The sequence below is a fragment of the Corvus cornix genome, chromosome 5 (genome assembly GCF_000738735.6).
Source record: "Corvus cornix cornix isolate S_Up_H32 chromosome 5, ASM73873v5, whole genome shotgun sequence".
NCBI classification, from domain to species: Eukaryota; Metazoa; Chordata; class Aves; order Passeriformes; family Corvidae; genus Corvus; species Corvus cornix.
The window spans coordinates 48,417,602-49,571,034 of NC_046335.1; the positions used below are offsets into that span (position 1 = coordinate 48,417,602).

Consider the following 1,153,433-nt stretch of genomic DNA (forward strand, 5'->3'; position numbering starts at 1 on the left):
CTGTGTGATCCAGGCAAGGAGATAAATGAGTGGAAAGGGAGACATGCAGAACAAGTGTTTTCTATTGTTTAGAAAGCATGCAGCCAAAACTGGAAATCAAACATCAAGAATTAAATCCATTCTGGATTTTAAAAGCCTTCAAACTGTTTTAACTTGGATTTTTGTATTTAGTGTAGCTATGTTTACCAGTGCAGTGTGAGATAGAGGTTGGGGGACATTTTACTTGCAGGAGGAGTGCAGCCCCCTGCTGAACTCCCAATCTCTTCATCCTCCTGCCCTTGGCCTGCAGAAGCTGTTCAGTGCTTGTTTTGCCTAAAATACTGGTCAAAAGCCTGGCTTAATATACCCAAGAGGAGAAGGATGGTTTTGCTCTGGTTGTGGCGAGTTGTCAGTAACTAAACAAGTTATGACAAGGTAACCCATACACCTAAAGAAGTAAAACAACTGAAAAAGGGATGGAATTTGCTCTGCTGGGGAGGAGTAAGTTAGTAATCAAAATGACAGCATTTATTTAAAGTTTGTTGGATAAGCCTACCAAGACAGGTATTCCAGGAAAGGGTGGAGTCTGTATCACAATTCCAGGAACGGAAAGGATTTTTATGAAGGGAGCAGACACAGATCACATGCACTGTGAGATAAACGCCCTGGACAGGTCTGAAGTGCATCACAGTTTGGGATGGGTTACAGCGACATGAGTTTTTGAAAGGGAGCATGAGGGAAGACAGCTATACAAGACTGTTCTAGCAGCAAAATTACTTGAAGGGATGATTCTTGGAAACTGTTTTTAGTCTGAAATGTATGGCAACAGTTTCCCTGTGCCAATAAAGCTTGTGTAAATAACATCTCTGCTAAAGAAAACATTTAATGCAGTATAAAATCCAGCAGCTGATGGTGAATGGATCAGGCTCCAGCCTTCAAAACCTCTCTAAAGGAAAACAGTAATTGCCAGGAGGGGTCAGACTGTTGTCCATTATCTCTGTGGGAGAAAATGGCTTATATTTAGGAGGGGGGAAAATCATACAAAACCATACAATTTCCAACTGGACAAAACTATCTGTTAGAAATTCTTATTTCTGTGTTGGTTAATGTCCTTTCACATGTTCAGAAGAATGATCCAGCAACTGAACTGGACTCAAAATAGAAGTGTCCAGTCCCTCTTCTTCTAAGCTCTTGTCATCAGGAAAAGAGCACAAGAAAATGTTTTATGGACTAATACTGTTTTGGGTTCTTGAGAAGTTGACAAGTAAGCAGCTGATAGGGGTAGATTCCTTCAAAGCCAGTTTTGCATGGAAAAATGCAGGTTTATCAGGAGAGAAATTTGTATTTCTTCAAAACTTTATGCAGCAGGGTCAGTGACTGCATCATTCCTGTCTTCCACAAAGGGTGAGGTGGATGCCAATGGCTCCTCTCAGCAGCTCTTTTTTCACCTGAAAAGATTCCACTTCACACATTTTACAAATCCAAATATAAGAGATGGACTTTTTGTCACATACTCATCTCAAACATAGGCAGAATGTTGGCATTTCCCAAGCGTGCTGAGAAAACACCAGATGGGGACTATCCAGCTGGTAGTTCCCTATGGACTTGGGAATATTGGTGGCACTTCCAGCTTTACCCTGCCTTAAAGGTTAGGATAGCAAGTTAGGGACTACCAACATGTTTGTATTGCAAAACGACGACTGTTTTTCCTCCAGCTGCCTTGTGCCTCCTCTCTGGCAGATTCACTGCTCTCGGGTCAAATAAGAAGGCAATTTTTGCCATCATTGAAATGAGGATTCATTGAGGTTGCATAAATGCACTGTTCCTCCAGGCCTGACTACCTCCTGCTGGAGCTGGTGAAAATACTGTTAGGGGGTGCAGTGGGAGCTGAGCCAGGCTTAGCACTCTCCTGGTTACACAAACTGCAGGATGAAGGTGGATGTCTCCCAGGAAACCAGCCTGCCACAGCAATTTGCTGCTAGATATCACACTGTGGCTTGAAATGAATGGTACTTAGGCTGTGAATAGAGAAGACAGTGGCCTAAAACAGCAGCTTTGCCATTACTTCACCAATGATGATCTGGTGATTTGTTTTCTGAGTCGCAGCTTCTGAACACATTGGATTATCCAGAAGTTTCTGGGTTTCTTTGTTACAAAAAGGAGCTTTTTAGCTCTTTATTTGAGGGGGCGAGGCTGGGAAGTGTGATCAGATTACAAAGCATCCTGGAAGTGGATAAAACCTGGTTTGTATGCACCTGGCACATAACTGATTTCATCTTGCAGCCTCTGAGCACTGCTGTGCCCTCTGCCAGATCCATGATGTTCACAGGTGTGGGACAGCCAAGCAGGAGTACACCCATGAATAAAACTTCTCCCTGCTGGCTCTTTGCTACCCTTGTTACCTAATTCCCTCAGCAGAGAGCCTTGGAAAAGACCATGTCCTGGGTGGGTAGTGCTACCAGTGTGTTCCCAAGAAGGATGGAGGGGCACCTATTTAGGGGTGATGTTTTAATTTTTCTGTGTTTCTCTATGGAGGAGTCAACAAAACGATTCATCATCTCCTTTCTCTGTTAAACACAAGGAAAGCTTAGGATAGTGGGGGTTTTTTTGTTTTGGTTGGTTTTTTTAGTCTGGGGGTTTTTTTGGGGTTTTTTGGGGTATGTTTTGGAGTTATTAGCTAACTAGGTTTGCCTCTAGTAGAGAAACCTCTGTTGGGGCCCTCCCCCTGCCATGTGGTCCTGGGAGAGGGGCCCTGAGGAGGAGACACGGGGTTTCCCTGCCCCTGGTCAGCCTCGTTCCCCAATGGTTGTTTTGCGTTCCCCTGCATGGGCAAGGACCCTCGGGTCCTTGAGCAGTTCCTCAGCAGAGCCCCGGCCATGGGGCTGGAGAAATAAACATCTCTGAAACATCTATCAAGAATCGGTCTGTAGATATTTCTTTTCCATGGGCCTCGCTGATTGATACACGTGTTGCAGTATCTGCACTGTAACAAATGGTAGAGATGCTGGGGAGACACAGATCCCTAAGGACAGAAAATTCATGAGTAAAAACCACTCTAGATCTCTCTCTTTTCGCCTTGGTTTGGATATTCTCTCTGGACTATGGAAGAATCATGGGAAATGTGGCTCTCTGAGTCACAGAAAGAAATGTGTCTAGAAATTAAAGGAATCCTTGAAAAACAAAACAAGAAAGTATTTGTTCCAGGAGATCTAGAACATTTTTTTAACTGGCTTTTCAAAAATTTCTTTTATATTTCTCGAGACTTACTTTTTGATATTAATCCTCCTGGAACTACTGGAATTAATCACGGGTGGTTTTGGTATGAGATCTGGGATGATGTAAGGGATCAAACAAAACATGCACTAGTGATAGAACCTCTCCGTGCATCCCTTGTAATCAGCGAAGCTCTTCAGGAGCATTTGTATGGTCCCATTACCCCTAAAGCAAAGGATGGCCATAATCCTATGCCCAAGACCGCGCAGCCGCCATCCCGGGAGTGCATGACTGCAGCTGTGCCAGTGGAGGTGCCTGCACTGGATGTGCCCGGCCCCTTCGGGAGCGCGCACCTTATCGCGGACCCCATCCCTGTCTCGGGGTCCCCGGCCACACGGCCGCGAGTGAGGGAGCGACGCCGCAGGCGCTGTGGGTGCCGTGGGCCACGTGCAGCAGAGAGCCGGCACCCATGAGCAGCCAGGAACCGGGGGTCGGCGTGGAAGCCCGCTCTGAGCACATGGCACAGAGAGCTCTGTGGAGGGAGAAGCGGCGGTTTCCACAGCGACACGAGAAGCCGCGCAGCACCGAAACGGGGCCGTTCTCAAGCAGTGTGGAGTTGGCAGAGCAGAACCGCTCACAGGGCACGGAGCCAGCGGCGATGGCAACGCGGGGCCCCGCAGAGCCCAGACACGCACTGGAGCAGCGCCGCTTGGAGAGCGCGGAGCAGCCGCAACGCGGGGGCCCGGCCGAGACGTCGGAGTCGGCGAGGCGGTGGCCACGTGGGACCAGCAGCCACGACAAACACGCAAGCACGTGATAGGAGGAGTTGAAGCAACGAAAATCACAGGAACTGTGAAATGGTACAATGTCAAAAACAACTATGGATTTATAACACGAGATGATACAGGGGAAGATTTATTCATCCATAGAACTGCCATTAAAAGGAATAACCCTAAAAATTACCTGCAAAGTGTAGGAGATGAGGAAGTTGTACAGTTTGATACAGTGCAAGGAAAGAAGGGTTTACAAGCAGCAAATGTTACTGGGCCTGGAGGTATTCCAGTCAAAGGCAGCCATTATGCACAAAATTATAAACAATATCCATCCCAGCAATTTCCCTACCCACAGCCTACTTTCCCCTTTTACCCTACACCCAATATGAACCCTTTCCTAAGTTTACCCTATCCCCAGTTTATTCCTAATCCATTTTTCACCCCATGGCTTCCGTATACAATTCCCTTTTCCTACAACTCCTCTCCGATACCGAGGGGGGATGAAAAGTGGAGAGAAGAAATTAAACCCTCTCCTGCCTCAGTTTCCCCACAAAGCATGCTCAGAGAGTCCTGTCTCCCTTCTGTCAGCCTTGAGATGTTCCAGAGAATCTGTTTGGACATTTAAAGACTCAGGAAGGTGGCTTGTTTTGTTTTGAAACTGTCCTGGTTATCTCATGTTTATCCAGTTGTTTTCAATGTTATGTTTTAAATTCATTTTGTTAAAAATAAACGGGTGAAATGCTGGGGTCCCTTCCCCCCTGCCATGTGGTCCTGGGAGAGGGGCCCTGGGGGGAGACACGGGGTTTCCCTGCCCCTGGTCAGCCTCGTTCCCCATTGGTTGTTTTGTGTTCCCCAGCACGGGCAAGGACCCTCGGGTCCCGGATTGTAACAGCTCCTCGGCAGAGCCCCGGCCATGGGGCTGGAGAAATAAACATCTCTCTGAAACATCTATCAAGAATCGGTCCATATATATTCTTTTCCACAGGCCTCGTTGATTGATACACGTGTTGCAGTATCCACACTGTAACAAACCTCCTCTATGCTGTTTATCAGGAGAAGATCAAGAGCAGAAAACATGTCCTGAGCTGCCATAAAAGCCCCATCATCTGTGATGTTACCCTCCAGTACACTGCTAGGGTTTAACAAGGTATACTGCATAGGGGAGCCATGCAAGGTCCCATTTGGCAGGTGTATAAATGCTACTGGTGGAGAAGAATTTCAGCTCTTGGGGTCTCAGCAGTTGCTCAGCTCAGGGTCCTCTAGGAAGGAGCCAAGGCAGATCAGACTGGGCCAGGTTTTTAGCATATCCTTCTTCACAGTGCAATGTCTTGATCCCAAATCTATCCACCTGTGTGCTCCTTCTCCATCTCAGGGCTCCCCACTTACCGTGGCAATGCTCCCCCTCTCACAGATCCATTCACTGCAATTTCATCTGCTTAGTTTTCCTTCTTTTCCACACTCAACTGCACAAAAATATGTTAAGGCAAGTTTCCCATACCTAATCAGCAATGTAAGGTCCTCATGTTTCAATGAACCCAGCCTAAACTCTCCTGAAGGTGGATTCTGGCAAGAGCAAAGCACCAGCCAGCCCAAACTACAGACCAGTTGAGATCTCCACCATGAGGAAACAGTATTTCCCTAGTACAGTCACAATCCTGCCCTTTAGTTCTTCACTATTTTGATAAACCCTTTTTTTTTCTCTTTATACTCTTAGTGTTGGTCTCACTAGTTGTCCTATATTTTTTTGGACCTCTAATGTGTTTATTCAAACAGCATTTGTTAAGATTTGAGCCTCATCTCCTCTGAGTGCTACTCCTGTCCCTTTTTGTCCACTTGTCACTCTGGGATTCTGTATGTTTTGTTACCTCTTCTTTTTACTAAGTACTCCTCTTAAAAATACTGCATTTGATTTTGCATAATGGTAGATCTTGCTCCTGGAACAACTCTGCCACCTTTCTTTGGCCAAATTACACATACATCAGTTATTAATGAAACATTATCTAACACGACACTAGGAGCTTTAAAAATCTATCCAAAAATCAACATTTAAGTACGTTAATTTTGCCATCACTCACCTGGCTATTGTGAAAAAGCATTACCCTCATTTTTAAATCACTGCAGGTGTTTTTGTGCAATAAAATGAAAACTGTACGTACTTGTCTTAAAAATCATCAGGGTTACTCATTATATTCTCTGCGTTATCACTAGAGATTTAAATGTACCGTGTGCTCTGCGGCCAATTAAAACACTTGCTCTGTGATTTCTATTCTAATTGCAGCAGTCAGATTGGAGTCTGGGTTTGGAGGAGTTTAGGAAGAACGGAGCAGGTGGGAAGCAGGATGGCAACAAGGGTCAAAACTTTGTTAATTCACATATGAAATACAGGAATATGTTTCAGTGAAATAGAAATTAAGCTTTAAGAAATCAAACCTTCTAGCCCAACCACATGGATAAATATCAAATGAGTCAGAACTTTATTATTGCTTTCATTGGTCTAGAAAGGCAGACAAAGCCGTCAAGGTTTTGGAAGTGCACCTGAGGATCTCAACTGGTAATTGTAAAGTCAATGCAATTTGCTCCCTTTATCTCAAAAGCAGGGTGGTTCTGAAGTGCTGCATTAGAAAGGTGTCAGATACAAGCTGTTCCAGTGACAACCACCCTGTTTGAGAAGTCCAGCTACTGTGAGAAGAGGAGCAATACAGAGATTTCTGTTTTCTCACTCCAGCATGATCAGCTGCCCCTTTACACACCCCTTAGCATCATGCAGGTATTGGTAAAACCTGCTGTGTTAAGCCTCACATGAGTTATATCTCAATGGGGTTGAAAAGGTGACTTTAGCTCCTTTAGGTGGGTGGCTTTGGAGAGGTGTCTCTGTTCCAAATAGACTTGTTATTTGTTGCCCCTTTTCTGCCTGTACCTCTTCCCTTGTAACCAGGGACTGCACGGGTTATCTCCACAGCCCTGTGTGAAGAGTCTAGAGTAGCAGCCTCATTTCTTGCTCAAGGTTAAGGTCTTCACAACAGGAGCAGAAGTGAGACTCCTCACACACCTCTTCGCCCAGAAACACAGCAGCACATGAGAAAATGTTGTCAGTGCCTCTGCTTGTCCTCCCCTCACTGCCTTTAGGCTTATCCCCCAAAACTGGGAGGTGAGATTGCAGTAAGACATGGTGCAACCTTACGCGTTTGTTGCTCTGCTCTCTTTTTCCAGGTGGATGCTCAGCGGTTTTGGGCGGCGTCGTGTCTGTGTGAGTCCATTGCAATGCAGATTTTGGAAAATGGCTCAAACGATCTTTTTTTTCCTTGAATGCCTGGATGCGGGGGATGCAGGGAGTGCGTCCGCACGGCTCCCATCCTCCTCCACCTTTGGCTGCCACACTGGCCGCTCCAGCAGCAGCCCAGCGGGGTCTGCGCTGGGGATGTTCATCCTTGCCGGGAGGAATTGCCTGGGCGCGCTCTGCGCTCCCGTTTGCCGCGGAGGAGCGGCGGGGACCCTGGGGAGGGTCTGTCCCCTCCCGGGGTGCGGGGGCGCGGCGGGGCCAGCAGAGGGAGCGCACACGACGCGGTGCTGTTGCGGCCCCGCTCCCGGCCCCGCTCCCGGCCCCGCCGGGGGTGTTCGGGGAAAAGGAAGGCATTTCGCAAACCGCCCCGTCTCGCCCTTTCCCCATCCCGGCGCGAATGCGATTTTTGCATCGTTTTACGTTGTAACGTGGTTTGGGCAGCTCCTGCTGCGGGGCTGACACTGCACCTAAGGGTTGTGAGTTTTGGCTTTGTCCTCCAGAGCATCTCTTGTCTAGCCACACTACCAAATCCGCAGATACCTTTCTAAGCAGACACCATATCTAGGAATGTCATCCTCAGTATGCTATTGAGGCTTTAAACGTGACCATCACCTCTGCAGTCCCCGTGAGCATCTCTGATTACAAGTGCTGGAGCTTTCAAAGTCACATGGGACATGCAGCCCAGAGTGACAACTGAGCTCTGTCCCAAACTCCAGTGGCCCTTGATGCAGAATTGGTTGGAATAAGTCTTTTGCATGAAAATGATCAAAATTTAAAAAGAAAACCAGGTCATACAAAGAAAAGAAAACTCTTGAAGAGACTTACTCATTTAAAAAAAAAAAATTATTTCTGCATCTGCCACTCAGAAAGGACCAGCTGCTTTATAGACAAAATCCACCCCAAAGAGCCTGTGACGTGAGACCCCAGACTCATAAACCAATGGGGAGCTCCTCCACCTTCACAGGAATCCATGGGTTTCAGGGGAGTCTGCACAAACCATTTTGCAGGAGTAGACCTGAAGCCAGTCTCACAGATGGGCAATGTGACATCGGTTTGTCCATTGCCCTTCATTATATTCTTAGCCCCCCCTCCCCGTGCCCTAGCTAATCTTTATTTTCCATGTACAATGAGGGAAAATGGCTACTCCAGATGTCTCTAAGCTCCTCTCAAAAGCCATTATCTGGCAGGTCTCTCTAGAGGACTGGGCTAACTGTGGGAGTGTTGCATAGTGGATAATTGTACCTATCCTCTATTTTCATGCTCCTAACAGTGAAAGATCTGGAGTTGTCTAATACATTTTCAAGCAAATCACTGAGACAAGCAATGGCAAGGATGATGGGGAAGGGGAAGAAAGCAAGTGTTGGAAGGACCTGGGGATTTTTGAGGCGGATTAAGACTAATCAAGCTTAGATCTGCAGAGCTTTTTTTCTTCTTCTTCTTTCCTTTCCTGACAAGCCTCAAATATTCAGGCAGTGCCCTCTGAATATTTCTGCTCTCTACTTTTGTGTTCTTACTGTCTTTCTCTGACCTCTCTAAGACTTGGCTTGCAGCTGCCAAAGTTCCCCTCCATCCAGGCTGTTTCACTCCCAAACTGTCTTCAACTGCACCTTCTGAATTTGGAGGGATTAGGCAGTCAAAAGGAGGTAAAGAGAATGGTTTCTGGCTTGCAGAAGTCCCAAGTGTTTAGTGAGGTGGCAATGCCTTCTAACACAGTGATTTCTTCTGCCACTTCTCATTTCTGAGTGCAGTCCCATCAGAAGAATATAGAGGGGAACCATGTGAAGGGGAAAGGAAGAAGCTTGTGTCGTTCCTCTCCTGTGCACTCTCAGAAACCTGGGGCTCCTTGGAGGCAGACACAAGGCAAACCTGAAACAGGCTCATCCTGGAGGAGTCTGTGATTGCCAGTACAAGTCCTGCTGCTGTGCCATCCTCTCTCTAATTCCCCTGGTGGTGCCAAAGCATTTCGTACCCTCTGCCAGGAGTCCCTGGTGGTCCCAGCTGCACTCACTCCATGCTGTGGGCCAGCAACACAAGAGGAATTGCAGGGATGGAAACTTGTTCCACTGAGCTGTATACATATTAATGTCCTGTCCAAATCCATCCAAAAGGCATAAATATGTATGCTGGGATTTCTGTACTAAGGCTGGAGGGTGGAAAAAAAACCTCTGAGACTAAGTCAAATCCATATGATTCTTCAGAGTTTGCCAGTAGACAGGGCTGTCTCAGGACACGAGGTGGGCAATTACTTTAAGCGAGGGACTGCTTGAGGCAGCAAACCAGCCTGCAGCCTGTTCACCTATTCCAGGGCACAGTGGCTGCTCTGGTCAAGGGTGGGATGCAGGAGTAGGCATCAAGGAAGAGCATTGCCCTGCAGAGGTAGGTAGCACTGTGTGCTTCTGGAATTGCTCCTTTTCCCATCAGGGAGCAGACTGTGTCAGTGTGTTTTGGCAGTGTCCATGGAGCAGCAAAAAGCAGTCTCACCTGCACTGACCAAGATCTTCCAGCTGGCTCTGCCCTAGGCTGTTGCTCAAATCAGGTAAGACGGTGAACCACATAAAATCAGATACTGAAGTAGCCACATAGATACATGCAGATATAAATAGATACCACCTATGCAGCAAACACAGAGAAAATAGCCTCCTCTTAGATGTATGTTTGAGCACTTCTGCTTTGATTATCGCACCAACAAATATCTTTGGAGGAAAACCTCTCAGCCTTTCTATCCTTTTACTAGAGAGGACATAGATTTACCTGTGCCTACGCATCCAAATAATACATATGCCAGATTTACCTTACCCTCTTCTAAAGATCCCGTGACTTAACAAGATGTAGAAATTTGTTATTCTGTTTGTAATGTCTTCAAGACACACAGCTTATTGTAGGCTGTAGTACTGGTGCCTTACCTAAGATTGGGTCTACAGCAGCTCAGGCAGGCTTTTCTTTTCTTGTTCCTGGTACAGGTCTTTTTAGTCCTATTGATATGTGACAAAAACTATGCACATGGCTGCAGCACTCTGATCCATGTTTGATACCAGGTTTGGAAGTGGTTGTGGCTAGTACATCAATCACAAGGGTAGCCAGAGGAGCCAAGCCATTGCCTTCAATTAGGTGGCCCACTTGGCTACGGGTGCTGCTGCTTGGTTCAATAACCTTTACAATATTTTTTCTAATCATCGCGTGCTTTTTCCTGTCTCTTACAAAACCAAATCCGTATTTTCTGTCTCCCTCAAGAAAGAAACTCAACCTTAACCACTAATAAATTCATTTGGGGGACCAGAGAACATTAATGAGAGGCAAATATGAGGCAAAGACGCAAAATTAGCCTGCATGCCACCCGTGTGATGAGGATCTATCCAGCTGTGGAGGGCTCTTATTTTACAGACAGTAGCATCCGCTGTGCTTAAAATACACCTCGAGGGCACAGCAGGGATTGTAACGTGTTAGAACCCTGTGCTGAATTGAGAGCCAGCCCCAGACCTTGCAAAAAGGGATGGTTGCTGCTCACAGCTTCAAGTGCAGCGCAGAAAGGACCTAAGAAAGAGGGGGAAAAAAGCAGGAAAGAGCTTATGCTTGGATGTCTAGGGCCATCTGCCACCGCAGAAGTACAATACTGGATTCTTGAAATGTAAAAATAGATCTCAAAAGAGACATGTTTTAATGAACTGAACACAAAGAAACATGGTCGAAATAAACTGAAAACAGAAGCAAGGTTCAAGGATCTGTTTGTTAAATGAACACCCAAAGCCAGAATATGTTTTTAGTGCTGGAGAATGCTGGCTGTCTGGTTTCTGCTAAAGCCTCCGGTCTCTCTTTGGGATGCATGTGGGAGAAGGAGGGGGTGAATGGCAGCCCTTGTTTGTCCTCTCTTGAGGAATCTAATTATGTATCAATTGATTTCAAAGCCTGGAATAGTAACTCTCTAGAAAACACTCGCTCAGAGACATTGTTCCAATTTTCGCCTGTTCATAATTTATTCACCTCCAGTTTCAATGAGAAGGGTGCTCCCTCATACTGATTCGCTCCCCACAAGTTGCACAGAAAATCACAAGTTTGTGGACTTTTAAAAAAACAAAACCAAACAAAACATGCACACACAGAGCAGCGCTGTGAGGCGAGGGGAAGGCGTCTGGGCAAGCAGGAGGGAACAAAACGCAGCTCCTGCATCGCAGGGCTCACCCACACCACTTTGGTGGGCAGCCCCCACCATGCCCAGCTGGGGCACAGCTCCTGCCCTTGCCCCTCGCTGCCAGCACAGCCTGGAATTACCCTGGGGGTCAAGGAGAGCTGTGCACCCCCAAAGGAGCATTGCCACTCACAGCACTGTGGTGCCCTGAGCATCGGGGGGGTGAGGTGCAGGCTGCTGCTGGTCCCCAGATGCTCAGTGGGCAGAAAAAACAAAGATGTTTGGTAGTCCACCCTGCAGCCCTGCTGCCACCCCACCTGCTCAGGGCAGCCGGCTCACGGCCATCCTGGGGGTTCCCTCTGCACTGTGGCTCTGTGGGACCCCACGAGCCTCCAGCCCCCATGGAGGACCCCATCCCTGGGTACCCACGGGTCACCCCCAGGCCATCCCCGGCACCCGGTATGGAGGGTGACCAACCAGGCCCATTGCCCTGTTAGCCCACAGGCTATGTGTGTGTGTGGGGGGGGGTGTTTGTGGTGGGAGGGGTCCCCCGAAACTACAGCTGTTTGCTCGCAGCGGGAGGCACCCGGTGCCCAGTGCCCAGCGCCGCTGCCTTGTGCCCACCCAGGGCAGGACCACGGCCTCCAGCCGGGCAACCCCTCCCCCAGGGGCTGGGCCCCCCCAAAACCCCGCAACGGCAGCGGGTCGGGCGGCTGGAATCCATCCCTCCCCCCTCCCCAGAGCAGCCGAGCCACGAGTCTCCTGTCATTCAGCCTTCTGCCCGGCTGATCACTGTGAAAAGAGCCGCCCCGGTGACAGAAACACATGAATATTGACTGCAAACAAACCCCGGGGGAGCGGCACCTGGGGGGCTGCGAGCGCCGGTCCCCCCTCAGCCCGCGGCGAGCGCGCTCACCTGCAGCGGGGCGCGGGCACACGCGCGGCCCCGCACACGCGCGCACCTACAGCCGCGCATCTACAGCCGTGCATGCTCACACACATGCACGTCCAGCTCTGCACAAGCCCCTGCTCGCCCATCCAGCCATGGTCGGCAGCCCCGGCCCGGCCCGGGCGGAGGGTCCGGCCGGCTGCAGCCCCCCGGGCCGCTCCTCCCCCGCGTACCTGCCGCGGGCCGGGGAGGCGGCAGCTGAGTCTATATAGCTGGTGGGTTATAATGGGGCTGTCCCCCGGGGGGGAGGACCATAAAAGAAACACGTTTCATTTACAAGTTTCCCCCAGCTGGCCCCCGACTTTAGTCCTTATTCCCTTTCTGGAGAGGGGGTGGGGGGAGATGGCTTCCCCCCTGCCCTCCCTTTTCATGTATCTACCCCAGGCCAAAATCTTTGCTTTCACTTCCAAATCCTCAAGCTTTCCCAGTTTAAAGGCAAGAGTCATGGGGGAAGGGGGGGTAGGAGATAAAAACTCTAACCCGCACAGTTTTCTACTTCTTTTTGGGCCATGGCATCCCTGATTATCCCTTTCCGCCTTATCATCTCCATTAAAAAAAAAAAAATTATTAATAATTGCTTTAGAAATCTACTTTGGAACAACCCTTTACCCCCCTCCCTTCGAATTAAATAAACAGCATCTGGAAGCTGATATATCACCAAATGCCCCCCTCTTTTTTTTATTTCTTCCCTATTGTTTAGGATTAGGGCTATAAATAACGTGTCGGGTGGGTTTTATGGACGAGCCACGTTTCTAAGGTGTCCCCCCGGTTATACCGTCGGCGCGGGCTGTAGGGTCGGGGGCGCAGGGGGCCGACTCCCCCCGCCAAGCCCCTATTAACCGCCTATTACTGCGGGTGGGGGCAGGGAAGGTGCAGATTTAAATGGCCTCTCCCCCCTCCCTTCAAACGCAGACAATTTTGATGAGTGGGTTTTTGTCCGGATGGTTTGTAATGGTGCCTGTTTTGGGGTGTCCCGGGGGGTCCGGGAAGCTTTAATTCGCTCACAAAGGCTCATTTGCAGGTCAATGCCATGGCACACTCGCCTCTCCCCTTTGCCTAAATCTCCTTTTGTTCCCCATCGCCTGCTCCTCATGCCAGATGGCCGCGGAAAATGCTAATTTTCTCTCTCCCCCCCCGCCCCCCGCCCCTTTTTTCTTTTTTTTTCTTTTTCTTCTCTTTTTTTTTGTTTTTTTTTTTCTTTTCTTTTTTTTTTTTCTTTTTTTTTTTTTTGCATTTAATTGCAGCCCTTTGCAGATGGGGGCTGCGGAGTGTGTGCTTCATTCAAATGAGATTTGCTTTTTGGTTTCCAGGCACGTTTCTAAAAGTCCGATCTGAGTCAGGCAGGGATTAGCTTGACAGGGAAGTGATCAGATTAAAATCCGTGCATGAGCTCGGCCTCCTCCCTCCCTCCCTTTAAAGCTCTCCTCCTTCCCCGCCGCTTTCCTCCCAGCAAAAAGGCAAATTCCTCTCTTTCCTGAGCTGGGGCAAGCGATTTAGGGCGAGAGGCAGAGTGGATTTTGCCTGAATCTAGGCAAGATTCCAGGGAAAATTCATCTTCTTGATTCCCATAGATAGCATCTTACCATCGGTGGGGTCATAAGGCTGGATTTGCTTTATGAATATAAATGTATATGAATGTTTATGAATGCAAATATAAATGCTGTGAAAATAAATGTTTTCCCTCTTTTTGAAACTTTCTTTCGAAAAGGCAAGCGTTGGTCTTGATGGGCGGTGGGCAGCGGGTGCCACCACAGGTCTGAGTGTGTGAGGGTGGGGACTGCAGGGTACACGAGGGCAGCCGCTGGCACCACAGCATTTAAAACCCTCTGGGGGAACCCGGCTACCTCCAAACGTGTGGTGGAGACGGGAGAGCCACCGAAATGGGTCGGCAAGAGATGCTGAGAGAGGTGTGCCCTCTTCTTCGGAGGTGTCACTCAGTTTCAGCAGGATGAACTTGTCCTCGAATGGGGTCCGTCACCTTTGAAATGCCTTAAAAATGGTCGCGCTTAAATACTTGCTCTCAATGAGCAAAACAATGCCAAAAGAGCAAAAGTGGGTTTTTTTTCTCACTTTAAAGACAGGTACACAGTGCTCGCAGCAACTGCACAAGATGAAACCCAAAGCCCTTCTCACGTCCTTTTTATCACGACGCAAGTTATCGTGTCCCACTGCATGGTCGCAGCCGGCTGCTGCAGCACGGGGTAAGCCCTGGGCTTGGGCTTCTCCTTTTTGTGGGTATTTAAACGCCCTACTCACGGCTTTGTAACCTGGGGGGAAAGAGAGGAGGTTGTGCTGCTCTTGTTCACCCAATGGCAGGGTGATTTTGCCCCTGGGGTGGGTTTGGCTCCTGAATTTTCAGCTAGAAGGAGCCTTGTTCAAGGCAGGTCAGCCAGACAAGAATTTTAAGGCACTTCTGCATTTTGGGTGGCACTGGGTTTGGAACTGTGCTCTGTAGCAAATCCCTCAGCAGTAGGAAAGGCCCAAGGATCTGCCCATTTGCTGGTGGGGTTGGATGTGGTTTAAGGCACCACCAAGATTTTCAGATGGACCAAGGCTGGGGGTGTGCAGAGGCAGAGCTGTGGGATGGCTCATAGTGAAATCAAAGGTGGCACCTTCACAGAGCTGTAGTAGCTTGGCAGGTGAGCGTTGCAATCTGGGCTCACAAAGGTACATGGTGGAAAAAGGAAATTAATGTCTGAAAAGCTTTAAAACTATTTAGTTGTGCAGAGAGGCAAGCTTAACAGACAGCTTATCATTTTCTGTGCAGTCACAAACCTTGATTTTTCCCATATGATTTGTTTTGTTATAGCAAGATGCTGACGTTTACTTGCTGATGTTGGATCATGTTAATCAACTGCATTGCTTGAGTTCTCCTTAGATTTCTGGCTTAATTAAAGCCAGCCTGCACACACTGATCCAGGTGTTATCCATGGCTTGCAAATGGCTGGCACAGACACCTGGATCTGTGTGTGCAGGCTGGGGGAACAGCCCTGCAGCAGCAGTTGGCTGTCAGTACAAATTTATATATATATACACACACTTTGAATATTTGGGTTTTGAATGACCTGCCTATTGTGATTTTTGGACCTTAAGAAAAACACCCTTTAAAAAAAAATCATTATCATCTGTGACTGACTGTGTCCCAAGAGAAAAACCACAGCTTCAGCTTTGGGACTTTTAGGTGTGAAGGAATTAAGCAGTGCCTTTGCCTACCAGGTAGGACTCTGAAGAAAGGTGGGGAGTGTGCATGCCCTCTGCTTTTTGCCTCTCTCAGTGCTGGGAAATCACAATTGGACTGTTAAAAATGAATTATTGCATTGTTCTAATATTTATTTATTATATTGCATTACCCTAATTATTCTATTATTTCTGATATTGCATTACACTAGTTACTATTAATAGATCATTGTGAATATGTGGAAGCAGCCATTCTCTTTGGATTAACTAGCAAAAATAAAAGCAAAATTACAGTAGAAAAAAGATTTAACCCTAGTATCCCTTAAATCTTTAGTAATTATTTCTTTCTCTCTCTCTCTCTCTCTCTCTCTCTTAAATTTGTGTTGGGAGGGGCAAATCCCATATATTCTGGATTTTTGTTTAAGTTAGGTTTGTTTCTCTAAGAATTCAAGAACATTTATTTGCTTAAAGGCTTGCCAGTAAAAAGGCCCCAGGTCTAATCCCCTTTCTGCTACACACCAATGAAACTTAGGAAACTCTTTGACTATTGACTTTTTCACGTGGAAACCGATCTGCTCAAAGTGAAAAGAAACCATTTCTTGGAGGGGGGAAGAAAAAACTCTGTGAAACTCTGTTTTGAAGAAGTCGCCGTCCTTGGCCTGTGGAGTAGCAGCAGAAGCAAAGGCTTTTTGATCCTCAGATTTGTAAACTTGTAGACATAATAATGCCATTTCTCTAGTGTTAGCAGGTGTCCTGTCTGGAAGTTGCTGCCTCAGCCTCCAGCAGAGCTGGGAATTAGAAAATTGTCTGTCTTTCCTGAACCGTGAAGTGCTGCTCTTAAATAAAGGCCAGGTCAGATGTTAAAGGGACATTCTTGTCTCCTGAAGCCGAAATAATCTACAGTCACGTCGAGAAATGAAGGCATCCTCCTCCCAAAATGGTCAATCTCTTTATCTCCCATTATAGTCCGCAGGGTCAAGAAAAAGCCCCTTCCGTGCCGAAATTTTGCAATATTTCTGCTAAATCTGTAATTATTCTGGTTCTGCACAGCTGAATTTCAGGGAAATATGATAATTGGGAAAGTTTTATTCTCTTCCTTTTTCTTTTCCTCCCCTCCGCCCCCACTCCCCGTTGTCCTTCCTCTGATAGAATAGTTCAGTGAACTTAGATCAAGCTTCATATATAAATCCTGTATTTTCTCTCTGCTTGTTAAGAGCCTTCAAGTGAAACTAGGATTATTATTTTTAATTTAGTATGGTTAAAGAGAACTTTTGCACCAAGTCCTCGAAATCCTGCAGACGGGCACAAAACCCAAACCAACAAGCACGTCTTTTAATTCGCAGCTAACTCCCTCTGATAAGGTGTCTTTGCCCGCTGTGTTTTATGGGTGTTTGCTAACAGCTATTGTTATGGAAATGATCCCCAAATCTCCTGTTGTATCCCCCTGCAGAGGTGACTGCTGCTGCTTGGGGCTGCGCTGCACACCCGAGAGCAAACACGGACGGCTGCTTTTATTTTATTTACGCAGCAGAAAGGCTGTGCCGGGCTGTTTCTCAGGGGAGCGCCCAGCCCTGCAGTTGTGCGGAGAAAGGGATCCCACTTCCAGCTTCGGTGTGTCCCGCCTTTCCCCCCTGCCCTGCCCTGCTCCACCGCTCATGGGCTGGGCGCTGCAGGGGGAACGTGCAATTTGTCAGGGGAGCAGATTTTGCGTCAGGCAGTCTTTTGCCATCTCAGCTCAAATTAAATGTGTGTTCCCCCGTAACATCCAGTAACCTGCTGCATTCCCCGGGTTCCTCCCCCGTACTGCATGGGGTGGTGTGGAAATCCTGTATGTTTTGGAGAGGAAGGGTGAGAGTCTAGGAAGGCAGAGGTGTGGGTACCACTGCACCCTCTCGTACAGCTCTCCAAGCAGAAAAGCCTGGTCATAGCAGCTCCTAAAGGTTTGTTCTTGGCACAAAAGACAGGCTTCTTCCTTTGGAGGGATATGTGTCTGGAGTCCCCCAGTCAGCGGGAAAAAGAAACAGGTTTTGCCTCCTGATGTGCAGAATAAAATAGAGAACCAGGTGCCAACACTCCCAGTCCTGCTCACTCATCTGGGTGAGAGAAAAACAAAAACAAACAATAGAAAAATCCAAAGCTTTTGGGATCACCAGTCAGAAGAAGGAGTGCTGTACAGCACCAGCAAAACTGAAGTGATGTTAACTAGATCCATGTTTGAAAACATCTTGACTGAAGATCCTAAGAAAAGCTGGCTTTGCTAAACCAATTACCAAATGTATGAAAACAACTTAATTCATGCTCATTGTTTTCCAGAGCAAAGTGCTCTAGATCTCAGTTCCCAGTATAAGGCTGCTTGATGTGACCCAAACAGGGACTTTTCCTCAGTACTTTCATGTAAAAACAGAGGCAGTGGTGGAGGTGTATTCTTGGGGAAGGGTGGTTTTGGTAACATTTGTTGGTTTTTGAGGTGGCTGGTTTGAACATTTATTGCCACCAGCCCCGGCAGAGAACAGCATGCAAGAGGAGCTGCGTACTCATGTTCCTCTAATCCAATATCACTCAAAACCAGCCCCAAACAAAGCATCTTCCTGCTCTGAAAAACTCTTCTCCTTCCCCCCACCTCTTAGCCAGGTGCAGAGGTGATTTCCGAGGCTTGCTGTGATGTCAACGATGGTGGAGACCACAGGCTGGGGCCAAGTGGCTGCACCTGCAGGAGTCTGGCAAACGGTCAGCAGGGTAAGGGTGGGACCAAGGGGTGACAGACAGGGATAAAAAGGTGAAAAGACTTGTCAAAGCTCAGGCAGTGATTTCTGTTAGTGCAGGGGCTTGGGGAAAAAAAAGTTGAATGTTTTTTAGATTCTTATTGTAGATTACATCCAAGAAATACTCTGGTGTGATTGATGCAGAGCAGGTGAGGATGAGGGAAGACAGGGCCTTGGCTCTGCCCCCTTGTGTCTGTGCATGATGATAAAATCTTTTAATTAAATGATCGCATTGAGTGCACAGAGTGAACGGTGCTCGCTTTAATGAGCAGTTGCTCAATTTTGTTTTTCTCGACGTTCAATGGACGGTGCTACATCTTATTAACTGGGCACTATTCAAACCCTGCTCAAAGACATTATTAATGTCCCCACCAGATTTATACAGTGCTGCTCATGGTAGTAACCCATCACTTTCCAAATATTAATGGATTAAAATATAAGTGATGAGTGATATTATCCCTGTTTAATGATGGGGAGGTAAATACCAAGAAATAGGAGCTAATAATTAATTTGGAGTGTTGGTCCAAGGTACCCCATGGCTGTTCCTTTTCAAAGCATGGGCTTCAGCTGGCCAAAACCACATGCAGAGCCAGGCACTCAGTGACCCTGGCTGCAGCTGTGGATGCTCAGCACTTTCAGAAGTCAGACCCCAGCAGCTAGTATTAGCTGCCCAACAAACCTGGGCACAATTAGTGGCTGCTCATGAAAACTTGAAGCACCTGGTCCTGAACTGCACAAAGCCTCTGTTGCAGGAACAGGTCAGGAGGAGCCAACTGTTCTCTGAAGAATAAAAGCCTGTATTCAAGTGTTGGCATTGGATTAAACATGAAGGTATCCTTTAAGCTCTTGCTTTACTTTCTCTGGCAGGAGTTTATCTGGAAGTTTCACCTTTGCCGCATGGCCCAGATTCATGTGGCAAGGTGAAGCATTGGGTGAATTGGGTACTGTGTGTATCCCCGGGGGAAGAAATGGTGTGCATGGCCGTGAAAATGCACTGGGAACAAAAGATCTGGGCTGAAATTGTACAGACAGCTTAGGCACCTCCAAACCTTGAGGGCCAAACCTCCTTCTCCGTGTAATACAAGTGTAATGTGTGTGACAGGGAGCATCAAGTAGGCTAAAGAAAATCTGGTAGGGGAGAGTGAGTAGTCGTGTGATGATGTGAATGAAACCTAGTGACTCCTCAGCAGGCCTGGGGCATTTTTAGATCCCATACTGACCTGGGACACAGGGACAAAAAGGAGGAGATTATTGTCAGCACCCATGTGTAGATGAGTTGAGGGGAGGGATGGGATGTTACTGGACGAGTGTCATGGGTGTTTGCTGATAGCAGAGATGTGTTGGGGCTAGGCAGCCTCTGGAGGAATGTACAGACTATAAATGTTGTGACCTGCTCCCTTCTCTCCTTCCCTTGGCGGAGTTTTGTGTCCTCTGCCCAGCCTCTTCCAGTGTACCCCAGCTGTGCTTCTGCTCCACCCATGCCTTGTTATCCCCACCCTAGGTGGTTTTTGGCACTGCCTCCTGATCCTCCTGTTCCCTCTCCCTGCAAAATGGCACCCACCCAACACCACAGATGTAGATGTGAAGCCACTGGTTTTCCTGGAGCAGAGGCTTGGCCATGTGGATTGTGGAAAGTGGCTCTGAAATTTAGTTAGTTCTGTGTTTAAAAGAGTTTGAGTCATTTCTTAATTCAGCAGGGCCTGTTTCAGGGCTATTTTTTGATTCAGCAGGGCCTGTTTCAGGGCTTTTACATTCTGTATAGCTCATCTAACTGTTTTACCATCTTTCATTCTCTCTTTTTCCCCAAAAAATCTGTCCCAACAAAGGTTTCGTGGAAACACATGCTTAAAAATCCCCCTTGGTTTAAAAAACAACTGAATAAACCAAAACACGAAGAACTTTCCATTGGGAATTTCACCACTGACACCAAAAAAGATTGTGTGGTCTTCAATATTAGATATTGTGTATATGTGGGGAAAATACTTAATTCTTTTCCATCCTCTGTGAGTCAGATATAATCCCATCCTTTGGTCTTAGGTGAAGACTTTTGGTTTGTGTTTTGACTCGCTCTGTTCCAAAAATGATTGTCAAGAGTAACATTTCTGAAAAGGTATAGGAGGGGAAGACATTGGAAAACCATTCTAATTTTATCCTGTAGTGATGGTTGACAATGTGGCTTGAAAAAAATCCTGTTCCCTGATGAATTATTTTATACTCTGTGAATAATTATTTCTTGTGTATATATATATTTGCATATATGCTACTACTCTTCATATCTGTTTCTTTGCTTAAAAATGGTCAATCCAATTTGCATCTCTCTTTGTGGATCCTTCACATGAATCTCCCTGTGCAGCCATCCTACCAAGCAATCACAACTCATTGCAAGTGATTTTTTTATTTCTGTATCAAAACATAAGAAATTATTCTTTAAAAATGATGGGTTTTTTTCCCCATCCTGTTACGTACACCTCCTGCTCATTAGTAACAAATATTTGCTGAAGAGCTGGAAAGCAGCTTTTTGTTTATTTTAAGTGATAATAGAACAAGTTTTGGCCCAGAAGGAAAAGTTGTGGCTAAGAAGGAGAATGATTCCCAGTGTCAACCATATGTTGCATTCATTTAACTGAAGTGGCTTAATTACTGGTAGATGTTGCTGAGCTCATAAAGATACCTTTTTGCCAAGATTGTTTGCTGATAATTGCATTCCCTAAAAAAAAAAAAAAAAAAGCTGAAAGACTTCCTCACGCCAAGTTTCCCTTCCAGGCTTCCTTCAGAGCCTTTTCCCTTTAGGCACCCACCACGGACTCATATCGAGAGATGCTTGTATGAAAAATTTCTGGAGGTCCAGCATTGTTAACGCCCCTCTCTAGGTCTCTCTTGGGGCAGAGAAGGAACTGCAGTAGCTGTGCTCCAAATGCACGGCCCTGCTCCTTGGGAGAGGGAGCGGTGGTGATTTTGGAGTAGATTATTCCTCTAATTGCGTAGCTGGTTTCAGTCTGGGATTAAGGCAGCTCAAATAATGACCTGACTTTTTGTAGCTGTAATGAGCAGCAAGCTCGGTCCTTCAAGACCCCTGATATTTTGAATCCTTTCCAAAAATATTCCTGTCGTCAAATCCAAAGTGGAATTTGGGATTTAGCGCTAAGGGGTAAGTGGGTTGGCGGTAACAACCAGCAGCCTCCCTCTGCTTCTGCCTATGCATTCTCATGATAAAGGGCACTTTAAAGCCCCTCTGACAATGAATGAGTCCTAGTTAAATATTTCAAGAACTTCTTTACATGGTTTCCTCTGATGCATGTACTGTTGAGACATCTGTCTTCCGTACTAATAAAGTAGTCTAGATTTAAAATGAACTTCATTGGATTGCTTTGAAACTATAGGCACATATGGTTCATAATTAGCTGGATATCTCTTATAGTTAAATGATTTTTTCTCTCTCTCTCTCTCTCTCTGTCGCCCATTCGCATCAATAATAGAAGCAAACAAAGTTCCAATTGTTCCCTGTTGCGGGACATTATGTGCCTGAATAAATGGATGTTGGCTGTGTCTACATGGATTTGCCATATGGCTACAAAGGCCGAAAGAATAGGGGCAGTGTGCTTTGTGCCGGGGCGAGCAGGGCCGGCCGGGCTGGGTGGGGCAGGGCGCGGGGGCGGCCGCACACCTTCCCGCACCCCCGGCCCTCCCGGGAGCCGGAGCCCAGGGGGCTGCGGGACGCGGTCCTCCCTGCTGCGGGCTGCCAACCCGACGGCTGCTCTAGGGCAGTGCCCATGAGCTGGAATTATTTGCTTTAGAGCCCCGTGCCTAAACTGTCCCCGCGGTGAGGGCTTTCCTCCTGAGCCAGGCTGGGCACACCTCGTGGCTCCTCCGGCCGAGGTATTTGGGAGCTCGGAGCAGGGATCTTTCATTGCAAAAAGTCCTATTATTAGTTGCGGGCTGGGACAATGGAGGTCCCAAAGGCACCTGCTTTCATGAAAGCGAGAGAAAAGCCCATAAATCCTGGAGGATCCAGCTGCCTCACTCCGGGTATTGTTGGCTTTCATAAGGAAAGGGAAAAGCTATTTTTCTTTTCAAAGCAGGGGAAAATCGTATTGAGTCAGCGGCCACTGATGCGGGCGTGTAAAATAATCCCGTTCTGATTAAGCGATCACGGAGCTGGAGGTAATCAATGTTACTTTTACAGCCAGGAGCGTTTGGCGGCCGTGACAGCGGGGGGAGAGGTTGGGGGATAAAGGGGGGCAGAGAGGAGCGCTGTGACAGGGGAAGACGATGTGGGTAAACCTTGAGCCTATTCACCCTGAGCCTTACTCTCTCAGTCTCCCTCCCCCCTCCGTGGAAGTGTATCATCTAGAGATCAGAAAGCCAGGAGTGACGCCCTCCTAGTCCCCCCCAGCTGCTGGGTCCAGTGTGGGGGTACAGCATTTCAGAGGTGCAAGGTTGAGAGGTGGAGTCGGAAAGACATAAATCAGTCCAGTCAGTCCCCACGGCTCTGGGAGCCTGGTCCTCCTCCCCAGCTGTACTCTCCAGCATCCCAGTACTGCAGCACCTGCAGCCAGCACCAGACCTGGTCTGTCCCCCTTTGCCGGGCAGCGCAGGGTTGGGGCCCAGAGCAGGGCGTGCGCCCCGGCCCCCGGGGGCTGCGTGCAGATCCCACGGCTTTAACCTGCCCTCAGGCCACGGGGAGGAGGTGATGTCGCCAACTGCTGCGGGTTCATGGTTGTGACAACACTGTCACCAAAGCACTGTCAAAACGCTGGCTATTTTGGCTGGTGGGAGGGTTCGTGTGTGTGTATTGTTTTGCTTTTTACGTCTTTTAGGGCGAGCTGAAACTGCTGCCTTTCCCAGAACTGTTGTTTGTCCTGTAAATCATTGCTGGGCAAGAGGTACCAGGAAGTGCTTCCCTGCAGTAGCCAGGGCTCTGGGCTCCAGGCTGGGGAGTGAGGGCCCGCGGCCGAAAGGGGGGGGAAGGGGGAAGGTCTGCACAGCCGAGACAGGGGCGTCCCCACCCGTGCCGACCCGCTGCACCAGTCAGCCCCCGAGGCCGTCCCCAAGAGAGGGAGGCAGCGGCCCCAGCCCCGATGTGGGGTGAGGAGGGGGCTCCTCGAGGGGGGCAGATACAGCCCTAGGAAGAAAGGTTACTAAAAGTAACCATTACAACGTGCCGAAAGGCCGAAGTCAGGGTGTGATGAAGGGCGTGTGCTCCCCTCAGGCGCAGTTAACTCCAGCAGCGCTCAGCAGTTTGAACTTGTTTTTAAGGGAAGATGCCCCCCTCTCCCCTCCGAACCCTACGCCAGCTTTTCGCGGCGGGGCGGTGGGAGAAGCGCCCTGCCCGTGGCGGGGGTCGTATTGCGGGGGTGCCCGTGGCCCCGCGGCGAGGGAGGACCCCCTCCACCGAGAGACGCAGAGCTGGGCTTGGCTCCCCCGCCCAAGCCGCCGGGGCTGTGCCTGCCACCCCCCACCCCCCGGACTTCCCCTCCAGCACACACCAAGCAGGCTTGCGGCCGTTTCCTGACTTTTGATTTTATTATTGAAGTTGTGGCATTATTTGCAATGGCAGTGGTACAGACCGGCTCAGGATCCATTGAAACAGATTTGTCTTCAAGTAAAGTCTAAAAAATATTTTGATTCGTAGCTACATCTTGTGAATGCAAAAAAAAAAAAAAAATTTCCACTATAAAAATAAATTTACATTTTGTGAATAACAAAAGCAAATATAGTGCCCTTTGGCTTAACCAAAAGAAAAAAAAAAAAGACTATTGGATGTCAAAGTTATCCACGTTTCTGACATAAATAGAAAATATAAGTTAGTATAACTCTTAAAAAAAGTTTTGTACAAATATACACTTGTTTTTTTAATTTTTCCTTTTTTTTTTTTTTTTTTTTTTTCACTGAGAGCTCAGCAGAGATTAAACATTTCTTATAAATGACTTTTAAAGCTTTACACTTCTGGCCAGTGTACTCACATTAGGCATAATACATTTCTATACAGAACGTCATACATTGCACTGTTGTACGATAACACTGCTCCGTGCGCGGCCGGCGCTGCGGCTCCGCTCCGGCTCCCGCTCCCAGGCCGGGCGGGCGCGGGGGGGTCCCGGCTCGCCGCGCCGCCCGCCCCGGCCCCCCGCGCCTCCGGGGCGTTGCGCCTCCCGAGGCGGCGCGCCTCTCCCGTGGGTGCAGTAGTGCAAAAGTCTGGGAAGAACAAAAAGGAGGAGGAGGAAAAAAAAATAAGCATGGGAAAAAAAAATTGGTCGTGGTATAGGAAATAACTAAGCGCCGCAGAAAGCGCCCAGATACTCTCGCCCGCTCCCGGGGCGCGTCTCACCTGGCTCACCGGAGCCGCTTGCGGGGGGTCTGCTCAGCCGGCACGGCGGCGGGGGGCGGCGGACAGCCGGCGGGGCGCTCCGCCGCTGCCTTGGGCTCCGCCGGCCTTTTTCTCCTCGCGAAGAAATCTGGATGGGGGACGGAGAGGAAAGAGGGGTCCGTCAGCCACTGCGGCGGCGGGACGCCCCCCGTCCCCCGCGCCCCCCGGCTCCCCACGCACCTGTGATGCGGGCGGTCGGGCCCCTCCGGCGGAGCCGCATGCCGCGGCGGCGGGGCGCGGCGCGGTTCTCCCGGCTCAGGCGGCCCCCGGGCCCCTTGCCGGCGGCGGGCGGCGGCGGCGGCGGGGAAGGGGGCGCCCGGAGGAGGGGGACGCGGCACCGTCCCACCTGCAGAGTCTCCCGGTAGAAAGCGGGCACGGCGCCGGCCTCCACCTCCTCCCAGCGCAGGCGGCCGGGCCCCGGCAGCGGCGTGTCGGTTTGGAAGTTGTAGTCCCAGCGGCGCTGGTCGTCCTCCCCCATCTCCCGCAGGCGATCCCGCAGCTCCCGGCCCAGCTCCTCGTGGTCCACCGGCCCGAAGAGACTCCTGCAGACGGGGCTGCGGCCGTGCCCGGCCAGGGCTCGCCGGGCAGAGAGGCGCTCCAGGGCGGCGGCGCCGGAGAGGTGCACGTTGGACATCGCCGCCAGGCAGGACGCGGCGGGCCGGGAAGGCGTCGGTGCCCCCCCGCCGCTCCTCTCCTGCCGTCCCGTCCGCTCGCCCGCTCGCGCTCACACCGGCCCTGCCTCCCGCCTTTGAGCCCCTGCCCCCCGGCCCTGCCTTTTAAACCCCGCTCCCCGCGAGTGCGAGCAAAACACCATTAGCATAATAGTGTTTCCCTGCCGCCAGCCCGCCGCGATTGGCGGGGCCCCCCCCGCCGCCCCCCGGCCCCCGGCGGCAGGGCTCCTGCCCGCGTCCTCCATTGGCTGCGCCGGGCAGCGCCGCGCCGCCGCCGGCCGCATTGGCCCGCACTGGCCGGGCCCGGCCCCGCCGGGGACCGGGGGCGGCCCCGGCGCTGGCCCGGCCCCGGGGGGCGGCCGCCGCGCTCCCCACCCGCTGCCGGGCCCGTTCCTTTTGTCTGCCGCCGGCCTCGGCTCCGCTGCCGCTTGGAACCCGGCCACTTTCTGGGTTGTTTCCCCCCCCCCCCCGCTCCGTGTTGCCTTTTCCGCGTTAAGGGTGCGTGTGGGAGTGTTTTTACTATTATTCTTACTATTATTTTGTTTGGTTGGGATTTTGTTTCTTCTCGAGGAGTGTCGCCAGGAGTTTCTCAGCATCCGTGGAGCGCGGGGGCTTGGGGCGGGGGAGATGATGCGTGTGGAGGAAAACGGGATCGTTTCTGGCTCGGGGATTTTTATTACACTGCTGCAAAACAAAGCGAGATGCTTGCAGATTTCAAAACAAGCTGAAGGCTATTTTTAAAAATAGGGCTTCTCAGCTGCATGGAAATAATAACTTGCAGCCTTAGTGAATAGAAGTACATGAAAACCACAGCATTTTCCTCTCCTAACTTTAAAACCCGCATAATACGTGTTTGTTCACTGCAGATGAACTAATCTCGCTATTGTCTTGCCAGGGATCAGCTGGCTTGTGCTTTACATTTTCTGCAGGTCACTGCAATCATTGCCTTTTGTTGTTTTGGGATGGAGGAGTATGAAAGGAAAAGAAGGGGGAGCATAACTGACACCATGCTAAAATTCGTCCCAGAACATCATCACACTGTTGATGCATGTCTCAGAGGGTCATCATGGCAATGATTTTTTCCTCTGCAGACAACAAGGGGAAAGATGAACCTCTTTCATGTAGTGTGTTTGGGAACCCCCTCATTCCTCGTGTCCCTATGGCTCTTGCCTTTGGGAACTTCAAACCCTTGAGCAAAGACAACTTGGATCATTTTATTCCCTAAAGGGAATAAAATTAATATTTATTCCTAGAATGTGCTGGCTCTGCAGAGACTGCCTCAGGTGCCAGCTTACTGTAGAGCTGGAGGGGTCACAGCTTTAGGCCCCACAGGTAGATCAGCTTCAAGAAGAGGAGCATTTGTCTTTGTATGCATGGAAAGGCCTTGCAAGGTGCACTAAAGTAAGTCTTTGAATGTGGTGTTTCCACATTCAGCCCATGTCTGTGACAGAGCAGCCCTCCGGCTGGGGACCCTCACTCCTGCACTTGCCATGCCAGTGAGGAGCCTGTGGCAGCTGGGACAGCTCCCGCCACCTCCCAGGTGCTGCACCTTCAGTGGTGCTTCCAAAGTCTGCCCACACCAGGAGGTACCAGCAGTGTCCGTGGGTTTGGACCCATGGACCCAGGGTTGGCTGCTGCTGGCAGGGAGAATGTTGGAGCCTGGCTCACTGCACAGGAAGGATCTATCCATGCTCAGGCTTCTGAGCAATGAGATGCCGTGACAGGTTTGATCTCCTGAAGTCATTTCCTGATGTTTGTGAGCACAGGTGGGGTGCTCAGTGGGAAGGGTCTGTAGCTTCGTGATTGAGAGAAGAAGAGGCAGCAAGTGCCTTCAGGGTGCAGATCCCCACTTGTTTCCTGGGCAGGCATGGCATCACACCTGGCAGAAGACTTTGCTGACCAGTGGTACAGACAGACCACTTTCATTTCACTAATGGTGGAAGCACTGGTGTTTTAGGAAATGTGAAGACTTTTTTCTTTCAAAGATGCCTGCTCAGATGTTATGTTCTCAACAGCCATTCTCAGTTTCCCAGGTGAGTTGGACAACCTACCCATGTGGCTGTTTTGGGTGGCTATTACCCCACTGTCCTTTCTGTCCCAAAATGGCCCTTGAAGGTAGCCATATGGGGGTCTCTTGGCCCCAAGGATATGATTTAGGGAGCAGGCCATGAAAAGGCTCTCTGAGTTCCTCATCACTAAGAGCACATCATCTTAAAAAGCAGGAGGTGAGCATCAGTTAGGCACAGGTTGAGCCAGGAGAGGTGGGTCTCACAAGTTGGGATGGTTGGAGAACGTGGTGAACATGGCACAGTGTTCACCTGGGGACTTCTCTCAGCAGCCATCAAACGCATCTCTCGGGATGTAGGTTGGGGTGGTTTTAGGAATAAATGTGCTATGCAGAGAAAATGCTTTGAGTTCCCCAAGAAACCTGCTGGAAAAGTGCCCTCTATTCAAGACTCGAGCCGAAAGGCAATGGCCAGGTCCCTGCAGACAGGGGCTCTTTGTGAGGAGTCCTCGCGAACCTGCTGCCGTTCTTCCCCCGTGCCGGCGAGGCCTTTCCTGTGTTCTGCCTCCTCCGTTTTAGACATTCCTGCCATGAAAGCTGAATGAGCAAGATCCCCTGCTATTTGCAAGATGTGGGCGTGCCCTCTGCAAAATCCAGGTCGTTGTCCTTCCAAACCCTTTCCAGAGGTGAGCCAATATTTACGCAGTGCTTGAGGGACGCAAGGAACGATGGTTCCAACGATCAGGGGTTGCTTTGTGTTTGAGGCCACTTCACTTCCAGCTCACCTGGGAGGTAAAGCAGATCAGGTTTGAGGTTACCAGCCCTGCTTTTTAGTTCAGCTTCCTCACTGTTAATTCTCCCTAGCGCTTTGACTAGGGTTTTTTTGTCCCAATATACGTTTAGGTTTTAGCTGGTGGGGACAGTCCTGGGTACTTTCTGCTCACAAGCTGCCAGTTCTAGCAGTGTCTGGTTTTTTGTGTGTGGAGATAGAGAACATCCAGCCCATTTGAGGAGGAAATACTGCATGCACAGAGAGATGTTTTTAATTTAGTGAATCTGTGAACTCTCAGGACAGAGGGGTAGGTTATGATCCTCTAAACCAGCAGTTTGCCTAACATGAGCTACAAAATCTTACCCAAGAGCTCCTACCACCAAGCCTATTAGCTTCTGTAGAAATTCCTGCTCCAGAACACTGAGCAGAGTAATTACTGCTATGGTTAGAACAATGCCCCATAAGAATGAAACATTTTTGCTCAAAACATCCAAGTCATATCTGCTTATGTCAGAAAACATAATGACTTTACCTATTGTGTATTCCTGCTGGCTGCTCTGTTTCAAAAGGGTGAGGGGAGGGAAAAGCAAACTCCTTTATGGCCTGTGCATCATTGCAAAGGGATTGCAATTTCAGGAAGTTTATTGCATTTGACTATTCCTGTTTGGAAAGGGTCCAGGTTGTCAGAGCCAGGGCTGAGTCTGATGGCTTGGCAGACAGGGGAAGAGAGGTCCTTGCGCTGCAAACTGAGCAAGGAGTAACCAAGGAGATTTGATAAGAAGTTATGGAGGTAACAAAAGAGAGATTCTCAGTGCTGTCATGCTGATGGGGCTGGCTGTTGTGCAGCTCCAGGTTAACTTATTCGGAGGAGAGGGTTTAGTGAGATGCTTATGTATAGAGGCAAACAGTGCCCATGACATGGTGCCGTGGAAGAGCACTCCTCTGTCTTTTGGCAAGTCTTGGAGTGAACTTCTCCTGCAGGGATTGTCCTTGGCATGCTGCCAGACAAGCAAACCTGTTGTTGGGCCCTTGAGGCTGGGAGGTTTGTGCTTTGCTCTCTTCTCTTTTCCTTTAGTATACAGTTGTCATCTATGCTAAGCAATGTTTAACTCGGGATTCTTCAAATGTTGTGTGATCCACACGTGATTGCTTCATTTCAGAACGTGTTATATCCCATAATTGCTTTAGCAGAGGCACAGACCAATAGACGTTGGTGCTTTATCTCCTTTGCACTTCTCTTTTACTATGCATATGATCATAAGCAATTTGCATTTATACCAGTGGCAATTTTGCTTGGTACTTTGGAATCCTGCTTAAATAAACTGATTACAATTAAGGTTCAAGTTAGGACAGACTACTCAAATCCTCACTGAGGCTTTTCTACCACCAAAGTGACAATTCAAATTATTCAAACTGGTATAGACTCAGAATTTTCCATTTCTTGACAAGGTCATAAAATGTCAAATTATTAGATTTGATAGCTAGGCAAAACCACACTAGATCAGGGGTTAAAATGGGGAAAGGCAATCTGAACAGAACCCTGAAAAATTCTGACAGTTTTAATTTGGTTTGAATTGCTTTTTGTTGTGTTCTCAAAAAACCAAAAAGCATAAGCTAATATCTCAGAAAAAAATTGCTTCTTTTCATTTAATTTTCTTTAATTTTCTTTTTTATTATTCTTTCTGTTCTTGGTTGTTAATAGAAGTGCCAGCCTTGCTGTCCAGCTGCTGTGCATCATTAGGGTAGCACAAAGGTAGCAGTGAATTTAGCCTAATCTATTGATGGACCTGCCAGAGCACCAGGGGCCATTGCATTCTCTCTTCACACCCCTCTTTTGCTCTTTCCATCATGTCGTTTTACTAGATGAACTGCACTCACCATCTGGCCCTTCATCCTGTCTGGAAGCCCAACTCATTTGCAGGATGCTGTGCTGTTAACTTGGAAAGCAGGTTGGGAATGGCAGGTACCAAGCAGCATTTTGAGCTCGCAGTACGTACCTGTGGAGGGTGGCTCTTCTTTGCTTACTGTCTGTGTAGTTACATTTGAGCAGTAGTTAAATACTCCGTTTATTTATATTCCCTGCTTTTCTGTTGGTGTAATTCCTGTCAAAGTCATGCTCTACGCTCACAGGTCCTGTTCATTGACACTCTTTGCATTAAACGAGAGGTTTGCATTTTGCTTGTTTTGACATTCTCCTCACCTTTCATCTTGATCCATGGTAATATTATTTTTGGAGTAGCTTTTCATAGGTTATTTCTACTTTATGTAGAGGGAGGTAGGGGTGAAGGGGCCATTACACAGGTTTTATTTTTGGTTTCATGTTTCTTAAGTAAACAGGTTTTTTACTGCTGGTAGTCTAGCACCAGTCCTGAAGCAGATCATTCATGGCCTGGCCTGTTGCAGAGGGGAGGCGCCTGGTCCAAAAGCAAGCCCGAGAGCAGCGGTAAGTGCACCAGAGGCATCTTCATATGGATCCTAGCACATGCCTAGAGGGAACAAAACCTAAAGTGTATGAAAAACTTCCCCAAAGCCCTATAAAAGCCTTGAAATCTGACTTTGAAAGCAACACACACTCGAGAAGTGGAGGGTGTCTGAAGAATCCTGACGATGAAGACCTTAAAAACAGTGTGAAGGGAGAGTAGCCAATCCAAGTTTTACTCGCCCCAGTCCGTGCGGCGCTGGCGGAAAGCCGACCGGGGCGATGAGCGCTGGGGCCGTGCCGGCACCTCGTCCCTCCCCGTCCCGCAGCTCTCTGTCCCTCGCCGCCAGCCGGAGCCCCTGTCCGGCCGCGGATGGATGCGGCGATGCGCGGGGCAATGGTGCCCTCTAATGTCGGCCGACCCGGAGCGCCGGGCGCTCGCCCGCCCCGCTCCCCCGCTCGCCCCGGGGAGCGCGGCCTCGCCCCGCCGCCGCCCCACCTTCCCCGCATCGGCAGCCCTTGTCTTCCCGCACCCCGCAGCCCCACTGGCTTGTCGGCGTGCTGTCCCGTCATCCAGTCCCCGGGGGTGGCTGCGGGTGACCCAGAGGCCTGAGATGCTCTTCACCGCGTAAGGGAGCTCCGGGCTGGGCTGTACTTGGTAACAGGCTCTCTGCTTCCCCACAGAGATCTCTCCAGGGCATAGTTTGCTGGGGACACTGCTCTCCGGGCCACCAGCCTGCAGACAGCCCCGGGAAGCTCAAGGGGGACCAGGTTATGGAAAGGTGCGGATTTTAAATCCATACGGTGTGCACAGTGCTTCTAGAGTAAGGAAATACATCACAGCTATAACCACCACCCTAGAGATTTTTCAAGTTGCTCCAAGTTTGTGTGATTCTTTGACAAGATTTATGAATAGAAGAATACACTCACTTTACTTTGTGAAAAATTAGGGTTGAGGTATCAACTTGGCTATCATTGAATCATAGAATGGCTTGCATGGCAAGGGACATTAAAGATTATCTTGTTCCAATCCCCCTGCCATGGGCAGGGACACCTTCCACTAGACCAGGTTGCTCAGAGCCCCATCCAGCCTGGCCTTGAACATTTCTGGGGATGGGGCATCCACAACTTCTCTGGGCAACCTGTGCCAGTGCCTCACCACCCTCACAGTAAAGAAATTATTCGTAATATCTATTCTAAATAGGTATTTTGGTTTAGAACCGTTAGCCCTCATTCTGTCACTACACTCCCTATAAAGAATCCCTTCCTATCTTTCCTTTAGGCCCTTTTTAGGTACTGGAAGGCTGTTCTAAGGTCCTAGCTGTTCTAACTGTCCCAGTGTGTCGCCATAGGAGAAGTGCTCCAGCCCTCTGATCATCTTCGTGGGCCTCCTCTGGACTCACTCCAACAAGTCCACGTCCTTATTTTGGGAGCCCCAGAGCTGGATGCAGCTCTCCAGGTGGGGTCTCATGGAAGTGGAATAGAGCAGCAGAATCCCATCCTTTGACCTGCTGCCCATGCTGCTCTTGATGCAGCCCAGGATGCTGCTGGCTTTTGGGCTGCAAGAGCACATGGTCAGGTCATGCTGAGCTTCTCATCTACCAATGCCCTCAAGTCCTTCTCCCCAGGGCTGCTCTCAATACGTTCTCTGCCCAGTCTGAATGTGTGCTTGGGATTGCCCTGACACACATGCAGGACCTGGCGCTTAGCCTTGTTGAACTTCAGGAGGTTCACACAGTCCCACCTCTCCAGCCTGTCGAGGTCCCTGTGAATGGCATCTGACATCATAAGGTATGGAATATCCCTTTGGTTAATTTGGGTCGGTGGCCTGGTTTTGTCCCCTCCCAGGACAGCGCTGATGCTGTGCCAGTGCTGCTCAGCAGTAGCCAAAACACTGGTGTGTTACCAACACTTTCTAGCCAAATTCCTTTTTCTCCTTTTCAGAAGTGAGCATTTTGTTTCCCCTTTTTCAGTCACCAGGAACTTTGCCAAACTGCCACTTCTCAAATATGACAGATAGTGACTTTGCTCAATGGCAGCTCTAATCCTGGCAGTCAAGACAAGCAGATACAGTTGTAGAGGATGCAGACCTTGAGACACTTGTCTGGCTTCATGGAGGCCTGGCACGTCTTGAGGAGTCCCAGGAGTTTTTTCTCTTGTACATTTTCCTGCGGCAGGTTCCCTCTCCGTGAGCGGTTGGCAAAGTAATACAGTGCTGTGGGATCTGGCTGTTCCTTCTCTTGCACCCCAAGCTGGATTCCCTCTTCTTATCTGCCTCTCCCTCAGGGCTTGCTCCCTCCATTCCCTTTGATGGGGTGTTGAGATATCCTGCAATGACGCAGCATGATGAGATAATCTTTCCTCCCTCCTCACCCCTCAGCTTCTTGTTTGTATTCTTTGATTAATTTATCTTCTCGCCTACAGCTTTAAATTTGCTTTTAGGGTAGTAACTTTCTGAAGACGCAGCACTAAAATTTTATTTTTTTCTTAACCTAGAAAAACAATCACCTTATAATCTCTCTGCTAGAATCATAGCATTAATTTTGCTGCAAGCATTGAATGTGGACCAAACATTGCCCAGCCAGTGGTGAAGCTGCAGAGGGAGTGGTTCAATGAGCTCCCTTGGGGAAGTCCATCACATTCATTTTACAGCAGTTTAACCATAATAGGGCTGCCATGCCCACAATCAGGTGGGGAGTTAATTGTACCTGGATCCAGCAGCGCACCACAAGCACGTTTATACAATGCAGAACAATTGGTGCTGTGACTCATTGCTGGGAGCTCAGCCTATGTTATACGTGGGGCAGCATCTAGGGATACGTATGTGCCATCCACAACAGCACTCAGTACACATCCCATTAGTCTTCAGCATCCCACAGATCCAAAGAGAAAACAATTGCCACGTCCCCTAACAGAGCAGAAGAGGTGGAAGACCACAGGTAACACTGGCCTAAAGGCTTTCTCTAATGATTTGCAGTACACCCACTGACACAGCTATTGCTTAATGAGACAGATCTTGAGTTTTGCACAGAGGCTGGAAGGACCTGTTTCCTGAGGTCATGGTTGGAAATGTTACTAAATACTCTGATTACATGTGGTTGTAATGTCCTTTGGTGGACGGTGGAGGCCAGGAGAAAGTCAAGTTTATTCCTGTGCTATGACCAGGTTGAAAAATCATCAAGTTATTCTGTGGCCTTAAAAGTTGCCCTTAGCAGTGGCTCTGAAACTTGTTTTAGGACCTATTGCTAAAACAAGTGTGTAGGGCACTGAGCTCCAGGTGCCTGGTTCTGTTTCAAGTAGGATGAATTTTAGACTTTAGGACAGGACAATCAGGCACAAAGAGATGAATTTGTACTTCATTCTCAATTAAACTTTAATTCCATAAAGGTGCAATTAAAGACACACCCTGATGCTGTGCAAGATAGTAGATATCTCGCTGCCCCCCAGTGAGCGTGCATGTGAAGGCATTTCAAAATTACATGGACCAAATTCTTCTAGTGTGAACCATGAGACACATTCTCAAACATAGTCATGACCACGTGGATCTGAAACAAATGTTTTCCTAACAGTAAAAGCAGAAGAGGAGCTGGATGAAAGACTTGAAAGTTAAATCCTGGCAGCATGGAAATCAGAGGCAAAATTCCCAGTGAACTGGGGTCAGGGTTTCAGTCTGAAGCCAAGTAATCCAGATTTTGTACTTCTCAAAGTAAAAGTGAGTCAGCTGGTCATCGTTGGTATTCAAAGAGAAAATAGAAACCAGGTGAAATCATTTAAGCTGACAGTGGCCAAATGGTTGTGAGTTTGCTCTGGAAGGAAAGAAATGTATCTGGAGGTGTTATGTTTACGGAATCTCATTGCTTTCTAAATCAAATGCACTTGCTTTGCAGATGGAAGAATGGTGCTCTTTTTTTTTCTTTCTTTCTTTTTTTCTTTTTTAACCACGAGGCTGCAAATTTAATCTAGAGTCTTTTCTTTTCATGCACCACAGCCATTAAGCAAGATTTGCCTCTGACCTGCCCCAGCAATCCTGCAGCTTCTGAGGGCACCTCCAGTGGATTTGTGGTGGTTGTTGCTTCACCTGCGCAGAGATGGCTGAATTTGGCAGCTTGATTGATGAGGCTCAGAAGGAACATAACCCACTACTCCCCTGGCTGTACTGGGCAATAAATAAAAGGAATAAATCCTTACTGTTTTGAAGTTAGTGAGGAGAGAGGCTGGGTAGACCTGCTGAGTAGATTGGTGTCAGTTTTAACAGGAGCCTTCAGGACCCAGTCAAGGTTGGAAGTTAGGGAATTACTTCCCAGCACCCTCCCTGGGGCAGTTTTACAGAGCTAATCTAAAAATTTGTAGAACTTCCTTGATTTCTGGGTTGTGAGCCTGTGGTCATCTTGGGATAAGCTTTAAAAGTATTTTGAAATAATTTTTAAAAACAAATAGCTCTTAGGGATTTTGTCTTGGGAAAATCTGTGTGTGCCACTCATGTCGTGATGCCAGGATTGGATCCTAACAGTGTGCAACGTTTGCTCTGATTCTTTACAAAGAGAGATAAATTTTAATTCACAGGTCCTGGTGTTGTTCCAAAATAATTCTGAAGAATTATTATGAGAAATGAGCTTTCAAGAGAGAACAATTGAGCAGGTTTGGTGTTTTCTTGTGTCAGACATACCTGCAACATTTTAGAAACACATCCTCATCCTTTGTTCTGAAGGAAGGCCATGCCTATAGAGGCTGAAATTGGAAAGAAGATAATTGAATGGTACCATGCATATTCTGGCTTCTTACAGCAAAATTTCAGATATATTTGAAGTGGGATTTAAGTATATGGTAGAGTAGGTTGAGCATAGGGATGTGTCTTCTAAACTTTTCCACTCTCATCTATCTGTCCATGCTAGAGTTGTATTCAGTGTTCAACATTGGTTTTGATGAATTACCTTGAAAATTTTCCCCAAACCACTGTGAAGATTCATCATATACCCCTCAAGAGCCTTTAGTGGGTTCCCCCTACAATCTCAGTGCTAAGGAGTCCATGAGGAATTCCCACTTTCAGCAAAGGTGGTTTGATTTCTTTTTGTCTCAGGTAAATTCAAGCAGAGGTTGGATGGGCAGGCCAGAAGGAAACAATGAAGCATCTCCAAAGCCTTTTGGTGGTTTGAACAAAAACCCCAGCTTTTGTAGGACTGTCATTGCTCTTGTATTCCTAACTAAAATCAAGATGGTAGTAGTTCTCCCCAAGTAGCCCTGGCTACAGCCTTTATTGCTTATGCAGGGGATGCAGACCACCTAGCTGGCAGAGAGGATACCTTCAGGGACTGGTGTCTTCCAGAGCTTTGAAAACTTTGGTTTTCCTGGTTCAGTTGACTGACAGGCAGGGGTGCATGCTCTGTTCCAACTTGCAACAGTGTGAACTCCAGGATTTGGTCTGACCTTACAAGACCATTCAAGCCTTCATCTGAAATGAGGTGTTTTGCTTAGGGGGAGAAGAATAAGGACCTTGGATGAGGCTTTTTAAGTCATTTAGAGCCCAGCTAGATCAGGGGTTGTGTATGTTTGCACATTTCACCACTTTCAAGCTGCTGACAAATCCAGCCATGCATGACCCTGGATACCTCTGTTTCTTCCAGCCATAGGCAGCAAATATCTGCAACACAGGTTTGTCCCCCACTCATGCAGGGGATGAAGCCATGGGGTCAGCTGTCCTCTTTCCACTACATGCTATGTTAGTTCCATGCAAGGCTGGGCAAGGATTTGTCTTACCCTTGTGTGCAGGGAAGCTGTATCTGGGATGTGCAAGGTTTTACAGACACATGCTTTGCCCTTTTCTAGTTGCTCTATACAGAAACATGCACTAGCAGGAACACTGGATACACATCCGTGTTTTGTTTGTGCTGTGTGTAGCTTTGTTGGAAGGCTGAATGACAGAGAGATTCTTGTTACATTGTGTTGCTGGTGGTCTCCTGAATGCTTGAGATTTATAAATCAGGCAATTGTTTGATTCTGACACAGGAAAATGTTTTGGTAAAGGCAGAAGCTTGAGACTAGCTGAAAATGTCTGGGACTCCCATTGTGTGCAGAATGTAATGTGTGCAGAGGAAATCTGCAGCATTCCTACAGCAAACCACAACAAGAAGCTCCATACAGCCCCAATCAGTCACAATTCTCATATAAATTATAACGGCCTAAATGTTATTTAAATGATAAACAGCTTTTGCATTCCAGACATTGCTGCAATTCCAGGAGGTGGCTGCGCAATACCAGCTGAATGAAATATTGCACGTTGCAGGCAAAGTATGAGGCTCTATTTGTGTGTGCATCCGGATTTGTCACTTCTAGCATATTCTTTGGCTGTGAACCTTGGACTCCCAATGCACTGTGTGTATCTTGGAGCCCAGGGCTCCATCCATTATCCAGCAGCGAGTTGTCTGAAGACTGGGCATGCCAACATGCCAGGAAGCTGAAGACACAACCACAGAGGCAGCAGAAGCATTCATTGATTCTGCGCTGTCACCACGGCTTATTAGTGTGTGGAGCTTTGCCTGGACCCTGCTCAGCAGCTGATGGAATAACCAGACCTTCATCACAGTTTCCTACACAGATGGACAGGTCACACTTCCTTAAAACAAGTGTGGCTTGTGGAAGAAGAATGTCAAGTCCGGGGGAGACAATCATTTGCCCAGCAGCGAGGTCATGCAGCAGACCTGGGCTTTCACTAAGGGTCATCTAATTCTTGCTGATTCTTCAATGTTCTGGCATAACAGACTGGAGGCATTTGCTGTTTTTTGATGTCCCTGCTTGAAGGAGAAGCAGCCCAGCAGCCCTTCTGCACTGCATGGCAACAGCTCATTGAAACTTGAGGGGTTTCTGTTTGCTCGGGAGATTCTGGGTAGGGAGATGATCCAGAGGTGAGTTCTCTGGCTGAGCTGAAATCATCCTACACAAGGTGGCACTCAGTGTGAGCAGGCACAGGAGACTCCTGCCCTGGTGAGGTCCTGCTGGAGCCCAGGAGACTGGATGGGTACAAAGAACTGAGTTTTTCTTCCTATTTGGTCATGTTATTTTTGGTGTAACTCTCCTGAATTCAGGCCACAGGATTTTTCCAAAACTCTTTTACAATTGACACAGTCTCTGTCTCATCTGCATGTTCTGTTGTCAAATTCCAATATTCAGAAATGTTCTCTTTTAATTTTTCCAGAATATTAGAAGAAACTGCCCTGTGGTTAAACAAGGGAACCAAAGGATGATTGAATCTGACTCCAGCCTCTTCCACAGACTTCCTCTGTTTTCAGGGAAGTCATTAAACCCCTCTGTCTGTTAGAATTCCATCTGCAAGACAAGGAGGATTTAATACTTTTCCCTCTTCTGAGTCTCAACCTCTTTTTGTGTTTACAGGGCACCAAACAGGGCCTCAATATTAGTTGGAGCTTTGGGAGTTTACCATTAAAAAGTTAATAATAACCAGCCATATTTCATAGAATCACAGAATGCTTTGTGTTGGAAGGGACCTTTCAGATGAAATGTGATTTGCAGTTTAATATGCTAAGTAACAAAGGCTTTACCAAGAGAATGAACAATAGGCTTTTCCATTTCACAAAATAATTTGCTAGGCATAATAAATACACCAGCATTTTTATAAAAACGAATTATAAATAATTGCTTTTTGCTATTTAATACACACATAGAAAAAGCCAAAAAAATACAGCAGCCACCAGGAATCTGATTTCATTGTCAATTTGGACTGTCTCTGCAGTTTTTATGAAAATCCCTGAAGACTGTGCTATTTTTTAAACTAAACATGGCTGGTTTGGTTGGGTTTTTTTTGCTGGCCATGTGAAGTCTTTTTCCATTCATTAGTGAGCTGCTTTTTTCATGGACACAATTAGACAAAGGAATAAATCAGTCAACAAACTTGGGATACAATTTTGGCAATACCAGGCCATCTATGCTCTTATTTGCTTAACTGTATAAATCTTTCACCAGAATACAAATGAGGCCCATTCCCTTGGTCTTGGGGTCGGGGAAAGAGAGGGATCAGGCCAGATCCTGCAGATTTGATGATTACCACCGACCATGGCTGGTGTTAAGCAGTTTCCCTCATTACAGCCGTTCAGCATTCCCACTATTGAGGAATCACTCTGAGATAATTCTTCCATTTCCTTTCTCATATTACAGAGTTTAAGAAACATCCCCAGGACAATGGCTCCCTGAGGACTGTGTCTCTGTGAAGGGCTGTTATGTCTCTCCTTGTCTGAATGTCTGCCTGCCTCACTGTTTTTGGTGAGGTGGCCTCTCAATGCTCTTCCAAAGAGAGGAAGGGTTATCTCTGCTGCTTCTTGGGCAGGGAGATGAGGTATGTTCATAATGATTCATCTCGTACCTCATGTCCCTCCTGGCACCCCCAGTACACAGCACACAGAGGTGCTGTTTCTCTTTGCAAGGAGAAATGAAGGTTTTGCTGGCAACAAGAGGCAGTGATTCCCTCCCTGGCATTCCCAGCCAGCTGTCATGCTTGCCATGGCTATGGATGCGTACCCACAAGGGCAGGGATTTGTGACTGATCTATGTTGGAGCAGGATTTGCTTTATCCCACTGATTTTTTGTGTAGCTGAAGAGACCGACCAGTTTAAATTTGTAGAGGATTGAGGCCTGAGAGATGCCCCTCGTTTCTGGGTAATACATTTGCATTTTCATCCCTCTTCAAGGTTCTTTTGAGGCTGTAAAGCTTGTTTTGACCCTCTGCAGACTCCCATCCAGGGGACCTTGTATTCCTCCAGATCATATCAGGCTCCCTCTCTGAAAAAATACAAGGTCAGCGAAGGATTTGAGATTTATTTCCCCCCAGTTTATCATTTTCCAACCAACATTTTCAACTTGCGCTATTGATGTGGGTGGATTTTCCTTCCCTATGCATGTGCTAGCCTTGCTTCCCATTCCAGTAATTTAAAAAAAAAAAATCTGCCCAAGTAACATAAACAGTGAGCCTTTATGATTTTAAAAGATGTTCTCAGGTTTCCTGCTCTATTTTTTTCAGAGATCACCAGATAAATAGGGCTCAGGAAAGATATACCAGGAAGGGCAACTATAAATACTCCAAAATTGCTGAGAATAAGTGTCCAGGCTTAATGCATAACTAATGGACTGATCTGCAATTTTACCACAAGATATTTATCTCCTTGCTTGTTTTCATGGTAGCCTCCCTGAAATATATGTCTATTCAAAGTTTATTTATCCTACCCAAGAAAATTCATTTCCTCTTCATAACCTTTCCTCCCCAGTTTCAAAATTAATTTTGTGTTTCAAAGATGGCTTGTCTGTGACTGAGTGCTACCCATGGTGTAGGCTATAACTGAGCCAGAAGGAGCCTTTAGATAAAAGGGCAGTGCCAGCTTATGCCATCTGTCATTAGTGGTGCATTATCACTACAGGTATAAATGAGCTGGCCCCGAGCTGCATGGCTGCAAACGTGATGTTCAGCAGAGCATAGCTGGGAACAGGGTTAATCTTCATCATACTTAGGCTCCTGCAGACATTTTCAGTCAGACTTCTCACTCAGGGGAGGAGGAGAATCTGCCTTGTGTCGTTCACACTGGCTATATTTCCATCAGTGCTCCTGCTGCCACATTCAGCCCTTAGACTGACTGATTCATGGGGCAAGAGTCTAAAAATCAGGTGCTGAAAGTCAGGGAAGTCCCAGTTCCTGTGCAGAAGACCTTGCAAGAGGATACTGAGATACTTTGAGGCTGCCAGCATCTTGGCCAGGTTTGGAGAATACAGCTCATCCCTGCATCCTTGGGGCCAGGGCAGCATGGACATGACCTGGCTCATGACTTGCAAAGATGGCTTAAAACTGCCACCTTCTTGCCTTTGTCCTGTGTGAGTCAAAGTGCTGGGATGGGGAGAGAAATTATCCTGCCCGAGGAGACTACGGCTAGAAGAGGATCACCTAGCTGGGCCCAGGGCACTTCCTTACTTGCAGCCTGATCTGGGATGCTAAGGTGCAGGCTTGGGTGCTGAGTCATCCAGGGGTGTACAGGAACTGACGATCAGAGCTTATTCTCCACGGACCTCTCCACACCAGGGACCAAGTTTAGCTTCCTGCTTTTCACAACTGTGCCTTTTGCCCCAGAGGCTGGAAATTAAACTCTGTGGTTTTTCACTCCACTTCCCTTGTCAATGCCAGTAAAAAGAAGCCAAATCCAAGGGAGAGCATGTGGCTGGCTAGCTGTTTGCACTGGCAGGACGAGGCTCCTATCTGGTGGAGAGTGGCTGCATCTGCAAGTCGTTGCTTCCCCAGTCACCTTGCTGGGATCTGTTTTCAGTTGCTGCTGAGACAAACTCACCAGTCAAAACAGTCCCAGGCAGGAAGGTTTCCTGTAAGCACTGTTTTACATTGCATTTGTATGAGTCTCTTTTTTGGTTGTTTTGAAACATCCATAAACAGAGTTCTGTCATTAATTTCACTCTTCTATTCAATGATAATTTGTGCACTGTGTCTATCCAGCACAAACCAGGGAGTGATGATATTGGTACTGTAGTGAAGGACATTCAAAGTGCAGGCGAATCCATTGTTTTGCTCTGAGATGAATCAAATGTTGAGCACTGATCCTTTGCTAAGCTGGGACACATGCTGGGTAATCGTCCTTGCTCAGTAACAAATACAGATTCTGGCATCTTGTGAGCTGGATCTGCTTGAGTGCCAGTATTGCTGTAGGAAAGTCATTTTTAAAGGTGCTTTTTTCACTCATGCTCTGCGTTTGTGAAGGGTTGTTTCTGTGCAATCTCCAGTGATATGGTACCCAACCCTTGTGAGAGATTTAACCTTTAGACTTCTCCTTCCTTTGCCAGGAGGTGGAGCCTGGCAGACTTCAGCAAATCCCAGAGCTCAGTGGTGATATGTTGAGCAAAAAGGTGTGCCCAGAGATCTTACAGTTCACTCTCCCCGGGCTTGGTTGGAATCCTAGAGCTCTGACAACCACTCCAGACCCAAGCCAGCAGACATCTGTGTGTGTCTCTGTGTTGATGTGTCTGTGTCAGCCTTCATGGCGAGTCAAGACTCTGTTTCTGAGCAGAGGTGTTACTAAATTAGGGGAACTGAATGACATGGTCAAGCTGCAGCGCAAGAAATTCAGATTGGGCAGTAGGAAAAACTTCTTTCCCAGATACTTAGAGAAGGGGCAAATCTCTTTTCTTGGAGATTTTCAAAGCTTGCCTAGAAAAAGCTACAGTTGAACTGATGTGTTCAAGCAGCAGGGTGGATGAGATCTCCAGTTCCCTTCCTTCCAAAAGTTCTATAATTGTACAAAGTCAGAGCATTGGAATCTCTGCCTTCTTTTTCTCTTCAAAATAAAGATAATCCTCAACCAGACTTCCAGGCTTCAACGAGTGAGAAAACAAACAAATAAACCCCCAAGCAAACAAGCAAGCAGACTAACAAATAAAACCCTAAGTAAACAAGCAAGCAAATAACAAAACTCCCAAAGGCCAAATAAGTCTTATTTATTTCACTCCCCAGTCGGCAGTCAGCCTCATGATTTGTGTGGATTTAATACCTTTTTTTTTTTTTTAATGTTTTGACCTTGGCTGGTAATCTGTAGTCTGAGTGGAGTCACATGTGAACATTTGCTAGCTCAGAATTACTATAAATTTGCAGCACCTGGTAAAGGATGGAAAATGGCTCAAGTAAAGGTGTTGGTGAGAGGGGGTCTGACTGCATATAAGACTTGTGTTTGTTCTGGGATCTGTATAAACCTTCTGGAATTGGAAATAGCTGTTCTGCTGTAAGCTTCACTTGCAACCTCCAAAAGTAAAAGCAAAGTGCCTTTAATAAAGAATTAAAACAGTCATCTCTCCTGAGCCACCAGAGGCAATAGAAGTGAAGGAAGTGAAACAGTTAAAAGAGTTGAAGAGCTTATCACGTGCTCTTGTTTGGGGCAATGTTCACTTTCACTTCCCTGGGACACTCCAGCTGATCTTTGTTGTGATGGTGCTTGGGGCAGTGAGCCCACCTGGGACAAGGCTGAAGAACCAGATCTGTGGTTTGATGCATGGTTATTTTTGATCCTGCCTAGCAAGTAAGCAAAGGGAAGAGGAGAAAAGACAGAAAGAAACATTAAATCCACGGCATGCTGGCTCAGCACCTTTCACACTGTAAGCTTTGAACTGTGCACACAACTCCTGCGCCTTATCTACGCTTCACATTCTCAGCTAGGAAGTGCCTTCGTGTCGTTTCCCAGCCTGTCCTACAACAAGTCATTGTGCTGTGAGCATTATGAATGCAAAAACCAGCTCTGAAGGTGAGGAAGAAGCCTCAGGAACGAGGAATGAGACCCTGGGGAAGAGTGGCTACTTAGGAGAGGCCAAGAGGGGACAAGTGATCCGTGTTGCCTATGTGATTGCAGCCCTAGACCTGACCTTTCTCTTCATGCAGATGGGAGTCATGCCTGTGAGTATGGGTTCTCTTGCTTCACAGCACATCTCCTTCAATGCCAGGCTCTGTAGTTTTCCAGCAAAGTCAGAAGATAGCTTCTAGCAGGAAAGAGGAATGGTATTCTTGAAGCGGAAAGGAATACTCGGTATCCTTACCGAGCAGGCAGGCTGTGTCTCTCTCCAGGGTACACCCAGGCCTTAAAAGCTGCTTTATTACATGGGCTGTAGTAGCACCAAGAGCCCTTTCCTGGCCTGAGGGCTCTGGGTGAAGCTGATATAATTTGTGTCTTCTTGCTTGGACTGTGAGAGTGACCCAACCAGCAGCTATCAGGAAGCAGAGGTTTCAGATCAAAGGTGGGTTTTTCTGAGTGTGTAATTAACCAGCTCAGTGGGATTCATTGCTTCTCACTTACTGGACTCTTCTGTCTGATTTTATAGAATCAGTGAGGACTTTTAGTTGGAAAAGACCCTTAAGATCATTGAGTCCAATCAGAAACCTAACACTGTCCCTAAGTGCCACATCTACACATTTTATGATACCTCCAGTGATGGTGATTCCACCACTTCCCTGGGCACTGTGTTCCAGTGCTTGACAATCCCCTCACTGCAGAAACATTTTGCAATATCCAATCTAAACCATCCCTGGCACAGCTTGAGGTCATTTCCTCTTGTCCTATTGCTAGTTACTTGTGAGAAGAGACTGACCTGACCTGGCTACAAATCCCTTTCAGGTGGTTGTAGACAGAGATAAGGTCTCCCTGCACCTCCAGGCTAAACAAAAACATGACACAACAAAAGGATGAATCAGAAATAGCTGTCCCTTGAATATAAAGCATTTAAATTAAAAACTCCAAAGTATTGTGGCTCTTCAAGGTGTGCATCAGTGTTTTTTGCAATCTCAGGCTGTGGGTGTACCATCCAGTAAAGGCAATATTTGCTCATCTTGTATTGATTCTGGCTTGCTTGATTAAACAACAGCTCCAAGACTTTTCCATAGTCATCTCCCAAAGGATGCTTGGGCTGCTTCAGGTGCAGGGTCTGGAGGCAGGAAGGCACTTAAAACTTCCCTCATCCCCCTTAGCAGTTGCTGAATATGTGCAGCTGTGTTGAACTGCAAAGGTAAATGGTGATACAGACTTGTCACCTGGTGCAAAATTGATGGTTTTGATCACATCCCCCTGTCCTTCAGGGTATGGGACAGAGACATTTGGTCTTTATTAACCAACCAGTGTCTGGCCTGATGAAGATTTCATCTATAGGGGTGGGGAGCTGACGGAAGTCATTGTTTGGAGCTGTGATCTTCTCCACACAGACATTAATATGTTTATTCATAAATATAACATGCTTCTTTTCAATTTATTTGTTGGGTTTGGTTTTTGGGTTTGTTTGTTTGTTTTTTAGTACTTGGCAAAGAGCCTAGGTTTGGATTCAGTGGGGTTTGGCTACCTCCAGACAATCTTCGGTGTCCTCCAGCTCGTGGGAGGTTACATTTTTGGAAGGTAAGTGAGAATGTTTCTCATGACCCTTTACATAGCTGAAAAAGGCCAGGCATTTTTACACTTTCATAAAAATCATTTAGTTCTTGATTGTGGTTCTGTTGAAATGTTTGAGGATTTCATAATGAGCAAGGGAAAAATAAATGCTATTATTAGAAATACTGCAGCATAGAAGCAGCCTTTATATTAACTTAGCTACATTTTAATGACACACATTTAAGTGTAACAATATCCTGGGAATGGGCTTAAACCACCAGAACCCTCAGAGCCCAGGTCCTAACAGCTTAATCCTGCAACTATTTTACAGCCATTTGTAACCTTAGAAGTGTCTTGTGACTGGGAAACCAAAAAAAAGGAGGGTTTTTATTGATGTTAAGTAGAGCTGTCAATGAAAATAATTGAATGTTGTGTCATTTCTTCAGCTGAATCTGCATCCATGTTGAATATGAATTTAGACTTGCATGGACATTTAAGAACATCTAAGAATCTTTTAAGATTATCTATAAACTCAGCTATCAAAATAAGAAAAGAGTGGAAAAGACTAGGGTTTTCTGCCTCTTTACCCCATGGAACAGACTTTCCTGTTCCTAATGACATGTAAATAGCCCTAAAAAATTTGAGTGGTGGGAGAATGCATCCCTAAAGACCAGGAAAAATGAAACCCTGAAAAAGATGTGTAATTCAGTGACAGAAAACTAAAATGAGACTGAGCAAATCTAACTTCTCTTCTTAATCTTGCTACTGATTAACAAATTAATAAATGGATAGGGAGCTGGTGTGTGCTTCAGTTTTTGTGCATGGAATTGACTTTTCTGGCTGACGTAGATTGGGAGCTCTACAGGACCCTCTGGTACATGGGGTGTGGTGCTTTGAGCATCTGATCTCAGCCCTTGGACAAATTAAAAAAAAAAAAAACACCAACATTTAATTCTGCAGTACTGCTTGGAAGAAAATGTGTTCCTAAAAATGGAGATGGTGAAAAGGGCCCACTTTTAATGCTTTTTCTATTAATACACAAACCTAGAGTAGTATTTCTGTCCTGGATCTGGTGCCACCTGCAATCTGGTTCTCCTCTGTGCATGTCATTCGCTAATACCCAGAATCACTGCTGAAGGGAAGGAAAAAGGCAAACCAGAATCTGTCTGGGACTGAAGGTGTCTATTGCCAGATTAAAGCCAAAATTTGCAGTGTAGGTTTGAGATAAAAAGGATTTTTCTAGACATGAGACTGCTTTGATATCAGTGTAAGGGTAAATTAAATAGAAAATAGGAAGAAAGGGGAATTGGAGAGAATGTGTTGCTTAGCTCAGTCGTTTGGGTTCTTGCTTGATGCTGCTAAACCGACATGAGAACATAAAGCACTGTCTTTACCCTTAAATAACAAAAAAAAAAAAAAAATTCCCACACCAACAATGTAATGATTTGTGGTCTTTAGGTTATAAACAGCAAATGTAAACTTCCCTGGCTTACATGTAAACAGCAAAGTTTTGACCTGTACCTCTCCCTCAACACAAAACCTTTTAATTACTTAAGCTTAGCTCTGTTTGTAGAGCAAACATGGCATTTTTAGGGAGCTGTTCCTCTTAGTGTAAGCACAACTAATTGCTATGCAAGGTAATGTTCCTCTGCTAGCTGTAATACGTAGCTTCAGTCAAGTGAAGGAAGGAGGAATTACCCTGAGAAACTCTATCTAAGGCCTGTTTTATGGCCATCTTAGCCCCTGTTGCTCAGAGCCCTTTCTGTGGCACTCTCAGACTTTGTCCAACTTCAGCTTTTTAAGCATCTTGGACTTGAATTACAGCAAAGAGTTGGAGCTGGGTCAAAACCTGATCCAGCTGGGCTTTTTGCTTGTTTGTGTTTTGGGGCTTGGGGGGTTTGTTGTTGTTTGTTAGTCTGTTTAGATGTGGTGTTGTTTTTTCCCCTTAAATAGAAGCAAAACTGATACACTATTATGAAGTCTTTGGGGTTTTTTTAAACCTAAACAGAAACACGACAACCTTGTGCCATTTCTGTACCAGGTTTGCAGATCAATTTGGTGCCCGAGCAGCCTTAATCCTCTCCTGTGCATCTGGAAGTGTCTTCTTCCTGCTTATGTCCCTCTCCACCAGCATCCCCCTCCTCTTCCTCTCCAGGCTGCCAGGAGTGTTCATGCATGGGATCCCAGGTAAGGTCAGTCAGGGATGAGTAGCTTTCCAAATTGCTTTTACTGCCTGATTCCCCCGCTTCTTGCTTGTTTTAGTGGAAGTCAACAGTTCAACAGCATGAAGGAAGGCAGGAGATCTCAGGGTACTGGTCCTCAGGGATTAGATGGTGGGAACATGAAGCAGCAGGTGGATTGGCTATGGAAAGCAGTGCTTAGTAGTCTGTAGTTCCAGGCCCATCTTCCTATATAATCTTGAGGAAATTGTTTGGCCTTGACCATCCAGACATGGGTAAAAGTCACTTGCTGACAGCAGTGTTATCCCAGACTTCTCAGATGCCTTCAGGAAAGCTTTTTTTACAGGAAAGCTTTTCCCTTTCTCCTGGTAAAATGAGCATACTGGTAAAAGGTAAAACATTATTACAAAAATACCTTCCATTACCCACTAAGCTGTTCTGTTTTGGCTGGTTCTGTTTTCCTATATATTTCATGTAAAAGACATAAACTTCAGCTACTAGAAGTCCATGTAACTCATGCAAGAGGACTCAATAATGCTTCTTGCCACTTCTGAAGTGGTTTACTTGAGTGGTTTGAATGGTTCTGTTTCTCATGACTGATGGGCTGAACCAATTCCACTCAGTGATGTGCATGAGCATGTGCCCTGGGATTGAAAGGACCATTTTGTGGCAGGCACTCTTTCTGTGGCATAAAGATCTGTATAGAATGATTGGGTTGGAAAAGACCTTTAAGATCATCGAGTCCAACAGAAACCTGGTCTCTGTAACTCTCCCCCACGCCACCACCACCAGGTACTCCCAAAGGGATTTGTGTCTCCACATTAAACTGATGGAGTGTCCCAGTGTAGCTGATAATCTCTGCTGATCAGGCTGTTATGTTCAAAACTGATGGACTGTGGAGCTTCCAGAGGGGAGGGCCATTGTTTAGAGGTTCTCTTCCATGCAGAGTATGAAAATTATGAGCTGGGGAAACTGTCTGTGGCCAGAAACCAACCCAGAAAAGTTTTAATTGGGGAAAGAAACCCCCAAAAAACAACAACAACAAAAAGCTCTTAATGGCTTAGCAATAAAGCCATAGGAACTGCTGGAGCATCTGCTCAGACCCCGTGGCAAGCTTCTTTTAAGGGATATTTTTTCCCCCCTGCAGGTGCTCAGAAGGTTATTACAGATATGACCACTCCTTCCCAGCGTGCTGGTGCTTTGGGGAAGCTGGGCCTTTGCTTTGGAGTGGGCATCATTGCTGGTTCTGCCCTGGGAGGTGTTCTCTCCACCAAACTCGGGTGAGTGGCTCACCTGTTTGGTATTGATTTTGTTGCAACCATTGAGGGAGCTGGGTAAGAGATATTTTGCTGCCCTACAGCTTTTGGTATCTTACTCCTGGTGGCAGTAGAGGACCATACCAGAACTCAAAATTTTCCTTTCCATGCTGCTACAAAGAATGCTCCCACTGTTTTCAAGGAGATCTTGTTGAAAATCTCACCTTCTCCTATTTAAATATATTTTAAAACAAGCTGAATTGAGAGGTGGATTCTGTCCTTCTCCTGAATGTCTTATCTTCGGAGCGGAGTGTGGTGAAAAGCAGCACACAGGGCATAGCCTGCTTTTAAGAAATGGTGTTGTACAGCTGAGAAATGGAAATCAGGAGCACTGTGAAGCTTGTGGAGAAAATTGAGTCCTTGGGGGATGCTCAGTATAGGGCAAGATCTTGGGATACAAGAAGGCAAGCTTGGGGACAGTGGGGGAAGAGAGTGAAGAGGTCTAGCCCTGTCACAGCAAGATGAAGCACACACCTGACAATTCCATGTTACCCTTCCACAGCCTGGCACATCATAGCAGGCTGCTACCTTCTCTTATAATGTGCAATAGCAAAGAAATGCTCAAAAGGTACGGTGTGCCAGAGAATTTTGCAGGCAGTGAAGTGCATGTGGGTGTAATCTCCTTGGAGGATTCCCCAGCAGTGCTCTGGTGGGGGAAAAAAATCCCTTGTGAACTTTCAAACTTTTGTTTTGCTCTACTTCTTTTTATTATGGATACTTGCTTCTGCAGATTCAGGTTAAAATAACTCTACAGAATAGGATAGAGGGTAAAAATCCCTCTCATCCTTGTCCTAGTACCATAAGCTCTGTGGACTGTGTATGGTGACCCTGATCCCCTGGGTGTTTTGCACAGGGCACGCTGGATTATGATGTGGGGTGCCATGTGTTGCTCTCTAAACCCCATTGTGCATTCTGGTGCTGCAACAATGCTATTTTGTGTGTGAAATCCTTTCATAGGTTAATGGAGTAGAACACTTTAACCTTGCAGCCTTAGGGAGCAGCCCTGAAACCTGTTGGCTGCTGTACCTTGGCTGTGTTGGACAAGTGACACAAGGCTGGCCAGGAAGATTCATTTTGTAGTTACATGGTTACATAAAATTAAAATTGGAGGCATACATAACATTAACTGATCAGCATTTAAAAGTATTTGTAGACGTTGCTGGCTGAGTGCAGGTTTTAATACGTATTATTTTTTAATCAAATACAGTGATTGTAGACTTTTATGTGTTAACTGAAAGTAAAGGTTACCTCAGTTCTCAGCTTTGGTTATATGCCCATATTTAAACATCAACATAGAAGCAGCATTGTTATCTAGCAAAAATTTATGGGGTTTCAGTTTCAGCGTGTGCATCAGTCACAGGTTTATAGAAAACCGGCATTGGGAGGCAATCTCCTGTTTCATTTAATTAGTCAGAGGCATTTACTTGAAGGCAGCCTAGCTTTTGGGTGTTAGGGCTTGGTGCTGTCAGACAACAGGAGGCTCCCAGACTCCCCACTCCCTTTGAAAGCTTCTGGACCTTAAACTTTGTGCCTGCAGCGTAACGCAGAGAAAAGTGAACCTTGTCCGTAATTGTGGGAAAGTAAGGCAGCTGCAGGTGGAAAACGACCTAACTCTTTGCTTTCCCATGCAGGGGGTTGTTTCCTTTGCATCCTGCGGAGGGCAGCTCCGGCTCGCTGTTCCTGCCTGGCAGCCGAGCAGCCCGTCGCAGTGGATTTGGGGCTGCTCTTCAGTCCTACCTACGGCAGGACTGGGGAAAGCAGCCTGCCCGCCAGCAGCATCTGTTTCATTCCGTGAGGATCTGTGCATCCCCCTGGAAGGACGATAGACGTTTCTATTAGCAAGGGACGAGCTCTACCGTGCTGGCAGGGCCCGCCTGAGCACCCTGATGCACAGAGAGGGTTGATACAGTAGCTTCAGGCTGAGAAAGCCGCTCTGGTGTTTGGTAGCGACCTTTGCTGTAGCCAAACCCCACTGTGCTTAGCTCCTCTGCCCGATTTCAGTGGAAAGATTAGAGGAACAACCCACCTGGCTTTAGTGTTTTGGCTGATATCGGTGGAGAGCAGGAACTGAGCTGACAAAAGCTCTGTGCCACCAAACAGCCCCCAGAGCATCGCCATCGCCTCTGGCTGTGTCTGCGGCACCGACCTGGAGGGAAAGGAGTGGGTGTTGCATTATGGACACGCCCGAGGCTCCTTGGCCTTGCTGCTGTATCCCACAGCCTGGATGTTAATCCTCCCTCCCTGTTTCCCACATTTGTACAGGAAGGCTCCAGCTGTACTTAGAGCTGCGTAATCACTTCCATGTTTTTTCTTCCCCAGAAGAATGACCCAATCACCTTCCATTGAACAGAAGCGGTTCTGCTGTATCATGGAAGAGCAAAGCTGGAGATTTCTGTCCACTCTGTGTTCTTTGCTTTCCCTCACCACAAAGCTGGCCAGCGTTCCCTGTCTGTTGTTGGCAGCGTTATTCGTATGTTAGCAGTGCTTTGTATACAAGAGAGGGAGTAGAAATCAGTCTCAGTTGCTCAGCTGATGTAATTTTGGTATTATTCTTCTGTATTGTATTTACCATTGATGTATTTGACCTAAAGAGCTGGTCTGTTCTTGTTTTCATTGTTGGAATAATATTTGTCAACCCTTACTTATTAAGGGAGCCCTGGGGAAGTTGAATGTCCTGTTCTGATTTGCATAGGATTTTTTGGATGTTAGATCCTGACCTCTGCTGTTAAGCTGTAACCGCCAGCTCCAGCCCTTCCTCTTCTTCTCTCTAAAGTGCTACGTTTTCCCCCCGTGTTTTCCAAAACTTTAATGGTCAGGCAAATTTCACCACCTGAGGGTGAGGTATAAGCCAATTTATTAACACAAGCAGTTGTAATCTTAACCATTTGGAAAGTGTTTTCATGTTTGTATGCCTTTTTTTTTTTTTTTTTTTTAATTGATGTTTTCTGGTAATTGATCAGTTGGGTCAGGATTGTGGATATAAAATACCTATCTTGAAAAGAACTCCTGTAGTTCAGCTGAGGTCTACACAGGTTCTTGGAGAGTGCAAACTCCCTAACAGCTCATCCACAAAGGGTGACTGAGAAAAGGAGTTCTGTTTGCACTCTGCAGAGGTTCTCCCTCCCCGTACATTTTCTGCAAAGCCATTGTGGGGCCACTTGCTGCAGGTGGGTGCACCCCTGGAGAGAGGTGATTTGGTATTTGCAGCAGACTTTAGTGGCAGCCCTGTGGGTGAAAGGTGAAAGAAGGCAGCTGGATTAGTTTTCAGGTGGAAAGATGAGTCTAGGTAGCTAATTACAGAGATTTCATCCTTTCTTCTGGGACTATGATTAATTGCATTTGGCTGCTTTTTGCTTTCCTTCTAACAAGGTTGTAGAGAATCTCTGCTGCATGACCCAGGAATTGTTTGCTTTCTATGGACACGGAGATGTTTCTTCATTTTAGTGACTCAGCTGTAGGCTTAAATCTCTTGGAGCAATTATTCTTTTGATTACAGCAGGCTTTGGGGATAGTTTGCTGGGATTTTTTTTTTCCCCCGGCTGTGCTACTATCCTTCTTCCTCATGGGGAAAAGAAGGAACTTGTTTGCCTGGAGTAGGGAATTGCATTTTATTTTTTTAAAAACCCATTTGAACAATGTCCTCTGGCCGGGAATTTCTCATCGCTTCATGGCAGAGTGGAAAAACTGTGGGTGTTGAAAGGACTGAAGGTTGGGAGCTGGGAAGGCGGGTGGGAGCATGGCAAAGGGTGAGAGGGCTGTGCTCCCTTTCGGGACAAAGCAGGGCATTCTGCTTCTGGGAGCTGCTCCTGCTCCCTTCCAGCAAAAACTGTGATGTTTCTCTGCCTGGGATGATGCTGATCAGCCAAGCATCAAGGACTGGTGACGCTTGTACAGGCATTGCTTTGTCCTTTGTATCAAGGCACTTGGGAGAAAGAGAGATGGAGTCTGCTTGCTAGCAAGTCATCCGTGTTCTGCAGCATGGCCTGTCACTGCTGGTTGAGCTCTGTGGTGCCCTGGGAGAACTGGGGACAGAAGTGCAAATGGGCTGGTTTTTTCAAGGAGCTGATGGTTTGGGGAAGGTGCAGAGGGCCTCAGTTGTGGCCTTCTCTGAAAAAACAAGACAGAATCTAAAGGGTTTTTCTTATCACTTACTCTGTATGGCCGGTATCTTAATTTGGAAGCCATGGCCCCAAAGTTTATCTGTAAAGTCTGTGATAGAGGATCATGCATATCATCCCTCAACAACTTGCTGGTTCAGAAGTCAGGTCTAGGGCTTCTGTCGTCTATTCCTAGCACCAGAGTTTTCTCGTTCTGATGACTTGTTTAACCTATTCTTGAACCTAAGAAATGCCTCAGCGCAGTTTGGGTGGAGTTCACCTAATCTTAGACATCTACAGTGGAGATAGCTACATCTAAATTTGATGTTCAGTCTCTGTTGTTGGCAGAGAGGTACAGGTGCTTCTGCAGCATCGTTTACCTCCTCCTCATGAAGCTGTTCTGAAGTGGCTCAGGGTACAGTCTGCTTCCTAAGCTTTTTCTTGCTTGACGCCCAAGTCCCAGAACATTATTTCTGGCTATCAGCACATTGTACCTGTGGTCGGCGTCCTGGAGTTTGATGCTGGATTGTGAACTTACCAGAAGTCACCAGGATGCAGGCCCTGAGTAGTTTTCTATCTGTGCTGCATTCATATAACAGATAGGTCTGCACTAAGCTCTTTCCCAGCTCTTCCTTCCTGCAAGTCTCTAACCTGCCTCCTGCATCTAGGCCACCGATTTTTCGGTTTGGGTCCCCTGGCTTTCTGCTATGTACCCGCTGGGAGATGATACCACCACTGCAAAGGTGCCCTTTTTCCCCCTTAGCCCATCTTCAGCAAACCTGGTTCTTCTGTGCTCTCCCTACAACCCCTGGTCTGAACTCCAGTGGAGGGAGGTGATGATGGGGCCAAGAGCTCCTCCGTGGTCCTTCACCCGTAGGTGGGGCCCTTTCCCAAGGGAGGAAGAGTGGGATTTAGGACAGGAGCCAGCAGCTCGTGGGAGGGAGAGCCCGTGCCTTGTGGCTGCCCTCAAGGCTATGGGGTGTGGCTGAGGAGGGCTAGGCTTGGGTTGAGCTAGTGGGGGGCCTGTTGGCAGCCCCTTCCTCAGCCTTATCAGTTGTACTCTCCATTTTCCTTCAAAACCCTCATTCCCACGTATCCTTCTGCAGGGATTTTGGTGGGAGGGCTCAGAGTGTGACTGTGCTGGCTCACACGGGATGGCCACCTGCCCCTTCTCCTCAAAGCACCCTCCTTCCTCCTGGCATCTCTACCTTTAGGGGCTAGCTGCTTCATTTTCCCAAAGTAACTATGGTGAAAAGATATTTTAGAAAAAAAAAAAGTATCCAGAGCTTCCTCCTGTGACTGGCTTGTGCTGCTTACAGAGAGCTGAGGTTTGGAGGCTGCTGGGAATTGGCTTGCACCAGAGCCATGGGAAGAGGGACTCCTGGCAGGATTTGCCTGGTGTCCCTCCATGGACTGACAGCAGTTACCCAAGCAAACAGGCAGATAGAAAATAAAAGGCAGAGGGGGAAGGATATCTCCAGGGTAGCTAAGGAAATTTCCCTGCTGCCTTTTCCAGCTTTCATCATGCCTGTGCACTGGGGGAGGCTGCCCTGCCTTGCCACCCCATGCCTGGAGTCAGAAAGTGAGGGGGCGGTGGGTGAGCGAAACCCTGGTTTGTGTGCGTGGTTGCCAGATCACAATCAAAAGCGTGTGTGTTTGTGGAGTCAGCTCTGCTAAACAATTATGGATGTTTGAACGCTGCTCCCCTCTCCTGATGCTTTGAAAGCCCTGGGTTTCTGTGCAGCACAGGGCCCTGCCTGGTTTGTCCTTAGCTGAGTCCCTGCGAGGCTGTGCAGAGGTGGTGGCTGATTTTTCTTGTTAAACCTGGCTTAACAGCCCCAGGGAATAAGTAAAAAGTGGGGGGAAAAAATCCACAAAGAAACCAAGACTGGAATTCTATAAAAAGGCACAAGGTATTTTGGGTCCAGCCCTGCTAGCAGAGGTCGAGTTGGAGGGCTGAACGTGACCCTCACAGCGCAGGTTGCACAATGAGGCAGTGTCTGCTCGTGACTCACTAGAGCTTCATCTGCTCTTCCCACTCCTGGAATATTTCACAACTGGGCAGCAAATCCAGCAGTATCACTGGGGATTGAAATCCAGGAGAATACTGTTTTCTTTGTTAACAGAAAATAGAAAGCACAGAATAGCCTGTGGTTAGGTCCCTGAATTGGGATTTGGGACTTGGCTCTGCTGTGATTTTCCCGTGATGCGAGTAAGTTATCCCATCTTTCTGCACTGCTGTTCCTCATGCATAATACAGGGCAATGAGGTAGTGTTTCCTTCCCTCATCCAATACATTCACAATATTGCTATTTAGATTATACAGCCTTTGGGATGCAGACTTCCTCTATCACGATGTATGCTCATGCACATATCTACTACCTTGAGGGAATACATCCCACTTTTCCTGGATGTACGCTCTTTTTCATCCCCTGGTGTCCTAGGCAGGCAGAGTCTTTGTCAGCCCAATTACCATCCCATTCTGGGGGCCTCGTTTCTCTTTTTTTTTCCTTTTTTTTTTCTTAGTTGTTTGAAAAGAGCCAGTGCCAGCTTTTTTTTTTTTGTCATGGGAGAGTCCCAGGGGCTGTGGGCTGAAGCACAGGGCTGAGGCCAGCAAGACCTAGCAGAGGGACCTTCAGGGCAACCTGAGGTGGCCCTAACTTCCTCCCTTCGTGTTTGTACATATTCAAATGGGCAGCTCTCTCCTTTACTTCTCCTAATCCTTTTGATTCAAAGGGTCATGCTTATGTTTCATTCTGATCTGCTTCAGTGAACAAACCCAGCTTTGTGGCGAGGCTGGGGCAGGAAGGATGTGGTGCTTGTGTGGGAAGGGCTATCAGACAACGGAGGGAGGGAAGGTCAGGATGAACGGAAATGTGCGGATGTGGCATGTGAAGGGTGGACTGGGAGGAGTTAAGACTCCTGGAGTTAGGGAGATGAGGAGTGAAGCTCTGCAGGAAACAGATTCAGTGATTTTAGGTGTATTCTGTCACGTGGGGCAGTAAGATTAGGGCACCAAGGGGCTTGGGCTGCAAGGAAGGAATATTTCCAAAAGAGACCTTCATGTGCCACAGGGGGAGAAGGGAACAGCACACCCACTGCTGCTGCTTTGCCTGAAATATGACTGCTGTAAAGGATGGGTGGAAAAGCAGCCCTTTTGGAAGACTTTGGGCTTGGCTTTTAAGCCATTCCCAGTGCTTTTATTGGCTATTGCTGCTGGATTGGTGGCATGAGCAGGAGGTTGCTGGGTGGCTGGAGAGACGAAACACCCCATTGTCATGAGGTGCCAGTTCACTTGTGGGCCAAGGTGAAGGCCAGACTGCTTGAATGGGGTGTTTAGAATGAAATTAAATGGATGTGACCTTCTCATGACCTACACTAGCTTCTGTGGCCCCACCCAGGGTTTTTGTTTCCTCACAGTCTCCTTATGAAACCCTGCTCACAGCCACACCACCAGAGCCAAAGGTATGTGAAGCATCCGGGCAGTGAATGCGGTCAGAGGGCAAAGGAGTTGCTGAATGGCCGTCTCCAGGCTACCCCTGGCACTTGTTGGGGCTTGTCTCTTCCACCTGATAAACCATGGGATAGTGCAGCCCAGCAAGAAGGTATTTCCAGCATCAGAAACTTCTTGGTGCTCCTCAGAGTCCTCTCTGTCAGTGAGCAGCTGGAGTGCATGGAGCCAGTGTGTGGAGCTCTGCCTGGGGATGGATGAAGAGATGACCAAGAATTTATGGGTCAGGATTAAAGGGAGGACAGGACAAGTGACATTGTAGTCTGGGTCTGCTGTAGGCCATCCAACCAGGAAGACTGAGCAACTGACACCCTCTATTCAGATAGGAATGGCCTCATGTTCACAAGCTCTGGTCCTGGGAGGGACAGCATAGCTGGGCATAAGCAATGCAGGAGGAGAGAACTTCCTGCTCCAAGTAATACAGGAGCCAATGAGGAGGGGTGTTATGCTGGACCTTGTTTTCAGCGAGGAAAGGCTGGTGGGGAAGGTGAAGCTCAGGGACAGCCTTGGCTGCAGTAACCATGGAATGGTGGAGTTTGAGATGCTTAGTGCAGCAAGGAGGGTGCAGAGCAAGCTTTCTGCCCTGGACTTCAGGAGAAAAGACTTTGGTCACTTCAGGGATCTATTTGCTTGGTAAAGTACCATGGGATAAAGCCCTGGAGGGAAGAGGGGTCCAAGCAAGCTGGTTGATACTCAAGGTTCACCTTCTCCAAGCTTAGGAGAGGTGTGTCCCAACAAAGCTGTCAGGAAAAAATGCATGGAAGAACAAGCAGCTCCTGGAGAAACTCAAACAGAGGATGCCTCAGGGAAGCCTTCAGAGGGTAGAAGCAAGGACAGGTAACCTGGGAGGAATACAGAGAGATTGTCGAAGTAGCCAGGGATCAGCAAAAGCACTGATGGAATTAAATGTGACCAATGACAGTGAGGGCAACAAGAAAAGCTGCTTATAGGCATGTGGTTGATAACAGGATGATGGTGGAAAATGTGGATCCTCTCCAGAAGGAAACAGTAGACCTGCTTACATGGGATATGGAGAAGGCTGAGGCATCAATGATGTTTTTCCCTCCGTCTTCACTGGCAAGTGCCCCAGCCACACTGCCAAAGTCAGTGCCAAGAAGGCAAAAGCAGGAACTGGGAGAATGAATCTTCTGCTATAGAAGATGAAGCTCAACATGACCCAGCATGCTTGCAGCCCAAAAGGCCAACTGTGTCCTGGGCTGTATCAAGAGCAGTGTGGCCAGCATGTTGAGGGAGAGGATTCTGCCCCTCTATTCAACTCTCAGGACCACCTGGAGTGCTGCATCCAGCTCTGGAGGCCCAAGCATAAGAAGGATGTTGACCTGTTGGAGTGAATCCAGAGGAGGGCCACAAGGATGGTCAGAGGGCTGTAGCACCTCTCCTATGAACACACTTGAGAGAGTTGGTGGTTTTCAGCCTAGAGAAGAGGAGGCTCTGGGGACACCTTAGAGCATCTTCTAGTGCATAAAGGGGCTCTATAAGAAAGATGGAGAGGGACTTTTTACAAGGGCATGTAGTGACAGGACAAGAGGTAATGGCTTTAAACTCAAAGAGGGCAGGCTTAGATTAGATATTAGAAGTAAATTCTTTACTGTGAGAATGGTGAGACACTGGCACAGGTGTTGTGGGTGCCCCAACCCTGGGAGGTGTTCAAGGCCAGGTTGGATGGAGCTCTAAACAACCTGATCTAGTAGGATGTGTCCCTGCCCACGGCAGGGGGTTGGAACTAGGTGATCTTTAAGGTGCCTTCCAGCCCAAGTCATTCTGTGATTCTATCAAATGTTCTCTGTAGCATTCAGATTACACACTCCTGACTGCTTGGGCTGAGCCCTGTGCTATGCCAAGCGGTGCAGGAAATTACCATAAGCACTGCTGGCAAGCCAAGATGCTGATCCAAGAGGAGGGCAGTGCTCATGGTGGGATCTGAGAGGCCAGACACCATGGTGAGAGTCCATTAGTGCACAGGGCTCAGCAGTGTGTGTTGAGCTAGCAGTGTGTCTGTGCCACAGCACACGCTGGAACACTCCCAGTTTGCCCAGTCAGCATTTGCAGGTGGCAGGACAAGGTCTTATGGGGTTGTATCCCACTTGGGGGGATATGGAGCAGCAGATTTGGAAGAGTAGCATGTCTTGCTATTAACTATTGCTTGGGAGATGGCTTGGGTGGCCTGAGAGAGACAAAAGCCTTATATGTTCATTGGAATTATTTACTTTGCTTTATCATCATGTAAGGGGCTCAACTCTCCTCTTTAGCTGCCCTCTTATGCAGAAGCAGTCACCAGCCTTTCCAGAAATGACTGTGATTTTCTATGTCTCCCACTTGGGGATGTCTAATGTGGATTTTCAGCAGATAGGAATTTAGCACTTTTGGAAGTCTGATCCCTTCAAGGTAGTTCAGGATCTGAAAACTGTGAGAATTTTTGAGAATCAGAGATTTCCTTGTTTAGCTGTTATTACAGCAACTGTTGCTTCAATTTTAATTTATTTTTCTTTGAGGAGAGGGGGATTGTATGTCCAATTCATTGTGGTCTATAATATACTATATATGTGGTCTATAATATACTATAATATAATACTGCAGTATTAACTTTCTCAGTCTCACTAAATGTTCCTTTATTCCATGATATTCTCGGCTAAAACTTTTGGTCTAATTACTTCTTTACAAAACTTCACTGTGAATCCCTTTGAAATCTGCACCATTTTTATTTTTATGGGATTTGGTTCAATTCTCTTTTACCCCAGGGTATGTGATCTGAGACATATTGAAGTCATTGTAAGTGTTTCCTTTGAGTTTGGTTTTAAATCAAGCTCTGGGTAAAGAAATTTGTAGAGGAAGGAAGGAAAGCCCCAGAAACCTAAAAGATTCCTGCAGGATATTTCTTTAAAAGACCCTGAACAATTAGAAATCCCCTTGGAAAAGCCATCTGGGGAGCATCTGAGCAATGCTTACAGGAGGCCAGAGTCTTAAGTGCTGTTCTGAGACTTTTAAAAAAGGGGAGATGAAAGACAGTAATGGTTATTAAAGCTGAGGATGTTCATGCATCAGATGTTTAAACTTACTTCCTACAGAAGCTTGGAGAGGCTCTTTTCTGATATAAAGCTGTATAACAGATTCTGTGTTGTGTGTGATGGGTTTCTTTCCCTCCCCTTTCCAGCTGTCCAGACACAGTTGGATATGAGGCAGATGATAGATCAATTCTTCTGGCTAATGTTTTCCAGTGCACTCCTGGTGGTTTCCCAGTCTTTCAGGAATTACTTTTCATGACAGAAAGAGGCCATCTTCTCGAAGGACCTATTGATTAGAAAAGAAATTTTTAAAGCATTTGTTGAATGACTGCTTTTGGGTAACTGGAGGAGCCTGTGGTTGGTGACACCAGGCTCACACCTTGCAACACCCACATGTGTTCTCATTGCATGTGATTACACGGTCTGGGATGTGTAATTGCCTGATTGTAATCTGTACACCCTACCAAAAATTGCATCATTTTGATTTTGCCTGGGTGCTGTGTGGCAAGCACTTTGCAGACAGTCTCTTGGCCCTTGAAGGATTATGTAAATTTTTTCCTGTACTTTTGTATAAAGTCAGATTAGTATTTTTTTAAATTGTTTTATTTCTTGGAGATGAAGGTTCAGCTGTGGCAGGGAAGAATTTGTAATAGCTACACGAGTACATCCAAGGTGCAAAACTTTTCTGAATAGCAGTGCGGCTGAATTGTTTCAAGGTCTTTCAAAACACAAACTCTTCCTTGAATATTGCATCATCCAGTGTGAGCAAATCCCATTTGTTCTTCTCCAAAATCCCATTTGTTCTTCTCCAACTGTGCTGGTGAGAGGCCAGGTGCCCACTGGGAAAGCAATCCAGAGCCCTGTGCTGCATTAGTCACTTACCTCAGCCTAACAGGACCCAAGGTCAGATGGTGGAAAAATGAGTGACAAATACCTACCAAGAATAATCCAGCTGGGAGATAAGGCCTCACTTCTCTGCAGGGAGCTCAGTGGTGGCACCAAGTGAGGGGGAAAGCACAGGAATGCAAATGGCACGCTGTGACAGGGCAGTGAAGCCATGATGGCACACTCAGGCACTCTTTTACTGGGGAATGGGATCTATTTCTGGACTTTGGACATGAGCCATCCAAAAGTAAATGTTTAGTCAGCCTTGAAAGCTGTCTGAAATGCGTGACGTGCCTGTGACAGGGTGATTTTATGGGGATCAGGCTGACCTTTATTTGTCAAATGTGATTCTGCTATAAAGAAAATCTACAGTCAAAAGAGTTGCTAAGGTGTGGGAGAAGTTTAGTTTTCTGTTCTTGAAAGCTGAGCTGTAGGGGAGAAAAGGGAATCTGCTTCTTCTTCAAGCACTCATAAAGGGCATGGGGGGCTTTGCCTTGCATGGAGGTTGTACCCTTCAAAACAAGCCCTAAATCTGCAGATTTGGCACAAAACTGGGGGTTGCTGCCAATGTTTGTCTCACAGGCATGAGTGGAGCCACTTGGCTTTGAGTTAGGGCAGGCTTCTTGCTTTGACCAGGAGCTGTTGCCTGCGAGGGCAGGGAGAAGAGAGTGCAGTGAAAAGCTGGGCTTGGTCACAGTGCTGAGGATGCCATGGCTGCTGGAGCAAATGGGGATGCCAGGGAACAACAGCCAGCTCTTGAGTGGAGCAGAGTGGACCCACAACAGGGCACTGGGTGGTGTGGGGTGAGAGGAGCAAAGGGCACCAGCAGCTGAGCACAATGACTGGGCCAAAACCAGGCTGAAAGTAGAAACCCAGATCTCCAGACTTTGGCTGTTGGAAACCTGTAGCTCAAACTGTGGGCTGGGTTTGGGGCTGCATTTTACCTCATTTGGGAGAGGAGAGAGTTACAAAATGCGGATCTGGGTTCAGGTTACCGTTCTGCTCCCCTGGGCTATTCCAGGTGTTCAAATATGAACTTTTGGCCTAGGCCCATCTCTAATTAGGCATATTCTTTAAAAGTATTTTCCTTCCTTGGCTCCTGTGCTCTTGGCTTGCCTCCACTAGCCCTCTTTGCTATGCTAGAGCACGGTTTGCTGGATATATTAATTGAACTGTTTACACACCTGGTTTCCTGCAAGAATAGACACTTAGCTCCGTCTTTTGAAAAGACAAGCCCAGAGGCTGTAAACAGGAATTGTGCTATGTCTGGAAAAGCTGAACTGCTGCTTATCTGCACTCCCCCAGGCTGTGGGAGCAGCAGCTGCTGCAGACATGGGTCAGTTGAGCACGGAAACCAGCTTGTACATTCCTCCCGCCAGTCTTGTCCTGCCGCCCAGCTCAGGACCTCTAGCAGCTGAGGAGTCATCTTCTTTGCAGGGTTATTCCCTTTTATTGTGCCGGTGACAGGAGAGGCCCCACCTGGAATTTGGGTCAGCTGAGATGCATATTTTGTCTTGTGTGTGAAAGCTGGGGTGTCATCCTGCAGTTACGTCCTGTGCAGGATGGCTGAGGGGACCCTTCTTCTCTTTTTATGGCTTTATCTTCCAAAGTTCGTTTCTGTAGAAGCTCCCCAAAAGCAGTGGTGTGTTCATCACCCATTTTACTCTTCCAGTCATGGCCAAGGGACATCTTTCATAAGCCATCGGGTGGCTCAAAGAATGACTGTGGAAGACAAGGTTGGTACGGCTTGTGTGGTACCGAGCAGATGGAATCATCCCTCACAGTCTCTTTGGGTTTAAAAAGTAAAAGCATAAACATGGGCCATTGCAGAGTTTTGGTTTCAGAGTGTAAGAGGATGACCTTAAAATACATTGATTTCTCTGGTCTTGCTCTCTGCCTCTGAATCCTGCTTTGCAGCTCACTGAGTTTTACTTTGCTGCTTCATCTCTTTGCTGAATGTGACTTGCACTTCACCTGGAAGGTACCAGCTCCCTGCTGTGTAGGGCCATGAGCTGGGAAGGTTGGTGTGCTGCGCTGCTGGTGTTACATAGGCCATGGAGAGCGGTGCTGATGTTCTGGGCCTTGGAATCTTTAACTCCTTGCACTATTCAAGGTTTCCAAGTCTGATGTAGGCCTCTGGAGGAGTCCCCCCAAGGCAGACCCTTGGAAAGGGGCATGCAGATCAATGGGCTGGGAATAGGGAACAGGAAATCAGATGCACCTTAGGGTAAAATTTGATATCCAAATTCCAGTCCAGCTAGGAATGGAAAGTGCTGCTGTTCCCAAAGCACTGGGCTGGACTGGTATTACTCCAACAGCCTCCAGAGTGGACACAGTCATCCACTGGGGAATGCAAGAAGGCATGAGGGTAGCTTCTTGATGCTTGTGCTTGGGAGAACTCCAGCAACTTTGCCCAGGAGCAGCACAGCTCCTAATCACCCAGCAAGCAGTGACTTTGTCGTTGAACTTTATGTTGGCGTTGATCCCTGCCTGGCTGCTGAGTGTTGGTTACATGCCATGAGTGTTACAAGCTGCAAGGGCTGGGAAATGTCAGCTCTGGAAAAGGGGCCTGAAAGGACGACAGTGACAGGTACTTTTGTCCAGGCTTGCGTCAAAACCCCTCACAGAGGAAGAGAGGCTTATGCTATCACCCTGCTTACCTTCCCTCCTGCGCAATCAGGCCCCTCTGCCAAAAACAGGAATCAGGGCTTTTTCTGGAAGCCAGTGGCTACTTACAGCCACTGTAGTGTGGAGCGGCACAATCGCTCACGCTGCGCTCTGTGCTCCTGCTAATGGTATCAAATCAAGCAGGAAATTATTTTTGGAGCAGTGAAGCATGTTGAAACCCAGCAGAAGGCAGCTGTTTGCGTAACTGGAGTTGTGGGAGAACTGCCTCCCTTGTTGCCAAGCACTTGACTTCCTATACTGGTGAGAAACGGCTTCCCCGCTCCCGGCGGCGTGAGCGAATCCCCTTAGGCTTGGGAGGCTGGGCTTGGTCCAGCATCCATCCTTCCTGTAGTGCCTGCTTCACTGCACTGAAAGTCCCCAGACACTTTTATGGGGGGGTGGGAGGGGGATTCTTACTCCTTAGATCACTGCTGAGCCCTCTTCTTAAAAACAAGTTACCTCCAAAACAAAGGGTTTTCTCCAGAATTTCAAATGCGTTTCGGTTATCTCTCAGCAGAGGTCCATATCTGGCAAACAGCCCATGCTGGAAGTGAAACAATAGCTCTGCTTCAGTCTGATAATCTGCACCATGTGTTTACACCCTGGCTGGGTTTCCAGCACCAGTTTGGTGCCCTAGCGGCACACACAGTGCCTTCGCAAGGATGTGCCCTGGCATGCAGCTCCTCTGGCTGCACTTCAGCACCTCCTTTTCAGTGCAGCTCTTTCAGCAGCTCCCAAGTGTCTAACGGGGCTTGGGTTTTTTCTTTTTTTGGGGGGTGGGGTGGGCAGGGGCGTGATCTTGGTGTGCTGCTTCTTTTTCACTCTCTAGCAATACCATTTCCATCTTCTCTTTCTGCTCCATCACTGCACGCTGGTGTCCGGTCTCTGGCCTTGCCTTCACCTGTATGTTGATGTTTCTCTTACCCCAACAGGTCTCTCACCCTGGGCTCTGCCTGCCTCTTGTGCCCTCCTACCAGAGCAGAAATAAATCCCTTCAGTAGTCTAGTGATATGCTGTGCCCCATAAAATGGCATTGTTAATGTGAGTTGTAGGATTGCGTTAGCCAGAAAGAATGAGATAAAACCATGGCTACAGAGATGGGGCTTAAATTCCTGCCTCCAAAATGCGATGCTACTATACAGAAGGGAAGGACTAAGTGCAGAGAGGTTTTGAAAGCCACCATGTGGGTATAAAGCCTTTTTTGTTTGCGGAATTATTATGTCATCCCTCAGTCATGCAAATGTCGTCCCAGAAGAAGGACTTTTTCACATTGCTGCCCTGTTCTGGAGAAGTCCCTCCCTGATTATTCATGACCACTGACTCCTTCAGCCATGTGCCCCTTTCCTCAGGGCTGTAGGGGGGAAAGAAATTCCCTGACGTAGTGAAAGGCAGGAAACATCCAGTGTACACAAAATGACTCAGTCTGAAATATTAATGGCTTTTCAAAAGGGTAATTAAAATCTCATGCAGCCCAGTTATGGTCAAAAAAGGTGTCTGTCCTGTGTGAGGTTGAAGTTTGTAACAGTAACATGAATGTTTGTCAGCAATGAGAGCCCAGAGCTGGAATGATGGGCAGCGTGAGTTCCGTACTCTATCAAAGTCTTGGTGTGAAGTAAATTAAGTAATTATATTTAAAGACACTGTTGTTTCACTTTATTGCAACCTTTCAGCACAAGTGCTTGATAGTTTCTGTGTGGTTTGGTACTAGATGATGGAGCCTTTTAGTTCTGTCTGTTCCATCCATGTCTACATTTGCAGCTATCAAATGTTTTGCTGTTTAGTGCATGTTTTTAGTTGAAGATCCAAGTATTTTCCCCTTGCCGCTTAATTGCTCCCTGTGGCATCATTATGCCCTGTGCCTTTGGTTTTGCTTCGTTTGGTTTGTGACGGACAGCACAAGGTGGGAACACCCTTGGAGACCTCCCAGGTCCATCTTGAGTATGCTTCCTGCCTTGTCTTTTAGCTCTGCTTCTTTTCTTTGTCCCCTTCATTGGCCTGAAGGGATGAAAGAAAACCTTTGAAAATCTCCTGTTTGGTGGCTGCTTTAACTGGTCCCTCAGGCTTTGCCTGCTCTAAAGCCATCCTTGGTCTACAGTGCTTTAGCCCAAATTTCTTGGGATCTAAACTGAAGCATTTATTAAGATGTAATCCAAAAGGGAATCATGTTTCCTTACAATAAAATCCAACCCATGAAATGAGGTTAGTGTGAGCCTTAGAGGCAATGCAAAGAAAGGAACAGCTGCTGAGTGTGAGGAGCAGTACATTAAATCGATCAGCTTGAAACCTCTAAGGTCAGTCCTGTTTCCTCAGATGAATGCCATAGGCTCTGTCTCAATGGTGCCTCTATTTCTCTGCTGATATTTTACCAAAGTGTCGCTGTAGGGAAGGGTTTAATTTTATTTTGTCACCTTATCTCTGGGAACCACTTCAGCTCCATTTCCATGACGTTCCTGAGGAGCGTAAGACTAGAAAGGGATTTATTGTGTCTTTGAACTGCCTTTTGCGCCGAGGAATGAGGATATAATTGTAACATAGGAAGGACAAACAGAACATGTTCAGGCTTGTCCTGCCTGATCTTTCCCTGTTTCTTTTTTTTTTTCTTTTGCCCCTTGCAGCTAGCACTCATGACTGGGACTTTCCAGCCGATAAAGTCTTGGCTAGCCTCGGGGCTAATTTGCTCCTAGCAAAACCAGCTCTCTGGCCGTCTGGATGTGCGGTTTCTTTTGATGCCAGCAGGACCAGGATTTGCCACCAGAGCATCCATCTCTCACTGTTCACATCTGTGGGATGAGTACAGGGGGAGTCCAAGGCAGATGGCTTTCATATTCCCTCTGGGATAATTTTTTCCACACGGTTAGTGATCTTTGAATACTCTCTTCTCTTTTGGTTATGTTTGGATTTTACAAGAAGTAGGTCTGGGGAAGAAGTTAAAGGCATGTATTAACCAGATTTAAAAAAACCCACAAAGAACATCCCTAGAGCCTTCAAATTCCATGGTACTTTGCTTTTACGATATCACAGTGTAGTTGTAGGGTTTGTTGGCTATGTCTGTAAATACAATAAGTTGTGCTCAGTTTGTGTAATTTAATTTTTAAAAATTGCCTTTGTCGGAGACCACTGCTAGACTTGATCTGAAGCAGGGATTAAAGGTAAAGATGTTGGTACCAAGCTCATACCACCTATTTACTCAACTGCTGCTCTCTGATAATTTATTGAAGAGCAGTGAACTTCAAGTCCTTTCCTGCTGCTAATCCCTATCCTTGTGCTCTGGCTGGGATCTTTGGATTGGGTGCTGCCATTTTGATGGGGATTGGCAGCCATCGCATCTACACTGCTGATGTGGGGCATGATCTTAAACCATTTTCAGCTTTTACTGACTTTCATCTTTTCCATAGTGCCTGCAGTCGATCTTTTCCAGCCCCTTTTCCATTATACCTCCTGCTGCAGCCAGGATCACAGCTTTTCTTACTAATTTCTCAGGATCTGCATTGCTTGTTTTACTCTCATCCTGTGGTTTTTGCTCAGTCCTTCCTCAGACAAGTTTCCACTGACTCAAATTCGTGCTTAAATTGAGTCAGGGCTCTAGGATGTGTCCCCAGGGTGAAGCCTGTTCCTAGGGCAGCTGGTTCTCGTGGAGCTGGGCCAGCTGACACCCGTGTACAACGTCAAGGCTCCTGGGGAGGAATTCTTGAAACAGTAATAGGGATGTCCCACATTTCAAAAATCTACGTGTGTGTGCATCTCTCATCAGTGGTGGTGTAATATGTAGGTGCTGCTGTTGTGTTGTCAGGGTGCTGCAAGACACAGCAAGCTGCGGGTTCCCATTGCATCACTGTTATGGCTGGGGAAGAAAATGGCTTTTGGGAGATCCAGGGAAAAGAAAGAGAAGAGGAAAATCGTGGTACTCTGGTCTGAGCACTAAACTTACATGTGAGATACCTGATTTTTAAGGCTTTTTATTTTCCACCATGGTCTTTATGGGATCTTACTAGGGCACTCAGGTTTTCTGTGCTTCATTTCCCTGTGAGTACATCCGGGGTGTTTGCATCACCACTACCCACAGGGATGTTATGAAGATAAATTATTAGATTTAAAGTGTGAGGTTTTTCAGCTGCCCCTGCATTAGGTCTGTTTCTGCAGGTAAGAAAGGAAAACTTTGTAACAAGACTCTTACAAGGACTGATGCAGACACAGGTCTGGGGATTTGTGTACTTTGGACATCGCAGTATTTCCCTGGTGTGTACAGATGTATGTCCCACAGACTTGGCAGCACTCTGAAGTCCTTGTTTCCATGGCTTTGCCCTGCTGAAAATAAAATTGATGTGAAATGAAGATGTAATTTTTTCCCCTGTGCATTGAAAAGAAAAAAACCCGACAGTCTCAAGGTAACCAATTTCCTAATCAATAAGTTTGTCTAAGTGGATGTCTTTGGTGCACTGAAAGCAGCCAGCTTCTGCAAGGCTTCAGGATACCACAAATACCAGCCTAAAATTATCATTACTGCCGGCCACTAAATAACATGGCCCCTTGCTGCCTTCATAGCACCTGGAATACAGGTGTTCCCTAGGATGTCCTGCCAAAGAAGTGTGTGGCCTCTGGCTCTTGCACCACCAGATGGCTTGAAATGTAAATCTTCCAGCCACAGCAAACCCCAGAAGTGCAGCGGGCCAGCGCTTCTCCCCACACGGCTACAGCAATGGGTAATCGGAGGTTTCCAAACTCCTCTGCAGACAGCTGGCAGCTCACACCTTGCTCACCCCTCCTTATTTCCAACTGCTAATTTGCAATTAAATGCAACTAAAAATACAGTAAACATTCTGCTCACAGTTTTCCCTACAAGTCCATGGGGTAGCTTGCTGCTGCTGCCATTTGGTGGTGAGCAGAGCGGGCTTGTGCCGTAAGCGAGTGGCTGGGTGGAGAGCTGTCCGTGAGGCTGCCTAAGATGTGGTTCCCACTGAGAGCACCCACAAATACCAGTTCAGCATAATGCAGCTGATGCTAACTGGCATCCCTGTAGGTGGTCTCTGTAGTGGGGCCAAGATGAAATGTGGTGTGAAGAAAGAACTGAGTGCTTTCTCTCCCTAAGGGGAGTTCCTCCAACTGAGAGCAAAGGTGTGTGAGGCAGAGCTCAAGATGCAACTGCTGCAGCAGCTCTGTGGTTAAAGCATGCTCTTGTTCAGGGCTTTGGCAATGCTGGAGTCCACTGAAACATGCATAGGATGCATAGAAGCGTCTGCAATTATGTTTGACTGGTATGAAATCCATTAAATTTGCATTCAATTCATTGCTCCAAAACATGCAAGCAACTTTAGTTAATATTGAATTTGCTTTTTAACCCAAATAATTTTCTACTGTGCTAAACAAAGTAGTTGAGAATACGTCACTCAGTGCAAAGTTTCTTAGCCATTCCTTGGCTAGTGTTTCTCCTACTAACTTGTAGAGGAGAAAGCTACTACAATTTGCAAATGCGAAACACAGAGCAACCTCCTTTCTGAATATATTTAACATGCAGAAACCATTGTCATTATGGATGAGGGAAACAAAGTACTTAATTGGAGGAGTTCAGTAAATACAGCAGCAGTGAGACCACTCCTGGTTAGGGCATACGAAGCCTGCCCAAACAAGCAAACTGTGCACCTTCAATTAATGGTTTCGCCCATTATTGAAATGGAGTGACTCACTCATCTCATCCAGATGCCTCCTTCTGGGGTCAAACTCTTCAAGACATCAAATCAGCTGCCCCACAGCCCTCAGGCTCTGTCTTTGCTGGAGAAAGGATTGGTTTCAAGTGGCCTGTTGTGCAACCAGAGAGGTTGCAGTGGGATGCTGGAAAGTCTCCCACCTGACCCATGAAATGCCTTATTTGTGACTTTTGGGTATTAGTGTTTCAACACTGCTTCCCATACAAAATTAGTCTTAATGTGTCCTATTTCATTAAAAGGTCTTGCTAGACAAAAATGCTGGGGCCCTTCATTAAGCATGGCAACGTTTTTCACACCTTGAGGAAGGCGGTGTTGGCTGCCACTACTTGTTCTGAGGCAAGATCAGTCTGTGCCATACCTCTGGTAGGATGCTGCATTTACAGTTACTTACCTCAAGGTAAAGAATTAGCTTGTTTTGCCAGGGATTACGTAGCTTAAAAATGTCATTCACATGAGCACGGTCCTGGTAAGAGATGAATTTTAAGTGTCAGACTTGGCTAGCCAATGACTTCTCTACTTATTTACCTCAAAGCCTGTGGATGTGGGGTGCAGAGGGACTCCTTGCTTTTGTGTGACACAAGGGTCACTCTCAGGGGTCACTGCAGTAGCATAACCAGAGCCCGGCTTGCAAAAGGGACTGACAGAGGCAGAAGCTAGAGTCCTTCGGTGGGCTGATGCTGGGGCCCCTCCAAGTTTGGCAAAATAGGTTGTTACCTGCAGCATCAGACTATCTGCCTACAGTCCTGTTGTCTACTTGCCAGAGTGTTGAGAAGGCACAGTCTTTGCAGAAAGCCAGAGCATCTGGTGTCTGTGTCTGCTTTTGGATGGTGGGTGAGGTCCTCTTGGAAGTAGCAGTCACTGCCTCACTCCTTAGCGCCAGCAAAAAAGGCAGTGGCTTGCCAGAACTCTCTTAGTGCTTTCTTTGCCAGCCAAATCCTACCCCTTCCCCTCACAGGAACTACCCAGACCCCACCCCTCATCCTTGGGCAGCAAAATTCAGCTCTACCCACACACTGCTTTGAGCCAGCTTTGAGTGAGTGAGTGCATCATGATAGGTGAGAGGTAACAACTCCAACCGATGCCAAGCTTGCAGATCTTCCAAAGCCACTGCTGTGAGTCGAGACTTGATGTGCTGCGAGTGCAGCTCAGGTTACTATAGCAAATCCTTAACAGTTTCCTGCCTAGCTGAGTCTTCTGGAGTCTGAAGCATTGTAACCTCATAAAAGCTGGAAAAAGCTTGAACTCATTCAAAGATTATTTCACACCACCTACAGTACTCTATGAAGTCAGACATGCTGTAACATATAATTAACGATGTGTTTGGTGGTGAGTCACTGAGTAGTCTAGCAAGCTCACCTTCAACCAGTCTGTGTGTGGGAGTCCTTACCCAGCGACACACCCGAACTGAGCATTTTAATAATTTACCACATTCTGAGCTTGGAAGAGTAGTTTTTGTTGCTTAATTAAGCAATTAAAAGAAAATACTTAAAGGCTTTGCTACCTGTTAGGGAACAAAGCTCCACCATGAAGGAGAAGGTGGGGGAGAACCCCAAAAAACTATTAGTTTGTAATACAATTTTATATTACTTTCTTTGGTGTATCCAAGAAAAAGGTCAAGAGATGGGAGACTGCACCTTTGTGTTATATTAAACAGTCACTTGATAAGGTAGATGAACATTTCTTGGACTGAAATGTGGCATTACCCTTTCCCAACTGCATGTCCTCTCAAACATAAAGTTGAGAGCTCTCATTATTCTTATTTATTCTCTAGAATGTTTAAGGGTTGCAGAAAAAAAAGCAGCATTTTCCAGGGAATGAGCAAAATGTGCCTATCCGGCTTGTGACATGGTGGTGGGAGACACGGTTTTGATCCCCAGTGTAGAGAAGGAAATTGCATTTGCATCTCAATGTGATCTGGTATCCTTATCCCTTCTCTGACAAAAATCACAGTAAGAATCCTAGTGAAGAGCAAGAGTTGGACAAACTTGCATAATACTTCTCTGATTACTTTTCCAGCCTCCAACTATTTTCAGCTCAGGGGATTTCCTGACATGAATGAATGAATATGATTCATGATGCTTTAGCAACTTTCAGTGCATCATTCTTCTCAGTGCTTATCTAATCTCTCCTTGTACCTGTCCAAACCTTTTGCTTCCACAACAACATAAGCAACAAACTCCACTGACCCTCTACATGTTGCAAGAAGGATTAGGCCTTTCTCTTTCTTTTGAGTCAGTCTCTGACAGTTTTGTTTGGTGCTTCACAGTTTTTGTGGTGGAAATGACCATGTCACATCCTGCCTGCCTGCTCCAACTTTATTAGACGTCCCTTGATCATCTCCTTCCTGGGATGAAGGCTCTCAGCCTCCTCAGGCATAAAACCAGTTACCATGAATTGTCCTTGTTGCCATCCTCTGAGCCTGTCCTACTCCTTAGACACCTTTCTGAGGGGAGGGCACCAGGATTCCATGCACTACTCAAAGTACTGGTGAACCAGAGGGTTATGGAATGGTCTAATGAAGTTCTGTGTTCATTCGCTGTTTCTTTCATGGCAATCTCTAATGTTTGATTAGCTGATGGTTTTGTGGAATAGTCCATGATAGTCCAAAAGTCTCATGCCTGAGTAAAAACAAGCTGTTCAGAAACTGTAATTTCATGTATGAATTTAAGACTTGTTTAGCCTGCGAGCATCTAATCTAACTTTAAATCTAATCTGCATTGACTTTCAGCTGCCATGCTATTGCCCAATCCCTCAGCCCTGTGAGGGCCATATGCAATTCCCCACTGGCTGTTCTTTTCCCAGTACTCTTCTAGTAGCATATTCTCAGGAAAACATCATACTTCACTGCTGTGCCAGATTGTTCACAGATAGGTTGAAGAGCACATGTCCCAGCCTCACCAAGATGCCTCTGATGTGAGCACTGACCACCAACACGTACTTTCTGATGCCTATCTTGGCTTGTCCCAGCTCATCCAATATTAGCACTGCTGGGATCAAAGCCAGGTGTTGCAAGCCCCCATTCAGGGAGTGCAGATCATACTTGGTCCTTGTCTAGACTTCTCCATTTCTAGGCACACAGGGTGATACTGTGTATAAGTGTGAGGCAAGCAATGCCTAAGCTGGCTAAAATCTTTTGGAGAATGCATCTTATTCCCCCATTTGTTATAAATTCATGTAAATGTGCAGGTGTTCAGTGAACCGAGATGCCAGTGGGATTGTCTATGCCGTGCAATAGGGAAGAGCAATAATCACACATACAAGTGAAGCTTTGAATTACGAAAGTGCAGTATTTGGAAATAGGGTGTTTTACCAAAAAAAGAGCACGCAAGACTAAATGATACTTGAAATTAGCAGCAGATTATGGGCCAAGCATGCAAATCCGCCCACATCTTATTGAAGCGTAACTGATATCCCTCTTCCGGCAATTAGGCGAGTTCCGCAGAAGAGCTGTGCTGGATCAGGCAGCACAACAGTCTGGTACGGCCAGGCTGCTCCAGCTGCCTGGGAATTAGCATCCTGCCACAAGGATCTCCTTCGTGCTCCGGCAGCGGGAGCTGCCGTGCCTGAGCCGGGGCAGGGGCTGGCTCCTTCCAGCTGCTTTTCATTGCTGGGATTGTCTCTGCAGCAGGCACTCGGCAGGGACAGATCCCTTTGTTGCTGCAGAGCCCCTGATGGACAGCCAGCCTTATGCATTCACACAGAGCAGTGTGTACCTAGGGAGCTCTGCCAAAGGAGGATTTTCCCCATGGAAGAAGCCCAACTCTTTTTATTCAGTGCCCTGCGTTGACCTAGTGTTTTTTCTTCAAGGTTGAGTGTCAAGCCCCACCAGCAACCTTCCTTGGGCTGGGTCAGAGACACACACAGGAGTGAATGTCCTTTAAGGGAAGTTAACCCACAGGTGGCTCCAATGGCTTGGGATGGCTGTGAAGTCCTGTCCCTGCCCCATTTCTGATGTCCCCAGCACACGGCAGCTCTGATGTACTGCTGTGGTTGCACTCCTGGCTCTTTGCCCTGTTAATGCACCAGTACCAATCTTCAGCATCCCTCCCTCACTCAGTTCTGATGGAAGCAGGTCATGGAGGCTGCCCATACCCCTCTTCATATTTTTTTCCTTCCGCACCACACGAATTTTCCAGATGTGGCTGCCACTAGAAATAAGCAGTTGAATGAGCACTTGTCTGCGGGTGACTCATTCTCACCCTGTGAGGGGCTCTCTTGAGGGTGTGGATGTGAAGTCTCACTCCCTCCATGAGCAGCCTGCAATGATGTCAAGCTCATCATAGTGAAAAAAAGCCTCCTGCTCTGCCTGAAGCAGTGGCAGCCAACGTCTGCTGCTCCTCATCTAAAGCATATATGGCAAAAAGAACTCCCTTTTTGGTCATGGTTTCCAGTTCCATCAGGATGATGAACTCCCCCCTTTTCCTGGTGATGCATGGGAGGGGGTGGCTATCCACTCAAGTTTTTTGTTCTGTGTCAAGAGACAGAAGACACTTATCCATGTCTTTGTGTGATGTTTCTTTCCATGGGCACAGGAGTAGGAGCTGTAGAAAGGAAGACTTGGGGAAGTTTTGTTTGCCTCTCAAAGGCATGGATAATGTGATGGGTGGTCCTTCTTCCATAGTGCTGCCTTGAAGTCTGCTGAGCACTGGGTTGTCTGAGTTTATGTGTGTTATTGTGCTGTTTCTTGCCCTGGGCTGGGGAAGCCAGACTAGCTCTGTACATTGGCATGAACATCCTAGGAAATGTGGGAAAATTCTGTACGCTCAATAAGTCTTTTTTTGGTTGAGGCTTTTGTGGGTTTTGTTTTTTAAGAAGGCTTGGTGAAATTTTGTGCTTGGGTTTCTTAGGGGTGTTTTCAGTTGGTTTTTGGTTTTGGTTTTTTTGTCTTTAGGCAGAATCTCCACAGTATGGACCAGACCACAATGGGTCAGAGATGAAATGCATTCAGTAAGGCAGTAAAACAGAGTTCCTTGAACAAAACTATCACTAATTTACAATAAGTTATGCAGTAAGTTTATATATCACTAAGTTACCAGGAACACAGTGGTCATTGCTCAGTTTCTTACAGACCTAAAGCTGGTTACCAGAGCCCAGGGTTTGGCATAATGATTTCACCTGAACATTCTTTTTTTCACTTCAGTTTTTTGCTTTGCTTTACTTTTTAACTCACCAGCTTTTTTTCACCCATAGCTGCCCCTCTAAGGGTATGAGGGGATAGTGTGGCCAAACTGCAATCAAAGAAATATTTTGAGAGTCCTCTCAGAGCTGTTTAAGGAATCTGGGCCGACTATGAATGCCGGCTTTATGCAGCACAGTTTTGAAGTAGGAGTGAGTCACTAAAAAACAATCTGTGCTGTCTCCATGTTCAACTTTGACTTTATTAAGAAAAAGAGAAAGAAAACAAACACAATCCCATTCACTGCTGAAATACACATTGATCCTTTAATCCCCAGGGAATCACTGGGAGCTGCCTCCTTCTCGAAAGAATCGCCGTATTGACGCAACGTTTAATTGTGCAATTACACGCGTGTGTTCTTCTCCTGGGCTTTGCAGAGCTGGGCTCTGTGGCTGGAATGCTAATGGGGAAGCCACTGATACCATCTCGTGGCACATGCAGCCTGAATGCAGCCTCCTGGCTGGCAGCAACCCCTAGATACCGGCCTCCATGGTCTGTCCCAGGCTTTTCAGGCAGGAAATCAAAGATGGGAATTGCAGCTGGGCAAGAACTGGAATTTGGGCTGGAGCCCAAAACTGTGTCCCCTCTTGGTTTGTTGTAGCTGCCCTTGGTGGAAGCAGGAGATTCCAGTGCCCAATCCCTGCTCGGCGCTGCCTGAGGGTGGTGGCTGGCAGGTACCAGCTGGGATTCTGCTCAGGCTCCCTCTCTGTGAGCTGGGAACATGCCTGCAAATGCCTGGCCAGTGGCCTCTCTCCTGCTCCTGGTCCACTGCCTGATGCCCACATGCTGCACATGCCTTTGTGGCATTGAGTTTTTCATGGAAGTTTTGCTGAAAGCATTGCTTCAAAGCTACTGGGAAATGCTCTGCACATGTATTTGTACATATGTGTGTACCTATATACACCCACACATGCTCGTTTGGCCAGGCCCTGCTTTTCACGAGCTGCATTTGCTGTAAAGTTTGCCAGGTTATTCGGATGCTTCACATGTGCCACCTCTGACTTCAGGGGCATGTGACAGGAGCTGGAGAGCCTCTGTGAGCCCTTGCTGTGTTACTGTCATGTCTTGATTCAGAAATTGAACTCTGGTTGCATTCATTTGGCTCATACTAATTGACCCTGATGGGAGCAGGTTGTGAAGGAACATGGAGTAGCTCCTCACTTTGCTGCCCTTGGGAGGTGTAGTGAAGGTTGGGATTTACCTGCCAGTAAATACAGGGGCTGGCTAAGAGTTAGATGGGAAGAAATGCAACCCTCCTCCAGCTGGCTTTGGATCCTAGGATTTTTTGGGGGTTAATCTGTTTACCAGTACATTTCTATTAGTGGTTTCAGCATCAGTTCTGCTTTCCCACCAGCATTAAGGATGGAGTTTCCAGATGGGTAATCCTAGCTGTCAGCCTCTCGTCCGTTTTCCACGGCCACAGGCTACCAACATGCCTACATGCCACACCATGGGTCCTGTGGCACGTGGCCATCCCACTTTTTGAAACCATTTAGAACTCTTTAAAAGGATGCTTTTAATGCATCCACCACATTTTACCTATTGGCTTCAGGAAAGTGAAAAGGAGAGGCTTTTGTAGGTTGTGAAGCAGTGCTTGGCTGATGTTACGGATTCCTGGCCTCCAGGTCCCTCTGCTCACGTTCTCTTCCTGTTTCTCTGAAAGTTTTAAGTCAGGACAAGCTGCAGTTAGTCATGTTGGCAAAAACTAGTCCTCCTTGAGCCTAGTTCCTCCTAGTCCTAGATTCAAGTGTTTTCCCCCTACAGCCAAAATCTTTGCATCCTCCTGAAAGCAGGATCTTGGCACACATCAGTCCCATGCAGGATAGGAAAATGTGCTTTATTCCTCTGTTTCATGGCAAGACTGAAAACACAAAAAGAATAGTGGGCAGCTGTGGTCTTAGCTGACAGCTGAGAGGGGCTTTGCTAGCAGAAATCCCCAGGGAAGACCAAGGAGGCTGCTGACAAATGTCAGGAAGGGGCTCTCGCTACAGATTAAAAAGCAGAGGAATTATAAATAACATGCTGAAGTACACAGATAAAGTTACCCAAGTTATTCTGACCATAAAGCCCAGGACAGTAAAGGCCCTTAATCTCTCATTAATCAACAAGAAGCTGGAAGAGGCCATACAATGAACTCAGCTGCCAAAGCTGCTGTGCCCTTTTGCTCCCTTTAATTTAATTGTATTAGTCCTGCCCGCAGCCTTTGTTCTTCCGCCCTGCTCAGGAAATCTGCTGCTGGGTTTGGCAGGGCTCACTCTGGTTCCACATGGCTGCTTTGTGGACAGCCAGGAGGGATGAGGGGGAGAGCAGGAAGGTGAAGAGGATGGGAAAAGGTCCCACGGGAGCAATCTGCTTGATGTACTTCATTTATCTTAATAGTGCCATTGCATCCCTTCCTGGTGAAGCTTCCTCCTGATAAGCCAGACAGACAAAACTGAATGCAAAAGGATTCTGGCTGATATCAGCAGAGCTGGGAGTTCATGTCTGAATTTTAAAATAAAAAAACAGTCGAGTGACCACGAGCCAGCTCTTGTTCAGCAGGAGCTCCTAACCCAGCAAAGCATTTCTACCACCAGCTCCCTTGGTTTCACTTCATCTCTCTTCAATGAGCCAACAAAGAAATGCAAAAGGTGGTTTCCTGGACACAGGTGAGTTATGTCAAATTTCAGCATTCGGCCCTGCTGAAGGATGAGACAGCAGAGCAGCTACCTGGAGGCTGTACCTTCCTCACCTTTCCATCAAGGAACAACAGTGCTTAATGTGTGGAAAAAGATGGAGCACTTACAGAAAGATGTGCTTAGGAAGAGGGATTTTCAGATGACTTTGAATGCTTCAGGCTTGTCTGGGAAACACAGTTTTGAGCTCCATATTTTACTGGATTTCTCTGATTCCAGCAACTGGCAGTACAAAATTCCACAAAGCCATTTTATCAAGGCCAAGTTTTCCCAAATATGTAAATTGTCAAGGTTCTCCTCTCGCTTTCACAGCAGTGAATTAACGGTTCTATGCTTGCAGTGAAGTAAGCACAGGGCATTGTTTGCTTATAGTTTTGCAGAGGGATCCTTCCATCATTGCTTGCTGTAGTTCTTCTTGGATTTAAAGAGTAAAACATGTTTACATTTGTATGTGGGATTCTGGACTACCTCAGGAGAAAGTAGAACTGGAAAGGAAGTTTTTCTGGCTGATGAAAAATTTTGAGATGTGTTTTTTACATATCAGAATGAAAGCTTGAAATATAGAAGCTGCCAGGAAAAAAAAAACAACCAACCAAAAAAACAAAAAACAAACAAAAAAAAACCAAACCATAAAATCCCTGCACATTTAGCCAGCTGCAGCTACTTATTTTGGGTTATTTTATCCTTTTTATTTTCTTAATAAATTTACTTTATGTCACAAGGCAAAGCAGAAATTCTGGATGTCTCGGATAAAAATTTTTGTCCATAAATTTGATTTCAGTAGTTTGGGAACTGCTTGGCATATAATTTTAATTTAGAAAGTGGCAATCTGCTGCACTAAAAATGAAAAGTAATGATCCAGTAAATGACTAATTTTGTGGTCTGAGTTAATTAGTGAAGCAGCTTGGTGGATAGAAGGCAGCAGGTCTAAATTACTGTGCTAAGTCCTTTTGCAGTAAGATATTATCTGGCTTTGTTGTTTTAATAATAATTAATGAGAATTAAAATATTCAGCTGGGATTTTTGCTGTTACTGTTAGCAGGAATATGCGTGTGTGTGTATATATATATTTATATTTGTTCTTTGATGCTTTTCTTGCTTGTTTGCATCTCAATCCTTGACTGTCTTGCTCTGTGACTTAAATAATACTCCAGAAATTATTCAGACTGTGCCTTTGTCTAGCATGGAGGAAACTTGAGGCTTTTACAATTAGTGCTGCTGGTTATTCCATGAAAAACATACACCGTAGTCTGACAAGGAAATCAGCAGTAAAAAGTCAGAATATCAGCAGTCTCTCATCAGCAAGCTCACAGGGAGCATCAGCTGGGGGCTCGCAGCTCACTTTTACATCTTGTTTTTGGCAGCACAGGTTGCTGAAAATGCAGGGATGGCACAGTCACGTCCAAGTCTGCATGGACCTGCACAATTCCAAAGCCCTCTCTGGTGAAATCCAGGCATTACTTTTCTGAAGTCCAAAATGCTTAAATTTTGGTGCCTTCAAGGCACCATGGTGGTCACTTTGTTTTTTGCTCTCCATGACACCAGCCTTTGGTGTTTCTGCTGGGCATTCCCACCCCAAACTTGCTTGCTGTGGTTGGTTTTAAGCACATGTTTTAGGAAACCCTACAACTAACTGGGTTCTCATGATGGAGGAGACTTTTAATGAGCCGGTTTAGTGGATAATTGCTCTCACTGTTAAAACAAGCTTCTCTGTGTTTTCAGCTCGACTTTCCTCAGTTTCAGTCTTCCAGCGCTGGACTTTGCTCTACTGTGTTTGTCAAAATTAAAGCCCTGTAGAGTGGAATCTTCCCACATACCCTTAAAGACTAGGAGGAGTCATTTCTTAATCGCCTTTTTTAAGAGGATAGTGATAATTGAGGACTAATTACGGGCTCTATTGACTTTTTGTGTTTGTGTTTTTTAGATAAGTTGTAATTGTTCCATTTTATGATTGTACAACTATAGTTAATAGCTGCTGTTCACTGTGCCTACATCTAAGGATGTGGCCCCACTTCTGTCTGGGGCTCTGAGGGACAGTTGAAGGGGTATTGGTTTGGTTTTGGGCACCTGTGGAGAAAAGTAAGTGCATCAGTCAAAATGCTGTTTACCTTCTCAGAAAGTTTTGTAATCATGTTTTTTATTTTTAATGCCTCCTTTTCAAATGGTATCGTGTCTCTGATGGGTTTAGTTCTGCTTGTAGGCCGTATTCTACCATCTTTAATCATCTGGAGTACTTTCTTCACTTTCCCTAGCTTCATTTGATTTCACTGAGAAATTTCAAGGAGTGAGATGATTACTTAGATGAATGAAATTGGGGATTAGACGGGGATTAGATGGATTCTAATAAGCAGATGCTGTGCTTTCTGTGGGAAGATTTCTAAGCTTCATTAAACCAAAAGAGATCTTTTTCCCCGGACACTTAGGATTTAAGAACATTGTATAATACGCTATTATTAATAAAAATTATAAACTATCTTGATGGCAATATCCATCTTTTGGTGAAATTTCTTACTGTGGTCATATCCAAACCCTCCATGAAAGGATGTGAGTTCTTTTAATGCCTTATGTACTGTGACTTCAAGAGGAATTGTTCCTCATCCAAATGCCCAAGCCTTTGCAGGATGGAGGCATAAATATCTTGTTTATAGTATTTATCCAGTTACCTGTATTTTTTCTGTTTGCAGCATTTATTCTCCTGCATATGTTGGGCTGGTGGGAAGTCTCATCAACACCCTGATAGCAATGGTTTGGATCCCTTCGCAGACTAAACCAAAGTCAGACCATCATGTGCCAGAGAACAGTACGTATATGGTGGTTCTGATAAATAGTACGTGAAAAGGGACAGGGGATTGACATGCTGCAAGAACTGCTGAAGGACCTTGGGGCTACATTTAAGGACAAAAAGGTCCCAACCTCGAGATGCTGGCACTTCAATGTCTAAGCTGTGCTTACAGAAGAGTATTATTCCAAATATATAGATCACTCTGCCGTGTAGAATTGCAGTCCTCCAGCCCAGACTTGTGTCTCAGAAAAGGTGATTGTGGACCCCTTGCTGGGGGTTAGTTTGGTCTGACAGGGGAGGCAACCCCACTGTCTCAGAGGGTTCCTCCGCATGCAGATGTGGCACCAGCTCCCGGCCTCCTGAGATGTGGCTTTTGGGTGGTGAACCTGAGCAGAGTCTCTGAGTTTCTTGCTTTCTACCCTTAACCTGTATAAACAGAGTATAAACCCATATATCATCTTCTGCAGGAACATCTGGCAGCTTGTTTAGCATCAGAGAAATCCTGCGCCTGATGAAGTTTCCAGGAGTAATGGAAGTTTTCATAGTCAAGGTCTTTGCTGGACTTCCCATAGGTAAATCTCACCCATTACCCATGATTGCTGATGTATTTAAAATAGGATGACTTACACTGTAGACCAGGCTTGTCTCAAGTTACTGAAAGCACATTGCTTTTGATTACAGAGCAGTGAGGATTCACCTCCTAACTTCATGTTGGATATTTTCAGGTAGTCTCAGCTACAAGGGATCAAACCCCTGGGTCTTAATGTCAAACACACTACTTGTCATAGGCTGCATCTGGGAGTTTTGGCAAATCACTTAATCTCTCCATCCCCCTCACTGCAATCTTGTCTGTCACTACTCTTAGGGCTGTAAGCTCTTCAGAGCAGAAGAAAATCAATTGTCCTCTGCCAGAGGAACTGAGGTCCTTCCTGATTTTACTTAGTGACTTTAAGTTGTACGTGTATCCTAACCTTTTTCCCAACAACTAAAAATTATTGATGGATGAGAGGGTCGGGCTGCACCCAGGGGAGCCACAGCATGTTCCTTCCCTTGCACATTCATGGTGGTGCTTTTTCTTCTCTTCCTCATATGTTTTGCTGGGGTTTTTTGTGTCATGGTAGGAACCTGCTGCTACCTCAAACCCTTCCAAAACCCATCTGTTTCCCTGCTTCTTCTGAGTCAGTTGCTGTCCTGGCATGGTCCAGATCTCCCTATTTGCCTGACTACATATCCTTGGCCATAATTTAATAATCTTCAGTTTTGCCTACCCTCTAGCTTCTTTCCCCACATACTTGACTAGAGACAAGCTGCATGTCATCCTTGTCAGTGATGTGTAAGGACAAGGTGATGTTCCCTGCCCTTCCACACACAAAGCCTTCATGGCCCTTCTCCCAGTCAAACCCAAAAATGCAGTTTCTCTTGATGATGATTTCAAGAACTGAGTTTTGTGCACATCATAACACCTGTGTATCGTGCATCTGAACAAACTAAGACACTTCCCTTCCAAACAGGGATCCTAAGAGGGGACTTAAGGCACCCTAGCTTTTAGACTTTGCATCTTTTTCAATTCAGTTTTGTCTGGAGAAGCCCTTGAAGTTTAAATAACGTGAAGCATGATTTAAAAATCAAATTATAATTTGTCAACTTTGTAAATTCAGTTTAGAAATGAAAGTAAATTTGGCTATGGAGTGTGGCTGAGTCGGAAGGGGATGGCATTCCTGGGCTTGGTCAGGCTCATCTGTTATTCCTTGCTATGTCTCTGGGGGAACAAGTCCTACTGGAGTTGTAGAATAACATTCAGGGAAGTAAAGGATTTCTGATTTTTTGTTTTCCTTGTTGTGTGTAGGTGGTACTGGCAGAGATCACTAATGCCAGTTGGTCCTACCCCTGCCACTGGAGACAGGATTCAGTCTCAAACCACTGCTGGCTTGACCTAATAGTGCGATTTTTTTGGTTCTTAAGAAGATAAACTTTTAAAACTGTACTCCAAAAACTGTACTCTATAAAAGGACAGCATTTCACAGAATGGGAGAGATGTTTTAAGAGGGTTTTCTTTGCTGATTCTGGCTCATTTCTCAACTTAAAGCAGCATTCATTTCTCTGTTAAAAATGCCTGAGACTGGATCCATATGAGCTCTGCACAGTAATTTCCTGTGTGCTCTCTTTCTTCCAAAGGCCAGGCAAAATGCACTTTGCTTTAGTTATTCCTGCCGAAATGCAAATTCCTGCCTGTTACAGAATCCATTCTTTCTCTGTGCAAAGCAAAAATGCTCACCCAACCGAAAAAAACATCTCCTGCCCAAAACTGCAAGGCAATTCCTAGGCAAAGAGGATGGAGGCAGTAAAGCTGGGATTTAAGGCAGGCTAACAGTCTGTCACTGAATGCCTGGGAGTATTTCTGTAAGGGTAGGAGATGGTTCACTTGAGGCATTCCTGCTGTAGCACTCACACTACAGTGAGGAATGATTAAAATCCTACTGACTTCTCTTTACAGGCCTCTCTTCTCTTCAGATCGCTGACCAACTGATGGCAGCTGAAAGGGGTTCTGGCCATCACTAACTCTCTGCAGCTCACAGCTGGAGGCTGAGTTCCTCATGAGCTCATTTACCTTTCATCTCCAGGCTGCAACTGTATAATTAATTAGATTGCCCAAATTACAGACTGTTCTCTATTTACTTTGTAAACAAGTTTGTGATACACAGCAAAGAAAATCTTTTGTCCCTTATGGATCTCATTGTTGTCTAAAATTAGCTTGTTTGAGACTGAAAGAACCTCCCCAGGAGGGCTGCAGGGCTGGGAACCTCCTGCCTCTGTTGCACAAAAGCAGGGATGTGGGCTCTGTGCCTCTTGCAGGAAAGGAGCTGCCAGGGATTGGACAGGCAGCAGACAGCTCCAGCACAGCCGGGTTACCTTCTCAGCTGACCTGGGAAAACAGAGTCTCATTACTTTGTGGTAGATAAGGGACAGAAAGAAAAACAAGAAGATAAAAATATCAAACGTAACTCTCATTGACAAGAAATCACCAGGGCCTTGAAAACACTGAAAAATAGCTGCTTGTGTGAATCTTTGGCTGCCTAATCCCTTTGGAAAATCTGGTTTTGACATGATTGCTTTAGCACCTGCATCCCATTTTTTAAAGGATTTTCTTTCACATGTGGAGCAGGGTTTCGCAGTGAGCCTTACGGGTCTGCATCCCATCACGTTTCCAGTCCAGCGTAGGAGGGCTGGGATGAGCTCCCAGAGGCTGTGCTTGCCTTCTCACACCATCTTGCAGTAAGGATTGCTAAACTGGCCCTCCAAAACCACAGGCTGCTTTCAGACATGTCACATCGTGGTTTTTGGGTTTTTTTTAAATAGGGTTTGCACTCCTGATTCTCCTTGGTGCTTTTTCTCATCATTCCTGCATCTCACAAATCATTTCCCTGCCTTCTGATGCATAATCCTTGTTATTCATCCCACTGATGCCAGGTTTTCTAAAGAGTTCACTTCTTTCTTAGACCTCCTCAAAAAAGGCGAGGTTTCTGAGGGTATTTTATGCCATTTCCATTTTTTTTCATGCTGAGCCTCTCAGTGTAGACTGAGGGTTATCATTATTTATGTGGCTGCACTCAGCTGACCTGCAGCCTACTCAGCTGGGAACCTGCTGAGATCTTTGTAAGAAATGCTTGTTTCAATGAGTATAACATCTTTTTTAGTTCAGTCTGGGGCTTGCCTTGTGGGTTTCATCAAGAAATGTGTTACCAGTGGGAGAGACCCCCTTAGCTGCTGAAAGGAGAGGGTCAAAAGGGTCTCCCTCCTCCAGGTAGCTTTAAGAGACCATGCAGGCACAGGGATGACACCCATCTAAAAAGGAGAGCTTTGCATCTCCAGGGGAGCCATGCAATGTGTAACTCTAATTAAAGAGCAGAGCCTACTCCCCTGCTCTGAAAGCAAGCAGATTGTTTGGAGGAGAAAGATCCAAATCTGCCTTAACTTGATGAGGGACTTCAAAGGGGAGAGGAGCTGTAGAAGCTGGAGCGAAGTACCAGGAAGAAGCATCAGGTATGTAGGAAGGCTGAGCCCCTCCTAGGTGGTACCTGCAGTGGGGTGCAGGATGAAGGGCGAGCGCCTGCTTCGATCTAATCTTCCTACAAGTGAAACCAAGTGTGGTTTTTCTTTCATTTCATCACGTGTGTCTTTTATAAACATGTGCAACCGTGTTGCCTGATTTGGGTGTTGTGAGTAAATAACTGGTATTTGCATGTTACCTTAAGCTGGCTTGAGCTGAGAACGATTTCAAAGTAACTGGGTAACGACGGGTACTGTCCATGGAGGGGTGTGGGGAAGCCATAGATCTTCATGAGCCCCAGCTCCCAAGCACCTTCTCCACGTCCCTCTCTCCCAACTCCATCTGGCTGGGTTGCAGCTACTCCTGTTAAGGAGTAGGACATGTCTCCAGTAGGGTTCAGGAAGGCTTTGTGGCAGGTCCTGGATGGGAGGGCAGTGCTGCCTCCAGGAAAAGGCTTTAGGTGCTTGGAGGGAGGTTCTCCTTGCTGCAGGTGCTGCACTTGTAGTGCTGGGGTTGGGCTGCTGGATGCAGTGGAGTTGTGCTTGTTTGTTCAGGAGCGGGTCCCCTTCAGCATTTGAACCAGCAATCTGGAATCGCTCTCTTCATCCTTCCAGGAAAAGCTGGCAAACCCTTCCCATGCCATGTCACTTTGCCAGGCCATCAGTTGTCTTCTCAGTCCTCACACATTGCCTCTTGGATTCTGTATTTTTCAGGAAGGAGAGGAACGCGGCTCCCTTTTTACCCAGTCTTTGTAACTCAGAGGCTCTTACAAGGAAAGGCAGGACTGCTAAAGGTCATCTGGGCTCTTCTTCTGTCCCAGAAGGATCAGTGATCTCCAACAGGCGCATTGTGGGGTTCTTCACATGCAGAGAGCCCCAATTTCCTATTGTCTTGGTCCGTCTCAGGTGCACAAGACACTAGGGGAAGCAGCAGACTCTTACCCCACACCACAATTGAAGTGCAGTGTTTTGACACAATATTTTTAATTTGATGGCTCTCTGTGTAGGATGGGAGCATGTGTGAGCATGCCTGTATTTGTGTGTGTTTGACAGAGAGGGAAGTGCACACTATTGTATTTTCATTTGAGATTGAGTGGACGTTCTCTGTTACACTTTCCAAAAATTGCCTCAGTTGAAAAGCAGAGCTGGTCTGTGCTCTTTCTGTCCATACTTTCCTGACTGCTTGTGTTGACATTGCTATCAGTCCCCACAAGAGGTTTTTCATGTGCCACCGACATCATTGCTGAGGTGTGCAGCGAAACCACTGCACTTTGGCTGATGTCACTGGGCTGTTCCCCATGGTGAATATCTGAAGTCAGGCAAAAGGGGCGAGGAATCCAATCAGATTATTTTTATGGTTACAGTCTTGTCTGAACAAATGTTTTCTTGCCGTCTTAATGGTTAGCCTGGCTTTGGTGATACAAATATTTACCAGTTTATAATTAACAGCTGAAACTACAGCCTACATAGTCACATTATTTAAAGATGAAAGTAAGGGGGATAAAAAAGTTAACATTTAAAGATTAAATTACTACAATGACTTTGGATAGCATTCTGCTCGTGTTTATACCCAGTGCTGGCAAACCCAGGGAGAGCTGCTGACTTGGACTGGTGGTGACTGGGAGCAGGATTTGGGCTATTACAGGCAGTGCAAGTATATTGATGTATTCTTTGCATTAACCCTCCCTCCAGGTTTGTTCATGATTATGTTTTCCATCATCTCAATGGATTTCTTTGGCTTGGAAGCAGTGGAGTCTGGATATCTGATGTCATATTTTGGTGTCCTTCAAATGGTAAGTGAAGTGCAAGTCCCTCTCTTAGATTAGCTTGCCACACTGCTACATAGTTCACTACCTTTTGGACACATGCTCTTCCAAATCCAGGTGCATTGTTGACAGGCAAATCCTAGCTCTGCCATATGGCATTTGGCTTCAGAAAGAGAAGTGACTCCAAATTTATTCTGGTTTTGGAATGGGAAGAAATTGGGGCAAGGAATGTCCTGAAAGCTTTCTTCCCCTTTTCCCTCTTTGTGGATCTTTAAGCTGTAGAGCTAAAATTTCCTTGGACTGATATGTCCTGGGTGTTTTAACAAAACTTACATTGAAGCTAAAGTGCCTTCCTTGGCTGAGGTTTTGCCTGGTGCAGGTTAGTTGATTTACATTTATATAGTAGCACCCTGTACACTCAGGAAAGCAGACAATCTTACTGGTGTTTTCACAGATCCCTTCAGTGTAGAAGAACTTGTTTCTGCTGCATGGAAACAAGCACAGCAAGCTTGTGATTTCCAGAAAAGAAAAAAAAAAAACAAACAAAAAAACAACAAAGCACAGAAAGGTGGGTGATGGAACACAGTTAAGAGACTACCAAAATAGATAAAAGGGAAAAGTCAGCTGAACTAGGCAGTAACAGGGTCAAAAATGTCCAGGGATGTGTTATAGCAGAGTGTTCCTTTTGGAGGAAGAGGCTTAATGATTTTGCAGAAAGAGCAGCAGATGGTTATGACCAAGCCCCAAGGTAGGAATGCGAATTAAGCAATATCCTGAAAAGAGAGTGGTCTTGTTATTAAATCCTCTTCATTTCCTGGATATTGCTGCAGAGTTCCTGTGGGATCTGGAGGAGCTTCTCTTTTGGGGAATGGCAGCTTAAGTTGCTTCCCTTATGATTTGGATTTGGCATGGTGTTGTCAGTCACTTGGGCTCTGGCCTGGTCTCACCAAATCTGGGCATCTTGGTAGAGCGACTGTACATCAGCAACTGGATTCTGCAGAGTAAACTGGCTGGAGCTGAGGAGATGGTGCCTTTGCTATGTCCCTCCTGTGAGGGTGGCTTTGGACTTGGTCCTGTGAACATCTCCAACCAGCTGGATGCAGTCCCATTCAGCCTCATTGGAAAGAAGACCAGTTTGCCAGTCCACAGTATGGAAACAGTGTAAAAAGTGGGGAGATCAGCAGCTGCTTTCCAAAGCAAGCTTCTGACCCAAACTCCACTGCTTTCAGAGGCTTTCCCTATGTTAGCCTTGTATGCTGCCTGCTAGACCAGGGTCTGCAGGAATGACTCAGGTTTTAGAGGGACCAAGCCACTGTCTGATATCTTCTTCCCCATTTGAATGCAGAAGGACTCCCCACAGCTGGGCGTTTAACTTAAGAAACACCAGATAAACTCCTGTTACATATGTCTACACTGAAATAAAATTTGGAGTTGCAGCATGGCTGTGGTTGTTCAGAGTTGGGTAACATGGGCAGGAATAGCTCTTGTAAGGAGTGGCTTTGTGTTGCTAGATGGAGCCTGGATGCTGCTGTTAGGTCCAGGATATCTGTCTTGAGGACACTGCTGTTCTGTCTGGAATATCTGTCTGCCTTCACTGCTATTGTTCCCTGCGTTAGTTTGGTTGAAACTGCTGTAGATAAGGTTACCTCCTCTGCTGTGCTGGGGCACCCCACATGGAGACACAGCCCTGGAAGATACGGGAATTACAGCATCCACTCTGCTTCCTAATGGATAATCAGATGCCAGTGCTAACCAGGGACCTGACCCTTCCCAGAGTCAAAGAGTTGCATCCCACAGAAGCCAATCATGCCTATTGCCACAGTTCAACCCAGCAGGGGCCTGCAGTCTCAGGTGAAGTATCTACTCTTCTGGGGAGTCTTTGCCTTGGGACATTTGGCACAGAAACTGGCTTTTATCAGCCAGGCAGTTTTCTTTCATCTGTCCATGTAGTTTCTATCCATGTTGCTATTCCTATTCACAGTGCATGGCTGCGGACATCAGAAATACAGGAGTGAAATGGTCATAGGGTACAAACTTCTTCATGTTGGCACTTTGAGGTTTGCTATCAGAACCCCAAAATGGAAAGGGGAAAAAACGCTCAATTTTTTAAAAGCCCAGGAGACCTGATTTTTGGCAACAGCAAAGCCATCTCACCTGAGAGCTTGCAAAGCACTGTTTTCTGCTTTGTCACTTCTTCTCTCCCCTTTATCACTGCAGTTCTAAACTCTACTCTGGTTTATGCAGGACAAGATCCTCAAGTGGACCAAATTAAACTCTTCCTATTTAAATTATTTTAAAACATTAGAATTTGTGTCTTTACTTTCAGGTCTCCACCCACAGATATCTCTTGAGGATGGTGTCGGGGTTAACGTTTTATGGCTGCCTTCTGTTTGGGTTGCTGTAGCATGCAGGGAATAGAAGTGTGCTGGCTCTGTCCTGCTGAGCCCCAGAGCTGCTTGTGTGCCTTCCTGCTGCCTAAGCTGGCATTTCAGATGCATTTGTTTCTGCAGTACAGCGAATTGATACTGCTGAGATACAAATGCAGATTAAGGTGCAAGTGAATTCCACCAATCTGAGTAGGTGAATGATGATTAATATCTGCTGACTGGCTTCCCCACTTCACTGAGTAAATTATAGCTTTATTCATAAGGAATATAATATAATTTTCAAATTATTTCATCAACCAGATCCTCAGCTTTGATTTTTTTTTTTTTATTCCTTAGTTTGCCTTTCTGTAAATCATTGTAAGGATTTTCCCATCCTCTTGGACTTGCCCTGAGCCCTCCTGTTAGAGGAAACCTGTCCCCCATGTTTGTATCTCTTCTGGGACTTGAAAAAAGGTAGCATTTAAGGACTTTTATAGCTGGAAGGGGACATCAAAGAAATTAAGGGGAAAATTATTTCTTTGTGTTATTGTAGTTTTTATTTTTTAAATTAAATATTCTCAAAACTAACATATTCCTCTTACAGAAGGCAATGTTGCACTCCCTTTCCCAGCCCGATCAGCAATTCCAGGATGACTCAAACAGTGATGGTGTCTTCCTGCCTTCCTCTCCCACCCCAAGGATATTATGCTCCAATTGCTTAATGTAGTTTTTCAGCTTCCCAACCTCATTTGACCTGCTGTGGTGAGAAGTGGCCAATGCACTGTAAGAATCTGTTTCTTCTTATTCCTCTCATTCAAGCCAGCTGCAGAGTACCTAGAGAGGAGATTTTGAGAGGCTTTGAGTCAGTCCTCCTAATTTTAAGTAGGCAACTGAAGTCCTTTGTCATTGCTATCTCAAACAGCTCTTTGCATGGGGAATCAGCACAGAATCACAGACCCTGCAGGAGGTGAGGGGTTTTCCCTCTTTGCAGATGGAGGATGTTAGTTTAGGCACACCACTAATTCAGCCATCACCCAAGGGATCACATCCAGAGCTCCTCAGCCTCATCTCATCATGTGGTGAGCATCATCTAATAGCAGGGGATATGGGAAAGTGCAGTGAGGGTGGGAAGGAAGGTCTGGGTCAGGACAGAGCCAGGCAAGGTCAGAAAAGGGGAGGCAGTGGGACAGCATTGAGACAAAGAATTGTCTGATGAGGAAACAGAGTTGTGGCTTAGAAAATGGAATATGACCAAGGCTGGAACAGACTGATGGGGAAATGAAAATAGCACATGGGGGTTACTCAAGCAGTCCAGGTGTCTGCAGGGATTCTTGATGCACCCTGAAAGTGTGGGGCTGTCTGATGAGCTGGGACTGTGCCAGCTGAAGAGAAGTCATATGGGAGATAACAAAATGAGGAGAGGAAGGCAGACAGCAGGAGAGCTGCCTCTGCACCAGGCAGCCTGCACTGCAGAGATTCCCTTGCTCACGATGTGCTTGAAGCATCTTTATCTGATCACTGATAGGTCTCCAGGCAAGAGGTATGAGAGCCTGTCAGGGACACAATCCCTCTGTCCTCCAGGGCTGGGCTTCCAGAGTCCTCTCATCTGAGAAACCATGCGAATGAAATTTCCCTCATAGTGAATGCCTGGGAGTGTGAAATGCCATTCAATCTCCCTCCAGAGAAGAATGAATTTCATACTGGTTTAAAATAATTTAATCTCGTGTAATGGGCAGAAATGAGCCTAGATTCCTTTTGTTTTTTTGGAGTTTGCAAGTGTGATAGCATGGAGACCTTCCAGGTGTAGTATGTGGCTTGGAAAGTGCTGCTGGAGGATTAGGCAAGTGAAATACCTGGAGTCCCTGGCTGTATCTCAAGTCACATCTGATGCTTAGATTTCAAACCACAGTAGGGGGTGGGGGAAACTTTCCTTTAAGAACGTTTTCTCCAAAAAAAAAAAAACCCAAAGCAAAATGCACCAAACAAAACTCTGGGTGGGACAAAGGGCTAGATATTTATAACCCTGAGGATCAAGAAATCATAAGACATCTGTTCTATTTACTGCATTTAAATTTGTATTGTTATACAAACTCCACCTCTAGCTGTGCAGCTTCTGGAGGGACAAGTTGGTACGGAGTGATCCTGAAAAGATGAGAGAGATTCCTGGAGGAGAGATTTACATTGCGTATCATCTTATCACCAGTCTGTCCCTCTCGCTTTTTTTTCCCCTGCACAGCAAAAGAGATGATTAAAGAGCCAGGGTTTTAATTACAGCCAGGTATGCCTAGGGGGAAAACCCACTTTGTGAAAGGACCTTGCAACAACAAACAGAAAGTTCTCCAGTTTCCTTGCTTTGAAGGATTTATATCTGTGGAGGGGGGTGGGTTGGAGGGGGAAAGAAAGTGATTAGGCTGGAGTTTGCAAAACACACCATCCTCTTCCCCGTTTGGCAAAGTGCTGCCTTCAGCAGTTTGGTCCTCACCATCAGCCCTCCTTCCAGTCCCACCGCCCTCCTGCTCCTCCACAAGACCTGAAATCCTCAAGTGATTTCTGGCATCGCTGTGTCAGTAAAACAGCTCCCTTTTCCCCCAGCCAGGGCTTTGTACCACGTTCAGCCCGTGCAGAGAAGCCCTGTGGTTTGTGCTGACCCCCGTGCTCTGCCCCAGCCGGTGCCCACCCGCGTGTCCCTCCCCAGCCGGCGCTCGCCTGGGAACTGCCAGCCGGCACCATTTCAAAGGCGAGATACGGGTCCAGGGCGTGGGAGGCTGCTTCTGATGTGAATCATGCTATCTGTGCTAGGGATGGGGCCCTGCATCTTCTCTACGAGGCTGTACCAGCTTATCGAGCCTGCTGTGTCTGCCTTTCCGACCTTCTCACAGCTTTTCACTTCCAAGCTGTCGGGTGAAAGGGAACTTACTGTTGCTGGGCTCTGTCAAGCTTTCAATTGGTGCTGATGGAAGAATCTTTAGAAACAGTCCCGTGTCTCTGAGCGCAGAGGACCAGCTGAGTATCTGCATAACTCTTCTAACCTCCACAGGTGAGGCCAGCTTCTTGCAGGTCCCAGTCAGCTCAGCAGCAGCTCCGTGCAGTAAGGCTAGTACTTCAAAAGTCTTCTGAAAACTAGCCCCTTGGACCTTCAAACAGAAACAATCTTTTCCATCCTGTAAGGGGTTCCTCAAATTTGTTAGAGGTTAACAGTCAAATGGGTAATTGGCCTTTCTGAGCGAATGGGAGCTGCTGCTTTCCCAGAACCAAATGCAATGATAGAGGCAGAGAGTATCTTTCCATGTGATTTGCTGGACTAATGTAACAAATCCCCGGCTTGGTGAATCTAGAAAATGATGAATAGAGATTTGGCTGTCCTTACGCATTTATTGGGAGACTTATTTGCCTTTAAAGAAGGAGAGGGGGGAGAGAAAAAAGGATGAGTTGGTTTTTCCTGTGACATGTGTACACAGCCACAGGCAGTGCCTGTTATTTCACTTGCAAACAATTTCCTCTCTCTTTTGTTTATTGATGACAGAAGGCATTCCAGCCAGGTACACTGGCTCTTCCCCGACTTCAAAGGAGGTCGGGTTACAAAGGCAAGCACCATCCAGGCAAAATGAAATGCAAGAGGGGAAAGCCCATTGCAGTCGATCTCAAGGGGAGTTTATGTGCAAGGAAAAGCCCAGAACATACCAGTAAGAATAAAAATAAGGATAAATGCCATTTATCAGCTACCAGAGCTTGTCCATGGGAGCGGTGATGGCCAGGTCATCTGGGTTGTCCCTGCTACCTGCTGGTAAAGGCAGCACATGTCCAAAATCTTACATGGGAGAGTGCACATGAACCGCCTTTCACTTTCACCTTCCCACATGTGCCTGTGCAGGCGGTTGCTGCTCATGCAAACCCAGGGGCTCTGCACCCAGGGACAATTGCAGGCTGGAAGTAAATGGGTTTTCAGGTCTAAATTCAGACTGGAAAGTGAGGTCAGAGCTCCTGGTGACTGGAAACGTTATCCAGCGCCTAAATCAAGGCTCTGCGTCCAAAATCAGGATGATGGGCCTTGCCTGCCTGGGACTAATGGCTGGATCAGCAGTGCCTGTGCTGGGGAGGGAGGAAGGCAGGCAGCCCAGGTAGCCCATGGTGGGGAACTACCGACTGTACAACCCAAGGATTGCTGCCCAGACCCAAGGGGAAAGCAGGTGACTTGAGCTCATGCCTGTCCTTGGAAACAGTCTCCTTGCCAAGCTAGTTGATTCAGCAGTGATGTTTTACTTTGTGCTTTTATTGCCACAGCCCAAGCTATGGGAAAGCCCATGGGGAATGCCAGCATTGGCACAAGGACCATCCCTCTGCTCTGCTCGCTCAGGGGACAGCTCATCCTGCACATCTCCAGGTCCTGCCTGCTCAGAGCCTGCCTCTGCTGCAGTGGTGCTTGTTGCCTTCACGCAGGGGCTCGTGTGCAGTGACGGCAACATTTTTGGGAATGCCGCTCCCATGGCCATCGCACCAGGGATGTTGCTGATGATAAACCCTAATGACTCAAGGAAGGGCAGGGACAGGGCTGTGCCTGCACGGTGCATCCCAATTAACTACATCATTCAAGTCTGGGCAAATTGGGAAATGTTTCCTCTCCTCCAATGGCTCAGCAGAGCTGAACTGGGGTTCAGGTGATGCCACCCTTGAGTCAATCCATGCCCTGGGACAAGGCTCAGCCCCCATCCCATGTGACTCAGCACAGCCCCGGCTGGGGAGAGCCAGTAGGAGGGACTGGGGAGTTGCAAAAAGTTAATGACAATTCTCCCTTTTTGGAGCACTCAGCTTAATGAAGCGTTACTCAGCAGCTTCCCCACCCACCCCCAGAGTAGGAGCTGCTGGGGCTGGCATCAGCCTCCTCTCGTGGCCACAGCAGGGCTTTTGGTCAGGATGACGCAGGTCACCCGAGGCACTGTCCAAGCCTCGTGCCACAGCAAGTCCGCCAGTGTCCCAGAGGCCGCTTGGCAGGTGACATGACCTGGGAAGGACACACAGAGCCTGTGTGAGTGTCACGCCACAGCTGGGCACACGTCAGCCAAGATCTCAAGCCCTGGCCAGAGGCAGGGACAATGACAAAAAGGAGGCAGGAGCCAGAATGTCTTCCTGGTGTGACGTGCCCTCGTGCCAAAAATCCTTTGTGCTCTGAAGCAAAGGGAAGGGTTGAATTTTGATGGGTTTCCATTCAGTTGTATACTGTTGGAAATATTTTCATTCTGTAGCTATTGTTCTTTATGTCAACTTCATTTTCACTATCTTACTATTTGCTTTTTGGTTTGGGGTTTTTTTCTCTCTCTTTTTTTTTTTAATTTGCTTTAGTAATTAAATTGGGTTGTTTTTCCTGGACTGTTTATGATAGATTAACATTTCCTTTCTGCTTAATAACTTGCTTTCTCATTTATTTTGCACTCATTTCCTTTCAGCTGAGTTTGGGTTTCTGCCTCAGGATTAACACAGCAAGGCTGAGTGTAGTGTAATGTCATTCCCGGTCCAAGCAGACCACTGAAGTTTTCTCCAGGATGGACTGCCACAGAAACGAAGCCCACCAAAGACACCCAACAAAGCATTTTGAACTAGAGTTCTTCTTTCAAGTCAGAGAGGTTTTCATTTGGATCAAACAAACCCTTTCAAGGCAGGGAAAGCTCAGTAGATTCCTATCTGTCCCTTGCAGTCAGTCAGATTTTGTTTTTACCATGATCTCTTCCAGCCTCTCTCCTCCTGTGTCCACTTGGGCCAGCATCACCTGAAGTATGGGAGATGCTGAACAGATAAATAAAAGAGGGAATCCTTGCTCTGCAACGTGCTGGAAAAGTCAAATAATTTCTCGGATTTTAGTATTTTGCTCTTCCTTCCCTCCCCTTCCCCCCCAGTTTTTATTTAAAATCTGTAGAACCAGTTCCCCATCCTTTACATCTGCGTGTACTGCTGGGACTGGATATTAGCATCTCCGTCATACTTCTTTCCTGCCTAAAAATTATGAACCACCCAATTTGTATATTTATAGTTTAAAATAATGGCAAGAGAAGGTACAGACATTTTCCTCCTCTGCTCTACAAATGTACAGTTTTTCTTTGGGAGGACTTGCCAAGAATGAAGACCGTGGTATTAACTGTATTTCACAAACACATCATAGGTTAGAAAAGATCATTTGTATCTGCAAGCATTTTTAGAAAGTTTCAGTCACTGTTGCTGAGTAGGCAGTGATGGTAAACTCAGGCATACACACTAAGACTTCCAGCTGATGGGATGGAACTCTCTCTAGAAGGCAAAATGCTTGAAATAATGGATCACACCTTCCAATCATTTACTGTGGTAGTGAGGTCCTTTTTTGTCAAAAAAACCCTGATGGAAGAACCTGTTTCTTTGAAGAAAGTTCTCTTTTGAGTTTGTTTAAATGATGGTAAATATCAGGCTTATGGTGCTTATGTGCTTCTTTGCCAGGTTGTCCAGGGTTTGGTTGTTGGGAAACTCGCTAGTCACTGCACAGAGATGACCCTGCTCAGACTCAGCGTCCTCGTCTTTGCCGGCGTGGGCCTAGGCATGGTAAGGCGGGTGTGAAATCACCCACGAGGCCTTTAATAACGTCACAACCAGTGACATGAGGTCTGTGAGACCTGGCTGTGAGCTCTGCCCCTGGAAATTCCACCTCTGGCTCTCTCGGGTGGTCTTTGGGGCAGGGAAAACCAACTCTCCTGGGCCTCTGTGCAAACAGAGCTGCGCTCAACGTCAGCATTGCGCCAAACCGTGATAAAGAGCCGTGTGAGTAATAGTTATGGGGATTAAAAAATATATTAATCTTGCACAGAAACTCGCTAAGTCCCTCCTGAGTCACCGGATTTGCACAGAAATCCTGGCCTGGTCTTGTCAATGACCGCATTTCCTGAACTACCCAGAAAGTAAATGAAGATTACGGTGGGGAAAAATCATTGCCGTTGTATATTGCAGTGAGACAGCGGAGGTTGTGTGCTCTCCTTCTGGGGCTTTATTTTTGTCTAATCCCCCAACATAAGAGTATTTGGGGAAGGAGGTAGCAAGGCAATAATTTTGTTCCTCCATTTTGGGATAAGTGATGTTAGCTGTTGCTGGTTGTGTCCGCGTGGGCAACGGTTGATGCCAACCTCAAACAGTAATTGGAAAAGCGAGTGGATGTAGGCAGCTCTGCTGAGAACAGTGTTTGCTCAGATAAGCCATGTTCAGGGCACTGACAGCTCTGCCCAGGCCATGGGGATGGAGGAAAGGTGCTCACAGTCCCCAGTGGACCCAAAGGACAACTGAGCTGGATCAGCCTTTCAACATTCCCTGCAGGATTTGGCCTCGAGCCTTGCTGCCAAGACACTGGAGTTCCCACTGCTGCAAGTAGGATGAGTGCCATTCCCACTACCGCAGCCGTGGGGAGGTCAGGGCCAAGTCCTGGAGGGTGTTGAGGTTTGTGGTTCCCAGCTACATGGATGAGATGAGGCACCTACACACCTTAGCTAATCTGAGGCTAAATCGTGTCTGAGATGAGGCTGGGAAGGGAGGATGCATGCCAACCAAGGGTTGGCTCTGCAGATGGAGCGTGGTCCCTCTGCCTGGGATTTTGGAGGCTCACGGGGATTCTGTCAGGTGTAGAATGCTTGGGAAGGGTCTCTTCCAGTTGGTGGCATGCTGTTTTGGCTGAAATCAATATGCCCCCTTAACATGGGACATCTGCACAGAGCTTGATGCTTCTGAGCATGGCCTGGGAAGGACTTTAAAGGTCTCCCCACTGGTTTTGGGTCATTTGTGGGAGTAATTAGGTGGGACTAAGGTGGATCTGGCCCATCTGGAGAGCTGAGCACCCCTGACTGGTACAGGGCAGGGACTGAATCCTTGTGCTGAAGTCTGGTCCCATGGGAATCAGGCAAAGCAGCAAGATGAATTATATGTTTTCTGTGCACTGAGGTGTCACTGACCTCCAGGGAGGGCTGGAGTCAGGTGGAGGTAGGAGAGAAAGCCTTGATGGAAGTGGAGGGGCACACGGGGCAGCCCACATGTCCCAGGGCAGGAAGGCTCACATTGGCTGCACAGAAGGAGAACGAGGAGCCAGGAAGGGAAACCATCTTAGAGCTGGCAATTATGCCAAGCCCGGAGGGCTGTGGACATCCTGACAGCACGGGCCTGGGGACAAGGGTCAGCAGTGACTTCCCACAAGAACTATTCATAGGCAAATGCAGCTGCGATCCTCTTTGCCTGGGATGCCTTGTTAAAAATGCTCTGTCCAAGTGGCTGCCAGGAAAACATCCGCTTCTGGGGTGGCTTTCTGTCTCGGTGGGGAGGAGTGCTGTCACAGCAGCAGCCCCAAATGCAGAAGTTACTGGGTGAAGCTTTTAATCCTGCACAGCTGCTGGTGGAGGAGTATCCCACCTGCTGTGCCCTTGCAGCATGTGGCCTCCAAATGCAGCAGTTCCCCTCCCCGAAGGATAGAAGTGAGGAGAAAAGCTAGCTGTTAAGAAAAGACACTCCAGAACTCATCCTGATGTCACTGGGAGGGGAGGTGGGCTGAAGCGTTTTTGGAAGGCTGGCACAAGCAGCAGCAGACAGACAGCACTGCAGCTGGGAAGAGGCTGCAGGATAATCCCAGCAACAGGCAGCTGGAGAAGGGAAGGGGTGGGCTGGGAGCTCAGCAATAACACCTGGATGAGGAGAGGAGGGAAGAACCAGTGTCTGATCTGCAGATGTGAGCTGGGAGAGCGTAGGCAGGGCTGTAGGAGGGCTTGGCAGTTGTGATGGGGAAGTTTTTCCCTTTGTCTGAAGGCACGGCTGTGCCTCATCCTGCCTTGCTGCCTGCATTTCCCAGGCATTTGCTTTTTCAGTTGTCTGCTGAGGCTCCTGGTTCTGCCTCTCACCTAAAAAATGCTTTCAGATCTGCTCACCTCAAAAAAACTACTCACTACCCAGCAGCTGAGGAGAGGAAAGACTGGGCTCTGCCTGGCTCTGTTCTCCCTCAGCCCCAGGGAAGTGAGGAGCCATTTCCCCTTGTTTCACAGGAGACACAGACATGCCTCTGCTCTTTTCTGCTCGCTTGCTCCAGCCCATGAAGGAGTCTGTACAAATCAGGAGGGATTAAAACTTTAAAACTGATTTTTTCTATGAGCTCCACAATGTTGTCCTGCAATGACATTTGCCCTAGCAAGGAATTACTCTCCTTCCTTTTGTTTATGTACCAAATACCTGTTCCTATGTCTTTGTTCTCTGGTTCCTTAATCAGAAGTGCCTAGATCTTAACCAAAATCCAGGCGAGAGCCCCTTTGAGGAGAAAAACCTGGCTGTGTGTGACTCTAGAGGGGAACTAGTAATAAACCTCAACATTTCCAAGTCATTAGTGAGCAATGTCTCTGGGCTCCTCCATCTTCTGTAGCCAAGAGGCAGGGACCAGATCTTAGGACAGAGAACCCCAGAGAATGAAACTTCTGGCTAAACCAGTGACAGAAATGTTTTCCAGCCACAATAACTCACCTTGAGACATGGGTTAGGGCAGGAGACTTGCAATAAAGGGGAAATTTCCTTTCCATGCCCCAGAGAAATCCATTCATTTGACCAGCAGGGCTTGTGAATGAGCCGGGAGCTACTCCAGCCCTACAGCTTAGGGAGCCTCACCGCTTTTGTTTCAGCATTAAACAGCTGGAGGGATGTCTCTGCTAAGAATATGTGCAATAACAAAATCATTACTCTCCCTAATTATGCTCGCTAATGTGCACTCATGGCCAGAAGACCTATTCCAGATTACTGAATTCGGTGAATTTATTAGCAGGGAAGCAGCAGAACAGGATTAGAAATCCCAAAGGTACGGTGTTACATAATACACCGTGCTCATTTATTTTGACAGGCTCAGTTTAGTTTTAATTATTTATGATAATGAACCAAAAAGCCTTCTCTAGGCTGTTTTGTATAAGTAATGGAAGCTTCCTGAAGTACACCACACACATCTGCTGTTCAACATTTCCTCGGGAGTTGGACAGAAGACAGAGGGAAGGGTGCAGGGACGTCACTAATTCCCAGACACTAAAAATACCCCCAGCAGTGCCGGGGAAATGTGCTGCCAGATAGTAGGGTATCATTTGCTCCACATGCTTGGAATAATTCACTGCAGACAAATGGCAGGCTGTGAAAGACCCCGCAACGGCCAAAGCCGCACCGCCATGTATCATTTGTGGCTCCCACAGTTTACCCAAGTCATGGGCTTGACTCATGATTTTCTTCCAGGTGGTTTCTTGCCACAAAGTCACAGTTTGTGCCCTCTAATGATCTGTGGTCCGTTGTGTCCTGTCCCCTAGGCCCTGATGAGGACCGTGTGGCACTACTGCATCATTGCGGTGCCACTGGTGTTTGCCTTCAGCATGCTGGCCACCATCACCGACAGCATCCTCACCAAGGCTGTGCCCTCCTCTGACACAGGTAAGACTCACCAAAAACGATCAGACTGGCATTTTCTGAGTTTTGAGTCCATTGGGCACTTCCCAGCTCCCACCACAGCTGTGGAGCACTGGGGCACACTCCTGGTGCCCGCCCAGATCTGGCTGGGCATGCAGGGGGTGTCAGCAGAGCAGGTGAACACAGACTGGTGGGGCTAATACAGGATGGACTTGAACAACCTTGAGCAAGCATCCCACGATCCAGTGCTTCCAGTCCTGTGCTGCCTGCTGACCTTCACAGTGGTGGGCACCGAAAGGGAAGGCTTTCCCAAACTCTCTCTCCTTTCCATGGAAAGCCAAGGTATGTCAAAAAAACCAAAAAACACTGCTCTTCCACTGTGACAGTGACAGAGAGGGCTGCTTGTACAAACCTTTTAACATAGGCCATCAGGAGGGGATTCTGGATTACTCTTTGCACACATGCTTTGCCTGATGCAGTAATTGCCCCTCTCTCTCTGTTTTGGCCTTGTTTCAGTCAGAATTCCTGTGTTTCTCCATGCAAGACAGCAGTGGTAGACACTTAAATCTTTATACCCGGGGCTTTAGTTTTGTTGATGAAGGAAATATGCCTACATTATTGTCATGGGAGCCTGGCTGAGTTTGTGCCAGGATGGAGCTGGCTTAACCCAGTTTGATGTCTTTTGCTCAAGCCCTTTCAGGGTTTGCTCCCAGAGCAGGCACCCAAGAGTGTCTCTGCTTTAGCTGAGGCTGTCTGGGATGCCAGTCTGCACCCTTCATCTTCCGTAGCAGCTGCCTGAGGAGATACCTCTGTGCAGACCCTACCAAGAATGCGAGCTGTAGTTTGCACAACCCATTAGTGAAGTTTATAAAGCACTTTTGAGATGCTTCTGGGTGAAGAGCTTTTCTGAAAATCACTTCAGTAGTTTATTTGTAGAGGACCCACTGCATCTCCTACAAATGCTGGGAGCCTGTGATTTTTGAGTGGGATATTTCTACCTGGGAGAACCACTTAGCCCCAGTCTTCACCTCCCTGGGAAGAGTCTCAGCTCCTCTGCTCAGCCAGGAAGAAAATTTGCTGCTTCATGACTTGGAGCAATGTTCATGTGAGGGAGAACCAGGGGGGAAGGGCACCAAGCAGCTTTGGGACGCACAACCAAGCTGGAAATCATCCAGGCTCTTCTCAAAGGGATTTTGTGAGGAAAATCAGAGCATTAGCTTTTGGAGCCTGGAGGCAAGCTTTGGTCAGAGAGGAAAATGGGTTTAGTTGCCTCACCCTGCTCCCTGCTTGCATATGTTGTTGGGCCAGCCTGTGCCTCGGCAGGATGGAGGCAGTCTGCAGAGCTGTGCAGATGCTCAGGAGCAGGTTGCAGGTCATCAGGGGATGCCATGGGCTACCGAGGGCTTCCCCCTGCCCGTCCATCCCGGGCTGATGTCACGCCAAGTGCTACTACAAATGCAGAGTTACAGCTGGCTCAAAACTGGGCATACCACAGAGGGACGCTCTGGCACAGAGCACTGTGGCACTGGGGGAAAACCTTGTCTCTGCCACTCCTCCCTGGCCCTCACTTTTCAAACTGTGCTTTTTCCTTGCAACTTTTCTGGGGGAAGAGACATCTAATGGTCTTGTGCTTGTTTTGGATGTACCCGGGCAGGGGCCGGGGCGAAGGCAGGAATGCCTGACACAGCAGAGCCGGCAGGCAGCCTTTCCACAGCAGCTGCAGCAGTGATGGTGTGGGTGTCTCGCAGAGAAATGCAGCTATTAAAATGCCTGCCATCCATCCCTGGCCGTGGGTGGCACCCCGCAAAGGCTGCTCCACCCATACAGCAGCCTAAAGGCTGCTCCTTCCTCTGCGAGCCCGAGACCGGCTCTGCAAAGAGAGTTTTTAGGTGGCACATTAGAAACCCTCACTGTGAGCATGGAAATCTGGTTTCATGGAAAAGCTTTGCTGTCGCTGTGTCAAAAACCTTGGCACTCACTTGCAACAACTTTTAGTTGATGCAAGGAAATCACACATTGAGAATTTGCCTTTGGAAGGATCACTTTTGAGCCTTGCTGCTGTCTTTTCCTGATGTTTTTGTCAGCTTCCAGCCTGCAGAACCCGTGGAGGTTTTTCTTCCGGTCAGGAAAAGGCTTTCTGAAGGAGCTGGAGTTTGGGCTGAGCTCAGGTGTCCATCTCAGCACGGGGCTGGGATGAATGGGGCGTTGCAGGAGTGTAGCCTGTCCGCCCTTGCTAGACACTGAGTCACCTTGCATTTTAAATAGGCGTCTTGGAAAGCGAGCAGTGGGAGGTGGCAGAGCACCATCCCTTGCACCCATCAGCCTGCTTTAGATCCGATCCAAGGTCGCTTCCGTCCAAGTCTGATGAGTTTGGCGCTTGCTCTTTGTTTATGGCTCAGGCTTTGCGCAGAAGCAAAGGTAGCAGAAATGATTTAATTAGTTTCCGTTTGATTGGTTTTTTTCCTTCTCTTCATCTTCAAAGGCAGGAAGAGAAAATTCAGCCCCACATGTACGTGCTGTTCAGCTGGACGCGTGAGCTGGTGGGAGGGCAGCCCCGAGCCCAGGGGGAGTTGCATTCACAAAAGCACTCCTTGTCAACCCTGGTCCTTCCCCAAGAATGGAGGTCTTGTTCCTGCACAGATCCCCCCTGCTCCCGGGGGAGGGAGGCAGGAAGCCCAGCAGAGCCTCCATGCGTAACGGGCCCGTGTGTCCTGATTTTATTTGTGCGTCAGAACCTGGGGAGGAGAATTCGCAGCCAGGCGGGGCTCGGGGCACTGAACCCCTCAGCTTTGCTCGAGCTTTGCAGGTTCAAAGGCACCCGCTGGCGACAGTGACCTAATGGTTACACCCGATTGCCCCATGGGCGTGTGGCTGATCTGGGCCAGCACCATCATCTGAGCGAGGCAACAGGATGTGAGCTGGAAAGGAGTCGCCCGTCTTGGAGAGCTGCCAGCACCCAGCCCTGAAACCTGCGGGAGCAGAGGAGAGCTGGGGTGGGAGGGGAGGATGGGCTCCCAGCCGGCACAGGTCATGCCAGGTATGGGGAAAAGGAAGGGAAAAAAGCTGGAGAGGGAGAAAAAAGATCAGGGAAGATGCAGAAGGTGGGGTGGCTATGGCAAAGAAGGTGAGCATGTGCGTTGGCTGAGCTGCGCGAAGCAACGCAGGAAATTTTCTGCTGATGCGTTGACTTGTCCCAGTTAAAGGTCTTGCCTTAAATGAGATTCATCACATGTGCAGCTTTGCCACAGAGCCACGGCCATGATGCAGAGCTGAGATTTACAATGTCCCAAAGCCTGGGGGTGTCTGACACGAGGGATCTAATTTAAGCCCATTAAACAGAAATTATCGTTCTCAGCAACATGTTGGAGAAGTGCAGAGGGAGAGCCCGGCCTTTTAAGACGATGGATTTCGGTTCCAGAAAAAAAAAAAAGGAAAGGGAAAAAAGTGCCTCCTCAATCATAAGAGCCAGTTTGGCAATTGCACGTAGTAATTAGTTTAATTCAAATACCTAGAGGGGAAAAAATAATTGCAAAACCTGCCCAGAGAGTTTGGTGGTTGTGGGATGGTTCCCATTGGCAAAGGGTCAAGGCAAGGTCCCACCCATGGCCTTTGTGTTCCCATGCGCGGGAGGAGAGCTCGGCAGCGCTTCCCGGGAGATTTCCCTCTCCACATGGTTACACCCTTGGCTTGGGCTCATTGCACAAGTATTTTAAGCATGCTGATAAAAGCCCAGCAGTCGCTGCCCAGCATTACGCGAACACCTGGCTGCCTGTTCTCTCTGGGAGCTTGGGGATCATTTCCCCGTGGCTGCCCACGTTAAATATTGCATTCAGCTCCCTATCTTCTTGCATACAGGACAGCATTCTCCTCATCCTTCCCAGGTGCGTGGCGACAACACCTCAGCGTGTGTCTTAGTGGAAAACTGATGCCAGCAGCCCAAATAATCATGCTGATAGCAAAAAAATTATTGCAAACATCATTTCAGAGCTGGGCACAAGTTTATTGAATATGCTGCCAGCTTGCTGTTCCTCCAGTGTTGGGGGCTAATGATTTTCTGGCTGGCTGGGTGTTTTCTGCTCCTCTGAACATGACAGCTGTCCTGAACAAAGACTGCAGGACAAAAGAGCATACTGGGTGTGCGTGGGACAGCCTTGTGTCCCAGGGGATGTCCTGGCCATCCATCTGCACATGGAAAAAAACCTTGCCTTTGCCAAACTGGAGGTGCTTCCCCATCCACCGGGTTCCTGTTAAGGATGCAAATGTGAGGGCTGCTGGAGGGGGAACCGGCCCAGCCGGGCGAAGGGCTCGCATATCCATCCAAATGGAAATATCCGCTCTTTTTGCAAAGGGGGATGGGGGAATATCTCGAGGGGGTTCTGTCTTTATCTATAGTTTTATTTATTTATTCTTAAAGACCTAGTTAGCCTCAACCCTCTCACTCCTGCTAGAGAGCTGTTTCTCTATTTCACACTAGAGAATAAATGGCAGTAGTAGCTTGGGTGGAACAGGGCCCACTCAGGTAATTAGGAGATTGGAAGGATCTGTGTGATTTGCTAGGAAGGCTCAAACATGACCCTAAAAATCACCTCTCCATCCCTAATCCCATGCAGTAGTTACCAGCCCTGATGGGTGCGATGTGCAGCAGCATGCTCTGGTGCCAAAGGCATCCCTGGACGCTGGTGACAGCAGTGGTGAGCACCCACTTGCCTTTTGGGCAGTGCTGTGATTGCCCAGACCACTCAGGGAACAGCTGAGCTGGCTCGTGGTGGAAACTGATCCCCACGCCTGCAGGAGTCCCTAACCAGAACAAACCCTAATTGGACCGCTATAAATTAATGCAAGAAATTATTTGAAGTGATTTGCTACTACTGCAGGGGAGCAGCATCAGGGATGAAGGGGATCCCGTGTGCTCTTCTCTGCTTTTCCATGCCAGGACTTGCTCTCACCCTGTGTGTCTCTGCCATCTCTCCTAGGTGCCATGCTTGGGATTTGCGCCTCAGTGCAGCCCTTGACCCGGACGGTGGGTCCAACCATTGGTGGAGTTTTATATAAACAATTTGGAGTCTCCTCCTTCGGATATTTACAGCTAATGGTCAATTTAGGTTTGTTTGTTTACCTCTTAAGGAGTAAAATCCCACTGGGAGAGATGAAAAGCCAATAATACAGTTGCAAGAAAGTAACCCCCTTATTTTTTCCATAGAAATGAATTCTTGAATTTTATTTTTGATTCCGTAAACCTAGAATAAAATAATTTGAACAATCCTTGTATTTTGTCAACATTTCTATCTACAGTAAGGGACAGATCAGTTTGCAAAGGTCTTGGGAGCCACACTGGAGCAACTGGGGGCCATGGGACCCCTGGAGCTATCGGGTTCCCCCCAATTCCCCCCCCTGCAGCAGTGGCTGTCATGGCAGGCAACAGCCCCAGACCCTCAGCTGTTGTCAGGCAGCATTCCTGCTTGGATTCACTGAAACTGAAGGGATTAGGAGCCAGTGGCTTTGCTCTGGTTTGGCCTTTTATTTCACCGCCCTGAAATTGTACCAAGAAAAAATGGGGGTAAAACACATCTGCTTTTGAGCATTGTTTTGCTGCATTAAATGCACCTCCGGCATTCTCAGGTTAGAGGGGGCACGGAGGCCAAAGGCTTTCAGGTGCTGTGGCCAGAGGTTTGCTACATCCACAGCTCAGTCATGTGCAATCCTGCCTCTGCACAAGCTGCCAGCAACGAGCAAGGAGGATGCAAAGCCCCGACGCACCAGGCTGCAGTGCCAGAGCCTCCCTGCTGCCTCCAGAAACTGGGCCAACCCTCCTTCCAGGTTTTTTCCCCCTTCCTGTACTAAGTCTCTCTTGCTCTTACTACAGGCTTATGCAATTGCATACTTTCTAACTTCCTCTAGTGCAAAGTCTCCTGCAAGAATTGCGCTGATATTGGGAAGGGGAAATTACCTACTGGAAATGACCAAGTTTGGAGCAAGTATTTTGCCTGCTACACTCACAGTCCTGACTGCGGGAGTCGAGTCGTGTGCTGCAGCATTGCTCTTGAGGAAGCCCAGGTCAGTTAGTGAGAATTAAGCCTCACAAAAGAAAACTTCAGTACTTTGATCCAAAAAAATCAGCAGATTTTTTTCTCCACACTTCTTGGTCTGGGTGTTATAGGAAAAGAGCCTGCCTCCTTTTCTTCAGTTATCCTGGAGAAATTTAACTCTGGCTAGAGACTGGAGAGGTGAAGGAAGAGAGGAGAGCGAGTTCAGCTTGCTTTGCTACAAAGCTGAGGAATCCATGGAGCGTTGGCGCTCTTATTTCGAAACCAAGAATCCAGTTTTGTGCCTTAGCACACCACTAAGCTATGGGGGCTGGGGGAGGACGCAGGGCATTCGCAAAGGGCAGCATTTTCCTGTGGCAGGGAGCTCCTGCGCCTTCTGCAGCTGCCGTTACTCAATTTTACGGGAAAGAGCTTCTAGAGGAGCACTTAAGCAAGCTGTGGTAGGCTTTTCTATCTCCACCACTGACCAGAACTGAACCTCAACACCTCTTCCCTCCCTGGTCGGGAGACGAGGTCAAACACAAACAGGTTATCTGGGCTTTCTCCACCTCCCACTGCCCAGTCTAGGGCACCAAAAAGCCAAGCCTTACCCACTCTTTTTAAGCCACTTCACCACTGCCATGTCCACAGATATGCCTCAACAAAAGTTACTGCAGCCTAGAGTACAGTAATAAAAAGTGAACATTTCAAGTAATTTATTTGGAATGGACACATTAATGCAAAAGCAATATTAAGACCAGTAACTGCTGAAAGACATTCAACAAAATAAATACAAATATAGATACTACAAATAATTTAAACTGTGTTTAACACCACCAGTCAGTGTTGAATCTTCCTTGCATCTCATAAATAGAAGATAATAGTTCACAAAGCTGTGCCACTCAGAACACGTGGACGCTTTGCTAGAAGTCCTGTACGAAAGTCTTTGGTTTTTCTTTATGCATCTCAGGCAAAGCTCAGGGCTCTTTGCTCAGCAGCCACAACGGGCTTGGAGAAAACCAAGCTGCTTCCAGCTCTCTTCTTTGCTTTCCTTCATTGGTACCCTGTCCCATTTCAGTCCAAGACACTCGATCTGGTTTATCATCCAGTGGTATGCTCTAAAAGTACCAAGAGAAAGTGGGTTAGTTAAACAAGCAGGACAGAGAGGCACAGAAAAAAAATGGGGGGCTTTAAAGGGAGAGTAAGCATGAAGCATTTATTTTCACAGATTGTTTTTTAGCAGATTCTGTGAGGAAAGCACTGCCAAGTGCCATTTCTTATTCCCCGCCACCCCCACGCCGTCCTCTCAGCACACTGCAGAAGTCCGGCTGCCAGCAGAAATTCCGCGCGATGCATGGGAAAGGGGGCCAAAGCCGCTGCGATGGCTCGGGCCAAGGCAGCGCTCCCCGAAAGCCCCGCGCTGGCGCGGCCGGGCAGCACGGCCCGGCTTCGGGGCGCGGCCGGGGGTCCCTCCGGCCAGAACGGGGCCCGTCCGGCTGCCCGAAGCGGGCGCAGGGGAGTAAAATAATTTAAAAAGATCGAAGGAAAAGCCCACGAAGAGGCGCGGCAGCAGCGCCGAGGGGCCGGGCGGGCTCACCTGGGGCCGGGCCGGCCGGGCGGGCGGCGGCGCTCAGGGCGCCCGGGCCAGCCGCCGCTCCTGGGTGCCCGCCGCCTGCTCCATCTCCTGGCGGCTCTTGAAGTCCTGGATGGCCCGCTTGTTCTGGAAGTCGATGAGGGCCATGGTGATGGAGGCGTTCCAGCAGCTCTGGTCCGGACACCGAAAGTCAATCTCCTTGCGGTCTTTGGTGACGATGGTGAAGTAGATGTACTTGCCCGTGCGCTCCACGCAGTCCACCTTGAGGATGGAGCCGAAGCCCAGCTCCTTGCCCTTGGCCCGCTTGTGCCCGTCGGGGAAGAGACTGAGGCTGTCCTTGGTCAGCACCACCAGCTTCTTCTTCCACAGCTGGAAAAGGCTGTCGCTCCGCTTCTCCAGCTCGCCCTCGCGGATCACCTCGGCTTGCATCTTCATCCTCGCTTCCCGGCGGTGGCTCCGGCTGTTGCTCCGACTGCTGCTCGAGCGGCGATGACCGAGCCCAGGCGCGATGGGAACAATTTATTGCAATGAATCAGCGCCGGGCGCCTTCCGGTGCCTCCCCCGGGGAGCCCGGCCCGCCGCCCCCTCCCGCCCCGCCTCCCGCCCGCCCCCCGGCCCGCGCTCGCCGCCCGCTGCCGCCCGTGCCCGCGGGGCTGCGGGGATGGGGCCGGCGGGGGGGTCCCCCGGGAAACGTGGGGAGGGTTCTGGGGGCTGCCCCGGGTGGGCCGGGTGTGGGGAGGGGGTGCCTCCCCCAGGGATTGCCTCCTGGAGGGCCCCGTCTCCGCTGCTGCCGTGCGCAGGGGCACAGCGGCCACCGCATGGGGGGACCCCAATCCTGTCTGTCCACTGCCCTCCCCACCCATGTTTTCTCTGCTCGTCAGGGATACCCCTCGCCCACGGTGAGCATGGGGCCACTGTGATCTGAGACAGCCCTCATCTTGCCCCTCTGAGCACTCCCTGCCACTTCTCAGATCCCCACTGGGGTACACGATGCTCCCAAAACCCTGTTCCTAGGGGGCTGGATCTGGGCATCTTCACAGCATTGGATCTGCCCTGGCATCATCTCCACCTGGGGCAGAGGGGTCCAAGCCTCGCCTGTGGTGGGTTTCTGCCATCTCCCATGGGCATCCGGTCTGAGTCCAGCCCCTGGTCACCCCAAGAGACTCAGCCAGGGTCTGACCAAGCCCACCAGCTTCATTTGAGGCCCTGCCTCCTGCCAGCTCTGCACCATCACCATCAGCCCTTCCTTCGTCCTTTCCTCAGGGCAACCCACCTCTCCAGTTTTGCATTAACACTGTTCCCCCTTATTTTTATCCCCTGCCATCACTGGATTTATCCAATTTTCTTCCCCCTAGCCCATTCCCTCCTCCAGGGAAGGCACCACAGTTATAGCCTGGCCACTGACTGGCGCCATGGGGAAGTCAGTAAAGGCTGTGGCAGCTGGAGGTGATATTTAAGAGGCACGTGTGAGCCTGCAGACCGTTCCTCTTGGACACCTTTCATTTTGTCATTCCTTCACCACAGTTGACACAAGGCTGATCCAGCTTCCCAGCCATTGCTGTGCTTAATGCACTTGCTCACGCTGTCTCTCCAGCAGTATTTGCTCAGGTATGTACCATGTGCAGCATCACCCTTTGGACTTTGAGCCCTGTTCTCCTTCATCGCCTTCCCTGAATGACCGGCACCTCTATTAGGTGTTTGCAAGCCCAACCCCAGAGGTGAGCTTACAAAGCAAGGCCTGGCCCCTTTGAAGAGGCTGGCAGCGTTCCCAGGGACGTCGGCAGGGTCAGAAGCCCATTTCCCGGGAACAAATCAGAGCTAGAGCCAAACCCATTTCCGCTGCGAATCATTCATCCGCTGGAGTATGGGGCCACGCTTTGATAATTCACGGCAGCGTGCACATCTGTGGGGAGGGTCAGAAAATAGGTGGGGGCTGTGTGATGCTCCCGGGGTTGATGAATGAGGCAGGAATGGTTTGGCTGAGCTTTTCAGGGAGGGATGGGCTGGGAATTGCTCTGGGAAGACCATGGTGGCCGTCACTGCTTGTGGGGTAGGGGAGAGGCTGCAGAACATATGTGGAGCTGTGCCCTGGCATGTGAAGAGCTGCAGGCTTTTCCCTGGGAGCCAACACTGTATCTCACTTTTCAGTGTGATTTATTTAGTTTCAGTGAGGGGACCAGCCCAGACTGATTTACAATTAGGCTGCACATCTACATTTCCAGGGCAGATGCTGGTCTGCTCTGTTAAACAACTTTCTGACCAAAAGGCCCTGTAAGAATAAGGGAGCTGGAGCCAACAAGGAGCAGAGCTGGATGTTAAGCAGAAATCATTAGGATATTTTTAATTTGGCCCCAAAATGAAACAGGGAATGGTCTTTATGCACAGGAAATGGGACACCACTTCAAAAAGAACAAAAAAAAAAACAAAACAGGCAGCAAGTCAGGAGCATACAAGGAACATCTGGAAGAAGGCTCCTGGTGTGGAAAGGCTGCAGGACTTGGCATGTTTGTGCACACCTTGCTTCAAAAATTCCAGTAAAAGAACCTGAATTTCCTTTTAAATGAAACTTGTATTTGTAGATGCAGGGTCAGCAGCCCACTTTTTTCTCTGTTTTTCTGCTTTTGCTTTCATCTGAGTGATTTTTCTTGTGTATTTATCCATCATTTTGAAATATTTAAAGCCTCCCTCAGCTGTCACCTCAGTAAACTTGCTTTAATGCTGGCCAAATTAGAAAACTGCTAGGAAAAAAAAACAAAAGGAAAAAAAAAAGTGAAAATATTGCTCACAGTGGGGAAAGTTAGGTTCTAGCAGAACAGGAACCCTACTTTTGAACATACATCCATTGTACGAAGGCTCCACTTTTTTACCTAAGGTGGGTTAGTTAAGTGGATAAAAGAATAAAAAGGAAGTCCAGTACATTAAAGTACCATAATTTTAGGTCTCTGCCATTGTGACCATGCAGAAATTCTGTAAAGTAGATTTTAAAATTTAATTACACTCACTGAGACAGAAAGCAAAGGTGACTGTAACTGAATATAAAATGGGCAGCAGAGCCGAATCACGAGCAATCTCCTACAGGAACATTTCTCAGGAAAGAACAGAGAGCTGCAAGGAGCTCAGAGCAATCTGGTCCAGGAAACGTGGCAATTGCTTACAAGTAAGTAGCACAGCCCTAATCCTAATGCATGCCATGATAGCTGGTCACTGCTGATACAAGTATATAGCGTTAGTTTTGCCTGAGGAAAGAAAAAATATTTATATTGCCCTATTTTTTAAATAACAAGGGTTAATACCTTAGGTGAAGAGCTGACAGCAGGGTGCTGATTTCATCTCAGCACCTCCTGGGGAGAGGGGTAAGAGATTTGGTGCAGCCCTGCATCATACCCTGGCACCGAAGCTTGGGACAAGTGTCACAGGGTGGTGTGAGGATGTGTAGGTAGTGGAAGGCTTTGATCATTAAGGGCTGTGAGCAAGCTGCAGCTAATGGGAGCTCTGGGTGATTGCAGCTCAGGTGCTGCTGCTGTCTCTCTCCAAGCTGGGGCTGGCAGCTGGGAGGAATCTGTCACTCCCTTTGGTTTGGGTTTAGTTGTGTTACCAGTGAGAGAAAGAGAAGGGATTTTTTTCTTGCAGCCCAGCACATCACTGTGGCTGTGCCTTGACAGTGTGTGAGCTCCCAAACACAACCACCACGGCTGCCTTTGATATAAAATCATCAGGCACCGACCCTTCCTTTCCCCCCAAATACAAGACATCTTCAGGAATCTGAAAAATGTGGGGATTTGTCTCTGTTCGTAGAAAGAGGGGGGAAATAACGCAGTGGGGCATGTGAAGCAGGGGAAGGTGATGGGAAATGGGCTGACATTCAGTCACAGGAGCCTCGTCCCACATGGCCATGTCCCTCTTCCCACGCTCGCCAGGGGTGCTGCCGCCACCCCCTGCTTTGCCCCAAATCCATTTCCAATCTACTAGGGGCATTTTTAAAAGCCTACGTGGCAATTTGGCGTGGAGGTGTGGCTTCATGCCCCGCCCAGGAGAAGGGAACAGCACTGGCTGCTGAGGGGAATGTGTTTACATGTGTATGTGTGCTGTGTATAGGGATTTTTTTACAGGTGGAGGATGGGATGGCCACACTGAGCCTCGTGGATGGGCTGGTGGTGCCAGCTCTTGCAGGCTGCATCAATGGCTTTGCCATGACACATGTCTCTGAAGTGAGTGCCTGCTCCAGAGGAGGGATTTGATCATCATTTCCGAGGATGAGGCATCATGTACCCTGCTCCTGGCAACATCGGGTTGCCTTAGCTACGTGAGTCATGGTAACAAAGCACAGCAGCCATGCAGGCACTGCCAGCAGCAGCCCATGTTTTAAGGTCAAGGATAAGGATGGAGAGGGATCACACTAAGGAAAAACGCCAAAAAAATGGGTTTTTCTCAATTTAACTGTGCAGCAACTTTCCCCACATGCCCATTGGTGGGACCTGCTGGCCTTTTTGTGGGATTTAGCCGTGCATTTATCCTGCTGAGGTTTCCAGCTGGCCCCAACATTGCATCTCCCTCCCAAAAGATGCAGGAGCTCAAGCTGCAGCTATCAGCCATTGCAGGGTACTGGCATTCCTGCAGCTGTCTTGGGTTTATTCCCATTGTCCCTCTGTAATCCTGGAGCTGTGCATCTCCTCTCCCAGGGGTCTGTCCCTGGAGAAGAACGCCTAATTTTGCCAGCTTTAATGCAGGCTTCTCAGCAGCAGAGGGAAGTGGAGACTGAAGGCTGTAAAATTGCTTTTATTATAATGATTTCAACATGACATCTGTAGGGGAAAAAGCTGGTTTACAGGACTGACATTGTAATCCTGGCAGCTGAAGTCGATTAGTAACAGAGAAACATATGGTCTTGCATTGTAAATTGCTGCCCTCCATGTTTACCTTAGGGTGTAGCTGTATCCACAGGCACTTTTAGCTGGAGCTCACTATAGTGACCACTGGGTCTCCTAGGAAACTTCTACTCAAAAAACCCTAAATAGCTGTAAACTAAAAGTGAGGGTTGTTACTGGGGAAGGTCTGTGATGAGTGGAGATTTTTCATGTTTTTCCCATTTTATTCCATTTTTTCACATCTTTATACTCCTTAAAATGTTTGGGGTTTGGGTTTTTTTGGTTTTTTTTATTAGACTGTTCCAGAGTATATCTGGGAAGTTTTTGGTTATAGTTCCTTATTATTCCTTCAGAAATGTCTTGGGACAAACTGGTGCCATTGGGCCCCTCCAAACTCCTCTGGTGGGTGCCAGTCCCTCTGCAGGCAGCAGCTCCTGGAAGGGTGTGGAGCACATCAGGGCCAGCTGCCCATAATGGAGATGCCCCATGAGGGGGCTCAGTCTCCCTTGGGGGTGTTCAGGTCTTTCCATAAATGCAGAGGGAGCTCAGGTAAGTCGCTCCAAGATGGCAAAGCTCAGGTGAAGAAGCTCTTCTCTTAGGGGCAGTTCACTTGGAAAGGTCTCAGCCATGGGGAGGAAGGCCACCAAGGCTGTTTGTTAGGTGATTACAGTAAATGATATGCAGCAGGGATGGAGCTTCTGGGTTAATTTAAACAAGGGCAGCAGAGGAAGCCTCTTTGCTCAATCTGTGAGATTCTTTTTTTTTTGTACCATACACAATCCATGGATTAATCAGCAATAGCACGTAGCCCAGCTTGCTCAATTTACTAATATTTATATCTGACTAAGACTCTTTTTTCCTGAGAAGCTTGAAATGTCTCATCCCACTGACTCAGTGTGTTACCATTACATGTTGTAAACTGCTGCAGACAGTCATGGAGCAGTTGTGAGGGGCTGGGAAGAAAAGATGTCATTTCCCGTAAGCCAGTCCTTGGCTGTGCTCGGCAGCAGACAGCCAAATAAGGGTGGGAATGTGCCAAATCAAACCTGCTTAGGAGGACTCCAGGCCCTTAAGTTCTATACTGGGATTAAAAACTGGGGGGAGAGGGGCTGTTTTGCTCTCTCTTCCCAGCAGCCTGGGCATGACTGCGTGTGTCGTGTGTTCCCCACTCTGGGACAATGTGTACATGTCTAGTCTGGTTACTAAAAATAAAAATGAGAAAAGAAGTCTTGTGTTATCTGGTCTTTTGAGGTGTTTGTCCCCCTCCTAACACATGTATCTTTGAGCCTCTTGGTCCAATTTCAAGCCCATTTGGCAGAAGTACAACAGGTAGAGAGTTGCTGCAAGGTCCTTGTGTAGCTTGACCTGGCTTGGAGGAGCCTGGATGCATCTTCATGCAGGTGAGGAAGGTGTTGACCCCACAGGCTGGGTTTGGTCCAGGACTGCTGTTTAGATGCTGGTAGACCTCGATACAGCCGGTTCTCACAATCATCTTCACAAACCAGCTTGCTGAGCATCATGGTGGATCCATGAATACCCTGAGATGTCAGTGGGGAGGAGAGAGTCCCATAGCCTGGCTGCCGTGGGACCCACGGTGACTCAGTACTTCCACTTCTGCCAAGGGACTGGAAAGCCCAGCCAGTGGCTTGCCAAGCACTGCCCTGAACTATGAGGTAATTTACTGACCCCTCTGAATGCCATCAACATTTTCCCATGTCCAGTGAGCTCAGGAGATGGTTTACACTACAGCTCAGAATTTTAAAATGATGGGACATTCCCCCGCTGAAGCATTCAACTTCCCATACCAAGTCTGTTGGGACAAATATTTGGGATATCTTTATTTTTCAGCAGCAGTAACAAACGTCTGAGACCTCAGCCTGGGCTGACACTGATGAGCTCTTTGCATAGGAAGGCCCTGGTGGTTTCAGCTCATGCCATTCAGCCTGACATTGCCTGCCTGCTGCCAGCCAGATTTTATTACCCTGCTGTGCTACAGCAGTGGCTTTTAACAGAGATTGCAAAGGGCCAAGCCTTGCAGAAAATGCTGACATAGATACTGAAGGTCACTGCTCCACATTACCTGTCCTTTCGAAGTCTGCCAAGATCCGGGAAGTGACTGTTACCCGGCTTTGTCCCGTCTTTATGTGTGTGTGGAGGCTGTGGCAGGTCCAGCGCTGACAAGTGCCGGGATATCCTGTGGCACACAGGCGTCAGCGTGACCTGTGTCCTCACGTGGCTGTCCTGACAGCACAGGATTGAGCTCCCAGCTCGGCGCATCCTCCTGCCCCCACATTCGGATTTTTGTCTATTTTTTTTTTAAACTGTGTATAAACTTTTAGAGTAAACACTGAAAAGGATCACAGGACTGCCTAACCACAACATGAGCAAACTTTAGGGAGTTGGGGGGAATATAAGGTCATGGTACTGTCCAGCTCTGGGATGTTTCCTGTCTCCAGGAGGGCTGGGAAGCCATCACAAACTCCTCCAGTGCATCATTCCCAGCAGTGGCCAGGGCTGGGCTGTGGGAAGTAGCTGAAGGGGAAAGAGCATCCCTTCCCTCCTGGACAGCTGGGGTGTGTGTGGCAGACCAGGTGGTAGAGCTAATACTGTGTTTCACCTTGTGCTTTGGCTGCCAATTTTTCTTTCTGAAGCCAGGACGCTGCACTGTGGCAGGTGTGAAGGGAAGCGGATTGATGAGGGTTTAGGATTTTTTTCTGTCTGTCCTCTCCCGAGGCTTTTACCTCCTTGCCAGTGTTTCCACTGCTGTGATCTTTACCTGCTACCATTACCCTGCTGCTCCCCCACTAAACCTGTGCCCAGGGCCAGGTCTCTGCTGGTGCAGCCAGTGGGAGCTGAGGATGCCCTGTTGCCTGGCTGGCAGTGCTCAGGAAGGCTGGAGGAAATGGGTGTCTGATATGGTGGATTAAAATGCCAAAAATACTCTCTAGGCATCAGCTTCAGGTCTTTCAGTAAAATCTGAAAGCCATGGGAGATCCTAAAACCATGGGATAGAATGGGGAACAGGAATCAGCAATGTGTATATTTCCAGTTCTGACTGGTTTTCCCAGGTCTAACCTGTTGCTGATTTGTTTCCCCACTCCAACCACCAAATAAAAGGGTTTGGGGTGAGTTCAGCAGTCCTGAGCTGTGGACGTCAGTGCTTATAAACTCCATGTGCCTCCCAATTTGTACCTGTCCTTTTCCTCGTGGCTCATGCAGTGGGGGATAGCAGCAGTCTGCTTGCTCCTCAAGTTAGTATTTGCCAATGGGGCTAAAATGTAAAAGTCAAACTTTCTTCTTTCCTGCTGGTTACTCAGCCCACCTCATGCTCAAACACCTGGCCCCACCTGGGCAAATATTTGCAATGAGTAGCTCACGGCGTGTCCCACCATGCTGAGAGCTGGGGCTGGGGCTGGGCAAGCATCAGTGATGCTGTCATTCTCCTCCTGGTGGCCCCTGTGCCGCTTGGCTGAGCCGGGAGGTGTGAAAGGGAAATCCTAAGCCTTAAAAAGCTGAGGATTGGATATTTCTTTTCTGCTCTGTTAGAGAAACTACAATTTGGTGGCAGGGAGAAATGGGTTTGAAGAAACCTCCGTGTGTTTTGTGGAGGGAGCAAAAAGGCAGCGTTTTAGGAGATGGGTTTGAGCCTGGTGGCCTGGTGGCCCAGGGCAGTGTGGGAGCCCAGTGACTGCAGCCTTTACGAGTGGAAAAAAAGATGAAGCGAGAAAGTTTGTGATAAAGCAGGGAGGCAGTTAAGAGGAGGAAATGAGGGTGCTTGGCACTTAACCTTGGCCAGGCTCTGCTCCCAGGGACAAGCCAAAAATAGATTTCCCTGGAGGCAGGACAGCCAGCACCCAGGGTAAAGCTCCTGAATGATGAGCTAGGGGGAGGCAGTCATGGCACAGAGGATCAAGAGGGAGCAGGACAGAGATGTTATGCTCAGCCAAGAGCATTCTGCTGCTTTACTGTGGGCAGCTTTGTTCTCCATTCCCAGGGGTTTTCCCTGGAACCCGGATCCCATACTTTCTCCTTTGCACGTCCTCTGTCAGCTCAGTGGGGCTCTCCAGTGTCTGGTACAGCTGCAGGGGGGGAAGTTATTTGCATTGATCTGAAAACTCAGGACCTTTCTAATGCTGTGTGATAGCTTAAAACACAGAAACCCCTTTCCTGTGGGGTAATCACTGAGAGCTGGCTGGGGCAAATATCACAAAAGTTTAGCTTATTAATCCCAAATTACCGGTGTCCTTTAGAAGAGGGGTCTTTTCTTCCGCCAAGGACGGTGGCCTTGACTGCCGTTTACCACCCACGATGGGTTTATCTGAGCTTCTCTGGAGGTGTTGTAACCAGGGTTGCTACAGCAGGGATAAACTGCTTTAAATTCCTTGTTTCCTCAGTCCATTTATCGACTATCAGACATTTGAAGTGTGGAGCCATGCTCGCCTTTGGAGCCCGGAAATTACCTCCAAACGGAGCAAAACGAGTTAACAGGCTTGGCAGGCAGCCAGGATGACTAAGTCATTCTTCCAGCCTTACTGGAGCAGGAGTCAGGCATGGAACCGGACACATTTCCCATAATTGGAAAGCCTTGGTCAGAACTGCAGGATCCGTGGCTGCAGCAGAAGCCCTGGTGGGCTGTGAGTGGCCGGAGGGGCCACGGGCAGGGCAGCTCCAGAAGGGAGGTGCGTGGCCGTGACTGTGCCTGCTATGCAAGAGCAGTAAGCAAAGGACACAAATAGCAAATCACACATTTGGCCAAAATACTGGAAAACGAGGCTGGAGTTTCCAACACAGACACTGCCAGCCCCCTGTCATTGCCAAGGCCTTCTAAAAGCCTGTTTGGACTCCCACAGGCACATCTCCAGCCTTAACTTTCCTCATGAGACCTTGAAGTGAGAAGCTATGTGAGAGCAGGAGGAAAAATGTTTGATTTCAGTGAGTTCATCTCCTTTCTTCCTGTCATGAAGGACAGGACTTATCTGTGGCCACTCCAGCAATGTGTGACAACAGCCGAGCATGCTGTGGGAGCCGTGTGGGTGCTGCAGCACCCACAGCTCATTTAACCACCCATTTAACCACCCTGTCAGCGCCACCTGGCCCATGGCACCACTGAAACCCATCATCACCACTGGATGCTGCCGGGAAATGGGCACTGGAAGAAGAAAAGCAGCACCCCCTGGGCTGGTGCCCTGGGCGGAGGTGTCCATGGCACTGGGATTTTTGGCTCTGGCTGGCCTCTGAGCACACTTCTTTGCAGCACACTCAGCCTACAGCCTCTCCCACGGCTGATAAAGAGCTCGACCTTTATCTTTGGTGACTCACAGCTGCTCCTGTTTCACTTGCCTGTCAAGGGCTGGTTGCCTCCTCCATGGGCAAACTCTTTGAGTGTTGACCAGGGGCAGGGGAAGCACAACCACACCTGCACCCAGAAATCCCCTTTAGCCACAGCTATTCCACCACTTATGGCCCTTTGGTGCCTCACTCGCTGCATCTGCTGCTCCTCTCACGGTGTGAAGCCAGGCTGTAATGATGATGGCTGCTCACAGATGAGGATGAGGATGGCCTGCCCCAAGGGAAGGGCAGCTGCTCAGCGCTGCTGGCACCCAGCACCCTGTTCCCCAGCCTGAACTGCAGGAAGGCGGGTTTATTTTCATTCTCCACAAGCAGTTGCTGCATGTCATCTTGGATCAAGTGATTTCTCATCCAGCAGTAATGAGGGAAGAAAGGAGGAAAAGGCCTTCATCTCGTGAGAAAGCTGGGTACTGGGATGGAGAAGCAGCTGTCCCCGTGGGAGCAGACTGCATTTCTCTGGGAGATAACAGGTTGTGGGTCACTGTAAAAGAGTCCCCTCCACAAACCAGGCTGTGATGGATGATTGCTGGGCAATGAGCTTTTGTCAAGCGTCTGGGACCCCAGGGCAAAGGAAGTGGGAAGGCAGGGAGGAGGTTTGTGCTTGTAGGGGGCTGGCAGGGAGCCTGCAGCAGAATCTTAGCCCCTACCTTCAAAGGGAGGAGGCTGCTGGCTCAGTGCTGACTGTCCCAGCTCCCACCCGGGTGTTTAAAAGGGCAGGTTTAACTTCTCCCTGGGTAAAGGCGACCTTGTTCTCCCATCTGGCATGGGGCTAGGGCGGCTGGCCGGCAGCAGGGGTGACTCAGCCTGCCCACGCAGCAGCCGCCAGCCAGCTCCAGCTATATCTGCCAGCAGGTGAACTGATCCTTGCTCACAAGGCCCTTGGACCTTGCCCCCTTTCCCTTTTCTTCCCTTTTCTTTTGCCCTTGCCCTCCGTGGAGCCACACTCTGAGAAGTGGCCGTAGGGCAGCCCTGGCCACCTGCCTGCCTGCGGCCGCTGGTCTGTGGGCACCGATGGCCTCGGGCAGCCCGGCCATGCCCAGCCAGCAGCTCGGTGGTCCTGGGGCCACCTGGCCCTGCAAGCCAAGGGCAAGCCTGGCAGCAGTGGTTGGGGCAGAGGGAGCGCTGAGGGCGCAGTGCAGCCGCAGAGCCACCAGCTTTTTGTCTTAATGATTTTTTATCTCTGTCAAGAGGAAGTCATAAAGCGATTACGTTTTATTGAAACACGATGAGGAAGGACATCCCAGCACATGGAACCAAGTCAAGGCCAAAGCTCCGGCTTCCTGGCTGCCAGAGAGAGCAATAAAACAGAGAGACTCAGCTGGCATCTAGGGCCCTGCAATTATCCCTGCTTCCCAAGGCAGATTTCTACCATGTGCCTCCATTTTTCCCTCTCCAGTCATGCTTTAGGACAGACAGACAAGGTGGTGTCTACAGGAAAAATGAACACGTGAGCTGGGTGGGTCAGTCCCACCTTGGTGCTCACTGCGTGGGGTCATAGGGAAGGTGTTCCTATCACAGGGCAGCTGCCAACTGCTTGGCATAAAATAAAAAAATGAAATAAAATAAAATAAAATAAAATAAAATATAAAACCAGCTCCCAATTGTGGCTCTGCTTTAGCTTTCAGACACTCATCCCATCCCTGCAGCTCCTCCTGCCAACAAGCACCCACTACTATATCCAGGAGGCGTTTCTGGCTGGTGCAGTATGTGGGGAGGGCTTGGTTTGGCTTCGGAGGGCTTTTTGGGGTTGGGTTTTTGTTGGTTTTTTTTGTTTTGTTTTAAGCTATTTGCTGCCCCTTTGATCTGCTGGCTCTGACACAAAAGAAAAAAAAAAGAAAAATGAAAAAAAAAAAAAAAGAAAAGCTGATTGCAGCTTGCCTGGGGGTGCGGGGGCAAGATCTACAACTGCCAGCAGCATGGCTGGGAGGCATCTGGCTTCCATCTGCTCCCGCCAGTCAGCCCCCATGAAGACCTCCCAGCCCAGGGGGATGAGGGAGGAGCCCCCCGAAAACACTACTGCACCCCATACCCAGAGATCTCCCTTTGTGCCACTGACAAACTCGAAGGGGGTCGGTCCCCCCTCCCCTGCACCACCACCCCCTTTAATTAAAAATTGAAATCATGTAATTGCCTCTTCATTAAAGCCAATTAAAGCCCGGCTGACAAGGGAGGAGGCGGCACATTTTGCAACTTGCCGCGGAGATGAGAAAGCGCACACCGCAATTACGGTGTCTGTTTGCTCTGCCTTCCCCCAACGTCTTCATCAGGGCTGGCTTTGAAATCGGACCCGCAGTGGGATGGTGCTGGCGGGTGCCTCGCACCCAGCAAACCCCGCGTACTGGTCGGGCTGGGTGCCGGGAGAGGCTGCCGCACATCGCGGTGGGAAAGGGAGGTCGGGCTGCCTCCTCTCCTTCCTCTGTCTCCTCTGTCTCCTCCTGCCCGGCACCCGCAGAGGACGCCAGGTGTGGAGGAAGGAGATGCTCAGGGGGATGAGGGGTGGAGAACAAGACTGAGGGGCAGCATTCCTTGTGCCAAGCTGTGCCAGGGGCTTGCTGGAGCTGGATGACTACTGCAGCTCTGTATTTTGGTCTCCATGTCCCAGGGATGTTTCAAAGTCATGGCCGGCTCTTTGCCAGGGCCAGGAGCACCCACAAAGGTGATCCCCACTGCTGCTTGGTTTGGGAATGGTGCTGACCTCACGCTGCGAGGTGGGGTGAATGTTCAGAGTGCTGCTCCTTCGCTGTCCCCAGCCATAACAGCAATCAGTTCCCAGGGGTTCTGTCCCAGGGTATTTATTTGCAGCCTCTTCGGCCTCACTGGGGGAAAGGGACCGAAACACCTGTTCCCCAGAAGGCACAAGATAAAGCTGGGAGTGGAGGGAATGAGGGCTCTGTCCCCTCTTCTCCTTGGCTGGGAGATCCCAACACCAGCCAAACCATCTTTGTGACCGCAGGAGTTTCCAGCCAAAGCAGCTCCGCCAAGTCTCCGAGTGCAGAGCAGAACACCCGTGGAATGCTGCAGTGCTGCTGCTCCAGATGCCGGCTCCGTGATTTACCCTCGTGCTGCGCGCCTCTGAAACGCCTGAGCAAGCAGCCCTTGCAAACGCTTTGTTGCACACACGCACTTGCCTACGTTTTGACCTGAACTGTGCTTATTAACCTCTGTCTTTTTTTTTGGTGTAATAACAGTCCAGTGTTCTTTGTAGGCAATCTGTCTTCAAAGATCTCCTTTTTGATCTTTTCATAGGCTAAGCAACAATTCATCCTATATAAATCTCAGATTGAAAGTACATAATTTGTTTTTCCCTGCTTTTTTGAAGCGGTAAGAGATGAAACGGCTCAGGGGAATGTCAGCAGCAGTTATATCTTAATTGTTTTTTCTCTGCATCAAAACGCCTTGAACTATTCCCTTGTGTGCAGGAGCTCTGCATGACCTCTACAGCAAGTGCTGTAACTCCCCATGCAAGTTATATCCCATTGCCGACTTCAGCAGTTGGCTTTGGTAGGAGCTCCAATACTCACTTTTCACCCAACCTTCCTTCTCTCATGCTCTTTCCGTTCAGGCAAATCAAAGAGTTTGGAATGTGCCTTAAGTCAGGAGCATGAAAAGGAAAAAGGAAGACCAGATAGTTGGGTTAAGTAAAAAAAAGCAAAAAAAAAAAACCCAACCTCCTTCTGAGTGTGACCTTAACAGAGCTGATCAAATAGACATTAATGCTGCAAACACCTAAGCAAGTTCTCCTTTATCCCTAAAAGGTGGATTTGAAAACCAGAGTGAATTTACTTTGTAGAAAGATCAGTTTAACAGCTCACTATTTGTGAGTGCAAATTATTTGCATCAATGATAGACCAGACCATCCATTGCTGTTTGGTTTCTGCCCCAAACAGGGGCAAATTATTATTTTTTTTGTTCCACCCTTTGGGTCATGATGAATAATGAGTAAATTCATTTTCTTACTGTTTCCATTCTCTTCAGCCCTTTTTCTCAACCTGGGGTGGGTCTAGTATGGGTTATGTCCACCTTGCAGATGCTGGGGGCAAGCAGGGACGCAGGGGTGAGCCAGCAAGAGGCCACAGCATCAGTGGCGATGCTCTTTTGGGAAAGGAAGCTTTGCTGGGAGGGATCCTTTTTGCAGTGGGGGACTGTTACCAGGGAAGCTCACAGAAGGCAGGAGGCTGTGAGGAGCAGAGCTGGCAACTGCAGCACAGGCTCACTGGGTTGTATTAACCTGGTTTGGCATCCCCACACGGTGTCCAAATTCCCACGGTAAAATCCGGAGGGTAAGGCAGCTTGTGCAAGAGGCGAGCACTGCTGGGTGGAGCGAGCGTTTTCGCTTGTGTAATGGTGAGGTGAACAAGCAGAGAGGAAAGCCAGTCTGGAAACAAAAGCTGGCACTTGACAAACTGCTCAGTCTTCATTCACATGATGCCTCATTAACAGTGCACAGGCTTGTATTTTTTTTTTTTTTTTTTTTCCTTTTCTTTTTCTTGGATGCTTGTCAAAACCAGAGTGACTTAGGGCATCTATTGTTTAGGATTCATGGCCCTGGACTGTCAGAGGCTGGTGGTATTTAGGACAGCAATATGAGCAAATGGAAAAAAAAATCTTCCTGCTATTAGTGTGATGACTGTAAACCATTTGGGACAGGGAGAATGAAGGTTCTTCCATGCACAGGTCGCAGCTACTGCAACAGAGCTGTTTGCACACAGATTTGTAGTGAAAAACATGGAAAACAAAGGTAAAAACTGTGAAGACTTCAGCTCCAGGGGAGGAGTCCTGAACAGATATTGACACAGCTCCCCATGGACTGTAATTGGGGAATAATATAGGTATCTATCCTTGAGAGGAGGCAGAGGATAAAGAAGCATGAATGCAGCACTCTTTTCTTTTTTCTTTTTATACATTGCCATTTATCATAGACTCAGAATGGTTTGGGTTTGAAGGGACTTTAAGGACCATCTCATTCCAAGCCCCTGCCATGAGCACTAGACCAGGTTACTCAGAGCCCCATCCAACCAGGCCTTGAACACTGCCAGGGATGGGACATCCACAGTTTCTCTGGGCAACCTGTTGCAATGCCTCAGCACCCTCACAGTAAGGAATTTTCTCCTTATAGCTAATCTAAACCTGCTCTTTCAGTTTGAAGCCACTGTCCCTTGTTCTGAGTATATGTCTTGTAAATAGTCCCTCTGCATCTTTCCTGTAGGCTCAACTGGAAAGGCTGTTTGCTGAGCTAGAACTGTGTCCAGCAGGCTGGAGCAAAGATGCTTCAGAAAGAGGTGCACATTTCAAGCACAATTTCATGAGGTTGTGGTACCTCAGTGCAACGTCAGGCAGCCAGGCTGCGTGTCACATCTTGAACTCACCTCTGCATCACCGAGCTCACAGGGAGCAAGCAATTTCCTTGTGCTGAACTAGTCTGACCTCTTCTTACATGTCCCTCTGCAGTGTGGGGCTCCTCTGGACTGCGCTGTGCTGAGCTGGCTTCCCAGCAAGACCTCATTTGCTTGAGGAACTGCCGGCAAGGCAGCATTTAACTGAGCATGAATCTATTACAAGTCTCCTTTATTTTAAAACAGGAAAAGCTTGTTTAATGAGGAGAGTGGAAACATACAGAGACCATCTTAATTTTTCCACTTACCACAACTCCTAACCAAATAACAAACCCCAAATAACTGAACATACTGAAATTGAACTGAGAGCTGTTATCCCAAATACCAAACTTTCAGGAAGGTACTGATGCTGTGCTTGAAGACTCCTGAGAAACCACAGGCTATCCCTGAGTTTCAGCTGGCAGCAGACTATTTGCCATTTGTTCCTGTATCAGATAGGGCAGCAGGACAGTACCTCCAAGGCTCTCTTCCTAGACAACCCAGGCACTGAGAGGCTGTTAATCATGCTGCATCCTGAGCAGGCAACATGCCAGATGAATTTCTCTTGGAGTGTTTCCACCAGCTGCTTCAACTTTCAGGCCCAGAACTGGCATTTTTTCCTCCGTCAAATGAGAAGCCACCAACATGAAGGCTGCATCACCAAAGCATGTTCCCATGGACTGAACTTCAGGGTTTTTATCAGGGTGCTGAGATGGCAATCAGGCATGGATGCACATAGACTTTTCACTATCACTTCACCATTTAAAAAAATTCCCACTAGCTCTGCATGGGGAGTTCGTGTATTTGTCTCAAGGCCCAGTCTTCAAAACACACCAATATTAAAAAAAAAACCCCTTCCATTCAAACAATAACTTGTGGGTTTTTTGCACACCCACACTCCTTGTATTTACCATCCAGCCTGGATTTATCTGGCCATGACATTCTGCCCACCACCTCATCAGTTCTTCATACTCTGTTCTGTTAGAGGAAGGAGCTGTACAGGTACCAGTTTGTTTCCTGTAGACAAAGTCTGTAAGTGAAAACAGAGAAGTCTAAGAATTGCTCATCTCTGCCCTTATCAGTGAGATCTTCAAGGGGAAGAGCACGGCTGGGTTTTGACAAGATCTGTTTTCTGTTAGGCTGTGTCAACCAGCATTAACTCTGCTTGAATGAATCCCAGCTCAGTTTTCCCATCGCTTTCCCTAGGATGAACATCTTGCTAGGCAGCTTCATTACCCACCCATCTCATTTGGCTCCCTAGATGCTGGCACATTTGCTCCACATGTTCTGGAATTTCCCGTTTTCTCAAAATTAAAGTCAGCCTTTCAGGATTCATGCACATAAATTACTTTGGTGTGCTAATTTGCAGATGTTTATCTCCAGGTAGCAGCACTCCCCTTTAACCATATAGTGGAAAGTACTGCTTGAGGATGGGGAACTATTATTCAGTTTCTTCCAATATAAAGAGAAACAAACCAGGTCAAATCTCGCTATTTGAAGTCCCTGACACTGTGCTGAGCCAGTCTGTGCATGGGTAAGCTCCATTCGTTATTCCCGCCCTTGTAAGACATGTCTTCACACTGCTCTCCTTGCCTGCCATAGTCAGAGCAGCAGGTTACAAAATCTCATTTTTAAAATAAAGCCCAGAACCTATCCCTATTTCTGCCTTCTTTCCTCATTCCTGCCTTAACACTATGGCACCTGAGCATTAGTGTTACATTTTCTGACTCTGAGGTCAGATGTGGGAGTACCTTCCCATTCATAAACCTGTTTGGCCCCCAGCACCTCATTCAATCCCTGACCAAAGTGCACGGATCATGTGGAATCTTGTAATGATGCTGCCTCCCTAAAAACCCCAACTCCTACAAAAGATGCCAGACTGTTTGCTTGCAAATTGAGCAAGTTTGTTCTGATTTACATCAAAGAACTGTGCACTGCAGTATTTACAAGGGCTCCTGTTTTGGCTTTTGGCAAAGGCAGATGTTGAGCCAGGAGCTGTACGGCCAAACAGCTGGAATGTGCTGTGTTAAACACTCCACCATTCACAACGAGATGTGCATTTCTCCTGGGAAGCATTAGGGACCAGACAGGCACCACCAATCATGTTTCACAACTTTAATAGAATATTCTATCTATTCTGTACAAATTGAAAACACTGTATTAAGTTACAAATGTGTAAGGTAAGGCTGGAGCACTCTACATGCCTGGTCACAGTGTTGATACAGCTGCTATTCAACTGCTGCCAGAGGTTGGCAATGGATGCTGAAACTAGAAATGTGTACCTTAAGTGCCACACAACAACAAAAGGTAGTTTTGAAGACTTCAGAACTTTAAATAAAACAAATTGTGGAATGGAATAATTTCAGTGTTGCAAGTAAGACACCCAAACTTCAGATTTATTGAACTGATTCACTCTGATAAGTTTCCGTGTTCATAGTGAAAGGTCCTTTCATGCTGGACACTAAGCAATAAGACTACTGGAAATTGTCTGGTTCTTTGGCTGCAACCCACTTCCACCAACAGCAACAGTTTGGCCTTTGCACTTTGATCTTCATCCAGAAGAGTTGTCATTTTGATGTGAGTTTGTTTCTTCTGTCTAGACTACTACATTGAGACCACTTTGAATTACCTGTTTTACAAGTACCCATATTGTATGCAAAAGAGGAAGAAGATTTTTCAAGTATATTAAAAACTATTAAAAAGCACTAATTCTGTCAAAGTACTTACAAACATGAATAAATAAATAGTAAGATGAACAACTAAGTCTCAAATATGACACCCTCTTCAATGAAGTAAAATTACTTCAACTCAACTGGTTGTACTGAGATAATAAATATGACATTTAAAGCTGCTCAAGCACTAGTTCAATTTGTAGGTTGCGAGAAACATTAAAAAAGGGGGGAGGGAACTAGCAAAAAAGTCATATTGCTCTATCTGTTTCAGCTACCATACATGTAATCCATTTACTTTAGCTTCTCAGCACATTGCTATTCCACGATTTTCAATGTTTAACAAGAAAATGGATAATCCTCACATGGTAGTCTGGACTATTCCCCTATGCATAGGGCAAAAGGCTCTAAAGGCCTATTGACATACTGAGCTACAGTGTACCAACGGCTGTAGAGTGTGCTTTATTTAAACCTCAGATTTCCCAAATGCATTGAAGTTGCCACTGTACATGTTAAGCAATAAAGTTAGTGAAAATCATGCATTTTAAAACAAATTAATTTTAAGCATTGTTAATAAGATTGTGCTGCAGCAATAAAATATCCTGAACTGCAGGCCAGGTATCCAACTATTTGTTACAAGTTGTTCAAATATCACTTCCAAGTGGTATTTCCTTATTACTGTTGTTTGCATTCAGCAGGTTGGCTGGACTCTTTCTGTATAAAAGGAAAAAAAGAAAATAACCAGTTAAAAATCAAATTGGCATAAAAGAAAACACTCCAACAAATAAACAGAAACTGGCTATGCAGTTCTGAATTAACTAGGTATCACTAGCATGTACAAAAATGCTACATGCAAACTCAAGCTACATTATAAAGGTCCAACAGAGTCACCACATTTACTGGGTTTCCCCTTGCCCCCAGCTGCTTGGTACCCCATAATTTTTAATCTTCTTTTGTGCTGTTAACACTGCATCCTGTAGACCAAGGTTCACACAAACAAGAAAGCAAACCACCACCTACTCCCCCCAACCACAGGTTCTATTTGACTTCCAGCCCTCTTAAACAATTTTAACAACCAGCTGCCACCTCCTCCAGCTCTGAGGAGGGAGGAAGGCAGGCTGCTTATTCTGTAGCACGTCTGAGTTTTTCCTTAGGAGCCTTGCCCTTTCTGCTAAGGTGATAAAAATGTAATTAATGTGTTGATTTCTGCTAGGTTCTGCATCACCAGCAGGTAACTATTCAACAATTTAACACTGGGCAAGAACTCCATATGTTAATCTGAATATGTAAAAGTAGAAACACCTTCATTAGGTAGTAAAACAACTTCCCCTTTGGCAAAAGGAAGTGTATTTGGGAATGAGAACAAGTACTCAAACAGCTAAAAACTTCAGATTTACACTGCACTTCTTGCTTTTTTTTGCAATGTAAAACAGCATTCTTAGAAAGCAGAATTTATTCAGTGAATTTCCACTTTGCTTCTCCCCTTACCATTCTTAATATAGTTTATTATACACAAACAGCAGTAACAGAATCCTGCTGAACTCTAATAAAGAAAAATATAGGTATAAAACACAACACCCAGAACATCACTCATGCAAAGTAAGATGTTTCTTAGGTACTATCCTAAAGAGGAGGTTTATGTGTTATAAAAGATGTACTCATGCCAAAGTTCAGTATACATCAAGTAACCAAGAGCTAAGACAACTGACGCATTTTGCCTCTAGTGAGGAAGAATAGGTGCAACTAATTTAAACTTCCTTATCATGAAGTTTGCCCTTGATAATCTGCACTATATCCAGGATATTTTTCTGTTCCTCACCTAAACTGCTTTAGGGTCAGAGTGGTCACTATCATTCCCACTGCAAGTCAGGATTAAGGCCAAATGCACAGATGTGTCTGAGACCATTCAGATTTCCTCCTTGTGGTATTCCTCCCCCAGCAACCTGGCTAACTTTACCTTTGTTCTCTCTCATCTGCCTGAAGTTCCAAGTAACACTGATGTGAATTAAACTGCACTGATTGGGGACTAAATACAGGAAAAGGGATATGTTTGCACAGAACACAAAATTAGCATTCTTGCTCTTGAATTAAAATTTAACTGCCACTGGTAGTACATTGCATGCTATTCCTTTTTTTTAGGGGCAGGCAAAACCCAGCAGCATGTTACCAAAAGTTTTCTAAAGGTCTGTATTTTTCTTTTAACTGCTTGGTATTTAAACATGCCCAGAGCAGTGTGAAGCATCACTTCCTCTCCCTCCCTGCATTCTGGATAAGAGCCACGATAAAATAACAAACTATTTAAAATGCTATTTAAAATGCACTTAAAAATCTTTCCATCTCCCTCCTTCCTTCCTACTCACCCGGTATATTTAGATCAAGGCACACATAGGTTGACCACTGCAACCATTTCCACCAAATTTTAAAGATCAACCAAAACACTTGTTATATTTTCTAATAAACTTCATTATCTTTTCCTTCTTTCTGTAAACACTTAAAACATATTTATTGCATGTAACTGTTTATCCTGTAAAAACTGAGTCACAGAGATCACAAAGTTCCTTTTTAAGGACCTTTCAGTGTTGATTACTGCTCTCAGATAAAAAAAAAAATAAATACAGTTCGAGGGGTTCCCGGATCTGAGTCAGCTACTGGAGGATTTTGAGACAAATATGGCTATTTTATGCTATTTTTAGCTTACACTTGAGGGTGTATCTGTGTTGGCCAAACAAAATGTTTAAGCAGGCCCAAAGTATCAAGGCAGTATTTCAGACCCAGACTCCAACATAATCCATATTCTCCCACCATTCTAACACACAGCACAGCCCTTTCTGAGGAAGCCAGCACATGAGCTCCACGCTGCCTACAGCTACCTTCAGCCTCATGCAAAGCATCTCACAGCCTAATCCCAGAGGACACCAGCACAAAGAGACCACAACTCCCTTCCAGTTACAGCTGCTCCAGCAGGCACAATGCACACTGAAACTCATCTCTGGCCTCTGCTAGCTCTGGTATCAGGGGGCCAGACCCCAAGCTGTGAGTGTGATGGAGAACTGACATCCGCACTCCCTCAGGCTGGGCTTACAGCCTGAGCCTGATCTCCCTGCAGAGCCCAGACTTGGTGACACTGGGTCAGCCAATCACTATCACTGATCTGCCTTAGCCCCTGTGCCATTTATCACCCCATCCCAGCAAGATTTCCATTCATACTCTACTTCCCTAAATTAATTCCCCATGGTATCTTAGAAAGGTAGTGAAGTGCATCAGCCAGGCAATAAAGACCAAAGAGACTTCAACTGGCAAAGACAAGGAGGAATTGCATCTTATTTTAAAATAAATTTAACAGTAAACACACATACTGAAGATCACTACCAGGGCTACAGAGATGAGAATTCTTCTTGTTGTAAACAGATTCTCTACAGTAACCATAAACAGACTTAAGTTCATCTTAAAATTGGTAGAATTTTAAAATTTTTATAACTTTAAAGTATTTCATATTTACTTATTCTGTGCAAGGAGTTTAAACTACTCTGGGCCTTTAATTTCAGTTTGAGATGCCATTCTAGTGGATATGAACAAGCTGAGTGAGACTCCCCCTATTTTTTCTCTTTTGCTAACAAAAATCAATATAAAGCTTTTTGTTACTGCCACTCATTTATTGCATCACTTGCTCAGAATTAAAAATTTCCCCTAAAATTTGCAAGAACAGAGGGCTAAAACAGAAGAAAAACAGGTCTGAGTTAATACTGCTTTCATGACTTTCCTACACAAACCCCACCATGCCTACTCATCCAGTTAAACTGGTATCCTAGAGGATGGGGATGCAAGTCCAAAATACCAATACCACTTATTTTAGCAATTTTGTTTTTCAAAACAGAGCCTGCTGAAGAAAACACTGAATTTCTATTAGTATTCAGTGTTTATACACACTAGGCAAGATACATTCCTAGGTGATTCAAAGAGCAATCAAGTCTCTATCTCCTTACTTTTCCAATTCAGTTTTTGGGAAGCTTCCCATCTGCTAAAGTAGCCATGCAGGAACAGGCAGATCATCAAGATCTCATCTGACCCCCCAAGAACTCTGCTGCCAACAGCGGGAACAAAGCAGGCAGCAGGCACTAAACCTGATGTCCTTTCCAGTGGAGAAGGTAGAAAGCCTTTCTGAAACATCTTTAATGAAATAGTCCAATCATAGGACCTAAAGCTGAACCTTATCTTTATCTCCTATTCCATGTTACTGAATGAGAAAAAGCAAGGATATCAAATATATACACAGGATGTAAACCCAGAGCTAACTGGAGTTAAGGAAGCAACCCTAACCCTAACCTAAACTGCCTTCTTCCACAGCTGGTTCTGGAAATGAATTTGCTGCTGACAGGTCCTGCCACTATAACTCAGAAGACAAAGCTCCTTGAAGCCCATGCAGTCTCACACACAGCAGCTCTTTTGCTCATGATTCAAACCAGCACTCTGCATTACCCTGTCAGCTACTCCTCAATTTAAGCACAGCCTCAGTAAGGTGAAATAAAGGCAGCTAAAGGAATGTGACATGCAAGCACATAGAAAAATACAGTAGACAAAACAAACTACATTGTCCAGTTTTGTAGCAACTTCTGAAGCTACTTCAAATCATCTGACTGCTCAGTCATCCAAAGCCACAACTTATATATGGCACAAGTGCTTTGTGTAAGAGATGATAATGATCTGGTTGTATCTGAACAACTCAAATGTACTTAAAACTCACAGGAAGGAAGGAGGAAAAGTTAACAAAGCAGAAAGTGTTGACATGCAGCAAATGTACTACAACAATAAAGGAGGAGGTAGTATGGAAATGACTGAAAAGGAGAAACTGGATTTGAAAAGAAAACAGACCAAGTATTTTTGTGTACGTGAAAAAGAAAACTATTCTAGGTAAGAATAGCAGGGGGTGGGAACTAAAAGGCAAAGAAAGGCAAGGAACAAGGAGAAACAGCACCAGAAAATGGCATGAGCAGGAGAAAGAATAGAAAACAGGACTGGGGTATGAATGTCAAAGGACAAAATAAAAGAATTCCAAGTTGACTTGAAAAACTGGAGCCAGTGGCTGACAATTTTTAACCATAGGGAGGGAACACAGCTGTGTGAGAGACTGCAGCAGGACAACAGACAAGCCACTGTGACAAACGGATGTTCTGCTACTGCAGGTGAACCACCCGCACCAAAAACCAACACAGAAGCACAGCTCCATTTTGAGTTTAACAAAGGCAAAGAAGGGCATTATCTATGCAGAGGGAATGAGCTGGAAGGATTATAGCTTCTTCTAAATAATTAAAATAAAAGGACAGAAGCCTAAATGTGGGGGGGGTTGGGGGAAGGGCAGGTGGGGGAAAGAAGTATGGAGGCTGTTGCAGGCATTGTTCTCTGTGAGGAATGGGATGGAAGGTGAAAGATGACAGTATCCAACAAAGAACTTTTTCTTTCTTCTTTTAAATAAAGAGACAGATGAGCAGAAGAACAATATCTGTGCAGAATCATGAGATCAAGAAAAGGCTTCTAAGAGTGACTGCCTGCCTTTATCAGGCAGCATAAATAAGATGCTGGAAAAGTCATACTAAGTAAGCTGATGTTACAAGATTTTAAGAAGATCAGAGAAGATATTTAAGAAATAATTTGCAAGTGCATTAGAAACAGTAAAGAGATGCAACATCAAACCAGAAACAAGGAAAAATGAAGTCTGACAAGTCTCAGTATCTTTTATCATGTGTATATGAAATACAGTTTGATTGCTACAAAGGCAAAACAGAAAGTGTGCCAGGAAGGCAGAGTGTCATTCTGAAAAATCTACTTTAATTATATTATTTAAAGGCACTCATCTCTACACCCATTTCTTTCTATTTTTTACTAATAAAACCTAAACTCTGAAGTCACCATTCCCCCATTTCTTTTCCCCATACAAGGAAAAAAAAACAAAACAAAACAGAAAACCCTAGAAAACAAACCACATTGCATGACTACAAATGGGACTCTTGGAAGTTACGTATGAATGGAATTCCACCTTACCTAGAAATGTATGAATGATAAACAGACTTATATTACACCTAAATGGGAAAAAATTGAAAGGAACTGTCAGCATGGATGAAAAGTGAAATGTACAAAATAATACAGGAGGCAACAACCATAACCTTCCAAGATAACTTAAACTTTTTTTCCCTACAGAATACCAGATCCTCTAGAAGCATATTTGATACTTCACACAAACATATGTTGATATAGAACTAGCACTGTTTCTCAGCTGTCCAACTTTTTCCCATAACAGGTACACCACTGCATCTTGATCCTACAGAGCAGTCAGAATATTGATTTCTGCCCATCTAACCCTGTTTGATCGATCTTTGTACAAGACAGACTTTCTTTAGTATACAGAATTTATCATTAAAGAAAACCAAACTTGATGCTTGATAGTGACAAAAAGCATTTACTAATGATACGATGATGTGCATAAAACTACACCAGAAGAATGACATGTCAAGCTGCTGTTAAGACTTTCATCCAAAGATCAAGCAGTTTTGCATGCCTTTCATTTTTTCATCTGTCTTTATAAAAAATTGAAAGCTGATGTTTTAAGAACTAAATGAACACAAGTCTGTCATCACTATCCCAGCTTCACCAAATATAAGTGTTTACCATGACTGAAGAACTGAGAAATACCTGTCAGAAGGAACACTAACCCTTCAAGGCTGAATTTTAAGCCAGGTATCATAAAATTTAAAATTCAAAGTTGAGGACTGATTTTTTTTTTTTGATTTCTAACCAAGTACAGACGTGGAGTCTAACCTGCAGCCATCAGGACAACGATAAAGAACAATTCTAAGGAAAAGAAAATAAACAAACAAGCTAGTTGAGATTTGTCAGACTAATTCTAACTTGAAGTCCAGCCAAAGAACATATGAATATGACCTTTCTAAAGGAAAACTATATATCAGCACTACACAGAGATGCCATTAAGATGCAAAGGCACACAGTTTGGAAGTTATCTTAGTGCAGGTTGTTGGAAGTCAAAACCTACATTTTCTCAACTGACAGAAACATTAACTTCTTTTTTAAGAGCAATTTGAGTGCTGAAGATAATGAAAACACTGCAGAGTCAGAAGTTAGGGTGTTTTTGGGAGTTTCAAAATATTTATTGATCTCTTCACAAACTATTATACCCTTAGCTACACTGCTCATAATTATAGTCTGTGTTATGACTAAGCATACAAAGTCCTTACCTTAGGATCACTCTCTGCATCTTCCTCCTCTTCTCCCTCCTCTTCCCCCTCCAACTCCTATGACAAAATAGAGATAAACTAACAGAAATTAAAACAGGTTAAAAGTGCAACTTTTTGTAATGGATAAAAAGCAAAGTAGCAGATTAAGTTATCACTGTATTCCAGAGTGTTTCAGATGTCAACATCGGGCTGGTTTAAAAGAATTCGAAGTTTTAAATGCAAAATCTTCAAAAGATTATATAAAGGTTTCACTATGTCTTAAGGCAACCTTCCTATGTAAGCTGCTGCTGCAGTCCCACAGCAATTTTAAAACTTCTACCTAACAAATTATTTGGAACTTTATTCTGGTAATAGGTATATATGTCTGATTTTGTTCTTTGTTTCGGTCTCCCGCCAAAGAGTGTTTATTTAGATTACTGTGGACAGGCTATGCACTCCTGTGCAGGATTTTTGCACTCAGTTTTACACACAACCACATCCAAGTGATAACATCTGGCACTGGAGACTGATGAGAAATACACATACACACTTCTATCAATACCCAGCTTAAAAAATAAAAATATGAAAATGTTTAGCCACTTAACAGCCTAAGCACAGAGAAAAAAGAGACTGCATGCTGAAGGCTGCTAGCTCACATCAGATCAAGCAGCTTGACAACTTCTGATGTACTCTGGTGTGGTGAACCTGACAGCCAGGGCTGTACCTTTGACAAATTAGCGAGAACAGCACAGTAAAAGCAGTTAAGCAAAAAATGCAAAGGGTATTAGTTCATTTAAGTGTGGTAACATTTAGAGATTTTGTGCAAAGCCTTTCACAGTGTGTTTGTATTCATGCAACACTACTGCAAACAGACCAGAGCTCTTAGTATACGAGAAATTCCAGCCTAAATTGAGCTTTTATACTGAGCAGTTACACACTTCCCCTTTTTACTTTATATTTAGTAAGACCCAGTCTTCAAGCTTATGACAACTAAAAGCTGACAGCTGAATTCCACTACCACCTAAGGAACAGATACTTATCATGCAGCACTCTAGAAAAAAACCCTTGTCTATAATTTTTGACTCATCAGAAAGCAGCTTTCAAAATACTAGAAAAAACATGGATAAATGCTCTTGCAGAAAGTACTTTTCTGAAGAGGAAAAACCAGCCACACTTTTGCAAGTCATGAATGCTGAACTCTTTTGTAAAGAAGTACCATGCACAAGGGCATTTATGAACAACTGTTTTCTGCTCCATATAGGAACTATTCCTGGCGCTGGAATGGAATAGGTAATCAGTTATCTATAAAAAATACAGTGTGCATCTCACCTCCTCTTCACCTTCTTCATCTTCTTCAAACTGAAAAACAAACCCAAGGTTTAATTAGCTCTGCTGGTATTTGCATAAAAACTTCTGCAGTAATATGTGTAGCATGTTCAAACACTAACTGAAACAAAACCCCTTCCAGGTGTAGATTAACAACTTACAGCAAGTTGAATGGTTCTTTCCTGTCCCCAAGTAACAGGAATCTCTTCAGGGTTTTTTTTGTTATTCTCATGTTATTAATACTTCCCACTAGTCTAATCAGCAAAGGAGGAGAATTTTTCTGTCTATGTGCTGACTACTAAACAAAACGCTAATTGCATACATACGTTATCATCATCCTCTATAGCTTCCCCAGTGAAATACAACACAGCACGAGGGACTATCCTTTCACGGAAGAAGTGTCCAATTTCAAAATCTGCTGCTAAAGTGAATTCTGAGTCTTCATCCTGTAAGGCAAGTCAGTTTGAGTTTTCTATTGCAAATGTGATGTGCTACACAGAAGCAGATGAAAATATTTCAACCTAACAGGTTTGGGAAAACATCACCCTGTCATTATCAACCTTGAGGTCACAGGTACTTTCAGTATACTTAACTTTGTAACAATAAAATCTGAAGTCTAAATCTAGATTTGCAGAATTGAGATTTTCTGTACAAGTTTCCTACTTTCTATACACACATTACTGTCCTGCTCAGGCACCTTCTATTAAAAGCTCAAAGACTTGGCTGGCTCTGGCATCTGACATTACAGAACTGTTCAGAATGCTCCAGACTGATTTTTAAAGAAGTCAGGTACCAGCCATGCAGGAGTGCTGCGTGGGCAGGGAAAATAATGACCTTGTCAACAGCAACCACTGGAGATGTTTTGGATCAGCAAGTCGGCTAACAGTGAACTGTCAACGGATTACTTGGAGAAGTCGACAGTATCCTTTCACTTTATCAAGGTGAAGCCCAGTTTAGTCAAAAGCAAAAATAACAATAATAATACACAGTACTTGATAAAAGAACTCTATAGTCACTATACAGTGACTTGGCAAAAAGGATGTGGCAAAGCGCAATTGTGCCATTTCAAAAACTTACCAATGACTCTCCATCACCAGATACTGCAAAAAGAAAAGACAACAAATTTAAGAAAAGCCTGTATAGTATCACCCACCTCAACATTCAAGATGACAAAACACAGTATAAAGACCTTCTCATACCAGAAAACACTGAGGTTATAAAGGCTTCACAAGGTAACTATTAAAACTATAATGACAATTCAGATTAGTATTAAACCTAGAAACTGTACTTTTAAGAATTTCATATGTTGTAGTTAGAGCACCAAAGCTGCCATTTGTACATCAAAGATTTTTGCACAGGAAATACTCTTTCTACAAGGATGGGCTCAGAGGGCATGTGGATCAACATATTTAGTTTCTATATAAATACTGTAATTACAGTAACTTCATGTGGCTACAGCACTACAAATCATCTCCTCTCCCCCAAAACAGTTATTAGCACCAAGCAGATGAACATTTTGACAAGAATCTGCAAAGCATCGTTGAGAGGAGGCTCAGTACCGTAACCAGCATGGAACAGGGTGGGTGTTTTGTTTGTTTAAAGACAAAACCAACCAACTAACCAACAATAAAAAAAACAAATCAATGCAAAAAACCCCAACACAAATCAAAATGTATTTCCCTTCTCTACACTACCATGGGATCTACTGTAAAAGTGATCATTTGGTTTAGTCTGTTCTCAAGTTGAAAATGCAAGTGTCAACTGCCAGCAGATGTCAGTGTCTTATCTCATACAATTAATTCCGAAGTGTACCCTTTAAGTATTTAAAAGAACAATATAACAACAGGAGACAAATCTCCATCCCTTCCTCAAAGCACCAACAAAATTTAAAGGGTATTTCTGTACCAAACCACCTCCAACTTTGGAAATACATATCATCCTGTGTTTCTTACCCCATGTACATGAGGATTTGCAGTGGTAATTAGGAGGGACAGCTAGTTCATAACAGCCCACAACAGAATCAAGAACCACTCTGTTCAGTACAACTCTGGAATCACACAATGGTTTGGGCTGGAAGGGACCTTAAGGATGACTTAGTTTCAACCCCTCTGCCATGAGCAGGGAGATGTTTCATGAGACCAGGTTGCTGAAAACCCCATCCAGTCTTGAACACTTCCAAGAATGGGGTATACGTAACTTCTCTGGGCAAGCTGTTCCAGTGTCTCACCACTTCCACAGTCAAGAATTTCTTCCTATTATCTAACCTAAACCTGCCCTCTTTTGGGATAAAGCCATTCCTCTTGTCCTGTCACTACATGCCCTTGCAAAAAGTCCCTCACCACCTTTCTTGTAGGGCCCCTTTAGTCCACAAAATAAACTACTTCCTTCATCTATGTTCGCAGAAGAGGATGATGAAAGATGTACCAAGAAAAAAAAAAAATGGTTTTGGAATCCATCTGAATTGTTTAATATGTGAGTACACATCTAACATCAGACAAGGAAAATGACAAAATTCCATGTGGAGTATCAGGAAACCCTAATTGATCACAGAAGAAACTACAGGAAGTTCTGTCACTTGACACAGAGGTTTCGATCAAACTGCTATGCTGTAACTTGACCAACAGTGGAATACATTTCTTTTGCATGTTAGAAACTGATCAAACTGATGCATGGAGCCATCCTGTGGTAAAACGTGTTAACTTCTTTAAGAGAGTCTACATGAGACTCTTTTCATACTATGAATCCTGTTTACACTGCACACCTACTGGCCAAATTCTACAGAATAACATCAGAACAAAATAATCTGGATGGGCAAGAGTTTGCAATCCTCCTCTAGTAAGCAGACAGTTTACAAGGCAGCAGCATAAATAGTTTGAATGTTTAAGCCACATAAATACAAATACATATAAGCAAAACACAACCTATTTTAAGGATCCTAAATTCTTAATTTCTAAGCTTACCCTTTATTGGGCTGAAGAAGTTAAAAAATGAATCGTTAGGTACTTGTTTAGTAATTGTCCGAACTGTGCCTCGGCCCTTGTGTTTCTGTTTCTTCTTGATTGTTTTAACCGTGACATTTTTTCCTTTTTTCCAGTCAATAGTACACCTAGAGACAGCATGTAAGAAACAGCATTTTAACACAAGGCACCACGGAAAAGAAGGAACTGAGCAGCAGAGCAGCAACATCAAGGCCAAGATGGCTTATCACTCTCTAGATAAAGCTACTTGACAAGATATGAAGTGGATCATAGGCCTACAGATGATGGGTATTTGGACATATCAAATATTTCCCTAAATGAAAATGCTATACAAGTTTGTCTCGGCAGACTAATCACTGCCCCCACTCTACTCATAATTCAATACCTCTTTGGCCCAACAACTGGACTTCTGCCACCAAGGACAGGATTAAACTATTTCAGAAAAAATCACACCAGTCAGACCATTAGGAAACAACGCATTACATCCTCTCACTACAGGTCAAGGAAGTGTCCAGTTACCCTAAAAATGCGTGTCCAAAGAGTGGCCAGGGAGAGCAGTGTCTGAGCTCTCCAAAGAGCAGTGCTTAGATTGACTTGGCAGCCAAGCACATCAAGCTGAAAAGAGCCTAATCTCAGTTCCATTCTGCTGCTGTACAAACTGACACTCAATAAAAAGTCTGTCTCCATTCAACTAAGCTTTACCCAAAACTGCACATAGCAAAGAGTGAGGGGCAAACACAGCTAATTCACCTGTAATGGAAATAACAGTGTCACAGTAACCCTTAAGTGCCTCAAAAATATCTTGTCCTATAGACAGATGGCCAGCCACCAGTTTTACACTTAACCTGTGTAACAAGTCACAGAAACATTTTCCTGCTCTACTTGTACCATATCTAATACCTTCATCAGGAAACATCAACTGAAATCAAAGTTCTGACAAATCCGCAACCTAAGAAAGCATTCCTTTGTAATACTTTAACAGAAAATATTTTGCTATAATGAATTAAGTTTTCTTCAAAATGGAGTAGTCTGTTATTTAGGCACAACTTTCACTAAACATCCAAGCAGACTTTTTGCCTCACTGCAGGTGAATGCTCAATTCAATGTAGCACTAAAAGTCAAGAAGTTTTGAGGTTGTCAGCATGCATTCAAAAAACCAAGTATTTGGCATTTCTTAAGCGTGAGTTAGAAAACCCCCAAAAAACCCACCAAAACACATCCTTGAAGGAATAGAAAAAAAACCCCAAAACCCAAATAATCACCAACAGAAAAGAATACTTAGATGCTGAGAAAAATAGAGTACAAAAGCCATTTTTCATTTGTGCCAGCTCTGCTCTGGTGTGGCATTGAAATTTGGTTATAGAGCAAAGTTCACGGATGGGAAGAGAAAGGGTTAGATTAGATGGAATGATTCTTTCACTCCCAAAAAACTCTAATGTGGTGTTCAACTGAGACTTTCAGGACAGACACGAGAATTTACCATCCACAGCTGTTTTCTGAACATGTTTTGCAAGAACAGTAAAAATAAAATTCAAAAAATTTGCTGCATTAGCCACAGCTGCCAGAATCAAACTGCATGGTCTTTATGTTCCAGCCTCAAAACAAGCTGAAAGAGTACATGATACATATGACCTATTCCTGCCTGATAATAATAAATCAATTCCTGCTGGAATAAAAATTGCTGAGGAGATGATAAGAATCCAAGAGAGTCTAAGGCCACTTACTAAGGAGGGGAGTAGTCTGAAAAGTAATGACTAAAAATAATTTACCCAGTTATCTGGAAATAAAAGGTTTGTTACCTCAATTAGAGAGCTGTTAAATTTGAAAGGTGTCCAAATGTACACTATGTTAAAATACATCTCCATCTATGCATCTGTTACTTCTGCATGCTGAGGCTAACATCATCACTATCCCTACAAACATTCCCAGTTTTGAAGTCAGTAACAATTTTATCTTCACTAATTATTATCACAGTAAGCAAAAAAACCCCCCACATTTTTACTTCAGAAGCTTTTTTGAGTTTGAGTTTTCCTTACCCCTCACAATCAACTATTTCAGGTCCTTCAAATGAAAAGGGATCTGTCTTGTCTGGCTCCGACTTCATCTTGTATGTTTTCGTCAGGACTGAGTTAGAGAAGTAGTCATTGGGCCCAAAGTGGAACTCTAATGAGAAAGACTGGAAGAAATTTTATGTTACCACTAACTTTCATCTATGAAATAGTGCATCAGCATAATTATCATTAATCAAACTCTGAAAATACAAAAAAAAAAAAAAAAAAAAGGTAATTTGATGGCAAACACATTTCAAACTACAGCAGAAGCAGGAAATTAAGAATGTCAATGAATTTCAAATGCAGCAAGAAGCTACAACAACCTTGGCTTAGATTTAAACAGGTAATTAGTACATTTCATTCACCTTCACATATAGAACTGCTGTCTTAAAAGCAACCTTAGAAATAAGTATTTTGAGAGAAGTCTTGATTTCATTTCCTATGGAAGCCTCTCATCATCCTTGCACTAGGGATGAAGAAGTTGTTATTCTGAAGTCACTTTAACATCAGAACAATACCAAGTGGTTCCACTGCTCCCCCAAGTCTGATCAATACCATGATCTTAAGAGAGTGAATCAGATTTTATATCCAATTAAAGCACAATTTAGATTGCAGGAGTCTATTTAAATGGTACACTCCACCAGGAACCAGAGGGGTTTTTTCCATTTGATAATAGGAAATTCTGCAAAAGAACACTGACTTTATAAACTGAATCCTATAACCAACATGTCTCAACAGGTTACAGCCTGAAGCAGGTGTTTCTATTTATGTTTGAACTTCCTCTGGCACCCAAAAATTGTCTGCAGAGATTCAGTTTCTTACATGGAGAACAAAAGGCTCCAGTTACAGAAAACCACAGCATCCACAATGCATCAATTTTCAGATCTGTAAAGCTTTCTAAACTGCTTGCACCATGCTCTCTTTGCACTCAGGACCAACTGTGAACTTTTTAAAGTAAACCAAAACTCAAGCTGTCTTGGAACAGGGAAAACAATAAAGGATAAAGGTTTTTGGCAGCATTGATTTAGTGACTTGAAGGGGAAAAAGCCAGCGGGTCAGTTCAGCACACTGGAAGGACTGAAAGCCAAAGCTCCCAACATCACTGCCCAGCCACAGCATGTGTAACAGTTACCTTAAATATTTCATTTACTCCCCCAGTAATATGCCTCAAGAATTAGCCCTAATCTGCACACAAAACAGACTACATAGCTGCCAAAAGACTGGCCCTGAATATACTTCCCCAGGCATTCTTCACACTCAGGCCAGAAAACTGTCTGTTATCACCAAGGAGGATGCCTTGTCATCCTCTTTTTCAAGGCTATTCATGCGCAGACAAGATAAATAACTCGGGACAACAGCTTGTTCATCAAAGATATTTATCTCTCACTCATCTCCCAAAGGCCCCTTAATCTTCCTAAGACTCCATGAATCTCCTCACATGACTCAAATCTGCAAAGACAGTGGTCAAGGAGTGATGGAGACCAATGGCAACAGCAGCCTTCCCCACCCCCCGTGCTCGCTGTTTAAGGACAGGAAGCCACTGGCACCCAGCACTACACTGGAATATCTGTGTTTGACTTCATATTGCCTATTTCAGCTTTACTCCCCTTTAAAGCAATTCAAGACAGCTGCATGGTTTGGAGGCTGCCTTCAGCAAAGACTAATCTCTCTCTGGCAAACATGCTCAGGGGAAGAGCTACAAACTTAGCTTATCCACTACCAGTGACGAACACCATACCCAAATAATCCCATAAACCATCACTGGGGCTATAAATAACCAACCAGTGGCACTACTTCGCATGCAGGATCCCAAGGGCTAGCAAGACAAAAATATCTGCACAGACTGCATTTCAGCATTTCATTGTATACCTGCTAATTAAGAAACAAGAGGCTTCAAGCTTCACATAGTATTTGAAGTCTTGTAATGACCTTTCCAGCACTCTTTATTTGGACACCTCTGGGGTTTTTTTTTTTATCAGCTATGTTCTCAGGAAGTTCAAAAAAAGAAAACTTCTCTTTTTTAAGCTATTTAAGTTATACCCAGATGCACCATCCAGATCTGAATATGCTAGCTAAGAATCCTGATGTCCAAATACATACGTAAATAGAAATTATAATTATAAAATACATGTAAGTTTATCCATATGATTATAAATAAGTAAAAACAAATAGCAATGGAATCACTTATGCTTCACGCAGATAAAAGTTTCTATGTGCAGGCCATAACAAACAGGACTTTGAAGCACTTTAACTTAAGTCAGGTAAATCCACTTTTGGAGTACCATAACTACAGTTAATTGTTTTGGGTGAACAGTAAATCAGAAAATTCCTAATTATCATGTATTTCTTTAGCAGCAAAACCTAATTCCTAGCAGAATTAGTGCATCTGTGACACTCTGGTTATGTGAAGTTCTTACAGTACAAAGCTACCACTGCTGCCCCAATTTTCAACAGAGAATTGCAGATAAGACAGTCACACAGCTGCAGAACAGGTTTTACTCAAGCAGTTAGGAACACATCCTTTGTCTCCAAATACAGAAGGGACATGGAATTTGTCAGCCTTCCATTTCTGGATTTAATGTAGCACTGGAATGGAACCATTGACAGAAAAATGCTGTCAAAAGGTTACGAACAGTGCAAGACCAGATAAATCCCTTGTTTCAAGAGTTCTCCAACTTAAGGTACTGTAAAACAAAGCTGAATGAGAGCATAAAAATGATGTAGGCAAAAAAACCTATTCCCATCTCATCCAGATGCCACTGAATAGATATGCTTCAAGATAAAAACAGCCAGCTTCTTAGAATACCTTACTTTGTGCTTAGACAATTCATTTTCTTCATAAAACTCATATCCTCTCCTTAAGCCCCAGCAGTATTTAGAAACTTAATTCTCAGTTTTCCTCTGCCATACTACTTTCTTGCCTATTATCAGCTTGAGTTTCTGGACTAGTAGAAGAAAACAGTAAGGACTAAAAAACAAAACACAAAAAACCCCAAACCAACTTTTTATTAACCTTTAAAAGCTATTCTGAGAAAGTACTTCCATCTTTCTTATGGGACTGTTCAATGAAGCTTGTCTTGCATTTATATCAGACATTGTCAGAAGACCGTAACTCCATAAGGCAAAACAAAAAATACCAAATATAAGAAAAAAGCCACAATGATAAAATTTAAAGAAAGTATGTGTAGGCTCCAATTCCATCATTCTCCCTGCCTCCCCATCAAAGACAATTCAAGGAATAAGTATAGTCTGCATAAATTGAATAAGCAGCAGAACAACTTCTTTTCAACAACCACAGAGTCTGTTTCTGTACATTGAACTTAAACAAGAAAACAATTTCCAAAAATACAGTTGTACTTTAAGAAATACTCATTAGATACACTTTTAAAATTCTATCTATTTTCTATTCTTTTCAACAGGTATTCATAATAATTGTCTTTAATTAGTATTACCAAGTCACATCTCATTTGATAAAATATTTGATACCCAGAATTTTACCCACAATTCATTTTCAAATCAAAACCAGCGATGTAATTGTATTACTAAGAGCAGCTACACTTGAATTTGAGAGAGAAAAAGAAAGCAAAAAACTAGACAGAATTGGGCCAGAATTTTAATCTACAACCTACAGTAATGTCAGAGCTGTCCAGGCTAAGAATGAAAGAGCAAAGAGTCAGGAAAGCTGAAGATAAATCTTTACAAGGCAAAGCATGAAAATACTACCTTAGAAAGAAAGCTCACACACACAATACAGCCAAAGAGAGCTGAATGAATATTTTGGAATGCTGTTCACTTCATTACTACAATCTTCATGAGAAACAAGCCAAGAAAACTCACCATAGGCTGTCCTGGTTCAGAAAACTTAACTTTAATATCCTGCAGATGTTTCAAGATAGGTTCATCATATTCCTAAGCAAAAAAGAAGTAAAATCCAATTCAGCAGGCAATATTTAGAACAACAGCCTCTTACCAAGCAAAAACCAAAGTCTGTAACTAATTCAACAATTTCAGCTGAAGTAAAGATCTGGATCTAAATTTCTTAATCATAGCTGCAAACACTATGTGCCAAATTCTCAATCATTAGGCCTTGTCTTCAGTAAACAATGCTGCCAGGATGTATTACTGAAAATACAGTAACTTCATTCAGGGTATTTAATGCCAGTGAGATTCACAGGAAGACACACTCCAGGGAATTCCTCTTTAACAGCATTAAAAGCAATTAATACAAGTGCAGGCATAACTACCTAAGCTATTTAACATTAATTCAACCAATCCATGGGTATTCCTATAACATCCTTGCAAAAATAATCCGTTATGGACTAAACTAAAAATGCTTGTCCATCATTAGCCTTTCAAGCATCTTCAGGGATTCCAAAGACTCAGCAGATTTGGTGTATCACACATATTCCACGAGAATCGATTGACTACTAATGGGAAAAGCAGCAATTAATTTAACACAACAGAAGTTGCTCATTTCAGAGCAGAAACTTACTTGTACTAATTCACTTAGCATATCTACATTCCTAAAGATAGTAAACCAGAAGTCTGGAATTCCTTTGACATTTGTCTCTTCTGCTTTTTCGTCTATTACCACTGCATTTTTCAGGTCTCCCTGGGAAAGAAATACAGAAACAGCCAAGAAATTAAATTGTGACTTTTTAGTATATTCAATAAACAGAGACAGAAGTATAAAACAATTGCCATCTCTGAAACTGTGCTTAAGGAACATTTGAAATCTACTTTTTTTGCCTCTGTAAATCAAGTTAAGAGATACAAGATTTATTTACGCAACTAAACATATACACATTTAATTTGGATTTACTTTCAATTCATTTGAAATTCTTCTATATGAAGACTAAGTAGATCAAGTGTCTGCTTCACTGATTTGACAAACAAATAATTAAAACACTTTCTATCTTTCTATAAAGAGAAAAAAATATAAATGCCTATTTTTCTATTAATCGCCTTTCTGTAGCTCCAGAAGCCATCTACAGCATTTAATCTAAAAATTTAAAATTTAACACTGCCCTCTGAAATGCTGTTTCAGCTTCCCAATTTTGCAGAATACTTGTAAAGTTGTCTTTCATGGGTATTTTTCATTATTATGCTGAGTCCGATTATTACTCTTTTGGGAAATAGGATGCCCTCCACATAACTCATGTCAAATGTTATAAAACAGAAGAATGACTCAGTCATTTCTCAATCCCAAACAACCCTGGAAATTGGGAGTGTCAATTAGTTGTATTGCACCTTTCCTTTTACACCACTAGATAGCAGCAGATATTTAAGATGGTTTTGGCAGTTACTTGGGTTATGACGAGCCAAGAATATGAAGCTGCAGTTTACTTCCCATCCAGACATTTTTCTGGTTTTATTGTGTGGAATTTGGCCTGTCAATGCTGTATTTACACAGAGCCTAAGGAACGGTTTTTTCTCATGCACATGGAGTACTGTGTCATGCTAAATCTCAGGAGATCAGTAAAAACAAAGAGAACAATTCACTTTGAATACAGAACAGCATCCAAAAAAAAAAAAAAAAAAAACAAAAAAAACCAACACAAAAAACCAGAAGAAATCAGGCTAAGGAAAAAGCAAAGAAAACCTGACAGAATGGCAAACAGTTTTCTAAGTAGGTCGCTTTCCTGAGACAAAGCCTGAGCACACATCTCCAGAAATGATGCTGGGAAAGTAACAGGCAGCCTACAGACTATATTATGCCTCCTAAATCTAGACAGCTCCTACTCAATAGACAAGTAGGAATCCACCAGCCAGCACACATTATATTAGCTCTGTGACTGTGTGCCAAGTGTCTCACCTGTATTCATGAAAATGAAAGCTAATGATGTCCCCCAAAATAATGGGGACAGGCAGAGAAACAACCAGCCTTTTATTATCTTGGGGTTTCATGTAGCACTGGAATGGAACCCATTAGCAGGAAGATGCTGTTAACAGGTTACGAACAGTGCCAACAAAGGCAACTCCTCGATTCCCTCAAGCCACAGATTTTTTGAAAAAAGACTGAACTAAAAGTTTAGAAGCTTTCACTGGACATAACAGTGTCTTCATCACAAGAACGTATCACTGACACAAAAGTTAAGTCTTTCAATGGCAAGAACAGGAATTTAACTCTGACAACCTGATATATCCATAGTTTATGACCCAGCTTGTACTCACAGCCAGTTTTTCTTCTTCCTCATTTTCACTGTGCCATTCTGACTCTGCATCTGTGGGTTCAGCTTCCCCATTAATAAACTCTCTTCTCTGTGTTAAAAAAAACAAAGAATGTAATTGAAGATGCGAAACTATGTATATGCAACCAGAACTGACAGGAACAAAGAAAAATTATATACATAGTTTTCCCACCTTATCAAAAAGAGGTTGATAGAGTGCTGCATATTTTCTCTCTAAATCATGTACTTCTTCATAGAATTTAGCTTCTATATGGGCGCATTTCACCTGGAGCTTTTTCAAGGCATCAATTCTTCTTATCACTGCTTTTGGAAAACTAAAAACCAACATTATTTAAGGTTTAAAGTTAGTTGCCTCACCATTATTTCACATATTACTGCAAAATAAGCTGCTTACAACTATGTGCAATTTTTAAATAAAAGGCTTATGTCAAATATACATGTTTCTCCAAAACCTATTTCAAAAAGTTGAAAGAATCCTCTCCTACCCAAGTTGTTCTCAAAGGTGTTATCTTCTGTTCCATTTCCTGGGACCACTACCCTCCCCGTGTAGTTCAGAGATCAGAAATGAATACCTTTGTTTACACCTAAACTCTGAGACTAGATTTGTGTTGATCCATCTATGAAAACTAAGAACTGTGCATTCTACAGGGAAAGCTTTGAATCACAGGTCACACTCTGAAAGAACACACTGCCCATCTGCACTTTAGATTATCGAACACTTAGATGCAGTTATGTAAAAAGAACGCTTGATAGAACTTATGTTTTTTCTAAAAAGAGGTCTACAGCCAGCTATTCTCAGTCAAGAAATAAAAGCATAAGTATTTATTAAAGGCAATATTTAAGTCTACTTTACAGTCAATATAAAACTAAGCTTCAAACTAGGGATATACAGGTCCTGAACTTTCCATTACATCCTGGACAGCAATCTTACAGAAATCACCAATCAATGCAGCACATGCCCTGTCAGAGTAAGGGTCAGAGAGGGAAACAAAGGAGGGGAAGGGAGTTATTCCTATCCAAAACAATAATGGCCACAGAAAATACTGAACTGCACAAAATTTTGTTTGCAAGTTTGCATAAGCTAAAACTTCACTCTTCCTTCCAAAAGTAAGCCACTGTGAATCATGGGTTAAGTAAACCATTTTTCTTAGTGAATCATTTATTCTAATTTCCTACCTCAATTACACAGTAATAATATTCTATTATGCTTTCAGTCTTGCAAGAATTTTATCATGCTCAGTACTTACGTTTCAATGTAACTTGAAGGAGTAAGTGATGTGTTGTCAAGACGTTCCTGAAGAGCTGCAAGGACCTGTGGATTTTGCATCACTTGGTCTGCCAGCTTTTCTATGAAGACAGAAAACCACATTCAAACAAATTTGCATAGATTTATAGCACGTTTCTCATACTGTGTCTTACAGCAGTCACAGTAAAAATACTCATTATTTTCACACTTCAAATAACACCACTGTAGTTAACTAATAACACAAACAATTACTTCAGGACCAGATTTCAGGAATATAAAGTTGGATAATGATAGAAAAAGCATTTTTCTCTTTGCAAATCTATCTGTTGCCTTTACAAGCAAGTAGTACATTGCCAACACAAGCAAATTTCCTGTTTTCCCTTTATGTGAGAAAGTGCAAACCGGAGTTTCTCTATCCTCCCTCTATATTAGCTGTACCTTAAAACCCACATATAAATTTGCAAGAGGAGAACCACTGAATTCCACTTCCAAGACATGTCTTCCAGTTAGCGTGACTCCCGAAAACCCTGCCAGCTACTTTGTGTACTGGACAATAAAGCAGCATAGCACTGTAACCTTGGCAACTACTGATTTTTTACATCATTATGATTTTACAATCTGTAAGACTCCCCAGTCATCACAACACTTCACAGAAGACTATTTTTCAGGAGGTCAAATCTAAAATGCTTCTGGTTAGGAGTTAAAAAACCCTTACTAATAACCACACATGGTGTCATGGTGGGAAGACCTTTGCTTTCCACATCTTTCCCTTCTTTCTCAGTGCTCTTCTCCCCAGACATTAAGAGGCAGATAAATTGCATAGAACTAACATTGTGAAGCTTTTATATGCCTGTGTGTTGCTTTGTTTTTCTCATTTATTTGGGGTTTTGTTGTTGTTTTTTATCAATCCAACTTGACTGTAAGAAGTATTCAATGGTGCCTAACAGTTCTCATGTGATTTCCAATTGCCAGTTACAAAGCATTTCTTTAAAAAAATAGAAATAGGTAATGAAGGAGACCTAAAGAACATCCAGTGACCACATTTCGCTATAATTCACAAATTTGAGTATTTGGAGAAACAATGGAACTGTAGCTTTTCTGCACACAGAAGTATTAATTTGAAAAACACTATTCAACAGTCATCTGTAACCTTGCTACTGGAGAACAAAAACTTCCAAGAGGACATATTATAAAGATGCATTTTCTGAGAAACAAGACACTAAAAAACTAGCATCCAAAGAGAACAGTTCATTTTGATAATTATGACAAATACACATTGTTACAAGCCAGCCTTTGCAGGCCTTATTCCAACTGTCTAGTGGGACATTTTGTGCAATGGTAAAGCATCACAGTCACAACACATGCAAAAATACAGCCTTCACTCTGGTTTTGGCTGCAATAAATATGGAAAACATCAGAAAGTGAACAGCCTAAAAACCATTGTTTTGCTTACAGCTGTGAATAAATGTTCAGCTTTAACTGCAAAGGCTTATTCCACTTCTGTAACGTTACCTACTACTATGCATTTCTTACCTTTTTTGTTGCTTGCATTTTTAGCAGCCTCCAGGGAATCTGAAGCAGTATCTTCTGTTTTACTAAAAGAATTCAAAAGGTAACATATTAAAATAGCATCACATTACAAAAATGTTAACATTTAAGAAGAAGTTATTCTGAATTTTCAATTTACTACATACATGTTATATAGACAAGTATGCCAATAAAAGACATATTTATGTCTTCAACCTTGTGAAAACTCAAAGGTTTGGATATGAAACTAGATCTCCAAAGATGAATAGGATGCAATGGCAAGGAAAGGTAAGGCCAAAAAAAAAGAAACAAACCAACCTCAAAACAAAACATAACAAGCCCACAACAAAAACCTTTGAGAGATAAATTCATCTCATTAGGTCAATGGGTGGCCATTCATGTGTATGATTCAGTCTGTGAATCATGTGGCCATTCACTCTGCACAGGAAAATGTTATTATTCACAAATGAGAATATGAGACACTTTTAGTGTGACGAAGAAAAACCTAAGAAAGTACGCAGGTATGAAAGGAAGACGAACAAAGAGATAAAAGCTCTGTTTCCAACTTCTCTAACAAGCTGTTTTGATTAAAAAATTCTCTTCTACTCCAAAAGAGAGTAGAGATGTCCTCCCCATCTCCAGGCCACAACATCTTCCATCACACTTCATGTGCTGGAGGGAGAGGGCCCAGCATGAGTCAACAGCCAGCCAGCTTTCCCTGTGCTCCCTGCCAGTTTAGAGGTCACAAAATGAACACTGGATATTGCTGAAATTAACCCTAACTCACATACAAAACCAGAAGAGATATCACATATACAAATGGGTATTATCAGGTACCGGACAGACCAGCTTATCCAGCACTGCAAGACTCAGAAGAGCAGCAGCGCATACGGATTTGCAGCAGCTGCATAAAAATACTGTATGTTCAAAAAATACTACATAAACTAGAAAAAAAAGGTGCCTTTTGCATGCTTAAATTACACAGATTAGAGAAAGACTGAGGCTCTTCAGTTCTTTAGAGCATTTAGAAAAACATTACCATTTTATTCTTATCCAAGTTTAGTAAGCCACTCTTCACAGGTTAAAACAAAAACAAACAAAAACCTCTCCTGCAGAAGACCAGATATACAGCTGGCTCTAACTACCTTGATTTAATTTCAGGAAAACAGTCCAACATACCTGTTATCTGCCATCTGTGTGCCTGTATCCACCTGCAAGTTGAAAAGTAGTGTTTAAAAATACTTGAACAGTAATTTGTTTACCTCAACAGAAGATGAAAATAGAACAGGTCATTGTTTAAAACCTCAATACAAATTAACAGCTGCTGGTTTTGCTAAGAAATTCATTATGCATAATCCCTCACAGTAAACTAAATAGCTACCACAATACCCAACTCAAACTAAAAAGTTTTTGAACAGTCTGTCAGGTGGTTTAACCCTCCTAGAACTTATTTCTTCTGTTATATACTCCAGATACTAATGCATTTCTGCACAGTCGTGGGTCTTCGGTCTGAAGATAAGTGCCACAGTTTCCTAGATTAGCTCTGCATTCTATCAAAAAAATAAGCCAAAGAGGAAGACAGAAATGTATTATTTTCTAATTCCTTGACAGTATCACAGTAAATAATGAATTTTTCATCTCTGCCTATATAGCATACTTGAGCTATAAACAGTGGAAGTTCAAATGAATTACAATAACTTCCAAATGACTCTTTTATCACCGAAGCAGAAAAATATGTTTCACTTGTCTGTCTAATCAAGGTTATTTTTGTGAGTAGCTGCTTCTGATGCTCTACAATGTGCCTAAAACTGTTGCTAGATAAAGAGGAAAAAAAATATTGAAGAGAAGAAAATTATTCATCAAGAGAAGGGGTTTTGACAGTAGCTAGGAAGGCATAATCCCCTGTATAAAGATTTGCCTTGAATTTATTTATCAGGAGTCAGAAAGCCAAGAGGAAAGAGAGAAGTTAAAATCTCATTATTAACAATGATTGGAACCAAGTTTAGCACAGCTACCCCAACCCCCAGTATCTAAATTAGCTCTCCTGAGAAACCAGAGGGAGCCAGATTGTCTAACTTATTCTGCTGTTCTTTGTTTTCTGGGTTGAAACAGCCAAGCCCGTACATGTATTTGAGTAACACAAATTGGGGGTTTTTACCCCCATTTTAAACAGCTGATCACAAATTCCAATAATCACTCCCTACCATTCAGAAGCACAGGCAGTATTTTCCACTACCAAGCTTTCACGAAAGAAGTCGTTAGTCTGCAAGTCAAATTCAGAACAAAAAGTAGCTTCAATCACTTGTCAAGAGTTGACAGGTCTGATTTCTCTGGTTCTGTGAAGGCCAAACAGTCTGATCTCAGGCCCAGTTTCCAATAGAGGGCTACCAAAGAAGAACCTAAGTGCTAATGCCAACTTGAGCGGCAGCCCAGAGATCGCATGCACTCTCCCATCTGGAAAATGCTGAATCCTGCTCTAAGCTGCAAAAGCAACACTTTCACAACCATTTCAAACAGAGGTGAAAAGCTTTGGTAATTTTTGACAGCACTAACAGCGTACTTCAGGTTATTCCACAGGAAGTTGTTCACATCTCCCAAATAAGCCTAGGAGCCCACCCTACAGTTTAAGCCCAGGAACAAACAAAAGGGGCTTCTGGCAGAGTAGGTGTTCCACCAGCTCAGGCAGATTTACCTCCAAACTCTTCCTCTTGCCCTAAACATAATAAGAGAAAGTGGCAATGCCAGCAATCACCTGCTAGAGCAAAACAGAAGATTTTTACAATGTTACAGGTGAAGAAATAAAGGAGCACAAATGAATCTTTCCTTCCTTGGCAACAGAAGACAGGGGAAAAAAAGATACAATTAAAAAGGTAAAACAGAGCAAATTGGGCTAATATCAGAGCTCAGCCAACAAGTTACATGATCCTAGTCACTATTAGAGGAGGCAACAGCAAGCAACTAAAAATGAGGACTCGCATTACTTAAAAATTATCCTCAAAGACTTGTGGCTTCCAACCTAGGCCCAGAGACAGAGCTAATGGAAAAGACTCTGCTCCACATATAAATTTTTGTGCTCAGCTGGTTGTGCTGTATTTCCTGCAGGGAACTACTTCTCAAGCCTGCTGATGGAAGACAAGATCCTCGTTCGTGTTTGGAAAACATGGAATAATGTTTTAATAGCAGTTGAATTCATCTCCACTGGAACAGACATGAACTGGGCATGTTCTGACAAAAGCCATTCACCCAAGTAACAAGAAACAACAAAAAAAAGAAAAAAGAAAAAAAGACACCATTCCCTGATGCAAATACATACTTCAAGTCTTGTTTCACTCCCTAGAGTTGTGCCTTTGGCAACTGGAAAGTAAAAAGAAGTATATAAATAAAGAAATAGAAGAAACTTCCTTAGAAGACAGCTTGTGATTCCCAGTTGCATTCCAGCTGTCTTGCACTGACTTCAGTGCCACGGAGTCACCAACAAAACTGTTCAAGACAAGCTGGTGAGGGCAGCAGAGGGGAGACAAAGGTAATTTTAGAGATAAAGGGCACACCAGTTGAGGAAGAACAGTACCAAAGCACTGAGCCTTCCTGTCCATCATCTTCGTTACCTTCCAAGCAAGTGAGCTCAGTTTTCAGCCAATAAAGACATGAAAAAGCAACCAGAACCCAAGGAAATAACAGCAGAAGGCATCATTATTATTACCACCAGTAAGAGGACAAATTAGTGCCTCATTTCTTCTGGACAGTTCTCCGTTTTCAAATGACTCATGCAGATGAAGCTTTGGGGATAGAGGAGAGCAGATCAAACCCCTGTCCCGCTGCTGTTGTTGCTACTGCTGCAACTTGTCTGGCACAACTATCAGACACCATCGTCATTTAAAACTGCAGGAAACTGTAAACTCAATGCACACTAGGATAGAAAGAGTGCATTAAAAGGACGATATCCTGAAGAACACAAAGGAAAAATCTAGACACAGGCAAGATGTACTCAGAAGTGTACACAGAATAAATCTTCTCTGCCTTGCACAAACCTTCTAAACACAACTAAAATACAAAACAGGAAACTGAAAGGCTCCCGCCCACAGCTGTTAAGTGTTCTTCGTAACTACAACAAATCAGAAGGGAAAGTTGCAACTTCCGTTTCAGAGGCACTGGGATGTAACCCCGTGGGAAGCCACAAACGTAACAGTCTGATACTTTCTGTAATGATAGTAAGAAGGGATCATAACAAAATAGTTAAGGAAGAAGCTAATTAACCTGTTCGACAAGTCCCGAACATCAGCAATACTTAGGCTCACCTCGGAAGTTTTCTTATAGGAACACTATTTTGTTAAGAGAGGACCTCATAAAAATTTTCCTAGCGATTCTGTTTTCACCTGTAACTCCCACAATCGCTTCTCTACCTTTATATTTTGAAGCTTCGTGAGCAGATGTTACGGGAAGGGAGCCTAGCAAATCCTACGGGCACCAGTATTATGAGTAGTAAACAATCGCAGCAGCAGAGAAAATTTCAAACAAGCCCTCAACTGGGAGGCAAGGAACTCGAAACGCAAACCCGAGCCCCCCGACTCGCCCGCCACGCTGCGGGAACACAACACCGTGGCTGAGGCCAGGCAAACGCATCGCACCCTAGCCAAGCGACGAAAGCCTTGACTCAACCCGAGCACGGCGGCGTGAGAGCGCCGGGGGCACCGCTGGCCACCAAGAGCCCTCCCGCCCGCCTCCTCCCCCGCTCCCCCGGAGGGCGGGGACAGGGCGGGCGCGCTGCCAGGAAAGCGCGGCCATACATGCGGCCGGAACCCCCGCGTTCCCCGCCGCCAGGCATGGAGCAAAGCGGGACCCCTTCCGCGGGCCCGAACTTCTCGAACCGGCCTTAAAAAGGGGCCGCGGCGGGCCGCGCGCAAACCCCTTCGGTTGGGCGGCTGCGGCCGCCGCCGTGCTCCGCCCCTGAGCGGGCCCAGACAGAATCCCCAGTCCCGCGCCGCAGCGGCGGCGCCCGGTTCATTCCGTCCGCCGTCCCCGCCGGGTGCCGGGGACGCAGGGCCCAGAGCCCGGGGCCGCCCGCCCTCACCTGCCCGCGCCCCTCACGCCGCAGAGGCCGCAGCGCCGCCGGGCTCCTCGCAGCCTCCTCGCTCGGGCAGCGCCGCCGCCAACAAAGCCGCGTCCCATTGGCCGCGGCGCCGGCCCCTCCCTCAGCAAGGGCGCCTCTGATTGGCCCCGGCGGCGCCGCGGCCGCCACGCCGCACGCGGGCCATGTTGACTGTCCGGCGGCGCGGCGCTCGGCCAATCAGAGAGCGCGGGCGGGGGGCGCGCGGGGCCTCGAGCGCGCGCGGGGCGAGCTCGTGATGAGGGGCGGGGCGGGGCTGGGGGGGGGGGGGCGGCGCGTGCCCGCGTCCTTAAAGTGACAGCAACACCCCTTTCCTCCTTGGTCCTCCAACTTCCATCAAAAAGTTATCTTCAGTAATCTGCAGGAACTTCCTGGACTATGTGTGCCGGGCCGTGCTGTCCCTCCAACAAATATCAGGGTGGCTGGAGCCCCACAGGAGAACCAGGGCCTGTGACCACGAGGCTGTTTCCAGCTGCCTCATCAACCTCCTCCTCCTGGTCTGGGCGCCGGTCCCAAACACCCACAACAGTGTCACCGTATCCGCCCTTAATTCTCATCCTAAACTCTCAACTCATTCATCTCTCCCTGGGTAGAGCTCAAGCAACTCCACCACCTCGCCTCTCTGACCTGTCCTCGAAAGTACACAGCCATCCATGACAACATTCCAGCCATGTGGGCTATCCCATCGTATCTCAGCGATCACAATGAGATCCCTCCATGCCTCAGTAATTGCAATTTGTCATTAAGATTATTCATGCTGGGAGATTAGCCATGCAGTTTCTGAGGCACCGTGCCTGGCCTGTGAAACGTGGTGCTGCTTTACAGCTCCTCTGCAGCGAAGGTGGATGCGGCAGTGCCCATCTTCTGCTCGGACACAATTCCCTGTTAAAGCAAGCCAAGAAAATCCCACTGTCAGCCCACGTTGTGCGTGCATGGCAGTCTGCAAGCATTGGTGTGAGGAACTGGGCAATTTCAGCACCTGGAGCCACTTCCAGAGTTTCAGTCATCTTTCACTCAATAGGAAAAAAAATCTCTAACCCTTTTCTCCTGTCAGGGAATTCCCTTGTTCTAAAAAAAGGTTTTCTCCAGGTCTGCAGCTCGGATTTCTGTAACAACTAGTGTTTGGAAGCAATGAGAGCAACACTTTATAAATTAACGACTAGTCAATATATTAATGTTGGATTAAGTCATTTGTGATAGGAATTTAAGTTACAGGAATAACTAAGGAATCTTTGACTAAATAGATACCAATACTGTAATTAAAAATGAAACAATTTTGAAAGAACTGCAGGAATGTCATAGCCAGTTGCACAAACAAGCAGATTTCGTGGGCCAGAGGACATGTTCAGCGGAAGGTTCCCCTTTACTTTGCTTCCAGCTCCCTTTCCCTGTTTCTCCAACCCAGTCCTTTCTGTAACATCAGCAGGTTAACAGCCTTCTCATATTTCCATTAATCCTTAATTTTGGGGCAACTTTATTCATGGTAGTGGCTATGCCTGATTCTCAGTGTTCCAAAGAAGAGCATAATGAACTCTGAAAGAAGGGTTTATTTGAAGGTATTCCTACTCCACACTTTTGTGCTTGCTGCTGGCTCAGACCTATCAAGTATTTTTTAAGATTTTTCTGTCAATCACCATTTTGTTAAAAGCCACTCAGATGCTGAGTACAAACTCCAAACTTTGTCTCCTACAAAGATGTAAGAGAGGTTTTGCCTGACTGTGAGATCTAGCTGCACCTTTCTGTGTTTGTATATCAAGGTAAACACACATTTCAATTACCTTACACCTCTGGATTTTTAGTATCCCTCTCCAAAGGCATTAAATCTCCCATGATCAATGAAGGATTTTCGCTGACTGCTGTCTAACCTCTTGTAGCACAGTGTTACACTTCAGGACTGTGGATAAAGCACAACCTGTGGAGTCATCTTGCTGTCAGGTGCTGCTACCCTGCAGAGAGCTGCAAACAGATATCTGCTGAATCACCCTGGCTCGATTTAAGCACCCAGCCTCACATACAAGAGCTTGGAGAACCAAAACCGAGGAAAGGGATTGTGCCAGAGCTGCCAGACAGATGCACTTGACACTGGAGAGCAAGCTTAAGCTGAGATCTGTAACTAGCATTAAACTGTCTGTGTCTTCTGCCCTTGGGTGGGTATTAATGGAAACTGCTCTCACGGGGTGAAATGCCAGACATTCACACCCTAATGTGACATGTAAGACTTAGTCTGGCAATGACTTTTCCTGCAGGGGAGGAAGAAGTTTGATCATTGCTAAGCAGAGTCTTGGCACTAAATAGCTGATGTGCTTCTTAATTAATCTGTTCTGTCTCAAGGCACGTTAAGTACTATGCATGTGGTACATATAGAAATTGCCTTGTGAAATCACAGAGTGGAGTAAAATTCCTTCCCATATTTGTGTGGTAGAAGTTGTGTAATTAAAGAGGCAGCTAAAGTTGGCCCAACAACTACCACCAGCTGAAAATGCTTAAACTTACCTTCAACTTCTTTTTCTACATTTTAAGCTCTGTCCTGTATGTGGCAGGGAATTGCTTATTTGCATGCTTAAAATGCATCCGTGCCTTTGTGCAACAGCAGACAGCAAATAAAAATATTAGGATAAACAGGTCAAAGAGAGTATCACAAATGTAATCAGCACTCATCAGTTGAAAGTCTTCGAAAAGATTGGTGGCATCAAGTTCACAATGAACAAGTCACAGATTTTTCTACCAGGATCTGAACAAAATGAGTGATGGGAGGAGTTTGTTCTCTTGAGTGGCGCAGTATTCACATTTGACATTAATGGCAATATTCACATCAGAAAGGCTGAAAGGCACACTCTGAGCAAGAGACAATTAAAATTTGCTGCTGCCAAGTTTGGCCTTCAGCCAAGGGTACAATTAAAAACAGAAACACCACTCTTTTATCTTCCCTTGCCATCTCTGAATAAATTCTTTGATAGGTGGGAAATTAAAAGCTCCACATTGTATAAGCAAGATGAGGTCTCTGTTCCAGGAAACTAAAATATTTTAAAATTCTAAGATTTTGCTATGAGGATTTTCATTTTCATAATGCTTAGAAAATCCTATTTCAGGCTGGCTTCTCTGAGAGTGTGTATGCATATACGACCTTAAAAAAAACCAAACAAAACCAACAAAAAATTGAAATACTGTGTAGTCTGTCCCTTTTTCTGGCTGAGTGAGACAGATGACTAAGACACTGCAGACCATTGCTATTGCATTCCCTTCTCCTGCTTGCCAGGTCTCTCTCACAAAGCAAATGCAATGGAATTCACTTAAGTGGCACCTTGAGGGATTGCCAGGGAATAGGTATTGTCTGTGCAATTCAGTAATCCCACAGATCAATTGGCACACCCACACTGAAAAAGTCATCTTAAGCAGTGTGCATCCAAGCCTGGCTGCAGCATTCTTTGTTTGCTACCAAGTTTTCCTTCACCAGGATTTTATGCATACTGAATTTAAAAAAAATACTGAGGGAGGGAGGGGGAGAGGGAGGGAGGGAGGAAGCAGTGTGTGCATGTGGGAAGCATACAGAAAGACTGGAAAATAACCTTTGGAAAATGTGAGTCTGAAATGCTCCCAAGATCCATGCAAGGAGAGTTGTCCCAGAAAGAAAATGAAACATTTAGGAAGGAAAAAGGGCATTAAAAAAAATTCGTTTACATTGATATAGTAGGTAAGTAATGGAATTGGATTAGGTTCTACTAAAAACATAGCAGGAAGAGAAAGAAACAACATGGGGGGGCAAAAGGCAGGATGTTATCATGGAGATGCCATAAGCTACAGTCCAGGACAGCAATGGATCAACAGCATCTTCTCCATAGTTAAATACTAACTAACCTTAAGTAAGTGCTAACTCAGACCACCAAAAAGAATTTCTGTATGCAAATTCCTGTCACTATTTGACATTAGGTAGCAGCTTCAGAAGCAGCATAGGCACGTCCCAGCCTTTCAAAGATACCACGAATGCACATGCATCTTCAGGGAGCATGCTGGGAAGAAAATGATGAGCTGATAATTCTGAAGGGAGTTAGGATCTAAAATGCTGCAAAAAATGTAATTGAACCTTTTCTCTTCCCAAACCAAAGGATGAAGAAGTTGCCCTCATGGCTGTGGCTGGCTGCTTAAAGTATCATTGTGCAGTTTAAACATGCATTTACATAACTGATTAGAAATTAGCAGAATAATCAAATACTGAATGCAAAATTAATTGAATTAGTAATAGCAAGCTAAAGGAAAAGCTCTGTAAACCACATTTCAAAAAGATGATTGTGGAATAAAGAGAAGGTCAGTATTCTCCCCCACTGCAGAGAGTTCACATACAAATTGCACTTCACAACAGATTTTATTTTCTGCACACAAGATGCATGTGCTTTACTGACCTTAACATTATGTATGTTTTCAAAGGCAAATACAGGCAAATTAGAAAAAAAAAACCCTACTAGACCTTTCTGTTACTCCAAATAATGGGTTCATTCTTCAGAAGGAGGAATATAAATACAAAAATATGAAGGAAAAGCAAAGATGTTTTAACTCTTCATTAAGGAAAGGAACAGTCTGATGATTGTAGCAGGAACCTAAGAGTTGAGAGAGCAGAGGTGTCATTTCTGCAAGTCACCTTGAGAATATTCAATGAATATCATTCTGCAAATCAGACACTTGGTTGTTCTGGGCAGCTGCAAAGTAGGTGAGATATTTTTTAGGATTTCATGAACTTTAGTTCATCTAGTAGCTTCTGCCAGTGAAATGCATTGTTAGGCAACAAAGAGCTCTCCCTGCAGATATAATATTACCATACTACATTAGAAAGGTTATTATCTCAGGGTTAAATCATCATGTTAAAAACATCAGTCTTGAATACAGAGCCATGTCTAGCTGTATTCCCTAACTGCAACTAATCCACAACTGTATTTCAGTTGGAAACCCTCTGTTAATTCCCCATGGCTCTGAACTGGTAATTAGGTACGGAGTACTTTGGGTAATCAGGTACTTTGGCAGGGCTCCTGTTTCCTTGAAGGGATAGCTCCAAGAATACACCACCTCTGCCATCAGCCCTTCATGTCTTTCCCACCTGTTTGTTCAATACAGGTGCATTTGCCTTGTACTTACCCACTTGACTGCAACTGCAGGTTGATGATCTGTTCCCTTTTTCAACAAAGGGACTGTTAACTTCTACTATGCAAAGTGTTCTGGGTATACTTATGTGAGTTTTTAATAACAGCAGCTAGAATAAGTATCATAGTGGAACTACCCACTTTTCCTGCTTATGTAAAGATACTAAAGTCATCTGGAAAATACTGTTCTTACTGTGGGGCAAATTACTCAGCTCCCACTTAGCAGTAAATTTTTCTGACTGTAACACTGGCTCTTAGATAGAGATCAGTTCGCAGGACAAATTAACCAAAGCCTGGACAGCTAGAATGAACAGGAATCCTTATGTGGATTTGCTGACTGAGCAGCACCTTCACAAACAGAACTGGCAACCACTGTTGCTACTGTTGAGAAGAAACTTCTTACAGGTTGGCTTTTTTCTAATGATAGATTTTTATTGCATTTCCAGATGACATTATTAACCCACGTAAACAGGAATTTTGCTTTGCACGTAATAGAAAGTGTAAACAGAAATTTGAGCATCAGTATATGCTCACTTCTTCAATGGGAGCCCAGCACTCGCCTTCTAAATAAAAAGTCCCGTTGTTTTCAATTTGCACTTCCATTCTGAACCATTTGTAGATACTCCTTGTGTAGCTTTTCTTGGGTTTCATAAAGTTTCTTTAGCTTCTTAATTTGTCCTTTGCTAAGTTCTTTGCCTTCTGTATCATGGGTGGGAAATCCCTGAAATATTAAAAAAGAAAGAGTATTTAAGATAAATTCTTGGACTGCTTTTATTCTTTATGAAATCATGTTTTAATAAGAAAGGGAGATAATGTAATAATGACAGGCTGTCAGGAAGGGGTGTATCTTGGCTAATTTTAGTCACCTAGAAGTTTGACAGCTAACTTGGACTATTTCTGTGTGTTCCCTTCTTAGTTAAAGAAGGGGCATAAGGGTGTATTTATCTTCTGTCCTGTGCCATGTAAGGGAAGCTTAGACCACTAACTTCTAGATGGTTTTAGTTAAGAGAATAATGACTAATTCCTGAACAGATGGTTAAAATAATCTTTTAATCATACCAGCAGATTGAATTGAAGGCTTAAAGCAAAAGCAGTAAGAGATTTATGCTCTTGATGGAGAAAGTATGATCAGCATTTTTATGGACATTCTCTTTGGCTTGAAGGGGTATTTTCCAGTATTTATGCTCTCCATTCTGATTTGCCCCCAGGGCCTGAATTTGTGCAGGTGAAGGGGAGAGGCAGAAGCAGGATCAATGCCCCAAATCAGGTATTGAAGAAACAGTGCTTTTATGTTTTCCAAGTAACACTTTTATCTCCAAAGGGAGCAATCAAGAGCAAAGTTATGCATACAGCCCCTTCAGAAATCCTTTGCCAGGAGTGAGCAAAACAGTGGGCAGAAGTGAACAGGAAACACAGGACCTCTCCAAAAAACATCAGTTTTGGCAGAGTCGGGGAGTTTGTACTTGGAAATGAATACCCTGCCTTGCACCAGAGTAACAAATCTGTGAATGAACATCATTCACATTCCTACCCACAATATATATTTTGCTTTGCAATCAGAGGAGCCAAAGGAAGTGTACAATGAATGTACAAAGGAATGTAGAAAGAAAATACCCTTGAAATGATGGTTAACAGAGACCTTACTCCACAGTGCACAATAAAATTCATATATCACCTTTTCTTTCTCTCCTTCCCTCCTCTCGCCACATTAATAGCACTGCACTGGAGGTTTGGAACAAGATTGCTATAAATATATACAAATAAGTATGTACAACTGGGGAAGGAAAACCTCTTCCTATATGAAGAAAAGTCTCTTACATGTTCATCAAACATGGAGTATTTGTCAACTTCCAATTTAAACATTTCATGTGGTGAAATCTTCATTTTTTCCAGTTTTGCTGCCTGTAATATAAAACATGCATTAACATCACAGTTAATTACTGACAACCTGTCACATATGCAAAAGGAGAAATAGATTATAATTTCAAAATCAAAGAGCACTTAATTCATAATTGTTTATTATGTGAAAAGAAACTTGGAGTGAGGTGTTTCTCACTAGGAAGGAAGTTCCTCACTTCTTCTACTGAAGACTCAGTAGGTCTTAGCTGTGCTTGTCTGGGGGAAAAAATGGTTTAAACCTGTAGAGAACCACTTTATAAAATAGATACATTGCAGAAACTCAAAATAATTTGCTTGTATACTCCAAAAACTACATCTGATTCTTGCCAATTTGGTTCCTTAGTCGACACAAAGTGAATAGTTGCTACGAGTAAAGAATATTCAGCAATTAACTCACTGCAAAGGGAACTACCTTTATCAACCTTCCTGCTGGGAAGCAAAGGTTTCTATGCAGGTCACAGAAGAATCAGATGCAGTAACTGCACCGAAAATAAACTGAACTCTCCCTTATCTGTATACAAGCACATCTCAGAATCTTTTCCATGTAATTTTTGCCCAATGCAAGGGAATCACCTTTTTGAAAGAGTGAAAAAAGGTACTTGGAATTTGTGGATGATAAATGCTATTTATCTTGTTTTATCTCTGTACGTGGTGCTCTCTAAAAGCTTTCTTCCTCTTTTAACACAGGATGTATTTCCTGTACTGTTAAAGTCATCAGCATGGCAAACAATATTTTCTCTTATGAGTTTACCTCCTCTGTCTGCCTACTCCCCATCCGAAGCCCAAAACCTTTGAGCTATCTGAATTCCGACCATAGAAGTAAAACATTTCACTGCTCAATCATAAGGAACAGGGGATTTCTAACATAGAAAAAGAAAAAACAAAGGAGAAAAAGAAACCCTTTTACATATACCTATGATACTAGAAAGGGAATAAAATAATAAATGACACAAGCAAAATCTTCTCTAACGGTAACAAGCATGTAAGATATGACTTTGTCAATTAAGGAAGTAATACTGTTTATAGACTGAAATTAAGTGCTACAAGTTCTTCTGTAGTAAGTTATTGCAGGCTTTAGTTGTGTTTTCAAAAATGGTTTCTCTATAAGAATTGAAAGTCCAAATCTGAACTGCAAGCCAATGTCATTCTGAGCAGGAAATTGTACACAAAAAAAAGAAATGGAGACCTGGTTAAGGCTGGGCAGAGAGCCTGTGTTCTAACGTGTTCTTTCCTGCATGTGACTATTGCTACCTACCACCTTCCTTCAGAATGAGGCTACTTACTTCCTGCTGTTGTTTTTTCCTTGCTGCTTCTTCTTTCTTCCTTTTTTTCTCTTCTTCTATCTGTGAGAGGCAGTGTTAGTGAGTAAAAGGTAATGCACTATTTCATTTAGTTGTTTTCTACAAACCTGAGCCAGCTCCCCTGGATATCTAATTACAGACAGAACTGGCAGCATGACCTGCAGCAAACCCACCATGCCTTATAATTAGGATTGTCTGATACTTCCCACTGTATGACTTTGATTTCATTTGCTTTTATTCACAGCTAAACCAGTTTTAACTGTTCAGAATGCATTTTGCATGCAAAGTGGATACCTATAAAAGAATACCTAAAAGAAATTGTCCTGTCATTTTAGGGGGAAAAATGTTTTGCAAACGAGTTTTTAAAAAAGACTGTATTTCAGTGATATTTTAAGCTCTTGCCTCAAACTGTGAAGACATCACACTTTCTCAAGCAGCAGTTGTATCACTTGATGTTCCTAGGGAAACAACTATCCAAATTTAGCCAACTTGCTAAAAATCCCATCTTGCACTTGCCCAGGAGAGACCTGTCAGTTCTCCAAGGGTTCTGCCAGTGCTGAACATAACACTGTTTCCAGGGAAAAGGGACTCTGGCTGCAGGTCCTACCCAGCAGCTATAAGCAAACTGCCTTCAAATGTCATTCTGATGAAAACACCTGGAGTTAGCTAAAACAACTTTTTACTTCTCCCTTTTCTAAAAAACATCAACATGGAATGAGAAATGTTGGAAAATCTTCCAAGTGTTTCTAGTCATGATAGAATTTTACTATTTGGTAAAACTGAAGACAGACATATGAAGTGTTACTCTTAAATATCACAAAGTCAAACATTAATGCTAGGAAGTGCCAAAAGCAGGGCTTCTGTACAGACCTTGGACATGTGAATTAGAATTCACAAGCTTTTTATAGTAACATGAATTCTTTCCCCCACATCCTGAATGTCTCACTAATCCACACTATATTAATTAAGATTTAGCCAGTACATTTTTTCCTCACATATGAGATGAATACAAACTAGTTCTGTGGAAAATGTTGACTTCATTTGTACAAACAAAAGAAGTCTGTATTAGCTTCCCATTGGAATTGTTCTTCCAGAGAGAAAAGACAGTTTGAATGCAATACTTAACATCCCTTAATTATATACAGATCTTAAAAAGCAAACATAAAAAATCTTAGAGGTATTCTCTAGGTCCCATACAAAGTTTTCAAGAAGCTGTTTTGAAAAATTCTTTTTTTCAACACACTTAAATTTTTGTATCAATTCTCTTATGCCATTTTCCTTGTTGCTAGGCTGCTATTATTTTTCTTATGTATTATCAAAGAAATGTAGAAGTATCCATAGCTAACACATTACTCTTAATTTTAAAAATATAGGATGCTTAAAATAGTAACCTTTTTCTTTTCTTCTCTTTCTTTCAATAATGTGTCCTTATCCACTAATTTAACCACGGTTGGAAGTCCTAAAGAAAGCAAAATGAGATTGATTAGTTTCTTAATTAGTCAAAGGTAAATGTGTTCACCCTGTGATAATTGTTTGCTTTTTGCATGCTGAACGCAACTACCACTCAGTGACTACTCAAAAGTGACTAAGAAGTTAGGTGCTATATGAAAAGATGAAAAATATTGCAGTGCATGTTTTTTTATTCTGTACATGCATATATCCAGTTCTACATTATATATTCATACATATATACACCATTATATATGGTACATATTATGTGCCATTATATATAATATATATGAAATACATACATGGTGCACAGTTGATAGGCTACAGCTTTGCAGTCCTTAAATTTATTGAATTATTCCAGATTAGTTTTGACAGTTTGTTTTCCCACTTCTCAGGAAAACAGCAGGGTTATAAAAACAGCTGCTACAAAGTTTCAAGAGGTAACTGAGTACCTTCATGATCTTCAAGTCGAACTCCAAGTTCAGGCAGGATGTCATCCCGAAGAGCGTCACTCAACTGCAGCACTTCAGTTACTACAGAGCATGAAAAATGCTTTTAGGGAAGTCAGATGTCGCCGAGGTACACTTTTATGCAGCTACATAGTTACTTCAGTGCAATTAAGAAATTGCCACTCTCTCACACACAGAGAGAAAGGTCTTTAAAGTGATAACTAAAGTAAATCCTGCCTTATTTCAGCTACACAGAGAAGCAGCATGTTTCTTTGCAGGGACTTGAAAATCACAAATTTCTTCTAAGATATCCTCACTGTTCCTGAAGGGGAACAGAAAGAAAATCCAAGGCAATTCAGAAATGATGCAGAAGTTCTGCCAGGATATGGTGGAAGGGTACATGACTCAGGAAGATCCTAATGGTTGCTGTAGGATGTGCAATAAGAAAGGTTAAAAACCTAATTTTAGAAAAACCACAAATTAACATATCCTGTGCTAAACCTAACAGTGCCCTTTGAAGGACTATGACTTTGTTGATTTGATAACTACACACACATTTGTCAGAGGAACTGTAATCCCAACATCCTCTTTTTATTTCAAACAATCTAGTTGCAGCAGAATGGAGAATTTTGGTTTGCCTTTCTGCATGGTTATCAGGACATCATGGCTAATATTTTTTTCCCTTGCAAACTTATCAAAGAACCATTGAAGACAGCAAATGGTTAAGAACTTAAGATTTAGCTGAAATATATGCTATCAGCTCTTAAGGGGAAAACAAATCTTCATACAGGTAATTTTTTGGATGAGAAATTGTATCAGCTGAGAAGCAGCAGAACAGTTAAGAGGAACTAAATGCATCAAGGAGACCCAGAATGTTGTTGTGAATTCAGTGGCATTTTTTATAGGCAGTCTGATATTTGGGAGGAACACTTAACCAAGTGTGACAAGACAGATACTTGGGTTAGATGTGCTTGTAATAAACAAGTGTTCTCCCTTTCAGCAATTCTTAGCTGGTTAAACCTAAGAAGTACTCAGGGTCTCAAAGGTATTATTTCAGGCAGTGGAAGTTTCCATCCAGGCAGTTTCTTAACCACTGCACATTCTGCTAGATACAAGTACCATCCCTGAGCCTTCATCTCTTCCACAATTCTCAGAGAGCTGGAAGTGAACAGAGCACTGACTATCCTAAAAGTATAAAAAGGAACACCCTGTTTCAGTGCATGGTTGTGTTCTGTGGCTCTCTCTTTGCATAGGAAACCACTGCAGTGTACAGAACCTCTTTTGTCTGCCATAAAAAGAGTTGTTGTTTCTCCTGATCCAGAGCAGTTACACACAGTGAACCACAGTCATGTTTGATGCAACTCTAAATAAGCCATTAAGATAAACCAGGGGTAAGATTGCCTCACTGGCTGTTGACACTAAAAGGTGTTGGCTCTAACCTAGGCAAAGGAATTACACATATCATATCAAGACATATCATATCAGAAACACCTACTGCTTATTCACTAAAACAGCATCTGCACAATTACAGATGTTTATTTATCTAAAATCAAGAATAATTGGAAGCTGAAGAAGAAGAAATCCACCAATGAGAAATGTATAATGAAACATATTATTTATGAGAGGACACATCCTCTGATCAACCCTGTCATCCAAAGGAATCAGCATGGTGCTTCTTAAGGCTGAAATGTGCCTGCTCTTTGCATGTGGTACCTCCAGAGCAAAGATGTTTAGGATTGGGAAGGGTGTTGTTTATGGGCTGCCTCAAGACACTAGGAGGCTAGTCTCACTGAGGACAGTGACCAGGAAACCAGCAGGAAAATGCCTTATCACCAGTGCCCATGAACATCCCAGCAGATGGGCACTCCTTTGGCCTGTGACTATTTCCCAGACATCTCTTCATATATTCTGTGAATTTCAAGCCAAAGAGTATCAGATGTGAAACAGATGTTGAGATGTTGTGAATGGGAACACTGTGATGGGGAGGAAAAAGAGAGCTTGAAAAGCATCTGGAGAATGCTGAATGTAAAGACTGGCAGCAAAAGACAAGAGCAGGCAATGCTACAATGAGAGAGCTTGTCCCAATTCTGGCCAGCTAATGACATATTTGGAAGAGGGCAGAAGGTGCAGAGGGCACTGTGTCCTAGAAGCAGCTTAGAACAAGATGCCATATGCCACCAGCACCACTGGCAGGAAATGAAGATGCAGGCAGAGTTCAGACATGGACACCTTTACCATGGGGTAGTCAATTTAAGCAGGTCTCCTGAGGCTGGTAATCAAAACCTGAAGGACTTGCTCTTGTTTAAATATCTGAATAACAATATGTTGCTAATAAGAATTCTTCCCAAGCATTGGGAGCTGCACTGGGCCACAGATCATCTCCACTGTGCATCCTTGCAGAGACAAGTATACAGGAGTCTTTAGTTGGTCAGCTACCCAAGTGAAATGTCAGGATGTGCAAGACAGAGATGCTCTGACCAACCAGTCATTGACACATTTGGCAGAGGTTTTCTGCATTTCTTTCCCCTGTGCAGCCAGCACAGTGTTTTGCTTTGTCTGTTGACCATCATTGCTAGGTAGGTTCATAAATTAAGACTCAGATGCAAATGATCAGTGCAGATGTCCAGTTTGAAAAGTAATAACCTTATAAAATAGGCAATTTATTTTACTAATGTGTTTGAATGCTACCCATTCTGGATGATGGTAACATTTTTGCAGAGTATATATATTTTGATTCTTACTAAAAAACACAGCCTTAAAAATGGCTATTCTGTGAAATGTTTTGTAGGTACATTTTCAAAGTACATGTATATGGATGGGGACATTTGTAATACTCTGCAGGTTTTACAGAGCCACATACTTTTTATTTAACCTCTGAGAATACTTAAAGCAATACAGATTATTTTAACTAATATTTAACACAACCCTGCCAGCACAGGCTGTGATGGGGAAACTCCCTTTGCCTAGAGCCATGCAGAGGCAATATCCCCAGCCACTAATCAGAACAACTTTTACAGTAATTTAATGCTTCCTGCAGGCAAGAATTTAATGGGTAAAGGGAAACAAATCTGTAGCATGTCAGGGCAGGTCCTGCCAACCACCACTCAGCTTCCATATATCAAATAGTTTAAAAGAAACGTGCCTCCCTGGTCAAATTGCAGAGTGCTGTATGCCCCAATCAAGCAGCAACTAGATCCAGTTTAATTCTTACTGTCCAGTATATTCCAGGCAAAAAATCACTGCCTTCCAAGCAGGAAATTCAAGTGCCAGTAAACAGTCTAGAGCCAAGTGCATTCTAAAAAAGATCTACAAGAAGCCCCATGATATTTAAACCTTACCACTGCTAAAAGCAAGGATCAATTTAGCTCAACCATCAGAAAGCAAGGAAAAAAGAAGCTTCATATAAAACAAGTATTTATGTTAAATACCAAAAGACTAAAGCTCACATTTTTTGGCTGAGGATATATATACGAACCTCTTGAATTAATTCAAGTTACAGAAAATATTTACTTATTTACTAATAAGCCTATTTCTCAGCATCAATTAGGCCTATAAGAGTCTGACAATAATAGCAGAGTAGCCACATTAGGAAATACAGTTTTGTGCTTTTAATGTAAACTTATTAGCTTCAGGACTCCAAACAGTAGCAGAATGAGAGTCCAGAGTCTTTTCCAGCTGAATAGGTTACCAGACACTACAAGTAATTTTATGCATCTATGTAATATATGGGTTACTTATATGTAAAAAAATTTAAAATGCCCTGTTTTGCCTTCAAGTACAAATCCCAGTGTCAAAGTTTTAAGAAAACAAGAATTAAACACATATTGAAGACATGCAAAATTCCACAGGGAACAGCAAAAAAAACAGTGGAGCTCTTCCATTAGGAAATACCAGTAAAATCAAAGAAAGCTTAATGGAACAACCTTTTTAACACTCTATAGTTCTGCTGCCAACGCACACAGCATGATCAAAGCTTTTCAGAGGGATTAAAAAAAGCACCTGAAACAACTTCTAGCAAACTCCCAGATGAATTCTCCAAAGAGAGCACTCCAATTACCATCAGGGGAGCTACGATTCTAACTATGCTAACAAATAACAGTGAACATCTTGGGCTATTTAAACGCAGACACTATTATTGTGTAGCAATCTACACTTTTAAGAGAATGCAAACTCCCAGGGGAGGAGATCATGAGTACTTTCATATCTAGAAAGCAGGAGTGCCCTAACCTAGAAAAACAGCAGCTACACCTCGTCATTCCAGAACTTTTAGATTCTTTAGGAAATTAAAATTAGCTTAGTAGCCTGTAAAAGAGTCACAAATTAAAGAGGGAGGCAGCAGAGATCCAAAAATTCAAATTCAAAGATGCCTTACTTTTATTCCCTAAGCAAGGAGAGACTGTCAGCTGCCTCACACCCACACCTCCATCCTCTCCCCCAGTTTGGTTCCTATGACCTACAAGTCTCAGTACAGGAAAACAGTACAGGAAAAAGTGAACTCTCACCTTTCTTCTCTCTGGCGATTTGTCGCACTCCTTCTCTGAACTCAGAAAGAACTTGGAGGTATGGCATCACTGTAGACTCAATCTGCAGGATCATTATTTCCACAGTTAGCTAATCATCATTTAGATATAAAACATGTCCCTACCCACTTCATATTTATGTACTGTTGGATAGAACTTGACCCTCAGGGCAGATCTGTATCAATAAAAATTGTCATTGCTCTATTGATGTCAAAGGATAGACAATAATTTGCATTAGCTGTCAATTTTCCTTTTGTGCAGATAAAATCAGCTTGCAAAGTTCAGCCTCTCCCCATCCCTTTTTCACCTCTTTTCAGTTAGATCCATCATTTCCATAGGGTTATGCTACAGTCCAGCTAACTAACTATAATGCAGTGCAGGGATAAAAACAGCACTCAGATGAATTTGCTCCTTCATGTACTGTGTTGTCTTAGGCCCAGCTCTTTATAATAATAATACCATTATACCATGATAATAATACCAGGTGAAACTGATGTTAGGACACAGATCTGCTCTTGAGATTTCAGTTTATGCTAATTTCCTGTATTTCCAATACAGTGCAAATGTCTATAATCCTCACACAATTGCCTCTCCCACAAAAAGTGGGGAAAGATTACTGTTGAATTATTTCAGGTGTAAGTAAACACTGGTCATGAAATCTCAGAGAAAAAGTCCTGTGAATCTGGTCTCAATGGCAGTGAATAGCAGCAGCAAGCAGTTAGTGAACAGCTACAAAAACAACAGATCAGAGCCATCTGCCAACACTTCTCTGGAAACCCAAGAAGAAAAGCCAGGCCCTCAGGGGAAAGGCTAAATTAAAAGTTTCATTACTCTGGAGGGCGAGGGAGAGAAAAAAAGTTGCAAACTTTTCTCCTCTACAATTTCCGCGTCTTTCCTGTCTGTTAAATCTCCATGACAAATTTCTGTGCAATTAAGGGACAAGATAGTCTGTCATGCTCTAAAAGTGCCCCTATGAAAAGAACTGGGGAGGTCTGTTAAAACATTTTATAAATGTGAACACTGTGCAATCAGCTTCATAATCAGAAGCCGTGCTGACAAGTTTGGCCCAAGGAACAGACTCTGGAAAGCGAGGAACAGTCTCACCTCCACTCTCTCTCTGCACTGAAACTACCTCTTCATGCAAATAAAGTGGTGTTGGGAAAGCAGGCACTGTCATTGCTTTATCAGTCATTTCAAGATGAAAGGTTTTTATTTCCAGAATAACTAACTTGAGAGAAATGCTGAATTCATTTGGAAAATGATATTATGGAACTGAGGTTTTCTGACTTCAAATCTCTTATATCCACTTTTCAAGTAAATTACTGACCCATGGTAACTAAGCTAGTTGTTCTTTCAGAGCTTTTGAAAAGGATTATGCCTTTTTTGGCAATATTGACCCTATTGGTTCTTTCATCTCCAATCTAAAAAAAGAAACAACTGGCCTCACCCACAGCCTTCTGTAATGAGAAGTTTTTGAACCTTGGAAGTTCACCTCTTTTAATTTTTGCTAAGAAAAGTTAAGTATCTGCATGGAGGACTGAGAGACAGTATAATATTTAATGAAACAGCCAAAACACTTGTGATATTATGCATTTTTATATTATAATGCTTAACACCAGTAATGACCTGGATGATAAAAACAAAAGCATCTTCTGTGTAAGAGATGTTAGCACAAGATTCTTCTGACAACTGTGCTAACAGTGTTGCAAAACGTGGAATATGTAAAATTTCCTTCAGAAAGGATGTTCTTTAATGTTTGATCTTTGTATCCTTTCAAGCCTAATCAACAAGAAGGGAGATTTAATCCCTGAAACAGAGAGCAGCTAACAAGCAAGCTCTAAGTGATGCCCAGGTGGCAGAAAAACAAACTACTTGTTGGTAGAATTGCCTTGTTAAGGTTTAGGACTGGACATGCTACAATGATCTCAGACCTTAGGGGAGGCTAACAAAACTTGGGAAGAAGGATGGAACACTGACAGTGGACACTAAGAATGCCACAAAGAATTTATGGGCCACATGGACACTTGGCAGAACTCCCAAGATAAGGGAAAAACTCATAAAGCCAACTCATCAACTGTGCTGGAATCAGCTCCCACGGGGTAAAAGGTAATTCCAACCACCAGCTCAGGGACCACCAACCCAAGAAACCCACTGGCTCAAAAGAACAGAAAGACTGAGCATGCAGACTAATTAGCATGGGAAGCAAGAAAATTATTAACCAAGAGAGGATAGAATACTAATTAATAAGAGAATTATGTAACTCGTAGCCAATAAACACTAGTTCCTTTGTTTGCTAAAATGTTTAAGTAGTAAAAAGTTTTGATAGTTGGTGTGCTTGATTTGTGGAATACCACTGAGTACCCAGGCCTGCACAACTCTGAAACAAATAATCCATGTCTCTCTTGAGTGTGTAATCACTGGCTTGTTGCACATGGATAACAACTCCAATTTTTGTGGAGAACAACATGTGTTAGCACGGGATTTTTATTTTTTCTGCACAAAATTCTTCTCACTCCACCACCCTTGGCAGTGTTATTTTCGAGGAGTGAAAGGACTTCGCTTCAAGCTATCACCAATCCTTCCATAAAGCATATCTATTGGAAACACTGCTTGAAGTGCTAAATACAAATTTAATTTTCATTTTCCCTAAAAAGGTAAGTGTTAGAGTGCTTCCTTTCTTCTGAAATTCAAAATAATTCTGAGCCAAATTAAAAATCACTGTTGATGGGCTTTGTAGGCAATACTGAACATCTTCCTTATTATATAATTAATAAGAATTTCCACAGCACACTAATGTAAGTATTTGCATGGGCAATTATCAGATGAGTGTTCATTCCCATTCTTCAACCACAAGCAAGCTTGCCAATTCCTTTGATGAATAAAAAGTTGAGCTTTTTTGTTACACCAGAAACGTTTCATTTAGTCCTTTTAAGGAGGAGCAGAAAGGTGCATGGTCACACCTTTAAATGCAGAAAAATACTTGAAAAACACCACTGATGTGGCCACAAGAGATTTTTGGCACGAACAAAGTGTTGATGGCTTTCACATGGAGTTATTTCTCCTGCCTGCACCAGAAAATGTTCCAGTTATTCCAGAGCCCATCAGCACTTTCATCAGGTGCCTCTCAGGTATTTCCAGAAAAATTCTGCATCGCAGCAGAACTGCTGGGTGACTAAAGCAAAACAGCCTTTGAAAGCCACATAAAAACTGTGGCTGCAAATGAGAGCAGAAGAAGAGATTGAAATGTGGATAAAACTCCAGCTGCCTCCAGGCTGGTTTTTGGTGTACCACAAAGAAGTTTAATCTGTATAATTATATTTTTGAAACTACTTAGCATACAAATACTTGTAATGAGCCTTTAGACTGCAGCATGTGCTGCCTGTAGTTCACATGTGGTTTATGAAACAGACTCCTCATTCAGAAGACAAGATAATTCTTTTTCTGGTTGCTATACAATTTGTCTATCATTAAATCAAACAACCTACAAAAACCCCAACTCTTGTAAAAGAAAAATCCTGCTTCCTAAGCCAATTAATTACATCAGATTGAAAAGCTAAAAGCAAAAAGAACGTAATTCAGCTACATATCAGTAATGTCATCACTTTAACCTAAGCTTTCAAAGGACACAGTAATTTTGTGTAGTGTATTTTGTCCTTCACTTACATTTATGTTCTGACTATTCCCTCCAACAGGAAAACCAATTGCTTCATCACTTTCTATGGCACCGAAAATCTGGTCAGGTAAAAAGAAAAGATTGTATACATCAATTCTCAGGTATGTGAAAACTAAGTAAAATCACATAAACTAGGCCTTTGAATAGTTCTCATTTAAGCCAGAATTCACAACTCCAACAAGATGATGTTTTGATTTGTAATTGATACACCATACAAAGCATTGGCTTTCAGATTTATCTTTAATGCAGTCAGAATTCTCATTCTGACTTCATTTTTTTTCTACTATCTAATTTTCCTTGCATGTATCCTTAGGGGCTCTCCACTATTCAACGGAGCATTAGCTGAAAACATTAACGTAACATGGAGGACTCAAAATTGTTCCTGGTGCAGCACATGCTGCAGTTTGGGGTTGTTTTGGCTGGGGGATGTGTGGAAGATCTCTAGTCTCCTCTAAGATTTAAAGAAAGACTGTACAGATCCCTCCATCCTTGAAAATACAAGTTATAACTGCACAGTGCAATAACAGCATTACTCCTTGCTGTTACATACCTTTAGCATTTGAGTGAGATAGGAGCTGATGTTTTCTAAAAGCAGTCTGTTTGGTATCTGTCTGGAAGATTTCTTTGCAGCAATGTAGGAATTACTCTGGCTGACTAGCGAGCGCATTTCTTCTAAGACAGAGCGGGTGTCAATATTGTCACACAGTGCTTCATGAATTGCTTCCTTCTTCTCGTAAAAACTAAGAAGAAAAAGATTCTTTTTAACTACTCATGCCAAAAAACCTGAAACATACTCTGAAGAGTCCCTGTTAGAAGAGAAAGGGGATGTAAAAGTAAGGTAATTTTTTGTTGGTCATAGTTTATATTTGAAGGAAAAACAGATGAACAAGAAAAAAGGCATTATCGTGACACTGCTGTTTTGCTGCTATGGACAAAGGCAGGCAGGATAATGTAATTGGCAACAACTATCCAAACAAATTACATCAAACAGTTTTTCAGCAACTGGCCTTTTCATGCAAGTTTAGTTTTTAAAGCAGTATAAATTGCTTATTTAGTATCTTCTTGTGCTTAATTTTTTTTTTTTTTTTACAGTTTTGCACTCCTATCCCTGTGTACCAACCAAGCCCTCTGTTTAGTATCATTCCAGGAAGGAGCACCAATTAACTTACCACAACGTGAATTGTTATGAAGATATTACAAGTAGATAAAAGGAATAAAATCATGCAAACCTTTGTCATGTTAGTGACATGGCAGTAGGTATAATAAATAATACTGTATATTAGGTACCATTTCATCACACAAAGGCCTTCTGGTTTCAAGCAGTGTACTTTTTCCAAGAAAAAAGAAAGTGTAGAAGAAAGGAGACAAAACCAAATATCCACGAAGCATGTCTTCTATTCCTCCCACTTCTTTATCCCTCCCTTTTGACCTCTCTATTTCTTACTATTTCCCCCCTTTTTAAAAAAGGGGTTATGTTTACCAATCTCAAGTTGAAGATAAAATTTTCAGAGGATATCACTACACAGAAACATCTACACTTAGTCCTCCAATAGTAACATTCGTGACCACAATAGTGAACTGAACTTTAATACTGTAATGTAAGATGCTTCTATTTTAAATTTCAGAAAAAACAGAAGTCATATAGGAAGCTGTTTGCATTAAAAATAATAATGGTAGTTATAAAAGCAAAATTGATATCACTGTCTCAACAACACATTTTCAAACACTGGCAGTCTGATCCGTTGTGGTTTTAGTCAGGTCATTTAACTTCTGCTTGTCTCAGATTGCTCACTACACTTTGAAATGTGCAAAATTCTGTTTTTCCTGTTGTAACCACTGGGAATTATTGGTCACTTCTCAGAGAGAAGACAAGATTTCAAGTAGTGAAGAAAATGACAGCTATCTAACAGAAAAGTTCTCTTTCCTTTCACAAACATGGCAATGAGGCATGCCAGTGTACTTAACATAAACAAAAGGGAAATCAACCATTTCATCTATACCTCATAAAGCTGCCCCAAGATTAAACTGATTGCTTTTAAAGACTTGGGATATTAAGTGGAAATTCTACAGACATAAATATCACTATACACATTGTAAATGATTTTGTAAAGAAAAAAGAAATAAACATGGAGCTACACAATGGCTATTCAGAGAGAAGGAGGAATGCTCCACTCACTTTTTGTTCAGCTCTACCTCTTGGTTTTCCCATTTCTGAAACTGGCCTGTCACATCAGTGGGAGCTCGAAGAATATCCTTCACATTTAAAAAGAATTCCTGTAAAAGAAGAATAGAGCCAGAAATCAGTTTCAATTACACATAACCAATACTTACTATGAAAGGGCATTATTTCTTAATGAGACTCCTAAACTTTATGGGTTCAACAATGTTTCAGCCAGGATCTATTGAAAGTCTGTCAAGACAATAAAACCCACACATTTCGAATAACTTTGTAAATCACAGTTGGACTGCAATTCATTTTTATCTCTTGCTCTGTTACTACATAATACCCTACAATATTCTAACACCAAACTGCTCATACAAAAAAACCTCTTAAAAAAGTTTAGGCAACAGTTCTTATGGCAGATTTTAAAGTGTGTTGCTAGCAATGGAAGCTGAAGAATAAAATGGCTTTATAGCAAGCATCTGTTTTAAATGGGCATCCAACACAGTAAAAAGTCATTTTAACCTAATCTGCGGCCCAAACCAAACATTTTACATAAAAAGCAGAATAGCTTCAGTTGGAGAGACCAGTATCAACAATCTCAAAATGCTGTACAGTGTCCTTGTGGGAAATGTGAGTTTAAATTATGGCTCCAAACTAACCAGGGACAAGAACTCTGCCTGACCTCTCACATACCTGCAAGGCATAGAGGCAAATGCTCGATATTTGTGGTGAGGAGAGGAAGTGGGAACAATACTCATTCTTCCCCTTTGGCTACATTTGTGTAGAGTCTGACCTGGTAGAAATGTTACAAAGTCTCTGTTGAACTGAGTTCCATGAGCAAGTTCAACTGAGAAACTGATCTTGTGTGTAAGTGCCAAGCTACTCAGAGATGTCAAAACTTGGAGAGAACACCCAGCTGCAGAGAAATGTAACAGTCCACAGGATTTACAAGACTTGAGTGTTCAATGGTAGCTAAATAAACACTGTGACATCCCACCTGATGAATTCAGAAGGCAAGTACAGTCTGGGAATACGGTCTACATATCCTTGGAGTTCTATTCCTTGAAACATATATGGCAACACAAAGTTTAGAGAGCTGGAGAAGGAATGGAAAACTTACTTACATTCATAAACTTCTCATACTGAATAGCTGACTCCATGGTATTATTTGAATAATCCAGTGTATCCTTCCAAGAGTGCATGAGGAAAGCCAGCCGTAACTGTCGTGCTAGTAGGAATTTCAAAATAAAGAAGGAAAGTTATCATAAGCTAAAGCATTTTCATGGACTCCAATACTACAGTGGCTCAGAACATAATCTTTAAAGTTCTTACTATCAGTACATCTACCAAAAAAGCAAACCCACTATTATCCATACAGATAAATACCAACAAGGATCAAAAGAACAAGGAAGCTGTTCTAAAGTTATCGAAGAAGAAAGATGCCTGAAGTTACCCTGAATAAAAAAAATTATCACAGTCACCACTAAAAGTACATCAAAAGCATTCCTATTCCAAAATAATTTTTACCTGTATGTTTCTTCAGTGCATCTTTTATGGTAATGAAATTCTTCAAAGATTTGGACATTTTACAGCCAGCAATTGTTAAGTGACCAGTATGCAGAAAATACCGAACCCAGTGATCATTTTCAAAATACGCCTGCAGGAAAAAACCAAAACCCAAAGACCCAACACTGTTTACATCTGTATCATGAAGCAAGAAAACTTAGAGAATAAAATCCTGAAAACCAAAACTTGTGCTTACACAAAACACACATCAAGTTTTAAAAACTGAATTATGGACTTGCGTAAGTTGCAGTCAAAGCAAAGCATGTTGCTTTATCACTGCAGAAAGGTCACTTCATTCACCTCAGACTGTGCCAGTTCATTGTCATGGTGAGGAAACCGGAGATCAAAGCCTCCTCCATGAATGTCCATCGACTCTCCCAGAAGGGATCCAGCCATCGCAGAGCATTCAATGTGCCAACCTGGACGACCCTGTTAACAAAAAGGCATTACTTGGTTACTAGTAACTGTCTTCCTCTTCTGCCTCTGTCTCATGCCCTCAGTTACACACCTGAGGAAATGGGATATGCTGTTACTAGGAGAAAAAGATTCTCAGCCACAGCTTCCCAAAAGGAAAGTGTTGCATTTAAAAACCAGCCTGGCAATACATCTGTAATGTTGTGATTATCTTGCTTAATCTTCTTTTAAAAGCTACATTAATATTTTTGACCACAAGGGGAAAAAAAGGAAACAGAATTTACTGCAGATAAAGCCTGTCAATAAATAGAGGACAAACAACCAGTAACAGCCATGCTGAGCCTGCATGCAAACTTCTGCTTAAAAAGTATCAGACTGATAGACACATTCTAGATTATTAAATGAACATTACCCACAGAATCTTACGACTGAATACAGAATCTCCACAATTTATACATTGTTAAAATGACATGAGGCCAAAAAACTTGTGTAACTGTGCTATTTAAATAAGTGTAGAAAATCCAAATCCTGATTATAATGTCCTTACCTTTCCCCATGGAGAGTCCCATGAGGGCTCTCCTGGCTTGGAGGACTTCCATAAGGCAAAATCATTTGGAGAACGCTTCTCACTTAAGCGATCAGCTGAGATGCTCAGGTCACCTTTCAAAAGAGAAAATGTAAATGTATACATTTTACACCAGCATTACTGATTTGCCTTGCTGTATCTCACATAAAGAGAATCTTAAAAAAAAATATAAAAAAAAACCAAAACAAACAAACCACAAAAAAAAGTTAAAAAACCCCAAAACACAAACCCCCAAATCACTGAACCCACAAAAATCCTCATTATTAACCTTGATAATCCTTTGTGTTTTGGTTACTGCTTGGCTGACAAATATCTGACAAGTATCAGTTGCACTGCTTTCTAAATTTTGACATGAGATTCGTCTACATTCTCTCAGCAGGCACAACTCCAATATTGCAGTTACAGAAAAAGAAATACAGAAAGAAAAAGCCCCATACTCAGAGATAAGTAAGACTGCAGATTCAATTCCTTCCAAAGTTAGATGGATCTAAATTGAGACTATGATTGTCTTCATCTGCACACACAATCACAGTCTCATACAATATTTCTTCCCCTAATCTCAGTTGTCGCACAGAATGGTTGGTACTTGTTCAATAGCTACATTTACTGTTGTGTTACCATCAGAGATGTGCTATCATTATTTGCTGTTAGCTCCTCATGATAATTTAGGTGGCCCTTTTGTTGTAACATCTTGAAATACAAGGAATTTACCATTTCTGCACTACTGTCCAAGACGAAAAGTGGTCAACAATACTCCCTACAGCATAAAAATCCAAGACAAGACTGTCAAAGTTAAACTTCTCAATTAGTTCTGCTGTATAGGTTATTTGCAATCTCAACTGCCTAGAATATAGTACATTATACACTTTAAATCTAGATGTATTTTGCTTTTATGTACATTAATTGCAACTTTCAAAGCTTAGCATTTCTGCTGCTTGTAACAGTGAAAATTACATTATCTGTCAGAGTAACAAAAATCATCACAAATGAGTCAAAGGAGCGAAGCTGACCAAGCAATCACTTGGTACCTGCATACTCTTGGTTAGTTACATTAATCACTCAGCATCAGCTCCTGTTTGCAAAAGGACACAACTATTCAACAAAAGTGACTGGTAATGTGGTGGAAATTATATATTCATGTTCCACAAATATGGTAGTTTAAGCTAGCACCTTTTATTTCACATAGAAGATTTCAGCTATAAGAATTTGAATAAAGGAAAAAAAACCCATACCCATTTAAAGCACCATCTCTCAGATACTGCTAAATTCACCTACTGTATGAGTGTCCTGACTTCACCTGCTATGGGTATTATATTAAAACCTTTTAATATTCTTTTTATAGACTTTCTGCATGATGTGCTAAAATTGTACAACTCTAGGAGAAGATAACTAATGAATCTCATTTACTGAGCATTTTAAGTCAATCTTCTGCTATAGCTCAATTTAAAAAAATCTATATTTGGATTTAGTTCAACACAACAAGTTTACAAAGTAAAAAAAGAGTTCTCAGTATGGAAGAAGAACCCAAATATTTGTCATGAAATAACCCAGCCTGATGTGGAGAACTTTTGCCTGGCATGTGGAAGACCCAGCTTCAAGTCTTTGCTCTTACTTTGAGCCCGATGAAGGGGCAAAAAACTGAGCTATGGCCAAATGACTGAGCTATTCACAATTCTGACCCAAAAAACCCCACAAACAAATAAAGAGCAACCCAAAACCACCCTAGGATTAATAATATTTCTTCGTATTTTCCAATTTAAAACTTTCAGGAAAGTACTGGCTCAAGCTACAAAACTTTGGAAAAGAAATTGGTAAAGGAAGTGCAGCAGGTAAATCATTAAGCTCTGACTGTGACTGATCCAAACATCAGTGAAATCAATTGAAGAGACCAGCACATCATCAGTTTCTTCAGCAACTTAAGCCAATCTTTACCTTCACCCTCCTGAAGAGCCTTCTGATCACCTACAGCTTCAGGCACCAACTTAGCATAGGAGTGTTTTTCACTGGCATCAAACTTCATAGTATCAAAGTATACAGATCCATTGGACACATACCTGAAAAGTAAAAGATCATTATTTAGCTATTTTTCTTCCACAACTTAACTGAATTTTATCCCCAATATCACTGTCATAAGTTCTCTAGTAACTCCACTCACAGTATGGTACTGCTCAGTATTGTAAAGATGACTTTGGTGAGTCCAATTTTTAAGGCCTTACCATATGAAGACTTTGGAGAAATTATTAGAAGTTACAATAAAATTGATCAAAGAGAAAGCAACAGCTATTGTTAAGTTTTTAAGAGGTGAGATACCAGGTACAAGTCACAAGAATTACCATTTTTTAAAGTTTATGTTATTTACAACTGACTTCTAACTGTCAAGTGTCAATGTTTGACAATTTTTGATGAAGACCAGGAATCAAACACAGTTCAAGCAGATGGGACTTTGACTTTATTTTAATGAACAAGGATTTCACCCTACAGGACATCATAAGAAGCACATCAGGTGAGAAATAACAGCTCTTTTGCAAAGAAATCTGAAATGTCTTTATTTGATGAAAAACTGCTTCTAGCAAAGACTACTATCATATATGAAAACAGAGAAAACAGCTCCCAGTTAAGTGCTGAAAGCAATTATTCTGGCACCCAGCAGCAAACTTACCCATAACCATTATCCACAATCTTCTTCACAAAATCCACAATTTCTGGCACATATTCACTGACCCGTGTTAAAACATCTGGAGGTAAAACCTAGAGATAAAAAGTAGAATTATATATATACATATATGTATATATACACACATGCAAATATGCACTAAATATATGTGTTATTTATTGGTTACAGATTTGCTCAAAAGCAAGTGATAATAAAATCTAACACTCCTACCTCAAGCTTTCTGCTCTGAAACAATGTGCTGTGGCCACTTTTTCCTCAGCTTTTAAGGGGATGGCAGCACTTCTGACAGAAGAGGCAATAAGTCCCTCTGATTTGCAGGTAAATAAATCAACCTTCACTGACCTGAACCACTGCCTGTGACACAGCATTTCATCTGTAACAGACAAATCTCTTCTTGATGGTTATCATCACATAACTTCTTAGTGGCTGAAGCCTCTTAAGTAGTCAGACTAAATACTGAGGTTGGCAGGGATCTCTTGTGCAGCCAACAGACTCCAGCTCAAATTTCTGGATCAGTCTATGATTATTTGCCCATGTTACACCACGGGGATGGCATGGAGAGCACACATCAAACCTGATCACCAAGTAAGTGATGTGCAACAACCACAACGGATTTAAGATTGTGGGGATGAAAACAGAGCAGGTGCTAATTTAAGATCTACCTATTCAAATTAAAGGAAATACTTTATCAGTGAGGTTAAAATATGAGGTTCTTGAAAGCTATTAAGGAGCTAAATTGTATTCTGAGTACTGTAGGGCATAGAACATACATTTTTAGAACAGAAAACAGTTCATTTACTTACGTTGAGTGCTTCCATATCTTTATGAAATTCCCCTTCCCAGAATTTGGGGAGCTTTGAGAATATGGAATTGTCAGTCACCTGACTGCCAAATTTTGTGTCCAACCAGTCAGACAGCAAATCTTTGGCTTCTTCCAACAGTGTCTAGAAAACAATAATGATAAGAGCAACTGATCAAAGACTTGCCCTGTTTAAATTCTGCAGGAAGATCTTATTCTGAACAGAGAGAGGTCTGCTTAAGGAATAAGACCTTTGCAATGAGACACTTAGTTATGAGTACAGAGTACTCCATGTTTCTACCACATTTTCATCATACTGCCCTTCATAAATATAGATGAAAAAACCAGAGCAAGGAAGATAAACTGATATGTGATATCTGTTTTGATGCTGATCACTTAAACAGGCAGCTGGAACTTATGCTGTAAACATCAGACAGGACCTGCAGTTATATCACATCATCCGTTCCCCCACTGCTATTGGATAATCTAACAGAAGCCTTATTATGCACATTACTAAAAAGTGTCCTAAAGACTAATTTGAACATCAGCAAGGATACCTTTTAGTCTTATATTAAAAGATTACAATTTCTTACACTGAGATATAATGCAGAAGGTGTGATTGCTTAGAGTTTAGTTGTTTTTAAAATTCCATTAGGTCAGTATATACTCTCATAAAGGCACTTCTTACTAGAATAGATGGGCCTTTTAAAAAGACCCCATAATTTAGAGACAGAGTCTTCTCAAGAAGGGAGCACATACCCATGCATACCCCACAGTACTTACCACAAATAATCTGAAAGCAAGAGAAATGAAAATGGACATGGAAATCATTTACTAAAAGACACTAGTTACATTGACTGACTTGGTTACTGGGACAGAAGCAAAGCCCAATAAAGTCAACATGATTATTTGTCACTAAATGTAATTGTCTTTAATAAAAGTAATCCTGATCAAAACTTTGTGGGAGGTACTTTCTTCCCTGATCAGAGACAGAAACACTTGTGTAGAAAACTGCCATCAGTATTGGAGTGTTGGAAATGCATGCTCAGTAACCTATAATGAAACTAATTCCTCAAGACAAAAAAGTCAAAGAGAAAGTCTAAGTACATGCAAAAGCAAAATCCTCACTGGAAAGGTAAAAACTGAACAATTACCACAGTGGGAGGAAAAAAAGTAATTGCTAAAAACAGCATCCAAAAACTCTGTAGTTGAATTGAAGAATCAAATTTCCTGTACTGAATGTGAAGTACTAAAACATTCTCAGCTGCACTCTTCCTCTTTTTATGAATAAAAGGTTCCATAGTGTTTCAGGGAATCACTACAAGCTACATACTATCTTTAAACCTCCTAACAATTAAAAGCCAAATATAAAACATAAAGAGGAGCTCAAACATACCTCATGACATCTGTTGATCTCTTCAGCAGGGAGCTTTGCTTGCACAGCTTCTTGCAGAGGGTCAAAAGCAGACTTCACTGCATTTTGGATTCTTTCCAACATTTGCTTTTTATCTGGGTCTGTTGTTTCATTTAGTTTAGCTGAAAAGGGCTACAATTAAAAATAAAAAAATTAGAAAGCCAGCTGCAGTACAGTAGCACTATGCTCCATACACAGAATATTATCTTAGCCACACAGTACCTTGCTAGTGATGGATAAGACATTATGCCATAGAAAAAGCTTTGACTTCAACTACTGAAACATGAAACATGCTCCTCATCAGAAATAAAGGTGCAATCACAAGATTTTAGTTTGCATCCAAATTAATTTTTTCAGAAAGACTTCATAAATTACTACATTATCATCACAATTACTGTTGTTTTCATTTTCTGTGCAGCTGGTCACCTTAATTACACAGCTGATTACCATGAATTTGAAAAGGACAAGCTTTAATGTGAAACAGAGAGAGATTAAATGCAATGTTTAGAGACTATGTCAGGCAAAGATAGTTGGGCAAAATTTCCAGGCCTCCTATTCCCAGGCCTGTATTCAATTCATTAAAATGATAATCTCTTTGTGATATGTAGATCTAAAAATTACCAGAGAATCACCTTCCCTCACCTTCAGTCCTGAATACACAATTTATTAAATCCTTAAAGCTTTCGAGCCTTTTCTTTCCAAGGTCATCAATGGTACAAAAGGGAAACCTCCCAAGCTTTAAAAGATTATGGATATACCATTGTTTAAAAACTCTTATAAAGGATTATTTTTAAAGTTTGAATTCTAACACACAAACCTCCAAATGCTGTTTGAGCAATACATGCACTCACAAATAAGATCACAGAAATCAGGAATGTCTTTTAAAGAATTTGTCAATTCTAAAACAATGTAAAAATCAAAGTGATGTGCAGTTCAAATAACAATTCTAATGTGTGTGGCACCAAAACTAAAACAAGCAGAAAGTTTACAGAGGTAGCAAAATCTGAGGCATTTTTTAGATGCTTTTGTACATTATTGAATGAGAACCTAAAACATAAGCAGAGATTACCACACCCACCTCTGAGGCAGCTCTAACATCTTGAAGTAGCTGATCTGGGGTTGATTTGTTCTCTCTATATCTTTCAAAAAGGTAGTTTTGTCTTGCTCTCTTGATGATCTGCAAAACAGAAACAGGGAAATATTTTTGTGAAGTGACATGTAGTTATACAGAGAGCAGATAAAATCTATTATGTACAAAAGGCATTTCAGAATCTATAAATTCAACAAGCTACAAGAATTACATATAAGAAGACAAATTAAACACACCATACACAGTTGATCGACTGCCTCAACAGAGTCAATTAATTATCTCAACGGGCAAATAAAATAAATTATCTTTGTAAATACTTAGACTTCATTATTTGTGACAATATATATTAATATACAACAATATAGGGTTTGATACCATAGGAGTGCCAGAAAATTGAGAAAAACAATGCCTTTGTGTACAAAATGTACATCTCAGTTAATAAGTGTAAGATTTATCTTGGCTTATCAAGTGGCAATTACATGTGACTCTCTGACTTCCATTCTAAAAGTAGAGTATTTTAGATGGCAATTTAAAAAAACCTCTTACCTTATCATCAATATCTGTAATATTCATACAATAGAAAACGTCGTATTTAAAATAATCCCTCAAGATTCTTCTCAGGATATCAAATGAGATGTAGGACCTAAAACCAAAAAGATACAGGGGTGTTTTTAGTGAACACTTGTATCATATATCTGTATCAAATAATTTTAACCTCAGTCAGTAACTGTGCAGCAGTTTTACTTTGCCCCCATCTACTAGTTTTTAATCCCACAATGATAAAATATTATAACATGCTTTTAATCTTAAATTGCCAGCATTGAGTTGAAAGAGACCATTTTCTAGTAAAACACTCCTCTAAAGAATACCTTTTACTAATAGTCTTTTGCTTCCATTAGGCATTGTTATCACCTATGTCAAAGTAAGGAATGCAGTACCTGGCATGTCCCATGTGAGAAGCATCATAAACTGTTGGACCACAGCAATACCACAAGACCTTTCTTCCATTCTGAGGCTGAAATATCTCCTAAATTGAAAGGGAAGGTACAGTGGTCAGAAGAAATTAAAGACATGACCTTGGGCCAGTAACACCCCATTTGGAGATTAAAACATGAAAACATGGATTATAATTACAAAAAACAAATAATTCCATTCTCAATTTTACTGTAAGTAAAGACCACCACTAGCTTTATCCTGTAAGAGAGATAATGGGGTGTGGCTGCTTATGTTCTATGCATTCTTATCAATCAAGGTATCAGGTTACAAGGATTTGGACTAGGCAGGGCACTATTCAAACTGTTAGTAAAAGCTTTCTTTTGCACTGAAAAGGATTACACACTATAATCAGTTCACAGATACTTGAATACTACATCCCATGATACATTGATATTCTTAATATTTCCTCTTTCCCAAAGGACTTTCAAACAAGACCACAAGAAGTTTTACACTTTTTATATTTCAACTATAATTGGTGAGACTTTTTTTACACAGGCAATATCTGAATAAAGAAACTGTGATTTTATTCTGCTCACACTGCCAACACTTATGTGTATTACAGTTGAATGTCTGGCTATTTTGCATGACAACTTGAAACTGGGAACTGAATATTATGCAATATGCACAAAGAGTCACACATGTGTAGCGTACATGTACTTAGTTTACGTAGTATTACACCTGCCCAGCAAATGCACTTGACTGGCACAGAGTTTCCGCCCCTGCTTGTTAACATTCCACAGAATACAACCCAGAGACCTGACTATTGATAGGGCAAACACTTCAGAAACAAGCATTTGATGACTGCTCTATTTATGTTTCTAGGGAAATCTCCACTTTCATTTACTCACCTTACTGCGAGTCAGGCTGTTGTAGAGGCAGAGCCTAGAATGTTTTGTCCCCTCAGGGGGAGACCAGGGGGGCTGCACACGTTTGCCTTTACCTAGGAGAAAAAGTAGTTTAAAGAAAACTGAAAAGACACTTTCCACAAACATATTTGCAATATAGCATTTTCTCCTTATCACATCATTATTTCAGAAGAAAAAAACCCCACATCTAAATGGAGAAAGCAGCTTCAATCCTAGTAATCCAGCTACTCCTGTTAGAGCCTCCTACAAAGCCACCAAAACCAAAGTAAATTATTTCAATCTAGCTTATCTTCTACTCTCTAACTTGCCATTCCAATTAGCTTTTGATCCAAGTAGCAGTGAGGAAGAGGGTACAAAAGTAAGAGCATGCAATTCAGGCAAAGTATTACCAAGAGTTTTGAAATTCAATGAATCATTAATGAAGTGTTATGGCAGTCCTGGGCTTTCTGCAACGCCACTGATTTTACTGTGATGGCACATCACAGATCTCACACAGAATTTGCAAAATATCTCCAGAGTCCAGAGGTGGTGTCTACAGCCAATATTGACAGAGTATGTGCACTCAGTGTGAGAGGGAGAGGAGACAGAAAGGCTTAGAAACAACCTCAGCTTTTTATCATGCATTTTTACTACGTACACAAGGCATTTCTGAACACACTAGTTTACCACAAATATGCTCCACTTCAGCAAGAACCTACATTTTGCCATTAAGGAAAGTAGATAAAGCCCAGGGTAATATTAGTGACAACATTATTGCATTTGTTTTCTCCTAAATTTTTAAGAAGCAACACAGTTGTTAAACTCATGGGGTTTTTTCAAAGAGAAGTATGGGCATGAGTTGTAGTTTGCTGTGCACTGGGCTGCTTACAGCTGTAATGATGTTAAACCAATTATCACATTAACTAGGAATGAAAGCAAACCAGGACATTCAAAAATACAGCAAGTTTGCCAGCTTAATACACACAGCACTGTCTTTAGGAATTCTCATGGTATGCATTTTAACTGCAATTAAAAACTATACAAACTATTTGCTTTGACAAAAAAATTGCCTTTCTGATCCTGTGTCTCAGGGTGCTCTTCATTAACTCTGTTTCTCTCAATATCTTTATATGCATATTTTGGCTGAAAACCTTCAAGTAACGTAAACATTCACGGTATAAAAAAATTAATCTCTTCATCTTGCTTTTTTAAGTAACTGCCTAAATAAGAAAAAAATACATTAACTGTAGTACTCTGCCTCACAAAGGGACTGCATTTAATCTCCATGCTATGAAGCCATGGAAATATGTGTCCATTCTAAACATTTCATTGCATGAGGTACTCCTAAACAGAACACCTCAAGTTCAAGAGCAGTCTCTCCATAACAGGTCATACACCAAGGTATGGATTTGTTTACTCTTTGATTTACAAAGATTACTCTGGCATGCTTAATTGTGGCCAACGCTTCCCTCGGGGAAAGAAGCCTGTGTGGGTTAGTCTAATAAAAGATAAATCTGTAAAGCTTTCTTCAGTTACAACCACACGAACATAAGGAAAAACCCAGATACTGCATCCCATATTTCTCAGCTTCCAAGTTAGGTGTCACTTTTTATCCACTATACAGATGCCAAGGGCATAGTAAAAGGCTGGTAAAATATTGGTTAGTCTGTTCAAATACACCTCTGCCAGCCTACAGCCTTTTCCCTGGTTGAACTGAAGTTCATTTGCTCTAATCCACCATGGAGTTTTCTGGTACACCAAAAAGAACAACAATTAAGTATTCAAGGTCTAAGAAGTATGGCAGATTCGTGTGTTACTTTCATAGTGAACACTGCAGAACACCATTCCAGGACTCCTGAAACACAGGCACCAATCATGCAGATATAACCCTTCAGAAAGAGAGACTTAACAGTAAAGATTTCATGGTCAGGAAAATGGAAACCTTTTCTCTTATGGCTCCACCCTGATCCATGGAAATCTGCAGACAATCTGTAGTTAGTGGATAAATCTACTACAGAGCCAGGGGTGCAGCTGAGATCCCTTCTCTGCTGGAAGGAAATAATAACCAGCACTAACACTTGCAGGCACACACAACACACACAGGACCTACAGCAGTCTGATTTTAACTGCTGGTCTGTTAGGAACTGAGAACACAAATGGTAAGAAGTTGTGAGAAGATGGCATTGGAGTAATACTAGTCAACAACCATCAGCAAGAATGACAGACATGCATACATTTGTAAGTATTGCAAGCACTATACAACAGCTCTGTGTTGTTATTATTCATTATTTCATGACTCCCTGAGCAAGGATCTCACTGTAAAATTAGACTAGCTCATTGGGAAACACCTCAGGAGAGTGACACAGCTCCCAGAAATGCCTGCCCATGCTTACACAATGACCTAGATTAACCAGTTAATACTTCCTCAAATCATCAGCACGCCAAATTTATGAGGGTTAAAAAAGAACCTCAAATATTCTTTGTGAAGTTCAGGGTTAATAACAATCGTAAGAGGAAGTATTCAGTTTATTTTATGGTGAATTTGTATATTATACAACAACTATTTCGTTAACCTTGAAAGGCAAAAAGTGGACTGAGCAAATCTTGGTGTTTCCAGGAAAAAGCCTAAACCCACACTTTTTTTTACAAACCAGAAGAGAGCCAGCTTTTTAAAGAAAATACACATAATTGAATTCTGTACACTGAGGAATTTTAACATTAAAAAAAAATTGATAACAGCTTTTACATCCAAATAGGTCAGGATCTATCAATTACACAATAACTGTATGCAAGAATAATGTTATGACTTTGAATACAAATTGATACCGTAAATTTTAAGGCGTGCAAGAGAGTATGAAAGGGAACTTCTGGGAATTCTCAGCAATAAAAACCAATACAATGTCAGCTAGTCTATAACCTGCCCGCCAGTTTCATATTACTCACTTGTTTGAAGTTTACAAGGCTCATTTTTTTCACTGCTGCCATCATAGATTGCTTCTATGTGTCTGTACCACCGGACAACATGGATATACTGGTCCACAGGTGGCCCCGAAAACTTTCTGAACACCTCCACATCTGCATGTGAAAATGTGAACCCCTGGATATAACTACGAGTGCTCAGGTACTCGTTCAGAGCCTTCACCCTGGCTTCCTCTTCACTAATGCTCAGAATAAAACTGTAGCTGGAAGCTGTAAAGAGAGGCACAGGACATTTGGTCAGCATTAAAAGAAGGAGATCCCATGACCAAAATATATCCTTATAATATACATCTCCCCCTGTAAATTAGATCTGGCAACTGGTAAGAAATTTGAGAAAATTGTATTTAATACAACCTACCACATAACTATGTATTTCCTATTGACAGGATTATGTTCATGCTGCCATAAGTTTTTGAAGACATCTTTCAAAGAGTAATAAGGACAAGAACACAGGTCTTTTTCATGAGGAAATATAACCTACTATAATCGGAGAAAGCCCTTCACATAGAGCAAACCTAATCCGTCACTGTTTTCCATGCTGTTAAAACACTCATCCCGCCAATATTTAACTATGATTCATTTTATACACCGTGGAAAGGCTGTGAATTTGTCTACTGAACTTGAGCACGTAGTTACATCTTTGCAGGGCTGTTGCCTGCAAGCAGGCTCCCAGCACCATGCTTAGTTCCTCCTACTTGCTCTAGAAACTCAAAACTTCAGCTGCTGCTGTATATTCCCATACTTCTCCCATGCCCCTTTCTCTCCTCAGGCACACAAATAATATTTAAAATTAGTAAGATCTACAAACATGAACAGAAAGGATATCAGATCATGCTCCTCTCTCACAACTTTTTAATTCCATGATTTCTTTGGTATATAGGCAAGGCAGGTTCAGTTATGTCTCATCTTGACAAACATGGGGACACAGAGGAAGCACCAACAAGGCTCTGGGAGTTGGTGGGGATGTCCACAGTAAGAGCACGCCCTGTGCAAGCCAGTGGGTACAAAGCACTATGAGGTTATGGCACTGGGCTAGCACTGCATTAGGCAAAGTCAGCATTCACATTTTCCTACAATGATTCAATGTTTGTAGTTCCATTCATGTTCAAAGTACTGTAATAAACATGAACATGACATCCTGCTTAGGTAGTCAGCCAGCAAGGTAATTTGAGCCAAGGTCAGTAAAGTGAGAGAGGCAGCAGGAGAGCACCTGTCCCTGCTCCCAAACCCCAACAAGAGACCACAGCCAGAAGATTCACTTCTCACACTGGCATGAATATCTCCTGCACAAGGAGTTCCCAAAGCATGGAGGTGCTCACAGGACACTGCTTTTGGAAAGGCAGGAATGAAAGGAGATGAGGGAGTAAAGGCTAGGAGAGGATGTGAGGGACTGCACAATTGAAAAGGTTTTCCAAACATCATCAGTTAAAACTTTATGAGCCACTTTCTATATGTAAATCAATTATTAAAATATCCAACAGCAACTGAGGATGACAGGGAAGTGGCAGCTAGATATCAAGCATGTTTGTATTCAACTCTTTGGGGTATAAATGAGATAGAGTGGCACATCAGGAGAACTAATAAAAAAGTCAATGATTTAAAAAAAATTTAAAAAATCAAAGTTCACAAAAGATATTTAAATTTTATACACAAAAGCAAAGACAGATTCATGTAAAGTATAAATCCTTCTCAAGGCCTATCCATGTAATTGCTCAATACAAATAAGGGATACCAAGGAAATAATGGTTCATAACTTGACCTTACGGGCTTGCCTTACACAGCTGAATGGGATTCAGCTTCAGCCCACACAGTTCATTTTACTATAATCTTTTCAGGCTTCTAAATATTTACCGATGTTTATCATCACAGAACTTCACATGTTTATACACACAAAATAGTTTGAAATAGTTATGTTCATTAACTGTGGAAACCTAAGACATAAGTCTTCCTTGAATATGAATTTTGTATACATGAATCATATGAGGGAGAAGGAAAAAAAAAAAAGGTATTACCAGAATGATCTGGGCAGAAATGAAACTGTATCTCAAAGAAAAGATCTTTTGCAAGGAAAAGCAACCCTCAATTTGCAGAGTATTATTATGGTTATTATGACCATTATTCACACATCAGGCTGCTAATGGGAAGTAAGTCAGTGTATCTGAAACAATGTAAGTGCTTTCCAACCACATCTGCAAACCAATCTAAAAGGGAAGTTGGCCAAACTTACACACAAATACAATAAATATGACAGCACTCATACCAGCTAATTTTGGCAAGGAGAGATGGCAAACACCGCCTGTGAATGTCAGTGCCAGCTCAGTGCTGATTAGCTTAACAACCAAAAACTTTTTGAGCAATCTTGGCACGGACATTAATATCTGAAGTTGCAATGTTTGGCAGGCCCCATTCCCAGTGTCCCACATGGGGACTCAGCCTGTGCTGAGCAAATGACTATGACAACACTGTCTTTTGGAAGGCAGTGCAGCAATGCACCACTTTTTTTCAAGCAAAAAGAATCAGTGACAGCTATCTACATAAAAGTCTGCTCCAATTTAATGGATATCATGACTAAAAGAAGAATAGTAAATCTACAGAATCTAGCTTTCTGTGATTTCCATTCTGCATCCTCAGTTCATCCCCCTTCTTGAAATGCCTTCAATTTATTAAACACTCCCACTGAAATATTTCCTGGTACCTCCTAAGTGCTGCATCCCATCTTCCCATACACTTCAGTATCCCCATTTTCCTGCACAGCTCCAGCCCGTCTTTGCTCAGCCTGCCAATGGTCTGCAAGACACAGCTGCCCACTGTCAAATTAATTGATTAATTAATACCAGTCAATGGATTCAGAAAGTATTAAGGGAAAAGGGCCAATGGATTCAGAAAGTATTAAGGGAAAAGGGCCAATGGATATATGTACATCTGACCTGTTTCCCTTGTTGCTTTAGGAAAACAGGCTAAGGAATTGCCCTTCTCTCTGACTGCAATTTTTTTCCACTCCCAAACCAGAAAGACTACAGTTGTTCCTAATCAATTGCATTAGGAAGTGTCTCCTTGGCAGCAGAAACATGGGAGTACTACAGAGCTGTTGCATAACACTGAATTTTAACTCATGTGAACAGAATGATCCATAGATATCGTATCACACAAGAGGAAACACGCACTGAGCACGAGTATTGGAGAGGTAGCAAAGTAACCTTGGAAAACCAGAAGAATTAAAGTTAACAACGTAACATTAAAAAGTTGTTTCAAAAAAATTCCACTGTAGACATTAATTAATCCAGTTCTCTTACAATAACTGCTGGTGTACAATCTCTCTGGGTGATATAATTGTCACACATTCTTCTTTCCATGCACAGAGTGCTTCAGAGACTACTAAAGGACACTGGGAACTTGTCTGAGGGACTGCAGCAACACACAGACTCAAAGGCACAGGACTGCTTCTACCTTTTATTTGCACATAAAATAACTTTTGAAGTTTAATCAAGACACATAACCCCACAATATCAAATTTCATGGAAAATTTTCACTTTTATTAACTTGAAAATGAAAACCTCTGTTCCTTGAAGGTGTTGACAGCAAAGTAAGCACAGAAAAGCCATAAAGTAGGCAGTAAGCTAGCTGACACAAAACCAGGGAGTTACTTTGCTTCAGGGAAAAATTATATTTCCTGGGCTTCCCTGAACCTGCTAACCTTGTCAGTCATAATTAGATGACAATGTAAATGTTCTGGGAATTCTGCAGAGGCATTCTCCAAAAAGAAATCTTACCCATTTCTGAACATTTTGAAATGTAATTTCTCTTCCAACTTTGTTCTCACAAATTTAAGGCAACCCAGAAAACACAAATGTAACATTATTAATACAGCTCCAAACTGGCCATTTATCATCCTGGCTGGCCACTCTGGTACCTTTGAAAGGAATCCCAACTATCTGCTCAGCCAAGATGAATTCCCCTTTTCCATAAACACTTCACAAGAACCAAACCAATGCTGTGACTCCAGCTAATGCCAAACACTGCATCAGAGAAAGAGAAAAACAAAGGACTTATCAAGACTCACACATGAGGAGCAAGAAGCTTATTTAGATGAGCTGGGATTTTTAAGACTGGAGTATCCCACACCAAGGAAGAGCTTGTCAATCCTAGTGACTTGAGTCCTGAAAGTTTCACTTCCACTTTTCCTGAACCGAAACTAAATGTAACAACTGCAATTTCAGTAAAAAAAGCCCCACCCTAACAAAGAGTAACTAAAGAGTTTCTTAAAGTGCACCTGAACTGAGCCTTTGTTGGGTTTTTTCCCCCCAAGATACTGAAAAGACTTCTGAAAAAGCCAGTCCCTTGACAACAAGAAATGTTTCACTTTAGCGGGAATACTACTTGTGATGAATAAAGAGCAAAGTAACATTCGGTAACAAAAAAAGAGGGGAGCAAAAATATTTGTATTTACAGATCCTTAACTGGAATGACAGAAATTTCCAACCCTTTACATACCATAATGGTATTTCATACTTGCATGACTGGTATTCCAAGTTTCCATTTCCTACAGTAGTGCCAAAAATTATAGTGCTACCCCAGCCTTCCTTCCATATGGAAGCGAGCAGTACAACCCATCATTAAAACACGACCACAGAAAATGTCCGTAGAAGTCCAAAAGTTCAGGCATGAGTTCAGGGGAGAACACTGATGGCTTGGGAAGGCCAGTACGGGAGACACAGACACAGGTGAAAAGCACGGACAGCGCGCTGGGCAGAGCACGGACCGAGCGCACCCAGCCTCTCCCGGCACCCAGCGAGCCGGGGAACAGCTGTTCCCAGACTTGGTAACGAGCAGCTCCGAATTTTTTCCACAAATCGCCGAATGCCAACATCAGCCTTTCCACGCGCGGCACACCGCGAGCCGCATCCCGCGGGACGCGCACCCTCCGGGGCTCTGCGGCGCCGGGTCCCCCGGGCGCGCCCGAAGGATCCCAGGGGACGCTCAGAGGAGGCGAGCCGGGCCGCCCCCGCCCCGCTACCGCCGTGACAGCGGCGGGGCCGCGACCCCGGCCCCCGCCGAGCCGTGACAACCCCGGCCGTCCCCCGGCCCGGCCCCGTGGGGGGCCCGCGGCGCCGCTCGCCGACCTACCGTGCTCGGCGCTGGCGGCTGCTGCCATCCCGGTGCTGCTGCTGCCTCTGCCTGCCCTCGCTCCCGAGCTGATGCAACAGCGCGTCCGGAAGCCTCGCCCCGCCCGCTCTACGCTACTTCCGACGGGCCGCGTCACCCGGGCAACGGGCAGCGCCTCACGGCCCGGCCCGGCCGGGGCTGAGCGCCCGGAGCGCCGCGGCCGGCCCGGGACAGCAGCACCGTGCCAAGCAGGCCCGGCTCCCGGGGCCGCCGCTCGCCCGCCTTCCCTTACGCAGCTCCAAGGACGGAGACGCCGCCGCCGCCAGAACAAAGTCCCAGAGCCAGCTTCCGTCTCAATCACGCTTTTATTGCTGTGCTCCAAACATAACGGTGCTGAGCAGTCGGATACAAAACAAAATCGTTTCATAAACCAAAGCATAACAGTACTCTCAAAAACAGCAGTGGACTCTTGGTCCCCACCACCCAGGTTAGGACAGCATAGCACCGCCACACTAAGGGATGCACGGGCTCCTGGCTCCCAAGTGGGCATATAGCACCAGAGGTTAGTACTCCACAACTGAAAGGGAGGAAGGTCATGAGAACCTGTAAAAAACCCAGGCATTACAGCCCTTCTGGCTCTTTGCATGAAGTGAGGAGGGTGTCAACTCCATACATTCATTTAAAGGAAATTTGAAGACACATGTATGTAAACAGGAATATTTTTACAAAACCCCATAAACCCCATAAATATTAATCTTCAGCTTCTACTTAACTTATTATGTTATTACTTTTTAAAGTCTCTTGTACATTGTAATAAGCCTTGGCATCTATATGCTTCAACGCATCCAGTAAATTAATAATACATTGTTTCTTTGCCAGTGTGTTTTTCCAGATGAGAAGCATCTGATAGGATTGTTCTTCTCTGTTATCAGGAAATCTAGAAATAATTGTATCAATATCATTTTTCTGTAGACAAGTTTTCATAAGCCGCTTCCACTGATGTGGAGGTACTTCCTTTATGAAGACATCAAAGGTATCTCTCAGTTCTGCAAGAAGAAACACACGACACACATTAGCTTGGATGGGTTTCCATAGCTCACATACGTGCTTTCCCCTTAATTTTCAGCCAATACCTGCACAGACCAAACAGCAGCAGCAAGGCAGGGTTTGGCACCTAAGAAGCAGCAGGACAAACAAGTTTTCTACTAAGAGGTCTTGGAAGCAGCTAAAGGTATTGGTGCACATGTCTCAGAAGTGGTCTCCTAAGGCAAGACACCATCCAGCAAAGGTGGTTTTGAGGAAGGCTTCATTGGCTGGCACATTCCCTTGGCAGGGCTACTGAAGAGGAAGTTTTAACCACTTCACTATGCTGCTGGCATAGGTTTGCCACACCAAGACCACCACGAGCAAAACCCATCACTTGAACATCCAGCACAACAATTTGCTGAGTACAGGTGCACATATGGATGTTTGATGTGATCTTCCACATGAGGGGACATTTGACAGAGAGATCTCCCGCTCTGACCTACAGCTCACTCAGTAAAGCAGAGTACACTGCTGCAATGCAGACTTGTTTTAAAACATTTTTAAAAAAAATTGTACCATTCTTACTCTTGAAATCATGACTGCACTATACTCCCCATGCAGAAAAGTTATGCTCCAAAGTAGAACAGTTCACCACAGGGATTACAGCTTCTCTCAAATGCAGCAATAATCCTGATTTTACAATAAACTGAAAGCCTTTTAGCTCTAAGCAGTATTCCTTAGCCTCTTTTTACTGTTCCTTGAGTAGACTAAAGTCAACAGGAAAAAAAGCCACATTCCAAGTACTGCCAATTTATGGAACACTTACCCTTTTGAGAGATCTTTAACAATTATCTGACACTTTGGTTCTTGTACCTGTAATAAAAAGTTGGACCATTACTCCAACAAATCAGGGTGCTTCACTCACAACTATTTTTTACCTATTTGACAGCTTGCTTTTACAGCACACACACCAGAATGGGGAGGGGGGCAAATTTCAGAGCAGATCTCAAAGTATTTGAGTAAAGAAAATTGCATGGTAAGACAAACACACTACTGGCTCCAAGGCAACATTTGCTGCTATCATGAAAGAGTAGCTTCTGTCAGATGAAAGTGGCAGAGTAAATTAAATGAAGAATTGAAGTTTTTTTCCCCCCCAAGCTCTCAATTCCCATACTTTCTATTACATCTTTAAGGCAAAGTTTCCTCTATTGTTTTGCCTGAAAGCTCTAGAAATAGCTAAGAACTCAACTAAAGAGATAAGTATATTAGGGAAAATACAATTATAATTTCACACATTAACACTTATCTTACAATTTGCTGGAGTTCCACTCAGAACAGTAGGTGGGGCATTCTGCTGAAAAGCAGAATTCTGAACAGGTTTTGCTGGCAATGAGGACAAAATCCTCCTCAACCACACTGTCATAACAGCACTTCCAGCCCCTGCACAGGATGGTGCCCTGCTCAGAAACCACACTATTTTCCACTATTTTCTTCTGGAGGAAGAAAAGGAAATACTTGAAGTCACCAGATGTCAGAGAAATAAAAGGAGAACTGATAATTTGGCAAAGTTACAGCCTTTACAGAATTAGACTTGAAATGGTTTCAGAGCCTGGCTCTCCACCTCGCTGGCTGTTCTGCTCCCCCTGGACTGCAGGGCAAGGCTCACAAGTTACCTCCACAACAACTGCAGGAATCTTTTCCTTCTGTTCTCACTGATACAGATTACTGCTTGCTCCTCTCTAGGTACAGAAGATATGCACCCCTCCTAAGACAGCAGGGGATTAAATTGCCTTGCTGCACCTGAGCTGACTTAACAGCACCAGGGGCCCCAAGCCTATCACTGTATCAAGGCTGATGCTCTCAGAACTATTGCATGTCAGCTCCATGTAAATGCACTACCCTGGGCTTGCTTTGGCTGGATTGACTTTCCTGGCAGATTCACAAGCTATAATCAGTTGAAAGAAGCCCAAGAGTACCCACGTACATTGTATAGCTTTTGTGAGGGGACAAAGAGGGAAACCACTGAGGAAGGCTGCTTCATTTTTAACACTGTCAATTCATTATACAGGCATAGCCAGGGAGTACAGCACAACCTCAGCATGAACAGCACAAACACAAAGCAGAGTAGCATGTCTAGCTTAACAGCTAGTGCTACAGCTGGCAAGCTTTAGGAATATTTTTTTACATGTGGAAAATGAGGATGAGGAGCTACTGTTCTGCCCCTGAGACTTGTGTCATTTAAGGTACAGTGCCTTTGTAAGCATAAGCCAGCATACTTTCTGCTTGCACAGGGTCAGGGACCCACAGGTGACACCACCATGTGACCAACATGCATAAGCAGGGATGTGAGGGAGAGCCACCCCACATATCACACATGTAGTTGTACATCGTTCTCAGTGAGAACACTTTCTGTTTAAGGGTATAAACACATTAAAGAAGTTGATCTTATTTATACAGGATAATTCTTAAACAGGAAACCAAATGACTGAAAGAGCAGAGCATGGCTGACACGTTTTTTCAAAATCCAGCATCAGCTATTCAAGTGGGTTTTTCTTAGAAGAGTATGAATCATAGGTTCTTTGGAAGGGAAAGTGTGTTGGTGCCAAACTGTCCAGGCTCAGGACTGCATCAGGGTAACTCTCCTTAGCAATTAAGCTCTCACAGCAGCCTGAGCACTGCAAGCGCAGACTTTACACCTGCCTGTGACAGCTCTTACATGAGAGACAAGTGGTCTGTGCACCAATTTGTAACTGCATCATTCTACAACCATTTTATTCAAATTAAAGAGATGTTATATTTGCCTATTCCTATGCTACAGCATTTTGACCAGTTTTTTTGTCATTTTTCTTCATCAGCTTCTACAAATAGATGAAGTGCTGCAAAGCTGGCCAGGGCGTGAAGGGAGACACAACCCAACAAAAAAACTGGGGTGTTTCACATATTTGAGCCACTTATAGACCTTAAAAAAGATAAGAGCAGAGTTAGGGTGATACTTTGAACATATCTTTCAATTATGTTTCTTCGGTCTTCAAGTATTTTTGACATAATTAAAATGCATTTAATTACTCAAAATGTTTAATTAGTAACATTTGACAAGAGCTCACACACTGGGTGGGAAGTGCATTGGTGAGGGGCAAGAGAAGCTCCAGGGAGAAAAAAAGTGCTGTACACACATTGTAAGAACAGTCTGGATGTTACTCCTAGACCCTCATCAAGACAAACATTTGTTGTGTCATTAACTGTAAAACTAAGACTGAGCTCATTTTTGCCTCGCAGTGCTGGTAGGAGTGTAGCTTCTAATTAGAGAAGCTAAAGCCAGCTTGTATTTACCTCATCCAGTTTTATATTTCTCTTGCAAAATGCTAGACTAGCAATAGGTTTTTGTCAGACTCAAACAGAAAGGTTCTGAAATAGTGTTTGACTACAGGATGCCAGGGTATGCCCAGCTTTAAGGTGCAACATGTGCCAGCAGCCAGTCTCAGCTGGATAAGCCCTTTTTTAGGGATATACTTTGGAACTGGCACAGTCTGAGCCCCAAATCCCCATCTTACAGGACTGCTTAGGACCAAGAATTTAGACTGTCAGGTCCTGGTCTGTAGCTTGTGACATGAGCCCAAGGCCAGGAAGATTCAATCACAGGAGTAGTCTTATGAACAAATAATTTGTAATCAAAATGCAATGGGAGCTCAAACACCACTATGGAGGTAAACCATAGCTGACATCAGTTGGGGAATACACATGTGAAGCAGCAAAAAAGATATTAATTGGATCAAGGTACCACTTGGAGACAGTCTGAAGTGAAAGCTTGCCACTAGTCCAAGTTTTTTCCCCCACTTCCAAAGCATCCTGGTCACAGGCTCTGAAATGTTTCCAAGTATTGAAAAGGCCAACTGCAGCAGACACATGCAGCTATTGAATGCATCAGGCACTTGCTAATCAATATCTGACCTTGTATGAATCACAACTTGTTGCATCACAGGAACACATCCTAGCAGTGGTCTACAGTGAGACAAGCATTGAGGGCTGTGTATCAGGTACAATTAGGCTGTGAGCAATTAGACTGAGATGAAACACTTGATCTATCACATACTTACTAGACCTCCCTCTGCATCTTTATCAGTTGAGGCAGCTGAAAACCAAAATAAGTGTCTAAGAAACTTAAAGGAATTGCAGCAACTTAAACTTGGCTGAATTCACACAAGACTTATATGCAATAGAAACCTTTGGAGCAGAAGTCAAAGCTTTTACAAGCCATTTAGTTTCTTTGACCTGTAAAGATGAAATGTCATACATTTCACCACAATACTACCCTCTTTCACCATCAACAAAAAATGCTGTGCCTTCATAGAGAGGAGAGTGCTGCTTAGTAAAATGCAGACCATAGGATGCAGTTTGGTTTAAGTCACTCTTGCAACCTCCTCCACTCCAGCTTTTATGATTCTCAGCATTTTTGTGGGCTATCGCAATACAGAAAAAAGGCAGAAGTTGTCTTTACTGCACTACAATCAGTAAGACATGATTTAAACAAACTTAACATTTAAAACGCAGAATACTTTTCAGTATTATTTTAACTACACTAGTAACAAAAATACTTTGATACACAGTAGTGAAAATAGAGGTTTCCAAGGAAAACAGCTCAGTTTCCACTTAATAATAAATTCACACAGGACTTACCAACCTAACATTCACATTAAGAGGTTCAAATTACTGAAGTGCAACAATTTGTAGGGAAAAAAAATCTCCACAGCCAAACACAGTGAAAGTAATTAGTGATCTAATTAGTTGCTACTTTTTGCCCCATGCATCTGAACCCACACACAGGTTTTTCCTCTTTGCCAATACAAGGCAAGCAGATTGGAAAAGCAATTTTTAAGGACCTCATTATAATCTTGCTTTGAAGCAAAAGCATCTGTCAGCAAGATAAGAAAGCTCAAAGTTAAGGTTTACGCATTTTATTTACCAAACAAACTACTCTTCATTTTACTGGACTTGTTAAATTCAATTCCATACTAAATGAACTAGAACTTAAACAGGTTCCCCTGTAAGGCAGCACAAAACCCAGGGATAGCCCTAGTGCATGCTTTGCCTAGTTCTGGAAAGCAACTTTCATGAATAATAATCAAGCAGTTACCTTTATCACACTTCAGCTTTTTCAGAATGAAAGCCAGTAGCAAAACCAAACCAAATACCATGAGAATAACCAAAACAAGAGCTCTCTTCCCTGCAAAGGGAGGAAAAAAAAAAATAAAATTAGTACTGAAACAGTCCCCCAAAAAGATATTCCTTGCTGTCCTAGGGAAATACCTAAGCCCAGAACTAATATGACAACCCAGATAGCTTGTCCTGGAAAAGGCACTGGGACTCTCAGCTGCCCTGAACACAGGACTAACTTGTTTGCACTGCACATCGTTATCCCAAAGGCAGCAGGGAATTCTGCATAGAGCTGCAATACAACTTCTACAAGGTTTTCTGGAGAGACACTTAAGGGGAAACAAGCATGCAAAAGATGGTAGCAAGCTTTGGGTGCTGTAGCATGGAAAGTGTGAGTTCCCTCTTCCTCTGGCCTGGCAGAAGAGGAAGCTACTCCAGGCACAGCTTCTCATGCATAGAAAACATCTTTGCACTATCCATAACTTTCACCCGTGTCACCGTTGCAACTTTAAGAACCCTGGCAACACATGTATCTTTTCACCAAGTGAAAGTTAAGGTGGTTTGTCCCTTCAGAGCTTGTCTTTAGCAAGTAACTCCCAGATTAAAATGCAGCTGCTGTTAAATATGTTACAGCAGTTGAAACCAGTGTTTTACAAAGTGCTCTGGTATTATTAGCCCGAAGCCACAGATCCAACAAACCAAGATGAGTGGGATTTGCGTACCAGACCTTGGCTGGGTAATCCACATCCTGAGTCTGTAGTATCGCTGCAATTCGGTGTGATTTCTTCCCTGTCCGGATGCCTGAAGTAGATGGTAACACAAGGTTGTATCTAGATTTCCAGAGCAACATGTAGCTCTGTCCAGGGCTGATTCTTTTTCAGACAGAGCTTAGAGTCATAAATGGAACATGCATAAACTTGGATAGAAGTGCACCTTTAAGCCATCCAAGATAATACTACAAGATAAAATAAAAGCAAAGCAGATAAAATTTATGTATGCTAGCTTCTAAGTGGGGGAGGAAAAAAAAAACCCACAGAGTAGAAGCATTATTCATGCACAGTTAGTTCCTTCAACAGGCAGTTCTACATCCTAAAATTTTGAGCTGGGTGCTAGAAAGCTCATTCAAGTGTGTATCTGGGGAAATACCAACCTGAAGACACAAAATATGCAAGTTTATAGCCATAAGCAACAAGCCAAATGATACCCAAGTCCACATCTTTCTAGGTCTCAACTTTACAGATCTTGATACCTGAAATTTAAATGCACGAATAATGCCATTTGGCTTCAGAGCAATTATTTACAGCCTGATGGCATGCATGAGCTATTGGCACAGATTGGGCCACAGCTCTAACATTCCCTAGAAGGAAAACAGTCACTTATTCTCAAACTTACATTTGACTGTGTCTCCGACATATTTCACAGCCCTCATCAGCACAGAAATACCCTCGCTTGCACTGGCATTGAGCATTCTGTGTCAGAGTACAGGGTCTCACAATCATCTGACCTAAAAATAAAAGTTAGCAAGTGCAAAAGTTATACTCAGGCCATAAAGGCAATTTATTTTTAAGTTCAATATGCCCAGTGTGGACCAGGTTTTCCACATTAAAAAGGGGGAAATGGTTACGGTTTCATCAGAGTTGTGCTTGGTACCCTCTTTGCAGTGTCTGCAATGCAAGCATTCCTCCAAGCCATTCTCATGGGCAGTAAAACCTTCTCCTTCATTGCAAGAGTCACATTTTCCTCTCGAATGCGAAGCACTGCAGTGATTAGCGACAAAAGTACCTGTGGAAGAAGAGAACTGTCAGCAGCAGCAATCTCAGGGGAATTTTTAACAGACAAAGTGAATCAGGGGAGGGGGGAAAGCAGAGGTTAAATGATTTACTAAGAAGCTGTTTGTTAAAAACGACACATACAGTTTGCTCAACACTTATTATGCCTCCCAAAGCAGGATGAGAAGATAGAAAACTATTGATAAAGGGAAGGAATCTTGACCAAAGATCCTGTTTTCAAACCTAAAACTAACTTAAACCAGCCTTGAAGTTTGGACTTGGGCCAGAGATATAAAGAGCATGTACAGGGAAGCAAGGTGAAAAGTTCAGGAGGAAGACTCTTACTTTATCTGGGAGACCCCTGCAATGTGGATGTTACATAACTTTTGGGCTCATTGTAATACTAGGCAAGGCTGGGTAATGAATATGCATAGGCATATTGGGAAACCCAGTGAATATGGGGTTTGTAACCTGGTATGTACTAAATTGAAAGCAGCTGTTGGTATGCATGATTTTGGAGCAGCTGTGCATCCTAGTGCCGGAATAAACATACATACTTTACTACTTATTCCAGTAATGGGGTCTTTTCTGCATCCCATTTTGGCAAGCCAGCACCACATATCAAAAGGTCTAAAATAGGATATTACAACAAAAATTTCTGGGAAGAGTTCAACCCTTCCTTGCAAATCAATCCCATGCCACATGAACCAAACAGCACAGGAGAGTCAGGATGCACATTCACAATTTGCCACTCAGACAAGGAGTGGTGCAAAACAAGGCATCCAGCAAGGCCTCTGCTGGGACACACAGGCATGAGGATCACCCATTGCAGTCACTCAGGGAGGGAGCCACATGGATAGCACCATTGCTGAAGAAATTACTTCAATTCTCCCTGGCAAGCACAGGGAGGATTGCTTTCAATAAACTCTTTTCTCCTTTGAATTCCACCTAAATGCACCAATAAGCTTCTGATACTAAGGACAGGTTTCTTCTTGGTGCAAAACCTGTTAACTGCACACACTGAGCAAGGAGGGGAGAGCAAAACCAAACTGAAGTTTTGGCTATGGACACAGAAATATCAGAATTCCCCTAAGCCCATTCTTTATGTTAATTAAATCACTTGACTTCGAAGGTTTTTCTCCTGAACCACAAGCAGAGTCTTCTTGGCTTGATGCCAAATCTCAGTCATCACTTAAGCATTAAGGGGTTCTCACTTCAAAATGGAACCAAGTCTTTACAGCTCCAACCAGGCTTACACTTTCATGGATGCAATGTAAAAAAACAATAGCTATGAGCTGTAACTGCTCAAAGTCTTACCTGCTGGACAAAATACACAGCAGCGATCCTCATGCAAGTACTCTGTTTCCCCACAGTTCTCTGCTCGGGCTCTAGGCATTGTCAGTAGCGCCACCTACAGCAGAGGCAAGCAGGCATTTGAGGGATTCATCCGCCTAGGACACGATAATTATCTAGGGGAGATTAACTTGTGAAGACTTGGAAACACATTCTGAAGTTTACAGGAAGCCACAGAGGAAATCCAAACTAATTTCTGCTAAGTGCTGCTCACAGCAGTAATTGCCATCACAAAGCTGGGGTTAAGGCAGCACCGTGCAGCTGCTGATGGGTTTTAGGCAACTATTGCCGCACATCCTTGCCTCCATATAAACTTCTGTTTTCTTTCTGCTAGTTCACTGCAGTTGAACTGCAGACGACAAAGTTTCTGCGGTGTGCAAGGGATTCGTTTCTCCCTTCTCCCATCTTTTTAATTCATTGGAATCAGTGCTAGTCTTGCCCCTGCAAAATTGAGGAAATGCCCCACAGATTCATCCAGCATTTTTCACTGGCTCTAATCTTAAGCAGAAGACAAGCTGAGTCATCAGCAATGCTACAGAAGCATTGGGAATAGTTTTTTTGGGGTTTTTTTTTGGTTTTTTTGGTTTTTTTTTTTAAACAGGAAGAAACGTGCGGGCCGCGCACTCCGGGCAGGGCTCCCGCGTAGCCAGCACCGGTAGCTCAGGTGCTTCCACAGAGCCGAGCGCAGGCTCAGTCCCGGGACACCCAAGTCCATCCCTCACAAGACTCACACGGGAGAACAAAAGCAGGAGGAGTGGAAGGGACGGCCGCCGAGCTCCCCGTCACTAATTGCCACCAGCGGGCAACTTCTAAGCTAAAACCAAGAGGGTCCCGCTCTTTCAACTCTCTCCCCGGTGGACTGGAAGTCTTCCCCGTAACTACGGGGAGTTGAGAAAACTCCCAGCTTCACAGTTAAATGGCATGAGGACTATTAAAGAACTCACTTCTGACTTGTAATTTTTTTTTTTTCTTTTAGGGGAGAGAAAGAAGGGTGGCAGCGAGTGCGCTAGGAAGCGATTCGGGGACACGCTACTTGCTCTCATCCTGTCAGGTCGCTGCACTCACGCCCACGGCACCAAGTCCCTCGAAATATCAAACACGAACAAAAAGTTCGGACAAGTTACTAAAGACTCTGGAAGAAGAGAAGGGTAGAAAAACTCAAAGGGCTCTTTCACACTAGAGACGGAGGGAGACTTTTCCCCCCCTCAAAAGGTGGGGTTTGAGCTCTGGCTGCGGACAGCTGCCGGCTGCCACTCGCGGTGGGCAAGCCCGTACCTGCAGATGGCAGCCCCGGCCAGGGTCCCACCCAGCACTCACCAGCAGCAGCCCCGGCCAGTCCCCCCCGGCACTCACCAGCAGCAGCCCCGCCACTCGCCCGAGTCCCATGACGGCGCCCAGCTCCGCACCACTCACTCTACCCAGCGCTCCCGTCCCGCAGCTTTTTATAATGCTTGTGGGAGGGCGGGGCACGGGCGGTTTCCGGGATTTTTTACCAACCCTATCAGAAACCGCGTTAATAAATCAATCCCCCGATTCTCATCGTCAGTCAAACGTCGTATGCTGAAGGGCTGCCCGATCACAAAAAGCAGAGGGAAAGGATAGAAGGAGAATTTTTCTGACATTGTGCAAACGAAGTGCATAACTGGGTTTTCTAAAGCCCTAAAAGGGTCCTCAGCTTTCTCCTCAGCAGTTATTCCTCCCAGAGAAATAACATTTCTGGCCATGATTTTCCTCAAGAATACTTTTCATTTCCCATGCGCATGTAACTGGCATGTAGGAATATTCACCTCCAGATGTTGAAATTGGATTAGAATTAATACAAGGCTGTTCCTTTTTGGATTACTTTTTCATGCCCTGTGGCAGCAGCCCTAAATGTTGAAACTCTTCTCTGCTGATGCTTCATCATTTTGTGTAGCTTGACACAGTTTCTTTCACTGAACAGCTGCTCTTGTGGTAACTGTTTATTTTACTTACCAGCAGTAACAAGTCCCAGTGAAATACTTGTGGATGCATAGTTCGGTAAAACAGAAACAATCCGAACAATTTCAAGCACTCACATTCACACCTACTGAAGTCTTCCTGCTCAGCGCTGCTCCTCTTTGGTTCAGATGGGCTTGGGTTGTTTGGGTTTTTATCTGTTGTTTGGTAACCATTTCCCAAAGCCGGGATACACTTGCACACAAGGGATGTAAATAGCCCTACAGAAGTGGAGAGGCACCTATCCATAACTCACACACATGGTCCCAAAGCAGGGTAAGTGTGATGAGGAAGGCTGTGCTGACAGGCCAGAGATGTGCTGACTTGCTGAAGCATTCAAAGGAGATTGGTGGATGTGTTTGCACTACTTTAGGAGCAAACACTTTGAGGGTGCACACGGGACTTGGCACAGCCTGGCAGGCACAGGTGACCCCCTCTCACTAAGTTTTACACCACATGTGGCACAGGTCAGACTTCCTCAGACAGAGTGACTAGGGTGTTGTCCTTTAAAAAGGCACCCAATCTGGATCAATAATGTTCATATTCTTCAAGGACGTTTCCTCAAGGGTGAAGAACACTTTGTTTTTCTGGAGACTTTTGCTAATAAAACAGCTGTTTGTGATCAGTTTCCTGAATGCTGGCTTCCAGATGCCAGCTCTTGCCCTGCCTGTTCACATCAGAGAGCTGCGGTTCTCTCCATGGAACAATCTATTCACTATCATCAAGTCACCTCCTTGATATAAAGGTTTCCTAAGTCCAAGACAAGTTTGTACGTTTGCATGTACAACAGTGAAAATCAAGGGAACCATTTCTCCTTCTGAAGAAGTTACTGTAATTAGAAGACACAATTTCAGCCAGAGGGGTTTCAAAACTGCTATTGCTGTTCTATCTTATCGCCTGTGTCTGAGATTCTTGGAGGTCATTTCCTGTAGCTTTTCCCCTATAGAGTGATTTACTTGTAAAATACTATCAGACACAAACCCAAAAATAATTTTTCAGATAGACTGCCACTGAAAGTTGTGTGTAGTTTTATTTCAACATATCAAGCACAAACAGGTTTCCCCTAACTGGGGAATATGACAAGGAATGTACTTAAAAATTTGGAAACATTTACATTGAAAGATAGCCCAGACTGGCACCACCACTAAGTATTTTAAGGCTGTATATATAGCAGTACTTACCACTTGGAACTACTTCAGGCCAGAAAAGAAAGGCTTAGTATTATCTGCAGTCTACAGAAAATATTGCAAATCTTTAAAAAATGGTGTAAAATAGGAAGACTATTAACAGGGTTGAACAACGCAGTGGCAAAACCCTCCCTCTTTCCTGACCTTTGACAATAAACGTGCCTAAGACCGAACACACGTAGACCCACATCGCTCCCATCCTTCTCACCTATGCTGGGGCAGTGGATTTCTCTCTACAATGCTAGTGTGTGATATTATAAAACAGCCATATAGCAAATAATAACAGTAATAGTAAGTGACCAGGTTTTACAAACAGGCATGTCTGACATCACACTCGATGGGCCAGACCCAGGACGCCAGTCAGCTCCATAACCAAATGATGAGCTTTCACTGAATGCTTCCCATTTCCTAAAGAAGAACGGCTATAGGAAGTTGTGCATATTTACAGTTTCCGTGGAATGGAAAATAAAACACATCCTGAGGTCCCATTCTGACAAAACAGATCATGACTTAATATCCCAGAGCTAGATTTTTTGGACCAGCTGCTCTCCCTCATGTAATTAAAGGCAGCCGGACAGGCAACCGTGAACATCAGTTCCTCCCCAACTGCTCTCCCTTACTCCTGGAGTTATGACCCAGGCCACCATGACTTTTCCAAAATGTTGAGGTGATTACCATTTTGGGGTTACCAATACTGCTGGGTAATTATTAATTGCATCAGAAAATGACAAAACATAGGAAACAAATTGCACAATTAAAGCTACATTTGGCTTCAGCATTAAGGCCCATACAGGTTAAGAGGTCCTTGAAGATGTACATGTAAAAGGCAAAAATGACATAATCTGCAGGAACGAAGTTTTGCAGGTTCCTAGGTCCCTTTTTAACCTCGTTTTTCCACTTCCTTCCACCTCTGCCATGTTGGTTCTAAAGTGCTTTGGTGCCTCGCTGGGCTCCTTGCGCGAGTGGCCCCCTCCTGCAGCCAGTGATCATTATTGCTGCCAAACGTATTGTTTTTATTTGAAGACATAATTAATGAAGAGTTGACATGTAAGAAAGATGCAGAGGAGAAACCAAAAGCGAGAGTCCAGGAGGAAGCTTTCAGAAGAGGCCTTCCTGTGGAAGGACTTTTTGTTCAGAGCACTGAGGTTTCTGCAAAAGAAAGCAATGTGATTACTTGTGTGTTGGAGAGAGGTGTGCATTCACATGTGTGTGCATATCCAGAACTTCCAGACCAGGAGGGATCCCTGTACTTCAGTGACATCCTCATGGGTAGAGCAGTGTGCCCCCACAGACTCTACCTCCCTCTTTCTAACAGGAAGGCTAGTGCTTCTGGCTGCAGCTGGTTGGCATGGGAAGGGCACAAACTCCAAGAAATCTCTTCATCCAGCACTCACTCATAAACCTATGAGTTTAACCTATGCCCTAACCTTCCCAAATACAAGGGCCTGCCCTGGACACCCCCAGGAGCTGCAGTGAAGCTAAAACCAGTGACTCTGGCATCCAGAAACGGTGGGCCTCATATGTGATCCCACCTCACTGAAGACTTAGGACGGTTGGATAATACTCCTTACACAGAGAGGAATCAGCTGGGCTCCCTGGAGCAGGTGTAGCAGTTAATACCTACCCACAGGAGTCTGCAGAGCAAAGCCCTCTGTCAGCAGCAGGTGTGGTTGCTGCTTCCCTCAGATGGCAACAAGCAATTTATACAAAACAATGGAGTTTAGTGCTTTTCACCATGGAGCCCAGTTTTTCAGACCATACCCCTGCATCTCTACAGCAAACTGAGGAAGTTCCTGACATGCTCTACCAGAAGAGAGACCTCAAACGTTCTTGCCTGGCAGAGATTTATTCTTAGCCAGGACCTGGCCCAGCCCCTCTCAACTTCTACAGCTGTTTTTCAGTCAGGAGTACCTTGAATTGTGTAACATCCTGAGGTGATGCTTTTTGCCCACAAAGAGAGTCTTAAGAGGAAGAGATTTCCTCCTCACTGTTTCAAGTAGAGCATGGGTTTGTCTTTCTGGTGTGTTAAGTGGTTATTTTAACTGCAACAACTTGAACTGCAGCAACTCCTGAGCTCATAGAGACACTCCAAAGGGCACAGTGAGGAGTTAAATGCCACAAGTTATCTTTAGCCCATTAAAGTCACTGATTTCATGACAGAAAATGGTTACCTGTGTATGTCCTGCTGGGCTTTCTGTAGTGATAAGACAGCTGAGTGAATTTCTTTCAGGTGATTCATTTCTTTCCCACATTGAGCGCACAGGCTTTCAAACCCTGTGGAAAAGTATTGAAGAACAATTATGTTTTGCAACACCATTCCGACGGTGTGATGAAACACAACACAGCAAGTGGGTAGCTGTGATCTAATTGTCACTGCTGGGGGGACACTTTCAGAAGGAAACATGGGGAGGAGGAGACAGGGAACAAAATCTTCCATTCAGAAGACTCAGACCACTGTAACAGGTTCTTTGACTCTGGCTCAGGGTGCTTCTCAGTCAGCTCTAAGGAAACAATGCTTCCCAGCTGAGGGGAGGAGAGAAGAGTACTCACACCTGCCTCACTCTCTCAAACATTCAAGGTCACCTCGAACAAAGCCAGAAAAAAGAGAAAGAAACAAAGCCTGTTTCCTATCTGTTGACTGGAATGTCAGTGTATTTTTCCAATTTTGCCAGAAGCTGGGAAGTCCTTGTCTAAGGCAGAAGCAGAAGCAGCACATACAGAGAATAGAAAAGCAGAACATTCTCTGTGCTGCCTGTGGGCTGTTGGCCCATGCTATTAATTAGGCCGGGAAACGTCCCAGGGCTGGTTCAAGGAATAAAGTACCAAGGGAAGAACATTAAAGCCTGACCCAGTGATACCCAAATACTTGCCATCATCATCTGAGAGCTCCTGCACTGACTCTGGCGTTGAACAGCTGCTCTCAGTGTTCTGGCTGTGGTTGGACGGCTGGTCACTGGTTTTGCGGCGCCTGCAGTCTTTGGCAGATCTCTGTATAAAAGAGGGATTAAAAGAGACTCAGTCTCCATCAAATTGAAGACTCGTGTGTTTGCTTGAAACAAAACAATTCAGGGAAATATGTGCGAGATTGTGAAGTCTGATTGCTTTCTCAGCGACTCCTAGTAGCTGGACTCTGGCAGCTACTTAAAGATATTACACATGCTCCTCATACAGAAGCATTTCCTCAAATGAAAACATTCTTAAGACACCTATCCAAATTATTCTTCTTCTAGCTTTAACTGACACATACTGTGGATGAACCTTATAGTTCCTTTGCTGGGTTGCATACCCAGCTCAACCAGGTATGTAAGAGAAAGGTTGAAAAGAAGAAAGAATTAGAATCAAATTCCTCAGCGAAGATTTTTCAGTAGGTGAATGAAGGATCTAAACATCACAGAACTTTTATGCCTAATTTCTTGATGCACTTTGGAAAGTTTCTCCCTCCCTCTCAGCTGAGTAAACAAAACACAATGATTCAAACTTCTCACTAGAGGGTCTGAAAAGCAGTTACCAACCTCAACTGCCCCACTGAATCAGAGATGATCAGATATGGGGTATTATAAAAGAAAACTCTATGTACATAATAAGATGCAAGTTTTTCAGCATAATATAGGTTATTCTTAGCTAGTTTAGGAGCTCTGTATTTGCAAAATGTATTATGAATGCTATGTATCACTCTAAAGATGAAAGTAGTGAAATAGGGAAGTACCTCTGTTTAAGAGAAAGGATGGAAAGACATTTCTTGTCTGAGTGAGTGATAAAGGTTGAAACTGAAGTCATGGGATCTCAGTTGAGTACTCCAAAACCCATGGGAAGTTTTCTGCTTTGGAAACACTGAACAGTGAAGTTCAGCTCTGTCATGTGCAAAACTCAGTGTAAGAGTCTGCCACTAACATTAGGTGGAAGAAAAATGCCAAAATGGATAGAATACATCAATCGATAATTATAATTAATTGGATTTAATGATGGTATAATACTGCAGGTCTATGGACACAAGCTGTATTTGCCTAAAACAAACCTTTCAGCTGTGCTTACAGGAAAATGCTGTAGAAAAGGGCTGCAAACAAACAATCATGAAGAATACTATATTCCCCAAAACATGCTTTTTACCTTGTGCCGTGTAATTTGATTGTTTATGCATGTTGCTTTGTGGTTTGACATCCTCGTGGATAAGTGTCTTTCCATTGTCTGAAGTATTCCATCCTTCTCAAATTGGGCAATGTCGTTCAAAGGATCCCAAGGTCTTAGACTTTTGAGACCAAAGGAAAAAAATCATCAGAAAAGCAAGAATCCCACATTAGGTGTGTTAAGACCAATACAATAATTCCACATGCATCAATGTAGATACAAAAATGCTGCTAGCGAGGATTTTCTTGCTATTTTCTAAGTCCGTGAGAGACTTTTCTCTCTCACAGAAGAGGTAGCAGAGTATGTAAACAACCAAACACCTGCAACCTTGAAAAGTCTTGTTTGTGGTATAGTAGAAAATATTTTGACAATGGATGTTTTAGGATTTTAGCCAATCACCCCAAGGGGTGGCTGATCCTTTGTCCAATTAGACTATGGAGAAAAAAGTCTATAAAAGAGTTTGTAAAATAATTAAATAAATCAAACTTGCTGCACAATTCCTGCCTGCTGGATCTTCTCTCCTCCTCCTCCCTATGGCTGCGGGACATGGTGATATACCCTAGGGCCCAGGCCTGCGGTAATACTTGGTGCTGCCTGACGTGATTTGCACTCTCTGACGTGTCCTGCTGCTGCGAGCCAAGCCGAATTCCTGTAGAGGTACGCTGTTCCTTTTCCCCCCTAGGACCGGGAGGTCCGACAGGACTGAGAAATGGCAAACAGCGGCTCACAGAACGACGCTGTGGTACTGGTCTGGAAAGGTGTGTTTAGCATATTGCACACCTCCATTCCTGAAAACTCAGTTCGGGAATTATTAGACTGGACTACTTTAAAAGGGATTTCCATGGACAGAAATACTGCCCTGGACTTTGCCTTATGGCAGGAACTTGGCTGTGCTGTCCGACATGAGCTCCCGTCTGGGGACCCATCAGTGTTAGAATTATACCAAACCTGGCGTTCGTTATTTATTCTGCTGACCGACCTTGACTGTAGCAGCAGAGCTGGCTCACCTATTTTGGTGATAAGTGACGGAGGAATGTCCGAGGAGGACCCTGCTGACCGGGCTTCTGGGGCAAATGATGGTGGATTCGGAAAAACGCCCCCGGCTCCACAGGCAGAGCTTGCGCCGGCTCACCCTGCACAATCGCAGGACTCCGCGGCCCCCAGGGATCCCCTGCCGGCAGAGGCAGGGGTGTCGGGGCAGCAGGAGGGCATGCAGTATGCCTTGCTGCTCAGCTCGGCGGCGGCCACGGCTTTTCCAGGGCTGCGAATTAGTGGCTTAGTGAATTGGACCCCCAGAGCGGCTCCTAGCCCGGTTGCGTATGCACCTGGATCTAACTTCTTAGCCGGCGTAGCGCCAGGCGTGAGTGCGCCTGGGTGTGGTCCGCTGCCCTCCTTGGCGCTGGACTGTTCTGCATCGCTGCAGAACCGAGCCATCGACCTTTTAATACAGCACCTGCCTTTGCTGACAGTTACCGAACATATCCTGAAAGCTGGAGGACCTGCTCAGCTTGCTAGAGCAGCTGCTGCGGATGCCAGAGGCACCCTGCAGCGCAGGGTGCGCTGGACCCGCGCTGCCCGCACCGCCCGCGCCGCCCGCGGGAGACACAGCTCCAAACCAGGAAGCGGCGCGGCCAGCGGCGAACCCAGAAGTAGCACTACCGTGGGAAAACCTGGAAGCGGTGGCGGCGCCGAACGTGGCCGGGGAGCGAGAAACAGCAGCGGTTTCGGAAGCAGCGCCGAGCGTGGCCGCGGAGCAAGGGCCAGCGGCGGCGCTGGACGCGGCTGCAGCGCATGGGCCAGAGATGGCGCCGAACGCTGCCACAGAGCAAGAGACAAGCGCAGCGCCGGGCGCAGCTGTTGCCCCAGAGACGGCGGCAGCAGCTCCAGCACCGGTTCGGTCAGGACTGGCCGAGACAGCCTCCCGTAAAGAGGCTGCTGTTCAAAGTGCAGTGCAGCCAACTGCAGTCGGTGCTGTCTGTTCTGCCTCTAGCAAACTTGGCCAAAGCTCGGCCCCTCTCCGTCCATCTCTGTTCACTCCCAGCACCTCAAAGTTGCCTTTGCCTGATGACTCATCATCGGGAAGCGAGGCAGATGACGTTCTGGCCCCAGGTCGTCAGGCGGCTGTAGCCACGCAGCGAAGAAAAACGCTGCGCCGGGCTCGCCCTTGGACCTTTCAGGAGTGCACAGTAACAGTGCGTCCGACCCACGACAGTCGCTTCTTAGAGTCAGTTAAGATGCGAGTATTGGAGGAGGGTGACTGGAGGTTATTGGAAACACTTGGAATGCCAAATAGATATGAGGATTCTGGGCATAACCGGGAAGCTGTTAAACTTCATCCACAGGCTGTGCCAGAAGTTCAGGATGGTAGTGATTCCCCACAAGGGGAGATCCATGCTTTCCCAGTGTATAAGGCTCTGCCAAATTCAGGCGAGCGTGATAAGCATGAGGTAATTGCTTGGAAAGTTGCCCAGGACCTGCAATCCAAGATCGCACCATGTGGGCTAGGCTCTGCTGAGGTTATACAGATAAGAAGGGTGATAAATACTGATTTGCTTTCTCCATTTGATATCAGACACTTAGGTCAAATTCTATTTCAACCTGTACAATTTACAGTTTTTGAGAAAACCTGGAGAAAGCTGGCCGACAAGGCTGCATTAGGGAATATGCAGCTCCCTGCTGCTGATCCTAGACAGACAGCAGGAGTGGATGCTTTGATGGGGACTGGTCCCTTCTCTGATCCCAGCCTACAGGGTAACTTGCCCTCTAGCATCCTGCAGCAAGCACAACAGGTCAGCATGGCTGCCCTGTTGAAAACCATAGAGTTGTCTGCACCCAGAAAGCGATATACTGAAATAGTTCAAGGCAAATCAGAGTCATTCCTCCCTTTTGTAGAGAAAGTCGCTGCTTCTCTCGAGAAGCAGGTTGAGGATGACGAATTAAGACAGATGTTGTTAAGGCAGTTAGTGAGAGACAAAGCAAATGAGGAGTGCAGAAAAATCATAGATGCCTTACCAGGGGATCCTGAGGTAACAGACATGGTCGAAGCCTGCGCTAAGGTGGGATCTGGGAACCAGGGAAGGTCTGCTTTGGCTGCGTTCCTGCAGCCTGTTCACGCATCTTCTGGTCGTGAACCAAAGCAACCAAAACAGGCGAAAAAACGGAAGCGGCCTAAGCCAAACCAGAAAGAGAACCCACCAATCCCCCAGTGCAAGAGGTGTGGCAGGCCAGGGCATTGCACGAGCTACTGTAGATCCCGGACTCATGCCGATGGTCGGCCTTTGTCGGGAAACTTCCGCCAGGGTGCAAGGAGGGGGAATTGCTCTCCGATGCAGTCGCTCCCCCAGAGAGTGGCACAGGTACAGGCACAGGCCTACCCAGCCACCCTAGAGACAGCACCCAGGGATCAGACGGCACCCACGGATCAGACGGGTTTGACGTCCACACCGCAGCCGCAGTCGTCTTAGACTCTAGCGGTATTTATAAGGTTCCCTTGGATGCATATGGACCCTTAGCCCAGGGATCCAGTGCAATGCTGGTGGGAAAACCTGATGTTGCCCATCAAGGAATCTTAGTGCACCCAGGAGTTATTGACGCTGACTTTAAAGGTCAGATTTGCGCTATGGTCTCCATGCAAAAACCCCCTGTAACTATTCCTGAAAAGACCTGCCTTGCTAAATTGGTGCCTTTTAAGTCTTGTGTCCCCAGGATAGAACAACAAACCCACGAAGATAACGGCAGTGGATCTACGGGACTTCCGCAGGCCTTCTGGACTGCAGACATCTCTGACCAAAGGCCACAGATGACATGTACCCTGATCCTGCCGAACGCCCGTCTGCCCCGGATTCAGCTTCGAGGTTTGATTGATACGGGTGCTGATGTAACTATCATCTCCTTCTCTGCATGGCCTCCCGCATGGCCTTTAGCCCCAGTGGGATCGGCCATCGCAGGATTAGGAGGATCCACACAGAGCTATTTAAGTGAACGGCCTGTGGTGCTGAAGGACTCAGAGGGGCACCCAGCTACAATTATGCCTTATGTTGCTACCACTTCCCTTAACCTTTGGGGACGGGATGTGTTGGCAGCTTGGGGCATACGGATTGGGACAAATTTTTAGCAGGAGTCACTGTGCGTAGGGGCACACAGTATCCTACACTGCCTTTGAGGTGGTTGATTAACACACCAATCTGAGTCAGGCTCTGCTCAGTTAGTTGAATTAAGGGCTGTTATCTTGGCTTCTCAATGATTCTCACAGGAACCTTTCAATTTGGTTACCGACTAGCAAAAGCTTTGTATACAATTAATCACCTTACAGTACCACAAAATTCAAATAATCCTGTTATTCTGAATAATTTTCTCTCATTGCAGTCTGCAGGCGACAGACAACTGCCCCGGGTAAAAGTCTGGGTACGGAATTTACTCACTAACCAGTGGGAAGGCCCTCATGAGCTTATCGTTTGGGGTCGTGGGTATGCTTGCGTTTCCACAGATACTGGGGTACGGTGGCTGCCTTCAAAATGCGTTCGCCCTGACCTACGGCACCAGAGGCAGAACAGGCAACCTCCAAATGATGGCCAGAACGCCAACCATCCAAATGGTGACCAGAATGTAGATCATCAGCCTAATGACTCTTCTGATGATGACCAGGATGTCAACCATCAGGCAGATGGTCCTTCTACAAGCAGAGACTGGGATGATCCTTCCACAAGCAGAGACTGAACTTTAAATTTCTTGTTATGGAGTCAGATAGTTAAAGCCCTAAAGACATATTTAGAATTAATAACTGATGTAAATTTCTATTTAGGATTAATAGTAGAGTTGTTATCTTATCAAACAAAAAGGGGGAATTGTAGATGCAAAAATGCTGCTAGCGAGGATTTTCTTGCTATTTTCTAAGTCCGTGAGAGACTTTTCTCTCTCACAGAAGAGGTAGCAGTTATGTAAACAACCAAGCCACCTGCAACCTTGAAAAGTCTTGTTTATGGTATAGTAGAAAATATTTTGACAATGGATGTTTTAGGATTTTAGCCAATCACCTCAAGGGGTGGCTGATCCTTTGTCCAATTAGACTATGAAGAAAAAAGTCTATAAAAGAGTTTGTAAAATAATTAAATAAATCAAACTTGCTGCACAATTCCTGCCTGCTGGATCTTCTCTCCTCCTTCTCCCTATGGCTGCGGGGCACAGTGATATACCCTAGGGCCCAGGCCTTCGGTAATACATCAGGGTAGGCAATTGTCCCTGAGGGTAACCAGAGTTTCCAGATGCAGTGACAGGACTAACAGATACTTCCCTGCATATTCACAGTTCCTTGCAATAAGTAAGGGGGTTCAGTCTCCAGAGGCTTCAGCCTTCTTGCCCGGGGGAGGAGAGCACAGTTGTTAACTCTGAACAGTGCAGAAAATCACTTCTAAATGACTCCACACTTAATTGCAGCAATAGGGATTTACATCAACAGCACAGTGGATTTTCCATTGCCAAGCCATCGTTTCCAGCTGTTTCCAACTAGTATCATGAATATGTATTCTAGAGATGACATGGAGCTGGAAAGAGGGCAAGCTCCAGACATAGTTTTGGGGAACAGCAGGGCTCCAGTTACACATCTGTAGCCCTGCATGCATCCCTGGGGACTCAGGCAGCGAGGTCTGTTGGGAACCCCAAGCCCAGCACTCACTCCTCGTATTTGTAGCGCCATTCGTTGGTCCCAGCATCGTGCTGGAACAGCAGCGGTTTCCATTCCGTGCCGCTTTCCCTCCGCTCCCGGGCAGCATTCCTCTGCTCCTCTTCCAGCACAAACTTTTCCTGCGTCGCCTTGTGTTGGTCACCTTTGTTTATTGCACTGGTAACGTGCTGCCAAAGCCTAGGAATAAACCGGGAAGGAAGTTGAACTACATTAGAACCGACAGTATTTTGCCAGATGGAACTTTAGAGCAGAAACTTGTTGGGTCTGTGGAACTGTATCAGGATTGCTCAGCCTCTGTTTTAGCTTGTAAGTTAAACAAACTGAGAATGGCAACAGTGAATGCTGTATTAGTGACCTGCTGAAGTAATCTTCTCTTAGATAACATCACCCACAGTAATCATTCCTCGGTGCCGTCTGTGTGTGTCATAAGGAAGTTGTGTTCAACTCATTGAGATCTGTGGCCGCTTTAGAGGTGATTGATGGAGAATCTGTTCTGTTTCTCATCTTTTCAGGCATTTCTGTTTAGAAGCCTTTGTGTCAATGTCTATCCCCAAAACAAAGGCTTTATATTTAAAGTTCAGAAGCTCTGGAAAATGAATTCATGTGCACATCTTGCAATTTCACATACAATGTTGTACTCCTATGCAGGATTAGCAACCAGGTCTGTAGGAAGCGAATTCAATCCACAAGCAACAAGCATGTCCTCATGCTCACAAGCGGCAAGCACCAACACAGGTTTTCACTCGTATGTGTTTGCAGCTGCCAAAGGCTACCTGATCTGTCATGTAATCTACTCTCACTATCTGCCCTGGGGACAGGATCTGCCTTTATCCAGAGAAAAATCAATACCTTTTTTTTTACTGTAGCAAGCTGTGATCAGCCTCTCCATAGTTCCTCTAATCAGAGCACTTTAATCATCATTTCAGATTGGAAATACTTCTGAGACTAGCAGCTAGCCCTCCTAAAACATTACTGTATGCTTTAGTGCTTAGAATGTGCACAGGAGATCCAGGCTGTTCCAGTATTCCCAGCTCCTCAAAACACCCATCCGCGATTTAAAAGATGAATTAATTACTGCATTTAATTTGGAGCTTGCGGTGAAGCTCTTAATTTAAAAGTGATCCTGAAGCTTTCATTATATTTCTATCACCGTACATTAACATAGCACTTCCAAAAATGCAGCCTCTTAGATAATTCACTGAAGGGAAAGCAATGCCTTCCTTCCCTTTGATTTTTAACAAGTCACTCCTATATTTCTCAATATGAACCTTTTCTCCCAGAAACAAAGGAAGGAAACTCATTGATGGGGATGCAGGAGGGAGGAGCAAAATCATAGCCTCAGAAAACACCGTGGTGGTGTAAAGCCTGTCCTAAGGAATGCAGCGGTGTAGAGAGTGAGTCCTCTAATTCCCAGAACCTTAGAGGGACAGCACCGAACTGTCTGACAAGGGCAAATTACTCCATCAAGCGCTGCATGTGTCAGACAATGAGACCCTCTACAGTGAGCTGCATGATGGTATGAGCTTCAGAGATTCTCCAGCAATTGCAAAAATAGGTGATTTTCAGCACTGCAGGAAAGACTAAGCAATTCAGGCAGAATATAACCTGGATTAGATGGGAATTTATTCATGCAACTGTCAGCAGAACAAGGAGCTTGGAATGTCTGTTATGGATCTCTGTAACTCTCCCTTTCGCCTCCTTCCCTTGGATACATGTAGAATTATTTATCTCTGACAAATAGTGAGTCAGCAAAGTGAGTCAGCTCTGGTGGCTAACTCTGGTAAACACAGAACTGGAGATTCTTTGCCAACAAGACCAAGATTCTCCTTTAAAAGAATCTTCTTCTGTAGATGAATAGATAAACGCACTGTGGTCTGCCCTGCTCTGCAGAGTTAACAAATCTTCTCTGTAAATTACAAATACAGACTTTATTGCCCATAATGCCCACTGCTGTCCAGAACAAACTAAAGCTTCATGTGTTTTTATTATCATGCAATCTCTTTCTTTACCTTTATAAAAAGGGGAATCTTTTTAGTGCGATGTGATCCAACACCAAAATCAGATGTTCACGGAGAAGTGGACAATGTAATGCAGAGCCAGGCAGCAACTGCATGTGTTGGCTCAGGATGTCAGCTGGGGCTGGCTGAGTACAGTGCTGAGGAAGCACACCTAGGTTGTTTAACGCCACATCCACATAACTTTGCTCAAAACATAATGCTCTTGGTCAACAGTTGTTCAGTGTGCATTAATCATTCCTTTATTTTCCTAAATGTATTGGGTTTGCACAACCTGCTATTTGGCAACAGGGATGCTACGGAGGTAGTTTGCCATCAACGGTAATTGATGAGTATTTTCTCTCAGTCCTTAACTCACGAACCTTTCATTAAATTTTCTCTCCTCTGTCCAGCTGCAGAGGGGAATGAGTGAGCAACTTCCAAGGGTACCTGGTATCTGACCAGGGTCAAATCAGGACACTGAATCATGAGTCAGAACTACATTTCTGGTAACCTAGATCACTGTACAAAGCCCGGTGCAGACTTCATTGGAGATCTCAGCTGAGATTATGAGGCAGGGTTAAATATCTCTTTAATTACATTAATTCATAAAATCCTGTTATGTGGTTCAAAGTACTGCTCTGCAGATGCCAGGACTTCCCACAATTTCTACATCTACTTTAAGAGCTTGTGGTTGAAATAACCCTTCTTAACAAGATATCCAACCTCAGGATGACATCCTGCCCTTTCATGAAATACTCCAGCAGTTACAGTGATCTCTGGAGTCCAGGTGGAACTGTTATTTTAAGCAGATAAAATGTAGCCTCCACTATTTCTCAGCCCAGGTCTATTTCAGAGCTGTACTTCATGGCAATACTCCAGTCAATAGCCTGGAAAGAAACAGGTAAATGGCTGGGTAATATGTGCTGACAAAGCAGGTCACTGCCTTTCTAGGACTGTGCTGAGGAATTGGAGGAGCCCTGCTGATCAGAACCTTGCTCCCAGCAGAGAAGCAGCAGTGAGATGTTCCCCAAGCTCCCTACCTCTCTGACTCAAAGTCTGTCTGCTCCTCAAACAGCACAATGTGGCGCTTCAGTCTCTGCCTTCTCACTTCGCTGGTCGGGTTCCAGAACATTTCTGTGTTCCCATTTTTCAATTCATTTATATGCACTTCCCCATCCTGAGAAGGAAAATTAAATGGAAAGGTTAATGACAATCAGAAACCCAAGGCAGAAATTAATCCTGACAAATCAAAGCTGCTCCTGGATGTTGATAAGGGATACCCGTTGGTTAGGAGGCTTCTTTCCTCTATCCAATAAAATCTCACTGCCTGAAAGTTTCTGAAATGAATGAGGCAAGGCATTGCCAGAAACAGTGGCTGAATTGATCATTAATCAGAGTAGAAAGGGACCTGGTTCCTTCTGTTAAGTCTTGTCCCCAGACCTGAGTGCCCACAGAAGCCGTAAGATGCTCTTCGTCCACCACTGTTTCTCCCAGCTACCACCCAGCATATATAAACAAGATACCCAGATCCTTTTTCAATATTTCTTCTGTTCCTCAATGCTGAAATTTCACACAGAGCCTACTGAAATTCCATCTCCTAGAAAGGAAAGCTAAAGCTGAGATCTCTTCCAATTTTTTTTTTTTTTTTTGTGTGTATGTTTCAGGTTTTTCTATTCTTGCTCCCAAATTTCATTTAGCACTTCAAAATGCCAACGGTCTTCAATCCTTACTCCTTGCCAATTTAATTGGAAACCAACTACCAGCCGATCTGAGGCTGGCTAGACATTATTGCTGTGTCCCTGCTCTGCTAATCTGCTTCCCAGCCTTGCTCACAGAGCAGCAATGCCATGGAGCCAGAGAAGGAAGTTTACAGAGTGAAGAGCCTGACACTGACTGCGAGTGGAATGAATCTGATGGTCACAGCTGCTGAGCAGTGCATTGGTGCCATTCAGCTGCCTGGTCACCGTATGAGTATCAGGTAAGTCTTATTCAGGTCATGGCTATTGGCTTTGCCTGTAGCTGCCTAACTTCTTTGCATCCCATCGGCTCCATTTCTCCCCCTGCCCTGTTCCCTGAACTGTCGCTCAAAGTCATCACATCTTCAGCTGTGAAATGCCTTTAACCCTGAGAAACTCTCACTCCTCCTCAAAGTCTCCCTCAGGACTTCCTCTGTCATGTCCCAGTATGCTAGTTCTAGGACTGATCCCAGGTCCCCAAGAGACCCCCAGTGTGGATAGGACGAGGCAGGCAGGCATTATCAAGCACCACTACATGCATCTCAAAGAAGCATGTATACAAGCACTCAGCTGCTGTTGTGATCCTAGGACTGAAAAGCATTGTGATTTGCTTCCCTTCTTTATTCAGGTGGGTTTTCAGGTCCTGAGGCAGAGGATTTACCTTTCAGATGCAAGGATTTCTGTCAGGAAACTGGATGGTGTCAGAGAAAAGCCAGGAGAGCAGGCCAATACTCCCAGTGGGGACGGAAGAGAACCAACACCATCCTCCTTACTGCTGCATGGCAGCTCCTCTGTTCACAGCACACAGCTGCAAGCACTGACTTAGGGAGCCACCCTTCCAAAGCCATTTAGCTTCTTTTATACATCACTACAGTTTTGTGCACCACAAACAACCACGACAAAGAACCAGGGAGAAGTGTATAAGCAGAAGGCTGGGAGCTGAGCACACAAAATCATGTGGCTCAGCAGGGCCCCTGGATTAGGGGCTCTCATGAGTGGTGTTGGCAGGACCCACTGCAGACAAGGTACTCCACAGCCCAGCACAACTCACCACTGACAGGGCTCATCCTGCAGGACAGGGAGCTCAGAAAGGAGCAAATCCCTTGTACATGTAGAAAGGGCAAATCTCCCAATTTCAAAATGGTCATTAGCTTTTTATGTAAAATGACAGATTGCCTGATAGGATGAGTCCAGTAGAAAGGCTACACTGTGGTTAGGACTTCAGTATAGAAAGGGCTTTATCCAGGCACATTTCACGTGGCCTACTCTAAATACCTCCTTCAGGATGAGACAAACCTTGTCTCAGAAGTGGCAATTTCTATAGACTGGAAAGGGAGCACAGGCCAACTGTAATGATGGTGTAGACGTCCAAATGTTGCTGAGGGAAATGCCTAGGTGTCCAGCCCAAAGCTAGGGCTCACTGCTTTTGTTTCAGGTACCGGGAGTTCCAAACAAAATTAGACTACATCATTCACTGTGCAACTTTATTCTTGCTGGATTTTGGCTTGAGGGTGGCTTTGAGTGAATCGCTTGTGTATACTGGGTGCACAAAGGTGCCTGGTGCTCTGCTGGCTGTTCTGAGCTGCCCAGACAGACAGCACCCTCACCAAATCTCTGTCTCTGTCCTTCAACTGATGAACAGGGTAGCAACTGTCTTCTACCATAAAGGTTTGCTGTGAAAATAATGAATTCAAGACCCTCTAAGTTCTTCCCTGATCCTGATCTAACTGGGGAAATACTGAACACACCAGACAAAAGTAAGCCTCATGATCTTGGCAATCACACCTAATACACACTCTATCTCCTGCCATCAGTGCTTGTCCTAAGCCTCAGACCCTAAATACAGAACCATTGGCTTTGACGGAGACGTTCCTAATTCCCAGCTTCGCCGCAGGCTCTGGGAGTGCATCATTACTCATAGTGTACGATGGTTGTGACAGCTGAAGCATAAATGATGCGGGGAAGTACTTGAGAGGTGTGGCCCAGGCTGTCTCACCTGCATGCCCTGGGGCTGGCAGGACTGACTGAGCTGCCAGTCCTCCCCCAAACCCTGCAGCTATGGGCACAAAACCGGTCAGCAACTTCAATTAACAAATGTTACCCAGTGTCCAGTGAGACTCGCTAGCAGTTCTTCTCCACATTTAATCTTCCCCGAGATCTGATTAATGCTCGTGCTGCCACCGAAGAAGGGCTGCCAAGGGAGAAGAGAAAGAGAAAATGTAGTCAAACTGAGGACTGGAAGGGAGCCAAACAGTGATGCAATAGGAAGGAAGAAAGTGCTTGACTTCCACTATTTCTGTGGTTAAAGCACAACTGAACATGGATTTTAACTTTCACATTGTGTCCTCTTGTAATACCACAAACACTGTAGTTGCAGATAGAGAGATAAGCCTTGAGGTGTATTAACACTCAGGAGTGCAAGACCTCATCTTTATTAGAAATATCCTTATTTATTGTCAGCCAGACATCAGGATAAGTGTATGTGGGCAACTCCTTCCCACTGTCCAGAATCATATTACAGTTTGCAGCCTTGTCCCAAGAAAAGGAGCAGCACTAGTGGTGACTCTTCCTGCTTATGGGACAGCAAAAGCAGTGTGGCAGTGTGTGAAGAAGCTCTTGTTAGCAGCAAAAAACCCCCCACAAACCAGAGTCAAGGAAAAAGTCCCAGAACAATGGAAAATTCCACCCATCTCCTGGATGCCAAACACAGAAAACACCAGTGAGAATGTGAGCAGCTCTTCTATTCACAAGAACACATCTCTTCAGACATTTTAGCAGGCACTTTCCAATAACATTTGTGCAGAGAAACTTTTTGTGTGTGTGTGTGTGTATGTGTATCTGTGTATTAAATAACAATATAAACCCAAATTTCACACAACACCCATGGATAAAATAATTGCACTTATCTCAAGCATCAATCTGTGCAACCCAGCACAGATTGGTACATAGCCAAATTGTACTGATACATAGCCAAAATAAAAACAAAGTTACGGCGTTTACCTTCTCACAATTCTACTAAAAATAGCAAGGAAATGATGGAAGCAGAGTATGTAATTAAGTCATGGGGACTTGCTGAGACACATTTGTATGAAGTATACTGTTTTCAAGCCAAAAAGGAAGCACTTTAAGCTCTGAAGTGTTTGCAGGTTTGAGATGCAATTCCCCCAAATCAGGGAAATATCTCACTGGCCATAACCCAGTACACCAGGCCTATGGGAAGAACAGGTTTTAAAGACAAGCATGTGCAAACATCAGGGAAGTACATGGAGCAAGAGTTCCCTTTGTAAGGGCAAATAAAGACAGAAAAATATAACTGCCCTCAAAAAACTCACAGCTTGCAAAAGATTCCCCTAATTCCAGTGATCTCTCACATTTTTATTGGCTAAGGCTGCAGCTCTGAAGTCCTGCAGTCTCTTAGTTCTCGTTCTTTCATTTTATGCTCAGGCAAGAAACTGTTTGTTGGAGCAGAAGGGAAACGGATGCTCCTTAAAAAGCAACTTAACTGCCCAAGAAAAGTTACAAGTTGCCACTTTCCCTCCCAAATTTTAACACATCTAATAACAGGAATGCTCAAAGATGTCTCCCATTTTGTCTGCAGACCACAAACTTGCATCATCAGGCTTTCTAGGGGAGGGACCAGCTACATGAACAAGTCAGTGCAAGACTTGACAGTGTGACAGGCACTTAGAGTTACCTGCCTGACAATGGGCTCTCACCTTGCCATCAGGGCAAGGTCCTGTAGCCCTGAGAAACACAAGGTGCAGCTCACCATAACGCCTGCAAGGTAAGAGTACAGGTGTGATGGCTGCTGGAGAGCTACCCCAAAGACCCACGCCCTAACTTGTCTCAAAATACTTTGTACACTCACTGTATTTCACAAGCAAAACTAATGGTCCCTGCCTAAATAGAAGCCATGCAGTTGTTGCCAAAATTTTGGAACAAAATTAGGCCAGTAGCCACTGGTAGTGAAAAAGTCATGCAAAACTAAGGCTTTCTGAGGTCATTTTGAATTGCACAAGGCAGAACTGACTACAGGGTGATACCTTCTCTCCAGGCAGGTCCCACCCTGGTGCTGACATATATTGCTGGTATAGAACTGATCTGGTGTGTATGGTCAAACCCTGCCTGGGATGCAGGGTCAAGCCTGAGACCCACTCAAAATGGGGGCCACAATGTCTCTTACCTTTAGTTTGAATTCCAGTTCTGCCCTGTGGTTAGTTTTCTCACAGTCAATGGTAACTTTCCCTCCAAGCTCCATTGTCATGGTACCATATAAAAGTCCTGAAAGGGAAAAAACAGGCTTAAGAGAGGCCCCAATGGAAGCAACCTGCTGTCTCAAGTCAACCTGGGTCTTGCCAACACACTGTGAAATTCATTACTTGGCTTAAAGTTTTGAAAAGACAGAACTGGAGGTTTCTAGGAAATGGCTGTTTACTGTAAGCATGAAGGATCTCCCCCTCAGCCCATATTCCCCATTTATAACACCAGCTAGGAAATAGCTTGACTGACAGGTGCTGTTAGTGCACCTGTGGCAAGCTGAAAGCGGGCCAGGAAAGATAAGGAAAGTTGTGCCTAGCAACCTCATTCATACTAGTGCTTAAACAGACCCAGCCAGCTCTCTCAGGGTGACTGAAGAAGAGAGAAGCTGTAATAGATTCACCAGAATCTGGGAGACTAGAGGTCATGCAGGGGACTTCTCAGAGATGTTTACCATTTGCTGAAGAGGTCATTTGCAGAAAAAGAAAAATTTGTAAGAAAAAGATTTAAGCACAGGAATACTTCCCAGAGGGCATGATATTATGAGGTTACTGTTTTCAGGTACCCAGGCCCTTCTAAACATAAGCTTAGAAGTCAATGTGCCAAGTTAAAAAATATTTAAACCCCAAAATTGGATTCAACTGCTGATTTTATCTCTGTGGTGCAATGCTTCCTGAGGAGCAGTGAATCAGCAGCCATGCCTCAACCTCAGCACACACTGGCTCCACAGAGCAAAGCCACAAAGCAGCAGGTGTCAGCCTCACTGAGGCAGCTCATACACTGAGAAATACAATGATTAGAGTAACAAAGAAATGGCAAGAGAAGTCAGGAATTTCCTTTATTTTCAAAAAGCCAGAAAATGTATCAAACAATTTCAGTGTTAACACAAGAAAAACTTGTTATCCTCAGAAGCTCAGAAATGTAGTCTTATTCTTTCCATCTTCACTTTATCTGCAGTGCATGTACCCAGTATTTTTCTGTTTCTGCATAGCGTGAAAACTAACATTGATGGACATAATTCTCTCCTGGGCTACGCACAGATAAACCAGAAAGACTTCAGCGAGGATTATCCATCTCCTGCTGAGCGCTATGACTGGTGTGGAGTTCTCCAGAGTTACCAGTCCCTGTGGTGTCAGCTACTTGAGAGGGGAGAGCCAGTGCAAAGTTAGACAGAAAGACACCATTTTGTTACTCTTTCTGTTTGCTTCCTATTTGAAGAGTCCTACCTTACCTTTACAGTGGGCATATGGCATAGTGATTATATAGTCTTCCCCTCTGTTTAGAAACATAAGCTTTGCTTTCCCATCCAGCAGCGCAGAAAGTGAATTGCCTAGAATTTAAAAAAACAAATATATACACCTTAAAAAATGCACATTATACTTGGTCCCTCCTCCTACTTTAGAAAATGCATTTCCATTTAAATGTAGGTTGCTAATGAAAGAAGAGATGTGAAATGCTCGTAATTCAGGACCCTGCAAACCATGCACAGCTGGAGGCAGACAGTTGTAACAAACTCTTCTGTACTGCTCTTACTTGCTCTGGCACTTAGCCCCTCTTGCAGAAATAGCAGTAGATTAAACAGGTCATTAGTTGGGAGCTAAGCAATTTCTCAGGTCCTCCTGTTCTCACAACTTTTCTAGTTGTGGATGATCCCAAATAACAAATGAAATTGCCAGCAGGACAGCAAAGACTATCTAAAAGTGTGTCAGCAAACACTCTTAGCAGAGGATAGTAATTAAAAAATGTTTGTCTACACAAAAAACCTATTTCAAATAGCAACGCTGTTTCAGAGCCTGGAGTTGTGCTGTTTCCATTGATATCAAAAGAGTGGAGGGCATTTTGAAGCTCTGGGGTTCAACTCTCAAGAGTCTGGCAGCCAGATAAAGGCTTAAATGTATTCAGAGGCTTTTGCGTTTGTTGGCTGGGGTGTTCACAGAGCTATAAAGTGACTCATCCATGAGCCAGTGCTTACTTACAAGCCCACGCATTCTTATGAGCCTTTGCCTGATGAAAAACATATTTTTAAAGCTCTCAATCTTTCTATCTGATTTTTTATTTAACATCAGAGTGGTGTCACACTGAAATGGTGGAAATGGGGAAGACTCAGGAGAGCCAAGACAAGGAATCAGGCTATCCTGGCGATAGATTTGTCAACCATTTCTTTGTTCCTAACCCTCAATACACCCAGAAATGATTGAAAAGCAAACCAAAATGGATGCCACAACATTACCTGGCAGAGGCCTAGACTCAATGCCTTACCATAGAACTTGGACCTAGCTAGAATGCTGCCAGTAATGCAGAATCCATCCTTCCTATTGCTGACGTGAAAAGCTGACACTGGTGGGTGATGGGACACCTAGGATAAAAACAGGCAAAGGTCATTTAGAGCAGTCTGCACAGGCCAAGCAGAGGAGGGGGGTGCACACTAAAGGGGGGGAACATGATACATGACACCATTACGTATGAGAGCTTTATACATCTAATCTTTCTTCCCCACCCTGTATTTTCTTGAGCTTGTGCGTGTGAGATCACTTTTAGGGCAACAGGTAGAGTGTAAGGTTTTCAAGACAATACATGAACAGTGCAGAACTTTAGTGCAGCATTTGAATAACCTCCATGAAATGCATGCAGTGGTTGAAATAAAAATTTTACCAAAGCTAGAATTATCTGATTAAATAGGGCAAAATGTATGTGAAACAGGGAGTCCCTCTACAAAAGACAACACAGTTCTCAGATCCCTTTACTAACACTGTAAAACTCAAAACTGTAATTTGTCAGGCCAGTTAACTTATGAGCTCTGTCCTCTGTTTAATCACAAAGACATAGAGATAAGCCCTCTATTTACTCCTATTAAAATCATCATAGAAAGTTTAGCAATAAAAGATGGAAGGAATTTGTTGTATGTTTTATGCCCTTTTTGACAGAGGCAACACAACCCCCATTTATTAACAAGAAGAAAACAGTAGGGGAGAATCCCATGGAAAAGGTCTTTACTGAAGAAGCTGATATTGTATATGGGAGACCTGCTTTTATAGTCTTGAGTGCCCAGCAAACCTCACACAATTTCCGTGTATCTGAAAAGAAAAAAGATCAGCAGCCGTGCAGTTACCCCATGTTCTGCTCTGACTGTTTACACAGAGCTCCAGGTTCCTCTCCTAGGGTGAGACGAGTAGTGTGTTTCTATGCATAGAGGTGCAAGCAGGTTGGTGTTTGCAACACCTGAGCATCCAGAGCAACTTACCTGTTCTGCTATGTAAAATGTGTGACTGTTCGTCTGAGGGTGAAACCAACAGCAGCGAAATGTCTCTCCCAGAATAGGGTTGTATGGCTTTTTTATTCCCTGAAAAACCAAGTAATCAAAACCTGCTACAAATGAAGATTTGCAATCCAATGCTACAGATGGCCACAAAACAATATAATAATTTTTCCTCTAGTGTTTTAGACAAAGTCAATCACAAGAATAAAAACTGAAGAATTAGTCACATATCCTTCTAATCTAATCTAATCTAATCTAATCTAATTTTTAATCTGAGCCATGGATTAATCTGCTATTCTCACCAATTTAATATTTAACACTGCCCAGTCAAAGCCTAACAAGATGATTGAACTTTATTACTGCTGCTACTCTACATAGCATGTCTCCACATCAGTGCATACTGATGTGGGGACATGGCACAGTGGTGCTAATCGGCCTGAAAAGAGAAAGGAGACCTGCTCTCAGCAAAGGGAAGAATCTTGCATCCCAGGGCATGCTACTTGTTGATGACCAGTTTTGCTTTCTAACTATCCACTGCAAAGGCTCTGAGGTTGATTGCCACTATTTTGCATTCATTAAATAGGGAAAAAATAACCAAATGCTCTGAAACCAAATGCAACCCCAGTTTTAAAAGTAATGGTCAAAGTCTTCTGAGCAATAAAAGAGGTAAAGTCTCAAAGGAGAAGCAATAGAGTAGTTAAACAAAACCATAGCAGAAGATTTCAATGTCCATTACAATCCCAACTTCATGCTTCACTTTACCTTTGGCTTCTTATAGAAGCCGGACAGATACCACCTCAAAACTTGCTTCATTCGAGTGTAGGCATCATCTTCAAGGACGGCCCTGCAGAAGAGAGCATAAAATGTTCTTTATACTGGTCGCACATCACATTAATTTCTTACCAGTATAACACCAATTTCAATTGTATTTCCCCACAACTGAAGGGAAGTAACCTCTGTGCTGCTGCCAGTGAAAACGGTGTCTCCCAGTCACACAACACAAAATGTTAAAAAGTGGCACCCCTTGTCCCGCACTTCCACAAAAAGACTAATAAAATTACTGGAGTGTATCAGGTTTGATTGAACATTTGAGTGGGTTAATATGGGATTGCCACTCACACTAGCATTGTAGCACAGCTAGTAGAACAGTGAATCATAAAAACAAACTTATACCACCAAAATAAAATACTTTTTTTTTTCCTTGGTTTTTCTCTTTCATAAAAGGTCTTTAAAGCTGATGTGCTACATGAGCTCTATTGGTACTTTGAGATCGCATGCAATACTTCAGGTTGCAAGGGACTTCAAAAGGTCATCTCAGCCAGTTCCTCAAACAATGCTCAAAGATGAAGCAGGAAGTAAACAAAACCACAGGCAATTCCTGGTATTTCCAACCACTTACTCAGATCTAAAAATCAACTTTGGTAAGTTATTGCAAAATTCATTCAGAAGGATCATCCAAACCACAAATTGAACAAATTTTTCACAAAACCTCCAAACTTCTTGAAGTGTTCTTACATCTCAGCACTGAGAAGAACTATTTCTTTAACTTCAGATGGTATAAATACGACAAACAAGGCTTGAAAATACCATGATTCTGTAATTATCCAGAGAAAATGGAATAAAAATGAGGAACTAGTGCTGCTATTAGAATACACTGGTTTTACAATCCACCAGGCATATCTCATTGAGAAGGCAGGTCCTATCTGAAAGCGTAACATCTCCTATTTTCTACTCTGCTGCTCCCAGCAGGCATCTCTCATCAACGGTTTTAAAAGATGCTTTGTATTTCTTTATCAACCATCATAATTATATTGCTCTGGGGAGCAGAAGTGCTTGACAATTTTGGTTGCTCTCTGTCCTTTTCCCTGTGCACATGAGTACACCGGGAAGTGGCACAGCTCTGTCCTGCAAAACTCCAAGGCATTGGCTGAATTCCAATCAGTTCCAGCCAACAGTGACAAACATGTCCATGTGCAAAGGTGGGTTTGTCTGGAGTTTAACCTTTTCCTCCTTGGCCCTCACTGGCAGCAGTCTATCTGTAAAGAGTCACTGCAGCTGGTGCCTGGCTTAATCTGTGTTGAAGCCAGTGACCTCAGTATTATTTGGCAGCCTTTCTGGCACACAAAGAAATATTTTCACAAATATAAGGAAAGTGCCCAGGTGAGGCACACCCAGAGTGCTGCTTACTGGGAGAGCAGGTCGGCATGGTAGTAGTAGTCGGAGAGTTTGTTAAGGAATGAGCGTGGCTCCAGGATGAAGGTGGGCAGCACCACCCGTGACAGGTCCATGCCGGGCCGCAGCTGCTTCAGCAGGATCCACATCAGGCTCTTGTTCTCCTCAGAGACGGTTTCTGTCTGAGATGACTCCCCTGTCTACAGAGGCAAAGGGAACTTCAGGGCAGAAACAGGAAAACCATTCCTTGTGGGTGCATTTCTCTGGGGGGTCCGAGCTCACCCACACACGCCAGGCCCTGGCACAAGGGCGAATGCTCTCCTACACCACTGCAGAGAGACATCAGCGATGTCTCAGTAGGAATGAATCCCCAAAGCAATGAAGTGAGTGGTGCAGGAAGCCCCGCGTGTCTGTGAAAGTTGGCATGAGGCAGAGAGCACAGCTCTGTTGTGCTCCTTCCTGAGCCACTGCCTTGTGATGGGCCAACATGGACCAACACCAGCCAAGGGGACTTTGCTCTGCCGGCCCTCAGGAGGTGTGGACATGCCCAGGGCTGTTACAGCATCCCCATGGCCTGGTGGATGCACAGAAGTGTTGTGGTAACCCAGCCCACTGCGGAGCTGGGGCAGCGTGATGCCAATCAATCCCAGCCCATCCCCTGGATTGAGTTTCCCAAAGAGGCAGACTCAGAGGGTGGGTTGATTTTGATTGATTTTGTAGATAACCTGAGGCTTGTAGTGGAAAGACAAGTGGAAGATCCGAAAACAAGAGAGCATATTATAATGAAAATCACAAAAACTAATGCCAATGATGCTTGTAAAAGAGTGATTTTGGGTCTTCCATTCGAACCTCCACTGACCTTAAGTCAAATGACTCGTGCTTGCACAACACTGGTGCCAATTCATCAGCCAAATTTAAAAACAGGGAAAAACTTAATAGGAACAGCAGCCGCTGCAGATGCAACAGCATCTCAGGGCAATAGAGATGCTAACTGGGTGTGCCACAGGTGTGGCAAACCAGGGCACTTGGCCCAAAACTGCCAAGCCCCGGCTCCAATTAATCAGGGTTTCCAAGCTGTCTCCCCAGGGCAAATGTCATCACCTGCCACCGATGGGATGCAGCCAAAAAATTGACAGGACTGCATGGAGTGGCAGAGCCATGCTGGGGGAACAAATCATAAAACTGCCACCAGAAAAATGGTTACCACGACCACTGCAACCCAAATGGACTTGGTGACACCCCAGAGAATTGTCATGAGTTGCGAGAATCTGAGAGACTGTATATTATTTGTGTTAAAAGATGTTGTATATTCACCAGCTGACATTTGTGTTACCCCAGAAATTGTTCAAGTGGGGCCACAAGGGTTGTTTACTGTCAATATTCAGTGTGTTAACCCTCCCTATTTTCTTGCTGCTAACCAAGTTGTAGCCCAAGCTATTCTCATGCCCAGTAGTCCACCACAGGACTACAACCCCTCTGTCTTCTGGGCTGAAGTAGCTGGGAACGACAAACCCATGCTTAATTGCAGACTGTCTTGCCAAGGCTCAGACATCAGCCTGGCAGGAATGATGGACACAGGAGCAGACGTGACAGTCATTTCTTCCCACAATTGGCCGTCACACTGGGAGCTGCAGCTGGCAGAAGGTATCGTGACGGGTGTGGGTGGATCTGTATCTGCGCAGAGAAGCAGGGCAGTTGGCCAAATTGAGGATCCAGAGAGACAGATTGCATCAGTCCGTCCTTTTGTAATTGACTCTGGATTTACATTGTGGGGCAGAGATCTCATGTCCCAGTGAGGGGCTCAAGTTGAAATTCCATCTCAACCCCAAAATTTTTAGTAAAGGCCACTGCGGAGGGCCCCCTCCAGAAATTAAATTGGATCTCTGACAAACATATCTGGATGGATCAGTGGCCTTTGAAAAATGACAAATTAAAGGTGCTCACCGCACTTGTGGAGGAGCACTTGAAAAAAGGAAATATCGAACCATGTAACAGCCCTTGGAACTCCCCGGTATTTGTAATCAAAAAGCCAGGGAAAGACAAGTGGCACCTCCCATAGGACTTGCAGAAAATAAATGCAGTCACAGAGGACATGGGACCCCTGCAGCCTGGAATGCGTTCACCCTCCATGCTCCCCAGGCAGTGGAAGGTAGCAGTCATTGATATTAAAGACTGTTTCTTCCAGATCCCACTACACCCAGACGATGCACCCCAGTTTGCCTTCTCGGTCCCTTCCATCACCTGAAAGGTTCCCATGCAGCGCTACCAGTGGCGAGTTTTGCCGCAAGGCATGAAAAACTCCCCCACCATCTGCCAGTGGTATGTCACTCACATTCTGTCCCCTATCAGAAAGTTAGCAGCAAAGGCAATAGTGCTCCACTATGTGGACGATGTTTTGGTGTGTGCTCCTAACCAATCCTATTTAGACTGGACATTGGGGAAGGTAATCGAGGCCTTAGAGGAAAATGAATTTGAAATCCAGGCTGAAAAGGTCCAGAAAACCTCTCCATTTCAATACCATGGACTGAAAATCCATGAACAGACTGTGGTTCCCCAACAAGTCAAAATTAATGATAACCCTAAGACCTTGCAGGAACTCCATCAGCTCTGCGGGTCCATAAATTGGGCGAGGCCGCTCCTAGGGCTGACGACAGAAGATATCACTCCTCCGTTCAACCTTCTGCAAGGGAAAGATGACCTCACATCACCCGGGCATCTAACAGAGGAGGCGAGACAGTCCCTCTGTAAGGTACAGGAAGCACTGTCGTCCCGGCAGGCACACTGCTGCGCCCCAGGTCTGCCTTTTCAATTTATTGTGTTAGGGGAAATGCCATACCTTCAAGGGCTGGTATTTCAGTGGGATGAGGTGCAGAGTGATCCCCTGTTAATCATCGAGTGGGTTTTCCTCTCACACCAGCCGTCCAAAAGTATCACAACATCACAGGACCTCATGGCTCAGTTGGATGAAAGCTGGATCCCGCCTCCGCACCCTTGCAGGGTCTGACTTTACATGCATCTACCTACCACTGACAATCGATTCACTTGATAACCTCCTTCAAAACAACGAGCACCTCCAGTAGGCCCTAGACAGCTACACAGGCCAAATTTCTATACACCATCCAAAACACAGACTGTTTACTTTGGTCTTCAAACTGATTCCAAAAGAAATTCAAAGCAGAAAACTATTAAATGCCTTGACAATCTTTTCAGATGCCTCCGGTCGTTCCCGCAAGTCTGTCATCACATGGAAGTATCCCTGCACTCAGAAGTGGGAGTCTGATGTGCAGGTAGTTGAAGGATCCCCACGAGTGGCAGAACTTGCAGCCATGGTCAGAGCATTTGAGCAGTTCAGTGAATCATTTAATTTGATAACTGATTCGGCCTATGTAGCAGGTGTAGTTTCCAGTGCAGAGAGAACCTTACTAAAGGAGGTTGCAAACCCAAAAATTCACAATTTGCTTTCGAAATTGATTCAACTGATCTCCCACCGAAAGCACCCATTCTATGACATGCATATGAGATCACACACTGACCTGCCAGGATTTATTGCTGAAGGGAACAGGAGAGCAGATGCCCTAGCTATGCCCATCGAGTTAAGTGAATCTGCCTAACAGATTCCAGCAAGCCCAGTTGAGCCATGCAATGTTCCATCAGAATGCTCCAGCCCTCATTTGAATGTTCCACCTCACTAGAGACCAAGCGAAAGCCATTGTGGCCACATGCCCCAACTGCCAAAAACATCAGCTTCCATCATTAGGTGAAGTGGTTAACCCCCGAGGCCTAGGCAGTTGTGAGGTATGGCAAACAGATGTCACCCACTTCCCCCAATTTGGCTGCCAGAAATATATTCATGTTTCTGTGGATACCTTTTCTGGAGCAACCTTTGCCTCAGCCCACCGTGGGGAGAGGGCCAAAGATGTCATCAACCACCTAGTACAGGCTTTCGCTGTGTTGGGGACACCAAATAAAATAAAAACTGACAATGGCCCAGCGTACACCTCTGCAGAGTTAAAAACATTCATGAGTCAGTGGGGTGTGGATCACATCACTGGCATCCCTCACTTGCTCACAGGCCAAGCCATAGTAGAAAGAAAGCATCAAACACTAAAAAGACTGCTTGAACAACAAAAAGGCGGCAATGAGATCACTGCCCCCATCATAAGACTTTCCAAAGAGTTGTTCACTTTGAACTTTTTAAACTGTTCCTATGAGGAACCTGATCCTCCTATCCTGAGACACCTCACAAACTCTGCCAAACATAAACTCACTGAGAGACCTGAGGTCCTAATAAAAGACCCTGATACTTTACAAATACGTGGCCTGTACCCCCTAGTCACCCGGGGTAGAGGCTATGGATGTGTTTCCACCCCAGAGAGTCCAAGATGGATCCCTGGGAAGTGGATCAAACCCTTTTTGAGACCACCTGTGGATGCCAAGCAAACAAAAGAAGCTGCCACAGCCTGGAAAAGAAGAAAAACCAAGCCACCTGGAAAAAAGACTCCTCCTCCAGGCCTGAAAAACGAACCCTCCACCTCCCATTCTCCTTAAAATGTGTCTGCCTTCCCAAAATGACCCCTCAGATTTGTTTTGAAAGAGGGGGAGTCCAAGGGAGTAATTGTTATTTAAGTTAATTGTATTTGTATTCATTTTATTTGTGTTACACTTTTCCTAAAGTTACCACCCTTGACTGCATGATGACATCCTACCTGCTGCTGTCCCACCTGCTGCTGCAGCTCCTCCTGTGCACCGGGAGCTCCAGCAGCTGGATTCCTTCCATGATCAAGGACATTGTATGGGGTTTCTTTATGGAGTTGGTAATTTTATTAGCCCTTCCCATTTTTAAGTGTTTGGTTTTGAAATCCCTTAAGCCTTCCCCCTCATTTCAAGGTAATAAAAAAGGAGGAGATGTTGCAGTGACCCCTCCCACTGTGGGGCTGGGGCAGCGTGATGCCAATCAATCCCAGCCCATTCCCTGGATCAAGTTTCCCGAAGAGGCAGACTCAGAGGGTGGGTAGAGGGGCGGCTCAGAAGCCTAAGCTGCACCCCCCCAGGCGGTGCCCAGGTACAAGCCGCCTCCCCCGGTTCAAGAAAATTCTCGGTTACTCGGTTGTTCACTGGTTCTCTGGTATAACTCCTGCCTCTCGGTTTACCCCAGTGGTTCTTGTTAAATTGTATCCTCCCCCGGCGTGTAACTCATTGGTTGTTTTCCCCTTCCACCATGGTTTTCAAATTCCCTATAAAACTGAGGACAAGCCTCGGGGGAGGCTCCCATCACATGCCATCCCTTCGGAGCTTGTTCAGGTTGCGAAACTTCTAACAATGAACCTGTTAGGAGTCAGACCAGAACAGCCTCTCTCTTCCTTTGTCTCTGAGCTAACGTGAGCCAATACCATCTGCTCCTGCCGTGTTCCCTCTGCAAAGAAGCCAGCTAGCTAACTCAGCCAGCAGCCCTTTTCCTGATGCCGAAGTTGCTTCAGCGACGCGCAGAAGTAATGCAGCTGGACTCTCTCTGACCTGGGGCACGCCAGAGCTCGTGCCTTGAGCACAAGTACTGCGTTACAGAAGAAGCTCCTCTCAATCCCATTCTCTGCAAATGAGAGACTGTAAGATTCACTAGGATATATGCAAAAAAACGTAGGAGGTAAACAAGTAATCAACAGAGAATAGAAGCAGTCCTCCAAGTTCTAGACAACACAAACTGGTGTATCAATATGGCAAAGGCCCACTGCCAGGTGAGAGGCACAAAAACTCCAGCACCTGCCAGTGCTGCTCAGAGCCCTTTGCAGCAGAAGTGTAGGTAAAAAAAGCCAGGGATCATGCTGTGGGGTTTCAGCCCTGTGTAGTTCCTATGCATTCAATGGGTCCACGAGATGTGCAAGAGGGAGGAATGGGCCTTTCAAGCCACCAGAGAAGGTAAATTAAACTAAATTTTCAAATACAAATGCCATTTTAATGTATCCTAGGCTTCATAGTTTAACAGGGAAAGAGAATACTTAGACATTCTACTGATTTTAGGCAAGAGATTTCTATGAGAAAAAGGGCACAGATCCACTTTTGGAATGGACTTTGGTTTGGGAGAGGGCATAGCATATCACAACAGGATTTTCAGGTGGTGTAAATCACTAAACATTCATTTTCACCACCTGAGCATTGCCACCATGTTGGCTCCCAATCAGCCCTACAGTCACAGCGAATTTACCAGTCCTACAGGGCTTGCAGGCTGATGGAATTTCAAACTGAGGAACAAAAAAGCTCTGTTACTTTAATTGCTTTTCCATTTTTGTACCATTCTTCTTTTGACAGTCTGATGCAATAGACGCCTTGAACCTCCAAGGAGAAATGGAATACCACAGCATCAGCTAGGGCTTACAATGCACATGGGTCTGTCAGAACTCTCTTTATTTATCCAGGTTCTCAAGTGTGCATGTATTGTCAATATATATTAATGCCACGTTGAAATTGCTAGACAAAATGTTACTCAGAATGAATCACTGCACAAGGGATGAGCAAAAACAGGAAGAGAAGAAGGTGCAGGAAGATATGAACAACCTCAAATAATTTCAAATAACCCTTTTTATTGAATCACGGGGATGGGAAGCAGGAGAATTAGTTTGTCAGGAACAATGCATCCAGCTTGGTCAGCATACCAGGGCAGGAAGAAAAGATAAGAGACCTCTGATAAAACCAGGGGGAGTCTCAGACAGATATCCTACGAACTAGCTCAAACCAGTCTCAAAGGCCAGGGGTACAAAAGAGCATGTGCAGGAGAGAAAGGTGAAAAGCTCAGGACGAGGAAGACCTCCTGATTTCATCAAAAAGACCCTCGGAGACCCCTACCAAAAAACACCAAACAACACTTCGCAAGTGCAACGCGGATGCAAATGACTTTTGGGCTCATAATAACATGAGGTGAGGCTGGGCGGGGCTAGGTGATGAATATGTATAGGCGTGTTGGGAAACTTAATGAATATGGAACTTGTAACCCGATAAATACCGAGCTGAATGCAGCTGTCGGCACGCATGATTTTGGAGGAGCGATCCCCCGTGCGTCCCAGTGCTGGAATAAAACATACCTACTTTACTACTTCTTTAGTAGTGGAGTTCTTTCCGCTCTTCATTATAACTTGTTAAAACTAAAAGCTTGGAAAAAATGGGGGATTCTTCTGTTATCAATCTACCTACTTAAGTGTCTATTTTGTGTTTGTCCTGGGTTGCAGTGTATTCTATTACCATCCTCAGGAGCCGTTGAAACCAGGTGGGGCAGTGTTTCCTTGCCTCCTCCCCCCAGACTATCTTGCTGTTAATGGCCCATCATTGTCCTGCTGCATGACTCAGAGATAACTCCCTCCGGACTATCTTCTGTTAATGAGCCTAATCAACACTTGGCCTCATGACTCATTACCCCATTGTGAGATGCTCCACCCAGAGGGAGGAACCAAGCATCCCATCCTGGATATAATCTGGGACTCTGACCACCAGAGGCAATGCCTTTCCACTGGATTTCCAGAGGACAGGAGCTACACAGCTACCACTGGACCTTCTGAGGAGGAGCAGACCCTTTGTTTCTACAGGATCACCACTTCAGGAGGACTGCAGCCACCATTCTACCAGACTGCCACCACCACCCTGACTAACAGGGTGACAGGTTGTATCCTAACTCTGTCAGTTTAACCCAGTGTTATCCGCTTTTATTGTTTTTTTTTTCTTTCCCCCTCTTTTTATTTCCCTATTAAATTGTTATTCTGACTTGGTGTCTCCCACTAGTTTGTTTTCAAACTAGCACAGTGTTCTAGGCAACTTTGCAATCTCAAAGTTCTTCTGACACCCTTCTCTGCCTTCACATTCCAACCACAAACAAGGCAAAACTGCAACTGGCCAAATGCACAAACACCTTCCAAAACCACAGAGGTGCACCTACCCACGTGCATACCTTTCAGATGAGCCCTCAAAGCCAAGCTGAAAATTTAACAGTGCCAGCTAGTGATCGTTGTCCTGTGACACCCAAATTGCACACCCATGGGCAGTTTCAATTTAAGAGGACGACTGACAGACTGACATTACTATTGGCATGTGTTTACCTTGATACATGTCCACCCAGAGGAGCTACATCATTGCACAAAACCTCTTTTTATCTACATTCCTTTCACCAGTGAATTCAGACTCAAAAACCAGTCCTACCTGTATGGCCAGGTGATGATAGCCCCATCTCTTGAAGAAATCTTACAAAACACCTAACGGCCAAGGTGACATGGCAATTCTTTTTGGAAACCCATTGGATGCTACCAGTGCCTGAGCAGACACACTACAGAGAGCCTTATTTAATGCTACACATAGTGTCACTCTACAACAGAAATGCAGTCTTTTCCACTTGCTTTGTAGTGCATTTTTTTCTTATTTTAATGTAAAACTGCAGAGATCTCTCTCTTTCTCTCACACACACCCACATACACACATCAGTGTAGCCTGTAAGGTTTGTGTATCAGCCTGCCATACCAATGCTTCTAGGACAAGCTTTTCATGTGGAAAAAGGTCATTTCAGAATAAGTAGCTGATAAAAATTAAGTTTGCTTTCATTTTGCTGCTGCTTAGTTACACATTTATATTCAAAATCCCCCATTTGAACCCATTTATAATTTGCTGTGTGGCTGCAAGGGGATTTGAGAGGAAAAATGCACAAAAGAGAAGTTGGGTGTAATTAGGATATATTTGACTATATTTTTTTTGGTCAATATTAGTAGTACACTTTCAGGAAAACATTGAAAGAAGAGCATAAGAGGCTCGTGAAGGGTCTGGAGCACGAGTCCTGTGAGGAGCAGCTGAGGGAACTTAGGTGGTTTGGCCTGAAGAAAATGAGGCTGAGGGAAGACCTTATCACTCTAGAACTACCTCAAAGGAGGTTGCAGAGAGGTGAGCATTGGTGTCTTCTCAAGTGATAGGAGAAGAGGAAGTGGCCTCAAGTTACACCAGGGGAAGTTTAGATTGGATATTAGCAAAAATTTCTCCACTGAAAGAATCGTCAGGCATTGGAACTGGCCTGGAACAGATGGTGATGGAGTCACCATAACTGAAGGAACTTAAAAGCCATGTAGATGTAGAGGGACATGGTTTAGTGGTGGACTTGGCAGTGCTGGGTTAGTAGTTGAACGTGTTGATCTAAAGGGTCTTTTACAATCTAAATGATTCTGAGTCTGTGACTCTAAGAAAAAAAATAGCTTTCTAGCAGTGCATTTCTTTGAAGCAAAGACAAAACATCAGCTTCCTTGTTCAAAGCCATGGGCAAGTGAGTGCTCAGAGCAGAGTTCCTCTGCTGCCTGCTCAGACTGATTCTCACACAGCACACTTGGTTCCCCCAGCTCTCTATCACTGCCTTCCTCGGAGGTGTCACAGTGACATCCAGCTAACAAGGCTCTTATGTGGAACAGAAATGCATCCTCCTGCTGTTAAATGTCATGAGAAATGGCTTTCTGATAAGCAACCGACATTTAGCAATCAAGTGGCTCAAATGCTCCATTCAGACACAAAAAAAAGGATGTTCCATGCATAATAAAAAAAGGAAAGTGTCGTATTTTGTATCACACAAGGGCTGAGTACCCTAATTGTCCAGGACACATGCTCAGGATAATAATCCCCCCTCCCGCTGGCTCCACAAATGTGCCAGTGCTGTGCAGATCTTTAATGCAGTAACTGGTTAAAGCAATCACTGATGCTGGAAACACACCAAAGCACAGTAACAGAGCTGCTGTTCATAATGCAGAATTATTAAAGCACATGATAACACAATGTAATTTAGCAGAAAACTGTGCTTTGATTTATCTGTAAAACACCAGAACTCATGAAGTTGGCTGTTACCTGCCACACAGCTAAAAGGCTGAATGACAAATACTACGAACAGATACATTTTAACAGGAACGGGCAGCAATCAAGATTTTTTTTTCTTACCTCCCCAAATTCTTCATAGACCTGCTCAATATAAGTGGTCCCCTTCCTTCCTGGAGAGACCTCTCCCTGTATTTCTGACTGATCACTCTCGCTTTCATTTGTCTTCCGGCTGTTCTCATGTGCTTCATTCTCTGACTCCTCTATGTTGTCCCTCTCCGACTTGTCTGAAAAAGCATCATTTTCCAAATGGTGGTTGTTCTCCAGGGCTGATTCATTCAACCTGCAACAGACAGTTCATTACTTGCTTCAGTTTGATTTACAAAGCCACATTGCTTAAGGCTATTTAAACACAGTAAAAACACTCCCAGGACTCAGAATAGGGTGTGCAGCCCAGGACAGTCTCAGACATTGATTTCCTGAATAACAAGGGTTTTATCACAGAAAGAATGAGATATTTCCCATCAAAACCTTCCCCTCCAAACTGCACTTTTCAAAACATGCCACACAGCTCCACTCCATTTACCCACCCTTACACAGCACTGCTGCTGGCTCCGGATGGGAGCCCACAGACTGGAGGGATACAGAGCAAGGGCACTCCAACAACTCTACACTGCTGATTAGAGAACTGAAGTATCCATCAGGAGAGATTTTTCCCCTTACAGAAGCCAATCAGTGGATTGCAGCACATATGAAAAATATGACATTATGGGATACCTTTTCTTTTCAGTGCTATTGCTATTTTATTTCAACAGAGGATGGTCTTAAGTCAGCCCTACACTAGAAAAGACAAATTCAAAAATCAATAGAAGCAAGTCTTTTCACACACACATACCCCTCCATCATCCACCAGACTAACCTGGGGAATGTGCTTCCCCCAGATGATGCTGTGTGGAAGAACTGAGTTGAAAGCATGGACTGGACAATTACATTTAAGAAGAATGCCCAAGTTATACCAGCATCTAAGGGAAAGCATGGAAGGTGTAACAAGCTTCATGCTCAGTGACCCAGACTTTACAGAATGCCAAAAATTCTCTCTCAAGTAACCTATAGCATCTCCATTTGAAAAAGCAGATGTGATTCATTTGGCAGATGGCAAACATGATTACATGGGCCAGAGGTCAGGTGCTGAAAACTATTCATTAAATGCATTTTTTTCAAGTGATATTTATCACAGGAAACAGTTTTCTTTATACATACATGTCTGCACACACATCACCTCTTCCATGGGTGGCCTAACTCTCACTTGCTGAGCTTTTCAGCTTGTCTTTCCTCTGAAAATTTCTTAACTGAGACCTCCTGAAAAATCGCTCTTGGATAGAGCAATAAAAAAAGATTCCCACCTATACAAAGGGTTTCAGAGGATCTGACAGGCCCTGAGCCTTGAAGAGTTTTGTTACTTCCTGTAGTCCATCTTTCTCTCCAAGATTGCTCAGTCCATGGGAATATTCTCTCAAGGCTCTCCATGATGGGCATTTTGCCAGACCATTCTGGGCATGTTCCAATTTTTACTACAGATGAATGTGGAAAGTTCCCACCCTCATTATTCTCTATTTTTAAAAGATAATTAGGTATTGATAGGTAGAGCCAGATTAAGTTAAAAAAAAAAAAAACCTAACAGAAGAATCAGAACACAGGACTGGCATCAGCTTTTCAGAAGATCTCAAATTCCAACTATGCACTGAAATAAGCTCATGATTTTTAGCTTGCCAAGTAAACCAGATTGTGACAGCCACAGCTCAGTTTCTGGCAGAGCCCAGTTCCTAGAGTTCTTTTGGAAGTGTGATCTTACATCTTTCTGTGCTTTTAGAAAATCTTTCTTTTAATTCCATTTGTAAGTGTATGTATGTCTGTAGAAAATCTTTCTTTTAATTCCATTTGTAAATATATGTATGTCTGCATATGGGGGGTGTAGGGTATGCCCACTCACTGCTCTGGAGGGACATCTGCTGAAATAAGGAGATTGAGCAATCTCCCAGCAGAACTCCCCTGGAAAGGCAACCACTTTTTCAGTTACGGCAAGAAGAAGACAAACCCAGAATCCTCTGGGAGACCCTATGCAGATCCTTTGTAGCTCATTGGCCTTTACCCTCTGACACCCACCCCCTGTATCCCTATAAAGCTAGCCCCCTGCCCCTGCGAGGGCAAAGAGATGCTTGTCCCTGGCTCCCCTTCACCAACTAAAAAGCTGCCTTGTGCGGAACAGCTACACGAGCCTCTCGTCTCTCCCTGGTCTGGCCTGGAGGCTGCCCTGCAGAGCTGAGCTGAAATCACGAGCTGACAATCACTAAAGAGCTGACAGCTTCTGCACAGGCCCTCCTAGCCAGCAGCTGACAGAAGACACCGGGCCTCAGGAAGATGATCTCTTTTGGGACCATCTCTCCAGACCGGTCACAGCTTCCTCGGTCAGAGCTACTGACCCCACATCAGCTGCCGTAACTGGCACCTGAACAGCCATTGGATCCCGGACATCCAATGGACTCCTGGCCTGAGCTGCATCTTGACCACGCCAAGACAGAACCAGCCGTTCATGCGCTGCTCCTCTGAAAAAAGGACCTATGTTGTAGCAGGGCCATTTGTAAGAGGACAGTTTGAGACCCTCGCCTCTCATCTGGGACAGAAATCCCTGAGGATTGAACTGGCCGGACCACCCCCCCATCAGACTTTTTTTGGACTTCAACAGGAGACAGCCTCACCAGAAGACGGGATTTGTAAGTTTAGAATCGGGCTCTCCTCTCTTTCTTGCGCGCAATACTTTTAAGCACTTTTTGGGTTGTTTTTCTCTTTTCTCTGCTGAAGGAGGAACTTAAATGGGAAATAGGCAAGCTAAACCCAGCCTTTCCCAATCTGAGAGAGACCTATACCCCTTTCTTCTAACCCTTCTCTTAAAAGCCGACTTTAAATTCTCTAAAGGTGTTTTTTCTAAGAAAACTCTTAAATCTTTCACTAATGGGGTATCTCAAAATTTTCCTGATGCCACCAAAGACTCTGTCCTTTCTGATCCGTTCTGGGACAAAGTGGGGAAGAAGCTCTATTCATTTCAAGCGGCAGGAGACCTCTCTGTTTCATGACTCATTCCTTTATTTCGTTTAATGTTTAAAAGGTGTCGCACGACTAACCCACTTCAGCCAAACCCGACCTCTGCCCTTCCCCCCTCCCATTCCCCCTCTCCGCCTCCGGCACCAGTCAGTCAGAGTGCGGAGCCCGCCTGCCCCCCCAGCCCTGGCCAGGCTGGGGCGCCGGCCCCCCCACTACCCTACCCTGATCCCCTATTTCCAGCACTTCTCCCATACCCAAACCCCCCCGCTCGCCCCCTCGGTCCCGCTGCCACCCCCCAGGCAGCGCGCACGGGACCCATCCCAGACCCATCCCCCCTCCCTGGGATGGATGGCTCTGAGCCCCCCCCAGCTCAATCTCCCTGTGCCCCTGATATTTTGCAATCCTTTGCGAGCAACATCATCCCCCCCCTTGCACCGGGTGGCGGTGCCTCTGACCTCATCCCCCATCCTGCGGCATCCTTGCTCCCCACCATTGCCGCGTCCCTGCTCCCCGCGGCTTCGCCCTCCGCTCCACCCCAGCACCACCGCAGCGGCCCCATCTCAGCAAGCCGCCCCGCCGCCTCTGCCCCTCCCTGCACCCACGGAGCAGGAATCGTACAACACGCCACCACCCCCGCATGATCCTGCGCCCAGGGGCACGGAACAGGCGTCACGCCCCGCGCCAGAATCTGCCCCTACAGCCGCTGGCGGGACGCAGCTATTGTGCAAAAAGTATCCGTGCTGCCGCCCCAGGCTGCTGCCTGTGGAGCAGAATCTCCCTTCCCCCTCCCCCTGCCACCAATGGCTCTGCCACCCTGGCAAACGCCAGCAGACCCCCCCTCTCCCCCCCAGCTGCATTTTATACAATACCTGCTACTAATCCCTCCCTTCCTACACCCCTCCCTCTCCCTACCACAGGTTCTTGCGCAATCCTCATCTCCGCTCCTGTCCTAAAGCTCACTGCTCCCCCACACCCTCCTACAGCCCATGCCACCTCCGCACAGAATTGCGAAACCAGCACCACCTGCAACCTGACCCCCCCCCCCCCCAAATGACCTGCTGCTGCACAGCCTCTTCACCCCCATGCTGCCACAACAGATCCCATTCCCATCCCTCAAAACACCCTCCATCCCCCGCTACTCCTGCCCTGGCTAAAGCAAAGCTGGCATTTCAAAAATGTCACGCTATGTCCCCCTGTAGCCCAGCCCCGCCCTGCAACAGCCGACTCCTCATTTTCAGACGACAGTAGCAGCAGCTCTGATTCTGAATCTGAGGACCGCTGGGCACAGACACACAGGAAGGTGAACCGGGAGGGAGACTGGGAGGTAGTCCAGAAAATCTCAGCCCTCCCAGTCATTATAGGGAAAGAGAGGAGGGGTGGTCCATCAACTACAAAAACATGGGAACCTATCCCATACAAAGAAGTCAAAGAGCTTTGCAAGGCAGCAAAAGAACATGGGAGAGGGTCACATTTCTTTAGAAACTTACTGGAAGCCACCTTCTCCGCCTATACATTAGTACCACATGATATTAAAAGCATCATTAATTGCATCCTTTCCCCTGCTGAATATATGCTATGGCAAAGGCATTGGAAGAGACATTTAAAAACATTGTCTGATACTTATGCTAAAGATGCAAATCAGACAGATTGGACAATAGAACAACTGGCTGGAGAAGGTGACCTCCAAAAACCCTCAGATAAAGCTACAACCTTATCTGAAGTAGCATTACAAGACATAGCTATTGCAGCAAAGACATCGCTGCTCCTTACTCCGGATGATTCTGTTCCTACACAATATTTCTCTAACATCAAACAGTCAGTAAATGAAAGTTTCATTAAGTTTGTTGATCGTTTAAAAACTAGAGAAACAGATAGAGAGCCTGGATGGATGAAAAGAACTTTTGGGTAAACTTGCCATGGCAAATGCTAACGAACAATGTAAGAATATCTTGAGGGCCCTACCCATGGACACAGAACCAACAATAGAACAAATGATTGAGACCTGTTCCAGACTGTTGGGGTTTTAGGAGCTCTCCTGGTTTTTCTTCTGTTAAAGGAATTTTGCTCATACATGTTGCTAGGGGAGCAAATGGTTGGGTACTTCAGAAAAACAGAAGAGCTGGCTACTCTTTTGTTTTCACCTGAGTTTGTGGTGGCAGTTGGTCTCGGCGTTCGGACAGAGAGGGAGGCTGTTTTCTTCAGCTGCTTTTCCTTCTGCTGGAGAAGCCCCGGGATCCCAAAGCCCGCCTTCCCTGCCCCGCTAGGAGCCGGGCTGTGGCTGCCCTGCCCCACTGTTGCTTCAAGCCTTCGCTACATCAGCCGTGCTCATCCTGCCTGCCCAGACCTCCGGGGGGTCCCCCATTTGGATACATCTCGTCTGCCGCCGGGGATTTGTGCTCATCCCTGCTGTTCCAGCCTGCCGTTCCAGCCTGCTGTTCCCGAGGGTCCCGCCGGACACCGGGATCGGCTGCCCAGGGGTTTGTGAAGCTCCTTTGTTCCATCCCTTCCCGGGATCCCAGGGCACCGGTGCCGCGTGCTCCCCGAGCTCGCTCCGGAGCGCCCCCTGCAGCCGCGGGGGAACCATCGCACCTGCCCTGCTCACCGGGAGCCGCCAGCGCCCCTGCCGGCTGCGAGCGGAACTGCACCCGAGGGGAAAGGGCCCAACAGCCGAGAAGGCTGGCACTGGGTTTGTGATTGTTCGCTGTTACTGCCAGAGTTATTGTTGTTTGTTTGACTGGTTATACACATATAGATATATAATAGTAAAGAACTGTTATTCCTATTTTCCACATCTTTGCCTAAAAGCCCCTTGATTTCAAAATTATAATAACTCTAAGGGAAGGGGGGTTGCATCTGCCATTCCAAAGGGGGCTCCTGCCTTCCTTAGCAGATACCTGTCTTTCAAACCAAGACAGACCTTGGCGCCCAATATGGGGCTTGAGGGCATTAAGAGAGAGAGGTGAAAAAGGAATAATAGTTCCTGGATAACTTAATTTTTGTGTGCTGGATATTGGAACCTTGTTAGGCAGCACTATGTGGTCTAGTTTACCCTGGTTTGGGTGGCATGTGGCCGTGGCTATATTCTTCCCCTTTGTAGCTCCTTACTTGAATATGGGTCCTCTGACTAAGGCTGCCATTGCTGTTATCCAGTTTGCATTATGGGTCGAGAAGGTGAGGAATTCACGGGTTTTTAAACTTCCTCCATAATGTGGGTACATGGATAAAGGGCTATCACACACTGAGTGCATGTTTTTGGGGTTATGTTAAAAATGGTACCTTGTGTGAGGAAATGACACCAGGGGAAGTTTTCTCCCAACCCCTCAACCGGTTCTTTGGGCCCACCCCATCAATTTTCAAAGGGTTTAGATTCCCTCTGAGTAGTAACCAACTGGTGCTGGTAGGCCTACTCTATTTAGCACTCAGGGATAAGTTGAGATTGGCTTGGATAACTACCCAGACACCGGCCCCAGAGACTAGAGATCCTGCCCCAGAGCCTGATCCTGCCCCAGAGCCTGACACAGCCCCAGACACCACTAGAGATCCTGCCTCACAGCCTGACCCTGCCCCACAGCCTGATACCGCCCAACAGCCCACCTCAGAAATGGACTACTCGAACTGGATGGGGGTACTGGTGAAGGGGACGCAGGAGATGCGCCAGGAGATATGCCAAGTGCTAAGGGAATACACCTCCTCAGCTAGTGAAAAACCTTTTCCCTGCCCCAAAGAGGGTGAGCCCGATGGTGCAGCAGTGGAACCCATGGATGTTACAACCATCCAGGTTTCAGTTGAACCACAAGGACAACCACAGCCAACAGCAGGTCGCCCCTGTGCAAAGGAGGAAGTGTAAGACCAAATCAGTATGACCAGTTAATGATGATGGGCAACCAGGGCCCTCACAACCAGCAGGAGAGCCAGAGACAGAAATCATCACTGAGTCCCTGTCGCACGACAGTCTCCGTGCTATGCGAAACGACATTGTGCGAAGGGGGCATGAGCCTTATACCACCTGGCTGCTTCGGGTTTGGGACCTTATGGGCACAAGTGTGCAACTGGATAGTGGTGAGGCAAGGTATCTGGGATCGTTGACCCAGGACCCAGGTGTGGACCAGATATTTGTGAGGGAGCCAGGGCCCCTTTCTCTCTGGGAGCGGCTCTTAACGAGTGTGAGAGAAAGGTTCATTCACAAAGAAAGAATGCAGGAGTATCATCACAGAATGCAGTGGAAGACACTCGAGGAAGGGATCCAGCAGCTAAGAGAGGTGGCAGTATTAGAGGTACTTTCTGGGAGGGATGGACAGCATGATAATGACCCCGATAAGGTCAGGTGCACAGGACAGATGATGTGGAACCTGGCAAGGCTAGGGCCATCGCAATACACCACCTTCATTGCAACGATTGATGCTGACAATAACCGAGAAACAGTGGGCTCTGTTGCCAACAAGCTCAGGAATTATGACAGCATGGTCAATGATCCGCTGAAAGCTCATGTCTCTGCTGTGGTCCAGGACCTCAAAGAGGAGATGAGGAAGGAGATGAGGAAGGAGATGAGGGAGGAGATGAGGGAGGAGATGAGGAGGGTCAGTGTGGCACCAGTGCGAGTCACAGGCGCCCAAGTCAGAGCCCGTCATCCCCCAGCTAGAGAGAGAGGGTACACCCCACGAGCTGAGCTGTGGTTTTTCCTGTGTGAGCATGGGGAAGACATGAGAAGGTGGGATGGGAAACCCACCTCTGTCCTGGCAGCGCAGGGTGCATGAACTCAAGGAGGGAGGCACTAACCGAGGGGGTTCCGCTAAGGTGAAGGTAGCCTCAGCCTCCCGTGACCGAGCTGCCAGGTATTACAGAAGGGAGGATGATATGTCAGATCCCCTTGAAGGGACCTCGAGCATGTACGCCCAGGGAAAGAATGATAACCAGGGCTAGAGGGGCCCTGCCTCTAGCCAGGAAGAGGCACGGGAGAACCGGGTTTTCTGGACGGTGTGGATCCGATGGCCTGGCACATCAGAGCCACAAAAATATGATGCATTGGTTGATACTGGGGCACAGTGTACTTTAATGCCATCGGGACATGTGGGGGCAGAACCTGCATCCATCGCTGGGGTGACCGGGGGATCACAGCAGTTGACTCTTTTGGAAGCTGAGGTGACCCTGACTGGGAAGGAGTGGCAAAAGCATCTGATTGTGACCGGCCCAGAGGCCCCGTGTATTCTGGGCATAGACTTCCTCCGGAATGGCTATTACAAAGACCCAAAAGGACTCAGGTGGGCATTTGGGATTGCTGCTGTGGAGGCAGAGGGCATTAGGCAACTGAACACCCTGCCTGGACTATCAGAGAATCCTTCTGCAGTTGGGCTCCTGAAAGTGGAAGAGTAACGAGTGCCAATTGCCACCTCGACAGTGCACCATCATCCCAGGTGATCCCAGAACACATGAGAAGGATCCAACACATGGAGCGCTACCAATGGGAACCAGACATCAACTGGTAACGTCACTGCCACTTAACTTTATTGACAAGCGTTTTTATCGTATCCCTACAGGAAAGTACGGACCGCAGAATGGCCCATGGGACATTCTTATCCTAAGTGATACCCTCCATGGTCCAGAACAAATCTTTGTATTACCTGAGATACAAACAGTGCACCCTGGACAAGAGATTCTTGTCCAGCTTTGCTGTATGGATACACCTTTCTCTCTCCCACAGGGAACAATGATTGCACAAGCTTTTTTACTTCCATGGAACCGCCCAGAACAGATCCCTCTCAATCCAACAGCAATGTGGATAGAGATTGTGGGCTCAAACGAACTGACCATCAAGTGCAGCTTGTTCTGTAAAGGAGAAAGGATCTACCATCCAGGGATTCTGGACACCGGAGCAGACATGACCATCACTGCCTGCTCCAAGTGACCAGAGAATAGGGAACTGGAGCCAGTGGCAGGTATGATCTCTGGGATTGGTGGAGTCACAGTATCCATGAGAAGCAAATGAAATGTTGTCATCGAAGGACCTGAAGGCAAGATAGCGACCACCCGACCATTCGCGATAAGAGCCCCCATCACCTTATGGGGCAGAGACCTTCTATCCCAGTGGGGTGCCACCCTCACCATTCCCAGCCAGGATTTCTGACTGGGGCCACTGAGAAACGCGCGCTATCATCTACTCTCCTGCTCACCTGGAAGACTGACAACCCAAAATGGATAAGACAGTGGCCTCTTGAAGAAGAAAAACTCTGTGCGTTGGAAGCCCTGGTGAAAGAGCAACTTGCCAAAGGTCATATCACCAAGACTACGAGCCCCTGGAATTCCCCTGTCTTTGTGCTGAAAAAGCCCAGCAAAGACAAATGGAGACTACTCCAGGACCTACGAAAGATCAGTGAGGTCATTGAAGACACGGGCCCCCTCCAACCTGGCCTACCATCACCATCGATGCTGCCCCGAGACTGGATGCTGGCCATCATAGACATTAAAGACTGTTTCTTTAACATCCCGTTCCACCACCAGGATGCACCACGGTTCGCCTTCTCTGTCCCCTCTCTTAACAAACAAGCCCCACTCAGAAGATACCACTGGCTCGTCCTCCCACAAGGCATGAAGAACAGCCCGACCATCTGCCAGTGGTACATCGCTCATATTCTGTCCCCCATCAGGAGCCTGTTCCCAGAAGCAATCATCCACCACTATATGGATGACATCCTAATCTGTGCATCAGAAAAAACTTATTTGGACAGAACTCTTAAAAAGACAATTGAAGCCATAAAAGAAGCAGGGTTCAAGATTCGTGAGGACAAAGTGCAGCACTCCAGACCATGGACTTACCTCGGCCTCCAGATCCGTGAGAGAATCATCACACCCCAGCAACTCACCATCAGAGATGATCCCAAAACCCTAAGGGACTTACACAGCTTGTGCGGATCCATAAATTGGATACGCCCCTTACTAGGAGTCACAACAGATGACCTCACTCCCCTCTTCAACCTCCTCCGCGGCAGCGGAGACTTGGACTCTCCACGTGCCCTCACACCTGAAGCCCGAGATACCATCACCAAAGTCCAGGAAGCCCTGTCTTCACGCCAAGCCCATCATGTCGAACCCAGCCTGCCTCTCCAGTTTGCAGTTCTGGGTAAGGCTCCCCATTTCCACGGACTGATCTTCCAGTGGGACCCTCAACTCAGAGACCCTTTGCTGATACTTGAATGGGTCTTCACAAGCCATCAACCTACAAAGACATTAACCACCTTCCAAGAAGTAATGGCACATTTAATAAAAAAGGCCAGAACTCGTCTCCGCTCTCTTGCAGGGTGTGAGTTTGCATGCATATACTTGCCCTTGACCACTGGAGATCTGAAGCATTTGCTCCAGACCAATGAGAGCCTCCAGTTTGCCCTAGATATCTATACAGGCCAAATTTCCATCCACATGCCAAAACACAGACTTTTCTACCGCCATGCAGCCTTTAAATTGATTCCAAAATTAATCCAAAGTAGAAAACCTCTCAAAGCTCTGACCGTCTTTACAGGTGGGTCTGGTTCGTCCCATCGATCTGTCATGACTTTGAGGCAACCCAATACTCAAAAATGGGAGTCTGATATCCAAATAGTAGAGGGATCTCCACAGATTGCCGAGTTAGCAGCCGTTGTCAGAGCCTTTGAGAAATTTAAAGACGAACCTTTTAATTTGGTCACAGATTCGGCTTATGTCGCTGGCATAACTATGAGGGATGAACATGCTTTTCTCAAAGAGGTCTCCAATCAAAAATTATACCAATTGGTTTCTACATTAATTCATTTAATCTCCCACAGAAAACAACCTTACTACATTATGCATGTGAGGTCACACACTGACCTCCCTGGTCCCATTGCCGAAGGGAACAGGAGAGCAGATGCACTGGCCATGCCAGCAGAGACTGCAAACGTCCCTGACATCTTTGCCCAGGCAAAGTTGTCACATGCATTTTTTCACCGAAACATTCCTGCCCTCATCAGAATGTTCAAGCTTTCAAAAGATCAAGCCAAAGCTATCATTGCAACATGCCCAAACTGCCAGAACTACCAAATACCATCTATGGGTACCGGAGTCAACCCCCACAGTCTGAACAGCTGCCAGTTGTAGCAAACCGAGGTAGCCCACTTCCCATCCTTTGGGAGATCCAAATATGTGCACGTGTCAGTCGACACGTTCTCTGGGGCAGTGTTTGCGTCAGCCCACACAGGGGAAAATGCCGTCCACACCATCAAGCATTTTCTCCTTGCCTTTGCTACCCTGGGAGTCCCTGAAGAAATCAAAATGGATAATGGGCCTGCCTACACCTCTTGTAAGTTAGAAGATTTCTTCAACCAATGGGGGATAAAACATAGGACAGGCATACCTGGCAATCCCACAGGACAATCCATCGTGGAAAGGACCCACCAAACCCTCAAAACAGTCCTCAATCAGCAACGGAGAGAAACAGAAATTTTGTTTCCTGTTGAAAGACTGTAAGGCTCTCTATGTCATTAACTTCCTAAATGGTACCTCATCAGAGCCTGACCCCCCAGTACTCCACCACTTCTCAAATTCAACCCAAGCTAAGCTCACAGAGAAACCACCAGTGCTGGTGAAGGACCCAGAATCACACCAGGTCTCTGGGCCTTTCCAATTGATTACCCGGGGAGAGGCTACGCCTGTGTCCAGCTACCATCTGGCCCGAAGTAGGTCCCAGAAAAAAATATAAAACCATACCTAGGCCCTACAAACACTGCTCCCAAAAACATCAACAAGAACTCTCCTGAGTCAAATACAAGACCTCCCCAAAACCAGACCAGCTCTGCATGGAGATGAAGACGTCGCCGAATGCCCACCAACCAGAGAAAAGATTGTCCCACCACACGGCAGCAGACGAAACAGAAAGCTGAACGAGAAGCTACGGCAAAAGTCAAGCCGTAGGCCAGACACAGCCTGAAAAACTGATCCTTAGTTTATATGTTACCGCCCCTTTTTTACCCCAAAATATCCCCTTCCCTCAACCCTTGTCAAACCTCCTTAAACCCCAAAACCTCCCCTCTCACCACAAAGCTAACAAATCTCACTTAGATTCCCCCTCAGAAGCCCCATCCCTGTCCAAAGATGAAATTTATCTACGCTGATGCTGCCTCAATGCTCTTCGCTGTACCACATGCCTTCAGCTGGCTTGTCCCACAGCCTAGCCATAATGTTTGGGTGACCCTAGCAAAGACACTCAATCAAGACAATCTGTGCCTATCCATGGGCAGCGTAGACAAACCCACTCTCCACGTGTCTGGTAGGAATTCCTCTAGTAGCAGATGACTGGCCCATCACTAACTCAGAGCTCCTCTGCACCACAGGTAAGAGGCCCAACCTGGTAGACACCTGGGATGAGTGGACAAAGATTCTGCCAAATGCTCGAGATGAACCCCAAGAACTGAACCTGCTGGGGTCCTCCAAAGCAACATGTTACGTCAATTTTATTTTAGACTGCAAAGCCAACGCTAGCCAGGGATTGACCAAGCAAAAAATACATACAGAAAAGACCTATCACCATTTAACAAAGCCTATAATAGTCAGGATTGGTGCAATTACACCAGCCACATACTCTCTGTGTCCACTCTCCACCCCAAAGCATTACCCTGGGGGGTGTTTCTTGTCTGTGGTGACAGAGTATGGGCCGGGATCCCCTCACGCCTCCAAGGAGGCCCCTGTAGCCTTGGCAAGCTTTCTACCCTTACCCCAAATATCACATTATTACATAATTGGAGACAAACAAACACATCAACACGTCAAAAGAGATCCTTTGCTGAGTTTGATGAAAGTTGTGACAGTCGCATTTACAACTGGAATAAGGCAGGACAAGTTGCAGCTTCCGTGTTCACCCCTTGGTTAGCTGCACTCAAGGCCCTTGGGGATATCAATCACCTAGGGTGTTGGCTAAGCAAACAGGCCAATGCGACATCTGCCGCTTTGAGCGATCTTTTAAAAGATGAGGAGATTACCAGACACACAACCCTACTAAATCGAGCAGCAACGGACTACCTACAGCTTGCCCACGGACATGGCTGCCAAGACTTTGAAGGGACGTGCTGCTTCAATCTTTCTTCACACTCAACATCCATCCAGGCGAACATCCAGAAACTACAAAAACTAATAAAACACCTAAAAGTAGATAAGAGCCTAGACTGGGTCAATGACCTTTTTGGACGATGGCGAATAACGGGATGGATTGCATCTTCGATTAAGGAAGCTTTGTGGGTATTCATTGTAATTATTACTGTGTTACTTATGTTCTCATGCCTCCTATGTTGCTGCAGAAAGGCTGCCAGAAATGCCTTTTAATAAATACAGAAGGGGGAGTTGTAGGGTGTGCCCAGCCACTGCCCTGGAGCCTGTCTGCTGAAATAAGGAGATTGAGCAATCTCCCAGCAGAACTCCCCTGGAAAGGCAACCACTTTTTCAGTTACGGCAAGAAGAAGACAAACCCAGAATCCTCTGGGAGACCCTATGCAGATCCTTTGTAGCCCACTGGCCTTTACTCTCTGACACCCACCCCCTGTATCCCTATAAAGCTAGCCCTCTGCCCCTGCGAGGGCAGAGAGATGCTTGTCCCTGGCTCCCCTTCGCCAGACTAATAAAGCTGCCTTGTGCGGAACAGCTACACGAGCCTCTCGTCTCTCCCTGGTCCGGCCTGGAGGCTGCCCTGCAGAGCTGAGCTGAAATCACGAGCTGACAATCACTAAAGAGCTGACAGCTTCTGCACGGGCCCTCCTAGCCAGCAGCTGAGGGAAGATACCGGGCCTCAGGGACCATCTCTCCAGACCGGTCACAGCTTCCTCGGTCAGAGCTACTGACCCCTCACCGGCTGTCATACGGGGGGATATATATATATATACATATATATCTATATATATCGATATATACAGTGTTTATATATACAAACCACAAGGTTTTTTAATTTACAGTTATACTGTGCAATAAAACTAAGATCATAAATCAGAGTCAATGGCCAGCACTAATAATTTGCTATCAGACATTGTGTCTTCATTGTTCTAGTGCCAGGATGTTACTTCTCTTTTTCAGCCAGCAAGCAGCAAATATAATGACTGATAACCAAATACACTGGAGGCACAGATCACACATACATTAATTTAAAATAATAAAGCAGAAAAAAGATGAGGCGAGAGCTGTCTGGAGAGATTATCCCACAGTTCCTCACCACAGTTGTTCCCTGGATGGTAGATCCAGGAAAATATTAGTGTTGATCATTTAAATACCTCATCTATTTCTTAATTTTTCAATGGTCAGCTAAATATGTGAGTGTTGTCTGTGGTTGCTTTGCTCCCTTTACCTAGTAAAAGTCTTCTCCATCGGGTAAAAATGCTGGAAAGAACAGTTCATTGTAAGGCTTTTGGATCATGGCTGAGAAGCAGCACTTGTTTCTATTTCACATTTGTAAGAAGAGCAAGGGTTTTTCAGTGTCACCTGCCTCACATTTGGGAAATATTTGAAGTTTCAATTGAGTAAATGACTCTTTTCTTAGTTTTCTCTCAGCACCACCACCACCATCCTTCTGCCCCCACCAGTATTTTTTAAGGATTTCAGATTTAGTCCAAGAGGGAAACCAGATTCATTTCAAATTCCCATCAACTGCACACTGATTATCCACCACCAGAAATAAGACAAGATTTATTACATCCAGAGCCATGGAACCACTCTGGGGAACCAAAGGGAAAACAAGATGCTTCTCATTCTGAGGATCAAATATGAGATGCTGAAGTGCAGCCAGGCTCTTCCTCCAAAGAGAATCACCACTGTATACATATGATATGCTAAAAACAAAAGCCATGCCATGAGCTTGGCCAGCAAATCAATGTAAAGACTTCCCAGGGACTTCCAATGAGATTTGGACCAGACTCCAAAAGCTGGGGGGAAATAACTATGCCACAAGTCAACACTGGATTTCCACCATGAACATGGGTAACCTGGCATTTTTCATAACTGATTTACTGTTTCATCATGTTAAAGTTCTCTTACAGCAGTACTTTATTCCCTAAGTGGCATTCCTGGAAACATCAGTTGGTGACCAGGACTTCTTTGGGTGTGATACCACAAAGGGTTTGATACTCTTCTACACAAAGCGAAGAAGAAACTTTGGTTCTTGTCAAACAAGTAACCACCCAGATTCCTGGGGCTGCTGGAGATAAGACATGGAAGCCACAAGAAATACAACTGCATATTAAAAAGAAGAGTGCCTGGTGCCCTAAAAGTCTCTTGTCTAAAATCACTGATTTACACAGTACTTTAACCTTTGATTCACTCACACAGTTCTCTCTCTCATTTTTATATGCTGCTAAAGACATGGATTTTGAAATCACTGTATAATCTTGATTTGTTTCCCAGCAGGAAAGGAGCAAAGCAGCCAGCAGACAAATGCTCAACAGAAAATCCACCTTTGCAGCTCCCAAGGGGTTTTGTTCTCCCTATAATATCCATCATCTTCCCTTTCTTATTCTGTTCTTGACAGAGTAGTTTGGCTAATTTGAAGATAGAGTTAAATGTAATTAACTGGCCCCCTAACAACTGCATGCCAATTTAATTGGTAAGATTCCCCATAGGAAAACATTTAATTAGAATGATTGAATTCCTGTGAGGAAGCCACTGTCACTGGCAAACCAAAAATTCTTTGCTCAGCACTTGCACAGTTTGGGGTTTGCATTCTCCCTTATTTAAATATTCTTTATTCCTCCAGGGAGGACAGCAAGTCATCCTCCTGTCCTGCAACCCTCAAACTCCCCTGGGTTTTAAGCACTGGGGAGTTTGGGTACACATTCAGAACCATGGCAGGACTCAGAAAGGAGTCATCTGTCCAGATGTCCAGACGCTGAACGCCCAGCTTGAACCAGACCCAGCTTAAATTTGAGCCTGTAAGAAAAATCTGGTTGCATTTTTGGGTACTCGGTCCTGGTGAAAACTCTGCCATGTGTGCTACTACTGCTGAGCCCCATATTTCAAGGGGGCTTTTAATGCTGGACAACTAAGAGGCAAAATAGAGGCATCACTTAAGCATCATTCACGCATCATATTCTGAGGAAATACTTTACTATAGTTTTAACCCTATCTTCTGCATCACCTTACAGCAGCCATGAGTTTGCCTGAGTGTCCTCAGTGCCACAGGCTCCATTTTAATATTATGTATATTTCTGTATGCACATCCATCAGCCAAAAAACAAGTCCACTGCATTCTTAAATTCATTATCACACTGAGCTCCCAGGCATAAGGAAAGTATGAAACAAGCCCATGAGCAACAGATGCATTTGCACAAGTACTAGGGCACACGATGTGGTGAGATATTAGATTTCCTTCTCTTCCCCCACTGCTGTCTTGGGGTGACTTTATGATGTGTATCCCATATTGCTGCCCTATGCTCAGAAATTAAACTGAGCCTGAGAGAGGGAAAGAAAAATTGAGCAAAACGTTTTCAAAGCAGTTTGCAGCTTGTTCAAGGCCACACAGAGATAGTGACTTTTTTTTCCCAGCTACCGTGGGGGAGTGAGGAAGCACTTGGCTTGTGGTTTTTTTCCAGTCAGGTTTTTGGCAGGTTTTTCAGTTTCTTTTGGCCAGTTTTTCAGTTTCTTTTTCTCTGGAGAGAGACTGAGAGTTGAACTTTTTTCCTTCCCTAGAATTTTGGATTTTCTCCCTTTTCTGCTGGACTGCTTCAATATCCGGAACACATCGGGAGGACTTTCCACTGAGTACACAGGGCCTGGCCCTGGGCCAAGTCCCAGCTCCGAGGAGACCAAAGGGAGGACTCTAACACTTTCCCAGGTTTTTTCCCCATAGCGAAATTTTATTATTTAGCATTATGTACTAGTTTGAAAACAAACCAGTGGGAGGCACCAAGTCAGAATAACAATTTAATGGGGAAATTAAAGAAAAGGAAAAAAATAAAAGAAAACACTGGTTCAAACTGACACAGTCAAGATACAACCTGACTCCCTGTTAGTCCAGGTGGTGGTAGCAGTTTGGTAGAATGGTGGCTGCAGTCCTCTGAAGCAGTGATCCTGTAGAAAAGGGTCTGCTCTTCCTCAGAAGGTCCAGTGGTGGCTATGTAGCTCCCGTCCCCTGGAAATCCAGTGGAAGGGTTGTCTCTGGTGTTCAGAATCTCAGATTATATCCAGGATGGGATGCTTGGTTCCTCCCTCTGGGTGGAGCATCTCACAATGGGGTAATGACTCAAAAGGCCAAGTGTTGATTAGGCTCATTAACAGAAGATAGTCCGGAGGGAGTTATCTCTGAGTCATGCAGCAGGACAATGATGGGCAATTAACAGAAAGATAGTCTGGGGGCAGGAGGCAAGGAAACACTGACCCACCTGATTTCAACAGCTCATGAGGATGGTAATAGAATACACTGCAACCCAGGACATTATCCACCCCTTATTCTATTATCATCTACATCATCCCAAATCAATACCTTCCTTAAACTCTACACATACACACACACACATACATATATATGTACACTGAAACCCTACACACAGTTCTCACCTAAGATTAAGTCTCCTTATGGTACCCAACGTGTTTCCCCATCTTTCTGCATTACCCACCAAGTGCAACCAGGTCCTTGAGCAAAGACAATCCCACGGATGGGTTTGCCTTTGCCTGAGGTGGGATTAATCCAAACAGTCTTTCCTAAAATACCTCTCAGGTGTACCACAGGGACTCTATCTCCATCCACTGTGTGCAAGGGTTCAGACTCGGCAGGACCAGATCGACTGATGGACCCTTGGGTATTGACCATCCAGGTGGCCTTTGCCAAGTTCACTTCCCAATTTTTGAGGGTCCCCCCACCAAGTGCCTTTAGGGTGGTTTTAAGTAGTCCATTGCAGCGTTCAACTTTTCCGGCAGCTGGTGCATGATAAGGAATGCGATATATCCATTCGATACCGTGTTCTCTGGCCCAGGTGTTGATGAGGCTGTTCTTAAAATGAGTCCCGTTGTCTGACTCGATCCTGTCAGGGGTGCCATGTCTCCACAGGACTTGCTTTTCCAGGCCCAGGATGGTGTTCTGGGCTGTAGCATGAGGCACAGGGTAGGTCTCCAGCCATCCAGTGGTTGCTTCAACCATGGTCAACACGTAGTGCTTGCCTTGGCGGGTTTGGGGAAGGGTGATGTAGTCAACTTGCCAGGCTTCACCATACCTGTACTTTGACCATCGTCCACCATACCACAGAGGCTTCACCCGCTTGGCCTGTTTGATTGCAGCACAGGTCTCACAACTGTGGATGACCTGTGAGATGCTGTCCATGGTAAGGTCCACCCCTTGGTCACGGGCTCATTGGTATGTTGCATCTCTCCCCTGATAACCAGAGGCATCATGGGCCCAACGAGCTAGGAATAATTCTCCCTTGTGCTGCCAGTCCAGATCCACCTGAGATACTTTCACCTTGGCAGCTCGGTCCACCTGCTCGTTGTTGCGATGTTCTTCATTAGCCCGACTCTTGGGTACGTGCGCATCCACGTGTCGAACCTTCACGGTCAGCTTCTCTACTCGGGCGGCGATGTCCTGCCAAATCTCAGCGGCCCAGATGGGTTTCCCTCTGCGCTGCCAGTTGGCCTTTCTCCAGCGATCCAGCCATCCCCACAGAGCATTAGCTACCATCCACGAGTCGCTGTAGAGATAGAGCCTCGGCCACTTCTCTCGTTCAGCAATATCCAAAGCCAGCTGGATGGCTTTAAGCTCTGCAACCTGACTCGATCCACCTTGTCCCTCAGTAGCTTGAGCAACTTGTTGTGTGGGGCTCCATACTGCAGCTTTCCACTTCTGGTTAGCGCCTACAATTCGGCAGGAACCACCAGTGAAGAGGCCATAACGTCTTTCAGTCTCCGGTAGCTCATTATATGGTGGGGCTTCCTCAGCACGAGTCACTTGCTCTTCCTCTTCTTCAGAAAATAATCCAAAAGTCTCACCTTCAGGCCAGTTCATTATAATTTCCAGAACCCCAGGGCGATTTGGGTTTCCAATACGGGCATGCTGTGTGATGAGGGTGATCCATTTGCTCCATGTAGTGTCAGTGGCGTGATGCATGGAAGGAACCTTTCCCTTGAGCATCCAACCCAGCACCAGTAGTCAGGGTGCCAGAAGCAACTGTGCTTCAGTGCTGATTACCTCTGAGGCAGCTTGGACTCCTTCATAGGCTGCCAAGATTTCCTTCTCTGTGGGAGTGTAGTTGGCTTCAGACCCTCTGTAGCTTCAGCTCCAGAATCCCAGTGGTCAGCCCCAAGTCTCACCAGGCACCTTCTGCCAGAGGCTCCAGGACAGACCATTGTTCCTGGCTGCAGAGTAGAGCACGTTCTTCACCTCTGGTCCTATCCTGACTGGGCCAAGGGCTACTGCATGAGCGATTTCCTGCTTTATCTGGGGTGAAGGCTTGCTGCTGTTCAGGGCCCCAGTGGAAATCATTCTTCTTTCGGGTAACCAGGTAGAGAGGGCTCACGATCTGGCTGTACTCGGGAATGTGCATTCTCGAAAAACCTATGGCACCTAGGAAAGCTTGTGTTTCCTTCTTGCTGGTTGGTGGAGACATTGCTGTGATCTTATTGATGACCTCAGTGGGAATCTGATGTTGTCCATCTTGCCACTTTACTCCCAGGAATTGGATCACTCGGGCAGGTCCCTTGACTTTGCTCCTTTTGATGGCAAAGCCGGCTTCCAGGAGAATTTTCTCTCCTTTCTCAAATACTTCCTTTGCTGTGTTTCCCCACACGATGATGTTGTCGATGTATTGCAGATGTTCTGGAGCCTCACCCTTTTCCAGTGCAGTCTGGATCAGTCCATGGCAAATGGTGGGACTGTGCTTCCATCCCTGGGGCAGTCGGTTCCAGGTGTATTGCACACCCCTCCAGGTGAAAGCAAACTGGGGCCTGCATTCTGCTGCCAAAGGAATGGAGAAGAAGGCATTGGCAATGTCAATAGTGGAGTACCACTTCGCTGCTTTGGACTCCAGCTCGTACTGAAGTTCCAACATGTCCGGCACAGCGGCGCTCAATGGTGGCGTGACCTCATTCAGGCCACGGTAGTCCACCGTCAGCCTCCATTCTCCACTGGACTTACGCACTGGCCATATAGGGCTGTTGAAAGGTGAATGGGCCTTGCTGACCACCCCTTGGCTCTCCAGTTTGCGAATCATCTCATGGATGGGAACCACAGAGTCTCTGTCGGTGCGGTATTGCCGGCGGTGCACTGTTGCTGTGGCGATTGGCACCTGTTGTTCTGCAACTCTTAGCAGTCCCACGGCAGAGGGGTCATCTGAGAGGCCAGGCAATGTACTCAGTTGTCTGATATCTTCTGTCTCCACAGCAGCTATCCCAAAAGCCCAACGATGTCCTTTTGGGTCCTTGAAATATCCATTTCTGAGATAGTCTATGCCGAGAATGCACGGGGCCTCCGGGCCAGTCACGATGGGGTGTTTCTGCCACTCGTTCCCAGTTAAACTCACTTCAGCTTCCAGTACAGTCAGCTGCTGGGATCCTCCTGTCACCCCAGAAATAGAAATGGGTTCTGCTCCCACATACCTTGATGGCATCAGAGTGCATTAAGCACCGGTATCAACCAAAGCCATGTATTTTTGTGGGTCAGATGTGCCAGGCCATTGGGTCCACACAGCCCAAAAGACCCGATTATCCCTCTCCTCTACCTGGCTAGAGGCAGGGCCCCTCTATTCCTGGTCATGGTACATGTTGCTCCCTTCTGGTGAATAGGCTCCTGAAGTCCCTTCAAGAGGATCGGTCAGATTATCATTCCTATACCGTCTGGAGTTCTGTGCGAGAGAGACTGGAGCAGCGTTGACTCTAGATGAGCTTCTTGTGGTAGTTGTCCCTCTTTTTAGTCCACGTGCCCTGGCTGCTAAGGAGGCAGTGGGTTTTCCATCCCACTTACTCATGTCTTCTCCATGTTCCTGAAGGAAAAACCAGAGATTACCTCGTGGGGTGTATCCTCTGTCCCTGGTTGGGGGACACCTGCTCCTAATGGCAGAGACTCTTGTTGGTTCTGGTGAGATGTGGTAAATCTCTTCCTTAAGTTCCTTTTTCAGTTTCTGATGGCCTTCTTCAGTCAAGCTCCGGACTTGCTCAGCCAGCCTTGTTTCCACGGACGAGACATGGGTGTGAAACAGGGCTGTGACGGTGTCCTTGTAAATCCTCAGTTTGTTCACCAAGACGCCCACCCTGTCCTCGCCTTCCCTCCATTGCAGCGTTGCCAGGTAACGGGAGTACATCTCTGGTCCAAGGTGTGCAAACTCCAACCACATCTGTGAGGTGCACTGGACACCATCTGGGCTCTTAGGAAATCTCTCGTCTTCTGAGAAAATGGTCTCCAGCACAGCCAATTCCCTCAGGCACCGGATACCTCGTTCCATTGTGCTCCATTTTCCTTGGTGCACCTGGAGGTCTTCTTTACAAAGGTACCTGTCCCTTACACTTGTCAGCAGTCGCCGCCAGAGGCTGCAAGTTTCTTGGGTTCTCCCGATCCCCTGGTCAATGACCACATCCCGGGACAGAGATCCCAGTTGCCTGGCCTCACTTCCGTCCAGAATGGTGTCATTGGCTGCAGCGTCCCAGATGCGGAGCAGCCAGGTCAGGATAGACTCGTTCGTCTGGCGGGTGAATTCCCTCTGCAGGTTGCGCAGCTCACCCAGGGATAGCGACCGAGTGATGATCTCTGGCTCTGCCTCTTCTGCTGGGTGCGAAGGTCCTGCTGCATCCTCGTCAGTCACTATGCGGACTGATTTGCTTTTTGATTTCTTCTTCTGAACGGGGGCAACTGCAATTGGTTTAGGCTGTTCTGGTTCAGTGACGGTTTGTGTGGAGATGCTGACAGTGCCTTTGGTTCCTTTCTCCTCTGTGACAGTCTGTGTAGACATGGACCCTGTTGTTTTGCATTTGGTCTCTTTCTCCTCTGTGTCAGTCTGTGTAGAGATTGACACTTATTTTGTGTTTGGTTTCTTTCTTCTTTGTGACAGTCTGTGTAGACATGGTGTTTGTTGCTCTGCTCTTTTTCCCTCCCTCATCCTGAGGATGCTGTGCCATAGCTCTGATTCTAAGCATGGTGTACACAGTACAGGCTGTACAGAGAAGACAAAGCAGAACTAACAGCAAGTTTATGCCGTCTTTGACATCCAGAGGGAATTCAGTATTTTCAAAAACTGCTGTGTCAGGCCTGAAAGGCTGGAAAAAAAACATTCTTTAACCCTTCCCCAGGGGCTAGGTGTGATTGTTGAGGAGATCCCAGACATAGGAGCCCAGACTAGGACAGCCAAACAAGATTGAGTATATATTCCGAATGGTATTCATCGCCTCACAGGTTATTATGCTATAGAAATAATAAACCATTAAAGCAATTCTCATACCATTCCCTGGTTTTAACAGGAGTAATACAACAGGCAGGTAGCTCCCCATGTGAGGAAAAATATAGAGAGCAAGATACAGTACCCATGTAAACGAGCTGAGCACCACGGTGAATAGGTTTCTGTTAATACAAAGTTGTAATTCTGACTTTCTCTCAGAGCAAGCCTCACAATGGGTGCCAAAAATATGTACTAGTTTGAAAACAAACCAGTGGGAGGCACCAAGTCAGAATAACAATTTAATGGGGAAATTAAAGAAAAGGAAAAAATAAAAGAAAACACTGGTTCAAACTGACACAGTCAAGATACAACCTGACTCCCTGTTAGTCAGGGTGGTGGTAGCAGTTTGGTAGAATGGTGGCTGCAGTCCTCTGAAGCAGTGATCCTGTAGAAAAGGGTCTGCTCTTCCTCAGAAGGTCCAGTGGTGGCTATGTAGCTCCTGTCCCCTGGAAATCCAGTGGAAGGGTTGTCTCTGGTGTTCAGAATCTCAGATTATATCCAGGATGGGATGCTTGGTTCCTCCCTCTGGGTGGAGCATCTCACAATGGGGTAATGACTCAAAAGGCCAAGTGTTGATTAGGCTCATTAACAGAAGATAGTCCGGAGGGAGTTATCTCTGAGTCATGCAGCAGGACAATGATGGGCAATTAACAGAAAGATAGTTTGGGGGGAGGAGGCAAGGAAACACTGACCCACCTGATTTCAACAGCTCATGAGGATGGTAATAGAAGACACTGCAACCCAGGACACATTATTATCCTTTTCCCATGTGTTTGTTAAAGAAATAGTTTTTATCTCCTTCACTTTCCTTCGAGGGAAATTTATTTTTCCCAAACCTGGTGGGGGAGGGATAGTGACCTGCCTTCTCTCAGAGAATATATTTCTAAATTTGGCCAAACCAGAACAACTGCTCTTCAGTAAAGCTCTTCTTCAAACTCTACATATAAACCCGAACCGGTGTTCTTCTCCTGGACTGGAGAACACATGCTGGGAATACCAGAACCTATCAGGCCAAAGGGCAGATTGAAATGCTGCACCCCTTTGGTCCCATGGGGCCAGAGATACCTTCACACTCTGAAGAGGACTCAGACCCCAGCTGCTGTTACAACAGAGACCAAGAAAACCTCTTAATGGTGAGGTCCTGCTCTGCAAGGCATCATCTTTGCAGACTGCAAGAATTGCTACCCTAGAAACTGCATAACCGATGGTGCATTGCTGTGAACTCTAAAAGTCAAATTCCAATCAGCAGAACTAGAAATAGACAGTACCTCTCCCAGTTTTCACTCCAAAGGCCAAATGTCTACACCAGGAGGACATATGAAGTTGCTTATTCAGCTATAAGCAACAGAAAGGCCTGGGGCTGTTTAATGTGTAGAGAGCTTTGATGTTCCAAAATGCTGCAGTAACACCAGGAATATGAATAGAAAGGAGGCTGTGGGGACTTTTTCCCTTATGTAAAAATTGATCTGATTCATCAAGGAAGAAATTGGACGCCACTCAAAACCCCTATAGAGAAAGAAAGTAATTATAAACTAAGGATGCAGTGTATGCACTCTGCTGACTATGACACAGTATTACTGGGGAAGAGTACACATTATTAAAAAATACATCAGACTCAGAGCCATATGTGCTAGCAACACACAGACATTGTTAGTGACTGTATCTTTGTAACTGCAGCAGCTAGATCCTGCAATCTTTACTCAGGCAAGGCATTTTTCATGCTGGCATCGCCAGACACCATTTTGGCCCAAGCAGGGAACAGAAGAAAGTTCTTTATGTACAAATAAACACAGCTGAGATTTCCCCTAGCCCGTGTGTTCAAGCATTAGGTGGCAACACCAAGCCCATATATGAGTGAGGGATGCAGCAGCAGAACACACATGCTGGCTTTTAAACAGATTTCCTCAGCGGACTCTGGCTAGATTACGCTAAAGCTTGAGCCATAATTGACACCTCTCTCTGCATTAAGGAGTAATAGCCCCATCTTACTGGAAGAAATCCTGGTCTGACATAGCACTGGTGTGCAAGAGGTGGTTGAGCCCCACATGTGCAGAATCACTCGAGCAGTTCACGTCTCCATCCTTTCCCTGTTTGGAGGCAGTGAGCCGGAAGAGGCTGGAACAACGCAGGGCAAGCTCCAAAGCATCCAGCCAGCATCGGCCTGTGGAAACAAAAGGAATTATTTAAGCATAGCAGAGTAAATAACACAATTCATGCATTGCTTCTCAAAAGTTTCTTGCCTGGAGTAAAGCTCATTAGCATTATAATTCAGGAAGTCACTGTGCAGAATATATTTTTCCTATACATAATCTCTATTTTATCTTGCCAGGAATGGTGTGTTTTAGTGGCTGCATGAGTAATACATCTGCATGGGTGATACAATCAGAAGCTCACCCCAACTCCCTCTTCCCTAATAACATCTCCTCCTGATCTCCCACAACTTGTTCACATCCCATTGCCCCTTTCTGATTTAGTCTGAGATGCAGGGAATGTGTATGGGTACGGTGATTCCACACCACCCAGCATCTCATATCTGCAAGTAATGCACTCCCCAAAACACATTCAGCACTTGGCATTCCCACCTCACGCACTTCCCAATGGCAGGGAGATACCGGGGCACTGAGCCACACGGGAGAGGTCCCTGCTTACTTTGAGATCACTGAACCACAGCCTGCTCAGGGGTCCCTCGCTGGGTGTAGTGCTGCAGTAACCATCATTCCAATCAAGATCCAGGACGGTCAATATGTGACAGAGTGATTGAGAAGAGAAAGTTGCCAGGCTGTTCATTTTCCCTCTTTCTTGGCTTTTTTTTTTTTTTTTTTCCATTCCGTCTCTCTGCCTCGTCCATCAGATAATCTGGGTGGGGCATTATTTTTTCTTGCCACAAAAAAAATCTTTACCCGAAGGGTTGATTTTGCAGAAACTATAACCGTGGCACAGAGCCAAGATAAGCTGCAGTTCCTGTGCACAGCCACACTGGAATACATTATGGCCTGCACAGGGCCCACAGACAGACAGCAAATGAAAAGCACAGGAAACAAAACTGACCCTCGGCTCCTTTTGCAATAATCCAGACAAGGCTACAAAGCTGCGTGCAAAAGCCCAACCACCACAGTGCTGGAGCTGCTGTACTCCTGGAAACACCTGAAAATAGCCTGCTTCTGTAGTGTAGTCATTAATGAGGCCAGGGCACATGCAAATTGGCTGAACATTCGAGAATTGAAGTATCAAGGGAGTCATCCTCTAATTTCAAGCTTGTAAAACAGAGCTCTTCATTACACTTCTCAGAACACATTTTGCAATAATCAGAAGTGTGATTGAGAGGCAGTGAAGGAAACAAAGGATTTTGCTCTAGCAATGGCAAGTGCTACAAACAGGGTTTCCCTGGACTACATTCATTCCTGGACCCATTTGGCAAAATTTTCCAGTAGATTCTTTTCTATCACCTAGCATCAAGCACATGCATAAATTTCACTGGGTCCTGCTGCTCTCTTGGGCAGAATTCCCATCAACTTCAATATGACCAAAATTTGTCTCTATAAGATCAATGAGAGTTTACAAAAAAACCCCTAGAACATGTATATAAAGAAATATTTATATACAACTTGAGTGGCTTTCAGTGCTTGCTTTGATACAAAGCTTCAATCAGTGAAATAAAAATACCTCAGATCTTTGAAGAATTGCACTTGAACATTTAGCTACAAACACTGCAGAGTGCCAGTCATTTATTCTAATTTCATCCCACAAATTCCTTCAGCATCAGCTTATGATTTAATAATAACACCACAAATAATGGTTAATAAAAGATTAGAAAGGTTGAATGCTGTTGGAATTGATTTCGCACTATTTGGTATTTAACAAATATTCTTGCATTAAGGCTTTACAGACAGAGATTTATTCCCTTCTCTCTACGTGGAGGATTTGCATGGATAACCCATTTGAGTTAATGGCTGCACTGAGCAAAAATCCACCTCCTCCTACACATCCCTTCTCCCCCAAACCCACCACTATCCAAATCTGTTTCAGGCTGTGCCACGCAAGGGAGCACACTCCTGCTCAGGCTCCCTGACTTGACTCTCCTCTGCCTTTAAATTTGCTTTTCTCTTGCAGTTCCATGGAGTGAGAGCTGCATGATTTGACATTTGGAAATGCTGCATGTGTCAAGATATTTTTATATTAAATAGGCTGCTAAAATCAGGTGCTTTGACAGGTAGGTTGATTTGTAGCAGCATGAGCCCTTTGAGGCAGCACCGAGGTCATCTCCTCAGTGCTCTGCAGCTCTCACATACACTCATTATCCTACGACGGCTGAAGCAAGGGAGGCCCCAAGTCTCCCTCAGACATCCCCCTTACTGTTCCCCTGCAGCCCAGCCCTCCCTGGGGATGTAGGCAGAGCAGCCCATGCTGGCCATGACCCATGGGCAGCTCTTTACCTCCACCCCGCTGCCACGGATGTTCACCAGTACTGACACGATCTTACAGGCTTGGTCAAAACTTTGGGGTTCTCCACGTCACCAGAGGAAATTTCTACACAATATACCTAGGGTTTCCATCTCTTTAGATAACTCTCTGGGAGGTGGTATGAGAAACTTGATTCTTTTCTGAACACTTATTCAAGGAGCTTAAATTAAAAGACCCCAAAACATTAAATATTCATTTTAATAGTCCCAGGCTGATACATAAAGCATTAGAGGAACTATCTGTGCATCAGCAGTCAGCATTCCTTGTGCCCTGCAGCAAACAGAAATGGCATCAGTGTACACCCTTGTTTTAATTTCTAACAGAAATTGAGCCAAAGGAATGTAAACCAGAAATGGGCCTTCAGCCATCAGGCGGTGCTGTGAATCCAAACAAACATATGTCACTAATCCACATGTAAAATACGGGCTTCCCTCTGCAAATAAAAGGTTACATTCTCTGCAAGTCAATGGTGTGTTAATTGCAGCATAACACCATAAAATTACACCCTCTCCATTTCAGGGATTGCACACAAGATAAACCTGTTTCCTTGCTAAAGGCCTTTATGTAATGTTTTTATATCTGCGTGACCTTTCTATTGAGTTGTATTCTTCTGGATTGTGAAGATGATACAAAAATGCTAGCATTTGGATTACTTAATTGCTTACCTGACAAGTCTACTCAGTCCCTCAGGAACTGCAGAAGGGGAGAAACGAATATGGTCATGTAATTAAAGGCTGTCACCTACAGTCACGGTACTGCATGAAGGCTTCATGGCTAACTCAATTCTCACATGTTCTAATTTTGAGTGGGTGACTCAAGTAGGTTTTTTTGTATACAGGGTAATTAGATCAGGAAAGAATGTAAGATGTGGATTCCATCAGAGAGGAATGGCAGCCCAAAAGGGTGTATATGAAGGAAGCAAAAAAAAGGTTACAGTAATATTCTTTTAGAAGGTTTGAGATGTTTAAAGCTGCAATGCAAATAATGTAATCAGTTATAATTTTTCACACACTGTGGCTTAAACCAAGCATTTGTTTTAATTGTGAAGAGAAACCCAGAAATATATTGTCAGCCTGTGGCAGAATCTTCCCACAGGCTTTTAGGCTCTTCTCCAATCAAAATATATAAAACAGAGAATTGTTTATGTTTGAAAAGACCTCTAAGATCATCAAGTCCAGCTGTTAACCAAGGACTGCCAAGTCCACCACTAAACCATGTCCCTAAGTGTCACATCCACATGGTGACTCAGCCACTTCCCTGGACAGACTGTTCCAGTGCTCACCCACTAAGCAGGTCACCTTGTCATAGAAGGAGATCAGGTTCGCCAAGCAGGACCTGCCTTCCCCAAACCCACACTGGCTGGGCTCTTGGTTGTCCTGCACATGCTTTCAGATGGCTCCTGCAATACAGCCGTGCAAATGGGAATCACTATGGCTCCTTGCAGGACACTTCCTGGGTCAGCAGGACACATGCACCATGAAGAAACCTGGAGGCTGCAAGGCTGAATAGGAGCAGGCATGTGCTTGCACCAACTCCTTTTTTTTCACAGACAAAAGGAACTACTAAAACCAAGAGACAAAAATAATTTCTTCTCCATCTCGGAAAAAATAAATAATCAAAACAGAAGGTGCTTATCCTGCTAACCTAGGTTCAGTTCAAAGAAAAACTTGAGTCTGTCCTAGTCTTTGAAGAGATGTAAAATTAAAAAAATACCTCACAGGACAAAAACAGGCAGCACTGAAAACACTCAGCTATTCAGTTTTGAAATTCTTTGCACTCACCTAGAATAACTCATAATCTGATGTGCCAAGTCTATCTGCCACATTTTGCAGCAGCTGGTCATGGAGGACACAGCCAATGTTCTCTCAGCACTCCCCGGAAAGAAAAATCTGCTCTAGATGGAATCACACCATTACACACAGAAATATCAGTCTGGGACTATACTTCTTTTCGACTGCATTCCTGTAGCTACAGAACACCTGGGATGAATCTCTTGCCAATTAAGACTTCAAAAGGCTCATGCCGAGAAACCACACATTCCTCCCAGAGAGGCATCACTATGGGAATATTATTCTTCTTGAATTATTAGTCATTCAGCTTTGGCCTCATGCCTCACACTTACAAGATAGATGCTTTTAAAAATCAACCTGAAGTAGACTGTCACCTGGAAATGATGAATTCTTGCTCAAGTGCACACAAATCAGGAATCGTGAGGAAGAGGCTCATTTGGTTCAGCCAGTGAACATTAAGGTCATCGTGTTCAGCTGACTGCTTGTTTTGCTGTACCACTTGGGTGCCTGCGTGCATGATTTCTCACACTTTGGCTGTCAAGATGCAAGGATGTGAGCTCTCAATTAGCTTCAGGTGCAATTTATGCAGTGAACTTAATGAAATCTTGCTGCAAAAGCCTGGATTTTAAACTGCTGTGAAAGGTCTAAGGAATAAGAAACGCAGACATAAAGCTAAAAAGAAAACTTCTATTTTCTCCAGAGCTGCCAGGATCCAGAGATATATTTCATTATTAACTTGGTTTCAAATTGCAATCTTCCTTGTGGTTCTTTGCTTCTGTGCGTGACGCTTATTTCAGTAACCTAATTTCCTCCCCAGATGAGAGCATCAGTTTGGGGGGAAGGGCCAGATGCCTAGAAAAGAAACAACAACCCTGTAAGCCAGACCGTCAGGATTTCCACACAACTCCATCCATGTTAGGCAATGGAGCCTCCCCAGAGCATACCTGAAGGAGAGGACAGACATAGGGAGTAAAATGTAAATGTGCTTTACAATTCCACTGTTAAGCTTTTAACCCTTGGTAATCTACCACTTTGAATTCCGTTAGTTAGAATACGCCCTGCGGTAGCAGTGCCCATGGCAAAGTGGAGATCCTCACTGTGAGAGCTAAGCAGGTGACTTAAAATGCTTAGGATGCACCAATTAGATCTCAGGAGCAGCTCCAGAATGGTCTGGGCAGGAAGCTTGGGACAGATTGAAACTATTAATTCTGAGTCACTCCTCAGCATAAATCTGAAATGCACGCATAGCGACTGGTTTAGAAAAAGCAGTCTTCTTTTTTGAAACTGCTAAGAAAGAAAGTCCCTGCACTTGTACAGGTTGAGCCCTGTAGGCTGACATGACCTTTCCAGAGGTTGATGTTTAAAACACCTCAAAAAGCAGACTGCTGTTCTAGTCTGCGAATGTGAAATCTGCGGTAGCTGGGCAGTGGTTCTGCAGATTGTCCAGAAGTCAGGATCTTAAATCCTACCAGCAGTCTGTCACAGATGGTACAGCAGAGGGGCAAAAAGGGATTTTGAAATGCTGAGAGAAGAAGTAGGCCATGTAGCTGCTGATCATGATGTAGCTGCCTGGATGGCCGAACTGTACATCTAACATATGCTGCAACTCAATATTCCCCAGCAAGTCAGAGGCCTCCACGAGTTAGTTATATTTGCCAAATGCTTAGTTGTTCATTTTCCACTACTAACATGGGAGACTGTGTTAAAAAGAACACAGCAAGGACACCCCCTTTAGAGACGCTGTAGATTCACACAGTATTGCACTATGGGGAGATGTGAACACACTACAAATATATACACAAGGGCCCAGATTCCACCTGCCCCCTTTGTCTCAGCAGGCTTAGCTCATTTACCTCAATCTCCTATCTCTCTTGCATCCTCTAGGTTTGTCCAGCATGTTAAAAAAATGAAACAAACTCAGGCACACCCTCCTGGAGATGCATCTTCACAACAGGTGAAGCAATGTAACAGCCTACAACCATTTCAGTCGTGTCTTCCGAGCTTAAAATCAAGCTGTATTAACTGCAAAGTACAAGCCCTTGCTGCAGTTTATACAGAATTCTTTAAATGTAGAAGTTTCTATTCCTTGTGTCCTTGTTTGCATATGTTTACATGACCTAGTGACATACTATTTCTAAATCACTCATCTCCAAGTGTGACACCCATGTGTTTGGCCATTTGTCAGGACATGTGTTTGGGAGGGAGCTGTTCTTCCCTCTTGTCTGGAGATTCACATCCTGCCCTTCTTACACAAAGTATGACCACTTCCCACAGCTCACTAACCTGGGCTGTGAAGTCAAATACTTGCGTTCAGCTGAAAAGTACACCACTTTTCATGCTAATATTTTGGTGCAATACAGTATCAATTTTTTTTTGCAAAGTCCACTGCTAAATGGACAGATCCCAAAGCTTTGGCTGTCATGATCACCTCATCAGATTCAGAATCTACCAGGCATAATGTGGGCATTCCAAACCTGGGCAGGTGGCTCCAGGGCACTGCTGGTGCTGTTCAAGAGTTTATAACTTGTCTTGAACAAGAGGCACTAGTTACTTTATATATACACATTTAGGATATTTGATTGAGAGGCATCTCAGTAACTCCTTCCCTTGACCACATTAGCTTTCCATCTAGTATTAGGAGACGATTCTCTACTGGAGAGAAGCAGCAAAGTAAAGGAAAATCACACTAACCCCAAAGTAACTCTGTTTTGATCTGCTTGACCACTGCATGCTTCCCAGGAATCTTGGCCAACATCTTGGGTTTCAAAATGTGTTCACTTTTTAAGCTCTTATGACACCGCAGACATGTAATAATTAACTGGACAGAAAACCTCCCACAGGCATTTCAACACGTAAAATTCTCATGTGCCAGGTATGGTCCCTTTGGTGCTTTTCCAGCATGTGTTGTACAACCCAGACAGAGAGATCACAGCTAGAAAAGTCTTACCTCCTATGATCTCTTGGGACTATTGCTACCTTAGGAGCCTTTATGGGTAAGATTAGTTAGAACAAATCTAAATCTCTTCTACTCCATGTAACTGGCCTGTGGCAGACATTGTAAAAAGAGAGTAGAAGCTCAGCCACAGATCTCTTTCCCAGGCTGGCTCTATGGTTTAATAATTAATAATTAAATTAGTGCAAAGACAAGTGCATGGATCTCTAAAGAAATAAGATTTTATAAAACCTGGATTGACAGATGGTTGTTGAAGCTATTTGGTTGCCTAAGAACTCTGTGGGATTGTTCTGTATAGCTGTTCTGCAGGCTGTCTGTATAACTAGGGATTGAAATGCCTCTAATTTAGCAGCTCTATCCCACAGCACTTTTTTTTTCCCCAGAGGAGATCGTTGCATCAATCTATCCCTTTCTAGACAGGTGATATTTGGAGCCAGGTTAGAATACTGTATTCCTCTACACAAATAAGCTACAAAATCATAATATTTTAGGAAATAGATGTTTTTCTATGGGTCTATATAACTTCTGCTTATTTTCATATCATTTCACTACACTGATGTCCTGGGTTGCAGTGTATTCTATTACCATCCTCATGAGCTGTTGAAATCAGGTGGGGCAGTGTTCCCTTGCCTCCTCCCCCCAGACTATCTTTCTGTTAATGACCCATCATTGTCCTGCCACATGACTCAGAGATAACTCCCTCCGGACTATCTTCTGTTAATGAGCCTAATCAACACTTGGCCTCATGACTCATCATCCCATTGTGAGATGCTCCACCCAGAGGGAGGAACCAAGCATCCCATCCTGGATATAATCTGAGATTCTGAACACCAGAGACAACCCTTCCACTGGATTTCCAGAGGACAGGAGCTACATAGCCACCACTGGACCTTCTGAGGAAGAGCAGGCCCTTTCTGCAGGATCACTGCTTCGACAGAACCACATCCACCACTTCAGGAGGACTGCAGCCACCATTTTATTGGACTGGCACCACCACCCTGACTAACAGGGTGTCAGGTTGTATCCTGACTCTTGTCAGTTTGAACCAGTGTTTTCTGCCTTTATTTCTTTTTCTTTTATTTCCCTATGAAATTGTTATTCTGACTTGGTGCCTCCCACTAGTTTATTTTCAAACTAGTACATATTTTTGGCGCCCATTGTGGGGCTGGGTGCTGAGAAAAGTCAGAATCACAATTTTGTATTGTAGAAGCCACCTACTCACTATGATGCGCAACATGCTTACATGGGTCTTGTACCTAGCTCTCTATATTTTTCTGCACATGGGGAACTATCTGCCAATTGTAATGCTCCTGTGTAGACCAGGGTGTGGTATAAAATTTGCTTTATTAGTCTATTATGCCCCCTGCATGATAACCTCCGAGGCAATGACCATAATTCAGAATATATACTTGTGGAGGAATTCCTTGTGGAACAGGGGCATATGATACCTCAGGACAGTCTGGGCAGTTTGGGAAACCCAGGGGTGTTGCAGAAGTGCCCCTGACAGGGCCCCAGGTTGAAGATAGGCTTGCAAGACACCTGCTAGCCGGCAGCCTTGAACAGCCTTGGGAAAAGGTATACAGCAGTCCACTCCCCCACTGCTTAGAGGTTGTCTTGTGGGAATAGGGTGTGTATCTTTGCAAAGTATAAGTTGGTGTAAGAAAACAATAAATCAGAGCACAACGCTCAAATCGCATTGGTGTTCATGTCGTGACTCTGGCTGGTTCCCCTGCACCCGGGACCTCCCCCCGCCCCCGGCTAAACCTGGCGTCTGAACGGCAGGGACCCGAATGAGTTTTGCTACATGCAGGTTGGCTTAAACGCGGTAAGATTCTGAATTCATCGTATCGGTGCGGTGGATCCTGGGGAGTCAGAGCAGGTGGCCCCAAAGCCAAGTAAAGCCAGGGGCCCGGTCTCAAAGCCGAGTAAAAGGCCAGAGAATAAGCCCCAAAGCCGAGTAAAGCCGGGGGCTAAGCCTCAAAGCTGGAGTGGCCGGAGACCACAGTTCGCGCGGCCGAGCGAATGCCCACAGAGTGAGAAGCTATAGAAGTCGAGGCGGGGAATCAACTCCTGGCCAGTATTCTGTCTAAGAGAGGCCAGATTGTGAAAGACCGAGATCTTAACGCCCTCGTTACGTGGGCCCGGGAACATGGATTATTGAGATACACTTCGCTTTTGTTTTCAACTGAAGCGTGGTGGGAAGTTGGGAACGAATTGTGGCTGTCCACGATTGAGGGTGGAAAGGAAACTAAAGAAGCTAAAGCTCTTGGCTTAACCTGAAGAGCCGTAGCTAGCACTCTTGCAGGGATGAAAGCAGAGAGGACAGCGCCTGCGGCCACCATGCAAGCTTTAGGGGGTGGTGGTTCCGGGAAGGAAACAGATGGAGGTCTTACGAAGCGGTGTCCAGAGACCAGGGTGGAGTCCAGGGTTGCACGGTTCTTCGGGCTGACCGCGGGAAGACCGATTAAGGGCACAGCGGCACCCATACGTTCGTTGCGGGAGTTGCTGGACTCGGCGGGGAAGGAAGTTACCCCTCCAAAGTCTGAGGGAGAAATGGCTGTGAAGGCGGAAGTTCCAGCACCAGACCCAGGGGGCAGGGCACAGGCAGGCAATGGAGAAACGAGCGGTCCTGGCGCCTGGCCGAAAGCGGCGGCGCGGTGCGCCCCTCTGCCGGACAGCGGATCAGCGTCTGACAACGACGCAGCCTCTGCAGTTTCATCGCCTGTAGAGCCAGAGCCAGCCAGGGCTGCCGGGGGTCAGCCCCAAGAGGAAGAGAACCACCAAGAGATGATGCATGAAGTAATCAAAAAGCTTGCTGAATTATCTACACGGCAGGACGCACTGGAGTCCAAGGCCTGTGATACTACACCATCAGCACCCTGGCGTCCTTCGGCCCCACCAGTCAAGACAGCCATCAGAACTCCCACGTTCCCATCAGGAGAATCGGGCACAGTGCCTGCAGCCCTTCCCTTCTTGTGAGGGGAGGTGCAGCCATCATCTATATCAGCCCTGACGGGGAGGACTGATCCATTGCCAAGGAGATGGAATGGGGTTGTCCATGACGCAGTCATCGAGGGTGACTAGCACACAGTGGATGCCCTTGCCTGTCCTGTACTGATACAAGGGGACACTGCAAAGTGAGAACCCCATGACTGGAAGCTCTTGCAGCAAGCCAAGCAAACAGTCACCACATATGGCTTGCGGTCTGAAGCTGCCCGAAGCATTCTGCAGTTTATCTTTACAGCAGATGTCCTGTGTCCTAATGACTGCATCAGCATCGCACAGTTGTTGTTAACCCCTTCACAGTTCCTGCTCTGGGAGCGAACATGGAAGCAGCTAGCACAAGAAGAAGCTAGCAAACACCAAGGTGACACGCAAGACCCACTGTATGCGATCCAAGCTGACATGCTAACTGGGAGCGGGGCTTATGGAGCGATGGTGACACAGCTGACCATGCCCACAGTCATTCACCAGTTGTCACAGACTCCTGCTCACAAAGCCATGTTATCAGTACCTGATAAGAAGTCACCTCCGTTTGCAATGATCCGACAGGGGCTGTCTGAGCCATTTGGTCAGTTCATCGACCGTCTGTCAGCAGCCTTGAAGGATGCAACGGAGCTTTCTGAAGAGCTCCAAGAGCAAATGTTCCAGACCCTTGCTTTTGAAAATGCTAATAAGCAAACTAAGGTGATTCTTGCCACGCTGCCCCAGGGAGTAGGAGTAGCCGAGATGCTCGTGCGCACTAGTCGTGTGAAGCAGTCATCGCAAACAGCCGCTTTTACTGCAACACTGCAGGATGTCCTGCACAAACAGGGACAAGTCATCGCCGCAGCAATGACCAAAGGGGTGCAAGGACAGAAGGGGACGAAGGCTGCTGGCCCACCGCCTGGTCCCTGGATGGGCAGAGTAGCCTGTTTCCGATGCGGTGAAGAGGGGTACCTGAGGTGCACTTGCCAGAAACCAGTGTGGTGCCACCGCTGCAATTCTGGCAACCATGCCACCATAGCATGCCACCGTGCAGGAAATGGCCAGTGTAGCACAGTGGGGTCTCACGCCAAGACACAATTGAGCGCCCCAGAGAGCCACGAGTCAAGTGCAACCCTGGTGGTTTCCTTCACCAGAACCAGCCCGCCACCCGAGGGAACCTTGGCGTGGACGTGGCAACCTCAATAGAAGTCACGCTGATGGACCGCCAGGTCACCCTGATCCCGACCACAGCCAAGGGCCCCCTGTCATCAGACGGCCCTCGTTTGGGTGGCCTACTTGTGGGGCAGTCATCAACCAGCCGGCAGGGAGTAGTGGTGCTCCCTGCAGTCATCGATGCCGACTACACCAGCGAAATGAAGATCATAGCTTACACGCTGCAACCACCCGTAACTATCCCGCAGGGCAGTCGCATTGCCCAAATCGTCCCCATTCCCCTAATGACCAATGGGGGGACCAGCAACAATGTCCGCTGAGACCACGGTTTTGGGTCCTCTGGGTTCGACGTGTTTTGGACATTGAACCTGACCCAGAGACCTCAGCGGCAAGTAATCCTGCGAAGGGGGGCAGAAGCCATCAAAATACAGCCGCTTTTCGACACAGAGGCTGACGTTACCATAATTAACCAGGCGGTATGGCCACCTGGTTGGGGACTGGAAAAACCAGCAGCCACGCTGGTAGGGGTGGGAGGAACACAAATCCCCCATGTAAGTGCAACCCCAATTACCTTAGAGTTTGAGAACAATCAAGATATTGTGTGTCGCCCCTACGTTACGAAGTTGCCTCACACCCTACAAGGCCTGATTGGATGTGACATCCTTGCACAGCTAGGCCTTGTGCTCACCACGGACCAGCATTTATGCTGATGGCCGCTGCCAATCAGCCACCCATACAGGCTCTCACCTGGTTAACAGATGAGCCTGTTTGGGTTGAGCAGTGGCCGGTAACAGACAAAAGGCTGAAGACAGTAGAACAGCCTGTTGCAGAACAGCTAGCGGCAGGACACATCAAGCTGTCGGTCAGCCCATGGAACACCCCCATCGTTGTGATCCTGAAGAAGTCAGGAAAACGGCGCCTCCTTCATGACCTTCACCAAGTAAACACCCCCCACGGCATGCAAAACTATGGGGGGCGCTGCAACCTGGGCTACCGGCTTGCCTACATGATGCCCATGCGGGATGGCAAATCACTGCAATTGACTTAAAAGACTGTTTTTTTACAATCCCACTGCCTCCAAAGGACACAGAACGTTTTGCCTTTACAGTGCCCACTAAGAATCGCAGTGAGCCTACTAAGCACTACGAGTGGGTTGTTCTACCCCAGAGAATGAAAAATTCCCCCACGCTGTGTCAGCTATATGTTGACTGGGCACTACGTCCGATTCGACGACGCTACGCAGAAGCACTCATCTACCATTACATGGATGACATCCTGATAGCTACTGCTACAGGGTTCTCAGACCAAGAGATGCAATGGAGTTCAGGAAACCCTACATAAGATTGGATTAGAGATGCGCCCCCCAAGAAGATCCAGCAGACTGTGGTCACCATGGAGAGTTCACCTGGGCTGGCACAGTATCAGAACTCGCAAATGTAGGCCCAAAAGATCAAAGCTACACACAGAAATCCGTTCCACCCCTCCATGATGCACAACGGCTGTTAGGGAGATCTTGCAATGGGTTCGGGAAGGTCACTGGGAGATGCGACTCGAATGGCGACCTCACCCCCTTCCTGCCATGGCTTGCACGGACGAATGCTGCTGAACCTTTCGGCGAATGGCTCCCCGGAACCGAAGCAGCAGCTCTCGCCAAGGTCGCAGCTAAGCTGCGGCACACATGGGTATCGCACAGAGAAGAAGGAGTCCTACTCGCCATCCTCATCACCCTGGTCGGCGCAGCAGGTTCACATGCCATCATCCACCAATGGCAAAAGATAAAGGGGGAGGACATCCGGATTCTCGAATGGATCTTCCTGCCAACTCAGCCATGCTTCAGACTGCAGTCCAGGGTAGAGATGGTGGCGCTTTTAATCCGAAAGAGTCGTGACCAGAGGGAGGCAGAGGACATCAGTATACCAGTCCAGACAGGGGACTTGGAGTGGATACTGCGCCATGTGGAGGCACTGCAAGAAGCTCTGCTCGGATTCACCGGTGTGGTCCATAACAAGCACCCACAGGGAAGGCTGGCGCAGTTGCTGGGGCGCTGTGAGTGGCTGGACCGCCCGCTGAATGTAGAACGGCCAGTACTAGGGCGCACAGTGTTCACGGATGCGGGGAGGAAGACAAAGTGGGCTGCCTGTGCATGGAAAGAGAATGACCACTGGAAGACTCATGTCATAGTGGGAGAACCGGCCGACAGCTTGCAAACACTCGAACTGCACGCCGTGATATGGGCCTTGCAACAGTGGTCGAAGGAACCGGTGAATGTAGTCAGTGATTCCCTATATGTCGTTGGAGTAGCCCAACGGATCCATGATGAAGAAATCCGGCATACCAACAACGAACATCTGGGCAGACTGCTCATTACATTGTGGCACACCCTGCAACAACGGACACATCCCTACTGTATCCTGCACGTTCGAAGCCACCAGTGGAACATCGGGCTGGGAAAGGGCAATGCCCATGCAGACTAGGCGGTGAGCTGTGCCCCCATAGTGCATCCCCTGCCCGCGAGCACTTTTGAGCAAGCCAGATGTGGCCATGATTTGTTCCACCAAAACGCAAAATCCCTGCAGAGACAGTTTAGGATCCTGCTGATAGAAGCTAAAGGCATAGTACAGGCTTGTCCCCGCTGTAGCCATCACGGCCCGGGGTTGGGGGTGGGAGTTAACCCCAAGGGTCTGAAAGCCTTCGAACTCTGGCAAATGGACATCACTCATGTCCCTGAGTTCAGTCAACAGCGCTATGTCCATGTAACAATTGACTCTTTTTCACACTTCCTGTGGGCTACCACTCAAACAGGAGAGAAGGCACTGCATGTGGAGCGGCATCTGCTCTTGTGCTTTGCAGTAATGGGGGTACCCAAAAAGATCAAAACGGACAATGGGCCAGCATTCACTAGCAGTTGCCTAGAAAAATTTATGCAGCAGTGGGGGGTAGAACATATCACAGGGATCCCACACTCGCCCACCGGTCAGGCAGTGGTAGAGAGAGCCCATCGTACACTAAAAGAATATCTGAGCCGACAGAAAGGGGGAGAGATGGAACCAAGTAAGCGGTTAAGCAAGGTGCTGTTTACGTTGAACTTCCTCTCTCTGGCCGGGGATAGGGAGGAGCCTCCAGTGGTAATCCATCATCAGACAGTTCGTAGGGGAATCGAGCGGGCCCTTCCAGGAATAAGTGTGTCGTACCATAACGCTTGTATGGGTTTGTGGGAGGGTCCCAGCCCAGTGCTATTTAACGGTCCAGGATATATGTGTGTTTCCTCCCCAGAGGGACCGTTGTGGGTGCCCAGCAAGTGGTGCTGTGCGACGCATACAGGACCCCGAAGCAAGAAGGCGCAGTCAGCATCGGCTCCTGGGGAAAGTGATGCCACGACTTCATCAGCTGGAATTCTGGGATCCTCGTCCTGGGAAGCCTTGGGAGAGGCTGCAGCCGCGGCTGAGTGAGGGGGCTGAGAACTTGCCAAGATCCACCACTCTCTGTAGCAGGAGAAATAGCAAGACTCTGTGGCGAATGTAACAACTGCCCTGGGTGGTTGCTAGTGACTTGTGGTGGGTGTCGGGGAACCCTCTCCGAAGGTGGAGCCAAGAAGGGGAATTGTGTAAATTCTTGCATATAGCACCAGACTCAGAGGTAGAGTGGGGAAGTGTTTTTCACTGTCTTGAGACAAGGGCATTGGCGGACATCTTTGATCGGTTGTCTGCCCATTTAGATCAAGTGAAGGCAGTACAGAGTGTTGCAGTGTTAGGGTGAGCATTCTCATGTTCCGCTGCAGCATGTGGTGGCCCCCGAGCGCTGGGAAGTGACAAAGCAGGACTGGGCCCGCAAACATTCTGAGAGGTTTGCTTCTCATAAGCATCCTAACCGGGTCCCACACAATGTTGACAGCCATCCAAAAGAGACAAAACATGTTGGTCACCCTAGCTGAATTAACGGGGCAAGACTCCATGTGTTTGAGCCTGACCACACCAGGGGACCCATTTTGCACCTGTTTAATCGGGGTCCCATATTTTAACCCGCAAGACTTCCGAGGGATGCTAGACAACAGCTCCCTGATAGGGAATGCCACAAACAATGGCAAGTGTTCAGGGCTGATCGGACTCAAGCCTGTGCAGCAGCGTGCCTGCTGGCAATGTGCATTCTTGAAAAGCATCAGTGTCACCATGGGGACACCAGAAGAGTTAGATCTACTGGGTTCCACAAACCAGACTGGGGATGGTTACATGACATTTAAGCCTCCCACTACCAGTCAATTAAATGTTAATAAGCGCCTTTGGGCCACTGTTGACCCTCTTGCAGACTGGTTTCTGAGAAACCACGAGTCCGAAGTAATTTACCCCTGAATCAACCTCATGAGTCAAGCCCTGAAACACCTCCCCAGTGGTACGTTCTTAATATGCAGGGACCGTGCGTGGAATGGAGTTCCTGCCAGCCCACATGGGGGTTCATGCTACTTAGGGAAACTCACCCTGTTCCATCCAGGCCTGCATCAACTCTTAAATATCACCCACCGCACTAAAACCAGGGTGCGGCGTTCAATCCATGAGCTCAAATGTAAAAGAAATGAAGAGCCTGTCTTTTGGAGTCGTGCTATAATTTGGCTAGCATCTATGTTTTTACCTGGTCCTTCAGCAGCCAGGGCTCACCCAATTTTACATAAACGTGCTTGCTGGGCGAGGGATGAGTTAAACATAACTTCGCAGATGCTTGACAAGCTAAGTGCAGATGTTACTAGTGTTAGGCATGCAGTATTACAAAATCGGGCAGCCATTGATTTTCTACTATTAGCTCACGGCCACAACTGTGAAGAGTTCCAGGGTATGTGCTGTATGAATCTTTCTGACCATTCTGTCTCAATTCACAAGCACCTCTCGGACCTCCAGAGGGGCCTACACAACCTTCGGGAGACAGACGACCCTATTGGAGATTGGCTTAAGGGTCTGGGTATCACCAGATGGCTGCGTAGCTTGGTAGTAGAAGGCTGCCGATTGCTATTTGTAGTTATACTAGGCTTAATAATATTTCGGTGTATTTTTTCTTGCCTTAAAGCGGGGCTGCGAAAGATCATCAACCAGGCCTGGGTTGCCCAAAAAGAAATTGGGGGATGGGTAGAGGAATTCCTTGTGGAACAGGGGCATATGATACCTCAGGACAGTCTGGGCAGTTTGGGAAACCCAGGGTTGTTCAGAAGTGCCCCTGACAGGGCCCCAGGCTGAAGATAGGCTTGCAAGACACCTACTAGCTGGCAGCCTTGAACAGCCTTGGGAAAAGGTATACAGCGGTCGGCTCCCCCACTGCTTAGAGGCTGTCTCGTGGGAATAGGGCATGTATCTTTGCAAAGTATAAGTTGGTGTAAGAAAAACAATAAAGCGGAGCACAACGCTCAAATCGCATTGGTGTTCGTGTTGTGACTGTGGCTGGTTCCCCTGCACCCAGGACCTCCCCTGCTGCTAAATATACTTAACTTTGTCTGCTTGTCCTATTCTAGGCTGCTACATCTGGGGCCTCAACAATCACACTCAGCCACTGGGGGAGGATAAAAGAATGGGTTTTTTCCAGCCTTTCAGGCCTGACACAGCAGTTTGAAGATATTTTGCAGTTTTTGAAGATCTTGAGTTCTCTCTGGATGCCAAAGAAAGTATAGTCTTGCTGTTAGTTCTGCTTTGTCTTCTCTGTACAGCCTGCACCATGTACACCATGCTTTGAATCAGAGCTATGGCACAGCATCCTCAGGATGAGAGAGAAAAAAAGATCAGAACAACAAACACCATGTCTACACAGACTGTCACAGAGGAGAAAGGAACCAAAGGCGCTGTCAGCATCTCCACACAAACCGTCACTGAACCAGAACAGCCTAAACCGATTGCAGTTGCCCCCGTTCAGAAGAAGAAATCAAAAAGTAAATCAGCAACTGGGATCTCTGTCCCGGGATGTGGTCATTGACCAGGGGATCGGGAGAACCCAAGAAACCCTCAGCCTCTGGCAGCGACTGCTGACAAGTGTAAGGGACAGGTACCTTTGTAAAGAAGACCTCCAGGTGCACCAAGTAAAATGGAGCACAATGGAATGAGGTATCTGGTGCCTGAGGGAATTGGCTGTGCTGGAGACCATTTTCTCAGAAGACGAGAGATTTCCTAAGAGCCCAGATGGTGTCCAGTGCACCTCACAGATGTGGTTGGAGTTCGCACACCTTGGACCAGAGATGTACTCCTGTTACCTGGCAACACTGCAATGGAGGGAAGGCGAGGACAGGGTGGGCGTCTTGGTGAACAAACTGAGGATTTACAAGGACACCGTCACAGCCCTGTTTCACACCCATGTCTCGTCCGTGGAAACAAGGCTGGCTGAGCAAGTCCGGAGCTTGATTGAAGAAGGCCATCAGAAATTAAAAAAGTAACTGAAGGAAGAGATTTACCACATCTCACCAGAACCAACAAGAGTCTCTGCCATTAGGAGCAGGTGTCCCCCAACCAGGGACAGAGGATACACCCCACGAGGTAATCTCTGGTTTTTCCTTCAGGAACATGGAGAAGACATGAGTAAGTGGGATGGAAAACCCACTGCCTCCTTAGCAGCCAGGGTACCTGAACTAAAAAGAGGGACAACTACCACAAGAAGCTCATCTAGAGTCAACGCTGCTCCGGTCTCTCTCGCACAGAACTCCAGACGGTATAGGAATGATAGTCTGACCGATCCTCTTGAAGGGACTTCAGGAGCCTATTCACCGGATGGAAGCAACCTGAGATTCTGAACACCAGAGACAACCTTTCCACTGGATTTCCAGAGGACAGGAGCTACATAGCCACCACTGGACCTTCTGAGGAAGAGCAGGCCCTTTCTGCAGGATCACTGCTTCGACAGAACCACATCCACCGCTTCAGGAGGACTGCAGCCACCATTTTATCGGACTGGCACCACCACCCTGACTAACAGGGTGTCAGGTTGTATCCTGACTCTTGTCAGTTTGAACCAGTGTTTTCTGCCTTTATTTCTTTTTCTTTTATTTCCCTATGAAATTGTTATTCTGACTTGGTGCCTCCCACTAGTTTATTTTCAAACTAGTACAACTGACATCTGCGAGCAGTTTTCAGTGTCAAGATGGTGTCCCTCACCATGAACTGTCCTCTTTTCACAGCAGGAGGAAAACAGCACAGAAGTCTGTAATGAAAGAAGGTTCTCTCCTATTCTAAGTGTCATATCAAAGGTGCATTTGCATTGTCTCGTTTCCAGCCCTTAGGAAAATGTAAAACCTAATCACTGGACCAGAAGGACATTACTTTCAAAGCTCATTTTGCTCCATAAGAAGTCCTTGTGTCCCTACAGTTACTGTAGATGAGACCCAAAGGAGCATATGGGAATACACGAGCCTCCTTGGTGGGGTAGGTGAAAAATACCCATAAAATGAACAGCCTGGGTTAATTTGCTATGAAAAAAAAAATTAGTCTGAAGGTCAAATGGAATGAAAACATGTTTTTAATCTTCTTTTCTACTTATGAATCACTGATATTTTAGGTCTGCTAAAGTAACTTATAGAGATTCCCACATAGCAAGCTGGCGTGTCTGTTATATATTGACCTAAATTTACTTTCCATAATTTTGTGAATTCCCAGAACAGTATTTGACATGTGGAGTCACCAGCATCTGGGCCTGCTAGACTGAAAACCACAGCACAAATTGTTTACAGGAAAATTCAGATGGCTGAAAGACATGTACCGACAGCTCTTTAATATTGCCACACCACTTTCCTCCAACAGATCCCTCCCTAGTCTAAGATGTAGGCAGATAACACACTAAAGTCTCTGCTGAACTGAAGAAACAGTTAAGCACCCCTCTCACCGCAGTTTTGGGATCAGCTCCTTCCACCCTTTAGTTTATACTGACTTGGTGTTTTTCCTCAATCGGAAGCCTAAGTCCTTCTTCCATACATATGGCCAGAGAGGTGGCTGTTCAGTGAGGGCAGTGAAATCTGCCAGGAGTCTGCTTGACCTATTCTGATCATTGCTAAGAGCAGTATTTCAAGCTGGGCAAGCCACCATTTTTTTTTTTGCATCAACCTATCTTCTTAACTAGCAGAAAGTATGCTATCTGAAGAAAGCAAACAAACCCCAAAACTTACCATCTGATTCGGAGGCTGCTCTGAAAATCAAGTAGCTGCTGGGAAGAGGCTGAGTGATCGAACCAACATTTTCTCCCTTTGGTCCCTGGAAATGCACACAGACAGAAAGATGTAAGGCACGGAAGCTGCAATGGACTTTCAATGTCTTTCCACCCTTCCCAGGCAGAGTGTGCATGGTTGTGATAGGAAAGAAGGCAGGAGCACATGGAGTAATTTGGAGAGACTCATTAGTAATCATGATACTGCTGCTGCAGCTCCGAGGCAGTAATAAGCTCCTATGCAAATGGGGCTTGATCTAACCTATGCTCAGCCCAAAATCTACTATGTTTATTCAGATCTGCAGGAATGGAAGGATCTTATTGCTGTCACTTGGGACAAAATCAGTCAAACCTGTGAGCAACACCTGAAGGGACTGGTCCATGAGGTGCTCCTGGGGTCTGCCCACAGCCTGACACACTCACAATGAAACACCCTTCACACACCACCACAAAAGCAGCAGAGCCACACCTTGTGCTGTGATTGCCTCAAGCAGAGAGGCAACAGCAGCTCTCCTGGAAGGAATAAAAAAAGGGGAACCTTCATCCTGAGTCTGTGGGAAAGGTGAAGAAAGGGAAAACCACAGACTGAGGACCAAAGGTCCCCCAGCATGGGCACATGCTGCTGGGTTGCAGTCCTTCACCTTTAAATCCAGAGAACCCTTATGCCGTGGTGCCTGAGGTGACAGCCACTCCAGGCTTTGCTCATTTGCCTTTAGTTTAGAAACCGTGGCCAAAAAATAAGTGTCTTGTAAACATCCTGCCACCATCCTTTCAGCATGACCCTCCAGAAATGATGCCCAGGGAAGCAAAGTCCATCCTGGATGAGGCACTTCTTTGAGAAGAACCACAGGCTCCCTCCTTGATCTCCTCTCTGTTTCCTTCTCTTCTGAACTCCAGAAGATGCTAAGAAAAAGCAGTTCCTGTATGCAGTAAGCACAGCTTCATACTCTTCATGGTATGGATTTCATGCCATAACCTGACTGAAATAAATAGAAATCCCTCCTCCTCCATTGCATTTTCAAAGTGACTCAGCCTCCTCCAGCTCCTTCTCTTCCTCACTTTGTAACAAATAACACAAAAGCAGATCCTTTTTCAAATATGCAGACATTATGTCAGAAATAGAAGCAGGGCAGAAGACATCACCAATACTGGCATGACCACTATGTTGCCTGCAGGGGGGGAGCAAGCGGTTTTCTCCAGGATGCTCCAATACAAACTTCCTTGACTTTCTAGAGAATACCAGACAATGCTGAAAATCTGTAGGCAGATTTTTGCAGTTTGAGTATTAATTTCCTCCCTTATCCAATGTATCCAACCACATTCCTTGAAAGAAGGATTTCTCCCTCCCAGTTGATAAGCATGGAACTGTGACTGCCACTGAAAACTGCTCCAGTACGTAAGTGCCTCAAAGTTAAATAGTGATTTTATCTGGATTTTTAAGTTATACTCAGAAAACCAAAATTTGGACAGAATTAAGAGTACGGAAAGGATCAAATTGTATCTGAGTGTACGAAGACGCAGCATTGAGAAGACAACAGTCTCCAGTCAAGCTTCTTGCCTTCACATCTGCAGGGTTCCTCTGATGCCAGGAGAAACTGGGATCCTTGTTACTCACTTTCTTTTTCCTCTCCTCCCTCCCACAAGAGGTTCACAAAATTAAGACTGTTTACAGGCTTAATAGTCAGGACTGGCAAAGTTGAGATTTGATTAGCAAACCAGAGCAGAGCAGCTCAAGACATTACTAGTGACATTAATGCAATCAGGCATCATTCCCCATGGCATTTTTCCTTTCAGTATCTTGCAGCTGAGCAGGGTGTTGGAGAACTATTGATAACACCATTACTTGTGTTTTCAGTGCAGAGGTAGATATTTGCTCTGCTTGAGGAAAACCCCACAACCTAATGGCACAGACACAGAGCATTTTAAAAAAGGGGGGAGATGGGAAGAAGATTAACACAAGATTTTAACAGGCATTTAGCCATGTGGATAAACTCAAGAAGCAGCCAGGTCCCCCTGTCAAGGAAACATATTCAGTAGTAAGGCATGTTCACCCATGGAGGGGGCCATTTCCCACAGAAAAAAAAAAGGAAGTGGGCCATAAAAATAAAACCAACATCTGCACAGATCAAATGATGTTCTGTATCTGCACAGTACAATGCACTGTCTCCCAGCCTTTGAGCACCATGCCAATGACCATCTCTCACAAAAAGTGAGTGTTATCCTAGCTGCACCAGCACCCAGAGCCCAGCTGCAGCCCCTGTGCAGTACAACTAAGAAAGGATCACCTTTGGATTGTTCCTGTCTTTACAACTGATTTGAGACTCAAAAGGCATAATCAAACAGGGGGTGATTAGGTTTTGAAAAATGGAGAGGACTGACAGTTTTAGATAGTATCACATGACATCTTGGAGAGTCATAAACAAAGCTTAAATGGGGGGAAAAAATCTCACTAACAGTGTTGTGGATAACTGTAAGGATGAAGATGAAACAAACTGTGTTGTCTTCTGGAATGGAATAAACAACTGGAAAAGCCCAGAACAAGGACTTTTTCTTTAAAAGGAATGACTCAAAGTTCTTACAAACCAACAAAATTCAAATTATGTATTTTCCCAGATGCAGTGGGTCTGACCCCAACTTACTTATTGTTCTAAATAAATGTCAGAACAGGCTGCAGATAATGAAAGCCCTCCCACACCATGCTGTTCAGCCAGCTTCTGAGCAAGCTTGAAGGGAAATACGACCTATTCCAGGACACTTTTTGGGACAGGCAGGCAAACCCTGCCAGCTGATAGCCCTACACTCCCTCTGTGAAGCAAGAGGAAAGCCACCCATACCCTCACATGAATTAGTAGGTTGGCATTCCCCAGTCTCCTGCAGCCATCTTGGCAAAATGTCTATTCCCAGGAGCAGTGTGGGATCAGACTGCCTTTACACATTGGACAAAGTGCCTCTGCAGCAGCATTTGGGGCATGTGGGGGAAGCTTTTCTTACTGCTGCTTGCAGTTCTGGCTGATTTTGGGACCTTGACGGTTTTGGTCTTGGGTTTACAAGGGCCTGAATGGAACAAAGAGATAAAAGGTCTAATCCATGTACACTGCAAAGGAGTTTCAGGCTGAAAGTCTCAAAAAGCCAGGGAAGCAGTGTAGAATAAAGAACTCCTTCCCTCAGCAATATGCTTCTAAGATAGCTCTAGACCCCAGAGAGCTTTATAAGAAAAACAATACCCTGGTGCATGTATTTAGCTTTCAACTACAAGCCATGGCCTTACATCTTATCTTGAAAGGTGCCCCAAAATCTCACCCTGCTCTAACTGAAGTTAAATGCCTGCACATCAAATTTATTTGGCTACTACTACCACAAAGGCCTATGGCAGTGCCTGAACCACACATTTGTTCCAGGTCTGAACCCCAGAGTTAGCTCCAAACATCTGCTGGGCAGCCAGGCCAGTATGTACAAAGGTGTTCAGTAATTACCCTGAGTTAACTGCAAATCCACTGATGAGAGTGAAAACTGGACCACCAACTCTAGTTTGAATAACCCCTGAAAATTTCACAAGCCATTCTAGCCAAGAGGGAAAGGCGTTTATCCAGATCTTATTTCTATTGTGATGGACAGCAACTTGGGCTTTTTGCTTAAGCTCAGGTGAATATGTATTTCATGAGAAACAGACTTTCTTTGCCTAGTTATACACAACCAATGTAGATCAGTCAATTCTCCTCCAGTTGCTTTAAAAGGAGGCTGTGAAATGACATAAAATAAAACAGTATTTTTAGCAGCTTCAGCCTTAAACTGTTGACAGAGTGCAGACAGCCTCTTTGACATCAAGCAGCTCACTGGTGGATTTCTTCCTGATGTGTATGTTGGTGTTTACCTCATGGCTGAAAGCATTTATCACACACAACAATCCAGGCTGAACTCAGGTTTCAGGGACTATCCTACTATGCAGTTCAAATGTATCTTTCTAAGTATGTCTCAGGAGACTTAGAATATTACTTTGACTTTAAAATTTAAACCTCTTTGGACTTCCTCTAGTACACAAACATTTTCCCTTCACATTTAGTACACTAATTCTTATTTCTACCATATTTTTTCTCAAGAGACACAAGAACTAGATATACATATTTAAATACATACATATACTAATAAAACCTCCTCTTTCTTTGGGATGCCTCACATCAAAGGAAGGGCATCCTAATGCAACACTTCAGATCTGTCAGCAACTCTGCCTTTCAGTATCTGACTGCACTTTTGATTCTATTTTTCACTACCTCTTCTGACTGTGCTTCTCAGAAGAATTCAGCTGACCTGTCAAGTCACAAGGAATGTTTTTGTTGACAGACAGTAGATCATCAACAACATTCTTAGGTGCATGCTCTGAATTTAAAAGACCTCAAAACTGTCAAAACTGAATAACAAGCAAGGTAGCAATTAAACCTTTGGAACTTTAAGCAAAAGCAATGCATTTAGGCACAAATCAGAGCTGAGCTGTTGGCAAAAATCAGCAGCTCACACCCCTGGTTGCTGAGGTTAATTTTAATTCTCTCCTCCTACCTTATTAAAAATGGAAAGGCTTTTTATAGTGATTGTATAGCTGTGTTTAAAACTGTTCAATTAACTGCATGGAGGAGTGTGTCTACTTGATCTGCTCCCACAGGGCTTCTCCCTTTTGTCAGAACTTCTGATTCCATGACAAGTGTTTTCACTGCTCTCTTGTGAGTCTTTCCATTTCCATTCCCTCTGCTGACCACCTTGCAGCAAGGCATCAGCTCAGAATGCCTTATTTACACTCGTGATGTCTCCTAGAGAATTTATGTCTGCAATAACTCTGGTTTTGTCACTGGTTTTGACAGGGAAACAAATACAACAACATTTAAGCTTTGTCTTCAGGTATCCAAAAGATGTGGCTCTTAGTGTCTCTCGGGAGGTACTGGGATCTTCCTCTTTGCACATAGGCAGTACATAATGTTTTTTCTTTTTTTGCCTATTCTTAAAGGGAAGAAGAAAAAGGAATACAGCTGTTTAACATTTGTGGGGAGTTATTTCAAGAAGTGTGAAAAACTGTTAATCATTTTTGTAACAGGGAGATCCAGAGGTCACTGCAGGAGCCACTGTGTGTATAGGAAGGGATTGTCTCAGCCTGAAGAATAACACAAAATGAAGTGGAGAAAATCCTGCTATTTCCATTTCAAAGAAGAGATGATAAGGGCTATCTGAAGTCACACTTCTGTGCAGCAGTCAAGGCTTGAGCAGAACACTGAGTTCCAAGTCCATTGCAAACAAATCCAAACCTCAGGGGCATTAGAAAAAAAAAAATCAAATTATAAACCTGCTTTTTTGTCACTTTGCCAACCATCTCCCAGTACTGTGTGAAGCACTTGGTGCTTTGTGTGTCCTTGTTTTGGGGAATTTAGTTGACTGTGTCTATGCCTCAACTCCTTTTAAAGATGTAGGCCATGGCGTGATATAGCTTCTAGGTATTAAACTTCTTTTCCTGCACTAACACATTTCCTTTTTCCTCAGTCTGTGCAGGCATCTGTACTGAGAAGATACATCTGTGGAACTAATCACAAGGACTATGTCCCTTTGATGTCATTCAATGATCAAGCTTTGGTATCTTTAATCTTTTTATACAGTCAATTCACCATTGCTAACAGCAACTGAATAACTAAATAGCATCAGTGCTAGGCAATACCAGTGCTCAGAAGATTTGGTGACCAAGAAGCAGTTGTTCGACTCATCAGGATTGTTACCTTTACAGCCCAGATGGATTGATCCAAAGGATGGAAGAGTTTAAAGCAAAAGCCATCCTTTTTGGAGGGTCTCTCGATCAGCTCACAAGAATGGAGCAGGATTGTCCCAACCCACTGTCCAATCTTTGGCGTTTTATAAATAAGCAGCACTCCTGGTTTCAGGACACACCACAGTTTGGTCCAGCTCTTCAGAGTCCCACGAATCTGGAGGAAAGGGGGAGAGACCAAAAAGTTGCATCTATGTTGCTCCTTAGAAAAAACCCAACATTTATTCAGTATTTATACAGTATTTCCAGTGTGTTTATTCCAAGGCTGCACCATGATACATTTCCTAAGGAAAAGACATGGTGTTCTCTGAACAGCGCTAGGGATCTCACAGCAAAATCCCAGAACTTGGAAATCTGGCTATCAGAATTTAGTCTTCATATTTTTATTACTAGCTCAGTGTTAGCAGCTTGATTAAATTTTTATGCAATCAGCACTGCTGGCCCACATGAGAGTGATCTGTTAATAATCACGGAGGACATGCCAATTAGAACATTGCATATAAAAATGTTATAGCTAGCCTAACTTGACTTATAAGTCATTTTAATAGTGTTCTGCACAACACTGCTATTAATGGGTTTTGTCAAATACCCCATTTTCAAAAGTACTGTCTCCAGCTGGTTTACTTCTCTGTCAAGCTCAATGCATCTCTCTCTTATATAGAAGACATTAAATCTTATAAGAGTATATTAAAGATAACAGCTTAAAGGATGGAGAAGTTTCTCAGTAAGTTTAGATTTTGCCTAAGGTCTTCCTGCCTTCAGTGTGCACAGGCCAAACCTCAAGTCTTTTCTGTGTTCTGTTTTTGTGGCCCAGCATTATTTGCAACTCGCCAGAAATTTCCAGTCACAGCAAACACGCAACAGGTACTTTGTATTTAAAAAAATCTCAATATTTATTTTTCATTAGCAGTAAACACTACAGGAAGACTTTGCTGCCAATCTAACTTCTCAAATAAACCATAAGCATGTCACTTTTCTGGCTTCTAATAATAATTGCAGAACAATGTTGGAGGTTTTTACCACTAGCCAAATGCAACTATTGTTTCACGAGATCCTTAAGTTACTTTGTTTTTCTTAAGAGCTATGTGTTCGGCAACATTTGAAAATTAAATTTTGCCAATATAAAAGGTTCAACCAATTCACTATTATTTGAGAAAACTAAATGGCCCCAAAGGAGGAGAAAAACAGTGCTCATCTCTCAGTGTCAATCCAGATTTACTTTGCCACACAGAAGTTTCAGGACTCCAATGAGAAGCTGTCACTACCCAAGTGTGTGCACAAGGAGAAATTGCTGTTGTCATCAGGTACAATATGTTTCATTCTGTGCTTTGACAACAGAAAATTCAATTGTCGATAGAACAAGCTGTATCTGCTCATTTTCAGGCTGTTACTCAGTCTATTCCCTCTTCAGTACAAAACCACATTTATGGGAAGAGGCCAACAGAGTCTTTCAGAGAGGAATAAAGAGAGAAACATCATCACTTCCCTTTGTACTATGCACTTTTTGAGTCCTTGTTGCTGCTTAAGGACATGGAATAGACCAATTGAGTTAAGGTGGAAAGTAAATACCTCCCACAGATCCACTTTCATAGAAGTTATTTAAATAAAACTTTACAGTAACTTCAACTCAAAATTATTCGGTCTTCGTTCACTTAAAAAAGGGCTAGTGCATAAGTCTCAGACACATCAACTACTTCTCACTTATTTTTTCCCACAGGCTCAGAAGAAATGATCTGTATAAAATACCTTCAGCCAGTCTGCTGTGATCACCACACTGGGATCCTTCAGAGCACTGAAGAGTTGTTTGGTAGCTCTTTTCTTCTCCTGTCTGTAATTTTTTTTTTGTACCTGGTTGAGAACAGAGAAAATATAGTAGCTGTAATCATGGCCTCTTTTGGGGAGGAAAGAACATAATGCATTAAGGACAGTTATGTATAGCACAGCAAGAACTTGACCCAGCACAGGTTCCCCAGAAATGAACGCAAGGAAGAATAAAACCATAACACGAGAACAGGCATTTTCTTTGCTCCTGAAGTTTCACTAAATATAATCTAATTTGTCTTTTCTTTGGAGAGAACAGAAAGAGGCTGCATACCCAGTCCTCCTCACCCCTCAAATTCAAGAGCCTAAATCTAACTTCATTAATTTATACTTTTGGTTTGGTAAACAAGCAAGTGTTCAAGCTGAAATTTGCTCAGATTGCCTAGGCAAGCCTGTCCTAACAAGAGCAGTGAAGGATTACAATCCTCTTGAGGTGCCTAATGGCTCTGGAACATACAAACACAGTGAAACAATTACACTGATCTGTTCTGCTTGCAGTATATAATCTAATCCTGTATATAAAGCCTGTAAATGTCCTTGGCCTACAATGACTCCTAGAAGATTCAGAGGCTTCTCTGGGTCTTGGGAAATGGCTCTGACTTGTTCCCAATGGCTTGTTCGGAAGGTACCATTTGTTTTTTAAAAGAAAGTCAGCTGATGCTGACCTGGCTGCTTTGCACATACCTTCAGTGTTTCCTTCTTCATGAATTTGGCTGTGGGAGATACACACTCTTTGTCAGACCCATTGCAAAGCTTATATTCGATCTAAAAAAAAGAGGGAGAGAAGAAAATAGGAATGTGTTAACATGAAGATGCTCAAGTTATGTTCTGATAAAGTGTTGTTTATAACTTTCAGGAATCCATGAAAGAGCTGATTGCAGACTTCAGCAGTGGAACACTAAGCAGGTGCACAAAATGCATATCTACAGGGCAGGCCAAACTTCCTTTTTATACCCATGGCTGGATGGAAAATTCCCCACCAAATTTTCTTTGTATTTCTCCCATGCAGACATTAATCTTGGTTAAGAAAAAACAGAAACAAAAAGCCCAACAAAACAGCAAAACAAAACAGAAAACCAAAAACTTATTTCTAACTTTGAAAACTGCCCAACTCTCTTCAGATCTGAAAGCATTTCAATTACTAGAATAAAACTCATGGTGAATTTGTTATAGATTTTTCAGAACTAGACTTGATACTGGCAATGACTGCTGCACTGACTGAAATGTCCAAAAATATGGGTGGGCAAGAAATGACCTAATCATGTTACAGATAATACAGGAAATCATCTTGGCCTTGCAAAGTGAAGCACCAAATATACACAGTCACTTCAAATCATGTTTGATAGTGTCAGTGCTGTTTAAATTCACTTTCAGAAGCTACAGACTGAGCTCATGACCGTGCTGATGGGCTGCAAAAATGCTTTACTTTCATTAGGCATAATCACAGTATTACTGTTACCAAAATAAAGGATGTTTAGAAAGTACAGCTCTCCAGAGCCCAGCTCACAACGAGGACCCCCACGTGTTCTGTCAGCACGTTGTACAAAACCTGGGCAGGGTTAATGGTGACAGAATTATGGTACAGTCTGGACTCTTCTGCTTTTTATGTGACCTTGGGGAAGTTATTTCCTCTCTCTGTACCTCTCTTCCTTCCAACCTTTCATGTGTCTGATGCATTCAGACTGTGATCTTTTGGGGTCAGGCACTGTCTTTCCCACTCATACATGACAGTTTTGTAAAGAAAGTTCAGCCCTCGGCCACCTTGATTTAACGAGTGTGACACAAAAATGAGCTGTACTAAGGAAAAAATGCATAAAATATATTTCCCATGTATAAATTCACTGCCATGATGCGAAACAAACCCACTGAGCTTTCAGACTTTCTCTCCTTTATGTCACAAATTGATGTAATAATTTTACAGCACCTTCAGTTTCAAGAGACCCACTTCCTTTTTTCCTCCCAGTGACACAGAAACCTCTCAGGCTACTACAGCCATGAACTATGCCAAACGTTAGTGTGAGCAGGAAAATGTTTAATGACAGCCAGGGCAGTCCTTTTCACATGACTCAGAGAAAAGCACAGAAATGGATGACCAGATCACAGCAAACAACTACGCCCTGGATACTGGGGCAGGAGCAAAAATGGGAGGTAAGGGTGCCTGCTCAACTGAGCAAAACTCCTTGTAGATGATGCAGCATTAGAAATCAGGGGCAGAAGGTGCAATTGGCAACAGAGCCACTGTCATTGTAGAACCTATTACTTGTGCTCAGATACCCTTGTAGTACTCTCTCACTAAAACCAAAACTACACGAGATACTTTAAAAATAGAGAAAGGAAACTCTGTGATGACACACAAAGGCCAGTGAGGTCCCTGATCTGACTGTTTAGTTCACAAGTCAACTTGGATCCATTCAGAGAAAAGGCCAGCTCCTGGACTCCTGAAAACTATTCAGTGTTTGCCATTTTTGTTTTCACAGAAAGTGAAGCCTGCCTCCTCTGCCTGCAATGCAGTCTCTGATTCATATTTCGTGCTTTGGACTTCACTGTAAAAACAGAAGGTTTATGGTGGGGACCACTGCACAGATGTGACGTCTGAGCAGAGAGTTGTGCCCACAGCACCTTTGTCACATTTCAAAGGGCAGTAGTAGACATTTGGGAGATATGCTATAAGCCTTCTTTTATGAAGAAACATTTCCAAGTGCTTAAATATCTCTGAGCAAGAATCCTTCAGAATTATTAGGAGATTATGCTTTCATGATTTGAGGTATGTGCGCTCTGAAATCAGTCAGAAGAATTCTTCCTCTTTCTCCCAATTAGCAGGAAGAATGTCCTGTCCTTGAGACTCAACTATGAGCCAATTGTTTATCAGCAATTTTACTCCCTCCGGCTGGAGAGATCAGACAGAGAGAGAAACACTGCGTACTATTCCTCATTAGCCAGTGTGAGAGGCAGAAAAACCACAGATGTTCCCAAGATTCTAGGAAATACTGCTCAGGTGCCTGCAAAGCATCAGAATGCAAAGAATACTTTTTGCTTAACTAATTAAAACAAGCTACAGCTGCTTGTTACCTAGACAATTACACCTTAGCGCTTACATAAAGAATGAAATTTTGGCCCCTAAGCTCACTTGGCTTGGGGAGATTTGCTTGCAGCTGAACTCAGAAAGGCTTCCAACAGCAAACCTGCTGCCTGTGGGGAACCAGCACTGACACAGACAGAGGCACTTCCACTGCTCTACCAGCCCCACCTGCCTCCTCCTCGGAGTCTCTCTGGGTCATGCTAAAAATAGTTAAACAAGCACAAGACTTCAAACCTGGGATGTTCACACAGACAGACACACATTCTGACTCTTTGGGAGAGCTGACTGCACAACCGAGGACACTGGTGCCCAATTCCAGGCGATACTGCTGTGCATGCCATAAAACCACAGTGCAAAACAGCTGATGAAGGGATAATCTCCCCTGACACCACCACAGCCTGTAGGAGCTCAGTAAACACAGTCTGAAACCATTTCAAACTGGTACTTCACTTCATTGAAGGAGCTGGATGAACAGCTCTGGAGGATGCTGCAGTGGCTCCTGAACCACTGTGCTGCTTCCTTCAGGCTCTCCCTCCCCCAGCTTTGGGCTACACCTGGTCATGCTGAATCTGTGAACTTGGCCTGTAAGGGGAAACACAGCCACAGGGATGGTGGCCACCAAGACAGGCTTGAGAGTGGATGAGAAAGAAGCAGTAGCATAGGTACTCACTGCCCATATAAGAATTTCTAGGCATGGGAAAATAAATAATTGTGCTGCTCTGTCCCAAAAACTGTGATGATATGCCTACCAGATGTGTGACCAATACCACAGCTCCCAGAGATGGTTGCAAAATGCTTTATGAAAAGAGAGCAAATGTTACTGTAACCAAGCCATGATTTTAACTAGGAGCCATGGACAAGCTTTCAGATGTGCCTGACCTGGGACTTTTGACAGCTCCCCAGTTAGTTTTTAACTAGTCAGACTGATTGCTTCTCCCTCCCAACTTTGCCTCTTGTTGTGCATCTGAGGATGCACCATCACTGATCCTAAATAGGAGTTTTCTGGCAAAGAAACTGGTGATCTCCAGGCCTACAGAGTGAAAAGCATTGCATTTCTGGGTTTAAAGTTCCTGCTTTTTCACAGGACAGTTGGGATCTAAGCATACCATAGGTCCCCATGCTGCTGATGGTAATGATAGTTCCCCTAGGTTTAACCTGCTAAGTGACTTGAAGTAATATGATTTCATGTTTTTACATTAATCTGTCTTAATGGTTTTGACTGTACCTTGTGGCATACGTAAGATTCAGTAAATTTGGGCCATCAGCTCTAAAGGTTCCCAAGACACAGCAGGGTCTCACATTGCTAAGACACATCAAGAACATTTAATGATGTCTTTCTACTGCCCTGCCTTTCTCAGCCTGGCAGAAAACTAAGAGAAGCCATTTGTCATCACAGCAAGTCTTCCAAGGATGCTGGGATAATGCCTGTGCAGGATATCAGAATCTGGCCCCTGCTCTCTGCAGCAACATGTGAACAATATTGGCCACAGATGAGACTTTGTACAATGGGAGAGTAAGGAGTTCATGTTCTTTTTAAAGGAAGAAAAACCCACTGGAGTATTCTAATAAGAAAGCAGTAAGTATGCTTTCCATATAGTGGTTCCCATAAGGAGGGAAGTCTGTTAATCTGCCAAAAACTTTCACCAGAGCATGCTGCAGCACTTGCAGGGAGAAGAAACTATTGTCCCTTTTCAGTTCTCTTATCAAATCTGTCCTTTCACAGGAGTGATGACCTCAATGCTGACAATGGGCTGTACTGTACTCAAAAACATACTTTTTATCCCTGTTAAGTTTGTGTTCCCTTTCATCTCAGTCATGGAGCTCCGGAGATTCACTGCTGATTGTTAGCAGTCAACACAATACCCTCACGCTTCTGCCAGGCTTTGTAAGAGAGCATGCAGAGTCCTCACAATAGCACTATTCTGATCCAGTGTCTTTCTGGTGACTTCATTTCCAAGAGGAACCAAACCATTTCACAGAAAAACAGCCTGTGATCAACTCCAGTTTGGGGGATGCCAGCTGATCATCATGCCAGCCCTGCCCAGGACAACAGCAAGAGGAATATCCTGTTACTTAGCACAAGCAATCCTTGCTGCACAACAGCCAGAATTATTCCAAATCAGAAGCATTTCAATAAAGTCATTCTCAAGCTGTGCTGTGCATGGTAACAGCAGTGACAGCTTACAAGTTGCCTTCTCGTCTTCTTTGCATCCAAGCGACAGAAAGACAAGATCAGATGGGAATTTGAAGGCAGAACAGAAGGAGCTGGGGTCATAAGTTATGCTTGACAAAAGCAGTGGGAGACATGTCCTGGATCAGATGTAATTTCTCCAGTATCTTTTCCACATGTAATTGCAACAAATCTCGATCACACAGAAATAAAAGAAATGAAACAGAAGTTCTTTTAGTATAAAAATTATGGAAAAGCTGGGTTTGACATTACAACTGAGACTCCTTGTGAATATTCACAGACATCCCAACCAAATTTAAGCAATTTTGGTTTCATTTTATTATAAGCAGTTCTTTTAAAAAACTTTTTACTTTTGTTGTGAATTAACAGCTCATCCAAAGCACAGTAGAGCCAGTGAAACGAATCTTACTGGCAAACGAGCTTTGCAGTAGGAAAGATTACCCTTCAACTGATATCCTGCTTTTCAGCAAGCTGAATAATCTTCAACTAAAACTTTCCAGTTGGAAAAAAATGAACATAAAGATACCTCTTATTTCAACAATGTTACAAGGATACAGCAACTGTGTTTACAACTCTGAAGTAGCACAATGATTAGCACAAACTGGAAAGCCTGTACAAATAAACAGTTGACAGCAACACCTGGGGAAAATAATTGGTGAAATTCAGCCATCCAAGCAACTTCAAATATCAAGTTATACCAGTGTTGAGTGGAATCCTTGGCTCCATTGCATCACATTATGGTAAATAAAGAAAAAGTCACAGGATTTCTTACAGGATTTCTATTTGATCATTTAAGTGTGCCTTGCATGGGAAGTTCCTTCTGCAAGGTCAGAATACTTAAAGAACATTTGAGGCGAGATGGGAAGTCGGACACTGAGAAAGATGCTGTTTCACATGACTGTCACAGATTTAGTGCCAAGAGAAAGCTGAAGCACAGTTTTTATTTCCCCTCCAGCTATAGGCACAGCTTTTGTCCCTAGGCTAAGCTCAAACAAACAAAGTGAGCAATGAAAAACAACCGGGCCTGCAGTTTAATACGTTTTGCTAAATAGTTTAATAAATCATTTCAATTTCAGCACCTCCATTTGCCTTCACCTTCCTCATCAGAAACACTAGGCTAAGGAATTATGATCACCAGTGACCCAACATGACATGATTGGACTGCTGTGGCTTACCCAAAGCTACCAATTTTGAGTTACTACTCTCTACATTCACCTCTGTGAGGCACCCGGCTGTTTCAGGGCTTGTATGTACTTACACAAGTTAGGGATGCTCCATGTTTTCGACTTCACAGTGCAAAATCCCACCCCTCTTCAACATGATTTTCCCAGGATACTCCAGGCTACATCTCTGCTCAGTTGAAATCAGCTGCAGAGCCCACTGCGGACAACTGTGACTACCCTAAAGTGCTGCATGTGGAATCAAGGAAGCAAAGTGTACTGAGCCAGGGCACAGGAAATGACTGTAATTCTTCACAGAGACAACTGGCTCCAAAATAACTCCATTCACAACATGGAGAGCATGAAGTATGGTAAAGAAAAGACAGCAAGGGGCCAGTTGAGCACAGCACCACCTGGAAGGGCCAGAATCTCACATTAAGCCATACTTAACACCCACAGGGGATGTTTCACTCCCGAGTCTCTCCAAGGTGATTCCTGCAATATCTGGGTCTGTCTGCAAAACAGTTTCTTGGTTTTCTGACTAAGGGAGAACAGAGGAAAAGGTACCCTTGTAAATTGCCACATTTGTGAATGACCTTCTGTGTTAGTCCCAAGTGTAAACATGACTGGAATTACCTCAGAGGTCAGGAGCATGACTCATAGATCTAGCAGGGAGAGCTTGAGACAGTATGGGAACTGTAGTTTAAATCTCAAGTGATCAGTATGTGCAGTTGCAAACCACTGTGCAGCTAAAATAAATTTCTAGCAGTCAGTTACGTCCATATTTCAGATTACAAATCACACAATAAAGGCCTGAACAATTCAGGCATGTGGAAAAACTCATTCACAATGCTTTGCCCTCCAATACATCACATAACTGCATGCAACAGCCACACTCCTACAATTTCATAGGCTTCATTGCAGCATTAGCAAGGGACTGAAACCAGTGAAGTACCACTGAGCTCCAGTTTCAGGATTTTTCTGAATATCCCTTAAAATACACCTCAATTCTTTGTGGCCCTGCATCCGTATCAAGATAATCCAGCTGCCCTCCAGCCAGTAGTATTAACAGGTAAGCACAGGAAAGGAAGAAAGAGAACTTGCAGCACTGCATACTGCAATACAGGGTGCCTTAGAGGACTCTAACAGCACCAAATGAGGCACAAAACAAAAGAAAGGCACCTCCTGTCACACACTATCAGGTGTGTGCTAACTGGCTGCAGAGACAAGCCTGAGGCTTAGAGACAGTTTGGTGATACTTTCACACCCAGCTATGAGCCCTCATCCCAGAAAACAAGGCTAAAGAGCTCTAAAACAGAGAGAAACTAATATGAGAAACAATCTGAAATAAGCTAATATTTTTTTCCCTTTGAAAATGGAGATGAAAGAGACTCCACTTAAAAAATGGAATAGGAGAAAATGCGCTGCAGGAAAGCTACCAACACAATATGTATCTGAACTGTGCCTTAAATATGTTCCAATAAAATGTGGGTCAAGAAGCCACAGCTAAAATTACAAATACATATATATATATATATATATACAGTGCTAAGAACCACACAAACACATTGAAAGCAAATGTTCCTCCAGCATCAAATATTTGACTGTCTGTACAGATAGGACAACTGGGATATGCTCACATAGAGAGCAGAGAGAGCAGCCCACCCATGAGCACAGGGCAGTGTGGTTGCCATTAGAAGTCTTCACATTCTCTCTGCTAACCTGGGAAACCTGCAGCCTGCTCCAGCCTGCAATGTGCATATGGCCTGTGTGAACGAAATGCAGAACTGTTTCCACCTCACTGATGAAGATGTGAAACAGAAACACAATTAATCTGCCTTGGCAATGCAGGGAATCCAAGGCAGAGTTGGGAATTTGAAGTTCCCCAAGCCCCAGTCCAGGGATCGAATCACTTGACTGGCTTTCCTCTCCTTCTCATTGCTGAGTGAAAGTAGTTAATGTGCTGTGGTACCTCAAAACAGTGCTGCTGAAAGAACACTGATTTCCAGCAAGGTTTTTCATATCCACTGTACCAAAAGAAGGGCAAATGTTCATGGCATGGCTCTGTAACCTACAACATTTGCTTTTCAATCCATTAATTAAACCAGCATACCCTACAGTCCAGTTTCTAGGAATTATCCCCCCTGCTATCAGAAATCTAAATATGACCCAATTAGCACACACTTTTCCCTTTGGTTCAAGTAGGTGGAATCACTACTTATTTTTAAACTGAAATAGTGTGACAGATCCCTACTTAGAGTTCTGGAAAGCTAACAGTAAGGCTTTATTTTATGGCATTAGAGCTGAGTGGACGTGAAAAATTACATATTAAACAAACAGACCACCACTTTGTCTGGATTTTTAAGGTACAAGACGTTTCACAATAAGGACTCCCTATTGTCACTGCCACTGCAAAGCATGACAGAAGGCAAGTTACATGGCTGGAGGAGAGCAAGGTGAAGCAGAGTGAAGTGAGAATGACAGGTGCTACAGCACAGGTCCAGTGAGGTGGAAATTCTCAGAATCAAACATCATGTGTCTAAGCAGAATATTCAGGCAGGAAAAAAACACCCAGCTCTGGCCCATCCGGCAGCCAAAGCAATTGCCTGCAACACTGCAAATGAGTAGGCAAGTTGAGGTTCAGTGTTTTGGTGTCCTCATATCTCTTTTTAGTCCACTGGTGTTTCAGAGCAATTTTGACTATTGTAAAACCAAAGGCTTGGGTTAGTGAAAGCAAAGCTCGTGTCCAGGTTCAGAGCCCCATTTCTTTTGATTCACAGATCTGATGCAGTTGTTTTGTGCTGTGCATTTCCTCTTAACTCTTCTTGACAATTGCTCTTGGCACTGTCTAGGGGAGGCCCACCAATGGCTCCCAGGTGCACACAAAGCATGGCAGAAATCGAGGTGGGCAGCCAAATCTTCCATGGGTGCTTCTTCTTTCAAAAGCACACCTGTAAGAGACTGAGCAGCAAGGAAGGCCCAGAGGCTGGGAAAACACAGCTGAGCCACGTTCTCACCCAGAAACATCTCATAAATACATTCCTATTCCTGCGTTCATCCTGCATCTCAGAAATCAAACTCCCTTTTGGGCAGCATTTCAGTGCTCTGAGCTGTCCTGTCTAGACAAAGGTCCTTCTTTATATTCCTAAGTCACTGGAAATTCAACACCACTCCATTGAAGGCGTGCAAAACATCTAGCTTTAAAACACAGCCCTGGATGCAGTTACCTGGTCCTTGGGCTTCTCCACTGCCAGGATAAGTGGGAGGCTGATTTTCCTTGAGGAACCTGCCTGAAAAAGCAAAACCAAGATTGGTTTGCAGCTTGCCAGGTTCCAGCAATAACAGAGGACATGTACACAAGTCCTTGTCGCATACTCCCGAAGCTCCTCTCATCACCATCTCCCTGTGCTGACCTCTGCCAGGGCATCCCAGCAGAACAACCTGCAAGCTCCAGGCAAGCACAAGAAAATGTACTGGAAGATGCAGAGATTATTTTCATGTCTCACAAGAAATCACTTGTCTGCAGTTGTTTCTTTTGTGGTATATTTTCATTTCAGCTGGTGCCACTTGCATTTTATAGCTTCACAGTTTAAAATAAATTTAGTTAAAAATTTATTAACTGGTCTCATTTCTATTTCTAGCTACCCTCCAGAAACATGTTAGGGAGCTGCAGCCAAAAAAGCTGTACATGAATCTCAAAGCCAGGTCTCATTTATAAGGTTGATTCCATCTCTACAGGAAATCAAACCCTGGCACTCTGTAACTCTTGATCTAGAGGCAGGTTTTGAGCAGTGAGATCCAGAGGCTTTAGATCCAGTTTTACCTCTCCCTAACAGGCTGGATGGAAAAGCTGTGTTCAGGAAATGTTGATTAGTTTGTCTTCCTCTCCTGTTACACCAATTCGCAGAGCTCTCTCCCAGGCTCTCAACTCACTGTTTCAGATGCTGCGCTCTACACTAAATACTATAGTTTTCTTTTGCAAAACAATTGCAAAAGATTTATGATTGCCTTGCTGATCAGGAACAGCAGGAGACACCTCTGCTGACAAAGTCAACCTTTCAACCATAATTATTCATATCTAATTACACTGCCTCATGAGGCCCAAATAAACCAGGGTCTTCTGTGGTAGGTGAAATCAAGCCAGAGGAAAGTGTAGGCTTCCTTGTCATCCCAACCATGCAGAAAACACTCATTTTCTTTCCCTCAAAATATGCACACACAATTCCTGCAGAAACAGAGGGAGAGGCTTTCTCAATGACTTAAAAAAAATGAGTAAGAATGATAAATAACATCCTGAGAAAAATGAAAGCAAGACTGGGAATGGATCCCTATCCCAAAGTACCTTGCCAATGGAGTTCGGAGTCTGTGGTGTCTCATCCTTCAATGACGATGGGCTGTTTCCTTCCACGTCTTTTCCTGCAACAAAAAAATTGTGATTCAAAACCAGAAAAATGCTGTGCAAAACCATGGCTCACCACGGCCTCAGAAGGACTACTGCTAACAGCACACAATGGAAGTTATCATGAGCAGAAGCAAGCACACCATGATCCCAGAGAGGGACTGTGTAGAATTTGAAATAGCCTCGATCCTCATGCTTGGGTAACAAGACTTCTCAGAAGTAAGGTCTCAAAACACCATGGAAAACCAGCATGTTGGTTGCAAAGTCCAGCATTTGAAAGCTGGAAAAAAACAGAGATAAGGTTGCTTCTGCATCCTTAATCAACTCCCTTCTGTGTCTGCATTATGATGCAGTCTTTAATTACATTACCACATTCTCTTTCCTTACATACCCCATGCCTCATTCAGTGCAAATAATAAATGCAATTCAGTTAATAAGCAGCTATTCAATCCTCCTTGGTCAGTATCTGGCAACTATACACTGATGCACTTGATAGCATGCTTTGTTGGACAAATAATAACCATGATCACAAAATGTTACAGAAGACAGAAGAGTATCTAGGCATAATTAGTAAAACAAAATAAAAAACCCCAACACACTTGAAGAAGATCATCTTTTGATCAAGTTACTTGTTAAAGTAAGAAATATTTTAAATTTACAAGCAGTAAATGAGTACTATGACATTTTCCAATCGCTGTAGAAATATATCCTCACTACTCATATATCCTAAACTTGCGTATATTATATACCAGCATGAGTGTGTGCAGTCCTAGTCCAGGCAATAAAATGTAACGATAAATACTGTTCCTTTGGCCAAATGTAATCATGTCCTCCCAGTAAAAGAAAGCACAGAGCTTCTATTAAAAAAAAAGCCGAAAAATAGCATCTGATGAGACTAGATTTTTAGTGCCAAGACAGTCATTGTTAACCAATTACAATGTCATTTTCTTCTCAGAATCACGGGCCATCAGAGCTTCAGAATATGGGATGCAGTAAAGAACCACAAAGACAGTGAAACACAATCCATTTGTAACACACTGCAAACACGGCAACAGTTGAAAATGTTCCTAACATTGCGTGGGGCAGCCTTGGAAACACCATCAAACCCAAAACCAGCAAGGGAAAACCCTGATTCTCCTGAAGTCAGCAGAAGCTGTCATAGATGTGTCAGAACCGTAATTCCTCCTGGAATTATCAGAACAGCCATTTAAGAAGCCAGCTCTGTTAGAAAAGTCAGCCACAAGCCTGTGCTGCCACAGGAGGTCTGGGAGAAGAGGGACAGCACATGCACCACTCATGTGGGGAAGTGGAGTGGCGTGGTGTGGCATGGCGTGGAGTGGAGTGGAGTGGAGTGGAGTGGAGTGGAGTGGAGGAAAGACCCACACAGACATGCAGGAAGGTGATGCAACAACAAGGGATCCATCTCTTAACCTACTTTGTCAGCTGTCACACCTCCCTTGGAAACACTGAGCCCTAAATAATGCACTCCGAAACCTGATGTTTGTGGGCAGGAGAAAATAAAAAGAAAAATCCCCAGTGGCCAGAGGTTTGACAGTGCCTTTGTGCTACTACGACAAGTGGGATGGCCATAAGCACTGCTGTGCATGGATTAGAATCTGTGTCTCCATACTTTCTCTTTCTCTCATCGCATTTTCATCTCTATAACCCCCTTCTTCCTGAAAGAGGCAGAGGAGGATGGAAAAAAATCATAAAGCCACGTGGCTGCTGCACTTGTTTCCCATGAAAAGTATTTTCTGTGCATGTATGGGAAAGTAACATATGGTCTAAAAGTTCAAGTAAAGTTAATGGGAATCAGCTGCTGTCTGCTCCAAGGGAATGGTGTCTATTAGCATAACAGAATTCACATCCATTCTTTATTGTCTAATTTCTTAAAGAAAGCTTAACTCCAAGCTTGTAGACATACAAAAAGCCTGGATGTGAGACATTTCTGCCTTCTCTCAGAAATGCAGTTAAAAGGATTTGCACCTGAACAATGAGATTTTCCCTGTTCCTGAGGTTCTGGACCATCCTGCTCACAGAGCATTATGGAAAAAAAAGGAACACACAACTGTCCATTCTTACTGTATCATTTTCAGGGCTTCATTAGGTATGTTTATGAAGCAACATCTCCTAGTTTCTTGTGCCAAACTCATTAAATCTACTGGATATGGTGAGGGAAAGGCTGTTTCTCAGAGGAGAGCTATCTTTGCAGTCTGTCTCAGGCAGACCTGCTGCAGCCATGCAGAAGGAGGGGGCCAGCCCTTGTTTGGAAACCAAACTTCACAGGAACATTGTGGAAGTTTCTCAAAAACTCAAAAACACACACTTAAGTGCACAGAAAGCCCAAAAGCAGGAGTCTCACCCAGAGCACAACAGACACAGCCACCTCAAGAAAATAAATAGGAAACCACAGAAAAACATAAAAGGAGCTAAACATGACCTGGCTATAGAAGCTGAAGCTCTTATCACCCTGATCAAGAAAACACAATGCCCACAGCAGAAAGAGAGCTGAATCTCTCGCAATTTAAAGTGCTGACTGCTACCAGGGCACACAAAGAAGGGTCGTCCACAAAGTAGCCCAAAAGTTCTGCACCAAATAACAAAAAAGACTTTGGGAAGAGAATCAGCAGTGCTTATGGAAACAGCCTTCATCACACTGTGAAGAAGATTGCCAATACTCCAGTTTTGTGGCTACAGAGTAGAATTACTGCCACTTTTTGTCCATTATTGTCATGCACAGGAAAACTAAATATTTAGTTCATTTTCAGAACAGTAACCATTCCTTCTCTTTGGTTTTCAGCCTGGCATAAATCCTACAAGTGCATTTGCCTTTCCCTTTTATAAAGAACAATACAGCAAGCATGACTGGTAAACTACAAGAGGAAATACAAGCTCTGATGTGTGACAAAACTATTGTGAATAAAACCCATTTCTGCTGTAAATACCAGCCACATGACCCAGTGTGAACACCTGAAATGTAGTTCCATGTATCCTTCACAGGAAAATTGCCATATTCATGAAAGTACATCTCTTAGGATGCAGATAAGCTAATCTAAATTTTTATTTCAAGACTGTGTGATCTTGCAGCCTAATCAGAAAGAGAGATTCTGTAAAAATTTTTTTAGCTACTTGCCCAATAAATTTCCTATCCTCTGAAACAGAAAACAGAGAAAGGTTCTCTCTCCTCATGGCTAAGTGAAAGACAGACATGAACAAGGAATAAGAATTCATGTCTCTCTAATTTGTGAGGTCCCTATTTTCTCTCAGTTACAAGAATCATTAGCACTTTTGTATGCAAGCAAGAGGCAAGAAGTCCAAAGTGTTATTTCAGATAGTGCCCTCTGCATTTCCCATATGTTCCCTTTGAAAAAAAATAAATTCTCTTGCTGCACTGAATCTCCATAGCACAGCTCTCCTGAGGTGTAAAGTCTGTCACTCCCTCCTCTCTGAAGTATTTACTTGCACATCTTCATTGTTGGAGGGCGAATCCTAGGTGATGGTGCAGTGAGACCTGCAGCTCCAGCCACATCACAACCCACTGAATTCTGGGCAGGAAATCACTGGGCTTTGCTGCCCACTGCACCCACTCAACACAATCAGCCCAGTGCTCATGTAAAGAAAACCAGCTGGGCTCAAGCAGCAAAACACAGACCACTGGAAAAGCCTCAAGAACTGAAAGCTCATGTAAAACAACAGAGAAAAATAGAGAAAGAGAAATACTGGATGCAGCTTATGGACACAGATCTGTGGCTTATCTGTGGTGATAGCAGCATTGTTCAGAGGAACAGGAGAAGGGAGGGAGAAGCACACACGGTTCAGGGGAAACAAGGCAGAAGCAGCAGCAAAGGAGTGAAAGCAGATCCTGCCATAGGAAATGACAACTGAACATGAAGAGTAACATGCCCTTCTTGCAGGAAATATGAGGAAAACAAAGAGACAAGGCAGCTCTTTGGGGATGGGAAAAGAAATGAAAGGAGTAAAAGAGGACTAAGGATAGACAAAACCCCACACTCCCTGCAAGAAATCCCCTGACTGAAGGAGTAAATTCTGTTTGTTGAAATGGATATTCTCTCCTTTACAAATCCTTTGGCCTATGCTCTTCCTTTGCAATACTGAGGGCTAACAGCCCTCACTGACACCAGTACTGGAGGTTTCCTGGGAGAACTGTGCAGCAGAACAGAAGAGCCAACGTGGCTCAAGGCACTTGTTCTGCTGAGCCCAGCAAAGGCTGCCAGCAGGGATCAAGGAGAAACAAGGTGATGGGGGAAGCTGAGGAAGAGAAAACTCTTCCAGCCACCTCCTCCACACTGAAACCCTCAACTTTCCCTGGTTTCTAAAAGATTACAGCACTGAAAGACCACTGTGAGGGAGTCAGTAACTTTTTTAGCATTGAAAATGCTGGTAAGAACTGAAGAAAGAACTGGGCAAACTCTAAACCATGGCTCTCCATCACCTCAAAGCAAGGGGAAGTGAATACAGGCTGGAAAATCAGCCCTTCAGCTCCCAAGGATAGCAGAAGTGAGTTATTTATTTCCCACACATTTGTACAGACTGTATTTATGGGCAGTCATCTGTTCAGAAGTCCCTCCAGGTTTGAAATGTATGAGATTTTAGGTGTCCCATTTTAAATTGTTTTCAATTTGATTACTGAAAGGTTGTTGAAGCTTCCAGCCTCAGTGACAGCCAGGATTAGTCAGCACTGCTGAAAATAGGCTCCCCACTGCCTTACAGCAGACACTCATAAACAAAATACCTGCAAAATCAGAGTCCCTTGAAACCTTTTGCACTTAAAAACAATTAGTTCAGGAAACCCAGACCTGGTTTTGTACTACATCTGCAAAGCCCATAGAGGCTGCTGGGTGCTACATCTATATGAGCACTGAAACCTTTTGACAGATGCTATGTTCTTTCTCCACATATCAGTGTTTTGAAACCTCACGAAGGTGCTGTGAGGTTTGACTACTTAGCACTGACATGGCAGCTGCAGATGACAGCTCAACAAACTTGTGACTGCCCCCTGAAGCACTTGTTTACGGACTGGAACGGCAGCACTGTCTGCAAACTGCAATCAAGGAAAGACTCCAATGTTTACTGTGAGCAACAAATTCTGAAACAATAAAATGAGCTCTTTTCCCCTCAAGAAAGGTGCTAGGAAATTCAAAGCTAAAAAAAAAAAAAAACAAAACCCCAAAGATGTAAAGAGAATGCTTAAAGCCAGTCTGCCATTCATTGCAACCTGTCAAGATTCCTGGTACTTGTAGTGCTTGTAGATATTTACAGAACATTAACCACAGAAATTTTGCTCTTGTAATATTTATCCTGGGCTCTAAATCTGAACAGGGAAACCTGCCATTAAACATCTGCAAATGGGGACAGTAAATTTTAAGCAAGTCCAATGCTTAGGGCAAAACACATCAAGTGCCTTAAAGTGGATGTGCCTGAAAACACTATAGTCATTTTATAAATGTAAGGCCATGCAGCATTCAAACAGTTACAAACCCCAATTCTCATGCCCTCCATTCCCACTTAATGCCATGCCAGTGAAAAACAACAGCATCATGAAAGCAGCACTGTCTGGGATCCAGTGCTACCTGTGTTGCAGCAGCTTCTCTCACTTTCTGTTTCACATTCTTGTTTCTCTTTGTTTCCTGGCGGCATGCTAAAGTACCTACTTGCAGTCAAGCACCTAAGACACACTGCTTTCTGCACTGACACACCAGAAACCAACCTGGGCTGAGTGGGTAGATGTCATTGTCGGCCCCGAAGAACAGATTGCGCGTCAGCTTGCGAGGATCAACCTTTTGAGGGGTGGACGAGGCCGGACAGAGGGAGAACCTGCGACGAAGAAAGTTCTCCTCCTTCATGGCATGAGCTGTGGGGGTTTTCTGAAAAAGAAAGATAGAAATTACAGTTCATTTCAAGACACAGGAAATCAAAGTTTTCACACCTACATGGCTCCACTGCTTCAAAGCCACCTAATCCTATGCAGTGTACCAGATCTTTTTATAGAGTGCCAGAAGGCTATGCAGGGGAAAAAAACTGGTATTAGTTTGAAGCTACAATTGCTGATTAGCTGACTCTCAGTATTGGTAAACTGTAGGGAAGAGGACACTGCTCCTCAGTGAATCCAGGCAGTATAACATCTTCCTGCCTACAAGGATCTATTAGGATAATAGCTACTCACTGGGTGCATTCAGTGCCTAACATTCAGTACACAGTGCCTGAAACTCTTTTTTTTAAAGGCTTTTGAGTCTCATAAATGCAACTCCATTGGTGCCAGCAGAGTTACACTGTCTCCGCACAAATCAACATCAATCTGAGCTGTGTGGAGGAAGACCAGCTGCACTGGCTGCAGGGAGCAGCAAGAGGAGATCACACCAGTTACTCCCACCCTTATTTCCTATTACAACATATAGAAATGATTTTGGTTTCTTTAAAATGCTATTAAGATCAGCCCTGCAGTTTGATCAGTAAGATAACCATTGCTGCTCTGTGAGGGTAAAGACCAGCATTTGTGTCCCCAAAAGCCTCCCTGCATCCCTGTACTGGTGGTACTCTGCTCTTTACCAAGGCTTGGCTAATGCATTAGACCATCCTGGCTGGAATTAAAGGGGTTTTTTATACCCATCCAACAAGCAGTTCTTTCTTACCCTTTACAAACAGATATTATGACTGTCTCCTTCCCAAGTTACAGGCTTTATTCTCTCCCCATGTGCAGCCAGAGGCAGGGCTCTGGAGAGCAGTAAGTGTTAACCCAGCCTTTGGGTGGCATCCCTCACCACAAGGTCTGCTGCTTCTCTGGGGGACAGCTACTGAGGTAAGGAAAATCCTTTAAGGATAGCACACATTTCCTGAAAAGCATCTCCAAGTTTTCCCATCTCTTTTAGGCTACTGGGAAAACAAAGAAGAAAAGGTTGCCCAGAGTCACAGTGCAGTTTGGGAGGGCAGGACCAACATGCTCCTAAGGTGGCACAGGTGGGAAATGGGCTGATAACAGGCTAGAACACCCTATGCTACCCTTCCTGCTCCCAGGTCCACCGCTGTACTTGAGCTGCCCAAATGCCCCAGTTTCATGGGGAACCCTCCATGGCCTCTTGGAGCTCAGCCTTCACGGCCAAGACACCACATAAGCAGATGCCATGAATGTGTCCCACTGAGAAACTCCCCTCCTGTGTTTTATCTGGGCTCTGTAGCTCCACCTGCCCAGCCAATCCCTGTAGATAACAGGCCCAGTGTTGCAGGTTTTGTAATTTTTAAAAATTTATTTGCCCAGCAGGCTGCATCAGCTTTATAAACTAGCTGCTGTGTAGAAGGCAAGAGAGAATCTGGTCCTTTTTCCCCCCAAGAGAAGGCCTCAGTGCCCAAGAGCTTAATTTGCTCTAAACCAGGCTGGACTCCAGCAATGTGCATGGGTTACCAAAACCACTTTGAGCAGCAGGTCTTTCTGAAACCAGCTCACCATGGGATGCCTGAGACATCAGGTGTGAGGGTCTGTAATATTCAACAACAGGCTAATGGGTAGCAGGTGGGGCTAACCCAAAAATGGGGCTCCCTCGGGCTACACAGCTGCCATTTGAAGGGGATGTGTGTCCCCTGTGGGCCTGCATCATCCGTGCAGGATGAAACAAGGTCTGTGCAGTGCTCTCCGAGAACTCCAAAAGCCCTGTGTGTCGGCATGGCCCCACTGTGAAGCAGTGTAAGACAGCACACACTCAGCAGCAGAACTTCACTGCAACCCTTTCACACAACTCCTGGGGAAAGGCTTTGTCTGAGCTCCAGGACACGGACACTGGATGGGGCTGCCACGGGCAGAGCCTTCGCCTGGCACCTCCTGCAGGGCTGTGTTTCAGGCTGATGCCATGTCATGCAGCTGGGTGAAATGAGGTGGCTGCAGCTTTCCACTCGCTGCTGCCCTGCCTCCTGTCAATTCAACAGCTCAGGAAAGCGCTCCGCAAACACGTCCAGGCTCAAAACGTCCCCAGGTTCCCCCTGTGGCCAGCGGCATCTCCGAGGCAGCAGGTACCATACCTAACTTAGCAATGTAAATAAACCTCTATTTGCTTAGAAACTCTTGATTGCATACAGCTGGGGGGCAGGGGGGTGGCAGGGAAGGCACAAAACTTAACCGGTAACTTCAGAAAAAATAAGGAGAGAGAGGAGGAAAATACAGCCAGCTATGTGTCTGAAAGCAAAGTATTTAAAAATAATCTAGGTCTAAATAGCTGGGTTTGGAATGCTAACAGTGAGCTATTTTTTGTCCTTGTTCCCAGAAAGGCAGTCTCAACTCTCTACCTCTAGAACTGCTCGTAAGTGGCTCAGAACAAAAGCAGATGAGTGGGATATTTTCCCCCAAAAAGCAGTGACCTGGCGAGGCTGTGCCAGTTGTGCAGGAAGGTGTTCAGAAATCCCAGGCCCACCCAGAAGAAGCAGGCTGAAGAACAGGTTACAAACATAAACCATCCATCCATCAGCTCTTATGCCCTGACAAGGCAACAGAAAGGCTGGGTCCATCATCATTTTGTCTCAGAATACCATGAGCTGTGTCAGTGAAAAACTGCCAGCCAGCTCACACTGATGTCAGTAGCAAAACCTTAAAACACATTTTCATTCAACTGTTGCTATATTTACTAAGCAGAGAGACCGATACTCTAATGTTTTGCTCACTTACTATTTCACACTATTTAACTACAGAATAATTGTCAGAATTACTGTGCTGATGCTCTCTCATTCCCATAGTTACTTAAGCCATCAGCCTGATGGCAGAAAAATTCTGGAGGCCTTGTTCAACTGGGAACAGCCAGTAACAAAGGAAAAAGACTTTTCTCAGGTCTGGCTCTTCTCTTACATATCTTCATACAAACTTGTGGCAGCAGCTCATCTCTTTTTGACCACACAGATCAATTAGTGTAAGTTCCTCTTAACTGGTGCTTTTTGGCAGAAAGCACCCAGTGACTGAAGCTCCCCAAGAAACAGCAGCAGAAATGGGTCTGTCACACACAAACACACAACCATGCAACGCACCGTGCCACCAGTATGGTGTTTTCTGGCTTGTTTTTCAAAGATATCTACATAAGATACATTTGATCCTCATCCAGACAGGCTCTTGTGTAGCACAAAATCACAAAACCAAACTTTTTTTCTTTTGTATTTTGGGTTTTCTTAATATATTAGACATTTTTTTCCTTTTTGGGAGAAAATGCAGTTCACATTATTAAGATTCTATGATAAACTTGAAATATTTGGTTTGGTTTCCAAAAAACATCTGTGTGTGTGTCTGCATCTGTATCTAACCCTGTTTCATCCTCCCTCCCAATCCCTTTTGTCCCATTTGAAAAAGTCACAGAGCTCCGACAGGCATTAGAAAACTTGAAAATATTAGTTTCTTAAAAGTTGTATCTTCTTAAAATATCAGTGGCTAAAGAAAGAAGGGAAACTGTAAAGCTGTCCTCTGAACCCAGCTATTACCAAACATCAGTGAATCCAACATAAGCCACAAATCCATAAGAAATTGAGGCCTCATTGCTCACTTACTCAGAGAACTACTTGTAATATCTGTCCATAAAGGTCTGACTGCCCAAGCTGGCTTCAAATAACATAAAGCTCATGAGAGCTGTAGGGGAAGATGAACAGTAGATGCCAGGGACAATTTTCCAAAGGGATGTAACAGGAAGGGGCGAGGTGCATTCACTGCTTTTCATAACTGGGCTCTTTACACACCCAAATAATCCAGAAAACATACAAAAATTTAGTGCTGCTGATGTATCTGGTAAGAAATAAGCAACAACAGAAGACAAGCCTCTTCTTCAAAATCACTGTGAGTGATTTTGAGCCTCAAATCTTCCACAGCTGATTTGAAGACAACACTGTTGTTCTGAAACCCAAATCTACTTCTAAATCAGTATTTTGGAGGTTGCTTCAGGATATGGCAGATGCTTCATGGGAACCAGTTCTGTGGGGGCTCATGGAATAGAGAGAAGGTAAAAATCAAAATGGGGCCAGAATTGCAGAGGGCCAAAAATTGCCATTCTGTCGCCAAATCACTTATGTAACACAAGGCAAGAAATGTCACCCACTGCTACTGCATTCCCTCCAAATCCAGCAGATGAGATGAAGATTGTCCTAGAAAGACAACATGTCTTGATTTGAAGATGCCAACTGGTGCAGAATCCATAAGCTCACTTAGGAAAATAACCTCATAATGAAAAGCCTTCATTCTAGCTCTTGCATGGATTTACCTGATTGTTAGCCTTGGTAGACTAAAGTGCCCTGAAGTTTGCAGCTCAGGTGATTTCTGCCCTTCCATTCTGTGCTCCTGATCCTAAAAATGAAGGAAAGGTAATACAGAGAGTATTGATAGAGCCACTAAACACAGTACTTTTCAGGATTGCTCCTTTTGTGTTGACAGCTCTCTAAGCAGTAATGGGCTGTTAAATGTGGGCTGTTCACCAGAGCTTGAAAAGGAATAAATAATTCAGCAGGAAGAAATAAATTTCTTACTAACCCTGTCTTTGAGACCTCTTTATCTTTTAAAAACGCAAAATACAGCAGAAAAGAAGTCTATGTCAAACGCCCACGGAGCACAGGACAAATGAAAGCGGTGAATTTAACGGGGTGCAACAGCACAGTGGGACTTCCCTTCCCAGGTGGCTTCAGGAATAACCAACGCAGAGCAATGGGGCAAGAATAAAAGTTACTTTATCAGCAAACCTTGTGGCTGCTATTAAAGCAAATGGGAACTGCCACTGCTCTCCTCTTCTGGGACTGGACCCATTTTGGATGAAGGCAGTGATTAAAACACGTAAAGATGATCACTGTGGCTGCAGAGATGCCTTTCACACACAGCTGTTCTGCATCCTGGGCCTTTTGTGCTTGCTGGGAAGATAGTGGTCACTTTCAGCATCAGGCTTGAAGCTTCTGGGGATGGAATTTTCCTGGCTCCTTCTTTAAATTTTCAAAGTTCCTGATATATAATTACCACACAGTTAAACACTGTGCAGATATTACGTTGTCCTTACCCTCTGAAAACCTGTGGGTAGGTTGGTTTGCTTACTCTCATTTCCAGCATTTTAAAATAGATTGGAAATACGTACTTCTCTATAAATAGTTAATTAGGGGGTTTATATAGTCAAGAAGGCTGTGCTAGTTAAGGGGGGCTCTTAATTTATTCAAAGCTTGCTTCCAACAACCTTCTCTTTTTCTGGTCACTAAGTATTCCCCAGAAATTAAATTAAATTGTGTTTTGTATTCAAAGCAGTCATTCACTCCAAAGCCTGCATCAACAGGGAAAATTAGATCTAAAGATACTGACATTTCCTGATCCAATTAACCCTGAGGAGGTAAAAATTTCATGAATGAAATGAGAAGGCAAATTGTTAGCAGATACATTTCTAGTGATTACAGTTCTAAGTATTCATAAGGAAAAACAGCAGCACAGATCCTCAATAAGGGTAAATTATTAGTTCAGTGCTGTGCTGGTGATTTACAACAGCTGAAGAACCACAATCAATTTAGGAAGTCTGAGAAATCTGTTTCTGAAAGCTATTCCCAAAAATGCCTATTAATAAGATAGATAATTGGACAACCAACCCCCTACTAACAGTTAAATGAAACCTGATACAGTAAAAAGTGGCTGTGCAGGCAATGTTTTTCTCTACCTAATTCATGTTTGTTGACTAGAGAAATGGCAAAATGCGCATATTGCAGCTGACACGGAATATTTTGGGCTCTTGTGGTGTGAGTTGGAACCTGAAGCAATGGAGCTTCACAGCAGGTGTCAGCTATTCTCTATTCCTTTAATTATTTAGGGTCAGCTATTTCTCTGTGGTGCAGGCAAGGGGACCTTTCCTCCCTGGTTGTACTGCAAGAGTGCTCTGATTTTATGCATGCCACAGTACTCAGCTTGCCAATCAGCCCAGGCTGGAAAATCAAGTAACGTGGGTTGCTGAAGACACCCATCTCCAACCAAGGGATGGGCTTTGTTAAGATTATATGCAACAGATTTCTCTCAGCTGCTTTGGCAAGCTCAGGAGCATGGCTAGTCTGTTCCTACAGTCTAATTCAAAGCTCACATGTCCTGCAGAGTCCTTGGAGCTGCCTCCCTTGTGCTGTTTTTGTGGAAGTTGCCACAGCCACCCCAGCAATCTGCCCTCTGAGAACAGAAGAACAACCTCTTTCTATCACCTCCTGCCTCTCTCCCTGCCTTTTCCTGCACTGGGCAGTGAAACTCACATAGTAATCAGGAGACAAAACTATTTCCTCCCTTAATTCTCTGTAAGACGTCTTGATTAATGTTTTCTTTGTATACACCAGAACATTTCCAGCTTCAGGCACACCAGCAGCACTCAGATGCATAATCTTCTTACAACTAATCTCTCTCTACGGTGAGCATTATGTACAAAGACTACAAACAGAACAACTGCAGGCAAAACCAGGCCCTGAATGCCTACACTGAGAAAAAGACATCCCAAGTCGTTCCTGCTGGGGATCCCTATCTAACACAGGACTAAGAAATTTCAAGGTAGGGTCACATAGGGCAGAATGTTTTTATTTGACATGTAGGAAAACCTCATCTTCAGAATCATCTCTGGCTTGGATAAACATCTGTGAGCAAACACCAGCCCATCACTAAAGTCATGTAGTGTTTGGGAAAGGGATCACTGCAACCTTATGGCTTAGAAAAGGGCACTGCAATAAGCACTACCTACACAATCCTCATGTGGTTTGCTTTTTTTCTTAAAACAGTTGCAACTGACTCAGGAAACGTTACACTGGCGATTTCTTCCAGCTAAGAATATCAAGTGGGTTGCTGAAATGAATGCTTAATGATTTTTACATCTACCTCCTCTGCCCTTTAAACTATAAGTTGATTGTTATGCAAAGGCTATTAATTTAACAAAGCATATTAAATTTCCCACTAGCACTGAGGAGCTTCTCCTGACTTAGCATTCCACTGGTCTTTCCCCGTGTTAACTGCATAGATCATACCTCACTTGCTGTAATTACAACTAGTACATCAACATTAATTATTTCCCTGGTAATGGCAGGTGCATGCAGAATTGAAGGTCTAACCCACACTACCAGAAGGATGAGAAAGTCTCCAGCATTCAGTGAAAAATAGGAGTGAGACCCTTTCCTGCAGATCTTTTTATCTCAGTCCCTCACTTTATTTTCAGTAAATCATACTTTGCATAATCTCCTTTAGCCCCCAGTTCCTGAAGGCATCTCAATTCAATATAGCTCATGCAAAGGCATTTTCTTGAAGCACCAATCTATTCAGGAAGGTAAAGTGCTTGCTTGGAATCCTCTTCAGCCCTTTAATCCCATGTTCTAATATTTTCAACTGAAGAGATAAATCACACCTGTTAAGTATATACCAAGTACCTTATCCATCTTACTGAATTTTTATTTAAAGCTTACCATTATTTGTTACTGATATCTCTCATCAGCGTTCTTTTGAGCAGGAAAAGAAAGTCAAAACTCAGATTAGCAAAGACTCCCCACCAAAACATAAAGTACAACGAAGCACGTGTGCCGCGTATAGGAAGAAATGTGCCATCACAGATCACAACTCATCTCCTGATGCAATTTTCGTAACAAACTAGCCAAGAAATTCCAGTAAGTATTCACTTTGAGACAAACTCAGGAATCAGATCTCTGTCTCTAAATTTCTGTTCATCTAGAAATACTTCCATACATCTTTAATTGAAAGTTTCACAGGGATGACACAAGCATTCACAGTTGCTTCTCAGCAGTGAACTCAATGTAAAATCAAGGTATAAGCACAACTTGGGCACATGCACACAAATTACCCTTCAGCTAGGTCACTGGAGTGGGGCTCTACAAGGAAGGCATCCAAGGCAGGCTAGAAATGATATCTGAGAAATCAAATGAGCACCACATGGCCAGTTCATTCTGAAATCTATGCTGGTGCCTGCTACTTGCTCAAGCTTGTTCATAAGCCAGATATAAGCCACCTCACTTGCAATACAGATGACCCTTGAATCCCTGCTGCTTGTGCTGGAAGTGTGGGCACAGCTCCTGGGCAGCACACAGTGATTTGGCACTGCACATCCACGCCAAAAGGCAACACTCCCTTTGACATCCATGGGCATGAGGCTCAGGCACAGAGACATGGTACAAAAGGTTAGGCACTAAAAAACAGTGTTGAAAGCTTTGTACTAGTTAAGGAAATAAGCGCTCACTTATTAATTTCAATATAAATAATATTAGGCCCAAAGATGAAAATACTGGACATATAACTAAAAACTCACCACCTCAAAAGCAGACTTGAAGTGCTCTGCTTCCTTTTTGTTGTGGTTATTGATATCGACAGCTCATACACCAGTGGCAGTTTTCATTTGAGGCCCACTGTGAACACAACATCTCCAGTCCTGGGCATTTCTGGAGCAAGTCTCTGAGTCCCATGAACAGTATTAATGAATTACATAACGGTAAACCACATCCACCTTTGACACATTGAGCTTTCCAGTAATTCTCCATAACTCACACAGTTCATATTGCTTGGGGAATGACTATCCCACATCCCCTCATGCCCTGAAGTTTCGACGTGTGCTGTTAGCAATACCTTCCAATGACCTCCCACATAATCCTTTTTAACTGTAACTGAATATCTAAGAGAACAGCTTTCTAATAACCCATTTCTTCTAGAGCTACCTCCAGGGTGAGAGACCCCAGGCTCTGGTAAGGGCCACCCTGATGGATTCACCATGACAGGCTTTGGGAAGAGGAAGCCCAGTCCCTCATGGAACCTGCCATCTCCACTCCTGCAGGGGCTGACAGGATTTGGGATAAACTCAGGGCAGTGAGATATGGTATCAGGTACACAGAACCATAAATAAGACAGTAACTTAGCTGCTTTAGCTAAGGCTATTGGAGATTTAAAGCCATGAAAAGAACACTTTGCTTTGGACAGGAGTGCAGTTACATCATTTGCAAGCAGGCTACATCTTCAAGGTCAGTTCTTGCCTTGATATTTTTCTTTGAAAATACCATATTAAAGAGCATCATTACAGCCTCATCCTGCTATCTAAATCACATAATGAGATCATATTCCCTTTTAACAGAAGGATTCTACTTTTAATGACATTTTTAAAAATCCCAGATGACTACAAGCCTCACTGATGGCTTTCTATGATATCCACCTCTGCCTTTATACAATTAAGTCTAAAAAGATTGCGCCTTGGGGCCACATTCCCACCACACAATTACTAGGAAATACCAAACTAATTTGAAGACCAGCTTTCATGCTTGATAGGGTCCTTCTGACATTACTGCCTTGTTTGTGAAATACTGCCCCCTTGTAACAAAGTAAACCAAAATCAATTTCTACCTCAAGTCTGTTGAGCCATTCCCAGGCTTGGGACCCCAAAGGGAACTTTGACACAGCAGTAAGGCAAAGGTAATGGCAGGAAAGGATGTTTACAGACCATCTTACAAGACACAAAACAAGTGCTGTTCAATACCACAAAGATTCACTTCCAGATTATGCCATGAGCATCTATTATCCCAAAGAATTTTAGATTATAAGTGTATTTCTAGCTTGACATCTTCTATAACAAACTATATTTCCACCCAGTGGCTCTGACCCCAAGCCTACTAAATTATAGCTAAACAGCTCCCCTACTTCTGAAGAACAGGCAAACAATGGAGAAATGACCACATTCTGTGGGGCTCCAATCATGCTGAATTTTCCACTCCTCTACTTTCTTGTTCCTCCTATCAGATTCAGACAGGATCTGTAAATCTCAGGGGCCTTCATAAGGAGGGCTGAATAAACATGACCAAATAAATTTTAAGGAAGTACATCTATTTTTGAAGAGATCCTTATATGCCCCTGTTCAGCTTTTCAGACTTTTGGGCACTGTAGTATACCAAGATCTGTTGTACAGTGGTTTAAATTTAGAATCCACCTATACTTCCTCTGATATAGCCAGTCTCCCTGAAATTCTACAGGAAATTAATATACTGAGTATCTTTGCATAAACCCCACCCTATTTCTCAGATGAGAGCATTCAGCTCTTCCTTCAACAATAGTTGTAAGACGGTACTGCAGTTATTTTGGTCCTAAATTTTTAATTAAAAATCTCTGCAGGAGGAGGAAAACTAGACAACTCACAAGGAGCGTGTAGGGTGGGATTTATGCTGTGTTAAATGACCCCAAAGGACTCAAACCATGCAAAGGCTGATTGAGCATGCACGATGAAACCCACTCTCAGCCTCAGTTCTCAGGATGAAAACCTTTCTGTGCCTACCTCAGTCCCTCCTTCTCTCCCAGTTTACCTCACACAGTGAAAACAAGCAGACAGGATAAAACTCTTTGCACTGTGGCTTTCCTCTGATTCAGCCAGAGGGAATTTTAGGCACACAGCTGGATTAGCACACCCACGTCATAAAAATTTCACAGTGTATTTGTCTTTGCCCATCTCCTTTTACCTGTTCAACTAAAACTATCCCAGTATTTTTGCCAGTGACTACTCTGCTACTCATATAATTGTTCCACTACCAGGGGCAGCATGCTGGACATAAGCAAGACTGAAACTGAGTTATCAGCCATAAGCTAAAGCCCTGGAGAATCAGGACTCCCAGGCCTGTGGGGAGCAAACCTAACAATACAGCTCTTGATAAAAGACAACAAATCTGAAAAGCTGTGGAATTCAGGAATAGGGCTATTCTCATCACTTTAAAGATAACCTATACTGACACCAGCTTTTTTTGTCACTGAATGGAAAGATCCAGGCAAAAAAAAAAAAATCCAAACTGAAACAACAGTATAGCTCAGCTACAAACCCTCCTGGTTACAAGCATGGGCAACTGGAAATACAAGGGGGGGATCAAAACCACCCCTGCCTGGAGAGCTGGGAGCTCCCAGCTGGGGAGGGTAAGGGAAGAGCTAACCATGCAGCACAACACCAATGCAAGGATGTCCATGCCAGTTCCAGCACTGCCACGGGGCAGGGAAGAGAGCTCAAAGGAGGATATGGAGAACAAGGGGCACCTGCAGACCCCGCTTCTATAGATTTATGGATCACACTGACCTTCAATGGCTCCATGCCAAAAGAACAAATGTGGCTTTAAGCAAACATAAATCCCTGCCTCCCACACAAATGTGAGCTGAGGTCTGGCCCAAAAGGAAGATCAGGTCCTCAGTGTCCAGACTGGCCTTGTCTGAAAGGAAGCCAAACACAATACAGCCAGTTCACAGCATTTTCTTTATCGCAGTGCTAAGAGTAGCTATACAATGCTTTCCAATACAGAACACAGCAATTTATCACAGAGAGACAGGAGGTAGCAGGAAACACTTCCATTTTCTCTGCTATGGAAAGGAAGTGACAAAGAGAAGGGCTAAAAGGTGACAGTTTTTATGAGGCTGGACTCCAGGCCCTCTCAGGGCTGACCAGCTCTTCTTCTCCACACCAGGAAAAAAGTGATAGGCTTCAGTAATGTGAGTCTCACACAACAGGAGCTGGAGCTGCCACACTGTGACTTCTCAAGACAAACAAACCAAAATGAATGAAAATACCTGTACTCTGTCAGATCCCCAGGCTGTGTAAATCAGGGAAGTTCTGTGGCCTCCTTAGCAGGGTGATGCTAACTGACAGCGGGGAGTGCAGGGCTGAGCATCCAGCTCGTAGAACAGAGGCAAGAGCCCATGGTGCTTCCTGGCTTCCCTGGATTTGGTCTGTGTTAGAAAAGCAGGCTTCAAAGTGGTTGCTGCCTACAAGCTCCAAACACAGAAGAGTTTATAAACGCAAGAGCCCAGATGGGAAAGATATGAAAAGTTTGGGAGGGCAACAGGGGAAAGAATAAACAAATATCTCTGAAATGAAGTAAGGAAGCACTTAAAATGGCAGAAGGCTAGATGGTCTGTACAGACTTTGTGGTGCCTCTAAAAGGTACAAAATCTTTAACATCCATGGTTGTGCACATGTACCAAATTCCCCTACAGGGCAGAAACACAGGCTGCTATTACCAACTGCTCTAACAAACACTATTGCTCAGCCATTAGCAATCAGGAGGCACAGCAATCCAAAGTGTTAGGAGCTGTACAAACACATAACAAATAATTGCCTCTGCCTCAAAAAGCATGTTGGGCTTCTATCATCTCAAGCAGCACTTGGACCCAAACATATTTGCTAAACAGCAACAGACCACAGCAGCTAATGTCTGAGTGAAGCAGAGAAAACTAAAGAGCGTAACATTTTAATGTCTTCCCCTCGATCAGGTCGGCTCATTCAGTGCCTTTCACAGCAAAACTAATCTTCCACTGCAGTCATCTCCTCATCTATAGAGAAATGTATAAACACAGATATTAACAGCTTCTCTCCTGTGCAGCATCACCTCAGACATGGGTGATGAGACTGCTGTAAGTACAACTGGGCCTTTTATAATGAACAATTTCCTATCTGGTTAAAAGTGAAGGCGAGGAGACAGATAAAAAGGAGCTTTTCAAAACTGCTCACCAGTCTATTCTGCAGACTCCTGTGGGAGTGGGGCCAAGCTGGGACTGCCTCTGTCTGTCAATCTCACATGAACTGTCCTGACTGCAAACCATGCTGCCAAGAGATGCAGGCAAGGACCTGTCTGATGTCTTTGCCTCTCCTTCCAGGACTGCCAATGTTGCTGGACTCTTTAAGGTGAAAGATCAGCTGTTGACAGCTTCAGTTCCCACCCGATGCAAACAGAACAGACAAAACCCATGAGTCAGCTCAGGGAAAGAAGTGATGTAACCCAGCAAAAGGACTCCCACAGATCACTTTCCTCCTAGAAAGAGGCAGCAAAGACCAGGGCAAGCTGGACACCAGGCTGGGTTACAACCCAGCTGCAGATTTGTTCACGGTCAGCTGCTTGCTCTTGACGACCACACACCAGTTTTACCAACTGCTGCCTGCCTGTGCCACCCCAGCAGCCCCAGCACCACCCAGCTGCAGCCCCAGCCTGCAGGCAGAGACCCAGCCTGCTCACAGGAGTCACCTCTGCCACCATCACTGCAGTCGTGGGGAGTCACAGAACTCAGGGAAAAAACAGCAGAGAAAATTTGCACCTTGCTCTGCAAAACAAGCTGCTTGCAGTTTGGAAAGCTGTTCCCCAGGCAGTGCTCAGTCTGGAGGTAATGAAGTTGAGAAATGCAGCATGGAAATGGCACTCACCACAAGCAAAGGTGGGAATTAAATGAGACAGAGGTGACACTTACTCATAGGAGGAAACTATTAGGTTCTGTGAAAATTTACTTCCCTCAACAACCTGACACGGTAACTGTGCCAACAAGCAGCACAACAAAGCACGTTCCTTCTAACAGAGCTTTGCAGTTTCCTAATGGCACCAGCTTCTCCCCCCTCCATAAACTCCTTCACGTTACTATCACCTTGAAATAACTTAAAATAACCTCTTACCTTGCAGAAGAAAAGGATCCCACTTACTTTTTCTGGTAGAAGAGAACCTAAAAGCTTTAGTTAGGTCCCATGTTTCCAGACATCTGTCATCAGGCATGTGCAATTAAGACAGTTCTTCCCCAGAAGAGCCTAGTCTATCAGTAGTACTGCCTTCCCAAAAAGCTCTGAATATAAAGTGATTTTGATAGCAAATGTATTTCTCCTTTGCCTGCAAACACCAAGAGTCTTCCCTACACATTTCTTGCTACAAGATAGGTCCTGGTCATCTAGATTAACCCCACCAATAAGCCATGATGTTTAGGATTATAGTGTCTGATTGGAATTTTTCAAAGTTTCACTATGTACTGTTGGTCTCTACACTGCCTTGCCCTATTGATGACTGAGGTTGATGACCACAGGTGTTTCACACCCACCAGGCATTTCCCCAGTGCAAGTGGATTTTCAGGACCCATTTTTGTGACATTGCTAAAATACCTGTCTATTTCCCTGACAGCTCAAAGGCACATCCAAGTAAGCATTACTGGAATTTACATCTCTGCCACTACATTGCCAATTGGCTGCAAATAAAAGCAATGGTCAGTAATCAGTTTGGAAGTGAATAAAATCTTGGGTACTTTATTTATAAATAAACAACAACCACGACTCACATGACTCACAGTCATGACTTTATAGCCAACACACTGGCCAGTTCTTAGTTTCTTAACTGTGAATAATACTTAATATTTAACATAATGACAGTAACACCAAGCCTTTCCACTGTACCTCTGGTCACAAAGACAAGATTATAAATACACAGCATATTCAACACTTGCTTGTCAAAAGAGTTATTGAGGCAGTCTGCAGACCAAGACTTGTTCTATACATGATTTTGCACCAGTTGACCCATGTTAAATTACAAGTATTATTTGCTGGTGTATTTCTGATGATACAACAAAAGCATGGATGTAACCAGAGCCAAATAAAAGTGCTTTATACTGGAAGAGCTGGTTCTTCTTTCCCACAGGGGAACAAGCCACACTGGTATAAGCATGTTCATACTGGCATAGCTGAATTCGCACTAGGGGAGGGTTGTATCAATATTACAGAACAGCAGTTAAAAGGTAGTACAAGTTGTTTACATAGGGAAGACCTAATTTTGAAAAGAATTTGCTCCTGATCTCGAAAACACTGCTAAAACTCCTAATTCTACAAGCAATTTAGACACAGAGCAGAATTGGGCTGATCATGGGTTTAGCTGAATAAAATATACCGCAAATCAATACAGACTGCTGGATAACAATAATAACAACAGCAACAAAAACATATGGAAGGGGCACACTTTCATGTGGGCTCTCACTAACAAAACCAGTTATACCAACCTTTTAGGTAGGTGAGGAGATACCCAACTTATTTAGCAGCTGAGGGCAGTAAAATGGCCAACCTTGTTACATCAGTCCAAATTCCTTAAAATGTCAACTGATGAAGCAAATTGCAGGATGCCACTGCCACAGCTGCTGCTATCAGAATTCAAGCCTCAAGGGAGCTAGCTGAGTGCCGGTGTGGTTTTGAGCAGACAGGCAGAAATGCAAATAGGGTGTTCAGATACTTTTAAGTCCATTAGATAGAATTCCTGCCAGTCAAAGGTTCCCAAAGCATAAGGCTACTAATGTTCAGAGAGCCCACTGCAATTGCATAAGACCATGTCCAGCCTCAGAGGCAGGGAGATGGAAACAAAGAAGAGGAAACTGAAAGGAGGGGAGTAAGAGATGAGGGGAGAAGAGGAGGTCAGGTAAAAAAAAAAAGGGGGAAACTGAAAGGCATAAAGAAAGAGCCTACACAAAGGGAGGATTTTAGAGAGTTACAAGAAAGTAGGAAGGTTGGGATCAGTCTTGGGGAAGGGGAAAAGGACACTCACCGCAATGCTCGCTGCCTCAGACGGCAATCACTCTTCTCTCCCACGCGACACCTGCATTCAGAGCCCCCAGCCCTTCCCCAGCTCCTCACCGCCTGCTACATGCACAGAGGGCTTTCTGATCCCCGCCTGGATGCTACTCTGCTCCAAGCTGCAGATCAGCACAGGACGCAGAGAAGACACCCGCACGCACAGCCTCTGCTCCAGGGGCACATGGCACTCAAACACATCTCCCACGCGCTGCCAGCACCCTGTCTGCGATCCCAGCTCTCGCTCAGAAAACCAGGGCGACTCTCTAACCACGGTGGCTGAGGAAGAAAATCCTGAGAAGAAGCACAACGTGATTCAACCCAGTGATATGTCCAAAGAAAGCCTTAGACAATAGCCCTGACGGGTGTGATCTGTTACTGTTTGGCAGGGGAAGTTCAAACTGCAATGCCCATCGACAATAATTAATTGTCAGGCACTGTTAACAGTTTCGCTGCTGATCAAAGCAGCTGGGCAGCACCGGGAGAATTACAGCCAGTTGCTGTCACTTCTCAAAGCACGGCAGCAATAAACAATCTGCACCTCTGTGACAGGCTCTATTCCTATCGCACATAATCTCTCACTCACTCTCATTCTGTTTCTTTTTAGTGGCTTCTTAGCACACAGAATCCCTGTGCAATCAAAAGTAAAGAAAACCAAATCGAAGCAAACAAAACCCTCCCAGTTCACTCTTTTCTGTAATTAAACTGAAAGGAATAAAGTAAATCCTTGTAAGAGTGGAATCACTCAGTGCACTCTGCACGGGACTCAGATACAAACGAGTTTGACAAAGATTTCTCAGCTGATGCAGCTGAGCAGTAAAAGCATCATTTCCTAAGCTGTACAGAACCTAAACCTGCCATGCAGTGGCAGGTTTGCCAAGCACTGGTGCAGATTTCAGGTACACTAGGACAGTATTACTGCTTTGGCTTTAAAAGCAATCCAATGGATGTTGCTAGTTACAGTATCCCGTGGCAATTGTACACATATTTCAGTAGGCAAGCATTTCTAATTACAGCCCTGAATCACTCTGCATCTGGAAAATATCCACATTTTTTCCTTTGTGGGTTTTCCCAATACTGCTAAATTAAGAGATAAACACAGAACACACACCTCAGACAGAGCTCGATCACAAGGCTATTTGTTTTGCTGTTGCTCTCTCCAGGATGTGCTCTTCCCTGGCCCTCATCACAGTAAAGGAAGAGTTTTGCAAAAATATCTTTATCTGCTGGTGTCACCCACTGCAGTGTATCAGTCAGTGTCTTTTTGTACACAGTTTTACACCGACTTCATAGAATCAGAACCATACAATGGCTTGGGTTGGAAGTGACGTTAAAGATCATCTCGTTCCAAACCCACAGATAGAACTTCCACTAGGCCAGGTTAACCAGAGCCCCATCCAGCCTGGCCTTGAGCACTGCCAAGGATGGGACATCCACAACTTCTCTGGGAAACCTGTGCCTTATCACCCTCGCAGTGAAGAATTTCTTTCTAATGCCTAATCTAAGTCTCTCCTCTTTCAGTTTAAAACAATTCTCCCTTGTCCCATCACTGTCTGCCCATGTAAAATGTTGCTCTCCCTCTCTTTTATAACCCCATTTAAGTACTGGAAGATCACAATGAAGTCTCCCTGGAGCCTTCTCTTCTCCAGGCTAAACAACTCCAGCTGTCTCAGCCTGTCCTCATAGGAGAGGTGCTCCATTCCTCTGACCATGATTATGGCTCTCCTTTGGTCTCATTCCAGCAGACCCACCTCCTTCTTGTGCTGAGGACCCCAGAGCTGGATGCAGCACTCCAGGTGGGGTCTCATGAGAGAAGATGGGCAGGATCCCCTCCCTTGACACCAACTCTCCCTTCTCCTTTATTGGAGGGGGTGGGGGGATGGTACACTCTCTGGCCCTTCTTTTCTGACCACGGTACTTAAAGAATCCCTTACAGTTATTCTTCACATCCCTTGCCAAGTCCCATTTCATCTGTGCTTTACCTTTCCTGATCCCATCCCAACACATCCAAACGGTATCCCTGTACATTCCCCAGTTATCGGACCCTGCTTCCACTTAGCTGTGCATTTTCTTCTTGGTCATCAGCTTGAGAGGAAGGTTCCTGCTCAGCCATGCTGGTTTCTGGCCTGCCTTACTTGATTTCTTACACACTGGAAGGGAGAGGTCATGTGCTCTAAGAAAAGTGGCCTTAAAGAGTTGCCAGCTCTGGTCAGTCAAGGACAGTTTCCCATGGAATCTTATCCACTAATTCTTTAAACAGCTGGAAGTTCACTGTTCTAAAGTTCAGGGTCCTGACTTTGCTCTTTGCCACACCCATGTTTCTTGAGATCACAAACTCAGCCAGGGCATGGTCACCACTACAGCCCAGGCTGCCTCCAATCTTAACCCCTGTATGGGCTCATTTGTGTTGGTGAGCAGCAGGTCCACTAATGCTCCTTCCCTCATTGGTTTGTCTAATACTTGGATCTGAAATTTACCCTTGATGCACTCCAGGAATCTCCTGGATTGCTTACAGCCAGCTCTGTATTGCTTTCCCAGCAGATAGCTGGATGGTTGAAATCCCCCATCAGGATGAGAGTTTGTGAGTGCGATGCTTCCTGTAGCTGAGGCAAGAGGCCCTGTCAACGGGCTTCCCCTGGCCAGACACCTGTAGTAGACCCCACCCATGAGGTGTCTTTTGCTGGTGTGGTCCTTGACTTTTACCCACAAGCTCAACCTGCTCGTGGGTGTTTCCCAGAGGCAGCCCTTCACAATCCATCCATTCCTTAACCGAAAGTGCAATGCTCCTGCCCCTTCCCAGTCTATCTCTTCTGAAAAGCTTGTAGCCCTCAATTGCAGTGTTCCAGTTGGGTCACTCATTCCAACATGTTTCCATGATAACAATTCAGCCACAGTTCTCTAACTAAAACATGGTTTCCAACTCCTCTTGCTGTGTGCACTGGGGTGTTGGAGCAGACTTGTGTCAGACCAGATTCCTCCAAGACACCCGGCATGGTGTGACTAAAGAACTTCAGAAGAACTCTCACTTTTTGCACTAATTTCTCATGAATAAATTAAGACCACAGTGATAATAGTTACAATGAGAAGCCAGCATTTCTGAGGTATTTTACACCTTAAAAGTACTGTGCAAATAAGAATTAAAATGTATGCACAAACACCACCTTCTACACTTGACAGACCATTGTTTGCTGAAGCCGCAGCATCTGCTGAGACATGAACTTTTATTGGATCAGATACTTCAGCTATCAGAGACACTGCAGCAGCAGGAAACTAATGAAATCCTCATGGGAGGCAATGCTCATGTGTCAGGCAGCACAAACACTGCCGGGATTCTAAAGCCGCCACCTTGGAGGAAGTGATAAATCCCAGTGAGGCGTCCGGCAAGGAGTGATGCCAAGGCCAGGGGTCCACAGCCCCTCTCCCACGAGGGGCTGGGAGAACCAGGGCCCCCAAAGAAACTGGAGTTACTAAGCAGGAGAGGATCCATGCAGAATGTACAGAACCCAAAAAATATCCAGCCTCATTTAAGAGGGCAGAGGAACCCTGCAGTAAATTCTGAAAGTAATTAAAAGAAAGAGTGGAAAGTAAAATTTTTTTACTGCCTGTCCCAGAATCTCAGGGACTCTTCACTGCAAGAGTGTTTCTCTCGCTTTCAGACAGTTTTTAAAGAAGCCCTCTGGGGTGGGGTATTATGAACCAAAAATAAAAACTGGGATGAATTTGAAGAGAAGGGCTCACAAGCAACTAGCACTGCAAAGGGTCCGAGGTCTCCACTGAGATGAGGGGTTAGATGCACAGCTTCTGTCTGAGAAGGACACCCTGAGGCCATCCTAGTTGTAAAAACAGAGGGGATTTTTCAGGGCACATGAGACAAGGAGGTGCTAGGAACAGTTTTGTCCAGAAAAAAGATTTGATGCTCTCTGCAGCCCTTGGTTTCCCTTGGTTCACAGCTTCACCATTTTCACTGCCTCTTAAAGAGGGTGGAGAACTTTTGAACGGGTCCATGAAGAGGGAGCAACCCCTTCTCTGTATTGAACCACTAAATATCACAGCAACTGGGTGGCTCCTCACAAACAGTTTTAGACTATGGTCTGCCCTTGGCAGCCATGAGAGTCACTGGCTCCAAGCAAGGCACAACAATCCAGAGCAGGGAACTGTCACAGCATCATTTGTGAACAATGGCACATCTACCTCTGCCATCTCAGCCACAGAAAAACAATGGCAAACCATCAAATTTCTTCCCAGAAGGAAGCTATTATAACTGCTTCCAAGATGTCCTACCTCTTCCTTACACAGCCTAGCTCAGGATGAATGCCATAACAGGACTAATTTATGCAAACTGGTATGTGTTTGCCCTCTTGCCAGCTCGTACCCTTGGCTGGACTTGGGTCAGTGGTGACCTGCCTGGGGTCAGTGTGGACAGGATCAGTCTTAACACTTCTTGATCTTAAAGGGACTTGCCTGGAAGTTATTTTCCATGTGCCTGGTAATCACATTCTCACTGTTTCTTTCTTTGTTTATGCTCCATTTCTGCCAAGTAACAGCATCCTTCCTGTAAATGGAAAAGCATGTCTGGGTCCCCAAGCTTATACCAGGTGACTTTCTCTATAAGTTTGGCTGAATTGGTTGCTTTCTTTAAAAGCAGGCAAAACACTTTTGATCTTCAAAAAAGAATGCAACAGTCAGAAAGAGCACTATTAAATGCTGTTAGAGAAAGGCCAAGCAGCACATGCAGTTTTGTATTACTAAATTAACAACGCAAAACCAGTCCTTAGAACAGACTGTCCCACTTAAAATACTTCCAAATTCTGATGCTTGCAATAAATCAATGACCTGATCAATTCATAACTAGAAAACAACTGAGCTGGGACATGGATTATGCAAGTAGGTTCAACTCCCATGCAGGAACTCATGGTCCAGCAGCAAAGCTGCTTCCAAAGACTGTAAATTTGGAAAAGCTTGTTAACCTGTCTAGGAAAATCTAGGAAATCTCAGTATATTCCCACCACAAAGTCTTCACTGGCCCTTTTCCTCTGGGCATTTCTTACTCAGTCAAAGACAATGCCCAAGTAACACAAAATACAGCTTCTTCCTACAGCTGAAGTAGCAAAGGCATCTCCCTTTGTGTCTTCTGATTTCCTGCACAAAAAGGCACACCTTCTTCCTTGGAATCTGTCTGAATCATGGAGCAGGTGAGCAGCCCTTAACCCCCTTCTGGCCAGGCAGCAGGACACAGGCATTGCTGAGGAAGACTCCCTATGACCCTGCTCAGCCCTCCAGCCCCAGGAGCCTTTGGCCATCCCAGTGTGGAGATGCCATGAGGCCTTCTCCAGTGGTTCTGGCCCGGAGAGCTTAGTACAGCTGAAGCTCCCAGGCCTTTCCCTGATTGTACAATCTTCACAGTGTATTTCTAGCTCTAAAAAAACCCCACAAAACAAAGAAAATAAATGCAAAACAACTTGTTTTTCTTTCTCCTTTTAGACCTGGAATCCTCTTGAAACATCATTGACATGAAAGAGATTTGGGCTTTTAATTTTTTTGTGATTGCAGAGTGATAGAAAAGGCTGTACAGTGTTGCTTTTCCATCAAGCAAAATGAGGAGGAGACGGAAGAAGAATTGCTTTCTGATATACACCTGGCCATGCTTTCTCACCACTTTCAGATTCCCCATTAACTGCTCATTTCCATAACTGCACATTTTGGAATGACACAGGCAAGCCCTTCATTTCTACTAAGCACCAGATGAAACCATTTTATATCCAGAATTTTGATAAAGAAAAACCTTTCAGTTCTAAATTGCTATAAGACTGTTCTCAAACAGTCCTACAACATCCTTCTTCCTGCACCTTCTCATGCTATTTACAAACTAAACCTATTTTTTAAGCAAATAGAATAATTCATCTGTTTTTTTTTTAACTGCTTCCAAGATGCTCTGTGAACAGGGCCAAGTCTTAACCAGCTCCCTATCCTGCCACACAGTAATTTTTTTTAAAGTATAGAAGCTAACATTTCAATTTTTCAGAAAGACATGCTTATTTCTATGGTTTAACCAATTCTATAGGTTGTGCCAGTGGCTTTACCAATACAGCAGCCAAACCAATCTCCTGCCTCTTCCTTAATTCCACTCATCTCAAGCCTCTAAATTTTTATATTTAAAATCGCTGCTATGGTTTTTATTTAACATTCAGATATATTAAGAAAACCACAGGTATAAAACAGAGGCCATCAAAAACAAATAAACTTGTACCAGTCCTACTTGCTAAAGAGCATCTTTTGCCTAAATCATTCTTTTTTGTCTGCAAACTAACAGGGCCATAGGAAGAGGGTTACTGACCATACTGAGGCATTCTTGCTGCTTTATGCAAAGCACAGCTTTGACAGGATGCTGCCTTTCCCTGGCAGTACTGCCACTGACAGCAACCCAGCTCATGCAAAGAAAGCAACCTTTTTAAATCACAGCACTTTCATTCCTGAAGAAAAATAGATTCAGCACTGATCCCATAGCCTGGTCTGAAAATGGGACTGCAGGCTCTTCTGTGCTGGCAGTCCCCTGAGAGAACACACATTCAAGACCTGGCCAATTTATAGCATTAACACATCTATTAACCAACACAGAACTTCCCTGCCACCACCACCATCAACAAATGTGATGCTGTGTCACTACAGAGCTGATTTTCAGAGGAGCTGTATTTTCCTGCCTTCACAGGGGCTCCACTGTATCTGAGCAGTAAAATACTGTAGGAACAAGGTAGAAAAATAAAAAAAAATGCAAGGCATTACAGGATCAGATTAAAGAGGTACCATTGTGGAGATTTACATAGAGACACTTGAAGACACCTTTTTTTTTTTATTAAAAAAAAAAAAAAGGGAGTTAATTACAGCCAATTTCTCTTGCAGTTCAAAGAAATCAGGTTCCCAGGAGTCAAAGAGATGTGCAACAAAAGCCAGGCAGAAACATATGAGAAAATAAAAGCTGTTAGAAACTAATAAAGAAGTCTCAAATGGCAGGAAGAGGGGGACTTAATAGCCTAATAGTAGCAGCAAGAATATGTTCAGCACCCATCCCTCTAGGCAGATTACTCTTCTCAGGATGTTTCTGGCTAACAGGTTAATCTTGGGAATACTTCTGTTACATTCTCTGTGCCTGTTTCTGGGAACACAGCTATGAGAAATAAGCCTGCTTGAAAGTACGAGTAGGTCTGCGCTATGAGCCCTAGCTAAGGGAAAATGTAAGCCTTTCTCCAAATCTGTGATGAGGTCCCATCATCCAGGAAGAAGCAAGATAGCTAATATGTATTTACAAATCTTGCCACATCTGCTTCCAAACTTTCCATTAACAATTTGGTGAGTATCCAGTAACAGGAGGTTTTCCAGGGCCAGGACACTGAGGAAATACTGCTGTGTGAAACGTGCACTATTGTAATGATATTCCCAAATGACATGGTGAGGAGGTGACAGGATTTGTGCCTGCCGACAGTAGGCCTGAATCACTGCCATGCTGCCAGGAAATGTCAGGGCTTTGGGTCTGGGGCGTTGCTCTTTTCCTCAGTTTAATAAACAAAAGCTGCAAGGAGAAGTCTTTTTCTTGAAGGCAGACTGCAAATGTGCAGAGGAGAAGAACAGGAGAGAGTTTGTTTTGCTGCTGCCAGGACAGAGACAAGGAGGACTGGCAGCCTCAAGAGCTGCCCAGTTGAGAACTGGAGGAAAAAGGCCATGGCTGAGTGAGTTCAGGAAGCCATGGGCAAACAGGTCAGTGCACCAGGCAAACTGGGTGCTCTGTCTGTTGAAAATCAGGACAAAGGCTGCTGGGACCAGTCCTGGAGTCCACTGCTCCCAGCACAGAGGGAAGGCAGGACAGCAGTGCTCCTCACCCACCCAAGTGTCCTCTGCTCCCAGCAGCTACAGAGCGCAAGAGACTGAAAAACTCCATGTGGTGAAACATGTGCTGGCTGCTACAGGGCAAAGTAAACTTTCTAAACAAACTGAGCCATCATTATTATGTGCAATCCTGAATGGTTTGTTGTGACTTTAGTTACTAAAACTGGTCGGAAAAAAATCACCCCTTAGTTTCATACATACAGTGAGAAAAAGGATGAAGAGGAAGTTGTTCTTCCTCGTGGCCCAACTTGCAGGAGAAGAACTCTGACTGACTTCTGCGATTAAAAAGGGAAAATGAAAAAGTGCTGTTTGTTAAATCATGAACTTGCCCTCTAAGCAGTGACAGCCTACTTCCATGAACCAGCATGTCACCCCAGCTTTGGAAGGATTTTTTTCCAAATCAAATCACTCATCTGCAAAAATTGTAACTGTAACCACAGCTCTGGTCCATTTTCAGATTCACACATTTTCATACTCACACTTAGTGCTTGGTGCCAACATGTTTTGTTGTAAGTACTTCTTTATATTAGCACATGACAGACAACTTCTGAAAAGAAACACGGCCACTGAGGATGAAGTGGCACAAAAAAGGCTTTTCTTGGTAAGAGTTATTCAGATTTTTAAAATTCCAGCAAAAGGCAAATTTATCCAAACTTTCAAAAACTCAGCTTTCAAAATGTTCAAAAGCTTGTGCTTTTGTGTCAGAGAATTTGGATGTCTGAAGAAATTCTGATGCCTCCTAACATGACTTTAATACTACTTTATACAGTAAGACCCACATACTTCAGACTATGCCAGTAACTTGTTCAATGGTCATTTTTTTCAGCAGTCTGTGCTCATAAATTGAATGTGTGGGGCACTTATGTTAAACTGCTCATTAGGCTTAATTTACATTAATTACATTAGCTGTAACTACTTAAAGATGAGTTTATTGTCTGGAGGTGTTTCAATAAACCAGGAAGGAAGGAACACCCATAAAAAGTAAATTACCTGATTTCTTCCAACACCTTTGTTTTCATTATGGCCTTTTACATGGACAAACATTGTGTACTCTAGCTTAAAATTAAGGTAGAACCATGGGACTGGATATGAGGTGACTGATGTGTCAGCTTCCTTTGAATCCAGCTATAAGCAACTAGAGTCAGAAACAGCCTGTTCTGCTCTTCATGAACCCCTTGGCTTTAATGCTTTCAGCTCGACAAGGTTCTGCATTTACAACAGCTCCCAAAAAGAAAAAGATGTTATGGGAATGGTAAGAAAGCCAGTAATGGAGCCAGATGCAGTAAAATACAACAGAGAGTCAAAAACCTCAGTAAAAGTCACTTTAAATACCATTATCTCTGCTGGTAAAGAACGCACCAGACATGTGGAGCCAGATCTGCAGCTGGTGACCTGATTTTGATGCAAGTGAGGCTATTTACACGATGTCTTTTTATGTTTAGCAGGCAGCAGGGTCTGTTTGAGAGGACAACCACGAGGCTCTGGGCTGCCTTTGAAGTGCTAACACACCATGTCATGCTACAGATAGCTGGGTATCATGTGTTGCATTGGCTTCTGGTTTAAACTGTGCTGCCGTGGTTAAGCAGAGCAGCTGCACAGCAAGGAGGGAATGAGTCGCAGCCCAAGAGAACAGCCAGTGCCTGCACTCCACCCAGGAGGGGTGCTGTATGCACTGGAGGCACAGGAGGACATGTAGCAGCTAACTCTGATAAAGACACTCAGACTTGAGTCCTGGATTTAGAAAATAGCCTTTCCCTTGAAGGGGTAGACACCCAAAGGAAGGACCTATGGCCCCAAGTCTGCTCTCCACGTCAAAGAGCGTGTTTCTAAATCCAAAGCAAGGAAGAAAGGTTGGAAGCAGCGTTTCTGACAGAACATGCCATTTTTTAAATGGCAACGTAATGTGGCTACCAAAGGATTTTTTTTTTCTCTAAAACCATGCCTGTTTTAGTCTCTTCGGCCAAGAAAATCAATTTCTGCAGCTGTGTCATCAGTGACTCAGAGATTCCCTGATGCTGAGTCTCCAGACTTGTCCCATTGGTGGCCCAATGGCAACACGGGCAAGAAGAGAACAGCACAAGAGGACAGGGAGCCAGGACTAACATGTCAGAGCCAGGTTTGCTTCTGGAGTATTTTTGCTTGTATTAAACAGAGTGAATACACCAGTAATGGAAAACCAGACAAAAACAGATTGTGAGCTATGATTCCACAGCTGGAACATGGCAGAAGAGGAACAGCCACACAAATGTCCTTTCTCTGCAGGTCCCTGCACTGAGCAGCAGGTGACCACAACAAGCAGAACACAAAACCTCATGCCTGCCACTTCTGGTCTGGCATTTTACAGCTTTTCCAGCGAGCCTGAGGTGACAGACTGCCATTACTCAGTTTAGGGTGTGACAACAGGAGAGACAAGCAAAGTGCTTCCCTGTGGGGACAGGCAAGAAGGTGGGTAACTGAGGACCTGCTGGTGAAAATAAACCAAGAAAGAAAACAAGCCAAGAGTACATTTAATCCCTTGAAATCTGTCTTCAAATATTGAGTTCAAAGCTGGTCAACCCCAGGATTTTCAGGGATGTTAGATGGGCCTGGAATAGCTAAACATGACCTCGGAGGGTCACATCTCCCCCCTGAGCACTGTGGGAAACAGCTGACACCAACAGCAGAGTGTTACAATATGGGTGAAGCTGGATTTAAAAAAGACAGAGGCTGTTTTTTGCTCAGATCTTTACATGGTACTATCCACCACACCCTGATGGTTCAGTGACAGAAGGATCCAACAGCATTAAATATCCACAAGTGCACACACAGAACACACATGTGCATACCCACACACATAGCAACACATGGATCTGCACAAACACGTGTATGGGTTCCATACAACACTCTACCCCCACAGAAAGACAGCAAAATCTATCTGCAATGTAACACTGCAGTGATGATATCTTAACTGATTGCTATTTCAAGACACTGTCACTGGAAGAGATTTATATCTCTGTCTACTGTGCCCGCCCATGCAATTAGCCTATCTTTGTGCCAAATTATATTAATGGACAATGAGTGGAAAATTTCTATTTAAAAAAACATTCACAGGGAAAAATATCTATGTAGATACATTACCTTTAACAAAATAGAAAGTTCAAGACGGAGAAAGCTTAGTGCTACAGTTCCCTGCTTAAAAAGCACTGGAAAATTCCAATTACTGCCTCTCAACTCTTACATATCACTTTTTTTGCTTATAAACAAAACAGATCACTGCAATTTAATCAGCAAGATAATAGTGCAGATGAGCTTATGGTGTGTGGAGAGACATAATTAAGCTTTGTGAACCCTAACTCTAAGCCTAACCCTGACTAAATCTAACCCAACCCTTAATCCTAACCCCTAATCCTAACTATTAACCTTAAACCACACTCAGACCTTGGCAATGAACAATGCCTCTCAGAGCAGCCAGGACCAGGGAAACAACACCCACACGAGGGGGAAAACATCCCCCAGCTGTTTTGTTTTTAATTCTAAGTTGAAAAAAAAAATTAACAACTCCACATCGAAAGCAACATGCAAGACTAAATGCACATGTACAAGGTTGGACACATTCAGTCTCTAACACTCATTCAACATCCACTCTATTCCAGCCCTCACTCGGAACACTCAGTTGAAGAATACCACTCCCCTTACCTGTCCTGGTCTTAAACAAATTCTTTGCAAGGATTTCCATTATGAGAAATGAGCTCCCCTCTTCTTCCTTGAACTCATCTCACAGTCCTTACATGACATTCACACAAAACAGAGTTTAGGCTTCAGAAAAACACATCTCTCTGGCGTCTCACCAACTCTGTGCACTGAGCTGACTTTTACCAAAGCAGAAAAAAATTTCACAGCAACTCTCCTTGATCCCACCACTCAGCTCAGTCAAACACTGCAGGACTTAACAAGCCCAGGCATCTTCATCAAAGCAAATAAAACAGTAATTACAAATGGAGCTTTTGCCAAGGAGAGACAGACTGGTAGTTACCATTTATTTCTTTATCAAATGCAAGGTAGGTACAGCATTTCACCAGAAGCAGAAAAACATTTCAGGATGAATACACCAGTGTCTTCACAAAGCAACAAGGTTTAGATCCTGCCTTGGTGAAAGCTGGAACCACAGTGCACAGTCAAATCTACCCAGTTTCCTTTTCCAGGGCACCCTGAGTCCAGGCACATGAGTTTAAAGTAGAGCTGTTCCTAAATTGCCACAACTGCTCTGCTGAAATCACAATTCATTTCAGCAGGGAGTCATTTTTACAAATGTTCCCTGCATAAAGGAGGTGATCCCACTGGAAACATTCTAATGCAAGAATTAAATGAGGTGATCCCATTGGAAACATTCTAGTGTAAGAGAAAACTTGTTGGGTTTTTTTTTAATAGAGACCAGCCTCTGATAATCTCCCACACAGCGAATAACACTGTACTGCACAAATAGCCTGACTGATCTAAATGTGTGGTTATCATGAGTAAGGCACTACTCACAGTGACCAAAGGTGATAAAAACATCTGTTCCTTCCTGGTTACCACAAGGAGGTGGCCTTCTTCTATGGCATGTATGAGACTAATGGCATGTAGGGAACCAACTCATGTATTAGGCATGTCTTATCTTTAGAAGTAATGTTACACCAAAGAAAATGAAAAAGTGGATTTCTACCTTGTGTACAACATGCATTTGGTGTCTTTAGGTAAGCAGGGAATACAATTCCTCTGTCCTCTGCTCTACACTATTTAAATGACACAAACACACAAAAGCAGGTTGAACAATGACAGACTGTCATGTTTGTGGTGAACATACCAACTCAGTTTTAAACATCTGAGATGGGCACTGGGCAATAGTAATAACCCATCCTGGAGCCGATACTTCTGCTGTCCTCACATCAAGCAACAGCCTGGGTCCTGCCCTAAGCAGCCACTTACCCACTCCCCAGCATACTTCCCTAAAATGGTCTGAGAGAAGAACAGGCCCACAAAAGCTTTTACAGGACACTGAGGGGTTGAACACCATCACTCTGCGGAAAAGTAGTATTTTTGCACATATTGTCCTAAGTACGTCTGTTACTAACCAATTACTATGCAAGACAAAAGTAAGGTTTTGAATTAACTCCTGCAACACTCCCCAGATTTCTCACCAGCATAATAGTACTGATGTTTCAAAAAACTGCATGAACTGAAAAAGTGAAACCAAACATTTTGCTTTAACTTTCTAATACAAGGAGAAAAATCTCCCTCTCTTCTGCTTCTCTCACACATCCATTCTGAGAACTTCAGCTTTGTTTGCTCCAGAACAGCTTAAAGTGGTACAACACTTGGGAAGGGCCAGCTCTCCACCTGTCACCTCTGATGCTGAATATCCCCATGACTATGAAGCACCTTGTCATAAAGATCTGGTGGTCTTGTGGATATAACATGGAAGTTAAAAATAAAACCCCAAAACATCTGCATTTCTGTTTTTTAGCCCGTGTTTAACTGTACAAACATGTAGGGTGGGAACTTTCACTCTTCCTGTTGGGCAATACATGAACACATTGGGTTTCTGACCTCACCCTAGAAAAAAACCCCTTAAACTGGAGAAAGAGTTGAAACTATTTGCAAGTGGAATAGAGAGACTTGGGATGCACCTTATGCCTGGAGGAATAGCATTACAACTGATGGAAAACAAGCAGCAGCCCAGACTGCCCCACTCTTCTTCTCTGGCTCTCTGCTCTGCAAATCCCTGACATTCAGCTTCAGCAGCAGGGGAGCTGAGGAGTAAAAAGACTATTGTTCTGGCCTGCAGAGAGACTGCAATATCAACAAAAATGACACCCAGGCTTTCCAAGCAGATATCTGCTAGAAGCAGACTAGGACCTTGGAAAGATAAGCAGTACTAATACACAAGAGACTGATAATAAACCCAGTTATACACCAGAACACAGGAGTCTATTTTTGATAATAGGTAACAGCAAATTCAACCCCAGAGTAACTACAGCAGGTTTCTGCTTGCCACAAGTCATGCCCCACCTACAGCAGATTCCAGGGAAATAGATGTCCAGCAGGTAGGTATTCCAGCAGTGCTCTCCTCTTTCAGGAGGATCCTTGTTGCTGGTATTTACATTGCCCAACTTCTCAGAACAAATCATGTCTCCTAAATCAGGAAATTAGTCTCTGTTTTCAGTTGAAGGGGAGAGGCTCCTGCCAAGAGTGACTCAAAGCAGCAGCCTCTCTCAGCAGGACCCTGGTATTCCTCTGCTCTTAGGGCAGACATTGAAGTCCGACAGCTCCAAGCAGCAAGGCAAAATACCCACTGAAGCTCCTGTCCATTCCACTCACATATACCCTTTTCCGGGAAGTAAGTGCTACTTCTGGCTACACAATTCTGGTTCCTGAACAGCTATTCAAATTACCCTTTTTTCTACCACTGAAATACCTTATAGAGATGCACCTGGGCCAAGGCTGCCTTATTCTCCCCGCCAAGCCTGGCTCCAGCTGCACGTGGAAGCCTCAAGTGCAAATGATAATATTGCAAGGAAAGGGGAGAATTCCAAATTTGAGGTTTTCAAGATTTGCTACTCATGACCAGGAGCAGAATTTGGAGCAGCAGGCAACACTGTAACATTTATGAAATGCCACTGCATCGACTCTTGATACATTCCTTGCATAATTAACTATAGCTATGGTGTCTTTTTGATAAGGGGATGCAAAAGAAAGCAAATTACCACTTAAGGCAACATTCAGCACGGAGAAGTGAGAGACACATTACAAAATTATGTGAAATGGTTATTAACTCATGAATGCGTTCTCCTTCCATCCCAGGCTGAAAGAGATCTCAAACAGTCCTCTATTGTATTTCTTCCCCGTGCCTCTGCCCGAAGCAAGTCTGAGTGCATTCAGGCCATGCACTGGCAGGTATTTCTCCAGTATGCTCTTAACAACTTCCAGTGAGGAAAACTTCACAGCTTTTCCTCTGCAGCCTCTTCCAACAATTCATCATCTTTACAGTACATGGATTTTCCTAATGCTTGATCTGACTAATTTATTTACACCAGGAATGAGAGTACCACAGGCACTGCTAGACACACTTATTATCACCACTGCAGTGGCTTATAATTAAACTTACTCAACACTTTCCAGTAGAGGACTTGTACTCAATTGAATTGAGACTATTTGTGTTGAAATTCAGCATCTCGGTCAACTGCCTCAGGGTTGGTTTGAAGAACATTTCAACCAGAGATAATCAGTGATTTCTATGAATACATGGAGATGCAATGTAAATTGCATGCTAGCCAGAGACCTTCCCTTGGAAAAACTTGGTATTGAAACCCTCCCCAGAGACCCACACACACCCTTGGAACTTGCAAATATATCCTAGCACCACTCCTATGGAAAAGTACTGAAATTTGGCCAAGCTGTGTGTTTTCCAGCCTTTCATACCACCACTGCTGCTGCAGCCACTTCACACGCAAAGGAAAGTAAAATCATGGCAGCTGAACCCAGTTCCCATGACAGCAGATCCTCACAAGGCACAAACAGCTCAGAAGCACACAACAGGTTGGAACAGGGACATATGTTCCATGCTGAGCCTTTCCAGTTGCCAACCGTGGCCCTGGTCTTGGCACACTAAGAACTGACACTGGAGTGAGATACAGGGCAAGATGCAACCAGAACTAAGTCTTCAAGAACACAGTCTAGGACCTGATGCTTTTCACTCTGAGCTCAGTGGCAAACCCCCTATTGTATTTCAGTGGAACAGAAGCTGGTTCCTAGTACCTGACTCACAATCTGTCCTTCCACCTCTCCAGTGAAGAAGCAGTGAAAAAGCATATGTTCCTGCTTTTAGCACAGGAATCTGCCTGCAAATAAATGGGGAACTGAGTCCAGAGTGCTGTCTCTTCATGGGTATAAAGTTTTTTAAATTAATAGATAATCAGCCTGAAGACATAGCACTCCAATCTGAAGTTATAAACTCAGTCTCACAGAAGGCTGATACACCAACTTAAATTCTAATTACCTTTTCCCATCACAATGTATAGAATGGACTCTCACTGGCATGGTGCCTACAAGGTCATTCCACAAGCAGCAGCGGGCTTTTCACAGCTGGAGCATGGGAAGGGGCATGAATCACAGCAGCATTTTTCAAAGGGACCACTTAGGAAGAAGTTCTCAATTTGCAGTCACCCAGTGAAAGGGAAACAAACAAAACCTTAAATGGCTAGCAGCAGCTTTGGGGACAGAAAAAAAGCTTTAGAAAAAAACCCACCTTTGATGTCTTACAGTGCAATTAACCATAATATAACAACATACAAGTAAGGAGATGGAGATAAGCAAGGGCAGAACCCCTACAGAAACCCAGTATCTGGAGATACCATCATCTGTCTATATGAAATGATGTATGACAGTTTGCACCTTAGGGGAGTTCTAGCAAGGATACAGCATTTCCAGAGAGCATAAAGTGATGATTTGATTAAATTTGGATTAATCTCCAAATATCTTCTTCATTCCTGGTTTTACACTGATGAGTAATTTCATTTCTATGATCATTCCTCTTCGTTCCATCTACACCTATACCTGAATCTAGCACATTATTTATATTTACAGGTCTCTGCATGTATTAAACACTCTTTTTTTCCCTTCACTCTTGCCAGAATAGTATTAAATAACAGCGAAGAATCCTGTTCAGACTGTGTCCAAGACAAAGGAGGGAGTCCCCTCTGTCTGTCTTTCAAATCAAAACTACCCCAAGTTAAAAAAATGAAAAGCCTCAAGTGCTTTCCTGCCTAATAGGCCTCTTTACACTGGTGAAATTATTCAATTGTGCAAATGTTTGCAAAAGAGGGGCCAGTCACTGTAAGCTTCCCATATGCACCTGATTCCAAAGTATGAGCCAATGAGAGCTGTCTATCTAACAGCTCTCACATACACACAACAGCATATCCAGGGGCATTTGAGTGTGTGAGGGCTGAAATAAGCACAGCTGTGTTTGGACTTTGGCATTTTCCTGGAGAAACTGGCTGCTCATGGCTTGGACACTTCACTGTGAAAAAAACTGGCTGGGTGTCCAGGCCCAAAGAGTGTTGGTGAATAGAGTTAAATCCAGCTGTCAGCCAGTCCAAAGTAATGTTCTGCAGGGCTCAGTAGTGGGGGCAGTTCTGTTTAATACCTTCATCGACGAGCTGGATGAGAGGATGGAGGGCTCCCGCAGTCAGGCAAGTGTAGGAGGTCCAACAAGGCCAAGTGACTGGTTCTGTCCTTGGGTCACAACCACCCCAGGCAGTGCTACGGGCTGGGGCAGAGGGGCTGGGAAGCTGCCCAGGGCAAAAGGAGCTGGGGGTGCTGGTGACAGCAGCTGAACATGAGCCAGCAGTGCCCAGGTGGCCAACAGGGCCAAGGGCATCCTGGCCTGGATCAGCAATTGTGTGGCCAGCAGGACCAGGGCAGGGATTGTCCCCCTGTACTCGGCACTGCTGAGGCCACACCTCGAGTGCTGTGTCCAGTTCTCGGTTCCTCAGGACAAGCAGGACACTGAGGTGCTGGAGTGAGTCCAGAGAAGGGCAATGGGAGCTGGTGGAGGGTCTGAAGCACAAGTCCTGTGAGGAATGGCTGAGGGAGCTGGGGGTGTTTGGCCTGGAGAAAAGGAGGCTCAGGGGAGACCTTAACACTCTCTACAGCTGCCTCAAAAGAGGCTGTATTTAGGTGGGGGCTGGCCTCTTGTCCCAAGTAAAAAGCCATAGGACAAGGAAGCGACTGCCTCAAGTTGTACCAGGAGAGGTTTAGATTTGATATTAGGAAAAAAATTATTCTCCAAAAGGGTTGTTAAGCACTGGAACAGGCTGTCCAGAGTAGTGGTTGAACGAGCATCCCTGGAGGTATTTAAAAGTTGTGTAGATGTGGCACTTTGGGACATGGTTTAATGGTAGACTTGGCAGTGCTGGGTTAATGGTTGCACTTGATGATTTGAAGGTCTTTTCCAACCTAAAGGATTCGATAACTCTGCTATGTGCACGTTCCTATTCAGACCATGCAGGATTCAAACCTCTGCCATCTGCAACAGTCTTGTCAATGTGCAGAGAGCAAGAACGTGCTGCACCCCTGGTGATGTAGCTCTCTTTTAAAGCTCACACCACTCAAACAACTTCCTACCAAACAGTTCCAGGAACCTTGTCCTTGCTAAAGGCCATGTAAACTTTTACAGACAGGTGTTCTGTATTACTCTACTTAATTATTCTAAACATAAATAGGGGAAAAGTATCATTTGGTCACTTCAAAAATCCCCAAATGTTCAAACACTTATTTTATAATGTTTTCTTCAACACCAAAATTATTTGTGTGAGCAGGCATGTGAAAAGCTGGAAGAAAAGTGTTTTGTTTCTAATCACTACAATATCACTTTAATGGTGGGGAACGACCTTTATGGAAATCTGTCATATCTCTGTAAGGAAATGGACTTAATCATGTAAAAGGTCCTCTTACATTTTTCAACTCTTTTAGCATATGCTCCCTATTATAGCACTGGCATTTTGAAAACAGCCAGATATTCAAACTCTCAGTTTCATCTTGTCAGCTTGGAACTACACAGAGAGGAAGCTGCAAAACCAAAACCACACTCTGCACTACACTATTTTAAGACACAAAACCCAGAAACCAACACTTCTTCTTGAGGGGAATTTCTCGATGTTCAGAAGACACCAGGACTGACCAGAGAAACACCTCTTACAGTGAAGCACAGGGCTATTTTCTGCAATTTTAACATACTTAGGCAAACATGAACTGTACCTTTCATGTAGATAATGAATGCTGGTCTTTAATAAGTGAGATAAAAAATATACAAAAATTATGCAAAGTAGCAGGTTTTTGTAAACAGCTGTTAGGGAGGTATTATGCAAAAATACCCCAAGCTAGGAGGCATCCCTCAAACGCAACAGCAGCCCTGAACATACAGCAAAGAGAGAGCTCTTGGCTGAGAAGGCTGGCATTTCAGAAAACAAGCTGACATTCCCTCAGCCTTGCCTCCCATAGAATGAGTAAGCTAAACAAACAGTATCTGTGTGCTGTCAATGTGAAAAATCACTGCTGGTTTATGCACAATGGCTCACCCAGAACGGTAATATGAAATCAAAAGCCTAAACTTTTCCAATGTACTGCCTCAGACAGAAGTTCCTGGCAGTGATGGAAGACGTTGAGAAGAAAAGAGCAGCTGAAACAAAAGTTAACCTACTTCATAATGTGGTTGTTGGGGGATTTTTTCCCCTTGCAAGCGTTTATGATTGCTGTGTAGCAGAAATAGCCCTAAAAATCAAATGGTGATATGTATCTGAGGGCTGTAACTTATACACAGCAATGCCAGTTTGGGCAGGACCAGCCAAGAAAAGTTTCCTTGGACTCCTCTGGCTTTCAAACCACTTTTCTCAGGCAGCAGCACAAAGAACATCCAACCAAGAAGCTCAGTGCAGAACACCAAGTGGCTGATCACGTGAACTAATTTCATAAATAGGTCCCACATAGGTATTGTGTAAGATACATGTGACCCCATCTCTTGTACCCTTTGGTACCTTGAGTCAGGCCTAAGGAGGTTATTACCATGCAGACAAAAACATTAGATTGTCCTTGTGTTTCAAACGACCAAGAAAACCTCTGCTGGGACTGGTGCAAGCAATGTCATTTGCTAACAAAAACCCAGTCCAACTGACCTGGAGCCTAGGAGTGGTTTTGCTGCCACACAGCTGGGAAAATTAGTCTGTGAGCTGACAAATGAGAAATGTGAACACCAGACATCCACGGCAGTATGTGGTACATATTACATTCTAAAATAGTCACAGCATGTTCAAAACTCCTAACAGACTTCAAATGTAAGGTTCCAGCTCAGGATTTCCATGTTTCCATCACAGACACTGTTATGAGGCCAGACTTTGGCTATGGAGCTCTCCAGGTGACTAACTGATTTCATGAACCAGTTATCTTCAGCTCTTTAGATATATCTGGCTGTGAGATGTCATTGTTCCCTCCCTACTGTCAGCCCCAAGTCTCCAGATTATATTTTCTGCTTTCTGTCCTTTTAACCTTCTGCTGCCTATGTTATATTAAGTCCAGACTATGACATGAAACTCCCTGTGGCAAGAGCTCTCACTGCATCTCTCAGGCACAGACTGTAATTTCTCTGCAGGACAGTCACCAGTAAAAGTTATGACACCAATTACTGGGCAGTAATACTCACACAACATTAAAAACCCCTGGCTTGTGAAAGTCTTTAAAGTGCTTGCTTCAGCAAATGACTTGCTTTATGTATTTTCCCATTAGCAACACATGAAATGATTAAACAGACCCCTTCTGGTGCCCTGCTTCCTTTGTGGCTGCAAGCATTTTCTTTCCAGTTGATGATGTGGCTTTTTGGTTTGGTTTGGATGAAGTGCCAAAGGAAGATGTCATTCATTCAGCACAACAGCGTATTTGTTTCACATGTCTCATGCCAAACTGAAAGCAACTTCATTTTGGTCCTGCATCAGGACCAACTCTCCACTTGCCAACAGCAATGAACTGACAGTACTCTGGGATTGCTTTTCCCTACATGTTCATCTTCTGCAAGAAAAAAATCTAAAACTAGTAAGAGCACTCACCAGCAATCTCATGGAGTCTGCTGCCAAGGCACATAATAACAAGACAGTCCAACACAGTGATCTTCCCAGAAGTATTAAAATTACGTTTCACATTTTTCAACAGCCTGAAATTGTTTGCATCTAATAAGCAACTGTGCGCTCCCCTAGCTCCAAGTGCTACCAACTCTAACCTGTCTTCCCTGCCCCCTCTAACATGCAACTCTTTCAAAAACATTCAAATATGAAATATCCTAATTGAAATATATTGCATCCCTTCCCTCTCTTAGTATATAAACACATAGATACATGTCCACATATGTATCTGGATACACACACATCTAAATAGAAGAAGACATGAAGATAGGTACCAGCACTTACTCAAGTTCAAGAAGGTTTATTGTCCCACAACAGCTGTTTGTTTCCAAGGCAGCTATGAGTACGTGCCCTCAGGACTTGTGACTATCAGCTTTAGTGAGCCAGACTTCCAGCTCCATCATTTGGCATGGCTCACAATGCCTGGCTCCTGCAGAACTGCCCTCCATCAACACCACTTATGCAGTTTTAAGCACCTTAAAGAAGCTTACAGAGATAAACGTCCAATATTTTTCAACTGTGGTTTGGTCTGTGTCTTATGTCTCCCACTAAATTTCTCATTCCACAGGAATTAGGCTGAATTCAAGTATCCATGGAGCTGAGCTAACTACACACATTCCAAGAGGTGGCTTACATTCCAGATGAGCAGAACTGATGCCTTGAGAGGCCACCTAAAAACGGAGACTAGACAGGAGTAAGGGAATAAAGGTAGGTATTTATTTGAAAGGCCTTCAAAGGTACCCCTGGGGAGTCAGAGGCTATTCTCAAAATGGACCCCAAGATGGATGACAGGTCATGAGTTCTTCACACTTTTATAGGTTTGGTTTATTTGCATATCCAATTAAAGCTTCAGTTAATGATGCAATTTCCCCAAGCTTACCCCCCCTTAGAGGCCTTTTGGTTTATACTTTTGGGCATAGGACGGTCTGGGTGTCCTTGGAGAGCAAGCCTGGAGAGGCTTTGTTATGTCTACCTAGCACAAGAGAGCAGAAGTTAACAGGCCACAAGAAACTTCAGAGTTACACACTAAGCAGCACAGAATTTGAAAAATATAGAAGTTAAAACCTAAGGCATCATTCCCCCCCTGTCAGGTTTTGTGGCTGAGGCTGAATACAAATGCACAACTTGACAAAGAAAAACCTGATTTGCTGAGTACTTGCACTTATATTATGACAAGTTTTGTCCATTAAAACCAGGAACAGTGAGCAAAGTAAATGTATTTGAAGAGATGCTTTTGCAACAGCCCCATCAATTAAAGTGATGTAAATTATTTATGTCCTTGTCCTGCAAAGACTGATGGATAGTCTCAATGCAGGACACCTGCTCCTCAAAAGGAGCACAAATACACACGTGCACGGCTCAACAAATGCAGAGATGCTCAAAGTAGCAGGACTCTAAAATTTGCAACAAAAATGTCAAACACATCATCTTCACCCATTCGTCAGAAGCTAAAGCAATGCTGCAAGCACCAAGAGACAGCTGCCTATTAGGCTGCAACCAGAAATACCTTCTGCTAAAGCTCAAAATGTACTGTTTATATTTATCTTTGACTGAAATTCATCTTCTCTCCCAAAGCTCACACTGTATTTCAATGTACACAGAAGATGGTTGTCTCAGCTAAGATCACATCCACATAAAGTTTGAGACAAGCTATTTACATAGAGAGAAGGCCTTTTAGTATTCTCCTGGTTACAACTATTTGGAAAGATCAAAAAGGCTTTGGTAGTCAAATTTAAATTAATATTTCCTAAAAGTGACTCCATGTCAGAGAGCTGCACATCTTTGGAGGTCTCCTCCTCTTTGTGAAAGTGATTAAAGATTTAATATCTCTGCTTCTGCCAGTTGTAGTTCATCTAATGCAGACCACTGGGACTGGTTTAAATGTATTCAGGTTTGGTTTTTTTTTAATTAATGTGTTATTTATAAAACTGTACTTAGCATTGCATCAGCATTTCAATGCTAAGGACTCATTTTCTGGAATCTGGAATGTGGTTTTACCTGGTTCAAATAACATTCTTCCCTGCCTAAAACTTAGCAAAGAGATTTCCAGTAACAAAAATAAAGTTTTTATCCTGCTTCCTTTTGCTCAGAAGAGAAACTAGTTTTTTGCTTCCGATTTGCTCAGTTCATTTTCACATACTCATTTTTGTTACCACAATAAGGACAAGTTTGGACAGCAGAACTTTCTCTTCTGTTTTCCTTGTAAACCACCATAGGGATCATATTCAATAATCTATTTACATTCCTTATTTGCCATTGATTTCATTAGAATAGGTCTGTGTTTTATTGGCTTTCCCATTCATTCCACCAACAATAAAGAACTGAAATAGTCTCTTGTATCTGGCCTGAAGTATCTGCTCCGTTACCCCTTCTTAAATCACAGCCAGAAAAATCTTCTCCCAGCTCTTAATTGTTCTCCTCTCCTATTCCCAGTTACTGAATTTAACTCTGAACTCAACACGATTGTCTCTGTGAAGAGAAGGAGAGATCGATCCACATTAACCATGTTTTACAAGCACATTTGGGGACTCTTCTCCTGGGATCTGCCAGTGTAAGACTAAGAGTTAATTTGAAACACATTATCTTATTATTCATGGCAGAGGAACGGGAGCTACCGGCAAGATGCCAAGTTATTACCTATTTTATGTCTGAATTGACAAACAGGCATCTGTTTTAAACGTAAAGCTGGTCTTTCCATGGAGGGTTTTAGGTTTGGTTTTTTGTTTTAAATAGGTATTCTGAGAGTGAAGCTGCTTGGCTGGTACATGAAAGGGGCTTCCAGCAAGCAAAATAATACAAATAACACATAAAGATGTGACTGGCAGATTTTCAGCATAATAGAGGGGTAGCATAGGTGTCAGACAAAAGCCATGGCCGAGACATGGAGAATGCTGCTGATAGAAGCAATAAGGGAATAATTTAGCTACAATTACTGTCCTCTAGGTCATGATTTGTGCTGCTGTCATAGTCTGCAGAGGCCACAGTGTCCAACCCGTCTGCCAACACTATCCTGAAAAGACAGCACTGAGACAATTTGTCCTGATTTAAGAGGTGAGATGATGCCTGGTTTATTAAACTGCAAATTCTTAACATGGAGCCCTGAAACCACTCTCCACTCCCAGAATCAATAAGTAGCAAATTATAAACAGCAAATTATAGGCATTGCTACTGACTTCCCCCTCAAAGAGACACTGTCTGGGTAAGACCCACAGAAGAGAGGATGCTTGTCAAGACCAAGCCAAGGAATGGAGCCCCACAACCTGAGGTACAGGGCATGTGGGAAGTCTGTAGGAGAGCTGCTCTGTGTCAGGAAACTCCACATCATTTCACAGCAAGCCCAGGCTTGACAGTTCTTTGTTGAGATCCTTGGCCACGACTCTGCTTTCTGAAGTAACAAGAACTTGAGGGATCAAGCTAAGCATCCTATTCCAGACGAGCAAAATTGTTCAGAGCTTCTGTGCTAAAACACAGCTCCGGTTTCCTCTAGAAGTTCTTTCAAAAGAGAAGTTTCTCCTATCTTGAAGTACCACCAACATGCTGAGGACAAAGGATACATGTGTCAACAGTGCTTTTGAAACAGATACCACCCTATATATCGGCACTAAGCAAGAGGAACCTGCCTGGAATATGTAGCTGGATGGTCAACATCATTTTCTGTGTTCCTGCTGGAGAAGTCACAAGACAAGAGGGGGAGCATCCCAGAAGCTTAGAAACTATGCAGTTTCAGACACTAAGGCATTTTCCTTGTTCAGAGAGACTAGAATAATTATGAGGCCGTATTTGTCCTTCATCATGACTCCCCGTGACTGCCAAGACTCCTGCATGTTCACAGAACTGCTAAGACACAGCACTACATACTCATGAGTCAAACTGTGAAACTCGTGAGGCCAACTTAAAAAAACAACTAAACAAAAACCCACAAAACCACACCATGGGATTTTAAAATGTATTTTTTCTGTTCTTTTATTTCCTTCCTGGTTTTCAAACAGGAGATACAAGATATGCAAGATGTTTTAGCACTTTCAGGCTGCCTTTCTGGGCAAACCCCTGGTTCCCAGAACTGTGGCCTAAAGGAAAATATCATCTACCCCAGGTCTAATATGACAGAGAAAGGAAAGCAACAACTTAGGAAGACAACTATCTGAGACAAGAGCATGACGTTGGTTCTGGGTCTGTTTAAATCAGCTGGAATTGTACTGTGGATTACAAGAGAAGCCTCCAGGTCCTGTGCTCCCAAAAACCTAAGGGAGGGAAAGCCCGAGCAGATACTACTTTGGCTTTTCTCCAGTCCTTGTCAAAACAGAAAAAGGCAGCTTAAGAAAAATCCATCAGCTTTACAGTGGTATATCTGAGAATGTAACACTAACAGAGGAACTGTGCCTCTGTCCTAAACAGGAGCCCTGACTCTGCCCCGGCTTTGAAGAATTTCCCTGGAGCAGCTTAAGAAGTAATTTTAGGCTGAGATACTGGATTTTTTACTGCAGCTACCAGTGCATGTTACCTTCTGCTGTTTTTGTTATGGGTCCATTACCCCCAGGAAAATACAGGGGCAGAGAGTAGCACCTTTTACAACTGCAGTAACAAGATTGTCCAGAGACCATCGATCAATGCCCAGAATATACAGCTCAGTAAAATACACAGGAAGATGACTGGACTGTGTAGGAGACGATACCAATCACTATTTTAAACAGCCCAGGGGAGTTCAAAGGGTCAAAGGTGTTTCATTCTTGCCCACATCCTCATTTAATAGCATTTTCAGGGGCTCATTTCGGAACCATCTACACTGCAATTCCAAACTATATGCAGAATGATTTGCAGCAATTACTGAACTTACATGAAAGAGAGGTTGGGGTGGATTTTTACCTCTAAATATTGAATGTCAAAAGAGCTAGGATGGTCTGAAAGGCTGGTGAGTAAATGCATGTGGTTCAGATTTAGGCACATTCTTACGAAAATTGGCTTTATATACTCTTTATATGGGAATATACTCACCTCGGTCTCTTCTTTTTGAATCAGCAATCATCTCCTGCAGACAATGGCTCAGAAACACCTGCCAGTCACTGATCTGAACTACCTTCCTACCCAATTGACTGCAGAGACTGTAGGAGTGGGCCTGATGCACTCTCCCCAGCTTTCAGCCATCCATGGAGCCCCTATCCAAAGCATCCCAAGATGGGAATGCAAATCCAGGACAGAGGCTTTGGCCCTGGGATGCTGGCTTCATCACACAGTAGCACAACTTCAACAGTGAGGCGCTCCCAAGAGGGGTAAGGTTTGCTTCTCACTGGGAAGGAAGACAGCTCTGACCTCTTGTGTCATCACTGACAGGCACAGTGTGCTGATCCAGGCTGTTTAACCTTCCCAAAACAAATAAGATAGTTTTGTAGGACCCGTTTTAATGTGTATGGGTGCCAGTTCAGAAAAAGTTCAATGGAGGGGCAACTGGGCCTCACATCATCTGAGTGTGACATGAACCTACACCCCAAATATTGATGCTATTTGGCATCTCTCCACAACAGATGGAATGGATGGATGTGTAATAGGCAGTTTTAATTCTTTGTCTACGAGTAACAGCTCTGCCACATATCCACTAGTGCAGCGCACCAATGTCTCCTTTAGATAAGGGTAAGAGAGATCCCACAGGCACCTGAGCTTACAGACATATGGAAATGCTTAGGGCTTTCAGTAGTTAGTTTTAAACAAGCTTCAAATTTGAAAGAGAAACAGCCCTCACACTTCTCTGAATGCAGCTAACAGCTTTTCCCAGTGTTTAAGAGCCAATTATACGCCTCAGTTTGAGGAAAAAAAGAAGGGGTCATTTTTGTTATATCAGTGATGAGAAGCACCTAGCAACTTGGACGTCCCAGTGGAGAGAATGCAAGAGAATCCACTTTCAAAGAGCTCGGCAGCCACATTTTGCAAGCCAGAATCTTCTCCAGCAGTTTCAAGTGGCATATCAAAGATATAAGCTAACCTGAAATCAGGAGTGACATTTGAAAAACTTTGACCACTCCACATCTGTGAAATCTTTTCAGCTCATGCCCTGAAATCAATTTACATGTTGGATTTCCTAGGAGAATTTACTCAGTGAAAGAAAGCCATATATCTGGAGGCGAATTACAAGGCAGTATTCTTGCTATAGCTGTAATCAAACTGAAACCAAGAAGAGGGAACATTGAAGGCTTGGGACTGAGAATCATGATCATGACACTGCATTTAAACCCGATGAAAAGGAGATGGGGAAATGGGGAAAACAAATCTTGAGACCAGTGGTTCAAAACAAAATGTCCTCAGCTGAAAATACAGAGGTCATTATCAGAAATGTCTAAGCATAGTTTTAGTTCATTTAATAGAAGAATACAGTATCCAAAAATGAAAAACTAAAATAATTAAGAATATATATTAAGACTATATATTCAATATATATTATTGAATATTCAATATATTACCAATATTCCTGTATTAGAAATGTAAGAAAAACATGAAAAGAATGTCTAACTTTGTGGAACAAAAGAAATGAAACCAAATATCTACCACATAAATGCTAGCATAAAAGGATCTAGAGAAGCAACCTCCTCTGAAGTATTTATTGCAGTATTTTAGGATTACATAGACTCAATTTATACTGATGCCAATCCAGCCTACAGAGACTGAACTGTACACCAGGGGTTTGTAGAGCAGGGCTGCTTGCTTGAATCAGGATGTAGAACTGACAGCAGCCATAGCCTTCGGCATGTGAAGAGTTCTGGGATATCATTATTGCTACACACACAGTTTGGGGCTCTTGTGTTCAGTGTATTCTGTCATGAGGTATAAAACACTGCACCAAACAGGAAACTTGGAGAATTTGAATTAGCTTTGATTTTCTTTCTGTTCATATGCCCAAGTCAAAACACCTACCTTTCTTCCTAGTACCTCCTGCCAAATTTTAAAAACACAAAAAAAGCACTCTAGTAACCTCTGTTGCACTAATCAACATCAAAGCTAATAACTCTCAGCTAATACCTCACACATATAATGTGATGATCTTTAAAAGCAAAGAGGACTTCAGGAAAGTTATTGGGAATTGCCTTTTCATATAATTTTCCCCAGATGATAAGAGACAATCATGTAAGGATCTAGCACAGCTCAACCATGAAACATGGAAAAATAAAAGGGAGTTTTGTCAGTGGCTTCAGCAAATGTGAGACCAAGGCGCAGGTGAACTCAAACAATGTGGAAAGGCAGACCAGGCCACAGATGACACTGTGCCCCTAAACCCAGAATGTGATGGTCAGATATACACATCCAACTCCACAGCTGCACACCCAAATGAAACCAGCCTGGTTTCCAAGGGTCTGAGCAGCCACAGGTTTCACCAACTCCAACAGCAACTGCAAGAGTCTTCACTCCTGAAAGCCAACAGCTTTCACACAAGTGCCTAAAGGACATCTCAGCTCAGGCACTGAGCTCTGAACATCCTAAATTTCCTTTTTCCTATTGAAAAGCTCAGAGATTGGAGTTATATAATAATAAATGCATTCATAAAATAATAAGGTGTCTCTACTGTACTATTTACTTTGCTGTGAAAACTTGCCTTTTCATTTTCAATTTAAAGGGTTTCAGTATATTTTCCCATGTGAAACATGAACACGAGTCACATCAGCTTTTATTTAAGAAAATACAGGCTTCTAGCTCTCATAATAAAAAAAACCCATGAGAAGTGAAGACATTTATCAAAAAGTCCAACAACAAACTAGGAGACTTGATTGACAAAGCAGCTCAGGTGCTGGGAAGCCTTGAGCATGTTTTTCCCACTAGTGTTGGCAATTCGATATGTATTCTGCTTGAACCTGTAAAAAATACCAACCAAAACACTGCAACTTGAAATAAGAACAGAGGCAAAAAAATTGCCCTGTGTGCTGAAATGCCATTTACCTGCCTGCTAACTGCCCAATTTGGGTACCATTTCAAAGACTCCATGTTACAACAGTTGAGATGAAAAGATATTTAGGTCCTTACAGAATTCATTGGTTTCAGCTGCTTCTAGAAATTGAGAGAACTAGGTTAGCATTTGCATTTCTGCATACCTCCAAGGGATGAAAACAAGCTGATAAATTGTTACGGCACAGAGAAATCAATGTGAAAAGCCATAAACTGTCCTCACAGTGCCAATGTGAGCTCTGAGCCTGCCTGCACAAAGTTCAAGCCCATCATGATCAAAAGATAGATGGTCTTATCAGAAGGAACTGGGTAAACACAGGAGAGAAATAAGTCATACCTAGAGGAGCTGACTTGAATGAAGAAGCAGCAGCACTGAATTTTTCTTTATATGTGACCACTCAGATTTAGAGCAATGAAGAGGCTTTTATGAACATTTTAAGTTCTACATAAAGTATTTTTGTCTTGCCAGAAAAAAACTACGGGGTGTAATTCTTGTTTACATCAGCAACTGCTTTCCACTGATCTGTGTAAAGAGTCAGAAATGTAATTTTCCAAATCTAAAGATCCTTTTGCCTTGCCAGAACAAGAAACATTACAAGTGTGAGAAGTTTGTCTGGGAGTTTTCTTCTCCTTTTAAAGAGAATTGATGTTAAAATAAAACATGCAAATAGGGGAAAGATACATAGCTAGCCTCTTGATATTCTTTATAGCAGGAATTAATCTGAAAGCTGTTTCAAGTAAGTAACAAAACCCATACCCATTAAAACCTACATAGATCTCATTGCAAGAGAAACAGAAACTGGGGAGATTCTCACAGTGGAGCCTTTCCAGAGTCTATCTGAAATTTCAATGATCATAGGAGGACTTCTGGTACAAATAGGAAAAAAGACCAATAACAAAGCAGGCTTAGATGGTGTTCATATAAAAATTTTAGGACACATAGTTGAGATAGCTGGGTTACTGAAAAATTAAACACATGCAGCCTTTAGAAAATATTTTGGAAGGATCTGGGGAACCAAAGGTCTCTATGACTAATGTTTGTATCTGGCAACTTTGTGAAGCCTTTAATAAAGGACAACAGATACCCAGCTAAATACAAGCATCTTGCAAAGTCAATACAGCCGCTGTAAGGGGAGCCCTGCCTTTCCAGCCGCTTGGAGTTCACACAAAATGTCAGCAGCCAAGTGAATAAAAGTGATTTACCTCACATAATCTGGATTTCAAGAAGAGTCGTGATAAAAATCTTCATCTAAAGTTCTTGAAAGCTAAAAGCTTCAGGATAAGAAGGGAAGTTCCTGAATAGAAGAAGAATCATTTAAAGGTTAGGAAACATAGGACAGAACTAAAGATTCATCTCCTGGTCAGGAGGTCATCAGTGAAGTTCATTAGGAGCCCACACTGGAGTAGGGAAGACAGCACTATAAATCCACAGCTAATTCACACATTGAATTCTACATGAAGCCCTGGTCCTCTCACCTCAGACAAGACAAATTAGAGCTGGAATATGCCCACGGAAAGGCAGCAAGAATGATTAAGTCAGTCTAAGGAATGACTGAATAGTCTGGGACCCATTAGTCTGGAAAACACCTGACTTAGGGGGAAAAAGGTCTGTAAAAGGATGACTGGCATCAGTGTGGATAGTGACTGATTGCTTTGTGTCTCCTCCAAAGCAGGACCTTGAATCTACTAAATGAGCCAGCAGCACCTCTGCTCTTCACTCAGGCAGGGTCACCCTGTGAAAGGACACTGTGAGTACAAGAAGTTTACATAGGCTCAGGAGGAGACTGAGTCAGAAAACTGAGTTTTCCTGTTAAGCAGAACACAGGATGCAAAATCTGGTCCCTGGGTTTCAGCCAAGGGCTTTAAATTTTGTCATCTTGCAGCTGGGCAGGCGAAACTGTTCAGCGGTTACTGCAATATACAGACATGCCAATAACGTCTCCTGCAGCAAAGTTAAAGGATGCCTACACTGAAGCTTCTGCATTCATTTTTACCTTCAATTTAAATCTCTTCCTTGCATCTATGAATACAGAGTCAGAATGTAGACAGAATCCAGTCCAAAATCTTTCTACACATTGCATTAGGGAACCACCCGATATTCATTCTGCAGTCACTACCTGTAAGATGAGCAAACGGCTCAACAGAACAGCAGATGTTGCAGAATTATTGCTCATCTCCTGGTTTATCCATTTCCACTATGAGGAAATCACAGCTTTGTCCAGTGTCATTTCAAAGCTGCAGCAGGCGCTTGCCATAAATGCTGGTCACATTTCCCCAGCTTCATTACAGGCTCCTTGCTGGGCTGGAAGCAGAAAGCTCATTAAACATGACTTGTAGGTCTAATAGTTAACTTACAGAACAATGAGAGAAGCCTGCATTAGCTCGGTCCAGAAGGTGGCTGAACTTAATTGCTTCTTTCAAAGACCCGTTCCTTTGTGAAGAATGGTGGAGAATTGCTGATCATTATTACCAATTTGCTGGGACACTTAAAACATCAATCTCCTTACACAGAAAGCATTTGCTGAAATTATCGCCATTTACACTGCCTGATGAGCTTTTGCTCCTCTTTGCAATTTGGAAGTAGGCCACCCCATTAATAGATTCTCAGACAGGTTTAAGCAGGAAGGCATTAGTATGTCCCTGCTAGTAATAACAGTGGCGTGGTAGAAGTACCAGTGAGCCTACTGAAAGGCAATCACAGAAGTATCTATAATCTTTAGGCAAAATTCAATTGCAGCCATGGAAATTAAAATCAGCACTGGTTTGTTGGTTAATGAATGGCTGAGGTCTTACAGAGCAGTTCTAATTTTAATGAATTGAGGATAGAAATGTCAGTCAAGTAGATATTTAACCCTAAAACAGAAAAAATACAGTTCTCTGGTTGCTGCTGAATTAGGCTGGGGATGGAGCTAATGGCATAAAGACGACACATTTTGGTCCAGATCCATGCAACCTTATGCCAGTTACCTCTGCAAAGAACTACCCTTAAGGGATTCCTGGAGACCAGCAACAGCCCCCTCCTGACCCTTCACACCTCGCTAAAGGGCCTGAGGTTTAGCGGAAGAACTCTATTCCTCAGTTCCTTTACCTGACCTACTTCAAATCCCCCCTCAACACGGCACTTGCCGATAACAACAAACCAGCCACACTCCCAGCTCCTTTTCACAGCTGCATCCTCAACCTCAATCATTGTGGCACAGAGCCGCCAGTGTCAAAACAAAAGGGAGAGATTCTTCATGAAGGGCAAGTTCAGGAGTCACTTCTGCCATTTATCACTGCACTGAAATGCCTGAGAGTCCTAAAGGCAACCTTAGTTCCTTGCCATGTCCCATTTACTGATGTTAAGGCTGTAAGCAGAGATATCATGATGCAGAAACAAGAAATGAAGACACAGGAGGTAACCGTTTGGGTGGCTATTCTCCCAAATCCTGACTAAGCATTCTTCGGCACCCTGAAATCATTAATACCTTGTTCCCATGGCAGCAGCTCATTTTAGAGCAGTTTAATTCCAACCAAGACTAACATGCAATGTTGGAAATTATTCAAGTACCTACTACCAACTTCCTCCCACAGATCCACACCACGTGAGGCAAGATTCAAAGTTTATTTCACTGGGTTTTTTTGCTAAACTTCTGCATTCAAAAAGCAACATAAAACCCCATCACAAGACCTGTACCAGGTCAAAATGAAGACAATTCCATTAAAATGAAGACTATTTTGGAAGGAAAGGAAGGTGCAGCATGCAGTTGGCAGCTGTGGCCCAGGGTGCTGCTCACCTGGCACAGCTCTTGCACAACACAGCACATTGTGAGGGCTCAAAACCTTTTAATGAAAGAGTGAAGGAGGCTTGAGTAATCAACAAAGCAACCAATGATAACGCAACACCTTTGATCTGCTTTTGCTTACTCAAATATCAGCTCCTTAAAAATCTAGGAGGAAAGAAATGCAGTAACCAGACACACCTACAAGTAGACTCCTGGAGTTGTACATTTACTACAGCTGTACTACAGAACAACATAGGGCAAGTTAAGTAACTGCAAACTTGCAGGCACCTTTTAAAATGTGCTTTTAGCCAGCTGTTGAGAGCTGTGAATTCCCTTACAGTCTAGATGTTAAACCTGAAGACATAAAGGACTTCAAATACCAAGTAGTTAACTTCGTCAATTTTAAACCAAGATAATTAACACACATACAAGGCAATATTTGCCCTGCAATTAGTTATATGCCACATTGTTTCTCCCCAGCCCATTAACTTCCAACCCCCTCCTACCCAAACAAGCCAGAAATAGCTCTCTGATTCCTAAAAATGTCCCAGCTCCCAGCTCCAGCCATTCTGCTACTCAAAACAGTCTGAGAGCTAAGACAGCCCTGCTGGCTACAGTCCTTACAAAGGTATACACTAATCCACCTTGCATTAGGGAAATTATCTCTCTTCCACCCTTTCATGCCATCTTCTGCTCAGGAAACATCTTTCCCTGCCAGGCAGCACCAGCATGTCACTAGAAATATGAAGAAGAGACAAAATTAATCAGGAAACCAGTAAGTTAAGGAAGGAAACAGGCCTGGGTGGGATGAAGTGACACAGTCTTGAGAAGTAAAATTAAGTCTAGTCCCACATCAAGCCTGGCTGGAGGCTTCTGTTCCCAACTTTTCCCTGGGACTGCTGTCACCTAAGGCCATCACCATGGCAAGTAATAAAGGCATAAAAGAAGAAAAGTCAAGTGCCCAGCATGGCCAGGTCCAAGGATGCTGTGCAGTCTCATGCACAGCCAACAAGCCAATTAGCTATTCTGAACAGTCACATTAAAAAATGACTTCTGTAGACCTTCCGTTCTGTTTGAAGGCAGAGAGACCTAAATTTGGATCTGAATGCTAAGCCTGGCACATCTCTGAAATAAGCTCACCAGCAGCAGCAGCCAGCAGCAGCAACAGAAAGCCAAGCATAGGAGCCAGCAAAAAAAACCAGAAGTGCAAGCTGTACAGTTCCAAGGTGGAAGAGATGTCTTGCTGGCAGGAAAAATACACTGTTGTTCCAAAGAAAAAAAAACAAGGGGAAAAAAATACATCCCAAAACAAGACAACAAACAAAACACACCTGACCTCGCAAGCTTTAGGCACCCTCCTATTGAAACTGATTATGCAAAAGCTGATTTTCTTCCAAGGACAGCACCAGACCTAGGTGGACAAATCCCACTGGAGGCAGGGTTGCTGAGAAGGCATTTAAGATCAGCAAGATAACATTTAAACTCTCCATTACCACAGGAGGGGAAATTCCCATACTTTGTGCTTGCTGGGACACATTCACCTCTCCTTTTGCTGTACTCTGAAATTCAGTGTCTCAAACTCACTGCTACCGTTTCCCCTCACACACTGAATGTGCTCAGCATGTTCAGACCCCATCAGCTACTCCACAACCCCCTTGAACTGAAAGGACACTAAAGGGTAGAAGAAAATATCAATCTGCTGTCAAAGCTCCTCATAGTGCATTCCTGCAGATAGTTTGCCATGCTCACAATGTCAGCTCACCTTTAACATTTTGCCCACAGTAACTCTATGGTCCTTCCCGGTAGGGCTGCACAAAAACCAGCCAGTCCCCAGCCTGGCTAATGCTACCATCCAGTTCAGCATATGACAAATACTCAGATTTATCCAAAAATAATACCCATTAAATTCCTTTGAAGTCTGTAATGCTGCCTCTTGTAACACAATTGTAACAGACTTAAGCCAAGTAGGAGTAACATGAGCCGCACCAAATGCTGCAGAAGTGCTGGAATATGTGGAAGCTTGCAGGATCTAAACCAAGGCAAGGACTTACAAGAGGCTCAGGCCAGGTCTTAATTCAAAGGAGTGTATATTTGACTAATGTTTGTCATGCAAATTCCTTACCCAGAATTTCCCAATTTCTGTTTAAAGAAACCTCTTGTGCCCAATGATTGGTGAAATTGGCTGTAGTCCTGCAAATAGTAGCAAAACCCATTCTATGCTGCAAAAGTACTGCAAATATTCTCTGAGGCAACGAAAATGAAAACAATTTGATAATTGCTGTTTTACTGGGGAAAACAACATTTTCTAGCCGCTACATTTTTTTTTCCACAGGCACGAACCTTTGCCATTTCAAAACAAGCTGGTGTGATTGTCACTGATATATGGCATGCCTCTGTGCTACCTTGTTCTGTCCCTTCTTGCTATCATAAAGCAAGCCCATACATTCCTAAGACAACAAATACCCATCTTTAATAAACTAATGGTCTGTGTAACTTCTATCACAATAGAGCTTTGACACTAAATTAGAAGCTCTAGGTATTACCAGCAAGCAAATAACAATTTTTTAGCCAGGATAACAACAAGAAGCCTAAATAAGCAAGTCCTAGCAAACAGCTGCAGTGGGCAATTGCTTGGCAGAAAAAGAAGCGCACAAAAATGAACCCAAAAGAACTAGACTGAAATAGTGAACTTCCTCTTGAATATTCTATTAGAACTGACAAAAGACTCAAAACTCTCTGAACAGACTCTTTGTAAATTATATTTCCCAATATCATCTTCTAATAGCTGATTAAGCCCTGCAGCCCAGCAAGCCAAGGCAGCCTGCTATCTGATCTCTGCTCACACAGATACTCAGATTGTTCTCTCGGGTACGTAGGCTGCCTTGCCGGATAAACCAGAGTGTAAATCACAGAAAAGAACTGAGTACCACATTCCCTGTCACTTGGCTTTTCACTTATATTCGTATAAAACCACACAGGACAGCAAAATATTTTCGTAGGTAGGAGGCATTTATCCACTGTAGCACAAGCGAAGTCAAAGGCCAGAAAACCACCACCCAGCCAACCTTCCTGTAGAGTGCTTGTTGGGGCAAAATCATGTGACCCTGTCTCCTTCATCTGGAGTAGGAGTTCTGCTACTGATTTTCAAGGGAGGAATCTCAGTGTCTCATTTAACATACCCAGAATTCCCACTAAATAGCTAAATCTACAGCAGATTACCTGAAATCAGGATTGTTATAGATGGGTTTTGCTGAGGTAGCTGGAGTCCATGAGCAGGAAGGGTCACAGAATCACAGAGTCAACTAGGTTGGAAGAGATCTTTGAGATCATCCAGACCAACCCATGACAAAAGACCACCTTGACAACCAGACCATGGCACTGAGTGCCATATCCAATCTTTTATTAAACACCTCCAGGGACAGTGATTCCACAACCTCCCTGGGCAGCCCATTCCAATGCCCAACCACTCTTTCTATGAAGAACTTCTTCCTACTGTCCAACCTAAACCTCCCTTTGCACAGTTTAAGACTGTGTCCTCTTGTCCTGTCGCTGGTTACCTGGGAGAAGAGACTGACCCCCACCTGGTCACAACCTCCTTTCAGGCAGTAATTCTGCCAGCTGCCACTCCAATTAGAAAAGGCAATATCAAACTGATTTCTTGGAGCAGCACAGTAAGACACAGTAGTCTGTGAACTAGCAGGCTAAGTGTTCAACAAAATTAAGAGTAGCAAAAGAGAGATATTTTGGTCTGGAAGCATATGGACTGCTTGGAATTAATATGCTGGCTGGCACTTACCAACTATGATCAAAGGTGTATCTTAAAGCTTACCATAGCAACCCCATGATCCAACCACTCACTGCCTATTTCTGAGAATAACAGAGGAGGAAAAGAAATAAAGAAGCTAAGTCATTACTAAATGCATTTCAGTATTTCTGCTCCTCATTTAACAGAGCTGATGCAGATAAGAGAGAAGGATGCAGGGAAGAACATTGTTTGCTCTGAAATTTCCCAGCTTGTATTTGTATTCTGGATCCATCTTGAGACTGGATTGAGCTGCAAAGGAGCTGGGAGATGACAGAGGAGAGGCCAAAACAGCCATGCTATCTCACACTTCCTTCTAGCCTGCAACTGTAGAGATGTCAGAGCTTTCAGCTCATACACCTGACACACTCTAGATTTCCAAGGTTCCCATTAATCATTTCCCCCAGAGCTCCACGGTAGACAGCTTCATATTGTGTGACCTTAGGGGAGAGGGAATTCAATTTTTATTGTGTATCTTCCTGGGAGACTTTTCCCATTGACACACCTTGACACATAGTAGGCGCCTTGGCAGCTGACCACAAACCCTGCCACTGCAACAGATCCGTCTCAGCCTGGAGAAGCAGACTGGGTCAGCTGAGAGATGCACCTCTGGGCTCCTGGGGGAGTGACCTCAAGACACCAGTGTGACTGGGGAAAGGGCTGACAGCTTCACTTTATTTTGTTTAAACCCATACATCTGCTAAAATAGCGCTTAGGAGTCTTTATTGCCAGTACCTGGCCCTAACGCCAGGCTAGGGTTGCCCCATCCCACACCTGTCTTGGAGCTGTTTGCTAGGTAGGTATCCTGGCAAAATTCAGACTCTGATTTTCTACATTTTAATGCTGGAAAGTCAGCCAAGATCTCCAGGAATCCTACTGCCAATATGCAGGCACCTGAATTATACGTGAAAGTATTTATTACCAACCAAGTCTGCTTGGAACAATAGGGCATGTTCATATTTCAAATCTGGCACTGACAATCGGAAAAATCAATACCATTTTCAACCTTTGGCTACAAAGATATTGCTTTCTAGCACCTATTTGTACTTAACATGAAATCAACTTTGGGATCCATGTTTAAAATGGTTTCTAACAGTGTCTGACTGAGTAGCAACAGCCAGACTGTAGAAAACAGCTTTGTTTCTTAATTCAATTTGTGCCTCACAGAGGATGAGGCATTTAGCCAGATGGAGCAAAGCCTGCAGTACATTTTCCTGGGAGTTGTGCAAGGATAAGTCAACAAGCAACAACTTAGACTACACCAGTCTGCTCCAGCCCAACAGCAACAACTTTCTACTTGCTAGCTGCCAAAATTTTAAAAAATTAAAACCATTTAAAAGAAAAAAAACCAGATGAGCGTACTAAAGGAAAAAGGATCAGTCAGAATGTTTCCTCACAGCACCCTATTACTTGCAGTATCATTTGCATAATATATAGCATGCTGAAGAGGAGCTCCATCTCTACCCTTCAGGAGTTCACTGACAAGACTTTCTGTGTAAATTTGCTCGTGTAGATTCAGCTACAGGGTGTTCTGAGGTTATCAGTCAGTGTCCCTGGTTGTCCCAGTGAAATTTAAAACAGGTTCACTCAACATTATGAAAACAAAGAAACTCAAGCTGCTGGTAAAACATAACCTTTTCAGATGACAGCTGTGAGCTGCCTCTGGTCCATATGACATTTTTCAACAAGGACTCTATCAGCAGACAGCTGCAGCACAAAAAGATGATTTTGGAATTGAGGTCAGCCAGAGCTGTTCCACCAACACCTACCCAACTCTGCCACAAAAAAATGCTTATCCCACAGGTCCTGTGAGATGTGGGACATTAACACCCTTCCCCATGTCCTGGGGGTCTGACTGTGCAGTTTCTGTGTAACCAGAAGGGGCAATAGCCTAAGAGTTGATGGAGAGAAGCACTTGCAGAGGATGTTCCTGCAAAGGAGGATGGAACAGTGAGCCACTGAGCTCTTGACCCCCTTCAGAGTCCATTAAAGGTTTTAGGAGTGTTGTTCAGAGCCAACTCAAATAATGGTATTTTTTTACATTCAAAGCTTCCTGGTATTAGAAAGGTATAAACAAATAGTTCACATGGCAAACAATTCCCTGCCCAAGACCAAGCAGAAAACACAACATAAATGCTAATGCTACAGAGAGTCAAGCGTAATTGTACTCTTGCTGCTGGTCCTCTTCCTCCAAAACAGAACTCTGGTTACGATCTTCTCTTTTGGACTTGTAGGAGAATTTTGCTCACACCTTTGGATTTTGTGACTCCCTCCTACAAACCAATACATGGGAGCAGACTTTCCAACCCTACACCTGATTAACAGAGAGCTTTGCAAAGGCACCAGTGATGTGATAGTGTTGGGGCAGGGGGGGAAATATGACTGGGGCCCCAGATGTGAATTCTTAGGGATATAGCTCCAGGTTTTTATATGTCTCAGAAAATGAGGCCCTAATTTCACTGGCATACCCTCTGACGCAATGTTAGGATGCATAAGAAGATAGTATGGGACGATTAACTTGGTCACATTCAACTGTGATCATCCTAAGAGACTCTTAGTAGACTTTTCAAGCCTTACACGTGACAGAGCCAATCAATTACAACCTACATCAATGGGGCAAGGAGGGAATATCCTCTTTTCTTCTGCTGAAGTTATGCTTGATGTGGGGATTTTATTTAATATGTTCCCAGAAATACACTCTTTCCTTCACACGTCTCGTGCTGGAAATGAGAGCTGCTGGGGTTCCTCAATTTACATGAAAGGGACAGTGGCATATGAAAAAGGGACATGACAGTGCTAAGAAAGGCATTGCAAACTTGCTCAGGAAAAGCTACTCTGGTGTGCTCTTCAGCACTGGATAGCCTGCCATGAACAGGGACAGCCACTTTCCTCTGCTGCTCACTCAGAGTTACACAGTGCTCATGCCCTGCCTCCTGGTAAAAGGGGAAGAAGCATTTATGTTCAAACCTTAAAAGAACCAAACAATGTGGAGCATAGAGGTGGTTGGGTTTGTACACCTCCTTCCACAGAATCAGCTTGTGCATGTGAAGCTAACCCAAGAAGAGTAGAAGAATGGTGAGGTAAGAGCAAAACCAAAAAACTAAGTCCTTGTCAACCCACCCTTTCTTACCTGAAATTAAATTATATAGGAAAGATACCAAATCTAAAAGGAGAAAAGCATATTTAGAGATTAAATTTAAAAATTAAAGTGTGCTCTTCATGTACTTTGCTGCCAAGACAATTCTCAGTATGCTGGGCTTCTTCTGTGATATTTGTAAGTAATAACTGCGCTGAAAGAGCACAAGAGTACCATCTCCTAGGAGACCAAGTGTAGCTGCAAGAAAAAACACAAATACTGAACTCCAGTTTTGAGAAGGCCAAAAGCCCCCAGTGTGCCCTGGAGCACAGAAGACCCACAAGAATGAAACTGAGCTCTGACAGTTGTTGGTCAGAACTCAACAGCATCAGCAACCACATGAAAAATATGTTCCACTCTGCTGGGGCTAACCTTAGGAGCAATGTGATAACCCACAATACTTCAGCCCTTTTAATCTTTGTTTTGAAAGGTCCTCAGACAACACGTCTCCTCCAGGCTCCCACACAGCACATGGGCTGATGACTCTAACACCAGCCTGATTTCTCCAAGGCTGCTGATGGGCTGATGCCTTTCCCAAACATGAAGATCCAGCTCATGAACTGTAATTACCAACACTGCAGATGCATCCAGATTAAGGAATCAAGTTACAGGACAGGTTTCGCTCTGGACTATCTCTTCTGGTTATCATAAACACAACTTGGTTTCATCTGAAGGCAATGCAGTTTGCATACTCCATAACTGCTCCACAACATGAAACAGAGCACAGGAACTGGAAGTCACTCCACAAGTGGAGACTGTATCTGCAAAGCACAATCCGTATCTGGAAACAAAAATGCTACTGGGAACACCCTGAAACCCCTCCCACTGCTCATTGTGTAGCACAGTCCTCAACCTCAAAACCAGATGAGAGTTTGAGCATGTACTACACTTCAGTAGGTGCTATAATTCTGGTGGTACAAGCATATGTGTAAAAATAGAAACTTGCTTTTTCTTTCCCTTCTGAGACTTGAACTCACATATGGACCACACCACATTTAATCGAGACTCAGAAAATCACCACAGCCAAGAAACTGAGGGGGATCACAGCTGCCTCTTGCTAACACCACATACTGTGTTTTCACAAAGGATCCACACAAGCCTGACTCATGCAGGTAAGCGGGAGGGAGAGAGACCACTCTCCACAATCCTGTCACCAAAAGTGCCAATCTGACAGTCAGGGCCATGACTGTCACTCTAGCCACTGAAAAGGGAAAACTCGGTTTGGGGCTCTCCCAGACCGTACAGACACAGCACTGCAGGGCAGAACATCACAACACTCTACCAGCAGTCCCAAGAGCTGGCTCTTGGTTTCCTGCCTTGACCACAGCTCAGCTGTGCCTGCATCTCTTTGGTCAACAAGCAATTAGTAAGGAGCCTTTCTTCCTAGCTGAGCTTCTCAGTGTGAACTGCACAGGCTCTTTTCCAGTTACACTGTAAGACACAAAGCAAAAGGGAAAAAATTCCGTGTATCATGCATGGGGAAAGAAGACAAAAGACTATTTTGGGTGACAAAAGCCTGACATTTCAAAGTGATGGATCTGTGGTCTGTGTGAGGAGTCAGCCTTGCCATTTGCAGCCCACATTACAGCGCTCCAAAGCTATTCATGCAGATTTGCCAATGCCGGTATTGTGTCTGCATGCCTGGCACTCCTGGACTATTCCAGAATTTCCCCCAGCGCTGACTAGACACATTCTTCACCATGCTAAGAAGAGGGTGATCCATTGCTTCAGGCTGGGGGGAAATGCAGATAATTGCTTTTGAGATGCAAACCCACAATATTTCTCCATCTTTCTGGCACATGGGGGAACAGCTGGACCCTGCTCTCCCACCCAGCAGACCAGAACAGCAATGCCAGGTCAGTGCAGCTGTGCACTGACTGGTATTTATAAGGAATTTGACATTTATGTTCTGATTTAGAAAAGCATAGAGCTCAAGCTGTTCAAGAACTGGCTTTATCTGATTTGCACTGCCCTTCTGCCCCGGTGGCTTTGGTGCATGCTACACAGCACTGGTGCTTGTCTTGGTGTGAGTGACTCTGTTCAGCAAGCAGCAAAGGGAGCCCCAAGCCCCATTCCCAAAACTGCTTCAGCTTATCCCCTGTCAGGAACGTGGACAGAGATTTCTCAGAGCAATGGCAGCTTTTCTGTTCACAAACAGTTCAAAAACCACCAAACCTCAAAATATTAACAGCAATCCTGCCTTCCCAAACATAACTTCAATAGACTTTGTCCCCCTTAGATTCATTCTGATTTATGCAATTACAGGGTGTGTCTGTACTTGCAGCTCTCCAGTATGCAAGTCAGATGCTCTGGAAAAATCTGGTTTCAATTATATGTGAGCAGTAGGGTATTCCCACTGAAAAATCCTACTGTCTGACAATGGTATTTTACGCCCGACCAAATACAGCCCTTCAGGTTTTCCAGTGCCTTTGGGACATACTAATTAAGCTTACAGTGCCTCAGTGACAGAAGGGAGTATCGCCACAAACATGCAAGGAAAAACAGCCCAAGACTGAGAGAAAATGATAAATTACTTATGGATAAGTTAGAAAAGAGTCAAATGGTAATGACTTTCCCTAGATGGATCAGCAATAAGGAAAGAAGTTGCTGGGAGCCATTTCCAAAGGAATTCAGGTCCTCAGTGTTTACTTTCACACTGCACTAGAGGTACTGATGGTGCTGAGGTGCAGCAAGGACCAATCCATCCAATTTGGTTCTTTGAATGAACAAGCTCTTAATGCTCAGAGGTAACAACCTTTAAGGCCTAACAATTGCCTTCCATACACACACTTTCCAGGAGAGGCATGTGTAAATTACATTATGCCATTTTATTTACTGGGGACTTGTTTGTTCAAGCACAGCAATATAAGTGGATAATGAAGTCAATGAGATTCCAAATCCAAGGCCTAATGTGTCCGTCTGTGCAGGCAGATAGCAATCTCTGCATGAAAACAGTGTCATTTATATGAAACTACTAGATTAAAGAAAAAAGCTATATACAGAAAGTACTGTATTTATCCTCTGCTATGGATAAACAGTACTAGTACATACTACAGTGGGTGTCATTACATATCAGCAAGGTCAATGTAGTGAGATAAAGGGGCGTCTCCTTGGTTGGCATCACAGATCACATGGCCTACAAACTGCACTCTATCATGGAACCAATAGCATCATTTTTCAGAGACTAAAATTAAATGTCAATCTCTGGATAGCCTATAGAGCATATCCACTAACAATGAGAGGGTGGAGAGGTGGGCATGGGGACACGGACAAACACATATAACCCACATATGAAGTGAACTGAAAATGATGTCACAGATATTGAACAAAATGTTTACAAGATAGTGTCTGGTTAAATAAACAGAAGGCAGAGACAGAAAGGAAAGTGACCTTGTTCTGCACAATAGAGGGAGTCATATGGGTGAACCAGACACCCCAAATTACCAGGTACTAGAACAGTACTGCAAATGTAGCTCAACCCCCAACATATTAAGTCCTGACTCAATCGTGTTTGCAACATGAGAAAATATAGACGAAATCATGTCAGTCACCTTTCTAAACATGACCATTTTCCACCTGCTAAAAATGCAGCAGCATACTGAACAGAAGCTCCAGGTGGTACAAATCAGTTCAGCTCTGTTGACACCACGGATGGCAAAGGATAATGTATCTTTACAGTAGCTGTTCTCATGCAAAATCAAGTGCACACATTGCTTGATCTCCCCTGGCAGCCTGCATGCAAAGGCATGAATGTGGACATACTCACTCTGAGACAAGTTTCACAAACCCACTGTGTTACGCCCCTGAGTTGTGGAACAATTCATATAAGGGGGTCTTAACTCTACTCTGCCCTTGTCCTTTTCTGGTCATCAAAGAGAGAAGATTATATGGATGACACAGTGGGAAAAACTCCGCTTCAATTTATTCAATAGAGATGTTTTCTTCTAAGGAGCACTAATCTGCAAGACTGTAACTTTCACTCTTCAAACGGAGCTCAAATTCCTGACCTTGGCACAGCATCACAGAGGACTTGTTTTCACTCACATGGATTAACTGTCACTGAACAGCTCATCCAGGATAATTGGCACAACCACTCCTCTTCTTCAAAGGTACCATTTCCTCACCTATTTTCCCTTCTTCCCCCAAATAGTACACAACACACACTATTATAACATGTAACAGTGACTTTAATTACCACCACACCAACTGGCGAGAGCCTTCTCCTGAATGAAGCCTGCCAATTACAGCCAAGGAAGGAAGGCACGGCACAGAGTTGTATAAAAAGCACCTGCAAGTGCCCTGCTCCAAGCACCAGGTGCAGTTTATGCACATGGCTATGAACTCTGCCTGCCCCTGGGAACGGAGCAGGGCAGGAGGAGCACCTGGCACACGCAGCTACCTTGCCTCCACGTTACAAGTAAGTGTGCCAGTACTGACCTCTTCCTATGGACAAACCTATATCCACTGCTCTTATCTGCACATATCCACACAGCTCACGTGCCAGTGGGGAGGCCTGTGATACATCCATGGTACTATCTTGGACTTAAGTCCAATATAATTTGTTCTGCGCTCAAACAAACGCCTTCCTCTGGCACTAAAGCTGCTATTTACAAACTTTAACACTTTGGGGTATGCAAAAGAGGATACTAAAGAGATATTGGCTCTATTTTGTGTTTCAACTTGGGCTGCCATGATTTGACATTCTGTAATCAATTTCACAGTATTTTTTTTCCTGTTAAACCTCAGGGGACTGCTTTGAAAAAAACGTTTGTTTGTTAGTAAAACCTGAAAAAAGCCCCACCTTTCTAGCTGGAGGAAAAAAAAAGCTTGGAAGTGTGTGTGGAACATAAACTAGAAATTTAAAAATTCAACAGTAAAGAAGGCTTCTTAACCCCCCTCCTTAAAGTTTCTATTTTTAAGCTGAGTTTCACAATTTCTAACATCCTCGAGATCTCCAAGACTGATGAAATTTTCCTTAATCTTTAATATTATCGCTAACAAATGGATGAGCAAGGTACTTTTTGAGAAGCATCGTCACAGCTATTTTGACTATACCCACATACTAGAGCTTTAATTTTGAACACCTAGTCATAAGCAATCTGTCTCTCCAGCCTTGAATTGGTCTCTGTCTCATTTAAATTTGGGGAAAAAAAGCTGGAAGAATAGCTAGCAGTCCCAAAATAGGACACTATTTTGCCCACTCTCCCATCAGCAAGTTTTAAAGGGCTGCAGTTCAATGCCCCACCGAACTGCACATCCCTCCAGCTGCACACTCCCTCCTCTTCCCTTACATCCAGCAATCATGTAGCCTCAGGATGTTCCTCGGTTTATGAAACACAAAGAAGATGGACCAGCTTCCTCTCACATCAGCTCAGCTAGTCCCTGGATTTTATATGTGGGACACAGTGGGCTTGCACAAACAGATGTGCAGAAGAGCCCGATTTTCCTGCCTTAGGAACATAAGTCACCTCCAGGACAGTTAGGAACCCAGTGCCCATGCTCTTTCAAGGGATTTACAGAGCTCAGAAAGCCTCCCTTGATTAATCCCAGCCCAGATCAACTAAAACAAAAGCAGATGACAGGAAGAAGTTAAATGCTGCTATTGTAAAGCACCTTCTTAATTTACAGCACACCTTTGAAGCAGGCAGCAGCAATTAAACACCCGCCTTTGTAATTATAACACAGGAGCCTGCCTCCACCCTCACAGCCAGCTGGAACTGCTCCCACTTCTGGAGAGCTCTTCAGCAGCCACGCTCACCCACAGCGATGCTGCAGCTCTCCATCTAGATTATTACTGTCCCAGACCACCAGCTCTGGGAGCTGTCTGAGCAGCACCTTGCCCTGACCGGACAGGGTAAGGACTTTGGGACACTGCTGCAATGCCAAATCTCAACAGTAGCGAAACAGGCCGAGCATCTTGTTTCTAATGAACTGAGGCAGCTGTAAGAGGAAGGCAAGAAGCTGGGGGAAACAAACATCAGTTATCACCCAGTGAAATCTTCCCTGACTTCATCCACAGAGAAAAAACAGTATCAGGGCCTGTCCAGGGCCCACAGTCATTTACATGCCAACCTGATTTATCTATAGCGATTTCTGCTCCTACACCAAGTCTCTCCTGGGCAACTTGATTGGGAATTTTATCCAGTGAATGGGCCATTTCAACCACAGTATATCACTAGCTTCTCACAAATGCTCCTCTCTGCTTGGGGGAGGAACACTCATCCATCAAATACCTTGGTGCCTTCTCTGCTTGCCACTTGCTGCCAACTATTTGCTTTGGCACAGCAGATCTCTGGACAGCAAGCAGGCATGCTGTTATTTTCCCCAGTGACAGCACTGAAAAAGGAAAGCATACAAATTATGTCAGTCCTGGGGCTGCCTTCATTTATCCATCAAGGAATAGGATTTTTTTGTGTGTGTGTCCCTAGTGCTATTTTTTTTTTTTAAAGATGCTGTAGAACTGCTCCCAGTTTTGCTTGCTCCAGAAGGGACAGTGCTGGATACATACCATGCTGGGGGGCTTGGCAAATAAAACTTCATGGGAAAAAAAAGTTTCAGCACAAGGTACCTGTGCTCTGCATGCCCCGGGAGAGTCAGGAAGGTCCTCTGCCCTGTTTTTACACACATTTTGCATCATTTTACACTTGTAGAGCAGCTGTTGTGTGGAATACCGGAAAATCCATGAACACCTAGTAAAGGGCATGTCCTGGTTCACCTACAAACATGGCAAGTCCCCAACACTGCATCACACTGTCAGTCCGTGAAAGGTGCAAGGCTCAGAAAAACTGGACTACAGTGAAAGCCCAAATGTGTATGAAGATAATGCCTTTACATATTCAAGCCATGAGTACAACCCATGAGCTTGATTTCCTACTTGTTCCCATCATCCACCTGTGCCTGTTCCCCAGTGTCCCCCCACTACCAACATAGCTTCAGTGGGATTTAGATCAGAACTTAAATGGATATATAGAATCAAAAAGAAAAAATCCATTGCAAGCTAAGGAGATATTGGAAACAATCGATCAGTCTTTGAAAGTATTTGGATCACTTCTCCTGGGAAGGACTGCAGCAAACAAAGCAAAGCAACATGTCTACCTAGGATGTTTGAAGCTGCAGGAAGATAGGTGTGGAAATAAAGCAAAGGCTGTGGGTTGTTGCAAGACTAATTAAACCTTGATTTAACTGGGGCTGCAATTTTAAATCTGGATTTTATTACTACTAATGAGGAGAGTTGCTGAAGCATTTCTTAACATAATTTTATCCAGCAGCCCTTGGAATGTATTCAATGTCAACTGGTATCTCTTTCCTGGGACAGACATCTATGCTGGCAGCTTCTACCACTGACACAACACATCAATTCACATAAAGGAAAAAAATCACCATTAGCTAAAAATATCGGAATGAAAACAAAATAGTGTTTCAAATGCCATGGTATTACCCTGCCTTTTTTTCCTTGGCTCCCTCTGTTTTCTGTGGCCATTGACATAGCCTCTGATAGCTGCAAAAAACTGCCTGATTTTGTATTAGTTTTTAAATAGCAGTGGGAGACATTTCCTTGAATTACATTTACGAAAAAACACCACCTGATAAATTTCTTTTGTAAACAATCCTTCCAAAGTCTGAGAAGAACTAGTGAATATATCAAGAAAAGGCCCAGTAAATGAGCTGTGAACAGAAACAGTGGCAGGCATGACGTACTTTTTCCCCCCCACTTTCCAGAAGCTGCTCATTAAGTCCAGTTTTAAGTGGGGTGGAGACAAGCCACAGAAATTCCCAGGATAACACTGGTGTCTGATTAATGAGAAATGTAACATCCATTCAACAGACTTGTAAGGAAGATATGACTGTTGCATGCACACAGGCACATTACACCCTGTGTTTGCCCCAGAGCATCTTGCCCACCTGCTCCCTTCCTGTTCAACTCAAACCTTCCTAAAATTAGGACCATTTCTCCAGTCTCATTCAAAGTTTCCACCTTTATCTCTCAGCCTGCCAGTGCTGATTAAACAAAGAATTTAGGAGCGGAAATGACTATATTCTGTGAGAGACACAGTCCAGAGAGCAGGAGGATGAGTACACAAACCCAAACAGAGCAGCGCCGGATGCTTTCACATGGGAAACCTTCTGCATCCTTTCTTACAGTAGAAATGGGCATAGAGAGGAAAGAATGAGCTCCAGACGTAAGCCATCCTAAGAAAGTTACTTTAAAGGCAAAGCTGAAGATTTTGTTGTTTGTGTGCTAAATACAAACCCTTAGGGGTTTTCTCTTAAGTCTGCTTAGGTACTCTGCACACATCTGCTGGGTGAAAAGGAGCAGCATGTCTGTTTGATACAAAGCAAGTACAGAAACACACTACATTATCCTGCACAACCCTTTAAAACATTTAAATACAAAAAACTAGAAAAGGAGGCCTGAATGCAATTCCCCATGTTCCTTGGGATGGCAGGAAGCTGGAAATGGTCCTTTAGCCCCCTCACAGCCAATGGATTGTTCCAGCTCCAGCACATTTCAGCATTTTACAGTGCATCACACATGGCCAGGACCAACATATATAAGGCTCTGTAAAAAAGTAAAACCCATCGAGTTGCCCAAGAGTGAAGTAATTCAACCGGCTGAAGTAATTCAAATGGCAAAACAGCATTTTTTTGAAATAAATCTATTTCAGGTGGATGTGGCTTGTTTCCAACACCAATTAATAGTAATATTGAATTCCTGGGTAGCTAAATATGCAGCTTCTGCCCACTGGACTTCCATGTAATTAGACTAAAAACCTAAAAAAACTGACTCTCTGACAGAGACTACAAAAGCTGTATCCCCCTAATACAGACCTTTCTACACACCCCCTTTTTGAAAGGATTTACATTCAAATTCATTTTGAATTTGGCAGCAAGAACTGCAGTACATAATTCTTCTGTCCACCATGACCATATAATTGTTATAATTCAGCTTTTTTAGACGTGCATTCTTAGGTATCTACAGGGGTGCTTTAGGGAAGGGTAGCATCAAATGCCCTGCTACAAGAGAAACAAGCTGGCACTCCCCTGCAAGACACTTTTGTTCACTTTCTGTAAAAAAAAAAAAAAAAAAAACACCAGCTCTGCTGCTTCTTGTGCAAACTAACAAACGACTCTAATTCACAGCACTAACACTCACCAACCTGCCCCCAGGGCCTGCTGCCCTCACCAACAGTAACCTTTTCCCTTTGAGCTCCCTCACATCCACCCAGGGTCCCCATCAGGGATGGCGTCCAAGCATCTCCAACTTGACTGCTGATGCTTATCCAGTGCCCAACCACCACTGTTATATTTAAGCCAGAGCCTTGCCTCCAACGGAGTGATCTCTGTATCAGAAAGCACCACGTGGAGTTACAATAAAAACAGCACTGCAGTTTCAAGCTGAGGCATCTCAGAGAACAAAAATCAATAGGGAAGTTTGTAGCAAAAGGACAAAAAAAAAGGATACAATGTTGTGTTTCCCTGAATTACTGTGCTTTGGACATAACACAGCATTCTTAATAGGTGACACAGAAAGCCATTCCTAAAAATTAGGAATATGTAACTTTTTGTGAACCCTAGACTATGGGGATGACTTTGGCCTTTTAAATCAACTTAATATCTCATTTTTCAAGCATCAACTTCTAATAATTTCTTTCTGCTACTATATTCAACATCCAAGGGACACTTTTTTTCTTGCATCTTCCCCATACCCTGCTACAGGAAAGGACAAATCACTGGAATAGGGACCAGCAGTATCAAAAGAAAGCTGCTTTCTCATTTTTATACATTTGTACCCGCTGGTAATTCGTCTTCTACAAAGCTGGGGATGGCTGAAATTTTGTTGCAAGGAAACCATGCTCTGTTTAATAACAAGAACAATCAAATGCCATGATTTGTAGGAAGCAACTTTTCTTCCTTGACCTTTTTATTACTGGCAAAATGTCAGCAGATTATTAAAGTGCGGAGAGCACAATCTATGATAAATAACCTTGTGTTGCCACACACCAGACCAAAACACCCCCTCCTCTCTGTCCAGACACATACCTTAGCTTTCCAAACCAGCTCTGATTTATAAAGAAATATAGATAACTAACAGAGTCTGCATGCCAAGTGCAATACCGTGGGTGAACAGGGCTTGCTCAGTTCCTGGAAGCATAAACAAGGGGGGAAGGAACAAAAAGAGCAAGAGCCAGAATGCAGCCTTACTTTTGTATGTGACAGCTGCAAGATGACTGCTGACATAACACATGCGATCTTCATTCTTACCTGAAGTATGGCAGCATGAAAAATTGGAAAGGACCCAGCAAAAAACCATAAGGCTGTCTCCAAGTCTTAAATCAACTGCAATGAGACTTAAGATGTTCAACCTACTTAACTAATCAAAGACATTTAAGGGATCACCTGATCATAGCCTGCAATCACTTAGAGGGAAAAGATGTCAGCTGGAAAAAAAGAAGGTAGAAAAATGCCAGATTTAGAGAGAAAGCACATATCTTTTACTGTAAAGAAAACTACCATTTGCACACATTTCTGAAGAGCACAAAAGAATCACCAACAGAAATTTAAAGGCACTGCCTGCCTTAGGAAAAATGCTGTAACTCAACCAAAAATTACTAGATTTAAGAAATCCCAGGCTAAAATCCTGGCAGACGCAAAGTGAAATGACTGGGATAGGACTGATACATCTGGCTTTAAAATCCAGGATGCAAAGAAAAGCTGCATTGTCCAGAAAGCAAACTCCAGCCTTCCTACCTGAGTCCTCTTTCTCACCAGATAAGCACCTTAGGAGATGACCATGCCAAGCGTTGCAGAGCCTTTCTCCAGCTGCCCGAGCCCTGCACCTCTCTGCGCTGTAATCAAGCAGCAGAGCAGCCAGCGGCGGGCAGCTCGTGCTGCTTGTTAAACATTTCTAGCCCCAAACACTGCATTTCTTCTCCACTTAACTCTTCTAAGGTCCACTTCCAAATCAGCCTGAAGAAAGTACTGTTTTGCAGACTTCAGTAAAATAAACCTTTTTATTATTTCATGTGCCGTTTCGTTTCCTGGTACTCAAAGCTAAGTGGCTCAGATATTTACAGTACTGGGAGCCTCATCTAAGACAGCCTCACGGAGCCAACAGCTCACAGCGCAGTAGGACTGCCCATTAAAAACACTACGGAATAATTCCAGGCTTCCTATGGGCACCATCTATGCGTGCAGCTCAGCTCATTTTCTACACATTATTAAAAGCTACACTACTTAACTCACCATTTAATTTTGACGTTAAATGAAAGCAAAAAGCATGACAAAAGAATGGTAGTGAAAAAAAAAGAAAGAAAGAAGCTGTACCTGAAGGCTTCCTAGTAGCTTTATCCAGAGAGTAAACAAGCATACTCTGGCTGGATCTGAGCCAGCAGACAATGCCAAATAGCCCCAAGAGGAGATCAGACCCTCTCCGTGCCCTCATAACAGAGCCCTGTAGGCCAACACAGGAAAATAAATAAAACCCAACCCCAAAACTTACTTTGCTATTTTTCTGGTGCAGACAGAGGCACAGAGGTGCAAGCAATCTCCCCACAGCTACAGGAGGTCTGTGATGGAAGCAGGGACTAACACTGATCTTCTGATTTCAAAGCCAAATGCCCTAACCACAAAATTATCCTACTTGCATTGCCTCAACCTGTCTCAATCCAGAAGAACCAAAATACTGGAGAAGGGAAGGAGGGAAAGAAGGGAAGAAAACAGAAGGTTTATCAGGAATATTTCTGGTCCACCTGGGAGCAAACACTGCTTACATTGGTGCCCCGTAATTGCACTCCAATGAATTTGGAACAATGGTATGAAGTTTAGTGCTCAAAGTACTCAGCTTTCTGAGAGTTTAAGCAAGGCTGACACAGCCCTTCTCTTAAAGCAAGAAAAAGCCCCATATTGCTTAATGCTTTTTATACAGGGGCCTGGAATGCTCAAGAGATTAAATAATTCACACACTGCCTTTCCCCAGGGGTTCACATCTAGCCCAGATCACAAGTGTCAAATACAATCACATGTACTCTTGATAGACTTTGAGAGGTAAGAGCACGGCCCGAGTGCAACTCCCAGGAGATAAATGCTTGTATGGGATAAGTCCCTGTGGATCAACTTAGCAGGAGCCCTACCAGGACAGCAAGAAATACTGCACAGAAGTGGTGTCTCAGACCCCAGGGTACAGAGGTGAATAAATGAGGGAACATATTTTGGTTTTCCCCTTGGACGGCATCAACTTCCAAAGACACAGTGAAAGCCTGCCCCAAATAAATCACTTTCATCCATATGGAGAGGCAGGTTGTGCTTACAGCAGCTCCACCTTAAAAGTGGCATAAAATAAGCCATTCTCAGTTGCATCAAATATGCCAAGACAGTGAGCTGGTGTGTTTTTACATGGGGTACACAACTGCACACCTTGTGATCTGCTCAGGCTCTCAAACAAGGGGGGCAGAGGGAAGCAACAGCACCAGCTGCCGCAGCTCCAGCACGGGAAGAGCAGCAGAGGCGGGTGCTGGCGGATGGCACGGAGAGCTGGGGTGCACCCACTCAACCTGCCCAGGGACTCAAGATGTTGCAACTTGCTCCAAGCAGAAAAGAGCAGCAAACCACGGCTTTCTCTGCAGTGTGGGCAAAGCACGGAGGGAGCAGAGCCTCCGGGGAGCCATGCTCCACTGCAGTGCCTTCAGAGCTGCAATGGCATTTGCTGTGTGTGCCCCTGCTTGTGTAGCTTCAGGCTTGGCTGGAGGGTGCAATCTGCTTCTTCACACTATTTCCACAGTCATTTTCGCTTGGAGTGCCTGCTGTTTCCTTTCATGAACTGCTGCATCCCTGAGGTACAAAGGGCAGAAAACTCTTCTAGCAAAACCTGGCAGTCAGCAATAGAGAGGGGAAAATAAATTATTAAGGACCACATTGGGGCAGGTTTTCTTTCTATCTGTCTTGAGCACAACTTAACTCACTTCTTCCTTCCCCCATCATGGCTACAGTAATAATGCACAACTATTCATTATCCTCATCTTAACTAGAAAAGCCTCCTTCAATTTAGCACTCAATATAATTATGGTAAATTAAATAGCGTCTAGAAAAAGTCTTACTTTTTCAGAGCTATTATCTTACCTCTATGAAACTCTATCAGTTAAAAGTGAAGCTAGCTATTAAACAATAAGGGTTTGTAGCTATTCAGTGAGCAGAAAAGTGAGATGTTCAGTGGAAAATTGTTCAAATTCTATTTCTAAATTCAATACCACATCTCCAAGGGAAAATGGGAGAATCTCATTAATGATATCGCAGCGTCCCTCTCGCAGTGCAGAGATAGTACTCGAGCACCAATTCTCTGTTCACTTGCCTTCACCCCAACACTTTTCTTTTCTAATATGAGGGGGAAAAAATCTGCATTTTATAAAATCACAAGGTAAATTATTGCCTTTGTGTGCTTTCAGCAAAAGCTCTCTCTGGCTAATGATGCATCATTAATCTGATTTCTGCAAGAGACATACAGGATAAAAAGACTTGGCTGCCATGAAGTCAATGGGAAAACACACAGACTTTGAGAGGGTCACGATAAACAAAACCAAAAGCCATAAATTTCCACACTGCCACTCTGAAAAAAAATAAAAACACGAAGCATCTACAACAGGTACTCAAGAGAGCCTTTTGGTAAATGGTTGTTCTGTGTTCTCCTAAATAAATCAAATGCTGGCTTGATAATACTTGGAGTGATACTAGAAGCATTATTTTTAACACAACATAAGCATACCAGCCATCAGGCATAAAATATTAAGCAGGAGACATCTTTAATATATTGTTTTTCAGCAACTGGGGGAACATTAGCAATAATTAGCAGCCAGCACTGGAACTGCTCTCTGCTAACTGTGCATCTTGTGGGTAACAGCAAGTCTTATGTTAACACAGCGATGTCAGCTAACAACAGCTTTATGGCAGAGAACAGCATATTGTGCATTTCTGGGAAAAGGAACCTTTAGTGCTGTGGGGATTAATATGGTTAAATTGCTTCTGAGTCACAGCCTGTTGTTGCTCAATATTTCTCAACTTGGTCCCTACCTACCTTTTATTTCCTCATGGGGATGCACCTGTTCAAAGAGAATAAAACTGCCACTGTTGCACCCACTGTCTTAGCTCATTTAGACAAGTTATTCAGTATCTTGCTTACATAATGAGGTTCTTTTTATTTATATTGCAGAACAGCCCAGCAGAATCCAAGACAATGCTGCATTAAATATTGTGTGAATTTACAATGAGAGACCTTGAACAAAGACCAAAGAACACATAATCGAGGCAGAGAGAGGATGAAAAAGGCATGGAAAGGTGATTGACACACCCTGGCCATGTACCTTCTCAGGGTACTCAGAAATGAGAGACCCTACACTACACTTCTCAGATATACTCATGGCTAGGGGATCACCCAGCTTCTCAGCGCACCTCACCCTCTTGGAAAAGAAAGCTTTCAGCACCTACGCTGAGGGATTCCACATGACAGAACTTGAACACCAGCTTGGGAAAAACTAGGTTAGATGCCTGACAGTCTAGGCTTGGTTTACACAGCCTCCAGCCCTGTCCACAAGTGGAGCTCCTCCAAGTCTACTGCAATGCATAGGTGTATGAATAAATGAGTGCAGGTATTAAAAAATGAGTGCAGGTGTGCCAAGGTGCGTCCCATGACCTGGAGTCCAGAGAGAAATTCAGGCAGTAACAGCAGTTTGATTACAGGCAACAAAGCCTGGGTGGCTCGTCAGTCAAAAAAACCCCAAAACAACCAAACCAAACCAAAACCCACAACCCCAAAAAACCTCCTCAACAACCAAGAAATTGGGCCTCATTTGCATCCACTGAACCTGAATTAAAACAAAACAAAACAATCTTATACATGATTATACACATTCTTATCAAATTAGATCTCCTCTTCAATGAGAAAGGTTACAAAGTCAGAGCAAGACAAGGAGGCTGGGCCAAATGACAGATGTTAAATGGAAAGAAGGAAATCTACTATAAAGGAAACTGTAAAATACAAAGACTGTGTATTTCATATCTAACACACCTGTGTCCTGCTCTAGACTGACAATAACAGAACTCCATGGAAGGCAGTTTAAATTACTGCCTTGCCCACTAGCGCTGTAATTTGTACAGTGCATTCAGTGCTCACTGAAAGCCTTCATAGTCCAAGTAAGGATTTACAAATTTACAAAAAAAAAAAAAATTGCTTAGACCTGAACTGTCTTTGACCCACATATGAAAGAAAAGGTCATGAAATGATCTGCAAATCCAGATTACTTTCCTTAGTAGGGTAAGGGAAAAAAAAATAATTCACTGCATCAGCAACTGTCAGGCTTACAGCAGTGCATGAGGTTCTTTTTCGAGGCAACACAGCAAGAAAAGACAGAAAGATTCACCTTATAAAATGGAAATCTCATTTATTTGCATCCATGCCAGGAGCTTGCCAGAATAATCACCCTGACAGAGCATTAATTCCAGTAGCAATTTCACATTCACATTTCAGGGGTTTTACAGATGAGCCAGCAGCAGCTCCCCGAATGAGCTGTGCAATGTTTGATAAAGTGTATAAAAGCCTTGGTGACCTCCTACTACTACATAAAAGTGATTCTCTCCTGATGCTGAAGTCATACCAAAAAGAGAAAGTACAAAAATATCAAAACAATAACAAAAAAAAATTTAAATGGTTCTTTTCATTCTGCCAAGATTACCCACAATGATCAACAGTTACCCACACCATGCAATGGAGTAGAATTTCCTTCGTCTCCTTACTGGGACGTGGCTATATATTGCTGCGTGGAGAGAATTCCCCATCATTTTTATCTGAGAAAAGAGCAAATCAATTCAACAAAGCAATCCTAGCATAGGCTTTGCACTCTTAACTGGCATCAAACAACACAGATAACAAAAGCCAAGCTGTTTCTGCAGTACTGCAGGTCGGAAGGAACAATGACACTACAACAGTTGTCTGGAACAAAATTCATTAGCATGACAATTAAAGTGCTTTTTAGAGCAATCTCATGATTTTGCCGAGAGAAAACTGAAGGAGAGCTAGCAGGACACAGCTTTTGTGCCTGAAGTGCTGGGATGCAGAAGGACCAAGTTCACATTTAAGCTTTCCACTCAACACAGAACGAGACATTTCATCCCTCGATGCCTCTCTGCCACATCTGATAGATAAGCAGCACGTCTGCTTTTATCTCGGCCTCTGCTGATCGATTTAGACAGCACACCCTTCAGGAGTCTACTACAGTAGCATTCCAGTTTGGGAATACACATAAAATAGCTATTACATTATTCCTTGGGGGTACAATTTCACATTGATTGATTCACTGACAGATCAGATAGGATGAAGCAGGCAGGCTCCATGTTGATTCCCCCCCTCCCCCCCTCCAAGGAGACCTGCACACGTCCCAGTTTATTAAGGATGTGAGTATTTCTCTCTTGCCTTTAGCGGGTTAATTTTTCTCTGATGCTATAATCATGCAAACTGGGTTGCCAAAACACTCAAACTCATAAAGCCCTGCAGTCAATTCCCAATAAGTTGAAGCTTGGCATGGAGTTTAACAAAACACATAGAAAAACTACTATCAAGAAGATTGCCAGCACGGTAAAGTTATTGATATTGGAACAGAGCACAGACCTCAGTGACACATTGCAAAAAGAAAGCCCAGGTATACAGCTGTCTGTTTATTAAACAAAGAGGAGAACTGAGCCTTTTCAATTCAGACTTTGATTTATACACATATAAATCCTTCAATCCGAAAGGAGTGCAAAGGAAAAAATGGCACAATTTCAACTGTAGCTCTATAAACTCTGAGACTAAAGAACAAGGGATATGCCCATGGTTTTTATGCAGCTTGAAAGAAATTAAAAAGCACCACCACACAAGCAGCTGGACTATTCTAACCTAAAAAAAAAAAAATCCCCCTTTCACATCACTCCCCTTCTGTGATGGACAGAAACCATTTACAAGTAACTCTTACTAGCCTGCTGTTAGCTGCTTCCAATTTTGCAGAATATTCCCTTCTTGTCCCTTGATCTTTTTGTATTACACAGATGCATATACAGTTCCTGGAGCCACCTGATGCAAGCACAACACTCCCACGCCTTGAGCAGAGAAAGAGTATTTCAATAATTAAAAAATGTGGAAACCCTGGGCAGTTTGTACACTGCTCCTTAGTCCTCCACAGAGGCTCAGCAGCTGTTTATCAAAAGGGTGTTTTTCAGGATGGTTGTCTCCTTCCTCCTTCATTGCATGACCAGAAAGAGCCACAGTGGTGGGGAGGAGCTGGGATGAAGGCAGAACCTGTGATTTGGACACAGCCCTGTACAATTAAATGCACCACAACCACACAGCTCCAAAATGAGGGCTGAGCACCACCTGGGAGGAGTTTGCTCTGTCTCAGACGCCTGGTGCTCCAAAGCACAGCATAAACACAATGACAGTCAGGAGCCTCCATGAGGAGTGAGCAAGCCCAGACCCACACTGAGACATGCTGGCAGAGCAGGTCACCGTCATTCCTGCCCAAACTCGTGTGTATTTGGCATTTGGATTGTTCCCATTCCCTCAGCTGCTTCTTGTGTTTCCTTTACCTTAGTAACCACAGCAGGCATGCACAAACACCTACAATGTGCTGCCAGAGACATCTCATGTTGAGGAGCGGAGGCGTGAGGAGCAGCCTTTCTGGTTGAGAAAACACTGTGCTATTAATGCTCCAAAGGCAGGGACGTCAGGAGAAAAAACACTAAATGCAGCTTTTCCCCCAAATAAAACAGGAGATCAAATAGCACAAACCTGTGCAGTTGCACAGGGGGGTCTGTGCTCCGCAGCTCGGAAGCAGCAGGGCCCTGCTGACACACTTCAGGGCAGTTTCATTTTTACCTCTTCAGCCCCAGATCCAGCACTAAAAGACCTTCAGCACTGGCAGCACTGGCAACACTGACAATCTCACAATTGCCTCCAGCAGGTAACAGCTCTCTGGGACATGAAGTGAGTCTAACCCAATTCAGATTAGCGTAACCAAAATTTTTATGATCTATGAACATAATAAGAATTAGTCGGGTCTCAGTTTTGCTCTGAGCACGGCACACTGATTTCAAACACTGCACTTTACAGATTATAGGAAGGACCTTCCCTTAGAGATATCCTGGGTTCCAAACCACAGCACTGTATCAGAGAGCCATTTTGCTCCTGCTGTAGCCAAGAAAGCACCTTGCTAAATATCTAATCCAGCAATGGAAACTGAACCACCTGTACTGTACAAGCCTCCCTCCCACTCACCTGATGAATCAGTTTTGCAATAAAGCACATGAAAATTAAATTAAGCACCATGAAAAGATTAGAGCAGTAAATCCGCCTTTCAGTTACTTTCATGCATCACCATGATTAAATCATTCCTTAGGTTCACTTTGTCCACTTCAAACCAAAATAGGCGGTGGGCAGGACTATGGCCTGCATTTTCTCCCTGGAATCAGAGAACTGCTGTCTGTACCTCCATCAATAGTGCCACAAAGTAACCCCTGGAGCTGAAACTGACTCCCTTGCTGCCCCCACGCCCTTTCAGCCCAGCTCAGCTGTCCCCCTGCTTGCCCGGCCGGGATGGGGACACTCCCAGGGTCACCTCCCATCCCACTAGGAGCTGCCCAGCCGAGAACACCCATTCTTCTCTTCTGGCAAGAGAACTTACCACACACAAAGCCTGGCTTGAGGCTTCTGTCTCTCCCTCCCCACTCACACCGCTTTGGAAACTTGCTGCCAAGGAGGAAAGGTGGCAGCTGGGGACACATCCAATGCAGTGGCTGTTCTCTGCTGTACAGACATTGCTGAATACTGTTGTTATCTCGTACATCAGTGCAAGGAGGGGGAAGGAATATTTTGACAACAAAGATACTGCTGCAGCTGGATGAAATGAGGTGACTACACAGTTTAAAGAACTTTCCCCCTCACTTATGTTAAAGAATTGTTTCACACTACAACACTTTAGGTTTGCATAGCACTTGAAAAATACGGTTTCTGATCCAGCAGACAGTTGCACGTGCTTATATTTTTATTTCTCTAGGAATGCTGCCTTGCTTCACTTAGTGCAAGCTAAAAGCATTTCCAAACGAAGCTTTCCAAAATCTGGTTTTTAGATAGCGATGCTTCTGGTCTCCACTGTGGTATCTGTCAAAGCGCCTATAGGAAGGGTAATTACTATTGTCAATTAAATGTAGCCAAGTAGTAACAGTGCGGTCTCCTTACTAGTTCCTCACCATGCTGGAAGAAGTACATTAAAAATGCGTTCCACCTACCAGATATTCCCACATGTCTAAAGAAATCAGGTCTCCTTGACAGCACGCCATCCACACGCCACACCGGCCTCTTGCTGGCCCCCCAGCCCTGCCATGCCGAAATGTCGGGGGGCAGGGGGGTCACCCCACAGCTCCCATCGCCAAACCCCAAAAGGCACACGTAGAAACGGCGACGCACAACCTGGGCACAAAGCACGGGCAGAGGCGGCAGGGTTACCCTCCCAGCGCTCAGGCCCTCACCAAAATCACGCCGCTCGCAAGACGACGCTGGGGTACCACGTTATACTTAAAAACAGGCAACCTGGCAGCGCGGGGTACAAGAAGAACAGCTAGCACGGGAGGCGGGGGAATGGATTTATTGGGATAATTTAGGGCGGGGGGTGGCATATGCTTTTATAGAGTATTTCGGGGAGGATGGCTTTGGGGGGTTCGGGGGAGGACGTGGCTTTGGGGGCAGGGGGAAGCCCGGCGCGTCTTACCTGGCCGGGGCGGCCGAGCCCCCGCGCGGTGCCGCCCTCAGCACGCCGCGCCCCGCCGCCGCCGCCGCATCGCCGGGACACGCGTGGGACGGGAGCGGGGACACGCGTGGGCCCCGCCGAGCCGCTCGCTGCCCGGCGGCACGGAAAGCGCGCAGCGCCGGGCCGCGGCCGGACAGCTGCTCGGGGGAGGCGGCGGCAGGAAATACCAAAAGACTGATCCAACCACGCTAGGAGAGAGGGAGGGAAGAGAGGGGGGAATGGAGAAGAAAAATAGAGGGAGAAAAAAAATAAAAACGGAGCGGAGGGGGGGAAAAAAAGGAAAGGAAACGTGCAAAATCCGGGCGGGATCGGCGCGGCGCGGAGCTGGCGCGGTGCTCGGCTCCCCGCGGGAGCGCCCCCGGGGAGCTCCCCGGCCTCTCCCGGCCGGAGCTCGGCTCCCTTCAGTTTGTTATTCCCCCCCACACTCCCCGCAGTTTGTTTCTTTCTTCTCCTCGGCACAGGGAGAGCCAGAAGCCAAGGCAGAGTAAATAAAGCAAAACCACCAACCTCCTAAACAAGAATCAGGCGGACCCCCCGGCCAGCAGGCAGCAAGCCATCCCTGGGGTTCACTGACGCCACGCGCAAGATAATGGAGAAAAGCCAACCTGGGGGAATCACCACGGCGAAGCCCTGCAGCTGCAGGAGCAGTTTGTCTCAGCATCCAGCCACACGCCGACGCCGTGGCTCAAAGGCGCCCGTGCAGTATGCAGCCCTGACACGCAGCTGGGCACGCTCCCAGCTTCGCCTGTGCATCCAGAGCGAAAAATCAATCCCATGGCAAGCACGGACCCCTAAGCTCCTCCAGACGAGGAGGACAGTCCAATCATCGCATCCCTGGCCGCAGCCCGCCTGCCCTTCGGGGGAGGCATGACTTTACAGGCAGCAGGGTATCTGGTAAAGCATCACGGCAGAAAACGACCCAGCCACACGCATTTAACTGCTGCTTCCTCTCGCCTTCACTCTGTGAGTCCCACGGTTCAGCACTGGACCAAAAACAGGAAGCCAAGCAGGACTTCACACCGCCTTCATCTCCATGGGAAAAGGGGTAGCAGAGTTAAAAGGCACCCAAACTTTCTGAAACCAAAATCACATGAAGGGATAATGTGAGCAACATGAGTCTGATATGCATCACTAAAGTCTGAATCACCCAAGTACAGCTGAAGCTTTGGTGCAAAATACAGCATGAAGCTCAGACTCATGCTCCTGAAACCAGAAGCCTCAAATCATGTGCCTGAAGTGCTCTGCTACCCCACCCTTCACAGAAAAAGCCAGCTCTTTTTTCTTTTTAGTATGTGTAGCCTCTGAACCAAGACAAAGACCACTAGCTCTGATGTTCCTCATACTACCCAGGAAGCCAGCTTCCAGTGCTAAAAACCAGCAACTCATTACTTGAAAAGGTCTCCCAAATCTTAATGAAAAATCCTGAATTCACCCAAAGCTGCAAGCTCAGCTTGGACCAGGGCACAATTTCTCTTGCTCACTGCCTCCAGCCAACTCCAGCCCATGCACGGACTACAAGGCTTCACCCTGCACCACTGATATCCATTTACCTAATGCAGTAGAGGTAGATGATTTTCTCCTAATGAGCTATACCTAGCTAGGAGTAGAGCATGGTGCTGGAAGGAGAAGTCACCATCCATTTTTGCTCTTTCCTGGAAGTTCTTGTACAAAGCAGAACTATGAACAGATCATAAACTATGAACAGCTCACACACCCTAAGCTGTCCCTGCTATTCAGGAGTCACCATAGCCCTTCTCTACCCTGTAAATAAGCCCCTGAATCACTTGCATAGGGCAGGTGATTTTAAGTTCACCTGTATTTGTTGTGATTTCTGCCATCATCCATAAGGTGTGGAGAGTTGTCATGATTCCAGCTTCCTTCAAGTTAGTCAGGATTTTGACTTAATCCTCACCAAAACTTCACCCTGTGGGCAAGCCTGTACTGTGCAATGGGGCAGGGCACTGCATAGAGATGCCAAGGCCTCTCATCATCCTGGGAACTGCCAGGTTGAGCCACCCTCTTAGAGAGCAAAGCAGCTCCCCCTGCCTCATACTGCCTTCTCACTCTCCCTGCTGCCTCCTGTCCTGTCCGTTCCAGGCCACACTGGGATCCTTTCTGTGTCCTCCACTCCCTTTACCCTTCTGCTTTTAGAGTTGGAACATTCAAATGCAGCCAGGTAGTTTGCCAGCACCTTGTCTGGTACAAATGTCTTTCTAACTAAACCATGGACTTGACATTGGTCCGGCTGTCTGTCTCCAGACTGGCTTTGTCCCACCGTGGCTTCTCGGCTAGTTTGGTACAGAGATCTACAGTTTTTAGCATCCTACATGAACCTCAGTGGGACTTAGAGTTCACTTCCCAGGGATTTCCATTTTAAACGTTTTTTTAAAACCCTTCTAAAAGTGCTTTGGTGAAAGATTTCTACTAAATTATTTTCTTATCAGGCAGTCATTCCATGATTACTAGTGTTTCTTCTGTTCACTGCCACATTGCCACACACCACTCATTTGATAAAAAACTGAGCGTCCAAAATTATTTCTGTCAAAACTTAGAGACCCCCATAAAAATAATAATACATTATGTTTTCCTATGTGCTCTAGGACAGTGCGTGTGGCATTAGTGACATGGATACACAGAGCAATGCTTGTCAGTTAAATTGTCAATATTTTGTCTGTAAACTGGACCACCAGAGAAAATTTACCTCAGACTGATGCTTTGCATCATGCAGCCACAGCATTTCTTACGGTCCAGGGAGCCCTGAACTTGCATTTGCTGTGTCTTCAGGCCTTGCACCAGATGGGTCCTCTGACTCTGGTTTAGAGCAATCCATCACTTGCCTGTCTGTCTGTCAAAGCTGGGACCTGGACCTGTTACCCCTTTATAAGTCCCCCACAGAAATGGGGGGACCAAACAAGGCAAACACTAATATTTTTAAAGACCATTTTTCACAGCCCTCTAGTGTCTGTTCCGTTAACAAGCATTCAGAGGACACATCTCCTGGTTATGTGCTGTCTGCAGTCCATGCAGATACACCTGAGCTGTGCATAAAACCCTGAGTGGGTAGATGTGGAGTACAGAGCTCATAACCCAGCCCTGCACTTGGGGTGAGCTTTGCTGTGTCCTAACGCCACCTGAGCTCCCTAGCTTAAAGCTAATTCTTCAGTGTCCCCCAGATACGATATATCCCTTTGACAAAAGCTCTCTGATGGATGTACCTTGCAGTTAGAGCTGAGGACCCTTCTGGCTTCAGCTCGCCTTTGCAAGAAATCAGTGTTCCTTTTAGGGGGTTTGCAGCTGTGTTATTTCCTTTGGGCATTTGCCGGTGTTTGCAACACTTAACGTTCCCACCACAGCAATATAGCTCTGTCCTAAAAGGGCTTGTAAACTGGTCTGAATTCTATCATAAACAAGGGTGACAAAAGCAGCAAAGCACAGTAAGCTTTAATTCTAGTGCTGGGAGAGTCAAGTCAGGGTGTTTCAACTGTTTACTCCAGTCCTTACAATCCAATAATGCAACTCAAAGACTTTGATAGTCAGAACACTGGAAAGCAGTTATCTCCTGTCTTTTTATGACAACCCTTAGAGATGTGCAACAACACAGTATCAGTGTTGTCTAAAAACTGTGGTAAATGCAGACAGGGAGGTGAGCTGCAGCAACAGACATCACTCAGTTCTCTCAGGTCAGCAGCCTGCCTAGGAAATGGTAGCAGTGCTTTCCCGTGCATCTTCCTTTTCAGATCCTCCACCTTTCACAACTGCTGAATGAGCTCCTCTTTCCCCCAACAGAGCTCAGACCCCACCTGTGTGAACTATAAACTCATATTCATTTTGTAGAGTCCAGCAGACTTGCATTTTATGCTTTCCTGCATCTCACAACATATCTACGATAGTTCTACAAGCTCCCGTTCATGGCTAGAGAGATAGTTAAATACCATTAAAGCCACAAGATATATTTATTGGCCTCTATTAAAATGAAAATGGAGAGGATCATATTCCTATCATTATAATTACTTACACTGGCTCTACAGCCATAACCACATTAATCAGACATCATATGAACGGTTGTTAGCATTGTAAGATACTTGCCCTTGAGCTTATGGCACATAGTGAGATAAGAAGCAGGAAGCTTTAAAACAAATGAGTTTAAAAAAATGTTATTAAACACGGGTCTTTGTGATTAGCCATAAGCTTCAACACAGCTGTATACAATTAATGATAAGGAAAAGATCAGTTTTACCCACAAGTGTTTTCCAGTGCAATGTTCCTTAGCGAAAACATTCAATGCCATATCTGGACAGAGCAGGACTTTCTTGTTAACCTGTGGATACAAAAATGCTGCTAGCAAGAATTTTCTTGCTTCTTTCTAAGCCCGTGGGATACTTTTCTCTCTCATGAAGAGCTTAGCAGAAGTTCTATAAACTATGAACACCTGCGACCTTGTAGAACTATGTTTATGGTACAGTAGAAAAATATTTTGACAATGGATGTTTAGGATTTCTAGCCAGTCCACCCAGGGGGTGACTGATCCTTTGTCCAATTAGACTATGAAGAAAAAAGTCTGTAAAAGAGTTTGTAAAATAATTAAAGAAATCAATCTTGCTGCACAATTGCTACCTGTTAGATCTTCTCTCCTCTCCTCCCTGCGGCTGCAGGATACAGTAATATTTGGTACAGTAATATTAACCAATAGTAGTCTGTCTGTTTAGAGCTCTGAAAAAAACATGTTTGTTCATTTTACATTTTGGAAAACAGAGCTGCTGCTAAACCAGGATCCTAATTGCTAGTTTGCTGGAACAGGTCTCTGGAGAACTTAGTTAGAAAAACCACAAACATGTCCCCGGGAGCCACTGGAGACTGGAGTCCTCTTGTGGCAAAAGGTAGAGGAAAATTTCCAGCGACTGATTACTGCTGAAAGCTGGGACCTAGTAAGAGGTACAGGGAGTATCTGCTTTGTGAAGAGCTTCATGTCACATTGCAGAGCATAAAAGCAGCAGCGTGAAGACTTCGCAGCTGGCAGTGGGCAAGCATCAAAAGGAGCAGGATGCCACAATGTTTTGATACTGCAGACTGTGCTTCTGTTTACTGTGGTAGCTCCTGTCTGTTAGTGTGTTCCCTACTGGGATGATGTTTCTGGCTGGGGCATTTTGGTTTTTTTCTGTCTCTGTTAGCAGAGGTAATTTTTCCTGAGTGGTTTGCTAGCAAGAACTTTTCTCCTGGCTAATATATGCACTGTACAGTATCAGAGGCCAGCTCCTATCCTTCTTATCAGTCTGGTGCTGAGGCGGGCAGATAACACAATTCTAAGGTCTTGTTTAACTCCTGCTGCTGTTAATTCCATCTCCTTTTCTGCTGTGTTGTTCCTGTCTGCAATAGACCCTAGGCCTTGAGCTCATCTGAGGAGACATTTCTATGAATGATGGATGTTGGCCATGTTAGTGCCGTGATCCCTGCCTGGAACAGCACTGCAGAAGATGGAGTAAGTAAATAACCTGCAAGTCTTTCTTTACCCACGCACTGTGGTCAGAAGGCTTTCACATACCCACATTTGGGCTTGGGTTGCAGCAAGGAGGCTATCTGACTAGAAGTTTAACCCCTGGGCCAAGCCTCCAAAGCGCTTGTGAGCCCCTCACAGCTCTGATGATCCTGCAACTGAGATTTTGAACTTTCAGGAAAAAGCTTCCAGCAGGAGCTTGTAGCAGAGGCTTTGGAGGCAGCTTTAAAGACCTGCCGGTAGCAAGATAAAAGATCACAGATACTCTTACCTGGTTTATTTTCTCTATCCAGCCTATCAGATGCTTGGATGGTGCCCTGCTTTCTACAAACTTAACCTCAAGTGTGCTTTTCAGGAATCTGAATACAACACCATTTCAACTACTTCACCCCAGACCTCATTCCAGAGAAATCATTTGTGATCTTAGGTATCTTTTAAACAAGACTTCTAGGGCAGACCTTACCTTCCCTACCCTGCAGCCTCACCCATGTGAACTTCTGTCTCAAGGGGTCTCCTTCAAGAATCCTAAATTAAGGTCTGTGTTGGGAAGTAAAACTGTTCCAGATATGTAGGTCTTACTGCAGCTGGAGTCAAATGATGTTTAGTTGTGACTACCCATGTTCTTAATTTCTTACTGTCCAGCTGAGGCCTGTTCACATCAAGCACCATTGACCTGTTTTGTTTTCCTCCAAATGTCTAAGCCAGCAAACTAAGCTGAATGCTGCCATTATGGCTTTGGTGTAAAAAATAGATCAAAGAGTTTGGCTGCCGTTGATTTGCTCCCATAGGCCTGGCCAGTAACTAACTGCAAGTATCATCCTGGAGAATAGCTCAACATGCTGAGCTGATCTGGTGAGCAGGGCTCCTTCTGCAGCTAGCAGCGATCTGGAAAGCAGCCGAGATATCCAGGATCTGACAAATTGTCCAGTGAAATCTGGGCTAGATTTCAAAACCCTCGATAAGACATGACATAAAAGCAATTTGGTATTCAAAAACATCCCAATAGCCCTTGTTGTTGGTCAGATTTCAAGCTAATTACAAAGCAAGCTAGCTGTTACAAAGTCTCAAAGGATTAAACAAAAACATTGATGCATATGTAAACATATCCATGAGTAGAGTCATAGCACAGTTTGGGTTGGGAAGGATCTTTAAAGGTCAGCCAGTCCAACCCCCCTGCAGTGAGCGGGGACATCCTCAACTATGTCAGGTTGATCAGAGTCCCATTCAATCTGACCATATAAATATGTATATAAATTAAGTTCTAGCATGGCTGCAACACGAGTCCATCCCATGGGCAACAGTCCTCCCCAAACTGCTGCAGTGTGGGTCACTCTTCCATGGGGTCCTTCATGAAGATGCTCCAGTGTGGGTTCCTCTCTCCATGGGCCTCCCACAGGGTCACAGCCTCCTCTCAGGCATCCGCCTGCTCTGATGTGTAGTGGGATCTCTGCATCTCTGTGGACCTCCATGAGCTGCCAAGGCACAGCTGCTTCAGCATGGTCTTTACCATGGGCTGCAGAGGAATCTCAGCTCTGGCACCAGGAGCACCTCCTCCTCCTCCTTTTCCACTGACCTTGGTGTCTGCAGAGTTGTTCTTCTCACATGTTCTCACCCTGCTCTTCTCTGGTCACAATTACAACTGTGCAATCACTTTTTTTCCCTCTTTTTCTAAAATATGCTATCACAGAGGTGTTACCACCGTTTCTAATTGGCCCAGCCTTGGCCAGCAGCACTTCTGCCTCTGAATTGCCAGGGACTGGCTCTGCTGGACATGGGGAAACCTTCCAGCAGCTTCTCCCAGAAGCCACCTCTGTAGCCCCCATGCTACCAAAAGCTTGGCCATGCAAACCCAATACAACTGATGTATCTCTATAAAAGGTTCTCCTATCAGACTCATAAACATAGACACACAGATCTTCATATGGGCCAGTACCAATCTCTCCACACATATTTAGTTATGTATTGACTGATCAATACTCCGTCCATAGATAGATCTGGATCTAGACAGATGGAAATCACAGCCTAATTCCAATTTGTTTACTACTTCATTCTCTCCAGAGAGGGGCATTTTGACTTACAGATGATTGAATCTAGTTCCTGACACTCGATGTATACTATTGATCTGGAGGTCAGGCCAGAGAGTCACAAATCAGCTCTATTAGTGGCTTTGTAATAACACTGTATCATATTCCCAAGCTTGCAGTTGCTTCCCAGGATGTGTTGATTCTCATTGTTGACCCTTTTAATTTTGCCTGACTCTTGACTCACTCTTGCAGCCAGCTCATCTCTAATAAATTATGGAACTTCTCACAGCTTCTTTCCTGCTCTCCTCTCTGAAATTCATCTTCTGGCTCCATTTGTGATCAAGCAAAAAAGTCTCCTTGGCTGTTACAATTCATTTTAAGGATTCTTTGTTATTGCTGATGCCTCCGGTGAACTCCCACAGGGGCTTGAAGGAGATCAGGAAGACAAACTACAATAATATTTTTTGCGACTTCTGAAGGGCATCTGGCTTGTCTGCACAGAGGGGTGCCAGGCTTTTTGTTCTCCTTTTGCTTCAAACACCTGTTCGGTGTTACAGTCACAAGTTACAGTTATAGAAGTGAAACACAAAATACTGAAGCCTGGATGAAAAATGTTTCCCCAGCACAGATCTAACACTATCAAAGACCATGCTCTGATTTAGAGCCCAAAAGGACAGCACACAAAGGTTTGTTCCAGAGCAAATTGTCCATCCCTTTTATGCCACAAAGGACCTGGTTTGATCCCAGCATCACTGATTAGATCTGTGCTGTTGAAGTCCAAACACAAAGGTACTCTTACAGAGGATGGCGTGATTTAGCTACTACTGGAGTCCTGAAATAGTGGGATAATACCTTGGGAATGATGACGTCTACATGGGTGACCTGATGGTGGCTGCAGAGAACTGTAGATATTTGCTCCACCATTTTGCAAATTAAATTATTTATGTCCTAGCTGTTTTCAGCCCTGATGAACTTCGTTGTTCCCCTGTCAGTGACTGTGTCTCCTGATCCCTACATACAGTAAAACCACGCTTGCTGTGGTATGTGTGACTTTCTCATGCTGTTGATACATTAGCAAGCAGGAGCACATCTGTAGGGCAAAGAAATTGGTAGTGAGGACGCAACACACACACTATTTGCATTTCAGAGAACTGACTTTGGACTAGCTTTAGTCTGGTCCTGTCAAGTCAGCATCCATCAACAACTACAGCAAATTAGGCATGCTCCTAGAGTACATCTTCCCATGCTGATTCACTGAAAGGGGTTCCAGGTGCATGTACTCTGAGACTGCTCTGGCTATGAACCAAAGAGCAGCAAATAAAAACAATCTGGATATTTGCCTCAAAACCACATTGCTGATCTGTCTGAAAAAGAAAGAGAGCGACATCTGAGAAACTAAGAGACTGCTGACTGAAAAAGAAAGAGATACTGATGGAAAAAAGTACCCTGAATGCAAAGACACAGATTTTAGGATAACGTGTCACCTTATCTACTGACTGGTAACCTAAACCTGGCTCCTTAGGTTTGCATGAGCCTTGGAACATGTTGCTTAGCCCTTCTGCATTATGCTCCCTCAATTATACCTGATTATGAGGGTCAGGATATTTGTCCCTGTTCACACCCAGGGGAAAACAGGTGTGTGGAGCAGCTAACCTGTGTGGGACATTGCTGGAAGCAGGTCCCACAGCTGGAACACCGTAGCCCCACATTCCACCCAAGCTTCCACTGGGTACAAGCCTTGCCATGAGGTCAAAGGCTGCTTTCTTCAATCAGATACTGTCACATGGTGGTTTCATGCCACTGTTTTGAAGATGAACTATGTTAAACATAGCAGCCTTTCACTTTGAATTCTCATGGTAAAGATACAGGCATTAACCAACTTCTGAGAACAGATGTCTTTTAAAAAAGGAATCAGTGAAAAGCATACCACAGTTTTGAACAACAAATGCTACCTGTTGTTACATTGACCAAGAAATTTCAAAAAATACACAAATGTATGAAATGTGTTGGTTGACAGTGTTATTAATTGTATTTATATTTGTACAGTTAAAGGAGTAATGATCATCAAGTATATAGGAATGAAACCAGAGTTCAAGACCATCAATGATCTCTTGTTGCTCAGAACAAGAGACTCTCTGACATGCAATTAATCCTTGTCCTGCTTCCCACTGGCTACAAAGGAGAGAGCAGAATAATGAGTAGAATAAAATATTCTCTTTAGCTGATCTCAGAGTGAAACAAATAATTACATTTGAATATGGTGAGCTAACTTTATAGTGCTTTTCAAAAGTACCTTAAGTAACCCTTGGGAAAAGAGTTTTTTAAAGCAGAACAGAATCCAAATAAACGTTCCTGAGTGTGGGGTCATATTAAAACCTTCAAGTTCATCCTATTTTCATCAGAGCTGAGCCAAGTGTTTCAGCCAGCTTGTGCTTCTGCAGCAAAACTTCATGCTCCTCACAGCTCTGTCAACCTGTCCAGTGAAAGCAGATGAAAGTCAGCAGTTCTGGACCCAGTCAGAAAGCTCATAGGATGCCTGTATCAGCAGTGACAGTGATGCAAGGCTCTGCTGGTTAAAGCCAGAGGGAAGTCCAGCATATAGATTGGTTTTGAAAAATTGCTCTTGCCACTGACAGGAAATTCTTTTTGTCAGGGAGCAAACCCATAATGGAGTAGATCTGTAAAGGAGCAGTATCACTTGTCAGCTGGGGGTCTGGACATCATCACATATTCTTTTCTTTCCCCAGGAAGATTGCTCTGCGTCACTGGATTATGTTGAATAGGCTGGTAATTTTTAGGGATATTTGAGCAAAATTTTTTCCTCTTCTTCTCTGAAATACATGTCTTGGAAACCTGCTTATACATGTACACACAGTTTCTCCCTGAACAGATGTTACTTTTCACAAAATTACAAGGATGTCATCTGTGATGAATACTAAGTAGTTTCAAGAAGTCTATTCTCTAAGCTGGTACAAAACATAGAACCCAAAGGAAGGAAAGGAGGATCTAGTGAGGAAAATAACATCCTCACCAGACCAGGTCCCAGTTCTGGCCTCAGATACTGAATTTCTCTTTGCAAACCTTTTATGCCTTCACAATTCTTTGTGTGCAGAATGAAATATTTCCCAACAGACTTTGCTTACTTACATTTTATACTCTTTATGTCAGTGCATGTCTTACCTACCATGTCTAGAATGGCAGTTACTCCTATTCTGATATAAATTACAATATTTAATTTCAGTTCAGTATTGCACTTCCACTGTTGTACAGAAAAACTGAAGCCACTGACTCCTTCTCTGTTGCTTTCCTGTGAGTTCATTAGATTTTCCCTTAAAAAGACTCAGGGAGTTTCTAAAAGCACCGGTTTTCAGAATGGATGATATTTTCAAAGCTAAAAAGACCTACAAAGAAGAAAAGTTATGTTTATGGAAGAAAAAAGTCAGTCAGGTGATATTCTGTGTTTAGGCTTTTTCCTGTGCAGAAGAAAAACCAAGCAAGAAATGTCTTTACGTGTCTTTTTTATAAGAAGGACAGTAAGATACATGCTAAATAACATAACCCTAAAAGCATAAGGCCAGCCAATAATTTCTCTTTCCCTCTCCTTTCTTTTTTTTTTCTTTTTTTTTTTTCTTTTTTTTTGGTAACAGAAAAAATCTTGCTTGGTAGAGGGAGGCTGGGGATGGAAAGGTAGGAGAGCACTATCTGGGGAGAGGGCAGACTCTTAATTCTTACTCAAAGCACAGGTAAATGGAATCAGCTCTGGAAAACACAAAGGATTTGATGTCTGGCAGGTGTCTGGCAGATTCTCAGCTCACTTGTAAATTATTTTCTGTTAGAATGGGAAAGGATCTTTCTAAGCACAAAATGAATATAAATAGATATCTGTGAGCTTATCTGTGCAGTTGTTTCTTCCTGGTTATACTGATCTAATGAGGTGATTTATGTTAGACCAGGGTGGACATTCTGATTTTAGGTGAAGACAGGATCTTGTCAGAATAGCTTAAAGAATATGCAGCAATAGACAGTAAAAAAGACAGGCCTTGATTTTAGACACAAAATGTCCTCCTGGGAACTACTGCTGGTTTAATTAAAGAGGTTCAAAGTCTTTCCCTTTCTATTATAACTATCCCATTTTGATCAGCTGAGTTTGAAGAGAGACTGAACTGATGTCTGCTGCATGACATTCGCCTTCACTTGAAAAGATGCCAACTCAGCTGACAAGTATTGTGACTGTTATGCAGTAAACATTAACTATTTCACTTCTTAACAAAGCACACAAGGAAATCAAAGGACCAGAGGGACTGCAGAAACACTTCCCAGAATACAGAGCAAGCTTGGCGGCTGCTATGCATGAAATGAATATATTTAAGCCTACCTACAGTTAAACTGCAAGGTAGTCAGAGGGAGGGCAGCAAATGACATAATTTTTATGAAAAGGTTAGGGGAGGGCTCAGCTTTGAAATGCTAGAGAAATAATACTCTTGTTGACAGGTTTCTCTCTTGTCCCCAGAGAGACATCCCTCTTAGGATCTGGAAACTGGCTATAGCTCTGATCTGATGGATGGGCAAGGGCTGTTGGGATGTTTTTAATGAGCTATAATGACTTTCTTCAGGGACTTCGAGAGATCAAGATGCTGAGAATAGTTTGTCTCAAAGTATGACAAGGGAAAAGAATGATAAAGGGTACAGGGACAGGTAATCTGCTGAATTCATTGCACTGCACAGAAGTTATGCCTTGACAAACTTGCTGTCTGTTGATGAAAAAGAGGTTTTAAAATGACAGAAGTAGGTAGTATTGACTGCTGTGGATGAACTATATTCTGTGGTTTTGGAGGAATTCTGGGAGAAGCCTTCTCTGAGAGGTTCAGAAAATAATTACTGCCTGCTTTTTGAGCATATAGTGATGTCAGAAGCAAAGCTGGAAGCCATCTCTGCAAAAGGGGATTCGTATAAAACGTATCATCAGTTAGGTCTGAATATAGCCATCCTCCATCTCCAGCTTTCCACAGCCACCACAACACCCAACATGTTCTCCAATGCAGAGAGGGTACCTGGCACACATAAATCCTCAAAAAATGGAGCAAATCCAGCCCAGTGCTGTAAAAATTTCCCATGCAACTGTCAGAGAAGTACACATGCTCAGCAGCAAGCCAAATTAACTCTGGTCACAGTATCTCGTGCCTAATTGCTCCCATCAAGGCAGGGCTGGTCATCATTCTTAGAGTTAAAAATTAAGAGTCTAGCTCCCATTACATGTGCCAGACCAGTAAAAAATCAACACAGTTTCTTACAGCATCTGTGAAAATCTAGAAACTCGGGATGGAAAAGGTCTATTGAGTCAGCTCAGTGTGTCTTGGTCTAAGATTGTTCCTAGTCCTTGCTATAAATTCCTCAGCACCCCAGGAAAGCATGGCCACAGGTACCCATTTGCAGCACAAGGCTGCAACTGGTCAGGACTCCAGGTATGAGCTGGGGCACAGAAAGCCTGGAAAGAGAAGCTTTACTGATGACCACAACCAAATTAAGCTAAACAGATGCACTGCTTTGGGGTTAGTTGTTTTTTAACATTTCTTTTAAATGAGACAGGACAAGGTTTGTGCCTCTAAGATAAACTGAAATAAGCAGAATTTCTATCAGATCGTGCCCAGCTTTTCATGTAAGATGCACTGGCAAACCCAGCTACAGTGCAGTGAAACTCTCCCTCTGGTCAGGTCCTGAAAGACGTTTTCTCCGAGAGCATTCACAATCAAATGTGCATTTAACTTTTCTTTCCATTTCACACTCCATTTCTAGTGATTAATGCTTGTGTTCTAGATGGATGAAAGCTGAAACAGATGTTATCCACTCACAATGCCATTCTGATAACCCTGAGCTAAAGGCTGAAATCCTTAGCAGATTAGCAGCTGAAATAAAAAATGGATAAGTAAAGTGGGGAGTACGGCTGAACAAACTCTTATAGGTTTTATTTCTGTGGATAACAATGCACAGAGGCTAGGTAATCTCCATGCTGATCTGCCAGAGGAAAGATTAAATGGCAAAATTCCAGCACTGAAACCTGCAAGTCTTCTCTGCTCTACTCCCTCCGTGTGAACACCAAACTTTTTAGCAGAATGTCACTGTGTACACTCTATTATGTTGTTAAAAATGTGAGTTTTCCAGCTAATTTTCTTCTTATTGAAACAAAATAACAGTTTTTCTTATACATTCGTATGACCTTATGGTATTACTGCCATTAGAAGTACTTGCAGCCACTGTATGGTTCATCTGGTGCTGAGAAGGCCAGAAAAAATATTTGAATTTTCAACTAAGTGAAACTTTGAGTGGCTTTTATCAAATAAGAAGACAGACTTTTTAGTGACTTTGGGACATTTTTTTATATTCTTTCATTCAAACCTTGGAAGTCTGTTGGAGCAATGAACCTGACATAGCTCTGACAGGGAAAAATTTAGTCTCCCTCCTTTGTTCTTTACCTCAGAGAGCTACAATATGTCAAAAAGCTGTGCTGTATTAATCTATAGGCAAGACAAACCAATTCAGCTGAGAACATGCTATTGGAAACTAGAGGAAAGGAGGAGATCTGCAACATCAGTACCCTGAAGAGCAGAGAACTGGCTAGAAATGTATCAGTATATAGCTCAACTTATCAGCTAGCCCTCTCTTTTTTTTTTTTTTAAGACCCTCCAATTACTTTCTTTAAAGGCCATGAATGGGAACATGGATGCAATAATCTAGTCCATTATCCTGCCTCAGACAGTAGCAGATGTTTCTGGGGAGGGAACCAACAACCTGCAGTAGGCTGTTGTAGGATAATCTTACCCCCCACAACAGATCAGATCATAGCCTCATCTTCAGTAGTTAAGAGACTAGCTAAAAGCAGAGCATTTAATATCCTTTTGAGAGGGTTTCCTACTCTGGCCACATTGATGATGAATTCCTTTCCAATACCCATCATGAAGGCGAGTATCCTTTGTGTATCTGCTCTGTGTATCAGATCAAGTCTCCTAAGATGCTTAACCTTGGAGAAAAGACTTAAAACACTAACTCAAACTACCTTTTCCAAATGGAGAGAAGGACACCCAGCTTGCTGTGTTTAACTTGTTGTTTGTGGAATTCACAGTACGAGCTGCTTGAGGCCTCTTACATCATTGCCAGATTTGTGTTACTTCTATGTCTATTGATAATGCATGATAAATCATAGCAAAGCAATTGGAAATCCCAGCTCTTCCTCCTATTCTTAAGAAAAGGCCTAAAGACCTAGACAATAAAAGCATGATGATTGTGCTTTATAATGTAATGTTGACACAATAGGTGTAGAGCAAAGAGCAAGAAGATGAACATGATCCTTTAAAAGTATGTTATAAAAAAGCACCTCCAGACTCATGAACCCCTTCCCACCACCACCTCCCAGGAATGGTTTCATTTTGTTAGAGAATGTAAGATGACTTAGTTGAGGAACAACACAGCATTGCAAGTTGCAGGGTATTTATTCTGTGATGCAGAATTCTCTAGATCTTCAGTCCCCAGTAGGCACAGGAATGTGTGACTCCACATTGGTTCTAACCTCCAGACTCCACCTGGAGTGGCTGCAGTTAAGATCCCAGTTAAAACTATTACTAAACCTGCACCTTTCCTGGCTCTTCAGTGACACCTTCTGGGACAAAAATAGACCAAACCAATCTTAGTTTTTCTGCAGCTCTTTTTACCTCTAAGTAGGAATCAAGTGAGACTTTTGGAAGCTTGTTGTTGAGAAATGGTTAGCCCACAGAAAACACTATGCAAATACAGCTGCCTGCACGCAGTGCCCTGAAAAGCACGAGCTCTTTGGAGACTGGGCAGGAGATGACTCCCAGATGGCCACAAATCTGTAAGCTTTCACTTCTCCCAACACGTACTTTGATTTCCTGAAATTGCTAACTGAGGAGAAAAAAAAATCACACTTGAACAGCTGGATCCTCCCTGTAAGAGCAGTAAGGATGAAGGTGGAAGTTTATATTGAAATATCTTACTTTTAGTGACAGTGATCTTATCTTTGCTTGAGGGCAGGTTTTATACAGATCTGTGGTGGGACTCCAGGACACAACTCTTTTATTTCACTCTGGCAGCACTGTAAAGGGCTGGACTGCAATTCCCACTCCCATGCAACCCCAGTCATAAAGGACAGGGGCACATAGGGAGGTTCCCTCAGCTGCAGGGGGAAAGACACCTTTTTATTCACTTCCAGGGAAACGTGCTGGGAAGACAAGCAGGCTTTGCTAGGTAGGGTATTAACTCACTGAAGGGGCTAGAGCTTAGCTGAGAAAGTGAGCATGTTTAGCAAAGAGGTCTGGTCTTGGGTGCTCACACACGTACAGCCCCAGAATTCAGTGTTACTCTGCAAATTTACTGCCGCTCAGACAAGCAGAAACATCTAAATTTCCTCTGTGCATAGTCTGTTGCAAATAAATGTACCTTTGATCACACTGTGCTCAGTTAATGACCCATTTGGTACTTTTTTGTATTTCCATCCTGTCTCTGGCCTATTTATCAGTCTATAGCTTTTTACTGTCCAATCAGGCATCTTGGGCAACAGTTCTTTATGTGTTTTGCAGCTACTGTTTTGCAAAGAGAACACACAGCGAGTGAAAAAAAATACTTAAAATCTGAGATGGTCTTCGAGTTTGACACACAACATCCTTTTGTCTGACCTGAACTAAAGATAAGCCAGAAGAGCATCGTCTCCACCCAGGGCAGCTGGCAGCAGTACTGCAGTGGTGACATGGATGCTGTGCTCTGTGCCCAAAGGCAGAGGGTCAGCAATTATGTTAGTGTGATCTGCTCCAGTGTGTAAGTTAAGCTGCTCTGTGTAGCTCTTCCTGGACACTGACTGCTTTCATCAGTGCACATTTCCTGAAGTGGTAGGGTTTCTTTGCCCAGGAGGCGGTTTCCTTGTACAGGAGGTGTATCTAACATGACATGTTGGAGCACAGAGAACTTACTTGTAAATGGGGAGTGCTGAGAGCCACAGGTAAAGCTGGCAGTGTGCAAGGTAGACAATGTGATTTGTGACAAAAGCAGAAAGAAGTCACTCAGTATCCTCTAGACTGGTGCATTAATGATCCATGTGCTTCTGCTGGAGGGATGCTAATGTAACCCATGAATCATGCATAGCTTAAAAAGAAAAGAGGACCAAAGAATTGCTGTGCTATTGGATCCCTTCATTTCTTCTCTGCAGGAGCCAAAGGCTGACCTCTTTGCCTCAGGGTTAAGAGCTCCTAAGTGCACTGCCACGAAGCTGAAAATAAAGGAGAGAGTTCTCTCCATTTCTGTGCTCACCCTGTGGCTCCAGAAGAGTCCACATCTCGATGTGCTTCTTTCCTGGCCACCTGGGGATCCAAGTGTCTAATTCCAAAGGGTAGGTAGGGTTGTATGTCTGTTTTCACCACTGCGTAAGTAAATTGCTTCAATCAGCATCAATTAAGGCTTGCTCCTAGGCAGATGAGGTATTGCTAAATTGATGGGAACAGATCTGGGAATTGTCCTCTTGCTGTGGCTCTTGGTTTGGACAGTGGAGAGAATATTGCCCTCAAAACTCCCCTACTTCCCTTTCAAACTAGGGTATTATCCCCCTCTTATAAATTCCCAAATACGAATTCTGGCATAAGCCTGGATTTTTTTCTTATGCAAATCTATAAATTAGAGCCCCCAGAGAGGTTTTTCTCAGTACTGGTCTATTTCTGTATATTAGAGCTTATCTGCACATCTGAACACGATTTGCTGTCACCCATTTTTTCAGGGTTAAAAGACAAATACCACATAAATTGTAAACCTCTGTGATAACAAGAAGGCTCAGCAAGATGATTTTCTGGCTTTTCTACTTTAAAGAGACAGGATCTTATGATTACTCTTCACTCACAATATTGAGGCAGCCTGACCCAAATTGAGGCCCCAACACACTACGTTTCTTTCTCTAAATATGCACATGAAAGCAGCTTGTGACAGTAGAAAGTTTCCAAGGCAAACCATCATGATTTACATTTGACCTCTTTAAAAAATTGCTCTCAGCTGTCCTCAAGAACTCTACACATTTTCTTTATACAGCTCTCTTACTCACAACCTTTGCCATAGGCTGCATCCTGCTTCATACCTCTGGAAGCACTGATTCACCAGGAGCTATGGGTCAGTGTTCCAGAGAAAGGGCTGGGGAGCACCTTCCCAGCCCACCATATTCTGGCTTCAGAGCCTCTTGTCCTGAATTTTGCTATCTCCACCTTCAAATCTAACTTATGCCTTCTTGTTGCATATGACTCAGAAAGGATCCCCTGTCTTCTGCCTGGCCAGACGTGCAGGAAGGAAACACTTCTGTCCCCAGTAGCTGTGCTAAAGGGGAGCATCCTCTCCCCTGGGCACCCTGCACAAGGTACCCTGGATGCCATGTGCCTCTCTGCCCCACTTGCAGGGATGTGTCAGCCTTGGAAAGGCCAAATGTTGGCCCAGGCAAAGCCAAATTGAGCTACCTCCACGCACTCAGGCCTCAGTGAAGCATCTGCCACTGGTGCACATAATCTGGCTATCAACACGTGTTCTAGTGCGCTCATGTTTTAAGCATGTTTATGTTTTAGGCACTCTTTGCACAAATATTAATGAGTAGCTCAAGGGCATGGCAGCAAAGCACCAGGGTAGAATTATAATCACACTTGGCATGATGTATCAAGCAGCATACCAGAGTGCCTATTATGGATTTTGGGTTAGTATTTGCCATTGACTATCACCACTCATCAGGAAAAGCAGTATTTTTAATAAACTTTGAAATAATGGATAGATGAATTGTCCTGACCGCAGCAATCCAGTCACTGAACGTCTTCTTGGACACAAGTTATCTTTGTTTTCTCCATAGCTATAGATTGTGAGGGACTGTAAGTTAACCTGCCATATGGAAAGACTTCCCACCTTATACAACAACAACAAGGTGTTATTTCCTAGTTTGGAGTACCCACAAAGTCAGATAAATCCTCAGCAAAGCACCATGCCTGGAAATGAAAAGAAAAATTGTTCCCTGGGCTTTGTTCAGGTGCTCTACTGCAAGTGCCAGCAAGAGGGCCTCTTCCCTCCAACAGCAACAGTGACTGCAGGGCTGGGATCCTAGGAACAAGAGAGGGAGGAACAGGCTGGAAGCACCATCTAATTGAAAATGATACCAGTTAGCCATGCCTAAACAGATGCCCCAGTCTGCCCACACTGGATCGGGCTTTGGAAAACATCAGACCAGTAGAAAACAGGTAAAATGCTCCAATATTGGAGTGTGCTGCGAAAGCCCAGAAGCTTTGGCCTTCCCTTGTTACTCCAGAGTGGTGAAGCAGAGGACAAGGCTGCACTCCTAAAGGGGTGAGCAGAGAGTTCTCCGAGTTCTGGCAGGCTTGGCACATCCTGCAGAAGCTCTGGGACAGCAGCAAGTGTCCCAGCATCACTAATTGTAAGGCTAAAGGAACCCAAAGATTTAAAGTTTAATAGTCTCTGTCGACATCAATCTTTCCAGAAGATAGAACAACAACAAAAAAGCTAAATAGAAGTTTTAGCAGCAAAACTGCTTTAACAGATACTATAGGTCTAGTGAGACTGCTAAGGAAAGATAGAAAGCATATGGAGATTTGACTTACTGGCACAGATTTGAGGACATCAGCATAGCTGCAGAAAACACCATTATCGAGTCTTTAAAAATAAAATAGTTTTTTAGTACAGAGATATAGAAAAAAGAGGAGATAGGATATGGTATCTCAAAAAAAAAAAATAGATACCTGCCTTATTTCATATGTATTTTTTGACTCAATTTTCCCTTTGCATAAATCAGTAGGAAAGTCATCTTCAGCAGCATATTTAAGTACATAATTAGCTTTAAGTGGATGCTTCATCCTGATTTAATCACATTGCTGCATTTGTGCCTAAATCAAAATGCTCCTAAGAATCTTAAAACTACAGTGGTATAAAAGACATGTAGGAGGTCAAAATCAGATACTCCAGGGTAGAAGGTAAATTGCCACTGCCAACGAGCTGTTAGAACAAATGGTGTTATCTTTTACAAAGAAATTACACTGTGCTGTGTTATGACAGAGAATTTGTCTTTTCACCTGTTTCCTACTCTGTTTCCCATCAGCTGAAAATGACTCTGTGGGAGTCAGAGCCCAAAATACAGTCAAAATTATTAGGACAAAAGCTAAAATGCAGCAAACTTTGTGCATTACATTAAAGATACCTAATGAATTATACAAACTGCTTCCACAAATAAATGGAGCAGCTGGTAATTGCTAAGAGTTATTCAGGGTGACCTGGTATTCTCAGATTGTTACCCCATAACAGAGTGGATGTTGCATGTCTAAATAATAAATACTGCAAGTCAGCAAAGTAGTTCAATGTGTGTTTTACTCTCATTTAAGAGAAGCTAAGACAGCACCCCATTTTGGGGTGGCTTATGCCTTAACATTGCTCATTTCAGTGAAGAGTAACACCAAATTCTGGGAGTTACAAGAACATCTGGGAGCAACATCTAAGAAATCTCCATTAAAAAAATAAAAGAGGAAGGTAATTTCACTGGGTTTATCTACACAAAATAGCACACTAATTCATTCCAACATTATGGATAGCAGAATAGATAATCAGTCAATGTTTAAATTGCCCTATAAGACAAGAACATAAAAAGATGCACAGCTTATTTCAGAGCTAGTTTCTAATGGGATACTTACAGAATCAGCAAGCCAGAAAGTTTCTTGGCAGCCCAGTGCTACATATCTTCACCTTGTTTTCCCATTCCCATTCTTCCGTCAAGAGAGTCAACCTGTGATTTTCCAACACAGAAAATCCTCTTGGAATTTTCTACAGGGACCCTCACACACCAAAACCTTTCCTGTATTCACGGTCTACCTCTTTTTGAAAAGCTAAATAAAAGTCTCCTTACCCTTGACATCATTCAGGGAGGAAGGAAGGAAGGCTAATGTAAGCACCTCAGGCCTATATTATTTTAAAAGCAATGCCAGCTTCACACATCTGGCTGATGCCACACTGGCTGAAGACCCACATTGACCACAGTCTCTTCAAATCCCCTTTCATGCACTTTCTCTTCTCCTGAGTCAAACTGGGCTCTGGGAGCACTTCCTTTTTATTCTCTGTCTGTGCTAGACTGAACACCATGGAGCTGCTTGGTGTTAATCAGCCCAGCACAAAGACACCTCCCAGAGCAGCAAGCCACTATTTCCCACTACTGCCTGCACCCTCCACAGCCACCCACAGCAGGGCCTAGGAGCAGCATTAGGGGTGGGGAAAGAAAACAGCCTTGGGAGATGAAACAAAGTGAGAAGATGCCGTGGGTGGGGGGAGCCACCTTGGGTGGGCAAGGAGGATGCACACACCTTTGTGAGTTTGGGTGGTGTGCATGAGTGGGTAATAGTGGAAGCACAATTGTTAACAATTAACACAAACAAGACAGTGATTAGCCCATGGCATTTGTCATTAAACCTTGATGAAACTCAGCATGTGCAACCATCTTGGTTAATTGGCTACCATTAATAATGCATAACTAAACCACTCCAAAACACCACAGAAAGGGGAAAATATCCCTTAGTTTTGTCCCATCCCTCATTTTAGGGAAGAAAAATTATGGTAGGTATGGCATTGCACTGGGACTTTAAGAGTACAGATGGAAAGCCTGCCTCTTTCTGGAAGCTGTAAGCCTTCACATAGTAAAATCTTTGAAATAATCTCAGAGTACTTAGATATTCAGGGCCTTGGACAGGCTTGTACTGCCCTGCTACATGAAGTCTGCTTTAGCACTACCTGATCTCCAGCTAGCTAGAATAAATCTGCCTCAGGAGCATCAGTGCTTTGAACTGATTTATTCCACCTCACTTTCTTTCATGGGGCTAGGGCCTATGGCTCGAGCTAATATGTTACAGTGCCAGTTGAAATAAATGGGGCACATGTGCAAACACTCAGGCACCTCATTTATCCACCTGTAAAAAATTAGTTTGGCGCTTATGGTTCAGCACTGGCACATGTGGAGCTGTTGAAGCTGAAAGATTTCAATAAATGTTAGGGGAAACTGCCTGCAGGCTGCTGGCCTGCCTCCTCATCCCAAGAGTGGGATAAAAAAAGCAAAGCCTTTTCTGGATCCTGACTAGTCTAGTACAAAGCTCTGAAGAGAAATAGAATAAAAAACAGGAGACAAGCCATCAGAGACACTCCAGAAATGCCTAGCACAAAGCCTGGACAAAGCTTTGCTCTCTGAAGCCTGCAGTGCACCAGAGGATGCACTAGGAAGCCACCCTTACCTACCAGCTGAGGGCTGGGCCCAGTAAGCAGGCAGGTGCTGGATATAAAAGAGAGCAATGCTTTGTGTTTAAGATGCTGCATTTCACCTGCAAATTGTGTGCCTTTCTTATCTTTACTGGACATTTCTCTTGGGCATCAGCTCACCACGGTCACCATCACAGCTTACCTTAAGCCACCCTCTTTATAGAGATTTTGGTTGTCACCTGTTTAGAGATTCCCCACCTGACTTCTAGAAGGTTGTGGGGGTGAGATTAAAAACCACAAGCAAACAAACAGGGGAGGTACTACTTTTGTACATTAATTCTTCTGGCTTTTCTTCTAGCCACATCTTCTAGAAATGCCTTATGCAGTGAAACACAGTGCTGAGTAAGGAACCCACACCTGGAAGCATACAGAGTCAGGACCCTGCTGGGAAGGCTTAAAGGGAGGATTTAGGAGATTTGTAAGCTTTGTGCCAGCCTTAGACCTGAGATAAATGTCTCTCCAGAATACAGAGCTCTCTCATTTTTCCTGTAGCCCTTTTCTCCCTGAAAGAGCTTTTTAGAGAGGGAACATTTTTCCTGCCTGACTGAGATTGACTAGCACAAATAGAAATTAATGTAACTAAACCTTGGAAGTGCAAAAAGAAAAGATAAATGAGACCCCAGTGCTACCAAGGATACAATTAGATGGTGTTCACATGGGACTGTTAACAATAGATGCTTTTCAGGAATAAATCCTTATGCTTTCAAGACATATGTCTTTTCAATCACCAGCTCTTTTAAGAGGTTCAAGATAAATGAGTGCAAAGCAAATTAATGGAGAACATAACTTCGTCACTTAACATTCCTGATATTGATTCCATTTCATTAACTGGTAAGCACTTTATACTCTCACAAAGAGATTTTTGTCCCTCCTCAGGTATCTAATTACAAGAATAAAAATAACTATAATGAATCTTCCCCTTGGAGCCTACCTCTAGATATATTTCCAGAACTATACCTTTTTTTCAGTCAGGATTATGTAGAAATTTTAGTAGCAAGAAGGGGATGTGAGTAGTTTTTCTGCAGGCTTGAAGCATTTGATTTGCCTGTTAGAAACACCATCCATAGGACCAGCAGTCCTCATCCTCCAGAAAGAGTGGCAGAGAAAGCCAATAGATGAGTCAGGATGATTTTCACTGTGCCCAAATTAGCAGTGGGTGTGTGCACATCAGTGTGTTTCTTTGGGGGTTGGCTTCCTGTTTGTGGAAGCCATTCCAGGACAAAGCTTGAGCCTTTCTGAGTCATGTTGGCCATTTCACCAGGGTTGCACCAGCACTGAGCTGTGTTTTAGCCAAGAAGATGGTTGTCTTGCAGTACAACACAGGATGGCAACACAGCTCTTCTGCCAGCCCAGCTGGAAAACAGAATACACTGGAATCATTCTCCATGGCTCTATGACTTCTCTGGCACTCAGGGTACCCTCTGCAGAACAATCTTGTGACTCTACATAGCCCTAGATTCCAACAAAGCATAAGGGGTTTCCCATGCAAAGCAGATAAATAAAAAAGAAAGAAGACTAAAAAACATGTCCCTGGCTAGACAAAATTACTCAGGTCTACAGGTAACTTCAAGCTAATAATGCCTGATAAGAAAGGATATACTGGTCAAGAAGAGTTGGGGTCTATTGTAATAAGACTTTTTCCCCCCTCTTCCCTGAATTATTTGCAAAATCAACACAAATTTTCAAAGTGTTTTCTGATTTTCAAATAGCTTTTTTTGCTGAACAAGATTCATCCACTTATAGCCCTGACTAGAATGGAAATGACAAAATAATGACAGGAAATTGCTTCTTTCTGCTGCTCTCCACGGCAAGTGTTTAAACGCAGAGAAATTAGCACATTTTTCAGAAATGGAAATCATCCAAGAAATTAAGGAAGTACAATATGTCTTAAAAGACTAAAGCTGCTCCAGTGTTTTCAAAACAATATGCAAGACCTGAGGTGTGTGACTCCTACTGGCACTAGAGAGAGTCACAACATCGCAGTACAGGTCTGAGATGAACATGGCTGAGACATGATTTCACTAAGCTCTAAACCAGCACTGCCCTGCAAGAGCTTACAGCTTCCTGGGAGTACAGAGGAGAAAGCAAACAAACAAAAGTAGTGAAGAGAAAAATCTCTGAATAGCAAAGGCAATGTGTAAGGGAAAGGTAAACAGAAATGAAAGTATTATTTGCATTCATTGCCTAGAAAATTGGCAGTGATCAAGGTGAGGGCTTTTAAAGAATGCGTAATCTGAATTTTTTTAAATTAAATTCACCTCTAGTATGAGCTGCAACCAAGTCGACACACATATTGACAGAGATAGACTGACTAAGTTGAACCTTTTTTATAAACACCTAAGCATATGTAGTAAAGAATAAACATCTTTGGAGTGAACTACAGATATCTAAAGTCATGTAGTCAGTAGCATAAAAACTCCAGTTAATGCACAGCAACCCAAACCATCACATATTAGTTAATCTGGTTTTAAAAAGGGCATCACTGGTGGCTAAAATGTTTTGCCCTCTGGAAATGCTCACTCTCACTGACTTTTGGAAGATTTCTACCAACCAGAAGTCTAATTAAAGTTAGATAAAAAAGTCTCTCAGATAGTCTGACAAGGTAAAATAACTTCTGTAGAGTTAAAAATTTGCCTGGAAGGCTTTTCTCAGATGGCATTTTAGAATTATTTTCATTAAAACAAAGATCATTTTATGATTGACTTCAATGGGAGTACATTCCCATTAACGCCAAACATTTTGAGAATGTTGTGTTTGTTATATTCAAGTGTAAAATCACTGATTCGTTAGGGAGTGCTGTCAGAAAGTGAGCTGAACTTCCTCCAGTGATTTAATTTGGTCTGCAACAAATCTCACTAAAAGGGACAGTTATATCCTGGATATTAAGGTTTTCATGCAGAGGTTCACCAGATTTCACATCTCTACAAGAAGACCTTGTTTAACTGAAGGGATTTAAAGCAACTCCTCAAAAAGGGAGCATGCAGAAATTGGTTTGATTGCCTTTTTTTACCAGCAAGGCACTAGACAACGCTGCCTGGCACGTTGCTGTGCAGACTGGCAGCCAGCTGAGAAGGAGCTGGGTATATGACCTGACTGTATTTCATTGGAAAATCATTCTCCTTACACCAAAGGCTTCTTCACCATCCTAAAAACAATCACATCAAGGAGATAAATCTGGCTTTTCCAGTAACATACTGGGGGGAAAAAAAAAAAGTTAGTTCTTGCCCCACTATTGACTTACAGATACAGCAAAATTCAGTCTCTAAATCAGTAATCTCAGAAGACATGAGGACTTCCCAATAGGAGTCATGGTAGGGTTTTTCCCTCTACCCCATCCTACCTACTCCAGAGCCAGCCATTCAATCCTGCATAGGCACCAAGAAAAATCAGTGATAAAACCTCCTTGGCAGGATCCTCTCTTCTGTGAGTTGCCAATATCTCAGCTGCAATCTCAGGATTGCTGTGAACCGGGACCATCTTTCCTTGCATTCCCTCCACAGACCCTGCTCAAGGCCATGGAGCACATGCTGTCACACCAGGGTTGAGATTATAGTCTACCACAATGAGTTTTTACTTTCTCAAGTAAACTATGACACTGACAAATGTTATCTAATAAAAACATTTCTAGTGTGAGGCCAAAGAAGAGGGTTGCAAGTTTAAATGCCATGGCTAAGGGTACATTGTTCTTCAAAGCAGAGGGAATATGAGGTGAAAAGAAGTTAAAAATCAAGCTGCAAAAATATTAGTGCTTCTAGGCATGTCCAGAAACAACTAAAGAGAGGATTGTGTTTTGTTTGATAGAAGGGGTCTGTTGCCCAAATTAAAAATAACTGAACTCCATTTCTCTGAATTTACTTCACTACTTTGCTGGCTTTATCTATGCCTGGCTTAAATCCTGAAGTAATTGGAAATCATTTAAATAGAATAATTCATACTTATAGCACTTGACAGTTCCGTTTGGTGAGTTTTATGAGAGTTTTTGCAAAAAGCTTACAGTAGGCCTAAATTTGTGTATTTGGACCTTTACTGGGACCACTATCTGAGCCCAGAGTGGCATGTTCCCTCTGTGGACACCCCAGGAAGCCACAAGGCAAAAAATTAGTGTGTGAGAACTGATGTTTGACATTCCTATGCCAGCGGCCAGCCTGGCAAGCACAGCACTTGCAGGAAAAGGTTTAAACTCTACCTTAGCAGCTGCAAGGGCTTTTGAAATCCTATCCTTCGGAAATCATAACCTATTTCTTCTTGGCTTCTGGCAGAGCCCACACTCCTCTTGTTAATAAAGCGAAGCATCTCCAAGGAATTCACAACCACTGGAAAAAAGTCTAATGTAAAGGAGCAATTTCATTTACAGAGCTCCTGATAAAGGCATTTTACTTTGGGATATGACATGAGGCTATCACTAACAAGACAACACACTTAACCATGAATAAGGTGTTTATAAAATTCCTTGACTACAAATACAGCAGAGCCAAGGCCATGAATAATTGTGCTCCTGACTGGGCATCTTGCCCAATCCCAAAATTTGATGCCTTTGGCCCTCCTGCTCCTTTTGCAGGGTGGGCTGGCACAGCAAGTAGCCTTCCTTCCTGTGTCAGTCCCCTCCAAAGTGGAGCCTGGTTCCAATCCCACATTTGCTGAGGCATGTGGAAAGCAGCAGCTGCACACACCAAAAGGCCAAAAAAACCCAGATCCTACTACTCTGGGCAGTCCTGGCAAGCTATCTCCTGGAAATCATTAGTAACCTACACAAAGATACATCCTAGCAAAATACAGCCTATTATCTTTAAAAATAGCTCTTTCCACTGAGTGCCACACTTGGGAGTAAGGAGCAGGTGTATGGAAAAGAAGCAGGAGACCCAATGGCCCTGCAACATGGTGAAATGCTTCCCCAGGAAGGTACTCCAGACTGTTTAGTGAATTTTGGCTTCCTAGTCAAAGTCCCCTAATTTACATAAATCCAGATCTTTCTGCAATTCATGCTTGGTCATGCTCAACTCTGCTAATATTAAGGATACAATTTTTTTCACATTGCGTCCTCAGTTCTGTAGCAGTTCTGGACTCCAAGACTTCCCTTCAGCTTTTCATTCTTAATTCTATAAGATTATGGAACACTTGGGCAAATACTAGATGTTTTATGCCAGAATAAATGAAGGTCACTAGCTATGAGGAATCAACTTGTTATTAAATCTATTTGTGTATCAAAAGAAGGATCCAGACATAAGAGTACACATATTTCAAGAGAAAACTAATAGTATACTTTTAATATTCATTAGAACTCTGTATATTATGTATAGAGTAATTTTTGTGAGGCCAGAAATCATCATTGGTCATGGTCTGGCTTTTTGTTTGGAACAAGGCAGAAAATGTCACTGAACTCACTCATACATATGTTGTTATATTTTTAAAAACCCATACATCATCTTTATTTAGCAATTGTAAGAGGTGAAGGGTCCCCCACAAGCACTGGTAAGTTATTTCAGTGATTGATTAGCCTCCTTCATGTAAAGATTACGTTTATCTGCTTATCCTCCACCCCCAGTGCTGACTCTCAGGCAGCAGAGCCTCTGGTGTGCTGTCATGTCCAATAAGAGAACCCTCAGCAGGATGCAGAGCTGGGCAGAGAGGGGTGAGGTAAATCAAGCACAACCAGCAGCACAGCCTCCAGGTACTGTTCCCCACCTGACCATGTTGTTCTTGTAAGGCAAGCTAATTTAGCCCATTTGGGGATGATCTAAGGCAGTTGCACTGCTCCTGGCACCCAGAAACAGCCCCAGGGAAGCAATTTGGGTGTTCCTACACAGCATCCTCTCATCAACATACACTGCCGATATCCACAGGCTGCAGTCAGCTGGCATGGGAAAGGAACTCCTCCCAGCACATTGGCAGGAGGCAAGAGAGCTCCCAAACTGCAGTCTTTGGTGAGAATATTCCAAAAACCAGCTGCACCTGACTACTTTCCCCATGGTACAGCTCAGCTGGTTCGAATGCCTGAGGAGAACCCCCTCCTCCTCTTACATCATAGCACAGAGATGTGGCCAGGTAGAAACACCTCATTTTCTTCCTGCACCCACCTCCAGCTGAGCCAGACAGCCCTGGCCCAGCATCCACCCTGCCTCTGACCTACATGTCACCTGCTGCCAGTGCTTTTGCTGCTTGCTTCCAGGTCACTGCCCTGCCTCTAAAAGCACATTCCCTCCACCTTCAAAACCTTGACAGAGTGATTTGTAGCAGCTGCTGTCAACATCCACTGCTGGCAGCCTGGCCCTCAGCTGACAGCAAAGCAGACAGGTCCTTCCTCCTCCCAGTTCCTGCTCTATGTATGTATTTGCAGTAACAATAAAAGCTCAGGCACCTTCCCCATCACCATTCAAGACATTATAGCAGCCACAGGAAAAAGCCTTTTCCTCCCTGATCCTGCTGCTCACTGAACACATGCTCCTTGCTCGTCCTCACTGCTGCCCAAATAGACTTCTATAACAAAAGCCAATCAACCTCAGGTAGCTACTGGAGGAGTCAAAGACGACATGATTTGGTTAGGTCACAGTCTGATTGCAGCTCTGAATCTGCCTAAATCCATTAAAAATCCTAATGCAATCTTGTTCCCATCTATTGAGTGGATTATAATAGCAAATGTGTTTCCAGCCAAGCATTTTTAGGGGAATATTTCTCTGCAGACCCTTTCGAGAAAAGAACCCTCTGACATTTCTTTGCTCAGGAGGGTCTGAACATACACTGCACCCTTTTGTGTTGCACCTGACTGATCCTTGTGCATGCAAAACCAGTCATCCTCTCTTCAGGGGAGTGCCATTTTCTTCTCCCTTCCAGAGATTCTGGGGATGTGATCCAGCTGATGCACACGGTCAATAAATGGGACTCTCCCTGGAGATACAAAAACACATCTCCAGTCATTTCAGCTCTGGCAGCTCAGAGAAACCTTACTCTGCATCCAGCCATGGCCGGGACAGAAATGCCCTTCTCAGAGGAAGCTGGTGAGCTTGGCAAACCACATCCTCCTGCACCATGAGGGACAGAGGATGAACAAATCCCAGGCTTGCAGAACAAGGAGCATCAAAGTAGAAAGCTGCAACATATCCTGCCAGTGATTTTTTCGATGTGGAACTCAGGGCCAAGCTGGATGGGTTTGCCTCAGCCTTCCACTGCAGTCTGGGCAGCCTGTCACACCTCCAGGTGATATATTCTCAGCATTGGCCCTTGATCAGACTTTCCCTGTCATGTCCCTGGGCCAGTACTCTAACATCTGACCAGAAATGCCTTCTTTACCACATGGAAATGACTTCTAACATACACAGAGTTAGTTTTGCATATTTGCTATTTATGGTTAAGGAAATGAGGAAAAAAAATAGATGGTTTTTACTTATATTGTCAAATTAAAAATGTCTTTTCTTTCTTCTGGGGAGGCAAGGGACTATCCATATTTAGTGTTACATTGTTTCCCTTATGAAACCCTATCTTGTGTAATTTTTTGAAAGAAAATTGGTTAAAATTCCAAACAGGCCAATTCTCTGCTGCAGAAAAATGGAAACTAACTTCTCTGCGAGCACCATGTATTTACTTACAGTCGAATGAAGCTGAAATGGCACTTGCAAGTGACCAAGAGATGTCATTGATACCTTCCACGGGGCTGGGTACCCACTGGGTGGTGAACTCGACCGGCTTTGGCAGCACCCACCAAATGGTGCCAGGCAAAGTCCTGCCTCTCGGTCCGAGGTGGCTTTTTTTCAAGGCTTTAAATATTGCTCTTACTTTGAGGACAAGGACAGCTTGACTTAGAGCTAACGGTTCAGGATGACCTCAAGGATGCCCTTAAGAGTTTCTTTTCTTTTAAGTGAAGTGGCCCTGCAAATGGCTTATTAAAGTGGCATCAATTTAGCAGTGTTTTTTTGCAGTAGAATTTTGTATTTCAGCTTCCCATGGAGGGTTATGCATTTCTGTTTTGTGCTCAGGAAGGAGGAGGCAGTTAAAAAAAAAAAAAGAAAGAGGAGTGAACTGAATATTCATGAGCGGGATAAAGTAACATCCCTCTCTTGAAGCTATGAAACCAAATAATTTTTAATGGAAAAATATAATCATATTATCTCATATAATCTACTATACAATGATATTTTCTTTTAAAAATGCAAGATATTTCATTAATAAAAAATCCTTTTCTTAGTTTTTCCTGAATTTGTTTTACTTTTTCTGGTAGCCAAATAAATTAATTTCAATAAAGCAGTAATATATCAAGTGTCAATAATAAAGATATTCCAGTATTGGGAAAAGATTAATTTCATTTTTTTAGGAGTTTGAGTTTGTTAAAAAGACAACTCTGCCCTGAGAAATTTGGCAACCTGTGTTTGAGTAGAGGGATTACAATATTACAGACAGATTATATTTGCTTTGCTGGCCACACTGACAATGTCTCTACAAATTTGCTTTGTTGAAAGCAAATATAAGATACACAAAAGGGACCACACTCCTTTCCTGGTTAACTACCACAGCAACATCTGCATCTCCTTCTCTCTAAACACTGCAGACAAGGAGTCCTGCCAGCAGAAGTGATCAAGTCTAGAAAGATTCTGTGCATTGATGCAGCACCTCCTTATCTTCCCACAGACCACCTAATAGTTCTTGTATTTCCGTACCTCTCTCCTCCAGTGTATCCACTTACTGCCTTCTGTATCCACCAACCACCAGAGGCTCAGGAGGATCATGAACTTGGTGATTCCAAGCAGAATCAGGCCAACCACCTCACGCACGCCACGTGCCACAGCCTTCCTCTCAAACTTGTCATAACCTGTTTCCGTTTGAGAGCTGTTCCCCTCTGATGAATTTTGCTGAAATGTTAGTGCTTCATGGACAACAGAATCACAGAATGGTTGAGCTCAGAAGGGACCTCTGGAGGTCATCCAGAACCCCAGTTCATACCCTGGCATGGTTCTACAAGCAGCTGGAGGGTCCCTGCAGCCATGGACAAAAGAAGCTCTGCATCAGCCACCTTCTTCTGTGCGCAACTTACCATAAGTTTTCCAATTCGTGAACCCATGGGCTGGTTTGTGCTGTCTTTTTAGGAAACCTTTCAGGGCTTTTCCTTTTGCATAAGGATTGCATAAGCTTCAACTTCCTAGGAAACTGGGCTAAAAAAAATTCAAAGCATATTAAGTGTCACAGCTAAGATTAGAGCCTGCAGGCAGGGATATGTAAACCAAATGCGTGCCATGAAGGAAGCAACAGTGTAACCGAACCCACCTGGCTCCTTGTGAGCTCCTGAGAATCTTTCACAGATTTCAGATCTCTGATGGACTCTAGGATGCAGGAATGAACAAATCTTAGGTTTAGCACCAGAAGAGACAGACCCTGGGCACAGAAGCACTTGCTTTGATTTACAAGCACCAGCTGTCACATCCTATGATAATTAATTTCATTAACAGGCCTGATATCAACTTCTCATTACTAAAGGAAAGTGTCAGAAACAGCAGAAATTGCTGTCATTACACATCTGCTCCACCAAGACCGATAAATATTCTGCTCCCATGCTGGCAGGACTGCCAGTGTCAGGAGAGCAGCTGCACCACTCGCTCTGCTGGCAAAATGAGCTTCCTTACAGACCAGCAAAGGCAACGTACTGTGAAGCTGCGTGTGAGGACCTGCGCTTTTAAGGATAAGGGACAAACTGCATGGCAGCCAGCTGACCTACATTTACAGCTGAAGATGTAAAGCTGACCCACAGGGACTTCTGTCTAACCTACAAACACAGAAGGAGTGCTACTCAAGCGGACCATGTCTTTTAAAATTATAAACCGAGCAGGAGCAGCAGCATGGGGACAGGCTTTTCCTGCTGCCACATGTAAGAAGCAAACCAGTTCAATATACCATGGTAAAGCCACTGCCAGCAGGGAAGCACATCCCAGGATAACTCCTACCACCTCAATACGCCTTGCTGCAGTGAGGAAAGCGGTTTTGCTATGTGGAGGCAAGCAGAGTGTGCAGTGCAATGGCAGCCTGGGCTAAGCTGGGCAAACCAGGCCCTGGGGTCCCACTGGAGGCAGTGAAGCTGCAGCAAAGCCAGTGCTGCTGTGCTGTCTCTGCTGCCAAGCTCATGGCATCGAAGCTCACACAACAAGCAACACCGAGCCACAGACACAGCTCACCACGTGAGCAAGGATAACCTCCAAAAAACAAAGGGGACAAACAGTGCTTTGTAGGGTTGCCAGGCCATAAAGAGAGAAGAGGAAGAGAGAGAGAGGCACAACCTTCCCCAGGCACAGTGGTGATAATTGCATCAGCATGAGAGAATCACACACATTTGGGACCAGGTTTTTAACCCCCACCAAAGTAACTCTGTTGAGATCAGTGCAGTGCTGCTTCACACTGTATGAGGAGGTCCCCATTGGCATAAATCAGCCTTCAGAAAAACAGGCTCCCAGTTAATTTGCTGAGTCCTCCCCTGAAAACCCTGATTTTTCTTGAACAGAGCATTCCCTGTCCATCTGTGGCGCTGCAAGGTCACATGACAGCTGAAGAGTACATGAGCCCTTTTTCTAGCTACAGTGGTGAAGGAAAGATGCAAAAGAAAACTGAAAGTTACTGCAAGACAAAATTGCATATCCTAAGCCCACCTATTAAAGACAGACTGTAAGTGTTAATTAAGCTACCTTGCCTATAGCTAAATTACATCACACCATTTCATCCCTGAATGACAGCTCTGTACTTTGGAATTTTATGAGACAAAACCAAAGCAAGGAATAGCTCTGGTGGGCTCTGTAAACGTATGTAAATAACCACAGAAAGAAACGATCATTAATAAAGCCTGAATAGAAAGACATCTCCCAGATTACTCAGTATTAATTTCCTTTTAGTTTCATTTGCAGAAACCTGACCACCTTTTATCAAAACTTCACACAGACAGGACTTTTCCTGGGACCATAAAAATGCAGATGCAATAACCTGGGAGCCAGTGCAGCTTAGCTGCAGCATGAAGCAGGGACTGACTGCTGAGACACAGCCACGTGTCTTACCTGCAACTCGGAGCTTGTGTTGGTGCAAGTTGCTGCAGTGGGTGTCTATATTTATCACACACTTGACTGGGTCATGTTTGTTACCTTGGTTCTCAGGTAGAAGTCACCTCCATATAGGGTCTTCATGGCATTTCTGTGACACCCTGATGGAAAGCGTGATGCCCGTGTATTGGAGCCAACAGGAGACATAAGCTTGAATGCAAACCATTCATGTTTTCATTCCTTGTCCTTTCACCCAGCCAGAGCCTTGTGCCATAAAAGGGGGATAAGCAGTTGACTAAATACTTCCTTTTTTTTTTTTTTTATATTAAACTTTGGTATCCACCATATTAAATAAGGACAAGAGGAATGAGGTTTGGTTTGGAGACCAACCAGGAACATTTAATATAAAACCCTAATTAATCTGCTGTGATAGAACTGCTTGACGAGATTCTTGTTTCCTGTATCATGGATTCTGGAAAATAATTCAAGTCACAGAATCATAGAATCATAGATTATCTTGAGCTGGAAGGGATCCACAAAGATTATTGAGTCCAACTCCTGGCCCTGCACAGGGCAAGTGTTGACTGTTTATTTTCCTGAGACAAGTGCATTTTCCTCCCATGCTTATTTTCAAGCATAATCTTTTATATTACAAAGGTTGAGGCACTTACCAGGGACTATCCTAACAAATCTTATCAGTTCAACAAGTCAATTCCAAATTTTACTCCTCACAGATAACATTTCAGCAAGTTCATGATCAGCAATTCTTTGTGGCCAAAGTTAGGCCCTTTTTACTTGTAGGAAATAAAGACATTTATATTCATTCAAGGAAGATGGATGAGAAAAACATTTCAAAAGTGATTGCAGGATTCAGTATCATAAGCTCCTAAACCACTTCTAAAATGTTGGACGGTCAGAGGCTTTGAAGCTGCTTTTGACAACTTTTAAACATTTTACCCTAATCTTGAGCTACAGCAATTTACAAGAACCTGAGGAGATGACAGATCATTCCACAGTAAGGAACAGCCTGTCAGACATCATTTTTGTTAGCAACCATCTCCTCTAAGAACAGAGGTAATGACCAGCATATATTCCATGTGGCAAATTACATATTCCCTAAAATCTATACTAGTCATCTGGATTTATGAAACATTGCAGAACTCTCTCAAGGGAAACCAAAATAACAAGTATATAATCCCTCTGTAGCCTAGCCTGAAAATTACAGGACTGTAACATCATATAGGGCATTTTCCTCAAAAATCCTTCCTAAGAAGCCAGCTGGAAAGAGAAGCCAGGTGTGTTGGGGACACATTTTCTATATTAGCACTACAGTATTGGCTGAAAGGTCACATCCCTCCTTGTTTTCAGTGTCTTATATCTGAGTTCCATGAAGCAGCAAATTAAATGATTACACAATCTTTTAAAGTTCCCCCCTCCCCATTTCAGTTACCTATGTAGAAAGAAATTTTTTCAACTTTGTGCCTTGTACTAGCTCTCTGTGTGAGAGCCTATTTTAGCCTAGATTCCCACAAATTGCCACATTTTAATGGTTTCTTCATCAAAGGAGCAATGCCCATCTGGACACACTTAGCCAGCCACATTTCATCACACACTTGACATGATGCTTGGTACAGAAATGCACCATCTGCTTCAGGGTTTAAGCTTTCATATTGTGCCCATCTTTTGCAAAAGGTTAAGGGGACATAAATCTTTGCTTACATGGGGTCATGGGTGAGTCAGTTTGTGCCATTTTGCCATTTGCTGCTGCCAAACCAGAAGCTGAAACTACTCTGGGGGTGCTGCCAGTGTTGCAGTTACAAGTGGCCACAGGTTGCTGTCTTACTGATGAAACTTTCCCAAGGAGAGTCCAACAGGCTTTCCCTTCCCCTTGCTTCCATCCTGCATCTCCTTATCCCTGGAAGGTTCACATGAAAACTGCAAGGGAGGAAATCTCTTGTATTTGGGGAAGTAGAAGTGCACATCCACACATGCTTTGTAAACACTTCAGTTTACATTAAAGGCACGAGCTGTGCATAATCATTATCATTTTGTGGTAGGAACACCTGGAAAGGTCCCAAACAGTGGCTGCCCACTAAGATCAAAGTGGCTACAAGAGCTACACCATAAGGGAGGACATGAGCTGCTCTGGAAAGATCCTTTCACCCATCCATCTGTTGTGGCTGTGGGTGTAGAAACAGGGAGACTGGTTGTCACCTAGCTCCTGTTTTCTCCCAGACTGCACTGCTCTGCAGATGAAAATGAGCAAACTTCAGCAAGCTTTGCTTTCCAAGATGTTATTTCCATGGAGATATTCCTGAATATCTCCAGCTGGTGTCCTGGCTATGGATTTCAGTTTTGCTTCTAAAAGGTATTATAAATAATGTGATTAAAAGCAAATAGGTTGTCTTTATTCCAAGGGATGTGGGTATCAGGCTGGTGAGTTTTTTGGTGGTGCATATTTTTCACACACAAAGAAATTCTAATTTTTGTTTGCTTTGCTTTCTAAATTTCTCCTCTGGTTAGTTTTTATCTGTCTTTGCATGCCAGGCATCCTGGAATCTGGATGGTGCACCATGGAAAAACCATCCTCACATATTCTGTGAAAGAATGAAATTTGCTAGTGGGGAAAGACCCTTCTTGGTTTTATCCAGTGTGATTTGGAATGTGAGGAGGTTGCTGGCTCTGCTGCTGAGGTGGGTGCAACATGCTCCAACCCTTCAGTGTGGAAAACTGAGCTACCTAAGGTACCTTCTCCTGGTAGGGTCCACTCCCTTACTCAAGACAATATTTTGCTCAGAAAGCCCAGATCAAATGTTAGGTTCTGTATTCCCTGCAAATAAATGCCTTACTGTAGCAGAAGATGCACCATTTGTCAGGCTGGAACATTGAAATGGAAGAACAATTCCAGTTCTCATTCCCACTTTTGATCTGGTTATCTATGCCACAGAGCATAAACAGTTTCTTGCCTTATTACTCCTAGCATGAATCAACAGCACATTAGGTTTACACATGGATATCAATAGTAAATATTTCATGTTATGACTCAATAATATGCTGGCTTATATGTAAGCACATTGCCTACCAGCTTCCTACTTACATACATGTTAATGGGATTATGTTCATATAGATATACAGAAATACAAATTCACATCCAAGCTAACCAACAAACCCAAAAAAGATAAAAATAAAATCACTGCAGACAGTTCACATGTCATTCTGAATTCCAAGTGTTTTAAAATACGACTGCAATTTGCAAGTCCACATTCTAAATGAACATGCTGTAAGAGCATTGCATAGAAGCTATTTTAAACTGTCAAAATACATATCAATGTATTTCCACTTTCTTAACTCAGGTCTTGAGCTAAAACCAAAACATTTCCAGATAAATGCTTTTCAAAGTCAAAGAAATGGATCTCTTGGATCCATTTCTGAGGAATTGCCAAATATAATCATTAATGAAGATCACAAGCTTTATGTATTTTTAGTCACCTCCTCTTTCTACTTTTCTCCATTTTCTCCCCTCAAGGCAAAATGACTAGAAATGCCATTATCTTTTATCTACTCCAAGAAAACTGAGAAACTTGCCACATTTACAAGGCTGAAGGAGGCAACTGGAGTGCAAAGCACCGCCCCAGAGGACTGACAGCAGAACAGGAAAAAGTCTGCCATTCTGTTCTGAGGCTGGCTGCAGTCATGGCCTTCCCACTGCTACAAGCTGAGGGGCAGGCCAGGAAAGGGCAATTCATCCCATGAGACTGAGCCTCATCCCCTGCCCTGCCACAGGGCCCTGGGCTACCCTCGCTTCCCTGGGACTGCTCAGAGATCACCAACACAGCTCAGGCACAAGGAGCACTCCTTGGATATCCATTCCACCGGTGCCCAAAGCGAGGCCACCACTACTTTTGGTTTGACAGTGACAGAAGTCACCAACATTTTGCCTGTTGTGGCACATGGAGTGATGGCAAAGGCTGAAAAAACAAGTCAGCAGCCTGTATCCAGCTCTTTCAGGGTTACTATTTTGCTGGAACACACCAGCAGCACATCGGTAACAGGGTTTCAAAAGACCCTTTGAAGAATCAAGAGGATCACTCATTCCCCTCCAAATAAATTGCAAAGTGGCAAAGCTCCATTTCTACCATGGGTTACCTTCAGTGCTTTCTATTTAAATCTAAAACCAGCAAAATTCACATCTTCACGCACAGTTTCCTCCCCTTTTTCTTCTTTTCCAGTCTTACAACTATAACAGCCACAGATTGCAACTTCACAGATGCATGTCTGACATTAATACAAAAAACTTCTCCAGGAGGACGAACAGGTACAGAGTTGGTATGTCAACACTGTTTTTCACATTTTTTAAAGTTAAATCTTAACCTGAAATAATCTCTAATTCAGATTCCGCAAGAAAATCCCAGGAAATCCCAAACACATCCATAGAACTAGGTATAAAATGGCCTCATCTTCCATATAATGACAGAGCCTGTGGTTTCTAGAAAGGATGTTTGAAATCCAGTGAGTATGAATGTCAGCTTCCCATGGCTCACGTGGAAGCCTCAGCCAGCAAGAACAGGAGCAGGAGTGGTACAGAAACACAGGAACAAGCAAAAAAGCAATTTAGACTATTTACAGGGCCAACAAAACAAATGCTTAGGAGACACAGAACCAAAGTTTGTCAATGCTACCTGGCACGATTGCACAAAAGTCATACTAAACCATATTTGCTGCATCACTTCTCATTAATACAAAGTCTTACTTCACTCCCCTAACCACAGGTGATAACAGGGCCACATGGCTTCATGGATTGCCATTCCACTTGTCATGAGAGCCAGTTCAACAAGTTATCTCCTCCTGAGCTGAAATACAGACGAAATTGCACCAAGTGAGACCTCTCCTCCCCACTTGGACATGATGGGGACAGTCCTCCTTACAACTACAGCTGCAAATCAATGCTCATGTCTCTCCTCTACCTACAAACTTGGCCCTCCCACTCTGTCCTCTTCCCAGAGTAGTCAAAACATAACTTCCACACAGCTTGGGAAGGCAGCTGCGGTGCAGGTGATTCCAAGAGGCTATAGCCAGCCCCATGCCATTGGCTTCTGGCTCCCTAAGGAACCCATTGCATCCCAGGCCAGTATGGTACTGCAAAGCTATGCCAGCCAAGGCAAGTCATGAAGCTGCTCAGGTTCCCCCCTTGGCCCTCAGGAAGAAGAATGAAGAAAAGCATCATTGCCATCAACAGTTGTGCTGCACACAGCCCAAGAGTTTGGAAAGCTCTAGCTTAGGAAATCTTTGGGGACTGTATATAGCTTTAATCACCTTTAATTTAATACATTATCTTAGCTCTAGGGAAGTTATATTGTCCCTGCACTTTGTTCAGCAGGGATCTGTTTGCAGAAAACACTGACACCCCACTTCCTGCACCACCTCTCCTAACAAAAAAACCCTATGAAATATTAGAGAGAGGTATTTTGATCAAGTACAGTGAAAAAATGTTGTTTCCCAAAGCTGTCAAAAATACACATTCTCCAACTCCCCGCTGAGTATCAGGGACATTGCAGGTTGTTAGAGTGAAACTCAGTTTTTAGTGTCATTTTTGAAGCAGCAGGTATGACGCACTCTCAGGATTAGCTGCATCTTTGTATATTATAGGACTGCTGCAGTCTAAAAAGCTGCATTCCTTCATTCTGTTCCAGTGCTGCTGGTCAACCATCAATTCCTTAGGTAGCAATATTTTTGGGGACTCTTCAGAAATGTTTATCTAAAGGGCTGTTTGCAACTGATGTAGGTGCAATGCAGTATCCTGCCACTTTGAGCACCACAAACTTTGGGGGATACATTAAAGACATTCCCTTCCTTTGCTCTGCCCTATTTTTGCTCTGTGGCAAAGCACAACTTGCAAAACGATCCATAGCATCGAACTTCACAGAAGTTACCCTTAAAAAAGAAAGGGCAAGATTAATCAGCGATTTTTAGAAGACTTGAGCAAATATTAGCAAGCAGCTCTGGTATTTTGAGTTTCCACTAGCAAAATAATAAAACCAAAGGAAACATTTTAGTATCAACATCTTGCAGCTGCGTTTTGCTCTCTCATGGCTAAAAGCTTAAATCAATGTGTTGCAGCACAGGAAATAACCAGAGTAGGACACAAATGCAGTGTTTCAACTTAGATCACTGCAACAGTTAATCGAGCATTTTGTGACAGCGAGCCATTTACCAAGTACATTTTCACATAATTAAGCAGCAAACGAGACACAGTCCGCAGGAGCTGCACATTTAATTGTGTCAGCAATTAGATCATAAAGCACTTTACGCATATAGACGTGGCCATACGGACCTGTCTTTCTATACTCACCGTGCAGCAAGGCATGGGTGTAACGTTGGTCTCAAAAGAATTGCTTTAGAGCCCCAGGAAGAGCAACCTTCCTCTCACTCTCATCTCGGGCAAGTCAGTGTTTCTGGAAGGTGGCCAGGCAAGATCAGATTCATCAGCCAATAAAATTGTCTAAAGCTGCCGTTCCACAGGAGAGCGTTCCTCCGGCTGCAGCCTCAGGAGCAGCCAATAAAGGAGAAAATCAGCATCAGAGTGCGGGCGAGCATCTTGCCCTGTACTAAGGGTCTGCTCTCCAAAAATCCAGCTTCCCCCTGCCTGTGCTGCTGTACACAGTCATCCTGCATGAAAAACAACTTGCATTTGGCTTGCCTGGCTAAAATAGGTGCACAGCTATTCTGAACACTGACAAGGGTAAAGGAATCAGTCAGGCAGGTGTCTCATGAGCTGGGAAGCAATACGGTGACATTCGGAGCCATGGATTCATGCTGCTAGAGGGGCACCACAGCAGACCTAGCTTTTTGTGGGGCACTGGGAATTACTCAGTAATTAGCTCACACAACATTGCTTCACTCAAAGACAGACAGTTCATGGTGGGCAATGTGGAGACCGTGAAAACCTTACCCCTATTTTATCTTCCAGAGCTGGACCTGCTGCAGTGGCTGCGGGAAGCCATCCTGTCCTCAGCCCCACGTGTTTGTCCTGGACCTCATTGCCATTCAGAGGAGCCCTTGATTTCACCCTGCCAGTGCTACAGCAGCAGCAAAATATCCCAGTGTGCAACAAGGCTTCACAGAGGTGGCAGTCGGAGCTGTCTGGCATCTGGGGATCCTTAGGGCTTGCCTTTCCTTAGAAAAACAACAAAAAGCCAGTCCAGAAAAAAAAAAAAAATATCAGTCTTACTATGTGTTATCTAACCAACAGTAAATCCTGAAGGTGACAAGGCATTTGTGGCAGTTATGCATGTTAGCAGGTCAAGAAAGGCCTTTGGAGGTCTTTACTTGTAAATCAACAATCTGCAGAAGAGCAGGCCTATGTGTCATCAGTCTGAACACACATATTTTGACAGCAGATGACAAACTTTGCCACAGAACCTTAGTGGAGAAAAAGCACAGGTGCTCTCTGCATACTATTTGACTGCCTTGCTGGCATGTACCTCTCCTAACCTCTCTGAGGTGAAAACTATTTGGATTTGTTTCTACAGAAATTTTGCACCAATGTGCTTTATCTGCAAAACTGAGTTGCCACCCAACTGAGGGCACCCCTGGTGAAATCCCACGTTCCCAGCAACATTTCTTTCAGTCTCCTGACACAAATGAACAGCAAACACCATCCAGTCTTCACCAGTAACATTACATATCCTCACCTACATGTATTGGAGGAAAAAGTGGTCTGTAGTGCAGACAGCCCTTTGGAGGGTTAAGACTTCGCAAAAAGCTACACTGCACCTTGAAATGGGAAGGGATTCATAATGAAAAAGCAAAAGATAAGGAAAAAAAGATTAGAATATGAAGATTGGAAATTAGAATAGATTAGATATTAGAATCGGGTCAGCAAGATTGTCATTAACAATAACTGGTTTTCATTTTCACATGCCATTGCCTTTAATCTCCTGGTTTATATGGATATATTTTTACATATTCATGTGACACCTCTGCTCTCTTTTTACATATTTATGTGAAACCTCTCCTTTCATGCTGGTACTACAGCTCTTTGGAGGACAACAAGCCGAAGATGTTTCCCCCAGAGCTCTGAAGGCAGTGTTACACTGGAGGAGCTGGAAAAGAGGCTCCTGGAGAGCCACAGTATGCTAAAATCAAGCTGCACAGAGGCACAGCCTAACCAAATTCAGCAGCCTGAACTTTGTACTCTGATCTCAAAAAGCCACATGTGCAAGCATTTATGATCTGGATTTTCCTTTGATGTGAATTGGCATAGACCCATGTCAATTCACAGAGCCTTTTCTTCCAGCTGGGGATCTTCTGCTATCTCTGGAAAACACAGGGTTCCATTTGGAGCCATGGTATGCTGCCATATTGCCCATTCAAGGGTAGTGCAGGGCAGGGAGCACACACTAACCTGAAGGCAAGTACATGCTGAGGGCTCCCTTAAATATGGTCTTGGGGCTTGGAAAGGGGTTTGTCAAGTAGTGACTTCAGAAAACAGTGCCCTGGCTGCAAAGAGGCAGCCAAGCTGGACATACACTTCCTCAGAGCAGCTGGCTTAAGGAAACCAAGGGACACTTGACAGCAGGTGAGGAGCCCCCTTACCTTTGGGAGCAGGAGAGCACAAAGCCAGCAGCAGGCCAGGACCCACACGAGGGTCATGCGAAAGAGGGGGATGCCAAGCAGGTTCCCAGAGCAGCCTGCCTCCAGGAACATCTTCATTTTCACACAGCTGAAAAGAAAAAAATCAGTTAGCCAGGCAGCTGTGCTGGTGTCCCATCCTACTGGCAAGCATTGGGTTGGTTTAGGCTGGAAGTTGTGCACATTCTGCTAAAAACCTGGTGAATACATACATTTTCCTCTCCTGTGTGTTTGGAGTGAGGTCAAACTGCAGAGAGGGGTGCTGGTGCAGGGTTTGGTTTAACACTCATCATAAACTTTAGTTTCAGGATTTAAATGCCGTAATGGAGAACATTTTCCAAGCTGCTTTCTACACACATTTGAGGTGGTTTGGGCTCTAATTAATTTGGAACAGGGCAGGGAGTTCAGAAATTTTCCTTTTCTCTCTCTCTCTCATATTCCTGTGTCCCACTTTAGTTTTAAAGTGGCAAGGCTCATCTAGATTAAGGCACTAGGAGGGAGAAGGAAGAGAAAGAAAAGAAATCTAGCTGAATTAGAGATAGCTGACAGGGCATTTCATCAAGCCAGTTGTGTACTCAAAGCTTTTCAGAATCCATAACATGAGTGGCCATGCAAATCAGTGAGTCATTGCAACAGCTGAAGGGGAAAAACCCTACACAAAAAAAAAAAAAAGGAAAAAAAGAAAAAAAGGCAAAAAAGCAGAACTCTGCTCATCTGCTGAACCTGCTCAGAGAGGAGTTTCCGTAGTGTGCTTGTGCTTTGCCTGGCCATAGCCCATTTTTATTCTCTTTAGCACATTTATCCTTTGTGAACTTTGTGAACTAGGGTGTTCCTTCTGGGAAAGCTACATCACTTTCTTACTACTAGGACAGCCCAGCAGCATGCAGGAAGCCTATGACACTTCAGGAACTGAAGCATATCTTTGTAGTTAGAGCTGAGGCTGTTAAATCTGCATTGGGCTTCTCCGTAACACAAGATCAAAAGCTGTTTCCCTCTTCCCCATCTCTTCCAGCATTTGGATATGCAGCTGGCATCTGTGTCTCCTCAGTGAAGGGGCTGGACAGTCTTAAGCTTTTAACAGCAGTCTTCTGATTTTGTATGTTTTATGGGCCCAGTATTTGCATGATTCTTTAATACTTATATTTTTTAATATATAGATGACCTCAGTGTTAAAAGAGAATGTATTGATTTCTGGGAGAAAATTGCTTTACACTCAACCCTTCACACCTACTTTGATCACAAAGGACAGCAGGATGCTGTGATTTTCTGTAGTTTCACCTTTTCTAGCAAGGAGTGATGAAAGGCCATATATATGAAAAAATCATAAAACAACAGAAGAGCTTAGACTGTTTTTTCAGCCACCTCAAGTCTAAGCAGTCCCTGCTTGTTGGGACTGCAGAAACATGAAGAAAACCAAGTGCAATATGCACCAGAAAGCAGGCATTGGTCCTAGAGTACAAAAAAAGCAGCCTGCAAGACAGTAAATTATTTCCCTGCAAATTGTCTCCCCCTGTGAGAAGCGAGATACCCTCTCTTGGAACAGGCAGGTCAGCAAGCACAGCACCCAGTGGCCCTTGCTTTGAGGGGGAAGGCTGCTTTGGAGTGAGCAGAATGTGGAAGAAGAGACAAGATCGAAGAACTGGTGTTTCAGTCCTCAGCTCCACAGTCCTACTTCACACAGTCCCACTCCATGAGCAGCCTGTGATGAGCACAAGGGATGAAACCAGCTCTGCCAAAGCTGGGGGGTTTGCGTGGCAGGTATCTGTAATAAACACCTTCTGTCTATGGTGTCCTGTGATCTATCATGACAGATACCTAACTTATTCATTAACACAGGAAAGGAGACCTCAAGTGATTCACAGCTGGGGAAAGAAAGAAACAAGTCATGTTGCTCAGAGCTCTGATTCAGATGAAGCAACTCTGCAAGTCTAATAATGCAGCTTTTGGCCTTTAGAGTTATTTATGGGAAAAGTGAATTTGAACAGACCTGCTGGGTTTGTTCAAGAAAAGGAAGGGACTGGGTTTTTATTTACACATACACCCCTCTTAAATCAGTTTGACACTTGCAGTATAGACTTGATGCCCTCTGCTTGGCAGCCTCATTACCATCTGTAACGAGTGTAACATCTTATAAATAATTTATGTTGTAACAGCAAATACAGTTTAGAAGAAAGAAAACATTTAGGGAATCTGGGATCAGAAAAGGCTAGAGTGAGTCAACACGGGCCTCTCTGTTTCCATGGAATTAAGAGCATTACTCTACCCGCCTTAGCCTCAGTCAAACTGCAGCCCAGGCGACCAGGCAGGAAATATTGCATCAGATTATCAGAAAGGAAAGAAGAGCACTAAGCAGGGAGGAAGATCTCCCAGGCAGGGAGGGTGCTGGACTGGGACCCAGCAGGAACCAAACTTGTTTTCCGTCTCAGTTGCTGATTTCTGTCCCACTCTAGGCCAACCCCTAACTGTGATGGGGAGAAAATCTGTATAAATAAATGAAAAATTTTAGCAAACAGCCATTCTGGCGTAAATAGCTTGTCACATCCCATTTTCTGCTTGTTGAAACAAACTTTACCCATGCTTTCTCTGCTGCACTTGGACTAATTTATCATGCATTATGTATGTTCCTCTGCCTCAGAGTTTAATTATTCATGAATCCCTCCACCTTCACCTTCTTTCTCCTTCCATGTGCACAAGGACCAGCAGGCACAATTCATCAACTCAAGTCCTCCATCACCACCAGCTCTCAAGGTGTGAGCCTGCAGCCTGGCCCAGCTCTGGACATTGCTGGCTCCTGCCAGAGATCCCCAAATCCATGTGTTTACTGACCGGTTTACTTCAGACCTCAGGAAGGCGTAGGAGCACTGCGTTAAACCTGGCTCCTGATGCACAGAAGGATCATTTCCCCTGGGGCTCCTTAACAACCCTCCTGCCCCTCGGGTGCCGTGGGCTGGGGAGCAGCCCGGTGTAACCCTTGAAAGTGTGGGGTGGCCACCAAGGTGGGCACCAGCAACCCCAAAGTGAGGTTTGAAACAAATTCTCCTCAGCCCCCACAGTGGCAGGAACCCTGAGGAGCCACCTCAGGGCCCTGAGGGCCCTCTCGCCTGGGACGGGACTCGCTGTTTCTCCCAGCACCATTTTCAGTCCCTTTCTATCTGGAGGGAAATGTCTGAAGAAGGCAGACCCACCCACTGGGTGCCAGCTTACACAGGGACCTTGCCTGTCCTGTCCCCAGCAATGGCAGGAGCGGGGTAGAGTAGATGTGGTGGCCAGATCAGATGAGCAGCCTGGGCCTGCTGGCGGCAGCGTGGCCAGGAGAAGATCCATGCCTGGTGTGGTGCCCAGGTGCTGGCAGCAGAGGAGCGGCCACTGCAGGGAGAGGGGCCAGGGGCTGCCCTATGACAGATCCACCCAAGTCCATGGATTCCTCCCCAGCCACACCACCATGCACTGCCCGACCTGTCCCTGAAACTGGTGCTGCCTCAGGAACAACGTCCTCCAGTGAGAGCACAACTCTCACCAGCAGCAAGAAGTGAGGGACACAGTGGGAGGAACAGCCCTGAGAGCAGCCCGGGGTGGAAGAGAGGTGAGGCAGCGTGAGGAGCATTTATAAACCTGTGGAATGAGGAATTACATACAGCACAGTAGCTTTTTCTGAGAGCCAGGATCTTAAAGCTGTTCTCAACCGCAAGTGCCATGGGAATCTTGATTTGACTCAGGTGTGTTCTCATCATCATGCATGGGAGCCATGAAGCATAAGAAAACACTTGATGCCAGCCCAGTCCTTCCAAGTCAGCTCCCAGCACGCAAGTCCAGCCAAACTGAGAAAAAGTACAAAATTATTACTGCTTTCTGTAACTTAAGTGCCAGATACCATTGCTTGCATTTTATTCCAGCCCCCATTTCTAAACAGCCACAAATGGATTTGTTTTTACAAAACCAGAGCACTTTTTTCCTCTTTTTAGTAGCTGTGATATCCCCCAGTGTAGAAGAGGTAGAATATGCTGTCACCACTGCTGTACTGGGCCAGTGCCCTCACCTGCACTATATTGCAACTTCATTTAGCACAGAATGCCTCAGTCAGCACCACTGGTGAATGCATCAAGTATAATGTGCTTTTTGTAACTTTTAAGGCTTCCCCTCCAGCTTGTATAACATTGCTCAGCTGATCTCTTAATTTCCTACATGCAAAAATCGAGCTCTTTGTTCTGAAACCACACGCTTTCATCTCCTGCCAAAGGGGAATCCATCTGGGTGCCGTGACTTCCACCCTTTGAAATGAGTCCTCCCCACACCCGTTAGCAGACAGAAGGCCTGTGGCCACAGTTCAGGATGCCTGCCTGGATTTAGTTTACCAGGGAAGTGGGGAGGATTGGAGAGAGCAGGCATTCTCAGCCTAGTCACAAATCCTTCCTCACAGCTAAACCTCGCAGGATGGGGGGGATTTGCCCAAGTGTAGCAAGACCCTAACTACACTGTCCTTTCCATTTGCTTTCTGCCTTTGCTGTGAATTTAGTTAGGGGAAAAGATGGCATTTCATTTAACTGTAAGAGATATTTGGGTTTTTCCATCCCTTAGAGCACTCTGGAATTGGTTTCCTGTGCAGTGGCTCTGCTTGGTGCAGAGAGCCTGGGGCTGTTGCTGGAGACTGGCCCATGAGAGGGAGATAAAGCCTTTGAAAGGCACGACTGTGAAACACTGCTCTGTCCACTGCAACTTCTTGGGCTGGCCCCTCTGCTGCTTTTGCATAGCAAGAACCAGATCATAAAGCCAGACACATCCTACAGCAACTGATCTATCCCAAACGTCTCGTCCCCCACCCACAGTCCTTAGCCTTGGCAGGTCCTGCTTGCCCGGCCACCCTCACACCTGCTGCCTGTGTCTCGGTGCAGCTCAGACTCCCACCTCATGTTTCAGTTTCATTGAGGCTATTTCTTGCTGTAATTAGTCAATTGATTCCCCCATATGTGAACACTGAGGCATCCTGAGACTGTCACTTCAAAAGGCTTTTGTCAGATTTGTCACCAATAATTAAAGCATCTCCACCCAAGCAGACTGTGCTTTTGATCAAGGATAAGCAGTTTGCTCCTGACTGTGGGCCAAGGAAAGCCATGATTTGATCACAGTACTGGCAGATGTCCTAGTGAGCAGGGGAAACTCACTTTGTTATGCTTAGTAGCTCCTGCCTTTCAATCATGGGAAATCATAATTTGACTATTAGCATGTAAGAATTTTCCTTACACACCAGCAAAATTAAAAGGGCACTGTCAGCTTGGAACACAATGCCTTTCCTATGGAGGCTGATGAGAGGCTCTACACTAATCTCTCCCTGCTGTTTGCCTGTTGGTTTCTGGTACAATCACAGGCTATTGAGATGTTTTATTTTTTGCAATGGAAGAATTCAACTCTGCAGAAATTACTTACTTTTTCCTTTCTCCGTTGTGTGAAACAAGAAGCAGCACCATAGCTTCACGTCTGCAATATCTGCAGTATACACCTGCCATGAAACACACAGGTTTTCCCCACCACAGCAAGAGTGCTTTCTGCTTCCCCCAGCTTTGGGAAAGCAATTCACCCCCACAACGCAGCTGCTAGCAAAGACATCAGCTCATTTTGCAAATTCTTTTTGGGGTATTTCAAAGATGATTGTTTGTCTTTGTTAATGATACCAACATTGAATTGCCTACAAAGCCCTCTGATTTTATTCCTACTCCACCCATTTTGCTGAAAGGAACTACTTCTGAGAAGTTTGCAAAACTGCCTTCAAAAGTCTCCTAAAAATTTTGTACCTAAGAAGTCTGAAAAGTGGTAGATAATTGCAAATGCTGCTTATTAGAGTGACCATGATCACCACACTGCTGTCTCATGCCTCAGCTGGTTGTGTTTATCTCCTGCCTCTGGCCATATCATTCATTGCAAATTCTAATCAGGAAATGGTCCTTCCCTCCTTGGCAGCTGTGTCCTCAGCCCAGAGAAAGCCGCCACCTGAGTCCTCCAGAGTCATCCTGCCTTTTCCAAAATAAACTAAACGGCAAAGTCCTTGGAAGTTGAAATGTTCACTGAGTAAAAGCTCAATCCCAAGAAAAACTGCAGTGTTTTGGTTTTTCTGGGCGCAGAGAGCAGTCTCTGCAGACTGTGGTGCTGCTGGTTGTGTTTTCACTGGGATTCTGGCTCTGCCTTGTAAAAGCATTTACAACATATTGATCACTTCATGTAATAAATTGCAACTACAACAATGTTTCATCTGGAACTAACTGACTGTAGTTCATAGACTAATACTTCCATGTCCTCCTAATATCATTTAAAGCCAATGACTTTGAGAGAGCTATAGGGCTCTGGTTTGGTAATAACATTGTGCCGTCCTCAGGCTGACTTTTAAAATTTCATTGCAATAGAATAATGTAGCCAGAGGGAAAAAAAATTAAAAGTAAAAAGATATCTAACTTCTGTCTGTGAAATGGGAAGTGGATAGCTTAAATGTATGTGATGGATGGCTCAGTGCAATGCTTTTCAGGACAGAGCATATACTTTCTACAGCTCTTCAGAATAAGGTCCTAACTCAAAATTATAAATCAGATAAGAAAATACTGCATAAAAAATACAGGTCTTTAAATAGGTCAACAAATAAAATACCAAAATCAACACATAGGAAAGCTGTTGGGGTTAGGGAACTTGCCTTCAGTTCTATATGGCTCAGAATACCATCTGCAGGAAGTTTAAAAGGATATTACTGATTGACATCCATATACATTCAGATTCCCTATTATCTGTCCCATCCTTTTCAAAGAAAAAGAGAGAGAGAGAAAGAGAGAGAGGGGAAGAGAGGGGAAGAGAGAGAGAGGGGGAAAGAGAGAGAGGGGGAAAGAGAGAGAGGGGGAAAGAGAGAGAGGGGGAAAGAGAGAGAGGGGGAAAGAGAGAGAGGGGGAAAGAGAGAGAGGGGGAAAGAGAGAGAGGGGGAAAGAGAGAGAGGGGGAAAGAGAGAGAGGGGGAAAGAGAGAGAGGGGGAAAGAGAGAGAGGGGGAAAGAGAGAGAGGGGGAAAGAGAGAGGGAGAAAAAAGCTTGGTTTGCCAAGGCCCCATGCAAACTGCCTGCTCTACATATGCTTACATTCCTCTCTTGTCTGACTTGCAAGAATGGGGGAGGAGAGATAAGGTCGTGTTCCACATGTCACAGGAACCAGAGCTTTCTTTGGATTTCTCAGTATTTCAGTCCCTTTGACTAAAAAACACATTTTAGGAAACAAACTTGGAATACTTTCCTAAATGCTGATTGAAACAGCCATGTTCATCTTTACCTTCAATTGCTTTAAAAATCTGTCCAAATGGTGAATAAATAAAATAGAAATTCCCAAGAATGATTTTTGCCAGGTGGAACTGTTCAAATCTTTCTTTAGTGGCATTTTTTAAAGGTAACACCTTCTAAAACCTTGAAAAGCTCATTTTCAAAATACCAAGTAGCAACATCAAGTGTCTTAACACAAATAACATGATTGGTACTAATGTGATGCTAGTGACTTGACACAAGAAAATATTGATTGCAACAAACAATATGAAATGTATTTTCTGGCATCTCAGTCACACTTTAGATCCTCATGCAGAGGAAAACCAATTCAGTAGCTTTAGACCTGGCTTATAATTAAATTACAATGAGTTTAAAGGTTTGACTGATCTATATTGGTCACAAATTTTTCTTTGTATTTTGGTAAGTGGCCTCCAGAACTCAGCTTTCCTTCAGCATGTGACAACCTGGCCTGTCACTATCAGCACTGGGAGCATCACTCAGGCCAGGAGGCAGCATCTGAGAGCTGTTCAGCTCAGCCAAATCCTGCTCAGAGCAGGTCTTCCACAGGACCAGTGCTGATACACGAGCATGGGAAGTTCTGATGCGAAATGTTATTTCTAGTTTTGATTTACTCCTTGCTCAAAGGCTGAAGGATTTGTAAGCAGCTGGGCAGTTGCAGATAGATCTTCCAGAAGATTTAGAGCTCCCTCACACACCCATCTCCATTACTGCCTCGTTGGTAAAAAATGGATCTATCACTAGAGCTTTGTATTGAAATCTCACCGTATTTCAAGTGGGAGACAGAGGAAGCCAAAATCACTCAGCAGATGTTGCCGGATGCTTTAAAAGCTACATTTAAAATCTCCCCAAGGACCTGTGTAAAAAAAGGCAGGGAAAAGTCACATTTAGTGTTACACACAAACAGATCCATTAAATGAAACAGCCTTTTAACTGTTAAGCGTATTGAGTAGTACGAGCAAGCACGTCACTGTTTGCTGTCTTTATTGATGTATCTGCACTGTGTTCAGCAATCCCATAAATCTGTTATTGCTGGGAACAGCTGTGAAGCAGACTGATAACCTGGGAAATGAGCACACAGCTGGTATTGCTGAATAACCAGCTCCAGGCTGGTGCCAGCCAGAGCCCTTACACCTTGGAATACACATACCATCAGAAAATGCCGAGGTGTCAGCAACACTGAAGTGTAAGAGCACTTCCCAAGGTAGCAAAGGATTATTTGGCATTATCAGGCTATTACTGAGCTTAGGAGTTTCTGAAAAAGTCACCTGGCCAGGTGGATAACACTCGACATATCCCTGTGGACCAGGCAGACGGCCATACACAGGCACGGCGGCCCGGGCTTAGCAAGCGGCATAGGCAAGGAGAAGGAAAGGGAAACAGCAGAAGGAGAGGAGGGAGGTTATCAGAACCTGGGAAGGAAGTGAAAAAGGAGCAGCCCGGCAGGGAAAGCTTTCCTTGGAAAGACCAGCGGTATCATGTGCCATCTGGAGGCTTAAACCAGAAATGAACAGGATATATTTCCTTTCTGGCTTGACAACAACCACCTCTTACATAGATACATACCTTAATCAGAGCTGACATTAGATCATTATCATAAAACCTGTTTTCTTCTGATAGCATATTCCCAGCTCTGAAATCACCACATCAAAAATCTGCCAGACAAAAAAATAAAAGAAGTCTAGAAATCCCTTAGAGAGGATCCCTGATTTCCTGTCCATCCTGCCCTGTGGTGAAACGAGCACAGACTGGCACTGTGTGTGAAGAGCGCTCTGTCCCTCACACACTGAGCACACACAGCTCTTGTGTGTCCCTAGAAATCCTCGTCAGCACTATTAATATACCAGGGACGTCCACAAGACACCAGCACTACCCTTGAACATTGCTCCAAACAATCTGGCTTTTCTCTGATTACTTGGGAAGTTGGAGATAAAACATGAATTCAAGTAAGTCACCAGGGATCAAACTAGACTGTCTTTTCTCAGCAAGAGGGGATAATTTGCTAGTGTTGCTTTTGGCTGTCAGGAATCTATGTATATTAATTTAAAATGAAATAAACCCAGGGAAAGCAATTTGAATGAATAAATTCTGTTCTGCTAAGTAACGGGGACAAAGAAAAACAGGCCTGGATTCATAATCTTTTTCTTCAGATCTAAGAAATAGCTTGAGAAGGGCTCCCAGCTTCTCCCCCATGTGATATGTTCTAACAGCTCCTTCCCTTCAGCTAACAACGCAGGCAGGAAGCAGCTCCTCCTGGTGCTTCCAACTCAGGTTTTCTGCTTCATTTGCCTCCTCCTCCCTCGCAGGCAGGAGGCTGGCATGGGCAAGCAGTTTGCCAAGTCCAAGGGTAAGGAAAATGGAATGAAGCACAAGATTGGAGAGAGGCAGTTTGGTACCAACATCAAAAACACTTTGCAAAGTGCTGAAAACAGAACAGTTTGCAGGCAGAGGTTTTTCAACACCATGAGTTCTTACATGAGGTGCTGAAAGAGACTCCCTGAAGCAGTGTCACAGTAAAAGAAGAAAGGAAGTACAGTAACTTTTCTGGTGAGTACAGGAGAGTGGAGAACACTGTACCTGCCCATCTCAGAAGCAAGTAAACTCTTGATCTTCGCTTGCCCCACATTCCACCACTTGACCATAGTGATTACACCTGCATTTTTTAATTAGTTTTTACTCAGAAAACCCAGGAGGTGTTAAGTCCTTGGTTCGCTCTTTTTGCTTCAGAATAGCATACTGTGCAAAGTTTTCAGGTGTTTTTCCCTCCCAAGCCCCCATTTCTGACCCTTTTCCACAAAAACACTCACATGTTCATCTCCAAACTCCATTTGCTGCCTGATAACATCCATCCAGGAAGGGCATGCACAGGCAGCATCGATACATCCCATTTATTAAGCCCAGAACAGGGCAGAAACATTACATCCTCTCCTCTCTGACCTCCATCTCTAATCTCCAAGGCAGTAAAACTAACACGTGACAAGACCAGGTACAGAATGTGATTCCCAGATATTCAGGTTCATCTCTACCCACCCAAACAGACAAAGGCTCCAAATGACAGCCAAAACAGCTGGCTTTCCTGAAGTTCTAATATTACAAGGCTAAGACCACCGTCATGTGGCTGGCACACGGTCCCACCGAGTAATGACAAGACAATCACACTTGGCTCTTCCCATCTCACCATGCAGGCGTTTCAGAAACAGAACACAGCAGTTGCCATGGAGGATCACAAGATTTACTCCAGTGTAAGCACCTGTGATGAACTGGAGAGCTGCTGTGTGCCAGTATCACACTCCAGGCATGTGATCCTCCTCAGGAGTGATTCAGATGGCAGTCAGGAATGGCAACTAAATAATTTTAGGAGAAAGGGACTTAACTGAGATAATCTTCTATGCATCTACAGACAGGTGATCTGTAATCCAGCAGCCAGCTATAACATCGCAAAGGTATTTCTGCATCTCCTTCTATCACCACCTCCACACAACACAAAGAGATGAAAAAGTCCTCACTCTTGTTTCTCTGGAAGTAAAGAAATCCTAGAAACATTGGTCCTCTCCCAAGGCTATTTCAGTGAATGGAAATCTTTTGATGGACCTTGGATGATGGTCCCGTTTCTTTACCTGGAATCAAGCTGTTCATTTAGAGAAGCTACCAACTGCCAGGACACAGTAATATCAGACCCAGGGCCTGCCAGGGAAGTCTGAAAGACAGATTAACACCCTCCCAAGGAGCTCCAGTGACTGCAATACACAACTGACTCAAGTGCCATCCCAGAGGATGGGGGCCCACTTTCCATTATGAAGTCCTTATGAAATGGGTATTTTAGCAAATTAATTTTATTCAAAACAAAATCCCAACAAAGGAAAAATAAGACAAAAAGTGCTCTGGGATGATGCTTTTTAATTGTTATTTTTATATTTTTAAAAACAAATCAAACCATTAAAAATATTACAGACATGTACTGAAATTTCCTGTACAACAAATATGAAAACAATAAAATTTGTACATCATTTCAAGATATTCAACAGTCACTTATTTGAAACACATCAACTTTTCCCTTCTTAAGCAGGCCCCAAATGGGAAAAAAGGGTAGAACAGAAATGCAAGAGATGGCAATTGTCACACAGGAGCTTTCAGTGGACAGCTTTAAATAAGCAACAGTGAGAGAAAACACTGACCAAAGAGACCAGATCTCAGCAATTATAACACAGAGAACATCAGAGGGCAGGCAGAAAACATTTGCAGGAATTCAAGTCACCTTGACCAAGACAGATCCACAAGGTAGTGGAGCATTACCTGTAGTCCTCCTCTTCCTGCAGAGACATCCTACAAGGAATGTCCTCCTTATTCACACTGACACTATGCCCAACCATATGTTTACAACAGCTTAAGCCTTGCCAGCTTTTTCCACCTATACACAGAATCAACAGGTCATTTACTTCAACCTTCAGTCTCCTCTCACAATGAATCAGTTTTGAAAAAACACCTGCATACAGTTCTTTAAAAATGGATACTCATTAGATGATGGCACAAGTGAGAATTTGATGCCTGCTTCCAACACCAAAATAATGGGACAGATCCATCTGTTTTCTGTAAGAGGATCTGGGCAGTGGTTAGGCAGAAACACATACTGTCCTAGCTTGTTTTCTGATGTTCTGCTGCAACAGAATAGAAACAACATGATCTAGCATGGAAGACTCATCTCCCTCTCCTCTATGCTATACAAAACAAGGGCCTTCTGGAGCAAAAGAGCACTTGCCACCCTAAGGCAGCAAGTTCTTGGGAGATCTGGAATAACGAATACTGGCTCTGTGCTCTGCACAGATGTGCAGTAACTGAAAGAGTAAGAGAGTTAAAGAAAATAACATGACTGCAAAGCGCAGACTTTCCTCCCTCCCCGTTCCTTTGGAATGGTTCTGTTTGGTCCAAGTGGTTTATCTTTGTTATCTGACAGCAGCTTAGGAAGAATGCAGGTGAGAGATCCACTTTCTGGGCTGCCAGTTTGGATGGAGCTGGGCAGGATCATCAACCTCATGATGAGGGTCTTTTAAAGTATTTCCAGAGAAAGAGAAACAAAATTATATTCAAGAACCCACAAGTGGCTGCTACAAAGAAAAAAAACCAACAAACTACAAACAACCAAACCAAACCCCAAAACCTACCAACCAAAAGTGCACTGTGGTTTGTTCCTCCAGTTTTGCTTATGCAGCACACCACAGTTTCACACCAGGTTGTGAAAAATTCCTCAGGATATTTGTAAAGTTACAGTTGTGCACCAGGAATTCCTATGTTCTCCTTCAGCTGACACTGGAGGACCTGTGAGGCTGCCAGGTTCCACTGTAAAGCCACATATACTCCTAGCATCTGTAGCTTTTCCTGACAACTCTACTAAAACAAAAACCGCCAAAACGACGACAACAAAAAAGCAGCAGAATTCCAGGGACTCTGGTTATTAAACCTTCATAAGATTTTTTCCCTGCTTTATCGCTATTCTATAGCATTATTCATAAACTTCATATTCATCTGCAATGCAACCAGTGCAACAATCCAAAACCCAAAAAACAGACCCTCCCCCCACCCCAAGCTATGTAAGTCCTTCATTGGTAATGCCTTCCTAAGTCTAACAGTTATGTACCAGCAAAATAAATCCAATCTGATCCTTGACTTGTGAAATCAGCAAACCGGGGATTTCTGCTTGTTCCTTCTGTTTCTAAAAGGATCAGTCAAAACAAAAGCAGCAGTATATTGCAAATAATTACAAAACAATTACACTGGATCAGTGAGATGCAGGCAGGTAAGATGTGTCTCAGTTTTGAATGGCTAAAACAACCAAGAAATTTGTCTTTACAGCAGAATTTTGTGCAATGTCTTTTGGTAGAAATGGTAAAGCCACTCGATCCGTTTGGGAGTGCTTCAACACTTGGAACCTTAGTTTCAACATTTTCACAGATTTATATACTTGAGGAAAAACAACAACAATGATAAAAAGACACCAACCTGAGAAAAACTCTATTAGAGTGAGCATTATTCAGTAAATCATATATTGCACCTTTAAATAAATCATTATAAATTGTATAAAAACAGAATATCAGCCAGGAACAGGGAGGAGCTATTCTGTCCTTCATCCACACCCCCACACACTCCCCCGCACACACATTCACAGATTCACTTGCTCTGTTTGTAACTACAGTTAAAGCTTGGAGTGACAGACCACACTCCTTTTTCCTCTGGCAGAGGCACCGAAACATTAAGGCAGGGGATATTTGTGGTGAAATGCAAAAACAAAGCTCAGCTCCAAACTTCTGGAGAGTCCTGCCAACAGTGCAACTACAGTTAAGTTTGACATAAGCCTTATTTAAAAATCTGTGTTCTCATTAAGAGTTTCAGTACAAAAATAGAATCTCTGCTGTTTTTTTTCCTAGAGTAGCAACTAGAAAAGGCACAATTTCCAAGTATAAATGTCCATTTGAAGGAGCCATTTGTACTCCTTTTTTAAATAAAAAGGAACACAGAAAAAAATAGATCACAGAGGCACATATCTATTAACTAAGTAACCAGATACAGTAGATAAAATATGTTCCTGAAACTTATAATTAAATATATTCAAACAGCCCACAAACCTGGTGTCTGTAAATGAAATCATATAAAACTGTAATAAAAAGCTTGTGTTATTATTTCAATATTTAAATTCTAGTTCACTGTTCATACTGCAAATGCTATTTCACCTATCAGTACTGTTAAATTCCCAAGAAAAAGCAAGATTCCGCTGTTAACTTTAAAAAGTTTTGCTTGGGTTTTGTTGTTTGGGTTGTTTTAACATCAATCTGCAGCTCCTGCCAGCATTGTGTTTTTCCTCCTGTAGATCACACCTTTGAATGCAGACAGAACTGGAGAAGCCAGACATGAGACACTGCACACAATTCCAGAAAACACGAGTCGAACACCTCCCTTTCCTATGGGCAGGTAGCACCTCCTGGAGGCACTGGGCTCCTTCTGGGCTATGTGTGGTAGCCATTGGCCTTCCCAAAGGCTGGCCCAGGTGCGAAGTTTTCATAGATTGCCATTGCTGTCACATTTTGGTAGATAAGGTCAGTTTTCCTCTCTCTCTGGGATCTAATGATATCCATGACACACTGGTTTAGGAAGATGTACTGGTCCTGATGGGAGAAAAAGAGAACATAATGCATTTCTAAAAAATACCTGATTTTGGAAGTAATTCTGCTTCTGAATATAGGTCTGGCTACTGCACTGTTATCACAGAGCTTGTTTTAGAACTTTTATGTATAGTTCATAGAAAATAGAGCTGGAAAGGACCTCATGATGTCATCTGATCAATGCCCCCCATAAAAAAATGAGGATCAAGTCTTGCTGTCTAGAACTAGGATCTGTCATGCCTAACGCTATCCCAACAGACTTGCATGATGGAGATTTTACACCCTTTTTCAAATCAGCTTGAGTTAGTCCACACACCTTTCTGGATCAAAGTGATAATTCCAGCAGGAACACTTGGATTCCTGCAGAACACAAAAGCAAAGATGCACACCGAGACCACTTGACTCCACATAATTCTGGCTCACAGCTAAAGGATAAAACCCACATGGCTAAAAAAGTCTGAAAAAAAGTCTGCTTCAGGATTTGATTCCTTCCAGCTGCAAATGCCAGTCCTGCAAAGCACTCCGCAAGGAGATTGCTTGAATGCACTATGGTCCCTGGCTGCAACTACTTTTTGTGGGGATGAGGCAGGAAGGAGGGAAGTTAAATGAAGAACAATTTTATCTCCTTAATATCTTATCTTCCTGTAATTCAGACTACATCCGGACGATTATGCACACTTGAGGAATGTGCTGCTGGACGGGAGAGAGCCTCACCTCAGTCTGCACCATGAGGGGTCGGTGCATGCGGAGATCGTACACCACCCCGTACACATCCACCGTGCTCTCCATCTCCATCTGCTGGATCAGGCGGTCGATGGCAATGAACGTCCCCGTCCTCCCAACGCCAGCGCTGCAATGACACCGACAGGCTGTTCATCCTTGCTCTCAACCACCTGCTCACTGCTGGCCTCCTGAAAAGCCAGTCAGGCCAGGATGATGCTTCCTACTATTTCAGCAGCATGGGTAATAGAAGTCTTGGCAGCACAGAGGGGTGGCTCTTACCACCACCAAGAGAGGCTTCTCAGCCTTACAACATGTGCACAGGATTACATATTTAAGCTCTTGAAAGGACAACTTTTCCAGCTCAGTTTTCCAGGCTAGGAGAGATGCTCTGTTCTAATGACATTTTGTATCACTTCCTTTGCTATCTACACAGCACTCCTAGGTTCTGAAGCACAGGGCCAAGGTTTTAGTATGGCAGGGTAAATAGCCCATGTCCTTAGGCAAAGAGACTTTGGTTTTAATCCCACTGAAATAGAACTGGCTGTAAAAAAACCATGAGACAAAAGTGTGTCTGACAGAAACACCTTCTTCCTACCTGCAGTGCACCAGAGTAGGAGAGTCCATTGGATTCTGGCTGTTGTACTCGTGAACAAGGTGCCTGAAGTTGATGAGAAGGTCTGTTGTCTCTGGCACTCCGTGATCTGGCCAGGAGGTGAAATGGAACTGGCGCACCATGTGGCTCTCAGGGGTGTTGGACTGCAGAAATAGACATTAAAATAAAACAACCAACAGAACAACAAAAGAGACAATGAAAACTGGCTTCAGAGGAGCAACAGTTGGGCTTCCTGACACAGGCCAAGCTCAGCTTCATCAAAGATGCCTGTTACAAACTATGCAGTGATTTGACCAACGACATTCCAGTTTCCCTCTTCCTTCTGCTGTGGTAGAGAATACTTTGAAATAATTTCCTTTTACTTTACTCCAAGCTCATATCTGCTGCATTTTATTTGCTGATGGGGCTAACTGTTCAGTGCAGAAGATATTACAGCTATCTGCATAAGCACAAGGTCATTTACACACTAACAACCAACAATCAAGGCAGTCCTTACCTTTTCTACAGTGAAGTCCCTTATTGTCCATTCCGGAAGGACAACTTCTGAGACCATTGTCACAATAATGTCACCATAGCTCTTGGGCTGTTTGTCTGGCCAGTACTGCTCACATTTTGTCTAAGAAGAGAGTTACAAAGTTAGACACATCACACACAGCAATGAAGCAACTCACTTTTAAGTAACACACCACCTGAAGCAGGGCTAGAAAGCATGTCACCCTTCTCAAGGCCTATTCCAGGGCAAGAGAAGATCTACCAAAACCATTCTTTAGAGAGAAGAACCCACCCTAAATGAATGTGTAATTCCACAACCCTCCTGACAATCTGTTCCGGTAGTCAGCAGATATAAAAAGAGGAAAAAGCTAAAAAAAACCAACAAAAAAAACCAAAAACAAAAACCAAAAAACCCCAAAACAAAACAAAACAACAACAACAAAAAAGAAAACTGCTTTTTTAATTTAGAAAACAGTCTTCCACCAAGAGGATGGTTGTTAAAAGATAGTCGTCAGTCTCCAAACCACTAAGGTAACAACAAAATTAGAAGAGATGCAGCTGCCTTCAAGAGACAATTCAGTACTGATAACAACATACCCGGGCTTGTTCCATACATTTTGTCAACATAACAATAGAGTAGATACTCTTTTCCCAAATCATTCGCCAGAAGTCGTCTATAGTATTGGGTAACGGACCCTGTGCAGCAATAAATGCCTTCTTTGAGTTATAGCCCTAGGAAGAAAAAAACAAAAGAAATAAATATATATATACCCACACATCAGTGAGAAATAAAAGCTGATTTTAAACATCAGCATGAGCTCTTATGCCTAAATCAAAAAAATTCACAATATATTTAATTTCAGCTAAAAAACCAACTTACAGGCATATAGTTTGCATTAATATAATCACCAGTTCCAGAGCTTTGATTTGAAAGTTTAACACGAGAAATATCATCTGCAGAAAGAAAAAAGGAAAAGAAAATTATGAATTTTAGAACTAGAACCTTTCAGCAAAATATTGTTTATTTATAAATGCATGGTTTCTAAGTAAAAGGTGTTCTAGAACAACGTGCATTTTAAGAATAAGAATATAACTTTAGGAATCATAAATAGCAGTAGCCTTCAGAAAAAGGAGTGGCCAGGATAAACACTCTAGAAACACAGATTATTTTGGTTTTAAACACAGTTTGGTTTTGCCCATTTATATATTTTTAATCCAACACAAAATTTACTACCGTTTTAATTACTAGATACAAAAAAAGTGATTTGTCTCCTGCTACCATGGCAGCTGATATTTTTCCTCCAAAGCATCCTTAAGTACCTGTCACTGTTCACTTTTCGATTAATTCTGACACCTTGCTACATTGGGATGCCCACTGGCAGCTTGACAGGGCTTAAACTCTTACTTCATCTGCAAAGCTGGCCAGCAGGGTCTTAATATTTCTCATAGCTCTGCACATTTGTTTCTCTGTGGTCAACTGTTATCCTCTTGTGCTTTCAGCCTGGATTGCATCTGTCTCACAAATGGAAAATTAAAGTCAAGGGAAAGTTCTTTAAAGAAGCTTTCTGAAGAAATATCCTTGAGGGAAGGCTCCTTCAGGTTTGCTTATACACTGACTTCAGGAAAGCAGCAGTCCAAATTCATTCATTTGGAAAACGACATTTGAAACCTCTGGGTACTATTAAAATCCAGATTAGCCAAACCCAACGGTTTTCACTTAAAACTCAACCAGTAGGAGTTGCAAACCCAAAGAGAGTAACTCACATGGTAAGACGTTGTTGTATCTATTTTTCCCCCTGTTCTCAGGAAGTTCAGCAGCAAATTTGGGCTGATGAACACCAGCAGACTTGAGTTCCTGCAATAAAAAGAGGATTCATGAGCACCTGGTCCTGGTTCAGCAATCATACAGAAACGTGACAAACAGAAAAATAGTCCAAACACTCATGTCCTGTGCTGTAAAAGTAGGCATGTTACACTGGGATATATGTCAATAAAAATCATCTTATTACAGAGTGGGAGGGTGACAGTGGCAAATCTGATAAGAGAAGGGATTAATACAGAAGGTAGGAATAGCAGCATGTTCAAAACCCACAGATGGACTTTAAAAGCCTGGAAAGAGTTCTGTGGAAGCAGACACTGATCTCAATGGCAGCTCCTTCTGTCCCCAGGGCAGAGAACTACTGCATAAGCTCTGCAGACATTGCAAGGAGAGAGGAGCAAACACAGCACAAAGCGACTGAAGGAAGCAAAATCTGAGAGGAAGGCAAGGTGGAGCACCAGCCTGTGAAGTACAGAGAGACAGAATCTGAATAAGAAAGTCAATTAATAGCTTCAAGGAGATGAGAAAAAGAATGAGATTCTTTAACAGCAGACATGACATCACAGAATCCTCCCTGACACTTCCTTCCTGTCCTTTGGCCCTTACCACAACTGAGCTTTAGCACATTTCATAGAAAAACTCTTATGGTCAGTAAGAGAATCATAATTGCTGTTTCTGTGACTGAGCTATTCACACATGTGGTTTGCAAATCACACCCACACACTGGAGAAGTCGGTGAGATTAGCAACAGACCTGTCTTGATTTGTATAAAAAACCCCAAAACAACCCAAGATGAGAAAACTGAAGTGCAGAGAAATTATATAGTGTCCCCTAGGCTAACTCTATATATGACTAGGGCAAGGATTCGAGACACCTGTCTGTGGTGAGAGATCTGACAAGCAGGCCATGCTACAAGCCCACAGGCAGAGATAATAATTCAGGACAGGAAGTATTTATGAGGCACTTCAACTAAATTTGGAGCTGCATAAGGGAAGGGAAGGCTACACATACAGCTTAATCATCTTTATAAAAAAGGACCCTTCTCTTCTCCTTCAGTAAGCCTTGTGCATGCTCCATAGGAAAGATGATTTGTCTTTCCAAAAACATTTGTCATGAAGCTCTCTCTCCACTGAGGGCACATACCTCATACTCTTCAGCAAAACCACAGTTGGAGTCAGCTTGCTGCTTCTTAAAGTATGACTCAAAGTTCTCCACTTTAATCATTTTTGATCTAAAGTGAGAAAAGCCATGTGTCAGCAACTGGTATTAGGTAAATAAGCCATGAATTAATTCAGTTAATGTGTTAGAAAGTATGCTTTACTTACTTCTTGATTCTTCAGGAGAGGGTGAGGGGAAGAAAAAAAGGCTCATTAGACACATGCAGTTGTATTTTTCATTATGTGAATCTAAGACTGAAAGCATGACTGTTAGTTGCAGCCTCAAAACGGTACATTTACACGGGACAGGATACCAAGCATAGCATTTAACTGCTCTGTTAAATCAGGAGAGAACAGGATCCTTCAGGAGAGGAACATCACACAAGGTGCCACTCAGCTGCTTACTCCCATTGGATTGACCCCATTCCCTGGTGTATTTTATGTCAACAAAGTCTACAGAGGTGGGATTCCATGGGATGCTCTGGCCACGGCTTTCCAACAGCACAAAAATTGGTGCCAGAACCAATAACATGACTCAGCTGCAGTGCCTGTGACTTCCAATACATTGTGGTTACCCCCTCCATGGGTCAGCTTTTACAGTCACAACATGATCAGAATTAATGGCTCAGCACAAAGTAGTCATTAAGAAAAAGAAGAATTCAGGTCACAGAACATATTTTGCCTTTGTGCACATTACGAAAAATTTGGATTGTTCCCTCAATGTGCATGAAGCCTGTATTTCATTCAAACATCCTGTTTTTCAAAACCATGTGGAGCATTTGTGTGTCTAATAGTGATTCATGAAGAGAACACTCAAATCCCTGTGGTGGCTCTAGAAGTCTCCATCAACATGATTGTTTTTAGCCTGCATGCTGGAGTCCTTCAGTTCCATGAGGAATTAATACTTCAAAATTCTCTACAAAACTGCTCAGAAAGCAAATATCTGAGTTCCAATTAATTTTTGCAAATATCACTTGAGCTCAGAAAACAACATGAGAAAAGATATGGACTTACTTAATTGGAGAAAAGGAAACTTCATTATTTCTTTTATCTTTCCTATAAGGTGAAAGAAAACAACACAATAGGTTCACAGTAGAATTCAATGGAATGTGTATGAGATTTCTTATGACACCTATTTCCTCTGCCTGTTAAGAACAATTTCTCTTAAAGCTTCTCATTCTGTGAAAAAAACCCCAAACTCCTGAGGCAAACTTTATGTCTGGAATACAGAAAAACAACTTCATCCTTCTTTTGGTGATGATGTCCAACGGGACTGCTTCTTTCTGTTGGAACTAGAGTATAAAGTCTGGACACAAAGCACATATTTTGGTGGAAGATGCACACCTGAGGGATCTGCACCACTAGCTAATATCTCAGGAGAACTGATACCAATCCCAGAATCCCTACAGGAAGTGTTCAACAGTGATATGTCAGTCATTCACTAGTAGCTGAATGGAAAGAAATGTTCCTAGCTTTAAAGGAAGCTCTTCCCATGGTTGTACACAGCTGTTGGTTAAAATTGTGAAAATAACAGCAGTTAATCAAAGAAACTGAGAAAACTGGACTAAGGGCCTTACAGCTGACTCCAGAGAAAGGATGTACTACATGGTGAGAAGCAGGAAAAAGCCTTCATGCACTCTAACATCCCAGATTATGTGGGCAAGATTGGAAACAGAGACCAGCTCAAACTCATCAGCTTCTGGAAATTCCAGAATAGAAGTTTCATGTGACAGGCTATAAAGCAATTAAAAAGAATGACTAATTGATAATTTAAAATCAAACCATCTAAGGTACTATTACACCCAATTACTTTTAGCACAATAATTTGAGACGTTTGCTCACTTCTGACTGAATGACTTCATCACTATTCATGAATGATGAGGCACTGCCACAGGTTGCCCAGAGAAGACGTGAATGCCCCATCCCTGGAAGTGTTCAAGGCCAGGTTGGATGGAGCTCTGAGCAACCTGGTCTGGTGGGAGGTGTCCGTGCCCACGGCAGTGGGGTTGGAACTGGATGATCGTGAAGGTCCCTTCCAACCAAACTCATTCTATGATTCTATAATTCTGTTCCATGAATTAAGATTTATTTTGTTTAGCTCTTCTGAACTCATTAATTTGTTACGTTTTAAGTGGGGTTAAAGTTACTTAACAACTGGTTTGATACTTCAACTCTAATCTGTAACATACAAACAACATTTTTAATACAGCGTATTTTAAAACATCTTGCCAGACGGGTATCATGACAGAGAGAGCCCTTTCTAGGAGAAAGATACTCAAGTGAAACACTGGTGCTCCTCAACACAACCAATACAATAACACACACACATTACCTTCTCCTTCTCCAGAATATGAAGCCCCCTACAGCGACTACAGCAAAGATAGCCAAAAGGCATCCAATAACCACTCCAGCAATAACACCTGATAAAAGAGAATGAGTATTACTCATTTACCTCTTCAGTAACTTCTAACTGAATCAACATGCTACAGCAGAACCTTGCCAGTGACAGAGCATGCTCCACTCTACTAAATATCTTGTCTTTACTGTCCTTTGGCAGTTCCAGTACTGACACCCCATTAAGAATAATAACTAGAGAATGTTAAATTAATATAAAATTGGGATCAAAGGACCAGTATCTGCATGCCAATACACCTGCTTCCAGTTTAACAGAACTGTGAGAACATCAGTTGCTATCCTCTACTTGTTGTTATACCAAAGTCTCACTGTGTCATCCAATCCCTTTCAGCATGCCACGAGTAGCACAGCTTTTGGCTACTCCTGCAGGGGATTCTTACACGGAAAAAGGGGATCACTCGCAGAACTAGCAAGGTATGAATTTACAGAGCAGTGCCCCTGCAAAGCTAGAAGGAAACAGTTCATACAGGGAAACCAACAGGTGTTTTGATATTATGAAACTTGCCATAATTAAGGAATCTCCACACGCTGTGTATGTGCCAAGCCGCCAGTCCTATATTTGACATTAACTATACCTGGATCCTGGGGTAGTAAAACCGGTTCAGAACAGGGTGAAAATGATACATAACTATCTTCCCCTTCAATCATGTTGGCCATAAAGGTTATATTAGTGAAACCTGCAACACATGCCCTGTTGAAAAGGAGCAAGAGAAAAATAAGAACAGGTTCATTACAGGGTTTTAACAGCCTTTAGCAAGATCTGTAATCTTTCCATTAGATGATCTTTTAGATTCCAACAGCAGAAAACTTAACAAAAGAGTGGTTTGAAATAAATACCTGTATGAACGAAGAGGTATCAACGGTCCATTTTCATAGCCATACATTGTGTTTCCCTTGCCAACATTAATGATGTTTTTACCATTCTGGGAATGGGAAGAAGATGATTCTGCCTGCTCTGTTTTTATGACATATGTAACATAGGCAGTTGTCTTCTTCTTCTTGAAATCTCTGTATGTGTTGTTCAATTTAGACTTCAAAGAGTCAGGACCTTCAGGATAAAATAAGAACATAGATACAATTCATCCCCTGATTTTGTATCAATTGCCACAGCAGCCGAGATGGTCACATTAACCACAGTTGTCATTCTTTCACAAGTACTGCCTGAAATGAAAGGCTGAGAGCAACAGATAATCTCAAGAAACCTCTTCTACTGCCGTGCAATCTACTGCACTACCTCTCCCCAATGTTGTTTGTTTTAATTTGCTTTTGGTTTTACTTCTACCGTATATAGTGGAGCTTTTGAATAAAGGTACACGAGTGTTGGAACCTGGCATCCTCATGGACAGGCTTCACCAGCCGAGTCAGCTATATCCATATGCATTCTATCAATTCTTGTATGTAGAGAGTAAAATGCAAATGGTGTAGAAAAAGACAATCAGTATTTGGCAACATTGTGCTACTCAAACAGCAGCAGGCCTCATTCAGGGTGACACTAAACTCGTCCTGACCTTGTTCCCTGTTCTATCCTACAAGAAGTCTCACACCTAAACTGTAAGAGATGAAAGAGGTAATTTCTGCCTTTCCTTGACATAGACAAGCACTGGACAAAACACTGGCCAGAAGAGTTTCTAAGAAGACTAAGAACAGGCTACCACAGTGAGCAGCAACCAACAGGACACCATTTGCAGAACAGCACCACCTTACAGTGTCTGTTGTTACAGCAAATGAGCCCTAGAAACTTGAGGCAATTATACAGTTGAGACACATGTAACCTAAGAGGTAATAAACTAAGTCAACCTACCACTTGTCCAACAACTCAAGAGCAAGCCAACTAACAAATCTTCCCAGTGTTGAGGGATAACAGAGAATCTCATTAATTTGACAGAAGTTTGCATACCTTGCTCTCTGCTGACTCCCTTTACAAAGCTAAAAGCTCCTTCTAAAAGTGGGTATAATACTGAATTCACCTTTAAAAGAAGCCTTGCAGGAGGCTCTGAAAGGTGGAAAAGCTCTGGTAAGTTTCCCGGACCTGAGCAGACAAGGGGTGATCTATTACCAGCAGCAAAGCTCTCCTCAACTGTAACACTGCAGCAACAGGATGCAAGGCAACTCTTCTAAAGCACTAACTTGGTCTCATCAAAAGCAGATGAGGTTGCAATTAACTCAGCTGCCTAGAAATGGGTGTTCAATACTACCTGAGATGTGTTCTGTCCTGTCTTGTCCCTAGTTTCCATTCCAACAGGATGTACATCCCTGATTATACCTGCAGCTCCTTGTGAATGCCTTGAGTATCACCCTACAACATTTCAAAAAGCCTTAGACACCATGCCTTACACAACAGAATAAAGTCCCCTCTGACTATCCTAAAGGTAACCATGTCTATTTTAGAACAGAGCACCACTCTCAAGAATATTTGTGCTATTTCAACATGATAAAGCTGAAGCGATGCTTGGCTGTGAGGCTGTCTTCTGCTCCCATCAAAGCACTCACTCTACATTTTTAAGTGTGGGCAACCTTCCTCCCTTATTTCTCTCAGTCACATCCTCCAGGTTCTCCTTCTTGAATACATTACAATCCAAACCACACAGGAGAATGCACCAAATCTCCTTGTGACTAACCAGGACTGGCTGAAGTTACAAGCAGAGCTGCATGCAAGAGACTGACAGTCAAATCAGCAATTCAGAGGCAGCTAAGTAGGTATGGGAAAAATAGGAATTTTCTGCACTGATGTGATGAAACATATATATACACATATATATGTACACACACATGCATTTCTTGGATGTGTATTGCATGGAGAACCACTGAAGGAAGATCTGTAGTCAAAATCCTGCAAAAATGGATTTCCAGTGTTGTAACAAAGGATAAGCGTGAATGTCAACTCCCACTTAGCAGAAGCTGTCTCCATCAGGTGCCTTATTCCTCCAGTGCACTGGCAAAAATGAAAAGTTGTTCAAGCGGGACCTATGCTGCAAAACTAAGCTCCATAATTTAATGACTTATTACCAGACACTCACCTATCAGAGACATTTCCCAGTTTTGATGCTTTAAATAGACCAGTCTGATAGGCTACCCCCTAGTTTTCTGAGGCATTTAACTCCCATTAATGCTGTCAATGATTTTTAAGCCTTCCATCCGCATCCCACCTCTCTTAGTTAAAGTGTTTTGAGTAAAATCAGGAAGAAAGCTTTTTTCCTTTTAAGACCTTACTGCAGGCATATTCCAGCTGAAGAAGGGAGGAGGAAAAACAATCCATATTCCAAAGCTGCTTCTATTAGCTGCTCTGAAAATTATTCTGCGGGAGAAGAAAGGATACTATGCAATCTTGGGGAAGGGAATCACTGGCAAATCAAGATGGGAATAGCACAGGGGCAATACATATGAGATTTATGTACAAAGATAAGTCAGGCAGGAAAAGACTGACTGAAAATAGGGCCTTCTGAAAACAAGGAGTGACCTGACTTCAAGCAAGCAAGGTATTTACCTTACAATTCAGAAAAGTGATTGAAAATTCTGAGTCTGCTTTTCCTCTATCCATTTAGCACCTATTTAGAGTGTGAAACATAATGCTACCTGGTAAATTGTTTCAGCTACAAGATAATATCATGAACATCTTACCCTGATCTTCTGTTGTAATCATTACTGCGTAGGCTTCTAATGGACCATTCCGTGAATCAAAATCAGAGAATTCAACAGACAATGAGCTGTGACTGACAGCCTTGACTGAAGGAACTTCACTTGGAGGAGGTGGGTCTATCAACAAAAATATTTTTTAGTTCAGTAAGCACTGATAAAAAGTTTTCCAAACAAGAAAAGGCTGTGAAACTGACACTGTTCACATAACGTATATTTACTGCGCATCACGTTAGACTATGCATTAATGTAGTGTTTTATTCATAATCTGCAGGCTGATAATGTAGTGCATACCAAGTCTGGTATTCTGCAATCATGAAGTTAGTATTTTTGTCCTTTTTCATTCTTGAATCTTAATGCTTACCAGAAACGCTGGTGTGACACAATTTGTCCACTGGAGAGCTTTCAGAGCCATTTGAAAGCGTTATGATAGAAACATTATAGGTGCTGAAAAAATTTAAAGATGCTGTTTGGAAGGTTTGCTCAAAGCCTTCTACTGTGCAGGGTGGAGCCAACTCTTCCCTTGAAGTATGTGTATTAGATATGTTGATTTTGAAGCCAGAGTTGTTACCAAAAGGACATTTCCACTTCAGCATCAGGAAAGGCTGCTTGGCCACTGGTTCACACAGGAAGGAATTCACTGAGACAGTTACTGCCGGAAGAAAAAAGAATAACAAAATAAGAGGAGTAAGAAATCAAACCTTGTCCTCAATAGAAAAAGCTGTCTATTTGTATGTTATGTGTATAAATGCTTGTAAAACTTCAGTATTCCCTTCCCCTTTTAAAAAGATGCCTACATGGCACCTACTGCCTACACAAGGACTTGTTACCTTATGAGGAAAACAACTATTTCACACACTAAGTACACAGACCTATTCTGTGCTCTTTAACTCCTCTACAGACAGGGTTACTGGCAAAAATTAGGCTATCTATCAAGATCAGCAATGTTTTCAAAATACTGTTCAATCCTTTAACATACTACTCCCAAGAACATTTTTATAGTATGTAGACTGCCACTAAATCCCTCCATAATTATGTAAAACTCTTAGTGGCCAACAAATAAGAAAATTAATACAATCTCTGTCCATTAAGAGCACAACAGTAGCCATCCTTAAAAGCAGCAACTAGAACAAGTCAGTTTGGGTGAGAGTCTTCTAGGACATGATATAAAAACTGCAACCTTATGACCAGATACAGAAAGACACTTAAAAAGCTAATGTAGCAGTAACACTCAGAAGAAACGTCCCTCTAAACTAAACATCTTGTAAAACTTGGCCTTCAAGATCAAAACAGTTATAAATCTGGAATTACAACACACACCAAATTTATTTCCTCTCTTGGTAAGGGAAGTATTGGGTACTTTCAAATACAGGGGTTATAGACTCATGTATTAAATTATTTTGTTATTAGAAGGGGTATTATTTTAAGAAACTAAGGTACACAATTGTCTACCAGAAGCAACAGATTTAGTAAAAATAGATGTGAGTGACTGGGACTTACTCCTACTGCATATTATAAATATTTATTTTTCTCCAGTAACACTGTCAGTTACTCCTACAAATATGGTGAAATTATAGGAGATTACAGACAAACCCTGGAACAACACCTCTGGCACCTGGTGACAATGGATGCCTGGTTTCTAGAAGAGTCATGACTTTTGAACTCTATCCTGTAGGAATAGTTAGATGAAGTATCATCAGCGCTCCATGGGAAAAGTCAGAGACCAGCATACTCCACCCTGATATGGACAAAAGAGCTAGGCTCTGTGAAAGTCATGAGGAGACCCCAGAAACACTCAGGAGTATTTTGTGACAGACAAAAAAAGCAGAGGCACAACCACGCTCCACGTTTTAGACAGACTGAGCATTATGAGTAGCCAAGCAGAACTTTCAGAGTACCAGTGACTTTCCAAGTTCATCCCAGAGCCCCTCAGAAAACCCACTCGGGAGCTCTGGGACAGATTCATTTCACCTCGGTCAAAATGGGACAGAACAAAGAAAAGGACAAGGCAGCACAGGATCACAACAAGGAGGAAAATAGTCACAATGCCTAACACTAGGAATGCAGGAGCAACTCAGCCATCTCCTGTCTGCTGATGAGCTGAGCAAAGCAGCAGGGCTGACAGCCACACCACCCAGTGCTGTGATGCTGTTTGGGGTTTTTTACCCTTTTTCTTTTACCTATTCTCTGTATCATTTACACATGTACTTGTAGCATTGTAGCTTAGTTTCAACATTTTCCTAGGCAGAAAGACAAAATAAATTCCAGGATCCCTATCCTATCTTGGTTCTCCTTAGAAACCAAGGCTGAAACCAGCTTTCTAATATATACTTTCATAAACAGAGCCTGGAACTCATCCTGAGGGGGGAGAATTTAGAAAGTACTAGAATTGGGGGGGATTACTTTACCAGGGGAGTTCCGAATTTGGAGGTTCTTATCAGATATACTAATTTGCAGAATCTATAAAAATGGTACACGCGTCACGCACAGGGTACATCTTCGGCTACTTCTACCTGACTAATTTGTGCACCTAAGGATCCTCATATAAAGGTACTCCTTTATTACCCTAATCGTGTCTGACTTGTATTTTTAGGGCCAGAGAAAAAGGCATCAGCTGCCCAAGCCCAGCCACAGCCATGGGCCCTCCAAAGGGGGAAGTTCCCCAGGCACAATGTGCACTCTCTGGGAGCCCATCCAAATAAGAACCTGAGGGCCTCACCCAGAGGAAAGGGCAACAAAACCCCTTGCACAGAACCCCCTTCCACACATTACCACTGCTGACTCCAGGTAGGCTGTGTGCAGCACTTCTACCTAACATAATATTGTATTTCAAACCCTGGGCAGGTGTGCAGAGCCCTGTGCTGCACAGCAAAACACAGATCACCAGCAACAGGGATGCAAAAAACTGTGACTTACTTGTGTACAGGTCTATGGAACGTCCTTCTCCTTCTGTCTTATTATCAGCCGCTACAGCAAATACTGTGAAGTTGTACATTGTCCCAGGGATTAACTCGGTAATTTCTGCTTTGGTGTCATTGAATGTCAGGTTTCTCTTTGTATCATTTACAACCTCTATTCTGTACGTGTAGGAGTCAGAAGCACTGTCATTCACCATCCATTTTAGGATGACAGAAGTCACACCAACATATTCTGCCTCAAGATCAACAACTGGGCTGGGCTCTGTGAAAGGCAAAGCAACAACTTGTTAACATGCAGGAACAGCTGCTCACAGACATGGAACACAAGAAACACAGCCAGTGCTTCACTTCCCTCACCCCACTCATGGTCCAGAGTGCAGGAGCACCCCAACAACATCACCAGGCACTCCTGGACTCCTTAGTTGCACCAGTGGGCAGCTAAGACAGAAGTGATGGAATGTAGCCTTGAGTGGCATTCGTCTCCCTTTGACACTCTAAAGCAGAATACACCATCACATTGCCAGAGCTCCCAGGATTTTGCTTGGAAATTCAGAGGTGTGGTTAGGAGAGATAAAAGGTTGTAGGGGGACTGGAAAAAGAACATGGCGGTCTATCTGTGTACAGCAAAAGGTAAGGAACTTCAAATATCACTGAAAAAGGAATAGAGGTTATGAAAGGTGGCAAAGGAGCAGCTTGCCTAGGTCATGCCATGAATGCACTCCTGAGCAAGTGTTATCTAAAGTTCATTCTGCTCCAGCCACAGGGCCCCAAATCACAGTATCTCTATATGGGAGCCCTTAACAAGAATGTCCTGAGGCCCTGATCCCCCTAGAAGTGAAGGCAACAGATGCACCCACACAAATCCCAGGCCAGAGGAAGTTTTTGGAAAGAGCTCCTTGTGTCACAGGCCTTGGTAAACAACTTCAACAATCATTGTTTTTGAGGTGTTTGTTTTACTCTGGTTTTTCTAAGAAGGCTATGTCTCTTTCACACAAACATCTCTGACTGCAGGCACGCAAAGCACAGCACCTCTGCCTGCAACACCATTAAATTTCAGCCCATGGGCAGGTGGGCAGAGCCTTGTGCTGCACAGCAAAGCACAGACAACGAGGAATAGGGATGCAAGAAACTGTGACTTACTTGTGTACAGGTCTATGGACACTCCTTCTCCTTCTGTCTTATCATCAGCCGCTACAGCAAATACTGTGAAGTTGTACATTGTCCCAGGGATTAACTCAGTAATTTCTGCTTTGGTGTCATTGAATGTCAGGAGTGACACTGTTGTATCATTTACAAACTGTATTCTGTACGTGTAGGAGTCAGAAGCACTGTCATTCATCATCCATTTTAAGACAACAGAAGTCACACCAACATATTCTGCCTCAAGATCAACAACTGGGCTGGGCTCTGTGAAAGGCAAAGCAACAACTTGTTAACGTGCAAGAACAGCTGCTCACAGACATGGAACACAAGAAACACAGCCAGTGCTTCACTTCCCTCACACCACTCATGGTCCAGAGTGCAGGAGCACCCCAACAACATCACCAGGCACTCCTGGAGGCTTTTGCATTAATAGGTGGGTAACAGGAAATTGAGAATGAACCATCTCAAGCATGACTCATTTTCCTTTCACAGGCAATGGCAAGAGGGGCATAGGCCACCCCGGTGCCACCACTTGCAGGGTTTCATTGCCAATGCAAAAAAGTAGGCAGGAAGAAGAGAAGAGTGGAGGGGAAAGATACTGGTGGTGCAACCTTGTACAGCAAAAAATAAGGAAGACAAAATATCACTAGAAGGGGAACAGAGGTGATGAACCAGACGCTTCTCCAATCCTCATGCCCTGCACTTCATTCCCATGGAAGAGAGACTATCTCCAGACCCTCTGGAGACCCTCTCTCCAGCACCCTATTCTTTCTGCATGTTCAAAAGCCATTACAGACAGACAGGTGAGACTTTTGGGCATTGACTGTGCAGCTAGGAATATACATGCAGGTACATTTCAGGAAAACATAAATGACAAGAACAGTCATCTATTTTCCTTCAAATGCACTATGTGGAATGATCAGGCTGGGCTACTGCCTTGCAAGCCAGCTCCAAAATGGTCCCTCCAACACCACATGTCAAGACTTTTAATACTCAATGTGGCAAGGTGCTGGATGGCCAAAGGAGTTCTCCTCATGTAGCACTGCCTGAATCTCTCTCCTGGCTGCACCACAATGGCAGCTATAGGCCTCCAAATCACACAAGTTCACTCAGAACAATATGCTCTTTGTGGGACCCCTTTAAAATGAGAATCTCAGGCCCCCATACTCTAGGAAATAAATGCAATGCCCTCTCCCACGTTTGGAAGAGATCAGTGCTCAGTGAAAAGTCTCTTCTCTTTGCTGAGAGTCTTGGAGCAAACTTTACCAACAGGTTTCTACCAGGGCAATTCTGCTTCTACACTAACATCCTGTGCTTGGAGATTGGCCATCTCCAGCTCCAGGATGGAATCATCACCTCTGCCTGCAACAGTCTTAAATTACAACCCTTGGGCAGGTGTGCAGAGCCCTGTGCTGCACAGCAAAACACAGACCACCAGCAACAGGGATGCAAAAAACTGTGACTTACTTGTGTACAGGTCTATGGAACTTCCTTCTCCTTCTGTCTTATCATCAGCCGCTACAGCAAATACTGTGAAGTTGTACATTGTCCCAGGGATTAACTTGGTAATTTCTGCTTTGGTGTCATTGAATGTCAGGTTTCTCTTTGTATCATTTACAACCTCTATTCTGTATGTGTAGGAGTCAGAAGCGTTGTCATTCATCATCCATTTTAAGACGACAGAAGTCACACCAACATATTCTGCCTTGAGATCAACAACTGGGCTGGGCTCTGTGAAAGGCAAAGCAACAACCTGTCAAGACAGAGAAATACAGAAAGAAGAGCCACAGCCACGATTTCCTATTCCACACAGAATGAGCAGCACTTGGAGCCAAGCATCACTCCTACTGTACCAGTGCCCTGTTTCAGGCATTCATGCTGAGGCATCTTTGGAACGATCACAGGAGCTCTAGGGAATATTCTGTTTCATTTCATATGCAACAATTACTTGCTTCCACAGTGGTTTTCCAGACAGAGAAACAGATGGAAATCAGGGAAGGAAACAGTGCAAGCTGATCTTGGTCAGTTAACTCAAAATTGTGCCCATGAGTCTCAATTTGAGAACTTCAGCCTGAACTCTCCTCAATATCAGGAGAAAGAAATGGGCTGCTTGAGCAGGTCCAACAGCTGGCACACCTTAGGGGGCTGTGTCTGCAAGCCCGACTCAGCATCAACCCCAGACAGATAGAACTCACCTCAGGCAGCTTAGACAAGCTTATTGACCCAGTAGCAGCTCCAGGACACACTCCTCTAAATTGCTTTGTAGAGACATTGCCTGTTCTCTTTGTATTTCTGAGCTACACACAAAAGTAGAGTCTCCTCCTATCCCATCTATCTGGTCTGGGAAAAAGGTGACTTGGCACAATGCCAACAAGGCTGGCACCACACTTGATAATGCAACCCTAGGAAGTGGGACAGTCACAGCCCACAGGAACCTCAGGCCCCAGACTGCAAGGAGCTCAAACCAATCTTTAAGAACAAAAAGTCTCTGTCACCCTGGTACCACATCTCTGCACACCACAGCTTTTGGCACGAGCTGTGATAACCCACTCCCAGAAGTGTTGTGAGGGATCTGTTCAGCCCTCAAGTGTCTGGAGGAAAAGTCATGCTATTGTAGCAGCTGGATCTCTACATAGCCTTGAGCAGACATGCTGATTAAATAACTGATTTACAGGGGGCACATACAAGCACAGAGACAATTTCAGTCCCTTTGCCAAGACTTCATTGCATTCATGCACACAGACACCTGGAGCAAAGAAAGCAACATCACAACGAGAAATAGGACGAAGTTGGAAACCCAAAGTAAGAAAGAAGAGTGATTTGGTACAAACACATGGTTACTTGCAATTGCAAGGCACCATTTCCTTACTTGTGTACAGGTCTATGGAACGTCCTTCTCCTTCTGTCTTATTATCAGCTGCTACAGCAAATATTGTGAAGTTGTACGTTGTCCCAGGGATTAACTCAGTAATTTCTGCTTTGGTGTCATTGAATGTCAGGTTTCTCTTTGTATCATTTACAACCTCTATTCTGTACGTGTAGGAGTCAGAAGCACTGTCATTCACCATCCATTTTAGGATGACAGAAGTCACACCAACATATTCTGCCTTGAGATCAACAACCGAGCTGGGCTCTGTGAAAGGCAAAGCAACAACTTGTTAACATGCAGGAACAGCTGCTCACAGACATGGAACACAAGAAACACAGCCAGTGCTTCACTTCCCTCACACCACTCATGGTCCAGAGTGCAGGAGCACCCCAACAACATCACCAGGAACTCCTGGAGGCTGTTGCACCAGTGGGCAGCTAAGAGAGAACTGAAGACAAGCCATGCTGAGCAGCATTTATCTCCCTTTGACATTCCAAAGGAGAAGCTTTGGTCACCCCTGAAGCTGAGCTCACAGGGAATCCAGAAAGATGGACAGGAAAGGAATGGGTATGGTCGGCAATGCAGGCAATTTCATTTTGGTTTACTGGTTGGGTTTTGGTTTAGCTGTTGTGAAGGATTTTTTGTTTCATGGAGGGGGGCGGGTTAGAGGGAGTTTGGTGTTTAATAAGTAAGGAAATAAATCAAGGCTATGTTTCTTCTATACATTAACCACTCATTCTTAGCATCTTGCCCAGGTAAGGCTCCTATTAAATTACAACCCTTGGGCAGGTGTGCAGAGCCCTGTGCTGCACAGCAAAACACAGACCAGCAGCAACAGGGATGCAAAAAACTGTGACTTACTTGTGTACAGGTCTATGGAACTTCCTTCTCCTTCTGTCTTATTATCAGCCGCTACAGCAAATACTGTGAAGTTGTACATTGTCCCAGGGATTAACTTGGTAATTTCTGCTTTGGTGTCATTGAATGTCAGGAGTGACACTGTTGTATCATTTACAAACTGTATTCTGTACGTGTAGGAGTCAGAAGCACTGTCATTCATCATCCATTTTAAGACAACAGAAGTCACACCAACATATTCTGCCTTGAGATCAACAACTGGGCTGGGCTCTGTGAAAGGCAAAGCAACAACTTGTTAATGTGCAGGAACAGCTGCTCACAGACATGGAACACAAGAAACACAGCCACACCAGTGCTTCACTGGGCAGCTAAAAGAGAACTGAAGACAAGTCATTCTGAGGGGCATTCATCTCCCTTTGACACCCCAAAACATATAAGCACAGGCCATCACAGTGACTGAAGTCCCATGTCCTCCCTTGGGAATCCAGAGGTGGGCAGGAAAGTGATAGAGTGGAATGGAATATTTACTTAGAAGGAACCTAGAACTATCCTAGTCCAACTGCCTGACCACCTCAGGCCTCACCAAAAATTAAACCACATTATTAAGAGTATTGTCCAGATGTTTCAAACACAGAAAGGCTTGGGGCACTGACCACCTCTCTAGGATACCTACTCCAGTGTTTGACCCCTCTGTCAGTAAAGAAATACTTCCTAAGGTCAAGTCTAAACCTCCCCTGAGGCAGCTTTGAACTATTCCCACTCATCATATCCCTGGACACCAGAGAAGAGATCAACCCCACCCTCTGCATTTCACCTCCTCAGGAAGCCAAGGAGAGCAATGAGGTCACCCCTCAGCTTCCTTTTCTCCAAACCAGATAAGCCCAAAGCCCTCAGCTGCTCCTCACAGGACAGGCCTTCCAGCCCTTTTACCAGCCTTCCTGCCCTCCTTTGCAGGCATTCAAGGACCTTTACATCCTTCTTCAATCATGGGGCCCAGAACTGTACCCAGTACACATTCAACTCCTGCATCCATACCTTTGATAAATACATTGAGCAGCCCCAGGATGGAGCCATGAGGACCCTAGGACAGCACTGGTGAGTACTCACCAGCCAGACACAGCCCCACTCACTGCAACCCTGTGAGCCCTGCCCTTCAGCCAGCTCCTCACCCAGCACACCATGGACCCCCTCATCCCACAGCTGGACAACTTGTCCAGAAGGATGCTGTGAGGCACAGGACCAAAAATCTCACTAAAATGCAGAAAAAATACATTGACCACCCTCCCTTCCCCATAGGAGGAGATCAAATTAGCTAAATGGGACTTTCCCTTTGTGACCCATGTCGATTGCACCTGATGACTGCATTGCTCTTTAAACACCTCTCAACAGTACCCAGTACAATCTTCTCCATAATTTTTTCCAGGAACTGAGGTTGGTCTAACAGGCCTGCAGGTTCCTGGGTCTTTCCTCCCACCCTCCAGGTAAATAGGAGTAACAGTGGCTGGCAGAGACCTCTCCAGGCTCCCAAGGCCTTTGGTAGCTGATGGAGAGGGGTCCTGCTGTAACATCAGTGGGACCCTTCCGTACTCAGGGATGAATCCCAACAGGCCCCATGGACTTGTGAACATTCAGCTGACACAGGTGGTCCCTCACACTTTCAGTGTCCACAAGCGGAAGCCACTGGCCCAGCACTCATGGGCCTCCAGCTCTGGGGCTCAGGCAGACCAAGGTTTATCGGTATCACCAAAACCTGAGGCAAAATACACACTGAACACCTCTGCTTTTTCTTCATCCCCATTAGGCAGGTGACCATCTTCAACAAGGATCAGTCCAGTGTTTTCTTGAGACCTCCTCTTGCTATTAATGTGCTTCAAAAAGCCTTTCTTGTTATCTGAAACAGCATTGGCCAGTTTCTACTGTGATTGAGCTCTGGCCCTTGGTGTCTTCTTCATGCACAGACAAACCACAGCTCTGTAATCCTCCTGAGAAGCCTGACCTCACTTTCAGAGCTCATACAATTTCTCTTCCTCTTGAGCTCCACAAGGAGTTGCCTGTTCAGCAAAGCTGGTTTTCTGCCCCATTGCTTGACTTTTGACATAGTGAAATTGCCTGTTCCTGTGCTCCTAAAAGGTGGTTTATACTGAACATCACTTGTGGACTCCTAAGCCCTCAAAAGCAAATTCCCAGGGTAGGCTGCTAAGTAGTGCCCTGAATAGCTTAAACTTTGCTCTCCTGGAGTCCAGGGTAGCAACTCGGCTGTCTCTTTTCATTCATTACACTGTGAATTTGAAACACAGTCATTTAATCACCATAGCCAAGTCAGCCACCTACCATCTCACATGAGTCCTGCTCTACTCACAAACAGCAACTCTAGGAGGGCATCTTTCCTAGTTGGCTCACTACTTGCGACAAGAAATTATCTCCCACACAAAGTGATACGAGAACAAAGATGGAGAGGAAGCAAGGTGGATTATGTTTGCCTGGTTTTTTTCTTTTTAAAAGCAAGGATGTATTTCTTCCACACTTCAAGACCCCATTGCTTAGTGGACATGCCAAATTAGGCTCCCGGAATAAGGCATCACATCTATACATGACAGCGCTATATTTTAGCCCTCAGGCAGCTGTGCAGAGCTCTGAGCTGTCCACCAGGAATACGGTTGCAAGAAACTGTGACTTACTTGTGTACAGGTCTATGGAACTTCCTTCTCCTTCTGTGGCATTATCAGCTGCTACAGCAAATACTGTGAAGTTGTACATTGTCCCAGGGATTAACTCGGTAATTTCTGCTTTGGTGTCATTGAATGTCAGGTTTCTCTTTGTATCATTTACAACCTCTATTCTGTACGTGTAGGAGTCAGAAGCACTGTCATTCACCATCCATTTTAGGATGACAGAAGTCACACCAACATATTCTGCCTCAAGATCAACAACCGAGCTGGGCTCTGTGAAAGGCAAAGCAACAACTTGTTAACATGCAGGAACAGCTGCTCACAGACATGGAACACAAGAAACACAGCCAGTGCTTCACTTCCCTCACACCACTCATGGTCCAGAGTGCAGGAGCACCCCAACAACATCACCAGGAACTCCTGGAGGCTGTTGCACCAGTGGGCAGCTAAGAGAGAACTGAAGACAAGCCATGCTGAGCAGCATTTATCTCCCTTTGACATTCCAAAGGAGATGTCACAGGCCATCACTGTGACAGAATTTCCAGGGCCTCCCCTGGGAATCCAGAGAGGTGCACAGGGAAGAGACCAGGATGGAGAGGAAGATAATTTAAAACAAGAAAACAAAACCATCAGGTTTGTGCTTTACAGCAATATCCCATTCTCTGCATACTGTCCAGGTCAGCCTCCAGGACTAAAATATCACGTCTTATACACAATAGCATTGAATTGCAGTCTTCACATATGCAGGCAGACCCCTGAGCTGCACAGAAAAGTACAGACCACGAGAAATAGAACTGCAAGAAACTATGACTTACTGGTGTACAGGCTTAAGGACACTCCTTCTGTGTCATTACCATTTACCACTGCATATACAGTGAAACTGTACATCGTCCCAGGGATTAACTCTGTAATTTCTGCTTTGGTGTCATTGAGTATCTCCACAGGTGCCGCATTTACAATCTCTACCCTGTACTTCTCAGGTTTCGAAGCAGTGTTATTCACTGACCACGTTAAGATGACAGAAGTCACACCAATGTATTCTGCTGTGAGACTACTAATTGGGCTGGGTTCTACAAAAAGAGAAAAAAAATTTTAACCTACAAGAATATTTGCTGACAAACACATACAGCACCCTCCTCCCTGCCACACCCAGTCTCTGTAAAACAGAAATCAGCCTGGGAAAACAGTCAAGCTATCTTTCTCTACTGCAAGGCCCACCTGCAAGCTCTGCCATCTACTCCAATTCCTCAAGCTTCACTTCATCTCAAGGAGCACAGCTGTCTAGGTGCAGCAATGATTTCTGTGCTGCCTCAGCTGTGAGCTTTATGCAGCATGCTGAGGCAGTGTGTGTTGGAACACACAACCCACTGTCATTTTTTTCCTAAACTGAATATCCCAAAGAGAGAAGCCTTTCTTAGTTGCAAGATTCACACATCTCTCCTGCAGATATGTGACACAGAGTGTTCTGTACTAGGCAGAGGACTTCAGCTGTACCCCATCACTTACACATTTCAAACCTGTATGTCACAGTCAAGCTGTAACCTAAAAAGCCATAACAAGCAGGGAAGGGAGCCCGAGTCTAACATGGATAAAACTACTGGCCATGCACCAATCACAGTATGAAACTGCACTCCCAGTCAGGTGTGCAGACACATTTCTCGGCCTCATTCTCTACTGCAGTAAAGAGCTGGATCCATGCCCCTGCAATGCTCTTTGCCCTTTGAACTAGAGCTCAGGCTTAAAATGCTATCACAATATAGAAGTGCAAAACACCCCGAAGATTCACATCCCAGCCACATTCCAAACCACGGACATGTTACAGTGCTTAGATCACCTCTTGTTCCATCAGACACAGCCCTGGTCACTCTTCCACCTGCAGAGGTTCTGTTCCCACTTGCAGAGATTACTGATAAATCATCATTACTACTAGTTGCTGGTTCTGCAGTTACGTTTTTTGAGCTGCAATCCTCAGTGCCTGGAAGAAGAACACAAAACTGTGTCTTTACAAAATTTCTGGACTTCCCATTTGCAGAAGTACAGTCAGTTACTGATATCACGCACAGACCCGCAGCCACTTCTGTTTTCCCAGTTCTATAGAAGCCTCACTGCACATTTCCTGGTTTTACCACTTTTCCTGGTTTCACCGCTTAACTTCTGTGAGATGATCTGAATTAGATTCAAGTGACTGCCACATTATTTCAGCCATCCACTGACTCTACATATGGTTTGGATGAAAGCTATCATGACCTGCTCTTTTCAGTACAGTTTTGTTTGAAATGAGTTAAACCAACTTGCAGACACATTCTGTGTGTGTGTTTTCTTCATCTATTGTCAGAAGTTTTGTTTAACCTGGCACAGCAATTTTGCCTCTTCCCCTCAGCATATTCCCCTCCTCCCCTCTCATATTCCCACAGTGCATTCCCACAAGGAAAGAAGAGACATGGCTCTATACCTAGAGCCAGAAAATTCACACTGATGTAGCACAGCCCAAAGCATAGAAACAGTTGATTCAGACCCTAGAATTTAAAGGCTAACTCATGTAAGCCTGATGTTCAATATTAAGGTAGAACTTAACTGCACACATTTTCAGAAATTTCTGCCACACGAAAACTTGTTATCTTGACCAGTGCAGCAGTTCTAGACTCACTTCAGAAATTCTTTAAAAGCATCACTTTGTGTGCCCTTTGGTTTTGGGGTTTGTTTGGTTTTTATTGCCTTTCAGTGTATTTTCCCATCTTTCTAAGCACATTACACCTGTAATTGATTTTACCAGAACTCTCTACAAACTGAAAAGCAAAGGGATTACAGTACAGATTTATATCTTTAAATATCCTTAAGTGCACTGCAGGTATTACAGTCACTAAAATAACTGAGTATGCATTTTTAACTCCTATTACTAAAAATTCTTTCCAGGAAGCTTTTTTTTTAAATACTTTGCTTATACTGTTTGATCTTTCTTAAAAGAAATCAAGATAATGAGAGTTATACAAAAAAAATAAAAAGCAAGCAACAGAATGATACTTACAAGCAATTGTACATCTGACCTGGAAAACAAAAACAAATAACAGAAATTAAAACTTTAAAACTACTGGAAGCTCAAATAAAATAACGACTGGTTTAATTAACATGAGGGGGGAAGAAATCTGTTTTAAAAAAGTCAGGATTTTTCAATCTGCAAGAGTCATACATAAAGTTCTACTGGCATAAAAATAACACCAAAAATACACTAAACTAGTAGAGAAAAAAATTCTAAACATGCTGGTAAAATGTTAGTTTCCACATTCTAAAAAAGACTAGTTTATTTTATCACCAAAAAAAAAATTTTTTTGAATAACATAAGCTGGTTATTTTGCACATAAAAATGTATAAACTAAATCTATAAGATCTTAGTTAAAACACACTTTAGTTAGTACCATCTCAGAAAAAAATGGCAGATGTCAGTTAGGTCTTTCTTATCAATAAGATTTTTCCTTTCATCCTTTTGCTGCATAAACCTTCTTATTACTTCTCCCAAAAGAATGTTTTACATTTTCTGAAGTGAACTCAGGGTAGTCAAAGTTCAAAACACTCGATGCATGCTCTGAAATCCAGTTTACACATGTGCACACATCCATAACATATCAGCAGTTGCCACTTAACTGCAGCCTGAAACTCCTCTGCTGGTAATACTGACAAACACACCAGAATTTTGCTTTGAGGATGATTTTTAGTCTTCAGACTTTGTACTTTACTTCCAAATAGCCATTTCCCTTCCTGTTGGTGTGAGATTTGGCCCATAAATTGTCGTATTCATGTCTCTCCAGGTGGCACCACAAAATGCTGCTTACAGGAGTGAAGTAAAAGCCCCAGACTGCAAGAGGTCTGCAAGAAGCAGTCTTTTACTTAAAGCACTTGGAACTTCTGTCTTCTCTACCCACAATCCATTTCTTAGCTATTTGTGCAATTCCATGAGCTAACTCAAAATAAGCAGCTATCTCACAACACCCTGATGCAATGCTTGAATCCCAAGTCACTCACTCCCCCAGCTGTCACGCTGCTGGTGCCACAAGGAGCTCCACCAGCAGCAGCTCCTTGCACCAGTCATGGGTGGTCCAAGCAGACACACCTTCAAAAAGTAGTCAGAAAATACCATTAAATCTTATTCCCATGATGGTCTCAGTGCCACAGCAAGAAGAGTTTGGGCACTCTTCCTAGGCAAAAAAAGCCCTTGTAAGCATCAAAGCCCTAATTCCTGGTCTTCTCTAGCACAGCCCTAGGGACAACGCAGCACACAACAGACGTGGCACCGGATGCAGATGTCCTACTTACAAGTGTGAGGCTCCTCCTCAACCTGAGTTTTTGAGAGCTCAGCCAAACTGCAAGGCTATTTAGGAAGTGAGGAAATATTTGCCTGCACCCAGGTCAAGAGCACTTCTGCATTCCTTCACAAAGTGTCTGAGGAAGAAGAGCTCAAGAAGGAAACAGCCACTCAAGGCAGGAACACACTACCATGCAGGGTCCAGAGCAGAAGAGCTAAGCTGTGTGGAAACAGCTGCTGAATGGTGAGCAAGAGGTGAGATCCCCTGAAATGCAGGGCAATCTACAAGCAGAGCCAAAAGGATGTTATGTTTATTAAGAAAGGGAACTCACAAGCAGAACAAAATCAACAAGAAATACCACAGGATTCAGCTACAGCGATTTCTGCAGCCCTACAGACAAAGACTCCAGAGCCTGACATCATTCACAACCCATCATCCTTCAGTTACTTTCTCTTCTGTAGAACTGCCTGAAAATGAACTTTCTCATCTTCTCCACAAATTTTGAGTTTAGAGGCACAGCATCCTTCCCAGGCAACAGCAACAACAGATATTATAGGACTGTGAAACAGGTATGCCACTATCAAGTACCCCGAACCCCTCCTTTTTATCATCCCATTTCTTCCCTGCCAGCTCAAACAAGGAACACGTTGATTCCTGTCCCATGGGCATCCGATCTAATGGCACATAATGACCAAGCTGATAGAAATTTGGTTGTACGGTCACATGGGGTTTTATTAAGGATGCTCAAACAACCTCAAAAAGGAAAGTTACACTAAAATTCCTGTCACATGGTTAATGAACTGCATCCCATCACTCCACTTGCTTATCACACCCTGACAACACTCCCTCACAATACCCTTCTGACTTTCCAGATCCCTATGTGCAAATCAACTTCAAAAAAATCACATCCCACTAGCAGCAGGCAGGCCTCCTTCTGAAACCCAAAGCCACACAAAACAAATGATCCCATTCCCAAGCATCAGCTTGCCTGACTCAGTCATTCCATGCTGTATTTTTCAACATCAGCCACGAACCAAACTGTTCTCCAACCTGACGTTATTCCTTAGTGAGAATTTATACAAAACACTTGTTTATGATTTCAGAGGATATTTGCACTTAACACCTGATTCTCCTTGCGTCTGCATTTAATATATCACGAGGCCTGCCATCTCTGCTTTTCTTTTCCAATGACAAAAATCCCTATTATTCATATATACAGCTGGGTAATTTTTTTAACTTCGGTGGAAATTTGGGTAGGGGTGGAACATCCCTAACCAAGAAAAGACAGCAAAATGCCAAATACTGTCCATTTCAACTGAGAAACAGGAGAGAAAAGTATACACAAACCCATCACTGTCATCAGCTATGGCAAATAAATTTTTTCACGTGTCACACAGCCATGCTTAGGGCCTGATCAAAGGCTGCACGTTCCAGAGGAGGTGAGGAATTCATCTGCACTCACACAAGGTCTGTCCTGCGCTCCTTATGTGAGCAGTTTATTACTGACCAGGAGCTGGTGGTGTGTGATACATGCTGAATTCAGCTCCATCCTCCTCAGGTGCACACTGGGTTCCTACCTAACTGAGGAATTAGTATTAGTCTCATGTGTGATTTTATCCAGGAAGAATTATGACTGCAGGAAAACTTCTTCAAAAATAGCGAGTGACTGAGAGGACCAAATCCCACTGATATTTGATCACCCAGAGTAAGATATTTTCACGAGCACGATTTAAAGCATGCCAGCTGTACACATGGACTGGGGGAGCCACAAGGAAGACAGCAGGGCAGGACTTCAGCTCAGCTTGGCTCTGCTGCCAAACTGTGCCCTCTAATGAAGCTGGGGTTCCCGCTCTGGGGAAAACCCATGTGGACAGTAGCCAACCTACCTGCTCCAGTTTTTAAAACAATGTGGTTTGGTTCATGTAAATATAAGGCCAAAAGCTGGCTGAATAGTCAAAGTGAGCAAACCAAAAAAATCTTAGCCAAAAAAACCCTTAACCACAAATCCTTTCCAAGAACACCACTTGAGGTTGCTGCTTACTGTTTCTGGTGTGCTCACCAGTGTGTGCCTTGCGACTCAGATGCAGAAAGCCAGGGAGTTAATCGGACCCTTCTCAAAGCTAATGATCTTTCAAGTGTGTACCTTCAGATCTTATCTTCTCCACCCATCCCTCCTCTCAGGTTTAGAGGAGTTTCACAAAAATATCACCAAGCTGTCACAGCGGTCTCCAAATTGCTTCTCAACACCCCTTCACCAAAGCAGCAGCATAATTAGGATCACTGCCCCACTAGGCAGGGCCCCTGCTCTCACACCTTTTTTTCCCCCTCCATGTTCACCCACCATTAGCTGTCCCACGTGCATAACTATGGGCTTCAGGACAAGCCACCACACAGCACCATCGTGATGGTTTTAAGACTCCAGGCTTGGCTTTGCTGATGCTGTCAGTCACCACCACTCAGCCAACAAACACTAACCGGCAAAGATGCAGTAGCCTGGCCACTTACAGACCTCTCTATCACCTCTGATATTTTGTACTTAGCACAGTCTTACTCAGGAAGCATTCCCACAGAAAGCTTTTACTCAAGGTCAGACAAGGTAAGTGAAAATCAAACTCAGGAATGCCACTGGGAAGCCTGGGAAGTAATGGAAATGGGATTGCCCAAGTATTGCATCCAGAGACTGATACAGCTTTCCAATACTTGCTGATTCTGTAGGATTTTTAAGGCATTGCCTGCTATTTCACCTGGGGACATTTTTGCACTTCCCTGGGAGTGCAAAGTCTAAATCAGCAGGGAGTGACACCTTTCTGCTGGAGACTGTTGTCCTGCAGGAAGACAAGGTGGGTTTGGAAAGATGAAATGTTTCTGTCTCTTAAAACCCATCTCAGGGTTGTTCCATCTCGTTCATTTCCATATTATTTCCAAATTAATGAAGTTTGTAGGCTTACAGCAGTGGGCAGGAAGAATGAGCTCACCTGAATTGGGGCATAGAACTATGTGCTTAAACCTGTTTGAACCTAGTTCAAGCAACATGACTTATCTGGACAACGTCTAGGTTTTGGGGCGGAAAAATATCATACTGGAAAATGAGTCAAAATACACTTGGGTAACATATTTTCCAATTTCTTTATAAAATGTCATAAATCTTCAACTGCAAAGCATTTCTCTGCATTTAAGCATAAAACTTCAGGTGCAAATCATTACACTATTACAAAACAGAATCATCAAAGTTGGAAGAGACCTTCAAGATCGTCCAGTACAACTGTCAAACCAGCACCACCATAATCACCCCTAAACCATATCCCCAAGTGCCACATCCAAACACCTCTTGAACACTTCCAGACAGCCTTTAATTTACACAAAGATATGCCAAGCCAAGAAAACCAGGTGTTTTCCCCTGTGCTTATTGTCCAACAAGAAAAAAGACAGTGTGGATAAAGCCTGTGTGCTGAAGGACTGCTAAGATAACAGTTCAGTTACCAATTCCAGTGGCATTTGTGGATACTCAGCCCTCCTGTATCAGGTCCTTACTACTTGAAGGAGGAAATAATCAACAGGAGGCTAAGTCAGAAGCTAACATTTAATTATGTTACATAGTTTTACAGAAGATTGATTACTTTCTGGATTCAGTGCTAGAGTTTGGGATCGGTTTTCTTTTTTTCCCCTTTCTAGTGTATATTTACTCTGCTAAATTCACTTTAACTGTAGTCCACAACAGTTCTGGGTTTTTTTCATTCAAATCAACTCCAGATGATCTCAATAATACAATGCATTCACTTCCAATGGAAAATGGAAAACAGGCTGTGGCAAGTGTCAGTTCCACCTGTTTTCCCTCTGGTATTTTATGCAGGTACTCACAGCCCATACACAAAACACCATTTCGCAGAGTGTTTGCAGTAAGTGGGTTTATCCTGGAGTAAAAAAGCTCTAATTTTAGAAACAGCACAAAGTTTTTACAAGGTGTTTGGAGTCTTCCTTTAACCGTAAATGAGCAGCTCTGCTAATGAGCCTGCGCAGGCCCAGATGGAGATGCAGCACCCAGAAAAAAGAAGTAAGAGCTGGTGCTTGTTATGAACTGGGTGGGGCTGGACCCTCCTAGGCCACCCTGTTGCATTAGGGAACTGTGCAGAACACTGAAACAGCCATACACAACTGTGCACAGGCTATTTTGAGCTGTTATGCAGTTATGTGAGAGAGGAAAGACTATTTCCACTTTGCATGTATTTATATTTTGCCCCTGACATTTCTAAATTCTGACTTCCCTGAAGCAAGCCTTTCTGCAAAAAGAGACCAAATATAATTTTTTTTCCACTGGCTTTTATGAAAATATATGAGGACATTCCAGCCTGTGCAGCACCTCCAGTGAGCTAAAAATGCTGTGGAAGACAAAGCCTTTAAGAAAACCAAGATGAGACACCAAATAAAAATTTGTGATGACACATACCGAACAAAGTTCTTTTTTCCTCTCATGATTCTTCCAAGTTTTACCTGTATCTGCTTTTTAGCTGGCTAGCCTAGGAGCAAGGAGTTTTCTGGGCAACATATCCAAAATAAAGAGAAAAATATAGACACCAAAACCCAAACATGACTGCATTGCAACTGATAGCTCTTTCACCACTGACCCCAGAGAACACCATTAGACTTAATTCCAATGACTTCCAGATCAAACTTCAGTTTAAAATGTTTCCATGCAGGCCAGTACCAGCTCTGTTTCACCCAGACCTCCAGGTCCTCATTACTTACAAGCATTAGGTGCTGCAGACCACCTCAGAGTTCAGTAGAATCATTCTTCCATCTGAGGAAACAACAAAACTTCATACCAAAGAAAGGCTGAAAAGCTTAAATAATTCACATAACCCAGTAAGTTGTACATGTAATGCTTTTTCAGAGACCATCCTGCTGAACGACTTCATAAAGGGAACAGTGTGCTTACCTGACAATGGCAAGGAGTAACACTTAAAACAACTACTTACTGAACCCCAAATTGTTATCCTACTCAAGTTCCACGTCATATTGTGCTGGTTTCACCTGGGGCAGAGTTCACTTTCTCCACAGTGGCTGGTATGGGGCTATGTTTTGGATGTGGTATTCGGTTGCTGGCTGAGGTTAAACCACGACACTTACTGACATGGGTGGAACTGCAGATGGATGTGCAAAAGCAGTGCTTGAACTGAGAAAAAACTTCTAAGAGGAACTTCAAGTTAATACTGCCAGTCTTTTTTTTTTTTTTTTTTTTTTTTTCAAAACTGAGGAAGCATCAACTTTTATTTTAGGTGAACAAGCCGCATTCCTGCATGCAGCTCAAGAGCACTATTTTTTCACTCTGAGTCATTACTCAGGCACACCCTGGAAGAAGTAGGATACAATGAAAAAAAGGAGAAAGGAATTTAAAAAAAATACCCGGGTGGCAATGACACAACACTCGCTGTCGCCAAGTTAGCAGGGCTGGCCACCCAGGCACCATGGAAAATGCTCACCACAGCCAGCAGCTGCCTGGCCTTTGCAGCACAGACACGAAAATGAGCAGCATTTCCTGACAGAGCCCTATTTCAGATCTGCTTAGCTGAGTGCAGTCAGGACTCTCAAGTTTCTCTTATCACAAGGAGATTTCACTATCCTGTGCCAGACACCTTGGACTCTGCAGAGTCTTTGCTCAGGGAAGCGTTAAAAAATACTTTACAAGGAGAATAACATTGAGCTGGATTTAGTTTGAGAGTTTTCCAAGTGAAGCTAGTTGTAAAGGGATTTTAAAACTTACACTAAAGCTCAAAGACAACATCAAGAAAGATTATTTATACTGACAAAAAGGACCAAATTTTTGATCTATGACACCCTGTCTGGTGGCAGGAGAACCATGGCTTGTGAAAGCCTTCAAGCTTGCTCACACAGAGCTCAAAACTGTCTCGTTACACAGAAAATCTTTTTTTTTTCTGGCAGTCTTGATGGTGGTACATGAATGCTTTGCTCTTTCCTGCCTTAATTCTACACTTTTCTTAATACAGTTTATCTTTTTGTCCTTATTGGGGTCCTGAAAATTTCCTAATCTAAAAATCTGAGAGTTGTGCAGCTGGGAGAAACCAGCCTGTGACCACTGCCCAACACAGACTTCTCAGGCTAACCTTCATCTCCTCCTTCACGCTCTGTTGCTGTTTATTGCCATTCATTTATGCTCCTTCAGCACATTCAGTTCTAACTCCGTGTGAAATGCTCCACTAGAATCCAAATAAATTTTCTGTATGGCACTGCCCTCGCCCTGTAGCTGGGTAAATCTATCCGAAGGGAGGGAGGCAATCCTTCCCATCCCCGAACAGCTGCTTTGGTTCAGTAATGCAGTTTGAGACCACTAGAGGCCCCAGTAAAACCATCTAACTCCAGCCCAAGTGACAAACAGCAGGGAAATATGCCTGAATTCCCATAGAAGCTGACATTTGGAAAGCACAAGGCTAAGGATGACCACATTAAGAGTGTAAAATGTGGATGCAGATGTCAGCACCGCCTCAGATCCAGATTGTGGGAGATAATGACACCATGCTGAGCTGGCTTGGGCAGGCTCAGTGCATCTTCAAGCATCATAAACCTGTCACAAGGACAGTAATTTCATGCAATAAATTACTGGCTGGACCTTAGACTTTCTTCACACTGCTTATTTAAAAACTATCACATCTTCACCTGCACTGGTTTATAGTGAATCTACATTTTTTGATGGGACCTAAAAATCAAAGCAGCTCGACTTCCTCAAAACAAATGCAAATTGCCTTACAAGCAAAAAATGTGATGTTAAACCTTTTCCAGCTCCAAAATAAGCCAGAGATCTGGCTGATCTACAAGGATCAGATTATCACAAACACAAACAATTTGATTAAACAATGTTTTCCCATATGCTGTTTCCACACGCAGCACCACAGGGCTGCAAGGGACACCCTTGGGGTTTGCCTCCAACTGTCAGCCCATTTAATCCTTTAATGAATTGAAACTGTAGCAAAAGACAAATGGACTGCAAGCGTTCAAAACATGTAGTAGTACTCCTGGGAGGGAACAAAAGATCTCATTGTACAGCTCCACTAAGTTCATCTGGGGCTCTGGTAGAGTCTCTCTTTTCCTCCTCTTTGAACAGAAGCTGAATAGAAACAGGAATGAGAATTGGCTCCGCCATCACCCCATCACCAGACTCGCCTCTGTGAATACACTGAGGCTGCATGAGAAGTTATTCACCGACAACAACATGGGCTCTCTCTCATTTACCAGTCAATAGGCACGTCTCTCAAAGGTCAACTTCATGGCCATCTGGGAGGACTGGCTGTGGTGGAAAAGGGCTGGATGGCGCAGGGTCAGAACCCGAGATCAAACTGACAGCGCAGCCTGACCAGCTGCAAACTTTGTATTCCAGAAAAATAATATCCATGGCTTCTCTCTCCTTCCAAGACACATGAAGGAGTTACTGCTGATCTGTATATTTGACGTAGCTCTGATACAAATCAGCTAGTAGCTCATTTCAAACTCTTAAGAGGAAGATGTTTACGTTACTCATTACCAGTCTGGAAATACGCTCATTCCAAATAAATTGCACATTGTATCACTGTGCAGCGTTTGCTTAGCCATGTATATCGCTTGAAAAAAGAAACCAAACCAAACCTAGAAAGCCTTCAAAGCCGAGTGTCAATTTTCCCAACATTTTGGTCATTGTTTGCTTAGAGCAACAGTACCACTGATGTGGCTTCGCACAGCTTCTGCTACCTCCGTACACTTATGGATTTTCTTCCACCTACCCTACAACCCAGAACACAAAAGCATACCTCTTTCTATTGCATGGTCTTGGCATACAAATCCAAAGTTTTTATAAAAGATTACTGAAAAAACTTTTAAAAATTGCAATTAAGTGAAAGATGAAAAGACAAAATTCATTAAATTTACCCAAACTTCTATTACCACTAAATGAAGATCCACTCCCAGTGAGTTTAACGATGAAGCACAACTATTTCATCAGAAATTCCCCCTCCACTTGAGGATGGTTCTTGCAAATTTTAAACACACAAGATTTTTAAAAAAACATCTCAAGTTCTGTTTCCGATGACGCATCCATGCATATTTTATACAGGCAGCCTTCTGTTTCACAGACTGCCTTGAGAAAATACGTTAAATGCACTTTGAAGTTTTATTAGAAGTACAGGTACACTATTAAGAATAATTGTGTCACACAGGCCTTCACAGCATCTGACAGTGTTCCCCTAATAGAAAAGCAGAAAGGAGCAGCAACAAGTGGAGTACCAACCTCCAAGCACTTTGGCAGGTTCTCCCTTTGGCAAAGTCTGTAGTAGCAATTATTGCCTCAACTACGGCTAAGAAAAAGAAGTGCGACATTAAAAAGTACTAATAGTGGTCAGGCACTGACTCTCCAGAAGACACTGGGGGTAGGGGAGGGCTTCATCAGTATTTCTCTTTTTCCTACCTATGCTATTAACCCCTTTAGTCTAATTATTTTTTAAAGCATATTTGGGACAGTTAGAAATTCAAATGGAGGGATGTCCCTGAGGTATCCTCAATGTATTTTAGCCTCTCTTAATATGTCTATACAAAATGGCAGGGTGAAAGATGAGCAGCAGGTACTACAATCAATCACAACTCATCCTTCCGCTTCATTTTTGCTGCTCTTCAACAACACATCAACACTTCCTTCAATTCATTATCATTTGATTCAAATTGAAAGTCACAAGAGTAGATTTCATTTTATTTCACCCACATTATATGTTCAGTGTCTTCGTAACAGTAGATGTGTTCTCTTTTGCTTCTCTGCCTTCAACAGACCACAAACATGGAAAGTGAAAAAATATCACTACTTCTCTAGAAGGTTTCTAACCTTGAGCTAAACTATAGAAAAAGTTTCCCTGCATCATTGCAAATTGCCTGGGAAACCTTGAAGGACAAGAACTTCATGATTTCCAGACAGACACATTTCTTTCTGGCCTGATGTTTAGCGTTTAATTTTTTATACTTTGCAATAGCTAAGGCATAACAGCTCTATCATATTCAGGGAGGAAACAAGGACATATCCAAAGCCAGCTAGCTAGAGCACATTCACTGCTATTATTTATTTGCACAAAAAACCCACCAAAAAACTAACCAAAAAACCCCAAACAAACAAACAAAAAAACAAACCACCAATCCAATGCCCCCTCCCCAAAAAAACCAAACCCAAAACAAACAAAAATTCTGCAAACCAGTAAGGCTAAGAAAATGCTCGAGTATTGTATTAAAACACACCTAGTCCACAAACAGAACTTTGAATTATCTGCTAAAAATATGCTTCTAAGTTTCTCATCTGCGTGTTTAAGGCTGACAAGTACCAAAGCTCTGAACAGAAAAGCCACGTAAATGGGTCTGTGTTTGGAGCAAGAGCTTTGGGGAAGGTTAGAAGGGAAACCCTTCAGTTCACTGGGATGCATTTTCACCATGCACACATGGGGCAAAGCTTCATTTTCACACTCAAAAACTAAAGCCACATTAAACCAGCTCAAAGACAAAGATGAAACTAAGTCATCCTTGCCTTGCATCATGTTTTATGTGCATGCCACAGAAGGCTAAGTCATTTACTGTCTCTGCTCATGTAATAGCCGGAGTTCCCTCAGATTAGGGGGATAACATACATAGTGGTAACTATCTATAAACTGCTGCTTGCCAACCTGTAAAACAGCAATATAAAACACAAAACTTAACTGCTCTGCACCACACTGCTGGTGGGATTTTGATATATCTTTAAACTTTGCACAATAAAAATTACACATGAACTGGGGCTGCTGAGTCACAAGTCAAAGCCTCGTATCAGATGACACAAGTAACTGACCTTTGCTACCCACCACATGGCTGTTCACCTGCACGAAATGTGCAGGCAGGGGAGACAGGTAAGAATGAAGAGGAAGTTAATTGCATTCCAGCTGCTAAAACCTCTTTATCTTTGTACCTTTTAACTGATGAGGTTTTACTTCCACATCACCTTCCCTGAACTGCTCCTCTAGTGGCCTCAGGCTCTTTCCCCACCTTCCAACAAGGGTTAAGTGGAGAGTAATTCACAAGCTGGATTCTTTTGCACCTCTCCTGCCTCTAACAGAGATAGTCAAAATGTCACAGAGTTATATAATGCTGACAGAAACGTGACTACCTGAAGAACAGGTTTGAATATAGAATGTAAAACATTTATAAGAACGACTACATACCAGAACAAAGTAGTGCATCCTTCACAGGCTATGGCAGCTTCTCCCATCTCTAGGAGATACTGCTTTCTTTATTCCTCCTTACACTTCAACTGCAGCAAACTAACAAGAGAAAGCACTTTGGAACAGTTTGCCTTATTGGTGAGAGCTGACAATGGAGTTTGATCCACCCCCTCACAGGGCTTGATCCCTGGCCTGCATGGCAGCACCTCCACCCTGTGTTTCAGCAGCAGCGAGAACGAATCCTGCAGACACTACCAGGAAGAGTTTCATCAAGAGGGAAGACTCGGCTAAGACGACACATACAAATGAGACCGAGGGCACACCAAGCCAAGTCAGACTAAAGACCACTGTTCACTACACCCAGACTGCCCCTGAAAAGCTAAAACACTTTTCAAAGGACTGAGAAACACATTAGCTTGAATACACTAGTGCACACAAAAGCCCTAGTTTAGAAAGATGCCTGATCCACCACCTGATTCAAGCTATGGAAATGAAAATGTACCCACAGACTTTTTTCCTGTCATGTATTGGGGACACATGAGCCTCCAGATGCCAAAAGGCAAGATGGCAGATGTCTAGACAACCCCTAAGGGCTGAACATCTCTATCAAGACATTTTCTCCTTTTCTTTTCTAGTGATATATCCAGTCTGCATGACCCAGAATCTTTTAAAATCCACTGTTACAGCACTTTCTCCCCTGCCACATAGTGATTTTTAAATCTATGCTGCCTCTAACAGCAACTGCACATTGCTAAGTCTGTGTTCAGAGCCCACTTTAAATGCAGACTAAGTTTTAGAGCCCAGTCCCTGTTCTGCCTCCCAAAGACACTTACCAAAGCACATTCCTTACAAGTAAGCCAAACAAACTGAAAAGTGTTTGGATAAGTAAGGAGTTTCCTTCTTGTTTGAAAACAGAGGAGGGACCAGCAAGTATGTGCTCTTGCACTGTCACCCAGGGGGTTCAGATGCAGGTAACCACAAAGATGAGCTCTGATCATACAGGACACTGTTGCATGTAAGAGGGAAGACACAGCATCACTCGTGTCTCAAGATCATGGGTTAAAAACCAAAACAGAACAACATCATGAACAAAACCACCAAAAAAAAAATCCTCAACACCAACTAGAATGTCTTATTGGGGATAGCTCTAAAATCACAGATATGTTTCTAGAAACATTTCAAGATTGAAGCCTTCTACAAGAAGCAAAAAGGTAGGCTTTGGAGCTGCCAAAGGAAAAAAAAAGAAAAAAATTTTGCACTGAATGTACTTCAAAAACCATGTTTTATTACAGACTGCAAGAACATGAAGTTACCTGCTTTCATTCATTCAGACATTACCACTCTGGTGCCAGGAATGCAGCACCAGCAGAGACAACCCAAGCACAGAAGAAACCAAAAGAATTACCTTTTTACTGACAGAGGCCAGCCTAGGGGTAATCCTGCACTGAAAGGAGCAAGTACTACAATAAAAGACAATAATTAAACAGGAAATTCTCTGGCAACACCTGTGAATTTTTCAATACAACACCTACCACTGGATATTTCCTAGCCAACTTCCAAAAAAACTTATGTTAGATGACATGACTTATCAGAATTTAACCTTCCTATTTAAATGAAAGAAAACAAATTGCAGTTATGGAATTTATAACTCAAAGCATTCATATTGCAGGTTAACCAAAACTGTCTCATCTGAATTACATCCTTTATACCCTACACTCAACCTGCCCACACTGGAGACTGGTGACTGAAAAAACTGAGGGAGAGGATAGAACATTATTCTTTCTACTCTTTATGCTGATTTAACTAGAATTGCATCCTGAAAGATATTTCCTAATGACCATCTTATCCCATTTCAACATAGATTGTATGAAGATCCCCCATTCCAAATATGATCACAGTAACATTTTCAGCTCTTACACTGTTCTTTCACATACCCCTCCCATATCATAGGAACACTTCATGTCTCTATCAATTCTTATCCCCTATAATATTCAACCCTTGAAATTTTTAATTCAGTTCATTAGTATAAATTTTATTGCAATTCCATCAACAGAGTATAGAGTGTATTTATAGCAGCTATCAGAAAAGCTGGGTGTAAATGGCGGCTCAGTCACCCCAGAAACAGTATCTGCATAGCTACACAACCCAAAATAGACCCAAAACATCATCTTCCAACTGAGCTGATCTTCTGCAGAAAAAACCTTTACAGTAAAGCACCAGAGCTTCCTCCTTCATTTCAAACACTGATCAGACACCCAAGACACAGAACAGCTTTGAATAAGAAGTTTAAAACGTGTAATAGTTTCCTCTCTTATTACAGAGGGTTTATGTTGCCTCATAGATACCTTGTTTGTGTTACCATATGAGCTGGTTCCTTCTACTGCAGTACCAGAGCTTTTGCTGCAAGGCTCTCTTTTTAAAGTTACAGGCTTATTAAAAAAAAAAAAAAAACCAAAAAAAAAACAAAACAAAAGAAACCCCAGTAAAATAAAAACCCTCCCCTGACTGCAGGAGTCAGGTTTGCTTATCAGCTGATCTGGATCCACACTGCTCATAACAGCCTAAAGACTATTCAATAATAAAGAAACAGGCCCAGCAAATTTTAATATTGCTGCTTCTGGATAGAAAGGGTTTTTTCCCCTTGCTCAATCATTTATTCATTAAGAAACAGTTTCACGGAAGACTAAACTATTCATGAATTTGGGCTGAATTTACAGAAGGGTTCACTCGAGGACAACCCCCTCCAACTCGCATTGAAACCAAGGCGGGAGATCGAAAGGAACTATTTCGATCCTGACAGAAACGTTCAGATGCTGAGCACAGGGAACAAAAGCCGAGGCAACAAAGGGCCACATTCAGCCACAATACGGTGAACGTGGTTCCCAACACCCAAATGGTCACAGCGCTCAGCTGGCACACAGCAGATCCAGGCTGGAATCTCCTCGATGCCTGGCCACAGAGGGAAGGACAAAGTGGGAATGGGGCAAGAGCCGCCAGCCCAGCTCAGACCTGCCCTCACCGTGTGCCCCGTTGTCCTTAATTACCACCAAGCTCGGAGCACATTCCTGCCCGAGACAGACCCGAGGTCAAGCCCTAACGAAGAAAAAAAGCTTTAACAAAGCACATAAAGGGATGTGCCACTGGGAGAAACATGGGCTGCCCCTTTTCTCCCACTGCCTTCCCCTCTACTCCTTCCCCTGGGGCTCCTGGGTTTAAATACAAACCACACAGGCAAAAAAGAAGCCCAAGGTAAACCACTCTAACATGAGGTCACACCAAACAGTCAAATTACCCTAAACTACCCAAATTGTGGGTTTGTGTTGCTGTAAGACTTCCCCTTGTTCCCAGCCTCTACCCCCATCCCCACTATAAGGTTGAATTGCAACAATTTTTCCCTTTGAAAATGTTTTTTTGGGGGGGAAAGTTATTTTCCCATATCTATGCCACCGAATGCAAAAATAAAGATGTCGATTTTTTGTTTTCTTTTCATGTTGTTAAAAAAAAAAATAAAAAAAAAAACCTGGCCACTGCAGAACTGTGTGCACTTCAGTGAGGGTGAGTCTGGGACACATTCGTATTTTATTAGCACCTAGAAGCCAACAGCTCTGGGAGCAGAAAATCCTGTAAAAACAATAAATAAACATTAAAAAGAAGCACAGGGGAAAGGCATTTGTTTGCACTCCAGGGTGGGGCGGCAGCAGAGTACTAATGACATAAATTATTCTTTTTGCTTTCTGTTTAGCTTTCTGCATAATCCCTCTAAATAGCAGTAATTTGGGGAACAGCATTAAATTCCTCTCTCAGAGGCCACTCTGTACATACCCCTTATTCAAATGCAGTTAGAGCACAGTGGTAAGAATGATATTCGTTACTTTCTGCTGCTCAGGGTGAGACTAAATCTACTCAACAAGCCTGTATAGAGACACCTAAAACACATCCACAAAAATTAAAAGCCTGGGGAAGGAGGGATCTGAAACATTTAATCCCAGCTTTGTTGATAGGCAAAAATAGCAGGAACTTAGACCTAAAAGTAATTTAATTATAAGCAGGACAACAGTATGAAGTGGCAGCAGTGAAATCATAATGCAACACTCTGACTCACACCATGTATGCACAGCAACACAAGATTCTCCTGCCTGGGGTATTTTGGGAATCTGTGTTCTAATATATGCTGTAATTGCAGCACTCCAGCCTTCTGAATTAGGCCCAAACAGCTCCTTTTATTATGGAACCTTTACTGGAGAAAAAATACTGTGTTGCAGCAGCAGCTTCTTACCTAGAAAGTGGCCATTCATACACAAAACTACTCTTTCAGTACCCACACAGCTTTCATGAGGCATTATACGCAATTAAGTCCCAGCAGGGATGCCCGTCAGTGATTACTCAAGAGACTGGATGTTTCCAGCTGTATGGCTTTGGACACAACTTGCAATCAGCTGGAAGTGCTGCCCCATTTACCCAAGCGTGTCCATCTCTGGCATCTTTACGATCGATCTGCAAATTTAGCCCCCACCGATGATAATAAAAAGTAAATAATTAAATATAAAAGAGAGGTTAGCTGCTGAGGTCGAACTGAGGTTTGCACTTCTCCCATAGAACAGCTTCTGTGAACTGCTTTTCCCACCTGCTGCTCTGACACCTGGCCAAGCTGGCAGGACCCTCTTCCCAGCCCCACTTCCCAGTCCTGAGCGAGCGCAGCAGCAGCCACTTGGCACAGGAGATGAGGCAGAGGAAAGCCTCCACCCTGCGGCACAGCTTTTTCAATCACCACTCAGCCTCAAGACTTCTAAAAACAAGATCAAGACAATGAAAGATCTCAGTGATATGATGGGAGCCAAAATTGCCCTTTTTATTTTTTTTTTTTTTTTTTTTAACGTGCACACAAATGAATCAAAAGTTCCTGTCTGATAATGTCTTCCAGCACACAACTCCTAGCCAGTGGCACATGCCAGGCTGGGGTGGAGAGCTCCAGGCATTCATGGCTCTAACTGGAAGGACACCCAGTGCCTGGCAGTATCAAGAGTCTTATTTCCTAATTTCCACTCTCAAAACAGCTGGTGCAGAAAGAAGTGCATGTGGTGAAATATTTATATATATATATTTATTATTTATGTATAAAAAATATTTGTATGCCTTAATAAAAAGAAAAATCAGTATTTGAGATCTTTTCTGTTATTGATTCTGGATTAATGTTCTGACAAGCAGCAAACCTCTGTTTTTTCAGGATCTCTTGTTTCTCCATATGCCAGACAGTTGCTTTAAAATAATAGGGAAAGAAAAAAAAACCTTTTAGCATTTTCCCACAGTTCTAACCCCCACTAGGCAAGAGCAAGGCTTCAAATATATAAATAGCCTGGCAAGTGTGTAGCATAAACCACACACCATCTCAGGGCCATGGTCTAAAAGAAAACTATTAATATTCAAAATGGGACGTGGAGAAGGTGGTAAGGGCTGTACTTGACATATTTCTGTATCTACTTTTGAAGAACACCAAGTACCTCACACAAAAATGTTGTACCAGGTACTCTCCCCCCACCCATTTTATTTTCCATGGGCAGCTCTCCCAGCCCCACTGTTATGTGCCTCCTCCTGAAGCCATGACAGCTTTTAATTGAGAACAATGGCTAACAGAACACAAGCTCTGGGGTTTGGAGGGGAGAGGGGTCCCCTGCAAGAAGCCAATACAGAGTTTCAGGATGTTAAGGCAGGAAGATGCACATCTTTCTGCATGACCAGCCTGCTGCAGAGGGATTCACCCAAACACAAGAGGGATGTGGCTGCCCCAGCCTCCACCTTGCTCCAGGTTTCCAGAGCAATTGCACCAGCAGGAGCTACAGTGTCCCCTCATGAAACTGGACATTTGACACCCAGGATGACCCCCCACTGCCAAATAAAAAAGAATGCAAATTTCCAGGCAATACACATTACTTCTGTGGAGCACATTTTTATTATAGGAAGTTGCCAAGAAGTAAGATCTCAGGAAGTTGAGAAGAGGAACCAGATCTTTGGGAGACTAACAAGAATCAGAAGAGCTGCAATAAGACTGCTAAAACAGAAAAAGTAGATCCCTTAAGGGCAGGATTAAACCTTGGACTTCAGTTATAAAGCCAGACTTCTTACTGCTGAAGGGGAGGTGGAGAACCAACACGGAATCTCTCTCCATAGATGAATTTGAAGTTCTTTGTTCTGCCAGAGCTGGAAGTACCTACCTTTCACGGGCACTTTCCCCTCTTGCTGCACAGTTCAAGTGAGGGGTGAATGCAGCCTCCATGCCCCCATGAAAGCACCTCACACTTAGCTGTGCCTTGAGTGAGTAACAGCAAAGAGAAGAGGGCTCCCCGAGAAGCCAAGGCTCCACTCACTCTGCCGAAGCTGGAAACTCCAACCTCAGCCTGGCTGTTCTGTATCTGCCGAAAGCTTTTGAAGTGAATTCTTTGAAGTTGGCCAGAAGCGGCTCTGAACTGGGGAGAGTGGCGAGGAGGGTGGATGGGGCCTGGCCAAGGGCTTTGATTCCCACACAATCAAGTCCAAGTAAAGCTTGGATTCAGCAGTTAAAAGTGCATTTTTTAAAAGTCAGCATTCATTTTACAGATAAAAGGTGATGTAAATCCTAACTCACGTTCGCAAGATGACCTGTGGGCCAAACTCCAAGTCTCAACAAGTGCCACAAGAACAGAAGTGTGCACTTACTTCAGCCTCACACTGCTGCAAACATCACCCCTTAAACACCGCTGTGATATGACTGGACTAGGCACCAAAACCCTTTACTGTGGGTATTTCTGCAGAAATGACTGAAAATTCCCTTAAAGCTCTCTGCAGCATTTCTGCTACAGGGACAAAAGGAGCTCTTAAAGCCAGTCTGAGTTTCTCAGGGGCAAGTAAGAGGAGGAACCATGTAAAACTGGCATTTTCTAGAATCCTTCTGCAAAGGGCATCTCTAATCCTCATTTTCAGTACTTAACATAGCATCACAGAGACTGTAATTCTAAGGGTTGCATCTTTGGAGAGTAGCAACAAGAAGTCTGGTTTAAAGTACCAGCCTGCCTTAAAGCAACCCTGACCCACTGGGACCTGGCAATACATTATCCCTCTGAGCAAGGAGCAAAGGAACACGATAATAAAATAAAAAAACAGCTGAAAGTATGACACACTAGAACCATTTAATCCCCCTTATGACACCTGAGAACCAAAGGAACAGAGGCAGTTAAGTGCAGTGCTAAACACATGCAGGCAGTTTTTTAGCAAACTGATGAATGGGAATTAGTGAAGTTTCTGTTGGACAGAATAAGGAACCAGGCACAGCAGGCAACCAGTATTTGGCCCACAGAACTATGAAAATGTTAGACATGATTTGTTCAAAAAAAAAAAAAAAAAAAAGAAAAAGAAAAAGTTCAAATGAAACCAGGTGCATATACAAGACTGCACCAAGAATAAAGTGCCTGAAATTCTGGGACCCTGGGTTTAGTCATACTGAAGTATTGCTTCTGTTTTCCCTTTCCCAAAAGCTGTATATTCTTTAATACAATTAATTTCCTCAATAATTTAGAGCTTATTGTAGAAGTGTTTTCCATTCAGTTGCTGACCAGCTGCATGTAACAACCAAGAGGACAGATGAAGATTTTCTTTCACAAGTTCTCTTGCTGAATTTTATAACCATTTCTCACAGACCTTTTTACAAGCCAGTATTTTTAATAATCTTGGTAAGGAAAAGGAACCTGTCAACACTATTTCCTCTTTATTTGCTCTGCTAATTTAGTGGCTTTTTGCAACAGACTAAATCAAATGACTTTCAATTTTGAAATCTAAAAACGCTTTGCAGCCCGTGTTTAACACATGAAGATTTAGAATACACATATTATTTGAAACACAATACAGCAACATCTCATAGTGAAAGGAAAACATTTCCCTATGATAAAAAAGATGCAGGATTTGTGGTATAGCCCTGAGTATAAAGGTCTTTAAGGCTGCTACAAATGGTGCAACAGTTTCTACATTACTGTATCTTGGCGATTTGCACATTAAATTTACAGAGTTCGCAGACAAGTTGCCAGTGTTACTCTATCCAACCTCACTGGGTTGTGGTTTTCTGTTTTGCTTTGCTTTTTAATTAGTTACTTCAGATCTGCAATTTGAAGTCACTTAACAGTTCCACTGTGCTGCTTTTAGGAACACTTCTCATCTCCTTGCCTACAGAAGCATAAATTGTTAGAAACTACATGAAGAAACATTACAGTTCTAGTGCAGGAAGAAGAGGTTACTCAAAATAAGCACAGCAGCAAATGTGTTAAGCAGAAATATATTTAACTGGCCTGCTGACCATGGCCGCTTACTTAGCCATGGAGATCCTTATGCAAAGTAGCTTCAGTTAAAACCACCCAGTACTATTTTAAAAACTTTCAGTTTCAGCAGTGTTTAACCAGATAAAGTTTGGGTTTTAGCACTAAGATCTCCAAGACAGTCTCCAGACATAAGAATTCTTTCTCCTCACAGACACTGTAACACGCAAATGAAAAGATTTTGAACTAGACCCTGAGCTAAGCCCTCTCAAGTTGTGTATTTAGCATGTCATCAACACAATGAGCCAATAAATTGCTGCCCCTTCCTTCCATGCTTTGTTTTTAAAGGCTTCATTGTATTTTATTTCAGTTTATTTAAGCAAGATTTCTATCGCTGCTGGTACAGAAATGGGCAAAACTTGTTATCTTTGCAAATACGAAAAAAGCCTCTGAAAATACATCCATATATATTAATTGCTCTGACCTTACAATTTAACAACTTAAATTTCGTTTGTTCACTCTAATCAGCAACCACAAATCAATATGCCTTCAAACCTTGACAAGTTAGGGAAATAAACAACATCAGGAGCAGCACTTTGAACATTTTCCTTTTTTTTTTTCCCCTGACAACCTCCAAGATCAGCAAGAAAGCCAGGCAATGCACCAGTTGTAAAACTATTATGGAGCTTGCAGCACTTTCCTGAACATACAGCCTTCTAGGAAGACTTTGACACTGAACAAGAAAACTTCACACTAATGAAAAAGCTGAAGGCTAATTACTGCACATCGTGGGGACTTCCTGCAACCTCACAGACACTAAAGAACAGATCTGAGGGCACCTTCCAAAGATTTTCTCAGATCAGCTGCTTGGGTTCTGATGCACACATGGGTGTCAGCAAGTACTGTCTTGACAGACCTTCTCCTATTGCCTGCTTTCTGAAACACCCCAGACATTCAAAATAAAGACATGTGACTCATTTTCCCAACCAACTGCTTACAAGGATTATTGATTTCATGGGTCATTAGAAACATTCCTGCCTTTTTCATTGTCTCTGCTGTGGAGTGGGGATGGGAACTCAGCACTTTCAAAATAATTATGAATTTAAGAGCAGCAATGACAGAGGAGAAAGGGGAAAAAAGAAGAAAAAAAAGGAGGCTGGGTGACAGAGATGACATGGAACAGAACACCAGTAGTTTCAGCACAAGAATTCCCAAAATACACCAAGGAATGCCAAGCCCTCTCTTTCTTCCCAAAGCACCATAAGGCAACAGCAAACAAGAGGAAAAGTTAGATAAGGAAAGAGCTGCAGCAGAGCTGGGAACTGTGTTTGCTGTTTGCTTCCCTGGTTGTGGGTAAACATCCAAACATTTGTATGACTAACTGATCCTCATCATTAGATTTGTGTTAAGCTTGCCTGTATCAGAACTTTTCATCTGTGTATACTTAGAAGAGAGGGTTTTGCTGCTTTTTAAAAATTCTCTTTTATTTCAGAAGCCTAAAAAACATGGGGCATAGACTATTTTATTCTCTGCTTACTTTCTGCATGGAGAAACTCCAATGAAACATGGTTAACACCACCTCAAATAGCTTAAAACAGGTAACCTACATCCATACAACTGCATAAAAAAGGCCTGCTTATATTATGAACAACTGCACACAGCCCTTCTCTGCAGCAGCTCAGTACTAATGCTTTGGCTGAGCACTTCGAGCAGGAAGAGGTGCCAAGTGACAATGGGAGAAAAGAACTTTTGTTTAGCTTTGTTCTTCTCACTCCAACCTGCGATTATTATTTTGATCTCCTCTAAAAGGACCAGGTCTGCTTTCTGAGGTCTCTCTGGGTGAATGAAGCAAGCCCCTCTCTCTGTAGGAGACTACAGACAAGGGGGAAGCTTTCCTCCCATTCCTGATTACACAGAACACTCCTACAATTGCTGTTATCAAACAGCCTGGTGCTCCAGCAGCCAGGTCCAAATTCCTGCCCACCCACACGGTTCCCCTTGCAAAGCTCTGCTGCTTTGCTGCTCTTTTTCAGGTGCAGGATGCAGGCAAGCTGACAAGTGGCAAGTTTCACTGTGGAAATTTAAAACATCACCGAGCCAAGCTACCAACCCAGTCCCTGCCAGGCAAGGCAGGTAATAAATTACCAGCGCCAATTTTGTCTAAGGACCTTTCAAATTCTTAGGAGAATCCCATCTGCCAGACTGCTCTGACCCATGTAGCCCCTACATGAGTCCCAGCTCACGAGCCACCTGCAACAACTTCAGAGAGGAAACTGCACCACAAAAAGAGCCCCAGGTTCACCTCACCTAATACCTCTCCTTAATCAACTCCCACAAAAACAAGACCCAAAACCCATGGTGGGTTTTCCCTACCACTTCTGTTGAAACAGTTATTAAGTGTCATGTTCCACATGGAGGCAAAAAGAAAAATTCAAAGGCACAAAAATCGCACTGAATAAAGTTTGCAGTATTTCTATCTATTTTCACATCACCATTTTCACTGAGACCTTGTTCATAGGTACAGATAAACACAAAATAAAGGTGGATTGCACACACATGGACATAACATTTACAAGTGAAAACATCTGGCAACAGTAGCTTGAAACTGCCAGAGCTGTAGAGAGGACTCCAGCCTGCCTTGGAGCTTTTCCTGGTAAAAACTAATAGGCTTTAGACTCAATCTTCTGACCAGAAGTAATTCCTTACCGGCATGACTACAAGAAAAGTCTAAAAATCACCTTTCTTGTTAAAAAGTGTTATAAACATCTTAAACAGTATGAATATTAAGCCTCAAATGAAACAAAATGTGTTTGGGGAAACAGATAAGAGCCTTTGGCTAAAATAAACAACTAAGAAACAAAAATTAATTCCCTAATGTAAACTGGAGGAGGAAGAAAAAATATTTGCCAGTAGATTCCCATGTTCTGACCTCTGCATGAACTCTAAGTAACCAGTCTGCAATTTCGAACAGCAACAAGAAAGTGCATAGGAAGATACTGAAGGATCCCAGTCCTTCCAACTTTTGCTAAGCAGACAGGACTCAAATCAACTCAAGAAAAAAAGACAAACCTTACACTGCACAAAGCTGCAGCACTTTGTAGCAAAACACCAAAATACTTCACTGCAACCATTACAGGTGGAAGGCTGCGAGTCACAGACCTACACATGCCTTGGGGACCAAGGCTCGACTTCAACTGCAAGTTTCTTCCCAAAAATCTGTGTATGCCTTGGGGTTTAGCTACATTATCAGTTCAAGGTAAAATCAGCTTGATTTAGAAATGCCAAATACTGGATAATCTATCACAACCCAATGTTAATGATTCCCCAGCTTAATTAGTGTTATCATAATCATCTGTATCTACTCCAAAAGATAGTGTGTTGACAGACAAAAACTATTTTAGGGTACTTGAACATGAGGATTTTCTAGGCTGATGGTGAAATAAATAAAGCCCAACTGCACCCATTGAACACGACAGAAAAGTTAGAGGAGATCTTCAGCAAAGTAGGTGTTTTGCCTTCATATAGTGTTAACAAGCAGTAACTACTCAAATTAGTGTGGATAAACTGCTCTTAGAAGTGGCAGAAATATTGGCATAAGGCAAGATTACAGAGTCTATATTACACTGCATATTTTTATAAAAAGAGGGTTATTCCTAAGTAATTAAGAAATTAACCTTTGTCACTAGCCTCAGGTTCAGCAAGGCAGACATATACTAATGCTTTCCTTCTCATATCCCATGGTTTGTAGCAGACAAGTCTCCAGAAAAAGCTGGTAAGTTCATTTTGTTTTGGCTGATAGGAAAAAACTTGCTTTTGTCACAGAGGTGTGCAACATTGCCACCACATTATTTCCAGTTTTCTTGGAAAAAAAAAACAGGTTCAGAAATTATTTTTTAAAAAACTGATTTTTATGCTTGGAGGAGCTTCTTGACTTTGCAGCTGTAGAAGAAACTGAATGTTGAAACAACCTCATCGACCATGAGCATATTGCCATTTCCATCACGCTGGGCTTTGATTTGCTCTGTTAAAATGGTTCACACATTTAGCTCTGAAATTGGCATTTGAGGTTTACAGAGGTGGATGATGACACTGCATAAGAAACTAAAATACTATGAATATAACTTTTACTACTACTGCTGCAGAATGAAGCTGACCCTACCCAACTCTGGCCATTCCTCCTCTCCTCAGGCTGCCCTCACCGAGGCACAGTCACCCACCTGACTGCACAGCGAATCTGTTTAAGCAGCTCATTTGGCAGAGAGCTTCTCTTCCAGAACAATGGGAATAGCTTTCTGCTAATTTAGCTATCTCACCCAGCCCAACACGAGGTCAGACACGGGCCAGCAGAGTGAAAGGGAGCAGCTCACGTCACTGGGTGACACGGGGAAGTAGATGGACATTAGATTGCCTCAGCTATTTCATAAGGCCTCACCCTCTTTCAAACATAAAGATCTAGCACTTACCCATCTCAACAGCATTTGAGGCAGGAAAACGTTCACCTTCCACCAACAAGTCATTTCACAGAGGTGACATATTTCAATTATGTAAAATAAGTAAACAGAATCATTTGCCTATCGCTCTTCCTGGTGAAAGCTCTACTGGTGGCCTACAAAATGAAAGCACGTTCTTTTCTGACCAGGAATCTCAAAAGCACCTCTCCTACAATCCACTCGTTCCCTGCCTGCTTGCCTCACTTTCCTGTCTTTGGCGCATGTGAACCAGCTGAAAGACACGAGACGGGCAAGTGACTCCTTTAGAAAAACCACACCAATTAAGGTCCTTCTGCCTTAACAGTGTGCATTGCTGGACATGAGAACACCCCTTTAGAAAGACTGATTTCAAAGGCACTCTCTATTCCAGGCATGCTACTTTATCATTGCCATGACTGAGATGCACAAGGCTCTTGCAGAGGGATTATTCTCACACAGCAGGAACAAATCATCTTTCAGCCAGCACCAACAATGAAATGAATTAACCAGTTGGGAACCCTGATGCAATTCATTAGACAACCTGCACTACTCCTTAGCAGAGGTTAGTACAGTATTTATTCACAACAGAAAAGGTACCATGTGTTATTCAAGTAATTACTATAAATACTGCACAAATTAACTGCCATGAATTACTTGTTTTTAAATAAACTGTTCTCCTTCCTCTGTGCAATAATATTAGTAGAGAACACAAATACAGCAGCTTGAAATAGCAGAACTTGAAGAAAGTACGAGGAAATTTAGCACCCTTTATTTTGCCTGTTCATGCAAATTACATATATTTGCACTCCAATAACACTCAGAAACCAGGGAACCACTCTGCTGAGAACTCTGCTCACATCTGGCAAAAACAGCTCCTGCCCATTGTCCTTTCAACCCAACCACAGCAATACAGGAGGGTCTTTAAGGAAGCTGGCAAATACAAAGGATTTATCCCTTTCCACCAGTGCAAAACATTAATTCTATTTGCCACGACACATGTTTTGAAAGATGAATCTACAGCATTCACCTGACATAAATACTACATGGTCCAGAAAAGGCTCAGCCAGATAATCACCTTTTGTGCTCCACATGGAGGGTACAAGCTGTAGGAATGACAAAGTGAGGTAATTTACCCCTCCTTGTTTTAGACATTATTTCCAAACTTCTGCTTCTTTGGCAAGGAGACTCAAGAACGTTACTAAGATCCAGTGGACCAAGGTTAAGAATTAAAAACCTCCAACTTTGCAAAAAGAGAAAATTAAGTCAGAAGAAATGCAAAGCCAGCAGCGCAAAAAAAAAATAATTTCCTTTGGCACAGAAAGGGAACAGGCAAGTGAGATGTCAGAAGAGTTAAGTGGTCACAAGCTGCAACTCCACTTCCCATCATCAACAACCAAAAGGCATAAGGGTTCACTTCACTAGACAAACAGATCTTCCATCTTCCTTTAGAAGAGGAAGAATTTTCACCTGGGGCAGGTGGTGATGCTGAAAATAAAATACAAATTCAAAGGGGAAGAACAGAGTAAGTGGCTAAAGCCCTTCTGAGATGTCCAAGGGAGTCTGTAAAAGAGGGTGGGAGAAATAATGCCCCAGCAGCTCTTCACAGCTCTAAGTGCCATTTTACAAAATGGTAATTGAACTCTATGCAGCCAGTCAAGAATGTGTAATATGCTTTCCTTAGTGAAATAATGAGAATATTTTCCTTATCGTTCCAATAAAGTGAGATAAAAAAATATAAAGAACTCATACAAGAAAAAGGGAAGCTGCATAAAAGTCAGGATGTTCAAAACAATTGCAAGAACCACTATTAAGGTGTGCTCTTCTGCATGTAATAAAACCTATTATGTATAATCACAGAATATATTCAAGCAACACAAAATGCCACGTATTCATTGAAAGATTAGACAGATAGCTCAGTGCAAAACAATGCACTACCTGTGCACTGAGCTGTTCTGATGAGCAGCAGGAGAAGATCAGAATTTCTGTTGCTGTACATGCCAAACAAATCGTACTACTCTAAGCCTTCTTCCAACATTCCCTTAAGTTATCTCTATTGATAAAGGCAAAAAATGAGTTAGCTCGATTCACTGAGCTCAGCATCACCAGAATTTTAACTTTGAAGTTGCACTGTTAATTAGATTTTTTTTCTCTGGTTTTAATCAGTTGAAGATATTTATTAGGGATAAGCACAGTTCCTGAAATCTAGGAAGACCTGTGGGTTTACAGACACATCTTACTGCTCCCTACAGTACTTTTTCCTTCCCTGTTTTGCGTCTGCCACATGCAACATGACCCGAAACACAGAGCAAATGAAACACTGACTTGGCCAAAGTGCTGCCAAAAGCTCCAGGGGGAAGGATGCTCATTTTGGGGTTGTTTTTTTAAAAAACTTTCAGCAGTAATCATATTCGGGGTCACAGCAGTAGAAAAGTGTCATTAAAAAAACAAAAGCAGAAGAGCTGCTGCTTTACAACTTCACCAAATCTGCTGGATTAGGTACTAGAAGAATTTAAGATAATTTAATTTAAACCTTCCCCAAAAGAACACAACAGACTTCCCCAACAGACTACACCAAGTGGCCATTTTTAACCCCCAGAAGAGGTAATTTTTCTGAGATGGATCCAACCCTTCTACAAAAACATAAAGCCTTACAACAGCCACCAATACCTTCATTTCTTCTTCCTATATACACATTGTATTAAACCAACTTCTCAAGACCAATGTGGAAAACTGAAGCAAAAAGTGAAATGGAGAATATAGAGTATATATTTATACATCCAAAAGTAAGTAAAGTTTACTAAACGTTAATAAGCAACACTGAAATACTGAAAGCTAGAGCACACACCCCAAGGTGAATGACACAGTAAGAGTAGAGCACACCTTACTCTGCAATTTGTTTTATTTCATAAAGATTTGTAAGGAAATGTGGCTCACACAGTGTGTATTCATTGCAATCCCCGGTTATCACAATTCCTATTACAGAGGACTGCACAACAGGTGCTACTTTCAAGGACTAAGGGGAGGCAGTTGGGTATTTGGGGGGAAATGCTTGGGGCTGTAAAGAACTGTTTTTGTTTAATGAGTAATAGGCCTTCCTCATCCCCTCCACAACTGAAAAGTCAAGGAAGGAAAGCAAACACTGAGCAAGGTTACTGCGTTACAGCACAATTTGCCTGTGCTGCTTTTAGCTACTCATTAACTTCCACACATATTAACCAGACAATAAAAGAGAGACAAACTCCGTTGTTTCCCCCTCCATACCAAGAAACAAATGAAGCAAATGATAGGTTCAGAACCATCAAAATCACTCAAGAGATGCATTCTACCATGGACAACAGCAGGATGGCTCCCCACTCAGTGATGGATCCCAGCTACTGCCATGGGGCCAAAGAGATACCAAACACACACTCCTGGGGCCAGAGTTTTATCTGGAAATTCCCAAACTGTAATGTAGCCAGATCCAGCACAGCAAGCTGTGCAAAAACACACACACCACAAAACACCAGTTAGTTGTCATTTCAAGCACCTGACCTAAGAAAGCATTCTTGTCAATGCAAGGCCTCAAAAGTAGGCATAAGGGTGACTGACAATGCACAGACTTGGCCATCAGATAGATTTTGGCTCCAGCAGTTCTCGGGATTTAGATTCTGCCCAAGGCAGTGTGTGAGGCTCTAGTAGACGGCTAGGGGAGGCTCAGTGAGACAGGTAAGAAGCCAGCTGAGGACTAGAGCTCCTGACATCAGGGAACAAAGGAGTTGATAATGCTCCTCCTCCATGAGGACACCGAGGTGGTACAGGTCAGCCCCCACCTGAGAAGGATGCCAGCACCACCACCATCCCTCAACGCCAGCGTTCCTACAACTCCAATCAAGCAAACTCACAGCAGGTGCTGGAGGATTCCTCCCCATAAAAGGGCTTTCTTTTTATTAGCAATGAAACATGAACAAAACCAAGACCACGAAGCACAAACCCCCCTGTTGTGACCCCTAAAACGATGCACAGTCTACAAAAGACAAACTAAAATGGACAGAGCAATGGACCTTTCACTCCCTTAATTCAATTCTCTCCTTTAAGTCAGTGCACTATTATTGCCCTCGTAATGAGACTGTAACACTGAAGTTTTTCAGCTTGATGGTAAAATCACGTAGTGTCCATCCATCTCCAATAATAGCAATATTGAGACAATGAACTCTATTGAGGCATCTAATAAGGCAGATAGTCATTTGCATAGTACATTTTCTGTGACTCTCTGTAATACAACATCTCAAAGACTCAATTCAGACTATTCTCCTTTCCCACAGACATTTTAAAAAAAGGATTCTTTTACTAGAAAAAGAAACAATGACCCCTCCCATAATAGGAGAAAGCAAAAGATAGAATTTTCCTGCCTACTCTGGATGCACACTTCTGCCTGTGTATTTTCATTTGGTTGGGCTAGCTTCTTTTCCCTTTTTTTTTTATTAACTCGATGTGCTTTTCATCTCTATTGTGGCTTGAATGCCCACAAGTACATTTCTGATTTTGTTCTAACAGGCTTCTGATCAGGAAGCACTTTGGGATCCCCATCCACCAGCACAGGAAAATTTCATCTTTAATTCCTGTGCTACAGTCTTTTTCTTCATGTCTTGCGATACTCCTCTCTCCTGTGCGACTCCCTGAATTGGGATTTGCTGGACACACCATGGTTCTGTAGACACACAAGCCCGCTTACGAGCCCTGATGGGCTCTGCAATGCAGTACTTGGGTAAGTTTGACAAATCACTTCCTCTCCAACAAACTGTAAAAGCCTAGAAGAAAATGTACACACATATAATGTAGGCTGTGCCTCAAAGTTCAGCTCAAATAACGCCTCCAACCACTGCCTTAGAGAAGCAGCAATGTTTATGTCCTTGCTCCTCACAATCCTTCTACTTCACCCTCTTTCCAGTAACAAATCCTGGACTCTGTCAGTGTTTCATTTCGCACAAGGAAGCACACGTATTACTCCTGCAGGTAGTTAAGCTATCTCTACCTGTACAGTAAAGACACATACCCAAAATACCACCTCAGTGTTCTCCAGCAGCTCCTGTCTGCTCTGCCCTCTGTCCCTCAGCATAGTCCTAAGCAAACTCCAGATTTTCCTAAATTTTCTACCCCATTTTCTTTGCCAGAGCCCACAAAAGGAGCAGCATGAGAGAACACACACCCGTAACTCATCACCTCAACTCCTAGCCCGTGATAAAAATCACTGATCCACCTTTGGCCACGAACACAAGCTCTCTGCAGCCAGGCCAGGGTGCAGAGGAGACAGCCACTGAGCTGCTGAAGTCCTTGGACACTCCCCTGCCACATCCCAGGACACCAGCGGTGACACACACTCTTCACATGGGTCAGGCATGGAGTCTCCCTGCAGAAGGCTGAGCCACAGCACTGCTCTTAGGTTAACCTTTGGCAACTCAGTGTTGGGCTCTTAGGAAAACGAAACTAGAGGGCATTTTTGGCAAGTCAGAGAAGGTCAGCAGAAAGGGAGAAAAAGTTGCCACACAACAGCCCTAGTGAGGAACAGCATTGCACTCTTTGTCCAAGTTTCTGATTTTATCAGATTATACCACAGTATTAACATTGTTTATGGCCCTATTTTGTGTCTGTGAATCACCCACTCCCAGAGACTCTTCCTCCACCCCAGATTATAAATAGCACCATATACAGAATGGAGCCTGTGAAGCAAAGGAGACTTGCTGAAACAAAATAATGTATATTGAACCGACAAAAAATCTTTCAAAAGCCTTTCTCATTTATTTATAGCGCTGGCTAGACAGGCAGATTCCCACATTTCGTAAACCCTGTAGGTCACTATCTCCATTGCTCATTCACAAACAATTCTGCTAAAAAAAAAAAAAAAGCCCTCTGGTTATAACTGAACTTACTCCCTGGCACACTGCTTCTTGGCACATGCCTTTTGAAAAGAGAGATTTTTAAATAAACAGTATTATGTATTTTTCCTATTTGAAGGCAACATATGTCTAGACCATGATATGACAATATGACATTATTTATGTATCTGGAGACATTCAGACACTGCAACCAACCTCTCAGAGCTCTATCAGTACAAACAAGTAATTTTCTACCACGTCATAGCAGACCGTGACTTAAATTTCCATCGATTCTATTTTCATAGGAAAAATACATCCTTAATAGCAAGCACAAAATCCATCACATGTTTCTTAATTCCCTCTTTTCTCCAGAAATGAATTGCTTGCAGTGGGAAGTTCACAGCGCTGTCATCCAGGAAACAAAGCAGACAAAGAGGTATGTGACAAAAGCTGTAGAGAACAGGCTCCTGGAGTCCAAACGTACATGACACCTTGTTAAACCAAGACATAATGAGCTGTAGGCCTTACGAGCCAAACAAGCACAAGCCTGGGCATTAAAGAAACTCAAGTTCCCTCAAGCTGGAATGGATAGAAAGCGAGCCTGCACGTTCTATTTTGGCAAGGAAAACCTTCAGCGCTCTTGCTGAACCCCAGGCAACTCATCCCATCTTTCCATCCCCACGCTTGGACGCATTTGCCACACGTCAACTTCACACCAGAGAAGGATCTGGACTGGATAAACGTCAGCCTAGCAAGGGACTGCTGGGCTCAGACACCCACATCAAACCCACACTCACAAATACACACCACTACAATGTCCCCACCAGCTGCCAGACCCTTTTTACCAGGCAGACACACCAACAACACCAGGGATGCTGGGGCTGGAAGAAACCCTTGATTTTTCCTTCAGTTACTGAGATGTGGTTACACAAAATGCCTGTGAAAAGACATCCTGCCCAGAATCGATCGAATAGAAACAGAAGAGCTACTGAAACAATCCTGGCATGTTCTACTGATGAAATTCCTTGTAAGTGCCTAAGGTGAAGCCATTCAAGTACTTCACTATTCAAGTCACCATTTTTCCCCCTGCCATTCATCACATGGTTATTTGTCAAGCTAATGGTTCCTTAATCAGTTGTAGAAGTTAACACCTGATGTAGCAAGGTTCCTCTTTAGAACACAAAGGAGGAGTAAAACAAAGCACTCCAATGCATACTTCAGGAACAGTTAAATGTATTAATACTGTGGTTCTTTTTTATTTTGTAGACTCAACAAAAACCAACTGTTTATAATCCTAGCAAAAAAGGAAAATACTAGTGCCTGGAAAATATCACAGTAAGTCTGGACATCATTTAAGCCAAGTACATGTCTTCTTTTTTTTTTTATTCTCCTACTGCTTATCTCAACACAGTTCCTTTTCCTTTAGCCTCTTTCAAACAATACTTCACACTAAACAAACAAAACTAAATAGCAAAATAAATTATTTCTCAGTAAAGGCTCATTTCTTCTCTCCTGTTCTACATTTACAAATATATACGTGTGGGCATACATATATATAGATATATAATTATATATCTATATATATATTTACACACACATATATTGAACTGGCTAATGCCACTTAGGGTATTCTATAATCTTACAGTTAGACGAAAACTGAGTAGTATTAAAAATGACTTTTTGGCAGACAGCAAAAACAACAGTAGGGTCCTCTTGCAATGACACAGCAGCACTGAAATTCAGAAAGTCCAAGCTGTGTGTCATCACCTCACTGTTACTTCAGACCCTCATGCCTTTTTCTCCACATTTAAGAACAGAAGTATTCCCAGGGGCTCAACACATTGATTTTCATCATCACTCTGAAATACTGGCCAAAGGACCTACAGTAGCAATATTTAACCCTCTGTAAGCTCTTTCCACATAAAAAACGTGTCTTAAAATCATAAATCTTTGTTAACATGTCTGATCAACAAGAGGGAACTACGAGATCACGAAACAGCACTGTGACACAATAACAGCAATGGGGATCTCCCACGTAAGTTCTCATTTATGCACACAAAGGGGAAACAGGGAGGAAAAAGAAATTTAATTAGAGCTGACTGAAAAGTGAGGCGTACGGTTCACAGGAATCTTTGCTTTCAATTAAAACACCATCCTCCTCCTCGGCAAGCTAAATAAATACAAATGAAACCAAACTATTCATGTATATGCAAAATTGAATATAAGCATGAAATAAAATTGGGGTGGAAGCTGCACCATAGACCACAGGCAACTACAGTCTGAGTTCTGCAAAAAACGTTTTGGCACCAGACTACCACAGGCACTTATTCCTCCCCATCATCACTGCATGTAACTATCTGTTTACCTCCCATTAGTGAAACCCATTCCACCTACGTATCTAAAATTTTACTTGAGGTGTGGGCAGAAAAGGAAAGGGGGAGATAAAAAGTTATAAAGAACAGGGCTGAATTTTAGCAGGAGACTTTTTAATAGAGAAATCATATTCTGAAGTTTCATATTGATAAAAATGCTAAAATATGAAAATAGCCAGGTTTCTAAAATAACATATTACAGGGAACCGTGTGAAAGACAGGGCCATTAAGGATGGATTTTCAATCAAAATGACAAATTTCAATTATGTATATACAGAGAAGACTTAAGAAAATGGGATATATTTGATTTAGAAACAAGTATGAGAAATGCTATGAGAAAGACCATCCACACTTGCATTAAGGAAACTCAGAATGGGTAGACCTTTCCCCCACTTTAAGTGGCAGCAGGATTATCTGGCTCAGAGAAGGAAGAGTTCAGGAAAGGCTGTGACACTGAGCTGTGTCCCAGCTCTGTTGGGGCTGCGCCTCTCAGGTGTGCTTGGAGATTTCACCAAAGCATCACCACCACAGTGTCTCTAATTGAGGATGCTCTCCCACACTGTGCATCCAACACCACAGAGCTTGGTTTGGGGTGAACATCTGCAGCAAGACAGGAGGCAGCAGGAGAAAGAGCTGTTCTGTATGACAGGGAGGCAGGCACTGATGCTCTGAAAATCAAGGCCAACTAGTTTAATGAGAAATCGGAATGGTAATTCACAGGATGTAATGTGACATTACCCAGGGGTTTCCTATCAGAAGATCCCTCTTCATAACTTACCCCAAGCGCCCCAGTTTGGAGGGAAAGTTTTAAGACTACATGCCAAATCTGCCTATATATATTTACTTAATTATGAAATGTTGCAACCAAAATGCTTCAAAACACTGAGAAAGGTGGAAAACAGACGGCTGTGCCAGTGCTAAATACCCTAAAGACCTTTTTTCCTTATGGTTCGACAAGAAATGGACTTTCCCTGACCCATTTAGTGCTTCCTTTGCTATGGCTGCCCTTGCTGTAGCTAGGAAAAGCTTACATATTTCAGAAGTACCTAGGATATCAAAATAAAAAGTCTTAATTGACTTTTGCCTATTGGAGCTTTTGCAGAACTGGAGCAATGGGGGGAAAAAAATGCTCTCACCTCAGCTTGAAAGCTGATCAAAAAATGAAGGAGGGGCAAACAGACCTCTTAGCAAGGCTGTGTATGGGCAGCTGCCCTGGGACACCCTCTATCTACATCCCAAAATGCAACCAGGCGAGCCGAAGCTTCTCGTGAGGGGGCTGCCACTGAGCAAAGACAGCCAAGCATGGGGAGAGCAGGAGAAGAATGAGTACTCTAGGCTCTGCCTCCGTCCTTTGGAAAAGGGCAGATTAAAGTCAAATGGGCAGCTTTAATTCCAACACTTCCTGGGTTTTCAGAGATGGATTATGCAGTCATAGAAATGATCCCTAAATTTAGACTGTGTGTTTACACACATACATGCTTAAAATAACACACATTTGGGCATTTCAGAACAGGGACTGCCTTCCCATGCATTTTCACATCAAGCAAGGTAGCTCCACTCCCAGCTAGGGAGCTTTGAGCAATACCCTGAAGTGTATATATATGTGTATATATGGAAGCAAACAGTAACACCAGTCACATCCTCCCCTCAATAATGGTCACCCTAGACTGGAGACTTCGCTACTGTGTAGTGCAGCAGATGAACCAGACAGGCTCACTCCTCTTACGCTCTCAGATCATCACGGGTTGACCATCAGCAGACACTGACCATCATCATCTCATTGCAAGCAGCAACACACAGCTGGTGATCTCGTGTAGAGAGAGCCTGCAGGTTCAGCAATAGCTGTCCAGAAATGCCTTCCATCACTTTTAAACAGTATCCAAGTTAGAGGGGATAGTGCCATGTTATCACAGCTGTCAAGTGTGCAAAGATCTGGGGGTGGCGGGTGCATGTGAATTTGGCCTCCCTCTCATTTCAGGAAGGGATATCTCATCCCAAGAAGATCTAATTAAGAAGGAGGTGGATGGGTTGGTTTCATTTCAGAGGGAATGGGATCCAGCTCTGGGTAATAAAAAAGCACATACTTGGTCACTGCTTCAGTGGCTGAGGCACGCTGTTAGCTTACACAAGCTGCAGCAATCTTGCTCCTCAGGTACACTCTGTGTTTACTCATCATCCTCCCCCAACAACCTACTTCCTTTTCATCAGAAACTTTCCTTCTGGTTCCACAGAGATAGACAAGATGGAGTGCTTACACCAAGCTCAAGTAGCCTCTTGTACACTTGTCATCCTCAGCTGTACCCACACACAGTTCTTGTTCAGCTCTCTTTGCCGCATTAAAGCAAGGACAGGAACACCTCAAGTTAAAGTCCTCCAAACACCACCCAACACATACAAACCACAGACCAGTCACGGCCCTACAGGACATCCAGAAACAAACTGTAGGTTTTGTTGGTCAGAAAAAAGCAGTATTTGCTGTGCAACAAATGGGATTGTTTCAGTTACGTACAACACACACTGCCTGGGGCTAGAACAGCCTGATGGAAGCCATTTACAATGCAGACATTTTACCAGCATACTGGTTTTTGCACCTTTTCAATATAATGGTTGTTATCTTTAGCAGGATCTGCACAGCCATGTGCCATCCCTTCAGAAGCTCAGAGGTCCAGTTTGTTCCCCAGCATCGCAATGCCTCTTGCTGTGAGTAGCTGCTTCAGAACGGGGACTTGCTCCATGACACGTATCCAGGGTGATATTCACTGTCCACTAAATGCCTGCCAAGGTTTTGCACAGCCTCACTCACACTCCTACTCACTTTTCTCAAGCACTTGAGTGGTTTACCACAGGCTGCCCTGTGTATAGAGGTAAATGCCTATCTCACCACACAAGAACCCCTTCCCCATCTGTGCCCGATGTAAGGAATGCCTTTCCTATCTACAAACCCACCAAGAATTAGCCAATTCACTTACAGAAGAAAGAGACAAGACCCCACAACCCCGCTTTTGTCTGATTTATAACCCATTCATGACCAAAAAGGAACCCTGTATTCACAAATACAGGAAGTTGTATAAAGGAAGCTTTTTTTTCCCCTGCAGCTCTGATTTTTGATGCAGTTTGTGAGCAGAAGTGAATCCTGGTGGAGACAGGTGAGGTGGGGCACTATGTTGACTTCCTGTATGCACCTGCTGACTGAGAAAGATTTCTTTTCTGAAGTCACTGCCAGAGATCCTAACCCCACAAGATTCCTTAGTAGTAGCCACGTACAAATGCAACGTCCCATGGCATTTACAATCTCCAGGTCACAAAACACAACCTGTGCAAGAAAGGGGAGGAAAATGCAAAAAGATACGAGGGGTGGCAGGTGAGCAGCTCCCAAGTCCTCCAGCAAATCTTGACACAACAACCGACTGCAAGTCTGAAAACTTCTCAGTCATTAACTTTATCTTCAAAACTCCAGCAGGATTTCATCAGTGCTATGTTTTATGCTGGAGCATGAAACAGCAAATGTCTGACTTCAGGAAAGCAAAAGTAAGAGGTCTTTGTTCAGACCGGAAACTGAAGTTTGGCACTATCTTATCTCCCATCTTTTCCACACATTTCTACAGGAGGAGACAGAATGTTCAGCTGACCAGTTCTCACTGCAAAACTCAGATTAACATTCATGGAATGAATTTTGATGAAATCTGAAGACAGTAGTGACAAATACCACATGTAGCAATGACTGAATAAATGTCTACGTATGAGATACCTGTTTTTCATCTTGCCTTTTTCCAATTACAAAAACATCATTTACAAGAGAGAAGCAACTAAGGCAGCCAATTTACAGAAACAAGACTGCAGGAGACTCAATCTGCAGCAACAGGTTTTTTGCAGAGCTGGGCATTACAACTTAGTATTCTTCTTAGCTTGAAGATGGAAAATAAATTAAAAATAGCAACTGAGTGTGGTGTTGTGAAGCCCTAAACTGTGAAGCCCTAAACTTAAGGAGAGCAAGAATCACTGCACATACTGCTTCCAAACCATAAATGCACCGCACAGAATTCTGCATGCAGCATAACCTGTGGGGCACAGTGAAGGTTATCAGAAATTACTTTCTGTCCAGCAGCAGCACTGCAGGCAGGCAATGGCTCTGCTAGGATGGAGCAGGAGCTGCTCTGTGTGAATCACCCAGTCACTAACTTAATGACTTAACTGCTGGATGGACAGCAGTCCCTTCCTGCAAGTTGAAAACAAAAACCGTGCAAGTGAGTGAAAAGGCCAATTTTTTTTTTGTCGGCTGCTCAAACTTTGCTCAAAATTTAGAAGAGAACTATCTGCACCACTTAGATGAAGTCCTAACCAATTTCACCATAAAGAGAACTAGACTCCATTATCAGTGGAGAGGGAAAAGCTTGCTCTGCAGTAAACAAATAGCAGCTCTGACCTTCTGCTCATTCCTCCTGCAGTGTTGTGCTTCGCACACTGAACCAGGAAATAGTTGAACAGATACATGTAAAATTACGAAGACTGAGTCAGAAGACAATGGTTGAAAAAATACCAGTTAAACCACATACCGTGGATCTGTCTTGTAGGACTGGGAAATGAGTATCGCCTAAGGCTGTTCCAGATATTGCATCCACCTGCAACTATTTGCTGCTGGCTAAAGCTCAGCACATGCACTCTCATCAGCAGTGGCAGGACTCCGCAAAATATTATGGACAAGAAAGAAAAAGTCAGCTTAATTCAGAGTACAATAAACTAATTATATCCTTTAATTATGAAAAGATATAATAGCTTGTTGGAAGACTTTTTTAGTTTGGGTGTGTGGTGGTTTTTTAAAGCACGTTATAAAGTTAGTTAAGGATTTAGCTCTTTCTTTTCCAAGCATTTTAGGCCTTCAAATTCATGAATATAGAGAGCTGATTATTAGCTTCTTTAATGTGGCTGTTTTACTACAAAAGCACAGCAGACATCAGAAACAAGAGTGTCACAGAGGAATCAGGCACACACACTAAAAGCTCAAAAGCAATTCCACTTGCATTATATAGTCTTAAATCCACATAAAAATATATTAAGACATTTATATTTTAGATCAACTACCCTTCAGCAATAGTGAAAAATCATTGGAGAAAAAGACAACAAGAAGATAAAAATACACTAAAACAGTGCTGGAGGATTTGGCCATTAAAGTAATTTCTTATGAAGAAACAGCTAAACACTTTATAACAATATTTCATCTCTAACTGTTAAGCTGGAAAAAAGGCCAGTCTCCAAATGGATTCAACACATAAAAGAATGGGGGTTTTGTGTTTCTGTTAACTGGCTAGGTTTTTTTTTCTCTGGAACTACCTCCCCAAAATTTTAACATGTCCAAATGCAAGTCCTTGATAAGTTATAGATAAAGGAAAGTTTTCTTTTTTTTAATAGGGACAAAGGAGTGTATTGTTTAGATTTGTCATACACATACAATTACCTGCATTGTTATGGAGATTACAGAACAAAGGCCCAACAGATCCACTTCCAGATCTTACAGCCTTGTCCTTTCCCATAATTATGTCTTAAAATTGGATTTCAGTTAACACATTCACAATACCAATATCTACCAGTGCTTTGCATGTGCTTAGGGATAGTTTCAATTATTTTAAAATGGATGTGGAAATACATTTAATTTATCCCTGATCACTCAAGTGAACATGTTCAATTTGATAGCACCAATAAAGTGAGGGGTTTTTTAGTTGGTTGTAAGAAGATCTTAAAACAAGTCCAAGGTTAATTAGAATAACTGAGTCTATCACTTGAAAAAATGCAAAACAAATTTTAAAAAAACCAACAACAACAAAACAAAAAAACCCAAAGCTTTTATTCTGCAAATATTAATGCCACTCCTTTACCTCATGTAAGAGTACGTCGGTCTCCTCTCCTCAGCTGTCAGATACAAAATCTGTCAGAAACTCTGAGTTTAGAACACCAGGCCTGTGTCTGTGATATGCCCAGTGTGCCAGCTAAAAAGGCCAGATCCTGACCTCAAAGCTGGGCTGCTCATTTCTCCCCGGTGCCCAGCTGCACGGAACTAGAGGTGAATTCCCCTGAAAGAGCTATGTAAACTGAACCACAGATAATGAACTTCCCCTAAGAAAGAACTTCTTTTTTTTTGTTGAAGATACACATTTACAAAGACTGTAGGAAGGAAACTGCGGCTACAATTCCCACATTTCCCCTTTATAAAGTCAAAAAGTATAAATCCATAGAAGGTGAAACCATCAAAGACCTCAGTTAACCAGGCACAGCCTACTTAGCAAAAAAAAAAATCACAACAGAATTGACCAGAAAAAGGACATTTTTATTGGTATTGAACTTCAGGCCTAGTATTAGAAGAAGCAACTGACCCTGCAAGAAGATGAAAAGAACACCAGAATTTAGGAAATAGAATTCATGTAGCAGGAAAGCCATGGACCCAATTCCAAAGTTGGTTATAAATGGGCAATTATAGAACATGCAGTGTCAAGAAGACTTTCGAGTTCCCATATCTGCCTTCACCACAGAAAAGCAAATAAAGAAAAACAGAATTTGATTATCTAAAAGGACCCTACCAATTTACTGCTGTCCATTTTATTTCCTCCTCAATTTGATGTATTTACAAGTATGTAAAATTCCTGCAGAATCAGAGATCATGATCACAGAATGAAGAAAACCCTAAACTCCCTTATTAACACAATACAATTTTACATCTGTAAATTTGGTGCCAGCCACAGGCACCTACTCTTTTCCTTCACATTGTGTTTCATAAAAAGTCACATTTATTGTTTAAAAAGTACAGTGAAACCATGGCACATCTATTATTGTACTAAAACCACCAGCAAGGCTGAGTCAATCTCTCTTGATGGTTCCACACTTCTACTTTCTGCTAACGTGCATTTCTTTCACCTGCATCCCAGAAGGGAACAATGGAAGCCCTTCTCTTTGTCAGCCAAAACCACATCTTGGTCTCAGAGAGGTCATTTACCCCAAATCCCTGCCAGCACACAAAACTGGTTACCTTTCCAATCCAGATGTCCCTGGTGGTGGATGCCTCGTCTACTTCCACTCCAGCATCCACCCTGCCCTTTCCACTTCAAAGCACAGAGGCCACCTTACACACAAAGTCAAGCAGCAGAGCAAGTTTTGACAAATAAAGACAAAGATGGGACCTCTCTTACTATGAATTCACACAGAAACAATTCACCTGTCCTTAACCTGACTCAGACTTCAGACAGATGAAGGTAACTTAAAATAAAGTCTCAAAATTTTCCCCTTCTGTATCACAGGACCTTCAGGAAAATTAAGTTCCAAGTTTCAAGGGGACAGTCTGGGAATCAGTTGTCTGAGCCACTCTGGCCATGAGGACACCCTGGGAAGGAAAGGCAGCAGAAAGAAGCAAGCTCCATTGACCCACAGGGACTGTTGATACTGCAGGCACAACAACTGCTACAGGGAGGCAGCAGGAAGCTTTTGCAGTCTGTAATACCACGGCTGGTCCCATGCTTTGCTATTTATATAGGCTGGCCTGCCCCAAAACTAAGCTCTGCTGCCCCATCCTTTGCAGCATCCTGCTGTCTCATGAGTCAATGTGGCACTCACAAACCAGTCCTATGGCTGGCATCCTTTGCTTGGCTCTCTTCTCACTTCGAGAAACAGAGCTGGTAGAAAATACAATTTTAAAGTGAGGACTCAAAAGCAGATATGTGGAAACAGACTTGCCAGCAGTGACTTGTTCATGTGTATATATAAGAAAATAAACAAGGAAGCTGATTAAAAGTGCTCTAAGTTACTAGGATCCAAGTGCACAAGAGGAAATAACGACAAAGTTCGGTATAAGCTCCGCCACGATGGGGAATGCAGAAACAAAAGTCACCAGCATTCCTGTGCAAAAACACCCTCCAGAGCAATCTACCACCGCAGACACAAACCACCAGCAAGCAGAGCAAGATGTGTAACATCATAAACTGGACCAGGAGTCTTCTTACAGGCAGGCAGAGTTCCCTGTCCTACCACCCACCTACCAAGACATCCATGAATGATTCATTTTGACACACTCCATTTAAAAAAAAATAATAAATCCTGCTGAACTAGCAGAAGCAGAGGCTTTTAAATATGCATTTAAAGCCATGCCAAGCTACAATCCCTCAACAACCAAGGACAGACTGGATTTCCACAAAGCTGGTCTGCACAAATAACCCTCCTTGGGGAGCACTCCCTTGCAGGCTAGGCTCAGCCCAACTGCTTGCAAGCTGGCAGACACCAAAAAAAAACCCCTATGAAAATAGTACCAAAAGGAAGTAAGGAATTAATCTGAGAATGCACCTAATCACAGAGCCAGGTGTGTTGCAGATACAAATACAATGGCCTAACAAGGGGAAGCTCCCAGGCACTTACATGTCTCCACTCACCTGGGCTATGATGGGAGAGAGGGCTCCAGCACTTTGGGGCTCAGAAGTGCTAAGAGACTGCATCTGCTTACCAGGCCACAAGAGACAGACTGTAATTTGCAATAAGGCTTTGCACCTGATGTTCAAGTCTTTACTTTATGATTTTACAGTCTCAGGAGCAAAAATTTCTTACCTTCAATGAGGAAAATGGTGCTGAAGTTCACACAAATTTTTCCTTATACTCAAGCCCTGGCTCATTTGGTGCACAGTACACAGAAATCAGTGCTACAGTATGTAGACAGCCTTCTCCTGCACACCACAAAGCCAGACCAATCAACCAAAAAGCCATTAACCCCTTCCAATAAACAAAACACCCAACCCAACACTTAAAGAAAACCCCCACATTCTCAACCCTAAAGCAGAAGCCCACATGCAGAACACAACAAAACCTTTGCATGCATTAGGAACTTCCCAGTGACATACTAGGTATTTCTTTTACTTGTTCAGTTTGGTTAAAACTGTACAAAAGAATGAGCAAAGTCAGAAGTGTACCAAACAAACAGGAGGTACAACAAGAACAGGAAAAGGAAACAGAACAAGCAGATGGGCAGCACTGGAGAAAAGGACTTGCAGGCATTGGCTAGCAGAGTCTGAAGGTGATCCTTACAGGGGTCCCTTCTCCCCCCCGAAGCCATACTCATGTCAAACACAGCCTTAGCCCTCTTCCCCACACATACCAGCTGGGTTTGAAGCACCAGGTAAAGCCAAGGTCAGTTATCGACCCCACAGGGCTGGGGCCACAGCATAGCCCAACATCACCCCTTCCTCCATTTAGAGCTGCCATTTCTTCTTCCTCCTAGGTGCAATTGCTTCAATTCTGAGACAGTTACCTTTTCTCCTATTACATTTCTAGAGGTGGAGAACAAAGCTTTCCTACATGGCCTTTGGTATCTTCACAGAGAGCACAGAAGGAAAAGAGTGATGGGTGGACTGCTTGGTTTCTAATATCAAGGGGTTCTTCCAATTTCCTGATGATGGTAAGAAAATAACCTCAACTACATTCAGTGATGGGCCAAATACCAGCAACATTTATGGAAAGATATGGACATATCTTTCCCTGCCTTTTCTACTGAAAAGGCCCATGAAGGTCATAGAAGATAACTAAATGAGGACATGAGTTTATTGATTCAGCTCTGGTTGGACCACATTTACCTGTCCATTCTTTGTTAGATTACAGAAATACTTTTCCCACTTAATCTTGGATTTTCTCCTGGAATTTTGGATTAATAGCCCCAGGAGGCCCATTTATGAGCAGATACTTTTGGGAACAGCTGGAAAGCACTTAGAGAAAAGCCTTGGTGCAGCCTTCCAGAGCAGTGCATCTGTTTTGTTCTTCTCTTCCTGTGATGCTTGATCACTCTCTCCCCATACTCTTTGCTTTCTAACACTACATATTAGCACATGTTCACCTACACCTCATTTTCTTCCCCCCCTCCCAATTAAAGTCCTCCCCTGTACAGTCATCTCCTGCTGAAAATTAATTTCCTACTGATGACTCCATTTAAGGCAAAGCTCTTTCACTCACCCATTCCTACATAGCAGTAGGCCCTTTCTGCTGGAGAAAATTCAGCTGGCTCCTCCTACACTTCCAGAAACCTTTCATGATGTTCAAGGTACTACTTACATTCAAATTTTGGAGTCATACTAAAAGCACCAGGCTAACAACCACATGTGCAGCCACCAACTGGTTCAGTAGTGTCTCTCACCTTTGCTCATACCGAGAATCTTTCAAGCAGGCAAGTAAACGTCATAGATAGGCTTTGCACCTACAAACATCCAAGTTCCCAACCACTCTCCAGCACTGTTGATATGCTCCCTCTATGATACACTGTAATTCTACTAGAAAGAAAGAAATGCATAAATTAAAATTATATAGATTATGCCCTACACAATGAACAACCAAAGGTTTTTAAACAGCAGCAATTTCACATGTATTTAGAAATGCCAACCAAAAAAAAATTACATGCCATGAAAATTCTCAACAACAAACTTGCATGTAGCTCACATAATTGAGGAAGTACTAATAATAGCGTGGCTGTTTGCACAGACAACATTTCCACTGTGGGCCTGAATTCTCATCTCAAATATGCAGAAGAAGATACTTTGTTGTGTGTTGCTGGCTGGAGACTCAAAGTATTGGAAACCATGTGAGTGTGCTGCAATGTGCAGCCAGCCTATGCCTCTAAGGAAGCGCTAGGCACATCCATGCCACACTGAAAACAAAGCCTCCATTGAGTACTGCAGAAGGTGCTTGTGTTGTGGGGTTTTGTAAGGAACATAAAGAAGCTCAGGAAATTAACCTGTGTTGCAGTTTTAAACAAAAACGAAAGCAGTCATCACATAAAAATAACCTGGCCTGGCAGATGAAAAGTTTCTAAGCTCCTCTGACACAAGCAAACTCTGTTCACAGCTACAGCTTCCCTTTCAGGTCTATGCTGCCTAAGTTCAGGCCTGCTCAGTTCTCCAGATCAGCAATGCTCATACCTGTGTTTTTAATAGTGGCCATTGCCACTCTGGTTACCCTAGAAGTGCATGTATAGAAGCAGCAAGGGAGCCTCACATTTCTCAAACTTTATGACAGGTCTACATACAGCCCATTTAGAGGCTTACCAAAGAATAAAGTTCAATGGAAATTACTATTAACTTTTTCTTCAGCATGTACTGAAGATTACCCAGAATAATTCCACAAACTAAAATTTAAACTTAGTGTACTATATAGGAGAAGACTCAACAAGGAGTCAATAATGACCAATATATAGCAGAAATTATCTCACATGCAACATACACACATGGCAAGCCCCTATTTGAGATAAGATGGTTCTTCATTTAAACTCCTCAGCTGGAAATTCAGACCAGTAATTAAGTCATAATCCTGTATAATCAACTCACACAGTATCAGTAGTTCTGTGCATGGAATAAGCTGTAAGAACAAGCTATTAGGTCCCCATAAAAGGCATTTGTAATTCTAAGCACCAAAGCAAGCACACAAACACCGTTTGTTGCTCTTTTAGTAGTAGATGTTGTTTGTCATATCACTAATATGATCACTCTCAATAAAAAACAGGCAGCAGGGTTTGTTTTTTAGCAACTCCAACCTTGCCCACTACGTTGTAATTCATCAGAAGCAAGATGCTTATCCTCGAGTAAAAGACACCACAGAAAGATCATGTGCCCATCACACCACTGAGGAGCTGCCATGACACAGCCGTTCCACAGCTCCGGCTGCTTCCCAGTCCCTGCGCGTGTTTGGGCTGACAATGGTGTCAGCGTAAGGAGCGCTGTCCCCTCTCCGACCCCGCAGGCATCTGAAAGGCAACGCGGGGGCCAGACCCAGACAGGAGCTACTTCCACCCCACTCGCTGCCTTTCCACTCCAGGGCTGGCTGGGAGACTGCAGACAAGGGCAATAGTTCTGACTGGCACCACACGAAGCCCAGCTCATGCCACATGGCAATCCTGCCAGCTGCTGTCACCTTCCTACACCAGCTGAATAGCTCCCCAGGTAGTGCCAGGCCATGACCCTGTACCTGAGCACACGCCACACCTCAAACAACACTGCCCGACTCTAATACCCGCCTGAACCTATGCAAAGAACCCACCACAAAGAGCAAAACCGTGCCCTGTTAGGCAACATCCTCATTTTTAGAGGGCAAGACCATGTGAACAGCACTGGAATGGGCAACAAGACTACTGTGCTTAAAGCACTGCCTCCAAGCAATGCCTTATTGTGCGTCCTTATTGCTTATGGGCTATAGAAACATAATGACCTTTTCAAACATGAGTTATCCCCCCTACCTGATGTAAGTGGTCATGGTGAAATTTAGTCATTTCAAGTGAGTGGATGATTTGCAGGATCACACCATCAGCGAGTACCTGGTTTACATCCCACTCCTCTAAGGAAAGAATCCTAAAGGACCTTTTGCCCCATCCCTCTGCGGTTCAAGCACGTCCTCCTGATGTTCAGAACTCCACCAGGTGCTGATCAGCACTGGTTAAGAAGCCTGGTGAACTGAGACTTCCTTGCCTCAGCCTTCACATTCACAGGCATAATTAAGTCACAATCAAGAATATTGTCTTCTGCAGTTTCAATAGTGACACCATGAGCTGCAGAGTTCCCACCTAAAATTACAAGCCACACCATGATCTGCAGATCTGACCTGTGTCCTGTAGCTTGTTGATGGGAGCCCTGATAACATCAAGGGACAACAAGACTTACTTGAGGGTCCGCAGCTGGGTCCCAAGATGATGAATGCATAAATATAACTACATATAACTGGGGAGAGGATCCACTGTTTTTAGTACTAGACACCAATTAAGAGCCTGGCTTAGAGAACATTAGAGATCACTAAGTCAGAGGATTTCATACTCAGCTTGAGAAGAAAAACTACAAACAGCAGAAGTCATGGCAGGCAGATCCTGCAAGGCTGTACCCAAGGACAGTCCAGGCCTCCTCTGTGTTCTTCCAAAATGCTGGTGTACTTTACTAGCCAATTCAGTTTTACCTCTTTTTCAGAAGAGATTTTTAAACATAGGCTTGGTACAACAACAAACAGAGATCAAATGACAAAACACTGCAAGGTACCCCAAAATGAAACAGACAAGAGGAGGAAGGAAAGGTTTACAACAGTCACGGGCTATAATCACAAGCTGGTGCCAATGCAAGGTAAGGAAAAAGTAGTCAAAAAAGTAAAGCAGCAGTACAGCTCTGTTTTGCGGCTCTCAGGCAGATCTGTCACCACAGATTACTGTGCACGTTGGTTCCTATTCAACACACATTCACACTTTTGGAGCAGAAACCATTGAGGCAGAGAGGGCAAGCGGGTACACCTAGAAGCAAAAGTTCAGCAAGCCCCAAAACATTAGTTCAGAGCAGTCATGACACTCTCCTACAGGAACACTGAAAACACCATCAGCTGAGGGAAGCAAGGGTGAGACTGTGCCAGCATGCTCATGACCCATGAGTTGGGTCACCTGGCAAGCAATTCTGATTTCCATCACTGAAAGGTGTTCTTGGAAGAACATCCTGCAACACACGTGGGAACAGAGCGGGGCCTCAAAGCCAAGCGTGCTGGCCAAGGCCTCCTGCTGATCTGCTGCCCTGCACTGCCAGGGCTGCTCGCTCCGCACCACGGCAGGATTTTCCCGTGGAAACTCCGCGCTGATCCCGAAGGCTGTAATCCAGCGGGTGATGTGCACCACCGGCACGGGCAATGCGCAAATACCCTATTACTAATTAACCAGCAGCGACACGAGGAGGGCAGGCTACAACACTGGGGAGACGGGAGCCGTCCCTGTTGTACCCAGGGCAGCTTTTACCCACGAAAACAACCGAGGCAGCCTCGTACCCCAAAAGGATCCCCGCGGCTGCCGGGTCAAGCCCCGGCAAAGCCCCCGCCTGCAGCCGGGCGGGGGGCAGGGGGAGACCGGGGGGATCCCGCCCCAGATGAGCGACGCTCCCGCCGGACCACGCCGCGGCCCTCCAGCTTCCTCTGCCCTCCCCTCCGCGGGCGGCACCGGCGGAGCCGCTGCGGGACAAAGCCGGAGCCCGGCCGCACACCTGCCCCGCCGGCTCCCCGCCGAGCCGCGGCAGGGGCAGGTGCTGCAGCCCCCCGCCTCCCGCAGCTCGGTCTCACCTCGGCCAGCAGCAGCAGCAGCGGCGGCAGCAGCAGCAGCAGGAGGCAGGGCAGCGGCAGCCGCCTCATGGTGGCGGAGAGCGCTCCCCGCTGCGCGCACGGCCGCTCAGCCCGACGCCGCCGCCCCCGGAGACATGGCCGGGCTCAGCCCCGCACCGCCCGGCGGCCCGGCCCTCCCCGCGCCCCGCCCTAAGGGGAGGCGGGGGGACGGAGCCGCGGGGGAAGCCCTGCGCGGGGCGGGGTGAGGGGCGAGCGGGGCAGCGGGCCGCCGGAGAGCCGGGCCGGTCACCTTCCTGCGCCGCCGCTCTTCGCCCCCTCCCGCCGGCCCCTCGCCCGCGGCTTAAATGGCCGCCTGGCAGCGGCGGAGGGGCTGCGGCTGGCGCTTCCCCGCCTTCCCCCCTCCCTCTCCCCCTGCCGGCATCTGACATCTCCCCCCGCCAAGCCGGGCCGGGCGAGGAAGTGGCTCCCTCCGAAAGTTTCCCGGTCTCTGTGCGCGCCCGCGGAGGGAGCAGCACCACGGGGCGCGCCCCGCCGCCCGCCCGGCCCTGGCACGGTGCTCGAGGGCGGGCGATCCGCAGAAGGGTCAGGGGTAAGGCGAGCTTAACTTGGCCCCGGAGACTCCGCTGCCCGGCCCGCCGCCGGCCAGAGGTAAGCGCTGCCACATGCGAGGCCACCCCGGCGAGGGTTTGTGAGGGGCTTTGCTTGTTGCACCATTCTTCAACCCCAAACGGTCCCTCAAAAGAGTCCCGTCCCGCTCCAGGCACTGTTTTGGACATGTTTTATCCCTGTCATCAAAAGGGACGTGAGATCATCAAACGCAATCACTTTTATAACCTTACTTTACTTCCCAGGCTCAGTGAAGTGTTCCACATTTCATTCATCTTGGATAAGGGAAAGGGGGAGGCAGGGACAGTTTACAGAGCATATCTTTAATTACGGAAACACTGGCAGTCCTCATTTTCTCAGAAGTTCTGAGCTCACATGTTTGTAATTTCCCTGCCTTTTCTGAGCCCTCAAAACATATGCATAGCATTACAGAAGCAACTATTTCCACGGGAATTCATGGGAAAATTCACAAGAATAAGGGCATTGGGGTTATTCAGCCTGGAAAAGAGAAGGCTCCAGGGACACCATATTAGAACCTCTCAATACTTAAAGGGAGCTTGTAAGAAAGATGGGGACAGACTTTTTAGCATGGCCTGCTGATGTAGGACATGGGGGAATTGTTCTAAACTAAAAGAGGGTCAAATCAGACTAGATATAAGGAAGAAAAGTTTTACAGTGAGGGTGGTGAATCACTGGAACAGGTTGCCCAGGGCAGTTGTAGATGAACTGTCCCTGGAGATGTTCAAGGACATGTTGGGCAGGGATCTTAGTAACCTGATGGAGTTGGAGATGTTCCTGCTTATCACAGGGCAGCTGGACTAGATCACCTTTAAACTTCCCTTCAAACCCAAACTATTCTGTCATTCTCTAAGCGCACACACATACCTTGTTAGGGAGGCTGAGACCTGCAGCTGGAGTTAGACAGTGTAGAGGCATCCCTTCATATCAGTAAGATTTGTAGAAAATAGATAATTACTTCAGAAAAGGGGGGGGGGGGGTTGATGTTAGGGAGTACTGAAATGAGGCAGTAAACACTATACAAAAAACATTAATAAAACTTTTTACACTTCCCATTCAGTGCAAAGCACCTGAGAATTGTTTTCCAGCTGAAGACTCCTCCTGGTAAACCACCCACCTGACAGCAGTCTCACTGGCTGCTGTGAAGTTGTTATGCTGACATAACTTCTGCAGATCAAACCCTACCATTTGGAAATTACAGCTCTGACTCATAAAATAAATTCCCTGTTGCTGCTGCCTGTGCCTGGGCAGACCCCCAGTGGGTCTAAGTTGCCAAACTGCAGCTTCTCGCCAGACTGGGTTTCACTGTCTGGGTTGCACCTAAAGTGCCACAGCTGCACTTGAGCGAACACACTTGGTCATCCTTGGCTCCAGCCCAGTGGGAACAGCGTGGCTTTTTTTATTTGCATACTTTTCCAGTACAAAAACCTAGTAACTAATCCAGTTGTCCTTGAAATTCAGTGGGAATCTTTTCACTGATGCCAAAGTAATGGCAACCAGCCCTGAAAGAGAAAATTAAATTTAAAAATAAATGAATTTAAAATGCACCAAGAAAGCAAGAAGTGGGATTCTCACCTGTTAAAATTTTAAGTATCTTCAAACTGATGTTGTCATCTCCAGACTCTAGATATCCTTGGACTCTTAAGTTCACTCATTCTTCTTCATTTAAGAGGCCACAGAACCCAATTTAGAAGCAAGAGACATTATATTTCTCAGGCTATGTTAATTCTTTGCTCTAGAGTGCAACTGGGCAGCTACATCACTGTATATATATGTAGGAATATATATATATGTATATATATAAAATATAGGAAGCTGAACTCCTTTCACCACACCACATCTGTCTGGATCTGGTATAACTGGTGGGGCTTTTCAAATACAAGCTACATGGAATCTGTAACTAATTACTTTCTCATTAACACTTGTGGCCAAGTGTATGTCATATGACTGCTTGTATGTCAAGTACCTGAACCAGGAGGCCTATGGAGTTCTGGGACATCTGGTCTCATTTCTGGAGCATCCAAAATAGCAGAGAACTGCATTAAATTTGCCTGTAGAGATCTCTAAGCAGAGTATTTCTAGGATTGTAGCATAAAATTACCCTACAGTATATCTTTAATTATAACCATAACTAATGCCATTAGCAGGATTTATGCACAGTGGGTTAAACTGGCACACAGAGATCATGGGTTTGGTGCTGTTTCAGGGTATCTCTCTGACTGACTCTTACCAGACCTCAAGGAAAGGACTGACTCCTTTCCAGAGACATTTCTGGGGTGTTGGAAGTATCCAGCTTCCAACTGGGTCTGCACTGAAGGAGTGAGCGATGAAGATTCATAGACATCTGAATAAACTAAGATATGTATGCTGAAGGTGGCCACAAGAAAAGGAAAAAAAAGTACCTAGAAACATCAGGCACTAAAAAGTGTAATTATTTTGTAACATAAAACAGAAATGCAATTTCTGTTTGATTCATTGGAGGAAAAAAATGAAAACAACTGATAGCAAACAAACTTTTTTTTTTATGTACAGATTCTAAAGGAATATTTGTCTCCTTCTGACTGCTTAAAATTCTGGGAAGAGGGCTCCAAAAAAGCTTTTCTGATTAGATTTTGAGAGTTCCATGGCGAAAGAATCACACGTGTACCTGATTGTTTCCTTCGATCAATGCTTCTGCCCTTTAAAGCACGCTCTGGTTCACTGCTACCCATGCACACCTCAAGGAAGAGATGGATGTCAAGGAGCTGTGATTCATGCCAGAACTGGAAAATGGAAAAAGAGAAATTAAAAGCCAAATTTCTAAAAGTTCTTCCAGGTGCTAATTGCTCAGCAGCAATAACCATCACAAGACAAGCAATTTCCTAGGAATTAGAGGCTCAAGGTTGCATTTCAGGCCATAGGCTCTTCACAGCTTGTTACTAATCTTCTGGAAATTCCCTGAATTACAGCTGCTACTGCCTAATTGTTTCTATAGGTGAGTTTTGTTTATTCTACAGGCTCTTATTAAAGCTGTATGTGTGACAGGCTTATGAAACTGGGTAGGTGTTGCTTCTGGGCTAAAGCTTCTACTTTTTAACTCACTGGAAGTTAATTTGTGCATCTGAGTCATAAAACCTCTTCAAATGGAAGTGTCAGAAAGAAGTGATTCCACATCCTTATGATCAAGTTTTTGAACAAGAGACATAAGTTTAAGTCATGTTGGGCCCCTGCACACAAATCCAGGAAGAATGTGCGTTTTACTTATGGGTGCTCTAGTTCACACCATAAAGAACACTACTAATGCTCTGGGCAGAAAGGGGAGACTGAGAAAATACAGTGACCCAAAGCTGTCCAATTTGGAGTAGTTACCCTGGCTGGTAATATTTGTCTTTCACTGAAACTGCCAATAGAATATGGTTTAAAAAAGAAAAAAAATCAGAATGGCCATATTTAACTGTATACCACAGCCAGCCTTGATCACAATAGCATATTCTCATTAGTAATTCCCGGTTTCATTCATCAGCTCAATGTGCAGTGTCAGCCAGAAGAAGCATCAAATTGTTGAGCATCATCAGGAAGGGAGTTGAGAACAATGCAGAAAGCATGGTTTTGCCCATGTGCAAAACGCAGGTGCACTCACATCCTGACTGAGGCTTGTCACAGCTCTCAGCATTGCAAGAGGGACAAAATGGACTGAGGGAATGTACCAAGAAGGGCAGGTAAAGAAATGTGGATGATAGTGCAGCTGTCTTATCAAGGCAGCCTTAAAAAGCTGAGAGTTCTCAATTAAGAGAGGAGAAAGCTCCCTGGAAATAAGATGAATGAAAAACTTGTTCACTAAATCCAATTTAACAGTTATAATAAAGTGCTTTCTTAAATGGCAGGCAATGAGCTTGTGGAATATGTAGTCACAGCAGGTTTTAAAGGCAAATAGTATGAGCAGTTCCAAAAAGAGGGTAGATACATTCATGGACAATATGTCCATAAACAGCGAGAAGGCAGAGATGAGTCTGTAACGTCTGGATGCTGGGTATGGTACTCAGATAGCAGGCAGGTTTGTTTGCTCTTCCTGAACAGAATCTGCTAATGCCACTGCTGGACACAGGGTCCTGGGTTGGATGGATTCATCACTGACTGGGAAAGTAGCACATTCCTTGGCTACTGTTTACATTCAAAACAGTGCAAAGCATAAGGATATAGCTTATCAAGAAACAAGTGTATTAGCATGTGGCTCGCTACCTCAGCAAGACAGGTAACATGTAACAGTGGATGTTACTATTGTCATTCACAAAGGAGGAAGCTCTCTGCTGTGATTACAGGCTGAGGTCCAAGAGGTGCTGTGGCTTTGCTTAACCCTTGCAAGTCCTCAGATTCAGACATTATGGGACCTCTGTGACTCACACAGAATTCCAAATGAAATTCTGTCCTGTCGATCACTGCTGAGTGCCCTGGAGCTACGGGAGCCAAAAGTGCACTTTCTGGTTGACATTGCTCTGGCTCTTAGTTACACCACTTCAGACCCTAAAAGGGTCCTCCAGGCTTCCATGTGCCACCAAACCCAGAGATGAGTCTTTTGGGAACAACTCTCAAGCAGAACTACAAGTTCCTTTTACATTGCAACAGAGGAAAACAACACTAAACTCTGCAGCAGCTTTGGTGAAAAAACAGAGTGGCTAAATGCCTCACCTGGGGATGGTCCTAGCATCATGAGGGATGCAGGAAGGTTTCAAATGTTGGATGTGGCTCTAACCTGGTTTCTGCTGGTACAAGCTCTCCACAGCCTGTAGCTGCAGGGGGTACTGGTAGCATTTTAAGTCCTAAACAGTACCTATTTATTTTTTCATCACAAGGAATTAAAGGTGCACTGAGCTGCTAGCAGAGCCATCTTTCAGATGGAGGGTAAAACAGACAGGATATTCAAAGAAAACCTGTCACTTCTTACAATGAGAGGAAACTTGACCTGAGTTCTGGTCAGGCCAGGTTTGAGATGATTTTATTTTGAATGAGGGGGAAAAGAAAATTTTTGCTGTGGGGGCCAGCAAAGAAAAACTGAAAACATATTTTTTGTTCTTTTTTTTTTTCTTTTTAAATGGAACTTTCAAAAATACTTTAAAGTGCCATAGCTGAAAATGACTTTTTGGAAGTGGGTAACACCTTCAATCCCTTAAGTTCACTCAGTGGCCAGCTTCCTTTGTGTGGGAATGCAGGTGAGTGGGAGGATATCTTTCACATAGCAATTGAAGGGAAAATATGCATTAAAACCCCACAGACTAGCACGCTCCAAAGCATTGAGTCAGCTGCCCTGGCAGCCACGAGGGCCAACTGTGTCCTGGGATGCCTCAGGCACAGCAGCAGCAGCCTATCAAGGGAGGTGAGGTCAAGCGAGGTGATTGTCCTGCTCTGCTCTGCATGGGTGCAGCCTCACCTCGAGTCCTGGGGGCAGTTTTGAGTGCTACAATATAAGAAAGATATAAAGGTATGAGAAAGCATCTAAAGAAGGGCTATGAAGATGGTGAAGGGCCTGGAGGGGAAGCTGTATGAGGAGCAGCTGAGGTCACTTGGTCCATTCAGCCTGAAGGAGACTAAGGGGAGACCTCACTGCAGTTACAACTTCCTCGTGAGGGTAAGAGGAGGGGCAGACTCTGATCTCTGCTCTGTGGTGCCCAGTGACAGGACCAAAGGGAATGGCCTGAAGCTGTGTCAGGGGAGGTTCAGGTTGGATATTAGAGAAAGGTTCTTCACCTAGAGGGTGGTTGGGAACTGGATCAGGCTCCCCATGGGAGTGGTCACAGCACCAAGCCTGACAGAGTTTGGACAATGCACATGGTGTGATTTTGGGAGTTCTCTTGTTCAGGGCCAGGAGCTGGACTTCTTGGGATCCTTGTGGGTCCCTTCCAACTCAGCATATGCATGATTCTACAGTACCTGAGCTACTTCTAACACAACAGAACATTTTTGTAAGTGATTTGAGTTCGAACAGCCACCAGCCTTTTAAACAGGTCATCTTCTATGCAGGAACGAATGGGCTCTGTTCCAGTAGGAAAGAAGTCATGGTCCTACAGCTTGTCTCACCAATGCAAGGTCCCATGTAATCACTTGGCTTCAGCCAGGAGTAGTGTCATGGGTTCCAAAGGGCTCTAGCACAATAAATATCCATCAGTCTTACTCAGACTTGCAGAAAGGGCAAGAGGAAAGCCCTGCTCAGGATAGGTAGTCCCTGTCATATTACCAAAAGGTACAGCCATAGCTCAGCTGCCCAACACAGCAGCTAGAGCTCTGAGGTGGCATAGAGAGCCAGGAAGCAGTGACTGGCAGGATTCTGGGAAATACCAGAAGCTGGCAGAAACATTTCCCCTTCTCCACCTGCCAAGTTTTTTGTCCTTGTCTCCAAGCTCAGGAAAGAAAGCCATACATTTTTCTCAGTGTATAAAGCTTCAGCAGAATCACTTTCAATTACTATTTAAGTCCCATAAATGACACCATATAATCCAAATGAAATAACACCAAGATAACTTGGTGGTACAAAACATTACGACAGCTGAGTCTGCCCTTGAGAATGAGTGAAATCACCTGTCACCTGTAAACCAGCAGGTGTGTGCATGACTGGCAACCTCTGTCAAGGGCATTAGAAAAGGGAGTGGCTTGATACCTCATGCTGTCCTCAAGTCCCATCTGCCATGACCTTCTACAACACATCCTGCCACCTTTAAGCAATGAAACCTTAGGAAACTTGTCAGAAAAACCATGGTTGTGACACCACTTGCGAAAACATCGATGGTTAAACAGCACCAAGATTTCCACATCAAAGGATTGTTGTTCCAGAGTCACAGATGACCACTGAAATCCCAAGGTGACAGATATCCATTAAAGAAGGAAAAAATTAAAAGGTTAAAAATTAAATCTACTGAAATTCTTTGACAAAATGAGTCAGCCTCCTTTTCCCTTTCTTTTGACATTATAAATTGTGGTGGGAGGGTAGAGCACAGTTTGAATGCTGGGCTTTTATAACGTGTTTTTGCTTATTAACAAAACTCTAACCCTACCCCCCCTGCTTTTCCCCATAAATAATAATGTGGAGAAATGATGCAGAAGTACAGTTGTCTTCCAAGTGTGATGCATGTCAACCATATCAGGAAAGGACTGTTTATGGACATCCTAGGAGACCAATTAGCATCTTCAGGGTCATTTACCTTTTGGTCCATTGCAGAGATTGCCCCTAAAATATAGGCACATCATCTTGTGCTCATTTAACTGATGGTACTGAAGCATGGACTGTTTTCATGGCAATGTATATTTGGCAATACCATAAAAGTGGGAGAAGCAGTTTTCTGAGCAATAAAACTACTGGCTGGAATGCAACTGGCCTGTTTTACACATAACCAGTGTTTTTCTGCACAAATGCCTGCTTTAAGGTAAACATCTTTTTACAAAGGTACACAAAAATGACAGGAAGCAAAAAGGAGAAAAGGAAGAGGTGAGACTGAATCCCTGAAATACTTGGATCCATCATTGTACATCAGAAAGATATCTTAAGGCTTCTCTTGGTGGGTATCAGGTCCTATTTACTGTGCTCAAACTGCTGTAGTTGAATTGGGATGGTTTCAAGCAGCTTGGCAGCGACCCTTAGCTTAAACAGCAAGATGGCAAGAAGGCTAGGAAGACATTTGCCTGGGAAGAAGACAAAACCTGACATCAAAAATTATCAGTTCACATCCCAGCTATCATGGTTGAACTCCCTGGCTCTGAATTTGCATCCCTGCACTTGCAATTCTAATGCCTGGTGATATGCTCTGATCTTTGTTTGTTTACTTGTCCTGTCTGACTGGAAATGATGTTTTGGCAACAGCCTGCTATTTACTGTGGCACAACAGCCCTAAACATCCTTTAAGACATGCTGAGGCTTAGCTGGCCAAATTCTTATGCTGGCCTTTCAACTCTCATTGAGAGCCAAGTGCCTAGCTTGATACATGCTTTTCAAAAATCCCAGCTTCTGGGTTTTGGTAACATTTTTTCAAATATCTATTTTTAAACCTCCCTTCCATCTACCACTTGAACCCAGTCAGTGCTGTACAGCCTCCCGATGCTACTGGGAAAAGCTTTTACATGAATGTTCACTAAACTCTAGTAAGTGAAATAATAAACCATATATCAAATAATGAAGTATTGCTATTGCTGTTCCCGTCTCCTTCTTGCATGAGAACATCGATGCACCAGCAGATTGCTTTTAGGATTATTAGTTTGTGTGTGCACTGCTTCCGCCTGCAATTCCTTAGTTAAACAGGCTGTTCTGAACAGTGCTTCTGCTCCCCAAGTAAACAGGAGTCCAAAGGGCAAGGAAGCCACATCCACAACTAACAATCTCTGTGGAAGGTAGAAGTCCTTTTAAAAACTGATGGATTAGATTCAATCTACTTCAATAGGCACTCACCAGCAATAGTCCAAGTTAATTTTACAGCTGACAGCTTAAAAGGTTGGGTGAATAATCTGTCCTCTCAAAAGGGAAAACTTCCTTTTTCTGAAAGATCCTGAACTTCCCAGAGTGCATCCATACAGATATAAGTTGTTGCAACAGCTTTACACGTTATGAAAACAAGGAATCGTTTGTTACTTTCTATACTTGTCCTCTTTACTCACTGCTGAAGAGCAGAGTAATTCCAAGGCACACCTTGCAGAAGGGCGATGGCTCCATGAACTATGTTCTCTGCCAGAGGTGATGTGGCTTTGCAGTCTTTTCGTCCCCAGGAGTGCCTGGCAGAGGAGCTGTACCTGTCACCTCTTTTCTAGTTGAGAGATTAAGCACATAACTCCTTCCAGGTCAATACTATATGTAGTTCTACAGCAGTACAGTTGCTCAAATTAACTGTGTCACTGCAAAACCTCTCTTTTTTGGCAAGAAATAACAGTGTCCAGTGAGAATGGAAACAGGAAGAGAATAGAGTGAGGGGGAAACAGATATCAGGGCATAGCAGAAAATTATTGCCTTATTTCTCCACAAAACTCATACCTCCAGGTGACACCAAAGCAAGGAAATAAAGATTTAAAGCAGCTGATAAGGAATAAAACAAACTGTCCCAAACATGAAATCAGGAGGTCAAAAGGAAGAAAACTTTGAAAGTAGGGTTTTTTTCTTGTTGAAGGAGCATTGTTGCTACTGCACTCAGCAGAGGTAAGACTCATTCTGCAGCTGCAAGCACTGCAGGAGAGGCCATAAACACATTGCATGGGTTTTCTGTCAGACTGTGCTGTCATCTTTGACAAAGCAGGCAGTGCTGAGGCTTTCTGCTAGGACTAAGATCTTCACTCCCAGTCACTGGCTTTTTTGTGCTAATGCACTCTAAGAGAGACACTTAATGAGAGACGAAGGGAAAACAATCATTGTCATGAGAGTACTCACCATGCCCATCTACTGCAACGATGTGACCAGCCTTGCCTGGGTCCCAGGCAGGTGGGTGTCTTGTAGTTTCAAAGCAGTGTGCCCTTTTGAATGATTTCTAATCCCTGTATCTGAGGAAAGCAGGAGATAATGGAGGATGTGCTTATGCTTCTCAGTGATTATCAGAGGGAATTATAATGGAGCATTTTCAAAATTAATTCATTTCCTATATCCAGCATACTTAATTAATCTGGGGAATAAAACTGATTAAGTTTCTCTTCTAGAAATCGTATTCTTTCTTCACCAGAACTTGATCTTGCTTTTACTATTAATATGTGGTTTGGTGAGATAACTGCGACCCAATTTATATGATTTGTTGCAGCATCAATCTTACCTAGTCTATAAGCCAGTTCTGATTCTACAAGGAGTATGTATCTCCAGGATGCAGCAAGTCTTTGTCTAAAGGTAGATGATTCAAAAATTAAAGTTAAAACCATGAATATGTTGATCTGAGTAGCCAAGAGATTCTGATTAACTATCAAAATTGTATTTGCTGCCCTCCTTCTCAAGAGGTCCTCAGGTTTTAACTTGCCCAGGTCTTAAGATACAGAAAAATTAATCTTGATTGCTGTCTGCATGCTCATTAGAAGTTTCGATTTTCTAAACAAGCCTTATAGATAAGAGAAATAATTTAGATTTTTCTTTAGCGGATTAAAGACTTGATGGAGTAACTCTCTCCCTTTCTTGTATGCACTGGCCTTTCTGATGTGGTGTTGTATAAAAGCATGGGCTGAGGTAGAAGTTAAGATGGGCATAGGCAAAAGAAAAGCAAGAGCTTTAGCAGAGAAACAGAAGAGGTGAGGAATTTATTTAGCAGTAATTGGTGGTGCTATTCCTTTCTAGAGAGTCACTGCCAAGAAGATTCCCTAATTTGCCTCCCCTTATTCCTCAGCCCTCCTCCTCCGGACACAGAAGACTGCCATCCACGTCCTGTTACTTCTATAACTCATTTATCCACAAATGTGGGCCATGTTCCCTCTTGGTATCCCACTAGCTACAGCACTTGCTTTGGCCACGTGAGCTTTACTGCCTCACCTAGGCTCTGGGAGAATACGCTGAAAGATAACTTTAGCCAACAGATAACCTTGCTCTCAGGAGGCCCTGACAGGCCCCCTGCCCTTCCCAGACATCGGCAGATAGCCACAATGCATTCTCTAGGAGACACCCATGGACTAGTACAGCTAGTAAGGAAGTAGCAGCGGCCTAAATGCAGTGCGAAGTCTGATCTTGCTTCCAGCCAACTATAAATAATTGCAGTCATCTCTATTTCTCTGATTTAATTTCACTTCAACTACAGCAGCACCACCTTTAAGAGTCTGGCTGCCAACCTCATGACAGTGGGTTTTTTCTTTGCAGAAGGACTTGCATTTGCGTCACAAGCGGGAAAGACTCTAAGCTTTTTTTAAGATGAAATATGGTTGGATCCTGAAAAATGATCCAAAAGTTCCCTAAAGAATCATAACCGAGAAGGTGGGAGGGGTGGGGCAGAGAACACATGATTTCTAAGTTCTTCTCATGATCTTTGAACACCTGGCAGAGCCAGAAGGGGTTTGAGGAGCTTTTGACACTTTAGAGGTCACAGACTTTCATTCAGTCCTTTGTCATCTTTAACTTGGGTCACAAATCGACATTCAAGATGCATGAGGTAAAGAAGGAACACCTTGAATTTTTGAGTTCCTGCCACTGCTAAAGCTGTTCAGTGACTGAAACCCTGACCCTAAAAGCCTGGCCTGAGCAGACAGTGCTGTTTGGACAAGGAAAGTCTGCCCAGGTGCTTTTAATTACCAGGAAAGTAGTTTTCCAGAAATAGCTTGCTGGCTGTTTGCCAGATCTATTTCTTCCGACAGGAAAAGCAAAATGTAAACATCCAGCACTTCATAACAGACCACAGAAATCCCTCTCCAACTGGAGCAGGACTCTGGAAAGACTGTGCTATCCTCTTGTCTCCTAACCCTGGGCTACCTCCTAAACAGAATTATCCCACACACCTTAGCAGCTTGCCATGGGGAGATTGCGGGAGTTCCCTCAGGCTGCAGGAGACATTGCAGTGCTGAGGAATCCACTAGGTCTTGGTACAGAAATATTGCTTGGGAGAGCAGATCAAACAGGGAGCTACTGCCATGCAAACGCTTATAAAGCCCTTGGGTACTGCCGAGAGAGACCAGTCCCGCCCAGCTGCCTCTGAGTGGCAAAACTGGGCCCATCTGAAACTGATTGAGAAGGGTGTTCTCATTTAGTCCTGTCTTTGGCATTTATTTCTTCTTCAAACCTACTACTGTGGCTGCTGACAGCTTTTCCTGGACTTCAGAACTTTTTAGTTATGTGGTACTGTGCTTACTGGTGATACAGGTATAGAGGTACCTTATGGTATCTCATATGTTGTAACATCTGCAAAGGCAGCTCTTTAGGGAGTATTTCACTTTCCCTTTCCTTGATCTGTGCCTGGGAATGTCTTACAGGAGGCAGACCCCTGAGAAAAGTATCTCCTGATAACTCTAAGCATATGGGGAGGTAACAAAGTGTATTTTCTGGGTTCCGTCACCTATGCACAACACTCTGGCAGGAAGAAGATGAGACAGAGAATGTTACAGTGAATAAATAGAGCTTCGCTCTTTGCAGTAGCTGCCAGGCAGCTCATGGCTCCAATTCTCCCTTTGCATCCTTGTTCCCTGCCGGCACAGCATCTGTGCTGAGTCTTTCAGCATTCAAAGTTCCCTATTTCTGGAACCTTTAGCCAAACTACATGACAAGAGATACATTCTTATTAGTGCTCTAGTTTCTAGTTTGGCAATTTTTGGAAGACATCCAGAGGACATGTTAAAGGATAAGGAAATGGTGTGGTTTCATTACTCAGATATTCCTCTTAATTCCACTGATGCCTTGGGATTATGAGGAGCAAAGTTTCTTTGCTGGTAAGTGCTACACAAATATGTAGGATAACATTTGCAATAAGGAGATGATGGAGAGAAGGGGAGACACCGATAAGGGAAGTTGTTTAGAGATGGCACAGTAAGTGCTTAAGGAGCTTGCCCAAGGTTGAAGAAAGAGATTGTGTGAGAGCCAGAAACAGAGACAATGTCTGCTGAGTCATAAAACACGAGTTTACTCATCTGAATTTTTTCCCATTGCATAAATACCAAGGAACTCGTCTGCAATGTAACACACACAAGTTGCTTAAATGCAACTGAACTCAGTAAACAGAGGGTGGTTTCATGAGCTTAAAGAAAGGAAGACCTTCATCTTACAGAGGGTGAAAAATAAATTACTTCTTTGCAAGGAAGGCATTGGCTGGGCAGTGTCACTATTGTGCTTGGTTCCAACAGGGAGATGACTCAGAAGTGCTGACACTGATGCTGCTGTTGGTCTCCCTTGCACATCTGACTTCCTTGCTTTGGGCAGTTTTTGCAACTGCACCCATCCTCCACAGGTCTCCAGCCCATTTAAAGTCTCCACAACCATCCCCATTCAGAGTCTCCATAGCCACAGTTGGATCAGGAGGGAGCTGTGTGGAAATACTGCTGTCTGCTACGTGTACAATGCCAGGGGAGGCTTCCAGCTCAATGAAGTCCTTGCAATTTACAGTAAAGAGAGGCTGGAAGAGGACGTCAGGAGGGAATTGCATTGCAGAGCACTGCAGCTTGAATTTGGAATTTCTCCTCTAGAGACCAGTTGTGAAAAAAACAAAAAAGGATCATCTTGCTTCCTCTTCACAAGAGGTCACGCAAGGCAGAGAGTTGGTGTCAGCCCCAGCCAGATGAAATTAGCAAGAATTAGCAAAAAATCCAGTGTCTGTAAGTAACCTTTGTAAAAATTAAGACCCTTATATGGCACCAAATAATGCAAAGGAGAGCTTCCCAAAGAGGACTTTGGAAAACATCAGCACAGTGCCATGGGCAAACAAACAGCTAATTCAGTCACTAAAGAGATCTGATGCTTTCTGGGGAGGCTCTGGGAATTGAAGAGGTGGTATGATACAGGGTGGTAAAGAAAGAATCAAAGCCGGAGCAGAGGGTCCCATTGTATAGGAAAAAAGCTCCATTTGGCCAGAGTCTGACTGTCTGCCCTGTCAGCCTCTGATCTGGCAGAGTTCTGTCAGCTCTTTCTTTAACTTGCATTATTTACCCAATTTGTTGAAGACAATGTGGCTGCATCTGGGCTTGAGTATAACACACAAACTAAATGCTCTGCTGCACTGCTGCCTTGAAGTGCTTCCCAAAAACACTAGAATGAGCCTCTCTGGCATTGCCTACACTACAGTTTTGCTAAACATTTCCCACCATGACATCAGCTGTCATGGAGAGACAGCAACAGTGTGGACTCTTGAGCAAAGCAGACTTCGAATTTGCATATTAAAAGTCTGAGTCCATGAGAAAAGATTTTTAGAAGGCTTAAATGTATTAGGAGCTTAGCTAGCATTGATTTGCCCATTCTAGAAAGAAAATCTGTACCTCGGAATACATCTATAAGTTTCTAGAAAAGTTATTTGACTTTCAAAGTAGCACCTGTTCTCATCTCCAGTGGGACTTGCACATGTCCAGAACTTATGAAAAAGCAAAATATTCCTCTGTAGGAGGCCAAACCTAAACATTTATTAACGTAACTTTAAACATCTACATTTTCAAGATGTTGACCTTCCTCTAAAATATTATTTTACTAACCAATTTTTCTCATTATCTAAAAGTTGTTCATGCAGTGCTGTTTAATAAGTTGGGTGTGAAATAGGTCACACCAAAATTGTGAAATTAGGTGAATTCACACCCAATAGGTGGAGTGTGAAAATGAAGACTATGTTAAAACAAACCTAAAAAAAAAAATTATTGAAAATTTTGGTCTGTTTGGGTGGTTCCTGCAATTTGTCTTTTTGTAAAACAGCTTCTTGCCTGAGGAAAAATTTAAATGCTCTTAGTTTTTGAATATTGTCCAATGAAAATTTCTGAAGGTTATTTTTTTCCATTTGAGAACAGAAACATGTCTGCTCCATGGTCCCCTGCCCACAGCTGTTAAAAGATATGTAAAAGCACAGAAAGGAGCCCAACCCAAAACAGTAGTTATTAAACTTCCCCCTTCCTCTTATTTTGCAATAACAGTTCAGAAACATGCACAGTTAACTTTTCATCATGAAAACTATTCTCATCTAAGTTGCTAATACACCCATGGAACTGATAAGCTAAGAATATTTCCTGTTTTTTTATTATTTCCACTATTTATTTCCATGCCAAGCAGAAGCGTGTTCTCTACCCACTTTGAAATTCATACTCAAAGATGCATTACCTGTAGAAAGGCAGACTTTAGGAGGTTATTTTTCTTCTTTATTTTTGTTCTAGCTAATGCTTTGCTGGTTATAGAAAGATGTTCATGAATCTGATCACCCAGAGTGCTCTGAAAGAACTTTTAATAGTAACAACCAAGGCTAATAGGCCAAGGCAGCGCATAAACAAGGAATTTCTTCTTTTAACGTCAGGATCCCTGAACAAAGGGATCTCCTGATCTTCTGAACTGTAATGCAGAGCACTCAGCTTTCTGTATGTTGCCTGCAAAAGTTGCTCTAACTTCCTGACAGGAAAATGATGCCAGACTGACTTCATGAATCACCTAAAAATGGTTTGAGCTCTTGTGAAAACTGGAAATTACATGGCTATTATTAATACTCTTATAAATATTACTAATATTCTCTTTTAATAGGCTGCTAAGAAAATTCTGTATTATCTTCCTCTGGTAGCTTTTACTGAAGCAGCATTCTGCAGGTCCTTACTACATAAGCAGACTTCTTACTCCAACACACTTTGGTAGTGGCAGGAAGAGGATTTGGAGCACAGACACCCACAACACTTGTCACAGGACCCTGAGAGGACTTCTGTGAGTGGGAGCTCTGTTTCTGCTCAACTCTGCTGCTCTTCAGTCTCATGAGCATTGCTGGTGTTGGCCTTGCTCGAGTGAACTGTCCCCCAGATGACTCCCTGCATTTGAGCACGAAGCCACCCATCCTTGCCATCCCAGCGACCGTAGTGTGCCACCTCAGGGCTGTGTTACTTGGGATTTGACCAGTTTGGTAGGACTGGCCACACCGGGTCTCAACCAAGTGAATAAGTGACAGCTCCGCTACTGTGGCAGGTGCTTGTGTTCTGCAGGAAGTGAGGCCTGAGAGATGACATCAAATCTCCTGTTAGTCTGATATCCTCTAAATGACAATGACCAGTAGCAGCAGCCTCGGGAAGAAAAGGAGAAGAGAATAACTCCATGCTAAGCATGTAGTAATGGTTTCCCAGAGTCTTGCCAGCAGGTTTTCTGCAGCATCCAGTCTGCAGCTCAGGGTGCTAGGATGTGAAAATACAGGAGTTTGTAGTGCATCTACATGGTTAGATCCTGGCACTGACACTTTTCTGTGTGAAAGAACACAATTCGAGAAGAAGCAAAATACAGATGTTTCTTTCTTCAAAAGTTAAATCAGGCTGTTAAATACCAGAATCATTTAATGTAAGCCTGGGGGATTTTATGGAAAAAGGAACTAAAGAGCAAGAAAGAGGAAACTTACCAGCCTGCCCTGAACTCATATTCCCTTGTCTGCACCCCACCCATTTGACACTGTTGAGCTGAACTGGTATCAATAACATGATAAACTGCAAACTGGGTGAGGTTATGCCAGTAGTACAGGCAGTCATCCCTTCTTAGCAAAACCATTTTCAGAGGAACAAGAGGAAGGACTAGGAAGACCTTTATAAAGTGCACAAGTATATCAGTGCTTTTATGGCTTGGTTACTGGAAGCCCTACACATGTTTCAGTTGATAAGGCAATCACAAGGTTTTCATTCTCATCTGAATAAGAATATTTAATCTTTGCAGCATAAAGTCCCATGTGCTAAATTAAATTTCCTGCCAGCTCAGCAAACAGTTTTGCTACTTTGAACTGCATTGTGCATGATTTCCTTTCATCACAGGATGCATTCTGTCTTGAGCATCAACAGCCAAGAGGGAAAAGCCCAGTCTGCTCCAGCACAAGCATCAGCATGCTGTGGTATTCAGAACAACCATGCACCAGCAAGCAGCTGGGTGGGATGCAGATGACCAAGCAGAGGCACCTGTAATGGGGACGAGTGTGTCTGAACGAGGCACTGCAGGCTACTTTAACTGTCCACGGACATAAAAGGCTATTTGGTGGCACAGTGCAGCCTATCTGATGGAAGTGCCTGGTCAGACACCATCCTAAAAGTGCCTCTTTCTCTGCATTGGTTTTCAAGGATGTGTGGAAAATTAGCTCAGGTGTAGACAGCCACATTGCAAATCTCTGTGATCAGGAGGGAAGAATCTGACTTCCAATTTCCCCCCATTTCTAGGTAATAGAAGCCTTTGCCACAGTAGATTTGGGGAGGCTTCTCTAGGTTGCCTCCTGCAGCTCACTCATCTATGAGTATGTTTCAGAATGCTTCATGCTTATAGGCTAAATTTTGCCATTTCATTCCTGAGTTACCTGAAAACCTAAAACAGAGAAAAATGGTCATATTTTTCTTCCAAGGGAAGAGAAGGAAGAGGGGGAGAAATTATGGCATTATAGCAAAAGCAGAGGTGGTTTTTTCACATCATATACCCTCAACAAATTTAAAACATTGCATCTTGATAAAGTTCACCAAATGTCTGTGCTGATTTTGTAACAAAGTTTTATCTGGTTTAATTCTTGGTTAAACTTTGCTTATTTGCATTTTTGCTATGTAAGAGTGGGTGACAGTTGTGATTACAAAGACTTTCAACAAACAGAATGGATGCTACAGTACAAAGCAAAAGGGAGACTGGGGTCTCCCGTTGTTAGGGAACAGAAATTCAGTTGCCTTTTGGTTAACTCCATCCACAGCTCAGCCCCTTCCCAGCTTTTCTTGCATCATTTGGAGTTCATAGCATTTTAGAGATTTGCTGACACAAGTTCAAAAGTACAGGAATTTTGGCTATTAAAATCAAACTCAAAAATACACTTTTCTTTGTTCAACCACTGAAATTGACAGGAAGATGAGTTTGACATACAAATCTCAATTCCTCAGTATCTCAAAGCCTAGCCTTACTTGACCAGAGTAACTGAACATATCTGAAGAGAAAAAGCTTCATCTGCTATAAGAAGGAATTAAATGTGTATAAACAGACACTAGGTTTTGGCAGGCTATTCTCTTTCCCAATCCTCAGTATTTCCCCAATTACTATACAGCCCAGTCATTCTACATAAGTTGTTTTTATTAACACTATAAGAGGCCATCTGTCTGCAAACACCCAGTCAAATAATAGAAACCAACAGAAGAATAATCAAATTCAACTACTGACAGATCGAAAAGATTTGTGTGCAGAATAAATATTTACTTTTTCAGGCACTTCAATATAATTCTGGGAGTTTTCCAAGCATTTATCATTTCAGGGTGGCAGGGAACGGTAACAATTCTTTCTCCACCCACTTCAAGAATTTTTACTTTCAATCACCAAAGATGATGCAACACGAGGCCTTTCCAATCTGCATCATGTTGTCACACCCTCAAAATACTGAGCATGCTGTGATTGTTACAAGCTCATAAAAAAAAAAAAACCAAACAACCAAACCAGCACATTTTGAACTCCAAAATTTTGACTCTTAGAGGTGTCTCATCCAAAAGATCAGAGTTGCTCCACAAAACTGTGGCTGCAAAAATGGGCTGTTTCTCTGAATGGGTCCTCTGAATCAATGTAGATGGATTTGGTTTAGCAATCAAAACTAAAATACTTGGATTAACTGTACAGTTTCTGTTGAGAACTCTCCCACCAGGCAGCTTTTCCAACCACTCTGCCCCCAGCCTGCAGGGGGTTGTGACCCGTATGACACAAGTTGCTGTATTTTCTAGCAATGGCCAGCAGGTTGTTCTATGCAGCATCCCCATTCTTCTTCTTCTTCTTCCTTCTTTTCAATGGAAATATTAAATAGGACAAACAATGCTGATTTAATACTGAAGCACTTAAAGGAAGCTTCTTTGCAAATTGGTGTGTTTAAAAAAAAAAAAATTAAAATAGTTTCTTCTCCCAGGTAACAAATGATAGGTTGAGAGGAAACGACCTCAAGTTATGCTCGGGAAATATAGATTGGATATTAGGAAAAATTTATTCACCAGAAAGGTTATCAAGCAATGGAACAGGCTACCCAGAGAAATGGTTGAGTCATCATCCCTGGAAGTGTTCAAAAGCATGTGGATGTGGCACTTGGGGACATGGTTTAGTGGTGAACCACAGCTGGGTTTACGATCTTTAAGGTCTTTTCCAACCTTGACAGCCCTGATATTGTGCTGTTATTCCCCTCCATCCAAAGTTTCCTTGGGGACTGAGAGATTGAAAAGACCAACTAGGCAGTTGCAATATGTCTCTGAGCAATGAGCGTAACAAAATGCATGCAAGCGTGGAAGAGAGTGGTTTCCCTTCATGTTCAAGAGTCTAAGAAATGATAGCGATCCAATAGTGTGTAGCTGTTTTCCAGCTGCTCCTCAGCCTCCATGTTTCACCACTGCTCATCCTCATGCCTGAGAGAGAGGAATACCCCCCTACCCGGGGGCAGTTACTGCACTGTGTACAGACAGCTGTACAGCTCTGCACGTCCCACTTTGCCACATGCAGGCTACAGCTCCCAGCCTGTCAGGAGGGCACGTGCTTGTGTCTGGCCCTGATGCTGGAAGGAAAACATCCAGCTATGTTGCAAGCACGCGTGATTGCTCTGTTACCTTGATTTTCACCGACTTGCCTCTGAACTGAATTTGCCTCAGTGGCCATAATGATTCTAACCTGTAATTGTGGGTTTTAAATAAGGTGTCAAAAATGTATCAAAAGCAGCTGAGCACAATGAAAGCCAATTAAATTTGATGATGAAAGATCTAAAGAGTTTTGTGAAAATAGACTAGATTGCCTCTTGAATGATTATCTCTGCTTGAATACAGAGATGCTTTAAATAAAGCTTGGCTTTCTCAGAAAATTTTGCCTTCAAAATAAATTTCTGGTTTTTAAGAAAATGAAATTACAGGAGGGATATCTTTTTATAAGTATCTTACACTGCAGAGTTGTGCTATACTGAGAACAATACCACAGTAACTAAAAAGGTACACATGTAGCAGGTTTGTATAAAAAAATTCCATGAATGTTTGCAATATGGTCTGAAGTACTATCATTACTGCTTAGGGAACAAAAACTTTTCACCAGGGATAACTACAGCTGCCAAAAATCAACTATTATGTAATAGCTGGGGGGGAAAAAGAAGAGTGAAAGGGGGAGAGGAAAAAAACTCCCACTCTCCATCTCCTCATGGTCCCTGGAGTATCTATGCAGACCAGATGTTAGGAGGGAAGGATGTGCTTGTACTGCCTGCTACACAACAAATGATTATGCCTTTTGCAATAGGGTAAGTAGAGAGGTGTCAGAAATGCTGGGGTACTCATTCTCATGGAAAGCAATGGGCAGGATGAACCCCCTGTTCTTAATTGTAGGTCTCACCTTCAGAGGATGAGGGGCCAGCTCCTGTCTGAGATGTTTGGTAAATTAACTCCTCTCTTTTTGTGCCTTGGCCACCTCAATGATGGCTTAAGCCAAATTGCAGCTATGCATTATTTGGAGTCATGTTAAAAATTGACTCATTAATTTTAAAATCACAGCAGTCATGGTAATAGATATTATTTATTATACATTGCTGTACAGTAAGATAGTTGTTATAAAATACATTTGTATCTGCTTTGCAGATAAAAAAAAGTGCATTTGGAAAACAGTTCTCCAATGACAAAAACTCCACTAATAAAACATATTCCACTTCCTGCTTAGGCTATACTGTTCTAAGGCCCTTACCACCCACATAGCTCAGCAGAGTGAAGGCAGTGAACTTCAGAGCTCAGAGAGGGACCAGCAATAAAAAAGGCTCTTCAGCTGTTAATGCCACACACCATTTTGCTGGGCCTGAGAAAAGGATGGACAAGTAGCAGGAGAGTTAATGTCAGGAAATAATAATAACACTAATACTTCACTAATTACTCTTTTCCTCTGCACTCGATCAAAAGTGAGATTAGGAGTGCAACTAACCAAAAAATAAACCCCCAAAAATTTATGTTAAGAATAAGAGGATACATCTGTTTCCTGCCTTAGCCAGATCTGCTCACCCCTGCCATCAGAATAGCTACACTGAGACGTGAAGTTCCGAAGATTAAAGCTGAGGGCCACTATTTTTGCTCAGAAGAGCTCCAGAATATGCGTAAGAGTAGTTTATTTTGTCATCTCTGCCTGTGACAATGCAGAAGTGCTGCCAAACGGGGAAACTCCTAATTGTGAAAAGCTCATTTGAGTGAATGCAAGTAAGAGATTAAGGATTAAATACCTGTCCCAAAAGAGTTCTTTATGCCATTTCTGGAAGTCAAAAAGATGAGCTTGCCATGGATTTCAGTAAGCACAGCGCTGACATTTGGCTTTAGAAGGATTTTGCCAGTTTGTCCAATGTGTCTCAGCTCCTATAGTGGAAAGTCTTTTCAGAATTTTAGATCTGGAAAAGAGACATTTTGAAAATGGACTCCTTCATTTAATTTTTCATTTACATACTTCCAGTTCTGGCCTGCTGGCAAGATTTCTTAAAAGATGAAAATTGCTAGCAAAAACTATCAGAGTGGGAATACCTAGTCACACTGACAACTTATAACCATCTGTCACTGGTTACTCATGAGTGGTTGGAGTCCCCTTTGTGCTGAGCACTTCATGTATGCATAGCAAATGAGAAAGTGCCTGCCCCAAATAGCTCAGAACAGACAGAGCTAAGATTTGCCTAAGACTGCAAGATGTACATGGCAGAACTGGGAAATGAGCCCAGGTTCTCTCATTTCAGATCCAATTCCAATTCATCTTTCTAGATGAAATGGATTGGAACCTGTCCTATGTCTGTATGGAAAAAAGTTCTGCACCACTGACAAATACACACAGGGTTTTGGTAGTCTGTGGCTAAACACAGGAGGATATCCTGATGCTGTGAAGGAAAAGGCTAAATTATTGTTTAAGCTGAATGAAGGTGGAGGCTCTGATACTGCCCATACTGTTCAGAGTGACAGCAGCAGAAATAATCACTTTATTTCACACAGGCTTCTCTCCCTGTGAAGCCTCCTGTCCTAAAGGAAATAACGGTGTGGGTTTTGTCATCCTTTTACCCCCTTCCCTAATATAAACCCCATGACTTTTTGTCATTCTAGCAACTTTTTGTCTTCAAAATGCCTGAACCAGGTTTCTACAAACCAGAAAAATATTTGCAATCATTTTTAGTTGTCTTGTTTGGGTTTTAGTGGGTTTTTCATCCGATATCTGAGAATCTGATTGGACAGAGCTCTGAGTGGGGAGGAAGAAAGGGAGAAAAGATCCCTGCTCAAATAAACAGCCTGTTCCTGCTCCTCTTTGCCCAAAAGATCTGCTAATATCACAGCATCTTTGTTGTAGATCTGCATAACATCTTGAACCATTAATATACAGCACCTGGTGTTACTGCACTCCTAACTCCCACATTCAGTCAGATGGAACAAATCCCAGCCCAGGGATATTCCTGGATTACTGGTATATATGCCCCATCTCTGGCAGTATTCAAGGCCAGGTTGGATGGAGCTCTGAGCTACTTGGTCTAGTGAAAGATGTCTCTGCCCATAGCAGGGGGGTTGGAATGAGATGGTCTTGAAGGTCCCTTCCAACCCAAACCATTCTATGCTTCCATTGGAGGCTCAGAGCCTGGGAGGTGCAGGAAGTCCAGAGAAGCCATGTGCAGGAGCTGCAGGAATTGGTGCAGCGATTCCTTCTATAGCAGGCAAACAGCAGGAGCTGTCATGTGCCCAAGGAGACATGTCTCTGTTTGTCCTACTGATCTGCAACCAGGTCTGCTTCTCACAGTCATTCCACGCAGGAACAGAGGAGGTCACAGCTACTGCTGCAGGCCAGGAGCTGTGGCAGTGACCACGCAGCTGCTTTATGCTGTGTCTGCTTTAACTTTGTATCACCACCGATTCTGGAGCCCAGGCCTTCCTCACACAGAGCTCTTCTGCCCCAGCTTTGCAAGGAATTAGTTTTTGGAACGAAAAGGCTCTTAATTGTAATGTAAATGAAGAACCATGGAAGGTAGTGCCTGGGTTTTTGACAGCATGATTCACAGTGGTTGCTTTCGTCCTTTCAATGGAAGCGATGTAATTAGGGAAAGCACAGTCAGATCGAGTTTGCCTTGCAGGAGGAGACAGAACTACAGTGATGAAGCACATAACAGAGCAGTGGAAAATCAGCCCTCCTCCACAGTTCATGCAGCACTCACAGTGTCAGCTTTGAACTATTCTGCAGTGTATTTTGAATAACACATTACATATATGCCTGGAATAAAACATAGGGACCTTAACACTACATTGATTGGATTTTGTAAGTGGTTAACTCATAAATCCTCTTAATGAAACAAATGCATCCAGGCTGAAGATTGAGGTTGGCTTTAGGATCTTTTTTTTTAAGCCACTACTGCCAAATTTTAACTGTAAGAGAAGGTGTTACATGTGCGGTTTCTAAAGTTACTGCTCAGCCTGCAATGAGATTATGGTATTGTTAAAATGAAGGAATTCCTGTTCTGTGGTGTTGGTTTTGGCTGATCCTGTATTGTGAGTTAACTTCATTTGATGTATTTTCTTTAGAACAAATTTCCTTCAATTCATCAGCAGAGGTTCAAGCTGCTCTGCTAAGAGTTTGTGACATTTTTTTGGAAGTAGTTATGAACTCACCAATGCAAAGTTAACAGATTGTCAGGAACACTCCCTTGGGAGTGACGTTTCTAATTTTTCTTTATCCTTTCTCTTTTGTTTATTCTCTTTTCCCTTTCAAGACTATATCTTTCCAGCCCAGAAAAACTGTTGTGTGGAGCTTTTGACACAATCCTAGAGAGCTGCAGAAGAAGCCAGACCAGAGAAGAACATTCTAATTATCCACTAGAATGGAGGCCTTGAGCAACAGATATTCAAGAGCAAACCTTCAGTCTGTTCCTGGCTTTCTCTCAGACTCGTTGGATAATCATAGTCAATTGATTACAGTGGGGTATTTCAGACCCAACCATAAAGACAACCAACAAATAATCAGTGGGGCAGTTGGTGCAGAACCAGCAGGTCACCTGGGGAATTACCTCTCCACAAAAATAGGTTTGTGTTCCTATGCTTCACAAAGGGCAGAAGCAGCCAACACATAGAGTAAAACTGGAATGAGCTCTTTGACAGAGTATTCTGGGTCATGACAAGAGTATGCCATTAATTGTTTAGTCAGGGGAAAGAGGTATGTGATTGTAGGTAACATAGCTAAGTCATCAGTCTTGGTAATTATAGGTAAGAAACCAGTATACTCAGCCAAGCAGTGGAGACAGATGGATTAAAATAATATGATGTCAATGAGAAAAAGAAGTGACAAATTCTTCTGTTTTCAAGCTAAAGAATGCTTGCAATTTATTTTGCTTTGAAGATCTTTGTATTTTGTACAAATGGACCGTTTTGAAAAATTCTAATTGGCTCACTTCATACAAATGCCTGTCCAAGTCTCTTCAAATCCTTTGAGAAAGGCAGAGGAGACTAGCAAGATGAAAAAAACAATGGAAACAGTTAATGAATGACCTTGTCTTATAGTCCTGTTCAAACATACACTTTCCTTAACAAGTGCAGTAAACTGCAACTTTGAATTGGATACGGAAAGAAATATCCCCCCTGAAAAGTAAGATTTAGCTTCGCCATGAAAGCTGTTCTCTTTAATGTGGCAACAACAGGAATACAAGAGCTTCACATTCCCCTTTTATATGTTTAACCTTTGACAAAAAGGTTAAACACTTTCCTCACAACTGACTCACATCAGGAAACACAAGAACTCCACTCTCCAGATGAAGCCTGGCTAGCTGAAAATGCAATGTCAGCATCCAAGTGCATTAAGACAAGGATTCCTTGTGCAGCTCCTAGTACTGCTACAGGGGCAGGAAGTGGGTCTTTTACAGACAGGAGGGAGATGAAATGGTGCCGGGAACAATAAGGAAGTTCAGGGTGGAGGGAGAATTAGTTCCAATTACAAACATCTCACTGAGATCTATTTTAAACACGTTGATATATTAAAACCCCCCTAGCAACACAGCAGGAAAGTTTACAAAACATTAAATGGAATACCTATGAAAGCTTTCCGTGTTTTCCATTCTTTGTCTTATAGATATTTTAGGGCTGGATTCTCATCTGGTGTCAATGTGCCTAATTCCCTTCACTTGGCTGATGAATGTAAGCTCAAGTTTGGCTGGATGTGTTGGTTTGTTCATTGGAAGACTGGTGGCTAAGCTCCTCAACTGTAGCAGCTCCAAAGTCAATCAATTCTGCAAGTACCTAATACGTCAAAAATTCAGGATGGGGGACCAGATAGGGCCATTGATTCTTAGTTCCCCAGCTGGCTAGAGATGTCCAACAGGATAAATCCAGGCCCTGTCAGGTGGGACAGAGTTGCCTATGGAGTGCTGAAGAATGAATGCTGGAGGAAATGAGGAAGTGCTGAGCAGGGACCCAGGATAAAGCACAAAGAAATGATCAGAGGTGAGTCCACGGGTGACTCCTCACCTTATCTTAATATTTGTAGGGGCCACCTACACAGGTAAGAGTGTACCTGCACACCCAGCATAGTGCAAACCCAGGACTGCAGTCCCTCTACATGGAGCATGATGGGGAATGGGAAAAGAAGAGAAATTGTTAGGAACATGGCAGTCAGCACCTGGAAGCAAGGTCTACCTGCATCCACGGACAGACCATGGCTGGTATGACAGCCAGACAACAGAGATCCTGGAAAGGTCTTGGTGGGGGTAGATGGTGCTCCTGCCCTCCCCCATACTCTGTGAGGGAAAGTGGAATGTGAAGAACCAAGCACTGTTTTCAGGAGCAGATCCTCTCTGAGGTGACCCCTGAGCTTGCCATCTGCCCCAACTTAATCTCTCTCCTCTAGCCCTCACTGCTCTGTTCAACCTTCTTCCTTCTATATCTTGGTCTGACTCATTCTTCCCTGGCAGAGGAAAATCCACTAGAAATAGTCATAGTGCTCCAGGACTTTTTGCTCTGCCAGGCTTCCTAGCTGCTGCACCTTTCCGTGCTGCTCAGCCAACCCCACTGTCCTGCTCACCCTTCTCCTGACATCATATGGCCTCATGCAACCTGTGCTTTTGGTGGCAACAGCATGCAGGGGAACATTTCTCCTGCCTGAAGCCTGCATTTTAGGGTAGAAGGGTGAGCTGGCACCCCTTCTTGGCCTAGGACAGAAAAGCTCTTGCAAACCACAGCACAATGTAAGGAGCTTAGGAAACGGTCGTGGCCAAGTTCCTGGTTCCCTTCTGCACAGTGAGGCAATTGTGAAACTCTGTAGCTCAGCAAAGCATGGGATGGTGTCCCAGTGTTGTCCAAAAGTACTCCCTCCAAGACAATATGCAGAGAGGATGTGAGGAAGAGGCCATTCCAGGACTCCCTTGACTCAGAAGGAACAGAATTGCTTGTCACAGCAGCACAGACCCCTTCAGCCAAGTTGGTGTGGATGCAGGATTCACAGCATATTAGGGCACGGAAATGGAGTCTTCTCTGGACTGAACCCACAAGGAGGTGATGCTAAACCATGAAATAAAATTATATAATAAAATCAGATCTCTAGGTGTCATCTGCCCAGCATATCTAGAGATTACAATGCTGTCCTGAAGGTCTATCTCCTGCAGCCCTCATTATAAGTGCAAAACAGCAAAGGATAAATCCTAGGTTCCGAACCTTGTGGGACTTCTCACTTTAAGGGAAGCAGAAACTGGCTCTTGATAAGTGATTCAATGTTTTGCTAAACACCAAAGCCATATAAATGAAAAGGAACTCTTCAGCATTTGAAGAGTATTCAAAAAAGAGAAATTTTCTTGGGCACTGGGATGAAGAGGTGAACAGGTATTGCCAGTACACCGATCTGCAGCACCCGTTGCATTGCATAGTGCTGACAGGGGACACAGCCACCACCTCGGTGTCCCCCAGCAGACCCACCCTGCTGTACCCTACAGGGTTACACTGGCTTTACAAATGGCACTGTGGTGGCAACCACCATATTCCAAAATCGTCACATACCCAGGCTCCAGCGTTTTGGTATCAGCTGTGCCCATCCTGCCCCTCTCACAAGGAGCGTTTTGAGCCAAATATTTTACAGGAAGCCCATAGCATCTGCCACAGAATTGTCATAGTAACGCTGCGTTTCCTGCAGCTTGGTATACGATGCAGCAGGCACCAGGTGGCGATATCATTACAAGATTAGCTGCGACGTTACAAAATCATGTTGTAGTAGAAGTGTTAAAACTGTTTCCTAGACACTGTCATATATCATTATTGATCCAAAATGAAAATTTTATCACTCTCTAGCAACTGCCTGATTTGTCACGCACTGACTTCCTGATCCTCTGCAACAGGATGGGTTTGACCTTTAAAAGACCAAAAGGGAGCTTACGTCGGTGTGGGATAACTGACAGCTGTCAGCAGGAATTTCTGAGACAGATTCTGAGTGGGTTTGCTCGTGGTTTTGTGTGCACACGCACATGTGTGTTTCAAAGAGTCAGAATAACTTGTGAATGGGCAGAATGAACTCCTGCCCTGCTCGTGGAAATGGCAGGCACTGTGCACCACCGTACTTTGCAACAATTCTCTGCTGGGAGAGAAAGGGGGGGAAAGGAGTGGGTAGAACAGTCATGTAAGGGCTGACTCAGTGAACAAATGCTCACTTAGTGGAACAAGCAGAAGAAAGTAATAAGACAGTAAGGAACATCCCAGCTTGCTGGCTGGAATAGCTGGCACCAAGCACTCAGACCTGCAGCGCTAATGGGCTCTCCAAGTCAGGATCAGGAGCAAACAGACCTCTGGCCTGTTTCTCCTCTCATCAGGAGCAGCAGATTAAAGTCAGCAGAGCTATTCTGACATACATTCCCATATCTGGTTGCCAGATGGGAAATAAGTAACACATTTTTAAGAGTGAGAGTGACTAACTATTGGAACAGACTAGCAGGGGAAGCAGCAGATTCTCTTGTTTCTGAGCCCAAACTGGATGCCTGCTTTGTGCAGGCTGTGTTTTAGGGAGACACACAAAGCTCATTGTGAAGACAGCAGCCTAAGATCTGTGATTAGAAAACATACTATTTAATCTGGCTCTTAATTCTATTAATCTGTAACAGAGTCTATAAGAGGAGAACTGGGCCCTGCATTATTGTTTCCCAAGTGGGTGTGTGTACCAAGCTTCTGGTGTATTTGCAATGCAGAATTCAAAGTTCAATTTTTTCATAACTCATCTACTGGTGTAATCATGTAATTTGAAATTCATATTAGCTCATCTAAAGTGGTTATAATAGAAGTTAATTATCTTCCTGTTTTTTGGAATTAGTACCTTTGCTCTGATTTTGGATAAGCAGGATAAAGCTTAATTTACAGGCAAAATCAGTGACCCCAACTCTTCTGTTTTATTCTTGCATTTCTGCTGGTTAATCCCACTTACGATTCCAGCCAAATTTCAGGAGATGGACAAAAATTGTTGAGGTAGGATTTTCCTCTCTCTGCAATAAAGTACAATTTTGAAAGTTCAAAATATATAATAGCAGTCTCAAAGATCCCTTTGCACATCAGCTCTTCCAGATGGCAAAGCCTGTGAGGTAGTTAAAAAACATTTCTTATCAAAAAGACATATCATTCTCTCCAAACAATTAATACAGTTTCAAAATGTTTGTCTTTGTGTCCTCACATGCATGAACTGTGGTACAAGAATATCCAATGAAGATGGGTCCATGCTACTGTAAATAGAAACTGGCAAAATTGATTCAAGAAATTTCATCAGCTGAGTTTTGTAAAAAGTTCCAGACGAACCAGCTTTTGATAAATGATCTAAATTGCACCTACACTTTCATTTCCTTTTCACAACAATGAACATGCCACCAGCCATAACGTTTTGCGCTGGCTCAATTAATCCTGACGGTCTGGTGCATGGAAGAGGTGAGATACAATGTCTCTAAACTGTGACATTTTATTCTTGGTGTTTCATTATTATTCATTCAGTATTCATTGCAAGGCATCTCATCTTGATTAATGCAGTGAATATTCATGTGGATTTCCCTTTACTTCAATTAAAACTGTGTTATAATTCACAACTGGCATAACTAATTGAAGTAATGCTTTCTTTTTCAACCACATAATCTATTCATTACAAAAGTATGTAATAGTCTTATTGTCTGCTCATTAGGAAGTTTCATGAAAAGAATCGACCAGAACTCTGTTTCTTGAAATAAAAGAGATGAAAAGCTTATTTTCTCCTGCCATTTAAATATATAGATGGATGTGAATATTTGTGAATTTCCCATTCACACACGTGCCCATCTCCGTCTCCAAGCATCACTGCAGATAAAAAAAGGAACTATTCTGTTCAGAAAGCAGCGGCCCAGAGCAGTCCCAAGATACCTTACTGAACTATATGCAAGAGAGCACAGCACTTTGTGTCTGTCCATCCACAAGCTCCATTTCCAGCCACCGTGCCATTCTGCCCCCCATGTAAAACAGCTGAAGCTATTTGAGATCTCAGCTGCCTTCTACCTTTAGAGCTCAGCATAAAAGACACCTTCTGTACTGCTCTCAGGCAGACAAGGCTGAATCCCCAAAGGACTGACTGCACTAGAGCAGGCCAAAACACTTCTCTCTGCCACCACAGGACCCAGCCTGACAGTACTGGTGTTCAGAAAAAGCTGACTCCTTCCAAAACCTCAGCTTTGAGTCCCAAGTTCGTTTTTCAAATTTTGAGCTCAGACAAAGATCCACGTAATTGATGTCATTCAGGGATTAAGTCATGTGCTATGGTCAATACGGTGAATGAGCCCCTGGTTTTGGTCCCTATTTTACAAAGTGCTGCAGAAAGTGGACTCTTCTGTTCTCAGAATTTCTACTCCTGCCTGCACATTTGCACTCTTGGGTCACTGCCCCTTTTCTTGAACAGTGTGGTTTTAACACTAAACCAAACTAAGCACTTCCTCACAGTACTCTTCTAGTTTTACCATCTCCGTTCTTTACATTGAACAGGATTTAAAAATTTGTTCCAAACCCATTTTTGTCACACTCTTGCACTGCACCAAAGTTAAAAGGTACATTTTCTGGGGTAGGCAGATACTCATTCTCTTTTCAGTTACTGGTGTGTTTTGTAAAGCACAAACAACAGACAGCTATTTCAGCAGAGCCCAGATTAAGCTGTGTTTTCCTGGAAAAATATATTACCAAGCAGTCACAAACACAGCTGTTTGGTTTTTGTTTTGGGTCAGGTGGTAGGAGATCTGAAATTAATTCAATCTCCGAGATTCAAATCCTGAATGAACATAAATAATATGAAAATCTACCACTTGGGAAATTATAGTATATGTTCATTTTTCACTGCCTCTCTTTTAGGAACCAATTCTACTTGCTATTACACCAATGTAAATTCACAGCAATAGCACTGGTGGTGATGTTGCACTGAAGTATAGCCTTGTATATCAAATTAGGGGATGGTCCTCCATCTAAAGCAGAAAGGCATTGTATGAAAAATGCTGATTACTTATTAACAGTGGAGTGCTGCAGGGTCACTACCAGCTGAGCTAATATGTATTTTCAAGTTCCTGAGGATCACTTACTAACAAAGCTTTTAAATACATTTTAAGATACAAATTTAAAAAATGGAAATCCTGAAGAAAGCATGTGTTGGTTTTTAGCATTTCTCCCCACTACTCTGAGAAATTTCTTCAAAATCCAGGAGAATGAGCTAGTCAGCTGTGTGATCTTTTGGACAAACCTCTGGCCCGAGGACCCCAGCAGCCAGACCCTACTGCCGCCCTGCCATGACCTCTCCTAACCTCACTCTCTGATCTCTCCATCCTGCCTCCTGTGCCTTGCTTAAACTTCAAGCCAGGAAAGTACCACTCTTTGGGGCAGTCTTGAAAATAAATCTCACAAGGGACTGAATGAAGCCTGTGTCAAAACACTTGGCTGGGGCTGGTGGGTGTACACTTTTGGGCCACAGTCCGTTTGGCCAGGGCTGGCCTCCAGGAGCCATGGCCAAGCTTTAGCTGTGCTGGCAGAGCCCCTTGCAGATACCTGTCCTACAAGGACTAAAGGAGTTTCCCTGAAAGCATTGCTACATCAGGGTGCCTTCCTCCCCATGCCTCCAGCCAAACACTGTACTATAAACCTGCCCTCAATTCATCCGCATCTTCCCATGAACACAACAGCAATCACTTACAGCTTTTCCCCACTGATGTAATAGAGAGAAGCTGGGCTCAGAGCCCTAAGCAGGACTACAATGGACCCCAGTATCACCAGGCAAAGGCATGTGTGGTGGGACAGTAGCACAGCTAATGCAGAGCCACCCTCTCCAGTGCAGCGGCAGCTGCTCCACTTGGGACTCAAATCTGAAATCTTTGCAGTGCTGCTCTTTAACTAACAAATCAATCTCTCATACGGATCGAGGTGTTAATTAAAGAGGTTCCTTTATGGTCCAAAAATCTCATTTCAACATGCAAATCCTTCTCCTTGTTCTCTGTTCCCCTTCCACCTTGTCCTGTCTTCACACCTTTGGCTCCTTATCTGAAATTGGCACCTAAGTTATTCTCTGTGAGGATGTAAGGGGGTCTTTCTCCTTCTGTACTATTTTTTTTTCCTTTTTGGAACTGCCCTTGCCATTTTGCAGAAAGTTCCCAACTCCAAAAGAACAGTGCATAACTGCTGTGGGTGTTATGTGAACGGAAATTACATGGTTTGGATTTTTACTTGAGAATTCCAGAAGGAGGCAAAATGTTGCAAATAACCTTCATAAATCATTTGAAACAAAGCTGAGGAAATGCCATCATGATTTCGCTCTCAATATCTAAAAAAGAAGTTCACAGTGTTCTATGACTCCTGTTAAGTAAGTATGTTTGCTTAAGATGTAATTGCAAAAGTACTGTGTTACTGTTTACATTTTCCATTTTGTATCTCCTGTCCAGGCACAGCTCACTGCTGGCAGCTCTTAATTTGTACTCTGCAGTACTTCATCATCCAAAAAACAGTCCCTCTGGGGCTATGGAATAAATGGCTGGAGCGAGATAGGTACGAACCAAAACGTCTGGGGAAGGCTGGAGCGAAAAGCTGGTGACATCTATGGAGCTGTGGAGTTACTGCAGTTTCCTTTGCCCTCCCCTTTCCTCAGTCATTCGGGATAGGAAACAACCCTTTACTCGGCGTGGGATTCCACACTTAAAACACCGGTCTGCTTATCTGTTGTCCTGTACTGCCTCACACATTTATTTATGTCCATGCAAAATCCTGCATAAGCAGATTAATGTTTTTTAAGGCATGCTCTTTTCAGATGGACAGCCAGACAACAAAGAACCTGGCTTGTTTAGTCCAAGTCAGTGATGAGTATTGACTGGGGAGGAGATACATTCTCTACTGTAAACCACCAGTTTTAGTAACCAACTTCAAGGAAACAAAGTAAATTTTACCAATCAGAGATGTAGTTTCAGGACAGCAGCAGATATCTTGTTACATCATCCTTTGACACCCAAAGAGAGGCTGAAATGAGATTTGAAAACAAAAACAACACTTAGAGCACAACAGTAAAGTTTAGGAGTTTCTGATCATTCCCCTTACTGATCTGCCACTAGGCTTAAAGGTGGGATAGTGGATGAGCTGCTTTTGAGCTGTTTTGTGAGCATATGCAGTTATAAAATCCTCTCTTTCATCATTGGTTTTATATGAGGAAAATAGTTGTCTACAGTCAAGTCTGTTTACTTGCATTTCTCCCAAGTAAATTTTATGCTGTTCAATAAAAGCTCACCTGTCTTCATAAAAAGACAAATTTTACATATTTACTTTGTAAAAGCAATAACAGCACATCTCACATTAATTTCAAGGTGTTAGAAATAATTTATTTACCTTCTTACACCTATTTTTACTTCCGTATTTATTGCTTAGCTGCCCCAGGAGGGTTTGGGTTCCAATACATCTATTTAGTGAGAAATGGCCTCAGTCTGGGTGCTCTGATACAAGACAGAGAGAAAAACTATTATCATCCTTTTTTCTTACTAGAAGGAACTGAGGGACATGGTAATTTGCTCATACACTCCAAAGGTCTACGTCAGAGATGGAATTTTAATTTGGATCTCTTGAGTCTCTTGCAGTGCCATTTCTAGTGTCTCAGTGCAAGCAGACTTGCATTTCTGTCACATTTCTGAAGGCAGAGGGCCTCACACAGACTTCCTTCACCTTCCATATATGACTGCAATGCCTCTGAGAGTTGCTCTGAGTGACAGGAGGCGCTTTCTTTCCCTGCTGGCAAGATAAGTGTGTTTATTATTTTTTCAACCTGCATTTTGGAAGGTTACTTATGCAGGCTTAGAAGTTCACATGTGACTTTTCCGTGCCAGTACTCAAGAGTCATGGTCCCTGCTGCTGAATATTTGCACTGCTCTTTTGATCCACAGCTTTGAAAAGAGATCTATCAGAGAAGAGGGGGAACTGCCACAGCTGTCTTTTCTATAAGTATTTATTTATGCTTATAAAACCAGATGGGAAAGGTGCCCATCCTGTGCTCTAGGCACTCCTGATGATTATTTAAAAGCACAGTATAACAGGAAGATAAAACCAGTAGACCTACACAGTAGTAGCCTTTGCTTAGAGCCTACATCAAAACTGAGAGAGTAATACAAAAGAAATAGAATATCCAGACCTCTGGGGTGAAAAAAACCCCATGCATCAAGAAGCAGTCATGTTTCTAAACACCCTAGAATTTTCCAACTTCTCCAATCACAACAGATTTTGGAATTCTTCAAAAATATATGGGAGAAGTACCCAGGTCAAGCAGTCTGACCAAAACAGAGCAGGTCCCAAGAACATCCAGAATGTCGTCTACCTATGCAAATTAAAACAAACAAACAAACAAAAACCCCACCAAAACAAACAAACCACATACTAACATTACTTGATAACTGAAGAGCTTCTCAAAATTTCTGAAGTAATCTGCTCATCGCTGGTCACACGTATCAATAACTCCACATAAAAATCCCCCACTGGCTCTCTCTTGGTCATGCTCCTAAATGTACCAGTGATAAAATATAGCACCTTCACAGTGTCTGCTCTGATCCAGTACAACATCCTTCAAACACAGGATGCAACCACACACTTTAATGAAAACAACAACAAAAACCGAAAACCAAACTGACAAAAAAATATTGACAAATGCCTTTCCCCCCCCTCCCCCCCGCTCTCCTTCTGAGTCTTTTCTAATCATTCAGTGCCATTCACTGGAAGCTGTTTTTTTCTCCCAGGAGGTGACAGCTGCCTTGAGAGAGCATTCCTGAAGTACCTTAAGTGGCTTTCAGAGCCAGAGGTGATGCAGGCAGAACAACCAGGAGGTTTAGAACGCCTCACTGGAGGGGCAGCTGAGAGCTCAGAGTGCCTCAAGACACAGGATTACAGCCCCCCTCAGACAGGAGGTAGGAACTGAGAACCAAATTTCAAATATTTCAGTGAAATCCCATCCATTCCAGGTGCAATTCTTTGCCTTCCTGCAAAGAAGTTGAAGTGGCAGCCAAAAACTAACCTTGTATTGCAAGAAAATATGCTATTATTTTCTTCAAAAATCATGTCCTATATTCATATTTTCCTTAGATGTTAGTTTTCTAGAAGGTCCAAGCTGGTTTCTGTAGTTCTGGTAACTCTAAGCAAGCTTCTTGAAAGGTCTCTGCACTTGACATATTGGAAAATATTTGGACAGCAGGAAAGTTCACTGAATTTAGGCTCTTATTGGACCTATTTAAACATCTCTAAACTGGTAACCAGATGTCCCTTGGGATGGGGACAGTTTGCTAAAGTCATTGGCTTAGGTTTCAAAAGGCATTTTCCAGATAAAAATATAGTCTGTCTTCAGGCATCATGAACCACTTATGCTTGTGACAGAATCACAGGCTTCTGGAATTTTACGTTAACTATTTTTTTCCTCATAAGGCACAACCATTTTACCCCACCCAGGTTTCCAAACTCATAACACACTGTTCTTGTATATCTTGCATTCTTACATTTGTCCTGCCACACGTTCTGTTGGATTTCTCCCTGACACCACTATCATGAACATGGTAGATGAGGAGATTGCTTCAGTCTCCTGATGCCAAGAGCCCTGGCTTTTGCTCCTTCTCACCAATAAACTTCATGTTTTTGAGCCAAACTGGAATGGTTCCGAGTCACATCAATGTTAATTTGTCTGTGAACTTCAGTAGCTCTGTCTTGCGCTTTTTCAATTCAGTCCCAGCTGAGTTCTCCAGTTAATTCTGAATGGGCACAAGGTAGGACAACCAACAGTGTGCCCTGGGACTCATCTGGGCTTAGGCAATTTAGGGAGACCCAGTGGGTTGTCATGACAATCACAAATTACTCAGGTGACACAGATACAAGTCAAAACCAGAGACAAGTGAAACTGAATTCAAATGAAAAAATCAGAAGTTCAGGAAACATAGTACAGCCAATTCACTTTGGGACTACAGAAATATCTGAGGCCTCCATTTCCTAATCAGCACTTACTGTAACTTTTCAACCCACAGAAAGGAAAGCATATCAATATTACTATGTTTGGCCCAATTCCTGATAAACATGAATTTTCAAACACCAGACTTTGACATGGGACAAAATGTTTACATTTATTTTCTCTTTTACTGCAGAGAGTGGGAAAGAATCCTAGGCATAACACTTCTGCTTTTAGACAGAGGGATGGAGGCACAAAGAGACTGAGCTCTGACTGATCCAAGCACACAAAAACCTAGTAAATCACCCAAATTACTCTCAGGAGCCAGGAATTCTGACTCTTTGTCCATTGCTGAAATGATTAAATAATGATGCCAGCCATGATAAAACCATATAACAGGGGAAGGTGGGCGTTAGAACACCTGCAATTAGCAACGACTAGGCTAATTTTATGTAGTCTGTGTAATCCAAACACTTTAAAAAATACTTTCTCCAACCCACAGAGGGAAATTGTATCACTCTATACTCCTACAATGCATTGTAGTACATTTCTTGTTAAAACAGTATCAATAGTTTGTGTAACACTCTTTACTAGCACATTCTTAAGCTGGAAATAGGAAGTGAGTAATACCACAAGCAAGAGCATCTCTTGTGTCACTTTTGTGTGTGTTTGCAATATATTAGTGATGTGTGTCACTGCTCTGAACCAACAAGAGAGACACCAGGTCGCCTGAGTCCTGGGTGGCATTAAATTGAAACCAAAGGTCACCCTTTTGTTTCTCTCCTGCTCTCAGAGGCATTACATCAATAAATATAGACAGGACTTCCACGCTGTAAAAGAGTTAATGTCCACAGAATTTACATTTAAATGAAGGGACTAAAATACTGTGAATTTAACAAGCAAAATGGATCTCAGATAGAACTGACTTTGAAATATGGGTCTAGTCATGCCTCAGTGCTGCTTTAGGCAATTGTCTCACCATCACATTGAAAGGGAAACTGGAAGGGATCTTTCAGTTGATACTTTGGCAAATAAATAGGAACTTGTTATTAACTCTTTTGTTTCGTGATTGTTGAACTGTTCCTATATCTGTTTGCATTCAAACAGCTCTAGGCAGTCACATGAAGAATATGGAAAGAGAAAAATCAAACTTGAGGCCTTTTAAGACTTAGTCCATTCTGGATACTAGTAGACATAACTTGCACCAGCTTCAAAAGGAATTGCCCTGGCTTATGCCATGGATGAGTGTGGCCTTGGAGCATGTTTGTTTTCTATACTAACTCAAACACATGCAAGTACGAGCTCAGAATAGCCCCTGTAAAGTTAGGCCTGGAGCAAGAGGTTAGGGAGGCAGTAAGACAGCTTTGTCCACAGCCATACAATTTAAATAAATTACAAAAGTTTGAAGTAAAGTGAGCTCTGAAGAATTCAAGAAACTTAAATACTTACTAGTGTTGACCTATCATTTTGGTCTAGAAGGAATTTGCCTATTGCTTCAGTTAACATTCTGATATATTATTTTGCTGATATATTGAATCTTCAGTGACACTAATACACAAAATAGTACTGCAGTGTCATCACACAATGTTCCATCCTGACCCTCCAGACCAGGAATGAGAGAGAGTCCTCAGGCTGTGAGGCCCTTTTCTTCCCTCATATCCCATCCACTCCACTCTCAGTGAAGTCCCAGTGCCTAGAGCCCTCTCTGGTGAAGCCTGAGAGCACAGTGATACCCAGTGATTCACTCTCGGCCATTTATCCAAGTCATCATAGGAGCTAGGTGGCACTACAGGAAAGTCAAGTTACACCCCCAGAGACAGTCACTAAGGCTTCTCCCTTTGACAACTGCAGCCAGAGGGAGACTTTTCAACAAGTTATAGTTAGGAGGTACAGCGCTGGAATGAATCCCTCCCTTTTCTCCTACAGTACCAAGCCATCAGGTGGGCATTAACAAGCCAGGTAAAACCAAAACCATTCTCAACAGCCCATTTTCAATTAACCAAGCCCAATTTCCCTGGACAAAGTAGCACTTTGCAAGAGGCCCTAATGACCAAGGCTCACTGTTCCAAGCTCGGCTATTGCTTTGTTCTGGTGATGTTATTTTATATAGGAAATAGATGAAAAGATGAAACGTAACTCCCTCACTCCCCCTGCAGCAGGTTGGGGGAGAGAATCAGAAGGGTAAAAGCGGGAAATCTCATGGATTGAGGAAAAGACAGTTTAATTTGCAAAGCAAAAGCCCCATGCGCAAGCAAAGCAAAGCAAGGAATGGATTCCCCCCTTCCCAAGGGCAGGCAGGTGTTCAGCACAGGATGCACAGCCGGGATCCACCACACGTAACAGTGACTGGGGAAGGCAAGCGCCATCACTCCAAACATCCCCCCATTCCTTCCTCTTGCCCAGCTTTATAACTGAGCCTGATGCCATATGGTGAGGAATGTCCCTCGGGTCAACTGTCCTGACTGTGTCCCCTCCCAACTTCTTGAGCTCTTCCAGCCTCCTCACTGATGGAGGGGCTGAGAAGCAAAAAAAGGCCTTGGCTCTGTGCAAGCCCTGCTCAGCAATAATAAAAACGTCCCTGTATTACCAACACTCTTTCCAGCACAAATCTGAAACACAGCCCCACAGCAATTACTGTGAAGAAGTTAACTCTATCCCAGCCAAAACCAGCACAACCAGTAATTCTCAAAGCTGCATAGCTCAGAGAAAGTGCACTTGCTTTCTTTCGTAATACCCATTTACTTCTTGCCTCCTCCTACTCAGGCCTGTGACAGTCCGCCCCTGCTTCATTTTAAGAAGATAAAGCAACTGAGTATGGATAAAGATGCAGGGTAGGGATATAGATGTTGTATCACTGTATGTAGTGCTACAACAGTTGACCAAAGGTAACCCATTTTTTTAAATCTTAAGATGAAGCTCTCTCTCCAGCTGAAGTTTGGATGACCTTTCAGTTTCTCTTGCTGAATTCCATGCTCAAGTGCCATATGGATCCCATGTCAGCTACTCCTACTGTGTCACATGCACCAACTGGTGTGCTTTCCCAAGCACTGGATAATGGGAATGGCTTATTTCTTTCTCATGTGGTTATCACAAAAAGTTAAAATTCTATGTTTCTCGCAGTGTATGCACTTTAACAATGTTCATATGTTGCACATAGAGAGGTAATAAATTGCATGGCAGACAGGGCTGTTAAACAATAGCAATAAGGCTCTTCTTACTTAGATTTTTTCATTGTCATTCTTGATCATTAATACTTTTCAAAGGGGGAAAGCTTGATTCATAAGTTCCCTTATGCCACAGCTTGGAGTAACTTTTGAGCAGTGCCTGGTGAACTGGCTTTGTCACAACAGGCAGAAAGAAAGGGCGCTGCGGCTGGCAGTTCAGTAGAGCTAAGTGACAACGAGACTGGCAACGAATACCAACTAGAATAACTCAAAGAAAAAGCTTGACAACAGCTTCAGGTGCCAGACAAAGCAGTCTTGCAGAGCATATGCCAACTTCTGATGACTGCACATAATATGTAGGTCCTTGGTTTCTTAATCAAGTTATTTTCAGCAAAGGGGTATATATATCTTGTCTTTATATTACCTGCCATGATGTATAAATTAAAATTCTTAGCTGATTATATGCCCTGAAACCTAATTAAACCAGAGAAAAATATTGTCTTTTACCAATATACTAAAGGCATTTTTCTAAGACATCAAGATACTATTAAAACACAAAGAGTTATTTTCTATGGTGGTGATCTCTAAGAAATACAATACTGAAATTATCTCTGCTCAGGGTATTGATCATAAGGCCCTGATGAATCTGATTTCCCTGGTTCAGTACTTTAGCCTGCCATCCCTCAAGGTCCCCATTATTCATATACATCCTTTACATCTCTATGTACAACTATAATTGCTGCTATATACTGGCAATGAATGAACTTCAGTAGCAAAGAACATTTATCACAGACACATGGAAAACTTAGAAATTATCACTTTCTGAACAAATTATCTGAATTCCCATATTCTCAAATATTTCTGACCTTGCTAGGGCTATTTTGAGTCAGAAATACTTTCTATGGAACATTTTTCTATGGTGCTCTTGGACCAAATGTACTTGTTTGCATTTTTTGGATGATTTTGGACATAAATTTTCTCGATTCTGCCTCAAGAGGATTATTAAATCAGACAGATAAACAGGTAAAAATCTTTAGCTTTACCCAGCTATAGAGACTCCAGCTATCTCAAGTGTCTGTCAGTGCTGCTTAGCAGCAAGGCATGCTGTGAAAGGCTTGTTTACTAATATTTGCAAGACTACAACAGATGTACAAAATGAGCTAGGCTACAGTGAACATTAAGAAAGGGCAGCTGATTGTTTAATCTAGAGAGAGGGAATTTGCTAGAAACACCACTAGCTGTTTGCTGGCATGGAAATTTTTATAGTCAAGAGCAATATTCTCTACAGCATCATCCCTTCCTTTCAGACTTGTGCTTTTGCCCCCCAGAAATCGCTGAAGCTGGACTATGGATTTTTGTTTATAGGAAGGTCTGGCTGCTGATTGCTGTTGGTTTTGCCAAAACTTCTGTGATTTGACTATTTGTATGTAAAATATGCAAGAGCAAGAAGGGAAAATGCATGCAGAGACAATGTTTTCAATACTAGATATGGACAGGAGGGATCCTGCAGAGAGATGAAATCAATCTAGGGATAAGTGGGGTACTTTAATTCTTCAGGAAGATGACGTGTATTAAAGGGCAACATTTTAGAATTGACTGTACACATCTCGTTGGTTTCTTCACGGTTAGGTTTACACAGCAGCCATTAGTGCTTTTTCTTATCGGCTAATACAACACATTTTCACGGCTGTGAGTATATACATATATAAAAAAATATATATGTGAGATAATATGCTGCTAAATTCAGATTCCATCTAAAATCCAGCTCCTGTAGTTTCATGATTTTGTAAGTCTCACCTGCTTTGTTATGACTGAGCCCTGTTGAGATGGTATAGAAAACTACAGTCCTGGCCTCAGAAATTTACTTTCCAATTTAGAAAAAGATACTTTAATCAGTGATAACAAGTATCAGGGGGAAGAGGAAGAACAATACAGGTGATAAGATCAGGCAATTACATAAGTTAACAAAATTACTTTGATTTTAACATTTCCCCATCAAATCTTAATACCTAATATTTTGTTAATATTTTTTAATAACCATTTCAAAATCAGCCTTGCCCAACTGAGCAGTCCTGAACTCTCAAGAGTGCCAAAAAGTGATTTTGAAATTTTAAATGCAATGCATTTGTGGGTTCTGTCTCAAAACTACCTCCCAGTACCTGACACCGACAAAGCATAGAACACCCAGTGATTTCTGTAAGCAGTCTCAAGCTGAGCAGCCACTAGCACCAGCGGTCCCACAAACACCAGCTGCTTTTGGAAGTATGTGCATTGTCTATTTATTTTAGTTCCTTTTTGGATTCACACATACAATGATCTAAAGCTCTTTCACTTCTCATTATCAGACCATTTTCAAAATCATACATTCTCACAGTGTCAGAGCTCTTGTTCTCTCCTGCAGCAAAGGTCTCTCATGCTGTAGCTATAGAGGTCTGCAGGCCTGATCCCCTGAAAGCATCCTGCCATCAGTATACTTTTTGTCCTCAAACAAGGAATAGCAAGCTGCCATTCTGATTTCCTCTGAGCCATATGCTTCGGCATCTTGAAAGCATCCAAGCCAAGACTTCCTTTGCTTTGCTCAAACCTCTGAAATGAGATAACCTCACAGTCCCAATCTTATACTTCTGGATTTTTTTTATTTCTGACTTTTGTGCAAATTGAGGTTTATAACTCAAGCAGAAATTTTGCTCCCAAAGTTTTGAATACGACTGTGTTAACCTTCTGCAGTGTGCATTTATCAAAATAGATGCTGGTGACAAAGCTGAGAAGGGAAACCCCAGGACATGCACCATATGGTGACAGGGACAGCAACAGAAACAGTAAGAAATAGTAATTACTAAATAAAACAATCCTTCACGGTTTCAAAATGGCTTTTCCAGGAAGTATTAATAACTGCTGGTTAATTCTTCCTTGTGACTACTTGATTCTGAATAAACACATCTCTTTCTCAACTTTGGGAAAAGTTTTTTTTTCCTCCTTCTGCCTTTTTTAACATTTGAAATATAAGTAGTATTATAGTAACCATGGTATCCTGATGACATAATGGTTACCATGAGAACAAAGCTGAAATAGTGTCATCAGAGCCCCTTCTCTCTGCTGTGTATTGAGTTTTATATTTAATAGAGATGGCCAAACTGCTGCCACCCAGCCTGGCCAATTCTATCTGCCTTCATGGTTTCAAAGCTCATAAAAGCAAAGCTGCCCTGTGCTGCTGCCTTCCACTTTGGTACAGTCAGTTTTGCTTCAGGGCAAGACCAGCTTATAAGACAGGTCTGCATAGCAGCAGGTAAGAGGATAACTGTTGTAAGAGATTGCCCCACGACAGTGGCATTTGTCATGTCCCTAGGACATCCTCCAGTATAGCCCTTGGCCATGTGTAAAATGGCAGTTCTTGGTCTCCATTTGCCAGACAAACCAGATTTTAAATCATTTTTACTTAACTGTGCTAGAAGATTTCTCTGCTAGCCCATACAGGGTCTCTCAGTGCATGATTGTCTGTGGTCCAGTCCTGCAATAACCTCTGCCCAGAGAGTGCTCTGCACCCACAAAGGAATCTGCTGCCCACTGCCAAAACTCTGTACCCAGAGGGTAGCTCCAGCTTCAGACAAGCAAAAGCCATTCCCAGATAGTTTCCTCAGAGAAGATCCTCTTTCTTTTACTGCAAGAACCGCTGGACATGACTCACTGCATATTGTTTGTTCATTTTGCTATATATATTTCCCAAATGCTATTTTAAGTCGCATTTCTCCCTTATGCTCCTACCAAGTTTACTGCATGAAAACAACCCTCTAGTTTTAATTTCATATTTAACCAAAACAAATGTGGCGTGGCTCTGCTCACTTCAGTAAAGCACTCTGGGTTTTTATTCTGCATACAGATATAAGAAAGTTGGTCAAAGGGAAAGACATGGAAGGTACTACAGAACAAAGGGGCCAACAAAGCAGGCAGCATTTCATACAAAAGCTCCCTGCATTCTGCCTGTGTTTCCACACTGTCAGAGACTGAAAATAGTTCATGCCTCAACACTGATATAAAGTTTTGCTCATTATAAAGAAGCTACAACCGAAGAAGCTTCCCTGAAGAGTGGGACTTTGAACTGAAAGTCAAACTGATGATTAGATAAAGGGAAACACATTGTTCAGTCACTTCAGGCTGAGGGAAAGTTATGCATCCACAAAAGGCCAAAGCCACCAGCTGCAACTATCCCCGGTTGAGTTTGGGATGGGGGCAGAGCACAGCTCACAGAAGCCAGGTTTACACAGACTCCCCCCAACCGAGGGGGGAGGAGGAGGTTTTGGGTTCCTGGTGCAGCCTCTGGTGAGAGGCAATAAACACTCATCCTCTGATTGCACAAACTGGCCCAGCTGTGGAACCCCCAACCCCACAGGGCACATCCACAGGACATTTATGTGAGAGGCTCAGCCCCACAGGGCTGCACGTGGTGCAACAGACCCAGAGTCTGCTGTGAGAGACTGACCCCACCCCAGGGGGCCATGGCCGGACATGCCCACCCAGCCTGAGCATGTACACCCATGGGACTCTGTGCCTTCTGGGGGGACCTTCACCACCGAGAGACCAGCTGGAGAGGATCAGCCAACATCATTGGGATCCACGGAGTGGTGATATTTTCCTTATTCTGTCCCTGTCACTCTTTCTGTCCCCCCACCTATCTTCTTTCTTTCTTTCTCTCTCTCATATTTACCATCAAATAAAACCCTTACTATTGTCACTGGCATATGGTCTTGTTTGCACCCTAATTTGGGCAGAGGCACTTCTAAGAACCTTAAAACTGGATCATAACACACACCAACCCAATTCACTTCCTGCAGATGGTTCACATGCATTTTCTTCCTCCTCTAACCAAAATCCACTGCAGAGGCTCTTCCTAAAGATTCTGGCCATAACATTTCTATTGTAGCCCCTTTTCAGTACCTACTATCCAATGGGTTTACCCCACTGGTTTCACACAGTTCTTCCTTTTTCGTTGCCTTCACCTTTTTGGAAAATCAGAATACATACAATCTCATTGTCAAAGACTAACTGTAAAGATTTCCCCTAAATCCATAGAATAATTCAGGTTGTCATCCCTCTGAACAGCAGCCCCAATGTGGTTTCAGCTGTGAAATGAGGGGACAGTCTGTCCCCTCATGTAGGTCATTGATATTGATGTTAAACAACAACTGCCCCAGAGGGACATTGCTAATAAGTCACCAGAAAAATTTTGAATTGTTGACCCCTACCCCTCAAGCCCTCAGGCTCAGCCAACTTTTCACCTGACTGTTATTCCATACCTCTCCAATTGTCTGCAAGGATACTATAGGAGACTAAGTCACAGAATCCCAGAGTGGGTCAGGTTGGAAGGGACCATTGTGGGTCATCTGGCCCAACCTCCCTGCTCAAGCAGGGCCATCCCAGAGCACATTGCACAGGATTGCATCCAGACTGTTCTTGAGTATCTCCAGTGAGGGAGACTCCACAACCTCTCTGGGCAACCTGGTCCTGTGCTCAGTCACCCACACTTTAAAGAAGTTCTTCCTCATGTTCAGGTGGAACCTCCTGTGCATCAGTTTCTGCCCATTGCCTCTTGTGCTATTGCTTGGCACCACTGGGAAAAGCCTGCCTCCATCCCCTTGACACTCTCCCTTCAGATACTGACAGACATTAAAGAAGTTCCCACTCAGTCATCTCTTCTTAAGAATGATCTGGCCCAGCTCCCTCAGACTTTCCTCATAGGAGAGATGCTCCAGACCCTTAACCATCTTTGTAGCCCTCCACTGGACCCACTCCAGGAGCTCCGTGTCTCTGTTGTAGTGAGGAGCCCAGAGCTCAGCACAGTATGGCCTCACCAAGGCTGAGCAGAAGGACAGGATCACCTTCCTGACCTGCTGGCAATGCTCTTCCTAATGCCCCCCAGGACACCACTGGCCTTCTTGGCCACAAGGACACACTGCTGGGTCATGGACAGCTTGTTGTCCACCAGGACCCCCAGGTCCTTCTCCACAGAGCTGCTTTCCAGCAGGTCAGCCAAAGTCATATGGGTCTCATGTCCAGCAGGTCAAACAGGAAACAAAACCCAAAGTCATTTAGAAACCATAGGGATTAGATTTTTCTATTTCTTTTTGGACCATGAAATCAAATGGACATAGACTATTAACAAGGACACAAATACAGCAGCGCATCAACTTCAAATGTTACAAATTCCCAGCTATTCCTACCTTAACCCTTACCAGGATCCTTAACAGCTGCCTCAGTCACAGTATAGTGCAAGTGCTTCACTCTAGGCAAGGTCAGACTTTTATACAAAATTCACCAATAGCCTCTGCTCTATAGCTGTATCAGTGGGTGCCCAAAAATTATTTACATCTTCTGCACACTATTTCAAACCTCCCATGTACCCAACCCCAAATTATGGCCCTTTTTTTTCTGACACAATTCTAACAGCAAGTAGGTGGTTGACCAATTCCACCATTTTCTCTGCAGAGAACAGTTGGTGGAGTACACGGTACCCAAATTTTGTTATTCAAAATCAGTTCAGGCAGATTTGGGTTGTTTTTCAGTGAAAAATTGCCAAGAACCACATGTGGTTTTAATGTCAGACCTCCTGCACTTTGGTAAACCCAAGAAGCAAAATGATTTCTCAGAACAAAGCAGAGAAGCCCTGCTGCCTCTCAGCTCTTTGCTGCTGCCAGCCCCGGAACCCTGCAAAGCTACTGTGCACCCCACAGCAGTGAGCAATAGATGGCTGGTACAGTAGCTTGGACCATTTGGGAATAAGGAGAACTGATTCCATGGTCCACTGCAGTCTTTCTGAACTCTCACAGGAGGTCCCATCACAAGGTGATATCAGGTTTTCATAACACTGACTTTTGGAAGGGAAGAGGATACCGACCTAGAGAAGTAGTAACTGATGAGTTTAGTTTTGCCTTACATCAAACTGACTCACTCTGCACTGATACCAACTTACAATTCTCTTAATTGGGAGAATCACTAGGATAGTACTCACTGCCAGAATTCTGGGTCATAAAGTCATTCTCTGACTCAGAAGAAGGTTTACAACAGCTGTGGCAGTGATATGTACTGTAGGTGAGTCATGTTGAACTATTACCACAAACATAAGAACCTTATAAAACAAATACATGAAGGATTGCACTGACCTATCTAAATTATAATGATATATTCATTGTTCTACAGCAAAAGACTTGACAATGCTTTATTGTGTGCTCAGTTTTCAGGAACACAAAATTTAATAAATCAAGTTCCTAAGACACTTCTCCCCACAGAAATCCAAAGCAGGTTTTTTTAAAATTCAGAGGCTAAAATTTTAGCTGGTATAAATTTTCTGGCAGGCATTAAATTTGTGGAGGCATACTGGTTTAAAACAACTCAGAATGCGATTCTAGATTCATGGGACGAAACCCCATGTTTATTGATTATGTAACTGCAAATGCAGATATGTCTCAAGTGCAGCATGCAATGTATGTACCAGCATATAACAAAATATTCCATGCATATTCAGAAGCAGAAAAATGTTCTTTTCAATTTAAATTGTATTAGATTTAAATAAATAAATAAATACTTTTGGGTATTCAAATCAAGAATTCCAGTGAATAAAATCAAGAAAATACATAAAATATTAGTTAAAGGAATTACTGATCTTCACTGAATGAATACTGAGGTAACTTCACTAACTCTGTAGTCCCCCACTACCTGAACATTTAATCCTTTGACTGTGCAGTAAGGCTACTAAAACTAACACCACAAACAAAACTCAACAACTGTCATGTCAAAGCACTGGGACCTCTGGTCTCCAGCCAGAGATTGTGAAGTGTGTGTTTAACAAGTCACAAGCATTTTTGGGACAACTGATCTGAGAGAAAAAAAGGATTACAAGGCTACCCCACAGTATCAACTAATCACTGGGAAAACCAAGTGGGGTTAAAGTGAACTTTGAGATAGTTTCCTACCTCCTGTTTCTTCTGGACAAGAGTCCTAGTTCAGGTATTAGGTGCTGGGTTTTTATGAGTAGAAAGTGAATTGCATTTGGTGGAGCGAAGTGGGTTTATAGATGAGGAACTAACCAGTTCCTGTGGCATCTCTAAGGCCACAGTCGTGTCTCCGGCTTCAGAAGGCATCAACCTTCCACCTTCTGCCCTGAGGGAACAAACCCAGCAGAGGCATCGCAGTGTCTTCAAGCGGCCTCTCAGTTCCCTCCGAGCAGAGATGCCGGGGGTGGGCCGCTGGCAGTCAGCGGCCGCCGGCTCCCCTCCCTCAGGAGCCCACAGCGACCGGGGGCAGCCCACAGGGACCGGGGGCTCCCCACAGCGCCCGCGGCCCCCCCGCCCACCTGGGCCGGCCGGCGGAGCCCACCGCCCCCGAGCATCACTGCGGCAGCGGCCCCGGCGCTCCCGGGGGCCGCGCCAGCTGCTCCCGCTCGCTGCCCGGCTGTTTCATTCATGATTCTCCTTCGCCATCTCCCTCTCCGACTGAGGGGAAACGGGAGCGCGCGTGGGCGGCCGCTGGAAGGCTCCCTGTCAGTCAAGCGGCCGAGCTGAAAAGAAGGCGAGCGAGGGAGAAGGAGGCAGAGCAGCTTTCCCGGGGGAGGGGGCGGCTGTTGTCGGCTGCCAGCCTCGCAGCCCTTCCCGGGGGCATCTGCAGAGACGGGGTGGGGGGGAAGGCGGGAGCGGTGTTGCGCCACAGACCTTCCCACCGGGGGGAAGCGGCTCTCTCCCGCCGCTCGTCACCTGTCCCCCCTCCACGCACACGCACCCAGCGGTGACAGGGCGGGGGGCGGCGGCCGCCCTGTCTGGCGAGCACCGGGCGCAGGGCCCGTACCCCCGCCGCTGTGGGGGCTGCCCGTACGTGTCTGCCGGGGCGGCGGGACGGCGGAAGGGGGGCGAGGCCGGAGGGTGTCAGCTGCGGGGGGTACGTGGGGCGGCGTGTCCCCCTCAGCTCCCCGCAGGACCGGGGAACTTCCTCAGGATGAGGGGTGCTCCGTAGTGCCGGCACCAACCGCAGCGCTGGGGGCTGGTGAGGGGGCTTTCGAGGGGAGGCTTGGGGCAAGTTGCACGGTTTTGGGCGGGAGGGCGGCCCCTCAGCGGGCCGAGGTGGGCTGGCGCTCGGTACCGGCAGGGGAGGGGAGCGGGCGGCTGGCGGGAGCGGGGCTCTGGTGCAACGCGAGCCCGCTGCCCCCCAGCGCTCCGCAGCGCTGCCTTTGTGCTCCCTCCGCACCTGAGCGCCGGGCTGGGAGGGACGGCGCAGGTGGGGGCGGGCACGGCAGCAGCGGCGGCGCATCCCCGGAGCCGGGGCGGGGAGGTAAGGCGAGGCTGTGCTGTGCTGCGGCGGCCGCTCCCGGGGCTGCGGGGGGCGGCTGCAAGCTGAGGGCTGCGCCTCCGGCCGGCGGCGGGGGCGGCGGGCAGGGCACGTCCCTTGCTCGGCTTTGCCTGCAGCCGTTTCCCTTTTCGTCCTGCTGCACACAGAGAGATGCAACAGCGACAGCCCGGTCCCCCGGGGAAGGACGGGGCTCGGAGGTGGGCGAGTCGCATCAGCCCGGCCAGTGCACGGTGGGGCTGCCGGGCGAGGGGCCGGGGGGAGCAGCCGGCGGTGCGTTCCCGCTCCCGCGGTGTCCGCGCAGTCCCCGCGGAGCGCTGAGGGCGGCCACAGCCCGGCTCCTCTGGCGCCGCTCGCACTCCCGGGGCGCCCGCTCCGCTCCGCACCCGCAGGGCCTGGGCGCGGACAAGGCTGGGCATTTCCCCCGTTTTTCCCCGCCACGGAACGCCGAGATACGCGGAGCGAATGATGGTGTATGCGCTTAGCGGTCCTCGCTTGGGAAGGGCTGGGGGGTGTGGGGGAGTCTGCTCTCGAACCGGCACAGCCGGTAGTGAACTGCCGGCTGCAGTTAAAATTTTAGCAGCAGCAACAGCTTTGCGATGCTTTCCGAGAATGCTGCTGCCTGGGAGCTGATGTTCCAGGCGGCTCGCGGTACGCCGCCGCTCTCTCCTAGATGGCAGTGCTGAGAGCTGGAGAGCTGCCGGTGTAGGCAATAAAGTGCTCGGAACCTGGAGACCTGTGCAGCTGGATTTTGGTAGAGTTATGGATGGAACAGAAGAGCATTCACATGTGCCCTGTGAGCTCATTTGCAATTAAGGCAAATTTTTTTCTTCAAACTTTACGTATGGTTATCTTGTTATGCAGTTACGTTTTGGTGAGACTGTGATTGTTACATTATGTGAGAAAGGAAAAACAAATTTAGTAGGTTAAGCCGTGCTATTGCAGCGTTATTTACAAAGTTGCCGAGGTTCGGATCCAGCTCCTCTGGCTGCCGCCTGATTGGCAATGATTTACAGCTGGTGATCAGGTTCCGTGCTTGTGTTAGTGCAACAAATCACAGATTCCGAAGAAATGTGGCTGCATTACCCACTATTTTTTTACTTCCAAAATGTTGCATATACCGAGGAAGCAATTTTTTTTGTTTGATCACAATGTTTTCTTAGTCAGTTTGAGATAATAACTTCCTTGTTGTATAAATTGTGCAGTTAATGGATCAAGTTCAAATCTCAGGCAGACCCAGAGCTCGCATTGATTTCGGCACAAGTTGTGCGGTACATGACAGAGTGCTGAATTTTACTGTGTGGGATAGCTGAAGTAAATTTTCTCACTGCTTGCTCTACACTTACAGCTTGTTCCTTTGGAGTAGCAGAATGTAGTGATTTTGCCAGTGTTCTCATCGATATATTTCAGTTAGTGTTGTGCATCTGAAGCCAAGGATTGTTCAGGGGTGCAGTACGAGCCCATTGAGAGAGAAAATTTAGCCAGTTGACTTGAATGTGGATAAAATGGACACTAGAACTCTAACTCTACATTTGCATATAATGAGTCCAAACATTCTCAGTAGGTATGTGCAGAAAGGTGAGCACATCACATCTGCTTGCTTTATTCCTTTTGTTATAACTGTACAGACATTACTCTTTGTAGTATTGTGCTGTTGGTTTGTTAGCTTTTTTTTTTTATTTCTTATTTAGCAGTATTATAGTTTAAGGGCTTTAAAATATTTGTCACTCTACTGCAGAAAGAGTTGCCAACTGGACATCATGCATGTAAAACTAGAACACGAGCCTTTAAATAGCAAAACCATCAATTTAGTAACAATTTAGTGTGGCAAATGGCAGAATACACAAAAAGAATGCAAATCTGAACACCTATAGCATGCATCTTTTGGTATTAATATTGAATAAGTGCAAAGCACAAAAGGCAAATAAACACATACAGCTTTTAAGCACCTAAACTGGTTTGAAATGGAAAAGCTGTTTTCTGGTTTTTTTCTGTTACATGGTTTACGCTTTAAAAAAAAAGTGTGGGGTGGGGGGAAGATCAGAGAAGTTTTTATGAGCATTTATTTTGTTTTCTGGATCTCAGAATTCCATTATGTAGCAGGATGCTTTCCAGTATCTGCCTTCTCAGTATCTGGAAAGGCAGATGTTGCTGCAGCAGGAGCAATTACACTGATTTGCAGTACAGTAAAAAAATAATCTGTTCTTTCTGCCTCTGTCTAAAAAGGTCAGCCATGCAGCTCTGGTGTGGGCTTGTCAACAGAAGAGATGAGATGGGGAAGTTAAGTTTGTTCAACAAAGGGAGTGTAGTAATGTACAGGTAGGAAATCTCCATTTCAGGAATAAAATGAGTAAATTTGCTTAACCAACTGCACTGAAGAATTCCACTTGCTTGTCTTTACCTCACAATTGTCCACAAACCAGCCCTTGCTGAAAGGTAGGGACTTTTCCTAGGTTTGGTGGGTTGTTAGTTGCTTACCCAGATCACTCTGTCCTGTAGAAAGTTGAGTCCAAAGGTGGAAGAGGCAGTGGAGACTAGAGCCCTGTAGGCTTTTGTAGAAGAGCCTTTCTGACTTGTAGCTTTTTAAAAGGTGCGTGACAGAATCCCCTGAGAATTGTGCTCTCACAGTTCTTTTTCAGTTCTCTGCTTACCCTGTGTAGGCCACAGCAAAGTGTAACTGATGTGACCCAAGATTAAACCTATGATACAGCCTTGGTTTAAACTGATGCTTAGAGAGTTTATCTTGAGTTTTCAGAGATAATGTGTTTCTACTTTAGAGAATATTTGAGACTTCCTTGCACAGAGAACATGCAAGTGAAATTTAAGAACTGAAAGACTGACTTGCACTAGAGCATCTTTAGCAGAATAAGGCCAGCAGAGATGCAGGGTGTGTGTGTGCTGCGTGTATCCATGCTACCACATAGAGAGCATGCCATGATACTCAAGAAGGGCAAGGGTTTTGAACATCTCTGGAAGGTCACAGTATTTTTTATCTCATGATGGAGCTCATGGTCTTGTCAGACTCCTCAATTCTATGGAACCAAATTGTCCTGTGATTTTGAGCAACTTTAAAGAGCTAGTATGGTAATAATTCACATTTTAGAAATCCAAGCTCCTGTGTTGTAAGAGCCCTGATCTGTGACCAGCAAGAATGACAATAAGTTGTATTTTGTTGGTTTGTATCTTTTTTACTTGGTCCTTCCTCGTTTAGTGACCTGCTGCATGTAACCTGACTCCTAACCTGTTTGGGGCAGGAGCAGCCTTTCCTACCTTGCTTCAGTTGGGCTCAGATCCTTGTTTGCAGCTCTAAGAGATGGTTGTAATAGAAAGTAACAGTCTGACCCTGGTTTAGGGTCATGAGTAGCTGCCCAAAATATTTAGTATTTTTAGGACTTGGATCTCTAAAAATTTTGTTTCTTGTTTCCTTTGTGATTCAGCATCATAACCAGTTTCATTCTGTGTTTTACTTCTGTGTGTATGCGTATAACAGCTAGGCAGTGCAACTTTCTGTATTTTTATAGCAATTCCGTCCTGTGGACACAATTGCATGTGCTAACAGGAACTCGTTTTTGACACAAACTCACCCTTCAGGTGTAAGCAACTTGCTTAAGTTACAGGGAGATTGTAACCTCCATTATCCATCATCAGATAAATACCTTTAGTTATTGCAGTATATAATAAATCCATTTAGACCATCTTTTATAAAAGAATTAAATATGTGAGGCTGGGCTCAAACAGCAGTGCGTGCCAGCAAGAGTGAAAACGACATGTAATATATTTTATGTACATGCATTTGTTTAGGATGATGACTGTCTTCATAATCCTGTGTGTGCAAACCTGGTACCTCCAGATGGGCCAGAGCTTCTGGCAGGTTTTGAAAGCTTCAATGATAAGTTACCAACCACAAGTTATAGCAGTATGCAGAGCCTGCTCCTCGCTAGTTTTGCCCACTGCCGCACCCACAGCTCACGTCACCATCTAAACTGGTGCCTGTGTGGATACATTGCTTCATCAAGCTGCATAAGCTGTGACACAGCTAGTCTTAATTACACTGCTTTTTAAAAATCATTCAGTGTTGTAGTCCATGTATCTCTAGAATTGTTCCTCCCCTCGATTGTGTGCAGATCATGTTTCATTAAAAGTGCTGATGAGCACCCAGGACTCTGAAGGCAGCAGTTTTGTGCAAGATAAGAATGTTCCTTAAAGAAACTGATGGAGGATAGAGCTCCAGAGTTCCTGGCAGACGCTGACAGCATAAGATGTCACTGTAGTCTAGTCTGAAATTGTATGTCTGAAGGAGAATTGGATGTCCTTGACTTTACAAGAAGTTTTTGCACTGAAGAAACTTAATAGTGGGTTAGAGACTGCTTTCAGGACCTGTGTAGATATGTTTGTTTCTGTTCAGTTCCACTAATATGACTGGAGCAATTAGGTTTTCTCTACAAGTGAGTGTGGATTGAAGCACGGTACATTAGAGGAAGAAATTTTATTTATCTGGTGAACCTGTGATCTGCACCCATCAGTTCTGAATGCCTTTGTTTCCTGAACTGCTTGGAAATCAGGGAGATGGATGGTGTAAGCTGTACGACATAACTGGTTCCAAAGGAGTCTCTGTTTGGAAGCTGTGTGTTCCAAAGCTGTTGGTTCACTTGTAGAAGGCTCTTTGAAGCCTGCAGTTGACAAAGGTCATGAAGTCCTTGATGTAATGAAATATGCAAAATGTCTCATATGAATGATTTCCATACTCTTGCAAAATCTGTTTTTATTGTTGAGGCCTTTTGCAGTGTAGGCTCCTGTCAGTAGGGAACAGGTTGGAAGTTGGGAGGCCAGGACACTAAGACTGCACGTGATGCCCTGAAATACATTCCACAGTTGTAACCACAATATTAAATACAAACCCAACACAATTCTTGGCAGATAACTGACTGATCACTACTTTGGGGGGAAAAAAAATCACTCGATATTTTAGTGGGCAAGTCCAGTGGACTAAGATTTTCCCATTTCAAAAAGTGGAAGAATCTTACCTCTGTCTTCCATTTCCTTTCATCTTCATTTCACAGTAAAAAACAACAAATGCAGAAAGAATCTTGTGAAATACATTTCTGTTTGTAAGTAGGCAGTTATCAAATGCTGTCTCTCATTCCTATGTGACCCTGTGGTCACATGTGGGATGTGGGAGATGGATTTATTTAATTGGGAAATGGAGGGCTAATTTACATATGGAAATTCACTAACATTTAGCATACCAAACTTATTTTCCACACATGCATGGCCCTTATACAATCAGACTGTGAACTGGAAATGTATACACCTAAATATTTGGAATGGCTATTCTGGTGTGTAGCCCTGTGTAGGCAGACTCTTAGGTTTGAATTACTGTTGCAGGAGTTGGTGAAATCAAATCTAAACCTAAAGGAGAATAAGACAATGAAAGGAGCCCTTTAAGAGTGCAAGTAGAGGTGTAGCAAGAGCACAAAGATCTTTGAGGTACATGTGCTTTGGCAAAGATACACAATTTCATCTGTGAACCCAATATGAGAAGTTAAGGTTAAAAATCCTCTTAGATATCCACTCCTTTGTTTGTTCTGTATATATTGAGTGAACAGAATATTTTCTGTTTAAAGGAATACTTTGTATTTGCAGCTGTAGGTGTTTCTTCAGATAAGGATGTATCTTGTGTTGCTAGTGCAGCAAAGTGACTCTGTGACGTTGGACTTTATCCTTGTGCGTCCCTTCCAACTCAGAATATTCTGTGATAAATGAGGTTTGTTACTTCTTGCAATGCATGTTTAATGAAATCACAGTTATACCTAGAAATCCCAATGTCCCTAGATCCCACGAGTTCTGTGTGTCTGGAGATGTGTACATCTTTATTAAAATGCAAGGGGTACAGATAAAGATAACTCACATTATGTGCTATTAAGAATTAGCTGTTGAAAATTGGTGTATGAATAGCACCAGTCTGTAAACTTAAGTCAGTAAAGTATAAAATTGTTTTAAATAAATGGCAAAGGAAGAGCAGACATGGGACAATGGGGGCTGTTGATATCAGGGAACAAGCAAGATGCTTGAAGGAAATTGTCCTTTCAAAAAAAAGGTGAATTATTTGTTGAAAATCAGTTAGCAGTTTAGATTTTCTTTATAGTGCCCAAGGTTTAAGTTATGTTTCTCATGTCTGAAAGTAATTGACAGTGGAATATTTGCACTGTGGGACCACATCAGCCTATGAACTCATTTGAAAAAAGAGTCAAAAGATGTATTACAACAAATTCAGTCTGGCTTGTGAGAAAATATATTCTAAAATTGTGATTGAAATTAAAATTGAAAATCTTTTATAAAAGAAGGTTTTATTGAGGAGATATAATTTGGGATGTTTTGTTTACCTTCACTTATTTAATTAATTTTTTGAACAACCTACCTGTATTGCTTCTGACTTTCTTAGAAGCAGAGACTTGAAACTTTCACACTCTCAAAGACTGAACAGGACTATTTGTATTTACTAATACTACATTTGTGCACAGCTCCTTTCATTTTGAGACTATAGCATACTACTTAGGTTACTGCTTAATTCCCTTCTGATTTCACCTCTTAGTGAGGGTGGCTTAGATAAATTTAGGTGATGACTTCATTTGGACCAGAGTACACATCACTTTCAAGGTGAGGTTGTATCTTTTTTTTCCCCCTAATTCCACACTCCAGAAAATAGCAATCCTTGTGGTATCTACCCTGAGACAAACATTTCCTTTTTTCCCCTCTAGATAGTTGCTACTCCCCTTCAGTGGGAAGCCATACTCTGTTCATAACATCAGTGATATGAGCCTCTAATGGTATCTTAGAGCTTGTTAGAAAATACAAACGCTGGCATTTGGTAAAGAAGTCTTCTGGATATTGTTGAATAACCAAAACCACTGGGGGAAAGAAGCTCAGAATTTTGCACAGTGAGGGTATTTGTTCTGAATTTTATCTCTCAGTTGCTATAAATAATAACCATTTTCATAATAGATGACTTGCAGTCTGTAAAAGCAGGTCATTCCAATTACTACCTTCTTTCTCTTCCTGCTGTTTCAATGGCAGGAGATTTTTAGCATCCAACAGCATTGCAGGCATTTTTAGGTGGATGTGACCACTTCATGGGTGCAAGATAAGAGGAAGGCTCCACTGGGGTATAGCAAGCTTTGTGTCCTTTGGGAAGGCAGGATTTTAAAGGCCAAACCAACAGTTACTGTGGGTTTTGTAGCCCCATTCCTGCCTCCCAGCCGGAGCACAGCCTTATTTCACTTGTATAAAATGACAGTGATTAAGTGCACGTTAGGGGATGGGGAGAACTGCACTTGAAAAGTTTCTTCTTTGGTTGAGAGAAGTCCAGGGGAGCAGAACAGCCTATTGAACCTGCTCACTGACCCCAGCTGGTCTCTGAACTTTGGGTTGTCACAAGCAGTCCGTGGGTTGTAGGTTGGCAGTTTTCACATGCAGCCCCTGGTGTTAACACAAACAGCAGCAGCTTTTCAACACAAACACTCTGGAGACCTGTTCTTGCAATTAGCTGTTGATTAGCTACCTACTCAAAAGGCAGGCTGCTGGATCTCCCTGGATGCATTCCATGTGTTTCATTTTGCAGCTCATACTGGTGTCTTGGAATTGACCAAAGTTTGGGATAATTAAAATACAGGCATATACTCCCATAAAATGGTAAGGAAGGCAGACCATTGCAGGCCTGCTAATGGTAGTGAGAATCTATATGGGCTTGAGGTTTCATTTTTCTCCACTCTTGCAAGATTTGGGTCACAATGTTGAGGTCAGGACCCTTAGAAGCAAGCAAGGCATCTTGATTGAGCCTCCCTAAGAGAGTATTTGTTTTACCAGAGATGTTATTTGAAGCATTCCTTGGATATGTGATACCACTTTTGAATTTACTGTCAGTTCACTGAATTACGCTTGACTGTTTGATTTTTTATTTTGGATTGGTTTGTGTGTTTTGTTTTGTGTTTTAATGCAGGTAAATAAAGTATGCTTAATATTTTTTTTCCTAGCATCATCCAGGGATTCTGGGGAAGGGAATTAATTTTATTTATCAGGCAGTGCATTTTTTTCTGGTGGTTCTGCAGAGTCCTTTTTACTTTTAGGAACAGAGACTTGCTGCTTCCTTCCTGTACCTTGACTGGTTGAGTATGGCTAGATTTGTTTATTTTCTTTTCCAGAATGCCTTCCATTTGGTACTCCAACAGCATCTGTTCCCTCATTTTCAGTATCAGTAACAGTGTCTGTTACCAGACTGGGGCTTGGCTGAAGCTGTCTCTTTCAGGAGAGGAGCCTCCCTTGCCAGTGGAGATCGCTGCCACCATTCCATTACCCTGACCAAAGTCTCTGCTCCTTAAGTCTCAGAATAGCAAGCCAGAGAGGTGGAATAATTTAAGTAGTTGCCCTGTTTCATTCCTCTTCTAAACATGGAAATCGGAGCCTGCAAACATTCGTAAGATGAAACGTTGGCACAGACGTGGTAATTTCTGCGAAACTGCAGATGTGACTACTTTGTTATGAAACTGCTGGGAGCTTCAAGAATTAGTGTAACAAATCCTGTGACTAAAAAGCATGTAATGGCTATTTTATTGTGCTGGTGATTGCTTTTGCGCTTCAGAGCCTGTTTGGAATGGTCACGTAATTAAAATAGTTATTATTTTCCTTTAAATTAGAAGAGGACTTCTCTCATACTTGCATGATGCCTGACTTGCACCAGCAGACACAAGGAGCCGAGTGCCCAAATGCTGTCTGTATTTTAGCCTGATAGTTATTGTTTTAAACCATGTTATCAGATGGTGCTCTGTTCTTTGTGGTAAATTACTGCAAGCACATGTAACATTCTCCATGCTATGTACATTTTCTATCATCCCTAATTTCTTAACTGGGTCCCCAAAGCAGGCACTGCCATTTGCTCTTTTATCTCCTTTGAGCTTTTTGCATCGTTTACAAGTAGGAAAAAACATGATCCCTTTGAATTTCCTATGAGCTCTCTAGCACTGTAACCCCTCAGACTCCTGATTGGAAGTGCTGTAGATCTGGAATGTAGTTTTGGCCATGGTCACAGGTTTGTGTGCTGCCAGTGGGCAGCAGATCAACAAATGGAGATTCAGTGCTCTAAAGTTATGTAGTGATGCTAAATAATGAACCAGCAATTAAGCAACCATGTTTTATCTGCAGTGTAGTCTGTGCAACTCAGAACATCAATTTTTCAGTCTGTTATCCATGAGTAGATTGGATTACATTATATTAGTTTAAATTGAGAATTGTTGCTTTGTGTTAGCCCTGGGCATGACTTTAACATTAAACTTACTAACTTTAATAAAGGGGATTTTTAACCCCCCCCAAAATGGTGCCAGTGGTAAGATACTGATTTAGGCACGATGCTGATTCCAGTGTTTAGACAGAAGAGCTTATTGTCTATGCATCCAGGATTTAGAAAAAGATTCTCTTCTGCTTGGCAAGCTTGCTTCAAAGTCCTGCTAATGCTAACTCTGGCTTCACTGTGTTCTGTCACAGTCTAATGGCCTGGGATTTGTAAAGCTGTGCCTATGAGATTGCTGATTACACTGGGAAGAGAAGGCAGTCCAAAGCTAGCTGGGATAGTATCTGCTGTCATTTGGGAATTTGCTTTATTAAGGCGTTCAGCTTACTCCCTTGGTCGTTGATGCTGAACAGAAATTGAGGGTAGGGTCTCTAAGCTAATTTATTGTCTGTCCTTGAAACAAGATGTTTATTCCTTTTTGGAATATAGAGTTTCCTATCTGTCTACAAGCTTTTCTTCCTTCTTTTTTTCCCAGCTGATACCAATCTCTGCTGCTCTGTGCATGGCTTCCACCCTGTCCATCTGTGTCCGTCACCTCTCCAGCCCAAGTGTCAGCTCCCGTAGCTTTGTATTTCTCTTCCTCTCAGAAAGAGCTGAGTAACCTTCTGCCACAAAGGTTTCAAACCAGGGAAGTACAAACTGCCCTCTTTGTCCACTACATCCTGTCAGATTAGCAGCTTCTGATTGATAGTGATATTGCCAAATATGAAAGAAGCAGCTTTTCCCCAGGAGCTGTGGAATCCCTTGGTTGTTAAGGGACTTCATCGCAGGCTGAAATGAGCTGATGGCCCACCACCACAGGATATGTGAGAGTAATTTGCTTCTGGTTTTTTTGTTCCTCCTCTGCAACTGATTGCTATGGACATCATTGTGATTCTGAGAACACAGCAGGTATTCGGAAACATCATCCTGATATCCTGGAAAATGCCTCATTAATCCATCCAGCCATTTTTAGGTCTTTTCCCGGAATACTGAACTTAAGCATTGCATTTACCTGGTTGCAATTGCTAATTTTCTTCCTTGGTTGCTGCATGATTTTAGGAGCTGATGCTTCATAAGTTATGAGGGGTTGAGATGAGCAAAAATCTGCGATCTTGCTAATGTGTCAGGCTAGATAAAGCCTTGCTTGCTTGTCATAGTGATTTGCATGGTATTGGTCTTTTTCCCCAGAGAAGCATTTTTTTCCTGTTGTTTGAGAACAGGTCTCAGACCTCAGATCAGTGTAAATTTCAGAGCTTCTCTGCTGTGCTAATCCCTCATTGCATTGTTTTGGAGCTGCTAATTGATGGTAATTCTGGATGCTTAACACATTTTATCTGAGGATTCTTAAACCTTTTTCTGGCAGACTCAGTGACACTGGTTGATGCGGGGAATGGTTTTGGGGAAGCAAAGGGATTGGAAGGCGGAAGAAGCTGTTTCTCTTTTGTGCCTTTTGTGTGCAGTGGAGCCATGAAAAGCAAGAGCTGGAAAGGGTGAGAGAGTGATTGTTCCAATCCCCCTCTGCACCTACCAGGCTTTCATATTTGAAGAGTATGATGCAGAAGCAGAGCTCCATCTGCTGATGTTCCCTTTTATGTGAGATAGCTCCTCAAAGAAGGGGGTCTTACATAAATGACTTTGCTATCTGTGGACATGTTGTTAACTACTGCACAGAAAAGGAAAAGTGAGAAATCAAGTCAGTTCCAGGGCTGGAGAAAGTAAGCACCCCTTTTAGTTGTATGTGAGTCATCATTTCTAAGCAAGGTTTAGCATCTTCACAAAATTTGGACCAAGATAACTTCAGACATTTACCCCAAAATGAAGCTTGGTTTTTCTTCATGTGGAACTTGGATGGCAGAGGGAACAAGGTCAGATTATGTGGTGTTGGCTGGCAAGTAGGGAAATTTCAAGGCCTGTCCACAAAGGCATAGGTATTTTTTTCTGTCTGGAAGGATTCTGATACTCAGCTGAGGGGCAAAATCTGCTCTTCTGTTTTGGTTTGAAGTGGTGTCTAGGGAAGAGGAAAACAGTATTGGCAGCAGCTTCATTTGCTTTGAGCATTATGTCTGTCTATCCCCTGGAGAACTCATTAATTTTTAAGGCTGTGGTAGCAGTAGGCTAAATGGATACAATAGTGATACCCTGATGGTTTGAGACAGTGCATTCATCCTTTTGGGATAAGCAGTTCTGCTCCCTTCAGAGATTGTGTCACCCCAAGATTGCTGGGTCAGTCTAACCTGAGAAAGCAGCTGTTTAGCAAACAGGAAGATGCCATTTGCTATAATAATGGAAACAAGAAAACTGTTGTTTTTAGAGCATTGTGTGCTCTTTTTAGAGCATTGACTGCTCTCTGATTGAATCCTCCTTAAGATTAATTTACCATGCTACTAAACTCCACCTGTTTGTAGAAAAGGGGTTTATACAAGAAGGTGAGGCTCACCATCGTTTATGCTAGGGAGACAATAGTCTGTGAAAGATAAGGTTCTGAGTGACACTGGTTTCTCCTGAGCAACTGCTAGTCAGGATGAGTGTTGATTTGTTGACTTACAGGGTCTTAATATTGTAAATGGATAAGCTTTTCAAATGTGGATATGTTAAGGGCAGTCATGTTTCAGGTACATGCATATATGGCCCTTTTGTTGCTTGAAATGTCCAAATACTTAACAAAATCAAGTAAAATTAAGACAATACTGTCCTACTGTGGGAGGACACATCAGACAGGGTGGGGAGCTCCTGAGTCCTGACAAGCAGGGAAGGCTGTGGCACAGCCCTGGAGTCCTGGTACCAGTTTGTTGTCACCTGTCACATAGCCACAATGCATGGAGCAGGATAAAAGGGGGATCCTTGCATGCCCCACTGTTGGGGCTGTGGTTCACAAGTGGGACAGACCTGGCTGCAGCCGGGGCCTGAGGCATTCTGCAGGCAGTTCTTGGGTACACGTGCTCAGCTGTGAAGGTACCAGGAGTATTGAAGGATACAGGACATTGAGAGGCACTTAGGACAGTGAAGGGTGGAGGCAGTTAACTGATGAACCTCCATTTGGTACTGAAAGCACTTACTGGCTTTACTTTCAGCTTACCATCCTTACTTTTAACCCTACTGGCCTTACCTGAGTACTGAGACGATTTAATGCAGATTTGGATGGTTGTGAAGTGCCTCTGTCTGGTCTGTCCATTCTCTTAACAATGTCTAATGCTGCTTCCCCTCTGCACTATTGCAATCCATTTCCAAGAACTGGAAGTCAGAAGTGTGCAGTCTGTTCCAGCTGATGGGGTTGGAAGCAGTAGGGGCTCCAAATTAGATGCTATATAGCTTCTAGTTAAAAAAACAATGCCAAGATACCGTGAAATACTCCCCATATAAACATCAAGGGGAGAATAATGCTCCATCTAACGCAAATTATATTCAGTGCATAAAGCTCTTATATGTGCTGTATATTTCATCATGTTTGCAAGTTTATAGGGCTTATCTTCCAGGCTCTGGACTGTAAACGTCATCAGCCCTGTGATTCAAGAAAGATCAAGCTCGTTAATCCAAGAATAACAGAGAAAATATAGATGGACAGTGATCCAGACCACAGAAACAGCTTTGTGCTTTAAGACCCATGGATGTAAATGTGTACTCAGACACTGGGGATCCTTCATTCTTTGGAGGGATGCTGTCAACTCGTGTCCCACTGAGATTAGACTCAAGGGCACTTACTACCTGCAGGATTCAGCCTTAAATGCCTGCCAAAATGTTCTCTGCCTTTGTAACTTGCAATGGTTCAAAGCTTCTCCTTTTTTCCAAATTTTTTTTTTTAATTTTTAAAATTAAAACAGTAGAAATCCATTCTACTGTGGTACTAACACTTTCTCCCCACCTCCCTCCCAGAGTCACTCTTCCTGGACTGGAACCCTCGGTATAATTTTTCAGTATGTTTCAGGTTTGTTTTGCTAACATAGGAAGGATTTAAAACCTAAAGGCTGGCAAAACCTTAACTAGCCTATTACAAATGTGTCACTATTCATTAAGGACTCTCTAGGGTGCAGTATGTTCCTTGGTGGATTGGCTTCCTGGAAATTTAATGGCAGTTTGTGAATTGGCATCCAATTTTGTTTTTAGTCTATCTCCTGCTACTATAGAAAGCAATTTTGGTTCTGATAATTTGAGAAATTCTCTTTTGCTTTGCTTTACTTTCATGTTGTACTTTAGGCAGGAGGATGAGTCAGCTGGTGCGATCTTTGAGAAATAGTACAAAGAAAGATTTCTTTGAGTCCACTTACTTTTCTAGAAATTAAGAAGGATATTTATGCCCAGCCATCTGTAAGCAGTTGAATTCCTATCTCACCTATTGGTGAAGTTCAGTTAAGTTCAGGAAAGGCACCTGAGACTTGTATGTAATTCTAGCTTTATTTCTTTCCAATAACTTTATGGAGGTTGAGATAAGAATTGTAGAGTGCTATGGGATTTACTTAGTTCCTGTTACATCTGGAGGGGAGATTATTTTGATTCATCACATTAAAGTGTTGGATTGTTTTTATTGTGGCATGCTGCAGTATTCAGCAGTATTTACACACTGTCCATAGAGCATTTTTGTGTAACAACTTTCTAAATAACTTCATATATGGGCATAGTCAGTCTGGAATAGTTATTGTTTAAATACTCACCCTTTTATACTGTGACATAACTTGTATCTGTAGGAAAATTCATAAATGTTACATAGTTTTGGGGAGCTCCAGCTGTAAGACCCAAAGTGGCCTGTGTAGAAGAAATTATTTTGTGTAGAATTGCTTAGATAAAATATCAGCTTTTATAAGATCAACCCCCCTTAAAAATTATCACTTTGTTTTCAGCTTGTTTCTTGTCAAATACTTTCCAGTCACTTAATTTAAATGCTTAAGTGAGAACCAATATTTCTTATAAAAATCTTTGGTTTTTTAAGAGAGAGTAAATGAGCTAGTGGGTCATTTAAAATGCTTCACTCTAAAAACAACTGTCCCTTTTAAAGAAATAAAATTCCCACGTGAATGAGTTTGATACAAGTTCTTAATGTGATCCTAAACCATCTAGCAAAAGTGCCTCTAAGTATCTCTCCGTGTTTCCACAAACCGTTTGACGAGCTCTCTGGACGTATGCTGAATTCAAGTTCAAGTACCTGCATTTGTCTGTTGCCTGTGATGCACCTCTGCTCTTTGTTACTTTTGTGACCTGTACTCTGGCTCACCTGGAAGCACACAGGCAGGCATACACCTTCTCTGAATCTGCTTAGAATTCCAAGACCAGGGCTGTACCACTAGGATTGAGGTTCATGTGGGTGAGAAGGGGCATTATATCAGTGGTTAATGTATGGATAAAGAAAGGGGAAAGTTGTGGCTGTGCAGAGAGGTGGATGCAGAACTGAGTAAAACTAGTAAAAGGGTGACAGGCCATGTGGCTGGATAATATCTCGTTTTCATATCGAATTTCTCTGATGCAACTGCGGTCTGCATCACAAGTGTCAGTGCCAATGGCCAGAAGCTCTCTGTGGCCTCTTAGAAACATGACCTTGAAAGATTGTATGGATTTTGCTGGGGTTGCAAGACTGGACTCAAAACTGACTCTGTGGATCTGATATTCTTAATACTCCTAGGCAAAAGAATGTAGTAATTTTGATGCTTGCTGTTGAGCTTTGTGACATCCAGTGAGAGGGAATTATCCTTTCTGTGTGAAGACTGAGAGCTAAGGAAGCTATTGTGACCACTTGTAGTGGCAGGCTCTGTAGCAGAGTTGTCGTCTGTTATATGGGAGGCTTAGGTTTCACCAGTGGAGAATTTAATTTTCCTGTTTCATCAAGGTTGGATTTTTACAGAACTGTAACTCTGTGTACCTTGCAGAATCTGCATGAGAGCAGAGCTGATTTGTGTTGAGACAGATCTCCCACACGGCTGTGAAAACAAGTGCACAAATTCAGAGTAGCTGGGTGTAAATCTGAAGTAACTGTCATGGAGATTGATGTGCTCTCTAGGAGTTAATCTAGATTTACATCAGGGAAACTGTGACCAGAATCTCCTAGGATTCATCTTCGCTAGACTTTAGTGGCTCACTAAATTAATTGCTAATTAACTTGAGATGGTTGATTATTGTGGATGCTTCCCACATATTTCTTCTTACTGTCATCAAATTTAAAGACAGAGCTCCACTAGATCAGACCAGATCTTACCTGTTCTGAACTCCTGCTTGTCAAAAGCTGTTCCCTTCAGCTAGATACGAACACTTGAGTGCAGTCAGCAGACATTACACCAACAAAGTAACTGCAGTACACTGCAGTCCTCAGGAATCTAAACTTGTGCAGATTTGGGTCAAACCAGCCAGGGCATGGCAGCCCATATTGCTGAAGGCAATTAGAATAAGCGAGGGGTTTAGAGAGGTCTTGCAAGGTAGTCCCAGATTAGCCTTGAAGGCTGGCCTTGCCAGTTTCTACAGTGGAGTGGAGCAGTGTGAGACTTCTCCTTGGCATAAGCACAGTAGTCAGTGTGGTTTCACCACTGAGATATCCAAGCAGTGGCATTGAGCTACCTCCACTCAAAACACTTCTTCCTTTGTATGTCAGAAAGCAGGTGCTTTGGTGCTTTGTTAATTCTATACAAAGGAGGCTGTAACATGAAGTATCTCATGGTAAAATACCAGTTTGCAGTATTTAAGGACATCGGGAGGGAAATGCCTGGAGCTCTTCCTTCAAAGTCTGACAACTTTGAGGCACCCTTACTCTTCAGATTACACCATCAACACTACACTAAAAAACACACTTTTCTTGTATGTGTTTTGTAGGGCTTAAATGAAATTGGGTTTCCAAAAGGATGGGGTGTGTCTGATCCTGCTGTAGTCTGGGTGATGGAGTTTTATGACAGCCTTACTTGAAAACTAAATTTAGGTTCTGTTCCAGACCCCTCTGGAATGGAGGCAGAGTAGGACAGTTAAAGCAAACCAACTTGAGAACCTCTAATGCCCTTGAAAATAGTAAAAGGATCTGTGGCAGGGTTGAAAACAAAACTAAATTAGGCCTCTATTTAATAAAAGGTCCTTATTCTTAAATAAACATGTTAGGTCCTAACAGAGAACGTGCCTAAACAGCATGAATTTAAAAGTTGCCCTTTTCTTTACAAATGTGCTTAACAACCTCCCAGACCTTGGGCTTCACTTTGAACACTGCCTCCCAACAGCCTGCAGTTTGAACTGGGAGGGCCTGGTCATGCTGGCTGATGAGCACGCAGTGAAGATGTAAGGATACAATAAATGGGTGATCATCTTTCTCTCCTGCATGCAAAAGTAAAGGCACTGTGCCAAGCAAATATGCGCATTAGATGACTAACAGCTCCCACACTGCCAGTGTAGGCAGGGAATATGCAATGCAGCCAATATGTGTCTCAGAACCACACCAGCTGCTTTTTATTCTTAATGTTTGGTTTTGTTTTTAAATAGGAGTTCGGATCTTTGAGCAGGATGTTTATCTCTATGCACAGAAAACAATATTGGTCATAGCTTTTAATATACGATCAAGTTTTTAGAACTACTGGCTGATATATCTGTTGTGAGTGACATCAGAATTTCAAGTAACTGCTATAAATGCTCTCTAGGATGGCTGTGCATATCATGTGTAATTTTCTGAGTTTACCTTTATTTAGTGGCTAGAAAATAGCTTTTTAAAGAAAGGGAGAATATTTTTTTTTGCAGTGGGAATATTGTTTTAAAGTTTTGTATTTAATGTTTGGGTTTGTATTGAATTTTTATTAATATTTTTGCCCTGATTGAGTTTTGATTACTCTTTTTTGGGTAAAACTGGTGGGAGGTGTTCACAAAAATCATTATGCTGTAACAAAGGAGTTGATACTTGCTTAGCCTTAGTTTTACAATGTACATGTGGATGTACAATGAGCTGAACCCCCAGGGAAGTCCTGTAAATCCCTGTAAGCAGAGTGCAGTTCACTTTAGCATTTAATCTAGCAGTGAGCTTCCACTGAAGAGGGCCCCCTTTTCATTCCCTCAGTGAGGACTAGTCCACACCCCACCCAATTAATTAGTTTTCTGTCAGTTCTGCAAGCTGAAGCAGCAGCCTTGTTGCTGCATAGATAGCTAAGACTGGGGGATAGGATGCAGTAGAGGAAACTGAACAGGATGAAGCAAAACCCCTCTCTTTCTGCAGCAGTGTAAGGTTAGATCATGCTAAATGCAACACAAAGTGAACCTCAACTGTTCAATAAGGTGGACTTATTTAAATTCCCCAAGAAATATTAAGGATCCTCTGAGATAAGAACTCTACAACCACAGAATGGTAGGCAGTCTCTTGAGCTGAATCTTTAAAAAATGGAGAAACAGGAAACCAAAGACAGACTCTCAAACCACCAAGTTACAGTTCTGTGGCCTCACAACTAGCTGATCTGGCGTTCAATGAACAGACCTCTGTTGTTCCCAGAGCTAAAAATTCTTCATGTTTATCATGCTTATTACTGACATCTCCTAAGTATACAGTATTGCAGAAAGCAGACTTCCGGAGTACAGGTAGAGAAGAGCTGAAGTCCTCAGATGTTCTCCAGGACACGTTCTCATGGACAGTGGCAGAATCTGTCAGTATCTATTTAGCACTGAGTGAATGTCTGATGAAAAACTAATTTTTGAGAAGGAACAAAGCCCTATTTCCCTTACAGAGCTATGTAGTAGTCTGGATAATATTTACTCTGTTTTAAAAACCTGTTTCTTCTTTCTTGATGTCTCTCCAAGTTGGCATCCAGATCCCTCATCCCAGTTATGTTGGTTTTGCCAGTAAAAAATTGCTCTTACGTGGACTAGCAGTTAGAAGGGGTTGTGTGGAATGACTGGGATGGCAGTCGACAGATAGTCTGCATTATATAAGCTGTGCTTTCTACCCAGGTGGTTAATTAAACTTGGTGTTCGGATCCCAAGACAGAAATTGCTTATGTGCACACTTCTTTTAATAACGTGTTTCTGTTCCTCTGCCCCTGGAGTCTTAGCCCTGTCTCCCGGTTTGTCCGTTCGCAAGAGAGAAAAGGGAATGTAAGGACAAAAGGAGAGTGTGTGGCTCCATGTAGTCTCATTTTGGGCAAATAGTCTTGTCTGATTGGGGGTTGTGGATGGAGTGAGGGAACATCTTACAGCATCACTACGGATTGCCTGAATGATGTGTGCTTTGGAATAGATGCTATGTCCTTCCCAGAAGAGGGAGAAAATTATCAGTAGCAATAAACCATTTTATCATTTTGTGTACATTACTGTTCTGTGATGATGCTCCTGCACATTAAACTGCTTTGTTATCCTGTCAGAGCCAGGGTATGTATACAGATAATTGTGTGTACAATTTTTACTTGCGTCTGGGCAGACCATGTCATTGTTTCCAGCAAAAATTAACGTGGTAGCTTAAAAACATGGGATTTTCCTCGTGCTTATCACAAGATAAAGTCACTCTTGCTTCCATGAAGTAGTCTGAATGTGCTTCTGAGTATTTTCTACCAGAAATTTGGCAATTGCTTCTCAGTCCTCTGAGACACATCCTCTAGGGGTTTCACACAGCTCAAAGTTAGGTGCCAAAATCTTCTTTTAACTTGGAGCCTGGTTTTGCTGGCACTTTTGCACGAGTGAGTAGTCCTCTAACTCTGGTTTTAGCTGCTCATCTCAGAATAACAAAGGACACAACGGAGTTTTGAAAGGAAGGTCATGCAGTTGTATTGCCTTTATTGTTTAATGTGAGTTCCTTTCTGTAAAACTACTTGGCCTTGAAGGTTTTCCTTGTGGTCAAGGGCAAATGGAATTATGTCTTCATCAGTGTTCATTCATCAGTGTACAGTAAGTGTAAAATGCTGTCAAATCTTAGCATTGTTTTCACATCATTTTTGCACTGATAATAACTGCAAGGTGTAAGTTAATTGAGAATAAGCCTTTATGCATTTTCAGAGGCAGGAGTGATTCCTGTCTTGCTTTAGTGGCATTTTCCTTTGAAAAATATCTGCTGTTGTAGAGACAGAAAGATGGGGCATATTAGGCAATAGATGGGTATTTCTTTCAACAGTGTAAAACTACACCTGCCCCTAAATTACATGATGGGGAAAGAGGGAGTAGAGGAGGAATGCTTGAGTTTGGAGGCAGTGTAAAGAAAGGAATAAAGTGTGGAGTCTGGCAAAGCATCTGCACTGAATGCAGTCTACAACAGTAGAACATAGTTTAAGAAGAGGCCCCTCTCTCTTTATAGAAGAGTATAGAGCTTCAGCATTAATTCTTATTCATTTGGCCTCTCTGGAAATGTTGTGATACCAAGTTCTTTGCTCACTGTGTGTAAAGAAAACAGTTTTATACCAGCATTTGAATATTGTGATGAGCTGTAGACACTAAGGGAGGTCAAAGAAAGCATTTGGGGCTACTGTCATTGTAACCAGCTCTGTGCTAAAAGCTAGGTGTGATCAGGTTACCTTGTGTCAGCTGAACCACAGTAACCCTATGTAAACATTCTAAGTCTACTTTTTCAAAAGTGTGAACCACTTCTGGCTTGAATTTTAGCTCTTGTCTTTTGCTTGCGTTGGACTGAGAGTGTGCAGAGTTAATTACACTTCCACTTAACAGAAGTAATAAGCTTTGCTTGCTGGGGCAACCTGTTCAGATACCAGAGCCCTTCGTGTCAAGACAAAAGATCTGTATAGAGAAGTACAACATCCTTTGTTAGATCACTTGGTGCAGTTTGGGGATATAATTTGGCCTTCAATAGTGAGCCAAAAGACACCAATTCCTTTTATCCTGTGGCAGTCCCTTATGAAATCCAGTTACTCCTTGGTTCTGCACCTCATTGCTGTTCTGGAGTGACATGACTGCATTGCGACGCCTGTTTCTTGGGAGCTGTTGCACACAACTGGCAATTATGTCATTGACAAGTTTGAGGGGCAGTGGGGGTGCTGATGGTAGACTCAGAACTATCCACACCATCTTTTTATGGTGTTTGTTAGTTGCTTTGAGCAGCACTTGCTCTGTAAAAGAAGGTTGACTTTCTTCAGGGCTTGCCTGCAAGACATCTTTTCTGGTTTTGAGCCTGGTCTGAAGAAATCTCATCAGAAAATGAACTTAATAAAAACATCTAGCTGTAAAGAATTGGTTGTCATATTTTCCTGGGAAGGAGGGAGAGGTGTTTCTAAGTGGCTATAAAAGTATAAATACCATCTGTATGACGTATTCTTATTTTTTCTGGTTTTACGAATAACTTTGGATTAGGTTTTGAGACACACTCTGTATACAGACAGTAATTCTTATTCTTGGACTTATCTACTATGTTTGTACTACTCTAAGGGAAAGAGACACATGTATCCAGGCCTTTCCAGCCAGTTTCATTCCTTAATAATCCCTTGTCCTGGGTAGCAGAGGATTGCTTAGTGCTAAGATGTGTTATATTGGATGAGATGATTTTTTGAGGAGTGCCTCACACATTATTGTGCTGTTTTGCTTTTACCTGGATGCTGTCTTCTTATATCCTAGTGTCTTCTAAGAATGTGGCTTGCTTTTAAATATGTTTTTCTTTTACATACAAATGTGCTTCTCTCTATGCAGTGATCATCTCATGTCCCAGTGCCAGAGGTAAAGTCTGCATATCTAAATAGTCCTGGATTTATTAGCCTGTTCAGAAAGATCATTTTCTAGCCAAGATTTCAACAGTACCTCTGTAGGAGAGGGCACTTGCAGAGTTTAGCCCTTTAAACTCATGTTCTTCAGGAGACTTCTTGATTGGGTTTGTGGGGCACAGTGTATTGGCATCAATATAAAGAGTTCTATTTGTCTCTGTGGACTTGGGAAGAGGCTGTGAATGAACTGGCCTGATGTTCACAGTGCAAGGTCCTTTAGATGTAGATCACAAATCACATAAGATATGAAGGCAGAGTACTTCATAATCTGGACAAAAAAAGGCATCCCTGGCACCTCCCTTAGCTGAATGTGTGAAGGAGGAAAAGGTTCTTGCAGTTTGTTAGGGGTGAATGTCTTTCCACGTGCCTGCATGACCCTCTTTGCCCATGTTTTTGCCATGCTTTGAGTGGCATGTTGGGCACATGGTCTCTGAGGTTATGATGGGCTGTTCCCAAATTAAGTGTTCAGTTATTGCCACTGTGTGATAGGTATGACACATTCAGCAGTCCTTCACAAATAAGGGGTTTTGTCTTGTATTCAGACCTTTAAGCCCTCTCTGAGATTTTAGTGAAAAGGGGCATTATGATTTCCGCTGAAGGCTTTTTCTGTATGCTGCAGATGGCTCCTAAGGGAGTTTAGTTCATGGATCACCTCCTTTTCCTTAAATATTAAAAGATGTTATGGTACAAACCGTTCGGATATCTGGAAGACTTCTGGTAGATTCCAGTTCCTTTATGCAGGTAATAAGCAAAAGCAAGTTCATCAATAATAGTATGGCAATATACTTCATCTCCTTGCCATGTTTCACATCACCCCACACATCAGTGGGTCGACACTTTCTTTATGGTTGAGCAGCTTGTCATGGTCTTTCAGAATTTATTGTCAAGAAGAACTGTGTGTAAAAGCCCTGAATAGTTCTTAGACATCTGATAGTGTTAAAGCTTAGATTCTCCCTTTATTTTTCAGGATTCTAGTGCATGAAGGACGTAAATGATAATCCCAGAGGACCATCTGTCCTGGAGCAGGCATTGGAACCAAGTTACTATGTGACTGAAAGGGCTGAATGCAAGTCAGATGGTAAGTAAGACAAGGAAGATGAGATATATCATACTGTCACTTCAGTACAGATGAGAAGTACCTCCATACACTCTTCCAGAACTTGTCCTAATTTTCAGGTTTTAAGTGTTTTGCAAAGCCCAGTGAGCATGGCAGGTAGTTTTTGCTACATCTTTTCATGATGGAGTATATATTTTAACCTAGTTGTGGTTCTTACATCATTCAGAATCTATTTTACCTCCATTGCCTGCTTGATGTCTGTGACTAGCTTGGATTTCTAAGGAAGCCTAAAGGATTGAGCCTTTGTCTCCAAAAAGCTCCTGAGGAAGTCCTTTTAAATCCAATCCATAGCTGTCTCAAGTGGGTTTTTCTTTTTAATTGATTTGTGGTAAACAGTAAGTAAGTTAGTTTTGTTTAATCATTGAGGAATGATGATTTTTCTTTTTAATCATCGAGGAAGTGGGTGTTTCCAAGCCATTCTGGACTTGTTTCTAAACATATTCTGTCTCTTACAGGAAAGTGTCTCCTGTCTGCATAGTGAGGGCTCTTGGAGCATGCATCCAGTGTAGATAAACCTTTTTTGGCTTTTTTGGTTACCTGATTTATTTACTGGTTGCAGTTGATGCTGCACTTGGACTGGCCTTTGGTAGCTTCTTGCAGACTGTTGCAGTTTGTGGTTGTTTTTATGCTGGAGGAGCCAATGCATCTGACGTGGGTGGGCCTTTGATATCAACAACACGCTGCAAAGGAGGCCCAGCTTGCAAAAAGAGGATGCTGAAAACCTTTATTAGGGGGTATTTGAAGGGCAAAAACATGTTCTGTATGCAAATAAGCTGTAAGGCGAAGGAGTTCATTCCACATGCTGTATAATTTACTGGTAAAAAGCCCTTTATGAGCTGTAATCTTATTTATGTAGGAATCCTGAAAAACTTCAGGTAACCTACAGTTATTTTTTCTGGGCATTCCCATCATCTTTACAGATTAGATATAAGTGGTCAGCTTTGGACAGCTGAAAATCAATGCCTGCCACTCATTTGATGGCAGAAGGGAGGTGCTGTCTTTTCTGTAAGCTCAGGGAGCCATGTTAGTGTTACACATTTTGGTGTTTTTTACAACATTGTCCAGATCCTTTGAGGCCAGTGTTGAATCTAGGCCATGAAACATTAATGTTATTTAATTTTTTGTTGATGTGGTGGGTAGTTGTGCTGAATAATTGCAAGCCTCATTATGTCAGGACATGTACAAACATACAATAAATGGCAAACACACATTTTGCCTCAAAGGAGTTATTTTTGATAGTTTGGCATAAATAAAAGCATGATATTTTATGTTATCTGACCCTTATCATCACAGACTATATTTAATTCAAAGCCAGATGTGAGCACCATTCTGCTGGTTATACAAAATAATGAATTCAGAAGTCATTTTGCCATGTTCATCAAATTTATCCCCTCACTGAAACTCGTAGTAAAACATAGTTAAAATATGGAGTTAAAGTAAATTGGTTCCACCCACCAACACAGAAACCACAACCCCTCTGTTTTTAGCTGGATAGCTAAAAAGAAAAAATTTATGTGCTATAAATCCAGTATATGGTTCTTAGGGCTACTGAGTATATTCAGAGATCTTTCACATTTCAATTTCTATTTCCTGTCCACCAATATGGCTGCTTTTGGGGCGAAATGTGTGAATGGTTCTGGTAGAATAATAATGCTTTTGTTAATTCTTTTCCCCCTTCCTGGTTTATAAGGGACTTCACTTTTTCCCTTGTGTCTTTGCTTAGGCTTTGACACTGCCCTTCTCTCATCTCGAGGCCAAAATACCCCGTGTTCATGCACAGAGCCTGCAGGTTGTTCATCGAAAAGGTCTTTAATCCAGCAGTGATTCCTGGCTTGCATTTTATATGTGGGCAATACAAAGGGAAGTTTTTCAAGCAGTTTTGTTTTCATTGCAAAATAAGGCGTGGGTAGTTCTGCCTTGCAGAAAAGCTTAGCCTGGAAAAACCTGGTGTGGGAGGGGAGAAAGAAAAGATCGACAATCATTTATCATGTGACATCAAAGTGGAATAGTTCCAACAAAAAGACTGTGCTAAAACTTTCCAACTGAATGTGAGCTGAAGGTCACACACTTGCCTTCATGTTAACTTGATAGAGCCAGCATGGAAGCATTGCTAAAGTACCCTGGAAGAAATTCTGTGTCTATAGGCTACCCCTGGCAAGTGTGCTTGCTGAAAAGTACTCTGGAAAGGCCTCAGTCTGAGGTAGCTGAACAGGCTGGTTGTGGCACAAGAGGCAAAGGCACTTAGAAAGTATCAGTAGTGCTAATTTCAGGAAAGGCTCAGGTGTATAAAATTCAAATCCATGTCTTTAATGTGATGAAAGATGCTCCAATGAATGTTTGAAGTAAAAGTCATTCTCCAGGCATTGGCATAGGACTGTAGACCCGTCCATGTTTCAAATTTGGCAAAGAAAAGGGTATCATTCTGTTCAGCTGTCACAAAGACAATAATAAACTTCAGTATTGCATAAAATGCTGTGTAGAATGTGTCCAAAGGTCTTCAGTGTTGTAGTGCTTAAGTTGAGCAATCAATAACAGTCATACAGAGAAAATACTGCTTTCATTGCAGGGCATAGGAGCTAATGAAAAACTTCTAAGGTGTGGTTTGATTAGGGTAGGTTGGAGGGCAGATTCAAATTCTGAAAAATTCCTTGGGAAACTGTTAGGATATGTTTATGCCAGCCAATTAATAGGGATGGTGAAACCATAAAATGATGGACTTGATTGAATAATGGTCATTTTAAGTAACCAGAAGTCTATTTATTTCACAGAACTGCCTCATGTTCACATGCTCACGTCCAACACAGCGCATGAAGCAAAAAACATAGAGAGTGAAATGAAACTGGATGGTGTTTCTGGAGGCTTGAAAAGTTTTGCTGTAGCTGCACCACAGAGCCAAGAGCTGCTCTTGTGAGGGTGGAGAACAGGATACAGATAAAAGAGGTCACATGAGTCTGTGGAGATGAGCAAAATTAAAATGCTATTTTTGAAGGAGTGTGCACTTGGGTTGACAGTTTGAAGTTGAAGCCTTTCAGTTAAACCTTTATTAAAGCAAGTTTATTCTGCAGTGTGTACACAAAATACTGTAGAAAATTAAACTGATTAAAATCTTGGTTCATGTCTTAATGGCATTTAAGAATCTGAGAGATGATGAGGGTGAGGCAGTTTGCAGTGCCAAGGTACACTATCTACAGGAATCTATCAGGGACCCTGATTTCAATAAAGAGTTAAATTAAAATTCAGTCTATTCTTTTTGACAAGCATCTATTTGGTAAATTATCATGTGCCAGTTTTAGTTCTATGGTCCTTATTGATTTAGTTCTAATACAGTTTCTTTCAGTATTATCATATCTTTATTAAGGGCTGGATAAGTTCTTAGGTTTTTGGGGTTTTTTCCTGTTAATTCTTCTTACACTTGATCCTTTATCAAGCTGGACAGGTGGTGAGTTGACCTGATGCTCTTCATTCTCCTTCTGTGCTGTGCATAAAATGGTTATCTTGCTTCACACCAAGTAAAGGTAATTGGTAAACTGGTATTTGTAATTTGAAGGCTTCGCCCTGTTGATGGTGTCCCCTGATGTATGTTTACTCCTCTGCCAGCTCCATTAGCCCAGCACAGCAGTCACAATATCAAGGACATCTTATTGGTGAATACCACAGATAATACTCTGTTATTCAGACTGGGATTTCATGAGGCATTTAAGGGAACTGATTATTTGCTTTCCGATGAAGTTCCAGGTAAAGTTGGAATTTTTTGATACCTTTCGAGCATACTGCATGAAAAGATAACAGAATCAGTTGCTGATATGTTCCTGGGTTTCAGTCTTTGAACCTTAATACAAGAATATCACTTGAAAAGTTTAAAGATGTATAGAGAATCATGAACATACACTGACAGGACATTGGGGCATACTTAATACAGAAAGATTCAGGACCTCTAGCAGGTAGGCAGCTGTATTTCAAAGGTAGACCACAGAGTTTGGGGTTTTTAAAACAGTTTCTGTCAGTCCCTATGGAGATTGGGATCCCAAATCCAAGGTAAAAGTACATTCTTCTGTATCTCCACTACACACAAGCAGCAAAATAGTATCTCTGGGCTGTCACTCCCCTCCAAGGTTATTCAGGGCTGTTCTGTCAATCCTTCTTTCACAATTCATATTAGGACAGTTCTCCCCTTGTTATTCAAGCCTCTCTGTGTGTAGCTCTTACCTTTTAAGCTTTTTCTTCAGCAATAGGGGCTGTCACAGAAGGTGAATTTGACCCCGTGCTCTTTGTGAGAATGAAGTCTGGATGGCATCAACTTTGTCTTTGTTTTCCTGTGTTCTGGTGAAGGAAATATGGGCATATGGACCTGAGGAGAGCAACAGCAAATTCCAGCTCCAGATGGTCACAGGATGGAGGACTGTGGTTGTAGTTTGTTCCTGCTGTGCAGTCAGACGTAGATGTGGCAGCCTATGCACCATGACAGAAAACAGGTGGGGCGTGGGGGGATATTCCTTGAAGTTGCATTGCTTGGCTTGGCACGTCTGCCTGTAAGGCCATGTTCCACCCCAGTGAGAGCTGACAGAATTGAAGCTCTATTAGGCCCTGGCCAGCACTGTAACCCTTCCCCATGTGGGACTTTCTCAGGTTTTGTGCAGGTGCAAATACCATCAACATCACTTGCAGCGTAAGATTTGGAGAGCTGGGCTGTCCTCACACTGCCCAGTTTGTAGCATTTGATGTTCTCACAACTGTACCTGTATTTTCTTAATTGTGAGTGACAACAGACACATTTGTGTGCTGTATTCACAGACACAATTAAAGGAAGCAAAAGCACATGGTAGGCAGCAGTTTGAAAACCATGTCAGTCTCAGTTTCAAAAACAACTGCACGGTATTGTCTCACTGTCAGCGTGAAATGTAATCCATATTTTTAAGCTGCCTTTGACAATGAAACTTAGGCCCATCTTTTGAAGAAAAATTAGAGTTATTTCAGCAGAACTCGGGCTCTGTCTAGGGGGATTGGGGCTTTTGAAAATCTGGCTTCTTGATGCCCTAAGTCTGTTAGGCATGAGATACCCACCATCATGTTTCCCACTAGAAAAATGAATCAAAATCCATGTCTGATTTCTGCAGCCTTAGGTCTGAAAATTTTCAGTAAGAGCTCACAGTTGTAATTGGGAAATGGCAATCACCATAAAGTTTAAATAGATTTTTTTTCTGTTTCAGAGTTTAGAGCAAGATATTTCAGAGGAGAGGAAGGGAAGACTCTCTGTCTAATTCTGAGGTTATTTAATACCCAAGAGGAAGGAAGTTTTCAGTATGCTGTACTTCTTGCATATGCTACCTTGTTTGATTTGAGCTACTGCCAGATGCTGTTTTTAGTCTCCACTCAGTCCTTCTGTCAGACTTTTCACACTCCTCCTCCTCCTCCTGTGGGCCTCTCTTCTATGGCCTTGTATTTATTTTTCTTCTTTCCTCTTTTATCGGATATTCTCCTTTCCATTATTCCCAAACATACACCTTCTTTTGTCGTCTGTATTTTATCTACTCCATTCTCCGCTTGTTACTGTTAGTCCCTTGTCTAGCTTAAATGATGAGTGGTTTTGTAGGACCCAGTTTAATGCCACAGAACACACATTATATAAGTCAAAAATACTGAAGAGCCTGTTTCAGGGATGTGAGATCCAAAACAGTGCAGTATTTTGAACTGGACATGTTGTTACATAATGAATTATATGCACAGCTCGTGGTCACTGTTTGTTTTGGTGGACTAACTGATTAATTAGTAGACAAACTAATATCATAGCTGAAATTAGCTGAAAATCAGCCAGGTGAGACAACTAGTCATTTTTGAGAGCAGAACCTTGCTGATGTGTTATGTGGTCTGTCTGCAACAGTTTTATAAACTTCTTTCAGCTGAAGCAAACCACCCTTTGGAAGTCTGATGTTGTCACTGTATCTCAAACCTCTACTGTCTCTGGAAATCATGGTTTCTTGACCTCTGCCTACTACTAGTTTGCTGATTGAGGTTTCATGCTTTCCTTGTGCCTGCTAGTGACATCACCATGGGGATGATGCCTTTTCCTGGTCTTAAAATCAAGAATTAAACACGGTTAGAAGGAAAAAAGGGGTTTTACCTCTGTATTTATTTTCATGATCCTTAGGTGCACACGTCCAGGTGGAATGCACCCCAGTGCACACCGCAATGCACCCCCCAATAGATCTGGTATAACATTATAGGTCTTACTAATTAGCATATCTATCAAAGATTCCCCAGGGAGAGGCTCGAGTGAGCCCCACTCCCTAAGGAACCTTCCCCTGGATGGTTTTATCTTAGTTTACAAAATGTGTTCTGGAGAAGACCTTGGGGTCTGGGGCTTTCTGATCCCTAACTACGAGGCTTCTAAGATGTTTAGTCTCCTAGCTTGACAAAATGCATGTAAGAATATAGGGTAAAAAACACTAAGAATACAGAAGTTATAAAAAGATATAAAAGGGGTATAAAAGAAAACGCAAAAAATGATCATGGCATCAGGGAAATGCAAGAAACCTCAACAAAGAAAATATTTCAGTAAGGATAGCATTAAGGGGTGAGTAGTTGCGGAATACCAATCTCAAGAATTGGAGGTTTTAATGGTGGAAGGTTTTCTTCATTGTATCACTGTTCTCTCTTGGGAAAGAAGTCTTGGGAACCTAAGACTTGCTTTGTTTGTGAATCTTCTTATCTCTTTCCGCCTACACATGGTGTCTGATCTTTGTTAAGATCTGGGCCTGCTCTGCATCTTCACAAGAAAAACTCTAAAAGGAGAGAGGAGGGACTGCAAGGATTGAGAATTTTAAAAAACTGATGGAGAGCAGGCATTGGCTTGTGCTTGGCTGGAGGGGTGTCCCCACCCTGCTACCTGAGAGGAGTTGTCAAAGAAGAGGTGATCGTGGTATGGTGTCACCCATTAGATTTGTTAGATTTCCAGCTGCAGTGTGTTGCACCGGGAGATTTGATTGAATGTAACTTGGGAGTTCCCCATGGCTCTTTCCCCACAAAATGAGCCTTCCAACTGAGATCTGGCTGGGTTGTCAAAAGAGAGTCATAGTCAAGCATGTTATTAAAAAAATAATGGGAAGGGGAATCTGCCTCTGTGAACCTTCCTCTGGAGCGTTCAGAGTGGAACTGAGGAGCTTAAACTCTCAGTTTAAGTGGAGAAAGGAGAGATTTGGGCACTCCATGAGAGGAACGTGGAGTTCTTCAACAGAAGAGTTGAGTAAATACTGACAGGTTTGACTCTTTTGCAGTACATTTTCACAACATCTGTCAAGCTTCCTTTAAAAATACCCAGACAGCTCTGGCTTGACTGTGGATATTTTTCACGCTTCCCAGTGTATGGAATTGGCATTTTAATTTCACAAACAAATCTTCCAGCTTATTAGATTTATCCACCTGCTCATGCAAATGGCAATGCAGTAGGTTCAGTTTGTTCTCATGTGTTTTTCATCACAGGTTTCTGGTTGTCATCTAAGCTTTGCAGAGTCTATTCTGCTCAGTTCCTGTGTTTTGCTGTATCCTATATAATTTCATCCTTGGGATCGCGCCCACCACTGCAATATGTGGTAGCACAGGGTTGTTAGGCTGTTCTCCCCCTGGGATCTGAATTCCTCTTCCCTGTAGGCTGTTGGCTTTCTGTGTGCTGCACCCCATGATGTGGCAGTAAGCTGCCTGGATATTACTGTGTTATGGCTCTTTGCACCTCCCAAAGAGCTTATCAGGTGTCCTTAATGACATGGATCTGCTATTGCTTTATTTTCAACTCAACTGCTTAGCTAAAAGAATGTGTTATTTAAAAGAAAAGCGCTATTTCACCTGAAATTAAATGGCCAAATGAAATTTTTTTTAGTCCCAACAATAGATGCCATTTGCTGTTGATGATTGTCATCATGGCACGCTTTAAGTGAGAACAAACATACTACCCCCCTCCAATACACACAAGGGTTTTTTCCTAACAGATTTATTCATTAAGCATATGTTCAAAGACTACAGCTATTGCCACTTTTAAATAGAACCATTTTTTCATTGCTTTTCATAGAAAAAAATGCTACAGTGTTGTGAAAAACCTATTAATGTTCCAGATTCAATTAACTAACATATTCTGTTAAAAGTCCCTTCTACTCAGGTTGTTTGACAATAGGAAAATAAATACTGTGTGTTGGAGACTGACCTTCAAATGACAGTCCAAAGCAGCTGCTTTGCAGAGTCTTTCACAGTTTGAATGCCTTTACCTTCCCTCTGAGTATGTCAAAGAGATGTCTTACAGAAACCGAAGGGAAGCTGGTTAGACTGTAAGTCTTGGCCCCAACTTCCTTGCACAGGCAACATTCCTGCTGAAACAGGTAAAAGTTTCATCTGACCAATTTTGCAGCCTTTTGATAAGAGGGATGGCACTCCTGAAAGACACTAAATGCCTTCCATTTTGAATGCCTTCTGTGGGAGACAAAGATAAATACAGATCTATTTTTCAGAATAGGTCATTTTTCTTTCTGTCAGGTTTGTGCAGGCGTTCTCAAAATGGCCCCATTTAGCATCCTGTGTGCTCACTGGTACTGATAGGTTCTGAATGTCCTTTGCCAGCACAGTGAAGAGCATGTGTTATTTTTCTGTACGGAAGAACGCTTTTGCAACAGCTCTAAGGTGAAGCTTCCTTTGTTCTTTAGGGGTTTTTTTACATGCTACTAAAGTGCTACTCGTATTGGATGCACATATGGATTTGGGGATGGTATTGTCTGTTCAGCTGATAAGGTCATTTCAAGATCTGCAGAGATGAAAGGATGAACTATGATGTTTTGAGTTACCCCTCAAAAATAGGACTTGATACTGCCCTGTTTCCTCTTTTGTCTTTTTGTGTCTCTGCTCAGCATATCGGAAGTAGATCACAGGGCTTCTACCTGGGCCATGAGTAAAATGTAGCTCTTGTCCATTCTTTTTATGATCTTCCCAGTATAATTAATGCTACTGTGGTGGTTTGACCTTTGCTGGAGGCCGGGCACCCACCAAAGCCGCTCTGTCACCCCCCTCTGAACTGGGTAAGGGAGAGAAAATACAACAAACGCCTCATGAGTTAAGGACCAGGACAGATCACTCACCAGTTACTGTCACATGCAAAACTCAGGGAAATTAGTTGAATTTATTGCCAATCAAAATCAGAGCAGGATAATGATAAGTAAAACAAATCTTAAAAACACCTTCCTCCTACCCTTCCTTCCTTGGTCTTAACTTCATTCCTTATTCTCTACCTCTTCTCTCTCAGTGATTCAGGGAGATGGAGAATGGGGATTATGGTCAGTTCATCACATGGTTTTTCTGCCACTGCTTCCTCCTTAGGAAAAAGAGCTCTTCCGCTTCTCCATCATGGGTTCCCTCCCATGGGAGGCAGTCCTCCGTTAACTTCTCCAACATGAGTCCTTTGCACGGGCTGTAGTCCTTCACAAACTGCTCCAGTGTGGGTTCTTTCCAGCGGATGTGTTTCCTCAGGAACAGGGTGCTCCAGCACGGGCTCCTCTCTTCCCAAGTCTGCAGGTCCCCCTGCCAGGAACCTGCTCCACCATGGGCTTACCACAGAGTCACAACCTTCTTTTGGGCATCTACCTGCTCTGGCATGGGGTCCTCCAGAGGCTGCAGGTAGATCTTTGCTCCTCCATGGGCTGCAGGGGAGTCCCAGCTCTGGTGCCTGAAGCACCTACTGCCCCTCCTGCACTTATCCGGGTGTCTGCAGGGCTGTTTCTTTCACATATTCTCACTCCTTTCTTCTCTGGCCACATTTACTTCTGTGCCACAACTTTATTCTCCTTCTTAAACAGATTATCCCAGTGGCATTCCTACCATCTGATGTGCTTGGCCTTGGCCAGCTGGCTGGCATTAGAACTGTCAGTCGTGGGGAAGCTTCTCAAAGAAGCCATCCTCATAGCCCCCCACACCCTGCTACCAAAGCCTTGCCACACAAACCCTTCAGGAAAGTACCAAGCAGGTTTGTTGTACATAATTGGCATTGGGAGATGAGGGGTGCAAGCAAAAAAAATTCTTTTAGTAGAATCTTGAAGTAATGTGGAGGAAGACAGAGGTGGGATGGTTTGAAAGTGCCACACTGGTCTTTAGAAGCTAAGAATGAGATTTACAAGATTACTCAGTACTTTATTCTTCATATTGAAGTCAAGTGTGGGAGGAGACTTGATCTGAGGCATTTGGCATCTCCTGTTAAGGCAGATGAAGTGTTCTGGATAGCATAGCAGAAATACAGCTCTGTGGATGAAGTCTTGCTTCCCATTGACACATACTGTCACCCACACCTCATAAAGAGCATCCTAAGGGAAGCAATTGACTACTCATATTCCAAAATATGTTATGTACACAGCATGTTTCAACATGGATACAAAACTGTGGGGCAGCTAGGAGTCCATAAGAATATGTTTGGTGCCTTTGTGGTGACCCGAATTATAAATGTTATGAAATCAGGAGCTTCTGAAAAGAAAGAAATGCTTCAATCAAGACCTGATGAGACAATGTTTTTGAATAGTCCCAATTCGTGTTGCATAGTTGAGGAGGTAAATCACTGTCTTTTCATCCTCAGAATAGGACATACTATGAGACCTTTTATACCTGAAGCAATGGGAGGTTTTAAGGTGTGCCTCCCACAGATGCAAGTGCACCGCTGCCTGCTTCCATGCCACCCCAGATCATCATCATTTCTGCAGCATTATCTGGAGTACACAATGAAAATCTATCTGTGACCCCATTCTGGAGCTAGAAGTAGAAATTCTCTGCTTATGCAGGATCCAAAATGGTGTTTGCTTACCACTGTGGGGACCTGTTGATTAATGTCAGCTCCTGCCACGGTAACTCAGCCTGAGGCTGTGTGGTGTGAGGTGGAGTGGAGCCTTGGGATACATGTGAGCATGAGAGGTTTGTTTCTTCAGGTTGTTTTGTAGAGTGAGGCTCATGGCTGCAGACAAGTGATGCAAAATCCTCCCGGAATAATTGCAAAGCTCATCACCAGTGTGTGCTTTTTTTGTGTCACCTTCTCCAACAGAGAGCCGTAACAACTTGTGCATGTCTGCTTATCTGTCTAGACAAAACATTGCTCAGTGCATGTTCCCTCCCTGGGAAGAGGATGAGAAGGCAAGCTGTTGCATCTTTTTTAGTTTACTATTTAAGGCTGTGTATCCATGTTGATGAGCACAGTATAGGAACCCAGACAGACTAAAAAGCAGGACTGTTACCACTTTTTACTTGCATTGTTCACTTTTTATGCACCTGTGTGGATAGCTAGGGAGAAGGATAGCTTGAAACTCTTATACTTGTGACATTTCAGTAATCTAAGCATGCCTCTAACATGAAGGGACTGCAGTTGGAGAGGTAGCAGAGCACTGAACTGGAAACAATGATATTTAATTGTTCAGGGTTTCCATTAGGGCCCATAATGGTGTAGCCCTGGATGGAAATAGGGCTCTAAGACAGAGATAAAATTGATCCTGTCTATGGATGTCCACACCCTTATCTCTACAAGTGTTTATTTCAAAGCCTAAATTAGAGGGTCTGAGGGATACTGTTGCTTTCTGAGGAAGCCGAGCAGTGCAAGCATAGCCTTTTTAAATGCATGAAAGAAAGCAAAATGCTTATACTTGGCATAATACCCTTGGGGCATGTATCAGGTTTGTGGCTGAAGATGATTGTTGAGACTGGTCTTGATATAATTTACTGTCTTTGAAATGAATGTGACAGTGGCTTTCCTAAATGTTTTTTTGTGAAGGCTCCAGGGCATAAGATTTGAGTCACTTAGTAAAGCAGGCTGTCCCCAAATGAATGACATCAAAATGTTCCCATTTGAACCTGGCAGGAAGCCAACAAATCACCCCTCTGCTTCAAGGTGCAAACCCATTCATTCATGAGAGCAGATCTAATACCTACAGAATGCCAGGCCAGTCACTGGGGAGACATTAGAAACACACAGTAGTATTAGCATTATGACTGTAGAAGTTATTAATTTAACAAAAGAAATATGCCTTTTGTTTTTTTTCCAACAATAGCAGTGTGACAACACCAATTCAGATTATAGTGGTATGAATAGTAAACACTTCCAAAAGTGTGTGATACCAGAATGTGTTTGTTTCTTTTAATTGTCAGAGTCACTCTTTTATTGAAGAGGCTGTTTGTCTGGTTGTAAATTATTGCCATTTTTTGATTATGCACTCAGGGACATTTAAGTATATCCTATAGCTAAAGTGTAAAGGCACAAAAATTATTATTAAGGTTTGGGAGCGGAGAGTTGGTTATCCTGTTTCAGAGAGTTCAAACCTGTACAGTTCGATCTGCATCACTGTGCTGCTGACAGTTCTCCCTGCCTGTGTGGCCTGTGCATGGGCAGTCTAGGCCTTTATCTCTTGAACTGTGGAATTACAGAGCTGCTTTGTGGATTTCCATTTTCAGTGCTAAAGGGAATTTGCAGCCTGGGATTAATTTGGGACAACCAACTCCACTGGAAGTGAAATTGTAGTCTGTTTATAAAAGCTCAAGGCAGCTCCCGAATTATCACCAGGCACTTGAAAATGTTCAGTGAAGAAAACAGCATAACAAAGAAATCTATTCTTTAATGAAAAGAAAAATTTAAATTGTATCTAATATTCAGTGGTAATCGGATGGACCTTCTGTAAGAGGGTTAAGAGGAAAGGAGAAAAGACAAAATCAAACCAAAGCAGCTTTGAATTGAGCCCTGATTGAAAGAGTGCAATTGCTAATTATGTGTGGGTGTGATAGAAGTTAATATTCAGTGTCTCTGCCCTCTGAGGGTCTGCATTCGCTTAAGAGCTGTAATTTGACACCATATTTAATATTTTATTTTGAAGCAAACTCTCCTCAAGGGGCCCTAGCTGCCCTGAGAAATGGCATTTCATTTAACTTGATGTTTCACAGGAGAAAAAGGAAAAATGACACTGCCCAACAACACATCTTGTGTTTAAGACCTGTAAGCATTAGGAGAGCCATTAAGAATAAACCATTTGTGCGTTTGATTTAGTAGTGGGAGTATGATTTAGATGTGGACAAGGGCATAACTAGTCTTGTATTGGGAATTAAGAGCAACTTCCCCATTGTTAGTAGAGACATAGCAGTTTATATTGAGTGTAGGACCCTGGCAGTCAGACCCTGCCAGACCCTGCAGATGGTACAGTAGCTCCCATATGGTTGCTTTATCTGACAGTCCCTTACTGCTTCTCGTGGCTCCTAGCAGTTCCTCTTTGCTGTCTTTCCAGAGCAGAGGGCCCGAGGATTTTTTTCTTCTTGCTCCCATCTGAGTGAGGCTCACACCTAATTCAGAGTGGTGTCAACTGAGGTATCCTGAGCTGCTTTTCCCTTGCAGGTCTGTTTCATATGAGCTGTTGTGGATTAGAGATTTGGTGTGAGGATCAGGTAAATTACCTTCTCCTACTAGGTGGGTTAGGTATATTGTAAAGCAGCCAATACCAGTGTGTAGGAACCTAGTATGAGAGGAATGCTGTCTGGAACATTTGGTTCCTTCCAGAAAGGAAGGGGTTGGTGACAGATCAAATGAAGTCCCCCAGACCCACCCTTCAGTAAAACAAAATCTCTGGTGTCAGGCTGCATCCTGACATCCAGGGGATGACTTTGTAGGCCAGCATCCTGTCTTTTAAAATTGTGTTTTGCAAATCTTTTGATTATTTGGAACAAAAAAGACTCTATGGAGGCAGGGGAATTTGAGAAGATTGTGAGTTTTGCTTTTTTCTTTCCCATGTTTCTTTTCCTCTGCAGTTATCATTTTTTTCCTGAACTACTTCTTGAACAACACCACAGTGAGCTACTCTGTGGGGTGGGGAGTGGAATTTGATATAGAAAGGCATTTTAATGCTGTATCACTTCACCCTCTGAGACTGGATTTTGTCTTTGCATTTCAGATCTGTAGAGTGCAAGCACATTTGCAGAGATTTGTACTAGAGTCACTAAAAAGTAAGACTGAACATTAACTAAGAACAGATTCCTTCTCACAGGGAAAAACAGGCTTCTTTTTTGAATCATTAATTTGGTTTAATAAAACAAAATCCTTATTTAGCTCATAACAAGCCCTCAGTTTTTCTGCTAACAGTAGCTGTGGGTTAAACATTAGTCTGAAAATTAATCACAGTTGTCCTCATATAGTCTGAAAGTTAGTTTCAAAAGCAGTTTTTCAGAAATTGATTTAATAAATTAGGAAACTTCTGGGCATTTTCTTTTTTCATGACTTATAAAATGTACTGTCCCAGAATTCTAATCACAGAAAAAATACTACTGTGGTAATTTAATTAAATGTTTATTTCCATGTGTACAGCCCATCCTAAGGGTAATCTGGACCCTCTGTAACCATGATAAACATGTTTCCCACTGTTGATAATAGAGTCCCTTTTCTGTACAAGAATTTAACAGGTAGTAGGAGATGGCTCCTGTTAGGCTTGAGCATTATGGAACCTGCAATAAAATGGCTAGGATTTCCTCTTCATCTTCTTTAATGATGAAAGTTGGAGCTGGTAGACATTTCCACTGCAGCAACTCAGCTGAAGATGCCCTTAGGAACTGGAATCTATCCAGATGATATTTTCACTTATCATTGTGGCACTTCCCTGTGGCAGCCAGACAATTACAACACAGTAGCTGTTGGACTGTTGAAAAAATCACAGCAACTTGAAGGCTCTTCTAAATCACAGCAACGAGCCTTGTCCGTAGCCTGAGATTCACAGAACTTATCAGCAAGCGCTTAACATCATTGACCGATTGGGAATCAGATGAGGTTTGCAACTTGTGTGATGGCCAGTCTCCTCCTGTTGAAGAAGAGGGGGAGGCAGCTTGTCTTGCAGTCTGATATTTCTCTTCTCCATCCCTCTCTAGCAGCTTGCAGGCTTGCTTTTATATGTCACCCCGTGGTATCATAATAGTGGTCCTGGGTGAACACGAACATTTTTTCTGCCTTCACCTCTCTTTCTCTCCTCCCACCCATCCCAGATGAAGTGGCAGGTGGACTGAGTGGGAGCAGTGTGAAATGAATGCAGAGAAAACATGTGACTCAGCAGTTCAGCAGGGAGCTGCTGAGTGGAAAGGCAACTATTCTCCTTGCGCACTCTGGCATCAGGTTGCTGTTCCCTCAGAGATGAGAAGAGGCCCTTTACGGATGGAGCTGTGCAGCCCCCCAGCATGGCAAAGACACTGCGTATTATTTTCAGCAGAACTTATTTCAAGTAAAGAGGAAAGTTTCTTCTTCAAGTTTGTTAGAAATATTGCCAGTGAAAGGGGCGAAGCATCAGCTAGAAATACGTAGACCTCAGTTCTCTGCATGCCTCGCTCACAGATATTCTTCATGACTTTACCCTTTCCTTTCTTTCTCTCTTGATGCGTCTGTCCCTTTTGGTAATTGGAGTTTGGCATAAGTGGCAGCCAGACTCTACAGCTGAGCTTGGGAAGTGCAAGTCTACAGTACTTTTCCTGGTGAGTAGGTGACACCCCTTTTCCTCTCTGCACCATCAGAACTCCACAGAGAATGCTTGCCTTCCCCAGAAGGAGGTTGCTGGCTTTCCCCATGCTACATGCCACTCATGCACAAGTAAGTGCAAAGGAAAGTTGGTATTTGTGGGTTATCTTCTGTCACACAAGGATAAATTAACTTTCTTGTTCAGGATTAGGGAGGGACCATTGCAGAGCCTTCGTAAGGAGTTTTGTAGTGATGCAAAAAGTTGTGGTATTTTATTACCAATTCTGTTTGTCTTTGAGAATGGAGGACCGAAGTAGATTTTTCTCTATAGACTAATCAAGAGAATGGTAGACATTTTAAATCAGTGGCTGTACTTACTAAAATCTCGATTTTAAAGCTATAGTGTGCATCATTGTCACTGAATTTCCCCAACACGCACACACAAAAAAAACAAGCATGAGGTGGTGTTCTCTTGAATCTCAGAGAGCCTGAAACAATGTCTCTGGAGAGCTGTGAGCAGCTGAATTGATGGGCATATCAACCCATGAATCAGAGTGAGTGAAACACAGGTATTTCCAGTGTGATCTTTCTAGCAAAAATATTCAGCTTTCCCAAATAGAATCCTTGAATGTTAGAAATTTCAGTTGTTCCCCACACAGCCTCTTGCCTGGCTCAGCTTGTTCTTACAGACTGGGGTAAATAAACTTAGTGCAAACTAAGAGCATTAGAAGTTGTAAGCTGAAATTCATCTCAGATTAAGTAACATAGGAGACTGACACCCGCGTTGCTGGTGTGTAGGCCAAGTCTTGGTGAAGAATCTTCCATTCCTCCCTAATGTGTCAGAGAGGGTAGTTCCAGTTTCTTGGACCTCTTACTTAGATTGGTGGTATGTCAGGCTTATTTCTTTAAATTCTGTTACAGAGAGGAGTCTGATGTCTACAGTTGCAGTCTGCAGTCCTACTGAGGACCACAGGATGGATCTAACTGGCTTCCAGTTAGATACCAAAGTGATTTTAGGGTTGCTTTGGTGCCTTGCAGTGTTTAGTGGTAAATGTAGTGGGACCCATGAATCTGCCTGGCTTGTTGCTAGTGTTTGAATTAAGCTGTCTGATACTTTCTGAAGTAGCTCTCGATGTGGTTTTGCATTACAAATGTAAGATCTACCAACCACAAGCTCTTGGCACCTAGAACTTGGACTTTATCCAGAGTGGAATTGAAAGTACTGAGGCAATTACATAGTTGTAAATCCCCTCCATCTCCAGTCAGTCAGTAGTAGGTAGTTCTGGGGTGCATCTGGGGATGTTTTAATTTGCAACTTTTAATCTGGATACTTTTGAGGCCTAGATGCTCTCCTCCTGAGCAGCGTTTTACTCAGCCATTTGGAAAACATGAATTCATTGAATTCTTGTAAACCGAGCGGGTCAGGGATCAAGCAAAGTAGCAGTTGTCATGATCAGAAAGGTCAAAAAAATTAATAATGGAGGAGCTAGAGAGAGAGAGAGATGCATTCTTAGGGTAACAGCAAATAGCATCCCCAGTTTTCTACACAGATCATTATATCTTTAGTGTAAATTTTCAACATAACTTATCAGATGAGTCAGGAGTGCAGACAAAATCAAGAAGAAACAGACTTTCCTTGGTGGTGAATTTTATCTGTCTGTAAACAGTAATGATGCAGCTCCTGTCATGTTTAGTACTTAATAAATTAGGTTGCTGTTCATGAAGAAGTTTGGTAGAAGTTTCAGAGTCTGCAGAGTGAAGAACCTAAGTACACAAGTTATGCTTGTCATGCAAGTATGAGAGGTCCCCTTCCTCTTACCCCCTTCTTTCCATACCACTGCAGGGCAAAAGAAAGCTAAATATTCAGTTTCCATCCTTGTCATGCTGCAGTGGCAACCAAAAAAGAGAATGTTTTCTTAGCCAATACCTTTCTCCTAAAGCCCCATTCTTTGGATAGACAGGCTTTTTACCCTCTAGCACAAGCTGCCTCTTGTTCATGTGCACTCTGAGGCAGCTCATTCAGCTTTGATGTGTCTTTCCAACACCTGGACTTGCCTGCGATCAGGATGTCTTATGATGTGTGTATTTAACAAGGTCTTGACCAGATCTGTGAACTACGTTGCCAAGGGCTGTGTCCTGCATGTACAGTTGAGGTGCACGTCAAAAGAAGCAGTGTACTTGAGACCTATCACAGTAGTGTGCTTTCATCTACTGCTCTTTCATCAGTAGCAGTTCTCCCTAGCAGTTAGATGGAAATTAGAGGCTGAGATTTCAGTAGGCAGTTGCATTTGGACATCTGAAGATGCAGAAGCCATAAATGGACTTAAGACTCTGGTCTGAAATGCTGATAATCTTGATGGATGTGAGGTATTGCTGGCACGTTCATACTTTGTGATGCTTCCACACTGTGGTCCATTCCTATAAATTCTCACCACATACGACCATCATGAAGATGTGGACAGGTTCAGAGGGCAATGTACCTCAATACACCTAAAACAATTAGGGGCAATGCAGCCGAGCTGCTGTGGTGTGTTGGCTGCTGCAGCTTGAGACTTGGCAGAACAGGTGAGGCCCCTTTTGCTCTCCTGTTTTGTGTGTCTGGAAGGTAGAATCCACCATTAATAAAATCTGTATTTCCCAGTGAAGAGGCAGCACCGTCCAACTCAGAAGCATAATTCCCACAAGGACAGTAAGATGGATGTGCATAAATGTCTAATAACTGTATGAGCACTGTCTTTTCACTGCTGGGGTACATTTTCTTTCTGTTATAGAAACAATTTTGTTGAGGAATAAGTCTTTCTCTCAAAAATACATTGTTAAATTAAGTCTGCCAATGGAGCTGTGCCAATTCCTTGAGCATTAGCACCCATGCACAAGAGAGGACACAAGTTCCTTCTAAAATGTTAACTTCATTAGGAAATATAGCCAGGATGTGAGGTTCTAAGAGGTTGTTTTTTGTTTTTCTCTGAAGGCTTTAAGTATGAATCAGTTGAGTTACAGAGCTGCTAATGCCTCACCCACAGCAGGATTTGATGGGATCGTGGCATGTTTGTTACTGTAAGGCTTTGTTGACTCGCTTATTATTGCTACAGTGCCTTTTAGTGTTTCAGCTAAGACTAGTACTCTAAGCACTTGTTTTTCTGAGAGTTATATAGGTGTTTTTTCTTTCTTGTGCCTGTTATGTACCCGCACATGAAGTCAGAAAAAAAAAGATATGGAGATGCAGGAAATTTAAAATGGGCATTGCCAGTTAAGAAGCCAGCTTTTACCTTCTGAGTGAAGAAAGATGTTTCCCTATATATATTATTCCATAATATAATAATATGCAGTGCTGTGCTGTGTATTTTTGGCAGCTTGTTTTGGTGGCACTGCTTAAGGAAAGAATACAGGATGAATGGATCCCTGGCATGATCCAGAAAGTGCTTCTCCCTGAACAGCAAGGATGAGGTTAACTTTATGGCACTGTTTTGAAATTTCAACTTGCTTTCACAAGCCATATGACTGCTACAGATGTCAGAGACCTTTTAATTCTTCTGCCAAAGGATTTTTTTTCCTAGCAAGTGTAGTCTTGTTCCAAAGCAGAAGTACTCATGGAACTTGAATCCCCATCTCCATGATGCAGGAAATAAGGAGGCTATCACATGGTTGCTACATTTCACTGTCAGTCAAATCACTAGCAGAGGAGAGGCTAAATTCACTCCTGGATGCAGCTCTCTCAGGACCTTCACATTCACCTTGACACGAGAAAGCTTCACTGATGTCTCACTCATTACCTCATCTGCAACTGAAAGAATCCTGGGCCCATTAGGGCAAACAATACAGGAATATGGGATTGCAGGATGATGTGTGAGTGCTAATTGAAGTGTTGTGTAAAGCTGGCATAGTTAAACCAATACAGAAGCCTAGGTGGGCATCATTATGTTTGTTAGAATCTAATCTTTTGGCATCTGTAGGAGAAAAGTTTGAGTGGATTTTGGTTAATACTAGACCTTCTCTTTGTATATCCAAGACATGTATCTGTTCACTTTTATGTGTGGATTCAGCCAGTTCCCCATTATTTTAGTTCTTGCACCTTTTGCCTTCTGTTGTGTTAGGGAAAATAACTCTTGATAACAGTGTCAATTCAGCAGAGCTGGGATCCTGGGCTCCTATGTCCACAGACCAGGTCTCTCTCTACCTTATGCAGTGAAAATAATTGAAAGTAGGAGTGGTCTATTGTCCTTCATATAGGGCAGTTGTAAGGAGGAGAATATGACCCCTACAATTGTACGGGTGTTATTAGACAACGCTGGAATTCCAGGAATTGGACTTCTGGGCTGTGGAGAGGCACAGATCCCCATGGTTACAGACACAGGGCAGTGCCCTAACTTTGACATCTTTTTTCCAGAAGATGTAGTTAAGTGGCCTTCGCATCGTTGTATTATAGTCAGGGGTTTGTTTCCAACCAGAAATGACCTTGTAAAATCTCAGGCTGTTACAAGTACAAAACAAAGAAATGCTGTTTACCTGCTACATAAGGCATACATTACCTGGTCAGTTAAAAAAAATCTGAAATATGAAAAATTATGACTTATAAAAACCAGTTGAAAGCTGAGCATGAAATCTGCATTCCTTGGCTCCTTGCATTTCTTGGTCTGGTTGTCTTCCCAGTGTTGCTTTAGTTTTTCACTGTGTATATTTTATCTTGAGCTTTGGGGAGGAGTATGCAAGACAGGAAATCATCAGAACTTGGAAAAACAGTAAATATGGTCATTAATCATTCTTAGGGACACAGGTACATTATTTAATGCAGATAAAGGAAAAGAAGAACTTAAACTATGTTTAGTGAAAATGGAAGGTTAGAGACTTCAGGAGCAAACAATAATGAACTCTAAGAAAGTAGATATTTTTGAAGCTTTAGATCTCAGCCACAGGTACATGTCTCTCTGCAAGGATGACAAAAATAGTTTCTGACACGAAGATTCTGTCCCTGCTAAATTTCAAATTCCTGTTCCAAAACACAGAACATAAACATCCCACAAAAATAGCAGGAAAAAATTGGCAATCATTAACAAGTGTTTTCCTCTCAATTTTTGTTCAAATCTAGTGAGACATGAAGCAGTTTAAAAGCTTGAAAATTTTCAGCATTAAGGACTGAGAGGTAGACTTCCCATGATCTCTTGAGCTATATTCCAGAAACTTCCTGCTTTTCTTGGAAAAGTGCTGTTTTCAAGTGGTTGTGTTCTAGCATTTGAAAAACAGCATTAAAAGATGAATTCTTACTATGGCCAGACCCTCAGCTGATACACAGATATATTTCATTTGCCTAATTAGAGCTCTGGCTAGTTAATGGGTGCTTATCTGACTTAGAGTTACTATTGTGAGATATGTAGAGAAATGTTTGTTGAGAGGAACGTTTTATAGAAACCTTTCCTCAACAAACCATGGAAGGACCAATGATGTGGCCTTTCCCTGGGACACAAGAGGCTGGTTTAGGCTTAAGGCTACAGTGTTGTACACAGGGCAGCCTTGGGGCATTCCTCATGTACAAAGATGTTAAGTCAGTAGTACTTACACCCAGTGAGTCTGATCTTCCACTCCTTTTCTCTTGTAAATGAATTTATATCTACACAGACTCTATTCAAAACACTGTTTCTGAGGGACTAGCCACACCAGTGGTTATTTCCACTGAACAGAACAGCATTGCAACATTATTAAATAGCTCTTGAGGATGAATTCATCCAAGAAGTAGGTTATTGGAATAAAGTCTATTTTATTAGTGCCTTAGGACACTCAGCTAAAACCCAGAGCCCCTGAGCACTATTCAGACACATAACATGAAACAGTCTCTACCTCAGAAATTTATAATCGAACTAGACAAAGCAGACAAATAAAAGAAATAGAAAAATTGAGACGGGAAGGGGCAAAATGGGTTCTTTGCCATCATGTAGCTGGGAAGTGTGTAGCTAGGCAATAGCACAGGTAGCTTCTTTTAAAAAGTAAAAATGAAAAAGTGCAGCAATGTAAATGAGAATTTGTTAACAACAAAGCCCAGAATCGGCACCTCCGGAAAGAAAGGGAAAATAATTTATCCGCCCACACTCACTTTTTTCTGACGAAGGCAGGTGAATAAAGCTGCACTAATAGAGTGTGACGCTCACAATCCTGAGCTGCGCTTGCTGAGGCGGAACTGAGAGGTAACCATCGTCTCCAGGAAAACAATAGCCCTGCGGCCCCCGCGGTGCCTGCGGGGTCACATCCCATTCATCCCCGGCACATGTCGTTTTCACGTGAAGGTTGTTCCCGTCCAGCTGTTATGGAGTCAGTGGATGAAGCTGAAGGACAGCAAGGAGAGCTGAACAGGAAGGAGCAGTCCCTGAAAGCCTCCCAGAAAACGGCAGTGCTCGGTTGGCCTCCCCGGTGGAATGGATTAATACCTGGAGACAGCATGTATCTGTTTGTCCTCTCACAGATACTGGTAAGGCAGCTTGCCATAGCTTTGGGATGCTGGGACCCTTCTTTTAGGCTGCACTGGCTTGGGAGGTTTCCTCCTTATTCACTCTAGATGTAGCAGTGGGCATAGGTGCAGTCCTCATTTCTGCAGCCACCTCTCACGGCTTTGCCTTGAGAGCAGCCCCTGCCTTTTGATGTCCCAGACTCCCATCCCATTTCCTGCCTCTCTGCAAATGCCTCCTTTGCTGAATGACCGATATCCCACCAAATCCATTTTCTGTGGCTGATGTGTATGGGGGTAAAGACCCATGTTGTTAACAAATGGAGCAGGAGGTGTATCCTTTAAAGCTGTGGTGCGCCCTTCACAGTTGGGGATGAGGTTATACCTCTCTGTGAGCGTGTTAAGTATAAAATCATTGCTCTTGTGGTTTATGCTAACTGTGGCGTGTGCAGCACCCTTAAGTGGTTCAAATGAAAAGTTTCCATGTGTGTATGTTGTGTGTGTATTTATAGTGATGCCTATGTGAAACATGGCTATTTGTGAGAGCTTTGAGAGAGGCCTTAAGAGTTTTTAATAACATCCTAAATCCATGCAATTACTAGTTTGGATCTAAAAGTAATAATCCTGAAAGTTCAGTAGTCAGAGGAACATGTTGCTCTTTCAGTGTTGCTCAACTTGCTGTTTCTGGGCAGCCCTTTTGCTAGTGAGGGTAGGAGGGAGCCTGTGTAACTTGGTGATGCACATCTAGTTAATAGTGGCTGAGCTTGGAGCCTTCAGTCTTTTTATTCCTGTCAAGCTACAGCCTAGAAAATACCTGACTTCTTAAAGCAAAAGCGATAATCAACATGAAATCAGCGCTAACTAAATTAGTTAATTATGCAGTCTTGAAATGAAAATGAATGTGTGTATAATGAGAGATGCTAATTACGTCTTTTCTGATTGATTGCACAGCTTCTCTGCATGATGCTGTGGTACAGCACTTACGGGGCCATCCCAGCAGCTCAGAATGCCTTCGACCTGCTCTCTTACTTGCTTACCCCATTTAAACAGGTTTTTTCAGATCAAGGGGAGGTAAGTCCCTGTGCTGCTCTCTGGTTATATAGCTGATGTCAGTAGCCTTCGGTGGCACTTCTAATGTCTCTTCTGATTAAAAGTATAGTATGCATTTATTTCATGCATTAGAGTGACTTTTGCACTGTGGGTATGTCCTGAAATGGTAGAGGAGTGTTCTGAAAATAGATGAATATTTTATCTTTGAGATATTGGGCTAAATTTTTGGCTATGATGTTAGGTCAGCACAGCAGATTTTTCATTATGTGCAAATTATTGAAAATGAAACAAAGTAATAAGAAGTTGTCTCATTAAGGTTTAGCCCACAGTAAGGGGAGAGCTGGAACTTCATTTCTTATGATGAATAGAAGCTTAAATTCTGGAAGAACAGATCAACCCACATAAAAGGTGCTAATCATACCATAGTCTCAAAAATCTGTTTTTGTTGAGTGTTTAGAACATATCTGTGTGCAGTAAATGTATTTCAAGTGTACTAGGTGCACACATTCAGTTATATTTACAGAGCTACCCCAGTAAAATTGCTTAGCTTCTCACCATGACATGATGACATGTATACCAGAATGATTCATCTGATAAATTACTGGTAATTATACCCAGTGCAGATTTTTCTAGTGTGGACAGAACCTTAATTAAGTGGTGAACAGCTACTTTCAAAAATCAGATTAAATATATTTGCTATCAGGATGCTTAGATCCATTGTACATAATCTTTGAGGCAGAGGCTTTGCAGTGCTAATAGAAAATCTGTTTCAGTGCCTCTTGTGATTGAAGTACAGTGGAGACTGTTTTCTCATATCAGTGTTTATGAGCTGCATGTCACCTGCTCTTTTGGGGTTTCTTGAAAGAAGCACTTTTTCTTTGCCCTTTTGCAGTTGGCTTTATTATGCACAGAGCTCTTCAAAGACTATTGCCTGTGTCTTATTTGCAGTGGCTCAATCATTAACAAATTGTTGTTCCTTACAGAAAACCACTGATTTGTATAATTTTGACTTACAATAATTGTCCTTCACAGAGGAAACTGTTTCCTAGAATGCACCACAAGAACACCCCAAGTATGACTCTGTGCAGATGTTCATGCATATGTTTGAGGACTGTTCATTATAGCACTATTTATTGTGCAAATTTACACTTGAAAACAGTATAGGCAAATAAATCTTCTGATGTTAAAATAAGCAAATGGAAGCTCTTAACTCCAAATTTCTCATTAGCTGTACTAGCAGGAGAAAAGCAGAGTAAAATTCCTTGCTCACTGAAGCCCATTAGAATTGAATTTTGTACCTACTACTGAGAACAGGCTGAGCTATAAGACATCAGAATTAATTCCACTGCCAGTGGTGTGAATTAACCTGATGGTGTTTCACTGAATGCATAGAAAACACAGAAAACTCCTCTGTGGCTGGATTCTATTTAAAGATCCCCAAACCCAGGAACAGTACTAAATTTTGTTTAAAGCCCTTTGCCACTGTATAAAATCACGCTGACTGTAGCAATGAAGCATTGATCCGGTCTGCAAAATTGAATTGTGGATTCAGATCTCAGCTTTGGCAAAGCGTGAGGGTAGGAAGCAGAATTCCTGTTTGCCTTAGCAGTGAAATCTGGGATTTGGAGCTTCTGAGATGCTGGGGCTTAGAGGTGGTTTCACTTTCAGTCTTCTCCAAAGCCTGGCTTTTTTTTTTGTGGTGATGGCAGCTTTTCCACAGGTGAGTATGATATCAGTAAATCTTCATGGGACATAATGCACACTTTGCCAAGAACATGCATGCAGACACTGTACTGTGCCCCTAAATGAATCATTGTCCATTCTGCTGTCTCACAGAGCCTGACTACAGTTGGGAGTGTTGTGGTATCATACATCCTGCTGTCTTTGGCTTCTCTAGGACTGCTATTTGTAGGATCTCTGGTAAGTTGTTATACAGCACAAACTATGTTCATGCCCTTTTTCAGTGAGTTTTTAGAAGATGTCTAATTCATCCAAAGTTGTTGGTGTTATGCCTAAGTTGATTGTAAAGCACTGTTTTTGGAGCTGTTTCTATATAATTATCTCCTTGCTTTATGTGGAGGAATCAACCTTACTCAATTTCTTGATGAATTTGGGATTGCACTGATGGTTTTTATTCTTTCCATCCACAGATGGGCAGACTGTTTGCTCTGAAGTAGGAGGGATGTGGTCCATTAACAGGACCATCATCCATTGATGTCAGTGGCAGAAGGAGCTGTTCCAGAGTGCCAGTGTACTTCTGAATGTGAAGTCCTGTTAGATGTAGGCCAAGGCCCCAGCTGCAGAGCAAGCTTAAGTGGCATGACTACAATTAATCTAGTTAGCTGTCAGCTGTTGGGGAGCAGCAGTGTATTGTGTTTCTCCATTGGTTGTGTAACTGGCACAAAGTTGTGTGGTAGATGGGAGAGCTATGGAGAATTCTTTCTTGTCAGGGAGCTCTAATTGGATGTGGCTTTTCAAACCCCTCTATGCTGTTCCCTTAGAGTGGGAATGCAGCTACTGAACATGCAGGCAGAGCATCACCTCCTGTCCTTACAGAGGTGCACCCCAGGTAGCTCAGGAAGTTGGAGTTGTGCTACACACATGCTGTTTGAGTGATGCAAAGTATAATGAAGTACATCCTAGAATCATGGGACAGTAGGTGGGAAGAGATTGCTAATGGAACATCCTGCTTGGAGCAGCAGGGCTGTTGCCAACACTCAGTATGGTCAGCCATGAATTTTTCCATACAGGTTTTTAAAACCTTCAGGAATGGAGATGTATAATCTCTGTGTGTGCCTGTGCCACAGCTGCATGGCACTTTTGGGAAATAGTCTTTTCCAAGTGTCTTCTCCAAATTTCACAAACATAAATGTCCGAGTTGAATTTCTGCAGGCTCTTGTGGCCATTGTCCCTTGTGGTGTCGGCTGCATCCCTGGAGCTGCCCTTGCAGTAGTTGCAGGCCACCGTTAGATCACTCCAGCTTCCTCTTTGACAGGTTGAACAAGCCCAGTTCCCTCTACCTTTTTCCACCCCTGACCTCCTTTGCAACCCTCTACTGGGACCACTTCAGTTTTTCGATATCTGTCCTAAAACTGGAGGAACCAAATTTGTATACAGTATTCAAGGTACAGTTTCATCAGTGCCAAGGAGAGGGGAATACATCCTTTGATTTGCTGGCCACACTCCCTGCTGGGAAGTAATGCCATATTATGTGCCATGGTTAAGTTCGCTCAGAGGCAGCACAGTGGCAAAATCTTCTGTTTAACATGTCAAGAAAAATGTACTTTCTAAAAACCATTCACAAGGCAAAGTAATTATAGTTAATGCCTCCATTATTGTGATCACTGATGTAGCCAAGAAAGTTAGCCAGGTTTATGCAATTTTCTGCTTTTTTGATGCTGCTGTACCTTATCCAGATTAATTTTGTCCTCAAAAATAAACTTCTGGTAATTCTGTAATAGCAAATGCTAAAGAAAAAAAAAACCATCTAAGAATTTTCCAGGCGATCTTGCTGCAAGACATTCTGGGCTGAAAATCTGAATAGCAGGGGTGTGATTTTTTTTGCATATTCAACTATTTCTCAGTGGATGAAAACATTTATTGCTGACCCATTCGTAGCAGAGAAGGTAAAATTTCATGTAAGCTTTCTGTGGCCAAAAATTCTGATCTCTATTTGGACAGCTTTGCATGTGAACTCCTTACAAGTGAACATGAATACCAGTGTAGATTAAGGTAGACTTTGCACATTTTTGTGTTGGTTAAAACTTGTGTATAGAAAAACGTTTTCTAACAGTTTCCATGTAGGCAAGCTTGCACTGGTTTCTATTCCTGTGGTCTGTGCTAAGAGTTTTCTAGCTGCAGTAGAGGCACAAATGTCACTCTGTGTCACCCTGCTCTTTGGATAAGTGGCTGGGCAGCAGAGTACAAGAAGTGTCCTGTGAGTTCTGACCAACCTTGCCCAGTACGTTCTCTTTAACATGGACATTAGGAAGGAGAGACTGTTCAGAGACAGGACATGAGCCTTGTCCCTTCCCGCCTCCTTGCTACCTTACTCTTAGATGCCTGAGGTTGTGCTGCTTTGCAGTTTGCTAAAATCTGCTTTTATCAGTATTTGCAGAAGTTGGTATAACATAGTCACTGGCAGAACATTGAAAATGGTGATTGAACCAGGCAGAGTTTCTACAGTCCCAGCCTGGTGGACAACAGATTGTTGCATGAAGACAGTTTTCTTTATCTTCCCCTTTGTCTCAGCTGAGTGATCTATCTCCCCCTCTCCCCTTAAAATGGGTTTTAAGCCATGTGCTACCTAGAAGAGACCTTGAAGGGATCTTTTCCTTTGAGGAGTGCCTTTGTGACCAAACTGTTCTTTCCCAATGTTGAAATTGACACTGTCCTGTGTGACCTCCTAATGTGCTTTAGTAGCCTAGGAAGAGAAATTTGACCTTTTAAAGTGACACTTTTCTAAATTCAACTGGGCATTTTAAAGCTATGTAAGAAGAGGACAGAAGAGGCTTTTACTGTGGAAAATAAGACCTGTTCTTAGTCTCAAAGGGATGCATGACAGTGCAGTATAGTTTGTATGGCATTAGCCTGAGTGATACTGCTCCTAGTTCTATGGTAGATGGATGAAGTTGGCCTAAGGTTCCAGATCCTGGAATTCAGAGATGGAATTTTTAACTGGTTTTAACTGAGGTCTATGTGGAGGATTTGTACTCTACTGATGTGACTTCCAAATCATCTAGTCTACCGCAGCATCTGTGCAAACTGATACAAAAAGAAATTTTTTATATTCCTGCAATTTCAAACCTTTCGTTAATTTGTAATATAAACTTTGATATTGCATTTGTGTCCTATAACTTCCCAGGATTAATTATTTAATGTTATACCATATTTAAATCAGATAATTAGATTATAGCACAGTCTTTCCCCCTGGCCAGGAGCTGATATGGGCATTCTGAGCCTCAGGATCAGGTACATCAAAATTTAGGCCTCTTTAAAAAGTGATGGGTTTATACATAAATTCAGGGTACAGTGCCAGGTTATTAAAGATGTTTAGCTCAATTATATGTACTCAAGACAGCTGTATGTAAATTTCAGATGGAAAGCCATTAAATCAGGAGAGGTATGATTTGTAGAATACAATAGCAGACTTTTATTTTGTAAACAAGCCTGGGAAGGATAAGAAACTGAACAAAAGGACAGTGGTATCACATTGGCTTGCATATGATGGTCACAAGCACATTCCACTTCTGCTGTATCCCTGAGTTAAGCCTGGCCAGCTCTGTGGAAACCTCTGTGGCTGAAAGCAGGTTTGAATGGGTAGATGTGAATCCTTGTAACGTGCACCACAAAGCTGCTCCTGCATGGAACATTCCTATTCTCTTCAGTACTCTCCAATTCTAATGCAGAGGCCTGGGATGCTGTCCTAAAGGCCCATGCCCTAGGCTGTATGGAAGGGCTGGCTACAAGCAGAAACTTTTTTAAATGTTTGTTTCCTCCAGTTTTGGCATCTACTCAGAGCCCAACCAGACCCTCCCTTTCCGCTGCAAGAGGACAGACGCCAATCTGTGAGCCGGCAGCCTTCCTTCACGTACTCAGAGTGGACAGAGGATAAAAATGAGGATGACTTCCTAGATTTGGATCCCGTACCAGAGACTCCAGTCTTTGACTGCGTAATGGACATTAAAGCGGAGACAGACCCAGCTACTCTGACGGTTAAATCCGTGGGCTTGCAAGAAAGGTAGGGTAGATGTGACTAATAGGGAAAAGTCTGCTCCCAGATTTGGTGGGTTTAGGAGTTCTGTGCCTAGTAGGAAGTTTCATTGCCTTTGTGTATGTCACTTTAAAATGTGGATTTAAAGTCAAGCACCTGCTTTATATCCCGTCCTGTTCTCAGTCCAGTCATAAATACAAGTGTGTTAGCTAAACAACACACAGTTCTTAGACAGCTGTCAACAAGTGCTCTTCTAAAGCATCGTTTCTTTACACTGAATACATCTATTTGTGTTGTATCAGTCTCTCACCATTCATCAAGACAGCAACTGCATAGCATGAAATTCCCCTATAGGGCAATGAAAGCTTTTACTTCTGAAAGAGGTGGGTCTTGTTGGTTTGGTTTTTTCCCTGTCACTCATGCTGGAGGAAGCAAACTGTAGAAAAAGTGGTAGTCTTCAGTATTTTATTATATATAAAAGAGTTAATTCAGAAGTAAATGAATTTGATTCAAATGAACCCAGCAATGAAATTTTGGGGTGAGCTGGTGTTCACTGCTTGAACCATAAGGGCAACTTGAAAAGAGGAGTTTCTCAGGCAAGTCAGGAGCATCTCAGAGAGATTCACAGCTGGGAAAGGGCAGTTTCAAGATGAAAAGAAAATCTTTTTCTGTTTTGTGTCCTTTCTTTGTCTTAGTGAAATAGAAAAATGGTCTTGATAGAATTCCTGTGAAGAAACTGTGCAAAAGTGATGATGTTATGAATAAGAATGAAATTACTGAAGGGCCCAGCATAGCAAAGTAGCACCTTTCTTTATTTCTCAGTTTGCAAGCTTAATTGGAGTGCTAACCATAGTTAATTCTCATCTCTAAAGCTTAAAACAAAGGACAGAACTTCTATTTTAAGAATACGATGCTGACTTTCCAAAGCACCTCAGGACACAGTAAAAAGGAGTGTTACAGAAGCGGCTTTCAATTTGCACTCTGTGAGCTTAGAATGTTTTTTCTCACTTAATGGTTTGTTATAACATTTTCCTAAAATCTTACACCTTTTATTGTTTTATTCTACCTTTATATGAGATCACAGTAACCTCTGGGGCTTATCCCTGAAGCTGCTGCTATCAGAGTTCTGTTGGTTTTTCTTTATAGGCAAGACGGGGCTTGAAATACGTGAGTCATTTGTGTTCTTCACTATCCCTGATTTCATTCCATTTCTGTCACTTTGAAGATGTGACATTTCTCCTCAGATGACTGCTAGCCTACACGAAAGATACTCACTGTATCAAGAGAATTGGGGAGTATCACTTGGGGAATAATCAATTGGTTAAAGTAATGAATTACAATGAAAAACCTGTCAAATAACAAGAAGTGGAAGAATGAAAGCAATTGCTTGAAGTTCTCACACTAGATACAAAGTGTACACTTAAGATACAAACTAGTTTTTAACATACACGTGTCCTTGAGAAGACAGACATCATTTCAGGTTTGAGCTGTGCCCTGACAAACTTCATTTACATTACACGTTGGTCACTTTCCCTTTGTTTGGTGTTTTGTTAAATTACCCACCTATGCCTCTTTGGCATCCATTCTGGTTCTCTGTCTTACTTCCCTCTCATTCTTTAGCCACCTGTGCAATTAAAAGGGTGGTCAGCAGCTAAATTCAAACACCACTCTATGTTGCTGAAGAAGAAATAATCTCATTTCCTCATGCTGAAGAACTATTTATGTAGGTAGCCTCTTCCACCTTGAAAGAACCAAAAACAATCGTTGTCAAATGCATGTGTTTTGGGGGAGAAATATGGTAGCTGCTTAATAGCACAAAGGAGGGTAAGGTCGAAATCCTTTGGAAGGCGTCACTAAAGATTCCATGCCTGCCACTAGTGGCATTTCCCCATGGCTGTAAACCATAGCAGGAGGCTGGCTGCAAATTCTTCTGGACAAACTCCTGAGTCCAGGAAAGGGCTGTGATCCAAGTAATGACTTCTGTCCCCTCTCTGAGCTGGCCGTGCCTGTGTGCTTAGAGGGTTTTTAATAGCTCCTGCACACACCTTCTAACTAGATTTTTCAAGCTGAGATTCATCAAAAATAGGTTTACTGTGTGGATGTATAGAACCTTTACCTAGTAATCATCGTATTGCGTAGCTTTATTATTATGTTAAAGGTATTTAAATATAGATTCGCTGATGGCTTTTGAATCTTACTTTTGTCTATCATATGTGAGATTAACAGAAGCTCAGAAATGCTTTAAAACTTTATTCAATAATAGGCATTTTGATTTCTTTGTTTTATTGTGTGGCTAACTTAGAGTAAACCCACTAATAATTCTACGCTAAAGAGTATCTCTGCTTTTAATGTAACTGTTAAAACGTCGGGACCTTCATTTTACATTTTTCATGATGTACAATTGTGGAAAGAACACTTTTAAGATAGAAAAACGATTCACTGCAGTGGTTGGCTTTTCTTGTCTTTAGTAACGTTGAACTGGTAGTTTATCCCAAGATCTTACTCTGGGGATGTTTCGGTGTAAAAAATAATCTTCTGGTCTTGTCTACTCAAGAAGCATCACCCATTTTCTTACAGATACTGACCAAAATATCCCCATAGAACCAGTTGGGTGGCTTTCTGAAGTTCTTCATTTGTCATTGCTGACAGTGATGGGTCTGTTGTAAGCAAACTTTGGCCGCTCTGTTTTGCAGGAGAGGTTCAAATGTTTCACTCACACTGGATATGTGCACCCCAGGCTGTTCTGAGCAAGGCTTTGGTTATGTCATGTCCCCACGGGAACAGTCAGCCCGAGAATACCTCCAGACAGCATCGAACATCCTTACTGAGGAGGAGCTGCACAAGAAGGCACTGGATCCTTTCATACTCCAGGCAGAGTTCTTTGTGAGTGTCTGACCTCTCTCTTCTAGGAGCATCAATAAAAATGGGATGTTGTCTCTCCATAGAAGACCTTGGTATTATTTTCTGCTGGTCTAAAAGTAGTACATGCAAACTCCACTTCTGTCAGTGAAGCATTTAATGCAATTCCCAAATTTGTCATCCCTTGCTGACATATATTACGTTTTTAACAAAAAAAAAAAAAGAAAATCACTAGAGTATAGAAGAAAAGCCACATTTGCTATAGGCATAACTTCTTGAAATGTGTCTGGAGCTGCCCTAGGGATGAAATTAGTGCTAATCCACCCTCTTTGCTGTTGAATGCTTAATGTGGAACTACTTTGCAAATCTAAATGTTCTTAGGTTACCTGAAACACAGTGTGGCTCTGTCATTCAGCAGGAGCTATAGAAAGTATGTATTACTGGGGGGGGTTTCTGCACAAAAATAATTTACTAGTTGTAAGCTTCTCTGTCAGTTGCTTTTAGGATTCTGAAAATGTTTCCTTGGCTCACTGTATCTGCTAATACTTGGGCAAAAAGATTCTTTGCCTCATTTTGGAAAAAATACACTTACACAGCTGAAGCAAGCAGTCACAAATTTGATTTCTAAGTAGTTTAGGATAAAGGTCAGATACATTTTAGAGTAGTGAGTACCCTAGCTTTTTTAATCTTTGCATGTTATTTAGTTTCTTCCCTAATTGGTTGAGTTCCATGTCATAGGTATTGTCATGTTTGTCATGTTTATCATACCTGACAAAAAAAAAAGTAGTATGCAAAATGCTGCAGTGGCTGCATTATGTGTATTAGTCAGGGCTGTAGATTCCTGCTCAAGATGGGAGGTAACCAAGGCTCAGACTTCGCATGCTGAGGTGTTTCAGAGCATGTGATCAAAAGCTACTGAAGTTAATACTGCCATGTCAAATATTCTCTTAAGCATGAAATCTCAGTAGAGCAGGAGGAAGATTGTTTTGCAGCATTACAGCCCTTTCAGCCTGTCCTCTTCATGACCTCTAAGTGTCTGAAAGGGAAAGACTAACACTCTGATTATCACTTGCTGTCCTCCCTCCTTGTGCAGTTTCAGGGGTTTTTTCACTTTACAAGAAGAAGGGGATAGTCTGGGCCTCTGTTTTAAAACAGAACACGAGGTATCTGTGGTCCTTAATTCACTTAGTGCAGTACAAGTTGAAGGAAAGCAGCTTTTGTGTAGGCAAAGCCCTGATTCTTTAAAGCATCTCTTGCTCTTTTAGGGAGGGAATGTTCACTTGGTGTCTGAACTGACTGCTAAACTAGTCCACACACAGTTTAATCAGTCTCTGAGCTACACTGTAGCTTTCAAGCAAAGATAATAATGTTTGAAGTAGGAAAAAAATCTCATTTCTGTGAGAGATTTTGGATTAGGTGTCCTGGTGTTCATAGAACAGCCAAGGCATCCCAAGCTATTTTCATTTTTTAATGAAACCTGAAAGAGCACAAAACTCTGTGCAATCAAAATGTCATTTCTGTAATTAAAATTTGTAAACTAGTTCTTTTTTTATGAAACAGTTACCACCAGCTAGCTCTTTATCCTGTATTTTCACTCTGTCTAACCTACTTCGTTTTCAAATTCCAGATCCCTGATAAAGCAAGTAGCTGTTTCATTTTGGAAGAAAAGTCAGAATGGACGTTTGCAGGGCTAAATCCTGAAATTCTTACTAGATTTAGAGTTTTTACTCAGACAGGAGTCCTGTTGATTTCACCAAGAATTGGCTAGCATGGTGAATGACTTAAGACCCAAAAACAGCCCGTGGAGCTTGGCTCAAGAAGAGTTTGTGTTGACTAAATACCAAGGAACAATTGAGAAAAATATGAAAATTTTGTTCCTATGCAGTTCTCCAAATTGATAGGAAATTACTTCAGCAAGTAATGTGTCCTTATTTGCCTCAGTAAAGCCAACAGTATGCTCAGTGCTTTGTAAGAGATAGAGCGGAGATAGCCTTCTAAGGTTCCTGAACTGACCTCAAGTTGTTCCAGGGCAGGTTTAGATTGGATATTAGGAAAAAATTATTCTCTGAAAGGGTGAAGCACTGGAACAGGCTGCCCAAGGAAGTGGTGGAATCACCATCCCTGAAAGTGTTCATAAACATGTGGATGTGGCACTTAGGGACATGGCTTAGCGGTGAATGTGGAGGTGCTAGGTGAAAGGTTGGACTCAATGACCTTAGAGGTCATTTTCAGCCTTAATGATTTTATGTTTCTACAGTCCATAGCTCTGCTTATCTGAATTTTTTCTCAGAGTGAATCTTGTCTTACTCAAGCTTGTTACCAGTCAGTCCTGTAGTGGTCTCTCAAATCCAGTGTGCAGCAGCTGGGATGACCAGCTCTGCCTGCCGGTCCCCGTGAGCCTTATCTCTGCTGAGCCTGGTGAACACATCCCTTCTCTTCGCCTGCCCGCTGACTCCAACTGGCAGAAGGTTCCTGTTTGTTCCTGCCTGGCGTTGGCTGCTTCTTGCAGGGGATGAGCAGTGGAGAACAGGGGGCCCCTCCATCTTTGCGTGTTCTGCGCATCAGCGATGAGGAGAGCAGGCAATCCCTGAATTCCCCTTTTCTTTCCTTTTCCATGGAGTTTGACAGCACGGTGAGCAAAGCAGTGATGCTCCCCCACCTCCATGGAGTTAGGTCAGCACGCCAGCCTGTCATAATGTGTGTCATACTTTGTCGCTGGTGCAAGTCCCTAGCAAATTATTAACTTCCACCCTCAGAGAGGAAGCGATGTGAGTCAGAAGGGATGGTGCTGAGGTCCATCCTCTTGGAGCAGTGTCTTGCGTTCCACCTCTTGCATTGCTCTGTGCCTACACTTGCAATTCAGTTCTAATAATATTAGGAGTGAACGTGTCATGCGTGTTACTCAATGAATTAGTCACTAGGAGCTTTTTCACATGAAGGATTGCAGAAAAGAAAGCCAGTGACAGTAAAAGGAAACATCAATCATACTTTGGTGGTAAGTTGGTAGAAGTACTGTACAATATGTCCCAGCTGACTTCATCACTTTGCCTCCCTCGCAGGGAGGACATAATGGGCTTGGGGTTTTTATACCTCCTGTGAATCTAATAATACTACCTACTGTCTCTTATGTTTTCGTGGGTTTTCTGTTTTTCTTTTTTTTAATAGGAAATTCCAATGAACTTTGTTGATCCAAAGGAATATGATATTCCAGGCTTAGTGCGTAAGAATCGCTACAAAACAATTCTCCCAAGTAAGTTTCTGCTTTTTAAGTCACTGAGGCAGGGTGGTTTATTCCACATGCTGGAGGGCTTTGCATTTTCCTTTCCAGAGTGCATGAAGTGTACTGCCACCACGATGTATTGTCCAAAAGCCATGTTTATGGAGCAGCAGCATGGCTTCAAAGCATAAATCAAATTTCCAAAGAGGTACAGAGCATGAAGAACCAAAATGCTGCTGATCCTCAGGGAAACGTAGGTTTTTTAGTTATTAGAATTGCATCATTTGGTGCTGCTTAAAAGTTGTACCCAAGAACTTGGTGTGTTTATTCAGATGTTACTTAGCAATTTCTTTGATTAAATTCCTTTTGAAAGACCAAATTCTAGCAACCATATTTTCCTGACTGAGGTTTTTTCAAATGCAGACTGAGAATATTAGGAACTGGCCTGATGCCATTTAGATGACACAGAAAAGTATTCTTCTTTTCTATTACACTAGCTTTATTTGTAGGCAGGAGTAGGAGTTTTGAGAAACATTTTGGTACAAATTTTTACGAGTGCCATCATTTTTCCCTCTCTCATACTTTAAGATACTTTGAAAAGTGATATGATTGGATGTCATACCTCTTTTTTTTTTTTTTTTTCCTCTCTCTAAGCTGATGTTGGAAGATGGTACCACCATCCACAGTAGTCTTTTGCAAAATCCAAAACATTCAATGTCAGGTTAGCAAATATAAGTGCAGTGAAGTCAAAACTGTCCTCAGCTGTACCTAACAGTCAATGAATCTGGATTGGAAATGGTTTCAAAAGAGAATTTTTTAATGTCTTAGAACTCCAGCAGCTGCAGTCCAATGTGTGCAACTCTTTGGATGACTTTGTACTCTACCTCAGACCAGAAGTGTAAAAGCATTTAACCACCTTTCACTCGTGCTGTGCTAATGGCTGAGGTGATTTGTTCAAGTATTAATTCACTGGTTTTGCTGGAATGGGAAGATTGTAAAAGTGGATATTGATTTCAGATGCTCAAGGTGCCAGATCTCTAAGTGATCTGTATATTCTGAATTTCGTATCTCCTCATCTCAGCCATATGAGTATATGCTAGCACCCATTGTTGTCACTTTGACCTCTTCATTTCAGATAACTGATTTCTACCCAACCATCTCTCTAAAGGTTAACAACCTTATTCTGGCCTTATTATGATTGTAGTATTTTTTCTGAATGAACTTTTAGCAACTTTAGTCCCTGGCTGTGGCCACAGGATGGCTTGATATTGCTGAGGGAAGGTGAGGACTGAGTGTTCACTCTTATCCCACTGCCTCCATCTCACTGGGCTTGGTGCTAGCAGTAAAGAGGGGTAGCAAGGAGACCTAAACATTTGCTTTATGCTTCAAAGGCAAGGATCCCAGTAAACATGAATCTGGTCTGTCTGAGGGCAGCATTTCATGCTGAGTCTGTGTTTGTAGCACTGTAAAAATTACTGTGTGCTTAGTCCTTAATATGATATTGGGTAAAGCACAATTTTTGCATAGATTTTATTTTATTCTGCTTTCTAAGCCAGCTGAATTTTTTAATCAAAAATGCATCTGTGGTTTATTTTTAATATTATCTTGGTGATATACACTGTTGCTGTTTGCTGAGGCCTCTGTCAGGACAGTATTCCTTGTCAATGGTAACAAACTGGGTAGCATTGGTCAAAGTGGATGAACATGGGCCTGTGTCAGTTCCCATTAAAATCAGTGAAACAGCCATTGACTTCAGTGGGAATTGGACTGAACTTCTTAAGTGGAATAATGTTTTCTTTTGTCATCTTACTAGAACAAGAATAATGCTTCATAAACAGCCTCAATGAAGGAGACTCAAGTACTGAAGTGACTTAAAATGCAAGAGACTGTTAATATTCTTTAATTTCTCTATAACCATTGTAATTGGTAATAGCACATCTTGGAGTTCGGTTCATTGCAAGATGAAACATGGAAAGAGTTGTTGTCATCTGGCTTGCCTGGGTGCAAGAAATGCATGTTTGTGTTTGGGAGAAAAGCTGTTCGCTGTCACTTCACAAAAAATATTCTAATGTCTTTGAAGCCAGAATGAGTCTGTTGACCTAACAGATTGAGAAATAATTTCCTGGAGCAGAAAAGTGTTTTTCCAGAGTCATGCTGAGACACTGACTCTGCAACAGGACCAATTAAGTCAGGCTTCAGAGAGTGGGTGAAACTGTCAGAAGGCTGCAAATTAGCCCAACCATCCTTTCCCTTTTTTAATGGTAACTTTTTAACATGGGGGCTTTCCAAGGCCACTCACATCTGCTGTGATGGCCACAAATGCATGTAAATGTCTCACTGTACAAAATAGTTTCGTGTGTCTCTTTCCTCTGAGCAACTGATAAACTATTCCTTATCTCCTTACACCTTTCAGATCCTCACAGCAGAGTGTGCCTTACCTCAGCTGATCAGGACGACCCCCTCAGCTCTTACATCAATGCTAACTACATCAGGGTAAGAGCTCCGTAGCCCAGTGTGTCTGCCCAGCCTCTATCAGCCTGTTAATGTAAACAGAATTGCAACATACACTGGCTTTTAAAGGCATCCTAGCTGATCTGATTGCTCTTCTCTCCTGCTTACATTAGCTGAAACCCAAATCTCAAAGTGCACCTGTACAGATTCAGACCAGACATAAACATACTTCTGCAGTTCTTGATGCAAATTCCTTGTCAGCTGGCCTAACCAAGGCAGTGGATAATCAGCCTGAATAAGGCTCATGACCTAGCCAGAGTCACCTCAAGGCTGTTGGACACTCTTTGCTGGAATTACGTGAGTCCGTACTGTGCCTTCGCTCCATGTGCACGTGTGCAGGAGAGAGATAGAGAGGAGAGCTGGTGCCATGGAGTCAGCATTTCAACCAGGATAGCTCTCTGTTTTAAAGGGTGAACCTGCAAGGTTGTGGTGGACATCCCTGTTAAAACTGATCTCTTGTTGTTTTGTTGGCAGGGCTATGGAGGACAGGAAAAGGTATATATTGCTACTCAGGGACCGATAGTTAACACTGTCACTGACTTCTGGAGAATGGTGTGGCAGGAGCGCTCTCCCATCATTGTCATGATTACCAATATAGAAGAGATGAATGAGGTAATGCTGTTACATCCAGTCTGTATTTTTATCCGTACTCCAGCAGATATTTTCAGCACAGACACTAAGCCAGCAAACAGAAGTTAGTTCAGTGGCCTGTGCAGTCAGAGCCAGCATTAAATTCTTCAGGCTCAGAGAAGATGTGGGCCTTTCTTTCAATTCAGTTTACTGCAAGTCCTGTTTTGCTGTCTGATTCTCCTATTGTTGGTTTTACCATTTTCCTCTCCCAGCTGACCTGAAACCTCTCCTAACCCAGCTCTATTTGCAGGCAACCTTGGAAGTTCTCTCTAAAGGAATCAAAAGCAATAGTACCCCTTAATTGCTAAGGTTGAACATCTTTAATCAGTAGAGTTGTTGCTGCCTTATCTGGCATTTATTATGATTTGATGTCTTTATGCACATTTTGTTGAGGAAGTACCCGATTTCTGTATGATAATCAACAGCTAGAACTGACTTGGATATTGAGGACCTTTCCCTGAATGTGGCTAGGGAATGTGTATGAGATACTGAAATTAAGATGCTGAAATTTTATATTTGCCACCTACTTCCAGAAATTAAACTGTAGTGGTGTTTGTGCTAATCTACCTTAAGTGAATTTTTTTTTTTTTTTTTTGCAGTTTATAATACTGCAGCCCTCCAGCTGTTCATTACTTACCTGCTGAAATCTTTCCTCCATAGCAGAGTTGCAAGAACTTTGTGCCTGGGCTTCAGCTCACAGACAGGTAGCTGAGCTCACATGTGCCTTTAATGGCAGTGTAGGATGTGAGAAAGTGGTCTGGTCATGTGTTGGACTCTGCATCCTCCCTCACCACTAGCAGCAAGGTTGAGTGGAGATATCCAAAGTTTAAGCTGCATCAGCAGCGTATGTCAGGCTTGTCCTTGAGAATGGATTAGTAATTTAGGTGAGGGATTTTGCTTTGGAGAAGAAGCTTTAGATGCTTAGAAGCCAAAGAATATGAGCATACATCCAGCATATAGACAGAGTTATAATGGCTTATCTGCTAGCTGGAAGCTTAGTGCCCATAATCATACATGTGCACAAACCTTTAGCTTTTCATAGTTATAAAGTAGATTAATTTAACCTTGAACTTCACTGAAAAGACGACATGAACAAGACTGACACAGAATTATCACACTTTGCAAGTTAAAAATGGTCAGTTATTACAGCTGGCTCATTGGACATGTCCTGTCAAGGCATTGCTGATGCACAGCAGAGTATGTTGCTGATCTAAATGTTTTGTTTTCACTAATGTTTTAAACTTGCATCTGCCTCTATCTGAGCAGCAGCATTGAAGCAATAACTTGTTCATTAATCAAAGTTGCCGGTTTCTGGCACATACAACATTAAAATGTCATGACACAGTCAGTGCCCCAGAATTTTTTGAGGATTTTGAGGTTTAAAGAAGACGCAGAGGAAATGCTGGTCCTGAATGACATATCTGGTGATATGTTCTTCCACTATAGTTTTCATAGCAAGATTGTGTAACAGGAGTGCAAAATAACCTTTGTGTCTGAATTGCCTCTTACCAGCATTGACCAAGTGTTTCACCCCTCTTGTCAGTCTTGGGAAGCAGTGCACTGCAGTGCTGATGCACTATAGAACTGCAGCTTGCTACGGCCTGTATATCACAAGAGCTGCTGAGTCTTTTCTGGTACATATTGTGCCAAAAAATTAATGGTGTCAGGAATCTCAGCCATAAATCCAGGGTCCTTTCATGTAAATGTCTTCTATATTCACGCCGTTTACCTGCAACACATATATTAATATATGAATAACAGGACAGACAGTACATAGATTCAAACCCAAAAGTTTTGTTCGGCAATGATGCTAGTAAGAGAGGCTTTGTGTCTCTCCTCAGTGCAATGACTTCACTGATGTGAGTATTAAAAGCTTTGCACCTCAGCCCTCTGTCATTTCTAATCTGAACTGACAGACAGCCCACAGAAATGAGTGGGCAATCTTACTCTACTCCTTTAAGCAGAGCAATGTCTGTGCTATTGATAGCTGATAGCACTCTCAACAATTTTTGCAGTGGATTCTGCAGTTTATGAGTAGAAGAAGAAAAAACACAATCTGCATAAAAAACTTTACAGAGACATGGTGGGCCACACTCCCAGTGGGTTATTAACTGATGTACTGTGCAGATGGAACAACACTTGATTCTCCCACACAAAAATTTTCACTCAGTAACTATGCAAGGTGCTTTTCTGTTGTTAGTCTTTCTCCTCAAGTGGAATTACATTTGGTGGGGGAGAGCAAAATGATTCAACTTGTTTCCTTCAAGACTGTGTACAGCTGTGTAAAAGAGGAATCTTACAAGCATCATCTTTCCTGAGGTTTGTTGAACAGCAGATACCTACTCCCCTGTGATAATGAAATAGCTTCTTGCATTATCACAAGGGAGCCTTTTCCTCAGACTGCCTCATTCGCGTCATTCCTTGCCCATGAACTAATTTGTGCACCATCTTGAAATGCCTGTCTCTGCCTTTGCATATTGATTAGTTTAGAGAAACTGCATACAAAACCACCGTCTTTTTTAGCCCTCCTTCAGTGGCCTAGTTCAGTGGCCTGTGCAGTCAGAGCCAGCATTAAATTCTTCAGGCTCAGAGAAGATGTGGGCCTTTCTTTCAATTCAGTTTACTGCAAGTCCTGTTTTGCTGTCTGATTCTCCTATTGTTGGTTTTACCATTTTCCTCTCCCAGCTGACCTGAAACCTCTCCTAACCCAGCTCTATTTGCAGGCAACCTTGGAAGTTCTCTCTAAAGGAATCAAAAGCAATAGTACCCCTTAATTGCTAAGGTTGAACATCTTTAATCAGTAGAGTTGTTGCTGCCTTATCTGGCATTTATTATGATTTGATGTCTTTATGCACATTTTGTTGAGGAAGTACCCGATTTCTGTATGATAATCAACAGTTTATAGGTGTGCTTACAGATTTTCACTGGCTCATCTCTAGTATATCAGTACCACAAAGTAGATCTGCAAATGGACTATAGTTTCTGTGTTTCTAAGTGTCAGGTTGTGCTGGCTGCATCTCTTACTGGTTTTTGGCAAACTCAAATGTAGTAGTCCAATCTCTCTCACAGCTATTGCTGCCTTTTAGTTCCCTAGCTTTGAAAGAGTCTCACTGACAATTTTAAGTGGATTTTGATACATAATCTATTTCCCCAAACATCCCCAGTCATGTTATTTTGTGCAAAAACATATGCAAATGATCATTTTATATTCAGAGAACATTGAGCCTTTATAAAAAATAGAAAAGCTATACTTTGTGTTTCTACATCAGTATATATGCAGCACAGATATATTGGTAACTAGTGTATATTACACTAATCATTATTATCTTAAGAAAAGAATTCATTTAAAAACACAAGCACATTGCCACCAGCCTCTCTAATGAACCTTCAAAATGCACATCAGTTGCATAAAGATAAATAAGGATGTGTGTATTTAAAAGCATTGGTTAGTAATTACTTGATTTGTGCATTTTTAATCAAGCAATCAGGCTATTATGGATGCAGCAAAAATCAGCTGAAATATGGTCCCTGTTTAGTAAGTGAAAACTTGTTCTTATTATAGAAACAAAATTTATTCATATTTGTCTGGGCATGTGCTATATTCAGTTTCAGAGGAGAAAAAAACGGAACCTCCCTCGATACCTGCTTAACTGGATTTGTTTTATATTGCACACAGAAATGCACAGAGTATTGGCCAGAGGAACAGGTCACCTATGAAGGAATAGAAATCACAGTTAACAGAGTCATACAAGCAGACGATTACCGTTTAAGGCTCATCACCCTAAAGGTAAATCATTCCAATGTACTCACAGTAGCTTAGCTGTCTAAACCTATAAATGCAGATGTTCAGGGGGAGCTGTGTAGAAAGCTTCTGCACAATGTACTGCTGTACAAATACATCTTTTTGTTACTGAAGTCGTCGTAGCTTTGCCCAGCTCACCAGCATGAAGGCTGCAGGAAAATAAGCAGTCACAGGTTTAGGCTGCATGTGTACAGTCTGAAAGCCACCAGGCCAGCTGTAGTAGTAGGGGCTTCACTGGGTAAGAAACCAGTGACTCATTCTGTGCCTTTGTCCTCCGGGTTCATTGATCATTTAGAATTAAATGGAAACTCGCAGAGAGCTTCTTACTTTGCAAGTGTAGTTTGATATACCAGTAACCATTCTGTCATCTTGTGAATAGAAAGTTTTAGCACTGGTTTAATTTTTTAAGTAATCCAAAGCACCAGAGTCCTATTTTACAACTCTTTTCATTGCTATGTTCTAGAATATCAAGCTACATGTTTTAGTAACAGTCTGTTTACATAATCTTCATACATCTTTCATCTGCCAGATCTACCCCGACCTCAGTATAACATGAAAATTGTTTTCCAGGCTGAAAAAACTCTCCTTTTATCCAACCAGTTTCAAGTCTCTTCAGCCATATGCTAATGGGCAGAAAGCCAGCATATGACATCCTATGTCTGGATTCAGAGTGTAGAAAGTCTGTCACTCATGCTTTTGGCAAAGGCAGCAAGGAGAATATCATACTCCCTGACAAGTGGGAAGTGAAGAATATTTACATGTTACAAACTTGCAGCTCATCTGGTTTTGCTTTTCAGTTAGACAATGGTTTAGTTTTCAGTGCTAGTGGGGCAATGTCTCTTTCCCCCATCTGCAAATGTCAGGATGTGAACTGCTGAGTTCCAAAGATGAAATAAAGACTCCATTTGTTAAGTTACCATTCCCTAGAGCTGTACTTTTGTCATTTAATCGCAATAGTGGAGCAGCAGCTCTGAACCATGCATATATTAAATGACTTGGTACTGAAAACTGGAAAAGCCATGAATTGGCTTCAGTTTGCCCTTAAACAGGAGTGATCACAAATACATGATTACTGCATGCTTTACAGAGCAGACTGTCATTTTTCTCTCACTATAGGGGACAAGATTTGGCAAGTTCTGGGAATTTAGAAAAAGCTCAGGCTATAGGGAAGGCTTGTTTTCCTTTCTCAGAAAAAGCTGCCGGTGTCTAGCCACTGAGTCAGGATCTCAGCTACAGCATATGTGATGGTAGACTTCAAACTGTCAATTAAATCTTGCTTCCTCCTGCTCTTCCCAAGTCTTCTCAGTCTCAGGGAACCATCAATAGAGAATATTTTGTTCAAGTCAAAGCAGAAGTGTACAGAACCACAGAAGTCAGGGTTCTCTAAGCAGAAGCATAAAACTTCTAGCACCGTAGGCAAAATTAAAGGCATCCAGAGTTCATCAGTAGAACTTTGTCTGTTTCCTGTTGCTGTCAACTAAATGATTTAGGTAGTGATTCATGTTTTTCTTCAGATGACTTTTGCTTTTCTCTCAGTGTTATTGACAACATTTTTGTTATAATTTCTCACAACTGAGTTAAGAATTGGGCGTTCATAACTTCTGTGACTCACACATAGTCACACATTCAAAAGCAACTGCATTTCAGAGCAGTGTTGATTGGATTTACTGTAGTGAGCTATTCATGACAACTAGTTAGGCTCTCTTAAAGTATTTTCTCCCTAGGGTAAATAACCTAAGGCCAGACTCTGTGCTATGATAGTAAGACTCTCTCTTCCTGAAGTGAGCTAGACATAGCCTTAAGGATCCTATGGCTACACTTCAGTGAGCACTTTAAACCCAGCGCAAGATGGAACAGCATCTCAATGAAGCTGAGCCTCCCTTTGTCCGGCTCTCTTGTTCCGACCCTTGTGCCATCTCCCATGTGCCCTCACAAGTGTCTGTGACTGTGTGCCAAGCCAAGGGAGAAACTGATTGATCCATCCAAAAATTAATCCATCGCAAGAAAGGAAAAAGATTTAATGTGATTGCTTTCCCAATCTAGTTCACTGTGAAGCTGTGCAAAAGCTCTGTCATCCAAAGAGAAGGATGGAAAATGGCACAACCACAGAGCACTCTTAGCATCCAGTGACTGACAAGCATAGGGAGGGACTTGGGAGTATAGATGACAAACTATTTTCAGATTTTTGTGCCTTGTTCTTTAGAAGGAACAAAATTTGTCTTTTTTTTTTTTCCTCTCTCTTCAACTCAGCCAGCCATGTGTTGAAGGGAGGGTTGTGGAAGCTAACACTTCTGTTCTTGGACCTTTTGAAAACATTTACTTTGCCCTGTGCCAGCTGGCTTGTGCAATGGCTGCAAGGGTGAGGCCAGTTCCCTGAGCGCCATGTTACTATTTTGCACCTTTAGAAATCAGACAGAAGGATATCACTTTGAACACCCAAAATCAGAAGCTCACAGTGCTACTTGGCACTCCAAAAAGGAAACAGCACATTTGCAATATTCATAGCCATGCTGAGACAGAGAATCAGAATCTGTGTCTCTCAAAAAGACCTGGACTGCAGCTAGGTACAATTCCCACCTTCTGTATTGCCTCTGAATTTCTCACCATGTTTAAGAGAAGAATAGAATTGACAGGAGACCGATATAAGTCTGTCTGTCAGAAGAGATAGAAAAATAAGCTCTCATCTCTCTTCCTCATCTATTTATCTAGCTATCAGAGACAGAGATATGGCTCCTGGCTCTCTGTCTGTCAAATACATTATGAAAGCAATTATGTCACAAGCACAGCTCTGGCTTTGCTGAATGAATCTGTCAAGAGGGAACAGACTGCCTGGAGTGTTTTGCACACAGTTCTTGGCACTAAAAGAGCAGAATACTTTGCGGGGGGAGGAATTTTTTGGTTTTTGGGTTTGTTTTTTTTTGTAAGGCAGTTTACTGAAATGCAGTCATGATATTTGAAGTCCAGATTTCTGTGTTGTGTGGCTTCCAATTTGGATTTCTGTTCCATTTAGCATTCACATAATGGTTGGGGTTGGAAGGGACCACCAGAGATCATCTGGTCCAACCTGCCTGCTAAAACGAGTTCCCCTAAAGCAGGTTGCATGGGATTATGTCCAGGTGAGTTTTGAATATCTCAGAGAAGGAGACTCCACAACCATTCTGTGCGGTCTCTTACAGTGCTGTGTCACCCTCAAAAATTATTTTCCTCATATTCAGATGGAACTTTCTGTATCTCAGTTTGTGCCCAATGCCCTTGTCCTGTAGCTGGGCACTACTGAAAAGGGTCTTGCCCCATCTTCTTGACACCCTCCCTTCAGATACTTATAGACTTTGATAAGGTCCCCTCGCAGTTGTCTCTCCTCTAAGCTAAACAGGCCCTGCTCCCTCTGAGGTGCTGCAGTGCCCTAAGCATTTTCATGGCCCTCCACTGGATTCTCTCCAGTAGTGTCTTGTCTCTCTCAAGCTGGGGAGCCCAGAATTGGACAGAGCACTCCAGGTGAGGCCTCTCTAAGGCTGACTAGAGAGGCAGGATCACTGCTTGCAACCTGACTACTGCTTTTCTTAAGATACCACAGGACACCATAGGCCTCCTTGGCCACAAGGGCGCTGCTGGCTCATGGACAGCTTGTTGTCCACCAGGTCCTTCTCCACAAGGCTGCTTTCCAGCTGGTCAGCCCCCCAACTGTACTGGTGCCTGGGGTTATTCTTCCCCAGGTGCAGGACTCTGCACTTGCCTGTGTTGAACTTCATCAGCTCCTCTATGTCCAACTCTCCAGCCTGCCCAGGTCTCATGGAATGGCAGCACAGCTTTTGGGTGTGTCAGCCACTCCTCCCAGTTTTGTATCATCATCAGAAAATGTGCTGAGGGTACTCTCTGCCCCTTCATCCAGGTCATTGATGAGTAAATTGAACAGTGCTGGACCCAGTACTAATCCCAGGGGAAGGCCACTGGCTACAGGCCTTCAACTGGACTCTTTGCTGCTGATCACAGCCATATGAACCCATTCAACCAGTTCTCAATCCACCTCGCTGTCCGCTCATCTAACCTATGCTTCATGAGGAGGTGATGGGAGACAGGATCAAAAGCCCTGCTGAAGTCAAGGTAGACAATGTCCCTGCTCTCCCCTCATCCACCCAGCCAGTCATGCCATCATAGAAACCCTTCAGATTGGTCAAGCATGATTTCCCTTTGGTAAATATATGCTGAATACTCCAGATAAGTCTTCTCCTCTGCATGTTTAGAGGAGATATCCAGGGTGAACTGTTTAATTGCCTTTCCAGGGATGGAACTGAGGCTGACTGGTGTGTAGCCCCTTGGGTCCTCCTTGTCTTCTTTTTGAAGACTGGAGTGGTATTGGCTTTCCTTCAGTCTTCAGGCATCTCTCCTGTTCTCCATGATCTTTCCAAGATGATGGAGAGTGGCTTAGCAGTAGCATCTGCCTGCTCCCTCAGCACTCGTTGGTAGATCCCATTGTGGCCCATGGATTTGCAGGTGTCAGGTTTACCTAAATGCTTTGTAACCCCACGTTCATCAACCGAAGGAAAGTTGTCTTTTTCTCCAGAATTTCTTGCCTTCAAGGTCTGGGATTCCTGAGGGCCAGTGTTAGCAATGAAGACTGAAACAAAGAAGGCATTCAGTAATTCTGCCTTTTCTGTATCCTCCACCACCAGGGCTCCCACCTCATTCAGCAGAGGGTCTACATTTTCCCCGCTCTTCCTTTTGTTACTGATGCAACTGAAGAAAACCCTTCTTGTTGTCCTTGACATCCCTTGTCAGATTTAATTCCAAATGGGTCTTAACCTTTCTTGTCTCATCTTTGCACACTTCGACAGCATTCCTGTATTCCTCCCAAGTGCCCTGTCCCTTTTTTCATATTCCATAAACTTCCTTCTTGTGCTTGAGTTTTGCCAGAAGCTTCTTGTTCATCCATGCACGGCTCCTGCCCTCTTTGCATGATTTCTTACCCAGAGGGATGCACCAAAATTGATCTTGGGGGAAGTGATGCTTGAATATTAATGAGCTGTCTTGGATCCCCTATTCTAGAGCCCTAACTCAGGAGATTCCTGCAATTAAGTCCTTGAAGGAATCAAAGTTATCTCTCCCAAAGTTCAGGCTTGTATCCTACTTACTGCCCTTGTTTCTTCCATGTAGGATCCTCCACTGTCTCTTGGTCACTGCCCCCAAACATCACATGCCCAACCATGTATTTAATACAAGGTCTTCTTGTTGGCTCCTCCACCACCTGTGTCAAAAAGATCTCATCACTGCTCTGCAGCAATCTCCTGGACTGTGTGTGCCCAGCTGTGTTGTCTTTTCAGCAGATTGATTTAATCATCTCAGTCTTAAAAGGAAGGCCATGTTTCAGTATCAATTTACAATGAGAAGTTCTTGTAAAACTTTTGTGGTGTTTGTCTTAACTGGATTGCAGAAAGGAGAAGAAGTCAGAAACCTGAAACATTACTGGTACACATCTTGGCCAGACCAGAAGACACCAGACCAGGCCCCTCCTCTGTTACAGCTAGTACTGGAAGTGGAAGAGGCCATGCAGAGTGCAGAGGAGAAGAATGCCCCAGTGATTGTTCACTGCAGGTAAATGAATGTTGTGTCTGAATTCTAAGGGCTTCTTTGCATACAGTGACATAGTGCAGAGACTGCCATATCAGTCACACATGCGCAGTCTTGCCCAACTGCTTCTGAAATATGCTTGGGACTTCAAAGCCTTAATGACAATGATTTTCTATTACCAAGTGTTGCATTCAGATACAGATTGAGTTAAACACAGGAGCTGGCGGTGGCTCAGTTGCTTGCAAGAACAATTCCATTTCATGTGCCTTACCAGTAATATATGCCTTTAATTATCTTTTAAGGGCTAGGTTAGCAAAGATTAACATACTTCAGGTGAAATTGAATAGGAAGACACATGCAAGCAGACAAATAATAGCATTCAACTTTAAGCATCAAATCCCCCTGTTTTGTGGATCCCTTCTTTGCTTTTTTTATTTTAAATCATTATTAGGCCAAAGACAATAATTTAAATGTAACACATAAATGAAAGAGTGGCAAAGCTGATTACAGCAAGTACTAACCAATAGTCAGGAAATGTATGTAACTGATAGTAAAACTGAAGTATCAGTAAAAATCCCTGGCAAAGATTAAAGCTTTTTCTGTGGAAGGAGAAAAGTCTACAGTGGTTTGATGCCTGATGAGAAAATTGTAATTATCAATCAGAGCAGAATAAAAATGGATGAGGATAGATACTTCTCTTCTGTCCTCAGAAAGAAGTGGGATGATGTACTTACCATTTGTAGACATGATGAAGTACGTTCTTTTGCACTACTAACTAGGGAGCGTGTTAAGCATCAGCAGCCACTATTAAATCAGATATGCTGGTTGATTTTCATCCAAAAGTGTTTTTAAAAAGTTGGTTCTTACACTGTAAACCATTAAAGTCTAGTATAGATGAATTACTATTCTTGGAAAATTGGAGAAGTTCCAGAGGTCTAAAAGGACGCCCTGTTTTGCCAGTGTTTAGAAAGGTTAAATGTGATTATTTGGAAACTACAGTCTGTCCTCAAAACAGTTGTTACAGGTAAATAGCAGAAAGCCTGGTAAGAGATGCAGTTTATCTTGCCAGGGTAATCTTCCATAATTTCAATAACATACATTTTTGCCAAATTTATTTTTGTACAGAATTTTGCTTAATTTTGCATAATGTTTTCTAGGAAACAGCAGATGGTTGCTCTCCAAAAGCCATAGTAAATGGGTATTATACAATGAGAATGTTTTTAAAGAGCCTCTTGGCACAAATGGCTGGTAGCCTGGTGTCATCAAAGATCTGACTATAAGCTAGTATGGAGTAATCACTATTAAAATGCTTGTGTGATACCACATGTCCAGTTTTTCTGCCTGTGTTTTAAAACAGATGTTGAAAAATTGGGGAGAGTCCAGATAAAAATAAGAAATTATTTGTAAGACTGTCTGCTTTGTCCATGCAAATTTGTGACTCCCTAGGAGCTCCTTGAAGCACTACAGTATCTGCTGCTGGTTACCATGTCACTCCTGCTTTGCATATTTGTTTTGTCCTCTTGTATGGTGTCATCTTCATGACACAGTATTAATCTGGGGAGAAATGAGGCATTTTTATTTGAAAAAAAAAAATACTAAGAAACACGGTGATAAGATTATAAAGTGTTCTATGTGGATAATGTGCCACCTTGGGCAGTCTTGGAGGGATTATGATGGTGTCTCAGCCACTGCGAGACCTGCAGCTTGTCCTGGGACAAGTGCTGTTTCCTTTATCTAAAAATGGGTGTTGTTCCCTCCCTTTGCAAAACACTCTGAGGTCTCTGGGCAGGAAACAGTGTCAGGAGCTGTGTGCTATGGTCTGTTTGGTTATGGTCAAGTGGAAGATGAAGGACTTGTGGGCAGCTGTGAACCATGAACTCTGGTGTTGCTTAAATGTTTGTTGCCAGTGGTTTTGCATTACTGTGAATGAAAGCAGGATTTCTTGTAGTTGTGTCAAGTAATTATTCCTGAGTATGCTCACTTAATTATTTTATGCATAAGAAGGGCTCCCAGCATTTGCTGGTAGTTTGTTAGGTGATAAGAAGAATTCACAGTTTCTGTAGCACCGTGCCTTTGAAAACAAACTCAGTTCTGGTCATTAACCAAGGACTGTATCAGATACAAATGAGTTCAGGAAAATTTAAAGAAATTTCTTTGACAGTGAATTTGTTGTATCCTGCTCTAATTCCAATTACTTGATTGTAGATCTGATCAGCAAATGGCATCACACTTATTATACTGCTGTTAGCTCTAATTATTTAACCAAGGGTTGGGGATTTTTACTGTACCTGTGAATGAAAATAACTTTCAAAGAAGCTGTTAGAATTGAGAATTTCAAAGCAAAGTTTGCCATCAAAGCAAGGATTGCCATCAAACCAAATCTTACTAAGAAATACAGTTAACTGCTTTTTTTCAATGGTTCAGTGTGAGGTTCAACAACATATTGGGTCAAACAGTCTCCTGTAGTCCATTTCTAGCACTGTATCTGCAATGCTCACCCATTTGCTGTGAGGGGCTCACACTTAATCATGTCATCCCACTGAAGTTACTATCTTTTCCTATTTATGGCTATCCATCTGGAAGCACCCAGCTCGCAGAGGTCGGAGGGACAAAAGGCGTGATGGGGTCTGTGCGTTTAGTGGCAGTTGCTTGACAAGAAAGTTCCAAAGTCCTTCTGACATCTCCACTGCCTCTCTCTGCTTTTCCCTTCCTTAGTGCAGGCATCGGGAGGACTGGCTGCTTTATTGCCACAAGTGTCTGCTGTAAACAGCTGAAGAATGAGGGCATAGTTGACATTTTGCGAACAGCCTGCCAGTTACGGTTAGACAGGTAAGAAAGCTCGTTTCCTTTCCAGAAATAAAAAAACAAAGAAAAAGGGTAATATTTCCCCTTATTTAAGAAGAAACAAATAGGAAGAGGGGAAGAACAAACCCAAGAGGAGGCCAAGACAGAATGTTCCTCTGACTTGTAATCTCTGCCTGAGCAGTAAACCTTAATGAACAGCCCTAGAACGGAGTTAGGTTCACAGCTGGCGTTGAAGTCTGCACAGCTGCCCATCTCCATGCAACAAGGGCTGACCTCTTACCAGCTGAGGAGTTGGCCCCATGTTCATACAGAAGCAAAGGCTCAAAAATCTGCTGTACTTAAGTTCAGAGCCACAGATCATCACTTTCCTCCGTATGCTGGAGCTGTGAGCCATGGCGGGAGAGACATTGCTTGGGGAGGAAGACTGCACAACCTGGAGTGTTTGCAGACATATGAAAGGAGCTGTGAAAATCTCCACAAATTCGATGGTTTCCAGTTAAGCATTTCTTAACACACCACCTTGAGTTTGATTATGAAGTAAACAGACTTGAATTTTGTACCAGAGATGTTATTTTTCCTCTCCCACTGGTTTCAAGTGCCATCAAAACATGTCTCAGTGCTCTCTCTAATGATAATGATAAATGTAGTCGGGGGAAGAGATGTCACGAAAAACATACCAAAGATTTTTCTGAGGGGAAAAAAAAGAACCTCAACCCCACGCTGAACTTTATTTCAGAGAAGAAATTATGCTCAGTGGGAGGCAAAAAATGAAATGCTTGCTGCCCTGCTGAGGCTCTGATAGACAGGGACCTGCAGGGGCTTAGAGATTTGGCTATTTCTGTGGATTTTAGCCCAGACAAGGAAAGGCTTCTTGAGAAAAAGAAAACTAGGATATGAATAGTGAGTGCTGATTATCCATGGTCCAGTGAAATATCTGTCTGGGTGTGATATATCTTGTCTCTGTAACTAGTGTTTCACAGGAAAATCGCCACACAAATGAAGGTTGAAGGCGCCTGCTTACAAATGTGTGTGATACAGCAGGCCAATTGCAAATACTAGCTTTGAAGGGAGAGGGGGAACTGGCAGTCACTTTAAGATTCTGAAGAAGGAAAATCGCACTTAAAGGGCACTTTAAGGGGGGAAAGGAAGACTGCAAAAACCTCTGTAGCTGCCATGTAGCTCTCAAGAGTGGGATGGGATAGATAAAAGCCATTTAAATGTCATGGGGTAAAATACTCAAGATGGAAAGCAGATCACCATCCTTCCTACAGAAAAACCTTAATTTCTTCAAGGACTGAAAAATGGGGCTTGTAGTCTCTTGGAAGTCGTGCTGCCACCCACTCTCATTTTCACTAACCCCCCCCCAAAATCTCCGGGAGACTTCAAAAGTATCATGAGAGGTTGAGACAATGTCCAAGCTGCTATAGGAAGAAAGACTCTGTGTCTCCTCCTCTTGCTTGATATTACTGTCTAGGATGGGAAGGAGTCACCAGGGACTTAGGGAAAGAAGGTCTGAGGCAGGCCAGAGCAGAAGTGTAAAGAAATGCACCTCTCTGCTTCACACAGAAACAGAGAGATTGACATTAGCCCTGAGAACCACATTTGAGGTTGCCATGGGTATGGAGAGAACAAATATGTTTTTCCCTTCATTCCCTCACAAATCCCTTGGAAAAGTTCTGTGCACTGGGCTTTGCATCAGTGGCCAACAGATGGTCCTAAAATAACCTAATATGACTAAGGAGAGGAAGTAATCATTCCTGCATCCTTCCCACAGTGCTGAGAGACATTTGCTGTCATTGCCCACAATGCAACTCAGATTTCAAAGGTTTCTCTGGCAAATAGGGGTGAAAACATAATTCTGTGCCAAAGCCTGGACAGCAAGCACATGTCATGGTGTGCATATGTGTGGCAAGGGAGGAAGCCACCACATAGCAGGGAGTGGGATAAAAAGAAAAATAATTTCCTGTGGTCTGAAACTCAATGGCCACCCTGGTGTTTCTGTTGCTACAACTTCAGGGTACAACCCCACTGGTAATGGAATTGCTTGGGGAGAAGTTGTCAGATATGACTAATGTTCCTTGTGTGTCACAGGCTGACACAGATATATTTCAGTGCTCTGTGGAGCACAGAGGGACTCAGATCAACTGTGAGCTTGTATTAGAGCAGATGGGGAGGAGATGCTCAGCTAGGAAATTCTTTTTTTTTTTTTTGGAAACACAGTGTGTGTTTCTCACCTTTGCTAGTTGATGAGAGGTTGGAGAATAGGTCCCTGCCCTTCGCTGCTTGTTGTTGAGTGTTTTTTCAAGCAGCTGCTTAAAAAAATAAGTGCAAGGGGCTGAAGGACAAGGTTGTCTTGCCTGCTCATCTCCCCCTTACTGGTATGGCTACTGTGTGACCCATAATAGTTAAGCTGGACCCCATAGCAAAGGGCAATCCCCAAGGAGGGTGCTAGCAGTCTGCTGGCCCTTTGGCTCAGAGGAAGCAACTTTTCATTAATGTCCTCTGGTGAGGTTTCTAAGGGAATGCACCACGTATGCTCTTCCTCAGACTGACAGTCTGGTTGGTTCCAGTCACCCATGGGTTCCCAAGTTCCTCAAGCCCACTTGTCATTTCAGCCTCCTTTTGGCACTGTGCTCCCGGGATCTGTGCACCAGCACCAGTGCTGGCACAATTCTGTATACATTTTGTGTGAGCTTCGGCCACAAGGTTTAATTGTCTTCCTAATGGATTCACAAGAGATCACATCACTTTTGATGGGGTGCTCTTAGCAAAATTTCAAATGTTAGTAAAATCTGCTTAAAATGAACAACTTTTTCCTGATTGTTTTTGTTCATTTCTATCTCTCCCTGTAGTGCTCGTGTGTTGGTTAATATGCTACTTGCAGAAATACACAGGCTAAATGACACATGGAAAATCAAACTGCTTTTGCTCCTGCTTGCATTTCCTTTCAGGTTTTCAGTTTTAAAGAGAACCATAAAAGCTGAAAAATAAGCTGAACCAAAATAGGTTACTGTGCTGGGGGGGTCTTTTGCTATCAAGGTGTGCAGAGCAGTCAACTAAGTTACAAAGCTGAGTTGTCCTTCCTAAAGTAACATTGTGTGTTCCAAAATCCTGCTGGCCATCCCTAGTTCTCTGGCTAGCTTGCCAAAAGCATCATGGGGGATGGTACAGAGGAAAGAGTCCTTACAGAATGGGAAAGTTGCATCAGTTGTCTGGGCTGGTCTGGCTTGGCCTGGCCCTCTTTGGTCCCAAATTCAGTCCCTAGTGCAGCTGTGAATTCCTGGATAAGCCACTTCCCCTCTTTATTCCCCTGCTCCCATCTATCTCTCTAGGGCTTTGGGGTGGGAATTGCTTTTCACTGAATGGTTCTTGGAGTACAGGTGCTCAGGTAATACGAGAGTAAATGATGATGGTGATGCTTTCCTGGAGGAGAGCCTCTGCCAGGGAAAGTATGTAGAGCCCATTCCTGTTCCCACTACCCTCGGTTCCTTGCTTAGCAGAGACTTTGAAAATGGAGCTCGAGGTCAGCCTTGAAGCTGGTTGCAATCAAGGGGCACTTCTCACTCATTTCAGAAAGCTTTGGAATAGACCTTTGGTGTGGAGCACAAGCTTCATGTTAGCTGTGCTACTTCCTCATGTGTTTGCAAGTAATAAGACTTCTGTTTCCCTCCCCTTTTCTTCTTGCCTTTCAGGGGAGGAATGATCCAGACTTGTGAACAGTATCAATTTGTTCATCATGTCATGAGCTTGTATGGAAAACAGCTTTCTAGAGCAGCAGAAGAATAAGTGTTCATGATACTCCTAAAGGCTAAAGCCCAGAGAACTTTTGACTGCGTTCAGATATATTTCAGATATGATAAGAGACACATGGTAACCCAGCTGTCTTAGCTGGAAAGATATTTTACTTTGATATTGCTTTTATGCCCTTGTTTGCATTGACATTTAAGAGCTGAGGTACGCCTTGTCTTAAACATATGTGACAGGACATAATCTTCACCAAAAAAGGCATATTTATACTGTAAATAATAATAGTAGCTTCATTTGTTACAAAAGCAAGAAAAAAAAACAGAAAAAAAATCCACTGTCTTCAGTTTGCTATTTTTTAAAAGGTCATTGCTAATATATCCAACTACAGTGTGAAACTTTTTGAATTGTCATGCTGAAATGTGCCGTATGTTGACTAAGCTTGAAAGTAAATTTTTGCCTCTTTCTGATTGTTTTTACATATAAAATTACCGAATACTGTGTGTATCGTAAACCTTCTGAGCCTCTGCATTGAAAGACTCAAGTAGATTCACATTGAAATGATGTGTCACACATCATGTTTGCTTGTTCATTTTTTCTAAAGCAGTCCACTACCAGTGTTACCAGAACTGAGGGGGAAAAGATATTTCAACGACATGAGTCAAATTCTTGCCTCGAATTCTTACCAGCAGTGTACCCCAGTATCATGACAGCTGGGTGAATCTGAGTAGACATTAATCTGAACATAAATGCTTCACGCTTTACCTTTTCTTTGTCAATATTTGGGCATCTTAGTCATCTGGCAAAAAACCAGATTGTATTTCTGCAAATAGTTTCTACTTTTACATAGGACACAATCTGAATATGGTTTCTCCTGAAATCTGAGATTCAAAATCAGGTGAGGAATTTTTTTTAGTTCATCTTTATTAAAAATCTAATAATAAAATCGCTTGTATTCTATTAATTTATACTTGTTTCAAAGCTTTGAGAGTAACCATGTGTCCAGTGCCTATGAAAATTAATGCAAATCCTATAGGCAGCTTTAAAAAAAATATCAGTTTGAACTTGTTGGCTTCTTTGTGATAAATTTGCCCTCAAACCAAATTTAGACAATCATTAGCCCATTCTAACCACTGGTCCAGTCCAGCAGCGTTTCCTTTTCAGTAATACAGACTGCTGCCTGTGCTTTTTGGTTTAGACTTCAATCAGGTTGGGAAGACTGTAGTTTTTGTTTAATGCTTAGAGGTAAGCACACGTTTTAGTGCTTCACTGAGCAGAGAAAAATGGAGGTACACAGAATTCTTAACATGAAAGATGAGTGTTTCATGAATAGAAGCTCTGATGATCTACTAAAAGTATTCTTGCTTCTCTTTATTTGTAACAATAACCAAAACCCACTGCTTCTATTAGTGCAGAAGATTCTGCGAATTTACTGCACTTCCTAATCAGGAGAAGGTAAAGCAGCACTCAGAACAATAAGGGCTGATCCTGCTCCCACTGATGTTTTGCCATTGACGTCAGCAGGTGCAGGGTAAGGCCTCAAATGTTACGCCTACAACTTCATCACTGTGGGGAAAGTTTCCCAATATTTCAGTACACATCTTTGTGTTTATTCTGTATCCATGAACCTGTAAAAATCCTGTCTGCAGGGTTTGCATGAATGTGTGGCAAAATGTGTTATCTTTAAACCACTTGATTTTATTGCTGTATTTAAAATATTTCCTTCAGTGAGAAGCTAGCAGAAAGAACTGGCATTCTTTTTTAAAATACTGGTGATAGTCATTAAAGAGAGCAATAAACTTAAGCTTTTGAGCATAACACGACTGTTAGTTTTATGTAAATGTTGATAGCTATATTCTCTTCTGTGCTACCAACTTTTTCAAAGGGGTAACGCTATTCCATCTAAGCACTCCTTAAAAATAGCAAAATAACCACTGATATTCTGAATAACATTGAAAGTGGAACTCCCTATAAATACTTTTCAGCTCTTCAGTGCCCTTCCATGTCAAAACTGACTCAGTGACTAAAATTACTTGCTCTGTCATCAGCTTCCCATGCATCTGCTAAAGAATATTTTTTGATGATTGAGAGCAGTCTACATATAGGAGGTAAGTTCAATGTATAAGTTGCCTCCTGCACAAGGAAATTTTCTAGAGGAGAATAGCTCTATGGCAAACAAGGTATAAAGGGCTCTAAGGCAGAGTTTGAGGTCCTTGCACCGATCCTCAGCAGGTGTTAGTTGGCAGTGCTTCACTGACTTGAGTAGAAGTGAATGGTTTACACCAATGAAGGAAATCTGGCAAGCTGTCCGCTCCCATTCTGCATGTGTGGAATGTCCTGAGAGCGTGGTTGTTGATAAAATCAAGTTGTTTGGCATCAATTCACTGCTACAAAGCACATGTCAGCCTCATTGCATGGTCTGGTGGTGAGGGCTGCACTGCTGCCACCTGATACCAGGCAAGAGCAATACCACTTGGTCAGGATCAAAATATTCAAATGCCTCTTGAAGTGTTATTTTGTCTAACAGATTCTGAGCTAATCCTCCTATTTACTCTTTGGCCTTATCACAATTAACATATTTCTTTCTCTTTTTTTCTTTACTTTTTTTTTTTAATAGAATTTGAGATCTGGAGGACCTTTTATCAGCTGTTCTCATCTCTTCTGGCAGCAGAGGGAGTCTTAAGAAGTGTTTAAGATTAGCAGAAAGGAGCTCTGGCCGTGTGCAAGCACTTGAGATGAGTGGGGCTGCTGCTTCTGTAATCAGTGTGTTTGAAACTGAGCTGACAATAGGAACTAAGCTAAGCTATGTCTCTTGCTAGGCTTGTCTTTTTACTTTCTCTATTAAATGAAAATTCCAAGCATACTTCATCCACTCTCTCCTGCTCACTGCCCAGGACTCTTTGTACCGGAGACCACAGCATTAGTACCTACAACACAGTTGTTTCTCAGAGGACAGAACTCCTCTCTGCAGGTTGGTAAGCATATAACAAATATGAGATGATTTTATTTAGAACCAACTGTGATGTCTTCTGTTTCATAAGCTTTTTCACACTTTGAACAGGTCAGAGCCTAGCTCAGTGCCTCAGTTGTTTGCTGGTCATTTGGTCAATGGTCACCACACTTAAGCAGTTTTATCCTGTTTCTATTTCTGTCATGGTAACAGACTAATGGCACAGTCTGTCCTCATGCAGGTAGTCCGAGATCAGCAGATATCAAAGTTATGTAAAAACAAAAACTAAGATTGCACTTGAGCATAAGAGCTGTCCCCAGATAAAGCACAACTCACTCTCTGAAGGATCAAGATAAAGATGGTTTGGTCAAATTATTCTTAAATGTCAAATACCTAATAGTCATGTAGGGAATAGAACTGCATTTCTTCCAAGACTTTCAAAAGTATCTCTTTATTCTGGACTTTTCCTCTGTAATTAGTCTACAGTGGAAAAATATTAACATGTAAACTTTCAGTTGCAAAATGGACTTGAGAATGAAGACAAAACAAAGCTGGACCTTGATTCTTGTCAATTCCCTGCTGTCTTTTCAGTGGCGGAATCATGCAGCTTGCACATAGATGGTCATGCTTTATAAATTTGCTATGGAGAAAAAACAAAACACTTTTTCTGAAGTCCCTGGCAGATAACCTTGTTTCTTCTGCCAGGTCTGTAGATGCATATTTCCTAGTGTCTGCAAGAGTGACTGTCACCTTAGGATAAAGTAGGGCAGCTCAAGGAAGCTTTTTTTCCTGCAAGTTAAAAAAAAATGCTCCATTCAAAAGCACAGAAGAAATATGTGAATGAAAGCAGCATTTGCAGGTTTGTGCATAAGGTACAGGCAGTCAAAGAACTGCGTGCTCTAGGCAACACAAGCATTGATTTCTAGTGTCTCAAAGTGAATTTCACATATTCACAAAGAGGTTAAATCCTTCAATTACATGCAAGGAAAGAGAAGAATCCACTCTCCTTTGAGCACTGATAGAGATCAGGCTCCAGCACCTGAATACAACAGATGCTGCATTCTCATGGCATGGTGTGAAAGTCACAGAAGGGGTTATGATTGGACCTGCCCAAGCTTGTGGGCCATGTAATCCCCAGCAGGGCAGCAGTGTCAGGTTTACTCAGATGACAGCAAAGCTGAATGAAGAGAAAGACTGAATTATTTACTCAGAATTAAAAGCCATGTTGGCACCAGAGCTGGCAATATGGCTCTGAACACTGGAGAACATAAAGCTTAAACAGTCTGGCAAAGGACTCGGGTATTGCAATTCCTGGCCCTTTCTCTGCTGGACCACGCTACTCGACTCGTGTTCCCTATTGCTTCTTTATCTCTTACCTGCCTGCTGCTGTTTATGCTTAAAATAGAGTTAAATAGGTCACTGTATTGCACTTCTTTTAATCCAATATGTTGATAGCCAATGTTTTCCAGAAATCATCTCTTTCCTTGGGCAAAGCCTGTCTTGCTAGACTCTCTTCAGAGGACTCAAACCTCTTTTGCATACGTCTTCATCCCAGAATTTTGGGGGTAGAAATCTGCCATTATGTGCATCTTACTAATGGCATTTCTCCACTGAGAAACCATTGTGTTTGCCTGAGCAAACATATTATGTCTGACCTTAACTCCCCTAGTCCCAGTAGCAGGTGCAACTTTCCTCTGAAAAGGCAAAGGCAACATTTCTCTCCAGGGATCAGAGGGGAAAAATCCTACATAGATCTCCTTTGCATATTTAGCTTTTTTGCCTCTGAAGTGGACACAAGGAAGACTGTCAGGAGTTAAGTCAAAACTAATAATGCACAATGGGATCCTCCTCTTGTAAATTAGCTTTGACTCCTTCTATCTCAAAAGAAGGAAAGCCATGTGTGATTAGTTTTACTACATTCTCTGTTGTCTTCTTGGTATTTAGGATGTGGTGAGGAATACAGAAAGCAAACACTCAGGCAACACAAAGGTCAGGGTGTCAGTTAGGATAGGTGGGAGGAATTGGATTGTGTTGGCAGTGTTCTGTTTTTCTCTTGGGAAAACACAAGTTCCAGTCCAGAAACAGGTTTCTCTGTAGCTAAATTGGGCTCTTGTTCCTGAAGTAGAATACTGAAGAGAAAAGTGAAGGTTGGTTTCTTCATACATTTATTAAAGAAACAATAAACAACACCTTATCCACTTCACAATGGGACCAGTCCCATTTCCACACACTTCTGATTTGATCTGTGTTAATAGAACACAAGCTTCCAGACAGGGGAGCAGAGAGTGTCTGTCTTGCTGAATTCCTTCTTTAGCCTGTGAAACAGCATATGTTTATTTTGGCTGTCTGTATGTGGTATTTTTTGCTCTCTGGAAAAGTTGACAATGTTTCAACGTCTGCACTGTTTTTTCTTGGTTTTTGTTAAACTTTTCACCTTGCTCTTTCTTTCCTAGACTAGCAGAAATCACCGAAAGGTCATCAGGAAAATGTGGTATATTCCTGGAGGGGGATGGGAGGCTGGGGTGTCCATTGCTTTTTCCAGAGTTTACCCGTAGAACTATTCCCATCAGCCTGTGGAAGTTGGCTAGATTTTTATGTTCTTTGGTTTTCTCAGTTCCTGTGTTTTGCAGAGCATAACCCAAGTGCCTCCTGCACTAGACTCCCTTTTCAACTGAATTTAACATAAATATGGAGTAGGTAACAGCATTCTGTTCCAAACACAAATCAAATGTGGTCAGTTAAGCAGTTTATTGCCACTATATCTTGTTGCAAGCAAGATAGGTAGTTTGTGTCCTGCAGAATGGATAGGCCTTACCCACCTAAACAATCGCCTGCACTATGTCAGCAATGCTGTGGTTAACATGAGTAAAGTAAAAAAGAGCTGAGATGTGTAATTCATTCCCTCCTTGAGAAGTACCCTTCCCACTGGGAATTAAGTCCTCCATATGAAGAAGTGTGGCAGAATCTCAGACTTATTAAGGAATAGAAGAGAGCTGATTAAAGAGTGACCTCTAATCTAAAGTTGTGAACTGATTTTCTGAAGCACCAAGTCTCTGCTTGAGTAACTGAATGAACTGGCTGGACTTGGAAATGATAGAAAGTGCTGCATGTACAATTTTAAAATAAACAAAGCCAAAGCCTGGAGGTGTGAAAGCAACACTGGGGAATGACTTAAACATCAAAGCAGGATTTTTTTGAATGTTTAACTGTTTGAAACCTGGACCCACATATTTTGGTTTTAGCATGAAAAAAAAAAACCCTGGTAAATTGTTTCATCATCTGCCTTTGATCAAAGTTTTGAAACAGTGTCAAAATCAATCATGAGAAAACCTGGGATTGGGGAGGTAATGTTTATTTTTAAATAAAAATGTATCTTTTTGACCCAAAGAAGGTTTATTCCTTTTAGCATGATACTTGAAGTTTTGTCATCCTGTTATTCCAAGAAGGAGAAACTGCTGAAGCCAGTGTAAAGGATGTAACAACACAGCCCACAAGAGGCCAGTATGTATTTAAATTTTGAACTACTCAGAGCCGTATTTGTCCAGTGTAAAGGGACCCTGGCATCTTCCTAGGAATGCAACAAGCTGCACAACGTCATGTGAGCTGAGGGACACAGAAGGGTCAGTAATGGTCGTGAAAACTCCTGTCCCTTGGTAGGAATGACCAGGACCTTATCAGCTGGGATAAAAAGGTAACATTTACATAAACATATATTGGCAAGAGTGTCATAATACTTTGTGTTCTGTGGCTGTAGTCAGGCAGGATGGAAATTGGCTGTGCGAGTCCAACACGTTTAGACTCATATCTGCTTTGCTTTTCCTTTCCTTCCCAAGAAAGGAACCTTGTAAAGTACCACTCTGAAGTGTAACTAATTTTCATGTTCAAAAAAGTGTGTGGCCAAGGATGAAAATTTTGATCAGGCAAAAGAAATCTAAGTAAAGGGAATTCCATTTTTAAGGTGAAAGGAGGAGCTGTAAAGGTGGTTGGCTGACTTTTAAGCCATGTCACTGTGAGCTTTTGTAGGATTTGAAAATCCAAATCTGAAGACATAGAGAGCAGTGGAGTAGGTGAGCCAAGCAGCATCCTATATCCCTTCTCATTTTAGCACTTGGTGCTCCTGCTGTGGATTTGCCCCATAATGGCTATGGGCAAGATACACTCTCTTCAAGGGCCTCTGGGATTATAGGGTAACATCTGATCTCTTCCTAACCAGCCCAAATCAGTCCTGTCACCAACACCAATGACCCCTGGTACAGGGGAGTGACAGGGTGGGAACAGGACAGTGAGAGAGGGTGGCAAACACCTTTGAGCAGACCAGGCATAAGGAGACAGAACATTTGTGTATCGTACAGGCAGCCTGGAGGCAAAAGCCAGCTCAGCGTGGAGATCAGGGTTTGTATATTCTGATAAGGAAAAGGATCTATCTCCTTGGGAGGATGCCCAAAGCAGAGCACTTTTGGCATATCTATAATTCCTGCTGGCAACAAAGCAAAGTCTCAAGGTCATGTGGTCTTAACGTTGTCTTTCCTGTGGTCTGTATCTTCTAGGTTGCCATGCATAACCCTAGCTTTATCATTTGTGCCCTTAAATCTTGGAAAGTCTTTTGGGTTGATTTTCCTCTGCCCCCAGATCTTTCAGCAGCATAACAACTGTCTCAGAGACTACAATTCCTTACTGCATTTGTCTTGTCACAGAACACTTTTTAAAACTAGGGAGCTGCAGTTGCTAGATGACTAATACTCATCCCTCAAGAACTACAACCAAATAGTCCAGTTTCCCCAAACTGCCCTCCACACATGGACCAATCTTGGAACAGCTAGAGAGAGCAGAGGTGCCACTGGAAACAGGTTATCTGGTGACAGAACTTCTTCCTACAGCAGGGTCACATGGCCTCCCCAGATGATGCACACCAAGCTGACAAAAGGTGGGATGCATCAGTGCAGTGGGTTTTGTGTTCTCATAGTGGGAGAGCATGTAGTTTTATTCTTCTCACAGGCCAGCACTGCTATTGCAAGACTGCATCAGCTCCTGCATCAGCCTTTTATTAGAAAATTTTTGTCTTGCTTTGATTATCTTGGCTTAGAGCAGACTTCTTACTGTCATGGCGCTGCAGTGAGGACAATGACACAGTTCCCAGCCACATCCACTGGGAGCAAGGTGTGCACAGGCCCTTATGGAATTCACAAATCCCCCTTTATGTGATATACTTAGGAGAGCTGGGGATGTCCTTGATTAGAAAGAAGTGCAGTGAAATAGACTAAATGAATAAGCTGAAATAACTCAAGCTGGTAGTCAATTTTCTGTTGATTTTCCTGGTGTAAAATGGAGAGGTTTTGCTATTAACCACAGAAAAATAACTCTGCTTCAGAGAGGTGTTTTCATGGAGCTTTAGAAATTAGTATTCAGGGACAGCTCCTTACTGGTCAGTTTTTGGAAAAAAACCCCAAGCTGGTTTTACTTGAACTTAACAACTAGTTAATACTAAAACAAACTAAATGGCTTCTTTTTGATAGAAATGTAGCTCTTTGAAGCTTTCTGCAGTTAAACAGTTCACAGCAGAAACATTTGTCCTAAATTATGGACATTTGCATAGACATGGGGCATGAGCAACACTGAAGAGTTTAATGCAGCTTGTGCAGAACGGAGGAAGTTCTAATGGGCTTTTTGATACACCCCATTGTGATGCCTTCTTGGATGACATCTGACATCAAAGCACCTTACAGCACTCCTGCACAGCAAGGCAGCCCCATTTTCTCATTGTCTAGATGACAAAACATATACAGAGAGAGCAAATTACTCACCCAAAATCCTGCAGAAATTCAGGGAAGAAGCAAGGAGTTGATCAGCAGCCTCCTACAGACAGCTAGCACTCTTCCTGCTGCACAGACCTTTCTCTCTCAGGAGTTTTAGGTGACGAGCAGTTTTCTGTGTAACTTTGTGTTTTGGGGCTTCTGGTTACTCTTTCCCATTCCTGGTAAATAAATCCTGCAAAGAGTACCTTGCTGTTCACTTAAATAACATACTTTTTCCCCAACCAAAGAACTGTTTTCCAGGAAGCCTTCTGCCTTGTTGGCGTCTTGTAGCATGCTGACATGCTCCTTTGAGATCCTTGCTGGGGAAGGCCTTCCTGAATTTGTAGAAAAACCTCCACTGAAAACACCTAAGGGTGAGTAAAAAATATTTTTCTGGAAGACCTTTAGCTAGTAAATGCCAATAACTGACTGTATTTCCAGGTGCTCTCAGGTATATTCACTCAACTCATGCAAGGAAATACAGTCTGTCATAACCAGAAGAGGGGCAAACAAAAAGAGGTGCAAACTGCACCTATATCCATCCTCACTGTTTTTAGAGATTTTTTCATGGATCAGTCAGATCAGTGGGAAAGCTGCTGTTCATTTTAGCTGCTGGAAACTCGTTCTTATTGATTTAAATGCAGCAGTTCTTGTTATGCAAAACTCGTCATTGAGTGATTTGGCTGGGGCTGGAAGAATGTGACCTTTAATGCATAAGTAAATAAGCCTTTCTGTCATCTATAATCTCTCCCATATGATAGATCTGTGACTGTATAAAGTGACAGAAAGATCATATGAGTCTTTATTTTTTGAGATATATTATCACAAAAAGCCACAAATCATTCCTGTCAATGTGCAGAGAGCTGCTAATGAAAGAATTTCATTCTGGAGTAGTATCTGTGATGGATGTAAAGTTGTAAGAAGTACAGTAAGTAAAATAAAGCAAGGTTAATCTAATCTCTTCCATAAAGCAGACAGGAAAAGAAACCATGATTTAAAATAAACTCAAATGGAGAAAGTAAGTAACTGGCTTTATTTAACTCATTCATTCATTAACTCCGATGTTTCTTCTTGAACTTTAGGACACAAAGCAATAGTCTGAGCTAAAGTTAAAAGCAAACTAAGCCCTAAATGTAACATAGAAAAGAGAGAGCGGGTTATTTTTGTTACTTAGTTTTGTGTTTAGCATAGTGAGGCCCTAATGCCTCTTCTGTGTCATGGAATCATGGAATGGCCTGGATTGGAAGAGACCTTAAAAATCATCTCATTCTACCACCCTGCCATGGGCAGGGACACTTTTCATTAGACCAGGTTACTCAGAGCCCCATCCAGCCTGGCCTTGAACACTGCCAGGGACAGGGCACCCACAGCTTCTGTGGGCAACCTGTGCCAGTGCCTCACTACCCTCACAGTAAAGACTTTTTTCCTAATATCTAATCTAAACCTGCTCTCTTTCAGTTTGAAGCCAATCCCCCCTGTCGTGTCACTATATTGCTGTCCTTGTAAATAGTCTTGCCTCATCTTTCCTGTAGGCTCTCTTCAGGTACTGGAAGGTCGCAATTAGGTCAACCTGAACCCTTCTCTTCTCCAGGCTGAACAATCCCAATTCCCTCAACTTTTCCTCACAGGAGAGGTGCTCCATCTGTCTAAATAACTTGTTGGCCTCCTCTGGACTCACTCCAACAGGTCAATGTCCTTCCTTCAAGTGTCATTCAGGTAAAACCAATACTAAATCTTAGTAATTCATAGTATTATTCAGGACACATATCCCAGTTCATCCCTGTTTAATTTGTGATGTCCCATGTTTGCAAAAGTACTGCCCTTCTTCTGTTCTTTTCCTTTCCTTGCTCTGTCCCTCTCTCTCCTCTTTCCTTAATTCTTAGTTCACCCTAATTCACCTCTTCTCTCAGGCAGTCCTTTGTTTGCAAATATGCCAGTCAGGCCAGGTCACACTCTTCTTTTCCTACCATACTTCAGAGCCTTAAGTGCAAGAGTTTCCATTCAGCCTTCTCTGGTCTCTGTTTTCCTCATGCAGTGCAGGGGCAATGCTCGCTTCCAGTGCAGAATAAAAGGATGTCTCTGAGAAGAAAGATGGCTTCATTTTTCTGCCTTAGGCTGAGAATGCACCTGATCCAAAATACATCACTATCAGTGGAAAGACTTCTGTCTGTTTTGGGGGCTTTAGGAAGGCTGTGAGGAACCTTTAGGGAGGAGGGGGAATTGGATTTGGCCTTAAAATTTCTGCCCTCAGAGATTCTGGATTTTCAACAGGTCAATTTCTTTAGTGATTAAAAACCACTAATGTAAACACAAATAAAAAGAGGAATTCACTAATACATTTGTCATACCCACTCCCTACCACCCCAGCCTACTGGGAAGGTTTTGCTTACTGTTTCTCCATGGTTTTTTTTTTTTCTCTTTCCAATCTGAATGCTGCTCCTGAGATGACACAGATAACTACAAGTCTGCAGTGTCCTGTAGCTATACTGATGCCACCTGCACAGTGTCCTTGATCATGACTAAAGATAAGCTCTAGAGGTCTGGCTTGACTATTGCTAGGTCAGTTACTAACTACCAAGCTTGTAAGAATTTTGAAGTTAGGCAAAGGGCAGATTAGCTGCAAATAGAGAGAGGTGAAGCAGGATGGAAGAATCTACCCCCTGCTGACTTTGAGTTTTCTGGCTCTTCCCCTCTGAGCCCACGCACAAAAAGAAGGATGTGTCTTCAAAGGTGCAAGCATCGTGCTTATTATGGAGGAGAGCCTTTGTGTTCCCTGCATTCCCTGAAAAAAAAACCACAAAGCATATAGGTTTGAAAAATGTGCCGTGCATCTCCAGTGGGAATAGGACAGACCTAGGCACCTACAGTCTTCTGTGGCTGACAGGAAACTCTGTTGTGCAGTGAATGATAGGAATGTTTGTTCTCAGACCCATGAGGTTCTTTGTATAATGTCAACATCGGCTGCAGACAAACATTTGAGGGTCAGAACTGGTGGCCCAACCTGTAACTATCTTTTCTTACGTGTCTCTGCAACATTCATGATTCACTGGTCTTTTTAGGCTTGAACAGAAATCTAACTTCTCCAAGTCATAAACCAACCCTCAATTACCGCAGCGCCCATGTGAAAACACCTTTCAAGAGAGAGCAGATTTCAGTTTGAAGCCTGGTTATTACACATAATAAGCCAAATTCTCTGCTGACGTCAGTGTGGAAGGGCTGTGAGTCACTACTGAATTTGGACCAGTTTTAGCAGAGAAGATGGGAATGATAAAATGCACCTTGGCACTGCCCTTTTAGTGCAAGTGAAATCTGCTCACTGTTGCAGCACTTTGGAGCTAGTGGATGGACCTAGGCATAATGAGAATGATCTTTTTTTTCATCTGCATGTGCTTCTTATGACCAGCCAAATGTGTGTCTGCTTTTTGAAAGAAAACCAACCACATTTTATGCAGCAAACTTGCTTTTAATCAGTGCTGAGTAACAGTAATGCTGCCTCACCTTCTATTGCAGCAGGACCATCTCTTCAAGAAGAGCTTTGCCATAAGCATCATCTTTTAATTATAATACTTAGCTTTTTGATTAAGCCCTAGGCAGGGCCTGGGCACAGGCTGTTTGGTTGTGGGGTAGATTACCTTACTTAACCAAATAGCAATCCTGTGCCAGGCACTGCAGCATTCTTGACAGGTAAAGCAGTAATATGGCAGTCATCTTTCAACCTGTCAAATGGTTCCAGGTATGCTTGCAGATGTCATCTGCAGTTGCTTGAAACCATTTACTTTACAATGACAAGGAGAGAAAGAGCAGAGCTGGATCAGGAGAACTGAATAGAAAAGTGGTGTGTCTTTGATAATCAGCTTTGTAGGATTACATGCAACTTTCAGTGAGAATTATGAGCTGTAGCTAACTTAATTTTTATGGAAGTTGAAGGAGTGAATTGATCTTTCTGCTACCACTTGAGAAATCAAAAGTATTTTGCTGACATTTTGCTATTTAGAGTAGGAATTTGGGTATCAAGAACTAAAAATAACAGACTGAATGTTTGTCTTTTTGGTATATGAACAGGTGTACTCCCTAACTCCTGACAGAACTGAAACCACTGAAAGTAACTGAACAACAGACAGCAGTGCTTGAAATCCCCCCAGCAAAGAAAGTGCAAAGCTTCCCTTAGAAGTTCAATGGGAAAGAGTCAAATGGTAAGTGTGAATGATGATTCATGATGAATGATGGATTGGCCCACACTGTGAAAATTAAGGGTGTTCAGCCCCATTATTTTAAAGACTCAGGTGTTAAGACTGGAGATCTAGTACAGAACACTCTGCTCTTCATTGATCATAAGTGATGGAAAGTAAACATCTTTGTATAGTGGGTGGATCAAATGTGAGACAGCAAGGTTTGAGCTGCAAAATCCATAAAGCAAAAACACAAAACCCCAGAGCCTGGGCTGACTAAATTGGCATCCACAGTCTCGTAAAGCTAGTGTGACAGGCAAGCAAAGGAGCATCAAGACCTCCTTTTCACACTGGAAGTAAAGTCCCAAGCCTGGAATCTCTCTTGCACAGGAGCCCATGTTATATCCTCCAAAGACACCTGTTTTGATTTATAACATACCTTCTGCTATGTGCCATTTTTTCTTGCTGATCCCTTCCCATTTCCTGGGGGTTCCAATTCAGTTTGTCAGCAATCTCAAGAACACCCAAATGAAGAGGAAGGGAAAAGCTTGCCTGGAGTGTGTGCCAACTCCTGAAGGTGTCACCCTGGAGGGGATGAAGGATGGATGACTGATAGAGCAGTGTCCAGAGTACACCATAAGGCAAGAAGGGAAGAGAGCAGAGCTTACCATTTAATGCTGCTGAGCTGAGTGACTGGAGAGGTTGCACAGTGATCACAGGATACACAAGACAGTGATCCTGATGGGCAGTACAGCAGTGCCAGTGCAGCTGTGGGAGGTAAGTGTGGATGACTCAAGAGAGGAAGAGGAGGAGGAATATTTAGTCTTTACACTGTTCTTCAGTGAACTCTCCAATGGAGCAGTGCTGCTTTGCTGGAACACCTAGGAAACTTGTAAAATAACACTGATCTGCAGTCTTTTTATTGTTTAACATGGAATAAACTGTTAGTCTGTACCTCCTATTGCTAGTATGAAAGTAATAATGAAGGACTTCCCTTTGTTGTATGAAGTGGTAGAAGCATAAAGCAGTAAATCTCCCATTTAAACCTAAACCAGGCTAGTAAAATGTATCATGTGTTTTATTTTAGTCAGGGTTGCCCTAATGAATTCTTATCCTGATTCTTTAAGGTGACCCATGGGACATTTGACTGCAGTCTGCTGAGGACCAGCAGCAGAACATGAGGCTGGTAAATATTTAATATCACATTTGTTTTGTTAATTAATTTTGCAGTAGCATTATTGATGCTGTAAACTTAAGTCTATGATCTTTACAGATACACACACGGCCGTTAAGAAAGCCAGGAAGAAAAGTTGGAAAGTTTAGCTTTGTGCTCTCAGCATAGGCTGGAGGAGAATTTCAAAGTTAGGGTGTGGATTTTAGTGGCTTTTAGTCTTCGTGATGACTTCTGTTTGATGTGGACCAGCTTTGAACTGTGCCCAGGTGCTCTCCATTAAATGCATTTTAGGACCATTTTGAAGTGAACTACATGGGAGGAGGATAAAATGACAGCAGTGTATCCTTCACAGGTTCAGTAAAAAGTTCTGAACATTCTGTTGGTAGGTATGGTAGGAAGGAAACTTTAGGCACCAAAAGAAGCTCAGCTGTGAGGGCAGACAGATTTTCTCACATGGAGGATGGATCTGCCCTAATGCCCACTCCTGGCATGTGTCTCTGTGAGGCTGGTCCTGCATTTTCTGTGTCAGGCTCCTGCAGGATGGGTACCAGGCTTGGTCTCTGAGTGCCTTCTGTAGGCCACAGCCAGGGTGGTCTGAAGGGACAATGTAGGGCGGGGGCCATCCCTGGTCACTCCTCTGTGACAGAAGCCACTTCTGTGGCACAGCTAACCTGGAAGATGTGTCTGAGCTGCCTCTGATTCCTGTGCACAGTGGAATTGTAGTCTGGTGTCTTAGTTACTGATTCTTCTTTGCTCATCAGAGTCCAGGTTCAGATACAAATATTGTGCAGGCAGTAGAGGAAGTGTTTGGCTGGTGTGACAGCTCCTCTGGACCAGCTGTGGGAATGGAGCAGTGCCAAGGGCAGTTTTCTGCTTTAGCTTTTGGATTCCTATAGCTGCATTCCCTTCAGTGAACACACATAAAGGAGGGTAAAAACTACTTAGGAACAGCCTTTTTCCATCCCCTTTTCTTTCTAGGATTTCTTCCAATTTACTGAACTGCTTTCATCCTGTGATCTGTCCATTTTGTTAGGAGATCTCCCTGCTGTTAAACACCTCATTGATGTTTGAAGTGCTCAACTGACAATTCTGAACAGTTTTTTGTTCATATGCTTCCATTGGGATTTTTTCCAGAGACACAGTACCAAACCTGTCAGAGTTTAAGGAGTGTCTGGTTGATGTTTAGTCATATAGTTTAGTTTTGGGTAGTCCTGCAAGGAGCAGAGAATTGAAATTGGTGATCTTTATAGGTCCATTCTGACTTGAGCTATTCTATGATTCTGTGACATTTGCAATCATAAAGAGTGTGATGTTCATACTCTTAACTGGGGATCCTGACAAGCTCTGTTGTCCTGAATGATGCAGAGGTAAAAGGAATATGGCTCAAGAAGGCAAACAGGTAAAATGCCCATGGGATGATCAGTATAATGAAAGGCCGCAAAACCGTAATGGGACTTGGCCTGGTGTTAATAAAGAGCTTCTAACTAAGGACAAACAGATGGACAGATCAGACAAGAACAGATTATATCTTTCCCAGACTTCTACTGTCTTTGTCTTACTAAGGTTTGGCTTTGGACCTTGGCTTCGTCAAAATTTTCCTTTGCAGTCTCCTATGAAGATGCTGTCACATTTGCTCACCCATTTTCTCAGCCTGTAGGCTCGCACTCTTTCCCACAGGGTTGGCTTCTCACCACCCACCCTTCTCCCTCTCCTGGCCTCTGATTTCCAGAGTAATCAGTAAATGTATCCTCTGCATGTGATGCACACCCTTCAGTACATACCATGTGGCTCATCTAGGCAGATGCACAGATCACGTAATACTGAATTCATTTTGCCCGTGGATCAATTTACCAGAGAAGGAGCCAGAAATCCTGACAGCTTAGACATCTTAGGGCAAGAAACTCTGATCAGAGGATTCAGGGACACGGTTGGAAATTATGTTCTTTGCAATGTGCGTTGTTTCCTGCCTCAATCTTTTTGTGAGGTGAGGGGCTTGAAAAGGATTTGGATAGTGAAGCAGGGAACCATCCACTGACTCATCACTGACAGACTGGGAGAGGAGCAGGGGGGCAGAGTTGCCAATGGACATAGCCACCCCGTGTCCTTCCTGTTCTTTACCAGGTGTACACAAACACCTGCAGAATCTGTGCTTCACCAGGTCTCCTCACCTGGCGTTTTACAGGCTCATCTGTGTGCACAAGCAAAACCTCTTCCTTCTGCTTCTTTGTTCCCCGAGGGGAGAAAATCGAACAGTCGTACTGGTTGATTTTAAGTCTCTAAGTCAGTGATCAAGAATTTTGGCCTGAGCCTTTGCTTCAGACGTTGTTGTCATGAGCAACAAGCAAAACACCTTTTCCGAAATGCTGAACAGAAGCAGAAAACTGCGTCTCTTGGCAGGCAGATGGCGCCAGATGGGCGTTCGGCGTGGCAAAAAGCCTCTTCTTGCCGGCTGGATCGGGGCAGTGCGGATGAGACCGCTGGCGGGACAAGCAGGAGTACGGGTGCTGTGTCTGCCACTCTGAATATTTATCGGACCTGTGCTGCAGTAAAAATACATCCACGGCAAAACTTTGGTATGGGGAGAGTTTGTTTTCCTGGATGTCAGCAGAGAATTGTGATTTCTAAAACGACATGTTGTGTAACAAAAATAAAAGAAAGAAAAAAAACCAACAAATATGTTTAGAATCATAGAATGGCTCAGGCTGGACGGGACCTTAAAAATCATCTAGTTCCAATCTTTCACTAGAGCAGGTTGCTCCAAGCCCCATCCTTCTTGTGGCCTTGAACACTTCCAGGGATGGGGCATCCACAGCTTCTCTGAGCAACCTGTGCCAGTGCCTCAGCACCCTCACAGTGTAGAATTCTTCCTAATATCTAATATAAACCTACTCTCTTTCAGTCTGAAGCCTTTCTCCCTTGTCCTGACACTGCATGCCCTAGTAAATAATATCTCCCCGTCTTTCTTGAGGCTTCCTTCAGGTACTGGGAACCTGTTGGTTTTGGTTTGGGTTTTATTATCGTGTGCAAGACGTCCTTATCATGCCCCCATATTACTCTGTAACAAATGAGAGAGAATTTTCTTTACTAGCAGTACCTAACTTTGATCCTTCTATCTTTGTCATGATCTTGGGTACATATCTCCATGGGACTTCAGGGAAGAACAGCAAAATGGGCTGCCTCTGGTACTTTACAAAACTGAGAAACTGCCTGGAATCAAATCTCCAGGTCCTGGGGAAGTGAGGGGCTTTGGGATTTGCTATTTCCCAGAGCTCCCTCTTTTTCTGCTGAGGTGAACAACTAAAGGAGGGCAGGTGACTCACTGTATAAGAAACAGAACTAAATCAGCTGAATCAAAACACGATCAAAAACATAAGACAAAATTTTGAATGTCCCTAAAGACTTCCACAAAATACCAAATTCTGATAGTAAAAACATGAAGGAGTGTATGAGGGGCCCAGTTTTGGACCACTTTTTCTAGGAACTCGGGATAGATGTCAAGGTATATTTGCAGCTGCAGCCTTCAAATGTCTTCTGTTCTTTCCAGATTCTCCAGTTATTGAAGAATCTCTCCTCGAGCTTTTTCCTGAACACAGCATCCCTGTGAAGACCAAGTGCACTGCAAGCAGCGAGGTCCCTTCCAAGGCAAAGCCAAGGCCCAAAGTCACATCAAGGACAGTGTGGAGGAGACAGAGGAAGAGAATGTGGTGTTGGAGAAAGCCAATGACTGCGTTACCACCAAAAGCTTGGTGAGAAAAGAGTGGAGCCATTGCGCTGAATCTGAAAAATCACTTTGTCTGGGGAGGGATGTAGCAGGAGGAAAAGGGGCAATGGCTTCAAGGGTAGGTTTAGGTTAACATTAGGAAGAAATTCCATACAGTGAAGGTGGTGAGGCACTGGCACAGGTTGTCCAGAGAAGTTGTGGATGCCCCATCCCTGGAAGTGCTCCAGACCAGGTTGGATGGGGCTCTGAGCAACCTGGTCTAGTGGAAGGTGTCCCTGCCCATGGCAGAGGATTGGAAGGAGATGATCTTTAAGGTTCCTTCCAACCAGAACCATTCTGTGTAAAACTAATTTGGTTAGAAAACACTGCTGAACTGTCTTCTGGGAGTTACAGTTCAGGCACCTGATCTAGTTGAAGCTGTCCCTGCTTATTGCAGGGGGATTGGACTAGATGAGCTTAAAAATCCCAACCCAAACTATTCTGTGATACCTCTTGTTCCTATATTTGATCCTGAATGATCAAATTTTTATAGTCCCCATTCCCCAAGTCCAGAGTGCATCACAGAATATACCAGGCAAACAAGCGAGTCTGGCCTATTGAAACACTTGAGAAAGATAATCACCAGCTTGTATTAATATTTATCATTTTTCATCTAAAGCTTTGCTTTTTTGTCCAAACATCCTATGGATTAGAGAAGATGTTTCTGAGCTGCTCTGTAATGCACTGCAGAAAGAGCTCATTTTCAGAATAAGTGTAAGATTTGAAATGTTTAAACATTTGAAGTGACCAAGGGAAGTAGGTGGCAAAGAAATAGTTTTTGGAAAAGTGTTGTGACCATGGATAAATTTAAACATACAAGTTACCCTCCTTGGCTTCCTGCTCTACATACATATATTTCTTTATACACGCAAATACCACACATGCACACAATTTGGAGTCAATAAATTGTGATTGTTCCTTGCTAATTTGATTTTCTTCTGTGTAGAGCCTCTGAGAGAAGTGTCTCATAGAAGTTGCTTGAGTGGCTTGTTACCACAAGCAACAATGAGAGGGCAGAACATTCGGCACCTCTGAAAGTCACACCTACAGATTTGGGTGCCTAATTTTGACTGCTTTTTCCTGAATTAGACCAGAACTGACTTGAACAAGTGGCTGATTTTGTTGTATCCATCAGATAGCAACCATGTGATCCATGCTTAGCACAGCTTGTGCAACACATGGGAGTGTTCCTACCAGCAGCAGCATCTGACTAACGAGACTATTGCTGCTCTTCTTCTGTTAATATTTTGGTTCTTTCTTGGATTCTTTCCTCTATCCCATTCAAAATGTTGGGATTTCGTATTAATTAAATTGCAATCACTCACACTATTGTCCTGGTTTCAGCTGGGATAGAGTTAGTTTTCTTCTTAGTGGCTAGTACAACGCTATGTTTTGGGTTTGTAGCTAAGTAGTGTTTTCTCCCACTAAAGGAGCATTCAGTTTCCTATGCTCTGCCAGTGAGCAGGTGCACAAGAAGCTGGGAGGGAGCATGGCCAGGACAGCTGGCCCAATGTGGCCAGAGGGATATTCTTATACCATAGACTATCATGCTCAGTGTATAAACTGGGGAGAATTGGCTGGGGGCTGCCAGTCACTGCTCAGGGACAGACTGAGCCTCAGTCAGAGGGTGATGAGCAACTGTAGCCATCTCTTGGCTTTTACTTCTCTCTCTCTTTCTCTCCTTTTCATCTTCTTAGTTTATCACAGTCCAAAAGCAATAAAAAAATTAAATCAGTGATCCCTTGGGAATACTTTTATGTGGGATTAGAAAGAGTTGGGTACTTACTACACGTGTGTCTCTAGGTACCAGAGTGTATGGTTTTCTGGAGGATACAGAATGAGTTCTTTGTGAGAGCTGTGAACTGTGCAGGCCCTGGAGTCCCCAGAATTCCCTGCACCTCTTGTTGCAAAGGCTCCCATCGATATGTCTCTTCCACTGTTCAATGTCTGGTTTTCCTAAACATGTATGCAATGTCCAGGTCCATGTATTTATGAATGATGTCTGAGGGCATGTGAGTTCGATGTAATCCACTCCATTGTATTAATAGCTCAACTAAAGATTAGGAGAGGCCTTAATACTGTTTTAATACTGTTGGCTATAAATGTAATTATAGTATAAGCACCCGGAAGTGTGGTATTATTTACCTTAGAAGTGAAACTGTTAAAACAAGGAGACAGAGATTCCCAGCTGGGGGGAATTGGGTATCTGTAAATAGCAGAGATCAACATGATGAAGGTGCTCTGAGGTGTAGGTAGCTTTAGTACTTAAGGTTCACATACAGGTTGCCAAAGGCCATTAATGTATGAGAAAGAATACAATTTGACATTACATATGCTCATCAGCCACCCATCAACCCTTTTAAAAGAAGAAAAAACTCTTGTGGGATTCATGAAAGTTGCTTACATTCTTTTATTTTAATATTGGATTTTTAGTAGTAAAGAATCTGTGCCTAGTTCTGAACTGATCAATACCACAGACAAACTCCAAAGGATTACAGCAGCCTCAGAAATGCTGAAATGGGCAGGTTTTATTTAGTGCCAGTTGCAGAGACTTCTTTCTCTATATGACTAAAGCATTTTGCAAACAAAAGACTGTCAGGTGCCAGCAATAAATAGCCTAAACTATTGATGGAATCCTGTAATAGATACTGAAGTGGGCCTTAGTAGCTGCACAAAATTCAGAAAAAAAAAATGGCCAAGCGTGGAAGCCAGTATAGCTAAAAAACCAAAGAATTCTATGTGGTAGATAAAAGCCTCGAGGTTAAATAGTTACTCAGATGGGAAAGCATTCAGGCTCCTTTACATCAGAAGACAACACAAAACCAATTTAAAGCCTGGAGCTACAATTTTTCTCCTATTTGAAGACTTGCATTATCTCACATTAGGCTTAGGAGAGGAGAATACTCTCTGTCCATATGCACCATATTCCTTATGACCCCTGCACTCAAATGTGAGCCCTGTATAAAAGCCATTAGCATCAAGTTTGTTATGGCATGCTGCACTGCATGACTTTTTTGGTGCCAGGGGGAAGGTTGTTGCATTTTAGCTGAGAATTTCAAAGCAGGACTTGTATTTGGATACACAACTCCCTCTTCTTTTGATTAAAAACATGGCTTTTTTTAACAGTCCATCTTTTGCTCTTCTCCTGTATTATGGGGGCTGCTGCAAAGTGGGCTAAATAGCAGAAAGCAAGATCTGTATTTTTTTAAATTACTATTAATTAGGAATACTGTAATCTTTGGCAAATAAACTTGAAGAACACTAATAGGATCTTGCAAGTCAGTAAGCACGTTCCCTAATCCCAGTCCAGATAGCACCTGGCTACTTCCCACAGGACTGTAGGAGGGATTTATTAAACAAGAAGAGACACAAGGGACTCACAGTCATAGAAAACAGGTTGTAGGAAATGTACTGCCGAGCTCACCAGCCAGCTAGGAAGAGACAGAAGCAAACCTTTAATGCCAAACACCTCTCCTAAACACGTGTGGAAAATGAGTGGTGGGCAGTGCTCATAGCAGACTCCCAGATGATTCTGTGCCAGATAGAGTGAGTTTTTCTTAAATGGCCAACCTTGAAACAGTGTCTCCATTATGTGCCATGTTAGGAACCACATTGCTTTGCTGGACAGAATTTGCTCTGTTTATTAAGGCTCTTTTTATACCCTAATACCCTGCAGGTTCAGTTGGCATCTTGAAATGGGACTAGCTCTGCATTCACATCTGCAAGCTGTGGACTCTCCTGCTGTCACAGAACCTTCAGAACTGCTGAAGGTGGTGGATTTTTCGGCTCTAGCCTTGGCTTAGCGTGGCAGGAACCAGACCAGAGGGATGTGCTGTCAGGATATGCATTAGAGACATGAGCTGAGGACACCAAGAAGTGGACAAAATGCACCAAGGTCCCTATCTCTAGTACCACTTACAGTGTGGGAAGCTTGCAGGAGAGACAAATACTGCTTCTGAACCCAAGCCATGAGTGAAGCTGTTATGGGAGAAGCAGTGTCGTTAGAGGAAGGAATTCTAGCAATGCCACCTTCAGGTAAGGCCTGCAGTATCCATCTAGCTGGAAGTCCTACCTGTTAGCTGTTACTTCCTTTTGTTTCTAACATATACCACATTTTGCAAAGTTTTATCAAATTCATCTTGCACTAAAAAAAGCATTTATCATCACAGCTCTGCTGGGTTTTGTTCAGTTTTCAGAGATTCTGGGAGGAGATGGAGAGCAGCACAAAGTTGTGCAGTCCTTGAGCCAAATTTAAATCATTCTGCCATCCTTCTTGCTAAGATGTCCCCTGAATGAGGGTGTCAGGTATAATGGTGTAATAATTGTTTGTTCCACCATATGACTGCTCACATCACGCCTCACGTGGTTACAGAGGTCACTGTTGGAAGATTCTCTGATTCCTAACATGGATTCAGTAGTCCGAGTATGGGTTAGGACAGTTGATGCTACAGTAAATAAATCATCATGCTTGAAACAGCCATTTGCTGTAAATATGTGGTGTTACTGAGACAGGATAATAATCCTTTCAGTCCCTCAGTGAGCACTCAGCATTCTGGCACCTAAAGTTGAAGTAATATTAGCAGAGGTCATGCTTCAAGTACACTAATTATGTCTTGAGAATGAAGATATGAATGAGAATGACCTGCCATGAAATCCCTAGATACCTCACTAATTGAGGTAGAAAAGCATTTAAATCTTTATTGTTTAGAGCTTGTTTGCTTAATTATTAATTAGAAAATTCAAGCGTTTTGTCTAAGATAGTCCCAGGTGACAAAGCATGGTGCTGGCTGTCCTCAGTAGCAGTAAGGCCAGCAGGAACAGATGATTCATGAGTCATGTTATATAGCACCTATTCCTGTAGAGCAGAAGGACATTCAGGTTTGACTGAGGAAGTCTCAGAAAGCAACATCCAGGTGACCATTTTTCATATTCATCATTTCTCTTCTCAATCTCCACTTTGAAACTACATAACCCATCCATGCAGCATGGCTTTGTTACTGTATCTTCAAATAAGGAAACACCAAAAAATCCCAGAGAGACCGTAGGCTCCAGACAAATTTCTCTGGTGTGAGGTGGCAACATGCAGTACTGTGCTGAAGAGTTTGAGAAGTCCTGTAAGAAAGAGACATTATACAAAACTGCTCATGGCAGGATTTGGACAGTAAAATCATCAAATGAGTCATTAGACCTGCCTTTCCCTTTCCTTTGTTCTCACTCATGTATTACATGTAAACTACACTTTTTTGGCACATTTTTTCCATTATCTTTAAATATTCCTGTTCCATCCACCTCACCTGAAATTGTCCTGAGTAGGTGCTCATCAGTAAGCAGTTGATTGCATTGATGTTTCTCTTGTGGTTGCACAGCTTAAGAGAAGAGCTGACAACATTTTAACCCTTACACTTTACTGCCTTCTGCTAAAACAGCCTGAAGGATTCTTCTTCCAGTCTCTGAGGTGACTCAACAGGCTGAAGAATGGCTGTAATTTTCTGTGCAATCTCTCACTCTCCTACTTTTTCGTTTTTTCTCTCTCTGTTTTCTTTCATTCCTGTCCACCCAGGTTTGATCTGACTGTGAGGCTGAAGAGCCACATGGTGGTTTGTGCTGGGACAGCACCATGCCTTCGCACGTCTTTTCTGTGAGCTTCCATGTTATGTCCTGCCAGAGCAGAAATCCTGCAATTAGTGTTTTCTTGGGTATCTGGTGAAATACACCTGCAGGGTTTTAGAGCCTGGAGTCATCCTTTGGCCTTTATCACAAGCTGTCACTTTGGTTTCAAAGTTGACTATTGGAGAAAACTCATGCAGAACTTCAGGTTCACAAAGTCCTGCATAACTGCTCACTGTTTTTATGGCAAGCCTTTTCATAGGCCTCCCTGTGGTGGTAGAGGCCTATGTGGGACTTCTGTGCACACAAGTTTCAGCTGCACAACCCAGCCCTTCACAGGGGGAGCATCAGTGCTCAACAAACCATAAAACATTGGGGAAGCTCTGTGATTCACCATGAGAAGCAGAATTTTTCAAGCATGCAACTACAGTTCATGTAAGGTGAAGATAAATCATTCTTCATTAAACCTTGAGTGACCTAGGGTTGTAAAGACAATGCTTGAGGTCCCAACACTGTCCTGTCTGAGGTACAATTTATATTGACATGGATGTTGAGCTCATTTCTGTAGATACTAACAGCAATTTATGTGCTTTCCTTTTTTTTTTTAAGCCTGGACTACTACATGAGCTCAGGCTCCACATGACCTTGCAGAATGAACCCTGCTGTAAGAAGGTACTTCTCAGTTTAAATTGTATAAGTTGATCTGTATCACACCAGCTGTTTTCCCTCAGCTTTCAAGATGATCAAACTAATGAACTGTAGCATGGGGTTATGTGGAATCTCCCAGGCCATGACAGATGTGTGCACTTTGCTGGGGACAAAGCCTGCCATTGCCTTTGCAGCTTGAAGAAATCTCCAGGACTGGTGTCCTTGAAACATTTTTCTCATGGGCTGATTACGCTCAAGTAGCTCCTGTAGCCACAGACATCCCTGTTGTGCTCAAAGATGGGGTTTGTTTCTGACGCTGCCCAAGGCAGGAAGCAGAATTTTATAATTGCAGTTGTTTTGGCCAGTGCTCACCACCAGTGGTGTGGCAAAAAGAGGGAGGACAAGAACTATTCCCAGTCCTGATCCACAGCACCGAGTGATTTGTTTCTGACCTGTACCACATTATCCTCAAGAAGGGTTGCAGAGACATCGTTTACAACATCCACCTGCAAGCTGCAGGTACAGCATAGAGAAAACTTGAGCACCTCCATCACCTTGGGGTACTGACAGGAGGCTCTCTTCTGATGATGGAAATTAGACACAACTTCTACATCAATACTAGGGTGAGGAAGGCTGGGGTTTTTTTCTTAAAAATGAAACAAAACAAAAAGAACAAAAAGTTTCCAATGATACAACCCTTTATCCAAAAAACGCCCCAGGAGCAATCCAAAATGTTTCCACTCAAGAGGAGAAAGACTCCCTGGTCAGAGAAGACTTTCCTACTTCTTGTCATTGTGTTTCCCAACTCCCTCCTTCATGTTAGCTGAGCCAAGCCTGGAAGCAGCATGGCTCAGAGTCAAGGAATAAGGATGGTACTGCTGGGGCTTTGTTTACTCTGTCCAATGTGGAGGGAAAGGGTGAAGCAGTTATTGCTCCAGACACTCCCAGTGCTACCTTGTTTTTCATGCCATTATTTGAACAGGAAAATCCCCATAACAGTACTGATACAACAGCGTCTGTCCCCTCAGCAGTCTGGTGACACCATTTCCGTTGCCAGTGGGTCTGTGCCAGCCAAGTGGAGGCAGGCTGGCTTGGCTCCTTAGAGAAACTCCTATTACTGTAATGGTCTGCTGAGGTTACAGACCTATGTACTTGTCATCCTTTCAGAGAATGCTTTTCAAAACTAACAGCCTTGTTTTTTCATCAGAAGCTAATTACAAAGTACAAATTGGCCCTCGGGTTGCTCAAGGTAGAAGAAATCAAGGAAAGAAGTACTTTCCTAGATACACAGTGATTTTGGAAGTGAAACATTTTTGCCCTAGAAAAGGACAGAGGGAGGGAGCCAAACAGAATAAACTAGTACTTAAATGGTTTCATTAATTCTTAGCTTTCCCTGACCACCCAGTAATCTGCAGCTGGCTGAAGGAGTCCCAGACACCATGACCCTAAACCACCGCTCAGATGCAGAAGACAACTAGGAGACTTATTATGGTGTCCTGCAATGTGATGTCAGTACTGACATGTGGTTCACAGGCACAGAGAAGGTCTCCAGCAATAAATACACTGTCACAGGCCTGCTCCCAGGGAGGAAATACTTCTTCTGAGTCATTGTCTGCAATGACAGTGGAGACACTGACCCTCTGGATTCTCAGGAGCAATGGAACATCTCCAGACACAGAGGTAAGCACAAGACTCAGGGTTGAGCTCAGGCTCCCTGTGTGGCCTTGGGTATGTCACTAATCTGCTTTGCACCTCAGGTGCCCACGTGGGGATTAGATACAAGAATGCCTCCTGTTCTATCCTGTCCATTTGTTGGCAATCTCTTCAGGACCAGGCTTCCTTTAACTACATGTGTATGTATCCCATTATATAGCAGTTTATGCAGATGCTGTTTAAATCAAAATTCAGGACATCCGTGTGCACAAAGTTGATATTATCATGTCTTCACATAACAGAAGATTGGTGTTACAAGTCATTTGTCTTGTAGCACATTTCCAGTCTAACTGGGATTTGTTCCCTAAATGAGAAGCAAAGAAATCTGTGACACATAGGAGACTGTGTGACAGTCTTTCTGGACCAGAAGTCCCTGAAAGCACATTAAATTAAACATTTAGAGGTCATCCTGTCAGGTAAATGTCACCTTCCTTGTGCAGTTGCTTCCTACACATGCCTAATCATAACATGGATGTCTAATCACCAGTGCTCCCAAACATAACTGAACATGGGTCATCAAGTCAAAATGCTAAGTGATCCTTCTGCCCAGTCTGGGGAATTGCAGAATGCAGTGATTCTAAATGGTGGGATCAAAGACAAATTTTTTGGCTTGGCCTATGCCTGGTGTAGTAATAGAAAAGAAATTATATAGTAATACATATTGCTAGATTAGGCATGTATTTCTTCAGAAGCCTTTCCACGTGCTGCTATGAGTCTTCTAAGCCCATTAAGAGTAATGGGCTACACATTAAATGGACAGAATGAGTGGTACACTAAAAGGAGTAATGAGATGTCACATGGTGTATTGGTATTTACCAAACAGCCTTTCCTGATCGATTAGACCATAGGTATGTTACTTTGGCTATGTGTGCAGCTGAGAAAGAGCACTTCCAGTTATGTGGCTGTAGTTGTGTTCTGGTGTGGAAGTGGTCTAGGCCTGGATTTTACAGAGTCTGAACTGGCTTCCATAACTTCTGTGCATGTAGGCAAGCATAGGAGAGTAGTAAATGGAGGAAAGTTAGGTTGGCTGTGCCTTGCACTATGTTCCCTGAACATTCCTTTGATAACAGCCTACCTGTCTTCAGGCAGGACCAGCAAGACACAGATGTGAACTGATTTCTTGTCCTCCATTATAAATGGCAAGTCACAGGGTTTATTTGCATAAACCTGAGATATGGTAGAAAAACTCTGAAGAAGAATGAGGAGATAAGCTCTTATCTAAGAATGAAGTTTCATGAATGAATTTTGCCACACAGTGCTACATTTAGAATCCAGGGGATTTACCTGATGGGATCCCATGTCAATGCAACAAGCAGTATTAAATACTTGAAGAAATATGTTTAAATACAGGCTGAAAATGGAAGATTTGCAGTGGACACTGGAAATTAAATTGTACACGCAGTTCTCCTTGATTTCCCCCGAGCATTTTGTGGACTATTAATGCCTCAGAGCAACAGCAGCAGAGCAATATCCCTTCCTCTACAAGATCACCTGCTTTGGTTTATAATTGGGTGTAATTTAATCATGCGTTTCTAAAGTGCTTCGGGAGCCAAATATCCGAAAGCAATTTACAGTTTAGTGGCATTAGTGAGAGAAGGCATCGATACATCCCTGTGGAGCAAAAGTCTGACACCTTAGTTACAGACCAAGAAACAGAGAAATTAATTGCTTGCTTACAGTTGCATAGCAGATTAATGGGAGAATGAGATTTCCAGTTCCTTCCCCTCTTGCTTTTCAGTTTGCATTTGTTTGCATGTTGAGATAGGTATGCTGGTCAGATGCCAAGAGAAATGTGGTGTATTGCTCATTTTTCCTACTCCCTGGGTTTTCCCTGATGGGAAGTAAGGTCCAGGTCATGAGATGTCATACCCAAGCTCTTTAAGATTTGCACTCATGCATGAGAAGACTCTCTGTGTTGATGATGCTGGCCCTGTGTTTGCTTGTTTGTGTATGCAATGGGAAGCAGCCCATAGCGACTGTCCTCAGCTGCATTTTGACTTCAAGATGGAGTATCCCAGGAAGGACTGTGCTTCCTGCTTCATGGCCCCACTGAGGAACCACAGCATGTCATAGCCCAGCTCAGGGCACCATTGCTTTCATCAGCAACCCCCACCACCAGTGACCCCAGTACAGGGGCAGTGTTAGCATCACATCCAAGCCTAAGTCGTGGCCTCAACAAGAAGCACCTGCCTGCTTATGACCTCTACTACTTGCAGCTGCAAGCTGATCATCTGTGGTAGGTCAGATGTGCAGCCACTGGGATTTGTTGGGGGTGATTCACTCTAGGCTGAGTAACCACGGGTTTCATGTCTGAGTGTAGTTCACACCCTGCTATTTTCCAGGGCAAGCGCATTTGCTGGGACTGGCACTGTGGATCACACTCCTCTGGGCCGGTCTGGCTCTCACCCTTGTCCACAGAGGAGGAGATGGCTCAGTGTGTAGGGGCTGGAGCTGCAAGGGCCACTTTGTAAGAGCTTACCTTCATATCCAAAAAACCAGCCTGCATCTGTCTTCCTTCAAAGTCACTGAGATTTATCTTCAGTTGCTTTAAAGTAGTCTTGCATCCCTTAAAAATGGCTTATTTTGGCCAGCAGGCCTCATGAGTTCCCTAAATGGCTCAGAAGCAAACATGGCCATTTCTCAGTCCCTAACCAGGCTTGCTCTGCATCCATGGCATACTTAGCACTTCCAAGCAGTCCATGGGTGCACTCTGAAAATAACCTTGTGATTTTTTTTGCACAGACACTGCACTGGGTACATCTGTTCTCTTCTTTTGTAAAATAGAAGGGTTTTGCCAGCATTGTATGACAGCTAGTAAGGTTTCCAAGACAAAAAAAGCAAGAAAATCAGACATTTCATCTCTCCCTTCCCTGTTTTGTTAAACCAAATGAAGCTTTAAATCAGGTTGTAGCACAGAGCTTGGTTCCAGCTGGCTTGAATTGGTGGTGTGAGCATGGACACTTCCAGGTGCATAGGGTGAAGTTTTACTAACACTTTTTAGAGACAGGCCCTGATGCCTCAGGCCTGTTAGTGTCCTCTTAAAGACGACAAGAGAGAGAGGCTGCCAGGCACAGCTTGAAATGAAACTGATACAGCACCAATAATGAGGGACTATATTTGGAAAGATCTTTCAGGGTTATTTTTGTCTGAGTTCATTACTTCTGGACAGCCTGCTGACAACTGCTGAGCACACAAACACATCCCACCCAGGGTTTGGTTCTCTCTGCTAAGGTGGAAGTAGCTCACAGGGGGTCAGCAGAGGGAAAGGATGCACACATTGGGTTTCCTGCTCTGACTTTTGAACTGCTCTTTGTGTGTACAATCCATACACTTCTTCACTGAAGTCAGCAACTGCCCACCCAAAAGACTGAAAGCAATTCTTTACCATTTTTCTAATAATTCATCTCATTACCGTGTGCCCCACTTCCCATGCACCGATACACTCCTTCCTGAAGCCACAGCTGGAATGCAGCTTCCTCGTCCCTAAAATCAGTGGGAGCCTTTTCTTTTTGCCAGCCAGGCTGACACAAGGAATTCTGCCAGCGCTGCTCACCCAGTTCAGGGAAGGCAGACAGGCCTAAGGGGGGCACAGGAACATCTTTCCATCCCCTTCAGGATCTGATTGCTGGATAGCCCTTACCTTCTGCCTTCCCACACAGAGCTTGTTGAGGTGAGCACAGTTACAGCAGGAACACACCTCTTCAAAGTTACTCAAAGCGGCCTGTTTACAGCAGACCTGGCTGAGGAATGAGGCTTGCAAAAGCACTGTATGGGTGAGGTGCTGATTTATACCCAGATTCCTCAGTGGGAGCCTATGTCTGAGGGCTCCTGCAGCTCCTCCCTATCTTGACCCAGGCAGTTTCTGGGTAAGGTCTCTCTGCTGCCTCTGTTTGCAGCTGAGTGAGGTGGGAAAGCAGGAGTCAGAATAAGAGATTGTAAAACTGACTTTAGCAGATAAGGTATTCATGTCAAATAGATATTAACTGCAGGTTTATTTTTATTATTTTAGGAATCCTATTCTTGATAATTTTAGTTCTGGAAGAGGGGTAGTTACTGCCTGGAGTGAGGCACTGTAGGCTGGAGGGTACCATGCCTCATGTGAAAACAAGCACTCTTGTTAGGCCAGGAGCCCCTCAGACCAGGACTTGAAAGATTTTCTTTAGGGACAATTTTCAGAGACTTTCAGTGGTCTTTACCTGGTGACAGGCTGTCCTAGGGGAAAGGAGTAAGGACGGATCTAAGGGCTTAGCAAATCTGCTGATTGGAATAGCTGTGCAGCAGTAGCTGATTTCTGTGATGATTCCACAGGAACTAAACCTCTGTCTCAATTCCTCTTAATATATTGCAGTGGGTTTACCCCAGCTGGACATCTGGTGCAGACCAAAGCCATTTTATCACTACTCTCCATAGTTGGACAGGAGAGGGAAAATTTAACCAAAGGCTTATAAAGCAAGGTAAGGACAGGGAGATCACTCACCAAGTCACAGGCAAAACACACTCAACTTTGGGAATTTAATTTATTACCAATCAAATCAGAGTAGGGTAAGGAGAAGTAAATTCCCAAATTTTAAAACATCTTTCCCCTACTTCTCCCTTCTTCCTGGGCTTAACTTTACTCCAGAATTCTTTACCTCCTTTGCCCACTGGTGCAGGTGGATGGGGAATGGGGGCTGTGGTCAGTTCATCACACTTTCTCTTTGCCCCTCCTTCCTCTGCTCTCACATGCTCTCAACTCCTCTCTTAGGTTGCAACTGCTGTTGCAATTTTTTTCCCCTTTAAAAAGTGTTGACACAGAAGCACTTGGACCTGTTGGTTCTGTTAGACACAGGGGAAGATTCCAGCAGCTTCTCAAAGAAGCCACCCCTGCAATCCCCCCCTGCCATCACAGCTTTGCCATGCAAACCCAATACTTACATGCTCTTCTATTTCTCTTCTTTAATTGCACTCTTCTGCTTAGCCACGTATTTCAGTTTTAGCCCTTTTGTTAATATTTGCAAAAACAAATAGGACATTTCACCACCTCAGTGAAACACAGCAGCAGCTTTGCTGCTGTTGTAGCTCAGAAGGGGTGAATGTAATTTTCTTTAGGCTGGGAGTGGGCAGGTTTCAGAGAACACAAAGACTATTAGACCCATTCAGAACAGTGCTGAAGTGAACAAGGGGAAATGGGAATGAAAATGAGAACTCCCTAAATCTTAACTGTCACTTCCTACAAAAACTGCGACCAGACAACCTTTTCCTTTATACAGTAGAAAGCCTTATAGAGCTTTAAAAATTTTATAAAGCTTTTTATCCATAACTTTGTGAGACTTCACTGAAAACATAGGGTTGACTGCACTAATTATGGCTCTTAGTCCTCTTCTTTTCCTTAAGAAAAAGATGGACACAAGGACAGGAAGTTTGCAGAAGCTGAAACACAAGATATAATTAGTGGAACTAGCTGTGCCTGGTCTGGCATGCAGAAGAGCATTGTTGTGGCTGTGTAGTTTGTCTTCATGTGACTCAAAATGCAGCTGCCCTTGGCTTCTATGAAGGTCAGTTAGACCAGGTGGTAGAGTGGGGCTTCTGCTCAGCAGGGGCACTTCCAGTGTTTCCATCTTCCTTCCCTCTAAATGATTTTTTACAGTAGGGTGTTACAGGTGATATTTCTAATATCCTCTGCTAATGTATCTTAATGGCAATAACAGGAGCCAAAGACTGGAGACAATCCTGCTTCCAAGCTCAAGAAGAGACTTGGATTCTGCCTCCTTGTGTCCAGATAGCCCAGCAGGAGCTCTGAGATATTTTAGGCTTCCTTATGTCAGATTGTATATAAACACAAAGTAAGTCATAAATCTGAAATACTTAAATCCTCACAATACCAAGAAAGTAAATACAGCTTTGCAAATGAGGGAGTCACTTTGTGAAAGAGCTGGCCACAGAAAGTGCAGGAATTTCACTGCTGGTGGCCAAGCCTAGATAAGGGATTACAGAGTACCTGAAACACTTAACAGGCTGACAAGTAGATCAATACAAATATACATGCATTGGTGCTGGGTCTTTTAATGTAGACTGAAATCTTCCCAGAGCTAGTTGTGGAATAAAAATACAGCAGTGGCCAGCCACTCAGACACATTCACTTTGAGAATATTGTGTCACTTTTGTTCCATCTGGAGCTAGGAAGGAGGTATGAGGAAACAGGATGCTCCTCCCAGCAGGCCTCTAAGTTTTTAAAAGGAATTGTAAAAGACCAAATAAAAGGAAGAGGAGATAATCGCCCGCTTTTGCCTCCTGTTAACCCCTTTAGGCTGCCTTGAAAATAATTTGGTTGTATTTCTGCCTGGTACTGATTAATCTCACATCAGGAACCACTTCAGAAGGGGAGTATGAAGGAGTTTCCATTAAGCCTGCAAGCAGATCCATTTAACTGACTGGGAGCACTTACACACACTGTGTTTCTATGCTATAAATCCTTAAAACCTGTTCCACTGGTGACAGATGGCCTGGTTCAGGATTAATAAAACAAAATATCTGTGCCACTGCATCAAACAGCTGAAGAAGCTGGCATTGGATCCCCAACCAGAGAAAAATGTGCAGACTACTCTACTTCCTTCCTCCTGGAAATTTTTCCTGGGGCGAGGGGGGAGAGAGAGATTTGGCCATTTGTCTGGGACTTCCTGGCAGTGAGCAGTCTTCCTGGAGCAGTCCTTCTGGAGCTGCCTTCTCCCTGGAAGTGTGGACAAATGGCCATTGTATGTGGGACTGGCTTGGAGCAGCAAGGGGCAAGCTTGCTCCAGAGACTGACATCCCAGGGCACCCGGGAGCTGGTGTAACACCAGCCAGGTGTCTGGTTGGTTTGTGTTGGATGTGCTCTGTGGGGTGCATGTGGGTGTTTTTCAGGGTTCCCCACGTAGGAATGCTGTGGCTGACTGTGACAATCAGGTTGTGTGGGCACTGAGCACTTCCAGCATAAATCATGCTGGAGAGTGTAACAGTGGCACAAAGCTGCCCACCACAGAGAGGCCTCATATTCCGTGCTGAAGCAGTCAAAGAAACAGAAAATGAGCAAGGAGACATTGTATTTTCACAGTAAAAATACCCAGTAAATTAATATTTTTAATTGCTGTTACACATAGAAGAAATGAGAAAAAAAAATACATTCCGAACAAAGAATTAAAATAGTAAAATCGGCATAAAAATGTGTTAAGAAAAGATCCCAGATCAACTGGCTGTACTGTATGTGGTGACCTTTACAATCACAGTAAAGAAAGTAAGTGCTAGAGACTTTCAAACATGGCAAAGTGCTTGACTCCCCAGAGGAGAGCAGCTGCTTCAGTCACATCTTTCAGTGCACTCTGCCTGGAATGTGTGGGAGAGGGGCTGGAGCAAGAGACTCACATGGGTCCAAGACATAGAGATTAGCGTTCAGGACAGACCAGCCACTCTGCATTCTCAGGCAGGCTGAACTGCCACTTACCCAGTGGCATTTGCTTTTTCCTTCCTTGTTTTTTTGTGGTTTTGGGGTTAGGTTCTTGTTTTTGTTGTTGCTTTCTGATTTTTGAGTTTTATTTAACAAAGCTTCAGGTTCTGCTGGCCTGACCCTGCTAGCACCATAGGCTTGGAGTAAGCCTCCCCAGCTGAATTAGGAGCAAGGCTTGGTCCAGCAGGAACCTGCACTAGCAGGGTCTAGATAAATATGTTTGTAGTGATTCAGCACCATCGCCCAACGGGCTGGTTTTGGTTTCTTGCTTTTCTTCTCTCAGGAAAAGGAGTCTATTTCCTGATGCTCTGTCTTTTGACTGATCCAAATTGGCCCAGTCATGCTCCCACTGAAGTCTTGGTGGCTCAACCCCTGCATCCTGTGCTTCAGCCTCACTTTTGAGCCATCACACCACTCCAGTAGCTCACCTGACAGCAGCATAGTGTCACCACAGAAACAATACAAGCCACAGAAGTTTTGGCATTCCTGCCAACTGGCCACCTTTTTTTCATTTGTAGTCTGTCTCGAGTTGTGTATTTTTATTCTTTACGCTAAGAGCAAAAATAAAATAATATTAAGAAAATTTTCTCCAAACTAAGAAAATGAAAACCCATCAAATATTTTAAAGAAACCATAAAAATTTGCATTGTGTTTGCTTCTGAGTTCATATTAAGATTTTACTGCAGCTGCTTCAAAATTATGGTCCATTTCACATGTACACAGCTCATATTCCTTGGTGTGTAATTCCTTACCTTCATTTGTGTTTGTACAGCAGCTAGTGCTACAAGAACTAGGTAGTTTCTAGCTGTGGTCCAGATTTAGATCAGTGAACAGTGGCATTTTTATCCTAGTTGAGAACATGGTGATGGTTGAGTGCCATATTTCTGGATCAGCTTTTGTTCTGGGCTATAGGACTGGTGGTACAAGCACTTCCTTTGCTACAAAACCCACTGTTTCCTTAATTCGGGTGAAAAGAAAGGAATTCAAGAAGGATGTGCCGACCTTATTGATTCTATCAAGGCTTTCCCTCTCTGCTGATTTTAAAGCCAGTAAAACTTACAGAGAAATTACACATCCCTTTGAAAGTTGTCTCACGAAACCCATCTGACCTTCTGCAGACTGAAGGATGAACAGAATGACTTCATTTTCTGTTCCAGTTTTTTCAACAGCCACTGCAGACTGTGAGGTACTCTGTTTTGCCTGGATTATATTTACTCTTGCTAACAGTCAGGGACAAGACCAGACTGCAAAATTTGGATGCAAGGTTGGCATCTAAGAATTTGGTCAAGGCTTTTAGAAGACCTAAAAACCATTTGCAAAACTGAAATTAGAGAGTTCCGATTTTTAAGCTAAACCTTCCTTAGAGTTCAAGTGTAGCTGAGCCCATCCTGTTAACCAGCATGAATAAATATTTTGCATTTTCTTTCTATCTGATGCAAATTTAAAGGGCAGTCACATATTCCACGCTTTAAGAGAAGTCCTGCAGATCCCTAAAAGCAATTTTAACATTAAAGTTGGATAATACTTAGGATTTACATAGCATTTTACATCTTCAGAATGCTGCATGAGTATCAATCCTCACAATATCCTTGTGAGGCAGGTAAGGGCTAATATATCCATTTTAGAAGGGGGTGAGGGCCTGGTCCCCTGCTGTGATAAGTTGGCATAGCACTGGCCCTCATACACCAGATATGGACCTGGCCCCAGAAAATTTAAGTGACTTACCAAAGGCCACAAAAGGAGTGAGTACGGATAAAAGGCAGGAGAATTACCCAGGAGGATTTCTGTCATGAGAAGTCAGCAACTTCCCATCCTCTTCCAAGAACACAGTTATGATGCCTCTGCTTAAAAGACCCCCTGTCTATATCCAGAAACCAAGCAAAGAGGCACCTGCCCACTGAGCTCTACAGTTGCTGTTTGCTTTGATTTGCTTCTTCCAGAACAGCTCCCAGAAATACCACAATAGCAAGCTGAAAATACAGGTGTTAGTGACAAACTACGGGACTGGAAAACTTTCAAGAGCCACTATAAACTCTGCAAAGTTCCTCCTGGGAATTTTATAAACTTGTGTAAAAATATATTAATTACCTCCACTGAATACAATATGAAACCCTCAGCAATCTACTCAAAAGCCATGTTAGAGTAATTCTTAAACCAATCAGTCTTACAGTTGCTTCACTATGGAGGAGTAAGAAGCCAGGTATTCAGCACAGAGTAAGAGTAAAGCTGTGAAAATCCCCTGGCTTTGTTCTTCTTGACCTGCCATTTCTTCATGAGCATCACGCTGTGACTCAGCCCAGAAGCATTACTAGCATTTAAAAGTAAGCTGCAATTAGCACTGCTTCTTTGACTTCCCTGGGAATTCTGTGCAAGGAGGATCTGCCTAGGCAAAGAGGCTGAAGTAAACGTGCTGCATCTTTTATAAGTCCAAATAAAGAGCCAAAGGATCTCTAAGTGGGGGATAACTACAGAAAGTAACCAGACCACGTGTGTAAGCTCAAGTGACCACAGACAGGGATTGCAGAAGGATGTTTGGATACAGCAGTGTGAAAAGAAAGCCTCTGGGCTTAGCAACAAAAGGAGCTGCCTGCTGGGGCAGGAACACTACACCACCTGGGAGGCTTCATTCCCTCTGTAATGTTGCTGAGCCAAAAACTGGGGGCTTCTCAAGGACTGTACTCCTGAAAAGGAGAAGAATTGATCAAACCTCCCAGTTTTACAGTGCAAAGACGCAACAGGAAGGTCCACAAAGGCAGTGCCACAGACAGCAACGCCATTTGTTACATATGAACAGCACTCCTTGTTTGCTCTATTTCAGAGTGAAGATTACCCTTGCTGGGGTTGAGGGAACAGTTTTAATCCCAAGAAAAGTTATTTAACAGACTGCCAGCAACTGCTTAGTGCTTCTCGGGATTTAGGCATCTCAAAATTGTGTCAGATCACTGTCCACAGCAGCTGGTCTCTTCCCAGCAGGAAAAAGCCTCCAGGAAAATGGTCTCGTTCAAGTAATATGAATTAGAAAGAAGAATGCAGAGCCAGAGGGAGATTTTGAAGATTAAGAGCCTTTGCTGGCAAACCTCCAAGCCAGTCAGGACCCTCTTCATATGCTGAGGGCTCTGCCTCATTCCCAGGAAGGCTGAAGCTGTTGCAGCACCTTGGATGGAGCAGAGAGGGAGCCAGTGTGACTGGCCAGTAAGTCCCAGCCAGGTCACTCCAGGTGACCTGTTACAGGATCGCAAGGGAACAACAGCCCATTTGGGCTGCACAAGTTTCTGCTGTCCCACCCAGAGACCTCTGCCACCAGAAACTGCACCTCTGATGGCCAGTGGAGAGGAGAGGCCTCCTAATAACACATCAAGACTCTATTCTGCAAGTAGCCAGTGCCTGACGGTAGAGCAGGACAGAAAGCAAGCCAAGAAGAAAAAGCAGACAAAAAAGCAACTCAGCTATTTTCAGGAAGTTGAAGACTACTCATTTCTAGAGAGAAAACAAAGAGAATCAAAACTCAAGACTGTTAAATAAAGCTTACTTTATCACACAAGCATTTCCCTCAAAGCAAAGGGAAGCTCAGGATGTGGGGGGTTCCTCTGAAGAACTGCCAGCTAAGGACTGAGTGTGCAGGACTGACCCATGCCAAGGAGCTGTGACTCAAAGACTTCAGTGTGCCATTTGCTCACATGCTGGGAGGATGGTGGGGTTCACCCCAAATGCTTGGAGTTCCTCTTAGCTGGGTTAGTCTGTTGCAGGAGGAGATTTGCAAACAGCTGAGCTGAGTAACAGCAGGTGACATCTGCAAAGAGCTACACTGCAGGGTTCAATCTGTGGCCACGAGATAAGCAATGCTGATGAATGAAGATGGTTTATGGCTCTAAATTCCCTTAGCTGTTTACTCCAGGCAGGCCCCGATGTGCCAGTGAATGAATACTGACAGTATTACATAACAGCAGTAAAGGGAAGGGATTACACGGGGCTGTGCTACCTACAGTGCTTTCCCTCTTCATAATGCAGCTGACCTTTCTGATCCCTGTTTGAAAAGCAGCAGATGCCTCCACGGGGTCAGGGGGGTTAACCTCGATTTTTGTAATACTGGCTGCATTTGCACTGATGGAGAACTCATGGGGAGGCAATGCCTATTCCCTGCCAGGCACTCCAGGTGAGGCTGGAGAGGAGCAGGAGACCCACTCAGCACCTCTCAACACAAGGGAAAAGCTAGCAGGGTTCTATGTGAGTCCATGTGAGTTTGAGAAGGAAGTGGCAGGCGTTTTGAACACAAAGGACAGTGCTTTTCAGGAAGCTCTGCTGAAAAGGGGCTTTCTAAAAAAAAAAGAAGTGGTGAAAGGAGGATCGTCTACCACCAGCTGGCAAAACAAGGCAAACTACATCCAAAATCAGGGCCTTGATCACAGGAAATGCTCACACAAATATCTGAGATACTGCAGGCAGCAGTACTAAAAAGTACTACTGAAAGTGCTACTAAAACTTAATGGGTACATGGAATATTACTTGTTAGGACATTGGGGAAAAAAGGCATAAAGATTAGACGCCTGTCTGCCACACTAAGGATAATTAGGGCATACATTAAGACAATGAGTAAGTTCTGCTGTAAAAATCAAAGTTCCTCGTGTGCCCATTACATCTCACTGGTGGCTGCAGACACCGTGTAACTGTGTGCATGTGGCGAGGGGGAACACGCTGGCCTGGCTACCAAGATGTCCCTGAAATCCCACCAAACTCCTGCTCTCAACAGTTCTGCCACCTGCAGCAATGCTGACTTGCACCTAGAGACCTGCCCTGGAGCAGTGATCACTGCAGTCAAAGCACACAGCACTGCCAGCACACCTCTTGCTCTGTGCCCTCAGCTTAGGGTTCTACTTTCATGCTGGTTCTGCTGGGTACTGCCCCACACACTGTCATTGACTCCAGAGCTCAGCTCCCAGCTGGATATGCTGGTTTTACTCTCCCTCCATAGCTCCAGTTTGCATACTAAGTTTGTAATGCACAAAAAGAGACAAACATCGGTTAAATTAATTTTTACCTATGACTTTAGCAGAGATCTGTGCCTGTCTGCCTACACTCAAGAGCAAGCCTTTTAGCACCATGCATGGCCAAACCTCCTTTCCACCAGCCCTCCTCTTCCCAGATATTCGGCATCAATTTCAAGACTTAACAAGTAAAATGCAGTAGTACAGCACTTCCAAGGAGGAAAATTTGAATGAGTAACTACTGCAGGGGCAGTCTAAGCTTTCTGATGTTGACTCCACACTGAAGTAAGCTGTAATCAGAGAAAGCCATTGAAAAAAAAAGTAATTCCCAAAGGTAATGCTTCAAAGAAGCAAAATCAACATCACCAGTGTGCCTAGAGAAATGGAGATCTCTCTCAGGGGTGAATGCAGCTACAGCACCTGAGATATAACCCATGTGTTCACAGCCTATTGGCACTCTGCCTAGCTCCTCTTCCTGAAGTCCTCTTCATCTCTGGTCTCCACAGCCGACAGCGCGATCAGCATTTGGGCTGCGTAGTACGTGGCCATGATGATGAAGCGCGAGTAGGGCACGGGGAAGCAGAACTCGTTGAGCGCGATGGTGAGGTCGGACACCATGAAGAGCATGGCGCCGACGCAGGCCGACAGCTTGGTCCACGTCCACAGGTCGTTGCACAGCTGCACGCCCGCCATCGCCCGCCAGCCCATGAAGCCGATCAGGGCGATGTAGACGGCCACCAGGTAGGTGAACGGGCCCGAGAGGTAGGAGTACAGGAAAGCATAGCAGGAGCTGGAAACAACGGCCATCAGCAAGCCGGCTTTGAGGTCCAAAGGCTTCATGCCAAAGGCTGAAGAGTACAGGATGTGTGTGATGGCGAACATCAGCAGACCTGGAGAGAGGCAGTGACACAGAAAGTGTGACCTTTCAACAGTGACTGGCGGTCAGTAGCAGAAGAAGATATTCCTTGCAGTGTTACCCCGTTAACACTACCAGTGAGAAGCACACTGACCACTCAGGACTATTTTATTACGAAAATCCATACATGGAGATAGCACCAAGCCCCCAACATAAATAAAAGCCCCAGCACAACACCCAGGTACAGCTCTGCTGTGATAAAAGCCTTTCTGCTGAGAGGCCGGGTGAACTAAACTGCTGCAGAAGGAATTGAGCTTGTTTTTCAGGTAGTTCCTCTTCCCGTTTTGGGCGGAAGGTTGGGAGCAAGGCAAACCAAAAATCACCCCCTCTAACTATCCATAGTGTTTTGCTCATAGGTCATGAGTGGAACAGGAAGACTGGAATCAGAGCAGTGTAGGAACAAAACATGACAAAAGACACTAATGCCTCCAAACCCAGACACAAAGCCTGCCCGTATTTAGCCACAAACCCAAAGGCACTCAAGGACTAAATCTGGCTTCTACTCCATCTCTGCCCATAGCTGGGAGAAACCTAAGCTGGAAAGAAGCAGCTGGCATATTTCAGAGACCGCACCAATGTGATCTGCCAACAATTTTATGGCTATTTGCAAGATTCAGATGAACCTTACCAGGAATCAAACAGGGAAAATAAAATGCCGGCTTCCCTTTGAAGTGCAACACCCCTGAGAAATGCCAGATGTGGGTGTTGGAAGGTGCTGCCCATATATTATGCACTTGCCACTAATCCAGTTGACAAAAATATGTCCCAATGTGTTGGTACAGCTGCTGCCTCCAAGCTGTCATGACAACTGTAGATAATGGGCCACAAACAGAGCTCAGCTCCTTGGGTCTTCTGGTTCCCAGACCCACACATGGTGCAGCTGCAGGCTCTCCAGCTTTATCCTGGCAGGGTTATTAGAGGAGCTGGAAGTTTTCATGCAGCTCAAAAGCATGAAATGGAGAAAAGGATCTGGGAAACTGAGTCCTTCAGCAGTACACTTGCTCACTTTTAACACATGATGCACTGGTGTAAAGGGCAGTCACAAAAACCTGCAGCTGGAAGACGTTGTTTCATCCAACTGCTCTTGTGTTGAGGCAGCTCAAGGAAGTGGAAGTGTCTCCCTGCCTTTGGGGAGGACCAGACCAGACACCCACTGAGAGCTCAGCCATGGTGGGATGCAAAGGAAATCCACAGGAGGGAGGGGGCTGGTGGGGATCTGTTTTGCAGGGTGAGGCTGGAGAAAACCGACAGTGTGAAGGGGAAAGAAGAGAAGCACAAAAGAGGGCAAAGAGAAGCTGATGTTTCACAGAGCTATTGCACTTCATGGGCACAGCACCGAAGAAACTGAGAAGGGATTTAGGACAAGAGCTTTTTATAGGGTTATAGTGCGGGATAGGTTAGAGCCCAGAGAGGTGGTAAGGATAGGAAAGGTATGTCACCCTAGCACTAAGGAATGTTTTTTCCTTCAATGGCATTATATGGAGCATTCTGCAACAGGGAACTGAAGAATGTGTTATCCTTCATGCAGGCATCTGGCAGCAAGGAGGAGGAGGAGGAGGAGAGGACAGGATGCAGCAGGCAAACAAAACCTGCAAAGGCAGGAGGAGTTTCATGATATGTGGTGAGGCTGGTCACAAAAAAGGGAGTCAGCTCCCAGGTTTACTCATTCAACACCCACAAATCAAGACAGGACCTGGGAAATCTGTGATGGCTGCACGGGGAAGGGGGTGCGTTTCTCTTGCATTTCTCAGACTTTAGCTTGGTCCTCTCAACCACATCACGGAGATCAGCCCTTCTCTCTGTCCACTTTTCTTCCCCTGGGTTTCCTCAGGCTGGCAATAAGGCCTTTTTGCTAGTCCCTGCCTTCTTCACCAAATGCATAAATTGTTTCTAAGCGCCTGCTATCAAAGGAGGTGGATATTAACACTGTAAAGTATCTTCTACATGCAGTAAGACACTAGTCAGGAAATAGCATGTTATTAATGGACTGAAACAGCAAAAATGAAAAAAAGTCAAGTGTGCCAGGAGTAGGTTCCCAGGCTCTCGCTTCCCTATAAAGTAATGAACAAACGTCCTTTTATAAACTCATTGTCTCAAAAGCTTTTCAAATGAGCCCAGTTTCCAACCCTTTTCAGTCCAAAAACTGCAGAAATTGAACAGAATGTACATTTTTATCTAGTATTTCCTCTTCTCTCCTGAAACTTCAAATTCTCACAACTGACAACGTCAAAAATATTGTTGTCAGCAACAGCAACCTGATGAGTTTTAAATAGGAGAAAATACATTTTGCAGGCAAGGTGAAGGATGAAGTGGAGCAGCGCACTTTATCTGCTTATATCTGAAATACAAATTTTAACACTTCCCTACAGAAGGCAGTAGCTCAGTGGGCTGATTTTTTCAAAATGCTCCAACAGAGCTTCTCTTCTCCTTAGGAAGAAAAAATGTGTCTAAACCCACAAAGCAAAACTTCTCAGTTGTGAGGTTAGGGTTGAAAATCTGACTCATTTGCAGATTAAAACACATCAAACAGATGCTGAATTGCTGTGACTGGTTAACCTTCCTCTAGCAGTAAACTGGAGATGGAACTTTGAGATATATCAGCTACACAGGAATGGAGAAGCGCAGAACAGTCCATATATGAAAATGGTCATGGGGAGATCTGGGCCTTGAATGTTTTCCAAGCCATAGCTTAAGGAGCAACTCCAGGAGGCAAAACCAGTTGGTCTGAGGCAACTGAGCCAGGTACTCCTGTTGGGAGGAGGCCCATCAGTGGGAATGTCAGCACTCAGCACAAAAGGGATGGCACCTTGAGAAAGCTGGCGCTCCTCAGCAACGTGGCTGAGGTTCAGCCAGATAGGTCCAATCCTCAGTGTCTAATCCAAACCCCAGCAAAATCAGTAAACATTTTTACATAAACTTTTAATGGGATGGGGATAAGCCTTTGGGAAGAATTAAAACCACATTCAGAGCATTTGGCCTTTCATATCTGGCACTGCACACACTTCCTTCTCATAAAGAAAGAGCTTGTGGGAATCCCAGAATAAAACTAAATACTAACCTCATGAGAGAGGGGAAAAAATAAGCCTTTGACTTTCAGAGCTGACAACAGCACAAGTCAGAAAAAGTCCCTCGTCTCATCACATTTTCCAGTGGGACAGTCACAGCAGTCAGTTCATGGTGGGTGTTATGTGAGATCCCTGTGCTGGTTAAATTAACTTTAGGAACCCCAGCAGTCAGTTCAGTGAAGGACTCAACTGCTGCTGATTTCTTGTGACAGTCCAAGGCCAGGGAGAGCATTGCTGCAGGCAGGTTCAACGTGGCTTTAAATGATTAATCTGAATCATTATGTTCCAGTCTGCAAACTAGCAAAATAAACCAAGCTCGTTTTGCTCTGAGAGATGTGGATCTTTCTGTAGAGAAAACAGACCACTGTGGTAAGGTTTGTCCTTGACTGACCATCATTTAAATGTTTTGCAAAACAGACATGTCTTGTACAACAGGCTGCATAATTCACACTGATGAACATGCAAGTAGGACAAGATTTCTTCTGCTTTGGTTTGTGTCATCCACTTAATGCCTCCCTCAGGCTATGGGCTTGTCTATCAAAACATAAATGTCCTCTCCACTTGTCTTCCACTGAGGACCTTTGCACAAGGTGTCCCATTCCCAATCCTTACAGCAAAGGGCTGACAGATCTCGTGCAGAGAGATAGGAGGTAAATACTTCCTGTAGCTTCATGGGAGCAGACAAGTGACATGAGCATTTCCTTCTCTTCCCCAGGGATTCTGCCATGCCACCTTCTCAACTCCAGCCAGCCCAGATGCTGTGACACATGCCAGGAAACCAAACCTGACCCAATTACCTCTCTAACCTCAAGAGAAGCTCAAGAGAAAGACTCATCCATTATGTGATTCCTCTAACCATGATGGATTTTAGTCAAGGGGTGAGTGCTTCCCAGCGCCCGGGGCTTAAGCTGTACATGAATAAACAAAACATGTGGCCCAGCAACTCATTACTAAATAAAGAGGGTAACAGCTGGGCTCCATGGCATCCCCTTAGGACTGACACTGTACTCACCATGAATGAAGTAGCCTTGCTCCTGCCAGATGAGAAAGGCGTCTCCTACTGCCGAGAATATGAGTCCCGCTAGGATGCGGCTGGCACTCCGGTGTGACACTAAGAAGTTAATTCCATGAGCCAGAAGGAAAACCCACAGGCAAAAGATGGGCAGACATTTAATGAGGGCACTGAACCAGGAGGGGCTGGAAGTTGGCAGCCAGAGGACAAAATAGACACAAGTGGCTTTAAAGAAGGGGACCAGTTTGGGGCCTTCGCTCTTCACCTAAAGAAAACAAACATTGAAAAAAGATAAATTAATAGGATCATCAGAAGCATCAGTGGAATAAACTTCATAACAGAACTGTCTCCTTCCTTTTGAAAGTTGCTCTTCCATATACTGTCAGCTGGCAGTGTTCCTACCCCAAGAAATGCTGGTTGAACTTGACCATGATCCTCTGCCTAGACCTTTGTGACTCTCTCTGCTAAAAACACTTCTTGGTTGGCAGGATGGGCTTTAGATGGTGGATTTGGAAGAAGTTTTAGATACCTTTTCTCTTTATTTGTTCCACTGAAAATATTTAGGCCATCAGTCAAACTGCTCCGGTGCTCCGTGTCACCTATCATGTGTTTAGACTAACCCTTTTTATACACCTTTCCTGGAGCTGTGGAAATACTGCATGCCCAGATATACCCCAGCAGCAAACAAGCCAGCAAAGGCACAAATCTTCTCTCCCATTTTCACAAATCCACCTGCTTAGCCGGCTGCAGATCACCCTGAGGATACAACCTCTCTCCTAACCCATTCTTTCTCCTGCCCTGTAGCCTCATGCCTGGGGCTTGCTGTTGGCATCACGAGCTTCAAAACCCAACACATCAACCTCCCAGGTGAGGATGTAACTTCCTCGGCTGACTAATACCAACATCAACCACATGTGGCTTTGTTCTAGCATTACACTAATAATACAGTACCCATATTGCAGGAAATGTTTTGACTCAGGGCTCTACTGTGTAAATACAGACACAAAAAAGCAGCACAAGCACTTGGCTACTCATAACAAAGCCACGAAGCAGGGGCAGGGCACAGAGCTACAGACTCCACAAGCTGGGTCTGCTCTTGACAAACACTCAGCTGAGACTACTCTGCACAGTGATACGTATTGTGTTCACTTGCCCTCCTCACATTTCTGCATTTCAGTGCAGGTGGGGAAAATGCCACGTGAGAAACAAAGCTATGATTTTATTTGCTCCCTGGAGAAGAGCTGAGGGCCAAAACAAGGAGCAAAGGAAAAGACTGTAACTGTTTCCATGCCTGCCTGAGCTGTGTCCTGGAGTCTTACAGGCGGCTTGTTTCCTCTTGCACCTAAGGCAGTGCAACCCCCAGAGCTCCCCTGCAAGCAGGGGTTCACTCTCAGTCCTCTCATTTCTTTGGTCAAGCAAGATTTATTTGCTTCATATCACAATGACTTCCCACTACTCATGGCCAGAGCCCACAGAGGCCTCCTGCCTCCGTGGAGGAGGACATGGGAAAATTTATTGGCATCCAAAGTGATTTTACACTGTGAAGTCCAAACTGGTCTTTTGGTTTTTTCCCAAACAACTTGATCCTTTTTTTACTTCCTGCATCATGGGACATTGCCATGACCAGAGTCCATCTTCCTTTGATGCAGGGTGCCTTGATGCAGATACCTAGAACAGGTGGAGATTGCACAGGAAACATTCCATGCCTACAGTGCTCAGGTCATAATCTCATAAAAATTCCAGAGCTTTTACGGGAACAAGCACACAGAGTCAGGTGGAGTTGGAAGACAGAGGCAGAGGCAATGGAGGGCATCTTCACATGCAGTATTTACAAAGGGAATGCAATCTCTGAAGCAGTGAGGCTATAAATAAAGGGCATCCCAAGAAGACAGTGCCTTCAAAATTTTTCTCACATCTGATGGAAATTTCCCCAGCATATCAGCAGTTTCTTGGCAGTAAGGTATTTCATCATACATTATTCATACGCTATTGCCAACACAATTTTTAAACACTCCATTAAACAACCAGGCTACACAATTCCCTAACAAAAGGACATCAGCAAGCCGTTAACTTTCTTGTATTACATGGGGAGCTGTCATGAGTCCTCTACTTAGGCTGTCTAAATTAATCACCATTTACTACTCCTTGTCTGCGTTCCTTGGGAAAATTCTGGCAGCAAATAAGAAATGAACTTGAAATAAAAGTCATAGAAGCACATCTAGTCTCACAGTACTGGGGTTGCCTGCGAACTATCAAGTATTGTAGGGGAGAGAGTGCGTAGAAGCATACAGGAGGGTATTTGGGTTAATAAACATGGGAAGCTTTATTTAATACCTCATATTAACAGAAAAACGTCTGCTAGGAGCAGTTACCATTACCATCACAGCTTGCCCTCCCCTGTGTGCACACATGATGAGGCTTGGTTTTAATGGTTTTAATTACACTTGTCATTTCCCCAGGAACCTTGCCTTACTGAAGCTAAGGTACACACTTGTGCAGAATTATTATATTTGCTTGGTAAGCTTAAAATTACCTTTTCTCACTATCTGAATGTGAATTTTGCAAGCCCAGAAGCTTTATTTTAGAATAATGGTTTGTATTATTTCCATCCTAATGATAATTGAGGAATTTTTCATGCATAAGAATTATAGAACCCTCGTGTAAGAATGACCTCATACTTCTGTAAGGGCTACAGGTCTCTAATCATTGACACTTTATTTCTTTACACTTTTTTCTCCAAGTATACTTCACATGAGTTATTCCCAGCCATGCCCTTGCCCATCACTGAATGCTGCAGCTCACTGGAGCCTCTTCTATGGCTCTGACCAAGATGAGAGCCTCATGAGTGGCACTGGAAATACTTTGGAAAAATCCTCCAAGAAAAACTGAGGCAACCAGAGGGTGAGGCTGGAGATTGTCCTCCATTTGGTCATGTGGCAGAGGCTTGGAAAGAGGTGATGCGGCAATTTGCCACCTGAAGGACAAGTCAAGACTGGTATTGGAAAACCATGTACCAACATGACTGGAAGCTGTGGCTTGAGGAAAGCCAAGCATATAATCCATGACGGGATTGGCCTGTACCACAGGGAAGGGAACATTATTTCTTGGCTGTGTGGATAAATTGGATTAAACCACCCATTTCCTTTGTCCCTGTGTCTCAGAGTTAGAATGTGAGATGGGGCTGGAAAAGGAAGCACTTGATGGAGGTGACAAGATCCTTTTTGCTGATGTGTGTGATTGTCATGGCTTTAGGCTGGGTTTCACCATTTTGTCACAAATTCTATTGCATTTTTCTTCCCAATTCTTTTCTCCTGCCACTGCTAATTTACTCTGTGCTGAAATGCAGTACAGAAAGTATCTTGAGTGCAATAACAAGGCAGTATTTCCAAGTTTTGAGTTTCTAAACTGAGCAAAATTCAGGGCTTTTTCTTAACTGCTATGACTACTAAGTTACTTAGAGTCTTTTAAAGTTAGTTTAAACTGCTGTAAAGCCACTATCTCTGTATTTGTAGAATTACAGTAAAAGTATTATTTATTAAATTATCTGTATCTAACCAAATCCAATTAAACCCTCCAAGACTTGGGCAGACTAGGAGGAAGTTGTGTCTTGGCTCTCACCAAGATGCCAGATGATCTCCAGAGGACCCTTCCAATCTCAACTATTCTGTGATTCTGTGATCTTCAAACAGAACATGGTACTGGCACATGGAGCTCTCTGGAGGCTCAGGGCTTGGATATCCACCTTCCTAGGTGTTCATAGGTTTACAGCACCCCTTCTTGTTTTGTCTGTACTCATTCTGCTCCAGTTTGAAATACTGCTGCATACAGCCTGTGCTGACTGCTGCAGGTACATAACCAAGCCAAAATTTACACCTGGCTCCTCTACTCCAGAATAAGCCCCATCCACAGAGACATTTATAAGACAGTGCCCTGATTTTCTTTAACATTTTGGAGACAATTGTCTGTATCTATGTCACAAGTGGGAAAGCAAATCCAGCTGCCACAGGGAGGGAGACATCTTCCTCCTGAGGCACAGAAGAACATCAGAAGCTTGTTGCATTAAAATGCTTAAGTTGGACAGAGTTCACTGTTCCTAAGCCTTGCACTGATCCCAGGAACAATGTGGAGTATCAACGAATGCTCTTCTCTCTGCAAAGTCCCCTAAATCAGCCTGCACAGAAGATGAGTATACAGACACCAGCTGTGTGCCAACCTGCTGTGGGGATATGGCTCACACCCACTGGGCTGCAAAATGCTGCTTTCCAGAAAAAGTGCTGTAAAAATAATACCCCAGCTATTCCACTGAGCAACACTCAAGCACAACTGTGTGTGCTGGCCAAAAAAAGCTGGGCTGTTGTCCTCCACCCAGCCCTCCCATCAGCCTTGCACCATTTTGTGTCTGAGCTGCTCCTCCTGGCTTTTGGCATCCAGCATCATGGATCCTGCCTTGGTTCTACCCTACTGTGACAATAGCTCTCACCCCCAGCTGTGTGCCAATAAATATTTATTTGGCTTTGTTGCCATGTTTGCTGCCACTGCAATCCCATGGCCCCTGTTTCTCAATGTCCAGAATATGTGGCTCTCTGCAAGCCTCTCCAGCTCTGCTCTCCTGCAGGAGCAAACATGCTCCAGGGGGACAACCGATTGCCTATTGCCATTTGTCAAGGAAGGTACTGGCTTGTACATGTCCCAAGTTGCTCCTGAATAAAATACTGAAAATAAGTGCTTGTTATGAAGGGTGGCGAAGAGTTACTGAACCAGCCAGTCAACCTGCCTGAAATACTGTGTTAGTGCAATATATCTTCGCAATTAATAAGAGGGTTTATGTTCGTGCTGGAGATGCCAAGGGCCAAGCATCCAAGGCATATGGCTCCTGAACAGGCTCCACATGCTGCAGGAAATTCAGGGTGATAGATGAACCCTCCTCCCCACAAGTGGAGACAAGATCGTAGAGGCTACATCTAAAATGGATTTGTAAAACAGCAAATAAATCACCCAGAAGATGGTACATGATTTGCCTTTGGAAGAATTTGTGTGCTGATAATCCTGTCTTCATCGTGCTTATGCCATGCAATGAGTTTTGCCAGGTCTTTATTGCAGCTTCTGGCACTCCCCAGCACAACTCAAGGCCTCTGTTTCTCCCACAGGGGTAATGCAGTGAAACTCAGCACATGCTCAACTGTTCAGTCAGACCTGTTTGCAAGGGGTCAAAAAATCATGGTTTTGTCTGACAGGAGCCTCTGTTGTTCAGCACAAGCCAAAATAACAGGACTCTGTCTGAATACTTCCAGCCTTCAAAAGGACCATTCTCTCCTCCCAGCTCAGACACATGAGTGTCCAAGGCAGCTCTTCCACCCCCAGGGTCTCTTCAACTCCTGCAAAATAGGGCTGATTTGTTGGTTTTTGTCATTCTTCCCTCTACTCCAGCAGCCTGGGTACTCTCTTCCCCACCTCAGTTAAGCAAAATAAGGTCCAGCTGTACTTCCAAGCTTTGCTCCACAACAGACTAACACAGGGTTGAGAGCTAGAAATACCTGACTTCTTTTTCTTAAGACCAAGCAATGGCTATTTGCCAGAAAAATACAATTAAAAAACTGGCACAGGCCCTCACAGTTCTTGGATTGTGAACTCAGCTATATTGCTGCACAAATTCTTGGCACCAGAAAAGTCACCCTTTGGTGGAGGCACAGAGGAGCAGGCAGTGGGTGAGGATCAATCAAACTGGCATCTAACAAGGGCCCCTGTGCACAGCCCTGGGCTGCTCCAGACACAGCTGCATGCAGGAACAAGAACCACAACAAAACTTATTTTCACCACCAAGCCAAAATGCTACCCAACTAGCATTTACATTAACACTCAACCTAATCTCCAGTTTAACAATGGAGGGGATGAAAAGCTGTCAGCACCGAGGTTAAAACCTTCCAGACGAGCGACTTCCCCTCAGATGCAGAGAGAAGCACGAGTTTCCCTGCAGATGCCTGGCAGCAGGGCAATGTTTGCCTGTGCCAGCCTCTCCCAGGTGGAATGGCAGCTTGACTCCCCGCAGCGAGGCAGCACGCCTGGGCACCACAGGGCACGGCACAGCCACCCAGCTGAGCATCAAAAATGGGGTGGTTTGTGCCAGGAGAGCCAGGGAGCACATGAACGAGGCTCCTCGTGCTGTGACAGCGCCGGCAACACGAGATTGCAGACACCACTCTTGCAGCGTAAGTACAACAGTAGCCCCGTCTTGTCTTCAGGTGCTTAAGGGAGAAGAATGCAAAACACGCTGGGTGCTGAGCAGTCACACTGACCACACTCACAGGGCAGCTGATGAGGCCAGGCTGGCTCAGCAGCCGCTGTGACCTGGGAGCTCTCGGACATTGCAGCTCTCTGCTGCTACACCCGTAAGATAAAAAACATGCATCTGCAGACACCCGGTATGTAAAAAGTCACAAATGGGAAACTGGGGTCTCGCCCTCAAAAGACTCCTTGCAGGAGGCTTTAGAAATGTAGGGAACAGTCCCTCAGGAGCCTGAAGTAGATTTAGGTGGTTCTGGAGCCAAGGAAATCACCCCACTGCACCAGGGCACAGCTTGTGCCACGTATTGCAAGAGAAGCCCACTCCTACTTCTTGCCTTTTAAACCGTGACTGCGCAAAGCTCTCTTGAGACACTGGACCACGGTGTTCCCTCCAGCAGTTAAGGAAGTTACAGTATCCATAAAGTTATCTCTTGTACGGAATAGAAGACGAAATCCTGTTAGCTCAGCTAATGAGCTATGCAAGTGTCTCTGGGACCTTCCTGCACTACCCAGGACCTACTGCTATTAGGCCAGGCAAAGATGTCAGATACTGCTATACCCACCAGTACCTTACAAACTCACTGGGGTACCTGCCCTTGGCTTTCTGGGACCGCAGGGAAGCCTTCAAGGTGGTGAAGCCTTTCTTTAGCTGATGTTAACTCACAAAAATTGCAGACAAATACATTTCACCCTGAACTCAAGACTCAGCTTGGAAGTACGTATTTTTGCTGGGGTTTGGTTTTGGGGGGTGGCTTTTCTTTTTTCCATTACCAGTCATCTGTCCTGTCTACTAAACTGGCACACGACCACAAGCAGGGCTATTTTAAAAACCTCTTCTTGACCTGCAGTACTAATGACTGACTCTGCATCTGTAGCAATCCTATAGCTGTCAGCAGTTTCAGAGAGTATGGTCAATAACATGCCACTGCCAAGGACTAACAATGTTCAACTAGTCAAGAGTTCAAAAGTCTCTTCAGGCCTGCAGGGGCTGTCAGAGACTAGTGCTTTCAGGGTAGCTCAATGGCTCTCAGAAATGAAAGCAAAAATATAGTATTTGCCTGCCAGCATCTTATCTCAGAGCAAAGACTGCTTTTCTCTCCTGAGATTCCAGATCTTCCCTTTTGTGTAGCAGAAAGCAAGCCTCTCCAAACATTTCCTTTGCTGTAACACTCACAAAAGAACCCCTTGCAAATGCTTAAAAACCTGAACCACAATGGGTCTGTCTTTTCATTTTGCTTGTCAGAGCTGCAGTGCTGCCACAGCAAGGGCACACACCCTTCCTCAGTGAGGTCAGGTGGAGCCACATCCCTACTGCTACCCTGGACATCAGGAGCAGGCTGCGAAGCCACAGGGAATTTCAGAAGCCAGGCAGCCAGCACCCTGAAATGCACAGTTGGTACCTGTCCTAGGCAATTCCTCTCAGGATGGGAAGGGCAATTATTTAGCCTGTCACACTAGAATCCAGATAAAAAAATTCTACAGCTTACAGAAAAGTCTGCACAACTTATCCTGGGGAGGGCTTCCAGACCACAAGCACGCATTCTCAGGAGACTCATCATTATTTATATCACACTTTTCTGTGAAAGGAGTGCAGACTTCTGTTGCCCAGGAAGAAGCAGTGTTAGGTGAGCCCAACAGGCGAGCTGCAAGGCACAGAGCCAGAGCAAAAAGCAGCACCCCCGTACAATGCCCATTGCTACAGACAAGTGCCACCCACTGACATCTGCCCCAGAGCTGTGTGGCAAAACTGGAGCCTCTCTCCAGTCTCTGGTGCAGACCCAAAATAAAATACCCCAGGGAGTGCTGTCAGTTCTTTCCTTGCCAGCACCAAGGGCAGGCTGAATCTCCAGGTAACAGCAGAGAGGGATCTGCATAGACAGTGCTTTGTTCCCAGGGCTGAAGTCCATCTTTTGCCTGCATCTCCCATCTCCAGCCCTATTTGCACCCCACAAACCACTGCAACATTTATGTACTTGTTGGAGGGCCCAGCCACTGTCATTTCGCTGTGGCAGGGGGGATGCATGGAAGAATGTCTACCCAGGGAAAATGGGCACTCGGCAAAGCTCTACCCTGCCCCATGCTGCTTTGCCACCAGGGATTGGCATTTGTGAGGGAAGGGAGGCCCTTCCATCCAGAACCAACCTCTTCAGCAGAGAAATGTCCTTTTACCTACAATCTGTGGGGAATAATGTGGGTCTAAATGAAGGGCATTGCAGGAGCTGGTGCTGCCACAGCCCTTTGCAGGAACAGCTAAAGAGCCATTAGTGTAGCCCAGAAGGCAGGTGGCACACAACAGGCTGTACCAGCCCTATCAGCCATTGCCAAAGACATGCCAAGGATGAAACCGCCTCAGGCATTCAAAAGGCACTTTTGCAGCTCACTTTTCTGGCTCACACAACAGACTGCTGCACACCTGCCAGAGGTGAGGCTTTTGCAAAAAGAACAGGAAGGAAGAGCTGAAACAGGAGGGGAAGGCAGCTGCCAGTGACTGGGAAAGCTGGTGGCTCTGCACAAGAGACTTTCACTGTGTGAATCCTCACAAGGGGCTGCAATAATACCAGCAAAAGCAAGTGGGGCTGTGCTGGGAAGCCCAGGAGGCACTGCTCAACTTGTCTTATGCCTATCAGGAAACTGAATGAAAAGCTCTACTCTACCTGTGTATCATGTCCTGCAGCTTGAAAGCTTGTGAAATACTGATATTAAAGAAAATCAGAAGGGAAAAATAGCAATGCATCCCAATAAAGATGTGTATTTAGAGAGGTGCTGCTCTGGTACCTTAGAAAAAAGCAGCAGCCCTCCTCATGTTATCATGGGATCGATATGCTTATGAGACAGGAAGGTGTTAAGGTCAAAGGATGACAGCAGAGCCACAGATTTTATTTCCAATATCTATTCTTGTGTCAAGATTCTGTGACCTGGATAAGTCAGTATCACACACAACTTACCTAAAGACAAATTGGATCTTCCCAGCCAGTCTCAACAGATGTGGAATGGGCAGGTGCAAACACTAACCTGCACAAACACTAACCCATGCACTCCCAGGACTCACACTGATACACCAAGGCTTTCACTTGCAAAACCCCTGCTGTAATCAGGCTGCATGAACAAATGCAGACCACACTCACATATGAGTGTACAGCTGCTTACCAGGGTTATGCCCTTTATATTGAAGGTGCAAATCCAGAGATGCAACCAAGTGATGTGGAAACTTCATAAATATCAATTAAGTGATAACCTTGTCATCACACTCCTTTTATATCAGGGTTGTAGGGAAAAGCCACGAAACTTGCTTAGTTCCTCCTGCAATGGAGCACAAGTCAGCACTAATATCCATGCCCTAAAAAACCCAAAAGACACAAGCAAATAAGGATACAGTAGCCAAGCCATGGCCTCAGCCCAGTTCTGCTGGAGCCATGGGAGGCATGTAAATCTGAGGATCTGTCTGGTGTGCCTAGAGTGTCCTGAAAAATGAGCAGCTGGCTTAATGTCAAACTTCTCTCAGTCTCAAGCAATGATTCAATCAGAGGCTACTTGCAACCAGCAGAAATGCACTCATTTTGATACATAACAGGAAATTTAATGCCTGATGCCAAATGATGCCATATCTGCCTCCAAAACTGGTATCTGGTGAGAAGCAAGACATGAAACTTTACCATTCATTCAAATTTAACAAAAGCCTCAAGGTCAATTTGGTAACACAGGTTGTCTCATCTTCCCTCAGTTTTGGCAAGAACGTCTTGCAGTAATCTACAGGAATTAGTGTTTGGGAGAAGACTAGCCTGCTGGTAGAAACACGGCATTTCCATAGGATCACAGCAAGGTGAATCAAAAGAACCACCATCCTCACTAACAGGCAGATTTGCAATACAAGAGTCAGCCTTGCAACACTGACTAAACGCAAGAAGAGATGCAAGTTGCATTTATCCAGAGCAAAACTGGATCTGTGCAACTATTGAGTCACAGGCTGCGGTGTCAGCCCCTGGGCTCTGCTGGTGTCTGAAATCCTTCCCACCCCAGAACACTTGAAATCTTCAGGAAAGCTCTTGCCCAGCCCATCTACTGCCTTTCAGCTCTGGTGGTGTGTAAATTCCTAGACATAGTTTTCTGTGCCGTGTCACCTGGATACTTGTTCACGTCCAGCATTACATGGAGTGATGCTCTGGACTGACACATCTGTCACACAGAAACCTGTCATTAGCTGAAATGCTATTTAGATTATGGCAGTATAAGAAATGGATATAGGAAGGGCACAAGCAGGCTAGAAGAAGGAATAACCATCACCCTAATTTTGTGTATGTTGCAGTAAGCAAAATCTACATCTCTGTTGTAATGACAAATCTGCTGGGCTTTGTGTGACATGAAGGACAGTAGAAAAATTAAGTGTTGATATAATAACCACTTAGGCCTCCAGGAGGGGAGTTATGTAACTAATAATCTTTTTGCTGTTCAAGAGTTCCCATATGCTAGCAGAAGATGGGTTCCTGATGCCATCTTTTTCTAAGAGTCTAATTTCCCTGGAGTTATTATTTCCTCAGCACTATGAAGTTACCCACAGAGAAGATAACTTTGGCTGTTCTGCCGCACGCAGTGTATTTGGATAGAGATACTTGGACAGGAAAAGAGAACGGAAGAAATGCATCTCTGTCCTTTCAGAGGAGTTATGTGTAAGTACAGACTTCTGAGCTGGACCCACAGTCTTAACGCACAAAGCACGCTTTGAACAACAGGCGCGTGTGCCTTGAGTGATATACTTGGGTTAATGAAGCCTTTAATCCACAGCACTGCCTGCAGCAGTGATCAGCACTGCCTGCTTAATGCTCCCTCCCTGGCACTGGGAAGAGCGTGAGAGAAGCCCGCACTCTCCAGGCTCCGCTAGCCCACCCTCCCCTAGCAACAGCTACAGCAAAGAATGTCAATGTCACAGCAAGAATGCACAAGTTCAGTCTGAGAAAATAAATCGTGGCATGTAACACTATGCCTGGGCTTTAGCTGGCATAAATAAGCACAGCTTTTTGCTCAGTAGGACCAAAGTTTTTAGACTTCTCCCAAAAGGTGGGACTGACATAAATGTTACTAAGATCCAGCTAAGCTTTCCTAAGGTGATGATTCCCTCCCTTTCTTCAGTGAGCTCACGTTTAGAAATATTTTCTATCACTCATTTACATTGGCTTGTTTTTTACAGTAGTGCCGTATTTCCATAATTGTCTATGCAGTATATAAATGTGCATGTCTACAAGCCTCCTGCATAATAAAATCCCAGTTTATGATGCATTTAAGTAATGGGGGAAATTTCAATGAAAGCAACAACGTTGCATATAAACAGAGAACAAGTTAAATTAACTGTAAGAGTTACTTCTAACTTAGGTGGTTGATAACATTTCATTCATTAATGCACAAACAATACATCCTCTCTTGAAGAAGCAAAGGCTGAAATAGTTCCAATGTGATCTGGCTTTCTTGTTTTCAGCAGAAGTTTGAGGATTATGGAGCACCCTTTCTAATAATAAATGTTTAAAACTATGCTTAGACCTACTACTGCTACAATTGCCCATAGTGCAGAGTCTCTAAGCAACATGATGTACATCAGCTTTCCATACCATCTGGATCAGTGAGGTTTGAACCCTGTTCAGAAACACAAATGATACCCACCCAGTTCTCCAACCCTATTCCATATTTCTTGCTGGTGAATATCTTTCCAGACCACACCTTTCAGGTATTTTGCCCAGTTTTTGCAAGTCACCTTTATACTCTGTCCCAGTGATGTCCTGCATCTACCCCGAGGGCTGACAAAGGCTGCTCTCAGGAGGGTGCTGCTGCTTCCCACTCAGAAGGGACAGGGTCAAGGGCTCCACTTCCTTCATGCAGTCAAAACATCGTATCCTTTCCCAACCCAGCTATCTCTGTTTAAAGATGCAAATACACCAGAGAAGGAAAGGGAAGGGATAGGGATTGTTAAGATATGGATTCTGGGCAATAATCTGTCCCGAGGAGTGTTTCACCTGTCTCCCCCATATAGGGCTGTGCTAGCTCAAGTACAAGTCGGGTGCAGAGGGAATGTTGTAGGGATGAGAGCCCCTAGTTCATCTTGCTCTAAAAGACACACCAATAACATCTATAACTGCCCCCCCAGGAGACCTACCCTCAGCCAATTAATATCTGTATTTCCCATGCCCTGTTTTCCTCAAAGTGCTGTGGAGCCCTACACTAAGTTTAGCCCTAACTTTAGGGACGAAATAGGGTCCCTTTGAGCAGGGAGCGTTACGTAAACATCAGAATGACTGCATGTCTCCAGGCTCATCTCCCACACACTTGTGGGTCCCGCAATCATGGTACCTGCTGGGCAGAAAGGTCCTTAGGGCAAGAGCTATCTCCAACAAGCTCACACTAAAAACTACTTAGACAACAGTGTTGGGTGTGGGGGGAGCTGGACAAAAATCACTAACAAGTGCTCTTTTATTACAGTGGGAGCAGTGATGACTGAACAAAAATGGAATTAAACCTCACATATCCATGAAGCAAATGTGCTGTTTATCAATACTGTGCTCCAACTGCAGGCTCTCAGCCCACATGGCTTTATGCAGAAAAAACAGCTCTTAATGAGAGCAGTATCAAGAAGAACAATTTTAAAACAGGATGCTCCTGCTTGCCTAGCAGAGTAAGCAGTGAAAGCTTCCCTCCAAGGTGACTTCCAACCGGAGTGAGCATCGCTCACCAGATGCAACAGGATGGCAGACAAATGCATCTTCCCTGCCACAGCCCAGCGCCATGCAAGTCTAGACTAACATCAGCAGGACTCCAGGGCTTTATCCCAGCTGAGGACCTGGCACAATACGTTAAAAGGTATTTTGGCACCAGGCTTGTTTATTTGTAGGCACGGTCCCCGCTCAGCACGTATGAATTGTGCAGCATCAGAGACCACAGCTTGACAAGCTCTGCACAATGCCGTGGTCTCGCCGTGTGCACCAGGCAGACATTCCAAGCCCTGCAGGCAATGATGCACACCTGGCAGCCGGCACAAACAAGCAGTCATAGCTGTGATCTCTCCCACGTTATTCTCCATGGACCGTGCCTCCTTGCGTGGTTCCTTCCAGCTATCAGTTGTACAGCAGATTTGGAGCTCAGGGGTTTTGACTCTTGTTACAAGAGTGTCCTAAGGAAGGAAAGAGGGGGAGATGCAGGAGAGCAGGCTGTGTGTAAGCAGCCAGGGCTACCTGCTGCAGTACTGTACAAAGGCCATCGCTTTGAGAACAGGAAGAAAAATCCTGTCACTCTCAGACATGCTCTTCTGGTGTTCTCCCCATTGAGGCTGATGCTGCAGTGTGCTGGGAGAGGACATACACTACAGACAAATCTATTCCTCTGGCTAATTTGATTATGCCTCAGGTGCTGCCCCTCCAGAGAGTCTTCCCATCATGTCATGGCAGCAATATCCATGCTGGCTCCAAAGACCTGGACTATCTATGCAGCAAAGGCAGGGCAGCACAGAGATAAGGGCTGGGCCCCAGGGTGAGCACCCGGCTGTGGCCAGACCGATGGCCACTGCCCTTCCCTTCAGCAAAGACTTGCTGGAGGGAGCCCACCAGCTGTGGAGCCACCCTGCTCCTCACCCCCATCCGTGCAAGGGCCACACCACGCTCACAGGCAGCACAGGTTGCCACACGACACCGATTCCAGCCACCCTTCCCAGGCCACGGGACAGCCTGCGTGGAGCAGCACGGTGCCCTCCTTCAGAGGAACAGCGACATGACAGCCACTGACAGAGATGTGCAAAAAAATGCTCCTCAGAACACTGAAGGCTTCCAGATCTTTTTTTGTGAGCTGTGTGCAGGATCATTCGCCCTCCCCTCTCACCTCCACAGCAATGGCAAACAGCTGCAGCTCTGATCATAGCTCCCAGTCTCCTTGTCCCTCCAGCTCCCCACAGCTTCCCACCTGCATTAGTTGCCTTCAGTGAAGTAAATTGTTCACGTCAGGGATGCAGCCAGAGCAGAAATGTGCTTTGTTACGTGTCAAAAGGGCAAGTGAGTAAAGAAGAGGTTTTTTCATTTTCCTTCCCAAGTTACCTTCCTAAAGCCTTCCGGTCTGAACTCTGTACACCCTTCCCAACACGTACTCATGCTTTAGTGATTTGCCTCAAAGCTTGGTTGAAATAACACTCTGCAAGACCACCTTGATGCACTATCCTTGCCTCCTGCAAGCTGTGAAACAAATCCTGTCTGTTTTTGAGCCATTCCAGTACTGTCCCAACATGAGATTTTACTTCCAAGATACACATACACAATTCACTATAACCAAAAGCATTACTGAAGGACAAATTTAGCTTATGGCACAGAAGCACAAAGATACCAAACCTTTTAAACTATTTTGGAAAAGCATCAAAAAAAATGTTTGGCACTACAGTGTTATAATTTCCAAGCTACTTCCCTCTGTCTCTAGAGATAAAAGTCGTCCCCAGGCTGCTGATGAACTTACCAGGTACATGTTAATAACTGGGGGAAAACTGATCCGAACTATCAGACAACACAGCCTGCTGTGCAGAACTGGCAAAGCAATTCAAAAGTTTTGAATGCCGGCTTTGTGAGTTAAAATCAGGACAAGATTTCCACCTGCCAGAGAGTATGCAATTGCCTGGCCCTTAACCAAAGTATTTCAAAACAAGATGAGAATGGATCAACAGGGAACCAGGATACCAGCAGTAGGTGTTCAGTGCTGCAGCAAAGCACCAGGAAACTTTCCCACCAACAGTTATCCTTACAGCATGTGTTAGGCTGCTGGGGTATTCCAACAAATCGCTCACTTTCTAGAAAGGGGAATTGCAAAGCAGCGTATCTAACAGTGCAGCTTCTCTGCTGTTCTGGCAGTTCTTTCAGCATTGAAACAGCCTCTGTTCACCTGCAGGGGCAGTTCCTTGTATTACTGGCACAAGCCACAGCTCCTTCAGTTACCAGCTTGATTCCATCAATCCAAGAGTTCTGCTGCACACATCACCTACTGACAGGAAAGCAGTGAGTTGCTACCTTATTGCTGGTTATGTTAATTAAGCATCGTGACTCCCCATGAGACAGGCAGGTGACATCAATCCCAATTTCATGTCCTTACGTGGTGGAAGTGCCAGACTGACTTGCAGACGAGACGAGGTCTCAGCGAGAGGTCACCCAACCTATGGAAAGGTCTGCCCCACACGGGGATCAACACATGCCTCAACCCGAACCAGGACTTGGACAGCAAAGCCACCTCCGGATGGCGAGGCAGAGGTGCCCGGAGGGCAAGGGAGGCCGCGGGGACAGGAGGATGCTGCCGCGGCGCAAGCCCAGGGCAGCTGGGGCAGCGCCGCTCTGAGCAGATGCAGTGCACGTAGAGCAGATGTACTGTGGATGTTTTTAAAAACACACATGACAAGAGGAGGACGCGGCGGAGAACCGCCCGGGCAGGCGCACCGCTGGAGCAACAGCTGCCGGGGGAGGCCGGGGTGAGCATCGCGAGGGGCGGGGGTACCCGCCAGCGGTCGCGCTCCCGACGGCGGCAGTAGAGGAGCGCCCGCCGCACTCGGGGACAGCACCGCGGAACAGCGCCCGGGCACCGGCCGGGAGGGCTCCGGCCGGGAGGGCTCCGGCCGGGAGCGGGGACACCGACCGAGTGCCCGTGGGAGGGGGCGCGGGCCCCGCCGCCCCGCCCGCCGCGCGGCCCGCACTCACCACGGTGACGGGGGACACCATGTCGGCGGCGGGGCGCACTGCTGCTGCTGCTGCTGCTGCTGCTGCTGCTGCTGCTGCTGCTGCTGCTGCTGCTGCTGCTGGCGGCGCTGTGGCCGTCGCCGCTGTGGCCGTCGCCGCTGTGGCCGCTGCCCAGCCCGCTGCCCTGCCTGCCTGCCGGGGCGCTTTTTTAGGCAGAGCTGACGTCACTGGAGCGGGGCCCCCGCGGCGAATGCGCTGCGGGGAGAGGGAGGGGGCGGCCCCGGGCCCGCCCCGGGCGGGCGGTGGGGAGCGGAGCGGGCGGTCCCGGCGGTCCCGGGCCCGCTGTCGGGAGGATGCGCCCCTCGCTCGGCCCCGGCCCCGGCGGCGTCAGCGGCGCCTCCGCCTCCTGGCCGAGCGCCCTTCGCAGCCGGCAGCGGCCGGGCCGGGCCGCGTCCCCTCCCCGGGGGCGGCCGCAGCGGGGCTGTGCCGAGCCCTGGGAGCTCCGGGGCCGCTCCGCGCCAGCGCTGCCCGAAGGCACCGGTGGCCCCTTCAGCAGCGCGGGTTCCCCCCGGGCCGAGGGGCGCTAGGGCCGGTCCAGCGCCCGCCGCCGGGGGCTCCCGCCCCGCAGCGCCTCGCGGGTGCGGAGCCCCGGGCCGGGCACACGGGGCGGGACCGCGTCCTTCGCTCCCGCACTTCACCGGTACCAGGCGCTGCGCGGGAGGCAGCGCAGCCCTTGCCCCTCGCTCTCTCCCAGGCCCCGCCCGTCTCGGCTCCCCGCTCTGCATACCTGGTCGCCTGCCTGTGGCCGCACGCCCCAGTCCCGGCCTCTGTCTTCCCTTCCTGTGGCTTCACGCCTGCCGCTCCTGCTCCTGCCCTTCCTTTCACGTCCCTATTTCTTTTACAGTCCTCTGCGGCCTTCCGCTCTTTCTCCTCCACCTTCACTCTCCACCACTCCATGTTTCCATATATTTTGCTTTTCAGGGCCTTCTCTCATTTCACAATTGTCCCCTTAACGCTTCCCATCATCTCCATTCTAAGACCACAGGTCCTTAGCAAACCCTCTCCCTTGCAGGGCTGGCTGTATTTTCCAGCCCTGTTCCTGCGTTCCTGCTGCCAGTGGCTGGTAACGGCCCCTGTGCCCTCCCAGGACTGGGTCCCTCCCACCTTACATCCCCATCCCCAGCCTTCTGCCAAGGTCGTTCAGAGGCTGCAAAAATGTTGGTGTTGGCACAAAGACAAGGCAAGGAACATTTAATGTGGGATACGAGAGAGTGGGGTGCATCAGTTCAGACTTACTAAAGTGACCCTGGGACTACCTTCAGTTTGTTTTTACTTGAGGATTAATATTTAAGGTTGCAGGAAGCCACTTTACATGTAATACGATCTTGCTCACAGGTTTCACTTCATGACAAAACAAACAGGTACTTAAATAGTAGATGATTAAGTAATTTGCTATTTGCAGCCTGAGCAAAAGTCACGTTCAGTATTTATCACATTAAGGGAACACCTTCTTCTATAAAGTAAAAAAAAAATCAGTGCAATTCTTTTGCAGTCTTTGTGCAATAGATTGGTGTTTCTGAGGACAAAATGCATATGAACAGCAGTCCTGAGGTCCCACACAGGCAGCACGATTCCTGTCAGTAGAGATGTGTAAATAGAAAGGGCAGCGTTTGGCCCACCACCATCTGATGGCACCAAGATGGATGCTGCAGCCTCTGCATCACTTACCACCCCAAGAGGGATTTCTGCCCAAAAAAAAGACCCTGCAACTCTGCACTATCAGACCAGAGAGGCATTGCAGTGAAATCTGTGGCAGGTAAACCTCAATCAAATGAAAGCAAATTGTTCTCTCTAAAGCAAAGATCTGGGTGGCCACAGCCAAGGGATTGAGTGCTGATCTAACAATTTCAGTTAAAATAGTTCATAGGGCAGTAACAATTTCAGTAAGCAAGAGGAAGGTAAGCTTTCCCATTTTGGGGGAAGCTAGGAGAACTAAAGGGGAAGAAATTTCTAACCTTTTCATGATAAAGACTTTGCCCTTCTGAAATCAAGGTCCCTAGCAGAAACAGCACGAGCACAGAGGTATTTTGATGTTCAGTGATGCAGTTCATTTGCTACTATACAGGATTTCCAGAAGGACCAATGAACTCACAGAACTTGGGCTCCTAATTGCTTTTGGAAATCCTACTGGGACCTTGATTGTGTCTTGGCTTTTCAATATCTTAAAAAAAAAAAAAAGTGCTCTGTGGTCCCTAGCCAAACTGTTCATCTGCTTATCCTGGCCTCTCTGTGATGATCCAGGGCTGTGCAGTGAGCAGGGGCATGTTTGCATTTGGTATTGTCTCTTCTGCTCCAAAGTGTGAGAGGATATTGGGAAGAATGCAGCTTTAGATAAATGCTTTTTATTTCTAATGCAGTTTCTGTCTCTAATGGCTGCCAGCTGAAGCTTTGCCTGGTCTCACATGTAAGGTATTTCTCTGTGTCATTGACACAAACATTCAAAATACATTAACAGCTCAGGGTGGGTTTTCGTGCGATGTTATTATCTCAGAGAAGCCTGTCAGAAATGAAGGGGAAACTGTGTGCATGTCCTGACTTCCCCACCTCAAACAGCCACTGGGAAACTCAGTCTCATTAGTTTTGCTTGGGAAGGGGTTGGCCTTATGGGATTTCCAGACAGTTCCTTCCACAAAAAATAGGGACTCAGAAGCTTAAATGGCAAATAGGGTACTTGTATGTAATAAAGAGATGGCTCATATGACAAAGATTTTACAAACTGGATATAAGCTGAAAATTTGTTGTTGTTTATTTAAAATTAATTTCATGTGACTTGCAAGATTATTCATGGACTATGTCCATATTTCTACTACAGAAATAAGTGCTACATCAATGGTAAGTAGTTCCGTGTAAGTGAGAGACACCTCGGAGTATAAATTAGGAATTTGGATAGAACAGAAATGGTTTGCATATCATTTTACATTTTGTCTAAATAACAGAAATATTTTACATGTAGTCTAAGGTAGGAGTACCTTTGAATATAAACTAGGAACTTGGTTATTGCAGAAAGATTTTACATTCTGTTTAAATGCAGGCTCTGATAGAAAAGACCCCAGCTCAAATCCATTTCCACTGTAGAAACACCAAGCATCAGATGAGGAAAGGAGAAGGGATACAGGATTGATGCCATCGTAACACAGTCAAATTTGTCTTGGTCTGTGCATGCCATGCTTTTGGTGAGGTTTTTCTATTGATAGTGTTGCCGTCTCCTGTCCTGACTAGTGCAGGCAAGAGGGATCTCATGTGGCTCATCACAACATTTTCTTCTGTATCAACTTCAGGAATTGAACAAAAAATAGAAACCAGTTCTAATTTGGGGGGTGTGTGGTATTTTTAACTCACTGTCAATAGGCAAACAGAGAGCAGTAATTACATGAGCATAAATTTATGGGGGTTGGGTATAGCAACACAAAGCATTAAGTATTTCTGTGCATGTTTGTACTTGAAAATACTTCTGCTGGGCCATGTTTGTGGTGTGCAGGGGGAGAAAAGACAGCAAGAGAAGTGTGTTTATTATGCAGGGAGGTTGTCCTACCTCCAGCAATGGCTGGAAAAGCTGCAAAACGTTTCTCACATTCAGGTGCCTCTGGAATGAGGGCTCGCGTCTTCTCTCCCTCTGAGGGAATGGGCTCTGTCAGTGGGTCATGGAGACATGTGCTTTGTTTTGCACTTTCAGATTTACTATTAATACAAAAGTGACTGGGAATTAAACTACTCAAGAACCAGAAACAAGTGTACTATTAAGGGCTGGAGAAGTTTTATTTGAATTCATCTCTGTGAGATGCTCCTGAGCCAGTTTCTTGCTGGCTGCTCTAAACACAGCATCCCAGTTCCTGGGGCAGCAGTGTCCATGTCAGCTGCTGCAGGATACATCCAGTGTGGCTTTCTATTTTGTCATATCAAACTTGTCTGGACCTGTTTGTGGTTTGTGTACTAGTCATTGCACAAGTTCCTGATGCTTTTCATGTCAAGTAACCTGGTGCTTTCTTCTTCACGTGAGGAGATACTGGGCTGTTTTCTTTCTGTACAGATTTATTTCCTGGTCTCTAAAGAAATGCAGAAAGTGCCTTTGCTTCCCTCGTGATGGCAATTCCCATACTGACAATAAAGTATTAAATTTAGACAGCAGAATTAACATCTCAGTGAAATAAAGGGGGGACACTGCAAATTCATGTCTCCTGAGAGCACTTTTTCAGGCTATTTACTGAACCAGAAAGGCAACATATCTATTTATAGGCTTTGTATTTGAAAGTTTTCTTCTCAGGCTTAAAACCACTTTGCTGTTTGGACTTAATAAATGCTCTCTGTGTGTGTCCATGTTTATGGAAAAGTTAGTATTTCTAGGGATGAGTATGTGTATAGCTAAGAAGGATCCAGAGTGCAGGTCCATTATGAGAGTTTGCTTGTTTGTGACTGGTTTATATCCTAGTCAGCATCAAAACAAGTACATTATAATCTTATAAAAAAACATTAATAGAGAAGGAAAAACAGTCTCCATTTTAAAAAAAATATTATATTCTACAACATGGAAGTAAATCACAAAATCTAAAATGTTTACAGTTTATCATAGAACCATAGAATGATTTGGGTTGGGAGGGACCTTTAAAGATCATCTAGTCCAAAGTCCCTGCCATGGACAGGGAACTTCCCACTATATGAGGTTGCTCAAAGGCCCATCCTTCCTGACTTCAAACACTTCCCATCTTGGGGCATCCACCACTTCTCTGGACCTGTTCAAAACCATTCTAATCATTAAAAAAAAAACTTCTGTATATTCAATTTAAGTCCACTCTGTTTCAGTTTAAAACCACTGCCCTTTCTCTTATCACTACAGGCCTCAGTAAAAAGTCTTTCTCCATATTTCTTATAAACTAAGGGGCAGCAGTAATGTCTCCCTAGAGCCTTCTCTTCTGCAGGCCGAAAAAACCCAACTTTCTCAGCTTTTTTCACAGGAGAGGTGTTCAAGACTGTGAATTCCACCAGGGCGGGATCGCTGCAGTCCGATCTATCACCAGTTTTGTCATCTCTAATTAGCTGATCCCCGTTGATAAGCAACAGGACTGGTAATGATTCTCCTCTGATCAAGCTGTTTGTCACCTGGATTAAGAAATCATCCTCAACACCCTCCAAGAGTCGGCTGGATTGCTTACAGCTTACTGTGCTGCTTTTCCAAGAGGTACCAAGGAGTGCCCCAGCAGGATCAGAGCATGGGAGCACAGTATTTCCTGGGGTCAAAGTAAAAATCTTCATCAACAGCTTCCCTTGCGCTGGTGCCCTGCAGGAAGACCAAACATGAGGTTTCCTTTGTTGGCTTGCCCCTGAATTTTACTTATAAGCTCTCAACCTCTTGATCACTGGTTTTTAAAGATAGTTCTGTGTGTTTGATCTATTTTTTCACATGTCGGGCAAATACCCTGCACTCTGTCCTTGCCTGTGCCTTTTGGACAGTCTGTAGGCATTGACTGCAGAGTTCTGATGTGGTTACAGTTTCTGTTTCTTACTCAGGTACCGGGTTAGAAACTCACCAAAAAGAGCTCTGATTTATCTGGTGACCAATCCCCTTGTGATTTAGTGATATCTACAAGCAGGAGGTAGTAATAGCTGAAGTATCAAAACATGCAGGAAAAGAGGTAAAGGCTTGTCCTGGGAATCATCATCAGATGATTTGTAGGAAAAAGCATGATGCAATTAAATTATTAGGTTACAAAACAGAATGTAGGCAGGGCAAATGCTTTCATGCCTATTTTCATTAAAGCAATCAACTCATGGTGGGGGAGAAGGTTTAAGGAAGAAGAGGGAGAGGATCCCAACTTGGGCCAAAGCTGCTTGCTGGTGGTTGGAGGATGAGACCAACTTGTGGTGGCACTTTAGGTTTTGGTAGGCTTATTTCCATCATGAATGCATGGTGTCACATGGGATGAAGGCCAGCCAGAAGCTGGGAGGGGAACAAGGAATTGGCCTGGAAAAGGTGGATGGTGGTCATTAGACCATAGTAACCTGATGCTGTTCATGTCATGTTTTCAAAAGTGACTGGTGGCTTTCAGAGACCATGGTCTAGGTACCCTAAGTATCTAATTTTCAGAGAGCATTTTCAGAAGTTCTGCTCCGTTCCAGGATGCTTTCCAGTGGCCCACCATAAATGGCAGTCTCCAAAGTCACTCATCCCTTCCAAGTCTTGTCTGTGGGCAACAGGCATTTTCTGGATTACTCTAAAATCAGTCTGAGTCACTAATGAGTTCAGATGAAGTTTTTTACCACTATGTTTATTTAAAGCCAATTGCTGTTACATTTCCCAGAGGAAAACACTGCCAGCACCGTCAGCAAGCAATACATTGATTTTAAATCAGCAAGACTGCCATTGATCTTAGCAGCTATTTATTGCACATGTTCCCAGCAGCCACTTTCTAATGGAATTTTAACAATTTAGTGGGGTCAATTGAAGGTCTTGAGGAAGCAAGGGAAAAATTTGTCTCCTGCAGGAAGTACCTTCCTAAAACAGTACCTTCACTCGCAATCACAAGTCAGACTGGTGCGCTTCTCAAGTTTTGGTGAATCCTGATGATTAATTTTCAAGACATACACAGTTCTTATTTTATTCAGCTTGCCCTGCCAGTATAGACACAGTTTCACCTCTGTCTGATGAATTTCCTGAGCTGCTGGCTGCTGGAAGCTGGGAAATACAAAGCAAATATGTCTGGCCTCTTGGCTTCTTCTGGAGCTGCACTGGCAGTCTTAGGATAGACAAACCCTTAGCTTGGTGCAGTACATCTACCCTTACACTGAAAATACTGGCATAAGAACTGGTCCAAACATGCCTCTCTTTTTTCTTTTCTACAGAACTTGGTCTTTTTCATCTGAATTAAGGTCTTGCACCAGGACAATTTATTGTTTGGGTATGCCATTTCCAATGGTTTAACAGGAAGCCAAACATCTTCTCTCTCAAAAACTACGTTAGTTGCCATTTTCACTCTGTTTTCTTGCGTGTGATCTCAGCTCCAAAAGTGTCGCATGGATACACAGGCAAAAATAGGAGGAGTAGGAAGGGAACAATGATTGTTAAATGTTTAAGAAAAATTATAGTTTATCATAAAACTGAAAGGGATAATAGTGCTTGGTTTGGGGTGGGAGGAGGTGGCTGGTGCATGCTTTGAGTCAGGCTGGTGCCCTGCCCTCAGTGCCAGGGTTCTGTTCTGGAATTGCCACATGCACAGTGGCTCCTGCTGGGGCTGTTACATCCCTGTGTCACTTGGGCAGGCGTCCTCACCCCGCCTGGCAGGCTGGCTCTGCACTCTGCATGGCACACAGGCCACAGACACCCTCACTGAAGCCCACGGTCCCAGCTATTCCTGAGGAAAGACGTTAAGTTCAGACCTCCTGAAAGGCTTCCTGAGATCTGTACAAATAGCACAACCACACTTTTCTCTGCCTCCTACACATGCATGATGCACGTTACCTAAAAGCCACAGGTAACACAAGCACTTGGCAGGTGCCTGTAACTTTACCTGAGACTTAACTTGTAAGAGTGCTGTGGTTGTATTTCTTTGCATACTACAGACTGCAATATAATCCAGCAGATAACAAAGGATGAGGGCCACAGAGCACTGTGAGGAAGTGGTGGTGTCTGTCACCTCCACCACCTGGCACTGAGCCCAGCAGCGAGGATGTTCTCTCTGGAAAACTTCTTGCGTGTTGTGGTGAGGACCAGGACAACAATATGGTTGTGTGAGAGTTCCTAGGCCCTTTTGGGAAGTCTGGATTATAGCATGGGTGGAAGTACCCCATAAGACAGATAGCAAAAGGGAAGGTGAGAGGCAGCATGTTCCAATAAAGAAGCATTAAATAGGACCTGAGCTTTCAGCTGGGCTCCTCTGCTGACTTGATGGATGATCATGAGCACATTTCATGGTTTCTGCACCATTCTGCAAAAGGAAACAATGGTTGAAAGCTGTCTTCAAATCTGGCTTTTCCCATTAGAGGAAAGGGCTAAACACAACCAAAGCATATTCCTTTTTTGGACAAACATCATTTCACCTATGATTAAGCCCTAGTGCTCAGGAGTAGCACAGCCCACAGGCAGCTAAAACTGTGGCTGGTGGGCAGGAAGGTGTTTGAAGCAGAGCCCTGCTGTGAGCACAGCAGGGGCTAGGGAAGGCTGCTCCGGAGCTGGCCGCACTACTGAATTTCTGGCTAATACCCAGCCGGGGCTTTTTGGACCTTCACAATGGTGCCACAGTTCCCTGTCACTATGGCAACTTGTTTTTGAAAAGGCACTAGTTTTAAAAAGAGAATTGAAACCAAAACTTGTGCTCTGTCTTCATTCCTGGCTCTGGGGTTCCCCTGGGAACAGGCGAAGGCTCCTGGAGGCTGGCCTGCCTCCTCAAAACCAAAACTCAGGTTCCTCTTCCTGAGAGAGCCACAGCTGAATCAGTGACTGGTTTTTCCTCAGATACAGACAGGAATCCCAAGAGCTGTTGAGTCAGCAGGAAAGACCCCCCAGAATAGCTTGAGAGGAACCAAAACCAGTGTCAAAGTAACACAGAGTGGTCTGTCCCTCCTGCATTCCGTGGCCCACTGGAGACAGCCACAGGCTGTGCCATAAAATTGTGTATGGCTCAGACAGGTTCTCCTGAGAGCATTAAACACTTAAGAGACATTCTTTGAATTGCTGTGTTCTCTACAGTCTTGCCAAAGCTTAGATACAGGAGCCCAGGAGACAGCACTGGAACCTAAAAGTCCTTTGCAGAGGCTCAGTGAGGACAGACACTTGTCTCCTTGCTGTTCCTGCTTCTTTCCTTGATTTCATAATTGTGCCCATGTAAGTCTCTGTGGAGCTCTGCTATGCTAAAAAGAAAACCTTTGGGGCTGGAGAGGTCCAGGAGCAGAGCAATGAGTAGCTTGAGGTAGAGAAATGAGGGAGGGAAGTTTTTGAGTGAACTTTGGCACGGAAGAAAATCCTCACTTTACATTTCTGGGATGAGTTCTGGAAGCCCTAGGTAAGACATACCCACTTGTGGCCCATATGGACACCTAATTAGCAGGTGCCAGGGTCCAGGATATGAATCAGAGTAATTAATTTCTGTATACAATTGGCAGAAGGAAGTGAAGAGTCCCCCAGGGAAGACCCAGAAAGCCAAGTAATTATGAAGAACTGGAAAGACAAGGCACTATGTTTCGTTCTTTCTGAAATTTCATCACCCAAACCCCACTCCCTTTTCATGTCCTGAAACAAAATGTTCATGTTTAAGACAAGGGAATGGAGGAGCAGAATGTTACAAACTCATCCAGATCTGACTCAGTAAAACCAGTAGAAGTAAGCAGCTGGGCTTGATTTTTCCAACAAACTTACTGCTGGTCCGTTATCCTGTGGCCATGCTGGGTTCCTTAGACCTCTCAAGCCTTTCCACCATCCCTTCCAACTTGATGTGTCAGCCCACAGCTCTGCTAAGAACCTGCAAGAAGCCCAGGGAGAACTGTGAGTGAGTCCCCATGGGAAGGTGCCACTGCAATGGGGAGGCGCCTGCTCATGTGCAGAGTTATAGTGCAGACCCTACTCTGGAGCACAGGGATGATCCCCCGCCCAAATGTCAGAGGCTGCCCCTTGTCCAAGACCAACACACTGTCTCCATGGCAGGCAGGAATCTGTATGACACAGTCAGGGGCTGCTGGAGAGGACAAAATCAGTGGTGGAAAGGATTTTCTGAGCCCCAGGTGCCCTTGGATGAAGGCATGAGGCAGCAGCTACCAGCCCACGTAAGGAAGCTTTTGCACACCCCTTCCACTTGCAGTGATTTTTGTTCTGTTTTGCTTTCTCTCCCCTAGGGTTTTCTCTCCTCCTGGGCTGTCAGGCTCTGTGAACTTTGCCAGCAGTGCAGTTCAGCACTGCTGGTCACACCATGGCCCAGCCTGGGAACTCCTGCTCCCAACGTGGTGACTCCGGTCTCCTCCTGCCAGAACCGCATGGTGGCCATTTTCAGCAGGTGAGTGCAGACAGACACACACCCATCCAGCCATTTGGGGTGACACTCATTGCTCATTCTGACCAGAAGGATGTTCAGAAAGGAGAAGTGAGGCAGGATCCATGTTTGGTTCCTTTCAGACACTGCCAGTATGCCAACTCACCAGGAAAGGAGAGACTGGAGAGGTGCTTAGGAAATTTATTAGCATTGCCCCCTTACCTGTAATAGCATTTTTTTCAGTCTGTGAATGTTCTGGGTGCTGCAGTACAAAGCTTGGGAAGAGCTCCTGGTCAGCCACGCTGCCCCTCTGCTTCACCTGTTTTCAGCTGCCAATCTGGAAGGCATAGCCTCGAATTTGGGCCAGCATTTCTTTACCATAAATGCCTGTGATAGCAGCCTCAAAGACAAGGATTTTCCCGACAGACTCAGTGGGCTTTTTAACATCTCACTGTGCTACCAAGCCATTAGACTTCAAAGCACTGTAGAGTTTGTGGTTCCCACATCTGCACAAGGGCTGCAAATAGAGGGCATGAGCGTCCTGATGGGAAGGGGAAATGCTGGTGCTGGCACCTGCCCTTTCCATCTGCACCAGGGCTTTAGCACAGGTGCCAAGAGCAGAGAGTGAAGGCAAGAAGAGGTTTTAGGTTGAGCAGCAGGGTGGTAGCACCAGGCTAGCACCAGGGTTGCTGGACTGCATCCCAACACACCTCACACTCCCGCAACAGCAGGCAGAGAAATGTTTGCCCCATAAAGGTCATGTTTGCCCCGTAAAGGCTCTGTTCTAGGAACTTGGGGATGTGAGGTAATTCAATCATTAGTTTTGTTCTGTCAAGTATGGAAATATTTTAAACTCATTTGGGATTTTTTCCAGCTCCTCTAGAGCTCTCCCTTAAAAATCTCCAAGCTTCAAACATTTGTCTGTGGGCAAAATACAGAGGAACGTTAGGAACAAGATCAGAAGTAGGCAAAGCTGACATTAACTGCTGTCTTTGAAAAACAATTTCAGGCCCTGAGAAACATAAAAATCTGGTTACTGGTGGTTCCCTTCTTGGCCTGACTGTCTCTGACTGCCTTACCAGAGGATTGCTTTCTAGCAAGCACTTTTCATTTTAGGAAAGAATACAACAGTAGTACCTCGCACAATCTGTGTGATCTCCATCATCCTTTTGCTTGTCCTGTGTCTCACCTTCTGCAAAACTGAGGTGCCTACACTGGGATTTTTATTTAGACAATTGAAGATTTTTAGTGAAAGAAGGAAAAATATTTCACAAAGGAAAATCTGGATGTTGCCTACAAATTTCTGTCCCTATTACTAATCAGCTGTAGGAGGCAAGTAATTTAAAAATCCTTATTTGGACAATTGAGAGTTAGGCAGCATTTGGGAACTGAAGTCTAAGACAATTATTCAGAAAGCAAGTTAGACTGCATTCCAAAGTCACTCTTATTGATCAAGTAAGTAATGTATCCTTGCAGTTATCATCTTCTATATTCTTGCAGAACACCAAGCTGAGCTGGCTGTCTCCTAATCTTTCTTCCATGGAGCAAAAACAAATGCAAACAGAAGATAATGAAGATCAGTCTGCCCTTTAGGAGAAGTCCAAAGTGCTTCTCTGTACTATTATCAATACTGTCATATCAGATAAATAGTTTTAAATTTTTCCTGTTTGGCACAGAGGAAGCTCTGTTTGTCACCAAAGTTCATGTAGTCTCTGAGAGAGAGTCAGCAAGTGGCCAGAGCATAATGTACAATAAATCCAGCATAAATAACTGAATCTGCATTTAGATCAATGGGTGAATTACAAATGTTTGAGAAACTTAAAGAAGATATTTGAGACATATTAATTTCTAAAAATAGGGTTTGGTGGGGGGTTTTTAAGCTTTTAGTTTTTAAAGCTTCTGGATGGTTAATGTTATTTTTTTTTTATGAGGTGGAAACAGTCAGAAGACGACAATGTAGTTTTGCTGAGGTCAGCTCAGATGTCTGTCTAGAACTGCTGACTTCAGGGTCTGCTGCTGAGTGCCTGTTTTTCACCTCATGATAACTCATGTGTGTTCATGATGCTGCTGTGAAAAAAATACAACTCTTTTAGCAGTTAAACTAACTCTGTAGTTAATTCTCGTAACGTGAGAGCGTGGTATATTTTCCAGCAGGGACAGTGCACTAGCACTCATGTTTTAAGTAATTAGTGGGAACAAGGATTTGCTCCAAGTTGAGCTGGAATTTTTTATGTTTTTACTACCCTTGGTCACAGGTGGCTACTTTCAAGCAAGATCTGTAAACTGAGCAGCAAAAGTCCCTTCAGCTCAAGCCGTTCCTCCAAGGCTGGGTATTGCAGTGCATCTGATAATGCTGAAAAGTGGAATGGCAAAAGGATTAGGAAACTTTGAGTTCTGTGAGACATGCACATGATCTCTTCCAGCGTCTTCTTATCAAGGAGACACTAGAAAGACTCATTCATGCTGTCTGTGACAGAGTCCATAATTACTGCTGTGCAAGCAAAGGGCATCAGGGTTGATGGAAACACTCAAGAGTCAGCCCTTCCTTTCGGATTCATATTCTGCCTCCTGTGTCCTGTATGAGGCAGACAGGATTCGAGAATATTGCACCTGCACAGGTACATGTGCTGTTGTGCCTCAGCAGAACGAGAGGCCTAACTGGGAGCAGGGAGGAGAACAGACATTAAACTTGCAGCTAACATTACCTGGATTTAAGCCTCAGTTCTACCACAAACCTGTTTGTCTCTCTCCATCTGTCTCTTGCTGGGTGCTTGAGTGAGGCACAGGGCAACCTGTGCTGTGCTTGGCATTTCTAAGTACTGCTGTAATAAATGTAGTGTAGACTTCTAATTCCCAGTGTTGTGCCTAGGAGAGTTTGCATTTCTGCATAAATACCTGATGGAGCAAGCTGAAACAGCAATAGAAACACAGATTAAAACAGGTGTTCTGCATTTCAAGTCATTGACCTGTGCCTATTAAAGCATTTACAGGAGGTCTTATCTGCAGCCTGTTCAGGTTAATGACAGTCTGTGCATTCACCTCCATGGGCTTCAGATCAAGCCCAATGAAATTAATTACAGAAACAATTGGCAGGAAAGAAATAGTGAAAAGAAAAGAGTAGTACTGGAGGATGCAAAAGAGAGTAGTGGGAACAATGTGTAATCACTCAGAACTGCTTAAAGGCTCTTCTAGGTAAATGATTAAGGGTGTTATGTAATTATTGTGAATATGCAGGATGACAGGAAAATTAGATTTCATATAGAAAATAGATTACATTGGACCACTACACACTGACTTCTGAGTAACTGCATATAATTGACTATATTATTGCTATAAATAGCAATAAACTGCCAAGAAAATGACCAGCCTGTTGATTAGAATAAGCAAAGATGTAACCACAGGCCAGCCTTGCTAAGGTACAGGCTACAGGCACCAATGTGACTGCTCTGGTCTAAGGCAGTGACTTCAGAAGATACAATATTTGGCAGCAATATCAGTCAGAGAGATTTTTCTCCCCTGGGGTTGCTCCATTTCCCCCTTGCTCCTGCCTGCCCTCCTGCCAGCACAGACCTTGGTACAGCCTTTCCATGAATCACACAGGGAAATGGAGCCTCTCAAACACTCACGCAGAGACAAGCAAACACACTTTGCGGGGTTATTTTTTAACCCAAATCACCCCCAGATCTGGCTCGGAGCATTGGCTTTGGAGTGCTGGTGTTGACACCAGCACCAGCGTAGCACAAGGTGAGTAGTGAAAGGATGAATGGGGCAAGCACAGGGCAGAGGCTGGTGGGCAGCCCTGAGGCACCAGCCAGCTGCATTTCAAGTCAGCTTCTCCTTTGCCAAGGGATCCACAAAGCTCTCACGTGATCTAAAGATCACCAGGAATACCCATACTTGGGTTTCTGTTTGTTTGTTTGTTTTAGTGCAGTCAAATGGTGTTTTTACAGTAACCATTCGTTTTTAAAAAAATTTGTTTAACCTTGTAGAAAGTAATGGAGTGTTGATTACTCATTCACTGAAATTCTGGAGCCTGAATATAAATTCTCCTCAGACTCCCATTCCTAGCACGTCATTATTCCAATTAGGAGAGTGTTTAAGATATTTAAATAATCTCCCATTCAGCTACATGTATGAGAAAATGCATTCACTCAGTACAATAATGCAATTGTGCCTTTCCTCTGAGATGGCAAAAGAGAGGGGTTGGAACCATTCTGAGAAACAGTAACTGAAAAGCAAAGGCAGTCAGACTGGGCAGGAGAGAACATAAAATCAAATAGCAAACATGGGAAAAAGCCTCTCTGCATGCACAGACAGCAAAGAACAAAAGGAACAGAGCAACCTGTAAGATGAGATACTGCATTGCTTCACCAGCTACAGAAGTGTGTTGGTTTGGGTTGACTCTCCTTCAAGCTGGCCAAGAAAACAGAGCACAAGTGGACTGATGCTCTTCTGACTTTCACTGATGCAAATCACAAGCAACTATGCTCAAGCAACTAATTTCAGCACAGGTACACTGACATAACAAAGATTTAAGTGAAAAAAGAGTTCAAGCACAAAAGAAGAGGTGCAAAGCCTGGCAGTCAGCCCTAGCGCTTTGTAACAGCCTTAACATTTTTGTGGGGCTGACCTAAAAAACCTTAAAGTCCCAGCAACAACCACTCACAGCACAGATGCTGGGATGTTTTACTGTACAGCCAAAGGATCAGCAGCAGATGAGGCCTGTGTTAAGCCACAGAGAACAAAAAGACATGTTTACAGTTGTTTATGTTTGTTTAGTCCATAAATATTGAGAGAGGATTCCTTTCTGGCCAGTCTGTGGATCCAATTAATTTGTTTTTCGGTTTCATATTTGTGACTGTAAGTTCAGAGGTGGCTTAGGGCTGCAATACACAGCAACCACAGCTGCTAAAAATAGACCACACAAATGTAAAACACACAGCAGCCTTTAACCACCACATTCCCCTGTACCTCAGCTCTTTGAAGCCCCTGTACTTCATCACACTCCTGGAGGCATGGAAGGCTGTTGTTGTGAATTACCATGTCCAGAGCAACATGGGGAAGGAGACAAGATGAAGCATCTCCAAGAATCATCCCGAGCTGCTGGACACATGGCTGAACTCTGATCTCTCCCATAGGGATGTGTGGGGAAGTATTTTCCCTCAGGAAAGCCAGGATTTCAGCCTTTTCAGTGTTGCATGGCATTGATTTCAACTGCAAACAGTTATTAAAATAGCAGCCTCTAAAGTCAAGAGGGAAAAGAACAAAAAGGATGTGATGGGAATCAGAATGATGCGATTTCGATCGATTCTTTTTCTTGCAAAGTCACGAGCCTAGAAATAAATCCTACAAAGCAAAGTAAAAATTCTCTCCTTTCCAAGAGTGGGGAAATAGCAATTTTTATCCCTAAAACTTTCTGACCATCAGGTATAAAACAGCACTGGAGAAGATCTGTTAACTCCGTGATGGTGGAAGTAACCTCACCTAAGCCCTTGAAGCCAGGGCTGCGTTGTACAGGGTTTGTCCCACCTTGCTGGGTCAGAGGAGCTCCAGGTGGGGTCTGCAAACCCTGAGCAGAGGTCACTGCCCTGGGGGAGGTCAGGGAGCAGCCAGGGATCTTTCCAGTTGGACTGGCTGTGGCAGGGACAGTGTTTTCCTGACTCCCTCCTTGCTCTCCTCTGGATAGCTGAGCTGAAGAGGTGGCCTGGAAGAGGCAGGAGAGCAGCTACTGAGCAAGGGTGTTGGGACAAGATGGACAGGACAGCTTTAAGAGGTGGGGTAAAGGCTGAAGGAGTGAAGGGCTAAAATAGTGGCAGTGGAGGTGTTTGATCTTGGACATGTGTCAAAGCAGATGCAGGAGAGACCAGAGCAAGGTCAATTAATGACCTGCTGCTTCAGGAGCTACTTTCTAATCCTGTAACTAGGAGCAGTTTCCTGACTGGCAGGTCTGGGAGATGCTATCCCACCTAGTAATGCAATTTATACTGTTCTGCTTGGCATATTCTCTTTCTCAAACCAGGAAAAGGAGAAGCTTTCATATGAAAAGCATGAAGGGTTTGGATTTTGCAAGGAAAGGCAACATTTACTGTTGATTTACTGGCCAGAAGGATGCCAGGCAGTAGGGAGGGGATGCAGCAGAGACCTCTGCCATTAATGGGCTTCTCTGAATTTTTTTAAGTGATGTTGAGCTAAAGTTACTTGTCCAAGAAGCTTCATCAGTAAAATCAATAGTGGTGCAGAAGGTAGCCTGTGTTTCCTCGCTCTCTGACAGTCCCCATCTCCCTCATCACTGAGGGGAGGCAGAAGGTTTTGGCTACTGTAGGGGAGCCCAACAGTACAGCAGAGAAGGGCCAGGCTCTGCAGCTCCAGTTGTGAACAATGCAATATCTGTCATGATCCACCACAGCAGGGCTTTAAGGTTTTTAGCTGCCTATATTTAGGGTCTTAATTTTGTACTTAGGGCCCCTAATTTTGGGGCATTTATGCAATACTCCAGGTGATCAGCTGAAGTCCTGTCTTCAGCACCTCTTTCCTGGCACTTTTCTCATCTCTCTCTTCATCCAGCTCTGACCTGGGTCTGCCAGTGCTCTGCTGATACCACAGGATCTCAGAGCAGCTGCTGACAGGTGGATGGAGATCCCTTACACGCGGGGAAATGTAGCCCTACCTAGAATTGATCTATGTCTCATAATGTCCCAGTCCTCCTAGGCAGTCCTTCGTTTCCATCTGTGTGTCCCCAGTGACTGTCACCTAATCTGTTCCTGCTGTATCACTTCCTGCATGCAGGGGTATTGCAGGAGGTGTGTTTGGAAGACCACATTGTGTGATGTGTTTGTGCTCTGGATTGGTTTCATGGAACTGCAGTATATCCTGCAAGATGGTTTCCCAGCTGGTAAATCATATTTAAACAGTGAAAAACAAATATGCTTTCTTATTGCTCCAGTCTTTTTATATCTGGTTGCTTAGCATTGTTCCTATCTTGTGTCCACTTTGCAGTGCTTCAGCATGATTGCCAAACAAACTGGCTAAAAATCAATTTAACAGAGATCAGAGGGAAAAAACCACCCAAACTCAAATAAGATACAGCAGCCACTGATGGGATACACAGACATATCAATTTGGCAGCCAGTCAAACTTCTTAGAGCCATTGGCTGTGCTCATTAAATGTCAGAGTTGTGAATTTCCCCCAGGCATTATCAGCGAATGCTTGAACATGGCCCAGCTTGGTTGTAAGTGATTTTCTCCCTCAAGTTTCAGGTAAAAAGATGAATGAGAAGAGATGACAATAGCAAGTCCATAGCACAGTTTTAGTTCCAGTAACAAATTTCTCTGTAACAAAGCCAGGTCAGAAAATTTTCCTTTTATTCCAAATAAAAATAAATATTTTCCCTAAGTACTTACAGGTATTCCTCAAGCCGAGTCTCCCACATGACACAGACTTGAATTCCAATGCCAGTAGAACTAGTACCAAGTTTTTATTTGATAATGTTCATTTACACAGCAATGTAAGACCTCAAATCTTTTTCTCTACAAGCAAAAGTGATAGGGCTTCTAAGTGGATTTTGGTGAGGTTTTTTTGACATGGAGAATTCAAGAAGAAGCAAACCTTCTTTAACACTCAAGCTTGGAAAGAAAGAGGTTGTCACTGGAGTGTGTTTTCTTTAACATCACAGCAGCTCACAACTGCCAGGAGGTGACATAAAATTGAAGTCAGCTCGGGTGAGGTAGAGAAAACGGAATTCTTCTAGAAACCAGCAAAGAAAGACCAACAGCTGCCTTCCCCTGAGCAGTGCAGGAGAAGGCATGGCCAGACCCAGAGAGGTCCCCAGCCCTGTGAGGACCCTCTGCTCTGCACATCAGGAACTCTCATTGGTTTAGATTCAAAAAGCATAAATTAGAAGATCCAGTGGCTTGATCTTTTGTGGGGGCTTTGGGAAAACTTTGGGACAAGAGTTTATACCGAGCAGGCATCAGGAAGGTCATCTTTTTGCATCTGACAGGACCCTCTACAGTGACAGAATTTAAGTCAGGTGTTGTTCAGGTAACTGCAGAAGTCGGGGAGGTTTCCCACTACAAACTGGTTACCCAGTGTGGCCTAGGTTGTGAAACACACACCTGGCCAAGAGCTTTGCCTCACTAAGGACCTTGGGATTTGACCTTTAATTCTGAACATGTTGACCGTATAAACAAGCCATCACAATTCGTCTGCACTACGCTCATCACTGAACGCATTCAAGAAAGGACCTGGGGGCGAGGAGCAGGGAGAGGCCATTCTGACAACACCCAGGCCTGGTGATTTCTCTGGGGGAAAGACCTTCTTATCCTACTACACAGGGGGATGGGGAGCTGCCCAGCTTTATGGCCCAGGCCCCAAGCACTCCGCAGGAGTCTCCGGAGGACAGCCTTTGCCTGGAATCTTCGTGTACCTGAGCATTTGGAAAAATGTCCAAGAGTCACTCATTCCCCTGTTTAAGAAAGAGATATTGGTGCTCCTGGCGTGCAGTGTCACTACTGCATTATGTAAGAACCGCCATCAGTGTTTGGATTAATGCTGCTGCCTGTATCATATTTCAAAACATGCCAGCAGCTGTGTGGCCTTTGCTCCCAGGCTCAGGTTGTGTGGATCCGAAGGGAGGCAGGGAGAGAGGGCACCTGCAGCCCGGCTGAGCCCGGCGCTAACAACCACACTGGGAGCTGCTTTAAGAGTGAAAAGTCAATGTCAGCCACCGCATTTCTCTAGCATTCGACCCAAAAGGGATCCGTTCCTTTGCCCCACTGCTCAAACACTGCAGCACCTTCAGGAGCACTTCGGTAGAAAGCTGCATTTATCTATTTGAGTGCTAAGTAGTATTTGCAATGTATAGGAGAGATTATTACCTCAGCTGTTACTTACCAGGAAGGACGGTATGCATTCCCCACCTCTGGCATGCTAATTCTCAGGAAAGAGTTAAGATTGTGACTGCAGCTTCAAAATCTGCAGCTATTTGCACCTTGTTGTTGAGTCAGCAGTTTGCCTGATAAAGGAGCCCTGACCTCCTCACCTGTAGAGGAAAGTCCAAAGATCTTCAGAAGGCTTTGGAGTTGTTTATCAAAAAGCAGAGGTCCAGAAACCCATATAGGGAGGCAGCCTGGGAATACAGGCCAAAATAGATGATGTAACATGGTGGAGGCTTCCAACTTCCAAGAGAGAGTACAAATATTGACTCATAACTTTGCAATGTCCCTCAGCCATTTGAAACCCCCCCATCATCCCAAAGGATGTCTCCTTTCAGTGACATAAACTGGTTCTCGCTGAATCTACAATTCAGTGCCATAGTTACACTGCTTCCTGTAATCCCTTTGATGCTGAAGAGAATGACTTCTCTATTATCTTTACTTTTAAAACTTGGATTTCCTGTGTGGGGAAGTCCTCATGTTAAAAACAAGCAGAGAAAATGCTTTAAAGAAGGAGGTGAATGTGCTCAGATTGTGAAGCAGCTGATCTAAAGGCAGTGAGACCCTTAGGGAACCCTGGGCCACAATAGTTGACATTTCAGGCAGGAAATTATGGTTTATTTAACTAACTGAACTGAAAACTGCCAGGGAATTTATACAAGTGAAACAGAATTAGTAAGAGCATTTAGCTAAGACAGACATGAAGACTAAAACTCCTATGGTTGTGGGAGAGAGAGATTTTACATCTGGAAGTGGAAGTGGCCTCTGCTATTTGATTCATCTAAAAGATCAGGCGGGCAAGGGATGCCATGAGGGAGTTCCTGCTTGCTTATCAACACCTCTTGTTGCAGTGGCTGCTGCTTTTCCACACAGTTTCCCTTCCAGCCACAGATCTGCCTTTATGTTTCTGAGATAAAATAGCACAATCCTGCAACTAGGCTATTCTGCTCCTAAATACGCATGTTCTTGCAAATGCTTCAATAAAAATACTTTTGAGCACTTTTGCAAGTTTAAAAGGACCTTTTTGATCAATAATGGTGTTTCTTTTCAGAGGTTTTCTTCACTTTTAGCAATATGCAGTAAACACTGTGATTTTTCACTTCCTGTGGCAGTGAATGATATCCAAGAGTTTGATTTTCCTAGAGGATCTGCCTACAGACACCAAGGTGACAGAACAAAACCCATCTAAGTCAGACAACTTTAGTAAATCAACGGAAATTGAGAGAATGGCACAGCACAAAAGCATTCATTATTCATCAGGCGATACCCTGGGGAAAAAACCTGTGAGCAGTTTTTGGGTTTCGCAAACCAAATTTGACTTTGCCGGGGCCTGGCAAAGATCCCAAAGGTGAAGTGCTTGATCTATGATCTCCTCTGTCTTCGATCAGCAGAGATTCCCTATGGCCCAGGTTTCTCTCCTGCGTGTCCCTCTCCCTCCTCCCTCACACCCTACTGCGGGCCAAGGAAGTGTTCCAGGCCTGGAATGTATCGTCCCAGCTGCACTTGAGCCCATCTGACAGGGAAAATGGCAGGTAGGTGTCCTTCTGCAAAGCAGTGACCTTAACCTCCTTCTCCAGCCCGCTGGGAGAGCAGAGCTCAATGAACAAGTCTGGCTGCACTGCTGAAAGCCGTGGCCTCAGGGGAACGAACTTGTTGGGTTTGTTTCCAGCTGGATGGTTCCCAGTCAGCTTTATTGCGCAATTCTACAAATCCTGATGCCAGCACAAATAAGCCAGAGATACAGGCTGAGCAGAGGTTTCTTCTCCCGGCAGCTGTGCTGGCTTAGGCCATCCACAAATGCTTGTGGGATGCCTGCTCCAAGAAAAGCTTGGCACAGCTATGTCGGATGTAAAACCCTCTGAGATGATTTTTCGGTCTCCTGTAATTCTGCACAAATCCTAGCATGGGCTTGCTCCTCCCTGTACTCCTCCTCTGCCCAATTCCCGTGTGCTGCAGCTCTTTAAACATTCACAGAGCACTATCTGGAGTAGAGTGCTTCAAAGGGGAGTGAGTCTGCAACGCCAAATCATCTCCTGCTGAGCATCACCAAGTCATCGCAACCTTGGACAATCAATCAACTGGTTTTGCGTTATTTAAGTTGCCCTAAAGGCTACATTTCAAAATCTGAAATGTATGGATTGGAAAAGCTGACAACAATTCATTCTGCTCAAGCTGTTTAGAAGCACTGCACAGACCTCGCTTGAAAAGAGGGCTTTCAAGAGAGGGAATTTAACCAAATTCCACACTAGCTTGCTCCTCAGCTACAGTGAACAAAAAGTCTTCAGAGTATTTAGAATCTGATTTAAGCTAACAAGTCAAGGAAATAGGTGCTAAGACTCAAACTGCTGCTTGATGCTCTATTCATAATTCATCCAGTTGTTAATGAGCCAGATTCTTGACTAGTATATATGGGCATAAATCACTAAAGCCATGCAAGAATGTTGATTTATGCTCGCTGCAAATCTGACCTTTCGTTCAGTGTTTCCTGGTAAGTTCCAATCCTCTTTGCACTGTTCATTTATTGGAATGGAATTAGATTTACCAAGGTAGGCTCTGACAAGATGGACTGCTTTTCCCTTGAATTTTTGTGCCAGGGATAAGATGGTGGTCTATTTCAATGTAGTACTGTTAATAAGATAGGTTTTTCGAAGGAAAGTCAGAAATTATAATATTATTCATTACAATGCCACATGTTTTTTATTTCTCAAAGTTATACCAAATTAGTACAATATGCTCCACAAATTACAACCTCCTTCTAGGAAATCTGAGATATATCTGCCGAATAGAGGTTAAATAAGTTTAGCTAACAAGAAATTTCATAAAAGCTTAAATATATGAAGCCAAATTATTTGCTGAGAGTGTATTGGAATGAAAATACCCTTACATTTGCTTAACTGAACCTATTTTGCTCCCAATGACCTTATGCTCTTTATTTCTAAGTCCATAACCCCTGCACTGAGACTCAGCACACTGCACAAAGCCAGACTTACCAGGAGATGATAATCAGGAATCTATTTTATTGGTTTAAATATAACACTCTCGATCTTTGACTATGCTAACTGCACGGTAAATACAGCTCAGGCCTGCAGAGAACCTTGCTGAGAAAACTGTGTGTGAGATTACGCTACTGTGAAGCGCTCGATATGGGGGCTACGCTCAAAACACAGAGCTCACGTAGGAGGCAGCAGCCTGTTTGCTACAGTCTGCCTCACACAGGTAGCGTCTTACACTGCTGCTTTCAGTCCGCACCAGCTTTTGATGACCTTCCCGATGACGATTGAAGCAGTTTGCATTGAATTGTTTACAACCCGAGCAGGTAAAGAGTCCTCCTCTGGCGTGGCACCACAGCCATAGGGATTTGACACTGAAATATTAAATTGGTATGAATGGGGTGTGAATGGCGGTATAGAAGTGTGAAATCATCGGGAAACGCCATGAATGGGCAAAGGAATGGCATGTGGAGCCTCTGAAGGCAGCGGGGCCTGGAAAACCAAGTGCTGCCTCCTGGGTGGATTGTAGACCTATGTTGGAGGCAGTTTTTTCCCAGTCCTGACTCCTACATCCATACTGGAGCTAGCATGTGTCCAGTCCAGCCATGACTCCCCGGGGAACCCTGGACTTAGGCTGCAGCTTTGTCCTCAGCCCCGTCTCCTGGGTGGAAAAAGGACCTACGCTGCAGCTTTGTGTCAAGCTCGTCTCTGGTGCCCTTGTTCTCCTGCTACTCCTGAATGCCCCCTGGACCTGATTCATTAACTTTGTCTGGTTTGGGGCTATTGACTCTGATGTATCCAGGTCTGTGTGCCATGTTCAGGAGCTGGACCCGGTCGCTGAAGGCACTGCCCTTGCTGGAACTCCCTTGGCTCCTGACTTGCACCACAGAGGCTGAATGGCCACAACCATCTCCATCCTCATACACAAGAAAGAAGGAGTGAAAACAGTCTGTGAGAGACAGTATGTGTGAAATCAGATTAACATAAAATAAACTTCCCCTTCTATCTGGTTTTGCATTGAACTCTGCTACATTTGCCAAACATAAGCAAAGAAAACACTCATGATAACACTGATTGCTAGGGAGGTGCAGGGTTAATCTTGGAGGATATTTGGTCATCAGGGCATGAGATCCTTCAAGGCATGGAGAGGATGAGATGAAGGGGTGCAATACGTAGAGGAGCACAGTTTCAAGAAACAGCTCATTTTAGGTTGCTTTCATTCGGCAGCTTTGTATATTGTTTTTATTTACATGTGTAATATAGTAGAGATCTGTAAAAACATTTAGGAGCCTAACTTTCAGAAATTACATAGCCCTTCTCCAAAAACAAAATAGATTTTCAAATCAGGCTCTCAGCTGGGAAATAAATCCAAATAATTCTCTGTGCGTTTGGAAAAGAAGATATTTTGGCTTCCGAGCAATATGAGAAAATGTACAATCCATTTGATCTGCTTCGGATGCCACAACCATCTGCAACTGCATGTGGCAAAGACACATTTCTCAGCTTCGCAGGCATGTATGATTATGAAGAGCTTCGAATAAAATAGATAAACCTTTGGGATGCTCTTTTTGTTGTTTACTTATCTCTCAACAGCGTTCTGTGGGAAGCTCTCCTCCTGGAAGGCTGCGGGGGAGGGCTCTGCTGAGCCTTTCAGCGGTTCGGAAGTGCCTGAGAAGCAGCCAACGTGAGTAACCACGGCTGGCACCAGCAGAGGGTCACAGATGCTGCTCTGAACACGCCATTGTGCAGCATCCCCGCGCAGTGCGGGCTCCAGCTGCCGCTGTACCAGGGACGCGACCGCCACCTGCTGTCCCCAGCCCAGCCCAGCCAGGGAGCGCCGGGAAGGGGCAGCAGCTCCCCCGCCCTCCCAACAGCGGCTCCCACGGGACAGGGCCTTCACTTCCCAGCTGCAACGGGGGCACTTCTAGCCTTGTTTTCAGTTCTTACCTCTGATTTATTCCTCCGCTCCCCAGCCGAGGGAACCAACTCCTATCGCCGCTTATATGAGCTGGCGAGTGGATGAGCAGCCGGCGGTGACTCTGCACGACATCCTTCAGGGAATGCTGCCTGCCATGTGAGATGGGGACAGAGGGGGACACCTTGCCAAAGCAGCTGCGCAGCCAGCCTATATGCACATCTCTGTATGGACATGTGGCACTCGCAGCTGCTCAGTAGTGCTGACAATGGCTTTCCGTGCTCTTGTAATACCCACTTCTCAGAGATTACATTCCAGTTGGTCTCTTAGCTGGGAGCTCGGATGAAATGCACGCAGAGGGGTTGGTTCAGGGTAGTTTCCAGGGCAGAGAGCTTGCCAGCACTGAATGATGGACCTGCTGGAAACAGCTTCTGAACGGAGGCAGTTGTCTCTCAGTACCTGTTTGCTCATCTGGGATGCTCTTCCCAATGTCTCATGTTTCTCCAGCAATCTAAAATCAGCCTAATCCTGTCACAGAGGAAAGCCCTTACTGCTCTGCAGTCTGTCTTACATGTGTTGTTTGCTTTCCTATTAACTCTATAATATCTGGGCATGTGACTGCTGTTCAATATTTAAATACTGTTTTTTCCACATTTACTGCAATGGTGTTTTTTTTTTCATTGCCTTCTTTTTAGAATCTCTGGAAAGGAGGCTATTCTCATAAAACAGCATGGCTACATATTACAGAGGGGTTATTTTTGTCTATTTCCCATACACTTATCTTTTGGGATTTTTGGCAATAGGCCAACAAAATAAAGATACTTTGGTTAACTTAAATACTGAATAGGCTAAACAGGTTTGGGGTTTTTTTTCCATTCTTAACCTTCTTTCTTCTCTGATTGGGAGAATATTTGGCAAATACAGCTATTCCACCAGCTGATGTTATTCAGTATCATTATCCTCACTTTCTGCCAGATCTCCTTTTTGTTCGTGTGGGGATTTTTTCAGGAAGATGTCAGTACTTTCATCGGTAGAGTTCTGATTTGATGGGTGGTCCACAGGGCCTGTTTCTTCACTCTCATGGTACAGTTTATCCTTGGGGCATGCTGAGTGTTCACAGGCAGCCACAGTGTAACACAGGTAACTGCTTGGTGGGCTGCAGCTGTGTTTGTTTGCACTTATGCCTGGACTAAAAAGTTTCATTGCCTTTGTTTAAAGCACAAAGCTGAAAATTGTCCTAAAAGAATCCAAGACAGCTACTTGAAATCACTTTTAATGACTAGGGAAGTTTGTTTCTTGACAGTTTGTTTCTGTCCCCAGTGCAGAGCAATGTAAAAGTGATATTTTGTGACTGTTCTGGATTTGTCATTTTAGATGACAATAATTTTCGATCACATACAGAGGAATTCAAGTTCTCTCTTGCTTGCACTCCTGTGCTAGGAAGCTGTATCTGTTTTGTGACCTGCTGAGTCATTAAACAATGAGGTGCTGGAGTTAAACCTCTCCCTCCACTGACACATTTAAGTACCTAGAAAAGAAATTTATGTCACAGAGATTACTTTGCCCAGAATAAATTATGTCAAGCAGGCTCATTTCCAGCTCTTGGTTTTAGAAAGGCTCCTAACACTGTCTTACATGGCCATCCATCTCACAAGCAAGTCCAGAAAAACACAAATGGATGAGTACAGAACTGGCTGTAAACTGGACTGGAATATTTAACAAGAGCATGTTGTTAACTTGGTTGGACACAGCAAGCAGAATTCTGCAGGAGTATCATGAATCTGATATTTTCATTAAATAATTTGGATGGCAGAACAGACAACTTTCTTGGCAGCCCCCTGGCTGGGAGGGGCAGGAAGTGTTAGAGCACAGGGCTAGGATCTCAACACACTTGGCAAATTACAGTTGGGGGAAAGGAAGTAAAAAGGATGGGCTTTCACTCTCTGCAGAATTACCAACATCACAAATGCAGGTTGTGGAATTACTGGTCTGATAGCATCACTGTACAAACTCTCTTGGTGGTTAGCATGAATTACAAACCAAACAGGAATCAGCCATGCCACTGCAAAAAGGGCAAATAGCACTGGGAGCTACATAAAAAGGAATATTGTTTGCCAGGCAAATGAAGCCATTCTTCTGTCATGCTTGGGGCTAGAAAACCTTCAGTTGGGGTATTGTATTCTGCTTGGGATAGAATACAGAATTAGAGGTTTTATGAAGAAGCATTGGAAGAATTGGAGTGGTTTATCCCAGAGAAAGGGGAGACCTAGTAGGAGGGCCCTAAATATGTGTGCTGTATGTCTGAAGGAGAGGACAGTAAAGTCTTCTCATCAGCTGAAAAGGCTCAGTCAGCAACAGAGATCTGGGTTAGATCTTAGCAACAGCTTTCTCAAGGTGTAGATGAAAAAAGAGTGAGAGAGTAATATAGGGAATGACAGCCTTGGTTTCTCAGTTTCAAATGCAGATTGAACCAGTGTCTGTCAGAAATTACCTAATGGAATTGATTCCGCTTTTTGGGTGGGAGAAAGAAAGCAATTTCCATCCCTGTTTTTCTGGTATTCCTGTTTGCAGCCAAAGACCATAATTTAAACATCTAAGTTAGATGTCTGAGTTATACATTGTCAATACCAGCTAATTATCATCCCAAGGCTCTTCCTTTCCATTTCTGTTTAATAGATCATAAGGAAAAAAATCTTCGTGATTAATAATTCAAATTGGAAACAGCCATAAAGTAGGCTGGCACCACGTTATGCAAACTTGATTTGTGCAAATTCATGTTTTGCAGGTCCTAAACTTCTTTAGAGCATATATGGCAGCCCTGCTAGTGTCTGAACAGCTGATGATCTGGAGACCTGACTGCTGGACATCAGGATGATTCAGCCCAGTTTAATAAAGACCATATTGGAACACCCATTTAACTCTACTGCAGAAAGGCTGCTGCATGAAAAGGGGAAAACACAAATATTACTCATTCACTCATTCAGAAAATGCTAAAACTCAGGCGCTGAACAGCCTTTGATATTTGACCTCTGCAGATGGCCTGTAATTAAGAGTCTAATCCTTTAAACACTTTAATACACTTCACTTCCAGTTAATAGGATTAGTCACATGCCTGAAGTGTGCATGGCTGGGGCCAAGCTATTGTTGAGCACAGCTGATTAAAAACTTGCAGACACTTTCTAATGGAATGTTGTCTTATATTGTCTAAGTCTTGTCTAAACAGTTCTAGTCCCAAATAGTATCCTAAAGTGAAGATATTTCATAAAAATAAAACTTAGCCAAGTTCTTGCTTAAAAATGTACACACAAAAAGAACAAATCCGTCTGAACTTTTTCAGCAGCACAAATTAGAGGTTTGAGAGGAGAGATGGGAGATTTGAGAGGTGTTACATTGGTTTTCTGGAAGATGTAGGTTTAAATTCTCAGACTTCTACAATGCTTTCAAAGCTAGGGTAATGTTAAACACGCACAGAATCAGACAGATCAGAGAGTTACAAAAAGAGGAAGAAACATTTTCTATCCTGGTTTGTATTTTATAGGAACATTAGTTTGGCTTAAAAGCACTAAGTTGTTTCCTCCCTCGCTGCTGACAGACTAGCTGGACTTGGGTGTCCTGGGAAGCCTAGTCTGGATCAGTTCCTCACACTGTAAATGTGTGCAGAGGTTGTGAAGAGTGAACACAATTTGGGAAGCGATTGAAGACACAGGGAGGACAGAGGTGCAGGCACACACAGCACGGAGGTTCCCATTTGTTGTTGCACGTCTGCCAGAAGAAGAGGCTGGGCCACATCAAGGCACTGTGCTGACGTGTAACTTGTGCTCGATCCGGGTTTAAACACCACGGGGGCAGTCTGGGAATCCCGGCACGGCTCAGTGTCACTTGCCACTGCCCCATAAAATGCTCACAGCACACATTTACACAGTGCTATTATTTCTCTCACTGGAGAAATACAGAGGTAATTCCCCTCTGCTGAGGGACGTGATGTCACAGTATTGTCACTTACAGGAAAAGGCAACAACTGTGGTTAAGGGTTTCCGAAGGGTGACAAGCAACAGACAGCTGCAATGCCATTCCCTGGCCTGCTTGTAACGCCTCTTGTAGATGCAGCGGGAGATTTTTCCTCCACTCATCTTGAGGGTTGCAGTCAGCAGAATGAAGACTGCTTTTAGCGAAGTGTTCCTGCCAACTCTTAGCATGGACCAAAGCAAGCAAACACAAAAGTCAAAGAGCAACAATCACTGCTCTGTCAGAGCTGTTGTCATACAGGTATCTGAGTCACACTAAAAGCCTCTCAAGGAAGGGCACAGTGGAGATACCAGAAATTCAAGCTGGAGCAGGGAAATTCTGATGAAAGCACCGCAGCAGAGATGAGGTAGCAGATAAGACTGCAAAAAATGGCATCACAACCTTATAGACAGTAGCACAGAAGGAAACACAATGCCAAAAATGGGAAGTAAATTGATGAACCACTAACTGCCTGTGAAGAGAGACAACTATGAAGCCTTAAAATTAAGAAAGTCATAATACAAAGAGGGCAGGAACCAGAAGTGATCAGGTCTGAGTCAGAAGTAAAAAGTCAGTGAATGGAGATGAGAATAAAAAAGGGGAAAGAGAGAAGGGTTAAGTTCTTACAGGATAAGGGGTTAAATCAGGACTGTCCCAAGAAAAAGCAGTGGTAGGTCAGGAGGACTGTCCACCCTGCACAGTGATGCCATGCAGAGATACCAGAGCAAGCATTACAGGAACAACTTGAATCTCCTGTAGCTCAAGAACTACAAAGGCCCTGCAAATTAACTGGTGCAGTGCTTGGCTCAGATAAATTCTCCTGTCTCTCCCCTCAGCTAAAGCCTCACTGGGCATCTTTACACCAGGCGGCAATGTGACTTATAACTATGCCCAGAAGGGAATACCAGATATCAAAAAAAGTGAGGGCACTAGAGAGGCAAAGAGAAACTGGAAAAGGCAGGAAGGAACTGGAAGAACTGGAAGTGAAGAGTTGTCAAGTACTAGCAGTGTTAAAGAATTTATGCTAAAGAAGGATAAAATGAGGGGAGAAAACTTCAGAAAACCACAAAGCCCAGAGCTCCAGGGACAGTGACCATGCGAAAGGCATGCCAAGGAGAGCACGACACTGCCCCAGCCTTGAGGCCTTCTTGTCTCCCTGATTGGCGCTTGCCTCAGCCCAGTGCTGTTTCTTAGGCTCCACCTCGGGTTAGGGTTAGGGTTTCTATGTCGAGGTTTCTGTGAGAAGCAGTGTGGAATAGAGGAATTTTTGTCAGATGGATCTCAGATAACAGATCCAGGAAATGAGCTGGTAACCAATGCAAGGGAATAGTCCTCAGTCAGCTGGTGTTCTTGCACAATTTTCTTGTTTGTCAGACTTAGAAAAATATTTGAACAGACACACACAGAGAGCATTTTGTTTGGCCACTCTGCTGGTCAGCATTGCTCCTGGGAGCCCTGTTTATCAGGAAGTATTCCTGCAGCTGGGAGCGCACTGCTGAAGTAACTGTGACACCCCTACAAGCCAAGCACCATATCTGAAGCCTTGATAAGCCAAGAAAGATTGCTGAGGAAACTTAATCCATATTGCTCCTTTGTTACAGGATTTCTGCCTGGCAGGGACGAGTTGGCAGCTGGGAATGCAGGAGGGATGGGGGCAGGTGTCAGGGTGCACTTGGAGCTACTGGCCATTGCCCCAAAAAGGCTTTTTCCCTTCAAAACCCCACAGTTCTCACAGTCACTGAAAAATGAGGAGCTGCTATTGGAAAAAAGAAAAAAGTAGGAGTTTTTGCTCCTTTATTGACGTCCCTATGCCGAGGTCGGGGGTGATAATCACAGACTCATCTTTAAAGATTACCTAGTTCTGACCCCCCTGCTGTGGGCAGGGAGGGACACCTTTCACTAGACCAGGTTGCTCACAGCCCCATCCAACCCGGCCTTGACCACTCCAGGGATGGGGCATCCACAACTTCTCTCGGCAAGCTGTTCCAGTGCCTCACCACCCTCCCAGTAAAGAATTTCTCCGTGGCACTGCTCTCAATCAGTTTGACGCCGTCACCCCCGTCCCATCACTCCATGCCCTCACAAACAGCCTCTCTCCAAGGCGTTTTAGGGGCGAACCCGAGGTGGGTGGAGGGATAATCCCCGGCATCGGCGCCAGCTGTGAGCGGGGGGCGGCGAGAAGGGCCGGGCCGGGCCGGGCAGGGCGGGGGCTGCCCCGGTGGTCTCATAAGGCCGACCCCGCCGCAGCTCCAGGCCCTGCCGTTCCGCGGGGCTCCGAGAGGCATCTTGCCCGTTCCCTCCCCCTTCCCAGCCCCGTTTCCCGTGGAGAGGCTCCGCCACAAGGGAAGTGACGCCGGTGCCAGGCGAGGTTATATAAAGGGTAGGCGGCAGCGGGCGGAAGCGAGCGGGGCCGAGCGGGCGGCGGGCGGGGGACCGCGGGCGGTGCGAGCGGGGAGGCTGCCGCAGCCCCCCGTATTCCGGCCCGGCCATGGATTTCCGCAACATTCTCGTGATGGCCTCGGAGCAGCAGGGGCTGAACGCGGTGCCGGTGAGCTCGGGGGCGGCTGGGGCTGCCGGGGGCGCGGAGCCGGGGCGCGGTGGCGGTCGGGCCCGGGGAGGGCCCCGCGGCCGTGGGAGCCCTGCCCGCCTCTGCCTCGGCCCCCGCCCGGGCAGCGGCCTCGGCCGGGCCTTTCGCCTCGCCAGCCGGGGCTGCTCGCTTCTGGGGGCTGGAGAAGCGTCTGTGTGTGGGGAGGGGGCGAGCGGGGCCCCTTCCGTCAACAAGTGCCGGCACCCCCGGGCTGGGAGCGGGCAGCCGCGGCTTGCGCCTCCCGGTCTGGAAGTGCCGAGATCCCGGGAGCAGAGCGGTGGTGCGGGGGAAGGCAGTGGCTAAAAGTCGGCTAAGTCCTTTTGTTTGCTCTGAAAACACAAGTCTGCCACGTCTCAAGTGCGGGTCGGAGACAAAGTGACAAGTTTTGGGCGAATGGTCTGCGTTGTCTGAGGTGTCTGTGTGCACCGCGAAGGAATATCGTGTACCGGCGCTGCGGCGAGGACTGGTGGAAGGCATTTGCAATATTGTTCTGAAGTCTGTATCTCAGCAGTTTGTGGTTTAGTTCAAGCTATCAGTAACATGTGGATCCCATATGAAATAACCCACTGACTTGCCTGGATGAAGTCTGGCAGTAGGAAGGGCACGTGGCCTTTTCGTACATTAATATCCTGGGTTTGATTCCTTTGGGAGGACCCAAATTAAAAGTCATGCGTGCTTATTTGGATAAAAAATATTTTCTCTTTGGTAGCCAGCAGCTAGGGAGACGCTTCTTCTGTTTGTTCTTCAGTAGAGTGCTAGAGGTCTACTCCTACGATTACTTTGCTTAAACCCAGTGTAAATGAGGGGTAGTTGTTTCTTTAACAAAAACTGGGAAAACCAGAAGAAAACTACTTTCAATTGTACAGTGTCTTCATTTTGGTGGTGTAAGACCTAGTGAGTTTGTCAGTGTCTCTGTATCTATCATTAGTAAAACTTTGGTAATATTCACTAATAGCGTGACCAGTTGATAACATGTACCAACTATATGGGAGATGTGAAATTAATCAGATTCCATTGTGGGTTTAAAATATTATAAAATATACTTTTTAATATTTAGGCATATTTAATTCGTTTCTGACTCTACATAGGAATCTGGTTTGTAACGTAAATAATACAACAACAAATGTAGAAATACTTTAGGATATTTAAATGCCCATTTTGTCAGTCTTCACTATATCAGCTGTTCCATTAAGTTGTCACTGGGCTATTGTAATTCTTATTTTAGATGTTTAAAGCTTCTCTTTACAGTCTCAGTTTTCCCATGCAGCTTTACTGTGTGTGCCACTACTTTTTTTTTTTTTTTTTTGCAAGTAGTTTCAAATCATGATGATGCCATGTTCTCCATTGCAGATGTGGTGGTGGGGGGAGGGGATCCTACTTGTTGTGCAATGGATGAGGGTTTAGCTCCTCTTTTTTAGAAAAGGCAGCATTAGGATTTGCTAATTCCTGATTAACTCATGGAGTGAGAGTGCAGTTGAATCCATAGCTGAAACAGTTTGGTTTAGCACATTAGTGGTGCAGCTTTTAACTCTGAAGTTGGCCCCAGTCTCTGAGCAAAAGCAGAGCTGCACTTGGCACTTTTGAGGTTATTTGCAGCTGCTGGACTTTAAAAGAGAGCCCATGGAGATTTTACAATCACTGGACATCTAAACAACTCCACTACGTTAAAGCTAATACAGTAAATGTGTTTATTTAAGAAAAATAGAATTAATTTTAAATAGTTTTATTAAAAACACCATATAGACTAATTACACAATTTACTGGTATGTAAAATTACCAGGTTTTCAGAAATGTTAATTCTTGCATTAATGAGCATATCCCCTGAATTTCTCTCTGAGAAGTTTATTTTAAACTTTACAGTGCATTAAACTAAATACTCCATGCCCTTTGTAATGAAAAATAGTGGCATGAACAAGTAGTGTATATTCAAAGTGTATATGAATATACATACACACTATACAGGTAGTGTTTAGTTCAAAGTGGAAACTATATAAAAGCTTTAATAAATAAAGTGGTGTTGTATTGTAAAAGAGGGGCCTGGATAAAGCAGATATTACATCATGTCCCTGTCAAAATGAATCTGCTTGTTCATCTCCCTATGGAAATCCAGATTCAAAAGGAACGTTGCTGAAATCAGCCTTTTGGTGCCCTGTTAGTTGCATCAGGTTTTGTTTCTAAATAAAACAGTACATATATGAACTACTGTCTAAGCTACTAATGATGTGCTGCTAATCATGTTCGTAGCAGTTGCTGAGTAGAGCCCCAGGTTTTATCATCTAATATTCCATAGGGGTTTCACTGTTGTATCTTGTTACCTCTGCTCATATTAGCAGTTCATTAGATTTTCAGTGTGGTCTTGCTTTGACTAGACATGATAATAGTTATGCGATTTAATGTTGACTTTAGAAAGGTTTCAATTCATTCTGTCACTCTTTTTGGTAAAGTTGGTATACTCTGTTATGCCATGTGTTTCACATGACATGGTGAAGCACTTTCAGATATTTTTATTGTAGCTATTCTTTAAAATACGAAATTTTATTGCAGCTTAAAAAAAAAAAACCTTGAGGACAGTTGGAACCAAGTCATTCTTTCATTTCACCATAATTTCTAATAAATTATTAATGACAATATAGACATCTCATATTGCTCCCAGTTCATTTCAGCTGAGGGTGAAACTTCGATGTACAGAATTTACAGAAATCTGAGACAATTTAACCACAAAGAGGTGATGCAAAACTGAAAGAGCTTGTCATCCACGTCAGCACTTGCTGCGGTCTCACTTTAAGTTAGACTAATATGAGGCAGCCTTCAGTGAAGCTGACAGATCCAAATAGCCACGAGGAATTAAGTATTTGTGAAGTGAAACACTAACAGAATCCCAAGAGTTTGTTCAGAGGGCCTTGGGTTACAGAGCCTGCCCATCGAATTCTAATCTGCAAATTATCGAGCGTTTGCCCACGGGCAAGAGAAGCCCTGCATGTGAAATAATGGGAATGGCTGTGAAGTGCAGATTGCTGCTGTAGGACCAGACTCCCATTGATTGATGTGTGTGCATTTATTGTGTGCTTAAAACGTGCCTCTGAACAGGGCCTAAAATGCTTTGGATTGCGTCAGCCTCCCCAGGAGGAACTGCAAGATACACAATACGAAATGTTGGCAGGGACGAGGAGGACTTCTACTCTCAACTTGACTGACCTGATAGTAAAGTTCCAGACTGTCGAGGTTTAAATGCTGACTAGTAGAATTTTCAGCTTTTCTTATTCCTGGTCTCTTTTTTGCAAAAGCAGATGAAAATGGGGACCACAATATCACTACAAAAAGGAAAGCATGAAGTATCTGTTCAGGTTTTTTTCCTGTATGAAGCAACATTTAATAGAAGGAATCTTTGCTTTTTTTACAGCCAATGGTTCTGCTGGAGTGTTGTGGCAGCAGTTGCAAAATTGGAAGAAAATAATTTTTGCTTTTTTTAGGAATAAAATGTATGAACCTGTTGAATTGGTTTTGGGAAAGGAGAATGGTATGAGCTGATAGGCTTTACCAATAAGAGTATTTTAACTTTCTCTTGGTAGGGATTGTTAGAACCTGAAGGGAGGCAAATTTAAACATACTTTTTACTATTTACTTTGTCACAACCAGATATTGAAAGCAGCAGTTGAGAAGTCATCCTGTGTGTATTCTAAGACAGTCTCTCTGCAGAGTCAGGTGCTGGGAACTCGGTGGTGAATCTGTAGCAGGAGCTTTGGAAATACCAGCTCAGAATGAACAGCAGAGGCCCCTGGGCAGTGAACACAAATGGCCACTTCAAATGTGGAAAGCTGCCTTCTGAGGAACTGGCATTGTGAGAGGAGTGACACAAACAAGGGTGTATGTGGTGGATGAACCATTCCTGATGTTCCCAGAAAGTTACACACTGAAGAATATTTAGGGGGAAACAGGGACTTCCCATTGGAAGTTACATGTCTTGGCAAATGATAAGGAAGAACAGGGAAAGTGTTGTAACATCATACAGGGGTTGCTACTTGCTAGTGAAAAACAGTAAATAAAAGAATCTGCAGCCTGTGAGAGCCTCTGCAAGTTGCCTGTAGTGGATAACACAGGTGGAATTGTCTTTGCATTGCATGTGCAAGCCCATTGCAGTAACTGAGCTGCCCAGGTGCTCTCCTTGAGAATCAGGCTCGGCAGAATTGATCTCTTGCATTGCCACTTGTGTAAATACTGACCATTGTTAAAGGCAATACTACTACTGTTACTTCTCTTTGGGGCTGGTATTTGGTCTAGGCACTTTTTGAGTGCCAAAATGTTTACAATTATTTTATAAATTCTGTTTTACAGTCCAAGATCTGGTACTTGAGTGCTGACATCAAAGCAGCTACAACTCTATCAGGATCAAGTGCCGCATTTTGTAGGAAGTCAGTGACTTCAGAGCAAATAGTCACTGTTTACAACTTGAATAGTGAAGTGTTCTGGGAACAGCTTGACCTGCTCTTTCCTAAAGGCTAAACATTTCTATTCCTCTTTTGATTTAACCAACTGTGCAATAGTTATTAAAATCCAGACTAGTGCAGCTGGTACAGTGACATGTGCTGGCTTATTTTGCCTGGTTTATGTGCAATCTGATGCATATTCATTTGCACTGTATGTAAAACACTTTATTAGTATTTGTGGAAAGTGTATGGTTCAGTGCTTTTAAAAAGACTACACTTCAGCAGGTTAATTTATGCTATTGCTGAATGAAGGTGAACAAAATTAGCAACAGTACAGAAAATGGGTATTCATTTATGAATTGTTTTGCTGTGTTTTCAGCTGTTAGTCAATATTAAGAAATGCTACTGATGGGAAAACTTAACTTATTTTGTGTGATTTGTCATGTTAGGGCCAGTCAGAAAAGAGCTTGTCTGTCAAGCTGCTTTACAAACCTGCTACTGGATGGGACACTGTTGGTAACAGTGCAGCAAAACAAAGCCTGAAAACTGCTTCCCCATCACTTTAATTCTTTATTAGGTTTCCTAACAGAATAGATCAATCTACATTTGTCCCTGCTGTTAAGCAGTTTTCAAAGGTGCTCCTTAGGCACAAAATCATTTAGGTTGGAAAAGATGCTTGAGTCCTACACAGTTTTTAAAACAGAATTTTCAGAACTGAGGATACAGTTGAAATTGAATAATTAAATGAAGCTTTGCCAAATTAGGTTACCAATGTCAAAACATAATGTGTTTAATTTTGTAGGATAATTTACACAGACATCATTATACTAAGATGAGTATACTACAAAGTACTGCAAATAATTTCTAATGTACTAATTAGCTTCAACCTGTTTGACAAGATTTTGACTGATAATGTGTGGATTGCTTTGCTTCTCTGTCTGTTCCAGTTAAAATGGAATAAGCCAGATTTCTTTGGGACACAGAGCCATGGGCCACATTTGAGCAAAAGCTGAGAGACAATGCTGCACCACAGTTCAGGTGTCCTGAGCAGTCAAGTCTTGGAATGCTTTTGGTGCAAACAACAAAATCGGTTCTCAGATTGTGGTGAACTTCTTGCAGAGAGGTGAAGCTCAGTAAATGAGCTTGGCTGTAGTAGGTCTTTAATGTGATGAGGTGTCATGGCAGGTTTTAATATGCAATGTATGTGGGTAGTGTGTCTTTGTAATTCTGCTTTGGTCATTTCAGAAACTGCTCAAGAAGTCTACAGGGCAGCTGCAATACCAGCCACTTTCTTGGAGCCAGTTTTGGGTGCAGTTTAGAAATGAGCCTCCAAACCTTGCTTCTTAGTGCATGTATATTCAAGCTAATTTATGGGTTTGCATGTTAGTAATTAAAGTAATCCAAGCATCTATTCATGTGTTGCTGATCAATTAATCAGAAATGAGAATGAAGGATTCCATTGTGTGATATGGACATTTATAGGGTATATGCTGCCAGCCTGCCTGATTATTGCTTCTAAAACATTTGGATGTAGGTCTCCTTACCAGATATTTTATTTAATTATTTTAGTTAAGTTTCATAAGGCTTTATGAGGGTAGGAAGATATTTATAGAAATGCTGACTTGTGTGGCTCTTCAGTGATACTTTTTTTGTTTGGGTCTGTTTTTCACATCTCTTTCATTTGGTGAGAATCTTAATGTCTCATGTGGGAGATCTTGGTTTAGATTTTAATCTGTTGGCTTACTTCTGAAATAAAACAAACAAAACCCCCACCCTCTCAAACCTCAGGTTTGGGTTTCTTTTGTTCCTAAATATATTCTGCTTTCCATCTGCTTCTGGGTTTAACTGCCTTCTATTGTATTTATCTTTGCAATTGTCTCTTTCTCATTGCTTTGTTTTTTCTTCTGTATTCTGTTTGTGGGAAGAAGTTCAAAAAAGTTTCTCTTTTTCCTCATTTCAGGCACAATCTGGTACATTTGTGAAAGGCAGTGTCTGAACATGTGTAGCACATTAGTGCAAGTGGTTGTTACAGAACCCAGTAAGAGGCAATTGGGCACTTAACATTGATTTAAGTAATGTTTATTGGATACGAGAGAAGCAAAAAGGGGGTAGTGTAGATAACTTTACATCTGTTCAGTTGCTGGAACCCCAGGCTGAACAGCGCTGGACAGACCTCAGGCCATGCAAACCCTGTCTGTGTTGCAGATGAGCAGTACTGTAGTCTTTAGAGCTTTTGCAGTATGTCCTGGGCAGTTAATAGCTCAATTTATCATTTCCTCTGCCAAGGAAAAGGATGTTAACACAAAAACATGCAGCTTTACCTCAGGATATAATGAGATACAGAATCACAGAATAGGAGCCATTAAAGGTGATCTAGTCCAACTCCCCTGCAATGAGCAGGGACAGTCTTAAACAGATCAGGTCACCCAGAGCCCTGTCCAACCTGGCCTTGAATGTTTCCAGGGATGGGGAATCTACACCCTCTCGGCAATCTGTGCCAATGTTTCACCATGCTCATCAAACGATTCCTGGTCAGAATCTACCCTCTTTTAGTTTAAAGCCAATATCCCCTGTCCTATTGCTACTGCCTCTGCTGAAAAGTGTCCCCATCTTTCTTACAAGCTCCCTTTCAGTACTGAAAGGCTGCAACAAGATCTCCCTGGAGTTCTCCTGGCAAATTATACCATGTGCAAGTGCTGTAAGTGCCAGGTGCCGTTGGGGGCTGTGTATTCTGTCACAGTTAGTGCTGAGGTCACACTGATCTCAGGTGGTAAGTGGAGTGCAGGCCTGCACCGCTTCAGGTCAACTCGTGTGTGGATCACTAACTCCTTGATGTACAACAGTATTGTGTTTAAGATCACTGCCAGCAGGAACTTAAATCAGTATTGTTGGTTATATGTCAACCTATTAATTATGCTGGTGAAGTCAATTCCAACTTTTGGAGTAATTAAATTTTTTGAGTTGATTTATTTATTTTTGCTGAATTAGGTAACCTGAAACTGAAATGAGTATCCACAAGCAAGCTGAAAATGGAGCTGTAAACCTGCAGTCTGGAATTCAATTGACTGGCAGCTTGGGCTGTAGTTTGCTTTTAGGTCCTCTTGGTCAAAGACTAGGGCTAAACTGAAGTACTTTTATTCCATTACTAATGCAGCCATTGCATTCCTTAATAGTCTAATGCATTTCACTCATTTTGTTTCCCTACCTGGCTTCTGGTTTCCTATTCATTCCCTCCAAAAGCTGAGTGAGCCCCTGTTGTGGATGAGTAGAATGTACCTCACTCAAAAGACAGGCAGCAATGTATTTTGAGATAAAATAATGATTTGACAATTCACTGGAATTTAACAAAGTTTAACAGTGGTTTGATGAGGTTTAATAAGTTTAATGCAAGGTTCATCTTATCAATTAATGGAAGAAACATACAAAAAAGAAGGTTGAGTTCAAATTCATTCATTAATGAGTTCGTTTAGAGTGATTCTCAGATACTGGCAATGCAAAAAGTACAGTCCTGTTGAGTCACAAGGTTCTGAGTGGATTCCTTGCTTTCTAAACTCCATTTGGAGCTAGGAGTGGCTGGATCCATTCTTAGTCTCAGGCTTGGTCAGTAGTATACGTCTAATGGAATTATCCATACTGTTTGTAATAATTTGAAGTGGATGGATTAGTAAGATTTCATAATACTGATGCAACAGCCTCTGTCACCTACTGAGCATCTGTCATGAGTAAGGAGTCTTTCCACCTTGGGTAAGGAAGGATCCCTTACCTTCAGGTAAGGGCCGAGCACCAAGTTTCTAACCCTGAGAGGTATCCCTGCTCTAGGTGGTCACCTGGCATCCAGTTAAGCTGCAGCTCAGGCAGAGCTCAAATCAGGCCCATCCTGATGGCAGTATTTGTAGGGTGAAGTAGTTGGCTGCTGGCCAATGGTATAGACAAGAGATGTCCTTGCTGATATCTTCTTCTGGACTTTGGTTATCTTGCTCTTTTGATGGTTATAAAACAACCTTTCAAAATATTTTTCAAGACACCTGTACTCCCTTGGACCAGACACTTTCTAGCTTGCAAGTTTATCCCGAGGACTTGGGGCTGGTTGCTCCTTAGTCAGCCTGAAAGTACAGCTGTGAGTCAAATGTATCCAGCATGACCCTCAGCTTCAGTGGCAATTCATTGTTTACTCTGTATCATCTCTGGGCTTAAGCCAAGTACAGGACTGTTATGCAACTCCTCAGTTTTAAACTCTTAATTTCTTAACTCTTCTGACATATTTTTGTTCTTTGCAGAAAAGGTACAGTTTAGCTGTTGGTCCTCCCAAAAAAGTTCCCAAAGTCAAGGGTGTAGAGTCTGCAGCAGTGCAAGCCTTTCTCAGACGGCAAGAAGAAGAAAAGAGGAAAAAAGGTAAAAGTACAAAATATCTCCTATGGGAGACTTTCATGGATTCTTTGGTATTTGTCACCTTATTCAAAGTTCTTGGAAATCTAGCTGCACATCTGTTTCTGGAATTTATGCATAGAACTGATTCTGAGGGAAAGCCAGAACTAAGGACCAGGGATGTTTACTTGCTTTCCTAAGGAGTTAAACATTAATCAGCTACATTAGCATTTATGGTTAGAGATTCAGAAGCAGTTTGGGTGAAGAGCAAAAAACTATCTGAACTTTAGTCAGCTTAACTTTGAAAAGCTTCATCTGTGTGAAAAATGGAAAGAGTTGCTGTTGTTTTGTCTTAGTCTAGTGTATCGGTACAGTCTGAATTTTAAAGAGTCGGCGCCACAATTTTTCCACTTCTGTATTGCCTTTAAATAGTCTATGGAATAAACTAGTACTGCATTGCTTCTGATGTTAATGTTGTGTTAAAGGTAACCAAATCCAATGGACTGGATGGCCCAGGTTATTCCTCCTCTCCTGGGCCAGTCATGAGTCTGTTCCTTATCCCTACTGCCAGGTCCAGCCAGAAGCAAGACTAGGCATGAATTCCGCATGGGCATGCTGGCACACTCTGTGCTGTCACAGCGTTTGATGATAGAATAACACAAGGCGTGGTACCTTTACAGGCACCCAAAATATGAGTAGCCCAATCCATTTTCTAGGAATTTTTACTTTTTCTGAATCTTTCTGGTATTTGGCCCCCACTCCTTCATCTGTCCAGTATTTGGTATTTAGATGTCTCATTCACCAGGTAGTTCAGTCTGACTCTTGTCAGCAGATCACAGGCACGTGGTAGAGAGCATTACTTATGCAGAAAACAGCTAAGCCAGAACAGTAAGGATGTAGGACAGACCGTGGAGATAAACCCCTGTGCCCTATCAAACGTGTAATGACCAGCTGCTTGCTTATCTGTGTTCAGCTGCTTCTCTCTCCCCTATATCCCTCTACACACACACAGAGACTATTTTCTGATTCTTATCTCCCAATACTTATTCCCTCCCCTTCTTCAACCTCCCTTCAACATTTGATAGTAAGTTCTGTACAGTCTCAAGGTTCTCTTGCTCAGTCTCAGAACTCTGTCTGCTACCCAGAGATCCCATAAATTCTGTACCTTCTTATACAGTGATTGTCCATATTTTTCATAGCATCCTGGAAAGCTGCTTCCCTCAAAAAGCCTTAGTGGGTTTTGTTATAGCAGCATTTGACTTAATTGCTTGCCTTTGTTGGAGCAGCTGATACAGGTGGGTTAGCCTGCCCTGTTGGCAGACCTGTAGTCACTTTCTGGACTATTTTGGATAGCTGTTAGCCAGTTATCTTTAAAGTTACTGTCCTAAGTGGTTTTTTAGTTTGGAAAATATTGAAATAAAAAGTAGTGCTTTTGCATAACTTTCTCCTGATTTTCTTGCAGCGCTGGAAGAAAGAAGGAAGAAAGAGCAGCTCTTGGCAAGGCGCATTGAACTGAAACATGACAGAAAGGCAAGAGCCATGGCCTCACGAACAAAGGATAATTTTTATGGTTATAATGGCATTCCTGTTGAAGAGAAGCCTAAAAAGAGGAGGACTTGTGAGAATGTTGCTCAAGCCCCAGAGGCTGAGTATGCAACAGAAGATGAAGCTGAGCAACTTGAATACAGTCAGACAGAATCTGAGCATGAGCAAGAAGAATATGAAGAGAAACCATCCAAAGCTGCAGTGAAACCAAAGGCACCTCCCAAAAGTGCACCGGCACCTCTGAACTTTGCAGAGCTATTGAGGCTTGCTGAAAAGAAACAATATGAACCAGTGGAAATAAAACCAGTGAAAAAGGTGGAAGAGAGGCCCAGAACTGCAGAAGAATTGAGAGAGAGGGAGTTCTTGGGACGCAAAAACAAAAAAGTAGAAATGCATAAGAAAAGTGAGAAGGAGATTAAGCCTGCAGGGATATCCAGTTCTTCAAAAAAACTGTCTTCTCAAAAAGCATCTGTAAATGCAAAACTTAATAAAAGTTCAGTAGATAAACATTCCACATCTAAAAGCAGTCTGTCACTTTCTATGGGTGGTATTGATAAGAAATCCAAAGCACCAGCATTGACTGAAAAACACCCACGGTCATCATCTTCTTCCAGACTTGATCAAATGGAAAGAAACTCACAAAATGGTTCCTTAAAAAGCTCTACTGGTAGCAGTCATAGTAAATTACCTGTCAATGGTATTAAAAAGTCTGGCTCAAGCTCTCACGTGCCACCCTCAAAACCCATGGCCAATGGGGCTCAGAGGCTGCCATCTGCTAAAGAATCCAGCCTGAAAAAGTCTGCCCATGCAAAACCAGGAAAACCTGCAGCCCTTCAACATGGAATCAACTCCAATGCAAAGCGATCAGGCAGCAGCTTAGGAAAAGGAGGACCTGGACATCCCGGGGGTGGTTCAAGTGCAGGACCGGGGCGATCAAGCAGCAGTTCTGGCGTGGGACCTGGGAGGCCAGGAAGTGGTTTAAGCTCAGGACCTGCGCGACTGGGCAGCAGCTCAGTCCCAGGACCTGGGAGGCCAGGCAGCAGCTCAAGCACAGGACCTGGGCGACCGGGGGGTGGCTCAGGAGTGGGACCAGGAAGGCCGACAGGCAGCTCAAGCACAGGACCTGGGCGACCGGGCAGCAGCTCAGGCGTGGGACTGAAGCGACCGGGCAGCAGCTTGGGCACTGGATCAGGAAGGCCGGGCAGCAGCACAAACATAGGACCAGGGCGACCAGGCAGCAGCTTGGGAACAGGACCAGGAAGGCCAGGAGTCAGTCCAAGCACAGGAGCCAAGCGACCAGGCAGCAGCTTGGGCACTGGACCAGGGAGGCCGGGCATCAGCACAAGCACAGGACCTGCGCGACCAGGCAGTGGCCCGGGCACAGCTGTAAAACCCAAGTGTACTGTTGTGTCAGAAACCATTTCTTCTAAAAACCTTGTCACAAGACCTAGCAATGGACAGATGAATGGAATGAGACCTTTTCCAGGGCATAGACCTGTGCTTCATCCTCAAGGTATGCATTTCTAGAACAACCAATTTTTTCACTGTTGTGGTTTAACTCCAGCTGGCAACTAAGAACCATGCAGCTGCACACTTGCCCTGTCCTCCTGTAGGGAGAAGAATTGGAAAAAAAGTGAAACTCAGATAAGAACAGTCTAATAATTGATACAAAATTAAATATAGCAACTTCTTATTTATTTTTACCTATGTTCATAATTCTTGAAATACAGGTGGTGTGAAGTATCACATGAAAGGAAACTAAGCAGCCTGTGATGGATATTGGTATATGAATGCTGTTAGAAGGAGCAGAATTGAAGGATTTGCTTCCAGCGTTGCTTGATAGTTGGTCTGTAAAACTTTGTAGCGTCTTAAATAACAGATGCTTGAAGGGCTACATGAAAAATCAGTCACAAGTTTTACATTTCAGTGTTTTTGCAAATTTATTTTATCAGTGACAAGCAGTTCTAAAAATTTATTTCTGATCAGGAGCAAGCAGTGTGGAGTGTAATGAATAAGTGACTAGAAAACCCTGAACAAAGAACAGGTATCTGTCGAGTTGTTTCCTCAGGATGCCATTGCTAATACTGATGTGTAATCTCCTCTAGCATAACTCAGAGGAAGTATTTCCTCTTGCTGAATTTCTGAGAAATGCTGGTTAACTTGAGCCAGAAGCTTTCCACCTTGAAGCCCAGAAAATGGCTGTGCCTAAGGTATAGCAAGGAGAAGTACTGTTAAATTAATGTAGTGTTCATGTTATTAACGATTGTCTTCTCTCCCATCATTTAGGTCTTGGAAGACCACCTATTAGTTACAAGAGACAAATAGATGATGATGATGATGATGAATATGACTCTGAAATGGATGACTTCATTGAAGATGAAGGGGAACCTCAAGAAGAAATATCAAAACATATTCGGGAAATATTTGGCTATGACCGGAAAAGGTAAGAAAAGTGACAAGTTTAAGATACTGCAGAACAAGCAGTAGAACAAGTAATTATTCTTCCTAAGAAGGGATATGAATTCATTAGCTGGTTTTTTTTAAGTGTTAAAAACTGATATTTAATTTTCAGGTACAAAGATGAAAGTGATTATGCCTTACGTTATATGGAGAGCAGCTGGAGAGAGCAACAGAAAGAAGAAGCTAGGAGGTATGCATGGATTTAAACGTGGATACAAATTGGGAAGTTTGTTTGTTGCTGAAGTCATAGGGCTAAGCTAGCAAATATCCAATCTGCTTTTTATAGCAGAGGTATATAAGCCTTACAATTTTTTATAAGAAAGCTTAAGTAAAGATGGAACTCGTACAGTCAGTGGTGGGTACACTAAATAAGTCATGTATGTTCTTATCTATCACAAACCTGGCTTGTTAAGAACCAATAAAAACCAAAGCTAATTAATTTCGAAAAATCTTTTTAAAAATACAAATTTCAGTTGAAATTCCAAATCCTTTAACTTGTCCCAAACATTACAATATTCTGCTAGTTTGAGGTCTGGAAATTTTGTTTTTCTCTATACACGTGTGTGTGTCTGTATTTCTGTAGAAGTATAAAAAGTATGCTGACAAGATTTTGTAGTCACTGATTTAAAATATGAAGATGATATTTTCATATTGGTTTTGGCCTTTGGGCCTGGGCAATTCTTGTGTCATAAACTGATTTTCTTTTTGTTTTTTAATGAGTGGTGGGACAAGTTTTGTGAAAGCTGTGTAAGGGTTTTTTATAGAAAGTTAAAATACTGGAATGCATGGAGTTACCAAATTCTTTTGTTCAACTGAAATTCCTATATGGTTATTTAGAAGGTGCCTTGAGCATTAGAAACTTGCATCTTTGAAGTTATAATCAGTGTCCTTATTCCTCCTGGCTCCTGCGGAATAGCTGCAGCCCATGGAAAGATATAGTCTGTTAAGTGGAGTTAGGGGAAATAACTGGAATTTTAAAGTGATACTGCTTTTAACCAAACTCTGTTGACATCTTAGAGTGAGCTTTTGCAGAGTTGAATTCCTGACTCACTTTAACTACACATGCACCATAAAGGAAGTGGAGATAAGAAACTTGAGTTAAATTCAGTTTTACCTTTTCAATGGATGTGTTTCAGTAGCTGCATTTTGGGAGAAAAAAAGACCTTATGTATTAAATTTAGTAAATATTTTTACACAATCTTTATTTTTGAACAGAAGTCTTGAATATTTTCTCTTGAAATATTTGATTCTAGTCTTATGATAAAAAAATCTTGATTTCTTAAAGCTATATTCATTCTATAACTAAAGAACATCTGATATGAAATTATTCTTCAAATCAGCTGTAGTACTTTTAGCATTGCTTTTTGTAGAAGTAAAACCTCAAGTGTCCTGAGTAGCAGTGTAAAGGATTTAATCTTGTTTGGCAGCTTGAGACTTGGTGTTCAGGAAGACTTGGAAGAATTGAGACGGGAAGAAGAAGAATTGAAACGCAAGAGACAGTCAAAGAAGCTGAGGACACGTTAACTGACTTACGATGTTGACTTTGTTCATGTTTCTGCTCCCCTCTGCCTTCATACATCTCTTATTCTACTTCAGTTTCCATTTGCTTGTTAGAGGGCAAAAGAATATTTAAAGGGATTAAAGTACTGAAAAGCAAGGCTTTAGTTTGACCTAAATAAGATATTTATTTTTAATACTTGCCAGGGTTGTTTTTTTATGAAGAAATTAATGCACTAATGCATATTAAATGGAATAAAATTAATAGATGTTTCCATTGATTAAACCAGTTCAAGATGCCAGCAGAAATATTGACTAGCTATGCACTGACTTGGAACTGTGTGGGCCATGTACCAGTAAACCAATTTTGCATTCACTTGAAAGCATTCTTGTTCCCTGATATTTCTTGAGACTTGGAAAGAGTGCTCTGTATCCTGCCCTGTCTCTCAACATGAGCCTCAAAGTGTTAAAATGTCATCTTCTGTACAGCAGCAGCTTGGGTGTAAATTCATCCACAGCCCACAGGTGTTTAAGGCAATAAAGTGCTGCAGATCTTTTGAGGACCCATAAAATAACTTGAACCTCTTTATTACTAAACAGAAAAGTGCATGTCATTTGCAAACTGTGCAGTTATGGATATGGCCAAAAGATTATGTTGGCTTTTGCTGTGTCTGGAATTCCAGTGCCAGTCTAATTCAGTATGAGAAACACACACCCTGAAACCAGGAATTTCTAGTGTTTGTATGTAACCGGTGCTTTTGGGCTCAAGCATATATTTGGGAATTCTTTTCCTGCCCTGTAAATCTTCAGATTTGTTTAACAGCTTCTGCTGCTTTTACAAATTGTGTTTTTTCTTGCATTAAACATCTGATGTGTTCAATTATTTAAAATGTGAAGCAGTCATTTATCTACTTAGTTTTACTGTTCAGAAGGAACATTAGAATTAAGTTTTGTTAGAATGTATTTGCAGCTTTTTCGTGTTATCATGTTAACTAGTTAATATTTGTGATTGATTTCAGCATGCTGAAAACCTAAAATAATATGTATAGCAGGAGAGTTAGTTCAGTTACTTTCCTTAATGCCCGTATTTGCACATTATTTCTAACTATGCACTTAAAGACTGTTTGTTTCAGTAACTGAATTTGTTTACAATCAGCACAGGGTTCATGTAAGTCTACAGGAGTTGCACTGAGACCTGAAGCTCAAATCTGGTGTTGCACCTACTTGGATTTCCCCAAGTTGCCCTTCAAAGCTCACCAGTGTCATTACTCAGCTTTGCCTCAAGCTCCAGGACTCCATTGGTAGCATCTGCCTTCAGCTGCTTCAGGCCATTATGTTTTAATGCTAGAAATACTTTTAAAAGTACAAAAAGGGCTTTGGGTGTTGGTTGGGGGGGAAAGGAAAAATTACCTTTTGGAAAAACAACAAAGGAATCTTTCCTATTGGGGCTATTTTTAACAGTGCTGTTTCTAGGAAGCAGTTCAGATAGCAACCTGTAAGGAACAGTCTTGGAAGCTGCTCAAGTTTAAACATCTGATTTTTAATGTAAGAAAAAACAGATTTGCCTTTTTAAGATGTTTTCTGTCAATGGTGTAGCATTTCACTGCCTCAGCAAAACACTGATGTAAGTTATGACATAGTTTATATAAACTATCTCAGTATTAGCTAACATGGAGCCCAGGTGAAGATGCCATTGTTGCTCCTCTGTAGTTTTAACTTTCTCTATTAACTAACAAAAACTGCTTCTCAGTGTGTGCACTTGAGACCATGCAAGATAGTGTAACCTCACTGTCTAAAAGTGTGTTGTATTCTCTGCTGCATTGGGGCCATCTAAAATTTCCTGTTGGAGATTTCCTGGTTTCTAGAATTACCCATTCAGGACAGTGAACTTTGGGACCATGATCAAGTTCTGGGTTTGTACTTTTTAATTCTTTTTAGCTGGAGAAAGACTCAAGGTCCATCAACCCAGACAGCTATATCATCTGTGAACAACTTCCTGCCTGACTGGGGAGAAAAAAGTATCTTATGAAGCAAAAGAAATATATGAATTTCAAATTGGTTCAGTTGGGAAAGAAATCTGCATTTCAGACAAATACAGGTTAAGTAAAACCTGATTATTTCACCACTTTCTGATTATTCAACCATGCAAGATCAGTTAAACTTCTTAATCTGTAAAGCACTTTGTCATTTAGATGGTGACTGGAATGTACTCTGCTAGCCTCCCTAAGACACTGTATAACTCTTTTCACACAGTTGATCGTTGCTTAAATTGTCTGTTTCATATGAAAAATTATTCAAGGACACATTTGTAATTTTACAGTCAAGAAGTACTTTCTCATAATTGGCATGGGATGCTGATGGGTTTCCTATTTTGTACAAATGTTTGGCTTTTAATGTGCTTGCATATTTGTTGCATATTTGTATGTCAGCTAGGAAGCAACTAAACTAATTTTTTAATTCCTGACCTTGTATCCAAAAACCTGTTTACTGTTTGCCAGATTAATAGTATTCATCTAATGACAGTATTTCAATACTTGTCCAAAGTGCATCTGAATTTGAGGTGAAGAAAAACTGGAAGAATGCTTACATTGGTTTATCAGGATTGGCTGTTCAGCTAATGATTTAATTGTATTTAAAGAAATTCTGGTTTGGTCTTTAGATTTTTAATTCACTGTTTGACAATGTGCCTTTTTTACTAAATTGTGTCAAAAAATAATGAATGTAGGAGTATAAAAAGGTTGGTTTCTCTGCTATCTCAGATTCTATATCCTTAAACTTGAGAGTGTGAAATGATGTACTTTTCATAAAACCCTTCCAGGTCTGGCTTTGATTGCACAATTAAGGTAGCTACTTCTTTACTGCTAATGCTAAATCAAATGAAGGGCACTTTCTATTGATGACTACTTTTTGAAAATGTCTTGTATTTACACTTCAGCTGTATTTCACTTTACAGCAATGTCTTTTGGAGGCCAGGGTTTTGCATATCACAGGAAGCCTTAGTGTGCAACTCTGTGCTGTGCTTTAAAATAAAAATCTTTCAAGAAGTATATGAGATCTCTATGGAAATCTGGATTTATTTTTGTGTAAAGCCCAAAATATTGTCCAGGAAAACTAATTTTCTATTTTTTTTTTGCATTTTGTAACATAATCTAGTAGCTGATGCATATTTCTAGATAGAGCATATTTCTGGAGACCAAAACATGTCAGAAAGAAAATAAATATATGGAGAGACTGGTGTTTAAATTGTGATGAATGTACTTCTATTTATTTTGGTGAGTGGGTGTGATGCAATATTAAAGTATTAGTGTGTAAATAAGGGTGCTTCTAGTTTTAGCTGATGGGTTTTTTTCTTTGGGGATATCATGTGTGCACAGTGTCTTTTTACACAATGTGACAAATCAGGTTAAAACCTCATACATAGCTTAACTGCTCTCTGGTGCTGTCAAGAAGTGTATACTTTAGCACACACCAAATGCATATAAGTTTTTCAGAGTATGTATACAATAAATTAACAGGCATTAAACATTTTACTGCTATTTCTCATTGGTTTACTTCATGGAAGATTTATCAGAATTACTTTCTGCTGTTTCCTCTGGGCTCTCACATGGTAGTGTCAGCCTGAATATTCTCCAAGAATGGTTCTCATGCAGTCAGCAAGAAGGTATGAAAAGTTTAATGGAGTCACTTAAGCCTTCAGAAAAGATCTGAAAGTTCCTGGTGTCTCCTGCAGTTTAGGCTGTGACATAGTGTGTATTCGGAGGAACGTGTATTTAGAAAGATACCCAAGTGTGCCCATTGCCTTTAATCTTTTGCATTTGAAGTGTTCATCCTGCAGTTTCATAAGGAGCACCCTTCTTGGGCTCCCTTATTCCCATATAAGGAGTCTGAACTACCTTGATGGCTGTCTCCTGTGGAAGGGTTTTCTGCTTTGATGGTGGAAGTAAGTGACTGTTTTGATCAGCTGGTGCTGTGACCCACTTCCAAATGGATGACTGGATACACATCAGCGAGCCCACCTGCCTTTACAAGGAACAGCAATGCTTGCATACTCTTGTGCTTAAAAAAATACTCTTTTAAAATATTCCAAATCTGCCTTTAATGTGTCCTTATGAGTACCTTGTTTTGAAGGCATGAAATCTTACCTTCTTTGGAGCTACCTTCTATGGAATTCCCTTGAGATTTTTAATGTATGTTAATAACTGTGATCAGTCAATCTCAGCCACTGTTTCAAGGCAAAGATACTCTGTTCAGGTGGAGGGTGGTTCTGCATTGAGTCATTAACCCAGCCCCTAAAGCTACTTCTGGAAGCAAAATTATTTTATTCAGACTGGGGTGAAAAAAAGAAATTACAGGTTTCCCTTGTTTGAGGACAGCTTTTAGTTGTAGTTTATTTGAAGTAACATTTCAGTTCCACAAGACAGAATTGCAATTTATTTATCCCACAGATTGCCTTTCTTACCCCTGGAAATGCATATGAAAACATTTATTTTTCCATGAGCCAGGGAATCTAAACAGCCTTTGATACACTATGCTTACCCTACTCTGTGGCATGAAATTAAGGACAGAGGCCATTCCTGAAGTCACCAGTTTAGTCCTGACTTTTCTGTCCACAACTGGTACTTCTGTTTTTCCACATCACCTGGTGTTTAATTTGCTTTAAGGGTTCCTCTGTTTGGTTCTTCATGGGAGTCAGTCTTGGGTTTTGCCTACATCCTTCTCCCTCCACTGGCAAATTCAGTAATTTTTTTGTATCCTGGATGTAACTCTCAACATTCCTTGCTTGAGAACAGGCAGTGTCTGATGCCATCTCTCATGCTGTGTGTCTGAAAGTTAATGGCAGTCAACAATTTAAAGAATCAAGAGCTTCAGTGGATTTTTTTGGTTGAAGATGTTGGTTTGATTCTGATTTGAAAAACACTTGAATGTAGAGTTCCAGGTTTTGTAGTGCATGGCAGTAACTGAACACATACCCTGTGCACACACTGAAGCCAAAAGGCTGTTTGAGTACCTTACATGCCCTTCATGCATTAAACCTCTTCTCTGGATTTCCTCAGGAGGTGAGAAGCTTCCTTGAATGATGCAACTAAGGATACATGATGTTTGTCGTGGGTCTGTCCTCACCTCCCTATCATGATGATAACTCTCCCTGCCACCTGCTTCCAGCTCTTGTGTTGTATGAATGCCTTGTGCTCCTTCAACATGTCCAGTATGTCAAGATTTTCCCAAACAAAGACACGGGTATGGTAGAGCAGAGCAGCTCTGGATTGACCTGCTGCTCTGCAATTGATGAACAATACTGCGTGTGGTTATTTTGAACAGGAAGGGGCACTGGTGTGACTCAATCCACTTGCTCTGGTTTTTGACTCCAACAGAATGTGCAGGAAGGGTTTCTGAGACCTCTACAGTGCTGTCAAATGTGACTGTAGATGATGCGTAGACAGGCACCCGCTCATGCAAGGTGAATGTTCAGAGTTCAGGCAGAGGGATGTGCTGCTCTTACCAGCCTCTTCCCCAGCCAAAAGGAGTGAGCCAGCAAACCCTTTATGAGCTTGGCTTCTGATGCCAGCTGTGTATAAAGGGAATGTGGCAATGGCAGTGCATGATGTGGCCTAGGGCTATGGGGACCCCCTGTTTGCAAGCAGTGTCAGATGCTGAAACTGGCAAGAAAATATAACTATTTTGTGGAAAGTCTCTTCACTGTCTTTACAGTTGGCAAGGAGGGCTGATGTACTCATAGCTGCTGGTTTAAATCCAGCCTTGGTTGGTTGGGGCTTTGAAAGTGATTGTTATGACATGAAATAGTCCCAGTGTAGATCACGCACATGGGTGACTTGCTGCTTGTTCAGAACAAGGGGAACACTGAGATAAATAATGCTTCTAGTCATGATATTTCCAGAGCTGAAGGTGGCTTGGGTTTTGTTAGGAAGCATGCTCCTGCCACTTGTGTTGTGGTTGGTCTACATTTATTTCCCAGTCTTTGGTATCTGGGATGATCAGTTGAGTATATTTTAGAAGTGCAAATTTTTCCCATAGCATTTAGTATTTAAAAGTTGAACTTGTAATTTCCATTCCATTACTCTTAAGTTAATTTAGGCAACTCATAGTATTGCATGATTTTCTCTACTGGAGAAAATCCTTTAAAATGCTTCCTGGATTGTAGTTTGATGTTACTGAGAGCCCTTTCTCTTGGCTTTGCTCTAAGCTAGCATCCCTATAGAGAGAGGATGTTCACAGGCAAGCAGAATAATGAGACTAGTATTTAAAGTATGAAAGTTTAAGGCTGTAGAAATGCTGCCATTTTCCTCTTGTGTAGAGCTGAATAAAATTCCAAAGCTGTATGCTGTAAGACAAGATCAATGTCACCCCAAGACTGTCATTTTGCTTTGCCCTCTCCCTTAGCACCTGAGAAATTGCAGTCTGTTTTCTCTTTCATTAACCACCTTAACTTTTCTACCAAGTCTCAAAGGAAACATCTTGGTCAGGAAGAAGATCTGTCCTGCTGGCAAAATGCTGGTTTTTAATACATAGGGTGAGCTTTCATGCAGTGAGGAGTTGCAATAACGTAAGAGCTGGATGTATTGCTTGATAAATCCTAGTTTGAGAGAATTTCTATGGCTAGTTTGGTAAGAATCTATGCAAAATTCTATGGCTTCATTTGGAAGAGTGTTGCCAGTGATGGGGGCAGAGGAACTACTAGACAGTATATGGGGTAGCAAGGCTGTGTGTTAGCCTGCTAGCAAGATATTTCATTCCCTAGAGATTAGTTGGTCAGAATCTGTTGATGATTGCAAATGATGTTTGGAAAAGATTTTGAGTCAGAGGGCACAGACCCAGCCTGGAATTTAAATAAGTCTGAACAGTGAGTACTAAGAAATTTGAGTCTGTAGTTTGGGTGCAAGCTTAGTCAAGGGTGACTTCCAAGCCTTAAATAGAAACACTACTACCAGCAGCAGTGTGTCACTGCCATGGGGATGTGGTCACTGTCCTGGTTGCCATGATTGTTTTGGTTATGTATGAACACAGAGAATTTAAAAAAACATTTCCAAACATCAAACTTACTAATAACCGTAATTATCTATCAGACCGTCCCAGTTGTTTTTACCATGAAATAATGAGAAATAAAAAATTCAGATTCTTGAGATTAACAATTTTAAAGGAATGTTTTATCCTCAAACATTAGTCTGTGCTAGGATCTTTGTGAAATAAAATTATTTTCAAGTTATCTCTTAAAAGATTTAGATAAATGTTCATGCCAATCATTCTGTAACAGTTTAACCAAAGAGGTACTATGCTTGCTGGGCAAATGATGTTTTTGAAGGGCTGATGAAGTTCCTGAAAGACTGATCTTGTGCTACTTTCCAAACTGAACATCCTTCATTACATCACACACAACAGTTTCAGCACAGAAGCAGACTCAGCAGCAGTAAACAGTATGTATGATGGAGAAGCCTGATGAAGGTTGTTCTAAACCTAATTATTTTCTGCAATTGCTGTATCAACAACCTGTGTCCTTAGTTACTGTCCGCTTCAGGCCTTGTATCAGTGAGGGAGAAAAAAATTGTATGAGCTTTCTCAAGATCTTACTCCTTGTAAAAATGTGCTACTATCATGCTTGGTCTGTCCTGTTCTGTCCTGTCAGTTTTCTGGTCAGTCAGGGGGCATTTGTCAGAACTGGCATTTGTCACCATTTACCTTGCTGAAACAACTGTGTTTTCCACTGAATTGGCCATCAGACTTGCACGGCCCACTTTCCAGAAGGCAGTTTTCTGGTGTCTCTGCTGTGTGGCAGGGAGGCTTAAAAAAGAAGAGATTAAGGTAGGGAAACAAATTCATGTCAGGTTTGTATTTACATACTTTTAACTCCATAAAGCTGCAAATCAGTTTCGATACTGTCAACATAGAGGGAAGAAATCCCCGCATGCCTCTAATATCTGTGTATGGTCACAAGGATGGTGAAGGGTCTGGAGGGAAAGCCACAGGAGAGGTGGATGAGGTCACTTGACTTGCTCAGCCTGGAGGAGACGGAGACCTCACTGCAGTTACAACTTCCTCATGAGGGGAAGCAGAGGGCCAGACACTGCTCCCCTTCTGTGGTGACCAGTGACAGGACGCAAGGAAATGGCCTGAAGTTGTCAGGGGAGGATTAGGCTGGATATCAGGAAAAGGTTCTTCACCGAGAGGATGGCTGGGTGCTGGAACAGGCTCCCCAGGGCAGTGGTCACAGCACCAAGCCTCACAGAGCTCAACAAGCATTTGGACAATGCTCTCAGGCACATGGTGCGACTTCTGGGGTGTCTTGTGCAGGGCCAGGAGTGGCACTCCATGATCCTGGTGTCTATATGCCCTCCCGCCCGCAGAGCCACCACAAGGATCATTAAACCCTCCGTGCTTTCCCACGTCGGCCGGGACGAGCCCAGCCCAGCCCAGCGCCCTGAGGGGCGGCGCTGCCCCGCGCGGGGGCCGCCGGGAAGGCGGCGCGCGCCCGCCATGGCGCTGGCGGAGGAGGCGCTCCGGAGGCAGCTGGGCAAGGTGCGCGCGCGGGGAGGGGGCGCGCGGGGAGGGGGCGCGCGGGCGGCGCTGAGGGAGGGGAAGGGAAGGGGAGGGAAGGGCCGCGGGAGCGCGCGTGCCGGACGGGCCGGGAAGGGCGGCGGTGTCCTGGTGCCGAGGGACTCCCGTCCCGTCCCGTCGCATCCCGGTGTCCGCGCTGTCCTAATACAGCTGAACTTTAAGTTGCAGTGGTTTCACGCCGTGCCTCACAACTGAAACTTTACTCTTCCCTCAAAAATTGATTTTTTTTTTTTTTTTTTTGGGTGTTATTCCCCTCGTTAGCGCCTCCACGCCTTAGGAGCACAGACGCGTTGTTGTAGCATCTTCTCTGAGCCTTTTAATTTACATGTGAGAAACTGAGGTGGGCGTATTGAAGCTTTGGGCATGCCAAATAATTTTGGGTGCGAAATGAGGAAGGTCTGTATCTGAGTCACCTCGTAAATCCTGCGGTCTTTAGAAGAGGACAAACTTTTTGATAGGAATGCCTCGTTTTGTATTACGAATAGAAGGAGGCCAGCTAGGGAAAGATGACTGGTTTCACAACCAGATGTATCGATGCTTCTAAAAAATGTTGTAAGTGTACGTTGTATTGGTGCTTTTTTCTGGTCTTAAAATCAAGAGTCAAACACGGTTAGAAGGGAAAAAGGGATTTTACCTTGGTATTTATTTTAAGGATCCTTAGGTGCACACGTCCAGGTCGAGTGCACCGAAAATGCACATCACAATGCACCCCCCAATAGATCTGGTATAACATTATAGGTTTTACTAATTAGCAAATCTATCAAAGATTCCCCAATGAGAGGCTCGAGTGAGCCCCCCTCCCCAAGGGACCTTCCCCTGGATGGTTCTGTCTTAGTTTACAGAATGTGTTCTGGAGAGGAAGCTTCTAAAATGTTGAGTCTCCTAGCCTGACAAACAGGTCCAACAATGTAGGTGAAAAGCACTAATACAGAAGTTGTAAAAAACTTATAATGGGGGTATAAAAGAAAAGGCAAAAAATCTTCATGGCATCAGTACAGACATTCATAATTAGGGAACTAACTTTTTTTTTTTCTGCATGACTTTGCAGAATCTTGTGATGGGGAGAAGCCAACTAAAAGGTGTTTCTTGTCATCAGCTCTGTGTTTTCCTGTAGAAAGTAGAAAAATAACTGTGCCATGCTCATAGCTGTCCTATTGCTGCTGGGGTGACAGACTGAAGAGAAATTCGATTTTAGCTGCTACTTTGTGACAATTATTCCAGGGCACTGAGCAGCTCTTTAAGCCACTGTCAGACAGCAGTTTTGTTTGCTTAGGCAAGGGTTCCAAAAAAAACAGCAGCAGGTTTCCTGAATGAGAAATAGAGGCTCTAATCTAGGAAATGGAAAGCAGTCTTTATAACTTTGGGATGTGGGAGGATGCAAATCTCTTGGAAGTTCACATGTCGGACTGGCTGGGGACAGTCTCAATGAAGCCGCAGTGATTCGTTTTCTCAGCTCTCAAGGACAGCTTAAAAATGAAAAAAAAAAAAATTCCAGAGGCTAATTACTTATACATTTAACATGTTTGTGGAAAGGGACATCTTAGGAAACTGTTCTAAAATGTGTGCAGGTGGATCTGAGTTTAACTGTGTCAGTAAGAAAATAAACCCCTTCTAAGAGGTTCATATTTTTATATTCTTTTTAATTATTGTGTAATTGTAATTATTGTGTAATAATTGTGTATTGTGCAGAAGAGACTAAATTTTCCTAAACCCCTGTTCACACAGCTGTAAAGGGGAAGAAATGGTGTATAGGGAGTGATGCTCAGAATTTCAGAATTCTTATGCAGCAACAGCAGACCTGCAATAGCTTCAAAGCTTTTTTGTAATCAGTTCTTTCTGATAATTTATTTCACATCAAAACTATTTATAATACAAGTAATTATGACCTTCCCGTTCTTGTGTTTCTGCCTTCTCTAGTGGCCTTTCCCCTATCTCTTGTAATGAAAGAATCCTTTGAAGTGAATCTTTTTTCCTTATTTTTTTCTCCCCCTTCCCAGTATAAATTCAGAGACCTGACCATAGAAGAGCTGAAGAATGTTAGCAAGACCTACCCCAACTTCACTTTCTCCATGAACACATACAGTAAGAAGTGATACAGTTACTTTGAACTATTCGTGGGGATTCTTACTTGCCATAAATGCAGACTGTGTGTAATAGAATGTGAATATGTTTCAGTTGTGTTCCTGTCTTTATGTTGACTTGCAGTAAAACTTCTCATGCTGCGTTACTGTTCCTGAATGCTCTTCCAAGAGTGCATACATATAAAAACCTCAGCAACTCATTTACTTCATCTTACTTCAACTTGTCAGTAATTATAGAATATTGATGCTTTAAATTCTTTATATGCAACACCATTTTCCCTATATGTTATTTTTATATTGAAAGTATTTTGATGGCTTTAGCTTATAGAGTGTGACTTCCAGAATCCATCAGCCTGACTGGAAATTCCTACAACATCAGAATTACCCAGGACAAGGGGTTTTCAGACTAATGATGAGCTTAGTTGTACCAATGCAATTTTTGTTAAAATTTCATTAAGGAAATATTTAAAAGGATAGGGGGGACCTTAGTAACATTCTAGTCTTGGTTCCTTCAGGAGCAGTATATTTGATTTCTAAAGAAAAATCACCATTATATATTTGTAGTTATAGATGGGATTGCTATGCCAGGTTTGAAAGGAGTTATTATTTTCTTTTAAATTACATTTTTAATTTCAGCCTTCAAGGATGGATCCCAGAAGGACCTCCTGAATTTTAGTGGTACTGTTCCAGTGAAATATGGTAAGATAAATCAAATGTAATTTTCTTGCCAGTTATGAATCAAAATGTAAAATGTGTTGGGTGCTGCATCTTAACAGTTCACTGTGCAGTGTCTTCAAAGTGGGCTGGAAAGGATTTTACATGAATTGGCAGAAGCCACTTCTACTGCATAAACAAGTGCACAGGTGCTGAAATGAGGTGGTATTAATTAAATAAGTAAATTAACTATTAAAAAAATGGTGTTGTTTGAGACCGTGTAGGCAAACTCTTTGGTGCTAATGGAGCTTGTGTGAACTGAGACCTACACTTGTACAGACAGTGTCCAAAAATAACTAGTAGGCAGCTTTTTATTTTCAACCTAAAGCCTTTGAAGTCTGGTGCAAAGCTCTTTATAGATGTCTTTTTGTACTAGGTGTGTTAAATCTTAAAATAAGTATGAAATATATGTATGAAACCTTTCTTTGCTGGGAAGAGGGGACAGGTTGGCTAAGAGAGGACCCTGGGAAGCAAAACAGCAACAAAGCTTTATATTAAGAAAGGCACAATCAGTAGCACTTCAAGTTGATCCAGACAAGTCTGGTTTTATTAATTAGCCTAAGTAATATAAATACTTTCCAGTGTGAATCTGGAAAGTGATCTGTCAGGCTTTTTGCCTTTGTTATTACTAAGTGTGAATCATATCACACACACAACTGGTCTTCAGCGCCTCTTCCCGATGCAGATGTTAGTAATGGCTTTTATTTTGTGTTGAACAGGTAATTCCTATAACATACCTATTCATCTGTGGATCCTGGATTCTCATCCCTTTGCTCCCCCCATTTGCTTCCTGAAGCCGACTGCAAACATGGGCATTTCAGTGGGAAAACATGTTGATGCACGTGGCAGGATTTATTTGCCCTACCTGCAAAACTGGAGCCATGTAAGAGGTGGAGTGGCTGGCAGGGGAAGGAAGTGTTTGGGAATACTGCATGGTATCATTTGGAGCTTTCAGGCAGTCTGAGGCTTGTAAAGGAAGTTGGAAGTGATTTTAACAAAAAAAAGGGACTGATTCTTTACAAAGCAATGTTAGCATCATGATACTTTGTTGCTATGAATAGTGAGACCAGTTGAGTGTCCCTCAGGAAAGTTCAATGAAAGTGTCTACCTTTTGGGTGTTTCTCTTTTGGCAGAACTCTGAAACAGCACAGAGATTCAAATATCAATTCTGTTGCTAAATTATTTTATGCTTTGTATTAAATTACTCACTTCAATATGACTGCCAGGCCAGTAAAAATGATTCAATGAATGCCAGCTTTTTGAAATGAATGGGCTGTATTTTACATTGTTGATACAGAAATTCCTATGGGAGCTTCTGCTGACTTCACAGTGTGTTTTGCCTGAAGGAGGACTGAATTGCCAGAATTCTGGACAGTTGAGCTCATCTAAGAAGACTGAACTATCTTTTCTTTAGCTAGGACTTCTCCCTTTTGTAATACTGGATGTGGTTATATCAAAGGTTTCCATATGTTCATGGATGACTTCAAAAATTAATAGCACTGGTACTTTCAATTTTAGAATTCCTTTTTGTTAAATTCCTTTTAATCCATACTCCTGTTTGGAAAGCAGCTTCTCAAAGTGATGCTTTTCTTTCCCTTAGGTGTTTGTGTAAATGTTAAGAGTGTCAGTATTTATAATTTGATTAAATTTTGTATGGCTCTGGCAGCTCACAGCTGATACCACTATATGAAATAGCTATTCAGCTGTTTTGTCTTCTGTATTGCTGTATTTCAGCCTAAATCAACTCTCATTGGATTAATCAAGGAAATGATTGCAAAGTTTGAGGAAGAGCTCCCTTTGTATTCACTGTCATCTTCTGATGCAGCCAGGCAATCAGAACTTCTCTCCTATATTGCAAAGATTACTGAAGGTGGGGATGTTTTCATGGACTTGTTTCTAATGTTCTTATAAAATATATTCACTTATTGTCATTATTTGATGTCACAAAGAAGACTCCATGGTTTATATTTTACAAGTTTTATGCTCATGGGATGTATTTACACCTGTAACAGCAGCAAAGGGGGTGCTGTTTTTGTGGTATTAGTGTCTAGCTTCCTGCTATTATCATGCTCATCTATTTCTACTTAGTGAAAAAACATGCCTATCTAGAGAGGAATATTTGTGTTTTACACCTTGCAAGTTGTGGTGAATTTTCTGTGGTCAGGCTTGTCTGCTGTTTTGAAAAAGTTCATGTAACTTGATTTAACTCTGGCATAACCATGATCCTTTATGAAGCAGCAATAGTTGTATTGATACAGTGTGGACCAGCACCTAATTTTGTGGTTTTCTTTTAATTGTAGGAGAGACTGACATGAAATCAAGGAGTAAAATTGGAGGCAAAAATGAAGGATGTTTTAACAAAATTACTGTTGTTGGAGCTGGAGATCTTGGCATTGCCTGTGTACTAGCAGTTGCAGCAAAGGTACATAATTATGAAAAATAGCAACAGACCTGATTAATAGAGAGGATTCCAGTCTAGTTCTTAATATCTCACACTAAGGAATACCTCATCAGTTTGAACAACTGTCACTGCGTAGGTCATTTGTCTCTTCAGTTTACTTATGGACATGCAGAGGTGTTCGTTTTCTGCCCTGGTTTCTCAGTCAGCTCTTTTAATTATAAGAGTTAAATACTGAATTCACTTACTTTGAAAAATCCTTAAAGGACTCTTGCCTGAGTGGTAGCCTGTCACAATGGGGATCTCCTAGTTCCCTGGAAAAGAATAGTCCATAGATGGTCTGTACTTCATCACAGCTGCATGTTAGATGCAACAGTAGTGTCAACATTTTTGACTTCCCAGAGATAGTTCTGTAAGTTTTTTGTTTGTTTTGTAATGTGTTTTTTTCCAGTTAGACTTCTTAAACTAAATCCTTTCTCTTGTGATTTGGGTGAAATTTTCACCAGTAATTTTGTTTGATTTGTACATAGTACAGCAAACAATGAAATGGGAGGAATTTGGGGTTTTATTCTTCACTCCCACAAGAACAAGTTTTCTTTTGGTTTATTATTGACCTGTATTTTTTTTATTCATACAGGATGTTGCAGACAAGGTGGTTCTTTTGGATCTTTCTGAAGGTGCAGCAAAAGGAGGAACCATGGATTTGGAGATTTTTGCTGTGCCAAATGTGGAGATCAGCAAAGGTATGAGATGTTGTTTCTGGAACAGGAGTGAGTGCTGTACTGTGTGTGCTTGTGCTCATTTTAATGAGAGCAGGACACCTGGGAAGATACAGAGGCACATAGGCTCTCTTTTTTTAAAAGTCTGTATGTGCAGATAAGAGGCTAATGCTGAAACTGGACTCATGCAGAAATACAGAGAAGCCAAGCTAAAACTTCAGTGTCATGGGCAGAGAAGAGGGAAAGGAGGGGAAAAATATATGCATAGGGATTAGTGAAGGCTGTGAAAGCAGTGTTCAAAAGGCTGACAAATAAAGGTGTGTTTCAAAGTGCTGCTTTCCTAGATTGATGTTCATTAAACATGCACATGGCCAATAATCACTTAATTACTATCACTTAGTCCTTAATCACTATCACTGCATATTCAAACAATGAATTCTTAATAACTTTGTCCTCAGTCAGCTGTGAGCATACAATTCAACAGTCAATGCCATGTCTCTGTAATTAGTGATTAGTTACAGTCTTTGATGGTCTTTGATGGTTGCAGAGGTTGAGGCCATGCAGCTCAGAAGTTTTTCCACAGGGAAAGCTGGAACTGAATTAAACAACATTCTTCCTTGCTTATGTGTCATGTTTCCATGTTCCTTGCACCCTTTGCAAGATGAAATGAGGGGTTTTCTTGTGCTTCTCTTTTAATTTTATCTTGTTTTGGGGACAGAGATTTGTTCTGGTTCCCCCAGACATTTTTGTGGCTTATTCTGCACCTGGCATTGCCTGCTGTACATTCTTTGATCTTAACTTGCCGGTTTTACTGCTAGCACACCTTTTTTTCCTGAACCCTGATTGTGCAGCTGTACCACAAATCTGTTTGTGCCTCTCTGGTTGCCTGTTGTATGTGTGCACTTAGCTGTGGTATAAGAAGCTTGTGTGTTGTTGCTGGCTGTGCTGTTGGTAGTATTACAATACTATAAAATGCTTATACACTGTCACCTGCTATTTCAGTATGTTTATATCTAGGTTTGGGGCAAGCAGGTATTAATTATATCCTGCTTAGTATGGTTTTAATTTGTCAGTGCATGAGGCCTCTGCTTTGGCTTCAGCTGGTTCCGAAAGTGGTGCAACAGTCAGATCACTTTGCTTCTGTGTCCAGGCTGATCACCTGTGTGGCACTCAGATATTCAGAGCTACCTGCTCCAGGCAGCTTTGACCTACAGATTCCTGCAGCAAGCGTGGTTGTGTGTTTCTTTGGGCTAATAAATACAATTTGTCTTTTATTTGAGTTAATAAATAGATTTTTGGAGTGCTTTTCATGGTTGTCTACATGTCCTTGATTGAGGTATAAGATCAAAAATTACAGAAGAAGCCTCAGATAAGGAGTAAAAGTCTCCTCTTCGTTAACAATTGGTATAGAATAAAAGGAGCCTTTTCATGGCTTTTTTTTTTTCTTTTTTGCCAAGAAAATTTGGAAAAGTTTATCTGTCAAAGCTGTCTAGATGTTTTCTGGTCTCTGCTCTGTAACCTTGGACAAATTGTAGTCTGGCTTTTGTGATTGGCAACTATAAAACAGGAAAGTAGTTCTGTGGGAGAGCTGTGTTTTATAGGTGCTGTGGAAGTACCCCAAATTCCACACTGGAGGATGGGGAGGGACAGGAGGTGAAGAATCCCTAATTAAGTTGGATGTTGTAGTTCAGCCTTTAGAACAGCTCTTGGTTTTGCATCCAAAACTCTGTAGAATAACATAAATTTCAAAAATACATTTTCTTTTTATTTTCAGATTTTTCTTCTTCAGCTGATTCCAAAGTTGTGGTGCTTACAGTCAATTCTCTGGGTAATGCTCAGACTTACCTTGATGTCATACAAAGCAATGTGGATTTGTTCAGAGGAATTATTCCAGCAGTATCACACTACAGTCAGAATGCTGTTCTCCTTGTTGCTTCTCATCCAGGTATGCTGGTACTTTGCATAATGTTCTGTCCCTCACCTGGCTTTTTCTTTGCCCTGTTTTAAAAGTATGTTACTGCTGAATTACACCCAGTTAGTCAAAAGTTCTTGCTACTCTGAAAGATGTTTTCCTTTTCAGCTTTGAGCAGGACACTGTCTTTGAGGGTTTTTTCTTTACTGTTACCAAGATAAAAGAAAATAGTGTACTTTGTTTAGTGTAACAGGTATGTATTTCTGTGTGTTTCTGTGCATAGTTTCAACCTGGCTGTATCTACATGATTAGCATCCTTTGGCTGTTGTCTTGTCAGTTGTGAGTTTTATGTGTACATTTCTCCTGTGCAGGAAGGATAGATCTCTGTGTGTTATGTCCCATATGATCACACTCACAGGCTACTCATATACAAAGTACAGTGTTGATATTAAGTATTGCAGCTAGATTTTGGTGGAAGGTTTAAATCATCCAGGTCAGTGATACTGTGAACTAAGACAAAGAAAAATCACTGCTTAAAAAGGAAGGACGTGAGTGTGAGCCTCTATCCTGTAATGCATTGGAAGACAGCCCCTTCTTACTCTCTTACTCATTATTGTTGTTATTTTTCCACTTCTTCCCCACCTGACTTGGTGTTTTAGGTTGAAATAAACTACCAACACGTTCTTACATGCTTGTGCCATTTCTAAAGTAAAGAAGTCCAGAGTTTTTTGTAATGATGATTCATGATTTGCAGTTGTGTGGAATTTTGAGTGGTCCTTCATTGGCAACATATTTTTTCTTTCACATTTAGTTGAAGTAATGACATTTGTGTCGTGGAAGCTGAGCTCATTTCCTAAAAGCAGAGTAATTGGAGTAGGTGCCAACCTTGATTCTGAGAGATTTCAGTACATCCTGACAAACCTTTTGAAAGCAGAGGTGCTGGCAAAAGATGCCTGGGTTATTGGTGAACAAGGGGAAGACAAAGGTAAAGTGGTACTTTATGATGACTATGAGCATATAATGTCCTGGCAGTGCTTAAATAATTGAATAATGAAAGAATAATTGAGAAAAGTAATAAGAAGAGTGGTAAATTTTCATAATAATGGTTTTAAGTAATACAGTTCTGGGGTACCAAAGTCTGTAGACTTGGAGTGGTAGCAAAAGTGTTTGACATTTGTCACAGGAAAAAAAAAAAACCAAGACAAACTGTGACCTCAGATGCTTTTTTTTTTGTTGTTTTTTTCTATCTAGTATCATCATGGACCAGCTGTAATGTAGCTGCAAATCAAACAGAAGCAATGGCTGCTCGTAACTCAAGGGAAAAGGTGGCTAACAGGTAACACCATTATAACCTTATTTTTTTCCTTCATGTTTAGGCACTTGATGTTCATATGTTCTTCAGCTCTATATGAAGGGGGGGAAGCTTGCTCTAAAATGCTCATATGTTGAGTTTATAGGAAATTGTAGGTCAGGTTTTCACTTTTATGGATGTGTATATGGCCACTGTTTCTCTGAAATTCTTACTAACACCGTGCCTGGGGTGATGTAAGAAGACACCACAATATACACTGGAATATCAGAGCTGTTTGATTGTGTATTTAAAACTAATTCTAGACAAGCCTCTGGCCCACTTTTCTCAGAGCTTCTGTTGGAAGCATTTGCTTCAAAGCAAAGCACCAGTTTGGATGAATTTACGTGATTTAATTATCAGTTACACCTCTTGACAGAAAAGAGAATTGTTATTAGTGTAGATAAAAGGTATTGGAAGGAAATTATTTTCAGCAATTCTTTGTTCCATTGTGTTGTTTTCCAAAACAGAGAATCATATTTTTATAGTACACTTTACCTGATATGGTACACTTCAGCCTGTCTTCTGGGTTTTACATAAAAACCAAAATAAGAATAATTGAAATCTAAACATCATGTTTTTCTCCTTTTCCTGGTTTACATATAGAGCTATGGAAGTTCTAAAGGGAAAAGGTCAGAGATCCTGGTCTGTGGGGCTCTCAGTTGCTGATTTGACTGACAGCATTCTGAAGGATAAAAGAAGAGTTCATTCTGTATCCACTCTGGCAAAGGTAAATGTGTTATTAATACCTTTTGGTAGGCACTGTAATTATATTATTTATTATGGATATGACCATTAACTTTAGCAGCACAGACATCTCAGTCTTCTGAAGTAGTGCTACTGCCATTACTTTCTTCCAACAACAGCACTCCATTCTAGTCCAAAAATGAGTAAAAATCACTTACTGTTTTAATCCAAACCAATAGTAAGAGTGGATTATTCTCCCAAAAATAATAGTCCAGAGAGACAGTACATTCAAGGTTGCTGCCCAGCATCCCTGGAATAACTGGATTTGGCAAATGAAATGGGAGTTTCAGTTCCCAAGTGCTCAGTATTGAACGTAGATTTTTTTTTAGGGGCCAAAAGAATTCTGTATCTTTTCTGAAAGTATAAAATGCATTTTCTGCCAGTATTTTATTTGATCAGGTTGAAACAGCTGCTTTTTTACTCCTTAGTACTTTACTTATGAGGAGAATTATGAAGCAATAGTTAACTTAAAATTGTAGACTGCACTTTGTTTAAAGTTTCTCCTAAGAGGCTTCATTAAAGCATTAGGTCATTCCATATGACAAGAAAATCCATGTAGAAATGTTTACTTGTCACTTCAATTTAGAGCCTTCAGAAGGACAATTTGCATGTCCCTGTGCAGGGAAGTTGAGCTGGCTGCTTATTTTATTGAGTACAAGCACACACCTATTTAAACCTTTATGTTTCAAGTGAGGTTTTTAATCATTCCTGAACTAAATGTAGATACAGAGGAGTGACAAGTCTCTTAAAATGAAGAGTAACTACAGAATGTAAAATTTCCCAGACAGATCCCAAAAATGAACACCATCTACAGTGTAAACTTGAATTACAGGGATATAAGTTCAATGAATTCTTTCACAGAATCTATATGGGATCAATATGTGAAAAATATGTTCCCCAGTTCTTAGGCTGCATTATTTATTTTTTCAGTCCTAAAAGAACAAAGGATACTGCACTGTCAAGTGTCCCTGCTTGTTCTACCTAAGAAATGGTGTTTAGTGGTATAAACTTTGCTTGCATTATAGAGATCTCATATATCTATATTGGAAAAATTGCCCAACTGTGGCAATTTCATGGTTCACAAATTTTTATCTGCACAGTAATATTTTACAGTTTCTATTCAGTAACCAATTGCCCAGGATCTAAAGTAAATGGAATTTGACTTATCCAAACGTGCCAGATGTTGGAATATCCTCGTTAATTAAAATAATGAAGTAATTTTGTGTAGTTGTATGCTTTTGTGGAGTTGCAGCAGAAATAAGTAACTCTGTGTGTGACTGTTCTTTGTGTGTTGTTTCAGGGATGTTGCAATATAAACAGTGAAGTATTCTTAAGTCTTCCATGTATTCTTGGAACCAGTGGAGTGATTGAAATGGTCAGACTGGAGGAAGACCCACTGGTGCAAGAGAAACTGCAAAGCAGCGCAGGCTCAATTCATGACCTCCAGCAGCAGCTGAGACTGTAAGGAAGCACAAGGGAAGCCTGTGTCTGCTCACTGAAGTCGGAGATTTGCAAGGCAGAAGAGGTTGCTTCATATATGTGGATTTCTGTAGAAAACAGGAAGCTTTGTTACTTTACTTTCCAAAAGTGCTTTCTCAGTTTAGGTTTAAATAATTTAATACTGCACCGTACAGCAATTTTTCCTTGAAAAGTGCACTTTCAGTAGCCAAAATGAGGCAGGTAACATGCAAGAATGTTTTACCTAAATTCAGGTGGCACTTGGCTGTGGCTTTTGGCGGCCAACTATAGCCTGATTCTTGGGTTATTCTTAGCTCTTTGCACCTCTTTAGGAGGCAGTCCTGGAGCGTGGCTTACCCAGCTCTGCAGAAACTCCAGTGTGCAGAGCCCACTTGAACCCTTCCTCATGGCTTTTAAATGCTGCATCTGAGGCTTGTTTAGGGAACGGTCACACTCCAGCTCCTTAGGGCACTGGGCATGCAATTCCATAGCTCCATCTTTCATGGCTGGAGATGCTCATATGTCGGTGGACTCCTGCCATTTACTAAGGGGAGCATGATGTTCACAGTATCCTTCAAACCTGAACTATTGGGTATGGATTTCTGTTCACACTTAATGATGTCTGAAATACTCTGGTCATGACTTGCTTGCTTTTATTTTGTAAGGACATTCAGAGCACTAAAGCACCTGCAGTTCTCACTACACACATGCAGCACTGGAACAGGGGCTCTTCCTGAACGGGAGGAGCAGTGGCTGGACTTCAAAGAAAGGGTAAAATCCAGTAGTTAAACAATGCAGGAGTATCTGCTCATTCAGACCTCAATCCAAAGCCAGCTGAGGCAAGGGAGCTTTACATCAGCCTCAGGAGAAGGCAACAGAACCTGTAACCCTCTTCCTTGGAGGCTGAGGATGTGATGAAAAAGCAGAATGTGGATTTTTTGGTAAAAAACAGATGTTTTAGAGCTCAAGGGGTTTTTTGGGTTCTAACCTCTTGAATCACTGCACTGGTAAAAGACTGTATTCCTCCTGATGATACCTCAGCATCACATGGCAGGCACAGGGGATGTGGGCTGCACTCCTGCAGTGCGCAGCTCAGGAATGTCATTCCACGTTTATGCTTTGAGGGGGAACTGGTTAAATATTGTTGAAGCTTTCTAAGCAAAAGTAGGATCTGTGACAGAGCAAAAGATCTGATCCTTTGTGCCTTCCAGTTACATCTCACAAAGAGCCAGACATGCAGGGAGTTCTGAGTGTATACTGATCTCAGAACTGGGATAAAAATTGAAAGAAAAAAACCTTCAGTAATTCATACCTTTTTTTAATTGAATACTCAAATTTCTTTCATTGTAGTGGTAAATGATGGGGCAAAATTAGTGATGGGTGCAGGTAACCAAGTTTGCTGCTATGTTTTTTTAAAGCTGCACTTTGGGGTTTGGTTTTTTTCACTTACTTTGGAAAGAAAACAGTACGAATTTAAGGTTTTACATTGTTTATCATGGTGTTGTTTCTCATCTCTTGAGCATTTCTTTTCATGCGAATAGTCAAACTGTTTATTTAGCTTGGTGCTTTTGTAATAATCTTAAAATGCTGCCAACTCTCACAGGTGTGTTTCATAGATTAATGCTCCTGATCTTGCGTTTGTGTCATATTCCTGGGAACAACAGCCAGAGGGCCGCGGTGGGAAATGGCGCTTTGCTTTAGCACGGGCGATGAACTGCCAGAAGGGCCTTTTAACAATAAACAGCGCTGCAAAGCCGCTCTCAGGGGCTGCCTGGCATTCCCGCCCCGCCGCGGCGGCGCTCGGTGCCCGCCCCGTGACGCGCGGAAGCGGCGCCGGAAGCGGGCGCGGGGCCGCTTCCTGTGTTTATGTAGGGCCGGGCAGGCGGCACCGGCGGCGGCACCATGGCGGTGTCCGAGAGCCAGCTCAAGAAGATGCTCGCTAAGGTACGGGCGCGGTCGGCCGGGCTGGGCAGGTGGCAGCGGGCCCCCCAGCGCCGGGAGGCTCCGGCGGGTTGGGCCGGGAAGGGAGGAACGGCGCTCCGAGCCTAAAATGGTCGTGGCAGACTGCGGGGCTGGGCTGGGACGGTGCCAGGCACCGGCGGGGCCGGAGCCGCCGTGAGGGGCACACGGCTCTTGTGCTCCCCGGTTACAGGAGGGGGAAGGCGAGCTCAGCATCACTGACCGGGGTGGGGTGGGTTTTGTTACCGCGCCTGTGTAAGGAAACGAGAAAATCTCTTGGAAGGCAAATCATTAACCACCGAATCATGCAGAGCCGTGCGTGCCGCTCTTCAGGTGAAAACTGGGCTTTGTCCAGCAGCTTGGAATGAAAACCCCTAAGGCTGACGCTTAGGGGGAGCTACGGGTTTGTCTGGGGGGGAGGATTCTGGATTTTTTGGGCAGCATCTAGTCATGTTTGCAGCGTTTTGAAATGAAATACAGTAGTTGAGAATCCGATCAACACCGAAGGCACATTCACCTGCATGGAGTCATAAAGCAGATTTTTTTTATCAGTTTGAAAATGAGTGTTGAATACTTAGTGTCAGCAAATGAGGTCATCTATGTATACACCTGTCTTTGCTAGATTAGTTATTGCTGTGCCATAGGAGAAATAGAATTTAAGGTAGTCCAATGTTCTTGTTCCCCTGTACTTATTCATTTTATCCTCCCATCTGACTTTCTGTAGCTGATGAAAAATAAAGATGCTGTTTCATTATATTTATTTTTCAAAAATAGTTATACTTTCTGTTCTAGAGAAGGAAGTTTAGTGACATTTCCCATATTGAATAGTTCAGTGTATGAGATAACAAAATCTTGACCCTAGTTTGGGGGAACCTAGGTGCTTAATTTAACTTCAGGTATTTACCTGCTGTCAGATCTTGAAAAGCTTCATCTTTCTGTGATCTGTTTCCTGATATGTAAAATGAGGGGGATGCATTTGCATCTGAGAATGGAGAAGGGAAAAAAAAGTCTAGAAATTAAAAAATCAAATTAATCAGTCTTACTTACCTTTGTAGAAATCACTAGGATCTTATATTTTCCAAAGAGATTTTGACACTTCTTGGAAATTGATCCAAGTACAGAAATTAACAGCTGAATTTAACATTTAATTTTGTTTGTGGTAGCAGCTGAAATCATTCAACCGTTTCTCTACTAAGTAATCGTTACTCATTGTAAAAACAGTTGGCAAGAATATTATTTTTCTTTGTTTTAATAGAGATATTAAAATGTTTGCTTAATGTTCAGGTGTTGTGCCTAATTTTTGAAAGCACCCCAGATAACCAGATTTGTGGTTTATCAGCCCTACCAACCACCACGTACCAGATTCACAGTGTGCCTGCTGAGCAGGCAGGCATTGTTTTATCAGTTCCTTGACTCACCTGACTTGAGATTCTTGTGCCAAAAGTGGAATTAAAGCCTGACTCTGCTTACTTCTTTACTGTGAGGGTGGTGAGGTTGGCCAGGTTGCCCGGAGAAGCTGTGGCTGCCCCATCCCTGGCAGTGCTCAAGCCCAGGCTGGATGGGGCTCTGAGCAACCTGGTCTAGTGGAAGGTTCCCTACCTTGGGCTTGGAGCGGGATGATCTTTAAGGATGCCTCCAACCCAAACCATTTTGTGATCCTTGTGCTTTTTAGGAGCTTCTGTTAGCAGAATCCAGTTTTCTTTTTAATAGATTATGCCAATCTTGTTGAGGCTATATCCTGCACCATAAGGTTTGTTCCTATGAAAAGGCCTCGCCTTTTAGAAGTAGCTGGTGACCAGCTGTCATTTGTCCTGCAATGACACATGCAGCGGTGTGGGTATGTGCTGCCAGTCTCTGGCTGGTGTACATGCAAATTCCTCCAGGTTCCAGCAATGCCTGTTCCTGCTTCTGGCAAGTTTTGGGGAGGGAGGGAGGAATCTACTCAAATGTTAACAAGGTTGTCTCTCTGTCAAGCCCCTGATGCACACTCACAATCCCTCACCCACTTTCCAAAGGAGGCTGAGATGCTTTTCTGCAGCCCTCCCACCAAAACAGCATCCAGGGGCCGATTGACGTCTGTGCTGGTGCTTCCCCGCACGCACAGGAATCCCTGTGGGAGGGGTTGCTTTCTGTCCCACAGACCAGCGTTTTGCAGACAGACCACATGGCTGTTTTGTCCTTGGTCATTTGAGGAAGATCAGTCACAGCATCACCCAAGGTGCTGGTGCTTTCTGTAGGCTGAGGTGGCATTGTGGGAAGTGGCGTGGTGAGTTCGTCTCTGCTCAGTAGATCTGAGTTGTCATGCCCAGGAGGAGCATCCTTGTCAGTCTCTGGAGGTGACAGGAAGAAGAGTTAATTTCTAAGCTTCACAGCTCATGAGTGTTTGTCAGAGCCAAGGTGACCTTTAGCTGTGGCACCACAGTTTGCTCTTGGATAATGTCTGAATTAATTTGTTCAGATGTTGTTAACATTTGCATTCTTTGGATATTAGACATTTCGTTTTGCTGGGCCCTTCGTCTTCCTGCCATGGTTCAGTGAAAGGTTGTTGTCTATGTTCCTTAAGACATCTGAAGACTGCAATTTTTTTAAATTATATTAGACGAAAAGATTGTCAAGGGACCACACTGCTGGCTTTTCTTTTTAATGGTAATTATCAGGAGGAATGACCACAAGGCTAAAGAGAGCTGCACTCTGTGGTGAGCCAACTCTCTGTTGCCCAGGAGCCTCTTTGCTGTCAGTGGGTTATAGTTCTAAAACTGGTGAATTCTGTGGTGGTGTATCTGTGGTTTACAGGTCATCTGTGCTGTTATTCCCTGCTCCTGATAAAAGGAAAGGGGTAAAACCAGTATTATTACTGGTAATATTGTGTCTTGATATGTCTGCTTTCTAGTTGATAAAATACATGTAAATGCTAATCAGTGATTGATAAATATGGTGTTGCTTTGAAAAGTGCTATGAAGTGTATCTGTGTGATTCAGATTCTAGATAGCTGTTTCTCAGGAATGTTCAAAACATCACCATATTTGTTTGGAGAGGCTTTTTTTTTTTTTTTTTTTTTTAAGATTCACACATCTAAGATATATTTGGTTATGGTAGAACGTGAAAGAACATGTAATAGCTTTTCCCGAATCACTTGATGCATAGACCCTTGTTAAGACTAAAAACATCCTAACACCTTGTTAAAGTTCAGTAAGTTATATAGGCAGTGGTCAGTTAAGTAATATGGACAAATAAATTCTTTTTCCAAACTAAAAGTGGAGAAGAATGTCCATATATAGATATAAACTTCCATAAATGCTGCCTGTCAGGTAAAATAAAAAACTGAATTAAATTACACTAAAAATTTAGCTTCTGAAGTAATTCCTTTCTCTTTTGTTTTCCAGTATAAGTATAGAGACCTAACTATACAGGAGACAACCAGTGTTATTACTCAGTACAAGGACCTCAAACCTGTCATGGATTCATATGGTTAGTCTGTGCATGAGAAAATTTTTGTTTGTGAATTATTCATGTTTCAGATGTATTGTGGAGTTTTTGTGGGGGGAAAAAGATTAAAACCAGAAAACATAACGTGAGTTTCTCTTTTTTGTCTTTGACATCGATACTTCTTTAGAAACACAGACTCAGTAACATAGTAAGGTTACTTTAGAAAATAACTGTCTAATGTGCCAAGAAGTGTCACATTTTTCACAGCTTAACTTTTAGTTAATCACTCACTGCTGCCGTCAGTTGGTGTCCTGAGATTGCTGGTAGCTCATGAATTCAGCTTTGCTGCCATATAAAGATTTTTTAAAATTCTATGTAGGAAGAACTGTAAATCAATGAAGAAATGCTTCATTTAAAATAATTGTGGTAGTCCTTAAGAGTATGAAGAAAACAGAGTCAAGTATGTAGAAAATTGTCATGAGGGTTTTGTAATGTGAATTATTGATGATAATCACTGTTTGTTAGCTGTTTAAAAGTCTGTAAGTTAATTTAAATTTAATTGTGTTAAATGAAGATGATATCTAGGGTTTCACAGTATATCATGAGCCAGCATAGCTGCTGAGGTTAGTCTTCTTATGGTCACCTTTTTTTAGCTGTCACCTGTGGGATTCCTCTGTGATCTAACTTATATTACTAACACATCATCAAAAAAATTAAAGTCTTCTGCTTTTTAAATTGTATATCTGGATTAAAAAATATTAAGAAGGGACATGGCCAGGTAAAAGATGAATTAGTTTTAACTTGAGTAGCTGCAAGCCAGCAGCTGTCCCAGAAATTAAAATTCATGCAGTGACTGGAGAAACAAAACAGGAGTGAAAGGACTGTGGCTGGAATAGCTGCACAAGTTTGCATAAGGATGGTGATCACAATTCCAGATATCCTTGAGCTGTAGCCATTTGTGTTCCCTAATGCTCTTTAAGCTGCCTGGGAGAGGCTAAGCACAGAATCACTTACAGATAATCGACATTATTTGTAGCAGTGACATCAGCTGCAAGAAAATGGCTACATTGCTGATGAGATAGTTTTCAAGTTCATATTCATAATGAAATATATACTCCCATTGAAATCCCAACACATTCTACCTGCCTTTGCAGAACATCAGCACCACAATAATTGTGCACAGTAACCTACATTTGAATTATGGCTAGAAACTTTCAGGTGGAATTAGGAAGATAAAAGCCTCCTCAACAGAAGCTGATTTATTCAGGCAAGAATAAGGAACTGGATTAAAAGTATGAGAAAACTAAATACAGTGGCTCAGTAAATTTAGGTCGGAGTTCTTGTGCAGTTTGTGACTAAGACTAAGATTTGGCAAAGAGTCAAGCACTCTTTCTTCCTCTTCAGTGTGTCACTGTTTGGTTAAATTACCTTTACTGATTCTGTAGTAAATGCCTGTGGCCCAGTAATTGTCAGTATTGTTGCTCACCTGTTTTTTTAAACAAAGCATAAGAAATTATAAACCTCAGATGACAGTTGTTTTTTTAAATCAAGTTTGAGTTCAGATTATCTTTGCAGCAATTTGCGTTACTTGAAGTTTGCAAGCTTCCAACGTTTTACTTGGTCACTGAATGAGGAAACAGTTTTATTTATGGAGAAGGTAGTTTAGCAATGATTAGTCATTCATTTCTCAGAAGTGTGTTATTCATAAGGAGTTACCTGACTGTGAACAGTCATTTACTAATCCATAAATGTGCAAGAGCTGAACCTTTTGGGCTGAGTTTATATTTATATGTGTGTAGCTTGTGAAAACTTATGCCAATAAATAGGTGGCGTATAACCTGAACAGAGATTAATGTAACCAATATGTTTGTTTTAAAAATACTGTTTGTTCCCTTTCAGTTTTTAATGATGGTTCATCTAGGGAGTTGATGAGCCTCAGTGGAACCATTCCTGTGCCTTACAGAGGTATGCATTTATTACAACTTTCATTATCCCCATTATTTTCCCAAATTACATGAAAAAATTACTTAGAGTTGTCCTGATTCAACTTCACCACTTCAGTGATCACTCTTTTCTTGAAATGCTTTACTTTTCCAAAGTAAAATATTTTAAAGAAATTGTTCTCTGCAGGATAAAATTTGAATGCTGAGCATCACTTCTTCAGTCTTTCACAGCTTTGTAGCATCTCTTTTCTTACAGTATTGCACATTTTTTCAAGCTTGTCAGTTGAATGAGGGTTGAAAACCATTTATTGCTGCAGCTAACAATAATTCACATTAGAGTCTTGTAATGTTGCATTGTAGAACAAATGAGATTGTGTATTAGTGATGAATAATGATTGTAAATCAAAGTTAAATTGTTCTGAAAAATGTTGAGTTTGTGTCCGTAGTGTTACCTATTCACTGAATGTTATTAGTAGATTTTGGCTTCAGCTTCTAACTTTGTACATTTGAGTTTACTGGGTTTAGGAGTTTTTTATGATTATGAATATAGGAGGACAGTTGAAGAATTAAAATAACTTTGAAAATCTTTCAAAATATCTTTTCTAGGTAACACATATAATATCCCAATTTGCTTGTGGCTGCTGGACACCTACCCTTTCAACCCCCCAATTTGTTTTGTTAAACCCACTAGCTCTATGACAATAAAAACTGGGAAGCATGTTGATGCAAATGGAAAGATATACCTTCCCTACCTGCATGAGTGGAAATATGTAAGTATAGGGAACTTGAAATTCCCAAACTGCTCATTCTGCATTCTTTGAGATAGCTGTATCACTTTTAGTAAAAACCATAGTTTTTATTGGAGATCTGAAACCATTTTTAAAATAAAATAAATTGTTTATTTTTTGGAATGTCTTAAAATTCAGGATGTTGCGTTCTGTGTTCTGGTTATTGAATGTAATTGCATCTTTAGTTACTACTTGTCTGATTATACAGTGCAGTGTAAGGTGTCCTCTCCGCTGGCAGGACATTGATGTGACGATTTGTGAGATAAGAATATTTACAGAAGGAAAATTATAAATTTATTTAAAACATCTGTGAGTTAAACAGACATGTACAAGCACTTGTACTTCTTTATGTAGACACTCCTGGACCCTCATGTATATGGATATATTTGCTTTACCAACAAGTAGAGGCATTGAGCAGTGCAGCCCTCATAGAAGTTTTGGCCAAAACATGGACTTGTAAAGAAGATAAACTGTCTTGACAAGAATAGAAAAATGATACAAGATGCATAGTTCTGTAAGAAGGGATTAACAGGAATACATTATTAAGGATGGGTGGTAGTTCTGTACTTGCATGGCAATAGTGGAAAAAGACTGCCCAGGTCAGGATGCAGGTCTTGCACAAAGCAAGATGATCACCTAAGGTACAGGCAATACAGAACTCTTTCAGTTTGAGAGGTTGGTAAAAATAAGTAAGTGGATTATAGAGCTAAGTAAACTTGGAATTGGGATATTTAATCTGGTACTGCATTCATGATGCTTGTTCTTATTTTGGCAAAATGAAATCATGCCTATATTAAGTAGTTATAAACAGAGCAGCTTGGTTTAACTGTATTTAAAGGAGGTTTGTGCCACTCCTTAGTGGGTTAGAATATTTTTTTTTATTGAGACATTCTGAATTGGAGCACAAAAAAGCTGTGCTGTATGAAATTGAAATGTCTAAAAAACTTAGTGATCTGTGTGTTCTTTCATGTTGGGGGCTGAATTTAATTTTTTAAAATATTATTAGAATCCATCATTGGGTATTTGTACCCAGTCATTTATTGTCCTGCAGTTGTTATGGAAATCTGTATGACCCAGTTTATTCTGGGTGTAAACGTGGCTGCTGGTGTATTGTGCTATATGGTTTTGAGTACAAGCTGGCTGGGTTTGGTATCTGTAAGAGAATCCAGAAAGGAAGTTAATTATGCACATATGTATACAGATAGAGAGATAGGCGTTTTACGAAAATTTAAGTCCACAAATAAAAGGAGTGGTATCCTTTTGTTGCTACAGTCAGTTAAACTCTCTGTTAGCAAAATGAAAAACTTGTGATTTGCTTTCTCTCCCAGCCCCAGTCAGACTTGTTGGAGCTGATCCAGGTCATGATTGTTGTGTTTGGAGAGGAACCTCCAGTCTTTTCCCGGCCTACTGCTTCCTCCAGCTACCCACCCTACCAGGCAACAGGCCCACCAACCAGTAAGTGCTCATCACTACTGATTTCTGCAAATAATCATATTAGTATTTCAAAGGGATTGTTGCCCTGCACAGTCTGCCCACAAATAATGCATTTTACTTCTTATATTGCTGGCTAATGAATTCACCTGGGCTGTACCTTGTTGGACTCAATGATCTTAAAGGTCTTTTCCAATCTAAAAGGTTCTATGAGTCTAAGAATCTGGGGGGGGATTTTGGGTTTTGGAGGGGAGAAATCAAGTTTGTATTATGACAAAGCAAAACCCAGACAAAACCAGAACACACTCAATCGCCCCCAAGCTCCTCAATAAACCAGTGTCCTGTCAGCATTTCAAGATTAGACTTAAAAAGAGATTATTCAAATAACTTTGTATCTCAGTTTTTTTATTCTAATTATACAAACCCATCTTTTAAGTATCCAGTAACCATTGATTTCATAAGCACAAGCATGCTTACTGCTTGTGTTTCCTAGGCCTATGCTCCTGTTTGTGTGGTTTATTTATTTATTTTTTTTTTCAAATTGCTGGCTGAATATTAAAAAAAACCCTGCCTTGTGATTTTTTTTATTCTTTATTCTCTGTTCATTTGGTGTTCTGACTTGGTACCCATTCTTATTTTCTTGCAACATTCCTCAAGACTTTTAAAATCATTTCTTTATTTAAAGTACTGGAGGCATCTTACTTTAAAGACTGGGGATGATATGTAGGTAGGGGAAAAAGAGGAAGTGAGAAACAGAAAATCCTAGAAATTCTTCCAGGAGGAGACTATATTGGGTGGAAAAAACCCAAAAAAAACAGTAGCATAGACCTCCTCAAGCCAAAGACTGGGACAGTAGGGGAGGGGAAGCAGGTTAGGTGGGGATCTTTTAGTGATGATGTAACAGTTCCACATGAATTTAATGGCAGAGTAGCTGTATTTGGTGTTAATTATTTTTGTTGGATTTTTAAGGCTGTGTCCATTTTCTGTTGAAATAACGGCTTTTACTTGGTCACAGTGTTACATTTGAAAAGCTGAAGTGCTATTCATTGCCATTTACAGCAGAACCCATTTTTAGCAAGGTCTTAGGCTCTTAACCTGTGAGAAAATGGGTAGCAAACATAAATGGGACCATTAGGAATAATTGACTAAAGGCAGGTGTTGTTTGGGACTTTTCAGCCTGTCTGTGGCTACCCTGCCTGTGAGAGCACCAGGTGATTGGATTGTCCTGATTTTCCAGGAACAGTGGGGGTCAGTATAAGTGTAGTTTTAGCAGAAGCTGTGACTTGTGCCTTAAGGACAAACTTCCAATGAACCACACTTGATTACTCTTGTAGTCACTCAAAGCTGAAGTGCTTTGAATTACTATTTTGAAGTGAATTGAAGTACTGTGAATTACTTCACAGATTAAGTAATTTTAGTGAAAATGTTTTGGGGTTTTGAAATTATTAATAGCTCCTTAGTTTTACTAGTGTAATCAGACTTTCCTTATTTTACAGACATTTACGTGTGGGTTTTTTTCAAGTTCTAGATAGATTGTTTAAGAAGAAATGAAGTTCTTTGACAAAAATTTTAATCATTTGAAAGCACTGAAGGGTGGAAATAGCTCAGCTCTTAAAAAAAAAGCGCTACTTGATGTAATATTCCAAAAATTGCTAGAAATGTGGAATAAGTATGTCCTAAACATAATCTTTGTCAGCTTTTCAAGAAAAATCTTAGAATTGCCAAGACTGTTAAAGCTTTAGATCTTTATATGTGCTGATAACAAATGTTTAAATGTAACTTCTAAATAGCAGAAATTACTGGATAAGGACATGGTTGGATTATTAAACAGATAATAAACTACTCTGAAAGTACTTAAATTATGCACTTCTTATTTAATGAGTAAAATCATTGGCTAGAAAGGTTAAATTCTTTTTTCAGCTATTGTATAAAACATGGAGACAGCTCTTCAGCTGGGTCATCTTTAATAACATGCTGCTTCTTTGTTTTCTGAACCTTGCTGCAGGCTCTTTTTTTTTCTTGGTACACGTACTTGTTGTGCATTTTCAAATAAAACCTATTTTTATCCATGCAGTGATTAGTTTAAAGTAATGATTAAGAAAAAAAATCAGTATAACAATAAAGTTGTTTTTGTATGTGAGGAAGAACTTCTTTACATTGAGGGTTTTAACTTCTGAAATGCAAAAATACACAAAATCCTTGTTTTATTTAGCTTCCTATGTGCCAGGAATTCCAGGTGGAATATCTCCCTATCCACCATCGAGCACTCCAAACCCAAGGTAAGAGCTCCTTTAAACCATCATCATTTACCTCAGAGAGAGTTTCACTGAAGAGTGTCTAATCATAGTTGTATTTTCTTATGGTGCATTTGTTGTATAATTATTCATGTTAGCAGGGTTTGTTAAAAGTGAGGGCTGAACTCTTGTCAGTAGCCAGAAGAAAGTTGGATGAAGGTTTAGCTTGCTTAGTGTTGCTTCAAATAAAATATATATATGGGTGATAAATAGATTTTGAAATTACCTAACTCCTAGCTGTTATCTTCCTTCACTCATATATTTTTATGAGGTTGATATATTAACATGACATACAAAGAAATGTACCTCTGGAAGTCAAGATTTAATTAGGAACTCAAAAATTGAAAAAAACCACTGCTGAGTTAATACAAACCTTGACTCCAGTGTAAATGTGGACTTAATTCAGAGCACTCTAAGGGAATTTGAAGGACACAAAGTTACTTTAAAAGCTTTTTATTAGTATTAGCCAAGATTTTTTTCTATATTATAGTTCAGAATAAAGCATTTCCAGAAGACTTGCAGATCTGTCTGAGTAAATAGTGAGATGTTGACTACTGCCTCCTAGTGGGTACTTATATTTTTTACATCATAATTAATTGGTTTTGTTATTAATATCCTTATGTCCTGATTTTGTGGTAGGAGCATATGAGATGTTGCTCTAATATGGAGCATTTTGATTAAAAAAAAAAATTAAAATGTAAACACCTGTGAAGATTGGGAAGAGGGGGAGTGTTATGTTTTAAGAGGTGAAAAATTGGGATTTTTATAAGTTCTTACAGCATGATTTTACTTCTAAATATGTTTATTTAAAGTGCTCTGTTTGTACAAAAGTAATAGAAGAACTGTTTTTAAAATATATAATTTATGAATTAATGGGAAGGTTTTAAGAACTATTAAATTTGCAGTTACCTGAAGAGAGACAGAATATGCTTTTTTTTATATTTTGCATGGGTTTGTGGACCACTTTGTTTAATTACAGCCATAGTTAATACTCTGCTGCATGCAGGTGTTTGTCAGTCTAGTACTGACTAATTTGTGTCCTTGTTTTAGTTGATAGCAAATGTATTTTAGAAAGGTGTTGTAGGTTGTCATATGTCATCTCATAGTTGTTTCAGTGAGCAAATGAATACTTTTGCCTTCTTCGTCCTTCAGAGCAGGACTGAGAATTTCTGGGGGAGTTTGTTTCACCTTGCAACCATATTTTGCACAGGATTTTTAGGTTTACATAAAGCAGCTCATCAGTCGTGATTTTAACTCTTCTCATATTAAAAATTACTCATTTGAGATTGCTGTTTGGGAGTTTGTAGCTAGAATAATTTCTTTTGGATACTTGTGAGGTTTCCTATAGCAAGACTGAGAGACTTAGGAGAATTTGTTATCCAAATGTTGACCAGGCAATAATGAGATAGAGTTTCAGATTAAGAGGTATCTTAAATAATACCAGAAATACCAATTGTGAAGGATGTTGATGTGAACAGGAAGAAGGCCTGCAATTTTAACATTTTGTAATGTAAATGAATGTTTAGCGTGGTGGCAACAAAGATAATACAGGTGGATGATATTTTACTAATAGTTGCATAACATTAGCATGTCTTTCTTTGTCAAAGCAGCTACCCAAACTATCCTTATCCAGCTGGTGTTCCATTTCCAGCAACCACTAGTGTTCAGTACTACCCTTCTCAGCCTCCTGTCACCACTGTTGGTGAGTACCTTGGAAAGGATTTCTCTGAAGTAAAGCTTCTCCATATGACTGATATATAAAGAAATAAAATGGAAAAAGGAATATGTTGTTCTTACTCTGAACTTCCAAAGTATTGATCTCTAGTTAAAATTTATTCAGAGGAAGAAAAAAATACATTTTATGTCCTTCATCTTAAATTTTATTCAGTCGGAAATTCAGTAAATTCCTGGGTTTACACAATACATTGTGTGTGCTCTATGAATATTTTGAAGAGCACTGCATGTAACTACATGTTTTTTTCCTCACCCTTTAACTGTAGGTAACTTCTGATTGTCTGTATTGCTCTGTTCATGGTTTAGAAAAATACTTTTGTTGTCGTTTTTAGCATCTACTGGACTCTCTTTAGTTACACTTTCTTTCCTCCAAAAATAGTAACTTTCTAAAGTAGCAGTTTGGAATGAGCTTCATTTTTCCTGAGTTTCTTCTCCAGCCTCTTCCCTGTTGCTTCTTATTGATCTCTACTTGTCACTTCCTCCATTGTTCCCTTCAGCATCAGGATTTAGGGTATTCACATGTGTCTTTTCCCAGTCTGCTGCTCTATGGCCCTTTGCTGATGCAGGGCACGAGCTTGCTTTCCACCCTGCCCCTCACTTTCAGTGTATGTGTAGAAGACTGGGAACCAGTGATAAGTATCATCTAGTTAAGTGGGAAGCTGGTGCAGTAACTTTCCAGCTGTTGATGGTCCTTTTGGCACCGTTGTATGGTGAGGGTGTAGATTGTGTTGTGACATTGTTCACGATATCAATCCGTTGTAGTGTCTTGCACCATAATTTAAAAGTACTTCCATGGATTCTTCATTTAATGTGTGAATTCCCAGTTATTTATGGAATGGCCTGGGTTAGAGTCATAGAATGTCTTTTCTTTCCAGAACTGTGTGTATTTTGTGATTTTGCTTCACATACATGGGGACAAGGCAAGGGAAGAGAGATGCTTCTACTTTACTCTTACTAAAATATCTGAGGAGTTCTGTTACTACAGAATTTGAAAGCAGCAGTAAGTTGTATGTTGTATTTTTCTTGTGCCTGATCCTGTCCTTTGTGTCCAAGTTCTTTCAGCCTTTTCAATTAGGAAAGTCTTTTCTGAAAGTTCTTGGCTGCTTCAGTGGTCCCCTCCACTCTGAGGTGATGTGGGTCTGCCACGCACAGTGCAAGGAAGCTGCTGTCCCCAAGTACCTCAAATAGTGCTCAGTGTTGTGGGGCTGCACTTGTGTCCTGGAGAACTAATGCTCTCCACTGGCTCTCCTGTAGGGAGCTGATAACATTTCTAGGGAACGTTGGCTTTCTGCTCAAACAAATGTTTTCTCAATTTTTTTTTCCCAAACAAATCCAGTTTTGCCTTTATGTAGCAGAGAGTTAATTTAAAATATGGATACGTTCTGTTTCATTTCTTTCCCTTGTTTTCACCCCCACTGAAGATGAATGGAGGTGCAATATCTGCCAAAGATAGAAGGCTCTTCCAGTCCCGAGTTAGATCATCTGTGATACCGTGTTGTAGTGCCAGGTTTCTTAGTGACCATTTAACATTACACTGACTCATTTGCTGCAGCAACATAAAATTCCTACACCTGTTTTACGTGGCTTATCTCTTGTGCCAGATGAAATGCAAACACATCCCTTTAATCATCCCTTATATTTGCAATATTGTGAGGTGTTTTTGTTGTTGTGTTCGTTTTGTTGGGTGTTTTTTACAGTAGAGTATTGTTTTTTCCTTTCAACTGAAAATTTTTCTTTCCTTTACAGTTTGTTGGCTTGTTTGTTTGTTTGGCTGTGTTTTATTGTAATAGTTTATTTAGGAGGATATCAGTTGCTACAACTTCAGAGTTTTATGTGGGTAGTGGTGGTGTTTCCTATAGTGAGCCTAGCTGGAACTGAATGAAAATGTTCATGCAAAGTAGCTCAAGTTTTTAACAATCACTGCTTTTTCAAGTAGTCCTTCAGGCTTTTTCTTTCTGTTCAGTCATATGCCATTAATTACCTTTCTGATGCAGTTACTGGTTTGATGATTCTGTAAGGTCGCTTCTGAAACCAGACTCTGCCTAGTAAAGGTTAAAGGTTTCAGAGTTCTATGGATTTAATGACCATGTGCCATAAAATCTTCCCCAAGCTGGGCTAATTATGGAAGTGACAGAAGATGGTACGGGTTCATGCTCTTTAAGAAGATACATTGATGCAGCTGTATTAAAATTATGCTTTTTATGTTCAAAGACCTCTTCCCTACCTGGTGGCATTTCTGTGTGAACTTTCATTGTATTAAGTGTATTGTGATTTTGTTTTTTTTTTTCCTCTGTCCTACTTTACTGTTAAAGTGAGCCTTGCATAAAAACTCCCTGAGTGAGGGATGTCAGTGAAACATAAGAAAAGGAAGTAAACATAAGTTCTACTGATACTGGTCCTGGCTGATTCTGACTTTGTGTTAGAGAATAATTCATTGTGTAAAGTAAACAGTAACTAAAATTGTGCTAATGCTGTTTTTTGAAGGGAAATCAGGTCTTTTTGATTGGGAACAATTGTCTGCCTTAAACAGGAAGTCCTAAACAGTGAATAAACTCTTTGTCCCAGATCATTTGACTGACTTGGTTCAAGTTTTACTTCTCCATGTAGAAAATGCTGTTCTTTTCTCCTTTTCATATGAAGCAGATTGATGGATTCCTGTTTTGTGTGTATGGTGCTATTTGACAACTTCTGTTGCTGGCTCTAACAGTTAACCAAATTTTGTAAATTGTCTTGTTGACTGGCAAAAAAGGTGAATTTTTTAGGCCAGAACTGTAAATCAGATGAAGTATTGGGACACTCATATTTTCCCTAAGGCTGTCTTTGCACCAGTTGTTTAATAATTCAATCTCTTTATTTTTCAGTGGTAATCTGCTTTTTTTTTTTTTTTTTTTAATATTCTGATGCAATTTATATGTATGTAAAGTGCTCACATTAGTAATGATTAAAATTTATGTTTTTTGTATTTTAGAAGGCTTTGGTGGAGTAGTAAGCATGATGTGCTTCTTCTTGTAGTTCCTGTCATTCATTTGCATAGCTTTATTTTTTCACCCATATAGCTTGGTGTAGGTTGTGTGGACAAGAACAGAGTAAAAAACATAGGGAAGAGACACAAATTTATGCAGTCCTGTTTTGTTAGCAGAAGTCAAAAAAAACCCTCTTCAACTATAGAAGAGTCACATGAGCAGTGATGAATATATTTTCACTTTGTAGTTTTTTGAAATCTAGGGCACTGGGAGATGTGATGTACATAATGCTGTAACAGCTTCAGGGTTTTGGTCGCTGTGTCTCTGTATAAAAAGATACTCTGCTAAAAATTCTTTTTGCATAATTTCTTTGTGGTTACAGAGCTTCAAATCACTCTGCGTTTCATTCATAGGAGTTGGAAAGTTTAGGCACAAAAGGTGCTGTAATTTTTGCTTTGTCAGTAGTTGTTACAATCCAGTTGAAATTTCAGTGATCTACAAGGTGTGAGGCACAAGCCTGGGGAAACTGTGACCCTCCAGTTATTCCCACAAAATAACTGAAGTGGTTTGTGATAAATATCACCAGTAGCCACTTCACATTCTCTGGAGCACTCCGAGTTCCCTGGTCTGGAGACACGTCGCACTTCCTGTGACAGACACTAAGTACTTACCTTTCTATTTAAAAGTGTGTTAGTGACAGACTCTTGAAATTATCCTTGAAAGGCTGGTTTGCAAAAGCATATTTGGGTCTCCTGATCCTTCTGCTCACTTCCCCCTAGGAATGCACTGTTCTTGAGCCTGGAGGAAGTGATCCTTGAATATCCACATGCTCTCTTGGACCCCTCTTCCCTCTATGGTAAATTCCCATGGAATTCTTCCAAGAATGTCTGTGAAGAGGCCAGAGGTAGCTCTCCTGAGTTCCAGGGTTGCAGTCTTATTCATTGCCCTGCTTTCTCCTTGTGGGATATGGAACTCCATGATCTCATGGACACTGTAGCCAAGGCTGTCCCAACCTTCACATCTCCAGTGAGACATTCCTGGTTAGTTATATAAGGTCCAGCAGCACATCTTTCCTCGTTAGCTGCATCTGTATCAGAAAGGTATTCTCAGTACTTTCCAGGAATCTTCTGGACTGTGTGTTCCTGGTGGTGTTGTCCCTCCAGCAGGTGTCAAGGTGGTTCCCCATGAGAACCTGGGCTGCATGCCCTTCCTGGAAGTATCCCCACTTGAGCTGCATGGGTTGTCTCTGTAACTCTCCCTTTGTCTTTCCTAGTTTAGAACTTTCCTTACCAAGCCAGGCAATTCCAAAAACAAAACCAAAAAAACCCCAAAATAATACCTGTAGTAGGCAAATTCGTTGTCTCAAGCCACCTGTTACATTAACTGTGGTTGAATACATCCAGCCATTAACTCTTACTCTTCTTTAAAAGGTCTCAGACTAATAACATTTATAGACTTCAGAGGAAATGGCCAGCCCATTTTTAAATTAAGAAAGAGTGTGTATATGGGAATGAATAAAGTGAATGAATGGGTGCATACTCTTAAATATACTTGTGTCCATACTAATTTATGATTTCTCACTGTGGTCTCTTTGCTGCTTCTGGAAATTATTATGGAGAGCAGTTTATTTTACTGTCTCACATTGCTGAAGTACATGCAGCAACTTGGCCACTTGCAATTCCAACTGGCTTTATACTGCAGCCAGTGCAGGGCAGCATTAACCTTATGCTTGTGAAACCTTCTTGTGCAGGACCCAGCAGAGATGGCACCATCAGCGAGGACACCATCCGTGCTTCCCTCATCTCAGCGGTCAGTGACAAGCTGAGATGGCGCATGAAGGAGGAGATGGATCGCGCACAAGCTGAGCTCAACGCCTTGAAACGCACAGAAGAGGACCTGAAGAAAGGACACCAGAAGCTGGAAGAGATGGTAACTCGCCTGGATCAGGAAGTGGTAAGCTGAGCCACTGTGCCTACCTGTTCCTAGCAGTGAACAGAAGCTTGTAATTAATTAATTATTAAGCATGATAGAAAAAAACAAAGCTTCCAGTGCAGTTTGTCTTTTGCAGTTGGGTGCATGTGCTCAGACTGAAACAAGTCAGAAATAGCAGTGACCATGAGATGCAGTGTCCTGCATGTGTCTTACAAATGTCATTGCTCGGTAGTAGAGGCACAGTATTATTTTTCCCCATCCTTCCTGTGAAAGTTGTTAGTGGTGTGAGATTATTTCATAATTATTTCTCAGTTTCTTGATAATAATGTGTAACAGCAGCACTGGAGAACATTTCAGTGTCTTAGTGCAGAGAACACTGATTTTGGTCACAGCCTCCTTGTATAACCTGTCTTGTATAACTTCTCCTTTCCCAGAAGTCTCTCCCTACTCACAGTATGCTCAGAAATTCCTGCAGTTTTTCATTAAGGCATCTTCCGCTTAGTCCATCTGCTCCTTGCACTGCTGCTCAGGAGTAAGATTTTGGGATTGATGAAGAGTTTCTGAAACCAGCTCAGTGTTCAGATGTGGTTTAAAAAAATTATTAGAAATTATTAATTGGACTAGAGAACTGGGGGATACCACACTCCAAAGAAAATAATTACTTTGGCTTTGCTTTTATTATCTTTAGCTAGCTTAAAGGATTATTTTTCCTAATGTAGCAACTTGGAAATACTTGGAGTGTTGGCATGCCTTCTCTACAGTTTAAATGGGTAATGGATTGGCATTATCTAAAGCAGATGTTACTTTTTCAAAAGGAAAGAATCTGAAATCTACAGATTGATAGCTCTTTCTTTTGTTAAAATCATCATCGAAGTAAGCAAAGAAGTACGGAATGAACTGGTATGTCCAGAAATCTTTCATCTAGACAATTGTATCACAAGAAGGTAAATAAACATCTTAATTGTTTTTAGGCTGAAGTTGACAAGAACATTGAACTTCTCAAAAAGAAGGATGAGGAGCTCAGTTCTGCCTTAGAGAAAATGGAAAGTCAGTCAGAAAATAATGACATAGATGAAGTTATTATTCCTACAGCACCGCTTTACAAGCAGATCCTGAACTTATATGCAGAGGAAAATGCAATTGAAGACACCATCTTCTACCTTGGGGAAGCATTGAGACGTGGAGTGATAGATTTAGATGTCTTTTTAAAGGTAGGTTTCATGGGATGTTTCTAAGATGTGCATTTTAAATGTGTTTACTTTGGACTCTTTGGTTCAGCTTACTAATGTTCACGGTCTCCTCACAGAAAAGGATCCTGTAGGAACAGAAGTATTTATATGTTCAAGCTTAAATTTTAGAAAGTAATTTCAGAATTAAAAGACCAATTTTAAAAGCATTATCGATAGAAAGTCATATTGTTTCCTTCTTGTGTACCTTGCTAGTTCTGTTTATCTTCTGTTAGAAGAACAATTCTCTGGCCCATGGGAAGTGTGTGAGTCTGATTTCACCTTGGAGTGCATATTATTACTTTGATAAGAATGTGTGGAGTTAACTAATTCATTAAATTGTAATAATAAATAACTAATTATTAATAATTTAAAAATCACAAAAAATAAACTGTAGTGATTGCATTTGGTAGCCACCTGCCAGTCATTTTAAGCCAAGAAAATGCCATTTAGTAGAATAGTGAATTTAGTGTTTCCAAAAAACTGACATCCCATTTGGGTCATAGAACGTGCTGTGCTTTGAACATTTGGATTGCAGCATTATGAAGTTTTTATCAGAACTTTGCCAACAGGCAGCTGTTGTTTTTCTTTCTGCAGCATGTACGTCTTCTGTCTCGCAAGCAGTTCCAGCTGAGGGCATTGATGCAGAAAGCAAGGAAGACTGCTGGACTCAGTGATCTCTACTAAATTCCCAGACTTTACCTGGGAAGTTAGATTTCCTTTTGAAGCAGCCACTCTCTTGATCTTTCTCTTAATCAGTAGGTGCCCAGAGTAAGTTATTACATCATTCAAGTGTAAGATATTTTGAATCAATAATATATTTTCTTTTTGGTAAAGACTAGCTTTTATTAATGCACTTTCTATCTCCTGTAATCTTTGTGCTGGTGGACTTAACGCTGAATAAAACTTGTTGCATATTTTCTTCCTCTACAGAACTGTGTATGATGTGCTTTCTTTTCAAACAGGGCCTGCTTTATGCAGTGTCAGCTTAACCATACTTTCACTTTACTTGTGAGATTTGGAAGATGTTGTACCAAACTGGAAAAAATCACATTTATTAGGACCAGTGAAAACTGAAAACTCAAACGGTTCTTGGTCTCAGCACCATAAACCAGCATGGCTGAAGATTGAGCCTTTGCCTTAAGGTTTTTCTTGTTACTGTTGGCGCTGAAGAAGTTCATTTCAAAAAACTGGGTGAGAATTCCATAACTACATAACTACCTGAAGCCTCCAGCACAGCTGCACACATAACATTATTGCACAGGTGATACTGGAGTTAGTGGGACTTGAAAAATAGAATTGATTCAGGTGTGTGGAAACAGAGCTACATGGGGGAGAGACAAAGCCCTATTAAGAAAAACAAGGAGACAGAAATAACAGTTTGTGGTTTATTTGGTGTTGTAGTTGGTACTACAGTTGGACAGTCACTGTCTTGTTGCACATAGAAGTCTTACCATTTTTTAAACATGCTCAGGAGACAGAACTTACAACTAGACTGATATAGTACACAAAAATAAGGTTCTCTAAGAAGAAAATATCCACAAAAATTCCAAAGCAGTGTTAGGAAAATACACTTGGACCTATCAATAGTGAAATATTGAAGCTATTCAGCTGGCAGAGAAGGTTGGTCAATTGGCTTGACAATCCTTTAACTTCAAGAAAAGTCTTTGGTTTCACATTGTGTAGCAATTACTTACTCCTTATTCCTTTGAACCAACATGAGGAAAAGGCAAAGGGTTTTTTAGGCAGTGCTGCTTTGATTGCTGGATTTCTGTCATACCACTTCACTGAACAAGACTGACTAAGGTTATCTAGCTCTGGCTAAGAACATGGGTGTCTGTGAGCAGGGAAAACCCCAGATTAGTTTCCTAATGCTATCTTCAGGAAACTCCATTGTTCAGATTTGAGCTTTTTGTGTGTTCTAGTTGAGATAATACATTGAAAGATTTGACTTACTTGGAAAGTGCAACGTAAGACAAACCACTAAACCCATTAGACTGCTAAGAGCCAAAAACTGCTTGGGCAGGTTTAAAACTGTAGTTCCTTCTGGATTGCCCACAGTGTGTCTGCACTCTTCCTTAATTTGTCCTCTTCCTCAGGTTTTAGGATCATCTTTACTACATCAGTGATGCCATTATTGCCCAGTACGCAAGGAACACTTAGGAAGACATCTTCTTTTATTCCATGCAAGCCCTGAAAAGTACATAAGGATTGTTAGGCTGGAATTTATCTATGCCTGTATATGTCATAGAATATCCTATCAGGAAACTAAATTTAGTTGAAATTAAACTAGAAAGTGATCACTGTTTTTCAGAATTCCAGAGATACTTAATTCTCAGTAAAACAGAAATTAGCAAAAAGGGGCTGCTCACCTTAACAATTGTAGAGATGGGGTGCACTCTTCTCAAATTCTTCATAATACTTTCAGCTAGGTCTCCCACAGAAAGACCAATAGCCCAGGATGTGTACCCCTTCAGTTTGATCACCTCATAGGCACTGCAGAGACACAGGCACTCATTAAAGAACAAGTACCATCAACCAAACACTTCAAGTTTGTAAGAAAGGCTTTTGGAGGTGTCCTGATCAATTTGGAGGCATCAGAAGGCTTGACTGATTTGCTGGCAGGACCAAAATGAACTCAGCAGTGAATAATTCTATTTGCATTTTACACTAGTCCACACAATTATACTGGAAACCTAGTTGTTTAAGCTCTTCCCTAATTTAAAGTTTACTAATCCTGAAAATTTAACTGCCAAATCTACATTGCTTCTTAAAATATTATTTCATGTTCTGTTATGTTTGCGTCCTGACATTTGGGGCTACTGAGGGATTCTGGATCTGGGTACTGCAGTTCAGAGATTTTTCAGCTCTTCATGATTTGTTCTTGTGTTGAAATTTATAAAAAAGCCAAACCAGTATTTACCTGTCCACGACCTGCTTATGGACCTCTTTCCAGTGTTCCTTGTCTCCATCAGTTCCCAAGTCTGGATGAAGGGCCTTCAGGGAGACACCAGCAACATTCACTCCACTCCAGACAGGTACTGAAAGTTGCACGTAGGTTAATTTTCTCACAACACTTAGTCCTTCTCAAATTAACAGCTCACATAAGATCTACCTGGATTAATCTGCAACACATCACTTAGGATTTAGCTATGACTTTAAATATAGTATGACCTATAAGGCAAGTCTAAATTGCAGGCTGAGAACCTAGGAGCACATCAACACTTATACACAGCGTCACAAAGTTTCAATACAACTTTTTAAAAGTGAAATACCTGGGCAACATGAACTACAGTGACAGTCACTATATATTTTGCAAAGTTTTCTCAAAACAAGAATTGATTCCAACTGCATTCTGGTGGGTGTCAGGAAGCAGACAGTACTGCTCTGGTGCTGCTTAGAAAAGTACAGGTTAAATGAGGAGAAAGTTGTGCTTTCTCCTGTCCTCCAGACTTGCCTCTGCACTTCAATTCCTATGTACAGTAATTAAGAGATGGCAGCTGAGTGACTGCCACTAGGTCTGGTACAGATCTTTGAGAGGCCCTTGCAGAGAACTTTATCATCTTCCTGCTTCAGTTTGGGGTTTTTTTGGGAGTTACGGGAACAATTTAGCCTAGAAATGTTTAGCCACCTCAGGTTACAGTAATGACCTTTTCAAGCAGTCACTCAGGTCAAATATAGATCATCTAGGGTTACTCTGTGCAGCAAAAGACTTAAATCCGGACTGGCCTTTTTAAGGTGCTGCAGTGCAGAGGTTTTGGAGCAATGTTTTGCTGTAGCTTTTCAAGGTGTTTCTGGCAAACAAAGCATCAGGGAGTTCTGTGTAACAGCCAGCCCAGTTTCACCCTTACCACTGGAATCTCCGTGCTCTCCAACAATCCATCCATGGCAGCTCAGAGGGTGGATGCCCAGCCTTTCTCCCATGAGGTGGCGGAAACGGGCAGAGTCCAGATTGCAGCCACTACCGATCACACGGTGTTTGGGAAAGCCACTGATCTTCCAGGCCACATAGGTCAAAATATCCACTGTAGGGAGAACAAGGGGGTAACAAGTGCCACTCGTGAGCAAATTAATAATGGGGATGGTACCTTCCATTCATCTGTAAGCATTTTACCTGCATGCTAGTTGCATGGAACAGAGCACAGAGCAGTGCTCGTGGCCAGGCACTGCAGTGGACTAACATAATGTCTGTTTTACACAACCTAATAACTGCTTTTAAAGTCTCTCAGCTCTGCCTTTATGCTATGCATGCAATTATCAGTGAACCTTACTGAGCTCAAGGTCATTTGGATTGAAGACCTAAGTTTATTCCTCAGAACACCAAACTGCTGAGCCTGGAGAGGGAAGATGACAGTTGTTGCTATATGGATATCATAGAATGGTTTGGGTTGAAAGGGACCTTAAAGATCATTTCATTCCAACACTCTGCCATGGGCAGGGACACCTTCTACTAGACCAGGTTGCTCAAAGCTCTATCCAACCTGGCCATGACTACTTCCAGGAAAGGGGCATCCAGAACTTCCTTGGGCCAACTGCTCCAGTATCTTACCACCTTCATAATAAAAAATTTCTTCCTTACAGCTAACCTAGATATACCTCTTTCAGTTAAAGCAGTTACCCCTTGTCCTATCACTACATGCCTTGTAAATAGTCTCTTTTAGGCCCCTTTAGGTACTGGAAGGTTCTCCAAGGTCTCCCTGGCGACATCTCTTCCCCAGCACAAGTATTTTCTAAAAGCCTGTGCACTAATGTCACCTTACTGAAAAACACTATTCTCTAAGCCAAATCCTCTTATGGCAACACAAGACAAACCTGGGTTTGAGACAATAAGCAGCTTGCAGTCAGGACTGTATTTAACAACATTGGGAATGATGAATTTGAAGATATTCACATTGCGCTGGACCAAGTTAAGGCGGCTCTCTCCTTCTTGCTGCCGGGCACCAGCAGTGACAATGACCAGCTTGGAGTGTGCAGTCACACTGTAATCTGCAGACAAAAGGCTGTGTCAAACATGACCTCTTACTACACATGGCTCAGAACAGGAGTTCTCACTTCCTTTCTGTACCGAGATCTCAAATTCTCAACTTTGAGGGTGCAGCAATTCCCTGGTAATTGTTACCGGAGACTTAGCCTCTATAGAAAGTTAAATTTTATTTTAAGACTGTGGCTCATTGCCACAAATGGCAGCATTGTACCATGTATCGCTGCAGGCAGCGATACTCCATGCTTCTCAGCCACAAATGGGACTAGGGGTAGCTGTCGGGGTATCACTCAGGGCAAGTGCTGTGTAGAAGAGGAAGAAGGTTCTGCCCTCATAACCTACTACCTGTGGGCACTGTAATTAAGGTATGAGCTGGTTAAGCCTTTGCCCTACTCAAGGCTCCCACTAAAAGTTATCAGAAGTAAGCAGTAATGAGTTCAGGGGTTAACTGGTTGTGAAATAAAGTTCTCTAAGGTGCACAAGTACTTAAGAAATTCATCTTTCTGTAATGAGTAGTGAACCCTGGAAGAAAATTCCTAGCTGGACTGGCCATAAGAAGGTATATTAAAAAATATACCAGCTGAGTACTATATCCATGAGCTTTCGCCCCAACAATTAGGGTGACAGGCTAAGTGCTAGACTTGGCTGTCCAGTGTGAGACCTGAAGTGGCTATCTCCATTTCAAAATAATGAGCACATGAGAGCCAACTACTTGCCTTTGCCAGAGACAATCTTTGGAGTTTTAAGGAAGAGGCTGCCATGCTGGAGATCCAGCATCTCTCCTCTGAGCTTGTCCTCCACAACATCAACAAGGGCGAGTTCATCGGCCAAGTCCTACAAGAGACCAAGAGTAATGGTAAGTTTACTGCCTCTTGGAGCAAAGCCCCCAGTTTTTAAACTGTGAAGTTACAATTATTTTAAAGCCTACTTAAACAATTTTGCTCATCTCTAACACTTCACTTCTTCCCAGAGTCCTTCAATAAGTCCCCTGGGATATACACTTTCTTGAGTTCACTTTGTACTTTTCATAACCACATTCTGTACAATTTAGCAGGACAATAATGAAGAATAATTTAATAGCAGTTCATCCATAACCTAACTGCCAGTTAAGAAATGCAAGCCTGGTGTTAAACCCAGCATTTTCAATATGGTAGCTGAATGCAGAGGACAAGTCATTCAGAGTGTCAAGGACCAATTTTTCCAGACCACACTGCTCAAGACAAAAAATAACTCCTCGGTTCTCCATCTTTTTGTATATTTAGGCTATTAGACAATTCCTACTTAAAAAGGAGTCTGCAAGTCCCACAAAGGTAAATGCAGCTCATAAAATGATACATAAAGAACATACTATCTGATCCTGAGGCAACCCTGGTTTACAAGAACTGCAGCTATTTGTTCTCTGTCAATAGCTTCAAGACTGTTGCTTCATTTCAGGCCCAAACAAAGGATTGTATAACCAGAAGTTCATCTAATATGGTAGATTTTTTTTTTCCCCCTCTTTTAGGTTTCGGGTTCTTCTGCTGCTTCCTCCCAAGCTTGCCATTTACCTTCATGAGGATGCTGATGGCACAGGCCATTCCGACTGCACCCACACCAACCACGCTAATCTTATTTTCGGCATGACTGTGCTCCTGTTTGTGGAGAGTGTGGATGAGCTGATCCTTGAGAGACATGGTGCACTGCTGAAAGGAAAGCAACAGATTATTTCTCCAAGCTTTGGAGCTTTTACTGACACCAGAATATTTGTATCCAGCAAGACAGACTTTATTCCAGGATGATACAAAAATGGATACAAAACACATGAATAAAACATCTGGCAATACTGCCTGTATGCCACAAAATGATTGCAAAACTGAATTATTGATGACAATCCTCTGATCAAGCTCACCATAGCTTTGCCTCAAATGCAGCCTGAGAGCAATTGATTATATTATGTAGCTGGTGGCACTCCAGCAGCAGCAGTAGGATGTTCTAAATGACCATCCATATTACATTTAGGTACAGGAAGCCATTTTAGTACTTCTAAGCACAGCACAATCTGGCAAACTCTCTTCTCTCACCCTGAAAAACTGGTATTCTGTGCCCTGAAGCCTTTCCAGAGCTGAAGTTGTGCAACACTTAGGCAAGCCCTTTTTAGGCACAGCATGAGTCTCCACATCATGAATTTGTTTTGAAATGAAACTGCACAGTTTTGAATTAAGATGGCTGGAGTCTGGTGCTACCATCTCTCCCACCCTCACATTTTAGCTGCCAGCTGCACAGCATCCTGGTTAGATGGGTTCTGACAGCCCACGGGCACAATGATGACGAAGGATTGTGCATTCATCCCCATTTCTGCATCGAAGCCAACACCACGCTTTCCCAGGAAATGGTGCTGCACTGGGAGCAGCCTGGAGAGCCCAGGGCAGGAGCTGCTGCACAGACGGATGCAAGTACAGACACAACACGACTCTCCAGTGCTGAACAGGCGGCGACTCGTTCAGAGCACGAAAAGCCAAGCAGAGCAGCAGTTAAGGACTGTAAGTTTTGGGGCTGAGGGGAGGGGCAGGAAGCTAGGAGTGCCCTTCTTTAGGAAAAATCAGCCAAGCTACGTCAGTCTTCATTTGCAGAAGCCTCCAGCAGCGTGGCCATGTAGTGCACTCTCCACGTGCTAAGTCCTCCCTTTGCACTACAAGCACTTCAATGCGCAAGGCTGATGAGAGCACGTCTGTTACACTTAAAAACTCAAAAACTTTTTGCTTTTAGAGTGCCATATCCCTTAAACAAACAAGTCAGGGGAGTAGTAGGTGGTCCACTAATGCTGTATTTCAAACGCAGCCCTACGCCCATCCTCAAGTCCGTTTGCAGGATCGCTCCCTAGGGCCACACGCACCGATTAAGGGAAGCAAGTTAATCCACGGAGGCTCAAGGGGATGAAGGGAGGGGACGATGGCGGGGTTGTGAGTGGAAATCGCGCCGGCTGGACTCAAGCCCAGGGCTGTGCCCGCCACCACCACGGCCGGGGGGAGCCGGCGGAGCGGAGCAGACTTTGTCCATTCGGCGCCGCCTGCTCCACCGAGTCCCCCCGGAGGTTTGCGGGACAGCACCTCCTGCAAACCCCGTTCTTGCATCCCCCTGCACCCCCCCAGCCCGCCACGGCGATCGCACCTACCGAGCGTCCTCACCCAAGCGCGGCTGTGGCGGCAGAGCGGGGGAGGTGGCGGCCGCCGCCTTAAATACGGGCCGGGCGGCTGACGTGAGGCGGGCGGGCTGCGGTGCTGGGGACGTGCCCGCCGACACGTCGGGGTGGAGAGAGAGGGAGAGGGAGGAGGGAGAAGGAGGAAGGAGCAGCGGGAAGGAGCGGGAGCAGGGCAGGAGAGGGTGAAGAGAGGCGAGCGGCCGGCGCCGTGATGGGAGCTGAGGCGGGGCTGAGGAGCTCAGCTGCGCACCCCCTCAGGGCTCGTCTCAGGGCTGTCGTCGGGGCAGATTCCACTCTCTCTGTTATTAGCCGCGATGAGTGAAAGCAAACTCTCCGGCTCGGGAGTTTGTGGGGAATTCAAGGCGTTCCTGCCCTCGTTTCTCGCCCGGGCAGTGCCAGACAGCCTTGTGCTCCTTCTCAGGGGTTTATGGCGGTAGTTCCGGATGGGGGCTCTTGTCGGGTGGCTGGAAACCAGCTTCTAATTTCCATCTAAATCAATAGATGTTTGATGATTTTTTTTTTTTGTTTACTTCCCCTTTCCGTGTATTTACGTATCCAATTCCCACTCATTTGTTGTGTTAGCTTATATAACCCAAACCTTTTCAGCCCTGCATGGTCAACGCAAGCAGTTCCCTGGTCATTGGGATGTATGTTCTGTGGAACTCTCCCAGTTTAACTGGTTTTTAACTGCTTTTTCTCCTGAGAAGGCTTGCTGCATGGAGTGTTTCAGACAGCGATGCCTCAAACACAGCACTAATGTTTTCCTGAAGTTACTGGAAATTCCATGACTGGACTCACACTGGTGTTTTTCAGTCACACCATGCTGTCAGTTTCCTGTCACTCTGCAGCTGGTTAGTAAAGCCAAATCCTTCTCCTATTCACTTTTTTCTTGCTAGGACTCCCAGTAAAAAGCAAAAACTTTTTTTTATATATATTTCCTGAATGCCTGCAGTTTCAATTTCATAATATACTATAGTATTTTGTGGGTCATCCCACAAAACTGGCTTTTAGTAGATGCACACTACTTTTTATCCCTTTATTATTCATTGAATATCATGTTTTTAGTTAGATTTTGCTTTGGAAGTTTTTCTGCACAGATATCAAAAGCACAGGCCCAAACTACTTCTACCATGGCTTATTTCTTAGAACTTGCTGTTCTCTGGTCCTGTGGTAATGCCTTCAAATAGGGAAATTTACTTAAAATCTTTTGGATTTGGGCATGTCAGAGTTCTGGAATTGAGAATGCCTGCTTCCTCCAGCTAGAAGACAGCAGACTCGGTGAGTTTTGCTCTCCATCTGTGAGTTGTGTTCATTTATTATCATTTACCCATTTCTGCTTTCTACCTCCTCTCTTAGGCACCCCTGTCTCTACCTCATGGATTTGCATGTTCGTCCTTACTGAAAATCAGGTAAGTATGCATTTAATCTTGTGTGAGTAGATGTGTTACCTTTATTTTCTCACTCTTGTTTTTACAGTGATCATTTTTTCTTCCTTTTCTTTTTTTCATTTCTTGTAGTTGCAGTACCTTTACAATCTTAGTCTTAGTTTCCTTTCAGGATTCTGACTCTAACTGATTTTTGGCCATATCTGTCCTCAGCTCCTAGGACATACTCGAGTTCCTTTTGAGATGCTTATCTTGCTGTGGCACATGTGGTCACACACCATCCCAGTGACAATTCCCTTCTGCTGGGGTCATCTGACAAGAATAGTAGCCCAAAGCCTCATCATTTATTTGACAGTCCATTGGCAAAATAAAAGAAACAAAAAATACAGGGGAGAAAACATCTAAAAATGCTTGACACATAGAATTTGCCTAGATTTGCATGAAACAAGACAGAAAAACACAAAATTCTGCTTATTATAAAGACCAGCACTTCCAGCAAAGGAGGTTAAATATAACAGGCTGTTGGTTACAGGACTAGATGTGCTTTGTTCCTTGCTTCTGCTGGAAGAAGGAGCGATGCTTGTGGGATGTGCCATGTCAGAGAAGACTGGTCACTAAGGAAGGGAAGTGTGGGTAGATGCTGAGCTGGCATGAATGCAGGATAAAAAGGAAACATAGTTCTGTCATTCTGCATTATTCTGGGTTCACTGACCATCTTGTTCTGTCAGAAGCCTCAAGGATGGATTAGGAAGTTTAGTTCTGCATCCCAGGAATCTGTATTTACAGTGGCTCTATATGAATGGGACTGAACATCTCATCCAGATTTGGGTTACAGACATCTGGCAGAACAGAAAAGGAACATTTGACAGGAATGAAGACCAATGAGAAATATTTTTGACCACAAAAACTTTTACTTCTAAGGAGTTAAAATGCAAGATATGAAGCTTCTATGGCAACACTGGCTGAATAGACTTAATAGGACTTAAAAATATGTAACTAATATAGAGCAAGTGGTATTTTACTACTCACAATGGGACCAAGGCTCCTAAGAAGAGTATTGTAAGATTCTTCTTAGCCTGTGGCTCAGGCAAAATAAACTTGGACATGATTTTCAGGGTGTAAGTTCCAAAAACATCTTCCCTTGCTTGTGTTTGCGTTGCTTGTTACTGGGAACAGAACCAAGACTGAATCTTTGTTATCTATAAGGCATCAGGTTGTCCTTATCTCTCTGGTCCCTATTCAGATACCAGGGGTCCTACTTTTAGCAGAGCAGGCCAAAGCAAGCCAACTGGGATGTTTCAAGACTATCCTGGTCCCAGTATGTCCGCAGTGATGATGATAAGCAGATCAGAACCCCTTTTTTTTGTAAAAAAATAGAGTCAGCTTTTAATATGCCAGTGTTAATTCACCTGTTAATTAATCTCAGTTACAGAACTGAGAAGGCAGCTGTGATGGCCAAATTTTTCCTTTTATGTGGCCTTTGTGATCTTATTATGAGCAGTAGATGCTGAGGAGGAAAGCAGTGATCTGGCATGATTGACACTGATTTTCTGCCTCAGAGAGCTTCAATGAGAGAAGGCTCAGAACAGCACAAACAGAACGGGGTGAGCAAATTACAGGCATTTTTCTTGCACTTGGAAGATGGAGGCCAGGTCTGTTTTGATTTCCTGTAAGTGATTGATTGTAGGGATGGGCTGACTTTTCTCATCTCTGTAGATAAGGAGTTTTACTCTTCCTGTTCTTTTTCCATTGCTGCCTTTTATCGAGGTAGCAGGAGGTGTTGTTGATAGAGTGATGGGAATGCCAGAAATGTGACAGTCTCTCTCCAGGGAAGCTTGACCCTTCCTCAGCCTGCTTGTCCTCATACTAGTTTTCATAGATTAGATATGAATAATAAAGCAACAGAAGTTGCTGAATGTAGAAACATTTCTATTTTTATTCTAGGAGTTAGAAGCAGGACCTTTCCAGGTGGCATTTGATAAGGATCTGAGTGATAACAGATGGAAACAATGCCACATTCTTATTAAACAACGTTTGCCTTTAACCTACAAGAGACCATTAGACCGTTGTCACAAAAATAAAGTCCAGAGACAGTTACACAAGGTGAGTTCAATGTGTTCATTTTGCTATTTTCAGTAAAACACAAAATGTTAGTAAATTTCTCTCCATTTTGCTAAAATATAAGGGGTTTTACATAGTGACATTTAATTTCTACTCTCTCCATTTGCTCAGGTCCTGGCTCATGACAGACTGAGTCAAATCTGATGGTGCTGCAGGGGTGAATAAGGGCACCAAACCAGGACCTGCAGGTTTGCTGTGTGACCTACAGCTCAGCTGGGAGGTTATCAGTAACACAAAGCTACTGGGGATGCTGACCAGCCCTGGAAAGGTCAGTGGCATTTCTACACTCTACCTGAGACTTGTGGTTTAATTTGCCCTTAAAAATCCTCGGGGTTATTCCATGCATGATCAGTCCTGCTCCTACTCTGACATCATCAAGGGCTTTGCTTTCCCATGCTGTCAGTGTGCGAGGAAAAGACCTGGCACTACACATAGCTACATCATGTTCCAGTCCTGTCTTTCCCTTTGATTTATTCTGAGATCTGAACAATTTCTTCTGGCTTTAATGGCTTCATTTCTCCTTTGTAAAACGTGAAGGTGTTTTTATATACTGACCTGATGGTGGTACTGGAGGGATTTGTTAATTGTGAAACATTTCAGCTTTGTAAAGCAGCATGAAAATGATGGAGGGTCTTCTCCTGAACCAGAGAGCCCCAGACTCCAAAGTGGAACTTGACACCAAAAGTTCATAGAGCCAGAATTCTTGCCTTATTCCTTTGAAATACTTATCAGGGTAAGACACAGGGAGCTGAGTTGTTTTTACTCCATAAAAAGCCGTATTTTGTGTTCTCCAATTTGGTCCATATAGCCAAATATCAAACCATTTGAACTGATCTCCTAAGAAACCTGAAAGCTGAAAGGTGAGTTTCATCCTGGCTTGCACTAACAAGTATCTCTGCACATAACTGATTAGCCATGATCCATACACCTCTGGGTCCCTCTCCTTGGCTGCTTCCATGCACCGGTGAGGATGCTGGTGTTACAGAGACCCAGAGTTTTTGCTGCTTCACGCCCTCATTTTCTCTGCACTGTCATTGTGGGAAAGGGGAGGGGCTAGCTGATGCAATTCTCATTTCCTACTGTTTACGGGTCTGTGTTTCTACAACCTATTTTTAAATGTGCAGGAGGGGAATAAATATGGAGACCTGTGTAAATAGCAGTCAATTTCTGGAACACCCAGGCTTCCACAATGTTTTTCTGTCAGTTGTCTGGTTTTGATTGCAAACTGGTTTCTAGCTGACATCTTTCAATACCCAGAACTTCCAAGTTACACCAGTTTTTCTTTTCCCCTTAAAAAGCTAGTTATATTTGCAAGTACAGCTGCAGTGGATTATGCCTTCAGTATAAAGCTAGATAAAACTCTATTTTTTTGCAATAGCTTCCTAAATCAACACTCTAGGTAGCTGGACTAAGCAGAACATGTGATTTTGTCTTGCTTCTCTAAGGAAATGAATTTATTCATGAAAGCATGAGTCACTGTGCAGGATTCCAAGCCAAACCCATTCCCTTGATGCAACTCTGGAATCTTACTCATTTACTTAGGAACTGCAGGAAATTGGATGCTCTGATAAATTACATGCACTTAACTACACAATACTGCCTCCCTTTTGGGGGGAGAGACTTTTCTAGCATTTCAGACCTTGTATATCTGGTTGATGCTCTGTATCTGTGCAGATTATCCATTCTCTCCCATCTGAAAATCACTGTGTCCAAACTTTCATTTCTGTGAATCAGAATTCCAAGTTACATTGCTGGAAAGTCAGCATGCTATGATGAAGTTGCTGGGCCATACCAACCACTGCAGAAAGCTGAGAGTACTTCTCAACATTACAGACACACAGACTTGGTGGAGGAACCTACAGATGATTATATAATAAATGATTATCCCTTCCTTGGAGAAGGAAGATGAAGTTTAACTTGCAGTTCAACAAATGCAGCAATAGAATGGAGATAGGCAGCCAGGTGCTTTCATTTCAGTTCCCACACTTGGGCCACCCCTGAGACTCCTTTAAAAGCTGCAGCTGGGCTAGCTGAGGCCTAAGGTAGCAGGCCTGAGGTGATTTTGGCTTGTGTTGCAGACCTCAACTCTTCTGCTCTTCTCAGAGGGGAAAAATAACTTCACTGTTTCTGCACTAGGTACTCTTTTAAATATTTGCTTTGGTGGTGATAGTGGTTGTTAGCAGCTCTGCAGATGGATACAGAGCCCTTGGCAAAAGACATGATTGTGAAAGGCAGCTACTGTCCTGAGAGGTTACCAGGCAGAGTTTTAAATGCCGTTTATATCCTGTGTACTGCCAGCAGAGTGTAGTGCTGGAGTGGACAGGGAGCTTCCCCCAGTAGAAAGCTCTTGCCTTAACTCTTCAGGTGTTCTGCTACCCAGGGTTTTTAGTTTTGTTCTGTTCAGCTTTATTTTATAAGCACAAGGTAGCCAAGACAAAGACACACCATTTTCTCAATGACAAGTTCTCTAGCTTGTACTGTTGGGGATTTACACCATCACCTGGGTGGTCTGTAGCTGTGTGGTAGCTGGCCACTCTTGACACTATGGTAGTTGGGCGTTCAGTGACCTGTGCTTTTCCCTGGATTGTGGATTGGTGCCTGTCACCTCATCCTACTCACAGCAAAGCTCATGTGAGCCCTGTCGTCATCTGTATGTTCAAAGTGTGACTTGTCAGGAAGAGAAGAGTGATTTCTTGTCCTTTACAAGAAAGAATTACTTTGTGGTCTTAATTTCCTTACACACCTTTTTAATTTTATATGCCTGTGTTTCTTAACTGAAACCTGATACGTTGTGCCATGACTCAGTACCAAAGGTCTGAACTGTGGCAGTGATTCCAAAGAAAAATAAAGGTGGGGAGAGAGAGGTGCAGCCTCAGCTGCTGTCTTTTGACCCAGCTTCGTTGTGCAGCTGTAGTGAGATCATTAATACGCTTCAGGCAGGCACCAAGCTGAACGTTGCTGTCGGGAGCACAGCTTTGCAGCACAGGCGTTGTAAAGGCACACAGCAGGAAGAGCTCATCGGCTAAAGAGGCAGAATGAACCAGGGAAGTGAAAGTGGACACAGAGCAAAGCAGAATTATTGCCAAATATGGTGCTTGGCTTGGCATGCTGTGTTTTCCAAGAACATTACACAAATACCAGCCCCTATCTCTATTGATTAATTCATGTTTTTTATTTATACGCAGGTTTTAAATAGAAAATGGAAGGTCGATGCTTGCCTATGGACTGCCAATGAGTCGTTTCCTCAGTGCTATGCTAAGTGTGGAGTTTCTGACTTGTGTTCCCTCTGTTCCTGTATTTGGATCAAATTGCACAAATGTTTAGCAAACATGTGCAGGGCACAGCCTTATTGTTTTGCAAACTGTGGTGAGTCTTGTTTAAGGAGGTGGATATTACCACAGGGAGGAAGCATATGACTTCTGGCTGCTGTGGGGGAAATCCTGATACTTACAGACCCTGGTGGTTCTCTAACTTGGGCACTGTAATAAGAGGAGCAGCATGCCTGTGTCCTGGGTACTAAATGCAAGGTACACCATTTCTCACTGGCCACCTCAACGCTGTGTTGTTTTTCTCATGGCTCTATGCAAAATCAGTTGTATCCCTAAACCTTATGCAGTTGTGGCCTTAAGAGGCAGTATCTCAGTTCATGAACCCTTTAAAAGATGCCAATGTGATGGAAATGTGAGATGCTGGGATATAGTGCCATGTGTTCTCTGTGTGTGTGTATGCACATATGCACAGAGCTGGATTTCTGGAGGCTGGGTCTCCTGAGCAGTTCACTCCCCATATATTCTCCACATCCTTTTTGCCAGTTGTACAGCATTTCTGCTTTATCCATTCTGTAGGCTGTGTGTTTGTGTGGTATTTAATGCTGTGATGTCAGAAGGGAAAAGATACCTGCACGCTTTATCTTTTGCTCCCTGTGTGAGGGCAAACAGTGTTTGAAGTGCCAATAGGGCCGGGCAGTCCCCTAGATCAGTATTAACTCCCTGCCACATGAGGAGCCTTTGGGCAGCTGATGGGGCACTGGGGCTCACCCACTGCTTCACTCTTGGCCTCTGGACTGAAGTGTTTGCAGTCTGGGCAGTGCCAGTTTGGAAAAATGTCAGCATTAGAATTTGAGAGTCACAGGACAGACCAGAGCCCAGGTTTCTTACTGCCGGGATGTGATGTGGTGTATTCGTGTGCTCTGACAGATGGAGCTAGGACTGTTGCTTTTTTTATGGAGTATCCTTCTGTGCACGTGTTTGGCTGCTAACCCAGTGTTCCTTAATTTTTAATATCATAAACTCGTTGGGGGCACATATTTTGAAAAGAAATCTGTTTCACTCTGAATCTTTTGGAGCTTGTTCTTCTCCAGGTTTGGGCTTGAAAAATGAAGTCAGTTGAAGGCTGAGGGTACTCAATAACTTCTGGGAAATTCTGCATTAAGGATATGTCTTTATTATTCTGTTTGTATGTTTAGGTGTAATGTTGAGCATAAATTCCTTGGGCAATAATCTCGGGCTCACAGCCCCTTTTAAAATGTGTTCCCTTGCAAACAGCACCTGGAGATTTGGAGTCAGTAGTGTGTTAGGTTATGGAGAGAATAAAAATTTTTTAAAAAATAATCTCTGCAACATTTCATATCTCTTAGGCAAAAGTTACTGAGGGCCAAGTTAGTTCAGTGCATGACCCCTGTAAGAGTTCTTAGGCATATAAGAGCAGCCAAAAATAGCTCCTTGGAAGGTCAGGGAAGGCATCTTTTCTGTGTGTGGGTAGCTTTACATTTCCATCCTGAAACATCTATATGCCTTAAGGTAAGCAAGAAAGAAGGGATGGAAAGAAAATGGAACATCAGAATAGGCTTGGAGGGCAGCCAGAGCCTGTGTAATGTGTTCCTGTGTTCATGAGGCACTGCCAGCCTTGGAGGTTGTTTTGTACATGAAATGGGGAAAGCCTGCATTAACTTTGAAATCGTGTTTCAGATAAGAGTGGCCAAATAAAGGTTGGATTCAGTCTGTTCAATAGGTGAACAACAGCAAGAGGGATCCTTATGTTTTAAAATGGAGTCATAGGCTCACATCCAAGTGGTTTTAAGCTTCTGACTGTCTGGAGCCTGAAAGAAATTTCAGCTTGTCAGACTGAGTGCTCTCTTTGGTCTGATGTCTGCATGCTGAGACAGAGTTTATGAGAAGCTTTTATAGCAAATCCCAAAGTCAGAGTCACCGCAGAACACTTTAATTATTGAATAGGCAAGGGCTAATGTGAGAGGGAAAGGTTCTGTGGGTCTCTGCGTAGTAATCTCCTCCCCCGCCCCTTCCTGCCCAAATCCTCTTGGTTAATCAGGTTATGTTTGCCCTATTTCTCTCGGGGAGCATGCAGAATGCAGTGTTGCTACAAATGGAGGAAGGGAACGGAAGGAGAAGGGCATGCAGGAAGCTGGAGTAGGTAGAGGGTGCTTCAGAAATGAAAGCCTCACTCTGGCAGGGTTCCCGGGGTGCCAGCAGGGCGCCTTCAGGCGGTGGCATGTCTCTGTGAGCTGTCACACTTGCTGACATGCATGGTCCCACATCCCACGCCATGTGCCAAAGGACAGTGAAGGGGAACCTGTCTGCCTGCGTTCAACCTGGAGGCATTGGTGGTTTCCGTGGCCAACAGCTCCCTTCCCAAGCACCCACCACAGCCCATTTCAGCTGAGAGCCCCTGGGAGGGGGGAGTTGATGTCCCTGAAAGGGAGTAGCTGGTGTTCCTGGGGAGCTCGGGCTGCCTGCCATTAGCCTGAAGTGCAGTGGTTAATTCTGGGGGCACAGCGTGTGCTGCATGCTTCTGTGCTGTCACACAGCCTTTAATTCTTGCTGCACTCATCCCCTTGGGCATGTGGCTGCAAGCCACAAGAAAAAAGCTTAGATGAACCCACCAAAGTAAAATGCAGCTATGAGAAGCAGGGAGCCAGCAAAGATACCGACAGCACTCCAGCCAACCTCTGTGCTGCTGAATCTAAGTTTCCTTTAAATCTGGTATTCCTGGAGTTTAGCTCTGAGTGTGCTATGATTAGGGTGGTTCTTCATATGGATTCGTGCCTCAGAAATGCTCTTACCTGGAATATCTGACTGGGAGACTGAGGTCCAAAGCTCTTCTGTGACTTGTCTAAACCCAAAGCTTGCAGCTGAAACTGTTCCAAAAATATGCAGAATTGCTTGTTCTGAAGTCTGGGTCTGATCAGCCTTAGGAGAACTGGGTAAATCTTGATGGGAGAATTAAGTGCAGTGACTTGTGTGATTTTGGGTCTGTAGCAAATAATTTAGAAGGATGTAGATCTGCAGGTCTGTGTGTGTGTTCTGTGTCTTGAGGTGAATTTATCCAAAAGCTCAAAACCAAACCCTTCTAGACCAAATGACAAAGCTCCAGGGAGTTTATATGTAACCCTCTGATCCTGGCTCAGGATCAACTGAATGTCAGACCATGCTTGCATTTCACGTGTGTGCCAGGAAGTGCCAAGCCACGCAAACATTGCCTAATTCAGTTTTGATAAGAAAACATGTGTGCTAATGTCTTAACAAACAATTCGATGGGTGAGGGTATGGGTGTTAATGTCTTTGAAATGGGTCTTAATGCCTCTACCACCTTGAAGCCTTTGTTACAGAACCCAGACAGTTCAACTCCTGAAATAGACAAATGGGTCTGCACAAGCCTGGGTTTCTGGACTTTGGAGGGGAAATTACAGGTTCAAGGGGGATATATGGGGTAGGCGATGGGGGAAGGCTGTACCTTCCCTGTACCTCAGCCCGTGGGGAAAGGAAGAGGGCAACATGCCCTCCAAAACCTGGAGAGAGAAAACCCTACTGAAATATGCACCAGTGGATACTCTCTCCCTTTATTCGAATGAAGTTGCAGGACTCCTTTGTCTCCTTTATGGAGTCTGGCTTTTTACAGGGTGATTATTCTGCACAGCTACAAGGGATTTTTTCCCTTCCTTTTAATAAATTCTGTCTGTAATGGGCCGAATTTTCACTTTTCTTTTATAAGAACTTCCCTACAGATGACATGGAGCTGTGTGGGAACCAATGAAAGTTTTTAAATTGCTCCCATAATTGCTTCTATTGTCAGTTTTTTCATGTTGATAATTTGTGTTTTCATTGCAAGTGATCAAATATTAGTCAAATCATTTTATATATCGTTAAGTTTTTTTTGCCAAGCTTGTTTTGTCTTTTTACTGAAAAGAAAAAAATGGTGCAGCCTCCAAAAGGCTTTGTGGATGTAAAATTTGTCTCAACCGATTTTATCTTGGAGGTTGGTACAAGAATTTATACATATTTGAAATCATGCAAGTATGTATTAAGCTTCCCAGTTCTACCTTGGAAGACTATAAAATTATTATAATTTGGCTGAAGTTTTCAGAGTTATTAATTAGTGAGCTAAAGAATCTTAACAGAACACAAGAAACATTACATGAAAAAGGGTTGTCCCCCTTCCTAAACCAGGAGAGACAGCTATGAACTGCAAAAGAACATGAATAAAATACAAAAAGCCTTCTACCAACTCTCAAGCCAACCAAACACTCCAGCATCTCTGATGTGCTGTTGAATTTCCTGCTCTGTCTTAGAAGAGAATTTTAATTTTACCTCTCTTTTTGGATTATGCTAATTAGTGTGGTAACCCTAGCATTCTCTGTACCACACATGCTTCTTAGTTATGGGTGCAGAGTGTGATGAGGGCAATTTGCTCACTAAAATTCAAAAGAAAGAAGAGCTATTTGGAATAATAAACTAAATTTGAAAAGGAATTAATTTCATTTTAAATCCCATCACTAATAAAGTCACAGTTCTTGTTTTGGGTCAAAATTAAGTTACAACAGTGCTATAAACTATTCCCTGAAAAATAGAACATAGTCCTGATGTAAAGATGTGTTTGCATGGGAACCTTTTGTATGAAGATGTTTCTATACTTTGTAAATTTGGTATGGTAAAAAATAAATTTAATAATTAATTAAAAAATAGTTAAGTATAGAATTACACAGTGGAATAAGAATATTACCTATAAAATTCTTCCAATTATTTGTGGGTGCAGGCAAGAGAAAAACCTATTTTAAAGCCTTTGAAGTATGTAAACACACACCCTCAACAAACCCATTCACATTTGTACCCAAGGGCTCAGCAGCCCATGTACTTTTCATGTTTCCCCTTTAATATAAAGGGAAGGAAAGGGAAAGAGTTAAGGGAAAGACCCGAGGGAAAGTCCTGCCTGCTCACGGGTTCTGTTGTGCCAGCTCCCTCCTCAGTGCTGTAACCTTGGCCTGAATTTCCTTGTTGAATGCTATACTGTCGATCACAAATTCTTCAGATTTTTCAAGGAACTTGGGCCTGTTCCACCAAAGGAAGACACCTTCCCAGAGCTACAGTTCCTGGAGGGACATGCAGGGCTGGATGATGTGGCTGTCAGCTTCAAAAAGATAATTCTGGAACTTGCCGAGCTCCTCAGATCTGTTCAGCCAGGACCCCAGGGACATGATCTTTGGACACAGTTCCAGTTTGGCCCTTTCATTTTTGCTGTTTCCCGGGAATGTCCCAAACTGGGGAGCATAAGCATGTTCACAGTGCATGATGATAAACTGCTCATTGAATTTGGAAGAGCATGGGAGCTGCTGCTGGGTTTGCTGCACGTGGTGTGGAAATAGGAGGAGCGCTGGGGCCTGCCGTTTCTGTTCACCATTGGAATAGGCTGGCTGGGCACAGTGCTGCAGGAAAGGGTGACCAACCTGCAGCCACTCGCTCACAGCAAGAGCCTCAAAGCCACGTGTGGTCCTGGACCTCAGATCCGCTTCTCCGTGCCAGAGAAGTGCCCTGGAGCATGGAATCAGTCCCTTCACTGCCGTGGACTGACACTGATGCACCTTCCCTTTCAATACCCTGAGCAGCCCGACAAGCTGCAGTCAGGAGCTCCTTGATGCGAGTCTGCCCACTGGCAGCTTGCATTTTACAGAGCCAGCCATCCCTGTTGTGTAACTTGTCACTACCAGCTTGCACCAGTTTGATGAGGCTTTCCTGAAGAATATGAAACCTCTTCCTATACTTGTGAATTCTCATCCACTGGGGGTGTTGGGCTTTTTCAAAGCCCTTTTTTTTGGCCCTGGCCTGCTAGTCAGTAGTGAAGGGCCTTGTATCAATGATGCAGCCACACTTGCCATGCCAGAGCATGGCGTTCAGAAGCTACTTGCATTCTTTGCACCATTGCCCATTCATGCCTGTAGGAGGTTGGCTGCTCCTCATCATGACTGCCCCATTCCTCTCATGGTAATAGCTGAGCACTGGGAAGCAGCTGCTGTGGTGAAACATCGCAGCTTTGTGAAGCACTTCATCATTGATGGCTTTGGGGACAACAACAACCAGAAGGTAGGAGGGACAGAGAGAGAAATCCTCACTTATGCAGCTTAGATGCCATTTATGAGTCATTGACCTGAGGAACTCAAACTCTTATTCAAGCAGAAAAGAGCACCAGCCATCTTCCATGATCTCAAATGTGGGGTGCTGGAAGAAGGAATACGTGAGAGTCACTGAACCTGGGCTGGAAAGTGTCTCAGTGGAGTTCACGATGTTCAAACACTCCTCTGTCCCAGGTATGTCCAGCTGAATAATGTGCAGATCTTCGCATTTGATAACAATGGTACCTGATGAGCACATGACCCTTTTGTTGATGGAATCAATGTTGGAGTGCAGCAGTGTCAGAGACCGAAATGTTCTATTTGATGGCTTAAACATTGTCATAAAAGACCTTTGTCCATTTTGGCAAAAGTGTATAAAGCCAACAAAGCTGCACCAAAGCCCATTGCACCCTGAATGGGCCCCTGGGCTGAGGCCCTGGACTGTAAGTTGGTTTGATGCAACTGACTCAGAGTCTTGTAAGAGACAGTGTCAAACTTGCCCCCCCCCCCCTTGGGGGAGGTACCTAGGCATTCCTACCTGACCCAAAGAGATCTTTACCCACTGAATTCTATGCTTTTCAGCAAGGCACCCGCACCACCAAGTAGCCCAAATGGAGGGGAGCAATGAGATGTCATTGGGACCCAGGGAGGGGTGATGTGTTTCCACTTAATCTGTCTCTGTCACTACCCCTGTTACCACTACCTCTTTCTTTCTCCTTGTTTCTCTTTTACTCTTACCAGAAAATTGATATATTTTATCAACATTTAACCTCGTTTGGTTTTAATCTTGCTTCTGGGAATAATCAAATCTTCGAGTTTGACCTGCCTTATTCACAGAGAGTTTTCTTTGCTCTTCTGTGATTGGGGCAGATCATAATAAGTAGCCACATAACAAGCTCCTCATTGTTCTCCTGCTACTGGGAGAAGAAGATGCGGTGAAACAGGTGGTGCAGCACTATGTCATCAGCTCGGGGGTTCTTGATCAGTTCAGTAAATTCCATGCCAGAAGGGAAAGTGGGAAAACTCACTGGGAAAATGGGGGACCTCAGGAATACCAGCTGGGACCGGGTGGGAAAGCTGGGGAGGGCAGGTGGGGGCATAACTCAGGGTGGTGGAGGCTCCCTGGGGGCAGAGGACCATAGGGAGAGGTTACAGAGGGATTTGGGGGGCTGGAAACCTTCCAGGGATTATGGACAGTTTGGGAATTCAGTGAGTCCTCCACACCTTCTGGCACCCTTGGAGTTCAGGTCAAGTAGAAAGGAAACACCTTTCAAAGTTGGTATTAGAACCTAAGGTGCCATGGATATGGCTATTGCCATTAGCTTTAACCCGAGTAAGAACCAAACCCTGAGGAGTTTTAAATTACTCCCCTTTGAGCTGATGCTTGGGATTCCTTACCCTGGTTATTCTCAACGTAGCAGGGAGGTGAAAATGTATATTTAAACCAGTATGTGGCCAGGATACTGTGTCTTGTGAAATCTCTGACAGGAAGCCCAGTTAGCAGAGACCCTGCCTCTGGACTTTGCTGCTCATAGCATCCAACCAGCACAACGGGGTAACTGCAAAAGTGGATCAGATCAGTAGACATGGATCATCTAGAAGGACCTCTAGTGATTAGTGGGCTAATATGAACTGTCATTGTCTACTTTATGCTGAGTTGTTTCTCTGTATTTACTTGCCAGTCTGGTGTAGAGGCCAGACGTGGAAAAGTTGGGAGGGGGTTGTTCAAATGTTAGTTTTTAGATCATGCTGGGTGGTTAAAAAATTAAGTTAACGATAACTAAGGTTTGTAAAGACAAATTGAGAAAGAAGAGGAGGGATTGATAGAAAAAGATATATGCTAATGTCTTTACCAACAGTTCGATGTGTGAGGGTATGGGTATTAGTGTCTTTGGAATGTCTCTAATGTCTCTACCACCTTCAAGCCACAGGTTTGTTACAGAACCCAGACAGTTTGACTCCCGAAATAGACAAATGGGTCTGCACAAGCCTGAGTTTCCGAACTTTGGGGTAAAATAGTAGTTTCAAGGGGAATATATGGGGTAGGTGTTGCGGGAAGGCTGTACCTTCCCTGTACCTCAGCCAGTGGGGAAAGGAAGAGGGCACCACGCGGCCGGGAGTTCAGCATAGAAGGAGGCTGTGCCCTGTGAAACCTGGAGAGAGAAAACCCCAGGGGAATATGCCCCAGTGGATACTTTCTCCCTTTACTGGAATGAAGTTGCAGGACTCCTGTCTCCTTTATGGACTCTGGCTTTTTACAGGGTGATTATTCTGCACAGTTTTGTGTGCTGACTTCTTTGCTTGGACTGTAATGCACTGTTCCTTTGAGACACATGGATTAGAAGAGGTTTTTAGCACCCCTCTTTGTTCACAGCATGTATCAGAAACATTTCTGTAGCTCAAAACCAGGTGAGTGCTCTAAGGCATTCTTCCAAAAGCATAAACATGGGCAAATGCAGACCTGAGCCAGTAAATCCTGGCGCTATGACAAGTTCACATGATTTCACATGTTCCCCAGCACAGAGCAACGCCAACTGGGTGGCCACAGACGCCACAAGAATGAAGACGGGCAGGAAATGAACCTCCAGAAGCCATTCCTTGGCAGAAGAGAGCTGTGGGGAAAGCAAGGCGTAGCAGCCCTGAGCTGTGGCAGAGACAGGCCTTGCAGGTGCCTTCAAGCCGTGTAGGGATCCCGGCTGCCGTGTTGCCATGGTGCAGTGCCGCTGGAAGCATGTCCTGGGGCGTCCAGAACTTGTCGATGCCCCAATGGCCGTGGGCTGGTTGCTCATTGCTGCAGGACCAGCCACCAGCTCTGGTGGCTTTGCTGTGCTTGGGCATCCTCTGTGCAGCCCTTTTCCGCAGCTCTGCGGAGAAACTCGGCCGTGCTGCGGCCGCACAGCGCTGCAGTTTGGGTTCGCTGCAGCATCCCCGGCCCGCAGGAGCGGCACGGAGCGAGGGGGGAGCGCTGGGCCGCCGTGAGCGGCACTGGGCAGGAGCCTGCCTCGGCAGCCTGTGCGTGGGGGGGCTGCTGGAGCAGATGGCTGGCATTCCCAGAGCTGCGGGGCTGCTGGTTTTCTGCGTGGAGGAGGAGGATGGTCGCAGTGTGGCAGCCTGCAGGCTCACCCGAACGTGCAGGAGGCTGTGTCTGACTTGAAGGCTGAACAACAGCCTGATCCAAAGAGCACATCTCATAAATTGTTTTCAGGTTGGCAGGAGGCTTTTTCTACTCCTCTTTGATACCGTCAGGTAAAAAGCTGTCGATTGCACAAATATATACCTAAATCTCCTTTTCTCCCCTACCTCCCCAACTAGGCTGCCAGAATTACCTGACTTGCCTAAAAAAATCAGAATTTACCATCTGGTGTGCTTCTGATTGACTTTCTGTCTTCCAAAACCTTTGGAATTTCTTTTCCAAGATTCTTTTTTATAAGTGAGGAACTGTTTGTTTGTTAACCAAGTGCCAGGACTCCAGAAAGCAGAGCTGTAAGGAAAGCTGCAGTAGTGGCTCAGCCCTGGTAGCACTGAAAGGAAGCAGAGAGGAAAAAGCCTGCTCTGAGAGAGTGAGGCAGGAGACAGGACTGAAACAGTGGCTCCATTGTTTGACTCCTACTGGAGCCCCATCTATGGATGTGGCTGCATGTCCCAGGGAGCTGTGCATTACAAATACATAGTTCATGGTGTGCACAGCAATCAAATCACAAGATAATTATTTAATAGAGGCATGCAAGTAGTAGAGGTTGTTAAATAGGTTTAAAAAAATCAACACTCAAAGTTCAAAACTCTGCTTGTATGATCTGGTTTTAGGTGAGAAAGAAATAGGAAGTTTAGAGATGAGGAAATCAGTATCTTGCTGGTAATGGTGTTGATAGGGGCTGTGGCTTTACTGACTTCTGTTCCCAAACAGTGAAGTTTTTAACCACTTAAAACATTAGGTATCCAATGCATTGAAGGTCTGATTTTGCAGGAAGTACTGGTGCAAAACATCCATTAAAGTCAGGGCACTAAGAAAAAATACAAATCTTTAGGAACATTGAAAAAACAGCATGGGATGAATTTGGCCCACAGGGTTCTTCACAAGAACTTCTGAAGTTCTTCCTTGGCTAATAAAAATAGAACGATTTTAATCTAAAATTTCTCATAATTTCCATGCTGTTCTGCCAAACATAAGACATGGAATTTGAAGAGTATGGAATAAAATGTTAGGATTTTAAAATGTAACATATATTTACATGTCAGTTCTTCTGTGCAGTTACATATATCCTGCAGAGATCACATTCTTGGACGTTGGATACTTCATGTCTGGAAAACCAGTACTTCCTCTAAATACAGCCTTTTTAAGCTGTGGCACAGTTTCTCTGAAGTTTTTTGTCCCCAGATTGACTTAATCTGTCTGGAAACCTTGAGCAGAGTGATAAGCTCTTTATTTCATATGAAATCTTGAATGCAGGTGTGTGATGAAGTTGATAGATGCTTAATATTGGCCAATATATTAAATAGTTTGTTGCTTTTCTAGTATTTATAAAGCAGTAGCTTGCCTGTGATAAAGCAGATTTGAGAAACTCTCTGTCAAGTGGAGACAAGTTTCTTTTCTTATGATTTCTGTCCTTTTGAGAGATGATTGAACACCTAGTTTCTCTGAAATAGGTATAATCACTGCTCTCTCCTTTTGACTAAGAAATTTGGAAAACAAAACCTGTTTTCCAGGAAGTATTGATGACCTGCCCAAGTTACCCGAAAATGCCTGTAATTGCAACCTTGTAACTGGACTAAAATGTCATTAAAGGCCTGCTGTAAAAATGGTTGTGCAAGGCCTTCAGTAGAAAAATTAGTTTGAACTTTGTGCTTGTCCTGTTTCCTGATTTAATGTAACTTGCTATTATTACATGTGAGTAATGGGGAGGAAAAAACCAATGTACCCAAAAGTAAGGTCAACCATTGGACTCTGGACTGCTTGATGTAGTGTTTCGAAAGATGTAAAAAAATACTTCAGGGTTAGAGATTTGCCTTTGCAATTCTTCTGTGAACTGCATGCACCTAAAGAGCCTGAGGGCTGGCCTGGGAGATGCTCAGAAATGTTACTGTCCACTTCCACCAGGACTCCTTCCATAGTCAACCAAGAGAAGTCATTCCATGGATTCATCCTTGGAAAGAGCTGAAAATGGTCTCTCTTTTCCTTAGGTGGGTTTTCAACCACTGTGGTTTGGAGACCCTTGGAGATGTGTGCGTGGATCCTTGCAAATAGAAGATAAGCTTGCTTGACCTGAGAATTTTTGCACATCTCTTGCAATTAACCTGTGGACCTTCAGCAGCCACAGACATGACTGATGAAATCCATGGTTTTATCTTCCCTGAGAGTAAGAAGTTGGTGAGCTGAAGTTAGCCCTTACCAGTATCCTTCCTGCTTCTCATCCACTCTGTCTTCTACTGGGTGCCCTTATATATGATGTTGGAAGTCAGGAACAGATTAAACAAAATAGCCAGTTCCTCTGGGACATCTTGCTGAAAAACAGACCTCTGTCTGTGACCTAGATCCAGTGAAGTTTTGAATTATTTAGATCACATCTTGCAGATGATGCAGGAAACTTGGGTTAGGGAGAATGCTCTTTTAGGTTGAATTAGGTAATTGTCTTTTCTGTAGAAAGTTTGATGCTGACTAGGGTCAGCTGAAGGGCTGTCTATGACCAGTGGTACTGCCTTTTTGATTACATAAATGTTCTTAACAATTGATGGTAACCTTGGGAAATGACACACCCCAAATGTTATCCCTGATCAGTTTTTTCCCTCATGCTGTTGTTTGGCAGATGCAGATTTCAAAACAGCTGTACAGGCTGGGTGTGCAGCTGCCAAGGTTTGGGTCCTGTGCTGCCTAGCTGCTCTCTTGCCAAGCAATGTCAGCAGGGATGGCCCCAGGGCTGGATTTTTAAGGTTCCAGTAAGAATTTTAATCCTGCTGCATCCAGTGGGAGTTAGATGCACAAAAACTTGCTTATAAATTGTACCAGGGAGGTGGGGAAGCTGCAGACAGAGCTTGGGGCTCTGGCTCACAGCGCTGCTGTCTGGAGATGCCATATGGCTCTCACTGCACCAGGATCTGTAGTGCTCCTGCAAGGCACACAGTGCTGCAGCAGGGCATTTCACCCAGCCCTTTAAAAGTGACAGAGCTATCACCGTGTTAGCTGAAAGTGAGTAATGTGAACTATTTATCCAGTTTATTAGTGTGAGCTATTGCAGCTAGTCCAGTGCTTCCTGGTGCAGCTGTAGGAAAAAGTTTGGGCAGGAACTTGCCCTGCTGCTGCAGGGAAAAGAAAACAGAAATGTAATAGAGCTGTGAAGCCTTGGAGTTTGGAGCCTGGCTTTTGAGATTAACCTTTAAATGAATCAAAGGCATTTCTTGTCTGGCAGTGAGATTTGCATAGAACTGTGAGCAGCTGTGTCTGCCTTAACAACCTGTGTGCCATAAAGGGGGTTGGATATAGAGCAAACAGTCGGTAGTTAGGACCTGCCATCCACTTTGTATGTGTGCTGGAGGTTTTACTTCTGGCTAACTCCAGTCTTGTCCTGTGGACTGACACCCGCTGGTGACTGGAGTTCCTCTGCTTTAGTTTCAGACCAGGGAAATCTGTTTGCGTGCTCTCAGACTGCCTCGTCATCTGAACCACAGCTCAGTAACCACGACCACTCGGGAGATTTTCCTTTAAGAGTTTGTTTGTGATGTGACTAAAATGCAAATGTATCTTCACCCGGCACTCAGGAGCTCCGAGCCGTGTTGTGTAACACAGCCGTGTGTGCTGTAAGGGTGTCTAATTATAGCATCAGATTCTGATCGTGGAGAGCTCGATTTTTATCACTTAAAAGGGGGTGTGGGTGATGCTTCGGGGGCAGTAATACTGAAATAATGTAATGAGCTGAGGCAGCGGAGCAAGTGCCGGAGCAGGAGGGGTGCCTCCCTCGCAGGCTGTCCGTAGCCTTGCACCCGTGTGGCCGCGGTTCCTGCTGGCCCCGGGCATCGCCGGCTGCGCAGGAAATGGAGCCGAGCTGCACAAAGGGAAGCGACGGCTGTGAGTCAGGGCTGCAGGGGAGAGGCGTTCTTGCAGGGACACAGCACGAAATGTCAGCATTCGAACGGAGGGCTTCTGGGCAGGGCTGTGCTGTGCCCCGTAGGGATTAAATAGGAGTCTGACTAGGGCAGAAACAGAACTACTTCTGCTCGTCTTTGTGAACTTTTTCTTTCCCATGTCTGTGGGTTTTCCTGTGGTGGAAAAAGCATTGGGTAGTTCTAGACCTGGGTCGTGATACTCCTTTCTCAGGAGATGCAGTTTAACCATGGACTGAACCAAGCTGGCAGGAAATCAGCCCCTGGATTGTAAAGTGTAGCTTCTCTATCCCATACTTCTTCCAGCAGAGGATCTCCTGGGCACGGTCGGGTTTACTGCTGTTGACACTGACACATCAGACACTTCTGTGGACAAGGACTTCTTTGAGTACAAGGACAAGGCAGAGCCCTCACGCGTGCTGGCAGGGACCTGGTTCTGGCTGCCTGATGCCAGCTGTGTCTGGAGGAGAGCACCAAGCCGTGTTTCATGGAGCCAAGCCCAAAGTGATAGGAGGCTGCAGAAGGTGCTGTGCCGTGTCTCAGTGCCCACGCTCCCCCAGGACTGGGGGCTGTGTTTGTGAGTGTCTGTGAGAGCTCCGGCTGCACCCAGGCAGGGGCTGTGTGCCAGGTCAGCATCGCTCACCCTTCCTGCCTGTCTCCCTAGGAATGTTCCTGAATGTAGGACAGAGCTCCACAAGCCTGTGTCATTCTCTGCATGGGTACAGCTAACAGCTGCAGGGCAGAGGGGCCTGGTTTAGCACTAGGATGCTGTGATGTTGTGAACTTCCCCAGAAGCAGCTCTCCACACTGAGAGGATTTCTTCTGGCTGGTCTCTGAGTGTAGTGAAACAGTTACTGACCCCCATGGAGGCTTGGCTGTGCCTTTAGGGCACCTCTGCTCCCATCTCAGGTCAGGGGAACTCGCTCTCTCTTACGTGTCTCCAGGTACAGAGTCTTGGGATTGGCAGTGCTTTGTCCCAGCTCTCATCCAGCCTGGACATGACAGGGAGCTCTCAGGGAGGGGTTCAATGCATGTCTGGGGCCTTGGAAACCAGGTTGCCCATACTAAACAGGGGTGGGGGCTTAGGGATCAAGGCCAGGCTCTGCCAGCCATGCTGCCAGGGCACTTGTCCAGTGTCATGGCTCCTCCAGGGCTGGTATTCCTGGGGCTGCGTTCCCATCCCAGCCCCACAAAAGGCAGTCGCTGCTGCAGGAGCGGGGTGAGGCGGGGAGCAGAGGGGATACAAAGCAGCCATTTCCCCAAGAGTGAGAATGCAATGTCCCTACCTAGGTGTCTGTCACAGTACTTATCTGAGCAGGGGCTGGCAATGCCTAGCACCACTGGATTTGGGGCTGGTAAGGGAATGGACACTGCTTTTTGGGGGGGGGTGGTTTGTTTTCTGCCCCCTGTGTGATTTGGTATGAAGGTGTTTGGCATGGAGTCAGCCTGTCAGTGGTATGGCTGGGGAATGAGGCTCAAAGCTGCTCTCAGCAGTCTCTCCTCATGAGAGAGAGATCAGCACCGATGAAATTGCTGGCAATGTCTGCTTTCCAATGGGAATGCCTTGGCCTGGCTGGGATCATCCTCCTTTCTGGAGCTAAAAGGGTTGTCAGTCTTGTGACATGAGGTCTAGAAATTGTGGCATGAAGGGCTTCCTGGGAGGGAGTAGGATGAAGAGGGATTTCCTGGTTCTCTGGGGAAAAATGCATCTTAAATCCCTGGTTAGAGATCCTGAATACTTTAGCTGAATAGGACCTCACTTAAGGATTGGATCACAGCTCTGACACTGGTTCTGGTGGAGTGTCAGTGTTTGCTCAGTGTAAAGTAGTGGTTATCACCCGAGAATGGTTATCACAGATCAAATTGTAACCCCTGTGTTTGTCTTTGGATTGTTGTATGTGTTTGCTTTTGTTAAGGCAAGGAGAGGAGCTCTGTCCAAGGGAGTGGCAAGCCATGGAGAAAGGCTGTTCCATTGCTGCAGCACCCAGGATCCCTGTCCAGGACTGAGACCCCCTAAAGAAACATTCCACTGTCTGCTGTAAAACAGCACAAGCCAGTTTGGGAGCTTTGCCTGAAGGGTGAGGAAGGCAGAAAGGCCTTGAGGAAGGCAGAAATACTGTGAGGGTGCAATTTCCTGAGCTCTGCAGGGCCGCAGGGCAAAAGGAAACATTCTGGTTTTGGTGACGTAATGTCTCTGTAGAGAGAGACGCCTCCCCCAGGTGCCTGTGCCATGCTGCTGGGAAGCATTTTGCACAGCGATGTGCTTTGTGTGGCCTGGTGTTGCAGAACAGGGTGGTTGGTGCTTACCAGCAGGGATATCTGCTGTCTGCATCTGGCCAGGCAATCTTTGTCCTGCTGAGTCACATCAGGCTGATGCCAGCGTTGCTCCCGAGTCCCTCGCTGCTGTTTCCCTTCGTGATCAGCTCGTGGCCGGAAGCACAGGGGAGCCATGCCCAGGCTCACAGATTGTCACCTAGGATCCACGTGGCTTTACAGCTTGGCATTTATTTCCTTAACATACTATCTGTAGAGCTGGGCAAAGGTAGCAATGGGGGGAGTGCTTACAGGGAAGTGGCTGTTGTGGGGCTGTTGCATTTGAGCTGTCAATTCCGATCATGGGACACATGCTATGTTGGATAAAGTTCCTGTCAATGCTGTTTTATCTGGATCAGCCCATCGGGTGCAGGTGAGGTCAGGGAGGAAGCCAACACATTGTGGTTCATGCAACAGGCTGGAATCCCCACCTGAGGCCAACACTCCCTGTGCAGTACCTGGAGAAAGGCAATCCCTGCCCCAGAAAGTCTGGTCACCTCTGGCCAATTCCCAAAGTTTTTGAGTCTTGTCTTTTTAACAAGACTCAAAAACCTTTAGCTTGGGTATGCTTCAATGCTTCCCTCTTGTTGTAGCCACTGAGCCAGTGATTGTGAACCCACATACAGTGCATTACCCTCTGTTCTCTGGAACTTGCAATTGGGGTCCTGTTGAGATGATGCACACGGAGTTTAGGATTTAGAGGATGAAATGCACAGCTGTGGGTCCACATGGATTGTGTCGGCAGCCAAGTCCTGGGGAGGTTACACAGAAGCGATCTGAGATGCCCAGGCTATGAGGTGCTTGGCCATGGTGTCCAAGTGTGGTGGAGATTGCATTGTGCCAAAGAGGTGATGGGCAGTTCTGTGGGTGAGCACACAGGGCAGGAGCTTGCTTGAGGAAGGTGGGGCAGGGAAGTGTGGGTATCAGCAGTGCTTGAGGCTGCTTCTGCTGGGCGCAGGAATTCTAATAAAGTGATGGTTTCTCAGGATGTGCCTGTGAGTGAGCCTGGGACGGAAGGGGATGGAGTGGGGCTGTGTGGAAGGTGATGCTCTAGAGAACAAAACTGTGTCCAGGTTTATGGGTGTTTGGGAGAAAGCTGCCTTCAACTGATTCAGATTTAACTTGTGGTTTGTGAGGGCTGTCAGTGAGGTAATAAACCAACAGGATCTTAGTATGCAGGGAGGACAGGGTCTAAGTCCAGGGCATTTTTTCCTTGGGGATATGCTGACACCTGAACTACTGCAGTAGTTTGGCTTTTCCATGATGAAGGGTATGTGGACTTTTATTGGGAGAGGAAGACCAGAGGGCTGTCAGGTTTTGGAGGGGATAGAAATGTTTGTGGGGGGAATCACAGCAGCTGAGAGCATGTGGCTGGGAAACTGCCAGCAAGGAGCCCCAGCCTCGGCTGCATTCCTGAAGGCACTTTTCCTGTCACTGTGGTGGCACTCTGCCACCCGGCTGTGAGCCTGGAGAGCAGCACAAGGAGAACTGGTGCTTTGTGGGCTGTAGGAATTGGGGTGCAAGCATACAGAGCTCCCTCACTGAGGGCACCAGGGGTCCATGGGGTGCTGGCTGCCCAGGGCTGGGCACAGGAGTGCCCAGGAGATGCCTGGGCTCTGGTCCGTGGCCTCTGGCTCCTTCAGCCAGGTCAGCTGTGCTGACTGCATCTTGTACCTCTGGGGCTAGTCACTTCCAGCCCAAAAGAGCCTTTGCAGAGTATCATCCATCTAGGATGTTAACAAACTCCCTTGCTATCAGCATTACAGACAAGGGCTTGGCTATCTTTTGGGGAGATGATGTGCTCAGAGAGCTGAGAGGAAATGCAGTATCCTGAAAACATGTGGGGATTGTGTTAGGTATTTTAGTGGTTCCCCAGGCTTTTGAGCTCTGCTGTAGGAACACATCTGTCACTGGGTTTATTGAAGATCAGTGTCAGATCATTTCTTGATTGCTATTCAATATATTGCTGTGTCTCATTTGGATTGAGCTCCAGCTCTCGCTGCAGGGCAAGGGAGAGCACAGAAATAAGTTCAGAATATTGTGGCTCACACTCTGAAACTCTTGCAATACAAAGGCTCCAAAGCCACAGGGATGCCTGGGCAGGCTCTTCCCTTAAGAAAGGGAAACAGGACGGATAATGGAAAACTGGGTCTTAAGCTTTCTTGTTGTCACCTTCCTTGCTTATACAAGTGACTTTCTGGATAAAGCAGCTGTTCAACAGGAGTTTGGGCAAGGATAAGGAAAGCTTTCTAGCTAATACCACCACCAAGAAGTTGTAAGGGTATAGTTACAGCGTTAAGTAAGGGAAAATACTTGTAGCTCTAAAAAAACCACCTTGAGCAGAGAGTGGTGGGGAAACTCATCCATATGGGAAAGCACAACAGGGCCTTGGTGAGACCTTTGCCACATTAGGAAGCTGCAGATGATAAGTCTAGAGAGCTACCCCATGAGCATGTAAGAAGCTTACTTGTAGGGTGGCTGCAGTGGAAGATTGTCACCCCCTGTCCCTGACTGGGGTAGAGCTCTTAGGAGAGAATTAGCCCAGCCTTTTTTGTGGTGCATCTAAGTATCTTCATCTGCTGAAATGCACAGGCTGGTATCTGCGTTATCCTTTCTCCATTACTAGGAAACCTTGGATTAGTGACTGACAAAGCTCCTGTGCGGCTCTCTTGAACCAACAGCTGCTGCATCAATATATGGAACAAGCAGAGTACTAATCCCTGGAGACTTAAAAATGGCTTTTTTGACAGGGAACAGAGGGACAGTAGCACTTGTAATGGTGTAGATTCCTTGTGCAGCAGTAGAAGTTTTCAAATCCTGAAAATGAAACAATTTGACAGTAATTATATTGTAACCTTTTTGCTGCTGACCTATCAGCATCAAGGGACAGCTAAGCGAGTTATATACAGTTCTCTCAATTTAGACCTCAATAGAGCCTGTTAGGGATTTAATTCAATCAGAAAACACAGCCTAAGCATTAGAGAAGACTTCACTTCAGAATTCAGTAGGGTTTATTCTACAAATCTTAGATCAATGCCAATGATACAAGTTTTATGAATTCTCATTAAAAATACAAGTCAGTATAAAGATTCCAATAGTAATATAATGCACGATGATTCAGTTTCAAAACTTAAGGAATGAATCTGTGTTTTGGACCATGCTACAGAAAAGGGGAACACAATGTAGAAAGAATATTTAGTTTACCTCCCTTTACTTGAGGAGGGGCCTGCGCCTTATTGCCACAATACCTGAAAAAGCAGTATGAAGTGCATAGCAGCCTTGCCTGTACAGTCTCTAGGCAAAACTGCTGAATTTATTATCATAGTCCTCTTCCCCCCTAGTTCTGGTCATTAATGTACATTTTGATAGCCTGATATCATTATAATAACTTAAAGCTATTGCAACACCATCCCCAAAATCGTTATAAACATCAGTCCTTGGAGCTGTAAAATGTTCTTGTGATGCACTGACACTTTTTCACCATGTTAACCATTTTGCCCAGTCTTTCCAGGAACATGAAATACTGATTCCAATTAAAGGTGAATTAGTTCCATATTCAAAACTCTCCTACTATTTTTTAAAATTAAGTCTCAGTGCAGTCTAATACTTAAATGCGTTGTTCATAGCTTCAGGCACAGTTAGAATGTAAATCAGATCTCTTTTCTTGACCCTAGCCCTCTGATATGATGTAAGGTGTGTTAGCATTCAAGAAACAGTTGCAATTTGGCCCCAGAATTGCTAGATCAAATGCTTTAGGTCGGGGGAGAACAAAATTACCCTTTTGTTCTGGGAGCTGCCTGCACTTACAAGAGGATTTGGCTTCATAAAGCCACACCCTAAGCCTAAATTTTAGAGAAAGTTTAGTCCTCACAAGAGGTAACTACTGACAAGATGTGCACCTCATCCCCCAAGTGCTGTAGTACATCTGTTTATTCCCAGTGACATGTTCACTCTGTCAAGAACACGGGCATCTCTGGTTGAGCCCAGTCATTTCTTGTAGCAGAACCTCACGGACAGCGCAGAGCAGGGATCATGCATGGATCTGCAGCAGCAGACAGGGAATGAGGCTGAACAATATGCACACATTTCTGAACAGGACTTTGGTGCAGACAGTGATGCTTAACTGAAACTCAGCTTTTACCAAAATATTATAGCATAATACAAAAATCTGAAAGAAAAGGGTCAAAAGAAGCCGCTGACTTCCACGCACCAGTAAAGAAAAAACCCCTCTTGCATAAACGGAGCAGCAGCGCAGAACAAGCACCCACTTGGCTACACCAATACAAGTTTTCTGCTGTAGGAAGTTTCAAGAATTATCAACCCAACATCATACTATTATGTTTTAGCATCATACCAAAATGTAGTATTAAGCCATCATGCAGGTTTGGGGAATTTCTTCTGCTGTACTGAACACTGCTGTGCTTGCTTTGAATGCATATTGTCAGTCTGATTTGTCTTTGTAGTAGATGCATCTTTAACAGTCACATTTAATCTGAAGTAAAAAAGTTCAGTAGCCCATACTGGGCTTTTGTCCAGTCAAAGTGACAAAAAAAATACAAGGTTGTCATTAAACTGCATATATTCTTAAAAAAGGGGGTTACTTTGCATTTAAGTCACATTTAATACAAGACAAGTTGTTCTGAAACCGTGAACTGATTCTGTTTAGAACAAAGTATGGCACAGATTCCCAATAGCTATGGACACTGTGTAAATAACACATTTTTCTCTTTGCAATGATTATCAATTCGCCAAAAAGAGTGTAATAGTCAAAAGGGAAGAGTGAAGGAAAACAGATTTAGGAGAAGAAATAAAAAATGCCTAAGAATTGAAAATAAATGACTTCTTTTGTATAAACCTTTATTTAACTTCATTTTTAAAAACACATTCTCTCCTCAGAACAAATGCCACCATAAAAAAAAAAAAAAAAAGATTGCAGTAGCACACACTTGCACTCAAAAGGAAACATGCAAAACTGATGGCTGAAAAAATTTTGCATAAAAATTGAAGACTTCAGGCAAAAGTTTGCCCTTGTGTACCTTTAGGAACTGTAGACCATGAACAGCTTTCAGTGCAATGTCTCTTGTTTCCAATTGGTGGGGAAACATATGGCAGGAGCTTGTCTTCTGACAGCTACACTCTCCCAGATGTTTGAAGCAAAAACAGTCTCAGCTATGTTTTAAAACATCACTGTTAGACTGTTGCAGAAAGTACAAACAGAATTCAAGAAAATGTCAGAATCCAGTGAAGAAAAACTTTTGAGATCTACCCTGTGCCATACACTTCTTTAAAAAAATTAGACAGAAAAACAAATTTTATTAATACACCCTCTTTAAATGTTTTATTTCTGAAAGCAGCTCTTTATGCAAATCAAAAGCAGTTCCTGAGTAACTGCAGTAAACAGTGTCTTTTAAATATTTTTGCGCCTCAGCTCTTCCATTTTGGTTCTTCCTTGTTTTTCTCCCCAGTTTTCAAGTTTAATCTCAGTTCTTTTTCAAAAATGTGCAAGTTCAGTTAGCATCGTTTCCAGAAGTCCACAGCTTGCAGGTCTTCCTGCAACAACTCTAAGATCTGCACATACCTAGGCTGTAGTCCTACCCTATTGCAGGCTTTGCTCTCAGACCTGTACAGGATGCGCCCTCACGTCTTCTTCAGCATGCGCCGGGACTGCCACGTGTGGAACTTATTGTAGGCCGTCTGCAGCATCTCTTCTATATGACTTATCAACTGAAAGAGAGGGAAAGACATTGTCCCAGCTGCTGGAAAACAGATCCCCTTCCCTCCCTTTCAGGTGGATTCTTCCTTTTATTCACTATGATTAATCTTGCTAAAATCACAGAAAGGACCTTGAGGGTCTGTTGCAAAATATCCACAGAGGGAGCAGTGCAGAGAGCTGCTGAGCTGAAAGCTCATGGGGAAGTGATACCCCATTGTGCTGTCTGTTTTGGTATTTAGTCTGTGACCACCACTTCACATCTGACATGGGCAGAGAGTTTTGAAGTTGCTCAAGTTCTACTTCATGGTGGAAGTGAAAAATGAAATGTGACTTCCCCTTTCTGTTCTATCACTCAGGTAATCTCAATTTATAGTTCTTGTCAGTTGCTGGCATCACTCAGCAAGCTGGACAGGGAGAGATGACTGCTTAACTGTGTACCCAATGTCCCTCTGCCCATTTCCTAGTCAAAAAAACCCATTAAGATGCCCTAGGATAAGAAGTAACAAAGAAACTACCATCCTCTCATAGTTAAGACTGCAATTATTAATATGCACCCACATAATTAAACAGTACTTTCCCTTACATTTGTGCTTAAATATTGTCTTCGAATCTTTTCTTGGAATGGGCAGAGCTTTGTAACCTGAAATCTTTCCAAGTTGCTCCTCATTTTCACAACCTGAGAGAGACAGAAACCAGTATTACAACACTGAAGAATTATAGTAAGACAGAAGTTTCATTTCCTTCAACAAATTTTTCTCCAACAGAATACCTTATAACTAATTCTGGGGGCTACTTCAAGTATGTCAAGTAGCTTGAGGAAGGAAAGTTACTCAAATATCAGTCTCTAACGCTTCTCCGGCGTGTATTTATTTTTGAGATAAGTGCAGTATGACTGAAAGTGAAATGTGCCATTCTGATTATTACTTCATTAATAAACACTATAAATAGATAAAAGATATTCATAAAATGGTTTTTTGCTTCAAGCAAAGACTGTGGATTTTCAGGCCATATTTTGCAGCAGACATATGAGCGTATCTAAATGCAAATCTTTGTTATCCATGTGAGGTCAAAAGCAACAGAAAAATAGTTACAGTCATAGACCTGGCTGTCCTTGAAGGCAACTCAGTTCTGAAAAGCAGTGTGTGTTCTGAAGGTAGGACAGTGATTTTTGCAGTGGATAGAAGAATAAGGAAAACTCCACTTGTACTGTCACTGAAGAGGTTATTTTTCCTGGAGCTGGGGAAGGGAGGCTTTAGTTTTTGTGTTTTAAAGTGGAATAAGAACCCTGCAGCTGCAACAGAGCTGACCATTCTGTTTGAAACTGGCTTACAGCTACTGCTCCTAAAGGGAGCTAACAGGGAGGCAAGGAAAAGGATGATTTTAATTTATAGCACCAGCAGAACTGCTGAAAAAAAAAAGGTTTTATGTTATTTTGTGACCTTCAATTCTAGAGATGACTAAGTGCTGTACTGCTTTAAGGCATGTGCATTAGTTCTTGTCCTTCAGTAATGACAGCCGTTCCAAACCATGGTCTAGCCACATCAGAACCAGGCCCATAAGAGGAAGCCCTGCCTTACCTTTTCTTCTAGGAATGGCGTGTTAACAGGGAAGCAGGACCAGAAGTGTCGTAGCAGTTCCCCTACTGCCACGTACAAGTGTTTTAGTTCAGACTGAATGTCATTTGGCACCATCTCTGCAACAGGAAAAAGGGTTTTTTCACATCATTCAAACTATCATATGAAAAATGAGAACTAAGGTAATGAAAGAGGTCAGCAGTGTACACTTCCACTACAGTCACAGAAAGGCTGGCTGGGAGGGACCACTGAGGCACCTCATACCTCAGCAGCAATTAGATCAAGACTATCAGCAGCTATTAGATCAGGTCAGCTGCTATTTATGGCTCTACACTTGGAAGCTTGTGTATTATTTAGGGAGATCCATGCCAGGCAAAGAATGGATACCAAACCTAATCCAGGATTAGAAGCAGTGTATTTGTATTATTCTAACAGCGTGGCAGTGCTGCTGCTGGCACCAGCACTGTGCTGTCCTCACAACACAGTGCTAAGAATTCTGGATACTGCAAGTTTTTCCCTCTGTCTTATGTTGGCAATGAGAATATGGTTATAGCATGTGGAAGATGAAAAATCCAGACAGGAAAAAAGAACTGTGTCCCAGGTACTCTTAAAGAAGAAAGAGTGACAGGGTTCAAGAACAACGAAAGAGCCATAACTGTAAAAACCCAAACAAAAAGTACAAGTAGTCACTGAGGATGAGCACAGTGAACTGAACAGTGAATATCAAATTTCAGGATGAGGCTGTTAAAAAAAAAAGTGGTGGTCAGGCTCAAAGAGGTGAAGTGTAGCACCCAATATGTCAACCAGGATGGGTAAGAAAGCCTCACCACTGCTTGCTGACTCCTTTACTTTCAGTACCATAAAGAACTCATACTTGCTTTTTCAGCTGTCTGAATTAATTTCTGCTGCTTTTCAGACCAAGTTACACAAGATAAACTGGCAAACTGTTATAAATCCTGAGAACAGGAATTCATCTGCTGTGAGACTAAAGAGACAGGAACTCAAAGTGGCAGCAATGTGACAACAGGGAAAGGAGTGGTTGAATGGAGGTGTGAGAAGGAGAGGCTGGCTGATTTGCCCTTGCAGTCTACAAGGAAGCTGCCTTTTTTTCACAGCAATCTGTGGATCTTAAATGCAGGCTGCAAAAAACTTAAGTTTCAGACAATTATCTAGGCCTTGCTTCCTCAGAGTTTTCCCAGAGTATGTATTTTCTACAATCCAGGAAAAAAATCAGAAATGCTGAACAAGTAAAACCCAGTAAGATAATTTAGAATCTATCAGGTGTTTCCTTCATTACTTGCTGTGTAAAATGTTCTCTCATTCACTTGCCTCAGCACCGGTGTAGCCATTACCACCCCCATGGTGTGGCTGGGTTGTTGCTTTTCTTTTGTTGCTGTAACCCAGTACTATTCCAGCTACATGTTTCCATAATTTCCTTTATCACTGTAACACATTCTAAGGGAGAGATGAAACAGCAAGCCAGCCAGTGCTGTGCAATGCAACAGGACACGATTAAAGCATTAGACATCCCAAATCCTTACGGTTTATGGCTTGCTGTGTTCCACCCTGCATAAGTGCTCCTCCAGGTGACAGGACTGCAATAGTGCTGGCAGCATCACCACTTGAAAGAACCTGGAGAGAAAGGGAACAAGTATCTCAGGTCACTTTTTCCAATAAATTCTTTTTAAAATAAGATTAGTTGAACAGATACAATGAAGTTCAGGTTCAGCTCTTCTTCAGAATTAGGTACAGTGCCTTTAAGTGCTATAGCTTGTTTGCAGTGAAAACTCTCCAATTAATTATGGAAAAACAACCCTTTTCTTCACCTACACCGTTAACTGTCTGTGCACTTAACTCTGAAATAAGAGAATTACTATGCTGAAGTGTAGCAGAGTTGTGGCTGCTTTACTTAGGGCCAAACTAGGTTTACAAACAGAGTTCAGAGAGTGGCTGGGGAGATTGGCCTCAGGGCTCTGCTGCCCTCCGGTGCCAGCACAGAGCTTCCGTGCAGCCCACAGCAGACTCACAGTCCCGGTGCATTTAGGAGCAAAAGACCAGTTCAGTTAAAAACCTGCTCACTGTAACCTAAACTTCTGAGGCTGGGATCGATACACTGGCCTGTGCATAACTGTCCTGCTTTACTACCTCATAGCTTTACCATTTCCTCAAAAGAAAGCAGGAACAGAAGAATATAACTGAGCATCAGCAATGACTCAGTTTCCTATTGTGTAGATTTTAAACCTAACAGCTCAAAAGGTATCCCCTACACCTGCAAAATAAATCAGGCAACAGAAACTAGAGATAATTTAAGTTTACCATGTAAAATTAAAACTCCAATAGACATGAGACACAAAACTGTATAGAAAGCAAGATGCTAAGGTAAGATTAAGAGGGGCATTTAAAAAATTTTCTTCCATACCTGAGTTAGTTTGGGTACATATGCTTCCATTTCTTGTCTAATACTATGAAATGAATTAATTATATCCTGACTGGTTGCATATTGCTGTGATTGAATTGGAGTAGGACCATGGTAATACCTGTGAAGTGAGAAAAGGGAAAAGTGTTATTAGTAAGAGTGTTGTTAAAGCAAGAGAGCAAACTCCTGGACAGTTCTTCAAATGTTTCTAATTTTAGATACTTTGCAACTGTTGACACTAATTTATTTATTGACAGAGTACAATATACTGCCACATGGGAAGAGGCTGGCTTAGGGATAGTATGGCAGTAAAAGAAGAGCTTCTGTTGCTGAATCTATGATCATTATTTTGCCAATGTAAAGCTACCACTGCCACCAGATTCTGGAAGTATTATTAAAATGGAGCAATTCACATCATTTTCAACTGAAACTAAGCTAAATGAAGTTAGGTGCACACGTGGAACTGTTCTCTTTCTGGTAGCATCGCTCCTTTTCTGAAGTCACCTCTATGGTTCTCAAACTCAAAAGTCTAGAAAACAAGAGCACTACTACTAGAAACATCCTAGACCAGTGAGCAGTCCAAACTATCCCAACTGCACTTTTTTCCTGGGAGTGGATTTTTCTTGGAATTGTATATATTTTCATATATGACACATTTTTCCACTGAAAGCTGCAATGAAGTGCTGAACTGTGAACAGAGGTCTGTTAGGCTTTCACAGAAATTACATGTCTAGGTCATTCAGGTCAGCTTACAGAGACTCAACTGTCTGAAAAAGCAGATGGAGTTTAACAGGGGCATTGGACTAGATGATCTCCAGATGTCTCTTCCTACCCCAACCATCCTGAGAAATAAAAATACAAATTTAAGAGGGAATCATTTGGAAATTGGTTTGTATAAAAGCTCATATAAGATTTTGAAACTTAGTTGTGATACACCTGAGTGTGGCACAGTAGGGACTAAATCAGCTGGTCCTGTGTGGGCTGTGATGAAACCCCTGAAAAACTGGCTCTGCTGAAAGAGCTGAGCATATTTTAACTTACCTATCAGACTTCTTTAAGTTTAGTGCAATAGTTTTAACGCTATTATTCTTTGATAAATCTTCATATTCAATGGCCTCCTGCAGTTTTACCTAAAATGAGCCAAATAATGATACACATTACTAATGAAGGCACAATTCCATACATCCAGTGCTTTCTTCTGGTTCACCAAGTTTGAGCTGGAGGGTTACTAAAACCTTAAAGAAAACCCAGGTATGGAATGACTCATGCCCACCCTCCAGAGGGAGTGATGCCCAATGTTGTTCAGGATGTGCCATTTGCAAGTCTTGGCACCATCGCTTTTTCTCCAGATTCTGTCTGAAACTTGGCAGTCCCTGCCACTTCCAAAAAGTGTTCTGCTGTACATAGATAATAATTTGTGCTCTCTATTTATGTGCACCTAACACCAGATTAGCAGAAATAGTAATGATTTAACAGCTGGTGTACAGGAGTCTAAGACTAAAACCAAAGTAATGACCCCAAGCTACCTGGTGACAGCAGAGCTGTGGAGTATTAGCAGTGAGAGGTAGCAGCACAGTGGTATCAGACTTCATACAATGACAAAACTATTTCTGAAGTCTCCTATTCTCCTGTTACTCTTTCACTCCCCTTTTCATCACATTTCTTCTAGTCTTACTATATCATTTTCTCCTCAGTAGAACTTGCAGCTTTTGGGGAAAGTCAAAGACTACCCCAACATTTAACAACACATGTATTCTAAAAGGTTTTCTCACAATACAGCAAAGTTTTGAGTCCCTCTGACATTTTCTGATTAGGCTGTCAACTCCAGGAAAAGTATTCAATTCAGTTTTATAGCAATTACAGTACTCTCTTCCACTTTATGAGCTGATCTGATTAGTCTAGACCAGGCTGTTGCCCTGTATTTCATTGCACCAGGTATCACTAGACTTTTAGTTCAACCTCACTTCAGCTTCTAAGATGAACACTGTCATGTGCCAGTTTCATCATCCCCTCTACAAACAACACACTTGACAGGTTAATATTAGTGCTTCAACAACAGTATCTTTTTCTGATGGATGTTCTCTAGAAGTTTTTGGGAATTTGAAAGAAAAACAAAAGGAAGGGGGCCAAAACCAGAACCACAGCAAATGCGAAGAACCAGATTTCTGGGTCCAATCTGAAGCATCTTAGAATTTTTTACTTGCACTGGGCACTACTGAAGAGATAAACAGCACAACACTTCAATATGTAGTCTATTTGTTTTTACTAACAGAGGTACAAGGCTTCTTACAGACAGTCAGGTTGTTATTCTATATACTTCTAAACCAGGCTAAAAGTTTCATTTCAGATGTGTCATAAAACAAGTAAGGAATTTTCAGCAATTTTTTGAGACAGAGCTTCCAGTTCCATTCAATCAGAATCACATCAGCTAACTTCATACCTTTTTCAGTGGTGGCTGAAAGAAATCTGAATCCCTGGAGTTTCCATCCGTACTGCTGGTCTCACTGTAATGGTCATTTTGTGCTTCTCTTAAAATAGAGAAACAGCATTAAGAAGAATTCACCTCACAGGAAACTTAAAATACAAGCTAGACACAAAGTAAATACATCTGTTTCAAAGACTTTATATGCATGTTTTTTTTCCCCTTATGTCTTAATTTCTAGCAGCTGATGTAGACAGAAGGAACCACTGCTCACATTAACCCCGTTTGTCATGGGGGAAATTCAACAGCAGAAGAAAGTGCTTGTCCCTCTCTTCAGAAATAGCAGCATGCCAACAGTGCATGTGGGACACAGCAAAATCGTGGCTAAATTAGAAACACTTTGTATACACAGTTATGCAACCACGTATTAGCAGAGCTGTGGGAGCCCTGAAATACAACTGTTCCAGGAGAGCTATCCTGTTGTCCCTTTCTGAACTGAGAAACAGAAACACACATTGCCCAGAAGAGATTGCCTAAGGTGCAGTGTTCAATTTGTGCAAAACCAAAGAACAATGTGAGGGAGCCCAGCTAACCAGAAGGAAGTGTTAACTAAGACCTCTCACAGTTCAGGTCTGTAGGATTTGGGTAGAGTAGTAATCCTTGCTGGTTGTCCATAAAGCAGTTGTAGAGCAGATGACTTATAAATGTTTTTGGTCAGGGGCAGGGTACTGCACCTGAGGAGTCCTTCATCTGATCCACCTATGCCACACTGTAGGTTGCCCCAGCCAGACCTGCTCCTGGAAGGCAGGAAATAGCAACTGCCTGCACCAGACCTCACCTACGCACAGCACACAGAACACTACTTCTGCAGCCTTCACCAGGGCTAGAGATCTAAGGCAGAAACATTCTTTCCTTTTTAATCTGCTTTATATGATAACTCAGCTAAAAATAAGTCATCATTTCAAACAGCTCTGAAAAACTTCTATAAAGTAAAATGGAACCTAAAGGTATTTTCCTTTCTAGAGCAAAATAATTAATTCATTAAAAAATTAAAGAAAAGGTTGGATGAATAACTGAAAATGTGGTTTTGTTTTGGAAATTCCTTAAAATTTACTACAAAAATCTTTTACACAACACCAAAACTTACTGTTTCCTGAGGCCAGCTGCAAGGACCATGGCACTGTGATGATTAAAGCGTTTTATGATGGCAGCATTGCTACTTTCTCTAGCAGACTTTGAGGCATTTGATGTAGAGGCCACAGAAGCAACGCCATAGCCCTACAAAGAAAACAACATTAATTCCCTCCTGCCTCCAGAGCAGCAGGACAGTTCTGTTTTCCCTTCAGTCAGGAAGCCACCTCCCCTGCGTCATCATCCAGAGCATCATTTTCCTACCTTTGCCCTACCATCACCTTACATACTTTGAAAAAGCTCCAGTTACTATTTTATTCTGCTAACACTTTGCAATTTAGAGGTGTCAGAGAGAAGGTAGCAAGTCTAATACAGATAATTTTTTAAAACCATGATTTAAGTAGAAACAGAACTAGCTTAAAAAACCCCTAAGGATCACTTGTGCAAAACACAGGCATTGATGGCAAGGAAGAGATAGCAGTTGTTTTACTGACCTCTTTTTAAAATCTAGTGGGACACCAGTAGCCCACAGGCTAAATGACACCTGCTCAGGAGGATGTGATACCAATAGAAAATTCAAAAAACCTCAAGCCTTAATGTTGACAGAGTTCCCCACCTGCCAGGTGGCTGAAGGCAACTCACTTTACCCCATGGGCAGTTTTGCTGTTAACCAGCCTCAAAAGCAAACCAGGGCAGTTTGCAGAGCAGTTCAAACACACCTACCCTAAACTCATGGTCCAGTTTCAGACTGCTAGCTTTGAACAACTCCTACAAAAAGAAAATTAAAAAAGAAACCCCCAAAAAACCCCACCAAAAAACGTAGAAATGCAGCTTCATTATTAATTACAATTCAACAGTTTCAGTTAAATCAACTGCAGAAAAACACATCTCTAAATTACTTCACAATATGGTATACCATTGCATCAATTGTTTTAACTTGTACTTGGAGGCAGGTACTAGTTCAAGTTAGTCATAATTTTAGCAAAGACAGGTATTTAAAGATAAAAAAAGAAAACTGTATGAAGTGTCCTTCAGTTAGGCCAAATCAAGTAGCAATGTTCAAAGTAAGAACAAATCAAAGACTTTTTCCTGTTTTGTGCAGTTTAGACAAAAAAGCCAAATGAAAGAGTAATTCTTTAAAAAAGGGAAGTCCTGCATTTATACCCTGCACACCAACGTAGATGTGAGGCACAAAGGTCCATGGGCACAGTCTCCATTTCCCTACACACACACAACAGTAGAAATGTTGAGTACCCAACCACTCCAACTGCCTAGTGAGGGATTTGTTTTAAAATTAGCATTTGTAGTGATTTTAAAAGAAGGATTCACTAATCCTTAAATGAAACTAAGGAAGGTGTATGGTTTTCTTTTGGATTTTTTGTTTGTTTCCTGTTTTTTCCCCCCAAGTACTTACTTCATCTAATGTTTTATCTTCCAAAGCTGTTAAATCTATCAGGGGGTTTTTCACTCCTTGAGACACCATTGCTTTTAACCCTGTGTGAAACAAAGGAAAAAAACCATGAAAAACTGTATCTAAACAAATAGAATAATTGTGGGATCATCAGGTTATATTTAATCTTTAAAAGACAAAGGTTCTGCACAGGCCCAAATCACACTGAGACTAAAACTTTAAATCTTTTTTGAAGTTCCATTTAAAATAAGCAATAAATGTGTGAAGTTACTCTAAAACATTTTCCTACTAATTAACCCAGTTTTCACCAACTTCTAGACATCACTCAACACTGATTAAAAAAATAAATTGAGATGCACTTTTATTAGTGGGAGCTGGGAAGCCTCAATTGTGCTTCTTCTAATTTTGGCACTGTTTTGCTGCCCTGCCTGGGTAGTATGAGTTTATATCTGGTGATAGCTTTGACTTGTGAAGGGTTTTGCATTCCTAATAGAATGCTTTCATTAGCCAGAATACATATTATGGAATGGTGGTAAGTGATCCCAACTCCCCACAATTCTGTATCATCGCAAACCTATCTCAAAACTTCATAAAAAACTTAAGTCAGGTAATACTTCAGCATTTCAGATTAAAAAGACTGACAGAGAACAGGGATGGCAACTCCTCTGGACAATTTGGACCAATAGGGATCCCATTTACTAAAACCCCATCTATAACAAAAGCTGTACCTGTTGTAAATGGTGCACATATCACAAAACAAAACCTATTATGTACACGAAATTATTCCATAGTAACTGACAACATATTATGGAATTAGTAGTAAAAGCTTATTTCTAGTGCTGCCACTTTCCAAAGGCTAATTTGTTCCAAGAAATGCTCTCACTATGAAATGTGCTCAGAATGGCAAAGCTGTAGCTAACTTTCTATGACCATCTGTAGCTTTCAGAGACAACCAGCTTACCTTTCTCATCCAGTTTGGCACATTCTGCAAAGAGGTCTTTTGAGCCTGTGTTGAGCCTATCCCGATGAAAATAATGAGACTGAAAAAATCGTGTCCAGAATTCCCTCTCGGTCATGTTATGTGGAACATTCTCTGCATATTTCATTTTTACTGTGAACGAAACCCAGAACGATTACAAACTGTTCCACAAATCTTAACAGGGTATTTTATGTCAACATTTTCTTGCTGGCTTCCTTGCTTTCTGCCTGCCTCCATTCATTCCCATTAAATGGAAGGGACTGCAGTATTAAGCATGAGCAAACAAGTACTCATTTAGGCCTGTAAAGCTTTGAAAAGTGCATGTAACACTGGCCTCAACACTCTTAAATTACCCCCATACTAGGGGCCAGAATGAATCAATGTTCATTATAGTGCAGGGGAAATGATGGGAATCAGGTTCTTTTCCTCCCAAAGGTGATTTCATGAAAAGTAACAATTGCAACACTGAGTAGGAGAGTATCACGGGAATCAAACATTTACTCACAATTTAAAAAACAAAAAGTCAACACAAGTTAAAATGTTTTCATTTAATAAAATAAAGTTTTCATTTCAAAAGCATATTTTATGCTTATATGAAACGTAAGAATATGCTTCTTTCCATCCCTCTAATGAGGCAGGGAAATTTATCCAGAGGACTGGAAGATATGATCCCTTATACTTACAGGCTCAGACTAACATTTTAGTCTTTCCACAGTAAGACAGTAAAAAGACCAGTCTTAATTGGGTGTGTCTGATGTGTAAAACACCGCTCTTACCTGCAGGGTATGTCCGAAATATGGATTCAATAATATCCGAAGTCAAGTTGTACCTCAGCCCGTTGCAGCCGTCTGTCTGAGGCCGTACATCAGCCTAAGGAAAAGCACACAGGGGAAAGAAGAGTCATGTCTGGATGCTTTCTCTGACTGCAGAAGGAAAAGAACTGGCATCTTGCAAGCAAGGTCTGCTGCAGGTAAAATAATCTTCTTCCTCCAGTAATCCACAGCATATTTGATCATACGTAGGTATTTTGCAACGAGAAATGAAAGAGCAAACATGAATTATTTTATTATACTTGCCACCTAAGGGACAATTCAACAAGCAGACTGCAGGCTTTAGAAAGCAAAGAGCACTCCATTGGTCAAAACAAGATAAGCTTAATTTATTTATGCTTAATTCATTTATGCTTATCCTTGTGTCAAAGTAAAAATAGGTAAGTGTACTGTATATGCCTCATGTTTTATTGTTCACTCAACAATTCAGCTAGTGAATAATCAGTGGCTGTAATGAAGTGACAAAAAAAGGATTTATGGCTCTTATACCTTATTCCCTTATACACTAAAAACACCTTAGTATAACTGATAAGTAACATTAAATTTAAAGCTTCAGTGTTAGCTTAGAAGAACTTTGAACTTAAATCTCAGTGATCTCTTTAGGAAGCTCTGGAGGAGGGAAGTGCTCCATCCAGCTCTCAGAAACAGGAAAAGTACATGATGGCACAGGCTGCTGCCTTTTCCTCCTTTTCCTGTGTACCTCAAGCCTAGCTTTTGTACCATCTTCTTCCCAGGGAAGCACTCATTCTCAGGAGAGCCAGTCAGGTTTAACTTGAATTAGGAAACACAAATATCTGAAGATTTCTTCTTCAGAAATGCAGAGGACAGAAGCATAACCAGTTATTTTAAGAACGCTTCAGTTTTGAAGGTTTGGTGCATTTACTTTTCATTGTGATTTCTTTTTTTAATATTAAGGTGTAAAAATAATGGGAGGAAATCAGCAATCAAATTTGTTTGGCAACTGATTCAGGTATTTCCAAGGAGGGGGAAAAAACCAAGTGGTTTTACAGCAGCTAAATTAAAACAATTCCTACCTCCTCTTTCTCTCCCACACCCACTAAGAGCACAGTCATTACAAAGGTGGAAGTGGGATTCCATCTAAAGAGTCCTATCTGTGAATTTTGTTGCAGAAGTAGAACCATGTCTCTGCGTGAAGAATCTGAAGTTGTACCTAGATTACTTTTAGACTGCACTGAAATTACTGAAGCATGGTTTCCACAAATGGGTAAAATAACTGAAAGTTAGAGAAAAAGAGAGAGAAAATGAGGTTTCAGACACACAAGTTGTTCTTCAAGTAGCTGAAAGCATGTATTGGTTTAAAAAATTGGGAAGGAAATAAAACCCTTAGGTGGAAGGGTTCATTTATGCATGTCAATGCTGCCACAGATATGCTCTTTAACTTATTAAGCTAATACAGTCTAATCTAGTGACCATATATTCACGTCACTCCTGTTTTATGGGAGGCAGAGCAGCAGTACAAACATCATCTGCCTGTTGGCAATTTAAAGTTCAAATTGGGCATCTTAAACTGACAAAACTTTGAGGTTGCAGATTAGCAGGAAATTGTTTTTTTTCTCCTTTACACTTGGAATAGCGGAGAGATGCTGAGGAACCAGAAAAGTACAAAATTCATGTATATGGGAATAAAGTGCATGAGCAGAACTCTCACTTTCCCCAATTTGTTTGCTCTAAAATCCTGTAAGTTAGAGGTTCAACGTACCAGGAATGCTGCAGAGATGCCCACATCCTGCTTACTAGGTGCTGCAGAATTATCCCCTGCATTCAGGCTTAAACGGTTGGCCCAGAATTCTTCAGCACTGATTACTTGGCTCACAACAAGGTCTTTATAGAGCTGAAACAAAACAGGATCTTCTTGCAGCATTCTGGTAAAAGAATGTATTGAATAGAATTGAAACACTGTAGAATAAATTACTAGTATTTCCACAACTAACACGAGTTCACAAAAGGAACAGAAACCATCTTTTCTTTCAAAATGCTGTGCCTTTCTTAACAAGACTATGTAAACAACCAATGCAATAGCACTGTTTGTCAGAAAAGACTTAAGAAATGGGTGTTAACACTGAATGTTAGAAAACAGTAATGTCTAAGAAAAAGTTAATGTGGGATTCATGTCTTGTCCTAAAATATTCTGTGGTGCTTTTGTGTCTTCACACACCAGGACTGGAATCTCCTCAACTGTAAAAGCACAGCAAATTTTCTTGCTGTTCCATAACAAAAGTATGATGAGAAAAGAAGGAGGTTTCAGCACTGTCCAATTCTTGGTTTAAGACCTTACAATTCAGTAGCTATGGATCTCTACTCTAGTGCAAGAGTATAGATCACAAAATATCTATGGGATAAGATTCCTTGAAACACATTACCCTGAGATGGTTGTTCATTTATGTTTCTGTGGTGACAGTAGGATCTTCATCACATAATCACAGCACAAGTGTGAGACACATTCCGTGTCACTGCTTCCACCAGGGAGCAATGTTTACAGAAGTTATCACTCTTACTACCCAAAATGCAAGGACTGCACACCTGAATCTTCACTAATGTTTAAGCAGCTGTTTTTACAGCTGTGTACCTTATTAGAAACCCACTGGGCTATTTTCAGGGACACATGCATATGTGTTCACAATCCGCCAATAACCTCACCAATCTTTAGCCTGTACCTCAGGGTCTTGATCAATTGCACACAACGAAAAAATCAGTCTTATGGATACATAAGTACATGGTCTAGGGAAGAACATGGATAAACTGCAATCTGGACAAAACAAAAGTCTTTAGCTGCTCTAAGGATGAAGTGGAAATGAAAGCTTTGTGGCAGGATATCCCTATTATGTTTTAACCACCAGAGTTTCTCCAGTTTTTCTTATTGTCATAAGTATGGATTAGTAGCGATTCTTACAAATTAGTGCAGCAGAAAGCAGTCTGTTATTCTGGTTATTGAAATAAAGCTAGGAATTTTGGTACGTACCCAACTCGCTCATATCAATAAATGGAGGAAGTGCTGCAGGGACTGTGGATGTTGTACCCTTCCAGAACAGGCTGAATCTTTTTTGCCTTATCTGCTGCAATTAAGCTAATGAAGCCCCATCACTAGACTTGGACTTCTAATCAAGAGAACACACTATGTCTGAGTACGTGCAGGGATTCTGGGTTTTCAGTAACTAGAAAAGCTCTTGATACTGCATTGTGTGATGCTGTAAAACTCCATCTAAGGAGGCAAAGATTCAGAGCTAAGACTGCCCATGTTCTCAGCACCAATACTGTCAGAAATAAGGCACATAGCATAAAGAAATAAGTATGGGAACAGTGCCAAAACAGGCTACACTGCTGCAGACCCTAGTGTTTGCTGCAGTACTGGAACCAGTTAATCCTGACTGTGTCACAGCTCCAGCACAAGGGCTCTTGCCCTTCTGCTGGGAAATCACCTTGTTAAGATCCAGTCTGTCCCACGAGGCAATGCTCTCATGTTTTGAAAAATCTAGCTTTAACTTAGCTATGTTGAAAGCCAGAACAGTCTTTGGAAATGGAAGCCATCAGACAGAGGATTCACAGCAGACACTAGAATGAAGTGAAATTCATTGGGGGAGATGCAGAGAAGGGAGCTCTGTGGCCACAGGGAGTGATTTAACACAAACATTTCAAAGGAACGGAAATGTATCTCAAGAGCCCATCTGGGAAAAGGACTTAGGTCCTCAACATCTTCTCAAAACATTTCTTAGAATAAACATCCTGTATGCCAAGTAACAAACTGCAGCATCTCAAGTGAGATGCATGAAAATACCTAACAATTTAGTAGTCTTGACTTGAGGGGGAAGAGGTTCTATGGGGAGGAAAAAAAACCCCACCAGGCTCCACAAAATTTTTGGAAAAGAAAAAAAATTTTTCAAGCAGCTTTTCTAACTGATACATATATATTTAAGAAGACTAAAGAGACAGACTGCCTGTTGGGTGCTCTCTTCTCATAGCTATGGATAAGGAAGACCGGGTGGCAGCCAGACTGGCTGCCTTTACACCTCAAGAACGTGTCACTAAGCACACAAGTGTTGTCTCAACATGTGACAGTTATGTAAGTCTCAAGGAACTGCCTTGAAATTGAAAGCGGGGAGATTTTTACTAGGGAAACAAATGCTGTACCATGCATGATGTTGAAATAACAACAACTGTTAACAGAAATATATGATAGTTAGCTAACAACTAGAAGAAACAAACAATGAACTTTTAGGCTCCTTTCCCTTTACCTGTTCTTCTCCTCAAGTTCTTTATTAGCTTTCCTTTTGAACTTGGGCAACAGTTGTTGAAGAAGATCCTTGACCGCATCTCGCTCCTTGACTGCTGTGCTTTCATTGGAGAAGTGGAAGTTGGTTGTGTCCCCTGCATGCAATACCAGCTGCAGCTGAATTTTAGCTTTACCTTCTGGACTGATTTTCTGGCCTAGATTGCAGAGAGACAGACAGTAAGCTTATACAAGAAACTGTCTTCCCTAGAGTATTTGCTTATAAGCAGTTATCCTCATCATCCAATTAAATACCATTATCCTGTGTGTGAATTGCAGCCATGAAAGTGGAACAGTCAGTCTTCCCCTTGAATTAGTTTGAACCCTGCACCTTGTCCACTCTAAAATACAAGACACAGAGAGTAGCAGCCTGTTGCTCAATATCCTTCAGCTCCTGCTCAGGAGTCCTGATTCATCTTTGCATTCCCCACAGCATCCATAGAAAACTGCTGCAAATGAGGTTGTCGTCACCTGGATGTTTTAACCTGGAACCAATCCAGGCTGCTACTGAAAGGTGACCTCATTCCCCCTTTCCACTTCTTCCTGCTGCATTTTTTGTATGATTGCTACTGTTTGTGCAGCAAGCTGAACCAAGGAACTGACCCACTGAAAAGCACCCCCTTTTGTCTTTCCAGCTGGCCCAGCTCCCACGGAAGGACAGCGGTAGGAAAGCAGAGGCAGGGTGGGTAACAGCACATCTGGATCCCAGTTTCCAGTGGTGAGCTAAGTGCAATTAGCCACTACTGCTCCCCAAGTCAACCACCAATGCCTCCAAGGTACTACTACACCCTCATGACTCATAAGAAAAACCTAATTCCTGCTTCCATCCTCATAACCAGAGGGAGCAGAGCCTGGGACAGCTATGCTTATGGACTGTTGCTATACCGACTTTAGTGAAGCACTGCAAATGGCACTAACCTAACTTTTAATATCAGCCCTTTCTCCAGTGCAAGTGGGAGACAGGAACCAGATATCAATACTAAATCATCATCTCTATTACAAATTTACAAATACATCTCAGCCTTTTTTTATTTCAGATGACAAAAAGCATTTTTCACCTAAGTTAAAAATACTTCAATGCCTACACAGGTACATATTTAAAATACAAGCTGCTTAAGTGTAAGTTAATAGCTAAATAAAACCTTCACAAAGTTGATTATTATAGGTGAACAGGGCTTTTAAACTTCTTATCACATTTATATTTAAGAAAAAAGCATCTTAGTTCTGATTCATCGTACACTTTTGATCATGCTGCAGTACTTGTATGTGACTTTAAACAGCAATAATCACTAAACCATTACCAAGTGACGCATACAACTTACTTTTTATTCCTTCTTTGGCATTACAGCACATGAAATATGAGCACTAATTGCAGCCAGAAAGGCAGCATGCTATAGACATTTACTGTTTAGTTTTGACTTGCAAGTACTCTGCTGTTGCAACAGCAAATGCTTATTCAGAATGTTACCAGCTAGGCCAAACTACAGAAGCTGACACTTCTGAAGCTATGGTCTGTTGGATGAAAATAAAACAGAGTTCATTTTATATGAAAATTGAAACAGCTTTAAATACTGAGTTAAACAGATGACACGCCAGATAGTTTCTGTGTTAGACTGAAAATCCTATATGCGTCCTCAATCCTCCTCCCACCCTTCCCTCTACAAGCATATGGCACAGGTTATTTTTCTGTTCAATTTATTGTAGAAGTTTATCAAAGTTAATAGTAAATGCAGTGTAAGTTAATATCTGAAGGCTACAGAAGTTCTGTGGTAGCATCCTTAAGCGGGTGATACTTCATCACAGTCCTGATCTCTGCTGCTACAGAGTAGCCTGGCCAGAGCACCACACCTTTGCAATCTTTCTCACTTAGCTATACCCAGCGTTACATGGCACGCGAGCTTTGTGCTATATTTACAGATCCAGGGCAATACTGCTGACTGCAGCAGGAGCAGTGTGCACTCACATTTGATGTCCGCATACATGTGGCTGACAGTGAAGCGGTCCTTGCCCTCGGGTGCCCAGGCAATGCGTTCAGCCATCAGGTACAGAGCTCCATCCTGCTTCTTCTGACGCACCTTCTTCACTATCAGCAACACTTCTTCAGATGACGTTGCCATTGTGGCTACAATGAGCTATTAAAAACATACAGCTGAGCTGATTAGCTGTAATTATTTTTGCTGTAACTCTTTCACTACTCCTATCTATATTAAAGTATTACAGCCCACTTTTACTTGTTCAAACCTGTATGATTTTGGGAGTATTTCAGATAAACACACCCCCCTCTTTCAGTACAATCAGCAAATTCATTTAAACAAAATACTCCCAGTTACCTAAATAATTAATTTAATTATATGGCTGATACTGTTTTTGCTCCAGTAAAGACCCACAAATCTTACATTTAAACTGATAACTAAATTTTCCTGTTTTACTGTTCCTTTACTGGTTTTTCAAGTTCAGAAGAATACTGAAGCTAAGCAATGACAAATTCCAAATCTCCTCTGGCTTTGGCAGCAATTCCCTTCTTCAGTGGGAATGGCAGATGCTAAGTCATTTCAGAAAAGGGTACAAGGTATGTGAAAAATCATGGATTTTCAGTTCGCTGTGCTAAAGATAAGGTAGCCCAGTAAGACTGGGCTGTTCTTATTGTGGTGGGTTTTGCCCAAGGCTTGAACAATGTTTTGTACATTTGACTGCAGCTGGCCAGTCCCTCTCCTCCGAAGTCTGAGGAACTAATATTACACGTACTACAGCACAATGATAATTCTGTCAGCAGTCTCAAAGCAACAAGCCTTTGGATACTTGCTGCATTGTTCTCCCCAGCAGTCACTATCATTCCTCTCTCCAGCTTCACCCTACAGCCTTAAATTTTTCAAGAGATAAAGGATATGGCAAGTATTACTACACTCTGTCAAACGTACTGTTGTACACTTATCAAAAATGTACATCTTTGGTAAGTTTGCTGAAAATGTTTAGTATGTCCAATTGCTGTATTTTGTGTATCATAAACTTTACTACTGATATGCAAAATAATATTTTTCAATGCTTATATGGATGTTTCATGTGCTTTAGAATACCTGTAGTATTTGCTGGGACCCATGCCAAACTTCAGACTACATCAGCTATCACACTACTAGTAGGTATCACAAAATGGTAGTTCTAAGCATTTAAATTCACCTTTTTTCTTAAATAAAAACAAGAAACAACAAAACACCAACCAGCAATAAGATAGGATATTTTATTCTGACAATTTGGACAGTAGCATAGCATTCTCTTCAGCAGAAGTCTTACAAGCTCCTGTGCAAATGTGTTAAGTAAAATACTAGATGGAAAGACTTAATGGCAAAAAGGCTCTGCACTTACGCTTTGCTCCTTCACCATTCCAGCCATCCGAAGCTTTGCCAAAGAGTTCAGTCATGCTGAGCTGAATGTGGTGTTTCACATCAGCACCACTGCAGCAGTCACTAGAACATGCTGTGCCACATTCAGAGCATCCTTGGTAATACTTCTTTCTCAAAGAAAACTGCATGGCATGGTTTCAGGACTGTTCCCTAGCATAATCCATTACAGTCTCCCAGCAGCATTATTCCTGTTCAGTGCTATTCACACAACCATTTTATGTAGTTTCCTGTTGCAGGTCTGCAGTCTCATCAGCACCTTATCCTTACTGGAAAAAGGCAGCTGGCCACAGACTCTCAGAGACTGGAAACCTCACCATGTGCAAGACTAGGGATTTTGATGTTTTTCTCCCTTTGTTACTTTATAGTCCTTTAAGGTCATTATTAGCCAATGCAGTGGAGCCAAAGCCACAGAATGCAAAGGCATTAAACTTGTACAGAACAGGAAGAAAAAGGAAAGCATTTCCACAGTCAGGCTCATTCTGATGCCAGTTGCTCTGCTTTTCTACCACGCCATTTCACCTACCTACACCCAGTCTTTCAACTACAGAAGCAAAGAATCAGCAGCTACTAACTTCTCCTTTAGAGCCGTTCTAGTACCCTGCAGTGTGCAATCTGTGAGAGCACAATTATCCCACAAGTGGCTCATTCCACCTTCTGGGAGGGTGAGCACACTGGCTCATGCTGTTCTTCTTTCTGTCACTGCTGTGCTTCCTTTTTCCTGCAGTAATTTATGGTGGCAGTGGGATGATACAACTCACAAGCACAGTAAGCATTACCCAAAATGGAGAAAACCCTGAGCTGTATTTTGAACAGTACATCAGAAAGAATAAAAAAACCCTCTTAATAGGGATTTAGGAAGGTTACCGTCTGTCACTAATGGAAACAAAATGGCTTCTTGTAACAATAAGTACAGGGAAAATTCTAAAATAGCAATCTTGCTTGAGGATTCCCTTCCCCTGTCTCCTACAGGGAAGGCTACATCCTTGCTAAGCAAAGCACACACAGTACACAGCTCAGGTTCCTTTTTTTTGTTTTTTTGGACATGTAAGGTTTACTATGCAGCAGAGTGAGAGCCATCAATGATCTACTTGTGCCTGCCCAAATCTCATAACCTCTACGTTTCACAACTGAAGTTTCCAGGAATCAGTACTGTGGATGATGACACTGCTGCTCCAGGGGGCAAGAACTGTCGCATGCACACAGAGAAATGCTGTAATTTTGCAGCTTCAAGTGATAATTTTAATCTGCTGCAGCATTAGAGTTCTTCAGCTGGTGGTTCAAGTATCTTCCAGAATAGGAAGATCAGACAGTTTATTTTAAATTCCCCATCGGCAGAGTTTGGTCAACAGTTCTAAAAGCACTTGGATCAACCAGAAGCCCTAACCATGAGGTACAACTTGTCATCAAGCCTGTCTTGGGGATGTTAATTTCAGCTGCAGTTTACAATGGGCAAGGTCTATCAGGAAGCTTCAGTGCTGGCATAGACCAAAAGAAATGTTCTGTGTGCTTATCCACTTATAAGCCCTCCCTTCCCAGCTCTGTGGGAGCAAACACAGCTTCTGGAAATACCATCAAATTCCAACAGCTATCCTTCCTCCATTGCCGTGAATCTTCCTGACCACTTTTAAGACGAGGTACCTCTCATCTCTGTTCCTTATAACACCTGTTCTGAACACTCTCCATTATCAGCATTTCATTCCAGTCTCTTCCCATATGGTTTTGTCGAGTTCTGAGCAGAAATAAAGGAAACATTTACACGTTTTAATAAACCTGACTTGGCCAGGGTGGGCACGGGCTGGCAGGCGAGCTCTGACAGATCAATGCAGGCCTTGCTGCTGCTAGGCTTCCGCTCCCTGCGGGCAACAGCAGAATCATGGCATATCTGTGCCAATGGCCCAGCCTGACCCGCAGCGGTACAGGGACGCTGCCAGGTCCGGGAGCGGGCAATGCAGCACCCCGACGGGTGGCAGAGCTCTGTCAGCGGGTCACAGCTCGGCTAGATGGAGAGATGGCAGCAGTGCCGCTTGTCCCGGGCACGGCGGGGGGGATCCACGGTCCTCAGGGGCCAGCCCGGCCTTCCCCCGACCCGCATCACCCACGCTCCGCGACGGATGTCAGCCTGCGACGAGACGGGCCCGAGGACACCCGCATTGTCCCGGTGGGGTCTACCTGGCCACCGGCCCCCCCGGCAGCAGGCGGGGAAGACACTGCCAGGGCACCTCTTTGTCTGCCGCCCGCAGCCGGGCCAAGCGCCGCGGCGAAGCCCGGTGCCCCCGGCCGCCGGCGCAGCGCTGCCATCCCCCGCGGCCCCGGGGAGCGCAGATCGGCGGTGCCACCGCCCCTTTCGTCCCTTCCCTCACCGCAGCTCCGGCCCGGCCACCGTCACACGCCCGCCGGGCAGGGAGGAAGCGCGGAAGGCCAAAGGCCGCCGCGGCACTATCGCGACGCGGTCCCGCCGCCCCCGGGGACGGATCGCCGGGCCAACGCGGCCGTGAGGCGGATCGGGGCCCGCGGCCTGCCCGGCGCCACCGTTCCCCCCGCGCCCCGCGCCGGCGGCTCTTACCGTGCGAGCGGCGCCAGGAGCTGCTCCGAGCGGGAGCGGCGCTACGGGGGTCGGGCCGCGGCCGCCGCCGGGGCCATGGGGCGGGCGGGGCGGGCACGTGACCGGAACGGGCCGCGGGGCGCCGGGGGCGGGGCCCCCGCCACGTGACACGGGAGCGGCGCCGACGCCGCGCTTCCTCGGCCGTCACGTGGCGCCGGCGCCCCTCCCGCCCCCCGCCCCGGTCACGTGGCGGCCGCTCCCCCGTCGCCATGACGGCGGCGGGCGGAGGGGGCAGTGACGCGGCGGTAAAACGGCGCCGCCACCGCCCCCCCGCCCTCTTCCCCGCCGCGCCCGTCCCGGCCCGTCCCCCACCGTCACCCGTCCGCGCGGGCCCCGCTCGTCCCCCGCCATCGGCCCCGGCGGCCCGTCCTGCTCCGCTCCCGGGTCGGCGGCGCCGCCTCGCTGCGGGGGAGGGGCCTCCCCTCGGCCCCGGCCCGCGCGCCGGGAGGGAGGGGGCGACGCGCGCGTCACGGCGTCACGTGGCCCGGGGGGCAGGGGCGGGCGGGAGGGTGCGCGCGCGTGACGCGGCTTCCTCCCCCTCCTCCTCTTCCTCCTCCTCCCCCTCCTCCTCTTCCTCCTCCTCTTCCTCCTCCTCCTCCTCCCGCACGGGCGGCGCGAGATGCGGAGCGGGCGCGCGCCCCCGCCCCGCCCCCGCGCGGGCCACGTGACCGCGCTGTTTGGAGGCGGGCGCGTGAGCGGCACCGGGAGGGAGAGAGAGAGAGAGGTGAGCGACCGGGACCGGGACCGGGACCGGGACCGGGACCGGGACCGGGACCGGGAGGTGTTTCCTGGCCGTGTGGCCGCCCCAGGCTGGCGGCTGTGCCCCATCGGGGCTCGGCTCTCGCCCCCTGCCCTGCCTGCGGTGTCTGAGCTGGTTTGGGGGGGTTTCTGCTGCCCTTCGCGGTGCTCCTCCTTCCTCCGTGTACGGTTCAGCCCCAGCCGGCAGCTCGGGGCCGCAGCGGGATGGGGCAGAGAGTGAGGAGGGTAGATGTGGCCATTACGGTTTTTAAGACGTTTTGAGAATTTTGAAGAAGCAACTTTCAGTTTCGCTGGCTAAATGTGCCTCTTCCCTTTTCCAAGTGCCTGGTGAGAGTGAGTGCTCACTTTTTTGGGGAAGTGTAAATTTCCACTTGGCGGCTTTTCTGGGAGAGAGTTCCTTAATTTATGTGATCGCATACTGAAGGTTACTTAGAAATTCCGGGACTTGACTGTGCAGTGTGATAGGTTTGGGGTTTTGTTAAGCAATGTACAGGTTTAAACTTTAAACTCAACAAGAAATTATTTTGAAGTATATGCTGCTTAAGGAAAAATATGAGGTTGTGATTTCGACGGTTATTTAATACTTGGTTTTCACTCTGTGTTATCTCTTGTATGCTGGAAAAGAGGTACTGTGGAGATGATAGTGCTTATAGTTGTATCAAAATGCATAGTTGCAGCTAATTCTAAATTTGGCATAACTTGAGGATTGTAGTCCTTAAACTTAGTTTTGGGGGAGAATGTGATGTAGGTAAAAGTGACAATGCTAAATGTTTTCCTTGAGAAGATTAGTTTCAAATCAAGGGTGCATGCTGTGGGGAAAAGCACATTTTTCTATAAAATAAGAGTTTTTCCATAGGTAGATGTAACGTGTTTCACAGATAGATATAAATATAACTACAGTTTAAGTATTTCCAGGTGGGATATTTGATAGTTTAAGTTTTCCGAAATGAACAAAAGCTTCTCATAAATGAAGCAAAGGTCTAATTTTGCATCCCTTGGGCCTCTTCTTGGCAAACTGAAACCTGATGCTTTTTGAGTAGGAAAGCATTGTTTCTTTAAGCACAGAAAACCTGCTATAATACTAAAAAGTAAACTAATCAAGATCTTTATTTTGGGCAGGTACAGCCAAAAGCTGAAGCTGTAATGTACTCATGAGTGAGCAGCACTAGTCGTGTGCATCCATGGCCTCTGTGCCAGTAATTCCAGACTCTTACAACCATGTCTTGGCAGAGCTGGAGTGCTTGGATCCATTGCTTTCTGCACTCAGGCTGGATTCCAGTCGTCTTAAGGTGAGTTTATGGTATTTGGCTTCTTTTGATTTTTAAATTTTTTTAAATTCAAGTAATGGCTCCATTTGGTTAATTATTTGATTAAGCCGTAGGATTAATCTAATTCATTTTGGGGGTGTGCATGCTGTCTTATGGGGGAGAGTACTCTGGGAAGAAAGAGTGAAGATAAAGGACCCTGTTACTCTGTGTGTGTTTCTTTAATGCAGCTGTGGGTACATAACACGGCTTGGCACTCAGAACTTACCAGGTTATGCATTATGGTGTTTATTCCTTCAGTGCACGTGTATAGATGTGTCAAAGAGATGGCTGGCTCTAGGCAGCTCAGGAGGAGGACTGAACCTTATCCAGAAGGATGGTTGGAAGCAAAGACTTTTTCTCACTCACAAGGTAAGGGTAAAGAATGCTAAATTAAAGTTTCTGAAAATGGGGCTGGGAAAGAGACACTATTTCACGTTAATGTTTATTAAGAGTCAACAGGCATCTTCAACTTATTGAATTGTCCAAAGAAGGTGAGGTTTTGGGCTGCTGTGTTTAAAATAGTTTATGGTTCTGAAGTGTATTCTCAGAGTGTGTGGTATAATAGATTTCATAAGGTGTGAAAAAAATTATTTCAGAGCGTTAGACCTTTGTTTTTCAAATTCTTAGTTTTAACAGCAGCAACGCAGTCACCTGAATATTTAAGAATTAGAAGACAATTTTGAATATGAAACCAGAGCAACTCACAAGCAGATAACTCCCAGTGTTTGAATGTCCAAACTGTGACATACCTGGATAAGTGGAGAAAAGATAGGCTGACTTGCTTTTGCTGGAAGAGACCATGAAACAGAGATTGTTATTTGTACAGCCAGGTGCTGTTTCCTGGGAGCCACTGCTGCTTCCAGTGTAGCATGAATGCAGCCAGTTTTAAGGTAGGGGGCATCCCACTTAATTCTGGCAAAACAACTTCCAAAGGTGTGAGGACGGGAGACTGGTTTCTGCGTGTTCCAAATCAGAGAATGCACTGCAGTCCTTGCTCTTGATGTCGTGTTGCTGTCAGCTGCATCTTGGAGTAAGCTCAGTGTTTACAAATAAAACCCAAAGAAACAGTAAAAACCAACCACATCACAACAGAGTGTAGCATGTGTTGACATGAATTTGGTTTATATCTTAAAGATAAAAGCTGCACAGTGGTAGAGGCAGTACAGGAACAACTTTTACCTGCTCTTACTCCTGTGCTTGCTTTCAGGAAGGTGCCATTTCCCGGGTGGCTTGTTGCTTGCATGATGAAGACTATGTTGCTGTTGCCACCAGGTGAGTGGTGTACTCACAAACTTGAGCACTGGATAAATTTTTTTAAGAAGCTTCTAAGTTTCAGACTTGGACAGCTGCTGGGAACTTGGAGAGTTAACCTACCAGATTAGGTGGTAGAAGCCACTACAGGATAATTCTTTGCACAGACAGTTTGCTTAACTTCTTTTTTTATGGAATAATTGTTCTAGATTAAGTATTATTTCTGCAACAGAATGTCTATGGCAGAGCTCATGCTGTGAAATGAGGTTGATGAATGTCTTTCTGAGACCTTTCAGCATCAAAAGAAGAATTTTCATTAACATGGTAGAGTGAGATTGGTAGTTAATTCCACTTATGTTTCTTAAAATCCATTTAAATATTTTTCCACATCTTCACTGGCATTTGCAATAAATGTAAGAGTAGCCTTACAAAGCTGCTTGTGCACTGTAGTGCAAAAAAGAACACTCTTCTCCAGAATTGTGTGGTGCTTCTTGAAAGCATGCAGCCTCAAACAGAACCAGCTCTGAGGTGTTCTGCTTCTCCTGGGTCTCCTCTTTCTTTGGGAAAATGCATCTTTATCAACTGATAAAACATTATAAGACTTATTTTCAAACTCTATTCTCTTTTTAACTTGTTGTAGCCAAGGCCTTGTTGTAGTCTGGGAGCTGAATCAGGAACGTCGTGGGAAGCCAGAACGGATTTATGTTTCCTCTGAGCATAAGGGCAGAAAAGTCACAGCTCTGTGCTGGGATACAGCTGCCCTTCGAGTTTTTGTAGGAGATCATGTGGGAAAAGTATCAGCCATCAAGATTAACACATCGAAACAAGGGAAGGTAAAATGTTGCATTCTTTGAGCTGAATTCACAGGGGGCAGTGTGTGGAGTCTCTTTGTTTTAGTAAAGTGGAAGAGTACAGCAGTTGGCAGCTGATGAAGTTCTGGTAGCTTTGACTACTGGGATGAAGAACCAGTCTCTTGAGACAAGAGAAATCCTGACCCATGAACTTCCCCCATCCTTCTTCTATCTATCCTAGTAATGCAACATGAAAATGCTTTCAAATGTTCAGAGTTAAAAACTGATCAATCTGCTGCTTCTTGGAATTTAAAAGTGTCTAAGTTAAGGGTCTTGGTGTTTCTGACCCTATTGGATTCCTTAGATTCCAGCCCCAGGTTCAGCTGTTTGTTTTAGTCGTCAGTTCAGCTGTTGGTCTGACAGAGCAGTCCCAGAGTCTGATTTTGCTTGGCATTGTCTGAATGCTCTCATTCTTAAACATCTGGATTAGATAAAATAAATTGTAGGTGGTCATTGAGCCTGCATCTGTCGTATTTTGTGCAAAGGACACACCTGTTAGTGATAGCAGCCTGATTTCTAGCCCTTGAGTGTTCTTTAGGTTTTATCACTACTGGGTCCTTTCTTTTTCCTTTTCATCTGTAAAAAGGAGCAGAACTTGGAAATAGTTGTGTTGTTCCAGGTCTTTTCTAGCCCTCATGGAAGATTTTGGTGGAAAATTTACTTAAAAGTAGCAAGACCATTATTACATTTAAAGAAAGAAGGGGGGGAAAAGTCAGCTGTGGGAAAAGAGGGAGGAGAGAAGGGCAAGGCCCATGAAATGTGTGTCTGCTCATGGCTGTTAAAGGAACAGGACTGTTGGATTTCTCAGATAGTGCACTTTGTCATATTCCTAAGAAGGGAAAACAACTCCTAAGCTGGCAAAAATAGTGACTGACGCAAATTTAAATGCAGTTCCCAGGAGTTTTCTTATTCATAAGTCTATCTGAGACTGTTCATCCACCCATGCAAACTGAGACACTGGTATGATAAATAGTATTTGGATAATTTGTGGCAGGGTAACAGACAAGGTGAGCTTATGTGAACAACCTAATTCCAACAGAAGTTGGTTTTTGTATCGATTAATCTCTCAGGTGTGTTTCCATAAAACTGCTAGTGCCAAGTACCTGTGGGGAGAATTGGAAACAAAAGCACAAAGATTGGAATAGTAGGAATAAAACCTCTCTTAATCTTACAGAAAATTAAAATATCAGGATACTACAGGGATATGATTTTTTTTTTCTTAAATCTTCAGTAATGCTTTTGGGAAAGGAGGATTTATACTTCTGTGCTTCTGAGCATTGAAGCCTTGCTTTGTAAAAACAGAGAGGAAAGGAACTGCCCTGTCTTACGCTGTGTATTCATAGCATACATGAGTCTTTTCTGAATTTTGCAATTTTAACATAATGAAACTGTCTTTACTTTGAACTGGAGACCAGCATGTTTTCTTTCTTTTTTTCTTTTTTAACTGTAGGCTGCTGCTACTTTTGTGATGTTTCCTGTCCAGATCATAACCACTGTAGATTCTCGGGTGGTTCAGCTTGATTACTTGGATGGAAGACTGCTCATATCTTCACTTACCCGTACTTATTTATGTGATACTGAGAGGCAAGTTCTATTTTATTTCTGAGGTACTGGACTTCACAGGGTCACACGCAGTTTCTGAAATGACATCAATGTCTCTTTACCTAGCCCATGCTCTCTCAGTCTGTTTCTGAAGATGTTGGCAGAGGTAGTGTCAAAAATTTTACTGAAGTCAGGATAAACAAAGTCCACTGTTGTCCCCTCAACTACCCAGCCAGTCATTCTGTTGTAGAGTGCTATTAACATGATTTCCCTTTCACAAATTCATGCTGACTATTCATAATCACGGTCTTATTTTTCTTGGGATTGGAAATGATTTCTGGGAATGTTCACACCTTCCCATCACCAGGTTGAATAACTGGTTCTGCTGAAAAAAACCCCTTTGATCTGAATGTTCATTTCAACTAATGAATATTTCTGCACCCTGTCTTGTATAAACTTTGTGCAGGCTTTATAATATTCATTACAGATTTTTTTTCTTAAGCACCAAAACCAATTCAGCAGCTGGGATTGAGTATTTTTTATTCTTAAAGAAAAACATAAAATTAATTAGAGTCTTTATTAATGCTGCCTTACTTAACAAGTACATTTTTTTTTTCCCTGCTAGAGAGAAGTTCTGGAAAATTGGAAATAAAGAGAGAGATGGAGAATTTGGAGCATGTTTCTTCCCTGTTGGAAAAAACAGTGGGAATCAGCAGCCATTAATATACTGTGCTCGACCTGGCTCGAGGATGTGGGAGGTGAACTTTGATGGGGAAGTGCAAAGCACACATCAGTTCAAGCAGCTGCTCTCGTCACCACCTCTCCCTGTTGTTACTCTCAGGTAGAAACATGTGTTATCAGTGATAAACTTGTTTTTTTTGGACTTCCAGATGAGCTGGGAAGAACTGCATTAATGCTGAGAAGACTAAATAAACTCCTGCTGCAGTCAAATGTTAATCCTAGTTGTCATCTTAATACAGTCTCCTCTAAGAGGTATAGCCAGCAGTTATCAAAAATGCCAAAACCTTGATTCTGCAGCTGTGTCTGTGTGAGCACAATGGATGCTGCTGTCATGACTCTATATTTATTTAAGCCAGCCGTGTATTTACAGGATTAACAATTCTAGAAAGTGATGTTATTGTAGTTACGCTTGTAATTGATAATAATTTTATTTTGCAGGCAGGATCCTCATTATACTGGTTCCAGCTGCTCTCCACAATCTTTATCTTTCCCCAAGCTGCTGTATTTGACGTGAGTATTTGACAGCATAGCTTCCTGTTAATAAAATAGGCTTAAAAATTATATATTCTTCTCATTTATATTACCAAGTTCAACTTTTTCCTGTCAGAATTTCCCAAGTATCATGCTAAACACCTGTCTCACGTCTCACTTGCTATACTTAAGCCAATGCCATCCATGCATATTTTACAATTTTTAAAAAATTTTACCTATATTTTACCACAATTGACTGTTGCTCCATTAACATTTGCTCTGCTTGCAGTGAGCACTGTGTGGTGACCTGGACAGAAAGAGGCATTTATATTTTTCTTCCCCAGAGCGTTCAAGTCTTACTCTGGAGTGAAGTGAAAGGTAAACTAAAGTTTCTTAAACTTTGCTTTGTAACACTGTCATGTTACACTTCGTTCCTGAAGTCCTTGTCTTACATGGAGCCTTTTCAAGCTCAATTTCTGCAGCTGGACTGCAGAACATTTATCAAAAAATTCCCTTGTCATATGTCAGGTATATCCTTGAATATTAACCATCTCCCTGCCTCCTCCAGCCAGCCCTTCCTTCCACAGATCTGAAAACACATTTCTTGAGAAACAACATGTGCTGTAGAGTGACGCATAAAATACAGTAGTTAAAATACAGGTGATTAATCTGCAGTGTCCTTTCCTCTTTTCTCTTTACTTAGGCTCATTATCAGGTATTCTGTGAAGAATAATCTGGCTGCTGAAAGCTTTAAACCTGGGTTTTTTTCCTAAAACCTGTCTAAATTGCATCCAGGGAATATTTATTTGGCAGATGAATGAACCCTCATAAACTGTTATGTGTGTATCGTTATAAGCAGAATCCTACAGTAGTTACTGTCAGTCAGTCTTTCCCCTTCTCCCCATTTTGGTGTTAAGTTTGTGATATGTTTGTTGTGAAGTGTTTGCATGCAGCATAACTATTGCATTTGAAAACTGCTGGAAGGCCAAAGCTGTTTTTCTACCAGTCACTATTTTCCTTCTGTTTCAAAGCAAACCATTAGGTATTGGTCATCTTTAACAGGCTTTAATTTTTCATCTCCCCTCAGAGCAAAAGGAAACTTTTTGGTAATTTAGTGTATTTTTGGAATGTTTTCTGGACATGCAACTCTGGAAAGTTTTGACACTGTGTTTTATAGTGGTTAGATGCTTGGTCAGCACTCCTCAGTGTTTGTTTTCCCCATGCTTGTGCTTTGCACCCATTTGCAGTCAGGTGGGAGTATGTTTTCACCATCTTTCAGGGACAGAAAGGAATGTTGATTAACAACTTCAGTCCTTCAGGTATTGCTGTGCATCTGGTTTTGCAGATATTCAGGATATCGCAGTTCACAAGAGTGAGCTGTTCTGTCTGCATACAAATGGGAAAGTTGTGCACCTCTCCCTGCTGCTGGTCGATCGCTGCATAGAGCGTCTGATGAGAAGAGGGTTCTGGACCCTTGCTGCCAGGGTCTCTTGTCTCTTCCAAAATTCAGTTATTTCTTGCAGAGTAAGTAAATACCTCTCTGTAAATGTGCAATGTAACTTCACTGTCTTTCCTGTCTTCTCCTTCCATTAAGTTTCATGGTTACTGAGATTCATTTTGTTGGTGTTTTTAAAAAGTCATCTAAGCATTATACTTTAAGGATGAAAATCATCCTGCATATATGGTATCTTTTGCTTTTCACCCATGCATTAGAAATAATAGTGCTTCTGTTTCCCTGGCTGCTTTTAGGCAAGAAAAAATTTGCCTCTAGACAAGCTGGAGCACTTGAAGTCTCAGCTGGATGCTTCAACCCAGCAAGATCTCACTGTGCAACTGGAAGAACTGATTTCAAAGTTGGAACCTCTAGATTCTGCATGCAGCAGTAGAAGGAGCAGTATTTCATCTCATGTACGTGTATTGGTAGTCCCAAAAATGTTATCTACAGGTTTTGTCTTCATGGCTTAAAGTCACCTCGTTGCTCACTTGGAAGATGAGGCTTTCATTTCTACCCTGTCTACTACAGCTCATAATGCTGCACTCTAAAACTAGGTGGGGTGAAGAGGTATGAAACACCACTACTTGCATTCTGTAAGCTCTGACCTCTGCCTCTTTCCCTTGTTATTTTAGAGCTAATGTCTGAGGTGTGGACAAAGATTGATATGAAGATGGCTTTTTCCACAGCTTACTTTAGTGTCTTACCATGCTTCAGTAAAGAAAGTCTTGATTATAACTCTAGTTTTATGTGATGAAAATGAATGAGTGCTCAGAACTATCTTAGCCCTATTTAGAAAATGGTCTCACTCTAAGAAGCTTAAGCAGAAAGCTCGAAGGAAAAGAATCAGAGCATATTTCTAATAAACATACAGCTGCTTTTCAAGAAAGGGGAAATATTTTATAGTTAATACAATATCAGCTCCTGCTTTCACTTTAAAAATGTTTAAAAGGAAAGTTTAAAAAGCCAAGTAGTGTAAGTACCATCTTGATGTGGTAGACAAGAGATTTCCAGGCAGTGAATTATGAGATGCTGTGAGGTTATTAGTGTGGGTAGAGTTGGTTGCGTTCATTGCAGAAAGTTTAACGAAGGAAGTACAGCTCCCACAATGTCTAACTCCTCTTGTTGGTCTGACAGGAGAGCTTCAGTGTCTTAGACTCTGGAATATACCGCGTTATCAGTCGAAGGGGCAGTCAGTCAGATGAAGACTCATGTTCCCTCCACAGTCAAACGTTCTCAGAAGATGAGAGACTTAAAGAATTTCCTGCACACCATGAAGATGAGCAGCTGGAACTTGGTAATGTTTCTTAATGAAAATTTGTTTGTTGAATGTGTTTGTTTTTTCTACAAGAATTCAACTGGGTTGGCTCTGTGCTCTTATTTTCCACCATCGAGTTATGAATTATTAATACCTGTAATTTGATCAATGAAACAGTCACCCCACCTTCCAGTCAAAATCCTTCCTGAAACATTGGTGTGAAAAGCTGGCTCCACAGAAATCCAGGCTTAAAAGCAAACAAAACCCAGAGAAACAGAACAAAAGGTTCTGAGGGCTTTTATCAAGCCAGGGCTCCACTCCAGTTTCCCTCCCTCCACTTGTAATCCAACATTAATGCTAAGATTCCTTCAGCTGTCTATGCCAGTGTTAACTGAACTTTGAACAAGGTTTATTTGCTGCCAATATCCTTTTGTCATTTTTTTTTCAAAGAAGAACTTCTTAATCTGGATTCTGTCTTCTATTTCTTCAGGGAAAGCAGAAGGATTCTGATAAATGTTCTTAACTTTCTTGCAGGGTCTCCTTTGTACAGGGGCTCATCTCTTACACATGTAAACATTAGTGTAGGGGTGCTAGAATTGTTAATAACTAACATTTAGCCCATCCAGGGGGCTTTTTTATTTCCTGACCAATGTCTGTCACTGGACTTAAGATAGATTGAGACTGTAATGGATCTTGTTCTCTGCTCTTGTTGGGACTGGGAGTGGATGCAGAATCCTGGGATGATGAGGAGCTGGCTTAGTTCTAGGTATGGTAGAGAGGCTTTCCAATAAGACTACTACTTAGTTTTTGCAAGGAGTAGGTGCCAGTTGAGGGTGGAGAGACTTTGGATGCTTTGGAGAACACCACATTGGGGAGGGAGAGTGCAGAAATTGGTATTTACTCCCCTACTTGTCAGTAGAGAGGTCCTGCTGACTAAGGTATGTGCTGTTGGTAGCACTTAGGTGTACATGTACCTCTTTACCTACATCACCATAAAAACAAGTGAGGAGACTTGGAAGTGTATAATTTCCAACATTAAAAATCAGAATTCAGGTGACTTAATTTTTGAATGTCAGAAGATAGACAAGTTCTGTGTGTTCCACAAGAGATAACAAATTTGCTGTTTGTTTCCAAGTAGAGAAGTTCCAGATGCTTATTGAAGCACGAGTACTTGATTTGGTATTTGAAAGAAATGGACTTAGTGTTTCCCTGCTCACAATGACATAAGATGTAATGAATTTTTAGGTTTCTAGTCTGCATAATGAACAAAAGCAGCCTTATTTACAACCATTTGTAAGGTCAGTTGTGACCTTTAGGCACTGTCAAGAGGGATTCTGATAGTAGATTTTCTGTAACAGCGCAGGATCTTTTCCTCTTAACGCTGTGGTTACTGCTGACTGTTGCAAAGTGCAGTGTCATCCTAGCTTAAAATGATCCCTTTTTTCTTGTTGCCATCACTTAAAGATACAGTGTGTGTCTGTACCAGGAAATGATTAAGCAAAACACATTGTAGATACTGTTAGGGATATAGGAGAGAAAAGGAAATGTTCCATGACTCTGTATTTCCTGTGATTCTTATCAAATGCCAGAGAGCTGTGGGTTCACTTAAAAATCTAAGTCCATTCAAATGAGAGGGTGATTTATACCCTAATCATGGCTTGTGTCTCTCTGTTCACATGTGAATTGATATATGCTACAATACTTAATTTTCCTAGATGTATAAATAACTCAGTGGATTAAATCAAGATTTTTTTCCCCTAAATGGACTGTAAGTCTACTTTTAAAAGGTCATTTTCATACTGTTGTTGATCATTATTTGCCTTGCTACAGAGCCAAAGCATTATTAATAAAGCAGACTTACTAGGTTCAAAGTCAGTAGTAAAACGGCCCTTGAAACCTGGCTCCATGCATTCTTGAGCCTTAAAAAGGAAAATGTGGTGGGCAGGTTATCCATTAATGAATTAGTGACTTGCAGTTCATTTCACTATTCCATTTTTTTGCCAGGCCACTGTTTCATGACCTTTTTATTTCAATTCCATTTGTCAGAGAACGTATCTCATGCATCTGTGGTGGTTGAGGCTGACCGGAATGAGACATTTCTCCCATTCAGTATTCCTTTGTCATTCCGTTCCCCATCTCCTCTCGTCTCTCTCCAAGCTGTCAAAGAAAGGTAAAACATGCAGCAGGTTCATTCATCCATTACATCTTTCCTCTTCTGTTCCCAGAATTTGTAGCATTGTGTGGTTTAGTTCATACTCTGTTCTGCAAACATAGAACCAGAAATGCAGTCAGGTTTGCCAGGCAGTTTAAATCTTTATTTTGGCTCCAGTGAAGATACAAAGAGCTGCTGGTAACTTCAGTGGAGCCAAGACTTCAACCTCCATTTTTAAACAGTTAATAATTGTTAAATGTCTAAGAATGTTTACTGTTGTCCTGTAAACTGTGGTTGTGGTTCGTTTTCAAAGGAAACTTACTGAATATTATTTTGGGATTTTGCCTTTCTGGAGCTTAGAGGGAAGGCTGCCTATGTTGCTTGGGGACAAACATTAAAATATTCAAAGCAGATAGATATTGCTAAAACATACTTGCAAAGTGGTCTGTCCTATCCCCACATGAACTTTTCAGTGAATCAAAGCAATTTCACAAATATTTGTGGAATAATGGTAGCCTATACCTGGTGCAATTAGATCTGTGTCCATTTTTTTGTATAAATCACATTGGTATTTTAAAACTTGTTTAAAAAAAAGTGGGGGGTGAGCAGGTGGGTGTACAAGTATAAAGGAGATAGTGTTAAATATATAACTTAAGGTTTTTATGGAAGTGCTGTATGTTAATTACTTAGCTAAAATGTCTCTGGCCCAGCAGTGGTCTGAAAAATTGTATAGCCTTCCTTTAATCACTTCAGTATGTAAATCGTGACCTCCAACAAAGAATTGTAGCTGCTATCAGCAGTGTGAGGATCTCAGAATAAACATCAAAACTGCATGCAACATTTTGAGTTCTTTCTAAACTGTAAGCAGCCTTTAGGATTTTACTAGTAATAAGTGTTTCTGCTAATATTGAAAGCTAAGTTTTCAAGTATTCACTGCATGCAAGTAATCACTGAATAAAATACTATCATATTTACAGTTAGTTTTTAAAAGTTCAGCTTTAATCCTTCTATACATTAAAGTCCAATTGTTTTGCTAAATTTGAATCCTTTCTGCTTTCTGCAGCCACCTTTCAACTTCTGCTATACCTTGTTATAGTAAAAGATGCTGGGTTGGGGTTTTGGGGTTTGTTTTCTTTTAGTTCTGGAGCAGAAAGCGTATTTTTGTGTTCAAATCTTGTTGACATAGTTCTCTTCGTGGCAGTGGTAGAAATAATTGAGTTCTGGTATGTTCATTGAGCTTCCTCTCCAGTAAAATACCTGAAGGAATAGCGACTGCTGAGTGAAAAGGACATTTTTGGTCAGCTTTGTAATCTGAAGAATTAATTTGAAACATTGTAGAGTGGTTTCTTACCACCAGGAGGGACATAATTTCCTAAAGATGCTTTATGTTTAAAAGCTTTAAAATACAGTGTAGCCAATCTGCACTTACTTGAATACAATACGTGTCAAGATCTGTGTCTAATGTGGTATGTGATCCTGTTTCTCCAGCAGGGGTGTTCAGTACATCAGGTTTCTATTCTGTGCTCAAAGTATGGACCATGACTGAAGTATGAATTTTGAGCAGGTTCTAAGTTTTGCTCCTGTCGGTCATCACTGCTCTCATCCTTTTCTTAAGAGTTCTTCAGATTATAAAGTCTCTGAAATGACGGTTTGAGTGAAAAAGTGCTTGGTTTGATCGCTTTTGAACTTTTGATTTTAAACCTTTGAATTTGTGATTCCCAGCGTTTCCAGCTTTGTACGCAAAACCACGGAAAAGATTGGCACACTTCACATAAGTCCTGAATCTAGAGGGAAGCATGAAGCAAAGGATGATGAGCAGCTGTCAGAGTTAACTGTTAATCCCGTAGCATCTCCCCAGGAAGAAAAAGAGTGAGTGCCAAATCACATTTTCTTAGCAATTGTATTTTCTGGATGTCCCGAGGATAGCAACCTAGGGAGAAACTCATTCAAGCAGAATGAGGAACTTGGCATTAGGTTTTTCCAGCTGCCTTCATTCCTGTAGTGGGTTTCACTGGTTCTCCCAACTCCTTTCTTAGCACTGATAAGGCAATGAACACAAAGCTAAGTAATTTCATATTCCAGTGCTAATTTACCATTTTGGACTAGCTTTCATACAGTAGCATGGTGCTTTTTTTTTGTTCAGTACCTGCTGAAATTTACTGTAGCTGGAGTAGAGCCATTATAGAAGGTCACAAAAATAGTACTATCTGTTGCCCTTCATGCCAGATTTATCCGTAATTTCTGCTGAGCTGTTCCTTCTTATGAATGAAAGCTTTGTATTTAATAAAGGAATTAGTGTTGTTGAGGAAATTTGTCAGGAAATCCTCACTTAAGTTATTGAAGTTAATACTTCAGATAAGACTCAAATAATTGTATTTTTCTAGGTCAGAACCCCAGAACTGCCAGCTTCCTGAGGAGGACTGTCTGAGAGATCTCAAGGCTGCAACAGCAGAAGCTATGTAAGCAGAGAAGCTTTTTACTGTATAGGTACATTGGCAGAAAAAGTTACTGCGTTTTTAAATTTTTTTTCATTCATTATGTGTATGTAAGAGTGGTGCTGTAAATGTCTATTAACATAACCTGAGAGGATCTCATTTGGTGAATTATTTGATTCCCCTTTTTAAAACCAAGCAAAACCCACTAAAAGCTCCTCCAGCCGTATCCCTTTGGCTTAATTAGAAGCATAGTTAAAAAAATCAAAATCGCAAACAAAAATTCATTCTGAAAGAAATCGTGGGGAGCTCAAAATGTACTGAGGACAAACGTAGACAATGTGAAGTAGCCTAAATTCTGTTTGATGCACTCAAAATCACAAAAAAGCCAGCAAATGACTCTTAAGTCAAGTGTGGGACTATAGTTACACAAAGATTTGAAACTTCACTTGTGGCATCTTAAAACTGTTAAACTTAGCAAACTTCTTTCTAATGCTGCAGAGCCAAGCTCCAGGATCCCCTGGTTTTATTAGAACCTCAGTGTATGAGAAGGGTCTTACAGGAATGGCTTGTCTATCTAGAAGAAAAATTCAGCAGCAAGGAGCATTCTGCTTTGGCTGTTAAGAAAAGCAAGACTCTGTGTGCTGAAGAACAGAGGGCAGTCCTGGAGGAAAACCTGCAAGTGGCTCCAGCTGGCAGAGACGCAGTAGACAAGGAACAGAGTGGTGTTTTGGAAGACTGCATTGAAAAGGAAAATACTGATGAAACCTGTGCAAGCAAAACCGTGTGTGAAAATGGTACTGATTGGAGGGGGCCTCCGGGCTGCAGCTTTCAGGTGTCTCCTCTGTGTGTCATCGAACCAGATGTTCTGAAGGATCTCGTGGAGCTCACAACTCTGTGCTTTGAGCTGCATGTCTTTTCTTGTGGGAGTGGTGAGGCTGAGGAGAGCTCTGAGGGGAGTCTGCCACCAGCAGCTTCAGGGACCTTGGCTTGTAGGTTTATGCAAAGCTACTTCTTCCTTTTGGATTTAAAGAGAGTAAAGCAGTGTATTATAACCACGTGTGCCACCAGCCCTAATGTGTGGGAAACGTACATTGCAGGATTGAAAGGTAAATATTGAACGTTGTATTACTTCTTAAACTGAAAATAAAGAGTCTTTGGGAGAAAAGGACGAAAAAACCTTGAAGACACTCAAAACTGTGTGTGCAGATTTCCCTTCTGCCAGTGTAGTGTGGCAAGGGGAGGATGCTTGGTGTGTGGGAGTTTTTGTTCTGGTTTTGGGTTGTTTGGTTTTCCCCCCTATACTTCCCTTAGGAAGAACTTATCTCACTTGGTTAGAACATAGTGCTAATAGTGCCAGCATTGTGGGTTCAAGCCCTGTATGGACCATTCACTGAAGAGTTGGACTTGATGATCCTTGTGGGTCCCTTTCAACTCAGAATAACCTGTGATTTCTTAAAAAAAAAGAACTACTGGCTCCTTGGAGAGATTGATCTCTCCCCCGTTTGCAACTTCGAACCTGTTTGCGTGGACCTTGTTGATTGACCACTGTAGTGATCCCAGCCTCTTTACAACCATATGTGCTTCTAAGAGCAAAAGCATCATAATTAGAACCACAAGTCTGTAGAGAGAAGGCAGAAGGGAAGGGAGGGGCTTCAGCATTTGCACTGGAAGATTCAACTTGTAAAGGAATGTGGTTAATATGAAACAAAACTGAATGGAGTAGATGGTTCCATAGATATGAGTGGCTTGTGATCACTTCATGCTTCCCTGTTCCACAGAAATACTTTTTGATCTTTTTTTATGCCTCTTTAGCTTTATTGAACCAAAGCTTTGTGATGATATTGGAAAACAGAACTTTTCTGTGCTCTGCACTCAGCTTCTGCCTTATGTATTTCTTTTAAGAGTGAATTAAAGCCTTAGCATGGCTTCTGCTCCAACAGAGAGCAGTTAAACAACAGAATCTTGCTTTGAGGATTGGTGCCTGGTGTTTGTGTTTCTGGGAATCTCTTCGCTGTGTTTGGATTCTGAGAGCCCTCAAAGTGACAGTAGTATATGCATTCCCAGTTTGTCCTTAGTTGGACTGCACTTGTGCCTGTAGGTTAGTACCTGCATTTCATCAGGATTGAGGTGGGTGTTGAACTTCCATGGGAACAGTGATAGCTGTTGTTGAGCAGAGGACAAAAGGACAGGCAGGGTGTGTTAAGGAAAAAAACTTGCCCATATCAAGTGTTCACTGGTTTTTTTTCAGAACTAACCTGTCACAGTCCAGTGGCTTTAGCAATGGAAAGTGAAGATATGTTGAAAATACTGAAGCTGCTGCATGACCTGGGGCCATGGGATGACAGCCCACTGTTGCTGGCACATGCTCAAAGGTTTGTACCCAAATCCTCATTTTCTCTTCAGCATTGTTAACTTCCTGGCAGGAGTTGCTTCACTTACCATGTCATGAAGATTTCTGGAATCTCTTAGAGAGATCACCTTCCAGTACTATCTTGAACTTGCAAGAGATCTTGAAAAAAATTTTTTTGCTGTTTGGTACTGAAAATATTTTTTTATTCTCTCTCTTTCTCCAGGCTTTATGAAAAATTTGGGGAAACAGCTCTTCGGCCCTTGATCAAATTCCACCCCTCTATTTTGCCTTCTGATATTAAACAGCTTTGCAGGAATGATCCGGCTCACTTCTTAGCGTATTTAGATAGTCTGGTGAAATCAAAGCCAGAGGATAAAAGGTAAGGGGAGTGTAGAATCCTTTTAATCGGTCTGCTCTTTTCATCATATAGCTGTGTGGAGTGTTTTCCTTTTTTTGTTTTGGCTTTTGGGGACATTTTTTAGTGTTTCTGTATCTGTCTGCTTGGTGTTCTTTAGCATTAGGTTCCAAGTAATCCTGCCAGTTTTTGTTGGTCTTAGACTGGAGGTTTTTTTAGGTTAAATTCTAGTTTTAAAAGGGTTTTCCTAAATAATACTTTTAATGGAATTGACTTTTTTTGTTCCTGTGTCTGCAGTTCAGTGTACAAGGATTAGATGGCATTAAAAAAAAAACCCAAGCAAACCAAACAAAAAAAACCCCAAACCAAATCTGGGGGAACACAGCCTGCAAACTTGATTTTTGCCTCAATTTCTGGAGACAAATAATTTTAGGCTTTTCCACATTTAATTTTACATCCCCCCCCCCCCCCCCTTTTTTTTTTTTTGTTGTTGTTGTTGATTTGTCCACACACAATCTCTGCTGCTCCATATCTGGTATGTTTAAGACTGGTAGGGTTTAGGATTTTTTTTTTTTAATGTCTACTTTGTTTTCCAGGCCATTTCTCCTTAGGTCTCTTCTGCAGCCGGAGTCTGTGCGGTTGGACTGGTTGTGCTTGGCAGTTTCTCATGACGCTCCACAACGGGCAAACACTGTGGATGAGGAAGGAAATCCCAGGTAAAGTGGGTTTCACCCGAGGTCCTGAGTGCAGCAGAAAGACTTAACAGGTCTGCTTTTGGGTTAGATTTTGTGTGACAGTTTGGATCACTGACCCCTTGGTGCATTTTGCAGAGTCCAACAGAAACAACCAAAGGATTGAATAACTTTTATCTGTAATGCCTTCCAGAGTGGCTGCTCTACTGAGACTGCACATGGTGTTTCATTCATTTTTCCTCCTCTCATTACATAAATCTGCCATAATGTTCTGAAGAAAATCAATAATGCTTTAAAACTGAATTTCTCATCTTCTAGGCCACGATCGCATTTGTTTACTTGGGGCTACAGCCAGCTCATTCTGCTCTTGATTAAACTCCCAGCTGATTTTGTTATGAAGGAGAAGATGGCTGACATCTGTAAATCACATGGGTAAGGAGAAAACTTGGTAATTCTTGATACTTGGTTAGTGGGTATTCTGACCCTGAGAAGATAGGTCATTTTCATTTATATCTGCTTCTTGTTTGGACAGGGTTTATTTAAAAACCTCTCCTTTTTTGAGGATGAATATAGAATGTCCAGTTTAATGTACCAAATGGGAGGTATTCCTCGTGTTCTTGCTCTATTTCTGACATTCATTAAATTTAGTTGCTTTTGTCTTCACTGATACTTATATGAGCATGTAATTGTTCTTGACTTTGGTTTGAACTGAGTATTTGATTCCTGGAAATCTTTACTCTCTTATTCAAGATTTTGGCCTGGATATCTTTTTCTCTGTCTGGAGCTGGATAGAAGAAGAGAAGCCTTTACTAATATTGTTCATTTGGATGATTTGAGCCTGTTGAATGGAGAAGATGGTTAGTAGTTCTTAAGCTGTGTAAACATACTTCTGTAATGTAGGAACTGCTCTTATATAGTGATTTGCCCAAAGCTGGGTTGAACTTTTATTTTTTGAAGTGTTTTTGTAGCCCTAGCTGTGTGTAGTACAGCATATTTGAAACACATAGATAGGCATTATACTCCTGCATCTTCATGCTGTGCTTTGTGAAATCAGTTGTGCTAGAAAATGCTTAAAAGTTGAAGAATCTTGATTTGTTTATCAGCTGGGAGTAGAAGCTAAACTTAGTGTTGTAGACAGAGGAGTAGGAAGCCTCCCTGCACAGCACAAAACTCCCCCACTACGTGTGCATACACTCAAAGTTAGGGTGAGCAAAGCATTGTACCACAAGGCAGAACTTAGAAGAAAATTCACTCCAGCCCTGAGATGGACAAAAGTTTATCTCTTGACTTAATCCAAAGCCTTGAATACTGAACTATTGTGAAGCTACATGTGTTCACCACTAAATCTTTACACTGGGTCAGTCAGGGCAGTACATTTGTGTGCACGATTTGCTTGTTGATAATGCTTGGTTTCCTAGAATCTTCAGAGTAAAACAGAACAGCTAGCTTCCCTTTTAACTACAGATACAGTTTAAAAAGCAGGCTTAAAATAATTTGTTTTACAAATTTTCCTTCTAGGTTCCATCCCAGAGACCATAGAAGAGTGGAAATTTCTTCTGCATCTTGCACAGAATCACAGCCCAGCTTTCCACCACCAGGGCCCACAGAATGGGAATGCTGTCAGCAATGGAGGCCCCAGCTGCCCAGACTGCATCACTGTGGAAAATGTCGCCTTATTGCTGGCCAAGGCCATCGGCCCAAATCATGCCTTGCCTCTCTTGCAGGAGTGTGGCTTGACACTAGAATTGTCTGAGAGATTTACTGGTGTCTGTGAGATACTGAGAATTGCTGAGAAAAGGCAGAGGTAAGAGAGGTGTCAGCAGAAGATCCACACTATTCTTTTTGGATCTCCTTGGTGCTTTAAACTTCCTTTTCAGTTAACAAGAAGATAAAGTGCTTCACGTTTTTACCTTGGATTTTAGATTCAGCTGAAAGCTTTCCTATTATTTAAGAACTATGTGTTTTGCAGTATAGGCATTTTAAAATTGACAATGAGTAAACAGGAAATCGTACATTAAAGATGTACGTGAGGGAGATTCTCTGAAAGAGATCTGTCCTGCTGAGACTTGTACAGACTCTGATCTCTCCTGTTTCTTCCAGTGGCGTGAACGGTGATGTCAGGATGTTACTTTGAAAATGCAATCATGTTTTTCACAAATTTTTCTTTAAAAAGCAAACCAAAACTCAGTTTTCTTTCTGTTGTTAGCTTTTTTACTGTTTAACCTTTTTTTTTTTTTTTTTTTTTCCCTTTGCTTTAATTTCAGAGCGCTGATTCAGTCCATGTTGGAAAGGTGTGACCGGTTTTTGTGGTCTCAGCAAGCATAGAAAACAACTTGGGAAAACTCTGGGAACATTTTATACTCTAATAACTGTATATTAAAGTGCCTCTTAAATTTCACAGGCCCTTAAAAACAGCAAACTCCTGTCTAAAAGGTCAGCTATACTGAGCCAGTCTCCATCTGGCAGGTATCTGACCTGGAACTGGTGGCAGTTCTTTCTTATTCCTTTGGAGATGAGTTTTGAACTGTAGAACATAAATCAAAACAAACCAGTATTTATCTTGAAATGAAGCTCACAGATTTCCAAGATGAAGATTGCTGAATTTATTTTCTGAGTCTATAACTTAATTGTTTAGGGATATGAGCCCCTAAGTATTAAATTATGGTGTATAAAATTTTTTGTTTCTTTGTTTGCAAACGTGAGAAACCATTCCTGGGAAGTATCTAAGCCTATACTTGTTCTACTTTCCTGTAAATGACATTTACCTTTACTGTTGCTTTAGAAGTGTTTGCTATGGTACCCTTTGGTTTTTCGCCCCTCTTAAATTATATGGACAGGTTTTGCCTGACTGAAATACATTAACAAAGCCAAGTCTTAAAATGGGAGGGATATGTTTTTAAGTAGTGAATTTATGGTTAAAAATGCTGACTAACAGACAAACTCTTAAATGAACTTGCTGCTAAACTACAAGCACAGTATTTCTAAATTGCCCATACCTGTTTGTGCAATGTCACCGTAGACATCAGTTATGATATTCCAACAAACCTCAGGACAGTGGAATTAGAATCAGTCATTTAAGTTGTAAAAGACCCAGAAGATCCAACTCTCCGACCATTAGCCTAGCACTGCCAAATCCACCCCTCAGCCATGTCCCAAAAGTGCCACATCTACATGGCTTTTAAATGCCTCCAGGGATGGTGACTCCACCACTTCCCTGGACATCTTGTTTTGGTGCTGGACAACCCTTTCTGTGAAGAAATGTTTCCTAATATCAAATCAAAATGTCTCCTGGAGCAACTTGAGGCCATTTCTTCTTGTCCTATCCCTTGTTACTTGGGAAAAGAAACCCATCCTCACCTGGCTTCCTTTCAGGCAGCTGTAGAGAGTATAAAGGTCTCCCCTGAGCCTCCTTTTCTCCAGGCCAAATGCTTGCAACTTGCTCAGCTGCTCCTCACAGGACTTGTGCTCCAGACCCTTCCCCCAGCTTCATTTCCCTTCTCTGGACTCGCTCCAGCCCCTCAAGGTCTCTCTTGTTGTGAGGGGTCCAGAACTGGACACAGCACTCGAGGTGTGGCCTCACCAGTGCCAAGTACAGGGGGACAATCCCTGCCCAGTCCTGCTGCCCACACAATTGCTGATCCAGGCCAGGATGCCCTTGGCCCTGTTGGCCACCTGGGCACTGGTGGCTCATGTTCAGCTGCTGTCACCAGCACCCCCAGCTCCTTTTGCCCTGGGCAGCTTCCCAGCCCCTCTGCCCCAGCCCGTAGCACTGCCTGGGGTGGTTGTGACCCAAGGACAGAACCAGTCACTTGGCCCTGTTGGACCTCACACCATCGGCCTCAGCCCATGGATCCGGCCTGTCCAGATCCCTCTGCAGAGCCTTCCTGCCCTCCAGCAGATCAACACTCCCACCCAGGCTGGTGTCACCTGCAAACTGACTGAGGGTGCCCTCCATCCCCTCATCCAGATCTCTGGTAAAGAGCTTAAACAGTACTGGGTCATCACTGATGCCTGGGGAACAGCACTTGGGGTTGGCCACCAGCTGGATTTAACTCCGTTTTCCACCACTCTCTGGCCTGATCATCCAGCCAGTTTTTTGCTTGGTGAACAGTGCACATGTCCAAGCCATGAGCAGCCCATTTCTCCAGGAGAACATTGTGAGAAACACTATCAAAAGATTTTACTGAAGTCGAGGTCAGCTTTGGTAATTCCATAATTAATTCTGACATTTTGGAAAGTGAGAGGACTTACTAAAATAATATTTTTAAAAGCTGAAGATTTATGTAAGTGTTTTTAGATGGATGCTGTTAAGAAAGAAGTCTTTTTACATATTCAGCCAGTGAATATAAAGATTCACAAAATCCCTTGGATTTTATATCTCATTTACAGAACTATGCTTTGTACTAGCACTCTTCCTGTCTTTAATACATCTATGAACAAGTTTCTTTTTAAGCTTCTAGTTTTGACCCTCTTCATTGTCTGACTCACATTTTAAGGAGAAGGCCACATTGTCTGGTCAATATTCAGTTTTCACAAATGTCATTTAAATAAAGTAATGCATTTATTGGAACTAAATTTAATTAAAATTGATAATTTTGTTGTAAAGTGATGCAAAAGTACTGTTTTATAATCTTTTTATGTAGCCTTGTAGCACTTGAAGTATTGCAAAATAATGCTTTTCATCAAAATAGGACTTAATACAACTTTCAGCCTTTTGAGAGATGCAGTCTGCACACTATTTCATCTTGATTGCAAAAAAACTTGTGTGTGGAGGGTTGGTTACTTCACTAGAGGAAGTGAAGTTCCAGGAGACAGTGAGTGGCAGGCTTTCATCCAGAGTTGCTTGTGGAAAAGCCAATACAGAACTATTTCTAAAAGAGAAAACTTTCAATCTTCTGGGGTTTAGATTCTGCCATTGGAAATAGAAGGATCTGTGCCATCAGGAATACCCCCTGCTCCCGCAGTAAGACTGGGAATGGGAGTCAGGCACCTACCAGATGGCATTGGTGCCTGTTCTCTTCCCTGCCAGATGAGCCTGCTGCTGCCTCAGGGGCTGCCACAGTTACCTGCCTCGGGTTCATGCAGTGTGTGGTGTAGCTGGGTGCTCCTCTTGCCTTCCTCAGAGGAATTCCTGGATTTCTGAGAATGTGCCTGGCTTATTTCCATATGGTTCCACTTTATTTGCTTGATGTATTTTGTGTATGCATCAGTTTCTTTCTTACTTTTGTGAGGGGTTTGTACACTTGGTTAACTTTGACTGCAGGTTGGGGTTTTTTTTTTTTTGATTTTTTTTTTTGGGTTTTTTTAACAGTAAATAATAATTCCAGTTAGAGCTTTCTTTAAAAAAAATCAGGTCAGAAGGGTCATACAGGTACCATAATGGGAAGTGTGCGTTCAGATTTTGTGTTTCAAGTGAGCTTGTGTTTAACATTGTGTTGATCATTTCAACTAACTTGGCTGTCAATAAAGAGTGAGAGTTTGCTCTCTGAAGAAGAGTTGGAAAATGAATGTTTCCTGTTCTGGATGAGTTTGTTTTCATCTTATAGGGGTAAGGGGAAGGGACTGTAAAATGAGAGGGTCTTCTGTTCAGAAATCACAGTTGCACAGAGCAAGGCTCCTGTCAGCCAGCTAAGCACACACCACTCACAGCTCGAGCCAGCCTCACTGGCTTTGATTTTTGTGGGTGACTACTGCTGGGAGAGACCCTTGAAAAGCAGAGATGAATAAAGGGGGCTTAGCCTGGAGCAGCTTTAAATAGAAACTGGTGGTGGTGTTTTGTTGGTTTTTTTTTTAAAGAAAAAACTATCATACATTATTTCACATTTATTTCACTATTAGAAACCTATGGGTAAATCAATTTCACTTCTGATAAATATCGGCATTTTCAATCTGCGTCGTGAAAGGAGACTAATTTACAGTCATTCCATGTCTGTAAGCCCAAAGTCAGTGTTAGCATATACTCACTCCATACTTGGCAAAACTCCTGAAATGAATTACTGCACATGTAAACTTAAGTAAGGCACTGTTCTTTCCCAGATTAAGAAATAGCAGCAACTCTTACTGTGCCTGAGCTGGGAATCCACCTCGTCCCCTTTCTCAGTCTTTCTTAGATTGCAAAATTGTGGAATGTTTGTGGAACGTTGCTTTTTATCTTAATTGCATCAGAGTGTACAAACCCAGAAAATGGTCTCTATGTGTTGTTTTCCAATACGCATGTGCTGCCAGTGTTTTATTGCCAGGCTGGGAAGAAATACTCTGTCCAAACTTTCCTCCGTGCTCGGAGGCAGCTTTACCTCTTTCTGTTGCGAAAGCAGCAGTTCTGGCTGCAGCTCATTTCTGTGAGCCAAGGGTCGTGACCTGGAGGTGCAGGCCAAGAGGATACTGGAAAGCAGGGCTCAGGCTCTTCCCTGCTGGAGCCCCAAGCTGCAGCTTTATCTCAGTTCCAGCAGGAGCTCCAGTGTTGGTGTCGCTGCTGCTGTCCTTGCTGGGGGACACAAGGGGATGCATTCTGAGATCGTCTAAAGAATCCCTCCAGCACCTGCCTTCTTGCAGTTACCCTCATGTTTGCAGAAAATGTTGGTTTTGAGAGAACGTGAACCAATGTAAGACTCAAAATATCCTCTATGGTCCAAAGTGTCTGAGCTCTTGTAGGGAAAAAGTTCTTAGGTCAGTTTTGAAGGCAATGCTTCATTCTAAGTCTCTGGGCAAAGTGCCACGTGCCTGTACCCCAACTTAAGGAGTAATTTTCCAGATTTTTAAAAACCAAAAACGTGACAAGGCTACTTGCTGCCAGCAGAGAAGGCACTTGCACTGCCATATGCTACAAGGATGTAGGTCATCAGGATGTGAACAGAGGTGCATTCCAATCCCTGCAGTAGCTGAGCTGTTACACTGTGAAGTATCAGGGTCAGGGGTGCCAAGGGACAAAAATCTGTGTCTGCTCCCTGCTTTTTGCAGGGTTTCCTTGTCTATTGGGTTAGGATTTAGATTCTTGTTGCAAATTGTTCCATTCTGAGATACATCACACTACAGAGTATCTGTCCTGCTGCTCCAGGCCTGTCTGTGGAAAATGTCTCTTCCCCTTAAGCTGAATTTTTTGACTGAAGTCCAGTGACACCCAAGGAAGTTACTGTTGACACTTTATTAGCTCTCAGCTCAAGCCTTTGCCCTGCAGCTCCATCCGTGAATTGTTTACAGTGGCAGAGTTGTGACTGGGGCAGCTACCCCGAACTCTTCTGAGGGGAATGTAAAGTGCTCTCAGACTTCTTAAATCATGTACAAGACCACAAAATGGGGACACCTTCTGCACACTCACTCTCCAGTGCAACTGCACTCAACCCCTGGAGCTTTCTGCAGGGGAAAGGGTTGTGTTGAGTTGTTAACCAAGGAAAGCGAGCAGGCTCTAAGCAGGGAGAGCACAGTGGGTGCTTAAACAGTGAACCATGCCAATAGGGCCAGACAGTTGATTTAAAGTGTAGCAGAATTGTGGCTGTATGGATCTGAATTTCCCCTTAGGTCAAATGTTTACTGCTGTCCAAAACTGTCCACCTGAGCCCCACGGAGCTGCTGTTGCAGCAGGGTGGCTGGAGTCCCTCGAGAGGGGTCTGTGAGAGCAAGCCGAGACAAAATGAACCATTCAGACCCTCTATATGGTGTGTGTGTCTGTGCTGTCTTAGAGCATTATCAGCAGGGATGTAGGTGTATGCGGTTTGCTTTGCAATGGAGTTAAGAAAAACACTTCACATTTTCCATTCCATTAACTCTGGGATTCATCTGGCAATCCCAGCTCGGATGGGAATTTCACTTAGCAGTTCCTGCAGCCCTTCTGGTAATGCAGCTCACATGTTCCTTGTGCAAAGACACAGACCTGACCTTGTGTTTCAATGTGCAGACAGCCAGGCACCTTCCCCTCCGAGCTCTGTTCAGCCCAAGATCCAAACAAAAGTGTCACCCTTGAGACAGTAGTAACACTTCAAGCACATGGAACTCTTCAGCCTTCAAGGCAATTTCTCAGTCTGGTTGTTATGAGGAGCAAATAGTCCCAAGGACACCTGAAGAAGCATCACATAAAATATTGTGTAACAGGAGCTATGAACTTTCAGTGAGGACAAGGACAGGTTTCCAGTAATGATTTCTGTGTTGGGAGTGCTGGTGGGGATTTCCCGGCTGTGGGTATCCTTTCCAATTTCCTCTTTTGAGGAGTTTGAAGTGCTTATAAATACCCTATCTGAGTCTGAGAGCACACGAGACAATCTCCATCTCCTTTGGCTTTGCCTTTCTGCAGTGGTGAGTGACATTCTAAATTTGTGAGCTATGTGCAGTGTTTCGAGGTGGTATTTGGGAGCAGGACTGATGCTTTAGCATGTGGGACTTCTTTGTACTCCTGGCAGGAGCAGCAGGGAGTGCTAAAATGCAGGTTTCTCATGTGCATCTGCTTCTGTTGTGGAGCTTGTGGTTGCACAGAGGGCACCACTCCTTGCAGGGGGAGAAGGGGGTCCTGGGCGGGCCCTCAGCACTGGGGCAGCAGCCGGGGCACAGCTGGGGATGTGGTGGGTGCTCAAATGTGCTCCAGAACTGCTCATCTCTCTCACTGTCTCTCAGCTCCCTGTCAGGTTTGGCCAGGAACCATGAGGCTCTGGGTCTGCATCGCGTTGCTCTCCATTGTTCTGTGTGCAAGTGCTGAGAGACCAGCACTGGTCCGAGCTGGACGATTTGTCTGGGATGCTTTTGGAGGTAAGCTGCTGTTACCAGGGACCCTTCCCTCAGGAACCCCTCCCCAAGCACAGGTTACCGGCAGTCAGTGGTGCTGCCCTCAGAGCTGGGAGATCCGCAGTTCCATGTTAGAGACCCCGCTGGTTTCTGCTGCTGGATGAGGGCCTTGATCAGCCCCCACAGCTGCTTTCTGTGGGCACAGCCCTGTGCAAAGGCTGCTGTGGAGTAGTGCCTCACTCTGTTACTGCTCCTTGGGCTTTTCAGCTCCTGCTGAAATCGTACCGAGCTACTTCTGTTGACTCTTTCAAGTCAACATCATCTCTGTTTCTCTGCTTTCTTCAGGGGCGCGGGATATGTACAGAGCATACCGGGACATGCGCGAGGCAAATTACATAGGTGCCGACAAGTATTTCCATGCCCGTGGGAATTATGACGCTGCCCGGAGAGGACCTGGTGGTGCTTGGGCAGCGAGGGTGATCAGGTAATAGAGTGTGCTTGTCTTGTTAACAGTGAATTATTAGGGATCCGGGCATTCCAGCTGGGGTGAGGTCCTTTTCGACTTGCATGCAGCTTTGCACCTAGAAGGACAGCAGAGGGGCGGGGACAGCCAGTTCCTATAGGAACACTGTTCCCGTGTGGACAGCCAGTCTCTGTAGGAATGGTGCCACACGAGCGCCAGCCTTTCTTGTCCTCCCGAAAAGGCAGATTCCTTTCTCCGCATTTCTGATAAGGAACTCTGCTTCACTGCTGGTTCATTTCCCGACATAACAATTACGGGTTCCACCGCGGGCTTTCAGACAAAGGCCGAGTGTGTGCTTGCATCTCACCTTGACAAGCCCTGCGGAAAAGCTGTTTCACATGAGTGAGGGAACCAACACAAGGCTGAGTCAGATGCAGTCTGTTCAGGTGGCCTTTCCTCCTTCCCACAGCGACGCCCGGGAGAACTGGCAGGGCAGCTGGAGCGGCAGAGGCGGCGAGGACACCCGGGCGGACCAGGAGGCGAACGAGTGGGGCCGCAGCGGCGGGGACCCGAACCGCTACCGGCCCGCGGGGCTGCCCAGCAAGTACTAGCGCTGTACTCTGCTCCTGTCACACCGCTCTTTGTACAGCCCAATAAAGAAATCCTCCTGAGAACTGTTCCCTTCGCTGCGAGCATCCATCCTCCCGGGGCTGCGGGGCGGGGGCGGCGGGGCGGTGTCGGGACATCACGGGGACTGCCAAAGGATCCCCCTTGGGACCCTCGGGTGCTCCGGGAGCGCGGGGGCCGCTCTGCGCGGAGGGGCTGCCGTGGGCGGGCGGGTCCCGGTGGGATCCCGGTGGGATCCCGGTGGGATCCCAGCGCGGCCCGCGCTGCCCCGGGCGAGGGGGGCGGCAGTGGCCGCCGGTGAGCAGGGGGCGCTGTGGGGCCGCTGGCGCCGCTCTGTCCGCGCCGCCGCCTCGCTGCCCCCGCACGGCTGTGGGGCCGCCATGGACCGCAACCCATCACCGCCGTGCAGCGATGCGGAGGAGGAGGAGGGGGACGCGGTGGGGAACACGGTGTACAGCAAGCACTGGCTCTTCAGCGTCCTCACCCGCCTCATCGAGGTGCGCGGCCGCCGGGAGGGAGCGGGCGGCGGGTCCGGTGTCGGTCAGCGCCGGGTGGGTGCGACGCGATCGCTCCCAGGGCCGGGGTGGGGACACAGCGTGAACCAGCGGGGACAAACCCGGGGACACAATGGGGACACACCTCGGAACCCAGCGGCTCCCGAGTGGTGCCGGAGGTTCAGCCGGATCGTTTTCCCCCCCTCCCCGTTGTGTCCCAGGTCATCGCCCCCGCGGAGCCGGATCCCGCCGGCAGCCCCGAGGGAGCGCGGACGGAGCTGGACGAGGAGATGGAGAATGACATTTGCAAGGTGTGGGACATGTCGATGGACGAGGTAGGAGCCTTGTGCGGCACTCGGACCTCGGGGCCCGTGTGCCCCGAGTGTTCCGCTGGCAGCGGGAGAAGGCAGGGAATCAGGCGGGCTGGTTGTGGCGGCGCTGCTCGTACCCGGTGCGGCGGGCAGGGTGAGGCGGGACAGCTGCGGGGGGCGGCACCCAGCGGGCTCGCCATGGAGCCGGCGCTGCAGGAGCAGCGGGGACGGGACGGGAGCTGCCGCTGGAATCAACTCGGGTGCGCAGCCCGTGTCTTCAGCGCTTGGATTGTGGGCATAATATTGATGCCGTCTCTAAACAGGCATATTTTCCTCTAAAAATTGTAGTACGTCCTGCTGGTAAGCGTAGCTTTCTCTCATAGATAAACAGCGTTTCACAGTTTAGCTGCAGACTTGCAGTGGCAATGTAACTCAGCTTCTTGGTATTTCTCTCAGCACTCTCAAATGCTGGAACAAATTCTCAAGATATATATATATATATATATATATATATTAGTTTAAGTATTATTATTTTATTCCTTACCTTGTTGCTCAGAGTTTTTAAAAAAGCATAGGACATGGGTCCTTTATTCCCAAGTAGAGAACTAATCTTGTGGTTTAGTGTGGTAAAATAGAGGAGATTTCCTCTTTTGTGTGTTCTGATGGCACCTTCATTTGCTTCTTTTTTATGTATCATGGTGATGTCATGCCTTAAAACGTGGTATTTATTGAATTCTGGCTGAGTGTCTGTTTCTGTTGAGATAGGGAGCAATTTGCATTTTCTTGCAAATATGATTTTTGGCTCATTGTACAGCAAATCGCTGGCATACTGAATCACTAGAGGGGCTTGCTGGCCTTTTCTCATTGAAAAACAAAGATTATTGGTATTAACTGGTGGCAAATAACAAATTTTGTGTAGCGAGTTTGTCAACTCAGAACACTTTTGATTTTGCATTTGGAAATTGTAGACATCCACTTGCTTCTCCATTCAATTTCTCCACAGGATGTTGCCTTATTTCTTCAAGAGTTCAACGCCCCCGATATATTCATGGGAGTTTTTGCCAAGTCCAAATGCCCTCGCCTAACTGTAAGTATGGGCTCTCAAAAAGCTGTTCTGTGTTAAGAGCAATAGTAGATAGCCCTGTACATGCATTTACACTTATCTCCCTTCTCCCAATGCGTGTGTAATGTGTAAGGGGAACCAGGAGAAAACACAAAATCAAATTTTAAAATGCTTTTTCACTGTTTTTAACATGGTCTAATCAGTAAGAATTTTGGTGATGCTGAAGCTGGTACATGTCTGCTCACATATCCTCATCTAGATAAACTGATGAAGGACTGAGTTTATCAAACATAGTTATAAGACCTATTATAAAACCCAGCAGTCTGGCCTTATTTTCCTTTTGACTTGTTTTTTGATTACTGAACTGAATGATTACTGAAATGGTCATGAATTTCTTTAGTCGGACCTACAGAAGTGTGGTGGTTTGACCCTGGATGGAGACCAGGTGCCCACCAAAGCTGCTGTGTCACTCCTCTCCTTGACTGGACAGGGGAGAGAAAATACAACGAAAGACTCATGGGTCAAAATAAGGGCAGGCAGAGATCACTCACCAGTTACTGTCATTTGTCACAGGCAAAACAGACTCCACTTGGGGAAGTTAATTTATTACCAATCAAATCAGAACAAGATAATGAGAAGGAAGCACAAAAAGATTACAAAAAGTAATCTGTGGAATTATTAGACACCAATACTTAAGAATTTTTTTTTTATTTTCTGCTTCTTTTGATGTCATTGATTTGCAGCTTGTGCTATGCAGAGCACTGTAGGATTTAAGAGAGGATTTTCAAAGGTATTCAGTGTTGATGTAAATCCTTTTCCTCAGAAGTTACCAGATGCTTTACTCCAGGAGATGAGTAGAGACACAAAGAGCTTTGAAAGTTTAGTGCTTTACCTTTGGAAAGTACAACCAGAATTTGGAAAGTACAACCAGAATTTGGAAGGGACTGCAAATTGGCTGTCGCAGCTACTTTCATGAAACAGTGTTTGCTGGAGTGCCTGCTGTAATTTAGTAGAGGTAATAGCATGTTAATAATTAAGAAGACAACCTTAGTGGAGAGTTGATTTTTTTTACTTTAGTTCGCAGCAATTTAATGACTCGCTTTGTTTTAGCACCAGTCACCTGCAGGTGTTTCAGGTCCCCATTACACAAGTGTGCATCCTTTTTCACTATTAACTTGGCCTGAATATCATAATGGGACGCACTGCTGCACTGCTTTGGGTTTTTTTTAAATTTAATTTTATTTTAGATCTCTTTAATCAGAAAATGGGCTTTGCTTGTATTAAGATCTCTTTCTTTTGTGAGCAAGTGAATGTCAGTGAGGGTCCCGCTTACGTAGTGATATTTTTGGTTTAGGACTCCTTTTTGCTTTAATAACAGGGCTGCCAGATGGGCTTCATAAGAGTATACAAAGAATATGCAAGTAGGGCTGATTTCAAGATACATTTGCTTTTATGGAACACCTTAACACTTAAACATCTGAATAGAATAGTACCTGAGTATATTTTAGGCTAGTCTGATAGAACACAAAAATCTGTATAGAATCTGTGGAAGATTTTGTATCTTTGTCATGAAATCAGTGGGTCATAAGAAATCAAACTGGAAAACATCTTCGAACCTCTTTTACTTTTGTCTTACAGCTCTGGAAGTGAAATTGTGGACTGTTGCAGTTGTCTCATTATACTGTGTTTTGACTTTCCAGGAAATCTGTGTGGGAATATTAGGGAATATGGCCTGTTTCCAGGACATCTGCATGTCCATTAGCAAAGATGAGAATCTTGGGTAAGTGTCTGTGTGCTTTGTATATGCACAGGTACTGCTTGTCTGGACCCACAATCAGGGAATATTTGTTAGAGAGGGATCCAAGCTTGCCTGCCAAGCTTCGTCTTCATTCATAATTTTGGCTGACCATGTTTGTGTGGGAAGTGCTCGGGAAAGGAAGAAAGGACATAGACCACTATTTTTGGGGGGTTTTAAATCACCAGTCAAGTTAGTTTCTAAGTTTGGCAGTCTTGAGACACTGGAAGTGCATGCACACTAAGGAAAAGCTGCCTTTAATCTCAGAACATGGCTGCAGCTGTGAAATGAACCTTTTTATACCTTTTTTAAAAATAAAGATGGATTTTATTAACATTTTTTTCCCTGCATTTTCTCCTTAAAGTCAAGTGTTACTGCAACGTTTGTGTGATTCAGACTCCCCAACTCTTCTGGAAACAAGCAGGTAGGACATCTCAGAAATTAATGTATCAGTAGTGTAGTTCTGCTATGCTCTGAGGCCTGGGGAGAAAACTGACAAGTGGGCTCACTATTTTATTATCCTCTCATCTTTTCCTTTTATTGTTTCTGCATTGTTCTGGGATTACTTTGCTGTGAGTTAGATTCCTGTTTCTGTCACATCATTCTCATTATTTTGGATGTACACTTGCATAACTAGAAGGAGTGAGCTGGTTTCTAATCTGTTAAATGGGGGATTCTTGCCTAGGTTGTTGTTAACTTGCCTCTCCCAGCCTGAAGTGGCCAATGTCTGGGTGGAGAGGATCCGAGAGAATCCTTCTGTGTACGACTGTGTTTGCTTTATCATGTCCAGCTCTACAAATGGTAAGCTGCCAAAACAAGCTGGGATTTAGTGGGTGTTTGAAGAAGAAAAATAAGAACTGAAGTTTGCAATTTCAAAGACAAGTATTTTCAGTTGGGATAACTTCTTTAAAATAAAGGAAGCCTCATGAGTTTAAAGGACAGCAAAATAAACTTGCCCTGCCTTTGCAGGTTTATAAATATATATAAAACTAACCAGAAACTCATAGACGAAGAAGAAAGCTCTGGGGGGGGATTCAAATATGTTTAATTGAAGAAATTGTTATTTGCCCCAATAAAAGAAAGGACATAGTCCTCATTCAGGGATATACATATGTAATTTTTGAACAAGGCCTTGAAACAAGACCTCATTTAATTTATTTTTTTCACGTCAGATATGGATTTTCTGTTTTTAAAACTACCGCATCTGTGGAATGGGAACTGGAGGAATGATTCAGTTACCCTGGCAGCTGAATACTGTGCAGGCTTTGGGTATGCAGTCGTGCTACACAAATCTCTCTTAGCACTAATTTAGCAAAAACCACACCAACCACCTAAAAATGGAAATATTTGGAATAGCATTTATGTTTAACATCCAACTCAGTTGTAACAGCAGTTGTCATTTGTCAAGGAATCCTAATAATACAGCTTTTTCAATTTTTTAATAAAATTTTTTAATGACAATTTTCAGAAATCCTGCTCTATTCTATTGAAATAACAGATCTGTTTAAGTAAAATGCAGGTTGGCAGGTGGAAGATTAGCATAAAACTGTGTATCTAGGAACAAATCTTGAAAAGTTTTACTTCAGAAGTAGAAGTTACGACTTTTCAGGAACATGAAATCTCTTTGGAGAATAAAGTTACTGCTTCACATGTGGCATGACAAGGTAGAAGGTGTCAGTGGGCTTTCCAGCAATCCCTATTTATTATTTTTATTTATGTGGTCTATGCCACATAAAAGAATTAAACATAGCAACCTGTAGTAGGTTATGAAGAAAATGAATATATTTCAGTCCTGAAGTTACTTTGAATACTTGTCTATACTAGCATTTTGTGAGCTAATTTTTTGCTCTTCCTTGTTAGTCTTGTTGAAATAAAAATAACATGCTCTCTTGTGCAGTTGAATTGCTGGTGAAAGTGGGTGAAGTGGTGGACAAGCTCTTTGATCTGGATGAAGAGCTGATGTTAAACTGGATCAAAAACGGCACTTGTCGCTCTGTGGGACCATCTGCAGATGATTCCCCTGAAGAACTTCCAGACTTTAAGATTGTGCCTTGTATACTTGAAGCAGCCAAGCAAGTCCGGTATGGGAGATTTCTTTTTGGTTTCATGGCTGGGAAGACTCCTTACAACCTTGTAAGGCCTGTGTCCAAACATCTTGCTCTTAGTGGGAACAGCGCAATTTGACAGGTCACTGGGATATGTTTTCCTGGACTTACGGTTTGAAATGAGTCAATTTGTCTGTTAGCAAAGAGAATGGCAATGATTGCTGATGGGCTTCTCTGTGACCAAAACACAGACTATAAGCTCAGTAACCAGCACTTCAATTTGTCTTTTTGCTGTTTGGTCTGTGTAGATCAGATAACCCAGAAGGACTGGATGTTTATATGCATATCCTGCAGCTCCTGACCACGGTGGATGAGGGTATCCAGGCTATTGGTAAGATGCTGGAATTGCTACGTGTGAGGGGACCAAGAGAGGCTGTAACTTCTGGATCATCACGTATTTATTGGGGAGAAAAGGAATTCACATACCTGGATTAAATTTGTTGGGTTGGTGGGTTCTCTTTCTTTCTTTCCCAAGTGCAGGCGCCTGACGGAGGAAAAGAGACTTGGAGTTTGCTTTATGACCTTGTTTGCCAGGAGCTTTGCCAGCCAGATGATCCACCCATCATTGTGCAGGAGCAGAAGACTGTGCTGGCCTCTATCTTGTCCGTGCTGTCTGCTATGTTTGCCTCACAGACAGAGCAGGAATACATCAGGATGAGGAAAAGCAAGTCGTGCTTTTTGTTTATTGGGTTTTTTTCTTTTTTTTTAAAGTTAATATTCACAATTGACTTTATGTGGGTGTGGAAGGTAGTTCAATTCAGTGGCATTGCATACAGTAAGACTCTTTCCTGGTTACTCAAAATCACAGCTAGCCCAAAGTTCAGTTACTGGATGAGCTGTAAATTCTGAGGAGTTACAGTACCAGAATCTACGGATTCTGCTCAGTCTTCTCTGTTGGGTAAATTAGTGAAAATTGCAAAACTTATTTTTGCTAAAATATAGTAATACATTCTTTTTATGTAGTAATTTTTTTTAGTAGGGGGAGATTCTGCACTTACTTAAATCCATCTATCATTTCTTAACTTGTCAATCCATGGACAAGTCTTTAGAATTAAAAGCTTGTCTTGAGAATGTGGGCCAGGGTCACCTGCAGCAGAAAGACATTGTGCAGTTTGGTTTGTTAGACAGGATTATCTGGATGCAAATTTAACATACTGCCCTCACTGGGTACTACTAAAGACAGTTTCCTTCTCATACTCCTTACCACTGGCATATACTTTTTATAGATACAGGTCAGCTTGCATGAGAAATGGTTTTGGTTTTCTACTACATTTCCACTTGCCTCTTTAAAACTGTCTTTGAGTACAAAACGCAACACTGTCAGAATTTACATTCCTATAGCTTTGTGTAAAGTATGGTGGTGTGTTTCAAAATTCTAATGCCTTGAAAGGATGGGCAAGAATTTTCAGTGTTAAAGTTCGCTTTTCTTGTTACTTTGTATTAAGATATGCCACTGATTGGGAGCTTGATTCGTATTTTACAATACATGGAGGGCTGTGGGAAGAGAGCTGTTGATAACTCCAAGGAGTCCGAGCAAGAAGAGAGTGGAAGGACTGATGTAAATGAGGAAGATTTCCATTTAAAAATTTTGAAGGATATTTGCTGTGAATTACTTTCCAATATGCTTCAAGAACTAACCAAGGTAAGAGTAAACAAAATTCTAGTAGGGATTTCTTCTGGGTAGGTAAGAAAAAAGTCTCTGCTATTAATGTTGGCATTTTCCTGTGCAAGTGCAGTTGCTTAATGGGAATTCATTAGAGAATCAACCAGAAGGTAAGTAGCAACGTGTGTGGGAGATGAGAGGGACACAGGTTTTCTGAGGTGTGTGCCAAGATTCTGTATGATAAATTCTGTAGCTGTATGTTGCCCTTTCTTTTGAATGAAAGTCAGTTTATTTAAAAAAAGGAAATACTGTCAACATATAAAGTCACCTTCTCAAATGGACCTTTTTAATTATGGAAGCATTCAGGTTAAGAGACTTGTGACATGAGCTTTCACACCTTTTTGTATCAGCTGTGTCTGGCTTTCTCTGAGAACTGTAAGTTCTGGTTGTTTTACCCATTTATAAGAACAAAGCACATTCTGTAGATGCTGTGCACAGTTTTGAGTTTGTTCTTTCAACAACTGTTCCTGACATGCTGGTTGTATTTCTCATTTTCCAGGAGAATACCTTAGAAGGACTGCACCAGGGACACCTGAATGAACAGACATGTTGCTGTGCTTTTCAGAACCTCTTACCTCTGTATTTTGCGTCGGTGAGTATGTGACAAAGTCTGTGACACAGCTGAAAAAGTGCTCCTTGGGTGGCAGGACCTTTCCAAATCCAATGTACAAGCAGGACAGAATTGCTCAGGCACAGGTAAAACACCATTCCAGTGCCAGACAGTCTTACCTCCTCTGTCTGTTCTGCCTCACTTCAGCCAGAGCTTTGCTGAGATCATCAGCTGATGCAGGGCCAAACTGTGCTGAAATGAATGGATGTCTGAAAGTTTATCCTAGCTGAAAATTTGTCCTGTGTATTTTTATAGAAGAATTATTCTAAATATTTTTCATAGGGAGCTTTTCTCTGGGTGAGAAAAGTTTCTGTGTTTCCTTTAAACAAGGAAGTAAGGGTTTAGGAGGAAAGTGGTAACATTTCAAAATTTTGACCAAGTGGAATTAGGAGGAAGGTAGCTACTGTGGGGCATTTTCCATTCTTCATTGCAGTGGCTGCTGCTGGCTGCTCTTATTTGGAAGGCACAGAAGTAGAAAGAGCCCCTGTGCCAGTGTAAGAATTCGGGGTTTCATGCAAGTTATTTTTGGTTTTTTTTCCTTCTTGTGTGGGTTTTTTATTTCCAGGTGGAGAGCTTCCTTGAAGTCCTGCGTGAGGCTGATCAGACACTTGCTGACAATCTAGAAAAACGTTTCCCAAGCCTGAAGGTTCACACCTAAGAATGTACATGAAATATTTTCCTTCCTTGGAATGAAGATTTTGGACTGTTTCATTACAGCATTTCAGAGATCAGGTTTTCAGTAAATGCAGGAGAATGAGGCAACCTCTTTACCAGCAGGTGGCTTTTAAGAAACGTTCCAGGTAGCCCTGATTAACCTAAGGTTAGTCTGGTCTGCATGGGGAAGGAAATTACTGTAAATCACTTCTGCATCTTCCATCCTGTTTGCTCCGGTAATGAGAGACTGTTGATTTCTAATGGCTCTCCTGCAGAGCAGTTTTCTTTGAATAACTCTCAATTCTGTGCTTTTCAACTGAAGTTGAAACAGCAAAATGAATGAAATGCACTGAGTAGTTTTTTAACATGGTGCTGGTTTCTTTCAAGTCGCTGTTGGCAAAAGGAGGATTGCTCAATAGAAAATCCCCTTCAAGCACCTGATAAAAGGAGTTAAATTACAGAGTTGTTTGGGGATTTTTTTAAGATCGTATCAATACCTTGGGCAGGTACTGTAACAGAAATGTTTCATCCTGCTCCTTTCGAATCTTCACACTTCTACTGAAGCCTCATCTTCACTGCAGCTCTGAGCTGTGCTGTCTCAGTCCTGTGCAGTTCAAAGGATTCGAGAATATTGTTACCAATGGTCTCTGCTGCAGCTTCCAGCCATTGCAGGTAACTCCCCACAGTTAAGAGTTGTAGGGCAGGTTTGGATTCAATCCCTGGTGTACTTGCAGACCTTTCGGGTTTTTTGCAGCAGTCTGTGCTTCAGCTTAGGAGTGTAAATTGATACATGTCAGTTCTTTCCTTCTTCATTTGTTACATGAATTCTTTCTGAATGGCATGAGAAATGCCATGTTTTCCGTGGGGTAGCTTAAGGTGTTAGGTCACTTGCAGGAAATTCAGTGTACAATCTCCTAAAACTCCCACTTTAATTACGTGATGTTTTAAGTGCATTGCATTCTTAGATCCTGTGTCTGCATGCAGTGCACCTGACACGCTCTGAGTCTGAAGAGACAGTACAGCAGCACCTCAACCTCGCTGTTTCTGTAAATGAGAGTGGAAAACAATTGGTTGTTATTCGGTTTGAGATGTAAAAGCAGATGGGAACCAGAGCACAGAGAATAACTCAATGTCACATACACACATTCCCTGGCTCTCCAGGTTTTACAGACTTTAGCATTGTGCTGGGTCATGTTGTGTTTGCCCAGAGTTACCTGGACATGTGGTAAAATACAATATGTGCATATGTATATATAACCTTTCCATCCCAACTTCCAGTTTTCAAAACAGGTGCAATTTTGTCATCCCCCTGCCAGCAGCATCTTAGTTGTCAGCAGGGAATTTGGAATTACAAATATCTGACTTGTGTGGCCAAAAAGAATTGCCGTGGTTTATATCAATTTTTGTATGCTATGTTTGTTGGCGAAAACTGATGACTGTGAATCAGATGACAGCATTTTTCATACTACTTTGACAATTTTGGGATATTTTCTTAAACCTACAGATTTGTAATAAAGCTGCTTTTTTAAAAAAAAACCCAAACCTGTATGCTTTCCTTCATTCTAGTGTCAATTAAATTTGTTTTCTCAGCCACTGGAAATGTCTGTTAGTCTCAACTGTGTCAGTTTTAAGAGGAAAATCGAACCTCTGCGTGCTGTAAAATATGTTTTCCTTCACTGAATATTTATTTTAACTCTTGCTTTTTTTCCACAGTTGTTTTTATGGTCTGGAAGTTAATGTGGGTCTCATCCCATAAACATTTTTTCATCTTAGTTTGTCCCCAGCTGTATCATAAGTGTCTTCCGCCACAGTGAAGCATTATTTCTGGTGTGTGTCTGCTGAAATTTGTTGTAGTCGAAATTCTGCAGTAGCCATGTTAGGTAATACAGAAAAAAAGCTGAGACAAGATCTGTTGTTTTATTTTGTTCCTTCTTCTTTTCAATACACCAATATCCAGTGTTGATGAACTGTTACTGATACCTGATGCCTGTCGTGTGACAGAAAAAATGACCAATGTCATGTGGGAACCCAGGTGGGTCCCATCTGCCTGCTCATCTGCAACAGAAGGAGCTGCAGGGATGGTCAGTCAGCCTAGCTTCAGCAGAATGATAATTCAGGTATGCTGGGAATTTGTATCCTAGATAAACACGGTGATTTGGAGACTGGGATTCCCCCTTTGCCCCAGCAGGCAGCTGCCCTTGTGCAGTGGAGGTGGTGCTGCCTTTGGGAGCAAGAGGCTGGTGCCAGGGTGAGTGCAAGGTAGCTGTGCCGTGTTTGTGGGGTTCAGAGAGGGAAGAAAGGATTTGTGGGAGCAGGTGGGTGATGTGTTTGGAACTGGTGCACGTGTGTTTCATCATCCTGCCAGCAGGGACCTCCCTCGGCCTGTGCTTCCTGAGCAGCATGGGTTTGGGGTTTGGGGGAGGGGCAGGGAGGGTTTGGGAAGTGTCTGGGTATTGAGTTTGGTATTTTTTTTAATTCCCTCTCCTAGATCTGTTCTGATACCCACTGGCAAGCCAGAGCTCTCTAGGCCAGTTGATTCGGAGCAATTGTCTGTCTGTCTACAAGCAGGTGAACAGCTTTCTTCCAGGGCAAAGATCTGATTAACTCCAGAACATCCTCATTTGGGAAAAAATGAGAAGTACTTGTCACTGCTCTGTGCAGAGCTCTGAACAAAAGTGGGTATCTGAAGCATTGAACTAAAGCCGCAGGAGCTCAGTCCTGCTTGGACAGAGCCAGATGTGACTTGTGGCATGAGAACACCTAGAAAATTGAGGCAGAAAGCAGACTGGAAGGCCTTATTTTAAATCAGGCTTAATAGAACCATATAATAATTTCATTCAAAGATAGGATTCTAACATTCTGTTGACTCAGTTTTATGTACATGTGGCATCTTTATCCCACATTGTAATTTTTTCCTGCTGGGACAAAGCACAACAAAACCGAAGAAATTTGGGATGTGGGCAAAGAAACAGTGGCATTGGAATGCTTAATCTGCTCCTTTGGCAGTGCAAGGAGGTGGTTGCTGATATCCTAATGCTTGCCCAATATTCATGTTGCAAATTCATCCTTTCTGGTAGGCTAAACCATGAAACCTAAAAAGCTCCTTTCTGTGTTTCTCCGAATGCATGTCACTCTGCTTGATTAATTTTCTGTCACTACTTTTTTAGTCCATATTTCTTGTGACTGCCATAGTGATTCCTTTCTCTGTAAGATGATATGTTGTTACAACTGCCCTATTGTAATCACCTTTCACTGAAATCAAGCTGTATCCAAAAGGAACAGTAAGACACAATCTTTATTTGTAAGTGAAATATCTTCATAGTTTATTGTATTAGCATTAAAAGGTATGGAGGTGTTACTGTGGTTTTGTTTCCCTTGAAAATCCATGTTCTTTCTCACTACCCTTATTTTGGCTGCTACTGGGTGTTACGAAAGCTGCAGTCTCTCTTCTGTTTTTCACTGAAGAATTTGCTGGGTTTTTTTTCTAGAGCAGAATCTCTTGGTCACAGCAGTTCCCTAATGTATCCTTTTATTTCCCCTTCAAAATTAAACGTCCTCTTTCAGCGCTCTCTGTTTACTTTTTATTTTTTTGGCCATGATGATGAAATTCACGTGCTCTGCCAAAGTCAGTGAGAAGGGAAGAACCTGCTACACCTGGGGCAAGGACCAGTCTGCTGTGATGTTATACAATTTCCCAAAACCCCTTCATGTGAAGGCAGGCCTGGGCAGTGAGTGGCTGTGCTCTGCTCCCCAGCCCTGCAGGGAGTGAAGCCCCTCAGTCAGAGCCGATGGGGCGTGAGCTGAGCGAACCTGACATCACCAGCATGGCAAAACGAAACAGGTTATTGCCAACAGCTGTTGGCAGAGGTTTTGCAATGAAAAATACTGCTCCTACACCTCCTTTTATTTCCCTCCCCGATTCACTAATTTTGCAAAAAGAAACCCAGTTTTATAATGCAAGGAGTTGACATCTGAGTAGGAGAATAGGTTTGCTTCTGAGTTGTTACTGTGGAGAAAATGAATGAACCCAGGGAAAACCCAGTGGGGTTCCATTTTTCTTTCTCCCAGGTCATTGCATGTGAGCTGCATGTCTTGGCGATGGCTCAGGAAAGTCTGAGAGCTGAATTTTATACAAAGGTTACTGCAAAACAGCTCGCAAAGAAAAGGTAACAGTGGTAGGAGGCTGTAAAGAGAAGGCAGTAATACTAGAGAAAGAAAAAAGATGAAGAAGGGATACTGGAGAAAGAAGGCAAATAGGGAAAAACCTGGAAGAATTCTGACAAAGAGGATAAATAATAAGTGTGATGTTGAAGAAGAAAGGTATTACCTATCAGTAATTATGTTAGCATTCTAGATCTGTCCAGGTGGGATAGCTGATGTGCAGTCACCTATCAAAAGTCTGACACTGATTACATTTTCTATTTTCAAAGCTGAATCTGCTTTGCAGTTTCTCCTGCTCTTATGGAAATGAGACAAGCTTAAGGTGAACATGAGGTCTTTAAAATCACAGCAGGTGGGCAAATGAGTATTGATGGATTTTTTAAAATTTTCTTTTTTTAATTCACTCACTCTTCCCCCCTTGTTTTTTGCTGGCTCGGTGAGGCATCAGGGAGCCAAATCATGATGGAGGCAAGGCAGAGTCAGGTGTTGCAAGCCCTTGCCTTGCACAGGTCTTGAATATGAGAGAGGCAAGATGTGAAAGCAGAGCCCTGCAGGGTTGGTGCTTTTGTTGCCCACTGGTCTGCAGCAGACTGCAGCCTGCTCCTGGCATAGGCACAGTGCCTGACTGCATCTTTGTGCCCATGGTAACTTAAGTCCCATGTTGACACTTCCCCAATTTATGTCCCTTCATCTAGTTTCCAAGGAAATCTTAGAAAAGCAAATGCACCTTGGTATTCTGTGTTGCAATAGTGGCAGTTATTTATTCTGTGCTTTAGGTTATGCAAACTTCATTTTAATTTTGCAGTGAATTTGTATCAATATTATTTTGGTTGTCATGTATATAAGTTTTGGTGACAGCTCTGTTTAAAGAAGTTGTAACTTTAACAAGCCATCTGTTAACCTTATGTAGAAAGGAAGTGCTTTTGTCAATTACTCCAATGAAATCAGAAAAATAATTTCCTGGCCTCCAGTTGTAGACCAGCCACCCTATCTTCTGTCAATAGGAGGATATTGAAACACACAGGAAAATACGTGCACACTTCTATCCTGCCCTGCAATACTGCCACAGTGCTGCATTATAATTAGCCAGTGATGTCAGAAGGTTTCATTTTCCATTAAAAATTCTTTGTAGTGCACAAACTCTTCTATTCAACATCAGAGAATTTCCTCATTAGTCAGGTGGGAAGGCTGGAGACAGGAACAATGGGAAGACATTTTGAGTTTATGCCAGCCTGATTAGTAAAGATTTTGATTTAATAAGAGAGTAGAAAAGAAGGAGAAACACTTCAGTTTAGGTTGGAATGAACAAAACTGCAAAATAACTCAATTTTGTAATTTCAGATTAAGCCATTACAATGGCTAAATGGAAGGAAGAGCAGTAGTGGACAGAAAAGGCTGGAATAATAGGAAAGGGAAAAATGAATGGAGAAAACATGGAAGAGCAAGGGAGGAGCCTGGTTTTGTGAGTAGGTAGAAGACATTTATGAGTAGACTAAAAGAAACACAGGAAATTGCCTATGAGCTGACAAAAGATGTAGATGCAAGGAAAGTCTTTGAGAGATCTAAATGTATTGGCACTGTGCAGTGTGAGCTGCTCTCGTGGGAAAGTCCCAAGCCCAAATGAAGGGAAGATTTTTCCTTTTCCTTCTTCCCCTGTTGGAGAGGTTTTCACAACTCCTAAAAGGAGATGGGAGATAGATGCAAAATATACTGGTATTGAGTTGCTCTGGAGAGGGGTTGGAGTTGTCCAAGCCAATTCCTGCACAGTCCATGTGCTTATGGATACAAGCAAGAGCTTCTCCAGCCTTTCTGGACACCAGAGCAGGTGGGTGAAGACAGCATCCAGCAGTGTGTGTGTACATGTACTTTTGAGTGCACCCTGCTTGCTTCCCTCTTGTCCAGCACTCAGTGATGAACATCAGGTTTGACACTTTAGCGTGCCGTAAATCGAGTCTCTCCTGATGGGAGAGAATTTGCTGAAGGTCCTTGCAAGGTGCTTAAAAGATAAAATGAGACGTCTTCTGTAGTTTCAATGCTTCTAGATAGTTGTTTATTAAGTCTTATCAGAGGAACTGAGCCACTAGCGTGACCCAGGTACAGCATGGAAGGAGGAAAAGTAGGAGTGAGAGCAATTATCAAGATTTACACAGCCTTTTAAAGACATTTTAACCAATAGTTACTAAAAACGTACATTATTTTTACTTTCTTACCAATTATTCGGTAACACAACTAGGAACTGCGGAATTCTCTATCCAATCAATCCAAACTACTTTTACTGCAAAATATGGAGTGGTAGAAGAAGGAGAAGAAGGTTTAGAGAACAACAACAATCCTCCATTTTGGTATTTTTTACTCTTATCTATATACTATAAAGAGAAGCCTAAAACCTCTAAAATTTTCGCCCTGTGACAATCTTACATAGTAGTCTATAATCTAATTCACACCACTGTATTTTCTAGTTGTTGTTTGACTGTTGGTATTTTTTTCCAAGGTTTAAAGCTATACCAGTGTTGTCCAGGGGGGTAAGAACTCTTAAAAACAGGCAGAGAAATATTCTCGGCACTCTGGGTTCCTACATCAACAGAAACAGATCTTTCATTGCAGTGTTATCAGTAACTGTAACCAACAGATCTGGAGTCAACCCCCACAATGGAAGTATTGAAAATTATCTCAGTGCTACTCCACAGCTGTCAGCTTTTGCATCACAAGAGCTCTTAATACTGCAGTGCCATCTGGGAGGCACACTTATTTCTTGTCCAGTGTAAAGGTTGAGGGTGCTTTGTTGGAAGAACCTGCTGAATGTGACGCAGCACGATGTGATTGCCCACACAGGGTAAAGGAAGTGCTGTCATGATTTAATTAACCAGTTCTGATCTGCTCATCCCTGAGTTTACTTAGACGTGAAAGAAGTAAATATAATTAAATTAAATGAAGGTCTTTCCTTCCCACACATGCTCTGGGCCTTTTTGCTTCTTCTGTGAGATAACAAAAAGCTTCTGAACAACAGGCACAGTTGTCTTTGTTGTTGTTGTTGACCCAATGCAGAAGGCTGGCAGGACGAATATTATGCACAGGTGCAGTATGCATGGCATCAGAAGAAGATGACACATGGGTGTTTGAAATGAGTTTTTTGAAATTTGAATTCCAGTGTTAGGTTGGCAAAAGGATAAAAAGGTTTCAGTGTTGCCTGTTGCAGGTCAAGGTAATTTTGACAAAAAGTGGTAATGTTTGAGTTGACACTGTATCATAACAGAGGAAAGAGGTAAAAGAGGTTCGAATTCAGTTCTTGGTTTATCCAGAGGCTTTTTGTGTGTAACTGCCTCGGTGCCCCGCGATGTGATTCTGCAGCAGGTCTGGATGGTTTTCCACCAGCCAGAGGTGGTGCCTGTTCAGTTGTGCTCCTCAGCGTCTGCCTGGGTGGCTTGGAGAGCACACTCACAAATTTACAGTGGTTTCTTTGGCCACAGACATTGTGTAAAAGCATATCCTTGTCCAGTCGTGGGCTTTCTGCCTCCTCTCACACAGAGCTGTTTCTGCCAGCAGCTGGGACCTCCGCTCTCCAAACATCACATCTTCATTCCCAGTCTTGTGTCCGTGCTGGAGAGGTTTGTGGAGGGAGATGTCACTTTGGGGAAGGCAGTTCCCTTATATTCTACTACATGTGCTTATGTCACGTATTTGTCATTCACAAATGGCCCAGCATGTGGCTGTGCAGATGTCATTTATGGTGTACTATGCCAAATTTACCAGAAAAAGTCTGCTAACTATGTTTACCACGTGATTTTTCAGGTGAATTTTGCCCTGTCTTTCAGGAAGTTAATTCTAGATTGTATTTTTTTAATTGTTTGTACTAACGGGGTAAGAGAAAGTGAGTGGGATGAAGGAGCTTAATATAAATGAGAAATACCCAATCTATTTAACTCCCTTTGTTCTCTGGAATAATTCTCACATCAATCAAAGCCAACATTGATAAACACAACTTGTTCTTGACTAAAATCAGATTGAAAAATAAGCAAATATTTTGTCCAGGTAGTTTGCCAGATATTAAAGATTAGTTTGACTCATCCAGGATGAACTTTTTTCCCATCTTTTCTTTCTAAATATTGGTACTTTTTCCAATCCGTAACTCTTTTCCATTTAGTCCCTACAAGCATGTGAATAGGTGAAAAGAATTGTGAATAGATGGGAGGCACAGTGTCAGTTCACTAAATACATTGTTGTGAATTGTACTGAGCTCTGCTTGCACATCTTTGACAAAACCTCATTAGCCTGTTCTGGTCTACACTTGCATCCTCTTGTCAGTTGTAAGTCTGCTCACAGTTTGCCACCCTAATCTTTTATCCATGATCCTAGTTACTGTTTAGCTAATGCTTTCAACCTTAAATAATCTTGTCATGTTTTATTTCTCTGAAATAAAATTTTGTACCTAGTGTTCCTAAAAGCAAAGCCCTCTAATCAGGCAGATGAGACTCATTAGTGTTACGTTTTAAGGAGCCTTTCTTTGATGCAAACTAATTAATTTTGCCCCAATACAAAATTGTCCTAACTATAATGGGAGCTAAAATCTAATAAGATAAAAGAAACTCAGAGGGAAAAAAAACATCTGTCATGAGAACACAGCGAGATGAACAGCTCTTGCCAGTCTTGGAAATGATGATGTGATTCACAGCTCCAAGGCTGGATATTTTACAATTGCCGGTGTGTTTAGAGTTGCTGCTGAGAATTGATGGGTTTACCTTGCTGGTTTTCATCCTTAGAGCAAAAAAGTGAGTGTGATTTAATTTATGTTGTTCATGCTGGTCAATGGCCAGTGTCTAGACCAGAGGCTGCCCTCTATCATCTGTTTCTCTGTGTGATTTCAGGGCTTCAGTGGATGGGAGATGTCTGAAATCTGTGAACAAGGAATGGTCCTCTGAGCTCACTTTGTTGTGGAGCCCTGAGGGGCTTTAACAGACTGGCTGGGAATGAAAAATCTGACCATGTCCTCTGTTTCAGAAAAGCTGATCATCTACAGCGCGGGGGTGAAACGTACCAAAAACCTGCTGTAGCAGGCAAACCCAGTGTCTTTTGTGATTGGGCCTTGGAGTCATCTCTTGGTTTCCCTTGGCCTCGCTATGTGTAGGGTGTGTGAAACACACGGCATACAGTCTGCCTGCTTCTTACATTCAGCAAATCTAATGTCGGATACACTTTCTAAATGAGTGTGAAGATGGCAGAGGCTGGTTACTGGCACAAGCCCCTGGTGAGGCTGTGTCAGAAGTACCTGGAGAGCTCTTGTTCTCTTTCCGGAGTGGATCAAAGTCTGCTGACTCGCTTTCTGAGCTCTGCTTACTCATATCATTAGTGAGTACAAAGCTTTCTCCTTTGTTCCTCTTCCACCTCACTCTGAATACACAATATGCTGCTGTTCTACTAATTAGGCCAACAGGCTGAGGTTAACAAACACTCCGTGACTGCTCTTATCAGCAGGCTTATTTATGCATTTGACTGTTTTGCTTTGTGTTTGTGATGTGAAAGCACTGGATAATTCCCGAGGTTTTGTAATGATAATGTAGTAGAAATAATGCTATCAGGGTGGTTTCTCAATGAATGGAGTCCACTTCTACTGCACTTTGTGCTTAAGGGATGGATGATGCTACCTGAAGTGATGGAAGTGGCTACCTGAAAACAGAGGCTAGACAAGAATAAGAGAACAAAAGTAGCTACTTCTTTGAAGGGCCTTCAAAGGTACACCCTGGGCAGTCAAAAGGCTACACCCAAGATGGACCCTGGGTCACAGGTTCTTCACACTTTTATAAGTTTGGTCTATTTGCATATCAGGGTTAATTTGCCAATTATAACCTCATCTAATGATGTAATTACCCAAAGTTTACCCCTCCTCTTCAGAGGCTTTTAGTTTACACATTTTGGGGCCTGGGACAACCAAGGTGTCCTTGAAGAGCAAACCTTGAGAGGCTTGTTATGTCTAACCAGCACGAGAGAACAGCAGCTAACAGGCCACACGAAACTTCAGAGTTACACACTAGGCAGTACAGGATTTGAAAAATACAAAAGTTAAAACCTAAGGCATCAGGAGAAGTATCAGGACCTGGTCAGAAGTAATCCCTGAATGCCATGACTGGCTGTTTTCAGTGGTGGTGGCTGAGGTTGCCTAAGGCTCTCGCACACTCTTCTCTTTTTGGATGCTTTGTTTTTCATTTTCAGGTTATGGCATTTTGCACCTTGTACCTGGTGCCAGAGCCATCAACACTAAGCAGCTTCTCAGCCTCCCTCCCCTTGCCAGGGCTCTGGGGCTGATGGCCAGGACTGGTGCAGTGCAGAGTTGTGACCTCGGCTCAGACTGCTGTGAAACCATCTGTGAGCCTTCAGCCCTGCCTGAGCTACAGGGATTGGGCTGCAAGCCCGAGCAGAGCAGAATCCTCAAGGCTCAATACAACATTTCCTTGTCCTCTCCAGGCTGCACTGTATTTCTAGGCAGCAGGCAGTTCAGTTTGTTGAGCTTTTCCACTTGGCTTTCCCCACCTCTGGCTGATGGCTCTGGCTGGACTAAATCCTGTTTGCTCTAGTTACACAGGGAATCTTTGCTGACTGGTGGGGGACCATGCTTAACTTGAGGTGACTTGACCAACACTGAGCTGATAAGGAAATAAAAGGAAGTTGTAATTGGCATTTCTATATCCAGTGGCTCCAGAGTCTTTCTGGACTTTGGTTCCCAGCCAGAAAACACTTTGGTTTGAAATGTAGCTGATTGATATTAATTTTGCGATATTATTTTCACTAGAGAATACAAACCAGAGCCTGGTTTCTCCATTGTCCCAGCAGCAGCTAAACTAACCTTTTCTAAAAAGTTTACAAAGGTGTGGTTAGGAAAAACTACACCTTGTTTGCTCAGAGCAGCAAGTAATTCATGTCACTCCTGATTTTATTTAGCTTTTGTGAAATGAAAAATATTTCCTGCCTCAGACGAAAGGGCTAATATTACTTCTTTAAACAGTCCAAAGCAAATACACAAACAGTGAATGGTCTGTTGGCTGGATGTGCTCCAGTAGGTTGACACAGCAGCTCTGGCTTTTCAAAATAAGTGTGCTTGAAGGCTGTTGATACTACAGCTGGCTGAGTCACGTTGAGAGGGTAATTTGCCTCATTGGTTCTTGCACTTTTCACTAGAAAAAGGTATTTGTAAATGTTTTAAATAATTGTGTAATTTAAATCCCCATTTTCCTTTTGTTGCATATTAACTGGTTATGAATTAAATGCTTTATTAATCAACAACTATTCAGTAGCATGAATAGTTAACCGATTGCTAAACCACCCTCATGGGGATGTGGTTCCCTTCTCAGGGGCAGGGAATTCCAGATGTTTCTTGGAGGTTACTCTGAGTTCAGGGTGTGACATTGTCACAGCCTCATGCTGGTGAAAGGCTGGGTGATTGCTCTAGGAAGAGTTTGTTGGAAGAACTGTGGTTTGCAGAAGAAGGGAGAAAATGGAAGAATTCTCTATAGAAAGACAGGGATTTCAGATCCATACATTTCTTTGAAATTTTGAAAAGCTTTGGATTTGGAGCTTTTTAACTTCCTGCGTTTAGGTAAATGACCTAAGCCACAATCACAGGTTACCTCATTCATGTGAGAGAAGTCAAAGGTTGAGAGAAAGAAGACTAGAAAGTGATTGGAAGTGAATGCTGCTGCTTCGGTCTTGTGACAATAAATGCTTTATAAATATTAAAAATCAGTAGAAGAAAACGAGCCAGACTGTCAGACCAGCAGGTTTTTTGGCATCACTATACAAGGGCATTGAAAAAATTCAGTCAGAATATGAGGAAGATCTGTAAAACCTATGTTGGAAAACAAACTGTGCAGAGGGCTGCATCATGTTCCTCTTCACTCTTCCCTATAACTTCCACAGTGCTTGTCTAAGTGCCATGAGATTCTTAAAGGCATGACTTGCCTGCAGCAGTTAATTAACAGAAAGGCAGAGGGCTGTGATTAGAATTTCCAGTTGTCTGTTCTGGAGAAAGTAATTATGATTAGAGCAGGCTTGGTATTAAGTGGTATTAAACCTGTTTTGTTCAGGGAGTTAACACTTCATACCTTTTTCTGGAAAGGTTTCAAGTGGCCACTTTGCCTCAGACAAATGGTCCTGCTTGGAAAGGCAGATGGCTGGGCCAAATCAAGTCCAAGGGGGTTTATACCTCAGAAGTGATGTTGTGAAATTGCCTTATTGTAGATTAGAGCACTTTCTCCTATCACATGGGGAGATCAGGTAATTCCCACTGATGACCTTGATGGGACTGAGAAGACTTTAGGGCTGACTGATTCTCTCCTCCAGTCTTGCTGCATTCAGGTAGATAATCTGATCTTTCAGCAGAAGATTAATATCCTTACAGATCATTCCCAACCTGCTTTTCCATGGTTCTTGCCTCACCAGTTCAACAAAATCACCCTCTGACTCTGTCTCTTCCCCAGTGTGGAACCCCTGGGAGACCCTGATTTTTCTTTTTTCCACCTTTTTTTTTTTCCCTCTAGACCAGCTTCCTCAGAGTGTTGGTAAATATGAGACTTGTGCTGTGTCTGGAAAGATGTGCCAGGTTCGTTGAGTCCCTATGTTTTTGACCCATGGAGAGCAAACTTTCTCAGAGTGGGATGGAGAGGTAGGGCAGAAGGTTTATGTTGTTGTATTTCAGACAGCAAAAACTATCCTTTACTCTGTGGCTCTCTAGGGAGGGGAAGAGCTGCAAGTGTGACAGCTTGGTTTTAATACTTTTCAGCCTAAAAATCAACAGGGCATTTATCTACAAATGTGTACCCCCAAGTGTCAGAACCACTGTTTGATTGCAAACTTTGCTGTAAAGTTTCTGCTTTGAAGGACAAAACAGAAACTCTCTGAAAACTAGAGCAGAGTCACCTCAGAGTTAGCAGAGATGGGAAGGAGGAATAGACTCGTGGTCTCTTCTGGAGCTGCTTGATGCTCCTGGAGCTACTCCAGCGAAGGACTGAGAAAACATGGGACTTCAGTCTGACACCACTCTCTCACTTGGATCTGAATGTGGCAGAGGAGAATTCATTTAATGAGGAATTATGAGGGAAAACATAATTGAAATCCACTCTGGTAGCCTTCATGGCGAGTGCTACCATGGTTGCTCTGTGCCAGTGTGAGAGGTTTTGTGGCAGCTGCACATGGCAAAGCCCTGTCCTGCAAAACGTGATCAGCTTGACCCACTTTTGAGCAGGGTCAGACCTGTGCTCCATCCTCAGGTGCTGATTATCTGTCTGGAGGGCTTTGTCTGTATGAGAGGCTATATGTGAGAAATCTCCTGCAGGCTTTAGAGGAAAATGAAGCACTTATCTCCATGGCATAAGAGGAGGCCTGTTTTCCTATGGTGTTGATACCCCAGTTGTCTTTGTCCTTCACAGTTCCTTCCCACCTCAGGGTCTGTGTAGATTTCTGACATCCCACTGAAAACTTTTGGCCTCTCTTTGCCTTGGTGCTCCTGCAGACCAACGAGGTCACATTTCAGACCTTTTCTGTGTCAGTGTTTGCTTGTGCCACCTCCTGCCAGGATGAGCAGGGTAGCTCCTGTGCACTTTGCTGCCCTGTATGTGTTGCGCTCCATACCTGACTGCTGTGCCATATCGCTCTCTTCTGTGGTGAGGGGCCCAAGCCATCACTCCTAAATGGTACAACGTGCTACCAGCTTTTGGGAAAAGGTAGAAGTGTCCCTCTGTCTGTGAAAACCCAAAGCAGCAGCTGTGCTCGTAACAGAGTGACAGTTTTCCAAAGCCCTGCAACCCTAGAACTGTGAAGATTCAGCTTTTGGATAAAACCTTTTAAGTAGTTCTCCTGTAAAGCCATCCACAGATTCCTAGGAGCTGGAAACCCTGTGTGGAGAGGAGCAGAGCAGGCTCCAGTGAGCACCCAGTGAAAACAGGCTGTAATTGAGTCAGTTCATGCTTTGTGGTTCTGCCCTTTCAGACCACGCAGTATTGGCTGTGGTGAACAAGCACTTCTTCCTAAACCAGTGAATCAGCTTTAATCTGCTCCCCAAAACTCTGGGCATCCCAGTTATCTTGTTATGTAACTAATTAATTTCATATTAGGTTAAATTTCCTTGGCCATTCCTGACCTCAGTCCCACTGTTTCAGCAGTTATAGGTCAAGCTGCCCATGGGCTCCCCATTATTATTGCTTCATTTGAGCAAGGGAAAATTGGCAGATTAGTCATATTCTATCATAAATGTCTTACTGTGCCCGTGTTTACAGATTTATCATTAACACCAGGCTCTCATACGCTTAGGAGTCTGGGTAAAGATCCTACAAATTCTTTGCTTTCTGAGGCAGCTCATTTGATGGGGAGATCAATGCTTCAGGAAGGAAGTGAAATGCCTGTTGTAGAGCTAAGACATATATTGATAAATACTGCATTTTCTTTATGCAGGGAAAATTGAAGCATCTAATTACAAAATATGTCCCCTTAGCAAACTGGAAAAAAAAGGCTTTTCCAGCTATGTCATCATTCACAGCCATGCTCTTTCAATCCCATGCTGTGTCTGAAGGGCTGAGGTAGTCACCCTCAGTCCTCTTAGAAACAGGATTGTTTGAAGTTCAGTGCCTTCTAGGAAGAAGGAAGACCCTGATATCATTGCAGATGTTGGTGCAAGTGTGACTGTGCCTGCCTGGTTTAGGTGTCAGCCTGTGTATTGGCTTCATCAATACAATTTACCATGTATGGTACACCAGTGTCTAAGGGATCTAGCTGGAATCAAGGTTTCAATATTTTAGGCACTGAGGAGCAAAATACTGGGTATATTAGTATATACTAATATACTAAATACTTGAGTAGATTAGAGTAAAACTAGTTGCTGCTGATTTTGAGCATTTCGTTGAAAGGTTTGTTTCAAAAGAACATTAAAAACATCAGAGTCTTTGGTTTTGGACAGCTCAAACACAAAATAATCGATCTCTCCTCCCCAAGAGACCTGTAATGCCACTAATGGATTATGTTCCCGGGGAACGTTTTTGCTTCTTCTGCTGTGGACCACAAATCCCCTTATCCTAATGTTGCCAAGTCTGACCTGAGAGGAGACAGTGAGGACTGGGATTATTGGAGTCTAAAAACCATGAGTTTTTATATTATAAACATGTCTAGATGTATGCAGAAAATAAATGACAACATAAATGATATGAACAGGTGTAGTTTTCTGCTAATAGAAATGTAGTTATTCTTCCTGTATGTGCAGGAGCTTTTGAGAAAAGAAGTAATACGCTGCAATTTATTTTCACAGCAGAAATGCACTGCTGCTCTTAGTGAAGAGCTCAACACACCTGCCCACTGTGTTCCACTTTGAGACAGCAACCTGCACTAAGTGCTGCAGAGAATTTAGGGGAGCCCCTCACTGCTGGGTTCCCTGTAGCCTTGGAGGCCACTTTGCTTAAAGCCCCTCTGCTACGGGCCCAGCCCTCACCACCTCTCACCTCTGATGCAGTTTGCCTTCCCTTTCCCACAGGCAGCTTACGGAGCATTTCACAGGGAGTGCACGAGTGTTGGGAAGCGCCTGTGTGGACACGATGGAGGAAGACCCCCTCCATCCAAATGCTCGCTCCCCTCAACCCCGCGGCATGCAAATTTATGTTAACTGCAAAACCCACAGAGTTACCCACAAAGAGTCAGTGTTCCGGGATCCCTCTGGAGTGACCGAGGAGGCGCAACTCAGGAGGGAAAGGGCTTCTCCTTGTGCGGGTTTTTCTGGGGTGCAGCGACGGGGAGCGGGTGGTGGCTGCATCCGAGCATCGCAGCTCTGCAAACTGGGCGAACATTGTGCAGAGGGTCAACGCGCCCCGTCCCCAGCTGGGCCGGGCAGCGCCTGCCCCCGCCTTCCTGCATCCCTCCCCTCGGCCGGGGGCGGCTCTCGCCCCTCCATAAAGCCGGCGGGGCCGGGCACTGCCCTGAGCCTGCCCCGGCCATGCACCCCGCGCCCCGCCGCGGCGGATCCCTGGAGGCGGCGCCGAGCCCGCGGGACCCCGCCGGGCAGGTGAGGGGAGCGGGATGGGCACGGGAGGAACGGGATGGGCACAGGTGAGGGGAGCGGGATGGGCACAGGTGAGGGGACGGGGTGGGCACAGGAGGAACGGGATGGGCGCAGGTGAGGAGCGGGCTGGGCACGGGAGGAGCGGGATGGGCGCAGGTGAGGAGCGGGGTGAGCACGGGAGGAGCGGGATGGGATCCTCGCTGACCGGCCTCGGGATCGGTCCTGTCTTGCGGAGTAAACGCCGCTTTTGTGGAGTCACAGCTCGGGCGCTTCGCTGTTGCCGTTCTCGGAGCGGGGATTTGGGGAAAAAGGGAGCTTTCCGGCCCCGGTTACTTGGAGAGGGCTCATTGGAGAGCCCTGGGGTGCGGCTCCTCCGGCGGCGGCGGCAGCGTTCAGTGCCGCTGGGATTGGGATGGGACTGGTTATGCTGCTGTTCCTGGATAGAAGAGGGGGGAAAAGTCTCAAAGTGTAAATGCGAGCACATGAAGTTAAGGTACTTAAGCAACTTTTGGTGCATCATTGCTTAGGAGACAGAGGGTGTGATATAGCCCAGAAAAACTCACTCCTGGGTTACTCCACATTATAGTGGGAATTTGCTTAGTGCATCAGAGAAGACCAGATAAAATCAGCACTTATGCATTGGCTGCAGTTACTGATACTGTGCAGTTGATAAAGTCTGTAAAACTCCTTGTGAAGACAAGAAGCTGACAGCAATGGAGTAAAGTTTCACAAAAATATTGCTTTGCTGTATCCCTCAGATACTTGGAAGCCAAATAAGCTGTTCAGCACATCTTTTGGGTTGGTGTCTAAGAGCTAAGTCTTAGGAAGAACTTTGGTGTGGCTGGAAAACGTATTGTGATATCTAGTTGTAGTCACTCCTAATATCGTGTCTTCATCCTTCCCTAGAAGTGTGTCAAAAGGACAGTGACAAACTAAGCAGCTACTTAAAGGGAAGAGAATATCAAATGCCCATTGACATTTTTTATTAATCATGATTACTGTCAGTCAGTATGAAATATTTTGAAAAGATTTTTTAATCTTCAATTTATGGCTCTAAAATGTAATTTTTTTAAAGCAAATATGTTTGGATAATTTTAAATCGTGGTTAGCTATTAATGTAAACAATTAAAGCACAAAGTATGCACCCTCGAATATCTCTCTCTCAGTGAATAACCTTTGGGGAGAAGGAGAAAGGGAAGATAATTGCTATGGGTCCCAAAAGGTGCAGTCTTTAACCAGACAGCACCTGGTTATCTACCTAAATAAAGGATTTAGAATACCTCTATGTGTGTGTACTTTCATCAACTTGACTGAGTCAGGTTGGTGGAAAATCAGTTAATGACTTGCATAATTAATAAAAAGCCATCAATGCAATATTAATTTCCCCTTCACCCTCCAAAAAGCTCAAATGTGTTACCATGCAAAGGAAAAGTGTCAGATTTTATTAGAGCTGGGTTGCTGAGTTACTGATAGAGAATAAAATATAAGTGAAGTGCAGCCACTGGAGGAGAGGGATTGTCTCTGCATTAACATTTTCTCCTGTTGCCTTACACCCAAATGGCTGCTGCATTACTGTCTTCAGTTAATTTTTTAATTAAAGCAGAAGATTAGCTTTGGTGTAGGGTTAAATATGTAAATGGTGTGCATTTGGCATTGTAGGCATCTCCATTTCTCTTGTCCAACTTCTAATTCCTAAGTTAGAGGTCATTTCTAGGGCTTAATATAAGAACATTCTGTGTTTTGTTGTATTTTCTTCATTGATCTCTTAAACACATAACTTTACAGATGTTGTCACCTGATCCTAGACACAGTGTAAGTTGCAGCAGCAAAACATGAAAGAAGAACACTCGTTTTCGGTGCAGGTAGTCTGTCCCAGCTGTGCACCTCATAACACTGCATGCAACTGTGCCAAATCTCATAAAGGCTGATCTGGGCTTAAGTCAATGCTCCTAAATGTGGAGTCAAGCCAACATGCTGCATATTAGCCACTTACATAAACCAGCCCTACATTCATTGCCTTCAAAGACTGCCACCTAACTCTACTTGTAACAGAGACTTCTTTGCACACAGCATCTCCTACAGCTGTATCATCTGAACAGGATTTGGCTCACACAAATGGCCTCTCTACACTTGAGACAACGACCAATGACCTGTATGTAATTGTGGTGCTCCTAGCTTTTCCTTTTCTGCTTGAAGTACCTTTGCTCAGTGCCTGTTCCTGGCTCTTGTAATTGTGATCTGACACTGAAGTGAGCTGGGAAACCTGCAGGCTGCTCAGCTGAACCTGGACTGGGCCTGCCAAACAGTTTCAGCAGAGAACTTGATGTCTGGACTCAAGCTGATGGTGTGGTGTGATGGTCTGACACTATTGTCCAGGCTCATCATATCGTGGCAACTCATTAGAGGTGGGAACCCAGTCAGAAATCCAAATATTTTCATTAGCATCAGTGGGCTTGGACCTTTTCCATAGGACACAACTTTGGAATCCCATGCCTAATTACCTGCTTGAAGCCTTAGAGCAGCATCAAATATCTGCCTCATTGTAAATCACTCAATCTAAAATGAAAGTAATGTAATTATTTTGTGAGGCAGATTTACGTTCTTAATCTGAATGGTGAATGAGAACATTTTGATAAAAGATAGGTAAAAGCTGGTTTTTCTTTTCAAAATTCTCAGTTATAGGTAGAAACATTTAGCTGTTCAGCATTATCTATTTTAAAGAGGTTAAAGCTGGAGAGACTGTAAAAGGGAATCAGTGGAACCGGTGCATTTTGATTGCATTTTTGTTTTGCTCTTTTCATTTCTAAAAATGTCCCAAGATAGTGATATCTTTAACAGCTGTGTCAGATCAAAAAATAATTCCAAATAGCAATAATGTGCCTTCATTGTTCCTCTCCTCTTTCTTGCTGACTCATTCAGAAACCTCATCTTTTATTCTTTCTTTTTTGCAAGGTTTGAAGACATATGAGAGACAGGCTCTGCTTATAACCCTTGTATTTTTTCTTTACTTTGCATTTTCCCCATTCTTCACTGTTTCAGTATTATCTCTCTTTATGGCCTGGCTACATGTAGCTAAGGATATGGTCTGTGATATCTGCTGATTTCCACACAGTGAGGAGCATGACCATTAGTAAGGTACAGAACCACACAGTCTGACAGTGTGGGGTGTCTGAACTTTTAGTGTGTGATTTGGGTGATTATGCCAAGGGTTTGACAAACGAATTAGGGGACAAAGAAGATGGAGCAGCTTGGCTGTGGTTGATCAGAGAGGGACTGTCTCTATAACCAGGAGATTCCGGTCAGCAAAACATTTTACCTCTTAAGTTTGTCTCCTTGCCCTATGAAAACAGTGTTTTACAGTTATGTAACAAGAGAAAGGCAGTGATTTTTCAGTTCTGATCTACTGAATCCTGATTCATCTTTTCCTACCTGTGTCCTGTGGGATTTGGATTATTCCCTTTGCCAGTGTTCACTGAACTTGCTAACAAGTGTTTTGTTCAATGTACTGTTTCTGCTGACATCTTATTGCTCCCCTTCCTCCCAGTAACAATGCTAATTATAAACTATACATCGAGAACATTTTCTGCATCCTACTGAATAACTAAAGATGTCCCTAAAATCGTTCAACTAAAAGAAAGATATCTTGGTATTTCAATCTCTCACAGATTCTATGTTTGCCTAACTTTATTCTTGTTATTGTGTAATGATTTAATTCGTAATTGTCCTTTTGTGGTTGATCAGTCAAAGCACAGCATTACCCCAAGACAACCTGAAATGTGAAAAGTTACACTTTTTGCACTGCTATCCATTCAAACCATTTTTTTTTTGTTTATTTGCATCTAGTTAAATAAGTCAGCTTACATGATGGTTGAAGATAATAAAGAGAATGAAGACCATGCATCTGAAAGAGGAAGGACAGCCATAATTTTTTCCTTGAAGAATGAAGTTGGAGGACTTGTAAAAGCATTAAAACTCTTTCAGGTATGTATGTGATAACCATATTGCTACAGCAGCTCTGTGCTTTTAAATTGTAAGGGTAGTTTTGGAACACACTAGAATTAATTAAATCCATTTAATAAGGATTCTTAACCTGGCTCCCACTTTGCACCCAAAATTACCCATGAAGGCAAATTTATGCCTCAGAAATTAGATGATGGTTGGCTAAAAATCTTACCTGCACTGACTAAACACTGAGAGAGGTTTGCCTTTTCCCCTCATGACAAGAGGACTGGCACTCGACGTTTTGGCAGGGAATAACAGGTGGTCTGAAGCCCCTGCTGATGGCAGGTGGACACTTGGGGTGTCAGCCTGTGTTAAGTGCAGTACCCTTGTCACACTGCCCAGCCAGGCTGAAGGTGACAGAGGAGCTGCAATTGCACAGCTACTGGGCAGGTATTGTGTGAGGAATATGTGCAGAGCCACTGTGCTCTGGTGTGTGGCCCTGCATGTTTTAGCCTGGGGTTTTCTCAATGTTCCTAATATAAAACACATGGTTAAATAATTTTTCAGATTAAAGAGAAGTGAAACTAATGCCCTGAAAACTACTGCTTTTAAATCCTTTGCACACTTGTGAGATAATTATATGGTGACTTGATTGGCATTTTGGTGAATTTGCTAATCAGCTTCCTGTGGGAAAGATGAAAGAAAAAGGTCTATGAATTTAAACTGCCTGACTGTGTCTTTATATGCTTCCTGAATGTAAATAAAACTGAAAGAACAGAGGTTCACTTTCACTTTCTTCTGAATAGAAAATCAAACCTTTTCTCCCCTCCAATAAGCAAACTGCTATCAAGAGATCCAATTAACTAAAACAGCTTCACAGAGGTGGTGAATAGCTCATGGCAGTAGAATAGCAGTTTGAAAAGATATTCTCATTTTTAGTCAATTGTTTTTAGTCCATCTCTTTGAGAACATTACTTCTTACCAAACAGGAGAAGCATGTAAATCTGGTACACATTGAGTCACGGAAGTCCAAGAGACGAAATTCTGAGTTTGAGATCTTCGTGGACTGTGACAGTAACAGGGAGCAACTGAACGAGATCTTCCAGCTCCTGAAATCCCATGTCAACATTGTCTCTGTGAGCCCAACAGAGCATTTCAATGTCCAGGAAGATGGTAGGTACAAAAGGCAGTTCTGATGAAAATACACTTCTGAATGTGTTGGTTTGAAATATTTTTATAGTTGTCCCCACCTGCATTTGTGTAGTGTGTTCAGACACCTGCCACCAGGTACCTGTGTCTTTGTTATGTGTGAGTCTAGTCTGGCTGACATGAGCAGGGCTGTGTTGTCTGCTGTCACCTGGGAGTTCAGGCTGTGTCAAGCTGTGTCAGGCTGCTGCAAACTGTGTGTCTGCTGTCTGTGCTCCTGTCCCTTCCCAGCACAGCCCAGCTGGCACCAGTGGGAGTCCTGCATCTGTGCAGGTCAAGGCAGGCTGGCCTGTAGGAAAACTCTGGGTGCAGGGCTCAAGTACACCACAATGGCAGAGATGTGATACTGACAGATCCCAGATTAGGTCAGACGCTGGGGAGAGTGGAAAATGGATTCTGCAATTTCCTCATGTAGTTCTTGATTTCATTATCCTTTTTACCCACTTTTAGTCATAACTGGCTACTTATATTTGTATGGAAGAGGTGCCTTTTACCTTTAGATACTACACATCCTGTTTACTTCTAATTCAAGAGATGCCCAAAGTTCAGGGCAGCAGGAAGATGGTCCCATGTATTTTTCAGTCATTGTGCTTGGGAAGGAGAGGTCTGGACTTCTTGGATAAAATGGCTTACTTTAGCTGTAAGTAAGGGGAAATTCAACCTAAACAGTCTCCTGACCTTTTAAAGTAAACTGAGGAGCATTGAGGTAGAAAAACAGTGTATTAACTGCTCTGCCAAGAGCTTGGCAAAAAAACCCTTTAGGCTAAAAATAACCCCAAAGTGGTCGGTAGCAAAACTGTAATGATGCACCTCTCTCAGGCTGCAGGGCCTCCTGTTCCTCTTCCTCCCAGACCCCTCAAGGCAAAGCTGGATGCTTCCCAGGTACCTAACCATGGAGAAACATCCATTTCCCACGGTTAGTAAAGCAGGATAGGAGGACTCTAACCTGCTCCCACTCTGCCCAGGGACCACAGGCAAATCGCTTCTGTTCTCCTTTGCACCATTTGTGCCCTAAAGACTCCCAGCAGCTGTACATGGGGAGACCTTGTCTCCATGGGATCCTCTAGATGCTACTCCAACAACAGCAAAGGGCCAGAGAAACCCATGTTAACTGTTTCCTTCCCGGAGGCTTTGGGGCTGGCTGCGCTCTGTAGGCAGACTGTGGCAGTGACCGAGGAGGAAGTGTGAGCTGGAGGCTGCTGCCAGATAGGCAGAGGACTCCCTTGTCTTATTCGTGCCCCTTTAATTTATAGATTGAGCTGTAACCACCATAAGTAGCGTTTCCTCCCTCGGTGTTATTAATAACCTTGTGGATTCCATGCCTTCCCTAGACATGGAGAACATTCCCTGGTTTCCGAAGAAGATCTCAGATTTGGATAAGTGTGCAAACCGGGTGCTGATGTACGGGTCTGACTTAGATGCTGACCATCCTGTAAGTACTTTTCCCTCCCTACACCCAATCCATAGTTGGAAACATCCTTTGTGGAGCTGACTTTAAAAAATAGCAGCTTTTCCTCTTCCCTCTCCTCCCCCTCAATGGCGCCTCTGGGGGTCTGAGTACTTTCTCTTGGGGATTTCATGTCTCTTTCTTAGTTAAGACAAGACTGACTGAATTCAGTTCCTGTGCCATTCTGCAGGGCTTACTTGTGCAAGAACTCCAGGACTGGGGCCCGAGTGGTCACATACAAATTCAAAAATCTTAAAAAATAAAAGCTGTTTTGAGGCAGGCTTTCTTCCTCCTCTTTCTTTCTTCCTTACTGGAGAAACCAAACTGGTATTTGGGCAGTGCAAATGGGCAATTTGTTCTGTAATTTAGAATAATCAAGCAAGTAACTAAGTTTGTATAAATACTGATATGACTAAAATGAATCCCTGTCTACAAAATGTTTAGTTGCATGCATAAACCAGCTGATTTCTACTTTGGAGTATTTGCTCAGTTCCCATCTGTTAAACATTTCAGACTACAGCTACGAGTTTCCTGCCCTCTCCTTTCATTCTTACACTTCATACTTTTATATTCCCCAACTGAAGAAATGTCAAGTGTCCTGTTTTAAATTGATTTATTTATTATGGCTAGGAAACCCACTGAACTGTGTTTTCTTTTCTTACCACCAGGGTTTCAAAGACAATGTCTATCGCAAGAGGCGAAAGTATTTTGCAGACCTGGCTATGAACTACAAACAGTAAGCTTGAATTCTTCCAGAATAAGCCTTCTGGGTGCTTTGAAATAATAGCAGAGTGGACTGTGAGGAGCTCACCTTCCTGGGCTCAGGTCAGGCTGAGACACGCATGTTCAGCTCAGGAATCAGAGCCAAGGAGGTGAAAGGAAGGGAGATGTAAGGCAAGATGAGAAGGTAGATCGAAGCAGCCCTGGTCAGTCTGAGGAGGTGTGGCTTGGCCAGCTGCTCTGCAAAGGAGAGGGAGGGGAGGCAAATCCCAGTATACAGCCCAGTGACCACTGAGACTAAACTTTCTGGGCAAATGTTAATACTTGAATTTTCTTTCCTGGTTAAAACTAGCATGTGTGATGTGTAGATAAGAAGTTTTCTGTGAAAAGAAATTCTAAGAGCTTGTGTCTTTGGAGATGCTTCTTGTGAGGGGGAGCGGGGGGTGGAGATCTTAAAGCAGTAAGAGTTTCATAACTCAGTGCTGTAAATTCTTTCTAAGCGTGATTTTCATGTGGCCTGATTGAATTTAGGTGTCAAGTTCCTCAACTGAAAATGACCTAGGAAAGGTCTGTATTTAGAGTTCCACTGCACTGTGTGTTTAATACAACTGGTTACCACAGTCCTAAGCTGCTTACTGGTAATGTGTTGTTGACAGAGATTCCCCTGGAAAAACGTTTTCCATGCCAGTTCCTTAGTTGGCAGTGGAAATGCAGCGTACACTTCCCTTGCCATAATCCCCTTTATTCAAGGTCCTGACGCCTCAACAGGAAAGAGAGACTAAAATTAATATGCTCAGAGAGGTACTTGTCTCCTCTGCACAGAGGTATGATTTTTACCTGATGTGTATATTGAGCTGCTGTCACACAATGTGTTGTTAATTTATGGAATTCTCTTTTCCTAAAACAAATTTAAAGGGTAATGGAAAATAATTGCAGACTTAGAAATCCAACAGGGAAAAGGATGTGTCATCAGCTCCTGAAGCTGTGAAGAGATTACACAGGTTTTTAAACCTTACTCTTGGCATTAAACAATTAAAACTGTTTACAGAAACAAAGTTTTAAGTGAGCTCAATGCAAAGACTCCTGACAACTGGTTAAAGTGAAAAAAAAGGCAAGTCCTTAGACTAAAAGCTTTCCAGGACATAGACCAGATCTCACTGTGTATTTGACAGCGTCTAATGCCAAGTGGCGCAGTCACACAGGAGTTAAATAGTAATAGTAGGTAAATTAAGTCACCTCTTATTAGCCATTTACTGAGGAATGTCCTTTCTTCCTCTTCTCCTTGCAGTGGTGACCCAATTCCCAAGATTGAATTCACTGAGGAGGAGATCAAGACTTGGGGGACTGTGTACCGAGAGCTTAACAATCTTTACCCAACTTATGCCTGCAGAGAGTACCTTAAAAACCTCCCTTTGCTCAGCAAACACTGTGGGTACAGGGAAGACAATATCCCCCAGCTGGAAGATGTGTCCCGTTTCCTGAAAGGTAATGTGCTGAGTTTCTAAAATGTTCTAATTTTCAAAATAAACCAAGGTCCACTGCAAATCCCACTGTTTTGTGGGCACAAGGGAACATCCTTAGTGACTTGTATTCGTTCTGGTCCTTTAGGAGGCCTTTTGGCCTCCTCTTTAATGTATTGTGTTTTCAATGCATACAGTGACATTTGACAGGCAGTGTCTGAAAAGATTTTTAGGGTTGGCTAGGGAGATACTTGGCTATATTGTTGATTCTAGGCATGGAATCCTAGGAAATCCATTGGCACAGAGGTAGGTCCATTTTAAAAAATGTTGCTCATTCTCAAGCCTACGCCTCATTTTCTCACGTGGTTTTGAGCCAAGGTAGTGCCGTGGCTGTCACCCAGTTCCAGCAGGAAAGCTGCCAACATTGTGCCTCCTATGCTAAACTAATGTACAGTTTCTCTGCTCATTTTCAGAGCGTACAGGCTTCACCATTCGCCCCGTTGCTGGATATTTGTCACCCAGAGACTTCTTGGCAGGATTAGCATTCCGAGTTTTTCACTGCACTCAATATGTCAGACACAGCTCGGACCCCCTCTATACACCAGAGCCGTGAGTCATTTAATCTTGTGGTAGAATTTGAGAGAAAGTTTTGGATCTTGCTTGCCCAGAGCCAAGTTACTTAAAAGCTGTTCAAGAACACCAGCATAAAACTTATTTTTAAGGTGCTGAAGACTCAGCCTTCATGCTGAATGTAATGAAGTTACAGCATGCTGAAGTACCACCTTCATAAGTGCAGGATTTTCAAAAACACAACATGTTATTGGAGATCTCTTACTAATGTCACTGTGTGCACTTAGGTTAATAGCCAGTTGCCTCACAAATGGGGAGTTCAGATCTTAATTTTAGGCAACTTCATTTGAAAATCTGATTTTATGCCCTTTATATGTTGGTATGGTTGGTATGACCTGCTTGGCTGCTTTCAGATAAATGAGTGACACTTTTCTGTCCTTTGGATATTAAAGTTTAACGCAAGACATTGTATCTGTTCAGTGGTGCTGCTTTTTCACTTTGCCACAAAGACAAATCATGAGATTTCTTGTTTTGTTTCTTTTTCCAGTGATACCTGCCATGAGCTCCTAGGCCATGTCCCTCTTTTGGCTGAACCCAGTTTTGCTCAGTTCTCCCAGGAAATTGGTCTTGCATCACTTGGGGCATCAGATGAGGCCGTCCAAAAACTGGCAACGGTGAGTGTTTGAGTGCCTGGGGATTCCATCAAAAGCTTTGTGCTTTACTAGGCTGATCCCACTCCATCGAATAAATTTTGAGCTTTGTGTCAACATTACCCACACCAGCTGCTAGATCTGTGTGTTTCACTGGTCCCTGGATTTTAAAGCTTGTAAAAAATCTTCCATGCTAGGAAAAAAACCCCACTTTAAATTTGATATGACTGGTATTTTTCTTCACTCTAGTGTCAAGTAATGGTTCAACTTCGGTGGTAGACTACTTCTTGCAGACTGAAATTTTATGGTCTATTTCTTTCAGACAAAGTTGTCTTACTTCTGGGAACATGATTCAGTGATTTGAAAGCGTTCTATTTCTTTAATGTGTAGAATGAATTGAAATTACATGGTATTGAATGTGCTGAGTGCTAGCATTAGATATTTTTCAGTCAAGAAATTAAAATAATATAAACTAAATTAATTTTCTGGATATCAGTCTCTGGATGTCTTGGGAAAAGTATTTTAAGATTAAAAGTAAATTTAGATGAAAAATAATTGGTTCCAGTTATGCAAGAATTAGGTTGCTGATTTTTAAAATTTCTTTTCCCACCTCATGTAGCTAGTGGTAAAACTTGTATTACCTTCAGTGGGAGCAGAACTGAGCCATCTATGAAAATAGTGTTCCTTCCGGTATAGCTGCAGAAATCCTGAAATCCAATGAACTGAACGTCTTTAATTTCACAGGACACTAAGCAAACGAGAAACAAACTGTACTGGGCTGTTCTCACTCACAGATCCTTTCCATCCAGTGTTTCTTTTAAGCTGAGGCTGTGATTTCACGTCAGTATTTTTCAAAACATATTTACACCTCAGTGTTGCCACTGACATTAGCATCTTCCAGCCCAGCTGGGTGATCTGTAACATCCACCTTTCTCATGAGAAACATGCAATCCTGTGGTTCTTCACCCTTCCATTCTGGCTTTCCTCCTCTTTAAATATCTGAGGATAACTGGGTGATAACTATCTGATATTTGCCGCTATTTGATGCCACCTACAGATAGAAATGCTCGCATCTAGTTCACCACAGTATCTTTGATGAAGGCTGAATTGTTTGACTTCTTTCTCTGTTTCAGTGCTACTTCTTCACGGTAGAGTTTGGCTTGTGCAAGCAAGAGGGACAGCTACGAGTTTATGGGGCTGGCTTGCTCTCTTCAATTAGTGAGCTCAAGGTAAGAATGGCTACTGCTCGTTTGCCTCTTCTCTTTGTACCTCATTATTATTGCCACTGTTTTGCCCTGCTTTTCATGAAGTATAATTTCTTGATGTTAGAGTCTGAGTAACTATTTCCAGATTAAAGTTTTGTTAGTTTAACCAGATTCTGAAAATACTGCTTCTGTTTATACATGAGCCTCGTGTCTGTGGAATCCCTTTTCTCACCCGGACTGGCAGAATATGACCGTTCAGAATAATTCAGTTTGTTAGGCTTTAATCACTGTTCATCTGCAGATAAAAATTTTAAGATGCAGTGCACTACAATCATGTCACATAATCCTTTTTATTCACTTTGTTGCATCATCTTTCTCCTGAATTCTTTGGATGGTGATGTTCCTCTGACCCATGATAACACGTCACCAGCACTCACTCTCTGACAGCGCCAAAGTCAAGCCTTTTGATCCAAAGGTCACCTGCAAGCAAGAATGTCTCATCACAACTTTCCAGGAGGTTTACTTTGTTTCTGAAAGTTTTGAAGAAGCTAAGGAAAAGATGAGGTACAGATTTCCCTCCACACCTTTTTATGAAAGCAGATTTGATTTTAAACATCTCTCTGTAGCAGCACCAAACCCTTTTATTCTTATTAGTTTTGTAACTACTTTTCACAGCATTGGGATTTTGGTTAGTATTTTCTTGGTCTTCCATGTACTGGGTGGGAGATATATAACAATTAGAACTATGTTTAAGTAGTTTAGAAAAGTGGTTATTGATACTGGCTGCATACTGAGAATGCATGTGTGGTTTATGTCTTGTTTACAACACCCTCTTTTGGTTATAACACACTCTTTTTTCTTTTTTTTTTTTTTTTTACCTCAATAGAGAGTTTGCAAAAACCATCAAGCGCCCCTTTGGGGTGAAGTACAATCCCTACACTCAGAGTGTGCAGATCCTGAAAGACACGAAAAGCATCGCCAGCGTGGTGAACGAGCTGCGCCACGAGCTGGACATTGTCAGCGATGCCCTCAGCAAGATGGGCAAGCAGCTGGAAGTTTAACACCCTGTCAGCACCGTGGTGCAATCCAATTCTTCCCATTCCCCCACTGATTTCTTTCTAGGCATATAATGTGTTGTATGCAGTACTCACTCCTTTACACATGGAAGAGTGAATGGCCCATAAGAATAACAATTTTATCTTGTTGCTCTCTGTAAATTTCGTCACATAAATGCATTCCTCCATCCCCCTTAGATAAAAAATGTCCAGAGTTGCCTTTTAGAGGCTTGTAGGGGAACAGAGAAATTGCCTGACTGAAGAAAAAGTGTGATCTGTGGATCAGGACTGGGATCAGGTGCTGCAGGAGGTGGCTTACAAGGCAAAAGTGGAATAAATCCCCCTGGGGAAAATTCCATTTCTGACTCCAGCAGTCGGTGCTACTGACTGTATAGCATTGAAGACTTGACAGGGTGGAAGCTGTGGTAATTCAGTGTTTCTAAGTCTGTGCTACTAAGTTTGAAACTTGAATGATTGTAATGCAGGCATCAGGACACAAATAGCTGGAGGTTCAACATGATAAAAGGGACGGGTCAAATCTTGCTTTCAAAGGGATTATTCTTGCCACAAAGAGTTGCAAGTGTGCTGTTTGGCATGCGTCTAGTATAAGGCAGAGATACAGCTCTTGCATGAAATCCTAATTATGTTTATTTTAAGAGATTTGCTATTGGCTAAGTCAGGATTTTTGTTGCTGTCCTGGGTATTGCACCTGAGGGAAGACCTTTCCTTACAGAGATAATATTTGCCTTTTTCCTGACTGAATTAATATAGCAAAAAATAAAGCAAGCCATCAAGCACTGATTTAGCACAAAGCCTAAAACCATTTCCAAATTGCAACTTAATATTCAAATAGCTTAACTGGCTCTAAAATAACATCAAAGTTTAAAATAACACCCAAAGTTCATAGATCAGTGTGCTTTATGTAAAAATAAGTATCCTGTTGATTGCTCAGTCGCTTTTTTGACCTACACAAGCTGCACAAAGATATGTTTAGTTTCTTCTTTACCTGGCCTGAACACCTTCATCCCGTATCAATCTAACTATAACTGAAAGGCCCAAGCATTTCATAGGAATTCTGTGGCTATGAAGGCAACAAACTACCTTGTAGTGTAAAGTATACCTAATTCCAGAGCACTTTAAAAGTGGTGGGAAGTAGTGTCCTGCTGAATTGTCTGCATTGCATAGTAGCAAACTTGCAGAGCTTCTGCTGCCCCTGTCCTGGCACGGACATGTGTGCAGGATGTGAGACATTTGAGTGGGGAATCTGATGTGCAGGGTGTATTTAATAGCACCCTAGGCACTGGTTTTTTCAGAGGTAGATCTTATCAGGAAATCCAGAAAGCGTGCTGGAAGAATGGTCTGAAATCTTAAATACACTGGAGATGCTAGTCCAGGATTTTGAGAACTTGAAAGGACTTTCATCAACCTCTGTGCTTGAAAATTAGCTTGAGTTTCATATGCTTTCTAGTAGGACACCTCTGCTCCATAAGCAATTGCCAGGCCAACCTTTCCAAGAATATTCACTGTTTAAATCAAGACTAGATTGTTGCTTCTGTGGCTATTAACCTGCTACAACTTTGTTTTAAAGAGCATTTAAGATGTAGAATTATGGTCTACAACATTTATGGCTTAGATTACACTTAATTTAAAAACAGATTTTAGGAACATTGTCTTTCTAAAGAAGAAACCTTCTTCTAAGTGAGTAGTAAGGGAGGATCTGTTTTGTCTGCTTCTGTGATAATAGTTAATATTCAGCTACAATTTTAACAACGTTGGATTTATGATGTTGAAATATGAACAGGTCTGTGTTACTTCAAGCCTTGTCTGAACTATGTCTACATTTCAAGTAGGAGTTCTTAAACTTGTTAAATTAGCACCTACTTTCAAATGCTTTGTAAAAACAGCAGCTGTATGTTTATTTGCACTTGTGTAACAAAAGTAAACTGCTAGAAGTACTACCAAGAAGACGCACTTCCACGGCACTAACAACGTGTATGTTTGGCTTCACCCATCCGAACCTTCTGTAAAACGGTGATAGTTTAGGTACTTAAAACCGTTGTGGAGGCTTAAATGTCAATGAAATAAATGAGTTGCTGGAAATTATCAAAATCCCCAAAGCCCTTTACTTCGGCACCGTAGCAATAAACACGAGAGGAAAGCTGATGTCTTTACAAAGAGTGTGATGGGTGAAGGTATGGTGTTAAGCGTCTTTGCAATGGGGTTTAATGTCTCTACTGACCCTGGGCAGCAGGTTTGTGGCAGAGCCCGCACAGCTTGGCTCCTGAGACAGACAGGGGTCTGCACAAGCCCGAACTTCTGCGCTTTGGGGTAAAACAGTAGGTTCCAGGGGGATATATGGGGTAGGCTGTGCCTTCCCTGTACCCCAGCCCGTGGGGCAAGGAAGAGGGCACCACGCGGATAGAAGGAGGCTGTGCCCTCTGAAACCTCGGGAGAGAAAACCCCGCGGCGTGTGCCCAGTGGACTCTCTCCCCTTATTCGAATGAAGTTGCAGGGCTCCTCTGTCTCCTTTTTGGACATAAACCTCTGAGGCTTGTAGATTTTCGGGACAAACACGAAGCGCTCGCTCCCGATTCGCGTCTCCCGGTGCGGTTCAGGCACTGCCCGCCCCTGAGCCCGCCCCGTGCCCGCCTCTTCCTGCCCGGCCCGCGGGCGGCGGGAAGCGCCGGGAGCCGCCAGCCCCATCCCATGGAGCCCCGGCTGTTCGCCTGGGTGAGTGCGCGCTCGGCACGGCCCGGAGGGAGCGGGGGCCCGCGATGGCCTCTGCCCGGGAGGCGGGAGGGTGGCGGGGCCGCTGCTCGCCCTCCCGGGATACCGCGGCGCTCGGCCGCCGGCCCGGGGGGAGCGGGGCCGCGGCGTGCCCGCCCCGCAGGGAAACAACGCCGCGGTTTCACCGGGTGGGCACAGGAGGTCTGAGAGCCGTGGAAGGGGCATCCCTGACGCTGGTCTGCTGCATTTGCTCTGCGGGGGCCGTGGTTGGTGCCGGGGCCGTGGTTGGTGCCGGCGCGCCCGCCTGGAGGCTGGAGTGGAGCTGGCATTGGGATACCCGCGCGTGGCTCTCAGCCCCTCGGGTCTTTCTGCACCTCATCGCGGCTTGCCTGCTTTCGAAGGCTTGAAAATTCATGGCGAGTTACAGGCTAAAATGGGAGCTTGTGACACACTTTCTAAAAAGAATTGCGTCTGTTTAGTAACACGCTCTAAACTGTGTATCGCCGGTAGTGGCTGTGAGACAGCAGCTCGATCTGCCTGTGCAGCTCCACTCCTGACGTCTCACCCACCTGTTGGCTTTGGGCTGGGCCGAGCAGCCTGGTGATTTTGCCTGAAGTGTGCGTGTTTCCGTAGGTACAAAATGTTTGTTGCTGAATGCGGCCCTTTAACATTCACCAGGTGCTGCATCTTTCGGGAGTGGTGGAGGGTAAATTGAGAGCAGATGGGCAGGGAGAGCACAGGTGAGGTGGGGAGAGTATTCGCTGAGGATGACCAGCTGTGAGCATTGCGGATGTGGAGTGTTGCTGTTACTGCACTGTGTGGGATGGGGAAGGTTATGGTATTCCCTTTTTGTGAATGAAGGTTGAACTGCTGGACATGCAGCTTAAATTGACTAAGAAATTCCCTGACTTGTTACCATGTTGACAATTGCTGATTTCCATGGTGGGTTTAGTAGCTATAATTTTGTACCTATAAATTTGTACTACTTACAATTGGTATATTTTCATTTGGACCTCTTTTTTTCTAAAAGACGTAGTTAACGAGGTGTAAGTGTTTCTGATTTACTTGTTTAGGTTCCAGAACAAGGACACGTGTCTTTCTGCTCTCATTTTGGAGGTAGCCTGCCAGAAAGCAGTGGCATGAATAAGACCTTAGTGATGAGTGGGAATCATTAGCATTAAAATTAAACATGTGGTAATCATCCTGATAGAAAGATTTTCCTCCTTATCGACTGTGAGTCTGCAGTTAAAGCCCTAATAGGTTTTATTCCAGTATGCTTTTTGAAATACTGGGGCTGCACAGGTGCCCTTAATGACAGCAAAGTTAGGACAGACACTCCAGGTCTGTAATCCTGGGAATCCTACGTGATGTATCAGGGGATTTTTAGGAGCAGGTTAACCTGTGGCATACCCCAAATATGCTTGTTTGTCCTTGGGAGCATATGTGTGCCTCTTTTGTTAACTTTCAAAAACTGTGTTACTTTTCTGTGTGCATTTGAAGGGTGCAAACAGCTATGGACAACTTGGTCTTGGTCATAAAGAGGATGTGCTGGTTCCTCAGGCACTGAAAGATGTTTCCTGCAAATGTCAAGACATTGCAAGCATTGCTGGAGGAGGGGGACATTCTGCAGTTATCACTGGTAAAAACACTGCTCTTGCTCGTGGGTGTTTGGCTTTTAATCACTTTTTGTTTGTTGTTTCCCTGTTAGTTCAGTGCTGCCACCTCTCTGTGGCTGCTGTTTCTGAGCAAGTACAATCCTTAGTAGCAAAACAGCTTCCTCCCCTCCCAGTTAACTCAATATTTGGGGAAATGGGGGAAATTCCTGTTTCTCATATATTGTGTGGTTACTTCGTGGCTGTGTGAGGACTGTTTCTTCAGCTGTTTCTTTCATACCAAGAAGCCATATTTTCTGTATTAAGGATGGGGGGTGGGAAGAAGGCGTCAGAGGTTATTCAGTCTTAAGAAGTGTTAAGGTAAGGAGCAGGAGATAACATCTGGCCTTTGAAAGGTTCTGCTGTATGCCACAGCTAATTATGGAAAGAAGGAACACGGACAGATGAGAACATGATAAAACAGTTTATCAAGCATCTTCATGTGAGAGGTGCCTGTCTTACCATATGGATTGTCCCCCTTGACAGACCCAGCTCTCCACAGCTGTAGTTATTCAGAGATGGTTCTGATGTATCAGAACAACCATTTCCTCTTACTTTTTACTTGATTGCAGTGCCTAAAGTGACACATAATGACTGTCCTTGTTTGTCACGGGATCTCACAGACGTAGGTTTCTCTTTTTAGCCTGTGAAGTGGAACACAATTTGTTGTGTTTTTTTTTTTCTTCCAGGTGCAGGACAACTCTTTGTATGTGGCCACAACAAAGATGGGCAGCTGGGGTTGAATCACACCGAGGACGTGCTGCGTTTTACTTTGTGCACTGCCCTGTCTGGCTTTTGTGTAAAACAAGTTGCATGTGGCTGGGATTTTACAATCATATTAGTAGGTAAATCTGTCTAAGAGCTGAAGAAATATCTTGGTGTAGAGAACATGCTGAAAGTTCCACAATGCAATTGCTTGTGTGATGTGAGGGACCTGGACAAGTTTGAGAAGAGGCCCATGGGAACCTCAGGAAATCAACAAAGCCAAGTGTGAGGTGCTGCACCTGAGTGAGGACAACCCCCAGTATCAACAAGGGCTGGGGATGAACAGGTGGAAAGCAGCCCTGCTGAGAAGGACTTGGGGGTGAATGAGAGGCTGGACATGATCCAGCCATGTGCACTGGCAACCCATAAAGCCAAACGTGTCCTGGGCTGCATGCAGAGCACTGTGGGCAGCAGGGGAGGGAGGGGATTCTGTCCCTCTGCTCCACTCTGGTGAGACCCCACCTGCAGTGCTGCATCCAGCTCTGGGGTCCCCAGCACAGGAAGGGCATGGACCTGCTGGAGTGAGTCCAGAGGAGGCCACCAAGGTGGTCAGAGGGCTGGAGCAGCTCTTCTACAAGTAAAGGCTGAGAGAATTGGGGCTGTTGAACTTGGAGAAGTCCTTACCCTGGACAAATTATCTTAACCCTGTATGGAATTTGGTTTAGCAATGAATCCAGGATTTAGCCATTCTCTGAAACGTGATGTACTTTAAAGATGACTTTCACTTAATAGTAAATGCTACTGATGATCACATTCAAAAATTCTGTAAGACTAATGGGCTCAGAACTTGTTTGCAGCTCATTATCAAGTACCCAGTCAAGACATCCATAATTAATCTTAGTAGTACCTTACTTGAGTAGTCTCATCCACATGAGAAATCCCTCTGACATCAGTGGAGCAGGGTGAATAGTAAGGTACTACCTACTTTGATTAAGAATGGCATAACTGAGTCGATGGTTTTCTGCATTTTGCACATCAGACTTAGATTTAGCACAGGAACAACCACCCCTGTAATTGTACTGCCTCGTATTGTATGGTGCATTGTGGTCACAAAGCAGCACGGCCCCATCATAAAATAAAGGCTGCACCTGCCCTGGGACATCTGTGATAGGGGTGACCTTATTGCAACCTTTCAGAACCTTAAAGGAGCCACAGGAAAGATGCAGAGGAATTTTTTACAAGGGCATGTAGTCATAGAACAAAGGATGAAGACTTTAAACTGAAAAAGGGCAGGTTTAGATTAGTTATTAGGACAGATCTCTTTACTGGGACGGTGGTGAGACACTGGAACAGGTTGCCTGAGAAGCTGTGGGTGCCCCATCCCTGGAAGTGTTCAAGGCCAGGTTGGATGGGGCTCTGGTGGAAGGTGCCCTTGCCCATGGCAGGGGTTTGGAACTGGATGATCTTCAGGTCCCTCCCAGCCCAAAACATTTTGATTCTATGTGCTGGCACTCACAGGTTTTAAGCTACTTGCCTTGCAAGCTAAATCACTCTGTGTTCCTTGTGTCCCAGTGAACTTGAGACCTTTTCTGGACGTGGTGTGTAAGACCAGAAAGAAGCCTTTGGGCTCAGGGGCTTTGTAATGGGACATGTTAGGTCATTTCTTGAGCTACTTGGCTGTGTTATTTTGCTTGTTATAATGTTACAGTGCTGTTGCTCGCGGGTTTTCTGAATCTGCTCTAACACTTCATTTTTTTGCAGGATCTGGCCTACTGCTGTCCTGTGGGTCAAACTCTTTTGGACAGCTGGGACTTCCTCAAATTTCAGGTCCGTGCTTGACTCCACAAAAGATTGAGGTAAAATTTTAAAAGGTGTTGTGCTTTATATTGCTTCCAGCAGCTTATAGAGGTCATCTGACCTCAGTGGGCTTTAAGCCAGACTCTTCAACTAATTTTTATAGTGCTTGTTAAACTTACTTGGTAAGGGCCCAAAGGTGGTCATCAACCTAGAATTGAAAAGCTAAGGCTCCTTTTCTTGTTGTATGAAGAAGTTTCCCACTTCTAACAGAAAGCTGACTCTTTCACTTCTCAGACAAGAAATTATTTAGCATCATGGGTCATGCCAGATATTCCTTTGCTGCTTTTTTAGTGTGGGAGAAGGAGGGCAGCTGATCCCTTAGGTGACCTCTAGTGAATAGGAGTTAATTCACTTGACGTTTCTGTGCCCTTGATGTTTCCTGGGAACATTCATTGCAGTATGGTGCCTTAAAATTAGGTAGTATTGACAGTGCTGATTTGAATCTCTCTCATCCCTCACTACCCAGACTATTTGTGAGGAATATTTGCTCTTTGGGTCGGTACCCCTTAAACGCTTGGACTTGATGCCACCTATTTTAAATACACCTGCTGCTTTTCCACCGAGGATATCCAGAGGGTTTGCAAAACCCTGTAAGAGCAAGTCAGGTTTGGATGGGAGGCAACAGAAGAGGGAAACTTCCACATGATTCCCAAGATTTACTGTGGAGGTTTTGGCGTAATTCTTGAGGAACACCAGGTTAAAATTAAGAAATAAACATATTTGTATCACCGATGTTTCATGTGAATATTGTGACTGTTGGTTTTTACTGATTGCCACAAAGCTGTGGATCCAGTTGCTTTCCTTGATTTTTTTTTTATTTCTTGAAGATGTTCCCACTAATTTTTATGGACCAAAATTTACTTCCTTTGTGATACAAAATGTTGATATGCATTGGGACATGCAGGCTGGAATTGCAAGCACTCTTTTCATAGTCTTTTCATAGTGTTCCACTCCTGTTTGTCCTGTTTTGTTTTTAAAGGCACTAAGTGCACAAAGCAGCTAAAATATATTTTTATTTTATTTGAGAAGTCTCTCAAAGAGAAGGTGGTGAATGTTGCTGCAGGACTGAGACACGCCCTTGCTGCTACAGGTAAATTTGCCATAATTTTAACATCTTTTCAGTAACAAATGAAATGGGATTTTAATGGCTTGGGGGGAAGAGGGAGGTAAAGAGGATGAAATTTATCTAATTTACTATTTATTTTAAATATCACAGGGAAAAGACACCTGAGAGTCATAGTCTGTAAGATTTTGGGATAAATTAACATGCATAGTAAACATTCTAGAAACATCTTCCTGGAAAATCATGGGGAAAAACTTTTCCAAGAACTCAGAGTGATGGTTTATTAACAAGTTAATTTTCTGGTGGATGGAAAATGTACTGATTTCTTTTCTCCTATTCTGAAACAAAACATAAAAGGAATTTTTTTCAGGAAAAAACATTTCTGATCCATCAAATTATCTTCTTAGGATTTGAATTCTTTATGGTATGCAAAATAATTAAGGTTTGTATAAGATATTTCAGAATGGAACTGTTCCTAAAATGTGGCTTTTTTAATGATGTAATTGAAATTGACACCTGGAAAATCACAAGAATGACACGAAATATTTCACCTGCTGTTACTAGAGACTCTGGGTTTGTTTGTGGTGTAACAGTAGAAATCAAAACCTTCCTTTTGGCGTGGCTGTGTTAAAACAGAGGAAAACCAAACAATACCTGCTCTTGTATTCGGCTTAGTTTTGTGTGAACTTCAGTATGGATTCCAGGTAGTGGAGCTGAAGGTGCAAAGGAGATGCTTGGAAGAATAGTGGGATCTCTGATGCTTGTATGAATAGTGGGAATTGAGATTCCCTGTGCTGCACTGCACAAACAAATTGGCATCAAGAGAGGGAAAGGGAAGAGAAAGCACAAGAACTTTGTATCCATTCCTGAGGTACTGCAACCACGGGATTTCTGTTTCTGAGTCTCCAATAGCTTCCTACCTTCTTAGTTTTCTTGCCTGCATACTGAAACTGCAGCTGTCTGTTGCTTGTTGACTTCACCAGGGTTATATGAATGTTTTTTGGCATAAAGATCCTTTAAAGTGTGATTTGAATCAGTGAAAATGACTTGAATGTACCGTTTGTTAATGGGTGAAGTGATTTTTGTTGGTGGTTGATGTGTTTTAATCTCTTTAATTTGTGTTTACTCCGAAAAGACAGCGGTTTGGTGCTGCAGTGGGGAACTGGGATGGCATCTCGGGCAAAGCGTGCAAGCCAAGGAAAAGCCCTCCCCGTGTTCCTGACAGCAAAGGAACCCTGTGAAGTGACAGGTAATCCAGGAATCTGCTTCCTTTGTGTGGGTGCATAGAGCAGAAATATAATTTGGAGTGGTACGTACCTTCCTTTTTATAAAGCCACGTGGAATTATAAACATGTAGTGGAGTACCTGAAGGGTGGAATGGTCATACAAGATCATAATCTGTGGGGAAAATGAGAGTCCTGCAATGTCTGTGGCCCAAAGGCAGAGCCTTTTGTTATAAAAGTCATCACCATCCTGTTACACTTGTATGCATGTCTGTGTGCAAATTGATACCTGCTGTGGAAATTTTATGCAGCTAAATTTTTTCTAGGCCTGGAAGATGTAAAGGTGAAGACAGTTGCTGCAGGCTCCTATCATTCGGTGTCCCTCACAGGTAGGCCTCAGGTACAGAGGTGAAACTCCTCATCTCACCCTTCAAAGGCTTCTCTGCTTTTGAAATCTTTATCAATTTTGGTCAAACTGGTGAAATTTGATTTGGCCTAGTTAGTGCTGGTAATTGTTTTGTAAGAGTTTTGGACTCTGAGAAATTTCCTTTTGTTTTTAGAACTGGATTCATGTTTCAAGTTCTCTGAATTCTGTGGTTTTTTCCTGGGGTCAAGTGTGACTTGGCCCTTACGTAATTCAAGGTCTGGGCTCTTTACTTAATGGCTACAAACTCTGAAAGGATTTGTTGAATCATGTGGTTGGGTGAATCTCTGGAGCTGCAGCAAGGTGCCCTCTTGGATAACTGGTTACTGCTGGAACCAGTGCAGCCCTTTGCCCATGGAGAAGGGGTGTGCTGGGGGTCATCCGAGGAAAGGCAGCAGAAGCAGGAAAGCCACAGCAATGTGAGCCAATGCCTCTGCATGGGGCAGTGCTGTGCAGGGATGTGAGAAGGCCTGGAGCTGTCTGAGCTGTCTTAGGCTCCACTGTGACAGTGTGCAGATCTGTGGTGTAAGAGCACAAAGCTTATTTGAAGAGAAGGAAGTTGCTTTAATTGGTTAGGCACTTCCATAACGTCTGCCATTTGTTCTTTGATCCTTAGGCAGTGCTCCCATGCTGGAGTACTGAGTATCCAGTAATGAAAGTCTAATAAAGATTTCTTTTTATTTTGACAGATTGGGAGAAGGGAAAACAGATTAGCTTTCATGCTGTAATCTTACAGTTTTGAAGTGTGTAAAATATATTGAACCTTATGAAGACAAGTCTTTGCCAAACTTCACAGGAACAAGTTCTTAGCAAATCTGCAGCCATCTGGTACCTCTGTCATCATTGAAGGAGCACTGGAGTATTTGCTTATGCTGATCTATAGAGATTTAGTTGTATGGGGAGATGTTCCAAGATGTGAACTGTATTGAATTCAGAGATGCAAAGTGTATGCGTGATTAGTGAAGACAAACTGTAAGAACAAATAAAGTCTACTTTAAATAATTGGCACTCTCTATTTAGACAGTGAACAGATTATTCTTTCATGCTTTTGCTTTTTATTTAAGACAGCGGTCTATTTGGCAGCAGGGGGACCAAGACTGACAAAGTAAATGCCAAAGACTTTTATAATGTGATGCTGTTGCTGCCCTTCATCCTGCAAGATAGTTATTACTTAAAATACTTTGTATTTTAAAGATGTTTGATATAATAAAGATACTACTGCAGGGTGTAGTATTTAAATGGGGCGTTTTTCTAGGAATGCCTTGCACTGGGGTGCAGTTTTCTTTGCCTCTGTTCCATGAGTCACCTGCTGGTGGGATATCGAGTACCTGCAGCCAGACAGATTTGGAACACACCTGTTGGTGTGGGTTGTTGCAAACATGAATGGGGGGTTCCATGGAAAAAAGGATGGTAGAGTCTACTGGTATCCAAACTGGCCTGAACCCTCCAGTGGTGAGAATATGGTGCTAAGTCTTAGTGTCTAAGTTTTTGTTCTAACCTACTCAAGAAATGAGATAAGGGGGTTGAGCATGTGCCATTTCCCAGGATAAAGCAAATACACCTTCTGTAAAAGGAGGTGACAGAGGCAGTGCATGTTGATGTGGAATGTGAATGGCCACAGTGTTTCTCTTTGTTGTGTTTCTGTCACCTCTTTTATTTTTTGCTTTCTCTCCACAAGGTGTGTGTACTTGATGCTGGGGAGAAATTTGTCAATTTTAGCAGAGAATTCAAATATTCAAACGAAACAGTTGCTTGATTTGTTTTTCCTTTTCATTTTGGTTGTGTTGTTTTAAAGAGGAACATGGGAAGTCCTGCAGTCTCCCCCCAGTCCCACTCCTTGCCTGTTTTTCACCAGCAGTAGTATAGTGGAATTCTCCTGGCTTACTCTCCCTGTTGCTGTTACCAAACTGAGATTATTAAATATACTGTAGCTTAAGTTCTGCTTTTTTTTTTTTTTCCTTTGAAAGACTTTCTTCTGCCATGGTGCTTGTAGTGAGCTCAGTGCTGACCTGAGACAGCCTGACCACTTGAGTGTTGTGGATGCATGCTCCAAACAATTCCATGTTGGAACTTAAGTGGCTTCCAGTCTTTCTGGGCCCACAATAATGTACAAGGTCATGTGTGCAAGATTTATATCTTACACTTCCAGCTTGTGCAGGCTGGCAAAGACTTCAAGGGAGGCCTGACAGCTCATGTTCTCTTAAGTGTTTTTTGTGGATTTTTTTTTTTTTTTTTTTTTTTTTTTTTGCTGTGGAGGCCTGGAACATGGGAGGAATGGTTCTGTGCTGAAAAGATGGAACTAATGATATGTCATGTCTGCAGAAGGACACATCTGAGCAGTCACTGTGTTGGTGTCCATTGGTCATTAGGCTGTGAGGAACTCCAGCTTGCATTGATACAAAGTACTGCAGGTGTTTCTGTAAAAAGAATTATCCCTATGGTTAGAATCCTAGAGTGTGCATTGGAACAAATGCTTGTTTTGGAAAAGGGATGTGGAAGGCAAGTGACCACTAAGAGAAGTGTCTCAGGTGTTGTCTGGTGTCGTTTTGAGGCATGATAATATTTTAATTTTGCCTTATGATGGGTAGTGCCTGCTTTAGTAGTGTGCTCCTAGCTGCATGTCCAATTCCTTTAGGAAGTGACTGTGCGAGGTGAGCCAAGGAGCACTGGACTGTCCCTGCTTTGGGGGATTTACTGAGTTTGCTCAAGCTGAAGAAGACAGAATTGGTATGAGCAGAGCTGAGAGTCTAGCCCTTGTAGAGAGGCAGGGAGACTGCAAAGCAGAGGAGGAGCAGCCAGCCAGGCTTTGAATTATTTGCTGCAGTCCAGAAAGTTATTTACTGGGTGTAATCAAAGCTTTGGAGTGGAAATAAAAGCTGGTCTGCAAGGACAGGGTGGACTGAGAGGGACTGCTCAGTGACTGTCTCCAGGATGCTTTGATTTTCTTCTACTCTGAGAAGTTGACTACTGTGGTTATTTTTTAATAAAAATTGGTCTTTGTTATAAACATTGAGGCAGTTTGACCCAAAAGCTTTCATTGCTTTAGGGAGTCTCTGTAGCCCTCAGAAAAAAGGCTGTGTTGTTAAGGCCCTTGCAAATATTTCTGATATCCCAGTTACAGTGGTAAAGAATGGTGGGAAAAAGCGTACAGAGAGAATGCAAATTGAATGACATGTTCTTTCTTCAGCATGGCTGAACTGAGACAGGGCCTGAATCTGGTGGTGTTAGATCCACATCCCTTTAAACAGATTTTACTTCTCTCTGTTGTAGATGAAGGATGCTTGTACGTCTGGGGCAGCAACAAACATGGGCAGCTGGTGAGCAGAGACATCTTTGTGGCTGAGCCCAAGAAGATTGACACTCAGTGTTTCTCACATGAGAAGATTGGAGCAGTTTGGAGTGGCTGGACCCACCTGGTGGCACGGACAGGTAGGATATCTAAACAGCAGTAACATGTGGCACCCAAACAGTAAATTGTAAATTGTCTTCGTTGCAGGCAAGCAGTGTTCTTTCTCACTGATAGTGGCTGGACACACAGCGTTGCAGTTTCACCCATGTTCAGTTGTCTGAAGATAATAAACTAAAAGAAGCTGGCTTTTGTCTGTGTTTGTGGTCAAACCCAGAAAATACTTGGAAAAGACAGGTAAAAAGAGGCATCATTACACTTGAATAGCATCCCCTGAAGATGGAAACAGATTTAATGTTGAAGCTGTACTTTCCTGGGAGCCTTTGCAATGAGGACAGTGTGAAAGCTGCCACATGTGGAGAGCTGTAGGGTTAGATTCTTACCTAGGAGGAGATGAGAGGAAGGTTATGTAACAGTGATATTCATGTGTAAAGGGATGGGTGATCTGATGCAGCTCATCCGAGTGTGCAACGCAAAGGCAGGAGGGAAAGGCAGATGAGATGGAAAGGCAAGACAGGCATCTGAAGCTATTTTGTGGTGTTTGTGTTCTTTGCTTCTCCTGTTGCACAGTGTGTGGTGCCATAGTTAAGGCTAACAAGGGGGTGGGAGTCTTCCACAGAGGAAAAGGAACAGCCAGAGCTGGGATGTGTGGCTGGAAAAACAAATTGGACGTTTTCTGTTTCATAGCATTCATTGTTTGACGTCAAGGTATGTGAGAGAAATGTGTAAAAAACCTTCTTGGGTATTTACAAGAAATGTCTGAACTCTGATTTTTAGAGGATGCTACACTGAAAATTTGAAAGCTGCAATCAGTGCTATGAGCTGCTTGGAAACTTTTCAGGTGGAGTAAAAGAATTTGTCTCAAGATGTGTAGTTCTTGAATTAAGTGCTTAATGTCATCCTCACTGAACAGAAATGGTACAAAGAAGGCATTAGTCAGGATAACCTGGTTTTTAAAGAGAGAGTCTTGTCAACTTGGTGTGCTTTCCTTCACTATTTCTTAATAGAGCATACCCACTAAATAAGGCATCCCCAAGTTTTAGCAACTTCAATGTTTCACCTGCTTGATACTTATCTGTGGACATTATGGACATGGACTATTGCAGTAAGTGTTTTTTTACAGCAACAACAAAAACGTGTCAAGTGACTAGCAGGGGTGTTTTGCTTGTGAATGTTTAAAAAGAAATTATATAAAAATAGGCTGACTTTCTACATCTGCATTAGAAAACTGGCTGAGTGATGCAGTGGCACAAGTTATTGCTGAAACCGTATTTTATGAATTTTGAATTTTAAGTCTCTTTGAAGAGCAATGGACCTGAACCTAAATCATCTGGAATAAGATTTTGAATGACCTTTGGCAGCCTCCAGACACGAGTCAGGATCCCGTGGGAATTTCAAGGGTTGTTCAGCTACTAGATATGGTGTGAGCTGAAGCACTTAACTCTTTCTGGAAAATCATTTGCTGCATTAAACTTGCAGCTGAATAACTGAAAAATGCAGCCCACTTGAGAACTTTCCCCTGCATGCAGTTCCTCCCACCAGTGTTTTTACCTCCTTCTAGCAAAGGAGAAAATGCTGCTTCAGTTTCCTGGTGCTGAAGTCATAAACCAGTGATCCCCAAACATTATGGATCAGTAAAATTTTTTGAGCATGCGGCCCCCAGTATATTTATAGTTATTTATTTATAAATTGTAGACATATAATGCTGTAATATGCAAACTATAAAATATGTACAACAGAAATTTTACAAAGGATGCGATAGAGATAAACACTATTTAAAATACTACTTTATTAACTTAAGTAATTAGAATTGTTAATTATTAATAAATTAAAATATTTATATGTTATTTTCATCCTGCCCTCCAGTGGATTGTCTTGTGAATAGCTAGGGCTGCATGCACTTCACTTTAGAGATACTGATATAAACATTTCCTGCTTGCTTTACTGTGGGGAGTTCCCCAGTTAGTGGAAAGGAGGCAAAATAGAGTGATTTTTGGACACATGAAAATGGAAGGAAGGGATATTGTAATATGGTGCTTCTCTGCTCATTGTGGAAGATGGGGACATACTTTGGAAAGACATTGCAGTGTAGAGGGATTTTGCTGCATGAAAGAATGAGTAAGTTTTTTCTAATTAATAATCTCACCACAATGCAAATTTAATAATTTAAAGTTTGTTACTGCATCTGAATTCTCATGTAGTATTTTCCACACAAGAATTTTAAGAGCCTGTTACTAATACTTAGAGTTCTGTTTGAATTTTTTTTTTCCAGAAAGTTAATCCTGGTCAGAGTAGTAATAATAAAAAACTTGTTACTGCATCTGTCTTGACAGTAACTAAAAACTTTCTCATTGGAAAGACACAGGAAGGAACTAGGTGGATAAACACTGGACACACAGTGCATAAATTCACAAATTCTGCCATTTCAAAATGACATTTTGATCTTTGTCTGCCAGGTGAGCAGTGCTTGGCTGCAGAACTAATGGAAGAGTGAAAAGTAAATGAGAGAGTGAGGTTGTTAAGAACAACCATCTGGAGGAATAGTTGCCAGTTTCATGGTTGCAGTGGTTTGACAATTTTAAAGTGAGTCCAAGCAAGTTATCAACTTTGTTATCAGAAAAAAGGAACACCGCATGAATATTTTTGTCTTCTGTCTTTCTCTCTTATGTAAGCTGGCCTGTTTTAAGACTTGCTTTGTTTTTCCTTCATGCTGCTGGCAAAATTTTGTACTGTAACGTAAAGCAAAACACACAACTTTTTTTCATTTTTTCCCCATTCTCTCTTTACAAGGGATTTTAATTGCATCTGAAATCACTTTAATACCTGCATTCCTTTCATATCCTATGTTCTGCCTCATTCAGCAGAGATTTCCTGTAATTTCTTTTTAGAATTGGATCAACTCTCCTTTCATTTGCTGTTGTTTGTATCATAAAGCAGTTTGGATTCAAGACATTAATTCCTGAGAAATTAATTGCTTGACTTAAAGGTGTTAAGGAATATTTTCACGAGATGTGATGTTTTTAATCCTTACCTTTAGCTGATCCTCATCAGCTCCAATTCCTTATTCTTTTTATTATAAAGGTATCTTTTGGGGCTATTTCCACTGTACACACTCTTACTGTAAAATAACTCACAGAACCCTTCAAGGCAGACAAGTGCTTTCTTCTCCTGCCTTGATTGTTTCCTACAGAAGAGGTGCAATTAGACTGTATGGCATCACTAGTACTCTTTCAAAGTAAGTTATATTATTCTGGTAGTAGAGGTGGTCCTAGTTGATGATGGTTGGTCCAAAAAGATGAAGATTGAGAAGCTCTTTGATCAGGTCTCTGATGATAAAATATGAACTTGTTGGTGTCTTTGGTTTAGTTACTATTCTGTGTGAATGCTTGTGTCAAGTGACTCTCAGGAGTGCTTTTCATTGGTGACAGGGCAGTGGTGTTACTGCTCTGTGTGAAGGAGAGACCAGGTGTGTTCCTGTGGCCTTGGACTCCAAGTACAAGTGCTGTTCTCTTCAGACAGCCACTCTGTAAAACATTTGCTTCCTCTCCAGCACTCTGCTTAATGGCACAAGGAGCACCACTGCAGTATAGGTGATACTGTTTTTTGAGTTATAATGAACAGCTGCCTTGCATTGCTCTGCTTAACAATGTCAGTTTTAATTTGTGGTCCCTCTCAAGTTAATGTGAATGCTTTGAGGGTAACTGCTGAAAGAGAGGTTATTGCTTAGGTCATTTAAAAGAGAGCTAAGCTGTGGCCTGTAATGTTGAAGATGTAAATTAGTCTACTTTGGGGAATGATAGAACCAGTCTGACTTGAAGGCAAACCTAAATATAGCAAGAGAGGTATTTTGGAGACTTAGAGGTGAATCATCAACTTCCATTCAAAACAAGATACTGTCTTTTTAACTGGGATGCCTAGTAACTAACCTTCCTTAATCTGGCCTGGTTTATTATCTGTGTATTCTCCTGAATACGTGCACTAATCTATTTGTCACATGGTGTCACATGAAGTTATGCTTCGTTTGAGCTCAGATAAAGAATTCCAAGCTCTTTCACTCAGAAAGTTACTTCAAAAATGCAGTTAAAATTGTGTTTCTGCTGCCTGTGCAAAACTGCCTACAGCTAAAAAGTCTTGGAAGAACAAAATGCCGTGACATAGTCTGAAGTATATTCTGAATCCTTATTCCAAATGTGCATCTGAATCTGTGCATCTTTGAATGTCCCTTGATGTCATGTCATTTAGGCCACATAAAACCACTCTGAAGTCGTCTGACATGTTAGTGACCTACATGGTAAAATAGAAACCATCTCCTGTTTTTATCTGAAGCAAATGACAGTGTGTCCCCCCAAACACCGTGAGCAGAATGAGAGAATATTTCTAATGATCTTGTTTGAGTCATTAACCTTTAGCATTTCAGTCTTTCACAGAGGCTGTAGTTGCACTTCTAGGTGCCTTTTCTGATGGCAGTCACAAGCTAAAGCTATTGGGCTTTGCTGGGATGTTGTGCAGCTTGCAGGGAGGTGAAGGGGAAGGACGTGTCTGGCACCCGAGCAGCACAGCCTCAGCCCACTAGAGGTCCTTTCCAGTTTGCTCTTGAATCCAGGCTCTGCAGCCTTCCTCTGGAAAGCAAGCTTCCTCTACCTTCAATTTTTCAGCAGCTCCCTAGGACAGCAAATACTAATTTCTGTATATGTATCATATATATATTTTTTGTTTTAATGCTTGTCTCCTTTTAGACACGGTAGCCAAGAGTTTGAAACTGGAGCCCTACATGAGGTAGCTGTATTTCATGTGGAAGGATGCTGGGTTTTGGGAGTAATACTAGAAATATTTTGGGGGAAATACTAGAAAATAGCTTAATCAAAATCTGCAAATCGATAGGTACCCCTGAACCTCTTTGAAGCAGAACTTGAGTTCAAGAAATGAGTGCTCAAAAAAGAAAAGCCTTTGTCCATCTGCCTTGGGGGTAAATTTTCAAGCTTCATGGCCTATCTTGAAGGTCCTGCATTTGATTACAAAGGGTAGAGCATGGCAAGGGGAGGGAAAGAAATGGGCAAGCTTGGGGACCAAAATTCAGAAATGAACACTGGGAACTGTGGGAAATTTAGTATGCAATTATGGGATGAAAGATTCTAGATGCATATGGAAATTGCCTTGTTTCCTGTATTGTCTTCAGAGCTGTCTTCTTGTTCCATCACACATTTGTCTCATTGGTGTTTCAGCTTACACAATAATTATTTTAAGGTTGTGTTCTAGATAGCTGTAAATATCTAGAAGATTTTTGAATTTTCTTTGACTTCATGAGCTGGCATTATTCCTTGGCTTTATTTTTAAACTTAAACAGTGAAGAGTGTGCGTGTGTCTGTGTGTTTGCTTTGTGAATTCTACACTCCTATTCGTGCTGTTCCCTGCTGGGAGTTACTTCTACATGACTTTGATAAAAGTCTTGAAGAAATTCATTCAGTGGTTTGGTCACTGAGGAGGAGGTTGGGTCCAATGGGAACTGAAGGTACATTCTGAAAGGTTATTGTCAAGTGTTGAGAGTTGTTCATATGCAAAGCTTTGTCGCAGAATCTTGTTAACATAGTTTTTGAATAACTGAGTTGTTTCTTCAGTCACCGTCCCTCTTTTACCTCTCCTTGTTGCTAGGAACTTCCAGCTGTACAGTAAATAGCTGTGCATGCCATCTTACATCATTTCTGTGTGAAAAGAGAGGTGTCAGGAAGATGCTAAACTGTCACTAAGTCTGATTGAAGGTACTCATTGTAAAACAGAAACATCAGTGATTGGCATTAGGGACAAAATACTTACCTCAATATTTGAAATTCCCTTTGTGAGCTGTGACGTTACATTGGCAAATGGAGATTCAGATGGCCTGGGAAGAGTAGGATTTAAATAGATTTTTGTTAAATTTAACTCATGAGTAAAAATGAGCTTAACAGAAGGAAAACAGCTATCAAAAATTTTCCGTATCTGTTCTGCTCCTCTTACATGTGGGGCAGCCCACAGAGTGCCCTTCCCACAGCAGAAAGGGAAGATAAGGTATGTGAGGCTGGTCTGTCCTGGTTTTTCTGGCTATGGCTTCCTCTCATGTTCTTTCCTTGAAACAGGCTGCCCAGGGAAGTGGGGGAGTCACCATCTCTGGAACTATTCAAAAGCCTGTGGATATGACACCTGAGGACATGTTTTAGTGAATGTGGCTGGGTGGACAGTTGGACCTGATGATCTTTCCGACTTTAATGATTCTATGATTCTGTGATTCACACTTGCTTAGTCCTGTCCAGATGTATTTTACTAAGTACTCCATGACTGGAGGAGTTTGGAAAATGACTCAGTCATCATTCAACATTATGTTCTGGGGCTTTAGGCCACACGTGTGGAAAGAGGGACTATTATATTGAATTTCTCTCCCCCCGCCCCCCCCCCGCTTTTTTTTTCTGTGTGTGTCATATCCTCTCTTTTTCTAGTGGGAACAGTGATTGTTGTGGACTTAAATATTGTAACTGTCCCAATTTGACAGAACTTTCATCTTTAAAAAGCGTTCAGAAAAAAATGCACCTTTCCAATGTGGATCTGGTATAGATTTTGTTCAAGTCATTAGTGGGTGAGATAAGGGATTCATTAAGTTCTCTAATTTTCTTTCTTTTTTTTTTTTTTCCCCCTTTGGTTTCTGTGGTTGGATTGCTGCAGTTTATGGCTACCCATATATTTAACAAATGTAATAAACAAGGTCAGATACACTAACGAGTATGTGCTTGTGTGCAGGAAATCTGTAAATGTGGTGTGTGTTCTGTTTTCAGTATCCTCCAGCACCAGAGCAACTGTGCAAGAGGAGCTGTAGTTTTGTGGGCTGAAAAGGGCACCTTGTTGAGCTGTTCCTTGGGGGTTTATTTTTTCTTTTTCTTTTAAAGCAAATTAAACTGTTGCAATGGTAATGATGATAATTGCATTGAATACACCTCCCCTCTCGCAACTATTGTGAAACCAGGGTACAAAGCTGATACAAATTTCCTTAAAAGAAGAGTAGTTTGACCCTAAGTGTCCCTGTCTTTCTAATTCTTCTGACTACTTGCAGCTGGAACTGCTGCCACTTGCTCTTCTGTTTGACTGTTTCTGCTTTGTTATATGTCAAACTCTTTCTCCTGAATCATACTAAAATCATTCACATTGTACTTAGGTCTCTCAATTCACCTATTTGAAGCTGAAAAGAAGCAAAGGTAAAAGCAAGAGAAAATTCATGTTCTTGTAACTTCTGTCATAAGCTGCCTCCAAGTTCCATATTCATAGGCATTAATAGAGAAAGATCCAAATGTGGAACTCACAAGAGTGAGATCCAAACGTGGAACTCACAAGGCCACTATTGTTTGGTTGCTGCTGTGACAGACTGGGCCAGACACTATATAATTCACCTCCTTTTTGCTTCTCTACCTTTAATTCAGCTTCTAGACTCCCATACACTGTGGGTCCCAGCAGCTCGCTGCAGTGATGCTTCTTTATCAGGTCTGTTATCCAGCAAAAAGAGCATGGACTGGAAGACTGGGTTAGGGGGTTCTTCCCTACACCCTCTTCCAGCTGGGAGATCTGAGTGGGGGGCAAAAAAATTACAGTTTCATTTTGGGAGTATGACACAGTTTGCATGTAGTAAAATATGACACAGTTTGCATGTAGTAAAAGGATGATGGGATTGATGGAAGTTTTGGCCACTCAAAGCTCTTAGTGTAGAGAATTGATGTGGAGCACACAACAAACAGTGAGAATTTGGTCTTCAGAATTTCTGCATTTATGCAAAATGGATATAACATGGTCTCAGACAAACAGTTGGAATCCTTAGTAAGATAGAAGTGCTTTGCACTCACTTTGTGTAGAACAAGAAGCTGGAAGAAATCATTACCTGATAGCTGAATTAATCTGCATGGTAATTGCCAAGAACAAGGTATATGTACTCTGCCCTCTTAATTTTATTGGTCTTTGAGAAGTGGCTACTGCATTTGCAAATTACTTCATTTAAAGCTATGCATTTCTAAGCTGAGCATTTTTAAGCTCAGCTTCTGAAGGCAGCTGTCTATGTGTGCACAATCTATGCATGGAAGTGCATTGATCTTATTTAACCTTAGTAGCATTTTAAGGCCATTAAATACTTGTTTTCATAATCTTGAAATGACATTTCCTGTTTAGTAATTGATTATTCAGGTTTAATGCTCACTTATGAGTCTTACTATTCAAACATACTTAATGTGCTTTTTAAGGGCTTAGTGGCAGTTGAGTACTTGTGAAAAACAGTACTTTTCAGGAACTTTTTTTTTCTTAAAAAACTAGAAACAAACAGGGAAAGAATTCTATAAAGCCTATCTAGATTGTTCCTTTCACAATTACCTTGCAGTAATTTTGAAATAAATAATTTGATATAGGATCCATGAGCTCTGTCAAGAGCTGTAAATTTTCAATAACAAGTCTGTAGTCTTGTAGAGTGGCTCAGATACTTGGGTAGTATGATGAGATCTGCCAAGAGAGTGTGGCTTTTATTCTCTAAAGTATTCCAGTTGTGAGGAACCACAGAACAATCTAAGACAAGTTTGTGCTAAAAAATTCCAGTTGTCCCCAGGCACTTGTAACACAGGGTTTACATTGTTTGAATGCTAGCAATGGCTTTGTGCTGTTGCAATGTGAAGTTGTTTCTCTGCCTTACAAAGTGTATGCAGTAGGGTATTTTCTAGTTTGTGGGGTTATAATTTCTTGTGTATTTGTAAGCATTCAGCTGACTTGGCTGGATTTTTGAGTGCTCTGAAAATACCATGACTGACCATGACATCTGTTTTACCATGTGAGTCTGTTAAATACACAAGTGTGGTTAGCAACTGATATCCTTTAACATTTGTTATATTTCTTAAGCAAAATCAGTGGTTTTTTTCTGTGCTGCTAGGTGACTTGATTTCCTTATATAAAGATGAATGATTTTTTAATCCAGCTCATGAAAAAACATTGCCTTGCTTATAAATATTGTTGAAATCCAAAGCTTATGATTAATTCCTCCTATGTAGTGGGAATGTATATTAATTTTGTTTAGCTTCGAATTATGTTGGTGTTGATCTCCAGTTTTTACTTTGTCAGTGCATTTTGGGTACTTATTTTCTTTCAAGATGATATGCATGGAAGTGCAGACCATGAGAGCACAACAGCCAAGATTAACCTTCTACCTTGAGAACACGCAACCAGAAGCTACAGGGCCAAGCCAATAAGTTTGAGGAAGTCCAGGGAATGGGAACAGCTGTCAGTAAGCACTGGGTGTATCTGCTCAGAGGGGCATGCTCTAGAGCTGGCCTCCAGCTCCTGGTAGTAAGTGAGGCTCAGTCTCCATGGCACTGAGGAGCAAACAGATTATTCCTACCCCATGGAAAATTTTGCAGGGGTGTTTGCAAACTGTTTCGCATGCCTTTGTTGTTTTTTAAGCCCTCTCCTATGTAGGAAGGGAAGGAGCTACTTCAAGCTTGGTTTGTGGTGTGGTAGTTGAAACTCAGGGTGAACTCCCTCTGTTTTTGTAGTTCCTATTTGGACTTCACTGTCTCTTAGTGTTGCTACATATATTCAGTATGGATCCCAAACAAGTGAGACTGAGCTGTGCAGATGAAGGGGAGTTAACATTTTCTGTGTTGCTTAGGATACACTTTAGGTTTTTGGGATGTTCTGCTGGATTTAAGGGCTTGTGTGGTTCAGGTCTGCTTTCTTCTCTACCCAGTATTATGGGGCCCACAGTATGTAATAAGAATAAAATAATCACAATGGTTCATTTTTTGGGGACAAAGACGTGGATGAATAGAAGGTATTAGAATCTGATTCACGCAGGAGAGAAACCCTAGGAGAGGAGGGTGGTGGGATTTCCTTAGGTGACTCATTCTCTGTTTTAGTCAGTATCACTTAACTAAAAGAAAAAAATCTGAAAAACACTGTATAGTCAAAGATCTATTCAGGGACAGTGCTTTATGTCAGTTTTGCTAATACCTTCTTATTGTGAATATAGGAAATCTTATTTTTCTAGAATTTCCAGAAATTTATCTTTACAAAGCTGCCCAAAATATAGGTACAGAAACTCCTCTAGGAGTATGTTTTCCTACTTGTCCTTTCCACCCCAAAATAGAAAGCAAACTGAAAATCAGTTTGGCATTTCTCATCTTGAATTTTGGATCTTGTAGCTGATGGGTATTTTGTAGGAATTTGCCTGTACACACATTTCAGGCTTGTGCCTGCTAATGACACAGCTACCTGGAGCTGAAGCTGTTCAATGAAGAGAAAATGGACAATAAAACATCCAGAAGTGAGGATCAGGCTGTGGGGACAATAAAAAGGTGGCAGTGTGGATTACTGGATGTTCATGAGGGTTGAAGAATCATCCTGACAAGTCACGCAGTACAAAGGAGGGTGTTAAATCCATTTTTGTCTCCTCTTGCTTGTTCACTTTGCTAGAGACCGATCACACAACACCAAAGAAGCCCCAAAACGCTGTGGCCATGCACACAGGTAGAAGCTGATAGTTGAAATACAACAAACTTCTGCTGTGTCTGATTTAAAAATCTGGGTAGTTATTTAGAATTCCTCTAGTTCACCAGAGCATTATTCAAACAAAGTTCGTGAAAACCTGGCCACCTGTTTTAGCACAGGAGAAAACTTACGGTTTCTTCAGAAGCTGCCCTATCTCCCTGTCATCTGTGAAGCATGAATAGGAGGATACTGCTTCTTTTGATCAATATCCATTGTAACATCAGAGAAAAGAAGGTATTGAAAAAACAGGAGCTTTTTGTTCTTCATTGCTGTCCCTCCCTTACTCCTAATGAGAAAAGTTCTCTTATTTCTCCCCTCTCTCACCTTAAAACCTAAACCCCTCTTAGTAACAGGCAGCATAGCACATCAATACTTACATTACAACCCTGTTCATACACACACTTAGGTAATTCTTAAACATAGATGTGCTGGCCCTGCAAGGAGGTACAGATGTTGTAGCTGTATAGAGGTGGTTGTGGACAGCTGTTGCTTCACTGGGTGAGCATCAGAAGTAAATCTCACCCAGCATCATTCCCTCTTGGCTGGGAATTTCAGATTCTTTTACAGGATGGACTTGCATTGCAGTCATTGGTAACATTTCTGAAATGTTTCTAAATTTTTAGACTCGCCCATGCTCTGTGCCTGTGGCTCTGAAATGCTGAAAATACCTCACAATGTTAAGAGACATAGACACAGTCTCTTAGTATGTGAGTTCTAATGAGTTAGAGGTCTGAGCTGGAACAAGAAGTCAGGAGTTGAAGGGAACTCTGCTAGCTGGATAGTGTCCCCTTATATATGATGGATTTTTTCAGGGCATAAGTGGCATTTGGATACTTTCACCATTAGGCAACCATTTACACCCTTGTCCACTCTCTCCCTGCACTCTCCTCGATGTTAAGCACCTTGCCGTACATAGGTGGAATCTTGTGTTGTGGTTTTTTATTTCTTCCTCCACCCCCTTGCCCAACTCTTAAACTTTCTTGTGGGTGGAGGGAGAAATTGGGATGATATTCCAGAGAGAATACATCACCTTATTGCTCATTATTCATCTCTTGACTTCAAAGGGTATGAATTTTCCTTCCCATCCTCTTTTAGACTGTTTTGTTCCCCCTGTCAGCGGGAACACTGCTCGTTATTTGAGGTGCACAGCCCACTCTTAGGCAATTGTAGTAGCTGTTCTAACGATTCTGACTCCTAACAAGGCGGGTGATCTCCTGGGAGGCTCTGGAGGTGCCATTGTTGGATTTGTGGTACTGTTCTGTTCTTTGTACTTTATTTCTTCAGAACAGTGCATAGTTAGGGTTGAACTCCATTGGATGTAGAACTCAGCTGCTTCTGGAGTGACTGAGGAAGTTCAAGCCACTTAGCAAATCCCAGGATTGCTATTCTAACACTTTATTTCTGTAATGCTTTCTATTTCTTTGTAGATGTTGTGCCTTTTCAGAATCATGCATGTCTGAGGCTTGTTATCTAGTGAAATCTCTTGTGCAACTGGTCTCTGATTATTGGGAATGCATCGTGTGGACAGCAGTGAAAAAGCCCAGTTCTCCTTCAGGCTGCCATTCCAAAGCAATTCTGTTGCTATTTCTGTGCCTGCCTTTCCACAGCACGCCCTAGAGTCTTTTAACAAGGTAAATATTAGCACTGGGAACTTAATTACCTTCCCTTTGTTTATCTCTTGTAGACACATACCGGTTCCTTCTGAGGCTCAGATGCGATGGGATATTGAGAGTAGCAGGCTTGCTTGCTTTCTCCAAATTAGGCAGATGCACAAATGTTTGCAACACTGGAGCTAGAGGGAATGCTTTTCATGAAATTATCTAGAAAATATGCCTGTGTTGTAACTTGTAATCTCTGAATAAGATTTTCTGTAGTACTGTACTGCGTTAAGTCTAATGAAACAGGACCTGGACCTTGCCTCAAAGGGGATAAAGACCTAAGCAGTCCTTTTATAGACAAAAGATTAGGAAATCAGACACAATAAAATAATTGGAAACAAATAAAAGCACATGCAGCATATTATTATACTTCAAGGGTGTTGTTTTCCCAGAATGGTGTCCAGAAAGAACTGAATATCTATTCAGTTTTCTGGGGAATGTTAGAAGAAGAGATGCTCAGCTGCAGAAGGAAGGAAATTCCAGGTTAGAGAGGCCTGTATGGAAGGAAGCATGTAACAGTGCAGAAGGGCATGGAGATATAAATATAGAATGTCAGTAAAAGTGTATGACTCATACTGCTGTAGTAGCATAGTGCAGAATTTATTTGCAGAAGTACTGAACAAAAACCCTATGGTATACTATGGTGCATTTGCAGATAGTTTTCCATAGCTGGTTAATGTTTTATGCATCTTGCTTTTTTGGAGACATCACCAAATTGTGCTTTGATTTTCTTTTATTTCCTTCTTTTTGTTAGGACTTTGTTTTTAGTTGAAGAGTTAAGTCCTCTATTGAACCTTGAATGCAGCAGTTCTGTTTGCTGGGTAGAGATGAGTTAGATTTGTTTTTAATCATGTAACTAAATTTAGCCAGCAATCTGCATTTTAAGGCATTGCTATTAAAAGACTAAAAGTGAGATATGTATCGTAGTTTGAATTTAAAATAAGCGAGAGGCACAGCTGGTGAGGCAGTCATGACTCTCTAATCATGAGTGGAGGGAAACAAGGAGGGAATTTTCTCACCTTGCAGGATGAATACAAAGTCTGTTAGGTGCTTTAAAATCTACCTTTGCCCCCAGCTGCCTTCCCCAGCTTTGTTTCATAGTTGCATGGATTTCATGATGTTCCCCTCCCATTTTCTTTTTTCAGCCAAGATCATATATCTGTTTGATATCAGCAGTATGAACACAACTTCACATGCATTTAAATGGTAACATTTTAGTTTCTCCTGTGGTTTATCCAGAGCTTTGTGCGGTACTTCATGTTTCCAGTCTCTCCTCTAAAAGGAAAAGGGTTTTTATCCCATCTAAAACCTGAACCAGAGACAGGGCTTCCAAGGCAACTGGAAAGTCCTGGAATTTGCCATATTGAGAGTTATTGTTCAGTCTTTCAAAGCAGTGAAGCATGCTGCTTAAGTATGTGAATAATCCCATTAACTGAGCATTGCCTATCTTGAGACGTGACTTGGTCTAACAATGGAAAGGAGGAGTATGCCTGGTTTTTAACGAATGAAAGTCAAAGCTGTTTAGATGTTTAAAGATGTCCAAAGTGCTGGTAAATATGGATCTGTTGGTAAAGTGCATGACAAACTTAGCATGTCATGGAAATTGCAAGCTATGTCTAGTCTGTCATATGGAATATTAAATTGATTTAATACAGCACTGCCTTTAGCAATATTTGTTGTAGCCAAGCTCCCATTTCCCAAGGCTATTTTTCAGCCCGATCAATTCCTTGGCTTAGTTTACCTTCCCAGTCACAATTAATTCAAGCACAGTGAATGCAGGTGGCCTAGTGGGGAGAAAACTCTTTGGGTCCAAAGTTTCTTGGTGTAAACTATTGCCTAAGGAACTCTCGCTCTGTGCTCTGAACATTTTAGTCTGTTTTAAAGACTGTCATGGTCTTGGTGCCTTCTCTTGGTGAGTTTCACACATCCTCAAAGCTTCACCTGCTTAGCTGAGTATTTTCCATTATATTGTGTTCATACAAGTCCTTGGGTGTTCAATATTTTGATATCTCCAGAAGGCTCTGAAAGAAGACTGGATGATTTTCTCCTTTTTCTCTTTTTTTTTTTTCCTTAGCAGTAGGAATGGGTCACAGTGAGAACCCAGTTGTTTGCTGAATCACAGATGAGCCTCTGCTTGTAGTGGTGTGAAATCCCTTGTTGATTTGTCTTGCCCACATGCCTCTGATTAAATTTGATCACCAGGTTTGGGAACATCTGATGTAGCTTGGAATGGCAGGAATCTCTGGCCCACTTGATGAGTATAGGAGTTCTCACTGGCAAATCCATAGCTGTTACAGGAGCACTGGTGATGCCCTTATGGTTCTCTTCCTGTGGCACTTGTGGCCTTTTGTTGCAGGTTTAGATCTCTTCACAGAGTGCTTGGAAACCCCTGTGAACTGCAGCTTGTTGTGTGGATGCTCTGTGGGCTGTTCTGAACCTGTGTATTGCAGTCTGTGACTGCAGAAGGCTGAAAGTGGCAATGGAAATATCTCTAGTTTTCTGTTGCTGTCATCCCTGAAATGCTTTTGCTGCTTTGTTTGAGCTTTCCTGATGATGCATGACCTCAATACTGTGCAAAGATTTGTGTTTTAGTCATACATTCTTAACAGCTGTTATGAATGAATATGGAAAAAAGTTCAGGAGTGCGCCCTATTACATGTAGCTGCAGAAGTTTGTAAGGAGGTCATGGAGAGGAGATGTGTGAAGGGATGTGGACATCTCTGATACACTGAACTCTTGTATAAGAGAATCATTTAAACCTTTCTCAGGACAGATAACTCTGCTTTGCACGGAGACCACGCACAGGTACAGGTGTTAGGCTGCAGGTGTGGGGGTGCCTGCTTTCCAGCTGCTGAATTAACGCAGTCTTCAGCCAAGAAGGAATTAAGGGTGGATGGATGAATGTTTTTCTGTTAGGCTGCCCTGCACAAGGGCTGTTTCTTGGTAGATGAGGGAGTTTCTCAGAATGGTTGAAGGACATTGGTGATTTTCTGAAGGACAGCAGAGATCTGTAGATGTGGGAGAAGTGTTGCTCTGTGTAGGGCAGGGAGGAGGCAAGAGGCAGCCTCTAAATGTCAATTTTTAATGCCTGCTCCTGCGAATTTTCATGTGAAAGGAGGCATTAGGAATTTTATATAGAACTTCATATTTCAAGTCTGAGATTAAGCATTCAGTACAAATATCCAGAGTTCATTTGAAAAGTAATCATTAATGCAGCCATGAACTGAGATAGCCTAGATGAACTCTTTTCATCTAGCATTTATGAAGGATAGTTCAAAGCTTGCCTGGGTACTAAATAGAGACTTCAAGGAGATAACACTAGTGCATGATATTACCTTAAAACAGGAAAATTGATATAAAGATAAATTTGAGTCTAGTGAAAATAAGTAAATTTTAATGTGCCTATTTGTCTGTTCTGTTTTACTGAGAAACAATCAACCTGTTTTTAAAACAAACGTACTTATTTTTTTTATTGCTAATTCTTTCCACTTATATGGCTGAGCAGATTGATTAAAAAAAGTGCTAAAAGGGAAAAATGACATGCTCTACAGCCTCTGTAGCAGCATAAAACAGCACAGGAAAAGCTACACTGTCAGGCAGGAAACAACTAGAAGTGCTTTATGCAGTGTTGCTGGATTTGCAGTACTCTGAAGGCTGTGAACTTGTAATCTTGAGGACATTCTCAACTGTGCTTTGTTATACATGAGGGCAGAAGGATGATGTGAAGAAAATGCAGAGGAACCTTCAGACAGTGGTTTGTATTCAAGTCCTTGAATATGTATGTACCTTCATCTGTATTCTGTGAGGGACGTGAGCATGTGTTTTGGGTGATTTGCTGCTGTGTGTACACTGATGCAGACTGCTGTGTCTACAGTTCAAAGAGCACGAGCAAACCAGATCTGCATGATCATGTAGAATCTCAAACAATGTAGCATACTGTTGTTTGTGTTGTTTACTTAAGGAGCTGTTAGAAAGTTTTTCTTAAAAATCATCTCCCCTTTGTCTTTTTTTTTTTTCAGCTTTCTGACCTCCTGTACTGTGTGGTTCATTCAGGCTGTAAACTGGAATAACACAGGGTGCATGGATTTATATTTCTTACTCATTAATTTCAAATGGTGTTGAACCCTCTGGACTTTATTTTGATGTAGCATTTGCCTGGTGAAAAAATGAACAGTTGGTACACAGTCATCTGGGACAATGTGGATGTTCACAGTAGAGGAGTTGAAGTGCCTTTTGGAATTGGAGCCTCCATGCTCAGAACATGGCAAGATCCAGGTCTTAGGAAGCATTGTTAGTATCTCAGAAGGACTGGAAGAGCTTTTCAATACTATACACTTCTTTCTTTTATGCAAGTTGTAGAGATAACTCCTGCCTTTTGTGTGCCCTCTTCCTGCATAGAGTCTGGTATGAAATATCACATTGTCTGATGTCTCAGCCACTTCCATGGCTGATGTACTCTGTCCAGTAGACTCATCACTGTGTATGTTTTCTTGACTTCTAATTAAAATCTGTCCTAGTCTAATATTAGACCAACACTCCTTGTTATATCACCCTTCATTCTTAAGTAATTCATCCTGCAACCTCCTTACTCTGTATGACTAATGTCTTTTTCTCAAATATTCTTAGAACATTTTAAAATACCATCTATTTTATAAGCAGCACAGTAGCAATATCTCTCATTACAATTGCTCAATGCTTTCTGTCATAGCTCAGTGCTTTCTTTTCCTGAGGATTTTGACGAGACTTTAACCTTTGGCGGAATTTTCCATGCATTGGTGTTTGCCTCAGCCTGAAATTTCCACTTGAGACTGGGGTTTTTTTGTTTGTTTGCTGAAAGTATAATCAGTATTTCATAGAAAAGGCACATCTAAATCAGCTTCTGTTAGTTTCTCTCACAGAAAAGACAGATTTATGTACTTTGGGGTTTTTTGGTTTTTTTAAAGGACCCCTAGGCAGATGTTTTTTGGCTGAAAAATAGAAATGATTGACTATTAGCAGGAGTCTGAGCATGGAATGGGGAATGCTCAGCAAACAGGAACAAGTCTGGAGAAGGAATGTCTCTCAATAAGTACTGAGAACTGCATTGATGAGCAGTGAGAAGGAACTGGTTGCTTAACTAATCTTAACTAAACTAATTCTTAAATTCTTCCTAAAAGGAAAAATTAATTTATCTGGCTATAATATTTTTAAATTATTGTTCTCCATGCTTGAGTACTAATAACCACCTGAAACTAGTTTCCCTTATTGTGGCAAAAAAGGAAAAGTTAATTGCAGTGGTCTTTGTTTGTAATTGGAAACACTTTACATTCACATTTTACAGAAACAGTTTTCATTCTCCTAAGGGTTCTGTTTGGTTTTGCATGGTAAGTGTTTCTTTGCTGGCTTGTCAAGTGAAAGAAAATAGAATCTGTGGAAGGTGTTTTGTTGAAGCTAAGCATTGTTGCTGTTTTAATCTTCCATATATGCTTGCAGTTCTCAGTTCCACTGGAGTAGTACCCTGATGGGAAGGTGCAAAGGGTTCATTTTTTTTACGTGAGTGGCTGGTGTTTCTTTTTCATGTCTGAGTCCAGACAGAGCATCAGATTTGTTTGAGGAAGGAGTTTTTTTCCCCCAAAAGGTAGAGTTGAGAGAAACCGTTGTTGCCTCTTTGTAAGGATGGTGCTGCAGACTGCGTGTGAGGATCTGGGTCTGTATTATCAATTCAAAGCTTTCCTTTTCAGAGGCCTTGCAGCTTGCTGATGTTTTTGCCTGTGGCACTTGATACTTCTGGCTTCTGAGAGCTGAAATGCTTTAATTCAGCTGTAGTCCTTGGGATCAATACAGCAATGTCTGGGTAGGGCTTGAGAGCCTGTGGTATATTAATGATCTAACTAGATGTTACAGAAATTCTTTCTGGCTTTAGATTTCATAAAACTCAGTTTCAGTTCCTGTAGTTAATATAAAATAGAGCAGCCTGCCTATCCTTTCCCAGTCCACTAATAGGGTTCTGTAGAAGTGCAGTAACCTGGTCTGATGTAAAAGCCTGAAGCTTAGTCTATATTTAAATTTGCTATGTTCATTTTTGCAGCTGCAGATGTTTTTAGCAGAGATCTATATAAATTGCAAAGTAAATATGCTAACTTCAGAACAAGCATGTTTTTTAAACCTCAAACTGTCTTCCTAATCTAAGATACACTTGTAGTTCTCTTAATGAAATTTATTTTTATCCTTTAACCTAACAAAATGTAGCTACTATGTTAAAAGACCTCACTTGTATTGAATGTAGTATATGACCATTTCCAGCTTTTCCCTGAACTGCTAGGAAGCTGCAAAGGAGGAAAAGCTTTGTGCCCTTGAGAGAGAATGACAACTAATTTTATCACTTAATTATTTTAGGGGAAGCATTTTCAGGGAACTGAGAGAATGCATCTGAAAAACTTGCAGTGATTGGAGTGAAAGATACCACTGCCAGCAGATTTCCAAGGAAAATGCATGTACTTCTCCTATAAATGAACTGAGGTTTCCAGTTTATTTACAAAATGCATTATCACCTTAAACTCCACAAACCAGCCGTGCCCACCTGTGTCCCTTTCAAGACAGTTTAGCAGCACCCTAAGGAAAAGGGAGGTGTTCAGATTGCCAAGGGTTTGTGTTCTGGCATCTGTTTAGAAAAGCCCCAGGCATCACCTTTGGGTCGTGTGACCATACCCCCTGTGCCCGACCCCTCAGTGGGGTGTGCATGACTGACAGTGAGAGGTGTGTGTTCAAGCTGACTCTCTGGACTGGATGGTATTTTCCCCCGATCCCCATCTTCTGGCCTACGAACTTGACTTGAGTTCAGCTCCAGAGAGCAGTTTGAGGCTTGGCTGAAGCATGTACATAACTCAAGGTCATTGCAGGTTTCTTTCTGGGCTGGAATGTGGGTTGATGCTTCTAGTTAAAACCAAGTTGAGGGCTTTAACTTATGCTGTGTGTATATAACTTTTTTAATTGGAAGCCCAGAAGGGGCAGCTTTTCATGGCTTACCTTCAGGGATCTAGTCACTTCATTAAGAAAATAAAGCTGTTACTTTGTATGTTTGTTTGGGTTTTTTTTTTAATTCAAGGAAAGCAAAGGTAAGAAGCATTGCTTTATGGATGTTGTCCATACTGGAGAGTGGTGTTTTGGGCGTCAGTCCTGCAGCAGTGAACTTGGTAAAATAACCCTTGGAGAGAAGGATGAGCCATATCATGCTGATTTCATTTAAAGTTACCTTTCCTTGGCCAAAGTGTGATCCCTGTGAAAACAAACCTGTGCATTTCCAATGCTTAGTGGCAGTTGTGCTGGTGTTCCTGCCTAACCAGCTGTCTCCTGAGGGCTATTGCTCTGCTAACAATAGTAGTGACAGAAGATAACTTCTATCAGGAAAACATAAACCCTGTTCAATGCAGGTCATGCAATGAATTGTCTATGGCAAAGAATGGGAATAGGAAATAATTATCTTTTCTATAATCTTTTATGTGTCAGAATAAGTGGTTTTGTGTGTGCTTCTCTTAACCTAAAATACGTCATTTGTATAACCAAAGTGTGTTTATTGTATGCAGAATATCCAGGTTATGCAGCTTTACTGACATGGTTTTATTTACAGCCCAGGCCACCATCTAGATGTTATTCTGCTAGAAAACAAGTTAATGAAGAATGAGTAGCTACATAGAAGTATAACATAATATCTTGAGCTAGTTTTTAATGTTTTTTTTTTTTTTTCCTTCTGTTCCCAGAAATAAGTTTTCACCAAGCTTTTGAAGCTGTAGATAAGATGCATTAAAAAGTTCTGGTATTGAATTGGCACCCACATGTTTCAGGAACTTGGTGAATAAGTAATGTTGAAATGTGTTTTGTGTTTAGAAGCTGGCAAGGTGTTCACCTGGGGCAGAGCGGACTACAGACAGCTTGGAAGGCACGCGGTGGTTCCCGGTGGGCAGCAGAGCACGGCCTCTGAGCACTGCTTGGAGCTGTTGTGTAACATCCCTGTTTCGGTTCCTTGCCTAAATGGAGCATTTCAGGTAAAGAAGAAAATTACCATTTCCACCCCCCACCCCCCCCCCCCTTTTTTTTTTTTGTGCATTAAAATAATCAGAACAGTGTCCTGATAGAACCCTTCCAAATGCTGCAGCACAAGCCCTTGCTTGCTCTTCCTGTAAGCTCAGAAATTAATAAGATTCAATTATTTCTTTTAAAAGGCTTTTGCATTCAGGAACTGATTTTTTCCTTGGTGGAATCAGCTTTACCATTAGCAAAAGATTCTAAGTTCTCTCAAGTATCAATGTGTGCAGGTGTAAGTTGTGCCTGCAGTGCAGCCGAACAGAGGAGGTGGGACTTTGCCCGGGTGCGGCACTACTTCTGTCTGAAACTCCAGACCAGCACCCCACAAATCACAACTGGTGGTCCCTCTGATCCAGGGGGCAGGCTTGCACAGCCATATAAACAGTTCTGGCTTGTATTGCAGCTGAGGAGAATGGAAATTCCCAGTACTGTGGGGGCAGGAACAAAAAGCTGTGATGTGTTTGAGACATGTAATTGACTCATCCAGAACGTCTGCCCACCATGCTTACTCTTGACCTCTTGTGCTCCTTGAGAAGTCTCCAGTTTGAGTTGTAGGGTGAGTGAAGAAGGGGACATGTTCAGGAAAGCTGAGATGGGAGAACAGGTGGCAGAAGGTGGACTTTGTTAAAGGTGCAGCCTTGTTGGCTTAAAATCAGATTAATGGTCTGTCCAGGTGCCACTCTCAGAGCGTAGTTATCCAGGGCATTAAACTTTAGCAAGGCATAAAGAGAACCTGTGAAACTTCTGACGAGTGGCCTTGTTCTAAAAAAGGTTACAAGCAACTAACCAACCTAAAAGTTCTCCAGCCACATGGCCCAAGTTGCAGAGGGCAAAGGCAGGGACAGGGAGAGTGAAGCACTGCTTACTCCTGGAGAAGATCAGGTTTGAGACCATTTAAGGAACCTGAAGGTGCACAAGTCCATGGGGCCTGATGTGATATATCTGTGGTCCTGAGGGAACTGACAGAGCAATTCGCTAGGCCACCATCCATCATACGTGAGAAGCTGTGGCAGTTCAGTGAAGTTCCCACTGGAAAAAGGGAAACATAACCCTGATTTTAAAAAAGTGAAATAAGGAAGACCGGGGGAACTACAGATTGGTAAGTCTCACCTCTGTGCCTGGCAAGATCATGGAACAGATCCTCCTGGGAACTATGCTAAGGCACATGGAAAATAAGGAGGTGATTGGTGACAGCCAACATGGCTTCAGCACGGCAAATTCGGTCACCAGCCTGACAAATCTGGTGGCTTTCTGTGATGGGCTTAAAGCATTGGTAGATGAGGGAAGAGCAACTGACATCATCTACCTGGACTTGTGCAAAGCATATGACACTTTCCCACATGACATCCTGTCTGTAAACTGGAGAGACATGGATTTGATGTGTGGATGACTCAGTGGATAAAAAACTGGCTGGATCTTTGCAATCATGGGGTTGAGGTCAATGGCTCAATGTCCACCTGGAGACCAGTGAGGAGTGGTGTTCCTCAGCACTGTTTGTCAGTGGCATGGACAGTGGGATTGAGGGCAACCTCAGCAAGTTTGCCAATGACATCAAGCTGTGTGTGCTGTGTGGACAAGGGATGTGCTGTGCTGTGCTGGAGGGAAGGGATGCCATCCTGAGGGACCCTGGCTGGGGCTCCAGAGCCTATGATGCTGCACTAATGTTTAGTCACTTTTAACTCCTCTGAGTCTCAGACAGCTTTCTTACCCGTTTTGGCATGGGTGTCCCTAGTTCTTGTCTCGTTATGTATAGACAGCTCCGTTTCTGAATCTGCTTCTCACTGTTTTTCATCTGTGCTGTGTGCAGTGCCTCAAGTACATTGTTCTGTCATTTCTCGAACAATACATAGCTAAGGCAGCTGCAGCTTTTGCACAGGGAAACTTATCCTTGGCAGGACAAGTGATCCATGAAAGTGAAGGAATGTATTCAGATACATTCCTTGAAAAGAAAGAGAAACAACAATCTCATCTTTATTCTGCTGCCCTCAGCACTGTTCCTCCTTATAGACCTGTGAGAGACCTGATTTGAGTGATTAGCAATGGCAGTGTTCTGTAGCAGACATCATTCTTTGCAGAGATAACAGCACAAAGATGATTTAGGAGGATCATCTGCATCCTAGGAGGAGCTGTGTTGATGAGAAAAGAAAAACAGATAATAAGGACCTAAATTGTTTAACTTCAAGATTATGAAATAATGCCAAAGCTAGAATTTATACTTGAAAATGCATTAAATTGCAGTATGTAGGCTATGTAGAGTGAGCTGCTCTTTGTTAATGCACAAGTTATCCCTTTTTCCATTTGTTGTCATATGGAGATGGGATTTGATTTGAGAGATGAAGTGAAAGGAATATAGAGTTCTTTTCCATGTTTACCTTGAATTAACAATTCCAGTTTTTGTGTTTGATGCAGAGAGACAGTTTAACAGTTGAGGATTACGATTCATGATTTTTATTCATGGTCTATTTTTATAAATCACTTTTAATGATTCAACTGAATTTCTGGCAAAGCTGTGGTCTGCTGATTGCCTCTGCACTTCAGTTAATATTGTTAAAGCCAAAGTGGAGAAACTAATCTAAGGATTAGAGGACAGTATAAAAGACACATGAGTTTACCTCAAGGACAGCGCAGTAGATTTAACCTCCTGTGTTGCTCCTTGTCTCCATGCCCATGGCTTGCCTACTTTCTCCACCAAAGACCAGGGGCTCTCCTTTCTTTGAACTGACACTGTTATAATGTCTGTGTCTGCCACTTCAAAACCTGATTTTTGAAGTGTTGTGAGTGACCTATTCCACTGTGAGTTTGACTTCAACTGAAAACATTCCCCCTGAGAAATAAGAGCACTTTTTTCCTGTAAACTGAAGCAAAGGAGGAACAAAAGCCTGAGTTTTGGATAATTATCCACTAATCTGAGTGTCTGCCTGGTAGGTTTAAAAGCATTGGAGGTTCCTGGTGTTGAATGTGTCTAAAGTTCTTGCATTTTGCCACTGCAGGGCTATTTGCTGTTTTCTTCTCAGTGCTTCAGTGCATAACCACCATGGAATAGGCTAAGGCACTGGGAAGTTGTTGTGTGAGGCATTTTTCAGGCAGTGCTGTTGTGTTGTGGGGCGTCCTTGATGGGACCTCTTCAGAACATCTGACTCATCTGCTGCGCATTCATCCACCGCTCTTCAGATGAAAGGACAATTAAATACAAATGGCCCGAAATATGATGAGTCTCTGTATTTAGCAAATGCTACAAAGATCCTGTTTAATGTTTCCTCCTTGTCAAAATGCTTTTCCAGTCTGTTTGATATTTTTGGCTTTAATAGCTATCGTTCTGCTGTTTGTGGTATGTTCAGCATGTCATTCACGTTGCAGCAAACATTTGCTGCAGCAATAAACAAGTGAGAAGTGTCTGTGCAGTGCTGAATGTTTCTTGCTAAGCTGGATGGAAGGAAGGGCTGCAGTTATTTTGGATATGCATGGCTTCACATGGAGCTATGTTTTCATCATGTCCTTTTCTACTCAAAGCAAGCTGTGCTAGATCACAGTTTTCTGAGGAGGGATCTCTGAAATTTCAGTTAGGAAATTAAAAAATAACCATCACTCAAATTGAATCTTGATGATGGATATAGGGACCAGTTGTGTCAGGGAATGAAAATAACTGATAGACTCGTGACAACATGTGCCTACTGTGTTTATCCTGATCCTGCTGTGGTCCATGGTTCCAATGTGCATGTTCATCCTGTGCAATACAGATTGCTTTGGAGCCACTGTATGGTTCCTTTTTTTCAGGGAATGACATGAATACCCACGTTCTTATGGCTCTTGCAGTCAAAGGTTATTGCTGTTCTTTTCAGTGCAGTTGCAGTAAGATGTCATTTTTGTTTAAGTGTTTGAAAGATCGCTTTGGTTTTAGCATATTCTTGTTTTCCTTCCTTTTCCCCATTCATGTTGCGAATTGTTAAGCAGCTGCCTACAAGACCAATCTAAGTTATCTGTATGAGGACAATTAATTGCTTATATAACTGATAGATTAATGTATAGACATTATTACCTTAACATATAGTCACAATAATATTGAAAATTGAACCTTTTGGTTTTAAGAAAAATGACAACTGTTTTTGACTTATCATGGAAATTTGTTAGAGGCCTCTTTGTAAGTAAACCTATAGCTGAGACTTTTAAGGGGTATTGAAAGAAATAACCTGGTATTATTATATATCATCTCTATGCTCTGTGTGCGGATTTTGAATATTTACTTGTTTGACTGGCTACTGTTAAAAGTTTTATTTTGAATGCTCAGAATGAGAGGTTTGTATTTTCGTGGGAGAGAAACAAGTTGAACTTTCCTAAACCAGATTTTACTGCTCAGAGTTTGAGAATATGTGTATAGTAACTGATCCAATAAGCTGCTTAAAAAACCCACTTTGTGTGTTAGGGAAGGAGGTAAATGCAAAAAAAAGTTGAAGTGATGTGTAGTTTCTCACTTGCTAAGCAAGTAATACTTTGGTGTGTGTTGTGAGTTTTTCAGTGGTTTTTTCCTCTTATGAACTGGTGTCTTTTATGAGTCGGTCTTGATCCATTTCTTTTGAGAAATGGCATTGTTGAATTTTCCTTGATTGATTTTGTTATGTTGTTTTAGAGATGCAGTTATGAAAATTTTAATATAGAGATGGTCCCTTTAATATTATTGCATCAAGTTCTTGGCTTATCAATTAATTTCAAGTGACAATAAAGGAAAATAAAGGCCACAAAGAAGTGGGTTCTGAGTACAGCTCACTGTGTGAGTGACAAATTGCAATTAAGGATGAAAATAAGAGACCAAATTGTTGAAATTATTATTAGAGGAGGGAAAAACCCAAACAGGATGTAACAGAAGATTGAAAATGCAGTCTGCATACAAAATGCAGCAAGTCTGTATTGGGTTAGGTGTGTTTGCGTGCTCTGCTTGCCCTGTGTAGGAGAGTAACACTAATCTTGGCAGCACTGCGAGAACATTGAGAGTTTACAGTCATGTCACAGGCAATGAGGAAACAGGATTTATTTCTTAGGTTAGTCAGTTCTTTCTGCCATTCCCCTAAGCAGGAAATTGAGAGCAGTACCAAACTGCTGGAACCCAATTGCCACTTTTTGCCTAGGTAGCCATCCCACTTATTCTATGCTTTTCTTATCCCATTAAGAAATGACCGTGGTTTGTAAAGAGTATCTTATGGCCTGGGTAGAGAGACATTTAACATTCACAGTGAAGTCATTTCTGCAAGTTAAGAATAGCAGTGTGTTTTGAGCAGAGCCTAGCTCACCAGCTCTGGGTCTGTAATTTTTGGAAAGCAAAGAGGAGGTGATACTGGTTCCCAGTGCTGTGCTTCCTGCCACCCCTACCAATTTCCCTGCAGCTGGCATTGCAGAGAAGGAGATGGGAAACCAAAGTCACACCAAGGGAATGGCAAAGGAGAACTCCCGCGCTGCCTTTGCGTGCCAGGGAGCACATGCTGTGTGGGTACAAACTAGAGGCTTTCCAAGTATCACTTTTGCAGATAAGGATTGGTTTAAAATGACCAGAATTGATCTGCTGGGGTTGTACTGCAGCACTGAGGTGGCAGCCAGAGCCAGGCTGCTCTGCAATCTGTATGGGAGACCAGGAAAGGTCGATTTCCTAACAGATGGAGTGGTGTAGGAGAGGACTGACATGGGATGAAGTCAGGAGGTGGAGACCCACCCAGCATGTGATGACTGAGGTGTTACAAATGTGACTGTGGGCAAGCCTTAATCTTCATAGTTCATAAATTAATTTTCAGTTTGGTGGTGCGTTGCAGTTAGAATTCCAAATGAGTACCTCACTTGGAGATCCCTGAAAGTTACGGGAAATGGAAAGAGACTAAAAGTACTTGCAGCAGTAGCCATGGCTTGTGCAGACAGGCATCAGCTGTCAGTAGTGAGGCCCTAACAATGACACCAGATTGGCAGCTCTATTTAATGAGCTTATTAGTAGCAAAACGACTAATCTAAGTTGCCTTGTTGTAACTCTCTGATCTCTTTATGCTCATATGTATTCCTTAAATTAAAAATACTGGCTGGGTCCCATCCTTCTGCATGGGTTTTTCTAGTAACTGCACCATGACTGCAGCTCTGAGCTTAGAGACAACTTGTGATCCAGCTCATTGCACCTCTGAAGGATTTCTTTGCACCAACAAATGCCATAAATGCTCAGTAATGCCCTTCAGATGCATGGTGTAGTTAATGCTTGCTAATCAACTGTGGGCAGTGCTGCAAAATTACTGAAAAAATGTACTTGGTTTTAAGACAAAGTCTCTGTGAGAAGGTGACAGTATTCCAGTTCTGCCACAGTGAGGTGATTTTGGTTGCCTTGTTCATCCATGAGAAGCCTGAGGAGAAAGGTTTCAGTGTAAAATGCACCCAACCCTAGTTTAAGGTGAATCAAATCTAACCTAGGGTAGATGGACATGTTCCAAGTGCAAGTGAAAACATGGTTTGAAGCTAGCGTTTGGTGGAAAAGGCCCTAAAGCATGCAGTTTTTCATTCTCAATTTATCATTAGGACTGTTACAGAGAAGGGATTAACAAATCAGTGCAGGCTAAAACGAGAGGAAATCAATAAGAGACTGTAGTGAACTGGAACAAAGCTATCAATTCGCAGTGTTCTCTGCAAAGAAACCTCATCCATACCTCCTTTTATGGATGGGAAAATAATGCCAAAATGATGATGATTTGAGGTTAGAGTAATTGTTTTTTACCTGGCTGACCCCAGAACTTTAGGTCAAGGAACTTCTGGTGTAAATGCTGCTTATCTTTCCTGTTTCAGTTGTGTGGATGAATTTTATTGGCAGGTTCTATAAGAAAGGAATCTTAGGGAAAAATAGTCAAGGAGAAATACATCATTTAAGTTACCCTCACAGGAATTTGGTCGAACAGTCTTTGTAATGGTTTATTTTTTTGTATTAATGGAAGTGACTTCATTAGTTGTTCATTGTTTTTCTGTCTCCCTAAGAAGAATGTTACTGCTGAAAAGTTACTCTTTAATAGGTAGTCTGCATTCTGTTGGTAGAGAATATATTGCATTACTGGGTAGGTTACTGCAGGTGAACGAGATGGGAGAGAGCTTAGTGGTGCCACCCCTACCTGTTCATTGTGTTGTAGCATTGGTCCTTTCAAACCCATTTGTCACTGTGGGGCCACAAACTCACCGAGGCAGTGCCAGCACACAGGCTGCTTCTCCCTGCTTTTAATTTAGGGGTTTTGGATTTGGTTTGAGCCTGGGTTGTGCTTGTACTTTTCCGCCGGTGATGGCGTTTGTTTGTATTTGTCTGATGTTCCCAGCTTTCACTTACCAACGAGTCACTCAAACTCTGGTCCCTCCCAGTCTTTCTGGCCTTTGTGCTCAGGTAATAAGTTATTGTAAAGCTCCTGTTTAATGAAAGATTCAGCAAGGAGAGACTTGTGTTTCTGCTGTGGTGCTGAAGGTGTTGCTGTGCCGTGGCCCACAGCAGCTTTCCAAGGCTGCTGTACTGGGTAGCCCACTCAGTGACAGGGACCTGTTTGTCCTCCCACCTGGTGGCTCATCTCCTTTGCCTCTTGGCTGCCTTGCTCTAATTTAAACTGAAGTTGTCAAAGGCAGAAGCTACTTCTGGACTCTGTTTTTTAGATGGTCTAATACAGTCTGTGCCTTTGCCCCAGCATTCAACCAATAGAACTTTTTTGTGGAAGGAGGAGGGGGAAGGGGAAGAAAAAGTAAATGTGATTCATCTAGTCCTATGAGGGCAAAAATGCTAAACTGTCTCCTGTCTTAAAACCTGCCTAAGGGTTTTTTCTTGGTCTCCTGGCAGTTGATTGCTGAGGTCTCCATAAATTCAGAGGATTTTGCATGTAATCAGATGCCAGCAAAGATTGAAAAAAACTATGCCTTGCAGTTTTTTTGTTGTAGAAAAAGTAAATAAAAACCTTAACAATAATTTGTTTTAAAATTTCATTCTCAGAGAGAAAAAAATTGATGGTTTCTTAGAAGTATGATTTTGAACATGCTTCCTTGTGCATTTTGCCACTTTAGCCCCCATTTTCACAGTTCCTCTTTCCTCTCCCAGGTTTAAAACTAAGGTAGACAATCCCTTCCTTGGTAACAAATGCATCAGGATGCAGTAAGGAGTATTTAGGATGTGTTTGTTTTTACAGAACATTGTTTGGCATAATGTTGTTCTCTTAAGTGTTAAATTAACAAGTATTAAATAGCCAGATTTCTTACTGGTGATTGCCTCAGTGGAAATCCCTTTTGTCCAGCTATTTTTATTATTTTGAAGTTGTCAAGGTTTTCCTGCAGCCTCCACTGTTAGTTGATTTCAAAAGTGCGAACCCATTTAAATCCTTGGAAATCTGAGACCATGGTTCATTTCTACAGGAAGAAAAAAAAAATTAAATAATGAAAAGCTAGGCTCTGCTGGACCTCACAAGAGAATACTGAGGGGAAGGGATGAAAGCCATGTAACAATGTCTAACAGATCAGACAATGATATTACAGTGTCTAACATTTGATTAAGAGTTACAACAAGACTGGTGTCTATAACTAGGCAATTCCTTTATTGCTTTTGTATATGCCAAGATGTTGTACTTTGTGTTGTTTTGTGTTCTGATGCAAACATAGGATATGATTTTTGCTTCTTGGAACTTATTCCCTGCTCATATCTCCTCTGTTTGGCCTCCTATTTTGATTTCTCATGGTTTTGTGGTGTGGTTTTTTTCTTTTTAATGTGTGGATGAAGGAAAATCCTTTTCTTCGGTACTTTTGGGAAAGAGTTTATGACTTCAACACACAAAAGTAAATTCCAGAAATAGAAAACAGTGAATTTGATTCTTTTTTTTCCCTTTGACTACTTGATCTGCTACTGCTCCTTGTTTAGGATTTAACCACTACAAAGAACAGATAAAGGCATCCTGATTTTTAAAAATATGTATTACTCACTGTGGTAATGCAGTTAAAAGGAAAAAGGAGTACCCAGTTTTAGGGTAAACAGCTCTGTATCTATAACATTTAGATGATAATTGGTTTATGATTATTAAAAAAAAATCCAACTTTGTGACTTTTGGGAGCACAGTTACAAGATTTTTTCCAAAATTTTGCCAGAAAATAAGGACAGGAAGTGAGATAAAAAGCACTACAAGGTTTTTTTTTTATTGTGAGTATTTCAAATTCTTGGTTTAAATGTATTTCTTCCTTACCATGAAAACCGTGTAGGGTGATGGCTTTTCTCCAATTTGTCACTGAAGTCTTCCTATTTGGCTTTGAAGTCTTCCCTGTGGATTAGATCATCTAGGCTGCCGTGATACCATGCAAGCAGAAGTTTTTCTCCTGGCTGTAGACAAGCCTGCTGAGATCAAGCAGTGTTGGTGGCATGATGGGAGCCTGCAAGTCCTGCCATTAGCCTTCTCTTGGGGGCAATATACTACTTGGGGCTCAGCTGTTGTAGCTGTGGTGGTGAGTTCAGCACATCAGCAATGCCCTGTAGTTGCTTTCAGAACACTTTGAAAACTCAGTGAGTGAGAAACACAAGTGAAATGAATGTGTTTGCTGGAGAACAGAGGTGCTATCTTGATTCTTCGTCTGTGGTTGTCGTATATTAAAGCTGTGCAAATTCGTCTCTGCAGAAGTCTGGTCCAGGATGCAGTTTAGCATTACAGTCATTGCTGGGGAAGGTGCTGGGGGCTGGCTCAAAGGTAGAAGTGGTAGAAATGTTCCTGCACTGAAGCCTGGAAAGCATTGCAGTAACTTCCTACATTGGCTGCTTGCAGCTTGTTCAAAGTTCCCACTGTATCATTGGTTGCTCTTAGGCCACCTGGCTTAATTCAGTATACACGTGTATATACAAGGGGCTCTGCTGTGGATTTGTGAGGCAAATCTCTGCCTCAGCATCTTACATTTAGAGCAGCTGGCAAAAGGCAGTTTTTTCACCTTAACTAGTCTGCCTTGAGTATGTGTATGAAGAACTGATTCAAGTCTGAAGCCTCTATTTGATCCTACCCTTTGTTTCATCTTCTTGAGTGGATTGCTGGGCAAGGAGAGCATTTATTAAAACAGTTCTTATCAGTGCTGGAAATACGGGTATTTGAGAGCCTAAGTTTTATTACCAGTGATCTTATCTTGAGCTAGTAGGTGTCAGCTTGTCTTTTGAAAATTTGAATTTTCCATGTCTGAAAGGATTACTTTGAAAGTGCATGCCAGGTTCTTTAGAACACACAGATTGATTTTTTTCGCTTCACAGTGACTCTAAGGTTTTCACTGGGAATGCAAGTCACAAGTTGTGGTGGGAGGGGGTGTTGTCAGTCTTCAGAAACCAAAAATTCACAATCTTCTTTTTGCTGTTTCATGGCACCTGTTGTGCTTTGATTCCTAATTCTGTTTTAAAAGAATACAAAATATTATTTCATGATTATTCTGTTTTAAAAGAATACAAAATATTATTTCATGATTATTCTACCAAGTAACCTTAAACAAATGAGATAATGGGAATCTGTGCTGACAGTTACTTTTAAAGTTTTACTGCATATTCCTATGACTTCTTCCTCTTTGACACTGCTGATTCTACTCAAATTTTTATCTGGAACCTCTGTCAGATAGAATTGAGGCTAAGAAAAATGTAGAGACTTACAGAAATGTATTTACATGGTCAGTTGTAAAACTCTCTCAGGAATTGTTTTGTTCAGTTTACATGTTACACATAAATCTCCTAAACAAAACATAATGTTGAGATTTGCAGCTTGTGGAAATGAGAAGGTACTTGGAACAGAGTAATAGAAGTCTAGGCTCTCTCTTGGTTCATCTGTTTGCATTAAGTCTTACAGGATTAATTTGCTGTCTCTGGTTTTCCTTGCCACAGCAAGTCTGAAATGCAGACTGCTTGGAGGAGCATGAAAAACAAAATGCTTGTGTTTTTTTACTTAGAAAGATTAAGATAGTATTTATGAATTACAGTGATGGTGTTTAATAATCTTAAGATACAAATGTTTTAATTTGGCTGACAAACTGTTCAGAAATATGAAATAAGATTTGATGTGGTTTTCATGTCTTTAATGTTTGAGAGATAATGTGCCCCATCCCCATCTCTTTAAGAAATGAGGACAGCATAGTGTCCTGTTCTGCTTTTCTGCATGGTACATGGAGGTGTCTTCGATGTCTTGTGGCCAAATGAGTCAGGAGTGCACTGCTGATATTCAGGGTCTTCAAGGATGGCTGGTTTTGTGTGTGAGGCCTCTGTTTTGCAGTCAGATTGGCAGAAAGCCAGTGAGAAAGGAGCATTTATTCACTTATGTTGCATTCATGCTCAGCATGCCATGTCAGAGAGAATTCTAATAAAGTCATTTTATCTGAGGACTTCAAATTTAGTAATGCTAAGTGTGTGAGGATCTACTGATGTACCTATGCTGAAATTAGAGATACCTTCCAGGTTGCTCTTTCAGCCCTTTTTTTGCCTGTATTCTCCCTCTTTTGCTTTACTTACTGACAACTTCTGTTATATAACCTGTGCTACTACTGAGATTTCAGATTATACTGCTGTTTATTATCTTTTTGGCAACAGGTAACATGCCATAACAGGAAACATCTCTTCCATTCAATGAGACTGCATGTGCCTTCTCTTTTGAGTCCTGTGTTGGCAAGAGAAACATTCTCATCTTTTGTAATTATGGGGCTAAGCACTCTATTTTGATAGTTTGGGGAATCTGGACCAAAGTCCAAAATCATGTTAGATAAATATGATTGTGATGCACTAGTATTGTATGCTTATGCATTTATTAAGAGAAATGTTTAATATACCAAATAAAACTTGTATTTGGATTCCATCTAACTCTCATTCAGTGCTGTATGTTGGCTGATACTCAGCGGGAAGAGGAATCAAAACCATTAAAACACTTGGAACGGTGATGCTAAATTAGTTTTATGTTTGAGCTGGCAAAAATGAATCTATGAATTCTAGCTTAGTTCCTCAGTGAGGCCATTTTAATGTCATTCACTTAGTAATTTTTGATTAAATTCATGATAAGGCAGAGATGTAAGAAGTGTTATTTTTGTGTTGTTACATGTAATTTACATACACCTAGAAATAATTGAAGAGGATTACTTCCATTTATAGAACTGGTATTAGAAAAGCTGTGGTTTTTACATTTGTCCAAGTTGCACCTCCCAACACTTCAGGTAATTTGCTTTCACTCATAATTTATTTGACAAAGATCTCTCATGCAGTACCATAATCATTACAAAGGCCTTAGCTGGAGTTCCTAATGAGGTATTTTGCTGCTGTGCTTTTTCCTCTGTTCTTTTCTCTTGCTCTCTTGCCCAAGAGAGTTGTTGTTGTGTAGCCCTACTGAGAGCCATCTGGTGTGCCTGCTGGGCAGCCAGAGCTGCACACCTAGACAAGCCTGTCACACTGTTCACATTTGTCACAGGGCTGGACCTGCACCTGGGAGGGACGGTCTGCAGAGACAGCTTTGTTACCTCTTTTGAAAATGTGTGATTCACCATAAACTTTTGGATATTTCAGTGCATTATTTCTTAGAGAAAAGACTTTCTGCAGTGTCTGTGTGGCTATAAGGAGGTGTCCTTGGCATTTGAAAGCTCTTCAAGGTCTACAGTGAGTTTTGACCTTCAGGGGGATAGCATTCAGGCCTGGCAGTCACTGTCTCAAGCATGCTATATACTATACATTCTCCTGCTTTTGGAAAGAAGACACTTCTATACTGTAGAAGCCTGAAGGTATGGCTTCTTATTCATCCGTTCTTTCTGCTAAGGGCAGTACCTTGAGGTGAGATGTAGTAACACTTTTATTTCCCCTGGATCAGTGTCAAACTTTTCAGCTGAGTTTTAGAGCTGACCTGCCTGATCATTAAACAGTCTTCTTCATGCTCTGGATATGTAGCAGCACATTTCCTCTGTCCTCCCCTGGCAGATTCTGCCACCAGAGTTGCTGAAATGAATAAAATACTTCGTGGTCAAGAGTTACGTTCTCCACCTTCTTCTCAAAGCATAAGCACTGTTACATGTAGAAAAACCCCCAAATGTTTCTCTCCTATCTTTCTGTCTTTGTAAGACATTTCAAACCTGCCATTACTGGATGGAGATGTGTGAAGGCTTGAAGACCAGCACATTGCCAGCTATAACAAGGCAAACTTCGCGATCTTGAGGGAGCAGAAGGAATGCACCAGTGGATTTACACAAGTACAAAGTTATTTTGTCAGCTGAGTGTGCGTAAGCCCAATTGCATCTTCCCATCTAGAAGTTGCAAAGTACTGTTTGTACTGCTGCTCTTGTCTCATTGCCATGCTAAGATCAGAAAGCATTGTGTTCTTGTCTCCTGTTCTGAGTCATGTCCCAGTGGGCAGGGTTCTCAAACAATCTTTGCAGGTGAGCTGGCTCGGAGCAGCAGCACAGTTCAGAGCTTATCTTAGGAAAACAGCTGCAAAAGGAAGAGGGGTAAAACCCACATGGTTAAATAGAGCACTTCAGTGTCTGATGGACAGAGGAGAATAAAAGGCATGAAGTAAAAGCCAGCAAGCGTTCCTATGTGCAGTATTACTCTTCATAGTACATCTGCTGTAGAGAAGCCATTGATACTCTTTTGCAGGCAACACTCCATTCTGTAGTACTCTTGACAGGAGACCTGAAATGCAGCAGGAGGTCCTGGGTCGAGCCCAGTGCTGATACAGAGAGGTGCACTCAAGTCAGTGGCGCTCTGCAGTATCCAGAGGAGTTGCCCACCATGTTGCAAAGCTGTAAGATTGCTCAGTTTCTGGTGGCTGTCATAGAAACTGCTAGTATAAAAGGTGTGTACCTGAGCTTCATTTAAGGTAGTGATGACAGTGATAGTCTGTGAGAAGCTGAGTATGTGTGTTAAGGCAACCTTTCCTCAACCTTTCCTTGAAAGGCTTGTGGTAATTGTGATGGGTTTAAAAAAAAATGAATTGAAAGCTTGTTTTCAAAAAATCCTGAAAACATGAAATTGCGGGTTCTAATGCTGAAGTGAAATAGCAAGATTGCAGCCTCATGTTGCCTGTTTAAAAAAATCTCATGTCTTTAATTTAGCTTCACAGTACTGTTGTATCTTCAACTGAGTTTCTAAAATGTTTTTGGATAACAATATTCTAGCTGTCATTTGACAAACATTCAGTTTTATATTCAGCTATACAGAGAATGCTTAATTAGGCCTTTTTATTTGAGCAGTAAGGTAAATCTGGAGATGATTAAGTGTAACAGATTTTTATTTCCATACAAATGTTTTAAAGAAATCAAACATTTATTTATGAGCAAGAATAAGCATACTGAGTTTGTCTCTTATGGGGGGACAAGTGAATAAAGTGGCTAATAACACTGTCAGGGAAATGGTGAGAGAAGTTAATGTTTGTTGTCAAGTCTCTTTTTTTTCTTTAATGTAATTGAAGAGCACTAAAAAATGAAGACACTTCTAAAATGTGCTGCTGTGTTGCTGTGTGTGTCTCATGGCAGTTCTTGTGGCATGGTATAGGCTGCTCAGGCTGACTTGAAATTTTTTTATATTGGATTTGAGAAATCTTCTGGAATTGGGCCAGAGGGTTATGAGTTCCAGTAAATGACTAAAAGTGAAATTGTGTCTAAATGACTCTTTCACTGATATCTAAGCCATTGGAATATGTGTTATCACAGTGGCTGAAAAATCACTTAATTATTTCAGAGAGTTTTATTTTAGTTAATGTAACCCTCCTCTTTTTTCTAATACTGATTTGGTTTATGATCTATTGGATTCAGTAAGTATTTGAAGGTTGGATTTTCCATGCCCTATGTCATGTTAATGTGTTTTTAATGCTTGGAAAGCATAATTTATTCTTGTGAAGGTTTGCAGAGTAATAGCACATAGATCCTTAGAGAAGAGCAAACTTCAACAGCAATATTATGAACCTAACCCAGTATATTTTAATGCTGCTGTGCATGAGGGCAGCATAGCATTTTCTGTTCTAGCTTTCTATTTGGTTGCCCAAATTTATTGCAGTAATTTGCTACTCAGGAGAGAAATTTCAGTGTTCACCCTCTGTTCTCAGTTTGCTTTATTTTGAAACAGTGACTAAAACCAATCCATTAATCCTTAAATTGCAGGAGACTTATTCAGCCCTAGAGTAGTATTGATGATGCTGAAAACATAAGATGGGTTGTTCTGAGTAGATACTTGCAGAAAAGGGAACTTTCCTTTGAAAAATCGGAGTTCAAAAGTCCCCTCTTGTGAGATGATTGTAGTTTCTTTGAAGATCACATATTTATTTTAAGACCTGAAAGTTTGGGGGGTTGTTTTGAGGAGGTAACTGTCTTGGCACCTTGTTTACTCTTAACTGAAACTGATGGATGAAAATCTCATGATGAAGATCTTACTAGGCTTGTTCGGCAGGGAGAAGAGAAGGTTTCAAGGGTACAGAGTAGCAGCCTGCCAGTACCTACAAGGAGGTTCATTGAGAAGATGAACTTGGAGAAACAAAAGACACAAATAGAAACACGAGGTTTGGACTTAATGTAAGGAGAACCTTTTTCACCATAAGGACAATCAAGGAGAGGAACAGGCTGCCTGGGGAGCTTGTACCATGTGAGCCTTATGGAATGGAAAAGATCTCATGGCTGATTTGCTTGGGAGCAGGAGGTTGGACTGAACCTCTGGAGGTCGCTTTGACCCTGGATAATCCTGTGATCCCGAGGTCTTGGTTTTGTCCTCAAAACTGTTTCCACACATGCTTGAGACTGAGAATTATGAAGCTTCAGTCCAGTGCTGTAATAATAAGCTGTCAGAGGGATGAGTTTTCAGGGTAGTTGTTAAAATGTAATGAGCAAGACTCAAGTTCACTTTGCAGGAGCGACGCTTCTTAGTAGGAGCAAGCAGTGAGAGAGAAGGAAATTGAAGAAATCATGCTGGTTTTTTCTTGTCAGCTATAATACACATTTTGGGTGCGGCAAAATGTATAGAGGCATTATGCAAGCAGTTCAGAGCTCTCAATGTGCCCCTCTGGATAAAATAAGGTGCTTGTATTACTCTGATAGGGTAGAAGCTGGCATCTTCTTTCCGGCACTGACTTGGGAAAAGAAAGACTGTAACTGAAATAGCAGCTTGGAAAAACTGCTTCATGGTTCAGTAGTTCTTTGTTGTTATTTTGTTTTAGCCCAGAAATACTAAAATTAGCTGTCCTTTCCTCTTTGTTCTTATTTCCCTTGTACTCCAAAGTTTGCAAAGTAGAAAATGAGTTGAGAAGCTACTCTGCAGTTTAACTATCCACACGCTGAAAATCAGAGCCCTTGATCTGGAGGCTTAAAAATGATCATTTTGATTTTCAGGGTTTGTTCTGCAGTTTCTCTAGTTGTGTGCCATCTTCTAGCATAAATTGCTCTTTTGTCATATAAAATTAAGTTGAATTGGTTTACGCTGACAGTTTTGCTCTAAATTTATAAGACAAAGACTAATTCTGTGTCCTTCTCGCTGTCCTCTGTTTTCTTTTGAGTAGCAATAGATGCACAGGCTGTGTGACAGGCTATTGAAATTAATTCACTAAAAACAGGCTCTGCTCTTCAGAAAATTAAAAAACCTGATGTCTGCAATGTTGTGTTCTTCTGCAAGGGTAAACAGAAAATGAGACAGAGGAGCTTAGAGGTGACACAGATGTGACTTTGTAATCATTAAAATGTTTCTTGAAAAAGACTGTCCTGATTCATGAGAATCTTTTTTATTTGAGTGTTTCTTCTGAGTTGCAGTATCAGTCATCTGGAATCATGTATGCTGTCTGCAGTTCTTTTTAAGGATCTTTGCTTGTCTGAAGAAGTTGCCTTTATTTTTCTCCTTTCTCACAGCGGTATGTGAACCTTTAAGCACAAAGCTAACTTTTTCACCTCAATTACTCTGGACATGTTAAGTCAGCTCTATCCACAAATAACTGTGCTAGAAATAAGGCTTTTATTTTTCATTTATTTTCTGCGTATGCCTGGACTTTCTACTTTGGATTCGAATTCAAGGCCTCACAACCAATTTTGTGGAAAAACAGCACATAGCCCAAGGTTTTATTTTTCTTTGAAATCTGCAAGACAGCTACAAGGAACCTTTTCAGTTCTTTGCAAGAGCAGCAAAGCTGTTGTTCTTATACACCATGTTGCTTGTGGGTCTGGTTTTGCCATGGTGAAATCACTGGGGTTTGAAGAGTTGCATATTTGCACATCACCTAAAGCACCAGTCTTTTGCTGCAAGCTGCCTTGGCTTTTCAAGGCTTAATGCATGGTGAATAGCTGATATTTACTTCCTAGTAGCTGCCCTATGCAGAGGAGGATAAGGAATGGAAGAGCACGTGGTAGTTTTTCATGGCAGGTAAAGCACTTTTGTAGGGGTGCTTGGGTACCTTTTGCAAATGTGTTTTGGTTCGAGCATGGATGGGGAGAAGATGGGTCTACCCTGTGTGCAGAGCAAGTGGCAAAGTATTGAGGTGGGTGGCTCACTGCTAGTGAAGATACCAACCCCCTGGTTGTGATTGGGAAACTGCTTTATTGGAGGCTTTCCTGCCTTGTCATAGCAGGGTCAGCCCCACTTCCATGTGTGGACAGTCCAAGTTGTTGATTCCTTCAGTGCTGGTAGCACAGATGGTGGCTGCTGGTGTTGCATGCTCTGAAGTCAGAAAACTGAACAGCACTGAAGTGATACATCCCATACATGTAGCTGGAAAGGTGCCTTGTCAATTTAGTTGAAGGCATTGAAAGGATGCCATGGTGGACTGAGATTGTTTGAGGTGCTTGAAAAAGTTTGAGATGGTTAAAAGGCAAAAGACTGTAAAAAGACTGTTCTGAATGCAGCTTGCCATTGAACCTATAATCCCCTGTGATACCTATTAATTTGAATTTCTGTATAACAGCAGCGTTTGGGGCAAGTGATAAAGTGTGAAATTGCTGTCTTTTCATACATAAAACATAGCACTACAAAGGATGTCTCTTGCAGGTTTGCAAATTTTTCAAAATTCTCTCTAGTCGCGAAGCTCCAGAGGGTTATTGCAGTTAGTGGTATCATTGTGTGTATGTGTAAGAATTGTGGAATGGGCAAAGGAGAAATGCTAAATAAAGTTACACTTTTTTTTTTTTTTACATGTTAAAAGTACATTAGAAATCACACTAGTTACTTAAAAGTGCTAAATACAGTGATTGTTCACATAGAGAGGACAAGTCATAGCAGTTTGCAGAGCGTTGTGGATACCTCTGCAGTATATGTAAAATACCATTGAAATGCATAACATTGATACATTTAGCAGGATTTATAAACTTTTCTGGTACTGACAAAACAGACATTCTTTGCTTTGTTTCAAGGTGAAGTCCAAAAATAAGCACCTCAATTTATGATAAATAGCCTGTGCATTAGATGTTGTCAAGGGCTCTTGAGTTAAACATGCTTGAAATTTTTAGATCAGGCTGGTTTTGAGAGATGATGTGCCAAAATAGAGCTGGAAAATTTTGAAAGTGGTACTGCATTTTTTTCATTCTTTCAGTCACAGAAGGGAACAGACCTGAAGGAAACAAACCTGTATTTTCTTACCCCCCAGCTCTGCTTTGAACCTACTGCTTGATAAGTGTAGGCATTGAAGGAGAAGAAGGAATTGTTTTGTATCCTGTCTCCCTAAATGGTTGCATGTCAGAGTTTATTTTGCTCGTGTTGTAACAGTGGTACTGCAGCTCTGTTGGAGCATTCTGTGGCTGTGAGCCTCTCTGGCAGCTTGCTTTCACGCCTGCAACTTGGCTTGTTTAATTCTACACAAAAATTCTGCTGAAAATGATCTGGACACAAGGGTGTAGGCATTTTTGTTGCTGCTGTTCCAGAAAAAGAGGCACAAGCTGGGAAAAGGAAGAGATTTCCAGTGGGAGATTTATTAAGCTGTAAAAAAACCCCCAGACTTATCCAGGGGTTAGAAATGTGCAGAACTTTTCTGCTGAGTTGCAGGTTAAGTTTTAGTCATGAAGTACTGGATAGCAAACTCTCATGGTTTGATTACCAGTGAGTCTTGCTCTCCTTTGTATATGGCTGACAGGATAATAAAATTAGATAGTGTTTCACCACACTTTCCTCAGTCAGAAGCTGAGAATTGAAGCCGAAATGGATCTCTCAGAATAAGGCATGATCACTTCTTGGTAATTTTACCACCAAAATCAGCTTTCAGAGTTCTGACACCTCTGACTGGGGACGGCTCTGTTGGTGTTGCACGAATGTGCCGTGAGTCTGTTCCTGGAGGGCAGCAAATTTGTTCTGTTGGAAGAAGGTGGGTTTATAGCACTGCAGGTCTGAAATCAGAAGTATGATGTAAGTCTTGGAGTCAGCTTGAAGGCAGAGCATCAAGTTCTTCCTGAAAAGTTTTAAACTCATCCACTGGGTGAGCTGAAAAGCCATATTTGAAGAGGCAGCTTTCGCTTTGAAAAACTAACATGGATATCAAGTAGCTTTGTGGTTTGTGGTTGCATGACTTGTCAAGTGGTACTGGTTATGCAAGTAATATTTGAGTGCTCTGCTGTCCCTAGAAGAGGAAAGATTGGGGTTTAAGGTATGTTTCAGGTTTCCTGTCTCACTGCCAGTTCTCTTCACTTCCTAAAAGAGAGGATGACTCGGCAGCCTACAAAAGCCCCTTATTTAAGGGCTTGGATTTTTGAGCTATGGTCTTCTGAAGATACTATTGCCTGTCCTCTGAAGTTTGAAAGTAGTGCTCAGATCAGTAGCTAAACTGTCTGGGTGGTGTCTTCAGCTGTGCTGTAGTCCCCTTGGAATTGCTTGAGAGCTGGAGCGGTTTAGAGCAGCCCAATAGCCCAGGGTCTGACTGCAGGCTGGAGGGGACTTGTGGTGCCAGCACTGGGAGCCTCCTGCCAGCCCCAGGGTCTGGGATGCAGTGCTGCCATCGGGAAAGCCTCTGGCATGCAGAGCTCAGGGGGCTGTAAGGCTGCTCAAGGGTGTGTCTGCAGGTACTGTGACCCCAGGGAAAGGCTGGCGACAAGTGGCACCGACTGGGTTGTGCTGTGCGCCCTACTGCTAGAGCCAGGGCTGTGCTGGTGTTTGAGCTGGCTGTGGTGAGCCAGGGCTCTGGAAGGCTCTGGGAGCTCCTGAGCTCCAGCACAGAGCTGCACCAGTGCAAGATTCCAGGCTGGGTTCGGTTGGATGTGACATCAGTAAGTGCGTGGGTCAGCTGGCATCTCTCTGTGCAGGTGCCCCAGGGCTGGCTCTAGCACCTAAACTAGCTGGTTTAAGGACAGCCTGGCTCTTGTGCACTGTGCAGTCACCCTTGTACTGCACTGCAGATATTTGCAGGGTTATGTTCTGGGGTTTGGTCTCTGCATCCCGGATTTGCGGGGTGCAGAAGTTGGATAAAGTCTTGCTCGGGCTGCAGTTTTTGCTCTTTACCTCTGAGAGAGCCAAAATAGAATCTTTTTCCCTTGTATCCACAAAAAAGGTGCTGAGAACCAAAACTGGATGAGAAATAGAACAACCTAATGCATTCTGAGAAAGCAGATATTAAGACAACTGTTAGAAATAGTGGTTTATGTCTCTAAACTATTTATAGTGTAGTCATGATGTCTCCAAAGAGAGCAATACTATATCACCAACATTTGATAGTGGTGCTCTGAATAGAGAACAGAATGCAAGACAGTACAGATGGCTGACAGACTGCAGCAAATTCCAGCTAATGAAGAAATGCAGTATGTTTGTTTACATGCAAGTTGAAACAGTTGGCTGTTAAAATTGGTTTTAAATCCAGCTCTGAGCTGTGTAAACATAGATCACCCTTATGCAGCTGATAATAAAGTATGTGTTTGCATCTAAGAGAAAGAAAAAAGCTTTCCTTTCGACAGCATTGCTGCAGTTTGATAACTTGGCTGTTCTGTATTCAATGATCTTCAGTTCATGTGCGAATTAATGCTGCAAGAAACAAAACCAGTTTACTGAGTGAATTTATGCGTAGTCTCAAATTGTGAACCTATATCCCTGAAGTATAGGTTTTATGATTAGATTTTGGAAAAAAAGATAAATTTGGGTAAATTTTACAATGCCCTGAACGTAGAATTCAAACAGAGGAAACAGTGAAGACCCAGACATTCTGCTGAACTGCTTCATCCAGTGGATCAGGTTATAGTTTTTCTAGCATTCACACTGTGAATCACGGGGGGTGGGAGTGGCTGATTCCTGAATTTTTAAGAGTGGGTTTCTGATGATAGTAGTTTTTACCCCTGCCTCCTTTACAAATTGGCATTTTTGAGCAGACAGCAAATCTGTTGTTACTTAATATTAGCACAGCGATGCCATATAATAGGAATACTGCAATCTCTTGTGTATCAGGAAGAGACAGACACAGGAAGAATAAAATGAGGAATTATTAGTACATCCTTTTCTGTAATACATCTCCAAAATGCATGATTTGCTTGTCAGAGTATTTCTGAGAATAAGTTCACTTTACTGGGGCAGCGTTCATCTCATTTGCTATCATTTTTTAGAAGCATCATCTGTATTATAGAGAGCTGTTAAAATTCTGGAGCACGTTTCAGGGAGATGTTTCAAATGCAACTTACTTGCTTTTGTTTTCCTTGCTGATGGGTGTTTAGAATGCATTTACTGGTAAGCATTATCTGACAATGAAAATGTTCTTTGCTCTCCAGCAGCAGGCACAGGCAGCTGTTCTGCAGCTGACCACAGTGGGGTTGGCTCTGGAGTTGCCCACTGATAGGAGAAGGCAGTAAAGAGGATGGGTTGCTGTTTGTGTTCTTCGCCATAACATTTAAAGGCTTGCCATGCAGATGATGTGTTATCAAAGCATTACAGGACTGCAGAAGGTGAGATAAATCACTTCCTTGTGTGGTTGGCTTTCAGAGGCATGCATGTGCTTGTGCAAATGAGTCCTCACATGTGGGCTGTAGAGAGAGAGAGACCAAAAAGTCCTCTGTGATGTATACACACATACATGCATTTAGTTTATGCTGATGAGGTGGGTTTTTCACTTCACAGATTGTGGTGTGATGGACAGTTGCTGATTCATGGAGAAAAACAACCCTCCTGCCAAGAACTGGAAATCTGCCATGATGCTAAACGATCTGAGATCCCACTCCCAGGGGCATGTGTGGATTTGCAAATCAACCAGGAGTCAGCCTATGAAGCACAGTAACATTGAAAGTAACCATCAAAACCAATGTTTATTTTGTGGTTTTTCTCTTGCTCTGACTCCATAGTCTAGGACTGAGAAGCAATTTAATGATTGCATCTTAGATTATATCCCCTAAAGTGCTTTCTTGATTTGCCAGATATTTATTATTTACATAGTTTTCCATGTAAACCAGAATCCGTTCTACTTTTGCAGCCAGAATTTTTTAACAGATGTTCAAGCAGTAACAATTCAGATTAGAGCCTTGGATTCCTAGACAGCTTTTGTTTGATTAAAAACAATAACAAATGCTTTGGAGAAGGAAATATATCATAGCAGGGCTCAGTGGATGTTTGGGTGCCAATATTGAGCATTTCCAAGTGCACATAAAAAATGCAAACAAAGATCTCTATAGTCTCTTGAAAGGGTGTAAACTTTTATGGACCCTGAAAATAGACTTTGTATGTTATTGTGTAACTGTAACTGTCTAGCAAGGGTTATGTGCTTGTGAAACACTTGTCACTGGAGTAGGCTGATCCAGTATAGTAATTAATTTGCTCTTCCTAAACTCCAAGGCCTCACTGTGTGTTCTCTACTTGAATTGCACAGATGCGAGGTTAGAGGAGCAACTTCCGAAGGTCTAGGTTTAGTTTTGTGGTGCATGGCTCAGTAAGCTAAAACCAAATGAGCTGAAAAATTTAGTCCTGAGGAAAAACTGTCAAGAGGATCTCTGCTTTCCCAGGCTTTTTGCCCTGGGACTGCCCTGAGGGTGATCTTATCTTCAATAAATAACAAGGCAGCAAAATAATCTCTTAGTGGTGTTGTTGATCCTATCCATAGGTAGGAACAAAGCAGCTCTGTACCTCTAAATGCCTTCTTTGTTTGCCAGGTGTCTGTGAGTTATGGTAGATCTGCCACTAACAACTGTCCCAGCTGTGTCCTTCCTGCAGAGCCATGTTGGATTCTGTCTGCTTGTCTTGGTTTTAAGTGTGAAATACTTGGTGTGAGGGCAATGGTGGGTAAAAGATGCAGTCTGCAGTAGTTTTTTGATGTTGAGTTTCTTCTGTATCTACACAGCTGCTAGTCTAAGGGTGCTGCTTTATGTAAGCTGTGCTTCTTGCAGGGTTCCTTAGTCATAAAAATGCAAGTCTGCATTGCATCTTCCATCTGAAGATGAGAGGTCCTCCTTGGGTCAAGGTAATGAGTGATGAAATACAATTACCTTGTGCATTATAATAATGACTCATATATTTATAGGTGCCTGTGGTATGAAATTTGGATGAATTGCACATTCTGATGGATGTTTAATTTTGTTTTCTCTTGCTGTTGGCTGGTATCATCCCACTTAATGGATAATTAGACTTCTTGTTGCAGAGATTTTACATAAGCACTTTGGGGTCCATTTTTGGGAATCTTTGGTTTATTTAGTAAATTAGTGTGATTATGGTAGTGCAAATGAAAAAAAAAAATAAAAACCACCACCATCATGCCATCACTTTGTGGCATCTGCCAAGCTACAAGAATTTTTTTTTTTAGTAATAGTTCTTGCTCACCAGCAAAACTGGTCATATTGCATGTGAATAAACTCCTGCAGAGGATTGAACTTATGCTTGTGCACAGCGGGACTGCTTTTCTCCCTCCTGTACATAATACCTTCTATAAATGATCCGCTCCTGTAAGGCACTCATAGCCCCACAGGGTATGTTGCAGTACTTAACTTTCTGTTGCTGCTTTTATTTATCATCAGTCAGTACCTTTGTGCTGGTATTAGTGTTTTAAATTCAGTGTTTTCAATCTTCAGACACTTAAAATGTTTTGGTATAATGATTCTGAGTAACTCTCAAAACTTTTTGACTAAGGATATGAGTTTTTTAAGTATAAAAATATTCCATTGAATAGAAACAGTGTCTTGCCAAAGAGAGAGTTCGTAAGACCCTTAAGACCATATCTCAGTGCCTTCTACATGCAAAATATTAGCAATATATGATGTTCCTGTACTGTATTCACTGCAGAACTCTCCAGTTCACTTCAGTGCCCAGGAAGGATTCATAGTATAGTGGATTACTACCATATAACTTAGGGGCTTGGCAATTGGATTTCTTAACTGAGGCCCAGGTTGTGGTCATTTGTTACAATATTTCTGTACAAAGGAAGAGAGATGTCTGGGGTTTTTTGCAGATAAATGAGATATGACCAACCTCCAGTTTCTTGATCTCAGAGGTATTCGCCTGTTACACCTTAACTTTGGAGCCAGAACAGTCCTAGCTATCTGGTATAATCACTAGTGTTCCAGAACAAATTTATCCCTTACACATGTATGTGCAAGTAAAATCTGAAGTTAACTGCAAGGGCAAGCAGAATTTGAAGTTAATTCTAAGTGGCGGTGTCTGAAGGAGAAATTTGGTTCTTGCTCGTAAGAAGATAATTTTAATAGCTCTAGTGAGATTAGGTTTACAGTTCCACTGGACATTAAGGTGCAGAGTCCCTCCCTAGTTAAGAATAAATGACAGTAGAAGGAATTATGGCAGGTTTTAAGTGGCACAAGTAATAAGATTGATTAGGTAATCCAGAGGAAAGGTACTAGCTCTAATAGCTTTTGCCATTTGCAGCCCTTGAGTAGGAAAGATCTTTTCGGATTTACTTTACGCCTAGCAGATTCAGTAGATTTAAAATAAAAAGGCATCTTTGAAATCTCTCGAACACTTGTGTGTTGTTGTTGCATTTGACGTAAGTTGGTGAGAATGCCTTCAGTGTCATTAGGCTCCGCTGATACACAGTACTTTTCCACTGGATTTACTCGGAGCTCGCGAATGTGTTGTAACGAGCTGCACTGCAGGCTGCAGTATCTGATTGTCATGCCAGGAGCATCACTAGCGTAGAGCTAAATAGAGATTGGTGAGGAAAGTGGGTCAGGAAACAGGCCTACTGTACCTGCAGAGACTGCAGAGTGCAGCGGCAGCGAGCAGAGTGTCCACAGCATGGCACTGTCTTACAAAGCATCCGAGAAGAGATGGGCTCAGCAAGTGGTTAGCATCGGATAGTGGGCATGTCTGGGAGCTGGGGATGCTGCTGCTTTTATCCTCCCTTCTCTCCCCTACTCTACACACTTGCTTTCCTGGGTGGTTTTAGCAGTGCCCATTTTATTTTTTTTCTTTCCTTCCATTAAAACATTCTTTCACTGCCAGAGGTCAAAACCATCCTGTCCTGTCCTGTAAGACAGTCTGCTAGAGACCTGCCTGCTGTTTCATGTGAGACGGTGCTAAATGTTGCTCAGGATTCTTGGCTACACTTTCCAGATGTCGGAGAGGAAAAGCTAGGTAGGATGCTGCTCTGTAGACTTCAGTGTGGTTGTTTAAAAAGGCTTTTCCTAGTGTTTCTTGCTTCACTTGCAAAACTAGTCTTGCTAGAGGTGACATTCAGAATAAAATTACAGTACAAACAGAAAAAGAGCAATAAAAACCGAAGCATCTCTAAGCAACCAGTTGGACATGCCAAAATTACCCAAGAAGTGGAAACTACAAAAGAAAGGGAGAAAAAAATTCCCAGAAGAGCCGTTATAAGAATTTTTGCTCAAGTGTAAGAGGAAATTGTGAAAGGAACCAAAAAAGATAATTTTGAAGTTCTGTTTCCTCTGCTGACCGCCTTTGCCACTATGGAGCTTAATTGTTGTGGCTCAGAATAGTCCCTTTTTGTAAGTCTTTTGGTATACTGTGTGCTCGTCTGTGTCCTGACCTTAAAGAGGACATCTAAAGCAGGGAATGATAATAGACTAAAAAAACACAACATCATTTTTAGCCTTAGAAATAGTTGTTTTCATTATCCTTCATTTATTTGAGAAGGAATACATTTCACTCACAAAGATTTACTTGAGATTTGAGACCTAAGAGTAGGAAGGAAAGACAGAAAGGTAGTTATCTGTTTGGCAGCTGGGAAAGGTCCATACTAAAAGGGAATGTTTTTCAGGAATCTTTTGGAGTCTGAATCTATTATTAATCCAGAAAAAGGAAGAGAATTGGGTTCAGAGGCCTTCAGACTTTAGGTGCCAAAGCCTGCAAGGTTCTTATGTTCTCAGCTTCCACTGCATTGCTAAATGGTGTAAATCCACATGCTTGTTGACTTAAGCAGAGGGATTACCATTGATCAGGTTAAAATAAAAATTGAAGGAGAAATAATGTAGCTCGATACTTGCTACCCTGTTTGTCTCAAGCTTTGGGTCTCAGAGACGTGATGAGAACAGGAGATGGGACGCAGGCATTTTGTGCTCAGAAAAGCAGGGTGGTGCAGAGGGCATGATCATGTGTCTTCAACCTGCTTTAATTAATCTTGACTTGACTTGTTCTGCAGAACAGAACATCCATGCTGGTACAGCATGGACAGGGCAGATGGCTGTTCTGCCAGTAACTCTTCCTCATCGTGACTGTAGGGAAATCACTTGTGTGGAGTGGTCAGACCACTGAAGAGTCTTCTGTTTCGTTTTGTGATGCACGTAGAATGATACTGAGAAAATGCCTGTGAAAGCAAGGCTTTGGTTTGTAAGCAGCTTGGATGCTCAAAAGAAGAGACATCCTCAGTGTCATAATTTCCAGACTGTGTAATAAATGAATGATAACATTAATAGCATTTCAAAGACAGGAGAATAAATGCTTCAGACTGAGACACCTTCAGTTGCTGTAGTAGCATAGACAGTTTAGGGAACTGAATATATTAAGATTCATGGATGCTAGCAGCATTAATTCTATGTTTAAATCTGAGAGCAGCTTTACTGTGATAATTCAGCAGTGTAATCAAAACAAAAAAAACCTTTCTTCGCTACTATGGGTGTTGCAGATAAATCCTGTGAATTTCCCAGTGCAGGTTACTGAAATGGACAATATTGCGTGTCACTGTTGCTTTTCAGAATCAGCTGCTCTGGGAATCCTTTGACCATCTCATGGTTCACGTTCTGCCCTGCCTTCACATACTTGCAGATTTTCCTAACCTTCCCAATTCAGCATTTGTATAGTTCTGTAAGCTGTTCCAGCTCACAAGCCTTGACACAGGGAGCATAAACATAGAGGGGTAAGCAAACGTGTGCCAACAGTAGCAGTGACAGCATTCCCTGGCTTTCACTCTGAAGGGAGATGACTTCAGTTCCTAAAAAGACAATTTACAGCATGTACCACATGGTGGACAAGATCACATAGTGCTTTATGTGCTATTTATGTTTAAATACCAAGTAAAGGTCTTGCCTAAGCTATCAAGGCTTTTCTTCTTACTTGTTCTTTTATTTTGCCTTTAATCATGGATATGGAGTTAATGTGGTAATGAAAGGAGAAGGTGAAACTGTGTGTGGTCTTTGCTCACTTTCTGGACTTTGACTGGTTTTGCTGCCTTGTTCTAGGCCTGCAGTTGTGTCACCTGTGAAGTAGATTTTCTCCTGAGCAGTATTTTGCTGAATAGGAATACTAGCTTGGTCACAGAATCACAGCATGGTTAAGGTTGGAAAGGTCCCCTGGAGGTCATCTAGTCCAACCTCTCTGTTCAGGCACATTAGTCAGGATTGTCCAGATGGCTTTTGAGTATCTCCAGGGAAGGAGACTCTACGATCTCCCTGGGGAATCTGTTCCAGCACTCAGTCACCTGCCCACTGAAGAAGTTCTTCCTCATATTCAGGATGAACCTCCTGTGCATCAGTTTCTGCCCATTGCTTCGTGTCCTCTTGCTTGGCACCACTGGGAAAAGCCTGCCTCCATCTTCTTGACACCCTCCCTTCAGATACTGACGGACATTGATGAGGTCCTCTCTCAGTCTTCTATTCTTGAGGCTGAACAGGCCCAGCTCCCTCATCCATTCCTTATAGGAGAGATGCTCCAGACCCTTAACCATCTTTGTAGCCCTCCACTGGACCCACTCCAGGAGCTCCGTGTCTCTGTTGTAGTGAGGAGCCCAGAGCTCAGCACAGTATGGCCTCACCAAGGCTGAGCAGAAGGACAGGATCACCTTCCTGATCTGCTGGCAATGCTCTTCCTAATGCCCCCCAGGACCACCACTGGCCCTTCTTGGCCACAAGGACACCACTGCTGGGTCATGGACAGCTTGTTGTCCACCAGGACCCCCAGGTCCTTCTCCACAGAGCTGCTTTCCAGCAGGTCAGCCCTCAGCCTGTACTAGTTATTCCATGGGGTTATTCCTCCCCAGGTGCAGAACCCTGCACTTGTGTTTGTTGAATTTCAGACAGTTCTGCTGTGCCCATCTCTGCAGCCTCTCAAGATCCTTCTGAAGGGCTACACAGCACTCTGGGGTGTAACTCCTTTGGGTCAAACTCTTTTGAACAGAAATTTTATTTTGAAATAGGACTGTTACAACGAAAGGCACCCAAACCTCATCACACTTGTGCAGTGTGTTGTGACAGTCTGGATAGGAAAGAGCAGGTAGTAGCCCAAAGTTTTTGAAGCTCTGGTTTAAGTCATACTCTGCTGTTTTAGACACAGAAAGCAGCTGATTTTCAAAGATCCTGCTTGTCTTGCAATTTCCACTTGCCATCAGTTTTAGATGTAGGGTATTTAAACTCCTAGATATGTTATTTAACTGTGTTAAATTTTAATCAGATCTCATTTTAAAAAATTATAAAATCTTTGGCTCTCCCTGTGGAATGACTAAATCCTTTGACAATACTGCAGACAGGCCTGTAGAGGGGTTCTTCAGAACTCAGAATCTTTTGAGGTGATGTAGGGATTTTTGTGGCTTTTTTTTAAATTAACCTCTTCAGGCTTGCCATGGAGGTGAACAGTATGTTCATCCTGTTCAGTCCTGTCAACTCCATGTCACCTGTAAGGAGAGAGGCTGACCTATTTCTCTGGCTTTTCTGGGTTTGCAATTGGCTTTTAGTTTGCAATTGTTCCTGCAAGCAGAATTAAGCAAATTTCCACCTTGCTTTTCTTATTGTAGTAAAAGATGGGGTGTTTCACAAATTGTCCTTGTTTTCACATCTTTAAAAAAATTGCTACCTGTTTTCTTAAAAACCACCAATCAAAAACTTGAAAAGTTCATATTAAAACCAATAATTTCCTAAAGAAGCTTTTCAAAGTTTGAGCTCAGAGATGCAAACCCTTCCTCTCAACTTGTTGTAAGAATGCTTATCACAACATGGTGTTGGCCAAGAATATCTTAAAATAATTTAACTTCAGTTACTAATGGAGATGATGATGTTCCCAGTGCTTTAGGTGTTCTGTCCTTGGTGTTTCTGACCTTGCAACTAAAACAGTCTCTTTGGAAAGTTGTATGGCAAATTACTAATTCTAATGTAGTTCCTAATTTCAGGCCCCTTGCACTTGTAATTTCTCCCACAACTAATATGCAACCCTTTCTCCTGTGGTTTTGGATGGGAGCTCTTCAAAACTGCTGTTTTAAGCTGTATTATCAGTACTTGATCATCATTTCCCTTGAATGCTTTATTAACCTGTAGATGGCTTTCCCAGTGGGATAGTTGCACTGTTAGACTGCATTTTTCCTTGTGCCTCGTGTGCTACCCCATATGATTACTTGTCTTCAGAGTCCTTAATATCCTTATTGTTATTTTTAATTCTACAACCCTTCTGCTCAACCCTGGTGCTATAAATATGTGAGTAGGAGTGGCAGACTTCTGCTACAAGCTAACATTTCTCTTCCTTGTATTTTGCTTTTAGGATGTGTGTTTGAGTGATGAGGAACATTATCTTATTTAGGGTAGAGACAAAGGGCTTCGAGACAGTCCTAAACCTTGGTCAGAAATTCAGTGAGGAGAAGGGGAATCAAGCTGCTTGTTCTCTAATGCAGTAGATAACTTAATATGCAAATCCCTGGTTTCATGATTTTGCATTAACTGTTAATATTCTACTGTATTTGAAATAAGGCTATTCCTGTTCTTCTAATTGGAAGTCCTCCTTTCAAATGGAGTTTCTTTTGCAGATGTGTTAAGGATAAAGGATGATGAGATTTTTTTTGACTTCTCCCACAAATTTCACCTACATTTTTCTCATGCTCCCAAATGTGCACAGCAAAAGGGTGCCTTCTTCCCCTTCTCCTGCCCTGCTAAGAGTTAGCTTCTGCCTACATAGTTTTTGCTTTTTCTCCTTCCAGTTTTATTCATTGAGGATGCCTTTCTTTTTAAGGGGTAGGTGTTCTTTTCCACTGTAGTTCAGAATTTGGTGCCTGTGATTTTGTGTGTCCTTTTCTAGCATTGCTTCTGATACCATGGTTCTACCATGCTGCTGTATGTGTGAAGTTTCTAAGAGCACAAGGACTATTGCAATTATACAGTCATATTTTCTTAATTCAAGCTGGAGACTTTACTCAAATTATTCCTGCAACAGGAATAAGTTATTTTGTGTGATGGCATCTTCCTTAGGCTACCCAGTCATGACTTTATATGGTGGAGGACTCAGCTTGTTCCTGTTTAAGTTGTTGGAATAGCTTCTTTTGTCTTGTGCTTGCCTGTTCTTCCAGAGGTGAAGTTAATATCTATTGTGCTGCAATGTCCTTTATTAACTGAGGGCCAAGAAATTTGAAGGTTTTCTAAAACTCATCAGAGCTAATGTGATTCTTTTCCCCAAACTGTCAAGACTTGGGTGTATAATTGTGTCTCTGCAGCTCTTGTAGCAGACAGTTTCTGAACTGCCTGTCTTCTAGAGGAGCCTGTAGCACTCTCCTCTAATGAAGCTCTCTGGTGTGGTGTGACAGCCATTTGCTGGGAACTATGTATACACAATTGATGCTGAAATTACCTACTGTTTGTCATAAAGATGTATTTCAGGAACATGCTGTTATCTTTATAGATGGCAAGACATAAATGCAGGAAGAGTCCTATTTAATTTGATTAGTTTTGATTCTTTGCCAGCTTTTTGGATGTTTGTATCCTGTGAGCAGTTGCAAAGCAGTTTTGTTGCGCCATTTGATTTTGTGGGGGTTACTTTTGCAGCTTTCCAGTCAAGAGATTGCATGCCAAAAACTTGAAAATGCCAAAGTTTAAAACTCCTTTAAGCAGAAAGAGCTGATGAAGAAGTGTTTTCTCAAGTGGTGTTTATGTTTTGAATAAGTCCTTATTTTTATTTTTTGGGAGTGACAATTGATCGCAGCTTAAATGTTTGAGTAAAAAAAAAAACCAACCTTGCATTTCAGGGGGAAAAGATTGATGTGTTTTTGTTTATCTGAAAAACTAGGAGGACCGAGTGAAACAAGGTAAATAACTCACTGGTGTAGTTTAAGCTTGCAAATTATTCAGGGGCTCTTTTTTGTGACCAGTTTTTTCTCGAGAAACATGCTGCACCATATACTTTCACTGCCTTTTAACAGCATTAGTGGAATGATAAAAGTATGTGTAAAAACAGCAGCTTAGATGTTCCCTGGTTTTATTTTTTTTCTTCTTCTTGGGGAGTTTTTTTTTGAGGTGGTGATCACTATTAGAAACTGAAGTCCCTTGTTGCAGAAACGCGCCGTAGATCTTTATTGAAAGCTAGCAATTTTTAAGAAAACACAACAAAAGATGAAAGCACATTTGATTCCAACAGATCACACTTCTAGTCTGTCGTGAGGTGACAATATATTAGCTTGCAAGCTGTTGCTGTCAGATGGTGTGCTGGGTGGTTTGAGAGCCCAGTTCGCTGCTTTACTTGTGCAGTGCCTTATTCTTCCCTGTGGCGTGGCCGTCGCATCTTTTCATGCAGGCAAGCTCCAGACAGATGCAAGATGTTGTCTGATCCATACAGATCCCTGTGCTGAGTGGTAATCTGAAAGTAACCTTGGTGAAAAGCAAGCAGCTTTGCTGAAAAATTTCCCTGTGATGCCATTGCTATGGCAACTGTGTCTATTGTGTATGGGCTCAGCCGAGTCTGGCTCCTGGATGCTGCAGTGTGGAAAAGCATTGCCTTTAGAAGTGCCTCCCTTCCCCCATTTCTGGTGGGTTTGATGGCAGCAAAGGCTGATAAGGCCTCCCTTATCAAACTCATCCTTCCTATTTTGCTTTTAGTTTTGCTACTAGTTCAGGCATACTGCCTAATAAGACAGAACCATGCTGAAAATGGAAGGGCTGCTGATGTCTGGCTGCATCTCAGTCTCTCTGTTGCTCTGTGGTGATAATCCAGGATGATTTGCAGAGGCAAGGCAGCAACACAGCAACAGGGCAAGGTATGTCCCCTTTCGTGCTCTGCAGAGGGAGAGGAGCCTTTTGTCTGACAGTGAGGCGGCAGTCGTGAGCAGTGGAAGAGGACTGGAAAAGATGTGTGCTGCACAGTGGAGAGGAGCACACAAGGGATGCCAGAAAGGTGGGCTGAAAAGACCATTCATCAGCAGGAGCCCTAATTTGTGCTCGCTGGGCAGTGAGCTGGCTATTCCTGATTTGTAACCATAAAATGTCAGCATTTTCTTAAACCAAAATAATACTACTACTAATAATAACAATAATAATGATGATGATGATATCCCTGTCTGCTTGATGGTGCAATTTTCTGCTACTTTGAGAGGGTGCTGGAGGGGGGTCCATCAACCAGAATTACCTTCTGCAATTGGATAAATATTTTTTTATTTTCGTATATATATATATACACATACACACACATACATACATTCATATATATTCTGCAGAACAGGCGTGTGTGCAGTCCTGTTCTGTGTTTTAGTGGCAGATAACTGAAGGGTGCCAATATTGTGCCTTGAAGAGGCTTGAGAAGCAAAAAAACAGCCGTTGATGTGGAAGTGAAGTGGGAAGTAATAATCTGTAATTAATCTAAAATTTATTAGGCTGATGAAATGGATGTCAGATTCAGCATTCCCTTCCCTCAGCTGCGGTACCTTCCTGTGGGAATGTGCAGATGCAGTAACTGGATGTCCCTCTCACCATGGATAACAAACACATCCTGCTTTGTAAGTGAACCTGACAGAGTCTTATGCCTCAGTTTGGTGAAAGCTTTCACCCTCCCTGCTCTCTGTAGTTCACAAGGGCTTTAAAAATTCTTTTTGAATCAAGAGAGCCCCAGTTTTTGCTGCTGGCTACTGGTTTAATATTGCTGAATCCTAGAATAGGGCTCTGCATATTTTTATCTGAGGTTATCTGAGTGAGAGAATGAAGGTGACGTGAGGCGATGCAAGCGACATGCCAAACAATGAAGCTGTGCTTGGACAGCATCTGAATGGAAGCCAGGGAAATAATTTTAATGGATTGCCTTGCTACTCATTTTTCCCCCCTCCAAAAAAGTCTTTTGTTATCCAAGTATATTTTTAGTCTTTTTTTTCTGTCTGGTCAACTGTTCATTCATGTTTGTGTTGAATACATTGTTCCTTCAGTTTTCAAGAGACGATGCCTGTAGTGATGGAAACAATTTTCTTAATTGCTGAGGTGAATGTTACTGCCCTTCATCCTGACCTGAAAGAACCTTTTTTCTTCAGGCAGTCTCATGAACAATCCAGCCTTTTATGTTTGTTACCTTCCTTTTAGTCAAGATGGAGCCTGCGTAAAAAAGCATGTGAAAAATCTTTCCTTTAAAAATTATTTAGGAAGCAAAATCTTTGCGCTCTGTAAATCATAGTCTTATACTGAAATTATTCTTTTTAAAGGTGCAGCGTAATTTTGAGCTTGTTCTTATTTCTGTTTGTTTTAAAATTAGCAGTGCCTTCTGTTCTCAGGAAGGTCCGAAATAGAAACTTAGTTTCTAAGTATGGGCTTACGTATGTTCCTAATAATAATAAATTTAGGGTTATGCTAAATATGTTCCTCTGTATGGGTAAGTTAGCAGTAGTAGTCTGCTTTCTCTTGTATACAAGGTTGGTTGCTCTTTGGTGAGGAACTGAGGATAGGAAAAATGGGGAAACAGTATATGGGAAATTTTAAAAAGCCTGATAATTTTCCAAGGCAGGAGGGGAAAAGAGAAACTTTGCACTCCCCTTTACTTTCAGTCCTTGTTCCTTTTCTGTTTTAGGAGATCATTTTACCCTGGCAGACTACAGAGTAAAGTCCACCAGGAAAATCTGCAGAATATTTTATTGCCTTGTTTTCACTTACAAGTGATCTGAAACATCTTCACACACTGTTTGCTCATCTATTGGCTCTTTTTCCCCAGTAACTTATCTCAGTTGTTCTTTTACTTGTGGGTGAATGTAGGATGTCCTTTCTGTGCACACAGAAAGAAAAGAAAGCAGGAGACTGCAGGGGTGAAAAGAGGGGATGAATAGGAAAAGGAGAAGTAGTCCATGAGAAGGAGTGGGTATGACATTTGCAGATGGTTTGCTTCACCTCACACAAGCGATGTGAAGAATTCAGCAATGAATGAATGGCCAGAATCGTCCAACATATATGACAAATGATGCTCAGCAGTTGAATTACAGAATATTTTGATCCTCTGAACTCAGAAATGGATTGCTTCCATCTCCAGCAGTAGTCCTGTGAAACACTCTTTAAGCAACTGGAGAGGTGCAAGTTCTTTAAAAAAAAAAAAAAAAGCTTTTCAGGCATTTAGTAAGAAAAATGGTTGCATGCTGTGTGCAAATATGACAAAGGTGTAAAGATTCAAAAAGATATGAAATGTAACAGACATTCCCTCACAGGTAAAAAGTCTTTTCTTGGATAATGTAACATAATCAAAATATTTTTCAGGTTGTATGATTCTAAAGGTATTATGGCTAACCAAACTTTCCCCTATCCAGTAAGTACCACAGTGTTTCAGCACTAGGTTGGAAAGGCAAGCTGCTTAAAACTACCATTCCAGGTTTTTTTTGGCCAAGTAGTTGGGGATGAAGTGCTGCTTTGTACTTTGGAACACCTCAGATATTTTTGAGGTGAAATCTGCTACAGAAGATGATAATCCAATATATTGAAATAGTTGGAAAATCAGATATTGGTCTTTTTTTTTCCTGTCTGCAATGGTTAAATGTGTTTTCAGTAATTGGAAGTGATGGACTTCAATTGCCATTGTTATTTGAAATGGTAATAGCAGGGCAGCTGTGCTGTGCAGAGACCGCCTCCATTAAGAGGATGTAGCTTTTATTTAGCGTGGATATTGGAGAGTCTGTGCAAAGAAGTAAATGTTTAACCCCATGTGCAATAATGGACTGGGAAGACAATGTGACCTCCAGCTCTCAAGTGTTCTGTGTCCAGGAATGGTGTGTTGGCCAGAGAATGCTCAAGTCAGAATGGCAATAACTTTGGTTACTGACAGACTCCAACACTCCTGATATTTGCCAGTGTGTAAACATCACGTGTGGGCAGGAGAACACACAGTTCACCTCCTGCACAACACAACTTGAGCAGTAGTTCTTAACCTTTTTGCACATGATGACCTTCCTTGTGAGAGTAAATCACTTCTGAAGCTCATTGACTGAGAACTCAAGGCAGGTCAGGGTGGGTTTTTGTGTTATGCAGTGCTGCTTCAGTCTAATCAGGTTCCAGAATATCCAGGAAGGGGTTTCCTGTTGTTGTTATTCTTAGCTGGGCTGCATATTTTGTTTTAGGTTAAATGAGTTCACCAAATGTCTGGAAGATTCTGAAATAGGAAGGATCACTGCCTCTTGATTTCCAGCTAAACAGTGATGCCACTTGGAATTACAAGTGCACAAGAGGTGGGTGTGTTTTGTAATTAGTGGTGAAGTCTGGTGGGCTGTTGACTTTAATATAACCTGCAGTACTTTTCATCTGTTGCAAAAATGCTGCTACTTTATTAAAAGATATTAGAACTCCATTTTTGAGAGTTTTTGTATTTTGTATTCTGTCAAGTGGCATAGACTGTTGTATCAGATGAAGCTAGAATTTTAAAACCGCATATTATGTAACTAATATTTTACAAATTGGAAGGAAAACAGGTATTTTGAAGGGATTCCTAATCAGTATATTTCACAATGACTCTCTAGTAGTATTGAGGAATGTGTTCCTGTCTTCAGGGGTTATTTTAAAGCATCGATTCCTTTTTGTAATGAGAATATAGTACTGCTCATGAAATGCTATTTGAAAAATTGTCTTGTCTGTCTTGATGATTCCTGTGCGCTGTTACAGAGCCACCCTGTGAGAGCAACAGAAAAAATACGATTTAACAGTAGGAGGATAGGAGCCTGACTTCTGTGCATGTGGGAATGTTGTAATCTTTCTGAGCAGCAGGAAGACAGATGAATTAATGCAAGAAGTCACTGACAGTATCTCTGCCCTCCTCACCTTGGTTAGGTTAGCCAACTCCCTTCTAGTCTGTATCAAAGAACAAAATGCTCTCCTGATTAAGCCACGATGCAACAAAATATTTCAGTATGAAACCTTATGGAAAAGGTTGTGATTGCAATACGAATGTCTGTGGTTACAATTTATTCAGGAAGAGTCAAATAGGTTCATAGGAGTGAAAGGGTCATTTTATATTAAAAGCTTCGTTACCTGTTTCTCAGTCATTAACAAGTTGGAAATAAGAGGTTATAAGGGGTATCCAGGAGGTGGGAAATCCTTTCCACTCCCCTGAAAAGAAGCAAAAGGCACTGGCTGCTGCCTGGCCTGTGATCTACTACAGCACAAAATGACCAGCTCCATTTAAGAGGGATAGGAAAAGAGCTGTGATACTGAGGGTGAGTTTGCTCTCAGACAAATACAAGAGTGACTTATACACTGTCAATACTAAAACATCTTAAATACGTCTGTTGGCAAAACCCTAGGAAGGCAAATTTTGTGTTAGTAGTATTTTCTATTTTGCATTTGGGGGAAAAAGCAGAAGTACCATAAAGGAATGAGATTCTCTTCTCCATACCAGGATTTTTTCAGCCTCTAGAGATAGAATTTTAAAAATCAAGGCTGAACCTTTTCCCTTCCATAATTTAAGGAGAGATGGCCCAAGTGCTGTATAGGTTGTTGATAATAATTTTTTCCCAGAACGTCAGGTAAGTTTCAGAAGACTAGGTGGAAGACAATGCCCTGCCAGCATTTTAAAGGACCGAACAAAATGACTCAAATAATTTTAGGCCTGTCAGCCTGGTATTTGCCTTGGCTTAGTAATGGTGTGGCTGACATGAATTTTGATCAATAAAAGTTTAAAGGATGATGATGTAGTTGCTTGCAGTGAGTGTGTGACTATGGAAAATACATCTTGTCAGTCTAATGTGATACCTACTTTTTATGAGATAAAAGCTTGATAAATGCGTCAATGTCAAATGCAGACATAAGAAACTTGGATTTCTGTCAGGCAGTGTCCTGGACAGTGTATGGCATTCTGATCAGGAAATTTTAAAGATACACAATTATAATAACAAAAAAATGAAAAAACCATAAAAAAATTACAAATTGGCTCTGAGAGGCCCTAGGAATATCACTGTAAATTGAAGTCTTTACCAAATACGTGTTTCTAGTGGAGTCACTGGTATTAAAAGATTACCTGGATTGTTTGTGTGCTTAGGACTAAACTAATCTAATTTCTTGGTTTTTGTGTTGCAGTTACACATTGAATGGATGTTTCTGGTGAACTGTGCACAGTGACACTATATAGTTCCCCTGAGAGGTTCCAACAAGTTTAGAATCTCTCTGTATGTGTGAACAGTCTAAATGACTCTTTTTGGTATCCAGAAAGATTTACTGTGCTGTACCTGACCACAGTAAATTTTGTCTGTCTCAGTCTTGCCCATTTATCAAGCTTTATGAACGTCTTCTGGAGTTTTGATTCAAGAACTCTAAATGAATTCACATTGCAGAACCTTCGCTACCCATCCTGTTCCCTGTGTAGGAAATGAAGTGAGAGAAGTAAGGAAGGGGGTCAGTAGAACTGTTACTTTGGACTTCTAGAGGGCAGACATTGGCCTGTGTAGGAGCCTGGTTGACAGAGTGCCTTGGGAGGCAATCCTGAAGGGCAAGGAAGTCAGGAAGGCTGGACATTCTTTCATAAGGGAATCCTAAAGGCACAGGGACAGGCTGTCCCTGTGTGCTGAAGAATGAGCCGGTGATAGAAGACCTGCCTGGCTTAACAGGGAGCTTTGTCTGGAGCTCAGAGGGGGAAAAAAGGTGAGTTTATGACCTTTGGAAGAAGGGGCAGGCAGCTCAGGAGGACTATGGGAATGTCATGCAGGGAGAAAATTTGAAGGGCCAAAGGCCAACTAGAACTCAATCTGGCTACTGCCAAAAAAGACAATAGAAAATTCTTTCTATAAATACATTGGCAACAGAAGGAGGGCTAAGGAGAATCTCCATCCTTTATTGGATGTGGGGGAAAACATGGTGGCAGAGGATGAGGAAAAGGCTGAGCTGAGTAATGCCTTCTCTGCCACAGTCTTTAGTAGTAATGCCAGTTTTTCTCTGGCCCCTGAGCTGAAAGACAGGGATGGGGAGCAGAATGAAGCCCCCATAATCTAAGGGGAAATGGTCAGTGACCATTTAGACACACACAAGTCTATGGGGCTGGGTGAGATCTGCCCAAGGGTACTGAGGGAGCTCATGGAAATGCTCACTGAGCCACTTTCCATCATTTATCAGCAGTCCCGGCGCACTGGGGAGGTTGGCAAATGTGATGCCGAGTAACAAGAGTGGCCAGAAGGAGGATCTGGGGAACTACAGGCCTGTCAGCCTGACTTTGGCACCTGGGAAGGTCATGGAGCTGATCATCCTGAGTGCCATCACGTGGAATGTACAGGACAACCAGGGAATCAGACCGGGGTTCATGAAAGGCTGGTCCTACTCAACCAACCTGATCTCCTCTGACAAGGTGACTTGCTTGGTGGGTGAGGAAGAGGCTGGGGTTGTCCACCAAGACTTTAGTAAAGCTTTTAACACTGTTTCCTGAAGTGTTCTCCTGGAGAAGTTGGCAGGCCATGGCAGCTGCACTCTTTGGTGGGTAAAAACTGGCTGGATGGTTGGGCCCGGAGAGTAGTGGGAATTGGGAGTTTAAATCCGGCTGGTGTCTGGTCACAAGTGGTGTTCCCCAGGGCCCAGTGTTGAGCCCAGTCCTGCTCAATATCTTGACTGACGTTCTCAAACCTCTTTTTGAATCTAAATGATTCTGTGATTCTGTAATTCAGCTTTTTAATAAAAATGCCTTTTTATCAGCTATGTAGAGTCACTTCAGACTTTTTTTTTCCCTAATTCTTCTTTTGTGTCTAGCATTAGGGCTCGGTCTCTATTTGAGTACTTTCAGATGGTATTCTTATTTATTCAGAAGAGCTTTCCTATTAATTTTTGCATTGGACTCTTAGCAAGCTTACATTTTATTTATTTCCAGCAAGCTTGCTTTAGGGAGCTGTGCTATTAGTAAGTGCTACAGAAACAGAGAATCCAACGCTGAAGAGCAGAGTTACATGATACCCTAAAGACATAAGCACCATTTATTTGGAGAGGTAAGGGAGCGGACAGTCAGCAAAATTCATAGCTTGGTATTTTTGTACAAGGATACAGAAGCTGCATGCCTGCAGCTCTTCTGGAAAGTAAATGAACCAAGAAAATTCTGTCCTCAAGTTGAGGTAGTTGGTGTATGAAAAATGTTTTTGTTTTCCTCTGGTATTTATTTTGTCATATTTTAGGATAAGTTTTTAATGTGCTGGCATTTTTTTGGCTACGGGTTAAGTTGATAACATTTTTATTTTTATGTGCATGTTTGTGGGGGAGGGAGAGGTCAGTGAGTGTCATGCTGGAAATCAGGCAAAGATTTCCAGCCTTGAACAGCTGCTAGTCATCTTGAATAATATTTCCCAAAGGAATTGAGTTCAATAAGGGACGCTTCTAATGATATTACACAGTAGTAGTTCTGTACTTTAAATAACCTGCTCATTTCTTTCAAGTAACATAAAATGTTTTGGAAATTAAGTAGGTTTTTTTTATTTCCTTCAATGACACTGTACTTATGTACTGCCAGTTTACACAAGCAGCAGTACTAAGGTCAGCAGGGCTAGCACAGAAATGAAAGCTCAGTCCAATTTTGCATGAGAGCTTCCATGAACATTTAGTAGTTTCCCTGAAAATTAGTCTTCCCACATCCCAGGGCTGGAAGTTGAACCGAGATGTTTAACATTCTATCATAAATTTGGATTTACTGCTGGAAGAAGCAAAAAAAGCCTCTGCACTATAAAATAAGGGTAATATTCCAGAATGACATCATTAGTGGTATTATTTTGATAGTACTGCCAGGAGTTTTGGATGCAGTTATTTATGAAGGATAGCATGGGTGAAAAGCATGTGAAAGAAGAAAATACTGTAAGGATATTAAAAAAACCCCCACATGCTAGAAAAGAAGGGTGAGCAAAGTCAGACCTGACATTGGTGGGGCCAGTTCCCTCTGGCCCTAAGGAAGTGGCAGCCACAGCCACGCTACAGCACTTGCCTCCTTTAAGGGGGTGTTTTAGGGACACTGCCTCTTCACAGCATCCAGTTAGAATACCCTGACAGTCAGTTGTTTGAGGGTATGAACTTTATAAGAAGTGCTATTTTTCTTTTGAGTTCTGAAAAAATGCCAGGCTTTGTGCTATTGTGTAATCCTGTAGGCTGTGTGTCCCGAGTTCACTGCAGTGTGTTTGTTGTGGAGAAGAATCGTAGCGACACGTCTTGCAGTAACAGCACAGTTAGGGGAGAGCTGAGTTCCTGAGCGAGCTCAGTGCCCATGATATGTATGTTTGGTTGCTCTCTGATTCTCCCCAGCTGCGCTGAATATTCCAGAAAAGATTCCAAATGCATTAAAAATGGTGGACTGCTTTGCCACAAGGAATTCTCTTGAAAAAGTTAAAACTGCAGTTACATATCCACAAAAGGATGTGGTTGTTTAAGTGGAATTAAATGTTTTGTTGCCAGATAATAACTTGCTGTCATGACTTTTATTCTAAGCCTATAAAGTGATTGATAATGATATATATTTTGACAGAATGTTTGTCTAATCATTGTTTAACAGAACCATTTCATTAATTTCAGAGTACTAGAAATTAGCACATTCAGATAGATAATGATGACATTTATATGCTAGAGTGAACTTTTGTCTTTTTGTTGTTTTCATGTACAGTAGCATAGAAGAAAAGACAGATACCAAGTGGGTTTTTTGCATGCTACAAGCTGCAATTCTTGACCTGAAAACATCAGAATAATCTGATCATAAGGATGTGTGTGTTGATGGTAGAGACAAATCAGTGTATAAGGAGGTTTTGAAACTTTGCATTTCTGTGGTCTTGGTTTCTTTAATTTCTTATGTCAAAATGGTGTTTGTGGCCTCAAATAAAGAGCAAAGCAGTTGTAGCCCCCAAAGCCAACCCAAGTAGATTGTAAGGTACTCATCTTAGTGCCTTGCATTCATCTTAGGAGAGAGTGGCACTGAGACTGCAAGGAGCTGGGAATTGTGCATGAAACAATCTAAATCAGAGTAATTTTGAGACAAATGGTGAACAAGTTCCCTTGGGTAAAACTGTGCATTTGCTGAAGACCCTATTCCTCTAGCTCATATCTGGATGTCTGTAATGTTAGTGAGGATTTTGGCCTTGTGGGATTTTCTCTGCACAGTCATAGGTTTAGGAGTACATACACATTAACAGGGCTGCTGTGATGAATGATTTCTGTATCAATCAGAAGGGATACTTTAGTCTTAATTTTCACAATATAATGAAGACTGAATGGAGAGCTTATTACAGGAAACAAGCTGAAACTGAATGACCATGACTTGGTTAGTTACAAAAATGATGAAGGGACAGACAAAAAATGGTTTGTGGCTGAGGTCTTGATTACAAAAATGGAGAATTTTGATGGACCCATGAGGCTGAGGGATGTGAAAGTGGCAGAGCTTGATTTTCCTGGAATGAAAGATGCTAATGCTTTCAGACCCCCAAGGAAGGAAGAGAACTGCCTGAAGAAGGATACAAGAACTAATTGGAAAATCTTCAGGCAAGAGAGAAGAGCCAGCTGACCTTGCTGACTTGTAAAGACTTTTATCACACTTGTTCTGGCTACATTCTTGTCATTCTACTAAAACCTAATTCCATTGAGTGTTCTTACTGAGGTCTCAGCAGCTTTTGTATTGTTCTGGAGTCATCTAAAGATGAGGTTTCTTTCATTGGTGGACACTGATCTTACTTACTTTTACTGTTGATGTCCTCAGTCTTTCCATCCTCAGCATAAGGCAAACAGTCCATATTTAATTTTTTCAGTGTGACCAGTTTTTCAGTGTGACCTCACTTGCCTTCAAGTAGACTTAGGAGGTGCACGTGGGTTGCTGTGATGTAAATCTTCCATGAAAATGTTGACTGCTTTAACAAGTAGCTTTTCTTTCTTCTTTTATTTTCATTTCCTGTGCCTGATCACTAATGACAGGGTTTTGGGGTTGTGGTGTTTCCTGTCTGATACTAAAAGATTAGTTGCTTTTTGGTATGTGGTTTTATTTTGGCTGTTTGGGGGGGTTTTGTGCATGTGTGGGTGGGCTTTTTTTGTTTGTGAGGGTTTTTTTCTTATTGGTGGTTGGGTTTTTATGTTGTTGCTGTTTGTGGGGGTTTTTTTTTTCTTTGTACTAAACAAATGTTTCCATCTCATGCAAGCAGTTGAGACCCAAGGTGTACCAACTGAATCACAGAAATGCAGCTGCATCCTGATAGCCACAAGAAGGCATTCCTGGAGATGTGGTGCTCAGTCAGTGGAGAGCAGAGCAATTTCTCATGTGATTAGTGTCACAGAGAGGGAATGTGTACAGAGACATACATACATATGTCACACGTGGCATGGAGGGTGTAAAGGCAAGCTCTTGGTGTGGCCAGCTGGCTTTTTGGTGACTGTAAGACAGTTGGCAGGGCAGGATATTGAATGATGGAAGATGGGGCTCTGAAAACGGTGGAGAAGCAAGGGAAATGCTGCATGGGGGAAAAGCATTCTGTGTCTTGTGCTACAAGTGATGCAGGCTTGGAATTACTTTTTGGCATGGAGGGCATGGATCATAACTCTGGAAGGTACAGAGAGCTATAAAATCTTTCTTTGAAAGCTTACTGCATCCTAGCAATGTCTTAATGCTTCCTCTCTTCCTCCATGCTTGCAAAGGTCCACTTACATGGCACATTAGCTTTTGGTCAGGTGTGTTTTGAGAAGGAATGTTTTCTTCCAGACCTTAGTACATGGGCTCAGTTCAAATTCCTCTGAATTTTCTTGTTGTAGTGGAAAGTGAAACTACATAGAAACTAAAAAGCCGATCACACAACTACAGAAAAATCTGCCTTAAGCAGAAAAGAAGATTATTAGATTAATGGAAAATGTCTTGTGAACTATGGGACACTGGGCCTCTTTTCACCTGCTGCAGCCAGCAGCTAGGAACATGTTCTGCATTAAACTGAACTTAGTCTTGTGCTCGCCAAGGAATGTGACTAGGTTAGCAAGCTGCTTTCTTATCAATCAGGAGTCAAATGATCCAGAAGAGGAACACAGAGTTCCTAGTAAAGGATCATTGGAAGCAGGACAGCTTTGCTAATTAGCTTCCTTTTACTTTATTTTTACACATCAATAGAATTCTGCATACAAATGTAGTTGCGCTGAGTGTGTCAAACAGTACAAATTGTAGTTATACACATTAATCAAGGACATGGAAGAACAGCTCCAGGAGAGAAGATTCCTGTTTTACGTAAGCTTTGATCTGCAGTCTCTCGGTCACCTCTTCTCCTTCCATTAGGACTTTTGATCTCAGGAGGAATAAAATTTGCCATCTTCTGGCCCTGGCAATTTCCTTACAGTGAAATTTGTCAAAAGACATGAAACACCATCGCTAAAGTCCTGGATAAAAGTACTTATGTGCCCACCCTTTCAAAGGTTTCTTTCCCTTGGCCCCCTGCCCTCTCTCACCCAGAAAATGCTTTGTTGCAATTAGAAAGACAGAAACTAGAATCTGTGTGCAACTTCAGCATCATATCTTCATTCATCCTTAAAAATCTTCTTTGTACATCATGCTCTCATCTCTAAGAAGTGATGGAAGCCTCCGCAGCCTTTCATGTTTTTGAGAAATAATTGGACTGAAGGGAATTGACATGCATTTATAGGGTGGTGAAACAAAAATAAATGGCATTGAGGTATTTTTGTTGTTCTAGCTAAACACCCTGATGTTGGGATGCTTGTGATTTTTCATTCTGCAATCCCTCTTGTGAGTCCAGCTCCCTGTGCCTCTTCCTTGCACCCTCTCCTGTACTGTCCCTTCCCCTCTGCTGCAGTGAGAGGTTGACTTTGCCTGCAGTTCTGATTCCATCTGTTTCCTGGTGGGTTGCACAACAGATCCTCAGTCAAAGCCCTGGGGTTACAGAAAGAAAAGAAAGAACAGCCTCGTGGTCATGGTACTAGCCTGAAACTGGGATTTTTATACACTTTGTCAGACTTGTTTTATTACAGTGCTCAGAAATCCCTTAGGGGATGGTTGACAAAAGGTATTTTTGTCTCTTAATTACCTTTTGAAATCCAAGGGAGATTGTATATCTAAATATCCACAGGAGTCTTGTCCTGTATATGTTTGTTTGCTGTCTGCAGAAGTGAGATCTCTATCCCAGACAGAAAAGGTGGTGCTCTGTCTGAACTTTCTTCCCTGATAAACATCTTCTTTAGTAGATAACATCCTCTTCCCAATATGCGTACATATATCGTCTTTTATATGTATAAACACACGTATATGTGGGAATGCTTATGTAACACGTACTAAACGGCCTTTTACTTCTTCATGTAGTGCTTTTAAGATAGAAAAATATTTTAATCTTAAGTGAAATATTTTCTCTATTTTGCATGACCCGCTGGTTTTACATTCAGTCAATTAATTTTTGTTAGGAGTGGGCCGTAAGCATATAGGTAGGCTGCAGAAAGATGTTGGTGTTTTGCCCAGAGTTAGTGGTTGCTGTGCTAAGGTCTTTCCTCACCATCCTTGCAGCTTATGTCTGTGATTATGCTATTTATCATACTATTTATGATTAATAAAATGCTGGTCGCTTGGCTGCTTATACCACGCGTGTTAAATCTGGATGGATGGATGGATCCGAACCACAGCCACTGCTAGGTAGAAAACAGCTTGCTAGCACACAATTTAAGGGAGGAAACAGACAATCTATGTATGGTTGAAAGAGCACAGATAATAAGGTAAGTAAGTTCTGGGTGAGATGGTGTCCCTAAGCATTCTTTGCCTGCCTTATAGACATTTGTCAAGTGCTTTGAGATCATTTATATAGAGATCACAATATCCTTCACAACTCTTCTCAAATTTCCCTCCAAACTGAGAACTTTAGTGTGAATTGTGTTCTGTGCAGGGGTCGTGTTTCTTAAGCTCACAGAATGCTTTGCTCAGTAACAGTCTCTCTGCTTTGTCATTAAGATTAGTGATTTTTTTTTCAATTAAAACGTAATGTAAAATTATTGCCCAATTAGAAGGCATTACTGTGTGTTTATAAGCATCCCTGAATGTACTTACCCATTGGAAGCATGCAGATGTCTGTTGGAATTTAATTTCTCTGCAGCACAGTGGGGGTGGGGACAGAAGAGAAGTAGCCAGAAAATTATAGTTGCTGCAGTAAATACCAGGCTTCTCCCAGTGACCTACACTGACTGCAGAGCTTATTACATCTAATGTAAGCATAAAACATCTGTTCAGCACTGCTGTTCTCTGGCTGGTCTGTATTTGTACCAGCAAATCAATTATTCTTGGCTGATTGTTGCCTGTTGTGGGAAGTCACGGAGAAAAGGGGGTGCCACATTTTAAAGTTTATTGTAAGAAAAAATTGTGAAATACCTGCAAGGCTTCAATGTACATTAAGCAGTGGCAACCTTGCTTCACCTCTATGGTGTGGTCCCCCTGAGCTCCAGAGGCATAGGTGTGCAGGCCAGCAGGAATCCTGTGGGTGGATGGTATAGCCTGTAGCAAGGAGCATAGATGATGAACAAGGTGTTCCAGGAAGCTAAATTTAGAGTCCTGTAAGGATGTTTTTTTTATTTGGGGGTTCCGACAAAGTCAGTCTGTGTTGTCAGGTGGTGACACCCTGTGATAAGGCAGAGGTGTGGTGAACCTTGTGCTCTAAATCAAGCAAATTCTACTTTGGAGCACAGAACTGCTGCTGGTACCCGGCGTGTGCTGTCCTTGCTCTGGGCTGTCGAGGGTGAATCCACAACACTGCCTTCAGCAACTTGTGATTTTGCTTGGTTTCTGTTGTTGTTAGCAAAGCTGGCACTTCACTGAGGTGGCTTTTACCCCCCCAGAAGAGGTGTTTGTGTGCTTTGCAGCTTATACCCCATCAGGCCCAGAGCTGCAATGCGTTGGCCATGAGTGGCTCCCGTGGGGGCAACTCCCCAGCACTGGCCAGTTTGTGTAACACAGCCATTCCTGGCCTGGTTTGATTGACTCCCTCACACCCTGATAGCTGGCTAGTGGGAGGCTCTGAACAGTGGCCAGGGTAACAGCTACATGTGCAAAGCCATGCAAAAACGCATTGCCAGCGTTCTTTTATCTGGTTTGCAGGCTCTGTACCTTGCTGCTATTGGATGTAGGAAAAAAAGTCCTGCTTTGTTGGGGGAGGTTTTTTACAATCTAAATAACACCTTGTTCGTGTGGGGCTTTTTTTTTTTTTCCCTTTTTTTAATGTAGTGTTTCTGGAGTGGGTCCTGGCAGTGTCAGCCACCAGCCCGAGCAGTTCTTTTGTGCCGATGCTTTTGAATCTCTGCCTATGTCAGTGTATTTCCTAGGGAATTAGCCAAGATTATTCACACCTCAGATAACATTTATTCTATTAGCAGCAACTTCAGTGCATCCAATTTTCAGCATTTGGTGAAGAAGAGAATTCTGCTTTTTTGCTAGAAAGCCTTTGCATGTGTTTTCATGTGTGGATCTTGTTTCCATGGCATCAGCTTATCATCTTGAGAAGCACAGGTGGGAGCGTTAGCCAGTAAATGGGCATTAGGAGTCAGCCGTGCTCCTGTGTAGGGCTAGTTCTTGTGGTGAGGATAGTGCTGTGGGGTATGGCAGTGATTGATGTATTTTAATGGTTGGGACTTGGAGCTTTTCCTGTCTGCGGTATTGTGGAATAAAAGACTTGATGCAATCCTGCTAGTGCTCTTGCACAGGCATTGCTTTTCCTGCTGCTTTGTCTTGATTTTTCTGAAGATGAGCCCATGCTGGATTGTGAATTCTTTTTCTTGCCCTGTTTTCCCAAATGCTTTAACGTGTTGTCTCAGCACCCCTGCCCTAAGGAATCTTTCTTTTCTTCCTTGCCATTGTTGTGTTGGGATGGCTTTGCCCAAATATTTTCATGTAGCGGTTGTGACATGGGTGGATTGTGAGCAGTACTGATTGTGGTGTTCATTTGTAACATGAGTGCTCAAGCTACTCAGTGTGCCAGTCTTGGGTGTCTCTTCACCAGTAAATACTCAAGCACAGTGAGCTGAGCACGAGGTCTGTTTTATTAACTTCTATGGGTTTATGTTCTGCAGACATGGAGCTCTGGCTGTAAAAGCTATAAAGCTGTGCATGCACAGAACCATATAAACTTTTGATGGTATGGACTTCTATTTTTTAATATAATTGAGCATATAGTCCTGTATTATATTTTGCCATTGCAAATATACTTTAAGAAGAATGTGCTTACTAATTTTCTCCAGCTCAGTAGTAGGTATAATGAGCAAGTAGTTGCAAGACAGTGAACCGGATACAGGATTTTGAGGGGGTTGCTTTTATTTAAATTAAAAACTTGAGGACACTCAGCAGAGTAACCTTGTGTGAAGTGAAGTCTTACATCAGCCAATTATGCCAGTGGTGACCTTGCAAAAAGAATTCTGTGGGAGAGACAAACCCTTGCAGTAGGACAGGGGCCTGCTCTTGGTGCTCGTATTATCATTGTTGGTGGAGAATGTACAAAAACTCAATACATTAAAGCAACTTAAACATCAGACGTTCACAGCAGCTGCAAAGAAGGGTGAAAAATACGTTGACTATAAGTGTGCTTTGAAAAGAAATTTGTAACTGATTTCCATCATTAATGAGCTAAAGAAAGGGTTGAATCCTAGGGTAGTTTTTCTCCGTTCCAGGCAAATGACCGTGGGGATCATATCATATCAGGTTTAGCACACTGAGCCTGTATACTTTGAGCAGTTCTTCATCTGGAAAAACAGTAGAGATACGAGATATGGAGATCTGCATTACCCTTTTGATTCCTAGCTATCTCTGTATGGCTTAATCTGTGTTTGCTCTGTGCCTCTTGTTGGATCCAGTGGGTGTTGTCAAGGGTGTGATGTTTTTGCGGAATCGTGGCCAGTCTTGCTTGAAAGGAGTGAAATGTCACTGGTGACTGCATTTTGAAAAGAAAATACCTCTTTATTAAAAAATCAAACAAACATGCACCCCTGCCACTGAGCCCCTAAGTGAGGCTACAAATGAAATTCGATTTAAGAGTGAGAGTGCTTCAACCTTGATTTTGCATCCTACAAACTGTAGTTGTTTGTTTCAGGTTAATTTTTAATTTCCTGTCATAATTGTGACTGTCTTCCTACTGGCAAGCAGGTTCTTATTTAGTCATTCATATTTCTTTTTCAGATCGCATGTGGTTCAGAGCATAATCTGGCAATAGTTGGTAAGTAGCTTAATTTTATAACAAATCCTCTCACCTTTTTTTCATTTTTAGTAGCACAAGATGAAAGAAAAACGTGCACATCAAACATACTGAATGATTACAGGCATTGTATGCAGCTGAAAGAAGGAAAGGGACATATGGATGTAGAGGAAAAAGAAGAAAAGAAACTGGTGACAATAAGTGGTGATGATGAAAATGTGGCCTTGTAGACCAGCCCCTGTAAGGAGAGAGGGGTTGATGGATGTAACAGGAAAATACATTTGCAAAGTGCTACAGCCTGTTTTAGATTGGAGTCATTGCAACAATTCAGGCTGTAGATTCAGAATAGCATCTGAGCTTGACGCTGGTCAAAAGCATCTTTGTTTAACAAGATGGAAATTATTAACATGGAAATTATTGGTGAAAAAAAGTCCTGGGTCTCTTGTTGTTTGAAGCTTGGAAATTCTTCAAAATGTCAGTCAGTGGTAGACAGGTTCTTTAGTGCATTTTAGCATAATGCAGCTGTTGTAATAATGATGGAAGCACTAGGAAGCTAATGTCGGTGGAGAAATTGAATTTTGTGTCCTAATTCCAGGAACAATCAGATTCTTGCTTTCATGTGATGAGTTGATAACTGAAGTTTGATACATGATTGCTATTATTATATAATTACTTGTTTAGGAACATTTTTAACTGTAGATTTTTAAGTGCTTTATAAAGGAGGTCAGCATAATTATCCCCATTAATAGACAGGGCAAGACAGATGAAGAAAGGAATTCTATGCTAATGAGAGCTGGAAATGAAACAGCACTCCATCCACATGGATGTTTTTGATTGCTGTGACTGATGTGTTGAGATGTCACGTAAAGAATTTCCTTAATTTTCTAAAGTGTGGTTTGACAGAGGTAGAGAAAAGCAGCTATTTGGTATTCAACCTGCTTTCCATGCTCTAATTTTTCAGGTTTTGTTAGGAGGTCATAAAGGTGGCAGTTTCTGTATTTCCATATCTGCTGTAGTGTTTTTTCTAATTATCTTGCTCCAGTTAAACCTTGTAGTGAATTTGTTAACTTCTATTAAATTTATGGCTGGATTTAAGAAAAGATTTTTCCCTTTGCCTTCTCCCTGCTTGTTCAGTGTCACATGCCTGTATTAATTGTCAGGCTGGTGCTTCTGAATGTCGACTGAAGAGCAGTCTTGTTTCTTGCTGAATTGATGAAGTAAAAGTGTACTGCTGGCAGATTCATCCAGTGTGCATGAAAGCAAAGCACTGAGTTTGAACAACCTCTCTGCTTATGTCCTTTTAAGCTTTCTGCCTTCTAGGCAGAAATCTCTGGGAAAAAAATGGGTAGGGGAAAGAAATTCTAGAAGAAAGTTACAATAAACGAAGAACTTTGCATATGTAAAGAACATCATGTGCCTATCTAAGCTGTGTGCTACACTCACTGAATTCAATGGGGAAATTATTAGTGCTGGAAGCCAGTCAATTTTATTTTAAGGACAACAGAAATGTGATGTTGCAAATTTTTTTGAACTAAAGAGCTACAATACAATTTTCCCTGAATTGAATTTTCACATATGCTTTTAAGAGGTTGACTTTTTAGAATATTCTGTGGTAGGATTTCTCTGATCACTGGTCACTCTTGGTTCAAAGCTGTCAGCCGTTATAGTCCTTAACGGATACCGCACGGATTTCCATGAATATGTCTTGTTGATTGTACAATTTTCGAATAACTTATCATTCAAGCAGAGTTCATTTATAGCAACTATGTCAGCCACATCTTTCTTAATTAGTAAATGCTTGAGTGATTGACTTTTAAACTGAAATAATTCAAGTTCAGTGTGACAGGTAAACTGAAAAGCCTTTAACAGTATAATATTCAAGTCACTATTTCTGGTTGTATATACAAATGTGCTTGTGCTTTTTTTGTTGCATCATCTTTTAAATAGAAACATTTTTAGGACGGAGAGGCTGGATTTATGATTCATTCCACAAATGCTGAAGTAGTGTTCCAATCATCTTGCTGGTGATACAAGCTGTTTGATTTGTAAGGCTAGCAAGCAGTTAGGTTTTTTCATGTTCCTTTATATAGTCTGCATCCATTTGTACGGTTCAGTTATTTGAATTATCTTCCCTTGCTTTCTTCTACTGAAGTCAGTACAAAATCTGTCTGTTCTCTTCACTGTGATGGCATTTACTCCTTTTTTGTGGCTATATTGGTAATATTTCAGTTTTCATTTGATGGTGAGGTAAATATTTGATATAAAGGCGAATGAGAGCCGGGTTGTCTTGAAATGTGCCTGCTTTTCTAAACTCAATGAGTTAATAGTTGCTATTAGTACATGAGAAGATGTGAACATCTTCACTTGCAGCCCTTGGTGAAAACACATTTTTATTTTCCTTTGGGGTTGTACTGTGATACTAAGTCTAAAAGTTGTAAGTGTTGTAATATTTTTTTATGTTTGTATGACTTTTCACTTGGGAACAAAAATCCCTGCCTAGTAAGAAAAGACCTTGCACTTATCGCCTCAATCAAGGATTAATCATCTTAGGAGCCAGCCTATTTTTGTACGAAAGAAATGGATGGTTATTTAATAAATGTTGTGTAACATATCTGTAAAACACCTTGCTACACTGAAAACTGTGTGTGTACTTACTGAGCACCACAAAGGTGGCTTTTCTACCTGAATGTGATAGCTGCAGTGTTAGTGCTGAACTTTGTGATACTGAGACAGAGTCTTTGAATGGCTGAAATATATAATGGAACTAAATCACTGTGACAAAGCTGAGCTTTTTCCAGGTTTGGGAGTCTGTAGTGTTTTCAACACGGAAAAGGTAAGGAGGTTTGATTCTTACCCTAAAAAGCCTGTGTTTAAAAACAATATTTATGGAGAAGGCTCTTACCAGTTTCCTACCCACTCCCCAGTAAGACTTTGATCCTCCTTTTTTGAAAAAGATAATAGTAATTTTTTAAAGAATGCATAGCTCATGCAATGCTGCAACTTAAATAATCAAGCAATATTAACGGTGCAGAAGTAGAGATGCTATAAAATGCAGCAATGCCTTGACTGTGCTGCAGCCACAGGGCACAGGACAGAATGCTGTGAAGAAACTCCAAATGCAAATGTCTTATTTTAGTAAAAATTAAACCCTGAAATTTTATTCAAGCCTCTTGGAGGTGGTTAAAAAAAACCCCCCAGAAACCATTAAAAGGATAGCAATTCTACAGTCTGTCTCCCCAAAGCCTTGGTAATGCATAATATCCCTTTTTGGTCTTGCTTTTAGTAATTTTCTCAACCTGTATAAACTAATGAAAATCTTTTAAACAAGAGATACTGGAGGATATGTAAGGAGAAGTGCTTGTTTTAAAAGCTAATTAATTTCCGTTGAAGTCCAACTTTAAAGCAGCATTCAAAGGGGAATTTGTTTGGAAGAGAAAGACATGGATCTTTGAAGTTAACACTTTCTGGTGTGGTGTTCTGAAGGGGATAAGTGTTGGGACATGTGGCTACTTCAGGTAGTACAAAAAGCTTTTTCTTGCACTTTCACAGTCACCACAGTGAATTCTGACTTCTGCTCGTTTTCTTGTGTGGAAGATTTAAAACTTCCTTCAGTGAGATAGTCCCCAGATTCAGACTTGGACACTGCTGTGTAGTGACCCACACCACAGGGGCACTGCCAGTGTGGGTGGTGGTGGTGCAGTGGTGTTCACAAGGAGAAACTGGGCTTTGTGATTAATGTCATTGCGCAGTTACTCATTTGATACTTGTCTCTGTCTCCTTTGGCTTTTTTCCTATCGAGGTTACTTAGCACTGCTTTGGCCCCATGATTAATGGCAGTGGAGAGGGCACCATGTAATTAATGTTAAACCAGTAAAAACGAACCCCAAAGGCCCAAGCTGGCCACCCAACCCATAAGTGTGTTTTGCACATGGAAACACAAGTGACATATGAGGAGACAAGGCCCTGGCTGGTCACACTGAGTTTCAGTGTGTTCAGTGCAACAGCATTATCATGAAACATTCTTAAAATCACTTCTCAGCTTTCTGCTAAATCGCAGCCCCTTCCAGAAGAGGGTTAGTTTTTTCTCCCGTTGCCTTTTTTTGTTCTGTGTGATTTAGAACAAGCTTCAAGATTCTGTGTTCCGTGGTTCCTGTGCCATCAGAGCTGTAAATATCACAACACAGGCATTCACATCCTTCTGAAGCTGCAGTTGGGGAGTAAACAGCAATACTAAATTTAATGGAAGAATAGTCTTTGTAGAGGAAATTAGGATAAAACGTCCCTCCACTCAAATGGCAGCTCATGCCTCAAATGGTCTGAATTAAAGTGTGCCATAGTGTTAGAGGGGCAGTAAAAGAGCTGTTATTCCATGCTCTGTTAAGATTTTCTTTTTATATTCCTGTCCTGGAAGAACATAGCAATTATAAGCTGGAAAACAAATGTGATCAAAATGATCAAAGCTTAGGGAGGTGGTGATACACATTCTAAAATGGTGTTAAAGCCATTCCAAACACTTTGGTTCCATGTTTTTTAATGAGGAAGCTGAAGGCTTCCTACGTGCGGGCCACTACCTTGTAATTAGCAAGGTTTCCTACTTTTAGTAAAGTTCCACGATTCCAACTGAATTATTGTATAAAGCATCAGTCGAGGAAGGGCTGTAACAGATTATGAAAGATCTATTTCTCTGGCAGAGTGAGCACCAATGGGGAGAGGAGCCTGTGCAGGCTGATGGACGGATCCCTGCGTTATGCTGACAGTATTGTTTAGATGTTCGCAGCCGCCCTACGAAGCTGCAGATAGAGTCATGTGTCTGACATTCGGTCCTGGGGGACCCAGCAGTCTGTCATGAGGAGAAAAATCATAAATTCTCTCTGTTACTTTAGTGTTTGGAGGAATCTTCAGCATACACGGTGGAGGGCACTGGTGTTCAGCAAGGAGCCTGAGTCTGCTAGTCTGTTGCTTTATTTATTATGCATGAAAAATCCCAGTGCAGCCAGGGACTGTATTGTAAAGGTTTCCTGGCAGACCAGCATGGAGTCATGTTGCAGCACGCTGTCTCTTTGCATTGCAGCACTAATCACATTCTCTGCTTATTAAAGGGCACCTGGCAGGACTTTGAGTAACCATCACTGCTGTCATTTTCGTGCGGGTTATATGTCGACCTTCTAAATTTATTCTCTGGCAGAGCCATTTCGTATGTCATTTAGCTCTTAATGTGGCTTCGACTGTTAAAACAGCTCTTCAGAATATAAGCTGCTTTGGTTATATTTGTTGGGAAAAAGCAGCCTCGTTCGTATCATTACCTGAGCACCTGTCTGAGTGCTTTGGACATAGCTGGATACAGATTTGACATCATAGTTTTCCTGTCATGGTTAGACACAGTGAGTTGTTCAAATATCTTCTCACTTTGTGTTTCTTTTCCATACACTGTTGGTGCTCCAGGCAAACTAATTGTTCCTCTGGTAAGATGGAAGCTGAGATTGAATTTCAAATTTCAAAAGCCTGATTTTTTTTTTTTTTTTTTTTGTTTTTTTTTTGTTTTGTTATTTTCATCAAGTTATACTCACAAAATCTGATCCCCTGATCTCTTAGTGTTTCTTTTCCAAGGGCTAATGGAAAGCCAAGTTGCCAACTATCTCTTGAATTTGTAGGTGTAAGGTGATGAGGAGAGAAATGAGGAAATGCTAATTTGAGCATTTGGAAAAGCCTTCTGATGGGGCTAAAAATAGTTTTGTATCAACTGAATTGTCTGAAGTCAGTGGTTGCTGGCTATAGGGAAGGGTGGATATTTTGCTGTGAAAAGCTAACTAGATTCACAAGAGAAAATGGGATTGCATCGACTCCCTACAAAGAAACTCCAGAGTTTAGGATAAGATCTGACTGAACGGCAGCTTCTGTAAATGAAATGAAGTCCAGATTTTACAGCTACCTTCTCTTGCAAGCTTTGTCACTGTATTGATGCATATTTTGGGTGACTTAACTCTCTGGAATGCTGTGTTCAGCTTCCTCTTTTCTCTATGTAGCTTGTCAATTTACATTGTGAAATTTTTGGAATAAAAACTGCCTCTTAGTGTATTTTAGAACTGCATAGAGTAATGGAACCTGATTTTTATTTTTTTTTTAGTATTGCTTTGCAACTAATAATGGTTGCAATCATTTCCCTTCCCTTCAGAGAGGCAATTTAAAAATATAATTAGTCTTGGTGTGTGTGTCTCTATCTTAATTTATGTCATTTAGCATATAAACAGGTAATAATGCAGTGCTTGTCATATTGTTTACAGTGTAGCTTCCTGCTGTTACCAGATGTAGAGCTGCTTAGGCCCTGAAGATAAAAGCTGTTATTTTTCTCCTGTATATAAAGCTAACTGCTCTTGTAAAATTTTTCACTGAACTTTACGTATCACCGTGGTGTCAGGTTAGAGTTTGTCTGGAGTTGAGCTCCTGTGTGCTGTCAGTCTGTTTCCTGCGAGATACTGCATCACATCCACAGGGATAAGTCTGCTGTGTCAAGAACCCTCCCAAAGATGGGGAAGAGGCAAGCGAGCAATATTAACCTCTGGTGACAGCTAAACCCATCCAGCTGGAACTGTGAGTGGCAGCTGGAGGAGATAGTTGTCATGGGAAGACAGCTAACAACCAGCAAACGCTACCAAGCAAAAATTTTGCTTGAAGCAGGATGAGTAGGAAGCCCTTCCTTGCAGGTATGCATGGAAAGGAAAAGTCCTTCCACCTGGTTTTAGAAAATTACAGAGGATAAGGACACTCTTATGAGTGGGAGCTGCAGTATAGGTGCCTGCAGTCCTCTGTCAGAGGGTTCACTGGATGGATACTGAGTATTTAGAAAACAAATCAGATTTTATCATATTTGTTTACTTGCAGGCTCTAAGCTAAGCAATTACTTTGAAGTAGAAGAAAAATACATCCAATATATCTGAGGCATATTTATCTGAATTTTCAAGGAAGCAAACAGGAGTCACAAAAATAGGCATCCTTGCTCACTAAAGAGAGATTAAGCGTTGGTGGCTATAAAATGAAATAAAAGGAAGGACAAATGTCTGGCTTCAGGGAGTCATCTAGAGCATGCACTTGGAAGGGCAACAAATTAAGGCTTCAGTGCCCTTCTGCTGAGCAGCTCTGCAGTGAACTGTGCTGGTAATTCTGGGTTCTCTACATGCAGCAGCCTCCACACTTTACCTTCTAAGTGTATCACTGAGTAGAAATTTTGCAGCTAAATGGCTGACAGGAGGGCAAGGAGGTTATATTTAGAAAGCTGGCGTGAGGAGTGCCCTGACCATGCTGTGAGATTTGTGGCTCTCCAGGAGGGAATATCTTGCTACAGAACCTTGGGTTGACACCCCCGTGTTTGTGCGTAGTCACTATCCAGATCCTTTATGGAGCACTAAGAAATTTCTCTGTCAGCACACGAGTGGATATTTGTGACCAGCTTAGTTTGTTACATGCTCTAAGTGAATAATCTCTGAAGCTTTTTCCTTTTGATATTTTGTGTGTGTGTGTGTGTGTGTTTTTCTAACACCATCTTAAATACTCTCAGTAGCTTTTGCCATAATAAAAAGATCTGAAGCAGGGATTTTCGGAGATTGGCTTCACCGTGAGTTGGTTTTCTTTTTTTTTCCCACAAATTTGCATTTTGAAGTCATCTTTGCTGCCCAGTTTTTGGATTTTGCAGTGTGTTTTGGTCATATGGTTCTACTGTTCTCTTTCAGTTATGAAGGTCAGAAAAATTTTTCAAGACCCAAAGCTGGTGTCAGGGATGCTGCCAGTGACATAAGTCTGAGAGATGATGTAGTAAGGATATATGGGAAATATTTCCAGGCTGGGGGTGATACAGGGACACTTCTGGGCCAACACTGCTCTGTTTAGCTGTAACTGCACAGGACTGAATGCACACATCAAAGCAGGCTTCCAGAAGCTTTTGTAAACCTAGGTGGGGTGGGGAATTGTTTCTGTACCTTTCCATAAGAGCGAACCTTCCTTTCCCACTTTAGGAGTTAGGACTTGGAATTTGAAGGGTAGAAATTGCAGTGGAGAAAATCTTGAGGTATTAGCTGGCAGGCAAGATTATTTTACCTAGTAATAACAAAGAAGAAGCTGTTCAACCTTGCAAGCCTGCAGCAAGCTTTCAGGGTAAAAATAGAGAATTTTACTAAAAATCATTGGCTTTAGAGAGATAAGTATTTAAGAAAAATATTAGGGGAAAAAGTCAAATGAAAAGAGATTAAAAGTTGGCACATTTATAAAAATCACCCTTTACTTGTCCTTGCTTTTTGAACTTGTTTCACTCAAGTGCTGCTTTATAGAAGGGAGGTAACAAAGTAATTAAAATGAAAAATGCTTTTGAGACTCATTTCACTATTGTGCTTTTTCTTGTGCTTTTTTTCAAAGTCTCTGAGGAGCAACCAGGCTAAACTGGGACTTTAATTCTGAGAAATATCTTCACTTAATTTTATTTTTAGATTGTTGGGCTTATTTGAACTCTGAGAAAGTGTGAAGGACTGAAAGCTCTATGAACAGGATATTTAGCATAGAACATGAACATTTCTCATGGAGCAGTGCGAAGGGTTGATATACTCCTGGTGATCAAGTAAATCATGCAGGACTCATGTTATACTTGTTTATGGCAAGGCTGCAAACATAACTGTGGTTAGCAGGAAGCTGAATGAAGTGAGAGACTACTGCCACATATACAGGTCTTGGTGCCCATCAGTCTTTAAGGAGCAAAATGCCTCTATTACCTGAGTATTTGATAGCTCTGAACTTGCTAAAGATGGCAGCCCATCTGTCAGTGTTCTTAAACCAGAGAAACCCAACTACCACCACCAGCAACAGCACACACACAAACTGTAATGATTTTAAAAACCACTATGCTGAGTCCTTCCTGGTGGATTTTTCAGATGAGATGGTGATATTTTCCCTATCTTAGTTCTGGCCTACATCCTCCTCCCCTCTACAAATCTAATGGAATAATTACTTTGAGAAGATAATGTATGATGTGTATTGATCCTGGTATAAACCTTGTTTGTATTTATGCTAGCACTGATTTGCTAAATTAAATGTTGTCTAGGAGGACCTTCACATGATGCCAGGAATTCAAGTTGTAGGGTCTATCTTTCTTTGTTCAGATTTAGCATCTTATTATATCCCTGCTCCGTAGCCTTGTACTGGAATGAATAACTGGATTACTGTGACGTGACCATGGTGGGGAGCACCAGCCCAAGGCAGTAGCTGGAAGAGGTGAAAATTCCAAAGGAGCCCATAATGAACATGAAATCCAATTTTAACTCTGCTCTTATTCATGGGTCATATCCATTTGTTATTTGTTTTTTATGTGAGTTGTTCAGTGGGTGTGAGGTTATACCCAGGGAGCCTGACAAAAGAGCAAATATTTGCTCTTTTGTACACCTATTTTTGAAATACCTTCAGGCAGCTCAGGATATTCTCTACTGCAATGAAATGTCCAGTGCTTACCCCAGCTGTGAGAATAACCGCCAGTGTCCCTTATGGCCCTCCTGTGGCCTTTCCAGGCCCCTCTTCCTCTGGGGAATTTTACAAAGATGTAGCACATTCTCAGTTTGGATGTTAGGTGACCTGCAGCGTTAGGGACTCAAAACCCTGTAAGCTGTTCACAGGTCTCCTGTTGTTCACCTTGTAAAAGAGAATCAGGCTGTTCTGAATCACCCAAAGTGCCACTACCCATGGCACGTTCTGTAATGCCAGACACAGTCCTTTTCTGATGAGTGAGGGATGTACATGGCCAGAAGATTTCAGTTTCTAATTTTCTCAGTAGGAAAGAATTTCTGTCAATTAAAAATTTTGAGTAGAAAGGATTCTGAACTTGATGAGTTTTCTTTTTTTCCTTGTGGATGATGCTCAGAACAACAATTCAGTCAAACATGGGAAAATTATTTTATCAGGATACATCATTAATCATCTCCCCTTCCCTTCCTTTAGGCATTTTAATACTAATTTTTAAAAATAATTAATCTGCCGTGACCTTGGTGACAAATCTGAGTTGCTAAGAGATTGAACAAGTAAGCAGCTGCTTTGCTGCAAATGTCTGAGATATTAAACTGGAAGTTGGCTTCCCTTATGCCTTTGGTTTTCAGTGACACCAGCTGCTATCTTGCTGAGTTGAGACATCTCACAAAATGGGCAGGATGACAAGCAACACAAATCATATAATTCTGAGTAGAAAGCTCACTTACCTTGAAAGATAGTTTGCTTTGGCTCTCAAACTTCCTATTTTTTCCCCTGAACTGTTTCCTCCCATGCGCTTTATCTTGGAATTTTTTTTTTTTTGAGTTACTAACATTTCAAGGTCTTTTAAAATTGAATGAGATGAAAGGTGTATCTCTTAAAGCCCTGCAACATGTTGTACTTCTAAATGAGCGCATGGGACACTTGGTGTGTGATGTGGTAGTGGTGAAAGATGTATGTATGCTCAAGGGGTAAGAACTTTTTTCCAGTGTAGCCTGCTGAATTTTGTTCTATTAACAGAATCTTGGTAGCTGTTACATTTTTCAAGATGTGTATTTTGTTGTGGTACTGAATTAATAAATGCTTGCTTGCAATTCCTGTAAAATAAATTGTTTCCTGGTTTTAATAGGAATAATTCATAATTTGTTACTGTTCCCTGCTGATAGTAGATCAAATCTGTGACCTTTACTTCAAGGAAAGATCTATTACTGAGGCCTCCAAAAGGGATTATTTCAGAAATACGAGTTGCATGTGAGTTCATCATGTTACTGTGTGCTTCACATTGAGCATGCAGGATAGTGTGTGATGTATGACAAATTTCTAGCACTCACTGGTTCTCTATGATGCAGACCCAGTGCATGGATGATTCTGGCCCTTTCTGAGAAGCAGATGTTTGCTTAGGCAAGAAAAGTATTTACTTGTGTTATTTCTGTACAGAGGAGGGGAAAATTGTCACCAGTGTCTGTGCTCTACTGTGAGTTGTTGGACTCACTATCCGATTTGTGGTCACTGAACATTACTTTAGTCTCCTTAATTGTGGGACTTCTTGGTGAATATTGAAAGGTTTCATACTGAGGCAGCTTTTAGTTATGTTTATTTAACCTGGAGTCTTCCTTTAGTCCCAGTAGTGCAGTTCTGTTCCTCTCCCATAGAGAAATGCCAGGCAGGAAGCAGCCAGCTGTGAGTTTTCCTGTGGCAGATTGGAGACAGGATCAGGTTAGTCTGTGCTGCTTTTTTCGGTGCATCTGGTCAGCCTTAAAGCTCACATCAATTTTTTTCTGTAGGCCCAAAAGAGAAAAAACGTTAAAAGTATCATGATTTTATATCCTTGCTGTTCTGAGACCACACCCCCTATTTTTAAGGTTTTTTTTCTGGCCCCAAGACTCATCTTGCCACCTACCAGTGAAAGGAGGCAGGAATCCAAATGTATTCTGCTTACATGCAAACCTGCCATTTATAGCAGGAGTAGTATGATGGTTTGCTGTCACTCAGATGTCACTCAGATTCCTTCAGTCTTGCTACTACACTGTTGATCAAGTTAACTGCAAGGCAGGATTCATCCTAGGTAGATTGCGGATACCCTAAAAAAAAAAAAAAGCCTGAATGCTATTGTATGGCTCTGTAAATTTGTTGAGTAAAGAAGCAGGCACTTTAATTTTTTTAAGCACTGTAGTAAAGAAATCTTGTTCTGTTGACAAGTTCAGCATGTGTCTTGTGCAATACTTCTCTGTCTGCTTGGATCCTCCTCCTTCTCCCATCTGCCACCTTCTCACTCTGAGGAAAGGAAACTCCATTCTGTCAAAGCAAAGTGCCAGTGAAAAATGGGGAAGACTTTTAAGAGTAGTTTTTGGATGAGACCATTCACTAAAATCAAAACAAGTATGACCTCAGCTCACTCTAGTTTTGCCCTGTGTAGTTAGCAAAAGGTTAAGGCTGACAGGTAGTAAGACAGAGTCCCTCAAGTGAAGGCTGTGCAGTTCAAAAAGGCAGAATCACTTACTTCTGCCTGTGATCAGTGCTCCATGGCAACATGTGCTTTGCAAGGAAAATAGCATAAATACTTATTAAGCAAAGAGATTCCCCAGCAAGTGAATTAAATGCCAGAAATCGAACGAGAGTGGGGTTGGTGGTTTTTTTCCCTCTCGAGGTAATTAGAGCAGCTACCAGTGAGGTATCATAATTGCGATGGATGTTCTCTGAGTCTTCTGCAGTATGAAATGTACCTCATTTTGAAATATCCTGTTTCAGAGACTGTGCATTTCTGTATTTCCCAGTTACTAGTTTTCTCATGCTTTGTGAACCTATTGCTTACTTACTTTGAGGATTGTTTCCCTCTGCAAAGGTCTTGTGGTGGCTTCTGCCTGATGCTGACTTGCAAATTCAGTGTGAGCAGTTAAAGCCTTAAGAACGATAAACTTGTATTATTACAGGGACTTTGTGCATTCATTTAAGTCCTCAGGGCTGGAGCTCAAACTTGGTAATTGTCTTGGCTGGAAACGAATGTGTCGAGTTTCACGCTTATGTCTGCAGCTGGTGATTTCTGCCTGGGAGAGTTAAGGATTAGAGGACTCCAGGACTGTTTTTGATAGTTTGGCTTGATGTGCAGTCACCTACAAAATAATGGTAGTAAATGTGCTTATTCTTGCTTTATAGCTGGAGTTTAGTCGGGTGTTTGGGGCAAGGGCAGCAGAAATCAACAGCACTTTGTCTGCTGAGCCTTCAGGCTCCACAGCTCAGAGTGCTGAATATCCAGGGGAACTAAGACCATGAGGTCCTGCTTGAGTCACCATGCCTCATTCCCTGCTGCTTTGGGCTCTCCAGATTATCCTCCTCACACATTCGTTGGGGTTCATGTGGCCACAAATTAAATGGTTTTCATTTCCTCTGTTAACAGGGTTTTCTAAATCCTCATTCCTTGGCTGCCTGCAAGCGTGCGTTACTGTTCAGCATAAAGTCTTAGGATATTGCTTCTCTCCTCAACCCTAAAACCTAAACAAAAATTCTAAGTCAGAATTTTGTGATCTCCTTGCAAAAGTGTAGGACAGGTAAGAAAGAGATTATATAGGTGAGAACTGTGTAGATACACCTTGTCCGAAGTCCAGCTTCTCTGCTTTATCCAGGGGAATGACTGTACTGGCTCCACAAAGAATTGCAAGGCACAAAGCAAGTATTCTATCCTGCAAAGAGCTGATTTCCAGTCTGTTATACAACACTGTAAAATAGTCTACTAAGCTGCATTATTGTTGGCTAGAAGAATTAAACTTGAAGTCAGGCTTGAATCATGTTTTATGTTGTTCAACACCTGGCCAAGACGGTAAAATGTTGATGATGCTGCAGTACTGCAAAGCTGTAACTTGGTGAATAAATGCCTTCTATAGTATAACACACCTCTGTTTGGTGTTCTGTACATGGTGTGCAAAAGTGGAAGGCACTTTGAGATGCAGAAGTTAAAAGAATTAGTTTTGTTCCCTTAATTTAAGCAAACAAATGTGAAGCAGAAGTTGCTTCCATCTAATTACATTTTTCCCTTTCAGCTTGAGGCCGATCTATTAGGTACATTTTCTATCCCTAAGTATAGAGGAACTGCTGAAGGAAATGGAAAACCATGTAATACATTAATGTACAGTGGGAAAGTTAAGTTTGTATTGCATGGTGCAATGATCCATCCATCTTGGCATTTTTAAATTTTTTAAAAAATTTTTTTATTTAAAGCTCTTCCATGGCTTGGAAGAACTGGAGTTCAGCTGTTAGGCTGTCCCTAGCAAGCAGAATATCCAAAAAGCCCCCATGGAACTGTGATGAGTAAGTGTGCCTGGAAATGAACTTCACTCGCTTGTAGTATAGTCGGCTGCCATCAATTTATAGATGTTAATACTGATCTCTTTCAGACCTAGTGAACCTATGTCATCTTACTGCTCTGGAATGTTTCTGGTGTACACTTCTATGGTAAATGAGATATGTGACAGTTGTGTGGAATTTGAGTGATTTCAGCCGAGATTTTAAGAGTTGTTTTAAGATTAGTAATTTTTTGTACATACATGTCTTTGGGCACCCAGCTTCTTAAGGCAGGCTGAATTTCCTCACGGTGGACGATGATCAGGCTCACTGTGGTATATCAGAATGATCACTGTCTTTGAGTATTCCTTTTCAAAGTTTTGCTGTTTTCATATTCTGGTGGTGCAGGATGATGATATGGTAGGACTCCTCAATTGCTTCCTACTTTCCATCCAGATTGCAGCCCCTTCCTTCCAGAGTTGTAAATTCTCATGTCAGAACCAGGCAGACACAGACATTTAATACTATAACTCTTAGAGGAAGCAACTGGATAAGTTTGTACATACGTATGATGTATTGACCCACGTTTGTGGACCATTTACATACACATTGATAGGTCTCCAAGATGTGAAAACAGGTGTACAGGAATGACATCTAAAAGTTATTTGTCTCTTTTTCATTCATGTTCCAGGACTACAGTGCAAGAAGTTAGGTTTTTTTCTCTCCATATTACAATAACTTTAAATATTAACTTTTAAATTAAAATAATGTTAAATCCCCTTTCACTAGAAGGCTAGGCTGCTAGTCTAGAATATAATAGAAAGTATTTTTAAGTATTTCTGGGTCTGATTTTGAGATTGCTACAATTTGTAGCCATTTAAGGAGGGGGTAAAATAGTTTTTAGTTGTCTCACTCCCTTTTGCTTTTTTCTGAAGAATCTGAGCAATGCTCAGAGTAAGAGAGATTGCCAAGGCCATTTTTAATGTGGGGTTCCAAGGGAACTGCTAAGTAACTTCAGCCTTCCTGTTCTCTGTAATATCTGCACTATTTATCCATCCTGCTCACTGAAAAGTCTTGAGTGTAGCCGAATTTGATGATCATCCAAGTTTTGTCAGTGTGATTCATGGTTAAAAAGTTCAGGTGCATTATTCTCTGTATTTTGGACAGGCAGAGTGGCAGAGAAGTGACAGGGAAGTTGATACAGCTGTTTGCATGAAACCGTTCAGTGACAGATGAGTTGCAGTAAGACGGATCACTCCTGAATAGAGGGGGAACAGATTTCTCTGCAGGGCACAAGGAACAACCTGAGATTCTAATAAATGCCTTTTCAGAGGATATAAGATGGCCAATTAATAATTTCGGTAAATGTACAGCTGAGCCCTTGAGCTGAATGTTAAGCAGTTAGAATCGCTAATGTTTTTGTGAGGGTAGTAGTAATCAGGCATTCCTTTATAACTCATCTAGTCTGACCCTTGTGAATTTGGTGTCTTCTTCTCAGTGTCCTTATTTGTGTTCTCCCAAACCTGCTTTAGCTTTATATTAATATTGACTGGATGCCTTATTAAAGCTCAGCATCTCTTGCTCTTCAGGATTTGTGCTTTCTCTTCCATCATAGACTGGCACTTTGCCGTGTTGTTTTAGTAAAACAAAGTCATCTTAAGGGTACTCTCAGCTTTCCTTTGTGCATTGGTGCTGCTGTTCTTTGTGGTAATCAAACTGCAACAACTCTGCCTGTGCTCAACAGAAAGGGACGGAGTCTGTAATAATTCAGAGCAGTGAATGTTGCCTCAAAGCAGCACAAGCTGCATTGCACAAAAGGAGCACTGGTCTGTAAATAAGTAAAAGACTCCAGCATGCACAGAGCCTCTGTCTTCCTCAGTGGGTTGGTTCACAACAGCTGCAGCAAAGGAGAAGGGGCAAACAGGTTTGTAAAAACCACAGGAAGTGCTTCACTTTCCTCATAAACAAGCAAGACGTTTGAGAATGCTCCTCTGAGAATGCTCCTGCCAGATTTGCTCTGCCTTCTATCTGTATCACAGGAGGTTGAAACAGACATTATAAAGATTGACCAAGAAGATGGAAATGCATTAGGTTTGTGTCTAAACATGTAAAAACTTTGTGTAAATGTGATAGTTGAAAACACTTTATTCTGGGTAGAGAAGTGGGATATGTAATTTCCAAGAGTCAGGTACTTTGTGTACAAATAGCCAGGTTGCCAGTGTGCATTTTATGATCCTGAGAACGAGGAACATTCACATGAGGACTTAGGTAGGCAGTGTATGCAAATCTTGGCTATTCTCCATAAAACTCTTAGAATTCATTCTTACATAGCTTCTTGCTTCTGGGGCAGTTGTACCCAAATGTAATTAACAAAGGAGTGACTAGAGTAGATGAGAAGTCTTAAAGGACTTCTCATCTTAAACCCAGGCTCTCTGTAAACTCTGAATGCAGAGTAACTGTGTCTTCATGATGATTTTGCTTATTTCTGACCTGTTTTAGAAATATATCTTCTCTTCAAATGCAATTTAGGCATACAATGATGAAACTAAAAAGAACATCCTCTCAGAAGTGACTGAAAAAAGGATTTGGTGGCAAGTTTTTATTTAATCATCTATGTTATGCTGTGGTCCAAGTGCCATTTCTGGGGTTATCCTGGGAGGTAGCAATGTCCAGAAAAAGAAGGTAGTTTCATATTTAGGGTTTGTATTTATGGTTTCAGTTTAAATTTGAGCCTGGGTGCGGACTTCGCACTGGATTTGCTCCGTGCACAGAGGGCACAGCCCTGAGGGCTGCCGTCACTGGCTAGTGGGAGAATTTCCCCTCCACAGTCCGTAGCTGAATCTGTGTTTGGGCTCTTTGCAGACCAGACAGGGATCCCATTTGAAGGGGTTCATTGTCAATGGCCACTGCCATGCTGCAATGCCTCATTACATCATTAAATGTATCTGTGAGTGTGTAGATCAACTTGGACTGTGCCGGATGCCTTTCTGTTTAGCAGAATCTGATTTTGCGTATTTTAGATGTTTATCCAAAGGCCTCCAGAGATGCCTTTCATGGTTGGATGCAGATAGTTGAAAGTTGGCAGTTTTCCTGCTCCTGGATGTCAGACAGCCTTTCAGTGAACCTGGCCCCTTCAGAGGTAGCTGTTCCCTGTGGCACAGTGGTGGAAGCTGTAGCTCAGAAATGGTTTGGAGATTTCAGTGGTGCTGATGGCTCTTTACCATGCTGAGTTTTTAAGAAACCTGGCTTGCAGCACTGAGAGGCAGGACTAACCTTGGGTTGCCCAAGGTTTTGCTACGTGGGTAATTAGTGATAGAGGAAATCTGACAAATATGTGACTAATACACAGGGATTCACCTAATGAAAATAACACCTCCTCCTTCCCAAATAGCTCCCTTGCAACATTTAGTTATGTAGCAACTACTGCTGTTTTTGTGAATGAAGCAAGTGGATTCCACGGCAGTCTTTGTGCACACTCCCCACCCCTCATTTGGCTCACAAAATTAGAATTACATTTTAGTGGTTTTGTAGACAATATATGCAAAAATACACATGGTATAGGTAATATACACACAGAGGTAATACCCCTGCTACACCAGATAAAATGTAATTTCTCATTCTTGCAGAAGTCTCCTTTTCTGTGAACTTAAAGTATGCTGTAAATGTTGGGGTTTGCCAGGAAGTGGCCAAGAGCTGGAGAGTAAATTCTACAATAATAAGGTTCCATTCCTTAATTGACCATGTTCTTCGCAAGTCATGAGGAGGCAATGCTGGTGCATATAATTTTGATACCTGATAAAATTGTCTCATTTGGTCAGGGTGAGAATCAATTTTAAGAGCTGAGAATGCTGCTTTAAATGATTGCTCTTGTAGTTAGCAAGAAATTCATCCTAAAGAGCCAAATAAGCATATAATTTTGTCATGGCTAGTCAAATTTTCCATGTAAATGTAAAAGGAGGGTAATTTTCCCATTTCTATTTTAGAATGTTCCTTATTCTGCCTTTATAATTCTGTCCATTTCCTCATTAGTGCTCCTTTCAGAGCCCAAACATGTCAACAGTGACACCATTATCAGCCTGAAATAAAGGAACAAACGTTCTCATCTTCAGCCGTGGTTTGCCTATGGCAGCTATTTTTAATCTTGCAGCTGCTGGAGACTGAGGCAGATGAGGCAGATTTGCAGCTGAAGACTTGGCCCCTGTACCACACGGCCACTTTACAAGTGCTCTTAGAGGTGTCAGGAAACGTGGGGGTTTCCAAGGGGTCTCTTCACTGAAGTAGCGCTTCTGGAAAAAGAGACACAGAGAGCATGAGGTGAAACACTGGCAGCAGAAGGGAGGTATCCTGCTGATTTAGCATTTGTTTGCAGATGTTCAGAATGGAGTCTGAGGTGGCAGCTGATTATTTTTTGCACCAAGTGTGAATATGAGCTGACAGCCTTGTGCGCTCTCCCGTGTATTCTGAGCAGCGTGAGTTCCAGCAGGTTCTCAGTCTCGAGGATTTTTCTTTCCTGGAAGAGAAGGTAGTGGGACTTTCTGGCCATGAGGAGCAACTTGTGTTCTTCCTGCCTTGATCCCTGTTTCAAAAGTGGCATCACAACTCCGAGTTGGAGATCAAACTGCAGAACACACAAGTGCTGCAGTGAGCTGTACCTGGCTTGATGTGGGCATTCAGGCCCACATGAACTTTGGTGCCCGCCACTTGCAAAAGTGGCCAGGCATGGAAAGCACAGTTGTGTGAGTGCCAACATTATTTATTGACGTGCCATTTCACGTAGCCTTTCAGGCCTCAAAGTGCCTACTTTGTCTTTGTGCCAATATTTGTGTAATTTATTGTTTACAGTGCATTTAGTTAGTACCTCTGAGTGGTGTGGACTTAATAGATGGTTGGTAACAGTCCTAAATTTTCTTAGATACTGAATCACAAAAGACTTGATTTTGCAGCTCCCCACAGTCAGAAGATAGTGACGTGAAGAACCAAGCCTAAATGATGAACTGGTTGAAGTTTTAAATGGTAAACTCTATGTTTTGGGACTGAAATATATTTTGAAATGGTTTGTTAAGTCTCATTTTGTCTTTGACATTTGGCCCAAAATACATTACATGTTTCCTACTCTTTCACCAAAAATTCAGTAGCAGTGGTGTGTGTGTGTTTTCACTGAACTTTTAAATCCATGTTAGTGGATCCAGGCACTTTGAAAGCTTCATAGATTTTCTTAGTGATCCATAAAAAGCAGTTTATCTAAGTCTTGGATTACTTTAGAGCTTCATAAATATAATTCTGGTTTTTATTTTATTGGTTTGCAAACTTAGACTAAATTTTGAATTGTAAAGGGTGATATTAACGCTAAGAAAAAAAATAGAGTTCAGATACTTCCACTTTTGGCCATAGTGTTAATTAGGTACTTAAATACTTATGCAAATGATCTCTTGGTTTCATGTGAGATGATAGTGGAAAACCGGTGCAAGTAGTTTATTTTCACTTGTGTTGAGCGTCGTTGCTTGAGTGCTGTTGTTACTTATCTTGCTAATACTAACTTAGCTGACATTCCTGTTAGTTACCTGACCTGTTGAATAGTCTGTCTTATGACCTCGGAGTATTTTGGTCATATCTCTCTGAGAATAGATACAAACATGCACGTATAAATAGTTTCTAATAGAGGAAGGTTTTATTAAGCAGCAGCATTGCTGGGAGAGTTCAAAAAGAGAGTGAAGTAATGTGTCTTTGAAGTGCAGTGACTGCATTAAAGTGTTCCAACATAACACTTTTTTGATCTCCTAAGAAATAAAAAGGCGGTTAATGCTATAACATCTTGAAGAAACTAAGGTCTAAAAGGACATCCTGGTGAGAGGACTCATTAGTTATGCAGTTTAAAACTGTGGAACATGCTTAACCTTGTAAAAAGTAAAGAGGGCTCCATGTCTTCGCTTTTTAAGGAACTTAATACCCATCTCTCTTGCATTCAGGTGACTAACAGGCCTTTCAGAAAATAACATGTTCATTTAAGAACAACTGTCCACATACTCCAGGCATCTCCAGTGTGTCACTTGTGCCCTGTGACTTGATGATGCTGAAGTGGCTGATACGCCTTTGAAATATCTAGTTGTTATACCTTTCAAATATATACATGAAAAGTATATATCAACATACTAACTTTACCTTGACCTACTGGCTAGAAATAAGAAAATGGTATCTAGTTGGTTTTTTCTTTCCTTTTTTTTTTTCTTTCTTTTTTTTTTTGTTTGTTTTAAATCTATAGTCAATCCCTAGCAAGATGTGGCAAATCTGGAGCTCAGGATGGTCAGGAATGCAGACTCAGGCTGCTTTGCAGTGTGTATTTCATGCCTTTTCAAAATGCACCTTGGCTAGCAAGGCCAGTTTCCTCTTCCTTTTGTGAGCACGTTTCTTATATCCTTGATGAGAGACTCTGTGGTTCCCCTTGTGGTGATGTATTTGAGCTCATCTTTCTCAGCTGGGAAGGCCATGGACTTCTCACGCAATTTGTGACCTACGGTGCCTCCAGCATCTCAGTAAATGACACCAGATGAAACTCAGGCAGAGCTGAGGCTGTTGTCCCCCCTAAAGACATTGGATTTTCTCTCTGTCAAGAAAGCCCAGATTTGGCAGATGTTATTCTTAGAATAGCAGGAAGTGAGAAACTTGGTTTCATAACTAAATAACAATAAAGTTAGGTTAATGAGCCCATGAATCATTTGAATGGTTCAGCTCTGTGTGCATCTGCTGCATACTAAGAAATTCCCAGCAGAATTTGCAGTGATTTAAGCATAAAGCTGACATGAAGTCAGTTGTCTTTGATCTTTGCTTGGTTTTGGGGTGTGTTTGTTTAAGATTGGGAAGCTATTGAAGTGATGAAATGAAGATGCAGTAATAGCCCAGGGAAATATGTTAGTTTTTTTCCATCTAGCTCAAATAAAACAGCAAGGACATAGCATATTCTATGTGTCTGTTCACTGTTAAGCATGAATTGGTCAGCAATGCCTACTTCAGTCTCCTGCTTAGGATCCTTTTATAAGTTCTTGTTCTGTAAAGTTCATGGCTTCCTCTTCCTCTCTTTTTAAAATAGACTATGTCTGTCAGGTCTAAATTTGCCAGCTCTCTTCATGGTATGATGATCACGAGATGCTTTGGATTGGGAATTACAATTACAAATACAAGATCTTTTGAAAGAAGGTGTTGTCTTTTAAACTTGGAGCATTTTGTCTGATTTCCTCTTGCCTCCAGCTTTCCTAGGCTTATCCTAATGAGGGAGCTAAACAAGAAAAACTTGGTTGTTTTGTCAGTAGAGGTTATTAGGGCTGCTGTTGTATCACTTGTAACACTAAATCCTTTGGAAACATATCTTGCAAGAATGATATTGAAAAACATATTATAAGTGTGGGCAAATTGGAAGCCAGGCTTTTATATTCATGATGCAATATAAATAATTGGGCTTGGACTTTCAACTGCAATGCAAGAAGCATTTCAGTCATTTTAGGGAAAATTGTCTGTGTCTTTTTATCCATATGAGAGGACTGGCTGCGTCCCTGGCAGTGAATAAGTTAACCTACTTAGTGTTTTGTGTGTAGGCAGCATGCAGTTCTGTGAGATTGCAGTGGGCAATGAAGCAGCAGAATTCAATTTGCAGCAGTGACCTAAGAGGGACTATTTTTAGTAATAAAATAGGTCAGGGGATGTGTTAGTGCAGCCTGATAAATGAGCAGTCTTCCCTTCCACTTATGGGGCATGTTTTTGTTCTCCAGTGTCGAAGCTCTGTGATGGAGTCAGTGCTGTCACATGATTAGTGTTAAGAGGTTTTTTTTTATTGTGAAGCAATCATAGGAAAGTACTAAGTTATATTTTAGTGAAGAAAGAATATAAGTAACTACTTTGCTTAGGGATTCATGGATGGCAAAGCCAACTAGGGAGCAGGGTGTTTTGAAGCCATTGCTCAAAGCTGGTCTTAGTACTGCTGGAGATTTTATTTTGCAGTGTTGTCCATGTGACAAGTTGTTCTTGCTGTGTTTTTCCCTTCCACTCTACTGGCTGTTCTTATGTGCTTTTTTAGCTTGCTTCTGTTTCCAGTTTGCTTTCTCAGTGATTTATGCAGATGAGATTTAGCTTCTTCCTCTCAGGATGGCAAAGATGAAACACAGCTTTATCCTGTTCCTTTGAGTCTCTGGGCTCTTGCAGGAAGCTTGCAAAGGATCTGTTCAGCCAGTTCTTATGACACAGAGCAGTCCAAGTCTCTTTTTAGTATTATGCTACTTGACTTCTGCATTTCTGCACTTCTTTGGTCTCCTTGAAATTCTCTTTCAGAGCAAACTTGGGAAATGCCTCTTGCCAGTTTGTGCCTGTATAAACCACCCTGCTGTTAATTACCAGTGTGGTAAAGTCCCCATAAGTTCTAGTCGTGGAGCAGTGTGTCTTCACACCATATAAACAGCTGAAAAACAGCAACTTTGGCCCTAAAGCTGGTTTTTTTGCCCTGGAAAAAGAATGCTTAGCAGGAAGCAAGTGGTCTCCACTCCTGGCTGTAGCTGCATGGGTATCAGTGTGTCACACTATGTGAGAAGTACAGTTGCTGGAGCTAACTCCAGGAGTTAATGAGCCCTAATGAGCCCTGGTGAGATGCACTGGGATGCCCAGTTCTCCTGCTTTGGAACTAAGCAGATATCTCCCCCTGGGGCTGCTTAATGCTGTGTGAATTACATGCCTGTGCTGGTGCTCATTTGCCCATTCCTGCCCTGCAGTGCACTGTGAAGCTCAGATATGGGTGTAGGACATGGGGGAGAGATGCCCTTAAACTTTCCCTTATTCTACATCCCTTCTAGCAAATTGTGTTTAATTTTCATGGTCTGGTTAGGACCATGATGAAATATCATCTAGCAGAGTTTTTAAAGTGCTTAAAAATCCTTGCATAATATCACTTTGATATCATGTTTAAAAAGAAAGTAAGCTAAACATTGATCACTGGCAAAAAATTGCAAAATCAGACTGTCCTTGGCCCTTTTTATTTTTGTAAGATTGCAAGTTTGTTATGAATCATCCTCTAATATAAAAAAGTTAATAAACTGGTAAGTAATTTGATTTCTAACTTCTGTATTTTTCTACATAGAAGGTGTGTTTCTGTATTGCAAATAAGCACTGCACACCTCAGATAACCAAGAAAGAGCCATGGGAAAAGTACAAAAAGACTTCCAATGGGATCAATACAGTGCAGTTATTTTCAGCAACACTCTAAGAAACTTGAGGGAGCTTTTGTTTGTGTTCCATCATCAGTGCAGTTTCATGTGCTTCTAAAGGATATCCTTTAGTATGAATACACTGGCCTGCACTTTCCTTTCTAAAGAAAAGACCAGTGTTTTTGTGGGTTTTTTCCTCATTAACCTGTTTTTGCAAAAGATAGCTTGACAATAGCATCAAATATAAACTTAATCCTTTGGTGCTTCTGTCCACTGTGCTCACTGTGGGAGCTGGAATTTCATGACAGTTCACAGCCTGTTCACTGCACACTTGTGGGTCAGCTCAGGTGAGCAGAGCACACCAGGCCAGGAGCTCATTTATTAGGCATGCAAGGAGAGAAATCCACAGATACTCAAAGTTTTTCTTCTTAGGAGTTTGGAACACTGCAGTTCAGCCTCTCTGTCTTCACCCATAGATTACTGGCCTGTCCCATATCTGGTGTGCTATGCTCTAGTCCTTAAATACCATAAAGTGGATAACTTGCACTCAAAGATAACTGGGACCATCCTTCTGCTTCTAGCATTTAATGATGGTTTCCTATTTAGAGGGAGACTTTTTTCACTCCATTATGAGCTAATTTATTTTAATTGATTTTTGAAAACTCTTGCTTTTCTGTATTTCCTTGTGTTTTCTCAGCATGACTGAATGAAAAACCACTTTGTGCCAAAACATTGAGCTGGCTCTCTTTCCCTCCTGTGACCTCATGTTTGGTGCAGGTATCACAGGTCTGTAGAACACTGTGCAATGTTTTACAGTGCCTTGCTCCAGCATTTATTTTGTGCTTGTTGTGGGGGCATGAGCCTGGAGGGGAGACATGAGCTGCGGCATCTGACAGCATGACAGTGGAAGGTCTGGTGGGAAAGTCACCAGTGATTCTGTGACAATGCTATGTGTCTATTCTGATTATTTAATCAACACTTGGACAACCAGTAGGCTCAGATATGGGAGAAGTAGATCCTGCTCCTGCTGCTGTCACTGATGTTTTAGCTGACATGAGGTAAATGTCCTCCATCACGTGTCCCTCCCCTTTTTCGTTTGAAAAATGGGGATGATGATGCATGATCTCCATCAGAGCTTCAAGGGAAAGGATGAATATTCATCATCTGTAAGCTTTTAATCTAATCTTTCCAAAATAAGGGTTCTGTGGGTAATTTCTGGACTGGCCTTGGCCTGGAGAAGTGCAGGAGCAGCCATGTGATTTGGTCTGACTGTGTGCTGATCAAAAGGAAAATCCTGGCTTTCTGTATTCTAGATATATTTCCAGCCAAAAACCTAGGAGTGAAAAAACACAATTGTCATCACTCTGAAAATCCCAGGCCTCTTTCAGCTCAAGGACTTCCCAAAACAAGTAGCTCCAAAATTTACTTGAAGAATGTGTTTGTAATCCAGAGGTGGAAAACACAGGATTTTCACACTGGGTATGTCCAAAGCCAGTTCATACTTCAATAGCCTTTTTTTCCCCTCTTGCTTTATATTCATGCACACACATTTGAGCAATGAAGAAAACGGAGGCATGGAAATCTGCCCGTGTTACCCAGCAGCAGTTCAGCAGGAATGTCAGGAATGAGTTTGATGTCAAGTCACAGATAATTTTTGTCCCTGTGTCTCTCCCATTTTTGCTGCTTTTTCGGCTCTTTTGTGTAGGGACTGTCTGTGTGTACTGGTATGCCCATGACCTATCCCTTCCCACTGTGGTGTGGCCACGGGGGATGGATTCTCAGAAGAGAGAGGACTGCACAGCCCCACTGGGTGGCATAAGCAAGGGATTCTGAGCATTGTTAGAAGCGTGACAGGACCTGCAAAATTAATATGCTAGCTGGAAGGTACAAAATGTATCTCTGTTCTTCCTTTAGGCTCTGACTCTTCTTAGGGCAAAGCAATGCCTGCAAAGAAGTGTTTCTGGTGTTGCCTGTCACTCCTTGGTGTATCGCCTGAAGGAGGCAGCCTGTGTAAGAAACAGGTGAGCTGCAAAGGGCAGCAGACTGTGCCCTCCCAGCAAAGTCAAGTGTCCTGAGAGGACCCTCAGAACTTGATTTTGCTGTGTCTAAGCTAAGAAATTCAAAATTTACAGGGCAGTCTCTAATGGTGCAGCAAGCTTTCTGACTTGCTTAACATAAAGTGTTTAATAAAATTATCATTGTTGGAGGTTTCTCTCCTTGCATACCCCCCGCCTCCCCCCGCCCTCCGTTCTACTTCATCACGTTTCATCACTTTAATTCCTACTGTTCTGGTACAGGGCCAGGTGAATTGAGGATGTTAGGTCTTTTTGGTCTTTTTTGGTTTTGTATTTTTTTTTGTTTGGTTTTTTTTTTGTTTTTTTTTTTTTTTGTACAAAAGTAGTACTGTGTCCTTTAGTGGGCTCTTCCTACTCTCCTGCCTACTGCTCTGCTGATCTGCAGGGCCGAGAAGAGCTAGCAGCAGCCAGGCACAACTCTCCAAGCTGCTGTTCACCCTCCTCCCAGGGGAAGTTTGAATTAGGGTCCATGTTCCTGCTTGGGTTTGTAGGTGCTGTCATGGAGTGCTGATGAATGTTGGGTGAGTGTGGGCTAAAGACCTGATCACAGCAGTCTCATGTGTGCAGGTGGAAACCACCTTGTGAAAATTTGACTGAGAAATGGTGTATCAGTTACAACTGAGAGAGTTCCTGTGCATTTTGTTGCACACAGGGCAGGTCTTGGCTAGTGTTAGAACTATTTGGGAGGAGGAAAATTGGTTTTATTGCCAGATTTGAAGGTGACTTGAAAGGATTTCTGTAAAATTAAAGGTCTCTACTGTGCAGAGACTTCGATTAATAGGCTCACTCAGGAATCATAGCTGCAATAATGGTAATTGGAGGCAGGGTTTTGCTGATGAGTCACCTTGTTGGGGCTGTCTTCACTGCCCTCCTTGAGAAAGTGGAAATCTGGAAGAGAGAAATTTGTGTGACCTGTCAGTACCAAGCTGGCAGTAGAAGTTGGCACAATCTAGACCCTGCTGTTGGAAAAAGCCTGGAGAATCAGCACAGCCCTTTGTGCTCAGTTGCTGCTAGTTTAGGTCACAGGTGTGTGGAAGTCGTATCCAAAGGGTAAAAAGCAAACCAATAAACATGATTTCAGCATGAAAGAGTGTGGTAGAAGTGAGAATATCAGGGACTGTCAGGCAGCTTTGTCCTTCAGTGGCCTCTTTGATTTCAAAAGTTTTGAGTGTGACCACTGTTTGGAGCTTGCAGAGAATCCAGTCTTAGTAGGAGCACAGTCTTGGCTTCTGCCTCTTTCGCATAAATTTGATGATGGGTTTCTGTGAAGAGCACATGTAGCTCCTGCATTGAAGCATGCATTTGCAAAGTTCAACAGAAGCATGATCTGGTTGTTCCTAAATTTTTTGGGAAATCTGGAGGGAGATGAGAGAACTATTGGAAGTTTGTAGATGAGCTTTGGGGAAAAAAGACACGTGCAACTGAAAGGCAAAGAAGTTTGATGTGGTTTTTCAGGCTTCAGTGAAGCTGCTCTTTCTTTTCTCAATAGTGTCTTGCTTTGAGCTTTTACAGAGTTACTGTTTAATTTAGTCCATTGTTGCACAGAAAAATTGAATAGTAAGTGAAAATTTTCAAAACGCCATTGACAAAACTTTAAGAAGTTATTCTTGTCTGTATCCCAAGGGTAAACCCCTTGAATCCCTGATGGAAAGAGAGTGTGAAAGCTTCAGGCAGTGATTACTTTCTTCATGTCTGATATCTGTTTGTATGAAGTTTTACCCAAAAAGGGAAGAGCTAGGATGCTTTCTGGAAAGTTATAGCTATCTGTGCACTAATAACTTGCTGAATACTCACAGGCTTTTTCAATCCATAAAGTAAATTTTCTGATATTAATTTCTTTGAGGAATAGAAACCTGGAAAGAATAGGATGTTCTTACAGAGTGTTCTTGGATGACACTTACATTTAAAATAACATTATATTGTAAATGGTTAAGAATTAAAGAAACAACCAATTGGTAATGTAGGCCTTGAGCAAAGTACAGTAAAAGAAGCACTGAAAAATGTTTCTCTGCATGATTAAGAGAGTCTGGTTTGCTGTTTGATTTATTGGCTGGCTGAATGAATTCATTAATTGTGTATGACGACTTTTACTTCTGGGTGGTCATTTTTCATTTTAGATTTCATTACTGAATGAGATTTTCCTAGGGATGTTCTTATCATCCAAAATTAAATACATGAAAATGTTAGGGAGGCTCAGCCCTCCCTTTTGATATCGGTATTTTTCATACTATGGTTTTACAAACTGCAGAAAAATTCACTTAGGCTGAAATAGCTTAGGTTTTGTGCTCATTACTTGAACACCAGAAGATTTCTTCTTACTGCACTATATGCCATGTTCCGTGTTATGATTTTCAAAACAGTGGTACGGAACTAGAAACCCTCTTTTTTTAATTAGAGGGTGAAGAATGAGACAGACACTTGTTTCTGAAACACTTTAGATGTGTATAAAGCACTCAGCATTGTAACTACATTTGTAGAATGAGAGGTCAGTGGGAGGTAAGGGTAGGTAACATTTGTAAGAAATCAGATGACTTAGGGAGATAGCCTGAACATCTTGGCTTTTAGTTTGAACACTGGTTTTTTTCATAGGAAGGACTCATTTCCTGGACAGCTTGCAAACAGTATGGTCTGCAAACACTCCTCTCTTCAAGGATCTTAATGCTTTTAGCTGCATGGAGAAGCAGCATTTCAGGAAGCATATAATACCACCACTGTCTGCATCTAAGGATACTGTTCCAGGAAACGGTGCACCCCCTGGAAGGCAGCTCAGCAGAACCTCAGTGGCCTTGCTGGCCCTTCCAGCCAGAGAGCAGCAGTCTCTGGATGGGCCCTGGGTCTGTAGGAGCAGTGGTGTTGGATGCAGCTATTAGGAATTCATTTCATTCTCAAGCATTCTCCTTAAAGTGAGAAAAAAAGAGTGTGTAGGGAAATCCTCATGTTCTTCCTTTTCTTTCTTAGCCCCCACCTTCAGGTTTTGTGTCTGCAAGTAGAAGGCAGAGCTGTTAAAGACTACAGAGTGAGGACTGTGTCATCCCTTCTCTCCCCCTCAGTTTTGGCTCAATGCTGACCCCTCATCCTGGAATTGTGCAGCAGATGGGGTGGGTGAATCCCCACGTCGGCTTTGTGGCAGAAAAGGCTGCTGTGATATTTTGACAAATCTGCTCTTGCCTGTAGGCTCTGACACTCCCAATGTTACTTCTTGTGTTTTCTGTGCGAATAATCTCTGACTGTGTAATACAAAAAAAGGGTCTTGTGAGGAAAGGTGAATGAGGTAACTCTTACCCTCCTATAAACATATGGATGAGCAGGAGCCTTGGTAGGAAGCATTTTTCCTGCTGTCTGGCTTGTTGTAATTATTGATCTCTTACATGGTTTATTTTTTCTCTACTTTTACAATACTGATACGTATCTAATGTCAAACTCTAATTTACATCTGCTCTCCAAAATGGGAATAATAGCCCGTGCTTCTCTGTCAATCACTCTGTGGATGCTGATTGTATAGAGAGCTCTCTAGTGAAATATGATTATTTCTGTGTATATGATGTCTGTGGATAGCTTATTATGAATAAGAATAAACTTTGTAGTGGAAAGGGTGAGATTTGTATATTGCTTTGTTTCTAAAGTCATCTGATGATCTGTAGTATTTATAATTTTTTTTTCAGGTGGATTAAATAAGCTTTACCTTGGTAATCAAGTACTTAGATAGCAAAATATATCAGAGACATTAAAGATGAAACTGATCTGAACCTGGCTGAAAAATATCATGACAGTGCCAATCCTATTTTTGTCCAGAGCTTCTTCCCACTCCAGGGTCTGTAAAGTGACCTTCTCTCCATAATTTAGGAGGCATCCTAATTTGAACAAACAGAGCAATGACTCTCACTGGCATAGGGCTAATCAGGGTAAGTTTGAGTCAAAACAGTATTGTCCTCCCAGAAAATAAATGTATCATGTGAAGTTAGTTTCAGCAGATGAACCCAGCAGTTGGCCTTGAAGATTGTGCAAATTGGTCTGTTCTGGGTGACAGGATTAAGGCTGGAAATGTCAAATCTTCTTTGGGGGAATATATTTAGCCTGTTTATGAATATATCTCTATGTGTGCATATAACTTACAAATACAGATGTGTACATACACATAAAAAAGGCTCAAATTTGTGAGATCTAGGATATGTGGTTTTCTTTTTTTGTGTTTTTTTTTTAAGCATTCATTTGGCTTCATTATAAATGAATACTCTTTTGTTCCTGACTGTCTTTTCTCTGTATAACCTGAGTTGAGATCTTCCTTGCAACACAAGGTCCCTGTCACCCCTTGATGCCTCTGGCTTGGAGCAATGCTGGAACATAGCAGCAAGGGGCACATATCCCTCCTGTCCCCAGCTGCTGCCTCTGTTACCCAGGCCTCTGGCTGTTTGTTTGCTGAGAAGTGTTTTATTGCTGGTTTGGGGTGAAGGAGAAGGATCTTAGTAATCAGTCCAGGGAAGACAGAAGATGAGGAAGTTGGACAAATTCATCATATTCTGTAGCTCAGTCTTGATACAACCAGAATTGGTCCTTAACAACAGAAAGCCCTGTTTCATGTCTGTTATTTTCCACTCTTCTCCAAATAGCAGTCTTGACACCCTGCAGGATATCAGCCACAATCTTAAGGACTTGAGAACTCAAATTTTTGTCTCAGTTCTAGGCGATGTATTTGTGCAGTGAGACACTTGACTGCATTAGGGACGTCTCTAGAAACTTGAGCATCTTTCAGGATGTCGTATCCTGCAGCCAGAATGTGGTGAGTCAGCACCAAGGATAGCAGAAGTTTAGTTACTTCCTCCTCTTCTCTGCAACTGCAGCATGTCACTAGATACAGCTCCCTCCTGTTGAGTAACTTTTGATGTCAGTTCTTTTTTTAATAGTTATTCAGTTGGAAGCTGTCTGTAATTTTGGACTGCTTATGAGGCTTTTTTTTCTTAATATCATCATCCTGGGGAATCTGTAGAAATGGTAAAGATGTAGGCCTTGGCATAGTGCCTTAACTTCCAAGGTTTGTTACGATGTTAGGAGAGCTGCACCCCCTCAAAGTTGGAGTACTGTAAAGAAAAGTGATATGGAAAAGTGGGACAGATTATGTTCACAACTGCCAAAATCAATGACAGAATGGAGCCTTCAAAACTATCTGCCATGTAAGGAGTAGTTTTGGAGCTCTTTTGGATTGTTTCTGGATAACTTATCACCTAATCCTGTGTGAAGAAAGGAGAGAGACTGGGCTTGACTTCAATTCCTGTGCATAGAGGGATAGCTTAATGACAGTGTGCTTTGTGTTTGTGGGAGGTAAGTCAGATTTATCATGTTTTGTTTGTTGTTTTTTTTTTAATTGGCATTTCTGCTACGATCTGTCTTCTTAACACTCCAAAATAAGTTGTTAACCTTTATTTTAAAACTAAAGAAAAAAACTCCAAAACCCCCTTCTCCATGCTCTAAATGATATGTTTTAGAAAGAACTCCTATTTCTGCTCCTTTTTCCTTTGTTTAAGTTCCTGGCCAAAGCTACATGTTTTGATAGTTTAGTGCTGCTATTAGTGGATTTCTCTCCGGGAAAACTGCAGGCACAGGGATGTCACCCTTCTTAGGCAGGTAGGAACACACAAGCCACATGCTGACTGCTCCAGGAGGGCTGGATTGCAGCCAGTGGTGCTCAGTGGTGAGACCAGAATGGTGACAGCTCTGATCTTGTGTTCCCAAAGCTCAAGGCAGAGCTTACTTCATCATGGGAACTTAGGCAGAATGGTAAGAGAACCAAAGGAAGGAAGACCAAGGAGGAGCTCAGACTGTTACCTAAAATAACTGTAGATTTTTAGTTGTTAAAATTGTAGGGTGGCAGGAACAAAATATACCATGAAAAATGAGACTACACTATTAAACTGTCTCCTTGTGGTGACCACTTGTGAGCATCTCTGCATCTCTACAGACAGGTTTGAAATCTGTAAGAAATTCATTTGCGAACTTTAGGTAGGCCAAACCCATGGTGTGTCGCTGATGTGGAAGCCCAATGACTCTATGCTCATTTTGGATTTTAGATATTCATTATTGTGTTTCAATATGTAACAGTTACAGCTTTGTCCTCTCCCATGCTTTTAGTTTTTAAACTGGGGCTGCAGCACACTTTCAAATGCCTGTGTTACGGGTTCCATGCAATTTTCATGAAGAACCCAGACAACAAAAATTATGAAGATTTAACTCAGTGTTGCCTTTCACTCTGTCCTGCAAGTGTTTGGAGGAGAAAAGAGGGAGAGATGAGAATTGCCTTGAAGTCAGCTGGAATAAGCAACATGTCCTTGAATTCACAAAAGCTCAGTGTCTGAGAGGCAGCACATAGTGGTAATAATGAAATATTCCAAGTTAATGCTTGCAGGGCATTAACAATGAGTGTCTGCTCTGTAATTGCACTCAGTCTTGCCACTGATTTTCTTTATGTGAACCTAAATATTTTAGCTGTATCTGAGACTTAGCAGCATTTCCTACTCTTCCACACATCTTTCTCTTGGGAGGTTAGCAGCCACAGCATATTGATCATCACCATTTGACTGGGACTGGCCTTTTCTCTCTTGTGCTGCACCTTCTTGTACAGCTTCAGTTGTGTTCATCCAGCAAGCTAATGGTCCAAGAACCCAGTGCAAGCTTCTAGAAGAAGCTCCAAGGTTTTTACAGATCTCAAATACTTATCTAAGATGACTGCATGTTGCTGTATCCCCAAAACCAAATACTCCTCCTTTATTGGAGATAATGTCTTTGGCTGGATGAGAATAACAAGAAAACAGAATGTGGTAACACTAACATCACAAATAGCTCCCTATTTACAAGCTGCATTTGGCTTGTTTTATTCTTTCATCAGGTCATTTTTCCCAGAAGTGACTAACAGCTCTGGGAATCCCTCAGTTTTGGGTTATAAGAGTTAATAATGGGCAATGGAGATACCTGATTTCAGAGGGCAGGAGGGGTGTGTCCTAAAGCTGTAATCCTTTATTGAGTCTCCCCAGGAATAACGTATTAGTCTTTTAAATGCTCATTTGACTCTGGCTGCAGCTAATCCTGAACTCAAATCAGGCATTTCTTTGTGTACTGCCTTTCATGCACATATGTGGCTCAACACAAGTCATATCTCTCCATCACACTTCCTCATGGAGGTGGACTTACTTGTTATAAGCATTTGTAGCATCCTGCATTCCAATTCCCTTTCCTGTGTTTAGTTATGGTATTTCTGTTTTCAAAGAGACTAGTGAAGATGATTTGTCCTTCTGTTTTATAAATTGCATGTTTTGCACTCCCAGTGTGGCGTGCTTACTAGTATAATACACCTGGCGGACAACAGCTTTTCTTCCTTACTGTTCCAGTTAGCTTCATGGACTAATGTAATTTAACAGTAAGGTAATATCTTACATGGCCCATAAAGAGATTACATGATTTTGAATCTCCCTTTTCTGGTTTTAATTTTGAAATTATACTTGTTTTTGCAAACCCTTAGTTGCTGACTTTAGTTGGAGTATTTGTATAAGGGTTAAGTGCACTTCTTTGGGTACTTCAGTGTAAAGCCTAACTTTTTCTAGCTCAGATTTAAAACAGTTTGTACCAAGGCAAACATCTGTCCCTTATTATCTTGTCCTCTGTCTGTGGGCCTCATTATGGTGGTGTGTGTTGATAAGGTGTTCCAGAGCATTGTAGAATTACTTTTGTCTAGATTCAAAGATCAAATTTTCCACTTGGACATAGTCCTTGAATGTAAAGAAATACTTTCCATAAATTCCTTAATATCCAAAGGCAAACTCAGACCTGTCTAAAATGGGAATAAGGAAGCTAGCAAACAAGATTGACAAAAGGATCAACGAGTGTGGAGGTCACAGAAGCCAGATCTTACTTTTGTAAAGGTTTTTCAGCACTGCTGAAAGAGAAAAGCAGGAGCATGATTGTTTTTATTGAATCTCTCTGTAAAAGGGACTTCTTTCTTGATAACCAATTCTGACACACGTTGAAAGTGAAACCCGCTGTCTCAACCTCACGGCAGAACAAAGGCCAGCAGAAGTAATTACTAAATTCTTGAGATTCAAGTACCAGAGAAATCACCGAAGTTAGCAAGGGCAGTACACTTAATTGCTTGCAAAGGTTATATGTGCATTTGCTTCCCTGATTGGAAGGCTGGAATTCAATTTAGAGTGATGCAGGATGTGACCTTGTAAAACTCAGTGCAGATTACTGATAGGCATGTGAGGATATGGGGTCTTCCAGCTCTGCTCAGAAGGAAAGGAGACTGTGAACAGCCCATCTGCCTGTAAGAGGGGAGCCAAAGTTGAGCCTGTTGGTTGCAAAATTAAGTGTTCAGGTAGAAATCAGCCTGGAAAAGAGAAAGATGGTTATGTTTTACCTTTCCTTGTGGTAATATTTGAGGGTAATTGCTTTAGCTAAATCCTTCAGATATAAAGGACAAAAGATGTCTCAATTTGAGGGGATTTGGGTAGAAAATGAATAGGAATGGTGTTGGAGGAGTATGGATTGAAGGATTAGGACATCTAGTGTCTCTCACTGTTCAGATGCTGAGATGTTGGTATCAGCCTTTAGTAGAGTCCTCTCTGTTCAATTACAGCTATAATTCCTGGTTTTTGCTTTTTCTCTGCTGGCCCCATTAAATTTCCCTTGTCCTTGAAGAAAAAAGGAACAATTTCTTAAATGTCTACCTTTATTTTTTTTCTTTCTTTCTTCCTTCTTTGGAAAGGTTATCATTGCCCATAAACTCTCTCAAGTGGCTGCTGGCTTGTATGCATGGCACCTTGCTAGATAGCTGTAAATTTTTTACAAGACCACCACTGTTTTCAGTGAGCTAGAAAAGTGTAAATAACTAATCACACAGCAGGACTCTTCAAAGATTCTCTGCTAACCTCTGACTTCAGATGCTGGGGTTTTTTTCTCAGACTGCCAATTTTATCATTTATAGTTCACGTATCTGGTTTCAACTTTTGCTTGGAGACCCTCACATTTTCCCCTTCGAAATCTGATTCACCTAGACAACCCTAAAGGAAGAAACCTGAGCTATAATTGCCTCTATTTAGAAATATGGTTGCTTGTGCAATTCAAGCAACCCTACTTTCTCTGGTATTTTTCCTTTCCTTCCTCTGTCTCTTCAGATTTGCTATCATCAAGAGTTTTTAAAATATATTCACATTTCAGGCTTAAATATAAACTTAGATTAGCTACCATTTAATTAAGATAACATCATCAGGATAATTAACTTCCTAAGATGGAACAACTAAGCCCTTGTGATTTACAGCCTGTGCCTTGTGACTTTTTTGTTCTGTGCTGGAAATTCATGCGGGAGTGACATCAGCTTTGAGAGGGCTCGATGCAAAATGCCATGTCTGGTCACAGTGCCACCCCCAACCTGGCTCGCTGGTGGGAGGGACCTGGGGCTGGCTGAGGCTGAAGCCAAAGCTGGGGTAAAACTTGGTTGCATAGGAAGCAGTGCTTTTCTGGAGCTGCTGTAAGCTCTGAGCTAAAGACTCATAAATATTGTTATTTTTTCCATTCTGGTTGGGGGGAGGGCGAAGAAAAAGTGCCATATATTTCATGTATTTTAGCTGTGTTGCTCCCTCAGCTCCTAAAAAGCTCTTTGGGTACTTCCATTTTGAGTTCAGTAAGGTAACCTATGCAGGAAAAACCATAACAACTTTGTATGCATTCCACAGAGCTTTGCTCCTGGCAACCTTCGAAACCACTTATTAAAAGAAATATTTCTGCACTTGTAACTAATTGTGTAGGAAACAGACTTTGGTTAGCAAATGTTTTTATGAGGACAAGCTGATTCATGCTTTTCCTTCTACTTCATAATCTATGCAGATGAATATTACTCTTATTCTTTCCATGCAGCTCTTTTAGAAATATTTTGTAGTAAGATAAAGTAATTTTTTTTCAAAAGTAACAGTATATTGACTCAGTGGCTTGAAAATGAGTATTTTGTTCTTGAATAAAATGTTTCAAGAGGAAATGAAAAATCAAGACCCATAATAAATATAGTGGTTAAGGACTGGCCGATTGGAAGTTTCTTTATTTTAGATCTAAAATATACATTAGCTGTAGGAGAAATAGACAGATGGATGTTTAGTGTATGTGGATTGGATTTTTTTCTGGAGTTCTTGATTTAGCAGATGTACAGATGAAGTCTGTAAGATAATAGTGCTGAGCCAAGGCAAAGTTGCTGAGTACAGTGCTTTTTTTTTTTTTTAAAACTTATGACTCATGGGTGAATCTAAACTAGAACTATGTTTAATACTAATGTGAAATTCAAATGATGGCTTCCATGGCAGACACTGGAAATGCATCTTTGGATAAACTAGGCTTTTCCTTCCTCCTGAATGTTCTGTGGTCCTTCAAACAGTAATATTTTGCGGTGAAGGAGACTTTAGAACAAACAAAATTGGCACACTGGACTGTATTTTTGGCATGCTTGTACACCATCAACGGCTTTCTGCATTTGCTCTGTTTGCCACCTCATGCCCAATTCCTACCAGTTTTCCAGTTAAGACTCTTAGCTTGCACTTCCAAACCCTCAGCATGTTCTTGTTTTTCCACTGGCAAAAACCTCCTTGCTTAGGTGCTGTGTATACACTTTACCTCTCCGCACTGCCCTGTCCTTGGCAGCCTGCAGTGCCATCATGCCCCGAGGGACAGCGGCTGCTCCAGGGTGGCCTTGTTTGCACTCCCCCTGTGTGCCCCACTGTTTGTGAAGCACTCCTGGCTGAGCACACACAGTGCTGCTCACTGTTGTGTTCAGCTGTGTTCATTCTGGATTGCTCTGATGCTGCTGCGTGCTCATCCTTTGCAGGAAGGGGGGAGTAGGGGAAACTCACCCCAGCAGCTAAGCTGAAGCAAGGCCAGGACTGAAACCCCAGCTGCTCTGCAGCTTTTTCAGCACACTCCATTCACCCAAAACTTGAAGGGCTTCTTAGATAATCCTGGTGCATTCTAGAATGTGCTGTGCAGGCTCTGTCGGTGCCTTTGAGGAGGAGGTGAGGTCTGTGATGTTACCAGAGCCCTGCCAGTGCAGTCAGCATAATGGCTTTATTGAAGTCATTCAGGTGCCTGAGCAGAGCTGTTTCCAAGCCAAGGTATAGGCAGACTTCAAGGACAAGATACGAGCATATCCTGAGTCCTTGCAATCAGTGACTTGAGCTGGTAACTACTAAACAGCAAGTTTGGGAGTTTTGTTTGTTTATTATTATGTTTATTGGTTTTTTTTTTGTTTGTTTGTTTTTGCAGCAAAAGGCTGCAACTCCTTCTCCTTCCTCCCCGCTCCCAGAGTCCTGTGAGAAGAGTTTGGAGGTATGGATGCCTCCCTGCAGTCCCTGCAAAAGGCAGCAGTGGATAGGCTTCAGCTCCGAGCACCTCGGGCTGTGTTTGTGCCTGATGTCTTTGGCATTAGCTAAGAGCAGGGGACGTGTAAAGTGCCACAGTTTGCTTCACACCGAGGGTCGCTTCTGAGGCAGGGAGGTATAAAGGGAGGAGAGAGCTTTCCATGAAGATGCTTCCTCAGGCTAAACAAATGCTCTCCTGTGTACTTCCCAGCTGAGGCTTAAAATAGAGATAATAAATCAATACATGTTGTGTTTTGTTTTTGAGCCTGTCTTCAGTCTCCAGATTGGCTTTTAAGTATCTTGTTGCTATGGAGAAAGAACAACTCTCTCTATGCAGTGGGTGAGGAGAGCAGCACTCCTCACAGCATGGTGCTGTGCTGCCTCTTCATCCTGCAGCTTTTTTTCCCAAGGAAATACGGATGCTACTGGTATGCTGCCATTTGATCTTGCCTGTTCCTGTGATTGATTTCCTCCCCCCTTTTCCTCATGCCCTTTATGAATGCGCTTTCACCACCTCTGATTTTTATCTCCTCAGTCTTTTTTCTCAACGAGGGCTCCCTTCACTTCCAAATGAAAATTAGACTGTTAGCAAAGACTTATTTTCTCTCTCCCAGATACTTTCTTTTCTGTATTCGTGGTCAGTGGGAGATACCAGATTTGCAGTGGGCACAGGAAAATATTTTGCTACGCATACATCTGTTTCTCTTCCTTTTTTTTTTTTTTTGAAAGTGAAAATGAGCTTTCACTCTGGCACTACATACACAGCAGAGACAAAGGGTGTTTCTGGAGGCTGCAGCAGCATTATCATCTGCTGGTGCCTCCTTAGAGCAGCAGAGTGTGTGTCTTGACAGCCAGGCATGTCAAGAGCTGAACATGTCTGGTGTCCGAGTAGCTTTGCTCCGTGTTGTTTCCCTCACCTTGGGCTCCGTGCCCAGGCAGTGCAGGCTGCAATGCAGTTTGCTCACAGGTCATCTCTCCAATGATGAGATGATGTCTGTGCTTGGGGGAGCAAGGAGAAAGGCCAGGCCGAGGCGGTGGCAGGGAATACAAATGCACAGCCCAATGTACCCCCCTGTCCTTGGAACGTCAGGGGAAGCAGCCGCTTGTTACGTGCTGCTGTGTCAGAGGCCTGGAGCTGCACCTTCGGATGCATTTCTGAGACTGTATTACTGAGAGCTTTTGTTTCTACTCTTTTTGTCCCCTGCTGCTAACTGGGGGACCAGTTAGGAAAATAAGAATGGTATTTTAATTGGAAAAACACAAATGAGCGGGGAAAACTTGGAATGAACCAGAGGAAATGCTGTGAAAGCAAATTCACCTCCTTTGCTGGTGGTTGCTTGATAGCTAGAGACTGTTCCAGTTATTTTGAAAGGGCTCAGCTCCCACTGGGATTCTGAAGTGAACAGGCCGTTTTTCAAGGCCATCTGCTGAGCTTCTGGGTGCTGCTCATTTCTGGAGACCTCTGAAATGTAAAAATCTTGTTGTCTACTTGTTTTGTCAATGGGAATGCCATGTGCATACCAGATTGACCCATTTTTTTCCTCTTGGTTTCCCTTTAATTTGCTGTATTAAATTGAATTTGTCTCAGTTTTCTGAATTATCTCTGATCCCCTGCGGTGTGAAGGAAGGCTGCTCATCTGCTGCTGCTGCTCTGAGCTGGTACTGCACTGTTAAACTGCTTCTTGCTCACAGTCAGTCCTGTGAGTGTCTCTCTCCAGCCAGGGAGGTCTAAGTGTGTCGCTGCTCTGCCCCTAATCCTGCAGTGTCCACGGCTGTCTGCCTACCCTTGGGTGGCCTCATCTCCTTTGGGTTTGGCAGTCTCCGATGGTGTTTCTCTGTGTAGCTCAGAAAGCAGTTCCAAGAACAAGGCTGGGTTTACCTTAGGGGAATGCAGCAGTGTGTGGAGGGCAGGCCAGTGCCTGAGGCAGTGCCAGACCTTGTGTCAAAGGGCTGCCTTCTGGAGGAGCATGACCCAGTTCCTCTCGTGGGCTCCACCTGGCCTGAGTCCCTTGGCAGCCCAGCCCTTGTGTCAGTGTGAAGTGCAGTGGCTTTCTTGCTGTATTAACAAGGAAGTGGATTCTCAATTACTAATTATCAGCTTTGCCATTGTTACTCAATGTATTGAATAACAGGGTGTTGGAAACATAGGGCAGGCCAGTGTCTGGTATTCCCATCAGGGGCCCTTTTGGTACTGCCAAAAGAGAAATACTCTTAGTACTGTTCTGATGTGATCTTTAGGTTGCAATAGATTGGGACTGCATGAAGTGTTTGCTGTCATGGTCATCTTGGGAGCTGAGAGCTCAGTGATCAAAGTGTGTAATTTGGCAGAACAATCTTGGAGGCTTTTCTAGGATTCTCTGCCTGTGTCTCCATGCCGACACTTCTGTTGCTGGGCTACTCTTTTTGGGAAACAAGCTTCTTGTTACTGAAACAATTACATTCAGTAATACCTCCATGAGCAGAGTCCTCTGCCACACTCTCTTTATGGGGCTGGAAAGGGAGAAGGGAAAAAGGAGACTCCGCAATTCAGCTTTCAAATAGTAGTTGCTAGAAAAGGAACTGCGAGCCTAGAAAAAATTTCAGTCTACATTTATGAGCAGATTTAAGTGTTTCAGAACCAGCCTTCGAAAAAATGCGTGTGTATACATAGCATAAAAGTAATTGCAGTATTTCTGTAAGAACAGAAATCTACTTATCTGCTGAAGGGAATTATGGAATGCAAATGCTACATCATCATCATCTCTGCTGGCAAGATCAACCCAAGCATGAAGCTGGAGGTTGTCAGGATCTCTTGTTCCTGGGAAACACATTGACACAATAAGATTTAGCCTAAAATGTCACAAAATAACATAGAAGTGAAGAATTTCTAGTTTCTTTTAAGGCAAATAAGATGTTATACCAAGGAGTTTGATATGTCCATATTTTGATTTAAGCCTATACTTACATGTTTTGTATATGTGTGTTTATACGTAAGAATGAGCAGGTCATCCCTTTTGAGCTTGTTCCTTTTCCTGTTGGAGATGACAGAAATTTTTCTTATTGTGTTTTGCAGGTCACAGTCCCAAGTCCTTCACTAGGACCACATGTTATGATCATGTAATGATAGGTTTGATGCCTTATCCTGATCTTAAAATCAAGAATCAAACACGGTTAGAAGGGAAAAAGGGATTTTACCTTGGTATTTATTTTAAGGATCCTTAGGTACACCACGTCCAGGTCGAATGCACCGAAAATGCCCACTGCAATGCACCCCACAATAGATCTGGCCTAACATTATAGGTTTTACTAATTAGCAAATCTATCAAAGATTTCCCCAATGAGAGGCTCGAGTGAGCCTCCATCCCCAAGGGACCTTCCCCTGGATGGTTCTATCTTAGTTTACAGAATGTGTTCTGGAGAGGACCTTGGGGTCTGGGGCTTTCTGATCCCTAACTACGAGGCTTCTAAGATGTTTAGTCTCCTAGCTTGACAAATAAGTCTAAGAATGTAGGCTAAAAACCACTAAGAATACAGAAGTTATAAAAAGGTATAAAAGAAAAGGCAAAAAATCATCATGCTATCAGGTTGGACATGAAGATTTTTTTTTCTCTCAGTATTAGAGCTTAAGCAACATGGTCATGAGTGCTCAGTGTGTTGTTTAAGCCCTTGGAAATGGATGAGATACCAAGGCCAGAGCTTCCCCACTCACCTGTGCTTAGGCTTCCTACCATCCAGCAGAGTTTTGGATTGTTCCTCCGTAGGAACCCTGGAGACAATCCTTTCAGCCTTTCAAAATGATTCCCCAGCCCTGTTTAACTCACTTAACCCTTAGGCACTTTATTGAATGACGGACAAATGGCTTATTTTGACAAGGACTGTAACCTTTGTAACCTTTGTTTCAGTGGTTTTTATTGTCCTCTCAACGTGTCTTGCGGTAGGAGACATTTGCGGACTTGCAAGTTTGTAAAATTACAATTATTTAGCAAACTTACACAATGTGAGCTGCAGCAATTTCATCATCAATGTGAAGTCTGTAGGTGGGAGAAAGAGGAGGACGACAAGACCTTGAAGGACTATAATTTAGTGGTTCTGTGGTGCTACATTTTGAGACCATAACCTGATGGCTCAGCAGCCAGCAAGCTCAGTCCCTCACTCCGTGGTCTCTGTGTCAGCAGGGTGTTTAATATGACAGTGCTTTTTTGTGATATGAGCTGCTGACTTCTGGGACTACCAAACAGATGGTGACTACGTGAGAACACATGTAAGTGGCTGACACTGTAGATCTTGTTTTCCCCAGTTGTCGCACTGCTCAGGGTGCAGTATTTAAGGCTGGAATCAGCATAAAGGTTTCTGTCATCAAGAAAGAAAGGAAAAATAACCACCCCCAAAACCAAACCAAACCCAAACACCTTGAGGCCTTGTGGTTCTGATGCCCAGAGCTATAAGGGGGCTTGTGAAATCTCCCAGTTTGACAGGTCTGCCGAATTTTAGAGAAGGCAAAAATAATACTGCAGAGTAAATTTCCTGTGGGGTCAAGTGGTATGGTACTATTGCAAAATTCAAGCAGTAGATAAATGTGAATCTGTGTAAAAAGAGGACTTTGGAAATAAAATGAGGACCAAGGGGCTCAACGTATATAAATAAAGCCATTTACAATTTCTTACATCTTCCATTAAGGACAAAGGAAATGACAGTATAGTGTCTCCTCATGAGTGTTTGAAAGCTGCACCATAGTGTTGGATTCCTCTTTGGCAGTCTTTTCTTACTCAAGTGACTGAAATCTGTCAAATTCCAATAGACAGAAACAGAACCTGATCTCAGAGTGTGTTGTCGACCTTTTTGTGAGATGGATCTCAGAATAGATCAGCCTTCTGACGTTTGTTCTTATATCAGCATATCTGCAGCTTGTGGAAATTTAAATATTAAAGCATAACGTCTGAATCATAGCAACCCCTCAGTGTCCAATGAGAAAGCCAATCTGCCTCATTCACGTGGTACATTTTACTCCATCTGCAGAAATTAGCTTTATGTGTGCTTTTTAAAGTAAAGAAAAAAAGACCTGAAAATCCAACTCTTTTTGGAAATTACGCAGTTTTGGAGCTGGCTACTACACAGGATTTTTTTGTAGAGTGACATTGAGTTTCTCAGAAAAGAATGAGGATTATTGTCTGGAGAGAAGTGCCAGTGGAGGAAAAGCAAGATCCTACAAGTTTGGAAAAATGGGAAATTTGGTTGAGATGAGCAAACCTTAAACTGCCTCAAAGTACCCAGTTGCATCCAGCAGTCTCTCTGGATACTGTGCCTGGTGCAAAGTGTAAGATAGCAGTGCAGAAATTTCAAGGCATGGGAGTAGTTGTAGTGGTAGGCACTCAAGGAGAGACATTAAGCAGACGATCTCCGGAGGCCCAGACTAAATTATTCCATGTCCTGAAGCTGTCCTTGCCTGGGATCCATGAAAAGTTCTGAACAATAAGTTGGGTTTAAAATACAGACATGGAAAAAAGGAGAGCATTGAGGCCACATTGGCTTTTAGGCAATAAAAGTCATATGAATTAGCTAAAGTGTCATGACTAAAATGAACCTTCATGAGGAAGGGAGGCTGGGGGCACTGTACTCCAAATGTCACTATGTCATTCTCACTTTCCCGTAAGCTGTTTGTCTCCAAAATTTTGGAGAGACAGATGCCTGGATGGAAGGACATTTAGAAATAGTTTGGTAGCCAGTGCAGATGCCCAGGCAGCAGCCAGGCCCTTAAAAAGTAACAGGAATGAAGCACTGTCATACTGACCTTCTGAGCCAAGGGGAACTGCTGTATTGCTGAGATCCTGGGTTTTGTTGCTGAAGGGGTAAATGAATGTACTTTTTTAGGAAAATACTCAGAAATTTGGTTGTATATTATGCTGCTGATAAAACTGGGTAATGATTTTGTTCAGGTTATTTTTGCGTGGTTGCAGAAGGGACAATTTGCGTGTACTTTGTGCGAGCCTTTCCAGACAGTGTGTGACTGTCCTGACCTGCTGTCCTTGGTATGTCTCCTAAGAGAAGGTGGTTAAATAATGCTGGAGTTGTATGACAGGAGTTTTGTAATGTGAGTAAATATCATCTGTTTAGCTGTAAGCAAATAAATATTTTAAAATATCACAGTGGATACCTTAGGGGAAGAAAAAATATAGCTACTGCGTAATGCTTACACAGTGGGATCCTGGTTTGGGGGAGGGCTGTACCTGCAGTTATTATGTCTTCATGTTAATTACAAAGCCAGGAAAAGGAAATGGGAGTGTTGTTGGAGGAAATCAGTGTATTTCAAGTTTATTTAAAAATAACCAACACCTTAAAAGTCTTGTACAGTTGATCAGGAGATTAGTGTCAGGGTTTTTTTAGAAAACTTCAATCCTAAATATAACAGAGGATAGAGAGACTGCCATATTCTTGAAAGTGCTGGTGTGTTCTGGGAGCAGAGTGTGGAAAATCACCCCTACTCTATATCTCTGAAGCTGAAACCAGATAAGTCTGGCCTCTCTAAAGGACATATTGTTCCTTCTGTCACTCATATCTCTTCTGACATTGGCACTTCTAGTATTCTGATTCAAGATCTCAGTGAAGTAAAGATTTATGGTTGGTAGGTCTGAGAGTTGGTTTTCTTCCTGAATGACTTGTCTGAATGGACCACTGGAGTCCTTCTACCAGGAATACCGAAACAAAGGAATATTGTATATGAATGGAAATTGATTAAAATTTTAAGATAATAATTCATAATGTATGACTCTTGTCCTGGTTTTTGCCGGGATAGTGAATTTTCTTCTAGTAGGTGGTGAAGTGCTGTGTTTTGGATTTCAGATGAGAAAAATGTTGGTTTAGTTGTTGTGAGTAGGGTGGGAGAGGGGACACAAGGAACTGGGAGGGGACATGGCCAGGACAGCCAACCCAAACTGGCCACAAGGATATTCCATACCATATGGAATCATTCTGAACAAAAACCTGGGAGGGGAGCTGCTGCTGCTCAGGGACTGGCTGGGCATCAGCTGGGGGGTGGTGAGCAGTTGCATTGTGTTGGGGAAGATGAAACAGGAAAGCCTTGGAAATATGATTGCCTGACAAAAGATTTTGGGAATATGAAAACTACCGGCAACATCGAAATGAAAGCCACTTTTGAAATACCAGGTCTTAGTTACTGAACAACTAGAAAACAATGGTATGGCCACTGAAGTAATCCCCTCTTGATTGAACAATACCCTCTGCTAGCAGGCAGGTCCAAGGGTCAGAGCAGACCCTACTAGCTCAGCAGAAGGGGTCCAAAGAGTAGTTTTTGGAAGTTAAGATGTAACACTCTATGGTAATATAAGAACTCTTATAGGCTGTATGTAAATGCTATAGGATTTGTATCTTGTATTAGATTGGTTAGTGACAATTAGAATATTCAGTGCAGAAGATGATTTATTGTATTGTAACCAGGACTTCAGACATTCTCATACTTCTCTCTTCCACTTCTACTCTTGCTCTTACTCTTGCTCTTACACTCTCTCTCTCACCCGTTCACTCTCTTGCTCTCTTGGGCCTGCTCAGAGCTGAGTCTAGCAGCTCTGAGCAGTGCCCCAATACCCACGCCCTTTACAATAAACCGGCTGTGTCCCGAGACCTGCCTATAGAGATCTCTCGTCTCCATCCGTTACCGTCTACGTCCGGCCGTCCCGACTGGACCCCCGTCCCGCCCGAAACCTACACATTGTGCATCACTTGTTTTTGTGTATTCTTCTATCATTATTGTTCTTTCCTCCTCTTTTTGTCCTATCAAGCTGTCTTTATCTCAACCCACAAGTTTTACCTTTTTCCAGTGCGCTTTCCCATCCCACTGGGGGGCAGTGAGGGAATGGCTTTGTGGTGTTTCCCTGCCTGCCGAGTTAAACCACAACTACATTAAAAAAAAAATGCACCTGTTTGTTCACAGTATGGATTTCTTGTCTTTTCAGCTTTGCTTTACTGTTTTGTGACCCAGAATACAGAGCTTGTTAACTGTTTAATACTGTACTGGTAGTCTTAACATTGTACTTAGTTATTTATAAAGCATGATTTAATAGATTAGTAATAGTGTTAACCAAGTCTGCCTTATTGATTTCCCAGTATAATAACAAGGAAGTGTACTGACATAGTTAACTGTACAGATAATTAATGGCTGCATGTTTGGAGCCAGATGCTCTGCTATGATAATAGTGAAATAAGTGGAGTTTTGCCAGCAAATAACTTGGCCTGTTTTCTGTTTGGCTGTCTGGAAATGCATTTTTACTTCATCAGCCCCAGTGTTTTGAAAGATCTGTCTGCAGGTATGTCATGGTAAGATGGAAGCTATAATTTCTAGGAAATAGTAGATGTTTAGGGTGTCTGGTGAGTGACAACACTGGCACTGGGCTAGCTGTCCCATTCTGGATGGGTGCATCCCTGGTTGATGGTCTTAAGCCAGTAATAACCAAAGACCTGATCTGTTGAGTTGGTATGGTTTGTTTTTTTTGAAGGGGGAGGTATGGCATATCAATTAATAAATTAAAAAGCACCTTCCTGCGTACACAGGGTTTTAAATTGGGAAGCTGGTATCTATTGCTGTGTGAAATAATAATTTTAAGTAGCTGAACTAGAAAAGTGCACGTTGACATTCTGTTTGTGCATAAATTCATTCTTAATGTTGTAGGGCATAGTTGGATGCAGGGAACATTAAAAGAGCTTGACAGCATGTAAACCAAGATTCTGGTGTCCAACAGGAGGTGAAATTCACTTTATTCTAATCGCTGATTAAAATTTTATTATCAGACTTTAAAGATATTGGTGGGGCAGCTCTTCAGGGATGAACAACCTAAACATGTGCCTTCCTGTTTCCATAGCAACACATCATTTTCATCCTTTCCAGGCTGCCTGGATTGCATTGTGTACTGCAAGAGTATTAGATTGAGAAGAGCTATATTAACAGCTCACTATTTTCCCTAAACCTTGCTATTAAATATTTTTGTTTTGGATGATGATTAAAATAAAAGTAGTTGTGATTATTGTGCTTTTTTAGAGAAATAAATCATGACAGCAGAGCAGGAAATGAGACCTGGCAACTGGGATAAAGTGTTTTGGTCCCATTCCTTGACTGCAAAACTGGCAATTCCTGCGACCATGCAAATCCCCTCCGTCAATAAGGTCGAGGTTTTTGCAGGTCTAGTTCTCGGTCTGGTGGTAATTGTTAAAATCTTTGGATGTGTTTTTGATTAATGTTGTTTAAGCTGTTGGAGAGAACCGAAGCAATGTAGTAAAGGTTAAGGCTATAAATGGTGGCCATTAGCAGGGATCAATTTTCCAGCACTGTGGATCATGGCCTTGGAAGCACATTTAGAGGTGGCATTTTCAAGCTCAGCGTAAGCGATTTGGTAACTTTCCAGGATATTTGAGGCAATTTCAGACTGCAGCATATTCATATTTTGCTGCGAGCTTGAAACTGTTCTGTTGGATTTGGAATGTCAAACTTGTCTATCAAGTCATAGAACTCTTAAGACTGGGACAAAGCATCTCATCATTTTCACACAGTTCTCAGCTGCTGTGAGCACAGGAAAATCCTTTTAAATGCATATCCTTTGGATAGAGAAATACCTTTTAGAAAGATGCGTCTTTTGTCTTGTCTGTAAGAGATGAATAATTCAATATAACCATATACAAATGTTTGTTACTCTCTATGAAAAAATGTGTGCACCTTATTCTTCTCTTGGTTTATGTAGTGTCATTTTCCCAGTGATGAATCTTTGTCAAATACAGCAATGTGCTACAGTGTTTTCTGAGCTGATTGCAAGTGTATCTTCTGTTTTGGCGTTGTGGAGGCTTAAATCACCATTCAAACTGTGAATTTTAAAATGCTATTTTAATGTTACCACTATACAGTAAAAGAAGCAAATTACCATGAGGAAGTATTTAAACAATGCATAAAGATGCAGATCACCACAATATTTTCCTTTGGCCTTTAGGATGGTTAATTTTCTATTTCTCTAATTGTATCCTTTTTTCCATGGGGTGTTGCGAGGCGTGTCAATAAAAATCGGGAGCTTTCACAGTAGTTGTCGCTATAGTTACACGGTGCAGCTCTTAGCCTCCTGCACAGAAAGTAAATCTCCTGCAATCCCCCCAAATCCTTTATTGGCAGAGAAAGATTGAAAGAGACACTGCTGGTGAGCAGGTATAGAGCAGATTCTCTGTTGCACTGACATCCTTGCAGCTAATGCTGTCTTCACGCAGAGGTCTGCAGAAATGCTGCGTGGATGAGGACAACAGGGAGAGCGGACAAAAGAGATCTTCTTGGGGGAAAAGAGGCACTGGACACAGAAAATGCAAGAGAAGAAATAAGTGCCAAAATGAATTAAAAATAATCTCAGTTCATACATGATATTTTCTCCATAAAAAAAGGACTAAGTTGCCTTTTACAGCCCTGTGAGTCCGTAGCCCTCCACAGAGGCAGAAATGTCACGCTCACAGGATGCTGCTGTTCTCCTGACTCTGGAATTCAGTGCTTAACTTAATCCTCAGGGCCTGTACAGCACGAATGTGGAAATCAATGCTGACACCTAGGAATAGCTTTTTGTCTCAACAGATCCCATATGCATTCAGGAGCCCTCAGATGGCTTTCGGCATGGCTTCTCTGCACTGAACTTACTTAACTGAGTTCTGCTTTCACTCTGTGTTTTCTTTTCTCTGTCCTGAATGGCCATTACTTTAAGGATGTTGTGTGAATTACTGCTGTAAACTGTGAATTTTTAAAATGTTCCCTGGGATAGTCAAATGTTCCTGGACTGTAGATGGAAAAAAAAAAATCACTGAGAAGCATTTTCCCCGGAAATCACTCTTTAAAGCAGGCCTAAAAAAGTCACCTTTGCCTTAATGATTCCTTCCTTAAGTTCTTCTCATAACTGAATAAAGTAATATGGGTTTGTTTCTTATCAGTCACCATTTGAGAAAGGTTAGTTAAGTGCATGATGTCTCATGTTAAATGTGACTTCATTTTTTCAAATGTATTCTAAATACACAGATGAACCAAATAACACCTTCAGGGTTTTATTCACTTCTTTTTTCAAGTTCCAGATTTACAGAGCACCGTGAACCTAACCCCATGGATGATTAAATACAACAGAGATTTTTAGAGGTTTCTCATTATTTATTTTAATTACACGACATCCGTGGGCTCAAGGTGAGGTCAGACCATGTAGTAGACCCTTGGGCTAAAGAGATAACAATCTAAAATAGCTAAAGTAGTTAAAATGAGGTGGGAAAGTGTAGAAAGAGCATGGTCAGTGAGTAGCCTTTAGCCAGTAATGCAGCACTCAGGTTTAGTCCCCTGCTGTCTGCTGCTTCTTGTGATATTTGTCAGCAGGAAGGTCTGACCAGATCCCCTCAGAGCTCAGGAAGGAGGATGATAATTTTGCTTTGTGCAGGGTAATTCTCCCTCTGTAATGAGAAAGTTTAAAGTCACATGGCTAAAAGGAGCAAAGCATCGGTATCGGAAACAGCTGGAAATGGAGGAATTAGTCATGACTCAGGGTTTTGCTTTCAGTTGCACTCAAACCTTTTTCCTCGTGGCTTCTTTTCTCATTTCAAGGATAAGCAATTGGTCCCCTTTGCCTTTCCCATCAAGGCTTGCCTTTGCTTCTTAAATCCTGTTAAGACCTTTGCTGGTTACCAGTTGGAGAAGCAGCTTTGAATCCATCCATGTAGTCAGCCTGAAGGAGAACTGGTAACCTAATCACATTGCCAGCTAAGTAGTTCTTGCACCTCCTGGGACTTAGGTCGAGCCAGTGCATGCTGACAGGAGGCTGAACTTGACTTACATTGCCTTGCAGAGGGGAAGTTGTGGTCAGTATCATGTTAGTCAAATGAAACCGTCAGAAATAGAATTATGCTTTGGGCTGAATACAATGTTGTCATTGTTTAATTGTCCCCTGGAGAGCAAAAAAAATTGCTCAGTAGCAAAAGCATCTCTTGCAGAGAGAGCAAGAAATATTTCTGCCTGAGAGAGCTTCGGGAGCTTTCTAAAACAAATAAAAAAACCCCAACCAAGCCAAAAAATCCACAACACCTAATTAAAAAAAAAGAAAGTGCTGTGGGAACTGTAGACTAATTAATTAGAAGGATTTCCTAAGAAATTTCTGAAAAGGATAACCTTTCATGCTGGAAAGTAAACAGTTCCATGAGCAACCTTTCAGCAAGCCATGCTGGCTAGGAGAGAAGGTGTTGAATATCAGAGCAACCGAAATTATTCAAACCATATTTCAACACAGTGCTTTAAAGTGTTCTAAACAATAGCTACTACTTAAACATAAGAATAATTCCCATTTCCTAAGAAATTACTCCATTGTGATGTTTTTCCTCCATAATAATAGGCATTCTCATGCAGAAATTGGTAACAATCCATCAGGTAGTTGATTAGGAAGTCCCTTTGGTGTATATTTGAATGAACTAAGTACTAAAGATGCAGTAAAACTAGGAAGGCACATCGTGGTGCTTACTGAAAGGCCTCCTAATGCAGAGCTCATCATGTTGCTATAGAAGGTTTTGTTAGGTGCACAATATTCTGAGCTTTCTGTGCATAGATGACATTTTGGAGGATCAGGTTGCATGAGTATGTTCAAAATTGTTTAAAGATTCAGGGGACAGTTGAAATCTCAGTGGGTTTCTGATTTTGCCCGGGAAGCATCTTATTTTTCAAAAAGCTTGATGTCTCCTGACAGCAAGTTTGTAAAGCAAATTAGGCTGGGCAGCTGGGGCAAGGTCTGTCTGCTTTAACTTTAAACTATGCCTGAGCTGGTCAGATATCTGTAGGTAGTGGAGAGGAAGAGATGGGTTAAAGGGTGGTAGAAGGATTCTTTTGACTTCAGATATTTGTCTTGGGTGAGATGAACCCCACTCTGAAACTGCCTGTTTGTCACTTGAGTGTGAGATGATTTAGGTTCCTCAGTGAAGGATGGCTACGTGAATGCATAGGTACGTACACCATGGATGTTTTGGGCTTAGGCAAATTGAATCCCACATCCTGAAACTCAGGTACTCCAAAACAACGGTGAGCATCTCCACAGGGATGTGTGCAGAGATAGAAATCATGTTGTGCTACAAATGCAAGGTCTGAAAGCATGAAATCTGTTAAGCAACCATTTGTAGTTATAGGTAGAATACGTCTGTATATGTACTTAGACATATTTTGGAAACACAAATGTCTAGTGTAGTATTGCCACTGGTGTTGTAATCCTTTTTAATTGTGGTTTTTTGGACAAAAAAAAAAAAAAGACACATGGGTAGCTGTGGTCATCTTGAAATACTTTGACCTGGATGGTTCTTGTATCCTTTGTAGTATTTTAAAGTAAAGATTATGGTCTTTATTTTTAACCTTTCTGTGTCAATAATTATTACAGAGCTTTAAAATGCTGATAAGCACCTCCTCCCCACTCCAGCCCCCAAGAAAAAAAAACCGAAAATGTAAAGAAAAATGAAATGGTTCTTATTTAGGGCATGCAGGCGTTTTTAAATCTTTAGATTAATTTGGAACATTAATCACTTCTGCTAGGTTGATTTGATGCTTAAAATTCTTATTCTTGCTTCATCTATTCCTGAATAGATTTAAGAAGCCTCCATTCTGGGTCTGGCTGAGATGGAGTTCATTTTCCAGCATCAAGAGAATGGCATTTTGGTTCACCCATGAACAGAACTACAGTTCTTGTAGTAAGTGAGCCTGAAGAGTAAAGATCTCTTGGCTGTACTGTACAAGGAATATTTTCATGATTGGTGTTCAGCAGACTTTAAGTTATTACAAAACCAGAGGAAAAAAACATTTCAAAGTCATTTAAGAAAACATCTCAATGTTGACTTTGTCGTCTTCATATTTGGTTGTTCTATTTTCCAGCAGTGTAAGGAATAAATAGAGGTTCTCTCATATTCCTGTTGCAGGTTAGTGAGAACTACTTGGTATAGTGTTCATTTGTTTGTATGTTATATACACAGTCCTGTGGACACACATCCATGTCATCCATTGCTTTTCTTGCTGCATACTGAAGCTTGCTGTTTTAGCAGAAGTTTGGGCTGATTGGGTTTTGGTCTTTTACACTATTTTCTCAGTATCATTATCATACATAACTTAAAAGCTTTTCATGCTATTGCTTTTTCTTTGTGAGTAATGATAAATATTTGTCATAGGTCCAAATCTTGCCATAAATTCTACCTAATTCTTTTCTGTCTACCTTTCTTTCTAGGCTGCTTTCTATAGCTGCTCCTGCTGTGTAATTAGTCTAGTGCCAAATATAAAATGAAAGAAACTGGCTTTCTGCATCAACACAGGAAAGAACAGTGAGGCCAATAAATGGAGACCCTGTATTTCCATGGTTCTGTTTCCTCTAAAGTGAGGAGAAAAAAGCTCTTGACTTCTTAATTTGGTCAAATGCTGTTTCAGAGATAGAAGTGTTTGTTTTGTTTGGTTTTTTTTTATTTTGAAGAATACTTTGATATTCCAAGTCTCTAGCAGATACAATCCTTCCAAAATGGTGTCAGATATTCCTGTCTTCAATCCAGCTAGTTTCTTGTTCTCCCTGAGGTTATGCAGAGGATCAGATGGGATAGTGCTGAATGGCATCTCAGGGACCCAGCTTGCATTGTCCATTCTGGTCTCTGACCTTCTGGAGCTGGCGTGGTGCCTCTGAATCCCTCTGCCCATCAGCTGTTCTCCCTGTTGGTGTGCCAAAGCGAGATTTTACTTTCCAACCTCAGATCCCTGCAACTGATGCGTGAATGCTGTTTTCACTACAGCTAATTTGCCAGCACCCAAAAAATGTAGCAGAGCAGAAACTTTGTGAAAATATCTCACAACATTGATTGCAGGAATTTTTCATCTCAGAACACTGTTTTTCACTTGCCTTCTTCCAAGGACTGACTTGATATATTCCCTCTGTTACCCCCAGTTCAGAATTTAGGTCTTACACTGATGGAGGCACAGTGGTGAGGTGTCCCCAAAATGTACCTTGAGCATTTTTTGTCAGTGATGTTGTTTGCCTTTCCCAGTCAGAACAATTAAAATGGTGTCACTTGGCGCCCAGTGGCATCCCAGATTCTGCCAGCATTTCTTTCCTTGCCTTGTGCACTTCTAGGGGAAGATTTGGCAAGAAGGATGTGAAGAGTAAATTTTTGGGTATCTGACCCACAGAGGAGAGTGAAGGCAGAAATGTGAAGAAGCTGTGCTGCAGCAGGGTTATTTCCTGACTAACTGGCCTGAGTGTGTAAAAGGTGTGTTTGCACACCCATAATCTACTCCGTGCCACTCAGGGCTGGGGTGTCTTTGGCCCTGTGTGTTGCTTGAAGTGTTCGTATTTTGCCAGCTTGGTATTGAAATCTAACAGCTTTGTTTTCCAACAAGAATTACGGATTTTGTAATGAAATAGTTCAGTGAATGAAAGTAAAGGAGAATAGAGTAAAATTTGTCCATACAGATAAAAAAAGGTAAAAGTTAGCAAGCTGTGCTTTATGTTTTGCCCAGAATCTCTGTTCTCCACCAGAAGTGATGTCAGAAACTGTTCCTATCTAAGCAAACTCGCCTTGGCTTTTAACACGTATTGATGGCAGAACTCTTCCTTTGCTTAGTATCAACAAGCAATTCCCCTAGACTTCACTCAACAGTCATGTATGGTTTTGAAATGATGATTGGAGAAGCTGATCCAATCCTGCCTTATGGGCACTTTTCTTTGAGGCTGTCTGCTCTGATTCTCTTCCTCACTGTTTTTAATTCTTATGGTATGATACTTGGTTTTAATTATAGCTGGCAAAGCCTGTTCTCCCACTCTTTCTTGTGTAGCAAATATTGACCATTTGCTTACTTTTTCCAGAACACTTAGTGAAATATGACACTTAGTGAACTCTTGCTCTGAAAGTACAGTTAAAAGAATAGAGTTGTTATTCCTACAGTCCTGGTCTTCTTAGCTATTACCTGTGAAGAAAATTTGTGTGTCCCATCTGGTACACATTATTTGTCTCATTACTTTGCATAAGTTTCTTGACAGAGTGATATGGCTGAAGTTTCTGATCTTTTCCTAGCCCTTAAGAAATGGGAAGAGTTGGACCACTTGGGAAGAGCTAGACCACTTGGGTCCTGCTTTGCAGAGATCAGACTAATGGCTTAGCCATGTAGATGGGACTGAAGGTGCAGTTTGTGGTGTTAATACTTTGCAGTTTGGGGTTTTGTTGTGGGTTTTTTTGAATCGTTTTTCTTCAGTATTCAACAGTTTCACTTGCAATTAAAAGTTAACACCAGCCCAGCCCTGCACAGCCTACCTTGGGTAAGAGCACTGTGTTTCATCAGCCCTTCTGAGAAAATGTGACTTGCCTTTGGTGCACACACTTGATGTAAACCTCTCTATGGTTTGTGTTTGAAGTCTGAATCATGGGAATTTTTTTTCCTATTTTTTTTATTGCTTGCTTTCATCTTTTGTCACAGCTCTGTCAGCTGTCTGTTTTCTTCTTTGAAAGGGTCCTATTAGTTCACAGAACTATATTGTGTGAGACAGAGGGGAATGGTGGCTGTGAGTGGCGTCAGTGTTAACGTGGGGATGTTACCAAGGTGTTCACTTTTTACTCTTTTCCCAGGTGCTCAAATGACCCAGCCCTTGTTTTATCTGAGTAGATCTAGAGTCACAGTGATGAGTATAAAAGTCTCTGTAACAATAGGCACAGACTGAGACAGACAGACAAGACAAGGCACATGACCCACAGGAGTTTTATTGGACGTGCGCTTGCACTACAGTACAGTGTGGTGTAGGCACACTTAAACTGGGTACAAGTGGGTTAACTCAAGTACAACAGTTGCAGCACAGAGGAAACTTGTAATCCACAAATCCTGCCCAGAAAGGAGGGTTAGTTCACCCCGAACTCTCTCTGACTTACAGCTATGCTATAGCTTGCATCAGGCTAGGTATTTTAAAGCTCTTGCAGCGCACGTGTATTACAGTGCTGTCACTGTTACGGCTGCACTGTGACACTTGCAGGGGTGCCATCATCTGAACCATTGTCATACACCAAGATTACAGCTTGGAACTTTGCAAAATAAGGCATCCTAATACCATCACTGCTGAGCTGCAACTGCTTTTGTTGTGTGGCGATGTTTGCGTAGCTGTGAGAAAATCTACCAGTTCAATCAGTAAGATGGAAACTCAGTCACCACTTGTTGCCTTGATTTTTCTCTTTGCATTTCTAACACTTTAGCTTATGACTGCTGGAATTGATCTCAGATTACTTGTTAAGCATGGGGGAAAAAAGCCCTCACTTGTTTAATATCAACAAGCATTTTTTTTAGACTTCACTCAACAGTAATGCACATTCATGTCATGTGTCTTGAAACTTGACCAAAATGCAGCCTTGCAATTGCTAAAGGAAAATGAAAGGGGAAAAGTTCAAACTAAAGCCCATTTTAACACAAAGCTATTTTACACAAGATGTCCATGTGGAAGGTTTACACATTTCAATTCTTGGTTCTGAGTTGGAGAATTGTATTCTGCAGAAAAGGACACCTTCAGAGATAAATCCCAGAACGCTCACTTGTGTTCAGTGCAAACAGCCCTTCAGAGGAAGAGAACAGCAGTCAGAAGAGAAGAAACTGCAGGTTAATGTGACCATTTGGACTATCTCTTCAGCTTTTGCTATATCATAAGTGTTTTTTATAAGGTGCCAAGGACTGGCAGTCATCTATAGCCTGGTCTGTGTGATCGCCGTAAAGCTCATGCTTGTAAATAGGCCCGTATTCTACAAAGGGTTGCCTTATGAAATATGTTAAGCACCAAAGCATTTCCAAAATATCCTTTTCCAACCCAGCTGGTCTTCCTTGATGAGAGAGATCCTGAGAGCCCAGTGGGGTCTCTTGTTTCTGACTTCAGCCAGCAAAGTAGGAGGAAGCACCATTTCACCTCCATGCACCCGCTCATCTTGCTGACTGTCCTTTCTCCTGCTCTCTGATTTGCTTAGTGCTGTGAAAGCTACATGTAGGACTGGAATGCAGCTTGAGGGGGCTCTCAGATTCTTGCTTCTGCTTTCATCTATGACTTTTCCTAAGCCTGTGCTGAAGATGCCCTTCAGTTCTAGGTCTTGGAGGTAATGTTGTAGGTCAGATGAATCACAGCTGTCCCCTCCTTTTCTTTGTGTCATCACTTACGTCAGTTTGAAGTGCGTGCAAATTTGAAATGGTAATGCTTTACTGCCCGGAACTCATGGGCACAAATGGCCACGGCACCGTATGGTCCCATGGGACACTTGAATGACTCGCACTCTTCTAGATGAGCTCTGACATTCTGCCTTGAGTGGATGACCTCTTACTAAGCATATAGGTATAAGGTATTTTCTGCATGTTCTGTTTCACATAGTACAGAGGGTCATGAGACTGCAGTCTCTGGCTCTGTGATGAGATTGTGATTGTCTAGTTCTGGTCATACAAAGTTAAAGCACTGTGACATATTGAATGCCTGTCACTGGGAGAGGCAGGGATGTAAGTTCTGAATGAATGTCACTCTCTGCCATGTCTGATATCCTGATGGAACAGACATTAGTGCCACAGTCAGAGCCTCAAGACAAATCTCTCCATTAATTAATTTCTGTCAGTTGTTTTTGTCCTGTACTTAAGCGAGCAAAATTCAAAGATTTTCTTGTCTTCTACAGGTGTAAAAAAAAGCATCTTTAATGCTTAATCCTCTCTGCACTGCAGCTGCTTCGTGTATGATATAATCCTCATGTATTGTCAGTGGACCAGTTACGTTCAGTCTTGCACAAAGTCGTGAGCCCAGGTTTTGTTCTGTGTTGAGTTGGAGATGCTTTCCTGTTGGGAAGGAATTGACAGTTTTGAGTCAAACCAAAAGAAAAAACTTGTGCAGCACCTGTGAGCTTTAGACATAGTACCATTCATGTTTCCCCATGGAAACAGAAATGTGAACAGATAATCCTTGCAGTAGATTTCTGTCCTTGCTACCTACACACAGCAAAGCAACCATCTCCATCTTACAGGGCTTCAGTTCCACCACAAAAACTACAAGGGTGGGGCAGCCAAGAAATCTGGAGTTGCAAGTCTGTTGTTTTTAAATCCTAGCATACAGTTTTCTGAATTTCTTCCTCCTCTTTTTTTTTTTTTTTTTGCTTCAAAATGACAATGCATAACTGAGAAGGAAAAAATAAATTCTATCATAAACTAGCCTGAGTGGTAACCTAAACTGTTTATTTGATGTAATGTGGAGTGATTCTTTCAAATAGATACATACTAATTTGTGCAGTGAACCATTCAGCTCCTGCTTTGAAGTGCCCTGTGAGAACAGAATGAAATTTCTATTGTCATTGTAATTTGGCAAGATAGCACTTCCTCTAGGGGTGGGCTCAGTTATTTGCCTGGTGCTAAAAACAGTGCACAGGAAAATGCACAGCATGTTTGCATGGATCTGCTACGGCTTTTTTTGCTAAGTAACATCTTACTGTGTATTTCCCCACTTCTCTGCATTGCTGTGTGTGGGGCTCCTTCTCCAGGTACAGTTTTCAGGCTGTGGCAGATGTGCTACATTGCCCTTAGAAATGATCTTATCATAAACATGATTCCTTCCCCTTCCCATTTTGTAACTCTTGGCTGCTTATATACTGTGGAAATGAGAACAGAAAAGATTAGATGTGCTTTGTACTGTCTTGTGTTTGCAGTTTGTGGGATAGACACTGATATTGAGGCACGAACTAGAAATTAGACTTTCCCAACTGAAATTAATTGCAAAGGAGATGTGTAGCCTTATTGCTGCATTTTGCAGTACTGCACATGCCTAAGCCCATACCAGGCATATTGTATTCTCCATTTGATTTTCTGACTCTCTTCAATAGGTGGTTATGGATTGTAATTGGATATTCTGGCAGTTGGCCTTGAGGCCCTGACCCAGTTTGAAGTCCCTGCTGTATTACACAAGATACAAACCTAGCCAGAGAGATGGTCCTACTAACAAACAGTGCTTCTGCTGGGAAAAAATAATAGTTCACATAAGATACTAGTTTAGAGCACCAAGTCAGAGATGTCCTCATAGTGTAGGCTTTGTTCCTTTGTTATGATGAATTGGTTGAGGACATTGGAAGTTGTTCTTTCCAGGCACCAGGGTGAACCACAGAGGCATGACCTGAAGCCAGCTGACTTTTCACTTGTGTAAAACCACTGCTGAGGAAGGGACCGAGTGGTTTAGGTCCACAGCCTGAGGAGAGCTACTAATGATGTAAAGGTGGAGCGAGGGCAGGTTGTTGACTGGAGGCTGACTTTGAAATCAGCATGCCTTTAGCACCGTGGCTTTGTACTTAGTATCAAAAATGTGTGGTGTTTCTTACCTGTATATTGTGTTAGCACTGCAATGTGTCTGATTTTTATCCAGCTTACTCACTTGCAAGCCAGGCACACATTGCTGAGGGTTGAACAGCAATTGGGTGGGCTGCCTGGAGCACACGACAGCTTGCTCCTTGAAAATGTGGCTCCGTAAGAAAAACTAAATGTGGGTCACACAGATCTTTCCTAGTTTTGGAGGTACCACAGTGTCTTGAGATGGTGTCATCATACATTCCAAGCTTTGCCTTTAATGAGATTTTGCACAATGCCTAGACTTCCCTTTTAGTTACTAACACATTTCCATGTTTTTCTGCAGAAAACAATTTATATCAATCCTGTTTCTTACAAGTTAAAATTGCAGATCTTTTGCACTAATGGCAGGCTTGTTGCTAATAAAAATACAAAAGTTTAGAGGGATGCTTACTGCCTTTTATTTTATGTGACACCCTGAACCACCAGATGGCCTGAAAAAACAGGAAAACTTACTCATTTGTGTTTTGCAACTTCCTGGGAGAAGTATAGACAAAATCTCCTTCTGTGTAATGTGACACTGTTCCTTTTGAGGTTTAGAAGGTTTTCATGTAATCAAGGGAGGGTGGCTGAGACACCTGAATTTTGTTTGTGGTCCAGCCCTGATGCTGTTTAAAGACTTGTGACTTTTTCTGAGCTGATCTCCTGCCTACTGTAACTTTGTCTATAACAAAAGAGTAGAGTAGCACCAATTTAAGGTCAAAAAGAAGTAATAATTTGAAGTACTGTGGAGTATTGGTAAGAGCACCAAGCCAATATAATAGAGCTGTTCTAAAACATTTTAACATTTCCCTAAAATGTGAAGCTGTCTCTTGAATAGCTTGGCTTCAAGATACTTGGCTTGTCTTTAAGGCCAACTTCTGTTTGTTTGCTGGTTGAAAGAATGGGAGAGGAGAAACAGAAAAGAGGAGTTTCTAAAGATTTCAGTGATAAGCCTCCAGGGCGCAGGCTGGTTTAGAAGCAGACTGTTTGTAGCCTGAAGCTAGGCTGCAGTGATATTTGCAGCTTCCTTGTTTCTAGTTTTCCTTGCTTTGCCTTCAGACCAGCTGTAAAGATGTGATTTAATATAACCTCTCTTCAGCTGCATAAAACTGATATGCCAAGGCTAGGGCAATCACTTGGTCTCCCTTTATTGTCACCAAAGTGAGACAGACTTGCTTTTCACACCAGTGTTTGGAGAAGATGAATCTCTCTGTCTGGTGGAGAGATGCAGATGTCTCCATTGGCTCTTGAGGATACAGAGGATAATGATCTATGGCTAAGTTGCTTGAATTTTTAGGTGGCTGAAGTTAAGTGCAGTGAATCTCACCCAGAGCATCTTATTTGCTAACATCGATTCTTCCATCTGAAGATTGCACTCAGCAATAAGGAGTGACTCTAAATTCTCTTCTTTCTCCAGAATCCTGTCCAGTATGCTGCAGCTTTATTTTACCTAGAAATACTTTTCTCCAGTTTAATGAACCTGTAGATTGCTGTTGTCTTCAGTTACCTTGAAAAAAGCCTGGATAATTATTGCAGACAGAAGAAGGGCAGTAGCCCCTTCTTATGTTGTTTGACCAAAATAGATTTGTTAAGGATTTTGTTGTCCCTATGTCTTACATATTTAATGTTTTTGGAAAAGTCCTGCATAGCATTACTCTAAACTTTGATTAGTGTGACTGTGAACGTAACTGAAATTCCCTTGGGATTATGCTGTGTTGCCATGTGAGTTCTGTGGGTTTGATTTGTACTTTGAGTACTTACGTTTTGAAAGGGAGAAGGTAAATGCAACATCTTACGTGGTTTCATTTAACCAGTAAGAAGGAGTAACCTTCCCTCACCTCACCAAACACAAACCATTTGCTTTGAGAACATGCAAGAATGCTTTTTCTAAATTTTGTTAGAAGCAATTTGTAGCTGTGTTAATAGACATCATTCTAATGCTCTTTCATCCTGGGAAGGTCTGGCACAGACATGGAAACTGAATTTTCTTGTGAAGGCATGTAGGGCTGCTGGTTCTGTGTTTTTATCAGCAATAAACTGGGAATAGAAGCAATCAGAAAGAAAACAAGCAAAAAAAAAAAGGGGGGGGGAGGGGAATGTGGGAGAAGGAAAAAACCATGAAATGGTGCCCTTTGTCCAGAGGCTAGCCATTAGTTCTTTGTAGGGTCTGCCTTTAACTCTGCAGATGTAACGTGTGTAATTTTTCAAATAGATGCTTCATTACCTTTGATCTTCACTGACTTTGACTTCTGTGCCAGTGATTCACATAGCTGCTTGTTCCCTCCTGGTCACTTTCACCACATTCATTTTACCCAGCTCTCCTCCAAGTTTTGTTAATATATTACTGCCAAAAAACCAGGCTTGGTGTGTTTTCTGCAAATTCTGCTTTCTCTGACACAAGTCAAGCATTTGGCGATTTCTATGTACAAACCTTTCACTGAATCTTCTACAGGCAGATGTGGTGCTGTACACTTTTCATTTTCACAGTAAAAATTCTCTGCCTTTTAGCTTTCCTGATTCTGACTTGATGGTGATGAGAAACATTTTTGTGGCCTGTAATTCCATATCCATCAGCTGCCCTTTCATCTCTTCAGATTTCTGTCAGCTCTCCATGGATGTACAAGGTGTTTTTGTATAAGACCATTCATAAATCATACTTACTTTCTACTTTTCTTTTGCCAGTTTTCACTCTTGTCCCATTTCAGTAACCTTAGAGATCACTGGAATCACATAGAAAAATCTATTTTGGTGGCCTTTCTACATGCTTGGAGAAGTAAAGGCTGGAAAAGACTCCTCAATCCTTATTTTAGGGAAGGTGTTCTTCTCTGGGGGGTTCTTAGGTTGTAAATTTTTCTATTATGTATTTTCAAAAGATGTTTTCACTAGATATGTGTATCAATTTGAGAGGTTAATATTCTAATGCACTGTTTCTTTGACTATTTATTATACCATTAGTGTTCCACTGAGTTTGTAATACAAAGTGACCAGAAGATTTCTGGTTTCCTCTCTCTTGTCCTGATGGGACAGGATAAAAAAAGCAGTAAGAAACCGTTTAAACAGATATAGTGAGTCTTCACAGAAGCATGTAAGTTGTTATAGCAATTGCTGGTGTCTAGGAACAAAAAGTTGCCAAAGTCATCTTACCTAGTGTTAGGGCATGTTATATTCTCTTTTCATTAAACTCATAAGCTGGGTTCACATATTAACTGTGCAAAAAAATGTCTTTTCTTAGGTGCAGCTTCCTTGAATAATTAATTAGTCTGTGATGTGTCTCTGGTATGGGCTTGGGGTGTCTTTTTTCTGTTTTTTAATATTTACATAAACATTTTTACCTGGAACCTTACCAAAAAGAAAAATCCCATTAACCAGTAGGGCGATCTGTTGATATTTAAATGGGCTATGTTGCACGTGCAGTTTTTGGCACTTTTTGGCAGCACATGTGCGTGCATTTGGGATGTAGCTTGGGCTGTCAGTATTGCACACGCACAGTCACGAGAACATCTGGTGCCTCCTGAGATAAGAGTAACAGAGCTGCTGTTTCAGGTGAGGTGTGCCTTGGCTGCTGTGATGTTCTGGTGGTGCTCTGTTGTGTTCCATTGCCTTAAAGATTGTCAGGAAAATGAAATGCCATTGTTTAGTTACATCTGGCCTCAGTAATGTTTATACTGCATTGCAGAAGAGGGGAACTTCAATGTACTAATAATTTGCAATAAATTGTTTCTGAATTTTGAAAACTAAAATTGTGACTGGGATTAGATTTTGTGAATTTTGGCACTTTTCTTCTCATTATTTGGAATCCAGAATGCTACTTCATGCTGTTAATACCTGCTGCTTTTCAAAAATAACAGTGGCATCACAAACATGATAATATGGCAGGATGGCTTTCTTTTTTAGTACAGTAAGTCACAGACACGGTCTCTGGCAGCCAAATAAAGAATAGAAAATAGGGAAGAAATAGCACTTGTAGTTCAGAATAAGGAGGTTTTGGTGGATTTTTTATTATGCCAGCCATTTATAGAATAAGATTTGCATACTGTGCTTCCAAAAAGAGTACTATGGGGTAATAATAATACATGAATCGTTATTTGGGATATAAAAGAGTAGATCTTACAAAAATAAATAATAATGAGGGAAAATAAGAATAATAAAAGCAGTGAAATGATGTCAAAGCAAGCAGAAGAGGTAGGATGGTTAAGAATAAGGCAGGCTGTTGAAGACTTAAAGGATTTAAAGGAAAAAGGTGACATGTGAACTTGAAGCTAGGAATGAAATGCAATTTGGCTGAACTGTGACTCTGTGTTCCCCAACCCTGTAGATCATGCTGTGAATGATTAAAGTCACTGCTCTTGATTTATCACACTTCTGCTTACTACGGGAAACTTGAAAGACAGGGATTCCACATCATTTCAGGGAGGGATCTTAAAATGCAGAGAGATTTCTGTGGGCTCTGCATAAATACTGAACTATGTACTTACTGAGTGATTTTCAAATGTCTTTGTTATTTTGATCGCTTCTGTTGCTAACAATATGGAACAGGATGGAGAATCATTCATTTGGGTTTATTTACATCTTCAAGAGAACCAGAACATTTTTCCTACCTTAGCAGAATTTCTTAGAACCTAAATAGGAGATGACTTGACAAATCTGCTCCTTAAAACTAACTGAAGCTGTTGTGGTTTTGTGGTCTTTATCCTGTATTTTCTGTCCTCTCTTTCAGGTGGCCAGTGCTTCTCTTGGGGATGGAACGAACACGGGATGTGTGGTGATGGAACAGAAGCAAACGTTCGTGTCCCAAAGCCAGTCAGAGCTCTTGGCTGTGCAAAACAGATCTTGATTGGATGTGGGGCAGGACACTCCATGGCTCTCTGTCAAACTCCACAGTAGGCCCAGCACACCTGGAATCATAACATCATGGATGTGGGTGGACATCTTTGGATTGTGTAGCTCAGAAGCGCTACAAGAGAACTGCCCATGATTAACACGGTAGTTGGAAAGTGCAGATGTTTTTCCTAAATCCAAAAGGAACAACTGTGCATAAAAAGCTGTAATATCTTCAAAATTGTTTCCTTTGCTCTCGCCACAGGAATCGACTTTCTTACCCACAGATAGAATTTCAGACATACAATTCTGCCTTGATGCAATACAACTGAAGACAGATTTACATTTTCTTGTTCTTCTGAGAAGTCTTTGAGGAAGAAACCGACTGATTAATGGCTTAATGGTGTATAAGTTCGGTCTGAAGAAGTGGTCTGAGAAGGTGGTCTTTTGTTATTGTGTCTTTACATCATGATGTGTTGCACCTGCCATCTTCTACTGGAGTTGTGAGCTCCCAGCAGCTCAGAAAATCGTTTGTTTCACAAAGTGAACATGACTAGATGCATACACACATTTTAAGCAGAAGATTAGGATTAAAAGAAAAAGAAAGCAATATCATTTAGAAGGCTGGCAAAAGGGGAAAATGAGGCCCTTTTGAACTAGCTTTATCTTGATTAAACTGTGAAAGGAGCAGTATTTCTCATGGATTACGTTCTGTGCCGGACATCAGTTTATTATAGATTTACAGGGATGCAGATCTGCATGAATTGTCATTAACTTGCAAACCAAATCTGAAGTTTCTGAAGCTACTGTTTAGAGAAGGAAAACTTCTAAGAGCTATTGGAAACAATCAAAAAGTTCTTATCAAAGGGCATAAGTCAGTTGTAGCTGTTGAGGACAGCTTGATCCAGTGCAGCTCCTGTGTTTCCAGCTGCCTTGGAATAGGAAGACATCAAAATCTAACCAGAAAGATTTTACAAGTTCTCCAGCCTAAAAGGCAGACCAAAATGCTCCTGATAATTTCAGGTTAGTTCTCACTTCTGTTTTGCAGCCCAGCTGAGTTGCTGTTCACAGCATGCCCACAGTACTTGTTCCAGGTGGGGGCTTGACAGAGAACATAGGCCTATCACTTGTTTTAGTAGGAGAAAGGAAAAAGTGTAAAATGAGATGTCTTTGGATATTATTAGCTGCCTGTGTTGAGCAAGATTTTGGAAGCTATTTATAAAACTGGTTTTTTCCACACAAATACAGTGGATGTCGTTAAACTGGATGTTTACCACCCACAATACTTATATTTGCTGTGGTATTCAATGTATTTCAAGTTCTAAATATAGAGAATTCTACTGTGTGGTAAATGCCCCTTTTAATGAGACCTACTGTTGCTAAACAGGGGTTTAATTTTTAAAGCAGGCTTGCCAGAAAAGAGGCCTTACAGAATTACAAAATGCTCAGAGGAAGGCTCTTAGGAAATAGGACAGGAAGACTTTCTAATGATGTATCAGCTTACACATGAAAGGGAAGGAATTAAGGTGATAATATGGGCTGCAGGGGTTTTTTCACCCTTGGTTTTACAGCAGTTATAGTTCTCGGCTTCATTTTCAAAAGTGTTTTATTTTTCTATTCAATGGATGAGAAACTTGAGCAGACTATGAAGCTGATTTTAACTATTACAGATACCAAAAGAATAATCAAATGGGACCTCTGCAAAAAGTGTAGAATTGAGATTTCTATTGTAAAGTGGGTTTTTGTTTAATCCATGGCAATATACTGTTCCAAGCTGCGACCTCTTGCACTTTTAATTATCTAAGTTGCTATTTATTGGCTGTTCTCAATGCCACTTTCTGGATACCAAAGCTTCTCTATTATATGAACTGAACAGTTTCTCATGCTTTCTTTGACAGTCCTGTCTAAGGTTTCTGCTTTGGATTTCTACAAAATCTGTGTACCAAATAAATATGTTCTCTTGTTTCAGTAATTATCTCCTCTAAATAAGTCTGTTCCTTGATTAATCACAGCCAATATGTGCCTTACATGAGGTTTACTGGACTGGACATGTTTTGACTGCGTGTGCTGTTGCTGCAGTTCATTGCAGAGGAGTCCAACAAGTTATGTAACAAATAAATGTGAATTAGATATTTGAAATGTTTTTCTATTTTTTCATGCCTGTAACACGAACACACTTTTGGAACACAAAGAATGATTTGGGGTGATATGGTGAGGAAAGAAAGGAGTACGTCAGTTCGTTCCTGGTCCTGATCTGGTGTTTCATATCTGCATCTGATCTTCATCTTTGAAAGGCAAGAACTGCATTTTTCTCTCCTTTGTTGTGCCTATATAGCTTGAAAACTTTGGGAAGTAATAACTTGTCTTGACGTAGTGAGTGCTTTGTCGTCAGTCAGGGCTTCTAGGTGCTGCTGTAGTGCAGAGAATGAATAGAATTCATTGTAGAAGGTACGTGGCTGAATGTCTTAACCAAGTTGCTGCTCATTCTTTCAGAAGAGAATGCCCTGTTTTGTATGCCAGTGGCTTTGTTTGCAGAATAAAGCACTGTACAAAATCAGCTATGGCTTTCTCTGTGAGGAAGGGAGCACACAGTGAAAAGTGGAAGAAAACACCTTTCCATGCTGGTGTTCAGAGCTTATGACTGTTGCCTGTTGCCATCCTGATGGAGAAGGTCAGTCTCTGCAAAGCAAAATGCAGACCCAGTGCTGTGGTTCATAGAGTTCTTTAACGGGTCTTCTGTGATAAGCAAAGCAAGAAGCCTGTTACATAAGCATTCTGCTTTCAGGTTCAAATGGAAATAAAGTTTCTAATATATATCTATATATTTACAAAAAGACACTGGAACAAGTTAAGCAAATGTCTGTGCAGCTGCTCTCCCCTCCCATTTTCTGAAGTTAAGCAAACCTGCCAGTAGTGAGCTGACATTAATGAGGGAGAACAAGTTGTGAACTGTTGACCTTAAGTCCAGAGAATTTTCAGGCCCTTGGGTGGAGGAGAGGGAGGAGGAGAAGAAAGCTATTGTGTGCCTTTCTGTTATTTGAAGTCCTAAGAGATCTGCAGTTGTTACTCATGCAACCTCCACGTGCACCTGTGCAACACACTCCTGTTCCATTTTGAAGAATGTTGGTAGGATGATGTGTGTTTTGTGTCAGAAGTTTCTGTCTCCTGGGGGATTTTTTTGGGCCACTTGGTGGTCACTGGTGTTATTTGACTCGGTGTGGCATTCTGAGTGACCTGATGCTTTTGTGCTCAGCGTGCCAGGCCCTGTATTTGAGTATGTTCATTTGAAAGATGAAAGATGGTTTGCCCAGTCACCACTTCTTACATGACACTGACTTCTCTATCTGCATCTTGGCCATCCTTTTGGTGTCTAACTAGTCTTGCCATCTGCAGTCACCACAAAGGTCACTTCTAAATGCTTGGCAGGAGCTTTTGTTCAGCTACATATTTTGAGCAAAGAGAAATTGTGGGGAGAGCGGGAGGGAGAAGGTGATTTGATTGTGCTTTTTATGGCGTGTTTTGAGTCTTAGAGATGTGAGAGTTAGAGATGAGGATGGAAAACTGATGAAGGAGAGCAGTTGAATGTACAAGAGAATGGTGACCATGGAAAAATATTTAAATGAATGGCAATAGAGAGCCTGATACAGTCAGCTAAAACATAGGGAAAAGGAGGGGGCAGACAGCTAAAATACAGCTCCTGAAGATGGAATAATCTCATGGCGTAACAGCATTCCAGCCTGCCAGTGTGGTGGGAGTGAGATGAGAGACAAACTATTCTATTTCATGGATGATATTGGTCCCCCTCTTCCACTGTTTATTTATAATAATGTGAATTGTTGACTTGCAATGTTTGGGTTTTTTCTCACTCATAGCACATCTTGACATTTCCAGTTCTCTCTCCAGCTGAAACAGCAACATCTGTCCTCACCTTGCAGACTCCGAAATATTTTGATCAGGCCTCTGATCTAGTCCAGCATTTAACCAAATACTATTTTTTCCATTTCATTCCATGAACTCTGTATCTGATTTAAGCAAGACTTAAGTAATTTTGGGACTTCCAGTTCCTTTTTCCCTTTGTTAGAAATCAAGATGATGACAGATCTTGGTCACTCTGAGCAATGTTGATATTTTTATGGTGCAAGGTAAGTTTTATGCTTTTTCTTCTAGTTAGATATTTTCTTGAAAAGGACTCCAGTATTTTTTATTTGAGTCCTGCTTATGCCATTTACTACTAGCTGAAAATTTCAAAGGTTTGGAATGGATACAGCCTGGGATAGAGAATCACTTGTGTGGTTTTGATTGTGGTTCAAAATGTGCACAGTAGAAAAGTGGCGCTTGCATGGAATTTGCTGACAACTCCAGCTGACACAAAAATAATTGGCCACTTCAACTTTTTACGTATCAGTATCTTGATGCACGTGCAAAGGAGAGATAGTACATACTTTGTTCTTTTCCTTTAGCTTTTGTGCTGTTCTTATTTCCCAGTAAATGCTAATCTTGCGTGTTTTGCTCCATGTTAGAAAGAATAATAGTCTTGAATTTAAATGCTTTGGTTTTATGGAAATATAACTGAATATAACTGAAGATGTAGGTCTGTATCGTATGTGCCTTTGAAGTTAATTTGGAGAAACTGCATGTGTAAAGCCATTGTTATTTTGTAACCCATTTAGATGTTAAACGACTGAAGTCAGGCACATTCTTGAGCTATTTGGGCATTTCATTCAGGTTCATCAGTTAGTTGTCTCAGCATTCATCTGTTTTTAATGCAGCAGCAGTTTTTACTCATCAGTGCCTCTGTAAAACATCAAAATAGAGTATGTGACTGAAAATATTCAGCAGTGAAAATAGTCTCTATATTTGAATCGTGGCCTGGATGAACCACGTGTTTCCTTGTGGGAGAGTGAGGAAGCATAAATTTAGAGTATTGGGAGAACACATTCTTCAGCTTCATTGGAAACAAGAGCAACAAAGTAGTCATTCCTGAATAAAAGCTGGCTGAGGGGTGAGAAAATGCAGGGGTGACATTTATTTTGCAAACTTTTCTCTGGCATTTTGATTTTGTGACATGTTGGATTTTGTCTCATTTCCAGATGAGTCTGTGCAGGTTGGGAGGGGGTGGAGTGTAAGTCCAATTCCTGTGTTGGCCCTCAGTTCATTTCCAACTTCCTCATCTATTTCCAGGCTGCTTTGCCTGTAGACCACCTGATAATCCAGATACTATGCAGTCTTGGGGGGGAGTTCTGTCTTCAGGTCTTGAAGGAATTGAGACTTTGTAAGTGGAGTTTCAGAGTTTCAATTCAATATTGTTCCAGTACTCCATGGTCTGGAGTCTTTTAAGTCCTTTAAGTCTAGCAGACTGCGTTTTTACTTTTTTTGTATTTAGAAGCGAGGCCAAGAATTGGGAGATTTTTAATATTCTGACAAGATTTTAGGTTTTGGCTGCAAATGTCAAGCAAGTTTAGCCTTTGTTTTGTTTTTACTGATTTGAATGCATGAAGACATGTGGGACCTAAACTAGGGCAGCAGAGGAGTTGCCAATCAGTAATGAAAATGCTCTGTCATTTTAACTGTGTGGGTGCTTAATAATTTTCCATAATAATCCTCTGCTTTAAAGTACAAAAGAAAAGGGATTCCTACGGGGGCATTGTGTTCTTCTGCAGACAAGGAAGTATGGCATCTTTTAAATAATGCAGAGATGCTTCTCTCCTCTGGTGCCTTAATTCTGAGTAGATAGATTATAATAACTATTCCTTCTTAAATATGGCTTTTCCTCTTTTGACATCAGAACACTTTAAAAAGAGGATAATGTCACAGAAACAGAAGCTGAGGCACAAAACATTGAATTGCCCCAACCAAGGTAACCCAGCTTGTCCACAGGGGAGACTATAAGAATAAAGTTCCCATTTCCTGAGTCCCAGGCCGAAGCTCTACCTGCTAGGCTAGTGGTTCCTGATGATTATTTTGGGTAAGTCTCACTGCTACTCTTTCCCTCTTTCCTTGCTTCTCTTTCCCACTCACTGCCGATTGCTGTTTCCATTGCTCCTGCTTGCATAACCCATTTTCCAAACTCATCCCGTGTCCTTCTCATTTCCCACCTCCTGAGCTACTGCTGCCTTTTCTCCAGTCACCCACTTGCAATGACACCACCCCAGCAAAGCGTGGCTCCTACTGAGCTGCTTTCCCTGGGCTCAAGCCTCGTCTGCTGTTGTGCTGGTGTGACTCACAGTCAGCAGCCTCTGCACAGACTGTGTCATCCCTGCTAAGCCCTTTGAGTCCAGAGGCAATGCAGGTACCTCAGAGTGACAGCTGAGCTAACATTTTGCCTTTTGCTGCCCAAGGAATCTCCAACGTGGGCAGTAGGAAAAACAATGGAAGCCTTGGAGCACGTGCTCTTAATATTTGGTACCTGGAGATGTTTGGACCTATGCCCTTACATGAAGTTTTTTAAAGTTCAAGTGACTGCTGAGAGTTGAAAACCTGGCGTTGCCAGGATGGGCCAGGGAAGATATCTTGTTAGAGCATTTGCTTTGTCAGATAAAGAAAGTCAAGAGATGCAGTTCTGGATCCGTTTTCTAGCTTTCAGTTCAATTTGAATTCAAATCTTGTTCCTGATTGCAAAAAACCATTTGTGTTTCCCTAAGAGAAAAATGGGGCATTTATAGTCCTAGATGAATGCAGAGGCTTTGGGACTCCTGAACAGACAGGTATTTTTTGCCCAAATTCAAGTAAGTGAATGACTTAAAAATAACCTGCATAATTTAAGCATGTTTTCATGAAGTGAAGGTAGTTTGTGTGTGAGCTCAGAGGCAAAGCTCCTTCCAGGATATATATGGAAAACAGAGAAGTAGGCTGCCTTGTTTTGAAACTATGAAAGGGATATGCAAACTGGCAGGGTAACATCTTCAGGATATCTTTTTTGTAAGCAGCTCTGTGCTCAGTTCCTTTTTGAATGCTCTTGCCTTAGCCCTGCTTGCTCTCTTCTGTATTTCAATCTGCTCATTTGTCCTAGCAGCCATTTGTTTCAGTGATGTATTTTCTTTTTGGCCCTGAAACTTTAAGGAGAGACGAGGCAATTTACATGAAAAATCACTTTATCCAGATTAATGACTGCTGCACTTGACTGTTATTCCAGCGGTTTTAGCTAGATGATTTTTTTTTTTTGTTGGAATGAGAAAGCAGAAACCTCTCCTCAGAAATTTCTTCTATCTGAAATTGCAATTGTGGAGACATATCAGGTTGGTCCAGAAAAAATGAGTAGTTCCTTCATGCAGTCAGAGGAAAGGCTATATGTGTAGAAGGTGTGGTTGAGCTGTGCTTTAAATGTTAGCAAGTAATAAGCCACTAATTGCCAGTGGGTTCAGATGAGGGGCCAGCACTGGTTCTTAGAGCTGGGAAATGACTGCTGAAAGCTGAGTTTACCAGGGAGGAAACACAGATGTTCATTTCCAGCAGGAAACAGGCAGAGTATAACTGAACTGCAAAACCAACTTCTGCTCGTATTGCAATGGTGGGAACTCAGAAGTAACTGGTGGCATTACTGAAAGCCTGAAGCCAGAATCTACCCACATGTGTAGGTCTAATGCTTTAATAAAGATATGTACCTCCTGTAGGGAGAGAGGGCAGGCTTGAAGGAATTAATACTTTAATCATAATACCCAAGCAAAAGCTCCTTAACTGCAAGGCAGCTGGGAGGATGTGGTAAATTTCTCTTAGGATTCAATGCAACAGCTTCTTAGATCTTCCACTTCTCTTGTTTCCCTCTCTCCCTGTGTTGTCAGAGCTGTCACTATTGTGCAAGGAGAGCTCTGGGGTCAAACAGATCTTAAGCTTTAGAGCGTTTCCTGAAGGGCAGTGGATGGGAAGCATGATTCTGTTTCTGAAGGGTTTATAGAAGTCACCCAGAAGACATGGTTACCTCAAATCAGAATGAGCAGAGAGGAGAGCCTAAATGAAAATGGGAGTGGGGGAGCTAAAAACGTAGCACAGAATGACAGTTGTACCCAGCCTGTTCTCTAAGGCTCAGATATATGCAAAGTGCAGTGAAAGGTGAAGACCTACATGGGATTTACAGGGCTAAATTGTTGGTATTCCTTATGGTAATGGAGAATTAACACTGGGCCCTTGAGTCAGTGTTAAATAAAAATTGGGACAGATAAATCTATTTCTGGATTCTTAATACATTATAAGAGGAAAAGTTGTTCATTGAGCAAATCCTGGATGAATCTGGATTTTACCTCTGAAGGTAAGAAATTTATCTTCTGAGAATGACGACATAGAAACAGTGTGAGGAAAATTGTTCTTGGGAGAAACTAAGGCAGAAATCAAGTACATAATGCAGTATCAAGGACTACGAAGGAGTTTTCTAATTTTGTACAGTCAGATTATCAGCCTTTCTTCTATTCCTAAAACACAACTTGAGGTCTTCCTTGCTTTTCTTTTGGAGTAGAGTTTTGTGACGACAAGGTCCAGCTGTAGTTGTGGTTTTTGTTTATAATTTAGCACTTACCAGAACCATGAGTGTATCTTCTGGGTTTTTTTGGGTTTAATCTCTATTTCCTCCAGACTGTAGGGATACTGTTCCTTTACATTTCCATTTCCATCAGCAGTTGCAGATGCTGCAGATTGCCAGCTCTTTTGAAGTTCCTCACATGAGGATAAAGGTGTATATCCTTCCTTTATAGAAGTACTTTACCAAAAATGCTCAGGCAACTAGAGTGCTGTTGGCACATAGTCCATAGCTGTCATTTGTAGCATCTAAAATGAAACTTAATCTCATTGTGTTTCTCAGTTCTTACTGGTGCATGTTTTGTGTGGCAAATCAAGTGCGACTCGAACACCTGGATTTCTTTCAGTTTCGTATCAGGTGGACTGGTGTGGTTCAGTGAAGAACAAGTGAAGGACGGGGCCCAAAGAAGTAAGAAAAACTGAATTCATTTAATCAGCTAAAAAGACAAACATTTATTATTGTTGGGGAGGGAAAAGGAAGATACCTAGATCATTATAGGGGTTTTCAATCTTCCCTTGTAAAATTACTAATGGTGTGAATTCTTTAGACATTGGTTGTATCAAGTGTTTGCAGGCTTCATTTATTATCTACTAACCAATATTAGCATTGTAGAACCAAAGCAATACCAAGCTTTTCTCCTACATTTCTGTTGAGAACACTGTATTTATTCAAGATTTTAGAAGCAAGTCTCTGGAAACCCCTGATTGCTTCAGAAAAGGATTCCCCTTTACACTATACAGCAGGCACTGAAACCATGATACAAAATTTATTTTCATGCTAGAATTGTTTTGCATAACATTGTGCATGCATTTTACTCAGTACTAAATTGCATACAATGCTGTTGTCTTGTTTCTTAAACTTTGAGACCATTTATACTTGAGTATTTTCCTGATTTTGTACTATAAGTCCCAGTTTTAAAATAACACCTCTTTTGTTTAAAATTCATACTGATTACTTAATATGAACAATTTATGAAGGGTCTTTACGTTGGATCTATACATCAATAAAATACAACATAACCAGAGCTGGAAAATTAACCAGCTGTTACTGTCAGGTCCGAAGGAAGGTCCCATGTGTCACAAGCATGCCAACAAAAACAGACAGGAAAAAGTTTTTCTTATTTTTATACACTTCTAGTTGGATTAAAAGTTCTTGATTTCCACGTCGGTGTGATGAACTGTGAAGGCGTGGTCAATATGACCGATGACTGCCTGATTGCACTTTTTAAAACCATTACTCTGTATCTTGTATACAAAAAGAAGCGATCCATAGCAAAGAAATGTACAGTTTTATAATGTTTTACATTTTGGCTACAACAATGTATGTAAAAGTAAAGAGCTTTGAAAGAAAATATATAACTTTGCTTTTTTTTTTCTTTTTTCTCCTTAATCATACATTTGCAGTGTTTCTTGTGTGTGTGTTGTTTTGTTGGTTTTTTGGTTTTTTTTTTTTTTTTTCATTTTCATTTTTGTCTTCATGCAAGTCATGCTATGGAACAAAAAAATAGATTAAAAAAAAAAAAAAAAAGATCTTCTACAGTTTTGTTACATTTTGGCCGTAGAAAAAGCCTGCATCTCTAGTACAACTCCAGAACCACGAAGAATCATCCATAAAACCTGCATGGAGCGAGTTAACTTTGTCCAAATGAGAAGGTCTTCTATGCCTGCACAGTTCCACAGAGATGTTTATTAGCCATCAATGTTCATCTCCATCTTGCCTTGTCAGGTCACTCTGACTGCCTCTGTTGGCATATATTTAGCAATGACTGGACTTTCTTTGCAAAGATCTGCATGTAAAGAATACAATCAGTACTTGAGCTTCTTTCCTGCGCTTTTCACATCAAGCTCGGCATCTTAGTGTTAAAGGAAGGAGGAAAAGGTGAGATAGCTACATGCAGAGGCAGCCATATTCTTCTTCAACAGGATTTTTTTTCCCATGCAGTCAGCCAGACTGAGACCTCTCTACAGTGTGTCTGAGTATTGCTTTCAGCTTAATGTAGGTGCCCATGCAAAGTTTCATCCTACTGTGCTTGTTTGCTCAAACTCCTGCAGGGTTCCTATGGCTCAAAAATATCCTGAGAAAAGCAAAATCTTCCATCGTTGGCATGTTTCAGCATCGACTAAACGCCTAACCCATTCCATACAGAGCCAGTAGATCCACCATTAGCCACAATAAGCATATACTAGCAGGATGCACCAGGAAGGAAGCCATCTGGTGCATCTACCCTTCGTCCTATGTACTGATACCATGCAGCACATATGGCCCACCAGTACTACGCCAATGCCTGCCTATTGTCATCTGAGTGCTGTTTAGGAGTGCTGTCACCTAAGCATCAGAAGTAACACCGTTTCCAGCGGGTGCTACTGTGAGACATTGCATCTTCAGACTTAGTCACCTGGACTATATGCAACATCGCATAGGCTAATTGAAAGTAAAGCTTTTTAGACCATTCTCTGCTACTGATCCATGCTACAAAATAGATGGGATGGGAGACCAAGAACGTCTCACTGGGCTAGGAGAGCTGTAGGGCGCAGACACTGAGGATAATCCTATCGCTTTTCCACTTATGCCAGCTATGCTGTTAAGGCTCCGTGACATTTCGTAACCTTCATTTAAAAGAAAAATGCAAAGTACAGCATTGGATCAATGACAGAATGGACTAAGAATGAGGTCAACATTGTAGCCAGTTCAATAGCATCTGCATGCATGGACATGCCGAGAGTAGTATCGCTTGCAACATGACTCAGAAGGCCGTTGAAATACAGAAAAAGTTTAAAATATATACATTTAAAAAAAAAAAAATCATCATTTCTCAAGATGGTCAGGCTATGTAATTGATCCTACAGGCAGCAACATGGTTGTACCCTAAAAAAAAAAAGAGTCAGTGGGAGGGATTTTCTATGTCTCCGTCATACACTCACACATACCTCTCCCTTCCACTTCATGCATTGTGACCTCAGGCAAAATTAAGGTTTGTGGTATCTTTGTGGGGCAGGAGGGGGAAAAGGCAGCAAAATCCACAGAATTTAATGTGTTGCTATAGAGATACTACTCCTTTGTTCTCAGCATTAAAAAAAAAAAAAAAAGAAAAAGAAAGAAAACAAAATTGCATGCATTCAGTTTCCCTCCCTCCCCCCCCCCCCCCCCCCCCTTCTTTTTCAGGCATGCATGTAAACAGCTCAGCAAGTGTACAGAGAGTTGCACAAACTATGGATGAAATTCTGTTGGAACAACAATTAAGATGCTCTCAACGTGTTTCAAACAGGCCAACAATATGCTGACGTATATTACTCTTTAGCCAACCAGCCTCTGTTTCATTCAGGAACGAGAGGCGGTTGCAGTGCATCGTGAAAACCATACATTCCCCATCCCAAAGGATGTGCCATTTGGAGTGTTCCCCTGATCCACTGGAACCACCTGAACTCGCCCAGGCTGAATGAATACGGCCAATGCTTATCCAATACAGAATCAAGTAAAACGCTTTGCTACAAAGGTAAATTTTAGAGGATATACTTTCATATGAAAGTCTTGTGGTCCTACTATATCTTTCTTGATGATAAGCTTTAGACTTATAAATACATACACTATCTATAACTGGCATTTACTATAACTATTGCCCATCATACAATGGCACATGGGAATTCTATTCTCCATACTCAGTGTATGGTTACGTCATACAATCTTTGCAGCTTTAAAATATTGACTCTATCTTATACTATATACAGTACACCAGTGGTAAACACTGATTTGAAGAGAGTGAGTTGTTTTCCAATTTTCCCATTCCTTATCAACTTTGATGCATATAGATGTAACTCTAATTTTGGGTTTATGTGGTTTCCTCGCATTAAATTATTTAAACAGTCTGTTTTAAGAAGGGAAGGTTTTTAAAATGTGATTTTACTTCTGTTGCTAAATAGATTATTCTGACCATTAGCAAACAAAAATGCAGTAACTTCTGAGAGAAGTCAGAAGTCTGAAAAACTAACTAATAATGATTTATTTATGAAAGGATTTTAGATGGATTGTTTTCTAATTTTAAGACACCTGTGCCAACAGATGTTCATGCTTTTCTTTCTCTGTTGAACTAACCAGCTATGAATATCCAAATATTTTGTTTTAGTGCTCTGTTAAGGTCACTGAATAGTCATTTCATATTTCTTGAGGATGTTTTGCTTTTGTGTTTTATCTATTCTGTCTGCCACCTCCAAGTCTGTGCTCCTCAGAGTCTGGTAAGCTCTGTGAGCTTTCCAAGTGGCAAACCTTCATTACTATGATACATTAATTGGTCTCTCCTTACAGGATGGGCTAATTTAAGGACATAGTAGAGCATTCCCTACTAAAGCTTCCTGCACCGGCTGGGGTGGAAGACTCGACTGCCTAGCATAGCTGCATGGGGTAGTTACAGCTCCTCAGGCTTTTCTTTCTGAAAGAAATAGGTTAGAAACTCCAAATGCAGACATCAGGTGGTGGTTTCCAGCCCAAACGTGCATCTCTACAGCAAGCGCACTATCGCGTGCTACAGCTAAGCTGACTTTCTCTCAGTTATTTAAACCAGTTGCTAACTACGTGGTTACAGGGCCCCAGCTACATACCCTTTCTTATTCCTCCATCAGGCGGGCAGGGATATTCCCCGGTTGATAAGAGGAAGCAGGGTCCATATCTCTCCCGAGTGCCAGAGCGGGTAAAGGGCAGGCCCTCATCAGGCGTAATAGCCTGGTCTATGTGGGGACAGTCTTCGTTTGCCAGCGCCGCCTTGGCCACCTCACCATTCAGTTTCGAATCTTCAAACATATAAGCAGAAGGCTATTGAAACACTATGCACTGTTTATTAGAGTTCCAGCTGCAAATTAAGGGTTCACAGCTAAAGACTTCTATAGCGACACTCTAAAAGGTAGCACATCTGTCCTAGACACTGTGTTCATGTGCACTGCACCAAAATAAAATCAAGTCTGTTAAGTGGGAGGAGAAAGAAAAGGTGATCCCATTAGGTGTGACAGCAGCCACCTGTACGTCCGCACTGAGGGGCCTTTCAGAAAGGGGTGTGCAGTGGTTCCTAGTCCTGCGAGCAGAAGACTGCGGTTAGAAATCACAGTATGTTTTCGCATGACATCGGATGGTGCATGGATGACCTGTTTGTCATGGAGCCTACTGTCACTCAGAGCTCTGGAGAGGCAGTGGACTGAGAGTTGTGTTCTAGCATTTGAGTATATTCTGTTTGTGCTGGTTTACACCTGTGTGCAGTATTACTGAGGGGGAAATTCCTGCTCTTCCCCTCCCCAAAATTTACCCAGATGGTTTTATAGCATTTCTGGTATCAGTCATGCAGAATGGCTGTACACGTTTTAGACACACAGAGTACATTACGTATGGAAATACGACAGCAGAACGTGGATTTAAAGAAAACCCAATCCATTTTCTGATGTTCTCCTCTGAAACACATACAGTATTTGCAATGCCAGCACAGGACACTACATACACAAAACACTACAGCAGGCCATGAATTTGGGAACTAGATAGAGTAAAATTTACTCTTGGCTGTAAATAATGAAAATAGGTTGTCAGATTTACTCATTTTGCTCCACACATTCCCATGAGGATAGACTGAGAATCATATGTTTTCTCTGTGTGACTGGTTTTACATTTATAAAACAATTTGAAGTGCTATTTAGTGTAGGATTTGTTTTAGGGTTTTAAAGTGCAAATTAGTGTATTGAGAATATACTCGAAATATGGCACAGCTCGCTATGAGTATTTTGGTTGCAGGGAAGGAAAAACAGTCAAAATGTGCTTTCTGAAGCTCCACAAATGCCGAGATATGTTAACTGAGTGGTACTGGCAGCATCCTACACCTCGGTTGCACAATGCTTATTACCTAGACACTGTAAGGCAATGGGTGATCCTGCAAGTCTTTAAGGAAAGAAACTCAATGGATAGACTTAATTGCGGTGCCTCTTCTACATTCATGTACTAGCTTGTTCTAAATGCTCTAATATTGTTATTTATTTTGCAATTATTTTGAAGCCAACTAATAAAACAAGCCCCAAAGAAAAAAAAATACAGTTAGGTAGGGTTTGGAGGTATGATTTTGATTCTCTGATGGACAACAGATGAGTAGAAGGCAAAAGTGTTTTCAAGTTATATTTGTTACTTTGCGCACACACACACACACACACACAGATGTATATGACACACACTATGCATCTATCATGCACCAGTAATTGCATTCTAGGCCTTTATTTTTCTTCTATTTAGATGTCACTGGTTTGTCACAACATAAACAGTCTTTGCTGCACATCTCACCTCTGCCTTCATTTTTCTCTGTGCAGAATCAGCCAATTATTTCCCCTGAGAGGTAGTAATGTTTTGTTTTGTTCCGTGAGCAATGAAATAATTAGGTGTCTCTCAACACATTTAAACACGTCGCAAAAGCTATAGGGGCATTTCAATACTTGTGGACACTAATTTCAATAGGATTCTAAAGTTTTAAGGTTCCACTGAGTTGCAATTCCTCTCTGTTCACAATAATCACTGCTATTTAATACACTCTGCACAAAAACCTGGCACGGCTGCCATAGAAACCGTGACACTGCAGGTACTGAGCCGTGTATTTAAAAATCACTTAACTGTGTTTGGGGAGAGCTGCAGTCCTCCTGGGGATGAGCAAAGAACTGGGCTGCTTCATAAGCCCCTACTGCTACAAGCTGATGGCTCTAATCCTGAAATGAGGGAGGCAGCTGAGTCAGCAGATCTCTGCATTGAAATCTCTGAGACACCCACTGCTGCTCCTGAGCCCAGGTTTGCAAATGAAATTGCTGGTGATGGAGGGTGAACTGGTCCATTTCAGGAGCTCTGAGCAGAGTGGTTGTGGGTCAGGCTGCTCACTGGTAACAGCCACTGATTCTTTTGGAAGCAGCCTGCAGGCTCTGTTGTGCTTGAATGGCAACAAAATTGACCTTCTTCGAATTAATTTCTTAAATTGCATTATAAATCTCTAGTATCTTGAGCTGGAACTTGCTCTTACAGCCCCTTCAGGGTCCCTTAGCACTGATGATTTTTCCTCCAAGTTTGTTAAAAATCCACAACCTTGTTATTTTATTTCCATTCAAGAGGAAGAGAACAGAGTAGCTGGAGATGTGGGCAAATTACTGAACTGTCCCTTGAACATTAGAGTCATGGGCCATGCCTTAGGGATCATATTCTGGATAGCAATGCTAATCCACAATGACAATTTGGGTGAATATTTAGGAAGCAGAGAAATTGCCAGCACAGAAGACTGCACCTATTGCTGATGTATATAAGTAAGCGCTAAGTTGAATAGTTGTGTTCCAAACCACTGGCTACAGCACCTAATTGTCTGGAGGTATGTGATTAGTCTGTTATGGAATAAAGAAAACATCACTGATGCCATCAGACCACAGTTAGAAGTTCCCATTGTTTTAACTAGCAGATTCACATGCTGAACAATTTTAGGAATAAGGTCTAAAGATGGAATGAAACTACATTATTTTACATTGATTTCTCAAGTTGCCATTTGCATGTTTGTTTTTTCCAAGATTGACCTTGTGTTTGAGAGAACTCCAGATAAAGAAAAACTATGCAAGCATTGCTGTCTGGGGACTCTGAGTCTAGTTATACTAATGACAACTATTTCTAGGTGCTTAACACTTCTAAGGGTTGATTCTGACCTGCCAAATTCACATGAGTCTTTCCATCCCTGCTAGCAGAATCTGAATTAGGCTTGTACAGCATTTTTTGTTTTTTAGGTTCTGTTCCATGAAGAGAAGTCAATATTATCATCTCTGCTTTACAGATGGGTAAAACTACCATGCAGTGAGGTAACTTGCCTGCTGCTATGTAAGAGGTTATTTACAACAAAATCTTCAGACTCTCAGCTTGGCACCTTATCTCCCTAATTGTCCTATCTGTGAATACCTAGCTAACTGCACCAGCTCAAAACATTCTCCTGCAGAGATTTGGCTAAGAGGCTGAAGAAAGTATTCCGCATATTTCCCAGGTGAGTAGTTTGTTTCACAACTACCTCATTTGTGTGATTTCCACTTGTTTTTTTTTTTCCCCTATCTCATCCCTCTTCATTTGCAGAAAAGTATATTAAAATTCCTTGTGTGTTTCCAAGCAAATGCTGGATTTCAAAATGGGGGGAAGAGATTCTGAAAAATATCCCAGCTTAGGAGAACTGCTGGATTTTGCATTAGTGTACTCTGCTTATTGTGGAGAAGCACTGTAGATCTGCCCATGTACCTGCTGCTCTGTGGCTCTCTCTTTTGCCACAGCACATGGTTGCAAATTGTCATAGTGGCTTTACCAGTGCTACTGGTTTTGATTATAAGCAAGATTCTGACACTGACTCTCCAGCTATTTGAACTGTATCTTATGTTCAAAGTATCAGTGGACATAATTGTATGATACATTTATTGACCTCAGTCTGTGCTTGGAAATGTGGCACTTGCACTGAAATGGTTCCTGCATGGGGAAAGTCATGCCAGTTCTCTTCCCCGGGGCAAATACTGCCATTCTCCAAACAAGAAACAAGTTCCTGGTCTACCCTTCTCACTGTACATATTGTCAGAAGTCATGTGTGGGTGAGGGATGGTGGCAATTCCCACTGCTTCCTCTCAGGATTGTAGCTGTGCCCCCCAACCCCCACCTCTTTCTCTCCCATGTGTCTACAGACCTGTGCAGTGGTCACTTATTCCAAAGACTGGGTGAGTTGAAAGGTACTCTCAGAGGGGATCGTTTCCAGTGTTTACAGGATCACTTTGACTGAAATAGGAGTGAAAGAACCCCCACAATTTGTAGCATGGTATCCAAGCATAGTTACCCATGAGTCAATATCTGAATACATGGACTGTGACAGATTCTTCCACACTGTGCTGAAGAATATGGGGGTTTCTCAGCTCTAGATCAGAAACACAGCAATTAAGAGACATAGTGCTGGTTTTTTTGGTCACATTAGGTCACTGACAATCTCCTCCAGAAGAACAGAGACTGTCTTCCTCCTACCCTTGTTTAAAGATCGAAAGAGACAAGGACACAGCTTGAGTGCCTACAGCTCTCATAAGTGGCCATTGGGTGACTTCAGAGCTTTGCAGCCTGTTAAAAGGGAAGGGTTTGACAGGCAGGAAGCAGGCAGGAGCAGCTGAAAACAGGGCCAAATGTAGTAAAGTAAGTTGTTCGAAAGATGAAGATCTTGCTGCTGGGGAAATCTTGTCTGAGTAAAGTTACATTTCACTCCCCCAACCCATGTACACCTAAAAATTAACCTACCACTTCTCTAGATCTCAACTGTGCTCTTATAGTCCTCATCCCAAACCTGGGACTGCCATTATTACTGTTGGTGGATAGTCCCACTCCTGATCAATTGAGTGTCCTTTGGTTCTTTCTCAGAACATGAGGGTCATTTTCATTTTAAACGTGCCCCTAACCCTAACACGCACAGTAGCTGCCTGAAGTGTTTAATGAAGAAGGATCTCCATGAGGTTCCCTAACAGCAGAGGCCTTTAATCCAGCTGGCTCACTGAAGAAGGTATTGGTATGTGTTCCATAAGTTAATTACTCTTCTGTATTTCAGTGCTGTCACACTCTCCTGGTGATGTAAAAGGGTTGTTACTGTGGCAAACATTAGCTGTGTCATACTCTGCTGGCAACGGGAAACTCTTCTTGGGATGATGGGTTTCCCTGGCTCTTGGGCTCGTGACAGAAAGCTACAAGAACAGGGGTGGCACGGCTGAGGTGAGGGTGGAGAATTGCTGTGCTCTAGCTTTTCTTAGCTACAAGCCTATTATCTGGAAGTGGGAAGTAGAGCAGCCGTGAGGCTGCTGGAGGACAGATTTTCCCAGCTGTCTTTATCTTAAAAAAAAAAAGCGCAAAGATTTTACACTCCTTTTTGCATCCTGGTTTTGCAGCATCACTTTTGCCTGACACTTCTTGTGCTAGGCAAATGATTATGATGAAGTTGAGAGTAGGAATTCAAGTATTCAAAGATATTTACTTTGATTTGTGGAGGAGTTAAGAGCTGCTTGTTGTCTAAAAATATCCATTGACTTTATATCCCTAGATTTCACTTCCCTAGTCAGCCAGCTAGGGAAGATACCTCACTGGACCTGTTGCTTGTGAAGAGAAGGACTTGTGGGTGATGTGATGGTTGGAGGCTGTCTTGGGCACAGGGATCATGAAATGATAAGGGTTTTGATTCTCAGAGAGTAAGGAAGGCGGATCAGCAGAACTGCTTCCACGAACTTTTGGAGGCAGACATTAGGAGCCTGGTTGATAGAGTGCCTTGGGAAGCAATCTAGAAGGGCAAGGAAGTCAGGAAGGCTGGACATCCTTCAACAAGGAAATCCTAAAGGCACAGGGACAGGCTGTCCCTTTGTGCTGAAGAATGAGCCGGTGATAGAAGACCTGCCTGGCTTAACAGGGAGCTTTGTCTGGAGCTCAGAGGGGGAAAAAAGGTGAGTTTATGACCTTTGGAAGAAGGGGCAGGCAGCTCAGGAGGACTATGGGAATGTCATGCAGGGAGAAAATTTGAAGGGCCAAAGGCCAACTAGAACTCAATCTGGCTACTGCCAAAAAAGACAATAGAAAAATTCTTTCTATAAATACATTGGCAACAGAAGGAGGGCTAAGGAGAATCTCCATCCTTTATTGGATGTGGGGGAAAACATGGTGGCAGAGGATGAGGAAAAGGCTGAGCTGAGTAATGCCTTCTCTGCCACAGTCTTTAATAGTAATGCCAGTTTTTCTCTGGCCCCTGAGCTGAAAGACAGGGATGGGGAGCAGAATGAAGCCCCCATAATCTAAGGGGAAATGGTCAGTGACCATTTAGACACACACAACTCTATGGGGCTGGGTGAGATCTGCCCAAGGGTACTGAGGGAGCTCATGGAAATGCTCACTGAGCCACTTTCCATCATTTATCAGCAGTCCCGGCGCACTGGGGAGGTTGGCAAATGTGATGCTGAGTAACAAGAGTGGCCAGAAGGAGGATCTGGGGAACTACAGGCCTGTCAGCCTGACTTTGGCACCTGGGAAGGTCACGGAACAGATTGTCCTGAGTGCCATCATACGGCACGTGCAGGACAACCAGGGGATCAGGCCCAGCCAGCATGTGTCTAGGAAACATAGATCCTGCTTGGCCAACCTGATCTTCTATAACAAGGTGACCCACTTAGTGGATGAGGGAAAGGTTTTCCACAGCATTCTCCTGGAGAAATTGTATGCTCATAGCTTGGAAAAGTGCACTGTTCACTGGGTAAAGAAGTGGCTGGATGGCTGAGGCCAGAGACTGGGGGCAAGTAGATTCCATCCAGCTGGCAGCCGGTACCAGTGGTGTCCCGCAGGGCTCAGGGTTGGGCCCAGTCCTGTTCCAAATCTTTATCAATGATCTGGATGAGGGCATGGAGGGCACCCTCAGTCAGTCTGCAGGCACACCAGCCTGGGTGGGAGTGTTGATCTGCTGGAGGGCAGGAAGGCTCTGCAGAGGGATCTGGACAGGCTGGATCCACGGGCTGAGGCCGATGGTGTGAGGTCCAACAGGGCCAAGTGACTGGTTCTGTCCTTGGGTCACAACCACCCCAGGCAGTGCTACGGGCTGGGGCAGAGGGGCTGGGAAGCTGCCCAGGGCAAAAGGAGCTGGGGGTGCTGGTGACAGCAGCTGAACATGAGCCAGCAGTGCCCAGGTGGCCAAGAGGGCCAAGGGCATCCTGGCCTGGATCAGCAATTGTGTGGGCAGCAGCACCAGGGCAGGGATTGTCCCCCTGTACTCGGCACTGCTGAGGCCACACCTCGAGTGCTGTGTCCAGTTCTGGACCCCTCACAACAAGAGAGACCTTGAGGGGCTGGAGCGAGTCCAGAGAAGGGAAATGAAGCTGGGGAAGGGCCTGGAGCACAAGTCCTGTGAGGAGCAGCTGAGGGAGCTGGGGGTGTTCAGCCTGGAATAAAGGAGGCTCAGGGGAGACCTTATCACTCTCTACAGCTGCCTGAAAGGAGGCTGCAGCCAGGTGGGGGTTGGTCTCTCATGTGACAAGCAACAGGACAGATGGAAATAGCCTCAAGTTGTACCAGGGGAGGTTTAGATTCGATATTAAGAAACTTTTCTTCACCAAAAGGGTTGTCCAGCATTGGAACAGGCTGTCCAGGGAAGTGGTTGAGTAACCATCCCCAGGGGTATTTAAAAGTTGTGTAGATGTGGCACTTTGGGACATGGTTTAGTGGTGGGCTTGCAGTGTTGGGTTAGAGGTTGGACTTGATGATCTTAAAGATCTTTTCCAGCCTGAAGGATTGTATTATTCAATGATTTCTCTCTGAGGTGTTGCATGGAAAGGAAATACTTACAGTTAAATTCTCAACTCTCTTGAGTTCCTTTAAGCCAAATTCCACTCCTGTTAGCAAGTTGTTTGTTTTAGTTGCCTGGATAGTGTTTACTCTGCATTAATATTCATTGTCCACTCATCAATTGCATCAGTATAAATCACTCTGTTCTTTTATGCTGGTCTTCATGGAAACTCTGCTGTGCTTCTTCACATATTAAGAGAGGGTCAGAGCATAACAGCAAATCAGGTAGTAAAGGAACTTCGCACTGAGACAAATATGCTTTTCTTGAGTTGGTACATGGCTATAGTGATTTCTGAGTTCCTGACAATTAAGAGTAATCAATAAAGTTCATGCTGTCCCTCTAGAAAATGATCAGAATGTCTATCAGCTACTTTTTACCATTCTTTAAAAATAGTTTATGGGAGTAATTGGGGAAGATTGTAAAGCGAAATGCTGTGCTCAGGACATCGTTCAGCAAAGTAACAATTATGCTTCTGTGCCAGACCATCTTTGGCTACAGAAATCAATTTTATAGGTTACAGAGCCTCACACAGGATTAAGAAACATGAATCCCATGGGTAGGGACTCATTTTTGTTGTCGTTTAATCAGGTCCTTAGAGTGAAAGGGATAAAACTATATTAAATTAGAAAAAGAATTATGGAGAAGATATATTAAACCACAGACAAAGGATGACAAAATGATGAAATGATGACTTGGAGAGTATGGAAGGAAGTATAGCATAGAGAAGAACAGCATAGAAAATACGGGTTTAGGCCTTTGAAAATGAGCAATGATATGTTGACATAGGCACCACTGGTTTTCAAATGAGAGTGACAAGAATCCTAGATTGGTAGGTTTGGGAGTGTTTTCTTCTGGAGAGTAATGAAAATTAATTTTTCCCATGCAGACTATCTGAAAAAAAAGAAAGTAATTTGACTAAATAGCTCTATTTTCATACCAAGTACTTACTCTTTGCATTAATACCTTGCATCAGGTTTTGTGTCACAACCTCAGTGAAGTTACCTATAGTCTGTGACATTCCTGGTTCTTTTGCAATAAAGAACTGTATTGTAATCTCCTCGGCTGCCCAACATGGAGCTCAGGTTGATGGGAATTGGAGAAAAACTTCACAGAATAAAATGTGACAGTCTGTAACATACACAAGTCGCAAGCAACGTACAGCAATAACAAGTAAATGTTAACAAACAGAGTGAAAGAGAGAAAGAGAAAAAAGAGAGAAATGTGAAGAACATGTAAAAGAATTAAGATTCCTATATCACAACTTCATTTTAGTTACCCCAATATGCTAAGGCCATTAAAATCAATATCTTTATCTAGGTACCTTTATTAGTTTCCTGATTTTTATATTACTGCATATTTTGAAAGTTGTTATGAAGCTCTTCTGAGTAGATCATACTGAAGGACTTCACACTGGCACGAGAGCAGAATTTAGTATGCTACATGAATTATGCAGAATCCTTCCAACCCAACCTACCTCTTCAACATTTACTCACCACCATGTCGACCTGGGTCCCTCCAGGAAGCCGTGTCCCCCAGGAAAGGCACTCCAGTGACGGTGGTGACTGTCTCTCCCAGTACTAACTGGGCCAACATAGTAACATCACTCCCAGAGAATATCACCCTTGAGAGGTACTACTTCTTGAAGTGAGGTGACAGTATGTTGGCTGCCTACCTACTGGTACTGCCAGAGAAGTACAGGAGCTCTAGGAAAGTCAATCCAGTGCATCTTGCTATTTGCAGGCATTATTGGATATGTGCTTAATGCAGTGCTGAGAACTGTTGCTCCTGGAAATCCTGCATTGCAAAGAGCTCTGGAAGATCCTTCCTAGTTTCATCCTGATCCTTCTGGGGGTTTACTTATACCTATCCTAAACATCTGAGAGTCTCACTAACACCAGAGGGGTTGTTGACAGGTCAGGTAGAGGTTGCAGAAAAATGCAGTCAGGTGAGTCATGTTACAATCTTATATTACTGCTCTGACTGAGGAATACAGTATGATGATCTGTACAGTATGGAAGGTGTCTGAGACATGGAATGTGGATGAATGAATACGAAGAACAATGACAGCAGGAATGGTAGAGTGCTTGTTATTTTGGCTTTGTGCTTATAAACAGACAAGCAAGTAAACAAAAGGCTTGGAGAAAATATCCAGCAAGTATAGTCCAAGAGGGATACAAGCAAGTGGACTGGGCACAGAACTGGAACCTCATACCCTACACCTTTTTGCCCCTGGCCTTTCGTAGTAACAGGTAAGTGATCTAGTGTTTAATTGTACTGCAGCAGAGATGCACTTGTTGCACAGAGGTGCCTTTTCTTGTATCTGTCCTGCAAACACCAACCATACTCCATCCAGCAGAAGGAAGAGATCCCAAGACTATCTCTCTCATATTCCAGGAATGCCTTCTGCACTGGATGGCATGGGAGCTGCAGTGGCAGGCATGTGCTTGAGAAAGAGGATTTACCATATTTGCATCTGGTTTGTGCTGGAGGATTGGCAGAGGCTGGCCTTATTTGGCTGGAGTGCTTGTATCTGTGTTTTCCCATGACTAAAAGTGCCTTGTGCTCATTAGGTTATTAAGGCATGAAAAGTCCTAAAATTTATTGTTTAGTTCTGCAATTGTTTTTTAGCTTAGTGCAGTCCTCTCCCTAAACACACTCAGCCTTGGCTCTGGCCCACAGGGTTTGTGTGGGGAGATTTTCTAATTTTAGAAATTTTTTTCATGTCTCACCTAGTGCCAGAGAAAAGTAGGAAACATAAAGCACTGTGATTGAATACATAGCTCCTCCTCTTTGTTTTCAAATTACTTGGCATAGAGGATGTTATTTTTTTTGCTCACATTCTAGAGTCAACAAACACCATAGTACAAGTAACACCCACCAGTTTTATCTCTACAGGAAGTGACAGATGAATAATTGTACAACAAGGTATTACATTATATTAGCTATAAATTCTGTTTTACATGTGACCCCCCCAGCTGTGAGATTGCAGGAATGCCACATGGGGCAGGGGGCAAGGAATAGATCCAAAGTGCTTCCACAGAACTGTAGGCACTGAACTGAGAATATTGAGTTGGAGCTGCAGTCACCTGCAATCTCTTATGGAGAAGGGCACCCTCAGAGGACAGCTCAGCTCATAAATGAGTGGATTACTGTCTGAGGCTGCCTGATTCTTCTTCCAATATAAGGGGGACATCAGGCAAATGAAACTTAAGTTAGATGAGAAGAAACGAGTGTTATTCCTTTTGTTTTGAGCTGTCAGCAATTTCTCCATTGTCAGTGATATCAAGATGTGATCATTACCTCATTTACTATTTCAGAGTGAGGAGTTTTTAAAGGCTAGGAAGGCTAAATATGGTGAGGAAAGAAAAATACCTCCCTATTACCTTTTCCACTGCCGTTTTAGTATTTTTTATGTCCAACACATTAAAACACCCGAGCTTTTTGAGCTGAAACAGACCTAAACCCTTAGCAGTTGCTTTGCCATCTACAGTCCATCTCACAGAGAGGGGCAAAGGTTTTATGACAATAAAATTAGACGAGATTTTTTTTTTATAATGTTCAGAGACATTTGATCAGAGGATTTGCTTCCCTGTGGCTTGAAGGACCACCACAGTGACTACATACCTATGGCTTTAACAATGCTTTGCTCTCCATAAAAGCCACTGAGGTTCACAAGCTACAGTGAAAAGTTAGGCAGCATAAATGAGCCTCTGACAAGAGCTGCCAAGAGTTCCCAGCTCCCACTGAGCACTGGCACTAGAATTACAGTGCTCAGCACACTTCTGACGTTAGAGCCAGTGTGTTGCACAAGGAATACAGGTTATTTAGGTTATGATGACAGAAGGGATGAAAAATGAAGCCCTGAGAAAAGAGCAGCTCCTTCAGAAAGTATGAGTGATAAAGCTGGAATGGGTAATTCCACACGATTTCTTTAAAAGGAGATCAGCTCTCTCTTGGGAAATTGCATTGAAATAATGGGTTCCTAACATCACAGTTTGTTCCAGTTCATCTGACCATGGAGTACACTGGAGTCACTGCAACTTTGTAGCTCTTGTCAGTGATAGACTTGGATTACTTTAACTATTCAGACATCAGGATAGTCTAGGACTGGGTTATTGAAAATTGGCTTTGGGGCAGAGAAATAGAAGAACCACAGAATGTTTTTCTGAAGCTGAAGTCTGTGTTAGTAATGACAGACATTTTCCCTCTCCTCTTAGGTGCCTCAATTCTAGTAATTTTTTTCTGTACTTTACAGATATGGAATTAATAGAGAATTTTGCCATCAGTACACTGTGAAAGAGCCTGCACAATACATTTGTATGCAGATAGGATATCCTTGGAGTATAGCTTAAGTGAAGCTGCATGCAGAGGAGATCAGAGAAGTGAGAAATTCTTAAATTGGCCATGTTAAAGTGAATATAAACACTGTGTGTGCTAGTATTGTAAATATATATATGAAAAGAATACAAGGGTGGGGTAGATCTCTGAACAAACCCCAAATAACCCATCTCCTTGGCTTATGTATTATGAATACATTCTTTAGACCATTGCTGTGTGGCACCAGACAGTACTGTAGGCATCAAATGAAGTTATAAATTCCATTCAAGTTCTAGATTTCTTTTACAGTGCAGGGAAGTTACATTCACTGCTTCATCCAGTGACAACTCTGAGATGTTACTATGCAGTCAACCTGTCCTCCAGGTAAGCACACAGCTCATGGAAGAGAGGGACTGAGGAGCTGAGCAACGTTTTCAAAACAAAACTGAGAGCTTTTAATATTTGTTTTTCCTGTTTTGAAGTTTTCTTACAAACTTGCACCTTAAAATATTTCACTATGTACTGAATTAAATTACTTACACTTGTAGGACAGTGTGAGGTTTGGGACAAAAATCAAGTTTAAGTGGTTGAAACAGTCTTTTTCTGTGTTTTTTGGTTTTGTTTGTTGGGGTTTTTTTGTTTGGTTTTTTTAAACTTCTGTTACGACACTAACTGTTTAGAATACTCAAGACAAGATAAAAGACACTGCAGCACAGCAGACTGTGGTTGACTGATTCTTATTTAGTTATATTCAACTAGTGGCTTTGCCACAGATTTTCAAGTAATTTTGCTCAATTAAATTAAACCCTGTGTCAACTGAAAATATTGGGGATTACTTCCATTTTCTCTTTACTGTCCACTTAGCCTGTTGGGTATTTGATTGCAGTATAGTGGTTGTCCTGTATAAAATGATGCCAAAATGAAGCCCTGATCTTGAACAGGGCCTGTAAAGAACACTGCAACAAAACGTTAATCCTTTGACATGGAGATGCTAGAACTTGGTGGGTGTATGTTAAGTGAGGGGACATGTGGTCCTCTATAGTGTGACACATCCCCAGGTCAAGGAGTTTTGGTCAAATTGGTCAGGTGAAATCTGCTGCTTTGTATCAGGCCCAGTTCCACCAGGCACTTAGAGCAGTATCTTGAGAATTTATAGGCAGCAGAAACTGCCTTGAAGACAATGCTTTGCATAGAGGAAATCCCTCCTTTCTTAATGCTGCTGGTGAATGTCTGCCAGCAGCAGTAGCTCTGCCATCCTCTACTCTGAAATGCCTTTCCTCCCTTCTGCTGCTTTCCCAGCCACCCACTGGTGGGATCAGATGGGATGGAAAACAGGAAGGGCTGCTGCAGGAAGGGGAGGTATGGTAGAATGAAATTCTGACATCTTTATATTGAATTAAAATCAAGTGCTCTTAATTAAAGATACCCTCCTGCCAGGTGTAGATTAGCCCAGGACTGAGCTGCTGAGAGTGTTTGGGACAAAAAAAAAATTTAATTCCAACCTGCCAGACTCTAAATTCAAGGCATCTTTACTTTGTCTGCAAATGACCACAGCATTGCTGGCAGCAGCTGTGCAGCCTGTGGGCAGAGGTCTGCTGTGTGAGTGCTTGTGCCAGGAAAGTGCTCCTTATCCTGGGAGGAGGCACTGGGCAGAGCTGTGCTGAGCTCTCTGTAGAGCCCCCTTGGCCCTGAGGGCATGGACCAGGAACAGATGTGAAGTGCTGACTCGGTGCATGGGAGAGGGAGTCATGTGTGGAACTACTTCATGCTCAGCCCTGTTTGGTGATGTGTTTAAATCATTCCACCACAAATAATACATGGAATTAATAACTTCATGTGATGTCTTTTACACCTGAGCAGCGAAGCAGGCTTTTTGTTTTTTAATAACACCTGGATATAAATCACATGATCTTATGTGACCTAGACACTGTCACACTGAAGCTTTACAGTTAAAAATTAAAAGAAATATGCTGGACAACTAGGGCACTATTTTAGAAAAGTTAGGCACCCAGTCTGTGTTCCTAGTGCAATATGAACTACTTGTTTACAGTTAGGCGGTGTTAACCAATCTGAAGATTTTACAGTACAGGAAACATTCACTGCTTGCAAACCCCTGTTTTCATATAATGTGCAGGTGATAGTTTCAAAAACAAGTCAGTGCCTGTGAATGCTTTATATTACAGAAATGAAAATTAACATCCAAGGCAATGCAGATCTTGTCTTAACAGTTTGGTTCTGATCTTAGTATTTTTGCTTTTCTCCTGCACTCATATAGATCGTTCCCTAATTGGAAGCTAAAAGATGCAGGCAATATTTTTTGCTGCTAGTGGTGCATAATAATTATCAGAAACAGAACTCCAGCTACAGTGTAGCAATTTTGTTAGCTGAAGTGTAAGTGTGCTTTGTTACTTCTTAAAATATATATGCTTGTATATGTATATAAAAATAGTCTCTCTTAATTATTGCAGAAGTAGATAAGTTGCTGCTACTATCAATACTTCATGGATATTGCAGTAACAGCTGATTTTCGAGCACTGATGGTGGTGAAACAGTTCCACATTGAACCAAAATGACACGTATTCTCAGGATACCAGTGCGGAATTGTACTGAACTCGTAGAGTTCCTGGTCCTCTAGTTCCCAGAGAGGACCAGGGTATGTAATGGAAGGAACTCTATAAAGCCAGGGATTTCTGAGCTGATTTCACTCTGTAGCTGACTGTTAAAGTACCCCAGAGTGTGGCATCTCTTGCACCCTGTCATGGGGCAGTTGGCACATTGCTCATGGTAGGAGACACACAATATTGCTGTGCCCTCTTTCCCTCTTGATCTGTGATGCCACAAAGGCATCTACTTATGAGGAAGTTTGCTGCTTGAACATGAGCTATGATAAGCATTTGCAACCTGAGGGGAATGGATGATAAAATCATCGCTTGTGTGCGCCAAGGATACAATTGGTACAGTCTATCAGTCACGTGAATTGTGATTGGCCTGTTGCAATGGAAATAGCCTTTAACAAAAACAAAATGAAAGCTATTTACCTTCTGAATGGATTTTACATACTTGCACAGAAGGGAAAAGAAATAAGAAAGGAAGAGAAAAGAGAATAGGAAAGAAGAGAAAGATTCCCACCAGCTCTTCCCCTCCAAAATTAGCATTGGCATTGGTGAAGTCACACACAAAGGAAAGTTTCACTTTCTTTGTGCTTCTCACAATGACATCAACATGCATGGCTATGAGATGACAAGAAAATATCTCACTCACAATGAGTAACAAATCAGAATTTTCTTCAAAGCAAAAAAATGATAACACAAGACCATCATAGGTATATGCTAGCTCTTCCAAAACACCTCTTTTGAACTCTATGTCGGTTGAGAACACTTGGCTGGCGATCTGTCGTTTCTAATACAACACAGGGGGATATTTGGAAAAGGCTGAAGAATGTCTACTATGCAACTTGGCTGGAACATCTGCCAAAAATGAAGTTGGCATTGTTTTCAACAGGGTTATCTACTTTCAAATTACTCCATAGAATAAATAGTGATATTCCATGGGTAGAGGTAGATTATGGGGTTTAAAAAATCAAATTTGAGCCCCGTAATTTTGTGTGCTATAGGAGTCTCATAGAACTGAGATATTCCCATAATTAACCACTAGCCATGGGATATTATAATATATTCCATGGTGACTAGTATTCTTTATATTTCCCTCTCCCCTCCCAGTAGAATTAGTATGGTTAATTTTGCTCTAGTTTCACCTATTGCTAACATGAATCAGTACAATTAAAAATAAGAAAGAGGCAATCACTGTTTAGGCCAAACCAGCCAGTAATGACCAGTCAGACCTTTTCCAGTTGGCCATTGCTGCTAGAAGGTTGAAAGAGCTGTAACTCACCAACCCATACTTGCAAAAGGAGCATGTTTTAGAAAATGTGGTTCAAAACTCTTCATAGTTCTAAATGCTAAATTCTAGTGGAATATTATAGAATAGATTGATTTGCATGCCATGGAATAAACATCCTTACATCTAGTCTTGTCTCAGAGTGAGTCATTTTGCATTAGTGTCAAGAATTTGAGCTGTTGTTCTACTTTGCAGTTAATCATCAGAAAGAGACGGGATTGTCTCATGAATATGCATGATGGTATAGTTGTCCCTTCAACTTACTAGGCACCTAGTTTCTGTAATGAGATGTACAATATCTGCCATTTAAAACAGCTGAAAGGTCCCAAATGGGAACAAATGAGAAAGCATCTGGCTGTTTCGAATTCCAGCCCTGTTTTGTCAGAAAGCTCTGTAATTGCTGAGTACTTGGCTCCTACTCTGCTCTATGAAGCATTCAGCTCTCAGGAGCCTCTGAGATGCATTACACAGTCCAGCAACACAGCTGTAGAACTCTCAAAATTCTTCCACTAGATGTAACAGCTTTCCAAAATATCTTGAGACTTGTATGCCCTTAACCAGGACCAAAGTTTGGGCTCCTAGAGCATGCTCTCATCCTTAGTTTTGCTGATCAGCCTCCACTGTACCATTTGTCCCTGCAACCTAGACTTCACACATATTATTCACTGTGTGATGGTGGGACTAGAATGGATAAATGTGCTACCCATTGCTCTAAGAAAGCAGTCTGGCTGAATCTTAAATCACTATGCGGGATGGAGGTTAACGGTCAGATGGACATTCCTCTAAGAGGTTTCCTACCTGCTCTGTTAATTTCTAAAATTTCTTCTTGGGCCAGTGGGCAAGTGTCGCTCTGAGTACTGTGGTGTGGAGAGTTTACGACAGATTTACAATAATTGGGGGATCCCAGCTGGGGTGGCCTCGGGATATGCTTCTTTTTTTTCTTTGGTAGCTTCTGCTTAGCCATAGCTAAGGAGTAATACATTCCGAAATTGTTCACAATGACAGGGACAGGCATGGCAATGGTCAGCACACCAGCGAGAGCGCAGAGGGCCCCCACCAGCATGCCTGACCAAGTCTGAGGATACATGTCTCCGTAGCCCAGGGTCGTCATGGTGACAACAGCCCACCAAAAGCCGATGGGGATATTTTTAAAGTGTGTGTGTTCACTGGCACTAGGGTCATTTGGTTTAGCACCTATTCTCTCGGCATAATAGATCATCGTGGCAAAGATTAAGACGCCCAATGCCAAAAATATGATGAGCAGCAAGAATTCGTTTGTGCTGGCACGGAGGGTGTGTCCCAAGACCCGCAACCCGACGAAGTGGCGGGTCAGCTTGAAAATTCGCAGGATTCGCACGAAACGGACTACGCGGAGGAAGCCCAGGACATCCTTAGCAGCTTTGGAAGACAGGCCACTGAGTCCAACCTCTAGATAGAAAGGCAGTATGGCCACAAAGTCAATGATGTTCAAAGAGTTTTTGATAAATTCCACCTTGTTTGGGCAGAAAGTGACTCTCATCAAGAACTCAAATGTAAACCAGACCACACAGACACCTTCGATGTAGGTGAGGAAGGCTTCAGTCTCTGCTTCCCTGTAGTGCCGCACCTGGGTGTCATTCCCAATGAATTCAGTTTCTGTCTTGTTCACAATGGGGTTAAATCTCTCGTGGGTCTCGAGGCAGAAGGTGGTAATGGAGACCAGAATGAAGAACAGGGAGGCAAATGCCACATACTGTGGAAAGAAAGATATGAGAGAAATGTTAAACAGTAGGTTAAGTACAAGGGATTTCATTCTGAAACATCAGGGAGACACAAGAGCCGTATTAAATGTAAAGATAATGCCAAGCCTTCTTCCTGTGGGCTTAAGATGCCAGGTCTCACCTGCAAAGGCAGCCTAACATTCAGCCTGGGAGGGAAAGCAGTATATAAGTACATGCTAAAATCCATTCCTATATAGACAGCACCTTAGTGTGAGTGTAAATTTGAGCAAGCACTTAAATCTCAGGCCTTTCTGTGGGATTTAAGGTTGAGGACATATTGAAATTGTACCTTCCTGAACTTGCTCTTGCCTTAAAGAGAGAGCACACCTTCCAGGACAACTGCCAGGCAGTACTTTTCTCAGCATTGTGTTAGCAGTATCATGGCTGCTCCCAGATTAGTGAGAGCTGTGATATTTCAGATCTCAGAAAGGTGCTAGTAAATGCTAGTGGCATTCTCAGGTGGGCTCTACAGCAAGGAGCAAAGTCCTTGGCATCATCAGACTTTCTTGCCAAACCACAGACACAGGCTGAGAAGAGTCACATATCAAACTGACCTCTCAAATGCCTCTGTTCTCAGTTCCCTTCTCCAGAACTTTCGGGAGTGGAGGATAGGAGGGTAAGGAAGAGCTTTCAGGTAAGCCTGTCATCTGATCCCAAAGGACACAGATCTATTGGCTTTCACCAGACACAGTTTTCTTGAAGAGATTCTCATTACAGTGTAAGAATTTTACCAGAATTAGATGAATCTTTAAAAAAAGGATGTTGGATTACAATTACAATCTGGCCTTGAATCTTTCCAGGCATGGGCCATCCACCACCTCTCTGGGAAATCTGTGCCTGTTTCACCAGCTTCATTGTAAAAAAAATCTCTTCTAGTATGAATCTTTCCTTGTTTAGCTTAAAGCCATTACCCTGGGTCCTGTCACAACAGGACCTACTGAAAAGTCAGTCTGCATCTTTCTTATAAGCTCCCTTTAAGTATTGACAGGGAGACCTTGTTGACAGCAATAAGGTCTCCCTGGAGCTGTCTCTTCTCCAAGCTGATCAGCTTTCTCAGCTTTTATCAGTCTTTCCTCACCCTAAAGGTGATCTCTTGGTTGCATTCCATGATAATTGAGGGGTACAGTCAGTGCAGTCAGGCCAAAATTCACAAGTCTTATTACCACAGTTGCTCTGCTTAATCCTCCTTTAATCAATTAAGTAATTTGCATATATCTAAGTCTCTTTGTGTGTTGGAGTAGTACGGTCATGGGGTCATGGTAATACCTCTTGCCATTCCACTCTCTACATCCTTTACCTTCTCGTTTGTCTTGTGTGTCACCTTGACAAGAGATATCATATAAGGTATTTCCCTGTCTTCATGAACATGAGCAACTCTGATAGCTAAAATATTATTCAAATACTCTTTTAGTTTCCTGTTACTCATAGTGTCCCTTTTTTCAACAGTGTAGCCAACACAGGGATTAAAAAGAATTAGTTTCTTCTAACTGTGTGTTGCCAGCCAATGAAGTGCAACAAACCGAACAAAACTGCTGCCAAAGGAATAGACCCATTAAAAATAACCTATGCTTCAAACTATCAAAACTCTCCTGCAATCAAGAAGTTCCTGCTGTCTGCTTTCCTGGGTAAACCTAGTGCAGAATTACACTTGACCATCCATATTAGCACACAAAGTCAAAAACATGGATGTGCCAGAGTTTGAGATGAACCATTTAAGTGAATACAAAGAAAATGGAAGAGAATAAAATCACAAAACCATTTAGGTTGGAAGGCCCCTCTGGAGGCTGTTTGGTACAACTTCAAAGCTGGACCAGGTTGGTCCTGCCTAGTCCAGGTCTGAGTATCTCACAGCCTCTCTGGGAAGCCTGTGCCAGTGTTTGGCCAGTAAGAGCAAATAGGCTTGGAAGAATACAGAAGGAAAGAGGCTCTTCTGGTTTTCAAATCCAGCTTTGTTGCCAAAGAGATCAGAACCATTGCCACAGGTTTAAAAAATAAAACAATATTTTTCCCTAAACACTTCATGTTCTCACAGCACTGTTATGTGAGGAGCTACTATACGTGCTGGTGTGTGCTAAAATCAATGCCTAATATATCTGGGAGATAAAACAATATGCAGATTAGGGAAACTGAGAAGCAGGATTATGGATATCTTTTTTACCAGATTCTTCTGTTAAACAGGGAAATTTCTCCATGCACCATTTCTCCACCTGTAAAATAGGTGGTGTTGGTCATGTGCTTTGTGATCCTATATAAATGTATGCAGGTTCTATATGCTTTTATCTAAATGTTACTGGCTTTAGTATATAAACAGTCTTCCTGAAAAATAAGTTGAGGACTCTTTTAAGTGGTCAAAGCCATTTTGTGTAAGATACCAATAAAACTCAGAGATTAAATGTCTGTATATGAGTACAATGAGAAACAAAAAGCATCTTGCACCAAGAAGCGAGGAAGATGTTCCTAGCAGCCTAAGCATGTCTGCTTTATTCCAGCCTGGGGCAGGTTGTTTGGAGTCACAGAGCTCTGAGAATTCAGGCTGCAGAAGGAAGTGCTGACACTTCCTTAAGACAGGTAGCACTCAGAGATAAGAAGGAGAGAGGGGACTAAAACGATTTTGCTTATTAGGGGGTCTGTGAAGATGGCCCCTTTCTTTATCCTGACTCCAAATGCAATCCTGCTCTTGGTGTATACGAATATATTTCCTGAGTGAGTTTTACCTGCTTAGGACAACCTTCAGGCTGACCTTGCACAGTAAGTATCTTGAAACTGATGTTTTGCTGTATTAAAGGGAACAAATAACCAATTCTGACCGGGCGTTTAAGTTCTCTGCAGGCAGCAGGCCGGCAGCGTTATCGGTAGAGAGCATCACGCCCATGATGTCTCTCGTTGTTAGCCCGTGCGTGCGCACACCTTGGCTTCAGAGGGTAATTGAGAGCTTTTAGTCCCCACTTCAGCAGAGCAGGAAGCATCTCCTAAATGAGTGTGAAGTGTCTGCTTCCACCTATCTGTATTTAACAGCATCCTTTCCCAGGGATGGGCATGTTTTTGTACACTTTGTGGCTTTGAAAGAGTCTGCTTTCAAAATTGCATAAAACTATGTCTGAGTAATGGTATTGACAGGAAGAATCCCAGTATTTTTTCTCCAATTTAACTTTTCTCCAATTTAAGTGCAGAAATGCCTGAAAGGCAGGCCTGACAATTTGTTCACTGGCATCCCTCTCTGATAGATTTATCACCTGCAGCTTCTTGGAACACAGGAATTTAGCAGCTTACCACAAGTGTCAATGGCATAGATGTACACTTGTGAGCCCCAGTTCATATTGCTCTCACCCCTTTTTTCTTCTGAGTATTTTTCTTTGTTAATTATCTGAGATTTAGCAAACTGTAAGCATAATCTAATAGCACAAAAAACAGCAAGTAGGCTTTTCTAGGGAGACCAGCATTCATTCTTGCCAAAGGTGTCAAAAAAAGTTCTCTCTGGCCCACCATCAGAGGCCAAAAGAGTTCACCCATTGTGCCTAACATGATAACTTGTCAAACCCAGAGACAGGCAATTCTGATAAAATCTGATGAAGACTATGGGATTCACAGGTGTTCTATGGTCTTTGAAAATAAGTCTGACTCTTTTTATTTCACTAATAGTCTGAAAACTAATCAAACCAATGGATTGCTCTTGAATAATTTAGTGGTTCTTAGTCTTCTTTCTCCTTATATTTTACAGCAGTTTCTTCCTAGCACCTGAATGGGCTGAGGGAAAAGAGTGAGGATTTTAAGAAGTGATGTCACATGCTGTTGAGTTACATAATGGCATCTAAAATTTTCTATAATTAAAGAAAATACCTAGGTGAAGTGTTTGAAGTGATCAAAACTCTTTTATTTTCTTTGACATATGAATGATTTCTATTTCACTAGAAATGCTGCTGCTATCACTTTTTTTCTGGCTCTAATACCAACAAAGGAAAATCTCAGATTGTCCAAAACCGCAAAAACCATAAGTGAAGGCAGAGAGGAGATTTAAAGGGGGAGATTTGGATTAAAATGTAAGTTACATTAAAATGTTTTCATTCTGGCGAGAGAAGAAATTACACTCCTGCATAATTTCTGTTAATACTGGCTATATTTTAATAAGTTTATTTTGAAAGAGTCTAAAAGGTATCATGCCCCAAAGTGGAGAATTTAATAATTTAATTTATATTGCCTCTGATTAAATCTATCTATCTATCTATCTATCTATTTATCTATGTATCTACCTATCTACCTATCTCTTCTCCCTGCCTTATGTCTAACTGAGCCATTTTTGCCAGTGCAGTGGGAATATGAAGTACCAATTAATTCATACCAGTAGTGTTTCACATCGACTTTGCATGGCTGTAAAAGGAGCAAGGTAATGGAATCAGACGTAGCCACTCATGAATAATTAGCCAGCATCTTTCCACTCAGCATGGAAAGAAAACAAAAGTCCAACAGCCTTAAAAACCCAAATAAACCTTCTAATACATGGGGATTTAGAGGCTAGGCTTAGATAAAAGATCTGAGGATTGGACCAGACAGCATTAAATACACAGGTTTTGCTGTTTACTTCTGGGAGTAGTTTTCTAAAACAGCACTTTACCTTGCACGTCTTAGATAGATCTGGTCTTGGAGATAAGAAACCTTTTTTATCCTTGGTTCTGCACAAATATGCTGGGTAACCTGGTAGAATTCATTGATATGGTGTCTGGAATTTCCAGACCAGTGTGGATGGGTAGTGAAGGCTGGTGATGAAAGTACTGGGACAGAAATCAGATGAGTGAGGCTCTTTTGCAACCTCCACCATTGACACAGTCTTCAAGCATGTGGGCCTGCATCTTTTGTACCATCCTTTGTCTATTTTTAAAAACTTAATTGAGATAATAAACTCTTTGGGGCTTGGAACTGTCTGCCAACTTATATCTGCTCCCTGTCCAGACCAATATAAGTCTGGAGTGGGGACCTGGGAAGGGAGGCGTTGGCCGAGTCTTGGCAGCACTCTTGGATCAGAAACAACAAGGAAAGTGTGTGGTGGCAGTGGAAGCAGCAGGGCTTTTGCAAGTCAGGTTTCAGTAACTCCAGGGTTTGTTTTCTAGGAAATAGCGGTGTACACGACACGCTATTCATAATTCATTCCAGATCACACGTTCAGAGCGAGTTAGTAGCAGCTGCATGCCACAGACACGTGCTCTTCTCCTTTGATACTGCTCAGAATCATTTAACAATCCTACTCAAGCTAGATGGGAGAAAAGAAACACAGCACACTCAGAGAAGATTTGCCAGCCTTTTCCTTTCCATCTGCTCTCAGAAATATTTTTAAAAGTTATTCTTAATCCCTATCCTTTAATAGGGAAATTCAGGAAATCCTACCCTTCCCAGAACCTCTGGATGAAAAGCAGAGGAAGGTGGCATTTTGATAGAACTACATCTGTTGAAGCATCAGAAAATTCTCTATGTAAGTGGCACCATCTCTTTCTACTGATCTATTCCAATGAGCTTTGGTTTTGATGACAAAAATTTTTAAATCACTACTTGAAAACACTCCTGGTTCTGTTGAACCAGCAAAGAAGAGGAACTAAGCAGTTGTCATCTCAGTCTGTATGAGCAGGGCCTTCTGAGCAGCTTCTCAAGAAGCTAAAGACTGAAAGGGGAGGTGAGAACATACAACTCACCATAGAACTTTGTCTCTGAAGGAGAAACAATGGTACTCTCTGTGCTATGGAGCTTCCAGAATCTCCTCACTCTAGTGAGATCCACTGTGTTTGGGTTAGCTTGTTTTGGGGTTTTGTTGTTTGTTTTTGGGGATGGGAGAGGGCTGAGGGGTGTGGATGGGCAGAATAATATAAAAGTCCTAAGTCTAGTCATTTTTCACTTTGTCAATCACTGGTAAATACTTGGAGGAAAAGGTTAGGCTCTGAAGAGTTTAAAATCTCTGCTGGCAACATAGGAGCTGTTTTTTCTACAAAACATCAGTAATTCAAATATACCCACAGACCTGTGCTAGACCTGCATAAAGACCCAGGGTTTCTGTTTACAAGGTATCTCTTCAAGTATTTTACCAGCTTTCTTTTACAGTAGTTCATCTGAAGAGATGATGAGAGATTTTGTCTCTCAAAACTACCGCACTTCCATGAAAATGCCAACATTTGCCCATCATTGACTTGAATCTCAAAGCTTTGGCTAGTTTTTGTTTTAATCTGTAAACGGTACTTTAACCACTCTTAATTTAAAATTAATTCAGTTTAGCCCATGTGTCACCAAAATATTTAAGGAGATAATTTTGCTGCAGCTCAGCCAAAGTACGGGTTAAGTGAAAGCTGCTTTAAAATACTTAGCTTTATAAACACTTTATTATGTGAAGACCAATTTTCCGGGCTTTCTTAGAGCTGTGGACCCTGATTCAAACAAATGACTCATTTTTAACATGCCAGTAATTCTGCTGAATTTTTGAAAGTAATACTGAATCTGTATGACTGATCAGATGACTAAATGTAGGCACATGATACTAGCAACCAGATAACGCTGGAGAAGCGAGCAAAAGCTGGGACTCCGTCAAAAAGCAACCTCTGCAATATTTCATTAAGAATCCTAATGGAAGGTGTTTCAAGATCCTGTGAGCAATGATCATGAAAAGGAAATTATTTGCATGGGAAAATAATACAGCTCTTTTTTTATGAGTCTGGTGTAGGTATTTGAGGGCACAATCAGATATTAGCACCAAGCTGTTCTCTGTGAAGGGAGAGATGACCCTCTCAGCACTCTGTCTTTCAGTAAGATGATAAGACAATTGATAGAGAAGCTCACATCAGCAAACATGCTGATTCACTCACAAGATTATTCAAATTCATGTTTTGTAGCTGAGACAAATGGAAGAAGGAGGCTTGTAGATAGAGCTTGCTCTAGAGTCAGATAAAAAGTCCACTAGGAGCTCATGGATCAAATGATTATGTAATGCCAAAAAATATATGACAGCTTGCAAAAAAATCTTGGAATGCTTTGTGGCACGCAGACATGAAACAGCGTGTTAAAAAAAAAGTGCAGTCATCTGTGGAAAATATGCTTAAGTTATTCGGTGTTGACATTGCAATAAATAAATTAGAAGCTGATCTCTCAAATGTTAGTCCTAGCAGGCAGCCATGTGCTTTGACAAGGTAGTTACTGGGATAAGCCAGGCTCTATGAGAACTGGAAATGGGGTATGTACAGTGCTCTTCTGGCGCCACATGGCCAGCCAGGTGGTCACTGAGCAAGGGCTGGAATGGTTCTTTTTAGGTCACAGGCAAGCCTTTCAGTTTCATCTAGGACAGATTAAGTCTTGTGATTTAATAGGAACATTGACACAGAGAAGAAGTGAATTTATTTTGCAAAGCTTCCTTGCTACTCTCTACTCTGGTAGTGCAAACTAAATGGGAACAGTATGGTGGGACCAAGGAATGTTTCATATTGCTCAGCAATGGCACAGTGGGAAATTCTTAACATATATAGATTCCTGATCCAAAAGGGCCCCAAGACTCCTGCAGCTGAGTATATGAGGCACAGCAAAAGGAGCTGTGAGTGTGAAAGTAAGCCTTCCATCTCTGAGGGACGGCAGAAACGTATGCTTGATAGGGACCTTCAAAAATGTCATTTCCCTGTCCCAAAGCACAGTCTTTGATCATTCCTGACAGGCAGCTACGCTGACTTTTGTTCAGGATCTCTACTGGTGAATATCACAGAAATTCTGCAGGCAATTTATCCAGTACTTCACCATTTTTTATCTCTATGTTTTCTTCCTAATGCCTAACCTAGATAATCTTTTCTTCATCTTAAGCTTGTTCATTTTGTCTTATCCATCACAGACAACTAAGCATTTAGAAATTCTCATGTGTTTTCCTTCTTTTGGGAGCTAACAACCACTAAACATTCAAACATCCCATGAATCCTAGACATCTGTTTTCATATGCTCATGCTTTTGCTGCATAAATTCAATACAATTATTAATCTCATTTTCAGATGATGCCACACACTTTTATGCTGTCAGTTCTGTCAAAAGCCTTAGGATTAAAGAAACTGAGAATGTCATGTAATATCTCATACATGGAACGTAAACTAACACATGGCAAACGAAACCAGGGAACTTTAATTGCCCATTAATAGTAGGAGTTTCAATCTTTTTCTGTTAGGCAGTAGGTAACATTTTTTGGACTCTGCACAGTTTCTGGTCTAAACTGAAAAGGAGAGTTTTATAGCAATGAATGGTGGTGGTGTCATGCGTTAGGATTTTCAGGATCTCACCTCACCACCTTTGTTCTGGATTTATCTCCTAAGAAAATCACACTTCCTTCCTCTCTAACTTGCTGCTGGTCTATTTTTTTCCGTTTTTGTTACAGCTTCTGCACCATGACTTGCCCAAAGGTGGCTTAATTCATATGCTTATGCTTATATGGTGTGCAGCCTCTTTCAAACCTACTTTTGGAGTGGTGCTAGAAGCCTTTCACAGAGCTGGAGACATTATTTCTGCAGCCTTTCAGAGTCCACCCTCAGTGAGGTTTGATTCATCAACCTCAGCTTCATACCAGCCCTGAGGAATGAAATTGTTACAGGTATGAAGGAGGCAGAGGGTGCTCAGTACTCTCCAGCTCCTTTAGAAAGAGCATACTCAGCTTACTTACCTTTATTTTGAGGAATCCCTCCAATGTGTGGGAGTATTGTGCGCAAAAGTCCATAAGGAAACACCTGAAACACAGGGAGGCTTTGCCCTGAATGTAGGACTCTTGAACTGAACATGCAAGGTCAGCTTTTCTCCCTGTGGGTTTTAAACCAAGGTATTTGGTGTGTGTTCCAGACCACGTCTGTGTGCAGACAATAATGGTTCTGCTTCAAGACAAATTGAAATGAGTGCCTGTCCAACCTCTAGTAGTTTCCCATGCGGGCGGGCTGGCTACCAAACCAGCCTTGGGCAGGGTGTGAGGTCTGTCTGCACACCTTCCACACACACTCACCCAGAGCTGCTGGGGTGTGGCCCGCTCTAGGATGATGCTGGCAGCTCCTATATAGGATGAAGCAGAAAGTCCAGAATGCATCAAGCCCCAAAGGTGAGCAGTTTGGGTCTGCAGTGCCCGCGGCGGTGAGGTCCTTAATCCAGTTTCTCTCCCAAAGGAATACTGGAGCAAAAATAATTATGATAGGATTCCTCTACAGACCAACTTCATATTTGACCATGGATTTTGAAACCTCAGTTTCTGACTCTGTGGGATATGTTCCAAAGAAATTTAAATTCTGGGAGCAGCTGAATGTTTACCCTCTGACAGTTGAGTTTAGCGCCTCAGAATGGAGGCACTCAAAATAACTCCTCACCCTGGAAAACGGGAAGCCCTGGGATCACTATAGTGCCAGTAAATGTTGAGCTCAGGATTTCCTGTTTTCACTGCAGTTTATGTGGATGGATGTCACAGATGATGTATTCCCTGAAAAGCCAGAGTTCTTAACAAGGTGGCTAAAAATAAGGATGTTAAACCTCAGGCATTTCAATGACTGCTTCATTTTGGATCATTTCACATAATTCAGAGAAACTGTTTTTTTGTTTTTGGTTGTTGTTGTTGTCCAGATTATGACTAGCAGTGTGTTGTAGGCACTTCTCCTCTCATATTGTTTGCTTAGCTTAATCCATAGCTACCGGTTGTGCTTTTAAAGCATTATGGCCACAGTTCTTTCCTACCTTTGGCCAGTGTGTAGCACAAAAGTCCTTTTAAGCTCCTAGATGGCCTAAATATGTTACTAAATATTGAGACCTTTTTGTGCCTTTGCTCTACAAAACCTAAATATCAAATATCAGCATTATTATATAATTATAGAAAAGTATACCCACATTATTTATAATTACAACTATTAAAACCCAAAAAGAAAATCCAAAAACTATTTAAAAAATTAGACAGTATTTTGGAAAGCAAAATGTTTTCATTCCCTAGTTAGGCAGAGGCCCTTGCACAGCTTAATTTGTGCAAGGATAATGCACAGGATGGGAGCATACAAAATTTCCAATGACAGCAATCTTTGTCAGTACTAGGTTTTGACTGGCTGTGAGCCATTTTAGATATCCAAATTAGTGACAACATAACTTACAAAACTGTATTGGTAGCTCTTTTAGGCAACTTCCAAAATAGCCTTTGTCATATAAGAAAGATGGGGACAGACGTTTCAGCAGGGCCTGTTGCAATTACATGAGAGTTAATGGTTTTAAACTGAACGAGGGATTCATGCTTAGATAAAAGGAAGAAGTTTTTTCATTATGAGCATGGTGAAACACCAGAACACATTGCCCAGAGAGGTTGTAGATGTCCCATCCCTGGAAAGATTCAAGGTCAGGTTAGACAGGGCTCTGAGCAATCTGATGTAGTTGAAGATGCCCCTGCTCATTGCAGAGTGTTGGACCAGATCACCTTTAAAAGTCACTTCCAGTCTAAAGGATTCTGTATATTCTGTCTTGATGCAGACCAGCAAGACTGAGGGTATTTTTTTCAATATCAGTTCTCCCGTCTCTCTGAAGAAGAAAATATTTATTCCTGTGTTTCTGTGGCTCCACTTTTCAATGTGTCAGCACTAAGCAACTGGAGCCATAAGGTGGCCATGTGGTGCCAGTCTCCTGTTCAGGCAATCACACACTTTGCTTCCCCAGTAATTTTTTTTTTTTCTTTTTCTTACATCTCATGGAAAACAGCCCATTTTCTTTGTGGTGAGATTCCACTGTTTTGTGGGCAAGTATATGTGTGATATTTACAGAAAGCATAGCATACAACCCAAACCCATGAGGGCATCTGCCATGGCATGAGCTCCCACCATGGTATGTGACACAGGGCACTTAGAGCACATTGCCACTCGCCCTGCTGACAACACCATCCTGATTTCAAGGAGAAAGTTGTATCATCCTTTCTTTCCTTGGTACAATATCTTCTCCTACTGTAGCCAATCTAGCCACAGTAGTGCATACCTACAGATATGGAAAAACTCTGTGCTTACATGGAGGAGACCAATGAAAAAGCCTTGCCCTTGCTGTTATGTTTTTCAGGCTAAATTGGTGAGTCACATGGAGCACCTGTGACACCAACCCTGCTATCAGCTACATGTGTAGACCACCCCTCCCAAAAGCCAGTTCAGTGTTAGCAACTGTGGAGGCCTTGCAGAGGGAGGATTTCCAGGGGTATTGCTGCAGAGCTGATTGCTTGGCATTGTCAGAAGGGCTCCCAACAGCCCTTTGCAGGTGAGAGCCACCTCTCATCTGGTGCTGCACTAAGTACATCTTTCTGTTAACCCCGTTTAGCTGGGGCCACAAAAGGCTCAGGAGGAGCCCTTTGAACCCCTCCTGTGAGATGTATTGCATAAGCAACAAGCAAACACTTCTAAAACTAACCTCTGTGAAGTCAAGGTCAAAAGAAAGATAGAAATATTCAGAAAGGATCACAAGGTAAGTCATAGCCTAAACCTAAAGAAAATTTGCTTTCTGCAAAAGGTGAAAGGAATGAACAATATTCTAAAAAGTTTACTAGCAATATTATGCAACTGTGTTTAGCTTGTGTTCTGCAGTACACTCAGCATCTTGTTGGATAATAGGATCCTCTCATCTATCATTGTTTACTGTCTTCTGGCTGTATCATCTGTGGTGTATTTTCATTTTTTAGATTTATTCAAGTGCACATGCAGGTATGATGCTTAGTGTGGCTGAAGAACCAACTCAGTTTCTGAGTTCTAACCTCAGACACAAAGGACATGTCTTTCATTTGAAATAGCTCTGTTTGAATATTATGCATCTACCTGCACTACAAAGAGTCCAAAATTCTGCATAGCATTTAACAGTGTGGAACTGTACACCTTGGAAGTGCTGTTGAAATGTTAATGTAGGTATCAATCTCTGTTTTGTAAGGCAAAACAAGTAGGTACTGCTCCTGTCCCATACACAAGGTGATAGTGTTTAGAGCCTATGTTTCTCAAGTGTGTTGCTTTAACTTTGACTATACAAGTACCAGTATTGAGATCTTGGACTGGAGCAAAAAATAGGGGATATTGTTCAAAACCTGTATCTTAATATCTAAACTTCCTCAGGAGTGGATAGTCTGTGAAATTTGGAGTGCTGGGCTGTTGTTAGGATGCTGTCTCTGTTGGCCAAGACATGGTCCCCCAGAACTTGTGTTTGCAGAGTTCAAAGCTTTCTGGTTGTGAAATTCCACCTCGGTCCTTAAGCTGTGTTCTTCCTTTTAACCTTGCAGTGCAGCGAGTCCAACACACAGCAAATGTGTGTGGGGTGTAAAGAATGGGGGGCAGTGCTCTGATCTGTGTAAGCTCTTAGAGTTTTGTTCTTTGTGCCACCCCAGACTCTGGAAACCGCTCTGGGTTAAGAAAAGGGTGAAAAGGTTTCCACTGCTCTTTCTAGTGTCTTCAGTACTTTGTCATGAGACTTTGAAGTCCTCAACACTAAGAAATCTTATCAGATATTTTATCATGATCAGACTGATGGCTTATTAAAATTTAGCCCTTAAGGAGATTTTGGTTTGGAGACTTAATAACTGTGAATCGCCAGAAATCACTAATCACTTCTGGAAATCTTCCTAAGTAAGTATCCATATAATAGGCACAAAGGGAAATTGAGAGGGGACTGGGGATGAAGTTGGAGAAGAGAGGAGAAAGGCAGGACTTGTGTTCAAGCCACATATTCTGTTAGCAAACAAGGATGAAAAATAGCATTTACCCTGGAGGGATTATTTTTGCTCGCTCCATTTCTAATTCTTGAGTGATTTGTGGGAATTGTGTGCTGCCATAAGCCTGCTTATAAAACCAACTATGTGCAATTGAATTTTGTGGGAGAGCACAAAAACCTGTTTCCTAAGGAGGGAAAGTTAAAGGTGATTTTAAAACATAGATCTAGTTGGGAATCAGAAGATGCCCAAATCAAAGTCTGTGATTATTTTTTAAAAATTATTTATTCCTCAATCAGAGCTTGAAGTGTTTTTATATTTAACTCATGGTATAACCACAATGAGGTGAAAGAGGCATTGTGACCTCTTCCTTGAATGGAAGGAATCCCTGTGTCTCACGTTAAGGTGCACAATTTTCTGGAAAGATGGAAAAGCCTTTTCCCGTCCTGATGCATTAGGCGCAAGCAACTTCCCTAAACAGATTACCTGCAGTTTAGCAACATAAGTGCCACTCTAACCTCAGGATAATTCAGAGGACATTGACTTGAGTGCCATAAATGGTTTCCTCCATAAAGCCATCCTTTCCAGACATGGGAAGCACATCTCGGGTACTGACTGGAGTCTGGGGAGGTGAATGCACTCCCTGTTGTCACCTCATCTGCCTCAGAAACAAGAATCCAGGATTTCTGACCCTTTTTCCCATATCTCATTAAGCAATCCAGGCAGCTGCCTGTTTGTGGGGAGCTTTGATACTCAGAGAATGTGGTAGGAGTCCCTTTCTGCACCACTTCTTCCAGTGAGCAGCAGAGCTGGGTTTTGATGTGAAATGTTGAGCTGTGATGATCAAGCTCTTCATAATCCAAGATTGTGGATTCCTGGATCCAAGCTCTTCATAACACAGTGTCTCGCTGATCTAAAGGTTTGCTGCAGAAAAATTAGCTTACCTTTACCCTGGCCTTGTGGCTTGACAAAATTTGCATTTTTGCAGACCTTTTGTCTCAGTGCAAGTGTTGACACAGTATTAGGATTTCTTTTTTTTTTTTTTTTAATTCCGTTTCAAAATAGTCACAAAAGTTGGGGAGGGAGGAATTGCCAACCGTATTTTAAAGGAGCTGTAGCCATGGTAACTGAGGTACCTTCAGTTGCCAAGGTAACAAATGCAGCTCAACTGCCTTGCTGTAAAGCCAGACAAATCTACTCATGATCTGTTGATTTTAAGATGATTTATAAATTGCTGAGCTATTTTAGGCACTTAAATCCATAAATCAAAATGTCTGTTAAAACGACCAATAAATTGTACTATTTATGAATTATTCACCCCATTCTTATTTTACCAACTGGGTTTTCTCCCCCCCCATGAACGTATCTAGGCTTTTTCCAGTCCTAGTTTTTCTTATTTATTGTTTAAAAAATGGTTCTTTTATCAGAAACAGATGATTCATATTGCTGCTTGTAAGTCTTATTAATTCGAGAAATTCTAGCCCCTTCCCATACCTCCCCTGCTCAGTCCTGCAGTCTCTAAATGGAGCTTTATGTACTTCTGCTCTGAAACAACAAAATATGCTTTGCTAAAAATTTGCTAATGAATTAAATCAATACAATTTGGAATGAGTTCCATCTCAAACAATCAATACAGGCCCAGTGATGTACAACAGGCAGGCAGGTAAATTGGTCTAAATAAATTTACAATTGATTTTACTTTTAAAACCAAATTAGGACACTTACAGTCTTACCAAATAAGATCAACTGCAACTTATGCAAACAAGAATATTCCTGGTTTTGTCTTTTTGTAATACTAATGGTGAACCTGTTACTTTTTAAGGCTCAGTAACTTTTATTCCTGGGGTAATATGCACAATTTCTTGGCCCAAAAGCATGGTTTGGCTATTATTAAAGCAGGTCATATTTATTCAGGATTTCTCAGATTGTTTTCACTAGTAACTTGTGGTAGCCTCTGCTTGTTAATGAGGATTTAAGGATTGCATAATTCAGTGTAAGTTATGCAATAGGTTTGCACTCCTGTGTCCTGGTATGGATGTGCCTGAGGGCCAGGACCTGCCTCTGGTGGCATTGCTGGGTTTGGTGGGCTCACCAGCACTGTGTGCCTTTTTTTTTCCTCTTCCCCATCTGAATTCCCCACTTTGCTACTGGTTTGTGTGCCCAAGGAAGAGTAGACCCTTGTATGAGAATGCCTCTTGTCCAGGTGGGGCATAGTGCTGACATTCTGAGCTGCTCGATACTTGGAAGGAGGATGTCCAGGTGCGGTCCAAGGTCATCAGAGCTGCATGTGCACAGAGGGCTTGGATCTGGAAGGGGCACAGCTGTGACACTCTGCCCAAATCTGCAGGATCTGCCGCTCCTAATCTGCTAATTCGGAGGTATTTCCCCTGCACCGATGACTCATTCAGAGACATGCGGCAGGCAAATCACTGGGAGAGGAGCGAGATGTAGCTCTCCAGAAATATGCAGTGCCTGCTGCATTCATTTCTTGTGTCTCTAGCCATGATTTTTCAATAGTTATGCAAAGCTTACAGTCTGAAACCAAGTAAAAAGTCTGAAAAGCTGAGTTGCAGAAAGTTCTCTCAGATCTGCTAATTTTAAGTAGTGGTGTCAGCAATGCTGTAAGACTGATGAGGTTAAGAAGCTGCCTTTAAAACTCCACAGATACTTAGGCAGATGTCATGGGATTTAACACAGCCACTGGATTTTAAAGGTGCTTATTTCCCTGAACAACATATGTTTGCTCAAGAGCATGATGTTACAGTCCTTTGTTCTAGTGTAATGACCATTAGCAGTCGTTCTCCTTGCTCAGAAAATCCTATTAATTCTCCACATGCATACACAACTCACATTAGTATTAAAGATGAGCAAATCAGAGTTACTAGGTGGTGCTTTACCCCTAGGTTTTTGGCATATCAGATGTGACATCATTCTTACAAAACCTGGAAGTGAGAAATGCCAAATGTGGATTTGTACATCCTGCTGCAACTGTGAGGACCTTCCAGGGTTATTCAGGGGATTAAAAGGGAATAATTTATCTTCCTTTAAGTGAGAATTCCAGAGTGAAATAATTAAATTCAATTTTTTTTAGCCTCATCATGCTTTCATTCCATGATTCCTATTTACATGCTGCTTTGTTTCACTTAACTTTTTCCTCCTTGGTCAAAGTGCCTTTCAGATAGTTGCAAACTACTTTTTTACTTCTCTAGTCTGCTGCTTAGCAGAGATGGGAATATTGAATTGGTTGAATCTGTCTCCTTAGTTTCAGCTATTCCAGCCTGCAGAGGTGTCTTTTGATTTTAGTGATGATTGCCTAAAAAACATAAGGATGGGGAATGCTGGGATCTCTTCAAAGCTCAGTTTAGACTGGAATGTTTTTATTTTCAATACTAACCCTTAAATGTTATTGTTCTTATTGGTGGGGTTTAGATATCTTGCACAGACCTGTTTAAATTAATAGCCTGTTATAAGGGTTTTACTTCTCAATACCCCAGTTAAAAAAAAAAAATCTAGTAAGTCTGCCAGTTTGTCTGCCTTTCTAACCTACTCAACAAGCAGCTCAAGTACAAGATGTTCTTGTCTGCTGCAAGTGACAGATTCACTGCACTTACCCAGCTCTCCCCTCCCTGCCAGACAGGGAACTGTATCGAGGTACTCGAGCTGCCTGAGCATAAAGAATGTCTAGAGCGACTCTGTGGCTTGTGGATGCAAGAAACACAATGCAATGCATTTATTACAGTGTCGTGCTCTTCTAAATGGACTTGGATCTCTGACTGGCTCTCTGGGATTAAATATTTTCAGCATTGACTGGAGCATTTCTCTTCCCAGCTCTCACTTAGGTTTCATGGTAGCCATGTGGCTGAACTTTCCTTGGGAGACGTTTGGAAAGAGGCCTGGTTTCATTAATCTCATGGGCCAGGGACCCTGGATATGCCATGGTCATTAATGCTAGAGCTAAAATAGAAGGTAATTGGGTCAAAATTGGGAAGGAGAGAGGTGTCATTTTGTAACACCTGCATTTGTATTTTTCAAAAATACCCCATGTAGTGGAAGGTGATATGTCAGCAGTTTTGAAAAAGAGAGACTAGCTCCTGATCTCCTGCAGAAAGGCAACACTGGAGTGTGCTTTCATGCCAGACACAATGCATTTCATAACTATTGAATTTTCTAAGTTATAAATGGCTGTTGAGCTGACTTTAGGCCATGGTCTTGCAAGCAGAAATTCAGGTAGAGCCTCTGGTTCATCACAACCATCTAGGCCTTGGGAAGAGTGCCGGGGGTGGAAAACAAGGTGGAGAATTCAAGTGTCATCGCTAAAGGTGAAGAATGGTGGCTGTGAGAGCTGGAAAACTCTCCTCCTTCATGTGCTGTAAGCAGATGATCTCAGCCTCCAGTGCAGTCACTCTCTCCTTGGCATTGCCTTGTCTTGCCTTATTTTGACCCTCTTACCCCCTTACCTTTATTAGATTTCTATGTGCAGCCAGTTTTTGCATTCTGGGATCCCTTTCTCATCTGTGCCCGTGTGTGAAAGGGTTGCAGTAGCTGTTTTTAGGACCTTCTGCTATTTCAAATACAGAAATAGACTGGAGTCTTCTGAAAAGGGAATAAATTCTTCTTATGCTACTAGGGGTATGTATTGCTGGGTTAAAAAAAGAGTGCTGATGCAAAGCTAGTCTGTGGCTTGGAAGACAAAATCTTTTTGCTCTCTACCACTCTGAAAAAGATTACTATTGTTTGGAAGCAAAGAAATACAAAATGGGCAGAAGGTGGTGTGCCTAAATGGTTTCTAGTAGCTGTAGAACAAGGCATCTCTTTCATCCTAGCAAAAGAATTGACATAAGCTGTTGTTATGTTTTTCTGACAGCCTTTTTTTTTGCTATGTGCACTGCAGCATAAATGCTAAATTCTCTAAATTGCCCTCAACAGAAGCTTTACCAAAACTGCAGTGATTTTATCTCCTGTGGGAATACCTGTATTTCAGCTGGCTGGTTTGGGTGTAGGTGAGCAGCACAGCCCTGCCAGATGCTTGGCTGGAGATGTTAATGCGTTCTGTGACCAAAGCTTAGGGGCGATTTGCACTAATAAGAGCAAGTGCTCTGGGGGAGGAAGTGTTTCCATAGGCTGAATGCAAAACTGTGCTTTCAATTCTGTTGTTTCTTGCAGCCAATTTACCTTTATTTTGGGAATGTTGGGGAGCAGTGTGCATGTAAGTGGGAAGGAGCAAGAGATAAAATCAAGGAAACATGACATTGCATTAATTAGCTTTCTGCTGCTTGGCAACAACTAAATACTACTTGGGAGCAACAGGAGTAAGACTGAAAGGAAAAGCAGGTAGCTGAACTTAGGATTTGACACTTTTTTTTGGTTTGTTTTGTTTTTAAATCCTCTGCTCCTGACTCTTTCTTCAACTTATAAATGGAAGAATAAGATAGATCTGAGTGAGATTTTTCCCTGTCTTGGTATGTTTTCTTTGGGAACATGTAACTTCCAAATGGTGTATGCTCATAGTATACCAAGTCTTGTGCATTGAACACAAAGTGAAGGTGGAATGAGATGTGGTTTTCCTTTCCAAACTGATGGAGATTTCTAGATACATATTATTTCATTAGTATGATAATTTTGCTTACTTTTGGGTACCCAACTGTATTTGTTTGCTTGGTTTATTTTCATTTTTCCAGTAAGACTAATTGGGCAAATCTATGTTTTTATGTACCTTGCTCAGAGAGAGCTCTTTGTAGAGCTTTCAGATAAGTCTAAAAGAGGAAAATATGTTGTATTTTTTCTACTTGAAATTAGCAAGGTCAGGCCAGAAGTGACCAGGTGCTCTGTGGCACTTGGAAAAGAATGGGAAAGTAATAAAATTATTTTAGATATAACTTGCGTACAATGAGAGATTGTCAAAGTAGAAAGCATATTAAAATAAATCTTCATCACCATTTCATGTAATCATCTCGAACATGCCACTGAGACTTACAGAGGATTACAGAGGCTCCCTGCAGCCAGGTTTGTGCCCAATGGCATCTGCCTGGCTCCCTGGAATGCCTGGAGCTGATCCTCTGCCCACCTCCCATGTGATGCCCCAGTGAAGGGTGTCTGGCTCTCCTTTCACACCTGCCCTCAGCTGATCCAGTTGTTCCTGGCACCATGGAATTAGATTAGTAGATTTTATGCCTTTACCATTTGTAAGTGACACATTAATTTTCGGTCTGATCCCTGCTGCACAAGGCATGCTTCTGGCAGGCTTTGATATTAATGCTTTGTAGAATCTCAGATGTGTGAGGCTGCCTACCAGATGTCAGAAACTAGTGGTTTTTTTCATCCATTATGATTGGCTTCATTGGTTTAAAGAAGAAAAAGGTCAGGCCAAGGGTATGTTTGTATGAAAAGAACATTAAATGCAACCAAACTACAATGAAATTAAAGAACTCTTAGGGGTTGGAAACCAATGCATCAGTGAGGAAAGCAAAGCATTCCTGAAAGATTTGTGGACCAGTGTTAGGTTTTAGTACTCAGTGCTGTTCTCTAGAAATCAGTGTTTCAGTTGTAAGGTCACTTTGGCAGCAGATGTAGCAGGAGCAGCTCTGCTGGGTTTGATCCTTCCAGACCCTTATCCTGATGGCACTGAAGGTCACACTCTGGCTGTTGGGTTCTGTGCCTGGAGCAGGGTGCAATGAGGCAGTGGAATTCCTGAATGAAAGCCCAACTTGAGACACTGTGTCTGAAAGTTCCACAGGGCTGAGTATTGAGTCCTGTAAACGATAAAAAGCCTATTACCTTGTCTCTTGTCTCACACACTGGTAGGGAGGCTCTGCTCTGCTCACACAAACCCCAGTCCAGTGGAATCTATTTCTACAGTGTTGAGTCAAACTGCAGAACTGGCCTTTCAGTTTCAACTAGTAAATTTTCGCTTAATTGCTTGTAGGTTTATGACCTAATTTAATGGGGGGAGTGGTAGGTAGTTGGAGAGGGGAGGAGAAAAAGATGGTGTTCTGTTCACTTTTCCCTAGAAATCAGTGGCAAAGATTAGTAGTGTTGTATTAAACAGCTTTACCCATGAGCATATCTCAAAATGATTAACAAAAGAGATAGGCTAGCGTTAATTCCCCATTTGTGGTTGGGGAGGACTGAGCTGCAAAGATGAAATTGTATTTGCTCGCTGGTGAAGTATATGTGCTTCTAATAAATAAATAAACACAATCCAGAATGTAGTGTGGAATGTAGATATGGCAAAAATGTCCCTTGAGAGCAGGTATTGCTTTTAAGCTACAATGTCAGTGAGCATTCAGGCGTGACTAAACATGATTCATTAAGTCTGTATCCTCGAAAATTCTGTTCAAATAGAACTAGAAATGGGGCAGGAGCCAGCCAGCTTCTAAATATTGGAGCACTGTGGCTCATGATGCCTCTATTCATTTGCTGCATTAATGGTACAGCTTAATGGAACTGTGAAAGAAAAGGCAAATATCACTCTTTAGTAGCTTTAGCCTGTTAGACATGTATTGAGTCCAGGGTCATTCAGAAAACAAAGTCCTGTCGTCCATTTCCTGTTTAAAATTGGAACAAGAGCACTCTTCTGCACCTCCAAGGGTGTTGTGACTCTGAAAAACAATAGGGCCTGCTGCCTTATCTTTCCCTGACTCATTATTTAAAGAACTGGTGAGATTGGTAAAAGATACAGGCTTCATGTCACAATTTCATGTGTAGACTTGTGACTTATTTAAAAGGACCAGTGAAGTGGGTCAAGACAGCTTTGGTTTTTATTCTCATTAGGACTCTAAAACTAGGAGATTTCAGGAAAGAACTTTGTGTTTAAGGCTGCATTCAGGGCACAGCTCTCAACTGTGGCCTTAAAATGTTCTAAAAAAGTATGTCCACATCAGACCAAATTATGGTGAAAAAGGAGTTTGGCAAGATAACAGGAATATCACAACAGAAGATAATTTAGCCCCCTAAGAAATCAATTCCCAAGTAGCTAATAATGAGTGGCAAGACTGGTGGGAGAGCAAGGACGAACTCTATGTGCATGTGCTGTAGAGTAGAAATCTGCTCACTGACTCTATTCTGGAAAAAATCAAGTTTTGCTGGTGTGCAGGACAGAACTTTTGGAAATAGGTAGAGACTTTGCAAACTGGATGATCGCAATTTTCTTGTCAGGCTGTCCTTTTAACTTGGGCATCAAGGTATTTGTAATAGACTTCTTTGTCATAGAGGGTTATATTTACAAAGCAGTGTGCACACTTTTTAATCTTTTAACCTAGGGACAAAAGTTCAGCACTTCTAAAGTGGCTGAACAAAAACCAGTGTGGAGTTTGTCTGCTTATTGCACAGGACTGTGTTTAGAAGCATTCAAATGCAATTGAAGGACTTTCTTTTCTGGTTGATTTACTCCTATTCACATGGAATAATAAGAAACCCATGTATATAATGACTTTTGCAATTTATATATGTATATATTTAGTCACATTCTGGGGGAGATGAATTTACTCTGAAGTGATTTGCCTGAGTGAAATAAGAAGGTCCTTGAAGAGTCAGGAGCTACATGCAGGTCCTTGGAGTTCAGTGCTTTAGCTGCAAGACTATTATTCTTGTCATATTTTCCTCCTTTCAGCGAAAACATCCATGTAGGCCACTGTCATGCTGTTTTTGAAATTGGTAGATAATTTGTGGCTTGTTTCAGTGGTTAGAAAACTCAACTTCTGATGTCCATGGAGCAGTGAATTGTGTGTTCTGTCGAAAGCTGTCTTCAGTCATTAGAACAGTTGTGAACCTGTCATTATTGAGCCAGACTGACTCATAAAAACTCAGTCTGTAGCTTTTTTCTTTCTCAGTTTCTTGTTATGTGTTTGACATGGAGTTCACAGTGTGTGAACTTTCTACCTGTAAAAAAATTAACTACATTTTGAAGCTGCTGTTGAAGTGATACCAAAAATGTGAGTTGCTGCAGAGATGGAGAGAGATCTTTGTGGCATGGGGGCATGTTGGTGATGGCTGAAAACACCAGGAAACTCATCTGGGGTAAACCTGTGCTCAGGAATAAAGACAGAGCTCTTGCATCTGCAAGTGCAGCAGGGACCTCTGAAGACCACACATCTTTCTGTTGAAATGGAAATTTGATATCCTATGAGAACAGAACTAGTGAAAGCCATTTGTCACAATTTTGGGTAGGATAGCAGAAGGTTACAGAGGTACCCATCTGAACCACTACCCAGACTTAGCAGCTTGGTTAATTCACTTGCTTCTGAAGAGTAATTGTCAAATATTTTAACAAATATTTTAACAAATGTTTTACCAGCCTGAGGACTAGAATATCAAATAAGTCCTGGTTTCATCCCCTTTCCACTGTACTATTTTGCCAGGGAATACACATAGCCAGAAATACTGCTCCTTCATGGTCAGGGAATACCTGACCTTTTAAAAGATATTCCTGACTCTCATGCTGTGGGTTTCATGAGGGCAGAACATGATGTCCCATATGTATGAGGGACTGCTGAGAAATACCATCAGTGAGACAGACAGTGAAATTCCTGGACACAGTCAGGACTGGATAATGCCAGTGACAGAGAAAAGGAGCCAGTTCCTGGTGGGAGGGAGGTATGGAGTTGGCAGTTGTTTATTTTTTTTGCAAGGGAAAAGAGAGGCACAGTTAAAACAAAGATACATCTACAATTCTTGCTAGCCAATTCCCACTTCACAATTCATATAGCAAGTTGGCATTATTGACTTAATCTTCAAAATACTGGCTTTCATGTGTTTTTTAGGTCTGTGCAACAAAGACATCTGTATCTTCCTCTGTTGTCCTCCAGTTAATGCTGAACTGTAATACCCTTGAGAGAACAAATGCCACACCAGCAGGTTTATAGTGTCATTTTGGTTTTGGTTACGTATGTAAATTCCAAGGTCTTTTTCTTTATTAGGGTACAGCTGGCATTAATTTTACACCAGCCAAACTAGGGCATTTGACAGCAGGTACCAGAAGGCAGAAACCTCACAGCTAATGCTTTGCCTGTGTACTGATCATCTTGATAAACTGGGAGAAATATGTAAGCTTAATAGCTCTTCATGATCTCACGTATCCCTTTTCTCTAATGAAGCACCAGAACCATCTGCACTGATCTTCTGCTGAGTTTGAGGTAAGGAATCCCTCCTAGCTGTTACCTGGAGACGTCCTGTGTTTTCCCAGCGTGCTGTACCCTCGGTAATCCCTGTTAAATTGGAATTGGTGATAGTGTGGAGAGGAGGAGGGGTCATTGAAACAGGGCCAAAACTGCTGAAATTGTACACACAAAAGTTAATATTTGACAGTGGATGCAGCAACCTCTCAGAACTCAGACTTCCTGAACCCTATCCCTCAGCACAGAGGTTCAACCAGCTATCCACAAGTTCTCATTTCAAATGCCTTCTGCCTGACACCATCCACCACTTCCCAGCATTCCTGCATATTTGCAGATATTGTCACAGCAAACTGATGTCACGCAATGATGTGAGAAATTCTGCATTCAATAAATTGTTGTGTGACTCCATTTAACAAAAATGTTCTTTCCTTAATGTTCCTTGAAGCCACAGCACAGTTTCCAGCAGTGTGGAGTTTGGCATGAGGGTCACTAAGAGCCAGAAGGGCTCAGTATGGAGCTGAAGTGGCGATTTCTGTGCATTGTGTGGTGGAGGAGAGCAGAGAAGGGTGGGCTATCTGTCAATGTACTCTGGAGCAGTGCACATACACAAGGGAACTGGAGTGTAAGTAAGTGGTGGGACACATTCCATTTGCTTATTTGTGTTTAGTATGGCTAGAAAAGGTGCATTATCTTTTTATGTGAGCCTCATGTTTGTTCTGGGTTCAGCTGACAGGAGAACAAACCGTGGCTGGGCTGTGTTTTGCTCGGGGCCGTGCAATCCTGAGCGGTGACACACGTGTTCAGGCACTGTGCTGTGTACACCTGGAGGCCCACGGAGCACGCTCCCATTATTCCTTGGAAAGCTGCTCAGCGTTGCTGAGCTCGAGTGTGTGCAGCAATACAACAACACCAACCCTTGCCACGTGTAGTAAAGCAGGGAACAAGCCAATTAAAAAGTGAAGTAAGCTCACCAAATAGTGGTGTAATAAAAGATAATCCAGCTTTCCAGAGAAATCTACGATTATCACATTGCCACCTGGTAACTCTGGAGAGAAGTGGTCTCTGTATATACTGGTTTTCCCTTCCTCCTCACTTTCCTGTGTTTGATTATGATGGGGAGCACCCACAGCAGACCATTTATGCACTGTGGAGTGGTTAGTTGTATTTCAAGATGTTTAGGGATAGAGACTTTTTTTTCCAAGAGATTTTGTGTGTTATGTTAGGTGAGAACAATCCTTATGCAGCCCATAAAAAAATTCCAAACATAACAATGGAGCTTCCATCTTGTCTGCATCTTTATAGATTGGCAAGACATTATAAGGGTCCATTTGGGTACCACAGCAGTGAAGCTGTTCAGCATTTTATTGCTTCCTATGCTCAAAGCAATTTACGTGGATTTAAGTGAGTGTTGACAAGCTGATCCTTACAATTTACTTCTGAGATTGCTGGATAACAGCTGTTACCTCATGTGACAGACCAGGAAAAGGAAATAGGTGAGGGACAACACTGAACCCTGGATTAAGGGAAAACCAGAAGATTCCAGCTCATCTTCTATTGCTTCAGATAGTGTTTCTTTTCAGTTCCTGGTTTTAAACACCACAGAGCTGCACTTAGAGTCTAAGTACAGGCAGTGACATAACTTAGCAGCAAAGCTTTTTGGACCAACTAAAATCACAGAAAAATTGCAAAACAGTCTCTTGGAAAAAGTAAACATCCCAGAAATCAGTAATCAGAAAAAATCCCAGGAAGTGCTGAAGTTGCATCTTACAGGGTCTGCAATAAAAGCCACTCTGAGCTTTGTGTTAAAGTCATGCCCTGCAGAACTAGAAGCTCTGAAGGACCCACAAGGGGCGTTTGGTGGCCTGGCCTGCACAAGTTGCACGGTCTCTATAATTACAGTGTATTTCCCTCCAGACTGGGCACTTTGAACATGTATTAAGTGTGCTGCCAAAGTGCAAACTGTGATCTGTTTGTAAGTTATTTTCTGGCTTGCTAAAGGCCGTCTTAGCAGGAGCTTGTAAATGTGGCTTATCCTGTTGAGATTCCATTTCCTGGACCCTTACAGTCAGAATTGCTTTTACAAACCAGCTGTTTCCCTCAGCTGGCACTGCTGCATTATTAATATGCTTGCCTTGCTCCAGGAAGATACTTTTCCAGTGTAAGATGAAGTTTAGGTGACAGGCTTTCATGACTACCCTCCCCTACCCGCCCATAAGCTGCTGCTACTAGCTGGAATTTTAAGCTTTTATATTTAATCATTACACTTGCATTATCTGCTATAATTTAAGCCTTGATGGACAGGCTACTGCGAGTACTGTAGTGGCCAGCCTGCTCAAGCATGTTATCATCTGCATGCATATTGCTGGGTGCTGCACTCCACATGTGTCTCCCTGGATTTAAATTAAACTTGCCTTCCAGTTGTTGTTATTCCAGAAAAAGCCAGGAACACAAAGTATATTAAGACTGCTATTATGATTAACAGCAAATTTCCTTTGTTATTGACAAAATAATTACTACTGCTTAGTAAATGCACACGGTAATACACCCTGACAGGAAGAACATCTCTAGAGAGATGACTTGGAAGAGAAGCCCAGAAAAATGAGAAGATTTGCTGAGCTCTCGCAGCAGGAGGTTAATGGCAGAACCTGCTGGTCTGCTGACCTGGCAGGGCAAGAAACAGGTGTCTGGAATGGATTCAGTTAACAGAAGTTGCACTATTTTTTTAACTTTGCTGTCATTAAAAAGGGATTTAATGTGAGGTAATGTGGCTTTGTGCGCAGGAAGGAGGGAGAGTTATAAATAACCTTGTCTTGCATTGTACTGCACCTTCTCTCTGTGGATATTGAAGCACTTGACAGATTAATTAAGACGCACAACTCTCATAGGAGATCCATAAAGCATCAAAAGCTGTTGAGTTACCCAAACCCTAATGACTTTTACGTGTCATCTGAGCAGCTCTAGGTGACTGGGAGCACCCTCAAACCATTGCCAGTGCAAAGAAGGGTTCACTGGTGTCAATCCACTTGGGTATATTTAAATCATAAAGGTAGTTATTTATTCCTCTACTTGCAAGTGGTGCCACACGAAGCTGTGGTAACACGATGGAGACATGTTCAGGTGTCCTTTTCCAGAGGGAAACAATGGATGCCAAGCGACTAAAGGCCATGTTCTAAAATGAGCTTGTCTCTGGTTTCACTCTGGCCAGACTTTCAGGTTGCACCCAGAACACTAGGGGGTACTCTTAGCTTTTCTCCTGCACTAGGAGCTGAGTTTTTTGCTGTTCCCTGTTGATAGGGATGAGTCATTCAGAAAATTCTGGGTTTGTCCAAATTTGCAGGTGATGATAAGCCCTAGAAATAGATTAAAAGACTTGAGGGTGTTAGCTGAGATTTTTGTAAGTGAACCTAAGTGGATTAGGAACCCAGCACTCTTCACAGGTAAGTGGGATGGGACATGTGATTTCTGAAGATTCCTTGCAAAATCTGACTCTGCCTAATTATGCAAAATGCGAATAGATGCATTCAGGTGTTGTGAAATAATGGAAAACAGGAATCTAATGTGAGAATCCAGTCATGAATTTTATTCCTCTATATCTGCTCTTGCCTTCCATGGCAGACTATGAACAGCTACTTCTTGGATGTCATTTTCTAAAGGTTCTGTGTGAAAACTGGGCCAGGAATAGCACCAGCAGACAGAAACATCAGACATCCTCTCCAGCATGTAGTGAAAGACTGAATGACTTAGCAACATGGGATTCCAATTTCTCATGAAAGGATACCTGCTGTGGACTCAAAAAAAAAAAAAAAAAGGGTGTGGGGGAGGCTTGATTTGCCTGGGTAGCTGATGATCAGCATTACTGGGAGCTTGTGTGTGCCTTAGGGAAAGATCGTGTCCTGAGGTCCCCAGAGCTGTCACGAAGGAAGTGTCAGGGTGCCCAGGCAAGCAGAATACACAGAAGGGGATCTGCAGGGTTGCCACTCTGGCAGCACGGATGACTGGAATTGTCACTTTGGGGTAATGTGATGTATGCATTAAAAGGGGGAAAAAATAGCCGCGACAAAAAGCCTCCCTAAAACCCCTGTCAGCAGCAAACACTTGTCTTTAAGCCTTGTACACAATATGTGACACAACTATTTATTTTTAATGCCGGTGTGCTCTCCCCACTTCCTCCCTGCTCATGCCTCCTCCTTTCCTGTCTTCTTGGCTGTGTCCATGGAGAACAGCATTCCCAACAGGCTTGCATCTGTCAGATTCTCCTGTCCTGGACTGCCCCTTCCCTTTCTGCCATTTGTTTGAGTTTTGATCCAGGGCAGTTGGAAGCCTTGCCCCTCACATGTTGTTTCAAAGTGCCAGGGACAGAAGATATGCTGCAGGCTTAGGGTATGATCCAAAGCCATTTGGCCTTTTGGATCAAACCTTTTTCTGTTTTAAAAACTGGCAGCAAGGCTTGGGACTGTGCTGAGCAAGTGTGGCTTTAGGTCGCTGATTTATTTGTATTTATGAAGTACTGGTCCACGTAGCAGTGATGGCACTAATCTCTCAGTGTTGGCTTTCTCAAGGAGAATGCAGGCAGAAGGCTTTTTAAACAAAACATTTTCTCCCTTTTCTTCTTTCTTAACAAACTGTGTGTTGAGAAAAAAAAATTAGCATCCAAATTACAGCAGATCAATGTGTCTGCTTTAAAAGGATGAAGAAAATAAGGAGCAAGAGTGAGGAGCTCTGGGCTCTGAGACTTTCAAGACCTAACTCTAACCTTGCTTTTCCTGTGACTTCTTCTAGGTGATTCTTTATCACAGTCCTCTCCTCTCAACTCCTTACACTTTTACTTATTAGGAAATGATTCTTGTTTCTATTATTTCAAAATATGGCTGGTGAACTTTGTCAGGCTTTTCTAGGTGCCTCCCAAAGAAGAGAGGTCTTTTGCTGTGGTATGGGAAGCCAAACCCCGTTCCCTTGCTAGCAGTACCTGGGGCAGCCTGCATGTCCTCGTCACCATGAAGTGGGACTGGGCACACTTAATTTCTCTCTCCTCCCCAGCCCTGCTGGGATGGCCAGGCAGAGCTCACCAATATCCTTAGGGAATAGGGTTTACATTAGTAGGGCTCCTGGGGATTCCAAAGCATCCCCCACATGCTTTAGCAGAGCTGCAGGTCAGCCTGAGGTTGGCTGTGGTTTTAAAATGTCTCTGAGAGCATCCTCCTGCTGTAAAGGAGCAGGAGCTGTCTGTGGTGCCATTCCCCCTCATGCCCCCACACCCAAGCCCTGCTACTGTTTGTGTTGGATCTTCATGACAGAAAGAAGACCCTCTTTCTTCTTAATTACATTTAATCAATGAAAGAAAAACCAAAGTAGGCAGGATATCCGCTGGATTGGCTCAGGAATTCTGCAGCCAGACTCTCTGCTGCAGTTCTCTTGCCTCTTTCTACAAATCTATCTCAATTATGATATGCAGCATTTCCCCCTTCCCCTCTGACTTTTGTACAGATTGCCTATGGTAGCAGATTCTGCAGTACTTCAGAAAAACATCTTTCCTCCCTTTTAATTCATTCCCATCCCTATTTTTTTTTTCAACAACTAGCTTAAAAAAGACCTCCAAATCCAGGGTTCCTGAGAGATAATTGAGGGAAGAAAGTTCTATTTTTTTCCTACATAGTGAAGCTGTTTAGTTGTCTTTGTTTTTCCATTAGCTGAAGCCCCAAAATAGAACACATAATTTAAAGGAAATAAATCTGAAATCAAATCATAGAAGTATCAGGGATAGATATTTGGCATAGGCTCTCCACATCAAACCAAGATAACAAATCAGAACAAAGAGGAGAAAGTAATTGCTTTCGTTTGTCTGCACTATTCATATGAATGTCACAGATTAATACATTTTACAGGATTTGGAAGGCTTTCAAAAGGCAGCATTGCAGTGGGATCATCCCTATAGCAATATTTCAAAACAGCTGTTACTAGCAGAATAACGTGAAGCATGATTTCTAATTAGCTCCAAGTTTATCTCTGTTCGAGCTAATCTCCTCTGATATTTCATCTCAGTATTAAATGCTTGCTTAGATTGATAAAGGGCAGAAGAACTGAGCAATTGCTTATCTACTGAACACATTTTGGACTTCCACTCTTTTTCTTCTTTCCAATATTTATAGTAACTCTTTTCACAAAATTAGCAGATCTGTTTCATTTTAGGAGCAGATTTTCATATTCAGTTGCCTAAAACTCTTGCAGGGTAACACGAACATTCAGCTGCTTTCCCAAAACTGATGTCTGCTCAGGCAGTGCAAGGACTTAAATGTTCAGCAATCCTTTTGCATTCTCAGCTCCCAAACAAGCACAGATACTATTTTTTACATGGAAAAATGAGTCTGGTGTATTAAAACCATAAAAACACACTAAGGCTAAGGACCCAAACTTATTTTTTTCTGCATAAAAGACATTGTTGGCAACCATACAGGTTTCATTGGAAATTGAAGAGTGGTGTTGTACACAGCACTTTCTACTGCCAACAAAATGATTATTAAGTAGAAACCCATTTATAAAACTGCTGTGGTACAAGACCAAGACCTGTGTACCTGATTTTACATAAAGTAAGATGAGGCACCCAACTGACAGGAGGAATATGTACAGCACTTGCAAAACTTTCAGGTTCACCTTGTTTTGTATTGTCATGCTGGGCAGACACAACTAAAATGGAATTTTGCAGCTTTTGACCAAAATATTTCTGCTGTTAATAAAGCAGAAACATTGTACTTCATTTCTGTATGCAGATTAGAGACCAGTGCAAGTAATTTTAGATATAATTACACTTTAGTGACAGTTTCAATTCACGATTCATATTGTGAAGCCATCCTCCCTGGTAATGGGGTGTCTACCTTCATGATACTAACAAATGTACAGATATATTCTAGAGTATTAAGCCAAGAATAGGTTGGTTTTCTTAAAAAAGCAGACACCTTTTTGAAATATTAAAGCTATTTTTTAACTTCAGAAAATGTATATTTTTTAAGGTTTTTAAGACTTGAAACACACATTGAAGGTTTTACTGAAAGGCACGTAACTTACAGAGAAAATTAGATTTTTTTATTTTTATGAAACCAAATACATGAAAGCATTTACTCGTCTAGGGGTTTTTTCCTGACCAAAACCATTCTTCTTACTATATTTTCCTAATTTTTACGCTGTATTGAATGGCAATTTTAATATTGACAGAGTGCATGGGGCATATCTAAGTGATACCAGTGCACCTTCATAATGAGATTGTGTGGAGAGCAAAGATTTTGGAATGGATTTGAGGAGGTCATAATCTATGCTAGGGGCAGGGTGTGAAGGGAGAGAATAATTTGTGGTGGTTTCACGGTTTTGTGTGTGTAAGTGAAGCTCCATTGTGTTGACTTACACTGGCTGACAATCTGACTCGGCACAACGAAAACTTCTGGTCAAATCTCAGCTTTGGTTGAGCCCTCCTATTTTTGCAGTCTCCAGTGAGTAGGGTAGAAATGATTGTTCTGCCACTGCTGCCTCTTTTTATTCTAGAATGTTGGCGTTTTGATAAAGATACAGTGGTCAGCATATCTCGCCCTGTATTTGTTATCCTCTTTCCTTCCCTACACTTTCTTGGGCTCCCTCTGGTGTTTTGTGGCAGTCCCCTGGCTCCGCTAATCATAGCGTTGCCTTCCCTTTCTGCTCTCAGTCAGACTTCCCTGCCTTCCACCTGCTTTGAGAAAGTGCTGCTGCTTAATAAGAGCTTCAGTACTGCTGTGAATTCACCTGGCTTTCAACACCTAGTTAACACTCTGCTAAACGTTTCAGAACATGCAATGCAAGAACTGGTGCTGGCCATGCTGAAATGCCTTTCTAATCAGGAGCCAGGTGCCACATCGGGCAGTCAAGGTGACAACAGAGAATGACTTTGAAAGTAAACATGTAGTTTTCAAATTCTAGACGATGTCTTGTGTTGTAGAGGAATATTAAGAATTCAAGCTAGGATTGATAACTTTCATCTTAGCTGGCAGGTTTAGTTCTTATGGCTCAGAACGTATTTTTAAGTCCTTGCATGGATATGCTAATATACTTACAGGTAGACTGTGTTTTAACAAGTTGTCTATGTCAAGCCATTTGGGCAGGCTGAGGACATAAGTTACTTGTTTTGTCTCCACAATGACTGCAATGAGCTTGGTCACAGACCTCTCCAGAATGATGGAAATGAGTTCTTTAAACAAGGAAACAAACTTGAAGTCATGCCTTGCCTTCTTCCCATGAACGACTTGGCTCAAGGAAGAAACTGAGGCAAAAGAAAAGTACCTTTTCCAGAAGCTGCCTAAAGACAGCTGTAAGTAAATAAACAGAAATTAATTAAGTGGAACTAAAGACAGGTTTTTTGATTCTTGGCCTTGTAATTTAATGACAAAATCTTGCTTCCTTAAAGTAGGTAGAGATGTACATCTGCTTCTATATATCTTGGAAAGAATGCAACCATATCTAGAATGTCAGTCTGTGCTCCTGCATTGACATTGGCCTGAATCTGTAAAATGTCTGACAGATCCACATCTCTGTGGCCTTTAAAAAAATCTGTATCTCCATCCCTTCCTATACATGAAATAAGTATTTTACAAAGAATACAACCCAGTCTGTTACTGTGCTCTCCTGTTCAAAGGAACTCTTCGGGCTGTGACTGCCTGCTGTGTACCTTTGAGTCTCTTTGAGTACTGTAATATCTTCTTGCTACTTTTTGTGTCGCTTAAAATAAACCCCAAACAAACTAAAAAAAAAAAAAAAAAAAATCCTGAAAAACGGATTAGGTAATGCTGTTATAAATTACCTTAGCTCACAGCCCAAGAAGCAATGCATAATGTCCTTTTCCATGCTACCCTCCTCCTCACTTCAAGATCCTCCCACCCACAGAAGCCTCTAATGAAGTAAGTACACAGTCACTCAAAGTGCTGGGCCAAGACTCAGATGATGGAAATGCTTTTTCATAGCTCTGCAACAAACTTCCTTCTGGCAGTGTCTTGGTCTATTTTCTATACTTACTGGTAAAATGTGATTCATGCTACTTCTGTTTTTCTTACCTTTTGACAGGCCTGTGCAGACTTTAGACTCTAGATATAGTTCATATCTCACTATGTCTTGCTATGCTTATAACTGCATTGATCATCTGTCTGGGGAAGACGCTGTCAGTAATAAATGCAGCAGCTAATTGCAATAAAACGTCTCATTCATGTTGGCACAGGCACAGGTTCATGTCACAAGCAGGGCTGATGGCAAAGGAGGAAGAAGCAGAGAAGGAGCTTGGGAAAGGATCTGCTACCTGTACATGGAAGTGATTTACATACTGAGAAGTGTTTTACATCTGAAGTTTTTACAGATGCATTATCAACAGCCCTCAAAATCACAGTCCAGACCTTTCTAGCTTTTAGTGTTTTGAGCTTTTAGTATAGATGTTCTTGCAAATTAAAACCAGTTGAAGGGAAACCTTAGGTCTGTTCTTGGCAACAGGATTTCAGAAAAAAGCACTCTTTCTAGCAAAAAGAGAACAACAGAAACTATAACTGCAGTCATCAGTTTTTATATCCAGACAGTTTCTATCATACTCTTTATTCCCATTCACCAGAGGGGAGAATCAATAATAATCAATATATGTTAGTGTTTGCAAGCATTTGCAGGTTTGTTGTTTTGTTGGTTTTTTTGGGTTTTTTTTGCATATTGAATGACTAGAAAAGACGGTTATGATAATAAAGAATAACAAACAACCCTATAAAACTTCCCATGTTTCTTGCACTGCTTCTAGTAGCTCTGTGTTTCAAAAAGAAAAAAAAAAGATAGGACAATATGGGTCTAATAGTGACCTGTGACTTTTCCATAAGTCTAACATTTAAATGAAATTATATGTCCATGAGAAGTAGCTCCAACAGATAAATCACAAACATGGTGGTGTTCCCTTGAAGAGCAACTATGCTGGTCTTCAGCACAGGCTTTGAACACTCCTGCCCCCTTCCTGTCCTTTCCCTTTACAGTGCTTGTGATCTCACCATGAAACCATGCCCTGCCATGGCTCTGTATCCTATGGTTTTGAACAGAATTGTTTTCTTCAAAAGGTAAGGCAAACAGCTACATGTTTTGTTAAATATCTGCAGAATGCAGAGAAGACAGAAGACCAGCTTCCTGCAGGTTGCAAATCAACCTAGTTCCACTTCCTTCAGCAATCATGATTATTTAAACAAGAGCAAGTGGCTTTTTCTCCTTAACTTTCTGTTATGAAAGCTACTGAGTACCCAGATACATTTCCACCTCCTTAGAACCATTAGGTTAACTTCAAAAACCAAATATAGAGCCTTGTCTTCAGGACAGGAGTGTATCTTGCATATTGTAATGTCTTGGTCTTTCTTTTTTCAGCCATGACTATAAAAAGATAATTTTTTGCTCCAAATTAAATTAAGATTTTATAAGCTATTCTAAGAAACTGTTGACATCATAAATTATCAATTTCATTAAAGAAAGTATGTAAACACAGATTTTTGGAACAGTAGCAACCTGGAGTCTGTCCTGATGTAGAAGGGTCCCAGCATGCTGTGAAACAAAGTTTAGAGCTCAGGTTTTTTTTACAAAGTTTAGAGTTCAGGTGTTTTGCTCAGAAAAACTGTCTGTTCATGGAAACTTATCTCAGTTTGGGAAATGCCCTGTGGATGGGAGATGGTAATAAATTGTGCCTTCTTGGAATATTTTGCTTCCAAAAGCACTCAACATCAAAGCTGCAATTGGAGTATTAATGTTTTATTATAATAGTAATAATATATATTGCATCTTTTGTTAAGATGACCTACTGCAGATGGACTTAAGGTCTATCCAGTATTTAGATGCAGAGGATTCTCCCTACTGGAGTGTGAAGCATCTTTTGGAGATGTCTGGGCTCAGATTTCATTGGGAAGTAGCTCATTCCAAAGAGATTGTGGCATTGCTAAATTCAAGACACTCCAGCTTTATGTTGAAAAGCTAAGGAAGGGTTCCTGAGGGGATTTTAAAGAATTGAAGGTGAAAAAGGGGAGTGGTTCTTGACCAAGGAAAGACAAGCTGTTCTAGTTAGAAAAGAGAGGCGTAAGGCAGAGGTAGAACTAAAGACTTATGGGATGTCAGGAGCAAAGATGAGGAGCTTAGAAGAGAAACTGAACACAGGCAAAGGTCTGAGCTACAGGCAGGGAAGCCTCTGCAGAGTGTGAGCAGACTCAAAATAAGAGGCTTGAGAAAGAAAAGTAAGCTTGAATTCAGTGATGCTACTTCCCAGTGGAAAACAAAGGCAACTTAAAGTGCAGGGTAGAAGTAAGGGGACTGATTGGAAGAGTGCAGTGAAAATGACCGCAAGATAGAGGAGCAGAACTCATGGGAGACTGAGGAGGTGAAGGGTAGGGGACGATATTCATATTGTGACAGATTCCAAGTAATAGCACTGGAGGGGTGTTTGAAATAGAATGCAAACAGAAAAGTTGGCCAACACATGTCTTGGGCACGGCTGAAGATAAACAGGGAATGCTGGTGCGCAGATTTGGGGGAAAATCCAAAATAATACTTTAGGAAGCAGAAGTGTTTCCCTCACTTTTCATGAGGTTAATGATATTTAAGATTGTTGGAAAATGTCTGTGTATTATCCTAATCACTTGCATAAAGGTATAGATATGCATAAAGAGGAGGAGAATGTAGAGTGAAGGAAAAGACCAAGAAAAGTTTAAAAGAGTGAGAGAGGGGAAGGTGAGGATACAGAAGAATAAAGACACATAACTTAAAACTGTATTAAAAAAGAGGTAGAAATCTTTGAAGTTGCACATCTTTTCCGGGTGTAATCATCTTCATATAGATGTGAGCTGGCAAGGTAGAAAATTATTGTCAATGATTCTAAAATGTTATTATCTTGTCACACTGATTATATTTGATTGTGTTGATTATGGCTATTAAAATAATTTTGCTCTGATGAAAAAAATGTACCCTCACAGTTTAATTGCAAGTATCCAAACCATAGATTTAATGAATTGTATATGCCCTCTGCTTAAAAGTTCTCTCTTAAATGTGAGGAGGGGAGAGGGAGTGGGGAATCAAACATGCAAAATGTGATTATTTGTCTTGAAGTAGCCTTTTCTGGAGAACTTATGTTCTTCCTTGCTCATCCTTGAAGTAGTGTGGCTATGTATCATTCAGAGGAAATAATCCACTGTGATTTTGAATTAAAGGCTATGCTTAGGTAGTTCATGTGAGCCTTTTTAGTAGTTTTACCAGGGGAAAAAAAAAGCAAAAAGAAAAGTTGTGTTGCGGAATGTCTCATCTGAAAAGTGAGTAGGGAAATAGCTAATATCTCATGTGAGTATAGGCTGAGAGAACTGGGACTGTTTATTCTGGGGAAGAGAGGACTTGGGGGGGAAGTTGTTAATGAATATGGATACCTGAAGGGAGCATACAAGGAGGAGGGAGCCAGGCTCTTGTCAGTGGTGCACAGCGACAGGACAAGAGGCAACAGGCACACGTGGAAACACACGAGGGCTTCCTTTTAAACATCAGGAAACACTTTGCCTGAGCACTGGATCAGGTTGCTGATAGAGGTTGTGGAGTGTCCTACCTTGAAGATGTTCAAAATCTGCCTGGATATGCTCCCAGGGATCTGGCTCCAGGTGATCCTTCTTGAGCAGGGAGGGGTGTTAGACCAGATCAATATCCTGTACCAGTATATAAACACTACACTTACATAATTTTTAATGTAAAAATATATAGCACTCTATTTGGAGATATCCAGAAACAAAATCCTTAAATCAGTTCTAACTATAAGGTACAGCAGTTATTTCTTCCAGAAAAAAGAAAATACATTAGAGCCTAGTTGTCATTCACAGAAGAAAATCTCACACAAATCACTCCAATTTTCCTGTGTGAACCAAGAACTTGATTTTTATGAAGGTAATCCTTGATGGAAGCTACTGCCTTCTAACTTTTTTTTCACAGACTTAGTGTTTTCTAACAGTGAATGTGCATTTTTTTAACAGCTTCTCTCCTTTTTTTTTTTTTTTTGTTGTTGTTTTATGGCTTTATATGATTGTATCCAAGATTAAAGAAGCATATGAGGTTTGGCATGGGACTGGGATTTGTGTTGCATATTCTCTTGAGTTCTTTGACTACAAGCAAATAAATCTTTTTCAGAGAGTTTGAAAGCCAGTGTTATTTTGCAGTGGTATCCAATACATTCATTCAGACTGAGCTGCAGATCTGTCATTTTGAAAGGCTGGTTGCCTTCCAAATTCCACTTGTAAAAAATAAAGATTCTTGCACTATATGTAGGTGTGCCTTTGTGCTGGAAATTGTGTTGGCATTTAACTTCATGGCACTTTCTTCTAAAATTTGCATCCTGTATGTTGCCTCAGTGGCTTCCTCTGGAAGGGTAGCTGGAAATAAAGATCTCACTCAAATTTCACAGTAGGTGCAATGTTGGGACAGGGAGAGGAAAGAGAAAAGTCACAGCTGAGTGTCTAAAATCAAGTACCAAGCTTCAAGAAGCTGGTAGCAGTTCCAGCTGTGTTGTCCATTTGGACCAGTTAGTGGAGTTGGCATTTGTGCAGCTGTGCAAGTCACCCAAGGTTTACATGGCCTGACTTTTTCCTCAGCCCTTGAAATTATTTTTCTTTTCATGGGTGGAGCTAAAGGGGAAAAAAAAAAAGAGAAAAATAAAGGAAAGTGAGAAAGAAAAAGCAGAGAAAATGATGACCTAAAAGAAATGGAAGTTGGGACAAAATATAAATGGCATATACACTAAAGAATGAAAATGTAGAAGACTTTTGTAGATCAGATACCATGTGATAATGTTGGCAGGAGGTGGGAGAGAGCAGACATACTCCTGAGTGTTTCCATAATTCTTCTTCATTTGTTAATAGTTTTTCCCTGTGATTTTGGAAGTCTACAGTATTTTGTATGTGTTTATCTTGTTTAAAAATGTTAAATGAGCCCAAATGACTCAGAAATCCAAGAGCAATTTAAAGAAGACTAGGCTATATTTCTCTGTGGAGAGAACATCTGTGGAATTAGGGGTCTGTCACTTTTTAATAATTGGACTTTAATTCTTTTGTTGTTTTAGTGCTTATAGAAAGCATTCTAAATCTTTACAGAACTCTTTAAGTTAGTAAAATATTAGTTCGTATAGTGTCAGCTTTCTGAGGACAAATTAATATAATAGATAGGTTTTCTTAATAATTAAGGTGATCTCAGTGACAGTTGCAGGCTACAAGGGAAATTGAGCTTCTAAACAATTAGGACTTCCATAGGCAGCTAACTCCCCCCCATAAATTCAACAGGCCTAAGGATGAATACTAATTAGGAGAAAGTATGTGCCAGACACTCAGCTGGTGGAAGAGGAAATCATTCTCTTCCCTGCAGTGCTGCCAGGTTCACTTACATCAGCCGAGAGTCTGACCAAATGTCCCAGAAGACAGTGCAAGGCATATATAAGATCAACATAGGAAAGCCTAAGCCTTGGGATCGTAAGGAAATACTAACTGTGGCAGGAAGGCTGCCTTCAGGATTTCATCAGGAATGGCTTTATCCCCGCAATCATATACCTGAACCATCCAGGACACAGCCCAATGTGGGATAAATAACTCTGCTCAGTCGTAGTAAGCAAGGGAAGAAGTAATTAGTGGTGTTGTGTACATGGTATATAGCACTTTGTTTTCCCCTCTATCCATTGGTTCCGGTTAATATTGTATGTGCATCTTCCAGGATCAAATTGCCTGAACAAATAGGTAGCGTTTTCCTGATGAGCATTCAAGAACAGACTGTTGTTCTAAGGCAGACAGACCTGAGACCGCCAAATGTTTGCTAATAAAAAAGTTAATTTGGGAATGAAGCGTAGGTGTTTGTAACATCTGTGCATTCCCCTGAGTAATGCCTTGTTGTCAGCTGTTCCTCTGTAGACTTTGCCAATCCTATTTGTGCCCTAAAGAACTGGCTGAGCAGATATACCCCAGCAGAAAACAGAACTTGGCTGCCTATTTTCCAACTTCTCTTTCCTGGTATTGAAGTGTCTTTAGGAGGAAATTGCTCTCTGTCTCCACTTGTTTTTACACTGGAATTCTGTGCCATCAAGAGAGAAGGAGGCTGTTGCTTCAGTCAGGCAGACCTTAGTCTTGTGGCAGTTTTGCCTGACAGAAGTTCCCTTTGACTTAAAAGTTCACTCTGAAACCTTGTGACTTACTGAACCAGTTTAAGTACCCTTTGCAGTGCAGAAAAGGCTAAGCTCTATGGCTTGTTACTAACCATAGGGAGCTTTGTCTCTGAAGATCACACTGGTCCCCTTTCAGTGCTGGGATTTGTGGGCTTCGGTTCAGAAGTCCATTTGGAAATAGCTGACATCCAATACAAAAGACAATTACAGGCAGCTGATACTTGAAATGTAGATCATTATGGTTTCTCTGGGTTTCTGATTATAAAGTGATTATTTCTGTACCTTTCACTAGGTATTTCATGTGAGAGAAGCAATGAAAGATGGTCAGCTCTGGGCATTGCTGTGTGGACTCTAATCCATTTGCTTCTCCAGTTAAGCAGTGTTGTCTTTTAACACCATTTGCACCTTTGAACACCAAAATCTGCTTCCTTTCTAGTAGTTTCCTTTCTAGATCAGTCAAAAATTTAATAGAAAATTTTTCTACATTTCAGAGGACAAATCAGTGCTGCATAAGCTCTGTAAACATCAGTCTATGTATGATGCATTTCCTCTGGGCTTTGTGTGTGTGACTTAGACATCCCCAAGACCCCTTCTTTTCTGCAGTACATCCTGCTTATCCTGGGGACAGAAATGGTTTGGGCTGTACTGTACTTTGGTGGGATGGCATTAGGAAATGCCTTTAAATCAAGGAGTTAAAGCTTCCTTCTTATTCCTTTCCTTTTCAAGCCTCTCCTTCAGTGATCTCTGGAGATGCATCAGCCCCTGCTGTGGTCTGCTAAGGAGTGCTCACTTCTGCACCAATTTTAGGGGGGGACAAGGCGTTCACTGTCTGTGTGGTTGCAGGAGAGCTCTCTTCTGCTCTGAGGAGCAGGAGGCAGTAGTGGGGAGCTATTTAATACCTGCCTGCAGAAACTGCAGTCACTGCTGAATTATGAGTTGAATGGTTCCCAGGGAAGAAACTTGCAGTCCCAGCTGGGACTTTAATTCTAATGGTGAACCTTGGCATCCGTCTTAAGACTATTAAGTTTGTTAATAGCCAGCTTTTCTATTAAATCACTGCTTTACACTGCCTGAAGGCTCTAGTACTGGAAGTATCACATCCTGAGCAGCATTGTAATTGCAAGGTAATTGTGCTGTCTAGCCAGTGCATGTGTTTTGGTACATCACCTGCCCTAGAATGTGTGGTTTTTGTTCTAGCTCTCCAGGATCACTGAACAACTGGTCTTATAAATAAACTGATCTGCAGAGATAATGATAATGTATTTCTTCTAGTGCTGTTTTAAGGGAAAACTCTGTTGGCCAACTTAAAAAAAAAAAAAACCCTCTTAATTTTTGACAGGTCATCTGGTTCTTTGCACATTTTTATGAACAGTATATCCAGTACAGATTTGGGCTTGACAAGTTTACTCAAAGACTCTGTAAAAGTAAGCACCGGCCACAATTAGAAGGAAAGCCTGGCCTGAGCTCTTTGAGGAGTGGCAGGCTTTGATTCATGTGCCTCCCATGGAAAATAATGCAAAGTGATTATATTCCTTGCAGCGCTTTGAAAACCTTGCTGGAAATTTAGCCCCAGAGTGACAGAAAAGCTTTTAGATAGAAGAGAGCCTGAACTATAGAACAGTCTGGAAAGTTGTTTGCCTGGGCTCAGTGGCAATCCGTGGTCAATAGGGAATTTGGAAACAGGTGATAAGACTTCAAAAATGGGGTTTGTGGCAGAAAAATCAATTGTGCTTCTTCACTTGTGTTACAGTTGTGGAAAGCACTTCATACACACACACTCTCTCAAAAAACACAGAAAGGCCACAAGCATATTTGGATGCTAAATTGGACCTGTTAGAAGTTGCTGATGTTGCAGGAGGGGTGACCTGGAGGTCTGTTTAATTCCTCTCTCATCTCATCTGATGGGTCTCTGTTCTGCTCCGCTTTTTGCCTTTTGTCTGTCCATTGACAAACGTTAATGACTGCTGGTAATGACCACCTCTAGCTGGTATCGTGCAGAGCCTGCCATAAAGGGTTCTCAATGCTGCTTTTGGGGCCCGTAGACATTTCCATGCTGGAAATAATAGTCTGGATATGTTTCTGGTTCTGAGTAGTTACATTTCTGCATTGAGAAAAGGACTCCAATTTTCTTTTTATTTAATGAGCTTTGCTTCATGACTGCTGATAACGGCACCCTGTGTGTATGAGTGTTTTGTATTATGAAGAGTACACTAACCTGTAAATCTTATCTCTGCAGAAAGGTGCCTCATTTAGTGTGTGCTTTTAAGAAGTGGCTTTAATGTACAACTCATTTATCAGGCAGATCTATGAGATTTGTAGACCCCAGTGCTACTGTGAAGGGCAGGCAGAGAGGAGTGTATTTAAATTTTTTGTGGGATTCAATCAAAATCCTTACTTATGAATTACACTAAAACTTTGAAATGCTCATGGTGAAATAAAAATATGAATTCAGTGAGAATATAAGTTTTTCTTTTCCCAATTTCCAGAAGTTCTTAAGAAAGGCAGTTACACTAGAAAATGTTTGCTCTTGCAAATACTGTGTAGCATGAACTCTGGGATTTTCATGCTATAGTGCCATTAGAGGAAATAATACAGCAGTAATTCAGAATTTATCCTTGTGTTTTGAGAAGGATTGTCTAGGCCATAGGTTTATACAATCTCTTTTCCAAATAGGTTTATACAGTCTTGTGGTCTTCAAAGGATATAAGAAAGTTTCTGAGTGGAAGGGAGACTGATACCAGTGCCCTTTAAAGACACTGAGCAAAGTGACCTCAAAACTTTAGTATCTGCTGAGGAAATGCCATTTTCAAGGAAATTCAGGCCTCCAGAGTTTACTAAATTGTTAGAACTCTTCTTTTTTCCTCAACTGAGATATCAGGAATTTTCCTTTTACGTATTGTGAGCATTCCCAAATGTAGTTTATTCCTGACTTTCATATGGCTTTGCCATGGTTTTGTTTATATAGCTTTGCTTTTGCTGTAGGGATTATTTTATTCAGATTTCAAGCATGGCAGCAAAGTGGGTCTGTGTTTACTCTGTGTTAAATATCCTTATTTAAGTCATAGTGAAAGAGTCTGAAAGCTTTTTAAAATCCACACACTTAGTAGTTCTAGCAGTACACTAGTTAAAGCAAAACCAGACACTGCTGCGGAATGATGAATTCTGAGAATGCAAGTCTTAGCTTTGTAAGCACAAAGTTAAGAAGTAGAATGAAACTTTGATTTCCTCTCCACCCAAAGCTCTTGAATCCAGCAGTTCCTGCAGAAGCCACTTAAAAATGTTTGCACTCATTCACTGGGTGCTGAACACTTCAGAAAATCAGGTCAGTTCCTTAGGTTTCCAAATACAGATTTAGGATCCTAAATATAAGCATGTTAGTCAAAGAAAAACTGGCTTCTCTTTATATAGATTGTGAAGCTACAATCAGATTCACTTGACTTATTCTATTTCCAGCTCTTATGGAGGTCAAAACAATTGTATTTCCTGCTTTAGCATGAAATTGTCCTTCCTTGCAGGTGAGTGGGTGTGATTTTCTAAGTCTCTCTGGTTACCTGCCTTTCCTTATTAATATAACAGGCTATTTTATTTCACTCCCAGCAATCCAGAGAGAGTACATGAATTTCTTAAGCTCTGTTTACGTGCAGAAAGTTGTACCTTCCTTCCAGGTCAAACCTTATCCATGTCCTTTCTTCAGGTTTATTCTTTGTGGGATGCCCTAAGCAACTCTGGTTACTCTTGGGTGAAGTCGCCAGGGAGAGCTTTGTTTTAAATGGACAAAGTGACTGTGAATAGCACAGTAGGTGCTGAAAGAACACATAGAGAGTTTGTAGTTAATAGTATACTTAATCTCTAGCCCCTACTATTAAAACAGTGTTTTCTCCTGAATTGCTTCCACAACCCTTTCTTTTGCATGTGAGGGCTAAACCAGAGATTAATAGGAGTGCCTGTCTCTTCTATGCCATGTTTTATCCTAGACCCTCTTTCTCCAAGAATTCTTTTGCAATAAATCAGAGCACCTCTAAACTTTCTCTGGTTGATCTCAACTGAGAATCCTACTCTAATAAATATAAAACCCATACACAACATCTGCATGTATAAAATACGTGCACGAGTGAATTTTCTCACCTCTGGAATCAAGTGGAATGAATGTGGCAAATGGTTAGCCACTGTAAAAAAGGACTGAAAATTGCTAAGTTTGCTCCACTTGTGAACAAACCTGCTGGAAGAGCTGAAGTGAACATGGTATGGCTGCAGTTACCCCACAGGGATCTGGAAGGAATGCAGACTCTGCTCCCTGAGGCCCTTGAAAGTATTCAAGTCAAATAGCTGGGTGCTAATGGCCATCTGGGAATTCAGTTTGCAAAAATGAGCCATGTGCTGGCACAGAGCTATTGGAGCTGTTTCCTGCTCTTGCTGTCCCACTGCTTTTCCATGTAGAGGAGAGTGAGGGTGCATGGGATGCTAACCCTCTGTCAGGATAAGAGAGCACATCTGACTTCATCCTGCACGAGCTTCTCCCCAGAGCCACCAGCCCTCAAAGTCAGAGGCACACCAGGCACTCTCCCCTGTGGCTGCAAGAGGGCTGACCCAGCTTCACTGGGAAAGCTACCAGGAGGTCTTTGGAAATGGGAATCGATGGGAAATGACTGCTCCCTCTCTCAGCAGTTCCAAAACAGAGTACCTTGTAGACAGGCGAGCTCCAAACTGCATGATCTGGAGCTAAAGGCTGGGTGTGAAGTTTAGTCTCTGTGAGACAGAGAGCACTGTCAAAGCAATGCAGTGAAATTTATCATGGTGCCAAACTTCCGATAATTAAAATTTCATTGTGATGTACCACTGATTCCATCTCTTAATCTTCCAAATAGGAAGTGTCTAAAAAAAAAAAAAAATCTTTCCTTGCTGTCTGTTATGTAAGTGGTTCTGTAAGATTTAAAACAAAATTAATCATTTTCAAGTTGTTGAACCCACGAAGTGCAAGTCAGCAGCTTCCCCTTAACTGTTTTATAGAGACATATGTCTCTTGGGATCACTTAGCAAGGAAGTACTCTTTTTTTTTTTTATAAGTTTGCTCGAGGCCAATTTATCCCAAGCATTGAATTTATCCAGCTGTAACTGCAAAAAGAATTCATTTCCTGACTGCCAACTTGAAGTACTTCAGCCAATGCACACAGAGAAGGAGGGATTGTTATTTACCAGAAATGAGGGGTCCATTTCTTCAATTATGCTTGCATGCCTATCTTTGTTTTCGTAAGACAACTTCTGCCTTTCCATTAGTGAGAAGAAAAGAAGAACTGGAATAAATGAGTCAGATCCTTAATCATTATAAATTGCAATAGCTTTCTAGTTTTTCAATTTTCATCTGACTGTGCTCTATTGACCTCAGCTCTAGATACCTTAACTGTCTGGTGCTGAAGTGATTTGTGAATTTTCAAGCTTGTATCTCAATCCCTGTTTGCTTCACTCTAGCAGTGGCAAGAAAGGCTTGGTTTCCAAGGGAAATGTTGATGTTTCATCTTAGTTAGCTTAAAAACAAAGCTGTTTTTTCTGAAATGGGGCAATCTGCAACATAAAGGTGAAATTACATTTGTCATGCCTTTCTTAAAAAGAGAATGCATTTGTCTGTTGACTCATGCTAGTCCCACTAATGGAGGAGTAAAAATAATATTTTTGGTAGGGAGAATATGGATTAGCAGTTTTAGGAGTAGGTATTTGTTGTTGCTTAGGACTGTTAGCTGAGAGTTAGCTGATTCTTTTCACTTCCTGCTCCACAGTCCTATCCTGAGGTGTGATACAGGAAAGGGGAAGAAAGGTTTGGCTGCCTACCTCAGAGTCCTGGAGGCAGCCCTGGGAAGTGGAAGGCAGAATTAGACAGGGACCCTTGCTTCCTGCATCCGTGGACAAAATGTAGCTGGCAGGAGCTCGATAGTGGCAGCAGTGGAGGGTTTGTGTCTATTGTTCCAGGTTAGGTGGCAACACTCAGGAATTTTCCATTGAAATAGATTTCAGTTAATTAAATCTGCATATTCTGGAAAATCTGATTTTTATTCCCCCTTGTATTACCCCTGAAAATTTCAATTCTGTTGAAATACTTTAATCTTCTCTCAAAGAAACAACAATTGAAGTCTAGCACTTCTGATCTGTTGAAAATTAATTAGGCTTTATATGGTAGTTCAGTTCTTGATGGGAATTCTACTGGTGCTTCCTTTGACTCTTGCTTTTGCAGTCGACTTGGACTTTTTGCTGCACTACACAGCAGCCTCTCTTTAATAAAGCTGTTCCACGAGTTCATATAACCCATATTAGTGCCCTCTCTGTCAATTTGGGGCAGAGAAAAATTGCTGTGTTCCAGCTTTGGTAAAGCTGCTCTTCTTCGGATTCTGAGAGAACAGGACATGCCTCAAGCCCTCTCCACATTTCTTGGGGTGTACCTTCATTTAGACCTGAAGCATCAGACTAATGAATACATATCTACTCACCTTCCTCTCTCAGGGCAAGAGTGGAAATGACCCAAGAATGCCTTTTTGGTGGTTGTTTCCCTTATGTTGCACTGTACTCATTTTCCCCAACATTTGCCATAGCACCCCTGGAGAGCAGATGGAGAACTGAGCACTGATGAAAAGGAGGAAGCAAAGAGGAGCACTGAAAGCAGGAATGTTTTGCTGCCAGAGGTATTTCCTTCCTCTGGCTTTTTGTTCAGCACAGTATAATGATGCCCTTTGTGCTGGCACGGGTGGTGGTGGCAGATGGACCGGCCACGGCAGCACGCAACCCACAGCTGCTGGCACGTGGTGAGCGGGTTTGCTGCCATGCCTCATGCCACAGCCAACAACCAGCCTCAAAGAGGTGGAGATTCTGCACAGCTGTTCTGAAGAAAAGATACCATTGAAAACTTTAGAGAAGTGAGTAATCAGTGACCAAGTTTTATTAAAAAGACCTGTACAATTATTTCTGTAGTATTTTAATGTTGCTTTCTATTTGCGGTTATCCATTATTTTTACACTGTTTCCCTGCTTTTCTCTTTGCTGTGTTTGGCTGTTTATGTTCCCAGCTTGAGCCTCAAAGTGAGGATTGCACAAGGCATTGAGAATGAATTTGACTCACTTGGCTGGCATCAATGAAATTCAGTTAAAACCCAGTGTTAAACTTAACAGCATGCAATATATTCCAGAGCTTCCCAGTAAAGGTGCCTCCTAAAATCCTCAGAAATAGCTGTGTTTTATTGGGTTAGAAGTTCCATTAATGTCACCCAAGTCTAGCAGTTTCAGCACTCTTATGGAGCTAACAACACAGCAGCTGAGCCGCAAAAGTTTTGCTGTAAATTCAGGACTTAAGCCATTTTACAGGAATAGAGAATGTATCTATCTCCCCTATAAATGCCTGGGTTTTTCCCTTGGTTAAGTTTATAACTACTTCTCACCTTACTGTTCTTTTTCACCTTGATGCTTTTGCCCCTGCCCTTGCTTTTCTGCATGGAGAAATTTTGTAATTGGTGTGGATCAAGATGGGCCCCCACCCTGTGACTGCCAAAGCTGCTTCTGCTGATTGTAACCACAGGATTAGTCAAAGGCAAATCTTGGCAGCATGTAGACTGTTTGGGGGGTGGTGGTATTAAGATGTTGCAAACATGGTAAAAGTTCCACTCCAGAATGAAAAGAATGCTTTTGAAATTTTAGGCCAACTATTTGTAATTCCTATGAGTGATCTGTCATTACTGGAGAAAATGAGAATTGGGGATATTTTTCCCCAGACCTTAAAGGTAAAAATTGCAGCATGACTTAGAAAATATCTGATCTGGAGAGCAGAATGAGAACAGCTCTTGGACATTTCTCCTATCCCTAAGGAAGATCAAAGCCAAATGATGTTGACAAACCAGTGATTTTTACCAGCTCCCCTGTTCCAAAAAGAGGTTGTTCCTCTAATCTCAACTCTGCCATTGAATTTCAACCAAATTGCGTACTTCCTTTAATAAAATTAGTGCAATATCTCTTATTAGTCTCACAGGCTCAAATCACTTATTTGTTTGAAAACAATTTTGGACTTTCAGCTGAATAATTTTACATATACTCGAGTTTTATCAAAGACTGTTCACACAAGCAATACTTCCAATTCCCTCTCTTTTTACAGCAATAGCACAAAACGAATCACCTAAAGATGGCCCAGATAAAGAAATTACTAAAAAGAACCCCATGAGTTGTGTGGCCTGATCTTTCTTCCCCTCAGTTTGTGTTTCTAACCCAAGTTAACCTCTCCTCTGTCAATTCCACCTACATCTATTTGAAAGCTACATTATGTTCTTCTCTTTTGTAGTGTTTGATCTATGGATTCCTTTTGCATGTAAAAACTGTTTCTAATTTCAGCTGCAAGTTTACGATGATATTAATGGCAAGTGCTCTGTGCAAGGCACATCTGTAAGGATTGTCTTTCAAAGGATCTTTTCACTTGCATCAGAAACTGTCTTTGACATCTTAATTTTATTTTTTTAAAAAGTATTGTCTCCAGTTGGAGGATGACTCTGAATGTTGGATGAAAGGAGAACAACTAAGCCAACCAGTTTTTCCTTCACATTAGTTAAAGGTCAATTATCAAAAGCTCTTCTGCATTACAAATCCACGTCATAAGAAAGTGAATTAGTATAGTGATGGTAATAGTAATTGTATTAGATTCTTTGAAGTGATGCTATTCCATAGCAACTTCACAACCAGACTAGTTGCAGCAGCATTGATCTCTCAGAAATCACTCCCTCTAATTCAACAGCGATCTCCACTCAGAGATGAGCAGCACAAAGCACGCCCAACTTTCTCATGCTGGTATCTTTTCTCAGTGCAGGGCACTGAGGAAGCAATTGTCTTTTGAGATCAATGGCATTTGTGGAGGAAAGGTAGCTATTGATCACCTGATCACATTAATTTGGAGTTCATTTTTTACCATACAAGGCGGGGAGAAATGTCCTCTATGTGAGAATACTATTCTTTGCAAATAACTCAGTGGCCATACAGCTGCACTTTCCTGAGCAGAGCTGAGAAGGAAACCAAGCATCTTTAGAGGCTCATGTTCTCCTTAAAGTCACACTCTGCCCATGTTCCCCCACTGTGTCCTAGCTGTCTAAATAAAAAACAAAACAAAAAACCCCTAAAACCCAACCCCAAAACTCCCAGATACCCAAAAGGCTGAAGCTGTGTACTTCAGTAAGACTGTGTGCCTCTGGAATAGCAAACTATCAAGCCAAACTACCTTTTAACTACATATACCTGCAAAAAAGCTACCTGCTGCTTTCTTTGACCATCAGTTTCAAATCTTTATGCCAACCTATTGGACCTGTCCTTCTCACGATGTTTATATGTGAGGCAACACCGACGCTTGTCCTTGCCCTCACATGTGAATGTCAAGATGAGGAAAGCAGGGTGGAACTTTTCTATTGCTCATATGTCTCTGCCAACATATTGGATTGGTCCATGGTTTTCTGATTTTAATGAGACTGGAACTCAGCCCAGACGTAGTCATTGCAGTGAATTCAGATGATTTTCCTTTCCTGCGCATATTCTATTTTCTGTAACCCAGGAAAGTAGTTTAGATTGCATCCAGTCATGTGACAGAATAATTTTATTCAAGTGAAAACTTTTCCAGTTAAAGATGTGTGTGGAGATGCCAATTCTGATTTGTCGTTCTTTCCATTTATGTCCTTAAGAAAGGAGATTTGGATATTGTGACCCATGCCTGCTTTTCGTATGGGTCCTAAGTTAAGCCTTCATATTTGAACACTACTGAATTTCAGCAGTTAGAAACTGCTGCTCTTCTTAGCATAAACCAACATGGTTTCCATAAGTCTTAGGATCCTTAAAGAACAAGCAGTGCAGAATGCTTTTTTCCCTTTAAGTGCTGGTGCAAACTTCCACTATTATCTCTCAGGTTCCTGCTGTTTTCCATTTAGGTTGCATCCCATGAGAAGTATTTGAACACACAGCAAAACCAAGTAATGACCCGACAGCAAATAGAAATACCAGGGCATAAACCAAGAGCCTTGGATTAGCCCACGCCATGTTGAACATCAGTGAGTTAATCCAGTGTAGGAGAGTGAAGAGAGAAAGCTACTTTCTTCCTAATTAAAAAGAAATGTATTGCAAACATTGAAAGGATAAGGCTGGACCAAGACACTACACAATAATTCTTGAATAATGTTTTTGTTTGATTACATTGGCAGGGTTCTGAAATAAATTTAGTCACTTTGTTTTTCTCTGGCTTTATCAAGGTATTCTTATCTGTACAGGAGTTTGTAGTGAGCAGTTTTTACATAATCCTGGGCTCCCGCTGAGACCCTTCTCTCTGAGTGATGGCCAACTATTTCTCACCTTGAGACATGAAAAACAGAAGTTGACGATTCTAGCTGGGGAGGGGGTGGTTAGTGGCTTGGTTTTCTTTGGGGAATGTTTCTTTAGCTGGGAATTTTTTGGTGGTTGGTTGTTGTTGTTGTTGTTTTCTGGGGTTTGGGGTTATTTGAGCGTTTGCTGTGTCATGTTTTCTTCTTCCAAGAGATTGTTTTCAGATACCTTCAGCAAACTAAGGTGCAAAGGTCTTCCAGAAAATACCTTTCATGAATGCACATGCTTGGCAGAGCTGTCACGATGCTTGGTTTAAGGACTTCCCTTGATTTCAGTAAGCTTCATATCAATTCCTGAAGGCAGACCTCTGTGAAATCACACACTTGGTAATTTTGCTTCTGCTTTCCTTTATTTCTTAAAACCACACAGGGTTTTCACTGTCTTTTGGGGGGCAGGGGAGGGGGAGGCAGAGCACATTTTATGGCAGTGCTGCTTGTAACACTGTAAGTCCCATACTTGGCTAAGGGTGCCTCAGAACTGCACCAGTAAAATCCCAACGTTCAGGTTAGTTTCAGCCCTGTTTCAATGGATCTTTTCACTCCTTAAATGCATAGAAATTGTCTAACATTTAAAGTGCTTAAAAGCCTTAGCTTCTCTATTAATGGGGAAGTTACAGCAATTAGTTATCCTCCTTTTGTAGCATGGAAATCAAAGGACCAAAATGAAAATGTCCCATGCTTCTGATTTGGATCACTTCTAAACAATCTGCTGACGAGAGCTGAAGGCAGTCACAGTCAGGATTACAGCTGCTACCTACCTGTCAACAGCTCATGCAAAACTACATTTGCCAGAAGTTGTGGGGTTAGTGTTGTGGTTTGTTTGTTTATTTATTTGTTTATTTTTAGCCAGTTATTCTTTTGTAAAAGCATATAAGAGTACTTAAGCTTTGGACTTGGAAAGCAATCCCTGAATTCTTGGCTGAGCAGGGCATCATATGCTTGTCCTGCTCATTCTGCTCAAATTAGAAGGAAGACTGTATATACTCTTTGTTTGACAAGTAGCTGCCAGTAAGACTAAAGAAAGCATCAGTCTCATTCAAGTGATGGCTATAAAATTACTTTACATTTTAATTTGTCCAAGCCTTTTTCAAATCTCATGTCTTTAGCAATACTTACTGGTGTTGGTTAGTCTGTTGTTATCCTATTTTCCACCAGCTCATTTATTTTACTTTTGGTAGCAACACAAACTATGTTAATTTGCTGATTTCGTGTTGTATACTGTAATGTATTGAGATATGAGAAACATGAATTATTGCCTACTCAATATTAAGTTTTCCAGTTAGATACTTTAATCTCCTTTTTCTGTTTTTTCCTTTTTCTTCTGCCAGGTTCTAAGCACTCAGCTTCTGGCCATCTCCTCTGCCTAACTTCTTAGGACTATCAATAGAATCATTTACTCTGGAAGGACATTTTAGGCAATTAAGTTAAGCATGTGTTTAAAGGCATTTTTGGTTTAAGATGAAAATGGTCAGCAGCTGTTGGAAACAAGTCCTTAAGCCTTTATGAAAATGCATAATTAATCTTTTGACTTGATGAGAAGGGAAATATTAATTGGGTAATTTTCTGCCAGGTCTTAAGTGGCTTCGTTTTGTCTAAATCAAAGTAAATTAAGAGACTAAAAATGTAAAGTTCATGCAGTAGGGAACTGCATCTAGGCAATTCTGGTCTGCCAAGTGAATGGATTTCAGGCAGGAAGAGTGTTCTAGTTGAAAGCCAAGAAAACATTACTGATAATATACTTCTCCTAATCTTTTTTGAAATTGACTGAGGTTTTTCTTCTGAATGGCAGGGTTTTCAAGTTTCCTACCAGATGCTGTTGTTGATTTTTGTAGTCCTGATTGGGTTCAAAGTATATCTTGGTACTGTTGCTAAATCAGGCTGGAAGGACTCTTTGTGACTTGAATTTGATAGAAATTAAAATCCTGCCAGCTGTGTTTTGTGTGTTAGGGCTCTGCATAAATAAGCATAAATCTCTTGGATTCCTTAATAAAAGTAGGTGTGCTTCCTTGCAGCTCTAAATGTGGAACCTGGAAGCAAAATTATATTGCTAAATGTCAAGCTTTAAAAGTTAAGTGATTTGGACTTGAGGTTCTCCTCCTCTTCTTTCTTTTTGTCATTAAAGTGATGAAGTAAAAATACCTCATAAGGACAAAATGATTGTGTGGGCCAATCCAGTTAATGCACAGTAATTTAACATCAGAATTAATGTAATGCTGTGGATTCCAAGTGGTTTAATTGACTTGTAGACCCCACTGCTCACCTCATCCTTCCTCTGGGGCTGTCTAGAAAATCTTGGGCTATTCTTAAGGCAGACCCTCTTCCTTTGCAACAGCCTTGTCTCCAAGTCCTTAATGCTAAGTGAAAATGATTACTTTGGTTGTGCTTGGGAAGTAATTGACTAAAGATATAAAGTAATGATAGTGTATTAAAACATGTATTATGTTTAAATAGCACTTGTATGACTCCAAAGGGAAGGAATGGAGATGTGGAGTCATTTAAAGCCTATCTAGGGTTAATGATATCCTGTATACTATTTTAAAAGGTTTACGTCTAATGGTTTGGCAAGGTAGGAGTATTTTGCAAATAACACTTTGTGGAGTGAGGATCGGCTTTCTCCCAAAACCCTTGGAGGGAAGCAAAGGTTTCATTTTATAGAGTTGGTTCGAAGCAATAAATGTGCAACAATGGTATTGCATTTCAGTGATTTTTACAGTGTTGTAATATATTGAAATCTTCTCATAAGAACACCCAAGAACACCAATATTCCTGTGCTTAAGGACAAGCAGATAAATGGCATTGGCCATATTTCTGTGCTAGAGATGAGAACAAAGTATGCATTTTGTGTGAAGTATTTACCATGGTACAACCAGAGTTTCAAGCCTATCACTAGCCTTGAATTTTCACATCCCTGGAGAGGAGCCACACCATCATGCAGTCCTTACACATTCCTTACACTAATTTAGAAATTAGCCCCAAGAAGAGGTGATTGGAAATGCTAACCCAGTCTCAAATCATTGAGTGCTGTCATTGACTGCAGTGAAACCTGCCTTTCACTGCAGGCCTTCTGAAGGGCGCAAAATAGTCCATAAAATGAACACAGTGGGAAAAATCCTCCCTCGATGGCCAAATGAGAAAGGGATACAGTGAGCTACAGGATCTTGAATACCTTCCTTTAAAGTCATGAGTGCAGAATAGGATGCCACATCAGGGAATGTTTCCTTTATTTGGATTTTAGGGCTCTTAGGGATGCTAGCTGGTATCTGGCTAAAAATGGGCCAGCTTTTCAAAACTGTTGAATAACCTCCCTACTTACTGGGATTAAAAAACCTTCTTAAATGCTATCACTGTCTCTTTAATGGGGAGAAGGGACCCATCCCAGACCTTTGCCCTTTAACTGATTGTAATGGTACCCAAGAATAGCCATATCTTTCAGAAGCTTTAGAAAATGTTAGTTGTAAGAATTACAGGAAAGGGGTCAGATTCCTGTGAGACTAGCAAGGCAGATGGGCATGGCTGGGCAGACCCTGGGTGCAGGTGGGAGCACAGATGCCCCTCGCTAGGTGAGGTCCCCCCTGCCAGAGGTGGCTTAGAAGACTTGAAAGTTTTGTTTGACTACCTGTGAGGGACAGACCGATGGCTTGCAGCAGTCTCAGTTCTTGGGAGGGAGGAGACAGATGCCAAGAGTCTGAAAAGCTATGCTTGGCACGTGGGCCAGCTATGCCAGCAAGTACCAGGCACAATGTCTTTTGCTATGGGGCTAAAAAGCGGGACTGGGAACTGCAAGAAATGAAGGCTGTTTCCAAAGAGCCACGGATTAAGCCTTACTTGGATCACCAACATATAATTAAAGCACTTTTCAAGATGAAAAGGAGAGATATGTTGTCTGCTATTTCTGGGCTTTAGTCCAGCTAAGCAAGAACTACATGTTTAATTCTGAAGAGCGAACAACTTTGATGCCCAGTTCAAATGGGTTTAAGTTATTTGAGCCCTTAGCTAGATTGGGGTCATATTTTTTTGTTCCCCTCTCTCTAATTAGTGCAACTGCTTAGCAAAGATATTTCCCAGGACTCAGTGGTAAGTTGCCACTTTATAGTTTTAACATTTCTGAACTGATTTCTTTTTGAAGATCACTACCAATTAGCACTAATCTTCCTATGGACATTGGTGGACTTTCAATACTTTGTGAAGTTTATGGACTACATTGGACTGAAGTTAGTTTCAGAAATGCAAAATAAGGGTTGGGGTTGGGTTTTTTGTAACATCAGAGTTTGTATCTTTAATAATGCTTCTTTGGTACTGAAGACATTTCACAGAGAGCTTCTGTTATTCCATTAGAATGAAACAGAAAGCACAGATAAGTGATTAAGTGGCCTGTAAATCCCTACTCTTGCATTCAGACCTTTTTCCACAGTGATTTATACTAAGCTTAGAATAATCTCTTTAGAATTTTAAACATAGTAAACAAGACCAAATTTCATGTTACACTAGAACTTTCAGATAGAACTTAGTAGAATTACGGGAGACTTAAATCTGCCTAGCTCTTACAGATTCTCTGGCAGTAAGATATAAGGGAAGGATTAGGAGATCAGTGGTTTGGTTTTGATCTCTTGGGACTCACTGTAAATCAGTAAGGCAATAATCTAAAATTAATGCAGTGGCCATGGTAATAGTGGTGTGAGAATACACTCAGATCCATTAACTCCTAATTCCAGTCACTGCAGAAGGGCTGGGACCATAGTGTTTGCTCAAAACACTGTGAAATGCATTTTCAGTTGTGGTTCATACCCAGCTGGTCCAGCCAACACCATTAGTACGCCTCCATACTTGTCTGCCTACTTGTCTTTCCAGCTGCTCTAAGAATTCAGAGGATCCTTGCAATACTGCAGAGGTTCTTATTCCCAAAAGATCACTTCCTGTTAGATTCAAAGGAAGAGAAATCTCGCTCCTAATTAATTTCTTCTCCTTTTGTGTCAAAAAATTATCCCTGAACTAGTTTCAGGACCTTGTTCCTTCACAAAGCAAGTTTTGGAAAAAAATTGTTCTATGATCTCTGTGGCAAAATGGTCAACCCTGAACCAAGCTAGCAAAGCCCCCAATTTAAATGTTCTCTGTAATACATGCAGAGGGACTAAGAAATGTTTTGTTGCTGCTATGTTTTGTTAGATGATCCTGGTGAGAATTAATCCAAGGTCTGCATCCTTTTCATCCTTGAGGCTAGAAAATAAAGCATCATGTTATTTCCATCCTGTCCCAACAATATTGTTGTTCTGGGGAGACAGGCATGTTAAAGTGTCAGAGATGGTAAGAAAGCTGGATTTGGGGGATGCAGAAGTGAAGACTTTCCTTCTTCTGTTACAGCAAGTAATACCTGTGCCCCCTAGCAGAGGCCACCTTGTGCCTGCTTCAGGAGCATGATTGTCCACTGCTGGGCCATGGTTCTGGCTTTTGCACCTTTCTGTTCTGCAGTCCCAGGTGGCTGCTAGACTCATCCTTTGTGTTTATATCCATCTGCCCTTCTGGATGGCTCCCAGACCCAGGATCCACAGCCCCTCACTGACCAGTAAGAGGAGACTTGATGGCTTTTTTTATACTTTAGTTTCTGATATTTTAGAAATGTTTTAGGAGAGCAAAAGCTTCCTTACTCTATGTGCAGTATTTCCCTCCTTCCCCAGCCAGGAGGAATCAGGAGTGTGATTTCCCTTTTGCAGGAATGTGCTTTTCACTCTATGTCTTGGGGGAGTATCAGCAGAATTTGGAGTATCTCCAGTTCTCTCTGACACAGCATTTGTGGAACATCTGCGTGTCCGTCCCCTTCGTTTGGCACGTGCTGAATGCTCAGTGCCTCCATCCACATCAGGCGGTCCCTGAGTTGCCAGGGTCTCTTTACATCTGCAACAGCAGCTGTGATATCCCAACACGCAGAAGGATTCTCCTCTCTCCTCCTCTCCCCCTCCCCACAGTGAGTTGTAGGGGCTGTCTGAAGTGAAGCTGATACAAACATGATCTTCCTGGAGAGCCTTTGCCTCTGGAGGCATTGATGACTTTGAGGCCTGAGCTGGGCCCAAGGCAGGAGGACTTTGTGGCTATGTTCCAGGTTAGCATCCCTCTGAAAGCACTTTGTCTAGGAAGGAATATCCTAAGAGGGAAAAGACTATGAGGCTCTTCCTCTTACGTTATTCAAAGGAGATTTGCGTAAATGAATTGCTTCTTGGAAGCAGCGTGCTTGCACTGTCTCTCTCTGGTTTTTGTTTTTTTCCAAAGGATATAGAATAATAGTTAAACAAAACAACCTTGTCAAATCAGAATGAGATTAAACTACCCTGGTTCATTCCAACTACTTCATATTTGTTAGCTGTTTTTCCATTTCAGTTGTGTGCAGTGTACTTTTGCTAGCATTATTTTTGTTCAGCAATAGGGCAAGCAGGAAGGAAAATAAACTCTCACTGCAAATATTTGGAAAGAAGGAAACCAGGCTGTGTGAGAGAGGGAAATATTTGAGCTATGTGATTTTAAATGTTGCTATACTATCTGGCTGTGTTTTACCTTACATACCACAACATAAGAGAGACCTGTTAGGATTCTCCTCACTAGTAAATAAAAGGTTTGCTGCTTCCCTACAGGCTGCCTCATTTTCTCCCAGCAGTTCATAAAGCTGTGGCATGTCAAAAAAACCCCCCTCTTGATGTATTGACTTGATTTTTCCATTAAAAGTTAATTGCTTCCTATTTGATGAATGGTGATAAATAATGACCTTTCAAGTGTGCTGCGGTCTCAAGTATACTTAAAGCTCTTAGTTGAAGGGATTTTGCAGGTATCTGCAAGTCATGGCTTCACAGAGGTGACACAGGGAAGAAAGATTTTTGTGGTAAAGCACCACACAAGTTAACAGTCAAGTTGCTAGCTCTTACCCATAAGTGCGAATTGACTTTAGTTAACAGGTGGTGTATACAAAAGCACCATTGTTGTCCTACTCTAATTAGTGCCACATCGAGATCTGGCATCTCTTTTACTTCCTTCCATCCTAGATACAGTGTAGTTGAAAAAAAACCAAACTCAACCCCCAAAAAATAATGCAAAAATCACATGCCTAGTCTGGATGTTATTCTAAGGGCAAATTAAGACCCCAACCAACTAATTTAATTCAGTTAATTGGGGGAAGAACACATGTGGGACTTGAACACACAACTGAAAAAAATTCATGTAACATTTGGACAGGTCCTCCTATGATCACCCTGTTTAAAAGAACAAGCTTCTGGTTTCCTTTTACTGTCAACTGCAGCAAAATTACAACCAGATTTAGTTATGTTCTTTTCTAATATCTGGCAGGTCACAGGTTATCTCATGTCTTACTCCAACTTGTCCAGCAAAGTTTATGTCCATGCCTGTTCTGGCTGCCCTAAAATGGACTTAAGTCTCAGCTGATCCACACCATTCATTGCTATCAGGTCCTGCAGCTCCTGTCACTTGTATCTTCCTCTACATACATACTTTCCTGGTTTTTGATTTCAGATTGAATTTGAACTAATATTTCAATTGAATTTATATCTCTTTGTGTTCCTTCCCGATCTCCTTGGTTTTTAATATTATTTTTCAAACACTGCAGAGCATTTTAGAAGACATTGAGTGCATGCAAAATATATTTTTTTAAATTTTCTTAATTGAGCAATCCGCTCAAAAGGCAAAAAACTCTTTGTTAACAGTTTTCTGCTTCTCAGTTCTGTTCCCCCTGTCTGGCTCTTCTTCTGGTGTCTCTGAGAGCTCTGCATGCAGATGAAGCAGAGAATGCGAATGGGAAGTGCAAAGTATCCCTAAGGAGGCTTTAAGCATCACAGTGGTAATGTATTTCTTTTTCCCCCTTAATTTCTTGCGTCTCTGGATGGCATTCGAAGAAGTCAAACTTCTTCTGTCTGAAAGCAAAGCAACATCTTTTATGTGGAGAAACCGCATGGTGGATCCCCATGCGATTTGCAGTGAGACCGCTGGGTTGTGTGCGTGTGAGGGTGGAGGGTAGACAGGAAAATCTGCATGTAGCACATCAAATTATTATTTAAACAGTTCTGGCAGAATCTGTCAAGGAAAGTAAGATAAATCAGGGTGAAGGCAAAAACAATTGTGTAAGGTAGTTTATACAAAGCAGTTGCCATTATAAATAATAAAGCAAAAAGACATTCTTTGGAAACTTTCCAATTCATTTTTACCAGTTCTGCCTTAAATAACTGACAGTTTTTGTAGTACTTTGTGTTCTCACTCATTTTTCTTCCTTTGCTATGGGAATCTCCACAAGTACTCTTGGCTTCTTGGTTTGGATCATAAATCTACATCTTTGTTTCTTGCTCTTGTTTGTGTTTTGTATGCCACATCCTAGGACCTAATCACTAAGGCCATGTTCTTTATATAGATCTCTTGGCATCCAATGCTTGTTTCTAGCCAGAACCCTCCCAGATAAACAGAAACATGAAACCTTGGCCATTAATGCACTGTTCTACTGAATGTCTTTGTTCTCAGAAAGAAATAGTTGCCTAAGCCAGAAGCACAGGGTAAGACTGTGTTGTGATCAGTGTCCATTCCCACAGGAAAGAAGGCAGATCACAGCTCTTTAGTACACCTGAGTGTTTGTTACTGACCTGCCCACAGGAGCATGGGTGTCCCTGTGTGCCCTGGCATTGCTCCCTGAGGGCATGTGGTCAGCAGCCTGAAGCAGCCTCCTTTTCCGGTGGTGACTTTCTGAGCACATGAGGAAGGGATGGTCAGCTGAACAGATTATGGCATCTGGGGAAGAAGCCTGTTCCTCACCAGCTCCGGTCTGAGGACCTTTCCTCCTTACACAACTCTGATCTTATGAAAGAAGGGAGAGCAGTGGAAAGGCTTTGGGGATGTTATGAAGAGGACATGTTGTCATCTCCATAAATCACAAAAAACTGTGAAGAACATCTACATTTTAAGGAAAAGTGAGACTGCTATGGGATTCTGACAAAACCATAATTAAATACTGGCAACAAATTACCTTTCAGTTTACAAGCAAGCAAATTGTTGATACAGGTATTTAAATCCTGGGAAAAATGATGAAACAATTAATTCTTCCTGTCAGGAGTAGTTGATGACCTAAATTCACTTGTCTGGAGACAATGCTGCCAATTGGTGTATTTAGCATAAGTGCAGCATAAAAGTCCTGCTGCCTCAGACATCTGTCAATACCAGACGAATTGTTTGGTTAAGTATGGAGGACAGAATACAGGTGAGGTTCTCTTCCCATTGCAGTCAATGATGAAATGCTTGCTGATCTCCAAGGAAGGTGTAATTAATATATGGGGAAATGTTTAAAGCCATGGCATCTTGAAATATTAATTAGTATCTAGAAATGTCTGATTGTTTTGCACATACCTTGCTCCTCCCTTTTGCTTGCATTGGGCTAGTGGTCTTATTATTTAAGTCTAAGGAACAGAATAGGTATTAGCAACTGTTTTAATTCTAGGTTTCATATCAGCCAATCATAATTTAAAAATATTTCTCTCCTAAAGCAAATGGTAGGTGATGATGGTAGGTTATGTACTCAAGCAATGGGATATATTTTCCTTATAACCGGCTAAAAACAGGGAGTGGTGTTTCTCTTGATATACTGAAATTCTGGCTAAGCAATTAGCAAATTTGTAGTTGACCTGCAAATTACAACCATTTCATTTTTTAAGAAGCTGTTAATTTCAGTAGAATCAGAGAGGGCCATTTGTAAAAGAATGGATATTCCTATCTTTGTTTAGAAAATATCAACTCAAGTTGTTGCACAGTTAAAAAATTAACTAGAGGATCCTTTCTCAAAAGGACAAATTTGTAATGGGATTTGTTACCTCAGGCACCAATTCCTCTTGAAACAATTTTACTTAAATTTGGGAAACATAAGCACAGAGTACTTTTAGCATGGTTTAAAACTCTCCTCCAGTATCCATCAGGTGCCTTGAGTATTGCCTTTCAGCATCTGCCAGATAACATTTCATGGAAATGGGTGCCTGAATTGACCGTGGAATTCTTCATACAGAATCAGGCCTCTGGATCTGCTGACCGTCCTTTTTCAAGGACATGGATTGGATCCTAGTTGTCTTCAAACACAGGGTTATCCAGAAATCCTGAGTAGGAACAGGCCCAAAACGAAAGTGGGTTGGGTCCAGATTTGACCATCTGAACTACTGAGACATGAAGGAGAGGCTACAGCAGGGAGAAATGAAAGCTGTTGACATGTGGCAGATGTGTCATTTTGATTGATTAGAACAAAGCTAATCCATGGGGGACATCTTTAGTGTGGCCTTTGGGATTCTGCTTTTTTTCTCCTTGCCTATGTGATTGTGCCGGGCAGCCTTTGGAGCCTCTGGTGTGAGAGCAGCTCTGGGTGACCTGAGGTTGTCCCTGTCAGAGCAGCTGTTGAGTGTGAGGGGAGGCTGCTCCTGCCTTTCCAGGGCCATCCCCCTCGCTGTGAAGCCGTGCTGACTCAAAGTGCTTGCAGCTCTGTAGCTGTCCTGGTGTGACAGCCTGATACGATGTTGGAGAGCAACGACAAACAGCCAGGAGGTGATGGGAATAGCTCTTGCCTCTTGTGAAAGGAAATGCTAAAAGCCAAAAAGCAGCACTGCCCAGGAGAACTCCCCTGTGACAAGCAACTCAAGGTCCATCTCCACTCGGAAACTGAAGTAATGTATTATTAAAGAATGTGCTGTTACAGCTGGAAATGCAGCTGTAGCACTGCTGAGTCTGAGTGCTCCAGGACAAGCTGGAAACCTCCATTACCCTGGCTCCTGGGTGCCACAGCCAAGTGAAGCCAGCTTTGTCATAGTCAGACCTAACTGTAGAACAGCTGGGGTTTTCTAGCCCAGTATATGGTTCTGGGGCTGTTTATTTCCAGCCATGTCACCAGTACATCAAGCAGCTTCCAGAAATAGCTCCATCTTGCTTCTGACAGTATAAATCTGTTGTTGGCTGCAGTGGGATTTGGGCTGCCAAGTGATTGGTGTATGTCAACATATTTCTATGGAATACTTGGTATCGCTTTTACCCTTCAGGTAAGAAAGTAATTTAGTTGAGAATGCTGCAGTTATGGCCGCCCAAAACCTTTGTGTTAAGGAGCATTCTTCAGAGCTGGACTGAGAGAAATGAATGACTGTGCCCCATTTTTTTTTAAGGAGCTAGTCCTGTATCTTAGTCAACACAAACACATTTCATAAAGCATATGTGGATTGCGAGAAGCTGGTAGAAAACTAGTTCAGGAGTTTCCATTCTTGCAATTTGTTTGTCTTCCAGTCTTCTGCTCCTTTCATGACTAAACAAATTTGTCCGGATGCCTTAGTTTCTACTCAATGAAACTTCAGTACTCTGTGGGAATTCAGTAAACCAGAAACACAACTTGATGCTTGAGAAGCTGCTTCCATTTTGAGAATGTGTTTCTAGAGAAGTAGGGTGTGAGTAGATGTGGGTAGTGAAAGAAATGGCACCAGTCATTCCAGTCTTGATTTCTGCAGGCATTTCCTGAGTTATTTTAAAGGTTTTACGTATGGTTACTGAAACCTTAACTCTGAATATGAACTGTTTTATAAAATGAAAACTATTAAGCCTGGACTTCTTTGTTGCTTCATTGCAGTAGCTTGAAATACTTTGCTCCCTGAGATTCGCACACAATTTCTTCCATGAAAACAGGATGGGAAAAAGCTTTACCTGCTCTTATCTTTCACATTATGTCATCTTCTATTCGCTAGTATATGTGTGTATATATTGTATGCTCTGAAATTTTATGTTTTCTGTTTTGTTGTTTCCATTGGGAGAGTTCACATCTGATTTTCTAAAGAATTAATTTTTCTATGTGGAAAAAAATCAGATGGGTTTTATCCTAAATCAGAAGTTGCATTTACATATTGGCAAAGTGTGGCATGTAATGTATGTCACATAGAACATTTGCTCAATGGCTTCCGAATTAAAATAATAAATACTGTAGGCATTAACAATTTCCTTGTAGAAATGGATCATAAACCGAGTCAGAAAAGGTATATATGTAAACCAGACTCAAAGGTAGCTGTTGTTTACATGCCAGCAATTTACACTGACTTCTTTCTCTGTGCAATCAGTTGTTACCACAGAAACTGCAACAACACACGGCACCGGGAGAGACAAAGCTCCTTCATTAAGGAAGGCAATCACTAGCCATAAAATTCTCTTCATCTTATCCCCATTGTTGAAAGGGTGCACAATGCTGGTGTTTCACAGTCTCATCGCAAACAGTGTAAATTCAGCCTTTTGTAAGGAAATGCTGTTGGTCATGGCCACTGGAACACCTTGGGCAATGAAGGTTCTACTGAAAGCTCGTCTTTGTGCTGCTATTGGATTAGAAACAGCCCCGATGTAGACCTTGAATGAAGCATGAAAGAATTTGGACAGAATTAGCCACTACCTCTAGTATTGCTTAGTGAATTAAGGGGAAGCTGTTTTGATTTTTTTCCACAGGATCTAGATTAAAATGCATTTAAAGTTCTTGTGCAGGTCTGAACAGTGAGTTTGAGACTGTCTGGACTCAGTTTCCATGAGAGTGCTGATGGAAGTGAGAAAACCCTAATTTTCCCACATCTCTTTCCTTAAGGCGACTGTCTGGACTCAGTTTCCATGAGAGTGCTGATGGAAGTGAGAAAACCCTAATTTTCCCACATCTTTTTCCTTAAGGCAGAACAACAGGTTGGCTACAGACTTAAAAACCCATTCGATTTGAGGGAATTTGTGGCTGCAGAAGTTGTAGTCAGGTTGTGTCTCCATGGCAATACAAGGGTGGACAGGGACTCTTCTGCCGTTGCTCTCCCTAGAAGCAGCTGTGCTTAAGGGATGGAGACAAGTAGGCATGGATTATCAACCCAATGTGCTTAAGGCTCTTAAGAAATTAAAGGAACAGACATTTCTTCTCCCTAGACTCACTACAGACCCTTTTTCCTTTACATAAGCCTGCCTTTAGGCTTTGACTGCAGACTCATCAAGAGTGGACTTTTTAGGGATTCCCTGTGGGATCCAGTCTGCCCTCTGGGCTCTCCAAGCAGGATTTCTATGAAGAAATAGGCAAAGGCTTTTCCGTGCTTTAATTATGTGTCTTAATATGCAGGAATCACTCTCTATGTGCAGGAGCATCACTATATTTTCATCTGTGCTCCTGGTGCTTGCTGGACCCCTCATCCATGTGTAGTAAATGGTGGACACCAAATTTGCCTCCAAGGGTTGGATTCCCACTGCAGGTTATGCAGGACAGAGTTGTGACCCCAAGCATGGGCCATGCTGGTGCTTGTCAGAGAGCACCAGCTCTGCTGCTGGGGCTTTTGAGGTCACAGTTGAAATACAGGTAGCTTCAAGGAGCCAGCATCCCTTCTGGCTACTGTAAGGCAGAGAAAAGATTCTTACTGCCAGGAGGGAGAAATGATGAAGCTCACTGTAATCTCACTGTTGAGTATCCTGTGAGATGCTGACACTCTGCTTTAATGGGCTTGAGGTAGCTCACATTCTTTTTAGGAAAATGATTTAGTAGATTGTATAAGCCACACTCTGGCATGATAAACTTGCACGGATACCAAAAAATTTAGGCAGAACTCCTGAGCTGCTCTAGACCTCTGTCTGGTGATGTTATATAGCTTTAAATGAAGATACTGCCGTCAATCAGCTTGTCACCTACCTCACTACCCACTTGTATTAAATGATTTCACTATCAGCTAAGATGGAGCACACCACTGAGTGTCAGATTATAAGTGTCTAGAGAGATTAGAAACTGAAATTAGATGGATAACATCCAGGGTGCTGTGCTGGATCTCCCACTATTGCGGTTGCCAATGTGTCCTGCTCCAGTCAGATAAAACCTTACTGTGCTGTGCTTCCTCGCTCACTTCCCTTAACAGAGGATGCATGAATGAGGGTTGTGTAAAGTCAGTCACCTGAGGAAGTCCCAGTATCTGTGGGCACTACATGAGCAACGTGGCATCTAATTCTCCTGTACAAATAGTCTGCTACATTGCAGCACGTGCCTCAATTCATCAGATGCCTTAGCAAGCTCTAACTCTGTCTGGTTCAGCTTCTTAAATCTGTAGCTTCTCAATCTGTTTTTTCATGGGCTGGACTTTGACCAAAGATGACTTTAAAAACTAATAATTACACTATTGGTAAAAAACAAAAAGGTCAGCTAAGAGATCTGGAAACTGGTGAGGCCCAAGATGACAGCCATCCTTGGGGAAACTATCCTTCTCCCTGGGAAAACTGATTTTAATATGTTGGAGTAGCATGGGATTTAAAATTGGATGCATGGGTGTTAACATAATGCCTTAGTTTCTGTCTTCTTATGATAGGAAAATATTCTGCTGAGAAAAAGCTAAAGATACTGAGAGACAGCATTTAAATTCCTGCTTCCGCTGGTGTTATCCTTTTCTCACGGAGGGGCACAACCTTAGGAATATGCAAAGGGACAGCTGGATTGACTGCTGGGCTCTGATACAGGAGGTCAAAGGCCTTGTTGCTGATGTCTCTGGAGTATGTTAGAAACTATTTTATGAATCCTTTGGAAATATTCACAAGTGTGTAGGGATTATTTAATTATTCATAAGTCACACCTGTAGAAACAAGTAGGCTGTTATCAGTTCCTATTTTGAGGGATTAAGAAGATATGAGAACTCATTAAACAATCACAGTGACTTTTCTAAATTTAAAAATGTAATGACTTAGGGTCCCAGAGATTAATACTGAGGAAGAGCTCCTCTATTTTCTAATCTAAAAAGATTTTTTTTTTCCCTAGTCTCCAGCTAGGCTCCACATTTGTAGTAAAGAAGGAAATAGTTCTCAGAGTTTAAATATGTATGTGGATGTATGTGCCTATATAAATTTAGCTTATTTTGCACATACTAATTATCATTGAAAACTATCTCAGTCTCCGTACTTAAATGAGCTATCACAGCATGGCCTTGTTCTGTAATGGGGCCTCTGACTGTTCCTCCAAGAAAACAATAAGTAACACTCATGACAATAAATTAATAAAGGCAGTAGTAGGCTTTCAAAATAATTTTAGGGATTTTTGTGGGAATTTTGTGTGAATTTTTCATGGTAGAAATGTTATTTTTGGAAATCTCTATATCTATTCCTGAGCTGCACCATTTGGCAGTCTTAAAACAGCATTTAGTTTTATGCCAATGGTGTTCTTAATTTATCTGTTACCTTAAAATCATTCCCTGCAATTTGTGTTACAAAAGATCGGGAAAACAAAATTATTTTTTTCTTTATTGTCACTTTTTTTTTTTTTTTTTTTTTTTTTTTTTTTTGGTGGTGGAAAGCGACTATAGTTGCAAACTGAAAGTTTCAGCCCTGACAAGATCACAGATAAGAATTCCAGCTCAGCTATATACCAGCAAGTACCAGGGTCAACTATCAAACAAAATACAACAACTACTCAAGAATTCCAAGAGAAGAGCTGAGCAATGCTTTATCTAAGAGACTTGCTTCAGGAGTTTAAGGTAGTCAGAAAGTTCAGGCTCCTTGCCCAGATTTCTGTTTAGCAAGGAGCCTGAACTTCAATGCTCCCAGTATGATGGCTGAGCTCAACTAATTAACTGAAGTATTGCTGTAAGCAAACACAGGAGTGTAAAGGGATCCTGCATGTTTGGGATTTGAAACTGGACCATTGGGCAATCCCATGCACAGGCTGCTGAAAGAAGGTGAAGGAGTTCTGGTACGTTTTAGTATTCTTTGTTACAGGGTAGAAGATGTCTGACTATGATGGAAATTCTGTCCAGTGCCCCTGTGGTGCAGAACAGAAATATGAATTTCAGTCTACTGGCAATAGTTTTAAACTGAGCACCTTGCAAGTATGGTCAAGCCACTGAGGGGAGCATCTGCAGGGGATGGTGAGGAGGAAGGTGGGAAGGGCAGGTGCGATGTTGCTGTTGAGGAGAGAAGTGTTTCCACACTCCCCTTCCCTCTTGCAGGATTCCTCTCTCATTTGCGCTCTCAGGCACAAACAGCTCTGTTGACTAACATGGCACAGCTTTTCTTTTCATTGCAAATATCTCCCCTGTCTTCTCTCAAGATGTGGCCCTGGCTCACCTTGCCTGGTGTCTTTCTCTTGGAGGTTGCACATGCCAGCAGCTCTAGGCCTCCTCCCTGTGTGTGGTCAGGAGGGGATGGGGACAAGTCCACGTCCCTGCCTGCACCTTAGTGGCACTTGGTGAGTCTGAGATATTTGCATGCTTGCTAGAGAACAAAGATGGGTATGCATGGGAAAGAGTGAGGTGATGTAACAGATGCCCATCTGCCCAGAAAATACTGAGCTTTTGCTACCCACCTCAGGGAGAATCACAGGATTTAGAGCAGCATCCACTGGAACTACATACAGCAGAGATACTCCTGGATTTAGTATTATGCTTTTGACCTGTTTAGACCTATTGACAGTGATGAGTCTGGTGAAAAAAATGTTTAAGCAGGGGGAGGCAAGACTTCTTTCTCATTTTTGTTAATTATTTCTTCTGATTAACTGAATAAATAAACGGGATCTTTGTGTGCCACAGATCACACATCTTGTGAGAAAATTGAAAGAATACTTGCATATCTCACTAGGTATACTGAAAGGATTAAGTCATTTTTGTACAGTATTTTGAATTTCTGAAAATTGTTATGGACAAGGAGAATATTATTCTCTTTGCATAAACATGAAATGTTGAAATAGAGCAGGGATACCTATGATAATCTGAAACTCATCTCATACATTTAAAAATCCTCCTCTTTTTTGGCTATTCTTATAGGTCCTATTTCTGAAGATGCTCACTGTCAGCAGTTTGTAGACAAATCACTGGAATTTAGGGCTGCTCAGCCCCAATGCTGATTATTTTTCTTCATCACAATTCACAATTCTTTCTTTAAGCTGAGTGTTGAAGACCAGGTTCTCAGCTGGAGTAAGTGCACGTGGCTGTGTTCAGCTGAACATCTCTATGCCTTATTTGTGCTAGATAAAGGTCATGCCTGTATCCTGACGTAGAAATGTCTCAGTTTGCACTGTGAAAACCATTGCTTTTTGTTTTCCCAGTAGTAAAGATACTGCAGAAGAAATAGGTTTCGAAATCTTGCTGGTCATCTGTAAGGTGGTTTAGAGTTCATCCTGTTCTGCTAAGACATTACATTCGTAGTGCAGGGCCTGGTGAGGGAGTAAACTGGAACAACCTCACAGTTGCCAACATCAGCAGAGACAACTGGATGATACTGCAGGTCTTAGCAGATATTATTTCAGAATAAAAAAATCCTTTCTTTAGGGCTTTAACTCCTGCTGGCTGTGTGAAATGCAGCTGCTGTGCTGCAGAACCTCCTGAAAAATTGTATCATGTGGATAATTTCAGACTGTTGGCAGTACCAACACTAGCAGGCAAGGAGACTACAAAGAATGGGTTAAATCACAGACTTCTTGCCTCTTCGGTATTCCTGGATAATAATCCACCTACAGTGACTCCACTCTGTGGGTAGAAAATGCCTACCTCTTTTTAAACATAATTTATGCACTCCTTTGCCTTTTGAAAAGGATAGACACCAGCCAGGTAGAAGACTGCTCTGTTGCATTAGGGCTCTGAATTAACCATCAAATGTATGCCTGATGTGCGAGTCAATCTGCCAAGTCATAAATGTTACAAGCAGACATCTGACTACAGCGTGTATTTTTAAAGTATGCTTTTTGGCTGTGTAGCCTTAGCAAATACTGTTCCTTCCAACCTGTGCTAAAAGGACAGGGATACATATGCTGTTAACCTGGCACGATATGAAATCTGCCATAAACTGATTTCCCCAGAGGATTTCTCCCTGCAAGGGCTGTGTGCTGTGAGGCAGTGTCTCCCGGATGACTCCAAGTGTCCTCGACTCGATCTGCAGTAAGCAGGAAGGTGCGTGATAGTTTCTTCTGTGATGCAGTGGTGGCATCTGAGGGGGCTGAGGGTGTGAAGGAAGCTCATTCCTTTTCCCCCAACCCCACCCGCACGACAAAAAAGTTCTTGGGCTTGGACCCGAAGGGGTTGGTTGGTGAGAAGTTTCTGATTCTCAAGTAAAACTCAGACCTAGAAAATTCTATGGTGGTTGCATAAGTACTGAAATCGCCACACAGCTAAAGCCTGAAAAGCAAGCAATTGACTGGGAAGCATATTTCTAATATAATTGCTTTTTGACCTTTTTATTTTGGTTTTGCTTTGAGTTTTCATTAACTTCATGTTAATTATAATCAGTGAACACTGAGGAAGAAAGAGATGGTTTTGTTGGTTTGTGGTTTTGGTTTTGGTGGGTTTTTTTGGGTTTTTTTTTGGTTGAAATTTCAGCAGCTTTCTATTGTTATTCCATTTGGAAAAGGAGTAATTCCTGGTTCCTTCAGGAATTACTCAAGAAAAAAATGAACAGGGAGGTCAAATTTGACACTTTTGATTCCTTGATTCAGGTAGCGACATCAGCGATTTCAGGCCGTCCCTGTGTGCCATAAGGAATAAATCCATGGTAAATATGAGGCAGAATTAATCCTTCAAAAGGCATACATATTTTTGAGGAAGACAATGGCCCCTGAGCAATGCCCAAGGCATCCAGCCATTTTCTGCTCACCTACAGCAAGAATTACCAGATTATTAGAGTGGAGAGGCTTGTGCTGCTCACATATCTGCAATACACTCTCTGGTCTGCATTCCAATCAAAGGGCATTTTCAGAGACACTGGCATCTGCAAAGCAGATGTGCAACTGTTTATCATCTGCCTTGCTCCCTGAGTCTCCAGAGGAGTAACTGGGCTACTTCATGTCCCAGCATACTGCCAGAAGAGGTCTCAGTGTCATTCTGCCGTGTCAGTCTCTCCTGACTTCTCTGCCTCTCCCCTGATCTGTAACAGTACCTCTGCCACTTCTGGCTGAATGGGAATCCCTGGGAAGTGATTAGCCCATCTTCAATATCTGCCTGATGCCTTTGTGTCAGAGGTCTTGTAATGTAACAATGATCCTGGAGACAGAGGCAGCCCAGCTGAGAAAAAGGTGAGTGCTCGCGCTCTGCTTTGAGCCTTGCTGGGATTGCTCAGGGAGCCACAGCGTATGTCAGGCTTCAGCACACACAGCATCTGCTCTGGCATCTTATTCCGAAGGGTGTTGGTCTCTTGGAAGAGACCCACTTTGCTAGACACAGCTCTCAGCTCATACTTAGTCTGCCTGCTCTGGGAAGGCGATGTGTTTTCTGACAACAGCCAAGATAAAAATCAAAGGTTCATTCTGTTGCACTTCAGGGCTGATGTATAACTTGCTCCTTCCATTCAAAACCTCTAGTCAGAATACACAGTTTATGGAGACAAGGGGTTAATTCACTTAAACGATTTTCTGGCTTTATAGGATTGCTACAAACCAGGGCCAGTTAAAATGTGGGGTCTGGTTAAGCATGTTAGTGTTTATATGTTTTTGTTTTAAAATGCCTATATGAGGAGATATACGTTTAAATTTTGTCATTATATAATTAAAAGTTATTTATTAGATCTGTCAGTAGTCTGTTAGGTACAATCTGCTGGGTGCATCTTGCTTTAACTTTTCATCTGAAACAGCAGAAATAATTTTGTGGATTTTAAACTGTTGTTTTATAGATGCAGTGTTAAATGTTACTAGATTTTACCTCCCTGGTCCATGAAAGCTTTGTTTTCTCATTTCCTGTCAATCTTATTGAGAAATGCTGAATAATCAGAATGAAGCAAAGATAAAATTGCCTTCTGATCTCTCTGATTTATTTTGAGAAAACTTTAGTTCCTTCTGTGTCAAGGTGTCCTCACTTCACCTGCCTGGAGCAAACATGATAGTGAAAATTCATCTAGTGTCTCCAATTTATCTCCAAATTACAGTGCAACTGTTAGTCTCCACAATACCCAGAAGAGGTAGATAAATAATGTTCTATTATCCTGATTATAGATGTAAATCATTACCTAGAAGTTGTGGCTTTCCAGAAGCCTCATTTGAAGTTGTATCAAGAGCTGGTGCATTTCTGGGCTTCCCACATAAGATTGTAACATTTTTGTTTGCTACCTTATCTCCTTGTTGCCTCAGCTCCATCACTGTATCTGTCACTGAATCTTACACATATTTTCATATTGGAGTCCTCAGTGAACAGAATACATTAACAAGCCACAGCATTTCATCAGACAGCAAATACTCTCAATTAAAGATTGTTCATTTGTTCTAGACCTTTTTCTTTTTAAATTAATGTGAACAAACAAGGGCAAAGAGGTGAATGAGGATTACCCACAGAATAATTCCTATATGAGGACCACTGCTGAAACCAGCACAGCATCTTTTAGTCTGACAGAGCAAGTGCCTGTGGCGTGCTCTCACTTCCACAAGTGCCCTATATATTTAAGCTAGTTGTTTTCTCCTGAAACCCCATTTAGTCTTGGATCACAGCTGAAAAGAGTCTGTGTGTGTGGTGAAGGACATAATTCTTGTGCAGGACACCTGATTGGAGAAGTTAGTTTGACTAGATTGGAATGCTGAAATATCCACTCTAGAGCTCTTAAGGAGATGAAGTTGGCCTCTTTCTCTCTCTTTTTTTGTCCTGCCCAGCTCTTGTGCCAGCCATCAAGGTGTCCGACCTTCACAGAAGAAAATGAGTGCATCAGAACACGCTGTCCAAAATCCTCACGTGTCCTTACAGCAAAGGCTTCTCCAGAATTAGCACTGGTGACAATACATGAAGCTCTTCACGTGGAGCCTAATCCTTTTTTTTATTCTTTGGCAAACTTGCAATAGCAAAATCTGCTCTTTTGACCACAAAATCTCTCACTGCAATCCTCCTTCCTCCTGGGCTCTTGTGAGGGCTGCTTTCTTGCTTGCAGCACGTGCAGAAGGTACTGCATATTGCTAACTCATTTGAATTATTCTGACTAGGGTGTTCTCACCTTGCTGAAAAAGGATTTGCTGTAAGTGGCCACAGTCTGAGATCTCAAACTCTTGGCTGTCTTTCTCTACTAGCAAGCTGCTGCCTTGTCATCCTGTGTTCCCTTTTCAGGATCCTAACTCTATTTGTCCCTCAGTGTTCAGTGAGCATTGAGGGGTGAGACTTCCCTCTCCCTACAGTGATTTGTTTTTCTAGTTCTGAAGACTCCTTCCATCTCCTATTTCTAGGAGATATATCCTCCTCCAGGCATTTTCCTTCTCACTGCTTACATTGCAACCACTGTTTTCTGCAGTTCCACTTCAGAAGTGTCCTTCTCACGTCTGATGGTGACTGCAGTTCCTCCACTGCATGGCATCCATGCTCTGTGAGCAGGAGAGCAGCTATTCAGCAACAATTAAAATGCTGTTTAAAATCCAGAACTGGTGCCACAGCCTCTGGGTGAAAGAGGAACTATCAGAAGGACAAGAAGATGTTGATGCTTCTAAAAGGGAGAGTATTTTTTATGTCCAGAAAAGGCTAAAAAAACACAGTCCCAGGTTGAGAATTATTTGAAGATATTTTTGTCTGACCTACATGGAAAGCTGTTTATGTTCCCAACTAATTTAAAACTACCCAAACAAAAACTCCTCACCTCAGTCGAGCTAAAGGACTGCAAGAAGATGGATGTGTACTTGTAAATAACTCAACAGAAATTATAAAAACAATTTGGAAAGAAAAGGAGATCCTTTTCTTCCTTGAAAACATTCAACAAGGTTTGTTATTTGTCCTTCAGACTTCAAACAATCAAGGCTTTTTTCTTACCTAAAGATTTTAGCAAAATATTGTGCAGAAAGTTATTTCCTTTTTATCTCCTGGTCATTCCCTCTTAAATTTTGCTGCTTTGTTCTTTTTTTCATTTTTACTTTTTTATTAAGTCAGTGTGAGGGGAGAAAAAGGAACTCATACTGAGGAGAGAGGGGAAACTTTGGGAATTTTTTTATAGAGAAAAGGGAAAAGCTTTGAATAAATGTTATTTGAGAGGAGAGGGAGAAATGGGAGGAAAAATACCTCGTCGCCAAAGTGTATGTACATTTATTTGTCCAGCCCTAGATCTGAAACTGGAATACATACAATATTCTTTCTTAGCCAAAAAGTCTGTGTATTGTGAGAGGGTTTCCTAAACGGCATCTGCAAAACTTCCAAAAATGCAAACCTCCAAAAAGATCAAGTCATGGATGTTTTCCCATCCTTGCAACTCACAAATAGCTGAACTGGAAACACAAATAACCTCGTGCAATGAATGTTAGAGGGGCTGGTGACAAGCACGGTGACCTGTGGCTCATGTCTTTCTGCGTGTTTGGAAAAAAAGAAAGTCATTGCTACAGTGTAATGGGGGATTGAAAACCATGAGTGACCCCTAAGCATTTTGATGAAGGCAGATGTATTTTAAAAAAAAGAATGTATTTTACCCTAAGCTGCAAGCCTGTGGTCAATTCTGTTAACTAGAATTTGTAATTTGGGCTACTGAGTTGGCTTAAAAGCACTTTTGTGGCTTGTGGGCATTTTAAGAACAGGACTCCACTGAGTGTTATTGGGAATTATGCAGCTTGAGAGCTTCATGCCATCCTGAAATTTTTCTTGATTACAGCTAGTACCCTATGCAGTGTAGGTAGTAAATGGAAAATATTTTTTTTCATTTGAATCCAAGTCCTTATTGATATTCCTGTCGAAATACAGTTTCTGGTCTCTCAATAAACACACTGCAAGACTTGTGAATGTAGTTTTCACACATAATCTTTGGATGTATTTGTGAGCCTTTTGCCATCTGTGTACATTGCAGCTCTTTAGACTAAACTACTGCTGTATCTGGACAGACATACAAGCTCATATCAGAAATCTCTCTTTTCTTTTATTTTTTATTTTTTATTTTCTGCAGTTGTCAAAGTGAGGAACAAGGGATGTCACAGCAAAGTATTTCTACTATAAGTTTTGCAGTTACTAAAATTAATGAAGTGCCCACAGTTATCATAAGTGGAAATTGCATCTGTTAGATGGATATTGCTAAATAAAACCTGGTTGACTACTGGGATGAACAATATCCTCAGATATCCTTGTGGCAATTAAAAAAAAGGCAATTATTCATAACATTCACATCTATGACCTCTGCTTAAATTTACTGCAATTCTTGTGCCTGTAAACACGTACATCTCACTTCTAAAATAGATTTAGGACAATTAGAACAAAAATATTAGATGTAATTTCTCACTGGTCTGAATTAGATCTCACTATTGAAGTCAAGAGCAGGAAAAGCTGATATTTGCAAGAAATGCCTTCAAATCAAAGAGCAGCTCTGCGTGTTGTTCTCAGCAGACAAACAGCTATGTTGAAATCCTACCTGGATGAAGAGAGTACAAAAACCTCTTCACCTTGCTGCTTAAAAAAAATGAGACCTGAATGGTCAAAGCAAAAGCCTATGGATACATATTCCCCCTGTGCAGTATTCCATAACCACGTAGAGCCAGGGGAGAGAGTAGCTCCCTGCTTTACCCAGTTTTATTTCCTGTCTGATAGAGGTTGTGTAATGTGTCTGTATAAAGGAAGAAATAGCTCCAATTGCTTCAAAGGAGAGTTCTCCACCTGCTAGCAGAATGAAGGTAAGTATGACCTCCCCAGATTCCTACATGTGAAACATAACATTCCCCTGTTTGCAAGAACTCAGCAGAAGCCTTGTGGATGTGCCCCCTTCCTTTGCACTTTCGTACAAGGTGACCTTCATCCTAATTTTCTTGGGGATTTTGCCTTCAATATTGAATACTTGCTTCAAATTCTAATCATATTTTCCTTATAGTTTGTCCTTTTTGTAGAAGCATTTTAAAGTATCTTCATAAATGGTTGAGACTCACAGAACCTTGTTGATGCAGGGCAATATTAGTACTGGCAGTCTCCTTATCAGATGATGATAAATAGATGCATAAAGCTACCACAACGACATTTTTAGTTTTTAATGCTTAGAACCTTTAGGGATCAACTTGGGGACCATCTGCAGTTGTCACTGACTTCTGAGAAGCTATGAAAACTGGGATCCAATGCTGAAATTTCTGTTGTGGCCATGGTGAGCTCGACATTTATATCTAGAGAGGACTTTGATTAACGTAGGATGCCAAAGGCTTCGCGAGACCACGGACACAAGACTCAGCCCAATGCCTGAAACTGGCTTGTGATTAGCTTGTTTTCAGATGTGGTAGCAAGTCTTTTGGATGCCAAACAGGGAGTCTTGAAAACATAATTCTTCCTATTTGAACAGCATAGTAAGTTTTAAAAAGTACATATTTAATTGCAAAATAGGCTGGAATTGTTTTCATTCAGAACCTATAGAAAGCAAGGGGCCTAGGAGCACAGCTTTAAACTTCCTGGGTTTTGCTCATATTCCTGCCACAGTTCCCAGTAAGATTTCTCTTTCATCTACGTTTGCCGTAGTTCCTTCTTTCTTACTTTCTAATAATTTAAGAGACAAGGTGACAGAACAGTTTAAAAAATATCTATAAATAATACCGTACGTAAAGAGGCATTTACCCACTGAGTCTTAAAACTCATCCCCTGATTTGGATCTATTTTTATAAGCTTCATCTCACTTGACACTGACAACGATTCACATAAATATTAAGTTTTCATTTTTAGTCCAGTGCACATAAGTGAAGCTAAACTGTAGAGTTCTTTGGAGTTTTTACCCCGAAGGTCCTTACTTAGGATGGAAAAAGGGTTAGGAGGATGCAGCTCTTAAGCACATATTAGCTAGTGTAGATGGAGCATTTTAAAATTTTTCAATGACATTCACATTTCAAATGGGCTTTTTTGTTGACTTTTTTTTTTCTGTAGGATATAAAAATAAGGTGTGTTATCCTGAATTAAAGTCTAAACCTGAAGGCTGTTGAATAACGTGATTTCTTATTTATACCTCTCTGTTGTGTTGTGGTTATGTTCAACTCTATCACTATTCTTTTGCTGTCTCCTGTATTTTAATTAAAGCAGTCCTGAGATGTTTTATTAATTGTCCAAACATTTTGTTCTTTCGACTATGCAGCAAAGCTATTTAAACAATTAAAGAAAATATTTTTTTCAATGTTTGTCACTTCTAATTTCTAATACAATTGTGCTTCTGTTACAGCAGGAGTAGATTTGATAACAGATGGTAAAACTGCAAAACTGTCTCCGCTTCATTAGCGCCCCTGGCAAGTCTTCCTATATAAGGTAAGTTACAGCAGAGAGGGATATTTAACAATATACCCTTCACAGTTTCCAGTAAGATTTTAGACTAGTTTTAAGTGTATCATGAAGGCAGTGAATGTAGTAGCCAGAATGTCCATTGATCACTTCTGTGTTGGTTATTAAAACCAGAACTAAAGCATATGTGCTGTAAAAGGCTCTGATCTAGCAAAGACCTGTTCAAGTGCTTTTCCAAGTTAAATTTATCCTGGCAATAGTTTAATTGAGATCACTTTCCTTTAATGGTGATAACGCATTTTTATTAAAAAGTAATAAAGTGTAAGTGATCAATCTCCATTTAAAATAAAATAATGTTTATGTTAAAATATTGATGAAAAGGCAGCCTTCAGAGATTTTAAGAATGCTTGTATTTCCATGGCACGACTGAAAGGTGACAGATTGATAGCCCTGGGAAATGTAGGTCTTTTCAAAACAAATTATGTGATGTGTCTTCACACTGACTTTGGAGCTCTCTTTGCAGCATGGCAGAACTGCTCAGACTCTGGGGTGAAAAAGTCCTCTCTAATTCTGCATATCATCTACTCTGCATGTCACCTCCTACTTTTCTGTGCATTTTGCCCGTTTCTTCTCCATAGGGGCTGCATAGAGATCCCTAAATTATTGTGCATGGCTCACCCTGGAGTCCAACGCATGAGGACAGCATATGGTTATTTCCTAACAGGAACTGGCTTCCAACAGGTGACTGAAAATAAAAGACCAGTCTTGTCATATGCCAACGTTAGACCATCTCTGATAATGCCACTACATACATCTGTTTTCTGCTATTGGTCTTGCTGAATTCAGTAGCCCAGAATTACCACAGAGGAACTGCCTCTTACTTCCACATTATTGGGAAATGCTGCTTTGCCATCATCCCAGGATATTGGTTTGTGAACTCTTCATGCTGTGCAAATTGGATCAACTTCACTAACTGCCTGGATTATGCAGCTTTGTGAAGTGGGGAGGGCTCCTGAGCAGAGACATATGAAAATTTGAAATTGTGCAGTTGGAGGAGAATATTAAGTTTGAAATTTCACATTCTAAGCAAAAACCAGTAACCACTAGATTATTGCATCCAGGGAACTGTTTTGACACTACAAATATTTCCTGGTTTTATCTGAGTATGTTTCTGAAAACAGCTTATATTCAGTACGTATTTGGCAAGTACATTTAAAGGACTTTTCCTATTAGAAAATTATGGGCATCAAGAAGGCTTTGATATAAGGTAGTTGCCAACAGTACTAAGGCAGTTTTGGGTACAGGCAGAGACAACACTGTAGGCACTGGGAAATTTTAATATGCATTTTAAAAAATTACAACTGCAGGGTGTTTTGGGAATTCTAAATTTGAGCTCACATGGTGACACCCTTTCATGCGTCTGCCCTCAGAAGTGAAGATGTAGGAAGTGACTGCTAGATTTCCTTGAGGCAGGAGTGATGGAGAAGGTGGTGATGGAGAAGCCTTGCTGTCCTTGCACTGGCCACCACAGCTCAAGCACTTACTGCACCTTTGGAAGGATCACAGCCTTGGGTGACCTTCTGCTGCAGTCCAGGTTGGTTTGGAAAACACTACGTCTGAGTATAGCGTAAAGCCTTCCCTTAGATGCTGTCAACTTGCTGTTTTTATAGTACAAGCATTTAGAGCTGTCACAGAAATTATAACTCTATTGTGCTAGCTACTGTAATAAACATATAGTAAGGGAGAGAGGAGAAAATGCAAAACAAGTAACCTGAGAAATTTTGTTTTTCTGTTTTGAAGATGACATACTAAGATTAAACATCTTGTATGATTTCACACACAGCAAAATTCATAGAAAATGAAAGGGGCTGAAGCATACCCAAATGATGTGTCGTACTGAGCTAATAAAACGTGGTGTTTGTGTGCTTGTGACACTGCAAATGATCATTTGCTGAGCTATAGGTGTGTGACCTGCCTTTGCACTATTGGCATGCTGCAGGTGCTCCTCCTGAGAGGATTCTTCAGAGCTAACATAGGGAAGTGAGTAGGAGTTAGGTCAGATCTTCTAACAAATGCTCACTCTATAAACTGCATTAATTCAGTTGCTTGCAATCATTTGTCCAAATCTCAGGTTTGAGGGCTTTTTTAGGGTGTTTTGTGGTTTTTTTTTTTTTTTTTTTGCTTTCTAGTAAATTTCCACCATGTAGGTCTGTGTACACATCTGAGGACGTGGGAATGTTCTGAATGAATGTTCAAAAACACCTAGTAAGAACCAAGGCTTACCCTGCTGTCTTAACCAGGATATCCTTCGAAAACAGTAAATGCACAGTTTTAGGAGTTCCTACAGCTGCTGGTACTATGTGCATGAAGATAAATTCGTGATTTGGAGTTGAAGATGCTATAGAATTTTTACTGAAGTTCACACTTTTTATTTGCCTGTAGTCCATGCCACTGACACAGTGAAAACTGAGGTTTGCTTAGCAGAGCAGGTTCTCCAAAAGATGCTTTCTTTAGAACAGTGAATGCACTTTTGCACTATTGATTTCCTGCTGTTTAGACATAACTAACATTTTAAGTAATCTATACAGTTTTGAAATTTACATTAGGTGTTTTAATAAAATCACTAGCACCTCAGGGACTTCTTGGTAAGATAGACAGTGAACTCCCATCAACTGAATACTAAACAACAGAACACTAAATTTCAATATCGCTTAAGCAAAATTCTGACCTAAACTGATCTGCTACTGCCCCAAAACCAGAAAACTAAACACCACCCCACAGGAATTGCCTCAGTCCAGGTACTGGTTGAGCTATCACAGCACAGTCAGGTTGTTCCTGGTTTGTCCTTACAAGTGCTTTACTGAAAAACCCTGAGTTAAAATCAGCTCTGCATTATGCGGGACACATTCCCAAGAAGTGCTAAGACGTACTGTCACTAGATTTCTTGCAGAACTCCACACTAGAAGCGAAGGGGAGATCCATGCTAAAAAGGGAAACGGGAATAGCACAGTGTGGCTGAGATCATGTTGTGGTGTTTTTAGAGTAGAGATCAAAGGCTGCTGTGAAGGCAAGCCCTTTTGCATTGCGTGTTGTGGCAATTACACAATTGTCCTTGTCCTGAAAAATTTTACCTGAAATAGATCTGCATGGGTCTCTGGTTGGATCCCACTAAAATCAGCAATAGTTGGGATTGTGGCTCTACAAGGTGGGGTGGGATTTTAATGAAGGTCTGTTAGCTTCTTGCCTGTGTCCTTTTTTGCTCTAGGACGTGACCTCCCTTCTGCTTGAGGTTGTAGGTGCTCAGCATTTTAGAGATTTCTTCCTGTTTGTTGTGTTTTGAAGTCTGTTATCAAGCCTGAAGCATTCTGCCTGAAGGTTTTAATTTAATTAATAACTGGATAAATCACAAAACTGGTCCCCACCATCTATACGTGTCAATTGATCCGGTGTAATGAAGACTGCAAGAAGCCCAAACTGAAAAACAGAACAGGGGTATTGGAATGAATTTTCAAGGGAAATCTGCAGCTAAATTTCTTACGTATGTTAAATGATAAGCAACCCGAGCTGACCAGATCTTTCTGTATTTAAGAATATGTTTTTTTGAGGGCAAACTGGGCAGCAATAGGAACTCTGCTGCAGTTGAAACAAGTAGTTGTTAAGTAACTGTTGATGTATCTCTGTGTACATTTAATTTTTCTGTGAATGGGTAGACGATCAAGGAAATTCAGAAAAGATGATCAATTTGCTTTGGTTGTGCAGATGAAAATGTATGTTTTAACTTGGATTTGCCTCTAAAAATTGTAAGACTCGGTAACAATAGGTTTTGCCTTTGCTATTTAAAGCCAAATAATCCATTTTATTGCTTCTTAAAAGGGACATTCTCTTCCAGGTTTTCAAGTAAAAAGCCAGTATGATATTTTAACCTATTTCTTGTAGTCACAACACCTCAGTGGTCCTGACCCAAGATTTTTCGAAGTAAATCTAGCAGTGCTGAGATTTACTGCTGCTCCTGAAGTATCAACATAATTACGTAAGTGTGTGCCAGCAGTGTGTGCCTGTGTTGATAGCTCATGTGCAGCACACACATCACTGGCTGTCTGAGTGCACTGAAACCTGAGATTTATTGCATTTACAAAAGGCCATTACAATGCAATTTTAACTTACTGTCATTAAAGGGTCTTACATCATAAGCAATCACTGCAAAAAGCCTTGGCCCGCGATTTATTCATAATTTTTACTGCATGATTTATTAGCACTTCTGTTACATTTTATAAATCTTATCAGAAATAAATTAAAATCAATTAGGGCCTGGTCCTTTCACCCTTACCCGTGTTGGGTGGTACCTTGTTCTCAGCCTGAGGGAAGCAGGGATATTCCTGGAGTAAGCTATCACTACAGGAGTAGGAGTGAAGATAGCAAAATCTGGTTACTTAGTGAGCACAGGAGAGAGATGTAAAAATTATTCTAGAAATGACAGCATTTGGTTTATATTCCAGGGGGAGGAGGTGGCTCTCCATGGATTCATATATTTCTCTGATTTCATCCGATCCTACCGCTTCTGTGTACCATTTGGAGTGAATCACATATTTATGTAATTCAATATTCAGCAGAGAAAGCCAAGCCAGCCTTCTAAATTGTTCTTTCCTCAGATCAAATTCAGCATATAGTAACTGAGAAGCTAATTGTAAGACAATTGCAAAGAACTCAAAATGGCTTTTCTATTAGTCTTATACTCCAAGAATGCACTGAAATTTCATAAAATCAAGCTTATACAAAATGAAAACTCAGTTTTGCCATCTATATTTGCATGAGAAAGAATTACTCACTTGATTATCAATTAGGGCCCAATTTTCCAATCTGAATACCCCTGCTTGCCCTTTTTATTACGAAACACAGCACTTGGATATGATTTAGTTGAACATTAATTGAAGTCATGTGGTTTAAAGGGGGATGTATTCTATAGTCCTTTGCAGTAAAAAATGCCAATAAGATCATGATGAGCTTTGTCAGTATTAGAGCTCTATGTTTTGATGCAGTGTGCTGGAGGTGCTCATGTCTTTAAAGGATTATGAAAACATGTATTTGAGTATGTATGCTCCTAATAAATTGCTAAGATCTATTGCACTTCAGTGCTTTGGAATGGAAATATGCACTGTGTCTATTAAAAAAAGCAGTACACAGCAATTAATTTGTTATCCCGAACCATACTGCAGGAAAATTCATTTCTATCCTTGAAGTTGGTGGTAATTTTGGCACTGAGCTTCCATAACAGTAAGGCTGGGCCCTCTGTTGCTGATTTGTTAACATCTCTCCTTATGTTAAGAGAAAGGCAGTATGTATAGACTTTACTAAAGTACTACCATAAATATACACAGATCAGTCACGTATTTTTACAAATAAGAAAGACAAATACCGTCAAACACTAGACCGCACAGCAGAAGGGAAGAAGAAGATGGAAAAATGGTTTTCCTAGGTATAGTCTAATATATCCCATTTTTGTGAGCAGTTCTAAAATAGAAACATTATAATTGATCCACAGATCTTTTTATCCTTTGTCTCTTGATAGACCAACAGAGAATACCAGGATTTTGTTGCCTTTTTTTGCCCTAACCAAAACCAAAATAGCAAATGTCAGGAGAAGGGCAAAGAAAACAACTGAAGGCACATAGGGATGGATTAAAGAGAGAAGGGACCAAATATTTTTTCTGAACCCAGCCACTAAATTCACATTGATTTCAGTGGCACCACGGTTACTTTTGCAGAAATATTTTGGGGTGGTTTAATTTTGAAGTCCTTCCTCATATGGAAATCCCACTCAGCATCGTAGGAGGTGGCAGCAATAGGAAGGCATATATATGTGTATGCATATGATGGTATGATCCATACAATCACAGCCTTGGCTAAATCAAGTAAATTTTGTAACCTAGAAACATTAAAATTAAGTGAGATTAAAAAAAAATTAAATTAAAATGGCAACAGATGCTGTTCTTTTTTAAGGTTTTGGAATAATAGAAATAAAATTGGAAATAAGCAAATAGATTTTAAAAAAATGTCCTTGAATCAAAACTGTTAAGTCTGTACTAGGCAGCCATGGATTTGTCAGGTGGGTAACATCATCTCTCTCATCTCCCTGTGAGATCGTGACTTCAAAGAGATTGTAAGATTTTCTGGGCAGCATCATATCTTCCTGTGTGCTTCTGAACAGCTCAAACTGGTGAAGTCATGATTCTGCACGGCTGTTCTGATATTTTTAATTTTGTGTGTGTGTGTGTGTGTAGTAGTTTAAAAACGTATTACTTCTGAAGTCGGACAATTCCCAGGAGTTACTTGCGTACCTGCTCCCACCCTAACCAATCTGATAGGGACTGCATGTGGGACTTGGTGTGAGCAGTGAGCACTTTCTAACTGGCATTGCCAAGGTTTCTTCGGTCAGGATGCAGAGAAGACTACCATGTTCACTAATGGGTTATATAAGGATTTGCAGTAACATGTTCCTTGATGGGAGAAAATAGGAATAAAATGGAATTTTAGGAACTGTATTAATAATGGATGATAGAATGGTAGTTAATAGATGTCTGTAATTCCATTATACTACAAGTGCAAGGGAAACCTCATTTGATGTGGAAAGATTCTCATTTTTCCAGAGCTATAATGCAGCGTACAGTTAAAATTAGGCTGTCTCGTTAATTGTCAAAGTATATGGTGAGAATTCCTGCAGCCAGCTTCAGTGCAGGATTAGATATGCCTCTGCAGGAGAGACCTTCCAGAAAGGCTCAAGGTGGGAGAGCAGCTCCACCAGGGTGCTTTGAAGCTATCCCTGAGGAGGGTGGAAGAAAGTGAGTGGGGCAGGTCTTGTCCCCTCTCTCCCTGTCTGCTCATGCTTGGTGGCAGTTCCCAGACCACTCTCCGTGAAGTGCTCCTGTGCCAAGCGTGTCCTGCATCACACATCTGTGGAATAAGCTCCCCTTGTTAAGGATGAGGAGCATCTGTTCCCACTCCCTGATACCTGCCTCAATTCCTGAGCTAAGCCATGCTGGTCAGGGGTAAGGAACGAGCAGAATCGCCCCAGCCTCTAATCCTCAAGACAGTGTGGTTATTCAGGAACTAGGATCCCGTAAGCCTTTTTATACTTGTGAGTTGTACTTTATATAGGGAAAAATCAGTTTAAATGAACACAGCAAGGCTGAAATGCTCTTGAACATATAAAAGAAAGATGGAAGAAATCCCTGGGGGAATACCTTTTTCTTATCTTTACCACTATCCTTTTCCCTGTCTCGTTCTTAGTGTCAGAAACTCGTCCTTCAAAAGTCACCCACTGAGGAAACCAGATTCTTCTGCAGGATGTGAAGGGAAAACATGAGGGAAGGGTGAGTGAGAGTTTTGCTTTTCCTCTTAAAGATCAAAGTGGTACAGCATATTCCAGGATTACAAGTCAAGCTGTTGAGGACTTTCCATAGGACCCCAACCAGGCTTTTATTTAAAAACACTAAGAATGTTTATTTGGAAGGACTACAAAAGGGTCCTGAGGGTTCATTAATAAAGCTTAACTGTCCAATTTGAATGTGAGCAGTAGCGCAGAATCTCAGCTGAAAGCTCCTCGTTCCCAAACACTGAGTAACCCAAGGAATGTGAATTAACACAAACACAACCTTATCCTGCTGTGGAGGAGGAGGAGGAGGAGGAAGGGGAATAAATATGCTAGATACCTGCAGGCCAAACTCCTCAGGAAGTCAGTGGGAGCTTTACTAGTGGAAGAACAGCATGACCAGACATAAATATAAAGGAGAAAGGATGCCAAGAAAATATTTTTCACACGTTTGTGTACTGAGGGACCTATGAAGTCTAGTAAGTACAGAGGGCAGGATCTCTACTACAGTGTAACTCTCTTCTGCTTTAGTGTACCTCTGTAGCTTTCTGGGTGACTCTATTTCCCCCTTTGTGCCTACTTATGAAAAATAAATCTACAAAGTTGTCTGATGATGCAAAAAAGACAGTTCCAATGAGCTTCAAAGAAACATCTCACCAGTTCAGGTGTGTGCAGTGACATTTAGCTGTCTGGACAGATGCTTTTGACAATCCTCCTGAATCCCTGGATCTTTTCCACCACCTTGTCTGTTACTCTGTTCAGACCTCCAGTTACCAGACTTTGCCTCTATTTGCAAATGTGGATTCTTTAAGTTAAGGAGAAGTGTAATACCCGTTTATCTTACTAGGAGAGGTGTCTAAGGCAATCAGTCATTTGAAACAAGCTATCTTTTCTTATTACAGATATAGAAGATGATGCAACTTTTGAAGTGTTTCCTCTTTTTAGCTACATTATTTAAGAAATTAGAGTGCAGAAAAGTAGAAATTAATTAAAACCAGCCACTATTGTTTTAACAAGCAACTGTTGACTGTGTTGCACCTAAAGACAAATGATTAGTGACTTGGAGCTTTGCTTAATCCAAGTAAGTTAAGAAATAAACAAAATTTGCAGAGTTAGCTGATTTTGCCTGACATACACAAGTGCACTTCCAGTCTTCCCTGGCTGTCTACAGTGAGATCAGAAGTAATTTAGTATGAGTCAGGTGCAGGTGAAGCAAAACAGTCAAATGTACTTGTATTTGCAAGCAGTGTCCATCAAGATCCTCCAAGAATGGCTGGATTTGAGTAAATGCTGAGCTTTTCATAGACAGTTCCTAAACATTCACTGATCTAGCGTACCAGACACAGTCCAGAGAATCTTGCTTTATACAGATATGCAGATTTTCATTTAATCTTAATATTCAGAGACTGTATTCCTTTTACTTGCCCAAGTGTAACACTATGATGGTTATGTAAACTGATGCTTACATTGACATGTTATTTTGACATGCATTGTAGTGCCATATGTAAACATCAAACATGTATAATAGCCGCCCTTAGTACGGGTCCCAGCTCCATTTAGAAAGAGAAAATTTTGTGATTTTTTTGACAAAATGGCAATGTGAATTTAGATTTTTGCACAACTGAATTGCAGTTTGTAACTGAAAGTAGCATACGTAATTACAAGTGGGGTAACAGTGGATTTATTGCCTTACTCTACCAATGATTGCCTTAATATACCATTCACTGCTTCATCATGTTATCAGTTATTTTACTATAAATTGGCTATTGTGAGCTTGAGGTCTTTTTGCAATGTCTGTGTTAGGTTACAGGAGAATAAACCAAACTCCCATTTCTTTTTACATCCATAACCGTAACATATGGCTTTTATTAGGAAATGTTAAGTGTCTTATAATGTCTTCTTAATGGACAGTGTGTGCATGTGCTGATGAGGAAAGCCATCTTCCTTCATGCAAAATATTAATGCATGTGGCCTACGTCTCCATAGATACAAGTTAAAGAATCATATTTAACCCACAAAATATTCAGTGTACTCATATTTATCTAGTTTTAACAATCCTTTAAGGAAAGAACAAGTGAGAGGTAAATCAGGAGTTGAATTCTAACAGGTATGCACAAGTGATTGTAAATAAATGGTACATCATCCACTCCAAAAAAAAAAAAAAAAAACCCACCAACAAACCCAAATCACTTTATAAAACACCTATTCCTAAATGAAAATACCCTTAGAGAATTCACATTCTCACAGAATTCCTGCCCGTGCATCACAAAGACTCTTAATATTGGTTATAAATTTTTGTCCTTCACCTAAAATATCATAATGCCTTCAAGCAAAAGGGTGTTTTAACCTCTGTATCCTTTTCACTGAGACAACATTATCCATTTGGCTTTTGAACCATTTCCCAAAATCTTGAACAAGCACATTACTTTCACTTGAAATGTGTTTTACCAACAGATTCCTGGGTACCAGAGAGATCTGCTATTCAGATCGCCGGCTAACACTGGGCTTGATTAATGGAAACCAAGCATTTTGCAGGATACCCTCCAGCCTTGCCTTTCCCTTTCCATGTTCCCTTGGAAGAAATCAGGGATTTGAAAGCAACAATACAACAGCATCATCTTCTCATCTTGTGGTAAATATTTTATTATTCCTTTATCCCCCATGCTGTTTAAAGGAATTCATTTAAAATATGAACTCCTTTGTTCAGGGAGGAAGTCTCCAAACAGTATTCAAACAAGAAGCTTTAGAAATGCAGAAAGCTATAACTCCAGGCTCTGCTCCAGCTTTCTCCATTCATTGTTTGCAGACCTGGTGTCTCCCTGCTGGAGGTCTCTGCTCAGACCCAAAGTCTCTGGCAGCTGCTATTCCACCACCCATTCATACATGGCCAGCTCCCCTCTCCCTGCTCCCTGCATTTCCACTTCTCTTTCCTCCATCCATCCAATTTTCTCCCTAATCTGATCTCACTCCTTTGATCCTTCTCAGGAACACTGACCACCCTCCCCCAGCAAAGCACCACTCATCCCTACTGAGGGTTGGCAGCAATTAAGCTGTAACAAAGCTACATTTAAGAGTAAAGCCTATGCCAACCAATTTCTTTATGAAGGCACTATGCTCCATCTGTTTCCCTAGTTATCAAATTGACTGTCTTGGGAGTTAATCCTGCTGCTGTTCCTGAAGTAAATCTTTTCAGTACTTTTGATTTCAGGAGCAGAACTGGGCCCTAATTAATGTAATTACCCTCATAGCATGAGGAGATGCCTACTTAAAGGAGTCGGATGACTGTTACAGACCATTTTTATCCACACCTATGCTGTGAACTGCACCAGTGTGCATTCCCTTTCCAAAACAACCGCAGGCACCAGGAGGGGAGGAGTTGTCCTTCAGTAGCAGGCAAGAAACCTGTCAAACACAGTGTCCCTTTACATGAATGAAACCTTTTCCTATGATTAATACTTTGCATTTCCCACAAGGGAAGAAGACACAGAGTGAGCAGCTGAATTACCCATTTTCAGAGAAGCATGTTCATAAATATTTAACTTGGTATGTATGAGAAAAGAGAAAGGCACTGACTCCAGTCCAGGCTGAAACTCTCCAAATCCCCTGGTACCCCTGGGACTGCCTGCTCCCATAATCCTTTCTCCATCTCGTAAAGGGGAGAGAGCCATTAGCTTGTAAGAGGGCTGGACAAGGTGTCTCTCTTTACTGGGGGATGTCTGACTGTAAAGATCTGTGCATAGAGGGAAACTACCTGGTGTAATGGAGGCCTCTCTGGCCCATGAATGGGACCCTGCCCCAGGCTGTTTTAGGAGTTTTAGGAGCCTGTTAGAAAAGAAGGGTCTCTGGAGGCCCACATGATGAGGGCATCAGGTCTTGATGTCTACTTGTTCCCAATGCACAGGGCCTTCTTGAGTTGGGTTACATTGCCACAGACCCTGCATGATTCTTGTATGGCCACACACATGGATGGCTGCTCTGCTCTGACAGTGGAGAGAACCCTGGTGATGCTGGGTGGAAGTGGGACTGCAGGAAGGTTTGAGTGTTTTGATGAGGGTGCTGATTGCATAGCTTACCCTTGCATATCTGGAGGAGTAGGGATCCTCAAAGAGTGCCCAGATGCGGGGCTGCCACCGTCTCCAGAAGCCCCCAGACCTGCCATCTGGGGAGTCACTAAGTGCTAGGCGTTTTGTCATCTCCAGCTCATCTTCACCATCACCAGAGTCTCCGGTGCCATCTATGTCTCCGTCCTCAGCACTGCTATCCAGGGGCGCCCCACCAAAGCTGTCCAGAGCCTCTTCAGCGTCGCGGTGCTGCCGGTAGGTCATCCAACAGCAGGGCTCCACATCGGTCTCATCGATGCCCCAGAAGGCCAGCTCCTCCTCATACAGGGGCCCGCACACGTC

At 42.9% G+C, this 1,153,433-nt stretch overlaps 21 protein-coding genes, 5 long non-coding RNA genes, 2 other non-coding genes and 1 pseudogene across 68 annotated transcripts in view; 15 read left to right on the forward strand and 14 right to left on the reverse strand.

Annotated features, from left to right (window-relative positions):
* Positions 1 to 23,756: 23,756 nt before the first annotated feature.
* CDKN1C (cyclin dependent kinase inhibitor 1C) lies at positions 23,757 to 25,477 on the reverse strand. The gene is made up of 3 exons (XM_039552515.1): positions 24,801 to 25,477; positions 24,582 to 24,708; positions 23,757 to 24,448 (listed from the first exon to the last, which is right to left on the reverse strand). The coding sequence occupies exons 1-2, from the start codon at positions 25,252 to 25,254 to the stop codon at positions 24,587 to 24,589; spliced, it is 576 nt and encodes a 191-aa protein (XP_039408449.1). The 5' UTR covers positions 25,255 to 25,477; the 3' UTR covers positions 23,757 to 24,448; positions 24,582 to 24,586.
* A 4,302-nt stretch (positions 25,478 to 29,779) lies between these two features.
* On the forward strand, positions 29,780 to 102,244 carry SLC22A18 (solute carrier family 22 member 18). Its single transcript, XM_019285232.3, has 13 exons — positions 29,780 to 30,057; positions 30,399 to 30,511; positions 31,172 to 31,269; positions 31,770 to 42,923; positions 44,309 to 44,406; positions 46,421 to 46,566; positions 47,707 to 47,839; positions 78,296 to 78,411; positions 78,861 to 78,965; positions 84,133 to 84,233; positions 93,032 to 93,133; positions 96,886 to 97,006; positions 101,956 to 102,244. The coding sequence occupies exons 4-13, from the start codon at positions 42,750 to 42,752 to the stop codon at positions 102,141 to 102,143; spliced, it is 1,284 nt and encodes a 427-aa protein (XP_019140777.1). The 5' UTR covers positions 29,780 to 30,057; positions 30,399 to 30,511; positions 31,172 to 31,269; positions 31,770 to 42,749; the 3' UTR covers positions 102,144 to 102,244.
* A 1,445-nt stretch (positions 102,245 to 103,689) lies between these two features.
* Positions 103,690 to 105,167, reverse strand: PHLDA2 (pleckstrin homology like domain family A member 2). The gene is made up of 2 exons (XM_039552730.1): positions 104,603 to 105,167; positions 103,690 to 104,123 (listed from the first exon to the last, which is right to left on the reverse strand). Exon 1 carries the CDS (start codon positions 105,032 to 105,034, stop codon positions 104,636 to 104,638), a length of 399 nt encoding a protein of 132 aa, XP_039408664.1. The 5' UTR covers positions 105,035 to 105,167; the 3' UTR covers positions 103,690 to 104,123; positions 104,603 to 104,635.
* A 17,118-nt stretch (positions 105,168 to 122,285) lies between these two features.
* On the reverse strand, positions 122,286 to 150,565 carry NAP1L4 (nucleosome assembly protein 1 like 4). 3 transcript variants are annotated; one of them, XM_039552414.1, is made up of 16 exons: positions 150,465 to 150,545; positions 146,576 to 146,607; positions 145,403 to 145,464; positions 143,871 to 143,970; positions 142,796 to 142,937; positions 142,607 to 142,693; positions 140,925 to 141,044; positions 140,270 to 140,341; positions 136,418 to 136,557; positions 134,364 to 134,509; positions 132,481 to 132,503; positions 131,730 to 131,849; positions 131,407 to 131,436; positions 130,099 to 130,155; positions 128,891 to 128,928; positions 122,286 to 123,568 (listed from the first exon to the last, which is right to left on the reverse strand). In XM_039552414.1, the coding sequence occupies exons 2-15, from the start codon at positions 146,587 to 146,589 to the stop codon at positions 128,923 to 128,925; spliced, it is 1,119 nt and encodes a 372-aa protein (XP_039408348.1). In that variant the 5' UTR covers positions 146,590 to 146,607; positions 150,465 to 150,545; the 3' UTR covers positions 122,286 to 123,568; positions 128,891 to 128,922. The 3 variants fall into 3 exon arrangements, 2 of the variants coding, with proteins under 2 accessions (XP_039408348.1, XP_039408349.1); XR_005601975.1 differs by having other exon boundaries at positions 123,482 to 123,568; positions 130,099 to 130,176; XM_039552415.1 differs by lacking the exon at positions 128,891 to 128,928 and having other exon boundaries at positions 150,465 to 150,565.
* On the reverse strand, positions 138,953 to 139,072 carry LOC120410170. The gene has a single exon (XR_005602128.1). It is a non-coding gene; the product is annotated as a small nucleolar RNA SNORA54 (small nucleolar RNA).
* LOC120410171 lies at positions 142,273 to 142,400 on the reverse strand. The gene has a single exon (XR_005602129.1). It is a non-coding gene; the product is annotated as a small nucleolar RNA SNORA54 (small nucleolar RNA).
* Positions 150,566 to 154,841: 4,276 nt separating the features above from the next.
* CARS1 (cysteinyl-tRNA synthetase 1) lies at positions 154,842 to 189,664 on the reverse strand. Of its 2 annotated transcripts, XM_039552804.1 has the most exons (23): positions 189,572 to 189,664; positions 184,412 to 184,657; positions 181,472 to 181,563; positions 180,566 to 180,654; positions 180,174 to 180,270; positions 179,616 to 179,714; positions 178,520 to 178,669; positions 177,128 to 177,268; positions 176,310 to 176,398; positions 175,583 to 175,704; positions 173,612 to 173,724; positions 172,951 to 173,079; positions 172,612 to 172,741; positions 172,209 to 172,312; positions 171,097 to 171,194; positions 169,471 to 169,660; positions 168,911 to 168,979; positions 165,230 to 165,311; positions 160,731 to 160,811; positions 160,221 to 160,288; positions 158,812 to 158,871; positions 157,448 to 157,531; positions 154,842 to 156,350 (listed from the first exon to the last, which is right to left on the reverse strand). In XM_039552804.1, the coding sequence occupies exons 1-23, from the start codon at positions 189,597 to 189,599 to the stop codon at positions 156,216 to 156,218; spliced, it is 2,496 nt and encodes an 831-aa protein (XP_039408738.1). In that variant the 5' UTR covers positions 189,600 to 189,664; the 3' UTR covers positions 154,842 to 156,215. The 2 variants fall into 2 exon arrangements, with proteins under 2 accessions (XP_039408738.1, XP_039408739.1); XM_039552805.1 differs by lacking the exon at positions 184,412 to 184,657 and having other exon boundaries at positions 155,601 to 156,350.
* An 813-nt stretch (positions 189,665 to 190,477) lies between these two features.
* LOC104686638 (tumor necrosis factor receptor superfamily member 23-like) lies at positions 190,478 to 201,736 on the reverse strand. 2 transcript variants are annotated; one of them, XM_019281206.2, is made up of 9 exons: positions 200,203 to 201,736; positions 198,814 to 198,907; positions 197,378 to 197,509; positions 197,120 to 197,231; positions 196,455 to 196,528; positions 195,708 to 195,797; positions 194,671 to 194,705; positions 191,403 to 191,449; positions 190,478 to 190,596 (listed from the first exon to the last, which is right to left on the reverse strand). In XM_019281206.2, exons 1-9 carry the CDS (start codon positions 200,233 to 200,235, stop codon positions 190,578 to 190,580), a joined length of 636 nt encoding a protein of 211 aa, XP_019136751.1. In that variant the 5' UTR covers positions 200,236 to 201,736; the 3' UTR covers positions 190,478 to 190,577. The 2 variants fall into 2 exon arrangements, with proteins under 2 accessions (XP_019136751.1, XP_019136752.1); XM_019281207.2 differs by lacking the exon at positions 194,671 to 194,705 and having other exon boundaries at positions 190,510 to 190,596.
* A 101-nt stretch (positions 201,737 to 201,837) lies between these two features.
* OSBPL5 (oxysterol binding protein like 5) lies at positions 201,838 to 423,033 on the reverse strand. Of its 9 annotated transcripts, XM_039553474.1 has the most exons (25): positions 422,923 to 423,033; positions 419,252 to 419,378; positions 417,606 to 417,829; positions 303,213 to 303,369; positions 297,428 to 297,501; positions 296,313 to 296,375; positions 287,340 to 287,420; positions 286,581 to 286,682; positions 284,788 to 284,991; positions 279,000 to 279,084; positions 259,526 to 259,697; positions 235,176 to 235,395; positions 225,252 to 225,436; positions 223,827 to 223,908; positions 223,050 to 223,148; positions 222,068 to 222,164; positions 221,040 to 221,138; positions 219,735 to 219,832; positions 217,653 to 217,742; positions 214,856 to 214,992; positions 211,810 to 211,995; positions 206,121 to 206,259; positions 204,884 to 205,001; positions 204,185 to 204,287; positions 201,838 to 203,162 (listed from the first exon to the last, which is right to left on the reverse strand). In XM_039553474.1, exons 1-25 carry the CDS (start codon positions 423,019 to 423,021, stop codon positions 203,027 to 203,029), a joined length of 3,177 nt encoding a protein of 1,058 aa, XP_039409408.1. In that variant the 5' UTR covers positions 423,022 to 423,033; the 3' UTR covers positions 201,838 to 203,026. The 9 variants fall into 9 exon arrangements, with proteins under 9 accessions (XP_039409408.1, XP_039409409.1, XP_010393035.2 ...); XM_039553475.1 differs by lacking the exon at positions 296,313 to 296,375; XM_010394733.4 differs by lacking the exons at positions 417,606 to 417,829; positions 419,252 to 419,378; positions 422,923 to 423,033 and adding an exon at positions 417,006 to 417,035.
* Positions 423,034 to 430,460: 7,427 nt separating this feature from the next.
* Positions 430,461 to 504,753, reverse strand: PTPRJ (protein tyrosine phosphatase receptor type J). Of its 9 annotated transcripts, none has more exons than XM_039552606.1 (25): positions 504,595 to 504,752; positions 458,069 to 458,087; positions 456,878 to 457,018; positions 455,859 to 456,113; positions 455,053 to 455,316; positions 452,378 to 452,644; positions 451,517 to 451,780; positions 450,115 to 450,378; positions 448,645 to 448,911; positions 447,503 to 447,766; positions 444,951 to 445,238; positions 444,572 to 444,706; positions 441,791 to 442,001; positions 441,529 to 441,644; positions 440,871 to 440,958; positions 439,553 to 439,594; positions 438,707 to 438,715; positions 438,525 to 438,612; positions 437,327 to 437,417; positions 436,443 to 436,516; positions 436,160 to 436,294; positions 435,567 to 435,686; positions 435,053 to 435,213; positions 434,449 to 434,584; positions 430,461 to 433,737 (listed from the first exon to the last, which is right to left on the reverse strand). In XM_039552606.1, exons 1-25 carry the CDS (start codon positions 504,661 to 504,663, stop codon positions 433,579 to 433,581), a joined length of 3,927 nt encoding a protein of 1,308 aa, XP_039408540.1. In that variant the 5' UTR covers positions 504,664 to 504,752; the 3' UTR covers positions 430,461 to 433,578. The 9 variants fall into 9 exon arrangements, with proteins under 9 accessions (XP_039408540.1, XP_039408542.1, XP_039408545.1 ...); XM_039552608.1 differs by having other exon boundaries at positions 433,361 to 433,737; positions 447,503 to 447,596; positions 448,739 to 448,911; XM_039552611.1 differs by lacking the exon at positions 451,517 to 451,780 and having other exon boundaries at positions 433,361 to 433,737; positions 450,115 to 450,239; positions 452,503 to 452,644; positions 504,595 to 504,753.
* A 50-nt stretch (positions 504,754 to 504,803) lies between these two features.
* LOC109146402 lies at positions 504,804 to 543,499 on the forward strand. Its single transcript, XR_002048395.2, has 3 exons — positions 504,804 to 505,242; positions 528,477 to 530,196; positions 536,646 to 543,499. It is a non-coding gene; the product is annotated as an uncharacterized LOC109146402 (long non-coding RNA).
* An 8,586-nt stretch (positions 543,500 to 552,085) lies between these two features.
* Positions 552,086 to 630,333, forward strand: PTPN5 (protein tyrosine phosphatase non-receptor type 5). 6 transcript variants are annotated; one of them, XM_039552987.1, is made up of 14 exons: positions 552,086 to 552,176; positions 574,565 to 574,675; positions 596,462 to 596,643; positions 597,571 to 597,690; positions 599,506 to 599,589; positions 603,171 to 603,409; positions 606,076 to 606,265; positions 609,407 to 609,491; positions 611,872 to 611,951; positions 612,444 to 612,581; positions 616,276 to 616,386; positions 621,830 to 621,990; positions 624,682 to 624,795; positions 628,464 to 628,557. In XM_039552987.1, exons 2-14 carry the CDS (start codon positions 574,576 to 574,578, stop codon positions 628,555 to 628,557), a joined length of 1,698 nt encoding a protein of 565 aa, XP_039408921.1. In that variant the 5' UTR covers positions 552,086 to 552,176; positions 574,565 to 574,575. The 6 variants fall into 6 exon arrangements, with proteins under 6 accessions (XP_039408921.1, XP_039408922.1, XP_039408920.1 ...); XM_039552988.1 differs by lacking the exon at positions 552,086 to 552,176 and adding an exon at positions 552,286 to 552,348; XM_039552986.1 differs by lacking the exon at positions 552,086 to 552,176 and adding an exon at positions 552,481 to 552,633.
* Positions 630,334 to 651,466: 21,133 nt separating this feature from the next.
* LOC120410105 lies at positions 651,467 to 678,745 on the forward strand. Its single transcript, XR_005602053.1, has 2 exons — positions 651,467 to 654,295; positions 671,466 to 678,745. It is a non-coding gene; the product is annotated as an uncharacterized LOC120410105 (long non-coding RNA).
* TMEM86A (transmembrane protein 86A) lies at positions 661,384 to 688,012 on the reverse strand. Its single transcript, XM_039552991.1, has 3 exons — positions 687,740 to 688,012; positions 671,763 to 672,027; positions 661,384 to 667,659 (listed from the first exon to the last, which is right to left on the reverse strand). Exons 1-3 carry the CDS (start codon positions 687,758 to 687,760, stop codon positions 667,232 to 667,234), a joined length of 714 nt encoding a protein of 237 aa, XP_039408925.1. The 5' UTR covers positions 687,761 to 688,012; the 3' UTR covers positions 661,384 to 667,231.
* LOC120410106 lies at positions 687,306 to 702,555 on the forward strand. The gene is made up of 3 exons (XR_005602054.1): positions 687,306 to 687,513; positions 697,595 to 697,752; positions 699,229 to 702,555. It is a non-coding gene; the product is annotated as an uncharacterized LOC120410106 (long non-coding RNA).
* Positions 702,556 to 717,971: 15,416 nt separating this feature from the next.
* SPTY2D1 (SPT2 chromatin protein domain containing 1) lies at positions 717,972 to 735,978 on the forward strand. The gene is made up of 6 exons (XM_039552598.1): positions 717,972 to 718,120; positions 726,861 to 726,975; positions 728,411 to 730,006; positions 730,780 to 730,936; positions 731,066 to 731,143; positions 732,381 to 735,978. The coding sequence occupies exons 1-6, from the start codon at positions 718,061 to 718,063 to the stop codon at positions 732,475 to 732,477; spliced, it is 2,103 nt and encodes a 700-aa protein (XP_039408532.1). The 5' UTR covers positions 717,972 to 718,060; the 3' UTR covers positions 732,478 to 735,978.
* Positions 735,979 to 740,904: 4,926 nt separating this feature from the next.
* Positions 740,905 to 754,025, forward strand: UEVLD (UEV and lactate/malate dehyrogenase domains). Of its 2 annotated transcripts, XM_039552409.1 has the most exons (12): positions 740,905 to 740,979; positions 743,016 to 743,100; positions 743,736 to 743,798; positions 744,533 to 744,696; positions 745,548 to 745,683; positions 746,114 to 746,235; positions 746,849 to 746,954; positions 748,705 to 748,875; positions 749,654 to 749,827; positions 750,094 to 750,178; positions 750,797 to 750,920; positions 752,238 to 754,025. In XM_039552409.1, exons 1-12 carry the CDS (start codon positions 740,938 to 740,940, stop codon positions 752,400 to 752,402), a joined length of 1,437 nt encoding a protein of 478 aa, XP_039408343.1. In that variant the 5' UTR covers positions 740,905 to 740,937; the 3' UTR covers positions 752,403 to 754,025. The 2 variants fall into 2 exon arrangements, with proteins under 2 accessions (XP_039408343.1, XP_039408344.1); XM_039552410.1 differs by lacking the exons at positions 750,094 to 750,178; positions 750,797 to 750,920; positions 752,238 to 754,025 and adding an exon at positions 749,011 to 749,095 and having other exon boundaries at positions 749,654 to 749,739.
* A 206-nt stretch (positions 754,026 to 754,231) lies between these two features.
* Positions 754,232 to 773,023, forward strand: TSG101 (tumor susceptibility 101). Of its 2 annotated transcripts, none has more exons than XM_010394188.3 (10): positions 754,232 to 754,339; positions 757,738 to 757,822; positions 759,680 to 759,745; positions 760,330 to 760,493; positions 761,840 to 761,966; positions 764,155 to 764,221; positions 765,844 to 765,938; positions 770,684 to 770,886; positions 771,837 to 772,076; positions 772,689 to 773,023. In XM_010394188.3, the coding sequence occupies exons 1-10, from the start codon at positions 754,298 to 754,300 to the stop codon at positions 772,776 to 772,778; spliced, it is 1,179 nt and encodes a 392-aa protein (XP_010392490.1). In that variant the 5' UTR covers positions 754,232 to 754,297; the 3' UTR covers positions 772,779 to 773,023. The 2 variants fall into 2 exon arrangements, with proteins under 2 accessions (XP_010392490.1, XP_010392566.1); XM_010394264.3 differs by having other exon boundaries at positions 765,847 to 765,938.
* Positions 773,024 to 773,465: 442 nt separating this feature from the next.
* On the reverse strand, positions 773,466 to 780,356 carry LOC104685708 (L-lactate dehydrogenase A chain). 2 transcript variants are annotated; one of them, XM_039552411.1, is made up of 8 exons: positions 780,224 to 780,356; positions 778,620 to 778,754; positions 777,789 to 777,906; positions 776,904 to 777,077; positions 775,943 to 776,116; positions 775,015 to 775,132; positions 774,464 to 774,587; positions 773,466 to 774,284 (listed from the first exon to the last, which is right to left on the reverse strand). In XM_039552411.1, the coding sequence occupies exons 2-8, from the start codon at positions 778,743 to 778,745 to the stop codon at positions 774,120 to 774,122; spliced, it is 999 nt and encodes a 332-aa protein (XP_039408345.1). In that variant the 5' UTR covers positions 778,746 to 778,754; positions 780,224 to 780,356; the 3' UTR covers positions 773,466 to 774,119. The 2 variants fall into 2 exon arrangements, with proteins under 2 accessions (XP_039408345.1, XP_039408346.1); XM_039552412.1 differs by having other exon boundaries at positions 778,620 to 778,751; positions 780,224 to 780,341.
* A 31-nt stretch (positions 780,357 to 780,387) lies between these two features.
* LOC104685643 lies at positions 780,388 to 791,294 on the forward strand. Its single transcript, XR_005601973.1, has 5 exons — positions 780,388 to 781,528; positions 781,607 to 781,659; positions 783,580 to 783,738; positions 783,868 to 784,024; positions 786,942 to 791,294. It is a non-coding gene; the product is annotated as an uncharacterized LOC104685643 (long non-coding RNA).
* Positions 791,295 to 791,983: 689 nt separating this feature from the next.
* On the reverse strand, positions 791,984 to 793,493 carry LOC120410094 (annotated as a pseudogene).
* A 12,056-nt stretch (positions 793,494 to 805,549) lies between these two features.
* Positions 805,550 to 829,370, reverse strand: GTF2H1 (general transcription factor IIH subunit 1). Of its 2 annotated transcripts, none has more exons than XM_039552408.1 (15): positions 829,284 to 829,370; positions 825,286 to 825,454; positions 823,288 to 823,480; positions 820,758 to 820,920; positions 818,984 to 819,077; positions 818,190 to 818,339; positions 817,232 to 817,311; positions 815,834 to 815,964; positions 814,705 to 814,792; positions 813,306 to 813,394; positions 812,268 to 812,385; positions 811,390 to 811,480; positions 809,852 to 809,967; positions 808,858 to 808,950; positions 805,550 to 808,285 (listed from the first exon to the last, which is right to left on the reverse strand). In XM_039552408.1, the coding sequence occupies exons 2-15, from the start codon at positions 825,437 to 825,439 to the stop codon at positions 808,199 to 808,201; spliced, it is 1,647 nt and encodes a 548-aa protein (XP_039408342.1). In that variant the 5' UTR covers positions 825,440 to 825,454; positions 829,284 to 829,370; the 3' UTR covers positions 805,550 to 808,198. The 2 variants fall into 2 exon arrangements, with proteins under 2 accessions (XP_039408342.1, XP_010391840.1); XM_010393538.3 differs by lacking the exon at positions 829,284 to 829,370 and adding an exon at positions 826,683 to 826,771.
* Positions 819,073 to 827,151, forward strand: LOC120410045. Its single transcript, XR_005601974.1, has 2 exons — positions 819,073 to 819,177; positions 823,958 to 827,151. It is a non-coding gene; the product is annotated as an uncharacterized LOC120410045 (long non-coding RNA).
* Positions 829,371 to 829,913: 543 nt separating the features above from the next.
* On the forward strand, positions 829,914 to 849,945 carry HPS5 (HPS5 biogenesis of lysosomal organelles complex 2 subunit 2). Its single transcript, XM_039552732.1, has 23 exons — positions 829,914 to 830,046; positions 831,201 to 831,370; positions 831,647 to 831,757; positions 832,596 to 832,660; positions 833,280 to 833,472; positions 834,941 to 835,074; positions 835,658 to 835,873; positions 836,212 to 836,283; positions 836,534 to 836,622; positions 837,590 to 837,768; positions 837,994 to 838,152; positions 838,874 to 839,033; positions 841,041 to 841,164; positions 842,869 to 843,015; positions 843,531 to 843,605; positions 844,080 to 844,687; positions 845,830 to 845,953; positions 846,155 to 846,310; positions 846,883 to 847,002; positions 847,297 to 847,410; positions 847,729 to 847,835; positions 848,497 to 848,782; positions 849,243 to 849,945. The coding sequence occupies exons 2-23, from the start codon at positions 831,263 to 831,265 to the stop codon at positions 849,301 to 849,303; spliced, it is 3,408 nt and encodes a 1,135-aa protein (XP_039408666.1). The 5' UTR covers positions 829,914 to 830,046; positions 831,201 to 831,262; the 3' UTR covers positions 849,304 to 849,945.
* A 5,209-nt stretch (positions 849,946 to 855,154) lies between these two features.
* On the forward strand, positions 855,155 to 856,829 carry LOC104687914 (serum amyloid A protein-like). The gene is made up of 4 exons (XM_019285762.2): positions 855,155 to 855,264; positions 855,580 to 855,711; positions 856,033 to 856,171; positions 856,620 to 856,829. The coding sequence occupies exons 2-4, from the start codon at positions 855,606 to 855,608 to the stop codon at positions 856,759 to 856,761; spliced, it is 387 nt and encodes a 128-aa protein (XP_019141307.2). The 5' UTR covers positions 855,155 to 855,264; positions 855,580 to 855,605; the 3' UTR covers positions 856,762 to 856,829.
* A 266-nt stretch (positions 856,830 to 857,095) lies between these two features.
* Positions 857,096 to 868,836, forward strand: SAAL1 (serum amyloid A like 1). Its single transcript, XM_039552556.1, has 13 exons — positions 857,096 to 857,274; positions 857,493 to 857,606; positions 858,586 to 858,669; positions 860,346 to 860,425; positions 860,805 to 860,864; positions 861,126 to 861,241; positions 862,338 to 862,521; positions 862,794 to 862,876; positions 863,021 to 863,209; positions 863,991 to 864,187; positions 864,708 to 864,800; positions 865,384 to 867,589; positions 867,961 to 868,836. Exons 1-12 carry the CDS (start codon positions 857,158 to 857,160, stop codon positions 865,474 to 865,476), a joined length of 1,410 nt encoding a protein of 469 aa, XP_039408490.1. The 5' UTR covers positions 857,096 to 857,157; the 3' UTR covers positions 865,477 to 867,589; positions 867,961 to 868,836.
* Positions 868,837 to 881,569: 12,733 nt separating this feature from the next.
* TPH1 (tryptophan hydroxylase 1) lies at positions 881,570 to 896,016 on the forward strand. The gene is made up of 11 exons (XM_010393183.4): positions 881,570 to 881,661; positions 885,502 to 885,639; positions 886,590 to 886,773; positions 888,138 to 888,238; positions 888,922 to 888,989; positions 890,262 to 890,458; positions 890,907 to 891,042; positions 891,551 to 891,677; positions 892,787 to 892,882; positions 893,289 to 893,422; positions 893,745 to 896,016. Exons 1-11 carry the CDS (start codon positions 881,593 to 881,595, stop codon positions 893,917 to 893,919), a joined length of 1,425 nt encoding a protein of 474 aa, XP_010391485.2. The 5' UTR covers positions 881,570 to 881,592; the 3' UTR covers positions 893,920 to 896,016.
* Positions 896,017 to 896,565: 549 nt separating this feature from the next.
* On the forward strand, positions 896,566 to 1,039,936 carry SERGEF (secretion regulating guanine nucleotide exchange factor). 7 transcript variants are annotated; one of them, XR_751043.2, is made up of 13 exons: positions 896,566 to 896,643; positions 898,141 to 898,279; positions 898,982 to 899,137; positions 900,759 to 900,853; positions 901,881 to 901,944; positions 903,053 to 903,166; positions 903,467 to 903,529; positions 906,835 to 906,993; positions 927,025 to 927,182; positions 948,865 to 949,038; positions 949,211 to 949,375; positions 975,788 to 975,824; positions 1,037,279 to 1,037,323. XR_751043.2 is itself a non-coding variant. In XM_010392351.4 (11 exons), exons 1-11 carry the CDS (start codon positions 896,620 to 896,622, stop codon positions 1,037,443 to 1,037,445), a joined length of 1,176 nt encoding a protein of 391 aa, XP_010390653.1. In that variant the 5' UTR covers positions 896,566 to 896,619; the 3' UTR covers positions 1,037,446 to 1,039,936. The 7 variants fall into 7 exon arrangements, 3 of the variants coding, with proteins under 3 accessions (XP_010390653.1, XP_010390738.1, XP_019137296.1); XR_002043905.2 differs by having other exon boundaries at positions 948,868 to 949,038; XR_751049.2 differs by lacking the exons at positions 948,865 to 949,038; positions 949,211 to 949,375 and adding an exon at positions 1,025,809 to 1,025,912 and having other exon boundaries at positions 1,037,279 to 1,037,362.
* KCNC1 (potassium voltage-gated channel subfamily C member 1) overlaps positions 1,028,931 to 1,153,433 on the reverse strand; it is a 125,276-nt gene continuing 773 nt past the window's right edge. Inside the window, exons 1-4 of one of the 6 annotated variants that reach the window (XM_010392657.4) lie at positions 1,153,104 to 1,153,433; positions 1,067,250 to 1,068,183; positions 1,050,478 to 1,050,666; positions 1,028,931 to 1,031,031 (exon numbers count right to left, since the gene is read on the reverse strand). The exon at positions 1,153,104 to 1,153,433 is cut by the window's right edge and continues 771 nt beyond it. In XM_010392657.4, coding sequence (XP_010390959.1) covers positions 1,030,850 to 1,031,031; positions 1,050,478 to 1,050,666; positions 1,067,250 to 1,068,183; positions 1,153,104 to 1,153,433 — 1,635 coding nt within the window. In that variant the 3' untranslated portion in view covers positions 1,028,931 to 1,030,849. Of the gene's footprint in view, positions 1,031,032 to 1,046,294; positions 1,048,751 to 1,050,477; positions 1,050,667 to 1,067,249; positions 1,068,184 to 1,153,103 lie in introns of those variants that run through there. The other 5 variants (XM_010392804.3, XM_010392729.3, XM_010392890.3 and 2 more) reach the window with 5 other exon arrangements.

Coding starts and splice junctions, on each gene's coding strand:
- CDKN1C (XM_039552515.1), bottom strand. CDS start 25,254: ATGTCCAACGTGCACCTCTCCGGCGCCGCCGCCCTGGAGCGCCTCTCT. Junction 24,709..24,800: donor CCCGACCGCCCGCATCACAG/GTGCGTGGGGAG, acceptor TCCCCCATCCAG/ATTTCTTCGCGAGGAGAAAA.
- SLC22A18 (XM_019285232.3), top strand. CDS start 42,750: ATGAATGCAAAAACCAGCTCTGAAGGTGAGGAAGAAGCCTCAGGAACG. Junction 42,924..44,308: donor TGCAGATGGGAGTCATGCCT/GTGAGTATGGGT, acceptor TTTGTTTTTTAG/TACTTGGCAAAGAGCCTAGG. Junction 46,567..47,706: donor GTTCATGCATGGGATCCCAG/GTAAGGTCAGTC, acceptor TCCCCCCTGCAG/GTGCTCAGAAGGTTATTACA.
- PHLDA2 (XM_039552730.1), bottom strand. CDS start 105,034: ATGAAGATGCAAGCCGAGGTGATCCGCGAGGGCGAGCTGGAGAAGCGG.
- NAP1L4 (XM_039552415.1), bottom strand. Junction 140,342..140,924: donor TGCTAAGTGAATTAGTACAA/GTAAGTTTCTGC, acceptor TTTTTTGCTTAG/GAATATGATGAACCTATCTT. Junction 123,569..130,098: donor ATGCAGAGAGTGATCCTAAG/GTAAGGACTTTG, acceptor CCTTTTATACAG/AAAGAGTCCAGCCAACCTGC.
- CARS1 (XM_039552804.1), bottom strand. CDS start 189,599: ATGGCAGCAGCCGCCAGCGCCGAGCACG. Junction 180,271..180,565: donor TCTCACATGGGACATGCCAG/GTACTGCATTCC, acceptor TTTTGGTTTTAG/GTCCTACATCTCATTTGATA. Junction 165,312..168,910: donor GGAATAGTCAGAACATAAAT/GTAAGTGAAGGA, acceptor ATGATCCTGCAG/ATTGAGTCTACAGTGATGCC.
- LOC104686638 (XM_019281206.2), bottom strand. CDS start 200,235: ATGGGACTCGGGCGAGTGGCGGGGCTGCTGCTG. Junction 196,529..197,119: donor TGTCGGAGACACAGTCAAAT/GTAAGTTTGAGA, acceptor CATCTACTTCAG/GCATCCGGACAGGGAAGAAA. Junction 194,706..195,707: donor AAAGCTGAAGTGTGATAAAG/GTAACTGCTTGA, acceptor TTTGGTTTTCAG/CTGCCTCAACTGATAAAGAT.
- OSBPL5 (XM_039553474.1), bottom strand. CDS start 423,021: ATGATGATGAGAACACACCTGAGTCAAATCAAGATTCCCATGGCACTT. Junction 417,830..419,251: donor GTGCTCTCCTGCTCCCAAAG/GTAAGGGGGCTC, acceptor TGTTTTTCTAAG/GAAAGGCAAGCCCTAAGGAT. Junction 284,992..286,580: donor TCACAGCAGACTGGCTGAAG/GTATTTTATACA, acceptor CCTTTCCTCCAG/ATTCGTGGGACTCTGAAGAG.
- PTPRJ (XM_039552606.1), bottom strand. CDS start 504,663: ATGAGGCGGCTGCCGCTGCCCTGCCTCCTGCTGCTGCTGCTGCCGCCG. Junction 444,707..444,950: donor GTGTCACACCAGCGTTTCTG/GTAAGCATTAAG, acceptor TTTTGTTGATAG/ACCCACCTCCTCCAAGTGAA. Junction 435,687..436,159: donor AATGTATGGAACAAGCCCGG/GTATGTTGTTAT, acceptor CTCTCTTCTTAG/ACAAAATGTGAGCAGTACTG.
- PTPN5 (XM_039552987.1), top strand. CDS start 574,576: ATGAAGGACGTAAATGATAATCCCAGAGGACCATCTGTCCTGGAGCAG. Junction 574,676..596,461: donor GGCTGAATGCAAGTCAGATG/GTAAGTAAGACA, acceptor TTTCACGTGAAG/GTTGTTCCCGTCCAGCTGTT. Junction 596,644..597,570: donor TTGTCCTCTCACAGATACTG/GTAAGGCAGCTT, acceptor TTGATTGCACAG/CTTCTCTGCATGATGCTGTG.
- TMEM86A (XM_039552991.1), bottom strand. CDS start 687,760: ATGGTGTCCCCCGTCACCGTG. Junction 672,028..687,739: donor TGGTGTCCCCCGTCACCGTG/GTGAGTGCGGGC, acceptor TGTTTTCTTTAG/GTGAAGAGCGAAGGCCCCAA. Junction 667,660..671,762: donor GCAAGGCTACTTCATTCATG/GTGAGTACAGTG, acceptor GCCTCTCTCCAG/GTCTGCTGATGTTCGCCATC.
- SPTY2D1 (XM_039552598.1), top strand. CDS start 718,061: ATGGATTTCCGCAACATTCTCGTGATGGCCTCGGAGCAGCAGGGGCTG. Junction 730,007..730,779: donor ACCTGTGCTTCATCCTCAAG/GTATGCATTTCT, acceptor CCCATCATTTAG/GTCTTGGAAGACCACCTATT. Junction 730,937..731,065: donor TTTGGCTATGACCGGAAAAG/GTAAGAAAAGTG, acceptor TTTAATTTTCAG/GTACAAAGATGAAAGTGATT.
- UEVLD (XM_039552409.1), top strand. CDS start 740,938: ATGGCGCTGGCGGAGGAGGCGCTCCGGAGGCAGCTGGGCAAG. Junction 746,236..746,848: donor TACTAGCAGTTGCAGCAAAG/GTACATAATTAT, acceptor TTATTCATACAG/GATGTTGCAGACAAGGTGGT. Junction 750,179..750,796: donor AGGGAAAAGGTGGCTAACAG/GTAACACCATTA, acceptor GTTTACATATAG/AGCTATGGAAGTTCTAAAGG.
- TSG101 (XM_010394188.3), top strand. CDS start 754,298: ATGGCGGTGTCCGAGAGCCAGCTCAAGAAGATGCTCGCTAAG. Junction 760,494..761,839: donor ACCTGCATGAGTGGAAATAT/GTAAGTATAGGG, acceptor TTTCTCTCCCAG/CCCCAGTCAGACTTGTTGGA. Junction 764,222..765,843: donor TCGAGCACTCCAAACCCAAG/GTAAGAGCTCCT, acceptor TCTTTGTCAAAG/CAGCTACCCAAACTATCCTT.
- LOC104685708 (XM_039552411.1), bottom strand. CDS start 778,745: ATGTCTCTCAAGGATCAGCTCATCCACACTCTCCACAAACAGGAGCAC. Junction 777,078..777,788: donor AAAGATTGTCTCTGGCAAAG/GCAAGTAGTTGG, acceptor TTTTGTCTGCAG/ATTACAGTGTGACTGCACAC. Junction 774,285..774,463: donor CCATCTCTACAATTGTTAAG/GTGAGCAGCCCC, acceptor TGTACTTTTCAG/GGCTTGCATGGAATAAAAGA.
- GTF2H1 (XM_010393538.3), bottom strand. CDS start 826,709: ATGGCTGGAATGGTGAAGGAGCAAAGC. Junction 809,968..811,389: donor AACACAGCAAGCCATAAACC/GTAAGGATTTGG, acceptor TTCCTGTTGCAG/AGATGGTGCCAAATGACATT. Junction 808,286..808,857: donor GACAATATTTAAGCACAAAT/GTAAGGGAAAGT, acceptor CCTCTCTTTCAG/TTGATAAGTCATATAGAAGA.
- HPS5 (XM_039552732.1), top strand. CDS start 831,263: ATGGCCTCTGTGCCAGTAATTCCAGACTCTTACAACCATGTCTTGGCA. Junction 831,371..831,646: donor TGGATTCCAGTCGTCTTAAG/GTGAGTTTATGG, acceptor TTATTCCTTCAG/TGCACGTGTATAGATGTGTC. Junction 837,769..837,993: donor ATTCAGTTATTTCTTGCAGA/GTAAGTAAATAC, acceptor GGCTGCTTTTAG/GCAAGAAAAAATTTGCCTCT.
- LOC104687914 (XM_019285762.2), top strand. CDS start 855,606: ATGAGGCTCTGGGTCTGCATCGCGTTGCTCTCCATTGTTCTGTGTGCA. Junction 855,712..856,032: donor TGTCTGGGATGCTTTTGGAG/GTAAGCTGCTGT, acceptor TGCTTTCTTCAG/GGGCGCGGGATATGTACAGA. Junction 856,172..856,619: donor TGGGCAGCGAGGGTGATCAG/GTAATAGAGTGT, acceptor TCCTTCCCACAG/CGACGCCCGGGAGAACTGGC.
- SAAL1 (XM_039552556.1), top strand. CDS start 857,158: ATGGACCGCAACCCATCACCGCCGTGCAGCGATGCGGAGGAGGAGGAG. Junction 858,670..860,345: donor CCAAATGCCCTCGCCTAACT/GTAAGTATGGGC, acceptor TTGACTTTCCAG/GAAATCTGTGTGGGAATATT. Junction 864,801..865,383: donor TACCTCTGTATTTTGCGTCG/GTGAGTATGTGA, acceptor TTTTATTTCCAG/GTGGAGAGCTTCCTTGAAGT.
- TPH1 (XM_010393183.4), top strand. CDS start 881,593: ATGCACCCCGCGCCCCGCCGCGGCGGATCCCTGGAGGCGGCGCCGAGC. Junction 881,662..885,501: donor CGCGGGACCCCGCCGGGCAG/GTGAGGGGAGCG, acceptor ATTTGCATCTAG/TTAAATAAGTCAGCTTACAT. Junction 892,883..893,288: donor CTTCAATTAGTGAGCTCAAG/GTAAGAATGGCT, acceptor ACACGTCACCAG/CACTCACTCTCTGACAGCGC.
- SERGEF (XM_010392351.4), top strand. CDS start 896,620: ATGGAGCCCCGGCTGTTCGCCTGG. Junction 903,167..903,466: donor GGAACCCTGTGAAGTGACAG/GTAATCCAGGAA, acceptor AATTTTTTCTAG/GCCTGGAAGATGTAAAGGTG. Junction 906,994..927,024: donor CCACCTGGTGGCACGGACAG/GTAGGATATCTA, acceptor TTTTGTGTTTAG/AAGCTGGCAAGGTGTTCACC.